Source organism: Urocitellus parryii, chromosome 8 (genome assembly GCF_045843805.1).
Source record: "Urocitellus parryii isolate mUroPar1 chromosome 8, mUroPar1.hap1, whole genome shotgun sequence".
NCBI lineage: Eukaryota > Metazoa > Chordata > Mammalia > Rodentia > Sciuridae > Urocitellus > Urocitellus parryii.
In genome coordinates, this window is record NC_135538.1 from 92919268 (window position 1) to 94072700 (window position 1153433).

The window sequence follows — 1153433 nt, forward strand, 5'->3', positions numbered from 1 at the left end:
TATGAAATTGGAAAGGAATCAGACAAAAAATGAGATCTAAGAGGTGGAAGGACTGAAGGCTGTGGTCAAGTAAGTAATGAGATTAAATTGAGATATCTGATTTATAACAATTTGACGTGGATAAAAAGGGCAGATTAGTGTGTGTGTGTGTGTGTGTGTGTGTGTGTGTGAGAGAGAGAGAGAGAGAGAGAGAGAATATGACACATACACACACACACACACACATACAAACACACACACACACTAGCTTTTCAGAGTTCCTTTTTCTCAGTTCTGAATCTTAGCTCTGTGTAAAATAATGCTAACTATTGCCAAAATACATTTTGCTTTATTTCGCTATTTTGTGTTTGACATAGACATAACTTTCCTCTTTAAAAATATCACATCACAGCAGCAGTGCCCTCACCTCAGAAGTGCTTTCCACAGGTCTTCTAGGCAAGGAGCCAAGTGTCCTTGGTTAAATGATTCAGTTCAGGTAATGAAGGTGGGCTCTCCTATGCAATGCAGCTATGTGACAACAAAATGATCTTAACAGCTAAATTGTAGACAATTCAGCTTTCCCAGCAGGAGCTTTGAAAGGAAGGAGCCACAGATTTCTAATTTCTGGATTACTTGCTAGTCACATCTGCACTAATTTGAATTGATTTATTATTGCACCAGCTACTGTACATACTTTAAGCCATAGATTATTCTAACTGTCAGATCAAGGTCACTGTTTGCAATTTAAGAGCTTTTGTTAGGTCATGATGCTCCTAAGTGGAACAAAATATTTAACACAAACAAAAGGCAAGCTTGGGTACAATAATAGCCCAACACACAGGCTCTGAAACTGGTGAGAGGGTTTTTATTTAATATTACATGAAGCTATTTTCATTCTGGATCAGATAGTCACATAGATTTTTTTATAGAGCATGCAGGAAACCCCCATTTGTCATCCCTCAGTTTTCTGTTGGCCTGCTTATATTCATCTTTCTTGAATTTTAGTATTTCTTGAGTTATCCTGACTCAGTGTTTAAAGAGGGATAAAGGAATTATCAAGAGGAAATAGTAATAAGTGGAACTGATTCTTTGTAATAATTGGAAATTACAGTTATCCTAGAATCTTGCATTAATTACCAAGCAGCAAGATTATCCTATTTTGGTCAATTTATATTCATTTTCACATCTACCTATGAAGACTTTTTGTCATTGTTTGGGGTTTTCCCATATTTTTATTTGTGCATTTTAATTGTACATAATGCTGGCATTTGTTATTACATAGTCACACATGCATGCAACTCATCAAGATCTTAATGAAATCCTCCAAGTTCTGAATTCCTCCTCTATGCGCATCATGTTCTAGGTGTTGCAGGAACACAGAAAATGATGCAACCTAGATCATGACCTCATTCTAACAATCTAACTGGGACAGATTTTCATCATGTAAGAAAAAAAACGAAATATGAAGTGAGAAGTATATGCTCCTGAAAATCATTTATGCAACAAATATTTATGCAGTACTTCAAGTTTCAGGTGTTTTTCTAGGCACTAGGCACATAATGATGATTAAAAATGATAAAATACCTACTTTTACATATCTTATAGTGGAACAGACAATGAGCAAGACAAGTAAATACAATAAAGAGTAAAAAAAATGCTAAATGAAAAGAATAGAGAGGAAAGAAATGTATGCAATGTCTGCAGAGTAGGGTGAGAATTTGATGGGATAATTAGTAAAGGTTCACTGAATAGTGAACCAGTGAAGTTGTCCAGCTGGACATGCAGACAACTGGGAAAGCATATTTTAGGGGAGTAAAATGCAAAAGTCCTGTGGCAGGATTAAGGATGAAGAGGACCGAATAATAGAAGTGGAGTGGACAAAGAGAGAGCCTTGGTTATGAAATCAGAAAAATGAAGGGGAGACAGATTATGTAGGGAGCTGTAGATGATCAGGACAACTTTGCCTTTAATTAGGAGTTTTGATATGATAAAGTATAGAAATCATAAAATAGGTAGAGAGAATAGATAGCTCCACTAATTGTGGATATTCTAGTTGGATTTTGATGGGTGGATAGACTGAATTGGTGCATTATTATGGTTAAGTAGCTCAATATAAGCAAAGCCAGGAGGAGGTACTTTATAGAGTCTTTGAGGACAAGATGCCTAGGGTAAGGTATCTTAAGTAGAGGAAATATTTTTGGACTGGCTAATTAATGGCATAACTAAATTATGAATGGTCACAAAAAGAAGCTTATGTGTGAAAAAATAGAAAATTGAAAACTTTGACTGTCAGACTTTGGATAAATTGGAGAAAGATAATACAGTGAAAACAGAAAAAGAAAATTGGTTTCTATAGTGGTTGAAAAATCAAAATCAAAATCTTATTCCTAATTTTCTGTGGGCTTTAAATTTTCTCCTATGGTTTATAAACATGGTAAATTTTCTATATACTTGGTAGAACAGTTAATAATGATAATGTAAAAATACAATTTGAGATGGTAGGGGAGACTAAGAAGTGAAAAAGATAAAGGAAGACATGAGTGTTAGAAATAGGAAAATAAGTGAAAAAAATTTAAGTAAGTAAGAAATGATGGAGTCTTATTAACAATTTTTATTAATTTTCTATTAAGAATGTTCTAATGTGTTAACATTTATTGCTGGTGTAGCAAACTGTTCCTTAGGTTGCCTCCCACTGCTTCTTCAGCTGTCAATATTTTGAGACAGACAGTGTTTTGAAGCCTGATTTTCTAACAGGTTTTATTTTCTAAAATAAAAAAAGTACTTTAATGTTTGCCTCCTACGGCCTCTCTGACATGGAAAGATTTTCACACAGGTTGATACAGGAGGTAAAAATAAAAATTGCTTTTACTGAGCTATTGGACTGCGAAATGCAGTAAATTTCTAAATGGCAACACGAGAACAGTGTTTATGACTGTGGGGGACTCATCTACTGGAGGGCATACTTGAAGGTGGGTTGAGATCTGTGAAATTCCGTTTTCTATATGTGACCTTTAGCAAATAAAGAAGACAAGAGAAAAAAAATTCTTGCCAACCTGACCACTTTACAAAGTAATCCCTATTAATTGGGTTATCAATGTCAGTATAGGTTTAAACTAAAATTCATATTCACCTACATATGTAAGCTGGCAAGTTTCATGTTTCTAGGCCAAATTTAAAAAAGAAGCAGAAGAGAATTTAGTAACAATCGGACACAGGATTTCAAATGTATTTCACAAATGCTTAGTGAGTTATGCATATTAACAGTTGTTTGTTGTCATCTTAAGTAAGACAACTTTGTTATGGAAACATACCATGGTTAAATTGAATTACTTGTTGGAAGCAACAGAGTTCTAAACGGAGCTCCTCCAACTATGGCCTCTGGATCAAATCTTCCTCCCAACCCTAGCCTCTATTTTGTAAATTAAGTTTTATTGAAACATACTTATTCACATACATTTATTTGTGCCTTTCCTAAGGCAGTTTTCATTGTATAATTGCAAGTTGAAGAGTGATCATAGAAAGGTCTATCCTGCAAAGATGAATATATTTACTATGTGGCTTTGTACAGGGGGAAAAAAGTGTCTAAGATAACCACCATGCATGAAAAGCACATGCTGGAAGATGATATAGATATTTTCTGTTAATGGAAGACAACAGAAACTGGAGAAGGAAAAGAGAGTGACAGAGAGAAAACCGGGATTCACAGGCATCCCTAAAACAGATTTAGAGAGCTATTTCTATGTAGAGCTTCAAACACCCATATCATCCATATTTTATTTATTTTTTAAAAAATGAAGCATTTTTTTCCAAATTCTATAATAGTAATTCTTTCTGGTTGCCTAGGAAGAGATATTTATTTTCATACACTAAACTAATACAAATACAACTAGTATGCAATATAGCAAAAAATTGTTAACAATTGCATTTCTTTACCAAGTCAGTGAGAAATAGGCTGTTGTCATTTTCTCATTGTCAGCCCCTTTTATTATAATAGCAGTAGTGTTGTTTTGAAGCCATATAAAAGAAAATTGCTACTAGCTGAGATCACAGTATAAAGGTAAAATACACCAGAAATTCAGATCTATTACATGCCACATGTACTACTATTTATTTAAAGACTGAAATTTGTTTTGTTTATTGAGGGGAACATCCCATTTTCTTTCTTTTGAAGAAAGCTTTAAATTTCTTCTATCTCATCCATGAAAACTCAATGGACAGTGTGCTAATCTAAGACACGAGAAAAACTTAAATTGTGCAGTGGGACAATGGAGATTCTAATTTACTTTGTTAAGCATGCCAGCTATGTTTCTTGCTGTTGTCACAGCTGATGCAGTCTTTGTTTACAAAACTCAATTGATAAATAATAAAAAAGTCAATTTTCATTTGTTACAAGACAATTATTCTTAAATTCTTCTGAAGGAAGTGTGCCTCTTCCCATTTTTGCAATATATTTTAATTCTAATTTAATACTAGGTTAAAGTAGTAGTCAAATAAAATTTTGATTGCTTTGATATCTATGATATTTATCATCCATTCTATAATCTGGAAGTAGTATCATGGTTCTCACACTCATCAGAGAGATCTTAGAAATGTAAGGAACACAGGGAGCACCTGTCAGGCACTAACTCTCTCTGCCACCAATGTATTATTTTAAAAATAATAAAATATTTTATGCAAATTATTGAGAAGATTCATCAAAATACAGACTGAATCCCCTCATTCAAAATGCTTGGACATAAGTAGTTTTGGATTAAATATTTTTTCAGTATTTATATATACATAATGAGATATTTTGGAGATGGGACTCAATTCTAAACACAAAATTCATTTATGTTTCATATATAACTTTTACATAAGGCTAAAGATAATTTTTACAATGTTTTTATTATTTTATTGAATTGAACAATGTTTATAGTGGGAAATTTTCTATGTGTGGTGTAGATCAGTGCTTAGCTTTAGATCTGGGAACAGTTTGAAGTTTGCACTTTGTATTAGGGGTACTCAGCATCTTTCTGAATGTTTTAATTTTGGATAATTTAAATTTCCTTCTTTATGTTCTATGGATTTCCCCAAATACTACAAAATATGTAATGCTTTTATAAAATAATTTAAAAAGTATTAAAACTACAAAGCACTGATCCTATGGCATATTACATTAGCTTAGCTTTTGATTGTGTTTAGAAACTACTAATTTTCCATTTTGACCTCAATTAAAACTATATTCTTCTAGCATTCAATTTGTGACTGAGTAAAATATAAAATGGGAGACCATAAATACTTAATTAGATTTTAAGATTGAACAACTTAAATACAGTTAGATGAATTCTGTCAGTGTTGTAGCATAATGTAGGTACATTTATGTTAAAATCATAAAAATAAACAAGCCATTAAAATAGGGATCTGAATATAATATATTGTTTGGTGGGTCAAGGGAAGTAAGACAAAGTATGGGACTCAGATATAAATTCAAGAGGAAATCACTGACAAAATATGTCAAAATTTTGTCTCTGATATATGCACTTGTAACAACTATATGGTGTGAATATCGTAAAAGCTTTTTGTTTAAATAAAATGACTTTGAGCTTCTATCTACCAAATCATCAGGACATGTAGATCTCTCTCATAAAACCAACTTTGGTTTTAGATTATCCAAAGAACTCAGCTAAGTCTTCACTCACAAAGGATCAGTACTGATTACAAATATCATGTAAAGAGGGCCATTGTCTTTGGGTCACTGGGATGCTGCTGAAAACTCTCCCTACAAAATCATTTTCGACATCTTCAGTGTGTTTCACATACTTGTTTATTTCTTTTTTTTTCAGTACTAGGGATCAAAACCAAGGCTTTACACATATTAGGCAAGAGCTCTAGCTCTGAGTTACAATCCCATCCCATATTTCATATACTTTACCTCCCAAGGTCACAGCTGTTTAATCAAGACTGACCTGCTCAGCTGTTGTTTCTATGGCACACCCACTATGATTGGATAAATAAAAGATAGGTACAGTTTTCCATTCTTCCCTATATCTACCCCCTTTTCTAAGTGATTTTATAGCCCCTACCATCATGAAATGAGTTAATTTTTACCCCTTGAATCTGCTGTGTTCACTGTTTTCTGCTTTGACCCGTAGAATATCATAGAAGTTATGCTATACCTCTTCCAAGCCTGAGCCTCAGAAGATATTGCATCTTCTCATTCTCTTAGAACACTGCTGCCAGCATTTAAGCAAATCCCCATTAGCCAGTAAAATGAAAAGTATCATTTCACCCTCATCAGCATACCCCATAGTGAGTATAGCTTTAAGATAAACCACTCTCCATCCAATCCATAAGAGAAACATGAGCAAGTCCAAGCCAAGATCAGCCACCCCTGGTCCAGATCAGCAGAATCACCCAGCTAAATGATAGATTTATGAGCAAATGACTGTTGAACTAAGCCACTAAGTTTGTAGATGGATTGTAATAAAGAAATCTAATCAATATACAACTCATCCCCATGAACCTTTAGAATGCTTTAATGGAATTCAGTAGACTAGTCCAGACTAACACTACCTGTCCTTATATCAAGTTTTCCCTTGGTCTCTTTCCTGCCAATGGGAAGTAATTTATTAAAGAAGTTTTGCTAATACTGAATTACAAAAATGAAGACATTAAGATCTAGGTAACTAATTGCTCCTAGCAGTTCTATTTTTCTTGGAAAAATTTGCTAACATCCTCCAAAAGAGTGTGCTTGTTCGTCAAAAAGTATTAATATAGACAACATGTTATCATGCCTTTCCACAAAAGAAACAGAAATCACAAAATTTACATTACACTAGATATGTTCCCAAGTTCACCTGGGCATTGAAATGTAGCCTCTAACAAACTGCTAAATTTAAATTGGCCTACCATAAGTACCAGATAAGTGGGGTTATCCTGTTAGTTCACAGAGAGTGTGGTGGGTATTTTTCCTGAGTTCAACATGTTTTATTTGGCCAAATTGCTTACCCTCCCTGAACCCCAGACCTCACCTATAAAATCATGAGGAAAATAGGACATGTTTCACCAGTCAGATAAGTAAATAACTCCCAGTACCAATGTCCCCCTATGTCCACATTGCCTCTGCCTGTAATCCGTTCTCTCTGGATTAGAATCTATAAGGACTGTAGGCTTTGTCATGCCCCATAGTAATTCAGTTGGAGATCTAAGTCCTCTCTGTACTTCTTTTCTATACTCCTATACTTCATTTTATTGTGGAGAGAACTGGATGCCATGAAGTCTGTCAACCATGCAAAATAGTGCCTCCCACATAGCAAGACCAAATAGGTGCTTTTGGTGATTATGATTATGAAAAAGACAGCAAAGACAAATACTGGTAGGAATTTAGAAATCACTCAAAATAAAAACTCACATAACAAAGAACCAAAGGATGTAAGTTGTATAATGCAAAACTATGAAGCCAAACATAGCAGTCTCTCTCATTTGATGTGATTTCCTAGAGACCAGAGACTGTGGAAAGCCTGGTGGCTGGGGGCACTTGTGAATAGACTTTAAAAGTTACCAATTAACCTGTTGACTTCAGATTACCCATAGGTGAATATACAACTTAAATCACATTAGAAATAAAAGGATTCCAGCAAAAGCTTCCTGGGCTTTTTTCAACAGCATCTATGCTAAACATCAGCTGACCTGATGTTTTTGATAACCAGTAATCACAATGGTGGCTATTTTTTCCATTTCAAAATACTTTATGGCTTCTAAAGTGCTTCAACTTTCTTTATCTCACTTTAGAAATATGATTTTCTACAATCTTAAGAGAGAAAACTAAGTAATAAAAATGAGATCATTTACCTAATTCATTGAATAAATATCTGATTTAGGATTTGATCCATAGCCTTTAGACCCCCAGATCCTATATTCTTTTTCACACTATAATATTTCCTTTTATAGCAGCATATTTAAAATTTTAGAAGTTATGCATTTTTCTGGCAATTTAATAACCTAAACCTGTCATTAAAAGTAATATAAAGGAGATGGGGTTGTGACTCAGTAGTAGAGTACTCATCTATCACATGTGAGGTACTGGGTTTGATCCTCAGCAGCACATAAAAATAAACAAAATAGGGATATTTTGTCCATCTATAACTAAAAAAAAATTAAAAAGTAATATGAAAAAAATTACCCAGCTTAAATCTAGTGCAGTGTGCTAGTCATTAATGAAAAAGCTTTAATTAGTATTAGGTCAATTTAAATTATATTAATCCATGAAAGAGATGACACTTTTTCTCTTTGCTGAGTACTTTTTCTTCCCTATTTTCTTAGCAGGCAAATTAAAGATGGTTTGCATAATGATATGTTGGTAGAGAAATGATGGTAAGGCATAATTTCCTCATTAAACTAACTACCAAAGATTGGAATTTATCAAATTATCTGTATCTTTCCATCCTTCTGTCTACTCATTCATCCATCTGTGTGATTTAATGTGAAATTTCCAGATGGACCATTGTATAAGTATGGTGCATGCTAGAATCTAGAAAATCCTACATCACCTGCTTGATGTACTTAGTTAGAAGTTACCTCTAGTTTAGATGATGATGATGATGATGATGATGATGATGATGATGATGATTTTACCAGAGTTTGAACCCAGGACTTTTCACATATGAGGCATGTACTATAGCACTGACCTAAATCCCAACCCTTTTAAAAAATTTTATTTTGACATAAGGTCTTGATAAATTTTCCAGGCTGGCCTCAAACTTGTGAACCTTCTGCCTTAGCCTCCTGAATATCTAGGTTACAGATGTGTACCACTGTGCCCAACTAGAAGTTAAGAATACTGGGGTCCTAGATATAGATAGAAATATTTAGCGAAAAACAATGAAAAGAGACTTTTTAATCAGACAAACCTAAATTTGCTCTGCCACCAACTGATTGGTCATAGGCATGTCTCTTGACTTTTGTGGGTTTCATAAAGGAGTGAGAATTACTTCATACACTGTAAATCTGCAGATACAAGAGGCATAGAAATATATTTAGCATCTGCTATATAAGAACTTTATGCATGTAACCTTCATGATGAATCATTATAACCATGTTCACCATTGTTTAAGACAGGATTTTTTAATTCATTGTCATGGAAGGAAGAATTGAGCTGCATTTCTTTAAGTTATTTACTTTATTAAATTCAAATAATATGTCAAGTTAAGACATAAAGAAATATTTTCTTATGAGAAAGTATACAAGGTAATATTTTTGTGTACTTATGGTATGCCATGCATTATGCTAAAAACTTTGTACTTACCAGGCCATTTGGAATATTGTTGCCATAAGGTCATATAGTGATTAAAGGAAACTTTATTAATTTTTTATACAATACAACTCAGGTTAATTTGCCAAAGTTTTTAAACCTTATAAAAAATAGACCCAGTACTCAAATTCATGGTTGATTGACTCCTCATTTTATGATATCTTAATATTTAAACATCTATGAGGTGCTTTGCTGCATGAAATAAAAACATAAACAAAAATGAAATATATAATAAGGTTCTGACATAATTTTAAAGTGTATACAAAACAATGAGTATCATATCAAATCATTTTTAATAAGAAAATGTTATTTTATACAAATAACATTTTACCTTTAGGGAAAAAAAAGGAAAATGACATCAAAAACAAAAGAAAAGAATATGGGGCTGTAATCTCCATAGGGCCAAAGGCTTTAGGAAATAGTGTTTGAATATCTCAAGTGAAGGAAGCCATGACCTAATGATAGACTTAAGAGGATTATGAACCAAGTGTCACGTAAGTTACACACACACACACACACACACACACACACACACACCAGAATAATGTCACAAATTCTGAATAATCTCAGTGAGAAACTATGGAAAATAACCAAAGAAATATATGGTTGAACAAGTAATTCAATAAAGTACTCAGATTATGAAAAGCCAATAAAATGTGAATTTGAAGTGAGAATTGAATGATGAAGACAATGCTAACAAGTACATGGTGTGACAATATATGGAAATTTTCGGTATATCAAAACCTTAAGTTATTAAGGATTATATTTTTAGAAGCCAAAAAGTAATTCCAAAAGGGTGTTTTTTTGTGGTATTTTTCCTTTAACAGTGAGCAGGCTACAAAGGAAGAAGTAAATACCTTTCATTGAGTACATTCAGTAGGATCTGGTGAGTCTTTTCAAATAGCCAAACTAGAAAAATCTTGCCCAACCCTACAGATATAAAGTACAATTTTTAATTAGGGTGGCATCAATTTCCACTAAGAGATGGCAGAGATGGAACTTTTTTTTTTTAGTATATCAGTTTGTAATTTACTAACTGCAATTCCAGAAGAATTATTAAATCTTTTTGTCTCTTTATTTATTTTCCTATAAAATGAGGATAAAAGCAATCCTTAGCTCTTGGCATCTAAATGGGTTAACATTTTTAAAGCATGTGGCTGAAATGGTACACAGGAGCAATTAATTCTGTTTCTATTGCTCTAATGCTTGATGTGCTGATGAATGATTAGTAACCAGGTAGGTGGGTGAGAGGCTTGACTTATAGAATTTTCCATTGTCTATAGTGTAAATACTTCCATGAGGGCTGATGCCTTCTATCAGGATGTCATGAATGAGGGTTGGGAAGAGATATACAAAAGCATAAAACCATATAGTATTTCCATTATATAGATACTAACAAGCTCAAAAGCACTAATAATAGCTAAATGGTTAGTATATGATACATTTTAAATATTTGTTACTTTGTCTTTAGAAAGAAAAAAAGATGAAAATAATCACATATAAGGAATTACAAAACTATGGACAGGTTGAGCATCCCTAATCCAAAAGTCTGATATATAAAATATTCCAAATTTTGAAACATTTTAAGCATTGATATGATGCTGCATGTGCAAAAATTCTGCACCTGAACTCATCTGACAAGCTGCAATCAAAATGCAGGTGTATTAAAATCTATTGCATAAAATTATCTTCAAGCTATATGTGTATATGTGTACATATGTGTATCTGTATATGCAGCATAAAATAAATTTGTACCAAGACTTGGGTCTTATCCCAAAGATATATCATTATACATATGCAAATATTTTAAAATCTAAAAAATATATCTAAAATACAAAAAACTTCTGGAGCAAACCATTTCAAATAAGGAATCCTCTGCAGTATTCAGTTTCTGCAAAGCATTCTGTAATTCTAGGTTCTAGCATATCTGGAATTCTGTATTTATGCCCTAGAGCAAAAAAACATCACGGATGTTCTATGTTATAACTGATATACATTTGATTCTCCATAAGTTAATGAATAAAAAGTAATTATTCATATAGGCTCCTCTATGTCTCAAATATAGTATGTATTTTAATATAGATACATTTTTATGTGCCATCCTTGGAAATTTTCCTGTCATCAAAATATATTATTCTTACTATTAATAATTAACAACTGCAAAAATTGCAGTTAAATGATATCTATAAGTCAATTTATATAAGAACAGAACTAATTATTTGACATTTCAGATATGCTAAGGCATGGTTATGGCTTTAGTTAGGGTTATATTCAAAGGTTAATACAAGCTACCCAGCTTTTGTCCTCCCTTCAGCTGCCCATGATTGTGCCCATGCTCTTATGCTATTCTAATTTCAATAAGTTCTTTCTTTGTTCTTAATGGGATGATCACATTCTCCCCATAACATGACCTCCGTGTGTATTGTAAACTTGATTTATCATAGAGGATTCCAATTGGCCCAGTAGGGAAAATGTCCATTTTGTGAGTAAATCACAGTAGCCTTGGAAAGAGGAGGTTTAAATTGACCAGTACAGATCACATTTGCTGTTGTGTAGGGGGAGTGGTTTGCTAAAATTGTCAGTTCTAAAGAATACAAGATATGACATTTTAAAGAAAGGTACACTGGGCAATAAATAATATAGGTCTACTATAATTGTGAAGTGAAGGTGAAAGGTAAGTTGGTAGCTGGGGGGAATATAATGCTGAAGCAGAGCACATGAAATAAAATGTTATGTATGAGATTTGTGAATTACCTAAAGCTAAGAGGAACTATAAATATAGTGGATAGAAAGATTGGATTCAAAATGATTTCAATAGGCAGAAATAAGAAGCATAAAACAATATGTAATTTCACAGGAGCAAATATAAATTCCTACATTTAGGTTCAAATCATTGGTTTTACAAAAATAAAAAGTGGAAAATGGGATTTATAGCAGTTCTGCTGAAGAAAAAGAAAAACATGAAGTTTTATTTAGCTTCAAGTTCAACAGGAACTGACAGCATGACACTGTTGCTGAAAAAGGTAATCCAATCTTAGGCTGTTGTGTGGTTCAGAACAAAGGAGATTATAGTCTCCTTGTGCTCTGTGTTGATCTCATTAAATCCAGATTATTGCTTCCAGTTTTGGGTTCCAAACTTTGAGAGTGACACTAATAAGCTCAAGGGGATCCTGAATGAGATGAATAGGGTAGAATAATATGTCTCAAAAGTGACACAGTAAACTGTGTATATTTTTTATTATAGAAGAAATGGCTCTGGGGTATATGATAGCCTCCTTCAACTATTTTCAGATGCATCTGTGGAAATGGAAGATAGTTAATTCTGCTGCATGGAAGGACAGAACTATGCCAATTAGTAGACATTAAAATAAAATGAATCTGGTTCTTCAAGGGGATGACCTCTCTAACTATGAAATGATTGCATCTCATCCCAAGTCATGTGCATCTTTCATTTGGAGGTGTTAAGAAGTAACAGAAAAACAGATTTAAGGATATGAATTAAAAAAAATAAAGTTCTAGACAATGATCCCTGTCAAAACAATGCAAAAAATATAATATAAAGTATATTTCTCCATTATAACCTAAATGTTTGCTTTCTGAAATTTTATTACATGCTACCTTTATATCTGTTTTCTTAAATTTGATTTTCAACTGCTTTAATGAGGTGTAATTGACATGAAATAAACCACACAAAAGCTGTACAATTTGATGTTTTGATATATGTATGTGTCTGTGAGACCATCATTTCAATCAATAAAGTTTAACATATCAATCATCCCTGAAAGTTTCCTCTGGAATCCCTGCCTTCTAAAACTTTCCTCACTTCCTGCTGTCTGCATCCTAAAGCAAACATTATTTTATTTTCTGCTACTGTTAATTCACTTGCACTTTTAAAAGCTTTGTGTTAGTGTGATAATATAGCACATGCTCTTTCAACTGCCTCCTTTCACTCACTGTATAGATATCTCATAATTTGTTTATTCACCCATTGAAGTACATTTAGATTGTTTTCAGTTTGGATATGAACATATATTCTTTCATGTTGTTGGTGTAAATATCTACTAGTAAAATTGCTAGACTTTATGACATGAATGTTTAACTTTTAACAAAGTGGCAAACTTTTTTTTCCAAAAAGATGATGCCATTTTAATTTCCAGCAAAAGTTCATAAATATTTTAATATCCCTGTACCCTGGCCACTCTATTCAATTTTAGGTATACTAATCTGTATAGTATATAGTATATAGTAGCATCATACTGGCTTTAATTTGCATTTCCTGAATCACTAATGATATTAATTATTTTGATGGACTTATTGGCTATTAATTTGTCTTTTATTAAAGATTTTTTATTGGTGCATATTAGTTATACAGAATAGTGGGTTTCACTGTATGATTGTCTTCTTGAAGTGGTTTTGCCCATTTAAAAAAAAATAGTTTAATTTTATATTTTAAATTCTGGTCACAAGTTCTCTATCAGATTTACCGTGTATTAATATTTTCTCCTCATCTGTGTATTGTCTTTGCATTCTGTTTCTAATGTTTATCACAAAGTAGAAATTTAGTTTTAAGGGCTGGGGCTGGGGTTCAGCAGTAATACACTTGCCTGGCATGTGTGAGGCACTGGGTTTGATTCTCAACAGCACATATAAATAAATAAAATAAAGATCCATCAACAATTAAAAAATTAAAAACAAAAAGAAATTTTGTTTTAATGAAAGTAATTTATCAACTTAGTTTTGAGATTATGATTTTTATATTATATTGAGAAATTTTTATCTAAGTAGTCATAAAGGATACTTTATAGTTTTATAGATTTTACAAGTAATAGTTTTACATATATTACATAGTATGGATCCAAATCCATTTTTTTCACACATGGATAAAGCTATGGCTCCAGTGTCATTTATTGAAAGAACTATCTCTACTGACATGTCTTTATATCTTTTCTTTGTAGGAAATCAACTGTCCTTGTCTTCTGTTACATTGATCTATTTGTCTATCATTATGCCAGTATCACAGTCATTATAAGAAGCTTTATAGTAGATATTCAGACCATGTAGTGATTGTTTTCTGACATTGATTTTATTGCTGTTATTGTTCAAAGTAATTTTGGTAAATCTTTTGCATTTTTCATGTGAATTTTAGAATCAGGTTGTCAATTTTTACTAAACATTTTATTGGATTTTGAGTGGAACTTCATAGAATAAAGAGATTGAGTTTGGGAAAATTTTTATCTCAACAATAGAAAACCTTTGATCCATGAAGATATTATATTTATTCATATTTTTATGTATTTATATTTTTATGAATTCACTTTCCATAGCATCATTTTGAAGTTTTCACTACAGGAGCCATACATGTATTTTGTTGTATCTATTACTAGTTATTTTACAGTTTTGGTGTTACTGTATGTAGCAATTTTTGTTGATTTTAATTTCCAATTGTGTTCTTGAGATAAAGAAATACAATTCATACTTACATATTGATTTTGTATGCTGAACACTTTCTGGAAGACTCCATTAGATATCCTATGTATATGAACATATCATCTGAGAACAAAGTCAAGATGTTAGCCAATAGGAAGTTCATAGCTTTAACAGACAACTGTCCCTCTTCACTCATTGTTCAGGACCTCTGTCCCCAAAATATATTATTCTGATGCAAAATTTTTAGAAGATATAGGAGAAATTGATGTTATAAAGTAAATGGATTTAAATTTTAAAATAGTAGAAGAATAAGGGAAATATAAACACTAAGAAAAGATGTATACTCATAAAATATTATTAAATGATGTAGATATTTTACAGTTGAAGCTTTCTGTAGATACAACCTTACTTTACATTGAATGTGGAAACTTCCAATTATAAATTTTACATCAACTTCATGGTAAGAAGGTCAAAAGAACATTTCTGAGAAGAAAAAACAGAGTAAAAGTATTAAAATCTTTCAATAAAGAATACACAAATACATAAGTAAGATCTCATCCTGTAAGCAAATTAAAATTCAATTTGGTATCCATAAATTTCAATACTTGACTAAGGGTAACCTCCTTTGAATAAACCAATAAGGTGTTTAAAAAATGAACAAGATTTTATAAAAACAAAATAATTTTATAATTCTTTTAATTCTTTGCAAAGCATACAGTCCAAATAATTATTTTCTAGCCAAGTTAAATGACATTGTTTCCAAAATATGTATTCCTAACTTTTCCTTCTATTTTATCTTTGATCTTTAAGAAATTTTGTTATCTCTTTTTCACTTAAAACCCTTGAACATTTTTAAAAAATATTTTTTAGTTGTAGTTTGAAACAGTGTTAGAGTTTGTAAACAAGTCAGGATGGCGCCTGGCATTTTGCCAGGGGGAGTGGTTTGTAAGGTGTCACCAGTGAGCCATTAAGTGTGGAGATTCCTTATTGGTTCCTGCTGTATCAATGTACACAAGCTGTTCATCGCGCACCCCCCCCCCCTCCGTTATTTTGCTGCAGCCGGACTTCGGCAACACAGTATCTTTATTTATTTTTATGTGGTGCTGAGGATCAAACCCAGTGCCTCACATGTGCGAGGCGGGTGCTCTACCACTGAGCTATAGCCCCAGCCCATTGAACATTTTTTTAAAATCAAATTGCCTCTTGTTCTTTCACTCTTGAATTTCCCTAGTTGAGTGTACTGGGAGCATTGATAACTGTCTAAAATAGAGAATATGTACAGGAAGTCATATGGATATTATTTTGTTAGATCAGAGAGTTAGCTTTTGCAATGATGTATAGGAAAACAGATTTTCCTTTTGTTCTCATGAAGAAAATAGATTTTACTTTTATATTTCGTAGACATGGCAATCCAAGCCACAACTTAAATCTTTTCTACTTTAGGAAGCACAACATATTTTCAGTATTTTCTTTAAACAATCATAGCTCTGATAGTCCCTAACACTGATCCTAAGGGTCTTGACACCAAAGATTATATTTGGAATGGATAACAACAAACACTGCACTTTATTGCTTCAAAATAATTTAAAACTATTTTTTTCTTAGTGAAATCAATTCTGGTACAAATTATAAAATATGACTCAAATATATCTAAAAAGAAAATTTAAAATATATGTATTTAGCCTAATTCTTTCAGAATTTTTTAAAAAATTTATAAACAATAGAGATTTATTGCCTATGATTGTGAAGATGGGAAAGTTCAAGATCAAGGTGCCAAAAGAGTCAGTGTCTGATGAGTGGTCCCGCTCTGCTTTATAGACAGCACCTTCTACCTGTGTGCCCACCTGCTAGAAGCTCAAGCAAGCTCCCTCAGGCATTTTTGTTAACTGACAAATGAAATTTATGATATTTATTGGGTGCCAAGTAATGCTTTATTACAAGCATACTTTTTTTTTTTTTGATACTAGAGATTGAACTCAAAGGTGTTCTACCACTAAGATGCATCCCCAGTCCTTTTTATTTTAAGGCAGGATATCACTTAATTTGGTTAGGACCTTTCTAGATTGCTAAATCTAGTCTGCCTTAGCCTCCTGAGCCACACACTACCACACCCAGGCATGCATATATATTTTGTAATGTTTGAATCATGTCAAACATCCATTATCTTCTCAAACATTTGTCATTTCTATCTGAAAAATTTCAAATCACTTTCTCCTAGATTTTCTGACTTCTACATTAAATTACTATTATATGTGGTCACCACATTATGCAATTAAACAACTTGTTTGTCCTAACTATAACTTATTACCTGATGATCAACCTTACCTCATCTCTCCCCATCCTTAATCTCTCCCCAGGCCCTTGTAGCTACCATTATATCTTAACTTCTATGTGATCACCTTTTATAGTTTTTCCTGTATGAGTAAGTTCATGCATTACTTGTCTTTTGGTGTCTGGCTCACACTTAATATAATTATCTCCAGTTCCATCCATGTTGCTATAAAAGACAGGATTTCATTCATTTTATGATTTAATAATATTCCATTATGTATATGTGCCACATTTTCCTTATCTGTTCATCATTAGGGGGACACAGGTTGTTTCCATTTCTTGGCTGTTGTGAGTAGTGCAGGAATGAACATGTGATACGGATGTCACTCTGATGTAGTGATTTCACTTCCTTTGAGTATACACCCAGTAGTGGCATTGCTGGCTCATATGGAAGTTCTATTTTTAATTTTGTGAGGAACCTTCAAGTGTTTTCTATAATTTATGTTCCTACCAACTGTGTGCAAGAGTTCTATTTTCTCCATATTCTGCATAGTTTTGTGGTGGTTGTTTTGGTGCTGGCTTAATAGTTAGTAGATGACTTTTTTTTTAGATAAAATTTAGTTTAATTGTATTTTCTAATGGTAGAGAATTAAAAGAATGGGGGAAGTAGAAAACTAAGCCTGCTAACAAAGTACCAAATGAACCCTGAAGAACAAATAAACAGAAAAACACTATTATAATGCAGAATAAACCTAAGCAAGTATATAGTTAACTGGATTCTAAGCTATTTTTGTTATCCTCCACAAATAACTTCAGTAAGTAGATACTAAACCTACTTGCTACACTTTTATATATACCTATATTAATTCATTTATTTAAAAAATCTGCAAAGTAGATGTTATTCTTCCCTTTCAAAAGAGAAAACAATTATAGGGAGGTTAAGTAATTTGCAATTTTGTTATACAGCTAATAAGTGTCGTGGCTGACATTCAGATAAAGTAGTCTAATTCTGAATCTAAGTTTTCTCTGTTCATCACTTGACATATTTCAGACCCAATTGGCTTATATGTAAAACAAGGAGAAGGATCAGATAATCCTTGTGCTCATGTAGCTTTGTAGATTCTAAAAAGGGAACATCAAATGTCTAGCTTAAAATTATGTGTACATGATATTAACACAATCAGTAAAACAGATTTGTCCATCTATCTCTGTTACCATCTGATTTTCTAGAATTCTCAACACTAAAATATCCGATTTAATTTTACTCATTTAAGTAAAAATGTTTTCTTTAATAATTATTAAGATAGCTAGTAGAAAATTACAGAATTAATTTATAATTCTAAAAAGGTGATGCTGGTATACTCTTTGCTATGTAGCAAATATATCTTCCTCTCTCTCAAGACTTACTTACATTTCTTTCATTAATTTACTATGCAGTTCATAGAATAATGACTTTTACAACTATTAATTCACAGCCTGTCTTCTCAGTTTTCAAGTGAAACTCCCCTAACTGGAAAGAGTGTTTTTCATTAAATTGTATAGGATATGACCCACGGTTTTGTGCCTCAAGAATTATAACTCTTATTATCAGTGGAATTATAACTCTATAACTCTATAATTTGTGGTTAACTATAACTTATTATGCTTGGTTATATATTTAAAATATAATACACAGAGATGCGAATATTTTTAAATTACTTTTTTGTTATTGCCAACTCCTCTAATGTGATATTTTGACTACAATTTTAGGAATTAAAATGAATCATTAACAAATTAAGTGACATTAAAAATTGAAGCAAATTAGAAAATGGAAATGATGGAAAATGCAAATGCATTTTCTTAAATAATTATGTAGGGAAGCTTAGAATATACAGATTATAAATATTACTTGAGATATCCAGCATGGCCTATGACAGTTCCCTGTCACTATTTGGTCCTTCAAATTGCTCTTAGTAATAAATAATAAGCTTTATTTATTAATTTTGATAATATAATAATAGATTTTAAGTGTTTCTTCAAACAGTTGTTTGTACTTCATTATGAATAAACTACTACAAATTTCTGAGAACTTCCATTTAGCATCTTTTTTGAACCAACTAGCCCATGTTTATTAACTGAAAACTAGATGCCAGTCACCATCCTTAGTAATGAGTTCTTCACTCATGAATGAGGCTAAGGTTAGCATAGGTAGGTATGGCAGAAAGAGCTTCTCTGGGGAGGCAATATTGGAACTGAAAGTTAAATGTTCACAGTATGACTATGAGCATTTCACACAGAAGGAAAAATAAGTGCAAAGATGCTGAGATAGAAACAAGTTTAGTATATTCAAGGAAGAGAATATAGCCAGTATGGATGGAGGACTAAGAAAAGGAGTGGTAATTTTGGAAAATAATAATGAATAGTATGCAAAAAGTAAGCCTAAGGAGACTGTAGACAATAATAAAAAACCTATTTTTTTTTCTTGCAGCACTGGGGATTGAACCAAGATTCATACTACCACTGAAATACATCCCCAACCATTTTTAATTGTTTTTTTTTCTTTTATTTTTGACATACAGTTTTACTAAAGTTTCCAGACTGCCCTTGAACTTGAAATTCACCTGTCCTAGCTGGGGTTATAGATCATACACCACTGCATCCATGAAGAGTCTGTATTTGATTTTAAATATATAAGGAAGTATTTAAGTAAGAAATGATTTAATTCAATTTACTTTTTAAAGACTATGATATTTGTTCTTTGAGGAAAGCTTGGTAAAGTACAAGTGTGGAGACATGTTAAATAGTAACTTGGGATCTTCAGAAGGAACTAGAACATGGAGTTGACAGCACAGATAGAATCATACAAGATATATTTTGGAAGTCAATCCAATAGGATTCACTGATTAATTAGATTCAGGAAAGACGGAAGAGATTAGTCAGGGACTTCCCCCAGGTTTTTATCTAATCTTCTCCTTAGTTCCAGTAATCATCATGGGGAAGATAGGGAACTGGTCATACTTCCAGGTTTGCAAAATTGAATGGATTTAATCCATTGTCCTGTGTCTAGCATATTAGGTTTTATGTCACTCTTATTCACCCAAACGAGATATGTAGTAGCCAGCTGGATGTTTTGAGTTTGGAACTAAAGTGAGACATAAAAACGTCTGTAGACAATCATGACTTAACTAAACATAAATAATATTTAAAATAATGATCACAAGAAAATGATATAATTAATAAAGAAGTTAGAAACAGAACTGTAGTGTAACATTTAAGGGACAATAATAGAATGAGTTAGGAAAAGGAACAAAATTACCAATGACATTCAAGGAAAACAGAAACATGTCATTTCATAAGATCCAAGAGTGAAATGTGTTTTAAGAAAGAGGTGGACATCTGTATCTGTGTGAGATGGATTGATATGAGGGCTAAGTAGTGACTACTTTGGCAATATGAAGGCTGCTGATGGGATTGAAATCTCTCTCTTTTTTAAACAGATCTTGTTATATTGCCAAGGCTGACCTCAAACTCCTGGGCAGAAGTGATTCTGTTACCTCAGCCTTCTTGGTTTCTAGGACCACAGGTGTTCCACCATGCTAGGATATATGAAGAATAGGTGTGATATGAGGGGTATAAGGCATGCTGTTATTATGAGAACACTTGAAGTTCATGGACAGAGTAGCAAAGATAGGTTTGCTAAAGACAGTTTTTTTTCAACTTCATATATCAGTGAGGAAAGGTAAAAACATTATCTGCTCTATGTGCATGAGTTACTTGAGATCATTTTTTCATGATCCTCCAGTGATTATTCAAGTTTTTAATTTGTCAGCCTAATTCTTGATGAAAAAAGATTCCTAATAACATTTATACAATGAATTTCATTTTATTAAAATTGCAAGGGTTTCTCTCCTAATCTATCATCCTGCATAATGACCATCATTTTATCTTTCACCTGTTTTTTAAAAATATAAAATGGGGAAATAAGGGCAATTACATTAGTATTTTTAAATTTTCATCATTAATTATATTAGTCTATTCTTTGCTGGGAAAGAAGAGATCTGCTGCCCAGTTTTTAGTTGGATTGCTTATTGGTGTTGAGTATTTGGAGTTTGTTCTGTATTCAGGATATCATCCTAATGTTAGATGTATAATTTGCAAATACTTCCTCCCATTCTGCAGGTTGTCTCTTCACTGATGTTTGTTTACTTTGCTATACTGAAGCTTTTTAATTTGATGTAATCCTATTTCTGCTTTTTAACTTTTGTTACCTGTGCTTTGAGGATTTTGTCCAAAAAAATAAAAAATAAAAATTCTTGCCCTTTGTAATGTCTTGAAGCAATTTCCAGTGTTTTAGTAGTTTCATAGTTTCAAGTCTAATAGTTAAACTTTTAATTCAATGTTCATTGATTTCTATAACCTGTGAGAGGTAGGGGTCTAGTTCTTCTTCATGTGGATATACAAATTTCTCAGCACCATTTATTGAAAAGACTGACCTTTCTCCAGTGCATATTCTTAGCTCCTTTGTCAAAAAGCAATTGATTTTAGATGTATAGGTTTACTTCTAGACTCTCCATTCTCTTGTTATGTCCAAACCATGCTACTTGGATTGCTAAAAGTTTTGTTGTATGTTTTCAAATCAGGTAGTGTTATTTCTCCTGAGTCACTCCTTTTGCTCGAGATGGCTTTGGCCATTTGTAGGATTTGTTTATTGAAAGGGATGGTGGGGGTTACCAAGTAAATTTTAGAATTATTTTTTATATATCTGTGAAGAATGTCATTGGTATTTTGATAGGAATAGCACTGAATTTCTAAATTGCTTTGGGTAGTATTGCTATTATAATAGTATTGATTCTTCCAATCCATGAACACAAGATATGTTTTCACGTTTTTGTGTTTTCTTCAATTTCGTTGATCAATGTTTTATAATTTTCACTGAAGAAATCTTTCACCAAATTTATTTGTAGGTATTTTTGTAGTTATCATAAATGGGATTGCTGCTTTTATGTCCACTATAGATAATTTGCTATAGCAATAGTACTGACTTTTTATAAATCTATTTCGTATTTAACAGCTTTGCTCAATTCATTTACTAGTTCTAATAGCTTGTTTTTGGTTGAGTTTTTAGTTTTTTTTTGATATATAATTTCATGTAATCAGCAAACGGTTTTAATTTGACAACTTTTTTTTTCCAATTTGGATGCATTTCATAGCTGCCTAAAATGAAGAAGAAAGGATAAATCATTTTAGCATAACCAGTAATGAAGTAAGGCAATGTATATAACAAACAAGATTGGGTCAATGACAAAAACTTCTGAAATAAAATAAGTGGCAAAAGTATATCATCAATAGTTAATATACAGAATATAAATAGGTGTGCCTAATTTAACCCATGATTTAAAAAATATGTGCCAAATACTGCTAGCATGATTAATTTTTCAACAAAATTAAAAGATTTTGAAAATAGATATTACCCCAAGAATTTCACTATATTTTTGTCAAAGTTATTATTGAGTTGTTTGCTTGAATTAAATACATTTATTACACATATATCTTCAATCCAAACCTGAATTAAGGGGATGAAAAACTATGATTTTAGTTATACCTATAATGTTTTTTTCTGAAAATATAACTAGTAAATTCTTTCTTTTTTGTCTGCCTTCTTGAGTTGTTTCAAGATCTTACTGGATATCATCTTCTTAAATACAACCCACTTGAATATTTTCAAGTTCTACAAGATTGGTGGGCACAGGTCTCTGCTAAAGAGGGCACTGACAGTAGGTCCTATTTCCTATACTTGAAAACTAACACACAGTAGACTAGCAAATCTATTAGTCATTATTAACCACTTGAAGGTAGATTTCCTGAAGCCACTTTCTGGACACTTTCAAAACCATTGATTATAATTTGTAAAGCTTTTGTTTGTGGCTAAAATGGTTTTTTTTCAGTTTGGGGTATCCATGTTTAGGGTTCTTTAAACTAATGATTTTTATCCTGAATATCCAAATTATTATCAATTCCAGAATCCTAAATTTTGAGGATCCCAAATTAAAATACCAACATAGTAATTACTCTAAAAGGTTTTTAATTTTTTTTCCTAAAAAACTGAATAGGACTGTCCTAGCTTGAGTCAGAACTATCAATTTTGTTCAAGAAAAGGTTTTCTAGAAAGTCCTATTGTAGAAAATATTTTCCTCATCCTCTCTGAAAAAAAAATGTTGTATTTATCAATATTTTATCATACAAGTTATAACAGTATTACTGACAGAATTTCCACTTTATAAATGCGAATATCTACAGGAAGAAATTGATATTCCAAGTTCCTGTAGAAAGCTAGTAACCCAGCTTCAATCAGAACCCATGTTTGCAGACCACTTACCCAGAACTCATCGTCCAAGTGCTCCTGAAGTGTCTCCTTATGTATAATCAAACAATGAAAGCAAATCTTGTGAAAGTACTTGTCTTTGCACCAGAAATATCTGTAATTATAAAAGCCCTTTTGCTTTCTAACCACAGTGGCCAGGAGATTTATGAGATTCATTGGGAAAGGGGTTGCACTTTAGAATATTGCAATACTCTGTCGGCTCTAAAAAATTAATGACACAAAAAACCGTCTGAAAGACAAAAAGTAATGGAAACACTCCATCGTTCAATAATCACTCTGGTACTTAGTATTTCAAGATGGGAAAGATTGTTTCCAATGTATCATTCTGCTAAAATGAAAGAGAGCTTTTAGGAAAAGAAGAACCTGAGGGGTTTCTTAACAAGAAATTGAAAAAAGATTCTAATATTGTCTAAGCAGATGAAGCAAAGGCAGTAAGAGTTGACCCTTAAACTGCTTAGTAAGATAGAGTAAAGCCACAGCTTTCTATAATAATGGTATTCAAAAAAGCTAATTACTTACTACATGTGTAGCTCTTTTAAGAAACTTTTAAAACATAGAAGAAAATCAAAAGGTTTACTAGTAATGCTAAAAAGAGTGTTGCATAACTTTAGAAAAACAGAACCGTGCTATTAAATGTCTCATTTTTATTTCACCCAATTCTTAGAAACTGATTTACTACAAAATATCTCTGAGTTAAGAAACTAAAGATTGAAAAAATAAAAAGACTGTCAAAGGTTAGAAAATTGCATAATGTTTTCTCCCAAATCATAAAGTCAGGTACATTTTCTGGGGACAAGAAGTCTCACAGAAATTAAAGAAAGTTAACATCTTGCCTGCACTCTAAGATACAACCAATTAGGAGACATCTATTCACCAAGAAAGATAAAATATTTTTCATAAAACCTAATGAACAGGTCCATAAATGCATCTCATAAAATAACTTACAATAGTCTATGAAAATTTTATATTTGATTGTATGATCAATGCAAAACTCATTTGTCTTCAGTAATTTGAGGAAAGTATGATTTCATTAGCATTCTCAGCATAAACTGTGGTTAATTTTATTTATTCTGAAAATAATTTTCTCAGTCTTATTGTGTCACAGCTACATGGTTCTTCCTTATCCATGGTTTCAATTTGCATAGTTTCAATTGCATAGAGTCTACCACAGTCAGTGAATTCTAAATGAAAAGTTATATATATTATATATAATTATATTAAATTATAATATATTATATGTATATAAATATATACATGGAGAAGAAAAAGAAAGAGGCTATATTCATATGACTTATTATAGTATAGTTTTATAATTGTTTTATTATTAGATATTTTTATTAATCTCTTACTGTACCTTATTTATAAATTAAACTTTATCATAGGTATGTAGTAGAAAATAGTATATATAGGCAAAGAAAAAATAGTATACATAGGCTTCAGTTTTATCTGTGACTTCAGGCCTCCACTCTTGGAATGTGTTCCCATGGATAAAGGGGCAGTAGTTTATTATTCCCTGCACAAGAGATCCACATGAACAAGACATCTAAAGTGGATAATAGAATCTGTGAATTTATACACCTATAATAATAAATTTATGTCCTTTCTTCAGTATTATTGCCAATAACAGAAAACTTTATACCCAAAATACAAAATTACATATTTGGAACCTATACTCTTTTCTCCCCCAGGAACTTCATACTTAATCCTCAGTAAGAAATAATGTTCTTTCATGGTTTTCCATTATTATTCAACATTTATTTCTCTATTCTGCATTTCAGTACAGAGAAAAGGAAAAGACAACAAGAAACAATATGATCCAGATGTATTTAAGTTTGAAAATATTTTCATTTCAATGACAAAAATTAAGTAATGTATTGTCTTCAGAAGACCACAAATACAAGATGAATTTTAAAAAACATGGTATTCATACAACAGAATATTACTTAGCTTTAATAAGGAAGGCAATTCTGACCCATTACAACATGGATGAATCTCAAAGGCATTCTTCTAAGGAAAATAAGCCAGAAACACACAAATACTGTATGATTTTACTCACATGAGATAACTAGAGTAGCAAAATTCATGAAGACAGACAGTAGAATGTTGGCTTGTCAGGGCTGGGGAAATAGGAAGTCACTTGTAATTGACAGAGTTTCAATATTGGAAGATAAAAGAAGTTCTGGATATGGATGATGAGGATGACTGCATAAAAATGTGAATGTTCTTAATGCCAATGAACCATACAGTTAAAACAAGGTGAAAACAGAAAATTTTATGTCATATATATTTTACCACAATATTAAAAAACATCATCAACAACAACAACAAAGAAAACTGGTTCTAGTTGTTTTGGTATTTTTTCCCCCTAGGAGATAGAGATTCTTGCATAATAGGGAAATAAATTTAAAATGTATTTTTTACTGCTTTGATCATATTGAACATCTAAAACTTCTTTAACTGTATTCTATTAAAACAAAAAAAAATCCTATGTGAAATGTGTTAGCAATAGTAAATTGTATAGCAGATTTTCCTCAAATTTCCTCTATTATAAATGATTATAGATAGCATGATGAAATACGGGAAATCCAAAATTGTGACTTGTATTCATAAAGTTACTTTCTGGTAAAAGCACATTTAATGTATACATATGCTTTATTATATAAACAGATAGGATAGAAACAACTGTGACCATGTGCCTTAACAGGTCTAATGTGTTTGCTATAACGTTACACATTTTACACATAACTTAAGATGGATGTAAATGCTAACAAAGGTGCTGGAGCCTTTACTAACTGCTTATTAAAAATGTAATTTTTCCCTTGTGTCAACCAATTTATTAAAAAAAACCTATTCATTGTACATAATACCAGATCATATTAATAAACATTTGTTTCTACTAACACAATGGTGAATCCCAAATTATTGTTTTAATTAAAAGTTTTATTAATTAATGAAAACCACATATAGCAAAGATGACATTAACTGCCTTCTTTTATCTGAGCTACAAAAGCCCAAAGACAAAAGGAAATTTTATAGCAGGAAAGTTTATAATGAAAAAACAAACAAAAACAAAAAACATGGTGGAGTTTTTATATTATGAAGTCCTCCAGGCGGAAGTTCGCTTCAGAGACATCCATCTTTAACCTACATCTACAAAATACTGTGAAATGCCCCAATATCTTAGAAGGTACTGCTGGAAAGAGGAACACCACAGGTAGCTGTAAGCCATTAGTCAAGGGAGTGGCACTTCTCATCATTCCTGAAACATGTAGATTACTGTAGCAGAAAGTAAGGGAAGCTAGGAGTAACAAACAGAAGTGTGTTTGCTCAACTGTAATTGGGTGCAATAGCCTGTATTTTATACCTGTGTAAACTAACCCTACCTCCTGGCCTAGATCCACTCAGAGGACCATGGATACAAAAATAAAGCCATCATAAAATTGTACCAGATGATCTCAGCCCTTACATCCTATTCTGTTCTATTCTGAGAATTCAGGCCCAAATATGGGAGAATTAAACAACTTTGAGACAGATCCGTAACCAAACCATAACCCGAACTTTTCTCATTTTACTTTCATCCTTTACGACTTTGGTAGTATTTGCAGAGCACTTTTATGGTTCTCAAACCACTTTCATTTCTCCTGTCCTTCCCTCTTCTAATCTAAACAATAAAATAATAATTATATTTGTTGAGCAAAAAAAAAATAAAATAAATAAAAAAAATAAAGCCATGCTGACTCCAATGACTCACAGTGAATCATAACCAAATTCATCAAGCTGAGCACTACTTAACAATCTCTCCCTCCCCTCTCCCCCACCACCAATTTATCTCTTTTCTAGGTTCTGCATTCCCCGTTTCTCAAAATCCCACCTCTATTTTCACTTTCCTAATTCTTATATCCCTACTTTCTAGTTCACTGGGAAAATATAAGATCAGCAACTTTCAACTGTCCCAGTCCACTTGTCTCTGTGCTTTCACTTTCTTTCACTTTACTTTTTCCAAAAGATGAAGTGAAGTTTATTACATAGAAAATAGATTACATGGATTTTGGTTGGAACACTGATTTCAGCCATTTTAGTGAAATTTAAGGGTAAAACTGACTTGTGTGTGATTTCTGCCTGCCTTGCTTGCACACTGCAGTTGAAGGGCTGCTCATCTTCCTGTGCACTAGATCCCATAGGCAGTGGATGCCTCATGGGCTTGCTCTATAAACCTCCTGTAGCTCTCATGTTTCCCATCTCATAAAGATTCTTCTTGTGGAAATACTAAATAAATTCTTATCTTAATTCTCTTCTTGAAGTAATCTCCCCCTCTCTCTCTCCTAAGTGTACTACATTTCAACTATCCTTATAGCAAAATTCCTCTAAGGAGTATACTGCATTAATTTTTAAACACTCCTCACCTCTTGTTTTCCCTTCAGACCATTATAATCATGCATTTTCCCCCCTGTGAAAAATGCCTTCCAGTGACTGCCTTACAAAATTCAGTGATCAGCTAGCTATCTTATAAAAAATGTTCAGCTGTATGGCACAAACATTTCCGTGTGTGTGTGTGTGTGTGTGTGTATTTAGTACCAGGGAGTGAACTCAGAGGTACTTGACCTAGATCCACATTCCTAGCCATATTTTGTATTTTATTTAGAGACAGGATCTCACTGAGTTGCTTAGTGCCTGCCATTGCTGAGACTGATTTTGAACTCATGATTCTCCTGTCTCAGCCTCCCAAGCCACTGGGATTACAGGTATGCATCACCATGCCTGGCTCTCTTTTGTATTTTCAAATTCTAAATTACTTATTTTTACAACAAATAGACACATTAAAAGACAGATAAAGAAAAAGCTAATGACCTTCACTCCTAGTTTATCTCTTGAGATGAGCAGTGTTAAAACCTTCCTGTGTAACCTTCCTCATTTCTCCACCATCATACAAATTTACATTGTATGTACACATATATACAGCTTGGTTTGGCTATAGTAAAGAAATAAGAACTAATCTGTTTCTCAGTGAATTTAGTGTGTCTTCTAAGTTATGAAGATCATATTAGTATTTCAATTAGTGGAATAACATTCCATAATATACACTGAATTTCACTTAATTGTTCCTCTGTTGTAATTGCTAGTTTTTTTTTTTTACCATGAAGAATTCAATACAATTAAAATTCTTTTCATCTATGTCTGTGTCTAAGAAGTAGGACCCTAAAACACACTGTGAAATGAAAGGATTTTGCAGGGACTTATTCAAAGAGCAAGAGGCAGGAGAGTGAGGTAGGAAGGACTGAGTCAATCCAAAAATAAGCCTGGAGTGCCTATTTGTTCAGTCTCTGGAGTCCACTTGAGGAAGTGTATGACTCCCTGGGTAGAGAAGAAAGAAGAAAGCATTTAACACAAGCTCCTCTTCTTTACTCATCAAATATTTGCCCTGTAGGGTATTAAGTGCTGCACACTTGTGGGCTGCACATGCATGAGTTCTGAACTAATCCTCAAACTATGCTCCACTAAGGTGCCAACTGTAAATCTCTGCAGAAGCAGCCTGAACAGTGAATTTTTCCTATTTGTACTTCTCTATCTTCCTCTTTTATCTCCTTTCCTGCCACTTCCATCTCTTTTGCTTTTATTTTTGTGGTAAGAACGCCTAACACGAGAACCACCTTCCTAACATGTTTTGAAGTATACACCATCATCATATGCACTATGCTATATGGCATATTGCTAGAAAATATTCATCTAGCATAACTGAAACTTTGTACCTCTTGAATAACTACTCTCTTTTTTTTCTCTACTCCTGGCTCCTGGCAGCCACTATTGTAGTCTCTGTTTCTATGAGTTTCACTATTACAGATACCACACACAAAAAGAATCAAATACTATTTCTCCCTCTGTGACTATCTTATTTCACTTAGCATGAAATCCGCCAAACTTATCCATGCTGTCGCAAATGGCAGGATTTTATCTTCTTTGGTCCGTTTTATTTTTAGTTAATTGTGGAGTCACATAAAATTTTAAGAAATAATACAAAGAGAACTTGTGAATCTTTTCCCCAATTTCTCCTAATGATAGCTTTTCAGAACTCTAATAAAACATTATACTCTGGATATGGATATTAATATAATCAAAGTACAGAAAAATTCCTCATCATTACAAGGATCAATCAAGCTAGTCTTTTGTAGCACATCCAATTCCCTCTCACCTCTTTCTCTTCCTCTTCCTCAATTCCTGGAAAGCACTAATCTGTTCTCTATTTCTGTAATTTTATCATTATAAGAATGTTATATAAATAAATTGACATGGAATATAATTTCTGGGAGATTTTAAAATTAAGACTTCATTTTTAGAACAGTTTTGGGTTCATAAAACAAAAATTTGAAAGGACAGTACAAAGATTTTCCACGTGCCCCTGCCCCTACACATGGATATCTTCTCCCCTTATAAACATTCTCCATCAGATGTAATACAAATGTGATACACTTGTCACAACTGATGAACCTATCTTAATTAGCATGCCATTCATTATCACCCAAAGTCCACAGTTCATATTACATTTCACTCTTGGTATTGTACATTGTATGGTTTGGACAAATGTATTATTTCATGTACCTATAATAGTATATGAAGTAATTTCACTGCCCTAAAATATCCTCTTTGATCCACCTATACATTCCTCTTTCCTCCCTAACCACTAGCAACCACTCACCTTGAACTTGTGATTCTCCTACCTCAGCTGGGTTTACAATATTTAGAATTAGTTTTCAATGTCCAAACACAATTTCCCAAAATTTTTATTTTCATTGCATTGAATCTACAGGTCAAGTTGGGAAAAAATGACATCTTGACAATACTGAGTCTTCTTATTCATAAATATGTATTCTCTCTCCATTTACTTAGTTTTCATATTCATTTATTTTATGGTTTTATTCATATAGATTTTGTTCATATTTTGTTATAATAATTCCCGAGTAGCTGCATTGGGGGGATACTAGTAAAATAGTAAAAATAGTATTTTAATTTCAAATAACACTTGTTGATTGCTGGGAAATTGATTGGCTTTCTTGTATTAATTTGGTATACTATAATCCTGTTGTATTAACCTATTAGTTCATGCAGGTTTTTTTTCCTCAATCTTATCAGATATTTTACAGACAATCATATCTTCTGTGAACAATGATAGTTTCACTTCTTTTTGTAAAACCTGTGTACCTTTGTTTTCTTGTTGCATTAACTAAGACTCTGGTACAATGTTGAAAATGAGTGATATGAGGGGAGATCTTTGTCTTTCCTGGTCTTGGTGAGCAAGTTTTGAGTTTTTCACAATTAAGAATGATGTTAGCTATAGAATTTTTACAGATATTCTTTATTAATATTTGGGAATTCCCTTCTATTCCTACTTTAATTAGAATTTATTATCAAGTGGATTATGGCATCTGCATGTGTTGATCTGATCATGGGATATTTTTCTTTATTCAGTTCATATGATAAAGTACATAAGTGTATTTTCAAATGCTAAACCAGCTCTGTATACCTAGAATAAAACTCATTTAAATTTGTGGCTTATAATACTTTCATACATTTTTTGACTCAATTTGCTAATATTTTGTTGAGAATTGAAGAATAACGTTCATGGAGATATTAGTCTAAGTTTTATTTTCTTGTTCTCCCTTTGTCTAGTATTGGTGTTAAGATAAGGCAGGACTTACAGAATAATTTAGGAAATATTCTGTCTGCTTCTATCTTCTGAAAGAACTGTAGTGAATTGACATAATTTTTCCATTAAATATTTGGTAAAATTCAGTAGTGAATTCTGAATCTGGTACTTTCTGTTTCAGAAGGATACTTAGTGATTCAAAGCAAAATAGATTTAGACTTATTCAGATTGTCTGTTTCTTTTTCTGTTAGTTTTTATAGACTATGTCTTTTGAGGAATTGGTGCATTTTATCTTGGGTACCAGGTTCATAATATTTCTTTATTATGTTTTTAATATCCATATGATATGTAATGACATCTTCTCCTTCATTTCCATTATCTATTTTTGATGTATTTGTGTTTTTCCTAGTTAACTTCACCAAAAACTTATCAATATTATTAGTCTTTTCAAAGAATCAGCATTTACTTTCATTGTTCTTTTTTATTTTTTACTTTTTCTCCTTTTCCTCCTCCTCCACTTCTTGGTCCTGAAAATTCAATGCTTTCTCTACTGCTTTCCTCTTTTCAATTTTATTGATTCTGCTCTAATTTTCAAAAAAAAAATTTCTTTTACTTACTTTGGATTTATCTTGCTTTTTTATCAAGTCCTTTTATGTGAAATTTAGATAAATAATTTTGAATCTCTCTTATTTACTAATATACACCTTCAGTGTTATACATTTCCCTTTAACCTCTTGTTCCTGGTATCTTGTTTTAATTTTCATTTAGTTTAAAATTTCTTGAAATTTCTTCTTTGACTAATGTATTATTTGAAATTTTGTTATTTAACTCACACATATTTTAAATTTTTCTTTCTGTCATTTCTATTAAGCACACATTATATGATTTCTATTCTTTTAAATCTGTTAAAATATGTTTTATAGCTCAGACTGGGCTCTATCTTACTGAATGTTTCATGTGAACTTGAGAAAAATATGCATTCTGCTGCTGTTGGATGAAGTAGTCTAGCGGTGTCCATCATATCTGGTTGATTGATGGTGTTATTGAGTTCAGCTGTATTCGTACTGACTTTCAGCCTGTTGGATCTGTCCATGTCTGATAGAGGGTTATTGAAGTCTCTACCGATAATAGTGAATTCATTTTTTTCCTTACACTTCTACCAGTTTTTGACTTGTGTATTTTGATACTCTGTTGTTAAGCAATACATATTAAGGATTTTTATGTCTTCTTGGAGAATGGCATCTTTATCATTACAGTATGGCCTTCTTTATCTATGATGAATTTTCTTGTTTTAAACTCTGTTCATTTAAAATCAATAAAACTGCTTTCAGTTTGTTATGGTTAACTTATCTTTCTCCATCTATTTATTATTTTTTCTCTACAGGTGTTAGGTGCAGCATTTTATTTGAAACTCTTTTATCAGGTATGTATATGTTTTTTTTTAAATTGATACATCACTGTTATATAAAATAATGGATTCCTTATTATATTTGTACATGCACATAATGTAATTTAATCAATACCTTTCCCCAGTACCTTCTCTATCCTTGTCCCTGATACAGTTGCTCTGTTTTACTGAACTCTCTTCTATTGTTTCTATTATTTTTTAATTAATATATTATAATAACATATATAAGTAGGATTCTTTGTATTGAATTCATACTTGAACATAACATAATTCGGTAGATTTTGTTTCTCAGTACTTTACCATATCCACCCTTCTTGCCTCCCTCTCAATTCTCTGCCTCTATTTGGCCTTCCATTGTGTGAAATACCCTTATTTACTTTTTTTTAAATCTCTAACTTCTACATGTGATGGAGAGTATTTGATCCTTGACTTTCTGAGTTGACTTAATTCACGTAGCATAATGTTCTCCAATTCCATCAACTTTTCAGCAAATGACATAATTTCATTCTTCTTTATGGCTGAGTAAAATTCCATTGTGTATGTATGCCATGTTTTCTTTATCCATTCATCCACTGATGGGCACTTGAGCTGGTTCCATAACTTGTCAATTGTGGGTTGTGCTGTTATAAACATTGGTATGCATGCATCACTATAATATCCTGATTTACTTACTTTGGATAAGTGCCAGGAGTGACATAACTGGAACATATGATATCACCATTCCCAGTCTTTTGAGGAATCTCCATACACTGCTTTCCAAATTGGTTTTACTAATGTGGTGTCCCAACAAAAAATGTATAAATGTATCTTGATTCTTAATCTATTAGTTTCTTTATATTTAAACTGGTTTCATGTAGACAGTATAGAATTGGGTCCTTTTTCTTTTCCCATTCTATTCTTTGCCCCACTCTGACAAACTCTGTCTTTTAATTGTTGCATTTAAATGATTGACATTTAAAATGAGTATTGATCTTGGTGGGGTAATAACTACCATATTAGTTGCTGTTTTCTGTTTGTTGCCCTAGTTCTTTGTTCCTATTTTTCTCTTTTACTACTTTTGTCTCTTGTGGTTTTAATTTAAAATTTTTATGATTCTATTTTCTATCCTCTCTTATTACATCAGTTGTGTTTTTAATTTTATTAACTGGTCATTTTAGTGTTTGAAATATATATGTATAACTAGTGCAAATCTACCTTCAAATAATATTAGACACCTCATAGCTATAGTGAGTGAGTACCTTATAAAAAATTATAATCCTCCCTTTTGTGTTATTTCAATTATTGCTGGAATTTATTTCACAAATAAGTATATATATATATGTTTTTCCATAAGCATGTATGATTACTAGTTACTAAAATATTGTTATTTTGAGCAAACTTAACTATTAGATCTCTTAAAAATAAAAATAATAAAATTATTATTTTTATTCATTCATCCATTGATGGGCACCTAGGTAGATTTCCTATGTTAGCTATTGTGAAAAGTACTGTAATAAAGGTGGGTATGGAGGTATGCTGGTTATATTTTCTTTGGATCTATACCCAGAAGTGGAATAGGTGGACTAGATGGTGGTTATTTTACTCATTTGATGGTCTTTCTTTCTGCTTGTAGATTTGAGTTTCTAACCTATATAGCTTTTTTTCTCTCTAAAAAACTTTTTTTAATGTTTTTTGAAAAGGACTCAATGTATGAATCACAGTTGCTTTTAACTGCTAATTTGATAATTTCTAAATCCCTGCTATTTCTGGTTCAGATGCTTTCCCTTTTTTCTTCAAACTGTGTGGGATTTTCATAATTTTATTTTATTTTGGTATATGCTTTGTAATTTTTCTTTATAGTAAGACATAATATGTAGATTTTTAAAATAGCTGCTGTAAATTGATCATTAGTATAATGGGGTGGTAAGGTGTGCGGGGAGGGGAATCATTATATTTTTAATTAGATTTCCACATTTTGGCAACGCTATGCCTCTAGATTTGAAGTTCACAACTGTTTCTTAGTTCTTTTGTTTCTCCTCCATTGGTGGGACAGGATGAATAGAGTGGGCTTCCTTGTGGAAGGCTAACGCTGGCTAGAGTTGGTATTTTCTTCCTTAGGCCAGTCAGGTGACTGATAAAATGGCAGTACACTAGGACTTGGTTGAAGTTTCTCCTGAGGGTAGGCTTTTTTAAGAAGGACAAAGTCCTGTTGTGTATTTCAAAATGGTTTCTTTCCACTTGTCCTCCCAGACTATGAAGGAATTTTTCCCTGATATTTACTATGAGACCCTGGTCAAGTTCCTGGAAGTAAAACTAATAATAGTGTGGGTGACATTGAAGTTGTTAACACCCAGACTGGTCAACACCTATCCTCCATCAATTTAGCAACTGCAATTCAGGTTTTCTTATCTTGGCAATGACTCCCATGAGGGTTCTGCACTGTGTATTAGTGTGTGTGTGTGTGTGTGTGTGTGTGTGTGTGTGTGTGTGTGTGTCTGTAGATAGATACACTCTAAGCATGTTTCCATAGAAAACTTTTACTAAACTGTAATCTAAAATTTTGAAGTTATATGATAGACAACTCATATGTACCATATTTAGCAAAACTTAAAATTAACTCTTCAAAGGAGTTAGTCAAGTATGTAAAAAAACCTTGGTTTATGTAACTATTCACTTAAATTTATTGCAATTCAATTAATCATGTTACCAGAGTTTACATAGGATGAATACTTTAGTCTGGTCAAGAATATAAAATCTGGAATAAAACTATTAGTGTTTTAGTCTATTTTCTATTACTATAACAAAATACCTGCCCAGCCCTATTGCTTCAGCCTCTGGAAAGAGCCTTCTAACTGTATTACAATGTGGTAAATGGCAACATGGTAGTAGTGCACAATAAGGGAGAGAGCCATAAAGTGGTTAGCAATAAGCAAGGGTGATTTAAGATCCGAGCTTACTCTTTTAATATCAGTCTGTTCTCATAGGAATTAACTGATATCTGGAGAAAACTGCATTAATCCCTTCATAGAGTAGCACATCTTATCACCTAACAACCTTCCACAAGGCCAGTTCTCAAGATTTTTACCACCTCAACACAGACACACTCTAGAACCAGCCTTCCAGGACATAAATTTTAGAACTTACACTCAAACCTATTCAAATCATAGCACTATTTAAACCTTCACTTAACCTTGGATACATTATCTCTCTGCCTCAGTTTCCTTATCTTTACTGTAGGAATTATAATAAAATATAATATATTTTAGAGTTGCTTTGAAAAATAAAATGAGCTAACATTATGATGTGCCTATAATAGCTCCTGACACATAGGAAATGCTATGTAAATATTTGTAAATAAGATATGCTGCCAGGTGCTGTGGCACATGCCTGTAATCCCAGCAGCCTGAGAGGCTGAGGCAAGAGGATTCCAAGTTTAAAACTAACCTCAGCAACTCAGCAAGGCCCTATGCGACTTAGTGAGACCCTACCTCAAAATAAAAAATGAATGGCTAGGGATGTGGCTTAGTGGTAAGGTGCCCTTGGGTTTAATCCCTGGTACCACTACTACTAGTACTACTAATACTAATAATAAAATAAAATGTATGGAACACAAAGAGGAGTCCTTGTCTTCAAAAAGGTAAAAATCTTGACCTACCCTTTTTTCTACCATTTTAATATATTTTAAAAGAATCATACTCAGTTTTCATAGACAAAATTAATTGTTGTTGAAATTTAAACAACTTCAGAAAAGCATTGTTTTGTTTTTGATTATAGGTAAGAAATATAATATGGTTTCAATCATCCAATAACTAAAAGAAACTAAGTAAGATATTTAAATATAATATGATTTGTCAGTGAGCATTACTGAAGTCCTAGAAGATTTTAATAATATGTTTTAGCTGAGGCATGGAATATCTGTGAAAATTTTAATTTTGGTATAAAACTAGTCCTCAGTGTGGAAAAACACCTTTAGCAAGATTAAATAAATTCAGTTACAAATAATATAATTTTCCAGAATTTCAGAATCACTCACTTGCCTATGGAGTAACAGTTTCATTACAGTGCTTAAGGAACACATATGCTTTTATTTGGAACTTAATTACATTATATTTTATTTCTGTCCAATGAGATATCAATATATTTGCTATCTCAATGATTTAAACATAAAGTAGTGAGCTGGAAAATTTATGCCTTTTGTTTTTGAAACAAAGAAAATGATCAGGAAAAAATACACATAGGAGTAACAGAAAGACTAGTCTTTGAAGAAGAAAATGTCAGAATGTTTTTGTATTTTATTATAAGTCATGAAATATATGTGTCCTGTTTAAAAATGAAATGCATAAACACCTGGCATTTCTTTGCTCTCCTGCAATGGTTAGATATATGAAAATTACCCCAAATTATTTTATATCACTCTCTTATTTATTGTTTCATTTATTGAACCCAGAATCCTTGGTTCATGTGTACTTATACAGCCCTCACTTAATATTATTTTACTATTATCCAATTGACAAGCAGAATCTCACCTTCTGCATTGGATTTCTCTTGTATAATTAAGTGACTTAATAGTCCATGCTGGACTGCTTCTGCTTCACCACGTTTTCATTAAGAAACATTTCCCGTTGTCAGTTGAAATAAGGAATATGGAAAGGCAATTTTGAAGAAAAGCCTCTCAGTGATATTGGGAAGAGAAATATACATTAGTGAAACACTAGAGACCAATTAAAAGGCAACAAATCAGTAAGCCTATGATTATGTGGTATAATCAATATTCATGAGTACCAGGAGAATGAAAAATTAGGGCAAATAAGTCTGGGATGTATTAGGTCTAATTACATACCCTGATAATAAGCCTGATCATCCAGTGGTGATTCACATTTGTTGTTTGAGGTTACGAGGATTGGTTTTACCCATTATTTATTCCATGCCATGATGACATCCTTACAAAGAATTATCTTATTTGATAGTATTTTCAGTATCATTTTTCTTCCTGTGGCTAGAAATTGATATAATTTTCAGTTCTGAGTAAATGCTTTTGTATGTCTATGTTGTACAGTTTTAATTATTAAAATATATCATGTAAATATAAGTTCACTCTGGACATCATAGTTGAAAAAATCCATTCTTATTTTGCCATTTTTAACTTTGAACTGGAAAAATACAAATTTAAATGTATTTTCCTCATTAAGTACCAATGATATCAGAAGACCAGAAACTCATTATAATATAGGAAGGTCACAATTTTTAAATTATTAGTTAGAGCATCTTTTATTTTGTCAGAAAGTAATATATTTAGACACAATAAAGGAAAGAAAACTTCAAATTAAAACGTTGGGTCTTGTCCTTCCTTTCAAGAAGAATGATACATGAATCTAACTCTCTTATAGCAGGTGAATATTAACATGTTATCCCCAGATATTGCAGAAACACAATTGCCTATGGATAACAATTTCCATGCTAGTTCAATGTCATAATATTATATCTATCAGTACATACACTTATCACAGGGATTAAAATATAAAGAAGCAATTTAGAAAATTGTCTTTTTGAGATAAAAACATGAACAAATCACAAATGTACTTTCACATCATATGAGTTATGTATACAAACACTTGATTGTTTTATAAGAAAGCATATTCGGAATTTTTCCTTAGTATTTTTCCAGATATTTTCTTTTAAAAATGGCATGCAATTATATTCTTCTTCTGGAAATATCTGGGAGACTATTCCTTTTTATTCCCCCAAAATGTGAGTTTATTTTAAAATTCTTCTTTGGCAAGTAACAGAGCACCTGCTGCCATATTATTTTGTATTATTTAATTATGGTGAACTTCATCATGTTTCAAGTTTACTGTTTATGTTTTACATTTCTTCAATATTTATATATTGAACTATTTGCATTTAAGTGAATTTAGCCAGTTATTTTTCATATTTTTCTCAAGTTCTTATTTGTCTTGGACTTTTTAAAATATTTATTTAGAAGAATTGAATTTTATATAATCATACCTGGAAGATAGTAACAAAGTGTTGGAAATAGCTTGTTTTACTTAAGGACTATACATATATTCTTCTTTTAACTGTTTTACCTCAAAGGTAATAAAATTGTTTCATAAACAAATAATTGATCAAATGTTTATTTTAAATAATAAATGAATTTTAGCCTTTTTTTGTAGTGTTATAGAAGGCTGGGCCAAATTTACATAAATGACAGAAATCAACTAATTACTAAGTTTTGTGAATTAGTGAACAAGCCAGCAAGCATGATTAAAAACGCAGATGACCATATCACAAAATGACTTTGTCCATTTATCTTGACAAATGTAGTTCAGTACCAATTCTTTGATGATGCTTCAGGGCAGACTAGTAAATTTATTCTAACACATTTTGTGTAAATGGTTTAGTGTGAGTGATAATGAGGTCTCACTCTAGTTCTCAGCTAATGATTTGCTGCTGAGAAATCAGGGGAAACTGCTGAATACTCAATGAGAATTATAAGGTTTGCAAGCTATGGAAATGACATTTCACAGGTTTGTATGTAATGGGGGAACTATTTTATTTTTTTGAGTTGGGTAAAATTTCTTGACTGTTTATAATTTTAAAAGCTTATAGGAAAATTTGAATGTCACTGTAACTGAAAATGAAATATTAATGAACAAAACATACTTACTTGCAATAACTAAATATACTTATGACTGTAGAGAAAAAGTAATTTAATAGACAAAATATTTGTAATCACACAATATAAAACATTATATGTTTGACACCTAATTTTTCTATGAGGTGAAGATTTTTTTCCTTTAATTTCTTCTATGTGATGTAAAATACTTGCATGAGTTTAGATGTGTTAGTAGGAATTCAGAAAGAAAATAATTAGAAAAATTAATTTTGGTTCACATATCATTTTAAGAAAAGCATTTTACAAGGTACGCCAGGATGAGTATTCCCATATGATTAGGTACATGATTTTAAAAGAACACAGTTTGCCCATTAAAAATTTTTATGTGATAAAATTAGGATGAAGGCTAACAACAGATGGACAAGTTGTATATTATAAGAGAAAGTAGCATGTTCTGGAGATTCTGATTTTTATTTGTCCTTTGTCCTCCATTATATATATATATATATATATATATAGTATCCCAATTAGTTTCTTAATGAAAAACAGAACAAAAATTTCAAATTTTCTTTTCCTTTTAACATACAAATATCCTTTGTGTCTTCCTTTGAATCAGTGATATACAATTCTTCTATTAAGCTTTTCACTTTCTCTTCCTTTCTTCTCTTCACTCCCTCACCTCTCCTTTTATTTTTCTTTTACTGTCTCTTTTTTCTGCCTTGATTTACTCCTCTTTTCTTTCTTTTTTCATTTTTTTAAAATGCATTGACTACTTGAAACATGCTAGAAGTTAAGATTTCAAAGATGCATGATCAGAGATGGAGGAAGGAACAATCTCTGCCCCTAAGAGCTCAATAGCCAGAGAAAAGCTCTTGTACTGGGATTTGTGAGGTCCTTATGATGTAACTATAAGAGCATTTCCTTTGACTCTCAGGCCCATCCTTGTAAGAGGACAACTGACTGCATGTCCATTCCGGATATGGGAATCCATGGAAATTATGTTCTTTGCTTTCGCTGATATAATTTCATTGATATAATTTCATCCAGTGCTTTCATATCTCTTGTCTTCATCATTTCATCCTTGAAAAGATGCTTATTTCATTACTAGAATTTTGAGGATTGTTTTCTAATTTTCTTTAATGTGTTAATTTCCATTGAGAAACATACACATTTTTGTTTTTATGTTATGTCTTGATCTCTTTTATCAGTTTTAAAGGAAATAAAATGGGGTCACTGAAACCATTTTCACTAACTTTGTGGCTTAACAAGTTAAGACTGATACATACAAAAAATGGAGATAGATAAAAAAAAAGGTTTTAAACACATCTGTAAACATAATTTCTTTTAATTCAGCAATATTAGATATTTGATTTGGAAAACTGTTTTAGACAAGTATGATTAGTTATTTCTCTCTCCATCCCTCTCTATTTATCATAGGTATATGCATATAAGTGTAGATACAGATTTATCAAGAGAGATGAAGAGTATTGCTATAAACAAGACATCAGCCGACATTAAGTAGTATTAAGGGACTAATGCTCCTTTTAAAAATTATGTCTACTTGTTAATTATCCCAGTACTGACAATAGTGTTTAACTTACTGCTGTGGAATTAATCAGGCTACTTTTTACTTACTCTGAAATACTTTTCCCAAACACTTCTCAGTTGTACACAAAGTATGATTCATATTCTCCTAGGGAGGAAGAGTATATTCACCATAGTACTTGGGATTCCTGGATTATGCTTCATTACTTTTCATTTGTCTGATTTCATTGTTTAGATGTGGGTGGTCATTTAGATGTAGATGGTTTAGATGTGGATGCATAAGGACAATAAAATTTCAGTAAAAATTTCTTATTTTTAAAGAAGCAGCAAAAAGTGTCACTCACTAGTTAAAAACATTATAGTGTTAGAATAAAAATAAACATACCCAATCTACTATTAACTTACATAAGTGGCTAGAGAGGAAAAAAAATTGCAGGAATCAAAAGCCCGCTCATAGATATAAGTCTTTCTTCAGACTTGGGATGCTTTCTTTCCTAGAAAAAAAAAACTGCTCAGGAAAAAATGATATGGGAAGAATAGTTGTTCAGTCCATATATGAACATGTCTTCTATTTTGTTCCTAAAGAAAGTTAAAGGATAAAATAAATTTTACTATCTATGTGATACAATCAAATCTCGAAAGTTTCTTGCAAGTTTCTCTCTTCATTTACTCATTCAAACCATCTACCACAAAAGCACAATTAGGTTCTAGTGAGGGAGTTATAATTATGGTCCTTTAGGTACTCACCGTTTATTCTTTGCTTTGCAAACCATTTATCATTCCAGGTCCTTCAAGTTGAAAATGATTAAAAACTATTGGTTTCTAAGATAGGATTAAGAAAAAAAGTTTCAACATTTAGTGAATTTAGTTCTTAAAGTAGTAGGTAACAGTTAAAATATGGATCATCTTCACTTTGCATGGTTCAATGTGTGTGTTGCTATGAACACCATATATTTAAATAATACCTGACACACAATAACACAACTCAAACATCAGTTACTACAGTATATTAACTGTGATTACATGAAGTATGAACTTTGCTTCTAATTCTTCAGTAAACAAATCATTCCATAAATAATAAGTGTGCACGGTGATCAGTGGCCAATCATCTTCATTTTAAAGCTGTTAATTAGTTCACTGGACATTCATTATTCAGCTCACAGATAGGAAAGTGTTTGGTTGTGTCAATTTATTCCCAGAGGTAAAGAGACACAATAAGCAAAATAATTTCTTAGATTTTTTTAATTTTGCTTTTTAGTTACACATGACAGTAGAATCTATTTCAACATATCATGTATATGTGGAGTACAACTTCCTGTATTTGTGGTTGTACATGACATGAAGTTACACTAGTCCTGTATCCATATATGAACATAAGAAGTTATGCTCGATTCAATCTACTGTTTTACCCATTCCTAGCCCCCCTACCCTCCCTCCATCCCACCCCATCCTATCTGGTGAACCTCCTCTCCTCCTTCCCCCTACCACCAGACTATTGTGAGTCAGCATCTGCATATCAGAGAGAACATTCAGCCTTTGGGTTTTTGAGGGGGATTGGCATATTTCACTTAGCATGGTAGTCTCCAGTTCCATCCATTTACCAGCAAATGCCATAATTTCATCATGGCTGAATAATATTCCATCTTGTATATATACCACATTTTGATTGATCCATTCATCTGTTAAAGGGCACCTAGATTGGTTCCATAGCTTAGCTATTGTGAATTGAGCTTCTATAAATATTAATGTAGCTGTGTCACTATAGTATGCTGATTTTAAGTTTGAGGAGTGGGATAACTGGGTCAGATGGTGGTTCCATTTCAAGTTTCCTGAGGAATTGCCATCCTGCTTTCCAGAATGATTGCACCAATTTACAGTCCCACCAGAAATGTATGAGTGTGGGAATATCCTTGGGAACACTTCTTGTTACTTGTATTATTGATAACTGCCATTCTGATTGGAGTGAGATGAAATCTCAGTGTAGTTTTAATGAGCATTTCTCTAATTGCCAGTGATGTTGAACATTTTTTTTGTATATTTATTGACTGACCTAAATTCTTCTGTGAAGTGTCTGTTCAGTTACCTTGCCCATGTATTTATTTGTTTGTTTATTTGGTATTGAGTTTTTTGAGTTCTTTATATATCCTGGAGATTCATGTTCTATCTGAGATGCAGGTGGTAAAGATTTTCTCTTATTCTGTAGCCTCTCTATTCATGTTCATGATTATTTCTTATGCTGTGAAGATGATTTTTAGTTTGATACCAACCCATCTATTGATTTTTTAAAGTGTTACTTCTGTGCTTTGGGAGTCCTGTTGAGGAATTCAGTTCCTAAGCCAACACGATGGATATTTGGACCTATTTCTTCTTCTAGTAGATGCACTATCTCATCTAATGCTTAGGTCCTTGGTCCACTTTGTATTGAGTTTTGTATAAATCAATAGTTTAATTTCATTTTGCTACATTTAGATTTCCACCATTTCAACCATTTGTTGAAAAAGCTATCTTTTTTCCAGTGTATTTTTATGGCCTTTGTCTAGTATGAGATAGCCATATTTATATGGGATTCTCTCTGTGTCTTTTATTCTGTATCATTGGTTTTCATGCCTGTTTTGATGCCAAAACCATGTTGTTTTTGTTACTATAGGTCTGTAGTATATTTTAAGATCTGGTATTGTGATGCCTTGTGCTTCAATTTTCTCCCTGAGGATTTTTTTGGCTATGCTGTCCCTCTTATTTTTTCAAATGAATTTCATGACTGCTTTTCTATTTCTATGAAGCATGTCATTGGAACCTTAATAAGAATTGCATTAAATCTGCATTGCACTTTTGGTAGTATGGCCACTTTGACAATATTAATTCTACCTATTCAAGAACATGGGAGATCTTTCCATCTTCTAAGGTCTTTTTTCAATTTCTTTCTTTAGAGTTCTATAGTTTTCATTGTAAAGGTCTTTCATGTCTTTTGTTAGATTGATTCCCTAATATTCTTTTTTTTTAGTCTATTATGAATGGGATAGTTTTCCTAATTTCTCTTTCAGTTGATTCATCACTGACATATAGAAATGCAATTGATTTATGGGTGTTAATTTTAAGTCCTGATACTTTGCTGAATTCATTTATTAGTTCTTGAAGTTTTCTAATGGAGATTTTTGGTTTTCTAAATATAGAATCATATCATTATCAAATAGGGATGGTTTGAATTCTTTTCTTATCCAAATCCCTTTAATTTTTTTCTTTTGTCTAACTGCTCTGGCTAGAGTTTCCAGGACCATGTTGAATAGAAGTGGTGAAAGAGGGCATCCATGTCTTCTTCCAGTTTTTTGAGAGAAATTCTTTCAATTTTTCTCTATTTAGAATGATGTTGGCTTTTGGTTTAACGTAGAAAGCTTTTACAATGTTGAGGTATGTTCCTACTATCCCTAGTTTTTCTAGTGTTTTGAACATGAATGGATTCTGATTTTGTCAAATGCTTGTTCTGTATTTATTGAGATAATCATGGTATTCTTGTCTTTAGTTCTATTGATGTGATGAATTACATTTATTGATTTCCATATATTGAACCAGCCTTGCATCCCTTGGATGAACCCCTATAGATGATGGTGCACTGTATTTTTAGTGTGTTTTTTAAGCAATTTTCCAGTATTTTATTAAGAATTTTTGCATCTGTATTTCTTAGGAATGTTGGTCTCAAGTTTTTTTTTTTTTTCCTTGATGTGTCATTGTCTTGTTTTTTTAGTATCAGGGTGATACTAGCCTCAAAGAATGAGTTTAAAAGGGCCCCTCTTTTTTATTTCATGAAATAATTTGAGGAGGACTGGTGTTAGTTACTCTTTGAAGATCTGGTAGAACTTGATGAAGAATCTTTCTGGTCCTGGGCTGTCCTTGGTTGGTAAGCTTTTGATGTCATCTTCAATTTCATTTCTTGAAATTGATATGTGTAAATTTTCAATGTCCTCTTTGTTCAATTTGAGTAGGTCATGTGTCTCTAGAAATTTGACAATGTCTTTATGGTTTTCTATTATTTTAGAGCATAAATTTTCAAAATAATTTTTGATTATTGTCTCTATTTCAGTATTGTCCATTGTGATATTTCCCTTTTCATTACAAATTTTAGTAATTTGTGTTTTTTCCTCTCTCTTTGTTAGCTTGGCTAAGTGTTTATCCATTTTTTTATTTTTTCATAACCCCAACTTTTTGTTTTGTTGATTTATTTTTGTTTCAATTTCATTGATTTCATTCCTGATTCTAATTATTTCCTGTCTTCAATTACTTTTGGTGTTGATTTGTTTTCTTTTTCTAGGGTTTTGAGATGTAATGCTAGGTTTTTTATTTGGCAATATTCTATTCTTTTAATGAATGAGCTCAATGCAATGACCTTTCCTTTTAGCACTGCCTTCATAGTGTTCCAGAGATCTTGATATGTTGTATCAGTGTTCTCATTTCCCTCTAATTGTTTTTTTTTTAAATTTATTTCTCATGCCTGATTTTTTTTTTTTGCTACCATTAGTCATTCAGTTGTGTATTATTTAGTCTCCACGTATTAGAGGAGCTTCTGTTTTTATTTTATCATGGATTTCTAATTTCATTCCATTATAATCTGTTAGATGCAAGGTGTAATCTCTATATTTTTGTATTTGCTAAGAGTCGTTTTGTGGCCTATGATATGGTCTATTTTAGGAAGGATCCATGTGGTGCTGAGAAGAAAGTGTATTCATTCAGTCATTGATAGATGAAATATTATATATCTGTCTGTTAAATCTAAATTACTGATTATATTAATTAGTTCCATAGCTTCTTCATTTAGTTTTTGTTTGGAGGATCTATCCAGTGGTAAGAGAGGTATGTTAAAGTCATCCTGTATTATTGTGTTGTGATCTATTTTACCCTTGAAATTGAGAAGCATTTGTTTGATATGCACAGATAGTCTATTGTTTGAAGTATAAATATTTATGATTGTAATGTTTTTTTTGATATGTAATTCTCTTAAGCAGTAGGAAATGTCATTCTTGGTCCCTTCTGATTAACTTAGGCTTGAACTCCACTTTGTCTATTATGAGGATAGAGATCTCATCTTGTTTAAAAATCCATGAGATTTTCCATTGTTTTACCTTCAGTCTGTGGATATTTTTGCCTATGAGGTTAATCTCTTGGACAGAGCATGTTGTTGAGTCTCATTTTTAATCCAATCTGCCACTGTATGTCATTTGATGAGTTTAGGCAATCAATGTTTTTTACTGAAATTATTTTTATTCCTTGCCATTTTGATTTATATCTGGTTTTTAATTTGAATTAGTTTATCTATTGATTCACTGTTATTTTAGAGTAGTTACTCCCATTGCTGTATTTTACTTTCATTTTTCATTTCCTCTTCATGAAATACTTTATTGAGTATATTTTCTATTTCAGGCTTTCTCATTATAAATTCTTTTAACTTTTGTTTATCATGGGAGTACCGCAGTCTGGCTGGGCACAATTCAGGAGCCACTTGTCAAAAGAAACGAACTTTATTTTTAGAACACACACACCAAACCAGACAGCTCCTCAGAGCCCAACTGCCACCACCGGCTTCCCACAAGCCCCTAAACCTCCACCACTCCTCCAGCTCTTGAGGCTGATTGGCTGGGTCACGTGGGCAGAGCCAAAAAAAGTCCTCCAATGAGCAGTTCCATGGTCTGAAAGGGTGGGGAAACAGCCCAATGAGTATCACCGCAGAGGAGCCAATCAGCCAATCAGCTAGATGTTCCTGGGGCCGCTGTGAGCCAATCATCAGCTGGCAGCTGGAAGTTTGCTGGGGCCCCTTTCGGCTGTGGCTCTCAACATCCCCCCTCTCTGTTTAAAAAACAAGCATGTGGCTTAGGGACCATGCCTGCCTTAGGTTGTCCAATACTACATATGGTTCTTACCCATCGTCGGATGAGCTGACCTCAAGGCGTCAGTCTCCTGTCTTAGGTTGGTACCATTACAATAGGATCTTACCCGTCACTGACTACCGGTCTAGTATACAGCCACAACTGAGGATAGGTCTTTGTACCAGCAGGGGGATGAGGTTCTTTGCCTCACCTCTGTTGGCCCCCAAATTTTGGCTGAACGTCCATCATAAGCAGAAGGGAGGAGGATACACCAAGCCAGTTTATGGCTCCTTTTGGAAAAATTGTACCACCCATGACACCATCAGCAAAAATACCCCAACACGACAGCGGACACTCCACCGAGGCAGTCAGCGGCCACCATCCGGTAAAGCTGAAGGATACACCGCCACTCTCCCACAGAGTGCAGCATCAAAACAGGTTTGTGTCAATCAGCTCACCCCCCAGACATCGGGAATTCGCATAAAATCTCTCCTAGGCTTGCCGGGAGAGGGAGTATCAAGCTGAGCCTCCATAAAGACTAGGGGGAAACTAGAGACACCTGACCTCCAACCCCTCCTCCCAGTAGCAGCCAAAACGAAACCTGGCTAGCCAGCGCTGGGAGAGGGGCAAGCAGAAAAAATCAAAGTGATCCTCCTTCCTGTGGAGCACAGATAACTCAAGGAGAATAGGAAGATGGCGGCGAAGGGAGTGCATCACCCCAGGGCGCCGCGTCACTAAGTGGGAGAAAGACGATGCAAAACGGCTGAAGGATATCTTTGGGAAGTTCCAGTGAAATTGAGGTGCTCCAGAATCTAGTGGACAGATTTCCATTGTGAGAAGTTCAGCTCTGAGAGCTCCATTTCCCCGCATGGAGGGTCACATAGCCTGACAGGCGATCGCCCTGAGGCTGGAGTCTGTGGTGCGTGCCAGGGAGCGGCAGGGTGCCGGAGCGGGGGATCAGTGATACGGATCCGGGGGGGCTCCCGCCAGTGGTACATCGGAGCCCTTAGTGCTGAGTTCCGGCTTTGAAACAGAGGAGAGAAGCGGCCCAGTTTGGTTCCAGACACCGGTCGGACCACAGTGGAGGACAGCAGCCGCCATTTCGGAGAGATGATGTAATCATCCCCGTGTTCTACTGATCTCAGCCCATTCAACTACGGAACAGGTGATATTAGGCTGGTATTTGCCTGCGTCTAGCAGACAGATTTCTTGCTCAGGATCGGGGCGGGGGTTCTTGTGGAGAATACTCCTAGAGGTGCTTGCTGGGCAAGGCATGCGCCGGGCACTGAGCAGCTGGATTCTGGTTCCCGGGGCTAACCTGGCCCAGGTCTGAGGAAACTGTGGAGACTGCTGGTGGAGGCCAGCTCCAAGTGGAACGTGCGCTGAGCTTGGGGCGACTGGGTTCTGACTCCCGGAACAGTTTTGGCCTGGGGCTGGGGAACCCGTGGGGGTCGCTCCCTGGAGCCAGCTCCCAGCGGAGAGTGTATCGAGATCGGAGAGGCGGGGTTCCGGCTACCTAAGCTGCTTTGGCCCAAGGCTAGGGAACAGGCGGTGACTGCTTCTCAATCAGGGTCCTGTGGGGTGCTATAGGGGCAGAGTGGAGCTTTCACCTGCGCCCAGAGCAGGCCAAGTGACCCGCCTGCGTGGTACCATGACACCCCAAACGCAGCTGGGGCTGAAGAGAGCAGCCGCCCACGCCTAGAATACCACGGCGCGGTAGCCAAGTAACCTCATTTGGAGTAGAGGCTGTGCAGAGCTGACATCCGAGCAAGCAGGGCAGGCAGACCTGCCGCCAACTGGCAAGACAGGCCAGGTAGCCTGCCAGCGTGGTGGACACGTAACACCAAGGCAGTCGCGTCACACTGGTTGGAGTGGGGGTGGAGCAGGGTCGACGCCTGGGTCCGGAGGGGGCTCAGCGACCCGTTGGAGAGGTAGTCAGGTACCCCCATTGGGAGTGGGGGCTGTGCAGAACTGCGACCCACCGGCCTAGAGGTCTGCCAGCGCGGTAGACTCATCACACCAATTGGAGTGGGGGCCCAGCAGAGCCGCCACCCACATCCAGATCAGGACCAACGACCCCAGGGCGTGGTAGTTACGTTACCACAATTGGAGTGGGGGCAGAGCCAAGCCACCATCCGTGCCTGCAGCGGGGGCAGACCTGCGACCGATCAGCGGGGTAGACAGACCACCATAATTAGAGGAGGAGCACAGCCAATACCCACCCTGCAAGGGAGACTTCCCAACTATACAAGAGCAACATAAATAAATAGGGGGTAAATTTCAAAAACACAACAGTTGCACCAAGCAGAAAGAAACGCGAGCAGTATGAAAAGACAAGGAAAGAAAGGACCACAAGCAATGCAGGTCAACTCAACTTTAGAAGAGGTAATAGCTGCAACAGATGGAATGTCAGATAAAGAGATCAGGATTTATATGTTTCAGATGATCTGGAGTCTCAATGAAGACATGAGACAGCAAAATCAGACAATGAAAGATCACATTGACAAACAAATCCAGGAAGTAAAAGATCAATTTCACAGGGAGATAGAGGTAATAAAAAACAAACAAATAGAAATTCTAGAAATGCAGGAAACAATAAACCAACTTAAAAACTCAATTGAGAATACTACCAGCAGAGTAGATCACTTAGAAGAGAGAACATCAGACAATGAAGACAAAGTATTTCAACTGGAAAAGAACATAGACAGCTCAGCAAGTCTGCTAAGAAACCATGAGCAGAACATCCAAGAATTATGGGATAATATCAAAAGAACAAATTTAAGAGTCATTGGGATACAGGAAGGCACAGAGCTCCAAACCAAAGGAATAAAAAGTCTATTCAGTGAAATAATACGAGAACACTTCCCAGAATTGAAGAATGAGACAGATTCCCAAATCCTAGAAGCCTACAGGACGCCGAATGTGCAAAATCATAAGAGATCCACACGTAGACACATTATAATGAAAATGTCCAACATACAGAATAAGGAGAGAATTTTAAAAGCTGCAAGAGAAAGAAAGCAGATTACATTTAGGGGTAAACCAATCAGGATAACAGCTGATCTCTCAACACAGACTCTGAAAGCTAGAAGATCCTGGAATAACATATTTCAAACACTAAAAGAAAATGGGTTCCAACCAAGAATCGTGTATCCGGCGAAATTAAGCTTCAGATTAGAAGATGAAATTAAAACCTTCCACGATAAACAAAAGTTAAAAGAATTCGCAGCTAGAAAACCATCTCTTCAAAAAATCCTTGGCAAAACATTACAGGAAGAGGAAATGGAAAATAACATTGAAAACCAACAATGGGAGATAGGACAGTAAAGGGGGGAAAGCAGTCAAAGAGGATAACAAATCAGGGTTAGTAACATCAATAAACAAATATGGATAGAAGAACAAACCATATCTCAATGATAACCCTAAATGTTAATGGCTTAAACTCACCAATTAAGAGACACAGGCTAGCAGAATGGATCACAAAACAAGACCCAACAATATGCTGTCTACAGGAGACGCATCTGATAGGAAAAGATATTCATAGACTGAAGGTGAAAGGCTGGGAAAAATCATACCACTCATATGGACTGCGGAAACAAGCAGGAGTGTCCATACTCATATCTAATAAAATAGATTTCAAGCCAAAGTTAATCAAAAGGGACAAAGAAGGACACTTCATACTACTCAAGGGAACCATACACCAACAAGACATAACAATCATAAATATATATGCCCCAAATAATAGTGCAGCTGTGTTCATCAAGCAAACTCTTCTCAAGTTCAAGAGTCTAATAGACCACCATACAATAATCATGAGAGACTTCAACACACCTCTCTCACCACTGGACAGATCTTCCAAACAAAAGTTAAATAAGGAAACTATAGAACTCAATAACACAATTAACAACCTAGACTTAATTGACATATATAGACTATACCACCCAACATCAAGTAGTTACACTGTTTTCTCAGCAGCACATGGAACCTTCTCAAAAATAGACCATATATTATGTCATAGGGCAACTCTTAGACAATACAAAGGGGTAGAGATAATACCATGCATCTTATCTGATCATAATGGAATGAAACTGAAAATCAATGATAAAAGAAGGAAGGAAAAATCAAGCATCACTTGGAGAATGAACAATAGGTTGCTGAGTGATCAATGGGTTTTAGAAGACATTAAGGAGGAAATTAAAAACTTCCTGGAGTTAAATGAAAACACAGACACAACATATCGGAATCTATGGGACACATTGAAAGCAGTTCTAAGAGGAAAATTCACTGCTTGGAGTTCATTCCTCAAAAAAAAGAAAAAACCAACAAATAAATGATCTCATACTTCATCTCAAAATCCTAGAAAAAGAATAGCAAACCAGAGCAAAAGAAGTAGAAGGCAAGAAATAATTAAAATCAGAGCTGAAATTAATGAAATTGAAACAAAAGAAACAATTGAAAAAATTGACAAAACTAAAAGCTGGTTCTTTGAAAAAATAAATAAAATTGACAGACCCTTAGCCATGCTAACAAGGAGAAGAAGAGAGAGAACCCAAATTACTAGCATACAGGATGAAAAAGGCAATATCACAGCAGACACTTCAGAAATACAGAAGATAATCAGAAATTATTTTGAATCCTTATACTCCAGTAAAATAGAAGATAGTGAAGGCATAGATAAATTCCTTAAGTCTTATGATCTGCCCAGATTGAGTCAGGAGGATATTGACAACCTAAACAGACCAATAACAATAGAGGAAATAGAAGAAACCATCAAAAGACTACCAACTAAGAAAAGCCCAGGACCGGACGGGTATACAGCAGAGTTTTACAAAACCTTTAAAGAGGAACTAACACCAATACTTTTCAAGCTATTTCAGGAAATAGAAAAAGAGGGAGAACTTCCAATTTCATTCTACGAGGCCAACATCACCCTGATTCCGAAACCAGACAAAGACACTTCAAAGAAAGAAAACTACAGACCAATATCTCTAATGAACCTTGACGCAAAAATCCTCAACAAAATTCTGGCGAATCGGATTCAAATACATATCAAAAAAATTATACACCATGATCAAGTAGGATTCATCCCTGGGATGCAAGGCTGGTTCAATATACGGAAATCAATAAATGTTATTCACCACATCAATAGACTTAAAAATAAAAACCATATGATCATCTCAATAGATGCAGAAAAAGCATTCGACAAAGTACAGCATCCCTTTATGTTCAAAACTCTAGAAAAATTAGGGATAACAGGATCATACCTCAACATTGTAAAAGCAATCTATGATAAGCCACAGGCCAGCATCATTCTGAATGGAGAAAAATTGAAGGCATTCCCTCTAAGATCTGGTACAAGACAGGGATGCCCTCTCTCACCACTTCTGTTCAACATAGTCCTCGAAACACTGGCCAGAGCAATTAGACAGACGAAAGAATATAAAGGCATAAAAATAGGAAAAGAAGAACTTAAATTATCACTAATTGCAGATGATATGATTCTATACCTAGCAGACCCAAAAGGGTCTACAAAGAAGCTATTAGAGCTAATAAATGAATTCAGCAAAGTGGCAGGATATAAGATCAACACGCATAAATCAAAGGTATTCCTGTATATCAGCGACAAATCCTCTGAAACGGAAATGAGGAAAACTACTCCGTTCACAATATCCCCCCAAAAAATAAAATACTTGGGAATCAACCTAACAAAAGAGGTGAAAGATTTATACAATGAAAATTACAGAACCCTAAAGAAAGATATAGAAGAAGACCTTAGAAGATGGAAAAATATACCATGCTCATGGATAGGCAGAACCAACATCATCAAAATGGCGATATTTCCAAAAGTTCTCTATAAGTTCAATGCAATGCCAATCAAAATCCCAACAGCATTTCTTGTAGAAATAGATAAAAGAATCATGAAATTCATATGGAATAATAAAAGACCCAGAATAGCAAAAACAATGCTAAGCAGGAAGTGTGAATCAGGCGGTATAGCGATTCCAGACTTCAAACTATACTACAGAGCAATAGTTACAAAAACAGCATGGTACTGGTACCAAAACAGGCGGGTGGACCAATGTTACAGAATAGAGGACACAGTAACCAATCCACAAAACTACAACTATCTTATATTTGATAAAGGGGCTAAAAGCATGCAATGGAGGAAGGATAGCATCTTTAACAAATGGTGCTGGGAAAACTGGAAATCCATTTGCATCAAAAAGAAGCTGAATCCCTATCTCTCGCCATGCACAAAAGTTAACTCAAAATGGATCAAGGAGCTTGATATTAAATCAGAGACACGGCATCTGATAGAAAAAAAAGTTGGTTATGTTCTACATACTGTGGGATCGGGCACCAAATTCCTCAATAAGACACCCATAGCGCAAGAGTTAACAACTAGAATCAACAAATGGGACTTACTCAAACTAAAAAGTTTTTTCTCAGCAAAAGAAACAATAAGAGAGATAAACAGGGAGCCTACATCCTGGGAACAAATCTTTACTCCACACACTTCAGATGGAGCCCTAATAACCAGAATATACAAGAACTCAAAAAATTAGACAATAAGATTACAAATAACCCAATCAATAAATGGGCCAAGTACCTGAACAGACACTTCTCAGAGGAGGACATGCAATCAATCAATAAGTACATGAAAAAATGCTCACCATCTCTAGCAGTCAGAGAAATGCTAATCAAAACTACCCTAAGATACCATCTCACTCCAGTAAGATTGGCAGCCATTAGGAAGTCAAACAACAATAAGTGCTGGAGAGGATGCGGGGAAAAGGGCACTCTTGTTCATTGCTGGTGGGACTGCAAATTGGTGCAGCCAATTTGGAAAGCAGTATGGAGATTTCTTGGAAAGCTGGGAATGGAACCACCATTTGACCCAGCTATTCCCCTTCTCGGTCTATTCCCTAAAGACCTAATAAGAGCATGCTACAGGGACACTGCTACATCGATGTTCATAGCAGCACAATTCACGATAGCAAGATTGTGGAATCAGCCTAGATGCCCTTCAATAGATGAATGGATAAAAAAAATGTGGCATTTATACACAATGGAGTATTATTCTGCATTAAAAAATGACAAAATCATAGAATTTGGAGGGAAATGGATGGCATTAGAGCAGATTATGCTAAGAGAAGCTAGTCAATCTTTAAAAAACAAATACCAAATGACCCCTTTGATATAAGGGGAGTAAACAAGGACAGGGTAGGGACGAAGAGCTTGAGAAGAAGATGTACATTAAACAGGGATGAGAGGTGGGAGGGAAAGGGAGTGAGAAGGGAAATCGCATGGAAATGGAAGGCGATCCTCAGGGTTATACATAAGGACATATAAGAGGAAAGGAGGGGTAAGACAAGATAATACAAATCGAAGAAATGATTTACAGTAGAAGGGGTAGAGAGAGAAAAGGGGAGGGGAGGGGAGGGGAGGGGGGATAGTAGAGAATAGGACAGACAGCAGAAAACATCAGACACTAGAAAGGCAATTTGTCAATCAATGGAAAGGTAACTGATGTGATTCAACAATCTGTATATGGGGTATAATTGGGAGTTCATAACCCACTTGAATCAAATTGTGAAATATGATGTATTAAAAACTATGTAATGTTTTGAACGACCAACAATAAAAAAAAAATACCCCAACACTACCACAAGTTGCTGCACCAACAGATAGTTCACAATGCATACAAGTGAGTTCACAATGCATACAAGTGATACATAGTCCAGGCAAGTTCTGCAAGCAGTTCAGTGATGGCTATTGCAGAAGCTGTAGATTGGTTTTATCTTTGTCTTCACCAGCACTGGGATGAAGATAGGAATTCTGGCAATAATGGCTAAAGAAAAAATTATGTTACATTCCAGAAGGCACTAAAAGAAAACAATTTTCTTAACAATTTACATTGTCTTGAAGAGAATTATTAAATATAATGAAAAGGAAAGGTGAAAGTAAACAAACAGATCTGTTAACCTCCTTTTTTGTTCATATATTAAAACAATCCTCAACAGCTGTTTACCCAATTTAAATTAAACCATTTAAATCATGTGAAAAAAAATATTTGGATCCATTTTTTCATGAGTGCTCATCATATATGATAAATGGACATAAGTACATTCAAACATATAACAGAAAACACAAGTGTGCACACATAATATAATACATACAACACATAACATAATAGTAAAGGCCTTATAACTTTTTACAGGTGAAATCTCCATTGCAATGTTTAAAAACTCTATAGTCAAAAAATAGTACTGATCAACAAAACATTAACCTAGGTCTGTATGAGCTCAAAAAACAAAATACAACTTCATTATTTGGGAAAGGGTAATAATAAAATAGATATTGAAAAAAGCATTCTGGTTATATCGCAGATGTAAGAATAGCCAAACTGGAGTTTTGGATATCAGTTGTTATGGATTTGAGCCAAATCATCTTCTTTTTGGTCTGTAGAAATCATTTTAGCTAATCTTTATGGAATCCAAATTGGCTGCTGTTCTTCCTGTGGAAACACATAAACAGACCGCCGACTCCAGACAATCACTGGGTCAGGACCTTAGTTAATCTCTCTGGAATCCAAATCGGCTGCTGTTCTCCCTGTGGAGACACACAAACAGACCCCCGACTCCAGACAATTACTGGGTCAGGACCTTTCCATTGTCCTGTTAGAATATCCTTCCAAAGTACCTTGGGCTTATGCACATTTTTTGGACACATATGCCTTTCCGCAGCACTAAGTCCTGATGAATCCAAATTTAAAAAGTTTAGAGTAAAAAGGGTTATTTTAAGTTTATCTTTGGGGAATATATACCCCTTCCCAATTCCTTCTTTTTGCTTTAATAAGTACATTTTAATAGTTTGATGAGCTCTTTCAACTATGCCTTGTCCCTGTGGATTGTACGGGAATCCTGTTATATGAGTAATGCCAAATGTTGACCAAAATTTTTTAAAAGAGTTAGAAGTATAACCAGGGGCATTATCTGTTTTTAACTGTTTTGGAAAGCCCACAGTGGCAAAATTTTGTAAGCAATGAGCTATAACATCTTTAGTTTTTTCTCCAGCATGAAGAGAGCCCATCAAAAATCCAGAAGAAGTATCAACTGTAACATGCAAATATTTTAATTTTCCAAATTCTGGCAAGTGTGTGATGTCCATCTGCCAAATATGGTTAGGTATCAGTCCTCTAGGATTGACTCCAAGATTAACTTGTGGTGAAAAGGTCACACAATTTTGATATTGTTTTATTATTTGTCTAGCTTGTTCCTTAGTTATTTTAAAACACTTTTGTAAAGTATTAGCATTGACATGGAACTTTTTATGAAAATTTATAGCTTCTTCTAGTGTAGAGAAAATATGTATGTTAGGTATAGTTTTATCTTCTAAATCATTGCCCAAACTAAGGGCTCCAGGCAATCCTGTATGTGCCCTGATATGTCCTATAAAGAATGGATCTTTTCTGTCCCAGATTAGACTTTGTATAGTGGAAAGCAAAGAGAAAACAGTAGAGGAAGGGGAAATCCTACCAGCATCTTCAAGGGATACTATAGCATTAACTATATACTGACTATCGGAAAATAAATTAAATACAGAATCTTTAAACATCACAAAAGCTTGTAATACTGCATTAAGCTCTACCTTTTGAGTGGATTATTTGGGTACTAAAAATGTAAAAGTTTGATCAGGTGTAACTACTGCTGCTGTACCATTATTTGACCCATCAGTGAATATATTTGGAGCATTCAAGATAGGTGCTTTTCTTGTCATTTTTGGAAAAATTACAGGATGTGATGACCAAAAAGACAATAAAGGATTAGATGGTAAGTGGTTATCAAATGAAACATTAGATTTGCACATGATTTTTGCCCAAGTATTTAACACATTAGCTAACTCATAAATTTGATTCATAGTATATGGAGTAATAATTTTATTGGGAGAAATTCCAAACACTCCCTTTGCTGCTTTTATTCCTTTGAGTATTAACTGTCCTATAGACTCAGAATACCTAGTAAGAATAGTGGTAGGAGAATAAGATAGATGTATCCATAATAATGGACCTTCTTGCCAAAATACTCCTGTAGGAATATTTTTTGTTGGTAGTACAATAAATAATAAAGGCAAACTTATATCAATTCTATCCAAATGCATATTTTCCATATATTTTTCCATGATTTTAATGCCTTTCTTGCTTCAGGCGTTAACATTCGAGGTGAATTTGGATCTGATGGACCTTTTAGGATATCAAATAAAGGTCCCAACACTCCTGTTGGTATACCTAGATAAGGCCTTATCCAATTTATGTCTCCTAATAACTTTTGAAAGTCATTAAGTGATTTGAGTTGATCTACTAGTATTTGAATTTTTGGTGGGCGGACCATGGTTGAGGATAATAGAACTCCTAAATAATTAATTGGAAAATTTAATTGTACTTTATCTATTGCTATCTCTAGATTATAATTTTTTAATAAATTTGTAAGTGTGGCATAACATTCCATCAATGTATTTTTATCTTTATGTGCTAATAATACATCATCCATATAGTGAAGTATTTGTAGTTCAGGATTTTGATTTCTAAGTGGCTGGATTGCTTGGGTTAACATAGATTTGACACATAGTTGGGCTGTTAGCCATCCCTTGAGTGAGTACTTTCCATTCATATCTCTGATCAGGACCTTCATGATTCAGTGCAGGGATAGTAAATGCAAAATGTGGACTATCCTCAGGATGAATTGGAATTGGAAAAAAAAAACATCTTTAATATCTATAACTAAAACATACCAAGTTTTTGGCAAAGCAGACAATTGAGGAATCCCCGATTGAGCAGGTCCCATAATAACCATCTCATTATTAATGGCTCTTAAATCTTGCTATAATCTCCATTTGCCATATTTCTTTTTGATGACAAAAATGGGAGTATTTTGGGGAGATACAGAAGGTTGTATATGTCCTTCTGCTAATTGTTGTTTGACCAGGTCATGGGCTGCTTGTATCTTTTCTTCAGTCAGGGGCCACTGAAGAACCCATACTGGTCTTTCTGATTTCCAAGTAATTTTTATTGTCTCAGTGGCCCTTTCTGAAATTCCAACCCATGTCTGTCCGTTCCTTGATCTATTTGTATTGGTGCTGCTATACCTGTTCTTGTTTTTCTAATCTTTTTCCTTTCCTAAAACCTTGTCTAGTCATAATAGTGGGTGCATTTTGATTGATGTTATTTGTTAATGTCAAACCTAATTGATCTAGGACATCTCATCCCCATAAATTTACGGGAAGATGATCCAATACATATGGCTGTATAGTTCCCTCACATCCTTCAGAATCCTTCCAATCTAATACCATTGCACTTTTATGGGGATTAGTTGCCACTCCTAGGCCTCGAAGCATTTGAGTGGCTTGTTGTAATGGCCAATGTTTTGGCCATTCTTGAGGAGAGATGATGCTAAGGTCTGCACCTGTATCCAGTAGCCCATTAAATTCATGTCCTTGAATATTTAGTTTTAGCATGGGGTGAGAATCTAAATTTAAAGAAAGCATAGCCCAATCTACACCTGTGGAGCCTAATCCCTTGGAACCTCTTTCTATAGTACGACTGGAAAATTTATCATGTAGGCTGGGTATTATTAGTAACTGTGCTATTCTATCTCCTGGTGAAATTACTGATATACCCTTTGGAGAACTGGCTATAATTTTTATTTCATCTTCATAATCGGGATCAATTACCCCAGGACTTATCATAAGTCCTTTTAGAGTAGAAGAGCTATGTCCCAATAATAAGTCTACTGTTCCTTTGGTAAGAGGTCCTTTTACTCCTGTGGGAATGATTTGAACTCCCATCTCTGGAGTTAGTACTGATCTGGTGGAGGTGCAGATGTCCAACCCTGCACTCCCTCTGGTTTGTCTGATGAGGGATCTAATGGACAATGTGTCCTGGGCACTACTCTGATGGGTTTGCTGGGTTCCTCCAGTGCTCGATATATTTGTGTTCTTGGGCCCCAGAGCATTGGGCCCCCCTGTCCATTTTTTGGCAATGTAGCCTGATGCCTTTCTCCATGATATCGTGGATAAATACCTGGTCCTTGTTCATTTTTTGATAATGGAGTACCCTCTATGGTGGTTTGAGAACGGCATTCATTAGCCCAATGTCTCCCTCTATGGCATTGTGGGTAAATACCCGGTATTCTACTCCTTTGATACCTAGTTTTGTTAAACCCTCCTCCTATGGGGAAATTCCTTTTAAAATATCCTGTTTGTTCACAATTGTAGCATGTTCTTGGCCTGTCATCTAAAGCCTGTTTTACTGTAGCTGTCACGACTTGCCCTTGTTCATTAATGTCTCTGGCATCTAAAGCCCTTTTTACTGCAGCTGCTATGACTTGCTCTTGTTCATTAATGTCTCTACATAATTTAATATATGTGTTTAAATCTTCATGTTTCCATGGTCTAATGACTTCTCTGCACCCACGATTCGCTTGCTCATAAGCCAGTTGTTTTATTAATGGCATTGCTTGTTCTGTATTCCCAAAAACTCTGGTAGCCGTTTGAATAAGCCTATCTACAAATTCAGCGTAAGATTTATTAGCTCGTTGTATTACCTTAGATAATTGACCTTTCAAACTTCCATGTCCTTGTAAAGTCTTCCATGCCCTAACCGCATCTACAGCAATTTGTGCGTATACGCCAGGATCATATGCAATTTGTTGCTGCAGATCCCCATAAGGTCCCTTTCCTAACAACATATCTAGATTTCTCTGAGGATAACCAGCTGCTGCATTTTGCCTAGCCATCTCCTTGTAAAATTCCTCATTGGAAACCTTCCATAATAGGTATTGTCCTCCATTTAGCCCAGCTTTACACATATTAGCCCAATCTGCTGGCGTCATGTTCAAGTTGTTAATGGATTCGACCATGCTTACAGTGAAGGGTGCTTGAGGACCATAGGTTGTTACAGCCTCTTTTAGCTGCTTCACTGTTTTGAAATTTAAAGCATGGTGAACTCGCTGCCCTCTTGCCTCAAATACAGGGCATGTTAATATTTAAGATCCTGCCTCAGGATCCCAACTATCAACTGCGGGGTTGGGGGCCTCCCAGCATATGGAGGTGGTGCTGTTGGTTGGACACTTACGTCCTCTGGTGATAGAAAGGTGTTAGTAGCAGTGTCCTGTAGAGGTGGCGCTGTTGGTTGGACACTTACGCCCTCTGGTGATAGAAACGTGTTAGTAGCAGTCTCCTGTTGTAACTTTCCCCCTGATGGCTTTTCTGCTCTACACTTTCTTTCTCTGTCTGACTAGCATAAGAGGCATTCTCTTTTATTTGAATTTTTTCCTCTGTCTGACTAGTTCGAGAGACCTTCTCTTTTAATTGAATTTTTTCCTCTGACTAGTTTGAGAGACCTTCTATTTTACCTGATTTTTTTCCTCTGTCTGACTAGTTTGAGAGGCCTTCTCTTTTACTTGAATTTTTTCCTCTGACTAGCTCAAGAGACCTTCTTTTTCACTTGAATTTTTTTCTCTGTCTGACTAGCTTGAGAGACCTTCTCTTTTACTTGAATATTTCTACTATAACTAAAATACAACCCAAGAAGATAACGCCAAACAAAACTGAAACAGAGTGAAACAAAATTGGAACAACAAAAAATCGTTATAGCCTTTCTATCGTCCTGAAATGTCCATCCGTCCTTTCTCCCTATCTGTTCCTCACATGTGAGTGGTTTTTATTCCGTCTTACACATCTCCAGGGACAGGCAACTTAAAACAAAAGTGAAGCAAAACAAAAGAAGAATCTTAAAATGGTTACCCATCCTCTTGCCCTGCCCTCATGGGCAAGCAGTTTACCTTATCACTTACCCTCAGTTGTTCCCCTTACGGGCCACCAAATGCTGCAGTCTAGCTGGGCACAATTCAGGAGCCACTTGTCAAAAGAAAGGAACTTTATTTTTAGAACACACACACCAAACCACAGAGCTCCTCAGGAAAAACCTTCAGAGCCCAACTGCTGCTGGCTTTTACTTTAATTTTTCATTTCCTCTTCATGAAATACTTTATTGAGTATGTTTTATATTTCAGGCTTTCTTGTTATAAATTCTTTTAACTTCTGTTTATCATGGGAGGTTTTTATTTCATCCTCAATTCTGAACCTTAATTTTTATGGGTATAGAATTCTTGACTGGCTTCCATTTTATTTCATAGCTTGGTGTATTTTATTTCAAGTCATCCTAGCTTTGAGGATCTGGATTGAAATATCAGCTAAGATCTGGATTAGTTTCCTTCTAAATGTTCCCTTTTGCTTTTCCTTGGCAGACTTTAAAATTCTATTCTCTATGTTAGGCATTTTCATAATAATGTGTTTGGCATGGGGCTATTGTAATTTTGTATATTTGTAAGCATTTTGTGTTTGATTTTCCATTTAATTCTTAAGGTTTGGGGAATTCTCAGACATTACTTCATTGAAAAGATTGTGCATTCCTTTGGTTTATGTCTCTGAGTCATCCCTATCCTGATTAATCTTAAGTTTGGTCTTTTCATGTTATTCCATGTTTCTTAAATGTTCTGTTCATGGTCTATTAACATCTTTTATCCATAGTCAACTTTATTTTCTAGATTATAATTTTGTTTTCATTGCCTGAAACTCTGTCTTACAAATGGTGTAGGTTAGTTTGAAAATGATTTACAATTTTGAATAGTATACAGGTAGAGAACAAAAGTGATGTAGGATGTGATGATTATAAGCTAAGAGGAAAGAGGATAGAAGTAAAAACTTGAATGAGTGAAAAATTATCTAAAGTAATAATTTAAAAAACTAATATATAAATATATAACAAACCTTAAATATACTAATTAAACTTACTTGTCCTCAAAAAACTGATCCATGAAAAATAACTTGTTTCAAAAATGCTAGAAATTCAAAAAGAAAAAAATAAGAATATGTGTTATAAAAAATATGTCCATGAACCATTAAGGTCACAATTAAGCAGAGAAAAGATAAAAGGAAAAAAAAGATCTCAATGAAAAGTTAAGAAATTGTTTTCTTCCTCCCTGCTCTGTTTTGAGTCACCCCCCCTTATATCAAAGAAGACATTCAGCATTTGTTTTTTAGGGATTGGCTAACTTCACTTAGCATAATCTGCTCTAATGACATCCATTTCCCTGTAAATGCCATGATTTTGTTATTTTTTAGTGCTGAGTAATATTCCATTGTGTATATATGCCACATTTTCTTTTATCCATTGAGTGGCTGTATAACCAATGTGATCCTGCAATCTGTACACGTGGGAAAAATAAGAATTCATACCCTATTTGAATCAAATGTATGATATATGATATGTCAAGATCAATGTAATGTTTTGAGCAACTAATATATTTCTGATGTTTTCACAAAAAATAAAAAATTTAAAAAAATAAAGGCTATTTTGCTTCTAAAAAAAAAAGAATTGTTTTCACTGGACTGTTGGAGTTCAAAAGATTCTCAGCTGTCCTTCTCAGCAGTTACATGGGTTGTCTGGAGTGTGATGCTCCCTCTACCCTTAGGGTGGGGTTGCTAAAGTCAGAGAGGTAATCCTATAAGCAGAACTCCTGGAGGTGGGGGTTAGGCTTAGGTAGGCTCCAGATTCTTCACTGAATGCCAATTGGTATGGAGGTTTTAAATCAGTGCACCTCCAGGGCCCATAAATTGCTGGTCCACACTGGAAGACTGCACCCCAGGATTTCACCTGTGTGTGTGTGTGTGTGTGTGTGTGTGTGTGTGTGGTGGAGGATCCAATTCCTAGTCCACTATGCCACTATGGACACCAAGTTTCCTGGTCTTAAGTTCAGTCTCCAAATTCAGTCTCTTCTCCCCCTTTTAAATTCCCAGCCAGGCATATCTCTCAGTCCCGCAAGCAGCTGGATTATAGAGGGTGGGAGAGAGCTGTGTGGGCTTCTATGAAAGGTTTTTCTGTGTAAACCTCTCTCCACATTTGATTTCTCCTGGACACTTAGACACTGTCTATGTTGTGCAGTGTGATTTTGCCAGGCCTGTATTTCAGGCCAGTCTGAGGTTTGTTAGAACTTAGTTCCTCAGCTGCCAGTCCCCATACCAAAGCTGCAGAATTGTTCCTTCCTCTGACCACACACAGTAGGTAGGGATGTGGTTTCTTTACTGTACAAGGCTGTAGAGCAGTGCACCTTTTAGTGTAGTTGGGCAGTGTCTTTGATCTCTAAACTCTCCATATCCAGACCTGCCTCAGTCCTCCTAAAATTGTTGGTTCCTTTAATTCCCTTAATCCTCCACTGTGCTCATGGAGGGATGGCTCTGGCTGGTGCTTCTAGTCATTGCAGTGGCTCTGGAGATTTCTTCCTTATTTTATTATATCCAACCTCCTGAGTCCCTTATCTGATTTGAGTGTACAGTAATAAATTACAGTAAAGTCCCTCCCTTTTTTTGTTCACCCACCTTGCTGAGAACCTGCCTGTCTGCTTTCTTGGTTTCACACCATGAAGCATCCAGGAAAGTGACCTGCTCTATTCTACTATCTTGAAACTTCCTCCCAATTTCTTAGATTTTTTGAAGTCTATAATTATAGACAGATTTTTGGCAGGTTATTGATGCTACAGTTAAAGATCATACAACTTTTGGCAGCATTTTTAGAAAATATGACATACAACATACAATAGAGAACATGAAAGCATAATAGTGACTGTGACAGAGAGTGCTATATGGGTAGTGTGGCAGGTGTTTTAATGAACTGTGCAAATAACTTTGCAGGTTTCATATTAAATATAAATAGAGTTGTAGAGGAAATAGCTGGTCCTGGAAGTATTGACACTAGAGCTATTGAGAGATGCTAGATAAACCTCCAGAGGAACTTAGTGGGACTAGTCAACATAAAGAATGAAGGAAAATGGATGATGTCCCAGAAGTGACATAGGCAATAAATAAATAAATAAATAAATAAATAAATAAATAAATAAAAATAAAAAGTTAAGTGAATTCTCAGAACAAAGAATAAAATGTTAAAAGTGGATCTGGGCTTAGAAATGAGTATAACTATACTCAAGCCATAGAAATGATTATTGCTCTACATTGGCACTAAAGACTATTCTATTCAAAATACTATTGATGTTTATGTTTATGTTTACAAAAATACAACTAAATTTAAATGTTCTTAATTTTTAAATTGCAGAATACAAAATAAATTTTTAAAATTTCCATATACATTGTTTTCATTTCTGTAAACTGTATATTTTCATAATTTGGAAAATGTTAAGGGTGATGTATCAAACACAAATTTACCATTGGCTTTTAACATCACTTTGTCAGCTTGAATAGTTATTTTTATTGTGATATATTACTGCACAAAAGTACAACTGCCTGGATTTGTATTATTTAAGTTTAAAGAAAGGAACCTGAGTAGAGTGGCACAGACTGATAATCCCAGCTGCTTGAGGGACTGAGGCAGGAGAATAACAAATTTGAGGCCAGCCTGGGAAAATTAGCTGAGACCCTGTCTCAAAATAAGAAGGGTGGGAATGTAGCCTTGTAGTAGAGTGTCCCTGTATTCAATCATGATACCACCAAGTAAAAAAGAAGGAAGAAAGGAAGGAAGGAAGGAAGGAAAGAAGGAAGGAAGGAAGGAAGGAAGGAAGGAAGGAAGGAAGGAAGGAAGGAAGGAAGGAAGGAAGGAAGAAAGGAAGGAAGGACTGTGAATCAATATAAAATTTAAAATTTAGTTATTATATTTATTTATTTTTTGTGGTGCTGGGGATTGAAACCAGAGCCTGTACATACAAGGCAAGCACCCTACCAACTGAGCTATATCCCCAGTCTCCTGTGTTTATTTTTTGAGATACTTTTTCTGTCATTTTTCTCCAAGATTGTCTTTCAAACAGAGAATGGGTCACATGTGCAACTCTAATCATAGGTACTACATAATTATAATACAATGGCAATTTTCAAAATTCTAATCAATGAATAATAATACAGTTTCTGAGAAACTAAAGGCAGTGATCTGCTGTGTTTTCTGAGATTCTTGAAAATTAAAGGAAATGAGCACAGGCATTAGCCACTGTGGTTCTGATATTTCATTACAGAGACATCTGGCAGAACATTTTTTACATGTTGGTAAAGACAGGTCACCTGAAATAACAAGGAAACCTATACTATTTTGGAGATGAGCCAAAAATTAAACTTTCAAGAAATACAATTTTTATTAAGAAGATGTAGCACATATGTTAATAAAGACAATGTGCATATTGACATGTTTCACTTGTAAGACACAAAATGTCATTATGTTTGCTTATCTTCCTAATTGACATACCTCAATTTAACTGTGTGTGTATGTGTGTGTACACACATACACTTGTATATACATACATATACCTGGGTTAATACTACATATATATACTTTCAACTATAAATCTAATTTTAAAGTTTCTCACACCAAGTACATCTGGGTTTATCCAACATTACCCTTTATTCCAAGATTGGTGCAATTGAAAAATGGAAACATAAAAAAGTGCTTAAGAAAGAATATTTGACAATCATATGATGATACTTTCTGTTTAATCAATGCAAACACCAGTGCCCCAAATTCTTTAATTTTAAGTTCCCCATAAATATTTAGGCATTTCTGATAATGTTTCAACACATAAACATTCCTTCAACCATTACTTTAGCTATAAGTAAACGAAAGAGTAGCTTTCAGGTAAGAGAAGTGATTTCAGTAAATGTTCATCACACCTTAAGAATAGTTAAGCATGTGGGAATATTTATTTATCTATTAGGTACCAAATAATTTGTGTCTCCCACTGTTTTCCACATTGACTTTTACATGATCTTTCCACTTATTCTCCCTGGTTTTCTGCATTTAGTCCTCACTTGTCTTTTTTTCTTCTTTTTTATGCTCCCCAATCCCTTCAATTTTCCAGACTTAATATTTGTTTTTATTTGTGAGTATATCTTTAGAGTAAGATAACAATTTTAGATTGTGTTAATTAAAATAGCATAAGTTTTTAAAAGTAATGCAGAAATATTTTGAGGCAATAATGTCATACCGGTTTCTGGCAAGTATTGTGATAATCACCGCATAATATATGATGTTCATTTTGGAGGTGATCCAAAAATGCTGAAATCCAAAGAGACTATAAGTCAGCATAATAAAGGAGAGTTGAGTTTACAAAGGATAACTTATATCTTCTTGCCAATTGGTCTGCACTTTTGTTGCCTTTCATATTTAAATGAATTTTAACTAATTCAAAAAACCAAACTGCATATTAATGGAGTAACACTTGTTATTTCAATACATGTGTGTATTGTGTAATGTTTAAATCAGGTTAAACATGCCTATCTCCTCATTCACCATATATTTTTGGTGAAAACTTTAATCCTTTCTTCTAGCTTTTTGAAATGAACAGTATATCATTGTTATCTCCAGTCAACTTATTGTAGAATTGCACACCAGAATTTTGTTCCCGTCTCACTAAGAACCCATTGATTAACCATTCCCCCCACCCCCAACCTGCCCTTACTCTCTCCAGCCTTTGGTAAGCAGCTTTCTACTCTCAACTGCTATGAGAGCAACTTTATGAGATTCCAATATGAGTGAGATGTTGAGATTCTTCTTTCTGTGTCTGGCTTATTTTACCTAACATAATGATCTCAAGTTCCATCCATATTGCTACAAATGGCAGGATGTCATTTAACTTTATGACTGAATGGTATTCTAGTGTGTAGAGTTATAATATTTTCTTTACCCATTCATTAGTAGATGAATGCTAGTAGATGATATTTCTGTTTCTTAGCTATTGTTAACAGTGCTGCAATGAACATGGGCATGTAGTTGTCTATTTGACACACAATATCATTGCCTTTGCCTGTGTACCCAACAGTGGAGTTGTTGGATCACCTCCATATGATTATCCATAATGACCATACTAATTTACATTCACACCAACAATATTCAAAGGTGCACTTTTCTCCAAGTCTTCATGAGCAACTGTTTTCTTTAGTCCCTTTGACAATAGCCATTTTTACTGGATCAAGGTGATATCCCATTTTGCTTTTGATTTTCATTTCCTGATGACTACTGATGCTGAATATTTTTTTTCTTGTGCCTGTTGGTCATTTGAATATCTCCTTTTGAGACATGTCTTTTTAGATCTGTTGCCCATTTGTAAATTGGATTATTTGGTTTTTGCATCTGTTTTTGGAGTTCCTCATATATTTTGGATATCAACCCCTTGTCAGATGTATAGTTTTCAAATGTTTTCTTCTGTTCTGTATGTTCTTTATTTACTGTAGTGATTGTTTCCTTTGATGTGCAGGAGCTTTTTACTTTCATGTAATCCTATTTATCTATTTTTGCTTTTGTTTCCTGTGCTTTTATTTTTTTCCAAAATCTCTTGCAAAGTCCTGAAGCATTTTACCTGTTTTCTTATAGTACTTTCATTGCTTCTGTTTTTACATGTAAGTATTTAATTTATTTTGGTTTGATTTTTGAAATTGATCAGAGATAAGTTGTCTTTTTCACTCTTCTGCATGTAGGATATTCAAGTTTCCTGGCACTATTGAAAACACTGTCCTTTCTCTAATGCATGTTCTTAGTCCCTTTGTCAGAACTCAGTTGTCTGTAGATTCAGTGTTATTTCTAGGCTATCTTCTCTGTTCCAATCATTTGCATTTCTTTTTTTATGCCACTACCATGCTGATTTAATTAATACAGATTTGTAGTGCGTTTTGAGGGCAGGTATCATACTGCTTTCTTCACTGTTTTTGCTCAAGATCATTTTGGTGTGTGTGTGTGTGTGTGTGTGTGTGTGTGTGTGTGTGAGAGAGAGAGAGAGAGAGAGAGAGTGAGTTTGGTTCTATATAAATTTTTTAATTATTTTCTCTCATACTTTAATAATTTTGTTGTTATTGTGATAAATAGTACATGGAGTGTATAGATTTCTTTGGGTAATATGGACATTTTAACAATATAAATTCTTATAATCTATGAACATAGGATGCCTTGCCACTTTTGTGCATCCTATTCAAATTTTTTCATCAATGTCTTAAAATTTTCTTTGTACACATCATTCACCTCTTTGGTTAAATTTATTCCTGGGCATTTTATTAGTTTTGTACCTTTTATAGGAGCATACCTCAACATCATAAAATATCTATGGTAAGCCCAAGGCCAACATCATTCTAAATGGAGAAAAATTAAGAGCATTCCCTCTAAAACTGGAATAAGACAGGGATGCCCTCTTTCACCATTCCTATTCAGCACAATCCTGGAAACTCAAGCCAGAGCAATTAGACAGATGAAAGAAGTTAAAAGTATATGAATAGGAAAAAGAATAACTCAAATTATAATTATTTGCCAATGACATGATTCTATAGTTAGAAGATCCAAAAACTTCCACCAGAAAATTTTTAGAACTAATAAATGAATTCAGCAAACTATCAGGATATAAAACCAATATCCATAAATCAAATGCATTTTTAAAAATCAGTGATGAATGCACATCTACTGCAAAGGAAATTAGGAAACTATCCCATTTACAACAGCCTCAAAGAAAACAAATACTAGGGAATCAATCTAACCATAGAGGTGAAAGACCTCTACAGTGAAAACTATAGAACACTGAAGAAAGAAATTGAAGAAGACATTAAAAGATGGAAAGATCTCCCATGTTCTTGGATAGGCAAAATTAATATTGTCAAAATGGCCATACTACCAAAAGCATTATACAGACTTAATGCAATTTCTATTAAAATCTCAATGACATATTCAAAGAACTAGAAAAAGCATACATGAAATTTATTGGGAAAAATAAGAGACCCAGAATAGTCAAAGCAATCCTTAGCAAGAAGAGTGAAACAGGAGAAATCACAATTTACCAGACCTTAAACAATACTATAGAGCACTAGAAACAAAAAGAGCATGGTATTGGAACCAAAATAAACACGTAGATCAATGATATAGAATAGAAGGCATTGAGACAAACCCACATACGTACAGTTATACTATAAATGCTGTATTTTCTTCATTCCTATTTTATATAATCCACTAAAATAGCAATGCAAATGCTATTATGTAGCAATGTAAATTATTTTATGTTGACATTTTATTCTGCAACGTTAATGAATCTATTTACTAGTTCCAATGTCTCCTGGTGGAGTTTTGGGGGTTTTCTTTATGTATTGTTGTATCTTCTTCAAATAGTAAAAAAAAAGAAAAAATTACTTCCTCCTTTTAATTAGAATGCTGCTTATTTCCTACACTTGCCTAATTGCTCTGCCTAGGATTTCCAAAATTATATTGAATAAAATTGATGAAAGTAGGCATCTTTGACTTTTTCTAGATTTTAGAGAGAAAGATTGCAGCTTTTGCCCATTTGTTATAATGTTAACTCTTTGCTTATTTTAAATGGCCTGAATGAGTTATGTTGCTTCTATACCTGATTAGTTCAGCATTTTTATCATGAAGGGGTATTAGTTTGAGCAAATGCCTTTTCTGCATTTGTTGAAATAATCATTTGATTTCTGCCCTTTATTATATTGATATGGTGTACCACATTTATTGATTCTTGAATGTAGAGCCATGCTTGTATCCTTGAGATGACTACAACTTGATCATAATGAATAATCTTTTTAATGTGTTATTGGATTCAGTTTGCTAGTACTTTTTTTGAGATTTTTTACATCTATGTTTATCAAGGATATTGGCCTGTAATTTTATTTTGTTGTTATGGCCTTATATGGTTTGGGTATCAAAGTCATTCTGGTCATGTAAAGTGTGTTTGGAAGAATTTCTTTCTCTTCAATTTTTTGAAAATTGGTGTTAGCTCCTCTTTACATGTTCAATAGAACTCAGCAATAAAGCCATCTGGTGATGGGGTTTTCCTTAATGGGAGACTTTTTGTTACTAATTCAATCAAGTTATTTAGACTCCCCTTTTCCACAACTGCACAAAACACATTGTAAATATTCAGTTGCATTGTTTTCTGATTGTGAGTTCTCTAAATTGTTTACATGGTTTGGGTTCTCTGGGGGACACTTAAAAGTTCAGAATCTAAATCCTGTTTTCAAAAGTACTAACAGGGTTTCTTGAACTTACAGAAGTTTGCCAATTAGTTTTATTATTCTGTCAAGTGCTCAGAACATGCATATTTATAGATCTCTGTGTGGACATTTTTTAATATAAAAAATTTGTCTTGTATATTTAAGTATTTCAATTTTATTTTTGTACAAATGTTTTAATTCCATAGAATCCTATAAAACATGTTCCAAAATTTAGATAACCCAGAGAATATTCATTTTCTTTGGTTGAAAACATATAAAAATAGAAAAAAAATAAGGCAGACTGAATGGCAATTAGAGGTTGCATTGAATATGTGTTTCCTTCCTGTCAGTTACTATGGACAACATGAAGTAGCTATGCAACCACGTTACACTGGAGACTCATTGCAAGAGAAATGCCACAGCTGATGGAAATGCCATGAAATAGGTTTCTCCCAAAGGAAAGCTAGAGCTGACACTTAAATGCAAGTTGACAGAGATCTGCCAGCTAAACCTCTAACTGATCATGATCAAGTGGAATCCCCACTTTAGATGTGAAGTAGGAAAAAAAATGATGGTGAATTCAAACTATTTGAATATAATTATTCTGAGTGAATCATTGAAAATACAAATGCCAGTTTTATCAGCTTGTACTAGATGTAGATGCATTAAAAAAAAAAACTCAATGACAATTCTGAGTATAGTATAATGAAATGGACCAGGAACACATGCATTTTTCCCTAGTGAAATCATAATGCAAACAGCTTTTGTTGCCTATTTAAGTTTGTCTGTGTTTCCACTGCAGTTGTTTTGTGATATTTAGCCCTCAAATCTAGTTTTGGAAAGCACAAAATAGTGGAATTTAGGTAAAATGAATTTGCATAAGTTATTTATTAAAAAATAGACATTGAGTTCTTATGACATTTATATACTTCAATTGAATTAATGAAAATATTAAAAAAACAATGTCATGCATCCTATGTAGATAAAAGGGAGATTTGCAAAGGGTACAAGTATTAGATTCTTGATCAACCCCTTTGATACCTGCATTTTAACCATGCCAGGATCCTATAGGCACAGAGGAGTCATCATATTTGAGCTAATGTACAATACTGATACACCAGTTATTGGTGACAAGTCCTGCTTCCCCACATGTTGAAGTTTGAACATTAGAGAAGCACACCGAGGCAAGCATATAAAGCAGGGTTTATTTAAAATGGGTAAAATAGACTTGTCCCGTGAGGGAGAAGAGGAGAAGAGGGCAGTTGCTGGTATCATGATATCCCAAGAAGTGAGGTGTTCTGCCCTTTTTGTATGTCCTAGGCTTCCTTTGTTCTCCTGCCAGTTCCCCCTTATCTTTTTATTTTATTTTATTATTTTTTCAAATACATGACAACAGTGGAATACATTACAATCCTTATTACACAAAAGGAGCACAATTTTTCGTATCTCTGTATATAAAGTATGTTCACACCAACTTATGCCTTTATACATGTATTCTTTTTTGCATTACAATTCTTAATATACATATATACCACAATTTTTATATCTCTGTTTTTATATAAGAATGTTGGCCCCAAAATTCAAATCTTCATACATGTATTTTGTATAATGATGACCATCACATTCCACCATCCTTGCTAATCCCCTCCCCTCTCCCTTTCCCTCTCACCCCTCTTCCCTATCTAGAATTAATCTAATCCTCCCATGCTCTCCCTCCCTACCCAACTATGAGTCACCCCCTTTTACATCAGAGAAAATATTTGGCAATTGTTTGTTTTTGGAATTGGGCTGACTTCACTTAGCATTATCTTCTCCAATGCCATCCATTTACCTGCAAATGTCATGATTTTGTTCTTTTCTAATGCTGAGTAATATTCCATTGTGTATAAATGCCACATTTTTTTTTAATCCATTTATCCACTGAAGGACATCTAGTTTGGCTCCACAGTTTAGCTATTGTGAATTGTGCTGTTATAAACATTGATGTGGCTATGTCCCTGTAGTATGCTGTTTTTAAGTCCTTTGGCTATAGTCCAAGAAGAGGAATAGCTGGGTCAAATGATGATTCCATTCCCAGATTTCCAAGGAATCTCCATACTGCTTTCCAAATTGGCTGCACCAATTTGCAATCCCACCAGCAATGTATGAGTGTACCTTTTCCCCCACATGCTCGCCAATTCTTGTTGTTGTTTGTCTTCATAATAGCTGCCAGTCTGACTGGGGTGAGATGATATCTTAGAGTAGTTTTGATTTGCATTACTCTGATTGCTAGAGATGATGAGCATTTTTTCACATATTTGTTGATTGATTTTTATATCTTCTTCTGAGAAGTGTCTGTTCAGGTCCATGGCCCATTTATTGATTGGGTTATTTGATTTTTTGGTGCTTAGCTTTTTGAGTTCTTTATATACCCTAGAGATTAGTGCTCCATCTGATGTGTGAGAGGTAAAAATTTGCTCCCAGGATGTATGCTCTCTATTCACCTCACAGATTGTTTCTTTTGCTGAGAAAAAACTTTGTCTAATATAGGATAATTGTAATTTTGTGGATTAGTCTCTGTGTCCTCTATTCTGTACCATTGGTCTACCAGCCTGTTTTGGTGCCAATATCGTGCTGTTTTTGTTACTATTGCTCTGTAGTATAGTTTAAGGTCTGGTATAGTGATAACACCTGCTTCACTCTTCCTGCTTAGAATTGCTTTATCTATTCTGGGTCTCTTATTATTCTAGATGAATTTCATGATTGCTTTTTCTATTTCTGTGAGGAATTCCATTGGGATTTTGATCGGAATTGCATTAAAACCTGTATAGTGCTTTTGGTAGTATGGTCATTTTGATAATATCTACCTTGCTCCCCATTATCTTTCTCCTTCCTGCTTAAGTGACTAGGCCCAGGAATGCTTCATGGGATGGCCCAAAGTTGAGAAACAGCGGGGGTTAAGGGGGAAGGGCAGGATGGAGTAGCCAAGGACCCATTAACAACCTTAAGCTCCTTGTAGGGAGGGGAAATTCCTGGGACAGTTTACTTTGGCAACAGGTTGGAGCAGGTGCAAGTTCTTGATAAGGGTGGAGGAAGGGCTCTGAAGGAATTAACATTTCAATTCCTCAGGGGACAGTCTCCAACTTCCCAGACTCACTCAAAATTGTCCTCCTTGGTCCAACCTGACTCGATTTACCTATCTATACTGACTGCCTGTTTAATTCTGGCTTTAATACCATTGAGTAACACTCATCAATTCATAAACTCTCTTTCTGTTGTTTTTTTCATCATATTAACAGAGGTTTTGCTGGATAACCCAATAGCCTAAATTTCCTGTGCCTGGCTTGCTGAGTTAAACACTACTGGACAAAGTGAAAGGAGTTAAAGTATAAATTTATGATCAATGAATTCAAATTTATTAGAATTGTCTATTCTGTTCTGTTCTTTCTCTGTAACTTGCCCTCATAATTGGCACATGTGTGCATACATCCATTCTGAAAAATTCCAAAGTCTTATTAAACTTCAGGCATTTCCTCAACAAATCCTCAAGTCTTGCTTTAGAGAGGACATATCATAAATAGCAAAGGAACTTTTCAATGTAATCATGCAAAATTATTTATATCTGTATACACCTTGTCTGCCTGCTCTTCCTTCCTTTCCAGTTAGAGAAAAAGCCCTTACTATTGTATGTTTTGTATATCTCAAATATTCTTCAATTAGCTTTTATACATACTTCATTATTACCAAATGTACCTCATCATAGTTACTTTCCTTTCATTCTCCTATAGCTACTTAGTAACTTTTTATTTCCCCTTCATGCCAATATTATACGAAGTGTTCTAAAATGCTATCTCCATTTTTCTAACACACCCTCATTATATTATTCTCTATGTACTAGAAAGGATGAAAATCCAGCAAATACAAAAAAAGACACTGAATTAGCAAAAGCTTAAAATAAAATGAATTATTTATCTATTATAAAAATGGAAGCTGGAAGAGCAGCATCCTCCTGATAAAATATCAAAACCCATTTTCTATCTTTCTTGTTGCTCTGATATTCAGTGTTATCTTTCTCTGTGTTATCAAGGATAGCTTGCTGTGTAGTTCCCATTACGCAAAAGAAAAGGGGAAAGGAAAAGCAGTAGTAGGAAGTTCTGCTATAATTGCTATAAATTAACAACATTATAATATTTAGATAAATTTAGTTGGTGACTTTGGCTTCATTTGGTAGATGCACAGCTAAAAATTGAAAGTTTTCTTTTTCTGTAGGAGGAGAATGGAACATAGAGTAGAATGCAAAAAAACACTTCATTTTTATATTTCATCTCTTCTCCCAAAGTAAATCACACTTAGGTCAGTGATCATGTTTATGAATTTAAAGCCAGTGGGCATTTTTTCCACCCTTCCCTTATAACATCTCTCAGTAACAACTAGGCATTTGTTTGTTCTCTTTTTGAATTATTCTGTTTGCTTGACTTCATGATCCAATAGTTTCTTTGTTTCCTCTTATTTCTCTGTCATATATTTTGGAGATTCTTTTTGTTTTATCTATGAAATGCTGGAGTTTATTATGGGTAAAGCTAAACCATTCTTTTTTTTTCTCACTGTATTCTATCTCCGGAAAAACAAAAAACAAACAAACAACAACAACAACAAAAAACCTCACTTATATATCTGTTTTTACACACCACCTGTGAGCAAGTGTTTTATATAAGTGCAACTCTCCTTTTTAGTTTATGCCACGACAAACTCGAGCCTTTTCCAATGCTCCCCATCACAGTTAATGGCTCCAATAAGCTCCTAGGTTGAGTAATCCAGTGTCTAACCTAGTTGCTAGTAGAATTTTGAATTTGAGTCATTGAGAAAAGATTGGTGCTATGAGAAAACATGTAAGATTATAAACTTAGTCTTTGACAGAATGAGTTTAAAATGCTGAAAATCTAGGTGAACATTTCAAAGGTTATTTGGAAGAAGGATTTTAAATGTACATCCTAAGAGTGAGAATTGGAACCCCAATATAGGTTGAAAATGCCAACACAGGTTGAATTAAGAGAGAGAGAAAGAATCTTTCTGAGACTTTTTATTTCTCTAGTGCTTCTGGCTTCGTTGTGCATGCTGGCTAAAAGTCACACAGCTCAGGTTGTCATAAAGTACTGGCCATTTTGTGGCAAACTCCTTTTATCACTTCTAACCTCACAAATCTCTTTTGAATATGGTTTTGAATATATTAGCTATTCTCCTTTTTCTATGGGAATAGGATTTTTTGTCTATGACATCACATAATGCTCTCTTTGTATGGCCAGCAGTTAGAGATACGTTTTCTAATTCTTCAGAGTTTTTAAATGAATGTTCAAGATAATAGTGATAGGTAATTGAATTGCACTTTACCCTCACCCAAACCTGTACACAGCTCATTCTCACACTTTTTTTTTCCATTTTGATCCATATTCATAGGCAGAAATTGTCCTTGGATGTCACAAGATTTTGACAGTCCCTTTGCTGCATTAGATTGCATTAGAAACAGAGTAGGGAAAAAATGACTTCATTCATTTTTTAAAAATCACCATTGAAAAATTAAGAGGATCACAGGATTATGTTGAGTTCTCAGCAAGCTTTCCTAATGGCAGCTAGAACATGTCATGTCGTTTTAATTTCTTCAATAATTAGTCCATTATTCTACACACAGAATGCAGTCAACATCTTTAGTGGTCTGAAATGAACAGCAATAGTCAAACATCTTATATCTTCCTTAAAAATAGACATAATTTGAAGTCAAATTTGCACCAAAATAAGAAAATAAGTTATCTTTTGCCTTAGCTGAACTAAGGCAAAAGATAGCTTAAAACCCAATAAGATTTGGCAGAAACTTTTAAAAATCATGAAATAAAATATTTATGTTATCAGCATTCATAAAATGAAATCCTGGTACCTTCATTTCTTTGGAAAAACATAATTGAAACACACATAGAGGGGGAAAAACTGAAAGAGAAAAACTCCAGCATGGACAACCTGCTTCAAACCATTGCAAAATTGGAAGGAGTCTCTTGCTGTTCAACAGAGTACCACACAATTTATCACGATTATTGTAGCGATTGTGTCTGCCTTTAGGGAAAATCCAGAGCAGGACTAGGTATTATACTACCTCAGCGTGATCTCTGCAGCCAAATATATCACCATGTGGCAGGGTGCCATGCTGAAACAAACTGCCCTGCAAAAGTCTGAAAAAATGATAACTTTTAATCCCTGTAAGATGTATCGCCATATAACACTTTAACTGTTTTCCATTCCCTGGTTTTAAAGCAATTATACTGTAGGCTGCAGGGCACATTGTTAGATGCATTCTCTGTCCTCCAAACTTTTCTTTCCCTGTTGAATATTTTTCCAACATGAACATTTTCTAAATTGCTGTGGAAACTTAGTATGAAGTACAGAAGTTGTAAAAAGCAACTAGAAAGTACAGATTTTGAAATGAAACAAAAAATAGTAGCTTCACGTGGATTTCAGTTATGAAGAAAACAGCTCCCCTGTTCAGATATACGGCCCCTAATGAAAACTGCTTAAATATTATTTTTGAGTATCTTGATGAACTTGAATGATAAAGCTCTTTGGTAGAACGCGGATACCTGTACACGGGGTACCTATTCATTGCTTAGGAATTTTTAAATCCCTCAATATGACTATAATAGATATTTTTTTTCCACAATGTAACCTATGATTCAAAAACATTTCCATTAAAGTCACTTATCAATATCTAAGTACATTTCACTTAAGTTGTACTTTTATAATTGTGTCTTCTTCATGTTTATCTTTATAAAATGGGCAAAAAAAATGACAAACGCTAAAATGTTTGTACAATGAGTGGAGGAAAAACAATGCTTTCTTGCATTGTAAAAGGTAGGAGTTAGCTTGTCTAATTTTTGCAAGAAAAGGATAAATTCTTGTTTCTTCTTTCAAGCCTCTCCAAGTGTCTCAAATTTGTGACTCAGCACAAGCGAAAGTTAATTACATGCCATAAACCCTTGAGTCTGTAGTAAGAACTTGACATGGAAAAATTCCTGCTCCAGGAGAAAGCTTAAATTAAATGAGGTCATCAATTTGAAAGTGGGGAAGTAGGTGAATCTATTGGCCTTTGATCTCTACTGGTAGGTCTATTCATCTATTGATTTGTGCCTTCTTCACTTCTTCAGTCTCCTTCACAGTTTATATAGCTTTTTTTTTTTTTTTTTTTTTTTGCACTAGAGATTGAAGGTGCTTTACCTCTGAATTACATCCCTGAGGCTGGCCTCAAACTTATGATCCTCCTGCCTCAGGCTCCCAGATCACTGGGATTACAGGTGTGCACTATCACACCCAGAGATTGTTTCTATAGCTTTGTAGCTCTTTATAGATACTTTTGTTATTATTCACTGATTTTTTTCATTTACTCAAAAATTATTGAGCACCTTTAAGCATTCTCTATTGGGTGAACCAAAGAGTGGGGTGATGAAACATTGAATGCATAAATAAAGAAATACTAAAAATTGTGGTGTATTCTTTGAATGAAAGCCCAGAGTAGCAGATAGAATAATAAGAGGATACTTCACCTTGACTGTTTTGGGAAAGTCTCTAACAAAAGTATAGAAAGCTCCCAGTTAGTAGTTTCAAATAGGCTGTTTTCATCAAAATACAAATATACTTTCTTAAGTGCCAAATCAGGACATTTCACTTTCAAAGACTGCCCAATTTATAATTCTTTTTTTGTCATATTAGCTGTTTTCCTTTTTTCAGAGGGAAGGTTACCCCCCATTGAGATCACAGAGAAGCCCTCAAGGAAAAGCAATAGCTAGTATCAGAGTGAAATTTCATCTTTCCTAGAGATCCATCTTTCCCCGACTCAGCTTGCAGTATCACTGCCTTTATATTCACACAGAATAGCCTTTGCCTCAGACCAGGTAAGATATTTTTCTTACACTTCTAAAAACAGAATGAGTAAAATTTCCCCAAATGAGCACTCTTCAAGTTTTGAGGCTTACTGATAATGTCAGTTGCTATTCCACTTAACAAAATAAAACATTAACTTTATTACAGGTGCTTAAACTATGTATTTCTCATTTCCAAGATCAAAGTTCAACATTGTTAGTACATTGCCCATAAGATCGGATAAATAAATAAATAGAAGTCAGCTGCCCAATTCAGTTGTTTTCAAATCTTAAAGGACAGTCAGGCAAACGGAGGACTACCTCTCCTTCTTTCAGAAAGGACCCCATGTGTGATTACTATCTGGAGTGACGTGTATGAGATTCTGTTGAAAAATGTTTGGGGCTCCATTAGAAGCATGAATTTGCAAAATTTCTGTATTATATCGCTGTTTATTTAAACAAATCAAGCAACTGACACTAAAATTATGATATCTTTCCCACACTTAGAGAAGTACTCCATGGGTCTACAGCAACAATAGTTTCTCTTTTCCCTCACACATTAATTTTTAATTTGGCTCAAGATAAATTGTTACCTGTAGTTAGTTCACTTAAAAGTCACATATACAAAAATAATACAAGGATGGAAATATTGAATTCCCCTTTCCTTAGAGGTTAGCATTTTTAACCTTGTGTAGGCTCCCCAAATTATCAAGAATAAAATTCTTCCAATAAGGCACTATCTCATTGGATATGTAAAGAAAACAAATAAAATTCAGCGTGAAGTCAAATGTACTTCTATTAAAGCCCAGAGGCAGAACCAAGGGAAGCAGAAAGATAGCTAAATGCAGCCATCAACTTGTTTCATTGTGCTTTTATTCTTTCCCAAAACTCAAACTAATTAAGAACACTCAGCACCTGTCAGACACTTGAAAAAAAGGGAAAAGGTCTAGTTAGAATGTTGGAGTCTAGAAATCTTAAAAGAATGCCCCAGACTGACACCAGAAATGCTGCCTGGCAATTCAAGAGAAGACAGCTTATTGAACATAGTGGCTAAAATCACCAAGCTTGTGACAGTTTTGTAAAGGTAAAGAATTTACCTTGATAACCTCTGGCAGCTATTTGTTCTGTTACAATCAGGAAATGATAATAGATGGAGACATGGTCACTGGTATTAAGACCCTAGAGCAGAAGAGACCATGAATCTGCCTTTCGTCAGTGGTTTGTTATGGGATTGTTGAAGACAAATATTAAGTTAATGAGATGAGTTTCTGACAAGCTTATCAAAAATTTTACATTGAACTAACCTTAGTTATTCAAAACTAGTTTGAATTTATATATATATATATATATATATTCAACTTATTTATACATTATTTTGAATATAGTTTCTTTCTAAAATGATTTCATATTTATTTTGTTTATATATTATAAAAATTGATGTTGCCTTAAAAGCAAAACCTTCCTTATTCCTTATTCCTGCTACTTTTAAGATATAATCTTCTTTCTCTCCTTGCTACCATTCTTAAGCTATGCTGACGTCAATTTCTAGCATGCAAATGTCTTCTTATTTTAGTGTAATTTCTTCCCTCACATAAATATTTAAAATCTGTTTGTCTTATTTAAGACTTATTCCTTATCTATTATGAAGCATTTTTCAACTTTCTGTGTCATGAAACAGTTTGCCCTGTACATCCTATTCCATGGCACTAGAATCTTCTTTTTTTGCCTCTCTGGTCTATCTCATTAGTTTCTTAGCATCCACCATTTCATCATATATAGATTTTAAAAATAATTCTGTTTCCTGCTACAATTTCAAAATCTCAGGTAAATTCTCACATCTGTCTTCATTTTGAGCCTCAGTATTTCCCTCAGTCAAATAAGGATAATAATAGTAGCTGAATTTTTTTCACAGTACTGTTAGAACCAAATGCAATATTATGTGTGAAATTAAGTAATAAAATTTTACCATAAAGATAAGTTGACATATTGCCAACCAATCAGAAATCAGCAAAGGTGTGCCTGTGATGCAAACTGGCCAAGGACCTCTAAAGAACCCTGTTCCTCCTTGCCAGGAAGATGCTCCTTTCGTGGATAGAGGCTGGAAAATATGGCCTAATCAGAGGCCTCATAAAGAAAAACTGAGAAAAGGACAAAATCCCATGATACCACTGAGATCCTTAAAACAGCCACACCATTGGGTACTTTAGTAATATGTAACGATATTTTTTTCTCTAAACCTATGTAACTTTTATTTTCTTTTTCTTTTTAAAGACTCACTTTTTTTTTTGTTTTGTTTTTTATGTGGTACGGGGATGGAAGCCAGTGCCTCACACATGCTCAGCAAGAGCTCTACCACTGAGCCACAACCATGGCCCATGTAATTTTTATTTTAAGTTGCCAAATGATAATTTGCCAACACCAATTCATAGTGACTTCACTTATGTCAGAATGAGAGTGATGATTTATTTGCATGTGTATATTTACCTTACTCATTAAAAATGCCACAAAGCTATAAACAAACAGAATCACAATAGTTTCCATAATTAAACTGAAACTTTGAGGTCAAACATCCCTAAGTCTTCACCTTCTTGCTTGCTTGCTTACACTTGTATAACTACCTGGAATGTCATCATCCTTCCAACATTTACTCTCTTTTAAAATATAACTAAACCTACTTCGTACACATCAAACGTCATTTCCCCTTTTTTGAATCCTGTCTTACCACTGGAAAATTGAATATCTTCTCTTTCTTTCTACTGCTCTGTTTATACCTATTTTATAGCTACCTTTTGTTTAGGTTTTCTATATGCCTTTAAGATCTCTCACTAAAATGCAAACTTTTTGAAGTTAGAGGATTTTGTACTCACCTCTATAGCTTTTGCAATGCCCACAAAATAATTTCCAGATAGCTATTGCTTTGTCATTTTCTATTTGATTATATTAAAACATTTTCTTAAGGAAATGGATTATTATTCTTGATGTGTTCAAAATTTCCTCTGTCTATCCACGTAAGACAAAGAGGACAATAAGTTTTGCCCTTTAAAATAGAGAAAGAACACTCACTAGTAGGGACTTACTTATGTGCTGTGCAGTTTTCATCAGAGTAAATGCAATTAAATTATGCTTCCCCATTGGGGTGCATGCTGCTTGAACACAATGGTCATCAATATCTTCATCATGGCCATATCTCTACTAACTAGCATAGTTCTTGGTACAAAGTGGGCCCTTGGTTATTGAATTAATTAAAAATCTATAATTCAGTGATCAGGAATTAGAAAGTTTCTATACACCAACACTTGCCTAGGAGAAAACAATAACAAGAACTCATATGAATGACTGAAAATAATACTTTCAGTTGGATATTTCCCAGATGCATTGGAAACAACCAGGTATATTTTCTGGCCAACACTGATCGCCAATGTTCATCTGACATCCAAATGTCCAGAGCAAAGAATATTTTGTGTCACCTCCCTTTTAGTAGCGTGTACTCCTCTGAAAAAGTTCTTAACTATATGCTATTTGTCAGAATGTGTAGAAAATGTAATTTTCAGGAACCTCCATATGAAGAGGCTGGTATTTTACCCTCTTCTACTTCCTGCTGGTTGTTTTGTTAACATGATTGCTGAACAAGATAAATCATTAGAATCACCTGAAAATGGTTTTAGACATAGAAGACATGCCTTCAATAGTACAATATAGAAAGAGTAGTATTTCTGTGATCTTCAAGGAGTCAATCGGCCATACCAGTTCTGGGAAATTTACATATAGACTAATTTAAGGAGATGTCTTAATGCATTTTTTTGCTGAATATCTGTGAACAGGTAATTTATAATAAATTTTATTAATTCATTGCCTTAAAGCTTTGGTAGAGGGATGGGGATGTGTCTCAAGTGGTAGCGCGCTCGCCTGGCATGTGTGCGGCCTTGGTTTGATCCTCAGCACCACATACAAACAAAGATGTTGTGTCCACTGAAAACTGAAAAATAAATATTAAAAAATTCTCTCTCTCTCTCTCTAAAAAAAAAGCTTTGGTAGATAGGACTTTCAATATCATGATGCCAGCATTTGGCAAGGGCCTTCTTGCTATATCAATTCATGCCAGTAGGCAAGAAGGCAAGAGAGAAAGAACAAAAGGGCTTAACTTGCCCATAAGGGTGGAGCTCTTGTGGCCTAAACATCTCTTTAAAATCTCAAGTTCTTCATATTACAATGAAAACTGAATTTTGACATGAGTTTGGAGAAGACAGATATCTAAACTATAGTGGGGACCTTGATTTCTATCCTTTCTACACCAAACTTAACCATAACAAACTACTGTTGGTTCTGAAAAGCTGGACCACTCAATCTCTTCTGGGACTTAGAGTTCAATTAAACTTATATTTAAGTAAAAATAATAATATCTGTGCTTATGCATAACAGAATAGACTTGTGAGAGGCCAATAGACTGCCAGAAGTATTATCCACTAGCTGTATGTCTTTGGACAAGTCATTTAATTTGTGTTGGCCTTAGATGACTCAATTTTAAAATAAAGGATTTGAGTTAGTTAGGTTGACTAAATTTAGAGAAATTAGGTTTGTTCCACGAATTCATGACAAAGGTGAAAGATAAAGTAAGAACCAGAGAACCAGTGTATTCCTGAAGATGCAGATGCTGAGCTGGTATGGGAAGGGTATAGCCTCCTATGATCCTGGAAGAGAGAACAGTGAGGCACCATTTCCTTTTTAATAACTCCTTTACACTCTTTTGTTTTGCAGAGATGTGATCTTGGTTCACATTGTGAACACTGCAGCACCATAATCCAGAGATACACAATATTGTCTCTTTAAATATGGTTTTATCTGTACTCTGTAAATAAGCCATATTCGGACTACGATATTCAACCTTAGCACTTCTAAGTCCTACAAATGTTGTAGGATTTTAACAGCAGTGGTTTGAGGTGTGAAATTAGAGCCTAGTCAAGAAGCATAAAAATAAACAATCTAACATTAGAAAATAATTATTTAAAATAAAGTATGTGTAGGAATTGAAAAAATTTAAATGGGAAAAAAGGAGTAAGGAATCATAAAGACAACACTGGAGAAAGCAATGACAAACCATGTAGCTGAAGGGGAAAAAAAGGGAAGAGGTTGCAATTCTTGACATTTAAAAGCTTGATTGAAGGGTCTAGTGGGACCGGGATTCAGAGTTTTGGGGAGGAAACGTTGACTGGCAGGAGGCAGAGATCCCCTAAGACAATATAGGAAGGCTGTATCTGTGAATGCTGGATAAAACTGCCAACAGGAATTGACTGAGCAAATTGAAGTAATGTTCAGGTGACACTGATGGATCAGGAATCAAAGAGCTAACAAATAAGATGGTGCCTTCACTTCTCCCAGCTTTCCACTCCCCCTAGCACTCCCTATAGGTAGAGTCTTGTAAGAAAGCCAATATGACATGCAGACTCAACTCCCATATTACAAACCAAAGGATGCAAAGTGGAGCAGAGTTCAAGCTAGAGGGCATTGGCTTACTTAGTCCCCAGGAGGTGGAAAACTATAGAGAAGGCTGTATCTTGGAGTACAATTCAATTCTATGAGTGCATGAGGCTTGATTTAGATAAAGATTTTTTAAAAAGAAAATTATGTTCCCTTGTTGTAACAATATATAAATAAATAGTTTTATTTTACCCCTAGATTCAAAAAAAACTGAGGAATATTGAATTTTATTGAGTATAAATTGTTACTTTACTTGAAAAGGAAATTTTATGTAATGCTGTGAATTAAATACATTTTCTTTTTAAAAGGTGCTGGTGATTTAAAGAGAAAGTTAAAAACCTGTTATTTAAGCTAATTATTGTCAGCCCTTTTATTCAAAAGCCTGTACAGAAAATATTGTATATTTGACATTACATGAAAAGATGCTCTCTTTATTTATTATAAATCAGTTGACCCGTGTAGATGAATCCTCCCAATTCTAAAATTCTAATTTCTCCATCAAGAAGCATAGAATTAGAAAAATTGCATTTGGAAGTCATTGAAAAGTATATTCTACTTAAATTCATTTTTTTTCCTTAATCAATTCATTAACAATGAATATCTGGTATATTGAGCACTCCATTTTATAATCTTCAGAAGGAAAAGGAAACATTTATTGAGTAAAATAGACTTAAGAAAATAGCCTGGTTTTACCTCATCCTACTTCCTTTTTCAATTTTCATGGGCAGAATATTCTCAGGGAATTTTCTACTCTGGGATGCATTTTGCTGGTAGTAAAATGAGTACTAATTCTGAAATCTGCCTTGATTGTACTGCATCTTTCAATGGTTGTTCTTATGCAGAAAAAAAAAAAGAAGAAGATATGCCCAACAGAACCAATACTCCCTAAGGGGGAACATATGTAGGTGCTGATATAGATAGATGACGATAGATAATTGTGTAGCTATATAGTAATAGTTATATCAAGCCAGATTATGGTATATTCTCTCCAATGTTTCACCATTCATAGGTCTTTTGAACTACTTTATTTAATTAATGTCTTTATAATTTGTATTTCACTACACTGAGTAGGCAGTGCTTTTAGAACTTATATTTGAGAATATGAGAACTTATTTGAGAACTTATATTTGAGAATGTGGAAATTTGCATATTTGTACCTCAGTTATAATATGGACAAGACTCATGCAATTTGTCATTATTCTTATTCCAAATTTCTTTTATTCAGATTATAACATAGCTTGATCTAATGAGAGCTCATCTTCACTCTGTATGTGAATTATCAGGTTCCTATTTTGTTTTCTTTATTTTTTAAGGACAATAGAATCTATTTTATTATATTTATACAAACTTGGAGTATAACTTATTCTAATTAGGATCCCAGTCTTGTGGCTGTATATGATGTTGAGATTCACTGTGGTATATTCATTTATGTACATAGGAAAGATTTGTCACTTTCATTCCACTGTCTTACCTATTCCTATATCCTTCCCTTCCCTTGCCCTTTGTCTAATCCACTGAACTTCTATTCTTTCTCCTCCCCCCACCCTTTGTTGTAAGTTAACATCCGCATATCAGAAAGAATATTTAACCTTTGGGTTTTGGGATTGGATTATTTCACTCAGCCTGATAGTCTCCAGATCCATCCTTTTACCAGTGAATGTCTAAAGTCCTTCTTCTTCTTCTTCTTCTTCTTCTTCTTCTTCTTCTTCTTCTTCGAGAGAGAGAGAGAGAGAGAGAGAGAGAGAGAGAACTTTTTAATATTTATTTTTCAGTTTTTGGTGGACACAACATCTTTATTTTATTTTTATGTGGTGCTGAGGATCGAACCCAGCGCCCCGCGCATGCCAGGCAAGCACGCTACCGCTTGAGCCACATCCCCAGCCCCATAAAGTCATTCTTCCTTATGGCTGAATAATATTATATTGTGTATATATACTCCAATTTCTTTATCCATTCATCTGTTTATGAGCATCTAAGTTGGTTCCACAACTTAACTATTGTGAATTGAGCTGCTATAAACAGTGATGTATCACTGTAGTATGCTGATTTTAACTCCTTTGGATATATACCAAGGAGTGGGATAACTGAGTCAAATGATAGTTCCATTCCTAGTTTTTTTTTTTTTTTTTTTCCCTGAGGAATCTTTTTTTGAGGAATCTCCATACTGCTTTCCAGAGCAGTTGCACTAATTTGTAGTTCCACAAACAGTATATGGGAGTACCCTATTCCCCACAACCTCATCAACATTTATTGTTACTTGTATTCTTAATGATTGCCATTCTCACTAGAGTAAGATGAAATCTCAGTGTAGTTTTAATTTGCGTTTCTCTAATTTCTAGTGATGTTGAACATTTTGTCATATATTTCTTGATCATATTTCTTCTTTTGAGAAGTGCCTATTTAGTTCCCTTGCCCATTTATTAATTGGGTTATTTGTGGGTTTTTTGATGTTACGTTTTTTGAGTTCTTGGTATATCCTGGACTTTAATGCCTTATCTGAGGAGAGTGGGTGGCAAAGATTTTCTCCTGTTCTATAGGTTCTCTCTTCATGCTCTTGATTGATTCTTTGGCTGAAAAAGCTTTTTAGTTTGATACTATCCCATTTATGGATGTTTGATTTTACTCCTTGCACTTATTTCCTTATTTATTTGCTTCCTTAGTGTGGATATGAACTCTATTTTGTATTGTTTTCCTTTGAGATACTTTCCTTACTATTTCTTGAAGTGCAAGTCTGTTCAAAACCAATTTTCTTTATTTAAAATAATTTCACTTAACTTTATTTATTTTAAAATTATTTTAATAAACTTTAATGTGCATATTTAAGAAATACAATATAATAAGATACATATATATATGATATATGTGCATATGAAAATGGTTACCACAATGAAACAAATTAACATATCCATTATCTCAGATTTACTTTTAGTTTTGAAGGATGCTTTTTGTTTTGTTGTAAAATTCTGGGTTAACAGCTTTATTCCTAAATTAAGAATTATAAATTTGCCTTTCTAGTTTCTTATGACTTGAATTTTTTTTTTCTGATAAGAAGTCATGATAATTTTCATTTTCAGGTTTTCTCTATATAATGCGTTTCCTCTGTGTTCTTTATCAAATTGGTCTCTATCCATTGTCCCAGAAGATTGATTATAATGGTCTTGGTATAATACTATTTCTGTTTGTATTGTTTGAAGTTTGTTGAGCTTCTTGTCTTTGTGGATTTATGGTTGACATGAAATTTAAAACACTTTCAGCTAATATCCCTTTGAATATGTTGTCTTGCCCCATCCTCATTCCTCTTTCCTTTCTGGGTCTTCAATCACATTCATGTTATACTCTTGATGTTTTCCCACAAATCATGAAGGCACTCTTCATATTTTTTTTCTCATGCTTTTCTTCTTTCTTTGAGTTTTAATAGTTTATATTGCTATATTTTCAAGTACCCTAAAATTCTTGCATATAAAATCTAATCTGCTATTATATACACCCAGTAATTTTTAAATGTTTTAAAACATTTACTCTTTTTAAGGTATTATAATTTTTCACTCTGAACTTCCATTCATTTTTATGGCCTCCATTTCCCCCTACATTATACATATGTTTTTATTCAGCTCCCTGAGCATGTTTAGGACGACCACGTTAAAGCACTTGCTGTTTACTTACATCATCTCTCTGTTCAGTATATGTTTCTATATACTCCTATTTCTCATAGTTATTATTCACCTTTCACTTCTTCTCATGTCAGGTCTTTCTTGAATATTGAATACTGTAGATCTTAAGATATTGTGTGGCCTATGTTGTTTTCCTTGTAGACGGCAGAATTTCTTTTTTTTTTAATTTTTTTTTTAATTTGTTTCAATTAGTTAAACATGACAGTACAATGACCTTAACATATCATACATTTGAATCATATGGGATATAATTTCTCATTTTTCTGCGTGTACAGGCTGCAGAATTTCTTTAGCAGAGAAATTGCTGAGACCTCCGTATCATTGCATTACCTCATGGTGTCAGAGTTGAAAGAGCCTGCGGGTATGTGTAAAGTTGAGGGACCATAGGCATCACTTGCTTATTTCTCATCTCTTAAGAACCATTTTTTCTGAAATACCTTTTATCCCATGTATGAAATCAGGATTTTTTTTAAAAGATATTTTCTCAGCTGGGCATGGTGTTGAATGCCTGTAATCCCAGTGACTTGGGAGGATGAGGAAGGATGGTAAGTTTGGGGCCAGCCTCAGAAACTTAGGTAAGATCATGTCTCAAAATAAAAAAGGCTTGGCTGGGGATGTGGCTCAAATAGTAGCACGCTCGCCTGGTATGCGCAGGGCACTGGGTTCAATCCTCAGCACCACATAAAAAATAAAATAAAGATGTTGTGTCCACCAAAAACTAAAAATATAAATATTAAAAAATTCTCTCTCTCTCAAAAAAAAAATAAATAAAAAATAAAAAAATAAAAAGGCTAAGAATGTAGATTAGTGGTAAAGTACCCCTAAGTTCAATCCTCAGTACTGAAGAAGAAAAACTTCTCATTTCATAGTTCTTTACAATAGTTCTAAACTCATACAAGTGACATTGTCATAGATTGTAGATAGTAGAGTATGCTATGATTTTAAATAGGATTAATTCTTTCTCAAGCTAATAAGAATGACACCTGAAAATATAAACATATAAGTAACTAGGACCATTAGTGTCCCAGAAAACTTTGGTGAGAATTAAGATTATAAGCTATTTTTTTATTTACTTGTTGAAACTGTTATCATTCATTATAAGCCATTTCATAAAACACTATTTCTATGCTGTATTAGAGAATGTGATAAAGCCATCCTCAAACTTCTGAGAACTTTAAAGAGTGAGTAACAACTGGACTAAATCCAGTATGAAAAAGAAGGAATAAAGAATCCAAAACTGAGGATATGGAAATTATACTTGACATTTAGGACATATGTGGACATGTGGAAAAGATCAAGATGAGATGGCTCTGAACACTTAACTAGAAAATGAGACCACAGATAAAGTGCCTACCAGATGCATGACACAGAGCATTGGGGGCTCTAGGTAGGCATTCTCTAACCTTTACCATAATAAGCAGAATTTGTGTAATTGTCAGGAGGATTTATATAAGTATTGCTTGTCAATAGAAATAAATTGGTGAAAACAAGTGATGTTTGATTTACAGCAAATTCAAAAGATGGCATTACTATTTTCAGAAAATAAGAAATAAGGATATACTAAAGAAATGAAAATATCATTACCTGTAGCTAATATCCTGGGGTCTCTAATCTACAATATGAAATATGTGTCGAAAAAAGATAGAGTTTTAGAGATCTAACAACATGTTATGTCCTGATTATTTGCATTAACCAACACATATTCTCAACACTAAAATTACATATTGATGTTTTATTTTATATATCACTTTTGTTGCTTGAATAGAAAAAAACAAAATGTTATTTTAGTATCTTAGCATAGAGAGACCTAATTCAATGGAGTCATTGAGGTTGAAAATGGGAGGAGGAGGAGGAAGAAGTGGAAGAGGTGGAAGAGGTGGAAGAGGTGGAGGAGGAGGGGAAGAGGGTGAGTAGGGTGAGGGGAAAGGGGAGGGGAGGGGGAGGAAAGGGGGAGGAGGAGGAGGGAGGAGGAGGAAAAGTTTGTTAAAAGTTTAGAACATCTGTTGCCAAGCCATTAACATCACTGAGTATGGCATAGAAACACTATTGGCTTCTTAATTCATATTGACCACTCCCCTCATATCTTTAAATATATCTCTGTATGTTTCAAACAATTGTTTGACATATTTTGGTTTAATCCATATTTTTTTAAAAATAATTTCAAGGTATATTAAATATGAAAGCCATTATGAGTACAAGCATTAAGAAACAACTCATGACTACAACACTTCTGTAGGGAAATGTATTTATTTTACTGTTTTCATGAAGTTTATCATCAATTTGGTATTTAAGTCCAACAAAGCTTAAATTGTCTTTAGCTATCATTGGTGTCAATTATTATGGTTAAATGGATTAGATTTGAGTATCAGTTCCATACAACCTGAAAAACACAATGATTGATAATTTGTATTACTTTGAGAGGTTAAGTTTAATGCTCGCGTTTTGCTTCATATTTAGTAGAAAGGAGAGATTATTCTTAAGCCAACTTGTTTTAAATTATTTTATGATGTTAGAAGAGATGAAACTCACTGATGAACAGAGTATATGGATAATGAATCCCATGCTTGGTTCAGTCTCTAGCACCAAAAATAAATGAATAAGGATACATTATCCAAATGCCATCTAGATAGGATCAGAGTAGCTTTATTGAAATATATATGAATATGTTGCTTCATTAAGACCCATGACAGTCACACTGGACCTTTTCCCAGCTTTTCATACACATTCCCAATGTTCCTCTCCTTTTCCTTTTTCTGTGCTTTTAAAATCATGTACTTGTGCCTGACACATACTTAATCTCTTCTCTTTTTAAATCCTAATGTGTTCTAATTTGACTCAAATTTTGTTTTCTTTAATCTTTAGTCACTTCTGCCAGTTCTGACACATATATAATTTGAACATATTTTAAGAGTAACAAAAATACTTTTTCTTCAACTTGTTTAAATATCAATCTCTTTATTTACATATAATTTTTAGTGAATGCTTTGTTCTAAATTCATGTGTTAGGTAACTCAATAATCTTTAATCTTACATGAAGACAATTTGCATATATAAATTGTTAAGTAATTATAAATTATACATTAATATTGAGATATTCACACATCTAATTTACACATACTTAGATGTTGCACATCTAACTTAAAGAGTTGTGAAAATTGTGTTTACCGATCTAACCAAGTCCAAAGACAGAAAATATTCCTTGTGAATTATTTCACTAATTCTATAAATAAGGATTTTTCAAAAGTTGTGAAGAGACTGATTTTACCTTATTTTTTGGGGGGAATGAAATATCATCATTCAATATGTGCTTTTAGTAGTCTAGCTTTTATTAACAAAATGCTGGTGACATCAGTTGTGTTGATTCATGTTTTTATTATTAATCCATTTTTACTGCTGAGTAGTATTCAATTGCATTAATGTACATAATGCCTTCATTCCTTCATTCATTCATTCAATTATTACTTTAATTTGTTTTATTTATAATTTTGATTATTATAGACAAGGAAATTATGAATATACCTATACAGATCCTTTTATAGACAAATATTTACATTTATTTTGAGAAAGAGAAATTTATTGAAATAAATTGGAATTCCAAGCAAATAGAATTAATGTGCCATAATTTTAAAGTGAAGCTAAAGAGTTAATTAAAATTCCTCTACCTTTACTCTTCTCTTCCTGGCAACATGTAAGAACTCCAGCGGTGACACATCCTTGCCAGCATTGAATTTTTAGTCTTTCGATTTTTCTCATGCTATAAGGACTCTAAACCTCTGTCTCTCTCTTGTCTTTTACTGAAAGCAAATCCTATGTAACTATTTTCTGCTCTTTCTACTTGTAAAGGCTTAGAAGTATTATAAATTGTCTCTCTAGCATTCTGTAATTATTTCATCTATGCCTTTTCTTACAACTTTTCTGAAGGCAATACCATTATTTCTTTCTTTAGTTGTATCATTCTTTAACCTTCTCAAAATTAGCATAATGCCAGATATCATCAGAGGCTAAAAGTCTTAAATTATGGAACATTAGTGATAGAAAAAACGATATCTTAGTAAATTCTTCATTTTATAGGTACTGCACAGTATTCAGATAGTATTTGATATAAAATGCAATGCCCAAAATACATCAGCTGAGTTCAAATGGAAGGCAAAATCTTTTAGCTCTTGATTCAGAGTATTGTACTGTGTACCCAGTACAATAAATTGAAGTTACTTCTTATTTTTTTTATTGATTTAAAAATAAATAAATGACAGTGGAATGCATTACAATTCTTATTACATGTAATAGCACAATTTTTTATATCTCTGGTTGTATATAAAATATGTTGACACCAATTTATGTCTTCATACATGTACTTTGGATGATGATGTCTATCACATTCCACCATCTTTGCTACAAACTGAGCTATATCCCCAGCCCAAAGTTACTTCTTATTCTGATGACTTTAAGAGCTGAAAAGTGAGGGCACACAGATTAGAATACATGTGTATTCATAATAAGAATATACCTTTAAGAACCTTCACCTATCCTTCATGTGTATCTCTAACTTGGGTATTAACGATAACCTTCCTATCCTGGGAAATGATCTCAAAGTTTGACTTTTTTCCTGATCAATAGCCTAAAAGTTTTACTTAGAGTCTCAGAAGAAAAATAAAGTGTTCCTTGGTATTTCTCAGAATCTGTAATATTTTAGTTACATTTAAGAATTCAGAATTATTCATTTATTTTAATTAGTATATATGAAAGCTGAATGCATTTTGATCCATTGTACACAATTGCAGCACAACTTTACATTTCTCTGGTTGTATAAGATTTAGAGTCACACTATATGTGCAATCATACATGTACCTAGGGTAATGATGCCCATCTCATTCCTTCATCTTTCCTGCCCCCAAGCACCCTCTCTACCCTCCCTCCTCTTTGCCCAACCAAAGTTCCTCCATTTTTCCCATGCCTCTCCTCTTTACATTATGGATCAGCATCCACTTATCAGAGAGAACATTTGGCTTTGTGTTTTGGAATTATCTTACTACAGTTAGCATGATATTCTCCAGCTCCATCCATTTACCTGCAAATGCCATAATTTTGTTCTCTTTTAATGCTGCATAATATTCCATTGTTTTTATATACCACAGTTTCTTTATCCATTCATCTATTGACATCTAGGTTGCTTCCACAGTTTAGCTATTGTGAATTGAGCTGCTACAAACACTGATATGGCTGCATTACTATAGTATACTGATTTCAACTCCTTTTGGTATAGACCGAGGAGTGGGATATCTGGGTCAAATGGTGGTTTCATTCCAAGTTTTCTATGAAATCTCCATATAGCTTTCCAGATTGGTTGTACCAATTTGCAGTGCCACCAGCAATGTGTGACTGTGCCTTTTCCCCCACATCCTAGTCAACATTTATTGTTGTCTGTATTCTTAATAGCTGCCATTCTGACTGGAATGATATGAAATCTTAGAGTAGTTTTGATTTGCATTTCTCTAATTACTAGAGATGTTGAACATTTTTTCATATATTCATTTATTGATTAAGTATATATCATCTTCTGAGAAGTGTCTGTTTATCTCCTTAGCCTATTTACTGATTGGGTTGGGTTTTCTTTTTTATTGTTGTTGTTTGGTGTTAAGTATTTTGAGTTCTTTATATATCCTGGAAATTAGTGCTGTGTCTGACGTGTGGCAAAAATTTGCTCCAAAATGTATGTTCTCTGTTTACCTCATTAATTGTTTCTTTTGTTAGAAAACATTTTAGTTTGAATCCATCCCATTTATTAATTCTTGATTTTACTTCTTGTGCTATAGGAGTCTTGTTAAGGAAATTGGAATCTAATCCAACATGATGAAGATTTGGGTCTACTTTTTCTTCTAATAGGCACAGGGTCTCTGGATAAATTCCTAGGTCTTTGATCAACTTTGATTTGATTTTGTGCATGGTGAGAGATAGGGGTTTATTTTCATTTTGCTACATATGGATTTCCAGTTCTCTTTGCACCAGTTGTTGAAAAGGCTATCTTTTCTCCAATGTGTGTTTTTGGTGCCTTTGTCTAGTATGAGATAAATGTGTTTATGTGGGTTTGTCTATGAGTCTTCAAGTCTATATATTTTGGTGACAATATCATGCTGTCTTTGTTACTATAGCTTTGTAATATAGATTAAGGTCTGGTATTGTGATGCCTTCTGCTTCAGTCTTCTTGCTAAGGATTGCTTTGGCTATTCTGGCTCTCTTATTTTTCCAAATGAATTTCATGATTGCTTTTTCTATTTCTATAAAGAATGACTTGGGATTTTAATTGAAATCACATTGAATCTGTGTATTGCTTTTTGATAGTATGGCCATTTTGGCAATATTAATTTTGCCTATCCAAGAGAATGGGAGATCTTTCCATCTTCTAAAGTTTTCTTGAATTTCTTTCTTTAGTGTTCTGCAGTTTTCATTGTAGAGGTCTTTCACCTCTTTTGTTGATTCCCAAGTATTTTTAAAAAAATTTTGAGGCTATTGTAAATGGGGTAGTCTTCCTAATTTCTCTTCAGAGGATTCATCACTGATGTGTAGAAATTCATTTGATTTATGGGTATTGATTTTATATTCTGCTACTTTGCTGAATTCATTAATTAATTCTAGAAGTTTTCTGGAGGAGTTTTTTTGGAGAAAACTCAAATTACTAAAATTTGTGATGAAAAAGGAAATATCATGACAGACAATACTGAAATACAGAAGACAATTAGCAACTGTTTTGAAAATTTATGCTCCAGTAAAATAGAAAACCTCAGAGATACCAACAAATTTCTAGAGGTATGATCAACCTAAACTGAGTCAAGAGTACATACACAATTTAAACAGATCAATTTCAAGCAAGGAAATGGAATATGCCATCAAAAGCCTACCAACCAAGAAAAGCCTGAGACACAACAAATTCACAGCAGATGTCTATAAAACCTACAAAGAAGAATTAATACCAATACTCCTCGAATTATTCCATGAGATAGAAAAGGAAGAACCTCTTCCAAACTTATTCTACGAAGCTACTATCATCCTGATACCAAAATCAGTCAGAGACACATAAAGGAAAGAAAATTTCAGACCAATATTCCTGATGAACATTGATGCAAAAATTCTCAATAAAGTATTGGCAAATCACATACAAAAACATATTTTAAAAAATAGTGCACCAGGATCAAGTGGGGTTCATTCCAGGGATGCAAGATTGGTTCAAATACAAAAATCAATAAATATAATTCATCACATTAATAGACTTAAAGATACAAATCATATGATTATATCAATTGATGCAGAGAAAGTATTTGACAAAATACAGCACCCTTGTTTAAAACATTAGAAAAATTAGGGATAGTAGGAACATATCTCAACATCGTAAAAGCTATCTATACTAAACCCAAGGCCAACATCACTCTAAATAGAGAAAAATTGGAAGCATTCCCTCTAAAGTATGGAACAACTCAGGGATGCCCTCTTTCACCACTTCTAGTCAACATAGTCCTTGAAACTCTAGTGAAAGCAATAGACAGATTAAAGAAATTAAAAGGAATTGGATAGAAAAAGAACTCAAACTATCATTATTTTGTGACAACATGATTCTATCACATTCTTATTGTAATGGACTCTAAACAAAAAGATGAAAGTACAACTTCCTTCTTAGAGAGTGTGGAAACCACTAGACAGGTTTTAATAGAAGCATATCTGGTACAATTAATGCCTTTACTGGCCTTATGAATTTAACAGGTTCAAGAAACTGTCGGGACAAATCACATGTGGCCAATTCCATCTGGGTTTCCCTCTTAAACTATCAGCAGATAAGCATATTTTGCTGTTTTTTTTCTAATACATCTTTCCTAACTGCTATTCTTGTCATATATGATAAATGTCATGCAAATTTATGGGAAAAAGAACATTTCAAAGGCCTACATTTAAAATTTGAAAGTTAGAATATTTTCTTATATTCTTATGAATTCTCTTTTTCTTCAAGTATGATTATTGTAAGGAATTCAGAACATGCCAGAAATTATGACAATGATTATCACGTACCTGGAATAAAATGTTGTTTATTGCTATACTTTTAGCCTGAAGAAATCTATTAACTCTTACTTTGATTTATCTGTCCCATAAATCTTGGTGGAGATACTTTCATAAATATATTTTTCATAATCAGTATATAAAGACATGTCTTGAAATTTGGCAGAATATCTCAGAGCAGAGCACCTAATTTCAGACACACAACTCTTCTTTCCCCAAGATATGGACTAGAATCTAGCTATTCTTAAACACTAAGAGCCCTTTCATTATTTTGAGTTTTAAAGCCTCTGATTCGCACATTAAGATACAGGGAGGATCAGTGGAGTAGAAGGAGGAGAAAGGGAAGGAGGGAGGGAGGAAAAGGGAAAGAAATACAGAATGAATCTAACATACTAGTTAACAGAATCTTGTTATATACATATTAAAATGTACTAAAAGGAATATCTCCTTTCTGTGTATGCAGAAAGCATCAACAGAATCTTTGTTTATTGCTCCTGACTGTTAGAACTGTGGATCCCCACAAAACACACCATGTTATTACAGACCTCTGCATTGATAATATATTTATATTTTTTATAGGAAAGTCTGGAAGGCAAAAATGTACTTATGACATCAGATTTTGTTGAAAGTTCCATGGCTAAGGTAACATTTTTCCCATACACAATATTTTCTCATGTTATCAAAGAATCTATGAAAAGTACACAAGCAGATATTACTTCCTTTCCACTTAACCACCTATTATGGCATTGCGCTCCTTGAGACTAGCAATAGTGTCCTGGAGTCACAAGGGCAAGGTATATTATATGACTGGGAAACACAGGCCAAATACTTATAATATCCTTTTGTGAAATAATAGCAGACCCTCAAGGTAGTTTTTTTCTGATGCTGAAGATCAGAATGTTTTGGAAATCAAATAAACACTGAAAAAGAAGCTTGGAAATCTGTTTCATTGCCAATGGCCTGACAGTTAAGGTTATGACAGGATGTTGGTGGGCCCATAGCATTTTAATTGCATACCTTGGATTCTCTTTGGACTCTTACTTTGTTTTTCACAGTATCTGATGACAAGAAGTAACATTGCAGAATTTAATATCCAGTGAGTGTCCATACAGTACCATGATATGTCAGAGGAATTGTGGATAATCTTGCCCTGGCAACCAGTCAGCTATGTTACCTCTGTGTATTACTGAGCATAATAGGTGTGGTAAATAAGAATTTTAAATCCTACAAATTATTGTTACTATATATGATATTATTATGGTATTAAAAATTACTATGTGGTGAGCTCATCACAAATTAGCTTTCAGTTTGAGGTATATCTGTTTTGCCACTAATTATTAATTTTTATTTTTCTAATCTATAAGTTGAAAATAATTACACCAGTCACCTTTGACAAGTATTTTTCAAGATATTTGAAAAAATATACTTTGGTTAAAAATTTTAATGTCATATATATGTGAACTGAAAAACTAATTTATAATAAAGCCATTCTGAGAATGCAAAGATGCATTTTAAAATGTTACCAAGATTTAAAAATACAGAGTGATTAACTTTATGTATACAACTCAGTGAAGTTTTATATGTACCCACCTATATGACATCTAAGGCATTTACTATACTAATTTTGAACTTCCTGTTATACAACAAAAGAATCTCTTTTCTTTGGTAAGAAGGAAAAAATGAGTTTTTAACTAAGCAAAGATATAGTTTGGGGGGATAACCTGAGGCCAGGAATAATGGCTAATTTTTAGGTGTCAACTTCTAGCTACAGTACCAGTGATTCAATCAAACATTACTCTAGGTGTTTCCATGAAGATATTTTGTAAGGGTGATTGACATCTGCAATAAGTTGACATTGATGGAAATTGCCCTTAATCATTTGCAGAGGTCTGATCCAAACAGTTGAAAAGTCCCTGAGGAAGAAATTTGGTCTGTAAAGGGAAGCACCAGGGAACACAATCAGGAATAGTGAAAGAGATATATTTATATCATATTATAAAAGTGGTACCTCAGCTCCACAGTAACTTTGGTTTCAAGTGTCCTAATGCAGTGTTAGGTATTCTCTGACCCTGTGCTTTGCTGATTTACTCTACTTTTCCTTTTACTCTCTCCCATAGTCCCGATTTCAATACATGTCCATTCTCTGCTCTTTCTTAATTGGTGGATTTTTTTTTTTTTTTTGGATTTGACAAGAGTGGCTCTTCATCCATCTTCTCACTCTATACTACCTAAGGCAACTATTTGTAATTGTGGTTGTAATGGTGATAATATGTTAGTAAATTCTAAATTCAACTAATTCACACAAATTATCTTATGGATATGCATACATAACTCACTAGCTGACATCTTGACTTTAATATCCCCAAGTTGCTTGGGAATCAACATGCTTAGAATCCAACCTTTAATCTGTTCTACTAACAGCTACCTTGGGCACAGCCACATGTCCCTCATTGTCCAGGCATCTTGAGAAGTCAGAAGAAGTGCATATGTGCCACTGAGGAAAAGTGTTGAGGGATAAAAGTCACTCAGTAGAGTGAACCATAACTGTGTTTAGCACTCCTTCCTCAGCATGGCTGACTTTTAAAACCAGTCCTTTCATTCTTGAAACCAGCTTCATGGTAAACATTGCAATGCTTCCATATATTTTTGAGTCTTTAAAGCCTAGTAATTTCTTTTTGTGTGTAATTATACACAATATAGGGATTCCCTGAGATCTAAATAATGAATGTTTTCAACATCACTTTACTTAATTCTTACAACAGTTTTTGAAGTTGATAATATTCCCCTAGGTAATATTAGGTAACATAGGCGGGCACAGGGACATAAAGTATTTTCTCCAAGATCACACAGTTGGGCTGCAGTAGAACTGAGATTTAAATATAAATGAATCAGACTCCAAATGTCTTGTACCTTGGATGTTATGATTCTGGTAATTGGCATTCCCTTTGCTTGTCTATAAATCAAACATTCAGAAGTAGCTGATAGCAATTTAAAAATGAAATCAAGTGTTTATATATTCCTAGAGATTGTAACTTAATGTATCTTTTCATGTAACATAAAATGTCAGAGACATGGATTTATTTTATCAAAAATATTGTATCCTATGTAGCATCTCATTCAGTTGTCTTCTTAACTCAGAGTAATATTCATTTCTAGACATTCACATAGACGTGAGTTTAACATGTCACAATTTCTTTCTGCTCAACTATATATTATTATGCTGCATTCTTACATTTCACAATTTCTACACTTAGCCATTCCATTTTAAATAAGATTCTAAATCAGCTCATGTGAAAATGTTATTAACTGACTATTAACTGGTTCTTCTAGATCATGACTCAATAAAATATCCTGTGGAGAAGAAATGAGAAAAATACTTTTCATTTTTTCTTACATACAATTGAAACTTATTCAATAAGATTTTCTAATAAGAAGGAGACCTTTCTGCTCACAGTTTGCAAATTACAAACACCTCCATTTTTAATGTAAAAGAAAAATCCATCGTTATCTTTCTCAATATAGTGCAATTTTCAATGATCAAGATTTGAATCCTTTCAGTTTTTAAAATAAGAGATTTTTTTTCCGTAGTCCAAAGCTTTAGATGTAAAAACCATTTGCATTTTCTTTATAGTAATAGATTTTTTTTACAAGCCTCTTTATAGATTCAATATTCAGTTGTCAATTGGCCCTGACCTCTTCTCTCAGTCCTAGAAGGCTTTAAGCATCAGCTCCCTAAAGAACTGTGATTTTGGCACATGTGTCTTCTATCTGGATCTCATCACCTGGTACTTGCCGCTTATCATATTTTTTTTTATTATTGTTCTACTTTATGTCTGATTCCTCAAAAAGAGTTTTTAGTAAGAATAAAAGTAAACACAAATAAATGGGTTAATATAAACAACAATAAATCAAACAGATGTCATCAATATGTGTAAAAGAATGAAAACAATCTCTTGTTAAAAGTCTATGTCTCCAAAGTCTCCATTAGTATTTTATACATTACATTGTTAAAAGAAGAATATTTTTTCTATTCTTTAATTAAGTAGCTAACATTTTGAGAAATCAAAATATACTAGAATTATATTCATTTTGATGATTGAATTCATATGATGCCCAATAGGGTAAGACATGAAAAAATATTTTTTTAACTTTTCACATTGATAATAATACAAGAATGTGCAGTATCAGGAAGACTACGCACAATTTTCTAAACTAAACTTATACTTAAGCCTTATTTGTACTTCACTTACTCTATTGAAAAATTATTTTATGTACTATATTTTAAATTCTTTGATTAAAAAGAAAAATGTTTATACAAATCACATTATCTAATGATTTTCCAGATGTTACATATTTAATGTCTCTAATTTTTAAATACACACAGTCAAACAAATATTCTCAACAAACCTTTCTGTATTCACAGTTCCCTCTGGGCAACTGCATATCCAGAATGCTACTTCATTTACCCCCCATTAAAAATAGTTTTCTGTGCATGATGAAAACAGCAGAAAGTATTTAAAGTATACATAGCATATAATTCTTAGATATTCTTAACATTAAGATTAATTCTTAATATTTCACATGCAGTGGTTTTCTGATCTCCAGACTTAGCTTGAATTATTCTGTTTCAATATCTCTTTGCATGGGCAATTTGGAATGTTTTAGATGCTTAATAATTGAGTGTATGTCAATTCAATTAGCCATGGGGGACTCAGTATCAACCATTTAGACTACACTCTGATTGAACATCCTAAAATCTTTTGGTGCTCATTCAATTCCTGAAGCTCTTTGGGTCCCATGTCTGTGCAATGGTTTATAGTCTGACTAACAGCAATGCTGCTTACTTCCTTCAGGGAAAAGGTGTTTTAATGGCTGTGAAATGCTGTCTTGCTTTTAAATGCATAATGATAGGTTTTACATTTGCCTGAAGATTTTTAATAATTTAAAAAGATGCTTTTACTAGTAATCAAAATGAAATAATTTTTCCTGATAATTACTTTAGTCACTTTTAAAAAGTCAATGATGAACATATTCATGTTGGGAGATATAAAATGATGATTAAATAGAATTTAAAATTGAATATATTTTCCTCTCTGCCATTTGTTGAAGTTGCTACTTAAATTTAGCACTTGTAAGAAATTGCTATTTGCTTAATGGAATATAATTAATAGAATCTTTTTCATTGCAGAAAATATTTTTTTTTCATTTCTTCTTTGCAACACTTAAGATTATAATATAGGGGAGCTAGTGTGGAGAGTTTGTGACAAAATTTGACTCTAGATTTGTAAATGATGATTGGAGAGAGACAGGCTTCAAAGATGACTTTCAGGGCAGCTTCACAGAGTGAATACCATCTCTAAAGAGGCAGAACTATCTCAGTCTTAATTCCAGAATTGTTCAAGATCATGATAATAATTATAACAGGAGCATACTGGGGAATCCCTATAACAGTTCATCCATAGTAATACTATTCATTAGAGCTAGAGGTCCCATGGTTTCAGGCATGGGTTAGGGAATAGGGCTAGGATACATTCCCTGAAAGAAGTCAAGAAAAATTAAGTCTTGGAAAAAGAGACTAAGAATACAAATAAGAATTTGAGTACAACTAGGTAAGAATTGAGTAGAGAAAGTAAATAGGTATTCAAATCTTTGTTGCTCCATTAAGAGGAAGTAAATGTAGTTTTCTGTTTTTCCAAATAAGCCAATAAAAAGTGTGTATTTGGAGGTACTGCATAGAGGGAGGTGTAAGAGTTGATGGTTGTGATGGTAAATACTACAAAACCAAGGTAAGTTCATTAAGAAATTAGGTCCAGGGTCTTGCTGGCAATGAGTATATACTCCAGAGCATCTGAAACATTTAAATCTGGATTATTTAATTCTGAATTTTATTGGGAAACAGGGCAAACCTGGGCTCTGTTGTTATATGAATGTAGAGAAGAAAATATCACATGTTCAAGGTGAGAGATGAAAGTCTCCTCCACATTCCTAAAACATCTGATGATACCCAGGCCTACTGTATCTACCCAAGAAAACAGAACTGAGTAAGTTTACAAGGTATGTTTTTCATTTAATGAATTCTCTCAAAAATTTCCTTTTTTTTTTTCCTGGGAAGAATTCTATCTTATCTTTGGAGCAATTTAACTCTGTTTTATTAACAGTAAAATTAATAAATGCAGATTCCTTTCTCTAAAGAGGAGTGTCTAAGAATCCAGGAATAAATTACAATATCAGAGAATTGGCATAAGTTAAGAAGAATTAAGTAATCAAAGAAAATCGTCATAACTTTGAGACAAAATAATCTAAATGTACATTACTTTCAGAGAGGATGGTGAAAAATAAATCTCAAGAGAATTTTTGCAAGTGGGGATATTTTGTAAAACATTATAGGCTCTCATACTTAGGTTACAATATGACTTCTCCACATTCTGATTCAACATGCATTTAAAAATATTTAAGTAGTACCAATTATGCATCAGACACTGTACGGCAAGGCAATGATCTAAAAGGATTATTAAAAATCATACATTATATTTAATTTAATATTGTATCAATATTAATTTGCCATTTTTCACAACATACTATGGTTATTCTAACTGTTATAATCAATGGAAACTGCATGAAGGATGCAGAATTCCCTGTACTGTTTTTGCATCTGCTTGTGAGTCATAGTGCTAAAAAAAAAAAAAAAAAAGGAATATGTAAAGAAAGAAAGAATGGTGACTGTCTTTATGGATGTTAAAGTATATAAAATGAGATAGGATTTAAGTAAACAATCACAAAAACATATGATAAAATCATAACTGTAATAAATCCTATGAAGCAAATCCTACTGAAGCTCAAGAGTTATATGGAGACATACACCAGTCAGAAAATCAAGGAATCCTTTATTGTAGGAGTCAAGAAACTGACAATTAACTAAGCAAAGAGAGGAAAAAAGAGTATGGTAGATAGGCAGAACAGTTTCCAAAATCCTGTGTTGTGGGAGATTTTGACAAGTCTAAGTGGCTTAAAGAACTTCCTCATGTAATTACAAAGCAGGTAAAGAATTAGAGCACCAAGAAAATCCCAAGATTCACTCTCATGCCCCTTCTCACCCCTGTATCCTTCATCTTCTCAAGGAACACATGGCTGTAATCTTGACATGGGTTCTAATTTTTTCTTGCTTCAATTTATAGAAAGGGGTTATTGTGTACTCTTTTATATCAGCCTCATTGCATTCAATATTATATTTGTTATTCATCCATGTTATTGCATACAATTTTTAATCTTTATTTTTTACTTCATTAGGTAGATATGTATAGATTTATCAGTTCTACCCACATTAGACATTTATGTCATTTCTATTTTTTATTAAGCATAGAACATGAGGTTCAGACCATATTTTGATGTTACAAGTTTATTTCTGTAAGCTTTTAAAAAAATTTAAGTTAGTATTTGTAAATAAATTATTAGCAACATAATTTTTCAACATAGTCGTAGTATTCTAAGAACACTACAAAAAGTAAGCAATTTCTTACTGATGGAAGAGTTTGAAGTATAAATAGAAACAGAATTTGTAGGTTGTTAAGGCATTAATTAACAATATTCAAATCAAACATTTAATTTTGTATTTTGGTCCTTCATGTGGTTATGGTGGAGATCTTTTAATCCTATTTCATACAGAAAATGGGGAAATAAAAATTTTAATTATATGGATTACAAACAATGTTGGACTTCAAAAGAACTCTAAAAGCTTTCTCAATTTTTTTTTTCTAGAAACTTTGCTATGTTTGTCAATTTGAGTCATACCCTGCCCTTTTCCACTTATGATCTGTATTGTAGGAGTAAAAGGGTTTTAGTTTTGATCCTTTGAAAGGCTTATGTCAGAAAAAGATTATGTATCCATAAAATTTATTGGGGAAACACCTGTAAGGATAAAGGGGAAGGAATCAGGGAAGAGAGAGAGGCTTTAGGCTGAACTGCACATCAGCCTTTCAAGAAAAAGAAGGGGCAGAGAAGAGAGCAGCAAGTCTCACACAATGATAGACAGCTTTGGTCAGGATTATGTGAAGTCTTTGAGCCACAGTGGTCCCTAAAGTAGTTTCAAGTTTGGTGAATGGACTTGTTTCAGAATCTCTGTCATTGGCTGAAAGCAGCCATATGAAATATAGTACCAATGGGAGAGACGGTGGGATCAAAATAGTAGCAGGATCTGAATGAAGCATTTTTATAGCTGCTATAGTCCAACCCATGAACTATATACATCTACTTCCACAAATAGCTCTTCAAGAACAATGTCCCTATACTTAAATGGACTTCTTTTCCTGAAGAGAAACAGTAGAGAGAAATAAGTAGAATAAAAGATTGCCCTGTCAATGTAAATAACAAAGGAAGACTTTCTAAAGAATTGTATTTATTTCAAATAAATAAATAATGGGGAATAAATGGGAAACATTTCAATTCAAAAAAAAGGCATGACATGGAAACCATCCTCCCTGACCTGTAGAAGAGATTTACCATTGAAATACTGAGTGATACCTGTGCTATTCCCACTAGCACATTCCTGATGGCATTGATGAAAGCTATGTACTCTGGGCTTTCCTGTGGAGTATGGACCTCTATTGCATATTCTAGCATTACAGGATACATTCATTTCACTTCCCTTTTCTTCCTCTGCTTTCTGCCAGAGCAACTCAGACATTTCAACTTCAATGCTAGTTCTCAGTTTCTCCAGGTTTCTAAGAGCCACTGATTATCCAATGTCCCATCCTGTGGGATACTCTTCAGTGTATTGAAACCTACATCTTGAAAAAGTGCTCCCATGTGAATAAATTCTCATGTCCAGCTCCCTTGATCAAGCATCCTTAAATACTCTCCTGGTTCCTATCAATACATGTAAGGTAGTTCTATGGCTCTTATGCTATATAATATTCTCTCTTCCTTATTAAGTCAACAACACTTTTTCAAAACTATGCTGGGCTTTTACAGTAGTCATATATCTGTCAGTCAGAATAGAGTGACTCTTAAATGGAGATATCTGTTAGCATGCAGGAAAGAAGCTTCTACATTCATGTGACATGCAAGCTCCTAGAGAAGGGTTAGTCAACTCTGCAAGCTCAGGAAATCAAGGTGATCTTCAGAGTGAACATATTCAGGAGCATCCATCTCAATGTCTCTATTCCCGTGATTTACAACTCCTGATTTTCTGAACCAAGCATAAGACATGTGCCTTAGCTGAGCTTTTCTGTGTCATTGGAGCTCCGTGACTAATTATCAGACTGTTGGTCCTGCTCAGTTGCATCAGCTATTCTACTGAAGGAGGTAAAATCTTTTCTGTAAACTACCAAATTCATATAAGAGAGATTTATTGGGACAGTACTATGAAATAAAAAAAGAGAAGAATAGAAGAGAAAGTGGGGAGTACCTTCAGATGGCAATGCATATGTGACCTCTTTTTAAACAAAGAAGAAATGAGGATTTTATGGGGAGGATGTCAAACCACAGTGTAGCATTCAGAAAAATTTTGCTTAAGCCAATGGATAGGGTCACAAATGGCAGTCACCATCTAAAAGGAGTCACATCCTGTAGGCATGAGACTGTATTAATACCCCTACTGTGACAACTGACTGAGTGAAGCCCTCCAAAATTGTGGGGTGAACACAGAGTAGACCCAGAAGAGAAGCTGCTGAGTCCATCAGCCTTACTTTTCCTCTTTCAAAAGGTCTAGTCACCCATTTGCAAGGCCACCCACATTTCCATTCCCCTTTTTTAGTTCATTACCAGCTCAGCTCATGAAAAGCACGAGTAAGATTTTGAAGGAGAAAAACAGGGAGAGGCAAGGAAATTATTCTTCCTCTTTCTTTTTTTTTTCTTTTTGGCAAACTATCCAACATCAACTGCAGCTCCTTGTGGGTTCATCTCCCATGAGAGAGCCCCCTGGTCTGTGGTCCTAGCACTTTCTGGACCCTCCTGGAATGGTTCCAGAATGCAATAGTGCATCTATTTCTTTGCTCAAAATGGGTTTCTCCTATTGCCTCTTTTGACCAACAGGTAGCATGCAGGAAAGAAGCTTTAATCTTCTTAAAAGAAGATTTTAACTTCTTAAAAGAAGTTTTAATCTGTATCAAATTCTGGATTCAATTACTGCACTGCCCTTTCTCTAGCTTCTGAGTTTTCCTATCACATGAATAATCAATTTCTTATGCTTTGAAGAGTTAAAGTGGTTTGCATTTGCCTATAACCTAACTTATAGGACTACTACAAATAATATAAAAGCCCAGGTGATTTTTATAAAATAATATTTTTGGCAATATCTAGTTTTCCAAAAATTCAAATACAATTTTCTCATAATACTTACCTCAAATAACTTATTAAAATTACTATCAAGTTTAAGCTTATCCTTTTGTTGCAGGGTGTGGTGGTGCACACCTTTAATCCCTGCGGCTCTGGAGGCTGAGGCAGGAAGATCATAAGTTTAAAGCCAATCTCAGCAATGGCAAGATGCTAAGCAACTCAGTGAGACCCTGTTTCTAAATAAAATACAAAAGAGGGCTGAGTGCCCCTGAGTTCAGTCCCCAGTACCCCACCCCAAAAAAAGACTATCCTTTTGTTGATAACTTTAATTCCATTCCAATTAACATGTTCTCGAAGTCACAGGATAAAAATATGTTAAGAAAGAATAAGGGATTACATCCTATAAAACATGTTTATTTGTTAAAGTTTTACAGTATTTATACCTGAAGACATATAATTCTAATTCTATACTGCTGATCCTGACATTTAAAAAATTTATTAATTGGTTTTAAACAAAATCAATACACATACATTGCAAAATAGAAATGTATATTAATTTGGATATTTTTCTTTCCTACTTATTGAGTTTTCAAGCCAATAGGTAAGGGTAATAAAATGCTCAATGATGCATTTAAAATTGTTAATGCCTTTTTTAATGGAGTGTCCAAATACAGATTTATCTACCAGATAGATTAATGTTCACCATTTACACTGAACTGTAATGAACCAATTTATCTGTATCCTGATCTTCACTGAGATGTTTGACTAAACAAGTAACCTTTCCCAGTGTTTCTGATCAGTTTGCATTTCAGGCTTTACCAGTTCCAAGACTTACACAGTCTAACCTTACCTATGATGAAGAGTTCTTTCAAAGCAAGAAAAAAAAGTAAGGATGAGAAATAATTCAGTGGAAATAGAGATTTTCTTTGCAAGTTTGCTTTGTATTGATATGTAAGAATTGATATATAAGAAAAAAGTTATATAATAGTTACCTTAACTCTGGAATCTGGACTCCTGGACATTGGCATCTACTCTAGGGACTATCTCACCAGCCCTTTTAGGTCATACCTTAACCTATGTCATAGGATACCAAGTGGATTTTACAGAATATATGACTCATTGGCAGCCTAAGTGGGGTATTTTTTTCCACTTATATACTTATAACAAATTTCTTGTTATAATGACCCCATACAAAAATGCTTTATATAGTCAGTGAACTGACTGGCTGCTACCATATTGTTTAAGCAAGAGGATCTATGGAAGGCTTAGAGAATAGTTCCTATCCCTAAAATATTAGTAAAGTTTTCTCAATAGATGATAAAATCCCTACCTCTTGAAATTTTCTCAATTCAGAAAAATCTAATGGGAATACTAACTCCTTTTTACTAGACTGAGTCACATGAAATTGCTGAATTTTTACTAAAATATAGCAATTTCATAAAGTTCAACATGAGTTAGAGTCCTGGAGCAAGTTCACCTAAGAACATCTGTTGAGCAAGAAAGAATGTGAAATTACCTACTGCCAATTACAAAATAAAGACCCTCAGCAATGTCTGTCATCTTCATGAATTCACTTGAATTCTTAATAAATGCCACAAGCATGGTTTTTCCAAAGCATCAGCATTTTGCCTTTATTAATCTGGTGCTCTTGCAAGATTTCAAAGTCAGTGTACTAGTAGAAGAATTAAAGAGAGTCTTTATTGGTGCTGAATCCTTTCCTGTCTCTATTCAAAGTGACATACTCAATTACACAGAAAGAAATTTAAGTTCTTCTCTCAGCTCTGTCACCAACTGGTCTCCTAAGTTTTAAGAAATCACTATCAAAACTATCATTTTTTTCACTTGAAAAGAAAAGGTATCAACTTGGCCATTTCTAATATTTCTGTATTCTAAAAAAAGAAAAAAAAAGATGCATCACATGATTGTTAAGAAGTGACTTTCCTGGCCAAACTATTGCTGCTGCTTGAAGATTCTTCTGAACTCAATGCTGAACTAAGCACAATAGTGCTTAATTTTTAAATCTGATCTGCAGTTATAAAACCTGTTAATCTGACTTTATGTTACTGTATCAGTCATGTAAGCTTTCTTTTGTAATGTTTTAAGAACATAAAAGCCAGCAATATGATTTTAACCAGGACTGCAGAATTATAAGTTTCAGTTGACTGTTCTTGGGATATTTCTATATCCTTATTTTCACAGTTCTCTGAAGGACATGTTCTCTGCAGCCCACATAAAAGCCACTAGTGTGCCCACATGTTCTCAACAGAAGGCTGAGAATCTGACATTGTCCATAATTGGCACTGTCTTGGTCAGGAGCCCATGAAAACTATACTTCTGTGGTTGCTGCAGCACTATTGCTAAGGCTCTGACTAAAATTTTACTGCTTGAAATTGGTCCAGAAACCCATATTTGCCCATTATTGCTGCTGCCATGGCCAGAGGCAGTCCAGCAACAAAAAAGAAAATCATGGCTTTTCTGCATTCCTTTTATGTTCACTCCAGGACTTTTCATTAACAAAGCCCAGCTAGGAGTAAGTTGCCAAAGAATTGTGGGATGTGTAGTTTGGTGGCTTCAGCTCTCTGTGCTTCAGAAAATAGCATGGAATAATACAAATAAGCCTGAGAAGAACCAACAACCACCCACCTTAAAGTTTATCTCTCTGGCTCTTGAATGTCTGTTCTTAGCATTGTATCCATGCTAATATTTCACAATCAATGCACAAAACTACTTCATACTTTCACTTAATGAGGCAACTATTCTTTGTACAAATAGAGTTGCTTTCAGAATAAAGGGAAATACAAGAACCTGTAAGCTTCATGTACATCTCTATATGATGTTAATTTCCCATCTACTTCAATTTTTCACTATCAATATATATTGCTATATTTTGTTCAACTACCCACTATTTTGTACTCAACAAACTAAAAACTAAATGATAACATCAACGTATTACCAACATCTCTAAGAGAAAAAAAAAACAGAAGAAAGAGGAAAAACAAAATAAGAAATAAAGTAGTTAATGAATAAAAATAAATGCAAACATTTAACATACACTAAAATTTTAATAAATAAGAATACATGTGGAAGATACTGCTATCTTCTGTAATGATTACCTAGCCTACATGATATTAGTAAGTGTGTAGACAGACAAATATGGAGACAGGTTGAGAGAAAAGAGAAACATTAAAACCAGAAAGAAAATACTTAACCTTTAAGACATATTTAAAACAGTACCATTAGAACCACCCAATCCTTTTTTCCCTCCACAAACCAGTTTGAGAATCTATCAGATATGGATCAAAATCAGAAAAAAAAATAATGTAGGCAGATATTTGTAGTATTTCCCACACTGGTTCAGAAGCTTCCCTGGCCTCTGAAGTTCATAAACTCACTGAACATTTTCTACAATGCTAATTTATTATTTTTCTTACAAGAGAAAACTAAGTAAGATACTCTTCAGAATAAAAACTAAAGCAGTCTATCCAATAATAAGGATAATTTCTATACTTCTAGGAAACAGAACATTAATCTTTTAGTAATATTGAAACCAGACTATTATTTTTATAAAAGTGAGTAGGAGGTCATTGTGTCAAGCAATTAGATTCTTCTGTTCATGAATGCTACATAGTATTTATAATATTAGTAATTTTGCCCCTTGTATAATCTAAAATCAAATTCAACTTATCTACTCTAAATAGCTTATAATTACTTAAATATCTTCTATAAGAAGTATTTTACTTAGTTTATTTCAGACTGGCTCATTTTGAAAACACTTTCATATTACGAACTAGCAAATGCATGAGCCTCTGGTGTGGGAGGAATAAAAAGTTGCTTCTTGTATATATGACATTTTGGTGATTCATATCTGATATTTATGGATAGGTATAGAGTCAATTTCTTTTGAAAATGCAGATGGAGCATTTATGTCCTGAGGGCTTTTCTGTCTAGTATTATCCATCCTGTCCAGATTCTGTGCGTAACTTAAAAGCTTTAAAAGCTAAGTGTCTTCTCAGTGTTTCTTCATCTATAATCCTTTAATTATCAAATAGGGAGCAAACTGGTTCAAACTCATAAATACTGTATGTAATTCAATTAATTGGTGGTAATGTTGATGCTACTTAAGAATAGTCTTGATACCAAATTAACAGAGAAAAGTAACTACCTAGACTGAGTATCCAAGGAAAAATAATTCCATATTATTTATTTGACTTACTAGGCAATCTTTGAAATGTTAATTGAACTTGTTGTTCCTCAGTACTGTTTCCAAGTTATTTCAGGAGGTAAAGAAGATCAAGAGAATAATCAAAATTAAATTTAGGGTATGCAGATTTATAATGTTACACTTTTCATCAAAGATGTAAAATTCAAGTAAGAAAAATGTTTCATTCACATAATAAAATTAATATCTTATAGCCAGTTTGGTAATTATGTTAAATTAATGTCCAGCCTTTTTCCATCCTGGGCTGTATCTCATGTTTTGTAGCCTATTATTTGCTTTTCAGGTATCTGCTTTTCACCAGGGACTAATGTTTTCTTAGGTGTCAGAATAGGAGTTGTTTGTGTTGGTAATAACCAAAGTACTCTTCTGGATATTACTTATGCACAATACATAATTCATGAAGCAGGGCTCTACTAAAACACTGCAATAATATTTCAGGAACACCTACATATCCAGTTTTATTTCCTACTTTTATTCCTGAAAATTCTAGAAGGTTATCTCTTGTAAGTTGAGAGCTGTTGTTTCTGTATTTGGGCATTAGTCATGGAAGCAAATTGTCTTCTCCAGATGGTGGTTAACCAATATTTATCAATGTAAAAAAACTGAGAAATCTACAAACAGGTAGTAACTTCAATTTGATCTCTTCATGAAATAATTGAATCATTTATCTGCAAACATATCTGAAACAGCCTCTTTTAATTATCCTAATTATAATACTTAATGCTGAATTTGTAACAGATTGAATACCAATGTTAGCAGCTTATATAATTTTTTTTGGTGTATTAGTCTTTTTTTTTTCTCTCCAACACAGTTATTAGGTAGGAATGCTGGATGTATTCTTCAATAACTTCCTTCAGCACCAAAAACACATTTTCTTATAGAGGGAAACCTAAGGGATAGAATGAACATAAGGCACAAGGAATTGTTGATATTTATACAACTTACATTTATTGATCACCTACCTGATGTGAGACACATGGTTTTAATGTTGCAGATCAAATACAAAATAAAGCAAAAACAATGGTCTCATGATCACACTCTGTTGAGTTCAAAGGAAATTACTCCAAAAGTTAAAATTCAAGGCAGTTGGTACCACTAGAAAGCAGTACATAAAATGCAATAGAAAGTAGGGGGAGATTGTGTGAAGGCTATTTTTAATAAGGACTTGACTGGAGTACATGACTAGAATTTGAACTTCAATTCTATAAAGATTCTGTTGGATTACCTTTATTGAGTAAACTTTTCCAAAATTCACTAGTAATTAGCCTAATTTAAGTGTAGTTTTTAAAACTAATTCTCAATAATAATATATTCATCTTTAGCTATATTTCTACTAAATGCAACAACACAGTTGAGTATAATTAGAGAATTTTAGGTATGAGTTCTCTTGGGCAAAGAAAAAATTCATGGCAATAGTAGGAGTACATTCTTTCAAGAGTAGACTTATTTATCAATTTATTTTCTTTTTATCCTACCCACAAAAATGCACAATCTGTAGGCTCTTACTTTTGGTTATAGATATGATTCATTCAACCAACACCAATGAGATCAATCTCACTGAAGCTTTATCTTCTATGTTCATTTACTCAAAATGTCGTACTTAGAAGGCAACGGGCTAGGGATGGGCCTAGTTTAAATATTATTTATTTTGTAGTCTCATAAGTCAGTAACACTACAATTTAGGTTTAACATTGTCTTGAAATAACAATTTATTTTTTTAAATCACCCAAAAGAGAATTATAATTTCTTTTTAAAAAGACACATGATTTCCTAAATATTTAGAAATGAGTTTTAAAATACTCCTGAGCTTTCGTTCTATAGTTCCATTTTGGTCAGGACTTGAGATAAATAAGAATATATTTTACTATGGTTTTACCTGGAAGATGCAGAAGTTTAAGGTTGTTGTTTTTTTATGATTGTGATAGGAACTGTACTCAAATCCAAACATCAATCAAATTGTAAGTCCTGTATACAGGAAAGTTATTTGAGGAGTGCTGGTGTGCTCAGTGGAGGTGGGGAGAGGCTAGTGCCCTTTGTCCATACATTCTGGGATGCTCAGTGTTGGGCACCCAGGAGCACCCTGCAGTGAAATAACTATCATTAGCCATTTCAACCTCTTCTAATTATTCCAACTGCAAAATACAGGAAAACTGAAAACTACTTTTCAATTCCCTCATAATCAGAGTTATGGATACAAATTAGGGTTTGCCAATTAAATGTATTGCTAAGATTTGGAGGACAGATGTGAACCTGCTTTTGCTGTTGCTGTTGGCAAATTAGTCATGAGGGCATGGAATATTCCTGGGACCATACTCCAGTCTCCAACTTTGGGATTACTGAAGGGTCACTATACTAGTGGCAGCTCTACTACAGTGCTGTGTAACTGGGCCTGATAGTGTAAGGGCTGCCTTCAGTACCCTTCCATTACTGTGCTAGAGGTAGCTGCTCTTCCAGTAGGCCAGTAAAGCAGTATGTTGTTGGTGGGCATGTTATTGTTCCATCTATAGTCTTTTCAACAATTTCCTGTTTTAAGTTCCCTTTTCTTTAAAAATAGCTAGAATGGTTGCTGTTTCCTGCAACTGAAATATGACATGTTCATTTTGATTCTCACTCATGGCTACCCAAACCTAGCTTGCTGCAGAGACTCTTTCAGCTTCGTTTCACTCCATTTGCAGCTGTTGCCATTATTGATAAATGTTATGCCCATTTTAGTACCCTTATTCCCAAACTGCTTTCACATGGTGGGTAACACTTGAATATCTTTCCTAAAATAGTTCTGGAACACATAATGTCTTCTAATCAGAGACCTGCAGTTTTAGCTTATGAAAAGAGAAGAAAGTCCTCTTCTTACCTAGCACTATTCTGAAACGTATCTACATTTATTGTTCTAGAAATGATCTCCCCTGGGATGGTTGACAATGACAGCAGCCATTTCTATAAGTTGAAACTTAACTTCCCACTCACAAGTTTACCTGTGTCCCCAAGACAATCAGGGTAGAAACTATCAAGTTCAGAATTCCTAAAACAAAAAACAAACAAATAAAAAAACCTGTTGATTTTGTCTCTATAATACATATTGAGCATCCCCAATCTGAAAATTCCAAGCCTTAAATGCTCCAAATCCCCCCAAAAAACATTGTCAACACCAATTCAATGCTACAAGTAGAAAATTCTAAACCTGACTTTATGTGACATACCAGTCAATATGAGGTACACAACACAGTTTATAGTGTCTCCAAGGAAAACAAAGGAAAAAAAAAAAAAAAACCTCTCCCAGGGCTGGGATTGTGGCTCAGTGGTAGAGCACTTGCCTAGCACATATGAGTCCCTGGGTTCGATCCTCAGCACCACATAAAAATAAATAAATAAATAAATAAAAGGTATTGTGTTCATCTACAACTAAAAATATATGAAAAAGAAGTGAACTGAAAAAAAAAAACTCTCCAAGCCCCTTCAGCTGTTTCATGCCCAAAAATATTGAAATATTCTATAAAATTACATTCAGGACAGACTTAGAAGGTTCATAGGAAACTTAAATGAATTTTATATTTAGACTTGAGTTCTATCCACAAGACATCATGTTATGAATATGCAAATTCTCCAAAATCTAAAAAAAAAATATACTGAAATCCAAACCACTTCTAGTTTTAAAGTTTTAAGAATTTCAGATCAAGAATATCAATCTGTTAATAGCAAAATAAGCTGTGGGTATGACATTATCCCTGTTCGAAAAATTCTAAGCCAGAGAAACTTTAGCTCTTATCAATAGAATGAAAGCAAATATTTCTTGCATACACTTATTCTTCTGTGGTTTCCATATTTTAAAAAGCGACTTATTTTTCAAATTTTTTTTCTCAAAGACTCTTTACCTTATGTTAGAATCAATTTTTTTATGAATATTTTCACTTCTGCCTGTTACTGAATTTATTTCAGGTAAAATAATGTACTTTCTTTGTACCTTAAATAGAAGTATGATTCACTTATATATCTCCTTTCAGATTTTGACTTCCCACAGATCATATAATTTGCCTAATTAATATGGTACCTTATACAGTTTAGTATTTAATATTTCAACTTTGTAATGGGATTGTTTTGAGATTCTATTTTTAATTATTGGTTGATTAATTAATTAATTAGTGAATTAATTAATTAATTCACAACTCAGATACTGACCCTTACTTGGAACATGCTTTGTTTTAGTCTGTTCAGGCTTCTGTAACAACTGGGTAGCTTATAAACAACAAAAATATCTCACAGTTCTGGAGGCTTAGTCCAGGATCAAGACACAAACAGGTAGATCATCTGGCTTCATGTAGTTTTCAATGGGTGTCCCACTTAAGAGGTGCCACATGTGGCAGAAGCACTGCTCCCTAGTCACTGTACACCCAAGCAGTGGCTAGTACCTGGCCCACTCCACTCCTATTGCTTGCAGTGGTGGGCTGCTCACAGCAGCCCTAGTATACAAGTTATTCAGAGGGCCAAGTTCAAAGATGTTCTCTGTGTTGAAATTTGCTGATATCTCTAGGTGGGATGAAGTTGTAAGAATTGAATAGTTTCCAGAAGGCAAGTTTAGGCATGATCTTTACAAAAGAGCTGTCTACCACAGTTCTCCATTGGCAAATTGCAAAAGGTAGCTCATTTCTCACATAGCAAGTCATGCTGCTATTCCTACCCCAGCTTAATTCAGTCTGACTTTCTCTTCTACAACAGTTTCTGAAGTAAACTCCTCAGTATTGTCTCCTTTCTTTCTCTATTATTCCTGTCCCATGACCTGTCCCTATATAGCAGGTATAGGTTCAGAGCTAATAAATTCTTTATAGCGTTCTGTTTCAGTAACCAGAATGTCTGAGTCTCCCCATGAATGTCTGAGTCTCCCCAAGTCTCTGACAGTCTAATATTGTGTCTCAGTACCGTCCTCTTGTCACCCACCATTCTGATCAGTTGTTCTCCAAAATGAAGAGTAGCTAAAACCTACAGCTATCTCTATTCTGATATCTTGAATCCAAGAGTTTTTAAAGATTTTAAATGTAGGCAAACCATAGAAATAGATATTTACCCAAATATATACAGTTCAAACAGAATACATTTCTTGCTAAACTGAAACATTAAAAAAATCCCAGTCAGGTGCAACAGGGGTTGGAAAGATGGAAATGAGACAGTGTTCTGCTCTACATGGTCAGTCTCAGAGACAGAATTATGTAGACTCTGCTGTTTTAAATGCTTATTTCCAAGATCACCCCGGGGAGTCCAAACCTAACAGACAGAATGAAAGAACATCGTCAATCAAATATACAATTATTTAGAAGCCAAGCCTGTAAGTGTATATATCATCTCCTCCCATATTTTTATGATTAGAAATCAATTTTAGGACCACATCTAACTGTATGGGAGTCTTGGAAATGGAATCTAGCCAAGTACTTGGAAAGAAGAAGAGGCATTTTTTCCAGAGTAGCCAACAGTCTCTGTAACAAGGATAAAATAAATAGATCTTGACAACTAATTAGTTGTGAAGAAGTGTGACAACGAAGGTGTTCAGGATACCAATCAGATTTCTCACTTGAGCACCTTAGAAGGTACTCATGCAATTTACTTAGAATAAGAAATACAGAGAGCAAACATCATCTATGTGTTTTATTATGATTATGCAATGTTAACAGCAACAACAAGAGGTTCCAACCATAACTTCATTTGTTTTTCAGATGAAGAAGGTGAAACTGAGACGGTTTAAGTCACATAGCTGCTAAATGACAGTTAATTAATTTCAGTACTTATATCTTTATAACATCCAGGTGGGAACATTCATGAAACAGCTACAAATAGTTCTATAAAGCTCAGAAAACTCTAGATATAATTTTGCATGTCATGAGAGCACAGAGAATACTTCAAAGCAAGTCTATTTCTGAACCTGCTAAGGGAGGACAACAAAACCAACAATAATCCGCTAGGATGAGTCACTTAACCCTGGACCATAGCTCCACTATTGCAGGAAGAAGGTTGACAGGACATGCACACACTACATGCCTTTGAAAGATGAGAAAGGGGTCACAGCGGTATTGTATACTTGGGAGAACCCAGGTTACACTTACTAAACCAAGGGAGCCATGTGAGGTAGAAGACTAAACATCTCCGTGAATGTGGTTCTCAACTCCCCAATTCAGAGTGTAAGTTATATGTACTGCTTGGTGATCTGCTGCTGCACAGTGCTAAAAGTGAGGAACCCAACAACATCCACCCAGATTGTCCATGTCCTCTAAAAGAGTTCCTCTGAACACTAAAACATGTTCATAAAGTTATTGATTCCTCTTATGTCAGATTTACTCAGCTAGTAAGATGTTTGTTTGCAGATGCCCACCATCTTTCCACATAGAGTGTGACAGGCAGTACTGTCTAGTCATAAAATGTGTGTCTTCTTCCTCCAAATACCACATCTGGTCTATGTTTCCCAGATTCCTTGCATTTGATTTTGGCCATGTAACTGAGTGCTGGCCAACGTAGGTGAGCAAATAGGATATGACACAGGCCTGGCCCTTGCATGAAATATCTCCCTTAATACTCTCTCCCTCTTCATCCACTAATTGTATATAAATGATTCCAAAATATCACAGGATGTCAGAGCCCAAGCATAAAAAAATAAACTGTTTCACATAGAGCTGGAGGTGCATGAAGCGCTGGGTTCAGTCTCTGGCACTGCCAAAAACATCTATACACATGTAAACTACAACATCAGGAAATAATTCTCTTAAGCAGTTAAGCTAATAAAATGTTGGATAAAGGTTGAGCATGTCATAATATAAGATTTGTGGCTTTAATTCATTCATTGTATTTGGCCATTTTTTTTCTTATGATTTGTGATCTAGCCTAATAAAATTCCATATAAAATCTCTAAGTAGAAGACAGGGGATTCAAAGCTATAAAAAAGTAAAGCAACTATGAAATGTAAAAAGAGAATTAAAAAATCAGTGGCACAAACCAAAAAATAGTAGAACTTAAAGAAGTTAGATATAGAGTCAAATGCAAAGTCTAATCCATTTTTTTAAGGAGAAACACTTGAATTTTCCAGTTGAGGTCACAAATACCAAACCATCAATATCAGAAAAAAATCTATTTGTTACTTAGAATGTTCCAGGCTGCCTACTAGCCAGAGAAGAGAGAAAAAGGAATAGTGGGGTAGGGTTCTGCTTTCACAACTTTGCATTTTAGAGGGGTGCTTTTTTTCTTCCCCCTTTAGTAGCAGGGATTGAATCTGGGGGTAACCTGAGTGGATATAAACACTTAGTTCTATCCCCAGCCCTTTCTATTTTTATTTTGAGACAGGGTCTCACTAAATTGCTAAGGCTGGCCTTTTGAACTTGCAATTCTGCCTCAGTCTTCCGAGTTACTGGGACTACATCTCTTGGCTTGGACCTATTTGGTATTTTATCATGTATAGATTCAAGCATTCATTTTTGGTAAGAATACAAAAAAGTGATATGATGCCCTGAGAAGAAAGAGACTACAAGTCCAGAGACACATGAAGTCAGTATGTCTCATACTTGGTGATATTAAGTTTGATTATTCAATTAGAGTCATATGCCATGACCCGCATGGCTAAACCCTAAAGACTGTCGAGGGGCGATGGGGGATTAAGTAAGACATACAAACATTTACAAAGAGAAAGCTGGTGCCAGGTGGGACACTAACTTCTGATGTCCCAGAGCTAACACAGTATGTTTATTATATAGGTTTTATCAAAAGGATATTTGTGGGAAAATTTCTGCAAACAGGCAGGCTTGAATATAGCACTGTTTGCAAGATATTGTGGTTATATTGTTATGCTCAGAATTCTGTATCCCCAGAAGCTGCTGTCTGAGCTCAAGGTCAAGACTGAGCTTAGGTAGGGCATTACCATAGCCTCTGGACAATCTCATCTGGCAACTTTGAACAGAAAGCCCCCGAAGCAAGGCACAGCTCCAAGGCAAAGATCATGGTCCAAGTCACTGCTCTCTACAGTCATATATCAATTTAAGATCCTGTTAGGAGACAGAAAATATATAATAATCTGACCAGAAAATATATAATAATCTGACCAATAAATATTTATTATAAAGAACATAAAGTAAAAATGTAGCCTGGAGTAATTGTAATTGCTAGTAAGATAAAGAGAATGTTGAAGAAAACAGGAATTGCAACCACCAATGTAGTCTCCCTAATCCATATATTGCATTTCTATAGTTTTGTGAACTGCGGTCAATCATCATCTAAATATATTAAGTGTAAAGTTTGAGAATTAAACAATTTGTGAGTTTTAAATTGTACCATGTTCTAAAAGCAGCATGATGAAATCTCATGCCATCCTACTCTACCCCCCAATGGCTGTGAATCAGTGCTGGGGCCAGCATACACCTGCTGTTTTCACTACCTGCCTAATGTTGTGAGGGTTCTATGATTCAGGATGGTAGCCTAAAGCTACATCACAATACCTCCCTATACCTGATCATGCAGGTTTTGTATTATCTCATATTGTCACAAGAACAAGGTATAAGATATGTTGAGGGAGAGACCATATTTACTGTATTAGTTAGCTTTCTTGCTTCTGTGACTAAAGGACCCAAACCAGAACAATTGTACAGGAGGAAAAGTTTATTTAAGGGCTCATGTTTCACAGGTCTCATTCTATATAGACAGCCAGCTCCATTCCTCAAAGTTTGAGGTTAGACTGAATGTCATAGTGGAAGAGTGTGGCAGAGGGAAGCAGCTCACATGATCAGGAAGCACAGAGAGACTTCACTTGCCAGATCTGAATATATACCCAAAGGCACACCTCAATTCCCACCTCCTCCATCCTCGCCCTATCACTTCAGTTACCACTCAGTTAATCCCTATCAAGGGATTAAATCACTGATTGGCTTAAGACTCTTATAGTCCAATCATTTCTCCTCTGAACTTTCTGGCATTGTCTTTCTCATGAGCTTTTGAGGGACAACTCACATCCAAACCATAACTTTATGTAAGCTTTATTATAGAATATTGTGATAATTGTTTGATTTTATTATTATTATTGTTAATCTTTGTGCCTAATGTATAACTTCAACTTTATCATAGGTATGCATATGTAGGAAAAAATAGTATATACAGGATTTGAACTATCTGCAATTCCAGATATCTACTGGATATTTTGTAACATATTCCTCATGAACAAGAGGCATCTGCTGAAAAACTACCTGAGGGGGGTCACTCTTAGAGACACGAACTGAGAAACCTCCTAAGGAGATATAGATGCTGTTCATAATAAGGTTATAGGAGGTATGCACTGCAGAATCCAGACACACCACAGAAAGCCACCAAAAAAAAAAAAAAAAGATTATGGAAGGCATCTATCATCATGCAAACTGGCAAAAATATTTGCAAGATTCATCTTGTGAACTCAGAGCAAGCAAGAAAAGGTAGATTTAGAGCTCAGATATTATAAACAGGTAACTAGAAGAGTTTTAGCTGCCATGTTTCTTCACAATGAAGTTACTATTTTTCTCTTTGCTGTTAATAATATATTGTAGAGAGATACATTGAGATTATACAAATATGCACCTGAGAAGATTAGTTTCTATTAGTCTTTCTTGCTCAAATAATTTATTTCTGTGCTATTTTGAAAGCGTTGATTTACTGTTTCCATAATCTTTTCTACATTTATGAATTAGAATTTTCATGTAAAAGCTGTATTTATTTATTTATTTTAATATTTACTCAAGGATAATTATTTTTATCTTAAGGATTTCATTACTATCCCTATTTATTTTGTGCTAAAGTTTTCCCAGATTTTGAGAAAGTTTTGCTTTCTTTTAATGATAAATCTTATTTAGAATTTAAAATCTGAATGCCAGGTGCTTTTTGCTACTGGAATGGCACTGCCTGTAAGCATTCAAAGTTAGAAAATGCTGGTATGTATAGTGTACATGCACATGTATGCAAATATCTGTATCTATTTCCCAATGTGCCTGTGTACTCATATGTGCATATATATACATATGTATATTTATATGTCTGTGTATATGGACATGTATACAAATGTGATTATGTATGGTGTATTCAATAAAAATGCCATTTCTTGCTTATTATTTCTATCCTATTCTAAGTCACCCAGTCTATAATCTAATGAGTATCCAATTTCAAATTTCTGGTTTACCTTTTTGTGTTTTGCTTGTTTGTTTTGAATTGGTTTGATTTGGTTTCTTTTTATTAAAGATACATATTTTTTCTTCCATCTTCTCCTTTTTTACATGAAAGATAGCATAATATTAGCAGTCCTTTGCAATGAATTCTATTTACTTACAGAGATGTAGCCATATTAGTTTACTCTTTTTCTACATAGAGGTTAAAGCGTTTTGTTCTGACATTTATATTGGTTCCTTTTTAATATTTACATCCTGATGTACTTGGAGTTTATTATTGTGTGAGGTATGAAGTATGGATTTAATTTCATCTTTTTCCAAATGGCTACCAATTTGTCACATCACCATTTAAGTCCATTTTTGCTCTAGTGATTTGAGGTGCTCCCTTTATTGTATACTAATTTTCTATGTGTATTGCTTTGTTTCTGGGTCTTCCATTCTATTCTACTGTTATATTAGGCATGTTTCAGTACACTATTGTTATTAAAAAGTGCTTTAAAATATGCCTGAAAATCTATAAGAACTACTACCTTGTGTCATTTTTCCATTTTAATGTTTTCCAAGCTATCTATACTCACATTTAGTTTTACTTGGCGAACATTAATATCAGCTTGACTAACTATTTAAAACTATTTAAAAGCTTGCTGGTATTTTTATAGGATTACATTGATTTTAGAAATTTCCTTAGGGAGAATTGATGTTATTATGGTGTTGAGCTCTAGAGCACATAACATATCATTTTTAAAAAGTCTACTCTAGTGCCTTTCAGATGTGTTCTAAACTTTTCCTCATAAAGGTTTTCATATGTCTTTTAAATTGCTTAAAATATTTAACCTTTTTTGCTATTATGGTAGCTTTCTCTAGTATTGTGTCCTATAGCTGTTTATTGTCTATGTAGAAGAAAGTTATTGATAGTCATGTGTTGACTTTATAATCCTTACTGAGCTATTTTATTGCTTTCCACTATCATGCTATTAGTGTTTGTTAGCTTTATGAATGGTTTTCTTAGATTTCCAAAGTTCAGTATCATATCACCTGCAAAGATATACTTTTCTTCTTCTTCACCAAATATTTTGCTTGTAATTGATTCATCTTTTAAATTTCTTTAGCTAATATATATTATTCCTTAGTGTGTGTGTGTGTGTGTGTGTGTGTGTGTGTGTTGTATTTAATTTCATCTTTTTCCAAATGGCTACTAATTTGTCACATCACTATTTAAGTCCATTTTGCTCTAGTGATTTGAGATGCTACCTTTATTGTTTTTTTAATAATGTTGGTTCTTTTTTAATGTTTTATTTTAGATGTTGATGAACCTTTATTTTATTCATTTATTTATATGCAGTGCTGAGAATCGAACCCAGTGCCTCACATGTACTGGGCAAGCACTCTACCACTGAGCCACAACCCCAGCCCTGCTACCTTTATTGTATACTAATTTTCCATGTGTATTGCTTTGTTTCTGGATCTTTACACACACACACACACACACACACACACAGACACACAAACACACAGATACTCTTAATATGCATTGGCAATATTCTCATGGACGTACTCATGTTTGGCTCCATATAAAATTTGTTAGACAGAATTTTAAATATTCTATTTGAGAATTTTCTTTTTTGACCTGTAAATAATACTACAATATCTACTTAGTGGAACTCTAGTTGACTTTAGGTAATATTTTGATAGCAAATTATCTACTTCAAATTGTATTTTCAAACATATTTTGTATAGAGCCAAACATGAGTGAGTGTACACACAAACACACACACACACACACACACACACACACACACACACGATATACTCTTAATATACATTGGCATGGTTGAGGACGAAACCCAAGAATTTATGCATCCTGGACAAGCTCTCTACTACTGAGTTACAACCCAAACCCCTAGCTAACACATACATATACTAGAATATTGAATATCAGAAGAAATAATGGGTATCCTTCTTTGTTCCTCATTTAGTAAAATGTCCTTAGTGTTTTCATCTATTAAGTACTGGCCTTAAAACTAAAATAATATCTGTTGTCTGGAGTTTTTCTTTTTTAAATCATGAAGAAATGTTGAATTTTATCAAACACTTTTCAGCATCTGTGGAAATAAGCATATGATTTTTTTCTTTAAATATTGTCACAGATTTTAATATTAAGTGATATCATAATATTGAACCAAATTTCTGTCACTGAAATGAATACCACCTGATCATTTTTATTATTTTCTTGATGTGCTATTAGACTCAGCTTTCCCAATATTTTATTGAGTATTTTTACATCAATATTTATAAATAAGTTTCTATATTTTTCATATTTAGTTACAATTTTATACTTGTTTGATTAAAAGAATTAAGGAGTTTAAATCATTAACAACACTCTGGAACCACTTATGGAGCATTAGATTTATATGGTCTTTGAAGGTTTGGTAATATTTTACTAGGGAAAATATCTGGGCCAGTGATCTGTGGAAGGAAGTAGGTGAAGTTAATTACTTCATGAAAATTGTAGTGCTTAGGTTTTTGTTTATAATGGGATCAATTTTTATTGTACAAGTATTTATTTGATATGGTGTTCATTTTAATTATTGTGTTTCAGTTTTGATCTTAAGTTATTGACATTCTAGAAATCCATATACCCTCCTAAAAAGGTACACTTAGCTCCAACATCTTTCAGAGAGATAATCTTGTCTCAAAGAGCATTTGGATGACTCCTCATAGCAAATAATGAAGGAGAATAATTTTGTTGAGAATTTTCTTTTTTGACCTGTAATTAATACTGCAATATCTTAGTAGAATTCTAACTGGCTTTAGGTAACATTTTGATAGCAAATTATCTACTTCAATTGTATTTTCAAACATATTTTGTACTGAGCCAAACATGAGTGGGTCCATGATTTTTTAATTTTGTTTTGTTTTGTTTTGCTGTGCTGGGGATTGAACCCAGGGCCTTGTACATGCAAGGCAAGCACCCAACAACTGAACTATATCCACAGCCCTAAATTTCTTTTGTTTCAATGGTTCCTTATCTCCTTTTCATTTTCTTAGTTAATTCCTTAGCTTCCTCAACAATCATTATGAGATTATGATTTGAACTTTGGCTTTATTGTGAGCTTTGTAATTCATTTTTTCTGACATTATTTTCTTTTTATTTCTTTTTCAATTTCTAACAATCATTTTTCTTTTCCCATTTCTGTAGCTTCTTATTTTCTCATTCAACATGGATTTCTAGTTAACTGATGCTTACATAAGTATATCCACTCTAAACTATTGCCTTACCTTTTCTTTTGCTTTGTAGTTGTATTCTAGTAAAACATGGAAACATTGAGGTTTATTGGATTTCATTTCCTAATTTTTGTGATAACTCTGAATAATATTAATGATGTATTGGCCATGAGGATAAGGGGAAAGAGGAATAAAAGGATTTATTTCTGTCATACGTTTTTGGGAGGGAGGACTTTTCTATATGGTGATATTTTACTTATCTTATCCTTTCATCAATTCTTCCCTGCCTTTAATAAAGAATTGGGAGATAGAAACAATTCTTTATAAAGTCCTCTTTATTCAAGATTTTAAAATTCTTGACCTGGGTAGGGCTGGAGAGAATGTAATTTTTTCTCCAGAATGAAAAGTCCCAATTTATATATCAATGTTAAGAAAACAAAACAGACACTTAGGTAAGATTTTCATGGACTATGTTTAGAATGTGTTTTTTATATATATATACACACACACACACATACATACATATACATATATATGTATATATGTATATATATGTGTAAATATATGCAGTATTTAATCATTTTCACCTGTAAAGACTAAGAAAAAACAGAAGGCAAATGTTCTTACAGGGAATAGCAGAGCTTTAAGATATATTTTCATTTTAAGTCCATTTTGTTTTGCCATTTGTATTAATGTTTGTACTAGTGTTATTTATTAAATTTATTTCCATACACAGTTAACTAAAGAGCTTTTTCAAGCACCCATGTCTGTAAAAAAAAAAAGGATTTTAAAATAAAGTTTCTTTTGTTGTCAACAGAAAGTTATTTCTGTCTTGAGTTAGTTGGTTGAGCTGGGTTTAGGGGGATGAGGAAGACTGATGCAGGAGCACATTTAGAGTTGAAGAGTTCAGGTGTGGTCATGTTACCTTTGAGATGTTTGGCAGCATCCATTTGGAGATGTAAGTTTAACAATTGGGCTTATTATTCTAAAATTCTGAGACAGTATCAAAAAAGAAATGATCTTGTCATGTAGTTTTAATTATTGAACTTTGAGCCCTTGTTTTGTTAACTTTTCTAAAACTAAAATATCCAGGAGCATTTTTCTCCGTTGAGTTTTTTTTCCCTAGATCAGTCCTTCTTCTTTCTTTTTAGTTACGTTCCTTTATTTTCATTTATTTTCTTCTTAAAGTAGTAGTTGTTCACAGAAGCCCCCATGTCGCTTCTTTTTTTTTTTTAACTTTTTTTATTGGTTGTTCAAAACATTACAAAGCTCTTGACATATCATATTTCAAACATTAGTTTCAAGTGAGTTATGAACTCCCATTTTTACCCCAAATACAGATTGCAGAATCACATTGGTTACACATCCATGTCGCTTCTTTACATCTTAATCCGCTTAACCTGAGCAGTTCTGTCCAGACTGAGGTGAATTCAGCTGGAATTGCATATCTCTCTCTACTTTCTTCTGAGGTTGCTTTAACCGTCCTGTGCCACCTATATTTCATCCTGGCGGGGAATGTAGCCAGTTATCATGAGGAGATACATGAATTCTGATGGCTCTCCTAATTTATCAAGGGAACCTAGAGGCTCTATTTCTGTCAAAGGGAGTCAGGGACCGTTTTTCATTTCTGCCATTTACCCAGACACTCTCTGGAAGCTATTTCTGTTTCCTCTCCACCATCTTCTTTCCTTTCACTGTTTCTAATCATCATTTCTGAATCAAGAAGGAAAAAAAAAATTACACTCTCAGCCCAATCACTTACAAGTTTGATGAGAGAATGAGAACTGTGACCCTTTTGTGTACTCAAAGTATAGCTCCTCAGGTTGGGTTAGAGACACATTAGGAAGAGTCTTACTCTGGGTTTTACCCATTTTTACCTTAGACAATGACATTTTAAGGATTGTGGCATGAAGTTTAAATTCTTCCTCAATGCCAATTAATTTTTTAGCTTCAAATATTTTAACTTTTCTTCTCATTTTCATTGAGATAGAAAGATTTTGTGATCTGTGGTCATTCTACCATCCACATATCAAGATTCTAAATTGATAATTTATATAATGAGATAGATATAAGTCAGTGACAAGAGTCTAAAAGACTCAATAATAAAGATGTGGAGGCAAGAGCAAAGGCAACTTTTGCTAAAAAATGATTATGAAAATAAAAAGGAAAAGTAAAAATTGGAAAAATAGCAGCAAGTTTATTTTAGCATTGGAAAGATATATGCATGCTGCAGGTTTGAAGACAAAAGAGGAGTCAATTTTTAACACAATTGTGAATGTTACTTATTTTGTGGTCATTGATTGTTAGCCTTTCACAATGAACAGAACTTATTTTTAAAGTGTTTCATAAGAATCAATGCACCAACATCTACAAAGCTGTTATAAACCTGAGAAGTATTTTATTGTTTACTATAAGTGTGTATTCTTTCCATGGAGTCTCAATGATTTGGCTATTCCTGCGAAAATCCCTTGTGTAAAATGCAGGCAACCTGAGCAACACTGTTTAGAAATAAAACCTAATAGTGTGCAATAGGCAAAACAAAAGCTGTTTCCAAAAATCTCTTGGTTGTTCAGGAAAAAAAAAAAAAAATTCTTCAGTGAGTAAACACTCCTCTTTGACATCAAGGATTTTAGTGCAGGAAAAAAATATATTTTATATCTTATAAGACAACAACAACAAAATAAATTGTTGTTGTCTTAAATAAATAAGACAACAACAACAAAAACCTTCTAACTCATGGCAAATGTGTGGCAGCACACCTTAATTCTATGTGGACTGTCTGTGATATTCATCACCAATTGACTGTAGCCTTTCTTCATGCTGAATAGAGTTGTGATCTCAGAATCACTCTGATCTCAGGTACCTCTGTTGTCTTTTTCCACAAAAAATTGGGCAAAAAAATTGCCTCGATTAATGGAAATGAAACTGAATACTCCAGTTTTGATCAAGATAAGCAGTTCTCAGTCTTGGCTGTAGGCTGAAATCCCCTGATAACCACCTGAAAACCACTTCTGCCCATGGCTCATCAGTGAAAATTCTGATTTTCCTGTGTCAGGGTATGTTATAGGCATCATTGTATTTCAGAGTTTTCTGGCTGATTTTAACAAGCAACCCAGTATGAAAAACTTGGTTTGAACTTCTTTGGAAAACACATTCTTATTGTTAAGTCTGTGTTGAACTTCATTAGGAAACTATTATTCTTTCTGCTAGTGCCAAAGTAGCTTGTATTATAATACAAAAACCATGATCTTTTGAGACATGCTTTTTGCTGGTGACTGTGTTGCTGCTTCAACTAATGAGGAAGCCCATCCAGGTGTGAGAGACACTGAGGGTGGCAGGTGGCTCTGAAGGAAAACCATTTTTCTGCTTGGCCTTTGCATAAAGCATTTCCAGAGTTATTTTTTACATTAATTAGTGTATATTAGTGGCTCTTTACATATATTCAATTCAGCCCTTAATTTAAAAGCAAAAAAAGATAGGGATACAACCTACTCTGTTCTCATCATTTTACAGAAATATATATATATATATTTTTTTTAAGGTGAGAATAGTCAATATTATATCAAAGGTAACAAACTTAGTGGCAAAGCTTACTTGAGAATTCAGATCCTCTTCTTCCAAAACCCACGATGGTGATTTTTTATTTTTATTTTTTGAACCAGGAATTGAATCCAGGGTGCTTAATACTGATCCACATCCTTAGCCCTTTTTTATATTTTATTTGGAGACAGGGTCTCCCAGAGTTGCTTAGGACCTTGCTGAAGTGGGCTTTGAACTCCTGCCTCAGCCTTCCAAACCACTTGGATCACTGGCATGTGCCTCTACGCCCAACCCAATTAAATATTCCTTAACACCTTATTTTTCATTGTTTACATAAAAATAGTAAAATCAAAAATGTAGGATGCTTTTATTAGTCTTATATTATCCTCAGAGGTGATAAACACCATTCACTAATTTAGCAGGAAGATCCAAAGTAAGACATGTTCTAGTCAGCTGTTTTTGTTTTTGCTTTTCATCCCAAATTACTTGCTGACCTGTGGTACTAATGAGAAGAGCCAGGTTTCACCAAACCCCTCCTTACTAATTTCTGATGTCAAGTTAAGATGTTTTCATCTCAACGTTGACAAATTACTCTGAACTTGTGAGTTCATTGAAACACAGTCCTCATTTCCAGAATTCATAAAGTTCCACACTGCTAAACAATGTATACCCTAGAAAATAATGATACTCCAACTCATAATTGGGGAAATGCATTCTGCAAAGACAAGAAAGTAATATCAAGGGGAAAAAAACTGAGAGAGGAAAAGAGAAATACATAGAATAAAGAGAAAACCCAAACATAGAAACTGATGATAATAGAATTTAAGCATATACTGTACTAGTATTTAAATTAGAAATATGTAAAAACCAAAAACTATTGAAGGAAATACCATGAAACAATAAACTGGTTTTAAAAAAGTTATTGTTTGGGGGAAATTATCATTTTATGTAGCTTTACTATGAGGTAACTTACCAACATACAGAATAAAATCAGCAGAATCAAATTATATTCCTAAATTAATATTGACATACAAAGAAAATAGGACAAATACAGTAACAGGAATAAATGGCTGTTAATGTTCTGTGAGGTTATATTAAATTATCATTTCAGCTGTAAATAGTATCCTGGGAAAGATTAGAATTCTTGTTTAAAACTACTTATAATTTTACAGTGACAATAGTAACACTAAAGTGAAAATTATTTATTATTCTTAATATGTTTTTAACCTAAATTTAGGTCTGCCTATCCAGCAGTGTTAATAGACTAAATAAGAAAATACATATAAGATGTATATAATAATATATCATATAATAATATGATAACTTATTTAGTCTATTGACAATAATAATCACCTGCCAGGTAGAATGGAACAGTATTTCATGAGATTTTTATCAAACTAAAAAGTGCTAAACAGTTTGAAATTTAGGAATTATTTCTGGAAATTTTCACTTAATATTTTCAGGCCACTGTTTATTGTAGAATTTAAAAAAAACATAGAAAGTTAAACTGGGTGAAGAGGGCTTATTGTATTAGAGCATATAAAAGAAATTGGGTACCTTATTATGATTTAGATGAGAGGTCTCCTCCAAAAGCTCACATGTGAGACAACGCAAGAATGCTTAGAAGTGAAATGATTATAAGAGCCTTAACTTAATCAGTATATTAATTCCCCATAGGGATTAACTGGGTGGTAACTAGACAGGTAGGTATTGACTAGAGGAGATGGGTCCTGGAGTCATATCTTTAGGGTGTACATTTTGTTCTTGTTAAGTGGATGTCACTTTTTTTCTTCTTCCTGGTCCCCTGTCATAAGCTGCTTCCACCATGATGTTTTACCTCATCTTGGGCCTCAAGGAATGGAGTTGGCTTTCTATGGACTGAGACCTCTGAAACTGTGAGCCCTAAATTAACTTTCCTCCTATAAAATTGTTCTTGTCAGATCTTTTGGCCACAGGATTGAATAAACAGTCTAAAGCAAGTCTCTAGAACAAAGCAGAAACTTGTGTTAGACAAGAACCTCATCAACACCAACAGAGGAATTTGGGGCAGAGATGTGAGATGACATTCATTCTTCTGAAATGTTGAGAAACACTCTAAATGATACAATATATTCTTTTAAAAAGGACCTTAAGAATCAATACATTCAGATTAGAATATCTTCTCTTCAAGTCACTACCAGGTCTATATAAGGATATGTAAATAACATAGTTCTAGAACTAGAACATACGTGCCTAAGAGATAGCCAAGAAAATTACATGTATGCACTTCTAAAATTTACAATAGCAAGTCTATCTTGAAAAATAGTTTACTACTTAATTTGACAATCAATGAAGATAATATCAAATATCTGCTTTGAATAGCTCTTTTTGGGGAGGAGAGTGTAATCAGGGATTCAACTCAGGGGCACTCAGCCACTGAACCACACCCCCAACCCTATTTTGTATTTTATTTAGAGTCGGGATCTCTAGAGTCTCACTGAGCTGCTTAGCACCTCATTAAGTTGCTGATGCTGGCTTTGAACTCACAGTCCTCCTGTCTCATTTTCCGAGCTGCTGGGATTACAGGTGTGAGATTGGTATATTCAATGGAAGACAAAGAGGATAAGAAATGACTATTTCTTTTTTTCTTTTTCTTTTTTTTTTTTAGGATAATGGGATTATACATTTTATTTATTTATTTTTTTGACTATTTCAACAAAAACTATGTTGCCCAATTGAAAAACACAAGCTTTTCCATTATTTAGTTGTGCTGTTAACATCAGGAAAATGTGTGCCTTGACCTCAATATAAACAGTAAAGTGAACATTTCTTCTCTCTGTGACTTCTCACCCTGACAGCCTAATCAAAGGCCAACCTCTGATCTTCAGCCCTACTAATTAGAAAAAATAAAAACTTCCCTTCTTCTGTTTCCCAGAGGTTAATTTCTATTGTTTTGAGCATAAAGATAAAGTTGAGAATATCCAGCTGTCAAAGATATAAGAATATTTTATTCCTACATCAGAACCCTGAATGACATCAACCTGACCTTATCAGAATACTTGCTGATGTTTTCCCTCTCTGAGCATTCCAGGTGGCAAAGTACATTGCTTTGCTCCTTAGTTACTTTAAGAAACTTGTTCATCCACCTGGTGATGCATTGCAATAAGGATACATTGTTCCTTTATTTGATGCTCTGCATACCCCCATCAGTTGCAAATTTCTGCATGATGAAGCACTTAAACCACCATTCTAAATCAAAGGTTGGTACTTGCATACATTGGATTTGTAAGTAGAAGCTATTTGCATGTTTCTTTGATTTTAGATTTTATCTAATTTTGAGGAACAAATACATATTCAATATTAATTCATTGCAACTGCTAGAAGGATACAAAAGGATAGTGTAACTAATTGTATTGTATTCATAAAGGCATAAAGTGAACCTTGATAGCTAGTAGGTCCCAGTTATGGGATCTTTCTCAGGTGGTCTTCCAAATCATCAGATCCCAAGGGATGTTTGGCATTAGCAGAGCCAGTGTACCTAATCATGCTATATCCAGCTCATTGAGGAGAGGATATTTAATCAAAATGATGCAGGCTTTTTCTGGTGTGTGTGTGTGTGTGTGTGTGTGTGTGAGTGAGAGAGAGAGAGAGAGAGAGAGAGAGAGAGAGATAGTTACTCGAAATCAAAACCCAGGGTCTCATGCTGTACTACTGAGCTACAACCCAAACCTTTTATTTTTATTTTATTTTGAGACAGGGTCTCACTATGTTACCCAGGCTAGCCTCAAACTTGTGATCCTCCAGCTTCAGCTTCCTGAGTAGCTGGGATCACAGGCTTATTATGACACTGCCCCTGGCCAGACTCAGGCAAATAAGCAGGCTACCTCAATACCCAGTTACCCTACAGCTTTCGGATTTAATCTATATTCCTATCATTTTCTAAAATTCATGGATACATTTTTGATCACAGAGTTTTATTAATAAAGAGTCTGAAAGAAGCAACATTATTTGTTACTTCAGTTCTAGGAAAAGCCAAGGAAAAGTGTATAACTGAAATAACCTAAATTTTTACAAATTCCATCCTGATTGTGTTCTGGAAAGGAGATATCTGGGTTCATGTGATTCTGAGTGAGGAAATTGAAGTGAAGTAGATCTCAGCTTCTGAACATCAGAGAAGATTCTAGAGTTGGCAGTAGCTGAGGGTGGACAGCTTGGCAGATGATGGAGCATAGAAAATGCACAATTTCAAATGAAGGACACATAGTCTTAGATGTTGTTATACATGTTTTTCACTGTATTTTTTAGAGTTACCTTTTTATTTTCATGACAAACACTTTTTTTCAGAAAAATAAACATTGAACAGCTTATTTTTTAGAAGATTGAATAAAATAATATTAATGCATATACAAAGAAATTGTATTGTTTGAAATGCCTTTATATAACAATAAATGACAAAAATATACTCATGGTATATATTCCTTAGTTAAAATGTACATATTATGTAAATCAATACATGTATATATGTATGAAATTTATGTATAGATAACATTTCCTTGTGTAAAAAGATAAGAATGTGCAGAAAAACACAGTGATCTTTAATTGTGGGATTACACCTATTGTTTTCTTTTTTGCTTCCTTAGTTTCAAAGAATATTTTTAAGTGAAATTGTCTGATTTTATTTCTAAGAACTCATGATTTCAGAAAATGGAACTTTTAACATCTTGGTTTTGCTTTTAATGATACTCCCAAAATTAAAGGGGAGTGTCACAAGTAACACAGTTGATGAATATCATAGAGCAAAGGTAGTAAGAGTCAAGGAACTGTATTGTTCAAGAGAATAATTAGTTATGGCTAGTTGGGTCAGAAATGCACACACGTAGGAAGCAAGATCTGAATTGAAGTAAATGTAGGAGAACTTTGCAAAGGTAATACAGTAACACTAAGTTTTTAACAGGTTAAACTCTAAAGTTTATGGTAGACCTCCTCTGTGCAAGACACAAATAATTAATGGATAATTAAAACAAATAATCTCATTCAAGTTTATTCACATGCTATAGTTTATTAAAACAATCCATTTACCACCACTATATTAATATTATATTGAACACAAGTGTGACTGCTTAAGCAATAAAGATATGTTCTCTGGAATAAAGAATGTAGTAGTATTTTGGTAAAAAATTGAGAAATTTGTTTGATTTTAGCAATACATTTGTACAAATATGAACTGACAGAACAAATAGATTGATGATAATTTCATTAGATAATAAGATCAAGATTAAGACCTGAAAACCTAGAGTGACATTCAGAAGAAATTTAATATAAATTGATTTGGGTAAGTAAAAATTGATTTCTACATGTAGAAATTTTAAATATTGTTCCTTCCTGGTTTTGTTATTCACTTCTCATATGTATTTTTTATTTATTAAAATTATTATTTAAAAATAAAACATGCATATGATGAAACTAAAAAACACCTAGGGATAAAATGGAATTCAAATGCCCTGTGAGATCCAAGTGTTACTCACTGGAGGTAACCACCATTGATAGTTACTTCAGTAATTTTTCAGAAATTTTCTTTATACCTACCCACACACATGCATACATACACATGCACAATTTCATCTACACAAAAAGGATTAGATAATTCCTACTGTACCTTAACATTTGTCAATAGTAATTGCTTAGCAAGAAAGAATTACAGGATGTATGTCTTAACAATTCAATCACATGTACCTTTTTCCTTTTTTGAATACTGCTTGGTGTGATGATGCCATGACACTCTTCCCAGTTTTCGTATGGCTGTGCCTTCCTCCTCTAATCACACATCAAATGTCACCTCTTTATCTAATACAGACCACCAATCTCCCCCATACTCTTCCTCAAAGCAAGTATTGCAATCTGAACATGTATATTAATATGTATTTAAATTTTTATAGTCTTTATTCATTTTCTCATGACCCCAAATAGATTATGTGTTTTTATCTTGTTCTCTCTGAACTACAAAGTCTAGAACTAAGCCTGGCACATAGTGATCAACAATCACTTATTAAGTAAATGATCAAATTTAATTACTTCTTGGTAAAGATTTTTACTGGTTATTTCGGGATTATAAATAATATGGACTTAACATCCCTTTAAAATATCTATAATTCAAATTTATGTGTAAAAATATTCAGAAGTAAATTGGCTGAAGAACATGGATGTTGCAAAATATTGATAATCTGAAATTCACATAAGCACATACTCCCAGCAATAGCATGTGAGAGGGATTATTTCTTAGTATTCTGGATAAACCTCAATGTTATTAAATAACTTAATTCCTACCTAGTTGATAAGTAAAAAAAAAGACATTTAAAGCTTCTTGATATTTATATTGCATTTATTATGACAACATTACACATTTTTCATATTGTTATTTCTTTTTCTGTGATATATTTGTTCATACAGGTTGATCATTTGTCTTCTAAATTTTGAGTATTTTTCTGGATAATTTGCAAGAGCTATTTGTGTACTAAAAAATTCTCTCTTAACTAGCTGTATGAATTAGCTAATGTTCCTAGATTTTCTTTTGCACCTAAAATTTTATTTATAATATTATTCTTACAGGTGATTAAATTTTATGGAGCTATAAATTGATTTAGGTAGGTAAAATTGATTTCTACATGTAGAAATTTCTTTTATATTTTCTGCATTTTCTTTTAAATTATTTCATTAGAGTCCAACCAGAACCTGAAATTCTCTGAAAAAATTGAAGAATGACACATATGAATAATGAACAAATTCGAATTAATGTCCAGGAATTAAAGTCATAGATGTGAAGATGGAAAGCAAAATGAGACTTAGTAAGCCCTTGCTTGGAAAAATTATTCCTGCAAACATTTAAAAGCCTTGATTTTCAAAGATGGGTTTAGAAATAGGACAATAAAATTTGGTAGCACCTAAAACTAACTTCCTACTTCATAAATGGAATCACATCCATTTTTTTTTTGAAAAAGCATTACTGTATCTTATAGAGGCACTTGGGAGAAAAGGTTGAAACTTTAAATAAAGTTTGGGAGAAATTTTTTCTGGGAATTTATGTGGCTTTGAGATGGAACAGATAAGGCACTAAGAATAGTTTTAAACAAGTAGCTAATTTATATCCCGAGTTAATCCACAAAGGATTTAGAATGGCTTATAAAAACACAACCAATAAAATGGCAAAAGATAAATAAAATATCAGGACTAGGGAAAACATAAATCAGAACAGGAAGAACCAACCCAGGGGAAAGCAGACAGATAAGCAGACAGAGGATCTAAAATATTTGCTGTAATTGGGACATAAATTTGTGTCTGATATCCCAAGAAGTGGATGCAAAAAGGGAAATGTACATAATTTTCATTATCAATGAAGACAAACATATCAGATCTATAGGAGAAGTAAAGCTTTTCCTTGGCCACACTTTTTGACATATATCTTATGTAGGTAAGAACGTGTAATTTTTGACTTATGTATCTGAAACTGTGGAAAAAGGTCATTTCTATGCACATGAAATTATCTCCAACATTAGTTTAAAATTTTCAGTTCCATTTAGAGCCATGACATGACATATTACCATCAATGTTGCCATTTCATTGATTTGTATTTTCATTTACTCTTCACAAAGAACAAGACCTTGGCCTGAGTTGCAGAGTTTATAGGCTAGCTGGAGAAAGAGTCCTGAGAGATGGGTAAGGCCAAAGAAGACTTTAGAGAGCTTGTAGTTCAAATAAAACTGGAAAACTTGGAAAGATAGGATTTGACTTGAAGTTTAAGAAATAGTAAACATTTGATAGTTTAAAAGAAGGGGAAAAATAAATTTTACTTTATCATCAAATGAAGGCTATGTTAAAACACATTTAAAGTCTCTATAAAAATTCAAATGGATTTGTTATTTTATTCAAAAGGCAAAATTAGTTTATGTTGTCAAATTATTATTTTCAATAGAAATTGAAATAATTTTTCATAATATTTCCTAAAGGAAATCTTAGATTGATTGAATTATAACCCTAATATAGAGAATTATGGCATATAAAATGACATTTTTATAGAGGTGCCTTCATTTAAATTATTCTTCTCCATGAAGACACAAAGGAGCTGAATGGGGAAAGAGCTTGGGGATACAGACCTAGAAGACCCCTGTAGAAATTCTACCAATTCTCCTTCACATTGCCTACTTCATTTTTTTTCATTACAGTCATGACTATTTGAAGTTTACTTAAGTTGTTGATTGTTTCCTTATAAAGGAAGAAGTTTACAACACTGCTCAATATTGCTCCATGAATACATGTTGACAGAATAGATGGATTCAGAGATCTGGAATAGAAAACTCTATGGAGAGGAAGCACAGCCAGAACTCAGTATAGGAAGGGACAATGCCCTTTTAAGTATTAAGCATTAAATTATTATAATGATAGGAGACTACAGTAGCATCAATATATTCAAATCATGCATTCCTTTGCTACCTACTTAGATGTTCAAAGGACTTAACTCATGAAACTCAGAGCAATGAATTATATTTGTGTGCTGAGGGAAACTCTCAACTCCAGAACACACTTTTCACTGGTTCCCATAGTTTCTAGAACTAATGGCCAGGAAAAGATGGGCTCCACCTGCTTTTTCTTCTTCCTGATTGGATTTGGTAGCCAGGTTCTGGACTATAGACTTTTGGAATGTCATGGAAATTAAACTGGATGCTCTAACATGTAGTACTCTCCCCTGAAACATCTCTTCCCACCGGAACATTACAACATGCCCTTTTGACCTTGGGTTACACCTTAGAGGAGAGGTAGTAGAGTGTGTTGTGGGAAACTAGTCTTTTTCTATAATCAAAGTTACAGCCTGGGATGCTTCTACATATATGCATGGAGATGAGCTATCTGTGTTTTTTATCTGAATTAAACTTTGTTGTTGATGCTGGTGTACATACAATCCACTTATTATTTAGGCTCTTACTTTGGTATTGTACTGAAATGCAAAAATTTTTCAGAGATCTGTCTCCTCAACTAACAATGTAGCTTTCTTTTTTTTTTTTTTTTTGTAGCAGAATACAACAATTACTAATTGGGCATTATGTAAAATTGTGGATGTGTAACTGACGTGATTCTGCAATCTGCATTTGGGGTAAAATTGGGAGTTCATAACCCATTTCAATCTAATGTATGAAATATGATATGTCAAGAGCTTTGTAATGTTGTGAACAACCAATAAAAAAAATTAAATTAAAATCATGGCAAAAAAAAAACAATGTAGCTTTCATTTGTCTTGAAAATTGTTGTATCATGGGAAATAGTAAATGAACCAGAGGGTTTAAATTATGCAAAAGTATATAATATATGTAAATATTATATTTTTAGAATAAAAATAATTAGAAAAAATAATTAAATAAGGTTCCCAACCCTAGTCAGTGTGAAAAAGTATAGAAGTTGGTTGTTTTGCAATGACTACAATTTAAGTCATAGCAAATGAAAAGAAAGGACAGCATATCATGCCAGACAGGCTGTCCTGGTGACACCTTGACAAATCTTAAGAAGGAACATAACAAGTATCAAAGATTGCTTATAGCTAACACAAAATAGCCATAGTAACTTCTCTTCTTTAAAAATAATGTCATGAATTGTGTTAGAAAATATTTATATCCCTTTTATGATTAAAGTAGTTACATATGTAAACTCAATAAAGAGAACATACTTAATCATTATATCATTAAATATACAAAAAATGATTAAATAAATTATAGTAATTCATAAGCTATGATATTCCATTATCACATACATATAAAATGTACAAGAAAATGCTTATATTATACATGCTAAATCAAAAGGTAGTAAATATAGTGTAATCCAAATATATATTTGATCAATAGATACAGAAAAATAATCTAGTTAAGAGCTTTAAGAGTGCTATCTTGGGATAGAGTACTAAGTGAATAATTTTTAAATTTGGTATGATTTTCTTTTCTAATTGTTGCCAGCATGTATTATGTATGTTGGTGACAACATTTTAAAAGCTTTCATGTAATAAATATTTTTTCCCTCTGTACTTCTTTCTCCTCTTCTTCCCTTCCCTTCTCTTTCTATACCTTTTTATTCTTCTTTAGGAACACAGGTTTATGAATTTTGTTTTATTTTATATATATATATATATAGTGGTGCTGGGGTTTGAACCCAGGGCCTTGTGCAAGCAAGGCAAGCACTCTACCAACTGAACTGTACCCCCAGCCCCAGATTTATGAATTGTAAAACAGGCATTGAGTCTGATGACCACCATCACTAAAATAATACAAAACAATTCCAACATCTTTAAAATTCCCTCATCCTAACTCATTGTAGTCAGAACCACTTCCTACCCCTGATCCTTGCTTGCCTTTAATCCATTATCTGTGCCTATAATTTTGCATTTTTTAGATGGCATGGATATTCTGGAAACCCATTTTATTCCTAACTTAAAATATTTTTTATTGCTTCAAATTAAGAAAAGTGGAGTTTCTGAAGAATTATTTGCCTACATAATGATTATTTGCTAAGAAGAAATTTCTAGATTCAGAATTACTTATTCAGTGGATATTCCCTTTAATTGTTTCATACATATTTCAAGTTACTTTCCAGGGCACTGGATCAACCTTTGCCTCTATCATTAGCATACAAGACTGTACATCTAGCAAAATGCTGTGTTATCATGGATTGAAAATATGTTAGATAAAAATGACTTTTTTCCCTAATTTTTGTTTTTTTATTACTGATTGGATTATTTTCCAAACATGTTATTAGTCGTGCAAAATTTTCTACTCATGTATTGCTCATTTTCTTTGGTATACTAGTAATAATTCTATTTGTAGATAACTTGTAGATACTCCTTAATAAGGAAAAACATTTTCCTGTTTCACTTGTAGCAAGAAAAAAAAGTCTTTCAATTTGTCTATTTTCATTTTCAAAAATCTAGTGAAGCTTCATGCAGGTGTTTTCCCCCCTAATTTGTTATATATGACAGCAGAATGCAGTTCAATTCATATTAAACATATAAAGCACAATTTTTCATGTCTCTGGTTGTACACAGTGTAGAGTCACATCATTCTTCATACATGTACTTAGAGTAATAATGTCCATCTAATTCTGTCATCTTTCCTACCTCAATGCCCCCTTCCTTCCCCTTTCTCCCCTTTGCCCTATCTAAAATTCATCATTCCTCTAATGTTCCCCACTCTCATCCCCACTATGAACCAGCATCCTCATATCAGAGATGACATTTGGCATTTGGTTTTGGGGGATTGTCTTACTTAGGATTATATTCTCCAACTCCATCCATTTAGCAGCAAATGCCATGATTTTATTCCCTTTTAATGTTGAGTAGTATCCAGTGTGTGTGTGTGTGTGTGTGTGTGTGTGTGTGTGTGTGTACATGTAATATTTTCTTTATCCATATACCTACTGAAGGGCATCTAGGTTGGTGCCACATTTAGCTATTGTGAATTGTGCTGCTATAAACATTGATGTAGCAGATCCCAATAGTATGCTGTTTTTAAGCCCTTTGGGTGTAAACAGAAGAATGGGATAGCTGGATCAAAAGGGGTTTTTAAACCTATTGCTCTAGTATTCTGTAACCCCCTCAACTCCTTTTGTTTTGAAAATGTTCGCCCCTCCTCAGGGTCAGTTAAATATGTTTCTGTATAGGAGATCATAAAGTAGATGATTTGATTTCTTTTCCTTTGCTTTAGTCATTGTCTACTTGGGTGTTAGCAGTTCTAGAGTTGGATGCTATGTTTAAATGCCAGATTGTCAGTTTGCAATTCACTCTTGGTGCTATTCTATTTCCTAGAACTAACAAAGGGTACAACCTCGCAGCCTCTAACAGCCACTCCTGATTGCCTTCTCTTTCTCAACTCTATTTTTTCCTTACAAAAAATTCTGGGTTCTGTTTGTTTGATTGTTTTTCTTTCTCAGACAGATGGTACTCAAACCTAAATGGTGAATCATGGTTCTCTAAAGAGGCTCATGACTTTCTTGTAGACGGAAGCTGTATCCCAGTTAGGGTTGCCTTATTTAGCATAGAATGTCCAGTTACATTTGAATCTCAGATGAATAACGAATAATTTTTGTGCCCCAAATATTGTATGGAACATATTTATAGCAAAAAAATATTCCTAGTTCATCTAAAATCCAAATTTAATTGGGTGCCTTCTATTTGCAAAATCTACTACAACCCTGGTTGTAGTTTTGACCAATGAAATCTAGTATAAAGTTTGCTTCAAGAATTTCTAGGAAGCCTTTTGCTTTCCTAGTAGGAGGTTAAGAAAAAACTATTCACGTGTTTTGATGGAAGGGGTGGATGTTTACCAGCCATCTTGTGATAAGTGTTACCACCACAAATGTTATAATGAAGATCACAAACTGAGAGAACAGATTGGTAGATTTCTGAAATAACTAGCGTCGTAGGCTAACTCTTGAATTTTTTTCTTTTACAAGAAAAATAATTCCTATTTAGTGAAACTACTATGTTAGGTTTTTCTTATATTTGAAAATGAGTGCTGTTCTAAGAATTATATTTTGTTCGAAGTTCCTCTTTCTACATCGATTTACTTACAATGATAATAAATTCATTCATTTTTTATTTCAACAATTACCTTTTGAGCATTGACTTGATATTGACATCAGGTTGGTTACCTGACCAATTAGTTTCAAAGGAAATCCAATAATTAATGAATCATATACACAGTGATTTCAAAATTGTATTTAAGTTTTCAATGTCTATATTAAAAATAGGTCTTTTTGAACTAAGGTGCCTCAACTTTTTGTTGTAGTTTTATATATGGCATAGAAATATAGCCTAGGTGTGGTTAACTGATCAGTGGCCCTACAAGATACCCTAGGGCCTGTGAATGTAACTCTATTTAGTAACAGGAACTTGATAGATAAGGTTAAGAAAGAGACCTTAAGGTGATGAGATTGTCTTAGATTATCCATGTGGACCTGATGAGATCACAGGGATCTTCATCAGAGCAATGCAGTGGTTCAGAGGGTCAGAAGGTGATGTGAAGACAGAAGCAGAAAGAGATTCCAGATTCTGCACTCCTGGCTTTGAAGATGGAGGAAGAGGTCATGGGCCAAGTAATGCAAGGAATGTAGCTCAGGAAAACTGGAAAAAGTAAAGAACTTATTGTCCCCAAGAATCTTCAGAGGGAGGATAGGGACCGTACAGACACCAGAGTTTATTCTCAGTGAAGCTCATTTCAGCCTTCTTACTTCCATAGCTCTTTGGCAATTAATTTGTATTTGTTTAAGCCACTAAGTTTTTGGTAAATTGTTATAGCAGCAACAGGAAACTAATATGTTAGGTGAAAATGGTCTCTGTTGTATTACAATGTCTCAGGCAAAAACAATGAGTGCTGAGGGATAGAAAATCTCTGTGGTAGAAATAAATCACAAGGTTAAACAGAAAGATACTCACATGGGAATTAGATATTCATTTAACAAATACTGTGGCACTCAGGAGAAAAAACAAAATGGTAATGAGTTAAAATAAGGTGTTGTGAGTAATGCAATGTGATAGAATGCTAGGTAACATAAGGCTTTTAAAGAACTTATTTTTTTTCCCCAAAGTAACATCCTGTCACCATTTTTTAGCATGATGTTACCATTTTTTAGCATGATGTTTCCATTTTTTCAGTGTTCTTAGGTATAGAGTATAATATAGGTTTTTAGAAAATGTTGACTGTTTCACCCTAGTAATCAATTCTGAGCTTATTTCCCCATTATAACTAATATATTCTTGGTTGTAAAATAATACATTTAAATTAATTTGCTTAACTAATCTTGAAACTGCTGTCCACAATTCAACTGATTTCTTTATCATTGCTTCTATGACCATTTGCACTCGCCATTATTTCAAACCAAAATATGTCAGTGGAAATTAGTGTTGTCAATTTATATTTTATTTGTTAGAAATTTTCATATGGTTGCTATTTAATTGCATTTAAGTCCAAAAAGAAATGGAGAAGGGTACATACCTACAATGTTTGCAACAATAAATTCTGAAAGTTTATCTTGGGAGTTTTCCAAAATATGTCACAAATAACTCTTCAGGCATAACTTTCTGTCACATAATTCAAGATCAAATGGGCAATACTGAATTTTAACTGCAAAAGTATACCATTCCAACATCAGAGAAATGGACATGTCTTAAATCCAAACACATCTAGCATTGATCACCCTGTGATTTTTCTCTAGTTTTCTGGGTGTAGTATAATAACTTTGTGACATTAAAATTTTTTCTCCAACCAATATTTAGTTATTTCCCTAATAATATATTTGTCTCTGTATTTTATGAATACATGAAAAAAAAGATCACATTATTTACACTGTTATTATCATTTTACTTTTAAAAAATACCTCCAATAAAACTCTGGTATTTCTTTTTACTTTAAGCCATAAACAAGATTGAAAATCTTTATTTCACTAAGGAAAATGGAATATTAGATATTTTCCTGTTGTTTCTATTACCACAAGTCATCTCTCTGAAGAAAACAAGAGCCTTATTGTTATGATAGTTTTATGAAGCTAATTCAAGTGACAGATTGTGAAAGCAAAATAATACTAAAATATGATTAGATAGGAAGTTTCACATTATTAACAATATTTATAACAGAGATAGAACTTGTAAGTGGAGTGAGAGAGTGAATTTGCTGAGCTTGCACCATCAGGATAGGAACTGATAACAGCAAATGAGCTCTCTTGAATCCTCACTGCTTTTCCTTATATTGTATTTCAAATATTTTCTTTGAAAATAGTTTGACTTTGAAAAGAACATCAGGTCAAGGTATTGCAAGATAATTTAAGACAAAATCAACAAGTTTGAATCATGTTTAACATCTCAGACTTGCAGAAGAGAAACATCTTAAAGAATCTTATCTCATTCCCTTTTGTAAATATTTCTCAAATCTATCATTTTCTTAGGTTCCATCCACTATATAAAAATCAGAAAATTATTCAGTTATCTAATCAAAAGTAAAAATATTAAAACAGAAATGAGTTTCCTCAATCTTCCAATTCCACAGAGTAATTCATATCAGTTGTTATCACCTGCTCAGTATTCCTTTCTGCTCACTCCCTGGTAACTGACCCTCCCAACCTGGACTCAAGGTTAGCCCCCTACTACTACCTGCCATCTCTGTGGATGCCAGGCATCTCATGAAGTTGAGGATTTGGTCTGCAGGTCATTCTAACCTAGGGATTTTCACAGTGCGTCTAATGAGACAGTTTTCTAATTTGTGTTTTTGTTTCAAAATTATTTGTAATTATACTTGCCTCTGAAAATGAGCCCTGCTGCATGGAGAAACTCAAACCAGAGAACGGATTGCAAATTTACAAAAGAGCAGAAGAGAGATGGAAAAAAATCTTTACTATATTTGAGTCCCGGGTTTAAAGTGTTCTTAAACCATATTGGAAGAATTATAATGAGCCACAACCAAATCTGTTCTAGAGAAATGAACCTAATAGGAAAGTAGAACTCATAAAAAGATATATCAGTGGATTTAAATTTTCATGATTTCCATTTGAAAAAGGATGACTCTGTTTTCCTTTATATAGGTGACATGTATTAATCAGGGATATGTTTGTAATCTCTATGGGAAAAATAGAAATATGTATCTGTGTGTATATATTGTTGACCATGGGGCAAAGTGTAAGGTCATTAATTTGTTTGTATCTATGTTAATACATTATGGCAACACTTAAGTTATAGATGCTGTTGGAGGTCTTACTTTGTTCCCTTAACTGGGGCTTTTTTACCCAAAGTACCTTAGTCACTATGAATGACTACTAGCTCAGAAAAACTCATAACTACCTTCTTACATGAAAACTTGTCCTTACAGATGCCAGATGCTTCTTGATTTGGAAGCTCTGTCCTTATCTGCTAGGACAGTCTTTAGCCAACAACTGATTGGCCCTTGTCTCAAGATAGGACTAACACTTTGGAGTAATAATGATTCAAAGTAAGTTCCCTGTAATATCAGGCTGTAATTAGCTTCTGTGCTTTCTTTTTTAATTTATTTGTTCTAATTAGTCATACATATCAGTAGAATGTATTTTGATATATTATACATATATAGAATATAAATTCCCATTCTTCTGGTTGTACATATAGAATAACATTGGTTGTGTAGTCATATATACACATAGGATAGTAATGTCCAATTCATTCTACTATCTTTCCTATTCTCATTTCCCCTCCCTTCCCTTCATTCCCCTTTTTCTAATACAAAATACTTCTATTCTTCCCTAATCCTTCCACCCCTTTATTGTGAAATTAGTATCTGCATATCAAAGTGAACATTTGGCTTTTGTGGGTTTTTTCTTGTTGTTGTTTGTTTGTTTGTTTGTTTTGGTATTGGCTTATTTCACTGAGCATGATATGCTCCAGTTCCATCCATTTACCAACAAATGCCATAATTTTGTTCTTCTTATGGCTAAGTAACATTCCATTGTGTATATATACCACATTTTCTTTATTCATTCATCTCTTGAAGAGCACATAGGTTGCTTTCATAGCTTAGCTATTATGAATTGAGCTGCTATAAACACTGATATGGCTGTGTCACTATAGTATGCTGATTTTAAGTTTTTTGAGTATAAACCAAGGAGTGGTATAACTGGGTCAAATGTTGGTTTCATTCCAAGTTTTCTGAGAAATCTCCATACTGCTTTCCATAGTGGTTGTGTACCAATTTAAAAAATTATATCCTTGCTTAATTTGTCTTTCTGTCTTTCATGGTCCAAACACTCCCCTTTTCCATCAAAAAATCAGTTTCCTTAAGAACCTACTTGTAGGAAACTTGACCTTGGACAATTGGTGTTAAGTGTGGTTTAGGAATCTGACACTAACATGGAATTCTGGAGCTGGATGACAATGAAGTCACCACCACTCATTTGATGCAGTATTTACAGTCTGTGGGTTTGTAGTAGCAGTACAATTTAGAAGACTGTTGCCTGGGATGAAGTGAAATAGTGGACATTTTTTTAAAAATAGTTTGAGTGCAGTGGCCCATGTGGCAGCACTTAAAGTCACCATCACCTTCTGCAACCAGAAGGTAGACAGAGATGATGATGAGAATGTGTATCACAGACATGGCAGAGAATTATAGAAGACTGGCTTAGTGTAACCAAGAAATCCAATTTAATATTACTTCATTTTAGTAATTTTAACTAATAAAATTTTAGTTATTTTATCAGAATATAATCAGTATACATTAAGCTGTGAATATTTATTGTGAGCAATTAGATAGGTTTGAATACATGTCTACATCAGTGAAATCCTTGCAATCAAGATAGTGAACATAAATATGTAGCATGCCCCAAAAGTTTCCTGGTGCTTGTTCTTCCCGCCCATCAATAGGATAGGAAAAAAAAATACTATTTTTGACTATAGATGCATCACTTTAACAAATACTTAATATTAATGGAGTAAAATGGTCATTGAATATTGGCAATAGATGTAAGGTTTCTCTATTTTAGGGAAATGTGAGGAGCTTATAATAGGAGGAAAAAATAATGATAAGAATCAAGTAGGAAGACTACCTGTATATTATTATAGAATTATGAAATTGGGTGACTATTGCTAAGAACTGTTGAAGAGAGAAAATGAAAAACTTAGGTCTACTAATGAACAATTTTTTGAGGTATCGTAGTAGCCACAGGATATTGAGGAATAGCACAAAACCGGGTGAGAGTGGCAGGTTCTGTAAAACAGACATGATGTGGGGAAAGGAAGTCCCAGCCTGTAACTGGTTATCAAAGACAAATTCCATTTCCATAGGACTGGCTCTGATGATAAAAAGAACACTCAAAATCTTTTCTTCTAGGCTTTGGAGTTATACAGTACATTTTTCTCACCTATAATCCCCTCACTGTGCCTTAGCACACCAGGACTTCTTGCTCCTCTCTCTCACTTAACACCCATCCACAAACCATTCTCTACCCCACTCCCACTGCCCCTGGTAACCACCATTTTATTCTTATCTTCTTAAGATACAAATTTAATAACAAAATATTTTGTCTTATGTGAATTTTTAAATTTTTTTCTAGTTCCAAACTGAGCTTTCCCTGTCATACTGGCAATTGGCTATTTCCTTCAATCTTTAACTTGCAGAATCTGTACTTCATCCTGCATGCAAAAGTCTCCTATTTCCTAGAAGTCATAGCTTCCTTAGCTTTACTCATTTCCCTCTCAAAAATACCTCAACATTTTAAAAAGATAGGTTTAAGAAAAAGATTCACATGTTATTACTAAAAAACAATGTTTTTAGATTAAAATTATCACAGTGATAAGCATAGGTTGCTAAGTTGTAAAAGTCAAAACTCAGATATTAACAAAAATTGAAGATGATTTTATGGACATTCAGACCCTTTTAGATTTCTTAATCACTTCTTTATACATTATATGAATTAAATTGTGAATCACTAGATGTCTCATAACAACAAAGATTTAGATAAATGTCATGGTATCTGAAATATTTGTAGATGTTGTTTTAAAAATAACAACTGAATCAATATGTGTGGTAATGGTTTTATATCCTGTGGCTATATTTCTAAAATAATTATCATAATTATGACAACCCTCAAACTTGAACACTTGAATGTATTTCTGACTGTAATGTAGAACAAAGGCACATTTTCCTCTTTTCCTGTTTGACTCAACTGGATGACAGAAGGCATGAGAAAAGCTAAATAAATATCTATCTTGATGACAAGAAAGAAATCGATATAGATATATAGGTACAGATATAATTCCCACTGTAGTAAAAGAAAAGCACAATGAGAAGAAATTCTTAAAATGAATGACTGCAATGCAGATTTCAGGCAGAGGCATTGAGATACTAGTTTCTCAAAGACAGAGAACCACTCTGAGTGACAAAGTCAATGATGTCTTATTTGGAAAAGATTTGTTTCAATGATGAGAATGGCTACCAAATTTTTCCTCATGATTATTTATAGGCAATGAAAAAGAAACATACATGACTACAAAAATCTGCTATTTTTGCAAATGAATGATAGAGTGGAAGGAAATCTGTGGGTGGGGAGCAGGTTACTGCTAAAAAAAAGTGTATGTTAAGGGAAAAGTTGTTTTGTTTACATCTTGACAGACACGTGAAATATATGGCATTTAAAGGTAAGAAGATAATCTCTAGACAAACCAAGAATTATGTAATCAGCAACACTGTGTAGAGCAAGGGAGATTACAGAGGTGGAAGGAAGTAGACATATCATAATTTCAGTATCACTTGTAGAGGGAAATCCACAAGCAATGACAGAGAAATAGATTCATTCCACTAAGTAAATCACTGTTATGAGCTATCACATAAAAGCATGCACAATAAAGGAAACTCAGATTTTATAGAGAAATAAAATAAGTGAAATACGAATACTAAAAGAAAGCAACATAAATTAAGATGACAAAACCAAGACCAAGAATTAATAATATCCCATAATATAAATGAGATTTGTTTATATATTAAAAGAAAAAATACTCACATTGAATAATCAACAAAATCCAACTACATTTTATGCACATGAAATAAAGTAATGCAGGTTGAAAATGAGGGTAGACAAAGGCAGGGAAGGAAGCTAAAAATTAAAATTTTTTATGGATATACTATTAATGCCAGATAATACACACTTCTGTATCAAAGAATTTATTAAATAAAAATTTGATCAACAGTCAGCATTTTATAGTTATGTAAAAATGCATTAAATCATAAAGAAAAATCATCAGTAGTGCTTGTTGTATCAAAGATTGGAAGAAAATAAATATTACCTACATAACTTTATTTGATCTAATTGAGGAATCTCCGTTGTGCACAAAATTTATATTTTCCATATACCCATAAAACAATCATAGTATTTGATGAAAAAGAATGCTCAAAATGTTTGAAACAATAAAAGTAACACAAATAGTAAACATGCATTTTATATAATGTAACAAAACAACATATTAATCAGAAAACTAGTAATACTACCCAAAATGAATAATTCATGGGCTGATATTGCCTTTCATCTCTCTTCCTTTACTTAGGAACATATGATTTAATATGTAATACTTTTTAGGATGCATTCATTGTTAAATGTAACATCAAGGAATTATGATAATGAGGTGTTCATGTTGAGATGTTTATAATATATACAATGAATTCTAAAAGGAGAACATAATTATATAGATATTCCTTTATTTACATAACTACTTTTGAAATTATGCTCTACATTTGTGATTTTGGGATGAAAAAACACTAGAAAGAATTACATTTTTTCTGTGTTATTTTTACCAGATACCTGTAAAACCTCTACATATTGAATAGGTTCTAAAGGGGCTTGTAAAAACATTTTATGGCATATAGACACTGTCTTTAAGTGCAAATATACGTAGAAGGCACACACCAAAGTGTTGGCTATGTCGTCTCTATCCAGTGGAAGCATAATTAATATTGACTTCTGTTTATATTTTATGAAGTTACTTTATGTGTTAGCCAAAAATGTATGTCACATTTGCAATTGGTAAAAACAACTATAACTTTTATTTTGGATAAAAGCAGAAAGACTGTCCTGAAATGTTTTTCCATTGCCTCTTGGAAAACTGCTAATCATGTTCACGAAGGATTCAAGCTCTTTACAAGCCATCTCAGTTGTATTCCTAGCATCAGTTTCTGCCATGTCTGCACCATGTACCCTGCATTTATGTAAAGATTCATGGCTCTACATTCTCATAGTTCATTGATAAATCCATGCCATTATTCATGTTGTCCCTTCTGCATAGTATAAATGGCCTTTCCCTTACAGACTATCAAAACTCCTTCACTTAAAAAGTTCATTTAAATGTTACCTTAGTGATATTTACAAGAAAAATTAATTGCTCATTCTTCTAATTCTTTTATAATACTAGAATTAAATGCATATATCTTCTGTGATACTATGTGGTATATGTGTGTGTTTGTGTGTGTATGTATGTGTGTGTAAAAAAATAGACAGAAAGCAAGACCAAAACGATAAAATTATAAATGATATTCATGTGGAAGAAAATGTATATTATTATATACATATGGACATATCCACATTTAAATTTTCAGTTTACAAACAATTTTGTTGGCTCAGATAGTTTATGTCTATAGGTAGTCATCTTACTTTCTGAAAGATTATCAATGAGCTTGTGAATGTAATTGTGACCGGAAATTTTCCTGTAATAAGGAAGTACAGAAATCAAGTTTTTCACTAGACTTCACATTTGCTGATACGGAAGAATTTAGTTTAAAACTACAGTAAAAAACAAACAAACAACAACATAAAAAACCATATTTTTTCAAATAAGCCATGATTAATTTTGAAAATTTTGATAGCAATTGACCTAGGAACTGGTTAATTATTAGTGACTTCCTCAAAGTATTTTTTATCAAACCAGTATTTTAAGCATTAAAGTAGATGGCTTAAATTGCAGGCTGTTTACAGTGAATTTAGAATAACAGCCTTACCCAGTGATACAGCTTACTTTTGGTCATTCAGTTAAATGTCAAATGGCATTTCATATGATTTCCACAGTATTCTAATAAGAATTACATTTCTTCTTTATTCATTAGCCAATAGTAGCTTTTTGGAATTTTCATGGAATTTCAGTCTTGGGGTATAGTTCCATAGGCATGAATACAGTTAAATTGCTTAAAGAAATATATGGCTTTTTAATAGAAGATTTGACATGTTCAGGTTATTCTGAATTTCTGAATTAATGCTTTTGGGGAAGAAGCTAGCAAATCTGTGACCCAGGATGAAGCACTGAATCACTGATTCTCAATTTCCCCTCACCAAAATAGTATGACCTCATGTTGTTCTTACTAATGATTTCAAGCTAGACACTGCCATACAGGTCCTAGGTTGAACTCCTATTTTATTACATTTGAGGTATAAAAAGATTTAAAGTCTGATTATCTATTATTTAAATGGTAAAATACCATCTTTTGCAATATATTTGTAGGATCAGTATTCAGTGTCTCAAATGGCAACGCGTGCACAAAAACAATTGGAAACAGATTTTATTAATGACAGTTGGGTTTGCCTTAGTAACACTGTATCAATTATCAAAAGCTTGTTTAAGGCCAATCCTTTTATATGAAGCAATTTAAAATTCTGAGAAAATCAGGGAAAAAAATATTGACAACACCAGAAAAAGACCTAAAGCAGGCAGAACTGGAAGTAAACGATCTTTGAAAGAGGATTTTCATTAGATCATATTTGAGTTTACATGGCTGTTTTGTCCATACTGTGTGAGTTATATTGAACTCAAGTAGAAAGTCAGAGTCCAGCTGTATTGAGAAGTATGAGACCAAAGTTTAGGGCTGCCAGTGGAATAAAAAGGCTGGGGAGATACTGAAGAAAAGAATATCAACATAGAGTGGGCTAGGGATATAGTTCAGTTGATAGAGTGCTTATCTCACATGCACAAGGCCCTGGGTATAATTCTCAGCAACACACACACACACTCACAGACACACAGACACACACACACACACACACACACACGTAGCAACATAGTGGATAGTATTCTGCTGCCTTTCCTATCCTCTACTATCCCCCCAATATGATATATCAAGAACTATGTAATGTTTTGAACAACCAACAATAAAAAAAAAACATAGTGGATAGTTCCAAATTTTTTTATAAACTTTGCTTATACCCTCCTATTGTGAGCAAACTATGCCACTAACATAGACCAAACAAATTTATGCCTTTCAACAATGTCAGAATAATTGAATAATAATAAATTCACAAGTTATACTACGTTCAATGGTAGCAATTTACTAAATAATCACAGGTCACCTGATAATCAAAGGCTGGACAACTGCAAATTCTTTTATTTCATTCCAATCTTAATATCTACCATCTATAATATTCAAGTCATACTATATATATATTTATTTTACACTATATATACACTATCTATCTATATGTGTATATACACACAAATATATATAATATACTTATACATTATATATATATATATATATATATATATATATATATATATATATATGCAAGGTCATAAGATGCTGAGCAGAGCATAGGCAGAAAGCAGATATGAAAGCAAAGAGTCATTGTAGGTGGCCAGATAAGGACTTTTTAAGGAATCAGTTCTGCACAATTGTCAAGGCACAGGGTCCAGATGGAGGGAGTTTGAGTATCATCTTCAAGTATAAGTTTGCCATGGGCCATGCATCACTACCAGGGCAGGAGGAATCTTGCAGCCAAAGGTAAAGAAAATCAGAGGTTCACCACTGTAGAGATTTTCCTGGACAAGGCTAATAACAAGTGACCAGGTAACAGGGACAAGTGCCATGGTCTCCAGTCTTGGAGGGGTCTCCTATTTTTGTAGGTGTTAGGTGAGAGAGTTATAGTTGATAAGCTCCTGTATCTGGTGTTCCTGATATGATTTGGGATGCCCACATATCCAGGTGCTCTTGATTTATTTGATATGTTGTCACAAATAAGTTATTTATCAATTTGTGCCTTATGGCAGATGATAGTTGTTTACTTGTACAAACAAGGTGTAGAGTCATTTTACCTTGGCACTGGTACTCAAAATGGTATATTCATGAAAAACTACTGCTGTATAATATGGTTAAGTACAGCCTGAAAACTACTGTACTGTACGACGTAGAGTACCTCAGCAGGGCACAGCCTGCTCTCCACACCTTGGTTCTTCCAAAGGAAGTTAACAGTTCACACTCTACAGACTACAACATTCTCAGTACCTAGCATTCCTAATCTCTGACCCCCCAAAAGGCAAAATGACACATTTAAATGTGTGAATAAGAAGGAAAATATGATCCTTAGATGAGAGAAAAAGTGATTAAAAACCTGAAATTACCCCCAATGCTGAAATTAGGAAAAAAGACCTTCAAAAATTTTTCTATAAAAGTCTTTGGATTTATAGGTAAGTATTAAAGTATGCAAAAGAAAAATCTCACTCCAACTTTGGATCAGTAATAGCAACAAAATATTGCAAACCAGCTTGGAGGTGGAGCAATAAAAATTATACTACCTGAAGAATAGAAAGAAAAATCTGAAGTTCATTTGTTGTTGTTGTTGTTATTGTTGTTAGGTATACATAACAGTAGAGTGTATTTTGACATATTATACATATATAGAATGTAGCCAATTAAAGTTTTGACCCCATTCTTGTGGTTGAACATGATTTGGAGTTACACTGGTCATATATGTACATAGGACAGTTATGTCTGAGTCATTCTACTGTCTTTCCTATTCCAAACCCCCCTTTTCCCCTTCATTTCCCTTTGTCTAATCCAAAGATTTTCTATGATTCCCCTCCCTATCCTCCCTCATTATGGGTTAGCATCCACATACCAGAGAGAATATTCAGCCTTTTTATTGCGGGGGGACTGGCTTATTTCACCTAGCATGATATTTTCCAAGTTCATCCATTTACTGGCAAATGCCATAATTTCTTTCTTCTTTGTGGCTATGTAATATTTCACTGTGTATATATACCACATTTTCTTTATTCATTCATCTGTTGAAGGGCACCTAGGTTGGCACTATAGCTTGGTTATTGTGAATTGAGCTGATATAAATATTGATGAAAATCAGAAGTTTTAAAAAAGTAAATTTGATGTCAATGACCTGTGAGGTAATAAACAGCCAATAAATTATATGCACAATTGTAATTATAGTCCCATAAGGCAAGATGTGTACACGTAAGTGCATGAGCAGGAATATCAAAAACACAAAATAGGAACAACTGATCAATTAGAGTATAGGTGATATAGGGTTTTCTTATTCTATTCCTGATATTTTTCATAAGTTTGAAATTTACAAAAATAAGAAGCATCAAAAAACAACAAAAATTTTCATGTTGCTTTCCTGTTTTTAAATTAAAATGTAATTCAAACATTTGATTCACCTCTATAAAAGTCAACAACTTTGAGCTATATATTAGAAGAAACCACAGCAAATTAAATTAGAGCATTTACAGTAATGGTTAAAATTTCAATTAAGAAAAAGTCTAACATGTATATAATACAAGATGGCAGAGCTAATTATTCACATTAATAACAATCTTAGAGAGACTAATCTTGCTGTAATTTTATTTTCAAAGACACAGTAATATTGAAAACAAAGACAAAGACTTAATTAAGTCTTAAAATAGATTCTGAAAAATTAACCGAATTTCTTAATTAATTTGTAATGCAGAAAATGGTTCTATTGAGTGATATTAAATAAATACACTTTTAGTGTGTCAATTAGTCTTTATTTTTCCAGACTTACTTCAACCTGCTTCTAAGAGTTTGGCTGAGTTTCAAGAGAGTTAACCAGTTGCATTTGGGTCATGTTGTTCAAGGATATTGCAAAGTAGGGTTCTTTTCTTCCCTTGGATGTTATAATTTATACACAAACAGAATAATACCCTTTCATTCACACAAATAAACACATATCTGAAGAGTGACTGAACATAAAATTAAAGTTGTTTTGATATAGAAAAATAATTTTTTGAAGTTAAAAATTTATTGTCTCTGAGAGTATATTAAAGTAAGTATATTAAATGAAGACATTAAAGTGTTAAAAATAATAATTTCCTCTATTTTAGAAAACTATGTTTTCAAGATATTTTCATATCAATGTAAAAAAGTTTGTTTAAAATCACAATATCGAAGACATTGACAAATTTCTAGATTCAATTTTCCCAAATTGAATCAGGATGATATATACAATTTAAACAGATCAATTTCAAGCAATGAAATAGAAGACACCATCAGAAGCCTACCACCAAGAAAAGCCCAGGACCAGATGGATACACAGCCGAGTTCTACAAGACCTTTAATTATTTACATTAATAACAATCTTAGAGAGACTAATCTTGCTGTAATTTTTTATTTATTTCAGGAAACAAAAAGAGGGAGCACTTCTGAACTCATTCTATGAGGCCAATATCACCCTGATTTCAAAACCAGGCAAAGACACATCAAAAAAAGAAAACTTCAGACCAATATCTCTAATGAACATAGATGCAAAAATTCTCAATAAAATTCTGACAAATCAAATACAAAAATATATCAGAAAGATCTTGCACCATGATCAAGGGGGATTCATCCCAGGGAAGCAAATTTGGTTCAACATACAGAAATCAATAAATGTAATTCATCACATCAATTTACTTAAGATAAGAATCATATGATTATCTCAATTGATGCATAAAAAAGCATTTGACAAAATACAGAAACCCTTCATGTACAAAACACTAGAAAAACTACAGATCATAGGAACATATCTCAACATCGTAAAAGCTATATATGCTAAGTCCCAGGCCAACATCATTCTAAATGGAGAATAATTGAAAGCATTCCCTCTAAAAACTGGAACAAGTGAGGGATGCCCTCTTTCACCAATTCTATTCAACATAGTTCTTGAAACACTGGCCAGAGCAATTAGACGAAAGGAATTAAAGGGATATGGATAGGTAAAGAAAAACTCAAATTAGCACTATTTGTCAATGATATGATTCTATACCTAGAAGACCCAAAAAATTCCACCAGAAATCTTCTAGAACTAGTAAATGAATTCAGCAAAGTAGCAGGATACAAAGTCAACACCCATAAATCAAAGGCATTTCTGTATATCAGATAAATCCTCTGAAAGGGAAACAAGGAAAACTACCCCACTTACAATATCATCAAAAAAAAAATAAAATAACACAAAATACTTTGGAATAAATGTAATGAAAGAGGTGAAAGGCCTCTATAACAAAAACTACAGAACACTAACGAAAGAAATTAAAGAAAAGATTAAAACATAGAAAAATTTACCTTGTTCTTGGATATGCAGAATTAATATTGTCAAGATGACCATACTACCAAGAGTATTATACAGATTTAATGCAATTCCAATCAAAATCTCCATGACATCTCTCATAGAAACAGAAAAAGCAGCCATGAAATTTATCTGGAAAAAATAAGAGATCCAGAATAGCTAAAGCAATCCTTAGAAGGAAGAGTGAAGCAGGTGGCATCACTATACCAGACCTTAAACTATACTAGAGAGCAATAGTAACAAAAACAGCATGGTATTGGCACTAAAGTAGACTTGTAGACCAAGGGTTCAGAGTAGAGGACACAGAGAACAACCCACATAATTACAGTTATCTTATATTAGATACAGTTGTCAAAAACGTACATTGGAGAAAAGATAGCCTCTTCAACAAATTGTGCTGGGAAAACTGGAAATCCATATACAACAAAATGAAATTAAACCCCTATCTCTCACCATGCACTAAACTCAACTTAAAGTGGATCAAAGACCTAGGAATTAAACCAGAGATAATGCACCTATTAGAAGAAAAAGTAGGCCCAAATCTCCATCATGTCAGATTGAGCCCCAACTTCCTTAATAAGACTCCTATAGAGCAAGAAATAAAATCAAGAATCAATAAATGGGATGGATTCAAACTAAAAATCTTCTTCTCAGTGAAAGAAACAATCAGTGAGTTGAACAGAGAACCTACATCTTGGGAGCAAATTTTTACCATTTGCGCATCAGATAAAGCACTAATCTCTAGGGTATATAAAGAACTCAAAAAGCTAAACACCAAAAAAAAAAAAACACAACAACAACAACAAAAAAAGAAACCAAATAGCCCTATCAATAAATGCGCTAAGGAACTGAACAGACAGCTCTCAGAAGATGATATACAATCAATAAAAAATGTTCAATATATCTAGCAATTAGACAAATGCAAATCAAAAGTACTTTAAGATATCATCTCTCCATTCAGATTGGCAGCTATTAAGAAGACAAACAACAATAATTGTTGGTAAGGATGCGGGGGAAAGGCACACTCATACATTGCTGGTAGGAGTCCAAATTGGTGCAGCCAATATGGAAAGCAGTATGTAGATTCCTTGTAACATTGGGAATGGAACCACCATCTGACCCAGCTATCCCACTCTTAGGTCTATACCCAAAGGACTTAAAACAACATACTACAGGGACAGCCACATCAATGTTTATAGCAGCACAATTCACAATAGCTAAACTGTAGAAACAACCTAGATGCCCTTCAGTAGATGAGTGGATAAAGAAAATGTAGTACATTTACACAATGGAACACACTCAGCATTAAAATACAATAAAATTATGGCATTTGCAGATAAATGGATGGAGCTGGAGAAGATAATGCTAAGTGAAATTAACTAAACCCCAAAAAACAAATGCTGAATGATTTCTCTGATTTAAGGATGCTGATTCATAATAGGCTGCAGGGGAAGTAGGGATAAGAGGATTAAATGAACTCTAGATAGGGCAAAGAGGAAAAGGGGAGCGAGGAGAATGAAGGGAATATGGAGGTAGGAAAGAAAGTGGAATGCCATGGTCATCAGTACATGTATGAAGACAAAAAGGATGTGACTCTATTTTGTGTACAACCAGAGATATGAAAAATTTTGCTTCTATATATGTAATATAAGTTATTTATGCATTCTCTTGACATATATAACAAATTAAAATTTAAAAAAAGTTCATTTCCAAATGCATTTCTAAATTACAGCCAAGTTCATTTTTAAAAATACACAACAAAGTCTCCCTTCATTGTTGTTCTGCCCAAACAGTTTGTCCCATGGTCATAGATTGGAAGAATTAACTTTGTCACAATGTCCATACTACCCAAAGTGATTCAACACAATCACCATCCAAATACCTTGACATTCTTTATAAAACTAGAAAAATAAATCCTAAATTTTGTAAGCACAAAAGACCCCCAAAAAGGCAAAGCAATCTTGAACAAAAGGAGTAAAGCCAGAGGTATCATATTATCTGACTTCAGTCTGTACTCAAAGTTATAGCAATCAAAGCAGCATGGCATTGTCATAAAATCAGGCATATAGATCCTTGGAATATGATAGAGTGACCAAAAGTCATCTTATGCACTTATGGTCAACTGATTCTTAACAGAGGCACCAAAAATACTTGGAGAAAAGAGTACTTCTTCCATAAACGCTGCTGAAAAAACCTGGATATTCACCTGGAGCATTGAAACCTGACCCCTCTCCCCTCATACACAAATCAACTCCAAACTAACCATCCCTAAATGGAAGACATGAAACTATGAAACAAATAGAAGAAAACATAGGAGAAGCACCTAAAGACATCTGGACAGCTAACCATGGAAATCTAGATAATTTCAACATGGAGAATGCCCAAAGATTTTTTTTATACAAAATACATGAATGCTCTTTTGCAGGGAAAATAAAAAATGTCTTTTTACATTGAGCACTGCCTGTTTCACATGTCACATACTTTGTGAGGGCTTGCCAAAATCCTTAGACCATATTTACTTTGGTGCCTGCGGAAGAACTTTCAATGCCAGAACCTAAACCACTTTCTCTGTGCTATTAATACACTAAAGCACTGAACCACCGCCTCTGTTTTGGTTCCCTAATTAGTCCTCAATCAATACCTGTTGAGTTTTGATGTATAAATATCCAAGCATATTCTCTCTCTCTCTCTCTCTCCAAAGCCTTTAACCCAGGGGACACTTAACCACTGAAACACACCCCCAACCCATTTTATGTTTTTTTGAGACAGGGTCTCCCTAAATTGCTTCAGGACTCACTGTTGCTAAGGCTGCCTTTGAACTTGTGATTCTCCTGCCTCAGCCTCCCAAATTACTGAGATTACAGGCATTCACCTGTAATGCATCAAGCCCACTGTATCTTCACCTTTTAGACAAATAAGTCCAAGATATATGTTCTACACCATTTCTGAGAGTTTTCCTGAATGACTTAGTTCTGATTATCCCAGCGTTATCTGGTCTAATACTGTAGACTTCATTGGCTACCTCCCCTTCCCTAAATTCTCCATCTCTCTACTAGTATTCTCCTTCACTTCCAGCATCGACTACTTGCACTGGAATCCTCATCTCAGGATCCAACTTTAGGGAAAACAAAATCTATCAACAGAGAGTTTGCAAATTAATAGTAAGGAGCTACTCAGAAAAGTTGACAATTTTCAGGTCATTACTGGCCACAAAGGACCCTTTTAAAATGTCAAATATTAATGTTCAGCTTGAATTGTAGAACAGTTGAGTGAATAAGTGGTAAGAAGTGGTAGAAATGCAATAAAGGATATTTTGAAAAGAGGAAAAATAATAAGAACCTTTACTTCTGATTTAAGACTTTGTCAAATGTCATGGCCTTTTAACCTACTCTAATCACACTATCTGTCCCTCCCTGGCCCTGTTTGTAAATACTAAAATGAATCCAGTCTCCATCTGAATTTACAGTTGGTGACTAAGAAAAGCCATGGAAACAAGGAGGCTAGGAGCAGAGAGGGTGTGGACAGAACGGACTGGGACCATATATAAAATCATTTTCAAAATCTCAGATGAGAGTGGTGATATTGGAATGTGGGTAGATTCCAAAGCTTGATTTTAAAAGAAAATTTTATAAAAGAAATTACTGTCTAAGCTTGAGATGGTGTAATTATATCAAATTTCAGTCTGGTTGAAAGAGTAACTATGGAAAATTAAAAGAAAAACTCACTCTGGGATATAAACCAATACACTAGTGGCTATAGTGTTTGCAACTCAAAATTAAGAGCATTAAACACACACACACACACACACACACACACACACACACACACACCATGTCATGGGCTTTTAGACTAGCAAAGGGAAAATACATAGGAATTGGATCATTGCATTCTTAAGTGAATGAAGGAACATAATTTTGACAGATGACTCATCTTTCTCTTTAGTTATTTTTAAAAACCACTAGCTTTATGAACAATGCTGTCTGATTTATAGATTTATAGGCAAACTATTTTAAAATCAGTTTAATAATTAACACCCTTTAGTCTTTCTTAGCTTATAGAAAAAATTTCTTATCCAGAAACCTCTTATTGTGTACAGCACAATATAGAGAGAGATATTTGCTCCAAATAGTAGTGTATATTTACAACTTCATGCAGGTACTAAAAATTGAGACTGGTACTCACTCTCTGGTCACTTCTCCTAAATAATAGTCATATCCTTTTAGTCAAATAATTATTGACATTTAGATATAATATTTGTACTAAAATAATTCTTGAGACATAATTGGATTGTTAACTTTTTCATTATGGTGAAATATCAACTTTTATGTTTAATCAAAATCCTTAGCTTATTTTGATTTAAAATTAATAATTGGAAATACACGGCTGCACCTGGCTTTAAAGTAGCCAGTAAATGACTAATTTACTGTGATTGGATTTAGATAAATGAATACCTTCTCCCCCTGATTACTGCAGCAGACAACAGAAGCCAGGCTTCCCTACCCTGCAGTCCACCATCATAGTAGACTCCCAGTTCATAGTCTCTGTGCTCTGTCAATTTTGTGATATCCCTTACATTTTCCCTCCCTTGTTCAATGGAGGATAGCACTATTTGTTGCCATATGAATTGGTAATCTGGATTTTTTAATCCCTTCTTGGAAAATGAGAATAATAACAGTGTTTGAAGAATATCCAAGGTCTCTGTCTTAACAGCTTCAAAAGTATTTGTTGAAAGGAAATTACCTGCATGGTGTTATACATTAAAAACATGGCTCATTGCTAATCCTCTTCCACATCACTTTTAAATTGTGGTTCTGGTGACCCTGTTACCTTTCTGATGACTGATATTTATCTTGTGCAGAACACTACTGTGAAATCTGGTTGGCTTAACCTTTTGCAGTCAGTGGTAAATTGGACTCTAAGTACAGAAAGTGATGCTATCCTTTAGAGATATGAAGTAGGTGAAAAAAATGTAAAATGAAATCAGCCTTCTCAAGATGCATTCTAAGAAATATCATACTCTCCAACAGGGATTACCTTCTTGGAAATAGTCTCTCTGGAACAGAGAAGTATGGCCTCTTAACACCATGCCTTTGAGACAGGTAATTGCTGATAATTGTCCCTGCATAATCAGCAGGATTCTCTGGAAGAAAATAAATGTCTAGAGTCATGTAACAGGCAGAAACTTTTACCTTTCTGAAATGAATCTCTACAAATAGGTTATTTCTAAATCCTTGAAATAGCCAAGGTGAATACTAAAATACTATTTTCAGTAATTTCAGACTCTCTACCTATAGGATGACATTGCTTTAGACATGACTTAGTGTGGCTTACTAAGAACTTTAGAGCAACATAGCTAGAAAACAAATGTGAAGACATATAAGACTGAACCCTTGCTCATTGTTTACTTTAATGCTGGGGCTAAGTAAGATTCTTTAAAGAAGACTCTGCTGTGTGCCTCAAGGGGACAGCAAGGATGCAAATGAAAACAGAAAATGAACAGATCCCAAAGAAAATGAAATACTGTTGTCATTTCTCAAATGTCACTTGATTTCAAAGATTCAATTTACCAGAGTTTAACACAGTAAAGAGTGTGCCTTATTAAAGTATTACCAGTTTAATCAGAAATGTTGAGAATCAACAAGGGATCATACTTAATGTTCGGCCTAGAGGGCAGTGCGTTTTACACACTGGTAGATGCCCTCTCTTGGCAATAACAGTCAATGCAAGATTGCTTTAGGAAGAACTATAAAAATGCAAATTACCAAGACCTGATTTGGTCTTATTGCCTTAGCTAAGTTCTAACACTTAAACTTAAAATATATGACTGCTGGAGCTAATTAATACTGGTTAATTTGCATATTCAAGAGCCTTTGCATAGTACTCCTTCTCTCTCTTAACTAATATGAGATGACTCTTTCAAAGCTCATGAGGCCATTTAAATAGTGAACTGGATTGAAATGTGTGCCTTCATTTAAAAACGTTTCAAATTTTTTAATATATCCCAGTTTGAATTTTGCCTTAAATCCCTTACTAGTTTCCTTCCCTAATAAATAGAAGACAAGGACTGTTTGGTAGCAAATTACACAATTTAAATATAAAGTTTATATCTTCAATTAGCATAATAAAAAGTTTTGGAAGTAATTGTATATTCATAAAATAATTCAATCATGCATTTTAAGTATAGCAAAAATCTAGGCCTAGATATATATTTAAAATTGATACCTAAAAACATATTCATAACATGGCAGAAAAAAGCAAAAAATAATTCTCCATTTGATATTAGTATGGTTTTAGCTTTAACATCATATTTTGAGGTTACTTGTTTTTTCATATAAATAAAAAGAATAGTAATACTGAAAGAAGAGTTCATTACAAATTATGAAAAATACTCACTAAATGTGCAAAAACATACTACTCACAATAATTTAAAGCGTATTTAAGCACATGTGCCATCTATGTAGGAAGAGAAAGATCAAATGTGGTTAACTGATGTAAGTGAAAGATCTGGTAACCCGAATCTAATCCTCTATATTATTTATTTTTTCTTTATAAAAACAAATCAATATTAAGGTTCTTATTTTTTTTTCTCTTGAAAACTATTTCAACAATTGCTATTTCACAAAGTTAACATTAGCTTGTTCAATGTAACATTATCCCCTCCAACCCATTCCACTAATTATATGAGGGGAACTTGAGAGAAATGTCATTATTTAAATAAGTTCATGGCCGTACCTGATGCCTACTTTGCAAGGAAGAACAGAAAATCTATAAGAGCAATTATACAGACATTAGATGTATATAGTAGAATTTACTTGAATGTTCTATACTTTATATGTTCTATATATAAATTAGAAATCCAATTGATACTAAAACATATCCAATTGATACTAGTATCCAATTGATACTAAAACATATACTAGTATCCAAACTAACCAAACACAAAAATTCTAAACAAATTTTAAAAATGAGAAGGGGAGGAAAGTGAGACACTTCATCTTCATTTGAAAGTTTTAAATATTGTTGAAAGCAATATTATTGCACCTCGATGTCCAAAGTATTCTTATGCTGACCCTGTTCTGTTCTGGAAGGACAAAATCACCTCCTGCACATTCTTTGCAAGTGATTTCCCTCATCCTTTATTGTTCTAGATTACTTCTTTCAACTCTATTTCATGCCTAAAACCAAACAGCTAGCTTTTCATGAGGCTGCAAGCGCTCATTTTCTATTTTTAATTGAGTCTTTTCGTGTTTTGTGTTTGTTATGGAAAGGGTATACAGTTTCAGAAGAAATAACTTAAGAATGAGGTGCTTTTAATACTAATAAAAGGTAAATCACCACTCATGCTCTCCTGCTAATAGTATTGCACATTCATAATTCAAAGACAAAGCTGGGAAAATCAATGTCAATTAGACATTATGGGATATTTTCAATGTATAAGGCAAGTATAATTATTGAAGCTCATCATTTTTATATGTTCCTCTTACCTGCAGGGAGTAAGAGGAACATATAAATTACCAACATTGTGAAACTTGCCTTATCAGCAACAAGTTACCTCTTGCTCCTATTCAACCCTGATTTGCACACCTAAAATTACAGAAATGTCAACTCTTGACAGAACCCAGCAACTTTCACTGCACTTTAAGAAGACATTAAGAGAAGAAATTAGTGACAGGTGCTGGATAGAGCCTTTCATCATAAAATATTTGGCATCTATAGATACTAGAAATAAGCGAGGTACACCTTTTGGAAGCTAGATATCATACATAGGGTACAGCTTTACATGAACACATAATATAGACTATGTGCAACTGGCACATTTATATTAGTAACTATTGATAAAACCTTGACAGCTTATACACTCAAAACTTACAAAACAAGGTATGTTTAGCTTATTTGAGTTCCACAACAGCTAGTGAATCAATTATGAGTAAATAAAAATGCAGTAAAACTAGGAAATTTATTCAATGCACATACTTGCAAAGCACTAGAACTAGGAACAACATAAGGGTTTCTCTTTTTATAACATCTTGATCTTTTCCTACATGCATGAATACTTCTAAGGACAGAAATTTTATTCTATTGAAAAGTAAATAATCTTACTGCTGGAAAGTATAACTATTAGAAAATTTCTTCTTTTATTGAGTGGCAATGTTGTCTAAATGAATAAGTCTTTTATTATTCAAGGCTAAGGACCAGAACATTAAATCTGAATTCAACTTACGATTTTAGTTGCTGGTCTGGGAAATAATGGTGCTGGTACTTCCTGATATTTCAACTAAAAAAAGCAATTCAACTCAATGAAATAAATACTAACCATGCCTATGCAAAATGTGCTGTGAAAAATGAACAAGCAATGGAGCTAAGGGTAAATGGTAAGAACATTAAAAAACCTGTATTTCTCTGAAATATTGTCTAACAAACCATATGAAGAGAATTGGAATGATGGTAAAATTTGGGACGGAAACTTGAATAAATGCCAATATGTACAATTGGACAATTTTAGATATCTAACATACAAATTTCAAAGTGTCACATCCTTTCAAAGAATGATGCTTTACCTTGTCTTAAACAGAAAGTCAACTCCTTTCAGTTGACTTATGCCATTTGTAAGAGTATCTCATGCTATTTGTAATTGTATCTGGTAGGTTTCAAATAGTAGGATGACTGTTCTTCAAGCTAAAACAAACCATTCTTCATATATTTTATCTCATCTTTTCAAGAAACTCTCCTGATTATTTCTGTACTCTCTTGAATCTATACCTCTACCATTCCATCCTTACTGTGGAAGCAGAAAAAAATGCACTGATAAAGTTAAACAGGTAAGAAAAACATTATTGGATGTTATTTTAATAGAAAGGAGAGAGCAGAAATCAGTGTAAAATTCATTAAAAACAAAGATCATGAGAGTTTGTGTGAGCCAGTGTGAGGACAGTAGGCCATTTGTGTTTGAGATCTCACCTTCAAAAAAAGGTAAACTTTTTAAGGCCTTCAAAACCACAGGTCATTTTAAAACCTGAAGCAGGGCCCACGAAGGTAGGCTTCCTCTCCTCCCAGGCCACTGAGACATAAGCCGTGTCTCCTTGGTGATTACATTCATAGGGACTGTCCCATTTCCTTGAGAAAGCCTTGGGTCATAAAACCAACAATAGGTTTCTAAAAAGATTTATATTTCAAAGGATCCCAGCAATGATTTGTGATTACAAATCTTCTAAAGGAAATGCTCTGATAAGAGGGAAGAGAGAGACCTCTGAGGTTAGGATATCTGAATTCTGGAAAGAGCAAGATACGAGGAAGGTCAGGGGGACTGGGGTTGTGGCTCAATGGTAGAGCATTTGCCTGGCATGTGTGAGGCCCTGGGTTCAATCCTCAGTACCACATATAAATAAACAAATAAAGTGAAAAATCCATTGGCAACTAAAAAATATTTTAAAAAAATAAGTAGGTCAGGAACCTAGAAGCAGGAAGATGGCTTAAGGTTTAATCACACTGAGGCAGAAGTTATGGCTGTCTTGGTCACATTAGTTACCAAGATTTTCACAAGTTCTTTCCTTTTTATAACCATAGTCAAATAAAACAAGTTACAAATAATTCTTAGAGGATTGGTTCTCCTTTTTATACTCAGTGGTTTGGGGAGAAAATGGTAGAGTTAAGTGGTCTTCTCTGAGAGAAGTGTATTTTAATCACTTTTGTGCATGGTGACAATAATGATAGATAGACATTAGTCTGTTTTACTATTGGTTTTTTAAAACTTCTTTACAGATACTGCAGGCTCACTGCAGGCATGGTGGGCAGAAGATACCCACCTTCTCCACCTGGCCCCCTTTATACCACTCATACTACTTTCCTATTTCTTCTTGTTTCTTCCTAATCAAGTTTTTTTAAAAGTACTTTCTATGCTAAATATCTTCCTCCTCATCCATTCTTCATCATCCATTTGCTTAATCAATGCATTGAAGTCATACTATACCATTGAGTTTTCTTTTTCATTCACTAGTAATTGGCTTATTTGGAAATTAATTGCTATTTTACAGTCCTTATATACATTTTCAGAAACACTGTCCCACTTGACTGAATGTGTGGTGTCATATGCCTCTGGTTCTTTACCTATTTCTTTTCTTTTTTTGGTACCAGGAATTGAACCCAGAGGTACTTAATCACTAAGCCACATCCCTAGCCCTTTTTTATATCTTATTTAGAGACAGGGTCTCACTAAGTTGCTTAGGGCCTTGCTAAATTGCTGAGGCTGGATTTGAACTTGTGATCCTCCTGTTTCTGTCTCCCAAGCTGCTGGGATTACAGGCATGTGCCACTGTGCCTGGTTTCTTTATCTATTTCTGTCCACACCTTACCCTCTTTGGTGGTCTGTTTTTCCTCCACCAGGTCTTTAAATGCTCATGTTCCTCTCTCAAACCTTCCTCTCTTTTCACGTGAAACACTCTCTCCAGCCTGCAGATGGCCTTTGTGAACTATCCAGCGTCTGATCTCCTAAGCCAACCAAATAAGTCCTCTTATTAAAAGGCAATTTTAGCCTTTCCTACAGTTTGATGCACCTCCATATTGTTATGGTTTCAATATGCTTTGAGGTGTCCCACAAAAGCTTATGTGTGAAACAATGCAAGAAAGTTTGCAGGTGAAATAATTGGATGATGAGAGTTGTAACCCAACCAGTGGATTAACCCCCTGGTATGAATTAACTGTGTGGTTACTGTAGGTAGGTTGTGTGTGGTTGGAGGAGATAGGTCATTGTTGGCATAACTTTGGGGTTTATGTTTTTCCTAGATCCCTATCTGTTCCCTGATTGTCATGTCCTGAGCTGTATTCCTGCTCAACACCTTTCTACCATGATGCTCTGCCTTACCTTGGGCATAGAGCAATGGAGTTGGCTCACTATGGACTGGGATCTCTAAAACTGTGAGCCCCAAATAAACTTTTCCTTCTCCCAGATAGTTCTTATTAGGTCTTTTGGTCATAGTGCCAAAAAAATCTGACTAAAACTCATGATGATTGCAATCCATAATTCTAACTTTTGTCTTTTTTTATAAGTTAGGCTCACTCTTTCAATTCCATTATAAATATCTCCCTTAGTCATCCCAAAGAAATCTTAGTCAGTGAAACAGAACAAATCAATTTACTTCCAATTCTATTTTCCCAAGATGGAAACCCCAGAACTAAGTTTTATTTCTCCCTTCTATATCATGTCACATCTAATTAGTTAACCAGACACTTTGACATCATCTCCCAAGTGTTGGTCTCCTAAACTTACCCACTTCTCCCCATCTTTTATGCTATTTTTTCTCAAATTCAAGCTCCCACATATCACATGAATTATGACAATCTCCAAAACTGACATCTCTGTGTAGTCAGTGAAATTGTCCTTTTATTCAAGGTGATATCCTATTCTTGGAACAATACCCAGGACAAAATAAGAGTTTCATAAATGTTTATTCACTAAGTGAATGAAGGAATAAAAGTTAGTTCATTTTGTTGGTTTTATTAGGGGAAACAAGGGTTTTGAATCTTCTCAATATTTCTTGGTTATTTTATTTAGAATTCAAGGTTATATATCCTATTACTGGACAGAAAACTAGTGAAAAACTGCTGTGTCAATTGAATATTTTTTGTGTATCACGTTTGAGTAGAACAGGGAAAAAGTTAGGAACCTTCTTACCCCCCACTAGCAAATATATCTGAGATATGCCATTGTAGTAGGGTTCTCTAGAGGAACAGAATCAATAGGAAGTATAATTATAAGAGGGGACTTATTAGATTGGCTTATGAGATCAGAAGCTGTATACTCTGGAATGGTCCGTCTGCAGGCTAGAGAGCTGTAAGAACAAGTAGCTGCATAGGCCAAGAGGCTGAAGCCTCAAAATAAGAGGGATCAAAAGTGCTGCCCTGTCTGAGAATCACTGTCAGAGTCCTCTTTGGAAGAGTGAAGAAGCAAGAGTCTGATATCTTCAGGTGATCAATGCATCAATCAAGAACCCATTCAAGAAGAATCAAGCTTGCATCTGCTGCTTCTTTGTTCTTCCAACTTTTATTTTATTCAAGCCATCATCCTATTGGTTGGTGCTGCCCATGCTTAGGGAGGGTCTGTACTTCAGTTGGCTATCCTATATGCCAATCATTCCTAGACACACCCTGATGGACATACCCATAATCCTCTTAGTCCTTGATATCTCTTAATCAAACCAAGTTGACAATTCAAATTAACCATTACAGCCATGCTTCATATTTCAATTATCTGTATGACTGACAGATTACTCTAAAACCATTTTAATGTTACATGATTCTAGGAATTGACTGACTCAGCTGGGTAATCATCCTCAAGATACCAGCTGGGGTTTATGTCATCTGGAAGCTCCATGAGACCAGTATGTCCAAGGTATAGCTCACTCCCACACATTTGGTTCTGGCTATTGTTCAAAAGCTCAATGGTGTTTCCTGGTTCTACTCTTACATTATGGAAGCTGAATTCCAAGAACAAAAAGGTAGAAGCTCAAGATCTTAATAAGCATTAGGCTCAGAACTGACTTAGCATTACTTATCCCCACATTGAATTGAATAAAGCAGGCCACTGAGCCAGCACAGATTAAAGAGAAGGGACTGCACAATGGTATGTGCACTGGGAGCCTTAGTTCAATGAGTTCTACCAAAGTAACAGTGCTGGATGATTGGTTTGACTTGGAGTTATTCTTGTACTTACAAAAAGTCCTAGAAACATATAGCTTCCTCATATTTCCAATTTGTAATTGATCTTCTGTCTCTGTTTCTATTTAACACTATATTTTTCTAACAGAAGATGATATTCATATTTCTTAGATACTGGCAGTTTCCAAAAACCTTACCAGACTTTTCTTCTCCGGGGCAAAAGTCTGACCTCTTATTATTTTTTAACAGATAGAATTCAGATACCGTGAAATTTCCCTGTTAAAAATATACAATGCATTGACTTTGTTTTTCACTGGAAATGCAATCATCACCGATATCCAAGTTTAGATCAATCCAATTTACATCAACCCCCAAATAACTATGTACTCATTAGCAGCCACTCTCTGTTCTTCCCCACCAAGTCCTAGGTAACCATTAATCACTACTTTGATCTTTATATATTTCAATACACTTAAATATAAGTGGTTCCATGTAGCACATGCAATAAAACCTTTCATCTAGAAAGAGTCATAAGCATATGATCTTCTAAAACTTGTTTCATTCATTTAAATTAATTTGTTTTTGTGCTTGATTCACATTGTAGCATATATTACGTAGCATATATTACAACATTATCCTTTTTTGTTGCCAAGTACTAATTCTTTGCCTATTATTGCTTGCCCCTTTATGAATTGATGATTATTAGTGGTATTTCTAGAATTTGCTTTTTAAAATTAATTTAGGCTTTTATTTGTTCTTTTAAAGTATACATGACAGTAGAGTATATTTTGACATATTAAACATATATGCAGTATAACTTATTCTAATTGTGATCCCATTCTTGTGGTTGTACATGATGTGGAGTTTCACTGGTTGTGTTTTCATATATTAACATAGCAAAGTAATTTGACCATTATGAATAAAGCTACTACAAGCATTCATGCACATCTTTGTGTGTGTGTGGTGTGTGTGTGTGTGTGTGTGTGTGTGGTGTGTGTGTGTGTGTGTGTGTGTGTATATATATATATATATATATATATATATAATTTCTCTTAAGCAAATACCTCAATAGTGGAATTTCTGGGTGATATGATAGAGTTATTATTTATTTATTTGGGGGGGAGGCCTGAGATTGAACTCAGGGGCACTCGGCCACTGAGCCAACATCCCCAGCCCTATTTTGTATTTTATTTAGAGATAGGGACTTGTGGGAAGCCATTTGTAAAATGCATGAGGATCTTCTCTCAGCATGGTAGCCAGGGAGAGATAGGCCTGGCATTAGGAACTTTCCATGGTTCTCCATTGGCAATAGATTGCCCAATGTACAGACTTTTCCCTCTGCTCTCTAGGAAAGTTCCTCATAGTAGCTCCAGAAATGGATATAACCCATTAGGAACTGAAGGGCCAAACTTTAATCTTTTTTGGAAAAGAACATTTTATAGAATCTCTTTGATGTTTCCTGATATAAATAAAGCAGGTGCAGGCTCCTTTTTGTCCAGAAGCTCCATTGATCTGATGAGCTTGCCCTGTCCTGCCCCCACTTTTGAAAGCACTTTCTGTGTTCTGTGGTGTTTTTGTTGTTTTATTCCCCTTATATTTTATTTCTCAGCCAGCCCATTCCACTGAGGGGAACAGCATTCCCACCTCTTGCACAAGATGTGGCAGGAAGGTCTCAATAAGTTGCTTGGCACCTCACAGTTGCTGAGGCTGGCTTTGAACTCACAATTCTCCTGTCTTGGCCTCAGAAGCCACTGGGATTACAGATGTGAGCTGCTGCATCTGGCTGATAGAGTTATTTTTAAAAACTTGAAGATTGGCAAGACTGTTTCCCAAAGGGACTGCACCATTTTGTATTCCTACTAGCAATGAATGCGGGTCCCACCTTCACATCCTCACCAAAACTTTTTATTGTCTTTTTATTTTAGGCACCTGAATGGCTACAGAGAGGTATCTCATTATCGTTTCAAGTTGCACTTCTCTAGTGAATAAGGATATTGAACATTTTTTTCATGTGCCTGGTCATTTTTATGTATTCTTTGGAGAAATGTCTATTCAAATCCTTTGTCAATTTCAGTTTGACTATTTGTATTGTTATCATTGAAATGTAAGAGTGTGTCATGCTAATATATTGTGGTATAACCACTATCAGAAATGTAAGATGATATTTTCTCCTATTCTGTGGATTATCTCCTCATTTTCTTGATGTACAATTTATAGCACAAATTATTTTAATTTAGAATAAGTCCAATGTAGTCTTTTTTCTTTCATTTGTCACTTGGGTCTTAATATCATATCTAAGAAACAATTGCCTATTCCTGGTCACTAAAATTTCTAAAGGCTGGGAATGTAGAAAAGTGGTAGAGTGCTTGTTTAGCATGCATGAGCCTATAGGTTTTGCTAGAGAGAACCATGAAGACAACACACACACACACACACACACACACACACACACACACATACACACACACACACACAGAGCAAAGAAAAGAAGAAAACTGAGCATTTTTTAAATTTTAGGGTTCTCACACTTATATTTGTGTCTATTAGACATTTTTAACTACTTTGGTGCATAGTGTGAGTAAGGATTCCACTCACCTAGTTTCTCAATAGCATTTATTGAAAACAGTCTTTTTTCTCATATTAAGTGATCTTGACAACATTTTCAAAACTACTTGTCCACAAACATCTGCATTTTTTCTACACTCTCAATTCAATTTTACTGATCAACAGGTCTAGCCTTGTGCCAGCAGAGACTGTACCTATTAATGCAGCTTTTGAAATCAAGAGTTAGAAGAATTAGTACTCAAATCCTGATTTCCTTTATCAAGTTGTTTTGTTTATTCTGAATCATTTGCATTTCTACATGAAATTTGAAAATAGCTGATCAACTTCTGGGAGGAAGAGGCTGCTTCATTTTTATAGGAATTGTATTGAATTTGTAGATCAATTTGAAGAATATTTCTATCTCCACAAGTTTTTGATTACTAAACTTGTAATATCTTTCCATAATTTTAAATCTTCTTTAATTACCTTCATTAATATTTATAACTTTCTGTATATATTTTACCTCTTTTGTTTAAGTGCTTGTTACTAATTACCATTTTGTCTTTTCCAATATTTAAAAAATAATTTTAAATTTCATCCTTGTAATATTATTTTTTTATCATATATATCTTTTCACAGGTCCTATACGTATTGTTGAGCTTTTTCAAATTCTTAAAATAGTATATAACATACATTGATTTTCAGATGGTAAGCCAACCCTGGGTTCTTGGAACAAATTTCACTTGGTTATGATGTTTAATTCTTTTTAGATGTTTCTCAACTTTATTTGCTAATATTTTGTTGAGGGCTTTTATATCTAATACCATAAGGAATATTACCAGGTAATTTATATTCCTCATAATGTTACTGTCTGAATTTGGTATCAACAAATTCTCAGGTTTTGTGGAAGCTGCTCTCATAGTTCAGAGACTTTGCAATTTTTGCTCCACATTCTGGCAGATTTAATTTCCTTTCTCTAATCTGTCTTGAAAAGACACAGCTTTGGGCATCCACACAGTCTTCTATGCTTTCAGGGAAGATTATATTGTTTTAAGCCCTGTTTTCTGGGAGTTGCCCTGGTTCAGAGCTATCTCTTTTTCAGCCAGTGTTTGATGAGGGATGAGCTCAAACAACTTCCTTGAGTCAGGTAGGCATCTACCCTTTTGTGGTGTATCTGTGTGTGGCTTTTAAAAGTCATTGAGTCTATACCATGACCTCTTTTGAATGTTCCAAATTAGTTGGAAATTAGAGTGTGTACATAGGCTTCTCCATCTCTGGTGAATCAAAATTTGAGGACAGCACTATATTACTTTATTAGCTGTTGTTTCCCTGGTTTTATCTATCAAATTTCTAATTGCTTGTCGTTTTGCTTATTTCCAAAAATATCACGAGTACCCTCTTCATTGCTCTCCATCAAAATTTCCATTATTTTCGTAGGCGTAGAATTCTCCACCCGCTTTCCTAAATGAAATCAGTGCCCTTAGTCAAGCTGCAGGAATTTCTAGTCCACAAGCCTAGTCTCTGCCTCTGACAATACTTGCTCAGCACTGGGGAGCAAGTATAGTGGACCACTTTGCCTAAGGTATTATTTGTGCTTGACAAGTAGGTGCTGGAAGGGGTACAGAACTATACTCTTCTTGCATTGCCTCTCCTGGTGAGAAACTTCTCCTCTATGAACAATCTAAGGCAGGTGATCAGGTGCAATATTCTTGGGCAACCCACTGATGCACTCACTGTGTTGTGGCTCAAGTGCCACAGACACTCAGTTGTCACCAAGATTGAGTAGATTTTTCTCTATCAATCACTGTATGCTAGATGTCCTTAGAAAAACTTCTGGAACTTATGTGTCCTGTTTTTGCTTGATACATTTTTTCCAGTTAAGTGTTTTATTATAGAACATATCCACCACCCTCCTCATGGGTTGTTACTGAGTTGGTCTCGGCTCAGTCACTTTCAGGTATATCTAGATTCTTCTTAAAAGTAGACAATTTGCCAAGTGTCAATCAGAATTTTGGCAGGTAATAGATGGCCAGCATAGGAATATTAACTAAGGATAGTTTAATCATAGTGTAGAAGGTTTGAGAAAATTTTTTTTTTTTTTTTTTTAGTGAAGTTTCCTGGGAATGGAAGTATTAGAAAGCCACTACTATATGAGACCTGAGGGTGCAAAACAGCTGTTTTCATGGAGCCTATATTAGGCAGCTGTTTCCACTGCTGTGACCAAAAGACCCAACAAGAATAATTTAGGAGGAGAAAAACTTTATATGGGGGCTCCAGCTCTACTTGCCTATGGTCACCTCTCAGTTAATTACCAACTGTCTTACCCAATTGATATGGTTGGAAGAGGTGGGTCCTTAAGGGCGTGACTTTGGGGTATAAATTTGGTCAGCTGAGCCTAGTCTTTTTCTGCTTCTTGGTGTGATATTCTGAGCAGTTTCCCTGTGTAGCACTCTTCTGCTATGATGTTCTGCATCACCTTGAGCCCCAACGAATGGAATTAGCCTTCTAAGGGTTGAGACCTCTGAAACCATTAGCACCAAATAAATTTTTCCTCCTTAAAATTGTTCTTGTCAGGTCTTTTGGTCACAGCAATGAAAAAAAGCAGACTAAAACAGCGCATTGAAGGCAACAAACAAACAACAAAACCCATAGAAATGAAGTCATTCAGAAGGCAAAAAATGCAGATCTTAGACTACTAATTAGTTCCTTGCTTACTCCTGAGTCTTTAACTGCTCAACTAATTCCTTTCCATCAGTCACAATAATTCAGATGCAAATAAGGAGTGGAGGACAGCAGAGGAACCCCACACTGTCTCTCCTTCCCCATTTCTACCTCCTATTTGCTTGTTTGGGAAATTCACATGAGAAAACAGAAGGGAAGAAGGAGTAAGTGATAGTTTATACAAATCTTCTCTTTCACACAGCAATATAAGGAAGGGGAGAAAATGTATTTAAAGGAGCAAGTGGAGACTTACCAGCCCAATCAAAAACCTGTTTTCCTAAAATCCACTTGATATTAAAGGTTATCCCAGGTTAAAGCACTGTGTCTACCATGTCTGACTGCTTTGTACCTAGGTAACCAGATTGAAACTGCCATTTAGCTTTGCATGCTATTATTTAGACTTTTTCTCATTCAGATTCAGTTATTTTCCTAGTTTTAATTTGCCATTCCCAGCAGCCTCCTAACAGGTCCTCACAGACCTTATTTCCTCCACCATTGGCGTGACCTGTGCTCTGTGAAGTATCTATTTTAATTATAATATCAAAGGATGAACTAGATACAAAATGTGCCTCAACCAGCAGAGGAATTGAAGTTATGTCTTGAGGTTATTTATCTGTTAGAGAAAACCTTTCTGTCAACAAGGGAATAATTTAATTTGGGTAAAGTTAATGAAATGGCCCTCTATTTTTCATCTGATATAATAAAATCATGCATTACATTATTTTATCAATATGGAAAACATTTTTTCTAGAGAGGAGGAAATTCATTCAATTCACTGGGAACATGAAAAATTTTGAATGCAATCAAACAAGTGTAGCTTTTAGGGTACAACTAGATATATTTTAATACTGGATGAGTGTATGCCATGAAGTTACACTGGCTTCATTTTAGCAGAAGTATGTAAAATCCTCTGAATGTGCTGACTTACATAAAAACATATAGTTTTGATCACAGATGCTTTCTCTCAATGAAATAAAAGATTACTATATATTGCTTTCAGCTCTTTCAATTATTTTTGTATGACAAACAAGTAGGAAAAATACTTAAGGTTTGTTCTGCATGTAAAACATTAGTGTGAAAGCTCTATCTCACTGGCATCAATTTTTAAAATTGACATTTTTGAAAGCTATTCAACTTAATATTCTATTATATAGTTGACAATTTTGTTTTCCTTTCTTAAAAGATGGTTAAGGTCTGGGCCCCTTGCAATGAAGGAAATATGACTATATACAAAGATTTGAATCTATGACTCAGAATAACGGGAATACAATAAATAATTTTGATTGTAAAAGATCACCTTTTTAGGTTTTCTGAAACTTAAAAATAGTTGATCCATTATTTTGAATAGTATTTGACTGGAAATTTTCTGCTAAAGTCTGAAATTTTATAAATTACATTTTAATTCTCATAGGCCTGTAATTCTATAATTCATCTTTCAAAACCCATGTCTACAAGTAAGAGGAACCCAATTGCACACTTGGAATTGACTTTTTATGGGACTTTCAGCTTCTGAAGATTATAATTTAATTTGAGAGGTTTAAGAAAAGTGCTACTTGGGAATGTGATTGGGTTTTTTTTTTTTAAGATTGAGAATCTAACTAATTTTAACTTGTTAATTTAGTATCTTTATTTTTGCCTCCTGGCAATCTCAGTATTACATAACCAAGACAGAAGATTAAGTGACAGTATGCCACATTTTGTCAAGAGAAATCTCTAAAGAAGAATTTATTTTTAAAAAGAAGTAAAAGTGACATTGAATATGATTTGATTTGCTACCTACATACAATGAATAAGACTTTATCTACTCAGCGAAAACTAATCAGAATATTTTGACTCTTGGTGTTAGGAAAATATTTTCTCCTATAGTTGTTCCAATAAAACACAACTCACCTTTTCTCTGAAAGTTAGGAATAAATGATCCAAAACATACTAAGCCCCAAGTTTGAAGTTAATTTCTTTTGTGGGAACAGGAGAAAAAAGGACTGTTCTAAATGATGTCTGAGAATTAAGGAGGTAGGGCCTCTTCTAATGGTTAGTGGTTTGTGGGGGCAGTCCTAACCCTAGACAACCCTGTCATAGATAACAAACCACACACCAAGACCATTATTTAGAAACACACTTAGCATGAAGTTGATAAAACCCATGGTTTATGGCCCTTCATTTGTAAGGATTCCTCCCTGATAGAGATATATTCACACAGTCTTGAGTTTTGAGTTTTCATAAAACTGCAGAAGGAAGTTACTGGTTAAATGAGGGTTGTTTTTTGTTGTTGTTGTTTGTTTTTCTTTTTGTTTTTGTTTTTTCCTATTCTTGGGTAATGTTAGTGACTGAAGCCCCTATTTTAGGAATTTGAGTTTGAACACATTCAGTCACATTTTAACATGATAGGGCCATTTGTGGTTACTTCCACATTTAATTGCTACTGTGTGTCTTCATGTATCAGTGGAACTCTAACCCCATTGTTCTTATGCAGAAACTCCCACAGAAACAGAGAGAGTACTATAAAGGTGCCCTATGGGGACAAACACAAGAAAGTAAGTAGAGGAGGAGAAATAGGGTTTAAAATGCTTGGAGCTCCAAGCTATTTGCAGAAAGTCTTTCAGAAAGTAATTTTATAATAATTCTAAGTATTTGCTTGATATTACATAAAAATGAACTATAAAGTTGAACATAATTTTCAATCAGGAATTATATATTAATTTTAAAAAGCAATTTTGATCAAATATTTTATGTTTTTGTTACTATTGCTCTGTAGTATAATTTAAGATCTGGTATAGTGATTCCACCTGTTTCATTCTTCCTGTTTAGAATTGCTTTAGCTATTCTGGGTCTCTTATTTTTCCAATGAATTTCATAATTGCTCCACCAAGACTAGATCTGCTGCTTCCTGATGATTTTCTGTGATTTCTTTTGACTGAATTCTTCTGTGAACAACTCCCTCACACCCTATAACCAACACTATCAAACAGAAACCCTGAGATTTCCATAAAGACAATCTCAGACCCAGAAAGATCTATAAACTCTGCAGCAATGCACAGACTATGAGTTGGTTTTCTCAGGGATCGGAAATGCATTATTAACTGGGGTGAACATTTGAAGTCACCATTGGTATTCATTATTCAACCTTACCCAATTTACAATATTTGTTATTTCTGTTATAAAAGCTTAAGTTATTAGAATAATTATTTTTAATTATATTTATTTTTACAATGATTATATTTTAATTATTTTTTAATGTCTTATACCTTCTCCCAATGATTCTATCTAATTTAAAATCATTTGACCACAAATGGCCAATGTTCCCCTTATTAAGCAAAGGCAATTCAAAGCTCTATGCCTATATTTACCTAATATTAAATTTTCCAATCAAGGAAAAATAAAAGGCAATTTTCAGAAATCTCCCTGAAAAAAAAACTCACCTTTTTCCTTTTTTTGTATTGTGCCCTACATTTCATTTGAGGAAAAGAGAGTGCTTGCAGAAATTATTTGTAGACTTCTCTTATTATATATGGCTTTTTTTCATACTTTTTCGTTATAAATAAAATTGACTAGATTCTCCAATTAGTGTGTAAACTAATAGAGTATAGATAAGACATCCAAACACTGTGTAAATAATAAGAGATAAGAAATATTTAATAAAATGTGAGCATAATTTGATCACATTGTTTTTTGATCAGATCCACGGTAATATGACAATATTTAGCCTCTGGCTACTCAGTGTTTACTACATACTTACATTTCACTTCAGAAAATATGAGTTTCTTTGTTTTATTAAATTTTACTACATATAATACATTAACAATCAATTAGCCCTTAAGCCACATTTATGATGAGTCCATGTTAACTAGCTCAAAGGAGTTTGATTGCCAGCAAAACTTAGTTCCTGAGATGCCCTGGAAAATATGATGTTCTGAATTAATGATTTTGTTGTATATTTTTAGAAATTATTTGAGATTGAGTGAAGAACTATATATATATATATATATATATATATATTCATAAACAGTTTTTGTTCCACATTGTATTACTCAATTTAAATGTTTGTAACTGAAATTAGTTCTGTCCAAACAACGAAGTCCATGCCCCTTATTCTTGCATTAAAGTCTTGCATTCTGCTTCCTGATTCATTTTTTCTAGTTGCCTTTCAAGAATTTCTTGCTTTTAATAAAGACCTCTCCACAAATTGCAAATATGTCACCTATTCTTAAAATTATACAGAGAAAAATGAGAAAGTATGAGATTTTTCTTTCTTTTTCCCTTTCATTTCCCTGCCACCCTGAAAAACTTCAGTCTTTCTTTCCAGCACAGATTCCTCTTCCTTATTAAGACTTCCAAGATCATATCAGCTCACATCAATCTCCTCCCTTTCTGATCCCTTCAAACTCTTTAACCATTTATTAAAAATTTATAGTGCAGGGTTTTGTTTTATTTGTTTGTTGGTATTGGGAACTTAACCTAGGGATGCTTTACCATGAGTTACATTTCCAATTCTTTTTTTTTTTTTTAAAGAGAGAGTGAGAGAGGAAAGAGAGAGAGAGAGAGAGAGAGAGAGAGAGAGAGAGAGAGAGAGAGAGAGAATTTTTAATATTTATTTTCTAGTTCTCGGCAGACACAACATCTTTGTTGGTATGTGGTGCTGAGGATCGAACCCGGGCCGCACGCTTGCCAGGCAAGCGCACTACCGCCTGAGCCATATCCCCAGCCCTCCAATTCTTTTTAATTATCATTTTTTTAAATTTTAAGGCAGGGTCTCGCTAAGATGCTTAGGGCCCCACCAAGTTGCTGAGTCTAGCCTTGAACTGGCAATTCTCCTGCCTCAGCTGGGATTACAGGAGTGCAGTGTTGTTTAGACATTCCTTAGGGATTCATATTTTCTCATTTCTGAAAGAGTACACTCAAATCACCAATTCCTGTGTTTTATCTCTCTTGAACCATCACGAGTTCAGTCTCTGATCTGTGACACCTAGACTTCCAGCATCTATTTAATTTTCCCTAATTTATTCACCATTCTTACTTTCTACATTTATGGCCTGGTCACTCTTTAACACATTTTCACACCTCAAATGCTGACTACCTTCCAGGCTTATCCTGCTCTACTCCCTGATAACACACTCCTTCCACTAACCCTACAGTCTTCCTTCAATATATACCATATCTAAAAGATTGAGTAGCTGCTGGGGGAAAAATCATACAGCCATGTCGATCAGTATCACTGCAAATCCAGAGACTTCAACCTTATCCAAGTCCTCAGTTTGTTGAAAATCCTTTTGTATCTTACCTAACTATATTATTTTTTTATCTTCAATAATCTCTCCAAATTGCCTTTTCTGTGAGCTTCTTTCACAACAACTACCGTCTACCAGAGTCATTTTTCAAAGTTGTTCTGACTTTTTCTCTGGCTCTAAATGAATGGGTTAAATTGAATTCATTACCTGAACTCCTTCAGGTTCAAAATCAATATCAAAGTTAACATGTTTCTATGGTATTCCTTCATTTCATTTAAGTCTATGAGAAAAAGACATTCCTTTTCCTCTTCAATGCAACCAATTCATCTCCAGATAATAGCTTCTTAATAACACTGTAATCCTTCTCAACTGCCTGATCTTCTTTCTGCTACTTTAGTTTATCGTTTTTAACCTTCTAAGTGCTTTCCTTTTGCCTAATATCTTACCACTCCTCCTTTCTTCCAACAACAAATTCATTTTCTACATTGCTGCCAGAATTATATTTCTAATATATAGATACCAGTAAGTTATTCTTTGCTCAAAATTCTCAATGTCTGTTTTAATGTATGATTATATGCTGGTCAAAAAAAAAAAGACTTATCTCTAGTTGGTTAATGCTTATAGCCTTTAATATATTATATACCAGAGGAGGAGAAAGTAGATGATTTTGATTTAATGTGACCATTTACAAGTATAAGATAGACAAATATGTACCAACTCATGTTGACCGTTGCCTGGAGCTAGAAGGAAAATGTCCATTAGTTTCTGCTTAAGTATCCATCTTGTCTTTCTATGTATGGTAGCAGAGGAGGGTCTTTATTGTAGAATACATTTCCATCATATAGCAGAAGGAAACTTTTAAGTTGTTAGCAGCCTAGTAGGCCAGAAAACGTGTATCCATTTTTCTGTTTAGCAATAAATGAATAAAATGTACATTTTTGAATACTTGTCACTAGTAGGTCCAGTAGGTCGCATGCTACCTATTCTTAATGCAATCCATGGGGTATACCTTATTCTCTAGTTACATTCTTACACTCATTTTACAGTGTTTCAGATATTCAGGAAAAAAAACTTCCCAAGGGCACACATCCAATAAATATCAGGGTTAGGATTTTAATTCAGTGCAATATTCTCTGTATTCCCTAGCTGCTATATAATCAACAGCTCTAAGGTTGAGCAGACCTACAATTGACCAAAATTCAGCAGTCTAACAATTCTTGCTGAAGCATCTGCAGGGTAAGAAACCAGAAATTAGAGCCAAAATGCCTATTTGTTTTCACGAAAACCATATTCTGTAGTTAGCAAAAAATAAAATATGAAAAGAATCAGTATGAATACCTCAGGTCTCAATAGATAAGACAATTGAATGGGAATGGCTTTTGAAAAGAATGAAGAGCCACCTAATGGATATGTCAACAGGAAAGAATGAATAGAAGAAGGAATATGTTCATCCGAAAGAGTTTCATGACAAGTTGCCAGAGAGGATTATTTAAGGAAAATAATTAGAAAGCAGGTGGATTAAAGTCAAGACTTAGCCCTTATATCTTAAATATTTTATAGAAATTTAAGTCCTCACCCATGTCCATAAAGGTTCCTTTTGTGCCTAAAAGAAGACATAAACTGCACAAGATCAACTAACATCATTTCCTATGTTCTCAAAATGTTTTAAGAGAATTATAGGTTGAAAGTGATACTTCTTTTCTTTTGGAAGCTCTAGAATGGATTTTATGGGTTCCATTTATTAAAATAATTTCAACCATAAATACTTCTTTTTAGTTATCATAAGAGAAAGATGTTAGAATGGTCTGTACAGTGTTAGAAACCTTCTATTGATGTTGTGGTTTAGATACACAGTATACCCAAACACTCATGTGTGAGACAATCCAAGAATTTTCAGAGCTAAAATTATTAGATTATGAGGTATGAACTGATCAGTGGATTAATCCACTGATATGGATTAAGTGGACAATAACTGTAGGCAGGTAAGTTATGGCTGGAGGAAGTAGGTTACTGGGGGTATGCCTTTGGGGGTTATATTTTGTCTCTGATGAATAGAGTTTTCTCTCTGCTTCCTACTTGTCATGTTCTGAGCTGCTTTCCTCTACCATGTGTTTCCACCATGATATTCTGCCTCACCTTGGACCCAGAGCTATAGATTCAGCTCGTCATGGACTGAAATTCTAAAACCATGAGCCCAAATTAACTTTTCCTCTTCTACATTGTTTTTAACAGGTATCTTGGTCATGGCAACAAAACACTGACTTAAACATTTGTCTTTTCTTGGTTTATTCATTCAAATATATTTGAATGTTTATTTTGTGTCAGGCTCTGTGTATGTGATGGAAATATAGAAATACCTAAAATAGACATGGTTCCTGCCTTCATGGAGTAGCAATGGGTAGGGAGGCTTCACAATTAATGCATTAAGACTGATTTATGATAATGCGCCATTTTAGAATAGAATCCAAGATTACCCCCCCAAATATCTGCTGGTACTGTAAATTAATAGATGGATTAGTTGGTTATTATAAGAGGAGACTGATTAAAGTAAATGTATTAACTTGTTTCAAATCTTGTAATATTGGTATTTTGAAGAACTTATTAAAAGTATAAAATCATCTTTTTATTCTAGGAAGCTACTCTCAGTTTGGCATTCCTGTTTTTCCATTCCTGCCTCTCAGTTTTTCCATTCCTTCCATGATCTGGTAACAGCACCTGGATTTTCTGTGGAGAATTGCCTTTCTTCCATTGTGCACAGCTTTAGCTTCTATCAATCCAGGTGCCCTGTGTTCTTTTTGCCAATAAGCAAACAAGGGACTCAGGCCAGAACAATATGAGTCCTTTCTTGGGCATTTTAATCTTGAGTTGAAAGGCATAAAAATACAGAGTAGTGAAAGCTGATTTGTCCACTGACAGGATCTTGAAGAGTCAGTCCTTTTGTTCCACAGCTTATCCCTGTTCAGTTATGTTCTGTGCATTTTCCTTAACCAAACCCTGAGCTTGGTGGCATGGACACAGTGGTGAACAAAAGAAATGTGCTCTTTCCTCTCAACAGGCTTTAAATATAGGGAAGATGGCATATATTTATCAAATAATAAAAACAAACTTAACTGCATACTGTGATAAACAGAGCCAGGGATGGTTTGGGCTTGAGTATGGCGCTTAGGTGTTCCTTAGAGTTAAAACTGTGGAAAACCCAAAGCCCTCCAGTTTTCTCTTGGTTGGAGAGATTTTAAATATTTGGGGGGAATTATAGTTTTAATTTGGTTTAGATAAGTAAATACACATGAGCAAATACTGAAAACCTCAAAAAAGTAAAAAGAGCCAGCAACTTGCGTTAATATGTTTGTTGTTTGTTCTTCCTAAATAATCTGTTGTATAAACAAAAGAAGTTTTTTTTTTAATTCAGTAGCATACTAACATCAAAACCAAAATGGTATGAATCAAAAAAGGTGAAGCAATTATCACACTGTTGAACTTGTGTGGAATAAATATACAGCACTCAATATTTCACCATGATGTACCTAGAGCACAGGCAGCTGAGAGATTTTTGAAGATTACATGAGGATAGAACATCTGCCTCTATGATTGTGACAGATACTGCTTCACAGCTGTAGCCTTTGTATTGAAGTGTTATGTTTGTTTTAGAAGAGACAGACATGTTAGTTTTACTCTATGAAATCATGTTTTCCAAGCTTATGAAACAAAAACAAAACAACAAATTTGAAAAGCATCATCAAAAATAAAATTGCTAGAAGATTAAAAATACAAATTTAAATGGATGGAGCAGAGTAAAATTTAAGGTTGAATGTTTATTCATTTATAAGATTAAGCTTTCTCCCTAATATAGCATATATACATAAAAGCAAAAAAGCAACTGTTACAGCTAACACATAATCCTATAAATTGCTAAATTGCTTATCTGGTTAAAACATTTGTTGGTGACTAATTATATAATTACAGCTTTAAAATATTTTTATTAATCATAAGATGAAATTTTCATATAATCTTATAAATATCAGTAATTATATCAGTTGTTCATCAATAGCCATTATCTAAATCATGAAATGATTTGTAACATAAAAACAAAAGTTTGATTACATGTCTGATTTCTATATTTTCATCATTATCTTTGTAATACCTCTGGGTATTAATGCTTTGAGATCTTAAAGTAAAATATTCCCAGATTTATCCAAGAAAATTAAAGCTTTGCATAAAGTTTGCTGGTTACTGAAACATGAGCTACTCAGACAGCCACCTGATTTTATATATCTGGGCTGATAGATTGTGATTGTAGATATTTTTTATAGCTACATTTCCAAATAACTTTGCCTTCATTTTGCAGATATTCTTCCTTTTTTTTTAATTTGTTCTTTTTAAATATCCATGAGAGTAGAGTGTATTTTGGCATATTATACACACATGGAGTCTAACTTATTCTAATTAGGATCCAATTCTTTAGGATCCCATTCTTGTAGTTGAACGTGACGTGGAGTTACACTGGTCATGTATCCCTATATGAACATAGAAAAGTTATGCCCAATTTATTCCACCATCTGTCCTATTCTCATCTCCCTTCATGCTCTTCATTTCCTTGTCTAATCCAATGAACTTGTTATGTTTTTCAATAATTAATGTAATAAAAATTGATAGATGTACTATTTAGTCCCTAAGTTTTTTGTACACACAAATTATACCTATCCCAAAGTTTTTTTCAGGCACATAAAGTAACTAAAACAATTTCTGGAAAAAACTCTTATTTTTCTTCATATAAAGTATTACGGCATATTGTAAAATGGTTTAAATAATTATAGTACACTCAATGTATCATAACCTGCTTTTGGTCATTAAACATATATTTTGAAAATAATCACATTTCACTAAAAATTTTATAAACCATAATTTTCAAGTGGATGAAGACTTCCATGTTTAGGTATATACCAAAATTTATTTATTCAATTTCATATGATGGAATATTTTTTCCATTTTTCATTATTATCATGCATATGTAATAAATATATTGTTGTGTGTGCCTTCATACATGTATTTTGGATAATAATGATCATCACATTCAACCATTATTAATTACCCCATGTCTCCTCCTTTCCCCTCCCACCCCTCTGCCCTATCTAGAGTTCCTCTGTTCCTCCTACTCTCCCTCTCCTTATCCCACTACGAATCAGCTTCCTTATATTAAAGAAAACATTTGGAATTTGTTTTTTGGGGATTGGCTAACTTCACTTAGCATTATCTTCTCTAACTCCATCCATTTACTTGCAAATGCCATGATTTTATTCTCTTTTATTGCTGAGTAATATTCCATTGTGTATATATGCACATTTTTTTAATCCACTCATCTGCTGAAGGGCATCTAGGTTGGTTCCATAGTTTAGCTATTGTGAATTGTGTTGCTATAAACATTGATGTGGCTGGGACCCTTTAGTATGCTGTTTTTAAGTCCTTTGGGTATAGATTGAGGAGAGGGACAGCTGGGTCAAATGGTGGTTCCATTCCCAATGTTACAAGGAATCTCCATACTACTTTCCATATTGACTGCACCAATTTGCAGTCCCACCAGCAGTGAATGAGTGTACCTTTTCCCCACATCTCCGACAATGCGTATTGTTTGTATGTATAATGGCTGCCATTCTCACTGGAGTGAGATGATATCTTAGAGTGGTTTTGATTTGCATGTCTCTAACTGCTAGTGATGATGAATATTTTCTCATGTGTTTGTTGATTGATTGTACATCATCTTCTGAGAAGTGTCTCTTCAGGTCCTTGGCCCATTTATTGATTCAGTTATTTGTATTTTTGGTGTCTATCTTTTTGAATTCTTTATATACCCTAGTGATTAGTGCTCTATCTGATGTGTGAGAGATAAAGATTTGCTTCCAAAATGTAGGCTCTCTATTCACCTCACAGATTGTTTCTTGCTGAGAAGAAACTTTTTAGTTTGAGTCCATCCCATTTATTGATTTTGTAATAAATATTTTTATGAAAACATTTTGCACTTAATTTTGATTATTTTCTAAGAATTAATGTTTGGGACTAAATTGTTGGATATGTGTTTTTATAATTTGGGACTTTAGAAATAATATGTTTGCTTTCTTTATTTTCTTTGTGTGTGTGTGTGTGTGTGTGTGTGTGTCCTTATTTTCAAACAGAATAGCTTTCATGAAATATGTTATCATTTTTTCAACAATTAGATAATATTTGCATTATTCACCCTTTCAGAGAAAAAATTTGCATTCTTCAAGGAGGTTTTATATGCTTTTTAAAACTCATTTTTCAATTGGATTAAGAGGATGCAATACATCCTAAGTCATTGGCTGCAATAAAGTCTCCCCTTTGGCATTATAAGATATTTGAGAAGTGAATTTGACTCTTTCACCAGGAGTTACATAAGACTTTGTCTTCTTTTCTTAATTATGTAATATTTCAAGGATTTCTTTAGCTGTATAGATAGAATTCTTTCTTTTCAGCAGAGAAAAACTAAACATGTTTTTTAAAAATTTCTCTATTTTTTCACATCTTCCTCCAAAAATATCTTCTAAATTTCTGCTAGATATTTTTTCCTCTCTTCTTCATATAACTATTACTTTTAACTGTGTTATCTATTTGGTATTATCTCTATTTTGTTTGCCTAGGTTTATTTCCATACCAATTATTTGTTTTTCTTTAATGTCAAGTCTAGTTTACTAGTATAAGAGGAGGTTTTTTTTGACATTATAAACTTATAAACTTGTTGTTGCTTATTTCATTCAACTTCTTTCCTTTTGCTTAATGGGCATTGAACCCAGTGCTACTGTACCACTGAACTACAAGTCCAGCCCATTTAAAATTTTATTTTGAGGCAGGTCTCACTAATTTTCCCAGACTGGTCTTAAACTTGCAATATCCCTGTCTTGACCACCCAATAGCTGGAATTATAGTCATATATCACCATGCATGCTTAAACTTTCTTTTCAAATGGTATTTTACCTCAGGTGAAATTTTTATCATATCTTTCCTTGTTTTCTTCACAAAGCCCATATTTTTTTCACCAATGATTATTCTTTTGAATATTGCCCATGACTTGACTGATGAAATGTCTACTTATCCTGATCCTTCATCAAACCCCAACTCCAACCACAAAATTGGAATTTCTTTAAATTAAGACTATCCCTGTGCATTCTTTTAGGATCTTCTTTCCATACCTTAAGCAAATTTTGATGGCAAAGGTAAAACAACAGCAACTAGCTTAGAAATTCAGCATTTGAGGTAAAGTTGGGCTTAAAGCCAGCAATTTTCTTCCTGGTATTAGCCAAATTATTGCTCCTATTTTTCTATTGTTCTTCCTGTGTCCTAGAATAGAATGTTTGTGCTCTACAAGGTGAAGGTGATTAAGAGATACAATATAGCTTTGTAGATTTAACAAATTCAGTTCTTACCTTTCAGATACTAGATACCATTGTGCCAGGAATAAGGAATCATAGCACTGAATGTAGCAGATATGAGCCCAGCCTTCATGGGGTCACAGTTCAGTGTCAGACAGTGACAAAAAACAAGTCATGATATAAATGCTTTATAACAGTAACTCTGATAAATGACATAAAGGAGAAGTAGATAACGATCTGTGATTATATAGCAGAAAGGACTGGCCTAGTGTGGAGGTCAGAAAGCTTTGCTGAATGATTGACTTTTAATGCATGAGTAGAAATTACTAGGTGAAGGATATTGGAAAGAGACACCCAGAAAGAGAAAAGTGTACATTTGAAGGATCTTTTTGTGAGAATATGGAGCTCAGAGTTCCTAAACCTTAATAGGAACAAAGACTGGCAAAAAATGAGGCTGAAAAGGTATCCAGGGAGTAGATCATACAGGCATTTGAGTTGCAGAAGAGTTGGGACCCTATCTTGTAACTGAAATTGGGAATATATTTAGGCTTTTGTGAATCAACATTCAGTATCACAATGCAGATATGCCATTAGGTTCTAAAATTTTGACATTGCTCATCATACTGCCCTTTAAGAAATATTTTCATATACATTAATTGATAAGCATCTTTGCAATTCTCAAAGTGACTGAAAGAGATCACCAATGTCATTCTATAAGTTAAAAAAAAAAAGTAAATTTAGGACCTTGTGCATGCAAGGCAAGCACTCTACCAACTAAGCTATATCCTCAGTCCCTAGCCAAAGCAAGTTTAAGTAACATGCTTAAATTTTCAGAAGACTTTGATAGCATGGAATATAATTTATAAGTGATTTTTTTTTCTTTTAGAGTACATGGAGGGCAAACATTAAAAAAGCAAATTCATAAGATCTCAAAAATAAAGTGTTTATAGGTTTGTTAATGGTCCCTCTCATATTTTATTCCACTTGACATGCAGTTTTCTTGTTCCTTATAATTATTTCCTTTATCAGTTCCTGCTTAGCAAGAATCCTGACTAGTAACTTTCCAGGAACAGGTTTAAACATACTGTTCCTATTTTCCATGTTAAATAAATTGGCAGTAATATTCAAACCTCAAGAATGATGTCAAATTTAATCAGGTGGTACTTATTAAAAGCTCTGTAGTTGGAAACATAGAAGAACTAACAATTAGGCTTACCTCACAAGGTATTAAGAGAAATGATTAATCAATTTTTACAGAGTGCTTAGAAATTCAAAGCAAAACTGAGCACAGTGGCACACTTCTGTAATCCCAGCAGCAGCTCCAGAGGGTGAGGCAGGAGGATCAAAGTCGGCCTCAGCAACTTAAGGAGGCCTTAAGCAACTTAGGGAGATCCTGTCTCAAAATGTAAAATAAAAAAATAAGGGTGTGTATGTGGCTCAGTGGTTAAAAAACACTGGGTTCAATGCCTAGTACAAAAAAGAATAAAGAAAAAGAAATTCAAAACACAATGCAATGCAAGCACTAGTTAAGGTATAATACAATAATATAAATTCACCATTGGAAGTTAGGGTAGATGTAAAGCCTTTACATATAGGAAAAAATGCCAAAGGGCATTAATATTTTATGTACCATAAAAAAGTAAACATAGAAAGGGCATGGATTGTTTCATTTTCATGCTTTGAGTACTCAAAATGTATACAAGAGTGCTATTACATCACCTTCCAAATGGTCTTGTGAATTACAAAGACTCTCTCTTTGACTGAACTTAAGACAGAGTCCTCTGAGTCCTTTTTTGAGGAAGCTTCATTCTTGAGCCTGCCCTTGGCCTGCTTAGCTTATTACTGGTAGCAAGACTTCCCCTGGTGTGTTTACCAAAACCCCCACCCACCTGATATTTAATCACCCTGGCCTGCCTTCAGCAAGAATTCTGTTAAGTCAATTTAGAAGAATCCTGACTAGTAACTTTCTAGCCACCACCCTTTCACTTTTTTCATTGGCTACAAATCCCCAGTTGAGACCAATTTCTCCCCCATTGTGATAATCTGGACTTCTGCAGTAATACTGAAAAAGTCTTCTTCACCTTTCTAGCAAAGTATTGGAATGATGTTTCTTTAACATGAGCAATTGCCTTTTGGTGATTCTTGTACCCATTGACAGTTCTCTACTTCCTTTCTTGAAATTAAGGAGAATATAGTAATTCTAAATCAGGAGATAAATATTTTCATGACTTCACTCTGAAATTATTTTCACTATGAACTATTAAATTCTGAAAAAATAGTTTAATGTAGAGTAAATATCTAGTGTAAATGACTTTAAAACATATCATAATATTTTGTGTACACAGTTAATCCAAATTCAGTTTGCAGCAGAAAAGTGTAAATCACCAAAGTGAACCAATTCCATACATTTAGGAATGATGAAACCAAATTGAACAACTACTGATGTTTTGAAATATATCTCAATTAATTTTATATCTAAGTATATGCCTAAAAGGCTAACATAAATATTGTTGAAAATAATTAATATTATTAGTTAACTTGATAAAGGGGTTCATAACCTTCTTAAACATTGATTTGCTTATCAGCAACTAATAGTAGTCTCTCAATATGTTCCAACACACCCAGTAGATGACTAAAGCTGTGATAATAGTGAGCACTATATATGCTCTGATTTCTTGTACATATATGTATAATAAAGTTTAATTTATAAATTTATAAATTAATTTATAAATTAAAAGATCAACAATCATCATAATAAAATAGAATAATTATAGCAATATACTGTAATGAGTATAAAAATGTGGTCTCTCTCTCTCTTTTTTTCTTTCTCTCTTTCTCTAAAATATCTTATTATACTTTCACTTTTACATTAAAGGAAGCACTTTAGTTCTCTTTGGCATATCTGAATAGCCAGGACCCCTGCTCTTGTGCTTTGAAGCCATTATGAAGAGAAATAAAAATTACTTGAATACAAACACTGCTTTACTCCAACAGTCAATCTGGCAAACTAGACTCTGCTGACTAAGTGACCAATGAGTGAGCAATGAAAATAGCAGAGAAACAACAGGCAGAGGATGATTCAAAAGCATATTTCATATTCATCAGAATAATACAATTTAAATGTCAATTTTTATTTGTAGACTTTTTAATTTAATATTTTGGATTTTGGTTGACTTTAGGTAACTAAATCCATGAAAAGTAAAAATATGGAGAGGGTATAACTACTGTAGATGGAAAAAAATCTACTTTATGGATTCTTCTCTTACTATATGGAAAGCTCAGAAACAGTTTATGTACAGGATCATTTCAGTGTATGTCTCATCAGAACTGTTTTCATATGTCCAGTGCAGACACTTTGATTCAATTACTTAAATGCTTTGGCATTCGTAGGATTGTTTTAATATTTGACATGTGTGCACCTGCATGTAGTGTTTGTGTATTTGTGTAAACACTATTAATGAAGGAAATTCCCATGGGTAAAAGGAATCTTTTTGAATTTGGATGTTGGAGAGAAATTAAAACTACTTAAAATAGAATGCTATTCTTTATTTTTTCTGACATCCTATGGAGCTCATTTTTTTAAAAAAAATATGTATATCATTTGTGAGGAGTAAAATTAAACTTTAATACATAGATTTCTGCTGAAGAAAACAGATAAGCTTATCTAAGTATTATTTCATTTACCCAATTGGCAGTCTTATATTTTATTACAAATTTTGTTATCAAATGGCAAGAATGGCATTTTAACTTTCACCTGATGAATTATTTAAAACATATTTTTCAGGAATTATTATCTTGCAGGAATTTTAAAGTTATTCAATGATAAGACAATGAAAGAAAATGATTACAAGTTAACCAAAAAATTATAAGTAAACCAAAAATCGTTTTGATTTTACTTTTGTTGATTTACATCAATGATTAATAGATTGCTTCTGTTGTTGGATAGTGAAATAGGCACATTCATCTCAATAAAAATTTAATACTATTATATTTTTTCAATATTTGAAATTTAACATGAAAAAATAAATTAATTCTGAAATACATTTTATTCTGTCTTTGATAATTAAAAAAAAACTCCATGACATCTTGATGCTCATAAGTGACCAATGGCTTTGTATAACATTGGGGACAAATATGTAATTACATACATGTATGATTATAAACATGCAATTTTCATCAGCAGTTTATTTGGTAGCTAGACTTATATATCTCTATTTCTGAATTCTACTTAATCAAGTTTATGTTTAATACAGCTTATTCCTAGTTTATTCCTTGCATAATTTACAGTAGCTTCCAAATCTCTCAATTCTCCTTTCTTATTATAATAATCACATATCTTGTCAAATAAAACCTTCAGCAGTTTGAGGTGTTCTGTTTATGCATTCCCTTCCCATTGACTTTTCTTCTTATAAGTTTAAGGATTCTACCTCCAAATAAAAGTCTTTGTTACAGGTGTCACTCCAGGAACAGGAAGATATTAATCTGTCTTTCTTTATAAACTTAGTAAATATGTTATCTCAAAAAGTCTTTGAGACCAGCCTATGTATGGCCTTTAACTTGAGTGAACCCCTCAACCTTCACATTTCTCCACCTCCTGAATCGCTTTGCACTTCCACATCCCCTGGTGTTGTCCTTTAGAGTGTGCAGTTTTAAAAACAAGGAAATCAACAGGACCAGTACCCTAACTTTAAATTTAAGTGTGTACATTGTAAGAATGATGAATTGCATTATCAGTACAGGAATATAGACTGTTCACGAACATCTGTGTAATGTGCTATGAGTTACTTTACTACCAGGTGTCTTTGCACTTAAACAGAATGGCCACTAGAGTGCTGCACATTTCCACTCAAGTCTGAGTCCTTTTCTGTGCAGATATGCTGTTTGGGAAACAACATTAAGGGGGATCTTTGGGACTTCAGACCACAGTCAGTAAGAAATATCAAGAATCATTTATAACCTACATGGTTTCATCTATGTGTCCATTTATGTTTATATCTCTTTATTGGGATAGATGCAAAATGTATACAGAAATAATTGAAATAAAATAAATCAGTGAATAAAAGTTACTTTCATTTTCATCATCTTGCTGTCACACTTTTACATTTTATTTTATATAAATATATAGATTTATTTGAATATGTATATGTGTGTATACATATGTATACATATATATTCTTTACATAGCATTTCTTAAATTGTATTCAAGAAGATAATAGGTCATGCTGGAGATGGACTTAAATTTCTCTTAAAATATTTTCTTTGTTTATATACATTTGCTATATCAATGGATACATTTTTTGAGAATAAAAAAACTTCTTTTCTGAATATTTGACTAGTTGAATTTTGAAGTTTAGTCTACCTCCTGTGATATATATTTTCTGTATTTAGAAGTGATTTTCTGAAGTTCAAGCAATATTTTACTCATTTTCATAGCTGGAGTGTCTACTGTGTATCTTCACAAACAAGCATGAATATTGCTGACTTAAAAGTAGGTAGGCGCGTAAAATGTATTTCTTAACAAACATGAAGCAAAGCACTTGCCTTAACACCCATGTATTTTGTTGTCTGTATGGTTTCCTAAAACTTACCTTGAGTAATGACCTCTATAAATTGCCTTATTCCCTTCATTAAGATGAATGCCCGGAGAGGGAAAGACACATCCACTATCTGAAGAAGGAGTGACGCAAACACAGGAGACCACAGTGTAAAGAAAGGCAGGGAAAGTTTGGCAAGCTGGAAAACAGCAGATTAAGCAAAGGGCCTGTGAAAGGAGACAAGTTCAGAAAGGGGGAAATTATATACTATTGTTTGCTGTGCCTTACTTCCCTTGGTTCCTTGTATCTGGTGCCCCACACAAGTACTAAGTATAAAATGATAAATTGAGTAGGATATTTTTTGTTTGTTTTTAATGCATTTACTTTTAGCATATGTCCTGAAAAAGTATCATTGTCTAATTACTTGTGGTTTAAGGATGGATTTTTCCATTTATGTTATTCCTACTAACATTCCTTTCTCCTCCCTTCCTTCATGATTCTATATTCTGGAAAGTGTAACAAGCTCCTTTATAGCTCCATGAGTTTGCACATTCTGCATTCTTCTTTGGTATCCTAGTCTCTCTTTACCACTTATCTTTAAAAATACTCCTGCTTTAATTAATTTCATAAAAATATTATATCATCTGTGAAGTCTTCCCTCACCTCCCCACTTCCTCATTAGAATTAGTCAGGTATCAGTATCTACAGTGTTTTCTTATCATTGTGGAGACATTATGTTCTACTACTCCATGTGCTATGATATAATTACTGGTTTACAGTTTATAAACTTCCACTGGAATAGAAGATACTCAAGCCACTCAAAGACAGAAATCATGTGTTATGCATTACTATAGCATAACACATACATACAATTATTTGGGGGGTAATTTCATTTTAAAGAGAATAGGATGTCTTTTGGAACTAGATAATTATCCCTTTGTAAATTATCTGGTTTTACTATCTCTATTATCAAGTAAAAATTACCAATCTTTAAGATATTGGCTGACACTTCTGGCTTTACACCTTCTACATTCTTCACATAAAATTTACTTCCTTACTTCTTTACCAACTACTTTTAAGAACACCACCATTCATTAAGTCTTAACACAAATATTTTCATGGTGTATACACTCTACACCATGAAAATATTTGCCAAGAAGTTAGCCATCATCTCCTGCTGGGAACCCTAGTAGTACTTACATACCATTAGACTTTAGCAACTATGCCAAATGGTTTTCAACTATAATTATGTAGAATAGATCATTTAAAGTTGCTACTGGATTTTTAAGCCTCTTGAGGTTAGAAACTGTCATGTTTTTTTGTGTCATTTATTGCATTTATATGTTTTGCATATGAAAAATATATTTGGATGAACAAATATAGGCAGGAAATAATATATTATGTACATATGTTTGTTGCTACTTATACATATCTTACAAATTATCTCAACATATCCAGTGGTTTTGCTGAAAAACTAAGAGGATTGTTCAATAAACTATTTCTGGCAGCCAAATCTATTCCTTTGTCTAGTTTTTATTGCAGAATTAGAATGTGTTTTTGCATTTTTAAGCAGTTGAAAAATAATAAAAATATGACACCTGAAAATTATACAAATTAAAATTTGAGTGTCCATATATAAAGTTTCACTGGAACACAGCTGCACTCATTCATTTAGGTTTGTCTATGGATGATTTCATGTTATAACAATGAAGTTGAGTTATTATGACAATTGTTTTTATGGTTTATACAACTGAGAACATTTACTCTTGGGCTGGGGCTATAGCTCAGTTGGTAAAGTGATTGCCTTGCATGTACAAAGCCCTGAGTTCAAACCCCAGCACTATAAAAAAATTTAAAAAAAAATTACTATCTGATCCGTTTTTAAAAAAGTTTGCTGACTCCTTGTATAAAAGAACAGCAGCAAAATATAGATTAAAATGCAAAACTCAATGTAATAATACTTGCAAAGTTCATGTCTTTTTTAAACTTCCAATGGTAAAACGCCTGTTTTACAGAACTTGGATTTTTGAACCACATACATATTAATTGAAGTATTTAAATGTGCATGTAGGTTAAAATACAATCAACCCCACAAATGTATAGGAATTTGGATGATAATGAGGGAATTTTTATGCTGGGAATTAGTGAGCTAAAATAATCTGTAACCTACAATAGATTTAACTATTTTGATTACCTAATACAGTAAACAGCACCTAAAATATTGAATTTTATTGATTTAAATTTAAAAGTAATAAACATTAATATGTCCATGCCCCTCCTGAACAGTATGCAAACATGTCATGAATTTTGAATATTTGTTTTATTTGATAATTTTAATTAGTAGCTTCAAAGGATTTACTTCTTAAAATAAGTGATTCTTAAATTCTGAAGTCCCCCATTGGTCTAAAATACCTGATTTTGATTTTTTTTTAATTTCTTGAGAATTGTCAGATGAAGAAATATCTATTGGTGGTTTAATAGGAATCTTAAAATACAGTAAACAAATATTCCACCAAAATCAATATGAGGTTGGAAAAACACACTCATTTTCACTACTCTTCTCCATCACAGGGGTGTCTCCCATCTATCAATAATTTCTTTATTGAGCAGTCAGCAGCCACAAACCAGCTAAATTTATGAAAGGAAAAAGAATGTTTAATCCACAGAGTTAAGAGGGTAATCTTCCTCTCTTAGCAACAGCATTGTTGAAGGAGTCTTGGCTGTCAGTGGTGAACTGTATAACTTTTTTCAAGTTAAAGATTACACATGTTCTAGTGTTCATGGTTAATACGTACGAGTGAGAGTCAACCACTAGTTAGGTTTTTTTGTGTGCATTGAATAAAAAGGTTTGCCTTCACATTCACTCTAATTGAAGTTTTCTGGCACAATACAGCTGACTTCAATTAATGGCAATTATTCCAAAGCTATTGCACATGTTAATTATCAACAATATTACTAAATATTTGCAAATATTCACACCTAGATCTTAATTTCAATACAAGCAAAGTTGTGTGTGATGCCTTGTTAGCTTCCTTTTTGTACTTTTGAATACTTCACATGCCTTCTAACAGTGTCTCTTTTAGACTTAATGCTAATTTCTTGCTGTCAAAGATCTTTGATATACCATACCCCAGCACTTCTGTAACAAAATGGCCCCACTAAATTTATTTGTCCCTTTTATCAAATGACAATGCAGACATCTATTCATTACAGTTTCATGCCATCATATGACTTTTGAGAGAAATTAGAATGATTTACAGTCTTTACTAAAATAGATTAAAATATATGTGCACTTACCTGGATTTGAACATTACACAGTATATACATACATCAAAACATCACATGGCACCCCATAAATATATACAATATTTTTGTCATTTAAATATTAAATAATTACAATAAAATTTAACATAAATAATAAGAATAAGTCTGTAATTATTCGATGTGGTAGACACACCATATTAAAATAATTCCCTGATTTTTTGAAAATTTCCAAGGCACTACTACCCGTGGAATTTTCTCAACATAATTGGTCCCATTTTCTGAAAGTGGTGCCTTCATCATTCATAAAGTTCTGTGTTAACTAATAAATCCTAAAGTTTTTCTGATCCTTTCATTTGTTTATTTAGATCCCAATTGCATTTCTTCATTACCTCATCTATAGTTCACTGTACAATTATATTCCAAACTCCATCCCAATTCTGCTTCCATTTCATTTTTTCTTCCAAATAATACTCAAACTATTAATTCTCTCACTATATTTTTTGGGGGTATTGGGGATTGAACTTTGGGCACGTGATCACTGAGCCATATCCCTAGCTGTATTTTATTTAGAGACAGGGTCTCACTGAGTTGCTTAGCACCTCACTTTTGCTGAGGCTGGCTTTGAATTGGAGATCCTCCAATCTCAGCCTCCCCAAGCTGCCTGGATTACAGGTGTGTGCCACTGTGTCCAGCATCTCACTATATGTTTTTTAATTTTTTTTTAGTTGTAAATGGACACAATATCTTTGTTTTATTGATTTATTTTTGTATGTGGTTCTGAGGATGTAACCCAGTGCCTCACACATGTGAGGTGAGCACTCAATCACTGAGCTCCAGCCCCAGCCTTCACTATATTTTTAATCTCAGAAGAAGCAGCATCTAATCACTGTACATCTTTAAGGAGTATTTGTATAGTTTAGCATTAACTGAACATCATGCCAATTTTTTTTTCCTTGAATTTGCTTCTTTTGTTTTCTCTTGTACCAAAATTAAATAAAGCATTCTTTAGTCCCTAATTCTTTGTGTTATTAATTTCCCCCAACTATTCACTGAATTTGTTTTAAAAATCACATTTTCAACTAATTAGTATGAAAAATATTAATAAGTACAAAATTGTTCTTAAATATACATAGTAAAATAATTATACTGGTTTCCAAATACCCGAGATGTTCTAATGCCAATGTTTTTAAGTTCATCTTATACCAACTAATTAAATACTAATTTCATCATGTAGTCAACTTCAAAGTTGATTTGAATTCGTTTTTGTACTTCCCTGTTGTGCAAGTCAGCGTTCCATTACTATAACATGATAAATAATTTATAAACAGAAAGGTTTATTTGGGCTCACAGTTTTGTAGATTTCAGTCCACATTGCCAGTTAACGCTTTGCTTTTGGTCCTATGGCAAGACAGCACATCATGGCAGATTGCTCATAGTGTAGCAAAAGTACTTACTTCATGTGCAACACATGAATAAGAAAGGAAGGGGCTGGGGTTCCACTACTCTCTTTGAGGGCACACCCAGTGACTAGAAGTACCGCCACTAAAGCCCCACTTCTTAAATGTTCTACAGTCTCCAAGCAGCATTAGACTGAGAGCAACCCTTTAACAAATGGGCCTCTGGGGATAGGCCAGATCCAAGCTATAGCCCTCATTAATTTCTCTAGCTTATCTAGTCCTTTTAATAAGAAGACTCTTTAATTACTCTGCTTAGTAGTGTATTCCTATATCTTCTAGATCTTACTTGTCCCACTCTTTATTTTCTAGCATTTCCATTAACCTTTCTATACATTTGACTTTCCAGATACATTTCTATTGTTTACCAGGTCCTACAATAATATATTTGATGCTTTGATGGAAATTATTTTGAGTTTTTAAAACAATTTAGGAGGACTGACTCATATAATTATTTCCATAGTTACCAGAAAAGGCATTTGACAAAGGTTAATATGCTTTTATATTAAATCATGCATAAAATAGGAATTTATGGTTCTCACCTTAGTATAATAAATTATATATAAATCAGTGAAGTTTTCAGCATTCTACATAGTAGAGAATTAATAGAGATTTTTTTCTGATAAATTCAGGAAGAAAGATAAAAATTCTGTTTGAAGGTTTTAGTCAATGAAATTAAACAAGAGGAAATAATTATAGATTACTAGATTTTAAAATTATAGATAAAATTACAAAGTCTTAAGGAACACATCAACCATCAGAATTTATAGGCCTTTGTGGATACTTGCTTAACAAACTAAAATCATTTGGCAATTATGGGAAAATGAACACAGATGAAAGTAAGAAGGTACCTTAATATTTTAAATACAATAATAATATTGGAAATATTTGGAATTAGAGCTAGATTCTGAAGTATATTAAGATAAAATGATGAGATAACTCAAATTTCCTTTAAAGTTATCTGAAGTGGAAGAAAGAGGGAATGTAGATAAAACAGGAATGTTGATGAATTCATTTTTAAGCTGGATAATGCAACAGTGAGTTTTACTACATTACTGTCTTAATTTTGTATGTTTGAAGTCTTTTAAAATCAAAACATATGCATATTTATTTCTTTTATCCAAGACTTCCCTTGGCTCATAAAGATATTTCTCTTCCCAGAAAACATGAATAATTTCCACTCCGTCCCATCCCTTCTGCATCCTTAATTGTTTGTTGTTTGAATTTTATCAAAGTTCCTATGTTGATTAATTATACAAAAATGACAGAAAAGAATGAAGATTAGAAAAGGGTAAAGTAACAGAATTCCACAAATTCACAGATGAGAGGGACTTAAAAGAGTGATACTTAGGTAACATCTGCTCAGATTCCTAGTTGGAGTAGTTCCTGTGGTTCAAGATTCATTTTCAGCAATGATCTGTGCTCACAGATTGACATGTGAGGGTGTCATAATATGAAATCTGGAAATAGAGATCCTTAAATTATCTAATTTGTATGATCCACATATCACTAATCTTATTTCTAGAAATCTGGTCAAATTCCAATTCCATGCCCCAAATGAGAATGAAGTTCTGCTTGAACTTTTTGTGGCTTCACACAACTTTCTCCATTTACTCCTTCACTTTCTCCTGTTTCTGTATCTGCATTGGTATCTCCTGATTTTACTCTTATTCTGTTGAGCAGGTTTGACCTACTAAGTTCAATGAAAATATCCTCTCAATAAATTTAATCTCTTCAAAATTTTTCTGAAATATTAACATTGGGAAAACTAGAGAATTAAACAATCTCTGACATTGTATTGCCTTTACACTCCTTAACCTACCTCCTTACCACCTCTATATTTTCTCCTCTGTTTTTTCTATCACAAAATATTTATTTCTACATTAAAGCCCTAAGGGCTCACATGCTATCCAAGGGGTCTTGCAAATGATCATTGGGGAACAAACTGGATGTCTTCCTTAAAGAAGTCCTGGTCCATAGCATTTTCTTCATCTTGTTTCATTTGAATATATAATGAAGATAATATAATTTTGGTTATTTGTAGCAGGCTAGTGTCAGAATGACTGCAGAACTTTTGCTTGTCTAAATTATTTTTATTTTTAAATGGGTTAGTCCATAGAAGGTACCTGATTACCCTACATACAAGAATAATTCTTAATCAGCAGGTTAGATTCCCATGGCTGTAATAAAATACCTGAGATAATTAACTTAGAGCTACTTATTTGTACTTGTGTTTTAGAAGTTTCATTCCATTAATGGGCAGGCCCACTGTGTTTAGGTCTCTGAAGTGGGTGCCTGATGGAAATGGTGAAGAGCATGTAACCGAGCAAACTGCTTACCTTATTGCCAGGAAGCACAACAAAAACAAGAGTCCAAGGTCCCACAATCTCCTAAAGATATGCCACAATATACTAAAGACCTTTAACTAGTCTCCATCTCCTAAACATTTCATCATCTCCTGACAATGCCACCCTGGTGACCAGATCTTTAATATATATATTTTAGGGAGAAACTTATAAAAACTATAATATTCTGTCCCTGATCAACAAAAGCTCTTGTCCCTCTCACAATGCAAAATGTATTCAGTCCACCTACAAGAGACCCCCAAAGTCTTAACTGTTCCTGCATCACTCAAAAGTCCAAGTCCAAAGTTTCCTCTAGAACTCAAAGAAAATCTTCACCTATGAGCTACTGTAAAGAAATTTTTAAAAAATTTATATGCTTTTGAGATGCAATGAGGAGGAGGTCCTGGAAAATGAAATTGACCAAATTGTGCTGTGGCATTTATATGTAACAACAAATCCCACTAATATATATTATTATAATACATCAATAAACACATCTTAAAACACATTGCTTTAATGCCTCTATTTCTATCAGTGTTCTAGTTTTCTGAACCCTTACCAGAAATGTTCTTTAAAGCTCTTCTTACAGAATTTTAGGCTTTCTCCATCCTAATCCTCCAAACTCTATCTCCTCCCATAAATCAGTCCCAAAAGGTCTTCCACATCACATCATGTATACCCATAGACAACAGCCCTACTTTTTTGTATCAATTTCTGTATTAGCTTTCCATCACTACAATAAAATACTTGAGGTAATTAACTTTGAAAAGTTTTATTTTGGGTCATAGTTTAGAGGTTATAGTTCTTGATCAAGCAGACCCATTGCCTTTAGGCTTCTCCTGGAGCTGCCAGATGTCAGTGGAGTGGAGCATATGCCAGAGCAAACTGCTTACCTTATGGCCAGGAAGTAAAAAGGAAATAGGAAAAGGTCAAGATCCCACATACTTCATGGACATGCCTCCAATGAACTGAGGAACTTCCACTAGGCCTTACCATCTAAATGTTCCACAATCTCCCAATAATCACCCTGGGACCAAACATCTCATACATGGGACTTTGGGGGACGATTATCCAAATCACAGCAATTAGTTTGACCAAAAGAAACCTCAGATTGTTTTATGACAAAATTTGTTAATGAAAGTAGAAATGAAGAAACAGACTCTGGTCCTGAAAAACCAAATGTGTAAATCTGTGAAATGAATTGGATTGAAGAGTACATTTAATTAATTTCTCATCATTCATATAAGGACAACAATGCTCACAGGAAAAAAAAATTCATGTCTGTGGCCACTGAGTCAGTGGCAAGGCCAGAACTAGGACGCAGAGCAGATATCCAAACTTGTTGTCCAAGATGCTTTTTTATAGGGTTGCCTCTAATGCCAGCAGGTATATTTTCCTCTGCTTTGAGAAAAAAAAATGCCAGAGTTTTTAAAAAGAGAGATAAGAGATAAGCTCTCCTTGAGGTATGAATTGAATAGATATTGAGAAACATGGCAAGATCCTGTTTCTATCCCAGAGATTACAGTCCCTATTCTTTTCAGACCAAGTACATAATTAGGTTGGTAAGACCCATGGATAGTGAAATTTGACAGATGGTAAAAAGAAAGATTTGAAAGATACAACTGAACCTGCAGGATTTTTAGAGATGAAGCACAAAGACTTCTTGTGTGTGACAGAGCAGAATGATTTCTTAATTCAAAGTTTTATTTTAAGGGTTTATCTAAGACATTAAATAAAAGAAAAATTAAGGTAAGAGCAAAAAGCATTTTAACTATATTGTCAATCAATGTATATGAATATATAACTAAAATATCATGTTATTTAAAACATATATAACAATTCTTAAAAAGTCATCTACTATTATATTTTTAAAAAGAGAAACATGAGTGGTTTGCAGCAGCAAATGTGGACAAAGCTGGTAAGGAAATCGTAATGCACATCAAGATCACCTGGCAAGCCTTTGTTGGTGCTTTTTTTAGTGCATTAAAATTATACATGATAGCTGGTTTGTTTAGACTTACTCATACATGCATGGCATTTAACATGATCCATTTCAGCCCCTGGTGCCTCCTCCTTCCCTCCCCTCATCCCTTACCATTCTCTTTCTCCTACTCTGCTGGCCAGGAAGCCATTTAAAGCACATATGGATGTTCCCAATCCTTACCTACTCACTCCAAGTACCTGTGCAATGAAGTCCAAGACTGACTTTTTAAAATGTCTTCAAGTGACCCTACTGCCCAGGTGATCATGATACACAATTCTTGTTAGCATTTGGTCTCCAAGTACAATACTTATGATAAACTCTGTCAATCTACTGAGAGGTAAAGTGATTTCAGGCCCCATTCCCTCATTGTCAGATACTTGGAAGTTGCTGGTGCCTATAAAGGCATCTCTCTAAGTGGCAGGTTGTAGAGGACATAAGACTATTCAAAAGGCCAGATCTTTTTTTTGTTGTTGTTGTTGTTGAAAGAAATGTTATCTTTATATTCTGTATTTCAAAATATTTATTTACTCTGTTGTTTCATACTTGGTAAACTGACCACTCCAAAAATGTTAAACTGAATTTATTGACTAAAGATGCTCATGAAAATACTACATAGTGAGGAAATTAAGCAAATTGGAAAAAAATCTATATTTAAATATATATGATTTTTTAAAACAAGAAAACATACACACTGAGAAATAACTAATGATTTAATTTCTTAGTATTTCCTTACTACCTATGAAAATACTGATTACTGTATTTAAAATAGTAGAATGAGTAATAAATTATAGTACAATTAAATTTTATATTCATTTGGATCTTCTTAACCAAAAGGAAAAAGAAAAGCTTAAAAGAATGAAGATTTTAAAACACAAAATTATAAGTATCTATTCTTTATGTATAAAATAGCACCCATTCCCATTTCTATTAATCAAGTTTAACAATGATCAAGAATATGCTTCTCTTGTATTATTTGTAGTCCTAGGTACACCTCACCCTTCCACTGGATTATTATTATGCCTTTATGTTATTTTTTTAGGCATGTATTGTACAAATTTGGGAGTCCCTTGGCCAAGGGAAGAGTCTTGGAAGATTTCAAATGGGAAACTTCTATATTACTCTCTGGCATCTGTGTTGACAATACGAAAGGAAAATTGCTGACCAGGGAAATTCACTCAAGCTTCAGTGTCCAAAGATTTTATTTGGAGCTTCATTGTGTAGACATGATTGTTTGATTATTCACATAGTAGAACTCATTCTCTAAGCATCTACTTCCTTCCCTGGTAGCCTGCCTGATATCATGAAGCTAAGGGGCCTATCATGATTCATCTCATTAGCACAATCAGCTGTAATCCAATTAGCTAAATAACCAAATACTAATATCCCTAAGAAAATTACAAGTTTATAGGTGATGTCTAGAGAGCTAAGGACAAAGGTCAAAGCCTCTCTTTAGGCAAGGCCAATTAATTCACTACCCTTGGTATAATGTATAATAAATTGTAGCTATTTGATTTTGAAAAATGTTTAGAAATTTATGTAGGGACACTCCTATCACAGTAAAGAAATTTTCATCTTTTTAGAAAATTCCTTTCATTCACTTCCCATAAACCCCATCTTCAGTTCCATTACCAGTATTTTTATTTTTTTCACATTATTCTAGCTTTGAAGAACTTTATATAAGTGCAATAAGGGTAACATATTTTTAGTAAGGGAGTCCTGAGGAAGTTCTGCGATTTTCTTCTGTAGTACAGAAGTGTAAATGTGAACAATATTGTCAAAAGCATTCATTTCGAGGCATGAAACAGAACACAATGGCAACTAGCTAGGAGGAGTGCATTCTTGAAAAACTGGGGCAGTAGCAAGTAAGAATGGTTGTGAGTCTCTGGCCTTTTGCCTTCCATTCACTTGTAACCCAGCATGCAAAACCCCAGTTTTATTGGAAACATGCAACGTGGAATTGGTTTGGAGCTTTCTGTGGGAACCAGCAACTTTTCCACACTAAGTGGTTGATTTGTTTCTGGAGAAGTCGTAAAATTTGCTGTTTTACTAGTTATAAGTTGTATATTCAAAAACAACATGTAAGAAAACAAAAAGAAAATCCAGGTTTACAGGCAGAGGGTTTGGTCTCAGTTTAGACAAATGGTATAACAGAATTTTACACAGAAGTCCTAGAAGTAAGGGAGACATTGAAGGGCTGACATAATAAACTCTCCACTAAATTCTGGCTGGCTGCTAAACTACATATACTGTAGTATATGTAGTATATACTGCTAGGCACAGAGTGAAACTCTGGAACTTGCAGCCTCTTTGCTGCTACATTACACAATGCATTCTGCAACATACAGACAAAAGATGGCAAAAGATGGAAGTCTTCCTGGGCTTACATATTTGATCATGGCATTTTAGTTTCTTTCCAAATAATTGGCTGTCAAGTACACTAATCTACAAAGAATTATCCAAAGGGGACACACACACACACACACACACACACACACACACACATATTATGTAAAATGTGGAAAGATTAATATGTAAAATGATACATAAGTGTATATAAACATATACATACGTATATGTGTGTGTGTGTGTGTGTGTGTGTGTGTGTGTTTGTGTGTGTGGTATAAATACATAGGTGTTTGCATACTACAAAGGACTGAGTTCAGTTTATGTACTCCAACTAAAAAAAATAAATTTCCTTGGAAACAAGGCACAAAATTCAGATACCCTGTAGTATCTTCTCAATAATGGATAGTTTTCAAGCAAAAATTTGTACACATATAATGAAATAGTGATCAAAATTCAGGAAAAAAATATTCAATAGAAAGTATCTATTATTGTACTTCAACGTTGGTTTTAACTAAAAAAGGCATTAAAGCAGTTAATATAAATACATTCAAAGGATTAAATTACCATATGCTAATAATAAAATACAAATAAGAAATATCCATGAAGAAATGAAATTATAATAAGAACAAAGTGAAAATTTTAGAGCTGAAAACTATAATAACTTAAATGAAACATTTACTATTTGGGACAATATCTGCTTATACAATAAGCAGTTATGAACATTATTCTTAAGGCAATTAGACACCAATGGATGGATGGATAAATGGGTGGATAAATAAATGAATGGATGGATAGATGGATAGATGGATGGCAGACAGATAGATGGGTGGATGGATGGGACATAATTCATTCTAAGAAGTGAATTTACCATTTCTTTGCCTGAGGCAACATTCCCTATGAGAAAACCTTGGAATAATTCCTTATACTGACTTTCCTTGTAATACTCCGTAATGTTTCTAATGTCTCTGTGTCTGTTTCCTTATATCTTCAAATATAAAGCAATAATAACACTAAATTGTCTTCTAATTTACTTTTTAAGGTTAATGATTCAAAACACTTTATTAGCATATCATGCATTTAATTATAAGTAATGTGACTAATACTTTTAATTGTGATGAGAGGGTGTGTGAATGAACAAGAAAATATTTTCATCTCTCTTGGAAAATCTTGTAGACAAAATGCCCTGATAGCTCTCTTTGGGTTTAAATATGAGGGACCCAACAAAAGTTCACCTATGAAACAATGCAAGAAGGTTTGGAGGTGAAATGATTTGATTACAAGAGTCGTAACCTAATCAATGGCTTAGTCCACTGACATGGATTAACTGGGTGAGGACTCCAGGCAGGTGGGGTGTGGCTGGAGGAGACAGGTTATAGGGAGTGTGCCTTTGGATTTATATTTTGCCCTGGCAAGTGGAATGCTCTCTCTGCTTCCTAGTGGCCATGTTTTGAGCTGTTTTCCTCTGCTATGCCTTCTGCCCTGACATTCTGCCTCAGCTCAGGCCTAGAGCCAAAATAAATTTTTTCTTCTGTAATTGCTCTTGTCAGGTCTTTTGGTTACAGCAAGAAAGAAGTTGACTAAAACAGCTCATTTTAGTTTAGGAGAGGAAAAAAAGATTGCTAATTGCCACCTATACTCATTACCTAAGAATATTTTTAGTGTACAGAATTTCCTATTCTAAAGTAGTTTAATTTACTACTTTATCTTCCCCAGGATTATAAATTCAAATGTAGGTAGGACAAGTTTTAGATATGGGATAATTGCAGCAATAACACATCATTTGGTCAAAGTTACCTTTTTTTTTTTTTTTAATTTTCTGGCCTCCCAATCCCACCTAAGTGTTTCCCACTCCTATTCACAAAGGTAATTACATGAGTTTGTGCAAATAATGTTACATTAAACTATAATTAATTCACAAAAATGTTGTTACTACCACAATGCTTTTAGATTCATCCATTATTGGATATATATAGTAAAGCCACTTTAGTTGAATAGCACATAAAATTTTTTCATCACTTATTTGTTTAAGGAAGAAATATAGATGATGTTAAAATTGATAGAATTAAAACAAGCTTAAGGACTGGGAATATGTATTTATTTCTTCTCCATAACGAATATTCAAAATAGTGACTGGAAGATATATTTTTAAAGGTATAAACTTTGTATTAAGGAGTTTATAAAATTATTATTGGATGAGGTATCCATCAAATTTCTAGAACAAAAGCTAATATAAAGTTTCAGTGTATAAAATAGAATAGAATAAATCTTGCCAAGACTAATATGCAGATGACATATTTGAAAAAGGAACTATTTGTAGCAGAACCTGCTCATTTCCCCCGAGTATTTATTTTGCTTTACTGCCATTCTGATAAAGCACACTGAGATCCAGCCTCTCATTTTTATGAGAGGTTATACATCCTAGCTTCCCGTATGACAAAACATAACCGTGTGACAAAGTTCAGACCAGTGAAATGCGAACAGAATTTTACGTGTAAAACTTTTGGATCACAGTCTTAAGAAGAAAGATGATCATTCTCTATTTCCTCTTTCCCTTTTACATTGGTTAAAAAACAAACAACAACAACAAAAACTAGCAACATCCTAAAGATATGCCTTGGTACCAGAGACAGAATTTATGTGCCAAAGATGGTAAAGTAAATCTAAAAACTTGGGTCTGCAGATGACATCATGGATTCGCCATGAACTATCATCCATAAAGCTTTGGTCTAATGTTAGAAAGAGATTATTTTTTATTATTGAAAAGACTGTATTTTGAAATACATTTGTTAAAGCACCTTGGCCCTTCTCCTACCAATACAGCTTTTACCTGATAAGAATCCCAGAGAAGTTCCACATCGAAAAAATGATTAGCAGTTAAAATTGGGAATATAAAATTGACTTAAATGCAAAGTGTCATTTTGAAATTTGTAAAGAAAAACCTTATTCCACCTCAATAAAATATCTTTCTTCAATAGCCTCATCTGCATTCTGCTACTTTAAAAAGAATCTGAGTGCAGTTCTCTTTGGAAACCAAACCAACTCTTTGGAAAGAACTAAAATGGTTAAATTTAAATTTACCTAGGGCAGGAATTAGGGTGAGTTGAGTGAAAGGTAGTGTAGGTAAGTGAGGCAAGTACAGGTTTAGATCCTGTCTTTTTTAAAAAACAGTGATATTTCTTCATTGTAGCTCTTCTTTTATTAACTAAAAAAATTTTTTAAATATTGCATAAAAATTATCACAGTCACTGAGTTTTGTTACCATCCTGAATTCTGTGCCAGAGGTAAGGACACCAACCCACTCTATTCCAGCCAGAATTTTACCCATCTATCCTTCTCCATTAGTCCTTTTATCTCTCATAGTATTAAGAATGGCTTATTGCCAGTTCACCTTAAGCAAATTTTGATATTTGACAAGCTCTGTACAACTGTGCCAAGGTGATTACTATTTTTGTCCTTCTTTTGTTTTTATTTCTCATTTTCATAGAAATTGTTCAAATAATTTCAAAACCAAATACTATGAAAAATTAGGTTTAAATAATTTGGATACAGTAATTCTTAATTTTTAGTTTTAGATCTATTGGTTTCTTTATATAATGCAGAGAATTGAATGGTCCTATATAATTTATCTCTATTCCATGTCTCCCAAATCCTATTTTGTATATTTTAAAATAGCCAGTGTTTATTTATACGCTATGCACTATTTTACTGTTAAGCTAAATTGTATAACAAAATTGTAGGTTTTTCCTTTTTTAAATTCACTGTTTTTTGTTTAAGTAGTTTTGTCTGTCCCTAGTAAATAGTAAGTGGAAGGCATATTTTCTGAGTCCTTGAATCTAAAAACTATAATTTTGTAATTGTGTTTGAATAGTGATTTGCTAGACAATGAATTTACAGACTAAAAATTATTTTCTTCCAAAAATTTCAAGGGATTTGTCTCAACTTTTTAGCTGTAGTGTATGTAAACATGGTAGATATCATTCTTGTCCACATTTATTTTTATATTGCCCCAATATTTTTCCTATTAGACTTTTTAAGGTTTTTTCTTTAAAGTATAAACTTTCTTGATGGTGTGTATTTGATGTGGGTTGTTTTTCATTATTATTCTTTACATTTCATGGCTACTTTCAGTTCTTATAAAAACGTTTTTGTATGATTTACTTTTTTTAAAAATTTTCCTCGTCAGTATTTACTTGTTGTTTTTTTTCCCCTTCTAACAGGTATTTTGATATTTAATCTTTTTCTTATTGATCCCTAATTCTGCTTTTCATTTTTATTCTCAATATGTTTTAATTTGGGATATTTTGAGGGAACTTCCTGGAATTTTTCTTCAAACTCTTCTCTCATATATTTTTATTTTAAATATCTCAAGAATACCTTTCAAATATGCATCCTCATCCTCTCATTTTATAGTATGTGTTCATTGTGATCTAGTAAATTTTTATTTTTACAATCTATTTTTTCTTTTATACTCCATTATAATTCTTATTTTATTGTATAATTTTCTTCAAAGGGATATATTATTTTTATGAGAACATTTCATAATAATATTTGAAACTTTCTTCAATTTTATGTATTTAATTTATATTTTAAAATTTATTTTTTTCATATTTCATTTGATTTCTTATGTATTCAAGGGTTTTTTAAATGTCTGGTGCTCTTGATTCTAATTTTATTTCACAGGGAGACAATAAAACTTTAATGAGTGTTTCTGCATATGAAGTACATAAAAATAAAGGAGTGCTTCTCAACTAATACACATTCATATTTCTCACTGAGAAATTAATGAGAAAATTTGTTGATAAAAAACATCATCTTCCCTCTGGATCATATAAGTATTGCCCAGAGAGGATTTTTTATTATTTATTTATTTGTTATTGTTGTTGTTTAGTGGAATGAGTGTTGGGTACAAATGGAATAGTGCTATCTGTTTAGTTGTTGTCTTGTGGATGAAAAGAAGGGGAAAAGTGATATGTGTCTCATATCACAATATGGTTGAATTTTTTTCTTTTCTAGAACTGATGTCTAAATAGCTCTTCTAGTTTGCTTTAAGAGAACAAATTTTTCTATACGAATTGAAAAGATAAATATTTATATTCAGTTTACTGGATAAAACAAGATTTCTCATTGCTTATTCTTAAGTAAAAGTAAACAATAAAAGATTACTAGACCTTGAATGTAAGTCTGTGGTATATTCCATTTTTCCCACAGCTTACTTTTAGCATGTCTATACTTTTATATTTAAAGCTGAATTTATATACAAAACCAGTTTAGTCTTGTTTATTAAATGTAATAATCTGTGCCTTTCAGTCCCGGTGTTTAAAGCATTCATATTTAATGTAATTATCAATGTGGTGTCTAGTAAGATTTCTTTTTATTTGTTTCATCAGATCTTATTTCCCTATGTTTTCTCTTTTTCTTCCTTTTTTAAAATAATTGTTTCATTTTTAGGGTTTCACTTCATTTCATTTGATCTTTGAAGATTGGTTTATTTGAGGTATTTTTTGCAATTTTCAAGGTTAATCTAAGGTTAAAATGTTATAATTCATTGCAACCTATCTTCAAGAAAACAATTATTACATTGTCTACAGTGTAAAAAATAGTATATTTATATTTTCTTCTATTGTTTTTGCTTTTGTTGTCATTTTATGACTATATATGTTACAACCCGTCCACAATAGTGTTATTATTTTTACTTAGACTTTCACTTATAATTTAATTTATTTATTTATTCTAATTTGTTATACATGACAGAAGAATGCATTTCAATTCATAGTACTCATGTCTTTGGTTGTACACAAAGTAGAGTCACATCATTCATGTCTTGATACATGTACTTAGGGTAATGATGTCCATCTCATTCCACCTTCTTTCTTACTCCCTTACCCTGTTTCCTTCCCTTTTCCCTATTTCTAAAATGCCTCCATTCCTCCCATGCTTCCCCCAACCCCCATAGCCATTATGGATCAACATCTACATATCAGAAAAAAACATTCAGCCTTTGTTTTTTTTTTGGAATGGCTTTCTTCTAGTAATATATTCTCTAACTCCATCCATTCACCTACAAATGCCATGATTTTATTCTCTTTTAATGCTGAGTAATATTCCATTGTGTATATATACCACATTTTCCATTCATCTACTAAAGGGCATCTAGGTTGGTTTAGCTATTGTGAATTGTGCTGATATAAACATTGATGTGGCTTTGTCCCTGTAGTATGCTGTTTTTAAGTATAGAACAAGGAGTATAGAACAAGGAGTGGGATAGCTTGGTCAAATGATGGTTCCATTCTTCACGTTCCAGGGAATCTCCATACTGCTTTCCACACTGACTGCACCAATTTGGAGTCTCACCAGCAAAATATGAATATGCCTTTTTCTCCAAATTCTTGCCAACACTTATTGTTGTTTGTATTCTTAATAGCTGCTATTCTGACTGGAGTGAGATAAAATCTTAAGAATAATTTTGATTTGCATTTCTCTAATTGCTAGAAATGTTGAACAGTTTTTCATGTATTTGTTGATTAATTGTATATCATCTTCTGAGAAGTGTCTGTTCATTGTCCCATTTCTGATTGAGTTATTTGTGTTTTTTTTTTTTTTTGGTGTTTAGTGTTTTGAGTTCTTTATATATCCTGGAGATTAGTGCTCTATCTGATATGGGTATAGTAAAAATTTGCTATCATTTTGTATGCTCTCTATTCACCTCACTGATTGTTTCTTTTCCTGAGAAGAAGTTTTTTAGTTTTAATCCATCCCATTTTTTGATTCTTGAATTTATTTCTTGTGCTTTTGAAGTCTTATTAAGGAAGTTGGGGCTAATTTGATATAGTGAAAATTTGGCAGGATTTCTGGTTTAATTCCTAGGTTCTTGATCCATTTTGAGTTGAGTTCTGTGCATGGTGAGAAATAGGGCTTAATTTCATTTTGCTGCATATGGATTTCTAGTTTTTCCAGCACCATTTGTTGAAGAGGCTGTCTTTTCTCCAATATATGTTTTTGGTGCCTTTGTCTAATATGAGATAACTGTATTTATTTGGGTTTGTCTCTGTGTCCTCTATTCTGTACCATTGGTCTACAAGTCTATTTTCATGCTAATACCTTGTCGCTTTTGTTACTACTGCTCTGCAGTATAGTTTAAGGTCTGGGATAGTAATGCCACCTACTTCATTCTTCTTGCTAAGGATTGCTTTGGCTATTTGGGGGTCTCTTATTTTTTATAGATGGATTTCATGACTGCCTTTTCTATTTCTATGAGGAATGTCATTGGGATTTTGATTGGAATTGCATTAAATTGATATATTGTTTTGGTATTATGGTCATTTTGACAATATTAATTCTGCCCATTAAAGAACAAGGGAGATCTTTCCATCTTCTAAGATCTTATTTAATTTTTTTCTTTAGCATTTTGTAGTTTTCATTGTAGAGGTCTTTCATCTCTTTCATTAAGTTGATTCCCAAGATTTTATTTTTTTGAGGCTATTGTAAATGGAGTAGTTTTCCTAGTTCCTCTTTCAGAGGATTTGTCACTGATGTACAGAAATGCCTTTGATTTATGGGTGTTGATCTTATACCCTGCTACTTTGTTGAATTTATTTATTAGTTGTAAAAGTTTTCTGGTGGAGTTTTTTGGATCTTCTAGGTATAGAATCATATCATTGGCAAATAGTGATAGTTTGAGCTATTCTTTTCCTATCTGTGTCCCTTTAATTTATTTCATCTGTCTAATTGTTCTGGCTAATGTTTCGAGAACTGTGTTAAATAGAAGTTATGAAAGAGGGCATCCCTGTCTTGTTCCAGTATCAACAGGGAATGCTTTCAATTTTTCTGCATCTAGAATGATGTTGGCCTGGGGCTTAGCATAGAGAGTTTTTATAATGTTGAGATATGTTTCAGTTATCCCTAGGTTTTCTAGTGTTTTGAACAGATGGAGTGCTGTATTTAGTTGAATGTTTTTTCTGCATCTATTGAGATGATCATATGATTCTTTAAGTGTATTGATGTGATGAATTACATTTATTGATTTCTGTATGTTAAACCAACCATGCATCCCTGGGATGAACCCACTTGATTGTGGTGCACTATCTTTTTTTATTTTTCTATTTGATTTGGCAGAATTTTTGCATCTATGTTCATTAGAGATTTTGGTCCAGGTGTTCTGTTGGGAACAGAGGCCAGGATTTATGTGCAGGTGGGAGACCAGGAGTCCTGTGTGCAGGTGCTGATTCTGGTGGTCTTTCTTGGGCACCCAGAGGTCTCCCATGGGTAAGTGGCCAGGAGTTCTGCACTGACACTGAGGTCTAGAGACCTATGCAGGCATGGCAGCCATGATTCCTGCATGGGAGCAGCTGTCAGGGGTCCACTACAGCTGTTAGGACCCCTACATTCCCACTACTGAATCCCAAGTTACAGAGCAACAAAAAAATGCAGCCTCCCTCTAGCCCAACACCTTGGATCTTGCCTCACTTACAATTTAAAGAGTTGGGAATATAAAACATTGGAGTTTGAGGTATTTCACACACATTTTCCGTTTTCCATGTTCATTTCTTATTATTGATTAAAATTTTTTGATAATATATTTGCTTCAAAATTACTTCCATAGTTTTTTAATACAGGTCTTATGAGAATTATTTTTCACAGTTTTTTTTGCCTGAAGAATTTCTTTAATTCACTTTTTCTTTTGAATGTCATTTTCCTATATATATACTCTGAATTAACAAATCTCCCTTCTCCATTATTTGAATGTGTTCCTCTGTTGTCTACTATTTTTCATAGTTTCTGATGAGATATTTGCTGTCTTATAACATTTATTTATTTATGTCAAGTCTCTTCTTTCTCTGACTAAACTTCAAATTCTTCTCTTTAGTTTTCACCAGATTAATGATGATCTTCTTGTGTCATAATTTGGTAGGATAGCCAGTTTTCTCAAAATTTCCTGGGACTTTGGTTTGCTTTTCTGTATGTTTTAGAATTCTTCCTTATATTTTCTCCAAATATCATCTGTCTATTCTTATCTTCTCCTTTTGTGATACAGCTTCTTTGTTCTATACAGTTTTGTCCCACCTTAACTTTTCTTTTTGTGCTACATTTTTGGTAACTTCCAAATAAATAAATAAATAAATAAAAACATTGCAGATTTACTCATCATTTCTGTTTGACATTTTATGGTTTATCATATGCTAATCAATTTTGTCCACATTGTCACTAGAAATAGAAAACATTAATCATACAGAATGTATCAGTAATGAGACCTACAAAAAGATATTTAGAAAGATTTGAAAAAAATATTTAAAATGTGATATAAATACATTAGTAAATAAGTTAAATAAGAAATGAATAAACACCAATAGGCAATGTGATTATGAAGTATGGAGTAAAAGAAAGATGAAAACCATTAAAGTGTTTTCAGTTTTTCAGTGATTAACAAAAATATATAAAATAGCAATAACTAAGCAAGGAAAAATAATATTGAAATTATCAAATTAAGATTTATTAATATAAATTCCTGAAATGCACATGCAAACGTGTGTGTGTGTGTGTGTGTGTGTGTGTTGTGTATCTGAGATCATTTGTGTTTATGGATATGAGTTTTCTACTATTTTAAGACCTAAAGGAAATAATTTTATTTGATAGGCAATATGATACTGATGAAGGAAGTGTATGCTTTCAGACCCAAGAATACTGAGTAAAAATGGAAAAATGTTAGTTCTCTCTCTTATTGATTCTCTAAATGTGATGAAGTTATTTTCACTCACTAATTGTACAGATTAATATAACTTTATATGGATCACAGATATACACCTAAAAGATGCAGAGAACCTGACACATAGAAGCTGCTGAATATATGCTGTTATCTTCTTCTGTTGAGCAGGGAGACCCAGAAGGGACTTTTACAATTTGTAGACACGTTAAAAATAATAAAATTTAGATTCATACTTGATTCTATTTTAGCCAGTGATTAGTTTTGTTGACTGAAGATATTTACATTATGTCAATGAGACTCATTTTTTTACAAAATAGACAAAATTAATAATCTATATTATTACTGTAAATATTTAAAAACTATATTAAATGCCTAAAATACATTTTAATAAAAAATTTTTAAAAAGTTTGTTAGTGTTTCATTAGAAAGTAATCTGCCACTATTAGTATAATATGTTTTTATGAAAACCATATATCTAGAATGAGGAAACTTCTCTTAAGTGTTAAATTTTTCAGTTTTTTTATCCATAAGACTTCACATATCAATTTTTAAAATGTCATGATTCCAATAGGATTCCCTTTTTTCCCACAATTTCAACAACGTATATTCTAAGTGGTTCATCATGTTCTACCTGTTGTTCTCTAATATCATCATTAATCTCAGTTACCTAGCTTTTATAATATCCCCACATTCATCTGTTTCAGACCATCAAATATAGATCCATTCCAGACTATCATATATAGTTCATCTGAGCTACCTTTTATCTTAGAAATATGTCACTAATATTAGATTTCTTGGATGTATATGGATATGAATCAATGATATGAGTATAGTCATATTGATAAAGTCATTTATTTAGTCTTTTCCCTTTCTCTTAAGAAGATAGAAATTCACATATGTCATTTTCTCCTGGAGACTGCTTATCTCAGCTATGTGAGAGTGGCAGTAGTCTCAGTCCTAAAGTTTTATTACACATTCTCTTAATTCAGAAATATTTTAGAGATTATTATAGATGTTGAGGCTTTATGCACTTCTCTTAAGAAATGTGTAGTAGAATTTCTTCTTAATTAAAAAAAATTATGACTGTAAACCAGTTTTAGAAAGAGTAACAAGAATAGCACCATTTAAAATTTTAGGATGACAGCTGTAATTGTTACATTTTGAAAGAGTCTCAATCAATAAGGAATTAGTCAAAACAATAAAAATTCATATTAAATAGTACATTGACCAAGTATAGATAAATGCTTACTAAGAGCAGAGTGTCTTAAGTCTTCAGGGATCATCTTCAAGGAATTTCATGGAGCATTACATAACAGAATTTGACTTTAAAAAATAGCAGGCATGATTAAAAGTACAAAAGGAAATTGTTAAAAGGAAAATGTAGACAAAAGAAAGAAGTTTTAAAGGGTATGATGTTTTTATTAAATAGTGACATTTTTGGTGGGTTAGGGCAGTGTGTCCAGATAATATGTCAGAAAAAAAGAGAGGTTGTAGGGAAATAGAAAGAAAAGAAAGAAGTGAGGCAGAGGGGAGAGAAGTAGGGAAGGCAGAAGTAGGGAAGGCTTTGAAAAAGAATAATGATATTTTTTCATCCTGAAGTGAGAGTAGGAGGTAATCACAGATATCACAATAGGTAAGCCTGAAAGTGACAGCAAAGAAGTGGGAAAATTTGAGACAGAGATGTTTATTTTTCTTTGACCTATGTGGCAATTAAAATTAAATATATTTTTAATTTATTTTATCTATATTTATATTAAACTTATTTATTTTATCAAGAGTACATTAAAAATGGAATATAAACTGTCCTAAGTTTGCAATCTTAAAATGTAGCTTAAGAGCCTTATTTGCTTTTTTTTTCATCTTCAGAATGATATAATTTGTGAAAAAATAAAGCCATATATTTAAGATATAAACTAGATGTTTTGATATAGATACACATAGTAAAGTTATCACTGCAGTGAAACCAATTAAGATATTTATCACCTCATTTTCAAGTTTTTGTGAGAATCATTAAGATATATACTTTAGAAAATTTCAAGTATAAAACACAGTGTTATTAAATATAGTCACCATGTTTTACCTTTAATCTCCAGGACTTACATTACAGAAACTGTACTATTTCACCAATCTCTCTCCATTTCTCTCTCCTTCTAGACTTTGGCAAGCACAATTCTACTGTCTACTTCCATAGTTTGAATGTGTTCGAGTCCACAAGTAAAGGAGACATCATTCTTTGTCTTTCTGTGTCTAATTTATTTCACTTAACATACTAACTCCCAGGTGTGGTATTTATACATAAAATTATCAATAGATAACTATTTACATACACAGTTGTCCTTTTTGTCTATGGGTTCTGCATATATAGACTCAACCAATTGTGGATCAAAAATAATGAGGATAATTTTTCATCTGAACTGAACATGTACACACAGACATTTTTCTTGACATTTTTCCCTAAACAATATAGTATAATAGCTATTCATATAGCATCTACATTGTATTATGTCTTATAAATAATCTAGAATTGATATTAACTATATGGGATGATGTAAGTGGGTCCTTTGCAATTTTAAGTAAGGAACTTGAGCATCCAGAGATTTTAGTATCTAAGAGTTCCTGAAACTAATACTCTAGTGAGGGACTACCATCTGTCTAGGGTTTGTTGAACAGAAATGGTAAGAATAGACATCATTGCCTTGTAGTGAATTGTTCTTAGAGCAAAAACTCCCCCTTTATTATCATTGATTGTGATGTTGCCTCTAGGCTTTTCATATAGTCTTTGTTATATCAAAGTACGTTTCCTTTTACCTATTTTAGTGAGTTTGACCATACATGGATGTTCATTTTAGTTAAGTGCTTTTCTGCATCTATTTAGATATTATCTTTCATTAGGTTAATGGAACAAAAACTCACTGATTGATTTGCCTGTGTTGTAATATTCCTAAATCCCATGAAAAAAATCTCACTTGGTCATGGTACACCATCCTTTCAACATATTGTTCTTTTTGCCAGTATTTTATCATGGATTTTTTTTTTTTTTACATCTACACCCATTAGTGACAGTGGCCTATTATTTTCTCTTTTTAAGAAGCGTTTGTCTTGTCTAGGTGATACTGGTTTTATACAATGAATTTAGGATTTCTTTATTTTTTTTCCTTTTTCTTTTTTAAATTTGTTCTTTTTAAATACACATGACATTAGAGTATTTTTTCCATATTATACTTATATGGAATATAACTTATCACAATTAGGATCTCAGTCTTGCAGTTGTACATGATGCGGAGTTACACTGGTCATGTATTCATATAAGAACATAGGAAATGACTGATTCATTCTACTGTCTTTTATATTCTACTCAATATACCTTTCCTTTATTCCCCCTTGTCTAATCTAATGAACTTTTATTCTCTTCTCTACTCTTTATTATGTTTTAGCATTCACAAATCAAAGAGAACATTTGGCCTTTGGTTTTTTGGGATTGGCTTATTTCACTTATTTCAAGATAAGTTTCATCCATTTTTTGAAAGAATTTTGAAAGCATTGGTTTTAACTATTCTTGAATGTTTGCTAGAATGTTCCTAGGAGAACACCTGTTCTTGGTCATTTATTATAGAGAAGTTTTTTTTTTATTATTGATTCAGTCTCTTGTTATTTGACTTTTTCTTTGCTTTTGATCCACATTTAGAAGAGTCTATATTTTGAGGAATTTATCAAGTTTTTCTAGGTTATCCAATTTGTTCAACATTTTTATTCATAATATTCTTTTATGATCTCCCCCCACCCCAGGCATCCATTTGTAATGCTTCCTTTTTGATATCAGATTTTTTAAATTTCAATCTTCTTTATTTTTGTTTTCTTCTAAAGTTTTATTATTTTGTTTACATTTTCAAAAAATTAACTATATCTTGAATTTTATATTGTTTTGTTATTCTCTCTGACATTTATTGTGATTTATTTCTGTAGTATTTTTATTTCCATTATTTGCTAATTTTGAGATATAAATTTAGGTTGTTTGAGATGTTCCTTCTTTTAATGTACATGTTTATCAATAATATCTTCAGTCTTAGTAGTGTTTTTGCTATATTCAATTATTGTATGTTCAGTTTTCATTTTGTTTGTCTCAGGATCTATTATAAGTGGAATTTTGATTATTCTTTGGCCCAATGGTTGTTAGATGGCATGTTGCTCAGATGCCATTTGTGGTATCATTCAGTTGGAAAAGTTAACTTGAAATGATGTGTATTGTCTTAACTTTATCAACATTTGTTTTGTGACCTAACATATGATCTATCACAGAGGATTTTCTGCATGCACTTGAGAAGAATTTGTATTCTTCTGCAGTTAATCAGAAGATACTTTATACATCTGATAACTCCATTTGGTCTCCAGTATTGTTCAAATCAATTTTTTAAAACATTTTTTTGTCTGAATGTTCAATCCTTGAAAGTAGAGTACCAGAGTCTTCTACTATTATTGAGCTGCTATCAATTTTGGGGGGCAGATTTGCAAAAATATGCTTTACACATTTAGGTGCTATGATGTTGGGGAAATTTATATATATATATATATATATATATATATAAATTATATTATATTCCTGTTAATATTAACCATTTTATTATTAATAATAATCTTTCTTTTTTCATTTTCTTCAATAATTTATAAAATAAAGATTTGTGTCTAACATAACAATAGCCACCCTTGCTTACAGTGTTCCCCAGTGACATCCACCATTCTGTGATGGGGCAAAAGGGGCCTTTGCCAGAGGGGACACCATGCTATTTGTACTTTCTGACTCCAAAACTGTGAGCTAGATAAACCTCTTAAATTTATAATTTACCATTGCCTCAGGCATTTGATTATAATAATAGAAAATTGGTTACTATTTGTGCACACTTTTTTCCCATACTTCATTTGCAACCTATGTATATTCTTAAATTTGTAGCAAGTTTCTTGTAAATGGCCCAGTAGTGGGATTTGTGAGTTTTATCCATTCAACTCTTAAATTCCTTTTGATTGTTGAGGCTATGATCTGGATGTAGCTTGTCTTCCAGGGTCACAGGTTGGAAACCTGTTCCCCAGTGTGGCAATGTTAAGAGGTGTTGGAATCTTGAAGAAAGTAATAAAATCATTGAAGGCGTGGCCCTCAGGAGGAATTGACAGAGTTCTCCTGGGATTGTTTTTAGTTCTTACAAAATGGTTATAGAAGAACAAGATTGACTCCTGAATCACTTTTCTCCAGTTTCCTGTCTCACCATTACATCTCTCCCTTTTCCATGTGTTCTTTCCCCAGTGACATCCACCATTATGTGATGGAGCAAAGGGGGCCTTTGTCAGAGGTGATACCATGCTATTGGTACTTTCTGACACCAAAAATGGGAGATAGATAAATTTATAAGTTACCTTGCCTCAGGCTTGTGATTATAGTAATAGAAAATTGTCTGATACAGTAAGTTAATTCAGTCACATTTACATTAATAATTAAAGATTAGGAATTAGTATTGATATCTCATTATTTTCTGTCTCTTGTGCAGTTATTTTGTATCTTTTCCCTCTCTTTCTGTCTTCCTTTGATATTTGATGATTTTAATAATGATACCTTAATTCGCTTCTCTTTATTTTTTGAATGTTTATTATAGTTTTGTCTCTCTCTCTCTCTCTCTCTCTCTCTCTCTCTCTGTGTGTGTGTGTGTGTGTGTGTGTGTGTGGCTATCCCAAGGCTTACATAAATTTTCTTGCAGTTATATCTATTTTAAGTTGACAACAACTTAATTTCACTCAGAAACAAAAATTCAACATTTTCTCCCTTTCTCTGATGTTTTCTGTTCCTGAAGTTAAAATGTCTTAAATTAAAAAAAAATACTTATAATCAAACATAATAATTATACTTCTTTATGGGACACAATGTGATAATTTGATATGTGTACACAACGTGTAAAGATCAAATCAAGTTAATTGGCATTTTCATCTTCTTAAACATCATTTCTTTGTATTTAGAGGCTTTGAACTCCTTTCTTCTAGTTCCTTTAAAAGTATGTAATAAGTGGTAAACAATAGTTACCCTACTGTGCTATTTAACATCAGCACTTACTACTTTTTACATGGTATACTCATTAATAATTTTAGTTACAGTTATTCTCAATATTTTTACTTTACCTTTTATATTAAGGTTAAAAGTAATTTGCCCACCACCATTACATTATTCTGTATTTGTATTTATATTTATCTTTGCCAGTGAGATTGATGTTCTCAGGGTTTTTTTTAATTGCTATTCAGTATATTTTTATTTTCATTTGAAGAATGCACTTAACATTTCTTAAAGATTGGTTGTCTGGTGACAAACTTCATCAGTTTTTGTTTGGGAAAGAGTTTATCTTGGCTTCATTTTTTAAAGGAAATACTTTTTCTCTTTTTTTTTTTCTATTTCTTTCAGTTACATGAATATCGGACTACTCTGTCTGCCCTGCACTATCATGAAATCCCAAGAGTCTTATGTGGTAAATCACTTTTGTCTTGTTGCTTTCAAAATTCTCCTTGACTTTGACAATTTAATTTTAAAAGTTTCCTGATATAATTCTCTTTATATTTGTACCTATTTGTGTATGTAGTGCTTGTTGTTATCTTGCTGTTTATTCCTTCCCTGGATTTGAAAACTTGAGCGTTGTTATTTTTTCAAGCAAGCTTTCTATTCCTTCTTTTCTCTTCTTCTTTGGAAACTCTCATTATTTGCCTACTAATGTTAAAAAAAAAAAAAAACTCGTACTTTGTCGGATGTTCTGTCTGTCTGTCTTCTCTTCTGAGTGAATAATTTCAAATGACATGCTCTCAAATTCCCTGATTATTTTCTTATGGTTGATTGATTCTGTTATTAAAGATGTCTACTGTGTTTTGCATTTCTATAATTGTATTATTCAGTTCCAAATCTCTGCTTAATTTCTTTCTATGATTTATATCTCTTCACTGAGCTTCCAATTTTGTTCATGTATTGTTTTCATGATATCCTTTGGTTGAATATATATTTAGTGTTATAGCTTATTGCATTCTTTAAAAAGATTACTTTTAAATCTTTGTCGTGGAATTCATAGGTCTTCATTTCTTTAAGGCTAATTACTGAAAATTTGCTGGGTTCCTCTGGTAGTGTCATATTTCCCTTATTTTTCATGTTCTTTGTAAATATTCATTGATGTTTGCACATTTGGAGAAGCAGTCATCTCCTCTAGACTTTACAGACTGGCATTGGTAGATAGTGATCTTCACCTGAGAGCAGAGATGAAGAAGCTGAATGAGTGGGTTGTGTGTGAGTGCCATGTCTGGGAACTGCCAGAGACACCAGGACCAGTGGGTGCATTGTGTCACCATGTCTGAGTTGGGCAGGAGTCATGGGACTGGAGCTATAGAGGTGAGGGCAGGCTGATGCTGACTATGGGTTGGGGAAGACAGTGAAATGAACTCTGGGAAGTTCTGCTACCTGGGGTCCACATTAGTGAAGGCTATGTGGGTCTTCAGTGGCAAAGCCTACAGGGATCTGTGTAAGCAGCAAGGACCAATGAGTTCCTAAGTAGATAAGGCTGGTGGAGTACTTCCCTCCCTGGAGGTACTTAGCTGATGGGATTCTTCTTGGCCCTAAGTTGTGCTGGGAGGGATGGCACCGGTAAAATGGGTGCTACCATTTCATCTAGAGTTACCCTCAGTTTTTGTGGTCCATTGACGTGCTGCCACTAATTTTAATCCAGAAATCTCCTGAGGCTATTTGTGTTTGTGTATAGCTATTAAATAATTGTTCTGGAAAGGGATAAGAGACTGATTCTAATGCATTATCTTCCTTACATCTTTAAAATCTTTATTGACTCTTAAATAAACTCTAAAACTCTCATCCCAAGATATTAGACTCATGATATAATTGCTTGTTAGAAGTGGGATTTTTTTATCTGGTTTCAGAATTCCATCAACATTTTCACAATAAAGATATTCATTTTCCAGTGATGGTTGATTTTGAGTCAACTGGACTACAGAGAGGGATGTCTGGCTGGCTGGTGATGCACTGTTTGTGAGTAGTATCTTAGTTGTTTTCAGAGAAACATGGCATATGAGTCTGTGGATCAAGTGAGGAAAGCACCTAAATGTGGGCTGGTATCATCCAATTGTCTGGGGGCCCAGATGTAATAAAAAGGTGAAGAGAGGAGAATTCTCTCTCTTCTGTAGTGGGATTTCCTTTATCTCCTGCGCTAAGATATCAGCAATCCAGGTTCTTGGACCTTTGAATCCTAGACCTGTATCAATGGCCTCTCGTGACTCTCCCTAGGACTCAAACCTCATACTGAGTTATAACCATCATCATCTTCCTTGGTTCAGGGTCATTCAAATTGGACTGAACCAAGCTATTGGATTCTCTGGTTCTTTGTTTTATAGAATGTCCATTGTACTCAGACTCTACTGTTGTGTGAAGATTCAATCCCCCTAATAAATTTCCTTTTATTCGTTCTATATATGTACAAATATATTTGCCCATGTGTGTATATGTTTATATAGATATGTTGTAATAGTTCATTTGAATCATCAACTTCACTGAATTAAGAGATGCCTATGATTAAGAGGCTTCTGGGTGTATCAATGAGGGTACACCTATGAATGGTTGACATGTGGGATAGCCAACTGAAGTGGAGACCCTCTTGTGGAGACACCGTCCAATAGGATGATGGCTTTCATGGAATAAAAGTTGGAAGAATGAGGAAGCAGCAGCAGATGCAAGCTCAATTCTTCTTGAGTGGGTTTTAGTTGCTGCTTTCATCATCTGAGGATATTGGACTCTCACTTCTTCATCTTCCAAAGCAGACTCTGCCAATGATTCTCCAGGGACTTTCCAGAAGCCTTTGGTCTCACTATAGGGTAGCACTATTTATCCCTATCGTTCTGGGGCTTCTGCCTCTTGGACTGCACAGTTACTGGTTCTTCCTGCTCTATAGCATGTGGACAGCCATTGTGAACTATCCAGCTTCTGGTTGAGGAGGCCAACTTAATAAATCCCCATTGGAAGTAGAATTTATAATCATACTTCGTGTTGATTTTGTTCCTCTAGAGAAAACTGACTAATACATATGTATACTTATGTAATACAAGTTTTAAAATTCTGTTTAATATTTTTTTCTTAATTGTTTGCCAGGTTTTATAACCACCTTATCAACTCACACAGGTAGTTCTAATTGCAGATTTTAGATCACAATCTAGGACTTCACCACTCATTCTATTTCCCTTTATCATACTAATGAAAGGGATGTAATTCTCTTTATAATAGTAAGGCAATATTTAGTATGCTACAGTTCATGACAGGAAGTTAGAAGACACTCAGAAAGATATCATAAGGTTTATGAAGAAAAACCTTTTTATGCAGTTCAATATAATAGGGGGTTATTTTATAGAGATTAATTTTTTGTCGATTATAGAAAGTTTTAGCCATTGAGCCAGGGCACCAGGATGTTAAGAATAGATATCCTGCACATTGGTGAAGAAGTCTTTAGGACTAATTTTTAGATTTCCATATATGACTCTAAGCACATCTAACAAAAAAGGTTAATTAAAGTTGTGACAACTTCTATAAAATGGAGATTTTATAAAGGTAAGGGATTAATATTAAGTGAGATGGAACCAAAATACATGGAGAATAACTTGGGATAGCAATTTTTTTGAACATGAACGAATAATTCTTAGTGCAGCAAGAGTAATAAACTGAATTTCAACCCACTGTATCTCTTAGAAAATATGTCCTAAGTTGTAGAAATTCCAGCATTCCATTTGTGAACTTTAAAAACAGGTGTAATTACTAACATTTAAATTCTCCTACATGGTTGCAGTACCAATATCAGAGGCAGTAAAGGAGGTTTTAGAATAAAATTGTGTAGAGCTGCCATGTAGGCCAAAGAAATAATTGTATTATAAGTCATTGAAGTGTATAAGAAAGGGACTGGAAGGGTTTGATTGTCAATCAGAGGCCTGTATCATTAATTGTATGAAAATGCAACTGGACTGTCAGTGCAAATGTAATGTATGTTGTCTGCAAATTCATTGGCTCTTTGTTGTTGCATTTAAGAATCAAGGAATTTACACAAGAGAACTCTATACCAAGTGAACCACTATTTTTTTAAGATTTGTTTCAGTTTAATTACATGCACATAAAATGTTCCAAAGATAAAATAATATATCAAATATTAAGAAAAATTGTTTCCAACTTTTAGTATTCTTTTATAGTTTTACTAACAACAGGACATTAAATTGGACTAATAATTCATTTAACTATAAACAAATGTTTAAAAAAAATTTTTGAGGATATACACACAAAAAAACAAATGCTATTATTAATAACACTTTGAACATAATTCCTTTTCATTAATTTTGTTTTCTAATTTCACTTACATCTTATTTAGTTATAAGTTTTTGGCAGACATAAAAATATACAAATAATTACAAATTTCATGCTCAGAGAAAATGAGCTCAAGTTTCAGCATATAACTATACCCACAACTGCTTGTTAAATGAGAAAATAAAAACAATGTGCATAAATTACTGCAATTTTATTTCTCCTTCCAAGGTCATATTTTTACAACTGAAAACTAATGAATATTCAGTATAAAAGAATGGCCTTGGGGAAAATATATAAAATTACCTTAATTCTACTTCCAATGGATGAATTGTAAACCTTCAAATTATGTATTTTTATAACTATCTTGCCTTTAATTCCATATAAATACTTAAAGTTTAAAATTTTAATGTAGTTTTATAAAACATTTTATAAATATATTCAATGAATGAGCATTTAAGATTTTTTGATTTATGTGAATCATTCATTAATGTTTCTTATTTTTTCTAGTTCACATTTTTATTTTAATTAATATTATTTTGTATTAAGTAATGACTTATCCCAAAGGTCTTTTAATTTGTTCATATAAAACAAAACTTTAGATAGTAATAAATAAAAATTCACCATGACATTTTCTGATTAAAAGTGAGATCTTGATATTTTATAATAAGAAAAACTTTGATTTTTAAAACTCCTTATTGGAGCAGCTGCATATGGTTATGTTCAGAGTATCAGTTGATCTTTTCTAAAACATCCAATTATCCATGTGAACAAAGAGGAAAATGAACATGTGCTACTACTGGCAAGTCCTTTCTTATCAATAGTCACTTATGTGTTTTCCTTCTGCTAGTAGAACATATACTGCGCACCTCTAAAATGATAGTTCACCCATTATGTTCCTGTGTTTTCCTGAAAGAAATATCCAAAATACTTAACTCAATGAAATGCCAACAAACATTAACACTATGGTTTTCACGACTTAGATTATTTTTTACAGTATAATTTATAGGTTGCTCTATTTTAACTTTGAATGATTCCTAATAGCAATGTTAGTAATAGCAATTTCTAATTGCAAGAACTATAAGTTTGAAACTTGTTTTATGTTTAGATTATTTTGTTTCTGCTTTTAACCAACCAGGGACATCAGAATCATAAATTCCAAATAAAGAATAAATTAACCTAAATATAAATTATGTTTATAATAAAATTCAACAGAGATTTATTAATTAGATCATATAATTTTACTATTATTTTGCATTTTAAGTTGACTTTGGCTAATGGTGATATTTCAAATTATTTTATAAGGAAAGAAGCATGATTAAAAATACTTTTTGCTATCATGAGACTCTAAGACCAGTTTACCTTTAAAAACTAGAAGATTGAATCCAGCATTTTCCCTTTATTTAGTTGCCTTTACATGATGTTAATAAATGTACAGCTGTGTGATCCAAACATTGTGGTGTGCATGTTGCACAAGAGCAAGAGTGAGAGATACAGAGAGGATCAGATGAAACAATAGATGACAAAGAATAACTAAAGGAAGGAGGGGAGGGAAGGATACTGAGAGAGGAAAAAAAATAAATACAGACATTGAAACAGAGACACAAATACAAGCCACAAGAAACATTGTTATGGTTTGAATCTGAGATGTCCTCAAAGGCTTATGTGTTGAAAGCATGACCCCCAATTCAGCAATGATTAGAGCTGAGGGTTTTGGGAAGTGATCAGATCATAAAAGCTCTACCTCATCAATGGATTAATCCATTAATAGATTGATAGCTGAATGGATTATTGGGAGGTACTGGAAACTGCAGGAGATGGGCATGTTGAAAAAAATAGGTCTGTGGGGGCATAACTTTGGGAACTGTATCTTTTTCCAAACCCCATTCTCTCTCTCTCTCTCTCTCTCTCTCTCTCTCTCTCTCTCTCTCTCTCTCTCTCCCTCTCCCTCTCCCTCTCCCTCTCCCTCTCTCTCCCTCCCTCCCTCCCTGTTCTCCTCCCTCCCCTCTTCCTGGCCACCATGAGGTGAGCAGCTCTCTGGGACACTATCCCATTATGATGCTTTGCTTCACTCAGACCCCAAAAAACTGAGCCAATGACCTTGAACTAAAATCTCTTGAGCCAAAAATAAATATTTCCTTCTTTAATGTATTCTCAGATATTTTATCATAGCAGTGAAAAACTGACCAACACAAATGTGAAAAGATATAAATGAGAAAAATAAATTCATTAATGCTTAAAAAATATTTCCAGAATATTTATAAAAAGAGATACTATCTTCTTTCTCTAGGCAGAAGGCTTGATAATGTACAGTTGAAAGGGTGACAATATTATATGATCATTCAGAGAATGAACTCTATAGAGCCAGAAAGAACCAGAGGATAATTTCAGTTCTTCCATTTATTAATCATATGACTGTGAATAAGTTCTGTAACCCTTCCAAATATCAGTTTAATCCTATATAGTATGGAGAAAATAATATTACCACTGCCTTTGTGAGAGTAAATGTATAGTTTTATAAAATGCTTAGCAGAGTACTGGATGCATGATAAAGCTTTAAAGAAGATTTTATTATTATTGGCAATTAAAATAAGATAAATACGAATCCTTGAATCTTTAATCAAATAGAAAAAATTGTTTAAACAATCTCTTTTTAACAAAAATAAAAAGAAAATAACTTCATATTTATTCTAACACATGGACAAATCATCAGTAAATAGTTCATGTGAAGTTATTTTGACCTTACAAATTTTCCAAGGAGGCATATCCAGCTTCCATTGAATTTGATTACTAGCCATGAAAGCCATTCTAAAGTCTTTGTGTTGTTTTCATAGATTATCTTGATTTTGGAATCATGCCAACCAATGAGTATTTATTAATTATAATGAAACTTTAATCAGTGAAAATAGTTGAATTTTCTTATATGGTTGGTGGATATATATAACAGTTAAGTTTCAAAAGATATTTTTTAGAGCCAACCACACCTCTTGATTTGTAGCATTTAATATAAAATATTTTGTCCAGCATTTGAAAAAACTAAAGCTAATCTTAGTTTGTAATGTTAAGATTCAAGATCTTAAAAAATGAATTCAAACATTGAGCATAATTACAAAATGAGGCAGATAATCAAAGTATCTGAAATCCCACACTTACTGCTCTAACTCAAATTGCTATTAAAACAACCTACATGAAACCAATTCAAGATTGAAGTCTACGTTAACCTTTTGAATTTTGACACATAATCACACTTGTCTGTCTCCCAAGGTTTGAAAAGAACTCAATTATGTGCCCACAATGTCTTTCCCTCATCAAATAAATTTTGAAAGACCAGGATATCACTATACCAAGACCTTAAACTATACTACAGTAACAAAAACAATATGGTAACAAAAACAGCATGGTGTTTGCACCAAAATAGACTGGTAGACCAATGGTACAGAATAGAGGACACAGAGACTAACCCACATAATTACAGTTATCTTATATTAGATAAAGGCACCAAAAATGTACATTGGAGAAAAGATAGCCTCTTCAACAAATGGTGCTGGGAAAACTGGAAATCCATATGCAACAAAATGAAATTAAACCCCTATCTCTTTCCATGCACAAAACTCAACTAAAAATGAATCAAGGACCTAGGAATTAAGCCAGAGACACTGTGAGTATTAGAAGAAAAAGTAGGCCCAAATCTCCATCATGTAGGATTAGGCCCCAACTTCCTTAATAAGACTCCTATAGCACGAGAATTAAAATCAATAATCAATAAATGGGTTGGATTCAAACTAAAAAGCTTCTTCTCAGCAAAAGAAACAATCTGTGAGGTGAATAGAGAGCTTACATCTTGGGAGCAAATTTTTACCACTTGCACATCAGATAGAGCACTAATCTCTAGGGTATATAAAGAACTCAAAAAACTAAACACCAAAAAATAGCCCAATCAATAAATGGGCCAAGGAACTGAACAGACAGCTCTCAGAAGATGATATACAATCAATAAACAAATACATGAAAAAATGTTCAACATCTCTAGCAATTAGAGAAATGCAAATCAAAACTACTCTAAGATTCCATCTCACTCCAGTCAGAATGGTAGCTATCAAGAAGACAAACAACTATAAGTGTTGGTGAGGATGTGGGGGAAAAGGCACATTCATACATTGCTGGTGGGACTGAAAATTGGTGCAGCCAATATGGAAAGAAGTATGGAGATTCCTTGTAACATTGGGAATGGAACCACCATTTGACCCAGCTATCCCATTCCTAGATGGATACACAAAGGACTTAAAAACAGCATACTACAGGGACACAGCCACATCAATCTTTATAGCAGCACAATTCACAATTCTAGGGCAACCTAGATGCCCTTCAGTAGATGAACAGATAAATAACATGTAATATATATATTCACACACCATGGAATATTACTCAGTTATAAAAGAAAATAAAATCATGGCATTTGCAGGTAAATGAATAGTTTGGAGAATATAATGCTAAGGGAAGTTAGTCAATCCCCCAAAACCAAATGCCAAATGTTTTCTCTGATATAATGAGGCTGATTCATAGAGGGGTTGGGAGGGGGAGTTTGGGAGGATTAGACAAACTCTAGAGAAGGAAAAGGGGTGGAAGGGGAAGGGAAAGGAGATGGGGGTAAAAAAGATGGTGGAATGCGATGGACACCCTAAGTACATGTATGAAGACTCAAATGGTGTGAATATACTTTGTATAAAACCAGAGAGATGAAAAAGTGTGCTCTATATGTGTAATATGAATTGTAATGCATTCTGCTGTGATATGTAACAAATAGGAATAAAATTTTTAAAAAAGAAAGGAATAAACATGTTTGAAGCCCATTTGTTTATTATATATATTATTAAATTTAAAAGTCCATGCTTGTAATTTATTGATAAAGTTAACTAAGCAGCAGTACAAAATAAGACAATAAAAATATCCGAGATATTTTTTGTTTATTGTTTTGGTTTGTAATTTTATAATATTTATTTAGTTAGTTGTTATTGTAGTTGGACACATACCTTTATTTTATTTATTTGTATGTAGTGCTGAGGATCAAACCCAGGGCCTCACACATGCTAGGTGAGCACTCTACCACTGACCCACAACACCAGCCCCCTCAAGTGTTTTTTTTTTTTTTTTTTTAATGGCAATGCTCATATGTTTTTTGTCTCTTAATTGAGAGAGACTATTTTGCTGTGAATTTAAAATTTTTCAAGAATTAATATTTGTGAGACTTTGGAGATGTTTTTATAGAAAACAAAGTATTTATTTGTCATTTTCATTTGAATTTTTAAATGTAAAAACATTCCAAATGTAAGCCAATAAGGGAAGAATTTAAGAAGTGTGGGTTTAAAATACTTTAGTCTCAAGACTGAGCAGTTGAGAGCTCACATGTACAATATTGCTTTGCTTGCTTCTCTATTTTAGGCTACTGTTAAACTTTGTTTGGTTTGTCCCACATAATACATTTTCAGAATTGGGGTGGCATTTCTAACATCTCTATAAGTTTTTTTCTTGCCCTCACCTTGATGCCCCCTCATACTTGGATGCTATACATCCCTACTCTCTTCCACAGTAGATATTCAGGGAAATAATTCCCCAAAGAGCATAGGATTTTTGCTTAGCTGATGGAAGTCCTTGTAGAAATACTTTCTAACATTCCTCCTTTCTCCAATGTATAGGCACTCTGTAAAAAAAAATCATCCTTCTCTCTTTTCAACATGCATTTTTCTGATTTTAGCACTCTTCACATTTTGTTCCAATAATTGATTTTCTCATCCACCTCTCTCCACTAGTTAAAAGTTAAATGAAAGAAGCTACTATTAGTTATTCCTCTCTGAATACTCAGAACATCACATTCTGTGTGGTATTGTATTTTGAATTCAGTCCATATTTGAGACAGTTAATAAATAAGTGAATGACAGGAGTATAAAAAAAGAAAATAATTGAATGCTGTGTTTCTCAGAGGAAGTATTTATGAGGATAATTTTAAGCAGTTCTTTTGTCTGTAGCTTTTGTAAAGACAAAAACATGAGATTATTATTCTCCATAACTTCTTCATATTTTCATGTCTTCCCCACATCTCTCAGAACATGCCATATGTGAAGACTTCATATAATGGTTTGGCTAAAAAAAATGAAAAATAAATAGATTACCCAAATAATAGTTCTTATTAAGACAAATTCATTGCCATATTTTGCTGTTTTAGTCTTTTTAGATTTTTTTCTCATTATCACATGCAATGGAAGACCTATTTAATCGATGGCATGTTTTTAAAGTTCAAGTCTATAGAGAAGCATAAGAAAATCAATTAGTAAATTTATAATTCATGATTCAGGTTCTTGTTTACAGCTATTTCTTTATGAGGCTAACTAATTGGTACTATCAGAGGACAGGTAACAATTTCTTTTAGTTTCTGTCTATTGAGCCCAATAAAATTGAAATTGAGCACACTAGGGTTTCACTATTTAGTTGACAAAACAATAATGTTTTTTTAAAAGCTAAGGTAATTTGTGCAGTATTTTAAATCAAACATTCAGAGTGGGTAGAGTTTATTTCATAGACATAGCCATGAATATTTTGTGATATTAAAAAACTACATTATCATTTAAATAATTTAAAACATTGTTCTATTGGATACTTTTAATGTAGTACAGGAAAAATAAAAACTTATGTGAGATAATCAAAATATTAACAAATTTGATCTCATAATATGCTGACATTTTCTTATCTAGGCATTGAGAAATCATAATAGAAAAACATAAATCAATGTTGAAGTTTGCCCTTTTGGATAGTTATATTTGATATATAACTATATGTGGGGAGGGTACTGGGGATTAAACTCAGGGGCACTCCACAACTGAGACACAGCCCTATTTTGTATTTTATTTAGAGACAGGGTCTCATTGAGTTGTTTAGTACCTCACTTTTGCTGAGGCTGGCTTTGAACTTCTGATCCGCTTGCCTCAGGCTCCTGAGCTTCTGGGATTACAGGCATGCTCTACCACGCCCGGCTTGATCTATATTTTTGAGAGAATAATCAACTATGTAATTAGTTTAGTCTTTTCTCAAGTGTAATAAGTGCTAACACTTTGTAAAGGAATATATTCAGCTTAGTCTTTTGTACACCTTCAAGAATGGTTTTTACAAACTGAAATCTTAATGATCATATATTTTTTTATAATTCATACTATCACTATATTGAAAAGATTATTGAAAGCCCAGGTTTCCAGATTAAAATACACCATTAAGTTTGATTTTCAGATAAACAACGAGTAATTTTAAGATATATATGCATGAAATATTAGAGACATACTTATCATAAAAATGTACTGGTCATTTATTTGAATTTTAAATTTAAATGGGAATCTTGTATTTTTAATCAATAAATCTGATGAGCCTAGCTATAAGAGTTCTCCTAGAGCAGATTATGATAAAATAGATATTTTACTTCCTTTACAGGGTTCTACACTTAAAACTTAAAAGTATCAAGCAATGCTATTCTGCCACTGCTGTCTAAGATTTGGTATCCAAGAAGCCATTCGCGACCTTCAGAATATTTGAAAATTATGGAGTCCTATTTTGAGGCAAAAAGGAAGAAAAAAAGGCTGAAAGTTTGATTTAGGGATATACAGAGATACTGCAGTTTTTCTTTCCTTGAGGCAGCAGTTTAATGGAATGTGTTAGAAGCTTTTGCTAAAATAATAAAACTAGAACACCTTTATTAAATAATTTAACCTTGCCCAAAAGAAGCATGGTTTTTGTCCTTGCCTGCTGGTAGGTAATTTCTGAATCATAGTAGCATCATACCTAATAGGTCTGTCTTTGTTTTCCTGGGGGCCCTGGGGTAACCTGATACTAACAGCGTGATTTAGAGGAGGGCCTTGAGCCATACCAGCCAAGCACTTCAGGATCTGGACCCATCACATGGTATTGTAGCAACCTGGTACATCTAGAGACTTGGATGATACACTTAGGCATTCAACCAGACATTATATGGTGGAGACTCAATAATAAATGGACACTAAGAACTTCCTTGGTTAAAAGTATTCCTTGTGTTTTATTCCACATCATTTGTTAGAAGAGACATTTCCATTGTTTATGAATCTATGGGAAGAGAACCTTTGGAAATGTCATGTTGGAATCATTCTTCACTTTACTAATTTCATATCTTAGGTGATTTTATTGTATTCTTCTCCTGTAATTAACTATAAATGTGAATATAACAAGTTTTACTAAACTATGTGAGTCTATGAAACTTTCAAAACTATGTAGAAACCCCTCTCAAACCTGCAACTGAACATCCTCAAACTTCATAGCTGCCTCACTGTCATACCCTTCAATCCCGTATTATTCATAAGACACTATCGGCCAATGGGTGCAGTGGCACACACCTGTAATCCCAGCAGCTCAGGAGGCTGAGGCAGGAGGATGGAGAGTTCAAAGCCAGCCTCAGCAAAATCTAGTCCCTGCCTCTAATAAAAGAAAGAAGGGTGGGGCTGGGGACATGGCTCAGTGGTTAAGCGCCCCTGGATTCAATCCCCAGTGCCAAAAAAAAAAAAAAAAAAAAAAAGCTATCCAGATAGGTAAAACTTCAAAATCAAATGCCAAGAGGAAATGAAGCAATTTTATATTGGTTCTCTCTTGGTGCATAATAAAACAATGCAAAAATATGCTGTGTGCAGCAACAATATTTTATTATCTCAGAGTTTTGTGGGTTGATTTGGCTCCAGTAAGAATCTCTCTCCTCATGGGGCTAGCCTGGGTTTACTCATAGCATGGCAAGCTCAAGAGGAGATCATACTTACATATTATTAGTATGTGGAAATCTACTGTATTAATCTTAAAAATGTCAAGAAAAGAGTACAGGCCCAAATATAATGTATGAAATAGAAAAAATCAGACTATGTTTAAAGGAGTAAGTGATAAAACTATAAGGAAATATTTTTAGCCCAGATATATTCTGTTTGAGAAAAGACAGACCTAAAACAAAAGCATAGTAAAAGATTCATATTAAAAATGCAAAATAAAAATTTGTTCAGCAAATAAGACAATGAAATAAAAATAATTATAGGTATTATAATGCCAAACATGAGTCTTGAAACAACTCACAAGTAAAGAAGAAGCGATCACCAAAATAGACTTTTTTTAAATTAGAGTTTCATAGTTATACATAGTAGTTAGGTTCATCCCAACAAACTCATGCATGCATGGAGATTGATTACTGATTCCAATTCATGATTCCTCCCCCCATTTCTCCCTTTCCCCTTTCCCTATTGTTGTCTCTCTCCTCTTCCATTCTCCTTTATCTGATCTACTTGACTTCCTTTTTCTTGTCTATTAATTTATATTTGATTGGTTCTTTCTACCTATGCATAAAGGGAAGTTCCCTGTCATATATTTGTATATGTACATAACTTGATTTTTTAAAGAATTCATTCTGCATTGCTTCCCCTTACTTATCCATCTACTCTGACTCTCTATCTCCTTCTATATTACTGATATTCCCTTTAAATTTGTTATCTCGTCCTTCTCTTTTCCTTTCTTTTTTTTAAATTCTAGCTTTCACATATGAAAGAAAACATTTGACCTTTGAATTTCTGAGTTTGGCTTATTTCATTTAGCATGATGCTGTTTATTTCCATTGATTTACCAGCAAATGCCATAATTTCATTCTTTTTTATGGCTAAATAGAACACCACTTTATATATAAACCACATTTTCTTAAAGAATTCATCTATTGATGAGCATTTGGGTTGATTTCATAATTTAGCTATTGTGAATTTTGCTGTCATATACACTGAGATAGCTATATCACTGTATTATGCAGATTTTAGATCTTTCTGGAAAATGTCAAGGAGTGGGATAGCTGAGTCACATGGTGGTTCCAACTCAAGTTATTCAAGGAATTTCCATTCAGTTTTCCAGAGTGATTGTACTACTTTGGGGTCATACCAACAATGTACAGGTGTATCTGTTTCTTCACAACCTTTCCAGCATTATTGCTCATATTCTTGATCATTGGCATTCTGACTGGAGTGAGATGAAATCTTGTGTGCTTTGTATTTACATTTACCTGATTACTAGAGATATTAAATATTTTTTTCACATATTTGTTGGCCATTTGTGTTTATTCTTGTGGGATGATTTTGTTTAGTTATTTTGCCATTTATGGATTGGGTTTTTATGTTTTATGAGTTCTTTGTATACTATGAATATTAATTATTAATCCCTTATTAAATGTGTAACTGCTCAAGATTTTCTCCAATTCTGTAGGCTCTTTATTCTTGTGCTTAATCATTTCCATTGCTGTGCAGAAGCTTTTCAGTTTGATGACATCCCACATGTGGATTCTTGCTTTTACTTCTTGCCCTTTTGGTGATCTTATTAAGGAAGTTGGTTCCAGAACCTATATGGTGGAGTGTTGACCCTATATTTGCTTCTAGCAGTTGAAAAGTTTCTGGTCTAATTCCAAAGTCTTTGATACTTTTGAGTTTTGTGCAAGGTGGAAAAATCAGAGTCTGGTTTCATTTTTCTACATATAACTATCTGGTTTTCCTAGCACCATTTATTTAAAATGGTGTCTTTTCTCCAAAATATATTTTTGGAACCTTTGTCAAGTATAAGACAGCTTTGGTGTATGGATTTTTCTGTGTCTTCTGTTCTACTTGTCTTTCTTTAAACATTAACTTATTTATTTGTCCTAATTTGTTATTCATGACAGCAGAGTGGGTTTGTCTCTGTGTCATCTATTCTGTTTCATTGGTCTACAAGTATATTGGTCCTTATGTCTATTTTGATGCCATTATCATGCTATTTGGTTACCAGAGCTCTATAGTATAAATTTATATCAGGTATTGTGATATCTCCTGCTTCATTTTTCTTGCTCAGTATTGCTTTGGCTATTCTGGTTTTCTTATTCTTAAAAACAAATTTAAGAACTATTTTTTCTAATTCTGTCAAGAATGTAATCGGTATTTTGGTGGGGATTGCATTGAATTTGTATATTGTGATTGGTAGTATAGCCATTTTACAATATTAATTCTGCCAATCCAAGAACATGTCTTCTATCTTCTAAGTTCTTTCAATTATTTTCTTTAGAGTTGTAATTTTCATTGTAGAACTCCTTTACCTCCTTAATAGATTAATTTCCAAGTATTTTTTAAAGGTTATTGTGAATGGTGTGGTTTTCCTGTTTTCTTCCTTAGCAGAATCACTATTAGAGTATATGAAAGCTATTGATTCATGTGTATTGATCTTATATCCTGCTATTTTGCCAATTTCATTTATAAGCTCTAGAAGTCTTCTGGTGGAGTTTTATTGGCCTTCTAGATATAGGATCATATTTTCAGTGAACAGAGATATTTCGGTGTCTTCTTTTCTTATTTGAATCCATTTGATTTCCTTTTCTTGCTTGATCACTTTGGTTAATATTTTAAGGACTGTATTAAATAGGAATGATAGTGGACAGCTTTGTTTTATTCCTGATTTTAGAGGAAGTGCTTTTAGTTTTTCTCCATTAGTATGGTGTTGGCTTTGGGTTTACCATAAATGGCCTTTACAATATTGAGTTAAATTCCTTCAATCTCTAGTTTCTTCAGCATTTTTAACAAGAAAGGATGTTGGATTTTATCGAAGGCCTTTTCTGCATCTATTGAGATGATCATGTGATTCTTGTCCTTAATTCAGTTTAAGTGGTGAATTATATTCATTGATTTGTGTATGTTGAAACAACCTTGCATCCCTGTTGTGAAACCTACTTGATCATGGTGTATTATATTTTTGATGTATTTTTTAATGTGGCTTGGTAATATTTTATTAAGGATTTTTGCATCTATGTTCATCAGGGATATTGGTCTGTAGTTTTCTTTCCCTGATTCATCTTTGTCTGATTTTGGTATCAGGATGATACTGGCTTCATAGAATGTATTTGGGAGTATTTCCTTCCATTAAATTTCATGGAATAATTTGCAAAAGACTGGTGTTAGTTCTTCTGTAAAGGTCTGGTAGAACTCACAGCTAAGAATCTATCAGGTCCTGTACTTTTCTTTTTGGGGAGGCTTTTAATTATTGTTTCAGTTTTATTACTTGATATCTATTTAGGTTTTCTATATCTTCTTGTTTCCATTTGGGCAGAACATATGGGACTAGAAATTTGTCAGTGTCTTCCAGATTATTCCACTTTATTTGAATATAAATTTTCAGAATAAGTCCTGATAATCTTCTGGATTTCAGAAGAGCCTATGGTGGTGTCTCGTTTTTCATCTCTGATCAAGTTGATTTGTGTCTTCTCTTTCTTTTAGTTTTATATAAGATCTTTTCAAAGAACCAGGTCTTCATTACATTGTTTATTGTTTTCTGATTCTAAGTTTCATTGATTTCAGCCCTGATCTTAATTATTTCCTGTAGTTTACTGATTTTGGAGTTAGTTTGTTCTTTTTATAAGCCCTTGAGGTGGAGCATAAGCTTATTTATTTGGGATCTCTCTGTTTTTTTTTTTTTAATGTAGGCACTCAGTGCTACATTTTTTTTCCTTTGGTAGAACTCCTTTAATACTCTCCAAGGGATTTTGATATTCATTTCTAAGAATTTCTTGATTTCTAATCTCATTTCTTTGATCAATCTTCATTTAGGAGAGTACTTTTCAATCTCCATATGTTTATATGGTTTCTATTTATTTCTTGCTGTTGATTTCTAGTTTTAATCCATAATGTTGTAGTAGAATTCATGCTATTATATATTTTTATATTTGCTATGATTTTTTTAACCTAGAATATGATCTATTTTTGGAAAAGTTTTATGTGCCGCTGAGAAGAAGATAAATTCACCTGTTTCAAGGTGGAACATTCTGTAGATGTCTGTTAGATCCATTTGATTTATAGTGTTATTAGGTTGGAGCTATCTTTGTTGATTTCATGTTTTAATGACCATTCTATATTGGTTATAAGGGTATGTTGAAATCACACAGTATTATATTTTGGTGTCTATGGAGGATCTATTTTCATAAAGTTTGTTGTTGTTGTTGTTGTTGTTATTGTTTTGTTTTGTTTTATGTTTTTTTGTTTTTTAATATATGGGTGGCTTGGCATTTGAAGCATATATGTTTGTTATTGTTATATCTTCTTCTTGAATTATTCCCTTTATCAGGATGTAGTGGCCTTCCTCTTCTCTTCTTATTAATTTTTGCTTGAAATCTGCTTTGTCACATGTGAGAATAGCTATTCCTGCTTGTTCTTGTGGTTTATATGCATAGGATATTTTTTTCATCCTTTTACCTTTAGCCAGTGGATGTTTGCCTATAAGATGATTCTCTTATAAACAGTTTTCCTGTAAGATGAGTCTCTTATAAACAGCATATATTTGGATCCTGGATTTTGATCCATTCTGCTAATCTGGGTCTTTTAATTGGGGTGTTGAGCCCATTAACATTTAATGTTTCTATGGGTATGTTTTTCTGGTTTGCTGCCATTTTGTATTTTTGCTATAGTTTATCCTGTCTTGATTTCATTTAGCAGTTATTCTTGTATTGAACTTCCTCTGTGAGCTTTGGGAATTGCTTTTCAGTTCATCTGTGTGGTGTTTATCTTTGAGTATTCTTTGTAGTGCTGGCTTAGTGATCATGAATTCTTTTAGTTTATTCTTGTCATGGAAAGTTTTTATTTCAACCTCAAATTTGAAACTGAGCTTTGCTTAGTATAGTAAATTTGGCTGGCAATTGTTTTCTTTTAGGGGTCACAATATCTCATTTCCTGGACTCCTTGATTTTAGGGTCTGAGCCAAGAAATCAGAAGTGAGCTTTATAGATTTGCTCTAAATGTAACCTGATGTTTCTCTCTTGCAGATTATAATATTCTTTCATTATTTTCTATGTTAGGCATTTTTATTATTATATGTCTTGGTGAGCTTGCTATTTAAATAGGTGTATTTGGGATCTGATAAGCTTCTTGTATGTCTAAGTCATTTCTGATATGGAAAAAGTTTTCTATGAATATCTCATTGATTGTTTTGTTTCTCCATATTCTCTTCTATTTCAATGATCCTCAGATTTGGATTTTTAAAGTTGTCCCAGAGTTCTTATATATTCTGATAATGTTCTGTAATTTTACCCTCCATTGTTTTCCACGTGCTCATGATTATAAACCCTGTCTTCAAGGTCTGGAATCTGTCTTCAGGGGCTGAGGTTCTATTTTCTATGCATTCTGATCTGATAGTGATGGCTTCAAGTGAATTTTAAATTTGATTGATTGTATCTTTCATTTCTAGATGTTCTGCTTTGTTTCTTTTCACTATTTCTATGTCTTTATTAAAATTTTCTTCTCCTGTAATTTATCTCTTAATTACTTTCTTAAATCTTCTTTTAGTTTACTGAACATTTTAATAATCAGTTTTTTAATAATCTTTCTCTGGAATTTCATCAACTTTATTATCAGTGGGATAATTTGTTGGGGGATGGTGGGTTTCAGGGGAAGATTTGTTTGCCTGTTTTCTCATGTTTTCAGAGGTCTTGGACTTGCATGTCAATTGAGGTGGATTCTCCAACTGCTTTTTTATGCATATCTTTGTGTGTGTAATTATTTTATGTCTTCTGGAATTTCTCTCTGTTTTAGATATATGAGTAGATGCCGAGAGCTGGGACCTGAGGACACTCTCTGATTGTTTCTCCTTGAGTCCTTGTTGTTGGTTTGGAACTTTTTTCTCATTTTTTTGAGTTAGAGTAATGTTAACTCCAATCTACTCACATGGAATAGTCTGTGTGTGAAGTGAGATTCACTATTGCTTGGTTGAGACATGAGTATTTCTCAGATGCAAGATCTCTACTCTGTGACCTGAAGTGTTCAATCTCTTTCCTTCCCCAATTACAGGGAGGAGGAGCCAAGAGAGGCCTAATGTCAGCAATAAATGTAAAGCTTTATGTTAAATGTCTGGTGTCTACCCTGAAATGTGTAATACTTTTTGCCACCTATATGGGTATGGCAGGGTCAGAATTTAACAGCACTATAATCATAAAAAAAAATATGAACTAGGGATGCGGTTGTGGCTCAGCAATAGAGCTCTCTCCTAGCATGTGCAAGGTGCTAGGTTCGATCCTCAGCACCACATAAAAATAAATAAAATAAAAGTATGTGTCCAACTACAACTAAAATAAAATAAAATACTATGAACTGAATCAGGAATTCAACAGCAGGTATCTACTATGTTATCTAGTATATTAATGTTCACTCTATTTGAAGATAACTATATAGTCTAATAAACTAATTATATAGTCTAATCATTAGTTTCAGTTTTTGTCTCTTCTATTCTTTGTATCAAGTTATAGCTGAAGATTGAATGTCAATAATTTATGTGTGGAGCAAAGTGAACTGTACTTTGGTTGAATTTAGTTCAGCAGCAGAGTCTGTAACCTGTGAACTTGTAGTGTCTCTGTAGGTTCCCAAAACCTCAGAGAATAGGGTGAAATTAAAAATAGTAATTATCATTGCAAACAATACACAGCATTAAAGTAAACACCCAGTTCCTAGTATGACATCTTCAATATTAATTACCACCAAAAAACAGTAATGGTGGTTTCAACAATCATCTACAGTAAAAACAATAAGCATGAACTAGACCTGGCTTTAAAGCTAACAGCAGGTATTGACTTGATCATCTACAGCATTAATAATTGCATAAGCATTAACGGTGGAGGCAGGAGTTATGTAAGCCATTTAGGGCTGAAGATGGTACAAGAACATTTAATTTTGGGGAAAGAAAATGTGTAATGATGTTAAAAGAGTTTATATTTTCAAAAAGTAAACAGAGAGAATATGGAAGAGATGTAGCAGGTGATGTTTATATGAAAGGAGGGTAAAAAAATAGAAGAAGCAAAGTATTGAGAGAGAGCAAAATAGAATTTTGCCATTAGTAGAAAAGAAGTGAGAAACAAGAGAAATAAATGAATGAAAATAATACAAAACTAAATCAAAATATAAATCTAAAAATATCTGAACTCTCACAAGACAAAGCAAGGAAACAATAACTACCTTTTTAAAATGCTAAAAATGAGAAGAAAAAAAACACAAATAGGTGTATGTATATATGCCCTGAATCAATCAGCATAGCAGGAATTGAGAGAGAGAGAGAGAGAGAGAGAGAGAGAGAAAAAAACATCTCAATGAAGAATGAAGGAACTATCTCCTTCAAGATAGTTGACCAGTTTGGGGGGGTTACTGTCTATGTCCAACCATCTTTTTTTCCAGTTCTTCTTGAGTTAGGTACTGATAGAACAAAGGTTGGGGATTGTTTCTATTTTTGTGTGACTCTCTGAGCTGCCAGTTGGAACTCCTTGAAGCTGCTTGATATAAGACTCAGCTTCCCTTTTTTACCACTATAAGGTGAGATGGGGTAGGAAGTAAGGTTCAATTGGACTTTCATCTATTTCAGACCAGAAAGATACATTCCCAGAGTAAATCTTCTGAAGCATTCTTCAAAGAGATTTACAGCAGGTAGAGTTTAGGCTTAATCTAACCTCGGGGGCTTTGTTGGGTGTCTGTTCTAGAGAGATTAGATCAACACACCCCTAGGCTTGACAGTAGCCAATCTCTGATGTGGGTCTGGTTCTCAGGAACCTCCCAAGAATCACAATTGTGTGCCAAAGGGATGGATCCTTCACTCACTGCTGACCATGAGCACAGCCTTCTCGGGCTTAAGTGAATTCACCCCTTCCCACTCAGACTCCCAGCTCACTCCAGCTGGTCACATGAGCCATCAGACATAAAGGAAAAGTGAGCTGGCCTCCCATTTACCCTTCCAAGTCAAATCCCCCTAGGTACAGTCTTCTCCATACTTGTTTCACTCACTTTCTACCAGGTACACCCTAGGCTACCAGGTTGGCTGTGGACAGGATATTGTGACACAGTTTGCTCTCTTCTCCTGGCTCCCATAGCCTCCACTGCAGCAAGATCGCCAGGAGATAGCTCCATCTCAGCTCTCTGGGTCAGTTGCACACTTTTCAAGCACCAGTGTACTGTTCAGCACCAGTGTACTGGATCAGCTAAGTTCAGGCAGCTTTCTTGATCTTAGATTTTTCTATAAATCTGTGTTCTCCCTCTGTCTATGGTGACTCAGCACTGCTATCACTGCTTTTAGGCCCCCATGCAGAAGCCAGGTTGGTTCTATCATATTCTTCTTTGTTTATTGTTCCCAAATTTCTGAGTCCCCTGAGCCACGTTGAATGTCCAATATTGAATTTTAGTGAAATCCCCCTTTCACCCACCTCCCTAAGAAACTGTATACTTGCTGCTTTTCTCGGAGCCTCTGGGTGACTTGGAATGCAACTTTCCTCCATTCTGTCATCATCCAACTTTTCCAAAATTGACTATTTTAAACCTTTCAATTTGATAAAATTATAATACATCTGAACATATATGACTCCTTAATGTAGTTTCAGATTATATAAAATATCATTTAATAACTTACAGAATTATAAAGAGAAATAGGTAATTCATCAACAGGTTATAAAACTTTAGAAGACATTTCTTGAAAAGTGGTAGATTAAGTAGACAAAAATTAGTATGAATTTAAGGAAATTATATAACACTATATAAACTGGAGCTGATGTATGTAAAATTATACCGAAACAATGAAGTGTACAAAGCATTTTCAAGAATACACAAAGCATTAAAAAGGTAATTTTAAAAATCAAAATGTGGGGCTGGGGATGTGGCTCAAGCGGTTCAATCCTGGCATGCATGTGGCCCGGGTTCAATCCTCAGCACCACATACCAACAAAGATGTTGTGTCCGCCGAGAACTAAAAAATAAATATTAAAAATTCTCTCTCTCTCTCTCTCTCTCTCCTCTCTCACTCTCTCTTTGAAAAAAAATCAAAATGTATTATTTGAAATAAGCATAAACAAAAATAGGTAGCCAGAATAGGAAAGTATAAATATAGAACTATAAGAATTATAGTATTATAGTGTCATTTTTATGGCATTATAAAATTGATTTTATACATATAAATTGTGAAAAAAGAGTATGACAAAATAATTCTGAGGATATATAGTTTATTAAGAATTAGAAAATTTGCAAAATCCTAGATTTTGCAACACAGTCACAGAATGTGTTGCCAATGTTTTTTATGAATCATGTCCCCAAATAGCTTTGGGACAGACATTTTCAAGAAATTATCTTAAACACTCTAAAAATAGAAAGGTTACATGCTATGACACTTATAAAAGATATAAAATGATGGGGTGTTGTACAATTTGGGCACTAAAATTGACAATGAGAGTATAAAACATGAAAAGCATAGATTAATGTCAGGAAATTTCAGGTCTTATTTTAACTCTGATTCATTAGTAGTAGCTACTGACAAGCATTATGTAAATAATGAATCATTAGCCTCATTTGCTTTCACCAAATACGATATCTGCCATGAATACATGTGTCTCTACAGATGACTACAATTTCCATTCTTTCTACAAAAATCTATTTTGAAATATCACAGATAAAAAATAGAATCTTCTATAAAACATCCTCAAAATTGATTTCAGTTTCTACAGTAGAAAAATTTACATACAATGATTAAAATATTTTTGCCCTAGCTATCAGAAAATATTATTGTCTTGGGAAATCTATTAATATAATTTATCATATCAACTGATCCAAAAAATAAAATCAGATAAGTGATATATATTTACCAAATATTCCTGGTAAAGGACTCTTAGAACTAGTAATGGAAGGATTGTCCTAAATAAATTAGTTCTGTCATAACTAATAGTCAACAAAATATTTTATGACAAGTCCCTGGTGGTTATCATTACTACTAGCACAGATCATTTATGGGTTTGTGTTTGTTTGTTTTGTCCCACTTCAGAAATTCTATCCAATGTAAAAAGACAGAAAATTGAAATAAGTGGTTTAACTTTTAGAATGAAAGAAGGAACAAAATTATTTTTATATTCATTAGCAACTATAATGCAAAAGTGACTATTTTTGCAAGATGAATTAAAAGTTTGAATTAACTAACAATAGCCCTAACTATAAATATATAGGCTTCTTCCAGTTATGGTGCAGAACAATGAGAAAGATTCTTATACCCATGATAAGAAAAATATGAGGAAATAATAACTATACTATTTTACATGGCTAAAAATAGAGCATTAAAATGGAGAAACCCCTGAAAAACTTAAATTTCAGGGTGAGGGGGCTTCCTTATGTGAATAATTGGGGCAACAATTTTCATAATTTAGGTGGGTGTTTTAGCCTAAGACAGGAAGACTAAAGAGTGGCCATGCCATAGAGAATATTTATTGGAATAAACTACAAAAGAAATCAGTTAAAATATAGGTGAGATAGATTTGGCAGGATGGAATCAAGCCAGAAATAGAAATATGCAAAAGCTTATCAATTGACTGGATGATTCTTTTCCTACATACCCATACTCCAAGATATTACCAAGAAAGTACCATGGAGGGACTGGAAAGCAGAGGGAAACTGCGTAGACCTATTTATTCCCATAATACATGATTCTAGAGGTCTGCCAGAGTTGATATTTAAGATGAAGAAAAAATATTCCAATGTCACCCATCCAGCTGAAATAATAGTAAAATCAATACTGTATGTTGACAAGATTGTGGAAGGGTTGGAACATAAATGAACTCATTCTAACTTCAACTAGTTTTGAATTGAGAAAGAATCAGAATGATGGGTTGTCACCTTAAGTACCAGACAGATGGAGAGGATTGTATTATTTGGAAAACAAACAAAACATTATTCCAGAATATTACTGCACTGAAAACCACCTCTGAAAACAGCAATAATTTTATTATCTCTCACAATTTATTAATATGAAGATTTTATTTGAACTAGGATCCTTAAAAGTGTCTGGTGGACAGATTAAATATAAAAGAAAATTAAAGGAAGTTGTAAGAAATTCTAAGTTTCTACATAAAAACTTAGAATGATGGTTTTGCTATTGTAAAATTGATCAAAATTCCTAAATGGAATATTTAAAATTTATTACCAGCTTAACTTAGGAATCTTTATTCACTGATGAAAAAGAATTGCTTTATTTTTCTAGAGAATGCTACCACTGAGCTTTCTGTAACGGCCCCTTTTCTTGTGTTTGGCATATTTATAATGATATCTTAGGCTGCATCCATAAATGTTGGTTGTTTTAATTACTAAAAGTCTCATTTCAGTAATGAAAACTTGGTCTTGTTCACTTAAATACTTTCATTTTTATATTTGACAAAAAAAAAATTCCATGTCCCCATTCTCAGAGATGTTGGGCTGAGAGCTCAAATTGTGGAGGCTGCAAGTAAAGAAAGTTTTGTGCCCTGTAACAATGAGTCCTTCCCAATACTCTTTCCCTCATCTCAGGGCAGGGAAGAAAGAGGGTCAAGACATTACTTTATGTGCTTGATTTTGTTGGATAGGACAGTGTGATTATGCTCTCCCCATTTATCAAGGATGGCAAGGGTGACATAGTGCTGCTAATTGTCATTATTACTTTGCCTACTATGGCTAAATGTTTCTTCTATAGTTAGCCTGTTCTAATGCCTTCTCACTCCTGGTGATGCATTTACTTGTCCACTGAAGGCCTGAATTCTCTTACATAATTTTCTAGTATGGGAAAACCACTTAATTACAACCTGTTCTTTTTCTCCCTCACTCCCTCATTCTCTGACTTGCCAGAAGCCATCCACTTACCCACACCCTTATGCAGTTGAGGGTCTTCTATTTGGAGACCCTTTTGGAAGCATTGGCAAGAATGCCTTAGGCCCCATGATCATCTGAAGTATCCACTGAACCCATAGGAAGACACTTTCCTTTGCTATGTTAAGTAGAAGGAATGTAGCCTCCAATTTGGCTCTGACTCCTCTTTCTTGTCCCTTCTGTATCCTAGCAGCAGAGGAGACTCAGCTGCTTTAGAGACCCAGCAATTTCCTGATAAGAGGACATCATTCTTAAGAGCTTAGGAAATACATGTCCCTGGTACTTTCTACTGAAGAAATTGGAAGGAAAAGAGATGGAATAGTTATTGCTATAAAAACCATATTCTTGGGCTAGGGTTGTGGCTTAGTGGTAGAGTGCTTGCTTAGCACAGGTGATGCACTGGGTACGATCCCCAGCACTGCATTTAAAAAACAAAAAAACTATATAAACAAAAATAAAGGTATGTGAACATCTACAACTAAAAATATTTTTTAAAATATTCTTATAAAGACCACATTTGTCTTACTCCTGGTCTACCTATAATATCTCAATAGTACAGTTCACCAAAAAGTTTAACCTTCCTTCTTAATATGAGAGCATAAGAGTGCTATATGAAGAATCAGATATCCTTCTAATCCTGAAGGACTCAGCCACTTTTCTGTATATTGATCTAAATCACTGCATTATATGAGTTAACCCTGAATCAGTAAGTACCCTACAACCACTTTTATAAGGTCTTTCTAGTTTGGGAGACATATTTTTAAAAGGACAAGTTATCCATGGTGTTTTTGGTCTTATGCAATCATTTGTAAGCACAAAATGGATAAAAACCTTTATATTAGAGCATTTAATATTGTAAGGGATGATATGGGGACATTCCACCCAAAGAGATGGATGGCTAATATTCCTTTTGGGCCATTTTCAGTTGCACAGTTGACATTTAAGCATAAATAAAATATTCAAAGTAGCATGAAAGGTGCAAATTAAGATTGGTAATAGCTTCGGCATCAGATATATTAATATCATTTTCTGAAGTTATTATCCCATACAAAATTCTCTTGAGAAAGACAAAGAATGAGCTGTATAATTACACAAAATATAGGCATCTTACAATTGCTTCCTGTGAAGGCTCTTAAAATGATTGTTCTCCATGTGAATATTTTAGTAGTTGTAACTATCTAATTAGAAATACTTAGGTGTAGTAAATTAAAAAGTTTATTTCATCTAATGTAAGTCTTGAATAAATCATGCCAGCAGTTAAGGAAAAGTCTTCAGAAGTTTAAATCAAAGTGAAGAAAAATATATACTATTTTTGGTTTTATAGTACTTTCTGAATGTCTCAGATTGACAGATTGTCATTACCACACTTATGCCTCAAAGGAACATGGCTGATTTTCTCATTGTCACAGAGCAGAAAATTGGTTTTCTGGTAGTAATACTAGCATTTCTGCCATCCCTTAACACCAAATTTGACACAAATGGAACACAACATCTTATAATTTTCCAAAAAGTGGCACCAAAGATGTGACACCATCTTAAATTACTGTCAGCAGTATTTCCTGAGCTGATGGCTTACCATTGAGAGAGGCAAACCTGGAGATGAATTCTCTCCAGATGGCTGCATGATTCTTTGTCAACACTGGAAATGCTGGTAGTTTTCAACAAAACCCAAATTATCACTATATAGAAAAAGAAAGAAAGAAAGAGGAAAAGAGAGAAAAGGCAGGAAGACAATAAGATAAGGCTATCTCAATATTAAGGAAAGTTTATATTTCTTTCCTTTTAAGTAAAATTTTATAATCACTAGATAATGAACACTATATTATTATCAGTCAAATCCCTACAGTTTTAACTAAAACTCTGTTATAAGGACTTTATTTGTAAATAAAATAAAATTATGATAGACCTTATTTTTCTGTAAGCATAACTAATCAGAGAGCACATTGTCCCACGCATTGCATCCCCCAAGTAAACTAGTGAGGTAAATTTAGGCTTTCCATTCATTAGAGAAGAAATTGGGACTCACAAATGCTATTCACCTCATTTTAGACCGCATAGTTATTGACTTGTTGGAATGGAACCTAAAACAAAGTTCAATTCTAGATCAATGCCTTTGTAGGATTCCTATTGCCTTCACAGCTTAGAAGGGGTAGGGGAGATATTGTGGGAGGACATATACCTCTTGAGATTTCAACCAAACTCAGGTACAAAACTTGAACTTTGAAAAGTTTATGATGCATTGGCTTTTTTTTTTCTTTTTTAGTGGGGTACCAGGAATTGAACTCAGGGGCATTTTGAACTTTATTTAGAGACAGGGTCTCACTGAGTTGCTTGGCACCTCACTTTTGCTGAGGCTGGCTTTGAACTCGAGATCCTAATGCGACAGCCTCCCAAGTAACTGGGATCACAGGTGTGTACCACCACACTTACCACACTTGGTGCATTGGCTTTTTAAAATTTTTTTTTCATTTTTTTCTTTTTAAATATACATGACAGTAGAATATATTTTGACATATTACACATACATGGAGTTTAATTTATTCTAATTAAGATCCTATTTCTGTGGTTGTACATGATGTGGAGAAATATGTTGGCTTTTGAACAAGATGCTTTGAGAACACTGAAAATCATATGTTACCTTCATGATGGAGGCACTCATATGAACTACTTGCCATCACAAATAAAGGTAGATAAACAGATGCTAGACATTTATTTATTCCTCATTGTCCAAAACAATGACATGTTTGATTGAAAGATGGTATAAAGTCAATTTTCAGATGTGTGTTTTTCTAGGACTGTTTTTGTCCCACCATTGCTACTTGGAACCTAGAGTTTATGATTAATACGTCTTAGAAAAAAAATATCAAGAGGAAATACATGCAGCTTGCAGAGTCTTAAGATTCTTTTCTTTGATTTAATAAGTAATTCATGTGATATATAGAACATCAAAAGCCAGGCTTTTGGAGGTTAACAAACAATCTAAGCTGACAAATCAGAAAGGGACGTTATCATTTGATTTATTCTCTTCGTGGTGCGCTCAGTCAGCCCTAAACTGATTAGTGAAAAGGCAACAGGAGGCAATAGGAATCAAGAAACATAATACAGAGAAAGATGATTCTGATTTAGAGTGCTGCCACCTCAGGTCAGAAACAGGAGAGTGGCTTTGGTATTTAAATGGACATTGACTATCTGCTATCTGACCAATTTTGTGACCTCACAATTCACAACAATTCCTTAATTTTCTCTATCTGATATGGTGTAAATAAAATAGAGGACAAACTTTGTAAAGTCAATAAAATATTAACAATAGTGTCAGAGAGGGAATTGACACATGTTTAGCCTTTCCTTTCAGCCATTCAAATTTTTAAGGGTATCTTCCAATTATGGTATAAAGGCTGACTGCGACAATAAAGCCATATCGTTCTGAAAATCATTTGTGAGTGTCTCTGGTACTACAATCAACACCAAATACAAGGGAAATCCTGCAGTAATGATGTCCTGGGAGGTAGTCAATATTCTGACCCTAAACAAATGCTTGCGTCCACTTGGCTTTGCTTCACTCAAGTCAATCACAAACTCAGCAGGCACAGACAAGAGCGAATGGCAAAAGGAAATACATTTTGAGCAAAAGATAACTAGGAAATAACAACAGTGGGGAGCCAGCACTAGTGTTTGTAGCAATTGGAGACTAGAAAGCTCAATTTGAGCTAAATTATCTGGTCACCCATGAGGCATATTTCAAGTTGATCTCTGAAATCTGAACCATTGTGTAATCATGTGAGTCATTTCCATTATTAGGAGCACCTTGTTAGCACAGGTGTATCTCTGAGTAGACAGGAAAGATTGTGAGTTCTGTGGAAACCTTAGAGTCACTGATGATTTAGGATTAGTAAATGTGTGTTCCACTAAATAAGTGGCTATTTGAATGTAATCCCATATCTTTACTATTACAAATAGCTATCTATCAACAAAGTAATTTATATGAACATTGAATCAAATGGAACACAAGTATGCAATGATACCTTGTCTTATTGGAGGACCCAGGATTAAGAATCCATACTATACACTGTAACTGTAGCATATATTAAACATTCCATTTGCATGTGTGTGTGTGAATCATTGTCTGAACAATGTTATTACCACATTTATTTGATAATGTTCTCTATTTTGTTGATGCTATGTTTGATTTTGATAATTATAGGTTTAGTTCTTCTTTTTATGATTTGTGAGAAAATAGTCTTATTAAAATATTCCAAACACTATAGAAATAGGTGGTTTGCAAAGGAACAAAGCAATAATCAAACAAATGTTTTTAATTAGCCCCATAACAGGATGGGATCATTATTCCATAGTATTCTGGAAATACTGAATGAATTGAATTGGCCTAGAATGTTCCTGTAAATTAACTGGAAGAGGGAAATGATAATAATGCATTATGATGTTGCAGACACTTACTTAAGAATAAAATTTCTGGATCTACTTAGGGCATACAGGGTTTCATAATGAAGATAGGGAACCCCACAGTCACCTTTGTAACATAGGAATAGATATGTTCCCTTTCTTTTTACCATGTACATTTACACACCTCAAATGTGCCTCTGTGGATCACTTTAAGATATTATAGCATTTAATTTATATTTGGTACCATTTCTGACTCATAATATAGCCAACTCTTTCAACAGAACCAAACTTGATGTCAGATGACCACATATGCAAAGTGGAGATAATAACACATACCTCCCATAGAGTAAATAAAATAAAATGCATGCTATTGTATCTTTAAACTATAATCAGCACTTATAAATATAGAAATAAGGATCCCCATAAACCTCAAAATATTTATTAGGTCAAAATTCTTGAATTTTATTTTATTTCTCCTTTTATTTGTTTATAGCTTAAATTTACTGGTTTAATTTGCATATAATAAAATATGTAATTTTTAAGATTACAGTACTATTTTTGATAATGTATAATATTTAATTAACATCAAAATTAACATACAAGAACATTTTATTATTTAATAAAGTTCCTTTACATCTATTTTCAAACCATCTTTACCTACACTCCCTGTCAGAGGCTACTGATATTCTCATTTATGTTAATATAGCTTAGTTTTCTTATTCAAAAGCATTATGTAAATGTGATTATAAAGTGCACTCTTGTGTATGCTTGGCTTCTTTTGCTCAGGGGTGTTCCCTGGAAGAGTATTTCTTGTCCCTGGCTCTTTCCCTCTCTCTCTGATTCCCACCTACCCTGATGTGAGCAGCTTTGCTCTACCACATCCTTCCACCATGATGCTCTACCTTACCTCTGCACCCCCCACCCACACACCCCCGCCCCTCCCCCCCCCAAAAAAATGGAATCAGCCACTGAAGCCTGGAGCCAAAATAATCTTTACTCTTCTAAGTTAATTTTGTGCCAGTAATTAACAGTTGACCAACACATCCACCACTGAGACACAGAGACACACAGGGTCTGCCTAGGAATGAGAGGGGATCAGGAAAACTGAGTACCTCACCTTTATACACCATCAGGCTAGACAGCAGGAAACTAGTAGCATCCTGTCCTGCTGGGGAAGAGCAAAATCGGGAGAGAGACACTGAGAGTAGAATGGGAGCACAACACCTGGCCAACCAAGTTCTCAGTCTAACTACAAGGCAAATGTAGTGAAATTTGAAGCTGGAATCTCACCAACAGTAATTACAGTAACGATAAAGATCCAGGTTAATCTCAACAAGTGACCAGATTGACTCTACCCCTTATACCTGAAAGAAGTATTCCTGTTTCCAAGTCAAAAAATAATTTACCACTTTTATTATTGTCATCACACAATTTCTAAAGTTCAATAAAAAATACAAGACACAAAATAGAAAAAAATATAAGCCATAGTAAAAATACAGAGCAATAAACAATGTCATGTTCAAAAATCTCTCAAATGTTAGAACTAAAAGAAATAACAAAGATTAATATGTTCAAGGCTGTGGTAAAGAAGGTCTAGAACATGTAAGGGCTGATGGATAATGTTCAATGAGAGAGGAAAACTATAATAAAGAATCCATTTGAAATTCTAAGAAAAAAATATGTTCACATAGATGAAAAATACCCTGAATAGACTCCTCAGTAGATATGACCCAGATTTGGGCAGAAAAGTGAACTTACAGGAAAGTCTATATCAATTATCCAAATTGAAATGGAGAGAGGAAAAAAAGAGAAAAGAGAGAGAGGGGTATATAAAAGCTATACGATAATACCAAGTAGTCTATTGTATGTATAATTAGAATTCTCAGGAGGAAGAGAGAGAAAGGGAGGAGAAGGAGAAATATTCGAAGTGGTAATGTCTAAGAATTTAAAGACACTAGACTTCTGAACAAACCTCAGAGAGTCCTAAACAGAATGAATACAAATACACCCACCCACGCCCACATACACACATACCTCTAAAATATATTCAAACAGCTGACAGTGAAAGATGAAGATAGACTTGAATGCACCTAAAAGGGGAAAACTTTACATGCAGAGAAACAAAAGTAAGAAATACAATAAACATTGGGTAGGATGCTATAGAAGCAGAAAAATACTAAAGTGGCTAACTGAGCATCAAAAATCTACATTTATAAGCATCAAAAGTTTATGTTTGAGCACTTTACCACTAAGCTGTAACCTACTCTCTTTTTATTTTTTTTTTTTTTATTTTGACAGAGTGCTGAGGCTGACCTTGAATTTGTGATCCTTCTGCTTCGGCCTCAGTTGCTGGGATTACAAGCAGGCACAACCATGCTTACTGAATGTTTGAAATATAGATAAGAATTCAACATACAGTAGTATATATAGGAACAATGTCTTTCAAAATCAAAGGGAAAAAATTCTTTCAAAGATAAAACACTGAATAAATTCATTATTGGCACACTTGCCTGTTAAAGGAAATTCTACAGGCAAAAGAAACATGATTTGAAATTAAATATAAAATTAAATCTATCTACCCAAATGAACATCTGTGCAGGTGGTCTAAAATGTATAATGACCTCTAAAAACTCAATAATGAGACAACCTAATTTTTAAAATAGAAGAGCAAATGAGTATATAAAATATGAAGAGCAAATGGGTATATAAAAAGATGCTCAAGATTCATTAGCCAGGAGGGTAATTGAAGCCACAATTACTACATGCTATAATAAGGTTAAAAATAAAAAGTTTGACAATATAAAGTGTTGGTGAGAACGTAATTTGAACTCATATATAGCTATGGGAATGTTTTACATTTTAAAACATTCTAGACCTAACTTTTGAAGTTAAAATCATTCATTTTATAGAACCCCAAATTTTAATCTACGGAAATGAAATACATACTCGTGAAAAGATTTATGTACTAATATTTATATCTATTTTATTTGTAAAACTCCAAAACTGGGTGTAACATAATTTTTGCCAATAAATGAATTATTCAACAAATTCTAGTGTGTTTATACAATGGAATTTTACTTAAAATGAAAAGAGTAACTATTGCTGTTAGCAACAAAATAAACATCAAAATTATGCAGAACAAAACCAAAACACAAAAGTTCACACTCTGTGTACCATGTGTTAAATTATAGGAACTAAAAATCTAATATACAGTAAAAAAAAAAAAACAGATGAATTGTTGCCTGGTGCTGGAGGTGAGGGTAGTCATTGAAAGCACAAAATAACTTTACGGTGGCATGAAAATGTTCTACACCTTGACTGATACTATTTATACTGGTGTATAGTTTGTCAAAACTCATCAAATGTATGGTACATTATATTTAAATTATATTTCATGAAATTGACTTGAAGAAAAGAATGCCACTTTAGAAGTAATTCAGTGTAAGGGACAATGTTGCCCCCATAAAGGAGGTTGTGAAGACCTGGGAATCTCATGGAAATCTAAACTTGGGTAGTACAATTTTAGTCTGAGGCCTATATTACAGATTGGAAAAGTTAAAAAGATTCTTTGAACCTTGGTTTCTCCAAGATCACACAACAGGTATGGCAGGAGTAGACAATCAAAACCTTAGAATTTACTGGAAGAATTATAAGGAGACAATAGAAGATGTGAGAATGTAGAAAATATTTTTTATAATTTTACATAATCTTGGGATATTTGGTTCAATTAATGTATTACTATATTAAAGTCTTAATAATCACCTTCATTTAAGAAAGTATTTCAACAGAATTCATCTTTGAAATAAAATAAGGGAATTAACACTGTAGTATTATAATACTTAATTTTTGTGAGCAAACAACATACAGCTCATGAACAAAATCCAGACTATTGCCTGTTTTATAAGTAAAGTTGTTGGAATAGAGTCACACCCTTCATTTACAGGGTGTTTATTTTACTTGTAAATAATGCCTTACCACAGTGGAGTCAATATTTGCCACAAAAATTATATAATTTACAAAACCTAACATATTCATCATATAGCAGCTTAACAGGAACACTTAGTTAAACCCTACTACAGAGGAATACCTCTATATGATCATATTTAGTGGTATTTTATGACATACATATGTATGATTTAAAAGACAAGATTGTGTGGTGGTGGACAATGTAACCTCTGGACCCAGATAACTGAGGTTTGCTTTCTGGATCTACCTATGTGTGAACTTGGAGAGATTACTTAACTTCTGAATCTTTCAGATTCTCTGTCTTGAAACTAGATATAGCAGCATTTAATTTGTGGAGATGAGGATTTATGGCATTAATACACATCAGCTATCTGGAACAGCGACTGATTCATAAAGTCCGGTAACCATTAGCTAGAACTGTCAGCAACAGCACCCTCATCACCACCACCCTGTCACCACTATGATTAGAATACTGGGGAAAAACAAAAAGGTCAAATAAAGTTATAACATTAAAGGCATATTAAAGTATATTATACTGATGATTTTGATTTTGGAGAGAAGAAAGACATGAAATAGAGATGATGTCTTATATTTTGAGATATAATTATCAAATTAACATTATTGTATTTTACTATTATTTGTACACCTTTTATTTCCTATTTGATTTTATACTTTGTTCGATTTGTCTTTAAAATTTTTAACTCCAAAGTTTTGAGCACTTCTGTGAAGAATGTAGTGGATATACAATATTTATTGGCTGATCAACAAATGAATGAATAAAGTAATTGTCACCATTATACACAGAACATTGGGAATGAAGCATCATTCATGTTTAACACAAAGGTAATTGGAATAACTAGCTGTTTTGATTAAGCGCCTTTTGCTCTTATTTAAATATTTTGGAAACATTGAACTTGGCTATGATATAGAGGGGTTATTTCTGTTGGGGATGTGAATTAAGAAACACTTGTTTGTGTTTAATTAGATGAGAACCTTTTACTGATAGTAATTTCACTGAATTCAAATTACAACCCTTTTAGAAATTGATAGTTGAATTCCTTTTGTACAAGGCTTTAAAGAACAATCATGTCATAATATATCAAAATTGTGATGTATTTTTTAATCAGTATAGCTTCTGATTTTGCTACTAATTTTGTAAGGCAAATAGAGTAAATTTAATAAATTTCAAGAAAGGTCTTTAAAACATTTAACTAAAAATTTCCCTAAATGATTAAAAAAAAGATTCATATTTATTTTCTGTTTTTTTTCCTAGTAATATGAAATGGATATCTTTCTGATTTCCATTTCGATAATTTATTCTCAGAGTTCATGGAAGAGATGTTCCCATAAAATATTATGCATTAGTGGGTGATAGTAACTAATTGATTCATATACTAATTCAAAGAAGGCTGCTCATCACATGAAATTAATCTTCCACAGTAAAGATTTATCTTGGAGTTGTTACCCATGTGGGAGCGTAATGTTCCTTTTCTCTATATTCCTGCTTGGGTGGTAAGAGCATATTCATACTGATTTGCAACAGTCAATACCATGGTAACATATGAGTGTTCACTCTTTCGTAGAAAGCAATTACACTTTGAAATAATCTTTTGAGAAAACTGGAAGGCATTGAGGTGAATGTATCTTTGAGTGTAATGTTCTGTGCAAATGAAAAAAGTAAGTGACCAATGGTTATAGTCTGAAAAAAATATTCTGGGTAGTAAAATTAGAGATATCTTCAATATTCTGATATTTGCCTATTCCAGGGGGAAAAGTGTAGCATCTAATTCTTAAGCAGATCCTGAGAATCTGGAAATTATTATTCTAAAGATCTAAATGGGAGTAAGGAGAGACAGATGAGACTTCATTATTTGAAAGCAGAAAGCAAATATGTGTACATAAAAGAGAAATCTGAGAGCAGTTTCTTTGAAGAATTTAAAACTATAAAAAAATCATCAATATATATGAATTGAATTAGGAGAAAATTAACAAGCTAATTTTTAAAAAGTGTGTTGGTTAGAGTTAATTAGACATGAACATTGAGATGCTTTGTATCTGTTTTATAAGAGAATATGAAAAGCATTTCATTAAAATTATTTTAATAGGAAAATGATATCTGTAAATCACTGTCATATTAGTCAGAATAAAGTACCGAAGGAGCAATCATTAGTGTAACTGCGATAGAATTATAAACTAGAACCCTTATTATCTTTCCAGAATTTTAGCTTCCTGATAAATTAGGGTAATAAATATCCTCGCGTACATAGTGTATTTGGTATGTGCATAAGTGTATGTGTGTGTGTGTGTGTGTGTGTGTGTGTGTGTGTATAAATTACTTTGAGAAGCTGAGGTTCTGTAAGCTGTGCAATATAATTTTATGTTATTGTTACATTGATTTTGAAATGTTCACTCCACTTTAGATAGCTCAGGTCTAACTGCACCTTTACCAGCTACAAGCAGTCCTTACTGATCCTGTTCAAATTATGACCCTGTTTTTGAACTTCCTTGATTTCTGTCCCTAGAATCTGGATGAGCCCCACCAGAATGTTTTTTTTATTTTAAGTACCCTATATTCATTTTTTTCACTTTTTCCAATTTTTTTTATTTTGTAAATTGGCTATTTTTATAAAAGTATGCTATTTACATTAACAAAGTTTTTGTGGTTTTTATTTTTTCTATTTTTATTAATTTATTTATTTTAATTTGGTACATATGACACACAATGCATTTTGATTCATTGTACACAATTGCAGCAGTTTTCATTTCTCTGGTTGTACATGATGTAGCCTCACACCATATGTTCAGTCATACATGTACCTAGGGAATGATGTCCATCTCACTCCACCATCTTTCTGCCCCCAGACCCCCCTTTCCATCCTTCCCTCCCCTTTGCCCAAATTTCCTCCACTTTTCCTTTACCCCCACCCCCATTATGGATCAGCATCCACTTATCAGAGAGAATGTTCAGCCTTTGTTTTTTTGGGATTGGCTTATTTCGCTTAACATGATATTCTCCAACTCCATCCATTTATCTGCAAATACCATAATTTTATTCTCTTTCAATGCTGAGTATTATTCCATTGTGTATACATACAACAGTTTCTTTATCGATTCATCTATTGAACGACATCTAGGTTGCTTTCACAGTTTAGCTATTGTGACTTGACCTGCTATAAACATTGATGTGACTGCATTAATATAGTATGCTGATTTTAAGTCATTTGTGTATAGACTGGTGAGTGGGATAGCTGGGTCAAATGATGGTTCCATTCCAAGTTTTTTAAGGAATCTCCATACTGCTTTCCAGATTGGTTGGACCAATTTGCATCCCACCAGCAATGTATGACTCTGCCTTTTCCCCCACATCGTCACCAACATTTATTGTTGTCTGTTTTCTTGATAATTGCTGTTCTGACTGGCATGGGATAAATCTTTAAGTAGTCTTGATTTGCATTTGTCTAATTACTAGAGAAATAGAACATTTTTTCATGTATTTGTTGATTGAATGTGTATCTTCTTCTGAGAAGTATCTGTTCAACTTCTTAGCCCATTTATTGATCGGGTTTTTTTTTTTTTTTTTTTTGGTGTTAGTGTTTTGAGTTCTTTACATATCCTGGAGATTAGGAGCACCCTACACTCTTGAGATTACTGACATAATCTTGTCTGACTTTAGGAGAGCCTGGTATTTTCCTAATAATCTTTTAAGTTAACCTGTACCTAACTTCCTATTGTATTGTCCATGATGTCTTTACAATCTTCTTAATAATTATTATTATGAGAGACAATAATTCCATAGTGCCTTCAATGTTCCAAAAATAGTTCTAAGAACTTTATTTACACTAGCTCATCTAATTCTTATGGACATATAAAGGTATTTGGGCAAGAGGATTCCCAAGGATAAAAAAAAATAGCTTATAAATGCAGGAAGAGAAAGTATTTATGGCTTTTAGTGTGACTTTCTGACCCCCTTCTGCAATGAAATTTCCTTTACAAAGTCAATTATCTTTTCTCATTAACCTAATTCAATAGAATTTTTTAAACATGCCATTCCTGCACACCTTATAAAATTAAAGGTTTGACCAGACTCATTCTGACATTCTTTCTTTGCTTCATTAATATTGATGGCTTTGATTTAGTTCTTTTCTTATCTTCATACTGTTTAAACTCTTCTCATTTTCTCAGTATTCTCCTTTTGCTTCCTAAATGTGTATGTTCTTTTAAAGTTTAGGTTTTAACCCACAGGATTGAACCAGGTGTCTCTCATGAATTTCTTTTGTCCTTTGCCCACCTGACTCAATTGTATACCCTGATAGAGTGATCTCAGACTCACCTTGCCTGTCAGTGTCCCACCTGTAGCATGGAGTGTCTTTTAGCATTATGCCTCAGAGAATTTTCTGAACTCATAGTTTACTTAGCAAGTTTCCTCAGCTGAGAATTTCAGCAAGAATTAACTTCTTGGGGCAAATCCTTTACTAATGGACAATGGTAACTGGTTTAATACTATGGGCTATGTCTTTTGGGTAGACAACTCTGATAGATATTTTTATGCATATAATTCCTGGTAAAAAACATGTCCCATTGTTTATAGGAACTACCTTGATAATACATTCTTATATTGACTTCTCCTTTTCCTCTAAATTCCCAATTTCTCTCTCTTGCTTCCTGGAATCAACCTTCCAATTAAAAGACTTGCATTAGTCTTTGTCTCAGGCTTTGCTTTTGAGAATGAGGACATGCAAACTAAGAAAAGGAGATATAAGTGATGAGACACTTGGTGTTTATATAGTCTGGCAAAATACTAGAAGACTTTGATACTCCATTTTTATTACTGGAGGGTCAACAAAACCTACACATAAATTAGAGCTTTCTTAAAGGAATAAAACAAAAATCTTAGTTGTAAAAATTTTTCAAAAATATGAACACGTGAACACATTTCTGAGGACCCTCCCAGAGCCTTGAAAGTGTTCATGCAAATGAGGGGATGAGGAGTTTGAATTTTATTAAATTCTTAGAATGTGTATCTTATTCCATTACTCTTCCTCACCTCACACCATTAGCTATTATTTCACTGTGTATTTTATCTGATTCTGAGCTATAGATCTACATAAATAATGGCATCCTTGGTGCTCTGACCTAGTGTCCTCTTGCCATTTCTAATATAATGGGCCCAAATTAAACACATTTTCTTTCTTAGGTTTCTGTGTCTCAAATTTTAATATTTGACCCCTTATTCCCCTTTGAATGAGTCATCCCATTTCCAATTCCTAATTTTCTAATCTAGAAAAAGTTCTTAATGCCTCTTGTCTGGATTTTCAAATATTCCTAGATATAGGCTCTAGGAATTGGAGAATATAAGCTATATTGTCCATCATGCTACCAGCACATGGCTTGTGGATTAACATTTCTTCCAAGTGATTCTAATCATATTGTTAATTTACTTATGTATCTTTGTTTCTCACTGTCTTAGGTTTACATAAAAGTCTCCAATTTTATTATCTATCTATCTATTGTGTGTCTATCATCTACACAAAGTTGAACTGGCAGAAAGAAAGAAAGAAAGAAAGAAAGAAAGAAAGAAAGAAAGAAAGAAAGAAAGAAAGAAAGAAAGAAAGAAAGAAAGAAAGAAAGAAAGAAAGAAAGAAGGAAAGAAAGGAGGAAAGAAAGAAAGAAAGAGAGAGAGAAGAAGGGAGGGAGGGAGGGAGGAAGAGAGAGAGGGAGAGAGGGAGGTAGATAGGGAAGAAGGGAGAAAACACCCATAAAATCCAAAACAATGGCAATGGGTAAAACCAGAAAAGTTAAGCATTTGCCCAATGCCTATGATTAATAAATACGATTTAGTTTTAAACTCAGGCATTCTGCTCAGAGGAATATTCTACTTTTTTTGTTAAAGTAGAAAGGAAACATTCTACTATACTAATATTTTCATTAAAGATCATTGAATATCAATTAGTTATTCAGATATTACACCTGAGGATGTATGGAATGTAGGATATTGAGACAAATGGACAGATGTATGAAAAAAAAACAGTTTCAACATATAGTATCTCGATACATTTTTATTTTTACTGATTTTATTTTTTAGGTTTTGTGAATCTGAGAAGTGGTACTTTTTGTAGTTCTGTTTAGGAGTGTAAGTATTTGGTGAAGTACACCCAGCTGAGTGAATTGGAGCTTAATTCCCATTCAGGGACTGATTTTTATGGATCAGATTGTCTGTTTGAAAACTTGAGTAAGGGAGCAAGGAATGTTATTACTATATTGAAATTGGCCTGACATCTGAAAATTGTCCAGGCAAAAATACCTAAGGGATGCATCAGGGAAAGATAATCTAAGGCCAGCTTAAATAGTCTAAGAAGATTATCTGAGGAGAAATGGGAACCTAGGAAGAAATAGAGTGAAATTATTAAAAAAGAGGATCCAAGGAAAATGCACATCCCTATGCTTTATTAAGTGTAGAGTCAAATATCACCAGTGGGGATTCCTGAAGATCCTTTGAAAGTGTACAAGAAGGGGGGGAAATTACCTTTAAATATATATATATCAGGCCCAGAGAACATAAATGTATCCTAAAAATTTATCAATCCCTCTAGGAATAATCTCACCCATTCAACTTCTTATTTCTGTATGGACCTAGTTTGAACCACAGTTGGCTCACTAAGATAGAAAGAAAAATATAAGGTCACACCCTGTGTTTCACATCAAGTTACCAGATAGCCAGGGAGTGAAAAGAAAAAAAAAAAAAAGGAAAGGAAAGGTAGCCTAAAATCAAGTTCAGAGTTATCATTGAGAACTTCACATTTTTAGTTACTGCTTTGAGCTATGTTGGAGCTTAAATAACTATAGATTTACAATGTATTGACAGGATTATTTAATTGCATAATGAATTTGATGGATAATTTTAATATTTTTGACCTATAATATTTTCAGCTTATGATGTGTTATTCAAGATGTAACCCTATTGTCAGTTGAGGAAAATCTGTGCAGGTTTAACTATTACCTAATACTGATTAGAGAAGTCAAACTAGTCAAGAAAAATGAACTTGAGAAAAAAAAATAATAGCCCGAGGAGAGCAGGGAGAAGGTGGGATAGGAAGATTCCTCCTTAGGAACTAAGTCACAGTCAGGAAATAGAAACAAGACGTTCTGGTGTGTGATTGTTCAATGGGGTAATGACAGAGTACAGTTATATATACTATATTCAAAAAGCTAGAAAAAAGGATTTTGAATGTTTTTGCCTTAAGGACATGGCAAATATTTGAGAAGATATGTTTAATCAGATTTGAACATTGCTCAGTGTATACATGTAGCTAATCATCAAATGTACCCCATTAAGATGTGCAATTTTTGTTTTATGAATAAGTTAATTTAATTAATAAAAAACAAAGTTATTTTAAAAATAATTTTCAAATATTTATTTGAAAATAAATCCCATGGGTTCTTACTTAGCATACTACTTATTTATAAGCATTTAATTTTCAATTTAGTCTATTTATCTTTGTTGTTAGATTTTAATTTATTCAATTGTCTAATCAGCATATCCAAGATATTCACACATTGTAAAAATAATGCTTTCAATTCATCTGGAAAAAGTAGTATGCCTAAGTAAAATTTGGTCAGATTTTGTCATGTGTCTATCTGTAGACCAAACCATTAATGAACAAAGGCAAATACTGATTATAATCTTGATTCTAGCAAGTAGTATGGTATTAACATAATTCATTAAGTGTCATCAGTATCAGTCCCATAAATAAAAGTGGAGTTCAATTTAAGAAAGATGAATGGACTAGTTGGGGAAGAAATAAAAATGTAAGTTAGAGCAGCATTACAACTGGAGGAGAATTGGTGAAATGGATGGATAGTCTCCTTCCTCTTTTTGTCTCCATTTTGGATCAATTAAAGTTTCACCCATTTCTCCTCCAATATTCATCTTGAAACTGAGTACTTCTTCCCATTCTGTATACCATTAATAGAATAGTGAAAGGCATCATCAGCTCTTGCCTTACCTGAACTATAATTCCTTACTTGAAAATATTTTTTTTCTTTTTAAAGTTTTTTTGTGTTGTTATTGTTGGATCCATAACTTATGCAAACTTATTAGGTGTTATTACATAACCACCAAAGAGAAATATAATCTAAATCTTTACGCTTTATCTTCAGATTTACTATAATCTTCACCTTCATCTTCTCCAGTCTCCATTTCTTCAATTTTCATCTTATTCATCTAGGAATACCTTGATGGTTCCTTCCTTATTATTACCCAACTTAGCCACTTGATAAAAAATAATGTGGGGATGTGTGGAGGGAGGACATACAGTTTTAATTCAGTATTGTCACCTAAATTACTAAGTTTCTTTTGTGCATTATTCTCCAGAACATGGCCTCTCTCCATTGTTTACCTTCAGTGAGTTGATAAGACTTGCATTACAATACAGCCTCTTCCTTCCTGGGGACTTTAAGATGTGCTGGCTGTTCTTCCTCTATCCTTTGTTGAAATTCATTTGGTATATCTCCTTTACCAAATGCCTATCTCAAATGGTAATAAGAGATAATTATTATACTTGCTCCTGCAGTTCTTTCCTCTGCTTTTATAGTGCACCAAACTGAGGCAACACCTATATTTATTCTATGACTACCCATCTCTTTATTTAAAAGAACCAGTAGATGGGCTGGGGATGTGGCTCAAGTGGTAGTGCGCTCGCCTGGCATGCATTGGCCTGGGTTCGATCCTCAGCACCACATACAAACAAAGATGTTGTGTCCGCTGAAAACTAAAAAATAAATATTAAAATTCTCTCTCTCTCTCTCTCTCTCTCTTAAAAAATAAAAAAACCAGTAGACACATCCATGAGGAAACTGATATATATATATCCCCTAAATCTCTCTCATTTCCTCAAGAGATACATGAAAACTCAATGTCTCTTCATGTTTTGTTTCGATTTCAGAGTATTTGGTAAATTTTCAGTATAATGTATGTGTTGAGGTTTTAATTTTTTGTTTCATTAAAGAAGGGGATCTTCATCTAATTTTTTGTTTCCTCTATGATATTTTAAAGGATTAAATGGGAATAAAATTATGATGAATTCACATTGCCAAGTTTACTCCTCCATTTATAAATATTTGCTAGTACCAGTTACTAAGAAACAATTTTGTACACTGATTTTCTTAATCTGATTCTGACAACACATAATATTTAGACTTTTGTAAAAATTCTTTTATTCTCCTTGAAACAATTATAGACCTAATTATTTTCAATCTTAATTCATAAAAATACTCATCTTCAGTGTGATTTTCTATCTTCACTAATAACACAGAAAAGTGTCTCAAATAAAATACAGTCTAGGGAGTTGTACTTAAAATTTGGCTTTAAAAATCCCATTTTTCCTTTCTTTAAAGGTCTTTCCTTGAAGATGTATTTACTTGGCTAAAATATGACTTGTGATTTATAGCTAATTCATGCAGGAAAATGTGTAGTCCAGCTTTATAAATATTCAAGACAGTAATAATGGGAAGAAATATAGAGAATACCTTACATCTTATTAGTGGTCAGTGGTTCATTTTACATTATGCTATAGATTAAATACTTTGTAGTAAATGTGGAAAAGATGAAATTACTTTCCTTTGTAGAAATATAAAATGAATCCTAGGGCTGCTGTTTATACATATTTATATGAGCTTCATGTTCTCAGAATTTATATTGAAAAAATGATATGTTCTATTTTTGACAAGCAGAGCTTCTATAAATATAGTCATGTGCTACATAATGGCATTTTAGTCAACAACAGACTGATATGCAATGGTGGTCCCATACAATATAATGGAGCTGAAAAATTCCTACTGCCTAGCAATGTTGTACCTATTGTAATGTTATAGCTCATTACTCCTGTGTTTGTGGTAATGCTGATATAAACAAACCACTATGCTATCAGTCAAATAAAAGTATAGCACATGCAATTAGGCACAGATCATAATACTTGATAGCAATAATAAATGACTATATTACAATTTATGTATTTACTATACTATGCTTTTAATCATTAAAGTATACTCCTTCTACTTTATAAAAATGTTTACAGTGTGCTATGTTGTGGGGCAGCAGCCTTCTACATCTCGTATTTACCTATCTCATAATTGCTTCAAAAGTCCTGATTGACATGCAAATGTAGGTTTGTATACGTATATACACAATGATGCTCACTCAATGTCCAAATCTAAGAACACCTACCTCAAACATTTCTATTGTTAAGTGATACATTATTGTACTTTGAATATCCATGTTCTAGACACCTGACAAAGCTATCACTTAGCAATTATTATACATAATTCGTTACTAAGTTTAGATTACCAAATAATATGATCTGGAATTTAAATTGGATAAGATATGTTAGACCTTGGTTCTAGTATACCTTATTGTTGTGTTTTATATAAATCTAATATTTTCCTTAAATGACTTCCAAAATGGCTAAGTCACTGAATTACAAAATTTATTTCATTATAAAGTCATGCCAATACATGGATTCTAAAGTTATGGAAGGCTCCAGTATGATACTTGTTTAATGATGATGCTATTGTTGCTAAAATCTAACTTTGTAACTAATAAAGCCACATTCCTTTTTGTAAGTGAGGAAGAATGCTTGTTTTATGTTTACAGGCTTGATCCTCCTTATAGCTCAGCTTCCTCCCTTTACAGAAACCATTCCATCTCAGATTACTAGCGTGCCAGCTTGGTCTGCCTGTTGCTATGGTTTCCCAGCAGTCATTGGCTATGCCTTGTTGCTTAAAATTATGCTTCGGCATGTCCTTATAGGATTTCATTTTCCTACTCTGATTTTGGTTGTTCCCAGTTTTGCATAAGGCATTTATTGGGCAACCTTTTAAAATCCATTTTTATACTGAGTTTATTTGACTGCAACAGAATTGAACGTGACCCAAAGATTTGGTTGGCTGGGGATACAAGGAGGCTTCTTTTTATTGGTAGCCACTAGACTTGTAATATCCCTATTGTTCATAGAGTTGAACAAATGGTAGGATCCATAAATTTCTTTTAATGCCAACATGAGTCTGCAATGTAGTATTCACCTGAGTTTCAGTGGTAACACAGTTGTTGGTTTCATCTAAGGTTTTACCTTTTGTTCACTGTGACATGGTAGAAGGCCTGACATTTAAAGTGGCATCCATGAGTATCTCCACCTCACAGTCAAATTAGAAATTGCATACTGCTACTATTCTATGGGCTATTAGCTTGGCTAGAAGCATTTTGCTCTGTTGGTGTCATATTTTGTTAGCTAGTCTTTCTGAAAACATGCTGACTTTCTTTATTTTGTTCTCTATTTCCTTGACAACATGCTGTTTAATGATATTTTGCCAAAGTAGTAAAATTCAATAATCAATTTTTTAATTTTTCCATCTCCAAAAAAGATGTTATGTTTTTCTGCTATGATTTAGTCTTCTACTTCTCCAGGCTTTAGACTCACTATTTTTTACCAACATCAGTGAATAATAATCATTAAAAATTCATTAAAGCAAGATTTTTGAAATGTAAGTATAAAATAAAAAGAAAAGAAATCTTGACCTTTTAGACTTTTGAATCAAATACTTTAATTGGTTTCTGATGATAACTTTTTCCACCTAAAATTATTTTTCACATAATACTCTTGTCAATAAAGGAGAAAAAAGAGAAAAATATGGTAACTCATTTCTCTTTTTTTCTCAAATTCTTCTGTCTCCAATTCATGTTCAGTCACTGCCCAGAAGTATAATTCAAATTACGATACTGGTTTTAGATGTGGAAAGATAAAACTACAATTCCTATACTATTCATTTTTTTCCATCATTAGAATGTATAAATAATTTCACCACTGATTGATTATAAAAAACTGAAAGAACAGTATATATTTAACACATGTAGTTTAAGAGTATAATGACCTACAAGCTAACTATATCAACCTATAGAATAGTTAAGAAAAATATTTGCAAATATTTACTTGTTACCTTAAAATTTAAGTTAAATCTAAAAGTGTCCTATATGTTAGCACCATATAGTTGAGATTATACTAAGCCATTTTGTTAATTTTGGCAAAAAGTTTTCAAGGATTGTCGAAAATTTTGGTAATAATACTTTCAAGAGAATTGACTTAAAACTTTCAAATTGTAATCTCTAAAGGATCTAGGTTATAAGAAACCATAATTACTAGGATATTTTTGTGTAAAATCATATTAACTCTCTCAGAGTTTTAAACCATGTTTTTTAAAGGTTAAATTTTGCACCACAACTTTGGTGATGAATTAGCTCAATTAACTCTAACCAACTCAATCTGTACAAAAGTACAGTACTTAATTTCTTCCAAGTAGGAATATGACTAACAACTATTTCTCCTTCCAGAATATAATTACTAGTAAAATTTTTTAAAGATTTGAAAAAATTTGGGCTTGAATATGATACATATTTTCAATTAGTCTTCATATAGGGTTTTTAGAATGTTCAACTGGAGAAGGTCACTAATGGAGAATTGTCTCAGACTCAACTATCAGCATTAATGCTGTTAATGTTTAATTGTCCATAAAGATGCTTTTATAAGGAGAAGCATTTTATACTATTTTATATAAATATATTTTATATTTTATATTTTGAGTTTATGTGATAAATAACATAAAATTTGGTGTCAGAAGTACTAGATTGTAACCTTAATTCTACTACTTGTTCCCTCTGTGGCCTCAAATATGTCACTTCAACTTTCTTATTTTCCTGTTTCTTATCTGTAAAATGAAGAGATATTTTATGAGAATGAAATGAAGAAAATTTAACCAAAAAATGAAACTAATAATGCAATTTTTAGTTGCTAGTTTAATAGCAACTAACTAGCTAGTTTAAAAAAAAAAACATTTTTTAACCTTTATTTTATTTATTTATTTTTGTGTGGTGCTAAGGATTGAACTCAGTGCCTCACACATGCTAGACAAGCACTCTACCACTGAGCCACAACCCCATCCCTTAACTAGTTTTTGAGCCCTATCTCATGATTTCTGAGGGTGGTATGTACTTTAAAGTTGGAATTGTTTCCACAAGGACTAAAGATCACATTTCTTTTACTCTAGATCTAAACTCTTTTGGTCACTACAGGGAGTATGTGAAATTGAGATTAGTAAATTCTGCCTCTTTCAGAAGTAAATACATTTTCTTCAATTTTCCTCTCCTCATTTGCAAGTTTCTTTTTGCTTTTAAAAACTTCGAGATTTGCAATATAACTCAATACTTCTGAATTTATATTGTTTTAGCTTTAATACATTTCTCTTTATCAAGATAGTCCATAGTCATTATAAAAACATAGAATATTAATAAACTTAAATAAACTATAAAAAAGGTCTATTATATTGAAATGAAAACAAACTAAACAGTGTAATGGATTTGGGCTCAAACTCCAATACTACTTGTTTCTTACTCTGAACTTTGAGAAACAAATGATTGAACAAATTATTAAATGAGTTTGTGTCTCAATTTGCTGAGTAAATGACATGGACAATGATATCAGTTTTTCCAAGATACTCTGTGTGAGCAGTGTGAGGCAATGCATGTGTAAAGCGCCCTTCATGATGCCTACTTTCAGAAGTGCTTATTAATGGTGATCTTTTTCATTAAAAGACTGTCATTCCCTGTGGAACTATCATTAATATTCTTAGTTCTTTGTTTAGCATTCTAAAATGACTTTTTACCTAAAATAAAATCATAAAATGTAATTTCTTTTTTTTAAAAATTAAGGGTTATCAATCCAAATATCTTTGGATCTCTTTGGATATGTATGCTTATCTCAATCCTCTGGTTTACATATGAGTTTAAATAGCAGTTCACAGAGACCATTAGGGTAAAGGAAGAGGATCAGCAGAAAGACTATGGGAGGGTAAGAGAAGGTGTTCAGGAATAAAATTGATCAAATTATGCTTTATGCATGTGTAAATTTGACACAATAAAATCCACTATTATATATAATTAATATGCACTGATAATATGGAATACTTCTCAGGCATTTTGACCTTCTAGATAAGTGTTTATTTTCTAAAGTCATATTCAAAACCTAGAATCAAAAAATATTGTTGTTAGTAAGTATTACAATGAGACTCTTTTGTCTCTTTGAACAATATGTTTGTATTAATAGAAACTCTTCTTCAATTTTCATTTTCACCCTTACAATCACAAGAGGATGGCATTGGGTTAAGCTTGAATTCCACTGACACATACTATCTGCCACCCCTCAAAGAGCCACTAAATTGTTTCTTCTCAACTAATATCTGTTTTTAAACTGCACTCATAAATAATATGTTTTAAATGTATTCTTAAACTTCATCTCCTTTCTTAGCTCATTATTCCATCCCTATTTTCATATATTTTTATTCTGTTCCTGTCATCTAGTATTTTAACAAGCCTCTCTGTTTTATAACATTGATACAACTGCTTTACATATCTTTCAACTCATGTTGATGTTTAAAAGTTAAATAGAATAAAACCAAAATATCTTACAACATACCCCTAGAGTAATATCTTTAAGTTGACAACATTTCATCAATCACTACTCATTTTTTTGAGAGAATTGCTCAAATAGCCTTGAATTCACATGCCTGTAATCTAATTGTCTCTCTCTTCTCCTTATTCATTTTGCTCTTATATTTTGCTGAATACAGACCAAAATAAAAAATAGGCTATTGATACAGAAGTCACTTTATCCATGGGTATAAAGATGTAATGAGGATATAAAAAGGCTTCTTAATTTTACATGATGTCTTTTGACAAGTAATTAGAGATACAAATTGTGTAGAGCTTAGCGAATTTAATAATCAACTGTGGACTTTTTTATGTTGCTATCAAACATGTTGGTTTGATATGCTAGACTCTAGAATCCATTTTTTAATTGAAAAGTTCATGTCCATTATTTTCATTTAATTAAGTTGTTTTCCTTTCTCTAAAATATTATACATACATATATATAATCACCTCTGATGTGCTAAGCCCAGCAATACTTGCAATGTTGAATGAGATAGACAAGTTTCCTTTTCTCATTACATTTATGTTATAGGGAGCTAGATAAATAATAATAATATATCACAATACATAAATAAAGGAATGTAGAAGAAAATATAATTAAGAAGGAAAAAAATAGGTTACTAAAATAGGGGACAATAGAAGAAGTTTTAAATAGATAAATGGCAACAATTTTTTAATGGGGTAAGATTTTAAATTAAAAAGGGCAGATTAAGTGAAGAACCAGAAAAATAACATTTCAGTAGAAAGAACAAAGCAAAAGACCCTTGAAGAAAATATTTAATATTTTCAGAAAATATTTAATCTTTTCAGAAAATATTTAATCTTTTCTGGAGTGGGATAGAAAGCAAGACAACCAAAGTGTGATACAAAGGAAGAGAGTAGCATGAGAGGAAGCTGAAGACAAAGTCAGGGTGATACAAAGACCAAAAGACCTGCAGGTTTCAACTGAGGAGTTCAGACCTTACTGTGTAATGGACTCTAGTGGGCAGCAGCCTAATCCCCAGAGCATGTCAAGGTGAACTTTCTGACTATTGGGTAGAACCCTCAAGAATGAAAGGAAAAGAAAAACTCAGCAGGAAGAATTGCAACATTCCAGACAATATAGTGACTGAATTATTTTAGTGTTATTTTTCCAAAAGAAAACATATATAAAATGATTGATTTTCTTTTCTTTTTTTGGGGGGGGGTGCAAGGTCTAAGTCACTGGGCCTGCCCGTGAACTTTTGTTCCTTATGCCTCAGACACCTGAATCACTGGGATTATAGGCAAGTGACACCAAGCCCAGTCTCCATATATGTTTCTCTGCTGTGGTTCTGGTCAATTAGTTGCTCGGCTACCTTGTCTGGGGGTTGGGGGGTGGGAGTAGAGACTCGGAATCAACACACAGACTCCGGGAGCTGGTGAGAGAACTAGCTGGAGACCCACCTCAGGTTGTCATCCAGTGGCTCCGTTTATTTTTGAAATGCATGCAATTGTTATAGGATTCGAGTGGGGTGTGCCCATCAATCATAGTATCCATAAGCCAATCATCTTATGCCTAATGTAACCACACTATGAGGATGCTCTAAATATTGCTATCATCAGGAAGGGTCTTTGTCTCTAGGGGAGGGGGTTTCTAAGTTAGAAGTTCCATTCCTGAAGCTCCTGGCTATCAGTGTCCTGGCCTGGCAACTTGGTGATGCTAACCACAAGTGCTAAGGATGTGGTCGCACTAACGGTTCGCTAGAGCAAAGCATCCCATCCTGCAGGCGATCCTGAAAAGTGTAGATTTTTCAAGCACTCCGAGCTACTCATAGCTGCTAGTTGCTAGCTGTAAACTGAAAGTTATTCCAACATTTCTCTACTTTTTTATTTTCTTCTTCTTCTTCTTCTTCTTCTTCTTCTTCTTCTTCCTTCTTCTTCTTCTCCTCCTCCTCCTCCTCCTCCTCCTCCTCCTCCTCCTCCTCCTCCTCCTCCTCCTCCTTCTTCTCCTTCTCCTTCTCCTTCTCCTTCTCCTTCTTCTTCTCATTATAGTTACACACAGTAGCATTGCTCCCTTTTCCCCTCCCTCTCTTGACATCCCTCTCCACTCCAATAATCCTCTCCTTACTCATCCCTTTATCCATCCTTCATTGTTGCTTCCCAAATATACATAATGGTAAAATTTCCTGTGCTATATTTACATATGCTCATAACATGATTTCTTAAGAATTCATTCTGCCTTCCCTCCCCTTTCCTGTTCCTTCTTCCTCCCTCTCAATCTCCTACTCTATTGATCTTCCCTGTATCTTTATTATATCCAGTACCCTCTCCTTCTTTCCTGTATTTTTCTCTAGCTTCCACATATGAGAGAAGATATTTGATACATGATTTTTTCAGGCTGGCTTATTTCAGTTAGCATGAAGTCCTGATTTCCATCCATTTGCAGGCAAATGACATAATTTCATTCTTCTTTACAGCTGAGTAAAACTTTATTGCTTATATATATCATATTTTCTTAATCCATTCATCTATTGAAAGACATCTGAGCTAATTCCATAACTTGGCTATTGTGAATTGTGCTGCTATTAACATTGATGTAGCTCTTTTGCTACAGTATGCTGATTTTAGTTCCTTGGGATAAACATCAAGGAGTGGGATAACTAGGTCATATGGTGGCTCCATTCCTAGTGTTTTCAAGAATCTATATATTGCTTTCCAGAGTAGTTTTACTAATTTGCATTCTCATGATCAATATAAGTATATAAGTATACCTTTTCCCTCACATCCATGCCAGTATTTGTTATAATTTATATTCTTGATCATTGCCATTCTGACAGAAATGAAATGAACTCTTAGTGTAGTTTTGATTTGTATTTCCCTGGTTGCTAGGGATGTTGAACATTTTTTTCTTATATTTCTTGGCCATTTGTGTTTCTTCTTGTGAGAAGTGACTGGTTAATTCTATTGACCATTTGTTAATTGGGTTATTTGTTGGTTTGTTGTTGTTGCTGTTGTTTGTTTTGGTATTCATTTGATTTCTTTATGTGCTCTGGATATTAATCCCCTTCCAGAGAAGTAGTTGGCAAATATTTTCTACCATTCTGTAGAGTCTCTGTTCATAGTTTCTTTTGTTTTGCAGAAGCTTTGTAATTTGATGACATCATGATTATTGATTCTTGGTTTTATTTCTTATGCTTTAGGGGTCTTGGTAAGGAAGTCAACACCAGTAACAATATATGGAGTGTTGACCTGATGTTTTCTTTCAGCAATTGTAAAGTTTCTGGACTAATTCCTCAGTTTTTTATTCATTTTGATTGGACTTTGTGATAGGTCAGATATAGAGGTTTAGTTTCATTCTTCTACATATGGATATGCAGTTTCCTAACACCATGCATTTAAAATGCTATCTTTTCTCAAACATATGTTTATGACACCTTTATCAAATATGATGTTCATAAGCATAAGGATTTATCTCTGTGTCTGTATATAATGAAAATGACTAAATCTTTAAAAATAATTCATAAATATGATGTATGATCCATACATTGAAGGGTCAATTTGCTAAATTTATGAATTATCTGTAAAATGCTATTTATTTATAAAGGTCAGAGATATTTTAATAAAAATTAGTGATTTTAACAAAATCACTTTGAAGATTCCTGAGATGTTTTAGTCAAACAAATTTTTAAAATTGTTCTACTTTCATATATGATTTATTTTATATTTATTTTGATAAATTTTACTCTAGCAAGTCAAAGTTTATTAAACTCCTAATTGCTCAAATATTCACTGGTTTGAGATTACAAATGACTAGTCTTGGGTAAGTGTTCAATATTGGGACTTCAAAAGAGTAAATTTTACCTTCCTATAAATTTTTAATCATATATTCATGAGTAAGTTCAATTGAGTTAACATTTCAGATTTCTTAAGTTCTTAAATGTGATTCACTCTTAAAACAGACATTTCAATTAATTCCTACAAATTCACTGAAAAACACATGAAATAAGATTTAGCAGAATTGAAACTACTATGAATCAACTCATCTTACAATTTTAAAATTTTTCACAGCTTCTTGAAACCATCTATGTAAAATGATATTCTGGAAACTACAATTACTGCATATAAATGTGTTTGAATCCATTTTCTTTTTTTGGAATTGGATTTTAATAAGTTGTCTTTTAAATTTTTATTTTAACTAATTCATCATTCAAAAAATAACATTTTGGTAAATTAATCATTTGCAAATTCAGTTAAACTGGGCAATCAATGAATTGATTACTAGACACATTTATTTTGGTTATATCTATTCGATTTTAAAAGAATGCTAATTAAATTCATTTTAGCATGCTAGCTATAAATTTTATCTTACAAATTAATATAAATACATTGGCCTGCATTTGCCAATTGTTTTATAGCAGAGATAGAGAAAAAATGAGTAGATGTGACATTTTGGTGGGAGAGATGACAAAATTTGATGTTGGATTGCATGTGAAGGACAGGAGGCAAAAAGAGGTCAACAATTACTTCTAACTCTAAGATTTGAAGACATGGTCAGTCTGATATAGTAATATATGGGATGAACTATAGTGGAAGAACTATTTATAAATTGGCATTTATGTATTTGGAATGCTAATAAAATAACCACATGAAGACTCCAAGTAGCCAATAGAATATGCTAGCAAAGATCTGAGTATGGTTGTAAAAATTCAATATGAATCAGATTATGGATGACCCAAGAAGGAGAAGTGAAAACAGAGATACTACAGTTCAACCTTAAGGTTCTCCTACATTTGCATTATATGTAGAAGTAATAAAGCTAGGAAAGGAACCTAAAAGGTAGAGCCAGTGAGTTGTTCTGCTGCTTTAAAGTTAATGTGAAACTTTTTCAGAAAAGGGAAGATGCTCATGTATATCCTATAAAATAGCAGAGTTTTATCTAGGCTGTTCCATTTGAATCCCTCCCCACTTGTATAAGATCTTCCAATTTATTATTCATATTTTCTGTACTTTGTCTAATGAATTCATACAAAATTACCTAGTCAGTGTACGTATGATTATATCCGTATTTTACATCATTTTTCACTGTAAACTCTTTAAAGGAAGGCACTCTGTCATTCATCTTTATATAACCAGTCCAACATCAGGAAAATGAAATGTAGTCAGAAATATTGGTTGATTTGCATCAGGTTATTTTTAATAAGATCTTCATCTTAGTCACTATTAATATGCACATATAAATAGTGAAAAATGTAAATGTATCTTCATTCCCCAAGCCAAAACCGGGAATATATTTCAATTCTGTTTGAGCTTTTTAATATCTGTACCTGAAAAGCACACATTGATTTTTGTTGTTTTATTTGAGGGAGGATGAATAGATATTATTTCTCTTTTTTAATTCTAAAGTTTACTATTTGATTTTTATGAACATTTCTTGAAACCATATAGTTAAATCACAAATGCAGAGCTCAAGAGCAGAAAATTTACAAAAAGCAACGTCTGCTTGCTACACCAGCTCCTGATCAGAAACAGCAAACTGCACCTGTAGTGCTAAAATTGATTTTATTCATCTTTGCATATGTCATCAAGATCAGCATGCATTTTGAACCATTACTTAAGATTTTTTTATGAAAGGCTGGAAGTTGCAGTCTGTGAGAATGATTGTTTTTCTGAAAATCTTCTTTGCTCATTTGCACAAAGATAAAGGCCACTTGTAAGCTCCTCCACAAAGCTATAAATTTGGTATTATGCCATTAGACAAACAAAATTCATAGACTTTTTTCCTAATATTGAAATATTCACTGAAATAATGTAAATAGGAATGAGCTTTGTAAGTCAACTTAATAAACTAATAGAAGGGGTTGGAGATGTGGCTCAAGCGGTAGCGCACTCGCCTGGCATGCGTGTGGCCCAGGTTCGATCCTCAGCACCACATACAAAGATGTTGTGTCCGCCGAATACTAAAAAATAAATATTAAAAAAATTCTCTCTCTCTCTCTTAAAAAAATAAACTAATAGAAGAATACAGTGTGTGTGCTATAAATATTCTAATATTTTAACCTCATTTTTTATGATTCTATTCTCATAAAATTATTAAAAAAATAACAACATAAGATGAATCAGAGTGACCATTAAGCCAAATTACTTCCACATTCAGGAATGACCATAAGATTTCCAGCTAGTGATAATTCAGATTCTGTGAAGAGATATCCAATAAGGGATATTTTATTCTACCAGTGGCAATCCATTAGAAAAGATGAATTTACAGTTATTAAAGTTAATACTATGTTATCTTTCTCTCTTGCTAGGTTTTGGCTCTTTGAGAACTAAAACTGTCTTTTACTCATACATTGGCTGTAATGCATACCACATTTTCTGGTACATTTAAAGCATTTATAGACTTTTTTGTGTTTTTTAAAAATATTTTTTGTTGTTGTTGATTGGCTTTCATTTTATTTATTTATTTTTATGTGGTGCTGAGAATCAAACCCAGTGCCTCACACATGCTAGGCAAGTACTCTACCACTGAGCCACAACCCCCCACCCCTTTTTGTGTTTTTTATTTGTTTTGTTTTGATTTGCTTTATCATAACAAGGACATGAGTAGTTGAAATGAAAACACAACCCTTTTTCTACATCCTCTGTGTGTATAATGGTTTCAAATTTCCATAAGGTCTAATTTTCACTTCTGCTGCAGAATAACCAGGTTTCAGTCCCCATAACTTTCCTCATTCAACTATAACACAGTTTACTACCAATTTATGGTCTCCCATTTGACATTGAGAGGAAACTGAATTTAGATTCATTTAAATTTTCCTCCCCTTAACTTGGTTTTGCAGCAAAAGTTCTGCAGGGCTTTGTTGGGGAGAGTGTCACGATTTAGGGTAGAATAGTATGCCTCTCCTTTTAAACTTCCATCACTTAAGCATTTTTTGATGTCCTTTGTGAGAGAAGTCTTCTTTTCTATTTGATCTTTACCTTAAGTCAATCCAATCTGTTGCTTTCAGCTTTCATTCTATAAAGTAAGGCCTTCTCTTGAATATTTCTGGACACCCTTTCAGCAACTCAAGGAACATTCCATGTGAGAATTCAATGTCATACTGAGCAAGGGAAAAATCCTATGGGAGGATCCTTATCTTTCTGTGCCCACCTGCTGTTATTTCTTCTCTGGGGACTGCATGCTTCCAGGTGTTTTAGGGAAGGTGAACACAGATTTCTTCCACTCTCCAATTCCTAAACTGTAAGTGAGGATTCTTTCTTTTGAAGCAACCCTCAATAGAAACCTAATATGGTAAAAAAAAAAAAAAAATGTGGCTGTTGACAGGAAATTATTTAACCCTCTTCACTTTCCCCCAAGTCCCCTTCCCCTGGGTAACCTGATCTAATCTCAGTAGTGAAAATTTATACTCTGAAATATCCATTCCTTCTCCATAGCTACCCTGGCTGCTCATGAACATCTTGTCTTCCCTTTGAGATCCAGGATATGAAACTTAAAAGTATTCTGTTGCTCATTCTTTCTGGAAATGATGACACAGAGTGTCCTTATCTGATTCAAAGGAAGGGGGCCATAAGATTTAAGGCAATGTAAGGGAAGGGGGCAAGAAAATCTGCATGCCTGTTTCAACCAACATAGTTTTTCTACCAAATCATACGAATTGAAGTAGAGGTGAAAACTTTCATTATAATCTATCCAGATCAGCACTTGAAGGTTCCCAGTAAATAATAGGTATGATTGCTAGATAGCAATCTGCTTTCAGTTGTACTCAAAATTAAAGTGGCAAAAAACAATAGTTAAACCTTTTCTTTTTATTTGGCTTTATCATGTATTATATGACTAGTAATAGTAGCCTATCAACATATTATTAAAATTCATCAGCTCTGCTTAACTACACACTAAGGGAAGTGAGAAAGGATTGCCAGGGGCATATTGTTATGAATTCAGAATTAGTATTTGAAATTGATTTACCATAAGGATCATTTAATTATGTTTTAAATATCTGAAGTATTGATATTTATTTCTCATCATTTACTATGAATTTTGTAGACTAGAAGAGATTCATTCAAAATGGAAATTATAGAAAACAATTTTTAGTCATTATGTTTAAAGTATAAATCATGAAGAATAACTCCCCCTTAGCACTAATGGAAATTTACATTAATGAATCCTTTTGGTGTCTGGAGAATATATCACAGCTCCTTTAAGTTATCTAGTGATTTTACCCCTAGGTCTTTGGAGGTGATGCGCCATCAGAGTGTTCCTGGAGAGGACTGGGAAGATACAGGATCTCCAGTTTTCTGTCTTTGCAAATAAAAGCCATTGTATTTCAAAAGTACATGCAAGTGTGTCTTACATTTCTGAAAAACTACATTTCAGAGGAGCTCAGGAAGATCACATTTATATGAGGGTTGCTATGTTTATTGTTTATAAAAATTTTATGTTAATTTTTATAAGGATAATTATAATTGGTGACAAATGGGTTACAGAAGGTCATATGCTTTGAACTATATAATGTCTGCTTCAATTTTGAATTGTCCATTTGATTCACTTAAAAATGAAAAAAACATCCATCAAGATAAAAAAATCATCTTTTTTATTCTGGAGGAAAATTATAATCTAGTTTTTATTGGCAAGTGAAGTCTGAGAATATATATATACAAGCTGCTTTAGTTCATTTGCCAAATATGAAATGAAAAATTGTCTCATAAGGAATGAATTTGATATGGCAAGAAAATTTTTGTGACTTTTTTATTTTGACAAAATAAACATAACAAAATCTACTGTTTTATCATTTTAAGTTTGCAGCACAGTGGTATTAAATATGTTCCTACTGTTGGGCAACCATTACCACCTCTATCTCCAGAGCTCCTTTCATCATGCAAATCTGTACCCACTCATCAACTCTCCCATCCTTCCCTCTCATTATCCTCTGGCAGACATTACTGGGTTTTCTGTATCTATGAAATTGAGGTAATCTATAAACCTCATATAAATTGAACTATACAGTACTTGAGATTTGTGGAAGGGGAGCTGGCTTATTTCACTTGGCATAATGTCCTCAAGGTCCATCTATGTTTTAGTAAGTGTCAGAATTTTTTCCTTTTTAAGTCTCAATAATAGCCTGTTTTATGTATGTACTACATTTGTTTATATATTCATCCATCAGTAGATAGTGAGTTGCTTCCACATTTTAGTTATTGTGAATAATGCTACTATAAATATAGGCAGGCAAATATGTCTTGGCAATCTTGTGTTTGATTTGTTTGAGTGTATACCCCAGAAGTATAATTACAAATCAAATGGTAGATCTATATTTAATTTTTTGAGAAATTACTATACTGTTTTCCATAATTTTTGTGCTATTTTACATTTCTACAGCACACAGAGTTTCAATTTCTCCACATATTTGTCAATATTTGCTATATGCTTTTTGATTAATAGTTGTCACCTTACTGAATATGAGGTGGTATCTCTCTGTGTTTTTATTTTAAGAGAGAGTGAGAGAGAGAGAGAGGGAGAGAGAATTTTTAATATTTATTTTTTAGTTATCGGCAGACACAACATTTTTGTATGTGGTGCTGAGGATCGAACCCGGGCCGCACGCATGCCAGGCAAGCGTGCTACCACTTGAGCCACATCCCCAGCCCTCTCTGTGTTTTTTATTTGTATTTCCCTAATGATTAGTGACCTTAAGCACATTTTCATGAGGACCCACTAGATTTTTTTATTTGTTCTTTTTAGTTATAAATGACGGTAGAGTTGATGTATTTATACAAACCTGGGGTATAACTTATTCTAATTAGGATCCCTGTCTTATGGATATACTTGATGTGGCAATTCACTGTGGTTATCATATATGAACATAGGAAAGTCATGTCAGAATCATTCTACTGTTTTTCCTATTCCAATTCCTCCTCTCTTCCCTTCATTCCTTTTGTCAAATCCACTGAATTTCTATTATCCCCCACCCCCACCACCTTTTGTTGTGTGTTAGCATCCACATATCAGAGAGAACATTTGACATTGGTTTTGTGGGATTGGTTTATTTCACTTAGCATGATAGTCTCCAGCTCTGTCCATCTAGAAATGTCTTAAAGTCATTCTTCTTTATGGTTGGTAGATAGATAGATAGATAGATAGATAGAGATCACAATTTCTTCAACCATTCATCTTGTTGATGAGCATCTAGCTTGGTTCCATAGCTTAACTATTGTGAACTGTGCTGCTATAAATATTGATGTGGCTGCATCACTAAACTATGCTCCATACAGTTTTCCAGAATGGTTACACCAGTTTCCAGTCACAACAGCAATGTATGAATGTGCCCTTTCCCCCACATCCTCACCAACATTAATTTTTACTTGTATTCTTATAATTGCCATTCTTGGTGCAGTAAGGTGAAATATCAATATATTTTAAATTTGCATTTTTCTAATTGATAAAGATGTTGGACATTTTTTCTTGTATTTATTGACCATTTGTGTTTATTATTTTGAGAGGTGTCTGTTTGGTTCTTTTGTCCATTTATTTGCAATCTTGTTTTTGATTTGTTTAAGTGTATACCCCAGAAGTATAATTGCAGGGGTTTTTGTATCAAAATTTTTTAATTCTTTGTATGTTCTGGAAATTAGTGCCTTATCTGAGGGGCAGGTGGCAAAGATTTTTCTCCCATTCTGTAGGCTCTCTCTTTACATTATTGTTTCCTTTGTTGAGAAGAAGCTTTTTAGTTTGATACCATCTCATTTATTGATTTTCAAATTGTACTTCTTGTGCTTTAGGAAATTTTTTCAGGAATTCAAAAGCCAACATGATGGAGAGTTGGACCTACTTTTTCTTCTAGTAGGTGCACTGTCTCATCTAAGTCCTAGGTGCAGGGTAAGAGATAGAAGTTAAAGTTCGTTCTGCTACATATGGATTTACAGCACCATTTGTTGAAGAGGTGATCTTTCCTCCAGTGTATGTTTTTGCCACCTTTGTCTACTATGAACTAACTATATTCATGTGGATTTGTTTCTGCGTCTTCAATTCTGTACCATTGATCTTCATGCCTGGTTTGGTGCAAATACCATGCTGTTTTTGTTACATAGCTCTATTTATAATTTAATCTGGTATTGTGGTGTTATTTTGATATGATTTCCACTTTGACAATATTAATTCTGCCTATCCATGATCATGAGATATCTTTTTATTTTCTAAGGAGGTCTTCTTCAATTTCTTTCATTAGCTTTTGTAGTTTTCATTGTAGAGGTCTTTTACCTCTTTTGTTAGATTGATTCCAAGATTTTTGTTTTTGTAAATGGATAATTTTCCTAATTTCTCTTTCAGCTGATTTATCACTGGTATATATGAACATCATTGATTTTGGAGTGTTAATTTTATATTCTGCTACTTAGCTGAATTCATTTATGAGTTCTAGAAGTTCTATGGTTGAATTTTAACTAAAATCATTTTCTCTAAAAACTGTGGACAAAGGGGAATAAAGGAAAGAGAGGGGGAACAGGAATATGAAAGACAGTGTAATGAATCTGACTTAACTTTCCTATGTACACACCACAGTGAATCTCATGTACAACTACAAGACTGGGATCCTAATTAGAATAAGTCATACTCCATGTTTGTAAAAATATATTGTCATGTATAACTACAGAGAATGAATAAAAAGAAACAGGAAAAAAACCTGAAACAAGACAGATATGCCCTCTTTGTACGACTTCTATTCAACATAGTCCTTGAAACTCTAGTCAGAGCAACTAGGTGAAAGAAAAAATTAAGTGGATATGAATAAGAAAAGAATACCTCAAATACCTCATTCTTATTTGCCAATGACATGATCCTATATTTAGAGGACCCACTAGATTTTTGAGCTACTTTTCATGATCCAAAATTTTTATAATTCTAGGCAGTTCCACTAGGTGTACATATTGACTACCTCTGTGTTTGACTTCTTTTTTTCACTTTTATATCCTATGGCATGCTTTACTTTATTTTTTCATTGTTTATATTGAGCCCTCTATCATTTTGGAGTTTTTCACAGACCATATTTAATTGTTTAAGATTATTCAAATATTTAGAGGGTATTATTCTGTGATAAATTAAGTATAATGCTAATAGTATTAATGGAAAATATCATGGTGTCTATTTTTCTTTTATAGAGTTTTCCTAATGACTATATTGTAAATTTATTTATAAACTTTGTGAAAATTAATTTGAGCTTTAGATCTTTCCTGACAAGCCTGCTTCTTCTACAATCTTCTTCAATGTAAGAATTCCTTCATGGGAATGTATTGAATAACATAGAGTATTAGAAATAGGGCAGGACTCTGAAAACAGTGTGATTTGATTACACTACTTGTATTAGTCAACTAGTCAAAATATGTGACAAGAACAACTTAGTGTAAGATTTATTTTTATTCACCATTTCAGAGATTTCATCCACGGTCAGCAGGTTCTAGGGGGAAAACATGGCAGAAGGGCATGGCAGAGGAAAGCTACTCAGCTCGTGACCACCAGGAAGCAGGGGGTTAGGTAGATTAGGGAAATAGAAACTCTTCCATGGTATACCCCCAGTGACCTAATTCATACAACTAGGTCTCCACTTCCCAGTCATCCATTCAACTATCAGTAGATTAATCCACTAATGAGGTCAAAGTCCTCATGATCCAATCATCAACAAAAAGCCAGATCTCTGAACCTTGCTACATTAGGGATCATGTTTTCAATGCATGAACTTTGGGGGGACATTCCATATCAGAACCATAACATCTTGTTTCATAGGTGAGTAGAATTAATACTACAGGAAAGTCATTAATTTCTTCCAAGCTGAGATTTACTTTATGGATAAATGGGATGGTCATAGAAATAAAATGGCCCCCACTCTGACAAGCTGGATGACACTAAGTAAGTACTGATGACAGACAGATATTTAAAGACAGTCTTCATGTCAATCATTCTTCTGTTTCTGTCTGTATAAAACTGCTGACATATTTCTAATTGCCCAGCATGTTTGAATGTGTATTTTCCACCACAGAGAGAATGCCAAGTATTGAAGATATAGAAAACAATTTACCAGCATATGTAATCCAAAATTTTCCCTAAGAAATACATCAGTCTGGATTTACTAAATTTTCATTTAAATTATATTTTGACTGGCATATCAAAACAACATCTGTGCCTATTAATGGGGTACTATTTGATGTTCCAATCTATGCACACACTGCAAAATGTTTTATCAGATTAAACAAATCTATCTCCTCAAGCTCTTGTCATTTCTTTAGGACAAAGCTTTGAGAATACTTTCTTCTAAGGTCATGAAATGTACAGAACATAATTTTTATCTATGTTCACCTAATGTGCACTGGCATGCCAGGGCTGCTTACTCCGATCCAACTTGGTGTAGTTCTTACTACCTATTGCTCCAACTATCTAGTGGGTTTCTTAGTGCCTATTCTTCCTTCCCATCTTCTCCTGAACCCCTGAGAACCATTATTTTGCTCTCTGAGATCAACATTTGAAAATTCCACATGAGTGTGATCGTGCAATAATTGTCTTTCTGTGCCATCCATATTGTTTCAAATGACAGGATTCTTTTTCTGACTAAATAGTATTCCATTGTGTATATTTACCACATTTTCTTTATTCATTCATCAATTTGTCAACCTTCAGTTTTTTCCATTTCTTGTTCATTTTTAATAGTGCTACAAAGAATATGGGAGTGTAGATGTCTCTTTGATATACTGAATTTATTTCCTTTAGAAATATTGCCAGTAGTAAAGTTGCTGGGTGATATGGTAGTTCTATTTTTAATGTTTTGAGGAACCTTGAGACTGTTTTCCAAAATAGCTCCACTAATGTGCATTCAAATCAATAGTAGGGCTCCCTTTTCTCCATATCCTAATAATAATAATAATAATTATTATTATTATTATTTGTCTGCTCTCTATTTGATAATAGTCACATTCTTACTAGAGTGAGATGGTATCTTATTATGTTTTCATTTGCAATTTACTAATTATAGTGATGTTGAGCATGTTTTTCATATACTTGTAAGCCATGTGTATGTCTTCTTTTCAGAAATAACTAATGAGTTTTGTTCCCCAATTTTTAAAATCAGTTTATTTGGTTTTTGCTGTTGAGATTTTAGAATACTTTATGTAGTCTGAATATTAACTCCTTGTTAGATATATAGGTTGCAAATGTTTTCTACCATTCTCTGAGTTGTCTCCTTGGTGATTATTTTTTATTGCTGTGCAGTTTGTTTTATTATTTTTGTCTTAACTACTCCCATTTTTCTACTTTGGCTCTTGTTTTCTGTGTTTTGTTCTAAGTATATTGTCCATTCTGGTACCCTAAAGCATTTACCCTGTGTTTTCTTCTGGATTTTTTATACTTTCAGGCTATACATGTAAGTTTTCTATGGATTTTGAGTTGATTTTTATAGTTGATAAGAGATAGGGGTGCTGTTCTTTTGTGTATAAATAACCAGTTATCCCAGAAGCAGTTATTGAAAAGACTGTCTTTTTTCCAATGTATGCTTTTAGCACTTTGGTCAAAAATCAGTTGAGTGTAGATGTGTTGATATTCTTCTAGGATCTCCATTCTTTTGATCTATGAGTCTATGTTAATGCCCATACTATGTTGTTTTGATTACTACTGCTTTGTACTATATTTTTGAGGTAAGGTAGGATAATACTTCCTTCATTTTTTTTTTCTTGAGATTGCTTTGGATACTTAGGGATTTTGTGGTTCCTTTTACATTTTAGGACTAATTTTTCTAATTCTTCAAAGAATTTTTTGCCATTTTGATATTGATTATATATAGATAATCTGGTGTAATATGGACATGTTAACAATATTTATCTTCTAGTCAATGAACTGAACATGGAGTATATTTCATTTTTGTGTGTCCTTTCAAATTCTTTCATCAGTGGGTTATGATTTTCATTATAGATATTTATTTTTATCTTTGAGTAAATTTATTCTGAGTGTTTTGGTGTTTGGTGTGTTTTTTGTAGATATTTAAATTGGATTGCTTTTTAAATTTCTATTTCAGATACTTTGCTATTGGAATACCTAAATGATACTAATTTTTGTATGTTGATTTTGTATCTCATAATTTTGTTGAATTCATTTATTCTTAACATTTTTAATGGAGTCTTTGGAGTTTTCTAGATATACAATCATGTCAACTTCAAAAGTGATAATTTGTGTTATCTTTCAATTGGAATTCCATTTATTTCTTTCTCTTGACTAATTGCTCAGAGTAGGACTTCCAGAACTACAGTGAATGAAAAGTGGACAAATAAAATAATATGTTGCATAAAAGAAGTAAAAGTAGGCATATTTATCTTTTCCCCAATCTTGGAAACTTTGAGCTATCCTCATTTATTATAATGTTATCTGTTGCCCTGTTAAATTTATCCTGAATTATATACAGGTACTTTCCTTCTGTACATAAATTGTTCAGAGTTTTTATCATGAAGAGATTCTGAATTTTATCAAATGACTTTTCTCTGTCCATTAAGAGGATAATATGATTTTTGTCCTTCATTCTCTTAATGTGGCATATTGCATTGACTGATTTTTGTGTGTTGAACTACCAAATGACCATGATGAATAATCTCTTCAGTGTGATATTGGAGTCAGCTTGCTAGTATTCTGTTGATGATTTTTACATCTATGTTCATCAGGGATATTGGCCTTCTGATTTCTTTTTTTGTTGTTTTGTTTTGTTATTTTTTGTTATGGCATTTTTTAGTTTTGGTATTAGGTTAACTTTTGCTGATGCATTGTGTTTGGAAGAACTTCCTCCTCTTCAATCTTTTTTTAGGGGGTTGGGGGGATAATTTAAGAAGAACTCGTATTAGTTCTTCAAGTGTTTGGTAGAATGCAATGGGAAAATCAACAGGTCCCAGGCTTTTCTCTCAAGAGAGATTTTTTTTTATTAGTTGTTCAAAACATTACAAAGTTCTTGACATAGTTTTTTTATAACTTAATCTTATTATTTGTCATGGATCTGTGTAGTTTTTCTATTTATTCATCATTTAATAATGAAAAACTGTGTTTAGAAAATTTTCCATTTATTATAGGTTATATAATTTGTTAGTGTATAGTTGTTTATAATAACATCAAATAATCATTTGCCATGCCCCCCCTTTTATCTCTGCTTTTACTTATTGAATCTTCTCTTTCTCTTAGCTAAGTGTTTGTCTATTTTGTTTTTTCTTTTTGAAGATCCAACTCTTCATTATGCTAATTTTGTTTTATTTTCATTTCTATTTCATTTGTTTCTCTTATGATCCTTATTTTTTTTTTACTAATTTTGAATTTTGTTTGTATTTTAGTCAGATTTTTCACTGCTGTTACTAAAAGACTTAACTAGAGCAATTTTAGAGAAGGAAAATTTTATTTGAGGACTCATGCTTTCAAGAGGTCTCAGGCTATAGGTAGTTGGCTCCATTCCTTAGGGCTTAAGGTGAGGCTAAACATCATGGCCGAAGAGTGTGGGAGAGAGAAGCAGCTCACATGATGGTCAGGCAGCAGAGGGGGAGAAAGAGAGAAAGAAAGAGAGAGAGATCCACTTGCCAAATACAAATACATACCCCAAAGCCATGTTCTCAGTTCCCCATCGCCACCAGCCACACCGAACCACCTTCAATTACCACTCAATTAATCCCGTCGGTTGATTAGTTCACTGACTGAGTTAAGGCTCTCATAATCCAATACTTTCACTTCTGAACCTTCTTGCATTATGTCACACATGAGCTTTTAGGGGACACCTCACATCCATACCGTAACATCTTGCTTTTTAAGTATTTCTTTGAGATGCTGCAATAGACTGCTTATTTGAGATCTTTCTGCTTTTTGATGTAGGCACTGATTGCGATAAACTTTCCCCTTTGTACAACTTTTGCTGGATCACCTAGATTTTGGCATATTATATACTCATTTCTACTTATTACAAGAAAATTTTTAATTTCCTTATTGATTTCTTCCTTGACCATTGGTTATTCAGTGTTTAGTTTCCATGAATTTTTATCATTTCCAAAAAATTTTCTTGTTATTGAGTTCCAAGTTTAGTGCATGATAATCAAAAAAGATACTCACACTGATGCTAATTGTTTTAAATTGGTTGAGACTTGTTTTGTGGCCTATCATATGACATGTTTTGGAGAATGTTCCATGTGCTGATAAGAAGAATATGTATTTTGTAGCTGTGGGACAGAATGTTCTGTAGATGTTTTAAGTTTGTGTGGCTTACAACACTCTCTAACTCTGTTTCTTTTTTCTTTTTTGTTGTTGTTGTTGTCGTTGTTGTTTTGTTTGTATGATACATCCATTGCTGAAAGCATACTGTTAAAGTACCCTACTATTATTGTGTGGTGATCTCTTCGCCTTTAGGTTTATTAATATTTGCTTTATTTTTAGTAATTTCTTTTGCTGAATTGGCCCTTTTATTATTAGGTAATGACATTCTTTGTCTCTCTACTGCTCTAGATTTAAAACCTATTTCATCTAAGAATAGTTAATCTTGCTTTATTTCCAATTGGATATGCATGTGATATCTGATTCTGTTTCTGCACCTTCCATCTATGTGTGAAGTGAATTTCTTGAAAGCTACATTTAGTTCTTTCATGTTTTTTTTTAATCTTTTCAGTCAATTTATGTCTTTTAATTGAGTAATTTAATCCATTTCATTTAAGATAATTTTTGGCAGGTAAGGTCTTCACTACCACTACTGTGAGATACTGTGAGACATGTTTTCTAATTTGTTGTGCCTCCTTCATTTCTGTCTCTTAACAATATTCCTTTGTGGCTAAGAAATTTACTCTACTAATGTGTCTTTATTCCTTGATGATTATTTTGGCTTCTCTATTACTGATGATAACAAGGTATTTTGAAATGATAACAACTTAACATGATCATTAAAATAAGAAACAGAAAATATCCTATTTAAAATCTACACTTGCACTCTATTCTTCTCCACATTCAAAATTTTTAATATCCCATTTTGCATCTTTCTATACTGCCATACTCATAACATACTGTTATTATGTGGGTTTTGTCTTTATGCTAAAGATATCATTGATGTACACAACATATTTACAATATTAGAGCATCCTGAATTTGTCCAGTTAAACATACCAGTGTATTTATACCTGTTAATGTTTTCTTTTTACTCATCAATAAATCATTCTCCTTATTTTAGAATTCTTTTTTTATGGTAAACCATATTTTCTTTTCTTTTTTTTATTGGTTGTTCAAAACATTATAATGCACTTGACATATCATATTTCTTATATTTGATTCAAGTGGGTTATGAACTCCCATTTTTACCACGTGTACAGATTGCAGAATCACATCGGTTACACATCCACGTTTATACATACTGCCATACTAGTGTCTGTTGTATTCTGCTGCCTTTCCTATCCCCTTCCTATCCCCCCTCCTTTCCCCTCCCCTCCCATCTTCTCTTTCTATCCCATCTACTGTAACTCATTTCTTTCTTTTTTCCCCTTTCCCCTCACTTCCTCTTATATGTAATTTTGTATAACAATGCAGGTCTCCTTCTATTTCCATGCAATTCCCCTTCTCTCTCCCTTTCCCTTCCACCTCTTGTCCCTATTTATCGGTAATCTTCTTCTCATGTTCTTTCTCCCTGCTCTGTTTTGAGTTGCCCTGCTTATATCAAAGAAGACATGCGGAATTTATTTTGTAGGGATTGGCTAGCTATACTTAGCATAATCTGCTCTAATGCCATCCATTTCCCTGCAAATGCCATGATTTTGTTACTTTTTAGTGCTGAGTAATATTCCATTGTGTATAAATGCCACATTTTTTTATCCACTCATCTATTGAAGGGCATCTAGGTTGGTTCCACAGTCTAGCTATTGTGAATTGTGCTGTTATGAACATCGATGTAGCTATATCCCTATAGTACGCTCTTCTTAGGTCTTTGGGGAATAGTCCAAGAAGGGGAATAGCTGGGTTGAATGGTGGTTCCATTCCCAGCTTTCCAAGAAATCTCCATACTGCTTTCCAGATTGGCTGCACCAATTTGCAGTTCCACCAACAATGTATAAGTGTACCCTTTTCCCCACATTCTCGCCAGCACTTGTTGTTGTTTGACTTCATAATGGCTGCCAATCTTACTGGAGTAAGATAGTATCTTAGAGTGGTTTTAATTTGCATTTCTCTGATTGCTAGAGATGGTGAACATTTTTTCGTGTATTTGTTGAAATTAATTGTATGTCCTCCTCTGAGAAGTGTCTGTTCAGGTCCTTGGCCCATTTGTTGATTGGGTTATTTGTTTTCTTATTGTTTAATTTTTTGAGTGCTTTGTATACTCTGGATATTAGGGCTCTATCTGAAGTGTGAGGAGTAAAAATTTGTTCCAAGGATGTAGGCTCCCTATTTACCTCTCTTATTGTTTCTCTTGCTGAGAAAAAACTTTTTAGTTTGAGTAAGTCCCATTTGTTGATTCTTGTTTTTAACTCTTGTGCTATAGGTGTCCTATTAAGGAATTTGGAGCCCAACCCCACGAGATGGAGATTAGAGCCAACTTTTTCTTCTATCAGGTGCAGAGTTTCTGGTTTGATATCAAGCTCCTTGATCCATTTTGAGTTAACTTTTGAGCATGGCGAGAGAAAGGGATTCAGTTTCATTTTGTTGCATATGGATTTCCAGTTTTCCTAGCAGCATTTGTTGAAGATGCTATCATTTCTCCATTGCATGCTTGTAGCACCTTTGTCAAATATAAGGTAGTTGTAATTTTGTGGATTGGTCTCTGTGTCCTCTATTCTGTACCATTGGTCCACCTGCCTGTTTTGGTACCAGTACCATGCTGTTTTTGTTACTATTGCTCTGTAGTATAGTTTGAAGTCTGGAATCGCTATACCGCCTGTTTCACTCTTCCTACTTAGAATTGCTTTTTCTATTCTGGGTCTCCTATTTTTCCAGATGAATTTCATGATTGCTTTATCTATTTCTACAAGAAATTCCATTGGGATTTTGATTGGCATTGCATGAAACTTATAGAGAACTTTTGGTAATATCGCCATTTTGATGATGTTAGTTCTGCCTATCCATGAACAGGGTATATTTTTCCATCTTCTAAGATCTTCTTCTTTTTCTCTCTTTAGAGTTCTGTAGTTTTCATTGTATAAATCTTTCACCTCTTTTGTTAGGTGGATTCCCAAGCATTTTTATTTTTTGAGGAAATTGTGAATGGGGTGGTTTTCTCATTTCCATTTCAGAAGATTTGTCGCTGATATACAGGAATGCCTTTGATTTATGAGTGTTGATTTTATATCCTGCCACTTTGCTGAATTCATTTACTAGCTCTAGTAGTTTCTTTGTAGAACCTTTTGGGTCTGCTAGGTATAGGATCATGTCATCCGAAAATAGTGCCAATTTAAGTTCTTCTTTTCCTGTCTTCGTGCTTTTAATTTATTCCATCTGTCTAATTGCTCTGGCCAGTGTTTCGAGAACTATGTTGAACAGAAGTGGTGAGAGAGGGCATCCCTGTCTTGTTCCCGATTTTAGAGGGAATGCCTTCATTTTTTCTCCGTTTAAAATGATGCTAGCCTGAGGCTTAGCATAGATAGCTTTTACATTGTTGCGGTAAATTCCTGTTATCCCTAGTTTTTCTAGTGTTTTGAACATAAAGGGATGCTGTACTTTGTCAAATACTTTTTCTGCATCTATCGAGATGATCATATGGTTCTCATCTTTAAGTCTATTGATGTGGTGAATAACATTTATTGATTTCCATATATTGAACCAGCCTTGCATCCCAGGGATGAATCCTATTTGAAAAATGGTGCACAATTTTTTTGATGTGTTTTTGTATCCAATTCATCAGAATTTTGTTGAGGAATTTTGCATCTAGTTTCATTAGAGATATTGGTCTGTAGTTTTGTTTCTTTGAAGTGTCTTTGTCTGGTTTCAGAATCAGGGTGATGTTGGCCTCGTAGAATGAATTTGGAAGAGCTCCCTCTTTTTATATTTCCTGAAATAACTTGAAAAGTATTGGTATTAGTTCTTTTTAAAAAGTTTTATAAAACTCCGCTGTATACCCATCCGGTCCTGGGTTTTTCTTGGTTGATAGTCTTTTGATGGCTTCTTCATTTCCTCCATTGATATTGGTCTGTTTAATTGTGTGTATCCTCCTAACTCAATCTGGGCAAATCATATGACTTAAGAAATTTATTGATGTCTTCACTATCTTCTATTTTATTGGAATATAGGGTTTCAAAATAATTTCTAATTATCTTCTGTATTTCTGTAGTGTCTGTTGTAATAATGCCTTTTACATCTCGTATGTTAGTAATTTGAGTTCTCTCTCTCTTCTTCTCTTCATTAACATGGCTAATGGTCTGTCCATCTTATTTAATGTTTAGAAGAACCAACTTTTAGTGTTGTCAATTTTTTCAATAGTTTCTTTTGTTTCAATTTCATTGATTTCAGCTCTGATTTTAATTATTTCTTGCCTTCTGCTACATTTGCTGATGTTTTGCTTTTCTTTTTCTAGGGTTTTGAGATGAAGTGTGAGATCATTTATTTGTTAGTTTTTTCTTTTTTTGAGGAATGAACTCCAGGCAATGAATTTCCCTCTTATAACTGCTTTCATTGTGTCCCATAGATTCCAATATTTTGTGTCTTTTTTTCATTTATTAAGAATTTTTTTGATTTCCTCCTTTATGTCTTCTGTAACCCATTGATCATTCAGTAACATATTATTCATTTTCCAAGTGATGTAGGATTTTTCCTTCCTTCTTTTATTGTTGATTTCTAGTTTCATTCCATTATGATCACATAAGATGCATGGTATTATCTCCACACCTTTATAATTTCTAAGGGTTGCCCTATGGCATAATATATGGTCTATTTTTGAGAAGGATCCATGTGCCGCTGAGAAAAAAGTATATCCACTTGATGATGGTTGATATATTCTATATATGTCAGTTAAGTCTAGGTTATTAATTGTGTTATTGAGTTCTATAGTTTCTTTATTCAACTTTTGTTTGGAAGATCTGTCCAATGGTGAGAGAGGTGTGTTGAAGTCACCCATAATTATTGTGTTGTGGTCTATTTGACTCTTGAACTTGAGGAGAGTTTGTTTTATGAATGCTGCAGCACCATTATTTTGTGCATAAATATTGATAATTGTTATGTCTTATTGGTGAATGGTTCCCTTTAACAGAATATAGTGTCCTTCCTTATTCCTTTTGATTAACTTAGTCTTGAAGTCTATTTTATTTGATATGAGGATGGCCACCCCTGCTTGCTTCCAAGGACTGTGTGAGTGATATGATTTTTCCCAACCTTTCACCTTCAGCCTCTGTATGTCTTTTCCAATCAAATGTGTCTCCAGAAGGCAGCATATTGTTGGATCTGTTTTTTTAATCCAGGTTACCAGCCTATGTCTCTTCATTGGTGAGTTTAAGCCATTAACGTTTAGGGTTACTATTAATATATGGTTTGTACTTCCAGTCATGTTTGATTATTTATCTATTTATTTATTTTTAATTTGGTTTGTTTCTCTCTCTTTGACTAGTTTTTTTCCACCCTCACTTTACTGAGGTACTTCCCACTGTTGGTTTTGGTTGTTGTTTTTCATTTCCTCCTCGTGTAGTGTTTTGCCCAAGATGCTTTGCAGTGCTGGTTTTCTGGCTGTGAATTCTTTTAACTTTTGTTTATCGTGAAAGATTTTTATTTCGTTGTTGTACCTGAAGCTTAATTTTGCTGGATACAAAATTCTTGGTTGGCATCCATTATCTTTCAGTGTTTGAAATACGTTGTTCCAGGATCTTCTCCCTTTCAGCATCTGTGATGAAAAATCAGCCATTGACCTAATTGGTTTACCCCTGAATGTAATTGGCCTCCTTTCTCTTGTAGCTTTTAATATTCTCTCTTTGTTCTGTATACTGGATATCTTCATAACAATGTGTCTTGGAGTTGGTCTACTGTGATTTTGTATGCTTGGAGTCCTGTATGCATCTAGAATTTGTACATCCGTTTCCTTTTTCATGTCTGGAAAGTTTTCTAAAATTATTTCATTCAAGAGATTGCTCATTCCCTTGGTTTGGACCTGTATTCCTTCCTCTATCCCGATGACTCTTAAGTTTGTTTTTTTTTATGTTATCCCATATCTCTTGGATGTTTTGCTCATGGTTTCTTACCAGCCTTTCTGAGTTGGCTAGACTCTTTTCGAGATGATATATTTTGTCTTCATTGTCTGACATTCTGACTTCTACTTTATCTACTCTACAAGTGATACTTTCATTTGAGTTTTTAATTTGGTTTATGGTTTCCTTCATTTCTAGGATTATTGTTTGATTTTTTTAATTATCTCTATCTCCTGGTAAAGTTAATAATCTCTATCTCCTGGTAAAGTTATTTGCTTCTTAAATCTGTTTATGTAATTCATTTTCAATGTGTTCTTTCATTGTTTGAATTTGCTGTCTTATGACCTCTTTAAGATTCCATTCCATCTGAGTAAGGTATTCCTTGAGTTCTTTATCTGACCATTTTTCTGATGCCTCTAGGTTCTCCTGTATATTTACACTGTCCTGCATTCTTTGTACTCCTTTTCTTCCTTGTTTTTTCATGATGCTTATGTTACTTCCGGCTCTGTTTGACTGCTGAGTTACTGTTTACTCCTATAAATTTATTTTGGTTTTGTGTATCTCTGGGGGTCTCTCCTTTGTGATGGGAGACTAAGTCTAGAGATGTTGAGTTTTATTGTACTTTAAAGCAGATTCATTCGTTTCATAAAATGCGTATGGATTCTAATGGCATATAGCGATCTGCGGTTTGGTCTTGGGACTCATTTTTAGGTCGGGTGATGTGATGGTATAGAGGTTGGTATATCTTGGCAACCTTGGAAGATTGCTCTACTGAAGGGGGATATAATGGTGCAGAGTATTTGGGAGTAGCTAGGGACTTGGGAGCACTATAGATCGCCTCTGAACTTTTACCTATATTCATTTAGTAAATTACACATAAACAGAGTCATAATGCTTGGGAGGAAACGTATGAGAAGGGGAAGGAAGAAGTCACTAAAGGAAATGAGAGAAAGGAGAAAATAGGTAGAATTCAAGAAAACGGGAAAAAGGAAATTAGAAAGAAATGAAAAAAAAAGATAAATGCAGTCTTAAAGTTCAATTAATTTCTCTTCCAGTAGGTGGAGCTGTGCCCACTGGCCCAAGCTTCTCCTCTCAAAATGCAGGAAACAATCCCTGTGAGGTGGCTCTTCCTTCCCCACTGGGCGGCTCTCCAATCCTGGTCACTCAGGGCCTTTCCTGATCTCCAGCCACCTCCCAGCTTCTCCTGCCAGCCAGGCCCCACTCATGGGTAGCATTCACCACAGAACTAACTACATGCCAGGCCTGCAGCTCCCGAGTGCCCTATTTTCTTGAATGACTGGGCACTCTCTCTGTTTGCCATTCACCCAGACCCCAAGGTTGTAGAGCGTGGGGCTGGGGTCTGTCAGCTTATTTTGTCTGATTCCCTCCAGTAGCCATGCCCCCAGGAGGTGGTGAAAGAGGCCTCGGTTGTCAGCGCTGGTGGGAGTGGTAGCCGGGGATCAGGCACCCCTCCTGGCTCCCTCAGGTCTGACAATCACACTCATGGAGAGCTTGGGAGGGGTCTTTGAGATTTCCCTGCTGTGTGGAGAGGAGAGGCTGGGGGTCACACACCTGTAGTAGCCACTGACTCTGTGGAGCTATCCCATCCCCTGAATTCTGGTGATGTCAGTTCTCTGCCATGGTGGAAGCCGTTATCTCTGCCAGGGTGTCCAATGGGAAGGGTGGGTCTGGTCGGTCTCTCCCAGCTCCCACCTCAGCTCTGGGCCCGCTGGCCTATGGTGGCTAGGTTGGCATTACCTCAAAAGGTTCACAGAGGAACCGAAGAGTTGTTTCTCTATTCCGCTGGAGTGTCTCTCTAGCGCTGAGTCATGGTGGTTTGGTGGCAGAATGCAAACAATCAGCCAGAAACTGCACATGGGGCAGCATGAATTCACCTGCTCCAAGCCCGCTGTGGCCTCTGAGAGGCTCAAACTGCTCGCCCTAGATCCACTTCAGCCCAGCATTGTCAAATGTTCCTGAGCAAACAGCATTTAGTTGGTTTAAGTCTCTCTTTGCCTGCGCAGTTGAAGAGGTCACAGGATTGATCTCTCGCGCCTGCCGCCATGTTGAACTCCTGTTTTAGAATTCTTGTAGGACAGGATTTATGGAGATATATTCACTTGGCTTTTGTTGGAGAATGTCTTTATCTCTCCTTCTAAAGAATAGATTTGCTAAGTACAGTATTCTCCCTTAATAGGTTTTTCGTTATTACTGTGAAAATCTTATGCCATTGCCTTCTATAGTATATGTAAGAAATATACTGATGGGCAGGTTGGACACTGCCTTTATTGTTTCTTTGTTTTCTCTTACTGCCTTGAGAATCTTCTCTTTATTTTTCACCTTTGAGAGCTTGTACAGAAGGTGTCTCAGTGATGCTTTGGTTGAGTTAATCTGACTGACTTTCTTTGAACTTCTTGTACCTAGATATTTGTGTCCTTCTCTGGGTATAGGGATTTTTTGTTATTTCTTCAAATAATCTTTTTACTCCTTTATCATTCTTAATTCTCTCTTAAATCCAAATAACCTGAATATTTATGATTGTGACAATGTCCTCAAGTTCCTGTAACCTTTCTCCATCCTACTAAATTCTTTTTCTCCTCTGTGCATTTTCAAATGGCTGTCTTTAATCTCACTAAAACTTTCTTCTGTTTGATCTATCCTGCTACTGGTCTCTTCTATTACATTTTAAATTTATTTAAAATATATATTTTGTGCCCACAGATTTGTTTGTTTTTTAATGTAGAATTGGTGTAATCTTGAGAAACTGGGGAAAAAAGGTTCACTGTTATGTTATTAGCACTGAACCAGCCAGAACTCTCATATCATCTGTAGTCAATGTCACCCCAACTGGAACAAAGATGATATGGATCAGATAGCCCAATTTCAGGCCTGATCACCACTTTAGATTATGTCTAAAGAAACAATTGAGTCTATAGCTTTGGATCCAGTTCTGAGATGAGATTTACTAGTTTGTGAAAAATAACTTGCTTTTATAGGTCCAACTTCTTCACTAAAACCTTACAAAATCCTAAAATTAAAGATAAGTTTGTAAAAAGTATGCTTAACTTGCTAATTGACCATGAACCACAAAACTGTAGATTTATATTGCTCTGCTTGATCTGGCATTTAAAAAAAAGTTTTCAGACTATCTTAAATAACATACATTTTCTTTCTCAGAGCTCTGGATATTAGAAGCCCAAGAACGAGATGCCTGCAGGGATGTCCAGTGAGACTTTTATCCCTGAGTTGCAGGTAGCAACATTTTATGTTGTTCTCATATGACCTTTTCTCTGTGCTTCTGGTGTGTGTGTGTGTGTGTGTGTGTGTGTGTGTGTGTGTGTGTATTTCTATTCGAGAGAGAGAGAGAGAGAGAGAGAGAGAGAGAGAGAGAGAGATAGATATGTTCTCCCTGGTGTCTCTTCCTTTTTTTATAGGGACATTTGTTTATGGGATTAGGGACCCACCATTATGCCTGGGGTCATAATGTCCTAATTAGTTATATATGACAGTAGAGTGCATTTTGACACATCATAATTTCTCATTCTTCTGGTTGTACATAATGTAGAGTCACAAAGATCGTGTAATCATATATGTACATAGGATAATAATGACTTATTGACTCTACCATAATTCCTACCTCCATACTGCCTTCCCTCCCTTCACTCTCCTCTACCTAATCCAAAGTAACCATATTCTTCCCTACCTCCCATGGCCCCACCTTATTGTAAATTAGCATCCACATATAAGAGAAAATATTCAGCCTTTGATTTGGGGGATTGGCTTATTTCACTTAGCATTACATTCTCCAGCTCCATCCATTTACTTGGAAATGCCATAATTCCATTCTTATTTAAGACTGAGTAATATTTCATTGTGTACGTATACCACATTTTCTTTATCCATTCACCTGTTTAAGGTATCTAGGTTTGTTCCAAAGTTTAACTATTGTGAATGTGGAGTGCTTTACACATTGGTGTGGCTGTGTCACTGTAGTATGCTGATTTTAAGACCTTTGGGTATAAACCAAGTAATGGATAAGTGGGTCAAATTGTGGTTCCATTCCAAGTTTTCTGCAGAATCTCCATACTGATTGCCAGAGTGGTTGCACCAATTTGCAAACCTACCACAAAAAAAAAGCAAAGTATGAGTGTACCTTTTTCCTCACATCCTCACTAATATTTACTGTAGCTTATATTCTTGATAATTGCCATTCTGACTGAAGTAAGATGGAATCTCAGTAAAGTTTTGATTTGCATTTTTCTAATTGCTAGAGATGTTGAACATTTTTCCATATATATAAGTTGAGTGAATGTATTTCTTATGTGAAATGTCTGCTCAGTTCCTTAGCCCATTTATTGATTGGGTTATTTGTTTGGGGGTGTTAAGTTCTCAGATTTCTTTATATATACCCTAGAGATAAATGCTCTATCTGAGGTGCATGTGGTAAAGATTTTCTCCTATTCTGTAAGCTCTCTCTTCATGTTATTGTTTCCTTTGGTGGGAAGAAGCTCTTTAGTTTGAATCTATCCCATTTATTGAATTTTAATTTTACCTTTTGTGTTTAGGAGTCTTTTTAAAGAAGTCAGATTCTAAGCTGACATGATGTAGATTTGGGCCTACTTTTTCTTCTGTTAGGCACATGGTCTCTGTTCTAGTGCCTAAGTCTTTGATACAATTTGAGTTTACAGGGTGAGAGATAGGGGTTTAATTTCATTTTGTTATATGTGGATTTCCAATTTTCCCAGTACCATTTGTTAAATAGACTATCTTTTCTCCAATTATATGTTTTTTTGGTGCCTTTGTCTAATATAAGATAACTATAATTATGTGTGTTAGTCTCTGTGTCCTCTATTCTGTACCATTGGTCTACATGTCTGTTTTGGTGCCAATACCATGCCATTTTTGTTACTATGGCTTTGTATTATAGTTTAAGGTCTGGCATTAGAATGCCTCCTGCTTCATTCTTCTTGCTAAGGATTGCTTTGGCTATTCTGGGTCTCTAGCTACACAATCAAACAAGAAAAGTAAAACAGTGTGGAATCATTCTTCCTTGAAGCGATTAATGTGTTCTCCCATATTAAGGATTTGTATGATATTTTCCTTTTAGGAAATTCTTCTGTTCCCCATAGGAAATCTTCTCTATATTAACATGTTAATTCAAAATTGTCTGTACTCACTAGTAGATATTTTAACATTTACGTGTATATAAATCTGTTTATTGCCCACTCAGCCAGATAATTAAAGGGCTTAAAATAAATAAACTAGAAAATATTTATTTTAAAATATTTATTTTAAAAGTTATTTATTTGCTTGTGTACTTACTAGCCCAGCAAGCCTATAATTCCAACTCCAGAGATAAGCAGGAAGGTCCTAAGTTAAAGACCACTTGGGCAGTATAGCAACACCCTGCCTCAAAAGCAAAAACAAAAACAGAATGTTTTTTAAAAAGTTCACATACACTCCTTTTAAATACTTTAATGACAGTAAAATGGCATTTAAATGTACTAGTAAATCTTTTTTATTGTTTGGAAAGTCATGTTCAATATTTGAGGTAATTCTAGTAGGTGTGGGAGTTTTCTGGCATCAAAATTTATTTTTAATATGTAAACTGCAAATATGTTTATGCATGAAGTACAAAAAGAAAAACAACAAAATCATTCAAAATCTTATTATCCAGTTATCTGTATTGACTGGTTAAAATAAAGATAAGAAGGATATATATTTAAAAAATGACAAGTAAACCCTCCCTATCCCAAAATTATACGTATTTTCTCTTTCAGCTATACTTACTTTAAGAATTTCTTATGTACATTGTACAATACATAGAAGTATATAATTTGAATTATATAAAATTGCTAATTGTGGGCCAGCAATTTTCTGTTATTCAAACTAACACATATAATTTTGAACCATTTTTTATTTAAAAATGTATTTTATATGTCTTCCTTTATCAGTGACTACAGCACTACATTCAAATTATTATACAGACATAATGGGTTGAATTTTACTAAAGCTGTTGATAAAAATTTATGCTTCATTTTGCTATTGCAAACTTTGTAGATGTATCTATACATCTGTATTTAGAGTTGTTATAATACAGAAATTATTATATTAATGGTACATAATTTCTATATTATATTAATGGTACACATATTAAATTTCTATAGATACATTCTATAGATACTCAAAATTGTTGTATTAATTTATATTTCTATATATAGTCATAAAATGTGCATCTCATAAAATACTTTTGAAAAGCACATTATTTATGACTGATATAAATTAGTACCATGTTTTCTTTAAGTGAAGTTGAACACTTTTCTCACATGTATTCATCTATCATTTATGTTTATATTTGTCCTTCAATATATTGCCTTTTTACCTTGTTCCTTCTTATTTTCTTATTGATTTATATAACTTCTTGAAGTGTATGAGGTTTTGTAAATTAAAACAATTGGTGCTTTATCTCTCATATATCTTACAACTTTTCTGAGTCTGTTTTTTACCATTCCAAAGTCACCAAAACAATCCAAAATTGCTTTTAAAAATGTTAGCTTCATTTTCACATTTATATCTTTGCTCCATTTAGAATCTATAATTAAGTTGGTGTTTAGCTTTATTTTTCCTTCCCCAAACTTAGCCTATTGGCACGATTATAAATAATTCACCATTTTTCTTTACATACATCTTACAAAGTTGTCTCAATTTACATAGATTTCTTTTATCAACTTGTACTCTTAGTTTTTCCGAGAATATAAGTGTATCCTTCACAAATTATAGTAATTTTATTTATTCCATGATAATGTTTGGATTCCACAGGAGAGAAAAAAAATTATAAATGTGTAAGCCTAGAGATTTTTTTTTGTGTGTGTGACAAATACAAAATATCATTGTATAGCTAATATGAAGGAAGGCAGGAAAAATAATTAAATTAGACATTGCTCTAATTGTGGTGGGAGAGCTCTGAGAGTATATTATTACATAAGTCAGAGAATTTGAGAAAGTGAAAATTGAGACCAGTTCACTAAAACTGGCGAGAAAAGCAATTCTGATTCAATTACATGCACAAAGTCAACACTGGAGAAGATTGAAAAGGAAACAGGGCGAGCAAGTGATGTCTGAGTTTATGCAGGATGTTTTCTAGAAGTTTTAGATGTAAAGATAAGAGGCAAAACCATGCAAACTGCTGTGAGTCTCCAGTTAGACCTGCTTAATTTTAAGGGAAAAAAGAGAAGGCCGAGAAGGATAAAACAAACAAAAAGAAGAAGCAGAGTCAATGAGTAAGAAAAGTGGAGAGAAATCAAAGTAGGATGGAATAATTTTTCCAAATCAAGAACTAAAATTGTGCTGTCACTATAATTTAGAGAAAAAATATGGGTGTGGTAAGGACAGAATGCCAACTAAGAACATGCCTTCTTATTCCACAGAGCAAAGCTACGTATTTAGGAGGCTTTGAAACAACTAATGTGAAAATTAGCTGAATGACATTTAAGCTGGGTTGAGTAAGAATTTAAATAAATATTCTCTCAATAATACTCAGTAATTACCCATAACTTTCATAGGAAAAATAATAAGGAAGTTAAAAAACATTTGTAGTGTTCCAAATAATTATTTAAATAAAATTAAGGATAAAATATAAAGGTATGCATGTAGTAACACAAGGGAAAATATATATATAATACTTCCTTAAAAATAAATTTCAAATACAAAATTAACAACATCTGGTTTATCTGTTATGTATCTGCCATGTATTCTCAGGCCAATAAATCATAGATTTTGAAAAAAATCCCTTTATGAGTAAATATATCCAAATACCTGCATCTATAAGAATAATTTTATATTCTTTATGGGCACAATGGAATGTCCATATGGAGTTTTCTTCTTCCTAATATGTTTGTATATATGTGGATATAAGAAAATAGAAAATCCATTATGAATATGTTCAAAAAAATCTTATGGTAAATATGTTTTCCAAAGTATATAGCATTCTTTTTATAGACAGAGTAATCTTAAATATGAATGTTTTCATTTCTATATGGCAAAGCAATTCTAAATATGTTTCTCTCTTTTTTTCCAGTCTTTAAATAATTTGAGTTTCTCTGTATTTTGTGTTAAATGATCTTTAATTTGATGTAATTGAAAATGGAATTTATTGCTCTATTTTCTGAACATTTCAAAGTATTTTAGCAGTTTGGGGTAGGGTGGGAGACGTATTGGGGGTTGAACCTAGAGATGCTTTACTACTGAGCCATATCTACTTCTGTTTTTATTTTTTATTTTTTTGTATTTTGAGATAGGGTCTCACTAACTTGTGCAGGGCGTCACTACATTTCTGAGGCTGGCCTGGAACTTGTGATACTCCTATCTCAGCCTCAGTATTGGATTATAGGCATGCACCACTGTGCATGGCTTCTAAATAATTTTAAAAGTTTAAATGTTCGAATGTATTTTTAAATTAAATAATTTTATTTTCACTTAAATACAAAAAGGAAATTTTATTTAAAAGAGAAAGGTAGCAAGGCAAAGTATTACAGTATTTTAAGAACTATTTTTCCCAAAATATAATTGGCATTGAATTAAATAAATAAAGATGAAACATGTCAATGAGGACATTGATAGTATTATTCTTTACAGGTGACAATATTTGCCATTAAGTAAACCTTTTCCTGAATATAAATATTAGTAGTAGTGTTTTTTTTTTTTGTGTGTGTGTGTGTAGATCCACAATGTACACTACAAATATATAGAATTTTATTTACCAATACAAAAATTATTTTTTTAAATAAAAAATAATTATTTATTTTTGGAGACTGGTTGGCCTTGTTGTAGTTTATGAATCTACCTGAAGAAGACAATAAAGAAGTAAGCTACATGAACCCTTTTTCCTTGTATACTTTTATGCTTCAAAATAGCATATACTGTATGTATTCATGAATGCCATTATATCAAGTTCTGGAGTAAAAAAAATCTGTGCTTTAGTTGTTTTGTAACTTTTTTAGTTGTTTTATGACTTTAGCTGTTTTATTGGGGTTTTAAAATCTAATAGGACATACTTCCCCTTTTCACTCTTGAGGCTACAGATTTCATGAGGCCAGAGCAGATGTGTTTGCACATTGACCAGAATCAGCCTTAACTTTTAGAGTTACCTAGAATCTTTCAACTGAGGAAATATATTTCCAAAATAAAGTAGCATTCATCTTTTGTACATAGTAAATTTAGATATTCATTGCCTTCAGTTGTGATGGCAAAGAAAATGAGTCACTTTTTAGAGAAATGTTTCAGCTTAGGAAAGTTTCTTTCATGTTTTGTTTTGTTTTTAAAGAAATGTTGAAAATACATTGTTCTGATTAAAAATCTCAATGGGCTTTCTAGTAACATAAAATATGTGTTTCAGTTTTTATTGATAAAGGAATTTTCCAATTTTCATTTTAAATGTAATTATTTCCATGAATATGATATTTATAATAACAACAGTTTGTATTCCTCCTGAAGAGGCAGGGCACTCTTGGGCTTTTTCATTTAGCCCTTTATTTTTGTTTTAAAGATCTTTTACTAGCAGAAGCTTAATGATGTACAGTCACAATTTTGGCAAAAACCAGGAAGAAATAAAATTAGAAGGAAAAAGGCTGAAAATAAATAAAAGGGTTATATACTTCCCTTAAAAAATGAGCTCTTTGCTGTTCTTGGTTGACAAGATTTTACAGGGAGAACTAGCAGAATTGGTAGGTGATATTCCTGCAGCTATAAACTTTACAGGAAGCCAAGACAGCCTGCTTCAGAACTGGTGCATAGGTGCCAATGGGTAGATGTGGGAAGCACAGATAATGAGGACTAGAAAGAGAGAGGAATGCTGCATTTCAGCAGTGCTGAACTGCTCACATTCTTTCTGACAGCACCTATTCACCAATATCCAAACTAAAATCCTGATTGCTCTTATCTACAGTAGACAAGTGGGAGATATTGGCAGCAAGGAGACAGATAAAGGAAGTCATCCAAAAGACAAGGTGAGATACAAATAGCTGTCCCACTATATTTTTTAGAATTACAGAGAATATTCTTTCAACTCTTAACATTTAAGAAAGACATTAACTCAGCTTTGAAAATGAAGCTAAAAATGAACTTGTTTTGTATACTACAAAGATTATTTTTTTTAAATAATAGGGAAAAATAAGATTTAGAAAAAATAAGGGGATAGTAACCAGAAAAAAATCTTACAATCAATTATTCTTCAGTATTATTTCTATATTTCTTATAATTAGCAAAAATGGACCTAATATTATTCACCTTTTGAAATATATTAGGTATAATTGCTGTTATTTTCTTGGGTAGTTTGACTTTCTAAAAATCTAGCAACTGGAATAAATTACTTCTCTATGATACTTTCAGCTACTTGAGTCTATAATCTAGACTTTTTATTCAAATTTATACTGGCATTTCATGTTGTTTTTATAATGTCCATGAATTCATAGACTTTCTAGGAACCTATCCTTATTCCTAAAAATGAGAATAGATTAAAAGTGAATTTATAGTATCATCAGTGAGACCTATTATACACTGGAAAGAGGATAAAGACCTGGAATAGGAAAAAAAATTCTTAAAATTATATCATTTAACTCATTAACAAATAATCTTAAAGCACCGGGTTTATGCAAGGCAATTTGCTAGGTGCTACAAAATACCGTAAAATGGAGCTTCTCCTCTTCAAGAATAATTCCACATACCTGGTTTAAATTCATATATATAACTTTGACTGTTAAAATAATTGTGTTTTTTTATCTGACTTGTCCCCTTTAAAACCACCTGAGTTCTCATGACATCTGTTTAAAATTTCCTGTGATTCTCCATTTCTCTTAACTGCTTAGCACGTTTTCCATACTGTTCCCACTTGTGATTCTAGCCATCCTGTCACTGTTAGAAGATGTTTCTGTCATACCATGTATACTGTGCTGTACCATCTTTCCTCCCAGGTGCTCTACAACATGCACCATCGAAACACTTGTTACAGAATAACTTGATGATTTTGTAAATATCCTCTTGATCTGGAGGCTTTTCTCCATTTCTCAAAGTGTTCTTGTCTATCACCTTCAATGTCAACTTCTCAAAAAAGTATTCTTTGATCTTTTCCTACCTTATACAAAATATTTCCTGTGCTCCAACAACAGCTTTTCTACTAGAGTTTTATTTCACTCTCTCCTTACGTCATAGTTAATTTTTCATTTCTTTCCCTCTTGATTTGAATCTTTTTTACATTGTTAGTCTTAATTTTCTTCAGGATAGAAGTCTTTCATAAAGGGCATTTTTAAAATGCTTTTTTATAAATAAAAATAATATGTCAATGAATAAATGTCATCCCTCTAGGCTGTACACTATATAATAAAGTCAGGGATCATGTTTGTGGTTACCTTTGTCTTCATCAATACATATATAATGATTGAATTGAAAGATAATATAAATTGAATTGCTTTGAGTGCCAAGTACATGGAAAATAGTTTATTAAAAAAATTATAAATTCTGGGCATGGTGGTACATGCGTGTAATCCCAGTGGCTCTGGAGTCTGAGGCAGGAAGATTTCAAGTTCAAAGCCAGCCTCAGTAAAAAGTGATGTGCTAAGCAACTCAGTAAGACCCTGCCTCTAAATAAAACGCAAAATAGGACTGGGGGGTGTGACTCAGTGGCTAAGTACCCCTGAGTTCAATCCCCAGTAAACCCACCCCCCAAAAAACAATTTATAAAGCCATTTCTGCCCAGGGATGCTGATGAGAAAAATGGTTAAAGTCTCTCTTCCTACTACCTAAATCAGAGTCATGTAAAGTACCTGAACAGCTACGGAAGTTATTCATCATAGGGCTGAGCTTTGGAACAACTGATGAAGAGTCTGATATGCCATTTTGAGCAATGGGGAATGCTCAAGGACTGTATGGTAATGAGAGACCAAAACACCAAGCACTCCAGGGGCTTTGGGTTTGAGACTTATGCCACTGTGGAGGGAGTGGATGCAGCTATGAATGAAAGACCACACAAGGTGAATGGAACAGTTATAGGACCAAAGAGAGTTGTCTCAAGAGAAGATTCTCAAAGACCAAGGACCCACTTAACTGTGAAAAAGATCTTTGTTGGTGGCATTAAAGAAGACACTGAAGAACATCACCTATGGAATTATTTTGAACAGTATGGGAAAATTGAAGCTATTGAAATCATGACTAACCAAGGCAATGGAAAGAAAAGGGGCTTTGCTTTTGTTACTTTTGATGACTATGACTCTGTGGATAAGATTGTTATTCAGAAATACCATATTGTGAATGGCCACAACTGAGAAGTGAGGAAAGCCTTGTCAAAGCAAGATATGTCTAGTGCTTCATCTGGCCAAAGAGGCCGAGGTGGTTCTGGAAACTGGTGGTGGTTGTGGAGTTGGTGGAAAGAACAATTTTGGTAGTGGAGGAAACTTCCGTGGCCATGGTGGCTTAAGGGCAACCATGGTTTTGGATATGGTGGCAGCAGGATGGCTACAATGGATTTGATAATGATGGTGGTTATGGAGGAGGTGGCCCTGGTTACTCTGAAAGAAGCCGAGGCTATGGAAGTGGTGGACAGGTTTATGGAAACTAGGGCAGTGGCTATGGCAGGAGGAGTAGCTATGACAGCTATAACAATGGAGGAGGCAGAGGCAGCTTTGGAGGTGGTAGTGGAAGCAATTTTGAAGGTGGTGGGAGTTATGATGATTTTGGCAATTACTACAATCAGTCATCAGATTTTGGACCCATGAAGGGTAGAAACTTTGGAAGCAGAATCTCTAGACTTTATGGTGGTAGAGGCCAGTACTTTGCCAAACCATGAAACTAAGATGGCTATGGCAGTTCCAGCAGCAGCAGTAGCTATGGCAGTGGCACTAGGTTTTAACATTGCTAGGAAACAATGCTTAGCAGGAGAGGAGAGCCAATGAGGTGATAGGGAAAAAGAAGACATGGTTTAGACAATATTCATGTGTATGGGCAAAAAAAAACCTCAAGCAATGTATTTGTGACTAATTGTATAACAGTTTATTTTAGTTTCTGTTCTGTGGAAACTGTAATGCATTCCAACAAAGGGTTTTAATGTAGACTTTTTTTTTTATTTGCACCCATGCTGTTGATTGCTAAACTGTAGTAAATAGTGTGATATGATGCTGAATAAACGCCTTTTCAAAAAAAAATTATAAAGAAATAAAGGTACCTGAAACTTACTATTCAAATTAATACTACTAATAAAAAACATTTAAGTAAAAAGACACTTTGTAAGTTTCATGTTTCATTGGACATAATATATATTTCAAATTATTGAAGAATCAAAAGTTGTAACAACAAAAACAATTTCTGATACAATAAAATATTTTCAAAGCAAATATTTAATCCTATAAAGAATCAAATCAAAGGATTATTTAATTGTACTTTTATTTGGATATTATGGTTCTGGCTAATGAATGAGAAATTAGTGGAGAGGAAAAAAAGAAGCACAAGTATACTCCAGAATGAAATAAGTGCTAGAATGATCATGGTTCATCTAATTAAATGTCCCAAATTCACTTGGTGGCAGGGATATTTGTCTGGAGGGCAATGTTCTCCATGAAAATAATCTTTAAATGTATTTAGGTAACTTCATCTGCTTATTTTTAAAAAATTAAATTTATTTTTGAACTGATACATAAAAACATAAAAATCAAACAATAGAGAACTATGTAATGTTTGATACATGTGTATAATGAATAAAGTCTAAATCAATTTAAATATATCTGTCTCTTTAAACACTTATCATTTCTTTAAGGTGAAAATATTCAAAGTCTGTCCTTTTAGCTTTTTGATATACAGAGGATTATCATTATCTATAGTCACCACGTTGTGCAAGCACACCATATATTTTATCCACCTTATCTAAGTATTTTTCAATACTTCTTGAACATATTAATAGTTTTAAATTTTATCACAGCTTTAACAGATTTGTAAAGAACCTATTCAACTACTTAAATCCAAATCATAATATTTACCGCATGCCTATGGTAAGGTGGACTCTATTTTGAGCAATACAATGCAAAGACCTAGCAACCACTTATGTTCTTAAGAAGGTTGACCAACATAATCACTTTTATAAAAAAGTGTGGTAATATTACATGTTAATTTTAATGGTAATATTACATGTTAAGTATTATAGGTGCCTGTCAGAAAACTTTAGGTAAATCTAAGTTATTAGAATTGGGGAAAGATAGGAGGTCTCAATATAGCGGAATAGAGAAAGTCACTTTCCTGGCTGCCCCATGGCATGAAATCAAGAAAGCAGATAGGCATCTTCTCAGCGAGGTGGGTAAAAAAAAAAAAAAAAAAAAAAAAAAAAAAAAAAAGTTGGTGTGGGACTTTACTGGGCATTCAAGCCATCAGGAGGTTGGATATAATAAAATAAGAAAGAAATCTACAGCTCTACAGCTGCTGCCCCAACCAGAGGCAAGAGCCAGAACAGTCCCTCCTTAACCAAAGTGGAAGGATAGGAATTAAAGGAACCCACATTTTTAGGAGTCCTGTGATGTGTCTTCATATGCAGAGTTTAGAGATCAAAGACAATGCCCACCTAATGTAAAATGCAGGCTGCACAATAGCCTTATGCAGAAAAGAAGCCACATCTGTGTGGAGGGTAAGAAAAAAAAAAACATTTTGCAGCCATGACATGGGGGCCAGCAGTTGGGGAAGCCAATTCTTGGAAAACTCAAGTTTAGACCAAATACAGGCCTGGAAATCCCACATTGAATGGCATAGTGTGTGTAAGTTACCAGGATAGAATCAGACACTGTGAGAAGTTTACACAGGGGACTACTGGTCATGGAAACCCACCAGACTCTTCCTCTTCCTCTCCAATCCGGGGGATAGCAGGACCAGCTAGGAGAGATGCAACTAGCCTGGAATTTGAAAGGGCAGGGGTGGGAGAGATTAACTTTGGAGATGCAATCCAAGACCAGGAAATATGGGGTCTAAGAATTGGCTCCTCCACCACATGAGAGAAACCTAGAAGAGATTCCTAAGGTACAGTCTTCCAGTGTGGACCAACAGTTGCTGGGCCCTAGAAGTGCACTTATTTAAAATCTCCAAGCTAATTGATTTTCAGTGAAGAACATGGAGCATACCTAAGCCTAAATCCCACCTTCAGGAGTTTTGCCTACCAGATTGCCTCTCTCACTCCAGCAACCTAACACTGATGGAGCAAGCATCACCCTCCAGATGACCCCATCTGAGAAGCTGCTGAGAAGGGAAGCTGAGAGAGAATCCATTGATTTTTTTTTTCTGTTTAATTGTGGCCTTAATGGGTCATAGACATTTACATATATTCATATTTGTATTTTTTCTCATTTCTAACATTTTTGAAGCCAGCTATTTTCATAGATCAGAATTTTGAGGACTAGGATATTTGATTAATATATTTCCATTTTTTATATTCCTTTTTAAGTTTTTACTTTATATATATATTTTTTAATTTTACTTATCTGTTTTCCTTGATTCTCTTCCTCACTTATCTTATAGTAGCCAATCTCTATTGTTCTCTCTTCACTCTTTCTTTAATATCTACCCCTATCTTCTCTCCTTTTCTCTCATAATCATCACATCCTACATCATTTCTGTTCTCTCTCTGTCCACCACTGAAATTGTAAACCCTTTTGCAAACTTGCTGTTTTCATTATAGCCAATAACTGATCATATCATATCTGTTTATTGTGTCAATTAACATTGTAGATGTCATAGCAGGAACTATTTTTGTTTACTGCTCTATATTGTTTGCATGGGTTGTTGTTATTATTTGTCTCCCTCTAAATAGTGAGGTACTGGGAATCTTCTGGGATACTATAAGTCCACAGGATAGAAACACTATTTCCTCACTCTATGTGTGTCAGATGGGTAGACACACAAGCAACATGAAAAAGCAAGGGAAAAATACCCCCCAAACCAAGATATTTCAATAACAGAATACATTACCATGGTGGAAAAAATGTCAGAGATGGAGTTTAGATGTGCAAAGTTAAACTGATCTGAGAGGTAAAGGACAATGTAAGGGGTGAAATCAAAGAAAAAAATACAGAAAGGTTAAGAATTTACAATAGAATGAAAAATATCCATGATAAACAAAAGTTAAAAGAATTCACAACTAGAAAGCCTGCACTATAAAAACATACTCAATAAAATATGAATAAGAAATGAAAAATAAAAGTGAAAGGGAGGAATTATCCTAGAAGAATAGTCAATCAAATCAGAAACTAATTTAAATTAAAAAAAAAGAAATAAAATGACAAGGAATAAAAATTACTTCTCACTAAAAACATTGAATGTAAATTGCCTAAACTCATCTATCAAAAGACATAGACTGGCAGATTGGATTTTTAAAAAAGACCCCAAAATAGACTGTCTCCATGAGATTGACCTCATAGGCAAAGACATCCATGGGCTGAAGATAAAAGGCTGGGAAAAATCATATCATAGTAAACAAGCAGAGATATCTATCCTCATATAAGATAAAGTGGACTTCAAGCCAAAGTTAATCAGAAGGGACAAAGAAGAATATTTTATACTGCTTAAGGGAATTGTACACCAACCAGATATAACAATCATAAATATTTATGCCCCAAACAATGGAGTATCTATGTATATCAAGCAAACTCTTCTCAATTTCTAGAATCAAATAGATCACAACACAATAATGCTAGGTGACTTTGACACACCTCCCTCACCACTGGATATATCTTCCAAACAAAAACTAGATAAAGAAATTACAGAACTAAAACATTACAATGAATAATTTAGACCTAACAAACATATAAAGAATATTTCAAGCTAGATGTGATAACACATGCCTGTAATCCCATCGGCTTGGGAGGCTGAAGCAGGAGGATAGCAAGTTCAAAGCCAGCCTTAGCAAAGGCAAGGCACTAAGCAACTCAGTGAGACCCTGTCTCTAAATAAAATAGAAAACAGGGCTGGGGATGTGGCTCAGTTTCACAGTGCCCCTGAGTTCAGTCCCCAGTACCACTTCACCACCAAACAAAAAGAATAATTCATCCATCAATGACTGAATATACTTTGTCCTCAGCAGCACATGAATCCTTCTCTAAAATAGGTCATATTTTAGGCCACAAAAGCAATTCTAACTAAATACAAAATTAGAAATCAATGATAAAATAAAAAATAAGGGCTGGAGATATGGCTCAAGCGATAGCGCGCTCGCCTGGCATGCTTGCGGCCCCGGTTCAATCCTCAGCACCACATACGAACAAAGATGTTGTGCCCGCTGAAAACTAAAAAATTAAAAAAAAATTAAAAAAAATTTAAAAATTCTCTCTCTCTCTATCTTTAAGAAATAAAAAAAAAAATAAAAGCTACTCTAACACCTGGAGACTAAATAATATGCTATTGAATGGCCAATGGATTCTAGAAGATACCAGGATGAAATTTTTTAAAAAATACTTAGAGGTAAATGAGAATAGCAATACAACATATCAAAATCTCTGGGAAACTATGAATGAATGGGGTTTTAAGAGAAAAGTTCATTGCACTGAGCTCATTCATTAAAAGAACAAACAGATAGTCATCAAGTAAATAACCTAACATTATTATCAAAACCATAGAAAAAGAAGAACAAATCAATACCAAAAGCTGTAAAAGACAGAAAATAATTAAAATCAAAGCTGAAATCAGCAAAATTGAAACAAAAAATCCTAAAAATCAATGAAACAAAAAGTTGGTTCTTTAAAAATACAAATTAAAAATTTTATAAACCATTACCCAAGCTAACGAAGAGAGAGAGAGAAAAATGAACTTACTAAAATTTGTGATGAAAAAGGAAATATCAAAAAAGACACTATGAAATATAGGTGATAATCAAACTATTTTGAAAATTTATATGCTAATAAAATAGAAAATCTTGAAGATATTGACAATTTCTAGGGACATGACCTACCCATATTGAATCAGGAAGACAGAATATTTAAACAGAACAATTTCAAGTATTAAAATTGAAGATACTATAAAAAGCCCTACTAACAAAGAAAAGCCCACATCCAGACAGATTCTCAACCAAGTTCTACCAGACCTCCAAAGAATAGCTACACCAAACCTCCTCAAATTATTTCATGAACTAGAAAAGGAGGGAATCCTTCCAAACTCTTTCTATGAAGCTAGTATTATCCTGATACCAAAACAAAGACGCATCAAAGGAAGAAAACTTCAGACCAATATCCCTGATGAATATAGGTGCAAAAATTCTTGATAAAATGCTAGCAAATTGCATACAAAAACATTAAAAAGATAATGAACCATGATCAAGTAGTGTTCATCCTAGGGATGCAAGGATGGTTCAACATATGAAAATCAATAAGTGTAAATCATCACCCCAGTAGCTTTAAAGACAAGAATCACATGATTACTTCAATAGATGCAGAAAAAGCATTTGACAAAATATAACACACCTTCATGTGCAAAACGTTAGAGAAAAACTAGGGATAGTAGGAACATACCTCAACATTACAAAAGCTATCTATGCTAAACCCATGGTCAACATCATTCTAAATGGAGAAAAATTGAAAGCATTCCCTCTAAAAACTGGTACAAGACAAAGAAGTACTCTTTTGCCACTTCTATTCAACATAGTCCTGGAATCTCTAGCCAGAGCAATTAGACAGAAGAAAGAAGTTAAATGAATATGAATATGAAAAGAACTCAAACCATCCCTATTTACCAACATCATGATTATATTTAAAAGACCCCCCAAAAACTCTACTAGAAAACATCTAGAACTCATAAATGAATTCAGTAAAGTAGCAGAATATAAAATTAACATCCATAAATCAATTGTGTTTGTATACATCAGTGGTAAAGCAACTGAGAGAAATTAGGAAAACTATCCCAAACACAAAAGCCTCAGAAAAAAATATTTGGGAATGAATCTAACAAAAGTGATAAAAGACCTCTACCATGAAAACTACAGAACACTATAGAAAGACATTTAAGAAGACATTAGAAGATGTAAAGGTCTCCCATATTCTTGGATAGGCAGAATAAATATCATCAAAATGGCCATACTACCAAAAGCACTATACAGATTTAATGCAGTTCTTATTAAAATTCTAAAAGTGTACTTCATAGAAATAGAAATGGCAATTATGAAATTCATTTGGAAAAATAAGAGGCCCAAAATTGCCAAAGCAATCTACATCAAGAAAACTGATTTAGGAGGCATCACAATCCAAGACCTTAAATTATACTACAGAGCTATAACAAAAATGGCATGGTATTGGCACAAAAGCAGACATGAAGACGAATGAAATAGAATAGAAGACACAGAAAATAAACTCACATAAATACAGTTATCTCATAATAGACAAAGGTACCATAAACATTCATAGGAGAAAAGATGACTTCTTCAACAAATGGTGCTAGGAAAAATGCAACTCCATATGTAGCAAAATGAAATTTAACCCTTATCTCTCACCCTGAACAAAACTCAACTCAAGGTGGATCAAAACCTAGGTATTACATGAGACATCACACCTACTAGAAGAATAAGTAGGCCCAAGTCTCAATCATTTTGACTTGTGAACTAAATTCCTCAACAAGACTCCTAAAGCACAAGATGTAAAATGTTAAAAATCAATAAATGAGATGGTATCAAACTAAAAACTTCTTCACATCAAAGGAAACAATCGATAATGTGAAGAGAGAGCCTCCAAATGGGAGAAAATTTTCTCCACCTGCAGCTCAGAACATTAATCTCCATGATATACAAAGAATGCAAAAAGCTTCACACCAAAATACAAATAACCCAATCAATAAATGGTTAAGGAGCTCAAGAGACACTTCACAAAAGAAGAAATACAGTTACAGTCAACAAATATGTGAAAAAATGTTCAACATCACTAGCAATTAGAGACATACAAATCAAAACTACACTGAGATTTCATCTCACTCTAGTCAGAATGGAAATTATCAAGACTACGAGTAACAATGAATGTTTGCACGGACGTGGTCAAAGAGGTTCACTCATACATTGCTGATGGGGATGCAAAACAGCACAACCACTCTGGAAAGAAGTATGGAGATTCTTCAAAAAACTTAAAATGTAACCATCATTTGACCCAATTATCTCACTCCTCTGTATATACCCAAAGAACTTAAAATCAGCATAGTATAGTGACAATGCCACATCAATATTTATAGCAGCTCAATTCACAATTTAGCTAATTTATGGAACTAACCTAAGTGCCCTTCAACAGATGAGTGGATGAAGAAAATGTGGTGTATATATGCAATGGACTATTACTCATCTGCAAAGAACAATGAAATTATGACATTTGTTAGTAAATGGATGGAACTGGAGACTATCATGCTAAGTGAAATAAGTCAATCCCAGAAAACCAAAAGCTGGAAGTTTCCTCTGGTATGTGAATGCTAACACACAACAAGATGGAGAGAGGAAGAATAGAAGTTTAATAGATTAGAGTAAGGGAAATGAAGGGAAGAAAGGATGGATGGGAACAGGAAAGACAGTAGAATAAATCAGACATTACTTTCCTATGAGCATGTATGATTACATGACCAGTGTAATTCCACATCATGTACAACCACAAGAATAGGATTCTAATTATAATAACTTATAGTCCATTTATGTATAATTTGTCAAAATACACTCTACTGTCATGTATATCTAAGAAGAACAAATAAAAGGAAAAAATGTGGGAGAATAAATAGAAATTCCAAGCAGAGAAGATTGTGTGATTAAAAGCAAAGAGAAGCATAAACCATCAAATCTAAAACTACAAACAGATCATGATTTCTGAAAGATGAGCATCTCTCAAAATGACCTTAAAGTATATTCCAGTATTCCTAATTTATTAGATCTCAGTGAAAAAAAAAAAAAAAACATACTTACTTGCTTTTTCTTTGGAACTAGATGTCTTTTTTTAATCTGTATTTTTATAACAGTTGTAGCAGATATAACAATAAGACTGACTTTTTTCAAAGACCTATATTCAAGACATTGCACTAAATACCTTGCATCTGTTCTATAGTTTGGATCTGCAATGTCCCACAGAGGCCCACATGTTGAGGTCTTGTTCCCCAGCCCTTGGACTATTGCAAAGCAATGGAATATTTAAGAGGTGGGCCTAGTGGGGGCTCTCAGGTCATTGGAGATGTGCCCTTGAAGGGAATTGTGGAATATTGGTCTCCCTCTCTCTCTCTTCACTTCCTATCCTCATTAGGTGAGTGGCTTTACTCCACCACAGTTCCTAACCATGATGTGCTGCCTCACAAGTACAGAAGCAATGTGGCCAACTCATGTGCTGGAGCCACCAAAAATATGAACCAAAACAATCTTTTCCTCTTTGTAGGTTGATTATCTCAGCTACTTTTAACAATAATGAAATGCTAACTAACCCAGCCTGTCATTCAACTTCACCCTCACAGTCATTTGAAGAAGGTATTATTACCCCCCCCATATTTTATAGAATAAGGAAGTAAAAATAAATAAATTTACTTGTCCAAGTTCTTACTGTTACCAAGTATCACTATCCAGATAGTTCCAAGTGCCTTCTCTGAAATGTGTTCTTTCTATCATTTTGAGGTACTAATTAATCTTTTATTGATTTCTATTCAAGAAAAGATATTGTTTTTTTAAAATTACAACTTTTCAGTTTTAAGGAATTGTATGTTATTTGTTCTGTCCCCAGAATGATGTAGAATTTGTCATGTAAAGTAATAGCAACTCAATTTGTCACTGATTTTCTTGTAGAAATAATTATTTTTGCTTGCCCCAATTCTTTAACTCCCTAATTGTTTAAAAAATCACTTTTTAAATTACCATTATCCATTCAGTTATTCAGTATTAGACCATGTTTGTTATATTCTAAAATCTGTTCTCTCTTTCTTCATTGAGCTAGAAAGTTTCTCTCTAAAAATGTACATATTTCTTTTCTTTCTTTTTTGTTTTTCACAGCAGATGATGCATCTATTATTAAAACAATATCAATAATGTGACTTCTTAGCCCTCATTAAATTCTCTATTTTGAAGCTACCTAATATTATATCTCTCCTTCAAATTCAGTTAAAAATTAGTTTCATTTGTTTTGTCCTTAGCTTTAGAGTATTTGAATTATATTCCTAACACTTAAAAAAGTAACTGTGTCAACAACTTAAACAATTTTTATTTAATATGGTATGATTAAGTCCCATTCAATCCCACTCAATATTCCTTCCTTTCTTGTTTTATTATTGCTTTCATTAAATAAAAAAATATTATGTGCTAAGGCTTTACCTTATATAAAATAAATTATAATATAAACTCTCCAATACTCAAATATTTTCTTTCCATAATAAAAATGGTAGCATAAAATAATTTTTATTCTTCAGTTTATTTGCATGTGTTTATCTTGCATGAAGGATACCATTTATAGAGATTGCTAGTTGTTTAGCTCAACCTCTATGCTCGCTTCCTCTTTAAGTAATGAAATTTTGATTTTTACTGAGTATATTGTCACCTCAATCATAAAACTCTCAAATTTCATTGAAGTGAAGCATGACCATGTGATTAAGTCCCAAAGAGCTGAGTAATTTCATGAGTTATTGTGGTTTTGATATTTGAAAGTAATTTATTTCTATTAACTTGAATAAATTTGTTAATTTCTTCAAATGTTTGAGATAAATCATGACATTATGCTGGAAAATGAAATTCTAGTTGAGCTCAGAAGTAGCCACCTCTTCATTCTAACCCAGATTCTCAATATGCTATATTGTTAACCTGAATTACATAATCTCTTTGACTAAGGATTCTCAGATACTAGGGTATAAATAATTACTTGAATAATTCATTAAGCTGATAATTATCTAGTTACAATCTAGGATGACTGGATGCGATGTGAAAACATGAATCTGGATAAGCTTTGTTATTTAATGTAGTGGGGTCCTCAGGCAGACCTAAGAATCACTGCAAATAACTGCTATAAAACATTCACTTTTACCCAGCTATTCTTTTTCTAGTGCAGTTCCTTGACACATCTTCCCTAGAAGCTCATATAAATTGTTTCTTTTTAAATAATATTATCAAAGCAGAAACCACATATGGTAAAGTACACTAATTGTAAGAGCATAATTCCAGGACGTTTCATAAATTTATTGAATCATATAACCATTATCACAATCCAACTTTGATAAGTTCACTATCTGAAAAATTTTCCTTATGCCCCCTTAGTATGCATTTGCCTTTCTGCCTCTCAATATTTATATATTATATATAAGTATATAATATATACTTAGATGTATATGTATTTATGTGTGTATATATATATATATATATATATATATATATATATATAGTATTGGGGGAGAGAAGGGAGTAGAAAAGCCCTATTGGGCCCTATTCAGTGGCAGCTTCTTGTTCTATAGGGTTAAAGAAGAAATAAAAGTTGAGGAAATAAAAGTTGTTTGGAAATATCCAGTTGTAGTTGCTTTGTATGTTGCAACAGGTAGAAGGGATAAAGTGAAGTGTGAAGGCCCCTCATACCCTCCATCTTGCCTCAGAATATGTCCTGGATCCCTGGTGGGGGTGGGGGGTAACCGACACTTTCCTTCCTGCTTCTTGGTATTGTTGGTGGCCACGTAGGTAGTGATAGAGCACCACAAGCAAGAAGAGCGACACTCCCAGCATGTTGGGGAAGATGACCAGCTGCATGTCTGTAATCATCCTAACCAGCTGGACTCTGCTCCAACGCTGCCTGCGCACCAGCTGGAGATAGGAGCCATGGACCTAAATTTCCTATCATCAGCTGTAGTCCAAGCAGGCACTTCTGCCAGGTAGTGTGCTGGGATGACCTCTTTGTATATATTCTCTTTTTTTTGTGAATATTTCTTATAAGTAAAATGATTCACTGTAGTTTTTCTTGGCTGGACTTTTTCCACTTACCATATGGATTTAAGATCCATCCACACACTATAGTGTGTATCAGTGATTCATTCCTTTTCATTGATGAATTGCATATCATTGATGGATTTATAACATTTAAAAAATATCCATCTGCCAAATTTGGGGTTATTATGAATACTGCTGCAATATGTATATGCCTTTATGTTGACACTATACTTTTATTTTTCTTGAATAGCTTCATGTAATTGGGTTGGGAGGGTCTATTTGTTCCTTTTGTGATGCTGAGGGTTGAACCCAGGGTCTTGCACATGCTAGGCAAGAACTCTAACATTGAGCCACATCCCTAGCTCCATATAATTGGTTTTTATTAGAATAAACTGTCCACTATTCAAATATTTCGTTTCCATAAAGCATAATTTTTATTCCTCAAAAGAGTTTATTTGCAGGCATTGCCTATGTTACATAAAGGATTCCATTTATTGACTCTATGCTGGAGATCACTAGTATCCAGCCCAACCTTTATGCTCCCTTTTTCCTCAAGTAATGGAATTTTTACTTTTACTGAGTACCTTATCACTCCTCAAATTCCTTGAAGTGCAGCCAAGTGACCAAGCCCTAGGCAAAGAGCTGTAACTGGATGTTTTGTTCAGAGTATCTGGGAAGGAAACATGAACCTTATTTACTAGGCCTAGGGTATAATTCCTTGCTCTTATACCTTTGAGGCATTTTTCTGCCTTCAACAGTGATGCAATATCTGGATTTTGGCAGACAACTTGGACTACAAAGTAATTTAGAAGATAGAATCCATAGCTTGGGCACAATAAAAAACCAGAAGTTGAGTCCCTGCCAATGTGGAGAGAAGAGTTCTGCAAATCACTTCACTCTGGCACCAGCTTCAAGTACAGGAATCCCTAAGACCACCCTGGGATTTGAAAATTTGCTAGAAGAACTCACAAACCTCACTAAAAGCTGTTTTATGCATGGAGATATTATATTGCAGTTAAAGGTTTAAATCCAGTTGAGATACAAGGTACATACAGCACAGCACAGGAAAATTCCAAACACAGAGGGTCTGGATTATGATTTCAAGTTGTCCTCTATTCATAGAATGGTGAAAAAGGTTAATTTCCCAGCAGTGAAGGTGACAGTAGTCACAGAGTACTACCAGCAAGAAAGTTCACTAGAGCCTTGGTATCTAGAGCCTATCATGTTGGCCTTGTTGACTCTCCATGTGGCTGACCTCAGTCTCCAACTCTTTAGAAACCCAACTAATATTAAGTAACCAAATCCCCTGCCTTTAATCACCTTGTCAATACCTGGTCCTGCCCATACTCCCAAACATATATCACATTGTTGGTGTTATACAAAGCTCTCATCCTAAATCCCATTATTATATTTAGCTAACCCAGGTAAACAGACATTTTTATCAAGCAGAATATTCTAATGATTTAGAGATACCATGCAGGATTCCAATGACAAAGACTAGACCTCTTTTTAGGTAAGGATAAATTATTTATTGTACAGTATTTGCAGACACCATGGAGCCACAGCTCAACTGTTCATATTCAGGTTTTCTTAACTTGACAAATTTTAATCTTATTTATGCCACTTTGGGGAAACAGACTGAATTTTTGCTATGTGATACCAAACCTCCTAAACAACCAAAATGGGAATGGGTAACATTAGGTTTACAAAGAAAATAAAATATACTCCTTATAATTTTTTCTAACAATATATGAAATATTTAAAAACAAAGGAAAAATTGTACTTAAAAGCTCTGTTAAAAGACACACAGTTGTTATGATCCTATGGCATGATTACAGGATAGCCATTTAAATGTAAGAATGCTACTTAGCAAACAACTAAATAAAATATATAAAGCAAACGCTATAGAATGTAGAAATAAAATGCAGTTATATGCACCAATAAATAAAAACTCTTATGATATAGGTGTAAGTTTGAAAAATTTCTCCATGTAAAATGAAATTATCCTTTCACCAACATTCAAATAAAATCATGGTGGGAGTGAGGACTGTCACTATAGTTCCCAAATTACTAACCACAATAAAAGATGTTACAAAATTTCCTTCACCTTTCAGATGATCAAAGGTATTCAATATCCAAATGGTCTATAATTTCAAACTAAGAATGAGCAAACTGATCTAGAATCAATTTCTGGCATAGAATATAGTATATGGGGTGATGGAATGAATGAGATGAATCAGAAACACTATAATAGTGTTTTAACTACATGTGGTTTCTGTTTATTGATTCGGAGAAATCTGAAAGTCAGCTTATAAAGCAGATGAAATTGCTTAAATAAGTAAACAAGGATGATGGTTTACTCAAGCTTCACGTTTTGCTTTCTACACATGCACTCAATCCCACAGATTACAAGATGACTGATCTACCTCAAGGACAGGCAAGGTGAAAGGATAAAGGGCAAAGAGCAAAAGATACAGGCTAGCTAAGGCTGTTCGCTCTGTTAGGGAAACTGTATTCTCTGAAGTCCCTCCTCAGTGGATGTAGCTGCGTCTTGTTGCAAAAAGCAAGGCCTCATATCCACCCCTACTTCATGGCCATCTAGGGATGAAGTGTTTTCATTAGTGACATTGCCCTAAACAAAACCAGCAGGCAAGTAAGATCTGTTATGAGAAAAAACAGAGTGTGTATAAAATCTAGTTTTACCAGTGAAGTTTAAAACACAGTTATAAAAATTATTTTTTATGATATAATTTATTTGTATACTATTTCTACATTTTTATTAATAATGTGAGTCCAATGTGAAATGAACTGAGCTTGATAAACTAAAGTTTCCTATTTCTCTTACTGTATTATGAATAAATTAAATAAAAATACTTCAGATAATGTTTTTAATTCCTTTGTGGAGCATAATTTTTTGCTATTGCATATTGAAATACCAATGATGCAAATTTAGAGACTATTATTTTACTATCTTTTATGTTTTTCTTACTTTATTTCAAAAAGCCTATTTTTGATATCAAGATAGATTTATTCCCAATATTTTATATCTAAGATTTAGAAGAAACATCAAAAATATCAGAGGTCTGTTTATAGATCACTTTGTGTTATTGTAAATAGTGCAAAAGAATTTATATTATCTACAATAAAATTTCAATTTGGTCTTATTTTGTAGAATGAATTGAGACAAATTGAGATGGGGGAAAGACATGATATACATTATATGGTATTCTCCTTGCTTTTAATGTCTAGAATTTTTCTCCTGAAGTTGAGAAATTATGACTAAGCTAATGTCATATCTAGCTTTTAGATGAAGGTTTTTCTCTCTGTATGCATAATGTAACTTTCACAACTATTAAATTACTAGCTTTTTATTAAATAAAGATATTTTAACCCTGAAAATTAAAAAAAAACATTTCTATAAAAAGGTAAGTATATATATATTTTTTTAAGTTTTAAAGTAAATTTTTATTTTGGAATAATTGAGAAAAGTTTTAAAGATAATAAAAAAGTTGCTGAATATCTTGCATCCAATACCCTGCATTTTAATCTTACATTACCATATTGGTACATGACTATTAAATAAACTCCAGAATTTATATGGATATCACCAGTTTTTCAGGAAATGTCCTCTTTCCTTTCTGAGATTCAGTTCAAGACCACATTGTATTTACTCATGTCTTCCCAGTCTCCTCTGGGCTGTGACATTTTCTCAGTCTTGTTATGATTTTGGCAGTTTTGAGGAGTACTGTCCACATGTTCCATAGAATTTTCCCCAATCTGTATTTATGTGATGTTCCTCTTATGCTTATTCTGAGATTATGGGCTTTGGAGGATGAACAACACAGAGGTGAGGAGCTGTCCTTGTCATGACACATTGGGATATACGCTTCAGTGTGCATCACTTGGGTAAGAGTGTTTGCCAGCTTTCTCCAGTATAAACCTACTGTTTTCCCTTTCTGTGCTCTACTCTGAAAAATGGATCATTAAGTCTAGCTTTCCTTTCCAAGTAAGGATGTATCTGTACACAAGATTTGAAATTCTGCTGTAAAGAAGATTTGTATCTTCCTCCTCATTTACTTATTTAATGTAAATGTTTTATTGATGGCAAACAAATTTTCTCCATGTAGTATATTATACAGTATTATAGATGCAGAATATTACTTGAGAGTATTATACAGTAGAATAGTCCAGGTTCTCACAGAGAAACAGAACATGAATACATACATTTATGTGTGTGTGTGTGTGTGTGTGTGTGTGTGTGTAACGTATGTTAAGTAAAAGAGACTTATTTCAAGGAACTGGCTCATGTGATTATGGAGACTAACAAATCTTATTTTTAAAGTAGGGCAAAACAGCAGGGTATGTGGAAGCTCTCAGTCAGGAGATGAGGCTGCAGTTTTAAGGCACAATTGTTTTTTTCTACAGGAAACCTCAGTTTTGGCATTTAAAGCCTTTGAATTGATGCAGTGAAGCCCACTGATGTTATTCAGGGTAATCTCCTTTACTAGAAGCCAGCAGATCATAGATATTAACTACGTCTTGAAATGCATTCACAAAAGCACCTTGATTAGTGTTTAGTTGTATCAGTGGGTCTTACAAACTAGCCAAATTAACACATAAAACTGAACTTTACACATGGTCTATAGATTAAATTTGTGTTGACACAAAGAAAGATACTGGTTTTAGTTTTTGTTTTTGTTTTCCTAAAGTAAACTCAAAGCAACTTTATTTCCTGCCATGTGCCTTTTTAAATATGCAAACAGATAAACAAATGAAATAAAATATATGAAGCTATATGATTAACTTAGCAAATTAACTGACTGTTTTATGGAAAAGAGAAAAATAAAAAAGAAAAATTATCACACAGAAGGCAGAAGCAACTAGTACATCTTAGGTTTTCCCCAAGCCCAACTTAAAACAGAGGCTTGTGTGAATTTATCTGGGAATGCTAGCCAAGAATGCAAGAGTGAGGGACAAGTGAATAAACAGGGAAGAAGAAATTAGAATTAAAAAAAAATGTCTATGAAGGTAGCCAATTCTATGAGTAATGGGTACTTTGCTTCTGAGGAATCATAAAAATCCACCTGCAAATTGCTTTCATTTCCAATAGGCATGAGGTAGCCACCCTGGAATACCATACCGTTTAGGTGAAAACCCACACTCTGCAAGAGTGCTAGATGGGTTTGTGGGAGACAGGGGCAGGAAGGGAGAGAACCCATGCAGGCTCAGGAAGGTGCTCTTACATTGCACTTGCAAGAAGCTGGTGAAGCTTGGGCATGGGAGTGGGGGAGTTGGCTGCTGGAGCAGTGGATGCCGCATGAACAGGTTATGAGGAGAAAAGAGGTGTATAAAGGGTGTCTAGACATGCTCTTAGGTTGCATGATCAAGTCCAATAAAATCATCTTCACTATTTAATTCAGTGCCGGAAAATATATGCCATTAAAAATAATCTCTTTAATTTCTCACAAGCAAGCACATCCGTTTCCTTATTAGGTTTGGTAGATTCATAGGGCTAGAATGAATGAAGCAATGAATTTTTCAAATGTTAAAAATTGAATTAATTTTCTCCTAGACATTTGAGGATTCATTATTTTGCCATGGTGCATGGCTTCCTGATTGAGGCTCCTGATTCCAGGGTCTCTCCTGTCCAATACCTACTTACTCTTCTGTCAGACAAATCTTTTTATTCCATTCCTTTTGAACAAATTGTTGCATCCTACTGCAGTAACATTAGAATTCATTTCAAGACTTCACTCACTGCTTTCAGTCTGCGGATAATTTCCAAAACTTATTCAACTTGTAGTATTCCTCTCCCACTGACAAAAATTACTAATTTTATTTTTCTGATATCCTTGTTGGTAATTCCCATAGTCCACTGAATCATAGTATTTCCTTATGATAATACTTCAAAACCATTTGCTTTAAAAATTAACTCTTCTATCTTGGCTTAATATTTTCCATTTGAGCCATTGATCACAAATATATCCTGCATTTATTTTTTCTTTTTAATTTAAGAAGTTTAAAATTTCAACAACTAAGATTTTCTCTGACAAATAATACTATAAATGAAAGAATCCTATACATACAATGACCATGTAATGGTAATTAAAAAAAACAAAACATGATTCAGTTTTATATATTGCCATAAAAACTTAAACTGAAGCAGATACCTCTCTTATTTGCCCATCTCTTGTCAAGTGGGAAGTTTTTGCCTTGATATATTTTTAATTATGTTTGTTCAATTTCTCTGGGCCTCATCAAATAACTGTCAAATTGTGAGTTTCTGAAATAGTCAGACTTTGAAATAAGTGTCTGATTATTAATGACAGCACAAACCATTGTATACCTATCATGAGCCAAACACTGTGCTAAGAATTTCACACACATTAATTCATTCAGTCCTCACAAAGAACCAATCTGGAAATGAGGGCACTGAAGCCCTTACAGTGACCTAGCTTACCAAGGCCTGCAGAGCCAACTACAGGAATAAATCATATGATTGAACATGTTTATAATCAGTGTGACAAACATAATTTTGGAGATACAGCAGAATCTGGCCCCAAACTAACAATATTTTAAATTTCTGCCTTATCCATACTATCTTCGCTTTAATTCTCTCTGCAGTTCTCATAACAGATCTAAGTATACAGCTTTGACAAGACTTTCTGTAACTTTATCACAGTGTCAGGGTTTCTCCTAATTTAAGCACAGTCTTCTTTTGTTTTACCATGAGAGAAGAATTCATTTTCCCTCTCTATCTACACCCCTATCACCCACTGTTTCTTTATTGCTTTCTACTCTAGTACACTGTCTTGAATCCTCTCTTTCTTGCCTGTAAGCTCAATTGCTCTCTCTTCTCTAATTCCTCCTCTTCTCCATGAGACATGCTTGCATATTTCTTATTCTTTTTTTATGCAATTTTGAAACTAATAAAGTTCCTTTAAGAATGTTTTTATGAGACTGGATGGGTGTTAGAAAAAAGAATGGGCCTTTGGATTAAGATATCTATGGTACCAGATGTGCAGATTTGATAAGCTGAAGCTGAGAAAATAAAGCCTAACCAGTCAAAAGCCATAAAAGCAAAAATGAGATTTGGCTAAATAGACGAAAGGAGAGAGATATTCTAGATCGAGGGGGGAAATGAGCAAAGGAAGAATGGTTCTGGCAAGTTCAATGGATAGAAAAGTTGTGTTCCTTAATTAGCAGAGACAAAAATTCTTGGTGAACTCACCTGTTCTTGTGATCCCTCAGGAATAATTTCAAGCATATAGATGTAATTGATTAGGAAAGGATGAGAAGTGTTACTCAGATCACCTCTGGATAGAACAGCATGGCCTTTACAGAGTGTGGGCCTTTTAAGGATGTGGGATCCTTTTGTTCTTATCCTATTCTTTCTTACCTCCTTAATCAGTTGATTACCCCTTTGTTTAGTCCCCAGCAAATTTTCTTTGGGAGGGTCCTGATGAGCTAGTCACAAGGGGTGGGTGTGACATGATCTTGAAACAACAGTTTTGTTAAGGGGTTATAATTAACTGACTGTGGGAGGTTGAGCACACCTGTTCCCATTTTCCAGATATTTGTTTTCTATTATCCCTGGTCCTTTGAGGCATACCTCTGATTTTTCATTGTCCTCCCGAACCACATGCTCAAGACTAACCTATCTACCTAACTAAAAACAGAGTTTTTTAAAAATATTTATTTTTTTAGTTGTAGTTGGACACAATAACTTTGTTTCATTTATTTATTTTTATGTTGTGCTGAGGATCAAACCCAGGGCCTCGAACATGCTAGACGAGCACTGTACTGCTGAGTCACAACCCCATTCCCCCCCCCAAAAAAAATAAGAGTTTTTACAATGATTTTGTTTTAGTTAAAATTCTAGAGACATGTGCATTAAATTGTGAAAATTATTTCAGATTGTAATGCATTTGAAATGCAGTTAATTTGTATAAATTTCTTGTGTATTCAAATAGTTGACCTTTTGTGACTAGATCAATAATTTCAAGGTGATCTTTAAATACTAGCCACATTTTCTGGATATCAAGTTTTAGCTTTCCAATCTACTTTTTAACTCTTAGGAAATTAAGAAAATGAAGACCTGTTGTGTGTGTGTCTCTCTCTGCCTCTTTCTCTCTCTCTCTTTTCCTGAACTTAGATTTGAATACTGACCCCACTGTCTTTGACCTCTGAATATGGACGCAATACAACTTTTAAATATCTGATTAATAGACAAAAATATAAACACGAGCCAGGAACTAAACTACTATTAGTTTTACTAGGAATTTCCTCCCACCTCAGATCTAAACTCTGTAGGAGTTTTTCTTTCTATTTCTCATCATTCATTAGTATATATTTATTGAACACCTAAGAAGTGCTAACACTAGGTACCCAACAGTAACACAGCCCTTTGCAAGGTTATATTCTAGTGGGTAGACATTGACAATATATAAGAAAGTATATGAATAAATGGGGTAATAATTTCTGGTGACTGAAGCTACTTTGAAGGATATAATTATGGTACTGTGACAGAGGAAGTATTCTGAGAGGAGAGTCAAAATGAGATTGAATGGAAGGCAAAGAACTTTCTGAAGGCAGGACTTTGAGACAAACACTGAAGACTGAAACTGCTGATCATACTAAGAGCCCAGTGATGAGCATTCCAAGCAGAGGATGTAACGATTAAAGGCTAACTGTAAACTCTTAAAAGAAAATATAGTGATGTGTTTTCAAGACCTTGGAATTACTAATGAATTTTTAGGCAACACTAGAATCACAAGTTGATATCAGGGGAAAAAATAGTTTAACTGGACTTCATCAAAATTAAAAACTATGCACCTAGGGACGTGGCTTGGTGGTAGAACATTTACCCAGTATGTGTGAGGCCCTGATTCTCAATTCTCAAGAATGAAAAAAAAAGAAAGAAAGAAATTATTTTATTTTCAAGGTGACCATTAAAAAAAAAAAAACCCGAAGGCAAATATACAGTGTGGGAAAAAATATTTGCAAACATATACCTGATAAGGGACTCCTGTCCAAACTAAATGTCTTAACAACTCAATAATGTAAACACAAAAACTCAAAAATGGACAAAAGTTCTGAATAGGCATTTCTCAAAGACAGTATGCAAGTGGGAAATAAGCACATAAATGATGACTGACTTCATTAGAATAAAAAAAAAATGGAAATCAAATCCACAAAAAGATACCACTTTACCAACTAAGGTAATAGACTAAGATACTGAAATGATAACAGTCTACTTGGAATGATTGAACAAAAACCTTAAACCAGTGACAATTGAAATTTATTTCTTACATTCTGCAGACAAAAGTCCAAAATCTAGGTGCAAGTAGATTTGGTGCCTGGAGAGGACTTGCTTCCTCATTAAACAATGCCTTCTTTCTGTGTTCTCACAAGGTGGAAGTGGTGAGCTAGCTTTCTGGGGTTTCTCATATTGGCACTACTGCCATTCATGAAACCCTGCTCTCATGACCTTATCACATGCCAAAGGGCCCACCTTTGAATGCCATCCCCTTGGGAGCTTGGATTTCAGCATATGAATTTTGGGGGAACATAAACATTCAGGCCACTGAAGATAGCTATAATTAAGAAGTACTGGTGAAGGTTTGAAGAGACCAGAGTAATCATGCACTGCTGGTGGGAATGTAAAAAGGCTCACTTGCTTGTAAAACGGGTTTTTTCCTCAAACAATTGAATTTATAGTCAATTGTTATAGTCTCCATATGACAAACTAATTCTACTCCTAGGTGTATACTAAGATAAATGAAAACATATGTCCACACTAAAACTCATACTTGAATGTTTAAAACAGCATTATTAATAATATCCAAGAGGTAGAAACAACCCAGTTGCCCATTAACTAACAAATGCAAAAATAAGATATAGCATGCCCATACAATAGAATACTATTTGGTGATGAAAAGAAAGAAAGTATTGATACGTCCTATAATAAGAAAGAAATTTGAAAACATGGTAAAACATTGTTTATTCATGTAAAAATCTAGCACAAGTAAATACACATAAGAGATCAATTCTTGTTGAGGGCTTGGAGTGTACAAAAGGAGGAAAGGGGAGTAAAAGCTACAGGTTATAGGATTTTTTTTTGAGTTGATGAAAATATTCAAAAATTGACTGCAATTATAGCTGCACACATCTGAGGCTGTAAAAAACCATGGGTTTTACACATTAAATAAATGAATTGTACAGTATATGGGTTATGACTCAATTCATCTGGGAGTATTTTTTTAGGAAGAATAGACCTCATGGAAATGAACCTGTGGGATTCCCCTCCCTCCCTCTTGACTCATCTCAGTAGCTGCCTACCCAACAATTGGGATTATCACAGGTCCTGAATAGCTGCTGGAATTTACCTTCACAGCCATCACCATGACATATGACTTCTCTTTATAGTTAAAACCTAACCTCAGCTTTTCTAAAAAAATGAATAGTAAAGAGTCCCACACCTCAAGCTGTAAGTAACTGTGTCCTCGCCCAACCTAAAAACTCTCTACCCTAACCCTGGGACCTCATTGTTCTTCTTCTGTTTTTTTTTTTTTTAAGAGAGAGAGAGAGAATTTTTTAATATTCATTTTTTAGTTCTGGGCGGACACAACATCTTTGTTTGTATGTGGTGCTGAGGATGGAACCTGGGCGTCACGCATGCCAGGCGAGCGCGCTACCACTTGAGCCACATCCCCAGCGCTCTTCTTCTACTTTTTAAGAAAAGGTCAAGTCTGATAAATTAATGGGGAAAGCTACAGGTTTCCATGAGGAGCTACACTGTAAGTTTTAAATTAATATTCAAAGGCTTTCTATACTTGGACATATAGTGCTTTCATTTCAGCAAGTGTAACCCCAAAAGAGCAGGTCTCCCTAAGTGAACCAAAATCCACTCATGCCCATATTTCCATCTCTTCAATCATGATATGGAATAATAATGAATTAGAAGTGCTAATTATATAACCATAGTGAAAGCTTTGTTTATAGAAATATATATATTTATAAATATATATTTATAGAAATATATATATACACTATGATATGCAATGCCCAATACTTTATACTATAATTTAAGCCTCTGAACAATCCTATAAGTATAATAGGTCCTGAAAAAAAACAGAGTTTCAAATGTGTTGTTACCTTGCAAATCAGAGACACATATATGCAAGACCTCTCATATTTGGGACATGATTGGGAGTTGGCAAGAAGGTAGAATAGTGCTCACTCAGTGTGGAAGGAGTGATGTTCCCCACAGTGCCCCAATTCTGAAATATTCAAGAATTCTAAATTTGACCCTGAATTGATGAATTGTTATGAGTGTAGGGGATAGGACATTTATTTAACAATGTTGACTAAATTTGTATCTAAACCTTAGACATGTGACATGTGGCCATGCTTTGTCCTTTCATGCCAGTCCTTCAATGTCAGAGGCAGGCTGTGTCTCTAAGTGAGATGGCAGGGGTTGACTAGAGGCTTGAAGTTGCATTGGTTAAGGAATTGCAAATCATGTTTATAGGACATGATACACAAAGATGAAAGATTAAAGTATTGGCCACAAAGTCTAGAAGAAACTATTCTACTCTGCAGAGGGTGCTTCTTATAGATTCTTCTCTAGAAAGGAAGAAAGAATAGATATCTGGCTGGGACCCAGAGGCAATTAAGGGTGTTTGCTGCTGACCAAAGGGACTCACAGTGTCATCTCAGCCCTTTTCTTTTAAAAATCTGTCAGCAGAAAAAGACTTTGGAGGCTGGGGTTTGGGCTCAGTGGAAGAGCACTTTGTCTAGCATGTGTGAGGCATTGGGCTCAATCCTCATCACCACATAAAAATAAGTAAATAAAATAAAGTTATTGCATTCATCTACAACTAAAAATCTTTTAAAAAAGAAAAGAAAGAAAGAAAAAGACTTTCATCAATGTTCTTTGTAAGTTTTTCTAAACAGATAGTGATTCCTGTGGGAATAAGAAAATCAACCATCCAAACTGAGACTAGGTAGAAAATTGTCAATGGTTGAGAATATTACAAAACATTTATGAGTTCTCATTTCTACTCCAAGAGAGTCAGTGTGAACTCAGTGAAACAGGTATGATCACTTATTTCCCCAAAGACCAAAAGAGGCACAATTGAAAAGTGTATAGGATGAGGGGGTAAAGGAAGAGAAAGAGCACAGGTAGTTCTCCATTATAATGTTAACTTCAACCCCTGTGATTATGGAAGATTTACCAATTTTTTAGTTACTTTGAAATATATTTCTCTTCCTTTTAGTGTGCCTAGGCCAAAGGTCACAAAGCAATGATACATTCAGTCTACTGACACTTTGCTTACTGTTCACAGTGCTCTATGAGACATTGAGTTTGATGCATTTGGAGAATCATACATATATACAGTTCTCCACTTCCTAAAATTGTATATGCTATCACTTTTATTCTATATTTATATTACCTAGCAGGTCAGTGTGTCAGTTTGTGACCCCAGTCTTAGAACATATTGTCTCTGAAAATTAATATTTGTGTTTTGAAGTTGTGTGTGTCTGAGAGAGAGAGAAAGAGAGACAAAAAGAAAACAGAGATAGAGACACAGAGTGACAGAGACAGGGATTCAGCTTCAGAAGGCAGACACACAAACACACACACACACACACACACACACACACTGAAAAAAAAGAAAAAGAGTCAGAGAATTCTTTTCAACTATTTGCTGCAGCATACACTGATAGGGAAAACTTGCAGTAGCCCAAATATAGGGTATTCACTCTATGCATGATTGGGATCCACTGAAATAAGATATATTAGGAAAATATATTGCTATGAAATTATATCCCCATTCTCTAAATTTATGTGTTGCAAATCTAACCCCTAATGTGAGTATATTGCAGAGAGGACTTTTCAGAGGTCATAAAAGGTCAGATGAGGTCAGTAGGATGAGATATTAGTCTGATAGGATTGGTGGCCTTCTAAAAAGCAGATGATCCACACTCGCTGTTCCCCACAGTGAGGAAAGGCCAACGAAAGGAGGAGGCTAAGAAGATCCCTCTCCAGATACCAGGTCTGCTAGGACTTTGATCAGAATGCCAGTCCGCAGCACTGTGAGACAATAAATTTCTGTTATTTAATCCATTAGGTTATGGTATTATTGTCAGACTAAACTGGCTGAGAAAATAAATTTCTGTTATTGAATCCATTAGGTTATGGTATTATTGTCAGACTAAACTGGTTAACAGACATATTAAAAAGAGTGAGGGATGCATTTTATGATAAAGACACTTTTGCAGTAATAGACAAGGTCTCTTCTCGGAATGCACAGAAAGAGGAAGTGCTAGAAAGCTACATATTGAGAACAGGGCAATGGGGATATCTGGGTAGTTAAGTTTAGAGTGTTTTTCTCTTATGCTCTGGGGAATTAGTATTTAGAGCAATGTCTGAAATTTCTGTGTCTCCTTTATTTTTATTTTTTATTTTTGGTTCTGGGGATTGAACTCAGGGGCACTCAACCACGGAGCCCACATTCCCAGCCCTATTTTGTATTTTATTTAGAGATGGGGTCTCACTGAGTTGCTTAGTGCCTCACTTTTGCTGAGGCTGGCTTTGAACTTCTGATCCTCCTGCCTTAGGAGCCACTGGGATTACAGGAATGCTTGCATCTGCATCCCCCTTTACAATGCAATTATCTGTAGTAACCCCATTCCTAAAATCTGCGAGACTTTGGTGTTCTCTGCTGATGTAGAAAATAAAGGTGTGCAAATAAAGATGTTCCACCACCTTTGCTGCAAAGAGAGAAGTGGACTATTAGATAAAGAATGAGAGGGCTGGGGATGTTGCTCAGTGGCTCAGTGCTTGCCTCACAGGTGGGAGGCCCTAGGTTTGATCCCTAGGACCACAAAGTAAAGGAGAGAGAGGGAGAGAAAGAGAAAGTGGAGCAGGTGGGGGAGCTGGCGCCGCCTAAAGGGTTTGAAGAAACCTGACTAAAACCAAATTACCTTGCAATCTTAATTCCTGAAGTCCAAGTTCCAAAAAGAGATGATATAGGGGCATAACTGGAGTCAATTTTCTGCCACGTAATTTTGGACTGATAATTGTTCATATCATGAGAAAGAAGGGATCCAAAAGCAAATCATTCTGCAGTCTTTTCCAGAGTGACTAGTCATGGGAAGGGGCTGAGCCTGATGAAGGGATGTAAAACTGAGAATGTACTTCTTTTCAAAATACATTTGTTACCTCCGTACCCAATCCCTGAAGATTCTTGCTTGTTTGGTGCAAAAGATGGTTCCGTATATAGACTGACAGACTTTTAAAGCATTGCCAGTCTTTTATTTTTCTCAATATATTCTATGTGCCATATTAGGAATGGAAGTAAGTGTAATGCAAACATTTGTTGGTGAAGGGTCTGTATTAACTTCTGTGAGGCATGAACTGAAAGTACAGATGACGTGATATTGAATCAACATTAGCTACCAATCTATGATGGGATTTCCATGAGAAAAAAAATAATACTACTGTCATGCATCTGTATTTGCTTGATAAATTACCACATGCAATCATGTAGCTGAGCTCATTAGATCTTCACAATAGTCCTGTAATCTAGGATAAATAGATATCACACTATTTTAATATTTTTTGCAAATCAAGATGATTCATGTCAAAGTTCACCAAGTAAATAAGCAAGAACTTACTGAGTACAAAGTCAGTGCTCTGTCCATCACACCACAGCTGTTTTCTGTAGCAGGCAGACCAGGAATAGAGGAGGATGGAATACAGCTTTCACCACCGGGCTAGCAAGAGTTCCCACCTTCACTATGACAGACATTTTCTGTTTTCATAATCCAGGATTCTATTATAGTAAAAATCTATGGATGAGTGCCCTGATGCAATCCTCTGGTATACTAAATACATAAGCAGAATCTTACCAAGGAAATAGAATTCCATAATTCTTTGTTTAACTTTTGAAATTCCACAGATAAGTTTATCTTTAAACAATTAGAACAGAGTTCTAATGACAAATTCAGTATTGCTATTAGGCTTTCTGTACCTTCAGAGACTTACTGAGATTATGGCACTGTCAAAGATAAATTGAAGTTTGAGGATAGCTTCATAAGATACTCTCCAAGTAGCTAGTTAATGATGTGAATGCTTCTTAACTTTTGTTGCTGTTTCTTTGTTTAGTGTATATAAGTGAAAATTTCATTACCCAAATTCAAACTACATTAAGAACTGTTTTTTATCAATATAGATGACAATCTATAGGTGCTGTGATAATTTCCTAAATCAGTTAATAAAATATATATTGTTAATTAAATTTGTATAATTTACAACTACAAGTCTTTTCCTTGCCCACCAATCTAATTCCTAACAAACACAGGATAAATTTCATATTTTCATTTTATCATTAGATATTATAAATTAAAATTATACTTTGGCATTATATTTTAGGATTGGTCAAATATTTATTTTTGAAACCAAGAGTACTTGGCAAAAATTCACAAATCCATATATATATATATATATTAGATGGTGAGAACCATACAAGTAGAATCCTTGTCTTTAATGTATTTGCAGTCTCAGCACTAAATACAACTCCTGGGACATAATTAGCATCAGATAAATACTTAGCAAACTGAATTGCAGGGCATGAATGACCACACTCAAGAGGTTGGAGGTGTGAATTTAAGTTATAAACATTATAACACTCCAGATAAATCTACAAACAATATCAGTGATGACATAATCATTAATGGGTAGCAATGAATTGCTATGTATATTTCTGCATCTTTTCCTTTCCTTTAAAGTCATAATTTTAAAAACAATGTAAATTCTTAAATCATATTGAAAAGCTAGGTTTCACATGATTTTTATCATGTATTATGTTCTCCAATGGACAGTAAATTTATTTTTAAGTGTTTAATTTGAATTTTTAACTAATACATAAAAACTGTGCATATTTATTGGGTACCATGCAACATTTAGATATATGTCCACATTATGCAATCTTTAAATCAGAGTAAACAAATCTCTACTGAGAACTATGATTGACCTGAGGGTGCAGAATGGGCTTTAGTGCACCATATTCCTATAGCAAAAATTACTTGCTTCCACAAGTCATTCTATAGAATAAATACATATGTGAATTGCTCATTAAACTACAACTCCAAGAAGATAGAGATTGATATTTGCTTTGTTGTTATTGTATATTCAAGATAATGTATATATCTGACACATAACAGGCACTTAACAAATATTCATTGACTATCAAAATTACAAAAGTATCAGGACTGGAGTCGTAGCTCAGTGGTAGAACACTTGCCTAGCACATATGAGGCACTGGGTTTGATCCTCAGCACCAAATAAATAAATAAATACATAAATAAAATAAAGATATCATGTCCATCTACAACTAAAATTTTGAAAAGGTTTAAAAATTATATAAGTATTAATATTCACAGGTAATTTCATACTAGCATATGATAGTGTACAGCAAAGTTGAATCAGTGCATTATATTACTGAACCACCACTGGGTATGGAAAATTGAACTATATACATGGATACAATATAAAAGAAATATTTTACAATAAAATCAAAATAAAGTATATGGAATTACTTAAGTCTTATTTGACCAGGTAGGCTGGCATTTACTAAACATGATGTTGATAGGTTCATTTTCTTTTATCCACTTTCAATAGGAAAAGAAAAAAGAAAAAAAAATCAATTATTTTTGCATTCCAGGACTGTATTTGTGTTTATAGTCAGTTACATGCTGTGATTCACTCAGTTATTCCTGGGGCACTCTGTAGTCAGAATCTGAAAATACTTTGCCCTTCTTTTTATTCAGTGTTTCCTTCTCCTCAAATCTCAAGGCAAGAAAACAAAATGCACAAGAGAAAACTTTCATTGAGGCACAATGTTTCAATTTTTGAAAGAGGACTAAGCAAAATATTGACAAGGAATGAGTCATGCCTTCCCCTTTGTGTTTCCATCCTGGAACCTCAGGCTCTTTGTTAACCCAGAAGAAGGAGTCATGGTGTTGGGGACAACCCCTACCTCAAGCATAGCAACAATATCTGAAGCAAAAGATGACCTCATACTGCCTATGGATTCAATATCACATTTTAAGACTAGGAAGGAAATGAATTAAATTGATATTTATAGGTAGAAAAGCAAAGGCAATGGTAAAGACAACATTCCCATGTCATACAACGCTCTCTGGAATTGCACAGAAGGAAAGTAACACATTTGACAAATATTAACAAAAAGAAAGAAATTCATAAAACTTCATAATTTTAAATCTCAAGCACATGCCAATAGCACTTGTAAAATTTCTTTTTTAGATAAATTTAATTTAAAAAAATCTAAGTAAATCTATTGGAAAGATGAGATATCAGATTATTCCTACTTGATGTCATTTTTATTTTTTAGAACCTTCAGCCTTATAATGGTGTTTTTTATTTCACCCGAGTTACTAGGATGGTTTCCCAGCTCCTCTTCATCATTGTAGCTTCACAATTACAAAATATCTCTAACAGAGATCAAAAAATAATTTTATTCAACATCAATTTAAGAAATGATCTTTGTTCCAGAATAGTAAGAAGGGCCTGGACACAGTGCTAAACAGCCTGAAATCCTCAGAAAACACCTTAATAGACCCCCCCAAAAAAAAAATTGTACGTGGGGAGTTAAAATTTAGAAGTACATATTTTTTTTCTAGAGAGTACAGAAGTAGCCTCAGAGTTTTTTTTTTTTTTTTCCCTAAAGAAGATTAAGTGATCAGCAACAGAAAACACAGAAATAATCCCACTAGGACCACAGAGGCTCTTTAAAAGGATAGATTTGGAACTACAACGTGAACCAAAGAATCCCATGGGAAGATATCATCATAAGAAAACATTTTCTGAACATAGCATCGCTGCTCTCATGTGAGTTTTTCCCCAGTTCTCTTTCCAATTTAATCCGAGTGCCTGAGTTAAAGTATGCAAATCCCAAAGGAAATGATTCATTGACTCAGCATCATCAGGTATGGAAGACAATGGTGTCCACAGTTCTTTCAATGGCTTTGTGCCAATAGAGTCATGCAGAGGCATGTCATAAAGAACAATAAAAGATTTATGAGTGAGTAAACAAAGGCAAGTGTGGCAAATAAAATGATGACATCACTGCAGAAAAACAAAAAAAAATTCATTTCTGAAACTGATGTGAGAAGTACTATTCAGAAGGAAGGCTTAGAGGCATTTGAGGTGGGGGAATTCTTTCATTCCTGGAACTATCATTTATTTTGTTAGAGGTTTCATTCCCTCTCCGGCTGTTCAATCTGTTGATGCAATTCTAGGACTTATAGTTTCATCCTTATGTAAAATGCATTTTCAATTGCATAACAACTATTCTACCTGGATGACCTACTTGGACCTTGAAATCAGCATGAGCAAACCCAAATTTATTACTCTGGCTCCAAAATCAGCAACTCCTGTTGATTTGCATGTTTTAATTAATGGCCCATGCAGTGTCTGACTTTTTAGAATTAAACCTCTGAGATATCTTTGAGTTCTTCCTCTATCTACCTGAAAAGTTGCAAAATACTCAGTTGCCTTTCATTTCTATATTCTGATTTTCATTTTCACTTCTACTAATTTTTTTAAAATTAGGACTATTGATGGTTTAATAGCTGTGACTATTTGGTGCTTATTATATATCCATAGTGCATTAAGGGCTTTTCATGCCTTATCTAGCATAATCCTCATAACAAATATAAAAAGAATATAAAATTACAGTCACTATTTTTCAAATGAGAGAAACAGTCCTCAAAGAGAACTAATTATTTGCTTAAAGTCACCAAATCAATAAATCAGGAACCCAGGAGTTCACCAAAAACACGGTATCTCCAGAGCCCAAAGTCTTATGCATATACTCATTGGTCTTTCACAGAGATATTATTTCTTTACAGAACAATTTAAATAGACACCTGCCTGAGTCATCCACCTGACAGTCACTCTGAACACCTAATTGTCCTAAACATTGCTGTCAGAAAACTTATGTGACACTGCAAAACCGCAATTTTATCAGCTTCACAGTCTTTAATGGTTGTTCACCGACATCACAGTTAGTTTTAAAACTCTCCCCTCCAAAATCCCAGGCCTTGCAACCCACGGGCGGGCGGGTCAGGTCCAGCAACCAGCCAAGTGACAGAGCAGCTACACGCGCCTGCTGGGAAAGCGGACCAGACCCACTAGGACAGGTCCGGCGGACGGCTGAGGGCCAGGCCCGTCTCCTCCCCCAGTGTCTGCAAGGTAGGCGGGACTGTGAACACCAGCAGAGCGGGCCCAAAGCCTGCTGAGGGGCGGAACTGGCCCCTCCCCCAGTGCCTGCAAGCTAGGGGAACCTGCGACCCATCGGGAGGTTAGGCCCAGCAACCTACGGAGTGACACAGGTGCCCCTGGCGCCTGCTGGGTAGGCGGACCTTTGACAGACCAGCAGAGCAGACCTAGGGCCTGCCAGCATGGTAGACGGATCACACTAATTGGAGGAGGATCACAGCCACTACCTGCCCTGCAAGGGTGATTTTTCAACTATACAAGAGCAATATAAATAAATAGAGGGAAAATATCAAAGACACAACAATTTCACCAAGCAGAAAGAAACGCCAGCAGTATGAAACGACAAGGAAAGAAAGGACCACAGGCAATGCAGGTCAACTCAACTTTAGAAGAGGTAATAGCTGCAACAGATGGAATGTCAGATAGAGAGCACAGGACATACATGCTTCAGATGATCTGGAGTCTCAAGGAAGACATGAGACAGCAAAATCAGACAATGAAAGATCACATTGACAAACAAATCCAGGAAGTAAAAGATCAATTTCACAGGGAGATAGAGGTAATAAAAAACAAACAAATAGAAATCCTAGAAATGCAGGAAACAATAAACCAACTTAAAAACTCAATTGAGAATACTACCAGCAGAGTGGATCACTTAGAAGATAGAACATCAGACAATGAAGACAGAGTATTTCAACTTGAAAAGAACATAGATAGCTCAACAAGTCTACTAAGAAACCATGAGCAGAACATTCAAGAACTATGGGATAATATCAAAAGACCAAACTTAAGAGTCATTGGAATACAGGAAGGCACAGAGCTCCAAACCAAAGGATTAAGCAATCTATTCAGTGAAATAATACAAGAAAACTTCCCAGACTTGAAGAATGAGACAGAATCCCAAATCCTAGAAGCCTACAGGATGCCGAATGTGCAAAATCATAAGAGATCCACACCTAGACACATTATAATGAAGGTGTCCAACATACAGAATAAGGAGAGAATTTTAAAAGCTACAAGGGAAAGGAAGCAGATTACATTTAGGGGTAAACCAATCAGGATAACAGCTGATCTCTCAACACAGACTCTAAAAGCTAGAAGATCCTGGAATAACATATTTCAGACGCTAAAAGAAAATGGGTTCCAACCAAGAATCGGGTATCCCGCGAAATTAAGCTTCAGGATGGAAGATGAAATTAAAACATTCCACGACAAACAAAATTTAAAAGAATTTGCATCTAGAAAACCATCTCTTCAAAAAATCCTTGGCAAAACACTACAGGAAGAGGAAATGGAAAACAACAATGAAAACCAACAGTGGGAGGTAGGACAGTAAAGGGGGGAAAATAATCAAAGAGGAAAACAAATCAGGTTTAATAGCATTAATAAACAAACTATGGCTGGAAGAACAAACCATATCTCAATAATAACCCTAAATGTTAATGGCTTAAACTCACCAATTAAGAGACACAGGCTAGTTGAATGGATCACAAAACAAGACCCAACAATATGCTGCCTGCAGGAGACGCATTTGATAGGAAAAGATATACATAGACTGAAGGTGAAAGGTTGGGAAAAATCATATCACTCATATGGACTGCGGAAACAAGCAGGAGTGTCCATACTCATATCAAATAAAATAGATTTCAAGCCAAAGTTAATCAAAAGGGATAAAGAGGGACACTACATACTGCTCAAGGGAACCATACACCAACAAGACATAACAATCATAAATATATATGCCCCAAACAACGGGGCTGCTATGTTCATCAAGCAAACTCTTCTCAAGTTCAAGAATCTAATAGACCACCATACAATAATCATGGGAGACTTTAACACACCTCTCTCACCACTGGACAGATCTTCCAAACAAAAGCTGAATAAGGAAAGTATAGAACTCAATAATACAATTAACAACCTAGACTTAATTGACACATATAGAATATACCACCCAACATCAAGCAGCTACACTTTTTTCTCAGCAGCACATGGATCCTTCTCAAAAATAGATCATATATTATGTCACAGGGAAACTCTTAGTCAATATAAAGGAGTAGAGATAATACCATGCATCTTATCTGATCATAATGGAATGAAACTGAAAATCAACAATAAAAGAAGGAAGGAAAAATCATGCATCACTTGGAGAATGAACAATAGGTTACTGAGTGATCAATGGGTTTTAGAAGACATCAAGGAGGAAATTAAAAAATTCTTAGAGTTAAATGAAAACACAGACACAACATATCGGAATCTATGGGACACATTGAAAGCAGTTCTAAGAGGAAAATTCATTGCTTGGTGTGCATTCCTTAAAAAAAGAAAAAAACAACAAATAAATGATCTCATACTTCATCTCAAAATCCTAGAAAAAGAAGAGCAAAACAACAGCAAAAGAAGTAGAAGGCAAGAAATGATTAAAATCAGAGCTGAAATTAATGAAATTGAAACAAAAGAAACAATTGAAAAAATTGACAAAACTAAAAGTTGGTTCTTTGAAAAAATAAATAAAATTGACAGACCCTTAGCCATGCTAACGAAGAGAAGAAGAGAGAAAACTCAAATTACCAGCATACGGGATGAAAGAGGCAATATCACAACAGACACTTCAGAAATACAGAAGATAATCAGAAATTATTTTGAATCCTTATACTCTAATAAAATAGAAGATAGTGAAGGCATCGATAAATTTCTTAAGTCATATAATCTGCCCAGATTGAGTCAGGAGGATATAGACAACCTAACAGACCAATATCAATTGAGGAAATAGAAGAAACCATCAAAAGATTACCATCTAAGAAAAGCCCAGGACTGGACGGGTATACAGCAGAGTTTTACAAAACCTTTAAAGAGGAACTAATACCAATACTTTTCAAGCTATTTCAGGAAATAGAAAAAGAGGGAGAACTACCAAATTCATTCTACCAGGCTAACATCACCCTGATTCCGAAACCAGACAAAGACACTTCAAAGAAAGAAAACTACAGACCAATATCTCTAATGAACATTGACGCAGAAATCCTCAATAAAATTCTGGCGAATCGGATACAAAAACATATCAAAAAAATTGTGCACCATGATCAAGTAGGATTCATCCCTGGTATGCAAGGTTGGTTCAATATACGGAAATCAATAAATGTTATTCACCACATCAATAGACTTAAAAATAAGAACCATATGATCATCTCGATAGATGCAGAAAAAGCATTCGACAAAGTATAGCATCCCTTTATGTTCAAAACTCTTGAAAAACTAGGGATAACAGGAACATACCTCAACATTGTAAAAGCAATTTATGCTAAGCCTCAGGCTAGCATCATTCTGAATGGAGAAAAATTGAAGGCATTCCCTCTAAGATCTGGAACAAGACAGGGATGCCCTCTTTCACCACTTCTGTTCAACATAGTTCTCGAAACACTGGCCAGAGCAATTAGACAGACGAAAGAAATTAAAGGCATAAAAATAGGAAAAGAGGAACTTAAATTATCACTATTTGCAGATGACATGATTCTATACCTAGCAGACCCAAAAGGGTCTACAAAGAAACTATTAGAGATAATAAATGAATTCAGCAAAGTGGCAGGATATAAAATCAACACGCATAAATCAAAGGCATTCCTGTATATCAGCGACAAATCCTCTGAAATGGAAACGAGGACAACCACACCGTTCACAATATCCTCAAAAAGAATAAAATATTTGGGAATCAACCTAACAAAAGAGGTGAAAGACTTATACAATGAAAACTACAGAACCCTAAAAAGAGACATTGAGGAAGACCTTAGAAGATGGAAAAACATACCCTGTTCATGGATAGGCAGAACTAACATCATCAAAATGGCGATATTACCAAAAGTTCTCTATAGGTTTAATGCAATGCCAATCAAAATCCCAACAGCATTTCTTGTAGAAATGGAGAAAGCAATTATGAAATTCATATGGAAGAATAAAAGACCCAGAATAGCAAAAACAATACTAAGCAGGAAGTGTGAATCAGGTGGTATAGCGATTCCAGATCTCAAACTATACTACAGAGCAATAGTGACCAAAACAGCATGGTACTGGTACCAAAACAGGCGGGTGGACCAACGGTACAGAATAGAGGACACAGAAACCAACCCACAAAACTACAACTTTCTTATATTTGATAAAGGGGCTAAAAGCATGCAATGGAGGAAGGATAGCATCTTCAACAATGGTGCTGGGAAAACTGGAAATCCATATGCAACAAAATGAATCTGAACCCCTTTCTCTCGCCAAGCACAAAAGTTAACTCAAAATGGATCAAGGAGCTTGATATCAAATCAGAGACACGACATCTGATAGAAGAAAAAGTTGGCTACGACCTACATGCTGTGGGGTTGGGCTCCAAATTCCTCAATAGGACACCCATAGCACACGAGTTAACATCTAGAATCAACAAATGGGACTTACTTAAACTAAAAAGTTTTTTCTCAGCAAAAGAAACAATAAGAGAGGTAAATAGGGAGCCTACATCATGGGAACAAATCTTTACTCCTCACACTTCAGATAGAGCCCTAATATCCAGAATATATAAAGAACTCAGAAAATTAGACAATAAGATAACAAATAACCCAATCAACAAATGGGCCAAGGACTTGAATAGACACTTCTCAGAGGAGGACATACAATCAATCAATAAGTACATGAAAAAATGCTCACCATCTCTAGCAGTCAGAGAAATGCAAATCAAAACCACCCCAAGATACCATCTCACTCCAGTAAGATTGGCAGCCATTATGAAGTCAAACAACAACAAGTGCTGGAGAGGATGTGGGGAAAAGGGTACACTTGTACATTGTTGGTGGGACTGCAAATTGGTGCAGCCAATTTGGAAAGCGGTATGGAGATTTCTTGGAAAGCTGGGAATGGAACCACCATTTGACCCAGCCATTCCCCTTCTCGGTCTATTCCCTAAAGACCTAAAAAGAGCATGCTACAGGGACACTGCTACATCGATGTTCATAGCAGCACAATTCACAATAGCAAGACTGTGGAATCAACCTAGATTCCCTTCAATAGATGAATGGATAAAAAAAATGTGGCATTTATACACAATGGAGTATTACTCTGCAGTAAAAAATTACAAAATCATAGAATTTGGTGGGAAATGGATGGCATTAGAGCAGATTATGCTAAGCGAAGCTAGCCAAGCCCTAAAAAACAAATGCCAAATGTCTCCTTTGATATAAGGAGAGTAACGAAGAACAGACTAGGGAAGAAGAGCACGAGAAGAAGACCAACATTAAACAAGGATGAGAGGTGGGAGGGAAAGGGAGAGAGAAGGGAAATTGCATGGAAATGGAAGGAGACCCTCAGGGTTATACAAAATTACATACAAGAGGAAGTGAGGGGAAAGGGAAAAACAGTACAAGGGGGAGGAATGAATTACAGTAGTGGGGGTAGAGAGAGAAGAGGGGAGGGGAGGGGAGGGGAGGGGGGGATAGTAGAGGATAGGAAAGGCAGCAGAATACAACAGACATGAGTTTATCAATATGTAAAGCAATGAAGTGTAACTGATGTGATTCTGCAAGCTGTATACGGGGTAAAATGGGAGCTCATAACCCGCTTGAATCAAAATGTGAAATATGATATATCAAGAACTATGTAATGTTTTGAACAACCAACATTAAAAAAATAAATTAAAAAAAAAATCCCAGGCCTTCATGGTTTAGTCAAAGTATGTCATTCTCATCTTATTTCCTTCTATTTTTCCTGTATAACAATTCCTGAGCAATCTCTGAAATTTTTCTCATGTCATAGTTTATCTTCTATGGTTCTCTGCACCTTGATTTCTATCCTACTGACTTTAGCATTTATTTGAAATAAATTCTTAAATGATTAGTATATTCCTGAGTAAACCTTTATAGTGTGATATTGCCTCTTGGTCTCCCATATTCTTTCTTCTAAGAACTTGTATCTTACTCACATGCTAGTTAATTGTGTATGGATGAAATTAAATTTATCAAAGACTAAATTCCCCTACCATTGGAACCAACCATATCCAATTTTTTTTTGCCCTTCAATGAATTAATTGACTAACTGTATACTGAATTGAACTGAACACAGGACAGAAGGATCAAGGGAAAATGTTTATTGCAGAAAATAACCAAGGAAAGGGAAAGAACAGCAGGGTCAAAGGAAATGGTGAAATTTATAGGAATGGGAAGTTGTAATTAGCAAACAGCCCTACACAGGAAGACATGGGAAATGTCAAATGTAGGCTAGAGGAAAATTGGAAATTATGGTTTAAATGTTGACAGTTTTTTTTATTATTATAGTTCAGAGAGTGTTAAGACAGAAGATTTGAAGGGTAAAAATATAAATAGGGGGGACTCACAGGAGAGTCCAATTTTATATATAATTTGGAACCAAAACCATTTTCTGGGTTGAAGATTCACAGAAAAGAGCAAGCAGATGACTAAGAGAGAACCATGGCCCCTTACAATGTCTCCTATGGGGAAGAAGTGAAGAATCCAACAAAAACAGATAAACATTTCTCTGTAGCAATAAGACTCCAGCTGGAGGGAAGTAGTAGGCATTCTAGAGAACCCAGCAAGAAGGATTTTTCTTACTTTACCCACAAAGCCTAGGTGTCCAGATAATTAAAATATAATTTCTCATACTGTGCTATCAAAATAACATTGCAAAGGTGCCGCAGTCCGGCTGCAGCAAAATAACTGGGGGGTGACGAGCAACTTGTGTAGATTGATACAGCAGGAGTGGGAGCCGTTGTTTGTAGGACAGGAGGGGTATATATACATTCCACACAGCTTATCTAATTAACATAAACTCGATACAGCAGTCAACCAATAAGGAATCTCCACACTTAATGGCTGGCTGGCATTACTTCACAAACCACTCCCTCTGGCATTTTGCCAGGCGCCATCCAGACTTGTTTACAGACTCTAACACAAAGGAACAATAAATATAGAATATAGATTTTTTTAATTTCTTATTTTACAGCAGTTTTAGACTCACAACAAAATTGAATAGGAAGTACACAGAGTTCTCAAATACACATGCAAGCAATACTCCACCACGAATATTCTGCATCAAAGTGGTACCTTTAGTGCAACTGATGAACCTACCTATTTTTTCACATCATTTTCCCTAAAGACCATAATTTACAATAGATCCATTCTTGGTTGTTTACATTCTATGTGTTTAATCCAATGTGTAAGGACATGTTATTATCATTGCAGTACCATTCTCTACCCTAAAAATCCCCTGTGCACTACATATTCCCTAGCTCCTTCCCCTCAACCCCCTGGCAACCATGGATCTATTTACTGCCCCCAGAATGTCATATAATAGTAGGTAGTATGTAGTATGTAGGGTTTTTTTTTTTTTTACTTAATAATATATACTCAAGATTCCAGCATGTCTTTTTATGGCTTGATAACTCATTTCTTTTTAGTGATGAATAATATTTTCATTAAATGAACATGGCAAAGTTTATTTATACTTTCTTAATGGAGCACTACTGGACATTTTTTCAGAATTATGAACAGAGCAATCATTAACATCTATCTTCATGTGTTTGTACATATATACGTTTTCAACTCATTTGAGTAAATACCAAGGGTAATTGTTGGGCTAAGACTATGTTTAATTTTCAAGAAACTGCCCAGATGTCTTCCAAAGTGGCCATACCATTTTGCATTCTCACCAATAATAAATGAGTTTCAGTCACTGCATTTCCTCAGTAGTATCTGGTGGTGTCATCATCTTGGACTTTCACCATTTTAACAGTTGAATAGTGAAATCTTGTTAAAATTGCATTCCTCTAATGGTATATGATGTTTAAGCACAGAGGTTTTTGTTTTTGTTTTTGTTTTTGTTTTTTGGTATCAGAGATTGAACCAAGGGGCCCTTAACCACTGAGCCATATCCCCACCCTCACTGCCTTTTTTGAACTTTATATAGAGACAGGGTCTCACTAATCTGCTAAGGCTGGCTTTAAACTCACAATTCTCTTGCCTCAGCCTTCTGAGCTGCTGGGATTACAGGTGTACAGCCACCATTCCTGGCCTTGAACATAGAATTTTAAAACATAATGTGTGTATGTGTATGTACATATATACATATGCATATGCGGACATAGTCAATTTTGGTGCCATGTAGTTCTTAAATCCAAGAAACAATGGGTTTTATAGAGTTAAGGCATGTATGTGTATAGATACAGCATTTGAATATATTATACCTAATTATATATTTTAATTAAACATAATATATGCATATATATTAATTAAATGCCAAACACAGATGAGAAAAGCAAGCAATTCATAAAATGAAGTATTTTTTCAAAAAACTTTAGTGTTAATTTTCAAATGCAGCTGATTTTAATTAAACTAGATGACTGAATACAAACTATTTAAATAGATCAAAATATCATAATTTTTCTGGATTTATAAAAGCTATCTTCTTGATGATGATTTTCACCTAAATGTGGATCTCTTTTTCATTAAGTCTTCCCCTCTTTTAATCAAATGAAAGATATTCGTACTCTACTTATTATGCAACTATTTTTTCTGGGATCATTTTGTTTGTTTTGTTACTGGGGATTGAACTCAGGGCCTTGCACTTGTTAGGCAAGAGCTCCAAACACTGAGCTACATCTCAATCCCTTTTCATTTTATTTTGAGAGAGGGTCTCCCTAAGTTGCCCAGGCTGGATTTGAGTTTGAAATCCTCCTGTCTCAGCCTCCTGAACAGGGGGCTTATAGGTATGTGCCACTGCATCTAGCTATAAAATTATTTTTCTGTATAAATGTTCACATCTCTTCACCTAAATGGTACTTGCCCATGCATTCAATAAATATGGACCAGAAAATGCTAATAAATGACACTGGACTAAATATAGGTTTTGTCTTTGGTCACCCTTTCTAGAAGCAATCTCTTTAAAAGAATTCATATATAAGTGATTACATGAGTTGTGCTCATGGAAAATTTTCTAGGTGAAGGGAAGAAGGAGAATGAAAGGATAAGGTAGACAAGGGATGGGATGAGGTGCAGTTTCAAAGTCCTGCCAAGCCTTTGTTCTTGGGCTGAACCATTTCCAATCCATCCTTTCCTTCTCACTCTCCCTCTTCCTCATCCTTGTTCCTTTCTTTATCTTGAAACATTGAGTGTATGGTTTTTGTGCTGTAGCCTCTGATAAAAATTTGGAAGACAAATTTTCCCCAATTATGGTATTAAAGACAAAAATAAAAGAAAAATTAATGATATTGGATAATTTTAGGTTATTTCTGGAGAATGTGACTAATTGAGATCAGGTCGTTCAGAAATGCCTAACTGAGTGAGATATGCTGGCTAAGAAAGGAGACATGGACCAGAATCTTCCATGCAGAGGACACTAGTATTTCCCAAGCAGAGTAAAAATTGGTTAGGAAAAGGAAATATGCTCATGAGGCTGAGTAAAGATAATGAGGTCAGAGATATTTATGAGAGCAAACTCATAATGGTCTTTTAGTCTGGGCAAGGCTTGAACTTCTTTCAAATTGCAATGAGAAGCCGCTGTAAGAATTTGATTTTGTTTTTTAACTTGTGGTATTTATAGTGTGGAAAATGGATTGTAAAGTGGTTATAAAGAGAAAAATCTAGAACATTTCAAATAATGTGAGGAAGAAATAGTGTGAACTTTGATTTCAGTAAAGTTGTAAAATTAATCAATGTGATATAAAAGAAATCATAATGTATATACTGTTCAAAGATCATAACACTACTCTAAGAGTATAACTCTTTTATTAAGGCTATACATATATAAAACTGTAGTTATTTAATATGGGAGGGATCCCATACCAGCTGATTTGTTATGTGAATATGAATGGTGGTTCTTCATTTTTTCCGGGTTTATGTCTTGCTCATTTATTCCAATCTCCACAAAGACCTCTGTCCATATCAAGTGCTGAAATATTAGTTTTCTAGAGATGTCATAACTACTAGGCTTAAATAATAGACATTAACTTCCTCACAGTTCTGAGGGCTGGCAGTCACAGGCAGAGGTGTGGGCAATTTGGGTTTCTCCCCAGGCCTCTCCTTTCTCACCAGGCCTCTCCTTTCTCGCCAGGCCTCTTCCTGCTATGTCCTCATATGGTCTTCTCTCTAAGCACACACACCCCTGTTGTCTATTTAATTTTCACAATTAATTTTATTTTATGAAAACCAGTCATATTAGACCGAGTCCACCCCTAAAGCCTTATTTTAGCTTCCTCACCTCTTTAAAGGTCTTATTTCCAAATTCTGTACCATTTTCAGGTATTGACGGTTAGGGTTTCAATATAAGATTTTGGGAGGACAGAGCTCAGTGCACAATAAGCAGCCTCTCCATAATACTAATTCTCTGAATTTCTGCCTATTGCCAGATACTCTGTTAATGAAAAATTATATGGATTTTTTTTTTCTCCAGTAAACCTAACAAACATATCGGGACATTCCTTTGTTCCACTACTTTGTTCTCACATTTCCATTCCCTATCCCATGCCAGGATAGTTCTCTCAGTCTCAAATTCTATTTGTTTTTAATCTCTGAAATAGATCCTTAATTTTTATTTTGTAAAACACCTTTCTTCTATAAAAACTTTCTGAAACTTTAGGATTTCATTTTCTAGAAAGGGTGTGCTTATTGTATTTGAACTTGAAATTAATAACAAAAATGCATAACTAACCAACATTTATATTGCTTCATTAAGATTCAACATATATTTTACCAAACTGGCAAGAATCATTTCAATGAAATGGAGAAAATGGAGGTCACTTTGATGAAGAATGAGAAATGAGTTGGAAATGAAAAGTTTAGTCCCACACTTCTGTCAATTCTGCTTTCTGAAGCTTGGGCAAGAGAGATACCAATAGCTGGTGCATTTGGACCTCCAAATTTTTTACTTTATGAATTTATTTTCACATTTCTCATTTTAATTGATACTCATCAAATATCTGCTACATATCAGTCAACGGGACACTGGGATGAATTAAAAAGTTAGCATAAGGAATTTCCATCATGGAATTTACTTGGAGTAGAAGGAGAAGGAATGAATAAGTAACTAGGCAAATGTGAGATTAAGTCATAAATACCATGGAGAGAGAGGAAATAGGAAGACAGGATAACAGTGGGGAGGAATGCTGCAGTTTAATCAGTGATCAGAGAAGAACTTACTGATGAAGCAACATTAAGCAAAAACCTAAAAAACTGGAGTCATATTGAGACCAGGAATAAGCATGTCTCTAGTGAAAGCAATATTCATGTTTAAATGCCAATAAGCAAGAAACAGTACTTAGGGAGAAAAGTAAAATAATTGAGAGAGTGTGGTCCCTAGTGAGGTGAAAATTAATGGGGAACAATAAGCCCAACCTGTTTACTCGGTCAGCCTTAGAGAAGAGAAGCGACAGAACAGGAGTTTACATTTGATCTCATAATAGCAGTGAGTAGCACTGGTAGATTACCTCCTGTATTTCAGACACTGTCCTAAACCCTTTTAGTAGACTTGCTCATTCAATCCTCATAATGACACCTTAAGGTAGACGTTATTATTCACATTGCACTCATCAAGAAGCTGAGGCCCAAAGAGAAAATTGCCACAGGTTACAAGACAATAAGTAGTGGGATTATATTGAGACCCAGACATTACAAAAATAATTAGTTTTTTTGGGGAAATGTAATGGAAAAAAATGATAGTAATGTTGTAAGGGGTGATACTTCAGTAAAGAGGGAAATAGAAGAGATAACAAGGATCTAGTTCTTGTGAGTGAACAACAAATTTTATAATTTATAATTATTTCTCATCAAATTTTCTGTTCCATTTTAAGCACAGCAAACCCTGGCATTTCTTTGCATGCTCAAGATTAATCTTCTTATAGAGATACCAGCCAGATTGGATGATTGGATTATATATATATATATATATATATATATGTCATTGTTGACTGATTTACATAAGTGATGTGTCATTTGAATAATATGCCTGTATCTATTTGAGATTCAAAAATGTGGCTCAAATATATTCTCTGTAACTGAAACTTTAAAATGTGAGATAATATAAAAAGTGTTTCATTGTGCTCATAAAATAAATATTGGATTAGAAACTGAATTAATTGGTGATTCACTCAGCAATAAAGTGAATTAAGTATTGATTCTGAATACTTAAAGCATAAAAAAAACTCTTTCACATCTGAATTTGATAGTACATATGCCCCACAAAAATAAGCAGCTTTTTAAAAGATAAATAATATAAAGATTAACAGAAGTAATTCTTGGCTTAATGAGTATTAATGAGGTACTAATTAGTTGATGTAGTAAGTTAGCACAAAACTATGTAGAAAATTAAAAGTGTAGGAAACCTGGTCATAAATGTAACAGAAAATTGAGAAATCTGAAACATTAGGGGATCAGGGGTTATCAGGAGATGTTTAAGAAAAACAGTCCACTTTCTATCTAACCTTTTATTGTGCTTGCTTCTGGCCTAACACAATGACAATGGCAGAAACCCAGAAAAGTATGGGATATGAAAAACGCGTTGGGAAGTTTAAACGAATGGGAAATGTAAAGGTTGGAAAATGGTGTTATCTCATCTGATTTTTAAAGTAATAATCTCACTAACTTTAAACAATGTATGGAAGGAAGAGGAGGGAGTACCACTTGTAGTCTGGGAAAGTCTTCAAGAAGATACAGCAAAGTGCAAGGTGATGATGGCATTAAAGCAGTGGCAGTAATAAAGTCAGAAGGAAACCATAAATATGTAACATAGTGAGAAGTAAAGGGCTGAGGTGCAGCTCAGAGATAGAGTGCATGCCTGGCATGTGTGGGCACTGCATTCAATCCCAGCACCACAAAAATAAAATAACAAGTGAATGAAACCATGAACTTAGAAGAAGAAGAAGGAGGAGGAGGAGGAGGAGGAGGAGCGGAAGAAGAAGAAGAAGATGATTATGATTAGTGGCCTATTCAACATTAGGAGACAAGGGACATGAAAAAATAATTGGCGCAGTCTGGTTGGGCACAATTCAGGAACCACTTGTCAAAAGAAATGAACTTTATTTTTAGAACACACACATCACACCACACAGCTCTTCAGGAAAATCCTCAGAGCCCAACTGCCACCACAGGCTTCCCACAAGCCTCTCAACCTCCCCCACTCCTCCTGCTCTTGAGGCCGATAGGCTGGGTCGCGTGGGTGGAGCCAAAAAATGTCCCCCAATGAGCAGCTCCATGGTCTGAAAGGGTGGGGAAACAGCCCAATGAGCATCACCGCAGAGGAGCCAATCAGTTGGCAGCTAGAAGTTTGCTGGGGCTTCTGTGAGCCAATCATCAGCTGGCAGCTGGAAGTTTGCTGGCAGCTGGAAGTTTGCTGGGGCCCCTTCGACTGTGTCTCTCAACAAATAATGACAATCAGGTCACTGGCTTGTGCAACCAAGTAGGTAGAGAAATGTCAAAGAATACACTGTGTTGGGCATCTTCTATTGTCCTTGCAAATCCACCTGCACTGTGCTCTGAGAGGTGAACTATGCATACTATTTCATGTGCCTTCTTGCTCTTTGGCTTCTGGTTTCCATTTTTGCTATGAGTAGAATAAAAGAGGAAAGGAAGTAGTTGAAATCCGTGTAGTTACCTAGCTTCCTCTCCTCTAAACCACCTCATTTGGTGGGACCTTTCAAGGTAGGCTTCTCAGCTTGAGGTTCTGTTAAGTACTTTAGTCCTATACCCAAAGGAACCAAAGTTAGTCACAACTCTGATACTAAAATCTGGGATTATTACACTGATCAATGTAGTTTTCTAATATTCCACCACCCTCTGTAAATACAACCCAATTTGGATATAAACACTCTTCAGAATTTTCTAATCTGTGCCACACTTCCTGTTGGGACCATCACTGAAAGAGATATGTTCAGTATTACTCTTGAAATAGAAACAAAAATATACAAGCTCTAGGATTACTCCCTCTCTTTGACTGCTATGAGAATATGTCAATGCTAAGGTACCAGGAGGGTAACCGAGATGGAGAGGGAAGTGAGAGTGGAGAGAGACCCGGGAGCTCAAGTGCACAAGGAAGAGTAACAAAAGAAGGGAGCTGCCCAGAGAAAAGTCCAGAGATCCATAGAAGGTCTCCATTAATTACTTAACAAAAACTTAGCCTTACTATGAAAAAAACTTCTCAAAACTGGGGCAAATGGCCATCTGGAAGAATCAAGGGGAACAATGCCCATCACAGAAAAAGACAGGAAAAGCACCTGTTTCAACCAACCATAGGGAAACAACTTACAGGACAAAGGGTAGAGTGTTTAGCAAGGCTTCTTCCATTAGTGGAGAAAACACAGTTTACAATGTCCCAGAATTAAATAACAAATAATTTTTGGAAAATAGCATGAAAATGGAACAAAAAGAGTATGAACAAACAAAAAAAGTACTATTAAAAATGGAGACTTAAATCCAGATTTATTTATTTATTTATTTATTATTTATTACTGATCAAATAAACCAGTCATGAACAACTGAGTAAGTATTTCCATCTCCTAATGTAATGGACATATTTCCTAAAATATAAAGTGTACCTATGAATATTTTTAAAAACTCACCATGAACATAATTTTACTATAAACAATAGGTGTGAAAAATGTTCACAGCAAAGGAAATAAAAATGTTTCTTAAGCATAGTAAGAGATACTCAATCTCTTTGGCTTATGCAACTGAGTAGGTCATATAACATGAAAATTTGCCAATTTTTGTAATTTTGAATAAAATTATATATTTTGCCTCTGTATCAGTTTAGAAAGAATCCAAAAGTTTGACACTTTGATACATTATTTATGGGTACATGAATCAAAAAGAACAGAGGCCAAGATGAAAAGCAGTATGGAGATTTCTTGGAAAATTGGGAATGAAACCACCATTTGACCCAGCTATCCCTCTCCAGAGTTTATGCCCAAAGGACTTAAAACAGCATACTACAGGGACACAGTCACATCAATGTTTACAGCAGCACAATTCACAATAGCTAAACTGTGGAACCAACCTAGGTGCCCTTCAATAGATGAATGGATAAAAAAATGTGGCATATATACACAATAGAATATTACTCATCAATAAAAGAGAATAAAATCATGGCATTTTCAGGTAAATGGATGGAGTTAGAGAAGATAATACTAAGTGAAGTTAGTCAATCCCAAACAACCAAATGCCAAATGTTTTCTTTGATATAAGGAGGCTGATTCACAGTGGGATAGGGAGCAAGAGCATGGGAGGAATAGACAAACTCTAGATAGGGGAGAGGGGTTGGAGGGGAAAGGAGGGGCCATGGGGTTATTAATGATGGTAGAATGTGATGATCATTATTACCCAAAGAACATGCATGAAGACACTAATTGGTGTGAATATACTGTGTATACAACCAGAGATATGAAAAATTGTGCTCTATAATGTGTAATAAGAATTGTAATACATTCTGCTGTCATATATAGGTAAAAAATGAATAAAAAATTAAAAGAAAAAAGAATGGAGGCAAATTTAGAGGTATCTCTCAGTATTTTAAAAATCTATGATGTACTTATAGGAAATTGTCCTTAGAAATGTACATATAAATGTGAAAAATGACATAACTGAATACTTTTAGTTAACAAACTTGGAAAGCAATCTAAATGTGCTTCAGTAGGTGTGGCAGAGATACTCATAATGCCTACCAATATTATCCTGACCTCATTGTATTTTCCCTATTTTTAAGTGAGACCTTGTGGCTGATTTCTACGGGCTAAAGGAATATGAGCAGAATTATGTGACTTCTAAATCTACCCATATAATCCTCCATTCCTCTAACACAGATATTTAAAACAATAGTGGCCTGAGGAAGAGGAATTTGATGAATGGCTTTGTTGGAATAAATAAGAGTAACTATGATAATATAACAATAATATATAAATCATTAATTTAAGCTTTTTCTTCTCTATCTTAATTAAGTATTTTTCTTAATTAACTTAGCTTCTTATTGATTTTTAAGTTTTCAATAGTGGATATTATATTTAATGTAATGTTTTTCCAGATTATATTTATCTGTTAATATGTTGCCAATGATATATTAATGTGTTAAATTGTTATTAATTTTTCTAATAACTAATTGCAATAATTAATATTACTATTAATATTAACTAACAAATATCGAACTTTTACAATATTCCAAACATGCTCTTAAGCCTTTTAAAAAGTATTAAAAGAGCCTACATATCCATAACACTCGCAAGAAATAGGTAACATTGTATTATGGATAAAGAAAATGAGGCATGGCAAATCTCATTAACTTGACAAACTTAACTGTTTACTTTAGAAAATGTAATTTGTTTTCATAAAAAGAATAAGTTACAGTAAGATATTTAAAGAACATATTAATTGAGGTACATTTAAAAAAAAAAAAAACAAAACAAAGATGGGCCAGATTTGGGTGACATATGCCTATAATCCCAGCAGTTCAGGAGGCTGATGGGGGAGGGTCCCAAATTCAAGGTCAGCCTCAGGTAACTAGGTAAGCTAGTCTTCAAATACTCCTTTAAACATATATTTTTATTTTCTCTTAATAAATTACCTTTATACTTCTTATAATTAATCTCACTTGATGATAAAGAATTATTTTAATGTACTGATGAACATATCTGCTTAAAATTATAAGTTAAAATTGTTTCCATTTAAATTTTTAATAGGAGTTGGGAAGGTTAAAAATAAAACTTTTTGTTCACTTATATTATTTTCTTGAAATGTCAATGCCTTATTTCTTACACTGAAATATACAGCATAGAATATGAATAAGCTGCTCTAGGAATTGATGGAATTCCTCCATTCAACATTGAGACTGGAGATTTCTGTAGTTTATTTCTCCAATTATTTTCATTCTCTTCCCTGATTATCATCTATCCTTATTGTGTACAGTTCTTCCAAGCTTGGTAAAATATATTTAATATAAATTATTCTATCTCTATATTCTTATTACTAGGAAAAATAGAATTTTTTTGCTATATTCTAGAAACTTGCTCTGTAAAATGACAATTTCTTACCTGACTTACAATTTGACCTTTACTTATTTGAATGGATGTCCAGTGTGAGGCTGAAATGTTCTATTTTAAGAAACTTGTCATCATACATTCCAAATGACTTTTTTTTACATCCAAATATGGGAGATAACAGGTCATTGTTATCTTTCTGTGACTTATTTAACATAATTTCTTTTAGTTTCATCCATTTGCTGCAAATGATAGGATATCATTCTTTTTATGGCTATACAATATTCCATTATATTATAAGTTCTAGTGTTCTACTGAACAGTGTTGGTGAGTTATGATTCAAAATAACCTACTATATATTTTATGAATAGATAGAATAAAGGAACACAGAGGCTTCGAACACAAAATAATGATAATGAGAAGGAAACATTTATTTCCCTGATTTAATAAGTACTCATTGCATACACACATTGACATATCACACTGTGACCAACAAATATATGAAATCATTATGTGTTAATGAAAATTATTTCTAAAAGTTTAATGATATGGAAGTGTCAACTACTCCAATTTGATCATTACACATTGAATACATGTATCAAATGTTTACTCTTTAGGCATACAGTTGTACACAGTTGTACAATTAAAATAATAGTAAACATCTTCTCAAGGTTAAAATAAAATCAATATTATTTTCTTCTTACCAATTAAAGAAAACTTTTACTCTCTATACAGAAAAAAATTAGTTTATAAATTTAAGTTTCCCAGAACATGTTGTCTTTGTGGTTTACATGAAAACACAATGAAACATCACTGCTAATCCAATGTATTGCAATATGATTTTAAATCTACATACATGAAAATAATATTTATTTCTAAAAATTAAAATTACTTTTTAATGAATTTTTAAAGTATTTCTATGCTTCTATTTAGCAGTATTTTCTTTAGTACTGGAATGGAAACCCATCCAATTTTCAGATAATTTAGACAATTTTATTCTTAAACATCAATCAAAATTAAAACAGCCATCATACTTAAAATGCCTTATCCTTTCCATCAATTTCATTTTTACAAGTGTCTCTCAAAGTTTCTCTTCCCAATGCATAAAAATATACTAGAAGATAACAGTGAACTTACTGTTTACTTTAGAAAATGTAATTAGTTTTCATAAAAAGAATAAATTACAGTAAGATATTTAAAGAACATATTAATTGAGGTAAATTAAAACAAACAAAAACAACAACAACAATAACAACAACAAAAAACGAATGGGCTAGAATTGGGTGACATATGCCTATAATCCCAGCAGTTCAGGAGGCTGATAGGGGAGGGTCCCAAATTCAAGGTCAGCCTCAGCAACTTAGTGAGACTCTGTAGAAAAAAAAAAATTGAAAAAGGGGTGGGGATGCAGTTTAGTATTGAAGTGCCCCTAGATTCAATGGAACTTTCAGAAATGTACACATACCTTTTCTGTTCTGAGAAAATATAAAGACCACAGCTTTTAAAATGTAAACATACCATTAAATAGAAATAAAAGTAACTTCAAATACACAAAAGTATTTCAATGTCTATTAAGAAGTTTTGAGGTCAAGACTGGACAAAGCAAGGATTAAATCTGGGACAGGACAGGGGTGCTGCCTTTAAAGGTAGGGAGGACAGCAACACCAAGGTGTAGAGCCCTTGGCCAGAGGCCTTATTTCTCTCAACAGAGGCAGCCCAGCCAGGCACAGCAAGGCAGGTCACAGGTGAAGAGGTATGTGTACATTTCTGAAAGTCCAATTGTCTCTGATGGAAAAAAAAAAAAAAGGGTTGGAGTAGCAGGAGTGGAAGGCCTTATGGAACACCAAAAATATGCTAGGAAACATCACTAAGAAGGAAAGTATATAATAAGAGACAAGGTAGGGTAGGGTAAATGATTGCTATTGCACTAATTGTTCTGTAGTCAGCTGAAAAGTCTTAATTTGGGGTTAAATATCATTGGCTTGTCAATATACATTGTTCAAATAAGCCAACTGAGTGTAAATTTAAGACCACTTATGAAGGCACCATTTATTGATGTATTAAATTATTGTTTATTCCTCCAACATGACCATTAGCAATGAACTACATGGAAAATAAGCACATGAGCAGCAAAGCTTGTTTTTGTTGATTTAGAAATAGAGCATAAACATAATGACAGCCTTATCCTGAATGCAGTTATTTGTGTATATATGTTACTTTCAGCAAGACGTGAGTGATCTCCTTCAGGTGAGAAACTATTCATTTCTCTTTTGTATCCACTCACCTAGTACAAATCCTTTCCTATAATAGGTTCTCAATGACTGTAAGCATGGTGTTTGTGTTTTTATATAACCTCTTTACATTTGAATCTAAACCTAAGGACAAGCCATTTGCATGAAGGTTTACTCAACATAGATAGCAAAATAACTGAACTCTAGGACATTTCACAATGATATGCTAAAAAAGAGCAGAGCAGTTTTAGAGGAAGGAATCTAGGGAAAAGAACTCTATATCACTAAATTATTATTTTCTATAAAAATATATTCCAGCCTTTTTCCCAGTGGATGCACCATAATTTCTCCTGGCTGGAATTGGCAGTGCCCTTTTATTTACTCCCCTTACTTCTCATTTAAATATCATGCACTAGACTATCATTCTTGATTTTACTACTTTTTACTGCCTGTGGCCTTTTTTTTTCAACTCATTTAAAAGGCATTATGCTTTGATAATGGACTGTCTGAAGAAGGAACTGAATTATAATTTTTTTTAAACTTCAATTTAATCAATGCCAGAGGCTACCTAGAGATACAGATTTTCTCAGAAAGAGTTCTACTCTAGTTGAACTCTTTGTATATTGTTCTTTATTAGGATTTTTTTTTCAGAGTATATAATATGAACACATATGACTAAATATGTAAATATGATAACAAAAATCATTTTACTTATAAATAATTAGCATTAAGATAGTATCTGGAAGTTCAATTTTATTTATAGAGTGAACATATAGGAAAGAAGCAACTTTTAGTTGTGAGGACACTGGTCTGGGGGTTTGTCAGACTAGCTTTGCCTTCTCTGCCTTTTTCTAACTACGTAACCTTGGTAATGTTACTTAACTTCTCTCAGTTACTCATCTGGAAAATTATGATGAGAAGCCGTATGACTAAAGTACAAATTTGATAACATTGTAAATTACTAGCATGGTAAAGAGCCTTAAAATACATAGCTATTCCACTTTAAAAAAAAATGAGAGAAGCTACTAGTTTAAATATACATTGTTGTTGTTGGTGGCTTTTACTTCTAAAATACCAAAGAAAATGGAATGTTTTCACAGCGACTTAATCTATTTTATGTGTAACATAATAAAAAATAAACTCAAGTTCAGTGAGAATTCCTAAACTGGCTATGGGTTTTTTTTGGTAAAATTGTAACTATAAAGTTATAAATGCGGGCTGGGGATGTGGCTCAAGTGGTAGCGCGCTCGCCTGGCGTTCCTGCGGCCCGGGTTCGATCCTCAGCACCACATACCAACAAAGATGTTGTGTCCGCCGAGAACTAAAAAATAAAAATATTAAAAATTCTCTCTCTCTCTCTCTCTCTCTCTCTCTCTCTTTAAAAAAAAATAAAGTTATAAATGGTATATGATTGATTGAGTACATCTATATACCATGTATATATGATATATGGTTGATTTAGCACATATTTAAAACAAATTTGAAGAACTTGGTATGTTTTACCATATGCAAAATTAAAGTATTTATTCCCTCTCAAATCTGTATTGCAAGAATTCTTCCCCAATCAGTAATGATAACACCATCTCCCATAATTGCTTAAATCACAGATCTGAGATCAATTTTTGACCTGTTTCCCTCACCCTCTCCTCCTTTGTGTCCTACCTCTAAAAGGTATCTTGAATTTGATCTATTTTCTCCATATCCACTGGTGTTTACAGCCCAAGGCACTCTTTTTCATTTGATCTACCACATCAATCTTCTGAATTATTAGTTGAAATAACAGAAGCACCCTCAAATAACAATTGCTTTAAAAATTTAGTTGTTTCCTCTCTCATATATAAAGAAATGAAGAGTAAAATAAAGAAGAGCTTGTTGTGATGACTCTATGAGGCTGTCAGAGGACCAAGTTTCAGTTCATAATATGAGGTGAGATTCTCAAGCTCACTCATGGTCCAGGCTGAGGGCAAGAACCTCATGCATCACACATGACAGTGTATAGGAAGGAGGACAGAAGGTTGTGCTCCTTGCTCTTAAAGAGACCAGTAAAGAGCACATGACACTTCAATTTCAGTAACGATGGCCAAAAGTTAGATTGTCCACCTACCTGGAAAATACCTTTAAGTTGATGTGACCAGCTAGCAACTGGCTGTTTTTATCTGGCTCTTTTCTGTCTCTCCATGTGATATTGCATCACACTGCCATCATTCTTTGTGTACAGTCAACTAAGCATATCCTAGCCTTCTCCCAACAATGGTATAGTACATACGGTGCTTTCTACCTCAGAGATCCTAACTCCACGCCCCCATAGCTGCTTACCTGTCAGATTTTACTTTAATGTGACTTCTTCAAACATATCTTACCTTAGACTGCAAGGAAAATTTGCCACCTTCCATTAATGAATGCCCTGTTCCTCTCTCAGAGAATCAATTTTTCCCCCTTATAATGCCAATAACAAGGTCAAATATTTGATTTTCATCTGCCCCATCCACCAGTGTAAGAAGCCTGTGAGGGTAGGCATCATTTTTGTTGTTGTTTATCAGAAAGTAGAGTTTTGGGCATCATGCTTATGAATTAGCTAAAAGGCCTCCCTGCAAGTCCAGGCACAGAATATAGGAATGAAATGCCTATAAGGAGTGCTTTGTAAAGGTGCTTTGTCTTCTGCTGTAATAGTGAGGATGTAACAGTATTTTAAAAGGCCTTTTGCCTGTGCAGTAAGGACTATGAAAGCATTCCAGTGCACACAAAAGCATTTACTTCCCCTGGAAACCAATCTAATTGGATTAAGTGTCCCTGACTACCTTATGAAAGTTCATCAATACTAAACATGTCTTCTAAACTTGCTCTGTGCTCAATCATCAACAATAGTATCTTGTTTTACCTTTGCCTGAATGATACTTTTACCATCAATAATGATTATAAGAAAATCTAAAGTCAGTGTTCATCTTGAGTAGCATTATTCTCAGTGTTCTCACAAATCCAATCTGTATTTTGATTAATTTTATTTAGAGATTCTTTTTATTGTATGTTGTTGGATTTTTCATTTTACTTTCCATAAGGCATCTTCGAAACGTTAGTACCTTTTTTTTAAACTTTGCCAAAGAAAGCTCCATAAATGTTGGTGAAACAATGTGCTGCCAATACTTTTAGCTAAGCAATATTTTATTTTTAATGAAAGCATGTATTAGTATTCATGGGAGAATATTATATATTTTGAGCTCAGTCACATTTTCATTTGGCTGCCTTGTAGAAATAGTTTTTCTTGTTATGGAGGACTTATCAGGAAATTTTTAAAAAGGGAAAAAAAGCTTTTGAAATCATTACATTGCCATCAGCAAATGAATACATTTTGGATGCAGTAGTTATCATCAAATATGCAAATTATTTTCACCTACAAAAGTAGAAGAGAATTTTTAACTGGCTAATACAATTACATGCATGAATATTTCAGAAAGTATTCACCTACAAATATGAATGTTGTGGTAGGCAAAATAATGCCTCTTCCAAAAGATATACACTTCCTAACACAAGAAACCATTGAACATGTTGAAGTTGTATCATGCGAGTTTTCTATGGTTGCTGTAAGATATTACCACACATAGTAGCTCAAAACAAGACTGCTTTATTATTTTATAGTGCTGAAGGTCAGAATTCTAAAATGGGTTGGTAGGGCTGTGCTTTTTCTGAAGGCTCTAGGGGACAGTTCATTTCCCTGCTGTTTTTAATTTCTTGACACTGAATATAATTTGTGGCCAGTAGTTCCTTCCTCCATCTTCAAAGGCAATGAAGTAACACCTCCAAATTTCTCTTTCTCTTCCTGTGCTATTGCCTCCATTTATAAGGACCCTTGTGATGACCTTGGGCTCTCCCTCCCAAACAATCTGGGATAATCTTCCCTTTTGAAGATCCTTTACTTAATCACATCGATGAAGTCCTCTGCTTTGTAAAGTAACACAGAGTCTGAGAATTAGGTCATAAACATTGAGTGGGGTTACTATTCAGGCTACTGCAGTTTAAATGGAATAAAGATTGATAATCCTCTGGCTTTAAAATGGGGAGATTATTCTGGACTAGAAAGGTAGGTTCAATGAAATCACAAGTTTCTTTAAAAGTGGAAGGAGGAAGAAAAGGAGGATAGAGTGATGCACTTTGAGATGGCCACAACCTGATGTTCCTGGATTTGAAGATGAAGAAACAGATCCATGAGCCAAGGAATGCTGATGGCCTCTAGACAGGAAAGGGTGGGTCCCCATAAAGGAATACAAAATGACAATGCCAACACATGTAATTTAACCCAAGGAAGCTCTCATCAGACTTCTGACCTACAGAACCATAACATAACAATTTTTGTTGTTTTATACCACTAAACTTGTCATAATCTATTATCGTATTCAGGTGCCCCCCCTTTTAAATACAAAAGTGACTGTTACATGTTGTTCTCATATTCTTCATGCAATTTATTGAAATAATAAACCAGGTCATGGCAGACGTGCAGTTTTATGGAGCAATGCAAAAATATGTTGATTGCTTCACTTATTCCTTAGACCATTTGAAGATGTCTAACATCTGGAAAGAGAACATGTGAATTGATGGGTTTGTGTGTAATCATTATCTTTTTTTTTCATTATTGAGTGAGATTTATTGCAGGAATACAAGATAGGTTTAATATTAGAAAATCAATCAGCATAATTCATACATCGTTAAACTAAAAGAGAAAAACATATGATCAGCTTAATAAATGAAGATAAATTATTTGACAAATTTCAGTCCCTTTTCAAAAATGTCTTCCTTTAATTAACATTAAAGGAAAACAGAATAACAACTGAAATTCAGCACATTTAATATTTTTCAGGCATATTTAATTCATAACCTCTGAATTGGTATTTACAATCATAGGCAGATAATTTTCTGCTTTTGTAACTCAATGTAGAGTTGAATAAAAGAAAAAGTCTGTAGGTCATGAAGGTATGTCTTGACTTTCTATTCTGCATTTTAAATATTGTTTTATAATGTATAACTCACATGGAACATGACTAATACTAGTGCTGAAAAACTAGTCCTATGAAAAAGATAGTCTATGTTACTTCACTGATAGGTATTTACAAAGAACCTTTAAATTAGCATTGCCTATACATGCTCATCATCACTGGCCACATTTAGTTATGCACTTTTTTATACTGTTATTTTTTATACCTTTGATTTATTTATTTATTTTTATGTGGTGCTGAGGATTGAACCCAGTGCCTCACATGTGCTAGGCAAATGCTCTGCCCCTGAGCTACAATCCCAGCCCAGTTATGTATTTTTTTAATGTCATGTAGTGCTTAAGTGCATGGATTCTCGAACCTAACTACTTGTGTTACATGTTTATGTTTGCTTAGAGACTGTGGCTAAATGAATCTTCTCATCCTCAACTATTTTCTTTATAAAATTGAAAGCATGATTCCTTCTAAGGAATCAAGTGGATTGTGATAGCCAGCCTGCAAAATGCTCACCCACATGCCATGATCCTTTCCTCCTGGCCTGCATTGCCTTGTGAGCCTAGAAGTCAGCGGCCTTTGGTGAACAGCTTTATGGGGAGATCTGTGTCATGATAAACTTAGGTCTAGGGCTAACATCTTTGTTAGATGAGTTTCTGTGTCAGTCAAGCTTTAAGTGACTATAGCACTGACCAAAACTGGACCTTTTGAGAGACCCTAAGCTAAAACTGCCAATTAAATCAATCCAGATCCGTAACTCCCAGAAACACTGTAATATATCAAATGCTTGTTTTTTAAAAACTGCTAACTCTGGAGTCATTTGTTGAAAAGTAGAAAAAAATGCAAGTATTAATATATATATACTTGGAAGATAAAATGACTGGTATCAGTATTCTACTTTTGAGGGTATCTTACATCATCAACCCAATCCCAGTGAGAATTCCTAAAATCAGAGTAGAGGGCCATCAAATCTGCTCACTCTGTAGGGTAAGCCTTCTTGGTCACACAACCTCATTGGTGGCTGTGATATTTCCTTGGGACTCTGCTCACGTCCCCTTGTGTCCTCTTTCTCGAGGAGTCAGGTTCACACACCTGGTCACTGACCTCTACCTTCAGAGATAGAATATGATAATTTAGGATTAGTCTGCTAGAAAGTGGACAGATGAGGCCAAGAAAAAATTGGATGGGGGAATTCACAGTTAATAAGTAGAAAGGGTAATGTATGTGTGTTCTGAATATGGTGTCTGTGTGTATGTGTGCACGTGTACTTCTGTGAGTTAAGTGAATGTATTAAAGATTCAACATGTTGTGACTAATTGCTTTACTTAATTGGTACTCAGGGCAAAATAATTTGAGAACCTATTAATAAAACAGCAAAGCAAGTTCAGTTCCAGACAAAACTCATTGAGTGTCTAATTGTGGTGAAGCCTGTTTCAAAAACTCTTGGTATTGGTTTGCTGAATAAGTAACTTTTGATGGGTTTGGTTTCTAAGGACCTCATGTTTAATGCATACTATACATCTAAAAATTTGTCTATTTTCAATTGAGGGCAAATTAGGATTAAATTTTTTATTACTAATCTTTCTGTTGCTATGACCAATATATCTGACATAAACAACTTACAGGAGGAAGGCCTTATTTTGGCTCACAGTTTCAGAGGTTTCAGTCCATGGTCTACTGGCTCCAAGGCAAATATCATGGTAGAAGCATGTGTCAGAGGGAAACTGCACTGCTCAAGGCAGCCAGAATGGAGGAGGGGAGAAAAACAGGGGTGGGGGAGAAGAAGGGGATAGGGATAGGAAGGGGCTGGGGATAAGTGGGTACAAGATGTAACCTTCTGGATCACACTCCAGTGACCTATTTCCTTCACCTAGACTGACTACCTACGGTTTCTGCCACCTCCCACTAATGTCATTGAATTATTCATCCATCTGTAAATTACTTCACCAATGAGGTCAGAGCCCTCCTGATCCAATTACTGCCCAGGAGCCCCACCTGTGAACACTGATGCACTGTGGACCAAGCCTTCCACATGAACCTTTAGTAGATGCTTCTCACCCAAACCACAGCAAATTTGAAATTACTGATTGCCTTATTAACTTTATTTATTTTTCATTTAAGCAGTATAACTCCTAAAAGTCTTAAATTAACTCATTCAGGATGAATATGAGATTGATTCTATTCCTTTAAAATTCTTGATTCCCTGTTTAGTTTGACTAGCTTTTACTGCCATCCTTCTTGTTTTTATATTTTATTCCCTAAGAAATCTTGAACATTTCCATGTAGTCTAATGGAACTAACATAATTTGATACCGTAAGTGAATAAAGTTCCTTATTCCTCATGCATCTGTTTGCACAAAAGCCTAAATTTCTTTCAAATAATAACTAAATTATGCTTTGTTATTTCTTAGTGGCTTTGAGAAAATGATCTGAATGAAAGATTTAAAAAAGCAGCTTAATCAGAAAAACAAAGGGGCAGAGTTGGGTCTGGTTCTCAGTTCTTTATCTCCTTTGACTAAGTGAAATAAATAAAGACATATCCAAGCTTGAGGTCCTACAGTTACATTTTATATATCTAAATATTTTTTAAGAGAGAGAATATTTTTTTTTGAGAGAGAGAGAGGGGGGGGGAGAGAGAGAGAGAGAGAGAGAGAGAGAGAGAGAGAGAGAGAGAGAGAGAGAGAATTTTTTTTCAATATTTATTTTTTAGTTTTCGGCAGACACAACATCTTTATTTTATGTGATGCTGAGGACCGAACCCAGTGCCCCGCGAATGCCAGGCAAGCGCGTTACCGCTTGAGCCACATCCCCAGACCCTATCTAAATATTTTTTAAAATTAATTCTACTTTTAAAATTTTATTGTGGGGTTGGGGATGTGGCTCAAGCGGTAGCGCGCTCGCCTGGCATGCTTGCAACCGGGGTTCGATCCTCAGCACCACATACAAACAAAGATGTTGTGCCTGCTGAAAACTAAAAAATAAATATTAAAAAATTCTCTCTCTCTCTCTGTCTCTCTCACTCTCTCTTTAAAAATAAAATAAAATTTTATTGTGATGAATTTCACATAAAACAAAAGTGAACACATTCACATTTCAAAATAAGCAATTCAATGACATTCAATGTTGTAAACCACAAACTCTTTCTAGTTCTAAAACATCTTATCATTCAAAAGAAAAAAAAACCCATGTCCATTAAACAATCACCCTCCACTCCTCCCTCCATCTCAACTCCCCAGTCTGTGTTTTGTCTCTATTTGCCTATTCTAGATATTTCAAATAAATGGATTTATAAAACATATAACCTTTGTGAATGAATATTTATGGATTACAATGTTTTCAAGGTATCTAAATAGCATATATCAGTATCTTTTCCTTTTTATGACAGAAGAATACTCCATTATATAGACATATCACATTTGGTTTATCATTCAATGGATGATGAACATTTGTGCTTCACATTTTGACTATTGTGCATAGCACTGATATAAGTATGTGGGTACATTTATAAGTTAGTGCAGTTTTCTATTTCAGTATGTACCTAGAAGTAAAATTGCTGGGTCTTGGTTAATTTTATACTTTTAGAAGAGCTATCAAAACTGTGTTCCATAGCCACTCTACCCCTAGCTCTACAACAGACTCTGCCTCATACATTCCCATCAGATATGTACAAGGATTTCATTTTCTCCACAGCCCTTTCAAGATTTGTTATTTTCCATTTTTTAAACTAATTAAAGCCATCCAAATGGGCAGTTGATGTTATACCATGGTTTTATTTGCACTTATTCTGGATTCAAGATCTTTATCAGATATTTCATTTTACAGATATTATTTCACATTTTGTAGAGTGTCTTTACTTTTTCTTGATATTATCCTTTGATGCATGAAAATTTCAAGTTCTATTAAGTTCAACTTATCTACTTTTTCTTTGGGTGCATGTGCTTTTGGTCTCTAAGAATTCATTGCCAATTCAAGGTCATGAAATTTTGTTTCTGTTTTCTTGTAAGAGTTTCTAAGTGTATTATGGTTTTAGATCTTAGATTCTCAGTACATTTTTAAAGATAATTATTGTATATGGTGTAATGAAGGGCTACAACTTCTCTCTTTTTCATATAAATGTCTTGTTCTAGAAACGTTTTGAAGATTGTTTTTGCTTCCACTGAATGGCCTGGCACCATTGTTGAAAATTAGTTTGTCATTTATATATGTATTTGCTTCTTGACTCTGAGTTGTGTTCCATTGTTCTATATGTCTATCTTTATTCCAGGACTATGCTGTTTTGGATACTGTAGATTTGTAGTAAGTTTTTAAAACAAAAGTGTGATTTCTCCAACTTTGCTTCTTTTTTTCAATATCAGTTTAGTTATTTAAGATCATTTGCAATTCCATATGACTTTGAGGAATGGCTTTTGGGGGTATTGGCAGGAATTACATGGATTCTGTAGATTGCTTTGGGTAGTATTGCTATCTTAATAATATTAATAATAATATTAACTCTTCCAAAACATTAACAATTTAACAATTCCATGTATTTAGGTGTATTTTAGTTTACAGAATATAATTCTCTGCTCTCCTAGGTTATATTTACTACTACAAATTCTTCTAGGTATCACTGAAAATTAAATCATTTCTTTAAATTTCTTTTTCGATTGTTCATTGCTGTTGCACAGAAATATATCTCCTTTTGGGGATTTGACCCTGTGATGAATTATTTCTTAACTTTAATAGTTTTTTGTGAAGTCTTTGGAATTTTCTACTTATAGAATCATACTATCTGTGAGAGATACAGACTTAAAATATTTCTTTCAAATTCGGATGCTGTTTCTTGTTCTTTTCTTAATACTCTGAATAGAACTTCAAATACTATGTTGAATAAAAGAGGTGAAAGTGGTAGAAGTGTCTTATCTCTGAGCCTAGGAGGAAAATTTTGCCTTTGGCTTGCTGTTGAGTATGATTTAGCTAGATTTTTCCATAAACACCTTTTTTTACCATGTTGAGGAAATTCCGATCAATTTCTAATTTCCCAAGAGTTCTTTTAATGAAGCAATGACTGATCCCAACTTTTGCAGCAATAATGTAGTAGCATTACTGCTTCTGAAACTGCCACATAAAAGTAATAACTTTTGTTCCTGTGCCCTGTTACTTCTATTCCTCTCCTCGGATTCTGAACCACCCAACTAAATGCATTCAAGAAACTACAGAACACATTATTTTGGAAAGAAGCATGCACTTTGTCCATGATGTCCATTAAACTGGATGAAAGCATTCAGAAGATGCAGGGTAAAGCCAAAAATGCAGGAATATCAGGACACAGTCAAAGTCCAAGATCATATCCGATATGAATATAAACTAAAGATTTCTTTAAACTTTCATATCTGTCATTAAAATAAAACTGTAGTATTTTATACTATCTATTCAAAACAAAAGTGTATGTCTATAATTTATTTAGAGTAATTTTTAAAATAGCAAAATGTTTATAAAGTGACACAATTGCAATATTTAAAAGTAAAAATTAAGCAAACACTTATTTTTATTATTTTTTGGAAAGAAGAGATAAATAGGTAATTCATATATATGTGTTTGTATCCTTAATGAGAGTTATAATTATATTTTTAAATTGGTATTTTTGAGGCCAAATTTGTAAATTCAGTGGACACTTTTACAAACACTGTTTGAGGTCAGTATGGGCTTGTTTTCTCTATGTCTAGCTGGCAAAATGTGATATTCAATCCATTATGTGAATGAAATACCTTGAGGCTATTCTTGCTAATACTTACGTAATTTTTGTTTATTCTGAAAAAATTCAGCTTACAGAAAAGTTACAAAAAAAGAAATTTCTCATTATGCGCCTTGTCCAATTTCTCAAAGTGTTCATGTTTCACGGCATTCACAAAACCTCATTGTCATTCTCTGTCTTTGCCTCTGAGCCTCTTTCTGTATATACACTTTTTTTTTTCTTAATTATTTGGGAGTAAGTGGCAAATAAGATGACCCTTTGCCCCTTGAATACTTTATTGCTTATTTCTAAAAAACAAAGACACAGACTTTCTCTCCAGTGTTGTACTGCTAAATTCTTGAACTTGGAATAATGCTTTCTAATTTCATTATCATTCTTTCCTAATGCCTATTACCTGATTTGTAAAAGATATTTTGTGTAGTACTGTTTTATGTTTATTTTATACAGTAGGATTTCATAAGAATTGTTTTGTGCATTATATTATCTTAACATGAGAGACTAAAATGACAAAAAAATTTATCAATCAAGTATCACTACTAATTGAAAACTTTGAAAGGGATGGCATTTTCCTAAAATACTACTTCAATTTTAGGTAATTTTTTCTAGGAATGATTTTTAAAATAATATCTAAATTAAAATTTAATCTAACCTTATTTACTTGTATTGATCATGATATAAAATAATTTCTTATATGTTTGTCTCCATGGCACAAGTGTTACTATATTGGATGACAGTTTTTATTAAATCATCTCTTAGCCTTCACTTCTTTATTTTATACTGAGTGCAAATACAACAGAGATCAGATCATCGTTTGCTGTGTATGAAAATGTTGCATTTTACTGATGTGATTTCTTACTTTAATATATTGATCTTCAGAAATAATCAATACCTGAGCCACAATTCAACAATTCAAAGGTTTAATTTTAAGAAGACAGTCAATAGCTTTCTCCTGAAATGACAGCTTCCTTCCCCTCTCCCAAAATGAAGTACTGCTCCTTGGCTGCCATCAAAGCCAGCCAGAAGGTGTCAGTGTGGCTAATGCCCATGGAGATACAACTTGAAGGGATCGGATCTCAGTTTCATAAACGCGCATAATTTCAAAATTAGAAACAAAACAAATTATTTAGGCTCTCAGGCCACTTTAGAATGAGAACTGTTTTTTCCGTGTGTCCTTTATTCCAGTCCTAAGTATTCACAACAGCCTTGTTCAAAACACTCAACAAATGTCTACTCTTTTCTCTTCTGCTCTTCCTAAATCATACATTTGTATTAGCTTAAATATTACACCCAAATTTGAAAGCTTTCCAGTCAGCACATATACATATTTAAGGTATCAGTGGTAAATATTAATGTTGTGCTGTGGCCCATTAGCGTATAGCATAACTTTCTGTTCTAAGCACATTACAAATGAGAGATTTTTCATTATCCATGCTATTTACTAGTATTGGTTATCAATAGAGCCAAACCTCCATTCCCCTCTGCTCTTTCATATATCATGGATGTTATAAGAGAAACTGGAGCTCATTTCACTTGTGTATTTAGTGAAACTATAAGAAACTGCAATATTAGAATCATGCCTTCTAAAAAATGGGCTCTGTCAGGCTCTTCAGTAAATAAGAGTTGGTGAACATTTCAGTTCTTTATTGTACCCTGTGTTAGGCATCAAGTCATTAGAAGGTTAAATAAATGTTAAGTGTGTAAATGGAGTTCATCAGTTTTCATTATCATTACATAAATTACTGAGTTCTAAAAATTTTGCTAAACCCTGGTTCTTATTTTGAGTGAGTTCTATTGAATCCTTGCAGTAAATATTCAAGCCAGTGTCCTATCCATAAAGTTGATAAAAAAAACTGAAAGAAGTAGAAACTCTGTATTTTATTTGATATTGCAGAATGTGTATTTTTTTATTAGTGTGCAAAGATAAGCCTGATTAAATGCCCTTTATCCTGGCCTTTCTTACAAGGGTATGTGAAAGTATTGAATGCACAGTTTCTGCATTAATCACAGAACATAGTCTCTAGGGCATCATGTCTTACACATTCTTTGAACTGAAATTTGGTTGTGGCAACTTTTCTTTTTCTCATAATATTCCATCATTGAAATAATGGCTCAGTAAATGTAACCTCATTAAAAACAAAAGCCCTTTCAGGACTAGAAATCCTGTTTAAAGTAAGAAAAACCTTTACCTATGGTAAATAAATCAATTTGATGGTGATTTTGATTATATACAACATTAGAAGAGGACATGAGCTACCAGCCATTATAATTTATTCATGTACATGCACTATTACACTATATTCAATAATAATTTATAGAAGGTTCTTGTTATTTTCATTTATGTTTATAAAATGTTGCATTCATAAGGTTTATCTAAGAATGTTTAATGAATAATTGTTGTCCTCATAAAATATTTATATATAAACCAGTAGAGAATACATAGTGACATAGAGCCATCTATTGAAAACACATGGATCTGATACTGATGTGTAAGTGTATAGCACTGGAGTTTGCTTTTATTTGGCTATATTCTCTTTGGAAAAAGGCAGTATTTTGTGAGTCAATTCTGAAGCATATTGATTTCTAATGGTCCATGTTGCTTATATATGTCTATCATGTTCTAAGTATACAAGTTATCCTAAAGTTTAGAATAATATTAATTTTCTAAGTTATGTAAGTATATTGTTACTGGTGAAATGCACTTTAGGTGTTTGAAGAGGGTTATAGGAAAAAGTATAAATAAGAAGTCTTTAGTTTTGATAATATCTAGAAAATATAAAGGTAGGTAGTTGACCATATTTGTAAGGATCTAGGTTATGGACATTTCATAATAGCAATTGGACAGCTCTCTGTGGTATCTCCTTAGTGCACCTTTAATTGTGGAAAAGAAGACTATAAATAATAAAGTAATTGTTGTTGCCAGACATAATAAATTTATGATATCTTTTTGATAGAAAACTGGGATTGAGTATGTCCCCATAAGCAACATTTACTTTTAATCTCTTGGTATGCTGCAACATAAAATATAGCTTCAATTATTGTACAATACGTTTTCTAATTTATATTATAAAACTTCTACAATTTTTTAGCTATGGTTGATAACTTATCCAATCTTTACTGCTCTGGCAGCTTTTAGCCACCTCTATGAAGATTGGCAGCTTGTTTTACCTTCATGTCTCTTTCACCTCAGGTGCTGGATGCATAACCTTTCAACCACTGAACATCCTGCACAGGATCAAATAAAAAAAATAACACTCTCTGTACATATCTTCAATTCTAAATTGCACCTTCTTTGAAAGTAAAGTAAGAGCAAGAAGGCAATCTTCTCAGAAGCACATCCAAACAGAAAGGTAACAATACTTTAGCATCCCCCATTATATGTAGAATGAGATCAAAATTATTCCCTATCCATCAAATCCTACACCCAACTATCCCATCCCCCCCCCCCCAGATCACTATGGTTACATTGACCTTAGTGGATTTCAAGAATAGGCCCAGCTCTTTCCAGTCACAGGACTTTTGCAAGGGCAAGTTCCCTAGCTTGGAATGTCTTTTTATTTTTTATTTATTTATTTTTGCTCATTTTATACAGCTAATTTCTTTATTTGTTAGGTTTTATCTTAAATGTTTTAAGTAATACATATATATCCATATATATATGTACACACACACACACACAGTAGAGCATCAGTCTTGTGTTTTTTTTTCCTTGGTTGGTTCCCCTCTTTATCACAACCAACAATTACCATTTCTTTGGTTTGCATAGTTTTATTTGTCTTCCTCCATTATAAAATAGCTCTATGATGACAAGAAATGAAATGTGTGTATCTTGTTCATCAATATTTCTTTAATTTCATATACAGTTTCTATTACATTTCAAAATATCCAATAAATTTTTACTAAATGAACACAACAGATAAATTAAATAGTTAACAGTAGGCTAAAGGAGTGCAATCTAAAACTAAGGATAAATTAGTTATGAAACTTGAATTCTCTTTGTCTCAGTCTCCTCATCTGTAAAAATAGAGAAAGTAATCCTTAGCCTATGTTTTTCAGAGTGCTTTTGTGAAGCCAAATTGAGATAATGGACTTGAGGCATGTTAAACTTTTTAAACATTACACAAATACAAGATAATGTCCCAAATTCATTTAAGAAAATTAATATATAAGGAAAAGATTTGAATATAGTAAGAGAGCTTGGAAAAGTTTCAGCATATTTTATTCGTAAGAAATTTGGCCCCATAATTCCACACCAAGAGGGGAATTGGGAAATGACTGTTTATCCATGGAAAGTATCCTAGCATTTGAAGTATGCACATTACATTTTAGGGCCCTAGTGATCAGAGAAGAATGGGTTTTGCCTCAGTTGTTGGTTAAACCCATGTGGGCTTAACTCTCCCTAAAATAGAGATGGCACAGATATAAAGCGGCTCAGCAACAGTACCTGAAACAGCGAAAGAGACTAGCACACCTAAAATAAGGAGAAAAGGGAAAATTAGAGCAACCGCTGTGTTATCTATTTTCTAGACTTTTCTTTCATATTTCTTCTTAATTCTTTCGCACACCGTGGGTAATTAACTGGTTTTAAAAATCAGTGTCCCTGCCCCCGAAAGGCCTGAAGGGGAGGAGGAAGGGATGGATGGGGGAACTGGAACTAATTCAATATTGTAATGATCCTACCCTGGAAGCATGCTGCTGTACAACAATATCGCCCCAGAGCCGCTTTATTTGTTTATCAATGAACATCCTACTGCGTCCCCAAGATGTAGGTCATCTGAAATCTCAGCCACAGATCACCTGCGGTCTTTATTATATTTCCAGACCCGGTGCGCTGTTGATTCCTGGAGTGCGTCTGAACTGCAAGAGGGAAAGGAGACACCTGTGCCTTAGGGACGCAGGTGAAGTCCATCTACCTTTCTGAGACTTTCCCTGGAGCTTTCCCACCCCCACAGAGGCTCACTACTTATCCCCATTTCCTCCGTTTTAAACCAGAGCCTCTCTGTTTAACTAGTGCTTTTCCCGCTCTCTCCATCCTCCGCACCTCAGCAGACAGCACAGAGGATTCTACAGAACTGGGCATGCCTAATAACCAGAGAAGGCTGGGCTGCAAGAAGAAAGCGTTTGCACCTTCTGAGCTCCCCTCCCCTCTGCAGCGGCCTCCTGCCAGTAAGACAACTCGACGTGCAGTGTGGCCCAATGAGAGACCGAATCCTTTGCGGGCGTCCCGCCTCTCCTGGCACCACCACCAATGAGTGGTTGGTGGAGGTGGGCCGCGCCCTGTTCCCGCCTCCCCAGTTAAGGCCGCTGGTGTGAGCCGAGGCTCAGCGCGAGCGAGGGACGACGGAAGGGACCGGTAGGTGTGGGCGCGGGGCCGCGCAGCCCGACGGCGGGAGTAGCAGGCACTCGGTGCATGGGCCAGTGAAGACGCGCAGAGATCCCTTTGCAGCGGCGGAGGCGGAGCAGCGCGGGAGCTAGGCGCTGCCCGGCGACCCTGCGTCCAAGCGAGCGAAACCTCGCGCTTCGCCCGGGGACGGTCCGAAGTCCGCGCTATGGAAGAGGAGAAATATTTGCCTGAGCTGATGGCAGAGAAAGATAGCCTGGATCCATCTTTTGTGCATGCATCGCGCCTTTTGGCTGAAGGTAGGACTTGCCCCTATGGATGGGCACAAACCGTCGGCTGCCCATCTTCCCCGCGGCTTGATTAGGGGAGTGAAGTTGGGGAGGGACGCCTTTCTTAGCCTTCGCAGAAAGTGTCCTCCCTGAAGATGCTCGCTTCAGAGCTCAGGAGGACGGAACCTGTTCTTGGGGAGGGCAGCAGTGCTCCTTCTCTATGTCTTAATTTGGGGAAGACCAAAGCTACAAGATTATGTGACCTGTTAGGCTCATTGACCAAGGGAGGGGAAAAGCATAAAGTGTAACACGGTCTACTTCGCTTAGGGAAGGAAGGGAAATCAGTTTGGAAGTAAATAGTGATCAATGTAGTGTTCTAAGAGCTTCTTAGCTATGGATCAGTTTCCCGCTCCCCCCACCCCTGCTGCATTTGGGAAGTGATTCTGATACCCTTTAATCAAAGTCTTTTCTATGGAAAGTCATAGAATTAATCAAGATTAAACTATCCATGATTGTGTATTTATGTGAAGGTGGTAAGCAGAGACTAAAGTGCTTATACATTTATTTGAAGTGTGATGATTGGGTACTCTGCCAGATATTGGTCCCTGGGAACACTCCATAATTGATCAACTGTTCTACCAAGTGTGCATTTTCTTTTGTGTACCTGTAATGTTGAAGGATATTCCATTCCCAGAGGAACATATATGTATTGCCTTTTGCTTTGCTTTGAAAGGTTTTTTTTAAAAAGGAGCACGCGCTCACACACACACACACACACACAAACTTCTGTATAACAAATATTATCCCAAATTACTCAATTTATATTGAAATAATGACCTGTAACTATTAAAGACACTGCCTATATCTGTAGTAATCTACACATGCCTTTTTTAAAACAATTGCAGATTTGGGGGGATGAATGCTTCATTAATAATGAATTGCTTCATCATCAAATTGGCTTCAGTGTGTTTTGTAGCTTGAGTTGTTATGGACTTACCTACCACAAAACTAAAAGTGACAACTTCCTTTACTCCAGCTCCTCTGCATTAATATAATTTTTTTTGAGTGTTAGTTGTACATGGAAGGAAAAATTATTCTCCACATATGATTTATAAGACATTAGCTTTATTTTTATATTTTACTGATGGATGTTATTTATACTAACAGCAAAATGTTTGCATGCTAAATAGGAAAAAATTATAATCAGAATATGGAACATGTGAAATAGCTGAACTGTTTTCAAGAAAAGGGCTGGTTTTGTAAAGTGATTGAGAGTAAAATGCAATTATGCTCGTTACTTTCTTGATTACTGAATATAAAAGCATAGGAATTAAAGTGGAAAGTAAAGTCGATTAAAAAACTAAACTCTATGTCTCCTTTTAAAAGACAGCTACATAAAAATAATAGGAATACTGAAACATGAGTTAATGAAGGCTTACAGTTGTTTAAAATGATTAAAAATGCAACTCAGCTGTCTCAGTTTACTTCACTATTTTCCAGTGTCTTCATTTAGCATATAATGTCTTTAAAGTGCAAAAAAAAGTTACAAATTGATAATTTTTTATTACCTGCTAATTGGAGTTTGCTTTGGGACAGCTGACTCAATGACTGATTCATCAGTCATTATTGTGAGTTTTTGTACCTGAAAACTGCCAAATCAACAAGATACGTAAGAGAAACTCTTCAGAGAGTGGAGGACATATTTATTTCTGCAACAGGTAAAACAGGAAGAGAAGACTGTGCACCTGGCTCTTTTAACATTTTATCTTTTCTACTGAACTTGATTTCTTCATACTTAGGACCATTCTGATGTACCCTGTAATTTAATTTTTTCCCAGCAGGGGGAAGCATGTCCTGCTTTTGTAAAGAATTAGGAGGAAAGCTCCTAAACAGAAAAGCATCTAAGTAAGAAACAAAGAAGGTGCCCAAATTTCAGAGAAATCATAATAAGGAAAAGAGAATGAAGGAGATGATGATTATAATCTTATAACACATAATGAGTTATGCTAAAGGATGCTTAAGGTTTAAATTTCTTCTCTAATTGTACCTGGGGAACTTTATGTGTTTATTAAAGAATATAAGGTGAGTGTTCTTTGGAATCTCAGTGAATCTTAGTGTATATTTTATGTTATAGACTTTTCAAAGGCAGTTTGCCAAGATTTCTAGGTTTTGTTTCAGGTCTCTGTAGAAGGTTGTTGAGATTATTTTATTTCTCATACTTGGAAATGCACTGATTGAAGGCAGTGGCTATAAATAAACCTGACATAGATATTCATTTGGAAGAAAGGTGCACACTGAAGTACATTTCAGTCAGTATTGTGCAGACAGTCTCAAGACTGAGTGAGTAATAAAAATGATCCAGATGATTCAGTTCTTTCAAATGATTTTCCAGAAGCTAATACATGTAAGGGCAGTGTGATATAAACCAATGAGTGTCCACAGTGATTTTATTTTGCTTTTTGATTGGAGATAGATGCAAATCAGTGCTCCTTTGGGACTGCTTCATTTAGAATTGAAGGCCATGAGGTTAAAAGTACTAGTTTCTTGGTTATTTTGTTGTATTTTGTTGTATTTTACTTTTTTTGTGTTAAGATTTCAGTAGAGATGATTCTGAGAACACTGCTGGGAAAAAAAAAAAAAAACCTGAACATTTTATGTATTTGATTGTTACTTAGAAGAGATCTTGAAGAATGTGCTTTAGAGAGTGTTTTCAAAGTGTTTGATTAGTTAAAATAATTTTCCTCCTGTAATTATAATGTTATTTAGTTATCCATTTATTATAGAAGGTGGTTTTGCATATGATAAAACAGCGAACTCAGCATGATTCTTAAGTTCTACTGCGCTTCTGAATTTGCTTGCCAGATGAAATTACATGAGGTTATTTATATCTATGCTACTTCTGGGAAATGCATTAAACTCTGAATCCAGATACCTGGATTTTAATTCCACTTTTACCTAAACTGAATCTTGGTAAGCTTCCCTTCCCTGGGTCCAGTGTCCTTGTCTCTCAACTTAAGGAGTTGGACTACATGATCTGTACATTTTTTTTGCAATTCTAATTAAGTTCCAGATTACTGCTGATGTACAGGAGAGGTGTTTTGTATATTCAGAACATAAAAATTAATGTCTGCATATTCTTGAAACTTTTTTCATTTGTTTTTAGTTTGATAATTAATAATTCATTCATCACGCTACAATGTAATTTGAGACATATACATTATTTTGGGTACTGCATACATTTATATTCTTCAGTCTATTGAACTATTATCAAGTCTTGGGTCCAAAAATGTATGTGTATGAAAATATTCTTATTTGAAGTAAGTCATCACTGCTGATAGACATAGATCAGTTCAAATTTGTAGATTTAGTTACAGTAGTTCTAGGAGCATTATTAATTTCTAAGACTTCCTAGTCTGAATTCCTTTGCTATTTTTTTTTTTTTTTTTTTGGTTCTGGGGATTGAACCGGGTGCTCCACTACTGAGCTACATCCCTGGCTCTTTTTATTTTTAGTTTTGGGACAGGGTTGCCCTAAGTTTCCAAGGCTGCCCTGGAACTTGTGATCATCCTGCCTCAGCCTTTAGACTCAATCTAGAATTGTGCCACTGTGCTTGTCTCCTACCTTAGATTCCTTACAAACATTTGTATACTGCCCAGAGTTTTGGTTAACACATGGTATGATGAAATCAAATATTGCCAAATATTCCAGCACTTCAAAAAAAAAAAACTTTTTTAAACACCCAGGGCACTGTTTGTAAATTTTGATGATATCCAGGCTAGATCTTCATTTTTGTAGATGTCTGAGCCCTTTAAAACATGACAGCAGAGGTTAATACATATCACAAATAATCACTTGTAGTGACTTCACCACATTTAAATTCTCCAAAGGATCATTTTAAAGTTTAGATTGTGTGCCTAAAATATTTTTAATAAAGGTTGACAAATTCTTAAGTTAGGAAATTTATTGGTACCTGATATAAAACCAGTTTTGGATAAAATTAATAGAACTCTTTAAGTTGACTTTTTTCTTGATGAATATAGTCGTTTTCTCAGTAGATTCAGGACAATCTTATTTATGTTTCTTAAATACAAAACAAACATGGATTAAATTTCAGTTATCTTTGATATGCATTTAAAACAAATATATGATACAGTGGAAAAGTTCTATTTTAGCAAGAAAAACACTTGGGATTGAATATTGACATTTCTACCTTCTGTAAAACATTGGACGTGTCATTTTTCTCCTCTCTGATACTCAATTTTTTTTTTTTTTTGTCTACACAACAAAAGATGTAATACCTACCAGGCAGGGTTCTTTTAAGGTTAAAAAATTCTGCTTGGGATAATACAAGCAGCATTTTATACAAATACTACAGAAATACAAGCAGAAATTATATAAGTATAATTATTTTACGATTTTCCTTTATCTTAGTGTCACTGTGGACTTGACCTCAATTAGAAGCTAGCTCTTGTAGGAAAATAAGCACTGCCTTACCCTTTGAATCACTGCTGTGTAAAATTTGAACTCATAAACCAAATTAAGAAAGAAATTACCTTGTGAAAAATGATTCCTTGAGGGTTTTTAAAATATCACGTTCCCTAGTGAATGGTCACCTGTCAGGCTTTATCTTGAGTTTGAGTAGCCCAGATCCTGTTTCTTTCAGGGGTAATTCCAGACCTCCTAGGTCTCCTCTTAAACCCACATGTCTCAACAGATGATTTCACTGTGTATTTTATTCAGGAAAATGAATATCTTTTCTGGTGCTTCTCAGCCTTCCCTGCCCACCCTCTCACTGTCTTTCGTTCTCAGTAGACTGAATACTTTCTTTTTATTCAAGGTTGACTTGTTCATCCATGTCCTTGACCCTCATGTTGTTTGTCTTTGGACTCATTCTGTAGTTATAACCTTTCTTTGTATTTCCAAGTTCCAACCTATGCTTTTTTTGTTTTGTTTTGTTTTTGTTTTTGTAGCATCCTGTCAATATGATCCAGTTGGAATACCTTTTAAAAACCCAAATATGTGTTTCACTTGCAAAAGGAATAAAATTAATCTTTCATGATGCTTACTCTCCCCAGTTTCCTTTAAGCTTCTGATAGCATTAGTCCATACTAGCTTTCTTGCTCTCATAACTTTCTTCTTTAAAACAGTCTGCCGTGCCTTCATCGCTGTTCTGAGATAGGTAATTCTAAGTGACAGAATCATCTCCTCATTTCAAAGCTAATAAAAGTTTCCCAACCTCTCCTCATGCCTCCTAGTCATACTTTCCACTGTTGATATTTTTCTAATTTATTTCCTTCTCACTGGGCTTCTAAACACCAGATACTGCTTTTTCTAATTTCTTCTATGACCATCCTCTATCCCTGTCTTCTGCACCCCAATATACACAGTGATTTCAGATAGAATCATTCAAAATTAAAGTCTCATCTTGTCACCCATGTGAATAACTCCCATTTCCTGTAGGGTGTCTTTGATACTCCTTGACATTCTTACAACCTACCCACCTTTCCAGACTTTTCTGTTGGCCCTTTCTAATTTATCTCAGATAAAAAAACAAAGGACTTATAGTTCACTCTCAAAACCCTGCTCTGTTCACACAAAGCTAGATATGTTTCTTTCCCCTATCCTTATAGCAAACAGCTCTAGATCACTGTCCCTGCTGTCATCATTTCATGATTGCTAGGTTAGGCCTGCCTCTCTCACTAGGCTGGAAACCCCTTGAGAAGAGCCCAGTGCTTATCACCATGTCTGGCATATGGTGCTGCTCAGTGGAGGCCTGAAAGGCTCTTCTCCTTCAGACTTTGGGACCTGCCTCCTGTGGGCCTCTGTGCTATCTCTTCGAACCTGACTTACTTGCAGCAGCCTCCCCTTTTGTCTGCCTCTCCCCTTATCTAAGGTGTTGCCCATGCTGTGAACTGTCATAATGACTTCCTCATCTTATTCACTGTGGATTAAGTGAACCTCTATTTTTCTCCTTCTTGACCTTTCCACTGCTACACTGAAACATGTAATTCTCTTTGATCTTGTCAGTCTCCCTTTAAGCTTGAGGGCCAGAAATATGACTTCTGTCTCAGAATCTTTAATTCCTGCCTTCATTCTCATTTGTAGAAGGCTTTAATAATGATTATTAAGTGAATCATGTCAGTCTTGTATTTTTCCTTTCTCCTACTATGTATTTAGAAGATATCTTCATAAATAAAATACCAGGAATTCTGTTCCTGTTTAGTTACATGTTATCATTGCTTACTTCAGAACCATAAGGAACCACATTGAAAGTTTCCATTCATTTGGGGGTAAGAATTTTTTATTATTATTATAATTATTAAAACATTAGTTGTGCAAATTAATGGGATAAACTTTGATATTTCCATTCACTCATTTTCACTTATTTTGAAATAATTATATATCCATAGGAGATTGCAAAGATGGTACAGAGAATTCCTATTTTCCTCTTCTGTATCTTGGATTACTATCATTTGATATCCAAACCAAGAAAGTGGCCCTGATACAATGTATACATATAATTTTATCATATGTGTAATTTATGTGACTGTTATTTCTATCAACACATAAGATCATTCTACCTCCACAAATGTCTTCCTCCTTCAAAATTGTACCTACTCTTCTTCCCATTGTTTTCAACCATTTGAAATAATTTTTCAGTATCACCTTTTCTTTTTTCCCTTTTTGGATGTTGATGGAAAAAAGGTTAGATCTTTGGCTATACTATGAGAAGGCCTCATTTATTTCCTTATTGTTCAGTTTGGGTAATTCTAATGTTCTATTTTAAGTGGGACTGATTCTGTTCTCTGCTCTCTCACTGCTGCTACTGAGTCTATCTCATAGAATTTTTTTAAAATCATTTATTATATTTCCTAGTTCTTAATTTTCTATTTGGTTCTTCTTCAGATCTTCTATTTATTTGCTAAGACTGTGCTTTTTCACTTGTTCCAAGTATGACACTTGTTACCTGTGGTAGTATTTCTGTTATGATTGCATAAAAATCCTTGTCATATAATTCCAACTTGTGCTGGCATCTGTAGATTGTCTTTTGTCATTCACGTGAGGCTTTCCTAGTTCTTGGTATATGACATGTGATTTTCAGTTTTATCCTGGACATTTTCAGTTTTATGTTATCACACTATGGATTTCATTTACACCTTTATTTCTAGCAGACTTTGTGTGACACTCTTGTAACAGCTGGGGGGACTCCCCATTTCTACTTCCAGGTGGAGATGAATATCCAGACTCCCCACAGGCATCCATTGACCTCTCTCTGACTTGGAGGTTGAGCATCACATACTAATTTTTCCTGTGTGGCTTTTGCGTGACACCAAGATGGATGGCGAGGCTTCCTTCTTAGTGGATCATGGTGAAAGTTCTTCAGCATGAACACTTTTGTTGTTACCCTAGTTTGGAGAGAGATAGGTGCCTTATTGCTGCTCATGAGAAGAGAAGTTCAAGATCTCCAGGTGGCCTCCACTGACCCTGCACGAGGCCTCCTTACTGGTAGGCAGACATGAAGTTCCTATTCCTCATTTATTCTTAGAGACCAGAGGATGTATCATAGATACCACGGTTGTCTACCCCTGGTGACCTCTGGGAGAGACTGGAAGTTTAGACTCCATGCTTAACCTCTCTTGACTGCTGTGAGCAGGAAATGCAGCTTTTTTGTTTTTGTTTTCACTGGATAAGGATGTTTGCTGTCTCAAACTGTTTTGTTTTGCTAGGTTGCCCTCCCTTTTTTTCTAATATTTGGCTAGAAAGAGTAGAGGTATGTGTGTGTGTGTGTGTGTGTGTGTGTGTGTGTCTGTGTGTGTGTGTCTGTGTGTATTTTCTGCTTCTGCTACTTTTTTTGGATTGCCACTTTTTTTTTTTTTTTTTTTGTACTGGGGAACCCAGGGGTGTTCTGTTCTGCCACTAAGCTACATCCTTAGCCCCCTCCTTTTTTATGTGATAGCAGAATGCATTACAATTCTTATTGCATATATGGAGCACAATTTTTCATATCTTTGGTTGTATACATCTGAGCCCTTTTAAATTTTATTTTGTATATTGAGACAGGGTCTCACTAAGTTGCTGAGCCTGGGCTTGAACTTGTGATTTTCTTGTCTTAGCCTCTGGTGTAGCCATGTACCACGACACCTAGATTTTGCAGCACCAAGTCTAGCATTTATAACAACAAAGAAAATATAAGAAAATCACTCCTGGGTCTGGATTTGCATCTTGTAATACCCACTCAGTCCACCTTCAAGAAAGTTCTCTTTTATGTATATGTAATATCCAGTCCCCATCATTTGTTTTATTTCTTTATAAGATTTCCTAATAACTATATATATATTTGTCTTATTCATAAATATTTTATTAAGTGTCTCTACACACACGGGCATTATCAAGATAAATCCATGTGGATAAGGGCCACATGGTTTTCTCTCATTTTTAATTTTTTTGGTTTTTATTTTGGCACAGTACCTAAGAGTGGAAACAAAGGGAAACAAAGTTGATCATTGTTTTCTATTTCTTCTTAAGTACAGAGTCTGGAGTGAAGCTCCTTATTGCCAGAGCAGCTGGAGAAGTGAAGGAACTAAGATTTAGATGGAGTTTTTGGAAATTCTTGGAACTAGCCAAGCTTTCTTTACACACTTCTTTGTTTGATCTCTAGATTTGAATTCTCTCTCTCTCTCTTTGGTCTGTATATAAGATAAAATTAAAATTATATTCTAACACTGTCTATTTTGTTAAAGCTATAAACACTGTCAAATCTCATCTATTTTTAGATTGAAATATCCTTGTTTTTACAAATGTTGAATTCCAGTAAAATAAGAATGGTATACAAATAGGTTTGTTTTTTTATTTATTATTTTTTTAAATATTTATTTTTTAGTTGTAGTTGAACACAGTACCTTTATTTTATTTATTTATTTATTTTGATGTGGTGCTGAGGATCGAACCCAGCGCCTCGCACTTGCTAGGCGACCACTCTATCGCTGAGTCACAACCCCAGCCCCATAGGTTTGTGTTTTAGATTAATGGCTAACAGTTGACCTCCCAAATTTAGATCTGAATGTATCCATGCTATGTGATTTCCTCATGTTCTTAAATTCAAACTTTGTTTTTTGTCCAATATTTGAGAAATTATGGCCAAGCATCCTTGTATTCCATCATTAACTTTTAAAAAAAATCCAGTCAATTGTATCAAAAGGCCAGATATTAATATGCAGAGTTTGTCTAAGGAGACCAATATTATTGTTGCCATTAACTTCTGAAACATGTTTGCCAGTGCAGGTGCTGGATGCATTACCACAGAATATCATAAGTATGGTATATACAAGTGAAGTAGATTGATAAGTGGGGGCTGCTTTTTACCCAGATATAGATTCAGGTTGAGTATGGCGGAGACAGCCTGCATTTTCTGAACACCTCATATTGATTGTTGTTTCTGAGACAGGGGCACAGGGGAACAGTTCAGGCATTTCTTTCTTTTTAATCCAGAAAAAGGATTGGAAAACTTTGTGATTTGCTGAGGCATTTTTATTTTCATGTTTTTTAAAGAACTGCTTACATTTGCTGAATTCTTCTAAAAACAAAGAGGAACTCTGGGTCCTCTTGTGTCTTGATGCATTGCAGGTTTTGTTTAACATTTGAAAGTGAGCAGATTTCACATTTTGTCTGAAACTGACAACGTGGCTTGATTTAAATGTTATCTATAGGCTCTGAGATGTTAGGATTTAATAACTTGGAAACAGATTGGCTAGTGTTATTGTACTGTTATCAGAAATGACACAGTTGATGCCCATTTCCTTTGAACATTGAAGATTAGACTTGACTCTTCTTACAAAACAGCAGAATAAGTGTGTTTTCACTAGAGTATAGATAATTTTATCAGGTTCCCAGAATTGTGTGTTAAATAATGTTGGGCCATGACTGCAACTCAGGAGAGGGAGCCTCTTTGACAGACACACAGTAAAGAGGTTGAAGTAGATGTGTGTTTCATTTCAAGAAGAAAAGGGATGACTATAGTAATAGTCCCTTTCATGAAACATATTCTTGTTTAAGTCCTTACATTGTATTGTAAAAGGCAAGTAGTACTGTCCCTATGCTATGAGAAAAGATAAAGAAACAGATTAGAGTGTAGCATAATAAATTTGGATTTTTAAAAACATATTATATCAGAGGTTAGGTAAGTGTCCAGTGAAAGTTTGAGAAAGTGTCAAACTCGGCCACTAGACAGTAACATATTAAAAATATGGAAGAATATTACTTGTTTAAGGGGAGAGCAAAATCTTCCTTTGAAAAACTTTTTGAAGAGTTAAATAACTGTGTAACTGTAGAATTTATTGTTTCCTCTAAAATAATTTTTCCAGGAAATTTATGCCATTTGATTTATATGAAAGTATATATTCATTGTATAAAACAAGACTTTGAAATGCAAATAGTAGATGATTAAATCAATAACAGAATACTTTTATTATGATATGGTTAGGCATGTGCATTTTACCAGTGCAGAAATTTAAGTGTGAAGTTGGAATACGGATCATCCATGCCTCCAGAGTCTGTTTCTTTTTCTACACATAAAGAGTAGAAGCTACCTTTTTATCCATTCAAGACCTGGTGGAAGGAGAGGGTCAGGCCCTTTAAGGAATTTCGTGAAGAAGAAAGTTTATTTGGTATGCCGAGACAGATGGGATTTTATTGTATGACATTGCTTTGGAATGGATTGGAGGATGATAGCTAGCAGTGCATTAAGCTGGGATTCCAAAGTTGGTGAAAATTTGGAAATGATTTAATAGCCACAGAAAGGGAATCTGGTGAATAAAATATTATGATTATTAAAAGCAATTTAACAGAGTTAGATGAAGTGCTAAGTATTTGTAATGAGCTGTAACAAGATAAATGATTTCCTTTTGAGTAAAATAAGTAGAATATGTACGTACTTATGTATGGGTCATAATACTGTATGTGTGTTAAGCATGTACTAGACTAGGGAATTGAACAACAGTACAGACTTGGTCACTTTGGTTCTTACTATCTGATTTTCATTACTGTCTCAGACTTATATTTATGGAAGAAGGGAGGAGATACAAGCAATTAAATAAGTAGTTTTCATAGAATCCATGAAGTACAATGATAAGGGAAGAAGATACTTTAGGAGTGCTGAGTAGGTCACTTAAAGAAATCTATGGAGATCATGGGAGGCTTCAGTTGGAAGGGTTGTGTTGGTTGAAATCTAACAATATGTGCAATATGGCCAGGATTCAGAACTGTAATCTGGAAGAATTATACATGAATATAGAAAAAAAATACCTCCAAAGTCTGGCAAGAAGAAAACTTTTTTTTTTTTTTTTTCAGATAGGTAGAAGTTAAGTATGCTTGGACATACCATAAAAAGTAAAGAATCAAGAAAAGTGGATTAAAGAGAATATTGGAAGTTTTTGTTGTTGGTTTTAAATTTTTTATTTGTTCTTTTTTAGTTATACATAGCAATGGAATATGTTTTGACATATCATACGTACATAGAGTAAAACTTCCCATTTTTGTGGTTGTACATGATGTGGAATTACGCTGGTCATGTATTCATATATGAACATATGAAAGTTAAGTCCGATTCATTTTGCTGTCTTTCTGAATGGTGAAAGTTTATCACACATACCTTGTGAACTGTGTTAAGGACCTTAGACTTTATGCTAAAAGGCATGGTAAATCATTAAAGGTTTTAAAAGGGGGAAAATGTGAAAAGAGTTTCATTTAAAGCACCATGTGGCTATATTGTTGGAAACTGGATTGAACAGATATAAGACAGGCCATTTGGTGGTTAGAGCAGCAAGCCAGGTGAAAAGTTATGGAGATATGAATTCAAATAATAGAGTATAGACAGGGAAGAATGGACAGAGCTAATATAAATTTGTAAGTACAATGTAAAGGATTCAATTGGATAGAGGGTATGAAAAATAAAGGATGGTCAAGGCTGCTGTCTAGGGTGCAACTTGATAATTGGTTTAATTGTGTGTCAATTACTGAAATATTAATTAAAAGACTGTTAGAGCTGAGTTCAGTTGAATACACATTGAAGGGCCTATGGAGGCTGAAGTAAAAATGTAGGTAGTGATGTTTGGAACAAGATCTGTGCTGGATGGAATGGTTTAGGTTTTATCAGCATCCAGGTGATAATAGAAGACCTTGGGAATAGAAGAGGTCACTTATAGAGAACATATGGAGTCAGCATGAAGGAGACATGGGGTAAAACCTCAAGGAACATGAGTATTTAAGAGAAAGAAGAAAAATATCTGCAGAGTTGACTAAAAGTTTCTTAGAACATATGTAGAAGGATCAAATACTTTCAGTGTCATATAAATAAGGTATTTGAAGAAAGAAGGATTTGATTAGTGTGTTCAAATATCATAGATCAAGTAAGACAAGGTTTAGAAAACTCCAATGAATCTGGCAACCAAGAACTGATTGAAAGAGAAGTTGGAGGAGATCCCATTTTTCTGCAGGTTGGTAAGTGATTAGAAAGTGAGATTGTGAGAGAATGAAATTGGAAAACTCTCACGAGAACTTTGACTTCCTGTGGGAGGAAGAACTAATTTGATCATAATATAATGTGTGATCAATATGTGGAACTGTACTAAATTGACAATATTTCACCATTTTGACCTACAAAAAAATAGCAACTGTGTGCAATTTAACAAATAGAAGCAGAAAATAGGATAAGAGAGGCTTTGGGGCACAGGGGTTAAAAGCATAGGTGTTATTCTGTTCCTATTAATTACAGAACTGTATTATTTTTGGTGGGTGACTTTAACCTCTGTATGCTTCCTTTTTCTCAAATATAAAAGGGACACTATTATTTTGAAACTAAGAAAATATATCACTGGCCTGTTATTGTTTCTTTTCCTTATTTTAAGTGGCAACCTCACTTCTGTACTCTGCCCCGTTTCTTCTCCATCCCTTCTGCTTCGATGTTGCTCATTTTCTTAGTGTTGCTGACCAGTGGTGTATGAAAATTCTGATTGTTGCACTTTTTTTCAGTATTTCAAGTTCAAAGTGTTTAGTAGTAACACATTCTATTGGTTTAAAGTGGGAACTTACTTTTTTTTCTGCTTTATGAATTTTATTTATTCTTTTTAGTTATATATGGCAGTAGAATCCATTTTGATATGATTTGCATTTCCTTGATAATTATGCTAAGCATATTTCCATGTGCTTTTTTTTAACCATTTATATGTATTTTCTTATTTGAAATGATTGCTTGGAACATTGGCATATTTTAATTGGACTATTGGTCTTTTATTGTTTGGGGAGTTATTCCTATGTTCTGGATTTGCGTCTGTTGTTAAGTATGTGCATTGCAGATACTTTCCTCCAATATGTGGCTTAGCTTTTTAATTTCTTAAGTGTCTTTTTGAAGAGCAGAAGTTATTAATTTTGTTGAAGTCCAATTTAACATTTTTTTTTTTTATGTTTTGTGTAGTTTGTGCCTTCTTTAGGAAATATTTGCCTATCTCAAGGTCACAGAGTTATCCTCAATGTTTTCTTTTGCAAAATCTGTAGTTTTAGCTTTTGCTTTTAAATGTAAGTTCATGTTCCATCCAGAATTATTTTTTGTATGAGTGTCAAGACAGGGTTACATTCTTTATTTTAAGATTTGAATATTCAATTGTTCCATCATCATGCACTAAACATTTTTCTTTGCTCCATGTTCTGTTTAAAGTCAGCAAAACATAGTGTAAACACAATGAACCTATGTCTCAATACATAACACAGAGCAAAATGAAGATTTTAATGATATGTAAATTTCCTACCAATACTGATCTTCATATATTTGTTTCAGTAGGGAAGGAAACACTGATTACCTTGAGATTGTTAAGGATAATGTGTTTCTGCTGAACTTTAAACTTATACATAATTGTATAACATTGTTGCCTTAATTTAAAACAATCTTTGCAGGAAATATGAACATATTTCACTTTCCATAACTGAAAAGAACACAAGCCATCTTAGAGGCCTTGTTGTTCACTGAATTTGACAAGTATATCATTATTCCAATGAAGAAATTAGGCATTTTTCTGCAAATGAGCAATAGTAATGCATAGTAAAATTGAGCATTGCACTGTCTTGAGTAACAAAGAAGGTTGTGGTAGTCAAAAAGATAAAGGAAAATAGCCATTTCCATTAGAAAGTACCATGCAATTTTAGATAGATATTTATATACTTTTCTGTTTTTGCAAGAAAATCTATGTTGCATAGGAAGAAAATTGGTATCCTCACGTTAGTTAAGCAAATAATACTTATTGACTAACAACTTAAACCTACATCTGCATTGGCAGTGATAACCAATTTTTATCTCTTGATCTTTACTGGAATGTTAACTGCCAACATTGCTGTCATCCTGAAATGTGACATAAAGTTTTTGAAATTGCTCGAGGGCATAAGTGACTGGTGACTTTACACTTATCCCTAAAGCACAGGTACCAAACCACTATTCATTCAGTAAACACGTATGTACTCATCATGTCAACACTAACAACCCAAAAGAAGATTTAACAGTGATCCATACAGACAGGAAATGTCAGTGCTGGGATCTGACAAGGTAATTCTCAGAGAAGTGGGTCTGTACAGGTGGGGAGGCTAATACCCCTGGAGGAAAATGAACTTGTATTATACAGCTTAGAAATAAGATTGTAGTGGAAAATTTTCCTTTGCATTTTGGACAGTAAGAAAAACAGATTTAGATGCCATAAACTGATATTGAAAGATGAAGTTCTAAAGTATGTTTCCATAGGAGTATTTAGAACCTCCTGTAGAAAGTTTTAAGAAAAGGAAAAATACTTTGTTTTCCTCAAAGACTATATATTAATATTTTCTTGGAAATGAGAATTTTGGCTAAATGACCTATGAGTGTCCAAGTAAAATTGTGGGTTTATTTTTTTTTATTTTTTTGCAATTTTATAGTGTTGGTCAACAATTCCTTAAGTTACTATAAATGAAAAACAATTTAAAAATTCATCTAAAACACAATGTTCAAATGTATGATTTGATATTAAAGGTATTTGAAATATAAAAATCACTAAAAGTATCTTTTATGAACATATCAAACATTTAAAACAACAGTTAAAGTTCCACATGGAAGAATAAGTGAAAATAATGTCTCTGGTGCATCTAGAGTTTATCATTAGTAGCTCATTTTGAGCACTCCTAGGTAGGATTAGAAGTAACCACTGTCTTTGATGCAATTCACTTTCTAGTCCCTAGTAACTGATGCCATTATATAATTGATATTTTAGGGGATTCTCTAAGTTTGTTTTGATTGTTTTTAGAATCCCAGCCCCTTCTTTATGGCTTGTATTTCAGACTATTGTTCACCTGAATGAAGATCAGAGTAGCCACGGGACTCTGGTGAGAATTTGGCTTTAAAATCAAGAGGAAGAAAAACAATTTGGGCTCATCTCTTACACAGGGAAAATATGAACTCTCTGGAATTGTAGGCCCAGTTTTCAGACAGAACAAAACAGATGTATAGAATAAGGCTACAGTGACTGAGAATTTTCTTGGTTGCCTCTGGCCTTTCAAGGAACCCAGCCAACCTTGTACTCTTGAGAAACTGAAGATGTTTTAATAGATTTGTCATGTTTTTCTTTTTATTTTCTTCCTTATTTTGATACTGATTGCTATACTCAATATCTTTAAAAAATTATCTATTATAAAGTGATAGTGTTTTCATCACATACTACATGATGTTCTGAAGTAGATATGTATTGTGGGGTGGTTATACCAGCTAGTTAACTGACACCTTACCTCACATCATCATCTTTTTTGTGTGTGTGTGATGAGAACACTTAACGCGTACTTTCTTTACATTTCTCAAATATACAACATAGTATAATTACTGTAGTCATCTAGCTGTACAATAAATCTCTTTTCTGATTATATGACTGCAGTTTATTATTATTTGCAGTCTAAAGAATTTTGACTATAGGAAAACAGAACTGAGCCTCCAATAATAGCAATCTCTTAAAATGTTTTAGTTTGGTTTCTCCTAAAAGCTGACATTAAAAGAACTAGCTTCCACTACTCCTAATTACCAGCAGTGACATTAACTAAAATGAAAAAAGAACTTTATTAATCTCTAAAAAGTAGACATTTTATTTTAAATATAATTATGTACTACTTAAAAAGTCTGTGCATAATGTACATCATTATCTAAAATATTTCCTTTTCAAATTTCACTGGTCCTAGAAGATCAAAGTAAGAAGGACAAAGAATATAGCCATTCTGTGTTGACATCTTCATTTTTGTGGCTTGTTAGAATAATTACGTATCTTAGTGTTTCCTTTATGAATTTTGGCTGAAGTGAGATCCAAACTTACTTAGCAATAGGTACATGGTGTTTACAGTGAGTGTTCTCTTGAGCTAAATGACTTGGAGTGCAAGTAAGTTACTTTGGAACTGATTTCAGGAAATGGGGAATTGAGACCTGGAAGAACTGGGTAACAAAGGGTTCATTTATAAGCAAGTTACCATTATAGGCAGTTGGTCCTAATTCACACTGGGAAATTGGGGGATCCACTGTAAAACATACACACGTTGAAAGGTGAGGGACCCAGGGCATTTACCCCAATCTCCTCAGCCACAGGTGGAAAGCGGCTCCTTGGAGACATTGCTTCCCCAATAGTTAAGCTTATTTAGGGGGCAAAAAGGTAGATTCTGAGAGCCAGGCTTGGTCTTCTAGCAATAAATGTAGTGGCCACTGTCTATTGGAAGGTGAGTGGATATACATTGAGCCAGAAGGAGAAGGAGAGGACCAGTGCAGACTTGCAGTGCATGGGATGTTATGATGTAGCGTTGTCTATAATCCTTTTTTGGCTATGTCGACCAAATAAACCATGTGACTGTTCTTCCTGCTTAGAAATAATTCAACCAAGAAAGGAGGAAGATGATTGTCTATGCAGCTTCCTCCCACCCCTTCAAACAACAAATGGATGAACATGAATTAGGTTTGGAGAGTATCTCCCCTGAAATGTTTCTGTATGAATGAACTTTAGAATAACACTGCTCTTTATTGAGGTGAAGTAAAATATTGTAGCTGCCTGATAACAGCCTGCCACATTACAAATCACCACTTGCAAGGTTACACAAGGTGCCTTTAGAAAAAGCTAAATGAATTACTTCAAATGGTATGTTTGTATTCAAATAGGAAATGGCTGGTAGTTTGGGAGTGACAGTCTTTTCTTTTGGTTTCAAAAGACCCATTGCCATGCTCTGCCTTTTTGTTTGCTACTGGGACCTGAAAGCCTGCAGTGAACAGGTGAATAGAAGGCATTCCTAATTGAGAAAGAAAATAAAGAATTTTTGTATGAAATAGTCACAACATCTTTCATTTTACTATTGTGATATTTTTAGAAGACTTTTGGGTTGGTTAAATGCAACTGAAAATATAATACTTAGCTGATTCATTTTCTTAATCTTCCCTCAACTAACATTTTTATTTCTGTTAAACACCCCATCTTTTAAAATTCTTTAAGTATTAAATCTGAAGGAGTCCACTTACTATGCCTAAGGACTCTCAAACATACACTCATATACACACAGGCTCATGGTGTATACCTCACATACTTGTTAATGGAAATTCTATTATTTCTGCCCATTAATGTGGAAGCTAATTAATTAGCAAATATGGTTTGTAATTTGGAGGAGACAGTTACTTTCAGCAAGGGTAGAATTCAGGAGATAGTCTTTTCTGTGATCTGATTTATTCCTCCTTTCTATCATTTATTAGCTTATTGTTTGTCAATAAAAATTATTTTATCTAAAAATAATATTCTATTTATAATCTTGCATTATCAATATGTCCAGGAGCCCCTCTTATATCTCTTAGTTAAATTTTAAGTACCACTTCTCAGCTGTGATAGTTTGTGAATGTAAGCTCATTTAAAAGTTTTCCTTTCCTTACTGATATTAACCAAAATGTAAATTTCTCATTTTTATTTCTCTGTTATTTAGAATTTCTTTTCATGTTAGATGGTTGGAATTGATAATCTGATGAGGGGTAGGGACAGAAGACGTGATGGACAATCAAAGATGTTAGAATTAAGTGATTATAAAGTATCTTAAGAATTGCAGAGCTATTTTGCTCTCACATTTTACAATAAGAGGAAGACACTTTGAAACTGTTAACAGCTCTATATGAGTTCTTACAAAAAGAGAGTCCTATAGAAATAGGATAGGGTGAAGGCTAAAGGAAAGGAAAAGAAAGGTAACGGAAAAGAAAATAGCCCAAATATCCCATATTTGTCCTTCTGTAGTTTCAAAAAGTCACAAATCAAATTGAAAAATCACTATGAGAACAAGTGGACTTTCTGTTGAAGTGGGAATGTGACCACTATATTTGGATGCATAGAATTTAAGAGAATTATAGGTGTATTTCTCTGTCTTAGAATTTTTGATGTGTGGACACATAATTATATTTTAGTTTGACATGCTGCTATAGGAAAAGCCTTCTGACAGATCTTTGAAATACTGATTATTATTTTTAAAATGTGCATTAAAATATGGTGCTTTATAAAGGAAGCATAGTAAAGTGGTCACCTTGGGTTTAAAAAAAACTGATGTAGCTCAATCATTTTCATAGCTTCTGATTTCTATCACATAATTTTAAGTAATTATCAAGAATATAGATTGTTTATATCTTCTTGGGTGGATACCCAATTTAGTTGTCCCATTAAGGCAGGTTGACTTGAAATGATAATGTCTTGTTGATGTTTTCTGATTGCATTCTGTATAAAACTGTGTCTGATGGTAACTTTTGAGAGTAAAAGCCTCTGTTGGTGCTTTTATTGGGCAAAATGACAGTGATGATCTATGGTTTTCATCCTGAGGGTTAGCACAATATCTCTAAAATTAAAGCATTTCTGACTTGCACAAAATGTGAGCAACTTATCTTAGAGCAAGGATTAATTATAAATGTTAATCTGTGGGTAAAGATACCAGACCCATGAGGCAAAGTCTTACCTCAAGACTCCATGCAAGTTTTTATATATTATTGAGTGTTAATTAGTAATAGAACTTAGTAGAATGGGTTTCCTATTTAAAGAAACCTGAATTCAAAAGTAAAAGAAACCATTAGTTATATAAACTTGTAAAGATATACTCAGATTTTCTTGTTATAAAGTATCCTGTGTCTATTTGCACTGGTGGAGGAGTGAACTTTTTTATGCTAGTCAGGTGCTCTACTACAGAGCTACATCCCCAGCCCTGAAGCATTATTTTTTGGATACAAAATACGAAAACAGTTGATATTAATTCTGGTTGCAATTAACAATTTATCACTCTGCTAAACAAAAATGTTGTTTTTCATTGCAATGGATATTAATCATATATCAAATGTATTTGACTGAGACAATATGTAGTCACTCTTATTATAAAAATATTTTCAAGAAATATGGTTAATAATAAGTAATGAGGAAAATGAATGGGCATTACAACAACTGCAGGATCCTGTAAATGTCAGAAATAGAGGATGGATTTTTAAGTATTGAAAATAATCCACATCCTTCAGTTAATTATATACTTATTAAAAGTATAATAATGTATATACTTATTCTAAAAAATAAATGGTTTTTACCTATAGAAAAAAAATCATTCTGCTCCACTGACATTCAGCCAAAAAATAGAATAAATACAGCAATTTGTCATTGAATGTGCTTTTTAAAATGAGGTTGAACAAAGTACACTTTGCTGTGAGTGGTATGGAAAAAAGAATATAAAATTCTACATTACTAATAAGTATCCATTTTCATGGCAAATGCAGTGTGTGGCAGTGTATGAGTACCAGGTTTATTTCATGTTATTTTTATGTTTACACTGATATTCAAACTTTGATCTATTGCTTTTTGCTTGCTTGCCTGTGAGTTTTAAATGTAGGCATGACAATATGACATAGGTAAAGCTGGCAGTGACACTAATTTTTTTTTATTCTTTTTATTTATACACGAAAGTAGAGTCTATTTTAATATATTTATACAAACATAGGATGCATCGTATTCTAATTAGGATCCAGACTTATGGATATACACAATGTTGAGAGTCACTGTGGTGTATTCATATGTGTACATAGGGAGGTTATAGCTAATTCATGGTGCTAGTTTTTATATATTTAGAAAGAATGTTTTCTCTATAGAGACAATTTTATAAGATGCTTTCTATATAGTAGTGGATAATTGTTCTATGAAGTTTGGTGTATTTATTTTCAACAGTGATGTGTATAACTGATGATTTCATATATTGAGTATATTCTAATAATTTAACATAGCAGATATTTACTCAGTATTAACTGTTAAGGCACTGTTCCAAAATTCCAAATAAATCTTTGGGTCTCTTTGACCAAGGTTAAGGGAGCAGAAAGTAGACAGTTCTGCAGCCCAAGACACGAAGTATGGGTGAGGGGGCCACTCAAAACCAGAAAACCGCAAAGGAGTGGGGCAGGGGAGGCAAGCACAGTCATAAGACACAATTATAAAGTGTCACCAAGTTCTCAGAATTGGCAGCTTTTTGTACATGCTCAGGAAGCAATCTAGTATTAGCTCCAGAGTTTAAAGGGCCAATTCTGTGCAGGGTGAGATGTCTGAGCAGAATGGCATCAATTTGAATTAGCTTTCAAATTAGTCTATAACATAACTATGTCTCAAGCATTGTGCTAAAAGTTAGTCAACAGTGGTGATAAAACTACACTTGCCTAAAACTAAGATCCCAAGCCTACAAGAAATATATTAGAATTTCAGATGGTATTAGTCTAGATGTTAGTTGAGATTTGATGAATTTCAATAAATCTTTGCTTGTTAACACTTGCATTATAAGTTCTTGAGAGATATTTTTTAGCATCCAACTTTATTTCTGCATTATTATTTTAAAAAGTAGATTAATATAAAATGTAACTATTTCTGCTTTCATTATTTCAAGATGTAGATTAATACAAAATGCTTGAGTTTGCTGACAGCAACAGAAATGATATAATCTCAAATGGTTTGGCTGACAGATGTATTTTAATATATTTTCACTTGAGATTCAATTCACCGAGTTATGTACAAAACTATAATCATTTTATGTGATCGATAGTGAGGTTAAGTGCTGAAAATTTAGAATATGAATTCCAGAATTCTCATTTCTGTGGTCATGTACTAAAAGAATGTTGTATTTCCACAGTTAATCAGACACTGAATTCAGATCCTGGGGCATACTTCCTGCCTCTTCTTGGTGGAATAAACAAAGTAAATTTGAGAAGTTCAAAGTTAGGAGGGGGAAAGATGGACTGGGAGAATCTATACAATGTGTAATTTCATTGCACAAAATACCATAGGATAGATGACCTTAATGAGCTTTTGATGTACATTCTCATGTGCATTTAGGTCAAGCTAGAATGCACATTAACCTAAACCCAGGAAATAACTTAGTGAAAATTACCTTAATTTTCTTAGTTTTAAGAGTAACATAGGTCATGGGCAACATTTATCAGTTTTTAAAATAAATTCCGCAAAGCCTCAAATGAATACCTCCAGTGTGTTCCATTGTCTCCCACAGTAGATGTTTATGTGAACTTTGAAATGAGAAAAATCTATTGCTATATTACTGTTTTCAGAATTATCATCCAATTTATAAGTTATTTAGTCTACCTCAATATTAGAGAGTGATCATGAACTTTAAAATTAATATTCACTGATTTAAAATTAATAAATTCTGTATATTTCTGGCTGAATACCAGTGGAGCAGATTGGTAAGTATTATTTTGAAAAACTGATTTCTAGCTTAACAGCTAATGTAGTGTTGATAATCAAAGACATTGTTTACTTTTGGTCTCAAGAAGGCTTGCTGGCTAACACCATCATTAATGAGGAATGGTTCATTTGTCTCTTACTGAGACCTGTCCTCTCTTTTATATGGTATTATAGGATTTTGAAGACTATACATACACACTTTTAGTCAAAGGACATTGTATATAATGACTTTGGGTGTCATTTTAGCATATAGTAATGCATTTCACATATTATAAAAAATGTGCTTTCTATAGTAACTCATTTCACGTATTATAAAAAAGGTGCTTTTCTCGTTATCTGCAATTTATTGAGACAGGTGGACTTCTGTCACATTACAAACATACCCAACACACTGATAAATCAAATCTTCAGGTACAAAACTGTTAAGCCATGGAGCTAGAACATAGATACACATCAGTGATTGAGATTGGAAAAGTTGACAAGGACAAAATCATGATGAGATTTATGCCTGTTAACTCCAGTGCTTATCCTTTGGTAACATGGAACATGTATAGAAAAGAAATAAAATCATCATATTTGCTCCTTGCAACTTAACAATTTTAGCACATTGATTTGAGATACCTTCTACTTTTGAAATTAAAGTTATTATTATGAATTAAAAGCAAATAACATCTGTTTAGTAACCTATAACTTGGTATATTGTCAATGACTACATTTTCAGAGGGGAGACTCTTGGCTCTGAGGAAAGTAAATGAAGTCCTTAAAAAAATAATACTGGAAAGCAAGGCTACATTCACTCTGCTGTAAATTGTTAATAAATTACTTTTCACATAAACATATTTCTTAATTTTTGCCTGACTCTTAAATTTAGTTGTCATGATTACCCAGCATAGATAAGAAAACAATAGAAATGGAAGTATTTATACTTAAAACTTTTAACACACTAAATTTTGGTTAAATCTACCACAGAAAGATTGAAACAGATCTTAAAGTGATTTTCCTAGAAAATGGTCTTTGAGGTCTGTCTACCTACCTGCCTACCTATTTATGTCTCTATCTACAATTGTTAATTATATCAGAGATCACTGAATAAAGGCCAGATTAATCAAGTTATTTTCATTGTAATCTGCATATCATTTATTGGAGAGATCATATATATTTATATATATCGCCTTGGATAAGAGAGAAGTCAAGATCAAGGGCTGATGAGTAACTACTTAGGAATAGTGTGAAATTTCTATTTTTTTGAAGGCCTGAGGAATGATGAGCAAGTGATGCTGATTTAGAAAGTCTGAGGGTGACTGTCACTGTGTTCCATTCAATCTGCATACACAATTTAGATTAGATCCCTTTAGCCATCAGAATTTTGGTAATAGGACTTAGAATGCCATTTGATGAAGAAGTCCTTTTATCTATAAGGTTTTATAAATGAGGTAACTGGCACTTATTAGTTCATTCATTCTCAAACAGAGCCCCATAAGATACATGGTACTATTTCCATTTACTGAAGACAGGGCCAAGGCCCATGTAGCCAGTAAGTGGCCAGGCTTGACTTGGACTACAGGTGTTACTGGCAGCAAATTTTAGGTTCCAGGTGCAACACCACATGGCCTTGCTGACAGCAGCTGAACAGCTGGATCATATCTCACTGACAGATAACTAGTTCTGTGCTGAATAATGGTCACCACTTAAGGCTGCCTTGAAAATTAGATTTACAGAAATGTGCAAGGAAATTGAATGCTTTCTTTTCCATGTCAGACTAAGTAAACACAAAAATTTAAAAACTAATTCTGATTAGAACTTTTATTTATGAGTTTATTGATAAGAAGAATAATATTTTTTAGGGCTAAGTGTCAATGATGATGGTGAGTAGGAAATGCCTTGGGATAGCTTTTATCTTTATTTATTCTAAGATTTAATGTCACACAAGTTAGCACAAAATATTAAGCTGATTATTTAATCAAGTTATTAGAGCCAGAGTTTGTTGATTTCAATCAAGAAAACTTTTCTGTCATCTGATTTTTATGTTAAATAATCCCAAACATTGTCTGCTGCTCCATAATCATATTAACCAAACAAAATATTATCAAGTGTTTATTATTTATATACAAAGATGTTTGTCTATCATAGTAGTATGTAATGGAATGGTGAATGATGAACTTGTAAATGGAGAGGTGGAATGATAAAACAGTAAAATGAATGAATAATAAAAAATGAAAAATTGTGAATCTGTAGGCCTAGTTAATAATTATATGATATCCTTTAAATGAAATATTACATAAATGATAAAATATAATATTTGAAGTGTATATAAGGATTAAATAATTAAAATCATAGCCTGAATATTATATATAATATGATCCTAACATAAATATTAGATTATGTATGGCAAAATTTTTCTTTGAATTCTGGTTTTAACCATAATTATTTTCACTATATTCTTACTTATTTTCAGATTTTCTACAATGATCATGTATTTCTTTTAGAATCAGAAAGATATTATTAAAAAAAAAACTTTTGCTGTTTGGATTTGTTTCAGAGAAATTAGAGAATAGGCATAATTCCTTGAACAGGCATAATTCCTTATTGAAACACATCCTTTTCTCTTCTCATCTGTATAACACAAGACTGGTTTCTCTCCTGGGCTGTGTCTTGGGAACTGAAACCTTGAAAAAAATATCCATCTCTCTCTTCATCATTTTTGTCTCTAAAATCAAGGCATTTTTGTCTGATTTTCTGAGGTCCATTTCTGTGCTAGCATTGAGTCCTCTTTCAAATACAGTCATATCTAAGAGGCTATAGGGGAAGGTGCACAGCTGAAGCCACCTACCAGGGGACACAGTAGAAGCGCTAATATTTCCCCATGTTGCTAACTGGGCTTGAGGATCTACCTGCCCATGATTTCAGGGTGTAGAAGTGAAAATGTTTCTTTGATAGATAGAGATTAGAAGGTGTATGTGAGTTTATGCTTCATGGAAAAAGGCAAGGGATTCGTTCCGAGGTTTCTATATTTCACAAAGAAAAACTCCTCAGGAAGTAGGTTGAGTGAGAAGTTTGAAATTCCTGAAGTAGGTCAAGAAAACTGAGAAATATGTGGCTGAAGATAGCTGTTCAATTCCAAAGTAAGAAAGATGTGGACTTCCTCTTATTTAATGGGGAAAATAAGCCAATGGTTGAAGAACATCAACTGTCTAAAAATTTTCTGCCACTAACTTAATATTCACAGTGACATTTCAAAATAAATATGAGTTATTAAAGGACAAGTAAAAATTAGTAGTAAATGATTCAGATGACTATTATAGGAGGCTTAATTGCTTCATGTTGCTATAAAGAATGATCTCTTATTTATTTCAGATATTCTCACGTTTGATAGTTTTAATAAAGCCAAACACATAATTCACAATTTATAGAATGGAGGAAGGAATCAGTGTATGAAACATTAGCTTTGTGCTACTTGATATTTTGGTGCTTTATATTTCCTTAAATTCGCCTAAGAACCCATGATAGAATTGATAATAGGGATGGTAATAAAAATCATAACAGCGCATTGCATTACTAACTAAATGTTTATGAGAATTTTAAATTAGTAGTTAAAACTAGGACTGAGTGCCTAGAGTAAGTACCATGTTTAAATCTCAGTGTCAGTACTTTTACTCCGTATTGCCTTGGAAAAAGTTCTCATTATGGCAAACCTCAGATCCCCTTCTATAAAATGGAAATTACATTTGACCTAACATGAAAGGCAGTATTGAGGATTCATCCATATAAAGCACATGACATAGGAGAAGCACATAGTGAGGTGCCTGCTGTTCTCCCTCCCATTATCTTATTATCTGCACCTCCCAATGCTGCAGATATTTCTTTAGGCCTATATAAGAAAATGAAGGTTAAAGAACAAAAGTAAGTAGCTCAGAGTCACACAATTTATACAAACCCAAAGGATCCAGCCCCATATTCCATAGTGATTTTTTTCCTGTGCTTCCTGCATTCATAGGAATTATTACAGTAGTCTCCTTCTCCTGAATACTGGGTTATCATTGCTATCCCTCTGGCAGTCTTTAAGAAGAATGATTTAAATTCTTCAGAAGTAGGTATAAGTTACTGGGCAAAAAAAAAAATAATAATAATAATAGGTTAAAAGTTTCCTTGGTATTTTGCAGCCTAGAGTCTTGATATCTAGGCAGTGGTGATCCTGGGACCTAATGCTTAAAATCTGAAATATTTCCTTAGCCCTGACATGAAGGTCATTGTTTTAGGTTTGTTTTAAAATTTGTGGCATTGTAGAATTTTATTAAATATTCATTTTACCAACTCATGTAATGGTTTTGCCTGGGGTTGTACACTAGGATACCTAGTACTCTGAAGTGGAGTACCAGGGTATGGGAATAAAATTCCAGAAAAGGGGTTCGTAAGGATTTGCAGGCAAACAGTGACCTCCCTGCCACCTCTCTCTCTGTGTGTCTGGGCATTTTAAAGCGTGAAAAATGAGAGTAAACACAGTAGCACATGCCTGTATACAGGATTTAAAAGAATAGATGCTCGTTTTTGAGCTGCCTGAGTCTGACTCCTTGCTCTGCAACTGCTGACTTCATGGGTTGTTTGCTCATCATTGTGTTTCTTAGTGTTTCATCTATGAGATGGAGATAGCCGTAGCATCCACCTCATGATGTTGCAACAGGCTTACTCAGTGATTAGAATGCAGTTGGCCCTTGTTGAGTGCCCAATCAGTGGTGCAGTTGTTATTTTCCTCTTCTGTATTATGTGGATCTTGACTCTAAACCAAAACTGGTATTATTAACACATTATAGATGAAATAGGATTCTGCAGGCTACCATGGGAAAAAAAACTAATATTCATTGCTTCTGTAGGAAAGCGTGCCCTGGATTTCCAATGATTGGTATGTGAGGGGACTTTTGGTAGATGATCCCTCTTTAAATTGTAAAGTTCATGTTTATTTTTTTTTCCATGTTATAAAGTGCCACCCTCTGCAGTGATTACATCTGCTTGACCTTGAACAGAATTTACCCTAGTTTAACTCTCAGGATAAGGTCTTGACTCACAGCCCAGTTTTCAGAACTCATGGGGCATATAACAACAATACATTTTTATCCCTAACATTTATTTTGGGCATACAATATGCTGTGTACTCCATTAGCATTTTACATGCATTATCAATTTAATTGAATAATGATTTTATGATTGCATGATTATCCTTTTATAATATCCCTAAATCTATTCTTTCAGCTGCTCGCTGAGGTTTCAGAAGTTAAGAGCATATTGTAAACTTTCTCTGAATCCTAACTGCTCATTGTAATTGGGATGAAATGCAATCGATATTTATTAGGATAGAGGCCTACTCTACTTCCCCATCTGGCCACTGTCTATTGTTATGACATGATTTCATACCACTTTCATTCTGCTGCCCATTTGTTCCAGGAGCACTGCTTTCCTGTCCTTTTTCCCCCCTCTTTTGACCATCTATTTCCTTTTACTGTGATACATCCTTTGTGTGAGCTGTTCATATTTCTGGGAAAGCATCATCCCCCAGATCTTTGCATGACTGATTCCATCTCCCTCATTCTTCCTTCAGCTCTGAGTAGCCTTCTGTGACCAGTTTAATAGTTGCCCCCCCTTCATCTGCCCCATTATTATCTTTTATCAAAAGCATTTGTCACTAACGTGGATGTATTAACTTCTATATATCCCTATTGCCTGCCTCCTTTGGATAATGTTATAATTTCAATGATAACAGGATCTTTTGTCCCTCTGGCTCTGTGCCTAGAGAAGTTCTTGGCATATTTTAAGTATTCAAATATTAATGAATGAATGAGTAGTTTAGAAAACTTACAAAATGTGTCCGTCATCTTAGAGCCAGTCAAATGGCAGGACTTTAATATTTGGATCTAAACTCTTTTGTTTTCCGAGGTTGTAGGATATAAATTCACAAACAGCACCTGAAAAAAAATGTAAAGCACAAGTTTTGATGCAATAATAGCTTTTTGAAGTTTGTTTTATTTTTGTCAACCTTTCTGCAAGGAAGAAATGCCAGGTTTTACTTGCTGCACCTTTACTTCCTATATGAATGAATTACTGTCAACAGTGATGTTCTGGGTCAGTCATTTCAGTCTTTGTTAAGAGTTAGAATTGTGCCGGTGCTATTCTGCGTGGCTGCTGACTAATGGAAGAATTCCTTGGATAAAAGAACAATTCTTGCATTTGGTCCCCAGGGCTATTTGAAAGGAGGAATAAATATTCCCCATAGTTGTACCAGAATAGCAAAATTTTATTATTTTTATTATTGCTAATTGCAGGAGGTTTTATAAGTAACAGCACTCCAGTCAATACAGATCATTTAAGGAAAGGTGAGAAGACATTTGGGCCTCAGGGACAGGTGAAAATATAGACTCCAGGGACAGAAGCTGTTAATGTAGTAATTATTAAAAATATTTTTACTTGTTAAGTGATTTGAAATATATTACAAAAATGATAGGAGTTTTTCCCATTCTTTTCCTTCTACTTCTGTGTCAGTTTTATTCAGGCATATGATAGATGATTTTTATAGGAAAAGGAACCTGTTAAGTGAAACAACTTTCAGGTTGTAACTTCTTGCAGTTTTAGCCAAGAGAAAGGAAAGGGAGGAAGGAGGGAAGGAGATGATAAGATAGGTGACAGAAAAAGAGAGGTGGGTGGCCTTAATGAATTTTCTGGTTCCAAATACAAAAGATGCCCGGGAAGTGTCTCATTGGCCCAGGTTTGGCTCAGTTTTTTTCTCAGGGAAGAGCCATGTAGAAGATAGCAAAGTGAACAACTCATGAGTGTCCATAATCTTATGTGAATGTGCATTAATTATGTCTAATTTACAGATAAATAAATGTAAAGTCAAAAATTTCTCCTGATTAAAATATGAAGATAGTGTTTATATTTGACAGCAGTGTTATATTCCAGACAGTTTCAAATAGTGTTGATGAAATAAAAGTAGATGATAATCTCTGGCCTCAGAAATTCTGCATTGAAATTTTGGATACATAACAAACAACAAATATAAAACTCATTCTGTTTTCCTTCTTTATTTTTTTTTTAAAGAGCATAATGTTATGTGCACACTTTGAAGTATATTTTTTTGGAAGAAAATCCATGGAAAATTTTTTAAAAAGTCATCCAGTGTTCTACTCTGAGGCTATTACTCGTAATATGTTTGTATATGCCATTCAAGTTGCTTTATATTGCAATTTTTTCATGGTTATGATCATATTTTATATACATTTTTATTGTTTTTACTTAACATTTTGAGCACAGGTCTGTAAACTACCAATGGACTGGCCGGAAGAAGAGGTGCAAATGGAAAATTCTATGAAAAAGTCTTCACTTGAATTGGAGTTTCATGGAATAGAATACTTTATGCAAAGAGAAAAAGGTATTCCAAAGTTTTGTCAAAAATTTTAAAGTCATTTTAGTTTTGTTTGTGAAACTTTGGGACAAATAAAAATGAAATTATAAATCCACATTGATTTGGTTCATCCAGAGTCTGTTAAGCATCATAATTGATGCAAAGAAATCTGACACAGTCCCTGGCTTCAAGGAGTTCATAATATGTTTTGTTAGAGATAATGAAACTGGCTTTAAAAATACAATTTCTACAATAAGATTTAAATAGCTGTTGAAGGTAATAATGAGAAAGTATAATAGAAAGTATTTTTTTTTTGCTATACAAATGTAAAAATCTGAGTTTGAAACAGGAAGAGATGCCATGAAACAGATCTTAGTAGATGAATGGAGAAAAGCAGTCATGTTAATCTGGCTGGCCTAGAGTAGGACAAAAACAGAGACCTGGAATATACCAAGCATTGCTGTAAACCAGTGGCCACGAAATGTTCTCTAGCAAATCCATTGCTGAAAATTGTCTAGTGATATCATCAAGCAATGGATATTATTTTTATTGCTTGTCAAAACATTAATATATCCAAATCTGTGGAAAAAAATGTTTAAGAAATTTATTATACTTTTTCTCTTTTTTCCCCATATTTTTATTGGTGCATTATAATTGTACATAATGGTTGGGATTCATTGTTACATATTCATAGTGCACACGATATGACAATTTAATTTGGCCTATATCATTCCTCATTATTTCCCTTTTTATTCTCTTTCTCCCTCCCCTGGTTCCCTTCCTCTGCTCTACTTATCTCCTTTTGACTCTCATGAGACCATTCATAACCCCTTCAATTTTCTTTTCCCCTTTCTTCTCTAACTTCCAGAAATGAGAGAAAAATTATAACCCCTGACTTTCTGAGTTTTGACTTATTTCATGTAACATAATATTCTCAAGCTCCACCCATTTTCCTGCAAATGACATAATTTCATTCTTTATGGCTGAATAAAACTGTTATGTATATGTACCACATTTTCCTCATCCATTCATCCATTGACCAACACCTAGGCTAGTTCCATACTTTGCATGTTCATAGCTGCACAATTCATAATAAGCATATTCATGTATTGCTATGATATACTGACTTTAATTCTTCAGGATAAACCTTTCCTCTTATAAATTCAGACAATAAATATGATCTTATGAAGTGCTATGCCAAGAATGGTAATGGGCAAGCTATTCATTCATGTTCACAATGGCTCTACTTTGAGATGTTATAAATGTTTGTGGCATTGGATTCTAAATTACTTTTAACATGTAGTGATCTTTAGGATCCTTACTATTCATGCAACTTTAAATGTTACTTATTCTTTGATCTTTAAAACTACATTTACTTCTTAATAATTGTGAATTATAAGAAAAAATGTAATACTGTGCATGTCTGTTGGAAATATCATCTATTTTTGTTTGATATTGTAAATGATTCTCTTAGTGTGTGATTATATCAAATATGAAGTTTTAGGCACATATGTAGATAATTATGAGATTTAGTGCCTGGAGTTATTACCAAGTAGACATCTTCTAATCCATCATGGGGATCATTTTCCTAATTCAGTATTATTTTCATGTGTTAAAATTTCTGAGCTTCCTTTGCTATTTATACAAAGCTAATTTTCTATGTATTTAATGGAATAGAATTATCATAAGAATAGGGACTTTGTATCCTAGCTGCTTAGGTTTAAATCTCCTCACCTCTGCCCGTTGCCAGTTGTGTGATATGGAACAAGTTGTTAGACTTTCTGTACCTGTTTAAACCTATATGGAAGGGTTGTTTTAAGAATGAGTTGGTAGTTATCTGAAACTATGTATAGAGAATGTAGTAAATGCTTTGTATATTTGTTTAAAAAGTTGCTCCAAAATACTAAGAATTCCATCCCTTCTCCACCACATTCTAATATTTTATAATGATTTGTTGACTTATAAGGAAAATGTGAAAATAAAAACAGTACAAGGAGCACCAGTATAACTTGTAGCCAAATTTACATATTTGTTTCTTTTTTATGAACTGCTTGAGGATAAGTACTTATGTCATGACTTTATCACTAAGTAACTGAGTGGGTATTGTCTTTGAGTAGGCATAGTTTGTTTACATAGCTAGTTTGGTTGTCAATCTTGGTAAGTTAACTTTGGTGCAAAACTTTAGTCTACCATTCTTAATGCAATTATGTAATTGACACTATAATGTCTATATGTATTTCCTCAAAAATCTATTGCTATTTCTAATGCAGCATCTAGTGTAGGATTAAATGTTCCCTTGCTGAGTTATGTCTCTAAAAATTCTTTATCTAGCACATTTCTATATCCTGTTTTTGTCTTGCATGATTGGCAGTTTTTTGGTTTTAGTACCAAGAGTTGAACACAGGGGTACTTAACCACTGAGCCACATCTCCAGCCCTTTTTTACTTTTTATTTTGAGATGGGGCTCCCTAAGTTGCTCAGGGCCTCAGGAAATTGCTGAGGTTGGCTTTGAACCTATGATCCTCCTGCCTCAGCCTTCTGATCTGCTGGAATTACAAGTGTGCGCCATAGCCCCCAGCTTACTGGCAGTTTTGGAGAAAACAGTTACACCACTTCCCAACTTGGGTTTTTGGGGAACAACAAAAGAACTTTTCCAATTTATTTTATAATTAATACTTTCTCTTTCTTGATTGCAACTAATGAGTCTGACAAGACACTTAGACACTATGAAAATGTCTAGTTCCTCCTAGAGTTAGCATCTATTGATATTTTATGCCTGAACTAATTTTTACTACGATGATTAAAAAAATGATGATTTTTTTCTACTCCAGCATTCCCTCCATATACCCAAACTTCTGAGAAACAGTGCTCTCCCTGTGCCTATCTGTCTTCTTTCTCTCCTTCCCTCTTGCCTTCCTTTCTTTTGATATGAGCTCTATTTTTCCCACACTTTAAATATAAGCTTATATACATTTCCTGAATTGGGTTATAGAATTCCTCATAAGATTTTTTTCTATTTAAGTACATCAAGCAAACTGATAACAATGGTGTTACTGGAACTTATAATGCATTTGTCTAATTACACTTAGATCAATCAAAGCTAGTTACTTACTGAAGTTCGTGTTTATGGTATAATTCACAGGAAATATCATCAAAAGAATATTATCTATGTGTACAAACATGTTTAAACAATGATTTATAATTAGAATATTTCATTAATAATAGCTAATCTTGAGGAAATAATTTGTCTTCTTTTAAAAATGAACTTTTATTCTGCTGACAGGAGGATCCACGTGTATCTTATATTCTCTGGAGATGACTATTGAAGGTTTTCTTGATGGAAGACCATTGCCCCTGGAACTCTTTCCATTTATCATCTTAAGTGACACAAAAATATTTTCTTCTAACTTAATTCTAGTTCTCAATGCAAGAACAGAGTGCAGCAATTAATAAAGATCAGTAAGAACAACATTGGGGTAAGACTGGCACCTCAGTGGAAAGTCTGAACATCTGAGAAAGTGGCCTTTATACATGCAGGCTTTCATTAAATTTATTTTAGTTATTTGAAGCAAGATCTTTTATGGAAATATGTCATGAACTTAATCATTAAGTGAGAGTGGAAGAGCACGTTTGCATGTTCTTTTTTTTTTCTTTCTTTCTTTCTTTTTTTTTTTTTTTTGGTACTGGGGATTGAACTCAAGGACACTTGCCCAACCCTATTTTGTACTGTATTTAGAGACAGGATCTCACTAAGTTGCTTAGTGCCTTGCTTTTGCTGAGGCTGGCTTTGAACTTGTGGTCCTTCTGTCTCAGCCTCTCCAGCTGCTGGGATTACAAGCATGTGCCACTGTGACCAGCTATCATGTTCTTTTTATAGCCATTTCTCTGAGTCATTCTATATGGAAAATAACCAATTCATAGAGAAATAAATAGAACATAGGTAATATATTGGTTTGGGCATGGATAGTAAACTGAGAGTTTTTAATTTCAGTATCCCATAGGGTATAGGAAGTGAATGTGAGAATTAAACATTGTTTTTATTTTATCTTATATATTTCATACATTATTTAACATGTATTTAAGCCATGTAAAGAGAAAAATACACAAATTAATGATTTTAAAATATGAAAGTAGGCTTTAGCTATATAATTATATGTAGTAAGATTTTGTTATGTTAATTTGTGAGATTTATAGAAAGTATCTTTTAATGTTAGATACATTTCCATAGAAACTGACATTTAAAAAGAACTTCCAGGTTAAGATGTGTTTTCATTATTTTGTGAGGTGTACCTTATGGTGTAATTAACAAAATCTACTCTGAGAACCTTGTAGGGAAAGGCATTCCATGAGGCTAGATAGATTTTCTGTATTTTTGATCATTGGGACACAAATAAATGCAAAATGATATATGCATGAATACATAATTGTAGCATTTAAACAATAGTGTAATACCTTTACTGATACATTTTATAAATTTAATCTATAAATTTCATTAGGGAATCTATGTGGAAATGGATGAATGGACATGTGTGAAGCATCTTCTAAAACAGATTGTTCAGCACTGAATTGCAAAAGATTGATGAGACTCATTATTTCTCTGTAAACATTTTGTTAACTGTCCATGGTCAAAATGCAAAGAATTATTTATCAAAAAATATTACATTTAAGAATGATAGCATTTAATCTAGTTTTGTCTGTCTTCTCTCTTCTCCCTCAGGTCCTTAAATTTAGATGCCCACATTCTCTTGAACAGTCTTTACCAATCTATTTTTCTACATTTCAATTCTCCATGGTTGTTTTTCCCTGTTTGCAGTGCCAATGGTGCAGCATGTTTATTTTGTAATTATTTTGTGATGTGTCTTTTTCCTTTGGGGTTTTCCTGTATGTAAGATCAGGCAATTCAATTGTGCTCTGCACCAGTCTTTTGAAGTTGAAGATTATGCCTCAATAAAACTGAAACCATATCAAATATTTCTGAGTGAAGTGTCAACACACACACACACAAACACACACTCTCTTTCATTGTGTTAATTATTTTATCTAATTCATTTAAATTACCCATGTTCTTGTGTTAATGACTGCCTTTCCTTTTTTTAATCATAGAGGAGTAATGGAAGCTAGTGGAGAAACAACCGTAATTAATGTTAATTGTATTAAATTTACCTTGTGACTACAGAGTAGATAAAAAGTGAAGCTAAAAGCTGTAATGTAGGTCAATAATGAGAATTATTCACTTATGAGTAACTTATTTCCTAGTTAGCAATTCTATCTTAAAATAATTTAGAGACTGAGATTTGAAATGGCATGTTTCAGAATAGTATTCCATTTACGACTGAGTAAAGGAAGACTCACATTTTAGGAAAGCTTGTCTGCACCCCCATTGATTCTTTGTTGGATTTGAATAATGGAGATATTCTGATGTAGTTCCTCAAATAGGAAATTAATATCTACCTACAGCCTCTTCATTGACAAGAAAAATGATCCTGTTGCTATTCTAATTACCTAAAATTAGTAGTATTAACTGAGAATTTTTAGGCATAGACTTCTTACAAGTTACTATGCAAAAATGCTTATAACTTGCATCTTTTTTTGTAATCATGATTACTTTATAAAATAGAAGTTATCATATGTTCTCTTTCACAAACAAGGTGTATGAAGCATAGAGATAAAACCTAAGGCTGTCTTGTTAGCAAATGGTGTAACAGCAAGGTATGGAATACATGTTTGCCAGCTTCTCAAAGCCTTCGTTCTAAATGACTTTGATATGTTTAATGTATTTGTAAAATATTTATTGTAGTTGGTTTCCCTATTTTAAGATGCATCTTTATTACTTTAGTATGATTCTGCAAAATCTCTTATTGAAAAATGTCTTGCTTATGTTAAATAACTGCAGATATAAGCCTTGGTATGACTTGTACATTAATATCCATTAAAACAGAACGTGAACATTGTAATAAGAGTTGTGGCCCATGTGGGTAGAGTTGAAAATGTATCAAGTGTTTGCCACAGTACTCCTGCTCACCAGAGGAGTCCCAGATTTTAGAGGAAATCTTGCTCTTTTATCTCCCAGGCTTGCAGTTGGTGTGAATGTTTGGGAATTTATCAAGTAGCCTTCATCTTTTTTCTTCCTTCTGTTTTTAAAGTTTCAGAAAAAAAAGACATGTTTCTTGCTTCTTGATCTGTGTCAAGATTTATACCTTCATGTCATATGAACATTTGAGATTTTTTAGCATTTAAGATATACAAAACTTAGGCTTGGGCTGCAGCATGGTGGTACAGATCTTACCTAGCATGTGTGAAGCCCTGGGTTTTTATCTAGCACTACACACCCCGCCACACACACAACAAAATATTACAGTTGAATGATAGACTTACCACTCCCTGATATTATTTGGGGAATACATTTTTTAACTGTTATTATATTCTGTTCTATTATAAGCACCATATACTATTGTTTTATGTGATTTCAAGCTTATACAAGTGTTGTTATACTATGCTTTCTTGAGATTGCCTTTTAGTGCATTATAGTTATACATAATATTGGGGTTCATTTTAACCTAAAATATAATTTGCTCTAATTCAGGCTTCAGTACTTCCCCTTTCCCTTCCACCCTCCCTCTCCCTGTTCCCTTTCCACTGTTCTATCGATCTTCCTTCTATTTATTTATGTATATTTTGAATTAGTGCTTTATAATGGTATATAAAGGTGAAATTCACTCTGGTATATTCATATATGTACACAGGATAGTTTGGTCAGTTTCATTCCACTGTTCCTTCCATTTCCTGTGCCTTCTACCTTCCCCCTCTATCCTTTTGAACTTGACTGTTTTCACATGATTCCCTCCCAACCTTTTTATTTTCCTTGTTTTTGTTTAGCTTCCTTTTATGAGAGAAAACATTAGACCCTTATCTTTCTGAGTCTGACTTATTTCACTTAGCATCATGTTTTCCAGTTCTATCTATTTATTGGCAAATGCCCTAATTTCATTCTTCTTAATGGATGAGGAAAAACTCCATTATGTATATATTCTGCATTTTCTTTATCCATTCATCTGTTGATGGACACCTGGGCTGGTTCTGTAACTTGGCTATTGTGAATTGTGCTGCTATAATCATTGATGTGATTGTATCATTGTAATGTGCTAATTTTAGCTCTTTTGGATATATACCAGGTAGTGGGATTTCTGGATAATATGGTGATTCCATTTCTGGTTTTTTGTGGAATCTCCATACTGCTTTCCAGAGTGGTGGTTCTAATTGGTAGTTCCACCAAGAGTGTATGAGCCTTAATCTTGATAATGAATAATTGATAAAATTCTTTCAAGTACATATTTTGGTCTTGGACTCAGTAGTCTACGAATTTCCTCAGGGAATAAAAAAAAACACAAAACTTATTTCACCAACAGATAATTCTACAATATTGTCCCTTGCCATTACTAGTTTGCTCACTTTTTTTTTTTACTTAAACAAAAGTAATGCTTTATATTTGATCAGTATAGAGTATTTGATTGAAATTGAAATCAAGTGGAGGGTATTTTAATTCACAAAATTGGGACCATATTTTAAAAATTAGAATTCACTCACTAAGATATGTATAGATGTATTTCTCTGAAAGCTTCATTAAAGATACATGAGAGTTCATTTCTCTTTTCCTACTTTGTCAGCATTTGGAAAAGGCTCTATATCTTTCTTCTGAAAGCTGACTTTGATTAAATGTCCCATGTACTATGCACAGAAAAGTTTCTTATTCCTTTTTTTTTGTAAAGCAGGATATTTAAAGTTGGGGTGCTGTAGATTGCCAAGAACAGGAAGCGAATTTCTGTTATGCACCCTTCCAAACTAGTTGATAAGAAAGTATGAAAAACCACACTTGAAAAAGGAACTGTTAGCAGTAGAAGAGAAAAAGGAGTCAAGGTATTTCTTAGTTAACTTGGTTTTACATTCGCTTATGTTTTATTTTTTTATCTTAAATGCTTTCTAAGGCTCAAAGTCATGTAATTCTAGCTAGCATTTGTTACTTGCTGAATAATGAAAAGAATCTTATCCATATCATGAAGCCTTTAACCTGGCTGTACTTCTTTGTTCTGGTTCCCTGACTGCAATACTTTCCCTTGTCCTCTTTTGTAGATAGCTCAGTATGCTAAGAACCCCTTAGTTTAATATACATTCCTTCACTTTATGCAATTCTTCTATGTATCAAACAATATTACTCTTAGCTTATGGGGATAATCTTAATATATTTGACATATATCAAATAATTAACTACATTGCAATTTTTAAGTTCTCAACTACAGCATAGTTCTTTGGCATATTAGTCCATGCATATGTTTATATGTATATGAATAATATGACTGTCGTATTTCTGGAAACTCCTCAATAAATACACATTCCATTATTTCTATCTATTTTGCATTTTTAAGATGGAATCTTTTAAAGATCTAAATAAACATTGTTTGGGGTGATCATTTCAATCAGAAAATGTGTTTAAAATTAACAAAGAAGGGCTGGGATTGTGGCTCAGCAGTAGAGCGCTTGCCTAGCCCAGGTGGGACCCGGGTTCGATTCTCAGCACCACATAAAAAAAATAAAAAGGCATTGTGTTGTGTCCATATACTAAATAAATAAATAAATAAATAAATAAATAAATAAAAGAAAGATTCATATTCTCTCTCTCTCTCTCTCTCTCTCTCTCTCTCTCTCTCTCTCCTTTAAAAAAATTAACAAAGAAAAGCAAAAAACAGGAGAAGGCTGCACACCTCCTACTTTAACAGGAAGCATTAACATGAAGAACTTTCTGAATTGCATGTTTCATCTTGTGTTTAGATATTTAGCATTCAGTCTCTGAAAACCTTTCCAGCTGCATGAAAATATTGGTTTTGTTTTCAGTTTCCTAGTGCATAGGGACCTTGAGAATAAGCTGTAGAACTCATAAAGTGCTGTAATTCCCATCTTCTTCTGTATTGAGTCACCTTTACCTCTGGATTGAGCTTACTACTGTGTCGCCCAGGAGACCATAGCCCTGAGTTGTGAGGTCCAAATGTTTATCTGGCTGGCTGTGCCCCTTCTTCTACTTAATAATCACAAGCTGCTGCAGGTGCAAATGCTGAGCCATGGCAAGACAGATGCAAACTGCTGTGTTCCATTGAGATGACATTCTGAAGATATGAAATGTGGTTACACAATGGCTTAGTTTAGAGATCTGTGGAAAAAAAATCTTTAGAAACAGATTGAATCTATTGTTTATTTTTATTTATCAATCTATAATGGGATGCTGAATTGATACCATAGTGATTCGGTTCACTGACTTACACAGATAAGGATGTAGAATAAACAATGAACAATTCCTTAAACTAAGCTTCCCAAAGGTCTAGCACATTTGTCTCTAATTTATTCCCAAATAGTCTTTTAATTGCTATTTGACAATGCTCATGTGTTTTCATTATTACCTTGTCATGTTGACACTTGATACTCTTTTCTCTACCTTCTTTTGTTTTTTAAAACAAAACCAGAACTATGGGGAGACTTTATAGCAGACATATTTCAACTTCCTTTGAATTCTTTTTAAAAATCATCATTGCTTAATAATGAAAGGAGTCATCTAAAAATAGGCAGATCCAATCCAAATTTCATGGAACTTATGATATTTATGATATGTAAAGACTTTTGAACATGGCAAAGTGGAAATAGCCAGTAGAGTGGTGCCTGCCTAGAGTCCTAGGTATTTGGGAGGCTGAGGCAGGAGGATCATTCAAAACAAAGCCAGCAGTATTTCAAATTATACTTATGTTGGTAGCAAAACCAAACACAGGGCTGGGGATGGGGCTCAAGCGGTAGCGTGCTCGCCTGGCATACGTGGGGCGCTGGGTTCGATCCTCAACACCACATAAAAATAAAAAATACGGATATTGTGTCCACCTTAAAAAAAAAACTAAGAAATAAATATTTAAAAAATATTTATATAAAAAACTCAAACACAATAAGAAGCAAATCAAAATGCAAATAATTTTATGTGTAAATTTTGATACAAAACCCTTCAAAAGTTATCAGTAAACTCAGCAATCATTTTAAAAGTAGCAAGTGACAGGAGCAGACAATATAATGTTTCTGTTTTCTGAGAATGGCAGCATGATTCAGTAGGTGGAAATGTGATTCATAAAATTAATCACACTAATTGATTAAGGAGGAAAAGAAGACTTGAGATACTTTTGAAACTTGAAAGAAGTATTGCAAAATTGCAATAGATTCTTTATATGCTATCCATAGCATTCTTCCTTAACCTGTTAAAAGACTCACAGCTTCCATTTGGTAAACATCTGCTTTGTCAGCCTATCCATTTCACATTTAGCATACCTCCTATCCCACCTCCTGGGAAGCTCTGTAAGGTTCCTGATGGCATCTTCACTTTAGAGATGAAGACACAAAGCTTTAGGAACTGAGAGCTATGGTTCCATACAAACCCCACTTTCCCCACTAGTTCCTTATTACAGCAAACTTGTGTTTTTGTAGTTCTTTACATTTTTTTTCTATCCCATTTGAATGAAGTCTTTTCCCCCCTAAGTAGTTCTTATGCCTTATTTTCTGCTGAACACTGTGCTTTTTCATCACATTTCAAAGTAAAAGCAAAGTACAAAAATATTCCTGAGGGTAGACATCTCAACACTTCACATGTAATTGATTTACAACCAAGACTCGCAGCTTGATCATTTTTTGTTTTAGATTTTTATGCAGAGGCCACGGATCTTAGTGCATATACTATATCGGAGTAATATTTGAATTATAAATTTGAAACTGACCCGTAAGCAGATAGGACTGCATTATGTGAGTCTTTAGAAGCACAGAGAAACTCAGTTTCCTGCCTATAAGACACCAACAGTTTCACAAAAAAGTTCCATTAATATGTATATGTCTTGCTAGAGCAACTTGTCCAAACAGCTAGCACTATGTCTTATATTTAGGCCACTGTGTCACTTTCCTTTAACATCAGAGTCAGGCTGAACTGATGCAGAGCCCACCAGATGGGTGGGTGTTTCTGAAAAATGCGATCTGAGAACATGCACTACTTCTTTCATACCTTTGTCATTCTGTGAGTGTTATGGTTGTGGCACCTGACAAAGCATATAAAATAAAAAAAGTATGTCCTGCAGGTGTAACAAGCAGACCTGCTTGGGATTGGATTTTAAATTGTGTCAGTGCCATAAGGGCAGATGTCTTTAAAGAAACAAGAAAAGCATTGGTTCTGAAAGAGATTACATTGTTCAGTTCTACACTTGTGAGGATGTAATTTATAAAGGAAACATTTTTCTTTTTTCTTTGGTACTACTGACGTTCACTCTTTTTTGGAATAAAATTTAGTTAACTTTAGAAAAACGCTCTTTTAAACTAAGATGTCTTTTGTTTATTATGGAAGGTTCTTCTGGTTAAATTCAGTAAATACTATTTTTCTGAAATATTGTTTCCCAACTAGGAAGCTGTTCTTCCCAGGAGACATTTGGCCATGTCTGGAGGTTGTTTTACTTGTCACAACAGGGCAAGTGCTCCTGGCATCTACTGTGCAGATGCCAGGGGTGCTACTAAATATCCTATAATGCACAGCATAACCACCATAACCAAAATTTCCTGTCACAGTGTATCAGTAGTTGAGTTGAGAAACCTTGCTCAAAAATGTATCTTCACTTTTATTTTCAGTAAGTGGAGGAAAAGGAATCATCAAGTAAAATGAATAACCTGTCCCTATGATTTTGGTAGCTTGGATAATACTGAAAGTTAGAGATATGCAACTGGTGGAGAATGGATGATGATGTATTGAACTGGGTTCCTAAGTCTACAAGGATTTTTTTTTTTTCTATGCATGATGACGCTTCTCTTGAATTACTAGTTTCTACCCAAATTTTAGTAATACTCTTTTAAATATGTGTTTTTCTTGTTTTGAGTAAAGAAAAATATATAGGTTATCTAATGAAGGCTTTGAAGTTGAAGTTTTCACTTGTTATAATAAACTCTGTAAATTAAGTCATTCTGAACTCCCTGATATTGAAATGTTATAAGAGTTGGGAGATCTTTCCTTGCTTCCAACAAAATGTCATGGTTCTGTGGGCATAAGACCAATTAGAAAGCGTCACATTCCATTTTTAGAGACAGACCATGCATGTACATATGATACTACCTACTTGTTCTTCAACTGCCCTTAGCTCACTAATCAGGGATCCTGAATAGTCATGATAGTGATTGCTAATATTTTGGAGCAATGAATGGGTGCCAGACTCCATGTCAACTGTTTTATTGTCCCCTTTTTCAAATAAAATTTAGATATACATTATTTCAGTAATTTATTTGAAGTCACACTCTTAATGTAGAAACCATGAGTCAAATCATCTGGTTCTAGAGCTAAGTTCTTTAGCACACCAGAATGGTGTGCTGCATCTTCAGCAGTAATATTCAGGATAACTTATTAGTGCTGGGTAAAAAATAAACTGCACAAAAATATGTGGACCAGTGCAGGTGTAAATGTATTTCCCAACCTCAGCTGGTTTATAGTACTTGATTTATTTGTTTCCTCCTATTTTCAAAACAACCATTGGTGCCTTCAGCACTTTCCTGCAGTTTATTCTGGACTTCTCACTTCAAAGATGTGACTTTATTGCTTTTTTCACAGGAAAAAAAAGGAAGAGGGAAAAAATCCCACTTATTGGGGGGGGGGGTTTCTATTAATTCTTGCTGAGCACCTTCTTCTGCATTTATGATGAATGGTGGGAGTTATATTTCTCATTATCAAAATAAGAAGTTATGGACAAGCAAGGGGAGAAGTGTGGAATAATCATCACAGTAGTGGGTTCCAGTTGAAAGCATCACTATGAACTTGTGTTTAGTTGTGTGTGTGTGTGTGTGTGTGTGTGTGTGTGTACCTTTGTACATGATATAAAGAGGGATTTAGAAGTATTGTATGTACACATTAATTATACAAAAATATTTGATTGTTCTGTCAGCTCAAATTGCCTAGAATTAATGGCACCCCAGGAGGAACGTACATACTCATCATACAGATTTAAATTTTGCTAGACTTTTCCAATAAAAGAGTAGATCTACAGTGATTCCTGGAAAATATGTTAGAAGAACACAGGAGCCCACTGAGAAAACTCTCAAGTGCAGATCTGGCGCAATTTTAGTAAAAATCAGTCAATCAATCAATGAATATGGGATTATAACTCAAAATACAAAATAATTACTTATGAGTCCATAGTGATATAAGTTAATGGAGAATATACAACATCCTGAGCAAGATATTCCCAAATAATTCATGTTAATACTTCACCATTAAGGATGAAGGTGATAAAGCATAATTTTCCATTTTTATTTAAATATGGGCTTTGCATAATGAGTTCCTTCCAAAGAATCATTTGGATTGTTCTCTCATGATTTGATTTAGGTTAAATATTTTAGTAAAAATACTGATAAGAACTGTAAGCTTCTCATACTCATACATTTGGGTGATAAGTGATTTCACCTTGTCCCATCATTGCTTATACTTTCTTCATTTGTTTAATATGGTGCTGATATATCAATTTTAAAAGTTAAACAATTCTGATTATGATTTCTAAATAATCTGTTTTATGGGTGTGTGTGTATATTTTCCTAAAAATCTTTACCTAATGGTCTTAGCATCTATTGATGATGGTTGTCTGAATAAATTGTTACTCAGAGGATTGAATATGGTAATTTGATTATTATCAGTTTTTCGACACAGTAACTTATATTCTTCTGTAAATAAGATTTTTCCTTCTCTCATGAACTAATTTTAGTTCTTATATATTTTTGCAGAAACAGTTTTGTTTTATAAATAGAAATTGTATTAAGCATAATGCTTAGCTCATCACCTAAGAAAGGAATAATATTCATAAGATGATTAAATAATGAAAACTAGTCTAGACACAATTTGGAAGTTTTGTATAGAGTTAAAAATATATACTTTATATATATATATATATATATATATATATATATATATATACACTTTCCATAAAATATAGCAGTCATGCTCTATAGCAGTCAGTCTCTCTGATATGAGGCCTCTTATTAAATGAGTAACTAGCAGCACCAACACATCCTGTACATAAAGAAGTATATTTTCCTATACATAGTTATTGATGAACTAATGTGCCAAATAATGTATACCAGACCACATGGATCCAAAAATTAATATATACCAAATGATACTGACATGTACGAAATTTGAACGTTTTAAAAATTATATCATCTGTGCCCTTCCAAGAAAGCATACCATCTTTTTTCTTGGTGTGAGACAGAACAATGGATGGTGCTGATTTCCAGATATGGTGAAGGTTTTCCCTCTAGTGAGAACAATTGGTATATTTTTTTCTCATTCCCTTTCAGTATATTGTGCGTATTCTGAAATATTTTTAGGATTTCCAGAAGAAAAACCTAAATACAAAATTCTCTGTAATAATTATTATCAGAAAGTTTTGAGATGAGAAGGGGACTTCATGTTTCAGTGTCACTAAAGGACAGAGAATGTAGGCTGCAGGTAGATTCTAAAATTAACATGTGGCTGAAGGAAAAAATATCCCTATGGGTGTGTGAAAAGATCATGGTACCAGTTGATCAAGTATTAAGATCCAAACACTCAAAGAATGTCAGGAAGCAGTGGAAAGATAAATATAAAATAGAGATCAGAGGTGGGTTGGGTTTGAAAGTGGAAAAAGAGTAACATTTTTGGAAGTTTTCCTTTCCACTCAATGTGTCAAGTACATGATCATCTTTAAACTGAGAATCTAAAATAGAAACAGACCATAGAAACATTTGTCCAGTGTTTTCTTATTTTGAGTTGACTCAGAAAAGCTCCAGCAAATGGAAACATGTTCAGTTTGTAAAAGAATGTATTTTAGAACTCTGCAGAATAATGTTTAAAAATCTTTTATTCGATAGTCATCTCTATTAAATACATTATTTAAAAATAAGGTATGCTAGTGTTTTAAAGATAATCATTTCTGTATTTCTATAGTTGAAAGGTTGGGTTTTGGTGCAGCAGGGGAACATCCTGGATCTTTACTGTGACCTAGAACCTCAGCATCAATTTTTGTCCAGTCTATTTTAGCCATTAGAGTTGACAATAGATAATGATTTTGTGGTGAGGTCAGATGCTCTGCTGGATGGACCTGTGACTGCTAACCTTACTGCCTAAGTCAGGGAATGAGGCAGTCAATGCCAAGGAAACTTTGGGTATGTGGTGACATCAATTTCTATTCTCTCTACCAGACTTGCTCAGAGTCCTCTGTGGCTAAATCAGACTGAGAGTGCAGTCATACTTGTCTTTTTCATAAGTGTGTCCATAGTACTTGGCATAGAGAAAGTATTCCTTAAATATTTTTGACTGAATGAATAAATTATTTGACTCATTTGAACTGACCTTTCGTATTCAGGTTGCTAAATCTTTACAAAAATAGTATGTTATAATTAATGATAAATTTACATTTCACCCTGGGAGAGGTAGATGAGTTGCCCAAGTGTGTAGCAAACTGGGACTTTAATCTTTTGTCTGAAGCTGTTTTCTCCACGCTATAGATTCTAGTTTAGGAGAAGGGTACTGTTTTTGAGTATGTCAGAGAGATCTTAATAGAATTTAATTTCATGTTTTTTGTAGACAGCAGCCTTGAACCTAGTTTTCTGGACATATCAGTTTAAAAAAGACCTAATTTTTAAAAATTCTGCTATTCTTAAAGACACCTTATGTTAAAACTCCTTTAAAGGTTAAAAAGGCTCAACAGCTAACTGTATTGATGGGATACTAAAAGTTAAACCTTCAATTTTTGTAAACTGAATGTGATATTGATAGCTTTTAAGAAAAACTATTAAATTGCCATTTCACCTCTGAACAGTCTAGAAACACTGAGGAGGAGGCAGTGGGATGTATATGTTGTCTCCTTACACATGATGCCTTCTCTGTCCAGCAGAAGCCTAATTTTGCCCTGGAATATGAGCCTCCTTCACACAGCTCTGTGCTCTGCAGAAGCTGCTCTCTTGCTGGCTTCAAGGGTAGATCCCAAGTAGTCAGCTATCACATGACATTTCCTAGTAACTGTCCTCAACCTCATATGGTGCAATGAGAATAAAAGGAAAGACTCAGAGAGGGCTTTCTTGCTCTTCATGTAAAGCCCTCACAAGGAGCTGTGGCCCTGATGGCTTCTCTTTTGTTCAGTGGTAGAGCAGAGAAATTGAGTTCTCTGAGACAGCATTCTGCCATGTTGGTGGCCTCTAGCTCCCTGGTGGCTTGTTTTAATTCTGAAGTTTTAGGTTTCTAAAATATGTAAAATAGTCAGTTTCCATATTGAAGCCCATTTGAGTTTTTTTTTCTGTTATTAGCAGTTAAAACCAACCTATCTCAACTCTTGTGAAGAAATTTTGAGAGTTTTGAAATGGGAAAATAAAATTAGGAGTGTGCTTAAATAACTCCTATTGTCAGTATATAGTCACTGGGTTTTAGGTGTGGGTGTCTCATGTATGTTTTCAGTGGAAAGTAGTTAGTACCATCTCCTATTTGAGTCTTAATGAGTTATTCCATATATGGGCAATGGACTCCTCAAAAAATGTAATAATTTTTATTCTTTGTACATTGGGATTGAGTAGGATGAAAACCATTCTCAGTTATATAAAGGGAACAACAATTAGACTCATTTTGTGATGCTTATTCATTAATTAGCTATTTATTAAGAGATTATTACTTACCATGTACTCTTTTGAGCACTGGAAATAGAGGTTTTAGCCTGGCAGAATAGGTCTTTTCTTCCTAACACTTATAGTCTAAATACATATATAGTCTAAATACAAATTCCCTCATATTACCATTGTAGTATCTGTACTGTTCATGTCCGCTTGAAATTCTGTGTAAATAAAAAGCAAAATGTTATTCCCCATTCTAAGAATAATCATTTGTTCCAATAGCTTCCTTTTTATGACAAATAGTGGTAATGTAACCTGAATTTAATACTACCCTTTATAGAATGCAAACAGGTAAACTCATTAGAAAGGTACATTATTTCAAAACATTTATCTAGTAAATTCTGTATTGATTTGTTTATATGAAATATGATAAAACATTTCTTATGAACATTAATTTCACAGCACTTCATATGAATTCATCAGGAGGCAATCAAGACAGTTTGGTGACTGGAGCAGTATGTCATAACTAGTTAGACCATTTATCCTGCCTTATCTCAAGTAAACACAGTAAATGCTTCTAGTGAATGTGTAATTTCCAGAAAGCAGAACAAAAGAAAAAAAAAATGAAAGGTTACTTTCTTTGGAATTTACATATCATGCAGACAATAATTTATATATTTTGAAAATTAATATTAGGATAATACCTAGTGTTATGGTTTGAATGTGAGATGATCCCCCAAAAGCTAGCATGTGAGACAGTTTAAGAAGGTTGGAGGAGAAGTGTTCAGATTATATAGCCTCATCCCAATCAGTGTGTTTATCCCTGATTGGATTAACTGAAATGGTAAGGGTATGGCTGGAAGAGGTGGGAATTGGGGCATGGTTTTGAGTATACATTTGTATCTGAAGAGTGGAGTTTCTCTCTCTGCTTCTTGATCACCATGGTGTTGTCTACTTCCCTCTGCCACACACTCTGCCATGATCTTCAGCCTCATCTTGAGCCCTGAGAAATGGAGCCAGCCTTCTATGGACCTCTAAAACCATAATCCCGCAAATAAACTTTCTTCATCTACAATTGTTCTGGTCAGGTCCTTTAGTCACAGCAGTAAAAAAAAGCTGACTAAAACAGCTCGATATACATACTATTAGGCTTTTATGCAAGGTATTGTTGGTGATTTTATTTTCTTTAATGATGAATAAACTGGTACCTTTGAAATCGCTGGGAAAATTTACATTTGTGCCTACATTTGTACTTCTTAAACAGTAATTAGAGTATGAGAATATTAAAATAAAAACAAAAGATATACCTAAAATTACCTGAAATATTTTAATATTTGTAATCTCTGAAATAGGACTTAAAACAAGTTTGAAGATAATATATGCATTTAATTTCTCAAATGTATACTCACCCAAAGTTAAAACTCAGTAACTCAGTAATTATCCAAATCAGTTTAACATTTATTCACATATTATTCTATTAAAATATTTAAAAAATCATCCTATCATTTACATTTGCTTTAGCACAACTCTAGTAAATTACATTCATGTGAGCTGCTGATCATATGGTGATTAAGATCCTAGGTTATTCACAAAAATAAAAGTAATCAAACCAGTAAGGCTTTTAACAATGTGTGTTGTTAATTCCTAATGATACAGCAGCACCTGATTTAGTCGACCTGAAATGATCATAGTTTAAGTTTTTAATTGACCCTGAATCCTGAATTGGTCATTTTCTCCTAACTTTCAAAAGGCTTTGGAGAGTATTGAATTGGGAATAATAATATTTGAACATTAACTTAAATACAATGATGATGATTAGGTATATTCTTTTCAGTGCTAGACATCACTTTGTGAGTGTTGCATCTTGTCAGTTGCTCTGAAGCAGCAAAGCATAATTTGATTTCTGGCAGTCCGGCTTTGGGTTCTGTGATAGTCACCACTGTACTATACTACTATAGTCTGTTTAAAATAAACTTTAGAAAGAGGAAAAAATGTTGCCTTGTTACAAATGGAAGTCCCAGGTGATCTGGGAATTTTAACTTTTTGTTTTTTGAACAGTTTCCTTCCATTTTAAATTCCAGTGTCTATCAGTTTAGAGAGTCTGTGATTGATTTAATGGTGGAAGAACACTATTTGGGGACTTTATTGGTCATCATATTTGTCATTTAATTTTCTTGATGGATATAACTAAAAAGTAACCCCAAACTATTATGTACAATTTTACTAAACATTTGTTTAGATATTTTATAGACATATATAAAGAAAAGGGGGAGCTGAAATACATTTTATACCTATAGATAAAACAGACTAGCCTCTTTCAGGTTTGCATAATGCATATTAAAAAACACATAATATATTCTGGTTTTTAGCAGGGAATGAGTTTGTCCTCCACTATGTTAATTCCATATTCATGGTCTCTAGACATACATAAAGGAAATCTCCAGGTTTCATGAAGACCATTATGTTTCTAATACCAGTGTGTAAAATATAAAATAATTTTATTATTTAAATCCCTTTTTAAATGAACACATCCTAAATTGACACGTTTCTTCTACTTATCAGATATGATTAAAATTTTCTTTCAAGGAAATGTGAATAGTTCCCTAAAATTATACTGAGTTCACAGATTATATAGATCCTAAGCTTTATGAGTTTTGACTTATTTCAGTTTTTTTCCTTATTCTAAGGATGATCTCTGTCCAATCTAGAAATATGAAGGAACATGATACAGTTATTTTCACAGAAAGACCTGTAGTATGGGAAAATTCTCCCGATCGATCTGATTATACCAGGGTTTCTCAATGTAGTTCTATTGATATTTTAGGCTAGATAATTAAAATTTTGGGAGGCTGTTCTGTGAATTATAGGAAGTTTGACAGCATTTCTCACGTCTGCTGGCCCCAATGCTGGTAGCATCTTCCTCAATTATGAAAAAATCTGCATAGTACCAAATATCTCCTCTCAATTATGAAAAATAAAAATATATCTGCATAGTACCAGATATCCCCCAGGGATAAAATCAACCTCAATTAGGAGTTACAGGATCAGCCACTATTAGAGGGAATGTTGAAACTAAGACTAACCCAATTTAGGGATGACAGACAAGCATTAGGAAATGTAGGTTATTTTTATACTGTTAAGGAAAGTATGTATATATTTGAGGATGCAACTTTTCCTTATTGATATTTGGATAATAAGTCATCATTTATTCCATGGCAGCATAACTCAGTCACAAAGTCTCATATAAGAAGTTTTTTCTTAACTAATTTTTAAGTTATTAATTTTTAGTCATTAACAATGGAAACCTAAGTTACTCTTAAGCACTTCATATAGATATCAGAAATGACTAGGGCTGACACTTAATTAAAAATTAAAAAGGAGTAACTCTAAAGATGGAATGTAAGGAGAAAGTTGTATATATCAAAATAATTCTTGAAATCCAGAAAATGTTACCAGATTGAAAACTGATATTCAGTCTCCTAGTTAGTCTACATGATTGTTTCTAACAATGTTAGGAAAGTATAGCCATTTCTTCATCTGAATACCACACAAGAGAACTAGGTTTACAGAGTCACTTTCCTGTATATACCACATGTGCGCGCGCGCGCACACACACACACACACACACACACACAGTATCCCATGCAAATTTGCAAAATACTTATGCATATGAGGTGTACCTAATCCATTCCTACTGCATCTCACACATTCTGAAGTTTTATGTTTAATTTTCAGTTTAAAACATTTTATGATTTCTACTGTCTTTGTCAGTGTGTCAGTGGATTATGGAAAATTATATGCCTGAACTTCCAAATTTCCAAGGGTGTCTAATAATTTTAACTAATTATTTTTGCTCAATATTTCCAACAATTGTAACCAATTATCATCTATTATTTTTATTTGTTAAAATTGGTAAAACTTAATTTTGGACTCAGGGTCAATTTTATCCATTTGTGAACTTTGTGTGCACCAATAAAATTAGTGGTCTATATGTCCATGAGGTTAATTTGTATTTGTTTTGATCCAAGTCTTGATTCTTTTTCTGATCAATGAATTAGTTTACTAAGCAAATGAAGTTTAACTCCAATGTGTACAATGGTTTTTTTTCTATTTTTTTCCTTTTATAGAACACCATCATGTTTTGCTTCATAAAGGTTAAGACCATGCAATTAAGTGTTTATTAAATTATTTTTGGTTATTTATGGTTTAGTATTGTTTTTATTAATCTTTATAAATATGTAAACTATAAATATGTAAACTATACAATGTTATGTTGCAAGTTGTATCTAGATAGTAAATTTGTCACATTTGTGAAGTGGATGAACATATCTAGCATCTTGAATAGGGAGCCATTTGTGTGTGAGGGTGGGCAAGAGAAGCTGAATGTACTCATTTAGTGAAATTCTAAATGCACCATAATATTATTAACTATATTCCTAATGTTGTATATTAGATCTCTAGACTTACTCAAACATGTCTTTTGTAGTCTTTGACCTAAATCTTCCCATTCCACCAATCCCCAAATTCTGTTCCTGATAACCACTATTTCATTATTTATCTCTGTATTTCAACATATTTTAAGATTCTACCCAAAAGTGAGATCATGCAATACTTTTCTTTATATGTCTTGTCTTATTTCACTTAGCACAATGTCCTTCAGGTTCATTTCTGTTGAGGCAAATGTGTTATTTAGCCTTCTTTTTTTAGGCTAAATAATGTTCCATTGGGGGAAAAAAATTACACATACTCACACACAGCAGTTCCTTTATCCATATATCCATCAGTGGACTATTAAATTATTGTCACATCTTAAGTATTGTGACTAATACCTCAATAATCATGCAATTAAGATATCTTTATGAGTTGGTGATTTTATTACTTTTAGGTATGTACCTAGAAGAGAAATTGATGGTTCATATGGTTAATTGGTCTTTTAATTATTAAATAAAAGCTAATGATTATTTGTATTCTGACAAACTCTTCAAATTGAAGCTTTAATGTCATTTTAATTGTTATTAAAATGATCATGGATGTATTTGCTTTTAAATCATTAATATTCTAAGTGGTTTCTGTATGCCTTACTTGTTTGCTATTTCCATGTTTGGTTTTTTTTTTTTTTTTTTGCCTTTTTCTTTTTTTTTTTAAACAGTCCTGAGGATTGAATCCAAGGGCACTCTACACTGTGCTTCATCCCCAGACCTTTCTGTTTTTATTTTGAGGCAAAGGCTAGCCTTGAAACTCCAGATTCTTTTGCCCCAGACTGCTGAGTCACTGGAATTACAGAAATATGCAACCACACTCAACTGGTTTTGTTGTTGTTGTTGAGTATTATTTCATGTGTACTCAGCTGTCAAACTATCATTATACATTTTTTTTCTTTCATTGCCCTAGAAATTTTAATATGTAATTTCTAATTTTTGAGTGATAATAGTCTAATGTTAGTTGCAGTTTCCATCTTCTTTCTAATGAGTTTAAGTTACTTTGCCCTCTGGGTTTATCTGCTATATTTACTGTATGCTTTAATCATGTATGTGAGTGTGCCTATGATATATATACATTTACGTATATGCATATATACTTGCATGTGTATGTATGATATATGTCTGTCCCATTAAAATCTGTTTGGTAAAGGACATAATCATTTAGATTTCTCCACATAGCTACTATTTCACTGTTCTGCTTTGTCCCTTCATCTTTGTGCTTTCATCTGAGATAAGTTTTGTACTGCTGAGGAAGAAATAACATTCAGTTTTAATATTTCAATGTCTTCAGTTTGTTGGTGGTAAATTATTTAGTTTGATTGGCTTGGTCATTTTTTCACCTTCATTTTTGAAAGAGATTTGATCCAGAGTTCTACATTGCTGGTTACATTATTTTAGTCTTTTTTTAGTTTTTTTTTTTTTTTTTTTGTACTATAGATTGAATCCTGGGGCACTCAACCACTGACCTACATCCCCGGCCCTATTTTGTATTTTATTTAGATACAGGGTCTCACTGAGTTGCTTTGTGCTTTCTGATGTTGAGGCTGGCTTTGAACTCTAGATCCTTCTGCCTCAGCCTCCAGAGCTGCTGGGATTACAGGTGGGTGCCACCGTGCCAGGCTTCTTTCAGTCTTCGAGGACATCCTTCAACTACGTTCAGGTTTGTCCTGCTGCTTTGAGAAGCTGTTGTTCAGGCCACTAATATTCCCCTTCAGAAAATCTTTTCTTTCCTCTACCTACTTATATTATATTCTCTTTTTCTTTTTTCCTTGTTTCTAACATTTTATTTTGAAATTTTCAAGCATACAGAAAAGTTGTAAAAAAAAAGTACAAATTTAATCATTAACATTTTATGAATTATGTTTTATCTCTCTATGTAATTTAAGTGCAATTATATAATGAATGAATATTGTTTTCTAAATAATTTTAATGTAGGTTTTGGGTATTGTGAAACTTTTTACCTGATACATCAGCATGTATCCCCTAAGGATAAAGATATTTCTCTACATAACTACAGTATATCATCAATCTGAGGAAAATTAATGATGAATTCATAATATCCTTTTCATATAAATTTCTCAATTTCAAAAATGTTTTCTATAACTAGTTTTTATTGGCATGGATCTTTTATTTTGATCATTAGTCTTTTAAATTTAATTATATATTGATTTTTTTTCGTGTTGTTGGAATCAGGCATGGATTCTTTTTTATTTGTCTTTCTTGGGATTGACTTTAAAGTTGAATGTGTGATCTGATGTCTTTCAACCATTATGGAACCTTTCTAAGCAATTGTTAATATTTTTACTTTTAATCTATTTTCTCTCTTTTCTCATAGCACTATTATAAAATGTATGTTAGATCCTTTTGCTCTGATTTCTGAATTTCTTATATGATTTTTGTTTTCTTTTTTGGTTTTCATAGTTTCTTCTACAAAGTCCGAGTTTATTAATTCTCAATTTGGCTATGTTTTATCTGCAGATGATTCTGTCCATTTAAGTTTTATAGGAATTTTGTATTTCTAGATATTCTGCTTGATTCTTTTTCAAATCTATCATGTACCTCCTTAAATGTTTCCCAATTCCTAGACAAATTTTTTAGTTTCAAATTTTATCTCCATAGGTATTGAATACCCATCTTTCCCTGATAATTTTTTTTTCTTTTTTTGATACTGACAATTGATCCCAGGGTCACTTAATTGCTGAACCACATCCCCCAGCCCTTTTTGTGTTTTATTTGAGACAGGGTCTCACTAAGTTGCTTATGGCCTCTCTAAGTTTCTGAGGCTGGCTTTGAACTTGTGACTCTCCTGTCTCAGCCTCCTCAGGTGCTAGGATTATATGCATGTACCAATATACCTGGCTGCCTGATAATTTATACCTCTGTACTCTCTTCAGGTATTTGTGGATCTTCTATAATGTGGTCATATATATCTTCCATGCAAAATATTTATTTAATATTATTTCTTGAAAAATCAGAATTAAGCTAAAATATCCTTGGTTAATTAGATTATTTAATTTATCAGTTATGCATTTCTTTCTCAAAGAACACTTTAAGATTTAAAAAAAGGTGAAAATAGAGGAAGGATGCTACTGCTGTGAGTCACACTTTATGAAAAAGAAGTATTCCTTTTCAGTTGTTTGTGTTGGTACTGTCCACATTGCCTTATCTTTATTCGTATACCTGATGTTCTTTGTGTGCTAGACATTGTTATTAAGAAAATTACATGAAGAAATAATTATTCGTCTGCGATGATGACATCTGATTCTGAAAAATAGGTCTTCTTTTGCTCTGTTATTTGCCTTAGCACTAGAGATTCAAAACTTATCCTTTTAATTGTATGTCAAGCCACGAAGTGATTTGAACTGCTCAGAGAACTAGCAGCATGGCTGCTATCCACTGAGGGCTGCTTTCTGTTGGTATGCCTTTCCTCTTTTTACCATTTAACTGTCATTGACTCTATATTTTGTAGTTCCAGGGACAGTTAACATGCTACCTGATTGACCCCTTTACTGTGTCTTCTGTGTTTAGATGCATCAAGGACAACAGAAACTCAAATGCTAGACTTTCTTTTTCTACTTTCAGGTGTCTCTTAGATCTTGAAACAGCTTCTCCCTCTTTTGACTCTTGTTGTTTTTAAGATTTTGAAGATATTAAATTCATTTGGAGAATTGATTCAGATTATTCAGTCTATCACTTTTGAAGCAGCATCCTTCCTACAATGCCAATCAATAATTAAGTTTAAACCTTTACATAAACTTAAGAATTCTACATTTTGGTGCTTTATCATGTTATTATAATTTTTTTTCCTTTGGCATTTTCAACATAAATTCTCATGCTCATAAAAAGCAAGTTATGTTTCCATGTTACATATTTAAGACACTTTGACACTTATTTTAGAGTCAAGCTGTTCTAATCAAGGCAACAGTTTGTCACTCTCCTGGAAAATGTAACTTATATGTCATTTTTCTTGTGAACCTATCTCCGAATGCTCTAATTATCTTTCATTCTCTGTCCCCTTAGTATTTTGCTAATTCTTCTTATCACACTTAGCCACATTGTGTTGCCAATTATATGTTTGGAAAGTGGCACTAATATTTGCATTTTTAGATGCTATTACAGTTTCTAGAATTTTGTAAGTCCATAATAATGGTCAAATAAATTAAAACAGGTTCCTTCTAAGTCAAAAATGTTGATGGAGAATAGTCAATGACATGGCATAGAGTATATTCTGTTAGAATGAAAAATGTCACAAAACATTCGTTAAAGATCCCTTTATTCATTTAACTTTTGTTTCTTCTCATCTTCTGAATGTAGGGTTAATTGATCAGAAACAATTTGGGTCTGATTTTTAGATTTATGAGAAAGGCTCCATATTCTTTTGAAAAAGGCATAGATATGTTTCTCCTTCCACATTATTTAAGTACATGTATTATTCTCTTTGAACTGATTCAGTATTCAGAGTAAATAATAATGTTGTGGAGATGCTGGATAGAATCACAATACAGTGTCATATTTTGTTCTTTGACAGCATATTTTTAATTAGATTATCCTTTTTTGAGAAGTGAAGAATTTTAGGATAAGCAAATTTTATGGTTTGTTAGTTGATTTCAACTCCTACAAACACTCACAGTTTTGGGGTCTTTTATTTCAAATAGAACTCGGCTTTTCAGAATCTTTTTTTTTTATTAGTTGCTCAAAACATTACAATGATCTTGACATATCATATGTCATACATTTGATTCAAATAGGGTATGAATTATTTTTCTCATGTGTACATATTGCAGGATCACATTGATTATACAGTCATGTTAATACATACTGCCATACTAGTGTCTTATTCAGAATCTTTTTTTTTTATTATTGGTCTTTCAAAATATTACATAGTTCTTAATACATCATATTACACGGTTTGGTTCAAGTGGGTTATGAACTCCCAATTTTACCCCGTATACAGATTGCTGTATCACATCAGTTACCCTTCCATTGATTGACATATTGCCTTTCTAGTGTCTGATGTATTCTGCTGTCTGTCCTATTCTCTACTATCCCCCCTCCCCTCCCCTCCCCTCCCCTCCCCTTTTCTCTCTCTACCCCTTCTACTGTAAATCATTTCTTCCATTTGTATTATCTTGTTTTACCCCTCCTTTCCTCTTATATGTCATTTTGTATAACCCTGGGGATCACCTTCCATTTCCATGCGATTCCCCTTCTCACTCCCTTTCCCTCCCACCTCTCATCCCTGTTTAATGTAAATCTTCTTCTCAAGCTCTTCGTCCCTACCCTGTCCTTGTTGACTCCCCTTATATCAAAGGAGTCATTTGGTATTTGTTTTTTAAAGATTGACTAGCTTCACTTAGCATAATCTGCTCTAATGCCATCCATTTCCCTCCAAATTCTATGATTTTGTCATTTTTTAATGCAGAGTAATACTCCATAGTGTATAAATGCCACATTTTTTTTATCCATTCATCTATTGAAGGGCATCTAGGCTGATTCCACACTCTTGCTATCGTGAATTGTGCTGCTATGAACATCGATGTAGCAGTGTCCCTGTAGCATGCTCTTATTAGGTCTTTAGGGAATAGACCGAGAAGGGGAATAGCTGGGTCAAATGGTGGTTCCATTCCCAGCTTTCCAAGAAATCTCCATACTGCTTTCCAAATTGGCTGCACCAGTTTGCAGTCCCACCAGCAATGAACAAGAGTGCCCTTTTCCCCGCATCCTCTCCAGCACTTGTTGTTGTTTGACTTCCTAATGGCTGCCAATCTTACCGGAGTGAGATGGTATCTTAGGGTGGTTTTGATTTGCATTTCTCTGACTGCTAGCGATGGTGAGCATTTTTTCATGTATTTATTGATTGATTGTATGTCCTCCTCTGAGAAGTGTCTGTTCAGGTCCTTGGCCCATTTATTGATTGGGTTATTTGTTATCTTATTGTCTAATTTTTTGAGTTCTTTGTATATTCTGGTTATTAGGGCTCTATCTGAAGTGTGTGGAGTAAAGATTTGTTCCCAGGATGTAGGCTCCCTGTTTATCTCTCTTATTGTATCTTTTGCTGAGAAAAAACTTTTTAGTTTGAGTAAGTCCCATTTGTTGATTCTAGTTGTTAACTCTTGCGCTATGGGTGTCCTATTGAGGAATTTGGAGCCCGATCCCACAGCATGTAGATCATAACCAACTTTTTCTTCTATCAGATACCGTGTCTCTGATTTAATATCAAGCTCCTTGATCCATTTTGAGTTAACTTTTGTGCATGGTGAGAGATAGGGATTCAGATTCATTTTGATGCAAATGGATTTCCAGTTTTCCCAGCACCATTTGTTGAAGATGCTATCCTTCCTCCATTGCATGCTTTTAGCCCCTTTATCAAATATAAGATAGTTGTAGTTTTGTGGATTGGTCTCTGTGTCCTCTATTCTGTACCATTGGTCCACCCGCCTGTTTTGGTACCAGTACCATGCTGTTTTTGTTACTATTGCTCTGTAGTATAGTTTGAAGTCTGGTATCGCTATACCACCTGATTCACACTTTCTGCTTAGCATAGTTTTTGCTATTCTGGGTCTTTTATTATTCCATATGAATTTCATGATTCTTTTATCAATTTCTATAAGATATGCTGTTGGGATTTTAATTGGCATTGCATTGAACTTATAGAGAACTTTTGGTAATATCGCCATTTTGATGATGTTAGTTCTGCCTATCCATGAGCAGGGTATATTTTTCCATCTTCTCAGGTCTTCTTCTATATCTTTCTTTAGGGTTCTGTAATTTTCATTGTATAAATCTTTCACCTCTTTTGTTAGGTTGATTCCCAAGTATTTTATTTTTTGGGGGGATATTGTGAATGGAGTAGTTGTCCTCATTTCCTTTTCAGAGGATTTGTCGCTGATATACAGGAATGCCTTTGATTTATGCGTGTTGATCTTATATCCTGCCACTTTGCTGAATTCATTTATTAGCTCTAATAGCTTCTTTGTAGACCCTTTTGGGTCTGCTAGGTATAGAATCATATCAACTGCAAATAGTGATAATTTAAGTTCTTCTTTTCCTATTTTTATGCCTTTAATTTCTTTCGTTTGTCTAATTGCTCTGGCCAGTGTTTCGAGGACTATGTTGAACAGAAGTGGTGAGAGAGGGCATCCCTGTCTTGTACCAGATCTTAGAGGGAATGCCTTCAATTTTTCTCCATTTAGAATGATGCTGGCCTGTGGCTTATCATAGATTGTTTTTACAATGTTGAGGTATGATCCAGTTATCCCTAATTTTTCTAGAGTTTTGAACATAAAGGGATGCTGTACTTTGTCGAATGCTTTTTCTGCATCTATTGAGATGATCATATGGTTCTTATTTTTAAGTCTATTGATGTGGTGAATAACATTTATTGATTTCCGTATATTGAACCAGCCTTGCATCCCAGGGATGAATCCTACTTGATCATGGTGTATAATTTTTTTGATATGTATTTGAATCCGATTCGCCAGAATTTTATTGAGGATTTTTGCATCAAGGTTCATTAGAGATATTGGTCTGTAGTTTTCTTTCTTTGAAGTGTCTTTGTCTGGTTTCGGAATCAGGGTGATGTTGGCCTCGTAGAACGAATTTGGAAGTTCTCCCTCTTTTTCTATTTCCTGAAATAGCTTGAAAAGTATTGGTGTTAGTTCCTCTTTAAAGGTTTTGTAAAACTCTGCTGTATACCCATCCGGTCCTGGGCTTTTCTTAGTTGGTAATCTTTTGATGGTTTCTTCTATTTCCTCTATTGTTATTGGTCTGTTTAGATTGTCTATATCCTCCTGCCTCAATCTGGGCAGATTATATGACTTAAGAAAATTATCTATGCCTTCACTATCTTCTATTTTATTGGAGTAAAATGATTCAAAATAATTTCTGATTATCTTCTGTATTTCTGAAGTGTCTGTTGTGATATTGCCTTTTTCATCCCGTATGCTAGTAATTTGGGTTCTCTCTCTTCTTCTCTTCGTTAGCATGGCTAAGGGTCTGTCAATTTTATTTATTTTTTCAAAGAACCAACTTTTAGTTTTGTCAATTTTTTCAATTGTTTCTTTTGTTTCAATTTCATTAATTTCAGCTCTGATTTTAATTATTTCTTGCCTTCTACTTCTTTTGCTATTGTTTTGCTCTTCTTTTTCTAGGATTTTGAGATGAAGTATGAGATCATTTATTTGTTGTTTTTTTCTTTTTTTGAGGAATGAACTCCAAGCAATGAATTTTCCTCTTAGAACTGCTTTCAATGTGTCCCATAGATTCCGATATGTTGTGTCTGTGTTTTCATTTAACTCTAGGAAGTTTTTAATTTCCTCCTTGATGTCTTCTAAAACCCATTGATCATTCAGCAACCTATTGTTAATTCTCCAAGTGATGCTTGCTTTTTCCTTCCTTCCTTTATCATTGATTTTCAGTTTCATTCCATTGTGGTCAGATAAGATGCATGGTATTATCTCTACCCCTTTATATTGTCTAAGAGTTGCCCTGTGACATAATATATGGTCTATTTTTGAGAAGGTTCCATGAGCTGCTGAGAAAAAAGTGTAACTACTTGATGTTGGGTGGTATAGTCTATATATGTCAATTAGGTCTAGGTTGTTAATTGTGTTATTGAGTTCTATAGTTTCCTTATTTAACTTTTGTTTGGAAGATCTGTCCAGTGGTGAGAGAGGTGTGTTGAAGTCTCCCATGATTATTGTATGGTGGTCTATTAGACTCTTGAACTTGAGAAGAGTTTGCTTGATGAACAAAGCTGCACCATTATTTGGGGCATATATATTTATGATTGTTATGTCTTGTTGGTGTATGGTTCCCTTGAGCAGTATGAAGTGTCCTTCTTTATCCCTTTTGATTAACTTTGTCTTGAAATCTATTTTATTAGATATGAGTATGGCCACTCCTGCTTGTTTCCGCAGTCCATATGAGTGGTATGAATTTTCCCAACCTTTCACCTTCAGTCTATGAATATCTTTTCCTATCAGATGCGTCTCCTGTAGGCAGCATATTGATGGGTCTTGTTTTGTGATCCATTCTACTAGCCTGTGTCTCTTGATTGGTGAATTTAAGCCATTAACATTTAGGGTAATTATTGAGATCTGGTTTGTTCTTCTAGCCATATTTGTTTATTGATGTTACTAAACCTGATTTATTATCCACTTTGACTACTTTCCCCCCTTTACTGTCCTACCTCCCATTGTTGGTTTTCAATGTTATTTTCCATTTCCTCTTCCTGTAATGTTTTGCCAAGAATTTTTTGAAGAGATGGTTTTCTAGCTGTGAATTCTTTTAACTTTTGTTTATCGTGGAAGGTTTTAATTTCATCTTCTATCCTGAAGCTTAATTTCGCCGGATACACGGTTCTTGGTTGGAACCCATTTTCTTTCAGAGTTTGAAATATGTTATTCCAGGATCTTCTAGCTTTCAGAGTCTGTGTTGAGAGATCAGCTGTTATCCTGATTGGTTTACCCCTAAATGTAATCTGCTTTCTTTCTCTTGCAGCTTTTAAAATTCTCTCCTTATTCTGTATGTTGGACATCTTCATTATAATGTATCTAGGTGTGGATCTCTTATGATTTTGCACATTTGGTGTCCTGTAGGCTTCTAGGATTTGGGATTCTGTCTCATCCTTCAAGTCTGGGAAGTTTTCTCTTATTATTTCATTGAATAGACTGTTTATTCCTTTGGTATGGAGCTCTGTGCCTTCCTGTATCCCAATGACTCTTAAATTTGGTCTTTTGATATTGTCCCATAATTCTTGGATGTTCTGCTCATGGTTTCTTAGCAGTCTTGCTGAGCTGTCTATGTTCTTTTCCAGTTGAAATACTTTGTCTTCATTGTCTGATGTTCTCTCTTCTAGGTGATCTACTCTGCTGGTAGTATTCTCAATTGAGTTTTTAAGTTGGTTTACTGTTTCCTGCATTTCTAGGATTTCTATTTGTTTGTTTTTTATTACCTCTATCTCCCTGTGAAATTGATCTTTTACTTCCTGGATTTGTTTGTTGATGTGATCTTTCATTGTCTGATTTTGCTGTCTCATGTCTTCCTTGAGACTCCAGATCATCTGAAGCATATATATCCTCAACTCTTTATCTGACATTCCATCTGTTGCAGCTATTACCTCTTCTAAAGTTGAGTTGACCTGCATTGCTTGTGGTCCTTTCTTTCCTTGTCTTTTCATACTGCTCGCGTTTCTTTCTGCTTGGTGCAACTGTTGTGTTTTTGATTTTTACCCCCTATTTATTTATATTGCTCTTGTATAGTTGGGAAGTCTCCCTTGATGGGCGGGTAGTGGCTCTGCTCCTCCTCTAATTGGGGTGATCTGTCTACCCCGCTAATCGGTCGCAGGTCTGCCCCCGCTGCGGGCACGGGTGGCGTCTCTGCTCTGCCCCCACTTCAATTGTGGTCACGTAACTACCACGCCCTGGGGTCGTTGGTCCTGGTCTGGATGTGGGTGGCGGTTCTGCTGGGTCCCCACTCCAATTGGTGTGACGTGTCTACCGCGCTGGCAGGCCTCTAGGCCGGTAGGTCGCAGTTCTGCACAGCCCCCACTCCCAATGGGGGTACCTGACTACCTCTCCAGCGGGTCGCTGAGCCTCCTCCGGACCCGGGCGGCGACCCTGCTCCACCCCCACTCCAACCAGTGTGACGCGACTGCCTCGGTGTTGCGTGTCCACCACGCTGGCAAGCTACCTGGCCTGTCTTGCCAGTGGGCCGCAAGTCTGCCTGCCCTGCTTGCTCAGATGGCAGCTCTGCACAGCCGCTACTCCAAATGAGGTTGTGCCTCCCAGGGGAGCCCTGATGGCGGAGGCTGACTACCGGTTCGGGTGGGGCGGGCCAAACCCCTCGGGTGTCAGCCGCTTGCAAAAGTGGCCGCTGGCCTCAGGACTTGACTTCTGCACCCTCCGTGGGGCCACCTGTGGAGCCAGGTAGCTGTGGCCACGTGGTTAGGACCCGGGTAGGTGAAGTGGCTGCTCCCAGAGCGAGCTCTATGCCTCCTAGGGGAGCCCTGATGGTGGAGGCTGACTGCCGTTTCTGGCGGGGCGGGCCAAACCACCCTGGTGTTAGCTGCTTGCAAAAGTGGCCGCTGGTTTCAGGACTCGACTTCTGCACCCGCCGAGGGGCCACCCGTGGAGCCAGGTGGCTGTGGTCGCGTGGTTAGGAACCGGCCGCGTGGTTAGGAGCCGGGCAGGTGAGGCTGCTGCTCCCAGAGCGAGCTCTATGCCTCCCAGGGGAGCCCTGATGGCGGCGGCTGACTGCTGTTTCTGGCGGGGCGGGCCAAACCCCTCGGGTGTCAGCCGCTTGCAAAAGTGGCCGCTGGCCTCAGGACTCGACTTCTGCACCCGCCGCTGGGCCACCTGTGGAGCCGGTTAACTGTGGCCGCATGATTAGGAACCGGGCAGGTGAGGCTGCTGCTCCCAGAGCGAGCTCTAGGCCTCCCAGGGGAGCCGCTTGCCGAGCGGCTGATGGCTGGGGGACTATACCTCTGTGCCCGAGAGGCTGTCCAAGATCCACTTCTCTGGGATGAACTGTCACTTCCAATAAACCTACCAGTTCACGGCTGCTCTCCTCTTAAGGGAATTATGCTAGAAGTTCCTCCATAGGTAGGCTGCATCTGTTCAGGTGGGTCTTTCTTATCCCGTTAAAGTGGAGACGTTGGAATCGCTGCTTCCTCGCTGGCCGCCATGAACCATCCATTCAAGAAAGTTTTGGGCTGAGGATGTGGCTCAAGCGGTAGCACGCTCGCCTGGCATGCGTGCGGCCCGAGTTCAATCCTCAGCACCACATACAAAGATGTTGTGTCCGCCGAAACTTCTCTTTATCAAGTTTTGCAAAAAACATTTTATTTCTTGCTCTCCTGAAAATTCTTGGTTTTGATTAGAAGTCATACCATTTCCTGGCTTTCAGTATGCTTACTTCTTCTCCCTGATAGTTTCTTTCAGCTCCTGTGTAGTGTGGAAACCTGGGGCTCCTGATCTAGGATTGGAAGCATAGAAAAAATCTTATTCAGAATCTTAAGATGCTGGGACAAAGGTTTTCAGGTAAAAATTTGTCTAGCTAAAGTTTAGGGATCTGCCCTGCTCTAATTGAAACAAGTTCTTCTTCCATTGGAAGAAAAATTGCATGTGCTGAATATGAATAATTGAAAAAAATGAAAGAAAAAAGTTTGAATTATTTTAAGTAGATTGAACCCAACTCATGTGATTTTCTTTTTTCTGTTTCCCATGACTACCACCATCTCAGTGAATCCTTATAATGACTCCTGTGAAACTTTTATTTTCCAGAGACGTTTAGAATTAACATAATTTAAATGTTGAGGCTATGACATTTAGCTCTTTTAGTCTTTAAATGGGCTATTGCTGTTGTGGGGCAGTAAATATTTCAGTAAATATTTCATGTTTAAAACAGATTAGAGAGATTTTAAAGTTTCACAAAGTAAATCATATCATTAGTTTTATTTATAAATATCACTTATCCTTATGCTTTTTTTTGTTTTGTTTTTGAACAAGACATAGATACTAATCTAGATTGTCAGATTTTTTTCTTTTTTCTTTTATTTGAGGGGAGAATCAAGGATTGAACTCAACAACTGAACCACATCCCCAGGTCTATTTTGTATTTCATTTAGAGACAGGGTCTCACTGAGTTGCTTAGTGCCACACAGTTATTGAGGCTGCTTTTGCACTCACGATCCTTCTGCCTCAACCTCCAGAGCCACTGGGATTATAGGTGCATGCCACTATGCCTGGCCAGATTCTTAATGATTATGATAAATTCTATAATTTGGATTATATAGAATGTGGTACTTGTTTCCAAAAGAGAGAGCAATACATTTTATTTTAGGATACTCAAAGAAAAAGTCATTTATTTGGAGGTGGAAAAAAAATGGTTTGGTATTTAAGAGAGATTTTTAGGGTCAGAGTTGGAAGGAGGCAAAGTGGAGAAATGAGGGTGAGGGACTGGTCAGGCACCGGGAAGTGTTGAGGATTAAGGACATTTTGCTAACTGACATATGCCAGGCCCAAGACAGTACTGCATGATCTCACTTCTGTGTGGAATCTAATAAAGCCAAACTTACAGAATCAGAATGTACATTGGTGGTCTCCATGGACTTGAGAGGAGGAAAACTGCAGGTTTTTATTTAGAAGTATCACTCACCCTTATTCTAGATCATATTATGCAAACTTTTTTGGATGATTCCCAATCATGAAATATTTTGTGTAACTGTGTGAATGCTTTTATGTAAAGTGATTCTAATCCTTAAAGGGCAGCTTTATTGAGCTTATTGGGAATTAAAACATAAAACCTGAAAGGATTGTTAAAACTTTTACAATTGTGGTTCAACTTGTGTATCTTATAGCTAAATGAAAGTGTTGAGGCTAGCTGGAATATGACCACCTCAACATGCATAAGCATATTAATTACATCTGAGATCTTTAAACATTTTTAAAATTACAAGATAATATTTTGTTGGTGATATAACTGAAGGAGATTACAAACTTTGGGGAGATGTAGCTGTGGTATATAAATGACCATGGAGTCATATTAATTCTCAAATGTCTGTTGTTAATTTACAAGGATTTACAAGTGAAAGTTGTGAGTGATTTACACAGATTATCTTGGTTTAATTATGATACAGATTTAGTGAAGATTGTGTTTATTTGCCTTTCCTGCTTTAAGTATTATATTTATTGTCTTATAAAAGAGATTCTCCTTACTCTGAGTGGGGCTGGATTTTTTCCAGTTTCTGCTAGATCCTCCCCCTCCCCCATTTTCTAGACTGTTCTCCAATTCTTCTCTTCTCTGGGAGGAGTGATGACTTATATGGTTAACTGGAGGAAGAAACCGAGCAGTCATAATCCAGCCCCTATCTTCTTCCTTCAAGAGAAGGTTGCTCTGCTGTAGGGAATACATTTTTTTCTCCACTTCTTCATGACTTATTTTACAATGAACAAATATCCCATCCATATGCAATGCTCTGTAGCAGAAAATTTGTAGAGTATTGCAAATGGCTAGGTGAGGAGGTGTGTTGAATTTTAGAGTTCAGAACTGGAAGACTTACTTGCTTGTGTTTCTTTTTTTTAATAACTTGATATCTTAGTCTTTGTACTGCTTACTTTTATTTTTCATCTGCTTCCGAATTTCCACAGGGAAAAGGAATCTATCTTTAGACAGTTCTAGCTTTCTAAGAGAGCAGTAACCAGTATAATAAACTGTTGCAACTTTGTATTTCTATTATTTTTCACAATCTTATATGCATTTCTTTCCTTAATTAAATGAATGAATAAAAATTGTGTGTTAAATGAAGAAAAAGCTATCATCAGAGTTGTTAGTGAAAAAGAGATGAAAGTTTTTTGCTGTTCAACTTTGAAAAAAAGTAGAATGGAATGGAAAAAGAGGAAATTGAATATTTTGATCTGTTAGGGAGGAAAGAGAAGTATGGGTGAGAAATACCTACTGTCCAGCTCAGGTTTGCTACTGAGCAGAAAATCTGCATATGACAGAAATTTGCTGGATGTCATTTACTCAATTGTCTCTTTCTGAGCATTCATATAAACTACTGTTCTAAGCCTTTTTTTTCAGATAAGTTGAAATTGTGTGAACGAGTTCTGGTCAAAGGCATGTGAGAAAAATGATGTCAACTATATCTAAAAACCTACTTCTGTTCCTTTTAAAATTCCTTCAGTTAGCTGCTTTTCATAATTATGTCCAGTGTTTGCTTTTGTTATCTGAGTGAAGATTTGTCTGGTGAGGTCAGCCATTATCAACAGTCAACTTTTAAGTGGTGTAGAGTCCACATAAGTTACTATTTCTAAGATATTTTATCTTCTGAATGACATAGCAGTACAGATTTCAAGGGTTATAATCCCATTTAGTAGTTAGTAAAAACTGTGATATTAAAATTTTATACTTACCTTCATATAATCATGAACAGGGGTTCTAATTTGATATATAATCTTTCTGTGCATTTGAAGAAATGCTATAAAATATCTATAATGAGGCTAAACAAATAAAAGATGTCAGCAGTCCAACAGCCATCTATTTGTACAAGAACATTTTGTCATGAATGCATTTTACAGCAATATGAATCAAATCCCAAAAGTAAACAAATGAAACATCAAAAGGTATAAAGCAGGATTTGAGCATGCAATAAGAAAGACCTGCAAGGAATAAAAGACAAAATTGTCCCATTTGCCACAGGCAGAATCTCAGTTTGATAATTATTTTCTGAAAATATTTTATCCTTAAATTTAATGCCAGAGTATTTCAACACAAGTGTTTGTTTTGTCATAAAATCTATTTTGAGTTAACACATGAATATTAGAATAAGCAGTTTAATATACTTTCTTTTCTATTTTAATAAGGGCATCATGACCCAGGCTTGTTTTGTTTTATGTCAGAAATCTTATGACTACCATCTGGCTTCTCCTTTCCTGGTGATTCTACTAATTATTTCCTGTAAAATGTCAGTTTTTCCAATATTTTGTCTGTCCTGAAGGTGTTTTGTACTTTCACTGTTTCTGGTTTTCCTTTGATTCCTTAGACTTTACTCTCTTTACTAAGCTTCATAATGCCTTCTTCCTCCATGGGCCCATAAATTAGATGGGGTTCTACAGTCCTTTATTTTCAGAGAATTTTTTTTTTTTTTTCATTCTTGCAATTATTATGGTTCCATAACAACCTCAGACTCAGGACATGAAAAGTACCTTGCCGTCTTTCCACTAAACATTTTTCTCTTTTTGAATATTTTTTGCCTCAAAGAAACCTTCCCCTGAAAGGCAAAGGAAGAATAAAGTTGGACACTCATTGTCACATTTTCCACCATCCAGCATTATATTGGTTGCTATTACCAAAAGATTAAATTTTAAGCCCTGATTATCTCTGAAATCCTACAGATCCTTACATTTCTTATTCTACTATCCTGGATTAACCAAGGAGCTGTATTTCTTTTTTCTGGAGTAATTTTTGAGAAACCTTTTTTATAATCTCCCCTGTCTTTATGATTTCCACTTTTTCCCTGAAATATTTGATCACTTTACTCATATATTTGAATCTTTTGTTAACTGACTTTCTAGAACAGCTCCTCAACATATTAAGCTACTGTTTCTTCTCTTTTCTCACCCACCTGCATTAGCTCTTCCTTAACAAAATACCACACACTGCATGGCTTGAAATGACAGAAATTTATTGTCTCACAGTTGTTGAGACCACAAGACTAAAATCATGGTGCTGGTAGGACCATCCTCCTTCTGAAGGTACTGGGGAAGGCTTCTTTCTTGTTTTTTTAGTCTCAGATATTCCTTAGTTTGTAGGTGTATCACTCCAATAGTATGTTTTCCAGTGGTATCTTCTCTGTTTGTCTTTCCTCTTTTTAAAAGGATGTCAGTCATATTGAATTAAAGGTTGAACCAAATCCAATATGACATTTTCTTTTTAACTTTACTAATGAAATCTAAAATAACCCTATTTCCAGATAAATTCATATTCTGATGTATAGGAGGCTTAAGACATACTTTTTATATCTTTTTGGAGGGCAACAATGCAAAATACAACACTTCTTGCTCCTTTTGTCCTTCTTTCTTTTCTCATCCATCCCAATTTCATGAATGTATGTGTATGTCTCTCTCTATATATTGACACATATACACTCATACCCAAAATAAACATATTACATACATATATATATATATATACACACACATATATGATTAAATAATTTTTATTATGTATATATATGCTGTATATGAGATGGAAAATACATTTTAATGTTTACTCTTATATATATACATATTCTCGTATATATATATATTTTTATATACCTAATTATTTGCCTATTCAAGTATTTTCTATATATAAGATGAAACAAATACCTGAACTCTTCAGTACAATTTCAAGGTAACGCTGCTCTGGTTTCATAAAGCCCCACATTGTGTTTGACTTAGCTTTTGTCTTGAGCAAATTGGCACACAGTAGCACAATTTTAAGAGTTGTTTGAACCCGTACTCAAAAATATCACCATCATTAACTTTTCAATCTAGAGTTCAGGATCCTTGTAAGCCTCAAATAATGCTAGCCTGACACAACTGACAAGATAGATATCCAGATAATTTCTACCCTAGTACAGTAAAACATTTCATTTTTTAGCTGACAAAAACCAAGTTATCAGGGAGAATGTGGTTCTACATGAGAACTATCATAATTCTTATTTTCCAAATAATTGGACATTTTTATGTATCAATTAATATATTATTATTACCTATGACAATTTTATTTCTACTCCAACTATTTCTGATTAAATATTAAATTTAGGCAATGTCCTAAGCCCTAGATTTAATCACTTTTATTGGATAATATCCTGTGTTTAGAAGAATTTAATGTTCCATGATGATGTTATTTCATAAGGAATTAATATTGTTTTGGTAAAGATTTGTGTTTACAAGAATTTGAAGCTTAATTTATGGTATACCTTTGTTGTTTTGATGTATATCAATATAAGAGAAAAGCTGAAGAGAATCCTTTGAAACTATGTGTGTGTGTTTATACAAACATATTTTTAGAAGAAGAAAAATATTGAAATAATTTAGGTAAATTTTGAAATCTGCACGAATTTGTTTCATTTTGGTTATACATTATGGATAGAATCTTGCAGTATAACAGAATGTTAAGAAATATACTAGGTTGGTGCCCTATATCTGGGCCTTACGTTCTCTTCATCTTTATTTTGGAGAATAACTCTGGTAAAGTTTCTTAAACTCATCTCTAAAATCCTTAAAATAAATCTGTTGTTAGGTTATGACTGTTTATTAAATCAGAATGTTAATTTAACTATTCATGTTCTGGCTTCTCTGGAGTATAATGTATTCTGTGAATAAATTTTAACTGGAAACACATGAAGAAATATGACATGTCTAAAAATAATCTAGTGTGCAGTGTTTTTATAAATATCAAGATGGTATGTCTTATTTATCCATAGTAACTAGAATGTGGTATTTATTAGGAATATATTAATTTCATCCAGAGAGTTCTTAGAAACATCATCATATTTTCTACTATTGTAAAATAGGTGGTCTGGGATTCCTTGATAATTTCCTTGGCAGATAAACAAAAGCACAAGTAGTTTCAGTTTTTCTTGCTTAGGAAGCATTAGTCTTAATGGTGCTTTGTGTAGTATTCTCAATTTATAATGGCAGTGTGGCAATGAATGTGGGTGAGTGTATGCACTTACAGTCACACAGACACATCTGTGTACAAGTGGTATATGCAATCACTTACACAATTTATTGAGAAATGGACTCTAAATCACAAAAATGAAGCTCATTATTTTCATAGAATAAGATGTTGGCTTCCATCTTAATCTAAAGTCTTTGATTCTTCTGTGTAATTCTCTCTTTTGACTTGTGTTTCCTCCACAAAGGGAAGGTAGGTTGTAGGAAAAGTATCTTAAAATTTTTGGATTGTCAGATCCACCCATTGTTAGGTGTGTGATTTGTAAATATTTTTCTCAGTGTATAGGTTGCTTGTTGCTTTTTTCTTTTGTTGATCATTGTTTCCTTGTTTTATAAAATCTTATTTTTTTGTTTTTGTAGACTGAACTTTCATTATAAAAAAATTCACTGCCCAGTTTAATGTCAAGTAGCTTTATTCTTGTGGGCAAAGAAATCAAATAGCTATTTCTCCAAAACAGACATAAAAATGAATAAAAGGTATATGAAAAGCTGCTCAACATCACTATTCATCAAGGAAATGCAAATTAAAATCACTGTGAGATATCACCTCACACCTTTTAGGATGGTTTTTATGATAAAGATAAAAGATAAGGCCAGGTTTGGTGGTGTGTACCTATAGTTCCAGGTACTCAGAAAGCTGAGGCTGGAGGATCTGGAGTGTACCAATTTTGAGACAAGTCAAGGAAACCTAGTGAAACCTCAAACAAAACAAAACAAAACAAACAAAAACCCCAAAGAGATTGCATATGTAAAGAAAAAGAGTTTACATATGTGGACCAGGGTGTATTGTGAACAAAAGAGAATTCTAGTACACTGCTGATGGATATGAAGATTGGTACAGCCATTATGAAAAACAATATGGACGTTCTAAAGAAATCAACCCAGAACTATTGTATGACCCAGTTATTCCTTTTCTGGGTATTACTCTAAAGAAACAAAAGCACCACCTAATGAAGATCCTTGTTCCCATGTTCAAGACAGCAACATCACCAGTAGCAAAAATATGGAAACAACCTGAAAGTTTATTGATGGACAAATGGATAAATAAAATAGCATGTTTATACAATAGAATTTATTCACTCTTTAAAAAGGTATTTCTGCTACTGGATTACAGAGTGCTTAATTCTTATCCACAACGTGGATAGACCTAGAGGACATTAAGCTAAGTGAAATAAGTCAAACACAGGAAAAAATTGCACAGTCTCTCTCTCTTGCTCATGATTTCCTTAAAAATGTTCAGTGATAGAGAAAAAACAGTGATTACCATGGATATGGAGTGGAGAAAGTGAAGGGGGAGATGTAAGTCATAGAATACAAAGTAGCAGATAGATAGAATGATGAGATCTAGAAATCTACTGTAAAACATGAGCACTATAGTTAATAAAATTGTACTGTATAGGGATTTTAGCTGCTCTTGTCACAAAGAAAGTAACCATGCCAGATGCTGGATATGTGACTGCTTCACTATAGTAACCACTTTAACACCTACATATATCATAGAATCATGTTATAAACCTCATATATCCAATAAAATTTATTTTTAAAAATCCAGTACCTTTTAAAATAACAATTTTATGGAAAGCTCAAAATATGGAGATGATATTGTGTTTGACCATAAGATAATCAGTGGGGGTGATGCCAAAGACAATTTATACTCTTCTAATTATGTTAGATTAGTAAAAGGAGCTTGGTGGATTCCTTTTAAATTTCTTTGAATTTTTATCATGTACATCCTTTATTTGTTGTAGAGCTGTTTTTAAGTTTAAAATTTACATAGCTTTGGGCAGTTTATAAGATGAATTGGTAGAGTTTTGCACACTCACCTTCAGGGTGAAATAGATATCCAGTTTTATAATGTAAATATAATGGGTTCTATTTTTTTTCCCAGTTCCTAAGCTTAAACTGGTAGAGCCAAGAATCTTGTTAAACACATAATGCACTTTGGCTTTGGAGATTTTTATTAAAATAGACATTCTCAACACATACTAGACTATATCTCTGGATAGTAAATCAAACCCTTTAAAATAAATAATTTTGATGATATTAATGTCTGTGTTTATATATGTACATATGTGCCATTCTGATTTTTATATTATGCTTTATGGATTACAGGGTGCTTAAATCCTTTGTTTCATTTGTTTCTCATAATATAGGCATGATTCTGTTTTATAGTTTACAGACTTAGATGTTAAACAAGTTTCTTTTTTTAATAACTCATAGAGAGGAAGTGGCAGAGCCTGGATGAGTACTTAAGGCTTGAAGATTAAAGTCCTACAAGATTAAAGTCCATTACTTCTTTCATACATTACTCAGTGGGGTGTATTTGTGGATGTGTGTGTGTGTGTGTGTGTGTGTGTGTGTGTGTGTGTACATGCACCTGTAAGTTGAAGGAATAGGATGAGTATTCTTGCAAATTAATTATAGGATTAAAATTTCAAGCTTAAAAACCAGGATGTTAGTCAAATCTTTTCCTACTTCTCAAGCACTAAGAAAGAATATTCTTTCAATTCTGCCCTTAATTCTTATTCTCATATACTTTCCAGGTAAGAGTCTAAATTGCTGCACAGTGTGTGACATGTAGTGAAACAAACTAGAGATTTTTGGATAGGAAAACAGAGATAAATAATCATGAGGTAGTGAGAATTACTAAAAAAACAGTAATTAATTATGTAGATGTTAGCAAAAATATTCCTGATTTGAAATTCTTATTACTTTATTTACATATTTATCAGAAATATCCAGATTCATCGTTTTTTTTCCATTTTACTGAAGGTAGTTAAATATTTAAGGAAATCAATGAATAATGAAATATATGGTAATGTTTGGCAAGAAATAGGACTCAGCATAATATTGGTGCTTAGAATTCTTTAAGCACAAATGGTTTCTATTGATAACAAAGCATCTGAGAATGTCTTCCATTTACAGTCAATACATGATTCAATCAATACACATTTGTCTGAGTTTCTTTTTACCAAAGAATATTGTGGAGAATTTGAGCATTTGCTAGATGTGTTATGACATGTTGGTGCATAAAGTTTTAAGCTGGAAAGTGAATTTTTTCCATAATTTTAAGAAATAAGGTGCTAATTTTAAAGGACGTACTTTTAATTTGGGTCTCCATGATATATGGATTCTGCAGTCTCCCCAAAAAATCTTAAGAAGTACTAATGGATGATTATTTCCAATGTGTAAACCATGCTATTATTCGCCACAAAGCATGTTAGTTTCTGACAACTCTTCTCCATCAATATTCTTTCACTGTCTAACCTGCTTCAGTTACTTGCTGTCTTCATCACTGAGCCTTTTCTAGCTGATCTAAAAGTCATTAAGTGATCTCTGTCTTCTTTCTTTGATCACACTGCAACTCCTTTTGAAGTCTATCTTCTGGCTTACAAGATGCTACTTTATTTCTCTGATAATTTTTTCTAATTTTCCTTGACTAAGTGTACATCTCATCTTTTTAATTATTATTATTATTTAATAATTAAGTCACCATTGCCCAGTTTTCTGCTATAGACCCTTTTCTATTTTGCCATGCTGTTTGGATGTTCACTTATTTGTGTTCTCTCTCAAATCTCTCCTTTTTCTTGATTCCTGTCCTGGCCTCCTGACTTATTACATATCTTCAGCTGTATGTTCAATTATTATAACCAACTCAAGAGTCCCTAAATGAAATTACTCTTTCCACCCCCACCAAAGTGTTCTTTCTTTTGCATTTCCTATCACAGTAATCATTCAAAATCTATTTATTAATCCATGATAGACACTGTGGTATAATCCTGGACACTACCTGTCTACCATTCCCTATGTTCTTTGATTAGGAAAAGCTGATTTTATTTGAGGTATGGTATGAGGAGAAAAGTTGTTAACAACGAAAACCTGCCTTATGCTGTGTGCTTTGTCTTTAAATCAATTTTCCCATCATTATTCATCTCTACCTTTTTCTTATTAATGCACAAAGGATAATAGCCCTTCTGTTTCTGCACCTTTGTCCAGAAGTTATATCTGTACTTGTCATGTGGGGAAGTGATTCTTTCCTAGTCCAGGAGAGTGCTGTTATTATGTGAATAAATGTTATGGTTTGTATGTGAGGTGTCCCCCAAAAGATGATGCAAGAAAGTTTAGAGGAGAAATGATTTGGTTATAAGACTCTTAACCCAATCAGTGAATTAATGCCCTGATGGGATTAACTAAGAGGTAACTGAAGGCATGTAGGGTGTGGTTGGAGGAGGTGAGTTCATGGAGGTGTGCCTTTGAGGTATATATTTGGTATCTGGTGAGTGGAGTCTCTCTCTACTTCTGATTATCATGTGAATCGCTTCCCTCCACCATATTCTTCCACTATGATGTTCTTCCTCACCTCAAGACCCAAGTATGGAACCCGCCTTTTGTGGACTGAGACCTCTGAAACTGTGACCTATCAAATAAACTCTTCTTCCTCTACAACTGTTCTGGTCAGGTCTTCTAGTCACAGCAGCAAAAAGCTGAATAAAACAATATGAGATACAACTAATAATTAAGGGGGGGGCCTAACTTTGTTTTGTCCTTTCATCTTATGACTTTGTGGATATAAAGGTAAGACACAGCAGATGGAATAAAACTCGATTCAGATATTTCTGTCTTTTGGGCATAATACTATCAAGAACTGTAAATCACTGAGCTATAACCCTAACAAGTTCAGGTTGTATTCTAACAAGTAATCTGACACATTTTTATGGATACTGGCAGAAGAAGACATAAAGCTCCTGGATCAGAAATGAAGGACTTTATTACTTATAGCACTATTCAAAGTATCAGGATTGGTTTTGATATCTTGAATCCAACTTACCACAGGGTAATGTTAAAAGGGCCAGATGATGACTACACATGTTATAGGTTATTTTAGGAGAATTCTAAGGTTAGGGAATCTGGATCTTTTTCAATGGGTGACATGCCCGAAAAGGAGATGTTTTCTTCATTGATTAATAAACAGATCATTCCTTGTCTCCAAAGGGAAACACTCTTTTTGTCACTGAGGCTGTACCTGTATAAACATGTTTGACACCTTATTGAAAAAGCAAGTCAGTGCCTTTGCTCACAAGATCTGCAGAAACAAATGCCATCTAGCATCCCAGTAGTATCCATACTCACCTCATTCCATAATACTACTTTCCGAAGATTTCATGCATAAGTTCTTTGCTAAGAAACACAAAGCCTTTGTTTTGATGGTGAAACACTACTATATATGCCAAACTGACCTTTGACATTATTTCATCCTCTATAAGATTCCAGTGATATATTGCTTAGTGTATAAGAAGTGCCTTATGAATGGATACAGAAAATGTGGTGTGTATACACAGTGAAGTTTTATTCAACCATAAATAAAAATGAAATTATGGCATTTGCAGGAAAATAGATGGAACTAGAATCCAACATGTTAAGTGAAATAAGTCAAATTCAGAAGTTTAAGGGCCCTATGTTTTCTCTCATATGTGAAAGCCAGAGCAGAAAAATAAAAATAAAAGTGGGGGTGCATCTCTAAAATTCAAAGGGAGAACAGTAGAAGAAAGGAATCAAAGGTTAGGAGGCAGGGAGAGAGAGAGAAGAAATGCTGGGGAGCAATATTGGCTAAATTATATCATGTACACAAACGAATTTGTAACAACAAATCCCATCAATATGTACAATTCTAATGCACCAATAAAAAATGAAAAAAAAAATCTTACTTGCAATATTTTTTTCTTAAACTTATATTTGATATAAAGCCTTTTGTGATCTAGCCATAGCCTACTTCTTCTGAACTCAGATATGCATTTGAATAGCCTTATGTAGATGTTTCCAACAGCTCAAACTCAGTATGTCTCACACAAGTCTCCTGGTCCTTCTCCCGACTTCTCCCCCACTCTCACATATATGTACTCAACCTACCAGTGTTCCCATTTTAGTGAATTACACAACCACCAATGTGGCAAATGAAAAACTAAGCATTAATATGCATCCCTCTTTACTCCCCATATCCCCATTCTGTTTCTTGATTTTTCAAAAATTTATATTCTCAAAAGATGTCAAATTCTTTTCCTTCCTTCCATTACCACTCTAATCCAAACATTATTAGCAGCTCTTTCACCTGAACCACTTCAGTGTCTTTTTTTTTATCCATATCATGCCTGTACTCCCAGCTGTCCTCACAAGTATTTCATTATGCTTGGATCAGTATGCTCATGGGAATTCTTAAAAGCTTTGTCTGACTTCCTGTTGTCATGAAGACAAAGACAAAACTCTTTAACAAGGACTGTAAATCCCTGCAAGGTCTGTTCCCTTCTACATCTCCATTCTTCATCTCACACTGGCTTCCCTGGACTCCCTCTGCTCCAAGTTCATGTAATTTATCCTATACCAGATACTGAGCAATTCCAAGTGATGAAGTTACATAAGTAAATAAAGAGAGAACACAATTCTCAGTGTTATCTTAACGGGAGACAGGCAAAAAAACAATGTAAAATGCAATGTTCTATGATGGTCATACTTTATAGTTGCAGTATGACATGTTCTGCCATGTGAATGTGTGACATGGATTGTTGCACTCTATTCACAGAGAATCTCATCCCTCATTTCTCAGATCAAGTATCCCTTGAGGCAGTCTGCCCACCCCTGTAATCATAGACTAGATTTATTCTGTTGCAAGCTCTTGTAGAAACACATAGTTTTCTTTAGTGGTACTTGTAAGGATCATAATTTCATATTGATTCATGTGATTAATAGACTGATATTTACCTTACCCAGAGAGACTATTATAAGGAACTACTTCAGTTTTTTCTTTTATAAAACATATTTTGGGGCTAGGGATAGTACCACATGGAAATTAGCTCATCAAGGCCAAAGACTATTCTGTTTTATTCACTGGTGTGTTCCAATCACCTTGAACAACCAGTCAGGAAGGGGAAAATTCTCTCTCCTTCCTCCCTCTCTCCTTCTCCTACCACCCTTTTCCTCTTCCTCCTCTTCCTTCCTTCCTCGCTATTTCTCTCTCAGTCTTTATTGATATTATATAGCATAGTATTTCTTGACTATACTTAAATGTATCTAGTAAGTATGCCTGGAGATACTGAAAAATTTTAAAGGGACATTGGGAAATTTAACAATGTCTTCATTCATTTTGTTCATATATATACATACACACAAATACACACGCATACATATTTATGTATGTATATGCATACATATACACATATATATATGTGTATATAATTTATTTATAAAGATAGAAAAGAGACCATGGGTGTTATAAAGTTTTTGTGTTTTGTGGTTACCAAAAACCAATGATTTATAATGTTATTTAGTCATAATTGATGTGAGAGTTGTAAGAACACATCCCAAATAATTAAGGGTAGTTGGGCATGGTACCATACTCTTGTAAACCCAGGGACTAGGCTAAAACTGGAGGATTGCAAGTTCAAGGTCAGCCTCAGCAATTTAAGGAGACACTGTATCAAAATAAATAAATAAACAAACAAATAAAAAAAAGAACTGTGCATGTAGCTCAGTGGTAAACCCTCCCCCCCCCTGCCCCCACCTTAGTTCAATCCTGAGTACTGCAAAAGAAAAAAAAAATAAGGGAAAGATTACTATTTACTGATTATGCACATTTAAGAAATGGTATAATGATTTTTAAATATTATATTCTGTTAAAATCTACAATTTTTATCTTAGTTTACAATGTATAATGATAAAAACAAGCCATTTATCTAGTTCCAGTTTCTCATTAAGATTATTCTTAAAGCTAGAAAACTACATATTAAAAAACAAATATTTATTGCGTGTACATTTAATATTATTACTTTTGACCCTAAATGCTATTTAAAGATAGCTTTTAGATATCCATAAGAAAATATTTTAGAAATTTAAAAAATAAATTACACAGGCCTTAAAATTTATGAAGTTTAAGAATTTTATGAAAGTGCCTAACTTCAAAATGTATAAACATTGACATGACAAAACTTAAATACTTTTAATAAAAATGTTTTCCTCTCCCTATTGGCTTAAGGCATTATGTACAAATGACTTTATAATAGTTACTAGTGTTTTAGGTCCATGGGAAAGAATATTTTGTATTTCTAATCAATTTGTCCAAAGCACAAGTGTAGGCTTGAACTGGCAAATTACTTTAGTTTTGTTGGAAGCATAATTATTTCCCAATGAGTAGCTCATTGTCTTCTATTATTTAAATATTGGCTAGATTTCATTGATGTGATGCCTTAAAGTATTTTGAGCATTTTAGTATGAACTATACATTATTGTTCTAAGCATGTTTAAAAATTCATAACCCTTTCTTATAACTTTGAAGATGTCTTTCAAATGTCTGCCACATCTGTCACATTTTAAGTATACCTTTTCTATGCTATTTTTATATAAGCTTCTTTTATCTGTTTCTATAAGCATTAGAATTCTTAGCCCTACTCTAAAATCTCTATTTATAAATTCATGGGCTTTGTTTCTATGAGACACAGTAGAGGCTTTCATGTTTATTAGTCTGAAACACTGGGCTCAAGAAAGCTCATTTTTAATGCTTGGTGTGATAAACACTTGAATTGACAAATACACATCTTACAGTAGGGTAAACTCCTTTAGGACCTGTTATCCCCAGAAGCAGTGTTCTTAGAGTAATCTTAAAGAACACTTTCTATAGATGACTTGTGATGTATTGTATATGATACCAGTTAGAATTCATGCTGATTTGATTGTAACCACAGGTTTTCTTCAGCAAAATACAGCTTTTCAGACATACTGTTTGATCTATGTTCAAAATTGAGTTTGCAAGTTTTAACTTGGTATTATAGTACATATCTTTATCACATTTGCCTCAGATTGTGACAGAATTTTAGAGGACAATATATGACTTAAATCTGTTTACATATCCAAGGGGACTTGAAATTATCTCTCTATGACAAATCTATTTATAACTGAATATCTCACTTTTGTTGGGAAATTTTCATGTTTTTGAGTCTTTTTTTTTAATCTCTCATAAGATGAAAACTTAAGTAGTCCTTTTTAGACCTGGGCCAGAAGTGCCTTCCCTGAGCTCCTTATGATCTCATCTGGATGTATCCTTAACATGATACAAGGAGCCCCTTAGCACCAAGTCATGCCAAATATAGACACAGTGCACTCCTTGGTATTTTTTGGGACACATTCTGATCACTGAAACACCCAAGTCCCTGCTCATTTGGAACCAGACCTCTTCCAGAGCCTGCTTAAACCAAATCCTCAAGTTCATCTTCCTGAGAATAGACCTCAAATATAGATCTGAAGGGTTCCTAGGAGTAGATATGTGAAGGAGCTACATGAGTGAAGCTTGGCAATGTGGTATGGATATTCATCTTCCATAAGGTAGACCATAAAACGGGAGTGAACATACAGGCCTAAAAATTCTAAGACATAGCTCTGTGCATGGAGGCTGGTCATGTGAAGTAAATGTCCTTACAAATACGTGCATGGTCTCTTGCAGTACTACATAGAGCCTGGACTAAATCTTAAGTCTTCCCATATCATTCTGTTCTAGCACAGAACTTGAGGGAGTTCTAGAGATCAAAATTGCATCAGAATGTTCACTAAATGGATGTATACACCTATCAGGAAGCAATTAATATAAATGCCAATAATATTTAGGAAGGTAAGCTTTTCATGGTAGAAGAATTAAAATTATTTAACAGTTGTCAACTTGGTTTATCACTAAGTATTCAAATTTATGGTAGAGGAGTTTCTGTATACACTTGTACGTCAGATTCCACAAATGCTAGGACTTAGTATAATCATGGTTTCCAAATGATGTTTTTTAAAACCAGTATTCACTTTTTATTAGTTAATGGAACTCTTTAATGTTATAGATCCCAAAGGAAACTCTAAGGTCACAGGCCCACTTATCTAACTCTGATGGAAAAATCATTTTCTGTGGCAAATATTTATTTTTCCTGTTTTAATATTTTAGATACAGACAGCTCAACAACTTACAAAATAGTGCTTCTATTTTATTAATTTATGATTTTAAAAAGTCATTTCTAATGTTTAGTCGTCTTCTCCTCCTCCTCTTCCCCATTTATCCACATGAAATTGGGCTCTGCACTTTTGCTGTCCAGTGCAAGCCAAAGCTATCTTCTCCACATTGACACCTATCTTTGGGAGTAAATGCACTGGTTTTCATTGTTAGGTTTTGCACACTTTATTTATTTGTTTGTTTCTTTGTATGTTCAGTGCTCGGGATTGAATCCAGAGCCTGGCACATGCTAAGAAAGTGCTCTACCTCTGAGCTATACCCCCAACACTTTTATGTTTCATTTTAAGATAAGATCTTGCCCAGACTGGACTTGAACTAATGATTTTCTTGCCTCAGCCTCCCAAGTTGCTGGGATTATAAGTGTGTTCCACCATGCCCCTCTCACTTAGGTATTTTTATATACATCATTCAACTTCATATTCGTTTAATGAAGATTTATTTAATGTCCAGTGCCCAAGTGCCTTTTATTTATTCTTTCCGTCAAAAAATTCTTAGAATTCCATCATTATTTCACAATATTAGTTTCAATTCTACTAGCATAAGAAAAATATTAAGCTGTGTTTTTTAACAAGTGCTTTTAACTAAGGTAGAACTCTTGTTTGATGACTAAGAAATTTCTCATTTAGGTATTCCTTACTGCTTGAATTTATGTTATTAAAAAAAAATCTTTGCTGATTTAGGGGAAAATCCGATGATATTTTCACTTCCAAAAAAAAATTGTGATGACAAACAAGGAAGATGGATTGTTAAGAGAATGCAGATGTCAACATGTAATTGATATAAAAACCCTGAAAATTCACATGATATTAGAATAATAAGTAAGTTCAGCAAAATTATAGAATATAAGATTATACTAAATTGATTCTGTTTATTCACATAAATAAGAAAGTATTGGAAAATGAAATTAAGTAGATTCATGTGCTACACTCGATCTTAGCCAAAAAGCTGAGAGGCAACATAATGACATCAGAAACAAAAAATATCTGAAATTAAATTTAAAGGAATAAATGCAGCACTATGTGCTGAAATAATAAAATCTTGTTGAAAGTTATTAAAAAGACCTAAATAAATGGAAATGCATCCCATGTTCATGGTTTAAAAGTCTAAATATTATTAATATCGCAGTTTTCTTTACTATAGATTCAATGCAATCCTATCAAAATTCCAGCTGCTTTCTTACATAAACTACTAAGCTAGTCTAAAGTTTAGAGTGAAGTGCAAGAGACCTAAAATAGGTAAAACAATTGTGAAAAATATGAACAAATTTGAAAATCACTACAAAACTGCAGTAATATGAGGTATTCATATAAATCAATGGAACAGACACAAAAGCCCAGAAATAGACTTTAGATTTTAATGTCAATTGTTTTTTTTAAAAAAAATCAAATGCTTTTCTTCTTCCAAGGATATTTGCACAAGCCTCAAGAAGATCGGGGTTGTGGGGAGGGTTGCTTGATCCCAGGAGTTCTGGACCAGCATGAGCAACATAGTGAGATATCCACCTTAAAAAGTTAAAAAAATGTATTAGTGGGTCAACAGGACATTACAGAACATGTATTTGTTGTACAATGTTTGAATTAAGGTAATGCATATTTATCTTGTCAATCGTTTAGCATTTCTTTATGATGAAAACTTTCAAATTCATTTCTTCTGGCTTTTTAAAGTGTACACTACATTATTTTTTTAATCTATGGTCACCCTACTATTCAATAGTACACTGGAACTTCTTGCTCCTGTGTAACTCAGTTCCTATTTATCCACATTTCCTATGCCTCTGACTCTCTTCAGCCTCTGGTAACCACCATTCTAGTCTCAACTTCTGTGATACCAACTTCTTTCACCTCCTGGATGTCACTCCATGATATCATGTGGCAGTTATCTTTATGTACCTGATTTATTTAATGTAGTGATCTCTAGTTCTACTCATATTGCTACAAATGACAAAATTTCATTATTTTTTAATGCTAAATAGTCTTGCATTGTATATATGTACCATATCTTTATCTCTTCACCAGTTGGTGGACATTCAGGTTCTTTCCATTTCTTGGCTATTATGAGTAGTGCCATCATGAATTTCAGAGTGCATATGGTCTTCAGGTTAATGGAATTCATTTTCTTTTGTTTATATGTTCACTAGTAGGATTGTTGGATTATGTGAAATTATATGTTTTTAAGTTTGAGGACCCTCTATATTGTTTTTCTTAATAGCTACACTAAGTTGAATTCCCACTAATAATGTATGAGAATTCCCTTTTCTCCCAATCTGTGCCAGAACTCATTATATTTAGTCTCTGTGATTTTTTTTAACAATAGTACCCAGACCATACAATATCACAAAATAGTCATTTCAGCAAATCATGAGAGGACAGCCTGATATGTATGCAAAGGAATGAAGCTGGATTTCTATATAGAAGCATATGTTACCAGTTAATCCAATATGAATCAAAGAATGAAATTTTGATCCTTAGCACCACATAAAAATAAACAAAATAAAGAAATTCTATCTGTGTATGTATTTTAAAAAAGGACAAAATACAAGAGGTGAAAAAAGATGGGAATACGTCTTTGTGACTATGGATTAGGCAGTGACTTCTTGTATGTTTCATAAAAGTCAAGCACAGAAAAGAAAAATCTTAATAAATAGGACTCATCAAAACTAAAAATTTTAAGGTACAGAAGATACCAAAGAAATAAAAAAGACAACATGCAAAATAGGATACATTATTTACAAATTATTTGTCACATAAAGAACTTGTATCTAGAAATGTAAAGAGCTTTTGTGATGTAATGTTAAAAAAATAATCGAATTACAAGTAGAATATGGCTTTGAATAGTAGTTTTTGATAGAAAGTATACAAATTTAGTAACGATCACATGCAATTATGTTCAACACCATTAGTTATTAAAGGAATCAAAATCAAGTCCTCAGCCGGGCATGGTGGTGCATGCTTTTAATCCCAGCACGGCTGAAGGCTGAGACAGGAGGGCCCAGATTTCAAAGCCAGCCTCAACAAAAGCGAGTACTAACCAACTCATTTAGACACTGTTTCTAAATAAAATTCAAAATTGGGCTGAGTATGTGGCTCATGGTTGACTGATCTGAGTTCAACCTCTGGTACCAATAAATAAATAAATAAAGTCCTCCAGGAGACACTACTTCACACACATACTGGGATAACTAAAATAAACACAGAAAAACAATAATAAGTGTTGAATAGAATAAAGAGAAATCAGATCCTTCACCATAGCTATAAAAAAGATATAGTTACTTTGGAAAACAACTTGATAGTTCCTCAAAATGTTAATCATGTAGCTATTTTATGAATAATCCACGCCTAGGAATCTGCCCAGAAAATTCACCTATTAGAGGAGCTTTTTTTCTTGAATTGGGTGAAGATGATGAAGTCAAAGGAAAAGAAAGGGTTGATAAATTTTCCTCCCAAATGAAAAGCAGCACAACCACTGAGCCCCTAAAATATGTCTAATTTTCAAACCACCTAACAAGATAAGAGATGGTTCTTCATTTTACATGAAGTCCATTTACATTTTGGGGCACATAAAAATTAGGATGCATTTTGGAATAGTATGCAAAATAATAGCTGTTTTTCTAATTTTCCTTTTTCAAGATTAGAATCAGTTTACAAAATGGTATGTTATGTACTTGAAGCAAAGAGAACTTTGTAATATTTCAGGTAGACCTTAAATGTAACAAAATGACAATCTCGAGTGAAGCAATTACTTCCTGAAATTATATATATATATGTATGTATGTATGTGTGTGCATATATATATATGTGTGTGTGTGTGTACATGTATACATGCATACACATATACACACATATATACAAATACTTACACAAAACTATACTTAAATCATATATATATAATACACATATATAAGTATATATATATACACAAACAGAGCTATAATTATATATATATGTGTGTATTTAAAGAACTCATTAATTCCTTCTACAAATTGGTATAATATTTGGATATTATTTGCATTCATTATATTAAAGTAAAACATTGAAGTTAAGAAAGATGTGAGTCCAATTTATATTTAAGCTATTCATAAATGCTTTGAGGATATTTAATAATCTTTTCAGTTAGCCTTAGTTTGAGTTCTTAAAATACAGAGTTGGGAAATTATGAGTGGTGTGAGCAAAAACAATAACTACAAAAAACCCGAATGTTTCATTGCAGTGAGTGGTTCCTGGACAGCTAACAGTCCACTAAAGTTGCTAAGGCTGGCCTTTATCTTGCAATCTTCCTGCCTCAGCCTCATGACTTGCTGAGATTTCAGGCATGCACCACCCACCCGGCCTCTCAGGGTTTTTCTAATATTTTACATGAAATATTGAGGATAATATTCTCTATCTTCTTCCCAGTGACTTACACAGGAAGCACCTCCGTACCATGCTGAGTGACAGAAGCATTTGATGAAGACATTGTGCCACACAGCATGATGCATGTGAATCAGGTCATATTCAATTCTACTTGAATAACAGCTATTGACATATTAGAAACTTTTATTTTCAATGAATAATGGCTCACCTTTGTACAATACAGGAAGATTGATTTTAAACACAAGTCGTGCCTAAAGTAATGAAACCTCTGAACATCTTGAAAATAAATTAATACAAATTCAAGCACATCTATTTGTAGCTTTTCTGAAAATTTAGCCTAAAAGATGAATAAATTTTATTTTATGTAACAATCACAGTAAATGCAGGTTTATAAAAAAGTTTTTTAATTTGAACCAAATCAACACAATTTGAGTTGCTGACTTTAAAGTGTTGTTAAAGATAGTTTATTAAGATAGTTTATATTTTTGAAGAAATCTTTGATGACAGTATTTTATTTTTTCTACACACATATAGGGCAGATGTCTTACTCTTTCAATAAATATAATTGAATATATGTGAGAAAATCAGACATACCTTAGTCATGTTTTTAGATTACTTCACTTAATATTAGTGATTCATTTTTAATATCAAGTATATTAAATATAAACTCTGAGTTTTTTTTTTTTTGGTACCAGGGTTTGAACCCAGGGGCACTTAACCACTGAGCACATCCCCAACCCTTCTTATATTTTATTTTGAGACAAGCTCTTGCTAAGTTACTTTGGACCCCACTAAGTTGCTGAGAGTAGCCTTGAACATGTGATCCTCCTACCTCAGCTTCCTGAGTTACTGGAATTGCAGGTGTTTGCCATCGCACCCAGCCTCTCAAAGATTTTTTAATATTTTACGTGAAATAATTTGTCACCTATCAACTCACAACCTTCAGTTTCCTAAAGTATAACCATACTCACATGTAAACATCAATTTATACATAAAAGATTTATATGAGATTTTTTTTTGCTTAAAATATTGCTTTTTGGGGACAAAATAGATTGTATTAAAGAGGTGCTCTGAATGCATATAACCTCTGTGGGTTGTCCTCCCCTTTTCTTTATGCTTTCTAAGACATGTACATGAGATTAAAAACAATCCAGGTGATAGAAATGTTATATTGATTTTTTTAAATAAAATGAATTTTAAAATGTAGTACTGTGTTTTGTGGAAAAAATGTATTAATGTGTACAGCAATCTAAAAAATATTGTATTGAGAACCACATATATTTTATTAAGTTTTTATATTAAAAATGAAGACATTATTCTAGAAAAACTTATTGAAAGTGATGGGCAGTTCTGACTTTGGATTTATTCAAGTCACTCATTTTGTATTGAGTACTGGAATTGAACAATAATGTATGACATGGTCCTTGGCTTCAATAAAGTCAAAGAGTAATGAGGAAAACACTTGTAAACAGAGCATTACGAAGTGACAAAAGTGCTGTGTTTACAGGACAGGGTGCAGATGGAGGCCTTGGATGGCGTAACCATGTGATGTGAGCATTTGAGATGGTCCTGCTTAAAGGAAAAGTGGTGCTCCATTGGTCAGAAGGAGGAAAGATCATTAGCCAATACCTAAGGACTTCGAAAGTACTTGTGAGATACAATAAAATGCACCTGTTTCATGATGGAAAGGTGCAAATCTAGAAGGTAGCAAGAGACTAATACTGGAATAGTTGATCAATTTTTAATGACAGGAGAAAAATTAAGAATTTAGCTTTGGGGAAGTGTAAAGCAGGTATTTATCAAGTACTGACATTCATTTGACAGATTTTAATGGTTATTATAGCCAGGGAAGAAACATAGTACAAATACCATATTCCAATAGAAAAGCGTTTTTGTATTGCTCAAATCTGTGTTTTAGGAAGAGACCTTAGATATGGAAAATGTTACACGTGTGTCTTCAGGGATACTTGCTGAAAGGCTCCTGACATTTGTGAAAACAATGGCAAAGTAAGTTGCAGCAGTGGCAGGGAACCTGGAGTGGAGAGCCGGGTGTGAGAGGAGCACCAGAGAGAGAGAGAGAGAGAGAGTCAGCAGGCTGCCTGGCTGCTATATGTAGAATGGTGAGGACCAGGGAGTAGCAGATGTTGGGTGATTGAGGATTATAGTGCAGGGGAAAACAGAGAAGAGATTTTAGAGTTAAGGAGAATGTAGTGAGCCATGCTGAGTTTCATATGTTTTGGAAATTTGAGACAGGACAGAGAGAGTAAATATATGAAAATAAAACCCAGGGTGATAGTTTAGACTTACTGTCTGAAATGATGAAAGGTAGTATGAATTGTGATAATGGTTGAGATCAACTTATAAGTGTGCTTAGCTTAGCTCATCTTAACAGAGGGTAGCTCCAAGGGGGTAATGTTATCAGGATCTGCAGTAGAGGTAAGTGTTAAGAATTTAGAACAATGTTCAGGAAGGCAGTGAAACAGAGTAGCCCTACTGAGGTAGAGAGAAGCTTTATAGTCGCTCTTTTTTCATCTTCTCCCACGATGCTCTCATAAATCCACTCCAAAGAGCAGCTAAAACTGTTCCTATAAAAATAACATCATCTTTCACCTTGTCAAGTCCAATAGACAAAGCACGGTTTTCATTTAACTAAACTCTGTAGGATAAGCCAGTTTCTTTCTTTCTTATTCTTTCGAATTTTATTATCTATGTTCTCCTGGTTTTCTTTGCCTTTTACTGGAAATCCTTTGTTATTTCATTTACTGGATCCTTCTTCTGCTCTGACTTGTCTGTATTAGGGTATCACTAGGCTCAATCTTTGGCAGTCTTCTTTCACCATTCCAACCTATTTCTTTGAATTTGAGCATCAATCTTGTGCTGATGACTCAAAAATTTATATGCCAAACTTCAACCTTTTCCTTGGGCTCAAGAATTATGTACCCAACATCTTATCCTACATCTGCACTTAGATACCACCCACATATAACAAAAGTACAACTCATGGTTTTCCATCCTGCGCCTGCTCGTATGCCAGTTATTTTCATATTTCTAAGTGCTGCTATTCTTTACTTATTTGTTCTAGTCAAAATCCTGATAGTCATCTTTAATTCCTGGCTTTAAGCCTACAATTCAATCTACAGCCAACCTCTACCTTCAAAATAACTAATCACATTTTAGGCCTCCACTTCCACCACTTTATCCTTCAGAATAGCTCACCAGTTCTAGTGCAGGAGCCTCACAGCTGGTCCCATATTGCTGCTCTGATCTTCCTGTACAGGACTCTCAGAATAATCTCTTAATAATGCAAATCAGGGGCAGTGGTAGAGTGCTTGTCTAGCATGAGCAAAGCCCTGGATTTGATCCCCAGTACTGGGAGACAAACTAAAAATACCGCAGATCAGATTAAAACTGCTAAAAATCTGCAGAAGATTAGCATCACACGAAGAACAAAAAACAGTTCTGTATCCTGATAGATTTCTGTATTATGTAATAATTACTTCCAAATATAATGTCTTAAAATGACATTATCTCACAGATTTTGCAAATACATGGTTTTGGCTTAGGATTTCTGAAGAAGTTGCCCTCATTTGAAGGTTTTGATAGGGATGGAACATGTACTTACAAGATGGTTCCCTCACATCATTATTGACAAAGACCTCAGTTCCTCACAACATGGACCTCTACATAGGTCTGGTTCAGTATCCTCAGGACATGGCACCTGACTGTCTCTAGATGCATGATTTAAGAGAGCAAGGAAGAAACCACATATCTCTTACAACTTTGTCTAAAAGTTTCACAACATCACTTCTACCATATTTTATTCTTTAAAAGCATGTTGCTACTTGGAAGGGTAGTGCACACCCATGATCCTGGCTATGTTGGGAGGCTGTAACAGGAGGACCACAATTAGGAGTCCAAAATGGGCAACTTAGTATGACTTAATCTCAAATTAAAAAAAAAAATAAAAACAAAAAACTAAAGTACTCTCAGTGGTAGAGCACTTGCCTAGCCTGTGCAAGGCCCTGGCTTTAATCCCCAAACTATAAACAAATAAAGCAGATTACTATGTGCACATAGACTTTACAAGGCCTTATATGCTACTGCCCATTGTACTTCTCCTACCTTTTCATTTTCTCCTACTTTCTTCCATATTAACGTCCCTATCCTTTTGGCCATTTCTCAAGTATGCCACATTCTTCACAGTGTTAGATGCTTTTCAACTTTCTTTTCCCTCTGCCTTGAAAATTCTACCCCTATTTATCCCTGTACTAAATGCAGGTTTCTGATCAAATGTCACCTCATTAAGGAGGATTTTTTTAGTCATACAATTTAGACATTATACTCTTTTCACAATTTTCTGTGCTGTCATCCTGTTTGCTTTTCTTCAAAATATGTATGCCTTCTGTGACAACACAGATGAACCCGGACATTATGCTCTGTGAACTGAGCCAGTGAACTAAGCCAATACTGCATAATTCCACTTATGTGAATTATCAAAAATAGTCAAATGCATAGAATCAGAGAATGTAACTGTGAAGCTGGAAGGAGGTGGGAATAAGGAATTGTTCCTTAATGAATATAAAATTTGTAGTATAAGATGAGTAAGTTCTAGAGATCTGTCACACAAGCACCTCTAGCTAAACACTATATAGTACTCTTTAAAGTATGTCGAGATGATAGATATCATTATAGGTGTTCTTACATAAAAGAAAACAAAAAACTCCTAGGAAACAAAACACAGACATAAAATGATCCAAAGAAATTTTTGGTGATGATGAATATGTGTATTACCTTGATTCTGGTGATGACATCACTGGTGTAGGCATATGTTGAAACTCATCACAATATAACATTAAATCTGCATGGCATTTTGTTTATCAATTCTATTTCAATACAATTTAAGAAATTATTTCCTTTTAATTTGTGTCATAATTGACTTATTTTCTCTCTTTCTACCTCATTACCTTATAAGATTCAAGAGAACAGGGACTTTGTCTGCCTGCTTCATAGGTGTCCAGTCCTGGATAGATGCTCAATAAATGTGTATTGAATGAAGGAAGTGAGTGGTTTAGAATATAAAAGATCAGCAAGAACTAGAGCTTTGGAATTTAAATCTCTGCTATATTACTTTTTATTTCTACCATTTGGGGAAATAGTTCTTTAGGTTCTGCTTTTGATGTATATCATTGGGTTAATTTCAGGATTGAAAGATACAATGCATGTAAATCCCTTGGGCAATTCTGTACACTAGGTCCAAGGTTGGGGAAACTTGTCTTTTCCCAGTATATGATATTGCCTTTTTTCAGAATGATGCACTATGGAAATTGAACCTACACAGTAGACTATCAATGTAAGATATGCTACATAATTTTCTTATGTGGTATGATTATAATTGCTCAAGCAAGCAGAAATATGTCTCTTGCATTGTTTTGTTGTGTAGAACTTTATGTGTGTCTAACTTAGAAGAAATGCATTGAATGCATTTCAATAAAGGAAGCCAAACTGGAAGACTGCCTATGAATATATATGGAATGAATATCAATGAAATAAAGTCCTATTCTTTAAAAAGAAAAAGAATTCAAGTTTTAAACTTTAAAATGTAAGAATTTGTGTCTAGCACTTAACATAGTTGAGTAAAAAAGCAAAATTGACCTCCTGCTTTTTGTGAAGTATCAGTGCTTATTGTTAGTTGATAATGATATCCAAAAGGTTTCACCGTTTTTCTGATGACCATTTTAGCAAATTTATTCCATGTCATATTCTTCCCATCACTGAATACTCATTTTTCTCATTCTTCTTCATTTTTGGTCCTATTTCTTATTTAAAGGACTATGGATGATGTTCTTAACATGCAGAATTATATTAGTCTGTTGTAGGACATACTGAAATGTAAATCATGGATGTGTCATCAATTATTAACAATCTACCTAAGGACAAGGTATAAACTATGAAACATAATAACAATGGATGTCATGATATTTGATTTTAATGATGCAGAAGACCTCAAAGAAGTCTTGTTTCCATACCAAAAGCAAGTACATAATAATAGTTAACATTTATTACATTTTTATATTGTTCCAGAAACATTGTAAATACCTTGAATAACTTATCTCATTTAATCCTTACAATGGTTTTATGTTACAAGAAAGGAGTAAGACAGAAAACAAAGTAAATAAATGTATTTGTGTGTGTGTAGGAATTACATCACTGCCTAGAACCTAGAAAGGTTTAGAAAGAAATGGCTAGGTCACTCCTATTGCCGGGGTCACACCGATAACAAGTGGCAAATATAGTACAGAAGCAGGGATTCTGTGTTCTAAGGCTATCTCAGGATGTCCTTTGTAATATCTATTCCAACCTTGGGGTGGGTGGGTGAGAAGGAACAACAGGAGCCTGGAAACCTTGAGTGAGTTGACCACAAAGAAGGATAGGTTGAATATAATTACAGGAGTAAAGCTATGGGAGTTCTAGGTGGTGAACTTGCTATGAGTTGCTCTAGATCTCCAAGGTGAAGTAGAACAGTGGGCTGAGCATTGAAGTGGTTGGCATTTGTATATTCATCTGGATAGTGTGGACAGGGTGGCTGTCAGATAATTTCACAATTTTAGTATGACCAGGGCATTAAACTGAGTTAGTAGTAATTAAAATGCTTCATGGTTTGTAGTTAATCCTGTGCAAAACAAATGCTTGAGTAATTCTAAAATCAATTTTGGCATCTAATATTTATTTTTCTATTTCAAGAAATCAAAATTGCTTATGTAATTTTCTTAATATTATTTTTAAATTATTTAGCACTGATTTATTATTAATACATCTGATGGTTTTCCATGCCTTCCACAAAAAGGAAAATATCACTCCATGTTCAAGAACAGCTCTTCACCCCTTCAATGCTTTGGGAGTTAGTCCAGTAACCCCTGGACTTACCTACTAACCTTGAGTCTGAGAGAGCCACAGTGCCTAGCATTATTATTCACATATATGGTAACCATCTTATCATTGAAATCTGTTTGTACGAAATTATGCATTTCACTTTTTTCTGTGATGGAAAACAGATGTTTAGTGTACAATTTTCTCCTTCTTTTTTCAGTCACTGGGCTGGGTAGAGGGTATAAAGTCTAATAAAATGAACATTCAGCTCAGAGATTACAAAATAAGGAGACAGATAAGAGACATTATAATATGAAAACTTTGAGACAATTACTGCCAGAGAGCTGTGCACAAAATGCTAATCTCATAATATCACCAATTAAAGTTTTACTTTCTTTAAAAAAAATTAAGAAAACTAAGACAAATGAACTTTCTTGGTGAAGCTATCTTTATCACCCAGATTTAACTTCACAAATCACAAACAGAATTTAAAGAAATTTTGAATGAGTTAGGATTGTAAGATTAATGATTATTAATGCAGAATAATAAATAATTTTCAAATAGCATTTTTATCAGTTACCTATTTTTGAGATTGGTTAGAGGCAGCTTATAATAAAAATATATACAGAATAAAGATAAAACTATCTTTATTTTGGTTATAGGTGAGCATAAATTGCAAAACATTGTAGAGTGGCACCATTCCCTGTTGTAATATATAAATATTATTATCACATGATACAATAAAAAGTTGTAAAGACAGTGAAAAGAAAACAACTCAAGAAATTCCTATTTGATATATTTGAGGCATACTTAGCTTGGAGCCTCCTGGAAGTGGTCAAGGCAACACACAAACATAAGTGTCCTTGTCTGAAAAATATTTTACATGATGAAAAATGTATAAATGTATTTTAAAGAAGCTAGCTCCTTTTCTTATTGTTTTTGTTTACATTATTAAATGTGAGGCTACTCTGAGGATCCCTCAATCTTTAAGTAATTTTTCTTCCATTTTCTCTCATGTGCTTATAATATATTTTGTTAGTTCTTTGAACTCCTGTTTATTTAGGCAGCTTGTAGTAAAAACATGTACAAAATAAAGATTAAAGTATTATTCATTGAAAAGTAAGGTAATTGTTACCTCACAGAACTATGATGCAAAAAAAAAGTACATGTCAAATCACCACTGATGTTTCTTCATCCTTTCTTAAGATTGAAATGTGAAAGGTTTTATCTTTCTCATCAGAATCAATGAAGTAACATTTATGGCAAAAATATTCCATTTTTAAGATAGAGTTTAATTGCATAGCAAATTGTTATAGTATATTTGCTCTTTTATTCTGGATATTGATATGGGAATGATAAACACTTGCAGTTTTATACTGATCTCTGATATTTCACATGGGAGAGGCTATAAGGATGATGAAAATTACCCTATGTTGGGCTCCTTCATTCTGCTAACAAAGAACATTAAAGGTTTGGTTCTGTGATCAAATACAAAGTACAGAATACGTTTCTACTTAGAAATTAAATGGGCATAATTTGAGGTTGGAACAATCAGAATAATTTTTATCCATTACATTAGTCATATTTTATTTTTTATAAGTATAAATTGTGTTTCACTTTTAATGACAAATTCTAAACACCAATAGTTAAGAATCCTTAAAAATATCAATAAATAAAATATATATATTTTTTACAACCTTTTATTGAATTTTGGTTATAGGTGAGCATAAATTCCAAAACATTGTATAGTGGCTCCATTCCCTGTTGTAATATATAAATATCATTTACATTTTATTTGTAAAAACTTGTTTTTTCCCTGAACTAATTATACAATTTTTGTTTAAAATATCTTCCAAAATTAGAGCTTACATATAAATATTTTTATATGGTATTAAAAATTACATTCAAAATCATCTTCATAATTAAATATATCTTGATTCTTCAAAATTTCCTTAGAACTAGAAACCTCTAATTTGCATATATTTGTTTATCTTAATTTTTTTTTAATTTCAGAAATATGAATATCCAGAAGAGCATGTATTTCACTCTCCATAAAGAAATTAGGTATAAAACATTGCATACAAATCATTCACTTAAAAACATCAGTATTCTTTCATAGTTCTTACATAATTTATTACATAATTTAATTAATATAGATAGAATAGATATAAAGCAGAGTAAAATTTTAACAAATATGACTAAAATAAAACAAATATTTATGACAAAATAAAAAAAATGTGGTACATATTCCAAATTCATATTTTCCCTCATGCCATCTTGTTGCTATGTTGGCAAGAATACTTCCTTAGGAGTTGCCCTCTGTTCTTCTTTCCCTTTACCTAGACTTCCTAAACACAGTTAGGGTGAGGTGTCTTATCTGCAAATATTTTTCACCAATTTACTGACAGGTGTGCCTTCAACCAATGTCACATAGGCTAAATGTCCCTATTGTTTCTGGCTTTTACTCTTGTCCTTCTGTAGTTAGTCCCACACATGAGATCGGCTGTTATTCTGTAATATTTATTAAAATAAAGGAAAGCATCATTACTCCTATTGATCAGGATGAGAGAATATACATCATGAAGTCCCTGTATCATGCAAAGTAAATTGCCTTTGAAATGACCGGGAATTTAAGTAATTTCTTTTACCAAAAAAAAATAGTTAAAATATTTAAGTTAATTTGACATAATGGAAATGTTATATAATTAAAAACTCTTATGTTGAGTAGTTTCATTGTGAACAGATAATTTGGATTTCTTTATTTGTATATGTGTACTTACATCATATACATTTTAAAATATGAACCTCTATAATATACCAGTAGCAAAAATAAATATAACCACAATAAAATAGCTTGCATAAAGCATCAAGATACAGACACAGCCTAATACATCAATTGCATAGCTATTAACATTTCCAAAATCTTGAGTGAAGTATGTTCTGGAGGTCTGATAAATATATGGAAGGCCGGTGTTAAATGCTCAGCATGGCTACTATAGCAAGTATGAATTGTGACTGCAAACAAAAACCAAATGGCCTAAGACAGTGACTTCAATGTGAAGCTGCAGGTGGATACCTTCAACTGGTGTCCCTTTCACTTAAATTTTGCTCATATGTTGAGAATGAACTTAAAATTCAAACTGATATTAATTCATTCTTGAGTCTATAGATTATACTAAACTACATTTATAGGATATATATGGAAATTTTAAAACATACTATAACCAAAAAGACAAATCATTCTTTGATATTTAAGAATTATGAGTATAACTTATAGGTAATTTTATCTCCCATCTCTGATTCTTTCTTTAAAAACAAAAATCAAAACCTACCAATAAAAATGATTGACATACTATATATATATATATATATATATATATATATATATATATATATTTAATGTGTATACCTTGATGAGTTAGAAAATAAGTATATACCTCTGAAACCATCACTGTAACCAATAACAAATTCATCTATCCCCACCAAAAGTTCCCTTTCACATCTTCAGTTATGTATGGGTTTTGTGATAAATACACTTAAGTTCTACACTATTCGAAAGGTTTTAGCTATAGAATGTAGAATTATTAACTATAGACACTCTGTTGTATTGTTGATCTCTATTCATTTTGCAAATTGAAATCTGGGACTCTTTAACTAATGTTTTCTCATCCCCTTCACTTCAGCCATTCCACTCTTTGCTTCTATGAGAGTGACTTTTTGTTTTCTCAAATAAGTGGTTTCTTAGTCCAGTTCTGCTATAACAAATGTCATAGACTGGGTGGCTCATAACCAAAAATGTATTTCTCACAATTCTGTTTGTTGTAAAGTCCAGGATCAAGGCACCAGCAGATTTGATGTCTGGTGAGGGACAGTTTCCTGGCTCCCTGGTGCCTTCTCATTGTGTTTTCATTTGGTGGAAGGGTCAAATGAGCTCCCTTGGGCCTCTTATTAGGGCATTAATTCCATTCATGAGGGCTTCATCCTCAGGACCTAATCACTTTTCCAAAAACCCACTTCTTAATACCATAATTTTGGGGGGGTACAAAACATGCATTTGGGGAGGACATAAGCATTTTGACCAACCAAGTAGGGTCATGTACTGTTTGTCTGCTCTCCAGCTTAATTTAGCATAATGTTTCCAAGTCTGTCCATACTGTTACAAATGATGGCGTTTCCTTCTTTACAAAAGCTGAATGAATAACAGTTCGTTGTATGTATATTCCACATTTTCATTAAAGATTCCTCCAACAATGGACATTTAGGTTGCTTTCATGACTTAGCTATTGTAAATGGTGGTACATTGAACATAGGCATGCCATATCTTTGAGATGCTGGTTTCAATTTTTTGGGATGTATATCCTGAAGTTAACTTGCAGGTGTCATAAACCTTTCAAGCTGATATAACAAAAGATATTAAACAGTGGGACTTATAAACAATGGAAATTTATTTTTTATGGTTCCAGAGAATTGACAGTCCAAGATCATGGTGCTGATCATGGTGATAGAAGAAAGTAGGTCTTCCTCAGGCCTCTTTTATAAGAGCATTAATCCCTTTCATGAGGGCTTTATGCTCCTCCTGATCTAATCATCTCCCAAAGGCTTAACATCCCCAACCCATCACCTTGCGCATTAGCTTTCAACAGAACATAGCAGCCAGATCCTATTTTTAATTTTCCGAGGAGCTGTCACAGTGTTTTCCATAATGACTGAATCACTTTATATTATTAACAGCCATTTATGAGGCTTCCCTTTTCTCCACATCCTTGCTAATACTTTTATTTTTCAAATTAGCTATCCTAACAGATGTGAGGTAATATCTCATTGTGGTTTGGATTGGCATTTTTTGATAGTGACATTGAGAACATTTTTATATACCTGTTATCCATTTGCATATCTTCTTTGGAGTAATATCTATTTAAGTCCTTTGTACAATTTTTTAGTTCATTTAGTTCATTATTCTTCGTTGTTTGAGTTTCTTTATATTTTGCATATTAATACTTTGTCAGATATGGTTTTCAATGATTTGTTCACAGTCCATAGACTGCCATGTCATTTTGCTGACTGTTTTATTGCTGTGTAGACTTTTTCTTTGGATATAATCCACTTATCTATTTTTGCTTTTATTGCCTGTTATTTTAGGGTCATATTTAAGAAATCATGGCCAAGACCACTGTCATAAAGCTTTTACTTTATGATTTCTTCTGTGAGTTTTATAGATCTAGGTCTAACATTTAAGTTTTTAATTGATTTTACGTTTGTGTGTGTAGTGTTAAGGTTAAATTTAATTTTTTATGTTGATATCCAGTATTCCCAGCAAGATTTATTCAAGAGACTGTAGTTTCCCCAGTTTTGTATTCTTGACACTTTGTTCGAAGACCAGTTGACCATATATATGTGGATTAAATTTTGTACTCTGTATACTATTTCATTAGTCTATACGTCTGGTTTTATGCTACTACTATACTATTTTTATTCTTGTAACTTTATACTATATTTGAAGTCAGGAAATATGATACCTCTAGCTTAGTTCTTTATTAAAATTGCTTGACTATTTGAGGCCTTTTGTGAATTTTAGGATGGATTTGTTTTTCTATCTCTGTAAAAATGCATTGAATTTTGATTGAGGTTGCACTGATCACTTGGGCAGTCTGGACATTTTTACAGTATTCTTTCAATTCATAAATATTGGATGTCTTTCCTTTTATTTTTGTCTTAAGTTTTTCATAAATATTTTATAGTTTTCAATGCACAAGTCTCTTGTTCCCTTAATTAAATTTATCCCTAAGTGTCTTATTTTTTATGTATTTTGTATCCTGCAACTTTACTGAATTCACTTAATAATACTAAGAGCTCTTATGTGGAATTTACAGAGTTTTCTACATGTATGATCATGTCAACTGTAAACAGGTATTTTTATCTTTTCCTTTACAATTTTGATATTTTTAATCTTTCTGCCCTATTTTCTAGTTAGGACTCACAGTAGTACCTTGAAGTGGCAAGTGTGGGCATTTTTACCTTATTCTGGATCTTAGAGGAAAAGCTTTTTTTTGTCATACAGTATAATGTTAAATATGATTCTTTTCATATGTAAGCTTTACTGTGCTATGGAAAGTTTTTTCTATATTAACTTGTTGAAAATTTTTATTATGAGAAGATACTAAACTTTGTTAAGTCCTTTTTTCCCCTACTGTAATTGAGATGATCATATGGTTTTGTTCTTCCTTCTGTTAATGTGGTGTACTACAATGGTTGATTTTCACATGTTGAAATTCTGTTTATTCACAATGATGAGTCCCACTTAGACATGGGGTATGTTTTTATTTTTTGTTTTTCCCATACTAGGTATTGGACCCAGGGGCATTTACCCACTGAGCCACAACCCCAGCCATTTTAATTTTGAGACAGGGTCTCCCTAAGTTTCTCAGGGCCTTGCTGATTTGCTGAGGCTAATCTTGAACTCCCAATCTTCTTGCCTCAGCCTCCTGAGCTGCTAGGATTACAGGCCATGAGCCACCATACCCAGCTTGTATGATCCTTTCAATATGCTGTTAAATTCAGTTTGATAATATTTTGTTGAGGATTTTTGCATCTTTGTTCGTCAGGGATATTGGACTATAATTTTTTTTCCTTGTGAAGTCGTTGGCTGGTCGCAGCATATGAATTTATAGTGTTTCCACTTCTTCTATTTTTTGGAAGAGTTTAAGAGAGACTTGAGAAGCCATTGGTCTTGGGTCCTATAATCCTTTCTTAAACTAAGGATCAGTTCCTAGCTCTTCCTTCCTTGTAATTTTCCTTATGAATCTAGTACAAGTGTCACCTGCTTTTTTCAGGTTTAATATATATGAATAATAACAATAATAACAACAATAGTTTTCCCAGACACTGTTTTAAGCACCTTCTTTTATTATCTTATTTATTTTTTAATTATATTAACATATTAATTGTACTAATTAACCAATTCATCATGTCTCAATGCATGCATACATCATGCATTGAACCTTTTCATCTATCCTTCTCCCCTGACCACTTCCCAGTTGCTAGTTACATTATATTTAATCTTCATGACCACAATAAGAGGTTTCATTTTTTTTTTCTAATTTCCACGTTAGAAACTGAGGTAGACATATGTTAAGTAAATCAACCAGCAAATATCAACTTGAGCCAAGATATGGACCCAGCTGTATTCTATAGGTATCTGGAAATAGTTATTCTGTTGCCTGACTCCCGGTTTATAGAGCCTCATATTAATTTTCACGTCTGTTTCTCTCCTTTTCACACTTTCTTCTCCCTTTTTTCCACTCTTTCTTTTCCCTTTTTTCCTTCTCTCTCTACATTAAATCTGAAATTGAGCCAGTCATACTCAGCAATATCATATTGTCACATAGTTCTCTTATAATTATTAAAACATATTAGTTGTATGAAATTATGTGTTTCTGTAATATTTTCATAATTTTTACCAGATACTTTAAGTATATTCACCCTCCACATTACCCTTTTTTTATAAGGTGTTTTCTTGAGTAGCAGTTCTTAGTTTTTCTTCAGTTCTGTGACTTTATTTTTCATTATCTACAACTCCAATTATGTATATCATGGTCCTTCTTAGCTTATCTTCTGTATCTGTGTTGTTTTATAAAAAAATTTATTTCATTTTTCTAATTTTATCAAGGTTTTTGATTATTTCTTTCTGCTTCTGTCTTTTGTTTATTTAGTCTTGCTTTACTTATGGTTTATTATTATTCATTTTTAAAATACTTTTGTTTTAATTAGTTATACATGACAGTAGAATGCATTTATCCACTTTGATAAGTCATACACAGATTGGATATAATTTCTCATTTTTCTGAGTGTAGATGTTGCACAATCATATTGGTCATGCTGTCACATATATACATTCAGTAATAATGTCTGTTTCATTCTACTGTCTTTCCTATCCCTACCTCCCCTCCCCTTCCCTACCATCACTTCCCTGTACCTAATCTAAGGTAATGCTATTCTTCCCTAGTGCCCTTCACCTTATTGTGAATTAGTATCCACATATTAGATAAAACATTCAGCCTTTGATGTTGTGGGATTGGCTTATTTCGCTTAGCATGATATTCTCCAACTTCAACCACTTACTAAAGCTGAGTAATATTTCACTGAGTATACATAGTACATTTTCTTTATCCATTCATCTGTTGAAGGGCACCTAGGTTGGTTCCACAGTCTAGCTATTGTGAATGGAGCTGCTGTAAACATTGATGTAGCTGCCTCACTATAGTATGCTGAATTTAAGTCCTTTGGGTATAAACCAAGGAGTGGGATAGCTGGATCAAATGGTGGTTCCATTCCTAATTTTATGAGGAATCTCAATACTGCTTTCCATGGTGGTTGCACCAATTTGTAGACCCACCAGCAATGTATGAGTGTACCTTTTTCCCCACATCCTTGCTAACATTTATTGTTGCCTGTATTCTTGATGATTGCCATTCTGACTGGAGTGACATGAAATCTTAGAGTAGTTTTGATTTGCATTTCTCTAATTGCTAGAGATGTTGAATACTTTTTTCATATATTTTTTGATCAGTTGTATTTTTCTGTGAAGTGTCTGTTCAGTTCCTTAGCACATTTATTGATTGTTTTATTTATTGTTTTGGTGTTAAGTTTTTTGAGTTCATTATATATTCCAGAGATTAATGCTTTATTGGAGGTGCATGAGGTGAAGATTTTCTCCCAGTCTATAGGCTCTCTCCTCACTTTAAATTGTTTACTTTGCTGAGAAAAACCTTTTTAATTTATATCCATCCTATTTATTAATTCTTGATTTTACTTCTTGTGCTTTAGGAGTCTTGTTGACAGATTCTAGGCCAACATAGTGAAGATTTGGGCCTATTTTTTTCTATTAGGTGCAGGGTCTCTGTTTTAGTGCCTAAGTCTTTGATTCACTTTGAGTTGATTTTTGTGCAGGGTGAGAGGTAGAGGTTTAATTTCATTTTGCTACATATGGATTTCCAGTTTTGCCAGTACCATTTGTTAAATAAGCTATCTTTTCTACAGTGAATGTTTTTGGCACCTTTGTCTAGTATGGCATAATCATATTTATGTGGGTTTGTCTCTGTGTCCTCTATTTTGTACCATTGGTTTACAAGTCTACTTTGGTGCCAGTGCCATGCCATTTTTATTTCTATAGCTCTGTAGTTTAGTTTAAAGCCTGGTATTGTGATGCTTCCTGTTTCACTTTTCTTGCTAAGCATTGCTTTAGCTATTCTGGGTCTCTTATTTTTCCAAATAAACTTTAAGATTGCTTTTTCTATTTCTATGAAGAATATCATTAGGATTTTAATAGGAATTGCACTAAATCTGTATAACACTTTAGATTGTATGGCCATTTTGACAATGTTAATTCTGCCTATCCAGGAGCATGGGAGATCTTTCCATCTTCTGAGGTTTTCTTCAATTTCTTTCTTTAGTGTTCTGTAGTTTTCATTGTAGAGGTCTATTATCTCTTTTGTTAGATTGATTCCAAGGTATTTTATTTTTTTGAGGCTATTGTGTATAAAGTAGTTTTCCTAATTTCTCTTTCAATGGATTCATCACTGATGTATAGGAATTCATTGGATTTATGGGTGTTGATTTTATATCCTGCTTCTTTGCTGAATTCATTTATTAGTTCTAGGAAGTTTTCTGATGGAGTTTTTGGACCTTCTAGATATAGAATCATGTCACTGGCAAATAGTGATAGTTTGAGTATTTCTCTACCTATTTGTATCCCTTTAATTTCTTTCTTTTGTCTAATTGCTCTGGCTAGAGGTTCAAGGACTATGTTGAATAGAAGTGGTGAAGGAGGACATCCATGTCTTGTTTTAGATTTTAGCGAGAATGCCTTCAATTTTTCTCTATTTCAAATGATGCTGGCCTTGAGTTTAGCATGTATAGCTTTTACGATGTTGAGGTATGTTCCTACTATCCCTAGTTTTTCTAGTGTTTTGAACATGAAGGTGTGTTGTATTTTGTCAAATGCTTTTTCTGCATCTATTGAGATGATCACATGATTCTTGTTTTTAAGTCTATTAATGTGATGTATTACGTTTAGTTTTTTGATTTCCTTATGTTGAACCAACCCTGCAAAAATAAATAAAATAGATAAACCTGTGGCCATGCTAATGAAGAGAAAAAGAGATAAACTCAACTTACTAAAATACAAGATGAAGAAGGAAATATTACATGTGTGAAATACAGAAGATAACTAGAAAGTATTTTGAAAATTCATAGTATAATAAAGTAGAAAATATCAAAGACATTGACAAATTTCTAGAGACATGTGACCTGCTCAAACTGAACAAGAAGGTCATACATGATTTAAATAGAGCAATTTCAAGTAATGAAATAGAACATCATCAAAAGCCTACCAACCAAGAAAAGCCCAGGACCAGATGGATTCTCAGCTGAGTTCTACAAGACTTTCAAAGAAGAATTAACACCAATACTCCTCAAAGTATTCCATGAAATTGAAAAGGAGGGAACCCTTCCAAACTCATTCTATGAGGCTAATATCACCCTGATATCAAAACCAGACAAAGGCACATCAAGGAAAGAAACTTCAGACCGATATTCCTGATGAACAAGTATGCAAAAATTCTCAATTACATTATGGTTTATTATTTATATCTGAAATGAATTTTTCTGTTCTGATATTTCTTTTCATTTTATCTTCTAATACTTGTTAAATATTTACCTTTCTCCAATTCATTTTATTTCTGATATATTTTCTTATTTTCATTTTGTTCATTCTTACTTTTTTTTCATTTTCTGCTTTGTTATCATCTCTATTCTGTTTTACATATTTGCCAATATATTAGTTAGTTCATTTTTCTTTTTTATGTAGTATATATTGTATGGACATAGACATAATCTATTTCTTTTATTTATGGTTCAATGAGAAAATCATGCCTGTGCTTTTAGAAGGTTTCTGTGGCAATAGATTTTAATTGGGATGGTTTCCTCACTTCACGTTCTATCGGTACTTTTCTTTAAGCTGTTTTTCCCCATTAGGAAAAAACTTGTCCTAGGAAATTGTTTTTGTTTAAATTTTCCTCAGTATTTCTGGAATGGTATTTTATTACCTTAAGTCTTGTACTCATCATTAAATGGTCTGCTTCAAAATTATTCATAAATTGAGCTTATATAATTGTGTCCCAATTTACACATTGTTGACAGGTTACCTTGTTGAGAATTATACATTGAACAGTTGTCTTCCCTTTGTAATATAAATGTTGCTTAAAATTTCTGTGTTTTAGGATTCTTGGGATCATCAAGTTTCCTATTTTTTTTCCCTCTTCAATCTTCTCACAATCTAACCCACACAAAACCCAGCAGTGTGCTTATTACTTTTTTGAGTTTAGAAAAAAATCACTTTTATGTATGGTTTCTGTACATTCCTTGTACTAGAATTGTGAGGATATCTTCAGTACTTAGTCCCCCAGTAACTGGAGTAAGATAAAGTTGAAAACCAAACCTCATTGTAGGGATTTGGAATTTATAGAAACATTCATAAATGTGTTAGATACATTTTACACAGCAGAATGATAGTTTAGGTTATCTAGTAAATTAAAATATGTGCATAATTTATGAACAAAATTCTACTCTTAAATACATATCTAGAAAAATGTTCACATACTGCTTTTATCCCAAGATGAATCCTATTGGCAAAAAAAGATCTCATTGATTTACATCCAGCTCTTAACCACAACAACAGAGAATAGAATGCTTTTCATGAAATATTCATGAGTCATGTCCAAAAATGTAACAACTAAGAAATCTGCTTTGAATTCCAAAATATAGACATAATTCAATCAATTTAAAAAATAAATTAATAAAAAATAAAAAAACTCTGCTACCCAGGCATTTCTATAAAATGCTGCTAAATATTTTAAATGTAGCAAAACAGAATTTCAGAAATTCTACAAATAAATTTTAATAAAAAGATAGCTAATTCAAGTATACAGCCATAGTCTGTGATGTTTTTTAGGGAATATACATAACATTAAATATTTTATCAATAAAAAAAGTATTAAAATGCAACTTAAGAGCATTATAAAATGAAATAAACCAAAAGGGAACATATTTAAGATGTCCATAAGGAAAATGAAGTAATATAAGAGCAGAACTAATTTTTTTCTTTAAAATATCTGGTACAAAGTGAATGGTCATGATCAAAGATAGTCTCTTATGCAGTATCTGCATAATACTAGTATTGTGGCAAAAGCCACTTAAAATAGTCAATGATAGATAAAATAAATTTCAAATAAATATATACATTAATAGATAAACCATAAAATGAGAATAGAAAACATTAAAATCTCTGTAGTTTACCATTTTTCTACAAAATATAAATCTACCCAAAGATATTAAATATGTTTTTTTTAATAACACGACAGCCAACTTAAATAGATAATATAAACCAGTGAAATGACTCAATGTTTTGGCACAGTGCTATTCAGTAATTCCTGGTGATGACAAACTATGTACTCCTTTAAAATATTAGGGATACCTGTGTATTGTCTAAAGGTTACATTAAGAATATGCATTAATTATGGAATAACAAATTATTTTAAATTAAAAATTAAAATAAGAAAAGTACTATATAAATTGGCTCTCTGTATATATACTGGCTCTCTCTATACAAATTGGTACTATATAAATTTCTCTTAAAGCCAGAAAAGTTTGTAGCATTATATGACTATGCAACTGACAAACACAATTATTGAGCTAGTTGGGTATGTAGACATGTCGGGGAAGACAAGATTACTCCATGAAGGTATCAGGAAGGGAAAGGAAATACCCAGTTTTAAAAGGAATTGTAGAAATGACCAGAAAGACTAGTGGAAATTTTATTTTATTCAGCAAGAATTCTTAATAGAAAGTTATTATAATTAATGATAGAATGATCATATTGTAAATGTCTTAAAAAGCCTAAGATGCTAGTTTGGTGGAGAGCAAATAATGTCAGACATATTTAATTTCTTTTATGACAGAGTGACAAATTCATTCATTTACTTGATTGGGAATTGAGTCAGTTTCTTCATTGGGTTCCACAGTACAATCACCTCAGCAAGCTTGGAAGTAAGACAGGTACGAGTACCCAGAGGGCAGTGATCTAATGTCCATTGTCAGTGTCAGAGGATGTGAAGAATATTCTTTCTTTACAGTTGTCAGAGTTTTGGGGTAATAATTATACAAGGGATTGAAAGGCCTGAATAAGGAGTGCTTTTCAGTTTAAAAAGGCAATTGAAAGTGACTTGTTAGTACTTTGGAGTGGGAAAGTAGGAAATAATGCTATAATACTAAGTAGAATCTATGGACATATAACTTATTTTTAAAAAGTTTGGTTTATTTAAAGATACTTTACGTAGGGCTGGGGATATGTCTCAAGCGGTAGTGTGCTTGCCTGGCATGCGCGGGGCGCTTGGTTCGTGTCTTCCAAAAACTAAAAAATACTGAAAAAATTTTCTCTCTCTCTCTCTCTCTCTCTCTCTCTCTCTCTCTCTCTCTCTCTCTCTCTTAAAAAAAAATAAAAAAAATACTTTAGGTAAACCGCAGTTTATAATTGATAAAATGGTTGTAAATGACTGTGTAAACTATACTTTGGAGCTCTCATTCAGGCATTATGTGTGTAAGCAATGTAATATTACTTCAAAAAGATTAGGTTTCCCATGGGTCCAATAAGTATTGTGCTAATAGATTATTATCTGGCTTATTATGGGAATTTTTCTATCACCTATATTAAATCATTTTTGGACATATGTTAATTAAAAAATAGAACAGCAAAGAACAAAGCAAAGATATGCTATAGTAGCCATATTTGGAAGTAGACAAATAGCTGTTTCAAAAGGCAAAAAAACAATTATTAAAATATACATATTTAATAGTCACCATCACCTTCCTCTGCTCCAAAACAACAGAAGCAAAATGTTTTGTTCCATTTATAACAAAATGGAGAAACTTCTGCATGTAATATCCATAGCTTCATTTACTTTGTATTTTGGAATGGTACATTTGGCCAAGAGGAAGGACAGAAAACCCATTTACAGATATGTTATGGAAATAACAACTAATTAACATAAGGGAATTAGTTCAACGAAAACTTTCTGTAATCCAAAACATTTATTTTGTATAGTGAATTCTATGGAGTTACTCTAGCTTTAACTTGTCCTCTCATTCCTCCCTTATTAGTCCAAGTGAGCATCATTTCTCAGCCACACAAATTTTTTTTTTCTTCACTTGCCCTCTGCTCTGAATGGTTGTGAATATCACCCATCAAATGTTTTCTACATTTACTGTTCTGCAGCCCACAGGTTTTCTTGCTTCTTGCTCTTTTAAAAGCAAACTCACTCTTTCTCATCCTTCAGAATTGTGCTCAGTGGCACTCTGGAAATCTAAAGTAATAGCCCACACCTTGCCTCTGCTCTCCTGTATATTCTCTCTAGCTTTACTATATTTATTCTCTACTCCCATACCCAAATGTTTCTGCACATGTATTCCTTTTCTAATTGTGTTTTCCTCAAAGAAATATAGATTCCATAAAAACAGGAACATTTTCTTTTTTTCTGCCGTATGTATCTTTGGTCACTATATTAGAATTTCAAAAAACTTTATGAAATTACCTCACTAAAAGATGCAAGGGTAGATAAATTGTGTACATGTACTTAGAAATATCCATTTTGGCAAGATTCTCACAGGATGAAACTAATAGTTCCTCTCCTCCATCTCAACAGATACTTTCGTCCTGATGAATGATAATGCTTACAGATTTCACCATTTCTCTGACATTTGTTACCACTTTTAAATTGTTTTTAAGATTGGTTGGAATGTAAAACTATTTTGCAGTTTCTCTTTACTATGTATTTTTGATAATTGGATGATTACAATCTTTAAATTATTTTTATTTAGGAATGATCTAAGTAAAAATGACACATAACTTTAAAATGTTTTGTTCTGTCCATTGCTCCTTGGAAACTTATGTTTGTTTAGACAATTTAGGTAGTCAGGGTGAATATTTCCTCTTTTGTTAGACGATGTTTAAAATGAATTAAATATATCACTTGTTTCACAGAAGACAGAGTCACATCTTAAAGTGTCACCTGTTGGTTTTAGTTGACAGCGGTCACCTTATTCACAGTAGTGACATTCACATTGTTGTTAGAAAGATTTTGTTACTGGCCTTTTATCAAGATTCTTCAAAATCTGATCTGGGAAGAGGAAGAATATGAACAGTCAGCATGTTTATGATGATTTATTTCATTTTTTTCCTTCTGATTTTTTCAGAAATTGAAAAATTTCAAGGTTCTGATGGAAAGAAGGAAGATGAAGAAAAGAAATATCTTGATGTCATCAGCAACAAAAACATAAAACTCTCAGAAAGAGTACTGATTCCTGTCAAGCAATATCCAAAGGTACTGCAATGTAAGCTTTATTCTTATTGAACTAAGAAAAAATGACAAAAATAGGACTTGACATTTTATTCATTGCCTTTTATAAATTAAATATTTAAAGCTTCATTATATACATATATGCAAACATATAATACTGACATAGAGGGAGGAAAACTCTTTGAAAATACTATTGTGAGGGTAATTTTCAACTGAAAGCTATAACATTTTTGTTTTATGACTATGGGAAGCATAATTAGGTACTTTAATAATTTATTTAATATATAAATGATTAACCAGTTTGTCCAAATATGTACAGCTACATTATTATATTTTGGTTCTTTTAAAATGAATATTCTTATTATAAAATAGATTTAAGTTTATTAATATAAAATATTAGCTAATCAGGAAAAAATATTATACACAGGAAAGTAACATAGTCTTTCATAGACTCTTGGATTATAGCTTTACATCTTCTCTATTCAAGATTTCATTTGTGGAAATAAATTTCATATTGTTCTTAGTATAATAGCATCTCTCTTTTAACTACTTTTCCACTAGTACAGCGTTGATTATAAAACACAGAATTTAATGGCTTGCTTTCATTGATTATATTAAAAAATGGGTAAAAAGAGTTTCTTTTTTTTTTTTTTCAAATAAATGAAAGAACCAAAAATAGAAACTCAAAGAGTCAGGCTGATAATTTACTTTCTGAAGTGTGAATCTGAAGCAAGAACCATGTAATTATCTTAATAATAAAGATTATAGAAATAAGTGTTGTAGTTTACCCATTGTCTTCTAACATGATAAATTTTATCAAATATAATTAAATGGAATGTTTTGTTTACAATTATTTCAAATAAGAAAAAAACTGTTATAACCCAGCAAACCATAAAATTTAACTTTCAAATGAGATTTTTTGGGCATGCAAAATTTTTGTTTTGTTTTGGTCTGTTGAGTAAGTCTTAATCTATTACAAGAAAGAAGGTATATGTTTTTGAAGTAAACATTATTTGACTTACCCTGTAATTATGTTTTATGAATATTAAATTGGACAATATAAATGTACATGAAAATTTTGGCATAGTAATGAAATATGATCAAAGTGTGAAAGAAATATTAGGAAGAATTATCTTCTTCAAAAAACTTGATATATTAACCTGTGCAGTCTTAATTAGAGAGTTATTTCCTTAAAGTATATTTAAATATGCTGTATGTTGATACTGATTCTTGGAATAATATTTGTTTATTTTCTGGATATGGGATGCCCAATGACAGACTCAGTATATACTGCTAAAAAGCATGCATCCCCATATTTTCTGTCCACATGAAGTTAGTAAGGAATAGAAGGCATTTGAATTCCTCATGGCTCTTCAAGTTTCAGTATCAGTGGTTTGATTCTATTACAACAGTCTGTTTTTGATTCATAATGGTGACTATTGAAACAAGAATGTTCTGTAGCACCAAATTTTTGTGTAAAGTTTAATTTCATAATTCATAAGAAGATGCTCAAACAACAAAACTGCCTATTTTCATTGCAGTAACCATTGATTGCTGGAAATTTTTTTTTTTGCTTCTTAGAATTTTTAGAATCATAAAATATTTAAGCAGGAACTAATCTTGGAAATCACAGAATATATAAAACTTTCACATGGTGGGAAGATGGGACCTTGAGTTGCCCAAGGTCCTATCTTGGTTACAGATGGAGATATTTAGTGCAGTTGTTGTTATTTCAGATTTTTTATGGTTTTGTGAACCATTGCATTTTTAAAAATATTTATTTTTTAGTTGTAGTTGGACACAATACCTTTGTTTTATTTATTTATTTTTATGTGGTGCTGAGGATCAAACATAGAGCATCGCACACACTAGGCAAGCACTCCACTGCTGAGCCACAACCCCAGTCCCCCATTGCATTTTTAATGTAACTGAACATGCTTGCATTACTTTTTCATATAAAATGTGGAAGGAATGTGAAAAATGATAAGTCTTAGTGGCTAATACTTGTATGAATTAGCCTGAAATAGCAATTCATATTCACCAAAATTTAGTATTTATTTAATTAGTGAATAGCCTGCTGAAATCTTTTAATTTATTTTTAAAGGAATGTCCATTTCTTCTAATTATCATGCTTAAAAAAATTCTAGAGCCCTTTAATAGAAAGAGGGTAGAATACTGAGAAACCAACCAAAATTGTATATCAACACTGACCTATTTTTTCTTATACTACAATAAAATCATAATATTCCAAAAACAAACCATATTTTATTACAAAAGTGACATTCTTTCATGCTGTTTATTGCCTTCGTCTCACAAAAATATTAGTGAAATAGTATGAAAAGTATGACCACTAAACTTGAGCTGTACTTGACATACATTTGTAAACTGTAAAATGTGTGGTATGGCATGATAATATGAGCCATTGAGCAGAGCACAACAGTTTAAGGGTTTAAAGTTTAATCTTTTATAATAAAAAGTGATTTATCTCTCAGGGGGTATGCTGGAGAAGGACCTGTTTTACATAACTCTCTCAGAACCATCTCTCCCCTTGATGCCTGCTTTCTTTTTGAACCAGTAATTAATGCGTTGATGACACAGTCCTTTCAAACAAAGGGCAATAAATAACTGTGGGAATTCTGGGGGAAATGACCTTATCGTGACTTCACTACATGACCTTTTTGGGATAGATTTTGTTTCAATTAGTCTCCAACTTCAAGTTAATTTGCTGACTTGGTTGGATACTACAAGGAATTGAAAGAAGTTTAAGATTTTAAATTATAGAACATGTAAGAATGCTGTTCAAGCACTTTAAGAATGATTTATCTTGTTCTAGCAATTTATATTTAGTGATTTGAATTTGAGAGAATATCTTATTACTAATTTTTTAATGGGAAGTTTTAAAACATTTTTGTAACAATATCAATAGATATTTGGGATCTGTGCTAAGTGAACAAATTGTAGTAGTTTTTGCTATCACACAAAAAAAATGGGTAACTAGTTGAGAAAATGGTGACCTTTATTTGATTAACTGTAGTTACCTTTACAATCCATACATTTTCCATAATATCATGTTGCATATCTTAAGTATACACAATACAGTTTATTTTTTTAAAATTAATAGAGAAATAGACAACAATGTGTATTTGCTTGCATTTGCAAATGTTTTGAACTAGAGCAATTATTTCTTGATAGTTAAACCTCAAAGAATGAGGAATATGTGGCAGCCCAGTGCACTGTATTCCTGAGAGATGCATGTGTAAGACCCTGGAGAACCGTGCCCAATCCATAACTCTCTATTTCCCAAGCCCACATATGTCATAGTACAATATACTTTTATCCCAAATTTTAATGTGTCTGACTGGTATGCATATTGTAGTTAGAATCATTTTGCCATCTCTCTAAGGAAGCAGTGGTCATAACTCATTGTTTTTGCCTGTGCATATAGAAAATTGTTCCTGGCTTTTTATGTTAAGTTTTTTATAGTTTTCAAACTCTGTGTGTTGAGTTCAGATTCAGCTTGAAATGTCTTCAAGCAAGATTTCATTATGATTTGGGCTGGACATACAAAGCTAATAAAAAAAAGAATAAAAGCATAGCTTGGGGTATAAATTTGATAATAATAAAGACAGTTTTTATCCTTGGAGGAATGAGACAAAATTCCATATTTTCTTTGATTGCAGTGAACAAGTAGGACTTTGGAAACCAAGACATCCATAAGTAGCCAAAGCTGTGCGTATGTTTTATTATTCTAGACATACAAAGGAATTCCTTTCACAAGTCTGGGTGACCTGAGATGCGTCAGAGAACTGGAGAAGCATTGCCTCCAGTTTTGAGAAGAGCTCCGCCTGTACCTGTTTGTTCACCTGGGCAATTCAACTTCGAAATGCCTTTTAAAAATGTCTTTTTTGATGTGCTTTCAGAATCCTCTAAAATATATCAGACCCATTCCTTCAATTAAATTTGCCCCAAGGTCCACTTTTTATTTCTTTATTTGAGTCACTGCCAACTTTTTAAAGTAATGTATTGCCAAGAGTGAGATCTGCCCCAAATTTGGCCCCTTTTAAGATCAAACACAGCCATGTCCCCCTCTGCTGCTTTTCAAATCAATTCCTTATGTAGATTAATGCAGAAAATTAAAGTTCCAAAATATGTTCAAAAGTGTCTCACTTGCTCTATATTTTTCCTTACTCTGCTCAGTCCTGAATAGGTGGGTAGTCTTCTGTGCCTGGCTGGATAGTCTCATCTGCAGTTCCAATTTGCCATGTCCTCCCTCAGAGCCTGTGTTTTCTTCTTTATACTTCAGAGTATGAAATATCCAAATCCAAATCCTTGGTCTCTGTTATATTTCTAACTTTCTAAGTAATTGTGAGATCATTTAAAAATAATTAATAGAGATTCAGTTTTTCTAAATTTGGAAATTCACTGTGTTTCAAACCCAATGTAACCACTTAATCTTGGGCAAAACCTCTCTAGTTTTCTAAGGAATTTGTTTTTCTGGAAACCACTGTGTAGCCTACAAGTAAACCTGTTTTATCAGACAGAGACCACTGGACAGCATTGCTTTTTATTTTCCTAAAGGAAATAGAAGAGAGGATTTGAGGTGATTTCTGACTTCAGTTTTGTTCATATCAGTTTTCTAGCCTCTCAACTGTGAATTTAAATCTCAATTGAGGAAATGATATGACCCTCAGATTCACAATTCCTATGAGGAAAAAAAGATTTCAAGGTGCTAGTAGGGCACATTCTTTCCAGTAGAATGATTTTGAAATAACCCCATTTTCTAGCAAAATTTTTAAAAAAATTGCAAGGGTATTATATCTAGTATTTGTCTTATTTGATCAAACTTTGTCTTAATTAATGCTCATTAATTAATGCACTTTAAATGGTATGTTTTCCTTTTATATTTTTTCACTATTTGTTTCTACATCTCACATTGGCCCATACATTCTTAATTTTTAATTATGTGAACTTTTTCTCACAACATTCATTTTTATGGATTCAGAAGACCCTCATAAAATATGTCCTTGTACTTCCTGAAATAATAACAATCTCTCCTCTTTTGCCTGTCTAGATCTTCATTCCGTTTTCACCAGTGGTTGCTGTTCTGCTGTGTGCCTGCCTGTCTGCCTCTCCTCTTCCTCTTTTTCTCCCCATACTCACCCCCCCCCCTGCTCTCTGCTCTATTTTTCTTTCTCATACTCAGGCTAATGTTTTCAACTATGTATTAGTCATCTTTCTATTACTGAACAAATATCTAAGGCAATCAGCTTACAAAGAGAAGATAGTTATTTTACCTGATAGTCCCATGGGTTTCTATCCAAGTTCAGTTGGCCCTTAAGCTTTTGGGCCTGTGGCATGGCAGTATGTTATTATGGTGGGGGAGTATAATAGAGAAAAAGTACTCATCAAGGCAGGAAGCAAAAAGAAAGAGGAAAAGGAGGAGATGGGGTTCCCCCCATGATGTTCAAGGTCATGCCCCTTAAGGGATGTGCCAAAGTGTCCAGTTGTTTTAAGAATTTGTAATGCACAATTCAAATTTGCATTAGGTCCCCTCCCATTAGGCCCCATGTAAGGTTTTTACCATCTCCCAACAGTATCAGTACTGGGTCTTTAACACGTGAACCTTTGGGGAGCATTTCAGTCTAAACTATTATGCAATAGTCTCCTTGTATGGGAGGATTGTTTCTTATTTTTCACATGTACATGCAACTGGAAAACTCAAAAAACTTTTTCAAAAGGATCATTAAATCCAAGTGCCTCTTGAAATGCATCCAAATCTGTATCCTTGTTTAAGGGATCTGTGAGAGCCAAAGAGGTCTTCCATCTCACATCTCTATAATCTTGCCATTCTTTGCTTGTTTGCTCATTTGTTTGCTAATTTAAGTCAGAGGCCTCTCAGTGAATTTCTCTATACCCAGATGGCCTTTCCATTGCTACTTTGTTGCTGCAGAAGGAGTAACTATTTATATAAAAAGATATTTAAGATACCTGAGAAGGTAAGTGAATTTTAAAATCTAGAGTCACTGCATTACCAACTGAATAGGATTCCCATTTTAATATAAATTTCCTCAGACTTCTTGAACATGTGAAAGTAAGTCAATTTTATATAAATTCAAGGGCTGTCATTTTTGAGGTTAGCAGAAAACAAGCTTTCTCTTAAAGACGTACTGTAAATAAAACAATGCATTTACTTCCCCCAGAAACCAGTAGATAAAGGATTATTGTTAATTTTATTTATTAACACCTGACTGACTTTTGATTCATATAGAATAATTGTGACTTCTTTTTCAAACGTAAACTATTGTGTAAAGTTCATTTATACATAAGCCATTTTATGAATATTTTTTATTAATCATATGATTTTTAACAACTACATCACAAATACAATATTCTAGAACAATCTCGACAACTAGTATTCATGCAAAAACTTTAAAATGTTACCAAATATTATATATGAAAGTTCATAGCACCATTGCTCACAATAGTTAAAGGGGTTACCCAACCTAAATATATTTAACAGATAAATGGGTAAATGAATTGTGGAATTACCTACAATGGAATATTATTCAGACTTAGAAGAGTTATATATTTCTCATGTACGTTGCAACATGCATGACTGTTGAATGCATTATACTAAGTGAAGTAAGCCAGACAATGTTTTAGGTTCCACTTTTATGAGGTAGGTAGAATAGATAATAAATTCATTTAGATACAAAGTATTGATTATTGTTGAATGGGTACAGAGTTTCCGGTGGGGATGATGAGAAACTTGTGAAAATGGAAAATCATGATGTTTGTATGACATTGTAAATACACTTAATGCCCATTGAGTAATGCATTAAAAATATTTAAAATGACTGGACACTTTGGCACATCCCTCTAATCCCAGTGAGACCCTATCTCAAACAAAACAAAACAAAAGGACTAGGGCTATAGCTCAATGGTAGAGTTCCCCTGGGTTCATCCCCAGTACTGAAAAAATAAATAAATATAAATTGTAAATTTTATTATAATATTTTAATAAATAAAAAAGTTATAAAAATATTACTAAATGTATTTCAAGGGCTCAGTATAAGCTATGAATTACACTAAAATATAGCTTATTTCAAGGATGCAAGGCTGGTTTAGTACTTAAAATGTTTAAATGAATTTGCTGACCTTCTAAATCAAATATTTAATGAAATAATTTCCATTCCTCATGAAATATACATGGACATATATAAGTAGTTATTTAATGACCGTGTGGAGAAACCACTTATTTAATGAGTGTAAGATTTTGAGCCATTTGAGAAAAAGAATAGAAAATCTAAATCATTTTGTACACAGATATTAATTCTAACTATGTTTAAAATAAAATTCCAATAAATAAATAAAGGTACTAGAATAAGTTGTAAGCAACCATATCTCCTGGGAAAGTATTTTTAAGAAAGATGAAAAATATTAAAGCCATAATTAAATAAATTTATAACATAAAACAAATATATAAAGCAAATATGGGGAAAATACCTGACCCTCATTTATTAGAAGAATAGAAGTAAAAATAAATTCTTCTGCTTTATGTTAGACTGGTAAGTAAATGAAATTTAATTATAAACCATAATGAATTTAGGACCTGGGCAAAATGATACCCATGGGTCTCAGTACATTGATTCTACTATTTTGGAGAGGAATTTTATATTTACATCACAAAGATATAGACTTTTGAAAGCAGTATTTATCTAGCAATTTAATTTAGAATTATGTATTTGTATACATATGTATTATTAAATGAAGTATAAGAGATTATAGTTTATTTTCATTGCATTTACATGGAGATATGTAAGATATATAAGATACCTGTGTGTGTGTAAAACTGGAGCTCATTTTTTGTAAATTGAAGGCATTTTCATATTTGAATTAATTATTGTTAATATGTAATTTCACTAATGATAAAGGTAATCTTTGAAATATCTTGGACCAGTTGAAAACATTTAAAATATAAACATCAGTTCCATAGAGTTTTTTTGCCCCCTAGAATAGAGAAATAATAAATGGTAAAGATTACTAAGCACTTTCTGGATGTTAGGTAGCTTATAGTTTTTACATGGATTCACTCATTTTATTCAAATGATGCTGTTCTTCCCATTGTAGAGATAAAGGAACTGAGTCTCAGAAGTTCTTCAAAATCCTGTCATTAGGAAATGAATATTTGGGAGTCATATCCAGTTATTCGGATTTTGAAGCCTATTTTACTTAACTCATTACCATCTTATGGTTGTATTATTATAATTTAAGCAAATGTTCTTTTACAATACACAGAAAATTTGACCCCAAGCATGATGACAATTTTGTCATAAGAAAAACCAATAAACTTTCTATTTCTAGTTAATGACTAGAAGTGATTAAATGAAGAGTATAGTATATAACTCAGGCTAGAGAACAACTTTAAAATTCAAGTCAATCATTAAACTTGGAACCTCACACTTAGATAATTAAGGTTTTTATGAGTTCCCACTGTATGTCAGATACAGAGCAAAGCCCGTTAAGCTAATATTTTTTTCTCAAGAACAATGTGAGGCTTCTGAAGAAGGTATTAAAGTTTAAAAATATTTACATTTTTTGAGTTCTTTCTATATCCTGGAGATTAGTGCTCTATCTGACGTACATGTGGTAAAAATTTGCTCCCATTGTCTAGGCTCTCTCTTTACCTTACTATTTCTTTTGCTGAGAAGAAGCTTTTTAGTTTGAATATACACAAAAGAATATCACTCAGCTTTAAATAGAATGAAATTACGGCATTTACAATGGACTGAGTTGGAGAATATCATGCTAAGCGAAGTAAGCCAATCCCCCAAAACCAAAGGCCAAATGTTTTCTAGGATAAGTGGATGCTGATGCATAATGGGGAAGGGGCTAGGGAAGAATGGAGCAATTTTGAATTGAGTAGATGGGTGGCGGAGGGGAAAGGAGGGTGTTTGTGTATTGGGGGAAAAGGTTGGAATGACATAGTCATTATTAGACCTATGTACGGGTATGATTGTACGAATGGTGTGATGCTATATCATGTACAACCAGAGAAATGAAAAGTTGTGCTCCATTTGTGCAAACAGTAAAATTAATTAAATAAAAAATTCTCACCCCACATTAAAAAATAAAATAAATAAATAAGAATATTTAAGAAAACTTCCTAAAGCCAGGTAGTTTATCAGTGACAGTGTCATAAGAGCAACTCAGGTCTATCTTCACTAAATCCTCTCTTCTTTGTATTAAATTATTATATAATTCATCTTATTTTATACAAAGATCCGTTAAGATAATTCTGGACACAAATTGCTAAGATTGCAAAAGCCTACAGATGGAAAAGCGGATATATATTTCCTCTCTGGAGTTAAGTGCTGCAGCAATAACCTGTGCATTATTCAGAGTGTATCTTATAGGTTGTATGGTTGAATCTTTTGCCCAGTTCAGGAATGATTTCTACTATATTCGGACTAATCAGCATGGTCTAAAATATATCTTTTGATTAAAAAGAAAATTCACTTCATTATAATTCACAGCTGGATACCATATTGAAGAGACATTACAGCTCATTTTTTTTCTTCTCATTCAAAATATGATACTATCCCTATAAGATTCCATTGTGCTTAGTTTTGCCTACTGAAGCAATATAGTATTTATTGGAAGTAAGGTCTTAACTTGAACAATCATTGATATACTGTCTTCATTTGGTTTCTAAGACAACACAATTTATTTTTATCTCCATAACAAACAAAAATAACCTGTTGCATTCTCAGACTTATTTGCTGGCATCTCTTCTCCCACACAACTTATTAGTCTTGGAGTTCTACAAGGATTGTTCTCTATGTACAATGAAACATGCCTTATGATTTTATCTATGACATGTTTTTACCTAACATATAAGCTGACACTCCTATCATTATATCTGTCCAAGAGAGGAGATGCTTTCTTGACATCATCTGGATATCCTGGTATCTCAGACTCAGATGGTATCCTTCTCACCACACATCTCATTCAACTATAACCAACTGCATTTCAGTTGGAGACAACATTATCGATCTACTTGGTTAAGCCAAAAGACATGCACACTCCCTTGATATCTTTCTCCTGTATGTCTTATCTAACGTGCCAGGCAAGCCTAGAGTTCTATCTTAAATATTTATCAAGAATTAGAAAAAATTCTGGGAATATGATACAGTAGGAAACAGCAGAATTTTATCTGCCCATCTAGATAGCAATTGCACTGGCATACTGTTTTGTAATTGCAGCCTGTGCATGGATTGCAGCATCCACAGGAAGGCTTAGGTAGTAAATTGACATTAATTATGGTCTGTTCCTGCTCTTAGCACATGTATTATCCATGTCATCATCAGCTTATGTGTGCCACAGAAGGTAAAAGAGATACTGTCCACCAAAAGTTAAATAGCTGTGCTCTGATCACTCATTGCTTCTGATCACAGAGGTACAAAGAAGCAGTCAGCCATTAATTTGAAACTCTACTATTGTTGCAAGTTTCTCTTGCACAAACTGAAGTAAATTTCTAGGGATTAAAGCATTAGCTCTGATTTCTCCTCCACCCACCTCCTTCGTTTTTCTCTTTTTCTTGTTTGGGAGTGAGATATTAAAGACCAGAATGTTCAAAATCAGCAAATAGCATATATATTAAAAACTTAACAGTGGCCAAACATGCCCAGGTAAAGTCACAGGCCCTGAAAATAACTTTAAATTTACATATGAGGCTGATTCTTGGCATGAAGACGGACTATGACAATTAAAAAACAACAAAAAACAAAACATAAGCAATAACAGAAAATCTTGGGAAGAAGGGAAAATCTGACTTTCAGAATTTTCACATCATTTTCAGAGTTCTATCTTCAACAGAAAAAAAATTTAAAAAATACAGGGCATACAAAGAAACAGAAAAATATGGCTGATTGGAAAACAAATAAGTCAGTAGAAACTGTCCCTGAAAATGTTCTGATGGCAGATCAACTAGATAGAGACTTTAAAACAGCTATCTTAAAGATACTCAAAGAACTATAGAAAGACATGGAGAAAATCATGAAGACAGTGTTTGTAGAAAATGGAAATTCTATCAGTAAAGAGATGAAAAGCCGAAAAGCCGAAAAGGAAATTTGCAGATGAAAAATGTAATAACAAAAGGAAAATATTCATGAGATGGATTCTAGGACAAATTCAAGCCAGCAGATAAAAGAATTAGCAAACTAGAAGATAGGACAATAGGAATTATTGTCTGGGGAAAGAAAAATTGAACAAAAGTGAAGAGAACCTACGGGTCTTGTGGCATACCATCAAAAAGACCAAATTCATATTGTAGGAATTCCAGAAGAAGAGAGAGAAAGGAGAGCAGAGTAAACATTTGAAGAAAGAATAGGTGAAAATCCCCAAATTTGTCAATATATTACTATAGCAATCCAACAAGGTAACTAAACTCCAAGGAAGATGGACTCAAAGAGACCCAATCTGAGACATATCAAAAAAACTTGCAGAAGAGAGAATCTTGACAGCAGCAAGAGAGAATCAGTTTGTTACTTATAAGAGATAATAACATACTTGGCAGATTTCTTACCTGAAACGATGTTGGCCAAATGGCATTGGGATTGTCTTCCAAGTACTAAAAGACAGAAAAAAAAATATAAACTTCAATCAAGTATTCTATTTTAGCAAAACTCTCCCTCAGAAGTGATGGAAAAATTAAGACATTCTAGAGCAACAAAAGCTGAGGGAGTTTATTACTATATGTAATCTGCAAGAAATGCATAGGTGAGTCTCTCAGGGTAAAATTAAATTAAAAGCCACTAGACAATAACTTGAAGCCGTATGAAGCAGTAAATATTTCAATAAAGGCAAATAAATGGACAACTATAATATCTAGTCTTATTCTAACAATGCAACAACTATATTTTTGTTTTCTACATTATTTAAGGCACTAATATTTTTTTAAAACTGTGTTAAGGTTATCATTATTATTGTTACTTCAGTTTTCAGATCCATATTTTGGTTGCTACATAATTGAAGAGATAAATGAAATTTAGAGAATCGTTAGTTTATGTTGTTGCATACACAATGAATAAATATAATTTTGTAATGTCAACATCTATCTCAAAGAGGTGTTGATGGAACTGTAAAGGAATAGAATTTTTGTTTTTGAAATTAAGCTATAACATAACTTGATATAAATTAAAGTATTATTACTTTAGGATGTTTAAATTTCATATCCATGTTAACCACAAATAAAGGAAATAAAGAAATTAAACATTTCACTACCAAAAATGATGTAAGCACAAAAGATAGTAATGCATGGAATGAGAGATAAAAATGTATATGCCATATAGAAACAAGTACAAAATGACAGAAGTAAATTCTTCCTTAACAATGATTACTTTAATTGTAGATGGATTATTTGCTGCCATCAAAACACAAGAGATTGGCAGAATGAAGGCAAGACACATGATCCACCTAAATACTGTCTACAAGCGACTCATTTTAAATTCAGAGTCACAATAGATTGAAAGTAAGGACATCTTATAACACGCTACAATGTACATGAATCTTGAGGGTATAATGCTGCTTAAAATCAGTCACTTAGAAAGGACAGATACTGTCTTATTCCACTTATGTAAGATGCTTAGAACAGTCAAAATCATAGAGTCAGAGAGTAGAATAGTAATTAGCAGAGACTTGAGGGAGTATGGAATGAGGAGTTATTTTTTAATGTGTACAGTTTTAGTTTTACAGGATGAAAATTATACAAGTAGGTGATAGTGATGGTTTCATGTGATGGATGTATTTAATTCCACTGAACTGTATACTTAAAATCTTAGCATGGTGATTTTTTATTATGTGTATCTTACCAAAAATTTCAAGAATTGGATATTTTTGAAGTTCCACTGGTGTTATCCTATTCTTCATCTTCTCCTCCCTGAATTATTGCAGTAGCTTCTTAATTGGTCTAAATAGTCTCCCAGCTTCTGCACACACCCCTTTCCAACCACTCCTTAACAGGCAGGTGTAGTCAGCCTCTAAAAGTAGGTAAGATCATGTAACTTCTTGACTTGCAAAGCTTTAATTGCTCTCCATTTTACTCAGAGTAAAGCAGGAGCTTATAATTGATGTTTGTTACCATCCTGATCTCATCTCCTAAGTTTCCTTGTTCATTAATTCACCCTCACTTGCTGGCTTTCTTAAAACTTGGCAGCACCTTGCACTAGGTCTTCCCCAGCCCCAAATATCTTCAATCTAACTTCTTCACCTAATTTCACTTGTTGTTCAGATAACACTGCCTACACGAGGTCTTTCCGTTTTAACATTCCATTTAATACAGCAGTCTTCCTCTTTCCCTACTCTAGTACTCACAATAATCTTACTCCTCTTTAGTTTTTCCTTTTTTCCATAGCATATATGACCTTTTAACACACATTGTAATTTTCTTGTTTGCTTTGGAATGGTCTTTAAACACTGGAATGTAAACTGAAAATGGCAAGCTCATTGCCTTTTTCAAAGAGCTGTCTATTCCAGTTATATGGAACAAAGCCCAACAAAGAGTAGTGCTAATAAACATTTGCTGAATGCGTATGGAATAAGTAAACATTTGCTAAGACACTCTTACTGGAGGAAACACAGTTACTGTAGAACAGAGCCAGAAGATGGGTCACCTGATCACCTCTTGCTTCATCTTACAGAATTTCTGGGGAACCTGTTGCAGCTATAGCAGTCCCATCACAGATCCTCTGAAAGAAACCCATTATTGCTATCTTCACTGCAGCCTCAATGGTGCTCTGATCTTGGCAGTTCAAGGAGGGAGTCCAAATACAAGAATAAAACAATGATGGTGAAAATCATATTTGACTCTATTACCTAGATAGTTAATTACTTTGCTTAACCAAATTTTATAATTAAAAGGTTAACTCAAGAATTACTTTCAACTCATTACTGCATACCATATTATGATTTTATTATCTAATTACCCATTTATGTGCATATTGAACATCATTTGACCTTGTACAAAAGATCTTACATAACCTGCATATCATTTTCCAGAACATTAATTCCAACTCGTTCCTTCATTCAGTAAGTCAGGAGTTACATTTAGTTAGTTTGTTTTTGAGTTGGATTCTCACCATGTTGCCCAGGATGGTTTTAAAACTTCTGGGCTCAAGTCCTCTTCCCAACTCAATCTCCAAAGTAGCTGAGATTAAAAGCATGCACCAGCACACTTGACTTGGATATTATTGAATCTTTATGACAGTAACTTAGTGTTAAACTTGTAAAAAAGAAAATTAAAATGAAAAAGACATTATCCCTAGTCTCAAAAAGTTGTATAATACATTAAACAATTTTTCTAACATGACCTTATAGCAGGATGGATCCATAAAATTGGGATTATTTTAATTTGAATAAAAGATTCAAAATCAGATTTTCTTAAACAATTTTCCTTAAAATTTAGAGGCTAAGGTATGAAAATGAAGCAAGGCCATGGAAAAATAATTTATTATTTGAAAAACACAAGAGAAGGGGGAGAGAGTATTATTTGTGTTGCCATGTTGAGAGGAGCAAAGAGAAAGTTATGTTATTGCTGTCAAATCTTTTCAGTAGAGAAATGTTAATGCATATGGATATTTTTGTAGCCTGGTAATTTTTAGATCTGGCCTCTTTCCTTTCCTGTAGAGTTTTTCTTTCTTTAAGAAAGAAAACTCTAAGAATACAGGATACTAACACATAGAGGTTTTAGACACTGAAGAGAGCTGTGAGGAGAGTGTAATGTAATGGGAAAATAATAGAATCTTGACCCAGATAGTCCTGTCAGTCACAGCTATGCTCTCATTCAATGATGACCAGTGAAGAGTTTCATAAACACCTTCATCATCAATGTTGTTCAATTCAACATGAATATAATGGCATGCCATATGGTTTTACCAGGAAAATCTGAGAAAGTGTGTGTAGGCTTGGTATGGTGTCAGCATACATAAGCATGCCTGTAAAGTAAATATTAATTCTGTTTTTTCATTTTATGACACTCTTTTGGGGAAGCACCTACTTTGTACCAGATTCTGCATATATGTGATAAAATGTAGTTGAGGTTATTTCTCTAAGAGATCTGCTACACAGTTCCTCAGTGGATAATGATTAAGACACTAATAAAAATAGTGATGAAGTGGATGAAAGGAGAAAATTATTACATTAGTGGAAAAAAATGTGTTGACAGCTATTATATCTCCACTTTCTCTGTGATTTCTTTTACCTGATTTAATCTATTTTGTATCTCTATGGAATAAGTATTATGCAAAGGAGAAAACTGAAGTATGGACAATTAGTTGAAAATCACATAAACATTAGTTTATATATCAAAATTGAAGAAAAAGGGAAAGTTTGCCGTGAATGTTTTATTTTTCTCCATATCTATGGTATTTATTTATAAAGATTTCCATCCTTATCTATTTAAATACAATTCTGAAACATTTTTCTTTACCCCCCCCCCACACACATATATACACATGTTCCAATGTTTGGAGATTGAGAATTGTGAATTGCCATACGTTGGAAAGTGAATATTCTGTATATGGCATTAAATCATGAAATAAAAGTTTGAATCAACCATGTTGTTATTATTTTTGCAAAGATCTTTGACTTATTGTCATATGCAACTCTATATTAAGACAGAAGAGTCTGTACTTTAGCAATATATGTTTACATCCTACATTCCCAGAGGTAGTACTGCTGCTGCTGCTTAATATCCCTGAATCTAGTTTATTTTTAATTACATGTTCTGAGGGGGAAATTTTCTTCATTATACAGATAGTTGGACTTTGTTGATAGTTCCAGAATTACCTAACAAATATTGAAGCTTCATATAGTTCTTTATCACTTGTGCCAATGGTAACTGTGCTTCATTCATATGGCAGATGCTATATTATAAAATTGGAAGCTGTGCCCGTGTTAGGCTTAGCTTGCATTGTTTTTATTTTATTCTTTTAGAGTAAGGTATGTTTAAAATAATGAAAATAATTTCATGATGTTATAAAAAGCTCTTTTTTATAAGAAAAGTAAAACCCAGTGGCAGAAAAATCTAATAATACTTTTTTGGTTTTATAACATTAGAATCAAGTAGAATCTAACAAAAATACTTAAAAGTATATTTCCCTTAGTATATGCTTTTTGATTGCAATTCAATATTAAGCAAATTTTAGGTCAAAATGGAGTTTCAGCATGGAAAATTTAATTTCTGGGATAACCAATACATATTTTATCTTTTATCAAATAAAAAAACCCTTCAATTTTATGAACACTTTCAATAGTTTTGATTATCTGTCAACTCCAAAGTTTGAAAGTTTTTTTTAATTTAGTACTTTCAGACTATTCTGGTAATAAAATTGACTTTATTACCAACTATGATCATGTGTCCCATTATTATATCTTGCTTTATTTCAACATGTCTATGTAGCTATCAAAGAAATTTTTGTTGTAAGATTTAATGTAATCTTCAAATTTTTTCTTTGAAATTGACTATTAAAATATTAATTCTTGGTTTATGAAAAATATGTAGCACAAGATAACCAAAAAACACGTAGTTTAGTAGAACTTGGAACACATTTTTCATGGTTGTCATCTTTATCTTTGGATCACAGATGATTTGAAATTAGTAAAATTTTCTTTACACATAGTGATTCTGTACCTGAGCTATCAGGTATATATTTAGATTGTTGGCATTGCTAAGAGCCTTATGCTTTTTAATATATATAGAATTGTTTCTATACTATATGGGGAAATATGTTCAATTAACTTACAAAACTCTGCTGCCAAACAATATGTCGTTTAACTAGGCAGAAATTGCACCAATCTTATTTCACATGTGTGAAAGAATGAGTCCATTATGTCCTCTAAAATTATGATTTTTTTATACATACACCAGTGGGATAGAGAACTCTAATCTTCACAAAAATGGAAAGATTATGCGGAAGTACTTCTTTTTTTACCCCATTTTCATCTTTCTTGTAAATGACTTATGTGAACTTATGTATTTTTGTAAATCTGAAAGACAGGCCTGGGAATAGCTTGTACTGTGCATTTAAAAAAATCAACTGTATGAGGAAAAGAGTTTCAGGTTATATGAATAGTATTCGTGAATTAAAAAATATAGCTTAGTGGTGAAGTTGAATATAATGATGTATGCATTCTTTGCTGAGTCCTGGAGAGATACAAGCCTAGTGGTCATGAAGGCTTTGTGCTTTGTGGTCTGGGTCTAGGTCCTTTATATTACTCTGTTCCAATCCATGATAATCTCATCTCTTGCCATTATCTTCAGAATCATGCATTTTCCAAAAAGTTCTAGGCCTGTATTTTTAGCTAATATCTTTTCTTGATCTGCATATTTGTGGATTCAATAACTTGGGTGATATTTTCACTTGAATGTCCCTAAGGCAACTCCTCACTCAAAAAGATCAAACCCGGATATCTTTCCATTAGCATCTACTCATCCTCTTTTATCCCTATTGGAATTAATGGCACATCATTCTCCAGAGTCAAGTGTTACGTTTGACTTTTGCTTTGAGTTTTGCAATCATCAAATATCTCAATTCTTAATGCCTAAACACATCTCAAGTCTGTTTATGCCTCTACAGCCCACCGTCATCCCTGTCTTCTAGACCACCATTATAAAGACTATATATATATTCCTGTGATAGCCTTCTAACTGGTTTTTCAGAATTCAGTCTTTATACTTCTGATTTATTTTTCAGAAAAGATCTTGACATTTTAAAATAATGTCATTACCTGGTATAAGAAATTTCAGTGTTTCTCAGCCACACATATGACATATCCATGATTTTAGTGTTCCTGTTCCCCCTCCTGGGAATCATGCCGTTGGTCACTTCCATCTTTTGGTATATTGGGGATGAGAATAATCCTGAAAACTAAATGAGTTTTAATATAAGTACATAACCAAAATTTAAATAAAATGAAGGCATGTGGTCTAATACTTTTCATACAATAACCCTTCAGTTAATATTATTCTTAACGTTATCTATGAGACTCTTATTATTTTATCTTTTTGGTTTGCATGATCTTTTTAACTCCTTTTATTCATGAATCCTTTATTCCTTTCCTTGTTTTCTCCTCTACTTCTTAACTCTAAGATGGATGGTAGAAAGTAGGGGAATTTTAAGAAGTGATTTCCCACAGAGGATATGAGGACAGATGGAGAGGGCATGTAAGTTGGAACTCTTCTTTTTCAATAGAGAGTCTAAAGCCAGGCCTTTTATTGTTTATTTTTAATTAAAATTTGAAATATTATGGAAGCTGTCTTTCTAGGAGTCCTATGGAATAACTTTGGTGAAATAATGAAGGCTTTTCATTTCCCCTCCTTTTCAAATTTAGATTAGGAAGGAACACAACAGACAAAATAAGGGAGAAGAAAATAGGGATGGAAGAGGGAAATAAAGAGAAGCTGCCCACAGAACCTAGTGACATCCAGTGCTGTTGTGTGCCTGGAGCCAGGTGGGCTTGTTCTCCCTCTTTGCCTGACTTTCCTGAGCTAGCCACTCACTCATGGAAGTGTCTTCTATAAAAATCTCCTCCGATAGCTTGTTTTGTGATGGCAGGCAGGTGTGTGTGGACTGGATGGTGCAGCATAATGCTTGTGATGAATGGCTGAGATTATTTCCTTTCAAATCTTACTTTAGGCTAAAATGTCTGGATGGAGGGCTTCTGGGGGACAGGGAAAAGTGTCCCTTAAATTACAATAATGGTTCAAGAGCATGAGTATACTTTATTACAAACATTTTAGAAGAGACTATGAGTGTCCTTCATCGGGTTTTATATAAAGCCAGCAAGTGGCTGCAAGCATGGCTGCAGGAACCTCATGGCAGCTGCTTTCAGGCTCCTGCTCAGCTTGCCATGATGTGAGCTTGGCTCAGGTAAAAGGACTGCTCATCTTTTGTCGTTTTATCTCCATGCTTTAAAACCAATTCAACAAAAATAAAATATTGTGGCTAATATTTATATTCTTTATTTTTAAATGCATGCTCTTTTCATGGGGGGAGGCATGGTGCTTAAAACTTCTAACCAGATACTCATTCTATCAAGAATTCTTAATTACTTTTATCATAATACTAATCAAAGTACACTTTTAAAAAGAAAGTGACCATGTGCTATCTGAGATGGAATATAAATGGGTTCCAGGAATGTGACTCTAGACTCATTTTTTTTTTTTTTGGCTTTATCGCTAACTAGAACTCATTTTACAATAACAGACATTAAGGAGTTTATTATTTGCTGAGCATTGGAATTATACAAGCAAATCTGGATTTGGAATTTGACTCGGCAGCATGTTCTGTTAAATACTAAGCAGGCTATTCCCTGATGCTCCATTCATTCATAGTTTATGGTAATGAATTTAAGTCTTGGAAGAGAGTGAAACTAATCCTTGAGATATGACCTTAAAATGTGTAGTTTAATGTTTATCCCATTGAGCAAGCTATAAACTATGAAATAAAGTTTCAAAATCCAGCATTTCTTTTTCAAGCCCTTCATTCATGTACATAATCACTAGTGAGCCTCGCATGGGACAAGGCCCAGACGTTATCAGGTGGGTTCAGGACTCCCTAAGCCTGCTGTGTTCATGGAATCTAAATATGCAATTTGAAGAACCTATAGCAGGCTGAAGATATTAATTTGTTTATTTCAGTTCCGAGTTGTACTCCCTGGGGTTACTTGTCATGCACGAGTCACTTCTCAGACATTCCTGAGGAGGTGTGTGTGTGTGTGTGTGTGTGTGTGTGTATGTGTCTCAAATTAGTCTGTGGGAGTTTAAGCCAGTCATTCTCATGCATTAAATAGGTGATAGAGGGATAAATGAAGAACACAGTATAGCTTATCAGGTCAAGATTTGAATATGGATTTTCCATCATTATCTCTAATAGGATTTTAGGCAGTCTCCTATGCAAGTTGTATATATTCAGATTATTATATAATCTAATAGATTGAATGCATAGTTATATATTGCACCAAAAAGTTTTCCTGAGGTCTATTATATATCTTCTTAAGTCTCCCTGGATTTTTAAGTAAATAAAATAACTTCTTTTCAAAGAGAGGTATTAAATTCCAGTTATCTTATATGTATTATAACTGACATTTAATGAGTTCTTACCACATGATAGGCACTTCGATACCTGCTTTATTTGCATTATGTCATTTTAGCTTCACATTAACTCCAGGTGTTAAGTACTGTTATTCTGTTTAACAGATGAAAACCTATAGCATAAAGTAAAACATACTGCCCAGCCACATAGCTATTAAGATGTGGATCTAGGTCATAGACTGTAGAAATCCATCTGTAATCCACATACTTACATGAGCTGCTGTGTAGGGTAACTACTGTACATATATTCTCTCTCTTTCCATTTCTTATTGATATGGTTCATATTTTCTGCATAAAATACATCTTCTTTAAAAAGATACTGCTTGTTTTGTTAGGGTATTCTATTGACAGGTTTCAGTTATGCCTTATTACTTGAAGTGTGTGTGTGTGTGTGTGTGTGTGTGTGTGTATCATTTTTCTTATTTCTGTGCTAATAGCAACTTCAGTTGACTGCCTGACCTTGAGCATCTTTCTGCCACTTCTTTCATTGTTTGTTTAGTTAATCTAATGTTAAATGTGTGCCATTGTTTAGCTATTGTGAATTGTGCTGCTATAAACATTGATGTAGCTGTGTCCCTGTAGTATGCTGTTTTTAAGTATTTGGGATATGGACCAAGGAGAAGAATAGCTGGGTCAAATGGTGGTTCCATTCCCAGTTTTCCAAGGAATCTCCATACTGCTTTCCATATTGGCTGTACCTATTTGCAATCCCACCAGCAATGTATGAGTGTACCTTTCCCCCACATCCTCACCAACACTTGTTGTTGTTTGTCTCCATAATAGCTTCCATTCTGCCTGGAGTGAGATGATATCATAGAGTAGTTTTGATTTGCATTTCTCTAATTGTTAGCGATGGTGAACATTTTTTCATATATTTGTTGATTGATTGTATATCCTCTCTGAGAAGTGTCTGTTCATGTCCTTGGCCCATTTATTAATTGGGTTATTTGTGTTTGTTTTTTTGGTGCTTAGCTTTTTGAGTTTTTTATATATCCTAGAGATTAATGCTTTATCTGATATGTGAGGGGTAAAAAATTGCTCCCAAGATGTAGGCTGTCTATTCACCTCACAGATCCTTTTGCTGAGAAGAAATATTTTAATTTGAGTCCATCCCATTTATTGATTCTTTGTTTTAATTCTTGTGCTATAGGAATCTTATTAAGGAAGTAACCTAGATGCCCTTCAGTGGATGAATGGATTAGAAAATGTGGTATATATACAAAATGGACTATTAATTAGCAATAAAAGAGAATAAAATCATGGCATTTGTAGGTAAGTGGATGAAGTTGGAGAAGATAATGCTAAGAGAAGTTAGCCAAAAAAAACAAGCAAACAAACAAAAACAAATGCTGAAGTTTTCTCTGATATAAGGAGTCTGACTCATAGTGGGGTAGGGAGGGGGAACATGGGAGGAATAGACAAACTCTAGATAGGGCAGAGGAGTAGGAGAGAAAGGGCGGGGGCAGGAGGTTAGCAATGATGGTGGAATGTGATGGGCATCATTATCCAGATTACATGTATGAAGACATGAATTAGTGTGAACATACTTTATATACAAACAGAGATATGAAAAATTGTGCTCTATATGTGTTATAAAAATTGTAATGCATCTCACTGTCATTTATTTTAAAAAATAAAATCAATTAAAAATATGTGCCATTATCTGTCTTACAACATATGGACCTGGTGAAGATTGGATTTTCCTTTTCTATAACTTTAGAAATATTTAATTGAGTTAAATTTCAAAGGAAGCCCTAGTCATCAGTGAAGAGGAAAATCTTAAATATTGATGCAACCTTATCATTAATATATTTACCAAAAAAGCTGCATTTGGGAAGAAGAGTAATTAAGCCCATGATTATGATTGTGAATCACAGAGATAGATGGGTTTCATGTTACAGTATGCTAATTCAGTTTGGATTTTGTGGTAGAAAAAGTAGGGAGACTCATCCTATTAACTGAATGATAAGGGGAATGTTCTGGTGTAGGAACTTCTTGTATCCAATTTAGGGGTGAGCAAATGAAACCAAGTCTAAGGAAAATTCATTAACTATCTTGGAATCACAGCAGTATTTGGTGGCTTAGCCAGGATATCAGGATTCTGGGTCCAGAGTCCATATGTACTTCTACTCCCTGTTCTTCTACCTTATAATAAAAGATGCAGCTAAAATCCCAGGGAGTAGGGGAGACACAAAGGTTACATTAGAACCCGGAAGGAAGATGGTCCTGGGAGAATTGAGATTAAATTAAGAGCAAGCATGAAGCATAAATAAGTATTACCTTTGGCTTTTACAGTGTTGTATATAAACAAGATAGAGGTCTGTCAGTTGCCTATAGAACCATAAATTAAAACATTAACATATTGATTTGGTGTTTCCTTTAAAAAATATTCACTGGGTTGAGGGAATCTGAATACTTCTGTGACTTGGCTCAACACTTAAAGACTAACATAGTGCTTGTGGGGAAAATGACTTACACACTGAAGGAAAATAAATAAGTGGAGAAGGGGAACTAGCAGTTTTATTTAGTTGCTTTGAAAGTTGTCCATTTGGATCAGATATTTTAAAAAAGTAATTTGGATTTCATTCCTTGGTGGAATACCATTTAGAAAGAAGGACAAAAGCATTGTTCAGTGTTTAGGCTCTGAAGTGGTACTACTCTGAATTAGAATGCTACTCCACCTCTGTGCATAGACATAAGCAAGATCTATTTCTCTCAACTCCAGTGATTATTGGCCTTCTGCAAAATGGGGGTGCAAATAGCAACAGCTGAACAGGGGTTTTCTTTTCTTTGTTTATTTAAAAATTAAGACATTGAACACATTTTCTGGACCATGATAAAAAAGCCCTTATTATTTGTTATGGTTTCTAAAGTTTTTGTTTGTTTGTTTGTTTTAAATGATCTCTTAAGCATGATTCTTTCATCAACTGCAAAAATACAGTCTCAGGGACCATTATTCTCCTCCAATGATGAAACTTCTATGTGGCACTGAATGAACCAGTCCAGTACATCTGGACTGAATCAAGTATTTTTCCTTGGCTGAGTGACTTTCTAAGATTGCCCTAATGCTGATCTGGGTTTACCAAGTATTAAAATGAAAAGAGGAAGAAGATTAGCCTGAATTTAGAATGTAAATTCTAAATAGCTTTTAGAAGTATTGTGCCAGAAACAAGGCTAAATACTTTACATTTGTTATCACATTTAATCCTTCTAACAGTTTATGAGGGAGACCCTAAAAGTTCACCTATGAAAAAAATTATTGAGCTCATTTAGGTAGGATTGCTTGCTTACCATCCACTGCTAACACAAGTTAAGATATAAGAGGACAGAAGGCGGCTTTGTCGAATTTAGGCCTATAGTGATAATGCTGGTGATAGGTGCCTGCCATCTCCATGTTTCTGGTATATTTCTAAGAGTGATTTAATTTTTTTTTGTTTTGATTGTGACTTAACATCTAATTTCTTGCACACTGCATCCTATTAAATTTAGCAGCCAAAGGACCATGTCTGTTGCATTCTTATAAAGTGCTTTACTTTTATTATATCGGTAACCTTCACATTTACTCTCCAGAGTTAAATCATTTAATTAATATTTGTTGAGCAAATGACATTTGTCATGAATTTATGCTAGGGATGGATGCACCAACACCAGCAGCAATACTTGCTTTTTCAATGCTCATTTTTCCTTGGAAGAGCTTGGGAATGGACAGAAGAGCAGAGCACTACAATACAGTATGGATAGACCCTGAGAAGTGAACTGTTGCAGAGCATTTAAGATAGACATATATAAGCATATATAGCATACAAGATAGACTCTGTTCTGGACTTTGAATGAGGGAAGGCCCCTCAGAGGACCTACAGGACCTTCAGTAATTAAATGTAAAGGAGAGGAACAGGGAGAGGGCAGAGGTAAAAGCATAGGATTCTTCAGGGTGTTCCAAATAAGTATCCAGAGGCCCCAAATGTGTGGTTGTGATTTTAAAAGTAGCTTTGAGTGCAAATGGGAAAAATTCTGGTTGTTTCTTTCATTTGTTTGTTTTAATGGTTATGATGGCTACTGTGTTTACCTATGTCATGCCGTGTAGCATATTGCACTTTAATTCTCTGCTAAGGCATTGCAATTGTCTCAAGATTGATAGGCTTCCTTAGGATGGAGACTGTTTGAACTCATCTTAGTGTTGAGCAGAATGTGTAGTTCATAAAGGTCAATGAATAAGCATCTAGTACATTAGCTAATTTATGTTCATATTACGGGTCTTGGTCTTTTTATTGCTAAATGCTAAAAAACAGAGTTTGATCTATGGTCAGAAAATAGTTTGTTTAAAATGAGTAACCATGACATTTGTTTTATGTATCTATTGCCTATAATCAATTAAAAATATGACCAAAGATAATCTTATTATAATAACTTTTTATGAATTTCCTAAGTCAATTCATGAAGTCAGTCTGCTCTGTAAATGTTAACATAAAAGTGTCTTAATCTATTGGCCATAATTTGTATTTATCCTTTCAGTTTGTTTACTTTAGAACATTTGTTATTTTCCCCCCATATCCTGTGGAACATGTCTGTCCTTATTTATTTGTTCCTAGTTCTAAAATGGGTAACAATTGTAAACTTTGTGTTATCCTAGAATATGCAGACTTTTTAGAGCTAAAATGAATTACTTAGTCACTGTCTCTCTGACCTCCTCAGACACTGGTGTCAGATATATAAAGAGCACAGAGTACCCTAGGTGTAAAGAGAAAAGATAATACTATCAGTATTATTGCACAGGTACACAGCCCTTCTTCACCAGAACCAGCGAGTAGTTTAATGATTACATTTATCATCCCTTCTACCATTGTACTTTCCAGATTATTCCAGGGCACACTCTCAAAAATGTTTGAAATTCCTAGGTTTTCATGAATTATTTCTTTGCCATATCACATCCCTCTTAAAACGTGATTACTCTAAAGGGGTGTGTTGGCAGCTCCTGCCGCAGCATCCAAGAAGGGACAGAGTTGTACCCTGCCTGGAGAGGAAAAGGAAACCATGAGGGAATGGAGCAAAGCAAAATATAGCCCATCCCTAATGACTTATAATAAGAGGCATGTTTTCTCTTTCATTCTCTCTTTACAAGAATACTGATAATGTATTTATTAAATGAAAGAATCCTAGCTTACTAAGCATATTTCCTATTATTTGGCAGATTCTAGGATGCTCTTCTACTTAGTAAGGCATTTTTGAGAAGTGGTAGCAAAAAAAAAAAAAAAAGACTTGAACTTATCTGACTGTGCCACAAGGTTAATAATCCTAGGGAAATTGAGGCAACACAATGAACACTTCTGAACTCCTGAACTAGGCTATTAGTAAGAATAACTAAATAGATATTCAAAGTGAAGTTTCTGAATAGAAATCAGGAGGCTTGATAAATGTGCATGTGGTCATGTGATTGGCCTTTGGGATTTCTTTTATTATAAACATTTTTAATAGCAAGAGATCTCAGTGACTGAGTGTAAGTATAACTGCTAGGACTGTGTACTTGGGCATAAAGTATATTCAGCCTTTCATAGGGGGAGCTGATTGTGGGTTGAAGGTGGGGCTCCTGTACCAATGTAGAAGCCTATACTCACACTTTTATGCCAAAGTATTTTTTGTATCTGCATGTGAATGTGTCTGTTGATATTTCAAAAGTTAGAATTATCATAGATGCATGAAATTCTCCCTGTTCTCCTCCTCTTCCTCCTGCTCCTGATCCTCTGCCGCCGCCGCCGCCTCCTCCTCCTCCTCCTCCTCCTCCTCCTCCTCCTCCTCCTCCTTCTTCTTCTTCTTTTCTTCTCTCTCTCTCTCTCTCTCTCTCTCTCTCTCTCTCTCACTCTCTCTCTCATCCTGAATTGGGACTGCAACAGAAGAGAAGAATCCTGCTTCTCAGCTCCTAGGACACTGTGCTGTGATTAGAGTCAGGCTTAATTATGATAATCAGGTTAGAAAAAAAAATATGATAGAAGTGAATATGATTTAAGGTAGAGGTTTCTTTATCTTCTTATATATGTTGGCACATAAATGGAGCTTTTGAGTATGTGTCCCCCTTTATTTTCTTTTATGGAAAATAAATTTAGTATTGTCTAGATAAGAGGCTTTGGCAGGGTTGGGGCTGCAGCTCAGTGGCAGAGCGCTTGCCTAGCATGTGTGAGGCACTGGGTTCAATCCTTAGCCCCACATAAATAAACAAACAAACAAATAAATAAATAGATAAAAAGAGGCCTTGGCAGTAAGAAGAAAAGTACTGCTGCATTTATAGGAATGGGAATTAAGTCTGCCAAAACTTACACAAAAGCTATACTTCCAACTTGAGAAGATGTAAGGACATTTTGAAATCTTTAGTTGTTTTCCTTTTAAAATCCATCTGTGAAGTAACTACTTAACATGCAAGATCTAATGAAGGATGGCACAGAAAAGAGGCATCAACTAGTGAATTTTAAAACATTTTCCTTTGTTTAGGTGATTTGAGAAAATGGCTGTCCAAGATAGAACCCTGGATTTTTGCCAGCCTCAGGGGATTTTATGGAAACAAGAGGTAGTGAGGAAAGTTTTAAAACTATGAATTACTTTTTTCTGTTTCTTAGAGGTATTAATTAGTAACAGTGGTACTCTGGGGATAGTGACCAAGCAGTTTTCCCTGTGGGTAGAATAGAGAAAAAATTACATGATAATTCTCAAGGGAAGAACATGCATATGGACTAAGAACAGAAACATGGTGGAGAATGAGGTTAAGCATATTCATCTTATTATTTCATCAACATCATTGCCAAATCCCATGTGAGGATCTTTTGCTGAATTACAAGTATGAAAAGTGAAGGGAAAATGAATTTGTAAAAAGAATGCAAAACTGACTTCCAGAACCAAAGGCAGTTTAACTGGAGGAGAGCTTCATTCCCACATGTAGGAAGCTGTAGAGAAAAGGGAGAAACACTGCACTATAGATACCGCACGGTAAGCAAGACATTTCACTCAGCCATAACAGTGTCTGTTGTCGTGGGTTGAATTGTGTCCTTTTTCCCCACTCAAGTTCGTACGTGGAGGCCATCGCTGGGATATGACTATTATGGAGACAGGGAATAAAGAGTTGGTTAAGGTAAACTGATCTGTAAAAGTGGGCCCTAATCCAGTATGACTGGTGTCCTTGTAAGAAGAGGGAATTTGGCCATACAGGGACCTCTGCCATAAGATGAAATTCCCAATGAAGACACAGCAAGGAAGTGCCCATCCACAAGCTGAGAAGAGAACTAAACTTACTAACAACCTGATCATGAATTTCTAGACTAGAGTACTAAGATAAAACAAATTTAAGTGACTTAGTCTGTGTGATTTTGTGGTGGCTGTCCTGGAAACTAATAAATCTGACCTTCATAAAGTAAGCGCCCTTGAGAGAAGTCAAATCCTAATTAGAAAAATGTGAAGTGGAATAAAAGAGGAAGGAAACAGCTGCCATGGTGGCAAACATCTGTAGTCCCAGCTATTCTGAAGGCTCAGATGGTGGAAGGCTCCCTTGAGCCCAGAGTTCAAGGCCAGACTAGGCAACATAGTGAGACCTCAACTCCAAAAAAAAAAAAAAAAAAAACAAGAGTGGGGAGAAGAAAGAACACAGTAGCGATTGCACTGTAAATGTAATATCTGTCATTGAATTGTACATGTAAAATGAGTCAACAGTATGATGTGTCAATAGACCTCAGTATACCTGCTTGGCTAAGACAAAAGATATATTGATCATATTAATATACAATTATACAACTATTAAGGAAATTTTAATCATTCTTAATAGTAAAATACAAGTATTTGGAATTAATGTACTGGTCAATGCAATGAATTCTGATTAGGGAAACATAATGAGAGAAGATCTCCTATGTCATAGAAATCTATGTCATGAGATTTATGGTCAAGAGATTCATTAGAGTAGTTTTTATTATTCTAGGTGAAGTCCTCTTGATTTTATTTTATTTTTTATTTAAATTTATTTTTAGTTATTCATGGACACAATACATTTATTTTGCTTTATTTTTTTTTTTGTGGTGCTGAGGATCAAACCCAGTGTCTCACATGTGCGAGGCATGAGCTCTGCCCCTGAGCCACAACCACAGCCCCTTGATTTTATTTTAATTTTTAATTAAATGTTAATTTACCAAAAAATAAGTTACCATTAGAAGAATAGGAATGGCATTCACACTTTCAAATCACCTTTGGAAAGGATATCAAGATAAACTCCAAATATGACTGGGTTAAGAGACACTTATTAACAGACTTCATATTCACAACATTGTTGTTTCCCTTTTTATAAGAGGTGTATCTAGTGGAAAATGACCTAGAAGCACTGAATTCCAAAGCCTGGGAGCAGGTACTTATTAGCAATTCAGAAGTAAAGGTAGTTATATATTATTAGGGATATGAAAACTCAAACATAAAAGAATTCAATGACACTGGAGGTCCACATACAAAGGAAAAGGAAATTAAAACCAAAAATATATTTTCACCATAAAATTGTATGCTCAGAACAACAAACATATCATTAACAAATATGCAGATAAAGCATTAATCTCTAGGATATATAAAGAACTAAAAAAACTTAACACCAAAAAAACAAATAACCCAGTCAATAAATGGGCTAAGGAACTGAACAGACACTACACAGAAGAAAAACAATTGATCAACAAACATACGAAAAAGTGTTCAAGATCTCTAGCAATTAGAGAAATGCAAATCAAAACTACTCTAAGATTTCATCTCACTCCTGTAAGAATGGCAATCATCAAGAATATAGGCAACAATAAATGTTGGCGAGGATGTGGGGGAAAAGGTACATTCATACATTGCTGGTGGGACTGCAAATTGGTGCAACCACCATGGAATGGAAAAACCATTTGACCCAGCTATCCCACTCCTTGATTTATACCCAAAGGACTTAAAATCAGGATACTATAGTGACGCAGCCACATCAATGTTTATTGCAGCTCAATTCACAATAGGTAAACTATGGAACCAACCTAGGTGTCTCTCAATAGATGAATGGATAAAGAAAAAGTGGTATATATCCTCAATGGAATATTACTTAGATTTAAAGAAGATCAAATTTTATGGCATTTGCCAGTGAATGGTTGGAGTTGGAGAATATCATGCTAAGTGAAATAAGCCAATCCCACAAAACTAAAGGCTGAATGTTTTCTCTAATATGCAGATGCTGATTCACAATAAGGTGGGGGGCACTAGGGAAGAATAGCATTACCTTAGAGTAGGTACAGGGAAGTGATGGTGGGGAAGGGGAGGGAATGTGGGGATAGGAAAGATAGATGAATGAAACAGAATTTATTATTGTATGTATATATGTGACTGCATGACCAATATGATTCTGCAACATGAATACTCAGAAAAATGAGAAATTATATCCCATCTATGTATAATATATCAAAGTTGATAAATGCATTCTAGTGTCATGTATGACTAATTAAAACAAATTAAAAAGTTTTTTTTAAAAAAAAGAAGTCAGAAAACCTGACAAAATAAAGATGAAACCATAGATTGGAGACATTTTTATTTTCTATAGTATTTGGCAGCATAGATAATTAAATCTGAATAGAAAATTAAAAAATAAATATTTGAATATTTTGATGTGTTACATTTATTGTATGTGTGCATTTGTAATAGACATATAAATATGTAAATGCAAATGTGGTACAAACACAGAGTATTAATTTTTAAAATTATCCCTAGAACATTCACGAAAATGAATCAAAGAAAGCTTAATTTTATATTAAATTAAAAGAAAAAGCTTAATAAGCCATCTGAAGTAGGTACTATTTAACTCACATTGTTGTTTCATAATATGATTGAAAATTCCAACTCATAAACCCTTAGAAGTAAAAAAAGAAAGAAAGAGAGAAAGAAAAGAAATACTCCAATAGCACCAATAGCACTACTGTTGGTTCAAAAACAAAGTAAAATTAGATTGTAGGTTAGATAATAATTTCACAAAAAACACAGTATTTACAAAAATCTGTATAATACAATCAAAATTTTGCTCATAAAAATCTCAGCCATACATTAATTTTAGTAAATAAGAATGGAGATTAGTATTCAAAAAATCAAAAGCAGCATAATCTTAAATTACAGAAAAGGAATCTTAACAGCAAATAGAAAAATATTTAACTACAAGTTAACTATTTCATGAGCTGATATCTTCAAAAATATGTAGCTTACCTAAGTTAAAAAATCAGAAAATGTTTTAGGCATGATGAATTGGTATAACTATTATATCAACAAATATTGTTGAGAACCAAAACAAAAATTAAAAATAAATTTGTAAAACTTCCACATATATTTTAATTTTTTTCATATTAAACAGGAGTCAAGTTTAATTTTCTATACTGATAGCAAAATAGCTAAAATTCAAGGTTTGATTAAATATGTACAAATATTCTGTTAACACATGGTTAATGTAAATGCAATCTGGCATGAACTTTTGACAGGTTAGTCTGATAACACATGAAGGCTCTGTTAATGTGAAATAGAAAGTAGGCAGACAAGGGTAAAAGGGTATATGTAAAAGGCAATCATCACCATTTTTAAATGAACTAAAAATTTAGAAAATATGAAGGTATTTTGGAAATTTGATAAATTATGATGTAGCCACCAAAAGAAAATTATAAAGTCATGAAACAATACTACAGATCTGTATGTGTTCAAAGAAAGGGGATGATGATGTAGTTTTAAATGTAAGGAGTAAGTTACAACATAGCTTATATGGAAATTTTTGTGAGTATTTGGACAACCTTGTTAACACATTTAGACTGTAAAAGTTAACACCAAAAAGGAAACTAACTTTTTAATTTTAAATGACTATACATGTTTATATTCAATATTAACATAGCATTGTTCTCTACTAATTATATATTTATCAATATGATTAATATAAGATTTATTAAGATAATGGTTCAATGCCATTGAACACTCTTATTGAAGTCTTTGGAGTTTTAACTTTCCTCTGCCTATGCTTTTGTAACATAATATGTTTCTTATCATGGCCCCAAATACCACTTATTGTGAATACACGGGGAAAAAAATGAGAAGTGTCACCCTCCCCCGCCCAGTACCATCAGTCATTTCAAATATAATAAGTACAACACTATACTGCCCAAATATAATTCCTTCACATTTACTCATTTCTAATTTTGGCACCTGCATCCTTCCAGCTACCTGATCCTTAGGATGAAACTCACTTGATCATGGTGTACTGCCTTCTTAATGTGTTTTTGAATGTGTTTTGCCAATATTTTATTAAGAATTTATGCATCTAGATCACCAGATATGTTGGTCTGAATGTTTCTTTCTTAATTGCTTGTCTAGTTTAGGTATAAGAGTGATAATGAATTCATAGAATAAATTTGGTGGTTTTTCTTCTGTTTCATGGATTAATTTGAGGAGGATTGGTGTTAGCTCTGTAAGGTCTGGTAGAACATGGCTGAGAATTCATTTGATTCTGGACATTTTGTAGTTAGAAGGCTTTTAACTGCTGCTTCTACTTAATTGCATCAAGATTGGTCTGTTTAAGATTTCTATATCCTCACAGTTCAGTTTGGTAGGTTATATGTATCTAGAAATTTGTCAATGTCTTATTTTTCATAGCTTATTAGAGTGTAAATTTTCAAGTTAATTCTAATAATCTTGTCAATTTCAAAAATGTCTATGATGATTTCTGCTTTTTTAGCTCTAATTTTGTTAACTTGGGTCTTTTCTCTGTCTTTTGTTTAATTTGTCTATGAATTTAGTAATTTTTTTATATTTTCAAAAAATCAACTTTGTTTCATTGATTCTTTGCATTTTTAATTCTCAATTTTATTAATTTTTGTTCAGTTTTAATTACTTCTCATTCTACTGATTTGCTGTTAGTTTTTTCTTCTTTTTCTATTGTTATGAGGTATAGCATTAGATTATTTATTTGGTAACTTTCTGTTTTTGTAATGGAGAATCTTAGCTCTATTAACTTTCCTTTTAAAATTGATTTCATACTGTCCCAATTATTTTGATATATATTATCTGTATTCTCATTTGTTTCTAAGAATTTAAAAACTTTTTCCACTAATTTTGTCTAGATCCATTTGTCACTAAAAAGTGTAATGTTTATTCTTCAGGTGTTAGAATGATTTCTGAGTCTTATCTTGTCATTGATTTCTCATTTCATTTCATTATGATCTGATAGGATGCAAGGAATTATCTCTATTATTTTTGTGTTTGCTGAGACTTACTTTGTGTCCTAAACTATGATTTATTTTAGAGAACGTTCCATGTGCCACTGAGAAGAAAGTGAATTCAGCTGTCAACAGATGAAGTATTCTATAGATGTCTGTTAGATTTGTTTGACTGATAGTATTTTGTTGTTGTTCTGTAAAGTCTTTATTTGATTTGTCTGGATGATCTATCTAATGGCAAAAGAAGTGTGTTGAAATCACCAGTATTAATGTAGTGTGATCTATTTGGTTCTTTATATTGAGAATCATTTGTTTATATTTGTAGATACACTATTATTTGGGACATACATATCCACAATCATTTTATCTCTTCTTGGACAATTGCCTTAACCAGGGTAGAGTGACCTTCTTTTTCTCTCTGGTTAATTTTGGCTTGACATCTACTTTATCTGAAATCAGAGTCACTAACTCTGCCTGCTTTTGGTTTCCATTTATATGGTCTCTCTTTTATCATTTTTTACCTGCAGTCTGAGGTGAATCTCTTATAAACAACATGTGATTGAGTCCATGCTTTCTAATATAATCTGCCAATCTATGTCTTTGAAGAGTTTAGAATATTTATGTCCAGTGTTATTATTGTTATTACAGAGTGATGAATTTAATTTTTTGGAATTTTGATGTATTTCGAATGCTCAATTCATACTTGGTTCTCCTTTAATTGAATATTCTTCTAATATAATTCATCCCTATGCTGGTTTTCATTTCTTCTCCATGAAAGATTTCATTGAGTATGTTTTGTAGTATGGAGTTAGTGCCTATGAATCATTTTAGTTTCTGCTTATCGTGGCAGATTTTTGTTTCAACTTTATTTCTGTTTGTTTATCATGGAAGGTTTCTGGGTGTATATTATTCCAAGACCACCTGGTTTCTAAGGTCTGGATTGAAAAATAAGTTAAATCCAAATTGATTTACCTTTAAATATGACCTACTGTTTTTCCCTTGTGACTTTTAAAATTCAATCTTTTTTTTTTTAATACCAGGCATTTTATTTATAATGTGTCTTTGACAGGATCTTTTTCTTTTATCTTGCCCATTTTGGGTTCTGTATGCACTTATATTTGGATTTGTGTCTCCTTCCTAAGATTTGGAAGATTCTCTAATATTATTTCATTGAAATCATTCTGTATTCCTTTACTTTTATTTCAGAGCCTTCTGGTACCCTAACAATTGTAACATTTGGTTTCTTAACAGTAAGATTACTTTAATATTCTGGTATTGCCTGTTAATATCTTTCTTTATTGTTAACTTTGTTTTCAAGATTATGTACTTTGTCTCCAAGGCTTCAAATCTATCTTCCTAGTGATCTAATTCATCGGTGATGCTGCTCATTGAATTTTTGCTGTGATTTACTTTGATTTCAGGGTTTTGGTTAATATTCAAAATCTCTCTCTCTCTTTATAGAAATGGTCTTTCACTTCCTGTATTTCCCAAGTTCATGCTTTTTATCTTCTCGCTTGTTGAACGTTTTAACTGTGAACTTCCAAATTCCTTCTCCAACATTTCCTCCTCTGCTGTGTCAAGTTGTTCAAGTGTTGTGGTCTGGTTTGTTCCCTTACGTTTTTCATATTGCATATGGAATGATTATTTCTTCTTCCTTTATTCAGTAGTTTGTTTTTCTGAGCTTCTTTATCTTGTGAGCCCCACAGTGAGTAAATGCCTAGTTTTTTATACTTTCATTCAATGTGTGTCCTCTGCTGTCCCCTGTATCAGCACCACTTTGAGAGAAGACACTAAACCTGTTTACTACAAGACTTTAGAGAAAAAGTCTTGTACTAATCAACCTTAGGAAAAACTAAAACTTGCTTATAGAGAGACTTCAAGTCTGTCCAAGTCTCAGACTCTCCAACATTGGATCTGAGAGCATTTATTCTGTTACCCACCTCTTTGTTCAGCTGTTTCTGAGCTTCCTCCTTTCCGCTTTGTGGAGGAGCCAGGGTCACCACCTAGCTCTGCTCTCCTCTGCCATCTTCAGGTCTCCCCTGAGTATTTGTTTGAAAAGGAAGCCGAGTATTGGAAGATTTGAAGGAATTTAATATGCCTGCTAATTGTTATAAAATATTAGTTGATTGGCTGACATTCTGTTGATTCTAAATATAATTGTAGCATAATTCACTTAAAATGCATATTTTGTTAACATTTGAAATAGGAAGAAATGTGTGATTACAAGTAATTGGTGTGGATGTGTAAATGTAAATCATGTCAAAAAATATAACAGGTTTAATATTCTTTGTTTTTATGAAGTTTTGTTTTTTTTTTTACTCTTAAAGATATAGTAGACAAAAATGGGAACTAGGAAAAAAGCAACTAAGAAGATGGTAACTGATTGAAATTTTGTGTAATTGTTAATTTTGAAAGACACTTTTGTTTTTTGTTTGTTTTGGTTATGTTATAGAGATAAGTTCACTGCTTTAACACTTACTAGAATGACATTCTGGAATGACATTCCACTTTGTTGTTTCAAACTTCAAAAGGTAGCTATCATAGTTTTTAATTGAATTAAGAGGTGTATCTTGCATCTTTTAAAAGGATAGATTTCTAAAGAGATATTATAAGATCATGTAATTTGTTCCCGACACTTATGTCTGAAGTACTTTCAATATGAATCCTTAATATAGGATGGCTTTAAGAATAGTATGCCATTCAGAATAAGTGAGTTAGTGATTCAATTCTGTACTAGCAAGACAATTAAATATTACATGCCTTTCTAAGACTGACATTTTAAAATAGAGAAAAATATAGTACTCTGAAACAAGCTAGAAGAAAATAGCCATTATGATTGCAGAGTTGCTGCATATTTGTAATATGTAGATTCATTGTAGGACTTCAAAATTTATTTAATTTAAAAAGGAAAATATATGCAATCTGTATTTGTGGTAAAAATGGGAGTTCATAACCCACTTGAATCAAAGTGTGAAATATGATATGTCAAGAGCTTTGTAATGTTTTGAACAACCAACAATAAAAATTAAAGGAAAAAAAAGAGCTTTGTAATGTTTTGAATGACCAATAAAAAAAAAAAAGAAGTAATATCAAGAATCAGTAAACGGGGGCTTGTACTTCAGTGGTAGAGTGCTTGCCTAGCATTTGTAAGGCTCTGGTTTTAATCCTCAGCACCATATATGAATAAATAAAGATACTGTGTCAATCTACAACTAAAAATATTTTTTAAAACAATCAATAAGGGGCTGAGACTGTAGCTCAGTGGTAGAGTGCTTGCCTTCCATGTGTGAGGCACTGGATTTGATCCTCAGAATGACATAAAAATAAAGTTATTGTGGTCTATATACAACTAATTTTTTAAAGGATCAATAAATGGGTTGGTATCCAACTAAAAAACTTTTTCACAGCAAAGGAAACCATCAAGTAAATGAACAGAAAGCCTACTGAATGTGAGAAAATCATTGCCATGTGCACCTCAGATAGAACATTAATTTCCAGAATATACAAATAATTCAAATTATTTAACACCAAAAGAACAATAACAACAACAACAAAACCCAAATAACCCAATCAATAAATGGGCAAAGGAACTGAAAGGAACTTCACAGAAGAACATATGCAAATGGCCAACAGATATATGAAAAAAAATATTTGAATATTTCTAGTAATTAGAGAAATGAAAATGCTACACTGATATTCCATCTCACTCATGTCAGAATGGCAATTGAGAAGAATACAAGTAATGATAAATGTTGGCAGCAGTATGGGGAAAAATGTTCACTTACATTTTGCTAATGGGACTGCAAAATGGTGCAATCACTCTGGAAAGCAATATGGAGAATCCTCATAAATTTTGGAATGTAACCACCATTTGACCCACTTATCTAATTCCTTGGTTTTACACACAAAATCCTTAAAATCACCATACTACAGTGACACAGCCACAATAATGTCTATAGCAGCTCAAATCACAATAGTTAAGCTTAGGAAACCAAATGAGGTGCCCTTCAATAGAATATATTTTAAAAAATGTGTCATATACACACAATGGAATATTACTCAGCTGTGAGAAAGAATGAAATTATGGCATTTGCCAGGTAATGGATGGAACTGGAGATTATCATGCTAAGTGAAATAAACCAATCCCCCAAATCAAAAAAAAAAAAAGGAAAATATAGTTGATAGCAGCTTCAGCTCTTACTTAGGTCTTCTCAATTTAAGGATAGAATTCATCCTTATTTAAAGTAGTTCTATTTTCTTTTACCATGAAATTTCTTCAAATATTCATGCTGATTATACCACTGTTTTGTTCGAGACCTTGAAATAGTGTACTGTTATTTACTTTGAAGTAATTACATTAATTAAAGTTTTAGATGGAAAATAAACCCACATTTATATGCAAAACACTGTTTAACTGCTTAGAAGAGCTAATCATGTTTATGGACACCCAATGTTTCTCATTGAAATCCATGTAAAATCCCGAAGGAGGTACAAGGTTGCTAAGTAATATGCTCAGGGAATATTAATCAATAATCTCTCACACTACAAGATACATTTCTAAACATCAGAAAACTAATCACACTATAACTTTGTATCCTCTCTTCCTAGACCTAGGCTTTGATAACTACAAATCTAGCTACAGTTTTGCCCACTGCTATTTTATAGTATCTTTGCAAATTAAATATTATTATTATTATTATATAATTATAATAATAATGATTATTATTATTATATTTACCAGGGATGAAACCCAGGTTCACTTGACACTGAGCCACATCTCCAGCTCTTGTTTATTTTTTATTTTGAGACAGGGTCTTGCTAGGTTGCTAAGGCTGGCTTTGACCTTTCCATCCTACTGCTTTAGCTTCCTGAGCCTCTGGGATTACAGGTGTGCACCACCATGCCTGGCTAACTCCACTTTCTTGCATCAGAATCTTTCTGCCTATATGTCCTCACGAATTCAGTGTAATCGGGAATAAGTATAAAGATTCTACTGATGAGGCAGAAGTATAGTTGCAAAGACCTCTGGGTCTAATGATTATTATTTTTTTCCTTCTCTATGTAGGGTGAGTTAAAATGTAAGGACTATTACAATTACCCAAAATATTTCCCCCTACATACAGTGTTTGAAGAAAGCTTTAGAAAAAGCAAAATATTTTAAGCCCAGGAAAATTATAATAGGATTAATGTTTTAGCTACAATAGATTTAAGAATTCTTCACATGAAATTTTTTTCTAACTTAAGATCTGTGGGTAGAATCATGTTAGCCCTCATGTAAATGAATGACATTAAAAGAAATCCACCTACCCTAGACATTAACATGTGCCTGAATAATGTGTGGTATAGAGTAGGTGCTCAGAAAATATAGATGAATTTTATACATATGTCAAAACTAACTGTCAGAGTGTAATTATTGAGACATCTAGGATATAATTCTTCAAACAACTCAGGGACAGGATATTTTGGGAAAAGGTATACTTCAGTAAACAGAAGACAAATTAGAAATCATCTACTTCACTAACACTCTATTTTGTTGACAAGATTGAGGTCGTCAAGCAAGATCTCCTTCATCAGCACCACCCACTCAAAACCTGAGACTATATCCCGCTTTTTCATAAGATGAAGGTTTTCTCTCCTACCTACGGGCAAATCATCTGTTTTTGCTTATTCTCACATTGTCCAGCCATTTTTTCCACAGCCTTAGTTCATTATTGGTATTGCCTTCTCTTCAGACTTTTTCTTAGTCAATGTATATTTTTAAACCTTACCTATTCAAAAAAGAAAATATGTGTCTAGCTGTTAAAATTTTAAATCCCTTTTTCATTCTGTGTTCAATTTTATATTTTCCTTACTTGCCAAGTCCACTGCATTTTGGCTTTTGTGTATATTTATTCATTGTTAAGAATGGTTACATATTTTTTGAAAATGTTTAGTGTCCTCTAATCCTGTGAGTTAAATTTCAGTCTTTGTGCCAATCAGAAAATACTTCTTATAGTTACAAATGCCCATTGATGTGTTGGGATTATCCCTAACTGTAAATCTCTGTTCTTTGAAAAGTGTTCTCTTTAAAGTCTTCAGTGGAACTCTACCTTTTAAACACCAATAGAGTTTTCTTTCCATGAAAGACTTCCCCTTGTGCTGTTAAGTTCATTCTCCTTTTTTTTTTTGTATTTTTGTATTTCCTTCATTTCCAAAGTAATACATTCATCAGTTTATCTTTATACTTCTATAATTTCTCTCTTTACTCTTTTACCTTGATCTGCCACTTAAATATCAATGTGCCCCATAGTTCACACTCTTAACCCACTGTATGTAACACTAACATAACCAGTGGCTATTAATATTTTGAGGTTTTATACATCTCTTTGACAATCTGTGATAGCTAATGACTTTGTTCCCTAACGGGTCTTTGAGTGAATGGTACCATGTATATCATAAAAACATAGTGAATGATGTATTTCAGAGCTTAGGAATCCACTGCAGTCTATTATTGAACTTTTGATTAAAAATTCATGAGCATCAGCTCTCTATTACTGGATTAATTTTAATAACCCCCAATTTTTATTATTTCACTCCATATTTACCACAAGTCTCCCAACTGTCTCTATCTCTGATCTTGACTTCATAAATATATACTCCATACAGCTGTCAGAATTATTTATCCAATATAGAAATTTGACAATAAAATCTAAGGTCCTCAGTACCATGCAGGAGGCTTCCCATGATGTCTGCTACCTATTTCCTGACTCAGTTCTTGTCACCTACTCTATATAAACTTTTCACAGATTTCTTGCGGTGTGCTAGACACAGTATCATTTATTTCAATTTGTCTCAAGAGCATTGTATCATTTTTTTAAAGTATTGTTGAGATATTTGGTCTTAACAGGAACTACAAATCTAGGAGCTTTAGAGAAATATGGAAGCAAAGTAATATTGGAGGAACGTTTTTCTTGGCAAATTTGGATTTTTGTCATTCTGGATTAAGATTAATAAAACACCAGGTTGGTGTTATTTTTTTAAATTTATATGCAGACATTTTCTATATTCTAATACAATATTTAAAAATAAGTAAAATGAAGTGATAAAGGGGTAGGGCTTCCAAGGTGAAATCTCATCTGACTAAGGCAAAAGGTGGAACTGGCTTTAGGGGGCAGTAGCAGAGCATAAACCATCTGTGGAAAGCTGGGTTAATTACCCACTGCTAAAGCAGCCTTTATGCTTGATTGTCATTTAATGAATGGTTTGACTTACCTCATGTTACTGTAATGGTTTAAAAGTCAATGACCTTCTCATTGTTCTCATCAGTATCACACAGCTCTGATTAAGTGTATATTGTACTGAGGAAGATGCTTGCATAATGAGAACTATGTTGGCTGAATCAATATTTAGGAGTTGGGACAATAAATGATAGTGTCAGGATATATTTGTATTTTGTCCAAGTGTGTCATTATACATAAATGATAAAAAACCTTTTAAATCCAAGTAACAAAGTCATTTGTATAAAATAATATCCATTTCCTCTCTTGCCTTCCCACTGGCGTCTAGTGAAATATTGTTTACTGAAAATTTTTGTCAATGGCTTTTGAAAAGTAATAAAATCTGTGACTAAAGGTTTCAAAAATGCTGTGTTCTGAAATTGTTTTTCATCCTACAAATACTATCAATTTGTTTTCAACTTTATCCATTTTGGGATAAAAATAATAGCATGGTATTTGCAAAAGAAAAAGTGCACTACACAAAAATTACTTATGACTTGCCAGTGGCCATTTTATACATACCTTGGAATAATTTGAAATAACCAATTTTACACACTTCCTGGTAAAACATGCAGGTAGTTTGATAAGATAAGACTTTAAGGATGTGTGTTTGTTTCTATTTAACCTTGTAGTTTGTTGTAATAGCGACACATACAATTTTTGGTGACATATCTCTATTTTCCTTAAATTTTTCTTGAGGGAGTAATCTATCTCAGTCATATCTGCAAAGTGTAATGGGTTCATAAATTCTAGTTCACAGTCAATTTCACATGGAACCATTTCTAGGTTTAATCAACCTCCTGGATGGTCTTGACAAGCTTCAGTTATTCTGCTATTTCTATTGTTTGGCAACAGACTTCTATTTTAGGATTAAGTGAAAATGCAATATGAGCAACTTACTGTAGAAATCTTTCTTTATCAGCCTTTGAGTTGGTCACAGTAATAAGAGATAACATTTTTGGTTAAATTTTCCTAAGTAGAAATTTAGCGGCCTACTTGCTTTACCAATAACAAGAATTTCATACAAATCGCTGTTGATAGTATAATTTTCTCCTGAAATATGGACCCATTAAAATACCAAATGACTCTTATCAATATTGTTTTTATTGCAGAAGTAGCAGTGCATCTTCAAGTTATCTGATTAGTCAAAAGAGCAAATGCATTCCAAGGGCACAACTGTTGAAAAACTGGCAATTACAGAATAATTGAAGCATGTCAAGATAACATAGATAGCTGAAAAGGAGTACATGATAACATTTATGCGTATGATATTTGGAAGCAAGAAGACAGAAGGTTATTGAGTGCCTTTGCATGCTGTTGCTGAGACTTCAAGTCTTTTTCTACACACAGGGATCAGGTGTGGTTGTGTTCCTATACTGTGGTAGGGTGAGCCTACAAGACAGTCATTGACATATGTCAGTTGTGGACCTGGGCAATGAAGGAATAGAAACTTACCAGAAAAACATCAAACTGTGAACATGGAGAAGGACATTTTGTGAACTATTTTGATAGGATTTCAAGAGTGCAGCTAAACCTCAATGAACAGTCAGTCACTTAGAGGAAGCTTGGCTCATTTAACTTTGTGAACATCAGGAGATGAACTCAGACACTTAAAATAATTTATTAAACCTTAAATTTAAGGTTGTTAAAATGACATTCCATGAACTGAATGTTCAATCCTCATAATGTTTAAAAATCAGGAACTAGTGGACGTCAGTTTAAAACTTTGATATGAAAAAAAAAACTGGGAAAGAAAGAAACACTAGATTTTTATAACCAAAGGTTATTAATCAGTCAGTAAAATTTCGCTTTTTTCTATAGGATATCCCCTCTCTAGTTCAGCTCTCTAGCGGTCCCTATTGTTCACTGACACTAAGGCCAAGGATCAGTTTTCTTTTAATAGACTTGCAATGCTTTTGGAATTATATTTGATTTCCCATTCATTATTGTTACTTGCCTTGCTTCAGAAGACCTGGATTTTACAATTCTGCTCCAAATATAACTGATTTGAAATTATGTGTATAAAATTAGTTATCCCCAGAAGTGACTACTTTAAAATGACAGAAATCTAAAAGTTGAAACAATCTGGTACAGAATGCTGAGAATTACATTTATTTAAGAAAAATAATGTATGCAATACAATCAGATGAGGTTTTACACTCAGAGGCTCAGACCCAATGGTAGGGAATGGGGAGGAGCACATTTCAAATAGTCTTAGCTGCCTTCACAGGTGTCACAGAACGGAGTTCCTACACACCTTACCAAAGAGGTCTGAGCTTTGCTGCAGGGAACAAGCTAAATGACTATGCATCTAAATGACTGTGCTTTTAATGTGATTGGCAAATGTTTGCCAGGCAGATGCAAGGAATATGTGGCTATTCAGTGTGGTAGCTAACTACTTTCTGATATTTTAGAATTAGTGATAATCTTACATCATAATTCCGTTTTTTCATGTTTTTGTTATTAATACACAAAGCCTTAGGATTACAAAACATAATTTCAGAAAACCTAACCTGTCATCTTAAGCAAGACAAACATTATTCCTTACGCAATAGCCATAGACAATTAAGACAAACTCAAAGGGAATAAAGTCTCTATGTTAATAGAAAAACACTGAAACTTTAGCTGGAATTGGTTGCTCATATTTAATGAGGCATGTCACATGATTGGAAATCACTTAGTGAAACTGCCTATTATTAAGCTATGTGGTTTGAACAAAATCTTTCACTTGCTTGAATTCCATCTTTCTTTTGTAACATACAGTCACTAGAAACAAGATCCTTTCAACCAAGAGCTGACATATGATTCTGTAGACCAATTTCCAAGACTTGTTACAGTAAATAAAGTTCTTTCTGCATACATTAAAATTTTTATTATACATATTTAAGGTATAGGACATAATGTTTCCATATACATTTTACATAGTAAAGTGATTGCTAGAGTCAAGTAAATTAGTATATCAGTATCTCACATATTTTTCTAGCAAATTTCTAGTGTATGTTGCAATATTAGCAATTCTAGTCCTCATGATACATTTGATCTCTAGATTTATTTAACTGAGATAACTAAATCTTCGTGCCCTTTGACCTATAATATTTCCATTTTTTCCAATCATACTTGTAGTAACCACCTTCCTACTCTATTTTATTTATGCCATTTGTTTTTATTCCATATGAGTGAGATTATGCAATAGTTTTCATTCTCTGGCTAATTTCATTATATTAGTTCTCTGGTTTCATCCACGTTGTTGCAAATGGCAAGATCTCCTATTTTAAGACTGAATACTGTCCCATTCTGTATATTTATACACCACAGTTTCTTTATCCATTTGTGCTTTTATGTACACTTATGTTGTTTACATATTTTCAGAGTGCAAACATTTTTCTGAGTTGGTAATTTCATTTCCTTCTAGTATATATCAAGAATAGGGATTACTGGGTCAAATAGTAATTCTTTTTTCAATTTCTTTAGAAACTGCTATAACTGTTTTCCATAATGGGTTCACCAATCTGTATTCCCACTGAAAATGTATAAAGGTTCTCTTTTCCACACCTTTACTTACAAGTATTGTCTTTTTTTTTTTTTTTTTTTTTTTTTGATCGCAGGCACCCTTATTAGACCATGGCCACAACCATTTGTTTATGTAGTGTCCATGGTTATTTTGTGTTTATGTTGCAGTTGAGTAGAGAGACCATATAGACCAGAAGCTCAAGTATTACTCTCTGTAACTTTAGGAAAAAATATTGCTGATGTATGTCTTAGAGTCTTATTTAAATTTCATGAGCAAATTAGACCACAACAAGGCATGTTCATCTGGTTCAAAGATGTTTGAGTCCATGTTATGATACATAATTTTTGGTGATGATGCTGGAATGTATAGAAATTCTCTAAAGGTCAATTAGGAGGGAAAAGAATAAGTGATCTGACAGTTAAAGAAGTATTACAATCAATGGCATAATGTAAATAACAATGCCATGTTGATGTGGTAGTAAGCATCTTCCTGAAACAGAAATCTAATAGTCAATAGGTTACCATGGTATCAGATTCATCATTTTATTTAATTATTTTTTTTAAAGAGAAAAGACTTATTTGAGCTGACAGTTTTAGAGGTTTCGCTCCAAAATCAGTTGGACCTGTTGCTTATGGCCTGTGGCAGCAAATCCTGGAGGGAATGTTTAGTAGAACAAAATTACACACACCATGGTCAGAAAGTAAAGGAGAAAGAGATTGGGGCCTCAAAATACTTCTCAAGGGCATGTCTCTAAAGACTTGATGCTTTCCTCTTAAAGGTTCTAACAACTACTTTAAAAAAATTTGTTCTAATTAGTTATAGATGCCAGTAGAATGCATTTTGACACATCGTACATGAATGGAGTATAACTTCTCATTCTTCTGGTTGTACATAATGTAGAATTACACTGGTTATGTAATTATATATACACATAGAGCAATAATGTTCAATTAATTCTACTGTCTTTCCTGTCCCCTATCCCCTCTCTTTCCTTCACTCTCCTCTCTCTAATCGAAAGTAATTCTCTTTTCCCTACCACCTCCTCTTATTGTGAATTAGTAAGAGCATATCAGAGAAAACATTGGGCCTTTAGTTCTTTTGGATTGCCTTATTTCACTTAGCATGATATTCCCCAGCTCCATCCATTTACTGGCAAATGCCATGATTTCATTCTTTAAGGCCAAGTAATATTCCATCATATATATTTTTATCACATTTTCTTTATCCATCCATTGTTTGAAGGGCACCTAGGTTGGTTTTATAGTTTAGCTATGAATTGAGAATTCATAGTTTATTTTTAAAGTTTAGCTGTGAATTGAGCTGCTATAAACAGTGATGTGGCTGCCTCACTGTAAGTTTTTAAGTCCTTTGGGTATAAATTGAGGAGTGAGGTAACTGGGTCAAATGGTGGTTCCATTCCAAGTTTTCTGGGGAATCTCCATACTGCTTTACATAGTGGTTGTAGCATTTTGCAGTCCTTTAGCAATGTATAAGTGTACATTTTCCCCCATATCCTCACCAATATTTATTGTTGCTTGTATTCTTGATGATTGCCATTCTGACTGGATTGAGATGGAATCTCACTGTAGTTTTAATTTTTGTCTCTTTCTTTATTTTATTTTATTTTGGGGGGTGGTGCAGGTAATTGAACCTAGGGCTTTGTGCGTGTGAGGCAAGCATTCTACTGACTGAGCTATATCCCCAGCCCCTGTATTTATCTAATTGCTAGAGGTATTGCACATTTTTTCATATACTGTTGATTAATTAAATTTTGCATTTTGTGAAGTGTCTCTTCAGTTCCTCAGCCCATTCATTGATTGGATTATTTGTGGGGTCTATTTTGGGGGGTGTTAGATTTTTTTCAGTTCCTATAATATCCTGGAGGTTAATGTTCTCTCTGAGGTACAGATAGTAAAGATTATTTCCCATTCTATAGACTCTCTTCACATTGTTGATTGCTTCCTTTGCTGAGAAGAAGCTTTTTAGTTTGAATCCATCATATTTATTGATTCTTCATTTTATTTCTTCTACTTTAGGAGTCTTATTAAGGAAGTCAGATCCCAAGCTGACATGATGAAAATTTGGGTCTACATTTTTACTGCTAGGCCCAGGGTCTTTGTTGTCATGCCTAAGTCTTTGATCCACTTTGGGATTCATAAAGGGTGAGAGATACGGGTTTAATTTCATTTTGTTACATGTGGAATTCCACTTTTCCTGCACTGTTTGTTGAAGAGCCTATCCTTTCTCCAATGTATATTTATGTGCCTTTGTCTAGTATGATAACTGGATTTATGTGGGTCTGTCTCTGTGTCTTCTATTCTGTACCATTTTTCTACATGTCTGTTTTGGTGTCAATATGCCATTCCAGCCAAAAAACATAGAAAAATCCCCATTATTATAGAATCCCCATTATTATATAATCCCCATTATTATTATTATATTTGTTTTTTCTAGATATTCAGATTTAGCTATGGCAGCTGACATTTGGTTATTAAAGAAAACTCATTAAAGGAATCATTATCAAATTAGCTGCATCAAGATCACCAAAAGCTTTGAGGAGATAGATTGCTGAGCTTCACCTTCAGAATTTCTGATTCATTAGGGTTGTGAAGAGGCCACACTTTGAGAATGACCGGTTTAGGGTGTTTACCCCATGATAAGAAAGGAAGGTATGCCCTGCTTATGAATTCATTTGTACATTTTATTATAAGAATGATTTAAACATTAATCATTTAAGCAAAACAAATATACTTTAAAGCAAAAATAAAGACATGAATCTGAGTCCTTACTTTTTCATTTATTCATCAATTTGATTAAAGTATCAGTGTTCTTTTTTTTTAAAGAGAGAGAAATTATTTTAATATTTATTTTTTAGTTTTTCGGCAGACACAACATCACTGTTTGTATGTGGTGCTGAGGATGGAACCCGGGCCGCACGCATGCCAGGCAAGCGTGCTACCGCTTGAGCCACATCCCCAGCCCTATCAGTGTTTTTATAATTAAATGTTGGAGATGAATTTTTGCCTACCCTATAGGATTATTTTGAGTATGGTTGATTACTTAGTAATGTGAAAAAATATGATTAAAACTTAAGACAGTTACAAAAGTTTCAAGAATATTAACTTCTTTTTAGAGACAGCAGTCATCAAAATACACTTCATTTCATTGTTTTTCACTAAAACTATCTACTTCATTTTATCCTCAATATTTTGTTCATAAACAGATGTTAAGTACATTGTTAGAACATTTCACAAATTCATTCAGAACCCATTACACCACAGAAACGAGAAACCGTTCATTGAAAATGAGAATGCACTAAACACTTTGCATGTATGACATATCTCCCATTTATTTCTCTTTAAGATCCACTGTCCACTATCTTCTCCCTGTTTTATGGTATGAGAGATTGATACAAATGGACTGTATTACCAGGCTTCTGTGGCTTCTGGCTTCCTGTTGGGCTTAGCCAATTACAAGATCAGAGGGTAAGAATAGAGAATGAGGTGAGAGTATTGATTTTTGTTTCTTACATGTGAGGATCCCTTAGGAACTGTGCTCCATCAGGGTGACTATTCCACTCCAGTAGCCTGCTGTACACAACTCCATCTCTTCTGCTAACCTCTGTTCTCTCCTTGCTTCATACTGGAGGGAGGTACAGCTTGACACTGTGGCTCCACATGGGGAACCACCTGTGCAGCCCCAGTGCTACTCTGATCTTTGTAAGGAGCCCTTTTGTGAATAATCCCTGCTTAAGCCATTAAAATTCCAGTGGAACTTCTTTGGATCCTTACTAATAGCATCTTCTCAATGATCTGATGAAGTAAATATTAGTTTACCATTTTATTTATGAGGAAATTAAGGATACAAGAAATGGGAGTGTCTAGATTCATATTTAGCCCTGCTATTAACAATTATCAAATGTGAGTACATAAAAGAATTACTTGGAATTTGTAAAACAAATTGATTCTAAATTCCACAATCAAAAATTTGATTCCAGTTAAGGTATAAGCTTTATAAATCTGTATCTTAACAACATTATAGATTTTTTCCTGGAAAAATACTGCTGGTAATATCAATTTTTATAATTATCAATTCTTATTGACACATAATACAAATATATTAGCATAAATATTTAATATAATATTGCAAAATATTCACTTTGCTTTCATAAATACTACTACTAATGAAAATTTTTATGCTCCCTGTTGACCAATATTTTAGTCAGCTTTATTGCTGCTGCTACTAAAAGACCCCACCAATACAATTGTAAAGCAGGAAACGTTTATTTAGGGGCTCACAGTTTCAGAACTCTCAATCCACAGACAGCAGGCTCCATTCCTGGGGGTTCCAGGTGAGGCAGGGCATTATGGCAGATGAGTGTGGCAGAAGAGAGCAGCTCACATGGTGAACAGGAAGCAGAGAGACAGAGACTCCGCTTGCCAGATACAGATATATCCCAAAGCCATGTCCTAATTCCCTGCTTCTTCCAGTCACACCCTACTGCTTCACTTACCACTCAGTTAGTCCCTATTATGGGATTAAATCACTGATTGAGTTAAGACTCTCACAACCCCAATTTTTACTCTTCTGAACCTTCTTGCATTGTCATACATGTGAGCTATTAGGGGACACCTCATATCCAAACCATAACAACTAGTTGTCTTCATAATAATTTTTAATAAAAATGTGCTGTTCTCATTCTCCGTTTACAAATAATGACACTATGAATAGAAAATTTAAGTAATTTGACTAGGATGATAAACCTCAGTTCAGTAGCTCAGGTACCTGCACCCTTGAGTACCTTACCATGTATGGCCTTTGAACCATACATAGTGAGCTATAGCAAACTGCCAATAGGTCCTTAATGTCCCTGCCTCAGTTTTCTTGCCTTAACATATTGTTACTAGTTACTCTGCAAAGGGGATGATTGTACCATGATTATAGCCTCAGTATTTCTAAATTACCTTCCCATGCCAAAGGCTGTGAAGTTAATGAAACTCTCTCTGTTTTTTTTTTTTTGATCATTAATTTGTTTTTATTGATTTTTTAAAAAAACAAATGATAGTGAAATGCATTACAATTCTTATTACACACATAGAGCACTATTTTTCATATCTCCGGTTGTATATAAAGTGTAGCTCAGTGGCAGAGTACTTGCCTTGAACATGATCATTAGTTTTATTAGAGTTCTTTGTATTCCTTATGGACATTTTAGAATTAAAAAATAATACCCATCGACAATGATACTCATTTCTTTATATTAGGCTTTAGTAGTTATGCACAAATATGTGTCTAGTTAAAAAAATGCTTGGGTTTCCTTTCAGATAATCATGTAGAAAGGGATCTCAGCTAATTTTCTCAGATTTGAAATATTTGTAACATTTCCTTCAAGTGATAACACTTTATTTCTGTGTTCCTGATTCTCCAGGAATTCCATTGTCTAGAATGCCCTGTCCAATAGAAGGTCCCCTGTGTTGATAGAAACATTCTGTCTGCACTAATACTATAGTGACTAGCTACATGCAGCTACAGAGCAAATGGAATATATTTTTCACTGCAATTTAACAAAAAATATTTCCAATACTATTTATTTCCATTAATCTAAATTTAAATAGTCACTTGTGACTAGTGACCTTTTTCTTGGTCCAGAAAACACAGTTCTGGAAAGCTCATTATAGAGCATTCTTTTGCCTGTTTGACACATTTTAAGAATATTTCAAATCTAGCCATGTTCTTTTTAAACTTGGAAGTAGTTAAGATATTTAGATCATTAAAAAGATTTAGGTCTCCTTCATTAACAGTTTTCTCTTTATGGCTGGTTTAATTTAACTCAGTGTCTTAAATATATATTTGTATTATGGGAGTAACGACTTATGCTTTTTGTTCCTGTGTTATATTATTATATTTTTTCATGATTGCATTTTTTTTCACCTTGGAACTTATCTCTTTGTAGTGTGATAGATGTTGTCAGAGTTGGTGTAGTCCCCCATGAAATCATGACATTTGCCTATAAGAATGTGATCCAGTTTGTCCTCTATAAATCTTTGATAATATATATAACTTGCTGTGGAGTTTTAATAAACTCGTAAGCATAGGATATTTAAAGCTATAATTTCACACACTTTAAATCCATTAAGTACAGAAAAGCGATTGTTATTTTTATCCATCTGCAAGGAAAATAACTTTAAGAAGCCTCAGAATAAATATATTGAATATGATACACATTTTTCTGTTGAGTTTGACATTCACTTCATGAATAAAAAGTCCTGTTTATCATGCAGTGATAGTCATATTTATCATGGCTCTAAGGTAATAAGTTATTTCCTAACACTGTTCTATTACTACATAGGAATTATGTAATATAAACCAATTATAGTCATTTTAGGTACTTCTATAAGCAGAATATAACTATTTCAAATTTGTCTTTAATTTAATATTAATTTGCATGTTGGTTAGGGTGTGATTTTAATATGTTGACATGTTTAATAAATCGTAATTTTTTCATCTGGAAGACGTTAGAAATGCCATGATTATAAATAATCTATATTCAGGATATATTTAAGGTATATAAATCTAATATTTATCAATCTGATGAAAAAAACTAGATTAATGCAGTTGACTTATCTAATAGGTTTGAAAATTATTATTTTAAGAGACTGTGTTACTTCCCTATTCACTATGAAATAAAATATTTAAGGAAAAAGAGAGAAAAAAGAGAGAGAGAAAGAGAAATAAAATCATAAAGATAAATTTGAAGTCTTTGGCTTATATTGTGTTCATTTCCTAAAATCATCTTTCCTACATTTCCACTAAAGTACTTATTAAAATGTACCTTTAAAGAGAAAAGGCTCACATGACTATTTGGACTGATAATCTATCCATTTCCAGAATCTCTGAAATCACTTCACCAACTACAAGGCCACTGGCAGTAGATTGAAAAATCCAACCACTAGTATTCTCACAGAAACATCATAAGGTGGCAACTGATAGTATCACTATTTTACAGGTAGGAAAATGATCAGAGTTATATGCCCAAGATCCTATAGAGAATAAGGGACAAAACAAGGATTGAACATACAGTGGTTCATTAGTCCATACTGTTAACCACAGCTCCTGTAAACACCTGCCCAGGGAAGAGATAAATTTTAACCATTTAAATGCAGGGAAGTTACTAGTTCTATGAAATAATAGTGTACATGGTTATAATTTTTATCTTTGGTCTATATTTTAGTACCTAGGATTTTAAATCTGAAATTGTGTCAAGGTAAGGAGACTCTCTCCATACCTTGCCTGTATTCTAAACCTCATCACATAAAATCTTTCTACTTAGGAGCTGGTGAGACTCAGATGATAGGTCCCTAATTATCATCTTTTAAACCTACCTTTTGTGAAAGATGCTGCAGCCTACCTCATGGTTTAATCATTCAGTCATGTGGAGGAAGGCTAATTTACAAATGAAGTGATGGGAAGAGAAGAAGAAAGGGTATGTCTATTCCTTGGTTGATCAGTGAGTGGAACTCATATATAAAGTTAAACAATTCTTGTTCTAAAGGCAAATAAGGTTTAGAAGATTTCTTTTCTAAATGAGGAACCATTAAGTTGGTAGCCTCAGAGACCCCAAATAAGATAATAGTGAGGGAATCTGACTCTATAAAGATTTTTATCAAAGACAAACTTTTTTTTTCCAGGAAAGAGATACAATGTGACAGAGATCTGTAAATAGTACCTGTTTTGTTAAAATATGCATGTTCTTTAGATGACTGTTGTTAGGGGTGGGGTAATAATGAATATTCTTAAACTTTAAGTATAAAATTTATGAATCACAAAGGCTTAAGAATGCAAAATCAAACATAAAGGCACACGTGTTTATATGTAATAGACCAGATTTAATGTTTAATAATTTTTAACCAAATCAAATTCTTTGTGGATATCATAGTTTAAATGGACATCTCTGTTTGTAAGATTCAAATATCACTGCTAAAATTAACCATGGTGGACTGTCTTTGTAATTATTGAACATCCATATGTAATACTAAACTACCTGCTCCAATAATGAGGAAAAAGCCCAATCTCTGTTCATGGAGTTGCTAGATAAAAGCAGGTGATGGCAAGCAAACTTACAAATACAATGGAATGTGGTGGCTGTAGGTGCCCCCTCCACCAACACTCACAGAGAGTGTGATGATGAGGAGAAGAATTCAGGAAAGCTACTTCTTATTTTGAGCTAGTTCACACTGAATTATAAAGAGGACATGCATGCATAAGGAATAAAGCAGGTTACCTTTATTGAATCATGAGCTCACAGCACATGATTCAAAGTGGTGTCCTTGAAAGGTACATTTGAAAGGGAGGTGGAAGAGAATTGAGTCATGTAAGAACCATGTATCTGTCTCTAAAAACTTGGACATTATCTTTTTTAAAAAAATATTTTTTTAGCTGTAGACAGACACAATACTATTATTTTATTTATTCATTTTTATATGGTGCTGAGGAAAGAGATCGAACCCAGTGCCTCACACATGCCAGGCAAGTGCTCTACCACTGAGCCACAACCCCATCCCCTGGACTTTATCTTATTGGCAATGCAGAACCCATGGACAACTCTAAAAGTAAGTTATAAATTGCTTATTCTGGTGCTCAGGATTGAGTTTGTGATAAACATTTACTGTGGTATTTGAAGCTAAGTGGATGAACAAGGTCACTCAGGGAAGAGCAGAGGCCATACCAGACCCCTGAGAATACTGATACAGTCTCCAAGTCTTTACAAAACAGTCAAGTAAGATAAGAACAGAAAAGTGTCCATCAAATTTAGCAATTTTGCAGTCACTCTTAACCTTTGCTAAAGCAGTTTAAACATATACAATGGAAAGGGCAGGCACAAAGTGTGGGGGAAAAAATCAATGAATCAGTCTGGTACTGTTTTATGTACCCTGAATGCTATCAAGATTGAAAAGGGCAGTTGTTTTACAAGAAACATATGCCATTTGTTGGTATTTTAATTGACAAAAGCAAATATGCCAACAAAATGGAACATACTAACAACTAAAGGCACAATAGTCAGAAATATTCACAGCCTCCGGACTACCTAATTTTGCTAAATAGCACCATAAGATTTGCATGACTAAACACAGCAAAAGATGCATCACAACGAGTGTTGCTACCAGTGATAAGATTCAAATATTTTCTTATGTATGACCTAGTACTCTCTTAAAACATCAAACAGAATTTTGAACAAACATAACCTCAGTGTTGTACAGTATAAAAAATAAACATAATGATATTAATATTTCTAAGATATTAGTGGTTCCATTATACTATTTAAATAACAGGATTTAAGGATACAGGATAAATTTATAACATGTTTTATAAAAAATCTTCATAAAAATATGTTTAGAGTTTACCCTTAAGTACTTTGGTGAAGATGTTGAAATCCCAAAAAAACAAATGCCAAATGTTTTCTCTGATATAAGGGGGGTGACTCAAAATGGAGTTGGAAGGCAGAGCAAGGGAGGAAGATTACCTCTAGATAGGGAATAGGGGTGGGAAGGAAAGGGAGGGTGAAAGGGGAATAGCATGGATGGTGAAAGGAGACCCTCATCAAAATACATGCATTCACTTGTGTGAATGAATGCCATTCACTTGTGAGGCAAGTTTCTTCAAGAACCTTGTGGAATAAAGACTGACTATACAATTATGGCATAGAAATAGCCTCATGAAGGTTTTTTTTTTTACTAATTAGATATAAATATCTCTGGACTTTTGAAATTTGTTGCACTTTTACCAATTGCTTGTTTAAAGCAAGTCACTATCTGCATGAACGAATATTTTTTTCCTATATTTGATTTTTCCATCATTCTGTTTTTGGTGAAAGACCATTTCACAAAACTGTAAGACTCAGTAAGTTTATCAAGGTGCTTAAGAGTTTGGGGTTTGGCTTTCTTCCTACATTTGCTATTTGGCTTTGTGATCTGGAAAATGGTACTTGACTTTTCTCAGTTTTCATAAATCATAATCTGTATAATTGAGTTTATGGAAGCACCTATATCCAGCTGCATATTTTAATGCTTACTCTAGGAGTAAGCCTGGAGTGGTGATATGGTAATGCACACCTACAATCCCAGAGACTTGGGAGGCTAAACAGGAGGATCACAGGTTTGAGGCTGGCCTAGGCAATTTACGGAGACCATGTCTCAAAACTGAAAAAAATATATAAAGGGCTAGGGATTCAAATCAATGGTAGAGCACTACTGGATTCAGTACCCAGTACCTGCTTCTCAACACGCACACATAGATGCACACATGTTGTAAGCCTCAGGTGAGCTAGGTTTGTATGTGTATAAGATCCTGAGCAAAATAAAACTATGTTTGTATTTGACTTTGGTCTCTATGACCTCATGTTGTAAATACCCTTCTTTTAAAAATTAATGGTACTTTATTTTCAACCCATTATCTTTTGGGGTAAAACTAAGTTTTGAAAGAAATGAAATAGCAGCCAAATCATTGATATTCTTTTTCTTTTTTTTAGCAAAACATTCCCATTTTATTTTTTTATTGATTTATTTTACTATACAGATTTTTAAAATTTAATTAATTAATTTTATTTTTGTATTACAATTCTTAATACATCATTATATCATAATATATCATATCTCTGTTTATATATAAAGTATGTTGATACCAAATTCACATCTTCATGCATGTATTTTGATGAGGGTCTCCTTTCACCATCCATGCTATTCCCCTTTCACCCTCCCTTTCCTTCCCACCCCTATTCCCTATCTAGAGGTAATCTTCCTCCCTTGCTCTGCCTTCCAACTCCATTTTGAGTCACCCCCCTTATATCAGAGAAAACATTCGGCATTTGTTTTTTTGGGATTGGCTAACTTCACTTAGCATAATCTTCTCTAATGCCATCCATTTCCCTGCAAATGCCATGATTTTATTATTTTTTAATTCTGAGTAATATTCCATTGTGTATAAATGCCACATTTTTTTTTGTCCATTCTTCCACTGAAGAACATCTAGGTTGGCTCCACAGTTTAGCTATTGTGAATTGTGCTGCTATAAACATTGATGTGGCTGTGTCCCTGTAATATGCTGTTTTTAGGTCCTTTGGGTATGGTCCGAGAAGAGGAATAGCTGGGTCAAATGGTGGTTCCATTCCCAGTTTTCCAAGGAATCTCCATACTGCTTTCCAAATTGGCTGCACCAATTGATTTTCTTATGAAATATTGACATTTCTTTGTGCAAATTAACAAAAATGAGAATGATTTGAAAACACCAAGTGAATCATTCCTAAATTAACTACAAATTAATTGAAAATTGAGATATAATTTTGAAAGTTAAACATGAATTTCTTTTCTAAAGTCTAATGAAATATTTGTAGATTTGAAAATTGCTTAGTAAATATTGAATATTATATTTACTCAGGAGACTGTTTTTGTTTTCAAATTTTAACAGGATTGCTTTAAAAAGTTAATATTACTACATACTACAATCAATATGTATTGATTGTAGTGTTTTTATTTGTTTAATTAAGACTAACAAGATTGAAATGATCAAGAATTTAGACTCTGGAATCAACACGTACTTGTTTACTGTGCGTGATTCCTTCTAAGTGGGTGTAATAGAACTGTTAATAAGTTAATATAGTTAATATATGTAAAGTGTTTGGAATAATACCAAGGGACTATAATGCATATTAAATGTAAGCTACCATTTTTATTATTGATAATACTCATTCTGTCTCCTATCACTTAGATTACAATATAATTAGTCAATAGATAATATTTGTTCAAAGTAGACTTTAAAGATACGCTTGCATATTCTATTTAATAGTCTTCATGATTGATATTCTTGCCATCCTGCTTCTCAAATAAGGAAAAGTAGTCTCAGAAAAGCTTACATACTGCTCAACATTGCAGAATTTTTATATTATTGAAGAATGTCATTAAAATATGCTGTTTTTTTCTGGAAAAAGGCCCTATTAATTCCTTTTATTTATTTTCCTTTATGGCAAGTAAATGTTTTTGCAAGTGATACTGGATTTGGCCACCAAAGCTTTTTTATGGGCCCTGATTCATTCCAGAGAGGGAATGTTGCCTTCTTTCAGCTCCCGAGAGTCATTACCAATTGTGTAAACTGGGTTAAAGTTTGAGATTTATAAATTCCGTCGTAGTGAATATATCTTTTGAGTTCTCTGACCTTTCTTGATAACTTGTCAGATAACTTTTTTCAGCTGATAAGTAGCAAATATGGAAGGTATTTTACACATGTTAAAAGTCTCTGGAGAGAATCAGATGTCCACACTATTACTCAGGTATGAACACCAAGGTCACTGGCGTAATTGTTTTAACAATAGTATCTGGAGAAATATGAGATAAGGTTTCTTAGCTCCACATAAAAATTATTTGCCATGATTTTCTGAATTTAGAGCATAAAATACTTTATTTTTCTGCATTTCATGTTAAGTCCTAATGTGCATTTCTCAAACAATTTTATTCAAATTAACATTTCATAATTCTCAAAGTTTCGTAATTTCTCAGAATCACACCATGCACACACACACACACACAGATACACATTTTAAACAACATTACAATTATGTTCTCAATTGTCAAGAGCAGTTCAGATATAGCTATAACATTGTTTTTCTTTTCCTAATTTGAAATCTTGATTGCTTGACTTCAATATAGAAGTCAGTATGTCTTATCTGGGCGCAGTGGCGAACACCTGTTATCCCAGAGATTTGGGAGGCCAAAGCAGGAGGATTGCAAGTTTGAGGCAAGCCTCAGCAACTTTGTGAGGCCCTAAGCACCTTAGTAAGACTCTTTATCAAAATAAAAATAATTTAAAAGGCTGGGAATGTGGCTCAGTGGTATTCGGTTCAGGTATGAACACAGAGGTCATGTAAATGAAAAATAGTACCTGGAAAAATATTAAAGGTTGATAAGGTTGGTTAGCTCCACATAAAAATCATTTGCCATGATTTTCTGAGTTTAGGGCAGGACAAATACTGGTAGAACACTCCTGGGTTCAATCCCAGGTACCAAGAATAAAAGTCAGTATGTCCCTGAAACATATGTTCAACCAAATCCTGGATATGGTGACACACTGTGTGCTGGAAGAACACTTGATGAAAATGTTCTCCAGTGTACTAAGGTCTACTCTCCTAGTGACAAAATTCCCTTGGCTTAAATCCCAATGAGATATTTGTAGTAATCCATCTACTAGACAGATTTATTGTCTTTAATTAAATAATCTCAAAGCATTTTGGATGCCTTGTATTAGGAAAAAGTTATACTTTAAAAAATCCCGACAGCTAGCTATATAAACAGGTGAGTAAATGGGTGGAAAGAGAGAGAGAAAGAGCCATCACAGCTTTAGCTGTTTAAGTTTTTCTGTGCAATCTTATAATGCCAAAGAAGATGACTGGCTAAAGATAATTTCAGCATGACTGCTGTTCTCTAATTTTAACAATATTTGTATTGTACCATTTTTCTAAAGGTGTAGAATCCACTGAACTCTTTGGTGGACAATTCCTTTCTGTCTTCACAAAATAGTCTATTTTTGTGAGAATAAAATAAAAACAGTTGACACTCTTTTAAGATATTTTAACATCTTTATTCATTTTTCCTAATACCTTCTATTATATAACTTTTTATTTATAGAAAGGACCATCATATAAGATATAGGGTTAATTTTATTACCGTTTTCTATTTAAGTTCCTGTCTTCTATTTTCTTTTTCTCTTTATGGGAACTTAGTGAGCAGATTTTCTAGTATATAAATCCCAGCAGAGATGCCCTATTTATTCAGTGTTGCCTGAGTTTTGTATGCCTAGAGGTTTTCTTGTAGTTCCATTGCTCCTCTCTGATATTTTAATATTCTTGGAGTAGAGAAACAGAAAACAATTCATTGAGCTAGACATATGTATATGTGCAATTCTAGCTCAGTAAAGCAATGAAAAGAGAAAAGACAAAGGATAAAGAAATATTTTAAAGAATGAAAAAGCTTATGCTTTTAAATTTATAATTTTGTTCTAATTACAGTAGATCTTTGCAATAACTTCATTAAGTATACATAGTAAGTATCTTATTCTGGGACAGCTAAGGCATATAGCAATCGCTTACCATTTGTGACAACCAAATTCAGTAATATATGAGCTACTAAAATTTAAGTCTAATTTTCATGTTGTATATTTTGTAGCTGTTATGATGTTTGAAGTTAAGTATCCACGTATGTAACTAGAATTCACAGACAAACACACATATTAATATCTATGAAAATGTATGCAATATACTAATACTTCCCTCATGCATAGAAACAGCATTTAAATATAATGTGTATTGGATAATTTTTAAAAAATAATGAACTTCTGTCTTCACAAAGATTATTGGGTCAACCCATGGAACCCTTTTCAAATGTTTAAACAACCTTGCATTTCGGTAATAAAAACTCTTGTTCTTGTTTCTGTAGGTCTGTAGTGTAATTTAAGTTCTAGTATACCGAAGTAACCAGTCTCCTTTTTATTGTTCAGAATTACTTTGGCTATTCTGGGTCATTAATTTTTCCCTATGAATTGTAGAACTGTTTTTTTTTCTGTGAAGAATTCCATTGCTATTTTGCAGGGGATTGCATTGAATCTGTATAATTTTTTTAGTAGTTTGGCCATTTTGATATTATTAGTTCTGCCTGTCCAAAAACATGGGAAGTATTTCCAACTTCTCATGTCCTCTTGAATTTCTTTATTCAGTGATCTATAATTTTCATTAGGCCTTTTACATCCTTGGTTAGATTTATTCCTAGGGTTTTATTTGTTTATAAGCTACTGTAAATGGAATTGTTTCGATGATTTTCTTTTTACTGTCTCATTATTGGGTATAGAAAAACTAGTGATTTTGGTTGTTTCATTTCATACCCTGCCACTCTGTTGAATTTGTTTTTCAGCTCTAGAAGTCTTCTTCTTGAGTATTTTGTGTCTTCTAAGTATAGGAACATATCATCTGCAAACAGAGATATTTTGACTTCTTTTCCTATTTGTGTCTCTTTAGTTTCCTTTTCTTGCCTAATTACCCTGACTAAAATTCCAAAAACTATTTTGAATAGGAGTGATGAGAATAGGCATCCTTATCTTGTTCCTGATTTTAGAGGGAATACTTTTGGATTTTCTTCATTCAATATGATGTTGGCTTTGGGTTTGTCATATATAGCCTTTATGATGTTGGGGTAAATTTCTTTCATCCCTAGTTTTTAATTTTTTTTTCAATATGAATGAATGCTGGAATTTGTCAAAGGCTTTTTCCTCATCTATTTAGATCATCATGTGATTTTTCTTCTTAATTCTATTTATATGATTGAATTACATAAATTGATTTGTGAATGTTAACCCAAACTTATATCTTTAGAATGAAGTAAACCTAATCATTTTTTTGTGTGTTTTTGAATGCTTATTTCTAGTATTTTAAGAATATTTTTGCATCTGTGTTCATCAGAGATATTGGTCTATGATTTTCTTTCCTTAGAGTGTCTTTAGCTGATTTTGATGTTAGGGTAATACTGGTTTAGTAGAATTAATTTAGGAGTATTTATTTTCTTTTTATTTCATGGATTAATTTGAGGAGGATTGGAATTAGTTCTTTAAAGTTTTGGTAGAATTCATCTGAGAATACATCTAACCCTGGGCTTTTATTTTTTGGAAACGTTTTTATTACTTCTTCAATCTCATTTTGTATTTGGCATAAAAGTAGACATGAACACCAGTGGAGTGGAATAGAAGACTCAGATATAAACCTGTGTAGATACAGTCATCTGATAGTCAACAAAGCTGCCAAAAACATGTTGGAGAAGATAGCCTTTTTAACAAATGGCACTAGAGAAACTAGATATCCATATATAGAAAAATGAAACAGAAGAATGAAACTAAATTCCTATGTATCTCACTACACAAAAAGTCAACTCAAAGTGGATCAAAGACCTGGAAAATAGAACAAAAACTCTGCAACTGCTTGAAGGAAAAAAAATGTAGGATCAACACTTTAGCTTATTGGCATAGGCAGCAGCTTCCTTATTAAAACTCATGAAGCTCAAAAAAAAGGGCTACAAGAATTAATAAGTGGGATGAATCAAATTAAAAAGCTTCTGTACACTGAAGGAAACAGAAACATGAAGAGAGAGACTACAAGATGGGAAAACAACTTTGCCAGCTACTCTTCTGACAGAGGTTTAATATCCAGAATATAAAAAGAACTCAAAAAACTTATGAACAAAAACAAGTGAATCAATCAATAAATGGGAACCTGAGCTAAATTGACATTTCTCAAAGTGAGAAATGTAGATGACCAACCAATATGTGAAAAAAATATTCAAATCCTAAACAGGGGAATGCGAATCAAAACAACACTGAAATTTCATCTCACTCCTGTTATATTTGCAATAATCAAGAATATAAATGATGATAAACACTGACTAGGATGTGGGGGGAAAGGAATAATTATTGGTGTGAATTCGAATCAGTATAATCTCTATGGAAATCAGTATGGATATCCATTCCTCCAAATACTAGGAAAGGAACCACCATATGACCCAACATTTATATTCCTGGATATTTATCCTAAAGAGCTGAAATCAACATACTAGAGGGATACCTATAACTCAATGTTTGTAGCAGTACAGTTCACAATAGACAAGTTATAAAACCACTGTAGCTGTTCATCAGCAGATATTTGGAAAAAGAATATGTGATACATACATATGTGTGTGTGTGTGTGTGTGTGTGTGTGTGTGCGTGCACACGCCCCACCCCACAATGGAGTTCTACTAAGTCATTAAGAAGAAATTGTTATTTGTTTGTAAATGGACAGAACTGGAATATATAATGCTAAGTGAAAGATGCCAGAAACTGAAAGTCAAAGATTAAATATCTACTCTCATATGCAGAAGCTTTACAGAAATAAGAATAATAATGAAAGGACATCTTATCAAAATAGGAGGGAGGACAGTAGAGAAGGGATATGGAGGGGAAAAGAGAAGTGCAAGAGGAAGGAGCAATGAAATGAAATCAACCAAATTATGTACAAGTATAAATATATTATAATCCAACTTTTATGTAAATTGTAATGCATCAATTAGAAAACGAAAGAAAGAGAAGGAAGACCAGTAGAATAGAGGAATGGGATCATGGAGACGAAGAGGAAAGTGAAAGGGGGGAAGTGCTGATGAATTAAATGGAGCAAACTGTGTTCTATGCATTTATGAATATTTCAAAATGAACCCTACAATTATGTATACTTCTAACACACTAATAACAACATTAAGATAGACTGTCAGTAAGAAAGAAAATGTCTTGCACATTCTTTTTATATGTTCTAGGTTTCCATTAACTAAAATTTTGTTTGTAGTTCTTTTTTTTTTCTTTTGTGAATATAGTTATAATTTTTTAAAAAATTTTGGTTTCACAAGGGATATTGGTCTGTATATTTCTTTTCTTATAACAATTTTTTTTCTATAATATTAGAGTAATACTAGCCTATTTGAATGAATCAGGAATCACTAGCCGTTCTTCAATTTTTTTGGAAGAGTTTGTGTACAATTAGTATTATTTCTCTTTAAATAATTGATAAAATTTACATGTAAAGCCATCTTTGTGAAAAAAACTTTTACCAAAACATCAAATTTCCTTAATTGATTTAGGATTACACAAATAATTTATTTCTTCCTGATGAGAGTTGATAGTTTGTTTGTAAGAAATGTATCCACCTATTCTGTAGGTATAACTTTGTTCATACTTTTTTTTCTATTAGTGCATTACAGTGATGCATAATTATGGGATTCATTTTGACTTATTCACAAATGCATATAACATAATTGCTCTATTTTAATCACCAGTACTACCCTTTTTCTCCTTGCCACCCAACCCCTTCCTCAGCTTCATTGATCTTTCTTCTACTTATTTCTTATTTTTAACTGCTACATTATTGTTATACATAAAAATGAAATTCATTGTAATGTATAAATACATGCACATAGATGATGTTCTTTTGTTTTCCTTTAAACTCTCATTATGTAATGATGTCAGTCAATTAATTCCTGTTACTGATAGTTTGTATTTTTATTTTCGTTTTTCCTAACCTGCCAGGCTGAAGGGTTAACAATTTTATGAATCTTGAAACACCTTTTTGATTCACTGATTTTTTTCTATTATTATTTTTTCTCTATTTTACAAATTTCTACTTCATTTTTTTTCTGCTAATTAGTTTGGATTTCTCTAATTTTCCACTCTCTAGTTTTCTAAATGGAAACATGAGACCATTGATTTGGGAACTTTCTGTGTTAATATCGTTATGGAATGCCGTAATTCCCCTCCTACATGGCTTTGTTGAGAACCCTGACATTCTACTATGTAGAGATTTGTTTGCTTGTTTTGTACTCAGGTTGAACCTTATTCCTTATACAAGCTGGAGAGGCACTCTCATGCTGATCTATATTCCTTTTTGAAAAAATAATTATTTTGTGATCAGGTCTTGCTAAGTTGTTCAGGCTGTCCTGGAACTTTTGATTTTTCTGCATATGACTCTCAAGTATTATAAGATTATTATTATTATATTATTATTAATGCATATAATCATATACTATAATATATATTATATACAATAAAATATGTCATCGATGATAAATATAGTTGATATATTTAATAAATTGTACACATCAAATATGTGACATGTATGTATTATATGTAATATACAATACTTCCTATATATTAATATATTATTATTGATGCATTACATGTTGTTATTATAGGATTTTAGTTATGTGTCACCATTCCTGGCTCTGGGTTTATTGAGTTTTGATTTTAATTCAGTTTACAAAATATTATTTTTTCTATTTTGATTATGATTGGATCCATATGTAAGTGTGGTGTATAATTTTTCACAATTTAAGAATGATCAAATTATTTCTATTATTAATATTCAATTTAATTCCATTATGGTTTTAGAACATCTCATTAATTGCTTGACATTTTAAAATTTCATAAGACCTATTTAATGGTCAAAATATTATCTATATTTAGTCCAAGTATACATGGAAAAATTTTATTTATGCAATTGTTGGAAAAAGTGCTCTAAAGATGTTGATAAAGTCAAAGTGATTGATACTTTGGTTGAAGTCTCTAATACTAAATTTTTTAGTTATTATTTTTGTTTAAGCAATTGTCTTCTAAATAATTAAAATCTTACATATTTTCCTTTATGTTTCCAGTTTCCAGTGTTCTTTATATTTTTATGTAGGTCCGATTTCCCTCTGATATCATTTTTTTTTCTTGAAGGTCATTTTTTACATTTCTTGTAGTAAAATTTCTCTGTTGACTCTATTTCACTTGAATTTTCCAGAGTTTTTTACTATGTGTAGAATTCTAGGTTGACAGTGGTCTTTCTTTTAATACTTTACAAGTCTTTCTTTACTGTCTTCTCACTTGCAATCCTCCTGTCTGAGCCCGCTGAGTCTCTAGGATTATAGGCATGTGCCACTGTCCCCGGCAGCCATAATATTTCCAAAATATTTTCTGTCCAATTTGGATATGTATATTACATGAATATTTGGACTCCTGAAATTGTTCCACAGCTCAATGATATTCTTTTCTTTCATTTTGATTATCTCCTTTTGCTGTGTTTTTTTCTTCAGTTTCTGTTGATGTATGTTCATTTTTGTTTCCTGTGCTGTGTTTAATATACAGTTTATTCCATCTAGCATTTTTTTATTCTAGATATTTTAGCCTATATCTTGAGAAATTATATGGGTATTTAAAAAATCTTCTATATTGATTTTTTTCACATATGGAGAATAGTATAACTGGTTTTTAATTTTTATTGTTTATTTGTGTTATGGGAAATTTAATTCAGTGGTACTCTACCACTGATCTACAACCCTAGACATTTGTTTTAATCACATTTTGAGACAAGGTCTTGCTTAATTGCTCAGACTGTCTTTGAACTTGTGATCCTCCTGTCTCAGCTTCCTGAGTAGCTGGGATTACAGGCATGTACCTCTATGCTTGACATAATTGTTTTTATGTTCTTGTCTATTAATGTTATCATAAATATTACTTTGGGTTCCATTTTTTATTTATAATTCTCCTCATAATGGTTTCTTGTTTTTTTTAATAGATGGCAATTTTTGATTAAATATCAGATTACCAGATTACATATTTTATTAGGTGCTAGTTTATTTTTAATTGCTTTTTTTCCTGCCTCTCAAGAAACTGACTTTCAGTATATTATCAGTACTAATGTGAAAAATGTTCTCTTATTTTCCTTTATATAATTGTTTTATTTATTTGTGGTTGCTTCAGGAAAGAGTATAAATCTTCCTATTAATTTTATCTTGCCCAGAACCTGAAAAACCACCTGATTTTTCCCCTGGGCTTTCTTTCCCTTTAACATTTTTTTGATTCAATATGTTAAGTACACTCATATTTGAGACATCATAATATGTATATCATTTTCACATGCATAACTATTTTTAATGTAACTTACATTATACAACAGCTCAATGTTTTGCCAGTGTTACTGGTTTGATTGGCTTCAAGTAGCATATCACAAAATTACATTTGTCTCAAATATAGACAGTGGGGACTTTCACTTTGGCTTATATAAAAACTAGATATTATTGCTATCCTATCTGTATACAGCCTCATTAAATTATATTGGTAAAGGTTAAAATACTGACTAAATTTAGTTCAAATGGACAAATATTATTTTGTACATATTATATGTTGTACTTAGTTGTTATTTTGTTGACTGACAGATTATTATTTGATTCAATTGATATTTCTAGTGGTTACTGATTATTTTAAACAAGTTTTATGAGTCAAAAATATATATGTATTTATTTTCTGAAAAAAATCTATTGCTTAATGATATAATTTCAAAAAATAAAAATGAAATGTAAAATGTATAAAATATTAACCACTTATATCTATTATAATACTTAAATATTATAATTGAGAATCCCTCTATATTCAAAATTTGTGGATTTATTCATTAGATTAAAGGCTCCTGCATTTTCTTTATTTATTAAATAATTACAATTAGAACATAGTTCATTACTAGTATTTTAAAGACAATTGGAAAAATAAGTATGGAAAAAATTCAGTTTAGTTCTAAATAAATAATGTTGCTGAGAATTTGAAACAATGATATAACTAGTGCATAAGACTTACAAACTTGAGGGGAAATTCCATTAATATTAGAAAACTTCACAGTAGAGTTAATGCTTGTTTGTGCTTTTTAAAATGTCTGAGAAAACTATGTTAATACAACTGTTTCTTCAACTTTTTGAAGATGTGCGCACTAATAGAATTATGTGGAAACAAAGAAGATAAGTCATATGGTCTCATTGCACTGAATTTTACATCCTTGATAATGAGCTTTCATATATAATTACATTACTGAAGGTAATATTTCCAAAAATGATGATTTCCTCATTTGCTTTCCCTCCCCAAATTTCCTTTTGGCTCTTCCTTTTGCTTAGACCAAAACAATTTTGATTCCTTTTTCTCTCATACCCCATATCTATCAGTTTGGAAGATTGTTAGCTAGCTCTACCTAATAGAAACCCAGAATCTTACTGTTTTTCTAATGCTGGTGCTCTTGTCTGAGCCTCTGTCATCTCTTGCCAGGATTATTACAATGGTCTTCTAACTAATTTCCTTGCTTCTCTTTGTACCCCTACATCTATTTACAGCAAAGCAGACAAGTGATCTGTTAAAGTGGATTGTTTCCTTGTGCTGCTCAAAACCTGTGGTGGTCCCCATTAAAACCCAAGACCTTGAAATTGCTTTAAAACTCTACATAATCTTTTTAAAGCTCACCTTTCTCCTTTGAGGCAACTGCTGTGAAGATATGCTTCTTGACATTTTGTAGAATAAGCTGAAATTAGTCATCACATCTAGGTAGGAATAAACATTCATATCTAAGACAACTTTGAATTTGACATCATCAGACAATCATCTGAATTTGATGATTTTGATAATAGAAACCTAATTTTTTTATACTTTGCATTTTTTATTTTTCTGAAATGGAAAATAAAAAGCAATTACATGGATATTTTAAACTCAAGGTCACATTATGAAAGAGCAATAGTTCTTCTATCTGTAAAAGTGATTTTAAAATCAGCTCTTTCAGGCAATTGAGATAGATTTCCTACCTGTGAATGTAAGTGGAGGATGGCTCTGAAAAATGAATTTTCAACCTCATCAAAGTGTAAGTAATTGTAAAAATCTAGAACTGTGACAAAAGCCTTAATCCCTTTTTTTTTAGTGTACAAATATTTATTTTTGTGCCTACAATATGATAGGCACTGATTTAGTTAGAAGCTGGATAAGCAAAATAAACAAAAATCATCTTCCCAGGTATTTTATTTTATATTAATTTTTTTTGTTGTTGTTGTTGTTGTAAGTAACATTCCCTTTATTTTATTCCCTGGATACAAAATGCAAGCTATTTGAGGGCAGAAACTCTGTTCCTTGCTTGAAATAGCAAAAACTATCAACAATCAACAAGTGTTTGTTCCATAAACAAGGACATTTTTGGGATCACTTTTCCTAAAATTTCACTTTATTAGATGCAGAGAAGGAAACAACTTACTTTTTTTATTTTTACAGTAATATTGGATAAACACAACACTCAAATTAGTCTTTTTATTAATTCATTTTAATTAGGTATATGTGACAGCAGAATGCATTTTGATTCATTGTACACAACTGCGGCACAATTTTTCATTTCTCTGGTTGTACACAATGTAGTATCACACCATACATTCAGTTATTCATTTACCTAGGATCAAGATGTCCATCTTATCCTACCATCTTTCGTGCCTCATGCACCCTTCTCACCCCTCCCTCCCCTTTGCCCAATCAGAGAGCTTTCATTGTTTCCATGATCCCCCTCCTTCATTATGAATCAGCATTCACTTATCACAGAGAACATTCAGCCTTTGTTTTTTTGGGATTGGCTTACTCAGCTTAGCATGATATTCACCAGCTTCATCCATTTACCTGCAAATGTCATGATTTTATTTTCTTTTAATGCTTAGTAATATTCCATTGTGTTTATATGCCACAGTTTCTTTATCCATTCATCTATTGAAGGGCATCTGGGTTGGTTCCATAGTATAGCTAATGTGAATTGAGCTATTATAAACATTGACGTGGCTGTGTCATTCTTGTATGCTGATTTTAAGTCCTTTGGGTATAGACTGAGAAGTGGGATAGCTGGGTCAAATGGTAGTTCCATTCCAAATATTCTAAGAATCTCCATACTGCGTTCCAGATTTGTTGGACCAATTTGCAGTCTCACCAGCAATGTATGAGTATTCCTTTCCCCTCACATCCTGGGTAACATTTATTGTTGTTTGTATTCTTGATAATTGCCATTCTGACTGGTGTGAGATGAAATCTTAGAGTACTTTTGATTTGCATTTCTCTAATTACTAGAGATGTTGAACATTTTTTTTCATATATTTGTTAATTGAATGTATATCTTTTTTCTGAAAAGTATCTGTCTGTTCTGCTCATTAGCCCATTTATTGATTGTTTTTTTTTTTGGTGTTAAGTTTTTTGAGTTTTTAATATATCCTGGAGATTGGTGTTCTATCTTATGTGAGTGTGGCAAAAATTTGCTCCCAAAATGTAGACTCTCTCTTTACCTCATTGATTGTTTCTTTATCTGAGAAGCTTTTTGGTTTGAGTCTTTCCCATTTATTAATTCTTGATTTTATTTCTTATGCTTTAGGAGTCTTGTTAAGGAATTTAAGGCCTCATCTGACATAATGAAGATTTGGTCCTACTTTTTCTTTTATTAGGCTCAGGGTCTCTCGACTAATTCCTAGGTCCTTGATCCATTTTGAGTTGAGTTTTGTGCATGGTGAGAGATAGGGATTTATTTTCATTTTGCTGCATATGGATTTTCAGTTTTCCCAGCACATTTGTTGAAGAGGATATCTTTTCTCCAATATATATTTTTGGCACCTTTGTCAAAAAATATTATTTTAATATTTTTAGGAGGCTATAGTGAATGGGGTAGTTTTCATAATTTCTACTATTTATGTGTGTTTGTCTCTTTATCTTCTACTGTGTAGCATTGATTTACATGTCTATTTTGGTGATAATACCATGCTATTTTTGTTACTATAGCTTTGCAGTATAGATTAAGATCTGGTATTGTGATGCCTCCTGCTTCATTCTTCTTGCTAAGGATTCCTTTGGCTATTCTGGATCTCTTATTTTTTCCAAATGAATTTCACGATTGCTTTTTCTATTTCTATGAAGAATGTCATTGATATTTTAATAGGAATTGCATTAAATCTGTATAATGCTTTTGGTAGTATGGCCATTTCAACAATGTTAATTTTGCCTATCCAAAAGCGTGGGAGATCTTTCCATTTTCTAAGGTCTTCTTCAATTTCTTTTTTTATTGTTCTGTAGTTTTCACTGTAGAGGTCTTTTGTTAAGTTGATTTCCAAGTATTTTATTTTGTTTTATTTTTTGGAGGCTATAGTGAATGGGGTAACTTTCCTAATTTCTCTTTCAGAGGATTCATCACTGATGTTTAGAAATGCATTAGATGTATGGGTATTGATTTTATATCTTGCTACTTTTCTGAATTCATTAATTAATTCTAGAAGTTTTCTGGTGGAGCTTTTGCATACCGTAAGTATAGAATCATGTCACCAGCAAATAATGATAGTTTGAGTTATTTTTTCCTATTTGTATCCCTTTAATTTCTTTTATCTGTCTAATTGCTCTGGCTAGAGTTTCAGGGACTATGTTGAATAGATGTGGTGAAAGAGGGCATCCCTGTCTTATTCCACTTTTTGGAAGGCATGCCTTCAATTTTTCACCATTTAGAATAAAGTTGGCCTTTGGTTTAGCATAGATAGATTTTACAATCTTGAGTTATGTTTCCATTATCCCTAGTTTTTCTAGTGTTTTGAACATGAAAGGGTCATATATTTTGTCAAATGCTATCTCTGCCTTAATTGATATAATCATATGATTCTTACCTGTAAGTCTATTAATGTGATGAATTATATTTATTGATTTTTTTGTGTGCTGAAGCAACCTTGCAACCCTAGAATGACCCCCACTTGATCATGGCGCATTATTTTTTAGTATGTTTTTTGTATGCAATTTGCCAGAATTTTATTGAGAATTTTTGCATCAATGTTCATTAAGGATATTCGTCTGAAATTTTCTTTCTTTGATGTGCTTCTGCCTAGTTGTGGCATCAGTATGATACTAGCTTTGTAGAATGAATTTGGAAGGGTTCCTTTCTTTTGTATTTTATGGAATAATTTGAGGAGTATTGGTATTAATTTTTCTTTGGCAGTCTTATAGAACTCAGCTCTGATTCTGTCATCCCAGGCTTTTCTTGGTTGATAGGCTTTTGATGGCATCTTCTATTCCCTTGCTTGAAATTGATCTCTTTAAATTGTGTATGTCCTCTTGACTCAGTTGGGGTTGATCATATGCCCCTAGAAATTTGTCAGTTTTTATTTTAGTGAAGTATAAATTTTCAAAATAGTTTTTAGTATTCTTCTGTATTTCAATAGTGTCTGTCATGATATTTTCTTTTTTTATCACAAATTTTATTAATTTGAGTTTTCTCCCTCCTTCTTTTCATTAAGATGGCTAAAGGTTTGTCAATTTTATTTATTTTTTTCAAAGAACCAGCTTTTTGTTTTGTCAAATTTTTGAATTGTTTCTTTTGTTTTAATATCATTGATTTCTGCCCTAATTTTAATTATTTTCTGTCTTCTAGTACTATTGGTGTTTGTTTGTTCTTCTTTTTCTAGCTCTTTGAGATGTAATGTCAAGTCATTAATTTGTTGACTTTTTCTTCTTTTAATAAATGAACTTCAAGCAATAAACTTTCCTCTTAGCACTGCCTTTATAGTGTCCCAGAGATTTTGAAAGCTATATCAGAGTTCTCATTAACCTCTAAGAAGTTTTTATCTCCTTCCTGATGTCTTCTGTTATCCATCCATCATTCAGTAATGTTTTGTTAGTCTCCAGGTGTTGGAGTATCTTCTCTTTTTTTTTATTGGTTGTTCAAAACATTACAAAGCTCATGATATATCATTTTTCATACATTTGACTCAAGTCGGTATGAACTCCCATTTTTACCCCAAATACAAATTGCAGAATCACATCGGTTACACACTCACATTTTTACATAATGGGATATTAGTGTCTGTTGTATTCTGCTACCTTTCCTATCCCCTACTATCCCCCCTCCCCTCCCCTCCCATCTTCCCTCTCTACCTCATCTGCTGTTGTTCAATTCTCTCCCTTATTTCCCCCCCTTTCCCCTCACAACCTCTTATATATAATTTTGTGTAACATTGAGTTCTTTGTATATTCTGGATATTAGGGCTCTATCTGAAGTTTGAGGGATAAAAATTTGTTCCCAGAATGTAGGCTCCCTATTTACCTCTCTTATTGTTTCTCTTGCTGAGAAAAAACTTTTTAGTTTAAGTAAGTCCTATTTGTTTATTCTTGTTATTAACTCTTGGGCTATGGGCATCCTATTAAGGAATTTGGAGCCCGACCCCACAGTATGTAGATCATAGCCAACTTTTTCTTCTATCAGACACAGTGTCTCTGATTTGATATCTAGCTCCTTGATCCATTTTGAGTTAACTTTTGTGCATGGCAAGAGAAAAGGATTCAGTTTCATTTTGTTGCATATGGATTTGCAGTTTTCCCACCACCATTTGGTGAAGATGCTATCCTTCCTCCATTGCATGCTTTTAGCCCCTTTATCAAATATAAGAAAGTTGTAATTTTGTGGATTGGTCTCTGTGTCCTCTATTCTGTACCATTGGTACACCTGCCTGTTTTGGGACCAGTACCACACTGTTTTTGTTACTATTGCTTTGTAGTACAGTTTGAAATCTGGTATCGCTATACCGCCTGATTCACACTTCCTGCTTAGAATTGCTTTTGCTATTCTGGGTCTTTTGTTTTTCCATATGAAATTCATGATTGCTTTATCTGTTTCTATAAGAAACGCCCTTGGGATTTTGATTGGCATTGCATTAAACCTGTAGAGAACTTTGGGTAATATCGCCATTTTGATGATGTTAGTTCTGCCTATCCATGAACAGGGTACATTTTTCCATCTTCTAAGATCTTCTTCTATCTCTCTCTTTAGGGCTCTGTAGTTTTCATTGTATAAATCTTTCCCCTCATTTTTTAGGTTGATTCCCAAGTATCTTATTTTCTTTGAGGATATTGTGAATGGAGTGGTTTTCCTCATTTCCATTTCAGAAGTTTTGTTGCTGATATACAAGAATGCCTTTGATTTATGCGTGTTGATTTTATATCCTGCCACTTTGCTGAATTCATTTATTAACTCTAGCAGTTTCTTTGTAGACCCTTTTGGGTCTTCTAGGTATAGAATCATGTCATCCGCAAATAGTGATAATTTAAGTTCTTCTTTTCCTATTTTTATGCCTTTAATTTCTTTTGTCTAATTTCTCTGGCTAGTATTTCAAGAACTAAATCTTTGATTTATCTTCATTCCATTAAGGTCAAATAGAATGCAGGGTTGTTTTTCTACTACTATTATTATTATTATTATTATTATTATTATTTGTATTTGCTAAACTTGTTTTGTGGCATAATGTATTGTCTATTTTGTAAAAGGATCCATGTGCTACTGAGAAGAAAGTGTATTAGATCTTGATGGATGGAATATTTCATATATTTCTGTTAAGTCCAAACTACTGATTGTATTATTGAGTTCTATAGTTTCTTTGTTTCGTTCTTGTTTGAAGATGTATCCAATGGTGAGTCAGGTATATTAAAGTCACCCAGTATTGTTATGTTGTGGTCTATTTGGTTCTTGTATTTGAGAAGGGTTTGTTTGACATACATAGATGCCCCATTGTTTGGGGCATAGATATTTATGATCGTTATGTATTGTTGATGTATGAACCCCATAAGCAGTGTGAAATATCCTTTTTTTCCCTTTTCATTAGTTTTGGTTTGAAGTCTACTCTTTATATGAGGATGGAAACCCCTGTTCTGTTTGTTTTTTTTTTTTTTTTTTTTTTTTTTTTGTGTGTGTGTGTGTGTGTGTTCCATGTGAGTGGTACGTTTTTCCACCCTTTCACCATCAGTCTGTGGATGTCTTTTCCTATGAGATGAGTCTCTTGAAGGCAACATATTGTTGGCTCTTTTTTTAAAAAATCCAATCTGTCAATCTATATCTTTTAATTGATGAGTTTAGGCCATTCACATTCCAGATTATTATTGAAATATGATTTGTATTCCTAGACATTGTAGTTTCTTTTTGGTTTTTAACTTGACTTGGGTTCTCCTTTGATTGGCCTTTCCTTTATTTTAGTTCTTAGCTTTGCTGATTTTCGTTGTTGTTTTTCATTTCCTCCTCCTGGAATATTTTGCTGAAGATGCTCTGTAGTGCAGGGTTTTTCACTTTAAATTCTTTTAACTTTTGTTTATCATGAAAGGTTTTTATTTTATCATCAAACATGAAGCTTAATTTTGCTGGATCTAAGATTCTTGGTTGGTATCTATTTTCTTTCAGAGCTTGGTATGTGTTGTCCCAGGATCTTCTGGATTTGAGGATCTGGGTTGAAAGATATGTGAGATACGAATTGGTCTCCCCCTGTGTAGGATCTTATTCCTCTCTCTTGTGGCCTTTAAGATGCTATCCTTATTCTGTATGATATATATATATGAGATATATAGATATATATCATATATCACATATAATATATGTGACTTGGTGAAGACCTGTTGTAATCTTGTGCAGTTGTTATCCTATAAGCCTCTTGTATTTGATTTTCCAATTCATTTTTCATGTTTGGGAAATTTTCTGATATTATCTCTTTGAAGAGATTGTGCATTCCTTTGGTTTGAAACTCTGTGCCTTCCTCTATCAAAATAAATCTTAGATTTGGTCTTTTGATGCTATCCCATGATTCTTGGGTATTCTGTTCATGGCTTATTACTGTCTTCACTGTGTGGTCAGCTTTATTTTCCAGATTTCTTAGTTTGTCTTCATTTTCTGATGTTCTGTCTTCCAAGTGATCTAGTCTGTTGGTGATGCTTTCTGCTGAATTTTTTATCGATTTATTGTTTTCTTCATTTCAAGGATTTCTGATATTTTTTCAGAATCTCTCTTTTTTTAAAGTAATCCTTTGTTACTTGTATTTGCTCCCTTATCTCTTTGTTAGTGTGATCAATGTTTGCCTGTACTTACTTTCTTATCTCTTTCTTGGAGTGATCAATTCTTGCCTGTATTTGCTTCTTTATGTCATTCTTTAATTTACTGATCATTTTAATTACAAATATTCTGAACTCTCTGAAATTTCATTAACTACACTGTCCATGGATTCTTTTATTGTAGTATCCTGGTTTGTTTGGGGTAGTTTCTTCTGATTTTTTTTTTTCATGTTGTCCATATGTCTTCATTTCTTGCAGTGTGGATCTGAGGAGGTATTATAGTTCCTATTCTATAATCTTGTAGTATCTGTGCAGATTATCTGTACCTCACCTTGATGTTTGGCTTTTACAGTCAGCCTGTGTTCCATGAAGGTTGCTATTGCAACTAAAGTTGGTGACAACAATAGGAAAAGTAACTCGATATAGCAGTGGGGTTGTCCCAAGATGAATGCAACCGCTTTCAGAGATGGGGCTGAAAAGGTGGGCCTTACACTGGCTTTGGGATGCATATTCCAAGATGCAGCTGCTTTTAGGCCCTGTTTGTTGTTGAAAGGTGGTGGCTACTAAGTCCAGAGGGCTATGGCAATGGCTGCAGTGGCGCAAGAAAGAGGTTGGTTAGGCCTGGGCTCCCGGTGGGTGGGTGGGTGGGGGAGTGGATCTGGGTCTACCCTGGGCCTGGGCTCCCATGAAAGTCATCAGAAGTGGTCCTAGGCCTGATCCTTGATTCTGTGTGGGTCTACCACTCGGTCATTGGGTCAGACCTGGGCCCAACCTGGGCCTGGGCTCCTGCATGGGTGGCAGGGGTGGTCCTGGGCTGGGGCCTGATCTCTGGTATCCCAGGTATTTTTTATTCTGGTAGGTGACTAAGATGGTAATCATATAATTATGCAAATATTTAATTACAAATATAGATCAATTTTTAAGAAGAAAAATCAGAAATGTTTTTAAGGGACTATATCACAGTGATAATCGAAACCATCAGTAATAATTTCTTTAGGGAAATGTGGTTGGAACTGCAATCAGAAATATGGGAAGAATATCACTTTTCAAGGCCTAGGAGAGGTGAGGTAGGCTAATATAAAAAAAAGAAAATGCATAAGACTAGATAAAGTACCTGAAGAGCAATGAGGAGTGTGGTGCAAGAAAGGTTAGCAACAGCTAAGTGATGGAAACTTTAAACTGATAGATCCTACTAAGAACCAAGGTTTTCATTCTAATCCTTTTCTTGAAGATTTTTATAAGAGAAGATACACTAATAATTCTTTAAAAAATAGTCATACTGAATATCAACTGTATTATAGAGTTGGCACAATAGAGAAAGAATGTAGTAGAATTGACAAGGAGGACAATCTAGTGATTTGAGCAACAGATGTTCTTGAGTCACAGTAATTGATAGATGAATAAAAATGACAGGGACCAGAAGTATAGAAGATAAAATCAGCACAACTGAATAAAGTGCAATTAAGAGGTATTTTAAGAAGGATTTCCAGGTTTTATACCTTTACAACTATATGGAGTATAGAGCATTTTACTGCATCACAGAATGTTGAGAGAATCACTGTAAGCTGTTGGAGTTCTGATTTAGTTGTATAGAATTAAGACACTTGAATGTGAAATTTGGAGATGGCCAAAGAAAAGACAAGTGAAAATTCATGTGTAGAGTGCAGAGTAGATGCCTGCTAAAGATGTCAATTTGGATTCACCAGGACACAGATAGTGACTAAAATAATTGGCATAGATGAACTGACTTCCTCAGTGAAAAATAGAAGAGAATTTCCAGACTGTAGTTCTGTTTTAAGTACTATAACTCTATAATTACACACCACCCCCCTGCAATTAGGATCTTGCTGTATTCATTTATAGTCTTTCTTAGAGTGTGAACTTTTTCTTTCAGTGGTATTCAGGCAATATCTTTTGTGAGGAATAGACAGATACTGGTCATGTCTGTGCTGTTATTGGCTGGTGTTATACTCAAGGTAACTTTGAGGAATTCCTTTAGTGAAAGCAGACATTTGTGATTATTAACTGATTTTTCTAGGCATTTAATGTGTGCACAACAGCCACTAATATGGCAGTAAGTAAAAATGTAAATGTGAATGTGTAACCGATGTGATTCTGCAACCTGTATTTGGGTAAAAATGGGAGTTCATAACCCACTTGATTCTAATGTATGAAATATGAGATGTCAAGAACTTTGTAATGTTGTGAACAACCAATAAAAAATAAAAATTAAAAAAAAGGAATTGGTATTTGGATAAGTATATAAACTATTGTAGGCACCTGCTTTTCTGGAATCTTAATAATTCTATGTAAGTGTCATGTCTGATTGGGAAATTTGTTTTGTTTTGCTTTGCTTTGGTGTGGAGAAAGAAATGAAAGTTCCGCTAGTAAAATTATAATTTCCAAGTGGTTCAAAAGCAAAGTGTGTTTTAGCATCCCTTCTTTTGAATTTGAATTTTAATGCTTGACCTGATTTTTACACTTGATCTTAGCTGAAATACCAAGAAGTAATAACTCTGCTTTTTGAAGAGCAGAAAAAAATTATCCTTTCTCTATTTCTTTATTACCTACATTCTCTATAGATGACAGACACTTATCATTTTGTATATTCTTACATGTTTGTTTTTTATATATAAATAGAGTAGGGACCTTAATAATAATTATATAATTGGCCCAAACTCTCATGACAGAAAGTGTTATGCAAACACCACCTATTCCTCTGGTTTCTCTTCTCAACCTTGGAGAAAACCAAGGCCTAACTCTGTGGCTTAAAACTTAATAATTCCAGGCACTCTGTGCTGAAATGGATGTAGAATCTTTGTAATATGCAGGTATGTCCCTTAATATATTTACTATATGGGAGTTATTTGGTCATTTTTTCAGACTTGAGTCTTATAAAGGCTTTCATTTTATTCTTTTAAATACAAAAATGTGAGTCTTACTCTCAGCTATTAGCCCTGTTTAAAATATGTATATCTGCTCTTAATCACCAAACTATACCATCTGCATTCCAGGAACTTTTCATGATATGACCTCAAACTTACTGATATTTAATATATATCGAAAACTTAGTTGGGAGAAATGATATTTATAGAGAATTGCCTGAAGCCTATCCATTCATGTAGGAACTCTACATATTACCCTTGGATTTGGTGAGGCCATCGGAGACTTGTGTTTTGCATATTATTCTTTTTCTTGACTTTCTCTTGCTTTACCTAATGATAGGCCAATTTCTCTACTTCCTTGCTTGTATCTTAATATATATTGTTGGAAGTTACCTTATGATATCTCAAGTAAGGCTGTGCCTCATTCACTGAATAGAAGGTAGAGTATCTTATTTGCAAAATGTTCATAGTTGAATCATATATACAAATATATAAACATGTCCTTACACACAGGTAAGTGCTATAAAATGTCTTGTTTGTTCATTGATTTCCCAATGTTAAATAGACCAATAGTATAAACTCTCAAAACCGTGCTATCAATACTTGTCTAATGATTCCTGAATTATTTAAATTAACATGACAATCAAAGCTAGAGGAGGAAATGCAGATGTTCATTATTTTATCCTTGTCCAGGGTTCATTAGCCCTACAGATTAGCTACTAATTGAACGTAAAAGTCAAATTTCTTTTTCTGCAATAGATATTAAATGATTACCTTGCCCTTTCATTGTTCAGTGCCTTTTCCACTTTGCCTATAAATTAGAGTCATAGAAGAATGATGAAAATAAAGGTCATTTATAAATTCATATCTATTCTAGAGAAAAAGTGATTTTAGGAAAACATATCATAGAAGAGGCAGAATTTACAATGAAATATTTTCGAATCAGGTAGACAATTTAGATTTGCATGAAATATCTATTTTGCCCATAGGCAGAAGCCAGAAGAGAAAGAAAATTAAACAGCCTTTACATTTGTTACTAACTTTCCAGTTTTATGGGAAACTTTTAAAGAGTCTGGTAAAGTTGTTCTGTGTAACATTTTGACTTAGTTATATCCATACTTTCTGATATCAGTGAAAGATTGGACACAGTATTGGAAGCAGATCACATATTTGGAGATATTAATTTCCTTTAAGTTATTATCTGTTCCAAGGTCATGCTCATCAAATAATTCTCAAGAATAGTTTTATAGTTCTTTTTGTGGTTACTGCAGTCCAGTCAATGTTATTTGGATGAGTTATGCAGTAGCGTGGCAGTGTCAAAATCCAAGACTGATGTAGAGGGAAGTGAACAAATATCTCAAGTTGCAGGGGACTCTAAAGAGCTAATGGAAACACTGAACAGCAGACCAAAAACCATGGAAAACACGTGAAAGCATAACTTTAAGAATTGTTTGACAATGACTAGAGAACAGCAGTAACAGTCCTCGATATCAATAAGTTAATTTTATGCTACCTTTGCTGCGTGGTCCCAACAAATATCCAGCTGAGTGCATCCAGTGCATCCCCTTAGAAGCTCCTTTTTTTTATTGAAGTTTCATTAATCCAGAACTTGGATCATAATTATAGTTAATAACGAATATGAGTTAAATATTGTTAGGCACTGTTATAAATGTCTGCTTTCTTGTTGCTTAATTAGTGTACTAGGATTAAACCCTAGGTCTTGCACATGCTAGGCAAACACTCAACCACTGAGCTACATCCTGAGCCCTATATATGCTTTCTTTATAGTCCTCAACACAAGCTAGAGTGTACTAATATTAAGCTTGCATACTAGTTGAAGAAATGCCCTGTTAAATAATTTATCTAAGTACTAGTGGAGCACAACAAGGACTGTGCCAGGTCATCTGACTCTGTCATCTATAATTTTCGCCTTTGTGTTCTGCTTTCTCATGATCATGAGATGACATGTGAATATTTGATTTTTTTTTTCTGATGAAAATTTGGTTTTCTGTTATTGGTAATTCTGAAAGCTGACTTATGAATCACAGTCATATGGTTTTTTAAATAATTCTAGAAAAATGTATTTTATTGGAAAGAAAATAAAGAATGTGTCCAACTTCCATTATTGCAGAATGAGGAATGTATTTAAATAAATTTATTTGGTAACTTTCTGTTAAATGTCAAGGGAGTTTTAGCTTTAAAGAAACAACTATTACCTTTATTTATTTTAAGGTACTTAAGTAAATATAAATGTTTTATATTTAGAGTTACTAAAAAATTAGAATTCTGTATGTATGTTGTACACACTAAAATATGCACAGCACTATGGTAAAATTACATTATTAACAACATTTACATGAACCTAGAGACCTTTATAGCCCATTCTTGCAATAGATTATCTGATCATTCTCATAAGGTTTCCACTTTGATAGCATAATTTATAAATACTATTCAATTGGGTCAAGCCTGTGGCTGTGCTTTTAGAGATGCTGTGCTCTCTAGCCATCCAGTCAGATATCAGATGGCCTTGCAACTGTTCCTGATGGCAGCACAGTAGGGGGATTGCAAAAAAGGCTATGACAGGTTCTACCAGTCACAATTACTGTGTCACCTGTAGGTTGTGGGAATGATATCTGTGGTAACTTTATGTTTATAAGAGAATTTACCACTCTACCCCTGCTGAGTGATATTTAAAATACTTGTTAGTTGATATTCCCTGTGACACTTGCTAAAATTGAGTATCTAAATATACCTAAATAATACAATGATAGTTCCCCTTTCATTTAGCTGACTTTAAAATAAAATTGAAGTCAATAAAATAGAATATAGAATTCCTTGGAAAAAATGTCATTTAAATGCAGGGTAACATTTGTAGGGTACATTTCATTTTAGCAAATTCTATTTATCTCAGAATCAGACTCTTGGATTGTAAAAAAAAAAAAAAAAAAAAGTAAGCGCATTCTCTCTGGCACATAAATATTTTCAGTTCTCTTTGGAGCATCATGCATGATTGCTGTCCAATAAATGCTAAACAAAAACTTGCCTGTAGTCCCTGGAGGTTACTGGAAGATACATCCCTGCTCCATTATACAATTTATGCACCAGAAGGGGATTTGCTTTAGCATTAAATTATCTGCCAATATAATGCACTTAGAGTGCCAAGCACAGAGTTGTTGAGTAATACATATCAGTTGATAATGGGTGTGAATTTCTTCTGCTTTCTTGAGATAAAGAAACAATACCTATTTTTAGAGCTGAACACTCTTGGGACTTTCAAACTAGCAACTTAGAGAGGAAATACATGATCCTATTAAAAATTCCTGATCTTTTTAAGGATTAATTTCTTGAGGACCATAAAGGAGCTGTTTCCTTAAACAAGTCTTGTTGATACAAATCCCAGATTTTTTAAAATATTTTTTTTAGTTGTAGATGGACACAATATCTTTATTTATTTTTTATGTAGTGCTGAGAATCGAACCTGGTGCCTCACACCTTCAAGCGCTCTACCACTGAGCCACAGCCCCAGAACCCCCAGATTTTTTTTTATAAAGAAGGTTTTTCTATTGTATTTTCTCTACTGACATTTCTTAATGTCTTTCACATCATTTGCCCAGTAGGCAAATCCCACGAATTACTGGGTTTTCTACCCAGAATTTTTGTTTAGCCACCACCTGGCATATGTTTTAAGTTTTGTGGATGCCCTGGGCCACAAGTTCCTGATGCTCCCAATTTACTTGACCTCAGAACCGTTATCTGCAGACTCATAAGGGTTTCTCCTAAACCTAGAAATAATCTATTTTTTCACCTTTGTACATATGTTGCACAAAGCATCTTTGAAAACCATAACCACCACAGAGTAATATAAAACATATATACAGAAAAACACAGGAACATATAGCTTAATGATTAGTCTAAGGCAGAAAGTCTTGTACTGAAAAATTTAATTTAAAACAGAATATTGCTAAAATCTTTCTATGTGCCCATTCCAAAGAAAATTGTCTCCTCCCTTAATTAACTGCTATTCTGAGTACATAGTAACTTTTGTTTTATTCAACTTATTACTTTCTGCTAAATCTTTATAGTTTTATCTCTCAAATGTTAATTCTCAAACAATACTGTTTACCCTTGCCCATTTTTTGTTTCCTTTTTCTCTTTTTCTTAAAATTTGACCCTCTAATTTGTAATTTCTCACAGCTTGATTTGGTTGGTTGCAACCTTGACACACTCCAACACCTTCCTCTCTGTTTTTTGCACATTGGCTGGACTATAACTTAGGTGCCATTGTGTGGGTCTGTCTCACCAGTTGTGATTTCAGCAGTTGTTGATGTCCAGTGTCCAGATCTGCTGATTCATTAGGGGCTTCAGATTGATAATTTGTCATATCTATTATTGCCTTTTAGTTATTATTTGATAGTACAAAAAAAATGCTTCCAACTATCTACTCTTTGGCAGGATACATACTTTGTTTCTTTTACTTTGTGCAACAGTTTTCAAGACAATGAACTGACTAACAAAGTTGGCAAATTCATATATTTTAAAGTATCTTCATAGTCTCTTGGTTTAAAATATATTTGAACACAATTTTTCATGTCTCTGGTTGTACACAATGTAGAGTAACACTATTCGTGTCTTCATACATGTACTTAAGGTTAATGATGTCCATCTCATTCCACCCCCTTTGCTACCCCCCACCCTCTCCCTTCCCTTCCCTCCCCTTTGCCTTATGTAAAATTCACTTATTCCTCCCATAACCCTCCTCATCCCCATTATGAATCAACATCCTTAGATCAGAGAAAACATTCAGCATTTTTTTTTTGATTTGGCTTACTTCACTTAGCATTATATTCTCCAACTCCATCCATTTACCTGCAAATGCCATGATATTATTCTCTTTTAATTCTGAGTAATATTCCATTGTGCATGTATATCACATTTTCTTTATCCATTCATCTACTGAAGGGCATCTAGGTTGGTTCCACAATTTAGCTATTGTGAATTGTGATGAATTGAATCATGTTCTGCTGTCATATATAACAAGTTAGAATAAATAAAATTTAAAAAATAATTGAGGGGCTGGGAATGTGGCTCTAGCGGTAGCGCGCTCGCCTGGCATGCGTGCGTCCCTGGTTCCATCCTCAGCACCACATACAAACAAAGATGTTGTGTCCGCCGATTACTAAAAAATAAATATTAAAAATCTCTCTCCTCTCTCTCTCTCTCAAAAAAATAAATAAATAAAATAAAAAATAATTGAAATGTTACTGTACATTGTAAATTTCATCTTTGTTGAAACTCAAATATTGCCTAGGAGTTGTGTTCAGGTTTTATTTTATTTATAGGTATTCATCTCACTGTGTTGTTCAGACTCTCTTCAAACTCTTGGACTCAGGATCATCCTGATTCAGCCTTCCTGTAGCTGGGACTACAGTTATACGCCACTGTGCCCAGTTGCCCAGTTTGGTTCCTTAGTATTTTGTTGTTGTTGTTGTTTGTTTGTTTGTTCCCATGTTTACATGCTAATTTCAGATTGGCCCATTATGTTTGTTTGTTTGTTTGTTTATTTATTTATTTATTTATGGGATTCTCTTATTCTCAGGTTTGTCAGACACCCTGGGCTTCTGTCATTCATTCTGAGCAGAAGCTAACACACCTGTCACTATCATTTCTGCTTTGGGCACATGGAGAATTCTTATCACATAGTTCTGTTGTGGTGTTTCCTAGTGTTTTTGATTTGCAGTCTGCTTGCTCAGTTCGTATTTACTACAGTACTCAAGACTTCAATACTCCGCAGTCACCTTGGACTCCACCTTTTCCCAAATCTCTGATTTTTTTAAATTAAAAGACCAAATTTTTAAATTTTCCACGACATACTGTCTAGAATTTTAGATTTCACACCATTTTACTAATTAACTCTTTTCTTCAGCCATACCAAGTTTTCAAGTCTCCCTCCCCTTCCTGTTTTTCAAGCCTCTGAATCCTTTGGGATTCAGTTAGAATCCCAGGATTAATCTATCACTTTGAAACATTCAATAATGCTGTCATTTCCCTAGTCCTCTCTTCCTTTTCCTGAACAATTCCTGTCAAAGTTCCATTGTATTTTAAGCTAACTTTTATGCTTTTTTATCCTTATATAAATCTATCAAGCATCACTGAAAATTGACACATGGCATAATAGACACAATTAGAGACATAATTTCAAACTCCTTCAGACATCAAAAGTAGAGTTTTTAGTGTGCATTGCTAATTCTTTTATTTATTTCCTCTTGGTACTCTTTCAGATTCTTCATTGTGAATTCAAAATCACCACTATTAAAAAGCCCTGAGCCACTCAATTATTAGCAGGTTACATTTTTCACTAAGTCCAAAGGAAAGTCAGCTCCCTCAGATATTACCTCCTTTCCCCAATTCAAATCCTGACCCATTCAAGCAAATTATTTGTTCTAATTAGTTGCGCATGACAACAGAGTGCATTTCAACTCATTGTACACAATGGAGCAAAACTTCTCATTTAACTGGTTGTACAAGCTACAGAGTGACACCATTCGTGCAATCATACCCATACATATGATAATAATGTCTGTCCCATTTCACCATCTTATACCACACTTATACCCACTCCCCTCCCCCATCCTTTGCCCAATCCAAAGTTCTTCTATTCTTCCCATGTCTCCTGTTTCCATTATGGATTGGCATCCACTTATCAGAGAGAACATTTGGCCTTTGGTTTTTAGGGATTGGCTTACTACACTTAGCATGATATTCTCCAACTTCATCTATTTACCTGCAAATGCCATAATTTCATTCTTATTTAAGGCTGAGTAATATTCTATTGTGTATATGTATCACAGTTTCTTTATCCATTCATCTATCGAAGGCATCTAGGTTGCTTCCACAGTTTCACTATTGTGAATTGAGCTGCTATAAACATTGATGTGGCTGTGTCCATTCTTCCCTTTCAATGTCTCTCTTGCATGCATTTTCAATTTCTAGTATACATGCTGTGGCTCTGGAATGTTACAGTTAACCCTAAACCCTTGACCCTCTCATTTTCAATATATTCCCAGTACATTGCCACAGATCTTTGTCCCTCAGCATTCTGCGAGCAATACAGTGCTCAGTTTCTCCTCTGATTTCTTTAGCACTAAACTTCATGAGCTTGCTTCCTACACATCTTTTAGTTGGTATTAATAAAAAAAATTGTCACTTGTCACTTTAGTGTACAAAACCCTTTACTTCTATAGATTCAGTACTTTTAACTGTGTATTAAATATAAAATGCCTGGATTTTTCTGTAGCATGTTTTGCCCTTGAGTTTTTCTTTTTTCTTTTTAACTCATTCTCTTTCTTTAACCCTAGTCTTTTTCATTTCCCTTTGATGATATTTCTTCTGCTTTTTCCCCACCATACCCCCATAGTTTGGTGATTTTCATCTTTCTTTACTGTGCTTTTTATATTCCCACTCTGTATGTTTTTGCTGATTCGCTCATTGATCTGTGCCTTTTTTCTATATGTATTCTCCATTGCTTTAATTCAGAGTTTCATCTTATGTGGCCTGAACACAGCTTGATCTCGCAAATCTTACTGCCTTTTGTGTCTGTAATAAATGCTATAACTATTTTTATGTATCTTAATATTCTTCATATTTCAAACACAATGGGCCTCTAAGATCAGACTTAGTAGGCAATAAACAATACTTCTTTAGACTCCTAGAGTATTGAGTAACATTTAAATTTTAATTTCTAAGAAACTTAATATGTAGAAAACTGCATGACATTTTATCATTCAGTGTTTGAGTTTCACCTGTACTTATTTAACTGTTTTGTTGTAGTGGTTTTTATAGACACTTGTATTCATTTACATGTATATAAGAATTCAGATTTTACTAAATCACTTATCTCTCTTGAAGGAAAAGGAAAACATTTGTAATTTAATTTATCATGAAAATAATGTTTCTGTAATGGGTGAAATAAATTTAATGAACTACTTAATAGGAGTACTCTTCTCAGCTGAAGCGTATTTTGAAAAATGTGAGAAACTATGATTATCAATCTACACAATACTTCATTAAGACTATTTACAGAAAACATATTTTTCATCTTTAATAATGCAACATGAATAATTCCATGTACTTTTCTTTAGTCTTTGTTATTAATTCAGAATAATTATATTGATTCCAGAGAAACCTTTAAATAAATACTCCTACTTCTACTTTTTGTCATTTTAATTTTGCCATAGAAATAGCCACATAAACATCTTTCATATTTTTAGAATTAGACTACCAAGTTCAGATCCGTAGACTTTCCTTGCTACCCATTGTTGCTTTGGGAAAATGCTGATCTAAATAGGGCTGACTCCTGGCTGCAAGTATGTTGTGACCATTTGTCCTTACTCAGTCCCTTTTTAAGCTCTTCATTGTTTCACCAAGGAATAGGGAATGTGTCTGCCCCTAATTTTCTAGGTGTATATCACCAGGGCTCCTCAGCATCACTGGACAATGTTGAATTTCCAAAACCTTTTCATTTTTTATTTTATTATTTATTTATTTATTTATTTACTGTGGGGATTGAACTCAGGGGCACTTAACCCCTGAGCCACATTCCTAGAACTTTTTATATTTTGTTTAGAGACAGAGTCTTGCTAAGTTGTTTAGGGTCTTGCTCAGTTGCAGAGGCTGGTTTTGAACTCATGATCCTCTTACTTCACACTCCAGAGCTACTGAGATTATAGGAGTTCACCATACCATGCCTGTCTTTTTGATTTTTTTTTCAGTAGAATCTAAAAGCCATATAGTGAAGGTGAGCAAGAACAGGACTTAAACCATCTTTTTCCTCTTTACATGATATTCTGCCTTCCTTCAGCAATGCATTATACAAATATATACCAAAGGCAGACAGGAAGTCTTTGCTGTCCCCAGTATACTATCTCTTCAGATCACACAAACATCTGTGTTTATTGGAGGAATGCAAGAAATAATTAACAAAATATTGTTTGTATTATTCTCTAACATGAAAATTAGAAATGCATTCTATTTACCATGGTATTTGGTTCGTAATTAGATTTATTTTGTCTTTCTTGATGATATTGATTATTATTTTCTGATTGCTTCCAATGAGACAATAATAAATTTGGCAAACAGTTAACATGATGATAGATGATTGGAGGTAGACAGCTTGTTGCAAGCCTGCAACATACAAGAGTCTGTATAATAACTAGTTTACTACTGAATCTGCATTTGTCGGAATTCTTTTGATTGCAAGTGACAGAGACTTTGGATAGCTTAATCATAAAGGGAATTAGGTGGATTCTGAGGCTGTCTGTCATATTTGGAGGACAGTTTTAATATGCAATTCTCTGACATAGAGGAATCCAACTGAGCCTCAGGAACAACTAGTAAACAGGACTTTACCTGCATGAGATCTTATTCTTCATCTCTAGTTTCTATTTTCCTTTGAATTTCAGTTTCATTTTTTCCAATCTATATCTGCTTCCCAACATGGCAGGAAACATGGCTACTTTTAGCCTTATCTTTCATATTTAACACATTTATTAAAGGGTAGGCTCTCATGTTCACCTCTACTTTAAAATATTCCAAGTAAGGACCCTGATTGACAGGAATTAGATCCTGTATCTATCCTGTACCATTACTACCTGGGAAGGCTGGTGTGATGATGAAAGAATATGAAATATTTCTCTTAAAAGGAAAAACCTAGTATAAAGAGGAAGAACTTTATCTAAAATATACCTTGAGTGTTCTGTTATGTGCAGTAAACTTGAATTATTACACACATGCACATTCATACACGCAGTGCACTTGCTCACAAATTTAGTCTGAAAATGGATTTTAATAACTTTTATGATTTGCTTATTAATTATTCTTAGTCTGGAAATCAGATGACTGGGCAGTAATCCAGCCCTAGTCCTGAAATCCCTCTTTAAGAGATGAGTCAAATCTTGGCTCAGTCTGTTCCTGAAGTAGCTGTTTTAATGATGAATTATCAATTCCCATTGGTGGAACAACTGTTTTCTTCATTCTAAATTCTCAGATGAATACCCTATGTGATTTATTGCAGTATTTCAATTAATTTCTTGAATTATTTCCAACAATAGCTACAGCATTTTCTGTTCATTTTTGAGATTATGCTTGTGCTAGATACTTGAAACTAAACCACCAGAGATAAAAAGAAAAAGAGTAACTTTAAATATGCATATTTTTCTTTTATCTTCTCCCAAAAAGTACATGAAAATATATGAATATTGAAATCTTAATAAATCCCTCACAGTTACTGAAAATAATAAAAGACAAATTAAAAACAAAGGAACAATTTATATAGTGTTATGGTACTTGTAATGAGAATATTTATATGGAAATATGTTCTATTAAGTAGTTTGAATAACTTCTGGAAACAAGTTACATTTAGTACATTTGGCTGGTTTAGAAATATCCCTTTCTTCCTTGATCTTCTTTAACACTACCGACTGCATCCTTCTATCTTACTCAGTTGTAGTTTTCCCTTGTTTCAGTTAAGTAACTTAAACACATTATGTTCTCCAAAATCTCTCTTTAATACTATATTGTTTTGGTTTTTTTTTTTTCAGAAATTCAAATGTAACCTCTGTCTATGTGCAATTTCAATATACAGGAAAAGTACTCTTGTCAAACAGACAATGCTAGGAGAACATTTTATCCATTAAACCTATAATGGATAAAACCTGTATCCCATAGTCCTGGAAGGTAGAAAGTCCTAGGCCAAGGTGCCCACAGATTTGGTATCTGGTCAGGGTCTGTTCCTCATGCATGGTGCTTTCCTTGTTCTCATGAGGTGGGAGGGATGGAAAGCCAGCAGTTTTCTCGAGTTATGTTTATAAGGTCACTAATTGCACTAGTGAGGGCTTTATGATTGAATTGCTTTTGCAAATGCCCTACCTTTTCTTATAATTTCATTGGAGATTAAGTTTCCACATGAATTTTGGAGGGCCACAAACATTCTGACCATACCACCTTTTCAAAGCTCTCCAACTAGATATGAATTAATTTAAGATCTTGTTTATATCCAGGAAACTCTATTATCCTGGATTTATCAGCACACTTCTGTGTAAGTGTGACATGGTTCTATTTTTAGTTTGTTGAGGAATCCCCGTATGGTTTTCCAGATTGGCTATACTAATTTACATTCCTGCCAACACTATACAAGAGTTTCCTTTTCTTTGTATCCTTACTAGAATTTAGGAATAAACATAACCAAGGAAATGAGAGGTCTCTACAATGATGATTATAAAATAATGATGAAAGAAATGGTAAAGAACTAAAAAAAATGGAAAGATATCTCAAGGACATGGGTTGGAAGAATCTATATTGTTAAAATGACCAAATTACCCAAAGCAATCTGTAAAGTCAATGTAATTCCCATCAAAAGACCTACAACAACTTCCTTTCCAGAAATAGGAAAAGTAATCCTAAAAGTCATACAAAATTACAAAAGACCAAGGGTAATTTAATAATAATGAGGAAAAAAAGAAAAACAAATAAACAAAAACAATGCTGAAGACATCACAATATCTGAGTTCACAACATACTACAAAGCCACAGTACATAAAACAGAATGATACAAAAAATAAACACATCGAACAACTTTTGAGAATAGAGAACCCAGAAATTAATCTATGCTGATACAGACAACTGATATTTAAAGAAAAAAAATTAAAAAGAACCTCCAGTGGGAAGAGTCTTTTCACTAAACATTGCTGGCAAAATTGTATATGCATATGCAAAAGAGTGGAATTATATCCCTTCCTCTCACTATACACAGAAAACAACATTTATGGATCAAAGACCTAAATGTTCAACCTGAAACTATGAAGATTACAAGAAGACACAGGGGAAATACTTTAAGATATTGGTGTAGGAAATGCTTTTTTTTTTAGATAGCACCTCAACAGGATAGGCTACAAAAGTAAAAATAAATAGATGGGATTATATCAAATCAGGAAGCTTTTGTACCACAAAGGAAATACTCAGTAGAATTAAGTGACAACCTAAAGAATGGGATAAAATATTTGTAAGCCAGTCATCTGACAAGGCACTTATATGCGGAATATATAAGGAACTAAAAAAGCTGTTCACCAGAACAAAATAAAAAATTCAATACAAAAATAGATTAAAGAACCAAGCAAACACTTGGAAGAAGGAGGCATCAAATGGTCAGCAAGTATATTAATAAAATGTTCTATTTCACTGATGTCATAAAAATGCAGTTTAAATCCATAGTAAGATATCAACTCACCTCAGAATGACTATCATCAAAAAGAAAAAAATATTTTTCAGGCTACATTCGAAGATTGTTCTGTTCATTAATGCATTTATAAGATATCTCAAAAAAGTGTCCCCTTAATAAAGAGATAATATTTTTTCTGAATTCTTATGCCTAATAGAGTAACTTTCTTTGACCTATCCTTTCATATGAATTCCATCAAAACTTGAACATATCATTTAACATTTTCATTTTAACAAAAATAGTACTTCCCTCTGAGGCTTGGCTTATGTTATGGTTTATATGTAAGTTTAGATATAAAGTGTATCCCAGAAAAGCTCTATGTGAAAAAATGCAGAAAGTTTAGAAGTGAAATGATTGAATGATAAGTGCCTTAACCTGATCAGTGCATTAATCCACTTGAATGGATAAACTGGTGGCATGTAGGATGTGACTGGAAGAGGTGGTTTATTTGGAGTGTGCCTTTGGGTTATATATTTTGCCCCAGTCAGGGAAGCTCTCTGTCTGCTTCCTCATCATCTTGTCCTGAGCTGCTTTCCTCCAGCCCACCTTTAGCCATGATGTTCTGCCTCACCTTGGTTCCAGAGCCAGGGAGTTGGTCATTTATAGATTGAAACATCTGAAAATATGAGCACCAAAACCTTTTTTTCTTGTTTAAAATTGTTTGTGTCAGGTCTTTTGGTCAGAAAATGGTGAAAAAGCTGAGTAAAACAGCTTCAGAAGTAAACAAGATCATAAATATGAAACAGTGTGTTTCTTGGCACATCACAAACATTTAATAAGTATAGGTTATTATGTTTTTGGCTTACCTTGATGAATGCTTCCTGATAAAACATGTTTCCAAATGTATTATTCCACATAGTTGAGTATCTCTTCTTAGAGCCACTAGAATTTTATTTCACATATTTTACATATTTTATAAGTATATTTAATTTTAAACTTATTTATAAATATGCATTTTTTTCCATCAGGAAATGTTGTAAATTTTATAATGCATCATCTTTCATTTAGATTTGAGCACAAGAAAGCTCATAGTCCAATGGGCTGCCAACTCAGAAACTCTGTGGCACCTCCATGCTTGCATATCTATGGGCACTATTTTTTAATGTATTTATCATATGATTTTATTTATAAAGTTCCCATTATAAATTTAAGACTGTTATAAGTGTATAAGTGAATGCATTTTCCTGAGACTTCGATTTTGGTAATGTTTAAACTTGGGATATCTATCCCACTTTTGTTCATTTTTGAATATATGTTAAGGGTACAGAAAGTATTTGTAAAACTGAATTAGACATTATGTTCTACTTCTGTATCTTCAGATCTTCATCCAATGAAGTAAATGTGAACATTTATTTGGATAAAATTTGTTGGATTAAATTTTCACTTTTTCGGAGAAGTTCTTTTAGTTTATTTGATTGTTTGAAATTCAACAATTAAATCCAGTACCATTAAAATCCTGTGCTCTTGTATATTATTTTTCTATAATTGTGCATAGAATATTAAGTTTATCTTAGAATCTTCTGCAGCAGAAAATGTAAAACACACTTGTAGTTTTTTTTTCCCAATAAATTCTAATATGATCCCAGATTACAAAAAAGAGCTAGATGGGTAGCTAGATGGTAGCTAGATGCCTACATTATTTCTAAAGCATGTTCTGGTATTTCTTAATTTAAATAAAGTCATTCTTGTAGTATTTTACAAAAATGCTAAAATTATTTGATACATATGCCTATGAATTTGATACACTATTATTTACATAATAAAGTTAATCAATTTCATGGAAAAAGCACTTTCTGGGCTGGGAATGTGATTCAAGCGGTAGCAGGCTCGCCTGGCATGCGCAAGGCACTGGGTTCGATCCTCAGCACCACATAAAAAAATAAAATAAAATAAAATAAAGATGTTGTGTCCACCGAAAACTAAAAAATAAACATTAAGAAATTTTTCTCTCTCTTTAAAAGAAAAAAAAGAAAAAGCACTTTCTACTTAAAAGAGAACAATAACCATATCATTAAATTAAAAACCTGATGAAATACATTTCTTTACACACACACAAAAAAAAAACCCAAGACCTATTTATTCAGTGGCCAGGCAGTTATGGATAATTATGAGTTGTTATTTGTGCTTAGTTCATGATTTAAAGCAATTTTTTTCAGAGATACTGCACTAGATAATTCTAGTAGGATTTGCCACATTATCTTCTGCCACATTATCATTTGCCAGTTAGTTGGGAAGGCAGTTTAACTATAAAGTACAATATATGATAACGATTTTTTGAAGAAATTGTTTAAAAATATAGATGGCTTTTTCTCTCAGAGCAAGTCTCCAACAATCACACACACACACACACGCACACACACACACACACAAATGGTCCCTTTCAGTAGCAAATGCAGAATTATTGATTGTCTCTAAAACATGTCATTTGCCATTTTGCATCAAAGCACTTTAAAACCTTTTAACTCCACGGAAGTTGAACACAAAGTACCTTAAATGTACTTTCTGTGGTGTAATTTTCTTCAGAATATTAGATCTTAGGTATAGAATAATTATTACATTTCTTGCACACTTGCATGAATTTAGTAAATTTTTTTTCAATTTCTGTCATGACTTTTATCATGAATGAGTGATCACATAGTAGTTTTTTTCTCAGTTCCTCTAATATGAAATAAATTACAAATTTGAATGCTTTACTTTTAGAAGTCAAATAATGAGCAATTTCTCCTTTGTTTGGAGGAAAATAATCATAAAATTCTTCTATCTAAAGATGAAAATATTTATTAATTATAAAATTTGATAATTTGATTAAAACTAATTTACACATTTAATAATAAAAACATACTTGTTGGTAAAGCTTTGTGTCTCTGATAAATTTGTGTAGACCTTGATAAAGTAAAACACACACACTATTTTTATAATGACATCTATTAGTTGTCTGTTATTTTATGGTATTGATCATAGAGTTCTAAAACATAGTCAGACATTTTAAAACTTCTCAACCACTTGGATTTCATGATTGGGGCATGTTATGTTTATAAAATATGTCAAGGTACTATATGTCAGAGTAAATTATAAAACTAGAAAATAGGAGTTTTGTAAAACAGGTGTGATGCAAATTTTCTTAGCAATATTTGTTAAGTCATTTTACTGGAAAAGAAAGAAAAAAATACCATTGTAATGATGCTATATGTACAAATGTATGGTAAGATGCTTTGGGTGTTAATTTTCAACATGGAAATTTTGGGAGGACATAAGCATTCGGGCTTTAACATGAGGTTAAACACACACAAATACACTACTGTCTAAAAACTTCACAAAATCCAGGTTCAAGTCTCATTTTCTCTCAATTTTTTTCTCTTGCTGATTCTCCCCGCTACCCCTACTCCCCCACACACAAACTCTAATTGAATAATATAAAATCAAAATTATACAATAAAAAGCATAGTTTTAAAAGTAGAGAAAATTAGTGGGAATATGTTAGCAAAATTTACATATTTGAACAAAAGTAATTAACTGTATAGTCTGAAATAATCTTAGAGGATGAAGACCAGAGAAATGAAAAGTTAAATCTATGATGAAGTGTTTTAGAGTCCTGGAGGATATAATGAAAATATTTAGTTTATTTCTAATGGCAGTTCTAAAAGAAGGAAAAAAGCATATTGTAACATATGGTAACTAAGAAGGTGTCATAAAGCTAGGTGGACATATTTAGCCATGAGCACCTATCTTAAAATACAAAAATTTGAAAATAATATTCATGTTAAGAAAATATTAAATAATGTTAGTATAAATAAAGTGAGAGCTGGAAAATATATCAACCTAATAAAAATGAGAGAAGCAATGTAGACCATCAGTAAGTCCAAAAGGAATCTTTTTGCAGGATAAAAACTCAAAACAAATTTCTAATAATACAGTTCAATAAATATTAAGTGCCAATAAGCAAAATGGGGTACATAAGTAAAGATGGAATAGTTCAAGAACTGGTTGGCCTGTCTTTTACTACATTTACTGGATATGTTAGTTACAAGAACTTAAGGAGGCTGATGGAAAATGCAGGACTGAGTCAGAGACAGGGCTATATGCTGCGCATAATTATAGCGAGCACTATAAGTGTTGGCCCGTTTTACCAGTTTTCTGGTCCTCAATTCAGAAAGGCTAACATGGTAGGATAATACAGATTCCTGTACACTCGTTAGCTTGCATTACAGGAAGATAAACTTCAGCTGAAGGATCCCAAAATGTGAAGATAAGGAAGATAACATATAATTAAAAAAATAATTGTTTGCAGTAATCATACTGGTGAGATAGTAATAAAACTGTCATTCTAAGATTATTAAATGAGTAATTAGTGATAAAGCCAGTGGGTGTTTATTTTGGGGTATATTAGTTTTCCATTACTGCATAACAAGTCATCAGAAATGTAGTGGCTTAAAACAACATACATTCATTGTCTCACTTTTATATAAGTCAGACGTCCCAGCATGGCTGAAGTGGATCCTAATTTACTATTTGAAGAATATGTGGCTAGCCACTGTTTAAGCACCATATGTCAGTGAAGGTTCAGCTTTGCATTGCTGAGCCTGATCTGAATGCTCTCAAGTCAGCCATATATTTTTCTCTGATTGCTCCTGAAGGAGTCCAGTTTCATGCATGCCGTACGTAGCCTTTCCTCAGAGTCAGCTGTGATCCACACTTACAGAATAGGGGTGTTACTATAAGAAAAGTGGGTCCCCTGCCCTCTTCAGCTGCAGTGGGTCAGAAGTTCTGTTCAGGAGGAAAAGCAGGCCATATTAGCAGATAATGGACATGTCATTGTACACAAGTGTGCGGACACTGATTGATGGCAACATGATTAAAAAAATAAGACAAAACAAAAACAGAATTTGGGAACAGGATTTAATAGAACAGCATTGACAATCAAGAAGTGCCCTTCTTCAATCACAATATGTGCCTATATTTACAAATATAAATGATTCAAATTATTAAACTAAACATCCATGTTATGAAACTAGAGGGAAAAAGGGACAAACTAAAATCAAAGCAAGCAAAAGAGAGGAAATCATGTTAGAACCAAAATAGAGGAAATAAGAATAAAGTTTTAAAAATTTAAAAATCACCAAAATCAAAAGTTGTTTAATGGTAAAGATCAGCAAAATTGGTAAATATTTAATCAGACTCATTAAGAAACAGAGTCAAAATTAATGTAATCAGGAACAAAAGTGGGGATATTACTACTGACCTTAAAATAATATCAAATATTAGGAAGGAATGTCATGAGAGACTGTATAGCCACCAATTAACTAACAAAATGACTGAAGAAGAAATAGAATACCTGAATAAAAAGTTATGATAAATACAGATAAAACTGGTAATTAAAACTTCCTATGAAGATATCCCACATACAGGTATCTTCATTGGAGTATTCTAAAAACATTCAAAACATAAAATCAAAGAATCAATTTCAAGTGTGAATGAATTTTCCAAAGATTTGGAGAGTAATTCCTGATCCATTTTACAAAGCCAGTGTGATTTTGATGCCAAACCATGAAAAGGTAACAAAAGGAAGCTCCAGATAAACTTCCCTTATGAATACAGATAGAAATATTCATATTCAGCAAAATACTACAAGTTAAATCTAGCATTGGGCTAGGATTATATACTATTATAGAGAAGGATATCCCAAAAAAGCAATTTTAGCTTGATAGCTTTAGATCAATTAATGAAATGCACTGTACTAACTAAATGAGAGACAGAAACCCTATCAGCTTCTCAGTCTAATCAAGGAAAGTATCTGACAAAATCCAGTATCTTTTTATTATTTAAAAAACAAAACAAAACTCAAACACCAGAAAGGAACATCCTAACCCTGAGTAAGAGCATCTATGAAAAACCCACAACTAGTATTGTATTCACTGATGAAAGACTGACTGCTTTCTCCTTCAGATCAGGAATAAGATAAGGAGGTCAACTTTGACCATTTTTATTACACATTACACTGGATGCTATGTGGTGGATAATTAGACAAGAAAATAAGGATACCCAGATTATAGAGGGGGAAAAAATGGAAAGAGAAATAGTTCTGTTTGTAGATGATAAGATCTTATATGTAGAAAATTCAAAGAATCTAATAAAAGTGCTATTAGAACTGATTAAGATTCTAACAGGTTTGCAGAAAACTAGGTTGATATATAAAACATTCGTATTTCTTTTATAAAACAAAAAGTGATGAATGTTCCAAAAATTAAGAAAACTTCCATTTATAATAACATCAATAGAATAAAAATTCCTATGAATATATTCAACAAGACTAAAAAACATTGTTGAAAGATATTTGAAAAGATTTAAATAACTGCAAAAGACCTCACCTATTAATGTAGTAGAATATTAGTGTTATTAAAATGGCATTTTCATTGTAAATCCAACCTGGGATTTCATTGCAAAATTTCATTGTGTCTTTCAGAGATTGACATGCTGAACCCAAAATTCCTATGGAAATACAATGGCCAAAAAAAAAAAAATCTTGAAAATGTAAAACAAATTTGGAGATGTGAAACTAAATTTTTAAACATATATATATATATATATATATATATATATATACACACACACACACACACACATTTATATATAAAATGTTGGAGCCCTATCTCACCATATAAAAATTTTAACTCAAAATGGATCTTAATGTGTGATTTAAAACTGTAAGATTCCCTGGAAGTAAATATGAATCATGCAGTGATGTGTAAGGTCCTCAAGAGCACAAGCAACAAAAATAACAAAAATTTTACACTATATCACAATTTAAAACTCTAGTTTTGCAAATAAAACAATACAAATAAATTAGTACCAAAACACAGATAAACTGGAAAGGCAACTTTCTATTAAGATTGAGTACAATGACAGCATTTAAATGAAATAATTTAATAATATCTTTTTTCCACTCTATTACTTAGTAAATTAAGGCATATTTAAAAATATAATGATGTATAGAAAACAGTAATTGCTACAATAGTTGATTTTTAAGCAGGATGAATCTTAAAAATACAGTCCAGGACACAGAAAGCAATTGGCTACTTAAATATGTGTAAGTCTGAAATAAATGCACATTAAGAATGTGATCTGCCGGGTGTGGTGGCACATGCCTATAATCCCAGAGGCTTGGGAGGCTGAGGCAGGAGGATCATGAGTTCAAAGCCAACCTCAACAAAGGCAATATGCCAAGCAACTCAGTGAGACCCTGTCTCTAAATAAAATATAAAATAGGGCTGGGGATATAGCTTAGTGGTCAAGTGCCCTGAGTTCAATCCCCGGTATCCCACTCCCCAAAAAAGAATGTGATTCCCCATTGGTTTCAGTTCTTTTCGTATCCGTAGTGCCTAGAACAGTGTCTGACACCTAGCGTAAGCACATGAAGCCTCCTTGATGGAGGAGTGTTCTCATTAAACAGAGCACATATGTGTATTAGGACATTTTGTAGAGATGGAAAAGTCCTTTAGGGGAACAAGCATCTCTAATTTGCACATGTGAAGACAATTTACAATCAATTTATGTTATGTGATATTTACAGAAAAGATTTACTTTGGAAAGTAAGGATTTCATCCAGTGCCAGAGAAAAATGTTATGGCACATTTTTCATAATGTAACATGTTAACATATGTTAACACATTAACATAACATATGATAACCCATTGTTGCTTATTTAAAAAATAAAATTCTAAAATACCTAAGAATGCAATTAACATTAATATGTTGTTTTCATGACCATTTTGGAAGCCAAATAAATATATTTTTTTTTATTGGTCGTTCATAACATTACATAGTTCTTAATACATCATATTACACAGTTTGATTCACGTGGATTATGAACTCCCCCTTTTACCCCATATACAAATTGCTGTATCATATCAGTTTCCCTTCCATTGCTTGACATATTGCCTTTCTAGTGTCTGATGTATTCTGCTGTCTGTCCTATTCTCTACTATCCCCCCTCCCCTCCCCTCCCCTCCCCTCCCCTCCCCTCCCCTCCCCTTTTCTTTCTCTACCCCTTCTACTGTAAATCATTTCTTCCATTTGTATTATCTTGTCTTGCCCCTCCTTTCCTCTTATATGACATTTTGTATAACCCTGAGGATCACCTTCCATTCCCATGCAATTTCCCTTCTCACTCCCCTTCCCTCCCACCTCTCATCCCTGTTTAATGTAAATCTTCTTCTCAAGCTCTTCGTCCCTACCCTGTCCTTGTTTACTCCCCTTATATCAAAGGAGTCATTTGGTATTTGTTTTTTAAAGATTGACTAGCTTCACTTAGCATAATCTGCTCTAATGCCATCCATTTTCCTCCAAATTCTATGATTTTGTCATTTTTTAATGCAGAATAATACTCCATAGTATATAAATGCCACATTTTTTTTATCCATTCATCTATTGAAGGGCATCTAGGCTGGTTCCACAGTCTTGCTATCGTGAATTGAGCTGCTATGAACATCGATGTAGCCAAATAAATATATTTTTTAAATGTTTTTTTAGTTGTCAATGGATCTTTTATTTTATTTATTTATTTATTTTTATGTGGTGCTGAGGATTAAACCCAGAGCCTCACACATGCCAGGCAAGTGCTCTACTGCTGAGCCACAACTCCAGCCCATATTTTTAAGCATTAAAATAACAAAGTAGAGATAATAATAGTTTTGCAGCTACTGAATTTTGTCACTGTGTGAGTAAACATTCAATTACCTACCTTTTTATTTAGACCTTTTTATTCTAAATTGCAGAACAATTTAGAGTTCAGGTTTCACCTGTGGGTTATAGTTAAGATTAGAGTTGTGTTTTAATTTTGATAATTTCACTTGATTTTTTTTTAATACCAGAGGTTGAACTCAGAGGTGCTTAACCACCAACCCACATCCCTAGGCATTTTTATTTCTTATTTTGAGATAGGGTCTTGCTAAGTTGCTGTAGGTGGTTTTGAACTTGGGATCTTCCTTCCTTAGCCTCCCAAGATGCTGGGATTACAGGTATGTTACCACTGTGTCCAGCTTGATGGTTATATTTTAATGGAGACTTTTAAAATGAAGATAAATTTAAAGTTGGAGAAAGTGCTACTAGAGTTGTATAAATGTGACAAAGATGTGTCTCTAAAGACATTTAAAATGTTCCATACAGGGCGAAAAATACTTAAAACATGACCACAGACTCTTTAGTTGTCTCTGAAAGGAACATATGATTAACACACACTAAAGTACCAAAGCTTAGTGTAGAATTATTTATAACAATACAAATGGTACATGAACTGTGTTCATTAAAATTCATAGTGAATTATTTTTAATCATTTCTCAAGTTTCTTTGGCATTTCTGTTAAGTATATGATTTAACATAGACCATACTATTTTTTAAACTTCTGAGACAAATATTAAGCATAAGGTATGTCTCATCAACACATTTCAAAGGACCCACACTTACTATAAATTGATTCTTACTTTCCAATAATGTCTTCTTTCTTCAAATTCAAGCATTGATGGGGTTTGGGAACTTATGACAAGCAACAGAGTAATTTCTTTTTTATATATTTATGCTAATAAGCCTTTTTCTTTAAATGCTTCTAGTTCATATATGTATGGATTTTTACTTTTTTAACCTTTTAACATATTGTGAGATTAAATATATCATAATGATTCTAATTTAGCCCTGAATCATAATTATTCCTTGCCACCAAATCTAGTGAACTGTTCTAGTTCATCTTAAATTCCTGGCTGCCACCATCTATATTCTCTGCTAGCATGATTTTCCAGTTTTCTGTCTCATTGCATTCACCTTCTATTCCTCACACTGTCATCAGGGAGGTACTTTTAAAGTAGGTGATGATCACACTGCAGTTCACCTCCCACCCACACCCAGCCCATCATCCAGTTCAGTCCCTGTGACTTGAACACATTGACTTTACCCAAAGACCAAAATTCTTAATAGGGTCCCTAAGGGCCTGAACAATTTTATCCTTTCAAAGGAAATCTCTTTCCATTTATCAATTTTGTCATGCTCTTGGGTTTTCTCACATAACCTTTTTTCAATGTGGAATGTCTCCATCAATGCCCTTCTTCTCTCTTGCCCTCACCCCAACTTCCCACTTGTGATACCTCTTTACTGTATGTCACATTCTTTCTTGAATACTCTCCCAGGAAATGTTTCTGGATGATTCCAGTCATATGTTGCTGTGGAATGCAGACATTTCCTAGCCGAGTGCTTGGCACAGAATTGTCATTTGATATGTATTTATAGATTAAGCAATTTAAACAAAAATGTTTCCTTGTGTTTTTTTTTTTTTTTTTGATTCTTTTCGGTTTCTCCAGGAATTAGTTCATTGCCTTTCTTCCTTGTTTATCTTCTAAACATAAGTATCCCCTAAGTTCCTCTACGGTGCTTTCCTTTCTTATTCCTTTCCCTTAGCAACTTTATGATGTTGAGTAGTGCTTCTATGGAGGACATTCCTAGGCAGATATATTCAACTTAAGTTTATTTCTCAGTTTCTCAGAAACAGAGCTGCTAGGTTTCCCTGTTTGGAGGGCACCTAACATTAAATTTATTACAAATTTTTCTTAAAAATTTTCAATCCAATATTCCATAATTTTGTTGAAGGTACACTATCTTTTTAATTATCTGTGTATAAAGTGTATTATGATTCTTAGAAAAGCGTATGTGTAAATTGGTGAGAAAGGGCATAAATATCTTTTCATCTTTATACTTCTATATTTGTGTAATTCAATACTTGAGAAGTCTTGTTGAGAATACTAACTGCATTCTCTCTTTTTCCTGTAGCTAGCATTCCAAATTATGCACCCCCATTATTGTTTATCAAGATTACACTAAACAGCTTTTAATGGACTTTCTCAGTTATTTGTTTTCTTTTACTTACAGCATCTTTCCCAAAAGTTTCTCCCATTTATAGATGATTTTCCTGCCTTTTTCTATGCCAAGATTCTGCTACCCTGTTCAATGCTTAGGGAAAACAAAACAAAACAAAACAAAAACCTAGCTTTCCCATAGCAGAACCAGTTTTTACTTTTTCTTATTTTCTTTAAAATTTTGAATTTTTATTTGTATTAATTTTACTTTTATTAATTCATCATTTAATGTTTTCTTGGTTGTGTTATCATTATACATAAAAATGGGATTCGTTTCAAAATATTCATACATACATAAGCATAATTTGGTCTGTTTTATTCTCCCAGGCCCTGCTTTCCCTCCCATCCTTTCTCCTCTGATTACCTTCCTCTACTGGTTCTTGTGTGTCTTATATATTCATGAGGTCTCTTTTCTTTCCTTTTTCCATTCTAGCTTTCTTATATGAGATCAGACATACAACCCTTGACTTTCTGAATCTAGCTAATATCCAATTCTATTTATTTTCCTGTAAATAGCATGATAGCTAAATAAAATTCCACTGTGTGCATTTATTTATCCATTCATCTCTTGATGGACATCTAGACTGATTCTATAATTGTGACTTGTACTGCTATACATATGGGTATATACTATATCACTATAGTATGCTGACATTAATTCTTTGGAATTAATACCAAGGAGTGGTATAGCAGGGATATATGGTAGTTCCAATCCTAGTCTTTTGAAGAACTTCTATACTGATTTTCATAGTGGTTGTTCTAATTTGCAATCCTACTAACAGTGTATTAGGATTTGTTTTTCCCACATTCTCAACAGCATTTATTGATTGCCATTCTATCTGGGGTATGATGAAATCTCAGTGCAGTCTCAATTTGCATTTCCCTGATTGCTAAAGATATAAACTTTTTTTGATATATTTACTAACCATTTATATTTCTTATTTTGAGAAATGTCTGTTTAGTTCATTTGCCCATTTATTGACTGAGTTATTTGGTTTTTTGGTGGTGTTTTTTTTTTTTGGAGATCTTCATATATTCTTGATATATTCTGTCAGAAGAGTAACTAGTTCTTTCTTTTTCCCCTTGAATTCTTATAGCACTTTTTCTATATTTATTTTATGGCACTTATCAGCTTCCTGTGTAATTATAATAGTGTATACACGCACACACACACACACACACACACACAGACACAGAGAAAGACACACACACACATGATTTTCCCCTCAGTGAAGTTGAAAGTTTCCTGAAAGAAAATTTTTTGCTTGCTTGGTTCAATTTGAATTCTCCATATATTTAATAAATTCTAGGTGGTAAATAAATGTGTTTAGAGAGGCACTGTTTTACTAATTACATCCTTGATTTTACTTATGGCTACATAAGCATATCTTATTCAGTAAACATATTTATATTTGATATTTAATGGTTAATTCTGAAATATTTTGTTCTGATCTCCTGCTTCTTGAATATTCATCACTATCTATTATGTTGAATTGGAGGTAGTTTCCTCCAGCAAGTTTTATATACATTCCAAACAAATTGCTTCATTTCTAAAAATGCAACCTGATTTTTTGATCAAATAAAACTCTGATCTACTATGTTCAAAACTCTATTCTTTTGTTCACCAGTGTTCTTTGATGATTTCTAAGACGAGTACCTGAAGTATTGTCATAATCTTTGTATTTGTACTGGAAGAATATTGTTTTTTGATCTGTAACTATGGTTCTTCATTGCACAATCTGCACAAAATTACTTACTTTGCTTTAATAGCAGCAAACAGAATGGTAGCAAAATAAAAATTGATATTATGCCAAGTTTCTAAAGCACAGACCAGTGGATATATGAATTTCTCCTGATTAGGAAGGGGACTCGTCCTGAAGTCGGAAACAGGATGGACCTGAAAGTAGACTTGAAGTACTGTCAGGCAAAAGGACAAGAAATAATTGAGACTTAAACAAGCAAATTTAAGTCCACTTGTGTCGATCATATGAAAGTGCAGAGACATTTGCCAAACAGGAAGAAACATTCCTGGCTCTTTAGGAATTTCTCACAGGTGTCACTAGTGAGCAAAATGCCCTTTCATCCCCAAATGGATAGAGTCCAGTGCCCACAAATGAAATGAAAGTAAAATGAAGTGAATTGCTTATCTTATTTGAGAAGTGTTGTAGTCATCTCTTTCATTGCTGTAACCAAGTACTGGACAAAAACAAATTAGAGGAGGAAAAGTTTATTTTGAGCTCACAGTTTGAGAAGTTCAGTCCATGTTTGGCCAACTTCATTGTTCTGTGATTAAAATGAGAGACAAGATCATGGTGGAAGTGAATGGCATAGGAATGATACTCAGCTCATGACAGCTAAGGGAGACAGAGGAAGAGAGAGGCCAGGGATAGGGGAAGCAATAGTGAGCACAAGAGCTGAGGAGCCAGGAAAAAGAAAGACTCCCCAGTGGCATGTCCCCAGTGACCCATTTCCTTCAGTTATACCCCAGTAGCCTATAGTTGCCACTAGTAATACATTTAAAGGTTTAATATATCATGTGGATTAATCCAATTGGGTTATAGCTATCATAATCTAATCATTTCATCTCTGAAAATGTCTGCATCGTCATGTGACCTTTTGGGTGATCATAACATTCTTCTCTCTACAAAGTACATAGTCTCTCTTTAGTGGCCATAATGTCTTCAGCAACTGCACTTTTCTTATTCCCAATTTTACATATGCTGCTTCTTTAAGTGCAAGCTTTCCGTATCTTTTTTGTTTTAAATTGTTTGTTGAATTACTAACAATGCAGCATGCAATTTTTATTTATTATTGGTTTATCATACCCATATCTTACTCACATAGTAAGATTGTTATAATATTCAATAAGTTGTAGCTAAAATCATGAAATACCACATACCATATTGTACAGATTATATAAATACTCTTATTATTTCTTCATCTTTTTCACAAATATTTATCAGGCACTTACTATATGCGAATTAGAAATAAGTTCATTATAATTATTTCAGATATTTTTTTAAAAAACTGAAAGACCTCATTTTAAAAGAGCAATATGGATTTCAGAAGTAACTACTGTTTCTCTAGTGAATAATGTGTATAGAAATCTGCTAAGGTCTTGGGGTATGCAAATATATTTGAAATGCATCAGAGAGTACATATGAAAAAAACAATACTATTTATCATGTTATTTAAATAAAGTGAAATATCATACCAAAGGTTAAAAAAAATTAACTTTGGGGAAAAATGCAAAAGGGTGGACTAGTATTTGAAATAAGGTAATAATAATTTTTACTATAATTAGTTGTTTCTGAGTCTCATTTAACTCTTTAATTATCTATCCATTGTGTTAAGAATCCCTATAGGCATTTAACTATATAAGATACATATATTATGGTGTGAGGTGTTATTGGAAAATATTGGCATTCATTGAATAATGCCATCAATTTTATGTTTTGCAATATTAAAGAACTATTTCAGATTTATTGGAATGGATAGTTTTGTTTAAAGGTAAGAGTAGTTTTCAATGTAGAAATTAACTAAGAAAAATTTAGGTGTTCTCAAAAAGTCTGTAACAACCATATTTGATGAACTTTGTGTCATAATGTATAAGAAAAGTTGCTTCCGTATCCCAAACCAGACATCATTGGAATAACTTGTGTAATATCAGCACATACAAGTTTAGATGAGGACATTTGCATCTTTTCTCCTTTTACTTCTCACCTACAGCATGGTTTAGTTTTCATAAGCAAATTTCTATGCATGTTCAACCTCTCACACATCTCAGAATTCACTAGAAGGGATCCCTGACAATCTAGAAAAAAACATATCTGACATAGTGTATAGATTAATATATGAAGAAGGTCAAGAAAATATTGATCTGGTCATGAGATGGTGCAGTAACTATATAGAAAGCTAAAATTTGAAATTGAAAGAAATATAATACTCCTGAGAATTACTATGATTCATGTAGTCTCCGAATCTTTCTTCTCTATTTTTTGCTTTGAATTCTCATAGTAAATCTGGCTAAAAGCCATAAGCAATGCCAATGACACCATCTGAATGCTGTGCTGTCTTAAAATTTCTTCCAACAGATTAATTAGTCCACCATCTTTAAATTCAGCCTCATCTAAAGTCTCAGGACATAAACAAAATCTTCACAAATTCTTTGCCAGAATGTGACACAAATGGCCTTTAGTCCAATTTACAATAGAGTCTTTCTTCTTCTCTGAAACTTCATGAGCACAGTCTTTGCTATACAGGATCTATCAGCATTCTGATCTGAGTTCACACCAGAATTATGCATTAGGCTCAGATTATAGCATTTAAAATCTTCTTTAGTCTTCATTTCCAAACCTTTTCCAAACTCCTCCTACAAACCAGTTCCAAAGGCTTCTGAACCACATTGGTACTTCTCAGTACTAATTTCTGTGTTAGCCAGTTTTTTCATCACTGTGACCAAAATATGTGACAAAAAACAACTTAGAGGATTAAAAGTTTAATTTGGGCCCATGGTTTCAGAGGTTCAATCCATAGCCACCTGATTCTATTGCTCTAGGCCTGATGTGAAGTCAAACACCATGATTGAAGGTGAGACATAGGAAAGCTGCTCAGCTCGTGGCAGCCAAGTAGCAGAAAGAGATATAAGGAGCCAGGGATAAGATAAAGTCCAAGGCCATGCTCCCTGTGGCCTATATCCTCCAGTTATATTACACCTATCTATAGTTATCACCCAGAAATCCATTCAAATCATTAACCCATCAAATGTATCAGTTTATAAATTGGATTACAACTCTTATAATTCAATTTTTTTCACCTCTGAACATGCTTGCATTGCCACATGAGCTCTTCAGGGGACATCTCATATCCAAACTATAAGAATAGACAGAATTACTAGAATTAGTTTATTAAGATGTGACCAGAAAAATGTCACAAGTAAAAGCAAAGTGTTATTTCATGAGTATTGATGAAAGTAGACTTATTCATGAGAAAAAAAAAAGTCCAGAGGCTACTGATGAGGTATTCCAGTATGTCCTATAATTAGAGAATGAACTGGCTAATTAAGAAACATTTATGTCCAATATTATTTAAGTCTATTTTCACATAATTTTAAACTGCTCTTATGTTTACTATCGTAAAAATGTTCCTAAAATGTTTTTTTAAATGGCCCTAAATTTGTGATAAGTACTTGTTTTGCCATCAATTATGTTTTGTTGATTTTCAAATTCATTAACATGTTATTTTATTTGATTTCACTTATAACACAATTTAAATACTCAGTTATAGAAATAAATTTGAAATCTGGATAAATTTGGTTAAAAGTTGCTCAAAAGATTTTTTAACATGGTATTGCAAAACAATTATAAAATGACTTAAATGGTTGATTACACAAATTTGATTTTCTTGAGTCACATGTAAATAAAATAATTTTAAATTATTTGAAGATATTTAATATCCTGAAAACACAGCTGTGTTCACTCTATTAAGCCTTAAGAATCTTAGAGAATCTAAAGACCTAAACTCTGGTTAAATGTTGAATTGCTATGAGTGTTTTCTTTACTTTCTGCATTTTAAAGGGGTTTTCATTAAATAAAAGGTTAGAAGCAATAGCTGTTAGTGAATTGATAATTCACCTGTCATGATTATGTGTATTGTGTTTGTTTGAAGGAGTCTTAATGTAGGATGAAAGTAGAGGAAAAACAGTCATATTAGAACAACTTTTATATTGGCTATTTTCAGAGTTAGTATCCTAAATTATTAAAAGTAAAACATAAACAAAATATGTAACTCGTATCAAAATTACTTTTGATGTTTTAAATCTCAAATAGAAATGGTATCCAAGTCTAAAGAAAGTATTCTGAACCATTTCTCAGGGCTGACTCTGGAAACTCCAGGTACTGTGGAAAGGATAAAAATTTGTAGGCAAACTTAAAATATATTAAATACCTGTTAGTAAAAGCAAATGATACATTGTGCATTTATAAATTTTAAAACACATATATGGTTCATAAGATTCATAAAAGAAACGTCTCCAAAATCCCTCAGAGATTTCTGTGATTAGATCTGATTATACAGCACCTTGATTCTGTTGTGAATCAGTGTTTCATTTCAATAGGTCGAGCTTATGAATTAATTAAAGGGGATGCTTCTGTTTTTGCTTAAAGACAATTTCATTTCAAATGGTTATTAGAAATAATACTGTGTTAAAGTACAAGTGTGAAATGTGTCACAAAAACCAATGCAAAGAACAGAAAATCCGTAGAGTAGGGACCTTGTATTTTTTCTGTCAATAACTTGTTTTCAGCCAGAATTTTGTGAAGTGCTGTCTCTTTTCATAATCATAAGTTTTCCCAGTGGAGACATCACTTTGAGTTCTTTGGTGTTTTGAGTTAGATGTTTTATTATGATCAATAAAAGGAAAAGAAAGTTCTATAACAGAGAACTAAGGAGAAATCCAGTCAAATTTTATACCACTGCACTTTTTAAAATACAATTTCTTATAACCATTATGAAATATTTATTACATTCAAGAGAATATGTGTAACTTTTATATAGAATGTAAAAAAAAATAAATGAGTATCCTTGAACCCGTAAGTTAAAGTCTAAAACAATACCTATTTTTTTTTTTTTTTTTTTTACTAATACCTGTGTTTCCCTTGGACATCATCTCCTACTTCCCATTCTCAGGATTAATAAGATCCTGAATTTTGTGTTTACTATCCCTGTTATTTGGAGAATAAAGATAGTACAAATTCATGTATTCATGGTGTTTAATTTCACTTATTTTGAGTTTTACACAAACAGTGGCATACATCTAAAGATTGAATTTTTCACTCAAAACTTTATTTCTTGTATTTATTAATGATATCTCATATAGCATGGATAATTCAAATTTATTGGTATTTAATTATCTACTTAACTTGGCCATCTGTACAAGTCAGGATTCTGACAGGCATACAGAAGCCATTCTCTCTATATAATGGTTACAAGTTATAATTCAGTGTCAATATAACAGGTGGAAGAGATGAGAGAAGGGACCTCAGGAAAGTTGTCATTAATAGGCAGTACAGAGGTGAGATCTCAGGATAAAAAACCAGACAGAGCACCACAAAACTTTTTGAAGCTGATAATGAACACAAAGCAGGAATTTGGGTAAAGTCTAAAAGTTTGCAGAGTTCATGAACTGGGAGCTTGTGGACAGGTCTGTGAGGCTTCTGCCTCCATGTCATTGGAGCTCCTGTCTGATTTATTCAGGACTTGTCAATAATAGTGGGCACCAATTCATGTTCACCTTCCAAATCACATACAACTTTTTAACATTGACAAAGTCCAAAATGAAGGGAAGTGTACATGGAAATGGATTTGGGAAACAGTTGGGACACATAGCCAGCAATGTTGATCATGCTTTCAGGTTTACAGAGCACTATTCTTGAGCTGATTGTCATTTCCCCCCATTGCTGAGATATAGGCTAAATGCATTTACAAATTTACCAAATAATGCCAAAATTGTTGTATCCATTTATATTCCCAGAAGTAGAGTGTGTAAATACCCATGGAGTCACATTCTGACCTATGCTTTGTATCTGTATTCATTTTTATCATCATACTGTGTCTAAGATGATCTTTGGTTTGATTTTTGTCTAATTTCTAATGAAGTTGTACTTTCCCTATTTCTATTTCAGTGATGAAGAATGTACCAGAATTTAGATTTTTGTGATCAAGTGATTTTTTTTTATCGTGGATAGTCAGATTATGCATTCGGTAGATCTTCCTTTCTTAGCATATTAATTTCTTATCGCTGCTGTAACAATCATAAATTTAGTATCTTATAAACATGATATTTCTAAAATTGTATGTTTACGATGTCTTTAGGAGTGTATTTCACATGTTTTTCAAAGGATTTGAACATACTCAAATTTGTTCCTAGAAGGTTAATTTTGTTGCTATTATAAATAGTGTCTCTTTTGAAACTATTGTCTAATTATATGATACTGGAATGCAAATATATAATTGATTTTTATATTGATTTTTGTAAGAAAACTTGCTAAGCTTTCTTACTAATAAAATCCTTGAAAATAAGCTTTCTGTCTCTGTGTGTGTGTGTGTGTATAATTGTATAAACTATATTTTTCTTTTTGATTTTTCTAAGTTTGCCTTCTTCAATTGCTTTTATCTTTGAGGTTGCATAGGATACCAAGAATGTACTTATACCTTTGTTCCAATTTTGTTTTACCATTATATCCCACTAATTTTTTTCATATTGAGTAAAAATCTTATGTAAGTTGAGGAAGTTTTATTTTTTGTTCAGATGATGTTTCTATGATTAAATTTGAATTTTTATCAAATTATTTTTCTCTAAAAATGTAATTTGGACTTTTTCTACATTATATTTTTAATGAGCAAATTACAATTAGTGGTTATAAATCCTAAACTATTTGGGGTATCTATGATAAACATATTTCAGTTGAGATGTATTCTTTGTATGTCCAAAAAATCTCAGTTATACTTCTATTTTGTTGACGTGGATTTTTTCACTGTGTTTTATGAGTGGCTTTAGTTTATAAATTTCCTTTTCTGATTTAATTTTTGTTTGGTATCAAGGTTATACTAGCCTGCTAAAATGAGTTAGGGAATATTTCCCATTTATTTTTCAGAAATAGTCCACATAGTTAAGAATAATATATTTTCTATAAACCTCATCAATTTCCTCTGTACAGCTTGTGGGACTGGTATTTTCTGGTAGTACATTTCACCAGGATCTTAGTTTTTAAAGTATTCATGTGGCTTGTCAGCCTCCTAATTCCCTTTTCTCTACTTTTAATTGAAATACTATTTATATGTGAGGAATTACACAAATCTTAAGAGTGCAACTTGATGAGTTTTAGGGAAAGTGTAACTTACATCTCCAACAAAACAAAACAATTCCTTTCCCCCACATGGGTTCTCATGATGCTCTCAAGCCAGTTCCACTCCAGCCTTCTATTCTCAAGAGGCAACCACTGTTGTGAATTCTAATAGCTTATATTACTCTTGCCACTATAATTTTGCATAATATTATCTAACATGATATACTCTTGAATCTGCTTTTTTTTTTCTCTCAAAAGTATGTGTGAGATACATACATGTCATGTCATCCAGGGACTAATTTCTTTTCTAGTTATGTATAAACTCCTTTGTTCACCTAAGATGAACATTTGTTTATTTCTGGTTTAGTTTTGGTTGTGAATAAAATTTCATCAACATTCTTGTACATGTTATTTTGTAAACATATTTATATATCTTGGATAAATACTGAAAAGTAGAATTCCTGGGTAATAATGGACCTTTACACTTAACTCCATGAATAACTGCCCAATTTATTTCCAAGGTATTTGTATCTTGTAACAGTGATTCTTCCAATAATTTCACATTTCTGTCATCATTTGGCTACAGTCTTGTTTTAATTTTAGACAGTATGGATTGTGTGTATGTGCGTTTTTATTGATTGTTGGAATTTATTACAGATTTTTCTGTACTAGTAATTTATTAGATGCATGTAAGGGGAATATTACTCCCCCCATCTATGACTTTTGTATTCAATTTTTAATGGATTTCTGGAAGAGCAGGTTTGTGTTTGTGTTTGTGTGTATGTTTGTGTATGTGTGTTTTTGCTTACCAATTAAGTAATATTTCCCTAATTTTAAGTTTACAATAAGTATTTCTTCATGCTTTCTTCCTAGAATCTTTATCATTTTAGCTTTTACATTTAGATCTATGGTCAAGCTGAAAATAATTACCAGATGCAGGGGTCCAGTTATTAATCACTGTGACTCTGGAGGTTGAAGGAGGAGGTTCACAGGTTTGAGGACATCCTCAGCAACTTAGTGAGACTCCTGTTTGAAAATTAAAAAGGAGTGTTGCTGGGAATTTAGCTCAGCAGTAAAGCACCCCTGGGTTCAATCCCCAATACTGCCCCTTTCCCCCCAAAAAAATCTTAAGGTAAGATTTGCCTATTTGCCTAAATGTGAAGTAAGGTATAAAAGATATTTCCATGGTTGTTTTTTCTAATTTTGTTTTCTGTCTCTTTCTTTCTTTTCTTTTCTTTTTCATATACATATATAATTTTTAGCACCATTTGTTGACTTTTCAATTTTTCTTCCATTGCCTTGTTTGTTGAAAATTGATAATCTATGGTTAATTTTTCTGGGTATTAAACTATACTATTTATCTGTTTATGTACACATACAACAAATAAAACTCCTGTGCAATATTGAATCAATATGTTAAGAGTAAATATCCTTGTTTTTAACATGAGCTTAGGTAGGATTTCACTTTTTATGATAGGATGTATTTGTTTTTAAAATATTTTAATGATATATATTTAAATATCTCTTTACTGTAATATAATCCACATACCATATATGTACCCACCAAAATATATAATCCATTGTTTTTTAATTCATTCATAAAGTTGTGCAAAATTCATTGACAAAGTTCACCAGGATCAATTTTAAAATAACTTCATCTTATCTAAAAGAGAAATTCTGTCTGTTAGCAGCTATTTCCTATGCTCCCCTTCCCATTGTTTCTCCAAACCCCAGGTCTCAGGAAATTATTTTATATGACAAATTTCTTTCTGGGGATCATGGCTTTAAGAAATGGAAATATGCTGACTTAGCAATCACTTAATTCTATTTATATTTCTTCTTTATGCTCAAACATACTTTTGTGTGCATTTTAATCTACTTGTGTTTTTAAATTAATTAATTATAGCATGTATGGCAATCTGGGACATTTGAATTGATAATTTTTTTAAGTAGTTGAGATGCAAAGTGAGAATTGCTCTTAATGTGCCTGTTTTATCCATGTTTTAGGAAGAATAAGCAAATTGTCCCACAATTTTACACTTACACAAACGTGTGTGTGTGTGTATATGTGTGTGTGTGTATATTCTACTTCACTCTTTTTAAATTTATATATTCACATCTTTTATTTGCTGATCCTAAGAGCAACTCTAAAACAGAGAATATAAGATTGAAGAAAAATTGAGTGCTTTTCTTCCCAGTCATGACATTTGTTATGTAATATTATTGACATTAACAAAGTTTAACAATATAAACTTTACAATTTATTTTACAAATAAATTTTAAATATTAACTTTTGCAATTTTGAAAGTGCATGGTCTTAGGTTAAAATAATTTAGTTGATAATCTATTTGGATAGAAAAATCTTCCTTTAGAATTTTACATCTAAATTTCTTTCCATAAATTGTGATGTGATTATTCCATTGGGTAAGTATACATGTTTAATGTAGTACTGATATTGGCATTTCTCTAGGAATAGGTATCCCTTTTTAAGTGGGTCTTAGGAGTCTGAAAGAGTTTTACATCTCTGGATGGCCTAACTCTTCCCAATTATAAAGTTTGAAAAACATGTAACCCTTCAGTTATTCTTGGTGCAAATCATCCTTTTACTCTACCCTAAAACAGACATTCTATTGATTTTGTTTCCTAGTTCAATTTTGTGGGGAAATTGCTTGGACCAAGAGGAAACTCCTTGAAGAGGCTACAGGAGGAAACAGGTGCTAAAATGTCTATCCTGGGCAAAGGATCGATGAGAGATAAAGCAAAGGTACTGATCTTGACTTTAATGTTTAACACATGCAGGAATTACCTGTTACATGGATGATCACATTTATAAGCTCATCTGAACAGCCCTTCCAACATTCACTATGATTTCTCTCTTCTGGAATCACTCAGTTGCATGATCTGATGTCTCCTCTATTTTCATAAAAATCAATCATCACCTCCCCTCTTTACAAAACATATATTCTGCATTTTCATCCCCTTTATTATGTTGAGTAGGCTGCTATCAAATCTTTTCACATTTTACATCCTCTATAGAATATTTCTATGTCTGTGTTCATTTCCTTTAATTCCTAGGTGGATCTCTTTTCTTTCTTCAATCATATCACCTAATCACACCCATTGTATCTTTCTCTCATTTTATCTTGCTGCTCTATTTCACTTTGATCCTCTTACCTGAAGCAATTTCAAATACTTATCTGAAAATCTAAGAGAATCCTGGTTGTTCCTTGAAATGTTTCAGTGATATTAAACAACTCACCTCACCCCCCAAATAATAATAAGCCAAGAAATATATCCAGTTTAATCTTTGAAATCATTTATTTCACATCTGAACTACATCATTTCCTATTTTATAAAGTGATATCAATTCTGTGTGTGAAAATTGTGTTTGGGAGAAATTACTATTTGTAGAAATCTATCGTAAAGTATCTTTGAAAATTTGTTGGGAAGTGGTGGATTGGTATAGTAATATCATTTGATGATATTCTAATTTTATGGTTTCGTATGTTATTATGAAAAATGAAATGTTCAAACACATGTCTGACTACAGGAATACTTAAAAATTATTTAGGAGATCCTTCTTCAAACTATTAATGAGACATTTTAAGTGAAGGAATTTATAGTAGGAAATGCTACCAAACTTGGTAAATAATATACTGTGCAGAAAATGTTATTGTGATAAGTATTTAGAGTTTAAGCAAGATACCCTACATGGGTACTATTTTAGAATGGTTTGATAGTCCACTCTATAAATGAAAATGGGCATTTCTATTACTGTGGTCATTCTATACTGTGTAATTTCAGAAATGAATGCATTTTTGCCAATGCTGCCTATAATTTCTCAGGCTGCATTTAGAAGAAATAGATAAATCTTTGGTAAATAATTACAAGTAATTGAAAACAAAAACATCAGGTCATGAGATAAGCTTGCTCCTCTGCTCCAAATTGATTTAGATTTTCTTTGCATATGAGATAAAAAGTCACATGATAATCTCTATGCTTTTATATATTGTTTAATATTGTTCTTACTATATATGCAAAATGCTTCAGGAGTGTATACACACACACACACACACACACACATACACACACACACTGTGTGTTTTGTGCCCTTACACATGCTTTAATATTTTTATCAGTCATTGTCTCTCCAGCAGAATTTTCCTGAATTCCTACAATAAGTTAAATACTTTTTTCACCGCTTAATGTATTTTACTGAATAATCTGTTTATCTCACTAAACTGTAAGCTTCTGTAGGCTGAAGAAATGTTCTAGTCCAATTTTTATATGAATCTTCAGGTAGTATCTCCCTATCTTCTAAAACAGGTAATATGTTTTCATCCCTACATATTTGGACATTTTTTGCTGTTCATAAATTTTTAAATTGGATTCTCTTTTCCCTATGAGCCTGTTAGATACCAGCACAAGTGCATGGAAATCCAATAGAAAACAAATTTCCTTCTATTAAGTTTCCATTAGGTTTAATTTACTAATATTACCTGTTACTTAGGATCCTGTTTCTTATTACTTTCTTGGTGATCCATCATGTTTGCCTCTACTTTGAGTGTTTTCATATCTCTTTACAAAATTAAATAAAATAAAAATATTTACTAGTGATAAAAATAATATATCATACTATAAAATGCATTTTCTCAAACTCAGATTAGGCCTTAACTGTCAACAGTATTAGATACACAGCCACGCATATATATATATATATATATATATATATATATATATATATATACACACACACACACACACAGACACACACATACATATATATTTTTTTCCTACCTTAGTAAACACTTGACTAAGATAAAGATAAATCTTTGGTAAATTATTGATTACTATGCTGCTATTTTGCTTCTCTGTAATGAGACTAAACAGGGAGGAATATCTTACATGAATTTTGTTTTCTAACAAGTAAATAAAATCCATCTGATTCTATATTGAAAGTGTGTATGTGTGTTTGTAAATGTATACATACATAATCATATAAACAGGTATATATATATATACACACACACACATATATATATATATATATATATATATATATTCATGAATTAATTGAAATAGGATTTACTGAGCATAGTTCTAGTTTAAATGATAGTGTTTTTTTTTTCCCCCTGTTAGAGTGAGAGAGACAGATAGTAAATAAGGGAATACATCTTGTACTTTGAGGCATTGGTAATTTTTATGGATTAAAGGAAAATGGGGGGAGGGAAAAGAGGTTAAAGGTGGTGGGAGCAGTATGTTGAATCAGTGATCAAGTAGAAGACTAGATAAAAAGAACCAACAATCACAGACAGAAATGAGAGAAATGATGCCAGGTATGAAGGTTCTCAAGGGAAAAACCTATACCTTTATCTATTACCACATGCATAGCTATTATGATAACTGTTTAGTAACTACAGCAAAATATATTTATTCCCCATTCATTGCCACCTGATTTCTTAGCTCACCTTTATAGCAAACTTGCTGAAAAGTTATTTACATTCACTGCTTGTCCTCTATTCATTCTCCATTGTTCTTATCTGTCCCTGTGACTGCATCTTCCTCCTCTCTGAGACCTGCAAGTCTCTGTCTTCTTTCGTTCTTCCCTTCAGGATCTCATACCATGTGCTTCAGAACCTGAAATTTATTTTCCAGCTTCCAATCTTTCCTTAAGCTATAGAATATGGATTTAAATATTTACCTTCTTAAAATGTCAATGTGAATGCCAACAGGCATTGCAACATCGTTTGTCCACATGCATACACACACACACATGCTAGTATGTAAGTTTTATATTTCAAGGATAAAAGATACTTTTAGAGAAATGTAGAAAGCGAAATACACAGTATATTTGTGATGTTAATGAAAACTATTTCCTTAATGAAAACTCTCTCCTTAATGAAAACTATCTCCTCAAACAAACTTTAGTCAGTGCCTCCCAAGGAAGTTTGACTGTACAAATATAGATGAACTATATTTATCTTAAGTTGATATCAGCAGGCATTTAAGGAGATCAGCATGTACCTGATCTGATTTTCACACATTTTGTTCAAGAAAGGCACCCGAGGGAAGTAATGAGGAGGCACTCCTTATGTACTTAAAAGTCCAGGTTAGCCATCTCCTCTGTGCTCCTACAACCAGGTGACTATTCAGAAAATATCACTTAATAAGTTTGTTGGCTTCACCTTTGCACAGAAATGATAATGTAGATTTTTCCCATGTTGCAGATGCTGTTAATGTGCTCACCAGTGTATATATTAAACTTGATCTTTATCTCATGATAAAAGTCAAAGAAAAAATAACTAAATCAAAATTATTTATTCTACATCTTCTATGTACTCATGAGTAGATTTTAAATTATGCTCTATAAAAAATTTTAAATCTGACTCAAGCCTTCACAAAGCTTGTAATTTACTTAGTGTGCCTGACCTGTTTAACATTTTCCTTAAAAATAGTAAATGAAGTGTAATTAATCATTTGGATTAATAAGGGGATAGAATGACAAATTCATTTAGGTTCATTGTTATAGATCTAATAAGACTTTTAACCCTTAGAAAAAAATTAAAATTTTAAAATTTATTCCCAGATCATTATAAAATTAGCTGCATAAAGTAAAAATTGCTCCAGTGTAATAAGAAGACTCAACACATTTCACGTTTTTGTTAGTGTTATTTTGTTCTTGGCAGTGATGGGGAAACATTACTTTTTTGTTTAATATACACCTAATTAATACCTCTATAAGCAAGGAAGTAAACAAAATCCAAAGCAAAATAAAATTAGTAATATCCAAGGTAATACCAGTAGTAAACTCCTACCATATGATCATGGGTCAGATCCCAAGATACATTACTCGCCTTCTACCTAAAACTATCCAGGAATGCTTAAATAAAAGATAAGTTTTATATTGCAAGGATAAAAGATAGTCTTAGAGAAATGCAGAAAATGAAATATACAGTATATTTGCGATGTTTTGAAATACCTCAGGAAATTAACTGACAGTTCAGAAATTTCTTTGATGTCTAATTCCTTCCTATACATACCATATGGCCAACTGGTTTGAAATAACTATGCAGCTGGTGCCACCTCTAGCAGTTGCTTCTGTGCAGTCTTCAGAGTAACTTACTGTAGCTTCATACTGAGTGCTGCTATTTTTAGTCATGCTGATGGCAAAGATTGGTGAGGGAGAACAGAGGAAGCAATGGTTCTACAAGCTTATCTTTGGAGAGGGTGAGGAACAAACATTATCTTGGAGAAAGAGGTCAGAGAGACACAGTGGCAGCCCACACCCACAGTGAGAAAACAGGAACATGTAAACACAGATTCATTGTCCCTAAATGGTAGAGATTATGGAATGTGGTCTCAAAGCATGCTAGTGATTAACATGTTAAAAGGAAAGTAGTTTTTGGTGGAGTTTTATCTGAAAACTCATGATAATTCTCAAGGCAAGCTTTTCTGTCTTTGATGTGCTAATGACAAGTACAGAGTCTGTTTTGTAATATATCTCTGTATTTGGTGATGGCTACTTTAGTAAATCCTTTCTGATTTCATGGCAAGATTGATTTTCATCAACAATAAAATCAACTAAAATCCTTCAAAGAGATGTGACTGCCTGGTGGGCATTGTTGGTGTGAACCCCACACCATCCAGCCTTCTCTCTTTTGGCTTCTGGGCTCTGTGTAACATCAAACAGTCCCATAGTCTCTCAAATCCTGAAGGGCCAAAGTCATTGCTCATTGCTTGTCAATCAGGCTGTGACTAGTTACATAGACTCCTGTTTCAGCTCTTTAATATCCTGAACACCAAAGCAATTTGTAATCCTGCAAAAATCAAGAGATCAAGAACTTGCACTTTAATCTGAGCTATGCCCCTCATAAGCTGCAGAGTAGATTAATCATATTTATTTCTCAACTTACCAAAAGGTAAGTACACAAAAGTGTAAAAGAATTCCTAGCTCATCTTGATTTCCAGCAGAGATAGAAGAATAAGCTTAAGCTTTTGCTTAACTACCATTTGAGATTGTGAAAAAGGAGAGTATCATAAATTACAGATTGGTAGAGTTTCATTTTGTTTTACTCCCTGCATTCTTGTGTTTCTCTGATATGAGTTCTGAACTTAACAGACTCAAATGTCCTACCTGAAATGTAGCATATGTAATAAGGAACATTGCATATACATATTTCATAGGGACACAATGAAACTAGTGTTTCAATGTCGAAGCAATAAATTATTTCAAAATATGACATATTTAGACTCTGAGTGATCAAGTAATTGTAAGAATTAGGTTTGAGTTGAAGAGTAAAATTTATCATCATATTTGTGATATATGATTTTTCACATTAACATCTTCATTACTTTTGTGTATGATTAATTTGTTATTCACTGTGGTGTACTATGACTTTAGGATGAAAAAAAGAAAAGCCATAAATCTATCCTGGCTTAATTTTTTCATAAGCTTCAGTGACAGAGTATGAGGTAGCTATGTTTTATGTATTGTGAATAAAAGATAAAGTACCTTAAATCATTAATTTCCTCTATTCTGATTGTATTCACACCTAGAAAAATCCATTGTAATTATTATAATTTAGATCTACTGTTTGAAAATTTTGAGAGACCTGATGTCATCATCATCATCCATGGTTTGTAAACAAGTAAGTTTTTTTTAATACTGCTAATATAGTAGTTTTTGTAATCCATTGTCACCTGTCATTTATTATTTGGGCTGTATCATTTACACCCAAGAAGAATGAAATGAAGGAATCACAAAATAAAAGCCTCTCCCATCTCATTGCAAGAAATTTTTATTTAATGAATGTTACGGTTTGTATTTGAGTGTCCTCCAAAAGCTTACTTGTGAGACAATGCAAGAAGGTTCAGAGGAGAAACTGGGTTGTGAGAGTCTTAACCAAATCAGTAAATTAATCCCCTCATAGGGATTAACTGAGTGGTAATCTAAGTGGTAGGGTGTGGCTGGAAGAGGTGGGCATTGGGAGCATTGCTTTGGGGTGTATATTTGTATCTGGCAAGTGGAGATCTCTCTCTCTACTTTCTGATCAACATGTGAGCTACTTCCCTCTGCCTCACTCTTCTGCCATGAGCCCTGGGGAATAGAGTCTGTTATCTTTGGATTGAGACCTCTGAAAATGTGAGCACTCAGTAAACTTTTCCTCCCCTATAGTTGTTCTAGCCAGGTTCTTTAGTCACAGCAGCAGAAAAAAGCTAATTAAAACAATGAACTATTAATTAAATGGAATTATAAAAACAGAAATTTCAACTCTAATAATAGAGTTCTTTTCTACCAATATGCCCTTTACTGTTCATCACAAAACATTATAATAAAAATTCACATGAAATATAACCAATTTAGAAAGGAACCAAGTATATTTTAGGAATAGTTTGAATTTCATATTGTGTAACAATTTTTTAAAGAGCTGCAAATTCTTTCGCATTTCTTCTAGAGAGAGATGAATGAAATTTAATTCCCTTCTCCTTGAATCTAGATAGTTTCAGGGACTTGCTTATAACTAAGAAAGTACAGAGAAAGTGTTTAGTTGTGAATTCTGAGGCTGCATTGGGAGATTAGCACTTTTGTCTTCATGTGAAGAATCACTTTTTCTTGGACTTCAAAGATGCCTTGCAAGGAGTCTGAAAATCTGATGCTGCCTCCTGTAAGGAAAGTCAACATTACATGTACAGTATTGGTGGAGACTCCTGGTGTAGCTCAGCTTTTGCGTAGTCTCAGTCTATGCTTCACACATGCAAATAAACAACTCTCTAGATGATTCTAGGACTTAGTCATTTCCATGATCAGCTTTTCAAGTCCACCTGTCCATGGTCCTAAAAATCTAGATCAGGCAATATACCCATATCACTCCATCTGAGCCTCTGACCCACAGAATCCATGTACATAATAATCATAATAAAATGGTTGTTATTGTAGGCCAATAAGTTTGGCATGGTTACTTATGCAGCAACAGGTAAAGTGCTACATATATTATTTTAAAATATTACATATATTATTTTTAAAATGCTCCCAATAATGTTAGCAATTTTTCAAATGCTAGATTTGTTCTCTTCTTTCATTTCTGCTACACTCTAATGGAAATCACTACAGACTGAAAAGTTCTAGAATATGTGTGTGTGTATGTGTGTGTGTTCTTTTGCTTTTACTTGAAATTTCCATTGAATTTGAACCTCTTGCCAAGTGATTGAATGTCATGTTCAAGTTTTGTTTCTAACTTGCTAATAAGGGACAAGACTTTCAAAAGAGGCAATTCAAAGATTTATTCTTGGTATATATGAAACACCAAAAGTAGAAAGTTCTAATTAAAAAGTATCAGGGTACTATAAATCTGGTGGTCTATCTGCTTTCGAATGTCTGCTTTTAAGTCACAGGACTTAGTTTAATTGAGCAGGTAGATCCAATTTCTCCATAAAGCTGCTTACTTTTATTATAAATTGAAAAAGCAAGTGCTGCAGCATTTTACCAAGGATATTGCACTACAGACAATACTGCTGCAGTCCTAGATTGGTGTAGTTGACTTTCTTAGTTCCTCATTCTGACCAAGACAGATCTTTGAAGATCATCTGTCTAGGCTCTGAAATATTTCTTTGGCACTTTTGTGCTAAGAACATGAACTGGGTTTGCTATTTCATTGAGCATCTACATTTCATAGAAAGTGAAATTTAGATAGCAGAGATTTACACAATACATGGACCATCAAGATTAACTGTAATATAAGTATCCACTGATATTTCTTTTTACTAGTTCCCTAAATTAAGAAAGAATGTCCAAGCTGAATCCTAAGGCAAATCTATTAAGTGGTATATATTCATATATAACTTACAAATTATTGATAAACTTTATAGGTTTTAGTAATGCATCTATGTATCTTTAGTGATATATCTCTTATCTCTCATAAATAATAATATTTATTTTAGGTGATTATTATTAATTACTATTTTAGTTGTACATATTTATGGGGTACAACATGATAATTCAATACATGGATGTAATATGTAATGAACAAATTGAGGTTGTTATTTCCATTTCCTTAAAATTGTAAAAATCTTTTGATTAATATCTCATATTCAGTAGAATGTGATATTTCAATGCATGTATACAGTAATGTACTGATCAAATCAGGGTAATAACATTGCTATCTCCTTATCACTACTTTGTGTTTGAGGCTTCAAGCTCATCTCTTATAGTTATTCATAAAATGCCTAATAGATTATTGTGAACTATCACCACTTACTCTGCATTAGAAGACTAAATCTTAGTTCCTCTATCTAACTGTGCTTTGCTACCCAATATTCCACCTTCCTTTGTACCCATTTCCTCATCCTTCTCAGCTTCCAATAATCAATCTCCAAGAACAGTTTTCGATGAAAAAGGTTATTATTTTTGTTTGTTTTTTAAAAGTTGCTATTAAATATTTGTTTCAGAGGGTTGAAACTTGATGCAAAGTTAAGCCATGTTCTTTGAAGAAAAACTTGGATAACTTATTCTAGCACAGCATAGGGAATTTCGAAGTACAGTTAAAAGGATAATATGCCCAGAGTGGGAATGCTCAGGAGAAAAATCCTGTACTTAACTCAAGTGCATCATCAGCACTAATTTAGATTCTGAATTTCATTAGATTCAGTGATGCTTATTTGACTTAGTATTCTATTATCTCTTTATTAGTTTTTCAACTTCAGAAGTCATCCTAAAGTTGAATAGTAATTTAATTCCATCAGTCACAAATATGTGAATCATTCCCTAGTTGAATAAAGTTGTCATGAATAATTGAAAATTTGTTTGGGTTCTTGATAACCCTTGTTGAAAAAACAGAAACTTCTTCTTTCTGACTACAGTTAATGATTCAACAAAGTTCCTTTACTGAGTTCAATTTTAATTGTTTTCTGTGGGCATGGGTTCACCAAGAGTGAAGTCAAAAGACTAAGGAAAATGAAATATCCAGGACACAAATTAAAATTTATTTATTTTACTGTAAATGCAATTTATGGAGCACATGGCTTTTTCAGCAGGACAGCTTTCTGTGCACTTTGCAGGCACAAAACCATTCTCAAGGCAGTCTATATGTGAGTGGTGGGTGCTCCTGCACTGTCCATGTGGCAAAAGCTTGTTGTAGGAGCAAGCATAGCAAATGCCAATAAAGAAAACATACTTATGTGTTTTTTTCCTTCATATCTACATATACGAAATAACTAACATTCCTTATGAGCATATGTAATTTTAAAATGTTATATACAAAGAAATTTATTGTTTTTACATGCAAAGGTAGCATTTTTAAAAAAATTGAAAAAAATGACATTAAATTGCTTTGGTTTCTGTGGTTAGAATTTTGAGATAGATTGCAAGGAGACCCACCTATATTTTCGCATGTGGTTTCTTCCAGATAAGGAATCCGTAGGGTGTAGGTACATAATTGCTAATAACTATAATTATAGCTTCACTATGAGGTTGAGAGGAAAACAGAAGCAAACAAAATGTGGACCATAATTTAAAGTATTTGTAATATTTCCCAGGACTTTAGTGGTCACGTTTCTAATTTTACAAAAGTCTCTATTTGCTGTTTTCTTCAATAATGAGTTTACAATTTTCTCACCCCTTTGTATGTTTTTCACGTTTTAAAATATTTTTGTCAATATATACTTCTATGGAATGCTTTTTAATTTTTCTTCTTTTTACTTATCTACCTTAAACAATTTTAAAGTTAATAATTAAAAGTTAGGGTTTGTCAGATATTTAATCACTGATAACTCTCATTTTTATTTTCTTGACTGTGTGCAGGATGTTTAATTTCTCAGTGGAGTGGCACCACCAATATCATATTTATTTAAATCCAACTCATATAATTCAACAGTCAACCCTACTAATTCAAGAGTGTAAATGATACAGAATGAGTTGAAGCTCAGTAAATTGAACACACATATTCCACCTGTGCTGTTACTATTTTCAGGATGCCAATTCTATAAATTTTAGATTAAAATGTTTTATTCACATTTTATTTAATAATAATCAAAAAGAAACTATGTGGAATTTTTTATTATTACTGTTACTTGTCTTAAGGAAGATATCATAATACTAGTAAAGGATACCTAATTTTTTTGACACCTCTGTAGTTTTAAACTAATCATCTAGGATGCTAAAATTAAAACTGGGCTACCCCTGCTTATTTCAGAATATTATGAGGGTAACTGTAGGCTTGTACTAAATTTCCTTCATCTGATCTTAGGTATAACATATGTGTTTCTGTATCATCGTACATACACTACCTTTATTTATACAGTCTTTAAAATTAGCAGAGAATATGAAGATAAATTTAATTCCTTCATTTGTATAGCCACAATATATGGTTGCCCATGAAACAATAATTTGCCTCAGATGACTTTGTAATTTAGGAAATTTTTTAATTATATAGGTGTTAAACATATACGCATTAAGACCAGTTTTATGAAATTAGCTTGCTTTATCTAGTATATTAGCATTAAGGAATTATAGCATTAGAAGAAATAGACTTTTCTGTTTTCTTATGATGGATCTTAAACTATTACAACCCATAATGAATTAGTAGAAACTTGATCCAAACTACTTTAAATATCATACAATTAACTGTAAGATATAGAAGACTGAGTTGACCATGGTTCTTTCATGATTTAGCATCTAAAAAACTGAAAGGTTTAGAAGTGACTTATTATGAAACTTGTCACCATCCATCTTTTCTCCTGTTCATAACAGACACTATGTACCTTGGATGGAAAATGGGAATCCAGCACCTTGAACCCAGGATGCCTGAGTCAGTTGCCTCTAGGGCTTTTACAGCTCTCTTTGTGTGGTGACCAGCATATAGGGAAGCTGGTCCCCTCAGGAGGAGAGCACTGGCCCTGCAGGTTCTGCTGAGAAAGCCCCATGCTCTGGAGTCCAAGGATTCCTTTAGGAGGAAAGTTTTCCTAATTTCTTTATCCCTATAGAGTTGTATGGGTTACAAAATTGATCAAGGTATATTTAGCTGAATATTATAATGATATTCTTTCCATATTGCTATGTTATTTAAATTGTGAACCCCAAATTCCACTTTAGAGATGACATTTTCCATTTAACCAGTTCTTTTGTGAATATCACGAGGGCCAGATTGTTACTTATTTATTTTCTATCACTTCTATTAAAAGGTGGTTATTCAAATATATTTTCTAAAAGAAATACACTAAAATCTATCACTTTCCAGTGTTCAGATATATATTATAATATTTGCATCACCACAATCAAGGTAAAGAATATTATTATTTTCATCTCAAAAATTTCTGGTGGGCCTTGATAAACCATGGGACCCTGGTGAATGTTATTGGTTTTCTCTTACTATTGTTTAGCTCTTTTCCAGAATTTTATAAATGGAATTATCTAATACATATAATACACATTTCCCTGCAATCTTTTACTCAGCAGAGACTTTTGAGGGTCATCCCTGTGGCTATGTATATCCACAGTTTGTTCTTTTATATTACTGAAAAATTCCCCATTGTGTGGCTGCACTACCGCAATTGTTTATGCATTCTTCTTTTGGTGGTAATTTACATTGTTTTCAGATTGGTGTACTATGAATAAAACAGCTAGGAAGATATAGGTATGTCTTCATATATGTTTTTGAAATAGAGAATTTACAAGTTATTTATCAGAGCTAAAGTACAAGGATATCTATATCATCTTTTTCATTGCCATATTTATAAGAACACTATAAAATTTTGAGAAAGTTAGCACTCCTAATGTATTGGTTGCATATATACTGTTTGATTTTTGGTACAGTCTACATGAAATTGGTAATATCTATTAGATCAAGGAAAATCTCTCTAACTAGTTATTCATTTTTCATTTGTAAATAAATCATTTTTAAGTTAAGGTTTGGGAGAATATTTTTTCCAGCAATGCCCTAAATGAGGATACTAGAATTCATAGTAAATTGGTGATTCAGATTCCCTAGCCAGAGAGACTAGATTTGTTAGATAAATGAAGCCATCTGCATCAATTTAAATAGTTCTACCAAATTGATTCGTGAAGTGTCTAATATTTCCATGTAATTAGCAGTGGCATTTTCAAACTCTATATCCAAGAGGAAAATTTAACCTTCTCTGAAGAATTGCACACTCTAGGGTTGATACTTTAGAAAATTATATTGTTCTAAGGGAGTACTCACTGAAAAATTACATCAGATTCTGAACAGATGCTGCAAGATCCCTGTCTTATTACTGGCGACTGGAGTGGTGATATTAGAAGTCTTCCTTTCCTCCCTCGCATCTGATGTTAAGGCAGATTTCCTGTTTCTCAGCTCTGACAGTTTGGTGGTGGATCTCTTGTGGCTATTCCAAAAAAGTTCTGTGTTCTTTTTACTCTTCTCCTCTACTTTAAAATTAAACTCTGGTCTTTGAGTTTAATGTCTGTCTTCTTGGGGCTCTCAGGGGTTTTTCTTTCCTGGAAGTTGGGAGGTTTATTCCAGATGATAATAATAGGTGATAATATCTATTAATATCACCTATAATAATAGATGATAATATCTGTTTTTCAGTAAAGGTGCTCACATCTACATATGAACATGCACTTTAATAAAAATGCAATATCTATGTACAATATTAATAGAGTTATATCTGTGTCAGTATAATCCATGAGATTTATGTCTTATATAATTGCATAACTTGTGAAAATCTAGGAGATGGATTAATTACAAAAACCCACAAGTCTGTTAATATGCCATACTCACTTCTGTTTTATCTTTGCAACTTAGATTTCTGATCTTTTTCTTCTTTGTGCCGTGTTAGTGGTACTGAATGCAAATGAACCACTAGGCTATTTTATGTAATTGAGAATAGATATGCTTAGATAATTAATCTAGAGAATATTTGTCTTCCATGAACTATTGCACAAGAATTAAAAATTAATTTCTAAACCTAGCTATGTTTCCTGGTAATGTTACTTATGAAGAAATTTCTTCGGCATTATAATAGATGGTAGGTTTAATTTATTCAGTTAGAAAATATTTCATACATTTTCTGAAACAGTTTTGTGAGAAGGATGTCAGATAAATTAAGCACACCTTAAAAGTTGTTTGAAGGTTTTGTTTAGAACTTACATTACCCACATTAAAAATGCACTCCCTTCCCCCAAATGTCAAGCAATGCATGGTCATGGTGTTACTGGCAAACAACTTCTGTTGCTTGTCTTAATATTTTATTGCACCTTCTAATAAAAATATCATTATGAAATTTTTATATTTTAATATGATTATAGTACATACTGTTAAAATTATGCCTGGGTAGTTATTATGTAAAATTTCTAAAATATTGGGAACTATTACCCATAATTAAGTGAATTATAAGATAATTTATGACTACAATAAACTTCATCAAGACTTGTCTAGCTTGTTGAATTAAGAATGAAATTTGTCAGATTTGTGTGCACATAAAAATGTTACTATTTTTTTGCCTAAATAATTGAACAGAATTCTAATTGTAAGTTGAAGAAAGAAACTTCAATACACAAGAAAAGAATCGAAACTTACATCATCACTTTTCAATCTTAATGATCTGAGGGCACACTATTTATAATCAAAGACAAGGGATCTTGTGAATTATCCCAGGTGTTGACAATTAAATTTTCACATTCTGCAAACTTATTAGTTGAAAGTTGAACAATAATTTATTTAGGCAGGTAATTTGCCAATTTCTTTAAGAAAACAAGTTGCTGTTGTTATTAGTTATTATTAACTTATTACATGTGCATATCCATAGGCACACAATAATGCATCTTATATAAATGGCAAATAAGATAAAAGCACCTGACAGGTATTTGTAAGCTCTCCATATTATCTTAATTAAAGATATATGGAACATGTGAGCATATATGGAAACTAGTGGCTATAGAGTAAAGGTGGATTATACATTGCATAATGAGTCCTATACTACCCAGACTATTACATGTAACCTATCTAAACACAAAGAATCCATATGAAATAGAGTTCATTTTCAGACAGTCAGCAAAGGGTCTAATATATCAACATACATACAGATGATATTTTAAGGTTATCAAATATTTTTTGTTGATATACACTTTACTAAAGAGTTAGGAATAATCTAAAGTCTTATCCAAATTTTGCCCTGCTGAGTATAATATATTTTGAAATCTGTAGTTTTATATAGTATTTTTTAGAAAATAAGACACCTAATGCATTTGAAGAAAAAAAAAACTACCGTTTCTTTTATGCTCTTTTTCTGCTCTCAATACTTCACTTTTTACTGCAGAGGAATATGATTTTATTCCCCCACACCACCCAATACTAGTCACAAGCTGGTTGTCCAACAATTTAACTCATCTGACACCAGATTCCTGGAGTTAGCATAGACCCCACAGTTTAAAGGCTCAGACCCACCAGATAGATCCCTACTTCAGATGCCAATAAGACATGTTGGTCCCCATGTTACAAATTTCTTCAGTCTGACTTGGCTAAGGATCAGAGATGTTCACAGTTGACATCCTCAGGCTCATTGAATGGAATGAAATGAATTACTGGAATGAATTATTGAATCACTGCAATGTCTCATGAAATCAGGAAAATTACTTACCAGATTACTGATTTGCTATAAAAGAATGTCATGTAAGAACAGCCTGAAAGGAGAGATACCTAGGGAAAGGTTTGGGGTGGGAGTCTCCATCTGGCACCCCACATGTTCAACAACTTGGAAACTCTCCAAGTCTCATCCTTTTTGGGGATTTATGGAAGTTTTGTTGCATAGGCATGACTTATTTAATCACCAGCCATTGTTGATTAAGTCTATCATCTGCCTCTTCCTGCTCTTCCCCTTTGTAGATTGAGAGAATAAAAGTGAACTTTCCAATCCTCCAATCACATAGTAGGGTCCTCTGGCAACCCTCTCTCCATCGTCAGGGACTTACAAATCACCTAAATGCTCTAAACTATGTGAATGAAAGGAGCTTTTTTATGAATAACAAGATGCTTCTCCCTCTGTCTTTTCTCCTTTGTAGCTTTTATCATTTCAAAAATCATGAATGTTTAGGAGCTCTATGCTAGAGACCAAAAACAGAGATACCAATCAAATATATATTTCTTATTTTTTCACAATATTAAACATTTGTCTTCTGATATCTGATTACTTAATTTTAAGCATCGGAGTGTATTTGACACTAAAAAATAAAGCTATGGTTTTTCTCATTATTTTATGAACTTTATAAATATAATGTTCCTCAATTCCCACAATCCAGCTTGGGTCCCTCCCTCCATTCAAACTGCAATGGGAAGAAATATTGATAGAGTACTTTTTTCAAAAAGTTTCTTCTTAAATTCCTATGATAGATCCAAAATAGTAAAAAAACATCCACCAAATGTGTAAAAGCAGTTCTCATAAAAAGGAAACCAAAACAAGGAAACAGAAAGGTGATAATGGAATAAATTTTTCCTGGAACAAATAAGCAGAACTTGAAAATACATCTGCAACATGTTCACCAAAAAAAATTAACCTAATTTAAAAAAACTTAGACTTAAGAAAAATCTTTGTGTATGTAGGCACAATATATGAGGGGGCAGGATATATGCACATACATTAGGTTATCTCAGTAAAGACTTTGTCAGAGATAATCAAATAAGTTAGAAAAGATACTATGAACCAGTAATTTTTAATTCAGACTCTCTAATGTTAAAATATGTAATTTTCATGTAGTTAGTAACATGTAGAAAGTTAGAGAATATTGTACCAATAAATTCTTCCTGGGTAATTCACCACAGAGGCCAAACGTAAAGGGTTTATTGAGAGTTCCTGTGGCATACTCCTAGTGAGGATATAATTCTGTCTTATACAAAAAAAATAAAATAGGCAGGGAGTGGAGGAGTACAACTGCATAAGTAAATGCACACATTGAGCTTGAAGTACTTCATCATAATAAAAGTTAAGAAATCCATTTATTTCAGGTAGGTACATAGATCTCAGGAACTAAATTGAAGTGGCTCTTTTTGTTCTAAGAGTACATTTTTGGACAACAGTCAGGACAATAATTCCAATGAAATGAAATACTTCAATTTTTGTAAATTCGATGATAAAAGCATAAAATACCATCTATGGAACATACTTGCTAAAGGTTTAAATCTAACTTAGATATAATTTAAATTTTCTAGAAAATACAGGAGAAAATACATTACAGGGGAAAAATGTCTTTGTGTCTTCTGCATGAAAAACATTGTGAGAAAATAAAAGACATTGAGAATGAACGTAAAAGTGAAAAGATACTTAGAAAACATATAAAGCAATTACCATAATTGCACATAACTTTAATCCTAGTAAGAAGAGACAGAGTATTTAAAAATCATAACTGGAGACAGTAATGCTGACTTGATGCCTATTGAAGTTAAAATAATATTATTAATACCTACATGTATTAATTATTCCAGGGTTATGATTTTTAGTGTTTTTTAATCTTTGAAAAATAAATATTAGAAAAAATGTAGATGTAGATATAAGAACAAATATTGGAAAAGATACTTATTTAGATGTAGTTATAGAAAAGAAAATAATTTATAAGAAGTATAATAATAAAGCAATTTCTAAATTAAAAAAAATAATTAAAATACTCCTCCCAGAGATAGAAAGGTACCAATATTCCAAAGTTCCATTCATGGAATCTTAAGTATTTGGAAGAGGAATATAGTTAATTAGTGTGAGTGTTAAGTGTGAAAAAATAGTGATTAAGGGAAATATGATATTCTAAGATGACAATGTAAATCACTATTAGCACAGTGTTTTTAGAAGAATTGAGTAAAGTTGCCAGACTGCTCTTTGAGCATAAAACTTAAGATAAAATGTCTCAAAATTAAATTTCAATTTAATGAAGTAAATGAATCTGACATGTCAAAATTTAGAAAAATTTACGTTCCTTAAAGTGATTTAATTCTAAATTTTAGATATAGTTAGAAAATAATTTTTTTTTTGTTTTGTGTTTGATTCCAGGGATTGAACCCAGAGGCACTTAACCACTGAGCCACATCCCCAGGAGGTCCCTGGTTGCCCTCCTGTCTTCTTTTCTTTCTTTTTTCCTTTTTTCTTTCTTTCTTTCTTTCTTTTTTTTTTTTTTTGAGACTGGACCTTGCTAAATTGCTTAGGGTCAAGCTAAGTTGCTGAGGCTGGCCTTGAACTTGTATTCCTCAGCTTACCAAAACACTGGAATTACTGATGTGCCATCTAAATTTAATTTTTAATACTATATTTTTATAAAAAACAAGTTTTCATTCTACTCTTAAGTTTAATTGTTATTGTTCTGACTCTTGTACATGAAAACAAATGGAAACACATTATTCTGAATTATTTCTACCAATTATGTATCCCAGATTTCTATTTGTTGTGTTACTGTTGCTCATGAGGATCATAATAAATACTTTTAATATACTTTAATGGGTTTCTGTTTCAAGAAATTTTGTATTGCTACAATAGAGACGGTATTTACATTACATTAAATTAAATTACAGGATTACAATTAAATAGAATGATGAAAAATAAAAGGCTCAAAGCAGCAATTCTTTAGAGTCCACAGAAATTAGATTCTTTGATTAACAATTCAAGAATATTATAAACAGAATTTAGTTAACTAAACAAAGCCATTTTGTTTTTAATATCACCATCAAAGATTAATGATCTCTCATTTAGAAAGACTGATAAGTCTATAAATTGTCTTAGGTTGATAAATTGCTCTTGTAATATATTTTGCCTTCAATATGTATCTATGGAGAATCATTCTACTTTTCAAGTTATGACTTTAAATAGGTTCAGATATGGAAAATTATACTGATTTATAGTTTCTTAAGCAATATATTTAAGGAAAATTTTATAGCTTGTTTCAGCTACCTTGTATAGGCTTGGCAATAGAATGGAAAATAATATTACAAAAACCCAAAATGTGTAGTTTCCAAGTAAATTTTCAATAGAATTAATAAATTATTAAATAATATTCATTTTGTTGCCCCACCTTTACTACACATCTATAACTTATGTTTCTATTTTATTATGTTTGTTTATTTTTAAAATTTTTTTTTCTGGCTATTGGTGGATTTTTATTTTATTTATTTATGTGCGGTGCTGAGAATCAAACCCAGTGCTTCACACATGCTAGACAAGTGCTCCACCACTGAGCCACAACCCCAGTCCCTTAGTTTATATTTTATTATATTGTGATTCAGTGTTCAACAAATTATTTTGTTTGTGGTCTAATATCAGAAAAAAAAATCTTGTGCCTCAAGGTTTCCAATTGCTACCTTGTTTCTAAAAAAGTAATGATATAATTTTAAAGAACAGTAGAAAGTATGATGAAAAATCCTATTCATTCTTTGTTATTGAGCAGTAGTTATACTTTATATAGTGAATTCTCTGCATATCTAAGTAATTTTAAGAAAAAGTATTCTATCAAATGGTCCAATTTTGATTGTATTCTTTTAATCTACTTTATTCACATTGTAAATATGTTGCTGCATGAAAATTTATTTCACATATCGTACAAAATATTGTGAAAATCAAATTTGTTCATTTGATGTTTTTTGTTATTACTTTACATTAAAGATGAATTTCTGTTTAATTGCCATGAACATCAGAGAAATGCCTAAATATATTTCCTAGTGATTAAATAGAAATTTATGTCTAACATAAAGTAATAACAAAAACCATGCCTAAATACTTTTTTTTGTTGTTTATTTAGGCATTTCAAAAAGACTAGTTACAAAACTAATAATTTTTAAAAAAAAACATTTTCCAGAAAAGGTATTGATTTGTGTCACATTGTTTTCAGTTAAATAAGAAACAAAAATGTGGATGTCAATTTAGTATGAAAAATGAAAGCTGTAAAGCAAACTTACCTTCATGCGCAATTAAGATACAGAGAACATTTTTTAAACTTAATTTTGATGATAGCTTCTGAGTCCTTTCAGCATTGCTTCTTTTTCTATTATGAAAAGGAAAAGTATAAGTTGAAAAGGAAGACCATAACTTTTGTCAAGTAAAAAAAAAGTAGAGAAAAATGCTAGTGAAATATCAGAAATGAAAATAAAGAAAACAACATATAAACAATTATCTTGTCTTTAATCTCAGTAATTGACTATTTTGGATATAGTAAGGAAATAATTTTCCCTGAATTTCTTAGCTTAGTATGATGATATAATACACAAACATATGGCTCTCAAAAAAATGAAACTTATAGATAAACACATTCTCTAGGTTTACTATTTTTGTTCATGCAGGTTTGTTAACTCAGATAAACCTTCTGCTTTTGCCAAACCTAAGCAATTTGAAGTGTGATAAATTTGAACTGAAATTCGCTAAGTATCTTTATTTCCCGAAGAGAAGCTTATTTTCCAATCCTAATGAGTAATCTACTTTAAGGTGAAATCCTCAGAATAGGTAAGAATATTCCTAATACCTTATCTAGCACATGGAAACATTTTTTTTCCATATATATATATATATATATATATATATATATATATATAAAGTATCATTTGGCTTTTCACTCAATGGTCTTCCACCCTTCAAAAGGAAGATTTTCTTGTTATTTCCTTGGCTGTGTTTGAAAAGATTACTTTTTCTTTACCCACTCTAATTTTGTTTCTATCCATCAGTAGGACATTCTTATCTAACTAAAATGACTCCTCAAGGCTTTGTATGATGTGCTCTGTTAATCTATTTTAGAATTTCACTTGTTCACATCCACATGTTAACCTTCAAAATCCAAGTGCTATGTATTAATGTATTTAGGCTGACATCATTTTGGTAACAGTAAAAGTATGACTGTGCCAAATAGATGACTGCTGTTATTCATAACTCATTATCCTGTCAGAAACATGCTATTTCAATAGATTGAGAACCTCACATATACTCTATGTAAGTTGTAAATCATAAATTCTTCACGTGATTTTATTCATGCCTAAATTATACTTTGTACAAAGTGGATTTGTAGTTCTTCCTATTCAAGCATGGCAAGGTGCTTTATACTATTTCAAAGTAAATTATTTTAAAATAGTTGGTAATATTGAGATAAACTGTATATATTTCTAGTACTCTTGTTCTACTTAATGCTTTTTCATAAAGCATAGAGAATTCTTAAATTGTCTCAATATTGATAAAAGCAGTAGATTTCTTTACAAATAAACTAGTCTCAGATGTCAGTGAAAAAATATGTGATATAAATTTTGCCATTTTAAAGAGTAGATTGCAAAGATGAAAGATTATTCGTTAATATTCACATGATTTTCTTCACAAATCCAAACTGAAAAATGATATCTAAAGATCTTTGATTTTTCCAGTACAAAATTAAAAAGGTACAAATTTCACCTTTAAAATATGCTTTAGAAGAGTCAGACAACATAAGCAAATGGTTATCTGAATGATTATAAGTAGTTTTCTAAATCAGAGATTAACATAAGCACTGATTCATGGACTTTGTTACTTTCCAGAAATGATGTAAAGTAAATGCTACTAAGTCATCAGGAAGTATTCTCTGACATTTTGGCCAAGAGAACTTGTAACTGTAAAAAAGAGATTCATGGAAGAAAAAGATTTATGTGGGTGACCACTTTTATATTGGATAACAATTAAACTTGATTTAAACAAAATTACTTTAATATTATATTGAGAATTACCCAACTCTTCAAATCATGTATTACACTTTAAATTATCTCCATTTAAATAAGCTACCTGATCTTTATTTGAAGGGACAGCATATTTACATACTCATATTGATATGTACTACTGGGACATGACTACAAAATAAAAATATACAAAGTGTTTTAATGTAATGATTAGACTTAGTGACGATATAAGAAAGAAACTTTTAACAGAGTACAGTATAGTATGGCTTTACTATCTTACCACTTGAATTTTATATATGATCATAGACACTTACTTAGCTTCAGTCAACTTAAGTCTCTATAACAACACCCAAGGAATGAATTAAAACTTTTAAACACAGTTTTAAAATAGTTTTGTGGAAATCAGATGTTTCAATTAATGACTCAGGTAGAAAATAGCTAAGTATACCTAGTAGGATATATTGCTGTGAAATGTTTAGGCAGCCATGGAATGATATATAACTTAAGAGTGGACTTTAATAAGTCAAAGATATATACTATAAACCTTAAAGAATCCACAAAAATAACAAAATGGATATTCTGGTTTGTCCAGTCATCCAAAAAGGAGATAAAATAGGCTATAAAGCAAATATTCAAGTAATCAAAATAAAGGAAGAACAAGTCTATTGTTTCAAGTTACTGTTAAGCGGGCAGATCCAGGAGTACCAGAGCTTTGTGAAACATTGTAGTTATCTAACAAGCAAGTTCCTTTATTTCCAGGAGTTATGTGCCTAAGATCAAGGTCGAAACTAATAAAACTCTTAACACAGAGCTTCCTCATGAAGAACATTGCTATAGCAGACACACATTCTGTGCCTTTGCACAGAAACTTCCTATCCACCAAGCATGCCACAATCACAAAGGTTATCAGAGACCCAATCCCAAACACAGAACCCCTACAAAAGAATGTTATAAGGGGGAAAACTGGTCATTTTTAGTGGGAAAGGAATAAATTCATCAAGAGGTCTTAACAGTGTATGTAGTAATGGAATAATAAAGCTTTGTAAGATGTAAAGCAAAGATGTTTGTTAGAACTGCATCAAGAAATAAATGAATCCACCAGTTTTAGTTGAAAAACTCCTTTGCTCAATAATCTATAGAGAATACAATCAGGATAGAGAAGATTTGAACAACATTTTCAACCAAATTGAACTACTTTTACAGATTAATCCTGTCACCCCAAACAATAGCAGAGTACATATTCATTTCTCAAATATTTTGCACACACAAAATTTTCCAAGATGCATCATTTTCTAGGCCATAAAACAAGTTTCAATGAATTTGTTAAAGACTGACATATTAAAAGGATATCTTTTGACCAAAATGAAATTAAATTAGTAATAAATAAAGGAAAAATAAACCACATATTTTGCAATTAAACAACACAAGTCTAAATAACCCACAGGTTAAAGAAGGAAGTAAAGGGACTTTAGGAAGTATTTTAAGCTTAATGATTATGAGCATACATCACATCAAAAAGCAAGGTATGCCATTAACTTCATAGGTTGAAATTTTAGCATTAAACCCTTACATTTAAGAGGTGAAATGTCAAACTGATGACCTCAGCTTCTGCCTTAAAACTAGCAAGAGTCACTGAACAAGTAAAGAGAAGAAGAATACAAAAACAATAGAGAATAAAAAACCTTGTTATTGTGCAAAATCAATATAATTGATAAAACTCTAGCCAAATTGATTAAGATAAAGAGGAGAAATAAATGATCAATACCAGGAATAAAAAAGATAGCATTACTATGAATTTAACAGACATTAAATTAAAAACAAAAGGTATGCACAATTTTATCTCACTGAATATACAGCTCAGATTATGTAGAAAAAAATCCTTAAAAGATAAAAACTATCAAAGTTCATGCAATAAGAAATAGATGTTCTGATAGTCTTTTATCAAAGAAGTTTACTTTGGACTAAAATTAAGAACAACTTTTCCATGTCCAGATAACTTAACAGGTGAATTTTACCAGTCAAATCAGGAAGATGTCATACCAATTTTATGCAAAATACATGAAAATTTGGAGGGGAAAGAATATTTCCCAATTCTTTCCATGAGGCCAACATTGCCTTTCTACTGAAACCATAAAAAAACATATTGTAAGGGATGGGGTTGTGGCTCAGTGCTAGAGCACTTGCCTCATATGTGTGAGGCACTGGGTCGCATTCTCAGCACCGCATATAAATAAATGAATAAAATAAAGGTCCATAAACAACTAAAAACATTTTTAAAAACACATTGTAAGATACATATAGAATGAGAAAAGAATGTGGTTTGGCAATCTCAATAGATGTATAAAGAGTATTTGACAAAATTAAACCAATATCTCTTATAAAAATAATCTCAGTAAATTTGGAATAGAAGTAAATTTCTTTAATGTTAGAACCAGGATCTCTAGAAAACCTAGGGTTAACACATTACTTAGTCCCAAAATAATGAATTTTTATTTCAAGTATAGGAGTATGATCATAAGTCTACTTCCATCATTTCTATTCAACACGGTAAGGGAAATTTTATCCAGTGTAACAGGGAAAGAATCCTGATTGGAAGAGAAGTAAACTGTCTTTATTTGCAGACAACATAATTGGATATGCAGAAAAAACATTTTATTATCTTTAGTATCTCATCCATTTTGTATACCCTAAATATATAAAGTAAAATTCATTTAAATAAACAAATACAGATGGATAATTGAAAAAATGAAATTTCACTCTAATGCTTTTAAATCAACTAAAATAATACATGACTTTAGCAAAATGGAAACATAATCAGATTTTCTATTTTCTTGGAAAAATTTCAGATATTTAAATGAGGAAACCATACTGTTTACAATTGGATCATGAAAGACAAACATTTAGGGCTAAATCTGACTAAAAAGTGTAAGAGGCATGCAGTGAAAATTATAAAATATTGCTAAGTGAAAATAAAGCAAAATCTAAATAAATCAAGAAATATACAGAGTCTGTGGGAAGACTCAAAATTGTTAAGATGTCAGTATTCACTTCTTAACAGAGTTATTCAGTATTGGTTCATAGATTCAACACCATTAATAATCCAAATTCTGACTTTTTTTAAGAATATGATAAATTGTTTCTGAAATTCAAGTGGAAATGCAAAATACCTAGAATATTGAAGGTATATTTTAAAATAACAAAGTTAAAAGGGCTGGGATTGTGACTCAGTGGTAGAGCACTTGCCAAGCATATGTGAGGCACTGGGTTTGATCCTCAGCACCACATAAAAATAAATAAATAAAATAAAGGTATTGTATTCATCTACAACTAAAAAAGATATTTTTAAAAAGAACAAAGTTAGAGGGTTAATAGTGTCTTATTTCAAGGCTAAAAACTCTGTGTTAAGACAGTATGGTACTGCAGTCATGATTAGAAAAAAAGATTCTATTTAGCAAGCAATGCCAAGAAAATCCAAGTCTGTGCTCTACTGGCTTATTTTCAAGAATACCCCAAAACAGCTAGACTCTGGATCACTTGTCATAGGTCACATGCAGTGAAACTAGAATGTCTGAGATTTTTATTGAGACCCATTACTGACTGGAAAGGCCAATATGATCCTGTCATCAAAGTGCTTGGTACCTCAATTTCCCTATCAGGAAAACAGGACTAACAATTGCACCAACTTCGTAGAGTTATTCAAAATATAAAATGAGTTTCTCTAATTATCAGGATGAGTGGTTAGTATCTGGGATCCTGTGTGTGCTAGCTTCTGTTGGTGTTTGATTCCTATTACTAGTTTTATTCTAATTACTGACACTTTTATGTTGAGGAAGAAGGGAGTCAAACTCTCCCAGGATACCATCAAACACTGGTGGACCCAATGTTAAGTACACAAGAGAAGAACCAATTATTAACTTAATTTGAGATTAGTTTTAAAATTTCTCACTATTAAAATACTTTCATATCTTTCACTAATTTTCCTATAATCAGTACCAATGGAAAACTTACGATTCATTTACAAGTCTCTGATCTAATGAATGTTTTAACACTATGCTTTTTTAGCCAGATGAGTTATTATTTTTGGATGCACATGCAGTATTTTTCTAATAATACTAGTCAATTACGTATAAGTTCCTTTCTAAAATTGGAAAGAATTTCTATCATTGACACTACTAACCTTTAAAGACAAAGACACAGATAGATGGGGTAGCGTAGCATGTGCCTGAAGTTTCGGGTACTTGGGACACTGAAGCAGAAAGATCTTGAGGTCAAGGCTAACCTAGGTGACATATGAACACCCTGTCTCCAAAAAGTAAATAAAGAAAGAAAAATAGATGGTAACAAATCATCTCTATTAAAGTAAGTCACATTTTGAACTGCTAATGATAATCCATAAGGACATTTATTATCAATTGTTGTAATTCTGATGTTTCTAGTGGAACCAAGCCCTAAAATTTTAAATTATTTTTAGGATTAATAAGTAATGTAATGAAATTATGACCCTTCAGTAACTTGTAGTGCATATGAAGTATTATATCACATTTGTAAGAAGCAAATTAATGTATTAAAGATATCTATAACTATGTCCTCTATAATTATACAATCCAAATCAAGTTGTTTGTTCTTTTGCCACTTATTTACCTTGTAGAAGGATAAAGTTTACTATCTAAATTGTTATCCAAAATTACTATTCTAAATTAACTTTAGAGAAGTTTAGCTCAAGATCTTTGAACACTACAATAAATGAAACAAATTTCACTACTGACTTCTATGGATTTTCCTTTTTGTCAAATGGGGCTACTTATAATCCGATGTAGTTTTTGAATTTGTGCCAGTCTTATTGATAGATAAAGATATCACTTTATCAGAATGTGGTATTTTTGTGAGATATTTCTATTTATAAAGTAAGTTTCTACTGTAGAGGCAGGCTAGAGACCTTAGGTGTGTAGTAGTATTTTTTCTATATAATAGTCCAATTAGTTTGAAATTTGAGGATTGATAAAAACAGAACTTAAAAATACTTAATTTTAGCTTCACATTTCAGCCACAAAGTTATATGTTTTGCTTTGCCATTTTTTGATACACATTCTCTTTACTATTCCTCTTATAGAATATTATCCTGTCTTGGTGGCAAGTCTGATTATTCCACTTTGTCATTTCATCAATGCCTGTCAAAAGCAGTTTTTAACCTTCCTTCAGTGATTCCAGAGTTTCACTGAGAATCAGCAATTTCATATTTCTCTGGGCACAGCTTTTTGTAGGTGTGTTCTATCAAACCGAAGATTAGGGAGTTTTGCTTGTATATTACTTTGGTTTATTTTTTGTACCTAATAATATGAAAACCAATGGTGAGTAAGTAAGAAGACATAAGACTAAGGAAATTAAGAGAGAAAAAACAGATAAATTGTTTCCAACCATATATAGTTGAATATTTCCTACTGGGGCTTTTTTTTAAGATAATGTGAAGGAGAGAAGTAAAGACTTTATACCCACTTTATATAACATAAAAGTTGGAGACAAGGACTTAGGTAATGTTATATACCAAGGCTGCCATTTAACAGGAACACAGTTGGCTGCTGCATATGACCAGCATCTCTCTGGATTGTTCAGTGTTTGTTTGGAACATTTGGTAAATACTCATTGCTTATTCATTATTACAGCTATATGCTGGCTCTTAATTACTTTAAATGTCATTCTCCATCAGTCATTTCTCATTATATCCTCTACAAATAAATAAATAAACACTATACACTTATATACAAAAATATTGACCTATTTGTGCATGTGAATATATTTGTAAAACATAGTTATGTATGTAAATGTATACATTTATAGTCTGTGTATGTTATATACATATGTTATAAATGTATTTTTTATTTCTTACCCATCAATATATGCCGAATACTTTTTTAAACAGTGCTAAGGATCACATCCAGGATGTGGCACATGGTGGGAAGTGCTCTGCCACTGACCTATATCCTTAGCCCTGCATGAACTTGTATTTCTGCTACTATGACCAGAACTAAAGTTTCTATACAAATGCATTAGTGCAAATAATAATTTTGATCCTCACAAATTATTTCCAGAAAATATTATGTGTGATGCAACACCTTAGATTGACTTAGTTTGACCATCCTACCTCAGTCTCTTAGCTATATTTCTGTATTGAAAGTTGAAAGTAATTCCCAAATATAAGAAAATAAACCACTGAAAACTAAAATATCTATGGGGGAAAATGTATAAGAAAAATGAAAGAGCCTTTTTTGATAAGGATTCCTGAATTGTTACAATGTGTGTTCTTTCTTTCTGGATTTGATTAATGCTTGACTTAGAAACATACTTGAAAGTCTAAACCTGGATGAGTGATAAACCAACATGAAGAAATTCTGAAGAAAGTCTAATGATTCTAAGTTTAAATGGCACTATCTATCTTTGCTGACATTGGAAAGAAATTGTTGAAATCATGAATGTAAGAAGAAATACCTCAAGAATTTAACCTTTATAATTCAAGAGGGAATACTAATTATACTTACCCTAATAAAAATGTAGAAGGAGAACTAAATTCATCAAAGTTTCTGAATTGTGGATAATAATTCTGGTAGTCTTCAGTAGAAAGTATAAAGTGTTTCCCTGTCTTTTTAAAATTTTACATGTAGATAGACTTGGTTTTGCTGTATTTGTGGTCTCTGTGAATTTTCAAGTACCCATCCAGGAGACTAGGTGGGAGGCAAAACAGCTTTTCAGAGTTTACGTTGGTGACTTAGAAATTGTCACTGCACTTAAAGAAGTATCACAGGAATTTTTATGAAAGAAGTGACCATGAACAACTATTTTTATAGAATTTTTAAAAATTGATCTTTAACTTATACATGAAAACATAAAGAATCGTACATATTTAAGGAATACCATACAATGTTTTGATACATATATATGTTTGTAATGTTTAAGTAAAACATATCTATCTCTATGTTTTGGAAAGTAGAGGCTGGTAAAAGTAGGGGGAGCACAGGAGAACTTCTTCATCATATCAAACTGTAACTTGGTAACCAGTGGTCAGTTTTTCTATTCCTCTTTCCCCCTACTTTTACCAGGCTCTACTTTCCAATTCTATGAGATCAACTTTTTTATCCTCCACGTAAATGTAAGATTATGTGGTACTTGTCTTTCCATACCTGGCTTATTTCACTTTACATAATGATCTCCAGTTCTATCTACCTTGTCACAAAGGTGTCTGAGTGGTATTCTGTTGTATGTATAGAATTGTCTTTATCCGCTGATTAGCTGATAAACTCCAATTATTTCCATTTTCTTGGCTGTTGTGAATAGTGCTGCGGTGGACATGGGAGTGTGGTGTCTCTTTGACATAATCCTGGTTTCATTTGTCTAGAATATATATAAAGTAGTGGGATTGCTGGATCATATGGTAGTTCTATTTCTATTTATTTATTTATTTATTTATTTATTTATTTATTTATTTATTTTTTGCCATGGTCTCCCTATGCTCCCCAGGCAGGCTTCCAACTCTCTGTCCTTCTGTCTCAGTCTCCCAGGTTCCTGGGATTACAGGTTCACACTGTTATACCCAGCTTATTTTTAATTTTTTTGAAGAACTTCCATATTGCTTTCCATAATGTTTATACTAATTTACATTCTGACCAACAATATGCAAGTGTTCTCTTTTCTTCACATGCTTGCCGGGACTTGTTAGTTCTTGTTTTTTGTGATAATTGCCATTCTTCTTGGGGTAAAGTAATAGTTCACTGTTGTTTCAATTTATATTTTTCTGTTGGTTAGAGAAATGGAATTTTTTTTCACGTACCTGTTGGTGATTCTTATGAGAAATATAGATTTAGTTTTATTGACCATTTTGTTATTTGATTTATTTATTCTGCAGTTGAGTTTTCAGCGTTCCTTTTACATTTTGGATGGTAACTCATTGTTGTAAGTGTAATTTCCAGTTGTTTTCCTCTTTTTCTTTTGTCTCTTCACTTTGTTAATTTTTTACTTTGTTGGAAGATGCTATTTACTAATCCCATTTGTGTATTTTTGCTTTTGTTTTCTGTGCCTTTAAAGTCTCTTCCAAAATATTCTTGTCCATTTAAATATCCTGAAGCATTTCCCTCATGTGTTTTCCCAATGCTTTCAGCTTCCAAGTCTCACATTTAAGTGCTTCATTCTTTTTAGTTGATTTTTGTAACTGGTAGGAGACAGGAGTCTAGTTTCATTCTTCTGCAAGTGGATATCCAGTTTTCCCAAAACAATTTAGTGAAATGACTGCCCTTTCTCCAATGCATGTTCTAAGCACCTTTGTAAAAAGTCAGTTGGCTGTAGATATGTGGGTTAAATAATAGGGTCTATATTGTATTCCCTCAATCTGTGTGTCTGAGTTTTATATCACTACCATGCTGTTTTTATTACTACAACTTTGCAGTTTACCTCTGACATTGTACATTTTGCTCAAGGTTGCTTTGGTAGCTAGGGGACTTTTGTGGTTCTATTTAAATTTTAGGATGATTTTTTAAAAAAACACTTCTATGAGAAATGCTTTTGGCATTTTGATGGGGATCACATTGCATTTGTAGATTGTTTTGGGTAGTATTGACATTTTATCAACACTGATTCTTCCAATCCATGAACATGGGGTGCCTGTACATTTTATTTATTTATTTATTTATTTATTTATTTATTTATTATCCCCTTCAATTTTATTCATCAGTTATTTTTAGTTTTCATTGTAGAAATTATTCACCTCTTTGGTTTGTTTTTTTTTTGTAACTACAGTAAATATGTTTGCTTTCTTAATTTATATTTCAAATAATTCCCTGTTAATATATAACAACAACACCCATTTCTTATGTTGCTTTTCCTGAATTTGTTTATTATTCTAATAGTTTTTTTGGTGAACTCTGGGATTTTCTATATAGAAGATATGTCATTTGCAAACAGTGACAATTTAAAATTCTCTCTTCTGATTTTCATACCCTCCTTCTCTTCCTTCTCTTTTCTGAGAAGGACATCTAGCAGTATTTTGCATAAAAGTGGTGGAAGTGGGTGTCCTTGTTTTGTTCCAAATCATAGAAAGAATACTTTCAGTTTTTTCTCATTCAGTATGATGTTAGGTGTTTTTTTATTGATTATCTTTATTATATTCCTTTTACACCTGATTTGTTTAAACCTCTATCATGAAGGATATTAAGTTTTATCATGTCCCCTTCCTGCATCTATTGAGATCATCATATGATTTTTCTCCTTGCTTCTGTTGATGTGATATATCATATTTATTGATTTGCATATATTGAATCATCTGTGCATCCTGGATGAATCCCACTTATCATGGTGAATAATCTGGGCAATGGATTCACTTTCCTAATATTTTGTTGAGAATTTTTGCATCTTTATTTATCAAGAATATTGGTCAATAGCTTTATTTATTTTTTTGTTACTGGGTCCTCATGTGGTTTTAGTACTAGGAAATTCTGGCCTCATATAATATGTTTGGAAGAATTCGCCCCTCTTTAATATTTTAAAATAATTCAAGAAAAAAATGGTCTTAGTGCTGTAAATGTTTGGTTGGACTTCGCAAACATTTCCTTTGATGGAAGAATTTTTATTACTGATTCAATCTCATTACTTATTACTGACTTGTTAAGGTTTTATATTTCTTCATTATTTAATCTTGGAAAGGGGTGTGTGTGTGTGTGTGTGTGTGTGTGTGTGTGTGTGTTTGTCCAGGAGTTTGTCCATTTCTTCTGTGTCATCAAATTTGTTGGCATACAACAAATAATAATAATCTCCAGTGTTTCTTTGTATTTCTATGGTGTCATTTGTAATGTGTCCCTTTCCATCTCTGTTTTATTCATTAGATTTTTCCCCCTTTTTCTTACGCTAGCTAGTATCTTTTTTGAAGAACCAGCTCTTTTTTTGTCATTGATCTTTTTTTGTTTGTTTTGTTTTAGACTCCATTTCATTTATTTCTATTCTGATCTTTATTATTTCTTTACTCTTATGACATTTAGGTTTGGTTCTTGTTTTTCTAGGTCACTGAGGTACAGTGACAAGTTGTATACATGAGATCTTCCTGGTTTATAATTTTTTTTTGAGAAAAAGAATAGAAGTTTTATTGATTTTGTAGCTTGTGAAAAGCAGAAGCTTTGATTCTCAGAGGCTATGATTTTCACTGACTGTGGAGCAGAGTATTGCAAAAGGGGGGAAACAAGGCTATATTCTAAGTATCATTATTATTAGATGTAATTAATACTCAGTTTATATACTTGAGAGAGCCGTTCTCGGTGTTTCCATGTCAAGAGCTTTTTTCATGCTGGTGGGCAGTAGGTAGAAGGACAGATAAGTTGGCTTGGGAGAAATCTCTGTTTCAGACACAGCTGTGTTTGAATCTGTTTGTTCCAAGTCACTGTCATCATCATTCATCTACATAACATCAGGGTGTTTGTTTTTCATTCATTCTCTAAGTTTCAGTCAGCTTTGCATCACTTTCTTTTTTGTTACAGGTGGTGATTGCTATAAACTTTCCTCATAGTGCTGCTTTTGCTGTTAAAAGAGGGTTGAGTACATTGTGTCTCTATTATCATTTGTATCCAAAAATATTTTATTTCTCTTTGGATTTCTTCCACGTCTTATTGGTTGTTCAAGAATAAGTTGTTTCATTTTAATGTAGGTGTAGATTCTAAAGTTTTCTTGGTATTGTTTTCTAGTTTTATTACATTGTAGTTGGATAAGATAAACAATATGATTTCATTTTTTATTAACTAATTTATTTATTTTAATTAGGTATGTATGACAGAAGAATGCATTTTGATGCATTGAACACAATGGCAGCACAACTTTTCATTTCTCTGGTTGTACACAATGTCATGTCACACCATATGTGCAATCATACATGTATCTAGGGTAATAATGTCCACCTTATTGGCCCTCCCCCCCCCATGGATCAGCATCCACTTATAAGAGAGAACATTTGACTTTTGTTTAGGGGGGACTGGCTTACTTTGTTTAGGATGATATTCTCCAACTCCACCCATTTGCCTCTTTGATGATTTTAAATTGTAACAAAGACATTCGAATATTGAGGTTATAAAATAAAATTCTGTTTCCATTGCAGTTTGGTCAAAATGTATCAGTAAATTATAATCATGGATTTAAGGTCCAGAGTATTTGGAATATATAATGACATCATCATTGTTATTTGTCAAATAGGCTCAAAATTATAGTCTTTCTATAAATCAATTCTAATTCATAATTAAATGGAATCCTTATTTCTTAGGTTTGTTTGTGCTTCATAGCTTTTCCTACTGACTAGCTAGCATTATGAATAAAATGCTTGAAACCTTCCATGCAATGACAGGACCTTAGCAACCTTATCAATTAATTTTGTCACACAAACTCTCATTTAAATTCTGAGAAAATTAAAGTCTCTCTTTTTGCCCTGCAATTAGACTATTAGCTCCAATGAAGAAGTTTTTGTTTTTTTTTTTTTAACTTCTGGGAGCATGATTCACAATGTGATTCTTTCTCGTAGTGTCATCTCAATTTCCATACCTTGTAACATAACACCATGCATTTTTTTCAACCAATATTCATCAAGACTTATTGTGTTCCACCAATGTTTTACAATCTACATAGTAGAGATACCCCCGACCAAGACCAGTATCTTCTCTGCTTTCACTGAATTTAAATTCTATTTGGGTGGCAGTAGAAGGGAAAGAAAACAGATAATCAAACCAGAGTACAGGAAAACCTATCAGGTTGTCACAAGTGCTATGTAGGCAACTGAAATTGTTTGATGTTATAGGAATGTATAGCTCGCTGCTCCAGTTAGCATCCTCAAGAAAGTACTCAGAGGTAATGTCACTGAGGCTGCAATAGTAAGCTGAATAAGAAGCAGCAGCCAGCTCCTCCCTGTTCCTAGAGGATCAGGACAAAGAGCATTTCAGATAATTCCAGAAGACCGAAGCTTGGTTTGTTTTGCACATGTTTTTTCAAACTATTCCTTGAGTTTAGTGGAGGAGGAGGGAGGAATAACATGATGAGGTTTAGGACTTAGGAAACTCTAGTTCAGATAGGATGTTTAAGCTAGAAAGAAGAGTTTGGATTTCCTTCTAATTAAAATAGAAAATCTTGAAATGAATCTGATTTATGTTTTAAAAAAACAACTTCTTTGCATAGTAAAAATGAATTATTGGTAAACAACAATGGAGACAGGATACCTAGTTAGACAATTGCTACATGGGTGACTAAGATATGGTAGTGACTTCAACTATAAGACCAGAACTCTAGGGGAGGGGGGGGGAGAGAGGTGTGCATGGCTTTGGAGTGTTTTTGAGAAACAACAGGATTTGCTGATAGAGATGATGTAGTTGGTGAGGGGCCATGAATAATCAAGATAACTCCTAGAATTTGGGAGAGTGTTAACAGTTGCTGCCTTGTAGGGCTGTACTGGTGGAGCTTAATTTTGAGTGCCATACAGACATCCACATGACCATGCCAAGTAGATTAATTGTTATACTATTCTAGAGGTATGGAGAGGAATCAGTTTCTGGATTCAAATTAGGAAATACTTCTCATACACCATTGCCATTTGCTTATTTTATGTCAGTATCCCTCGCTACTACCTTCTCTCTTGTTTATGTAAATATTCTCCTAAATCTGTTCTAGGCCACTTTAAATCTATGCTGTTCTTAGCAAAAGTTTTAACAACTGTTTAATTGTTGATATCATTCATAGTACTTTGAGTTTCTAATAAAGATAATGCAAATAATAAACCAAAATGAATAGTAATAATGATTCCCAGCTAACATGGAATATTTGAAATGTCAGAAATCTTTACAAGTACTCTGAGAGGTCTGTTATCAAAAATTTTTGTTGTTATTGTTGACTTTGGTACTAAGGATTGAACCCAGAGGACCCTTACCACTGAACTACATGCCCAGTCCTTTTTATTTATTTTTTATTTTAAGGCAGAGTCTCACTAAGGTTAGGAGGCTGGATTCACACTTGAGATCCTCCTACCTCAGCCTCCCAAGCTACTGAGATAACAGGTGTGCAGGACCACCCTGGCCTTTTGTTATCTAATTTAATATTACAAATCTTTAAATGTAATTTAAACGTAATGCAAATGCAAAAAGTAGGCGCTAACAATGCAGAGAAAGAAAGCAAATGTGCTAGCCAAGGCTGTTAATGATATCACTTCATTGAACCCAAGGTGAAACTAAGTCCTGTGGTCGAAAAGGAGAAAACACACTATTTGTTCAAGAGAAGCAAACATTTTCTTCATATGATATGATGAAAGAATTTGCCCACATAGAATATTATTTGAGGAGTAATGGAGTTACAAAATTTACATTTATTACCATATTTCATTACTTTTAACATTCATTCTTGGCATATGTCTACATTTCTTGAATTATAATATAAATTAAAATCATGAAAACCCTAATAAAATTCGTGATATAGTTGACATACCTGACTATGGTCTTCCAAATTTGTACAATGCATGTTTAGAAGAAAGCCCTAGGGATAATAGTGAGTCACTCTGTTAAGAAATGCTGATTCATCAAATGTTCCTGATGACTCACAGATCATCTTATATAGTGGAATAGACTGAAACCATGATCACAGGTCTTCACGATTCTCTAGTCAAACCCTTTACAATGTAACTTTACATTGCCACCCGCTGATGGCTGTGCTGATCTACCCCATACCTCAGCCCTGGTTGTTGTTTTGGCCAATGAGGAATTGTTAGATTCCTCTTGAAAGCTTCTTCTCTTGCACAGTATGTCATTGCTGTGACAGCCTTCCTGGACCAGCCTGCTAAAGGTGAGACATATGCAAAGGTGAGACACGTGGCTAAAACCAGGCTCCATCAGCCAATATCCAACTAACCACCAGATATTAAGGGAACCCAGGCAGTATCAACAAAACCATGTGGCCAACCCCCAGTTGACTACAGATGCCTGGGCAGTAAGTGATTATTGTTTTATGCCACTGACTTTCAATAAAAGCTAATTGATGCATTAGCAATATCTGAATCAATTTATTTTGCTAATATTAATTTTTACATATACATGAGATTATAATTTTCAAGCCTGCCTAAATAAGTCCAAATGGGCTCTGCAATTTAAAATAAAAATTCTGAAGGATAAGAAGGCAATGTTCTGTAATTTAGGTTCAGCATTGTGTTTGTTTATTTTTTTAATTTGTTTTAGTTTATAGCTATCTTTCTTTTTTTAATTGGTTGTTCAAAACATTACAAAGCTCTTGACATATCATATTTCATACATTAGATTCAAGTGGGTCATGAATTCCCATTTTTACCCCAAATACAGATTGCAGAATCACATCAGTTACACATCCACATTTTTACATAATGCCATATTAGTAAGTGTTGTATTCTGCTACCTTTCCTATCCTCTACCATTCCCCCTCCCCTCCCCTCCCATCTTCTCTCTCTACCCCATCTACTGTAATTCATTTCTCTCCTTGTTTATTTTCCCATTCCCCTCACAACCTCTTATATGTAATTTTGTATAACAATGAGGGTATCCTTCCATTTCCATGCAATTTCCCTTTTCTCTCCCTTTCCCTCCCACCTCATATCTCTGTTTAATGTTAATCTTTTCCTCCTGCTCTTCCTCCCTGTTCTGTTCTTAGTTGCTCTCATTATATCAAAGAAGACATTTGGCATTTGTTTTTTAGGGATAGGCTAGCTTCACTTAGCATAATCTGCTCTACTGCCATCCATTTCCCTTCAAATTCCATGATTTTGTCATTTTTTAGTGCAGAGTAATACTCTATGGTGTATAAATGCCATATTATTATTTTTTATCCATTCATCTATTGAAGGGCATCTGGGTTGGTTCCACAGTCTAGTTATTGTGAATTGTGCTGCTATGAACATCGATGTGGCAGTATCCCTGTAGTACGCTCTTTTAAGGTCTTCAGGGAATAGTCCCAGGAGGGCAATAGCTGGGTCAAATGGAGGTTCCATTCCCAGCTTTCCCAGGAAACTCCATACTGCTTTCCAAATTGGACGCACCAATTTGCAGTCCCACCAGCAATGTACACATCCTCCCCAGCACTTGTTGTTGTTTGACTTCAGAATGGCTGCCAATCTTACTGGAGTGAGATGGTATCTTAGGGTGGTTTTGATTTGCATTTCTCTGACTGCTAGAGATGTTGAGCATTTTTTCATGTACTTGTTGATTGATTGTATGTCCTCCTCTGAGAAGTGTCTGTTTAGGTCCTTGGCCCATTTGTTGATTGGGTTATTTGTTATCTTATTATCTAATTTTTTGAGTTCTTTGTATACTCTGGATATTAGGGCTGTATCTGAAGTGTGAGGAGTAAAAATTTGTTCCCATGATGTAGGCTCCCTATTTACCTCTCCTATAGTTTCTCTTGATGAGAAAAAACTTTTCAGTTTAAGTAAGTCCCATTTGTTGATTCTTGTTATTAACTCTTGTGCTATGGGTGTCCTATTAAGGAATTTGAAGCCTGACCCTATGTAGATCGGAGCCAACTTTTTCTTCTATAAGATGCAGAGTCTCTGATTTGATATCAAGTTCCTTGACCATTTTGAGTTAACTTTTGTGCATGGCGAGAGAAATGGATTCAGTTTCATTTTGTTGCATATGGATTTCCAGTTTTCCCAACACCATTTGTTGAAGATGCTATCCTTCCTCCATTGCATGCTTTTAGGCCCTTTATCAAATATAAGATAGTTGTAACTTTGGGGATTAGTCTCTGTGTCCTCTATTCTGTACCATTGGTCCACCCACCTGTTTTGGTACCAGTACCATGCTGTTTTTGTTACTATTGCTCTGTAATATAGTTTGAAATCTGGTATCTCTATACCGCCTGGTTCACACTTCCTGCTTAGAATTGCTTTTGCTATTCTGGGTCTTTTATTTTTCCATATGAATTTCATGATTGTTTTCTCTATTTCTACAAGAAACGCCGTTGGGATTTTGATTGGCATTGCATTAAACCTATAGAGGACTTTTGGTAATATCGCCATTTTGATGATGTTAGTTCTGCCTATCCATGAACAGGGTATATTTTTCCATCTTCTAAGATCTTCTTCTACTTCTCTCTCTCTAGGTTTCTGTAGTTTTCATTGTATAAATCTTTCACCTCTCTTGTTAGGTTGATTCCCAAGTATTTTATTTTTTTGAGGATATTGTGAATGGAGTGTTTTTCCTCATTTCCTTTTCAGAAGATTTGTCGCTGATATACAGAATTGCCTTTGATTTATGCGTGTTGATTTTATATCCTGCCACTTTGCTGAATTCATTTATTAGTTCTAGTAGTTTTCTTGTAGACCCTTTTGGGTCTTCTAGGTATAGAATCATGTCATCCGCAAATAGTGATAATTTAAGTTCTTCTTTTCCTATTTTTATGCCTTTAATTTTTTCATCTGTCTAATTGCTCTAGCCAGTGTTTCGAGAACTATATTGAATATAAGTGGTGATAGAGGGCATCCCTGTCTTGTTCCAGATTTTAGAGGGAATGCCTTCAATTTTTCTCCATTCAGAATGATGCTAGCCTGAGGCTTAGCATAGATAGCTTTTACAATGTTGAGGTAAGTTCCTGTTATCCCTAGTTTTTCTAATGTTTTGAACATAAAGGGATGCTGTACTTTGTTGAATGCTTTTTCTGTGTCTATCGAGATGATCATATGGTTCTTATCTTTAAGTCTATTGATGTGATGAATAACATTTATTGATTTTCATATATTGAACCATCCTTGCATCCCAGGGATGAATCCTACTTGATCATGGTGCACAATTTTTTTGATGTGTTTTTGTATCCGATTCGCCAGAATTTTATTGAGGATTTTTGCATCTAGGTTCATTAGAGATATTGGTCTGTAGTTTTCTTTCTTTGAGGTGTCTTTGTCTGGTTTCAGAATCAGGGTGATGTTGGCCTCATAGAATGAATTTGTAAGTTCTCCCTCTTTTTCTATTTCCTGAAATAACTTGTAAAGTATTTGTATTAATTCTTCTTTAAAGGTTTTGTAAAATTCCACTGTAAACCCATCCAGTCCTGGGCTTTTCTTGGTTGGTAGTCTTTTGATTGCTTCTTCTATTTCATCCATTGATATTGGTCTGTTCAAATTGTGTGTATTCTCCTGATTCAGTCAGGGCAAATCATATGACTTAAGAAATTTATCGATGTCTTCACTATCTTCTATTTTATTGGATTATAGGTTTTCAAGATAATTTCTAATTGTCTTCTGTATTTCTGTAGCATCTGTTGTGATATTGCCTTTTTCATCTTGTATGTTAGTAATTTGAGTTCTCTCTCTTCTTCTCTTCATTAAAATAGCTAAGGGTCTGTTGATCTTATTTATTTTTTCGAAGTACCAACTTTTAGTTTTGTTAATTTTTCCGATAGTTCCTTTTGTTTCAATTTCGTTGATTTCTGCTCTAATTTTAATTATTTCTTGCCTTCTGCTACATTTGCTCTTGTTTTGCTCTTCCTTTTCTAGGGCTTTGAGATGAAGTGTGAGCTCATTTATTTTTTTTTTTCTTTTTTTGAGGAATGACCTCCAGGCGATGACTTTCTCTCTTAAAACTGCTTTCATTGTGTCCCATTGATTCCGATATTTTGTGTCTGTATTTTCATTTATCTCTAAGAATTTTTTGATTTCTTCCTTTATGTCTTCTGTAACCCATTGATCATTCAGTAACATATTGTTCATTTTCTATGTGATGTAGGTTTTTTCCTTCCTTCTTTTATCATTGATTTCCAGTTTCATTCCATTATGATCAGATAAAATGCATGGTATTATCTCCACCCCTTTATATTTACTGAGGGTTGCCCTTTGGCATAATATATGGTCTATTTTTGAGAAGGATCCATGTGCTGCTGAGAAAAAAGTATATCCACTTTATGATGGTTGATATATTCTATATATGTCAATTAAGTCTAGGTTATTGATTGTGATATTGAGTTCTATAGTTTCTTTATTCAACTTTTGTTTGGAGGATCTGTCCAATTGCGAGAGCGGTTTGTTGAAGTCACCCATAATTATTGTGTTGTGGTCTATTTGATTCTTGAACTTGAGGAGAATTTGTTTTATGAACGTCGCAGCACCATTATTTGGTGCATAAATATTGATAATTGTTATGTCTTGCTGGTGAATGGTTCCTTTTAACAGTATATAATATCCTTCCTTATCCCTTTTGATTAACTTAGTCTTGAAGTCGATTTTATTCGATATGAGGATGGCCACCCCTGCTTGCTAACGAGGACACTGTGCGTGGTATATTTTTTCCCAACCTTTCACATTCAGCCTGTGTATGTCTTTTCCAATCAGATGTGTCTCCTGGAGGCAGCATATTGTTGGATTCGTTTTTTTTAATCCATGTTACCAGCCTATGTCGTTTTATTGGAGAGTTTAAGCCATTAACGTTTAGAATTACTATTGATATATGGTTTATACTTCCAGCCGTGTTTGATTATTTATCTTTTTTTTCTTAATTTAGTTTGTTTCTCCATGATTAGATTTCCCCCCCACCCTCTGTCTTTCCTGAGGCACTTCCCACTGATGGTTTTGGTTATTGTTTTTCATTTCTTCCTCGTGTAGTGTTTTGCTCAAGATGCTTTGCAATGCTGGTTTTCTGGCTGCAAATTCTTTTAACTTTTGTTTATCATGAAAGATTTTTATTTTGTTGTCATACCTGAAGCTTAATTTTGCTAGATACAGAATTCTTGGTTGGCATCCATTGTCTTTCAGTGTTTGAAATAAGTTGTTCCAGGATCTTCTTGCTTTCAGCATCTATGATGAAAATCCATTGTTAACCTTATTGGTTTACCCCTGAATGCAATCTGCCTCCTTTTTCTTGTAGCTTTTAATATTTTCTCTTTGATCTGTATATTGGATATCTTCATAACAATGTGTCTTGGCGTTGGTCTACTGTGATTTTGTATGCTCGGTGTCCTGTATGCATCTACAATTTGTATATCTGTTTCCTTTTTTATTTCTGGAAAGTTTTCTGAAATTATTTCATTCAGCAGGTTACTCATTCCCTTGGTTTGAATCTCTATACCTTCCTCTATCCCGATGACTCTTAAGTTTGGTTTTTTTATGTTATCCCATATCTCTTGGATGTTTTTCTCATGATTTTTTACCAGCCTTTCTGAGTTGGCTAGACTCTTTTCAAGATGATATATTTTGTCTTCATTATATGATGTTCTGGCTTCTACTTGCTCCACTCTCTTAGTGATACTCTCATTTGAGTTTTTAATTTGGTTTATAGTTTCCTTCATTTCTAGAATTATTGTTTGATTTATTTTATAATCTCTATCTCCTGATAAAGATTTTATCTGTTTATGTAATTCATTTTCAATGTGTTCTTTCACTGTTTGAATTTGCTGTCTCATATCCTCTTTAAGGTTCCATTCCATCTGTCTACGGTATTCCTTGAGTTCTTTATTTGACCATTTTTCTGATGACTCTAGGTCCTCCTGAATATTTAGGCTGTCCTGCATTGTTTGTACTCCTTTTCTTCCTTGCTTTTTCATGCTGCTCATGTTACTTCTAGTTCTGTTTGACTGCTGAGTTACTGTTTACTCCTATAAATTTATTTGGTGCTTGGGAGGAAAAGTATTAGAAGGGAAGGGAAGAAGTCACTAAAGAGAATGGGAGTAAGCAGGTAGAATTCAAGGAAGGGGGAATAAGAAAATTGAAAAGAAATGAAAAGACAAAAGGAAAAAATAGAAAATAAAAAAAAATTTAAAATTAATAAAAAAAATTAAAATTAAAAAAAAATTAAAATTTTTTAAAAAAAAATTTTAAAAACAACAACAAAAATATTAAAATGAAAAGAATACCCAAATTTTAAAAAATTAATAAATACCATCTTAGTGTTTGATTAACTTCTCTTCCAGTAGGTGGAGCTGTGCCTACCAGGCCAAGCTTTTCCTCTCAATTAGTGGGAACCAATCACTATGCAGCAGCTCCTCCTCCCAGACTGGGCAGGTCTCCAATCCTGAGTGCCTAGGGCCTTCTCTTCTGTCTAGTCACTTACCCACTTTTCCTCAAGCCAGGCCCTGCTCACCGGTGACGCTCACCACAATACTGGCTACACGCCAGCTCTGTTGCTCCCGGGAGCCCTGTTTTCATGAACGACTGGGCACACTCTCCCTGTCTGCCATTCTCTCAGACCCTAAGTTTGTAGAGCTTGGGGCTGAGAACCCTCAGCAAATTTTGCTTGCCCTCCAGTATCCACGCCCACGCCCTCCCCCCCCCCCCCGTAGCTGGTGCAAGAGACCTCAGTTGTCAGCCCTGGTGGAAGCAGTAGCCAGGAGTTCTGCACCGCGGGTCCCACGCCACTCCTGTTCCCTAGGTCTGGCTATCTTGCTCACAGGAGAGCTGGGAGAGTCCCTTAAGTTTTCCCAGCTGTGTGGAGAGGAATGGCTAGGGGATTACACACCTGTCACCACTGGTTTCAATGAAGTTATCTCCTCCGCCGCATTCTGGTGATGTCAGTTCTCTGCCATGGAGGTATCCCATGCAAATGGTGACAGTCCGTTTCCTTTGCTGGGTGACCAATGCAACGGGTGGGTCCTGACTGTCTCTCCCAAGCCTGTGGCCACTGCCTATGAAGGCTTGGTTGGCATTAACCTCCGTAGGATCCGAAGGGCCGACCAGTTGTTTCAAGGGGATCATTTAGTGCTGAGTCACAGCAGTTTGTCTGGGAGAAGCAGGCGAATGGGAGCTTGAATCCAGCCAATCCAGGCTCGGTGTGTGTTCTGAGAGGCCCAGACTGTTTGCCCCAGATCCATGTCAGCTCAGCATTGCCTAGTGATCAGCTAGTCAACTCCATGAAATTGGTGACTGGTTATTGTGTTTGTTTAGTAGTATCATGCATACTATTTGGGTCTCAAATAAATGTTCTTGTATTCATGTAAACAGATGATTTTATCATTTCCATGTCCCTTTTCTTTCCCTGAAAGGCACGGACCACTTCATATATATCATGGATTGATCAGACCTAGCTCTGTGACTTGCAGTTAATTGACTCAGTAAAAATGCTGCAATATTTTTCTATAGTGCAAAAACATTAGTAATAAATAACTATCTTACCTCACCACCAGCATCTTTTCTAATGGGATTGAATGGACTTTACTGTTAAAGTAAAACTCATCAATTTCCTCATGTGCTTTAACATAGCATGATAATATAAGAAATAGGAAGAATAGGGAAGTTGGCTGAGAAACTTAATTACTTTAAAATACTGTTACTTATATAAAATTTTAATACGGTTTTAAAGAGAATGGAAATACATTTATTTTGCTTATCTCAAATCATTACTGAAAAATGCATTCCCTCTATTCCTTAAATGTTTATCATTGTTTAAATGTTAGCAAGCTTCAAAATTTTTTACATTTTTATTTTCATGAGCATTGTGTCATTACGTGTTATTATGCTGTGCTGGTGATTCTTAGTATAGTGTTTATACTTGTAAATAGCGGGACTTCATTTTTCATGACAGGTTTGGTCGACATTACAGGAAGAATGATAGAGCAGGTTTCTGCCCAATTCATTCTGCATTCTAGGTGCTCCTCGAGTTCAGCACTCATGACTCTGAACAGATGGCAGAATCCTCTCAAAATCAAACACTAATAATTTCTTTCACACCAGCCTGATTTTTTATTTTTCGAATGATGTGTAATTTATCAAAATGTTACTGTCATTATATGCCTGTTTATTATTTAATAATGAGCTCCTGCTTAGAAATCACACAGAGAAGACCTGTGTGGGTAAAGAAAAAACTGCAACACCTTGCAGAGAGAGGGACAGGTGTGTTTACTTTTGGAATAAGAAAAGTTGGGTATTGAGGCCTCAATTTTCCTCTATAATACATTTCTCTTTTATTTTTTAGAAAGCCAGCATTTTGAAAATGTCCTGGGTAATTAACAACTTGAAAAAAAAAAAACTCATGCGTTAATATTTTATAAAGTTAACTAGTAAAAATGATTGGTTATCTTTGGTCCTTATCATATCTTCCTATGTGATTTGTTGTTTTACAGTAATCAATTAAATTTTAAATATACACTTTTCTGATAACTTATTTCATAAAACATTTTCACTTTGCATAAGGTTCAAAATAAACTATATTAGAAATATTGCTTTCATTTTCAAGAACATTTGGCTTATGTTTTTAAAAGAGGTCTAGGGTTGGCTTAACTTGATAGTACATTAATTACAGAGAAAGTTAATAATCCTTATCTTTCTTAATTTTTGAATTCTTGCCTTTATTTTCATGCAAAATGATACAATTTACCTGTATCACATTTGAAGACAAAATATATAGATTTAGAAAGAAAGAAAACAGAAAGAGGTTTGCAGTTCATGGATTGGGGCCTCTTGGTTTCTGACCCTTCCCTTTGGTCCCACTCTGCACCTCTCCAAACCTCTGCAGTTACCAATGTCTCAATAAGACTTGTCTAACATTCTATTCACTTTGATTTTTTTCTATAACCTATACATATCTATAATTTTTATCACCTAGAGACAGTGTCACATTACAGTTTCCTTCTTGTAATTTTATTTTAGCACTCAATTATTCCATATAATTTTTAAAGTAAAGCTATAAGCTTCTATAGGACGAGGTGGATACTTCAAACTTGTATATTCTATAACAATTAGCATCAGACAGGAAGCTGTATTTAATGTGTGGGTTAAGAAAGACAGACTCTTTATTCTGTTTGGATTGGAGTGATGGGAGTCAAGGACTGGTAGAGGATGTTAAGTCTGCAATTTAATTACAGAGGCCTACTAGCATTATCTGATTTTCCAAGTTGAAAATATCAAGGCTGACAGCAACTATAATACTATCATTTTTAATGTTAGTGTGACCCAGAAGCTGCAGTAATGGTTTGCTCGAATTTGGGACCCTCAAAAGACCACCAGAGAACAAGATCGATGTAAACAGCAAAGAGGTGTTTATTGTGAGCTAGCTGGGTCCTCCCTGCGCACACATAGCAACTGATGACGCTGAGAGGCCCGGAGCCCAGGGTTTGCAGCAGTTTTATACATTCTTTGGAGAAGGCAGGGACCCCCACATAGATCATAGCATCTCTTAGCAAATCATCACACACCAAGGGAAAATCAAACAACATGATTAGCACATTCACTGGTGGGAACAAGTTGGGTAGGGGTGATTGGTCAGTACAGGGGCTATTCATTTGAACTCATTGGTTTAAGCCAAGAGAGGTGTTCATGCTGAACTACATGGTTTCCCAACACGTTATCAACCACCATAAACTACTGGGAGGGTCATCTGGTATCCCAGGTATTTCCCTGTCTCATGCTGATTCATGGCTACTAGGGGGTTGCTATGTGGCTGCTAGGGGGTTGCTATGGATCCCCACCTAGCCTGACTGAGTCAGGGACACCTGGAAGAGCAGATCTCTCATGTTATTTGTAGATAAACAACTTAGCAGGGTGGGAATGTGTCTGGGAGTGCTCTGTGGGTCTTTTCAAGCACAAAAGTCATGTCCCTTCCTTGGACAGGCTTTGCTCTGAGGTAGAGGCTGGTTTTTCAGTAACATAATCATGTAAGACATCCTTTAACTCTTAGAAGAAGGATGGGAGGGGGTAACATTGCTCAATCGCACAGATTAAGAATTTAAGGATTTCAAGGCATTAACAATTTGTCAAATATCAATATATTAACCACCACATGGCAGATTTGGGACTTCGAATTGGATGTAATTAACAGCAGAGCTTATGTTCTCCACCCACTATCATAGCATCAATAAAGCCCTCTCTTCTGAAACAGAATGTGAGAGTTCAGAGTGGCAATCCACTGTCTTAAATTGGGAAAAACAGGTTTTCAAGTTAATATTGTGTGATAAACTATTGTCATTTAGAAACTTTATGCTGTTTTTGGTATTAATCACTGATATTGTTTTCGCTATTACATTTCATGTAATATGTACACTTTCTGAATCTGAATGAAAGAAGTTTTCAACAAAATATTGAATCAGTCAGTCTTAGCATTCTTAACTTCAGGGAATCAACATTTGAGGACTGCATCTCCAAAGGCAGTAGTTACGAACTACATAGAAATTGAGTTCCCCTTTAAATTTGCTTTACTTAAAATTTATAGACTTGAAATGAAACTAATAATAGCCAGCACAGTTAACTGTTGCTACCCACATATTTATTCTGTTTCTCACAAAAATTCCACTGAGGTAGCTACTGTTGCCATCCTCATTTACAATAAGGAAATCAGTATAAAGTATGTAAGTTACTTAAAGTCACATGACTATAAAAAGGAGTCTTGTTAGTTTTGCAAAATCTAAAGCATTTTTTAAATATTTCTCTTTGGCAGGTTATAACCAGCTGCAAATATGTATTTTATTGTTTTTACATGATCCTGAATGTAAGCATTATTTTGTCTTTAAAGAAAACTTTTGTATGCTGGGCTTGGTGGTGCATGCCTATAATCCCAGTAGCTTAGGAAGGTGAGGCTAGAGGATTCAGAGTTCAGAACCAGCCTCAGCAAAAGTAAGGCACCAAGGAACTCAGTGAGACCCTGTCTCTATATAAAATACAAAATAGTGTTGGAGATGTGGCTCAGTGGTTGAGTGCCCATGAGTTCAATCCCCAATACCCCCCTCCCCAAAAAAAAAAACTTTTGTAATGAACAAATAGTAAAATGTTTGAAATTTCAATCAAAATGTGGTCTGTTTTTTTGATTTTTTTGTATGAGGAGCTCCATGTCTCCATGCAATCAATGCTTTGCATTTTTAATATAAGAAATAAGGAATTAATTTATGCTTGCTATTTTTTTAACTTTTGTAGATTTTTTATACTGGATTATGTCTTTGTATAGAAGAGATATCACAGAATTTGCATGCTAATTGTATTTTTTCTCCAGTATCCCATATGCCTTTAAAACTATGACATAAATATGAAGACATCAGACAAGAGTCTTTTGGTTTTTTAAACTTGTAGTGTTGAAGGTTTGACATAAAAGCTTCCCTGTAGTCTGTACATCCACTTTTCAGGCACTGAACTTCTTGTGGGGAATTGTTGATATTCTCTAAAGAGCAGCGGTGTCCTATGCACTTGTTCGTTATTAACATAGTCATATGTCTTAAAGGTTTTCTTCAGAATGTTAATTATACTTTAAGTTTCACTTTCTATGTTTGAGAGGTAATAATTTAATGAATTAGATTTACATGCAAATTAAGAATAAAGTGTGATCTGTAGCATCTATATTTTATATTTGATGAGTTAGGCTGAGAAGCAAGCTCAAGCATTTTTTTAAACAGGTAAAATTTATGTACTATATCACAAAAAAATCAAAATATGAAAGAGCCATGAACAAGAAATAAATCTTTCTAAAACATTTTGCATAACAGTGGCAGAGTAGAGTAGTCCTCCCACAAATATCAATTATAAAGTATACAGAAAGTATTTTTTTAAATTATTTATAATGCTAGTAGTTTTCTAACAGTAAGCAGAAGCTGGAAGGAGTTAATTGTTGAAAAACTGAAAGGAGACTGGGAAAGATTTATGATTGTAGCTTTCTTATTTGAGGAGACTTTCTAACTCCTATTGCTGTGGTGACCTTAGAAAAGTTGAAAACCTGATCAAGGAAGAAATGTCTATTTTGTCTTACCCTTATATAGATATACATGTAATTAATATTTATTTTAATTAATACTGCCTATCATAACTTTATCCAGTTTTACTTGCAGTGTTACTATAGTCTTGTGATTTAATGGAGTTTCTTGTAAATAGCACAAAGCAGGATTTAAAAAAAATTAAATCCAATACCTCCTGCATTATGTTTTGAGACTTTTTTATTATATACTTTGATGTATGTGCCTTCAATCTTATATATCATGATTTGTCTTGCTTCATTAGAATTTCTTTTTTTCTGGTTTGTCTTCTTTTGAATAACATCTGTTATTCAAAATATATTTATCTTTAAATGTTTGTTTGGCCCACATGTTGAAGTATTTCAAGTCTACTCACAACTGAAGGAAGGAATTAAGGACATTTCAATATTTGCTGAATCTGAATGTGATGAGTTCAAGTATTTTAGATTGCATTCTCCTTCCTCTGCACGTTCTAAGCATATTTTTCGTATTATTGTTATTTTGTAGATACTTTATAGTGTTTGATGAAATCCAATCACATACTGATGTGTACAGATATTTTTGTCATTTCTCCTTGCATCTCTGCTCTTATTTTGACTTCATTTCTTCCTTCCTGAAATATATTTTTTAGCAATTACTTTGGAAAATTATTTGAAAGATAATTAGTTTCATAATTTTAATTGGCAGTTATTTACTCTTAGAATTTCAATGTTGTCATTACATTTATTTTGTCTTACATTGCTGGTTTTAAAATGTCCATCAGTCTGACTTTACTCTGTGCATATGTAATCAATCATTCTCCTATAGTTTTGCTCCTGTATATGTAGGGAATGTTTCTTTTATTTATTCTAAATGTGATTCATTCCTATTCCCCAGTCATATCTTATAGATTCTCAATTGTTAGGATATTCTTTTCCCCCTGTGTTTTCTCCTATACAAGTTATATGCTAGAAATTCCTATTCTATAATCCATTTCTTTTGATGCTTTTTCACACTTTTCATCTCCTTTTATCTCTGCTTTGCATTTGAGGTAATTTCTTGAATATCTACTATCTTTTATACTGTTTATCATCTGCTCAATTTTAAATGCCATCAGTTTTATCTTTTTATTTCTAAAAGCTCTATTTTGGGATTTCAACATCTACTTTGTAAGTATTTATTCTTTATTGCATATTTATAGTTTTGTGTTTTCATATATTTTTCACTTAAAACTTTACAATTACATAGTTTTTTACATTGTTTATTGACAGTTTCAAGTTCTAAAGACTGGTTTCTACATGTAACTTTTATCCAAATTCACTTGCAATAGCTTATTTCTAAAATTTCTTTAATATTCAGATGAATTTTATTTTTGGTTCTTAAATATTTTTCTTTTTAATATAAATTGTTGCCAATAAGTTATTGAAAATTATGGTTTTTATAATTTTAACAAGGGTAATTTATATTTTAGAAGATAGCTCTTCAAAATGTCTAATCCTTCATACTGCTAAAGCACATTGGAATGATTTATTTTCTTATAGTACAAATTAATTTTAGTATTTTCTTTTTCATAAATTAGGAAATATTGTGGTGGCTTCAAAATGATGACAATAGTAGTATAAATAGTAATAAAAATGACACATTAATTATAATAATGTCTATACATGACAGTTTTTACATATGTAACTGATTCTTTTAGAATTAGTTCTTTTGCAAATATTGCTTTGTTGATTAGAAAGAGAAGTAAATGGCAAAACCACTTAGAATTACCCTACTGATTAATGACCATTAATGTCAAATTTATGTGCTAAGAACATAAAGAAATTGTAATCAGAGTTTTAATCCCTTCAATGAATTTGCCTTTGTTTAAATTAAAGGGAAAAGCCACAATTCTCAATCGTGAAGTTGAAAAGCTTTCTAATCTCAAGTATTTCAGTTTAACTAAAATGAATTAGATATCAATGAGTAAATGTATCTTTTGTACCATACAAATACATCTACATTGGTATGGGTTCATTAATTGATTTGGAAGTAATTATGCTTTTTCTAGAATTTATAGTTATTCTATTTTGGCAATGTTAATTAAAGGGGAAAATGTAGCAATGGCATTTTACAGATAATTAGGTATACATTCCACAAATAACAAGTATAATTTAAGTACATATTTTACAAATAACAAATACTTTGTAACAATTGACATATTGTTATAAATGGAAGAGATTCAACCAGGATTCACTCAATAAATCTTTGCTGTGTATTAAATTGTGTCTTTTTAAATTGTTGAATTATTTTAAACCAGTGCTGTGAGTTACATTTACTACAATAGTTACATAAGAAATTTGAATTTAATTTTGTTATGGAGGAGTCAGAGAATGGAATAGGACTAATGCAATTAACATTACATTATAGATAGCATATTTATAAATAACTCCATAGATCTGCCAACATCACTAATTATTTATATTCACCAAGAATATTTGAAAAAAATTTCTCCTGAGAAGAATTTTAAACTAGTTTACTGTCCTTTATATCATCAAATTAAATTAAAATCTCACATCCAAAGACTATTTTTAAGTGATATGATGAAAAAGACTAGTCAACTAATAAAAAAATCAAGTACTCTATCACATTGATTTTCTTTTATTATTTCTGGACTAAGAAATTTCTCTTATGTGATTTTGTTTCATTGCTGTTGTTGTATTTATGTATTAGTATACTTGATAAGTTAAAAGTAGTAATTTCACAAACATTTGGAGAAATTTAACCCTTGGAGACAGGATTAAGACAGACAAGAACTGTTGTTTCAATTAAAATTATGCCTGCATGCACAGAAAAATGAGTTCGAAAAATATGTGTAATTTAGCCAAAAAGAAAATGTAAAAGATTTTGTGTATATTGTTTTAGCTATGAAAATATTTCCACATAAATGGATGGTAATTGAAAGAAATATATTAAATTATCAGAATTAATTTAAATAAATTATGAAAAATTGCTCCAATTTTCCAACTTCATGAGTTACTATTTTAAAAATTATTTTGTAGATCTCATATTTTAATTAAGAGGAAATAATTAAAATGATTTAGGAAATTGAATTATAAAAAAATTACCTAAACATCCTATGTAATTATAGAAAAAGAGCACACATCAGATTTTTATGATAATAGCCACTTATATTACACATCTTGTAATTTTTATTGACTCATTGAGATTTTAAAATAATATATTTTAAGTTGCTTAATTATATAATTTAAATGTTTATATTATTTACCTTTAAAAACATGTGTTTAACAATTTGAACAAGATATTTATGTAAAAGAAAATTCAATGATTTTATAATTATTGTTTTTATGATAGTTATTATAAATAGTAGAAATGGGTAAAAAGACAGGTATTATATTTAAAAAAATTAATTTCAGAATGCATTTTTATCAGAAAAGTTTTTCAGTACCAGCTGACTAATAATTTATTTATTTTTATGTGATCCTTACCATCTAATTAGGTGGAATTCATTGCCTCACACAAGCCATGTGGGCCCTCTACCTCTGAGCCACAATCCTAACCCTTAGCTGACTAACAAATATATAATGGAGAAAAAAAAATTGGTTCCTATTTTATTCATAATTTCTAGTAATAGTAATATACCAAGAAAAGTATTGATATCAGTATTATTATCTTCACACATGATTCATCTTCAATAATAAAAAATTGTGGAGATACATGAAGGAAATACCAAACACTGTTGCCTAACTTTAGAAAAAAATCATTATGATGAGTATGCTTCTTGATGTCCATAAAAAAATGCTAAATTGGCAAAGTAAATGGTTTCAACAGCCTTTACTTATGATTACACAAAGGAAGCACTCCAACTATTCAGTAAAATCCTTGCAGCAATCAGAGAACATCACACCTTCTATGATTCATCCGAAATGAGTACAGTGTCTTAACATGCTAAAATTTAATTTCTCCTTTGATCAAATTGCAAGTTCACATTCTTCTTTTCAATAATTTGTCAAATAACGTTTTTTCAGTAAATGCCCTGCAAAGTCATTTACCTTTTTTCAACCTAAATATGAAATAGATGTGTCAGTGTTAAGCAAAAAAAAGTAAACAGAAAGAAAAGCCCACAACTTTTACCTCTGAGATTTGTTTGCCATGGTGTCATTATTTCATTGAGTGTATGTGTCACTAATATTTGCACAGACACTCATGGTACAATTTCACTCCTATTGGATTTGCACAGAGTAAAACCAGCCAGGTCTATGAATGACTTGCATTAACATTCAGAAGTGAATGCCTTCAAGCATTTAATCTTATTTAGGCATGGTCCATGCTACTATCATGGAAGATTGTTTTGCTATTGTTCTTGCAAGTATTGGTTTTCTGTATTTTTGTTTTCAACCTTTGTAGTTTCAAATTAGCACTTTTATACCACTGTTCTCGGAAGTATCTGTTATAACAAAAAATATTTTCATTTTTCTAATACATTCAGTGTTTTCAATACAATATCACGGTTATAGTCCCAATATGTAAAAACACAAATGATTATAACACCTTCTATGTTATATCATCAACTTACAATGTAATTATAAGGAATTATACAATTTAATTTATAAGAAATTAGAAAATATAATTCCTTAGTGAAAATTCATTGAGGATCCTGTAGTGTGTTACTTACTCTGGTGAATTTCTGAGTATATGGATGATATTTTTTTTTTAGAGAGAGAGAGAGAGAGAGAGAGAGAGAGAGAGAGAGAGAGAGAGAGAAATTTAATATTTACTTTTTAGTTATCGGCAGACACAACATTTTTGTTTGTATGTGGTGCTGAGGATTGAACCCCAGGCTGCGCGCATGCCAGGTGAGCGCGCTATGGCTTGAGCCACATCCCCAGCCCCATATTGATGATTTTTAAACTAGACATTACTGACCCATTAACTTTACTAATTGAGCTGCAACCCAATTTACATGTTCTTTAAGGACTTTGATCTTGAGTTGCTCATCTGTTTTTGCATTTTAGGAATCTTTTAAATTGACTTTCTGAAACACTGTACATCATTGTTCAAACACAAACTATCACTGTTCTCAAAGGTGCTTTGTGCTAATTTTCAACCTATATTCTTCTTGATATTTTTTTTCTTTTATATATTTATTTGCAGGTCAACTGAATATGTTTCTTCTGATCTTTAGACTGATTTAATTCTATGTAGTTTTCATCATAGCCAAGTGTCTTTTTATTTTTGCTATTGAAGGTCCATACTTCCCCAATTTTGAATTATTTGAATATTCTTAAATCTATACCTGACAGTTTATAAGGACATTGCTTAAACATTACAAATTCATGGTACTTGAATTGAGACTGTTTTATTCCTCTTTTCTGTCATTCCATTATGCTTAAGTTTGTAATAAATAGTCTTTCAGTTTGATTCTTGATCCCATCATTATTTACTCTTTTGACAATAGAACTTTGTGAAGGATGCTAAAAAGTCTTCCACTTACATTAAAAATCTAATCAACTAATATTTTGTTATAATGTAAGAAGGCTTCTCAAGTTACATTTGAGTTTAGCAAAAAAATGAGATTAATTTGTGATATTTAACTAGACTGATAATGATAATACTTTTACTGTGTATCTATCACTGGTTCTAGATGAATATTTCTGATTTTCTACACTGTAACTCACAGCACCTAGTGTGTTTTGTATCATGACTCAACACACAGAAATGCGTGCACACATACACACAACACACACACCATTGTGGTGGGTTAAACATACCCAAACAGTATATATTTTTAATTCCCCCAAACAGCATATATTTCTAATCCTAGAACTTATAATAGCATCACCTGGCATGATAAAAGAGACATTTTGAAGATTTAATGAAGGATCTTAAAATGAGGAGAATATGCTATTTATCTAGCTGGTCCCAATACAATCATAAATGTCTCTGTAAATCAGAAGTAACAGGAAACAGAAAAAGTAGATATGAAGATAGTGTAGGGGAAAAGTGCTACCTTCCTCACCCATTGCTAGGTTCATAGGTAAGTTCATAAGACTTCTACCACTCAGTTCATGGCTTAGACTCTAACAGCTGAAAAAAAAAAAACACAATAAACTTTTAAATTTAACCTTTTTGTGACATGGGAGTCCTCATAAATTAGGACCCAAAGACCCAGGAGAACCATTTCATAGTCAGTAGTGCAGGACTATGTTTAAAGGAAAAAAAATATGATCTTGTGGTAGGAACCTGGAGGTCTTAAGGCTTGTTTGTTTAGATTTTTGTTTGAGTCCCTGAATGAGACTTTTTTTTTATGGGTAAAGCAGAGGACACCTGTCACATGAGGGTCTTCAGGGAAGAAAGAAGGGCTCATAGGTCAGAGAATAACCTTCCAAGGTTCTATAGCCTACTTCAGGGGAGAAAGAGTGAGGATAATAGTAGTTCTAGAGGTTACTCAATTTCCTTCACCTAAAACCACTCACTATACAGAGGATTCATTCATGGAATCAGGATATGTAGGATATGAACAGTGGTCAGGGAGGAAATGGAGGAAGGACCCACAGGGCCAAAGAATTCCGGTGGCCTCTAGAAACTGGGAAAGGCAAGAACACTGATATCCCTACACAGGAACACACCACTGCACACTTGTTGGATTGCTGACCTCGAAACTGGAAGAGAATGAATTTGTGTTGTTTTAAGACACTGTATGTGCTAACATGTTACAAAGGCAGTAGGAAACTAATGCAATAGTATACAATTGAAACAAAGGTTTTATCAAACAATATTTAACCTTACTATATAGAATGCTCTTTGATATTATTTACCCTACTGCATTTCATTCTGTTTCACTTTTTAGAATGTCAATTGAAATCCAGTATATTGATGGAACTTAGCTGAATATGTCTTGAGCTGCAGTTTGCCAAATCCGAGACCTGTACTTTAAAACATGTCTAGCCAGGCACTATGACACATGTCTGTAATCTCCACAGCTCAACAGGCTGAGGCAGGAGGGGTGCAAATTCAAAGCCAATCTCAGCAATTTAGCAATGCCCTAAGCAACTCAGGAAGACGTTGTCTCAAAATTAAAAATTAAGAAGGGCTGGGGATATATAGCTCAGTGGTAAAGTGCCCTGAGTTCTATCTCCAGTATCAAAAACAAAACAGAACACAGGTCTAGATATTTTTGTTGTTGTTTTTACTTTCTTTCTCTTTCTTTCTTTCTTTTTTTTCTTTTCTTTTCTTTGCTACAAAAATTAAATGTCAGTTACATTGTTACCCATAGGAAATTTCATTCTTATTTATTTGCTTTAGTCTACAGCTTGATTTTGTATCAATCAGTTGTTGCATAATTTAGATTTAGATCCACAAGCTCTTACACTTTTAAAAACTACCATAGATTGTGTCCCTTATTTTTATTCTTATTTTTAAATTTTTGTTCTTATCAAACTGGAATTTTAAGCAAGGGACGTTGGCTACAGGCTGAGGCAAGACAGTCAGAAATTTAAGGCGAGCCTGGGCAGCTTAGTCTTAAGTGAAAAAAAGAAGGGTTGAGGACATAGCTCAGTGGTAGAGTACTTAATTAGCGTGCATGAAACAGTAGGATGCATCCCCAATATCTACTTCCTTAACACAAAAAAGACTTCCAAAGTGGAATGCATAGGTTTACAAAGTGTTGGCCATGTAAATGATATGTGTGGAGTTATTAGATCAAATAATGCATTTATGCATTTAAAAATATTTTAAAGTATTAGTTTATAACATAAGCTATGCTACACAATGATTAGATAATAGTAACAAAAATGTCACTAAAGGAATAAATTATGCGTCATTTATTTTAGTGATAATTAATTCTCCATATTTATTTTATTTGTGTAAATATATGTAATTTTATTTTTTTGGTACAATAGATTGTACCCAGGGACTTCTATCACTGAGACAAAGCCCCAGTCCTTTTTATTTTATTTTTTTGACCTCATTAAATTATAGAGACTGATCTCAAATTTATGATTCTCCTGCCTCAAGGTATTATAGGCAAGTGCATCCATGCCAAGCTTCTTTCTAACTTTTATTTGCAATTTACTTTCATTATAACTTATATATATCTTTGCTACACACTTGTGCTCAGCTTTATTCTATTAATTATTGGACTTTCATTGTTCTTACTGTAGTTTTTTCTTTGTTATTAGTGTTATTAGTTATTATTTAATGTTCTTTCACTTCCAGCATAATATAAGGGAAATGCGAATTCAATTTTATTTTTATCTTTAATCATAAACTATTAACATCCTATTTTATTAGTAAAAAGTTTTTATCAAATAAACTGATTTTGATGAGAAGGAAAAATCTTAAACATATGTAAATTTTCATGATTTAATAGTCATGGTTTAAAAAATATGATTTGATTTTATTTTTAACTGACACACAAAAGCAAATTTGTACATGTTGATAAACTATGTAATGTTTCCCTGCATGCATATATTGTATGATTTTTAAATTGGGTAAAGCCTATCTGTCTCCTCTAACATTTATCATTTCTTCATGTTGAAAACTCAAAATTCTTTCTTTTAGCATTTTGAAATGGATGCAGATTACTGAATCTAGAGTCACCCTATGTGCACCAGTATACCAGAATTTCTTAATCCTATCACATATAACCCACTGATCAGTTTTCCTATCCCTCACTCCCCCTTCCTTCCCTAGTATCCAGGATCCACCATTCTACTCTCAAATTCTTTGAAATCAACTTGTTTTGCTTCTACATGTGGTACTTGTATTTCTATGCCTGACATATTTCAGTTAACCTAATAATTTCCAGTCTATCCTTGCTTCCAAAAATGGCAGTATTTCATTCCTGTTTTCTGGCTGAGTAGTATTCCATTGTGAATATGTACCACATCGTCTTCATCCATTCACATAGATTCTTTCCATTTCCTAGATAATATGAATAGTTCTGGAGTGTTTCTTTGACATACTGATCTCATTTCCTTTGGAAGTATACTCAGTAGTGATAGTGGTGGATCACAGTTTAGTTCTAGTTTTAATTTTTTGAGTAACCTCCATAATGTTAATTTTTAACCAGTTTTAAAATTCAGATTGTTCTAGTATTACCCAAACTTTCTTGTTAATAATTTGTAATCTGATTTGAGTTGGTTTACTGAAATTGATATAATTTTGGTGTCAATAAAATATATGTAATTTTAAACAATAAGAACAATAGTGATATTTAAAAAGGATCATTCTTTGAATTCACAAAGTAACAATGTGTCCACAGTAAATAAAGGAAAGAAAAACATCTTTAAATTATATGAACATTTTTGTTCATGAAAGCAATACTTAATCAACATGTTAATTTTTAGAAGAGTTTCCACATGTAATAACAGAATAAATGTCAATTTTAGTAACTTTGAGAAGTTAATTAGAAATTTCTTCTTGAAATTGCTTGTTTGCCAATGCAGAAAAAGAAGTTTGCATTTCTACATGCACTTCAGAAAATACTTGAGAATGCTTTAATTTGGGTCAGTTAAATTTGGTGAACTTGATGTACTGGAAATGACCAGACATGAATGAAGTCAATTTCTGGGTCAATTTATAAATTTAGTGGCCTTCTTTTTTTATAATTACTGAATAGAATGCATCTAAATTCATCTATAATTTATTTTAGTGCAATAAAGAATTTTAGTCAGCTTATAAATACATAAAGAAGGATAGAAACAAAATAAACAAGAAAATATAGATTAAAATATGAAATATGATTAATCCTAAATCTTATTAGATATTTAAAATATACATACATATATGTATATATATATAAAATATATATATATATGCTAAAGATATACATAGATGAACATATATTGTTACATATGAATTACAGGTAAATGTTGGTGGTTATAAAGGCAAGAAAAAGAAAGAGTTGTCAATTTGTCACATATTGTTGCAGGTATTTCAAATGCATTGAAATTTTTATTTACTTTTATTTACAAAGTTTAGACTAGTTTAGTTCTTAGCATGAATTTGGAAAGTACACGCAAAAGACAGGCACACAGAAAACAAAAATCTATTAAAAAGACATGTCAGAAAAGACAAAATCAATGTCAGGAACTGCTATTTGTGTATTTTGGTTTAAACCATGACCTCAAAAAAAAAAAAAATCCAAATCAATAAAGAAGTTAGTTTTCATTCTGGGAATAAATCCCATCAAAGTGGGCCTGTTTGGCCCCATGGTTTTATTCATAAGATACAGAAAAAAATGGTATATTTTTAATACAAAATTGGATCATAACCACAAAAAGTCTTATTTGGCAAGAAAGAATTGAATATCTAGTAGAAATTTTTGACTGGAATTGTTCAGGAGTATAAGAAATAGAGGCTTAGCATATTATGGGTAAAATATTATCAATGAAGTATGATTACAAGATGGATGACTAAAATACTTTTAATTGGTTTTTACTCTTTCAAATTTCCTAATTTAAAGTGTCATCAAAGACTTTTATTTCACTCCTGGTCTTTCAGAAAGCTTGCACTTTTTTTTTTTTTATGTCTGCTTCATTCACGTTTGGGATTTTAATATATTGAAAAGAAAACATATTTTACTTCTTGTAGTACAATATACAAATCAATGAAACTAATATTAGTTTGTACCTATAATTCTGTTTCAAAATTAATTATAATTACTGTATCATCAAACTGTTTTAGTTACTTTGATAGACATTAGTAAATCAAATCTAGTCATTCCAGTTGGTTTTAGGTCCTGACTTCTTTATCCAAAGCATTTCTCTTAGACATTTTCTTGAATATCCAATGCTTTATGAATGTGTTATTGTCATTTCACTCCTTCATAGTGTTGTGTATTTCTTCTGGAAGGATGTTATTCATCCTTGGTCAATGACAACAGAGCCAGAAAAGAGCATATAACTTGGGCTGGGACTTAGTTGGGAAGAAAGCTTTGAGAGAACATTCTCTAGTGTCCAGAATCAGTGGATAGTATAGGCAATTGGGAGGATTCTTAGGTGGTTTAACCTGAAAAATGTGGATTTAATTAATTAGTGTTAAATTGGAAGAAGAGTCTAAATTAAGACAAGTTAATTTTATCAGGGGGCTTGATGTGGATGTCAATAAAGTGCTCAAAGTTTTCAGGAGAAATAATTTGGAAAGAGATGTTCATGACAAGCAGATATAGCAAATTTTAATGATGGACTATATTTGACTAGTTCTTTTAAATAAAAAAAATAATACCTAATTTCAAAATGTTAATGATATTACTTATGAGCTTTCAGAAATATGTGTAAGATCTGTGTTGTATACAAGTTAAAGATGAGCTAAATTTGGGACATACTTTCTTACCTGGTATTTTTGTACTTTTTCATCCGTAATCAATAGGGTGATAATTAAATCAATAGGGGAGGGTGGTTAAATGATACTTAAAAAATTGCAGACAGTTTTGAAGAGCAATATTAGGGTTATGGCCTGGTTATGGTGTATCCCTCAAAAAACTCCTTCATTAATAGAGAAGTATTCAGAGGTGAGATGTTAAATTTGGAGAACTGTATCCAAATCAATCCATCCTAGTTTCTACCCTAGGACTAACTGGATGGCAACTACAGGCAGGTGGGGAATGGCTGGAGAGGTAGTAAGTGGGGACTTATCCCTCTAGGGCTTCTTCCCTGCTGTCCCTTCCTCTCTCTCCACTTTCTGGTCACCATGAGCTGAGCAGCTTCCATCCCATTGACCTTTCACCAGGATGCTCTGCCTCACTTTGGGACAAAGTAATGGAACTGGCTAACCATGTACTGAACCTCTGAGATCATGAACCCAAATAAACTTGTTCCCCTCTAAGTTGTTCTTGTCAGGTATTTTGATCATGGCAATGACAGTTGACGAACATAATTAGCCAGGTAGAATTCATCGTAATGATAGAGTCTAGGATGGTAGCAAATGGAAAACACCATTTGACTCAGGAAAAAAAAAGTGATAGAACATGTTCTAGCATAAAAATGTGTTTATTTATTTTATATTTACAAGCCTCTTTTATTGAAGATACACTAAAGCTCTGTGGGACTTGAGAGAAAATAAATTTGTACAATTTAAGAAATTCTATAAAAAAATTTTAAGATATAGGAGTGTTCTGAATTGCTCTAATTTTCCCATTAGATTACATGTACATCTGCTAGTCTCTCTTTGTGATTAAGTCTGACCATGTAATTCATTGTCCATCTGTGAATACATTTAAAGTGAAAGGAGGTACCTATAATTTCTGGGCAAAGACAGTAATGGAAATGTGGATTATCTAATGCCAGCTATGTGGGATGATGTTCATGATATTTCTTCTCCCTATCTCTCCCTTCTCACTCGCAAAACCAGACTTCAAAGAACAACTGAGCCAATACCTCTTGGATAACACTTTCTATTTTAGAAAAGTAGACATTAAATATATTGAAAAATATGAAAAAGTAGTCACTTCTAATCTGAAATATTATTTTTCTAATGTTTTGTAATATTATTTCAGTGATTTTATCATTTGAAAACTGCTCTTCTGAATTAATTCCATCTTTTGTATAATACCTGGCTAACTTTTACAAAATTCAGGAACAAAACTCCTCCTCCTTGAAATAATACATCTCCACTTCAAAAAGCATCTCTAATGCTTTTGAACAATTTACTACGTTCTATGAAATCCTATATTAATTGGTTATATCTTCTACTTGAGACATAGATTCCACTTTATATTTCATTCTTTATGCTTAAATCCCTCTAGTTCCTCAGCCATGCTACTGTTTTCCCTGCCTGCCTTGAGACACAGTCTCTTATTCTTTTCTGTACCTGCAATACTGCTTTCCCCCACCTACTCCTGGGCTCTGTGCAGGTGATCACCTTCCTACCACTTAGTGCTGTGCTGCCCCATCATCCTCTTGGATCCTCCTACCCTCTCTTTTGTTTCTTTTATTACTCATATAATAATATTTTTGCATCATCTTATTATTTTTCTCCTTCTGCTATAATGCATGCTTCGTGACAGAGAGGCCTTATTTAATGCTGTTTAACTACATTCGACCAGTACAGGCTCAGTCAGCATTGCTGAATGAGTACATAAGCCCATTTATAAACTACCAAGATTTTTCTCTGACCTATATCACATGACAGAATTCATTATGAGTAGATGCCTGATCCCTCCATGTAAACAATGAACTTTCAGCTCAAGAACACTCCAAAACTCATAACAGAGTCTTAATATAAAGATGCCTCTTAAATATGTATTGCATTAATGCATTAACCTATGTTAGTGATTATTTAGATTAGCATCATTAAATGATCTTTCCAGACATTTATTTTTCAGGCAGATCTAAACCGTCTCAAAGGGAAGTGATAGAGAATTCTCAAATAAGTGATTAGATTTCCTCTTCCCAGAGTTGGCCTCTGGAATGAAAGTAATCCACTGCCAATTCTTGCTGACCATGAAAGATGTTCTTTTAGAATTGATGGGTAGTTTTGTCCCAGATGGGGTCTTTTAGGAATGGTGTAGCTAAAGTCTGGGATTACTTTTCTTTGCAGAAATCCTCCCTTTAGAACCAAGGCTTTGTTAGAATTCCTGTGACCATTGAGAGCAGAAAACATGTAATTTATCTGGTATTTTATATTTGGCTCACTAAGGAGAGTTCCTAGTGAACTAAAAGCCACTGCATTCCTCCCAACTTGTTCTTTGAATAGCTCACAGCAAGGTAAATGGCAAAACACCCTGCAGGTCAGAATCCAGCCTCAGGCTTGATTTTGTCCTTTAATTTTGTGGTAAGGGATAAGATATGATTATCAGTTGTGGTTTGACAGTTATCATTGTGCTTAATATTAAGGTCAATCCATTTTCCTAAAATTTTGTCTGGCTTATTCAAAGAATCCTTTGTTTCCTTAAAAGATAAAATGTAGATAATATGCACCTATTGTGAGGTTTAAATAAGATAATAAGTGAGAAAATCCATAGAATGGTTCAAGAATATTGTGGACAGTCAATATGTATTCATTTTTCTCTTTAGGGTTTTAACTAGCAGTGTTAGCACCAGAGAGAAGCAGCTCAACATATATCAGCTCACATAAAAAATAAATAAATCACATACAGGGTTCAAGGAGTAGAGGGCAGCTGTGTCCTGCCTGTCCTTGACCTTTGTTCTCCAGATTTATTCATCTCTGCTGACTGCCTCTGGTGCATTGCATGCTTGCTGCCTGAGCTGGCAGTGGCATGAAGGGGTGTATGTGAAGAAGAGATTTGGCTAAAATTTTACAAACTCTATTAATTTTTTTTATCTCTTCTCTAATTATCAGTGCTCTAGGACAAATACTGATTACTATAATTTACCTTGAACCCATTTTTCCTCTCTGTTTTTGAAGCCTCTAGAGGTACTTGCTGCCCTGGAGTAAAGGATTAAGTCCAAACCCATGTAAACATAAGTAGGTGGTTATGAAAGGTTTCCAGGGGACACCATGAAAGCAGCACCTGTCAGGGTTAATGAGGTGAAAGTTCCTCTCCTGGAAAAGGTATTTTCTGGGTTATATACAAGCATAAAATGTCATGGGGAACCTATGAGACTCCTATATTCTACCTTACACTTAACCAAAGAAAGTTAGTTTGCAAAAGGGCTCTGTAGGCCATAAAAATTTTGTAGCAGCTCCAGTGTCACATCCAAATTGAGTTTCCCGGAAAGTGACACTTGAAGCTTCATCATAGAGAGCACAGGTACACTCCTGCTCCTGTGTGTTCTCACTCTCACAGGCTCTCGGGCATCTCTCTGGCACTTGGTCTGTATTTTTCAGCACTGACAGAGTATACAGTAAGTGGATAAACAGAAGCAGGGATGAACTGCTCAGGGAAAAATGTGCTCATAAAATTAACATTCACTTAATACAACCATGCTCTTTCCCGAGTAATTAATTTCTTTGAAAATGTATAAATATTTATACTCTGTCCTTTCTTTTGCTAATTTTATAAGAGGAACTTTTCTCTTGGATGGCCACATGTTTTTGCTGAGACACTATTTAAAAGATCGAATTCCTATGTCTCTCATTCCCCCTGGAAAATGCTTATTTTCCAGGTAACAAGGAGTCTGTTTCTTTGATTTAAAAAAATTAGCTAATAAAAATGTATATAGATATTATACACCTTATTAACCATTTACATATGATCCACACACACATGCACATGCACACACACAATACACAATATAAAACAGATGCCTAAGAAAAATGCTTCATGTTTACAAGTATTCATGGAACCAAATATTCTAATGTAGGATACTGTTAATACTATTAATATAATACCAAATATTTATTATATAATATCATTTAGAAGGTGTTCCCTTCAGGACTGTGAAGTAATCATTTCTTCATTGTTCAGTCTGTGGAGTGTAGCCAAATAGACTTGATCTGAATCTTATAAGACCAAAAACCATGGGGGCTTGAAAGGATGTATGACTTACAAGATGGGTTAAGTTTTGTTTTGAAGTGGAGTAATAGATTTGTTTTGTTTTGTTTTGCTTATTTTTGTTTTGTCTTGGTTTTTTGATTTTTGTTTTGAGTGTGTGTGTGTGTGTGTGTGTGTGTGTGTGTCTTCAAAAAGGATGGAAGAAAATGAAATTGGTGAACCAAGTCAGTGCCAGGTTACAAAGGTCTGGAAGGCCATGTTGAAATTGTTGAATGGTGGGTAAATAGGGTGTCAGTAGAGGCTTGTAAGCAGGAACAACATGATGGAGTTTGATGTTCAGAAGGTAGCAGTATGTATTTTCTGCTTAAGGCATTCATTGACCTTGAGTCCGTGTTGTAAATGTGACACCACTTATGTTCAAGTCAGTGGTTAGCCACTGTATAGGTTCTAATGGCATTTGTATCATAGTTTGGTTGCCTAGTGAACAAAACAGTGTGTTTGTTCAAAGTAAAGCACTCCATACCACGTTGTCAAGGTATAAATTGATTTGTCTTAGCCCTTGCCTGCACAGTGGAGAGTATCTGTACAACTCTGCAAAAACTTCTTTCGCAACCTTTGTATTTGTTCTTGTTTTTCCCTCTTTGGCTTACTCACTCCGATTCTGTACCCTAGGCTACAACTACTTTGGTATCCTACTTCTCTTTCCTTCATAGGCATGTTTACACAAGAAGTCCTTCTTGAAATTGATATTCTACCTGTAAAATTTCTTTCAGAACTGGGCATTTGGCCTGCTGCACTCTGCCAACTGGGATTCACCAGTGTTGGCTTTTCCATTACTGGTAGGCAGTGATGACTTGCCCTTTCAGCATTGTAAGTCTCAGAAGTGATTCCAGCAATATTTATCAGGTTAGATTGCTTTACTGAGAGCACCTCCCACCCCTGCCCCACTTACCTGGCTCTCTAGCTATCTTCACTTCCTAATTGGTTCATGACTTTCTTTTAGTACTGCTTTCTTCCTGGGCCCTATTCCAAACTCACAGAATGCCTGTCTCAGATTTCATTCAGGCTTTTCTTCCCTGAGGAGGACTTTTCTTGAGATGGAAAACAGAATCTAGCCCCACTAAGAATCATCATGCTAAGTGACTTCAAAGTACTTTCCACCTTTACCCATGTGCTTATGTTCTTGATAAACATTTTTTTGTTTTGTTTATCACTTTAGTAGGCATATACTCAAAACATTTTAAATCTTCACTAATTCTAGGTTATTGAGCCTTATTATAAGTAGTCTTTGTCTATTTGCATTAGTGAAAATATTTTAATGGACTTAATCCCAGGTAGCCTAAATAGTATATTTCTTGGATGAGCATAATATATATTGTAACTTCTAGTGGAGTACTTAAAAATCATGAAATACTAGTTGATTATTCCAGAAGCACCGATGGCTCTAGAACTCAGGAATAATCTAGTTTCAGCGTTTTCAGAGGAGGGTTATCAAATGCTGAGAGCCATTTTTGAAAAAGTAAATCAAATTATTTATGAAAAACATTCATTATAGGGCATGGTGTTTAGTATGCTATTTATTATCCCTTTTCTCTAAATACACATTTTTAGATGAGAAATTCAATGCCAATTAGATTTTTTCATTGTTGCTTTTAAGTCTACTTCTAAAAGCTTATATGAGTTTTTAACTTTGTTGCTTTTTGTTTAAATTTCACTGAGGTATGTCCTATTATGGATTCTTTTCCCTTCAGTCAAAGATATAATGAAATGAATCCCTTAACCAGGAGTTTCTTTGTTCCTACCTATAGTTAGGGTCAGCTGAGATCCCTAAGTTACGGGCATTTTGGAAACTTGTGAGAGGCCTCTTGGCTCCTTGGCCTTCCCTGACCAGTCATGCTATCTGCCAGGATAGGTTAAGATCTTGCTGACCACACATGACTTCCCTTAGAAGCATCAGGGACATTTTTCCCTTGACCCCTCTTTGCAGAATGTGGATTTGTTGGCTTCTGTTATCTAGGGTCCTCCTGATCCACCTGATAGGGAGGTCAGGTAACTCACTGGAGTTGCTGGGCCCTTGTAGGGGTCCCAGCATTTCCTGTGTCTTGGCTGACCATAGAGGACAGGGGCAACAGAACACATTGCTGCTCTTTTTCCATAGCCCTTTCACTTCCTTGGCTTTGATTTCCAGTTTGGGTTTTAAATATTTAGTAGGCCAGGTTCACCAGTCTTAATGTGGAGTAATGGGTTTTACTTTTAATGTCTGTAATTTTATAGTTACCCCTTGATTTAATTAGATTCACTGTTATCACCAGAAGTCAGTATTCTATTCTAGCTTACCTGGAGGTGATGGATTACTATCTTAAATTAACTAAGGTTGTTCTGATAGTAACTGGCAGCAGTTGTAAAGTTATAAGAGGAGAATAGAAAATTAAATTAATAGCAGCAAAAATATGTGGTTTGTATAATACCTTTGAACCAAGAAACATAATTTGTATAACACTAATGTATCTTTTATGTCTATTTAGCCTGTACAAAGACCCACTCAACCACGTATGAAATCCTTTACAAGTTTTACTTTCTTTTAAACCTCTCTTGCTTCTTTAAATATCTTTTATAATTTACCCAAAACATGCTTTAGTTTTGTGTTGTATCCCTGTTTATTTAGAGATCGCCATGATCTTCACATCAAAAATCTATCTTTTGAAAATAATTTCAAATGAATTTAATTCTAATCCATTTGGAGCCATCCTAACGTGGAGTAGAGTAAAGCTTTATCTCAAGAGAGGCTGGTCAGTTGATTAATCTTGGTTAATTTTTTTTGTAGGGGAGAGATCCTTGGGATTGAATTGAGAGGTATTTTACCACTGAATTGTATTACCATATATTTTATTTTTGTATTTTGAGACAGAGCCTCTCCAAGTTGTTTAGGAACTTGCTAGATTGCTAAGGCTGGCCTTGAATTTTTCAGTCCTCCTCCCTCAGCTTCCCAGATCACTAGGATTCCAGGTGTGTGCCACCAAGCCCAGTGGTTGCCTCCTTTGAATGTATCATTCTATTAAGTTCTCGTATATTGTTTCCTGAGACAACCTGATTATCAGTTAACATAATATATAACATAAAGTCTAAGAGGACTTTTCACTCATTTTTTTTTGTGGAAAAAGTGGCAAAATGTTTCCATGTTCCACATTGTCAACCTTTAAACACATCGTGCTCTCCTTATCACCTTTCCAAAAATGCATTTTAATTCTCATCCCAGTGTAAAGAGTTAAAAAAAAAATTATGCCACTTATGGATGACAGGTTACATTTACCTTGCTATAAAACAGTAAGTGACATAAATAGATCTCTAACTAAATTTGTTATTTTTATATAGATCTAAAAGAGGCTATCATTACTAACAACTTTGGTTTGGAGAACGCCAGCTTGGTAAGGTGCTCTCCTAAGCTTTGCATTTTAAAAGACTTGACTATGTGGAGAACACAAATACATCTAATATACAGAGAAGCCAGTAATAATTAGCATCACAATTATATTTCATGTTCTATATTAGTCCAATTTAAACCTTTAAAGTAAAATTTATTAATTATAAATTAACTATAACTATACGCAAAGAGTAAAAAAGTTTCAGTTGTATTTTCATTAGAGTACTGTAAATTTGTAATGTATTTCATCTTATTAAAAAGGAGTAATTTACTTAAGAAATTTTATAAAGATTGTTTTAGAATGTAAATATAAGAAAGAGTCAGCAATTAGAAATAGATGTAAGAAAGTTACAAGTATAAAATATATTTTGGTTAAAAAATAAAAGGAAAAGGGAATGTTTCTAGATGAGAAAGCATTTTGTATGGTAAAGTCTAAGTTACAAAAGGCTTGTAGAAGTTGAACCTCAAAAGTGTGTGATTAATTGTCTATAATTAGCAGATTTATTTAAGGTTTTCCTAAAGTCAAAACTTAATGTACTGATTGATATAAAACCAGAATCCAATGCTCTAAGTGATAGAATAACAGATTTCTTACAACAGATTTCTTACTACTCTTATCTATCAAGATAAATTCTTGTTTCTATTGGATTTTATTATTTTATGACATTAAGTCTTCAAAGGATTAGCATTCATAACTATTATAAAGTTTTTTAAATAAATGTTTTAAAACTCTGGTTAAATATACAACTGTTATTTTAGGTTATTACAAAATACTTGACACTGAAAATATATGTGATTAGAGATAAATATATCTCTGAGAACTAATACCTTTAACCAAGAACTTTGTCTCAGTGTGATGGAAAAATTGGTGAAAGGAAAGCATGTAGGTTTAAGACAGGCATGGTAACCAATAATTGCTCTCTTTTATACATTGTATCTGAGATAAAAGGGCCACACTACCATTTTAAAATCTGGTTTAAGTCTCTCTGCTTTTACTACATTAATGTTTTATTATTATATAAATGAGATGTATGTATATATTAGAAAATAAGCCTATTTCTGATCATTAACACCATTTACTAAAGTTATAGATTTAAAGCTATCCTTTAATTTTTTGGTAGTGATGTTAATCTATGCCAACGTGATTACCAGTTACCTTGCTTTTAGTAAAGACCCATATACATAGAAATCTTAAACTCTTTTTCCATTTACCATCAATTTATAAAACACATTTAATAGACCCAAATATATATTATCTATATAATTAAGAAGCTAAGAGTACTTGAATTTATATTTAGCAGTTAATGTTTTATATTTTAGCTTTGCAAATTCATCTTATCTCTTCTGATAAATACATTTATACTTGTTTATCCCATCTATGTTATATCTAATTTAACCATTTTTAACTGTTAATTTTAGGTTAGCCATGCAAACTAAGTCATCAGAAAAGCCTAATTGACATTTTAAACCATATTTTCCTACCAAAAAAAACCCTTAAAAGCAATGGATCCTGTGCTTTTAAAATTTTAGATAAACCAATGCTCTCTTGATTGACTGACCACCTAAAAAAATGTCTGGGTTAGTAATTTTGAAGACATCTTTAATTTTATCTCTTTATGCAATTGAAATTAACTTTTTGTCAAAGTTTTATGAAAATCATGTAAACTAAAAGACATATAAACCCATTATTTAAAATTTATATGTTCTAATTTGTCTACAGTAAGCCTATTTTGGTATCATATAAATGATATACAGACACAAGCACATATGTAGACAGCACATAATACAAATGTATGAACAAATATATAGGAAACAAAGATTGTATAGCTTTTTACCAGTTTTTAGATTCCCAACAGTTAGTTTGTTTCACAATATATGTCAGATTCAACCTTTTAGAAATTAAAATAGAACCTGTTACAAAAGTCAGTTTTTCTTTCTTTCTTTGTTTCTTTTTTTTTGTACAAGGATTGAACCCAGAGGCACTTAACCACTGAGCCTCATTCCCAGTCTGTTTTTTGTGGGTTTTTGTTTGTTTGGTTTAGATTTTTTTTTTTCCATACAGGGTCTTTCTAAGTTGATTAGGGCCTTAGTAAGTTGCAGAGTCTGGTTTTTAACTTGTGATCCTCCTGCCTCAGCTTCCTGAGTTGCTGGGATTTCAGGAGTGTGCCACCACTCCCAGTTTACAAAAGTCCTTTGTGTGATAATATAAAATAGATTTTAGGCTATACGATGTAGATCTAAGGGGGGGGGCTGTTCATTTGGAGAAGGCAGGGGCAGGGTCTACCAGTCATTTCTGGACATTACATTTAATGGTTCAGGTGGTCATTTATACATCCATGAGTTATTTTCATGTTGACAACAACAACCACTATTTATTCTTCATTTTAAAATCTTCTAAACAGGATAATCTCTTTCCTTTTCCAGTGTATTTGATAGTTAACCCTTGAATAATTGACCTTTGAGTAGACTGAAGGAAAAACAAGGGGCAAAAAATTGCATCTAGACAATAAATTAATCAGAATCAGAACAAATATATCTTAATTTAGGTGTGCAGAACCAAAGATAAATTCACCAGAAAGAATATGAACTCAAAAAAGGAGAGGTGGGAATGTGTGTGTGTGTGTGTGTGTGTGTGTGTGTGTGTGTGTGTGTGTATGTGTGTGTACAGTCACTACCATAATTACTGTGGTAAAAGAGCATATGGAACATCTCTATCAGACCAGAGTGCAGTTCTTGATTCCATTAGAGTCTGCCCCAATATTTAAAGAATGTGAGAGCCCATGAGGTCTCTGGGAGAGGGTAAAATTCAGGAAAATTTCTCAAGAAAAAGAAAATCTGTACATATGGGATTTTTCCATTTTCCTTCTCTGTGCAGAGTCCTTTCCCATCTGGAGAAAAGAGAAAAACCTGTGGGAAGTAGGGCATCCCCTAGAGGTTCCCAGGCTATCATGTCAGCTTCTTTTTTTTATGGAGCTAGGTCCCTGTGGTTTGGGGTAATACTTGCATAGTCCACAAAGCAGAATACATAACCTATTAAGCATCCTTGAAATGTCTGGGGCCTGGTGCAGCCAACCTCTCCAGATGGCCTTGTCCTTTCTCTCCCCTTTTCCTAGCATTTAGGGAGGAACTAATTGAGATAGTAAAATTGCAGAGTTCAAAAAAAGAGAAAACAACCATTAGTGTCCCACGGTGGCTTGGATTTAGAGTGATACTTTTTTCTGGTCTCGAACTGATTCAGGCAATTGCTTATGCAGCTTACATTCCAGATGTAAGTCTTGCAGGGGCAGATATCAAGCAGGCAACTAAGGAATGAGGAAAGCTGCTCTTTTGAGCATTAGAGACAAAGGGCATTGAATAGGTCATGTCCTAGATGGAGGGTACCCCTTTGTCTTAGAATGAAGTCCCATGATGTTCTGTTGGTCTGCACATAAAGATGAAAGTAAAAGGAAGCGAAAGTGGTCTCTAATAACAGACATCAGGGTTTAAAACCTTGTAATCCCTGACCTTCAAATTCTATAGCAATTTTGTCCTTACCAACAATCTTTCAATTGCCAGAGTAGCTTTATCCCCGTGAAACACCAAAAGCAAAAGTTTCAGTTCCTACTCCTAAGCATGTCTGAATTCTAGTCTGGAGATACTCAGTTCTTTATTAGAGTATGCTCTAGCCAATTATCTCAAAAATTTTTGACTAAAAATCTAAGGTGAAGGACAAAGGTTCATAAAATCCTGAACACAGAAAGTAACAAGAAAAAGAATTGAGGGAACCATTGATTCTAGGTAGAAATACCAAATGTTCCAGGGCAGAGGCCTTCTGTGAGACAGAGGCAGTGTGGAAGTCTCCCTTCTTGCAAACATGCCAGAAATATTTGAGACATGTCTCTCAGAGTAACTGGCATGAGTTTGTTAGAAGGGAGAGAAAGGGGGAAAGGGAATACTTTGAAGGAAAGTTTCTAGAGAGACCCACACAGGTCTATTTCTTGACCTTTGAATGATAGCAGGATGACATCAGACTTTCAAGTTCTCACTGTCATGACAACTCTAGGTCACTTTGACTCATGCTGACTGATTCTAATTGGAACCTGTTCTTACAGATTTCACCATTGGGGAAATTATCCTTATCTCCCTGATTCCTGGGATCTGATCAGTGAAATGTTTCCCCTGATCATGTCTGTCTGTCCTCTATCAATATTATTCATATCTTAGCTTCCCTAAACGTATCTTCAACATCCCGTATATTTTCTGTATTGTTTTTATTCATGTTTGTAATTTCTTTTACATTTAATCTTTCTGAGGGAAAAAATATCCTGATTCCAGTCATTCTCTTCGTAATCTAATCTACAGGACTGTCTTGGTTTGAGTTCCCCCTGAAAAAGGCACAATGTGGCAGGATTTGCTTATGTGAAATTTATTTGGAAAGAAAGGCTCTGTGGCAAGATTTACTCAGCTAAAGTTTAACTGGAAGGACATATTAGCCCAAGTAGAGGAATGATGAAATATAATAAGAAAGTGAATGAAACACTGACATGGTATATCTGCAAGCAACTCAAAACTGTGGGCACCTGGAGTTTATCCTACTAAGGATCTTTGAAGAAGGAGAACTTGAAAGCCAGTCCTTCCAGTGGTCCACCCAGCTAAGGTAGTTACATCTCCACCTTCCAGCCTACACCCAGGTCTCTAGATGAGATTTGGTATTTCCTCTCTGCTGTGTGTTTGGGAAGAGCTGTCTGTCTGCTAGGTCTGAGCAAGTCCTCAGGCAAAGAGACAAATTCTGGTTTCATGGAGATAGTACAAGGGAATAAAGGCAGAATCACAACAGCATCAGTTTTCATTTGCTTCAGTGGGTGTTGGGGAGATATTATTAGAGATAAACTCTTCCAACCCAGAAAACCTCTCTACAAGGAAAGTACAGAAAGTAAATGTTTTTATTATTGAATGAGTATTAAAGTAGAATGTGATGCACATTACAAGCAGTCAATCTGCTGAGAGCTTGCAAAGACAGAGAAATCTTTCCATTTTATATACCCAACAGGCACAACCCATTACATTCATGTTCTTAGGTTAAACAATTACTAAGCCTGAAGCAAGAGGACTTGACTGCACCATTTACACATAATTATGCCACACATAAACCACTCTTAACTTTGCTTACTACTTGGGGTGGCTATCTGAATTAGCTAATTACCTTTATCCAGAGGTAAAAACAAACTTATAACTATAAAACTGGAGGTTCATTTGCAACTTGGAAATTAGGCGCTTATCCTTCCACATAAGTTGGAGATAGGCATGCTCTCTGGGTGCATATGTTGATATTTACATTTCAAAGAAATGATTCCTGAGCCTGAAGAAAGACATTCCTAGGTCTTAAAGTTGAGAAAAAGCCTATCTAATTTTCAAAAGGATTTAGATAACTTCAAAAGGAGGAGCAATATTGTAATTACATGTTTTGTAATGTAAATGCTCTGAGAAAAAGGAGGGAAAGGAACTCCTTTTCTTTATTTTCAACAGGGAGAATTTTTCTCTTATTTTAATTCATATTTTCCTTACATGCAAAATGGGTCTTTCAACACTATACAATTTTTGTACCTGCATTTTATATCCTCAGCTGCTTCCAAAAATGTTTTCTTGTTCCAGTGTTCATCTGTCTCTTCTTGCAATTCAATTGGTAAGGGTTCAAATTTTCTCCTTGATTTTCCTTTTTATGGCTGCTAGTATTGGTTGTTATTTTTGTTAGCTTACACATATCTTTTGAAGTGCAATAGTGATAAAATCCTCTAAATAGTGGAAGGCAGAGAGATTCTCACTCTGTGGACCTGGAAAGGGTTTCCTCTCAACTCTGCTTTCTGGTGTCCCTCATTTCTCCCAACCTGAAAGACAAGTGTGCGAGACCTGCTTATTGGTTCCTTCTCATCAGCCTTTGAGGTCAAGCTGAACAAGCATGCTCATATGCCCCTCTCCATCAGTCCATGGATCTCTGAGTGCCACGTTCCTCCAAGGACCCACTCCCCTCTTTCTAGGTCTCTACCACTGGCTTATAACATTATTTCCCAGTGTGCTTCAGCAGCCCATACCAGTTTTCCCCTACTTTTCTCCAATAGATCCTATGTGCATTCTGTTGGAATTCGGAAAGTTTAGAGAACCCCATTTAAAGAGTTCTGTTCCCATATTGCTTTGTTCCTTCAAATGTAACAGTGGTCCACTTTATGCTATGAATCTGCCACCACAACTTATTTTTTAAATGGATGTTTCTTTCTCTTCCTCTCTCCTTGTTTCTCTCTAATCTCTCCCCTTCCCTAATATCTGGGGAAACAGGATTACCTTTCTTTCCCACTTAGGCAGATTTATCTGTCCTTGAGTGCACAGCTATCACAGGAATGAAGTAATCCAGACTTTGGGCATGGTACCAGAAGATCTCAAAAAATGACAGTCTCCCAAATTAACAAGTGAATTACAACCCCAACAGAGAACAAGCAGAATATAGCCTTTGAACCAGCTCTTTAAAAGCTCCTTTTTCCTGCTGATGAGCAGAATCACAGGAGTCACCTATGTTTCTCCTTTGCTAGCAAAGCAATGAAGGTTCTTTGTGCTTTTTCTCCAAACCATTTCCTCCTTATTGGATTGGCGTCTGGGAAAAGGACCAAGATTTTGGTAACAAAAATAAGTATTTGTGAGCAACCTTGTTACTAAGAAACTGCATTTTAAATACAGCCTATGAGAACAATCTTTGATGTTAATTGAGAAGGAGGAGTTATGAACATTCCTATAGACTTCATTTGGTCCAGATCAATTGCCATCTTTTTCTTGGAGAGTGAAAGGACATTTTCATTGTACCTAAACACTATTTCAGGGACTGTTAGCTCACAGTTTGCAAGTTAGACAATCCTTGTAACTCAGAGTGTATGATTTGACTTCCTTAATTTAAGGTTCTAATAAACCCACTATTTCCAATTTCAAGGTAAATAAACTTGTGTTTGACAATGCCTACTTATCTCTTCATATTTAAAACAATAAAATCCTAAGTTATTTTTAAAACATATCACCCTCCATCTTATGGTACTTTTGTACTTCTGGTACTTGACCTTTGTGAATCCAGTAAATAAAAAAGTGGGCAGGTACCAGTGAAAAGATCCCCCTCCCAGAGCTGACCACTTGTAGATTGAGGCCCTTAACCTGGAACTCTTGCCTATTCAGTTCAGTAAATGAAGGGATTTGGAAGTGAAGCAAGAGCCCAAGGTACTGTTTAGGAACTCTTCATTGTTTCTGTATCATGCATGCATATACATTCAATTTGTGTGTTTAAATGGTGGGTGACTCGTTTATACTGGATTTAAAGAATTTCCACACATGCCTATTTAAAAATGCTTTTAAATTGAGGATTCAGACAAATTCCATTCAGGCCACATTATAAATAATAAGTGTGTGTTTATTTGAATTTCTTGATGGTGAAAGCTGCGCAGACAATAGACTTATTTATTTCTGAAGAGGATTTATGTTAAAAGAAAGTTCCCTGGGGCATTAAGAAGAAAAAGCCTGCAAAAAGCACTTTAGTAAATTATAACTCTGAGGATAAAATATGACAATAATAATTGCTAAAGTAAAAACCAAAGTATAAAACTTTCATATACTGTATATCATGCATTTTCAACTTTTTTATTATTTAGTTTATTCCTGTCACTGGAAGAGCTACTCGAGGGAGATTAATTGGTAGCTAAGAATATATTAACTCTTTCGTTCATATATAATTTAGTGTATTGTTTTAAATCTGAGATATTTTCTATAATAATATTTAGCAATAGTGATATGTGATTATTGCTTACTGTATGATTTCTATTATCACTATCATTATTTTGCAGATAATGAATTTATCAAAAGCACTATATAGTAAAGTCAGGTGCTCAATTATAGATACTTTTAAGTGGAAGAACTGAGATTTTTAACCCTGGTCCTTGAGATATAGAAACTAGATTGTCAACTATCATGATGTGTGTCCTTTCAATGTTATCTGGTCCATGTATACACTAGGGACACTAACTTAATTTATGTGAATGTTGCAAATTCAAGAAAGTATACTTGGTACTAGGGTCTGTCCCCTTAGCCCAACATTCAGATGTTAAAACCCTGATTCCTAATGGTGATGGTATGAAGGGGTGGGGTCTTTGGCAAGGTTCAAAAAGATAGAGCCCCAGTTTTCATCTATATAGGTATTCATTCTTCCAAAATTGGAAGATTAATTGTTGATATTAATGCCTCATAGGAAAAGAAAGAAACCGGAGTCTTTTTTTGTGTTTGCATATGAGATTACAAGAAGGTGATTACCTCCAAGCCAGGAAGAGACCCCTCATCAGGAATGGAATCAGCTGACACCTTCATCTTAGACTTCTAAAACTAGGAGAAATGAATGTCTGTTGTTTAAAACCACCCAGTTTATGACATTTTGTTATATCATCCTGAGCACACTAAGACCCATGGTGGTGTTAATTGTCCTTATCTTTTTAAAACACTTGAGCTTTTGAATTTATAATAATTTTCAAGACTATATTCCCTTAAAGTTGTACATTGAAATTAATGTGATACTAGCATTAAACTGATATATTCTTACACATTTGAAACATGTATTTTTCAAGTGAGCTTAATGTTCATAATAAACATCCACTAACATAAGAATGTATATAGCTCTTGGAGTCAGGTTAAATGAATTTAATCCCCTAATTGAATAACTACAACTACATTACTAAGTTCCTCTGAGACAAAAATCTTTCATTTCTTTCTGTTTTTAAAATATGCCAAGTTCTATGCTTATGATTTTAATATATTACTGCATTTCATCTTTATATGAGAAATCTACACTGTCTCATTCTTTAGATAAAAATAAAAGCAAAAACCTGAAGCCTGAAAAAATTAACTGTCCTTAAATACAATTGATAGCAAATATCAGAGCTGTTAATTCAAATCTAGGTTTCACTGCCTCCAAAACAGTTTTATTCTTTCTATTATACTCAGAAGCTTCCACAGTATCCTGACATCTATCTTGAAGATTAAATGGCATAACATATGTAAAATATGCAATGTTGGCCTTATTGGAGATGCTCAAAAATTAGCTTGCTAAGTGGCCTTTATTTTAATTTTTTTTCTGGAAATATATCCTAGAAGACAATCTATTTGGAAAGTAGTATTTCCTGATACTAAAGATTTATGTGTTAGCATGCCTCTAAATGAAAGTCACAAAGTGAATCGTAAAATGCCAAAGCTATGATAAGTCTTAGACATCATGTTGTCTTATGTTATCCATTGTTTTTAGTTATTGAGCTTTCAGAAAACCATCTCTTACCTGACATTTTCCAATATGAATAGAATCAAGTTGGGCTAATGTGGTTGAATAGATGGAGTAGGACTCTCATTTTGCTGTGGGTGGATGGGATGGAGACTGATGCACCTTTCTGGTACCCCTGTGCTTCCATACAGCAACAATTGAAAATTACCCTGAGGTTACCTTACCTCTTTTTGCATGTGAAGGGACTAAGGAACATAAGATCAAAATATCTGTTTCAGTCAGCCCCTTTAAGGCCTTTTAGTTAGCACTTTTAAGGCTGACTTCTTGAATGTAAGGCAATATCAGAATTTCCACAGGTAAGCATACTTGGTATATGCTCATAGGAAATTTTGAAATTCTTTTTCTTATACATGGAAAATAACACAAACAAGCTATTTAGTTAGGATATTGTGGTAGTTCACACATTACGATGAAGTTTCCAATTATTGGACCTTTCTTTCTGGATTTTACTATAAAGTCTACTAAGGGCAACCCCTAGGAACAAAGAGTAGTCACTTTATCTATATAGATATTCATTCTCCCCAAACTGGAATAGTCTAGTAAGAAGTGCAAAGCTGCCAGTTTCATTATCCAGCTTGATAATTACCTATAGGAGAGATTCAGTAGGAGAGGTCCTACTGATCCTAACTTGTTTATGCACACCACATTACTTTGGGGGGTAACAAGCTTCTATTATTTTATTTACTTAAATAGACTGTGTATGTGCCTATAATCTCAAAACAAATAATGTGTTTAAAACTTCAGTTATGTTGTTATTTGATTACAAAACAAATTATCACTGAATATGCATATGTATTGTTGGGGAGAAAACTTTTCAAAGTTGGGTTCTATAATTGGGGGCCTGCAAATTAAGGAAAGATGTGAGAAAGGACAAGTTGTATTTATATATGCCTGGAAATTGCTCAAAGTTGATTAACTCACTGAAAACTAGAGATAAAGGGTTATGCCAAGTTTAAAGGTGAGGGCTATTCAGGGCTTCAATGAATGGAATGTTTGTAATGTATGAGTCTTGTTTACACAATTCTTTTTTGAATCTTGGTGCCCAAGGTCTTTACATTCCTAACTGGACACCTTCTAATTTGGAGTTGGGGGAGGGGATAGGGAGGCTATGAGGGCTGATTCTGCTAATTCTGATTCAGTAACATTAGGGAAGTTCTGATGAGATTTCCATCTGCATCTTCATTAGCCCAATTATATTCCCTGTAAAACAATATTTATACCAATTCTGACACTGTGAATGTGTCCCCACATATAGATATATGCCTTGTTCTTCATTTAATGGAAGAGGTACTAAATGTAGTAATAATTTGAAGCCCTATACAATTATGATACAGACATGTAAAAAGATAAATCACAAAATGGAGTGGTGAAACTGCAATTGATCTAGAAAGAAAATATTGGGAGAAACCTTTCTGGGAGTACTTATCTTAATTTACACAAGCAATGTCTGAATATAGAAAAAGATTTTATAACCTATATGTTTTTGAACTTGAAGTTTTGGGAAACTTTTAAGGAGCTGAAAGGGCAAGTGTAAAAATAAAATACAAAAACAAAATAATAATAGTAAATATAGCTGATATAATCTTGTTTGGGAAAAATTTCTGGTGACTTTTTATACAATTAAAGTTGTAGGGACTGAAGTGTGTGGGTATTCTATAGAACAGTCTCCAAGCTTGAGCAGTAAGGCTGCTATAAACATTAGTTTAACGATACGGCCAAAAAGTGTTGGTTGATCTGGTGAGTCAGTTAAGTGTATGCTAGTAAAGATTAATTCTATAATTAGATATTTAAGGAAAGACTACATATTTCTTAGACTTGTGATACATGTATACACATAAATGTGTGCACAGGTCTAGGATATCACCTCAGTTTGCTCAGGACATTTTCCTAGCAACAGTGGTGATGGTAGGATGTCTTACACCAGAATCGAGGACAAAATATTAGCATGTGTAATAGTGCCAAGAAGGAATTCATGACCTACATCACAACATGAACAATTTGTGACATGCTCTTTAAAAAAATGCAAAAATCAGCTGAGCATGGTAGTGAACACCAGTAATCCCAACCATTTGGGAAGCTGAGGCTTGTAAGTTTGGGTTGTAAGTTTGAGGCCAGCCTCAGCAACATAGTGAGACCAAAATTAAATTTTACATATTCACACATGCATACAATATAGCAATTTAATCTGGTCAGTGTCATTCTAACAATAGTAGGGTCAATTAAATGATTTCCCCCTTATTTTATTGAACAGCCCAATGAACTGGTCATGTGGGCCTTGGAATTAGTAATCAAATACCATATTATTCTGTTTTCCCCAGAAACATCCAAGTGACAGTAGAGAGAACTAAGACTTGAAGACAGGCAAAAGAAAATTAAAATGTGGTAATGAAGCAGGGAAAGACTTGGGGAATGAGAATGAGAGTTTTGTAAAGTTGTGCATAATGGGATCTTCAATGTGAAATCCTTGCTGTGTGCTTTCCAGTGATTGTAAATGAAGTGTATGATCTTCATAAATTATTCTATGAGTATATATTTTGGAGTATTTCAAGAAGTTATGGGTTTTATTTTCAATTTGACAATTGGCAAATCCAGTCAGAGCACATGGGGCATCTTATCCTGTGTCAGATTGGGGGATAGAGGTTGTCTTGAATCATCTGAACTAAAATGTATTATGCTGTTGTAAGCAAACCCAAGGCCCCATACCAGATGGAATCAGGGATGGGGGCATCCTAACCATAATTACCTTTATGGTGAACAAACTGTCCATGAAACAGAGCACATTTGCTTTAGGAATACAATGTAATAATCCAAGAGAAACTGTGTAAGCTACCCTGAACTTGAAAATTTTGGAGGAATGATGTATTTGGAACAGTATATTGCAGACAGAGTGAGATACAAATAATGGGAAGTGATCTCATTAACATTTTGAGCTAAGCAGTTTATGATGTGTGTGATAAGAACCCTGAAATGACAGTTCAGCCAGCCCTGGTGGAGGTATAGCTCCTAAAGAATCAAAATCTTTGGGGAGATCAGGAAAAATGATCTATGGCTTAGTAAATATAACCTATAACTTGCTACAGCATACTCTGGAGCCCACAGTGCCACATGGGATGAGATACTAGGAAATTCTGGGAGACCACTGGTTAATGTCTTCTAGAAGCCAGAAATATTTTGGAGAAGTCTAGATGTGCCAAAAGTTTTCCTACATTCAATTACCTATTAAATCATAACATACCCATAGTGATTAAAAGCTTGATCTTTGAGATGAGATGGTAAGGATTCTAATCTAAGTCCAAGATTTATAGTCTATATAGTGTTCTGTACTAGTTTCTCTGTGAAACAATTTCCATTTTGTAAAGTTGGGGGTTAATATTATCTGGCATGAAGTGTAATTGTACAGATAGAACAAGATAATACATGAGAATTACTTTTCTCATGCCTGTCATCTAAGAAGCAGTACCAAAATTATGCCTTCTATTCCACCATGATTATTATAAAAAAGGAGGCTTGAAGAAAATACCCTAGAATTAGAGTTAATAGTTATCTTAATTTGTGTAGTTTATGGATTTTTTAAAAATATTTTTTAGTTGCTGATGGACCTTTATTTTATTTGTTTACTTATATGCAGTACTGAAAATCAAACCCAGTACTTTATACATGTAAGGCAAGCACTCAGCCACTGAGCCACAACCCCAACCATATGAACTTTTTTTTTTTTAATCTAGTTTTGGGGATTTCAGTGGACATCCTATTATGAACTAAGAGGAAATTTTCCTAATTGTGAAAATGTTTTCAAAGTCAGAAAAATTTGTTTGTAGAACATGAAATGCAAATGATAATTCGTAAGAGAAATTTCCATAAACATCTCTTTAACAATTAAGTATACTAATTAATTCAAATTAGACATTATTTCATGCCATGCTTTTCTCTATGAAAAATCTAATAAAACAGTATGTTTCACTTATATTTTACCTCAAGGCATACATGAGGGTAGTGTTCGGGAATAAGTAAAACTACATTCTATTTTCCCAATTGACTTTGCTTAGAGTCTTTTATATTTACCAATTAATATTTTTACATGGAAGAAAAGATTTAACCTGTGCTTTCTTTCATATTGTAAAACATGGTCTCCACAAATCATTGTCTGAAGGTCAGTAGTGAATGTAAACGGTCTCACTGGAATAGGTATACTTTTTCATGTGAGACTAAATAATATCAAATAAGTGTGCAGTCTTTAAACATAATTTTGAATTATGTCAAGTATATTCAACCTCTAGTATGTGCATCTTGCATTCTTTGGATTTACCCATCTGCCTTTTTCTGTGCCGTATTAGACAAAGATCCATTCTTCTACAGTGTTAAATTTGAAAGTATTCATTTTACGCTCAGAATTTTTCTAACATTTCTGACTTTTTGAATCTTTTTTTTTGTTTTTCTAACATTTCTGACTTTTTGAATCTTTTTTTTTGTTTACCTTCTTTGCTATTATGTCACTGCTGTGTCTAGTATAATATCCCAAGATATCAAGACCTTTGTTAAAAACATGCAAAAGAAAAATGAACAAATTTTTATTTTAACATCAAGCATAAATTTCCAATCCAATCGGAATTCAACTTGTGAGATAATACATTTATTGTAAAATAAACCTTTTTCCCACAAATTTATTTGGGACTCTTGTTTAAGAAATACCTGAAGAGACTTTCAAAATTACTAAATATATATTTACTGGTGTCCAGGCATACCATTCAATGTGGTTGTGATGTCTGGCCATATTCAAATGAAACTTGGGGATTTATTTAATAAAGCCAACTGGGACATAGTATTCTTTAAGAAAAATACAGTTTATGCATTCTAACAGACACTGGCTAGTCTCTTACCAAGATTAGATTTAACAATGGAGTATCCTTTTAACTAAACTTAAATGAAAACTGTCACAAACAACTCATTGCCACCAAGTACACATTCTTACTTTTTCCTGACATAAAGAAAGAACTTACATTCTAGACAGATCCATGGCCACTCAGTCTGAGATCACATTCACAATCCAGGGCTGCCATGTGACTATGTTCCTGCAAAAGACATCTGAGCAAAAATAAGATATGTAACATCCAGTGCATGCCCTTACAAGCTTTGGCCTCCCACTGTTTCTTTTCTCTTTTCATGGAGGAGTATGCAAAAATGATGGAGACTGGGGCTGGGGATGTGGCTCAAGCGGTAGCGCGCTCGCCTGGCATGCGTGTGGCCCGGGTTCGATCCTCAGCACCACATACAAACAACGATGTTGTATCCGCCAAGAAATGGAAAATAAATATTAAAAAAAATTCTCTCTCTCTCTCTCTCTCTCTCTCTCTCAAAAAAAAAAAAAATGATGGAGACTGTGTAGCTTCCTTGATCAACACAGATTAGAGCAACATCCTAGGGGCTGTTTGAGTTTCACAGAAGGAACCTAGATCTCTGGATATGAGTGCTGAGAAGGGCCATCTGCCCCTATAGATACCTAAGCTCAGACTTGGACTTGAGAAAGAAATAACTCACCTACTTGCTTCAGCCACATTTCTTTTGGTCTCTGTTGAAACAACCAAACAGTATCTTACTAATACTACTTGAAATTATGGAGAATAATAATAAGAAGATATTTGTATACAATGTTCTAGTTTATAAAATGCTCTTCAAATTTCTCAAAACATACAAAGTCCTATGAGGTAAGTATTACTATATTAATATCAAAGGTAAAGTAAATCTTTGGAAGTTTTTCCTTTGTCAAAAGTCACCCAGTGGGTGAGTTCAAACAACATACCTTCAAAAAAGAAAAGAAAAGAAAGAAAAGAAAAACCTCACTTTGGGAACAATCCACAATAGCTTATGATAGTTCTGCTGGGTTCACTTTTTTGGGTTTTTTTTTTTTAATCTTTATTAGCATTTTTAACCCAATCCTGCCTAACGCCTGGCTTCAATCTTCACTTATTCTGTAGGCTATAGGAAGTTGATTAGTACATAAACTTTAGTTTTCGCAGTTGAAGATAAGGATACTTGAATGAGATAGATGCTTGAGTCTTTTCTTTAAAAAATATTCTCTACCTCTATGTTTAAACTAAACTTTTCCTCTGTTTTCTGCTCCCTGCTCAAGGTAAAGACAAAATGTCTAGTTATTTATGATTTTATCTTAGATGTTGGTTTTATCATCCAAATTTACAAATTTGATGGCCAATATTTTTGTCAGATTTTACCTTTTTTTCTCTGAAAAACATAGAAAGGTGGTATCTTACTATGATGGCCACTGGCACATGTGCTCATTGAGCACTTGAAATGTGGTTAGGTCAAATTGATATATGCTGTAAGTATAAAACACACACTGCAATCAAAGACAGCATGAGAAAATATTTTAATATCGTAGTAATATTTTTATATTAATTGCATATCATATTTTGGATATATTGTTTGAAAACACCTATCATTAAAATTAACTTTACCTCTCTCTTAGTATTTTTAATGTAGCTACTAAAATGTATTTCCATTGAGCAAAACAATCCTGGAACATTTCTCTTCTATGGAAGATAGTGAGTATTCACCAGCCCATGCCTTCTTCCTTCTGATTTCACAACTAGGACACATTCAATATCCTCTTTACTAGGGGATACAGTCAGGACTGTCAAGTGCTAATTTTAGGTTGTCTCATGGAAACCTTCCACGGGTTGTTCACCATATTCTTTACTCCATTAATGGCCTTCACAGTGAAACAATGGAGGTTGAGGAACCAAAGAATGGCAAAATCCTGCATACTTAGATTTCTGTGTAGAGAAAGGTGCCCCAGATGGACACCTATTGGGAACTTGGTGACAGGTAATAAATTTCTATTGTGTTGAAACTCTGAGACTGGATGATATATCTGCTAAATCAGCTAGTTCCATCTTGTGGAATTCACTAAATACCTTGAGAAAAGCAGATTTATTATTTGAAGAATATCAAGCTAGTAGTTTTAAAAAATGTTTAAGAGGGTTAAAAATACAGAAATCATCCTACATAATAACTTGGATTTCCAAGTATTGGAGATGAGAACACTCGTCCTGATCAACCAGTCTACTGCTGCCACCTTCCTCCTCTTTCACACTTTCTACCACGGTAATGTTTGATTTTTAAAACTCTTAGATTATCTGTGCATGGTAGCACACACCTGTAATCTCAGAGACTCAGGCCACATACCAAACGTGTCTAGCAAGAATCCCTCAATAACCAGCTGGAAATTTTGGGGGGAAGTAATGAGAAGGGGTCCGCATCAAGAAATCTCTGAATTCACTACTCTAGCATTTATACTCATGCCAAGATGGCCTCTGAATTAACAAGCAGCTTGCATCCCAGCAGGCCCCAAAGAGAAAAGAAATATTTACTACACTTCATGGTACATTCATTCAAAGCTGATTCTCCTTCCCAAATTGAGAATCAGGCATTAAGAAAAACCATTAAGTCAAAAATTCTAGTTTGACAATCAAGAATGTAAAGAGAGAGCCTAGAGAATCATCAGCATCAAAGATAGAGCATTAATCTCCAGGACATACAAAGATTTCAAAAAACTTAACACCAAAATTTCCAAATAGCCCAATAAATAAATGGGCAAGGGAATTGAACAGGCACTTCATCAAAGAAGAAACATGAATGGTCAAAAGTATATATGAAAAAAATGTTCAACATCTCTAGCAATTAGAGAAATGAAAAAAAACTACACTGAGATTCCATCTCCAGTCAGAGTGGCAATTATTAAGAATACAAGTAACAATAAATATTGCCAAGGATGTGGGTGGAAATGTACACTCATACATTGCTGGTGGAACTACAAATTGGTGCAACCAGTCTGGAAAGCAGTATGGAGTTTCTTCAGAAAACTTGGAATGGAGCCACCATTTGACCTGGTTATTCTACTCCTTGGTTTATACCCAAAGGACATAAAATCAGGAGACTACAGTAACATAGCCACATCAAAGTTCATAGCAGGTAAATTCACAAAAGCTAATCTATGGAACCAACCTAGGTGCCCTTACTCAGCAATAAAAGAGAATAAAATCATGGCATTTATAGGTTAAATGGAGTTACAGAAAATAATGCTAAGTGAAATTAGTCAATCTCAAAAACCCAAATGACGAAAAGTTTTATTTGATATAAGGAGGCTGATTCATAAAAGGGATAGGGAAATGGAGCATGGGAAGAATAGATGAACTGTAGATAAGGCAGAAGAGTCAAATGGGAAGGGAGGGGGCATGGGGTATTTAATGATGGTGAAATGTGATGATCATTATTATCCAAAGTATATGTATGAAGACACGAATTGGTGTGAATATATTATGTATACAACCAGAGATATGAAAAATTGTGCTCTATACATGTAATAAGAATTGTAATGCATTCTGCTGTCATATATAAATAAAAAAGAAAAAAAGAAAAAGAAATGTGGTATATGTACACAATGGAATATTACTCAGCTATAAAGATGAATGGAATTTTGGTGTTTGCTTATAAATGGATGGAACTGGAGAATGTCATGCTAAGTGAAATAAGCCTGTTCCCCGCCCCCCCCCAAAAAAGGAGACTCTTCTCTCTGATAGAGAAGATGCTAACCCAAAACATCACTAGAGAATAATAGAAATTCATTGTATTAGACAAAGGGGAATGAAGGGACAGGAGGGGGGATGGAAATAGGAAAGTCAGTAGAATGAATTGGACATAACTTCTTTATCCTTATTTGTAAATACCCGACCAATGTAACCCCACATCATGCTCAACCACAAGAAGGAGATTCTAATTGGAACAAGTTGTACTTGTTTTGGGTATATATAATGCGTGAAAATACACTTTACTGTCATGTTTATCTAGAAAGAACAAATTTTTAAAAAGTTCTAGTCTAAGAGAGAAAGTATTCTTAGGGAAGTAGAGAGTAGATTATGAGTCTGAAAGGTGCTCCTATTGTGAAATTTGAGGAGTTGAAGGACACACACACACACACACACACACACACACACACATACAGCAGAGCACCTTCCTGTCTCTTTCACAGATCCTTCATGTTCTCAAACACTGTATATTTCTAGTCAGATACACACTCACATTAGCATGGGTCACACAGTTGACCCATGAAATCAATAGCAAATTTACTTTTTTTTATCCAGGTTAGGTCTATTCATATGGCTTTTCCATTTAATCTTCAAAGAAAACAAAATTATGTGTTTGAAATTTGAAATTTAATGAAATAAGTGTTCATTGTTTCACTAAGAACTGTTGAAGACAAGAAAGGTACACATAATTAATAATGTTTATGTTAACTTTTTTAAACAAATTTTGCTCCTTTGAAATTTCAAAAAATGCAAACTTAGCTGCAGGATGAGCTATGTTTTTGAATCTGATCTTTGCTGAAGCTACTTAAGTTTTCTTTTTCCTAATCTGTAATATGTGAATATGTGCAAGATATTGTGATTAGAAATGATATGTGAAAAATGCTTAGTGCACATGAGCAAAAATACATTTATAAATATGCAGATTTGCTCTGCATTTACACTGAATTAATCAGGTTTCAATAATGACTTGAGCACAGAACCATATAAAAAAAATCTTATCCAAGAAAATTGTATTGTTGGTTAATCAGATGCTACATAGCTCTCACAGAATTAATGCAAACATGATATTTAACTACCATTCCATTAACATACCCCTGTTGACCAAAACAATGCAGTGAATGACTGAATGATAGAAAACATGTGGGCATGAAGCTCAATGATTACTTTGGCAATGGGAACAGGGACTGGGAGGTAAGCCGTGTGATTTTGCCTATGTACCTTTTATCATGAGCAAATAATCTATAAATTCTCAAAAAGTAGAGAGTTTAGTTTTCTTAAGGGACATTGTGATAATCTGCTTATTATCTGCAAAATACGATTCATTAGACACACACACAAAAAAAAATATTTTACTTGCAAAATGTAGCAACGTGCATGAAAGAGTTAATGGCATTTCTGTGACTTGTTTTCTGATGTTGAGCATTTTCATTTAGCTGATTAAAATCTGTTGTAGATGCATAATTATGTCAGGGTTTTTAAAAGCACTGAAACACTCAAAATCATTTTAAAAAATCTTTAAATGGTTTGTAGCATATTTTTATTTCTCACAGGGTTTCTTTCTACTCGTGGAAAATTTGCTTAGAATATGCCCTTTTGTCATTCTCGGTAAATGTTAAATCAATGCAAAATGAGTAGATTTGTATTTCTAAAAATAACCTCTTTCACAGGAAGAAGAATTAAGGAAGAGTGGGGAAGCCAAATATGCCCACTTGAGTGATGAACTTCATGTATTAATTGAAGTGTTTGCTCCTCCTGGGGAAGCTTATTCACGTATGAGTCATGCATTGGAAGAGATTAAAAAATTCCTGGTTCCCGTAAGTGTTTTCATTTTTTACAAAAGTGCTTCTCTTTGGTTTCTATGTAAAAATGGGCCTTTGATCTTCATGAACGCTTTAGAAGGACACTTGTATTGCAAACTATCCATAGGGTTGATACAGAGCTATAATAAATAGGACACCAACATCACTTAGCAAGGGAACTGGCATGTCGTCACATACTGCTGGTTTGATCACAGTATTCATCTTCAGTATATTGCACCCATGCATCAATTCACAGCCTTGATGAATAAGATAAACCTGTAAGCCCAAATATATAATTGATGTTATACATTTTTATTGTGTCTTAATGTATTTTTGACAACTTATAATTAACAGAGAAAACACTTATAGGGATAGTAGTAGATGTGATATTTGTAATAGGGCAATGATAATATTTTAAAATAGCAAGTGTATTTTTGTGTGACAGCATGCCAGGTGCTGTCTTTTTATAAAATGTAGTACAAAATGATCAATATTAATAGAGGCAGGTATTTATTGACTTCAAGCAAAAATTAGAAATAAAATATCACTCCTCTATGTGAGAACAATAGAGAATGTTCATTTAGTAAGGCAGCCAATTCTGAGTTACAAATTGACTAGAAATTTCTACTGATTTCCTAAGAAATAGAGGGAGGCTAAAAGAATGATGTTTCCTAAAGGTTGACAATTTAGCATCCTAGGAGGTAGTCCTTCAAATAGAAATCTTGGCATCGGGCTTAGAACTGGGAATAAGATAATGAGGAGAGAATGCTGAGTGAAGTTTTCTGGAATGTCTGCATCTGTGTGATAGTCTTCTGCAGAGAGAAAGACAGTAGGCTAAGATTCATCTATGAGGTGAAGAAACTGTGGATTTCTAAACTAAGTAATATACTCAGAGAAAATGATGAGATTCATTGATTGGCACTGATTTTGAGAATAGGAAAAGAAAAAAAATCTGAGAATTTCCAGAATGAAAAAAATTAAGAACTAGCCATGATTTATGTGTCCAATTCAAGAATTAATTTTTGTTAAGACAAGGTTATAGAACAATCCGATACCAATCTGAGTATTCCTTAACTCGATATGCACACAGACCTGCAGACCTTCCTAAATATATGCATGTTTCTTAGGAATGAGGATGTTCTGTACACTCTTTCTTTTGCCTTCAAACTAAATGCCTAGTGCTATGTTGAGTAAGGAATTTTGCTATGTTTAGTTCAGACCAGACCTTTGGTAATATGCATAATATAGAATAAGGCTAGGGCTGCTTATATTACTGACACATTTCATAAATGTAGATAAATCATTTAAATTCTCAGGTCTTCAGTTATTCATCTTTAAAATGAAGATAATTATAATTGATTGACCTCTATCACAGATTTTGTGAATATTAAATAGAATAATGCATATGAAAAGATTTAGAACATTATAAAGCACTCTATAAATTATTTTCAAAATGTAGTCTGCTGTTACAGTAGATAGAAATATCTAGGAATAACTTTGTATAGGAAAATATATTAGGCAAATTAGTATTTCATTGCTGCATATATGTTGGGCTCAGGCTGTTGGCTAAGTCAACCCTCCTTTATTAAAATCATCAATGACATATCTCATATTGAGACCTCAGACTTTATGATACTTGTAATAATTTCACTTGTAGCTTCTCCATCAGATATATATATATATATATGACAAGGCTGGCATCATCTCTCTTGGTCAGTGCTATATCCCCATCATTCAGCACCATGAAATAAGTGTCTTAGTCACATTTGGGGAATGGTACCCCAAATCAAGATGTCTCATATATACAGACCCTGATAAAGAATGAAAACCTTCCCTTGGCCAATCTCACTGCCTGTGCCTGGAATTTCATCTCAGTACATAGTTGCTCCTCATTTTGTTTCCGGCACACTGGCTTTTGTTCATCCAACACTCCAAGACCACTGCTCATTAAGGGCCTTTGAAGATTCTTCTCCAAAATGTCAGCACATCTATCTTTCATCATTAAGGAGTCACATTAGATGTTAGTGTGGCAAGAAATTCTTCCTCAACCACACAATCTAAAGGGCTGCCTCTGTTACCTTCTATCATACCATCCTGTTATATTTTTTTTCACAGTATCACTGCCCACCCTAGTTAACATTCCAATTTATTGTCCCATCACGCCCTAACCCTCTTTGTTTTTCCCCCCTACCCCTTTGGTACTGATTGAACCCAGGGGCACTTAACCACTGAGCTACACCCCTACCCTGCTTTTTTGTATTTTATTTAGAGGCAGGTTTCACTGAGTTGCTTAGGGACTAAGTTGCTGGTTTTGAACTAGTGATCCTCCTGCCTCAGCCTCCAGAGATACTGGGATTATTGGTGTGCACCACCACACTCGGCCTCTTCACTTATTAATATCTTTTCATCTTTAGATATTCTATGTATGTTTTACTTATTTGTTTATTGCTGATGTCTTTGCTAGAATATAAACATCATGAAGACTACTAATAACTCTGTCAATGTTCATAAATCTTGCCATCAGTGAAAGTCCTTCTACCTGATAATTTTTTTTCTATTTGCCTTGCTGCTTCAGCACCAAGCAAAGTAGATGTTTGTCTACTTCAGCCATCACCAGAACCATAAGGAACAAAAATGAATTGCCCATTTTTTCATTATATGAAATCACTTCATTATATAGGTTTCTCCTAATATTAAATATCAAACTTCATAAATTCTAGCATTGCTGAAAATTAACATATACAAACAGCACAGCAAAGAATTAAAACAATTATAAGCCCATAAGATCTATTCTAAAATGATAGGCAAGGCAAATGCAGGGCAGGACTCAGAAATTCCATTGACATCTCATTCTGCAAAATAGTCTTTCCATAGTTAGTGCTTTGTACCTTCTCCCTCTTATATGTTACATAAAATTTACAACTTGCCCTTAATCCAAGGGTTTTCTTCATCCAAGACCACTAACTTTAGAATCTGTAACTCCTTGGAAATGTCTGGATGCTTTAGGATATTAGAAACCAACTGAGTTTTAGCACTTAAATGAATTGTTAAGACTGAAGAATTGTTCTTGCCCTGAGGAAAATTCACAGCCTCTTGGTCTCTATTCAGGCACTACAGCCTTATCAAACGTGGAGTGAAGTGACCGGGCAATAGATAAGACATTATTAATTTGAACATGGCCAATGTTAAATCTCTAATGTTTTGGAGATGTGCTATACTAAAGTTTTCCTTACAGTTGTTATTTTGTCTTAATATGCAGATTAGGATGATTAAATAAATTATGTGGTGAATAAAGACAAAAGGTATGTTAAGTCCTAAGTTAATATATGCTTCAATAATATTAGTGCACTTCCCTCTGTATGTTGTAAATAGGTGAAGAAATATTGTCATTGTTATATTTTATGCTATTTCTTTCTTTTATATTTCAGACATCTTTACTATCAGATATGGTTATGCAGGTTGTGTCTTGTGCAACTCTGGGGTGACAAATATACACCATAATTTGTAAATGGGTCTATTTAAAACCTATAGGGTTCCCTGAATACAAATCCCCCCCACACTTTTTTTTTTTTTGGTGGTGCTTGGGACCCAGGGCCTTGTGCATCCGAGGCAAGCACTCTACCAACTGAGCTATATCCCCAGCCCTCAAAGTCCCATTATTTAACCCCACTTAACAGGTTACCTCAAAATAATGGCAGTGTTTTATTTTTTTCTGACGACTGACTCATCTTCAATGAAACCAAATTAGCAAGTTGTACTATATTGCTTAATTATTAATTAATAATTGAGATAGAATACATTGTCTCATGATTAGAAATGATGAAGCATTCAATGAAATTCTGCTCATTGAATGTGTTTTATTATCTTTTCACAGAAAAGGTAAGGAGTTTCTGCAGGAAGAGTAGATTAGGCTTAGATCACAGATAACATATAAATTACTTTGTTACATTAACCAATAACTATGCTATTCATATAATTTAGAGCTTGCACTATTTATTTTTACTAAACCCTGTCCCAAAGTCATAATCTTCCCAGTACACAAAGCTATGCAGCGATTACTATTATGAGGGTTGAAAAGCATCTGTCATGCCTAGCTCAAGTCTCTAATGATCCCCACCAGAGGTTGGTATAATTTTAGGAAAAGATAGAGAGATCACTTAAGCCTATGTAAAGATTTACATTTGTGTAAATCCTTTACTAGTATCATTTGTAAGACTTTTAATTCAGTTCAACACAGAAAAACATATGGATGTTCCAGGTTTTTTTTTTTTTCTTTCTTTCATTTGATTGTATGTGTATCTTCTCGATAACCATGACTCTTGAAATGGGGAGTTAGGGAGTATTTTTTCAGGTTGAGGCATTGGAACTCCATACAGGAAATCCACCAAGAGTTTGATATGAAGGGCAAGTAAGATCTTTTTTTTTTTTTCTTCTTTAAGATAAAAGCCAACAGAAGGCATTTTTGCTTTCTCCTCTTAAAGACTAATGCCGATGCTATAATTGGAAAATGATACTGATTACAAACAGCAATCACACAGGAAAATAAGTGTATGTAAGGAAAATAGAAAAGAAAATCAGATGTTTTCAGTCTAGGAAGAATTTCTAGATTTTCATATGCTGAATTTTTTTCGAGTGTTTTAAAAGATAAGTGTTAAAATGTAACCACTGAAATTTATGTTATAATTTGATAAAAGTAGTAATTTTATCAATCTTTTATGCAGGAGAATATATAGGGGAGAAAATGTCAAACAAATTCCACAAGCTAGTCAAATTTACAGTGATAAATGGTGAGATCTGAAAGGCAGGAGCTGGCAGATATGTTTTTGACTAGCTTATGGAAGGAGTTCAGCGCTTACAGCAATAACATCTTACAAGCAGGAGAAAGATCAGTTACAGTATTGAAAAAAAATGTCCAATGCAGTGAGGGAACTCCAATCTATAACCTGGATATCTCTCCTTAAGTGTTGTGGTTATTAAAATATTGTCAAGAATTTCCTCATATTGCTATCTTGAAAATCAATTAATTCCATTTACTTTCTTGTAATTAACCATATTCTAATAGTGTGGTAACTGATGGAAGTAAGCTCAAAGCCACATGAATGTATGTAATTATTACTTCTCAGAATTGTTTCCTGTGTTGCTGTAGCACTATGATCATATTCTGATTTTATTTAAAGAAATTTATATTCATCTAATAGTGAACATTTCTTCATATCTCAAAAATTATAATGGAATTCAGACATATGTCTTGGATTGTAACTAAAATCATTATTAGTTCCCATAACAGACCTAATAACTATAAGTATTATATTATTATGGAAATCCAAGACCACTTTCACATTGCTAATTGACTGACTGACATAACCTGTAAGACAGATAAAAGAAGCAGTGAAGAGTAAAATAACCATTTGAGTGTGATTTTTCTACAAATCTGAATAAACGTGTATGTGAGCGTGTGTGCATGTGTGTGTCTGCGTGTGTATGTTTTACTTCCAGTCAGTGCAGATAATTAAATGCTTACTGCATAGTGATGGGAGAAATTTATGAATCCATGGTTAGGATGTTATGATATGGTTTGCATCCTATGAATCAATTTATCACTAATCATCTCTGGTCCCACTAGTTGCTCAAGTTCTGAAATCCCCAAGTCTGCTCTTTACAAGAATTTTTGTTGCTTTTTATATGTCCAGAGTCATCTTCCCATTTTTATCTATACCTCAATTTCAACTTGATCAGTTATTTGTTCCACATTAGCTAATATTATAATAAAAGAAACTGCTTTTGCTATTCTATAAGTAGTCCCTAACATTCAGGCTTAGCAATATTCCCTAAGAATTTATTGGCATTGTTAAAAATTGGTTGTACCTAAGGTCAAGTTTGCTCTTCAAGGCAAGACTCTCAGGTCTTAAGTTTATAAGATTCTTGTACAAGAAATATTTTAGAAGATTAAATTTTAGTTTATATTTGAAAATCTACTGAATGTTTATTCTGTGCCTGTATATAGGTATATATGCCAACACCGACCATAAATGCATTGACAGATGGAAGCAGCTAAAATGAACTCATGATTATTGAAAAATTTAGTAAAACTTTAAAAAGGAGGGGTCAGAAAAGTGCCGCAATATCATAATTCATGAAAGTGTGTAATTTTCATTTTGTAAATAATTTTAAATAAGTAAAAACTTATACTAATTAATATAACAAATATTTCTGAGCACCAAATAATATGCCAAGCTCAAACCTAGAAATTTGTGTTATATTAGTCACTATTCTAATAGAATTTTAAAACAAGAAAACTTTTTTCAAAATTCAGAGTACAAAGATTATCAAGAATTATTTGAAAAATATTGGTGATGAGGGACCATATTGGATAATAAGATGGTTATATAAGGATGATGGTGATGACACAGTAGGCAAGAATGACCAAACAAAACATGACATTTCTCATATCCATAAAAAGTAATTGCTGTCAAAGACCACTACCATACAGACATGGGTCAGTTATCCAAAAAGACAGAAAGAGAAGGGGGAGGTGGAGGATGAAGAGATAGCTTCCTAAAGGTATTAATGACCCCCTGGTCAGAGATTGTATTTCACATGGAAAATGTTAAAAGGCCACCAAAAACTTATAGGCAATAACACATTATGAAACTGATTATTTTTGCAAGATTATATATTTCTGAAATGTGTCTTCAACTTCTGTTCTAGCAATTAGTTCTTACTTTTTAAAGAGCTAATTTACAGCTACTTAAGATACAATGTAAGCTTATTTTGAATTGCCCTTCCTTGATTAACTGATCTCATTTTACTGCTCTGAAACTCCTTTCAGCAAGCTACAATGGAAAATGCATTGGATTCTCCAAACAGCATTTAAACTAGATATCCAGAGAACTTGGAAAATCCCCAAAGAAATGTATCTTCCATCTCATCTTTAATCTTTATGTTCTTTGTTATTATTGTTGGTGCTGTTCCTTTTTTGCTTGTTCTGCCCAATTTCTCTGGGTAATGTAATGAGATTTTATATATATATATATATATATATATATATATATATATATATATATATATATAGAGAGAGAGAGAGAGAGAGAGAGAGAGAGAGAGAGAGAGAGAGATCCATCCACACACATACACAACAATGCTTTACACCACATGCACAGGTTTTACTGGATGATTTGTACTTTTTTACCCAATATGGTACAAACAATGAGTTTAATTTTAAGTTCTGGGTTGGATCCCAGAGAGTTACCTATGTATGCTAGGCAAGCCCTCTACCACTATAGTACTTCCCCACCCATCTTTTCTTATTCTGAATCATGTATTAAACAAATTACATAATGTTCCACTCATTTCTTTAAAAAGAGCCTCAATTTAGGACATGCAGGTATTAAGAAGCTGAGTTATTTCCAATTAATACTTTCAATTTCACATCCAATTCTAATTCCTACCTCGCTGTTACAGTCTTAGGCTGAAATTTATGGCATGGGGATAGCAGTGGGGAAAGACAGTGTGGTCCTCTCATTAATCTCAGACTGGTCCCAGAGCTTGGTGAATGGTCATGTATGATAGACTGGGAGATGATGTGAAATTGTAAGACATGCTGTAAAACTAGTTCTAGAATCATCTGATTGGCTTGTTTTGTTTGAATCTTCATTTCAAATAGTTTCCTCTGATGGGCTCTTTGGTGGATGGCTGCAGATCCTCAATTGACTTGTTTTTTTACTTGGAGCTGAAAGCTGCTGCTATGCACTTTTGTCTCAGGAATCTTTACTATCTTCCTGCTTCTGGTGTTATAGATCAGCTTTGTTCTATATGTTAATTACTCATTTGTTTACTGTTGGCTTCTCCAGTAGGATATTACGATAGGGATATGAGCTCAGCTCTGGCTCTCTTCTCATTGGCCCTTCCTGGAAACTGTTACCTCTTCAATTGGGTAGCATTAGTCTGTCAGAGAAATTCTCTCCCTGTTGCCTATTTTCCTTTCTTAAACTTTCTGTTTTCTTCTTTTGTAACTCCTTTCACATGGGACATCCCCTGGATCTTTCTTCCACTTGTGTTTGTCTACTGATTCTAACTCGTTGTTTTGCTTGGCAATCCTTCTGCACAGTCTGCTGAGCCACAAATTCAGGACACAACTGTGAGGATGCTCTTTCCATCCTCCTGAGTTGTTTAAATGGGAAATCATGTAGATACACTGCTCACTCTTTAGTTTGGTTTTGTTTTTTCAGGAAATACCGTAACTGTATTGTCTTAGCTCTATCTTCAGGTTTTTTGTTTGTTTGGTTGGTTTTGTTTTGTTTTCCCCATTTGGGTCTCTGTCTGTTCCCTCCAGCAGCATTATTACCTTGGGCAGGTTTTCCAATGGCTCTTGCTCTCTGGCTGTTCTTTCTTCTGTTGTTTTTCCTTCTTAATTTTGAGTCTGTTTTTTTAGGCATCTTTAGTGGCACTTGTCCTTTAGAGTAGTAAAAATGGATCAGTCTTCCCGCAAAGATTCAAAATGAAGAGTCTTGGAGGCCATCAATGGTTATGCTGGGTACTGTGGTGCACGTTTGGAATCCCTGCTACTCAGGAGGCTGAGGCAGGAGGCTTGCAAGTTCAAGGCCAGCCTGGGCAATGTTGAGAGACCGTGTCTCAAAATTTAAAAGTAAGATAAAAAGTAAAATGCGTGGAGATTCTAGCTAGGTGGTAAAGCATACATTGCCATAGATTCAGTTCCCAGCAACTCACAGGCACACACACAATAAATAAATAATTAACCTTAATGAAAAACCTGAAAAAGCATATCCTTTTTCTTCAGTCTGCTTGAACTCTTCTAGATTTGGCAGTCTACTTACTCAGGTACTTTTTGGCTTCATTCTGGCCAGAGATAATAGGTAGGCCCAAGATGGTCTATGTCAAATTTGTACATGGTTGGAGTATAAATTATTGTAATCCAAACTCTCCCAAATATTCACTCTACCATTACCATTCTGTGATGTTCTGGAGCTGGTCTTTCTTCTTTCACTGCACTCAGAGGGAGTAAAAGCCTTTGCTGTCACTTATCTTACCTAGACCTCCCAGAAACCAGTCATGTGTACAAGCTTCTGAGAATCTCAGCTTCTGTTGGACCTAAATGACAACATTGATTATGTAAGAATAATAAGGAAAAGGAAAGGACCTACATTCAATTCACTATCTTTCTTACAAAACTAAGTTAGTTTACTGAGTTCTCTTTGTATTTAGCCTATAGAAACATCCAAAGTAATTTTGTAGGTACCAAAAATTTTAAATTTTATTGGTTATACATCATATGCCACTTTTAAAATACTGACTATGTTGTTCAAATCAGAAATTATATAATCTAAATCAAATTATTCTATAAGAGAAAAAGCATCTTATTCACCAGACATCTACCTCTATATATATATATATATATATATGTATATATATATACATATATATATATATATATCATAATGGAGGCTATTATTTAATGATATAAATATTATGGTAAATTATTATGTAACCTGAGCATTCATTTAAATTACAAATCTATCAATAACAATTCTTTCTTTTAACAACATGTTGTGAGATTGAAATGTGAATAGTGGGTGTATAAGGATGGTAGTGATGCCATGTTTGATTACTGAATCACTGGGGCAATGTCGGGAGTCATTCTGGACAGGAGCTATGTATGTGGTGAGTCAGCCATGGGCTGTTTGTATTGTAAATTATGAGCATTGAGCACGCAAAGTGGACTGGACTGACCTTGCTTCTCTGTGCTGGCGAAATATGTGTCCTTTTCGCTCACTCTGCTTATGATACCCACACAGCACTTGAGATGGGCATGGTCCTCCAAGACGTCAGTCAATCTGCTGATGGTAAGACATCAGGAAGCTAGACTCAACCCCCTGAACCTGACCCCTTCCCTCATTTCAATGGCTTCTTCCCCATAAAAGAATTCAGAATGTGCTCCTCCCTCTCTTTCTTGCCTGCCTTGTCCCCATTGTGGGAGCTGAGGGTAAGAAGCGGTCACTGAACCCCCAAAAAAGGTACTGTGTCTGTATCTTTATTTAGCCCCCAAATTCACTTGGAGTGACCCTGACTGATTTAGTCATGTGTCATGACAGGGCGATATGGTACTGTGCTTGTATAAAGAAAATCATCACTTACAGCATTTCTATTTACATAATGAGTCAATAGTGATTTTTTTGAAAATCTGCTTACTTTTGGATTGCTACTATGTCTCAGATATTCTTTGTTCACTTCATTTTCTTTGTTCTGAAGTTCAGAATTTTAGGGGTTGGCTGTTAAAATATGGACATTTCCATTGTGTCTTATAACAAGATTAATAGAATTTTACAGTTTTAAGAGACTCGACATGATTTGTTTCCACCACGTTTCTCATCTGGGACTTCACATTTTCCAACTAGTATTTATCTTTGTTTCGGTCACAAAAAATTTGACCTCACAGATTCTTGTAATAATTTCACCCTGTCTTTCTGGTTTTGTCTGGTACCGAGGGTACCCAGAACGGATAGAAAACACCATCTGCTATTGCATATTTTTCCCAAGATGAGTTACATTTTACTCCTTTCTGCCCTTTCCTTCTCATTTCTAATTTTCTTGTTATTTGAGGAATTTGTGAAGCTTTAGAAGAATATTTTTAAGCAAGGATAGATATTATAATCAGAGGAAATTTCTTTTGAAGGAGAAACAAGAACCTCCCACAAATATCATGCATATGACAATTCTCCTAAACCAGTTAATATCTACACTCACTGAGTAAACTAGTCCCCCGTGAAATATGGATATTGCCCTACCCCAGACACAGTTTTAAATGCAAAAGACACCCACTGAATAAGAAGCATTCTTGATTTAAAGAAGTATGCTGAGTTGCTAATATGAGCAATTTGGGAGTAAGTGCACAAGTTTATGATAAAAGGGGAGTAACCCTTATGGTAGAAGTTAGATACTCTAACTAAAACATTTCAAAACACATATTACCCCTATATGAAATGCATTATTAAACTTATGAAAAAATATCATCTTGTTTCCAAAACTTATTTAGATACCCTGCTTAACTGGCATCAAGTCCAGACCTCTTTGTCACAGGAAACTTTTACTATGTAAAAGCTTATATTTTCATGCTTATATTCAGTTACTTATAAAATTGTAGAACTAGAAGGAATTTTTAAGTTCAGAACAATTTTGCAATGTTGTTTAAATATTAATGGTTGGGGAGATGCTTGAAAATATTTTATGTTTCTTTATTTGATTGATTGATTGATTCTGGAGATTGAACCCAGGGGTGCTTATCCACTGAGACACACCCCCCGCCTTTTTTTTAATTTTATTTTAAGACAGGATCTTGGGAAGTTTCTTAGGGCTTTGCTAAGTTGCTGAGGCTGGCTTTGAATTCACAATCCTCCTGCCTCAGCCTGCCCAGTTTAGATTACAGGCATGCACCACCATGCCTGTAATTATTTCGATTTTTGCCAGTACCTGAAGGAATTTTCAGAGACATTGAGCTCTTAAAGAAGGTCCTCTGAAAACCACTAGTAAAATATAACCCTCATTTTAACAACAAGCTATCAGTGTGGATGACAAGAGATATGGACTGGATGCCTACCTCCCCATCAGGTTAATTTTCAAAATGTGAAGGCCCAGATGCTACAAGATCACTGATACCATATTGGAAAGGACTGAGGAAGTCACTCAGTGGAGGCTATGGTTCTGTACTTAGGGTTAGGTGCCTTCATATTTATATCATCCTATAATGCTTATAGAAAAGTTTGGACTCAATATCATTCAGGAAGTATTCGGCAATATTATTTTTAGTGGTAAAGCAGGTGCAGTTTTTCTTGCAAATTCTTAGACACTTCAAAAATATTCTTATGACTGTTTTGTCAGGACCTCCTTTATGCTTCTTCCTTCTGATTTTCATAGTATCAATGCACTAGTGAAAGAACTTTACAGTTATTTTAAACATAGATATGTCGTATGTGAAGAACTCCTGTGGTATGAGTAGAAGCATAAAAATAATGTGAGTCAGAATTACAGATTGCCAGAAAGGAGCTGATGCTCCTTATGTTACAGCATAGTCCTTCTCAGTGTTAGTTAATGGTACACTGCATTAAAATGCATCAGAAACTAGACTGCAGAAGGAAAAGAGGGACTGAGACAATAACCAAAACAATTATTTTTCCTCAAGCACTTTCTCTTTGAAATTACCATTCTGAACCTTTAGGATCTTCTTACCTGTAAAAACAATTATACATTTTAATGGTATCTTATACCTTTTGGAAAGGGTGGAGGGAAATGGTGTATTTTCTGTGGGGTGGGTGAGGGAGAGACAAAGAAATATGGAGGGTAGGGAAACCAGTTATACAGAGCTTTGCAGAGAACCAACTACACTGAGAGTCCAGGGTGACATAGGGAATCTCTGGAGTATTTTAGACATTAAGGTGACGCCCATCTCTCTGTCTCTATGTGTCTGTACATCACTCAACTCTTCCCACCTGACTTCCTTACCAGTTTTCTCTGTGTTCACCTGTATTCCAGGGCTTCTTCTCACTCACCTTTGGGACCCCTGAGCCTGGTGTGCTCTCACAGGTCCTGCTCTCTTTTCCTCCTGGCCCTTTGGATCTCTCCTATCAGCTCTAGTTCCACTGTTGCCTCTTGTTCTCATCTTTGATTCCTGATTCTAATTGTACAGATTGGAAAATTGGCTTAAATTTCAAACCACATTCAAATAAAGCTAATTATTTTTGCATCAAATTTCACAGATATACTGTGATTCACTGTTATCTTAAGTATTTTGTCTTTCATTTTGTTTCCTCTCTTCCTTATTTCTATGTTTCCTTTTCTCTCTCAAATTACAATGGCTTGTTTAGGTATGTTTTCTTATAAGGATAGGGAAAGACCAATAATTTAAACATGGTATATTATTGTAACTTCATGCCTTGCTATATTTTTATGACTTTACCTTAACAGAATTTAATATCTTCTTTTTTATTGATTTTTTTAAAAAATAAATGACAGCAGAATGCATTATAATTCTTATTACCCATATACAGCACAATTTTTCATATCTCTGGTTGTATATAAAGTATGTTGACATCAATTCATGTCTTCATGCATGTACTTTGGATAATAATAATCATCACATTCCATCATCATTTCTAACCCTCTTTTCCCTTCCTTTCCCTCCCACCCCTCTGCCCTATCTAGAATTCCTCTATTCCTCCCATGTTCCCCCTCCCTACCCCACTATCAATCAGCCTCCTTATATCAGAGAAAACATTCAGCATTTGATTTTTTGCATATGTTTAACAGGGCTGAATTTTATTGATTTATTTTTTAATTAATTGTTGATGGACCTTTATTTTATTTGTTTGTATTTGGTGCTGAGAATCAAACCCAGTGCCTCATGCATGCTAGGCAAGCACACTACAATGAGCCACAACCCTAGCCCCAGGGATAAATTTTAAAGGAAAATATTCTCTTAACATTTAAAAATTCTTCAGAATCCAGGGGCTGGAGTTGTGGCTCAGTGGTAAGGATTTGTCAAGCATATGTGAGGCACTGGGTTCCATTCTCAATGCCACATAAAATAAATGAATGAATAAAAGGCATTGTGTCCATCTACAACTAATATATATATATACACAAACATATGTGTATATATATATACACACACACATATATATACACATATATGTGTATATGTATATATATAAATTATCCAGGTCCAATGTAAAATTGACAAATGAGCTAAATAGTTTTAAATTTTAAGGAAAATAGCAAAATCCTGCTTTCCCTTAAAATTCATCTTCCTTAAGCATATATAATTTTTATAGATCTCAGTGTATAACACTATCTCATAATTTAATAAATATATAGTCGAAATTATTTAATAAATTTCCCAAATATGTCATTAATACTTTTTGAATTCATTTGATTTGTTAGAAATTCTGAGTGTATGAATTAATGAATATTTTTGAATAATGCTAACATTTAGGGAGATGTTTTCTTTAAATACAGGATAAGGAGGGGCATAGAAAAGAATTAAATTGTCAGCCAACAGTTCTCACCTTATTCCAATGGTTTAATGGAATCTCAGGGCCCTTAATATTTACCTTCCAAAAAAAATGAGCCCATAGTGGAATAGCCATGTAGTATTGTTAAATGGCATGTGGCTAGTGATGGCATTAAGAATTGTCTATCATAGCTAGGCGCAGTGGTGCATGCCTATAATCCCAGCTACTTGGAAGGCTGAGATAGGAGGATCACAAGTTCAAAGCCAGCCTTAGCAAAAGCAAGGCACTAAGCAACTCAATGAGACCCTGTCTCTAAATAAGACACAAAATAGGCTGTGGAAGTGGTTCAGTAGTCAAGTTCCCCTGAGTTCAATCCCTGGAACACCCCTGCCCCTGCCAAAAAAAGAATTGAGCTATAACATTGTATAAAGTCAAAAGGACATATTGTATGAGTTATATTTTCTATAGTACTTCTTATACTCACATGTATCACTGATCACTTGGAAGACACTTTGAGAGCTAGATGAAACCCAGGATACCCTACCCAGAAAAAAATGTACATGAACATTTACCACAGTGCATAAAAGTCCAGAGGATTCTTTTATTATAGATCCAAGACTAAGGAAGCTTATACTAGAAAAATCAAAGTCTTGGTATGGGAGAAAGAAATATAAAATTGTATGACTAAAACTACATTAAGTTGCTAATTTTTTTCTATATTAGAAATTAAATGATATATATTGAAAAGCACAAGTCACTTTGCCTCAGACTACCTGAAGGTAGGTATAATAGAAAAATAGGCTTCTAGTAATCTTCTTAAATGAATGAATATTTTATCTTACAGTGAGGTAATTTTATCACCAAACAGTAATTCATTACCTTTCACAGAGTAATTCTCTCTTCCAAATTTTATTTGAAGCATGATGCAAATGTTATATCAATTATACTACATTTGAAATGTATTTCATCTTGAGGTTTCTTTTCTCCCAATATCAACCATAACACTTGGTCCGATACCACAGGAGAAAAGGGTCTGTGTACTCTGAATAAACATGAAACTTTAATGTCTATTGCTTACTGACCTTAAACTTCTTATTTAAGTAATAAAATGAGGAAATATAACTCGTTATTAAAAATATATATGCAAGAGTAAAGAAACCTAACTATGAGATTTCGATTAAAATTTAAATTAACTTTTTGTAGTCACTCAAACTTCCCCTTACAACTGAATTGATTCTCTAAACATTATCCATCAAAGTATCTGTAATCCATCCCACTGCTCTCGATTCTCCTTTGTGAGAAATGCCTTAACTTGTCCTCTAAAATAGGAAACATTTTTACCAGACTCCAGAATATCCATATCTGTAAATATGCATACATTTTTATTGCCAATTCTTTTGGAATAAAAAATAACAGTAAAATATAATGGAAGAAATGTTACCATGTGTCAGTGACCAGAGAGAATGTTTTTAGGATATCGGATTTTCTACTGTCCTCCAATTAATCAATCTGAAAAAGATCAGTCCTCCCTTACTCCTTACTTGTTATTTTCTTGCATTGAACATGGGGTTTAAATGGCAGGAAGTCAATTTGAAAACTAAACAACTCTCACACCACATTTGACTTTTATTATCTGCTGTAAATACTTTGAGATCAGGTAAGAGTAGGAAATTATTGTTACCCTGAGGTCCTGACAGGCCTGGCTCTGGGTCACACCTGTAGCACTCTGGAATCCAGACTCACTAACATCTTTTCAAGTCCTTCAAACTTCTAGAACCATAATATAGCTATGGCTATGATTGATGGGGGGTGGGGTGAAGGGAAGATATTTCAAAACCACTGAAGCTGGGGTACATTACAAACCCATAACCTCTCAAAAGGAAGCAGAATACAGCCTATTCCCCCCACTAGCCCTGAGGCTCTTGTCACCAAATTTCAGCATTTTGCCTTAATTTTTTTCCATCTCTCATTTAAAAAACCAGCATCATTCTTTCCTTTTACAAACAGCATTAAAACTTAGCCTACCCTTAACCAAGTGCAATCATTAATAAATCTCTATAATATGTTGGTACTCATTGAACTAGATATATAAAACCATTCCAAAGTGAAACATTAATGCCTAACATTTCTAGACATCCAGATGTTTATACATGTATAAACACGTATGGAACAAAACATAGTGAAACTTTTCTAATTTTTTTTTCTAATTTTTGTTGACAAACTCCATTTTTGCCTAAACACCTGTATGGAAATTTGTTTAAGTAGTTTTCTTTTAAAGCATATTGCTACTGCTGTTTGGCTCATTCATCTATTATTTATATTATGATTTGAATGTCAGAATCACTTGAAAGCTAGACCAAGACAATGATTGCTTAATTTATCATTTAGAAAATTCAATGTTTGTTGATTATATTAGCTAATTAAATAAATCAGAAATTACTTTTAAAACTTCAAGACTCAGATTATAAAAGTTTATAATAGTCTATTAATTTTAAAGAGGAATAAATGTTTATTTTTCAAAAATAGTCAATCTACTTTCAGAAATGAAAAAAAAAATGATCAGTATACTAGTGCACATTTAATATACTGGAGAGAAGTATGAATTGACAGTGAATATGCTATTTGCAATTGTGTCTATCTTTTCTCCCCCATGAAACACAGCTTCCTGAAATCAGAAATCAGAGTTAAAATATACTTCTAAGCCCCATGCTGCTTGATAACTCTACATGCACTGTCACCCTCAATTAATATTGATTGATAGAAGTAGCCTCTTAAAATGTGTACAGGTTAAAAAGTTTAACTGATTTTTTGTATTTGCCAGAAATTCTTCTACAGCCTATCATGTTGGTCCTAAGGAGAAATGCTCTCTGTAACACTAATTTTTATACAACAAACCATTAATGATGAATTTTTAGCTTCATTCTCTTTCTTTTTTATAAGCAAATCTATGTGGTAATGAGCTGCAGTACATGGAGGTTTGATATTTTAGTACCGCAGTATATTCAGAGAGAAAGGAGTACATTGATAGATCTATCATCCATCTTTACGTCTCATTAGATGGCATGAAGTCAGCTGGAAAACAGAATTAAGATTGGCCATTCAAGAGGGCCCAGGATGAGTCTTAAAAGTTGTCCTTTTTATTTTTATTTTTTTATGTATAAGCTTGTATAGTTAGGTGTAAACGAGGTAAAAAAGTTTTTCTTCAGCTTACTTTATAAAATATAGCAAAAAAAATTCTAATTTATAGATTAAAGAAGTTATCTTCTTTAGTTCACTTGGATTTGTCAGGGATCATATACAGGCTTGCTTAGCAGAATGTGGGAATGAAGAAAAGCCAGTAAGATTCTACAGCCTGTGTTAGCAACTTCCTTGTATTTAGATCAGGGTAGAGCATCATTTTCCAAAGTATTCTGTGGAACATTCATTTCACACAGCAGTCTGGGGGAAAAAAAAGTGAGCGAATTCCTGTGGGCAATTAAGTTTAGAAAATTTTTCCTTTGGTTATTTTTCTCTTCGGGAGTCACAGTCCAATTTCCACTTTAAAATTTCTGAGATGTTCTGCAGTGAAGAAGTTGAACTGCTTTTTGTTATTTGTTTGTTTGCTTATTTATTTAGTGCTTGGGATTGAACCCAGAACCTTGCATGTGCTAAGCACATGCTCTATACAGAGCTACACTCCTGAACTAACTTTTTAAATCCAGTTTGCAATATCTACTTGAGCAAGTATCCCTTTTTTCAGCAAGTTTTTTTTAATTATTTCTTCTCAACACATCTTAGAAAATGTAATTCTATAGCATGATTTTACTGTCTTTAAGACAGTGATATTTACCTTGCCCTGAAATTTCTGTACTTACAGGTATTCTCTTCAATTTAATTACTAAAATGTCATTGTTCATATCTTCATAGTATATCCCATATCTCTAAGTGCCATGAATTTTAATTATTTTAAGCCAAACTTAAACTCATACTCAGAACATAATCTTAGTTAGCCAAATCAATGTGGAATATAGTCTGCTATGCAGGTATGTATGTCAGTACCAGTGGTCCTGCAATCACATTTATCCCCATGTTGTATTTCACTAGCTTATAGTAACCAACTCAAGTAGAGTGTGAAAATTAACCAATAATCTATCAATATTCCTACCATTGAGAGCCATTTCTCTTTAATCATACTTGCATTCTTTTGGAGTCTTATTCATACATTTGATATCACATTTAAAATACAAATTCTACCTTCCAGAGCCAGTGTTCCACATTGGGAGACAGAGGGATATATTCTGTATATCTGATTTGTGTAAAATTAACATGATACTTTACTGTTACATTCTAATATTTATGTGGTATACATTACTATCATTATTGTGTAATTTTTGTCAGAAAACAAAGATGAAAATCAATAATAAAAATAGTTAATCTGACAAATATCTTCCAACTATAAAAAGATGTTTAATACTGGACATTTTAATAGCTGTCTTATGTGGTGCCAAAAATCAAACCCAGAGCCTCATGTGTATTTTCCATATACTCTACCACTGAGCCATTCTCAGGTTTACTGTTGAAAAAATGAACATATCATCCATAATGTAGTAACTGTACTTTTATATCAGTTGTAAGACAAATTTTACATACAAATATAAAAAAATACCTTAGCAAAACCTAATGCCTCTCATAAAATTAAAATCTGACACCTTATGGTCTTCCCTTGAATTGAAACCACTACAATGGAGCACAGAATTGGGTCATGCATGCTATTCTGACCATATATTAGAGCAATTATTTCCTGAGAATAGTCTTAAATGTGTCTACATGTTATGGTTTGCTTATGAAATGCCCCCAAAGGCTCATCTCATATCTCATGTGTTTAAGGCTTGGTCCCCAACAATACAGTGTTCAGAGGTGGGGCTTATGGGAAGTGGTGGGAACACCTCTTGTCCCTAGATCCTGTCTCCCACCCCCCCTCCTTTCTGCTGTCATGAGCCTAGCAGCTTTCCTCTGCCCGGCCCTTCAGCCATGATGTTCTGCTTCATCTCGGCCCAGAGCAATAGAGCTAGCCAACCACGAACTGAAACCTCTGAAATTATGAACCAAAATACACTTTTCCTCCTTTCAGTTGATTATGTCAACTATTTTAGTCACAACGGTGAAAAGCTGATAAATATACCATAGTTCCTCTGTCATCTCAAGCTGATCAAGAGATCATATTTCCTTCTACCAAGGCAAGCATTCTAATCAGAGCCCTTATTTATTTCTCAACCATTAATCATCACTATCACTTCTGTAAGTCAGTAATAACTAAAAATAGTCTTGTGTCAGTGTAAAGACCAGTTTTTTTTTTTAAAGAGAGAGTGAGAGAGGAGAGAGAGAGAGAATTTTTTTAATATTTATTTTTTAGTTCTCGGCGGACACAACATCTTTGTTGGTATGTGGTGCTGAGGATCGAACCAGGCCGCACGCATGCCAGGCGAGCGCGCTACCGCCTGAGCCACATTCCCAGCCCATGAGACCAGTTTTTTTTCAAAGCATATGGTTATACTTTTGAATGGCAACACAATAGACCTGCCCTACAGATCCTGCCAGAGATTATGAACTCAGACTCTCAGCTGCTTAATTCCTATCAAACTTTACTTGTGAGGCACAATGCTTTTTGAAGATTACCTAAAAGATATACTTGCCTCTAGAACATGAAGAATTCATGAATTTTATTTTCTAGGGTATTTCTTATGGAACACAAGTCCCCATAGGGTCTCTGTAAATAGTGCGTGCTCGCGTGCATGTGTGTGTGTGAATGCATGCACACACACATACACACACCATATATTTGTGTGATCATATTTTTCTACTTAGAGCAATGTTTTATATGATGGCCTTATGAAATGTGCTGTTGCATGTCTGGTCTCCGCACAGTCTATTTTAACACATATAAGAGAAGCGTCACTTTTTAAATATAATGTGGATCATATCCATCTTGTACTTAATTAAAAACTTACAGTGTCTCTCGGCTTTGTACTGAGTAAAAGCTAAAGACTTTCTATGGTCTTTTAAGGCCTGTATGATTTTCTTACATCATTTTTCTGTCTGAACTTTTATCCTACACTCTTCCTCTTTTTCTTTCACTATCTCACTCTACCTCTAGTAAAAGTAGCTTGCCCCCTACTAAGGGTATTTGGGTGTTCTGTTCCTCTACATGAATACCCTCCTTCACCCACCTGGATTCAGCACCATAGATTTCCTCACCTTTTTCAAATCTAAGGACAGATATGATTCCCAACAACCTTACTTAAAAATGTCTGGCTCCCTCTCCCAGCACTCTTCATTCCCCTTAACTTCTTATATTCTTATCTTTCTGGAAAGCCCTCCTCACCTATTTTAAGCTACCTCATGAATATGCTTAACTATTAGGCCTAATGTTTATGATCTGACTCCCCTTAGTAGAAAGTACAATCCAGTGATCTATTTTATTCATTGACTATCAACATTGAAAAGAAAAATGCCTGGCCATAATAAGCACTTGGTAAATAATTTTCAGATGAATCAATGAATGAAAGTTTATTGGTTGGACAAATCACTGCATGAAAATTTATTGAAGGGCTGTTGTCATATTTAATATAATGTTCACCTTCTTAGGTAGTCTCAGGGAAAATTTCTTAGTGTTCTCTTTATTCAGTATAATACTCACTTCCAAGTTGTACCCTAAATTGAGTTGAGGCCAGAGAATAAGGGTAAATTGTAGTACGACTACTACCAACCAATGCTGTTCCAAATTATGTTCTTCCTTACAAATCCTCATGAAACTGTTTTCTTTTTAAATTTTTCAAATAACTTCTCCCTGTTTTCAATGGGAAAAATGTCATTGTTCATATCTTTACAGTATATCCTATATCACTAAGTGCCATGTATTTTAATTATCTTAAGCCAAAATAATTTGTGTAGAATGTGAATATTTTATCTTTCATTGAACCGGAATCTCTCAATGCATATTTTCAGCTTATTACAATTAAGATGTTTGGCTAATAATTTACTTTCAAATATCTGTAATTTCATTCAAAAATGAATTTAGATATAAGGAGGAAATCGGCCATTCAATATTACAAATTTGTTAAAATTCTCCAAATAATTTATCTGTACTGTATTTGGGGGTTTCTTTATGGAGAATTGTTGCTTATTGTTATACATATGACCTTTTGTGCTTATTTTATTAAACCACTCAGAGTAAGCTAGTTATGTTTTTATTGATCTGAGGTGCAGTGGTTTTTTTGCTTTAATTATCCCATCTTTATTTGATCCCAGTATTATGACAAAAGTCAAAAACATATGTAATTGTGACTATTAACAAACAATTGGTTAGTTGACTATAATATTATCCAATTCTAATTAGCTTTAGTTTTCCCCTATGTTGCTTCATAAATACAAATTACAATAACATTTTAAATATTTTTATTTATAGTTGTTTCATAAACCAGTAGAAAGGGATAAATGCTTATGATATTTTACAATATCATATTGAAGCATCTAGATTTTATCATTTTTACAATAAACCAAAACCAAGTTCCAAAAATTCTACTTTTCTGTATAGCATTCTTTCCAGACATAAAAGGTATCAGCATGGTGATTCTGTTTAAATCTGTTTTTTTTCTTTCTTTTTATTTTTCTCTTCAGGAAGAATCATATTTGCAAAGCTCTCTGGTTTTATTTTATTTCTTTTCAGCATAGATTATTTAAATTGCTTTGTTTAAAGAAAATGATATCCAGTAGAAGTTTATGCATGTTATTTTGACTCTGAATTTAGCTTATAATAAAGTTAAGCTGTTTTCAGCATTACAAAAATTATCTCTTAAGATTCAGTTCAATATTATATGCACAAGGTTTGCATTAATATGTTCTTCTTCTAGAAATTGATATTTGCTGCAAGGAATAGCAATTAGCAAATAATAGAGTCAGTTTCTATTAAAAATATTACTTTACATTTTGAATCATTTGTCCAAAACTTTTTATGGATTACAATTTAATATCTTATGAAGAGATTGACTGAAAAGAGATTCTTTCTCTCTGTAACTCATAAAAGTAATAGAACATATATTTATTCTGGAAATTTTATGACACTACAAATAAAAAAAATTGGTCTTATAAATGAACTAAAAAAATCTAAGTTATAAACTACTTCTCTTACTGTGATGTAGAATTTACTTGGCTTCTGATGGTTATTTGGAGCAGTTGCAACTATTTTTAAGTGAGGTTATCATGAGCCTCTTCTGGAATTGGACAGTGTTTGCTCACTGTCTCAATATCAATAGAAGAGACAGGTCTGAAAAATCTAGGAGCAGAGGACTAGAAGGTTCCCTGGGTTTATAGTACCTTTAAAGACCACCTATAGCCAAGAAAGATTACTAGAATTAGTAAAAAAAAAAAAAAAAAAAAAGGTACTATATAACCAGGTGGGGAAGCAGATTGCACGTTATGGGTTAGCTCAGACAGAAAATACACTAATAGGGGATTTTAAGGAGGTGCTTTCTGAGCCTTAGGGATAATCCCAGAGATCCATGCAGCCTGGCCAGGTGCCTAAGAAGTGCATAAACATACCTGACAACAGAGGCAAGAAACCAAGCATAAATTCTAAACTATACATTCATTTCTTCAATAATCCTGATAAGATAGCACTTTCTGAGACAAGGATCTTTATTCATTCATGTTTTTAAAAAATGAAATCAGAAACAAGTCTTCAGTCAGTTAGAAAGGAAGAGCTATTCCTAGCTGTAATATAGGAGCACTGAGGCAGGGAGCCAACACGTTCTGACTGTGGCATTTAAATGTGTTTACTCTTTTATTATAGGGCTGAGCTTTGCCTTTTTATTGGAATTTTTCTTACTACTATGGCTGCTGTTGAATGCAGACTTGGCTTTTGTGGTGAATCTAATATTGCACAGCATTTGACCTAACCCAGAGATGTCTTTATAGTTTTGCTTATACTTGGCAGAGTCGACTTTCTATTGCATTTTGTATTTTATTCTTAGTCCTGTTATATAATTAAGAACAGTAGAAGTATCAAGAAATTAGACTACATAATCTCATGAAACCTTTAATTGACTCTCCTATTAACTTTTCCAATTTCCCTGCAGAAATTGTTTCTATCGATATTTTAATTTCATGTGAGCCAAATGACAGGAAATAAAGAGGTTTTAGCAGATGGTTGACACAAACTACATACTACATTTCAGAAGTGGTCTACAAAACTCTACAGCTTGGCAGTGTGCGGTGGATCATTTTACTGCCTGTTAATGCCAAAAGAAATCTGGCTGAAATGTGTGTTTTACATTTAATTTATTCTCTGACTTTATTAAGAGCTACAAGACTTGATTTACTTGTGTCTGATGTTTCCATAAAATTTAAATTCAAGAAGTTTCACAAGTCAATGTTTCCTATTTGCATTAGCTGAAATTTCATGACATCTAAGATTAAATCTTTAAAGAAACTATTGATGGTTTTAAATATAGCTTTAAGTATTCTTTTCAACAGGCAGCCTATAAGTACGGTACGGGTGGCGAGTGATGTGGTAACTAAAAGTACACCTTTATATTTTTAACTAAATCAATATTTTGCATTCTTAATGATTTTATCTAATAACTCCCTGTGAAGTAGAAGGTATTGTTATCTGGTAAATGAAGAGGTGGAAGAGATGGAGAGATATGAAAACCTATTAAAGTGTGGAGAATAGGTGAGAGGAGGCAAATGCAAAAACATCTGAAGGATCAGACATTGCTGAATTTGCATCAGTTAAGAGTCTGGCAGCACCATGGAAGCTGGAGTGCATTGTCCTCTGTCCCTCCAGCTGTCCAGCACAGCAACCAAGCAGGGATGCTAAGAGGCAGAGATCTGGATCAATCCCGAGTTGGGATTGCATCAGACTGCTTTGATTCAGGGACAAGGAGAAAATGGGATGAAAGGCATTGTAGGGAACACAGATTGAATTATAGATCATGGGATAGAAGCTCAACAGAGCAGGAAGTCAAGGTAGAAGACAGGAGGAATACAATAGGTAGAAAAGACAGTAGATGTATGGTAATATTTTACAAAAGAACAAGTGTTATAAAAATAAATTTTTTAAAGATAGCTTTTGAATTAAGTTGTAAACAAAGCTCTCACATTTTTTAAGTGGAATGTTGAAGAGGTGAAGCAATTACTACCAAAGCAAAATCAAGAATATGGCCATTGGAGTGAGTTATTGTAAAAGAAGAGAAAAAAAAAAAGGCAACTTTTGATGAGTGCTAGGAAAATGGTTATATCAGTGAATGGTTTGTTAGAATAAACCAAATTTAAAGTAAAAAATCCCTGCATCTAGAGCAGGAAGAAGGCTGACTAGATGGCCTTCTCCCCAAAGGTATAAGCATTTATTTTTGTGCCTTCCAACCGAGGAAAATAATGGTTTGGAAACTACATTGTTGAGGAGGGAGAAACTGCCTCCTCTTCTTGACCCTGGAAGAGGCAGGATATGAATAATATACTAACTGGATTGCAGAGAAGCAATCCTCAGTTAAGAAAACAGAAACTGCTTGGGCATGATGGTGCTCGCCTGTAATCCCAGCAGCTCTGGAAACTGAGGCAGGAGAATCACAAGTTCTAAGCCAACTTCAGCAATTAAGGGAGATCCTGTCTCTAAACAACAAATAAAAGGGGTTAGGGATGTGACTCTGGAGTTAAGCACCCTGGGTTTAATCCCTGATTCCAAAAAGGAAGAAAACAAACAAAAAAGGGTATCTAGCAAGGGATTGAGAACACAGGGGATTTTGTTCTGGTTTGTCTTATATTAGAAAAACAAATGGAATGTGATTACACAGAGTACATTGTTTCAGTTGTGAACAGAGATGTCAGAGGTTGGAGGGCTAGAGACCAGGACAGTCAGAACATGGGAATAGGAGTGGAAGGTAAGGACAGATTATAATAAAAATCATGGTAAAAATTAATTACTACTGTCACTCACTGGGTGTAAAGTGATGTTCCAAGTGACTCCAGTCAGACTTCAAAACACTAGACAAGATCCTATTGTTTTAAATTTGAAAATGTGGTTAAGTGTATGGAGAAGGAAGAAAAATAGATGGAGTTTACTTTTATTAAGTGACCAAAAATATAGAAATGTGTGGAGCAAAGTAAAGTTAACTAGACCCATGTTTTCTTGTGAATTTCTTTTTCTTCTTGTTCTCCTTCTTCCTCCTTCTCTCCTTCTTCTTCTCCTCCTTCCTCTTTTTCTTCTTCCTTCTTGCTTCTTATTCTTTGCACTGGTGATTGAATCCAGAGTGCTTTACCACTGAGCTATATCCCCAATCTTTTTAATTCATTTTTTAAAAATTCTGAGACAGAATTTCACAAAGTTGCTGAGGGTCTGGCTAAGTTGGTACAGCTGGCCTTGAACTCCTGATCTTCCTGTCTCAGCCTCCCAAATAATTGGGATTTCAGGCATGGCCCTCTCTCCAGCTTGTGTACTTCTTAATATTAGCCATTTTAACCCCTGGTGGCCTTTCTCTGTGTGTGCATAAAGATAGTGGGAAAGGGTTTGGTGGAATTATGCTACCTGTTTTATGTGTGTCCACTGTGGCTCTTATAACAGCTAGCAGCCTGCAGAGGTAACAGAAGATATACTGGTCAAAGGTATAAAATAATTACTTCACACTGTGACCCATGAAATCAAGAAGATAAAAGGAGAGAGACACATTTTTAATTCTAGTTTTGTCAGTGATTTGTATGTTACACAGCAATTTACCTCCTAAGATATTCCATATATATATACTCATTAATAGCACACAGTAAAAGTCAATAATGTTGGTTCATGAGAATCTATAGGCTGGAAAAAAATTACATGTACCAGGAGTCTATGCTTTGGAAACACAAAAAGAGTATTAAGAACATGAAATGTGCAACCAGACTACCTTGTTCCTTTACTTACTAGCTATGACTGGGGGGCAGATACCTGTTCTGTACCTCAGCTTCATCATCTGCAGTTAGATAAGAACATAATTATAGTGCTGAACTCACAGAGTCCTTCTGTGAATTTAGCTAGTGATTGGCACTTCTAAGTAATCAATAGATGCCAGTTGTTGTTACTAGCATCATTATACTTCTATCTATGCTGGCACATATGCCCCAGCCTACACACAGGGACCCACACAGCCCCACACCCACACTCACACCCACTTTCATACCTTGCACGTGGGCCAAGTGCTCAGACAGTAATAAAATGTAAGCACTCGAGACAGTGCCAAAACCTGGCAGGTGCTTCTGGAGACAATGACATATCACTGAAGCATGTTTCTCAGTGTTATGCCTGGTGGCACTCGAGACGCCTGTGGAGCCACCCTCTGCCAGAATATTTCTGTGTTACTATTTGACAGACCTTGATTCTGTGGCAGCGTTGTCCTGATGTCTTATTTATTCATTTGTGGTGTTTCTGTCTCTATCTGTTTTCTTTCCTGGTCCCCTTTTCTTTTTCTTTTCTTCTTCTTCTTCTTTTTTTTTTATTAGTCTAGAAACTTGCATTGGTCTTCTTTAAGTTACATGCAGCTTTCTTTCTGTCTGAACACTGCAAAGTTAACCATGATGTATGTCTTGCTTGGTTTTTATTTGCTTGTGCCTTATGCCCTTCCTGTATTCTTTCTGAGTCAGTCTCTAAATTTGTTCTCTCCCAAGCTGCACCTGTATCTTCTAAGTAGGCAGAGAGGTCACAGCACTCTTTCTCTGCAACGGTATCAGCAAATTGTTTTGATTTCTGGAGCACACGCGGGTCATATGGTCTTTGTTTTCCTGCTGAACAGTGGATTTCATGAACATGAAGAGAGGGCTTCATTTGTCCAATGTTATAGCTGAGAGTGTAGTTAATTGTTTAGTAGCCTGCATTTTCAGGCAGTGGTAGAAAGGCATCATTGTCATTAGATTGGAAAACCCCGATGGCAAAACTAGAAATATTAGGTGAAACCCTGCATTTTCTGTCTAAGCAGAGCTGGCATAATAACAGTTTTCTCTGGAGAATTTTTTGAATTGTTATTATGCTCCTAAATATCAACTGACTCTTTTCAATTGAGATGGTTCTAAGTCAGCATGTGTTTTAGTATATACATAGAACAGGGATGGGGCAATTGCAAAACTACTTGCCATACTAATCTTTATTTTTGTAATGCTTATAAATATGCATATATCAAGTATGTGTTACTTATTATTTGAAAATTCACATTGAACATTTTGGAGTGAGAATATAGGAGACTAAACTGTCGTTACTTAGCTACAATTTCTTCAAATTTAAATCAGACATAATAACAGCTGACTTACCTTTCACTTGGTCATGGTGACTCTCCAGTTACCTCATATAGAAAAAGTGCTTTGAAAACTCTCGATAAATATAATGCTTAATTTTTAATGAAGTAAAGAATATTTGGAATAATTTTAAAGTTGAGCCAGATATAAACAAATTTGCGTTCAACTTCAAGTTATTTTTACTTTTGTCAGTGTCATTAATATACTCAAATTCTTTACATATTAACAAGAAGAAATAACTTCCAAAGAACGTGTTTCAGAGTAGATATGAAAACCATATTTGTAGCTGGGTACAGCCGCACATGCCTGTAATCCCAGTGGCATCAGAAGCTTAAGGCAGAAGGATTGCTAGTTCAAAGCCAGCAACAGTAACAGTGAGGTGCTAAGCAACTCAGTGAGACCTTGTCTCTAAATAACATACAAAATAGGGCTGGGAATATGGCAGAGCATTTAGTACTCCTGAGTTCAATCCACAGTATACACCCACACCACACACACAAAAAGAAACCGTATTTGTGCAATGCAGCTTACCTGGAAAGTATAAGAATAGAAAAATAGCAGAATATCCACACAAGTGTTGTGAGTTGAAATAATAGCAACACAATTAAAATAGGGAGACAAAATTTTTTGATGTGTTTATTTTGTTTAGTTTTATTAATGACAATTACAAGTCATGGCAACACTTTTCGAACATGTGTAATACTTGGGCATAGTAGACTGTGGTAATTGTTATCAAGTCTTCGTAGTTTTCTTTTACATATTTATTAATATTTGGATGTAAAACTAGTTGGCTTGAAGATGCAGTACATAAAGAAAGGGATATTGGTGTGAGTCATAGGCTAATCCATGAGCTTATATAAAATGTCCATATAGTATCTATCAACTTTGAATTTATGTTCAGGGTACTCAATGAAAAAGCCTAAATGTCCTAACTGTAAAACTAACATTATTATGACAAATTATAAAAAATAATATTAGGTGAAACATCCAAAAATGTTTTAGAATTCCTTGTTCAGTCTTAGTCAGTGGTTCATTGCCACAAACCTGCTGTTTGCATTCAAGTCACCCTTATTGTGATGCTTCTTATCTATAACTCCAAGTTTGCCTTTTCAGTATGATTTTTAACTGAAAGGTTCTTCTAACTCATCCTTTAAAAATAATTGAAATCACTACTCAAAAGTGAAAAATAGAGCAGAGTATTCTGGCAAGTATTCTTATGCTTAGTCGTAAATAAAAATAGAAACTATGTATGAACCCTTATTGACCTTAATTATGATTATCAAATACATGTAGTATCACTGATGGAAGTTATATCATTATTCTCCAATGCAATACGTTGTTCATAATTAGGAATTCTAATAAACAGTTTAGCTCTTGTTCTAAGGAGTGGTTTTCTTTTATTGTATAGATAATATTTTATTTAACTGTAGTGAAGCTATTTGAGCTGCAGAAAATAATATTGCAAAATGTGTTTTTTTAATTTCTTTGACAGTATGAAAAAAATAGTTCTTCAACTAGAGAATGAAGGATTGCTTATGAAGGCATTGATGTGATATACACCTTTTATTTGCTTCAGGTTAAATTGCACATTTTAAGCATGACTGTAAATAGCTCTGTCAAGATCAATTTATGGCCACTAGTCCAAGATTGGTGCATCCTACCAAAGTGTTCTGTAATTTACATTGTATTGTGATTTTTCGAATCCTGGCTTTGAATATCTGAAAATACCTTTCCTGTCAGGCTAACATATTTTAAAGGACTGAATGTGTGAGCAATCAAGACTTTAACATGGCAGGGTATAAAATGTTCTATGTTCTTGGCCATTATGTAAAGAGGCAAATTTTCAAGTGTGTTTCTAAGAAATTCTTATGATAAAGAAGGTAGCAAAAAACTGGACTATTTCTATTGTAATACTAGTATAGAACAAAAGGTAGTTTTAAAAAAATAGAATGTACTATTTTGCATATTAATTAAAATTGATAGGTAGATTGATAAATTATTCAGTCACCCTTTCATTCTTAATGTATTTGAGAGCCAATATAACTCACTCCAAAGATCTCTTTTTTAAAGAGAGTTTACTGCCTGCTTACACATAGTGCCATTCGTCGATTTCAAATTTCTTTTTTTAAAGCAGCAGACACACTTTGTCTATAATAATTGTCTTGGCATAATAAATCTCCTCCCAATATAGTTTTAGTGGTATTAAAGTTTGTTTCTTACTCATTCTGGCCCATTTTTGAATGATTCATAGTCTCACATGGTCAGAGAAAAGAGTCATAGAACAGTGAAGAAAGAGCATGAAATTTGCAACAATCTTCCATGACACTTTAGGTCTCAGGCTTCTGTATGTGTATGTGCATGTTGCGGGGAGGGGCAGTCCAGGGGTTCCCAAAATGACAGTATTATGTATGTTTATGTGTATAGCATTTCTGAATGCCTGTGGTACTTGCTAATCATCAGTCCAAATTTGTGTATGCTAAGTATTTCCTAATATTGAAAATAATATTTGTGTGATTTTTATTACTATAAACATCCCTAGAATTAATTTGAGTACATAGCATATTTGAGCTTATATGTACATATAAACAAAGAATTACAGCCATGCAAAAAAGGTGGCAGGGGAACTCCGATTCTTTCTTGTATCTGATTTGACATTCAGCCTCACCTCAAGGAAAATCAACTTAAAGGAAATATCCCTTAAAATCCTCAGGGGATATCTTGTCTTACACATTGTAAGTCTTGTAAAGACAAATAATCCTACTCCAGGGAGGATATTACACTAAAAGCCAGAATACTTGAGACAAATACATCATGATAAAAGAATTACACAGAAAATATACATTTCAGAGCACTCAATGTGAAGTGTATTAACACAGACCTCAGAATCATATCAACATCATTGATTGATTGGAGGAAACAGAAGGTAGCTCTATCTCTATGTTTTAAAAAAAAAAGTTTGGAATTAGAGAAGAGTCTTGGAACATCTGGAATGTTAACTTTTAGTGAGCTTTTCAACACTCTACTATCTTAATTCAGGAAATTCATTTCCTAGCATCTGTTTCAGAAGGAAGTTGGTGATATCAGTAGTGATTACTATACGATCATTTACACCAAAGTAATATATTGAATTTTCAGCATCAGCACTTACAGTTAAATAGCAAGCCATTCAAGTCTTAGAGTTGTACTGTATCCAAGGGAAAAGAATTAAGATGCAACAGAATAGCATTTTCACAGAGTCCTTTCCAACAGTATATCAGCTGTCACCTAATAAGCTTGCCAAAGGCAGCGATTCCCCAACATGCAGGAATCTTCAGTCATAAACCACCCACCTTCCTGTTGATCTGTTATTAAGCTTTCTTGAAAGAAATGGATAGCAAGCAGTGTTCAGAACTTTGAGATTTAATAGAATTGCATATTTTAGTTTTAAATGTTGTACTGATAAACTTTCTACTGATTGAAGGAAAATATGTCATTTGTTAACAATTTAACTATAGCTAATATTGCTTCTTTCTACTGCAAGTTTAAATTATGCCGTAAGAGAATCATACACAAAACAGTTTGGGGGTATTTTTGCTTTTAAAAAAATGCATTTCAATCTGAAAAATATTTATACCTAGAATATAAATAAATTTATTGATGGAGGGCAGTGTCTTGAACAATGAAACTGGATCACCTTGTGCAGTCTTTTCCAAATTAAAAACGGGGGGCGGGGGGGGGGGCTGTTGTGTTCTGTTGGGAATTTCTTTTGCTAATTTGCACTAAATGTCCTCTCAGCTCTAACTCCATTTGCAGCTCTCTTACAGATAGTGGCTATAGATAAGAAATGGATGATTGTCAGTTGTCTCATGTAAAAGACTAAATGAAAAAGACAAAACTGACATTTAGTTTTTAGATGAAAGATTCGGTCAGATCTTCCATTTTAATTCTTGATTCCTTTAATTTGGTTTAATATAGAATTCTAGAGAGAAAACAAGAATGTAACTTTAAAAGACAGTGTTTTTGTCTGTTTACTACTGCAGATGGCTTCTCCTTCCTTTTCTTCTATGTTTTAAGGCCAGGAACGTGGACCCCTGAATTTCGAATTTCCTTACTTCCTGGCCACTGGCTTAGATGAAGTGCCTGTGTTTGGTTAGTGAAGTATAATAGAAGAGATATAGAAGGAGGGGAGAAAGATGGTTCAATTGGTCCATATTTATGCCCTCCTGTCATCAGAGCAGCATCTCCAGCAGTAGCTATGTCATCTTAAGGCTACGCCTGCCCTGGAAAGCACCTCCTCCGTGGCATCGGCACACCAGTGGCTCTTTCCTATCTTAGTATCAAGGAAGGCCATGTCTTCCATGTTGCCAGCCTAGTTCTCCAAACAGCCCCTTCCTTGAACTATGTTCATATGAACCATCAGAGTGAGCCCTTTATTCTTGCCAGGATTTGACTGACACTGTATTTTTTTTCCCCTCTTTGACTTAAAATACTTAGGTTTGAAGCTTCTTCAGAATGGTTTGATTTAGTACAGTCTTCTTCACTATTTGAAAGAATTTAAGAAAGAATACTATGCTAGACCCTGGTCCAGTGCCAAGAAAGACAGAGCTTGGATGATCTGAGCCTTTACACCAATTTGCTTTTAAGCAACTAGTTTTCTTTTTGTTGTTCTATCTTAAACCTCGAAAGGAAAGGGGAGAAGAGGTAATTTTAAAGAGATAGCATGGTACATTTTTTATGTGTGATATTCTTCCATTATATTGCTAAAGGAATTTAACCTAAATGATAAGTATGGTGGGCATCAGTATGGACCTAAGTCATAATGAGGAGAAAATATATAGATACGTGTTTATAATGTCTAGTTGTTTTAAATGTGGTTGAAAGCATGGCTCTGTGATTTCTAAGTGGATTTCTTTCTTTCTTTCTTTTTTCCACTAACTGAGCTATATCCTCAGTCTTCTAAGTGGATTTTTGATTGCCATCTCATGCTAACCCAGTTTATTTCCCAGTACCATGTAGACAGACAATGCCTGCACCAGCTCTCTCCCTACCCTCCTCTATTCTTTCTCTCTCACTGTGTATGCATGCATAAGCACACAGCAAAACAGAATATGAATGCGATTTATAAAGGCAAATTTACTAGTTCTTTATTTACCTGGATTGTGGCATTCCATATGAATTTCTACTGCATTTAAAAAAAATTAAATGGGGCGTTATATTTGTGTGACTAAGTGTTCCTTATTAATGGACCATAAATGGATTTCGTGTATTGATAAATTTACTTTAGGAATTCTATCGCTTTTTTATTATTTCATGCTTGATTGTCTCAATTACTTTTTTTTTTACATCTAAGGCATTTCAATTTACTGTGAAAGGTATTATTTGGCTCAGTTTTATATGAAAATGCTCGAAAAAATTAAAATCAACGAAAGATGTTTAAAATTAAATCCATGAAAAATTGATTTCCAGAAAAAATAAAGGAGCATATTGGGGAAAAATGCTTCTAAATAATTAAAATTTTATATTCAAATATCTCCATGTGTACTTTGATATTAAATTCAAGAAAAAACACAGATATGGTTCAAGGGTATAGTTTGAATCATGCTACAAAATGTGATGAAGCTGTAGGACTGGAGAAGCTGGTACAAATGAAGAACTATTAATATCCCTTCTGGCAATGCTTAGCACACACTTTAGAAAATAAATATCAACACATAGTTCTTTCTTTGAGAAAATATTGTGTGTGTGTGTGTGTCTGTCTGTCTGTCTGTCTTGCAGTGCTCAGGATTGAATCTAGGGCCTCACAAATGCAAAGTACATGCTATACCATGAGTTACACCCCTATTCCTTATATTAATGAAATTATTATTGAGCAGTCTTCAGAATAAAACAACTCAGTTTCACTTTCAAGAAATTTACTCATTTTAAACATATGGTCTTAAAGTACTGAGATGGGGTAGGGGGCATGGCTCAGTGGTAGAGCAGTGGCACATGTGGGACTTCCTAGGTTTGTTCCCCAGTACTGCTCCCCCCCAAAAAGCTGTTGTTCAGTGGAAGTTCGATCATAATTAACAATATGTTACTATTAAAATAAATTTTAATAAGTTTTCCTGTATGTATTTTTGTGATTTATATTGTTCCATGTAGACTTTTAATATTAGTGATACATTCCGTTTTTTGGAATATTAATTTATCACTGCATTACTGTCAAATAGACCTTTCTATTACAATTCTTATATTTCTGAAACCAAATAATTTGTTGCTGTTTTAAAGTATTTCAGTTGATTGTTATCTCTAATTTTGATATATAATGAAGGTAACATTTACTTAAAGTCTTGTGAATTTAAATTTATGAATGGAGATTTTAACCGGTTATTATGAATTTTTGTCTTGACAATGTCATCATAAACAGTATCATTTATGATTAATAATATGAATTCAGAGAAACTACCATGAGAAATAGAAGGTTGAACTTTACTCCGATTTGAATATCAGGATAATAAAACATTCTACTATAATTTTCCTACTAAGGAAGGTGCTAACATACTTTTGAATTGTTAGAAAATCTATAATTTTACAGCTCCATAGTCTTTGACTCCTATTGTCCTCAATCAGTGTGCCCTTCCATTTCTTCCCAGAGTTTTATAATCAGCACTAAGGGATTCTATCACCATGGTTCTTCAAAGAAAAACTATCACTGGAGTCTAAAGTTCATCTTCATTGAAAAGTATAAAAGAAGGAAATAATGTGTGAGGAAGATAATTTACAGTCATACCTACTTTTCTTTCCTCTAAAACTCTTAATTTCTAAACTTCAATTACATTAGTTAGACTACCAGACATCTATATAGTCTTGGTCATCATTCATTTATTCACACAAAAAGAATTTATTAAGATCTATTCTGTGTGGCGCTCTACTGATAAGAAATAGCAGTGAGCAAAACTCACAAAGATTCTAGAGATAATAAAGCTTGCATTTGAGCAATTACAGGAGTGTAGGCAGGGGAGAGATAGGAATAATCTATTAAACAAGCATGAAAATAAGTAATTTAGAATTTGAAATTAGAGTATGAAGTTTTGATTTTGGTAAGTTTATGGGGAAAAAAAAGAAATAGGGCAGGTTAGATTGCATGCTCTGCTCAGAGAACGGTGAGTTCAATAAGTTTAATATATCAAATTCATTGAATACATAAGTAAATTTACATAAAATAGTCAATCTAATCCCACTTTTCTTCCTTAGACTATTGTGGGAGCATGGTTCATTGCATCAGTACATGAGGGTTTCTCTTTGGGCACTGTTGAGCTTGGGGACCAGGCTCTCTCTCCTGGGAAGGCTGCCCAGACCTGGTAGGTTGTGCAGTGGCATCCTTCACCTGTAGCCACTAGATTCCCAGTAGCACTCCTTTTCCCCTGCATGGTGTAATAATCAAAAACACCTCTGGACAATAAGTGTTTTCTAGGAGAGCAGAGAACCTCCAATTTAAAAACCACTGATGAATATAGATAAGAATTATTTTTAGAATGCATGTCTAGAAAAAAATCTTGCCTTCCTTTCTAAGCACACTTCCCATAGCATCTTTGTATTTGCACTGCCAGGCAGAAGCCACAAGATCAACAATTTTGCTTTACTCTCTGTATGAAATTCCCTCTTCTATTTCTATGCCATCCTTTTGTATTTTCTCAAAGAGACACAGAATCCTTTGTGGAACAAAGTGGGTGCAAATACACGGTGCTGCCTCTGTGGGTTTCCCTTTCTTTTCCACTTCCTTTAGCAATCTCCTGGTCTGAGCCTTTATCCATTTACAATTGATTTCAATGCTTCCCTTGCTCTGTTCTCCCATGCCATGATGCAGAACACTGCCGGATTAACCTCAGAGCAACAGTCTCACATCATAGCATTCTTGCTTAAAATATCCTCAATAAATAAAGTTCAGACTCTTTAGCTCTTTAGAGTTTTCTCTCCAATGGAGTTGAACTACCCAAATTCAGGCAATGATAATCATTGTAATCAATATACTTTGCTCATCCTCACCTCCATAGCATATCCATTTCTTTTGACTGGAAACACTTCTAACTTCATAGCTTTCCTAAACCCATCTGATTTTATAACCAGTTGAAGTTTTAACTCTTCCATGAATCCTCCCCACCACCACCACTCAGAGTATTGTTGCCCTGCTGAATATAAACTGATCTTATGTCAGTACCTTTTATATTTTATTTTTTATTAAAATGTAAATGTTTTATCTCATTTAATTCACACTCTATTACAAACTCTTTGAAGGGAGATGAGACTTATGTTTACATTTACAGTGCTGTAAACAAAGAAGATATAGACTAAATGATTTGTGATTTGAATTGATTGTTTGGGGTGGTAAAAAGTGTACTAAGTGTTTCTGGTGAAGGTGGAAATGGTGAAATTAAATATGGGTTTGGGAAAGTACTCCTATTGCCCCACTCACATACAGATGCTAGATTGAAAAATAAGTAGTAGTAAAAATTGCAGGTAAGAAAATGAAATCTTCAGGTATGAGAAGTTAAGAGGAAATTTTCAGCAGTACTTAGGAGTGCCTCATGGGTATAAAGCTCTCTCTACATAAACCTTAAAAGATGGAGTTTAATTGCATTGGGAGGTTGTAATAAAGGCCTCTCATATCTAAAGATTCCTTAATAAATCTAGTTATAGGATAAAGGAAGTCCTAAGGGGAGAGTTAAATCTGTTGACTCAAGACTATGAATGCAGAATCAAATAGAAAAACTGTGATTTCCAACCTTATTACACAAATAAGTATGTGACCTACTTGGTCACCATATATACATATAGAAGAAGTCTCCAAAGAAGTTAATAAAATCATCCATTAAGATTAAGGAACATAAGGTCTATCAAACAGAGGACAAGTTAACAATGAATTATAAAAAACACTTGAGGAAATAGGAAGCCTGTGACATAATGCAATAGTCAGGATTAGTAACCATAAGGAGCCATAGTTAGAAGAAACTGAGACTTTAAGGATGGTTAAAAGAGTCAAGTAAGTAAAAGAAGAAATATTTGCAAGGCAAGAGAAGGCATTAAGAGGGAAGAAAGAAAATAAATTATTTGAAAGAGAAGGAAAGAAAGGGAGGCATACCTTACAAAAGAACCAAATGTAAATTAGAGAAAATAAAATAATTGAAATTAAAAACTCAATAGAATGGATTAAAAAAAAAAGGCAGACCAGAGAGAAGTGAGGAAAATCTTAATGTACCCAAAGGTGAATTGGAGGTGATTACCAGAATACCACATCACAAGATGAGAAAATCATGGAGAAAGAAATGAAAGGTTCCTATACATATCTAATAGGAGTTCAGGGAAATATCAAGAAAATGTCATTTGAAAATATATCTAATGAAAAATTTTTGAAACTGAAAACTCATTAAGTGCTAAAAATAAGTCTTAAAAAGAATAAATGAGACATGTTCATCCTACTATAGAACAAGAAAAAATATTGGTTCTGTTATTTTTTAGAGAAAAAAGATTTTTTAAAAATCTGACAAACTTTTCATCAGTACATTTCTCATCAGCAAAATTAGATAAAGGAGAAATCTTTTCTAGCACTTACAAAAAATAATTAGCATCTTTTAGTTCAATACCAAATTAAACTATCATTTGAAAGTTAAAGATCAATAGTATTTTTCGTATCTTTAAATAGCAAGTGTTTACTAACTACCAACTTTCACCTAAAAAATTACAAAGGAAACATTTCAGCCCAAAGGAAAATAGACATAAAATAAAATAATAGACACCATGATGAGTCTAAAGTTGAAAAAGCACAATGCTCAAATCTAAATAATAATTGAATTGAAAAATAACCCCATGAATATATGGGGAATATGGATGGGTAAAACAGTGTGAACCAAGATATAGGATAACACTAAAATGAACAAAAAGTGGGGTGGCAGCTCAAAATAAAGTACAAATATATTTCTGAGGAGGCAGAACTGTGGAGTGGAGTAGACTATGGAGTAGACTAATCATTTAGTGTTAGGCTTCATTAGAATATTTTAAGTCAATTTACTCATTTAACATGCATGGTAGAACATGTACTTTCCAAATTATTATGGGGAGGATAAAGGAATTTAAAAAAATACTAATTAATTTAGTAGAAGACAAAAAATAAGGGAAGTAGAGAAAAGCAAAGAGTAAAAGGTAAAATGAATGTACATAGTATATATATGAGTCAATGTAGATATTGGAGAAAAATGTTGATTAAAAACTGAAAAAAATGTTGCTAAAATATTAGCAGGAGTATACATGGTTTCTTATTTAGAATTTCATAAACATTATCAAATAGAGCTGGATTAAAAACTTATATGCAGCAATTGGAAGAGAACACACCCAACTTCCATCCAGAACAGGAAACTATAAAATAGAATTGGGAAACTAGAATTTTCCATCTTAACAATATTATTGTATAAACAATGTGGAAATCAATATGACAAGATTATTATTCTCTCAAATTCTCCATAATTAAATTTTGTTTTAAAAAAATTAAATGGTGAGGAGCCATGCTTTCTAGTTCCATCTTTGACCTCAGGTAAATGGCTTTTTACATTACTGACTCTCAAATTTCATTAACTTTAAATTGAGTAGTTTGCACTAAGTTGCCTCATAAGGCCCATTCAATCTTAATACATGGTGCAGAATATAAATACTATTGAGGATTTAGCAGCATTGAGCCAAAACAGTTTCCCTCAGGAGACCCTGTTCCCCATTTGCAGAATAATACAGTCAGTTTCTATTATGGTATTGTGAAACCTCAGATAATAAACTCTGTGACTGTAATTTTATGGGGAGGAAGATGTAAAGCAGATGGGCCCATGCTGGCCTTCTCCAACGCAGGGTATTACATGTGAGCCACCTGAAGGGTTCCCTGGGCTTGCTTTCACTTCTAGTTTTTGCTGACCCCACTGATTCATCCCTTTGCTACTTGGATACTATTCAGTTGAATCTTCGTTTCTACCTTGTCTATTGTCGGCCCAGAAGATTCACTGGTTCAGAACAGAGATGAACAATGGCAAGGAGGAAAAGAAGGATAAATGAAATTTAAGCATCTCTCATCCAAAATCCACTGATACTTCTTTCTAATTTCCAGCCATAATGTCTCTCATAAACATTTACATCTCATGGTCCCTTCTTTTTTTAGGGATCTATCATACAGCCTGAACCCTCAAAGGCTTACCTAAATTCAGAATTCCTTTAATGAGAAAATAGGGTCTTTGAAAATAAGAGGAAACACCATGCAAGTTTGATTCCCCTTCTTCTCTGGTTTTTATTGCTAGGGCTCTAAAAATTTCAGGGCATCTCAGGGTGAGGTGATTATCCTGGAAGAAAATAGAAGAAAGAAATTATTGTTAGAAGCTATAGTTACTAGAGGTAGTGAAATATTTGGGATTTCTCTTTAGTTTCTCTAAAGTAAGCCTGTGAGTCCATTGTCTTGTGTGCTATCCCTAATCTCCTAGACTTCTGTTTTCACATCTCTGTAAATCCATAATATCTTGAATATTTTCCCTGATAAATTTAAGTGAATTCTTAGATTCCAAGTTCTTATTACCTCAATTTGGAATCATGAGTATATTTTTCCATTGGCTACTAATAATAAAAACTGTTCTTTGTCAGAATAAAGTTAGATCTCTTTTAGCTTCTAATATAATACATTCTGCCATGCTTAACCATTTTTCTGATAACCAAGAAAAAACGCTTTTTAAACTTAAGATTAAATGGCAGTAAATTGATGCATGCAAGATAGGTTTGCCCAATTTACAGTGAGAATAGAACCTGTATCTTCAATTAGATGTTCTTTTTGGCTATGTTTGTATATATCCTGGAGAAGAGACTGTGGCCAGGCATAAACTTTATAACAGCATGAATCAATGTGGTATCTCACTTTATTGCCAGATTTAAAAATTGACTGGTCTGTAATGCTCTTTCAAAAGCATGAAAAAACCTGTTACTAAACAAGAAGTGAGCATACAAAACTTCTGAAAATTGTTCTTTGAATACTATATGTATTTCTCAAAATTTCAAGTGAAAAATTTTTAATACAATATTTTGGATGTACTTTTTTTCTTTTTGTTCATATATTTTATATTGTACCTCCAGCCTTTATAAAACTTCCAACCCTTATTAAAAGCACACTTATCTGAAAGTTCCAGTAAATGAATAAGATTTATCTGTGATTTTACAGTTTAAATCAATTTTATTTAGCTCTTATTATATAATAGGATATAAGGAATCAAATCTTGTTTTATTATAGTGATTTTCAGTAGAGATGCATATTATTGGTATTTTAGGTACAACTTAATATCTTTATTAGCTATATCTTTCTGCCATTATAAAGAAACATAGAAAAATATTTTATTATATAGGTATAATATGATTTATTTCTTTCTTGAGTCACATTATTATGTAAAATCAGAGGGTTTTTTTAAATATGCAAAAAAGAAAACCCTGCTTAGTTGAAACAAAATTTGTCAGCAAATTGTATCTATTAACTTGAGTAGAAAAATCACAATGTGTTAATTCTGAATTGTCTTTCTTTGAGTAAAGAACAATGTTATTAGTTTGGGCATTGATATAAAACACTCTAGTGAAGTCTGGTACTTTGTTTCTTCCTGTCAACTCAGGAGCTAATTTATTTCAGTAAACTCTCCCTGTGTTCTCCTTAGACTTATCATTACTAGTTATCTTTCTTTAGGGGATGTATGGAGTCCATTGTCAATTGGCAAAACATTCAAAAAGCCCATCTTTGGCACACAGTGATAACTAGAATTTATTTCCCTTGAGCATTTTCTCTAAGAATTGCCAATGATGAGAATGTGGCCTATCATTTCAATTTTTTTACAAATAGAAATGACAAGTTATAAAATGTTAGAATCCAGAGAGTGTCTTAAACTATTTGTGCTGCATTAATAAAATTCCATAAATTAGATATTTAAAAGATTAAAAATTTATTTCCTTACATCTGGAGACTGGGAAGTCCAAGATCAAGATACTGCCAGATTTGGTGTCTGGTGAAGGTTGCTTTCTGCTCCCAAGATGTTGCTGTATCCTCCAGAGAGGACAAACGGTTATCTCTTCACATGGAGGGGGAAAGGGAAACCCTCAAACCCTCTTCAAAAGGCCCTGATTCCATCGAAGAGGACTATGCTTGCATAATAATCATCTCTCAAAAGACTTTACCTCTGAATAATACCACATTGGTGATTAAGTTTCAACATATAAATTTTAGAAGACATATTCAGAATATATCAGGGAGAGAATTTAGGAAATCTGACTTTTCATTTAACAGATGAGGAGACTGATGAAACCCAGATGTCATGTTTAAGTTCATAACAATTTCATCCAATAATTTTGAAGACATTATGTATCTAGAGTAAATATGTATTATTTTCCTATGGTAAATAAACATTATTTATTAAAGGATGATTATAGCATTTTTAGCACATTAGTTGTCTTGTTTGTCACAGAATCCAAATCTGCAGTGAGGTTTATATTCTGTTTCATAATAATATTCAGGAACTTAATAACTTCGAGGAGTCCGGCTAAAGTAATCTATTTTGCATAAGCAATTTTATGTCTTTCTTTGATACATTCCAAATGGCTAAAATTTTCTTTGCATCCCTGGATGTTTTGCTTATTTCTCAATAAGTTGAATGTGAATGAACAAAAGGGAGCTAATAACTCATAGGTATACAGATGGTGGAAAATGGTCTTTTGGAAGACTCATACTACATATTGCTATTAAGATGAATAAATGATAGAAATTAGTTACTTGTAATAAAATGTTACTTAGGCCAAATTTATGCAGATAGAAAAACTAATGTTCACTTTGATTTTGGCCTGTATAATAGTTGTTAACAACTATGAAAAATCAATATGAAAATCTTGATTCAATGTGCAGCTATCAGTAAAATTAGCATTTTCTTCTAAAGATATTTTTTTCTTATAATTACTCAAGATAAAAAGGTTCTACAACCATCTGGTTCAGGAAGAATGTGATGTTTCAATCAGTATGGGTTGCTATAACAAAATATGACAGACTAAGTGGCTTAAACAATATTTATTCCTCAGGGCCCATCATCAGGATGCAGCATGGCTGTGTTTCCATAAAAGTCCTTTTCCTGGTTATGTCATCACAAATTCTGTCCTTGGTACATGTAAGCAGACAGTTAGGGGGAACTTTTCTCCTCATCTGCTGATAAGGGCATTAATCCCATTATGAGGGCCGGACCCTCATGACCTAATCTGAACTTAGTTACCTCCCAAAGGCCATCACATTGTAGATTATCCTGCCACATCAATTTGGGGAGAGAACACAACATTCAGTCTGTAGCAGGCATATTTATTTAACATTATAATTTACTTTAAACACTTAGCCTTGACACTTCTAAAAATAACAAACAGAATTGGATAATGCAACATTATGTGTAAGGCATCCAAATAGCAATAAATGCCACTGGCACTTATAATTTGTATCACTCAGTAAAAGTTTGATACTGAAAAATGGCTGAAATACTATCATTACAAAATATTTTGAAAATAAACATATACCCCAGAAATAAAAAGTGAAACAAACAAGAACTAATGTCAAGGGCTCGGGCTGTGGCTCAGCAATAGCATACCTGCCTGGCATGTGTGAAGCACTGGGTTTGATTTCTCAGCACTGCATAAAATAAAGGTCTATCAACAACTTAAAAAAAAAAAAAAAAAAAAAAACCTAATGTCAGCCACTAGTACTTTTGGAGTGAGAATTTAGGCAGTGCTGTTACAATTATATTCAATGAAACATGACCATTCACTAAGGTATAATCTCATGGTAGAAGGTAAAGTTCTGCATACTTAAACATAGAGTGTGTTATTCTAATATAATGGTAATATTCTTAATTCTAATTTGTTTTATGGCTTCTGACTTCAGCACTTCTTCCACTCTGTTCTCTGATGATGTTGACACCCAAAGTGGGGCAAACTGGACCACATGACACTTTTCCCTAGGTTGATATTATATTTCCTTGCCTATTTTTTGTATTCTTTGATTCTTTGACACCTATCTTCAAAGGAGGAATATGTACTTGTAACAGACTTTTAATTTTTATGTAATTGTTAATATATGACATTTTATTATAAGCAGTGCTATTCAAATTTTATTATGGGAGAGCTACTGGTAGTCTTAAAAAATGGTAACAATGGAAAAAGGTAATCAGAAAGAAAATATGTATCATGGCCCAACAAACAATCTTAGTTTTTTAATCTTTCAATGGAATCTTAAAATCTAATATTTAATCAATAATGTGGTATAGGTCATGATTTATTTTTGCTTTTAAAATATATCATCAAAATCCCAAGGACAAGAAAATGTATTTGCCCCATAAGAATAATTATTCTTTCCATAGTGCTGAAATATAATGGCCTACATATAGTCCAGTTTTAAAACCATGCCATATGGTACCAATCTACTAAAATGAGCATTTTTATGTTTATATAATTTTAAAATATGCTGGAAAGTATAATGAGTTGAATAAGATTAAATAAAATGAATGAATGGTGAGATAGTTGAGCATTGTTAATAATAATACGAATAATTTCGAACCTAAACTCATGTTTCAACTGAATGAGAATTATACAAATAACAGACACATATTTCGTCTTCACTAACCTATTCAATACAATGAGTTTACAATTTTATCAGGAAAATAATGTTTTGTTCCCTCTGAAGATTAGAGGGTTGTAAAATGAAAAGGAGGAAGAAGCAATGATTTCCTCTTGAATTCACTCAGCATTGCATAGCAATTTATACTAAATTACTTCCAGGGCTACAATTACTAAGAAAGTACAAATTGGAATATAGAAGTCAAAGAAGAATTGCCATATTATATTATGAGTTTAAATGGACAATCAAAATATGAATTGATTTCTATAGGTAACTGCAATTGTTTTCTATACGAAACTGCATTTGTCCTATGGAAGTTCGTAGCATTGTATATAGTGAGATAAACATAAACATACCAATTATTCTCCAGTGCAAGTGGAGCAGAACCTAGATGGTATTTTCTCTGACACTAGAAAGGTACTTTGTGTATAGAGAACTTTCAGAATTTGGCAGATTTCATTGAGAAAAGGTCAATGCATCATCAATCTGTACATCTCCAAAACAAACTTCACTAATTATCTCCTATCACAGCCTATTTTACTTGCAGATAGAGAACAATCACATGCTACAATTTTATAACTGATTGAAACACTCATCTGTGATATTTAAAACAAATATGCCATCCTTGTGTTTTCTGTTTCTATGCAGCAGATGTACATTATGCAGTATTAGCATTATAACATTTTCATCCACTTATTGTGAATTGAATCAACCTGTGTTTTCAAAGTGATTGGTTATTAATCTGATCATAGAACTCCTTTGAGCCACCAAATTTTCAAGACTGGGCTCACAAATAAAATACATCCTGTGTAATTGTAAACATGCCTTTAATCATAGTGTCAGCTTTCTTAAAATGTCAATAATATTACTACCTACTTTATATGTATATGGAGATTGGATATTAATACATGAAAAACAAAATGAATAGCACATAATAAGTATTCAATAAATGTTCCACATGAAACTAATATATTTAGGAGAAATTTTATTACACCACACAACTACAAATTTCTTGATGAAAAGATTATATCTCTGTAACAGTGAGAGATCTTGTCAGTACTGGCATACACATATAACATGCTCAATATGTTTTTGTAAATCAATGAATTATTATTCTTTAATACCTTTGTGACAATAATTCTGAATCTAACTTTTCCTTTCAAAAACTATGAATTAAATTTATAACAATGTAAATAAGAATAAAAATCACAGGTAGTGGCACAAGTCATTTTGCAAACCACTGCACACAAAATGTGCCTATGAAACAGAGCATCCATCCAGCTATTCTGCCTTTTGTTGGAATCTTGGTGATTGCTCTTCTAGCAACTAATTTTAACAGGATTAAAATCAGCCAATTCAATTACAAGACTACATGTTTGAGGCACCACATTATTTTTTAAAAATGCTCATTAAAGTGAATGAATTAAATAACTTAAAATAAGTTTTAACTGTTTTAAGCCCATATTATATCCTTGATTCTAATCAATCCTTTCTATTCATGTCTGACCACACTACCAAATTACTAACATAGAGCTATAGAAAATGGACTAATTCCAAATGGCAGGGGGGGAGTGGTTATTGAACACATAGAAAGAAGTTCTCCTCTTCACCTGGCTTTATTTTCTGATTTCTCTAGGTAGCATGGTACATACCATTAAAAATGCATTATCACAATTGCCTAATAGCTTCTCTGTCTGATTCCACCTGGGCCTTCCTCCTGCCCATAGCCTTTTCTCAGTCCTAGTTATCTCTTTAAAAAGTATATCATAACAAGCTGCTCCTCTATTCCAGACTTTCCAGTGAATGCTGGCTTCACATGGTTCCTGAATATAGCATATACACTTCCACCCAGGACACAACCTTGCTTTCCTGTTTGTGCTTCCCATTGAGCTCTTCACCCATGTCTCCATGTGTTCCTTATGTCTTGGGCTCACAAGCAATTTCATCAGTATCTTCCTGAACTCACTTCACCTAAAGTCACTACCACCTTCTCCAGCTTCCCCTCTTTCCTTTCCTGCTGTGCTTTTAAACATAACACATGGCAACAGCACACTCACCTTTGATCTTAGGGGAAAGGATTCCAACTTTCACACTAAAATGACATTAATTGTTGGTCTTCATTGATGCTTTTTATAAGGTTTACAAGTGACTCTCTATTCCTTTTTTTGAGGTTTTTGTTTCTTTTTTCTTTTTTGCTTTTGTTGTGGTCAGGAATGGATGTTGGAGTCTATTAAATGTTCTTTCCACAAGTATTAGGTTACGTTTTTTTTCATTTGTTTTAACATAAATCACTTTTTGAATGTATGAAAAAGACCATTTTCCCTCAGAGATTGAGGTGATAAATATATTCTATCCTCTTCAACTTTCTAAAGGAGTTTGTGCAAAGCTAATAATGTTTCTTCTGGAATTTCACCAATTAAGACATCTGAGCTTGTTATTTTACTTTGTAGATAAGTTTTCAAAAAAGAAAACTTGAGTTACATTGATATGATTAATTTACAATAGATATATAATGCAGTACTTTGTAAATGTATTCTTTTATAAATTTTGGTAATTTTTGTCTTTCAAATAATTTGTTCACTTCTACATTTTTGATTTGTTGGCATAAAGCTTTTTATAATATTGCCATTTGATGATTTTAATCTGTAGAAAGTGTACTGATATCACTGTTCATATTTCTGTTATTAGAAAATCATGTTTCCTATTTTGTTCATTTTTTTCTAATTCTTATTTGTGTCTGGTATTCATTATGGATAGTTTCTGTTGCTGATTCTTCAAGTTCATTAATCTTTTTTGCTACATGTCTTATCGATTGTAATTCACTTTGTGTATTTTTTCATCTTACTCTTTATGGTTTTCATCTCCAGAAATTCAATTTAGGGCATTTCACTTCCCCCGTGTCTGCTTAACTGATTTATTATATGGAATTTAGTTTATAATAACTGTTTTGTTACTTAACAGCTAATTTTAACATTTGTGTCAGTTCTAGGTTAGTTCCTATTTTCTATTTTTTTTTCCTTTTTATGGATCATATCTTGTTGTTTCTTTTCACTCTTCGTAATTTTGAATTGATCACCACACACTGTGAATCTTACCTTACTAAGTGCCAGATGCTTTTTAATCACTATAAGTATTTTTTTTTTTAATTTTATTTTGGAATATCATTAAGTTACCTGTTAAATGGTTTGATTCTCTTGAGACTTGCTTTTAAAGTTCAGCAGGTACAACCAAATAGCTTTTTAATCTAAGAAATAATTATTCCCACCACTGATGCAAGATCCTCTGAACATGGCATTTGATGTACTAGGAATCATGAAGTTTTCTAGTTTAATAGGCCATCCCCACTCCTGATTCTATGTGAGAGATCTGGACTATTTCTTTTTTTTTTTTTTTTTTAAGAGAGAGAGAGAGAGAGAGAGAGTTTTTAATATTTTTATTTTATTTTTTTAGTTTTTTCGGCAGGCACAACATCTTTGTTTGTATGGGGTGCTGAGGATAGAACCCGGGCCGCACCCATGCCAGGCGAGCGCGCTACCACTTGAGCCACATCCCCAGCCCCTGGACTATTTCTGAAAGTATTTTTTGGTAGCTCTTTTCTTGACTCTAGATAGTTTTCTTTCACAAGGCCACTGATGAAGATTCTGCTGAATACTCAAAGGAATCTTCTTCAGATTTCTAGAGTTGTCTATTTTTGTAGCTCTTTGTTATGCTTCCCTGACATTTATGTCTCCCTGCACTCTCAACAATATCTCTACTACTTTGAGGGTTTTATGAAACCTGCTTAGATTAGTCTTCTCTCTTCCATGGTGTGGAAACTGTCTCAAGGCAGTAAATCCCAGAGTTTCCTTCATTTGTTTCTCATTGCTCAGAGATTACTATCCTTAGTTGCCTAGACTCCAATGCTTTGAAACTGTTTTTTAAAAAATATTTATATTTTGCCTCACTTTTTGTTTATTTCAGATGGGAGGGTAAATCTGTTCTCAGTTATTCCATCTTTGTTAGAAGCAAAAGTCTCTACAAATAATTTTTAAAAAACTACAAATAGCCCAATAGAAAAATTAATAAGGACTTCACAAAGGAAGAAAGCTAAATGATTAATAAATATAAAGAGATGTTATTGATAAGATACAATGTTTAATCCATATGGATGGCAAGTAAAAAAGACAATGACTTACCATTGCTAGCAAAGTTATGAAATAAGCATTTTAATATTCTATTAACAATAGTGTATTACAACTATTTTGGAAAGTCTAGTAATATGCATTTAGATTTAAGAAAGTAACATATAATTTGACATAATAATTCATTTGAGAGAATCTAACCTCAGGGAAAAAAGAGCCGTGTCACAGAATGATAATCAAGCCATTATAGTGACACAGCAGTGGAAAATTCTCAGACATTCATGAATAAATGGCCATATGTACTGGTGAACTACAGATATAACATTCATGAATAAATGGCCAAATGTACTGGTGAACTACAGGTATATCATAGAAAAGGAATGAGCTACTGAAAAGAATTAAGTTCTGTCTTGCTGGCTGGAGGAAATGTGCACAATATAGTTAAAAGAGAAAATCGCACTGGATGTGGTGATGCACACCTTAATCACAATGGCTCTGGAGGCTGAGACAGGAGGATCGAAAGTTCAAAGCCTGCCTCAACAAAGGCAAGATGCTAAGCAACCCAGTGAGACCCTGTCTCTAAAAAAATACAAAATTAGTCTGGGGATGTGGCTCAGTGGTCAAGTGCCCCTGAGTTTAATCTCAGTACAACCTCCCAATAAAGAGAGAACATTGCCAAATAATAAAAATAATATAATCAAATCAATTTTGATTAAAAATTGGGTAAGGGGAAGAACAGAACAATGTAGAAAGTGAAAATATTAAAATACCATTATTATTATTATTACATTTATTATTATTATTACAACATTTTAGGAAGAAAGATTACTACCTTTTTTATGAGAGCATTATAATTATACATAGTACTTGGATTCTTTTGGAAAAAAACTACACATATAAGGAAATTTATGTCAATCCCATAATCTCTTTTTTTCTCCCTTTTTTCCTCCCTATTTTCACCCTGCTCTAATCTACTGATCTTCATTCACACCTTCATTGATTTATTTCTTCTCCTCCTCCTCCTCCTCCTCCTCCTCCTCCTCCTCCTCCTCCTCCTCCTCCTCCTCCTCCTCCTCCTCCTCCTTCATATGAAGAATTGAATCCAGGGGTGCTTAACCACTGAGCCACATTCCCAACATGTTTATTTTTATTTTTTTTAATTTAGAGACAAGGTCTCCCTAAGTTGATGAGGGACTCACTAAGTTACTGAGGCTGGCTATGAATTGTGATCCTCCTGCCTCACTTTCTTGAGCTGCTTGGATATATGTACCCTTTGGTATATTTGTATACAAATATAACATGATTCCGTTAGATTCATTCAACAATTCTTTCCCTTTCTCTTCTTCCTTCCTCTCTTTCATTTTCCTGTATCTACCTCACCCATCTTCCCTGTGTCTTCATGACAGCTGATCCCTTCCCCTGCTCCCTTCTTTCTCTTATTTTGCTTTATTTTCCACATATGAGATGAGACATTCTACCTTAATTTTCTGAACCTGTCTTATTTCATTTAGTGTGATTCATATATTTGTTGGCCATTTGTTTTTCTTCTTTTGAGAAGTTTCTGTTTAGAAGTTTCTTTTGCCCATATACTGATGGGTTGATTTGGTTTTTGGCATTGAGTTTTCGGAGTTCTTTATATATTCTGGATATTAATCTCCTGTCAGAGGAGTAGCTGGTGAAGATTTTTTCCCATTCCTTAGCCTATCTCTTCACTTTCTTAATCAGTTCCTTGGCTGTACAGAAGCTTTGTCTCATATTACTTGGTTACACTGAACAGTTTCACAGATTTTAAAAATATAATAACAATTGAAAATCCCAGGAATGTTTCCAACTGGAATCCATGATAATTTTCTATAATACTCATCCACACACTGGAAGAAAATCAACAAAGGAGGCTGCTTTAATGTGTATGTAATGAAACTCAGGAAGTTGGTAGAATATATTGTTTATGAGAAATTGTAGCAGGAGGTAATTAGTAGATGAAAGAGCTGGTAACACTTGGTGATTTGTTCAATTTAACATTTATTCTTAAACATTTGAAATGAGAAGAGCATTTAAAAATACTTGGACATTTCCATAACTTTGACTTGTGTTGCTCATTTCTAGAAGTTATTACTATGCAATTTAAAGTGAGACTAACTAATTTTAACTTTAAATTAACTAATAGCTTACATTTGTCTTGTTTATATTCATAAATTAATTGAATTTAATTTTTTCTTGAATGTTTTTTAAATTCTTCAGATTTTTCATCTTTTTTTAATTTAAAAAAAGAAAAGAAATGGTGATTTCACTACCCACCTCCTTGCATAAATATTTTCACTTGTGATTCATTTTATTAATACTTTCCTTTATGAAGAAACTTGCAAGAGATTCCTATTTGAACAAAAGGGTTTCACTTTACTTTCTTCTGAGCTGTATTTCTACAAAATCTCCTTTTAAGTTGGCATTTTTGTTTTATTGGTCTGCCTTGGACCTTTATTTCATCTGGATAATCTTATCATCACTAAATCTTAATATGCTCTGATTTCAGTCTTTTTAAGGGTTGGATTCTTGCCAGCTATGCAGACATGAATAACTTCATACTTGACTGTTGCTTAAATGTACTGTACAAAGAAACAGCCATAAACTGATTCAAGGCTGTGAATCTTCCTGAATTCAGCAACTCACGGTTTGCCTATGCCATGTTCTGATCCTCAGAGTTAACCTTCCAAGGATAAATAGCCCTAAACAAATATTTCATATTCCATAATTGACTGTAGTCCAAAAATTATCTACCACTTTAAAAAATACTGGTTAAAATGCATTCATATATACTTAACATTTTAGGATTTCCCTTTCAGCTAAAATCTAAAAAAAAAATAAATAAATAAATTAAAAAATTTAAAAATAAGGTGGATGTAAGACCCACTCGTCATATGATTTCAAATAAATGTCATATCAGGATAGGATTTCCCATATCCCCATGGGGAAAATAATAGCTAATATTTATCAAGTGTTTGTTGTATACTAGGTAGCATCTTAGGCAATTTACATATGTTCATAAATTTACTTCTTCTGACAGTCAGACTGTTTTATTTGTTATTATTAGCAATCCAATTTTCTAGATATGATCAGTTAGGACTGCAACGGTTTAGTATTGTATACCAAGCCACACCAAATAATGTCAATGTCTCCGACCTAGGCAGTGGGACCAGACAATCATATTCATAGTTGCTAATATGACTCCACCACTTCAGAGTCCAGTCCAGATAGCTTTTTGTCATGGTTTTAAAACATAGACTCTTCTGAAAATTGACATTGTAATTAAATTATTTTTATCATGAAATTTAATAACCTAAATGTTACCACTGTACAATAATGCTGTATTTTGTGTTTTGTCTATTTTAAGCTCTTGGGGTCATGTATCATATTTTTTAAAGTAGAAATTGATCTTTGTTCTGACTCAAAATTCATAAAAATAGATTTTCTCAGACCACTCTTAGAATCTTAAACAGAATAAAAACGTACTGACGGTGTTTCCTCCTCAGTGCCCAGTAACATCCAGTGATAGGGGATCATATATACAGTACCAGATCTTACAGTTCCCTACAGGTCCTCTCTATTACTGCTTAAGTATGTCAGTGATTATGAAAATTTGAAATGTGTGATGATTTATTTTCTGTTTGTTTTTATTTTAGATTTTACATCTCAATGAGCATGACCAAAATTAATTTTAAATGGAGAAATTAAATGAAATATTACCTTTTAGAAGGAAAACACTAAATTTAAAAATATGTATATATATATATGTGTCTACAAATGGAAGTTACGCAGAAAAGTAGTTAATACGTTAGAGCTCAAAGATAAAATGGTCTTAAGAGCCAGCTGGTTTACACGAATGATTTTGACATTACACTTTCATCTAATCACACTGTGAATTTAGATCTCATCAAGCTCTGTACAGTCGATTTCCAATGTGCCAACAAATGACTATGCTATCATTTATTGCTCATTTTGTTATAATGTGAGCTACTCAACCCCATTGCTCTCGCCCTTACTCACATTTCTGTTGCTTTTGCTAACCCTTTACTGACTCCTTGAAATGCCTCTTGTATTCTTTTGAAAATTTTGCTCAATTATATATTTCATACAGACCCCAGGCTGCATATCCAACTTGTCTACTTACTGGTCTTTGCCCTAGCTTTCATTTTCTTTGTAATTTTAAGTACTCATGTACCCACAAATATGTACTTTATAGACATACCTGCATATAAATGTACATGTATGAAAATAATGTTTCCATAGAGTCTCACTGTAGAGTTTGGATTGTCTTCATATCTATAGAAGTAGAGTCAGGTTTTATTTAACTCTACAGGGAGACAAAAATAAAAAGAAACATAGTGTAGAGAATAAAGGTTTTGTTTTTTGTTGTTGTTGGGTTTTTTTTAATTATTATTTTTTTCTAATGCCCCAGAGACGAATCCAAAGGAGAGCTCAGAATTTCTATTCTCTTGTCTAGAAAATAGCCTATCTGATTTGTCTCTATAATTTGCTTGCTTAGTCTCAATTCATTAGTCAAACAGCTAAAATATGCACATTTTTCACACATGTCAAGAATGGACATACACCACAACAACAGTAGTAATAGTATCAGCTTAGCTGTAGGAGCAATGTGATATTCTTTGCCTTTCTAGTTGCCAGAAAGAATATGCTAATATAGAAGGACAGTACCCATTTGGCCTGTCCCAGTCAGCTCTGCCTGCTACAAAATAATCAATGGACCGGCAAACTTAAACAATAGAATGATACTCTCAAAGTGTTGAAAGCTGGAAATCTGAGCCACCGTGCCAGCTTGGTTGGATTCTGGTGAAGGCTTTCTTCTTAGTTTGCAAATGGCCACTTTCTCACCTGATGGAAAGGGTGAGTGGGGTGTACATGCACAAGCTTTCTGGTGTCTCCACTAACAAGGGTATCAGTCCCATTGTGAGAACCACATCTTGCTGACCACATCTAAACCTAAGTTCCCCACAAAGACCCTATCTCCAAATACTCACACATTGGGGATTAAAATCTTAATATGAATTTTTTTGGGGGTGCAATTCAGCACAGCTCTTTGTATGTGTCTTCAAGCCTTGATTCAGGCATCCGTGTTCTTTTGATTCCAACATGCTTAATTTCATACTAGATCCAGGCTGACAGGATATCAGAACAAGAAGAAAATAAAAAGGGAATAATTTAACTGGGATAAAGATGAGAAATGTTAGGCATTTAAAATATTTTCTACCACAAAATCCCTTTTTGCAATTTGCCACACATTCATCATTTAACCTCTGAGGCCATAAATGGGGGAAATAACATTCCTCCAACCCTTCATCATTCACCAAGGTGCCATAAGAATGAATTTGGTCAATTCACATTGCACTCAGGGCTCCTTGGATCAGCAGTAGAGGAGACTCAGAATTACCCCACATCTGATAATGAGCAAAGAAATGTTTTTAGCATCATGTTTAAGTCTGCATAGGTTGTTTTGCCTTAATTAAATGCTCTTTATTTTATAATCCCAAAATGATACCTTGATTAAATAAATTTTATTTTCAGAGTAGTTTCACATTGACAGAAAATCTGAGGGGAAGGTAAAGAGATTTCTCATATTCCTCCCTCCCCACATGGGAATAACCTCCTCTACTATTGATACCCACACCATGGTGGTATATTTGTTAGAGTCAATGAACCTGTATCCATACATTATTATCATTCAAAGTTTATAGTAGACATTGTTTGTATTCTTATGTAGTTTTTGATGAATATATGACTTGTATCCACCATTATATTATAGAGAATTTTTTTTACTAACCTAAAAACCATCTGTGTTCCATCACTTCATCCCTCTTACCCTATAAACCCTAGCAATCTTTAATCTCTTAATATATCTGCAGATTTACCTTTTTCTGAGTGCTATGTACTTGGAATCAAATAGCATGTAGCCTTCTTAGGTTGCTTCTTTTGTTTAATAATATGTGTTTAAGCTTCTCCCATGTCCTTTCATGGCTTGACAGCTCATTTCATTTTAGCACTGAATACTATTTCATTGTCTGGATGATCCACAGTTTATTTCTTCATCACCTACTGAAGACATCTTGGTTGTCCTTCATAATTCATAATTTGGCAATTATGAATAAAGCTGTTTATAAACATCCATGTGCAGGTTATCATGAGGATATGAGTTTTCAACTCATTTGAGTAAAAATTAAGGAGTATGATTATTAAATTACATAGTAAGAGTATGTTTAGTTCTCTAAGAAACAAAAGTTGAAATATTTAGAAAGTTTGGGTGGAGCCTCAAAACTCTAGTTGAACTGCAAATAATTTAAAACAATAACAAGTGTTATTTTGTGAGAACTGGATTCTCTGCCTTTACATTTTCAACTTGACTTCCACAGAAATCAGTAAATTAAAAACAATATAGATCTGTAAACCAACAAAATTTTACAAATTTTTGTTTAGCTTTTTGTAATAAAACCATATGAAAATCCCTCAAATTTAATTGTAAGCCTCAGAATAGCTGATTTGAATGCATCAGGAGAATGAAGTTTAGAATTGTGTTTTAGAAACCTATGGAAATCAAATCACCTGGAAAAATCTTCTCCATTATAAAAGAAGAGTTTGGTTATGTATTTCTACTCTATAAATTATCTGGATAGTGAGAAAGGAAAGAAATCCTACATCTACTCTGTACTTACTGATGCTTTGGAAGCAATATCCGTGGTAGCACAGAAGACACCCAATTAATGGTTTTTGTGGTTCACTAAATGCCTGAGTAAAGTTAAGGCATTTAATAACCACACAAATCCTTTACTGCCATAGAACCCTGAGACTCTAATCACAATTCATAGTCTACACCAGCATTAATGCTAGTGCAACAAAACAAAGCATAAAATACTTTTTAAAATAACATCTTTCTCTTGAAGAGGATTTGTTGGTAACACTTTTTTTAAAATCTAGTTTAAAAATTTTTTCTTTTTGTTTCCCTCCTCGATTTGTGGTGAAGAAATAAATAAAATGACATGGCTTAAAAATCAGATGAGTTATGTGAAGAAACTGTTATTATAAATAGATCTACAGTCATATTTCCATATGTACATAGCACACTAATCATTTGTATTTTGACTCTACAATAAAGAAGTAAAAGCTCAGTAGCCTACCTTCCCCTTGATGTCCTTTGATGTCTTATTCCTGAGAAGGTCTTATGGAGACACCTTGGTAAATATTTAGTCAGATCATTATGACTACCTTCCCATGTTCTACATATAGAAAAAAGACCAAAAATGGCTTGTTAAAAACACAGGTAATAAATAGAAAAAACTTGAATTATGTCTTTTTCCCAGTCTTCATTGTCTCTGGACTGGACTGCTGTGATTAATTATTTTTTAATTTTTTTTTTTTTTTTTTGGTAATTGGGTCTCTAGGACTAAGATTCCTCCAACTCTCATCCCTCATCCACATTCCTGAGAGGCTGTCCCTGGAGATGTGCCATTCTGTGATGGTTCATTGCCTGGAGAACAGGAGGGTCCATTCCCCCAACCTGTCTTCTATCTACATACCATTTTACCAGACACAATGCTGTGGGAAATTTGGATTGTTAATGATTCCCCAGCCATGTCACTTTTCTGTCATGGCTTCAAGACTTTCCCCGTGGAAATTTGCCTGGATTGATATTTTTCACTTCCTAAATGACAAGTTCCCACCTCTTTCTGTTTGAGCCCTAGATGCCTTCATGTAAAAGTGCTTATTTTAGATGATTGCTAGATCATGTCTTTTTAAATTACTATTATTTTTAAGCAGGGTTCATAAAGATTTGCATATCTACTCAGAGAACAGGCTACCAACATAAGAGAGAATCATGCCAATTCTGAAAGATTCCTAATTTAAAAAGACTCTGTTCAGAAATAAATGTGCTTCCTCTTGTAAGAGTAAGGAGAAACAAAAGGCAACTCCTCTTGTCCACTATCTATCTCAGTTATGGCACCACAAGTGAATTAGCTGCACAAACCACAAATCTAAGAGTCACCTTTAAGGCCACATTTTCTGTTACGACCTGTGTGTAAACTGTTAGTAATTTCAGCCATCTGTGCCAATTTTACCTCCATATATACTCATAATTATCATATGGCTCTTCCTTTCTCCCATTTTGCATGATAGAAGTGGAAATGTCCAGTAGCCAGGGCACACATTACGATGATAGAGTCTTTACACCTCTCCTTGTTTTTAACCCTTGTCCTACTTTAATTCGTAATCTTCATAGCAGTCATACTATTCCCTTTAAGAAATAAAACTGGTCTTTTCACTGTATGGCTTAAATACTGCTAGGGTCTTCTGTTACATTTAGAATAAAGCCAAGAAGAATACTAAAATCTATCTAGGCCTTACCTAATTGTCTGACTTAGTATCACTTTTTTTCTTGCTCAATAAATTCTTGCAGTGTATGTCCTGGAATTCTCTCTCTTTCTTAAAGAGGCTCAGCCCCTTCCAGGATTTTGCATTCCAGGTACCTGCAAGGCTAATGACCTCACATGACAAACTCCTTTTCATTAGGTGTCAGATCACACTTCACCTCTTCAAGGAGATCATGGGTGATTTTGCATTTGAACCGTCTTCCTCAGGCCCTCCGGATTTTTGCCTTATTACATTTGCAGAATTGGACTGAGCTTTCTTATTTTCTTTTATGTTTTTAATGTTTTCTTACATTAGAACATAAACTCAATGAGACCTGCCTTGTCTACCATATTCTTAGCATTTGGAGCACACACGCGCACACACACACACACACACACACACACATATACACACACAGAGTAAGCATGTTTCATTTGAGATATATATATATATATATATATAATATTTACTAATAATATATTTCTTCAGAGAAAAGCAATGAGTTCCAAATTTTCCTTTCCTTTCACACAGTGTCCATAGAAATCCTGCCTTCTGTCCTCAATGACAAATGATATGAAACTATTCTACAACTCTCAGCCTTTATTTAAGAACCCATCTTCAGGGAAAGGACAGGGTAATATGGGTAGTATTCAGATAATGAATGATGCTGCATTTTGGGGAAACAAAGGAAAACCAAAGATTCTTTAGTTGATCTCCACCTCTTGCTGTCTTATCAGTTCTCCAATTCGAATGAAAAAGAATCAAAGCATAACATTAATTATGGAAATAACATCAGTGGAGGATTCTAGATCATGGTCTTTATTGAACAACTAGGCAGTTACCTTCTAATCAGAGTTTGTGGAATGCATTTTAAAGAGTAGGGGAATGGATTGGAGAGAGATTGTGACCTGAATGGTAATTATTAGTACCATCTCCTTTAAGAATGAATGTGAAAGAGGCGTGGTGGCATACACCTGTAATCTCAGGGTCTTAGGAGGCTAAGTTAGGAGGATTTCGAGTTCAAAGCCAACCTCAGCAATTTAGTGAGGTTCTAAGCAGGTCAGTGAGACCCTGTCTCTAAATAAAATATAAAAATGGCTGGGGATGTTGCTCAGTGGTCAAGCACCCCCAGTTCAATCCCTGGAAATGGAAAAAAATGAACATGAAAGGCCCAAGCATCCTGGTATAGAGGCTAAATGGTGTTAGAGTACCTGATACTGGGACTGATTCCAAGAGAGCAGATTTTATGGTTTCTCTATGGTATGCAGGATTTGGAAGGGAATATATACAAGGACTAAAAAGAGCCTTAGTAAAGGACCACCATTCCCATGGTTGCTGAGAATATTTGGTGGCTTCTTGCATTAAGCCAGTTCTGCAACATGCAAGACAAGATTGATTTTGACTATCTTCTATGCATATTTGTTATGTGTAGAGGATGGAAGCAGGACACCCTGATTGCACTGGATCCAATGTTCTTAAGGAGAGATATGCAGATGGGCTATGGGATGAGGGAATTTGGGGGTAAGTTTGAAAGCAGAGAGATGCCCTGCCTACCTGCAGAGGAAAAATCAAGTTGTCCCAGATCCTCTGCCATAGGCCCACTCCATTTGGAAGCTGCATATGTCCACCCCAAGACAGGCAAATGAAATTTGCAATCAATTGAAGTGCTCATAAATTGAGAAGGAGAAACCCAGTTGAACAATTCCAAAGACAGTTCCTGTTCAAGTAGAATAAAGAACACATACTGGGTCTTTTAAATTTACTGATATGTCTTTTTCATTTTGCATTTGTAATATTGTAATTTACTTCTTGGTGTACATTTGGAGCTTTCATATCATATTTTGAATTTGGGGTGGGGGTACCAGGAATTGAACCCAGGAGTACTTAACAACTGAGTCACATCCCCAGCTCATTTTTATTTTTTATTTTGAGACAAAGTCTTGCTAGGTTGCATACAGCCTCACTAAGTGGCTAAGGCTGCCTTTGAACTTGCAATCCTTCTGTCTCAGCCTCCCTAGTTGCTGGGATTACATGCCCAGCTTTGAAATTTTTTCCATTATTTTTCTAGTACTTTTTTTGCTGAACTGTCCTCTGTTATCTCTCACAAAGTCCATTTCTTTAGTCACTGATCATGGAACCAGGCTTTTTTTTTATTTATTATTCATTCATGCTTTCATTTACATCATAAATGGCCCCAAAGCCCATAGACTATCCTTGTGGCTGCCAGCCAATGGCACTACTGGAAGGTGGTAGAACCTATAGGATGTGGGACCTATCTGGATTAAGTTAGGTCACTGGGGATATGCCCTGGAAGGGGATATTGGTATCCTGGCATCTTTACACACACACACACACACACACACACACACACACACACACACACGCTTTATATCTTAATCACCATGTGGCAAATAGACCTACTCTTCTCTACCCTTTCCCCATGATATACCTGCCACTATTGGCCCACAGCAATGGGGCTAAGCCATCAAGGATTGAAACCTCTGAAACCATTATTGAAAATAAATCTTTCCATCTTTTCAGTTGTTTATATCAGGTATTTTGTTACAGTAATGGAAAACTGACTAGCATACTTCCTTCCCTAAGTTTCAATAGCTGGGCCTCTTCACTTAAAAACCTTCACCTTCTAGCCAGTGCCCACTTACACTACAGCTTACCTTTCCTCATTTTCGGTGGTAAATTCAACTTTTATTATCTGGCAAATGATTCTCCTCTTGTCTGGTACATTGTTTGAAAAAGTGCCACTTTGATTGTTTTTAAGAACTACTTTATTATAATATGATTAAATAATCAGAGAGACTACTATAAGAAATGTATTAAATTAGGTTAAATTTAGAGGGAAACTTAGCTGTAAGACAAAATGATATTTATTAAAAAAAAGAAGGAAAGAAATGGAAATGCACAGAAATATTTTATATTCTTTTCAAAGAGCTTCAAAAATTTACCCTTAACAAAGTAGGTTGATCTTTTCCTAATTTAAAAATATAGTTAGAATCATCACAGTATTTTCATCTGTGGAAAAACAACAAAGAGCATCTATGAAGGGTGTTCTCATGAGGAAATATAGCAAATACCTTTCTTCATAGAACAGAAATGTAGAAGTCAGCTTTTCAAAAATAAAGCAAAAAGCAGCATCCACCCAAACACCAGTATAATATTGGGAATAAATTAAGTGTTTTAAGCTAAGAAAAAGGATCAAAGTTGAATTGAGTGTTCAGTGAGTTGGATAGTAATAAGAAGGTTTTTATCCTTGCTTGATTATTTTATTCAAATGTTACTTCAATTTTTACTTGCAAATTTCCACAGATAGGTGTGCGGATTGACCATTTGTATGCTTCTGAGCTTCCTGAGACTGGGGCTTCATCTACTGTGTCCCCAGCACCTGCATCAGTGCTACCAATTATTTGCCACTCAGAAATACACTGAATAAATAACAGGATGAATTGCTTTTGCAAAACTCTTTCAGACACTTTTAAATATCTGACTTAATATATCACAGCTTGAATTTGTAAATTTTCTATGGCCATTGGAAAGCCTAGAATTTCAAGATTATTGATAAAAATCACCAACATGAGTTATATCCTACCAACCCTTTTCATATGCAAAATTTTCATACAAAATTTTCACTCTCCTTTCAGTGTATCCTTATCATGATGAGTGCTTGGTTAGGAGAATTTGAGCCCACTTAGCATTACACTGAGTCTTTGTTAACCAAGAGTTAGTTAATTTTATGTTATTGTAAATTAAGATAGGTAATATACCAATATTAAATTAATGCATATTTTTACTTAAAAAGCCAATGAAGTTTCTTTGCAATGTACTTAATAATTTGCAAAATAAATTTGCTGAAAATTATTTAGTCATTTTGCCTTTACTGGGACAAATGGAACTTGGTGTTATTAGAATAAAAGTTCAAATCTGACATTCGGTATCACCTAAATATTTTTTTGTTACTAACCTGAATCTATTCTGAGATAGTGGCTGATTTTCTAGCCTTATTTGGGTCAAAGGATATATCACACCAAATATGTGAATCCTTTGTTGCTCATTAAGAAGCCTTGACATTTAGACCTCATATATCAGTGACCAGTATTTAATAAACTCAAACAAAACAAGACTGAAAATAGCCTTTCTAATAATACTTCAAAATATTGATATATATTATGTATTGATATTATCTTATTCTCTGATGATTTTTTTGCATAGTGAGCAGTGTGATCTTAATAATGGGGATAAAAAGAAAACTTTCTTCCATAACAGGAATCACCATCGCTAACAATTTTAAGATAAAAGTCCACAGTATTGTGACTTTTTGGTATTCCATCTCCTTTGATGTATAAGTTTTATACAGCCTTTATATAAACATTATGCAGAGTCATGCACCAAGCAGATTCTTAATAAATCTTAATTGACTTGTTCTTTGACTACATTTTGTTAATGAGTTTTTCTGGTCCCAAGTCTGGGCTGATTAAAGCTTACCCTTGTGTTGGCTCAGAGATATTATCTAATAGCCTAAGCTGCTTTAGTAAATAATGTCCATCTCAGCACTGGTTGTCTTCTGAAATAGTTTCCTATTCATCCCAGCTCAGTTACAAGAATGGTATTGATACTGGACCCACACTTTCTTGATCATTACTCTGGTCAAAAGTCCTAACCTGACTATTGCAGGCAGCCAAGAAATCTCAAGTGTCTTTGTCATGGCCCAGAAGGATTACAGGCTACATTTTCACTTCCCCCAATGTCATCTGACAGTCTTGGCATTGGCAGAACAGAAGCTACATTCACATGTTACCGGTGGTTATAATCACAGTTTTATATGTGTGGCACCAGTGCCCACTGGTGTCTCAGCAGAGGGTATTTGGCAGGAAAATGGTCCCTGACTGTGCCCCTAGGTAGCCTATCTACACCTGTCATTACCTGGCACCTGAAAGCAAGTGAAATAATCTTCTCAATTTGTATTTGGGCAAAATGCCATCATGACAGATGGACGGGACTGTACATAACTGGGAAATTATGCATATACATTAAATATGTGGACTGTGAGCATACGTCCTTTCTAGGAACATCCAAACATCTGTCTGCTCTGAGCTTTTGTGTATGCTGTTTATACCATATGCCGTCACAGTGGGAGGGCCCTGTCAGAAGTAAAATAGCAGTGCTCATGAATTTCATGGAAATCATTTCATGGGGTGAATTTATCTCACCACAGGCAAAATCAACTTATAAAAAATATTGTGAATATTTTTGTTATTATTTCAAGTAGTAAGATTTAGAAAGTGATTTTGGTAACCAAAAAAGCAAAGATTTTGGACATTATAGAAAATTTGGATCTGTTCCTATTACCACACTCCTAAACTACTTGTGGTTGCCCATATTCTGTCTCACACATGCCACCACACATGCAATCATTTGTGCATTGCTGTCACACTTCCTCTGTGCCAATCAAATTGTTCTAATCTCAGACTCAAATTGTGGTTTATTTTTACCCACTTCTATGAGTCTTTCCTATGTTCTAATTAAGTGAAATGTTAGGAAAATATTGGAAAATTTGCCCAAAACACTGATCATTTCCTTTTTTGGCAATCATTAATATTCAAGCTATCTATAACCATTTTTAAGTAGGAGAACAGCAAATAGACCAATGTCGTCATAGTACATGGGATGTTGAATGCAAAAAAAAATATTGAATTCACTAGCATTACCATAAATGAGCTTATCAAAGCTCTCAACTTTGTAAACTTAGGAATTTGATGTTGTAAGCACCCTATGTTAATTTGGGTCTTCTAAGAAGCAGACGACAAATAGGATTGGACACATCAGAATTATATTAGGGAAGATGCTCTCATTAAAAAAAAAAAAAAATGTTTTGTGATTTTTTTGGAAAGCCAAGGAAGGCTGGAGAGCCCTGCTACCACAATGTCCTGACCCTAAGGATAGAGAGTTGGGAAACTTCTAGTACATTTCTTGGTGCAATGAAATTAAAAGATAGTTCAGCATTGCTGAAACTAAGGGATCTCTGGGGCATGGAGGAGTCTTGAGTTTCCAAGAATAGACCCATCTTTTCATCCAAACACTTTTTGTCATCAGCTGAGGGAAGTCATGTTTGGGAACAGGATTGCATAATGTAGCACCTAGGCTTCTTGGAAAATTACACATGAAGTTACTGGTCTTTGTTCTCTTGCCCACCACTAATGTGTCATGAATCAACTCTTAAAATAAAGTGTTTCTATCTAAACTCATATAAAAGTCTAATTATATAGACGATAGTGATTTTGCTTACATTAAGAGTTAATCTTCAGGGTCAAGTATTCATATTCATATCCTAGTCAGAAATCTAGGAGCTGAATTCTATGCAGTTGGATTGGTGAGCATAGACTCTGAACAAAGAGACTTATGAGCAACACATACTATTATGATACAAGGCCATGGCCTTCAGACATACTGACTTCCAAGTAAGGGTATCTACTCCAAGAAACATGCAGATAACATCAACATCGAGGTCCAGATCCTCCCCTCTGACAGAGTCAGAAGCTGACTGCTTTGAGAATGCCTTTTATGTATGTCTCTCAAGCACCATACCCTCTAGTCCTCTCTGTATTTGGTACTTTTTCCAGAAAGCACCACAATACTTAATGGTTTAGAGCATTATTTGTCATCTGTTTCTCCTGGTTCTTGGGTTTGCTAGGTGATTATTTGTCTCCTCCAGCTTGACTGGGACTAGATAGTCTAGAATGCCCTCACTCATGTTCCAGGACTCAGATTAGAATGCAGGGAGAGCAAGGACGACTGTGCACTCTCTTCACAGGGTCTCTTAGCTGCAGAAATAGAGCCTAGACTTCTTCACCTGGTGGCGTAAAGATTTCCAGTGATTTTTTCTGGCAATGAGTACTTTTACAGTCTCTGCTTTTGTCATTTTTTTTAATTGCTATATTAGCAAGAACAAATCACATGACCAATCCCAGAGTCAGTGTGGTGGTGAGAACTCTCTAGGGGAATGGCTGCAGGAATCCCTGAACAAGTTGGGAATTGTTCTATCACTGTCCAATTACTATGTTGCTCTTCCTTCTCCTTGTCCTCTACTTCTTTCTCCTTTTCCTTGTCTCCATTGTCCTCTTGCTTTTTATTTTCCTCCTTCTTCATCTAATTTATGATTGTATAATGAAAGAGACCACATCTATATTCTGATATCTTCAGATTTTAACATAAAAATATTTATGCTCTAAAGTACACATTTACATATACTTAATTCAGATGTAATTTGTTCGCGTGTATCTCAGCCCTCATTATGGTCAACAATGTCAATCTCGCTCTTTTTATATTTCATAAGGACCCTGAATGGATATGGGTTTTCCTCAGAAAGGAAGCTACAAATGTCTCCTATGACATCAATAATATTACATATGAAAATTATTGGATTGGTGTTTCATTTTGATGGTGACTGGTCAGTTCACTCTGGAGTAGCAATTCATTGCATTCCTGATCCTAATAAAATAATACATGTTTATTCTTCACTTTAGTTGATGCTTGAATGTGAAAATTAGGAGGTTGAAATTGAACAATATTTGACCTGTTAGATTCTGTAATTTTCTACTCTATGGCTCTTCTGTCAGCTGTGTTGAGGCTGTTACAGCTATAATCAGGTTCTGTAGAGGATAAACATTAAAGGGACATGTTTAAAATAAGAATATAAATGCTTTGGAGTGATTATCACTTTTGCTTGTAATCAATGCAGTTTCTGGAGCATGAGGTAAAGCTGTGCATTAGAAGGCTTTTTTTTGCAAGCTAAGTGCATCCCTTCAAGTTTCTACACAGAGCTGTGTGGTTGACTTGCCTAGACTTAACTTTATATAAAACATACACACATTATATGCAGAGCTAAATAGGTATTGTTTACTGCAGATAATACATGTGACTTTTTGTCCCACAAGTAGACTCATCTTCTGAGGATAGTTCTATTCTCATCTCCTAGACCCTTCTCTGCCAGTACCAAATCCACTAGATTGAATTCACTAAAACATATGTGTTGAGAAAAATAATAGATCAGATTGGCCATTTGGCACAAATAACCCATTATTCAATTTTGTGTTGTTTAACCAGGGGGGGGGGGTGTGTGTAGAAATAGATAAGACTGGTACTTTATGGTAGCATTCATTTGTAATGACTCAGGTCCACTCTTTTATTTATTTATTTATTTATTTCTTATTTTTAGTTAAGCATGATAGTAGAGTATAATTTGACACATTTATATAAATATGGAATACATCTTAATCTAATTATGATCCCAGTCTTGCGGTTGTACACAATGTAGAAATTCACTGTGGTGTATTTATATATGTACATATGAAAGTTAAGTCAGAATCATTTCATTGCCTCTCCTATTTTCTTCCCCCTCCCAATTCCCTTCACTCTCCTTTGTCTAATCTACTGAACTCCCTTCTCCTTGTTGTGTATTAGCATTCGCATATCAGAGAGAACATTTGAAATCTGACCTTTGGTTTTGGAGGGATTGGCTTATTTCACTTAGCATCATAGTCTGCAGATCCATCCATTTTCCATCAAATGCCATAAAGTGAGTCTTTTTATGGTTTAGTAATATTCTATTGTATTTATATACCACATTTTCTTTATCTGTTCATCTGCTGAAGAGCACCTAGGTTGATTCCATAGCTTAACTATTGTGAATTGAGCAGCTATTAACATTGATGTGGCTGCATCACTGTAGTAGGCTGTTTTTAAGTCCGTGGGTATATACCAAGGAATCAGATAACTGGGTCAAATGGTGGTTCTATTCCAAGTTTTCTGAAGAATCTCCAAACTGGTGCACTCTTGAATCAAATGACTGACACATTTCTGAACTGCTGAGGGAGAAAGACAGTCCCTTTGACCTTGACTTAATCTTTAGCTGTAACTCTGAAATTTGCCTTCTACTATGGTTCTCACTGTACATTAGCCCAATGCTAAACAACATAGGAAATTCCTTGTTTTTAAATGTTGCTTATCAGGTTGTTGGGTGGGACTTCACCACATTAGCTTCCCACTTGTGAGAAGATAGATCATAAATTCATATTTGTTTGATACACACGCATACATACACACACACACATACACACACACACACACACACACACACACACACACACATAGTGCATCTATACTAGGCCTTAGGATAGACCCCTTCTGGTTTACCTATCAGGAGCTATTTGAATGTCAGGCAGTCATTCATAATCTATACACAGTTGTTCAAATGAAATTTTGGCAATCCTCATGTTGACAATCATAACCAAAATACATTCCCAGTTCGTGTTCTGTGTTACTACCATCCCTTTTCCAGCCCTAACCTGAAGTGATATCGATGTCCTACAGAGTACTTTCTTGATAAAAGAAGCAACTTCAATTTCTTCATATAATAATAAGAATATAAAATATGTACCTTTTTTATATCACCTTAGATATTTTATATAAGACTCCAGAAAACAAATGTGAATTTTTTTCTTCTTTGTGTTTGTTTGTTTGTTTGCTTGTTTGTTAACTTTAAAATCCCCATGTCCCATAACTCATCAAGTATATTTTTTCTTCTAGGACTACAATGATGAAATTCGTCAGGAACAGTTACGTGAATTATCTTATTTAAATGGCTCAGAAGACTCTGGTCGTGGCAGAGGTATCAGAGGCAGAGGGATTCGAATAGCTCCCACAGCCTCTTCAAGGTACATTAGTTCTTACTTTATATAAATTAATAACAAAGGAAGAAGGCAGTCTTATTTTTGCCATGCTTGGCCATGTTCATAGGAAGGAATAAATAAGAGCATCAGGAATATTCTCTTCACCACAATAGAAACAATAAATGAATATATAACATGTAGGAGTGTAACATCTATTCACTACACCCTTTGTATTAAGAGATAACTGCTAGCCCAGGTAAGAAATTGAGGTTCAAAAAATTGCATGAAATCTTACCTAATTCATACAGGCAGTCAGACTCCATTTTTCTTTTTTCCTTTTTCAACTACCTTTAGAAAATAAGGCAGTGATACTGAGAGTTTCCACTTTCCTTTTCTATCTCCAGAACTAGGGCACACAGATGATGCCACCATCTTCTCTTGAAACCAGAATGACTTGCATGAAGGGAAAACTATATGTTTTATCTGTGTTTAAATGGTCCTTGAATTGATATAATCTTATCATAGAGAGAGAGACAGAAAAAGATATAGATAACACCATTCAGCCAAGAAAGCCAGAAGCCTACTTCTTGAACAATTGATAGAAGGACCAGGAATTGTATCAGAGCAAATTATATCATGTGCTTTTATGCAAGTGTCACAATGAGCCCCACTACTGCATATACTTAAAATGCACTAATAAGAACATAAAAAGAAAAGAAGTACACATGAAAAAGTTGTGTAAAGTTCAGATAGATTTGATTTCTCAAGATCTTGGAGATCAGAGAGTCTTACTTGATTTTGTTTCCTTTACAAACAAATTGGAATTTTTCTGTGTTAGAATTGTTTTGTAGGGTTCTGTGTTTGTCAAGTTTTCAACAGAAGGCATTGGTTTACAAAGGGGTAAAACAAAAACAAAAAACACACAAAAAAAAAACCTATTTGTCTTCACATATAGAGTGGTTCAGTTGTTCTTTTCATCCTATTCAAAGTGGGATTTAAATCTCTAAAGGGCACAGATCTAGAATAATATTGTGTATATCACATGAAAATTATCTTAAGAGATACTAAGATATTCCACAGATTTCTTTCTTAAATTGTACCGCAAATATTTTCAGCTACCACTGCCAAAATACCACCATTTTTTTTCTATATTTTTATTGTATATTATAATTATTAATAATGGTGGGATTTATTGATATATAGTCACAGTACAGTACACATGAGATAACAACATAATTTGGCCAATATCATGCCTAAGTATTTCCCCTTTTCTCCCCACCTCCCACCCCTAGTTTCCTTTCCTTTACTATACTTATCTCCCTTTGATTTTCATGAGATCCTCCCACCAACCTTTCTCTTCCTTTTCATTTCTAGTTTCCACATATGAGAGACAACAAATGACACTTGACTTTCTGAGTTTGGTTTATTTCATTTAATATAATGTTCTCAAGTTCTGTCCATTTTCCTGCAAATGGCAATTTCATTCTTCTTTATGACTGAATAAAACTATATATATCACTAAACATATCATTGTATATTGGCTATTGTTCTGTTATGAATATTGAGGTGGTTGTGTCATTGTAGTATGTTGATTTTAAATATTCTGGATATATACCAAGGAGTGGAATAACTGGGTCATATAGTGGTTCTATCCCTAGTATTTTGAGGATTGTCTGAAATATTTTAAAACTTCAAAAACAATTTGCTGAAGGTATATTTAATTAAAGGAATTTATATTTAATAAATATATCTATGATAACTAATCTTCCTATAATAATGCATACAAAAGTATAAAACATTACATATTTATATTATCACAATGATAGCTTATTTTATATAAATGAAGGATGAAAATTTTAACATGTCTGAGTAGAACATGTTTCATTGAGACCAAGCAGTAGAAAATGAGATTCAGAAGGCTTTGTTTACTACAGTGAAAACTAAAATATTGTGTGTGGTTGGGTGTGGAACTGGGGGCTCAACCAAGTGGTACTCTGCCACTCAGCTACATCCACAGCCTTTGTTTATATTGTATTTTGAGATAGGGTCTCACCAAGTTGTGCAGGCTGGCCTAGAACTTGCAGTCCTCCTTCATTGGCCTCCTGGGTAACCTCATGGAGTCTTTAAAAAGAAAGAATAATTATACTTAGAAGAGACTACTCAGTTATCACTATAGATAATGAACATTGGAGCGATTGGAAGAGAGAGAAACAGAGTGACAGACACAAAGAAAATGTAGACTCATGGCAGGAAAGCCAATGAACACAAGTCCATTTTCTAAGACAGAAAGAAATGAACAGCACTTGGAGTATAGTGAGATAGAGCCAGAACAGAGATTCAGATTTATAGGAACTAATGCCACTTAGATGTTAGAGAAAGAGGGTGGTCCAAGACAAAAATAATTTTCTGGTATCTGACCTGGTAAGAGGTATATGCTATTATCAACTGAGATTAGGTGAAAAGTCAAGTTAAAAGAAGAATATAATTATTCCTGTAATTAATCCAAGTCATATGGATGACTAGTGTGACTTGGACAAGTGATTCATCCTCTTTTTAACTTGCTTTCTCAATTTTTAAAATAGCTATGAACTGCTTACATAACAAGTTTTTCAAGATATTTAAATTAGGTGATGCATATTAGGGCAGTGTTTCCCAAAATAGCCTGTACATTGGAATTATTGGCAGCTTCTTGCCTCCAGAGAGTATGATTTACCTGGTCATGGGAAATTTGGAAGTTTTTAAAGACCTTCAAGTAACCCTAATATGCATAGAAGTTATAGAAGTTCTGATATCAGGAACGTAAGGTAGGACACAGTATTATGATAAGGAGAAAATAACCATGGCTAGAATTATGGACTGCAGGGTTTAACCATAGGAGAATAAAGAAGAATGAACACAGAAATTTGGAACACCCATATTCCAGTGAGGGCCCATGAATAGAAATTTGTGAGGAGGCTAAGGAGTAGTAAAGGAAGAGGAGTTCATAATCCGCTTGAATCAAATGTATGAAATATGATATATCAAGAGCTTTGTAATGTTTTGAACAACTAATAATAAAAAAAGAAAAAAAAGATCATGACATGATCAGAGATAAAAAAAAAAAAGCTCAAATAAACATTTTCCAAGTCATGGTTCACAATCTCAAAACATAATAAGAGGCACAGTGTCATGGTAACCAGGGAAAAGCCCAGTGGAGCTGGAAATCAGTGGGTTGAGATCTTGGCATCTTAGCCAACAGTGTTTTCACGGCATGGGGAAAGCACACACTAGATGGATTGCATTCAGCTCAGGCATGAGCAGAAAGTAGAGAATTAAACATGGAAAATTTTCTTTGAAGAAGTCTGCAAAATAAAGGAAAGAATACTGTGGTGTCAGTTTGGCTCAGGGCGTTATCCTAAAATAGGCGATTGATTCTTGAGTTGAATAGGAGGGAGCAAGGAGACTTAACATTCCAGGGAAAGCCATCCTGTAGAGGAGGGAATGAGTCAGATTCAGGAGAAAGGATTACTAGGGCTGCATCTGTGAGTCAGTTCATGAAGGAATGAAATAAAAAATCAGATTTGGACATGAACATTGCATTATTTTAGAGCAAGAAGAATGATTATAGATTCAGATATCTGCAGTTTACTTTACTCATTTGAAAAAAACAAAAACAACAACAACAAAAAAAAAAACCTTCAGGCCTTAGTAATTAAAATACTCACTCATGATTATTCAGTGGCATAGCCAGAACCATGTGGTTTGTTACAACACATGGACACTGATGAGAAAATTAAAATGCTAACCTGAACAGGAAGCTAGGATAACAGTTAGAAAGCCAGGACATACATTCATCTTGCTTATGAAGAAACAGATGCTTGGAGGCCCCTTGAAGGTAAACTTGATATGTATATCTTTCTTTATAGAAGTGTTTTTATATTATGATGATAATATAGAATGTTGTATCCTCCACTGTTTTCATATTTGAAATCAGCACTGGGCCTCTGGGTCTTTTGTATTTCACCTTCCTCCCAATCTAAGAGAGTATTCTATATGCATTAGTTCACAATAAGCTCTCTGATAGGTTGTCTATTCATCAGCTCTATAATCTATGTAAAAATTTTAAAAGCTTTTCCAGCATTCTTACTCTTCACTTCTAAAAGCTCATTTTCTGTAAGCAAGAAAGAGCCAGCCGACTGCTATTCATAGCAGAAAGCATAACCTGCGTCTCCATATGGAGGTGAAGCCAGACGGTGTGATTGTTGACGTCCCAATGATCATCATTTTTCCCAAAGCTTTAGTGCTTCTGCTGAAAGCAGTGCTTTCGGAAGGCCAGTCTTTCAGACATAATAAAAAGTGAAATAACCATGCATTTGCCCAAAGATTTCAGACAAACACTCAACCTTTCTAAAGGTCTCAGAATACTGAAGGACTTGGCTGCAACCATTTGATCTTACACTTTTAGTGCAGGTTACTTTTGTGTCAAGAATTGCAGTACAGAGTATTCAATCTACTCTCTTTGTTGCAGAATACTAATGTATCTCACTAGCACCATGGTTACTATATGAAAATATATGATGTCAGTGATGCACCAACTCAGGGGTGACATGCCTGGTGATAAATCAGTGACAGCGAGTCGTGATTTCAAGTGACCTCAAATTTAAGCTACTATAGTCAGCAGGATGATATCACTATGCCTCAAGTTCCACAATTTATTAAAGTGCAGACAGATCATATTTTTGCAAATGACAACATTGCATACCACTATCAATAACCCCGCATGGAGGAGACAGAGACATACAGCAGCTCAGTTTTATAGATGGTCCAGGGAGCCATACATTAGGTGGTGCTCTGATCTGGGTGTTCCAGTGAAATAAACCAATCCCCCCAAAACAGAAGGTGAATGTTCTGCTATGTGGATGCCAACACACAACAAGGGCCAGGGGAGAATAGAAGTTCAAAGGATTAGACAAAGGGGAATGAAGGGAAGGGAGAGGAAAAGGAATAGGAAAGACAATGGAATGAATCAGATATAACTTTCCTGTGTTCTTATGTGAATACACCATAGTGAATCTCCACATCATGTATATCCACAAGACAGGGATCCTAATTAGAATAAGATACACTTCATATTTGTATAATCATATCAAAATAGAGTCTACTGCCTCTAACCTCTCCAGTATACCCGTCATCGGATATAATTAAAAAGAACAAATAAAAAAGACAAAATAAATAAATATATATATGAACAAAGGGAAAAAAAAGGAATGTAAACACAATGGGCTTTTGTTTTCTGTTTTTTCCTTTTGGCTTTGTTTTTTTAGTAGACTGTATCAAAGTATTTTGCATGGTTTTCATGAGGACTAAGTCTTAGTATTTACAGGATATGTTTTACTCTGGAGGCCAAGACACGCTTCTGTTAAGCGCGCGCGCACACACACACACACACAGGCACATACCCAAAAAGAAAGATAAATTTTGGATGCTCACATCCAGTGGAGGCCCTGAGATGAGAACTGATGTCTGTTGTTGTCCTTCTGTCCCTTCACCTTTCCTTATCTGCATTTTATCTGTTTTTCCTAGGGGCCGCGGGGGTGCCATTCCTCCTCCCCCACCACCTGGACGAGGTGTTCTCACACCTCGTGGGACCACCGTGACCCGCGGAGCTCTTCCAGTGCCCCCGGTAGCAAGAGGCGTCCCCGCCCCTCGAGCCAGGGGGGCACCAACAGTGCCAGGATACAGAGCACCCCCTCCTCCAGCCCATGAGGCTTATGAAGAATATGTAAGTACCCTTGAGAATGGGTAGTGAGGAGGAGTTCATTTGTTTGGTTAACTAGCTAAGCCTCCAAAACACGCACATGCTATGAACACAAGAGGTCATGTCATTTGCAAAAGAATTTAAGCAGTGCATTTCAATGAAAGCGTTTTGAGGAGAAACTTTCATTTTATAGGTATGATCATTGTAGTTAATGACAGTTCACCAGCTTGAATTTTAAGAATCAAACTATCCTGAGGTTTTCTTATCTTTAGAAGGTTTGGTTAGATTTCAAATGGAAAATAATTATAAATATAATATGAATCATTATATATTCAGAGAATTCTCCTGGGTCATGATAATTATTAGCATAAATTTCAGAAATACTTGACAAATGTAACGTGATTATGTTATAAACTTTGTTAATAATGTAAGACCATGTGGCTGGGCTTTCATTTGCATACCTTCCTCTTTCTTTCATTATTTCAAAGATATGGAATGGGCATACAAATCAAAAAAATATAGAATAGACAGAGGAAACACAGTGAGTTTCCCCTATATCTCATCCACTATATCTCTAGGTCACATTTTGTGTCTGAACACCCTTTAATATTTAGTTCAGGTCATTAGTAATCTTCTTGTCACATTGGTATTATACTCTCTTTGCCCATTTCTCCTGGTAGACTGTGGCACTTGAAAAAGGGAGTTTCCTATCTACTTTCTAAGCTTGTGTAGTCCCAGGAAGTCCACTATAAATCTTAAACTGAGTTGATGCAAACAGATCACTGTTTTAAAAAGAAGCTTCTTCTGCCTCTAACATCTCCAGTATACCTGTCATCTGATATGAGTTTCAGGAAACCACCCACTACCATGCTGACCTCATAAATGTCTTCCTTGAATTATTATTCATTAACTATAAACTCTTCAAGGACAGTTACTTTCATGTGATGAGTACTCAAAACATACATATTTCATGGACTGGCTAATAACCAGTCAAAGCTTAATCAGAAAATAAAGTGAATATGGTTGATCAGTGACACCAAGAATACACTATGTTTAGCATTTGTTAGTTTTTAAGGATGATGCTATTGTTTGAATATAAAACATAAACTGATATATACAAGAGTGAAGCAAAATTAACTATAAAATTCTATTGTTACTGTAACAGATGAAATGTGTTTATCAATAGTATCTTTTGTAATCATGCGTCAATATTTAAAATCTTCGACAAGCTTAAATTTGCAAAATCAGACGCTGAAAATTTATTCTACCCTATGAACAAGCCCACAAGTCTGAAAACATAAGAATCAGTCTTTGTTCTTCTACCTCTTACCTGAGACATAGTATTTTGCAAATACTATGTACTTGTCAAATGAATGAATTAAGTCCCCACAGGTATGGTGATGTCACTTTTCATCTCTGGGGAACAATTTAGCTCCACAGTTTTTGAGTATATTGCCACTAAGGTGTTTTTATCCTCTAATTACTGGTTTAGACAGATCTTTTTATTAAAAATTAAAAATGAGAAAAAACTATTTAGTTAAAAGCAGTCAATACTGTTTTTAATCAAAGGGTTTATATGGCATATATGGCCCTTCAAAAGAGCAAGACTGGTGAAACAGAATTGTAGTCCATAATCCAACTGATAATGAATGAATCACTGGAATATGAGGCATATAAGAGGGAACTATAAAGTATATTCTGAAAACATGGGTAAAGAAGGTTATATTCTGAATGGGGAAATTCAGAAGGTCTCTGAAGTAGGGACTTTTGAGTCCTCTGTGAAGCAGTGTCTAGGCTGAGGGACTTCCTCTGTAAGCAGTCTCCCTGTCAGAAGAAAGAGCAATTGTAAAGGTCCTGATATCGAACTTGCTTGAAATTTGGGGTCAGCAAGATGGAGGTTAGAGCTGGAGCAGAATGTGTCAGAAGAGAAGGTAAATAAGGTCCAAGGGGGCTAAGTGGGGGTTTTGAGCAGGACAGTCACATGACCAGATTCACATGTTAAAAGGTTTGTTCTGCCTACAACAATGGAATCTGAGGATGGGGATGGGTACAGGTGTGGAAACAGAGCATTGTAATTATTTGTGGTATCACCCACTGTCAGATCAGTGGCTTGGAGGGCACGAGAAGAGATCTGATTCTAAGCATCCTGTGAAAACCGTCTGTTAGGATTTGGTGGTAGACTAGAGGCAGGATGTGCAGAAGAAAGCACAGTGAAGGATCAATTGTTTTACGATGGTTTCATGGTGATAAGGTGTTTGAAATGAACACTTGGATTAAACTGAGAGATTATTTATTAAAATGAAAAGTACAAGGGGAGTTGAAGTTTGGTTTGAGATCCTGTTAAATGAAGAAACTTTCCCTGCAGAAAAGTCTGCAGTGTTGCTATATGGACAGGATGTGCACTTCTGAAGTGGAAAATAGCATCCCAGGATTTTGATTCATTATTGTGTCATTTTATAAACACACTGAGGCTTAGGTATCTCTTCTTTTTCATTTGTTTTTTATAAACATGACAGTAGGGAATATTTTGACATATTATACATTCATGGAGTACAATCCATTCCAATTTGGATCCTATTCTTGTGGATGTTCATGATGTGGAGTTTCACTGGTCCTGTATTCTATATGAACATAGGAAAGTTATGTCAGGTTCATTCTACTGTCTTTTCTATTCCTATTCCCCCTCCCTTTCCTTTATTTCCCTTTGTCTAACCCAATAAACTTATATATTTCTCCTCCCAACCCTCCCTGTTATAGGTTAGCATCCACATATCAGAGGAAACATTTGGCCTTTGCTTTATTGGGACTGGCTTACTTCACTTAACATGATAGTCTCCAGTTCCATCCATTTATTGGCAAATGCCATAATTTTATTCTTTTTATGTCTGAGTAATTCCAGTGTGTGTGTGTGTGTGTGTGTGTGTGTGTGTGTGTACACCACACTTTCTTTATCCATTCATTTGTTGAAGGGCATCTAGGTTGGTTCCATAGTTGACCTACAAACATTGATGTGTCTGTGTCACTGTAGTATGCTGATTTTAAGTCCTTTGGGTATAAGCCAAGGAAAGGGATAACCGGGTCAAATGGTTTTTTGATGAAGCTCCATTCTGCTTTTCAGAGTGGTAGCTCCAATTTGTAGTCCCACCAGCAATATGTGCTTGAACCTTTTACCCCACATCTTTGCCAACATTTATTGTTACTTGCATTCATTAATAATTGCCATTCTGACTGGAGTGAGATAAAATCTCAATGTATTTTTAATTTGCATTTCTCTAATTGCCAGAGATGTTGAATATGTTTTCATATATTTTTGACCATTTGTTTCTTATCTATTCTATATAATGAGGATAATCATTTCAACTTCTCAAGACTGTATTGGTGATTAGAAATAAATATTCATAAGCACTTATAAGAATGCATAGGTATCTAGAATATTATAGGCATTCAATAAAAGGTAACATAAAAATTCCATGATATATTAATTCCTTAATAATATCTGAAGCTGTAGATCTAATAAAATCATAGATATTTTCCTACTTTTGTGAATTAATTTGGCATTATTGATTGGAACCTCTTTTAGTGAAATATTATTTTTTAAAAAATCAGAGCTGCTGAAGTTATGTGAATGTAGGTTAATGAGATCCAGTAATAGCAATGCCATCAGACCTCAAGAATGGTCTGGGCCAAGGAACTAGAAAACTACCAGGAATCTTTCTCCCCTCTCATCTCTGTTTTCTTGGATTATCTGTTCTTTCCATTTTTATCTGCAGATTTTATTTTGTGGCTTTTCTGATCAGTGTATCTCGACAAATATGGCCATCCTAGGGTGGCCACATTTACATATCCAACTTTAATAACCAACAGATACTGACTTGCTGGCAATCTCAATCCTAATCCAGATGCTCAAGTGGGAGAATTGTGATTAGCCAGACTTGTCAGGTGTATTAGCTAGTCACTTCTGAGTACAGTGAGTAAGTCATTGAAAATTAGATCGAGAATCTACCACTCATCAGTCGTCAATGGCAAAGGAAAGGCAGGGGTAAAGTTTGTACAATATAAAAATGGTTGTTAACCCCCAACTTCAAGGATAATGTAAGGAGACACTAGTTTATATAGAGGAGAAAATATGATGAGTTTGGTAGACATCCCCAAATGTCTCTACAATAACACATCATTGATAACAGGAAAAAGTGTACAATGTTTTATAAGAACCTTTATATTTTATTAAAACCTGACACCTGTGTTTTAATTGTTTTCCTAAAAAAAAAAAAACATTCAATGAGTGCACATGAAGTTTAATACATGGCTGATAAGCTGCTGGCAGCAATTTTTGAAGTAGTCTGTACTAAACCCAGATTACACTCAAGAGCTGCTACTCTCTGCTCTAATTTTAGACTATTGATTCCTCTGTAAGGGGTAAGAAAAACAAAAGTTTAAGTGTCTCAATAACAAAATAATAGCACCATGCTGAGCTGATGGTGAAAAATCTCAAAGGAGTTCTTAACTCTCAGATAAAATTTCTTAGAAAAGGTTCCCTTTATTATAAATCACACTATGAGTCAATTCACTCTTCAGACTTGTTTCTTTCCTGCTGAGTCTCAGCATTAAGTTTCTGACCACATAGAATGTATATAGGTAATCAAATCCACTCCTTGCAGCTGGCCTCATGAGAAACAGCTTACAGTAATTGAGATTGCTGTTTTAAAACCATCATTAGTGTTAGCAGAGTCTAAAAGAAATGTGAATTTTAGTTTAAGTGTTAACATATCCTAACCCAGATTTTAAATATTTTAAAACTTCTTTTCATTGACCTTCTGCTAAGAAGAATACATTTGCATTTTATGGATCCATCATAATAATTGAAGTATATTTGGAGCATTGAAAAGCAAATTTCAACAAAAATTCCCATAGAGCAAAATATTAAGTTTATCAGACCTACCAGTGGATATTTAAAAGAGTAAATTAAGACTAAAAATATTAAATAAAAAGTAGTTTCCTATCACTGTGTATTAATTCACTTAATCTCTTAATCAACTAGTTGTTGATTTTAGTATTTTATGAGATCAGTACACTAAAATTTAGAATTCAAAGTGCCCCCAGTCTTATGTCTCCAGAGCTTATGTATCTTTATTACATCCTGCTTCCTCTCAGTAGAGGATCATAAAATGTGCTATATAGTGTTTATCTCAGAGAACTACCATATGTGTGTAAAGAACATCTGTACTTCATGATCCTGTCCAAACCATTGTTGGTATTCAAATTCCCAAGGCAATACTTAAGACATCTCCCAGGCCTTTCATGAATACCTGGAACTACAGATCATTCAGTACCTCCAGAATGTGGGTACTGGAAATGTGGTTATGGACTGTGGTTAAGAAACACTAAAACGTATGTCATCTGCTGGGAGAGACCAAGATAGTCCAGTGACTAACATCCTGTGTACTTCCCATCTGGGGCTCTTACTCTGTCCTTTATTTAAAGTCATTTTTTTACTTTTATCTTCTCCTGTATATAAGATTTCATACACTCTAAAGGCAGAAAGTATCTGTTAACTGTATCTTTGCAGTTAATGCTAAATAAAGTGCTTGGTAATAACAATTAGATCGAACCCACTTACGGTATTTTTAAAAAGATACTATATGTGTGCATACTTACATACATATACATATTTTGCATAGATATTATATGAATGATAATAGAACATAGAATATATTGTCAAATATATTCCTCCAATAAAGGGAATTATCACCAAGATCATTCATATTTTAGAAAATCTCCAAGAGGGCAAAGAAAACAACCAAAGAAAACTGGTATAACTTTGAGAAGCAAAGACAAGAAAAGTGACCTTTCAAAGTAAATCTAAAGAATCTGGGAGAGCAGTTTGGTGAAACAAAGTTCATTTAAGACAGCTGTGAAAATAATGCAGGCCAGGAGAAGAGAGTAGGGTTACAATGTAACCTTGACAGCTGAGGTTACAACTTCACTTATCCTACCTAAAAAGTCACCTGCAAATCTTTGAGCAGAAGGCAAACTAAGATTTGGCAGGAAACTTTAATTCTCAATTGTTTGGAGTGGGTTGAAGAAGACAATGGAGGAAGGGGAGAAGATTTATGAAATTGACCACAGGGTGTCTTCCTGAGATGAGGCCTTTGCTCTGAGCACAGGAATGGGATGAGAACCTAAAATAAAGACAATAGGGTTCGATGACAATTGGATGTGGGAAAAGTAAGAAAAGGCCACGGAGGCTTACTCAAAGTGTTGTCTCCCTGGGTATGGGGTGAAGGATACGTGGGACTGGCTATTTGTGGGATAGTGCCAAGTGGAATTTCTGTTAGACATTAACTCAGTTTTGGTTTAAGAAAGTATTGCTATTCGTGTAATTTAAGTACTGCTACAATTCTCGTTTAGAAATGATTCCAGAATGCTCTTAGTATCTGGCCTGGGGGTGTGGCCCACATACTTACATAGAGGGCTTACTGCTATCTGTGAACTGTAGTACTAAGGCAGGAAGGATGGGTTGGTAGAAGGAAAGACAGATTTGAATTGTACTGGGTAGCATCTGTTCTGTGGAAAACCCTTCCACATCATTCAGCTAAGCTATGAGAGAGATGATGGAGGCGTCCCCAAATTTGACAACAATGTCATCTATAATATAACCAGTAATGAGTTGTTAAGTGAAACAAGATTTTTCAAATCATGAATAACAAAAAGTTGTTTATCAATGAAGCTAGAGAAGATTCCAGAATTTTCTCTTTTTTTCTATAGAAAATATTGTAAAATCATTGCCATATTATAAAATGATCAAAAGATTATGCCTCCAAAAATAGGGGGAAAGTGTAGGGGTCTCTTAACTAACAAAACAAAAATACTATATTTTCTGCATTTTGTGATGTTTGTAGTATTTTCAGCTTTTAAAAATGTGAAGTTGGTTATGATTGCATTTCTCATTCAAAAAATAAACATTTGCTTTCATGCCAACTGTGTACTCGAAAAATTATCAACATCTTTTTATTAAAGGGAGAATGTAAAATGGTACAGTTTCCAGGCCCCACAATCTCTGAAATTTTCTCCTGTACAGAGAAAAAGTGGCAACATTTATATGAAAACACATGGAGAGGTACAGGGCAGGGAGAGATTGTTAAACAATTTCTATAACCTTAGTATCTAGCAGGTACTAGTCTTTCCTTTTGTTAGGATCATGGTGCTGTTAATAAATGTGCTCTTCCTTATAGAAATTCTTTTTAACTAAGGTTGTATGAGAGAATTAAAAGTGCATATAAAGGCACACAGCTTCTGGAAGCATCCATCAAATATCATTCCCTACAAAAACATACTGATAACATGCATATTTACTTAAATAAATACTTTCTTGTAGCTCATATATGGTGTCGCTATAAACAAAGATAAAACAAAAACAAAATCACCTCAGCTCCAAAGACTAAGGTCCAAAGACATAGGTAATTACCACATATTCTCCCCAAAGGTTAATATGCAGACATGAAAGATGTAGATTAAGGCACAATAACACAAGAAGAAATATAATTAAAATCCCGTCCAATGCTATATGAGAAATTTTGGCCTGGTATAATCAATCATAGTAACCTAAATTTATAAAATGCATTCTGACAAATTGTTGAGAAGTTTCTCTTTGCATCAGTCTTAACTAAGCCTGTCAGCATTGCTGCTCATCCTATCATCTGATTCAGACTCTGAGGCACCATTCCAGTAACAATGAGAGAACTAGAAAATTCACTGGTAAATCAATAGTCCTTAAAAGTTCCATAAATGAGCTCAGGCTTCCAACCTTCACTTTCTTGTGTATGGAACATTTTTTGACAGGAGAAGGAAATCAGTATTAAATGATAATTGAAATCAATTCTTGTGTCATTTTTGTGGAAGAAAAGATTGAGCCTGATCTATAATGCATTTTGAGGGGAGCCATGTGTGATGGTTTCTATGTAATAGCCAGGAGCCTTGACTCAAAGAAGGGAGATTTTTATTAGAGTTTCTAGATTGGATATTTGTATTCCATTAAATATTCTTGTTGGAGTTTCATGCTCTAGTCTCCTTTTATTAGAGACTAATTTACCAGAATGCATTGTAGGGCTTTGTTTTTTGAAATGTAACTAATATTTAAAATAACCAAAACATGTGGGGTTAATGAAATGTATTGTGAAACTACAGGATAGGCATGATATTATCAAGCTTCCTGTGTGCATAAAAATGTAACAGAATTTAAGTATATCTAGGTACTAAATTATCTCTGTGAATAATAGAAAATGTCATCTTTTTTAAAATTATGGCTACTCTTCCTCTGCAGTTGAAGTTTGAATGAACCATCCTTCTTCTAACACTATGTGTTAGATTTTAAGTCATTTTAAAACAGATGCAGCCTCTTCTATTGGCAACATCACTCAGGATTGTATCCAAACCTGTACCTGATAATTACGATGATGACTAATGTCTTTTTTAACACTTACAATGATGAAAATAGGTTTCTTTTCTGTGCCTTTTTGAGATGGATGCTAGCTGCTGAAAAGTATTATATCATAGGGTATTTTAAAGTTTTCTCTATGCTCTGTTGGGAAAAAAAAAATATGCTAGGATCTCTTCAAGGTGTCTTCTACAAATATAGGGAAGAGATCATTAGTGAATATGCCCAATGGCCATCAGGGCCTTAGGGAGTTCTACTGTATTTTTTTATTATTAGTTTTTTAAATAATATTATTAATATATTTTATGTTGTATTATTTTCTATCTTTGGTCAATATACATGGTGTAAGGTTTACCAATACAAGTGAACTGAGCCTTGGTGTATTTCTATAAGTGTGTTCCTAAAAAACAATGCTGGGCATATGGGCATGTTTTTTGTTGTTGTTGTTGTTGTTGTTGTTGTTGTTTTTCCGGGTTTTTTTTTCCTTTCTGAGTTGATTATAATTTTTAATTGAAATTATATGCGCACTAAAAAATTAACACCCTATATGGGGGGACAAATCATACCTAAGTGTCCTAAAATTTATTTCCTCCTTGTTGGTTAAAAAACATTATTCATTGTGTTTTGACAAGAGCATCATTACAATTTTCTGGCAAAGAAAACTTAATTAAATACAAACTGCCTAGTTAGTTAGATTGTAACTGATTTTGCAGAAAGCCAAATAGGAATGGCTAGATGAGATTGAGCCTTTTTCCACATTTGGCCCTCTTCCTTTATGGATTCTCCATACAGAGGAAAATAGAGGCTGCTAAATCTTCCGGTAAGCTACAGATCTTTGTGATTGTATTCTATAATATGTTGTGAGCCAAAAGTTTTTCCTGCAGAAGCTGTTAATGTTTGGGGCAATAACTTTTAATAAGATTTTAATTAAGACTATTTCACTTTGTGTTGAAGGTGGAAAACCTTATACTTCCTTTATATATATATATTTGTTTTAAAAACCTTATTGTGAATCAGTTTGGCAGATGAAGAACATAGGAAAAAGCCACTAACCTGTATTTCTTAAAAAACAAATAGAGAGACTATACTACTGGTTGGTTTTTACTTTTTTTTTCCTCTTCAAGTGTTTATGTTTGCTCTTCTGCAATACCTCTGATGTATAAACATTCTCATGAATTGTTCTTTATTTTACTCTCATGGGGAACTGTAGATACAGCTTGTGCAAATGGTGGTAGAAAGTTTAGGATGCTGAAGAATGAGTGATGGGTTCTTTCAGGAGATATTTCTTTCTTCTTCTACAGAAAATCCTTAAATCCCTCTGTGTGTGTGTGTGTGTGTGTGTGTTTCTGTTCTTGGTATAGGGGAGAAAAACCTCTTATGATAATACGAATCACAGTGAATCAGAGAGAATGAGAAAGAATTTGCTTTCAATGCTCTTGCTTTCTTCCTCTAGTACAGCCACATGAGATTGTAAACTACTTGAAAATAAAAGTTAAGGTACTTTGTTATAATTTAGCACATAAGGTAATTTCTAGTGGCCACTGAAATGACAATGTTTTTGATTAAATAATATAACCAGAATTTATGCCTTTGAAAACTAATAACCAGCCAAAATAGTAACTGGAGCTCATAGCTGACATGTTTAGCTGGTCTGCCCAAGTACAAAGTACCAGTTGGCATCTATTCTAGTGTGTTAGACTTCAAATCTGGTTTTTAGTGCCTGAGCCATGCTGGCTACTAAATATTGTATCATTTTTATACTGGTAAAATTCTAGTAGAAATATAGTATAACAGACTTTTCCAAATACAAAAATTAAGTCAACTAAATTTAGGGACTGGAAGGACCCCTTAACCAAGCCACTGTGGAGCAATTTTCTAACCAGTTGGTTGTACTGCACTATATGAGGCACAAAACCTCTATGTCTATAGTTAGAGCTGACAGCATTTGTGACTTCAGAAATTCCAGTTCTCTGCCTCTCAATATGTCCAACTTTATCTTTCTCTCTCCTGGTCTCCTGATCTGGCACATCTGTATAGAGTTGAACATGATCTATCTATCTATCTCCATCATTTTTATGGAATATATGTATATTGAAGCTCCTGAATAAAAATGCCATCATATATTTGAATATTATAAAAGCATCTTATCCACTCCACTATTTTAGTTTAATGGTAAAAAAACAAAATCAAGGTTCAGAGAGTTAACTGAACTAAAGTCACACACTTTTTCTAACTTTCCCTAAACACTTTTTTTCTAGTCATTATCACAGGGAGGGGGAGAAAAACACAAATGTACTCACTCATATATCTTCCAAGTCACTAGATCCATCATCTGGCACCTATGTGGAGTAGCGTTTCAAATTTTTCTAAAATTTAGATGAAATAGACTGAGAAGATGGTAGATGAGAGTGTGTGAGCCCTCATTCCAAGCTTATCTACCAATAAGGTTCATGTAGCCCAAATTTCTCTATTTTGTCTTGCCTCCCCAGAAGACTGGAGTGTCTCTCTCTCTCTCTCTCTCTCTCTCTCTCTCTCTCTCTCTCTCTCTCTCTCTCTCTCTCTCTCTCTCACACACACACACACACACACACACACACACTCTATTTCATCTTACTTACTGACACTAAACATACCAATGTTTGTCTAGAGAATAAATAAAAGGGGATCCTAGTTTACTTATATTTATTGGAGTAGTTTCTTCCTGGAAACCAGAGTGTAGACATCATATAAGAGTGTCCTTTCCCCAGATACTCTGCCACATGTTTCTAAGACTACACCCAGAAGTACAGAGTTACAGTTGTAAAGTCACAAGTATAATTTACTGTTTGAAAGAAGACATATCCAGAGATAGGAGATAGTTCTAGGAGATATTTCTGGGGATTTAATAGGTAAAAAGGAAAAAAAATAGTCCCTTACTCGTGAAGCAGAAACCAACTCTGTTTCAGTGTTTGAAACCAAACTTTACCAAATGCATCTATTCTGTTTTGTACTTCTAATGTAAGCTTAAGTGTTTTAAGCAATATATCTGCTACAGGACAGAATTATATGAATAGAACTCTAAATATAATTAAGCAAAAATATATTTCACTTTATGACTAAATCTTATGATTTTTTAGATGAGAAAATGTTATGATTTTCTTATGTAACTTAAAGCAGCACATATTAACCTAAAATAAATCTATCAAATCTCCTCCTCATAGAAAATAATTTTCACTAAAATTTCTTCTCAAACTAACATGTTATATCCAGGCTATATACCATCCCCCACTTTTTTAAAATCTATTTTAAGCTCCTTCTAGACTGTCATAACACTTCAGTTTCAGCTTTCCTCTCCAAAACTATTTTAAATATCAACTTTCCCTATTGATGTATTTGTTAGAGTGTCTCCAATTATTTGTTGATCTTTCTGTTCAAAAATATCTCACCTCTTACAACCATGCTTCTGAACCTGAGTTCATCAAACATCTCCTAATTTAGGATTCTTTCCACTTCTATTGAGTTGAACTTCAGAAATCTGAAAGCCATATTTTGTTTTCTTTTTACTTTGTTTCAAATATTAAATTAATATTTGTTTTCCTAAAATGGTGAATTCATGGAAACATTTCTTTGTTAAAAATAGCAACCTCTCCCTATTGCCCAAAGGATGAAATTCCAGCTTCTTACTTTTGCATACATAATACTATAAGAAGATGAAAGTGTAGCCTTTAGTTTTATGAGATTGCTTACTGTTAATTAATATGTTTTCACTTGCAAATGAGATTTTAACCAGGAATAAAAACAGATAACAAGCAAAAGAAAAAATTCCTAAATTTACACAATAAATATAATTAGTAGAAACCTGATAGTTCTTGGCATATTAAAATAAAATAAACTCTGCTATTTGATTAAATCCACCTTAACATTGACTATTTATTCTATATTATGCTAATTTTCACAGGAGCTTCAGAAGAAGTAAGGGATAAAACTGCTCACCTTGATAATTCGTCTTTTGTATATTAGGGCTTTTGCATACATAATCTCACAATAATAAAATTAAGAGTACACTCTTTTGTTTTTCTATTAATGAATTTTAGGGTCAAAGAATTAGATACATTTATCAGCTTGATAGCACTAAGCCAGACTAGTCTGTCTTCAAAGTTAACACCTTAGTGAAAATAAATTTATAAATCACAAAGGCCATGGCTCTAATAGGGCAACAGATGGCACTTCAGGAAAAAACACAGCTCACATGTATACAGTGGAAAATGATTAGTGAGAGAGGACTCCAGTCTCCATTGATAGATAAATGCTAATACTCTCCTGATCTACCTCATAAACTGAGTATGAAGTAGTTATGACACCACCTGGAAATCCCATTAAAGTAAACATATATGGACTTTTTAAGTTTGCTTTGTTCTGACTCAGAAAGGTCAAAATGATTAGGTCTAATGCTATCTATTTGATAAAGTGAAAATAATGCTCAGGACAGAAATGACTGGCACAGGTAGATATACACACAAGTGTTCTTTAGAAGTTTAGAATAGTAAAGGTAGCAACCAAAACAATATTTGTAATAATAGCATTACTGCTGTGTAAGGAGCTAATATAATTGAGTACTTATTGTGATCTACACAGCATGTAAAGTTCTTTGCCTTCAGCATTTAGTTTTGCAATAATCTTTTTTTTATTGACCTTTATTAAGTCTGAATTTTATGCCAGCTTGTCTATATTCACTCTCATATTTATAAACATTTGGTTTGTAGTGCCATATAAGTTGATGTCTATATCTATATTCATTTCATATTTATTCATTTTTAGTTTCATCTTAATATGCCAGTATTAACCTCATTTTACAACTGTGGAAACTGAGGTTTAGAGAGTCTAAGTATCATGACAAAATTATCTAGTCAGTACGCAGTGGAGCCAGAACTTTCAAGTTTTATTTGAAGGGCAGTGCTTATAGCTTCTAAGTTATAACACTATAGTATTCACTACAGAGCAGGTGTTTGTCTAAGTACTTTACACCTATAGACTCAGGTTATCTTCTTGGTGTTTGTGTGCATTAAGTGCTATATTTGTCCTAGGTATGAAAGCTTGCATGCAGGCAACCAGCAAAAGAGCTGGGATTTTAAAGCAAGCAGTCCAGCTATAGTTCATATTGTTACATCTCTGGAGAAGCCAGCAAAAGTATCATTTGCAGAGTCCATTGCTGATGAGGACAAAGGAAATGAGTAAAATACTTCAAAGAACCACCTAACAAATCTACTTGGACTATAGAAGACACATAAAAATAAGGTCTGGCAGGGGCTATGATGATATGAGACAAGAGGAATAAAATGAGTGGTTGAAAAAAAATTTCCTGTAAGAGAGTTTCATAATTAAATCAATTGTTATTGGGCACTGGTTGAATGTTTCCAAGACATTCGAGAAAAGCTGTACTTCCTGAAGATTAATGTGGCTGTGCATGGCAGCAAGCCATGGAGCAGGTAGGTAGCAGAGACAGAAAATCCCTCTGGAAACTTAAGTGAGAGTCAAAATAGGAGTGGAATAGATAACACAATAGGAGATGGTATGGAAGATGTAATTAATGGGACAAAACTGAAACGAATTACAGGATGTGGTCATTTTGTAAGACATTTTATATAATCTAACAATAAAATGCTATTCAATAAAATTTATTTGCTATAAATCTTATTTCTCAATTCATTCTCATCATGATAAAGAGCTTCAGTTAGGAAACATGTTAGAGAATTGTTTATGAAAACACACAACATTTAAAGGAAATTCAGAAAGATTTAAAAATGAAAACTAATATCATTTTTTACTGTAAGTAAAACAACATAGTATAATCACATAATGACTAAAAATTTCTTTTCAGCCAAATGCTTGAACCACTTTCTAAAGAGATGTTTAAAACATAATATCACTATGACACAGTAGTTTGTACAGTATTTTTTTAGAGGCACCCATCTGTTAAAGGCAATTTTAGCCCCTGCTCCAGTTGCATAATAGGAAGGGGCTTTTTTTTAAGTAGTTTATATCATTATTATTTGTCAGAAATTAAATTTCTCTTTGCAGAAACCTTGCAGCTCCTCAGGGGAGCAGTGTGGATCTGTGTGTGCTTCAATCCTCTAAGGAGGTGTCACTAGTTGTGTCAAAGGAGGGAGGCACAGGGACCAAGTGAAATGGAGGAAGACAGAGGAGAGGAGGCACCAGAGCTTCTTAATTTCTAAGCACCTCTTCTATAAGTCATCCATTGAATTTGCTATTTATATTCTTAGGAAAGCATTTAAAAATCACTCTATAGGATTCATGTAATTTCTTTCTTTCTGATATATTATCAAGGCAGTCCCATGCCTCTGGATTCCTATCTTTCTGTTCCTTGGAGTCCTTCAGCCAACCCAGAACCAGAATATTTAAAGAGAGACTGGTGGTCCAATGTGGGAGGCAGCAATCTTTGCCTATAAAGAACCAGATATCAAATATTTCTGGCTTCCTGAGCAGTACAGTCTCTATTATGACTCTCAACTCTGCACTTATTGCACAAAAGCAGTCATTACAAGATGCTAATCAATCAGAGTAAGTATGTTCTGATAAAACTTTGTTTAAAAAACAGATTTAGTTCATAGGGCACATTTTTCCATCTCCTGGTCTAATGTGTATTTCGGTCTCATAATAGTTCCCAAAATCAAATTTAGAAAGAATATATGTACACAATGGTAGAAAAAGTATCCCTTGGAATTTTAATTTTAGTGTTTCACCTGAGGCCACTGATTTTCTTTTTTCATTGGGGCTGCATGCCAAACTGGAACAAAACATTATATAAAACCATATTGAATTTACTCGGTTGGTTCTCAGAGATGGCAGTTTGCATAGAATTATTTTCCTTTCAAGCCCCTATCACCCTTTTAATTTAAATATACATATATTATACAGCACACTGCCAAACTGCTCACTGCAACAACTGAATACTATTAAAGAAAAAAAAATCTCATTTTCAGCAGAGCTTCTGAAGGCTAGGTGATAGAGGCACTGTGCAGGTGAGTGTCTTGCTAAATGATAAATGAGCTTGGATCCTCATATTTTTTAGAAGAATGTAGGCACAGTAATACCGATATTCTATAAAGCTACCTACTTGTGATGATAAATTCTCCTGTGTCACCTCACTGGTAGTGCTATGTCCCTGCCATCTGTAATAATCTAGTATTGTAAGCTACTGTCAGATAAATATTCACAGAAGTGCACTGCTTGTTTTCCTCTGAAAGAACCTGTTAGCCATCATGCTGTAGACAGACTCAAATTTAATGCATCCTTTAAAAAATGTATTTGGCAGTAAAAATGTTGGAAATTGATCTTGTTATAAAATTTAGCACCTTAGATTTGACATTAAGGCCACTTAGAGACTTCAGCAATCAGTAAGGCAGAGAAGGAACAACTGAATTTCAAGGTAATGGTTTGGAGGCCATAAAGTGAGGAATTGGAAGATGTTCCAAAACCTAATCTTTCAAGCAGGTCATTTATTTGTCAACTAGTCTTGCTTCAGGATACTCCATATACACCAACAAATAAAAAAATAATGTCATCCTCAATGGTATTTTTTAAAAGCTGAGAGGAAGACACCTGATTTTGATTATCCCAACTTCACAGAAAATCAGCAGGAAAAAAATCAAAACCATTAATCATATAATAAAAAGTATATAATAATTTAATATATAAATATAATAAGGGAATTATTAAATATAAAATGGGAGAGTCGTAATCAAATGTAATAGTTTACCTTCAGAAATAAATTAATATATAGTTAATTATTATGAACATGGAAATAACTATCAAGTTAACATGAAAGGGTGGAAAGTGTTATTTGTATTTCATGGCTGTTAGAAGGTTAATTTTAATAACTTGTCATGGTCATGACAAAATTCAGTGAAAGGATAGACATAATACTTTATGGAAAGGTGGAGTCCTTCATTCAAGGAGTCCCTGGTCTGAGGACAGGCAGTCACACAGATATAATTGAGACTGATTTCTCAGTTAAGACTGAACCACTCCTAAGCATTCTGGTTGTACAGTTTCTGAAGAGCATCATCTTCATTCAAGAGACGGGTCTAAGCGAAGCAGATTACAATGACCTCAGTTATTGGGACCTGTAGCACACTTACAAGCTTTTGTTTGTTTTCTTACTATGGTCCTGGACTTTCATGGACAGGATTTACTTCCTGCTCCATATCCCTATCTCCCCACTTGCATCCTGATTCTGTAAACTCCAGCTTCATCTGGATCTCTTATGTATGCCTAGAGCATTATATGTGTTTCCATGTTTACCTGTTTTTACTCTGCACATAATTCTTTCTATTTTCTAAACCCACTCACACACAGACACACACATTTACTTCTAAGGGATCAGTTCTGCCTTTCAGAATTCACACTTCCATTCCTCAGCTAAGACCTTAAAAAGCAATGTTCAGTTGGCCTTTAGTGGAGTTAGTGACCTATGGTCCTGTCTCTGCTGCTAACCTGTGAATAAATGAAAACTTTCTAGGATTATTGTCATTTATTCTCTACACTGTTTTACAAATAGTGGTTAATAAAATGATAGTTAAGTGAATGGCTTTTATCAGTCTGGTCAGGCAGTTTGATGAGATAAGAAACCCCTGTCATGTTAATGAGGATTTAAGAAATCCCAGAAGCTTTTAAATCCTGGCATCAATTCTGACCAGACTCCCATAGGACTCCCTGGAGGGCAGTGTGGCAGGAGAGGTGACACAGTGCCTGTTTCACCTAACCACCTGGTTCCTTGGTTGTTTAGATTTGATTGTTTAGATGAACTTGTCTCTCCTCACTAAGATCTTTCAGATACATTTGGACAGGAAGCTTATCTCATTACCTATTTTGAGCTGAATATTCTCATAACTCACAGAGTTCTCTACCAGGTTCAACAGAGCTGGGAGACACAGAGAACAAAGAGGCACCTAAGAAAATACCGACTACTTACTGACCACCAGATAAGAGTATTTGCATAGTAGCAATTACTGGTTTTGATATACTAGGGGCAAAAACTACACACATGAATAGGAGGGGGAGTAAATACTTAATTTCTGACTTGAATTTGTCCATGTTCTGTGGCTCTTCTAATTAATATGAATTCTTGTCCACTTAACCTGAGGGGGAAAAAGTGTTAAACATTAGATTTCATCAAAAAAGTTAATTCTCAATATTTATTTTGAAGGTGAAGACATTTACTATTAGTCTTTGTGTATATGAGTAATGAATGCTACTAATGCTTATCTGAAAAAATGCCACATGAATGAAGCAATTCCTCTGGTATTTAGTATAAAAAGAATATTATATAATCAAAGACAGTTTTTCACAAATTAAAAATGCAATAATCCCATTAGCCTAACAGTTTCTTCCCTTATTATTACTGTGAAAAAAATTCAAACATATAAAGGTCTATATCATTAAAGTATATGGATTAAAGAATATAATTTTCATAAAATAATTACACATAAATCACACAGATAAATAAAACATTACAACTCTGAAAACCCCCTATGTATCTCTTTCTAATCTATCCTCCAAAATGGAACTACAACTGGGCATATTCTTATTTTAATTTTTAACATGTTGATGCATTTAGCAGTAACTTGTTCATTTTCACTGATGAGTGTACCAGAATTCTAAGAATTTGTTGTAAATAAACGTTTGAATAGCTTCTCATATTTTTATTTTTATGAACCTTTTTGAGCTTGCTTGTTGGTACTGGGTCATAGGGAATAGGAATGTACAATTTTTAAAAAGTAAATTATTCTTCTAAGCAGATGCATTACATTGTGTATCACTGTGCTCCTTATTAATCTACATTCATGCCATCTAGCTAAATATGAAATTAAATTGTATTGTGGTTTTAACTTGCATTTTGTTATTACTAAAAGATTTCTTACATTTTCATGTATTTATTGCACATTGCTGTTTCCCCTCCTGAGAAATGCTTGCATGACTTTTGCCTGTTTTTCTATTGGGTTCTTTACCTTTTGCATTTATCCGTAATAGTTCTTTATACATCTATAAAGAACTATATATGATAACATTTTGTCATTTCTGGTTAAAAATCATCCACTGATTTCTGATTCCATCATTTTACTACCTTTTATGATGTTTAATCCGTAGAGATACTAATTTAATGTGGTAGAATTTTTTAGTTTTCCTTTTACAGAATATAAATATTGTGTTGAATAAAGAAATCATTTTCATTGTAGCTCAGTGGTAGAGCCCTTGCATAGCATGTGTGAGGCACTGGGTTTGATCCTCAGCACCATATAATATATATATATCATGTTCACTACAAATATAAAAATTAAAATTAAAAACAAAAAAGAAATTATTTTCTCTTCTAAGGTCATAAAACCTTTCTCCTAAGTTTTCCTATTAGAAACGGCACTGTTTTTCATTCCACATTAATTCACTAGAAGATTTTATGTATGGTCTGTGAAGAGACTTAGGTTTCATTTTCTTCCTTTTCTAAATCACTGACTACATGGGTGCAATGCACTCAATGTTCTATTCTTTTCCCATAAACATGCAAAACCAGCTCTTTCATATGGCAGGCTTTTATCTGTGGATCAGTTCCCCAGCTGTCTGCTTTTCTTTCTGGCCAGTAAGGACCAACTTAATTTTCATAGTTTTTTCATTGAATCTTGATATCTAGTTATACAAGGCATTTTGATTCCTCATTTTCCTCAGGACCATATTAGTTTCCTTTGGTTTTGCTTCTGTCATATAAATTGAATTTATATCTTGTTTGGGAAACAATATCTTCATGATATTGAATTCCCTGTACCTATATGTAGCATCTCTGTTTCTCTTTATTTAACACCTTAATTCTTTTCAATAAAAATCCATGTATTTCTATGTCTCTTTCACATATTTTAGGCCTTCATGGCTTATTTTTTATTGCTTTAATACATGATAACCTTTAAAATTGTTAATATAGTCTGTTTATTTTTTATTTTATAGCAATTACATTTTTTATATTAACACAATATCCAGGAATATGGCTTAGCCATCTTATTAACGTAAATAATTAAAAGATATTTGGGGTCTGTATATTTGGACCTGTATGCATTACAGTTAAGAAAATATACAACCTCTCAATATTTTAAACTACCTTCTGAATATCATAAGGAACTCAAGATTGGTTTGATTCTAATATTTCTCTAAATCACACACTATTATTTAGTAAATCACACACTATTATTCAGTAATTTTTAGTCTCTTGCTGAATTTAGATATTGAATTGATGGGTTTATATGAGTTTTTAAAGACTTACCCATTTGTGTTCTATTTTCTTGCTTCATCATTATCTTTTTATTCACCAGCCTTCTTTAGATAAATGTTCTCTCTCCCAAAAGTACATTTTCTTTCTGTTAATAGTAAGTATCTCCATTTGGCAGCATGCATAAGCACATTCATTGAGAAGACCTTGGACTTGTTAACACCTTTGAAATCACACTTTATAATCATTTCAGGTTACTGAGGAATTCCTTATTCTCTATTCTTCATGATGAATCCATGTTATTTGACCCACAACATTTTCACATGTTCTAAAACTCTAACATGATATTATATCTTATGACATGATGTGCCGTGATATGACATATCATAATATAAAAGAAATTTTAAATAGTGCATTTAGCAAGTTAAATATATTTATCATATACATATGAGTGTATGATTTACTGTCTGAAATGCTCTCATCATGTTGTACTTGTATCTTTTTTAATAAAAGAGTTTATGGGATATCAAGAATTTCAAGATATTATAGAGAGCAGGAGTTGCCACCAATGATTTATAATCACCTTGGCAGTGCCCTGTGTGAGGTTTATGAGATCATACAGTTCAATCAATTCCAAGAGCTACAAAGGAAAGCTCTGTGTATATGAGTTTCTGGGACTCATGCTGGCATCAGTATCAGATATTACTATCATGGCCTTTTCTTAAAAATATTATGTCAATTTTAATTATTATTTGTGATTATGTATTAAATAAGTATGTTTTTTTCATTAGCCATGAAAGATTGATTATAGGTTCTACTAGAATCCAGAGAAAATTAATTTGAGGAGACCTGGGAAGAAAATAAACTATATATAGATATGATATTTCTTTCAATCTCTTTCATACATGCCTATTTATTATCATGAATTCAGATGATCTTTTGTGATCATTTTTAAGCAATAGATATCATTATGTGGGTGACATATAAAAAGGAATATTATAATAAAGCCATGGAAATTTCAGAAAGATGTTTAATAATTCTTTCAAATTTAGTATTAAAATTATATATTGAAATACATTGGTCATACAGTACATGATCATATTCAAGATGTATCCAACATATAAATTCTTTATTTATTCCTGTAATATGTAATTCAGAAAATTACTGAAATCCATGAAAAAAAAATAAGAAACTTCAGGAAGGCTGGCTACTTAATGCAAGTCTATTTGACTGAATTATTATTACTGGAATTACTATATGATCACCAAATTAAATGTGCCCCAAAGCAAGAATACTTTTTAAGATGTATTCTTCAAATTGGCATTGGGCTCATCAGCATAATATGTGAATAATATCAGGGACTTCCCTTTTATAATTGTTCTCATATTCTGGACAAAGAAATTTTTTTTTTAATCTTCAGACAATCTACTAGCACTATTTGTCAAAACAGAAGGATTAGTAAAACTACTGCATTGTATTACTGGGCTCCACTTTATCTCCAACAATCCCAGAAGTGTGGCTTGACCTCCTTAAGTGCCTGCAGGTCATAAAAGTGATTGCTGCTGAAGTCTTAGCAGAAAAATACACTTGTGCACCTACAGAAAAACAGAGGGCAAAATATGATGGTTTTACAAAATAACACCCTAACTCAGTAGCCTAGGAAGACACCTTCTTCTAAATCTACCTTCTAAATCTTTCACATTCTTGTAAAACCTAAGAAGCAAAAGAAATTCCCCCAAATAAAACTTACCTAAAAAAGTAAGAAATACTTCATAATTGTCTTTCAAAATAAAGCAAATGTAATATGAGCTCTTTTAAAAAAAAATCGTATTGAAAAGTTTTTTTTCTATTTTCATATAAATTAAAAAACATTCATAAGACGTTTAAATGGTTTATAAAGATTTAAACTTCCTTCAGACTCAGTCTTCTGCTCTTAATAAATAAATAAAAGATTATTACAAAGAGGTAAAATTAAAGAAGACTTTCTTGGTATTATTATGAGGGTAATACAATAGCCAGCAGGTTTCAGGAAAATTAGTGTTATCTGTTCTCTTTCTTACAAGCAGTGGAGCTTACATACTAAAGTACAAGGACACAGTACAGGATCTCAGTGTTAATACCAGGTACAATACAAAGAGCAGGGGCAGTCAGTTTTAAACAGTAAATGAAGAATGAAAGCACATGCTGTAAAATTTTAATATTAAATTATTAGAGAGATGGGAAAAATAATATAAGAGTTAACCATACATAGTAACAGAAATTAAAAGACAATAAGACTAGAAAGTAGTGGGCAAAAATCACAGGTATGACTTAAAATGAATGTCATCCTCATTGTCATCATCCTATCTGTCAAAATTGAACCTGAAGCAAGAATTTTTTAAAAAAAAAAATTTTAGTTGTTGATGGACCTTTATTTTATTCATTTATTTATATGAGGTGCTGAGACTCGAACCCAGTGAATTACAACCCCAGCCCCCCTGAAGCAAGAATTTTAGTGTGTTGTTTATTGAAGAGGTGATCCCAAGAAAGGATCACCTTTTAAGAAAGAAGTGGGCTGAGTGGGAGGGGAAACTGCAGTATTATCAAGGGTGTACAAAGAGGCAGTCTCCTACTGTGGGAAATGAGGACCCATCCTCACTGGAGATTCCAGGGAACAATGTGGAAGATACCTCAAAATTGTCCTACCATAAGAGGCTGGGACACTTATCTTGTGACACTGCCCCAGCTCATGGAGTGCTTTTGAACCTCTAAGTTGAATCTGTGTGGACTAAGTATCTTTCCCAGGCTATAAGGAAAACAAACAGAAGTAGGCAATACTTGATATTGAACCTGACAGTGTGCCTAGAACTAGCAATTTCAGCTAGGCTGAAATCAGGTTATATCAAGGGGTTATCATTTTATATGCCACAATTACTAGCACACATTGATGCACACACTCATATAAAATCACCTCTCAAAGAAACCCTATGAGGTATGTACAATTATTATCATCATTATTATTACTATTCTAAAGATGGAGAAGCTAAGGCACATGAGTAAAGTACAAAGGGTAAAAGAGCTAGTAACTGGCACAGCTGCAATTTGAACTATTCTGATTCCAGAATCTTTGTACTTACTCCCTACGTGATAATTGTTCTTCAGAAATTGACAAAAGCCAAATGATTTTAACAATTTAACAGATATAGCATCTTTAAAATGTATCATATGGGACCACTGATGCGATTAGTCTTAATCCATCAAAGAACATGATATGTCTCCTAATAATGCCTCCAGGGGGAGTCAGGATGGAAGATTCTGAGAACAAGTGCCTCCTCACTCAGCATTCAGATAGTCACTGTATAAACTAAGGGAGTATGTCATTCAATCATGCTTGTTAATAAATATAAGCCTCTTAGATTATTAAATAGTTATAATCTAAGCGGAGATTAATTTTTTGTCATTACTTTGGGGATTTGTGTTAGTCATACATGTGCATGCAGTTTAACTGATATGAGGAGACAATTCTTCTGAAGTTTCCTTCCCTTTCTGGTTTGCAGCACATAGTATAATATATCCTTTCAATGCCTCTTGCATCATTAAATCCAGAACTTAACATACACCTCAAGAGACTTGTTCAACTAATTAAAATGTCCCTAAATTAAAAAATGATCTTCAAAATTTTGGGGAATATCTCTTACCTTTTTTTTTATAAAGACAAATTTTGTTTTCTCCTTAAAAAATTTAAGATCATTTTATTTATTCATTTATTTATTTGTATGTGATGCTAAAGATCAAACACAGTGCCTTACACATGCTAGAAAAGTGCTCTGCCACTGAGCTACAACCCCAGCCCTAAAAATTCTTATAGTTCATTTCACTCTGGGTTCATCTTGAAAAGCAACTAATTCTATGAACAACTTTGGTATTTAGCGATTTAAATATCTAAAGCTTAATGTTTTTAAAAGGGAGTAGATTGAGTTTTGAGCCAAGCACAGTGGCACACATCTGTAATCCTAGCAGCTTGGGAGCCTGAGGCAGGAGGATTGTGAGTTCAAAGCCAGCCTCAGCAATTTAGCAAGGCCCTATGCAATTTAGTGAGATCCTATCTCTTAATAAAATAGAGAAAAGGACTAGTGATGTTACTCAGTGATTAAATACCCCTGGGTTCAATATCCCTGATACCAAAAAAGAAAAAGAAAAATTCAAGTTTTGATTAAACAAGTTTTAGAACATGTGAATAATTTTTTGCAAAGGAAGTTCTCTTTTTGTTTCATCAAGCTCAATTGTTGCTCAAATTATGTTTGGTTTTTAAAAACGTTTTGTTACTGATATCAAAATAATAATACCTCATTCCATTTCTCATTCAAGATAATTGGCAATGTAATAATTATAGTAATATAAGAAAAAGTATACAAATGGAATTTCATATATTTTATATATTTATTTCTATTTTTTTTTATTGGTCGTTCATAACATTACATAGTTCTTAATACATCATATTACACGGTTTGATTCAAGTGGATTATGAACTCCCGCTTTTACCCCGTATACAAATTGCTGTATCACATCAGTTACCCTTCCATTGATTGACATATTGCCTTTCTAGTGTCTGATGTATTCTGCTGTCTGTCCTATTGTCTACTATCCCCCCTCCCCTCCCCTCCCCTCCCCTCCCCTTTTCTCTCTCTACCCCTTCTACTGTAAATCATGTCTTCCATTTGTATTCTCTTGACTTACCCCTCCTTACCTCTTAAATGACATTTTGTATAACCCTGAGGATCGCCTTCCATTTCCATGCAATTTCCCTTCTCACTCCCTTTCCCTCCCACCTCTCATCCCTGTTTACTGTAAATATTCTTCTCAAGCTCTTCATCCCTACCCTGTCCTTGTTTACACCCCTTATATCAAAGGAGTCATTTGGTATTTGTTTTTTAAAGATTGACTAGCTTCACTTAGCATAATCTGCTCTAATGCCATCCATTTCCCTCCAAATTCTATAATTTTGTCATTTTTTAATGCAGAGTAATACTCCATAGTGTATAAATGCCACATTTTTTTTATCCATTCATCTATTGAAGGGCATCTAGGCTGGTTCCACAGTCTTGCTATCGTGAATTGAGCTGCTATGAACATCGATGTAGCAGTGTCCCTGTAGCATGCTCTTGTTGGGGCTTTAGGGAATAGACCGAGAAGGGGAATAGCTGGGTCAAATGGTGGTTCCATTCCCAGCTTTCCGAGAAATCTCCATACTGCTTTCCAAATTGGCTGCACCAATTTGCAGTCCCACCAGCAATGAACAAGAGTGCCCTTTTCCCCGCATCCTCTCCAGCACTTATTGTTGTTTGACTTCCTAATGGCTGCCAGTCTTACTGGAGTGAGATGGTATCTTAGGGTAGTTTTGATTTGCATTTCTCTGACTGCTAGCGATGGTGAGCATTTTTTCATGTACTTGTTGATTGATTGTATGTCCTCCTCTGAGAAGTGTCTGTTCAGGTCCTTGGCCCATTTATTGATTGGGTTATTTGTTATCTTATTGTCTAATTTTTTGAGTTCTTTGTATATTCTGGTTATTAGGGCTCTATCTGAAGTGTGTGGAGTAAAGATTTGTTCCCAGGATGTAGGCTCCCTATTTACCTCTCTTATTGTTTCTTTTGCTGAGAAAAAACTTTTTAGTTTGAGTAAGTCCCATTTGTTGATTCTATTTGTTAACTCTAGCGCTATGGGTGTCCTATTGAGGAATTTGGAGCCCGATCCCACAGCGTGTAGATCATAAAAAAAACCTACAAAACAATTTTGCTGCACTTTAAATAAATATTTAATTTATAAAAGGCATACCTTAAAGAACAAGAGAAAAAAATGAACAAACTTTTGAAACAACTAAGAAATTTAAATCAAGATTGTACATGTCAAGGGAAATGTTAACAGAACAAAGAATAAGAAATATCTGGAATACAGTAAACTTGCCATGGAGAGAAGAAAATTATATACAACTTACTCTATTTCTATATTTCAAAGGTTTTGGAATCCTTCACATATTATAATATATGATGAGTTCTCCTGTCAATAACTCTTTCAAAGAACAGAGACATAGCTGTGACCTTGGGAACACAGAGTAGAGGCTAGATTTTCTGGATTTCCTTGCAGCTAGGTAAGGTGGAGACATGAGACTAACATCTGGTCAATGTAGAATGTTCTGTAGAAGTTTCCAAAACACTTTTTCTAAGAGCAGTATAACAGATCCTTTATCTTTTCTTTCCATTTTTTTCACATACTCTCCTGAAAAGCAGATATGCCATTGCCATGGATTCTGAGGTCAAAGTCATGTATGATTCTGTAACCACAGTAGGTGTTGATATTGGGAGAAACTCATTGGCATTGGCCCCAAACCATCAAGATGGATTTATACCTAAAAAGGCAATGAAATTTCATCTTTTTAAAGCTACTTTACTTGGGGTTTTACATTTCTTTCTACTGAACCTAATCCTACTAGAGATAGAAACAAAATCCTACGAATATAAAATGGTTCTACTTTTGCTAGAGTTGAAATATCAAATGAAAATTGTTTAAGTAACCTTTGCTTTTCAAAACATTTTTATAGTTGTCAAACTTCTCAATGTCAGCAGGATGAAAGGAAGAAGACAAAATTCCTTGTTAATCTTTTAGTGTTTTTCCTTCCTTTTCATCCCCCACCCCGGCACCATGACTAGGTTTTTGGTCTCAGAGCTAATATATGACATTATTTTTATAATTATTTTTCCACAAGATAGCATAGTCTGAAATTTTTGCTGCTTATAAATTATTAAATTATGTGATAAATATATATATAATGTCCATAAAGTGTGATGCTGATGAGTAAAAATAAACTTGTTAACACAAGCTCCCTGAATAGATTTAGGGATAGATTCTAGAAAGTTGTAACATAATCAGTAGCTTACTGGACCAACATAAAGCCCAAGAAAGAGAGTATTCTAAAGCTGAATCCATAGAGGAAGGCTAAATCCAAAGTCAAGGTCAGAAAAGAGATACCACACATGATAAAGCCAAAGATAGAGGAACCTATAAAATCAACTAATGATCCTAAGGCAGCAAATCAATATCCAAAAAGTGTGTGTACACACGTATGGGTACATGTGCGCCTGTATTCAAGGATGGAGGAAATAGGACTTTAGCATTTGAATAGGTTGTTCTGGTTTAAATGATTGAGTGTCATGATTAAAGTGATTCTTAATATATTGTTATCACATATCTAGATGGCTTTTAATTTTTTATTTTAACAAATAATATTTCAATAAAGAAAAGTAAGAATAATTCCTGTTTTCCCTCCTATCTCTTTCTCTTTCTCCTCTATCACACACACACACACACACACACACACACACACACACTCACACACACAAACACTCCTGACACTAAGTTTTTAAGATTATGTTTATAAACCACTTTAAAAAAGTGGCATTACTGGGTCACAGTATATTTTTAATTTCTTGTTGAATCTCTTCACAAAATAATCATTTTCCATAAAGGTTGTACCAAATAGGATTGCCACCAGTAATAGATTTGACCTTCATTAATCATACTGGTTATTATCAGAAATAATTAAACTTTAAAAAGCATTAATAGGTAATAAAGTCAATGTTATTCAGTTTTATATTTTTTTGATTGATACAAGGGGTAGACTTTTTCATAATTATACACTAATAATAGTTATTTTATAAATTGTATATTAATATCTTTTGCTTGTCTATCAAAATATATACTGCTTTTATAATTCACTGATATAGTCGTATATATGGAATAAAATTTAAACATCATTAAATTTTTATTTAATACACTACATTAATTTGCTGGAGCTACCATAACCAAATCCCACAGAATGGGTGGCTTAAAATTTGTAAATTTATTTTCTTGATGTTTTTGAGGCTAGAAGTCCAAGATCAAGACCTCAGAAAGTTGGTTTCTTCTGGGACCTCTCTAGTGACCAATGGCCACCTTCTTGCTGTGCCCTTGCATAGTCTCCTCTCATTCTATATGTTGTCTGTGTTCAGATCTTCTTTTTTTATTGTATCTATTTATTTTTTAAATACACGACAACAGTGGAATGCATTATAATCCTTATTACACATATAGAGCACAATTTTTCATATCTCTGTATATAAAGTATGTTCACGCCAACTTATGCCTTTGTACATGTACTCTTTTTTTGCATTATAATTCTTAATACACATATATACCACAATTTTTTATATCTCTGTATATAAGGTATGTTGGCCCCAAATTCAAATCTTCATACATGTATTTTGTATAATGATGACCATCACATTCCACCATCCCTGCTAATCCCCTGCCCCCTCCCTTTTCCTCCCATCCCTCTTCCCTATCTAGAATTAATCTAATCCTCACATGGTCTCCCTCCCTACCCCACTATGAGTCACCCCCCTTATATCAGAGAAAACATCCAGCATTTGTTTTTTGGGGATTGGCTAATTTCACTTAGCATTATCTTCTCCAACGCCTTTCATTTACCTTCAAATGCCATGATTTTGTTCTTTTTTAGTGCTGAGTAGTATTCCATTGTGTATAAACGCCACTTTTTTAATCCATTCATCCACTGAAGGACATATAGGTTGGTGCCACAATTTAGCTATTGTGAATTGTACTGCTATAAACATTGATGTGGCAGATCTCCTTTTCTTATAATGATTCTAGTCCTGATTACCTCTTTAAAAGCCCAATTTCCAAGTACACTCACATTCTGAGATACTAGTGATTAGGACACCAAAATATGAATATGCGTATATATTAGTTAGCCCATAATGACATTCAAATTTAAAATATAGACTTTTTTGTTTTTCTAGTAAAACTGAATTATTGCAATTTCATGCACTAGTCTGATTTCAGATTGTCAGCTACCTAGCAGAGAACTCATGTTAGTCTACTCAAGACAACTAAACAAAAGGAGGTTATATATTTTCTCATTTTTCCATCAGAGGTTGTTAGGCAAAATATATATATATAATTTGTATTTATTCATGCATAGTAGTTACTCCTAAAAACATTGTAGAGGGCAGTAGACCATAACACAGAGTAACCACTTGGGAGATCCCTGCAATAGCACAGGAGAGAAAAGCTGAGGTTTCAACCATGTGACTGGGTGCTATATGAGAGGGTCATTCAGCAGACATGTTCCATTTCTTAGATAGGCAATTTTACCTTTCTCCCAACCAGAGCATGCCTGGAAGATGCAATCAAATCCTGATGGTGATGATTTGGTATGGGATTCAAGGTTCTAAAACCTCCCTGATACCTTATTAGTCTAAGCCCACCCCAAGGAGCCTACAACAACCTCTTCCAAAAGTGTTGCTTCAGCCTCCCTTCAACAGTTGTTTCAACTAGGTTGACCTGAGCTCCCTTCTATGTAGTTGAGATTCTGAAAACAGACTAGTGCTTAAAAGTGCAATAATTCCGTTTTACTAAAAAACCACAAAGCTTTATATAGTTTAAATAAATTTTGTGTCATATGACCATGCTGATTGACTCTGAACTTTTCAGAGAACAGATGCTTAAATTCCTTCTTGTTAACAAATGTTGTAAATTATAAATGAATTATATTAAATAATCTCTTCAGATACTAAATCAACATCACGTGACTTGATAAAGCTAGAAATATCAATAGAAGCCTTCAAACTCAAATAAACTAATTTTTAAAGAACAATTTTCTCTCTGCTAATTATTTATTCATGATAAATACAAATGTATTTCTCAATGGTGCAATGAAAATGACTACACTTTTTCCTAAATACTAGCATCTGCACTTAGTTAAGATTAATAAAAGTGACTTTGGGATGTTTGAAAATTGGGTATCAAAATAACTTGTTAAATGGTAGCTGATATAATTTGAAAGCATGACTTTTTACCAGCTTTGGAACTAGGTACTTATTTTTTTTTTTCATTTCACCCTCCCAGTGGACCTGTTAATATATAGATACAAATCTCCATTCTACCCAGAAGGAAATTGAGGCTCTGAAAGGCTACCCTGAATGTAGAGTTAATAAGTTTCAAATTTTCACTAGACCTCAGGATAACAGAGGCAAATCTTCTACTCAGAGGAACATAGATTTGAGAAAGCATTCATGGACTCCAGTCTTCTTATCTAAAAATATTGCGTTTTTAAAAGTTCACACTGATTAAGCTAACTAAAATGCAGATAGGTTAATTTAAATTAAGATGGTCAATAGATACTGGCACTTCATCCCATTCTGTGAGCCTTAGAATTTTTCCACGGTGCCGGCTGAGCAGCATGCCATTCCATGTTTCTACCATAAGGTTAAGATTAGTTCTAATAAACCTTGAAGCACAAGGGAGATCTTAAGAGATCTTTATCCACTATAAAATTTGAAAGAGGCTTAATCATGGTCTGTGATTCATATTAATAGTGCTTTATGAATCTCATTGAAAGGTCCTTCTGTGTCTTTGGGAAAGATTTAGATTAGAGGGGGAAAGAACCTGATTTCTCTCAGGGACATTACTTTTCAGGCCATTGAAATCCAAAGTCAGTACTAAGGACAGCTGCATTCTCTTAGACTTACCAAATTAATGGTTAAAATAAGTTCATAATTGATATAATAAGAAGTTGTTAAATTCCCTATTTTAGAGATCATTCGATTTTCATGTGGAATAGAATTTGAGGTTTGTATACTTGGAGTTTGCATATTTTAAAATGGAATGATTTTGGTACATAAGAGCAATTTCTAAGTTATGTTTAAAAACAAATATATTTTAGTAAATAAAATATTAGAGTATAATTTTCAAAGAAGTAAATCATTATTCTCAACAAATACTATAGGAAACTTTGTCAAAATTCTATTCAACTCATTAGCTAATGAGAGATCTAGTGATACTATGCTATATTCAAGGAGTCTATAAGAAATTAGGGTTTTTATAGGTAGTTAATCAAGAAAATATTAGGATAGGATACAAACTAGTTAATTCAATACCAACTGGTTAATTTCTAATATGCCATCAGCCTTCACATTATCAATAAACTTAATGAACTAGATAGGATTTATTTGCACCTGTACTAAGAAAAAAAAATCTACCAAGTAACAAGCAAACTGTAGAATCTGTAATCAAGAGGAAAACGACAAATTCATTCCAAGAAAAATTTGGGGTAGCTGTTGCTCCTGTGTGATATATAATGATTATGTTGCCCATCTTTTTGGTTTCTTTAAAATATTTGGATATTTTTTTCTACCAAGAAAATACTTCACTTCAAGTTTGTATCAAGATTAACTGATAAAAGTATTCAGAATTATATAGCAAATAATTCTCACTTCTTTTAAACTTAACAGAGATTGAAAGCTTAAATAAGAAATTTACCTTGACCTCAGATAGCTAATGGTATTATAGGGGAATAAAAAGTTATACAAAGTAATACAAGAGATATGAATAAGGGTTAGTAGGATTTTGAAGTGGACCAGAGATTTTGGATTTTTTGACCAGGAAAATGCCTCAAACAAATCACATAAGCTATAGTACTTGATAAACAACATATAAGAAAAATCTAGAATCAAATGAAAAGAAAATATACCTCCATCACTCTTAAAATATAACCTATGGTGCATTTCCTTCTGTCTTCATTTCTAAATGGGAAATTCCTCATGTGTTAGTATTGGACATGCAATAGCACAACCTGCTTGTTCATTTGCCTCATTTGCATAGATGTTAAGCAATTTTCCATAGATATGTTAAGCTTTAGGATTAACATAGAAGTATTTTGAGGCAGGTTAGTCAGTTTTATAAATGGTGTTTCATAAAATTGTGGGCCACAGGCTACCTGCATCAGAATTAGGAGGCTTTGGGCTAGGGTTGTGGCTCAATGGTAAAGTGCTTGCCTAATACATGTGAGACACTGGGTTCTATCCTCAGCACCACATAAAAATAAATAAAATAATAAAATAAAGGTGTAGTCCCCATCTACAACTTAAGAAAACATTAGAAAAAAGAAGAATTAAGAGGCTTGTTTAAAAAGTGGATTTCTGAAACCACGTCCCCATGACCAGTTTGCCTTGTCCTGTCCACCATGTCCCCACCACCACCCCACCATATAACCTGGCATTAACTGATGCTAAAGCAATTACTCTGTAATCTGAGCTCCAGGAGCAAGTCTGAGTGCAGACATTTGGACAGGGGTGTAATACTTATCATGAATGTGCCAGCTGATAACTTAAGGAAACTCTTGATGCAAAAGTGTCTAACAAGTTCCAATTATGAAAGATCACTGATTTTTCAATTTAATCACAATGAAATCAGTTTATAACATTAAGGAGAAACAATCATTTGAAATGACTTTTAAAATGGGTTCTGGATTGTAAATTAAAATCAATTGATTTGTTCATTATTCTGTAATAATGTATCTATGCATGTAATAAGTTACAAATTATTGAGGAAATACAATTAAAAGCAGAACCTTCTCCCAACTCATAAATCTTCTCCACAAAGATTGCAGTGATAGAAAAAACTTTTCATTGAATGAGGATTAAATCAGAATGTGATGAAATTCCACTAAGACTACAAAGACAGAAAACTCATCTTTTATACAGTGTATTTTTTAAGATTAATAATAATGAGTCTTTAAGTAGGAGGACTTAATATCAGCATTTGTCAGACATATCACCCTAAGTTTACTTAGTATTTGGTGTGACCATCTGTGTCAGCTCATTGAATTAACTAGAGGAAATATAAATGTCTCATAGTCATATGACAGGAGTTAGTTTTGAAACTTTGAAACAAGATACTTACATACAAATTTTCCAAGGAGAATGTAGTTTGTTCAGTAGCTTATAATTTGATCTATATAACTCTTGTCTAGTAATGATTGCTTAGTAATAGTAAGAGAAGGAGAGATGTTTAGCTTCTATGACACACTACTATTGCGTTGGAATAATGATGAATATAGAGATGTTCACCAATTTAGTCTTCCTACTCCCACTATCAACCACCACAGGTGGCAGTGAGTAAGAAGTGTTGTACAATTCCATTAATATTTTCATCAGCTATTTGTCACTGTGGCCAAAAAGACTTGACAAGAACATCTTAGATAAGGAAAATTTTCTTTTTTAAAATTTTTTAAAAAATATATATGACAGAAGAATTAATTTGAATTCTTATTATATATATAGATCACAATTTTTCCTATCTCTGGTTGTATACAAAGTATATTCACACCAATTCATGTCTTCATACATGTACTTTGGATAATAATGACTATCATATTCCACCATCATTTCTAACCCTATGCCCCCTGCCTTTCCACCCCTTTGCCCTAGTTAGAGTGCGTCTATTCCTCCCATGCTCCCTCTTCCTACCCTAGTATGAATCAGCCACCTTATATAAGAGAAAACATTCAGCATTCTGTTTTTGGGGGGTTGGCTAACTTCACTTAGCATTATCTTCTCTAACTCCATTCATTTACCTGCAAATTCCATAATTTTATTCTCTTTTATTGCTGAGTAATATTCCATTGTGTATATATGCAACTTTTTTATCCATTCATCTATTGAAGGGCATCTAGGTTGGATCCACAGTTTAGCTTGTGGATTGTACTGCTATAACCATTGATGTGGCTGTGTCCCTGTAGTATGATGTTTTTAAGTCCTTTGGGTATAGACTAAGGAGAGGGATAGCTGGGTAAAATGGTTGTTCCATTCACAATTTTCTAAGAAATCTCCATACTGCTTTCCATATTGGCTGCATCAATTTGCAGTCCCATCAGCAGTGTATGAGTAGACCTTTTTCTCCACGTCCTCGCCAACACTTATTGTTGTTTTTATTCATAATAGCTGCCATTCTGACTGGAGTAAGATGAAATCTTAGAGTATTTTTGATTTGCATGTCTCTAGTTGCTAACAATGATGAACATTTTTTCATATATTTGTTGATTGATTGTATATCATCTTCTGAGAAGTGTCTGACCAGAAAACTTCTAGAACTAGTAAATGAATTCAGCAAAGTAGCAGAATATAAAATCAACACCCATAAATCAAAGGCATTCCTGTATATCAGTGACAAAGCCTCAGAAAGGGAAATGAAGAAAACTACCCCATTTATAATTGCCTCAAAAAAATAATATTGGGAATCAATTTAGTGAAAGAGGTGAAAGATCTATACAATGAAAATTACAGAATCCTAAATAAAGAAGTCAAAGAAGACCTCAGAAGATGGAAAGATATACCTTACTCTTGGATAGGCAGAATTAATATTATCACAATGACCATACTGCCAAAATCACTATACAGATTTAATGCAATTCCAATCAAAATCCCAATGATATTCCTCATAGAAGCAGAAAAAGCAGTCATGAAATTCATCTGGAAAAATAAGAGACCCAGAATACCTAAAGCAATTCTTATCAGGAAGCAGGTGGCATCACTCTATCAGACCTTAAACAATACCTCAAAGCAATAGTAACAAAAACAGCATGGGATGGGCACCAAAACAGACTGGTAGGCCAATGGTACAGAAGGACAAAGAGACTAACCCACAAAATTTCAATTTTCTTACAATAGACAAAGGTGCCAAAAACATGCATTGGAGAAAAAAAAAAATAGCCTCTTCAACGAATGGTGCTGGGAAAACTGGAAATCCATATGCAACAAAATTAAACCCTTATCACTCACCATGCACAAAACTCAACTCAAAATGGATCAAGGACCTAGGAATAAAACCAGAGGCCCTGTGTCTAATAGAAGAAAAAGTAGGCCCTAATCTCCATCATGTGGGATTAGGCACCAACTTTCTTACTAAGACTCCTTTGGCACAAGAATTAAAATCAAGAATCAATAAATGGGACGGACTCAAACTAAAAAGTTTCTTCTCAGCAAAATAAACCATCTGTGAGGTGAATAGAGAGCCTACATCTTGGGAGCAGATCTTTACCCTTCACACATCAGAGAGCACTAATCTCTAGGGTATATAAAGAATCCAAAAAGCTAAAAACAAAACAAAACAAAAAACAACAAATAAACCAATCAATAAATGGACCAAGGAAAAGGTTGTTTTTGTTTTGTTTTGTTTTGTTTTGTTTTGTTTTGTTTTGTTTTAGCTCACAGTTCAGAGGTTTAGTCCATGGTCAGCAGACTTCATTGCTCTGGGCCAGAGGTGAGGCAGAGTGTCATAACAGAAAGGCACTGGGGAGGAAAACAGCTCAGTTTATGACATCTAGGAAACAGAGAGGGAATTCTCTTCACTGCTCAACAGGGACAATATAAGCCCCCAAAGCATGACCTCTAATCACACCCTACCTGCCTACAGTTACCCCTAGTTAACCTGTTCAAGCAAACTAATCCACTGTTACAGTTCTCATAATCTATTTATTTCATGTCTGAACATTCCTGCATTTCTCACACATGAGCTTTTGATGGACAACTCCTATATAAACCATAAAAGTCGGCATCAATTATGTTCCTAAAGGTGATAGGCCTTGTTTTTAATCCGAATTAGATAGCCACTGCCATCACTAACTGTTGACAATGTTGTAAAATGCATATTATATACATTTGACTTCAAAAGCTACAATTTTCAAATGTGGAGTCATTTGTCACCATACATATTTTTAGTAGGTACATCCTGTTAAAATCTAAAATTTCCCAAACAAAATATATCATGGGTGCTAGAGACATAGCTCAATGGGACTGACACTTTTCCTACGATGCATAAGTCTCTGGGTTCCATCCCCAGCACTGCAAAAATGAAAAGGCAAAACAAAACGAAATGTATCGTAACCTGCCATTTTAAGTAAAACTATATATTTAAAATACCTAAGAAAGAAACTGTGGTATATATACACAATGGAAATATTATTCAGCATTAAAAGAGAATAGAATCATAGAATTTGCAGGTAAATGGATGAAGTTGGAGAAGAATATCATGCTAGGTGAAGTAAACCAATCCCAGAAAAACCAAAGGCAAAATGTGTTCTCTGATATGTGGATGCTGATCCATGATGGGAGTTGGAGGGGAGCATAGGAGAGATGGAGGAAGTTTAGATAGGACAAACAGGAGGGAGAAGAAGGGAGTTGGCATGGGAGTAAGAAAGATGATGGAATGAGATGGACACCATTACCCTAATTACATGTATAAAAACACGAATGGTGTGACTCTACTTTGTATACAACCAGAGACATGAAAAATTGTGCTCCATATTGAAATGCATTCTGCTGTCATGTATAACAAATTAGAATAAATAAATAATTTTTTAAAAAATACCTAGAGTTTAACTTAAGTAAAGTTCTTCTCTAAGCATGTAATATTTATGCATATTAGGCTACAGGAAAAACAATGCAAACCAGATACAATTTCCAAAGTGAGCATATTGAGCTTGTGATTAATTTAATTCAGCCAATACTGACTGAACCGAAACCAAGTACAAGGTGCTATGTTATAAAATTCAAGAAATAAGGAATGAATAAGACACAAGAAAAATAAAAAGGAATACTCAAATAACTAAAATGTATAGTGGGGGGCTAGAGGCTTAACATGAAACAATAAAAGGTGGTATTATGTGACTTCAGAAATGGAGAAACTTGAGATATCAGGAAGAATATATGGATGTTATTAGTTCTTTCATTTAATTATCAATTAATATTTATTGCCTCATTTATTTATTGGTTGATTTTCTACTTTGTAGAAAACAGGGACTGTTCTGGTCTCTGGGTTAAAGTAGGGAATAAGACAAAGTTATTACTTTCATGAGATTTGTGTTATCTATGATTAAAATGAGCCATTAGGAAATAGATGGATTATTAACAGGAGTGCTAGAAATGAAATCACTGCAGAGGAATTTCTCAAGGATCATAGCAAGAGTGTCCTAAACAGGAAAACTAAGGAACCTATGTGGCTGGAGTATAAGGTAAATATAGGAATTTGTGGAAGTTGATGTGTGAAATTCAAGAAGCCAAAAACTATTTGAAAACTATATTAAAATCAGTGGGAAAATGATAGTTGCTGAAGGATTTTGAGGAGAGTAACACTGTAACAGAATGTTCTTCAGGGAGTGCTAAAAGTAAAGGATAAATTAGAGACATGGAGCCAGAAATTGGGTGATGCCAGTTAAAAGAGCATTCTTCTATTCCCAGGGGAAGGTAATAATAGGCTTTGAGAAATATGGTAATTTGAGACTTTTAAAGTATATTTATTTTTGCCTGAGACATACTACTCTATTTCTGGTAGACGTCTAGAAACAGAATCATCAAGTAGAAACATCTTCTTCCTCCTCCATTTTCATCCCCTCATGCCAAAGGCAATATAAGATGGAAAAAAAGTAAAAAAGAAAAAAAAGAAAGAAAGAAAGGAATAGAAAGAAAGGCTCAGACTTTACATTGCTGGCTGTGAATGTTAGCAATGGTCTTATTATCTCAAACAGAAACTATTTCCACATTAAACATATTAAAATTTTAAATAAGAGAATTAGGGGTTTATTCAATAAAAAGAGGTGAGAAATATCAAATGTAATAGAATGATAATTAAACATATTAACACATTGACAGTTATAATTTAAAAACTAAATCCCAGGCTGATTGATAAAAACAAAGAATAGTGATTAACATAACAGAAGTGATTCTTAAATTAGTACAAATAAGCTTTGTAGGTGCACATGAAAATATAATGATTTACCAAGGCCTAATACAAAAATGCACATACCATGATGATATCAATAATAATGTGAATTTTTAAAGATATAATTCATACACCATATCATTCACCCTTGTAAAAATATAAATTCAGTGGTTTTTAAGATATTCACAAAGTGAATTTTTAAGATATTCACAAGCATGCCTGTAATCCTAGTGGCTCAGGAGGCTGAGGCAGAAGGATTTAGAGTTCAAAGCTAGCCTCAGCCACTGGCAAGGCTCTAAGCAACTCAGTGAGATCTTGTCTCTAAATAAAATACAAAATAGTGCTGGAGATGTGTCTCAGTGGTTGAATGTCCCTACCCCCCAAAAAAGATATTCACAAATTCTGCAACTATCACCAAGTCTTAATTTCAGAACATTATTTTTCACTTCAAAAAGAAACCCTGTGCTCATTAGCAGTCACTTCAGATTCTTGCATCTTTCCAGTCCCTGGCCAACTCTGATCTACATTCTGTCTGTATCTATTTGGCTATTCTGAACATTTTATATAAGTGTAATGTAACATAATCTGGGGTGTCTATGTTGGGTTCTTCCACTTATCATGATGTTTTCAAGGTTTATCCATCTTACAGCAAGTATCAGAACTTCATTCCTTTTTACTTCTGAACAGTATTCCATTGTATGCATATACTACATATAGTCATCAGTTGATTGACAATTCGGTTGTTTCACCTGTTATAAATAATGCTGCTATGAACAATTTTGCACAAGTTTTTGTTTGTTCATGTATTTTCAGATGTTGGGTATATACCTAAGAGTGGAACTGGTAGGTTATATCATATCTATGTTTGACTATTTTAGTACTGTGAGACATTTTCTAAAAAAAATAGTTGTCCCATTTTATATTTCCACTAGCAATATATGAGGTTTTTAATTATTCCCCCATCCTTGCTAGCACTTGTTACTATCTGTTTGATATGTGTATTTTGTTAGCAAATTTAGACGTATACTAATGCTGTTTCACATTATAGACTTTTTAGCTCTTTTAAAAGTTACAACACAGCCACAGGGTCAGCCACAGGAAACATTCAAAATCCTTACTTTCTATAGTATAAAATTTGGGTCACACATGCAAAGGCAATATAGACTGTCATTATTCAAAACAAGTTAGAACGTGAATATTTGTGTCTCACTGAATAATGAAAACACATCTCACACAGCTAGGGTGCCAGGCCTTGTCAGACTGCACAGCAGTAAACCAAGTTTGTGCTTCAGTATGTGTGTCACTAGAATACTACATAAGTAATGGCTATTAGATTCCCATGCTAAATTGGTGTTCTGATCTTGTTTTGTCATAGATGGTAGCACAAAGAACCTTAGCGTTTTCAGATTGGGTAGCTTAGGTAAACATTGCTTTTGGTTAAGCTCCAGCAGGAAAATAATAAGGCAGCAATTTTGGATGTCATAGAAGCCAATAACACACAGTGAGGTATTTTTCCTTTACACAGTTAAGAATATAAAGGATAGACATTCTTCATCTGTCAGTGCACTGAGAAAAGAACAAAATGGCTTAATATGGTTTAAAGCTCATAAACTGCAGTCGTAAATCAGCAAATTAGGTAATGATTGCCTCTGTGTAGGGATACATGATGAAAAACACACAAGGAAAGGTACTCAAACATTGCACTTAGTAGCTACTACAAAAATTAAAGTTCCATCTTAAAAAACACTTTCTAAAGAATGTTATAAAGAGTTGTGTCCTGGTAGCAAAACAATTATTGCTTCAGATAAGTATGTGTTACAATAAATGCTACCACATTGACTGTGCTTTTCAGTGCTAACTGTTGTAAACAATTCATGCCACTCCCAGGAAGATGCAATTGTGAGACTCATTTGGGAAGATACAATCAATCCTGTCTTAGTAGAGTACATAGAAATAACTAGAGTTTAATGCACAGTACCAAGACCAGGGTCATGAAATCAGTAAAGAGCTAATACATATTAGTTAATGAACTTCCTAATAAAATCAGAAAGTAACATCAGTCTTTGTAAAGTCACATGATTTTCTGGATATAGTTTACTCTCCCTCTCTACTTTGTTTCTTTATTTTAAACATCATTATGAAATTTTAAAGGGTCAGATTCTTTTATATTATAAATATATTCAAGAAATGTTTACTGATGGTGGTGGAATGTGATGATCATTACTATCCAAAGTACACGTATGAAGACATGAATTGGTATGAATATACTATGTATACAACCAGAAATATTAAAAATTGTGCTCTAATAGGTAATAAGAATTGTAATGCATTCTGCTGTCATATATAAATAAAAAAAATACATGAAAAATTTTATAGCAGTGAAAATTAACAAACTAAAAAAAGAAAGAAATGTTTACTGAACAATTCGTACACAGAAAACATGGTTATTGAGAAAGAGGTAAATTTACTGACATAGAGCCTGCCCTCAAGGAGTTTAGAATCTAGTAGACTACACAAAACAGATGAGCAGTGCTTTTATTTTATTAGTTGCTTTCAGAGTATTTAAATAACAGAGAGGAAGTTGAAAAACAATGTTTAAACTGAGGTTGGTTATTTCCAGTTAATAGCTTGTTAGACACTTGGTTTGCCTTAAAAATAAGGAAATTTCCTTTTCTTTTGATTGATCCCAACCAGGCTAAAATGCCCTGAGATTATAGAACTTTAAATTGTTTCATGAGCCACCATAAGACTACAAATTCAGATTTATTTTGATAAAAAATTTAGCTCTCAAATTTAATTCCAGACCACAGCAAATATGCATGAAACGATGGTTCCCAGTGGTCACTGAGGCCTGTTGTTTGGGCTGCCTGTCTGTATTTCAGTTTATGAAGATAATTTTCTGTGTGATTAGGAAATGAAAGATGGGTCTTAGACAGAATTATCTGTATTTTTTTCCTCCTCCCAGAAAGAATCATAGAAGAATTTCATTTCTCCTTGGTTCAGACCTCTAAATTTAATGAGCTCAATTGGGATTGCCGTGTTGAATATTCAGTGTGAAATATGGCTAGAGAAAAGCCACCAGTTATGGCCAGCATCAGCATGTGCCATCACACATGCCACTTTGGATGAGAAAGGCAAGTGCCCCTCTGTCTCAGTGGGCATTTATAATTGTTTTTGTCTCCATAAAGTCAGCACAGCCTAGGCCAGTTAGAATCAGCTAGCCTTATTGTCTACTGGCATTTTGATTATACAATATTTTTAAACTTCAAAATTTTTCATTGTTCACATTTAATTATTTTGGGGAAGTGGGAGTTTTTGCTTTTAGGAAACTCCTCTTCAAAGAACTTTGATGACATACAACTTCTTTGAAAGTTCTTTAAACATAACACTTTTTTCATCCATGAGTTTATAATAATTGAAGACAAATATTATTATTTTAAGGTAACAAAGCTGGATAAATTATGTCACTAAAAACATTTTGCTTAATTATTAATGCACAACTAGTATATCTGAATATTTCATTTTTAGGATAAATATTCACTGCATTGTGGATTTGAAAACCCTAAAAAACTAGAAACCATCAGTCATGAACTTCTACATTTTCTATTTCTTTTCTATGTTTCTTTATCTTCTTTCTTTAATCATCATATGATAACCTTTTTCTGTTCAGACAGCATTTCTATGTCATTCATTCTATGTCTTCATTCATTCTTGGACTTCATTCTAAGGCTATCAAAACACTGTGTTCTTCATTTTTCACTCCTATTCAATAATTTATAACATCTCATTTTTCCTACATTCTTTTTTACCTTTTTCCTTTGTGGCTAATTTCTCTTATCCTACCAAAAAAAGTTCAATTTTACTATTACAGTAAAATCAAAAACAAAGCAAAAAAATGACTAAGAAAATTTATTTATTTTTTAAATGTCACACAGCAAATAAAAATCAAGACTGGATTTCATCCTAACCAACACTGGACTCATGGCCCTTAGCTATTAAAGACTTTTGCCTACTTGGACATTAGGCTTGGGTTCTATTCTATCATGCCCCTAATCAATTCTCCAGTCATATATTTATTCTGAAACATAACTATTATTTACTGGTTTGCCATTAGCCATACCTTTGCTGGGCAAAACTACTAGAAATCATAACAGATTCAGGTGGGTAAATAATCAGAAAGAAATACATAACTACAAGTTATAATCCATTTACTATGTAAGAAAAGTAGATACTGCCATGAGATAATATAAAATGAACACTACTTTAGAGTGATCACTCTGAAAAGCATTTTTTTAAAGGGAGAAGTATATGAGATCTGGAGGATTCTAGAAAATTGAGTAAGTATCCAATTATACCAGGGGAACAATATTCAGTCAAAGAAAAGATATCTGCAAAATCCCTGGGGTAGGGAAAGGGTTGGACTATTTTTTCAAAGCGAATGTTACTGGAGCATTATGATCTTGGAGGTATATGATAAGAAATGGTCCAGAAGAGGTAGGCAGAGATTCATATTTTTTAGCTCATATAGAATAATTTTTCAACCTTGTTATAAAAAAAAGAAATCATTGACTTTTTAGAACAAGGTGATAAATGAACATATTCATATTTTTTAAAATTGTGTAGCACAGAAAATGAATTGGAGGTTAGCAAGTGAAGAATTAGGGACTAGTTAGAAATCCATTGTGTTAGTATAACTGAGAGATGCTGGATCTCAGCTGGCTGTGGTGATGCTGTGGATGGAGCAGATGGATTCAGGTATATTTCTGTTTATACTTAATTACTGGAGTCAAGATAATTTACAAATTCTGGACTTCAGTGTCTCTTTTGTATCTTTTCTGGACTCAACATTATTAACAGATTGAAGAAGGTAATATAGGTTAATGAGCTTTGATTTCTTAAAATAAACATAAGATTTAAGGTTTTTATTATATTATGAAGCTGGTTTTTATATTTTGAGGCAAATTGTATATATATACATATATATGTATATATAGACATATATATTTCTAAAGTACATGAAATAATATTATTACTAATATAAACACTATCATGCTCTTTGACAATGTAAGGTTTAGTGATAGGATGGTATATATTTTCTTTATTTATTTTTTGTATCTTTAGCCTTAGTCATTACTCAATATAAGTGTAGCTTAATTTAAAGACCTTTAGTTTGACATCTCAGAAATTGAGATTTACATAATATATTTGACAACATACTTTCTAAAAAAATTGAACACATATTCCCAACTTTTGACTTTGCAAGAATTGTAACCTGTGTGTGTAAGAAGTATTTCATATCAACACTTAACCAAGCCAATCTTTCACTAATCCCTATGGAAAAATCCACAGGAGTGTAGAAATAAGTTGATCAGATTAGTGTGCTTTGTTTATGCCTTTTCCAAATTGTTCTTTCCCTTTTCTTAGTTCTAAAGAAAAGTTTATTGAGTTTCATTTATTTCTCAAACCTTTGCCCCCCCCCCAAAAAAAGACCTTTTATGTCATCTAGGTCAGTTGGAGGGGCACCTCTTTATGCCACTTCTGTCGTTTTCCAGGTTACTCTAGTTGTGATGATAGGCAGGTGCTGAAGGTTTCCTGAGCTGTTGAAGTTGGTCAGAATGAGGGTTCTTGTACATAAGGCAATGGCCTACTACATGCTGATCTTTGCCCCTTTCAGACAAAAGCACATGTGTGAACTGGTCACTAACTCAGTTGCCATACATTCCTTAGTGTTGGTGAATATTGGCAGTAGCTTTCTGACCCATGTAGTCTTTGTGTCAAGTGCAACTTTTGCTGATACAGACACTGATTCCCACCATTATAATTATATTGCTAGAGGGTAGAGGAAGTAGGGCAGGTATTCTCATTGAGAAAGTAAGTATTAGGATTTTCTATCTTACAGCAAGGCTGGCTATATTACTTCAAATCATGACTCTATTGCCTTCAACTTGGGGTTTTATTGTGACCCCTTTCTCACCAAAATGGTAACTGCCTCATGTCAAGATGTTGGTCCATAAGAAAGAGAAAGGCTGAAATTTTTTTGTGAAAAAAAGATGGAAAAAGGCAAGAAGAAATGATTTTGGGATGATATCCTGTCCATTCACTAGTATTTCAGTAACTATGACAATGAGGAATAGTGTGCACTTTGAATAGGATGTGATGATCAAGCAGTAATGCCTTGTCTTTATTTAGTGAAAGAACAAAAAATGTTCTGATTTATGAATTATATTTTCTTCTTGCTTTTAAAAGTTGCAATAATAAGAAAGCAAAATTATGTTTAAATTCTTTCTGACTTTCATACCTGTACCAAAAAAAATAACATTTTTTTGTCATTTTCTAGGATTAATGGGAGTTCTCACTTATAGATTTTATACATATTTAGGGTTAAACCTGAAACAATGTTCAGAGGTTTTCTTAGCACACCTTATTGTACATTTAAATCTCTTTATGGCGCCTCAGTGAAGCCATTAATTGGCAAGCAGGGAGGTTAGGGAAGGCCATTAGGTGGAATCCCACCAGCCAAGCCCACACAGACCCTTGGGCCGAGCACGGGATCTCAGAAGGGGAAGGAAGCGGTACAGTCCCAGCCCCCACAGCGGACACTCCACAGAGGCAGTCAGCGGCCACCATCCGGGAAAGCTGAAGGATACACCGCCACTCTCCTTCAGAGTGCAACATCAAAACAGGTCCGTGTCATTCAGCTCACCCCCCAGACAGCGGGAATTCGCATAAAATCTCTCCTAGGCTTGCCGGGAGAGGGAGTATCAAGCTGAGCCTCCATAAAGACTAGGGGGAAACCAGAGACACCTGACCTCCAACCCCTCCTCCCAGTAGCAGCCAAAACGAAACCTGGCTAGCCAGCGCTGGGGGAGGGGCAAGCAGAAAAAATCAAAGTGATAGAGTGCCAGGGATCCCAGCAGCCTGCAGCAGGGCCCCGGAGATCCAGGCCAACTGATTCGCGTGGCCTGCCCTGCGGCTACAGAAGGCGTGGCGCCTCAGTGAAGCCATTAATTGGCAAGCAGGGAGGTTAGGGAAGGCCATTAGGTGGAATCCCGCCAGCCAAGCCCACCGCCCACGCCCGGAACAGGCCCAGCGACCTGCCAGCATTGTAGTCACGACACCCCAATTGGAATAGGGACAGAGCAGAGCCGCCTTCCACTCCCGGAACAGGCCCAGAGAGCCGCCAGCGTGGTAGACACGTCACCCCAATTGGAGTAGGGGCACAGCCGCCGCCCGCACCTGCAAGGGAGACTTTTCAAGTATACAAGAGCAACATAAATAAATAGGGGGTAAATTTCAAAACACAACAGTTTCACCAAGCAGAAAGAAACGCGAGCAGTATGAAAAGACAAGGAAAGAAAGGACCACAAGCAATGCAGGTCAACTCAACTTTAGAAGAGGTAATAGCTGCAACAGATGGAATATCAGATAAAGAGTTCAGGATATATATGCTTCAGATGATCTGGAGTCTCAAGGAAGACATGAGACAGCAAAATCAGACAATGAAAGATCACATTGACAAACAAATACAGGAAGTAAAAGATCAATTTCACAGGGAGATAGAGGTAATAAAAAACAAACAAATTGAAATTCTATAAATGCAGGAAACAATAAACCAACTTAAAAACTCAATTGAGAATACTACCAGGAGAGTAGATCACTTAGAAGAGAGAACATCAGACAATGAAGACAAAGTATTTCAACTGGAAAAGAACATAGACAGCTCAGCAAGTCTGCTAAGAAACCATGAGCAGAACATCCAAGAATTATGGGACAATATCAAAAGACCAAATTTAAGAGTCATTGGGATACAGGAAGGCACAGAGCTCCATTCCAAAGGAATAAACAGTCTATTCAGTGAAATAATACGAGAAAACTTCCCAGAATTGAAGATTGAGACAGAATCCCAAATCCTAGAAGCCTACAGGACGCCGAATGTGCAAAATCATAAGAGATCCACACCTAGACGCATTATAATGAAGATGTCCAACATACAGAATAAGGAGAGAATTTTAAAAGCTGCAAGAGAAAGAAAGCAGATTACATTTAGGGGTAAACCAATAAGGATAACAGCTGATCTCTCAACACAGACTCTGAAAGCTAGAAGATCCTGGAATAACATATTTCAAACACTGAAAGACAATGGGCTCCAACCAAGAATCGTGTATCCGGCGAAATTAAGCTTCAGGTTAGAAGATGAAATTAAAACCTTCCACAATAAACAAAAGTTAAAAGAATTCGCAGCTAGAAAACCATCTCTTCAAAAAATCCTTGGCAAAACATTACAGGAAGAGGAAATGGAAAATAACATTGAAAACCAACAATGGGAGGTAGGACAGTAAAGGGGGGAAAGTAGTCAAAGAGGATAACAAATCAGGTTTAGTAACATCAATAAACAAATATGGATAGAAGAACAAACCATATCTCAATAATAACCCTAAATGTTAATGGCTTAAACTCACCAATTAAGAGACACAGGCTAGTAGAATGGATCAAAAAACAAGACCCAACAATATGCTGTCTACAGGAGACGCATTTGATAGGAAAAGATGTACATAGACTGAAGGTGAAAGGTTGGGAAAAATCATATCACTCATATGGACCACAGAAACAAGCAGGAGTGTCCATACTCATATCTAATAAAATAGATTTCAAGCCAAAGCTAATCAAAAGGGATACAGAAGGACACTTCATACTGCTCAAGGGAACCATACACCAACAAGACATAACAATCATAAATATATATGCCCCAAATAATGGTGCAGCTGTGTTCATCAAGCAAACTCTTCTCAAGTTCAAGAGTCTAATAGACCACCATACAATAATCATGGGAGACTTCAACACACCTCTCTCACCACTGGACAGATCTTCCAAACAAAAGTTAAATAAGGAAACTATAGAACTCAATAACACAATTAACAACCTAGACTTAATTGACATATATAGACTATACCACCCAACATCAAGTAGCTACACTTTTTTCTCAGCAGCACATGGAACCTTCTCAAAAATAGACCATATACTATGTCACAGGGCAACTCTTAGACAATACAAAGGGGTAGAGATAATACCATGCATCTTATCTGATCATAATGGAATGAAACTGAAAATCAATGATAAAAGAAGAAAGGAAAAAGCAAGCATCACCTGGAGAATGAACAATAGGTTGCTGAGTGATCAATGGGTTTTAGAAGACATCAAGGAGGAAATTAAAAAATTCCTAGAGTTAAATGAAAACACAGACACAACATATCAGAATCTATGGGACACATTGAAAGCAGTTCTAAGAGGAAAATTCATTGCTTGGAGTTCATTCCTCAAAAAAAGAAAAAACCAACAAATAAATGATCTCATACTTCATCTCAAAATCCTAGAAAAAGAAGAGCAAAACAACAGCAAAAGAAGTAGAAGGCAAGAAATAATTAAAATCAGAGCTGAAATTAATGAAATTGAAACAAAAGAAACAATTGAAAAAATTGACAAAACTAAAAGCTGGTTCTTTGAAAAAATAAATAAAATTGACAGACCCTTAGCCATGCTAACGAAGAGAAGAAGAGAGAGAACCCAAATTACTAGCATACGGGATGAAAAAGGCAATATCACAACAGACACTTCAGAAATACAGAAGATAATCAGAAATTACTTTGAATCCTTATACTCCAATAAAATAGAAGATAGTGAAGGCATAGATAAATTCCTTGAGTCCTATGATCTGCCCAGATTGAGCCAGGAGGATATAGACAACCTAAACAGACCAATAACAATAGAGGAAATAGAAGAAACCATCAAAAGACTACCAACTAAGAAAAGCCCAGGACCGGATGGGTATACAGCAGAGTTTTACAAAACCTTTAAAGAGGAACTAACACCAATACTTTTCAAGCTATTTCAGGAAATAGAAAAAGAGGGAGAACTTCCAAATTCATTCTACGAGGCCAACATCACCCTGATTCCGAAACCAGACAAAGACACATCAAAGAAGGAAAACTACAGACCAATATCTCTAATGAACCTTGACGCAAAAATCCTCAATAAAATTCTGGCGAATCGGATTCAAATACATATCAAAAAAGTTATACATCATGATCAAGTAGGATTCATCCCTGGGATGCAAGGCTGGTTTAATATACGGAAATCAATAAATGTTATTCACCACATCAATAGACTTAAAAATAAGAACCATATGATCATCTCAATAGATGCAGAAAAAGCATTCGACAAAGTACAGCATCCCTTTATGTTCAAAACGCTAGAAAAATTAGGGATAACAGGATCATACCTCAACATTGTAAAAGCAATCTATGATAAGCCACAGGCCAGCATCATTCTGAATGGAGAAAAATTGAAGGCATTCCCTCTAAGATCTGGTACAAGACAGGGATGCCCTCTCTCACCACTTCTGTTCAACATAGTCCTCGAAACACTGGCCAGAGCAATTAGACAGTCAAAAGAAATTAAAGGCATAAAAATAGGAAAAGAAGAACTTAAATTATCACTATTTGCAGATGATATGATTCTATACCTAGCAGACCCAAAAGGGTCTACAAAGAAGCTATTAGAGCTAATAAATGAATTCAGCAAAGTGGCAGGATATAAGATCAACACGCATAAATCAAAGGCATTCCTGTATATCAGCGACAAATCCTCTGAAACGGAAATGAGGACAACTACTCCATTCACAATATCCCCCCAAAAAATAAAATACTTGGGAATCAACCTAACAAAAGAGGTGAAAGATTTATACAATGAAAATTACAGAACCCTAAAGAAAGACATAGAAGAAGACCTTAGAAGATGGAAAAACATACCCTGCTCATGGATAGGCAGAACTAACATCATCAAAATGGCGATATTACCAAAAGTTCTCTATAAGTTCAATGCAATGCCAATCAAAATCCCAACAGCATATCTTGTAGAAATAGATAAAAGAATCATGAAATTCATATGGAATAATAAAAGACCCAGAATAGCAAAAACAATACTAAGCAGGAAGTGTGAATCAGGCGGTATAGCGATACCAGACTTCAAACTATACTACAGAGCAATAGTAACAAAAACAGCATGGTACTGGTACCAAAACAGGCGGGTGGACCAATGGTATAGAATAGAGGACACAGTAACCAATCCACAAAACTACAACTATCTTATATTTGATAAAGGGGCTAAAAGCATGCAATGGAGGAAGGATAGCATCTTCAACAAATGGTGCTGGGAAAACTGGAAATCCATTTGCACCAAAATGAATCTGAATCCCTATCTCTCGCCGTGCACAAAAGTTAACTCAAAATGGATCAAGGAGCTTGATATTAAATCAGAGACATGGCATCTGATAGAAGAAAAAGTCGGTTATGATCTACACGCTGTGGGATCGGGCTCCAAATTCCTCAATAGGACACCCATAGCGCTAGAGTTAACAAATAGAATCAACAAATGGGACTTACTCAAACTAAAAAGTTTTTTCTCAGCAAAAGAAACAATAAGAGAGATAAATAGGGAGCCTACATCCTGGGAACAAATCTTTACTCCACACACTTCAGATAGAGCCCTAATAACCAGAATATACAAAGAACTCAAAAAATTAGACAATAAGATAACAAATAACCCAATCAATAAATGGGCCAAGGACCTGAACAGACACTTCTCAGAGGAGGACATACAATCAATCAACAAGTACATGAAAAAATGCTCACCATCGCTAGCAGTCAGAGAAATGCAAATCAAAACTACCCTAAGATACCATCTCACTCCAGTAAGACTGGCAGCCATTAGGAAGTCAAACAACAATAAGTGCTGGAGAGGATGCAGGGAAAAGGGCACTCTTGTTCATTGCTGGTGGGACTGCAAATTGGTGCAGCCAATTTGGAAAGCAGTATGGAGATTTCTCGGAAAGCTGGGAATGGAACCACCATTTGACCCAGCTATTCCCCTTCTCGGTCTATTCCCTAAAGCCCTAACAAGAGCATGCTACAGGGACACTGCTACATCGATGTTCATAGCAGCTCAATTCACGATAGCAAGACTGTGGAACCAGCCTAGATGCCCTTCAATAGATGAATGGATAAAAAAAATGTGGCATTTATACACTATGGAGTATTACTCTGCATTAAAAAATGACAAAATCATAGAATTTGGAGGGAAATGGATGGCATTAGAGCAGATTATGCTAAGTGAAGCTAGTCAATCTTTAAAAAAACAAATACCAAATGACTCCTTTGATATAAGGGGTGTAAACAAGGACAGGGTAGGGACGAAGAGCTTGAGAGGAATATTTACAGTAAACAGGGATGAGAGGTGGGAGGGAAAGGGAGTGAGAAGGGAAATTGCATGGAAATGGAAGGCGATCCTCAGGGTTATACAAAATGTCATATAAGAGGAAAGGAGGGGTAAGTCAAGAGAATACAAATGGAAGAAATGATTTACAGTAGAAGGGGTAGAGAGAGAAAAGGGGAGGGGAGGGGAGGGGAGGGGAGGGGGGTAGTAGACAATAGGACAGACAGCAGAATACATCAGACACTAGAAAGGCAATATGTCAATAAATGGAAGGGTAACTGATGTGATACAGCAATTTGTATACGGGGTAAAAGCGGGAGTTCATAATCCACTTGAATCAAACCGTGTAATATGATGTATTAAGAACTATGTAATGTTATGAACGACCAATAAAAAAAAAAATAAAAATAAAAATAAATCTCTTTATGACCCCTTAGATCCCGGTCTAGAAGGACTGACTCAAGGATAAATGAGTTCTGCTACTACTATTCAAAATTCTTATACTTTGTATAATTTATTTTCCAATATATAAATGTTTAAAGGAAAAATAGCATTCTATCTACATAATGTGATAGAATTTTAAGCCCCTTGTCAACACAAGTAATTGAAGTATAAATACTTCAGTCTCCTCAAGTAATATGGTGATTTGGGATTGCTTAACCTTCAGTGTTATTAATCTCTTGTATATGTGTATGTGTGCATATTCTGCCTTAAATTTCTGTCTAATAGGTGTAACATTAAGTATAGCCATGGTGTTATTACTTTTAGCCAATTGACACTTCATCCTTACTAAATAATTGAAGAGAGGTCATAGACATCCATTTTATTTCTCTAGTTAGTTATAGCACTGATGTCTGAATACAAATTAGATTCATCTGTTGCAAATAACACGAGGCAGTCAAAGGATTTTTTCATGCTGCAGGCACATTTTTCTTATTTATTGAAAGCATTAAAAATGTGTCCCACCTAATTTTCTCTGAGTAGATAGATAATAAAACATGAAAAATTTCACAAAGTTGAAAAAAAAGCAGCCTGCCAGATTTTCAGATGTATCCAATGGTACATATATTTTTCATAAGGAAAAATATGCAACTTGCCTTAAATGGAGATAGTGCATAAGGGAAACATGCCTATCTAGAAGGAACACCTGAACAAAGGTTTCAGTATTGGTCTACAGAGCAGCAACAGAAATGATGGCTCCAGAGTAGTTTGAAGAATCACTGTATGTGAGGCAAAATGGTGGTAAAGATGAAAAAGTTTTGGTTGATATTTTTGGCCAGACTTATCAATTCCCCAAACAGTTCTGATTCCACGTGTTGGATATTGCAAGGAAAACTAGATTGAGAATCTGAAAATGTTTGCATTCCAGCTCAACTCCTGCTGAGTCAGGGGACCTTATGTGTAGCACTTAATACTCTTTGAAACCCAGGTATGTCACATTAAAATTGAAGGAGAACAGTTTTTAACAAAAGCAGTTTTTTAAGTTGCTCTTGATATTTGTCATCCTGGGAAATATCTTCATGTTTAAAAATGATATGTTAAATAACAAATTATCCACATGTGCATGAAAAATGATGGTTACCAGATTTGTAAAGCTGATTAGGTAATCTATTAATATGGCTGCAGAATTTTCTTTATTTTCCTTTTAATTCTGTTTGTCTCTTTGATTTCCCACTAAGGAATGAACCCAGGGATGCTTTAACATTGAGCTACATCCCCATTCTTTCTATTTTGGCTTAATTTTGAGATAGGGTATAGTAAATTACAGAGGCTGCCATCAACTTGGGATCCTCTTCCCTCAGCCTCCCTAGTTGCTGGGATTACAGTTGTGCACCACTGTGCTGACTCTTCATTTTCTTAGTACATGAATATTTCCTGTTGAAAATTACCTGATAACATATGCATGATGTCAATGAAATATCGTTTTCTTCTAGAGCCATAAGTCAATTCCCTCAAGGGTTTGAGAAAGCATCATATGTAATCTATGTTGAAATGATAAATTCTTGCCTTTCTATAGTACCTTATACCATTCAAAGCTGTTTCTTATCCATTATCTCATTAGATCTTGGCAGTGCTACTGTGAGATGGCTATAGCTGATGGCAATTTCTTTGTGCAATGGAAGAGAGAAAATAAAGCACTATGATTAATGAGATGTGTCCAAGGATCACACAATACAACTGATTAGTAAAAGATTCCCTGACACTTACTCATATACTCTTTTTAGATCTCACTGTCACCACAGTGAAAATACATTAATAAGAATTAATACGAAAATACACTTAATGTATAATTACTACACAGGCATAGCCAGTGTTTTTCAGGAGCCTTCTGTAACTGATACAATCTGAAGCTGTCATCTCCATTGACATTAATTTTAATGGTAATTAGTGGATTTTAGGTGCATCTCCATAGGATTAAAGCTCCCAAATTCAAACTATGATCCCCAAGCTTTTCCCACTTTCCTAATAATATTGGAAAACTTAAAAACCTGATGAAAGTAAAATCTTTGATAAGTGAAGGCATCACTCTGGAGGAAAGAATTCTAGTTAGAGGCTGTGTCAAGTGCACTTTGTATTATTTTGCTTTTATATTGTGGGTGTTTGGAAGAAAGAAACAATAGCAAAAGAGAGAGGAAGGAAAAAGGAGGGATCGAGGGAGGGCTGGATAAAGTTTAAATAAACATTTCTTTTGGCCTAAAGGTTTCTCTATATGCAGTGAACTGTAGCCTAACTTGATAAATAAACAGACTGTAACCTACTGCTCTAACAGGCACCTAAGTTCAGCCAATCACATGGAGCCCACTGTTCAAACCATGATCAAATAATATTAAAAGCTGTAACCAATTGGGCTGTCTCTGTCTCTCTTTGGTTTTCTGTATTGAACTTTTTTTCCCCTCTAGCTATAAATATAACCTGCCCCTATAGAAAGAAAGGGAATTCTGATCTAATTTTTATTCCACACTGCTACCCCATTCTAAAACTGAAAATAAAGGCAATTAAGATCTGTAATACTAGATTAATTGTAATATTCTCTTTTTTAACAGAATAAAAAGGAAGGAGAGACAGATAAAGGGAAAATAAATTGAATAAGGTAACATTTTTGTTAATAATATATATTATTATTTAGGAAATTTACAACACCAAACTCTTTACACAAATTTATTATATAAACTTGATCCAGTTATAAGAAAATGTAAAATAGAATTGTTCTGGTTCTTTTAAGTTACTCATTTTATAAAGGGTATGTATGCATTAAGAGGTTTATTTTCCAGTATACCCTTTCTAGTGAGAAGGACCAAATGGTGAACCCTACTAACAACCAAGAGAAGATAACCAGATCTCAACCTTGTGATTCCCATTTGCTAAGGATATTGGCATACTGATGCCTTTGCATTTGCTTCCAGAGGAACAAACATAATAAATGCAAATACAGTAGATCCCCTTAAACCAAAAGAAATTAGCTTTTGTGAATATTCTTTACTTCAATTATGATAGAGAAAATTGAACCAGAATAAGAACAACCAAAGGTGAAAGAACTCATCCCCCCCTCTGCTAATTAGCTTTGGGATGCTAAGTGATTACATTTACAAGTTAACATCATTATGTAGCTTCCTTGTATCTTATATTTCAGATACAGATTAAACACACATTTTTGTTTTAAGATAACAATATTGAAGAAAGTGAAGAGAAAAAACTTTTAGGTATTTAGATTCCAAAATTGGGGAAAAAATGGAAAATGTATTTTATACCTCAAAATAGTTCTCTTTACTTTATTGATTCTACCTTAGGAGTCCCACCCCCCACCTTTAGGCCATTAATGTTTAGAAATATACATAAATGACATATATGACTAATGAAGAAAAACAGAAATACTCCTGAGTTTAATGAAACTATTTTAGGTAAAGTCTATTTATGGCATAGAAAATGAAAGTAAAATGATTTTCCATTTACAAAAAATTAACCAACAGATAAACATTAAATCATCAGTATTTATCAGATGTTTGTGCATTTCTGTTTTATGTCTCTCCATATGTAGCCTTTAACATAGTTATAGTTCTGGCTGTCATATAAAGAACTTTCTCCTATGATGGGCAGAGGAAAGGAGTGGGGAGAAAAGAGAAAGTTTTTGTGTGTTTGTTTGTTTTTGTTTTGTTTTGTTTTGTAAAGGAAATACAACAGTTGCTCGGGGATATTATGTTCTTTCAATAGGTTTTCTTAAAGAATTTCAGTGATATATTTTGTTGGAGAGAAACTTGGAGAAAGTTTAAAGGAAAACAAAACATGCTATTTTTTACACCAAAATGGCTGAAACTATACCTGCCCTTGGAAGAGCTTTTCAAGTTGCTAAAGCCTGTCTTGTCCAACTATTCTAAATGATGAATGATGGAGAACTATATGCTGGGGTTTCATTTAATTTGTATCTGGAAGGAATGTTATAGCTCATGACCAAATGTCTTCTAAATAAACACCTTGTTGATTGATGTGATGGATCATAAGACAGAAGGTTTTTTTTTGAATTGGGAATATATGATAGAAGCTGAACATATGGCATTATATAGGAAAAGAAACTTTTCCAGAATGTGTGAATGAAATAGCATTTTCAAAGCTATTTCAAAAATATTACATTTTTGGAGATGTTAGCAATTGCCTGGCCTAAAATTTAATCAACAGCAAGAGCTTTGAAAAGACTCCAGGACAAAGAACGTAGATAATGTGAAAAATGTCACTCAGGCCAGAAAGCATTGCTAACAAATTGTCCTGACTCTGCTACAGGCATCATTCATATCTATGTCAATAACAGACCCACAAACTGTAATTTTGTAAACATTCCCAGATATCCAATGTAAACAGTCTGCCCATTTTGTCTTTTAAGCATCTATTTCTGGTAAATCCATGAAATATTTTTTTAAAAAGGTGTTTTATAGAAGGGTTATAACAAAATATATTGTCATATTGTGACTACTGCAAACTAATAAGGATTAAAATGAATTGTATGCTTTAAAGATATTTATAATTCTAAAAATGTTATGAAAATGTAACTATTCAATTCAATTTATTTCAATTAAAAATAAGGAAGTTAAAGATAATGTTTAAAAATATTTAGGAATTATATTGTTTGCTATACACCTGGGGGAGGGGTTAAGGTCATGATTTAATCATATAACAAAAGACTTTGAGACTCTCATCTCATAGGCCTTTAAATTTCCAAATATAGCAAGGGTATACAAGACATTGAATAGGATTCAATCACAGTTTCTCCATTTGAACCATTCTTAAGGATCTGGTTATCAGTAAGCTAATCCTGTCAGGCTGCTATTTGTGTACTATGGCACTTCACAGTTTAAAATAGTAACAAAAACTTTTTGCTGTGTGTCCCTTAAGCAGTCCTTTGAGTTAAGTAATTTAAACATGTCTTTCATGGAAACAAGGTCAGGGCCTTCCCAAGGCATAAATGGCAGCTGGATTCAGATTTCCTCATGTTGAGTTGCAGCCTTGAATCGCATTATTAACAAGTGAGAAACTTTTGGAAGATTTTGAGACACATGGAGACAACAACAAGGATGTGACTTATAGGTAAGAGAGTGGGAAAGCCTTACGCCAAATCATGATTTAAGTGGCCATCTTTTTAAAGCCATCCCTAAAGTATCTATTCATTGTGATACTTTGAAATAATTGAAGATATTCAATACTTTCTTGTTTTATTATCTTCATATTAAGCAATGACTTACTGTCCCTAATTGCACTTAGAATATGTTTTTAGTTTATTATGGTTAAGATTGCCCTTGGAAATTGTTATAGACGATTGATTATTACATAATGAAATGTTCCTTAATATTCTATATTGGTATATTTTGAATAGCTAGATCATTCCATTTGTGTTTTCCAGTAAGGAATTTTTAAATTAATATTATATGATTTCTATGATTAATAAAGTGTTTGATAAATGATAGATAAATCTATTGATCATATCATGTACATTTTATATATATTGAACATATTATATTCACAATAATACAGGGAGCTCGGTATATAGCTTGGTGGTACAGTTCTAACCTGAATGTATAAGGTCCTGAGTTTGATCCCCAGAACCACACACACAAATAAAAAATACAGGAAGCTCCAACAGGAAGCTTATCATATGATAATGGTTCACATATTACTAATTACTACAGAATTTAATTTTTCTCACAGAAAATATTATAAATATTGACTAGGCTCACAGATAACCTTTAAAAGTTCTTTTAAGTCTTAATAATATAATTAATATTAATACTATATGTACAGTTCCTTAGCCAGGTGTGGTGACACATACCTGTAATCCCAGTGGCTCGGGAGACTGTGGCAGGAGGATCACAAATTCAAAGCCAGCCTCAGCATCTGCAAGGCACTGAACAACTCAGACCCTATCTCAATATAAAACATAAAATAGGGCTGGGGATGTGATTCAGGTTTCCTCATGTTGAGTTGCACCTGAGTGTTCCTGAGTTCAATCCCTGGGACATACACACACACACAAAAAAAGTAAAGATATATCATTAATTCTAATCCTAACAGCGCTCCCCACACACTTTTTACATTGTTGTCTTACAGAGTTATATAACTGATAAATGCATTTATTCTTTTACCATTTGTGTTCTTTTAATATTGTTAATATTTTATTGTTCTATAGCACAATAAAATATTAACAATGGGCTAATCACTTTATAATTTCCCAAAATTAAAACAATGAAAAGACATTCCTAGGTATTCTTCACGGCTCTGAGTTTCTTATAAAATCTTAAAGAACCACAATGCCAATAATAGACATTTACTAATTTTGAAAAGAAGGAAATGATTGAATCTTGGATTTGTCATTGTTTTCGGTGCAATTTTAAGTATGTTAAGAAAAAAACTGTAGCTGATCCAACTACAGTTTTTCCTCAAATTTTTAGATGTATTTCTGAAAAGAGGTATAACTTAGAATCAGGAATTTAATTGGAGATTTTTGTTTTGTTTTGTTTCTTTAATGATATATAAAATAATTGTCAATTTTACAAACATCTTACATTTAATAAAATAAAATGTCCAAATTATCCACATCCCCAATATTTTATTTTATTATCATAACAAATAATAAACACTAGAGTATGTTGTTAATAATAAACTGAAGCATTTATTTCAACTTCTACTTTACCCTTTGGCTCAAAGGCAGAATGTCAAGCTGACTTTAACTGGGACATTAGCCATGACATTAGACCTACAGATGAGAATCCAGAGATACAAATGCCAAATTAAGCAGATAGACTAATGAGAGAGTGTTGGGTTGCCTCACTCTTTGTCAATGAAAGAGAAAAAAAAATGGGAATTAAGAGCTTCCAAAAATAAATCCTGCATGAGGGATGCAGAAATGCAAAATTGAAGAATAAGCAGAAATGGCAATATTCATCTCTCTCCATCATCTTAAGAAGGGTTGAAGACAGGTTGCCAAATTTTTTTATTGCTCACCAATCGTTCCTTGCAATTTCTTTTCACAGACAGTAAGCTGTGTAAAGACAAATTTATAGAAGACTTGGGTAGACAATAGAGAAGACCGCTAACAGCAACTCTTGAATTTATAGCTCTCAATAAATCATTTCTGAGATTTCCTGGGGACTTGCCCTAAATAGGAATAGACAACAGAAACAAACTACTCATCACCTCATTGGGGCAAGCATGAGTCCATATAGCTTCATCCTGATAATCATCTCCACGGCATCAATATGCCCTTCACCTTCTTGGATTGTCTGCCTCAAGAATTTAGAGAGGACATGGAGAGTACAGTTTCATGTTGCACATATTCCATATTCTTTTACTTCATACCTCTCAGAAGGTATGTATACACAGAATGAACTTGACTATTTTTTTTCAGTTAATTCCAGAACAGATCCAGAATATGAGATAATATTTAGCAAGAACTGTATGTGATATCCCTTGCATTCTGAAACATTTCTGAGTGGTTACAGGAAGAAACAAAATAAAACGTAGGTTTTTAAATGTGGACCCTAATCACCATGCTGCTTTCCGGTGAGGCTCATCTAGCCACAACACCTTTCCTACATTCACACTAGGTGAGCTCTCTCTAGCTCTCAGACTATGAGTGTAATCTTTGCCCTCAACATTTTTACTACACTGAAGATTGAATATTATGTATACCTCCAATTTCATATTGATGCATTGCTATTGGTTTTTATAACAATGATTTGGTACGTGAATTTATAAGGACCATGTTTCTGGCCTTACTTATAATGTATCCATGTAACTCTTTTCCCCAGTGCTTAACAAGATGGTAGATGAGTAGTTTTAGTAGATAATGTACAATATATATTATATGTTGTTATATACAAGTGAATAGAATTTAGAGAGATAAATGAGAAATTGCATCTGCTGTCAAGAGTCTGATAGATGGACAATGTCATAAAAGTTCAATGTTATAAATGCTCTAACGTAGAAACAGCAAAGGCTAAGGTAGAGACAAAGCAGAATGGACAGATTCACTGAAATGTGGAAATAGCTACTTACCAGCTACCTACCAGCATCTTGAAGGGTATAGAAGAGAGATCCTTTGAGCTGTGACTTGAAGAATAAATAATATTTTAGTGACTTAATTACCAGTTATAATGAATGCTTAATTATCAAATAGTAGGCTACTAATGAAAAAAGTCAATAAAAATTAACCACACCAAGAATAATGTAATCCTTTTCTGAACCTAACATTCAGAGCTTAATTTTGAAATCACCTTCTTAAAGAAACCTTCCTTGACACCAGAATCTATTAGTCCTCCTTCAATAGCCTCTTAAAGCATATTACCTTTCCTTCATAGCCTTCATCAAAATTTGTGATTAGATGTGATCTGTATATTTGGGTGCTATAACTTCACTAAATGGATGAGCTAACATGCAGGATCAGATTGTAAAATCAAATCCATTAATCATAGATTGTACCTAGCATGTAGCTCTGGGATACAAGAAATCCAAAGGACAGAGAGATCTGTGCATCAGAGACATCTCCCAGAACATTCCTTCCCATGCCTGTCAGTCTAGAATGATCAGTCATATCTCTAGGCAAGATCCACAGTGTAACCTCTTAGAAAAGGAAGAATTTAAATTATTCAGTATTTCCATTTTATACTCTCTCTATATCCAATTGCTACCCCCTTCTGAAATCCATATGTTGAAATTACTTTCTCCAATGTGATAGTATTTGGAGGTGGGACTTTTAGATTTAAAAGTCATTAGGGTGACACCCTCATGGTAGGATTAATACTCTTATAGGAGACAGTAGAGAGTTTGCTGTCTCTTTGTCTTTATGATACGAAGATACAGTGAGATGATGCCACTCGCAAGCCAGGAAGAGTGTCCTCGCCCTCATCTGACCATACCAATCTTAGATGTGCAGCTTCCAGAACTGTGAAGAAACTAATTTCTGTTGTTTTAGCCCCACCTGCCATATGGTAACTTTTTATGATAATTTATGCCTTTATGCATAGCCCCAGAAAGTTATCCAAGGACTTATGTGTTATAAATCCATGGATTCTGAATTTACTTCTGTACATAATCTTTTACCTGAGACATCCACCTAGAACTTTCAAAAGAGAAAATCCATTTCTCTGAAGGTTTAGAAGAAAAGAAAACAAACTGTGTCACTTTTTTTTTTCTCTTTGCCCTGTGAGGACACCACATTCCCAGCTGTGACCTTGAGGAAGACAAGGACTTTGTCCATTTTAGTCACCACTCTTTATTCCATGCTTCACATAAGCATGTTACCTACAATAGAGCAATTGAAAGAATCTAGAGGATAATTAACTGCTATGTTAAACTAACTTATGCTGTTCTAACTATTCTTCCCAAGAAGTATACACTGTCTTTAGCACTTTGAAATTGAATTCATCATTGAACTTCCTATCCTATATCATCTAATGTAGTAAACCATTGGTTTAATTCTATGTAGTCTCAAATATTTTCTTGCAGAGACTACATGCACAGTCTTTGGTGCCTTCTAGCTACAAGTCTAGAGGTCTGTTTTTCTACTTCATGTTATGATAAGTTCACTCTTAAAGTACTACTTTGTGTTCTGTAACTCACACTGGAAAAAATTGTAAAAGTATTTTGTAAAAAGCTTGCTGAGTTTTATGTTTAAGGGTTGGTAAGCAGGAGACAATGTCTTCCTGAAGAAGCACTGAATTTTGTGCCTGTAAGTACTACAAGGGCAGATAGAAAACAGTGAACAGTCCTATCATTTTAAAAATTTAATGATATTTTTTAATAAATCAGAAAGGACAAATTTATAATAAATTAGTGAATACAGCCAGTAAGGACCAAGTTGCTATCATTAACCAAAGGTACACTCACAGGAGTGATTGAGGAGAGCTCAAAGAAGAGATCTTTTCAACTAGGGATGGTGTAGCAACTAAGGTGCTAGTAATAGCAGGAAGCCTTAAAAACAGGGTTCTCCTAGGATGAGCAGGAGACTTTGCAATTCAGCAGTCTGTAAAAGCAGATGCCCTGGGAGAGGGGTTGTCCTAGAGGAGCCACTGTCAAAATAATGGGCAAGGGCAGCAGGGGGCAGCAGGTGTACAGAAAGCAACCTTTCCTCTTTCCCTTCCTTTCATCCCATTTCTTGCAACTGCCTTTCCTTGGCCTAACCAAAAAAAAAAAAAAGTCAGATGTCTGGATAGCAAGAGCAGTACAGCAATGGGAGGCAAGCAGAGAGTAACCCTCAGGAAGCTCTTTAAATGCCACAATTCTTTATGTAAATATCAGGGCTTAAGTCTGCAAATAAGTTAAGGGGAAATGAGAAAGCTTAGTATAATCTCTTTGATAATCTGCAAGCCACAAGTATTTTTTTTAATTTAGATGTAATTTTTTATTCAAATTAAATTAATTTTTAAACAAATATGTGAAAACATTGCAACTCTACATATTTATGGGGTAAAAATGTGATGCTTTCATACATGCATAAATTTAGTAACTTAAAAGAATCAGAATAAAAGTATCTATGTCCTTAAACATTTACAGAACCTTCTAGATTTTTGTCAGTTTAAGGACATCCTATCTATTTTTCTGGCAAGAAGAGAAATCATTCAAATGCTAACATTCTACCCTAGTACTTTTTCTTAAAGAGTTGGTTAACCATGGATTTTATATTGCTTTGTATGTGGTGGTACTACTATAAGAATTTTTCAAATATTGAATTATGTAATTTAATCCTGTTAATGTCATGATAGACTCTATTCTCATCATTTCCATTTAGCACCTGAAGACATTGAGGCCCAGTGACATAATGTCTTTCTCTAGTTCACAGTAGGTGTTGAAGCTGCCATCTGAACCTAGGGCTTTGGGCTTTAGTGTCTGTGTCCTTAGCCTCTGCAATGTACCACCTTTTTTATGGGGGATTTCTTGCATGCCCATGATTCAAAGCACATATAAATTTTAAACTTACTGTCTCAACAGATCAGAGGTAGTGATTATTCTTTCACAAAATGTTACAGCCCTCTTAACTATATTAACTTACTTGTAGAAAGATGTTTTGAACTCATAATTAAAGCACTTACAAAAACGATTCAAGGAAATTTGAGGATAAGTACACACAAGTTGGGGTGCTATTTGTCAGCTAGACATTGAGCGATACATTAGAGAATTCAGAGTGAGTAGATGCAGAATCATGGCAAGGATTTATGTGAGTAAGTCCAGCATGTATACCATTAATCCTAAACACTCAGAATGTATTTCTCCCCATGGAAATATTATTTCAAATTGATAATTCATCTCATTTCACAAGAAACAATATGTGCACATTGTCAGATGAGAATCCCTTGGCAAATGTAATTTTTAAAGACTTCAATGACATTTTATAGAAATACTCTTTTAACATAAATGCATTCCATTTTAAGAATTTAAATTATATAATGTTCTACATGCCTTTGTCTAATGAAATAATTTGTCCCCTGATTTCAACTAAAATAAAGTGAAGAATAAAATAAAAATTAAATTAAATTCATGATAAAATGATGAGTCCCTATGAAATTTTTTCAGATAACAACTTTGAAATTACAAATTTTAAAAATTCATAGCATAATAAATCTACCCACTTTTAATACTGATGAATATTTGACAATGTGACAATCAAGCATTTGAATGACATGATTCTGATTAATGCCTACTCTTATTTTTAAAATATGCAACAAATTTGATTTTAGTAAGTTTAGGTTTTAAGTAAATGTCTGGCATTTATACACTGGTAGGTATTATCAAGCAATCTGTTTCACAACTAAGTTTGGACCATATAGTATCAACTAAGATAAACAAATGATTTAACATTTTTTAATAAAACTGAAAAATCTCCTTTCTAGTTATATATGTTATATGAAATTTTCAAAGTAAATTAATTTTCCTGAGGAATTTGAAAGTGTGAATTCTAAAATGCATGCTCTCTGGTGCTCTGATTCTAATACAACTAGAGTCCTTTGTTTCCAATAGAAATTGATTAGACAAGCTGAATAAAAAGGGAACATAAGCTGTACTAGATTCAGAGTTTTGTCAATGGTAAGTACAAGTGCTTGAGCTCTCAAAGTACTCTTTGAACTTATAAGTCATGCATCTCTTGTATTTAAAGTAAATTTAAAAACTGTCTACTGGGAAAACTCTGAAGATAAAACTTTTTTTTTCCCCCATCTAACTAAATTCAGAAAGGATCGATAGTAAACATTTCTGGATGATTTAACTTAGATTACAGATCTGATGTTTTGGAGCATGTTATTTCAAGCAGTGTATCTTCATTAGGAGAATCATATATGTGTTTTACTGGTCCCTAGTTTCTCAGTTTTAATTTTGTACTCTACAGATTGTATAGTAGCTACATATTCTTGAAAACTGTAAATTCTAATGACCTTTACTCCCAATACAAAGTCATCTTAAACACACAAAACATTTACGAGAAATAATCTATCTTGTAAGAAAGTAAAAAATTATAGATACCTTCCAACAATTAGAAAAAGAATTAATGGAAAACCAATTTGAAGAAATTACCCCAATTGTTGTATAAAATTATAAAACTCAGCTGGTTTCTTTACAATGTTCATCACATTCTAAAAGAAATAATTCATGTTAAGGCAATGCTCTGGAAGGAATACTATACTTATGAGTTTACTCACATGGGATATTGGACAGTTATCTTTAACTAGTAGATAAATATTACACAATCTCTGTATCTAGAGATTTGTTTAAATGAGAATTTTATGCAGAGGAGCAAAGATGTTGCAAAAGACTGAACCTATGTGCTTTATCAGAGCAAAATGTATTTGAATATTTTTGGCTTCATATGAAAAATTATGTACAACTCTTGTGAAGAGTTCCAATATAAACTCTTAATTTCTAATACAACTAATACAACTTTAATCTCCCTAAAGATCTGGAGGACAACTTTACTAAGAACTAACAGATAACAACAATGTGGTATATATCCACATATATGCTTACGTAGGCATTGTGTCAGATGCTAAAGAGGTAATAATGAAAACACAGCAAACAAGTAGAAGACAAATGGGAATGGTGCTTGTCCTCCCAGTTGATTACCTGGAGGAATGCAGACTTACAAATACTGACAATGATAATAGACTATTTCAAGGATGGCAATAAAAATAAATGGGCTCTCATGAGTATGGAGAAAAAAGATACTATGTCCTATGTAAGGAGATATGGAAAAGAGTGTTGTTGGTGGAGATTAAAGCGCATGCTACAGCATGGTGGGTGAAGTTGAGTGTGGTAGGGAGGCTGTTTTCTGCAAAAGCATCTTATTATCTTGGTACACTCAGAGGACTAAATAGAAAAGCAGAAAGGATGGAGTAATAGGTTGGCCTAAATAGTTTATCTGGGGTCATGTAAATAAGAAATGTTTAGGGTCTTTTAAGATGTTAGATGTTCTCCTAAGAGTCATGGAAAATGATTAGAGAATTTTGAATATTTTAGACAGAGAACTGACTTCTGTGAAGAATAAATGAGAGGAGGAAATGGAAGGGGAAATTGCATTAGGATGCTGAAGCCCTGATCAACATTAGAGAAAATGGTGCTGTAACATAAGAACAAGTCAAGAGATTCATGAGAAATTTAGAAAATAAATTTGATAGGACTGTGTTAAATTGCATGTGGAAAGGGAGGAAGATTGAGGACTCCAGCACGATGTATGGCTTTCTGATTTGGGAAATTGGATAAAAAATGGTGTCATTCATTGGAATTGGCTATAAAGAGGATGATGAAAAAATCTGAGGAAAAAAGATGAACTTTTTAGATAGAATTATGTGGAGAAGCCTGTAGGTCAGCAGAGACAAGCTTCTAAGTGGGCTTTGCAAAATACAGGTCTAAAGTTTGTCAGAAAAAGTTGGTTTGGAACCACCAATCTAAAAACCTAATTAAAATAAGTTCATCATTTGTAAGGCCTATAGGTGAAAAAATGCTTGGTAGCAGGAAAAAAAAAAAAGAGTTTCCACCACCCATCACTCTAGCAATCTGCAGAAGGATAGTGAGAGCATTCCCAAGAAGAGATGAAAAGAGTTAGCTTGCCAATACAGTTTTAACCACCAGTTCAAATAGCTGACTTGAGAAGTGTCATCCTATCTTTTTGTATGCTCATCATTTTTGGTTACTGATACTTATCCATTAGCATTAAAAATTTCTAGATGGATCAGGCTGTCTTCACTCATACACTGAATCTATTAAGCACATGTTGTAATTACATAAATTCTACAGATTAGAGAAAGCATTTCAAGTTTTAACAAAAATAAGAATCATATAGGGAAGTCATTAAAATACAGCTTTCCAAGCTCTAAATCTAAGCTTTCTGATGTAAAAGTTCCTATTAGGATCTGTATTTTTCATATTATTTAAATAGCATCAGTAGAAGGTGACAAACTACATTTTTGTCTACAAACTACATTTTGAAAACTTTTAAATAGGGGAACATTGAAAGTCAATATTTTAAGACAAGTGTTTTGGGTTACCAAGGGGTGAGCTTTTTTAATACACAGGACTCTAATAATGCTTAAATTTAGGGAAACAAGGAAAGAGATACACACACATGCTTAAATCCTGACTCAATCAGCTTAAGTAGCAGTGGATACAGATTTCCCAATCTAAGTATAATTCTCCTTATAAGAACATGAGCAATCTAATCAGTCCCATCAGGGTTGATGTTAGAAATTTGAGCGGAATGGGTACCAGAAAAACATGGCAATTTAGGTAACACTTTGCTTCTTTCAATTAGCAATTCCCTGCCGTTTATTTTATCTCCCCCCAAAATTGTTATTAACAACCACAACCCTGGAAAATAGATTGACTAAATGTGGCCCACATGCAAAAAAAAAAAAAACAAGGCCATAAGAAATTTACCAGCAAATGACGTCCCTTTTGCATATTGGATAAGTCTATAATATATAATTTTCCACAAAAGTCCTTATAGATACTGATGTGATGCTAGAAAATACCTAAGGATAAAAATTATTCCTGACAGTAAAGAGAGATTAGTTTGATCCTCTAATTAGTTTATCTTTTTTTCAATGCTAAATTGATTTTTCAGAATTAAACTCTTTCTGAGATCTGGATTTGTTAATCTAACTATATCCTTAAAATAGCCCATTCAATTTCTATTCAACAGTCTCAGGCCCTGTGAAACTGCTCTTTTCTCCAATAGTCTTCACTTCTAGCATCTCCATTCACCCCTTGCCTATGCCAAAACTGTAGCAACATCCCATGTTTCTCCATTTTTTTTCACCCCCCATAGCCAGTCCATCAGAAAGTCATATTGGTTACACTTGCAAAACATATCCCCAAACTTCCTATCTACAGTCTAGCCTGGTCTGAGCCATCATCATGTGTCATCTGGACTCCATGAACATCTTCTAAGGGCTCTTGTACTTAATCCCCAATAACTCATTCTTTTCTAGCAGCAATAATCAACCTTCTCAAATAACAAGTTAGATGCTTACAGATTTTGAATGTCTTTCCATTGCAGTTTGAAAAAAAGAAAGATGAAAGAAAGAAAGAAAGAAAGAAAGAAAGAAAGAAAGAAAGAAAGAAAGAAAGGAAGAAAGACCAAAAAAAAAAAAAAAACAACCTCTTTTCTCAGCAAACCAAATCCTTTTGCTACCACTCCTAGCATGTCACCATTAACTCTCATGCCAGCTCAGCCTAGTGGCTGTGTGTTCATTGAAGACAAAGTTCTATAAATAGCCTGGGTTTGCATCTTGGCATTATCACTTTCTTCCTTGGTCAAATTAATGATCCTTCCTGTGCCTTTCTGAAAATAAATGATAAAATGTTGTGTGCTTCAGAGGACATTTGACATTGCCTTTGGTTGAAAAGTTCACATTTGTTCATTCTTCAGGACTCTCAGCATCTTCTGTTTGTTTGTTTGTTTGTTTGTTTGTTTTGTTTTGTTTTTTTAATCCTGACTCCTCATTCCAAGATCTTGACTCAGCCATTTCAGTACTTGGTTTCAGTCAGAAATCACCTTTTCAGAGAAACCTTCCCTCATCTGCTGATTTAATTCCTTCCTGTCTTTTGCAACAATTGTCATGTCCAATTATTCATTTTCCTGTATTTCTTCACATATAGACTAGGAAAACAGAAATGTTGCTTTCTCTAATACTGATAACAATATCGATATACAGGAATTAAATTTATTCTAAAGTCCTATTTGGATGAAATGCAATTATATGTGGATCTCATTTTACATCAGAAAGGTATCCTAAGTTACTAATCAATAAAACAAGAAAAAAATGTTGAAAACACCATGTTGGTATTTATGGATATAGCTATATCCAGTATATTAAGTATGGACAGAAAAGATAAGCATTAACTCCAGAATTTTGGATATCTTTTAGGAACTAGAATGGGAGGGGAAGCAAATTAGAGTAGGGACAAAGTGAACTCCAGCATTTTTTTAAATTGCCTTAGTTATATTGTATTAGAAGAAATAATTTGAAGAAAAGACCCTAATATTTAGAGTTTTTCATTAAATTATTCACTGAAACTGTATGGAAAGTCTTTTACCTTAATCTATTAAGTGCTTCTGCCTTCCTTTGACCTCATCCAAACATTTCCCCAAGATCATTTGTATGAGTGAAATAATTTTATACTTTACAGATTAAACACTGCCCAAGATTAAAAAAGAGTAAAGGTTTTTCAGTTGTTAAAGTGTGTTATGATATTACAGCTAAAATAAACATCTTTAAAAGAAAAAGTTATTGGGGAAAAAAGAGGGAAGAGAGTAGTTTATAGGAAGTAGTTAATTATGTTCTAAATTTACTAGCGAGGATATTATAGATTTTTTCCAACCCTTTCAATGTTCAGTAGAGCAATTCACAATAACATAAATAAAGATGTGTATTTTCTTTGAGCTAATAATCCGACTACTGGGACATTATCCCAGAAAAGAAAAATTGCTAAAAGTTAAAAAATAAATAAATAAATAAACACTACTAGAGGAAGACATGAATTGGTGGTATAATCCGTTATGTTTATTTTTATGCTTTTTAAACTTAGAAACTCGCTTTCACTTTCCTTCCAGACTTAGGTTCTAAAGGAATGACTTAAATAACCAAACCCACAGGAAATGGACAACTGTAATGAAATATTAGTTTAGGAATTTACAAAAGGAAGCACACAGTTCCAATAATTTTCTTGTCATTTACGTTGTCCAGTATCACAACCCTCTGGTGATCATGGAGCTACTATAACATTAGAGTACATTTTATCTAGTCTCTGGTAAAACTCTGTGAATTGATTCTATCCCAAATGAAGTACTCCTACAAAATTAATAATGCCCTCTATCTACTGGACACTAGTTCCTTGTTCTTCTGGAGATGGTTCCAAGGTAGCATTCCCAATGTTTTATTTTGGAGCATCCACTTTTTTTTTTTATCATCCCTCCTTCTTATCAAATTGGTCTGTATTACAAAATTTCAGTAACTCACATCCCTTTTTCTTTCATCCTCTTTAACCCCACCCTTTTATTGTCTGCTATCCCTTTAAATTACTTCAAGTTGTTTCTTGAGCCTAATATTCTGATTTTAACAATTGAAAGATTTTTTTTTAAGCAGGCAGCAAAATATTCTTTCTGAGTTTGAACTGATGTGAAGAACAGTAGAGTTGCATCTTATTTATCACAGTAGATATAACCTTGGCAAGTCAAATATGAATAGTAAGTGAAATTCCTATTGTAAATTGTGTGGCAATTTTAAGGATTTTTTCTGTGATTCAAGCCGCTGGGTTTTAAGATGGGAATAGGGACAATGTGTTAAAAATTTAATACCTTTAATCTGTGGAAGTTGTCAATCAAAACTAAATCTCCACATAGAAAGCCTTAGGCATATCAGCATACTAATTATAGAAACTCTGGCTGGTCACCAATGTTTTAACACTTGATTTATTTCCTGTTCAATTTGTTCAATAGGGCCAGAGTTAATTGGTTTTCCAAATGAGTGTTAAAAATATAAAGATCTAGCTTCATTAAGTGGAGGCTGTAGTTATTATGCACCAATGACTTGTAAGTCTATGTAAAGGTTAGTAGGGTGAGATTTCAGGGCACTGTGGACAAAACCGCAGCTTTGACTTAGTGCTAACATGGCTAATAACCAATAAATATTCAAAGACACAGTGGACGATAACAACAGAGAGAGATTTATGAATTAAAAATATCTCCAAATCAAATGTATTTTAAAAGACTATCTAAAAACTTCGCACTTTATTTTCCAAATCCATTATTTGTTTTTAAATTTTTCTTCAGGAAGAGATACTTTGATTTTTCTTACACAAAAAATATATTTAATGTACTGATGAACTTTTTAATATTGTGCTTAGCATTTCTATAATTGCCATGCTTCTATGCCAATGCATTTAATGTAATATTTTGACACTATAAGTGACAAATGGGAGAATAAACAAAGAAGGCTAATATGTACTTGGATAGTTCTGGATTCCTACGTGAGTATGAGAAAATCATAAAGTAGTGATTTTCTTCTTATCATTTCCCAAAATAAGTAAAACATTACTGAAGTTAATGATCATCAGTAATGCTGTTTTTCATGACTGTCAAAGGTAATTCTCCTTCTCACTTTTGAAAAACTTATCATTCAGAGGGCAACATTTATGTTCATTGTAGAAAAATAGGAATCAGGTTGCACTGGTGAAATTCTTTCAGGAAAACTACATAGTATCCACAGTATAAATTTTTATACCTCTGTGCCTCTATTTAATGTTTCAGTAGCTCCCATTTTGTGTCTTGTTTCTGGAAAAAATATCATCAGGTAATTGTCTTCAATAGAAGCCTAAATTGAAATCTACTAACTGTTAGCTACAATATAAATTCTGAAAAGTATATCATTTAAATTAAGGACAACCCCCTTAGATTTCCGAGGAATGTTTTGCACACAAAAATATTAGCATAAAAAAAATTCATGTGGGAGGGCTCTAAATGTCACCCTAAATGAATATGGTGAGTTAATTTTGTTTCATTACATAACATCATGATGTTCTACATTTTAATAGATTTATTCTTTAAGAATAAACTAGCTTGTCTTTGGGAAATTGGATTTTAAAAATAGATAACATTGTCATATTACTTTCTTAGGGCTCTAGTAGCACAGTACCACAAACTAGGTGGTTTAAAACAACAGAAATTTATTTTCTCAGAATTGTGGAAGCTGTTAATCTGAAATCAAGGCAAGAGGGTGGCATTCTCTCTGGGACTCTGGGCACAGTCCTCCTCCATCTCTCCCTAGCTTCTAATGTTCGTCGTGGATCCTTGCCCCCCCTTGGCTTGAAGCTGCACCACTTCAATCCCTTTCTCTGTTCACACCTGTGTTACCTGTGTGTCCCTGTCTTCTCCTGGCTGAACTGTCTTTCCTCTTCATAGAAGATCACCAATCATTTTGGATTAGGATCAATTTAATGACCTCATTTTAACTTGCTCACTTCTTTAAAGACCTTAATTCCAATTAAGGTCAAGTTCATAGATTTCAGTACTGATACATGCCTTTTCAGGTTAAGCTTTTTAATGATTAGTAGATAAACATAATCTTTTGGGGGAATACAACTCAAACTATAAAAAATATTTTCTGGATGTATTTTATACATCATATCTAATTATATATATTATATATAATTATTTAACTCAATTTAATTGTTGTTTTGGCAACTGAAAAGTAATCTGAAAGATGCGTATTTCTCAAAACTATATGTCTTTGGACTTAATAAAGTTTGGCTCACTGAGGAGCTTCTGATATTTATAAGCCCTCTAATTAAACATATTGCTTTATGGTAGGCATCCAGGGACGAGTTATATGAAGCCTAGAATATATTTTTATAATATCCAGAGATAAGTTATATGTAGCCTGATCAAGGATGAAGAAGATACCTGAAATGAAAATAGAGTCCAGTACGCATTTACTTGCTTGAGTAAATTAATTTTATACTTTCCATTAGAAGTAAGAATAATTTTTTTTCTTCAGTAATTACTTTGGAAATAAAAGTCTCCACAGAGCCCATGTCTCTACCATTCCTCTAAATTAGAACAAGGTCATGAAATTGAACACTCTGGGGACCAGTTACTTTCCCTCTTGTTCATTGCCTTGACCCTAGGGATAATTCTAACCAACTTTTTACAAATGTAAAGTCACCAGGTTGCTGAAAATATATGAATACATCACCAACCATTTAATTATTTCTGGGAAAACTACAAACTAAGGTATATAATTAGTAATTATGGGCAAATAATGGCATTTGGAGAGATAAAACATAGTTATTTTATGTTATTTTATATACCTCCCCCCACCAAACTCACTTTAATCCAGACAAATTCATACAATTCTAAATATTAGGTAGAGTAAAGCCATATTAACTTTACACATGTAGTTTTGAATACTGCTAATTAGCTTATAGATGGAAGTATATTCATTCATTTAATTTCAATCTTGGTAGAATATTACATTATACAAAAATAGAGGACCACACTAGCTCAAAGTTCTAATGATTGAGTATGCAAACACCTCTTTCACCCTGAAGAATATATTTGACCTGTCTTTGTCATAGATTCAAAAAATCATAGAATCTATTGAATCATTGCTTGAGTGGGACTTGAAAGTCAGCTATTTGAAATTTTCATCCAGAGCTTAATAAGGGAATTAATAAATTATCACTTGCTGACAATAAGCTTGCTAAAATTTATCCAGACTAAAGCCAGAACTAAACCCTTTCTTACTGTCATGGGGGGTGGGAGTGGGACAGGGTGGTATATTAGATTTTGATCAATAATGGGAGGTGAAAAAAAGCAGGAAGTAATAATGGAAGTGAAGTGCCTAGTGCCTACCTTTGTGCCATGGAAGGTCACTAAGGAGGAAAAAAGTCTTTGTGAATAATTAAATACTATCTAGTTCAAAAAAATAAGTTAATTTCATTTAACTCTTATGAGAGTTGACTACATTGAAACTGATAAAGTAAAAGCAATTCTGCTAGTAGCTAGATGATGAGCAGGGAACTGAAAGTTCAAATTGAAATCACATATTGCAAGCCTTCACCATGATTTGTGTAACAGATGAACTAATGATATGCATTATTTCTATCTTGCTAATGGCACATGCAAAATATGTAAATTCAGACTCTTTTAATACTAATTCTTTTACATCTAGCTATATGATCTGAAAACTACAGACAACAGTCACTCCTCACAGACTGATAAGGCTCCAACATTCCTTTGTTTAAAAATTCTGACTGATCTCAACCAATTTCGTGGCCTGCCTCTCTAATGATGCAGTCCCCTTCTAGCAGTAAGCTCATACGCTTAGTTTTGTTTTAATATATTTGGGTTCTATTGGAAAGTATGCCTTAATTGTAGAATACCAAGAATAATCCTAAGCACTATGTTATCACTTTATAGCAAAAGAGATGATTTTCCATCTCAAGCAGTGTCTGTCTCATTAACTGAACAAACCTAAACTCCTCATCTTGAATCATCTTTCCTTTCTTCCTGTTTGTAATTTTATTAATATCACAATGGATTTTCATTCTAATTCTTGCATTTGGTCTCTTATTTGACTTTCTTGTAAGTTTTACATTCCTCTTATTTCCTTTTCTGTTAAAATTTGATCTTAAGGTCTAGGGCTGGAGCACAGTGGTGCAGCACTTGTCTCACACATGTCAGCACTGGGTTAGACCCTCAGCACAACATTAAAGAATAAATAAATACATAAAAAAATATTGTGTCCATTTACAACTAAAAATATTTTTAACATAATATGTGTATGCACACATTTGCATGTGCACATATTTAGTGGTAGGTCCTAAATCTTTTATTGGGGATATAAATCTTATTTGTTGCAAAATATATTAAATTTTAAGGAGCATCCAAAATAAAATAATGATGGTATCTTTAAGTAACTCAAAATATTATAATTGTAAAATGCATGAAAAAAATGTATGTATACATGTGAAAATTGAAAAGACACTAAAGCCAAAATGAAAAGGAGAAAATACACTTAGGCCAAAGGTATAAATTTTAGAAAAATATGTAAATGATAACATCTCTCTCAAACTAAGGGTTTTAAAAAGTTTTGTTTCTTTGTGAGGAATTTTATCTCATTACCTTTGTGCTTATTCTGCCTTATAAAATAGTTATTTGTTTTTTATTTTATTTTTTAATTCTAAACTTTATTATGTAAAATATATTATGAATTTTGGGGATGTTACAGTTTCCTTAATAAGAAATTCAAGTCTATTAACATTAAGTTATAAACTAGTTGATTGATGGGCATTATTTTGCATTATAATAGAGAATGCATTTATACTTCCTCTGTCACTTCTAACTTTGGATAAGTTGCTTAATATTTATGAGCTTTAATTTTCTCATGGTTATTGGAAAGTTTAAATCAAATGACTCATGTAAATCTACTCATGAAAGTTATAGCATTTAGTAAGCATTGTCTTTGAAGCTATTATTTACCTTACACTTATTGAGCACCTATCATGTGTCAAACATATTTTCTAATATGGGGAAGAGAAAGAGATGTAGGACACTCTTATTAATGAACAGTTCATGAACTGGTAATTTTAGAGAATACTGAAAGGCTGGCTCGTCTTGGTGATTGAAAGTATATAAGAGAAGATGTAAAAGTAAGTGAAATTAGTCACTGTGGTTGTAAAGGGAGATAATTTTCAATATTCACATGATACCCAGCAGTCTCAAAGTAGAATGAAATGCATATTTATACAGAATCACAGATGATACAGTTTTTTCCATATGCACTCAGATGAAGTTGTGAACTTGATTGACTTTTCAGGATCATACTTAAGAAAACTTTTTTCTTCATGTAAAAGACATAGAGGCTTTAACAGAAACACTTTCGTACAGAAGCTAGAAGTCTTTTGATTCAATTGTATTGAAACAGCAGTGAGAAATGTACATGAAGGAAACATCAGATTTGATTGTGTGCCAAATTTCAAAGGAGTAAAAGATGGAATTTTGTGACATTTAAGTATCTGAAACATGAAAAGCAATAAGAGAAATGTTAAATGTGTTTAAACCTAGGAATAAATGAGACATCCCAGGACAGAGGAGTTAGATTGAGCAAATTATATTAAAGTATTAAAGCTGAGGTATCAAAAAGCATGTTGGTGCTAGATGTCTCTTCCATTTGTACCTCCCAAAGAACCTTCACTCTTAAATCTTTAAACTATAAAACTTTATTTTACTGTTTTCTTTATGAAAAGGTGACATTTAATTTTCACTCTATAAATGTTTTAGGTTTTTTTGTTCCTAAAGTGATTATTATTTAGCCATGTTTTTGTATCATTTTTAAATTTGGTATAAGTAGTATCTGTTTAATAATCTACCAAAATATTATGCTAGCATTAGTGTGATTTTTAATTCTCTTGAGATACTGTAACACAAAATATATATTTCTCCTATAATACAATTTTTTCTTTAAATTGTCAGTCTTTCTTTATAATAATAAAGCTAAACATATCCAATGACTGATGCACCAGGGTTCCCTCCATTATTTACAGGGCTAAATCCTAGTTACAGTATAAAATTGCTACAATATTTATTCATATCCTTGAAGTGATTGAAAAGAAGGTGACAGGTAGGGTCTTGATTACAATGTGTCAAAGAAGCGCTATTACATTCGTCAGATAATTTTTTGAAGCTGACATTTTTTCCGAGTCCAATAGTTTATCCTGATATTGGCTTGCAAAGTTTAATAAAATGGTTTTGCAAACCAATTTCTTTGGGGTATCAATAAAACATTGCCTATGGGTTGTTTTTGTTATTATTGATTTGACATCAGCCCAGAAGAAAGTGGGAGTCTGAAGGTCAATGTTTTCTTAAGATACTTTTCAGGTACCTATTCTAATAACTGGCTCAGACTTAAGAATGGCTAAGCTTTTCAGTTTATGTGTAGTAGTAGCCTCCTGCATGAAAAGTTGCCCAAGTTTCTAGCTAACCAAATGTCAAAGCACATACTTGGACAGTAAACTAATTGGTAGCAAACCTCATTAAGAATTCTGGTTGCAGTAATAGCTTTTCTTCAATTGCCACTGCCTTTAATGAGAAGCAGAACAACAGAAGCCACATTACTGGTCTGACAATTTGTTCTATTGATTTATTATGCCTGCTCTGCCACCATCTACATGAAGGGACTACAAAACATTGGTCTGATATTAGTACATTTTGACTTCTGCAAATATAGTAAAGGGATGCTAGTGCTTAAATGTGACACTGTTGCTGGATTGTTTACTCTTTATATCCAGTGCAGTACACACGCTACAGCTTAGATTTAAAAAATGTATTCAGGAAATCAATATTACAGGTCATTTTTATTTGCATCCTGGAAATGAAGAAATAGATGATGCATTTAACAAATCGCTGTAAACACATTCTTATGTCAAAGTTAATTGAATTTCTTTTAATTTTCTACTGTTTTTCTTTTCTTCATTCATTTTAAAGAAAATGGATTTATGTGTTGCTTCATATGTAAATCCCATCAAGAGGGGACAAAAGGAAAATTTGACTTTAATTTTAAAAAACCACTAAAAGTATATGAAGTGATACTCTGAATATTTTTTCACATTCCTATAATCTCTTACCTCATCTCAAATCCAAAAATATCCAGTTGTTTCTTTTATTACAATCACAGTCATCGAAATACAGAAATTTAGACTGTAATTCAAAGTTAATCTAAAAAATAAAACTACAAGAATGCATTTCCATTTATCTATTTTTTCAGTGTTTATCCTTAATGAACACACACTCCAAAGATATTATTCTGATAATGACTCCTCTGGTGCCATTTTATGAAGTTACATGTAGGAGAAAATGGAAAAATGGATCATGTCACTGAAAGAAATCACATTTGCCCTTTGGTCAATACTTCTTCAGAAACCTAATGCTAAAGCTCAATTTCATTGTAATTACAATGACTTCTAGTAAAAAAAAAAAAATGGAAATAGAACTAGAATTCTGAATTTATTTTCATGTATATAGCCTAACATGAAAAATGTTTGTATTTTGTTTTAGGGCAAATTTGAATACTTCTAAGTTCATATTAATGGGTTGGTATTAATTTCTCTAGCTCTGTAATAGACATACATAGAAACTGGGTACTTAATGTGATTGTCCCCTGGAAAAGAATTTTTCCCTCAAATGTTTAAGGTGAATCAATTTTATAGATTTAAACTGCTAATGGTAGTTGATCTCACTTCGCTACATTATACTCAACGTACAGATTTAAAATCATGAAGTAAATAAGTTTGCCGGTGGAAACATGCCTCCTTAGATAAGGTGCCCACCGAGTGATAAAGTGATGCCCACTGGGTGAACATTCAAACAGCTGCTTTATTTGAGTAACTGAATAGGAATTTCATTTGTTCTTCTAGTCTCCCTCTAACATGAGAGTGGACTTAATATTGTTGTCCTGTAGGGGTTTTCTCGCTGGATTACTTATAGTGCTGTGTGGTTTCTTATTCACAAAGCAGAATGTTTTACCAAAGAGGGTAATATTTTCCTGGAGTATACATTATTTTCAACCTGAATAACTATTTGACACAAGAAGAGATAATAAAGTAACTTTTAGTTAGATTAATCCATTCCACAATATATGCATATATCAAAACATCATGTTGCATAAGTACATGCTACTTTAGTTGTCAATAAAAATAAAATGTTTGAAGTTTTAGAATTAATTAATATAGTTTCAGAAGAAATTTACCCATCCTTTGAAATAATTGCAGACAAAACAAACAAACCTGGCAGCTAGAGGCTACGGTTTGAATGTGGTCTGAGAGTTCCCCAGGTGTCCATTGTGAGTAAATACTGGGTTAAAAGGGTGGTATATTCAAATGGAAGAAATGATTTACAGTAGAAGGGGTAGAGAGAGAAAAGGGGAGAGGAGGGGAGGGGAGGGGAGGGGGGATAGTAGAGAATAGGACAGACAGCAGAATACATCAGACACTAGAAAGGCAATATGTCAATCAATGGAAGGGTAACTGATGTGATTCAGCAATCTGTATACGGGGTAAAATTGGGAGTTCATAACCCACTTGAACCAAACCGTGTAATATGATGTATTAAGAACTATGTAATATTTTGAAAGACCAATAAAAAAAAAAGGGTGGTATATTGGAAGTACTGGAAGCTTTGGGAGTTGAGGGTCCAATGATAGGTCCTTAAGGCTTTGGGAATGTGAGGTAGTTTTTATGTGACCTCTTGATAATTCTGGTATGGTGCCTTGAGTTTTTTTTAAAAAAGGTTATATTATAAAAGAAACAAGCCTGGTTTCATTCATCCTCTTTGTTTCTGCTCCTGTTGGGAATGTGAGTGTTCGACTGGACACATACTCCCCACCAGTGCAATCCACCATCCACCATGAGGTCCATATCAGAACCAAGCTGATATAAGCACAGTACCCTTGAATTTCATTACTGTCAGCTAACTAAACCTTTCCATTTATAAAGTTATCTGCCTCTGATATTTCCTTGCAGGATTACAATGCTAATGCACTAGATCACATCGAATTTTTTTTTTTTTTTAAAGAGAGAGTGAGAGAGGAGAGAGAGAGAGAGAGAATTTTTAACATTTATTTTTTAGTTCTCAGCGGACACAACATCTTTGTTGGTATGTGGTGCTGAGGATCGAACCCGGGCCGCACGCATGCCAGGCGAGCGCGCTACCGCTGAGCCACATCTCCAGCCCCACATCGAATTTTTATATTCAGAAATATTGGTATCATAATAAGTTTTTTAGTCAACTTTTTTGCTGCTGTGACTAAAAGACCTGATAAGAAAAATTAGAGGAGGAGAAGTTATTTGAGGGCTCACAGTTTCAGTGATGTCAGTTCACAGAAGGCTCCAGGTGAGGTAGAACATCCTGGTGGAAGAGTGTGGTGGAGGAAAGCAGCTCAAGGCATCACACCAGGGAGCAGAGAGAGACTTCACTTGTTAGATACAAAATAAATACCCCAAAGCAAAGGCAGTGACCCACCTCCTCCAGCCACACCCTACCTGCCCTCAGTTACAGCTGTTAATTCTCAAGGGACTAATTCACTGGTTGGGGTAAGGCTTTCATAACCAATCATTTCATCTCTGAATGTTCCTGCATTGTCTCACACATGAGTTTATGGGGACTTCACATCTAAAACATAAAAAATATTTCCATGAGGAAACAAGCATATATGCTGAAACATAAACCAGTATGCTTATTTCCTATTGAAAGGGTATTCCAATTACTCCTTGGAATTTGGAAATGACTCGACTAGGAAACTCTGCTCAGATTTAAGAAACATGAAAGTATGTAGGTCCCACCTCTTGAGGTAAAGTGTGTCAGTATCTCATTGTGAGAAATACAGGTTAGATATGAAAATATTGGTGTAGACAGAATACCTTCCTCAATATCAGTATCTAGGGGCTAGACCTGAAGTCAAACTTCTTGGGTTCATATCCCAGTTCTACCATTAATCAGTGGTGTGACTGTGCAGAAATTATTTAACCTGCTTGCCTCAATGTTTTTATCTCTAAAGTGGGGGTGATAGTGTTTCCTGCCCTAGATGTTATCATGAAGGTTAAACTGGATGATATCTGTTAGAGTGCCATGAGCAATGCCCAGAATATATTAAGTACAATTAGATGCCTGCTATCATTTTCCAATTGCATTTGCCAAGTAGGCTTGACAGTGAAGCACAGATATGAGTCTGTGGGATTCTCAGGAGTAGATATTGCTGTCCATATATAGGTCCAATGTCAGTAGGCTTTTTTCAAAGAGAAGCCCAGGATAATTCAGTCCCTCTCTAAAGGAAGCACTGGGAAGGACCTTGATTCTTATGCTTTTAATAATTATTGTTCCCACAGCCAACAGGGCTGCCTGCAAAAGAATTGTGTCTTTGTGTTTGTAAACAATTGACAGATTGTTATGCTCCCAATTCACATTCACATCAAGCAACAACTAAAGAATTGATTATGAAGAGGAGGAGAAAGAAGCAAGGAATCATGATTCGGTCCATGATTCAGGAGATAACATTTTGAATCTGTGATCACAAAGTTGTTAAGATTTAAATTAATTCAATTTGGTAGTTTTTTAAAATCTGACACTTGAAACCACAAGAAACTTGTCCAATTTTTCTACTGTTATTCTCCAAAATGTCTTAGATAATCGTGTTAAATGTTTATGTCTGCCTTTTATCAGGATGTGGAGAGCCATAATTCTTTATTCCTCCCTCTGTCACTAGATACACACACACACACACACACACACACACACACACACACACACATTGAGTTTACAATACAGCCCCCTTCTGATCCTTGTGCCATTCCAAGACAGGAAAGGTACAGGCAGAATATAGCTCCTCTTAAGCTTCTCTTCCATGACTCATTTAGGTTTTAGTTGAGAGGGACTGGCCAAAGAGTAGATGAGAATGAAGCATTTCTGTTATCAATTATACTTACCCCAAGGATCCGTAGGATCAAGCTTACAAAGCTGTAAGGCATTATAGCCAACTTCCTGGAATACACAACATTAGGAGATATTTGCCATGATCATCTTCACCATTTTCATTGTCATTATCCTCTTCAATAGAAAAGAGTGAGTGGTGACACTTCCAATCTATTTTGGCTGAAATGCAGCCAAATTGAATAAGGCCAAAGAGCTATACATTTATATTCTTTCTTTATCAGATATAATCACCAGGAATTATCAATTTAAGTAGGGAAATGTAGAAGAAAATTTTAATCTATTGGCTATCGTCTTAAACACCACATTAACATTCAGCTGCAATACAGACACACTAGCACATCCTCCAGAAAGCTCTAATTCACTACTTTCCTTCTTTCCTTTATCCAAGCTTAATAGAAGAACCCTTCTGGCACTCATTTAGAACCATTTGATTTCACTATATTCTACTCTCTAACTAGTATTTGGTCTACTTAAGCATAGAAAACAATGTTCTAAACCCTAAAAATTTTCCTGGGATAACAAAGGTGCTCTGCAATTTTTGTTTTGTTTTAATTTTTTTCAGTTGTAGAGGGACACAATATCTTTGTTTTATTTATTCATTTTTATGTAGTGCTTAACATAAAACACAGTGCTTCACGCATGTGAGGCAAGAGCTCTACCACTGAGCTACAACCCCAGTCCCTCTGCAATTATTTGTTAATTGGAAATAAACAATGAGAAATTATTCATTGGTTTTTATAACATGCCATATAAAATAAAAGCAAAGAGAGAAAACTATTGATGTAGTGTAATATCAAAGATATATAAAAGAATTAGAATTGGAGTAGAAATCAGAGTAACTGTTACATTTGCTCCAGTTTTCATCATTACTCAGATGCCAACACAGGCAAGCATTTAGCATGAAGAAAATCCAGTGTATATCCCCAAGATGTTCTGGTAGGCAGGTAAGTGGCCATATCAGAAGAACACTTAGAGCTGATGTTGGTTAGCTATACATAAAGGCAGTCTGCATCAGGAAATTGGTCCTTGTCACAGTGTTTTGAGACAGTTCTTCTGTCAAAGTGATACTTTTGATGGTACCCCAATTCTGAAGAGAAGTATTATAGACAGTAAACTAAAAAAATGACTCCATCAAAAGTGAACCCATTAAAAAATGAATTTTCATACTAGACTACAGAATAGTGGTGACTGCATCAGAAATAAAACACATAAAAGCTGTGTATCTCCAACTGACAGCCATCAAGGATCTCACATATAGATAAAGAAACAGATTTAGCTATTAATTTGAAAAAAAGTCCAGAATCAGGAGGAATCTAAAACCAACCCATCAGAATAAGGCTTTTTCCCCATTAGCCTCTGTAAAAAGACAACCATAGCACCACCCATAGTGCTACACAACCTCTCTCCAGTAAAGAGTCAGTTCATATTGGATAAGCTGACTCTGAGACACATACAGTATTTTTGCTTTACAGCTTATGGGAAAGGACTTGAAAAATCCAAGGCACAATGCAGAAAGAAGCATTTGTGATCACCTCCTTATTAATGATGAGATGAATAGTCTTAAACAAAATTTCTGTACTAGACCACAAGACTTTCTAATCTAACAATATAATATAGCAATGTGCAACTTTATCAGTGTAAAATTTGAATCACAGAAATATGACATTAGGTTCTTATTTATTTCCTTTGTAAAAGTTTTGCACCTATCTTAATTAGGGACCAATGATTCTGATTGTTAGCTTAAGGTTAGAGAACCTCACAGATACTAGGATAATTTCAGGCTGCATTTAAACATTCAAACTCAGAATGTAAAAAAATGCCTTTTGAAATCACTCAGTGATGTGTTAGAGAAGAAATCTTAGTAGAAATATGCCCACATATACATATGCACACATAGATATATAATGTTAAGCATGCATAAAACTTAGATATCATGTCTTAATTAATACTCCTGACATTACTTTATACATTTCCACATAAAATAATCAATACTCATAAATAATATTTTAATAGCTCTTATTTAACCACAGAGTAATTATGTTAGTGTTGAAAGTAGTAGTGAAGACATGGAAAGGTGACTAAATTAAGTATTATCTTTCAAACCCCTCTGCACCCAGTTTTGTTTTGGTTTGGTTTGGTTTTTTTTTTTTTTTGGTCTTTTAAATACACTAGTACATTCCAGCCCTGGATGGATGTAGCAATATGGAGAAAATCAGGATTGTAGTCATGTTAATGGAAGGTTTGTGTTTTATACTTGAAGGAAGGGAACTAAAAGTAATCTGCCAAAAGAGCCACAACTGTAATGTTGTGTTTTATTTTAATTGTAACTTTTTGTTTCACATTAGAAACTAACTTTTTTGTTTTGTTTTGTTTTTTAGATTAGAGCAATAGGAATTTGTAAAGAAAAGCCCTCAAGGTATTTAAAATGATGGAAGAAAAAAGCACTTAAATAGCTTATATCTCTGCCTACTTATGTCTATGACTGCCTATTTAGTGCTTTTTTTTTTAAGTAGTACAGTGTTTTATATCCAATATCTTGGGGACAAAGCACTGTAGCACTAAAGCTTCCTGGACTGCAACTCAAGGCTGATGCCACCCAGCCTCAAGAGACAATAGCAAGCCTCTCAGGCTTGCTTTTCACTTGTTCTTTCAAATCCATTTTGGATGGTTATCAAATATTCCATAAAAATTAAGGCTAAGGTACGATTCATCTTCATCATGTTTTTTTAAATTTTTCTTTTATTTTCCATGAATATTAATAGCTTAACATTATAACTGTATGTTTACTTAAAAATAAATATAACTCATCAAACTATGTAAGGTTTTCCATGTATTAAAAAAAAGAAATATATCAAATATCTTTTTAAAATTTATATATGTATCAGTATGTGTCTATGTATATTCAAGGTGTATTTAATTTGGTATGTGTCTATGTAGGTGCAAGGTGTATTTAATATATCATTTAACATTTTAGTTTTTTAAAAGACAAAACCACTTTATACAATAATATCATTAATAAGTCTAAAAATAATGGTTTCCAGTTTTATCTTTTAATTATTAAATAAGCTAAAATACTTCACTACCCAAGACATAAATGTTATAAGAAATAAAAATAATTATTTGCTATTATGATTATGGTGGCCAAGTAGATTGCCTATAAAATTTACAATTTAGAAATCATTCTAAAATTGTAAAATTGTATTTGTTGGATTACTTAGCAGTATAAAATACATTTTGACTGCAAAGAAAATATGTATTATTTTGGTAAGCTAACGTTCTTTAAGTACTGCTCACTGCTCTTTTTTAATGAGTTTACATGGCTTCTAGCAAACCTCATTGGTACAAATGTGGTCAGGGTTTTGGCAGTAAGAAAAGAGCTAAGGCACCTTCGTACTCAAGACATTAAGGTGAAATAATTCACGCTGCGGAGGGCTCTTGGCTTCTGCATTTTTACACTTCTATCAGATGCAGAATGAGCTGTGCACATGGGCTGATAACTGTATGATATGGATGCCTCACAATGACCACCCTTCCTGGAGATACTTTTACTAACCATAGCATAAGATATTTCTCCTTTGGGTTAAAAGACTGGAGTCACCTCTATCAATGGAGAAATACAGGTCTCTTTTGTGTTTTTCTTACAAAGGAGCCAATTATATTAAAATAAGACAGTGTTAGGTTAATGCATGAGCAGTGCAACCACTGAAAGTGGAACTTGGCAATTGACATTTCCCAGAGAGGCCATGACCATCCAGAGGTCAGCAGTAGAAGATAAAGAACACAGATACACAGGGGAGATCCCAGGTACTTATTAAGTGCCTAAAAAATGTTTGTGGAATAAAAATGAGTGTCAAAGATCATTTATCACTTTTCATTGTAGCCAGACCTATTTAAGTTTCTCATCTCTTGCCAGAAAAATCTGATTATGTGTGTTTTGGCTTATAAAGAGGGAGATAAGAATACCTACTACACTAGATTGTTATGAAAATTGGCTGATAGAAGATATAACTCACCTAATTAGCCATTACAACCCTAGCATGCAAAGATAGAAAATCATGTACTACTGCATTTGTCATAGTCACTATATCATGTTCAACAAACATTTCCCTGTTTGCTCAATTTTTTTCCTTACCTCCACTAACAGAACCCCCATTTTCCTCCTTTTTTATGTGATCAAAAATACACCTTCAGTTTAAGACATGATCAGTGCTCTTTAGGTTTTTTAAGGGTCCTTATTTAAGAATATATTATTTAAGAATACAAGTCAAGATGCTTTATTAAAGCAGGAGCTGATTTCTACAAGAAATTGGACTGGTTAATATTTTTTTGAGGGGGATGGGGTGTACTAAGAATTGAACTCAGGGGCACTCAAACACTGAGCCACATTCCCAGCCCTATTTTGTATTTTATTTAGAGACAGTGTCTCACTGAATTGCTAAGTGCCCCACTTTTGCTGAGGCTGGCTTTGAACTTGTGATCCTCCTGCCTTCAGCCTCCAGAGCTGCTAGGATTGCAGCTATGTGCCACCTGTTTAGTTTTATTGTCTACTATCACTTAAATAATTTAGAAAGTTGGGATGATATTTGTTATGTATATGTTATGTGGAAATGTAAAATACAGATAGATTGGAAATTCAAGTGCATTATCATCACTTACAGAGTAATAATGAACACTCATTAAATAGCAAGCCGTCTTCAAGCCCTACAATATATTTTCAAATGGCCATCTGTTCTTGCAAACCATCGCAGCATTATATTATATGTGGGGTTAAATTACATCCTTTAAGACTGTGAAAATCTAGGGTATGTCTCCTTCTAGAAATAGCCAATATATGTTTAAGTATACAGAGGATCTATACATAGTCATGCTAGGCGTTATTTTTTTTTCAAATTCTTTAAACATTTATGTATATTTTTTTAAATTTTTTTTTAGTTGTTAATGGACTGCCGCAGTCCGGCTGCAGCAAAATAGGGGGGGGGGGGGAAGGACAGGATGGGTATATATACATTCCACACAGCTTATCTTAATTAACATAAACTAGATACAGCAGTCAACCAATAAGGAATCTCCACACTTAATGTCTCTCTGGCGTTACTTCACAAACCACTCCCTCTGCCAAAATGCCAGGAGCCATCCTTACTTGTTTACATACCCTAACAATACCCCCTGGTTATTTTGCTGCAGCTGGATTGTGGCAATGGACTTTTATTTTCTTTATTTTTATGTGGTGCTGAGGATTGAACCCAGTGCTTCATGCATGTGAGGGAAGCACGCTACCACTGAGCCACAACCCCAGCCCCTGTGTATATTATTTTGACATTAAATACACTATATTATTTTACAATTAAATAATTATTTTATTTATTTAAATAAAACTATTCACTGTTTGTAATGAAACGTTTAATAAGAATAGACTCAAAGTAAACTTTGTGACTATATGTCAATTGGTTTAATAGTGTATTCTCATCATTTGCATCATGCTTGGCAGGTAATGGGTATTCAGTTAATATTTGTTGAATAGGTGAAACACTGAAAGATGTAAGTTCAATGCTATAGGTTACCATTTCAAAATTGCCATTTTTATCATTATGTATAATTACATAATCTGTCTATATTATGTCCTCCTCAGACAATCTAAAGAAATTACCTCTTGATTCTTTGCCGTGATGGAAAAGAGGTTACTTATTGATCTTATATTCACTTCAAAAATGTTATGAAGATCTTAATAAGTAAAATTCTGAAGGGCTAGTTGTTTTCTATGTTCCAGAGAATGAAATTTTAAATCCTATTAAATATTATAGAAAACTTATTACAAATGAGGAAACAAAATTGTCTGAGATCATGTAAGTGACAAAGCTGAGACTCACCCATTCCATCTTCTTCCAAATCCCATGCTCTTATCCACTTGGCTGAATCATTTGTTCCTTGTTCCTTTTTCCTTTACTTCCTTTGAGGACCCTACATTCGGGGTTTATATGAGAGTAAAATGTTGATAACCTTCACTATTTCAGTCAGAAAGTACTCAGGGGTACTGAAAAATAAGAAAATTGAAGTGGAACAGATTAAACAAACCAGAGAGTTTAGTATATTGTCTGTTGCTCAAATATATACTCCAAGGTAATAAGAAAAAAGTAAAATATAAAAATGATCTTCAAGGGAAGAATAAATAACAAGTGGCACTGACCTAGAAAGGATGTAGGCATGTAAGAAACCCCTAATAAGTAAAACCTGCCATGAAACTAAAGGGAAAGAAAGAAAATTGGAGCAAAAATGACATTCAAATCAACTTTTTCTTCTAACATTAGTGAGCATTGATTTTTTTAAAAAAATATAATTCATATCAAGCCTATCTCAATTAAATTCGTTTTTTAAAAGATGTACAAGTATTTTTATTGAACAAATATAGCTCTGAGTGTATGCAATCCCCATAATGTTACTGTCTGAGAAACATTTTACAACAAGAGATTAATCCTGTGTATAAGTTGACACACTTGCCTTTTAGTGTATTCTATGTTGAATTTTGCAGGATTGCAAGACTTGCCCAATCTTTCATTCTCTTTTACCCAACATTTTTTAATAATGTGGCTTTCAATACTTTGAGTTCAGTATTCCTGATATTTACATAATACCTATGTGCATTCTTATAGGATAATATAAAATATGCAAAAAAATTAAATATTTTTTAATTCCTACAGAATTTGTCAGATTTAACACTATTCTCTGATTAAACAATAATTAGGGACATACTGTTTAACACACATGCACATATACACACATCTGTATCTATAACAACTTTCTAAATCTTGTTAAAACTACTTTAGTTGGTTCTTTTTTAGGAACTCTTGATTATATTTTCAAATTTTCAGTGTTCTCATGATTTGCAAAACTTTCATCAATCTAGTTTCATTTTCTGTTTAAAGTATCTAATGAAATTTTAAATAATTTTTTAGAGAAATATACTAATTGTTAAAAAACCTTTTTTTTTTTAATTCTTATCCAGTCAAGCAAAAAGCTATTTCATTTAACTGATTCCTTTTAAATTTGATACAGATAAAAATCATCCACTACCAAAATGTACAGATGCTGCAACAGCTTAAACTATAGCTGGTCAACTTGCCATGCAAAATATCCTTTCCTTTCTCGAGAAAACATTTTGACAATTATAAAGTTGTCATTAATGGCCCAATCTTTGAACCCAGACTGGGCTACATTCACTGGGTTCTGCTGCCCACTATCTGATGTCTGTATGATATTGAGTTATTAAACCTCAGTTTCTTTATCAATAAAATAGTTTTGTGGGATTTTTTGTTGTTGTTGTTTTGTTGTTGTTTGTTTTGTTTTGTTTCTCAGGGTTATTGTGATAATCAAATGAGATACAGTACCAAAATTCCTTGACACTGTTCATTATATAGTGAAGACTTAGTAGTTGTTGAGCTTGCAGTAAAGGATATAAAAAGTTCAATTTATTTTAGTAGAACCAAACTCTTCAAAACTTAATTATTATTGTTATGTAAGTTTGTTTTATCATTTTCCATCTGTCATTTTATTTTTCCTTATGATGCTGGGTATTGACCCTGGGGCTTCATATGCGCTAGAAAACACTCTACTGCTGAACTATATCTCTAGACCCTCAACACTTTTTTGACCCACAAAATACTAAATATGTGTTCCTATCTTGGTAAGCATGCTGAATTTAAATTATAAGCTGTACTGAAATTGCCATCATATAGGTGAATTGCCATTGCCCATTGCCATGTGAACTCTTCTTAGTATAATATATGGCATTAAAATTCTCATAATTCAAAGTTAACACTATAGTTGTTGATGATTATCATCTTTTTTATGAGGTGTAACATCTGGAAAAGTCAATGTGATTGTACTAGGAACAAAAATATAGTCTTCAAATAACCAATAAAAAATAATTGTTTGATTTGTTTTGTGGCATCTGGTATAATTTGCAAAGCAGGTTTATATTTCTGAATCACTTTTTTAAATTATTAAATATTTGCAACGTTTTGAAATATGAACAAAATATTGTAAAACACTTCTCTGGACTCACCAACCACGTTTGACTCATATTAAGATTTTGCAGTATTTTATTTAGACAGTTTGTCTTAAAGATGGAACACATTATAGTTTCCCACACCTCTCTATCTTGACCTTCTCTCTTAGAAGTAATTCATTTACCTAAGTTGATGAGTTCCTCTTTACATTTTTATACTTTGGCTACATCTACAGGTCTACATAAAAGTAGTGTTCCTTAGTGATTTGGACATGTCTTATTTAGAAAACCTAATTCTACAAAATTATATATTCTCCTAAGAATCTTCAAATTTTTATATTTCACTTTTTAAATTTAGATATTCACCTGAAATCTATTTGTTAATATTATGAAGTAGATTTCAAACTTTTAATTTTTTTTCTGTACTAAGCTTACTGTCTCAGCATAGGTACTAAATAGCACATCACATCACCACTGATTTATAATATTCATACTCTCATAAGCCAGGATCTTATATATGTGGATGTTTTTCTGAGGGTTCTCTCCTTTTGTTGGTATTCCTAAATAGAGTCAAAGCTATCACTCATAAAGCTTTGTAATGTCTTGATATGGAGTAGATGAAACCCTGCATTAATTCTTAATTTTCTTCAGTATTTTCTTGGCTATTCTTGACTATATGTAACTCCATGTGAATTTTAGGATGTACACACATATAGACACAAATCACAAGTCTTTTAGAATTATGATTAAAATTGCATTGTGTTATCAGATTAATTTGGGATGGGCTGGCATCTTTCTGATATTGTCTTTCTACTCAGGAACATGATATATTTCTTTATTCAAAATATTCTATATTAAATTATTTCCTGTTTTTCTAACTCCAAGCTAACTTTCAGGTTTGCAAGAGATTTTAAAAGCATTTTTGCCACTTCAATTAGTAGTTGTCATTCTGTTCTTTCATCAGAATCACTGTAAGAAAGGTGATAGGAATGATATATTTAAGGTGTCAAATTCATACAGATATTAACTTTATAAAGATAGGACTTCAATAAAATAATTATGCTAACTATGACAAATTAAAGACTTTAATAAGTTAGAGGAACAAATAAAGAATAGAAACAGAAGGTGTGATTTCCAAAGTTGTAGAGAGCAAAGTATGAAATGAAAAACAAAGTTCTGCAGATTTAATAAAGACCAAAAGAAAATACAGACCATGAAGGATAAGTCATAAATCCAGAGAGGGCAGTAGAAATTGAATTCAAATGTATCTATAATTGCAATAGTTATAAGTAGGGTAAATTAGAAAAAAATATTCAAAAGAAAATTAAATATATAATTAGTTATATTATTATCTGAGCAGAATGACAAATGTTATAGCAAAAGAAATAAAAAGACCACTATACTATAGACATATGGCAACTATTTATTGATAAAAGCTACAACACACATAAATACTAATATTTAAATTTTTTCACTCATTACCAAACAACTGCCAAATCATACTGCTTTCAAATGTATGAGATCATTTAAATTTTTTTATTTACAACAAGACTCTAAGGACTACTACAAAAAAATTTTTAAAAAAGCAATTAATCAGGATGTTGTGACACACACCTGTAATCCCAGCAGCTTGGGAGGCTGAGGCAGGAGGATCATGAGTTCAAAGCCAGCCTCAGCAAAGGCTAGTTACTAAGCAACCCAGTGACACCCTGTCTCTAAATAAAATACAAAATAGTGCTGGGTATGTGGCTCAATGGTTGAGTCCCCCTGAGTTCAATTCTTGGTACACCTCCTCACAAAAAAAAAAAAAAAAAAAAAACAAGAGCATGAAGAGAGAGCCTATAGAATCTTTCCAGCTACTCTTCTGATAGGAGATTAATAATCAGGATATATAGAGAATTCAAAAAAACTTAACACCAAAAAAATTTCAGATAACCCAATCAGGAAATGGACAAATGAACTCTATGCACATACCATAATTTGGTCAACTTCATTCCCCAGTTGTTCATTTCCCTTTTCTTCCCCTCTTCCCTCCCCATTTGTCTCTTGATTGCTTCTACTCTAAGGATCTCCCTTCAATTTCCATGAGATTCCCCTTTTTATTTAATGCCTTTTTTTCCTCTCTAGCTTCCACATATGAGAGTAAACATTCAACACTTAGGATGATAGGATGTATGACTTTTATATTTTTATATACCAGTATAAAAAACAAAAGAATAAAGACTAAAGTAAGTGTGTCTTGAATACAAGACTTCATTTTTCTTGAAGCTATATAAGTTGCATGTTCCAACCTGATGATTGGCAATGAAAGGTAATTTCTTAAATACTATCATTCATCTGTGTGGCTGGGAGAAGTCCTAAAAGGAATATAACCTGGGCACGGTGGCACACACCTATAATCCCAGCAGATCAGGAAGCTGAGGGAGGAGGATTTCAAAGCCAGCCACAGCAATTTAATAATTCCCTGTACAACTTAGGGAGACCCTGTCTCTAAATAAAAAATAAAAAGGGCTGAGGATATGGCTCAGTGGTTAAGCACCCCTGGGTTCAATCCCTGCTACCAAGAAAGAAAGAGAGAGAGAAAGAGAGAGAGAGAAAATAATTTAAAAAAAAATAAGTAAACTGCATCCAACAATGGATACTAAAAATTTTAATGAAGAAAGTGTGCCCTGAAAAAGTTAGGTTCATACTAAGATCACAAGGTGTTTTAATTTAAAGATCAATGAATGAACTTGTAACAGGAGTAGATCAAAGGAGAAAGTCATCTTTTTTTTAACTTGAGGTTATTTTGGGAACCAGATGGAACAATGCAGGTGAAGAGGTTTTTAAGTTGAACTGCTGCTGAAGAATTATTCTTGCTGGTTCAGGCTGCTGTTGTCTTCCTATACTGCCATTTAAAAAAAAAAAATCCTAAGTAAGGCAGATTGTGAGAGCTTTGATTAATTTCTGTAGCAGTTGCTGCTTTAAAATGCACTCACTTAAGCATCTTTCAAATCTAATGGATTAGAAATCTTGAAGAAACTAAAGGGCAAATACTTCAAAATAAGTAGAGAGAAACATAAACACACTTGGGTGGGTACCCAGTGAGGAAATCCTGCCAGTGTTTTAATTTACAAGGATTTCTGTTTTGTTTCTAATAAAGACATCTCTTTGAAAAGCACCTTTAAATGGCAAGTGCATACCTCATGTGGTCATTACAATCTATAATCTTGTTCTGGATATAAAATTCCATTGATTTTACAAGGGGTTATATGCTTGAATCAATTCGGTAACACCAGACCAACATGAATGGATTATTATTTGTACTCCATCTTTATGAAACATTATTCCCCAAGAATTTCAGTTAACTTTATAATAATAATTTCATAGCATTTTATAATTTCTAGTTAACAATAGAACCTACCCATTTTGTTGTAGGATAATTACTATATCATTGGCTGTGTATTTTTATTTTAGTACTCCTTATAGAGTTTGAAAACAAGTTTGTCTCCATTATGTGCTCTTTAATCTTGATCTGTTTCAAATTAGTAGTGTTTAAGACCTTCAATCTTTTTCTTTTCTGATTCTTTTCTCTCTACCATGTTAATCTAATGTCTGTCTTATCCGTTTTATCAAGGCAGTATGATTTCCAGAGAAAAACGTGAACTTAGAAGTTAGGCAAGACTTCAAATAACTTCCTTGCCTCTTATGAACTGTAGATACATAAGCATGTGAAGAAAACATGTTTTTATACGTGATGATAAAAATAAGCCTACAGGTGCCTTTACTGAATTCTTGTAAAACAAGTATACTTAGGTAGATTTGCCTTGGTTATCAGTATATATGTGCTCATGCATCTAGTGAAACAACTCCACTTAATCAAACTCTGAAATTCTAACCCCAGAGATATCTTGAAAAGTATTCTCCTGGCAATAAGACATTTAGGAACCATGAATTTATGGAAAATCAGCACCATTCCTATAAAAGCAGCTTTAAAGCTTGGTCTTAGTGTGTCAGAAACATCATGCTATGAATGTATTTAAAAGGTCCCTAATTTACTTGATCAGGTTTTCTTTGGGCTAATCCTGCACAGGTCTTCAAAACATACATTACCCATCTATACATAGTTCCTTTTGTTTTATTTTTCAATAAGTGTATGTTTATCAGATTCCTTTTTAAATTTTTTTATTTCTTCATATTTCATAATTCTAAGTGATATTTTTTTTATTTTTTTACCAGTTTCTCTGATAACTTTATCTATTTTCTCACTATACCCAAACTTAACTTCTACTACTTTTTTTGTACATTAAAGATACCAGATGCGCTTTTTCAATTTATTTTTTGCAAATTGCTAATTCCCACACATGTTGCTCTCTATATATTGAGTTTTCAACAAATTTTAATAAACTAATGTCTGGAATAAAACTTTTCAATTAGGTACTATTGGATGGCATTAATATTTTGGACAATAATAATGCCAAGCACTATTGTGTTTTACATAAGTTATGAGGTAACCACTCTTATTTTACCATTTTGCTGATGAGAAAGCTCAGGAATAGAGAGATTGAGAACTTGTCCTAGTAACTAAGTAGTAAATCCATGATTCTAATACAAGAATTTTGAGTTCAGAACCCTACACCCAACAAATTAAGTCTTTTGCATCACTCATTAGTCCTCACCATGTCTACATACATCCTGGTTTTAATACATGAGAATACAATTTAAGGGCAAATTGTGCATCTTTTCAAGCATCATGATGTATGATTTCTATTAATGTAATTTGTGAACATTTCACTTCCTAAGAATGGCATATTTTGTATAAACTTCAGTCAATTTAGCTTCAGTAAAAATTGTAATTGAAAATTCTTCTCGTAGAATTAGCATAGTAACTTAAAAAAGAAAAAAAATCTGGGAGTTTTCAGTTTGAATAAAATTAGCCTATCTGAAATTACTTTATAATAGAGTTTTCCTTAATTAGATATGTGTTGTCTATCTTTGAGAACAAGGGAATATTACATTTGCATAAAATATGCAAAACTCTTTTACAAAAGCCAAATAGGAATATGTGTGAGATACTACATAAATATCTCACAATTAGATGTCAAATGTATACCAACAAATCATTCTGATATTTTGCATGATAAAATAAAGCAATATTTGAGCTCCAGCTGGAAAAAAAATATTCTCCCACTCTCATTAAAATACAATGGTGTTAAGTAAATGATTTGCTTGAGATGGCAATAAGCATAGAAATGATCACAATGAAATCTCATCTAATAGCTATAAGGAGAAGGAATTTTCAGTAATTTATGTTTCCCAATATTTCTTTCTTCAGTCATAGATGACATAGGTCACAATTAAAAACAAACAATGTTTCATAACATGAAAATAAACGAATAATATTTTATTTACCAGTAATATCCAATAGAGGATTTTGTTTTGTAATAATAATATGAGATAACTATTTTGCCCATATCTGTAAATAGATTCCTATCCAAATTGTTGACCAACATTGATTTGGGATACACTAAACAATTATTTCCAATAAATGTATTAATGCAATCAACTAAAATGTTGTGCTTAACCAATAGATTAGAATACCTCTAACATTAATTATCTATTGTGATGTATTATTCACATCTATGTGTTATTACTCAGAACTATGTGTAAAGTAACTATGTGTAGATATATAGTACTAGGATGCACACTCACTTTGTGGCTTTCCTGATCTCAGCTGAACTCATGATAAACATTTATTATTAAAAGCCAGTCTTTTGTAATTGATGAGAAAGATGAGAAAAACTTTCCTAAACGAATGTGTTTGGAAGAAAGTAGGAAATATGCAATCATTCAAATTGGCAGCAGGCCATTACACAGGTTATGACCTTGACATTGGTGAAGAATAACAGGGCTTCTTGGATCCATGGTGGGTGAGCTAATTAAAACATCTAAAATAAACAAACAGAAAACACCTTCATAAGAGGAAACTTAAACTTGATATGAAACCTTTGTTTTTTTGTCTTTTGTTTTTTACTGAGAGGCCTAAGAAAGTGTGAGTAATCACATTTTAAAGAAAATGGCTCAATAGTCTTCATCTGTAATGAAAACCACAGTAGTTAAACTATAAATTAGTCACAGTCTGGAACAGTATCTGTTATGTAATGTTCTCAAAAATTACAAGAATAATAAAACTGTAATATGGTAATGTCATAAATAATTTCACTCATTATTTCATATTACCTAGGAATGGATACTGTTTTGCAATTAATTTTATTTCCAGAAATCTCTACTAAGGAGATAATAAGATATAGGGTCAAAGATTTATGTGCACAGATATTTATTATAGCATTCTTTATAATACCCAAATGTTGAAAACAAACTAAATGTCAAATAAAAAGAACCTGGAAAAATAAATCATTGAACATTCTTAATTACACTATCACTCTATGATTGAAATTGAGTACCCTTTGAAATATTTATGAATAAGGAAAATAAATTCTTCAATATAATATCAAATATATAGTATAAATTGTATATGTATATAAAATACTGAACAATTATATAAAATGTATGTAGATATTTATGTAAAAATAGGAAAAATAAGAATTATAAAAGGATTTGTTTGGATTATTTGTTATTTTGTATTATAGAACAAAATCTAAAATAATTTCTGTGCTAAAGAATTCTTTGACAAAGCATACATTCCTGGTATATGTGCACAAGTACATGTGTGCATTTGTGGTGTGTGTGTGTGTGTGTGTGTGTGTGTGTGTGTGTGTAATGGAGGCAATACTGAGAAACAGCAAAAGTTGCTAAGCTTCTGTGCCTACTCCAGGAATTTGAGACTAAACCCACCAAATATTTACTTACAAAAACTAACTGTTCATTCAGTAACTACTCAGGAACAACTGAGCTCAGAATCCTCCCCTTTTTGTCCCATCAATATAGCTATTATGTTGTAAATTTGCTTACATTATAAATTTTGCTGTTGTCACATTAATAGATAATTTAAATATGTAATTTTAAAATATCTCCTCATTATCTTAATCCCATAGACAATTATTTTTAGTGGCTTTTAAGCCCAGTTTTTGTATGTGTACACATTTTATTTTTCCAAAACTCAATGCAATTGAACTTTCACCATAGCATATTTGTAGAGTCCTAAAATATATTTCTAAGTTGTAGGGTTTGCATATACTCAATTTTGAAAAATGTTGTTCAATTTTTCCTCAAAACAGTTACACAAATTTATATAAACTTATATTCACACTAATAATAAGATTATTACTTTTCCTATATTGTAAATATACTGGTTGTTGGCAAATTTTGTTGAGGTAAAAGGAAAAAAAATATATCTCATTTTATAACATTTGCATTTCTCTGAATATTAGATTCTAAGTAGCATGTCTTACACTTTTCCACATTTATAATTGCCTTGTTCATTCATATGTGTTTTAAAACATATATTTATACTAATAAATATCCTTATATTATTAACAATTCAAATGAACATTAATGTCACTATATGGGTACACAGCTGTATGACATTGTCAATAAACTTTTTAATAAGGTGAACTTGTGAAATTACCATTTTGTAGTTTAAAAAATATCAATAGTCTAGTGTGGTGTCACAAGCCTGTAATCCCAGCAGCTTGGGAGGCTGAGGTAGGAGGATCACAACTTCAAAGCCAACCTTAGCAAAAGTAAGTCTGCTAAGCAACTCAGTGAGACCCTGTCTCTAAATACAATACAAAGTAGGACTGGGGATGTGGCTCAATGATTGAGAGCCCCTGAGTTCAATCCCTGGTATAAAAATAAAATAAATATCAATAGGACCACGTCAACTTCACATAGCTTAAAATAATATATTCAGCAGAAATTATATGAACAATGTTGAGATGAAACAGTTCATATTTATTCATTTATATATATTAAATATTCACACTATCACTTGAGAGTGTACCACATATCATACTAACACATGGATTAAATTGATTTATCAACGTTGGTATGCAATGAAAAGAACCATATATTGAAAAAAATTTTATTATAGTTTAGCTATTTTTCATATACCTTGTTCTTGGTATAGAATTTTTATTTACCACTTCAAAATAATTGAAAAATAAGTAGTAGTCATATATTTACTGAATGACCAAGTGCATTCCTTGACAAAAAGCATTAAACGAAATACGTGATTTTTAAACTCACCATCCAGTTACTATGATGATTAAAGTAATAAGTACTTTTCATATTCTTAATGAGAAACCATTCCCCAGAATTGCATAAATGAATTCTACTGTCATGTATAACTAATTAAAGCAAATAAAAAATAAAATAAAAAGAAATTAAAATTGTGAGTATAAAGTTTAAAAAAATTGCTAAAATAAAATAGTTTAGGGCTAGCATGTGTTTTCAAATTAAATAATTCATATTTTAATAAATCTGTGTCCAAATATCAAAGTATTTCTGTTTTAGATGGTTTTCAAAAAATATTCCTACCTAGGAAGCCTATACTTACTGATAGATTTAATTTCAGCTTCTATTCTTTTTCAGTTTTTTTTTTTAATTTCAGCTGAGTAAAAGAAAACTTACTTGAAAGAGTCATTTTAAGATTTGTTTGCACACTTCTTTAATAAGATTAGGGTGCACTGGTTTAATTGCTTCAATTATTTACATTTTATAATTTGTAAGTGTAATCCTTGGTGTTACTGGTTATTCTCAAGTCATTCTTAAATATTAAATGTTGTATTTTCCTTCTATTATATCAGTTCAGTAATCTACCTGTAATTAACACCAAAACCCAAGCTTGTACAGGTAATGGCTACTCTTGTTAACCTCTAAGCATAATATGGTTTTATGTAAAATAAAATTGTAACTAGTTTTAGGGAATAAATATGTTACCTTACTTTAAAGGAAACAAGAGGATACTAAAATTTTAAAGGGATAATCTACTTAGTTATATGATTTCATTTCAGGAAAAAAACTTGTTTTTATAATTAAAATTCATTTGTATAAAACAATTGATAAAAGTGTATTTTTAGAAAGTTTAGAAATGAGTTTAGAAAGCAGGAACTCTGTCTTTTTGTCTTTCTTCTTTTCATTTTCTTTCTTTAATAAATACATCATGAGTAGTTGCTACATACTACTAATGCTAGGAAGAAAAGATTCCAAGGAGCGCTCAGCCTTCTGGGGAGACTGACAAAGATCATTACAATGCAGCATAGGAAGCTCTGAGCTAGAGGGGATGCACTTCCTATAAAAGGTGATGCATGTGCTGAGCTTAAAGGATGGGTTAAAATATGTCAGGTTAAGAAGGGAACATGACATTCTAGGAGAAAGAGCAGCCTTTGAGAATGTACAGGAAATGAGTGATAGGAAGCAGCTGATTACAAATAAATTACATGAAGATGACAGCTGAAGATCTATATTCTGTTGGAGAAAGGGATTTGCAGTTTATAAAAATTGAATTTTCCCTGAAGTTCAGTAGTTCCAAATACTGTACTCAATTATTCCTCTGTGGTCCTTGCTTTTTTTTTTTTCCTGGTTGTTTATAAAGTATATTCACACCAATTCATGTCTTCCTACATGTACTTTGGATAATGATGTTCATCACATTCCACCATCATTTCTAACCCCATGCCCCCTGCCTTCCCCTCCCACCCCTCTGCCCTATCTAGAGTTTGTCTATTCCTCCTGTGCTCCCTCTCCCACTATGAATCAGCCTCCTTATATCAGTGAAAACATTCAGCATTTGTTTTTTTTCGGGGGGATTGGCTAACTTCATTTAGCATTATCTTCTCCAGCTCCATCCATTTACCTGCAAATGTCATGATTTTATTCTCTTTTATTGCTGAGCATTATTCCATCATGTATATATGCCACATTTTTAATCCATTCATCTAGTGAAGGTTATCTGGGTTGGTTCCACAGTTTAGCTTTTGTGACTTGTGCTGCTATAAACATTGATGTGGCTGTGTTCCTGTAGTATGCTGTTTTTAAGTCCTTTGAGTATAGACTGAGGAGAAGGATAGCTGGGTCAAATGGTGGTTCCATTCCCAGTTTTCCAAGGATTCTCCATACTGCTTTCCATATTGGCTGTACCAATTTGCAGTCCCACCAGCAATGTATGAGTGCATATCAATACTGTTGTCATGGTCTCATGGTACACAGAGTGTACTTTGCTCCTTTACTGTGGACCTGGCCACAGGACTAGCTTAACAATGCAACGTAGTGAGTGTAAATTAAAAAAAAAAAAAAAGGCATGGAATGTATGTGTATCCTCCTCTAATTCTGCTGTTGCCATGAGGAGAATATAGCCTAAGTAGCCATCAAGTCCAAGAAGAGTGATCAACATGTGGACCCAACCATCAACTCAGCAAGTCCAGTCCTACCCAACCTAGATCATCTAACCATATACAACCCCTGCACCCATGAGTGAAAAATGCCTACTTATTATTGTATGCTACTGAAATTCTATGGTATATGTTCTTCAGTAAGAGCTAATATCTAATCTTGAGCACAAATGTTACCATTTTGGTAGTCAATACAAGTTTTCTGAAGAGAGGAAATCTGTGAAAGCTTTATGAGATTTGAATTAAATTTCAATAAATCACATTTAAACAAATCATATTCAACCCTTACATTATTCCTCTGGGATTACAAAAATAAACTCAGGTTCTAGAGAGGAAAAAAATCTGTATTTGGAAACTTCAGAAATGGCATTTCATAATCTATAACAGAAGCATGAAGCTAGCAACTCAAATGAGTTGCTTGATTTTTAAACCCATAGAGTGACATATCCTGTCATAGCCATACTACCTGAAGAAAGGGGTACAAATCTGAATCCTGTTAAAACAAGAATTAAAATATCTGATGCCTCATTTTCATAGCAAGACCATTTCCTGGTTAAAAACCAGGCACAGACATTTCATTGCCCACACTACAAATAACCAGTTAGCTCAGATGTCAGCAATCACCTTCATTAATTGTAGCCAGACTTGATTTACTAATACATGACAGAGACTCTGGATTTTCAGTTCTAAAAATCCAAACCACAGCAAAACGAAACAGAAACAAACAAACAAACAAGCCAAAAAACACTTTTCAATTTTTCTACCTAGAGATATATACTCTAAAGGTGTCTCCTTCCCAACATTTGTCAAAATTCTTCATTTGGCATATAGGAACTATTCCAAGTGATCAGTATGGTGTTTGTACTTTCTGGACATAATTTCTCTTCCAGTTGTACAGGAGTTTTCAGAGTGAGATTCTAAAGAGGGAAGAATCAGGTTATAACAGGATTCCTTCTTTCCCTCCTTACAGCTTTCAGGAGCAGCATCTACTGTATAATTTTAGTGGTTTGGGGAAAGCAAGATGTTTGAAAATTTCTCACTGGGAAAATAACAATATTATATTTATTTATTTTTACTATTTTGCCTATTTTGAATAATCTTACTGGTGCAATGGAGGTGTTTATGCTTAATGTGATTTTAAAAAAAAAAGTTTGTAGCCTGAATTTTGAGTATTATATTTCTTAAAGTTAACTTTCTAAAAGGGAGATTCAGTTTATGTTATGAAGATTAACCACATTTCACCAGTTTTTACCTTATTCTTTGTTTTGTAAACACATTCCATAGGAACATGAAATTAAGAGTCACGGTGAGAATGAATTGCATACACATTGTCTTAAAATTCTCAATATTATTCCAGTGTTTAGAGATAGGATGAAAGAAATGTTAGTTAATCTATGCAAATAAGATTAAATGTCTGTCTTTGTGTTATTGCATCATGTAAAAATCGACTGGGCATATTTTCCTCAAATTTGCAACATATGTTTGGAATGTTCTGTTTCAAAGTATTGGCTGGTGGCTTATGCAACTGTCACTTTAAGAACTTTTACCAGTCATCTCAAAGTGCAAAGCCATCATCTTCCATAATAAATGAAACTGATATACAGGGAGAAACCCATATGCCTGCTAAATGGGACAGATGTCTCACATGCAATGGAGATGCTAGAGAGAACACGAACTGGTTTCAAATAGGCATGCTCAAGTGATTCTGACAAGGGCAGACAATGATTAAAGGCAGCTTGCTTCTCACATGGACAACAGTGGGTAGCAACCAGTATATATTTATTATAAGTCACTCCCTGTTTACCTAAACAGCGGAATCTAGGATTCAGAAAGAAGATTCATGATTAGATTTAAATTAAATGCTTTTTATTAGAAAGAAATTGTTAGTCATAGCTGAATTTGTTTTGGGGGTAAAAATGATTCTACGATTTCATGTAGTATAATATAATGTTACATATTTTCCAAAATCTACAAATGTTCTTTCTGTATCTTGTTCTGAAATATTTTCCCAGTTTTGCAATGACAAAGTAAGCATCTTAAGCATACCTGGATTTAATTACTCAGACCAATACTTTTAAGTCATTAGTTAAAGAAAATTCTCTATTTAATGGACAAAAATATACTGAGACTATATTATGTACTAACATGTTGCTTATCTTCATAAGATGCACAAAGACTTAGTATACTAAGGCCTAACCCACAAGGGGAAGTGAACTACTCCACTTAAGTGAATTTATTGTATTTTTATAGCATATTATAATTCTGTTCCATCCCCAAATACTAAGCAATCAGTTTTATAGTCAAATGGACTTGAGCTTCATTACAAGTGTAAATACTTACTAGCTAATTATGTGATATTGAATTTTATGCCTCAAGTTTTATCATCAGTGAAATGGGAATGAATAGTATTTACCTTCTTGGTTATCATTAGAACAAATAGCAATAGATACTGTAAAAGATATAGCACAGTGCCTGAAACATCATATTCATTGAATGTTAGCTATCATCTGAATTAATAGGTTTTAATTATAAAATACAAGAGTTTTGCAATATTGTATTCTCTAATTGGGTTGCCTTCTGGTTGAGTGATTTAAAAAGTAAAGTGTTTTACATACTTCTTTTTTAGTTTTGAGAAAGAAATTATTTGGCATTATATTTTCCAAATCTCTATTTTTGTGATGTCAGTTAAAATTATCTTAAACCATGCACCTGTCTAAAATTCAACCATCTTAATCTAGATGTTTACATGCTAATTTCATCCTTATATATTGCTACATTTATTAAGACAAATATCCAGCTTTCACTCTTGTAGTATGCCCCACCACAACTCAGAAAATCAATGGTTGAATATTCTCTTTCATATGTGGAAGCCCGAGCAAGGGAACAGGTAAAAGGTGGAGGGGTGTCAGATATAATAAAGACAGGGAAGATCAGGAGAGTAGGAGATTGAGGGGAAGAAGGGAGGGCTGGGAAATAAAAAAATGCAAAATGAATTTGACAAAATTATGTATGTGCATGTATAAATATACCACAGTAAATTCTACCTTTATGTATATCTATAAAGTGTCAATTAAAAATACAGTAATGAGTGGAAGGTAAACTAGTAGAGTAGAAGAAGGGGAATAAATGGAGGAGGTGTCACCATATACTGAAATGGAGGAAATTAAATTACACATATGTATGACTATGTTAAAATGAACCAAACTATTATATACAACTGTAATGCACCAACAAAAGCAAAATAGTTAAATTCTAGAGGGTATGTTTTTAAGGCCCCCTTGGGAGGAGATTTATGTTGGGGATCTTCTGATGTTAGCAGAATGTTAGAGCACCCAAGAAATGTTACATAAAAGATTGAAGTGTCATTAAAAGAAACTAAAAATGGGTATACCATATGACATTTATATATTTAAATTAGTATTTATGAGTATAAGAATTTGTTCTAGTCTTATTGATGGATGGAAAAATATAGAGTTTTACCATATCCCAAAAATGCCAAGTAAGCAAAGGACCCCCTTTCCCTTCCCTGAAGCAGTAGAAACTTGAATGCATGTCAACAGACTTAAGAGGAAGAAAGGAAATATCACTGTGGAAATGAGTCTGATGCTAACAGGAGCTAGGCAAGAAATAAATAGATGGTTGGTGAGCAAAGACCTCTAAAATACTATTCAGAGGTAAGAGGAACCACACAGCCAGAGGGCAGAAATCAGGCAGTAGAGTTCGGCCTCCAGGAAGCAGACTGTCCATTCTTTTAATGTCTTGCCTTTTAAATGGGCTGAAGAAAACTGTCAATGCTTCTTGACATTAGGGTGTGACACATGTCATTTAGGACTGATGGAGTAAAGGTAGGAATGAAAAAAACAAAAGGAAGCATGTGTACTTTGTGGGACTTTAGAAAACCATCCTTCATATTATCATATGGCACATCTGTTCTTAGAATGATTTGTTTTATCTTCTATTTTTACTTGCCCATTTTATTTTATACTATTTTCTCGATAAATCATATTTATTATGTTCTGTATTTGAGAACTACATAGGACTTGATCTTGCTGTCAGCTCAGCCAGTTGTGTAGTCTGGGATAAATTGTCACCTAAGTTTCTTCAACTGTACTTGGGAGGAAAAACAAGTATTACATCTAGTTACAGCAAGGTTTTGCACATGAGAGTAAGAATGAGCATATTTTAAACAGCCCCCAGAATCAGAGGCAGTGCCAACTCAATCCAGATGCATGTGGATTGAGTTGTGCCAGATGCTGGGTTAATCCAGGGAGTTAGAACCTCAAAAGTATGATTCTTGGACCTGTTGTTAATGTATTTTAGTAATTGCTTATTATTTCAGAGACAAATTCTAGTAATAGGTTTTTTTTTAAAACAGTATGATGGCTGATATAAAATTAAAACCTTCCTTTTATAATTATTTCTTTTACAGAATGTTACATTATTTATTTTGTAAGATGTGACTGCTAGAATCGCAGAAAGAAATTACATGAATGTTGTTTTGCAACTTCCCAAATTGCAGAGGGTATTTTCTTTGAAATTTTCATCACCAGAGAACACAGACATCCTAAGTAACTTTCCCCCTGACATGATTCTCTCTGGAAACTTCCATTGTTGTGTCACTTTTTAATTCTCCTTCATTCTTTCCCACATGAATAATAGATTATTTGCATGTGTTTTTTCAGGCTTTCTTGGCATTCTCTGTTTCAATGTTTATTTGCAAAGGAAAAGCCAAGTAGCTTCATTACTTTTTTGTGTGTTGGCAATAATTTCTAGCACTGCTCTCTCTTAAAGAGAGAGAGAGTTGATAGCATGGTGTGGTAAACTGCACTCTTTCCTCTTTTATTGGTATTTTTTCCAAAAACAAAAAATTGGAAATTTATATTTTGTTAGTGAAGTTTTTCAATCATAATTATTTTTAGATGACCTCCACTTAACATCAGCCTAAAATGCAACATGCCAAATTGTAAAAGATGATTGAAAGTATCATTCTCTTTATATAGACTTTTACCCTTATTATAAATAAAATTACTAAGGAAACTAAAGAAAAGCTAGAAATCACTGATGGTCAGCAATATGGAGGATGATGCAGAAACACTTTTAACTAAAAAGGAAGTAGGTTCCTTCTAAATTTCCTATTCAAATAAATTTTAAAACTAGCAAGTTCACCTATTATTTATTTATTTGTTTGTTCGTTTGTTTGTTTGTTTGTTTACTTACTTACTTATTTGTACTGGGGATTGAATTCAGGGGCACTCAACCACTAAGCCACATTCCCAGTCCTAAATTTTGTATTTTATCTAGAGACAGGGTCTCCCTGAGTTGATTAGCACCTTGCTTTTGCTGAGGCTGGCTTTGAACTCACCATCCTCCTGGCTTAGCCTCCAGAGCCGCTGGGATTACAGGTGTGCGACACCACACCTGTCAATTTCACCATTTAAATTCTCTGTACTCTTTTGTTGACACTGAGAAATGATTTGGCAATTTAAACAATTACTTCTGATAACTAAATTTTTAATGTAGATTTTTGAAAAATTAATGTAAGCTTTCATACTTTTGAAAAAAAAAGTATATAAAGGCATACCTGAAATTTGATTTAGAAAAATGAACAAAGAAATACTTTAACACCCAAAAATTGCATAAAAATTGACAATTTGTACTTGTCTTGAAAAGACAATAATAAAATGACTTAAGATTAAGTCTAAAGTGGTGTCTGCATAGTTTTAAAAAAATTGTGACACTGTTATTATTGGTTTGATTTCAGTGTTATGTGACTCATACATTTATTTTGTAAGAAAAAACACTTTAAAGATTTTACTTTGAAACTTGCTCCATTTTCAACTCTGAAAGCACTCCAAATGATTCATATTTCCCTTCTAATGTGTGTGTGTGTGTGTGTGTGTGTGTGTGTGTGTGTGTGTGTGTTGCGGAGGATGGAACCCATGGCCTTATTAGGCAAGTGCTCCACTACTGAACTACACCCCCAACCCACGATACTGTTTGTGAACTTGGTTGTTCTCTGCTGCTCAGCACACTCCCCAGGAAATTTTGGCTTCCCATTTACCACCTCCCTGGCTCATTCAGGCAATTTTCCAAGTTCTTCACAATAAAATATAAGAGAACCACACATACTACATTGACAGTATATAATTTAGAGATCCAAGATTGTTGAGGATCAAGATTTTAATGTATAGGAGTTGGGGATGTAGCCCAGTGGTGGAGCACTTACCACCATTAGGATTTTATAAGCTGATATCACCAGCATATTATTATCATAGAAAACATAAACAAATATGTGTGTCACTGACATAAAATAATGAAATTTACTCTGTTATTCACTTACAAAACAATATTGATGAAGCCCTTTCCATGTACTAGAGATGGCAGAATGCACCTAGTCAACAAAACAAACACCCTGCTGTCTTGGCCTCCATTTTTCTTTTCTATTCCCCACTCCTTAGAGGTTCCTTTGATTTTGTTCTGCTCAGTTCCTTGGCTTTTGTTTGTTCCATTGGATGTCACAGAAAATGAGGGCAACAAGGCAACATGAAGGAGGTTACAGTAATATAATTTAGAAAGAACATGGAACTACTCATGGAAGAGTGGGTAACATAGATCCCAAAGGCAGAAAGGAATAAAAGCCAAGGAAAAGTGGGCAGGAGAGCTACCCCCTCTTCACCTCTCATCCCTACTGTTGACTCCATAATTTGAGTTGATGAAAGAGAAGAGAGGTGAGGACTTTGAGATGAGTAAGATTTGGATGTAACCTCCTACTCTGGTAATAGCATTCATTACTACCTGCATGAGAGACTTCAAGTGCATATTGTTCTGGGATATTGGAATTAAATTTGGGCTTCTTTCTCTGTGACACAATGATATTACTGGATAAGAGTTAGCCCTGTTTTATGTAGGATACACTAGCCAACAGAAGACTCTACTGAAAACAAAAGTTAGAGTTCAGAAAGTATCTAGTTTCTCCATAGATGAATCTGAGAAATGATTATGGACAGGTTATGTAAGATTTCATCTTTCTAGGGCATTTCCCAAAATTGCTCATTTTTTTTTTAATTCTTATGGATCATTATGTCTGTTTATGAGTTACATGAGGTTGGTCACTGAATTCTATGATATAACTAGTGAGTCAGGTGCTCTGGCATGCCTGTAGTCCCAGAACTCTGGAGGCAGAGGTGGGTGCATCACTTGAGCCCAAGAGTTCAAGACCAGCCTGAGTAATGTAGTGAGATTCTATCTCAAGAAAACAAAACAAACAACCAAAAAACCTATAACCAATGAAAATTATCCTTTTGCCTGTTTAAACCATTGTATAGTATTATCTATAAATTTCTCACATTCAGTGAAAAACACTGAGAGTTTTCATCCTTGTTTATTACCTCAAGACCAAAGGAAAAATTATATTTCCATTTTATAATATTATAACTGAACTTATTTTTGGTTAGTAGCAGATTTACAGAAAATATTTTAAAAACTTAATAGGACAAAATATAAATAGGAATATTAAGTTCTTTGTAATTTTATGGGATCTGGGCATCCATGTTCAGTTATGCACAATGGCCTAAATTCTCACTGTCCCCACCACCACCTAAATACAATGTATATGTTAGTATCAGCATTTTAGGAATCAGAAAAGTATTAAAGCCAAAATTCAAATAAGGGTTAATCTAGTTTCAAATCTGATATTTCCCTACTGCATCATACTATAACGGCAGTTGCATGTAGTATTTATGTATATATTCATAGAATTTTCATCAGTAAGTTTAAAGAATTCCTGTTAGGTGATTGTTATTTGACACTTATGGTGTTAGTCTCTAGATAAATAGTACCAAATACCTTAATGCAATGATCTACAATTCCATTTTGTAAATAATTCAGTAACATATTAGTTGGTGTGTATAAAATCTCCAAGGTTAAAATGAACTATTAGGATTTTATAAGCTGATATCACCAGTATGTTATTATCATAGAAAACATAAACAAATACTGTGTGCCACTGACATAATATAAAATAGCTGTTTATAGGAATTGCTAAGCTGACATGTACTTGTTTTCTCAAATATGTAATAGTCAAAAGTGTCAGTTAAATTCAAACTCAACCACCCTGATTAATTCCAAAGGAGGCCAGCCCCTGTGATTGACAACATTTTTCTCTAATCTGCATCCTCATTTGCATCATACAGGCATCACATCTCTTCACTGACCATGCATTGAAACTTAAAAACAGTTTCTCTGGAACACCTTACTTAAAAGACAACAGAAATAGCTGTTCCCTATAGCCCACAAAGAGTATGTCTGCAGAAGAGATTCTGAAAGCAAAGCAGCTAAAAATTTCAAATACCTTTCAACCTTGACTCTCTTCCTGAATCTCACCACTGAAAATATCTTCAATATTAATAATAAGCAATATTAAATAGAAAAAAACAATAACCTTTGCTTCTCAATTATTGAAGAAATTTTCAAAACTATTTAAACACTTCTTCATGGCAAGTGTCACTTAGTAAGCTTATTTGTGGTGTATCTGCCAATGTATTTAGATTTTATGTTTAACAGGATGGTATTGTGCCAAATTATTGATTTTTTATTTTATATATATATATATATATATATATATATGAAATGGAATTTTGTGACTCTTTATTTCCATTTCAAATAAACTAGAACCAGGTGTGTCATAAAATATTCCTAAAATATATGATTTTATATGCTTTTGGTCAAGGTTCTTCCTTCCTTCCTTCCTTCCTTCCTTCCTTCCTTCTTCTTTCTTTCTTTCTTTCTTTCTTTCTTTCTTTCTTTCTTTCTTTCTTTCTTTCTTTCTTTCTTTCTTTCCATCCTCTCCAGAGCTCTTCCTGTTCTATTGATATTCAAGAACAATTTGGGGGACTTTTTTCCTTTTTTTTTCCACACTTGTTTGCAAACTTTGTCTAAGAGAAAAATGTAAATACTTTTAAAACATAAATTATAAATGTATTGAACTCTCTCACCTATGATGTCTTCAGAATGCTTAGGAATAAGTATAATTGAAATACTGAATTAAAAATAATACAGCATTCATTTTAAATAGCACATCTTTTTTGGATGAGGTTCAACATTAGAAAAAAAATTAATTTAAGCACATTTTTAAGATGATTTTGTAAATAAGTAAACAAATATAAGCAAACTAAATTCTTTTCCAATAAGTTAAGTTTGCCACTTAGTACCTACTGAAAGTCTCAGACATTTTCAAAAGTGTGTCCAGTCTTAAAAGGCAGCATGTTTTAGGTGAGGACAATAGTTAATTAAAGTTGTAAGAGACATCTTTTGTACACATTCTAGTTCCTGTAGGCTGTTAGTATTTATTTAATTTGTGTTGATTAGCCAATTTTTACCATTTTCTGACTATCCTTGTAACAGAGAGCCTACCTGTTCTCCATGACTTCAGGTTGAACTGTGTTAACAGGGGAAATGAAAGAGCACATATTTTCCAAAATAAGTTGGTGTTTTATAAATGCCAAAGAATAAGCTACATACTGGGAGCAAAAGTGGCTTAGTGATTGTTACTGCATCTTCAAGGAGACCTGATTTAACTTTTGGGTGCCTGTGCAATCCAATGGAAAAAACAAAATTCCTCAATCTAAAAAGAAAAAAAAATCTTTAGAAAAAGAATTAGAAAACACAAGTCCACTTTAAATAAAATTTTCATTATATTTTAAGTTATGAGATGAAACAAAGTTCAGAATCACTATTGAAACTTCTTTCTTGAGAAATTAGAAAAACTATCCCATTCACAATAGTCTCAAAAAACAAATTAATTAATTAAATACTAGGGAGTCAATCTAGAAATGAAAACTACAGAACACTAAAGAAAAAACTGAAGAAGACCTTAGATAGGAAGAATCAATATTGTCAAAATTGCCTTACCACCAAAAGCACTATACAGATTGACTGCAATTCCCTTAAAAATTCCAATGATGTTCTTCATAGAAATAGAAAATGCATCATAAAATTAATTTGGAAAAATAAGAGGCCCAGAATAGCCAAAGCAGTACTTAAGTGAGAAAAGCAAAACAGGAGGTATCACAATACTAGATCTTAAATTGTACTACAAAGCTATAGTAAAAACACAGCATGGTATTGGTGTCAAAACAGGCATGAAGACCAATATAATAGAATAGAAGACACAGAGATAAACTCAAATAAATACAGTGTATTAGTCAGGGTTCTCTAGAGGAACAGAATTAACAGGAACTATGATTATAGAAAGGTAACTTGTTAGATTGGCTTATACAACCAGAAGCTGAATAGTCCACCAGAAGAAGCTGGAGAGCCAAAAGAACCTGTAGCTGTGCAGTCCAAGAGACTGAAGCTTCAGAGCAAGAGGGATTAACGATGCTAACCCAGTAGAGACCAAAGGCTTCTGGAAACTCCCTGGAGAGTCACTGGCAGAGTCCTCTTTGGAAGTGTGAAGGAGCAAGAGTCTAATGTCCTCAGGTGATAGCAGCAACAATCAAGAACCTGTTCAAGAAGAACTAAGCTTGCATCTGCTGCTGCATTTACGTTTGCTACCCCACCTATGGATCATTCCTAGACATACCCTCAGTGACACACCCAGAAGCCTCTTCATCTTCTCTCTTAATCCCATCAAGTTGACAATTCAAATTGATCGTTACATACAGTTATCTCATACTTGAAAAGGTACCAAAAACACATATTGGAGAAAATATAGTCTCTTTGACAAATGCTGCTGGGAAAACTGAATTCCATATGTAGTAGAATGAAATTTAACCCCTACCACTCACCCTGCACAAAATTCAACTCAAAGTGGAACAAAGACCTAGGAATTAGACCAAACGTCTTATATCCTCTAGAAGAAAATACAGGCCCAACACTCCAACATTTTAGCACAGGAACTGACTTCCTTAACAAGACTCCTAAATCACAAGAAGTAAAAACAAGAATCAATAAATGGGATGGCATCAAATTTAAAAACTTCTTCACAACAAAGGAAACAATCAAGAGCAAGCAGCGAGAGCCTAGAAAATCGGAGAAAATCTTTGCCACCTGCACCTCAGATAAGGAATCAATATCCAGGATATAAAAGAGAGCTCAGAAATCTTAACACCATTAAAACAAATAACCCAATCAATAAATAGCCAAAGAAACTAAACAGATACTTCTCAAAAAATGTTCAACAAATATATGAAAAAAAGTTCAACATCTCTAGCAATTAGAGAAATGCAAATTAAAACTACACTGAGATTTCATCTCACTCCAGTCAGAATGTCAGTTATTAAGAATGAAAGTAACAGTAAATGTTTGCGAGGATGTGGAGGAAAAAGGTTGACTCATACATTGTTGGTGAGACTGCAAATTGTTGCAACCTCTCTGGAAAGTAGTATAGAGATTCCTCCGAAAATGGGAATGGAACCATCATTTGATCCAGTTATCGAATTCCTAGGGTATATATCCAAAGTATTTAAAATCAGCATTTTATAGTGTTACAGCCAGATCACTGTTTGTAACAACTCAATTCACAACAGCTAAGCTATGGAGCCAAACTATGTGCCTTTCAACAGATGAATGAATAAAGGAAATGTGATATATATACACAATAGTATATTACTCAACCATAATGAATAACTTTATGACATTTGCCAATTTGACAAGTAATCTAGAGATGATTCAAAGTATACAGGGGGTATGTGTAGGTTACATGCAAATACTGTGCTATTTTATATATACGGGGCTTGAGCATCTGAACACAAAGAAGCCTTGGAACCAATCCCCCAAATATAAGTGCCAAGGGGCACTTATGTCCAGGAGGAAAGAAATAAAAGTAAACTATTGTTCTTATATAAGTTTTATTATATAAAGGTAGACAATGATAACATACAAATTTATACTGTAAATTGTAAAATCACCACCAAAATAATGAAACACATCATAGCAAATAAGAAGATAAAAATAAATTGTAAACAACATTGAATTAATTCAAAAGAACCCAGAATAAAAGAGGATAAATGGAACAAAAGACAAATGAGACAAACTAAAAATAAATATAAATATAAATGGCTCTGAATTCCTGATTAAAAGTCAGAGATTGTCACATTGAATAATTTTTAAAAGGCTGAACTGTATGCAGCCCACAAAAATCACACTTAAAGATACAAGTAAGTTAAATATAGAAAGGTGTAAAATATATACCATTCGAACACCAATTAAAAGAAAGTTGATGGGGAGTATGTGAAAATACTGGCATATTTATACATTACTGGTGGGACTGTAAAGGGGTGTATCCATTTGGAAAACAGTTTGACACTAACAAAATGCTAAACATGAGTAATTACATGATTCAATGATTCCATTCCTAGAATATGCCCAAGAGAAAGGGAAACATATGTTCACACAAAAGCCTATACCTAAATACCTTAGACATCATTATTCATAATACCAAGTAGTGAAAACAGCCCAATACTTATCACCTGATGAAGAGATAAACAAAATGCAATGGAATATTATTTAACAACAACAATGAAGTACTGATACTTGCTACAAATATACATGATTATCAGAAACATTAAAATAAGAGAAAAAAATAGTTACAAAAGGCTACATACTTTTTAGTCCTACTATGTCTAGAATTGGCAAATTTAGAGAGACATAGATTAGATTAAGTGGTATTGCAGGGGGAGGGGTGAATTGAAAGTGACTGCTCATCAGTACACACTTTGGGGGAGAATGATAAAATTAGTTTGAGATTAGATTACAGTGATAGTTGCATAATTGTGTAAACATACTTGAAACCAATAAATTATATACTCAAACATGAACTTTCAAAAACATCATGTTGGCCAGGCATTGTAGTAGTCCCCTATAATCCCAGTGTTATAGTCAGATTTTTCATTGCTATGACTAAAAGACCTGACAAAAACAATTTTAAGGAGGAAAAGTTTACTAGGGGGCCCATGGTTTCAGAGGTCTCAGTCCATAGAAGGCTGGCACCATTCCTTGGGTTGGAGGTAAGGCAGAATATTATGGCAGAAGAGTGTGTGTGGCATAGGAAACCAGCTCACATGATGATCAGTAAGCAGAGAGAAAGACTCTACTTGTGGGATACAAAATATATACCCCAAAGGCATATCCCCCTGCGGACCCACCTCATAACCCAATCATTTCACCTCTGAATGTTCTTGCATTGTCTCACACATGAGCTTTGGGGGGATGCCTCACATTCAAACCATAACACCCAGCTATCGGGAGATTGAGGAAGGAGGATCTCCACCCAATACTAGTAAAATATACACATTCTTTGCAAGTGCACATGAAACAGATTAATGGATAGTCCAGTTCCATACCATAGACTACTACTCAACAATAAAGGAATGAACATTGCATTGGTGAAAACTAAAATATGGCTGAAGTTCAAAATATGAAAGGGAAGCATTTGAAAAAGAGTGCTATGTTACCATTCAATGTACTGAAAACTCTAGAAAATGCAAACTAATTTACAGTAACAGAAAGTAGATGGGTGGCCACCTGAGAACAGGGATTGGGTTGAGAGGGAAGGGACAAAAGGATTACAAGGTGGGGTGGGAAATTTCTAGGGATGCATCCTATGTCAAATTGTATATTTCAACAGTGTTTGTGCCATTACTATTAGTTAAATAATATTTTTTAGATTCTAACATTTAAACAAAATACATAGCTATTTATTTTCTGGTCACCATTTCCAGATATGAGTTATTTATCAATGAATAGTGTCTTGGGCTAGTCACATATCAGTTCTGAAACATATAAGACTCTTAATTTACTTAACATATAATCCACACTCTATCTATGAATATTTATGAATGAAAGGCCCAATTTCTGTGACTATATCATAAAAAAATATACTTGTCAAAATCATGAGTCTGGCTTAGAAAACCAGCCATTGCATAAATTTTCCCTGCCAAAAGTCACTGTAACGTGTTAGTCAGTAAAGATGTTGATGTACTGGACTATAATCATACTAATATGTCACTCTTATTTAAGCAACTTAAAAGTAAAAGACTTTACAATAAGTACAGTTTTCAAATCATAGCATATGATTTGCATAGCATAGTGGTCTCTAAATCTTTGTACTGGCGAATTTGTCTTTTTACCCCACCCCTGCAAATAAAATATTATATGTTTTTTTAAAAGTAATCTACTGAATTTTATGCACATATTCAAGCTGATGAGTTCAAAAGCTGCCTAGGTTCCAATGGTACTTGAATTTTCTTATAAGCTCTGGTTTATTATAGATTTGTTTTGGTGAACTTATAGCTTAATTAGGAACTTTCTTCCATAGTCTAAGCCTAATAAGGATCCATAGCAGTGGTTGCCAAGCCTGGCTGTTCATTTTGAGGCCATGGGGAACCTTAAGAATTTACCAGTGCTCAGTCTCTAATACAGACTAATTAAATCAGAATGTTGGGTTTGGCCCAGGCAAAACATCATGAGATCCCATTAAATAATTCATTTTGACATCTAATTTTCAAAGATTTCTTAAAAAATACTTTCTAGTTAATCCCTATTGGTGTTCTATTTTAACATGTCCTTCGATTAAAAAATAATATCTTGTTCCTAGTGTAACATAAATCCATTCTTGTCGAACTGTTCAGAGAAGAGTGCCTGAAGGTAACCTTTGAATTCCATGAAATATTGATTTGTTGGATGTAAAACAGAGAAATGTATAGTGTGAGCTCACACTGATATTATATTTTGCTCAATTCTACTATAAATTTGGTATTGACATCAAAATCATCATGAACATTTCTGGAAGAAAAATCTGATATGGAAACTGCATTATCCTCTAAGACTGTGGGTTAAAAAACATGGCTACCATTTTCATTTTAGCAGAACAACACCTTATGGTGTCTTCAAAGTTATAGTTTAAGAAAATATCCCTAAATTCATGGTTTATTTGTTTTACTGATTTCTCTATGTATTTCTAGCTTCAGTTTTTTTTTTTCTATTGTATCCATTTCTTTGTCTACATCTTTTTCACAGTGAGTAAATAGCCTCCACACTTAACACTGTATTTTCTTCCAATAATCAATAACAAAGATTTGTAAAAAGCCATGGGCAGTATAGTACACAGTTCTGCATCAATCAGGAAGGATGATGCAAAGAAGTGAAGGTCATAGTCCATACCCTTAAAGTCACTTCTATAGGTTCATGAAATCCTGCCCTTATGTGACTCCAAAAATGTTTTGTACCTTATTCTCAAACTAGCACTCAATGTAGATAGAGTCAGAATTTCTAGGATATAATAATAGGCTCATCTGTTCACTCCTTGAATATTAAGTCTGCAGTGTACTTAGGACTGAAGTTTGGTGAGCTCTCAGACCTGCCATATCCTCTTTTTCCACTCACAAATAAAAGAGGTCCTTACTCCATTTTTTTCTGGTCCCTCATTAGAAGTCCTAGATCAGTTGTTTCTTTTTAATGCAGAATACTTTTAACTTCTCAGCTTGCTGAGAATTCCAATTAGATTGCTGCCTTTTTATACCTCCACATCTATGTTAATTATCTATGGCTCCAGCAATAAATGACCACAAATTTGGTGACTTATCAAAAATTTATTCTCTCACAGTTTTGGAGACCAGAAGTCTAAAATCATGGTATCGAAAAGGACTGTGTTTTCTCTGGAGGCTGTAGGAGACAATCTTTCCTTGCTTCTTCCAGCTTGTAGTGTCTGCCAGCATCCTTGGCTGTGGCTGTCGCATTTCAATATCTGCCTCTATCTTCATATCGCCTTTTCTTGTGTGTGCATCCCTGGCCTTTCTCCCTGAAAGCAAGTGTGATGGCTTTTGAGCCTACCATATAGTACAGAATAATCTCCTCATTTCTAGATCTTTAATTATATCTGCAAAACCCCTTTTCTAAATAAAGTAATATTTAGGGCTTCCTATGTTTGGGATGTGGCCATATTCATAGTCATTATAAACCTACCACACCACTTTACAACACAAACTAATTGTAGGCGTGGGTAACAGAGTTGAAGATTTGCACACATGGCTGCCATCTCCCTATCCTTCCTCCCATCCCCATGCGCTCACTTTCCCCTTTCCAAACAGCTCTGAAGAAGAGCATAAAAATCTCAACACTATGTACAAGTGAAAAAAATATCTTATTGATTCATTTAATGGAACTGTAATTGCAACTTTCTCTCTACTTACATATGTCTGTGTCCATTTTAAATATTACTTTTATCTGTCCACTCTTTTTTTACCTGTGCTTATATGGGGTTTGGGGAGAGTGCCAAACTAGTGAAGTCATGTTCCCTCACCCCCAAGCCATAATAATAGGTACAAAGGGAACTTGTGACCTCAACTTGGCAGAGTCCTCCTTTGACAGTTTGAAATCTGAGCTTGAGGAAGAGGCTTCCTTCAGACTTTGGTTAGCCTTCAAATAATGTGACTACAGAGCAGCTACAGATGTGGCTATGTCCCCTGCCAAGTGGAGGTGATTGAAAGACAAAGAGAGGTGAGAAATAAAAAAAATATATAGCAAGGAGAAATAAAGAGAGAGGGGAGTAAGAAAGAATGACATGAATGAGGTGCTATTGTGTCCCCCGTGATGACTTCCTTCTGCTTTGTGAATTACTAAGTCCAATGTAATTCTAGGTCTTTTTCTGACATATATGTGGTCATGAATAAAATGGGTAGGAATAAAATATCCTATTAGACTAACTGAAAGCTTGGGTTTCCATATGATTCTGCATGTCTTTTAATACTATTATTATTTATCTTTATTCTTTATTGTATTCTTTATTGTATTATTCTTTTATTATCTTCTTATTCCAACAGTTCTGTAAATTTCAGCCTCTCAGAAAAATCTGCCCTGTCTTATTGAAATTTGCATACTGGGACTGGGTTGTGGCTCAGTGGTAGAGCACTTGCCTAGCAGATGTGTGGCACGAGGTTCAATTCTCAGCACTACATATAAATAAATAAATAAAATAAAGACCCATGGACAACTAAAATAAAAAAAAAAAATTACACACAATACCCACTTCTCCACCCTACCTTGTGCCAAAACTTGATTCTATCATTTTTATAGTACCTATCTTCACATAGAAGAATATACACTAGATTTAATCATTTTGTTTATTTATCTGTCTCCATCTAGAATATGACCTAAATGAGGTTAGGGATTTTTGTTGTATTTATTCACATATCACAATCCCTAGAATAGTACATATTTCAGGCACTCAAAATGTATAGTATTTGCCAAGTAAAATAATTAGGTGTTTAGCTTGATAAAGTCTCTAATCAAAATTAAAGTATTAGAAAAATCTAATGCAATACAAGATCAAATACAACCCAATTGAATTATATACCTTTTAGTATTTTAGCTATAATTATGTTGAATGCACTCAAGCAGATTTAGCATTATCATTTAATAAAAAGAGACAAAGATTTGCAATCAGTAAAAGCTAAGTCATTTCCTGCATCTGCTATTTATGAATCTGTGAGATCTTAAACAAGTTACATGAACTATCAAATGTTATTCCTCTTACCTACAATATGAGAAAAGGAATTTTCGCCTTGCCTAACAATCCAAGCTTCATCCAAATATTAAATCAGACTCTTTGACCCATGACAATCTGACTAGATTGGGTTCAAATTATATCCTCTGACCTGTGATGTCTCAGGACCTTCCCACCATTTCCCATGGTTTTATGGTGCCTTACTTCTTGTTACAGGCAGAATTGTGTCCCACTCAAAATTCATGTGTTGAAGTCCTAACATCCAGTACCTTATAATGTGACTGTATTTGGAGACAGGGCCTTTGAAGAAATAATTAATTTAAAATGGGGTTGCTAAGGAGGGCCCTAATCCAATGTGACTGGTGTCCTTATAAGAAAAGAAGATATGGACACACAGAGAAGCACACACACAGAGGAAAGATACATGAAGACAGCAGACAGGCAGCCATTTGCAAGCCAAACATAGAGGGCTAATAAGAAACCAAACTTGACAATATCTTGATTGTGTGTTTCTGGTCATCAGAACTATGAGAAAATAGATGTCTGTTGTTTAAACTATCCTGCCTATGGTATTTTGTTATGACAACCCTAACAATCCAGTACACTTTCTCAAGCTTCCATCAATCAGAGTGTGCCAATTTGACTGATCTCTAAAATTGAAATAGCACATCCTTCCTGCTGTGCCAGATGATATACAGCACCTCCTAGCATTTAGATGTTATGCTTATTTAGCAAAAAATCTGAGGACAAACTATAGCATGGAGAGTTCAGTTGTACATCATTTATCTGATGGCCTTTTCCCTTTTTCTCTAGTATCTTTTCTCTGTATGTGTTACATTATAATGTCTGGGCTCCAGTAATAGGGAACATCCTTCTGGATATGACCCCTCAAGAAGTTCATTTCATGCCCAATTCTTTCCATTCATATCATGATGGACCCCTCTGCCAAACTGGCTGGCCTGCCCTTGTCCCCTGGATTCCAGACGATTAAAAATGTATACATGTTATCCCTTATGTTGGAATTAACAAATAGAAGGCATCAGTATTTTGCAGCAGTAAGAAACTGAGGATCAATATTGAAAAGATATAATGGAAAATGCAAGATGTATTTAAGAACATCAAAAATTAAGCCATAGGCAATTATATTTTTATTTTAGAAATAATACAAGTGTATCCATACTTGCAAAATGGGGATTATAAAAGTATCAGGTTCCTAACAGTAAATGGAAAATCTATGTAAAATGTTTAGCACAGGTCCCAGAATATATCACTCAAATTCATTCACTATACAACTATACAACAATTATATATTTGTATTTTTAAGTATCATGTGATAATAATAGCTATAGCACTATATATATTGTCATTGTTTGCCTTGTTCTTGATAGAACTTATTACAGTGATATTTATATGCAGAATATCAAGATAAAAATAAAAAACATAAGAATTAAAGTTTGTAATGAACTGAAATATTTCAAATTTAACTATCCCTGTGATGATTTATGTAGCCTTCTAGTTCTCTTTTTTTTTTCTTTTGGTCATAAATGAGAAAAACAGAGGCAGTTATTCCCCAATAAACAGGTAAAATATGAAAGAGAGAAATGAAGAAAGGTTAAAAGGAGATTTTTCTGGAAACACTTGGTTGCTTTCCAAAGAATAAGTTAGAAGTGGTGAGCAGAGCTCCAGCAGTTGATTAGCAAGTGAATGGGCATAGTTGACACAATGTGTGCACAGAATCAGGAATGCCATATTTATATGAAGGACAGCAGAATTTCACAAAGACAAAGTCTATGAGCTGTGCAGCTAAAAGAGTCTTCATCAAATCTAACAGAAATCCAAGCAGAATAAGCCTGAACCACGTAGACTGGCCTGGCTTGCTGCTGTTTTCTGGCATCTGCCAATCTTTGTAGAAGCCTCATCACCATTATTCTCTCATTTCACTTCAATTGCCATTTGTCAATGGCATTAAAAGGAGCCTGTATTCACTGGCCTCAGATTTAAGCTTATCCGAGACATTTTAAAAATTTTAGCCCATTATTTTAAAAATGTCTATGGAAAGCTTAAACCTTTCCTCTCTGTTGATGCTCTTTTTAGTCCCTGTTTTCTTCTTTCTATATTTAAGATACTCCTTGTGGCAATGATATTTTGTTGTTTTGCTACTGCTGTTACTTTTTTAAAAAAGTGGATAAGATCACTCAAAAATGCTTTTGGTGACTTCCATTCTTCTCCACACAGTAATCTTGTATGTTTTAAAAAAAATAACTACTCGTTATCAACTTTCTAAGTGCTAAAGCCCTCCTTAAGCATAAAACCCAGAGGTCAGTCTACTAGTTTATAAAGGAATATAGCAGAACTAAAAACATAGGGTTCTACCTTCAAATAGCAACTTTAAAGGACTTGGACATATGACTCTGTTTTTTCCTTTTTTGTTTTTCTTTAAAATGATTATAAGAACACTAAGTGCAGACTTAAGTATTTTTTTCCCTCAAGTTCCTTGTTCTTTGCTGTTGTTTTGTTTAGATGTTTGTTTATTGAAAATTTCTGAGAAGTATCAAAGATTATTATTATTCATTAATGTTTTCTTGGTTTTACTTTTGAATACATCCTAAGTATAATATAGAAAATAACATCCAAATTCCCAGTCTATCTTGATCATTGAAAAGCCAAATCACTCAAAATCACAAAAGAGAAAAATAAGGGTTATTTCTACAAGCAATGGGAAAAGATGAAGGGAGAATGGATGGCAGATCCAAAAATCATATGCTTTTTCCTATCAAAATGACATCATGTATGCAATCTAGGTCCTTTGTCTTTTGTGCATTCTATGTATGCTTAAATTTAATCTGAAGAAGAAAGCAAACATTTAAAATTTTCTGATCAATTGAATATTGTCCTATATGTCTGTTCACTAGTGATTCCATGTCAAATATGGCACTCAGGAGCCATAAGTAGCTACTTAAATTTACAGTTAAATAAATAGACATTAAATAAAATTTAAAAATTCAGTTCATTGTTCATACTAGCTGCATTACAATGTTCATTGACCACATTTAACTAATGACTACCATGTTGGGAAGCACAGAACAGAGGAAATTTCACTGATCACAGAAAATTCCATTGTATGGCATCATACTAACATATAAAGCTTCCAAGTGTGACGTATAACAGGAGCTTTAACATTATATGGCAAAACAATGGTGAATTTGAAAAGAAATGAATCACTACAGAGAAAATCAAAGGTCATTATAATAAGGAAGCCATTGAAAATTGTCATGGGATGGAAATTGGGGTTTTCTATATGGCAGACTAATATTTTTAGCCCCAATAGCTTACATTTGGTACTTACAATAGTGAAAGTAAAAATGTTTAATAAAACAGAATGTTGTATACTAACATATTGAAACATTTTTCAATGGAATTATTCAAAGAAATCTCATGTGGAATTTAAAATAGAGCTGGTTAGATTGTGGTGACAATGGAGAGTCTGCATGCTCACACAATCTGGCTCCAGGGATGCTGGTTTCCAGGGCAACAATGAATCACCAAACCCTTAGTAGAGTTGTGGCTATCTTTAAAAATATTTAAAATTTTAAAAAATATATTAAATGCCCTGGTTAGAGTACAAGATAGTAATTTAAAGAGTAGAAAAATTTAAAATCAACACTAAACCTAATTTAGGAATGAGGTCCTTCTCTATTCAAACAAGAGAAAACACTTTATTATTTAAAAACTTAGTTAATTTAAACATTTACATTTACATTTTATTTATGAATCAGCACTGCTGCAATAGAAAACAGCATTCCAGAGAATAAAACTGGTAATACTGTCATGACTAAGAATGTGACCTAGGTTTAGAAGACTACTCGTGTTTTTCACATTTAAGTCCCAAGTAGTTAAAGATGGATACAAGGGTATTGTCCTGTCTTAATTTATCTCTGATCATAGGTATCCTAAAAAGTTTAGAAATGCCTCCCTCTTGAGATAATGGAAGAATCTTTGTTGTATTCGATGCCATATCACCAAAATATGACTCCTGTAAAATGATGATTACTTAACTGAGTTATTTAGTTCATTTTCACATGCATTTGTCATGCATAATTATTAGGTGATAATTGTACAAAAAACTATAAAAGTTGTTTTATTTACTATATTAAGGTGAGATTGCAATAAATCACCAAGTGAATCTTAAAGCAGGAGACGGTAACTTTATTCACCAGCAGGCAGTCCGGATCCAATAGCTGGCGGGCTATGGGGTAGGCTGCAAGTCTATACCCTTTGACCCTCCTTCCAGGGTTTGAGTACATCAAAACCATATTAAAGCATAAGTGGCTGTCGCTATGATTCAAAACCACAAACAAACATCATGAGATCTAAAATCATAAGCAGAAAAGAGAATGGGCCAAAACGTCCCTGACGTGTACAAGAATGTTTACTAACATCTAGAAAAGCAATCTTTGACAGGGTACATTGTCCAAGAAAAATGGGAACCAAAGATAGAACACTTTTACATTGTATAAGAATTGCCATTTTGTGTTGTCAATGTTGATGAGTACAGAGGTGGGGCTTTTCCCTGGGAGAAGCATTTCTTACATGACATGAAGTCTCAGGGCAAAATGGAGTCTGTTTGGTCATTGCCCATGTAGCCTGGCCCATAACAATTAATGTAAGTGATGGGTTCTTAAGTTGCTTTCTGGTTAAACAAATGTTACTAAAGACAAAAACAAAAATATTGGGGGAGGAAAACTAGAAAATATTAAATAAATATGTCATGTTTTTATAGAAGGTTAAAAAAATCCCACAACCAACATAATATTATCAAGAAGTATGGCACAGGTCATGGTAGAGTGTTGATTTTTATGCTTCCCTGTCTCCATTTATCCCCTGCCATATACATGTTGAATAAGATCAGCTATGGTGATATCAACAACATTTAGGTTTTGATTTTTTATAGCCTAAAATAGCACACAGGAGGAACATCATCAAGTCACTATTTAGGTAATTGGAGGCCAAAAACAAAAACAAAAAACAAAACTTAAAAATAAACCCTCCTTCTTGTGTGACTACCACGTTGGATTCCTATGATTACAAGTTTATTAAGACATGCCAATGCCCTTGTATTTATCTTTGACCTTTTGGTACTTACAACTGAAAAACATGAATTGTCTTCTAAAACTTGATCATGTTCTCAGCCATGACAGCATTACCAATTTTATCTTATTTTTTTTTTCAGCTGAATGAGTTAAAAGGCCTTAGAGACTTACACAGCTGACTTTAAAGCATTTGCTGGGGCTCTATTCTGAAGCAGTAACATGAGTATGATGTGAAGTACATAAAGCATTAGCACATTTAAAATGGATCAATTAGCAACTTAGCACTACATTACTCAAAACTTCAAGTTTCATTAGTCATAGTTCTGTTCACTAACTGGATTGAACAGATTGCTGTCTGATTTCTAAAGTGTTCAAAGATATTTATAAAAATGAGGGTGGGGGGACTGAATCTTTTGAAAAAAAATGTAAAGTTAATATCCTTTTGTGGCATACTAGGGAAAAATAACTGAAGTGCTCTAAGAGATCTAATTTTGATTATAGCCCTACAATCATTCTATAATTAGCCCAGCTTCTAGCTTTGGTTTACACCAAGCACCAAACTATATTATTTTTTATGAATCTGGAGTTTATTACATGCTTTTGTTTATTGTGTAGCTTTTTTATAAACAACTATTCATGATTAAGAAGCACCTGCTTTGTGCTAAATCATATTAAATAATTTTGATCACCAAAAATAGTTAGATGAGCTTAGGAAAAACTTGGGAAAATTTTGGAAATTAATTTGCAGCATTTCTTTGCAATGAAGAGAAGCAGATTTGAAATGTTTATGGTAGAAAATGTTAATATTCTGCAGAATCTAGAAAGCCATAGTGTGTGTGTGTGTGTATGTGTGTGTGTGTGTGTGTGTGTAGGGAGAAAGCACATTAAACATTGCCAGTCAAATAAAGTTAAAGGTACATATTATCATCTGATGGTCTAATCTTCAAATATTAAATAAAACTATGATACTATAAAGATTATAGTAATCTGCCCTTCCTCATGCAATATTGTCAATTCCTATTGAAGCATTCCTAGAGTTCCTGTGCTTTGCTAATCTCTTGTTGGGAGACTTAATATGTAATGGATCCTAGTATAGCTATACTTTCTTGCTTGGTATGCCCAAACACCAGCCCCTGACTACTCTTCACTTGTATGATTTCTCAGGACTATGCTTACAAATAGCAGTTTTGAGGATTGAGGTTAACTTTTACCCTAAACAAAAAGCAAATTTACTTTGGCTTATATTAAAGATAACCTAAACTCTTTATTCTTCCCTATAAGGCAACTCACTCTGTGTACACGCATCCAACTGAGCCCCACATACATTGTCCCTGTGATACCGCTGGTTATCCGTGAGGAGTCCTGCTTCCCCACATGTTGAAGTTTGAACTTTATAGAAGCACACCGAGGCAAGCAGATAAATCAGGGTTTATTTAAAAAGGGGTAACATAGACTTCTCCAGGGAGGCAGAAGGGGGACATAGCTGGTATCCTGGTATCCCAAGAAACAAGGTGTTCTGCCCTTTCATATGTTCTAGGCTGCCTTTGTTCTCCTGCTTTCCCCCTTATCTTTCTCCTTCCTGCCTACAAGACTAGATGCAGGAATGCTTAGTGGAATGGCCAAAAGGTAGCAAACAGGTGGGCTGAAGGGGGAAGGGCAGGATGGAGCAGCCAAAGACACATTAACAACCTTATAGCTCCCTGTAGGGAGGGGAAATTCCTGGGACAGGTTACCTTGGCAACAGGTTGGAGTGGGTCAGTTTCTTGATAAGATCCTTCAGGGGACAGTCTCCAGCTTCCCAGACTCACTCAAAATTGGCCTCCTTGACCTGACCTGACTCGATTTACCTGTCTACACTGGTTGCCTGTCTAATTCTGGCTTCACCTGTGGGATATAAGAAGCCAACACAAACTGATACCCACTATTGGCAATGACCTTACCTTGAGTGATAAAGTCCCTAGTTTCTAACCCAGGAGTCTCACATCTTCTATCTTGCTTGTTAATTTAAAAGAACATTATAATCCTAGACTTTGCAGAGTTCTTAACATTTTACATTCTCCAAAACCTAAATATACATTTAAAAACAACACATTCCTTTTTATTATAAGCTTACATTTTATAATTGCATACATTTATGGGATATAAAGTGATGTTATGATTCATGAATTCAATATGGAATAATTAATCAACATAGTTAACATATTGTAAGGGTCCGGCGGAGCGTCGGAGCGAGAGACCACACAAGAGACCAGCCTCATGCAATTGCAGGGGGGGAAGTTTTATTGAACCAGCATGCTGGGGCTCAAGGCTCACTCAGGAAGGGAGAGCAGCCCAGAGCCCAGAGCAGAGGTCAAGCAGAGCTTAAGTACACTTTTTGGAGAGGGTGGGGGGCTTTGCATACATCAGAACAAATCATCTTTAGGCGCGGGAAAATTGAACAACAACCCTGAGCCATGATTAGTGCATACATTGGCGGGAACAGATTGGACAGGGGTGATTGGTGCTCCTAAGTGGGGTACACATTCAAACTGATTGGTTTAGGTCCTGCAATGCCTACGTCTGAGCTATTTGGAGCCCTTAGCTAATAAACAACCAGGGAATCAATGGAAATATTTACTGGGCAGTTCAGGTATTGTTCTAACAGCTACAGAGATTACAGGTTCCGGGGGTAGCAGAGGAATTTTAACAATACCTGGCCTATTATTATTATTTTTAGCCCAAGCCTTTCAATTTAGAAACCTTACAATCCCCAGTCTTTTACACTTTAACTCAGACTCTTGCAGCTTAGAATCAGCTTAGAAATTTTACCTTTACATTCCCCACTCCTTTTTCTGACTACTTTTAATCTTAAAAGTACTGAATCATAATTATTGAAGGGTATTACATTACATGAGTTGTCCTGTGTTTCCTAGAATCATTTTCAGCATGGCCTCCATTTTAGATTTTACTCGATATTAGACCCTGATTTATCTAAGTACCCTGACTACCTAACTTTAAATCTGGCTTCATTTTTCCCTCTAATTTGGGAACTCCTTACTGCTGTGAGGAAGGGGGACGAAGAGAATCTTTCTGGCTTCTTCAGGCTGAGAAGGGACGGCGTGGGGCAAGCAGTTTGGAGTCCCCCTTAAAAATATCGGGTCTATCAAGTGATCCATGATAAAAGTCCAATTGAGGAGTAATAGGCTGGAGGGCCATTCGAGTGATGGGTGGTCTATAAGAGAAACAAGAACCCATTAGTACTGGAACCAGATTGATGCAGCAATAAATGCCACAGCACAGGAATATGCCAATGAGTATAATGGCCTAGACAAAGACTAACAATGTTTTTCACCAGGAAATACCAAGAACCAGGAGCTAAGATATTGTCTCCACCACAAGGTTGCTGAGGACATGGCTTAAATCTTTAAGGATATTTGCCACATTGTCAGAAATGTCAGGGATGTTAACACAACAACTAACATTTAGGGTTACAGATGTCCTTTTTCTTAAGATATAGTCTAATAATTTAATGTCATCTGATCCTGTAAAATCCTTTTATTAGTGTGACCTCTATGTCTAATAGAGAAATCTTTAATTCTGTTACTTAGGGCTGGATAACCATACTGGCAAACATCAAGCCTACCTGCGTTGGTTAGAAATAAAGGCCTTAGATTAACATTACTCTAGCAGTCCCTTTGACAATTATCAGGCATTTTTACCTAAGAATTTTTTGCAACCTCTAGTTTACCTATTTATGGAAGTTATATTTAATTATTATTATCATTTAAGGTGTCCAGGAACAGCTGTGCTTTGGCTTTCACTGTCTTTGCTAAGTGTTTAAGATGAAGTAAGTCAAACTGACTTCTGTTTCTATAACAGTCATCTGAGTCTACTGGGAGTCCTCGGGAACTTCACAGCAGCTTCTTAGTTCTGCTAGTGTCATTTGCGCTAGGATGGGTCCAGGCCTTGCTTAACCATGTGGCTTCCCTTGGAAGCATCAGGGATGTCTCCCTTTTCTGATGACCCTCCTCTTCACAGCAAATGCACTGATTGGCTTTCTGTCCTCCACTGGTCTCATTAACCTCCCTGATCAGGAGGTTATGTGGCCTAGAGTTGCAGAGCTCTTTAAAGAAGTCCCCTATCCCTTGATTCAGACTGACTCAGAGGGCAAGAGCCAAATATTGGTTTTCTTGGCCCTTTTTAATTTAACTTTAATTTTAAAACTTAATCTTAAACATCCAGCAAATAAACTTTAACAGCCTTGTATTAAGAGTACTGGGCCTTAATGTCTATCTCTTTCCTGTAGGTGCTAACTCATTATCTTAAATTAACCCAAGTTGTGAGTTCTTAAAGCAGTACCTCTTTAAAACATTAACAGGCAATCCTTAGACCATCTAAAAGCAAACTACAAAACAAAACTAACTAGGATAAAAACATATTTAGTTTATGTAATAGCTACCCTGAATTCTGGCAGAGTTATACATTATAATCCCCTGTTTGAGGTCCTGGCAATCGTGACAAAAACCAACTTTTGGACACAACCTTAAATGCACTGAAATCTGGCCTATATATATATTTTTTTTCATAGTCACTCTCACATGTGGTGAGATGGGACATAAAGCCTTATCCCAAGTAAGGCGGGGTTCTTCATAAATCTTAAGTACTATTGATCCTTGTTTTTTTAGACATCATTTTACAAAGCCTACATAAATTGTTGCTCAAGTTTACATGAACATTAGTTAACACAAGATAATATCACATCTAAAACATGAATTAAGGGAAGGCTGGAAGCTTTTAACCTCTTGTAGGAAAGTAGCAAAGTACTTTTGTGTTTTACTATAAAACCTTTCACCCAGATTAGGTTCTCATTGACTTAAAAATACATTTAAATTGTATTTCAGTATAGAAAGCAACATAGAACTTTACATATCTTACTGATACCAAGTCCAGTTATAGAACACAAATGATAAAGCTTTTACCTTACAGACTTGCATACCTGGAAGACATGAACACATTAGTAACATCACAATTATATTAACTAAGTTTGACTTTTAAAGAAATGACTAAGGGGGAGATGGCAGGGCTTAGATAAATGGCAGGCAACCCGTCTATTGGCAAGTTTTTCCAGATATCATTTCCAGATATCATCACCAGTCCCTGAAGAAGATCAGAGTGAATAAGAACAGAATGAAGATAAACATTAAGGCAAAGGTTAGTTTGGATTAAGAGGTTCTCTGAACTTGTTATTTCCCACTGTCTGATGTCCGTTGCATTCCATCGTGCCTGGTAGTGAGTGTTGTTTAACCATAACTTACTCAAAAACTTATACACATAACCAATTTACATAAACCTTCTTTTGTTCACATTTTGAAACAATACTTGTAAATTTTTGAATTTAAGCAGATTATTTTATAGACATCAACATTTTATTAGGGTCCCTTTGAACTCCTAGAAAAATTTATGAGCTTAATTTTAAAGACATCTTTACTTTTAATCTGTTTACCCAATCTAAATTGAACCATTTGAATCACGTGAATTAAAGATATTTGGATCCATTTTTAATTTTTTATGAGCGCTCTTCATCTGTCAATTGTCATATCACTGCAGGATATATGGTCATACACACATACAGACATACCGACATACAACACATAACAAGAGTGTGCACACATAACAATAATAAAGGCCTCGTAGCTTTTTGCAGATGAAATCTCCATTGCAATTTTTTTTTTTTTTAAAAAACTCCACTGATCAGAAAAACATTAACCCAGGTCTGCAGGATCAGAATCATGAGCTCAAAAAAAAAATACAGAATCTAAGAAAAAGCAAGAGTAGTTAGTAAATACCATACAATTTACTTCTTGGTTTGGTCTAGTTTGAGTTCAGGTAAAAAGACACTTTTACTTTTTTTTTTTTTTTTTTTCCTTGGGCCTGAGCTCCAAGCTGCTTCTGTTTGCATATAGCCTAAACCCTGGGAGGACATATCAGAATTTACTGTTCTTATCCTAGTTAATGCATTGGTACACCTAGTGAATTTTTTTTTTTTTTTCTTTTCAGGCTACCCAGTTCAAAATTGAAACCTTTAAAATTTTTTTTTTTTTATCCTAAGTATTTAAGTTTTCTAGCATGAACTATCTGAAATCAAACTAAACAATTGCTTAAACCCAACTTTTAACTGCAAGATAGTGCAATGCTTTAGAAACCCAGGTACACATTCAGCCCAGATCGTTCCCAAGAAATAATCCATAACATCAACACATTATTGCATCCATTGTTCCCTCTTTTTTTTTTTTTTTTTTTAACTTCTTAGCAGTAAGCTCCCAAAAAGTTCATCCTCTGCTTGTAATTGTTTTGAGTGCCAGGCTTCCCCAAGAAAGCAGAGTGGGGACAGGAGTCCCCTCAGGAGTGTCAAAATTTGTGACTGGAAATTTGGTTCCCATCCCCCAAAGCCAACTAACATCAATTTAATCATGAGAACAGGGCTTTGAGAAAAGTCAACAAGAGCTGTCAAAGTTGTTAAATATTGTTTTTCTAATTTCACTTAACAAAGGAGAGCAAAGTTTTCCACCTGCTTTGGGCTGCATTCCCAAGCAACCCGACTCCAGGAAGACCCGTTCGCTTCTTTGGCCCCGGGATTTGGTGATCACTGCTGGGGAGGGCTGTAACACTTGGGGGGTTTGGGGACCTGGTTCCCTCTGCCCCCACGGGGGGGGGGGAGGGGAGAGGGCCGGGTGCCCCCAGCCGCTTTTTCTGCTCACCGGGTGGACGGAGGGGGGGAGGCAGTCCCCTGCTGACTCCTCCCCCAACCCCGCCCGCCCTGCTGTGGTGGAAATATGCCCTGTGGCAGCCGGTTGACGGCAGAGGAGGGGGAGGAGGGGCGATCCTCCGCTGACCTCCCCCCAGATTCCCTCTGCCCGTCCACCGTGCCTGCCGGAGCATCCCCCCATCCTGGGAGGGGAGAGGACAGGTGGGCGGAGGGGCCGGGAGGAACAGGGACAGGGCAAATATGCCATACCACCGGGTGGAATCCTCCGGGCAGACTACGCAGACCCCACCCAAGCAGGAGGAAATTCACAGAGGTCCTGAAAGGTTAAAAGCCATGATCTGGATGGCCATACGGCCCCGGCTGAAAGACAATATCTCTGACTTTGCGGATTAGAGAGATGGAGGGACCCTCCTGGGGGCCATTCTGAAGCGCAGAGAGACAATACAGACGTGACACAAACACGGACACACAGTAAACGTTTAACACAAGTTTAGAAGCAAAGATTAAAGACAGGCAGTAAACTTAACCTGAGAGAAAACAGAATTGCCGGCAAAACCAGACGGGTTGGCAGCACCGATGGGGGCGTTTTCGCCCCCCCAGATGAGGGACCTTTGTCCCTCCCCCGAGTTCCCCAGGGCGTCCCTCTGGGGAACGTGGCTGGCTAAAGACACGTCTGTCCGCCACAGCCAGCCACAGCCAGGGAAAACTCACGTTTTCCACTGGGAACCACACGATACCAACCCAAACCCAGAAAGGCTCTGAGAGCTCACGCCCTCTGGGGGCTCACGCCCGCCATTGAGCCAAAAACCAAACACCTGGAGAGGCTCCGAGAGCTCACACTCTCCACTGAGCCCAAAACCAAGCCCTGAGCGATCGCAAAAAAGACAAGAGAAGAAGGAGGAGAAAGGAAGAGAGAGAGAGAAAGGAAGGAAGGTGCCTTACTACTTACCCCCGAAGCAGTCCATTGGGGTCTCCCTGTCCGGCGATGCGCAGTTCCCGGCCAATGCACCAAATGTAAGGGTCCGGCGGAGCGTCGGAGCGAGAGACCACACAAGAGACCAGCCTCATGCAATTGCAGGGGGGGAAGTTTTATTGAACCAGCATGCTGGGGCTCAAGGCTCACTCAGGAAGGGAGAGCAGCCCAGAGCCCAGAGCAGAGGTCAAGCAGAGCTTAAGTACACTTTTTGGAGAGGGTGGGGGGCTTTGCATACATCAGAACAAATCATCTTTAGGCGCGGGAAAATTGAACAACAACCCTGAGCCATGATTAGTGCATACATTGGCGGGAACAGATTGGACAGGGGTGATTGGTGCTCCTAAGTGGGGTACACATTCAAACTGATTGGTTTAGGTCCTGCAATGCCTATGTCTGAGCTATTTGGAGCCCTTAGCTAATAAACAACCAGGGAATCAATGGAAATATTTACTGGGCAGTTCAGGTATTGTTCTAACAGCTACAGAGATTACAGGTTCCGGGGGTAGCAGAGGAATTTTAACAATACCTGGCCTATTATTATTATTTTTAGCCCAAGCCTTTCAATTTAGAAACCTTACAATCCCCAGTCTTTTACACTTTAACTCAGACTCTTGCAGCTTAGAATCAGCTTAGAAATTTTACCTTTACAATATAACCTCAAAAAGTCAACATTTTTGTGGTGAAATTTAGTCTCTTAGCAATTTTAAATGTATAATTCAGTATACTATATACACTGTATTAATTATATTCACCATGCTGTGTAAAAGAACTAAAAAAATATTGTGTTCTTGTCTAATTGAGAATTTGTACCCTTTACTATCACCATCCAATGCTCCCAATATCTAATTCTCTGTAACTAAATTTTATTTCCTTCTTCTACAAGCACAATTGTTTTAGAATATAAATATAAATGAGAAAATGAAGCATTTATCTTTCTGTCCCTGGCTTATTTTATTAGCATAATTCTCTCCATGCCTATCTATGTTGTTCCAAATGACAGAATTTCCTTCCTTCAGTAGTAGAACACTGAAGAGTGTTCTACTGTGTATGTTACGTTGTGCACATGCATTTTCTTTATCCATTCATCTGTAGATAGTGCTTTTAAAAAATACAAAGTTATAAACCCTAAATGTTTTTTTTAATTATTTCTCCAATGTACATCTTAAAAGTGAAAACTTCACTGTTTTTATTGCTATTATAAACTAACATATTCTTGTAATTTAAAAACAGTCATGAGATTATATTTTGCCATTAATGATATTATGCCTTTAGCAAAGCAACTAGAGATTAAGCACTAGATAGTGTCATAGAACTGAGTTCAAATTTTATCAAGGATACTTCTCAGCAGGCTGTGGTCCCATATATTCATTTGACATTTTCCTGAACTGTTAAATAAAGGCACAGGATATACCATATAGGTTTCAGGTTTTTCATGAAATACAGTGTATATAGGCACTTCACATTCTGGAACCCAGTGGGGTCTTCAAATGCACACTAATTTCATGTAAATTTTTAATATATATAAATATATAATATATATAAAATAATATACCCTCACATTTCCTTCTTGAGGTTTGATATTTTATTTTACTGGATGATTTAAAAGTTAGAATTTGCATCCCAGAAATTAATTTGATAGTGTCGAATACTAGGTTGCATATCCATGGCTGTCAAAGATGCCTCTGTAGTTCCTGATGAGCCCTTAATTTCCCAGTAAGCTAGATTTCAGAAATGCATGATTTCCAACCATTGCATTGACTAGCTATGTGTATGGAAATTGTCTAGTAGCTACAGTCTATAGGGAAACAGAGTTATTATTAAATACCTTTGTAATATTAGGGACTTATTCACTGTTTTCGATTGCCAACTGGAAATTTAAGTATTGTCTTATATAATCTAGACTGTTAGGTGGCATGATTGTCCACTGATGGTGTGAACCCTTATGCTTTTAGATGACTTTAAGCACAAGATAGCTTCCCACAGTGAGAGAAGTGACCAATTGTGTCAGTAACAAAAGCTTCACATTGAGGGAACCCATTATCCAAACCAGCCAACAATCCCTAATGCACAACCATTACTTAGTGGAAAAAAGTGATGGAAGATAGGATTACATTTGTGTTCATTTTATAAGAAATTATACATTTTCAAAGATACAATGTGTGATAAAAGTATAAGAAGATATTGTATAAAACTTTAAGTAAAGAAAATGTGATAAAGTATAATCTACTATTAAGATGATACTTGTCATAAGCATTTTAAATTATATCCTAAGGAAATATTAACTATTAAAATATTGGCATTGGGCTGGGGATGTGGCTCAAGCGGTAGCGCGCTCGTCTGGCATGCGTGCGACCCGGGTTCGATCCTCAGCACCACATACCAACAAAGATGTTGTGTCCGCCGAGAACTAAAAAATAAATTAAAAAAATTCTCTCTCTCTCTCTCCTTTCTCACTCTTGCTCCTTTCATCTGCTTTAAAAAAATATATATTGGCATTGTATGTTTAGCTTTTGTTTTAATAATATTTAATGATGTGTTCTACAAACTGGACTATTACCACGAAGTGCTTTTGTAGTAACAAGAGATCATACAAGAAGTGGGCATTCTATGTACTATACTATTTAAATCATTAAGCTAAGAATGGAACATGTTTATAAGAATTAACCACACTTCATAAAGAAAGTTAAATGTCAAGTTCCTATCTGACCTTTTAATTATATTCAATAATATTAAAGGTCAGCATTTGCAAGTTGCTTCCATGCCTTGCATTTTAGTACTTAGTGACAAATTTATGATCCTGATCCTCAAAATTAAATTACTTAATTCTTGAATGTTTTGGTTATTATATTGCTTGCTTGACTTGATTTTCTTTTCTTCTTGATTGTGTTAGAAAATTCCACATTATTTCCTTGTATTTAAATATTTTCTTTTAATACCCATTGACCTTTTATAGAAAATAAAACCCAAAATGAAGATAATGACCAAATGCTAAATCTGTCACCAAGGCCTGTTAAATTTTAAAGTCTTCAATGGAAGTGTGGGTATATAACAGAGTCTGGATGACATTTCATACCATTTCAATTTTTAAATGATTTTCTTCAAGAACCACAGTAAACTTACAAGCATCTCAAGACATTTTCACTTCAATCTAGTTAAAAAATATATATATATCAGTTTTATAGTTTCTATATTAGTGTATGGTTGAACTTTAGAAAATTATCAACATTTGGCCATTGTCACCTACAAAAAATGGTAATTCCTTATGGTCCATCTTCACTTCTTAAATTTTTATATTCAGTAATGGAAAAAGAAGTCAGATAAATGGTCAGTGATGCAATATTTTGGAAACATGTTACTTGCAGAATATGCAGTGAAAGACATTTCTAAACTATTTTGTATGAGGATTCCTTTTTGTTTTTTAATTTATTTTTAAGTGATATGAAAATGGTACGTGTTTATTGTACTGATTAGAAAAACTCAAATTATACCTAGAAGTTACTTAATATACTATTTGTTTCTGCATTGATACATGTGTACATTGTGTAGTGTTTAAATCTTGGTGAACTATATCTTTAAAAGTGTATCACTTCTTTGTGGTGAAAATACCCAAAAAACTTTCTTCTGGCTTTTCAAACAAACATACTGAAAAGCACCCCGTTTCTGAAGGACCCCCGTTTCCCTGTCCAAGGAGAAACACACGAAACACTGGCTGCAAAAGCACGAGGGTTTAGGTTTATTGGGACACAGGCGCCTGCGGGTGTCCAGCAGCACCTCAGCCGGAGCTTTGGTGAACTGGCACACCGGGCTTGGGGATACAGAGATTTTTATGGGGTTTGGGACAGGTTTCGCGCGCGCGGGAAGCAACAGGTTTCTTATTGGTTTGTTTAAATCTAGCATATAGGCCACCAGGGGATACAGGTCTGCATTCCAAAAACCACAGGTCTGCATTCTATTCTTTCTGTTCCTGCTTATCTGTTCCGGTTTATTCATTCATGCCTCAGGATGCGGGGTGCTCTGTTCTTCAACCGGTTGTCCGGAAAGCATGCCTGGCGCCTGAACCTGTTTATGGCCTGCCTGATATCTTGGTTTCATATCTTGGCCTTAGGTAACTGGGCTAACTGGGCTAGGGTCTTTCATCCCCCCCTTTTTCTTTATCATGGATAGAATCTTATATCCATTGTCCTGTGTTTTCCCTGAGTCATTCCCAGCATGGCCTCCATTTTAGATTTCACTCGATATTAGACCCCAATTTATCTAACTACACTGACTACCTAACTTTAAATCTGGCTTCATTCCCCCATCTAATTTGGGAACTCCTTACTGCTGTGAGGAAGGGGGACGAAGATGATCTCTCTGGCTTCTTCAGGCTGAAAAGGGACGGTGTGGGGCAAGCAGTTTGGAGTCCCCCTTAAAATATCGGGTCTATCGAGTGGTCCATGCTAACAGTCCAATTGAGAAGTAATAGGTTGGAGGGCCATTCGAGTGATAGGTGGTCTATAAGAGAAACAAGAATTCATTAGTACTGGAACCAGATTGATGCAGCAAGAAATGCCACAGCACAGAAATATGCCAATGAGTATAATGGCCAAGACAAAGATCAACAATGTTTTCTATCAGGCAGTACCAGGAACTAGGAGTTAAGATACTGTTTCCAAGACAATGTTGCTGAGGACATGGCTTCTATCTAAGCATGTAAATCTTTAAGGATATTTGTCACATTGCCAGAATTATCAGGGATGTAAACACAACATTTAACTTTTAGGGTTACAGTTGTCCTTCCCTTAAGATATAGTTTAGTAATTTAATATCATCTGATCTTGCAAAATCCTTTTACTAGTATGACCTGTGTCTAATAGAGAAATCTTTAATTCTGCAAACATTAAGCCTACCTGCGTTGGTTAGAAATAAAGGCCTTAGACTAAAACTACTCTAGCAGTCCCTTTTGATAGTTATCAGGCATTCCTACCTAAGAGTCTCTTTTGCAGCCTCCAGTCTACTTATTTATGGAAGTTACATTATTTTAACTATTATTATTATTTAAGATGTCCAGGAACAGCTGTGCTTTGGCTTTGACTGTCTTTGCTAAGTGTTTAAGATGAAGCAAGTCAAACTGACTTTGTTTCCATCTATTGTTAATAGTCAGCTGAGTCTCTCCTGGGAGTCCTCGGGAACTTCACAGCAGCTTCTCAGTTCTGCTAGTGCCATTTGCGCTAGGATGGGTCCAGGCCTTGCTTGACCACGTGGCTTCCCTCAGAAGCATCAGGGATGTCTCCCTTTTCTGACGACCCTCCTCTCCACAGCAAATGCACTGATTGGCTTTCTGTCCTCCACTGGTCTCATTAATCTCCCTGATCAGGAGGTTATGTGGCCTAGAGTTGCAAAGCTCTTTGGAGAAGTCCCCTATCCCTGATTCAGACTGACTCAGAGGGCAAGAGCCAAATATTGGTTTTCTTGGCCCTTTAATTTAACTTTAATTTTAAAACTTAATCTTAAACATCTAGCAAATAAACTTCAACAGCCTTATACTAAGTACTGGGCTTTAGTACCTATCTCTCTATCCTGTAGGTGATAACTCCTTATCTTAAGTTAACCCAGGTTGTGAGTTCTTAAAGCAGTACCTCTTTAAAACATTAACAGGCAATCTTTAGACCATCTAAAAGCAAACTACAAAACAAAACTAACTAGGATAAAAACATATTTAATTTATGTAATAGCTACCTTGAATTCTGGCAGAGTTATACATTATAATCCCCTGTTTGAGGTCCTGGCAATCGTGACAAAAACCAACTTTTGGACACAACCTTAAATGCACTGAAATCTGGCCTACTTCTTCCATAGTCACTTTCACATGAGATGGGACATAGAGCCTTATCTCAAGTAAGGCGGGGCTCATCATAAGTCTTAAATACTATAGTTCTGAAGCTGATCTTTGCTTTTTAGACATCTACATAAATTGTTGCTCAAATTTATATGAATATTAGCTAACACAATATAATATCACATCTAAAACATGAATTAAAGAAAGGCTGAAAACTTTTAACCTTTTGTAGAAAAGTAGCAAAGTACTTTTGTGTTTTACAATAAAAACTTTACCCAGATCAGGCTCTTATTGACTTAAAAATACATTTAAATTGTATCTCAGTGTAAAAAGTAACATGGAACTTTACATAACTTATTGATAATAAGTACAGTTATAGAACACAAATGATATAAATAAATTTCCAACATGTTTTTCTTTTAAGCCTAAATTACCATACACTTTAAGAATACCAGCTTGATATAATGCTCTTTCTAAAGCTTCTACCTTATAGACTTGTATACCTGGAAGATATGAACACATTAATGGCACCAATTACATTGATGTTTTTATATTAACCAAGTTTAGCTTTTAAAGAAACAACATAGCACAATTCTCTAAAACAACAGCACTTGTTTAACCAGCTGTTTAATTTCTTTAAGATTACTTGCTCAAAAACTTACACAGACCTTCTTTATCACTTACTTAAACCCTCTTAATTACTTAATCATATAGACTCTTATCCAGAAACACACTTTCCCTCTTATTAAATCCATACCTAGAACCTTCTAGTTTCTCTTTTTTTATCTGTTAACCTCCTTCTGTTCACATTTTGAAACAATACCTGTAAACCTTTGAATCTAAGCAGATTATTTCATAGACATCAACATTTTATTAGGGCCTTTTTGAACACCTAGGAAAACTTATAAGCTTAATTTTAAAGACATCTTTACTTTCATCTGTTTACCCAATTTAAATTGAACCATTTGAATCACGTGAGTCAAAGATATTTGGATCCATTTTTTTTTTAATTTATATGAGCGCTCCTCATCTGTCAATTGTTATATCACTGCAGGATATATGGACATACACATATACAGACATACAACACGTAACACAAGTGTAACACATAACACAGTGGTGGAGGCCTTGCAGCTTCCTCAGGTGAAATCTCATTGCAATGTTAAAAAAAAAAAAACTCCAGTTGATCAAAAATAGAACTTATCAGAAAAACATTAACTTGTCTGTAGGAACAAAATCATGAGCTCAAAGAAAAAAAATTACAGAATCTAAAAAAGCAAAAGTCCTAAAAAGATTAACCGGCCAGTAATTAGTAAATGCCATACAATTTACTTCTTGGTTTGGTCTAGTTTGAGTTCAGGTAAAAAGACACCTTTACTCTTTTTTTTTTTTTTTTCCTTGGGCCTGAGCTCCAAGCTGCTTCTGTTTGCATATCAGCTTAAAGCCCTGGCTGAGGTCTGGAAGGGACTGGGAAAGCCAGAATTCTTGAGCAGAAACTTTATGCCTAAGGCATTTTAACCATAAGTCACAATTTATCTTCCTACACTAGAAAAATTTGCTCACACAAAACTGAAAATAGGATCTTTCTTGATAATATAAAAGCCACCATCAGAAGAAGTTCCTTCAGGATCATTAAGCTACTTTCTTTGTTCTGAAGTTCCTAAAGTAGTATTAAGTTACATTAAATCACCTGGAAAAAAAATCCACACTACCATGTATATCTAAAATTAAGCTTTGAAAATTCCCAAGACTGTTGCTAATAAATGTCATTTCAATGAGCCAGACCAACATTTTAATTCAACACTTTTTCCTAAATCTTATACACTGAGAGAAACAGATACCAAATCATAATCTACTATCCTTGCCCAAATCAATGCACTGTATACCTAGTAAAATCTCCTTAGGCTACCCAGTTCAAAGATTGATAAAAAATAAAACTGAATGATTGGGAGTTACTTGCCAACTTGGAAGTAGAGTTCTTTTAATTTTCTATCCTAAGTATTTAAGTTCTCTGGCATGAATTATCTGAAATCACAAACTAAACAATTACTTAACCCTAACTTTTAACTGCAAGATTATGCAATGCTTCAAACTCATTTAGATACCAGATGAAACATCTTTTAGACACACATTTAGCCTAGATTATCCCCAAGAAACAATCTATAATAACCTTTAAAACAGACCAGACAAGAAAATATCTCTCCAGGTTTTGAACTTCCATTTAATTATGACTCCTATCAGTGGCACCTTAGATTTCCCATGAGTGGACCAGATGTTCTCACATAGGGTCTCAGTGTGACTGACTTTACTGCATTTAGGTGGGGTAATCCTTACAGTGAAGAGAAAAAATGAGGAAATTTCCCCAAAGCAAAAAACGCTCTGGCAGCTGCTGGGAATTCCTCAGTTTTCCCTTGCACTTACAGGATTGATTAGCTTCTATAGTTTGGTTTGACCTTAGGCACTAGGCATATCTCTTAACCTTCTAGTAAAGTCAGTTTTAAATTTGCCTTAGGTCTTAAAGGGGGAAGGGGTGGAGACAGACAGGACAACAGAAACAAAAACATAAAACACAGAATTCGCAGCGCGGCCACAGAATTCGCAGCGCGTGGTGGATTGCTACTAAAAGCTCAGGCGGATCTCGGATCCGTCAGCTACCAAATACTTCACCAAATACTTTACTACAGGCAATCCACTCAGAACCCAGAAAGGGGCTGGGGACGTCTCCCGACCATGGGGGGTGGACCCGGAGGGTTATTGGTGGCTGGATCTACTTGTTCTTCTTCTTCCTCCGAGGAAACCTGGATGGAATCAGGAGCCGGTACGGGTTGGGGCTGATAGGGTAGGGGTGGGGCTTTGGAAGGAGATCGTGGAGTAGGCTTAGGCGGAGAGAAAGGGGCGACCCAAAGGGGGGGTCAGAGGCCAAATTTTCCCAGGTAACGATGAAGGGTCAGAGTGTCCCTGAGGACCTTGGATGAAAACCTGGGACTTCACCTGTAATATAAGATCAGGTTAAATGTACCTTCCTTTGGCCAACCCACATTGAGTGTTGGCCATTCTGCAGTACAAAGCGTTACCCATTTTTTCTTCTTGACTTCTACTGAAAGGTTATCTGCCCGATTCCGGACGTCTCACCAATGATCGAGGGTGAGACTCAAAGGGGTCATGATTGATTGCCCCATGCTAGTTTTAGATGAGGAGATAGAATACAGAGACAGAAACAATAACACAACAATCACAATAACACTACAATCAGACCGAATAGAAAGAGCGCTGCCAGATCAGATGGCTTCGGTGCTGCCCCACCGTTGCCTGCAGATACAGATGGCTTCGGTGCTGCCCCACCGTTGCCTGCAGATACAGATGGCTTCGGTGCTGCCCCACCGTTGCCTACAGATACAGATGGCTTCGGTGCTGCCCCACCGTTGCCTACAGATACAGATGGCTTCGGTGCTGCCCCACCGTTGCCTACAGATACAGATGGCTTCGGTGCTGCCCCACCGTTGCCTACAAATACAGATGGCTTCGGTGGAGCAGAAGCTCCACCTTTGCCTACAAAAATCCCTGGGACGTCTCCCAGGGTGGCAGAGGAGAAGTCTGAGTTCGTCAACTCCTTCTCAAGCTGCCCAGAATACAGAGCGACTACGCGTAATCGTACAGATGCAGCGCATAGAAACAAAGTATCAGCCAAGAGTTACAAACATTACAGACATAGAAGTGACACCAGACAACACGACAAACACGACATGAGCTGGCCAGCTTACCTCCCAGTGATGCTGGTGGTCCTCGGGCAGGGATCCGGACGGGGTGGGGGAGGGGTATCTCGGTGGGACCTCCAATGAAAAGCACCCCGTTTCTGAAGGACCCCCGTTTCCCTGTCCAAGGAGAAACACACGAAACACTGGCTGCAAAAGCACGAGGGTTTAGGTTTATTGGGACACAGGCGCCTGCGGGTGTCCAGCAGCACCTCAGCCGGAGCTTTGGTGAACTGGCACACCGGGCTTGGGGATACAGAGATTTTTATGGGGTTTGGGACAGGTTTCGCGCGCGCGGGAAGCAACAGGTTTCTTATTGGTTTGTTTAAATCTAGCATATAGGCCACCAGGGGATACAGGTCTGCATTCCAAAAACCACAGGTCTGCATTCTATTCTTTCTGTTCCTGCTTATCTGTTCCGGTTTATTCATTCATGCCTCAGGATGCGGGGTGCTCTGTTCTTCAACCGGTTGTCCGGAAAGCATGCCTGGCGCCTGAACCTGTTTATGGCCTGCCTGATATCTTGGTTTCATATCTTGGCCTTAGGTAACTGGGCTAACTGGGCTAGGGTCTTTCAATACAGAACATTCACATTATCTGTGTTACCAAAAGCTCAGTCCTTGTCCCAGATGCCAATTCTTGCCAATTTAATAATGAGGACACAGTTTTGAGAAAAAGGAAAAAGAAGGTTTATTGCTTTGATAGCAAAAGAGAAACACAGGGGCTTTTAAAGAAGTTCTTCAAAGGCTGCATTCCAGGTGTGCCTGCTAGTGGGGGTAGGGTGGGGGAAGTCCCAGTGTGCCCTGATAGTGTGCTGCAATTCACTTGTTAATTTGGGGAGATTGTCACTTCCTAGATCCTCTGGTGACATCTTCTACCTATGGAGTACAGATAATTCAAGGTAATCTTGTTCCCTGCCCCCAAATTAAGGAGGGGGAGAGAGGAAGTAGTAGAAAAGAAAAACATGAAAATGAGCAGCAAGGGCTATATTCAAAAGTTGAAGTGGACCATCATTTCTCCTTTGTAACTTAGTATCCATTGACCAATATTTCCCCATCCTTCCCGCCCCCCTGTTCTAAGTTACAGGAAATCATCAAAACCTTTGTCTCTATAAATTAGTACTGATTAGAAAAACTCAAATTATATCTAGAAGTTACTTGATATACTATTTGTTTCTGCATTTTTCAGAATTTTTTATTTGATTTGTGAACTAATGTACACAAGAGTTCAGTCAGGAATTTTCACAGGTCACTGTTAAACAAAAATTGGCATGGGAATTACGCAAAGCTCTTCAAGGAATAATATGTTTTGGATAAATTCAAGATTGATTTTATTCACAGAGTGGGGTCCTCCTGTATAAAATATGAGTATATTTATTACAGCTGCTACTTGTATCTTCCTTTTCTAGAAGGAAATGGGGGTTGTAATGTAAGGGTCCAGTGGAGCGTCGGAGGGAGAGACCACACAAGAGACCAGCTTCATGCAATTGCAGGGGGAAGTTTTATTGAACAGCATGCTGGGGCTCAAGGCTCACTCAGGAAGGGAGAGCAGCCCAGAGCCCAGAGCAGAGGTCAAGCAGAGCTTAAGTACACTTTTTGGAGAGGGTGGGGGGCTTTGCATACATCAGAACAAATCATCTTTAGGCGAGGGAAAATTGAACAACAACCCTGAGCCATGATTAGTGCATACATTGGCGGGAACAGATTGGACAAGGGTGATTGGTGCTCCTAAGTGGGGTACACATTCATAACTGATTGGTTTAGGTCCTGCAATGCCTACGTCTGAGCTATTTGGAGCCCTTAGCTAATAAACAACCAGGGAATCAATGGAAATATTTTACTGGGCAGTTCAGGTATTGTTCTAACAGCTACAGAGATTACAGGTTCCGGGGGTAGCAGAGGAATTTTAACAATACCTGGCCTATTATTATTATTTTTAGCCCAAGCCTTTCAATTTAGAAACTTTACAATGCCCAATCTTTTACACTTTAACTCAGACTCTTGCAGCTTAGAATCAGCTTAGAAATTTTACCTTTACAGTAACATTGTGTTCATGTGGAGCATGTTGCAGATCAAGCTTCTTTTCTTGGTAAACAAGGTACACTGTGGTGGGTTTTTTCAACTGTCATTTATATATTGATGCTTACTAAAGCTGTATCTCAAGTTCAGGCTCTTGGAGCTTCATAGCTGTATATCCAACTGCTAAAAAATCAACTCTGAATGGAATCAAGCTTTTCTGCTGCTCTTCCAACTGCCTTCCAGGAAAGCACTTAATTCTCTGGAAGAAAATACCTTTAGCCAAATCCTTCACAAATTTCCATACAGAGTATTGATAGTTGAATGAAAAATTAAAAGAGATTTTTAAAACAATGTCAAATCAACAACAACCAAGGGGAAAAAATAAAATCATACAGTTATTATTCAGGGACTTTCTCCTAACTATGCAAGTTTAAGAAAATATCAATAAGAAAATGAAGTTCAGTCCCAGGAGACCTGGACTTTTAAAAATCAAATAACAATTCAAAAATGTAGATCAAAACTGTCATTCCAATACTTGAGACCTTTCATTGATTCCTTTTCTACTGGGTACAGATAAAACCCCTTACCATTTATAGGAAACACTTCTGACCTGACTCCTATAGATTCCATTAGCCTAACTGCTTTTTTCTTAAGCATTTTATACTAATAGTGGTTCACAAAGTGCAGTGTTGTTGTTGTTGATGATGATGTTTTGTGTTCAGACTTGGTGTACCTAGAAATGGAATGTCCTCATTTTACCTGCCTGTCCATCTGGTAAATATTTAGTGATCCTTAAATACCTATCTCAAGCAAGAACTTCTCTGGGGAATTCTCCATGAAATTTCAGACTTTGGTATTCTTCCAATGTGCTCCCATAATACTTATTGTATACTCTACTGGAACACTGCCCATCGCTATTTCCATTTTTTATATACTTGTTGAGCTCCTCTAATAGGCCAAAGCAATAGTGTGCTGCAAACCTGACTAAACTGTCTTACAAGTTTGCATGTAAAATTTTTAGGAATTTTGTTAACTGGCAATTAAACAGCCATTAAATGATAAAAACTTAAACTGTATTAAGGATAGCAAACTCATCATTATTTTGTTACAATTTATACTCTTTAGGTTATTTGCATCTATTGTGTTTGCATGATGGAAATAATATATAATGGAACTACCATGGAGCTCTTCCCAAATCCATTTTCAATGACATCTAGATGAAATCAATTTTTATAAGAGTATTTACACTGCAATTGGCAAATATTCAAAGCCAGGTCTAGACTTTTTGTTTCATTCATGGTTTGGACTTATGAAAGTTACAGAGAAATGTTATTTGTGCAGTTTGAACTTAAAATTGTGTTTCGTTTATAGCCTTTACATTATAAGTAGAAAAAGTCAAGAAGATAATTTTCTAGTATGTGTGAACAACCATTCTCTGATTGAGAATAATTTATATCACAAACAAACAAGTTCTGACATATGTATTTGGGATTTCACTTTCACTTCACTTGTCAACATTAATGAACACTTCAATTAACATTTATTTCATAACCATACATGTTCATCAATAACATGGGCATCTTCTTTGCTTAATTAGAGTGTAACCAAGTATTTGTGTATAACATTATTATAACATACAGTTATATAACAGAGAATTTTTCAATAATTAACAAGTCACACTGAAATTATATGTGGATAGGATTTATAATAAATTCAAATGTTTTATTTGTAACTTGTGTGCTTTATGATAGTAAAATGTATAATGTATTTATGTATATATGTGCACGTGCACATGCACACACACACATACACATACATATGCACACATACAATCTTTGAAGAGTTCATTTTAAGCATTTGCCAGATAACTGCTGAATAAGAACATTTTAAAGGAAGGATTTATGTCTTGGTCTTCTTTTATATCTATTGCCTAGATAATAGTTATTTAAGTCTGATGAATCACTATTGTTTTAAGTTTATGTGTAAAGGTAGTATTATTTAGATTTGACAACCCAAAATTGGTCTAGAATTTTATTCGAGAATGATTGTTTATGTCAAAATAACCTCCTTAACTTAAAAAATTAGTATGTGTATTAAAGAAGAGAAGCACTTTCCAAAGTATGTTTGGAAAAGGCTGACGTTATACAGCTGTGGGTTAGTAGTAATACATTTCTGTCTTATATGCAGCTTTTGCACAATACTCAGATGTATGAAGCGATCTATAATTCATAGGAACCTACAAAGCAATTGTCTTCTTTCATTATGGCTCAGGCCTTCAATTTAGTCATGTACTTCATACTGTACTTAAGTGAGTTCTGGAGGACTTATAAAGATTCAGAAAAAGACCAAGATGTTATAAGGATTTTATAAGAAACTTTTTAAAAAGTTTTTGTTCAAAAAGCAGAAAACTAATTTGGTGTCAACATACCTTATATATAAACAGAAATATGAAAAATTGTGGTGTATGTTAAGAATTGTAATACAAAAAAAAAATAGAACATGTATGATGGCAAAAAAAAAAAAAAAAAAAGCAGAGAACTAAGGAGTTTATAACAGAAAACATATGAAGAAGTCCTAGAGAAAACAGATACATTTATGACCAGCTTCCAGAAAGGAATGAATCTTATCTCCTTGGGTATTTTTTTTTTTTATGAGAAATACTAACTCATCTCTCTACAACAAGAAGAAAATAAAGTTAAACATGTTAATTGATAAAGTAGGCTTTTCTTTTATTGGAACATCAGATGCATTCTTCCTACTTTTTACATTTTAGCAAAATCTACTTTGAGACTCTGATAACTTAAGTACTAGATTAGCATCTAAAGTAGTCTTAATTTTTTAATAATAATAAACTAACAGGCCCTGCCATATTAAGAGTAAATTTTTTTTTGAAGAAAACAGTAGAAATAATGAAGTAAGAATGGGGAAAAAATGTTTGTTTTAGAATTTTTGATTCTCTCGTAATTTTATTTCTCAATTGAATATACACATTGAGTTTGAATCCCTTGCAGATTGTGACTGGCTTTTAGGAAGCATAATATTTCAGTAATTTATTTATCTTAAAACTTCACCAGTACTACCCATATTTTTATTTTTCTTAAGAAAATCAACATGGCCTCTAAGAACTTTAGTTTCATCTTTCCTAGAACTTTATTGGCCTTAAAAAAAAAAAAAATCGTACTCTGTAAAACATACCATGTGTTATATTTATTCTTCCCTAATTCTTAAGAGTTTCAAGATTCTTTGAGAAGTCCCCCAAGTTCTGCTGATCTTGTAACTTTTAATAGGTACATGAGGATGCTCACTGTTACTTGCTAGATCTCTGGTCAGTTGACATTACTCTTTCCTGATTCTCAGTGTGCTTCCTTTTGCTCTGGGACTTTACTGCCAGCGTTTTGTCTATAGGCTTAGAAAATCAAAGAGAAGCTCATGTTTTCACAAAATGTTTCCAGCACCCCAATCTAATTGCTCCATTTGATTTTTGTTGGTACAGACCTTCCTTTTAATATTTCTTCACATATGAGTCTCCTGGTTTTCCTTTTGGTTGTTGTTACATTGCTAAACTTCAAACTTCCTAGCAATACCTAGCATGCAGTGGATTCTCAACAAATGTTTATAGAATGAAAGAATGAACTGAAACTGAACTAGATGGTTATTCACTGGTCCAAATTCTCAAGAAAGGCCCAGTTCTTGATATAATTTCAGAATAGATCAGAATTTTCTGATCCTCTTCCTTCTTTCTAAATTTTAGTACACATTTGCCTGCTCTCAAGAATTCCATGTGGTCTCTAAAGTGTCTATAATGTTGTTCTTCAAAGCCACTTCTTTCACCATGATGGTAAATAGTTATTGATCAATCACTGAATGGTGTGTGTGTGTGTGTGTGTGTGTGTGTGTACGCATACTTTAGAGTTACCTGTAGTTAAATTTCTATAAAAAAAAATTATAAGGTAGTTGATATCTTTCCCATTTTACAAATGAAGAAATTGAGGTTTAGAAAGACTGAAACCTTGGCCAAGCTTCCACATTGGGGAATCTCATTAGGAATGGAATCCAGGTAGAATAAAGCCAGAGTTGATGTCTTCAAGGCTGTGCTATCATCTCTGCCTGCCTTAGGTTCCAGAACATTCTTCTCTTACTTTTTCAGAAAGCTACCTACTTATTACTCTCTTAGAGTACCATAAGAGAAATCATCTGATTTATACAAGGAGAATTTTTTGTTCATGAATAATTTATTGTTCTGTTTTTAATATTCAGGATGGAGTGTTGGCACCCTAAACATTATGATCCTTTTTGTTTTGTGACTGTGGTCTATTGATGGTTCACTGTTTTGTAGTACTATGCATTTTAAACACTTCCATATGTACAAATAAATTTATAAATATTTATGTGTGTGAATATTTTTATTTAAAAGATGACTTAAAATTAATACTTAAAATCGAGTATTAGAGAACAAAAATAAATGATATGCATGTATTCATATTTATTTTCTCTTTTATAGTAACTACAATTATTTGGGACCATTGTATGATATGCTTTATGAAAACTGGGGATTAATAGGGAAATTTTCTATCTATTTTATGGATTTCCAATGTACTTCTTAAAAAAAAGTAATATTGTAACTGAGGAAGTAAAATGTTAATAATTTCCCCAGATCCATTGGTAAATCTATTTTGGATAAGTATATTTATCATTTGAAATATTGCTCTTTTAGTGGTGATTTGATTTGAGTCAAATTTATATCTACCTTGGAAGAGATAGTTTTAGTTTTCTTGCTTAAACTAACACCTCAATGTATATTTATTAAATAACTACTTTATGGAATGCACTGTGCTAATCACCAAAAGACATGAAAGAAATGTTTAACTACGGCATTATCCTTTTTAAGAACTTAAATTCTAAAATGAGGGAAAAGTTTGGAAAAATAAGTACAGTATTATCTTACACATTTTATGTACCAGGGAGAGAAAACAACCCGACATTGAAATTGAGAGGACTCAAACTCATCCTATGCTCTGTAAGGGGAGGAAAAGCTTCCAAAAGATTGCCTCATATAAAATTATTTTGAAGATCAGTAGCATTTCAACAATAGAAATGAGGGAAAGATAGGAAAGTCAGGGAATCTGGAGCCCTGAAACCCTTACCTGCCTTCACCCTGGCTCTTCTAGCTCCTTGCTGTGAGATGTAAATAAAAAATAAATAAATAAAATGAAACAAAACAAATTAATACATCCTTACCTCCTATTAGAAGCCAGAACTCATGATTCCTGAATAAAAAGGAAAGATGAGTGAGGCCATAATTTTATAATCTTGGTGGAAGACCAGGAGCCTAGACATTTGAAAAGAGTTTTGTGCTCTCTGAGGCACCTGTGGCAAGTACCACTGATCCCACAATGTGAGCAACCCAGGTGGATCCCCAGGGAGAGTGCTGGACTGTCCTTTTACAGCGCTAGGAAACTCCAACTGAGGTTGTTTCACCAGAGAGAGATGAGTCTTTGGGTTGAGAATAGAAAGCTTAAAGTGCGCCTGGGATGAAGAAATCTTCTACTACTCTCTCTCTCTTTCTCTCTCTCTCTCTCTCTCTCTCTCTCTCTCTCTCTCTCTGTGTGTGTTTGTGTGTGTGTGTGTGTGACTGAAATTAAATATTTCATAGAATGGTTGGAAGAAGAACTTTAAGAATTCTCTCTAGGTAAAATGGAAAGGATAAGAGGTATTATATAGGACAAGAGATTAACAATATCAATGTAGAAGATTCAGTCTCACTAGTACCCTGACTTATTGTGCCATTTTCTTTGTGTAGGTATAGACTTTGTAATACTTATGTCTGATTCCCTGGTTTTCCTTTTTGTTTTTATTGTTTTATTACTAAACTTCTAGCTCTCTTAGAGCAATACTTAGCATATAGTAGGCACTCAAACAAATGTTTATTGAATGAATGAATGAATGAATGAATGAACATAAACTGAACCTGATTCCAAGTCCCTATTCCAAATTTTCAATAAGGAAGGAGGCCTAACTCTTGAAGGGGAGAAGACAAATATTAAGACATGTCTCAGACATGAAGAATACAAACCTTTAAATTGAAAGAGCATATTGAGTATTCAGCATAAAGAATGAAAAAGAGTCACGCATAGGCGTGGCATTGTGAAATTTCAGAACATCATACATGATGGAGCGTTATTCTGTCATAAAGAAAGAAATTCTGACATTTGCAGCAAAATGGATGGAACTAGAGGACATTATGCTAAATGAAAAGAGCCAGACACAGAAAAACAAGTACTATGCTCTCTCTCCTATATGGAAGCTAAAATAAGTCCACTTGAATATAGCATAGTTATTAATAGTGGCTAAAAATATTAAAATAACTATAAAATTCATAAATGTTTGGAATCATTGTGAAACTTTGACTAGGGATTTCACAGTATTATGTAATTATTATGATTTAGAAGCAGTAATGCTATAAATTTATATCACTTTATAAATATTATCATATTTTTATATAAAAATAAGAATGCCCTATGTTTAGGAGATGCAAGCTGAAATATTTAGAAATGTGACAAAATATCAAGAATTAATGAGTCCAGAAGGATAATTCAATTTCCATTATACTCTTAGTCAAACTTTTCTGTACCATTGGAATTTTTCACCTAGAAAATAAAAAAAGCTGGGGTGGGGAGGAGAAGTAGTATAAAGATAAACAAGAGGAAAACGGAGAAAAATCAAAATATTCCTCTCCAATATACCTCTTAAGAGAGGTTCCCCAAAAAGATGCTTCAGTGAGAAATGAGAACAAGGAAAGGAGATCTTAGGAAAATCCCTCTACCTAGAAATTCATCAATCTGGACCACAGGGCAATGATGCTGTTCTTTAGGAAGTGGTCTCCATGTAACCTACAAAGAAGTGATAGATTATCTGACATTTTTGAATATTTAGAAATAATATCTTATGTTTGTTTCTGTTTTTATTTTCACATTAGGAATTTAACCTAGGGACACTTTGCTACTGAGGTATATACCCAATCCTTTTTTTAAAATTTTATTCTGAAACAGAGTCTCACTAAGCTCCTGAGGATCTCACTAAGTTGCTGAGACTTGCCTGAAATTTGCCATCCCCTCTGCCTCAGCCCCTCAAGTGACAAGGATTACAGGAATGTACAACTGAGATAGGCAAAACATTGCCAACTTAATATGACTTTTGGGACAGTTAAAAGATAAATGATTCTAAATATAGCAACAACCAAGAAAATAATAAAATGAGCAACTACTAACTTTGAAAGAACTGAAAACACATATAATACAATTAAAATTATATTAATCAATTTCGATCATTAATGTATATTGTGTATTATTACTTAACAAAAAAGATGTTGACTATTTAAGAGCATTTATGATCAAAGTATATTAGGAAGACAGAAATGGGGAGAAATATGAAGAGGATTCTATGATAGAACTAAAATTGAACAAACTGAGTGGCTGGTCAATTAAAAAAAAAAAGAAGACACTAAAATTCATAAATCAAGCAACACTAGCTATGTTGCTTAATCATAAATAAATACTGAATTAATAAATAAAACTACTAAAAGAAAACTGGTTGTTGAAGAATAAGAAAAATAACTACTATTTTTTCAATATTAAATAGTTGGTTTGTAAATCTTTTATAGATTATGTTATGCTTTCTACTTATCAAAGATCTCTTAAAATACTATTCTAAAGGCGATGTTAGAATGCTTAAATATTTTTCAATTCAACAGGAACCACGTTAGAAGGTTCAAAGATCAAATGGGGAAATTACCCCATATTCCAGAGCACAAATATGATGAAATGGAAATTTACAAATAGAAAAACAAAAGACTGGAAGTCAGATTTAAAAGATCGCATGTGTAAATAGTAGCATTATATAAAGGGCAAACCATATGGAAAAGAATAAATGAAGAAATAAAATTTTAAAATTTCTTTAAAATAATAAAAATTAGTCTTCAGGTTAAATTTGTTCAAAAGCTTTGGTTCACACGGATATTGAAATTTTTTCATCTTGACAGTTTGTTTCAATTTCTATCACAGAACAAAAAGAGAAATTCCTAAGCTTCCAGACTGAAACAGAGATATGAAATGGTATGGTAGGGTGGAAATACATTCCATGGAAAGAAATGTACCAGAAAAGATCCAGAGGCAGAAAAGCTGAAGATTTTTTTTTCCAGAACTAGGGAGTAATCAAGATGGATGGCTAGGGTTTAAAGTCAATGACCACAAAGGGAAATAAAACTAAATCACTCACAGAGTGATTGATAACTGGGAGTGTATAATTGCTAGCTTGCTTGCACATTCTGCAATGACAAATCTGTATTCACTTTATCAGCATAATTTAGTCAGGTAACCAAACTCACCACCCAGCATTATTTTATTTGTGAGATTTTTTTTTAAAACATAAAGTTTGTGCAACAAATAAAAGATCTTTATATCACTCCAGCTTCTTTTCCTCTTTCTTCCTTTCTTTTATTCATTTTTGAATAATGAGTCCACCCTTTTTACTGAAAGTTAACTACAAATTAAGGATCTGGTTCTTTATATTTTCTATCTTAATTATGATTGTTATTAGGAGAAAAGAAAAGAAACCTCCCAGTGGGTTGCAACAAATACTTTGTTAGCACCACTATCGGGCAATCACATAGATTGTTACTTTCTACCCATAATATTTTCAGAAGAAAAGTTATTTTGAATTTCTTCAATGGTCTTCATTAGTATTAATCAAAACTCTAAGGAAATCTTAGAGGGGATATTTCTACTTCTCTGATATGTTCAGCTTAATTAAAGAACATTAATATTTGACCCATGTAATATTATTCAAGGTTATGTGGGAATTGTTAATCAAGTAAAATGGGATGTGTGGTTACTAACCAAGCATAAAAACTAACCCAAGGTCACTTTGCATAAAATCTTATTAGCCTAAAGTAGATCCGCGTTTTCAATTTGATTGCTAATAGGTGTTTGTACCCCTTTCCTTCTAGGGGTATGATGATGGCTATGGGGGTGAATATGATGACCAGACCTATGAGGCTTATGATAACAGCTATGCCACTCAAACGCAAAGGTAAGGCATTCGCCGTCTAAATTACCACCCTTCTCAGGACTGTCTCTGATCCTACTATATTATTTCTTGAATCTGAATATGTTATATGAGCCTTTCAAGCAGTTGCTTTTCCTCTATTGTCTTTCTGTGTTGTTAATTGCTTACTAGACTATGAGAGGTTAAAAAAACAATAGTCTTGCAACTACAGGCAATGAAATAGTAGTGTGTTATTTTAAGACTAGATGATTATCAGAACCAATTAATTCATTAAACAACCTGGTATTTAACTAAATACTGTTTTTGTAGAGATTATGTTAGTGAACTTATAATTAAAATAACAAGGCTTCAGTGTGGCTTTTTTCCTCAAGTGCCATTTTCATTTGTAAAACAAAAGATAAGGAAATGTTATCTGTATTCTCAAAAGGGGAAAAAAATCTTAAAATATTAAATGAATGAAATAAAAGAAAAAAAACCCTTTTATCATACATAGCTAATGATCACTGAATATATCTCTTTAGATTAACCAAAATTTGTGTTATCCATGACTTTTTATTTCTTACAATCAAATTCATTAAGGTATTATTAATATACAATAAAATTTACCCATATAGGGTATGGTTGTACAAGTTTGGCAAATGCAAACTACAGTATAATGACCACCAAAATTAAAACAGAGCATTTTCATCACCTTAAAGGTTTCTTTATGAGACTTTATAACCAACTTCTCCCATATGCCTGGGTCCTGGAAGCAATAATGTGTTTTTTGTCACCATAGTTTTGCCCTTTCTAGAAAGTCATATAAGTAGAAGTAATTTGATATCCTTTGGGGTCTGGCTTCTTTATTTACCATAGTGCATTTGGTTTTTATTCATGTTGTATCAATATTTTACTCCTGTTTATTGCTGTACATTGTTTGTATTAGAGAAATCACAGTTTGTTTCTTCATTCACCAGTTAAAGGACATTTGAGTCATTTCTTATTTATTTATTTATTTATTTTTATTGATTGTTCAAAACATTACAGAGCTCATGATGTATCATCTTTCATACATTTGACTCAATTGGGTTTTGAACTCTCATTTTTACCCCAAATACAGATTGCAGATTTGGGGGCAATTATTAATACAATAAATATAGAACAAATGTAATTTTAGAAAATTCAATTACCAAAGTATTTTTCCTTAAAAAAATATGTGTCATAGCAAAGGGGTTATGTGATATTTAAGAGATTCTCTACGTATCTGAGAGAAGCCAAGAGAACCAGTTGTTGCAAAATCTTTATGACATTAATCATTTGTCAACCAAGGTTATTGGCAGGTGACACTTGAATAGTAAGTCTCCTTGAGGACTTGCTAAGTAACATTTGGGTGAGGGAAGTTGACAAAGAAACAATGTTAAGGTTGACCTGGTGTGGAAGTAATCTAGATTTACAGCAGAAGTTTGAATTTTCTGTGGCCTGAGGGATAGCATAGTGAAGGAGGTGGAGAGAAATTCTACTTAGAATACTGTGGGCAGTTAGGAATAAGATGAGTGTGAACAGATCTTGAAAGCCAAGTCTGAGTTAAGATATCACTATGGAAATGACCATCTTCAAACTGAGTAACTGGTTAATCTGTTACAGATTTAAAGCCATCATGAGCCAAGTGCTTCTGCTATGGGTAATATATAATTGTTCCAGTTACCTACTGGAACACAGCACAGTTATTTAGGATTTGGGAAACATTTGCATCACATCACAGATACTCAACAGAGTGTTGTATGCAATTTGGATACACATTTAGAACATTTGCTAATATTGTCAATCAAATTCATTGTTGCACATTAATTCATAAAAATAGCCATACTATAAAGTTCTGTAACTGGTTTCAGAAACCCTTTGGTACAAAATATAGCAATACACTTCAAATATACCTAAAATAGATTAAAATAATTCCTTCATGTAGCTCTATAGAGAGCTACATTTAGATCAAAGAGATTTGGGGATAATTTGCTAAAAATGAAATGTTTTCTAGTTCTTTCTTATGGTGAGATTTAAATGGGTTTAACTGACCCAAAGAGATAAGGAAGAAGAAAAATATAGGATTAGGATAACTTACCACTGAACATTTGAGAAGTATATACTAGAATTATTGAACTCGCTTGTGTATTAAAAAGTAATAGCAATACAGAATAATCTTGGGAAGAAAATTTTTATCTTATTTTAATGAAGTGTATTTTACATGTAAAAGGACATTTTATTTGCTTCTGCTATCTTATCTTTTTCCTTTTGTGTCTACTGAATTTTCTGTGGTGAAATTCTTACCATCCTTGAGAGTTAGCTCAAAAGCTAACTCTCCCAAAGAATCTTTCCTCAATCCTTTATTTGGGAATAACCTGTTTCTACCCTGAATTCCAATAGTACCACATCTTCACTTTCCAAAGCACTATCTTTGACTGCCTTACACTGGGATTACATGTGTCTATGTCCCTTATCACCTTTACTGCTTATAGAGAATCCATTTCTGATATGCCTTCATGTACTTCACAATACCAGGCTTTGGGTATGTCGTGTGATATATAATGAATGGATGATTTGGCTCTGTTATGTGGTATATGCTGAGTGTACATAAATGTCAGGCCTAATATGTTCTACACTGTGGGAATATAAAGTAAGATCCTTATTCCTCAAAGAGAAAACTAAATTCAGTTAATGTATTATATTTAGTCAAATAGTACTATATTTTTGTCAAAATATGATGTTTCTCAGATAATAGTGTCAAACTGGAAGTGACAAAGAAATCATGTCGTGAAATTAATTGCAATGATATTAATGTCCTGGATTATAATAATTCTAAAATATCTATTTTTGTTCAAGATTATGTCCTCAATTCTAATATGGTATTTGGCACACTAGAAGTTCTTAATAAAAGCCTATAGAATAAATTGATTAAAAAATAAATGAATTTATTAATGACTGAACTATTACTTTAGGAGATAAGAATAATTTTAATGTAATATTAATTTGTAATAGAAATGAGTAAACACTGTAGCTTTTATTATATAATTTTTTAACTCCCTACTTTTAGATTATATGTATTGGTGTAATATGCCAGGAGTAGATAAGATTACAATTTAGTTACATAAGAACTTATTAAGCAATCATATGTGTCATATACTAACCATACAGTGACAATTCTTGGTCTTTATTTCAATATTTTTTAATATTCACTCTTAATAATTTGAGGAGTTACTTGCAAATTGTGAATGTATTTGCATACACATACATGTGTTTATATATATATTTAAATAAACAAAGTCAAACAATTAGACAATAATCAAATGTTAGGAATTAAGAGTAAGAGAAAGTTCATCTTCTATAAGAATCTGTCTAGAATTTTTTTTTTCAAATGATGTTTCTTTAGTTGGTCTTTGAAATGTAAGTTTGGAAATTTTTTCTAAATAAACACAATAAAGAGAAACATAAGCATAAAATTATCTGTCATTTGTAAACAACATGAATATTATTTTGGCATACGATAGAAATATTTGATTTTATTGTGGTCAAAATCAGAAGAAATGCTGATTTAGAATCTTTAAAAAATAATACAATATGTATGATGTAACAGAACTGAGATAAAAGGTAAAATTACGTAGAGAAAACAGTCTTTAACTGACTAGTCAGCATAGGTGAACATGGAATTTGTGAAAATTTTAAAGTAGAACCTGGCAGTTTCCTAAATGGAATAATTATATCATCCGCAATTGAGATTGTGGGGGAAGTTCACAAGGTAACAATCCTACGAAGGTTCAGCTGGAGTTCAGAAGCTACAACAACTTTAATTAATCCCCAATTGTTTTGTAAGACATCATTAATTCTGGAAATTTTCAAATGGATCAGAGAAGGTACTTTACTAAAGATAACTCAAGAGACAGTTTAACTGAATGACATATTAATGACTGGTAAAAATGAAAATATGAGGAATCTCCAACCATTTTTTTTTCTCTTCCTCTGTGCCTATCAGAAAAAGTAAAGAAACAGATTGATGAGTTGATTATGCAAGCTTCAAATTGCAGAGCTGCTATTGCTGTTTCCAGGGGAGCTCACTCACTTCAAGTCTTTGGCTTGAGACAAGTTACATCCTGTGATTAACACCTTTAATTGGACCAAACACATTCTGTTCATGTTCTCGTTCCCCCTCCCCCCTTTTATAAGTTCTTCTCAAAGATATTAATATTTACAAAGAACAACCTTCTAAAATCATGTAATTTCACATGATTTTTCTGACATTCCCACACCCAAATGTTCAGCAAGAATCTATACCAAATCTAGGGGAAAAAAAAAAAACTTTTATTTACATAAATATTAAGGGTAAAACATTACAATTGAAAGTTAAAAGAACATTTGTGATGTGAACAGGAATTTCGTTTGGCTATAAAGTGTAAACAATTTATAATTTTCCAGTGTAAATGGATAACTGTACAATAGGCAAATATCAAAATGCAAGCCTTTCCTTTCCTTGAAGTATGAATCGGGAGAGGAACTTGCACAATCTAGGAGAAAAAGCTGCCCCCTTGTGGATTAATGGAGGAATGTTCTAGGAAAGCAAATTAACTCCTAAAGGCAGTGGTTGGGAAAGTTTTCAAAAATGAAGATCCTTTTTGAATACCCATAATTGTCAGGATCTACTCAGTAGGGGAAGAAGAATGAGACTCTTGAATTAGAATAATTTGAGGAGAGTTTAATAAGGGGATTATTTTCAGTGGCAGAGTAGCACAAAGGAGAGTGCAGTCCCACAGAGCTAATATTCTTGGGGTGAGTACTTTACTACCAAAAACAGGAATAGAGGCAGATAGAGAAAGCTGTAGGAAAGGCCATCTGACATGATGGCCTACCAGAAGGATGGACCCACAAGGAAGCAAAGGACGAGGGACTCAAGTGATAGAGCTGCCATTCATCTTTCCTTGAATGGAGAGCAGGCTAGAGGGGAGAGGGATGTGGAAGGAAAAAGGAGGAGACCTGGCACATATAAATTTTTTTATCACATTTCAACAATTAGTAATTGTATGTTTCTGTCACTTTCTTAAAGATTTAAATAAATACATGAAATTGCTATGGAAACAATTATTCTTTTAAGTGAGTATTCATTTCATATATGAGAAAGCATCTATATACTAAAGGAAAAAAAAAAAAAAGTAGTGAGGCCATACAGTGAACATAGAAATATACAGTTGTTAGACAAATGGTTTCTCAGATCCCATGAACAATTTCTTAGCTTCTCAATGGTCAAAGCCCAATGGACAGGAACCATTGCTCAGAGGCTATTTGGAAACAATGGCTCATAATATCTAATAATAGTGCTAACTGCTATGCTAAGTGCTTGGGAGCACTGATCTCATTGAAACAACATATAAGGCAGGACTTAAGATAATTCAAGATAATTCAAATAGTAAACATTGGATTCAAACCCACATCTACAAACTCTACAGCCTTATCCATAAAGACTAATAAATGGTACCTGAAAATATGAATCAGTTCATCAATTGAACAGACTTCTGTTATATACCTGAACAGGCCAGATAGAATACACCTTTAAAATAGTAAGAATATAAAAAGTTATTTGTATGCTTTTCAAAATGTTCTGACCAAAAGATACTTCTAAGCAAAAAAAAAAAGAAAAAAGAAATTATTAATTATTTAACTACTGCTTTTCAGCTATACATTTAATATGACCCTGCGTATTTGACACTGAGCCTACAGAAAAACTTCTAATGAAAAAAAATTAAGTGTGCAAAACTGCAATCACCCAGTAATTTTCTTAAGGTTTATTTATTTATTTATTTATATATAAATAAATCCTTAGCAGAGTGCATTACAATTCTTATTACATATATAGAGCACAATTTTTCATATCTCTGGTTGTGTACATAGTATATTCACACTAATTCATGTCTTTATACCTGTATTTTAGGTAATAATGATCATCACATTCAACCATCATTAATTACTCCATGCCCCCTCCCTTCCCTTCCAACCCCTCTGCCCTATCTATAGAGTTCATCTATTCCTCCCATGCTCCCTCTCCCTATCCTAATATGAATTAGCCTCCTTATATCAAAGAAAACATTCAGCATTTGGTTTTTTGGGATTGGCTAACTTCACTTAGCATTATCTTCTCTAACTTTATCCATTTACCTGCAAATGCCATGATTTTATTCTCTTTTATTGCTGAGTAATATTCCATTGTATATATGTGCCACATTTTTTAATCCATTCATCTATTTCTTCTCAGCAAAAGAAACAATCTGTGAGGTGAATAGAGAGCTTATGTCTTGGGAGCAAATCTTACCCATCACACATTAGATCTCTATCTAATCACTAAGGTATATAAAGAACTCAAAAAGCTAGACACCAGAAACAGATAACCCAATCAATGAATGGGCCAAGGATCTGAAGAGAAACTTCTCAAAAGGTGATGTACAATCAATCAGGAAACACATGAAAAAAATGTTCATCATCACTAGTAATTAGAGAAACGCATTAGAGAAATGCAAGTCAAAACCACTCTAAGATTTCATCTCACTCCAGTCAGAATGGCAGCTATTGTGCAAACAAACAACAATAAGTGTTGGCAAGGATGTGGGGGAAAAGGTACACTCATACACTGCTGGTGGTATTGCAAATTGGTGCAACCAATATGAAAAGCAAAGTGGAGATTTCTTGGAAAATTGGGAATGGAATCACCCGGTAATTTCATGCATATTATAATATTAAGTATATAACTGATTTAAGTGGCTCTACTCACTATAAAGTTACTTAGCCTCATTTTATGATTCAATTCTCCTAAGTCTCAATATATAGCCAATGATGAGATTGAATTTACAGAAAGTTATTGGAATTGAGATATTTTCCCATGGTTATTATACAAGTCAGTTGTATTTTTATGCCCTCTGCAGATCTCTGCATGTATTAACAGTATGTTCCATATTGTTTGGATATATCTTCAGTGGAATGAGAATCTGCCTTTTGTTACTTTTTTTTTCTTTTTTTCTTTCTCTGTTTTTGACATATATTTATTTTAGGTGCTTAGGATAGTCACTTTTAGTTTTAAAAAGAAAATACTGTTTCTTCAAATTATTCACTCTGCATTCCTTGTAATTGTTGACCTTTTTATTAATTTAGGGTTAATTTCAATGACAACTAAATTCTTTGACCAAGTAAAATACTTTCATGAAACTCTACCAAGAAGAGTTAGAGAAACCATTTTCCCTAGACATTTGAATGCGGAGCCTCCCAAGAAAAACTAAGTATCCCAATTAGTAACTAAAACTTGATTCATCATTTATTGAGATCAAAACATGGCAGTATGCCATTTCTCCTGACCACATTAGTTCGAAACTGGAGACACTTTCAGCAGAAACAAGAAGGTAATGGACAAACCATGTACCATCAGAACTTCAGAAATGAGACACATGGAATCATCTTAAATGCTCAAAACACCTGGCCTGGTGAAAAAAAGCCCAACATTAAAGCCAGATTAAGAACCTAAGGTGAAATTCTGGTTTCAGGGTAGGTGAGGAAAAGCTTAGCCACACCACAAATAAATATAAATAAACAGAAGAAACATTTAACATACAGTTGAACACATACTTAAGGGGTCAGTAATATTCATGACTACTTCATTATGAAGATATACAATGAGCAATGTTGGAGACAAACTGCAAAGTGTGTACCCTATCTAAAGGAACTATATTTTGCTCAACTTTCTGGTGTTGTGGCCATGTAGACTATATAAAAAGGACACTGTAGTAGTGCTAGTGTCCCCCATACCCCAAGGAAAGCTGGAAGTCTAGGCTTCCCAGTTACTATTTCTACCCCATAACTACTAAACAACCATTTTATTATACTCAAAGATTTTATACATAAGGAATTTAAATGAGGCACAGCAGTGGGGCCTTGCCTCTGTTCTGCTGTATCTGGAACCTCAACGGAGAAGGTCAAAGCCGAGAGTGGGGGCCGAAATCAACTGTAGAGTCTGCTCAGATATTATAGGTTTTAATCAGCTTTTTCATCATTGCAATCAAAAGACATGACAAGAACAATTTTAGAGGAGGAAAATTTTATTTGGTGCTCACAATTTTAGAGATTTCAGTACATAAACAGTAGATTCCATTGCTCTGGGCCAGAGGCAAGGAAGTAGATCATGGCAGAAGAGTATGGCAGAGGAAAGCAGTTCAGGATATGGCAATCAGAAAGCAGAGAGAGCATTCCGCTTATCAGGGACAAAATAAAAACACCAAAGGCACATCTCCAGTGACCTATCTTCTTCAACACACACCCTACCTGCCTGTAGTTACTACCTCTACCCTGTTAATCCATAACAGTGGATTGATTAGGTTAAGGCTCTCATAACCCAATCATTTCACCTCTAAACTTGATTGCATTTTCTCACACCTCATCTAAACCATAACTTTATGTCTATAAGTTGATGCTGCTGTCAGCTGGTACCCTGACTGGGTGGGACTACTGGGAAGGACTACTCATAAAGCCCTCTTCATGTCACTTAGGCTTCATCACAGTGTGTCAGCTCAGGGTGCCAGATATGATATCCCAAACAACAAAGCAGAAGCTGATTTTCCTTTTAAAATGTAGTCTCATTCTCTTGGTTACAAGCAAGTCACAAGTTCAGCCAGATTCAAAAGAAGCACTGTTAGACCTCACTGGTAAATGGGCAACTGGCATGGTTCAATGATGGAAGGCCACTTCTGGAGAGTATAACCTGCAATCTCAGTACAATATCCTGATTTTTATATGCTAGAGAGTAATCTAAAGAAGTCAAACACTTTGGAGATTAAACTAAATTATCTGTAGAAAATAATGGCCACTGTTTTTTACCTTCTGCTATCTACAAAATAATGTGTATTGAGAATTCCGCAAACAGAAGCTGCTCTCAAGGACACAGTAATAAAGAATTCTTCAGCATGGCTATTTGAGTCCACTACATGGTCTATGAAGGATATCCTAAAATCCAGGAGACCATTGGTAAATAACTAGGGAAGAAGACAAACATGCAGGATGTGTTAAGTGCTAGTACAACCTAGAAGGATTGCTACAGAATATGGAAGAAAGTGGCAAAACATCTAAGCTGCAGGTTGAAAGGCAGGACCAGAAGGTATTCAAAAAGAACTGATGTTCTGAGATTTCATTGGAAGTACAGTTTAGCCAGGTAAGGACATCATCATATGCAAACATAAAGGAATAAGAATATGATTCGTTGCTGAGGATCTGCATATCCCTCAGGTGAATCAACTGTAAGACATATGGGGGTAGTAGGATATTTAGTTGAAGTGCTGGGAAGAAAATAAGAAACTTTGGATTCAGCACTCAGGAATAAGAATCAGATTTGGATAGAGTTTTGAGATACTTTTCAAGGCTTAAGGTTATTAAAACCAAATCATCTTTGGATAAAATTACAAAAATCTTTTTTATTTGCTTGCTTGCACCAGGCCAATTGGGTACTATGATCTCAGTGGATTCTCCATCAGTTACTATTTTATACCTTTCTGAAACAATTTGTGTGCTTTCATTGCTTTCTTTGGTTTCTTAGTCAATTTTCGTGTAAAAACAACAACCTCCAGGTCATGCTATTTTGCACATGCCTACTGGGAATTAGAGAATGAATGTAAATATAAATAATTTTATTTTATATATATATATATTATGTGGGTGTGTGGGTGTGTGTGTATGTGTATTAATCTGAATGATGGCCAAAATGTAGAAGATAGGCCTCTGTGATTTTTAAATCATGGAGTTGGAAAAACAAAAACAAGATCTTGGGAGGACCCCAGAAAAAGGAATAGAATTTGCCTGGAACGAATGGGATGAATGTGTAACAGAGTAAAAAAAAAAAAAAAAAAAAAGATACAGATACTGTTTATTTTCCATAATTAGAATTTTCCATTATGACATCTTAACATCTTCTTTTGCATATAGATTAAATTAACTCTTATTAAGTGTTTGCTGTTTGCTAGGTGCTGGAATAGGATGGTGAACAAATACAGTAAATATAGTACATAGAAAGTACAGGTTCATAATCCTACAGTTACAATGCTGTGGACCAGATGTTTCATATTCAAAATTATTTGTTCTGTAGACAATCAATACAATGCATATGCCTTGTATTCTAGATTGCTTCCAATGTCATCTGGGCCAAAAATACGTGTATTAATTGTATTTAAATACATGAATAACTATACCAACTAAGATATAAGTAGGTATAAACAGCTTCTTATCACTTTAGGTTGGAACTTTGTTGCCTGACTATTTAGACCCTCAATTTAAGAAAAACTATTGTTCTCACAATGTTTGGATTTGGAATTGAAGGATAATCATTGTAAACTTTCATTACATAATATTCAATAAGATTGAATAATAGATGTGTACAGGAGGCAACAAAAGTCTGAAGAAAGAATGCTTGAGCATTTCTAAAGGTAGTTAGTCTCTAAAAATAACAATAGCAGCAATAACAATGCTGAGCATTTGCTATGTGCCAGATGCTTATATTAAGTAGTTTAAAAACATTATCTAATGAGATGAATAGTTTTGTCTCCATGTTACAGATAAAGAACTAGGATTCCAAATGTTTACCATGCCCAGGACTTTGTAGCTTAACAAGAGTCCAAGCTTCGTACTGATTTCTCTCCTATTTCAAAGAGTAGAATCTTTGTGTTAATGTCATATTGTTTTCCAAATACTTGACTCTGTTTTTAAAACACCTAAGTTTATTAAGAAACTCTTGAACTGAAGTACACTACTCTCCTCTAATCTCTATATACACTGATCTCCGATATGCCTTGTGAAGCTTCACTTGTGTGTATTTAGCTTACTTTTTCCTCCACATATCTGCCTTTCTTAAGAAGATAATGCCCCCCTACCCATATCCAATAAAAAATGAGATACAGTATTCTCTACTACTGGTCCTCACTTCTCCCTGTATTGCTTGAGGGTTTTCAGTCCCTCTAAAATAAAGAGGCAGAGTATGTTTTTCTGACTCCTCAATACCAGGTATCTTGCTTTGATTACAATAATCCCACTTCTAAATCTCAGCCTTACAAAGTCCCTGTGTTTCCCACTTGCCTTCTTGCTATTGCCATGAGAAGAGCATCCCCAGGTCGAGCCCAGATCTCAGGGAGGGCTAATCCTACTCCATCCACAGCTCACAGAGCCTTCAGAGAGCCCAACCTAGATCCAGCACCCTCTAGCCAAACCAAAAATAATCAGCTTAATAATTGCTTATTTTTGTATGATACTGATATTTTATTGCTTGTTTCCCAATTATTTTACCAGTAACCAACTGATATCCAGTGTAATGCTTACCTAGACATGGGTTTCTTCAACAGTTCTTATATGTCATTATTGCCAATTCCCCAAGTCTCCTGATGGTCTCTTCTAAAAACATTCCAGTGGTCCAAGTGTCCATTTTAAAGTCTGGCACTGTGATCTTGAGATATATTACCTCAGAGTAGAGTTGATGTGCAAAGAAATGCCACTATTACATCCTATGTTTCTTGTTTCAAAGTCCTTCAATATAATCCTACTGTGGTTTTCTTTAGTGGCTATGTCACGTTATTGGGTTTTATTGAACCTGTTTTCAACTGAAAACCAGGTTTTTTTCTAAATGAAGTGCTGTCAAGCCAATTCTAACACCATCCTGCATCTTTGCCATTGATTTTTTTTAACCTAAGCTCAGAAATGTACACTTATCTCTGTGACATTTCACCTTGTTGTTTAAGTTTCTTATTGTTGGTTTTGAGCTACCTTGTTGACTACCAATTCTTAAAACAAGCATATTAGTTATACTCCCTAACATATTGTATGTTTATTTTTTTTTCAAGTACTTTTTCAAAAAAATTTTTGGGAAAACAGAGTACCAAGAATAAAGTTTAATAGCAACCTTAAAATTGACATTGACCACTAATTAAAATTTCATAAGAAAAGTTGTAAACAAGTTATGAATCTACATGGTTGTACTGTTAGGCAGTTTACAAGTTATTTACGTAGAAATTATATAGTATTTTAAAACTACCCATTTCTTTATTCAACAGATATTCACTAAATGCTGAATGTCACTATTCTGGACCTATGTGTAGAAACAAGTCAAGCAGAGCAGATTTTGATTTATCAACACTTAGTGTAGGGTTTTTTTGTGGGATTTTGTTTGTTTGGGTTTGGTTTGATCTTGTTTGTGTGTGTGTGTGTTTGTGTGTGAGGTGTGTGTGTGTGTGTGTGTGTCTGTTTTCCATGTATGATTCAGGACTGCTGTACTAGAAACATGGCATAAAAAATAAGAAATTTCTGGGCCCCCTACTGAGGGCACTTGAATCAGAACATGAAGGAAGGGGCTCAAGAATCTGCCTTTTAACACTATATTATTGTGATATTTAGGCATAATAGATATTTTGCTAACCTGATACAATGACACTGGTTCTACGTGAGGATGTGAATAAAATTCTATCGAAGACAATTGGGAAGGGGTAATACCTTTTAGAAGAGGTTGGGTAAATCCTTAATGAGAAGCTCACCATTGGGCTGGATCCTGGGAGCATGGTGAATGCTTTCCTAGATGAAGTAATAGAGGATTAGCCTGCTCAGAAGCATGGGGTCATGAATGGAGCCATTCATGATGGCATTCCAAGGTGTCTGAGTGTGGTGTGTGCTAAGGGGCTAGGCTGGATGGGTGATTAGAATATAGAAATGGGACTGTGGCCTGTGTTAGTGTCATCATCATTCACCATCTCAGAACTAGAGAAAAGGGAGATGTGAAAAAAATGATTATAATTTAGGTGAAAGCATGCCACAGTAGTGGTGCATGAGAACAAGGAGTTCTGATTTCCTTTCATTTTGCAGAAATTCAGCATCACTACTAATGCTCAGTAGCAAGCAGGCTTCATAACGCTTACTCATAAAACACCTAAAGCTTCCCTGGCTTCAGTCACATGCCACGAGTTCCTGGATGAATGTAGCCTTATTTCCACACAGAAAACAAGTCTGTCAAAATAGAATCATTGTTATCAACATACATATTCTTTCCCAGATTCTATTATATTTTTTTAAAATTTCTAAAGTCTGATGTTTGAAAATAATGTTTCAGTAACAAGCGGTTTGAACATTATGTTGCACCGGTGAGATTCCATTTGTGATCTGAATGTGGAGAAATATAAATCACACATGACCATAGTGCTGATTGCATCAATGAATTCAGACTCAATGTCAACAAGATTAAAGTACTGAAATAATTAGAAATTATATTGATATTTACAGTGCTGAAATTCTACTGATACTCGTGAATTATGACTCAACCAGAGAAATATGTGTATATAGTTAAAATTGTGTCCAAATCAAACTAGGGTTCAATAGCTTTTATGTATTTGTACCAAAAGCAAGTAACAGTTAATTTAATAATGTCATGTACCATTGAGTCTAATTAATCAGTGAGATGAAGTTTTTATTTATAGAAAACAATTGTTATGTTCTAATGATAGTATTACAAAACAGAAGATTAATGTTTTGTTATAAAAATTTCTCACCCCGAATTTATGTAATAAAGGGTCAAAGTATGCAGAAAACAAGCTAAGAAAATACATGATTAAAGACTGTCTATAAAGGGAGATTATTTGCAGAAATATATGCACAATGTTTAGTCCAGAAAACAAAAGCATACATAAATATATTTCTTTCTTCTTTGGAGCATGAGGCAATACTCTCAAAGTATCCATTTTCTCTAAAGGGGATCATTGTAGAGCTGATCATCATTCTACACTAGATGCCTTATATAGATCATCTATCTTGATCCTTAATCTATGAGCAGAATAAATATGTCACTTCCCTCATGAATAATCAGCCTATATTTCATCCTGTGAACATTAAATACCATCAGCTGAAACTTAAGAAGGCATGTATGGTTATTTAATTTAATTCAGAATATTTCAAGATGAAATTTTTCTCAGTAGGGCAACCTTTATGAATATGAAAAAGAGGAACTTTACGTCTATGCCTTCATTCATCGGAGAATCACCTATTATTAACAGTTATTGAGTACCTGACATGAACTAGGCACTTATCATGGAGCTATCACAGGTTATCCTATTAATACATGAGGTAGATAAAATTATTACCTATATTAAAGGTGAGGATACTGCAGCTCAGGGACATTAAATAATTTGCCCAAGATGTCACAATTATAAAACCAGAAAGTGGGCTGGGAATGTGGCTCAAGCGGTAGCGCGCTCGCCTGGCATGCGTGCGGCCCGGGTTCGATCCTCAGCACCACAGACCAACAAAGATGTTGTGTCCGCCGAGAACTAAAAAATAAATATTAAAAATTCTCTCTCTGTCTCTCTCTCTCTCTCTCTCTCTCTCTCTCTCTCTCTCTCTCTCCCTCTCTCACTCTCTCTTTAAAAAAAAAAAAACAGAAAGTACCAACTCCATATTTTAAGTTCAAATATCCTTTCTTTCTGTATTCTATGTATCACTTTTAAAGAAATGTTGATTTTCCATCAAATGGATCAAAGACTCACTATTCTCCACGCTTAAGACTATGGACTTTTCATACCTCTTATCAGTTTTCTTTGGAAAGGAAGATTTACATCTTTGACTTTCTCAAAATAAGCTGGACAGGGGGCCAAAGTTGTAGCTCAGTGGTGGAGCACTTGCCTATCATGTGTGAGGCACTGGGTTCAATCCCCAGCACCACATAAAAAAAAAAAAATAAAATAAAAAAAGGTATTGTGTCCATCTACAACTAAAAATTTTAAAAAATAAGCTGGACAGGAAAACAACTGCTGGAGGTTACTGTTTTATCTATTTACCTATCTGCCTGCCTGTCTACCTACTTACCTATCTATGTTTAATATATTTAGTTCATTAGTTAGTTTTGATAGATACAAATTTATGTTCTACCTCTTCACAGACAAGACTGTTCTATACAGCAATGTTTTCTGTATAACACTGTTGGTTAAGTGCAATGAATAAGCAAGTTTTACACTACAAAATTTTCAAAACTAATTTATGAAATCTTGATGGAATTTCAAAGGTAATTTAGAAATGTAGAATCTCGGGCATTGATCTTTCTCTTGTTAGAGCTCTGTGAAAATCATGCTGGTTAGGCACAATGAAAGATATTTGCATTTTGGCTGAAACACAAACACATAAAAAGACAATGTCTCACCTAATATATTTGAGTACACAAAATGATCAAATTTTGATTTTTCAAATAAAACTTTTAATAGAATTTTTAAAATTAACTTCTTTTAACTATTTCTGAGCTTGAAATATCTTAAATAAAAGTTATACATAGTATTTAGGGATTAGTTCAGAATTATGTTTGCATTTTAATGTCTGCCAAATTTTGAATAAAACTACATTTAACAGTTCAAACTTTGGATCCTGAATGTAGCATTTAATGACATCAAATAATTATAAGTTAAAGTCACAAAAATTTTATCTTAATATGCAAATTTCATCACATTTCAATTTAAAAAAAAGTGGAGTTCATGTATACTAAGGAAATATGGGTGTGAAAACATGAGATGGAGAGCAATTGTAGACCTTGTCCATTCTAAGAGAATTTACTTATCCATCCTTTTAGTCAATACATTTTTTTGTTCCTCTACTGTGTGCTCAAGATTGTGCCAGGTACTGAAGGTACAGCAGTGAAAAGAAAGACAATACCAACAGTGATTTGTTTGAAATATAGTCTTGTTGATTCCCTGTTAAACAACTTCATTGTTTTTAGTGGTGATTAGGATAAAATCCAAACTGCTTACCGTGATGAAGACAAGGTGCTTAAAATTCTGTCCTCTGCATCTTTCTTGAGACTGAGCAGTAAATACCTTTCTACCTTATCCTAACTCCCAAACTCTGGAGAAGTGGCTGCAGACACCACCCCCCCCCTTTTTTTTTTGTCTTTGCATTTTGGCTGGTGTTAATTCTCTGCCTACAAGGCTCCTTCATTCCTTTTAGCCTGGGTAATTCTTACTTACATTTAGTGTTGATGAATTTAAAAAAATTGATGAATAGATAACACTTAACACTTAATTGCTTTTCTGGTAGACTATAATTTCCACGAGGCCTATTTCAATCTCAGTTTATTTTAAATATTTTATAAAGTAGAATGTATCTATATGTAGCTACTGCGTTTTCATTTTTTCTGTTTTTGTTCTTATGGTTGTTATACCATTATTTTGTATAATCAGAAATAATGAAGTGAAAGAATACATTGGAAAAGATGAGGAAGGAAAAAGTAGCTAGTTTCCATAGAAAGATAAGATTTGCTGTAGAAGGAATAGACAAATGAAATTATTTTTAAAAACCTATTTGCAAATGGGGTTCTCAGCACAGAAATTCCATAGGCATAGGTTTTCCAACATAGACATAATGTTTATCCTGGGTTGATAAACCTCACCTTCAGTGCTAGAAATAACCGAGGCCTCCTTTCCGGGAAGCCTCAGTAATAATCACCACAATAGGCAGGTCACACAACAGTGATGAGATATGGAAGGAAGCTTTGAAGATGTGAGTTATTTGTTGGAGAATTTCCCATTTCTCTGGGGCAGATTGTTCAGTTAATACTCTGAACAGCTCTGAGGAGAGGTGTGGTTGGTGGTGAGAACTGATTTAAGTACCTGTGTGTTTCACTCATTAATCTACATACTAATGATTACTGCTTCATAAATATCACTTTTCCCAGAGTGATGAAAGTTAACAGAAGGAATTGATCATCCCATAAATGACTATAAAAATAGAAGAACTACCAATTTGCAATTTGAGGATGAGATCTGGGCTAAAAATCTATATTTGCTGGATGAATTTCTGTCAATAGAGTGTAAATGTACAGTGTAACAAGTGCTAAGAATGGGTAGGTAGTGATGTATCCTTCACATGTGATTTTTATATTGTCATATTATTTTAACATATTAATTTACTTGACTGCAATAGCCATTTCACTATGAATAGGTCCATCAAAATATCACATTATGCCTTAAATATAAAACATACATTTTAAAATCCTGATCTTGGCCTCTAAAAGCAGACTATACTATTGACTTCATACTTGTTTTAAAGTATTTCTGAAAGCTACTGTTTCATTATATTTGTTTACTTTATCATGTTGTTTAATCATGTTAAAATGAGTAAAAGTGAACAAATGAATTCTGTATAAACACAACCTGGTTATTTGATTTATAATTTACTATTATTGTATCTCATGTTTTGGGAAATGTAAGGGTGAGGGTTTCTCAACACACTATTATAATTATAGAGGTATTAATTAGAATTATGACAATTATCAGTGATTTGGAACTTAATTACTCTGGTGGCTATAGCAGATATAATTTTTCCAGGATCTGGCATATACATAAAATCAGGATATTCATATTAGCTGTGTTAACTCAAACAATATCTAGTTATTAGTAAAATTCTACATAATATTTTGCTTTTATATTTGAAGATCATAGACATTAGTAAGTATTTAGAAAAATTAATAGATAATCAAGTGAAACAAAGAAAGCAGGAATAATATCAGATTAGTTTATTAAACATTTACTCTGAATCCCATTTATATCAGAAAAGAAATGAGTGAGTGGGGGTTTTGTGTGTTTATTTGTGTTACTATTCCATTGCTTTCAATGTAAGTGGATATCTCTTCTTAAGGAAACACAAATTTCTATAAAGATATTTCTAGTAAAATATTCTAGGATTATTTATGTTCAAACACAGTGTTCTCTTCTTTGACTTCTTTTTATTCAATCATTTATGTATCTATTCAACAAATATTTACTGAATGCCTGTTAATCTTCAAGGAATTGCCTTATAAAAATTTAAATTATATTATTTAAGGTATAAGCTAAACTTCTATCACAAGGAAGTCCCACAATTCAGTGGCTTACACAAGAGAAAAGTTTATCTCTCTCTAATTTAATAGACTCTGGCCAGTGGATGTGTTCTGCTCCATTGCACTATTTAGGGATTCAGGCTACAGGGATTCCCTTATTAGCATCAGTCTTCTCAAGTGGCACTGTTTGCTGATATTTCCAGTCAGTTTATTGAATAGAAATGGAGAAAGGAACTTAACTTTATGCAAGTCATAAAGAATTGGTACCATTACTAAGCACATGACCACATGCATAAGTGAAAAAGACTAGGAAATTAGGAAATAAAGTCATACGTTGATGATCTCACGAAGAGAGGGTCAAATGGAATTTGGAGAACAGCTAGAAGTCTCCTATAGCTCAACCCTCTAGTCATTCAAATATGAGTGAATTTCCTTCTTCCCATTACAAATTAACAACAACAACAAAAAGCAAACAAAATAAGACCTACCTTCTTTCTAACAGAGAAAATTCAAGTTTAATACTGATTGGTGCAACCAGTTCAAAATCTATGATCTTTGGGAAATATTCAGACCTCTACATTAGATCTCGTACTTGAAGTCTGGCAACCTGTGCAATGATAGACAGGTTATCCTTCCTTCTTTAACCCTCTTTCCTGTGCAAAGCATCCTGTTAAGTATATAAACTGGTCAAAAAGGAACAGAGTAGCTCTTATTGAAACCGACATTAAGAAAACAAAGACTCGGTAGCAAGAGCAGTTACAAAATCCTGCCAAGTAGAAATTAAAGCAGTGAAATAAGTGTTTTGATTGTGTTTCTGGCAACCTTGATTCTCTTTTCTGGGAGTTGTGCCAGTTTTCCTGGAAGGTTCTTCCATATCTTAATGGATACATGGACTGGTCCATAGTCTTATCTAAATTTGATAGAGAATGCCCACAAAGGAGACTTCACAAGTTTTGTTGCATGCTTCCTGCTGGTGCATACATGGAGGCCTGAAGATTGTTCTAGGACTCATGTGTTAGCAAAGTCTAATGGAAACACGTGAAGACATTTTTGTTGGTTGGTTGGTTGGTTGGTTTTGTTTGTAATACTAGAGACTGAACCCAGGACCTCTTTGCCTCTAAGCCACATTCCCAGCCCTTTATTTTGAGACAGGGCTATACTAAGTTGCCTCAAATTTGTGATCTTCCTGTCTCAGCCTCCTGAGTAGCTGGGATTACTGGTATGTGCCAATAGGCTGTCTATGAAGACATCTTTAAGCAACATTTGTCATGTCAAGATCCTGGAATAGAAAATAGCTGACTTTTTAAATCCTATTATATCCCAAACCTCTGGACATTGAATCAGTTTAAAGTAAGAACTAATAATAATCATGCAGAGATAGCCTTTCTTAGCTAAGCTATAGTCCCTTTCATTTCTTCTTGCAAAACAAAACAGGAGGTTTTCTAAAATCAACCAGGATCACTAAACACTTGGTTTTCTCCAACATTTTTCCCTAGCAGAAAAAGGACATGCAGACCTGTAGCTCTCTCTTCAAGTTGTCACTGACAGTGAAATAACAAGTGATATCAGCTTTCTATCCTACTCTATTTTTTTTCTTTACATTCTCCACCTTTCTTCCAAGTTAATACTAAATAGCTTGGGATTTTAACAGCAGTTCCATACTGCCACATCCTGAACTGATACTATGTTCAACTAAATTGTGACAGAGAGATTAAATATTCAGTTTATCAAACAACATTTTTTAAATGTTTATTTTTCTTAATTATTTCTGTCTCTGACATAAGCAGTAGTATAGAGTCATTTCACTCCTTGTGATCACTTAGAAGCAAGGTTCCCCTTTGTGGCAGTCTGTGAGTCTGAAGGCATTGCTCTCGAAGTGGAAATGTCCTTGGTTACCGCACTCACTTACCTCTGTGCACATCCCTTGGTTTCCTAACCTAGTTAAAAGAGCATGTTTACCTGAAAGACTGGCTAGGGAGTGCATTCACTATGGGCCCAGCCATTTGTCCAGGTAAAAAATTTCCTATGGAAGAAATGAGTAGTGATAATGAATAAGCAAAAGTGTGGAATCTGTAGAGTCCATTATGATTATTTTCCATCATTTTCCCATCATTTTACATTATCCATTATTTTACAAATATATGTTCCATTTTCCCTTTCTGGAGTTCTGAAATTTAAATTTCTTCTTGGTGTGTATATGTCATTGATAATAATTGCACTGCAGCTTCTTCATCATGGTCTTTCTAAATCTCTCTCCCTTGTCTTCATCAACTAAAGTTAAAAACTAAAGTTAAAATTATAATCCAGCGAGAAACAGCCTAAGGCCACTGGGTAGTGTTGGGTGCTGCTGATCTTCATGGAGCACACTCTGGGACACATAATCAGAGACTAACTCCCAGAAAAATTATAGATTGTGACAGAGGCAGGAGGAAGCTGCTATTCATGCCAGTGTTTTTCCCCCATCAACGGAAGTTCTGCTTTCTACGACATTTTTTCACTACTGCCACTTCCTGACCTCTCAGGGAATTAATGGAACAACTCAGGGATTTGCTGCATCTATATGAGGATTCTGAATTAGGTTATATAACATCTATTAAGAAAAGTATGTAAAAGAAAATATAAACACCAGTCAAAGCCATTAACCTTCTATCATATCAAGCAGAATGGGGAGAAGATATATTGCCATACATTTCTCCTAGTTTGTGTATAAATATTCTGAGCAATAAGGGCTGAGCTACATAAACTTTTTTTAGCTTCTTCCTGCTAAAATTGAGGTTGAAGAAGCTAACTCTTTATTTCTGATAGAGACTTTTATTCATTCATTCATTTATTTATTTTGCTTCTGTGCCCTTACTATCAATTAAGTCACAGGTTCACAAATTCTTAGTATATTGAAGCTGATGGTATTGCCTTCAAGGATAATAACAACCACATAGGGAGAACTTAAATTTTGGGGCCCTTCTTTGTTTTTCTGCAACCTACCCCTTTGGCATCTCTCTCCCATTTTCAGATCTTATACAGTTGGATATTTGGAACCAAGTCATTTTCTTGTCACACATTTTTATACTTAAAAGGAATGAGGGTGTAGGAGGTGGAACTCAGTGATAGAGAGCTTGCCCAGCCTGTGTAAGGCTCTGAGTTTGGATAAACCAGTACTACAACAACAACAAGGACAAAAAAAAAAAGAGAGAGAGAGAGAGAGAGAGAGAGAGAGAGAGAGAGAGAGAGAGAAAGAAATAATCATCTTGAGAAAATTTATAAATTTTATAAATTAAAATATGGACAGAGGACGATAAGTAATGTCTAACTTTAAACCAAGGAATTTCTTGAGGGGAAAATATAATATGTGCTAAACAATATTGTAGAAATCAGCCTAGAACAATGATAAATGAATAAAAGAGTTATAAAATGAGTTCCAAATCCAAGGAGCTTACATTCTACAAAAGGGCAACAGCCAGTACATAAACAAATGTGTATTTATGTGTTTGTTTATGTAATATGTATGGTGGTGAATGATTAATGCTAAGATGGAGAAGCAAGGGATGCCTATCTGAGTGCTAGTTTAAATGGATCTATCAGGAAACCCTCTGATAGTGGCATTTGAGTAATCTCAGAAAAAATGAAGGGACAATTGAACATTCAAGGAAGTCATTTTTTCAGAAAGTGGGAACAGCAGATGAAACACCCTGACACAATTATGTGTTTGCCATGTTCAAGGGACATCTCATAGGCCAGTGTACCCTAAGCAAAGGAGATATGGTAGTGAGATCTGAAAATACAAGGGGAGGAAATCATGTAGGCAAAGTAAGAATCTTAACTGTTAAGGACTGTGGGGAGCCATAAGAACTCGGATGATCTAACTGACATCTATAAAATTGACTTTGACTGCTCTGTCATTTTTATGGAAACAGAGCAAGCAAGGCACAGAGACCAGCTAGGCTATTGTGTTCATTTAGGTGAGAGATGGTGATAATTTCAACCACAGCCATAGGTATGAAAATGTTTAGACATGTTCAGATTCTGAATATATTTTGCAAGCATAAATGAGAGAATTTGCCATTTGAATTGAACATTAATTGTAAGAGAAAATAGAGGAGTCAGGGAAGGACTCCATGATTTGGGGCGTAGGTAGTACTAATTAAGATATGGCCACTGACAAAAATAAAAATGCAAAACAGATCTGAGTTGAAAAGAAAATCATTTCTTTTTTTGTATTGTATATGTTCAGTTTTACATCCAAAGTACACTAGGTAAGTTGTGCACATGAGAGTAAGGGGAGGTGCTATGGGTGGAAGGCTGTAGATATAATTTGGAAGTCCTCAGATTAGAGAGGATATTAAAGCCATAGAACCAGAAGAGATTGCCTATGGATGTCATGTGAATAGAGGAGATACATTTCCTAATAACAGCCCAAATGTTCTCCAGGATTAAGTGACTGGGAAAATGAGGAGGTACCACTAGTAGAGAAGAATGAGAAAATGATGTGAGTTCAGAGACCCATAAGAGAGATCTGAAAGCAAGTAAAGTGTTTGAAGGAGAAGGACATAGCAATGGTATAAAATGATGTTAAAATAAAAGGAGGATCGAGTCTTGATCATTGGATTTGAAACGATCACCATCTTGACAAGAGCTGTTTTAGTGAAGCAGTGGCCTGATCGGGTGTATTGAAAAGCACAAGGAGGGGTTCATAGCAGCGTAATTCACAACAGCCAACTTATGGAACCAACTTAGCAATCCATTAACAGATGACTGGATGAAGAAAATGTTGTGTATATACAAAATGAGGTTTTGACGAAATCCCTAAAGAAAAATGGAATAATGTCATTTGTAGGAAAATGGATAGAACTGGAAAACATCCTGCTAAGTGAGATACGCCAGATTCAAAAAGTCAAGGGTTGAATACTCCTATATGTGGAAACTAGAGAGAGAAAAGGAAACACAAGGAACTTCATGAAAATGGAAGAGACCAGTAGAAATAGAGGAAGGAGATCAAGAGTGGGAGATAGGGAGGGAAAAGGAAGGTTCTAGGGAATGAAGTACACCAATTTATGCAATGTGCATGTATGAATATATCATAATGAATACCATTATATATATAATTATAATGCACCAATAAAAATGCTTAAAAAACATATGGAGGGGGAGTCAGTAAGAAGAATGAATAATTATATATTTTCAAGAAAATTTCTATGAAGGGCTATTCAGAAAGGACTAGTCACAAGACAGAGATATGTGGGTGAGGGAGGGTTTTTAAGGATGGAAAATTCTTAAGACATTTGGATACTAATAGGAATGAGGCCTTCAAAGGGGAAAACTGATGCTGTAGTATGAAGTGAGGAAAATCATAGAGCAGGGGCATTAAGTATCCTTCAAGTGTGAAATAGAGGGAACAACACATTTTTTGATAATTATTTAAATGTGGAAATATCTGGCAAAATACTGATTGAAAAGAATAGTTTATATTTGGGGGCACTGCTTGACTGCTGTGGAAGGGTTGGAGGGGCGTATAAATACAGTTTCCTTGTTTGGAAGTGAAGATGCATATTTCTTAAGGTAACAGCATCAAAAACCATAAACAATTGACAACATTGTCAACTTATATAGCACTTTTTCTTGAAAATAGACCTTTATAACTTTCCTCTTGACAAATTTTGAAGTATTATACTTGTGTTTTAGGGGAAATTTGATTTATCAAATTGGATGATAGAGGTAAAGAAGTACTGAAGCAGCATGAAAAAATCATAGCACTTCTTATCAATCAACTATATTTTTCATACTGAATGTTTCTTTAGGATTGTGTTTTATGCCTAGAGGTTCCAGGGGTGTTACCTTAGCACACATTTTTTTTTTTTTTACTTCAAATTCCATAGGAGTTTCTGGGTTGATTCCTCCTTATTACAGTAACATTGATTGCTGTCTAAATCTGTTGCAGTGTGCCTGAATACTATGACTACGGTCATGGAGTAAGTGAGGATGCCTATGACAGCTACGGTAAGACCTTTTCTTTACTAAAACCCTGAAATCAGAACATCCATCAGTCACTGACAACTCAGAAATTACTTATATCTTTCTCCCCCCCAGTTTTCACAGAAGTCCAGGCTAAATTGATTTATGTAATTCCAGGGTGAGATTTGACTTACAGAGCCAGTGCCAGAAAATTGGACAGATCAATTTTGATCAAAATTTCAAAAGCAATTAATCACAATCATAGATCACTTTCAACAGCCACAGTGAGCCTTCAGAATCGTGTCTTATGTGTTTCCATGTGCTATTGTCTGATTCACTGATTTGGCAACAATTGTATGTTTTTTTTCTGCTGTCACAAAGATCATCAGAGCAGAGTACATTTAAATATTTAAGACTTTTAAGGGCAGAATTGTGACTATAAAATAACTTTTAAATTACTTTTCTAGCATGCATAGCTTTTGAAAGTGCCAATGGTTGGCTTATAAGAATCAATTATCAATAAGCATGTTGGTCTATAAAATTAATTAATTTCAAAAATGAATTCTTATTTAAAAATGTCACTCAAAATTAATCATAATCCTATTCAGTAAAGGTTTATTGAGTGCCTTTGATGTATCAGTACAGTGGATCATTTTTTGAGAGTTAGTATCTGGTTTTTTAAAATGCATACCATGTTAGCAGTTGACCACCTTGAAAAATGACACTCATTTAAATGTTTACAGTCTTGGATTTTTATACAAATTATGCCAAGGGCAATCTGTTCCTCTTTATGGGGAGCAATAAAGAACATGATAAATGTTGCCTCTGTGTTCGGGGCACAGTGGTGAAGGTGTAGTGCTGCATCAGGATGGAGAAAGGAAGGTGCAGCCTTCTGGAGGAAGGAGGAAGTATGTCCTCCTTAGAACCAGGGTCGTAAGCTGACTTAGAGCAGGTCAAACCCAGAAATAAGAGAAAAAATTAACCATCACCACCACCATCACCAATCACAAGCTGCCCATCCCCTGCATTTACTTATTTATAATAAGTTGTCATAATATTATCTCATTTTTATGAGGAAACTAAAAGACAAGGTGAAGTCAATGTGAGAGTATAGCTGTGAGGCTCAACTTCTGTTTTTATATTCTTATCAATGGCTAGTATGCTGTTCATGACTGCTAACACATATGGAGAACATTACAGCTCTAAATTTAGCAATTTATAATGAGGATTAGAAATTACAGAGGGGTAGGGAATAGTTCAGTGGTAGAGCACTTGCCTAGCCTGCCTAGGCCTTGGGTTCAAACCCTAGTATTGCCCCTAACACCCCACCCTCACCCCATAAAAAGAAAGTCTAGGTATGTTTAGATAATCCAATCCTCTGTTTTAATCCTGTAGGGAACATCCTCCTATTATAATCTTCATTTTTTTTTTTTTTGATGAGGAACTAAGGCTCACAGTTTTAAGTAACTTGCTCACAGTTTTAAGTAACTCAGTTAAACAATTAGGTGACAAAGCAAGATGTTGAGTTCAAAGTGTCTGATTGCTTTTTAGTTTTGTTTTGTTGGGTTTTGTTTCATTTGTTTTTGTCCAAAACCAGTTCAGTGGATTGTGAGGAAAAGAACAGGGTCTGGTGCTTTAAATCCAAGTTTTTTAAAACAAATATTCAACTTAGTGATATAGCTCTAAATCCTGTCAGCTGCTGTTTCTCTACTCTATGGGGAGAGGTGTTTTATACTATTTTCCAAAGAGAGAGAGAATCTAAAATGAGAACCCGGCCTACTCTCCCAAGCTTCTCTAACACCAATCAAACTGACCTAATCTTTTGCTGCTGTTGGACATAGCACTATTCTCTAAAACATATTAAGCATATTTTCACAAGCTGTTTCACACAAAAAAAATAAGTGATGGACAAGTTTGAACAGGTCTGGCCTAGTTGGTGGGCTGCCATAGAAAGTATAACTTTAATTTTGTTCTTTATATATTTTTCACTCTTTGGAAGGAAGGAGTCAAAGGCATCAGATGGTGCTTGATAAAAACACTAACATCCAAAACTCAGGCCTTATCCAAAGCTACACTAGTTACCAGCCAGGCTGTGGTGTAAGATTGCCTATTGTCCCAGGGTTCTCTGAATTTCACATAGCATTAACTATCCTCCTATTGTTCCAAGTGTATTTTATCATGAAACAATCAGGCTGCTTGCTTGTTCATTTAGTTACTGAGGATGGTTGATGGATAAGTCACAATCTGGGCCTTTCTCTAATTCATTGACCTTTTTGTGTATACATAAGGCTCAGGAATATGATAGTGTACAATTAGACACTGTCCCTTCTTGATATTGAAAAACATATGGTCACATATAAATTGCACCAGGTTCTAAATTATGTGGGTTTAGAATCTAGAGTTAAGAAAACAAGAATTATAAACTTGTATAGTTCTCTTCAAGGTTAGAGAATATTATTCATTTTACGAATTATTATTTAATGGGTAACGTGCAAAACATTGTTCTCAGTTCTAGACATATAGCAAATGCCCTCTTGAAGCTTGCAATCTAATAAGATACATTATTATTTAAAAGTAACTTTTCAAAAATGGAATTTTATTTTTCAAATTATAGTCATTATTCTTTATATTTGTTATACCAGTTTGAGGAAAATTACTCTCATGAGCTTTCCTTTCATAATTAATGCACTGAAATCAATGGTAGGGAGGAATTTAATGATATCTTATCTAGTAATTCATGATAAAAGATGAAATTTTTGTTTCTCATTTACATTTTGAAATATTTATACTTTATAAGGCAATAGGGAGAATTTATCATGTTTTAATGTTATTGAGTAAGCATAAGGTCAAGCATATACTTCATATTCAAGATGTTTTTCTCTGTTCAAAATGTTGGTATTTTTGGAAAATATCTGGAAAGTGTTTCTTAATTTTCATGTCAGAAGGATTCAAGACAATTTAATGGCTTATATTGTTGAGGTTGAAGGATGATTTTCCAGGAGCTGAGCCAAAGAAATCTAAACAACAAATTTCTACCTTTATCATGGTACAGCTCTCATAGAAAGGAATGGTATGTATGTATGTGTGCCAGCAACCCAAAGCCCAACCCATTTCCCTGTGATCCTCTAGGCTCTTTGTGGCCCATCTGAGTACATACTGTACTTCATAATAGGGGTTTAACACTCTGAACAAAAGCACCTGAGTGTGTTTTTGTTTTATTTTTAGCAATTGCTTCTGGATTCATTTTTACCACAGGTGTTTAGAAATCTAAACAGATATGTAGGTCTCAATAAGCTAAAATAAGTCTTTTTTTTTTCTTACTCTAAAAATATGCACATATGATATATAAAATGCAAGTAAACACAAAGAAGAAAATTTAAATCATCTTGAATTGTACTCCTGTATTTATCAATTCTGTACTTTTTGTTATATATTTTTCCAATAGTCTTACTCTATCAATATAAATATTTTATTTGAAAAAAAGATAATACAATGTAGACTGTTTTGTTAAATTTTGAAGATTTTCTTATCATAGAATATAGAAAATTTATTTCTACTTCTGAATGATGTATTATAGAATTAACCATTAATATGTTCATTTAAGAGGTGACACACCTCATTTTTGCATAACCAAAAATTAAGTAATTTTATGTCAAACTATATGATCATGATATTTAAATTCTGAGAATTCTCATGTTCTCACATCTGATATAGACAGAGCAAGGACCAAGTTAAATGACTTGAGAAATAGCGATCAGCATCAAAAATTTGAAGCCCAATTTATATGCATTCTGAACATTAGGGTTTTGGTGTTGGATGTTGTGTAGTGGTAATTAGATATTAAGTAGTTGGTGGTAGGTTGCTCATCCTATGATATCCAAATGGGCAGATGGTAAGATTTAAACAAATATGTGGAGCTGTGATTTGAGAACCAGCTAAAGGCTAAATATAGATTTTTATAGTTTTTTCTGTAATTGTGGCATATCTTCTATTTTAACTTGTATCCATTTATCTTTTATTAAATGAACCATACACAATCTTTTACATCATTGTTTATTCCTAAATGAAAAAATCTTGTATCCTCACTTCTTTGTTTACTTTCATTCTGAATTAGTAACTTCTCCCTGATCATTGATTATATCATAGGTATAAATATTAAATTCCAATGGAGTATCTTTACTTATGCAACTGCCCACATTTGAACAGTTATGTGGGAATATTCAAGTCAGTCAGTTTGGGTTCCTTCTTCTCCTGCTCAAATTTGTTGAAAGAACAGGAAGCCCTGAAAGAGAAAGCAGGAGCACTCTACAGGAAGAATAGCAGGGTCTTCCAGTCGATAGATTCACAAGTAGAATCTCTCCTTTAGACTGTCTTCAGAAATGGTTTGAAATAAAGTCAACAGTCCTTCAAGATGACACTTCATTTCGAACCTTAATACATTGCAAATTTATTTGTTTGTTGAGACAGGGTCTCCCTATTTTGGCAGTTCTGATCTCAAACTTGTGAGTTAATTGATCCCCTTGCCTCAGCCTCCCAAGTAGCTGGGTCTACAGGGGTACACGCCTACCCAGGCTTGAGCCTTACTACATTGTATTTTGTGAATTGAAACATTGAAATTGTATTTGTCTCTTTGGGGCCTATGTTTCATTGTGTAAGTAACAAATATGTGATTTCAAGAAAATCACATATCCTCTTGGGCTTTGTCACAAATTAAGATATCTGCAAATAATATTAAGTGTTAAACTTTTATGCAACAATTGGAGTAAAATTAAAATATTTAATATAAGTAAATATTAAAAGATAACTATTGTGAATATTATTTGATATGTAATGTGTTAGTATATATTAAACAGGTAATTAATATTTATTAAATTTAATTTTTATTAAATTAAAATTCAAATATTATATTTCTGATCATTGAAATTTATTTTTAAAATGTAAATATTTGACTTGTAGGAATTCCAAGTCAGTTTCTGCATTTTAAAATATTTCCTAACTTATCAGAGTTATGAAAATTGTTTTAGATAAATCTGAATAGCTCATAATTCAATAAGAATGCATTTTAAATACAGTGCATACATTAGCTTGGCTAAGCAATGCTTCACATAAGAAACACCCTCTAAATTCTGAGAGTGATAGCAAAGAATGGACAGCAATATTATCTTCTCAAAGAAAAGAGCTGTTTATTAAAATGTATTTAATGTATGAACTGAAGAGCTAATTATGCATCCATTCTTCAGTGGCATTTTAGATGACAGCTGTGTGGAAGCAAGGAGGATAATATTAATACACTGTCTTCAAATGAATGAAAGCAAAATAAATTTTGTGCCGTATTCTAGGGCATTTGAGTGCCTCACTTCAAGTCGATTGCAGAACACGAACATACTCATTTTGTGTTGAGGAGCTAGAATGATTATTATCCCAGTGTGAAAATAAGGCCTGCATTGATTAATCTGTGAAAACACCAATGAAAATGGAGCCAACTGGAGTTCCTGTGATTCAAGAACAAAGGCTTTCTATTTTTAATAGTAAATAGAAACGTACATTTGAGAAAATTGATTTTGCAAATGGAGTTGGGTTTTCTTCATATTGCCAATAATTTAACACTCATTAAAAATAATATATGCAAACAATTTCTTTTTCCTAGAATTTATTAATATTAATGTTGTTACATGATAGGTCACTGAGAAAAATATCACTTTGAGTCATTTAATTATTACGTAGATTTTTAAACCTTCTTTTTAATTGAAAGTAAAAGAGTCTGGTAAAATTGTGTGAAATAAAGTTGTAAAATTAATTTTAAAATTAACTAATTTTTCTCTGTACTATTTTGGAGGTTGCAATTAGGTGGACATCTAATCCAATTAGTCTTGATAATAAAATGCTGATTATCAAAAAAAGGAATATATCACTACTTTGCAGCTTGTATTGCTAATTTTAGATTGGTTGCATTTGCAATTTCAATTTTGTTTTGAATCATGCACTCCTAAATCAACAGTTTTAGTCCAAACTGGAACCTGCATCTACATATTTGAGAGATTATTAACCTTGATTACCCATTTTAAAATCACCTGCTGGGCTTAGAAAAAAATAATAACATCTAGTTTTCACTTCCAGCCAGCTGTGTCACTATCTTTGGAGATGAGAACTGGCCTTCAGGATCATTTAAAAGCTTCCTGGATAGTTCTCTTGTAAGCTCAGGATGAGCAAAAGTTTGGGGTATCATATATGGTGGTGGGTGAAAAGTAGCCTATGATTTTAATATATAATATCTACCTTTGATAATTATGTTAATATTTTCTTTCATGATTATAAGGTCAAATTGTTCTTGAAATCCAGTTCCCCTGTCATTAGCTCCTTATTGTGACTAACTAAAAAAGATGAAAATCTGTGCTAGGCATTTGCATTCTTGAAGGTAACATGCAATTTATGGGCAGGCCACTTTTATAACACAGTATTTTGTAAGCAAACATTGTATTATAGAACCTGCATTTTAAATCTAATTTTAAAAAGCTGTAAGTTTAAGTAATGGGAAAATATAATTTACTTCTTTTTGAACAATTGTGCATTGAACAGTTAAATTTCAAACTTGACTTTCTCTAAAATTTACTCAATAGATAGACTCCACAAAAAAATTATAGTCCACATGCATCTAACAGCTCTCTTGTTGAGACAATAAAACAAGCCACAGGAAAGTTATTTTACAACTTTCTTTCTGCTGAGTTAATGGTACAATCATTTTAGCTAAGGAGGAAAAGAAAGTTACTGACTTATTGTCAGAATCTTAGGTTGAACAGGTAGTGTACAATAAAATATTTTCAGTATAATGTAGATTTATATCTAGAATAAAGAAACATCATTGTTTTTAAAATGCAAAATATAAAGCTGGGAAAAATTTTTCTTGTACCTGTGGAAGTATACCAGCTAAGCAAATATATAACCCAGGGAATATGCCATCTCAGGGGGTCTTTACGATATTTCCAGCATTTGAGAAGATTTTTGTATTGATTAAAAGAAGGCATGGTTGAAGGAAAAAAGACTAAAATACATTATTATAAAGTAAATGTGCTATATCTTATTTATTAAATATTATATAATTTCTGGAAGCATGACTCATTGAGAATTGGTTGTATATGCACACACACAAGCACACTCATACACACACATACATAAATATGGATTGTTGAAACATTATACATTTTGGAAAGGTCTTGTATTAGTGATGACTTGCAACCATTGTCTCTTTGTTTTGAACAAATGACTTATGCATACTGGGACCTTGTTAAACTTTTAGCTCAGTTGCTAACAATAATCTGTCAGAAAAACAACAACAACCAGTAGAATAGTTAGGTCAGTCTCTCTGAACTCAGCGATTGCAGGAAGAACTCAGAAGTCATTTCCTGCTCAGGTGAGTGCAGCTGCAGCCAGTAGGTAGATATTGCACTGGGTTTCTGGCATCTAGAATTTCTGTTAGTGATGGTTCAGTTATAGATAAAGGTGTAAGATTCCAGTTCCTGAGGAGATTTGAGAAAGCAAATGAAGAAACTGAGGGATGCCCATAGTTAGGCCATACTCCACAGTTAAATAAAATTTCTCTTATTATTACAGTTTTTTTCTTTTTCTTTTTCTCCTCCTCCTCCTCTCTCTCTCTCTTTTTTTTTCCCTTAAATGCTGAAAAGGTACAAATCGGAACCAGACAAAGAAGAATAGGGCAAGAGCAAAGTCTGGAGGGGAGGAGTCCCAAACTTAACCTTCATCATCTGGTCTGCATTCTCCTGGCACACATCAGTGTGTAATAAACAATAAGCCAAGTATAACCCACCAGGGAAGCTCACAGATGCCTCAGCATTCGGGGTTCCGTTAAGGTTTTACTCTGTGGATGTGATTGACTGAAGAATCTCAATACCTAGCCTCTTCCCCTCTTCAGTCAGGCTGATAGCACATGGACCAATGCTACACCGCCCAATCATGATGGTCTTGCTGTCAGGACCAGCCCCCATATTGAGTCATCTTGTCAAGCATAAACTCTCAAATGTGGTCCCAGAGACTTGCCACAAGTAACAAAGTCACTTTAATTCTCTAGAAAATTTTATGGTTTAGAGGTTGCCGCTCAGTAACCAGGAACAAAAAGTGGCTAAACAATACCAGGGGTGAGCGCTCCTTGTCAACCTGGGGATGCAAGCAAAGGCACTCTGGAGCAAAAGCACAAGCAGTCAGGGCAGGTCATGCAGCTGGATTAACACTTTGTGGACTTTCTTTCTAACTGCCATACTTTATGTTGGCCTGAGACCACACACTGGGCTACTATCTGATCTCAAACAGAAATGAGGCATGTAGAGGGAGGGAAACAATCATCAACCACAAATTAGTCTCCTTGTCTATATTATTTCGCAAGCCTACCCTCTTCCCTGAATGGAAGAAAATATTGGCATTCTTCCAGAAGAGAATTATAACATATTACTTTTTATGATCATTTTTATTCTCTCTTTTATTATTTTCCATATCCTTATGTACATTTCAAAACATCCTTGGCTAAATTCCTCAGGCTTTAGAGTGATTCAGGATTTTATTTGACAGTAATGAAAGCATTTTGTAGACTCAAGGCAGGCAAGCTTGTACATTGTTTTCAATTATCATTCACCAGTTTTTTCTCTACCTTCCATTTTGGAAATCCTTCTTCAATGAACTTCTTTGTCTCCTTTCCATTGAGATGAGCTCTTAACTCCAAAGTATGAAGATAGACACATACTTATTTAATAATATTCAGAATCACTAGTTTATATTGTCCTACAGCCATCCAGCAGAGTCAAGGAAAAATGTTTAAAGTTTAGCCACTTAAGTATATTGCCAATAAGTGACAGTAATTTTTATTGGTGCAAATTGTTTATTTAGAATGATGGGTTTCATTGTAGCATATTCATATTCATGTTAGAAATGAAATGCTACAGATTAAGTCAACTTGTTATAAAATATAGTAATATGTAAAATGTATATGATGAAGGCTAACATAGAAGATAATTTAAAAACACCACCACAATCAAGGGGGTGAATATAGTGATTTTCCTAATATTTCAAATTATAATGGCCTCATGTGGGAACTCAGTAGACTGTAGAAGTCACCCATTAACAAACTACCTGAAAGTTTTTAGAGCGGCCCAAAGCTTATGAGGCAGTTTTTGCCTTCTTGATATTCACACAGAGGTAGCAATGAATGAAACCACCTGAACTTAGGTACAGAAGATAAAATTGAAAACAGGTTATTATATGGAAGATAGTGATATACATGGAGTACACTGGAGAATTAAGCCAGGGTAAGAATAAAAATAGAAAAAAAGAAAAAAACATATTAAAAGAGAAAAATGGCCCAAAGATTTTTTTACCCTTAAAACTAAGAAAGGATTTAATTATTGGGTGACAAAATTCAGCTGTATCCATAGATCTACATTCCAACGAGTATAATTAAAATTAGTAAAGAAGTACCATATACCAATTTTTTAGGTCACCTATGTATTTGGGGGATTATATACTCAAATAGTTATAAGACTTTATTATGAATTACTCATATGTATGAAATGTTTTCCTGAATTTACTCATTTGTATCTTCAATATAGTCCATAGTGTTTATTATAATTTGGATTTGGGAGCTATTATTTGTTTCATTGTTCAGGTAGCTAAGTGGAAACATGTACCTTCACTAATCACTTAGGGACTTCACCTAATCCCTTATTCAAACCCTAAAATGGATTTGACTGCTTCTGGGGAAATTTTGGTATTTAGGACAAGTTCCCCAGCAGCCGAGAGATGATTTTTGAAAGTACCCTGGTTTATGGGGCCCCTACCAGAAACCATAAGTATTCATAATATGAATTAAAAAAATGTGAAGAAAACAAAGATAATCCATAAAAATGTACTAATTATTAAAAGAAAATATATTTTATATTTTTATATATTAAGCATTCATTTACCAAAATATAATAGGTACCTAAAGTTTGAGTCTCCTGCACTTTAAAATTTAAACTGGCTTATTCTCCCAGTTTCTTCCCCTAATTGGATATGTCTGAGTCCTTTCTCATGCAAAGATTATATGCTCTTACTTTTGAGAAAAATATTTTAAAATTTTACCTTTACTAATAATATTTCTTATGTTTCTAAACCCTTAGAAATTTCTCCCGTGGATGCTGTGCAGTACTTATACTTCAGCCACTACCAAGTCATCAACTCCAACTGTATAAAATGAAGTCAGGGATCAGACAAGGCTAGGCCTTGCTAAAGAACTTGGACTTGATCCTGAGTGTGCTACAAAATCACATAAACAGGCCAATTAGTGGACTTGTAACCAAGTCCATCTGGCTAAAAGGTAGAAAAAAGTAGAGTAAGATGCATGTAGGAAATATATATATATGTGCAAATCTACACACACAGAGACACATCAAATCATGTAAACACAACTAAAGATAGCAAGTAGCTGACTATTGTTGAAAGACTCAGGACTAGGGGTGGAAAAGGATTAGTGAGAATAAAAGGAAACAGATGAGATGGATTCTACACAGTTTAAGGAAAAATAAGAAACAAAACTGGGTGATTTTTACCCAGTTTTGAATGGGCAAAGATGAGAGGGGATCATGAAGATGCTCTAGTTTGTTGGGTTAAGTGGTAGGTCAGAGCTTCATTCACTGGTATAGGAACCTTGGAAAGAGTATGAAGGAAAAAGTTTAATTTTGGAAAAAGTTGACTGAGATAACTTATCAGCGTTTTAGGGAAAGTTAAACACACATTTCAGTGGCTCAGAATTATGTGACAATTGAAATACATTATCAGTACATTAAAAGACTTTCAGAACCAGAATTCAAGTGCAGGTCTGGCTATCATACTCCTGAGACAACCATTCAAAGTAAAGAGATCCATGTGAGGGAAGTCTGTGGCCTCTTTTATGCATCCAACATGAAGATGTAAAATATTTAAATATTTTATTCAATAATAAGTTACCAAGAACCCTCCATGTACCATAAGATTCTAGAATTGAGAGCAATGCTTAGAAAGGCCTAGCTCTTTGTTATTCTCTAAATGCATTGTCTCAAGTGATACTTTCTTCTAGCAAGGAATATTTTCTTAAATATTTTTAAGAGTGATAAAAGTTGTAAATGCTTCCAGAAGCTGACTAAACTTCCTGGGAGCATAACTGATGGTGAATTGAGAGTTAATGACTCTTCTTGGAATGTAATTCACTATGTTCATCTGTGGAAACAGATGCTGGTCACCCATATTTCTCCTTCAGTACTATTCTGTTACCCTCTGCATCTTAAAACAGTAACTATGCACTTATAAACAGTGAGAATACAAATTGTACAGATGAAATGCTTGAGCCATTTGGTTCCAAAATTCCATTAATACTTTCAAATGCTCAGAGCACAACAGATAACCCTGCCTTCCACTTTGGATTGAGTGAATGTGCCTGGATTTGCATCTTAACAAATTCAGCTGCAGCAGCCCACAGGTTTGTTGACAAAATCAAAACTACAGTCTCACTCATTTAGCTAATTAATTATTGTGGAAATCACTAATTATTATATAATCCAAGGGGAGTAACATAAATTAAATCCTGCTTTCTAGGGAGAAAAAAGAAAAGAAAAATCGGAAGTCAGGTACTTCTTTCATATGAAAGGGTTGGTGGAAAAATAATGAGACAGTTATATCGAATCTTGCTAACACAAAATTTATGAGCTATCATTTCCTTGTACTTAGAAAAGAATGGTCATATTAACTCCTACCCTGGTAGAAAATTGTGAGGCTTTACTAATAATGTACATAAAATACCTTGCCCTGTGCTTGGGCTTTAGAGGGTGTAATGATACTGAGTTATAATAATGGCAAAACATCTAAACCTAACATACTTTCATTGGGAATAAATAACCTTAAAACAATCCATAAGTACATATTTGAAAGGTGCTTTTAAATATAATGATATTCCTTAAAGAGATCAGAAATATACCTGAGACTAAAAACCTGAGTGGCTCAGAGCCAGTATGAATTTTAATCAACCATTCTGTAATGCTCAAACCAGACTCCAGCAGTTTGTAATGATAGAGATTAATTTAACTTTTCTACTTTAGTTCTGGTTTTTGCATATAAACTTACAATGTACTAAAAATAATAGTATAGCTACCCTCCCCTGTTGTGGGTTTTAAAAACTTTTTTTTTTTCCCTTGAGGCTCTTTTTCAGATTTCAGAAACACAAAGAAAGAGCTATCTAGAACTAGAAAAGTATGAACATGGCAGCTGTGGCCTCTTGGTAATAATCTCCTTGGTATCCTTTCTGAACTGAGCTCTAAAACTGATTTATTCCGAAGGTGATGTTTTAAACCTACTTCCTGAAAGATAAACATTAAAAATTTACTTTTCCAGCTATTTAAATGAGTGCCAACTTTCCTATGGTTTGGCCCCTCTTTTCTATGGTTCCTGTTTTTCTCAACAACTTCAATGTTTAATGTATCTGGAACAGAGAACACAGTTTTGCAACTTTAAAAGTCATCGAGATTTTTTCTTTCCCAGTGTGAATGCTCCCACTGCAGAAATGTGAGTGCTTGGAGAAACGCAAACCACTTAATAGGCCTGATTCTGCTGAGGGCAGAGAATTTGAGATGCAGAAGGTTCTGAAGCCACTAGAGTAACATTTAATGCACAAGAAGAGTTACCTGGATAATTTACACTCCTTTATCAAAGTAAAATGTTCCTCAGTGATGGTTATTAGCATGTAATAGAGATGCACTCTAGGCATTTTGTAAAACTGACTCAGTTAAAAAAAATAGTCTTAATTAATTTTAAAAAGAGTAACTATAAATAAATATTGATATATTTTAAATACATGCAACATGACAACCTAATTGCACATAGTGCCTTTCTGTTTTACTCATTTTGCATAATTCCTTTTTTGTTTGGTAGCACTGTTTATTTACATGTAGATTACAAATATTTATGGTGCTTTTACTATGAGTCTGCCACTACAGAAAGTCTCTCTTCACATAGATCTTAGTGTCCAGTTTAGAAACAAGGCCACATGTTACAAAGTAATATAGGAAAGCCTTTAAAGAAAGTAAATTCTCTTTGATAGTTTAAATGGCACCTATGTTCTTACTGAGATTGTTTATTTGCTCAGAAAATCCCTTCCTTTAGATGACTAAATGTTAAGAGTTCAATCCAAGTTCATCTGAATAATGAAAGTTAGTAGCTCCCCCCTCTGTGCTTTTGCCAACATTTCTTAAAATATAATTGTGTTGTAATTGACAAAATTTTGCTGTTTAGTTCCCTGCGATCTCTTTAAGACTTCTTGAACTATCCTCCTATTCAGGGCATAGTATAGTGACTGGCACATAAGAGATCTTCAGCAAAGAAAAAGAAAAAGACAGAAATATTTAATGATATTTTGTTATTTATATAATAAATATGAAGGTATTTTATATTTTGTACACTACTTGGTATCTTGAAATATGAAATGGGAAGCCAAGAAATGGTGGAAATTTGAAAGAGACTCTAAAGCTCTGTTTCCTCATGTCCCAATTTTGCAATTTCCCAAGCCACAATTCTCTAATCCATTCCAACAAACTCAATTGTGCAGATAGTTATTTAGCATCTACTCTGAGGAGTAATTTATATTCTCAGTTTACATTCATAGTCTGGCTAGCACTTCTCATATGACAATGATCTTGATACTGAGAGCATCTTACTTCCTTTATCATTTTACTAAAGGATCTTACTTCACATGCAATTATTTATTTTTAAATGATACCCTAGACAACATCACAGGACTAGGAACAATTGTCCAGGAATCCAAAACTTGTCGGAAGTCCTAAAATACTTTAAATATGCTCATCTCCTAAATAGTAGAATCTCAAGAGGATAGATAAATTATAAGTCCATTCTTAGGCCTTTATAACTTTATATTTCAGAGACCCTTCATTATGAGAGACCTTAAAAGCATTTGTTTCTGTATATCTGGGTCTTTTCCATGATGATGGTTCCATGGTTGCTTAGGTTAGACTCCCTTTGGCTTCCTAAGTTTAACTTTCATGTCTGATAACTGCAGGAAAGAAATCCAGGAGCCTACACATGGCTGATAAGCAAGGCAGATTGGCGAATGACATTGGAAAAAATATTCATTGAGCCAGCACTCTCCAAGCCCAGTGTAGAGAGCCTAGCTTCACTGAGAGAAACTGGATTATACTGTGTAGCAATTGTAAGGAGTGCTTCTGTGTAAACATTCTGATGTTTGCAAAGACATACATGAAGAAAATTTGGCACAAAAAGAAATAAAGACTTTTCCTAATCTTTGTTCACCACTGTTACTGAGAACACATAAACAATGGAAAAATCTGAATTAAGTGAAATAAACCCTTGGTTTCTCTTGCTGATTGTGAGGAATCTTGGAAAATTTAAAACTCCCCTTTGTCTGTTAGGAGTACATTTTAACTTCTTTTTTGTGTTTCTAGTTAGAATTTGTATAAGTTAATAGAATATCTCACTTCCCTAGCCTCGAGCAAGGAGGGGAAAAATAGTATTGGTTTATATACAAATGGAGAACTACAAAAGGGGCCATTTTGTGCAATAAAGTGTAATGCTTTTGAACTTTTTTGTAGTGAGTTTCTGTTGTGATTATTTCATTGAATTCAGTAGTAAAATACTTCTGGTAGCTGAAAAACTCTTTTGGGTAAGAAATCTGAGTATAACAAATCTAAAAGATATCTAGTCATACTGCTTTTAAAATTAATGTCAGCTTACTTCAGTTTGTTGCTATGTTTTTCAGGTTTTCCTTGGAGAAAGCTCATTTTGCCCCATAGTTCCCACATTTATTCACTTATTCCTCCTTTTGTTCATGCAGGTTTTCATGGCAGTCAACCCTTACTAGACATGACATTTGTTCCAGGCTATATGGATACAGCAGTGAACAATCACACTTCCTACACTTAGGAAATGAAGAATTTATGCTCATCAATTAGCTGCCCCACAGCTTTTATTGAAGTCAAGTGAAGCCAAGTTCTTAACACATAGTTCTTAAACACATAGGTCATCTGAGGCAGCTTAAATTCTAAAAATCTCTGAGGGTGGGATGTGGCAGGCATTTCATGTCCTCTGCTCTGTTCAATTATTGTGCAGGAATATTTACCATAAACTTTGAGAATCTGAGAAAGGGCTCATGATTTCTGTTTCTGGGGAATACTCGAAATGTTTATTATCTCAGCTCTGAAATGCACCCCCACCCCCACCCTATGCACACACACACACACAAACACACGGTACAACTCCTGGATCTCTAACACTACAACAATCAGCAAGGAGTGTTACATTCCTTTTGGTTAAATAAAAATTATAATAAGTGGGGAGTATATTTTAGTATGGAAGGTAAGAAAATTAGCATATTCTCAAGTATCTCACAGGTATGGAGTAATCAATCGCTCATTTTACAGAAGGCTAAGAAAGTACTTTCAAGCTTGCCAGCAAATTCTGCTTTCCTTTCTAGTATACCACAGACATTTTTATTTAATTCCACTGATGTAACACATGGAACTCTTTGCCAAATATCCATGTTGAGAAATCGGGCAACTTGGCAGTAAATTTCTGTCCTTAAGAGAGCATATCAGAAAGATCTATGTCCACATTCTCTCTCCAGAAAAGACAACATGGACTAAAACAGGAGTCCTTAAGCCTTTTCTCTAAAAGCCTATAGTATAAATGTTTGAAGCTATGTAAGCAGTCTAATCTCTGTCACAGTGACTCAACTTTCCACCATGAAAACACCCACAGATAATATTATATAAATAAAAATGCCTACATTCCAGTAAAATTTTGTGTATAATATCAGGCATCTGGTCAAGTTTGGCTCAAATACCATAGTTGGTCAACCCCTGATCTAGGTAAACATTATTCTGAGCAACGGCAACATTTCTCCAACTTATTTATTTTCTCTCTCCTATTTTATACTCTATCACATACTGAAATAAACCTAAGTATGTACCTTAAGTAGTGGAAAAGATAATTATTCATTTATCATTAGTTGTCATTTGTAATAACAATGTCTTGAAAAAGAATATCCTCAGAAACCTAATATATATCTACTTAAGTACAATTTTTTTCCAACCTTGATAGATTTGCCATTATTTTTCTACATTTGCATTTATTTCCCTTTTCTTATAAATATAATTAATTTTTTCTCATCCCTTTTAACAATCTTTTTGAGCAAATTCTTAGGAGCAATTGAACTCTCCAGGGACAAATGTCCTATATCAGTTGTCCTTGGTCTTCTGGGAGTTTCCATTTGATATTTCCATTCTTTTCACTCTTCATATCAACTAGGGGTGCCAGTATATCTATCTTTCTAGTTATCTTTATGTCCACTTCATTCCACCAAAGATCTGTGCATAAAATATGTTCTCTATGCAGAAGTGATTGAAAGATGCAGATAATATAGCTTTGGAATAACATAAATGTCACCATGAGTTTAATATTAAGCTCCTTTGGAGGAGGGCCAGAATCCAGGGACAGAGACCTTATAATAGCTATATTCCATTGTACACAAAATCATGATTTTTTCCTTGGTTTTGGGATATGTTCCATAACATTGAGGATAAAGGAAATGCATTTAACAGACAAATATGTTTTCCTCGTGTATCACATACCTCTGTACTTTCTGAGATCTTTACTTGGAAAATTTGATGTGATAATTTTTTTTCTTATTTTTCTACCTAAAACTTTCTCTGCATCATATCCTGTTCATTTTTCACTTTTTCTGAACAATGAATCTCAATTCTAGATCCCCTGAGAATCACCCAGGGAGCAGTGGAAAAATACCAAACTGTAGATTCCACCCTAGAAAGTTTCCTAATTAGGTGGTTTATGGGACAGAGAATAGGCATTAATTATTTTGGGTTTTGTTTGTATAAAATTCTTAGTAGATTCTCAAGTTAATCAAGGCCTAAAAAAACATTACTTCACTATATCAATTTATTTTTTTAAGTCTGTATCAGAAGATTAAGTGAGGAATGGACTACACTGACACTCCTCTTTCTATTTTGCAGCATTAAGATCTAACACTTAATAAATGTGCAGTTATTCAAGGACTTTAGTTTCCCTTCTATAAGAAAAGCCAGGAAAGTTTAATTCCAAGTGGAAAAAATTATAAATAATATTTAAAAAATAAATAATACAAGTGTGTGTGTGTGTGTGTGTGTGTGTGTGTGGCTTTAGCTTTCAGTGCTGATACTTTTTAATCTCTTTTTCTTGGTTTGCTAATTGTGTCTTAAGTTACTTTTTTGTTGTTGTTAACTGTGAAATCATGTGTGTGTTTCTGTCTTTCTCTTGTTCATAGCACCAGAAGAATGGGCCACAACCCGCTCCAGCTTAAAGGCACCACCGCCAAGGTCAGCCAGAGGGGGATACAGGGAACACCCCTATGGTAGATATTGAAGGTCCTCCTCACCTGTGACCTCACCTCAAAAGACAATTCATAGCCTGTGGTCTCCACATAAACAGCAACAAGACAAGTAATAGTCCTTTTTTGTTTGTTTTTCTATTCTAGGGATAACTGCTCATAATTACCCCCATATATTTCTTGTATTTCCCTCTATAATGTTGTCGTGGCATTGACACTAGTATTATTTTACAAAACAAACTGAAAAAGATATTGGCAAGCATAGTTTATAAACCTTTCAGTAGGATGATATTCTCTTGGTTGTTTTTCATTGTTGTGTGTAATCTTTTTTTTTTTCTTTTTTTTTCTTTTCTTTTTTTAAGAAAGAGCATGAATCTGTTGACAGATTTTGAGTCTCAACCAACTAGCAGAAATTTTGTTTAGGGTTGCTAAAAGACTGTAATATGATTTTTGAACTAGCTGATTAATAAAGTTGTAGATAAGATGTTTTAACCTGTCTTTTAATATCTGTTAGTTAGATAAAGATGTTCGATATTAAGTTTGTAAATTTAATTTTAAATGCTGTTTTAATGGGGTTGAAAACAAGCAGCTACTGTATGTATGTAGCTAACTGAATTTGTTCAGTGTTTTAACCTGTATTTGTTAAAAAAGAAAAAAAAACACACATAAAGTTCCATGTGTAAGCTTCTCTAAATAGGAAACCACAATTTGTCAAATATGTTTGCCATAATTTGTCAATAAAGCTGAAAACTTTTGTAAAAACTAAATTTGGAATTACTTGTTTTCTAGCTTTAAATGCCTGCTTTATTTCTTCTTCAAGAGATGCCTAAAATGTTTTCTATTTAAAAATTACAAAAATGAACCCAAGCCTGTTTTAAGATATTTGTGTAATACTTTAAAATGTATTAATAACTTATGGTTGTTAAATAATTTAAAAGTTAACAAACTAAACTGTTACATGAATCATGGTTAGTAAACACTAATGTATAACATGTTAATGGAAAAAAATGGATTTAGAATAATAAATGGATTTTAAACTATCCTCTAAGCTTTATCTTGCTAAACACAAATTCTGATTGACTTGTTTGCATTAGCATGTCTCTCGTGAGAAAGAGTAATGGAGTATAAAGAGGTAAGATTACCACTTACCACTGTCTAAATGCCTAGTTCTTCAACCTTTGAGTTTCCCCGCACATTAAATATCCCATCCAACATGTAAGCATTGCGTAGATTCACTTTATTGTTTTCACTCAAAGGAGTGCGTGGACTTCATTTGCGTAGTTGATAACAGTTTGTTTTGACAAACAAATCATCAGTGTCACTGGCCAGTTGTTGCTATTCAACCTCAAAAACTTTATTTGTAATTTTCAGTGCTAAATATCACCGCCCTTGAAGGCAGTTTAGAGGGCTGATATTTCTTTTGAGACTATCAGACTTGATGGCTGATGATTATTAAGGAAATATGTCGCAGGACTCAAAGGATGACTAAACGTTAAACAGGTAACACTAATAGTAACTCTGTAATTTTGCCTATGCAACAGTAATGTTAAATATTCTCAGTTATTAAGTTCCTGATAGTTAAAAAAGTAAACCTACAAAAACATAACAAATAGGTCTATAGGCTATTAAAACAACTAATTAACATTAACTAGAGGCACCAAAATTATTTTACAATATATAACCCTCAAGGTAATAAACAGAACTAAAATTAACAATAATAGTAATGCAACTCTTGCTAACTTCAAACGTAAGCTAAATTTTGATGGAAAACAAAAAAGAAAGTGAAAGACTTGATGGTAGGGATGAATGCCAAAACTGTTGATCTTTTCAATATAGTTTTTTTGTTTATGGTGGCTTTTTGTCGATGTGATTGGTTTACTTTTTTGCTGCTAACCAGCTTAGGCATATCGCTGTTCAGTTTTTGCAGCTGGAGTTGCATGCTAATAGTTTTATGAAGTGTGTGTTTGTCATCAATTAAAATTGTAAATATTTGCCTTTCACAAAATGCAGTTGAGTAATATTTAAGTTTTCTTTTTCTATTCTTTCTCACTCTTCCAGGTACCCACAAGCAAGGAACACATAATTGAATAGCAGATGTGATGGGCTAACAAGGATGTAGAGGTAAGCTAATTTTTTTCTTTTTTGAAGTCCGTAGTCTTTAGCAGCATGACAGCGTAATGCAACCTGAAGGCTTAGCAGTGAGTTAAAACACCAAGTGCCACTTGTTGAAAGACTAGAAGAGCTTAGACTGCTGCTAAGGAACTGAGTTCTTTTTATCTTTGAAATAAAGATCTGATTTGTTTTTTACCTAGCAAGGCTTTCTGAGTTTATTCAAAACTCGTCAAATAAAATGTGAATTAGTGATTAATCTTCAGCCCTTTTCTTCACTATGAACTTGCTGTCCTATATTGTGCCTCTCCTTAATCATACTAAAAGAGAATTAAAACTTTCACTCTGCAGACATAAAAGAAGGAAATCCCAACCATTGGGTAAGATAAAGGGAAGGGAAAAGGTGCCCCATGACTACATCCTATCTGGAGAATCAACCAGAATATTTATGCATCATCCGTATTCCCACATTGGCCCCATGGGATTGATCAACACACTCCTTATTTTTCATCTGCCGTTCTATTTGATTTAGAAAATTGTTACTGAGTACCAAGCACTGTTGGCAATTGAGACTTGATTTATGTATATATGAGCTGAAAACTTCAACCAACCAACTTCCAGCTGAAAATGGTGCAAGGATAGTTCAGACATCCTCAGGCTGGCCTGATGCTAAGAGAACCAAAATGACCTGATGCAATGTTCAAAACAAGGTTAAAAACTCCAGTTTTCTCCCTCTGGGTCTTTTGCTACAGAAATATTCATAATCCATGTCAGCCTTAAAGAAATGCTGAAGAGAGCTATGGGGAGCCTGGAGATTGGTAGTGATGGGGAAGGAAGGAGACTGAGGGAGCCATTAAGAGGAACTGGAATGAAAAGATTAATTTGCCCTGCTCAAGGATATGGAAGGGAGATCTCCTGGGAAGGGAAAGGGCTGTCTTAATTCAGGGAGCTGGAAAAATTCAAGAAGCTTTTGATAGGAGAGTGGAAGGTCAGTGAGCATGGAGGTTCCCGTTCATGAGGTAAGCTGAGAAAGCACACCTAGAAAGGCAGGTTCAAGTCAGGTTCTGGTTAGACTGTCAAATTGTTCAGATTCTATGGGAGAAAAGTAATAGTAAGCTACTGGAGGTCTACAATAAAGAATGAGAACTATTCAGAGGCAAAGTGTCCCAAGCAGACAAGGTAAACCTCACATCTAGTCACTTTCATAATTACTAACCACCTCCTCATCTCAGCTTCAACTGAAGGTCCTCTATCTGCAGAATCAACGATCAAAAGTTCCAGAGAGAGAAAATTTGAAATTTATTTATCAGTACTATGCTAAATCTAATTTGACTATTTAAAAAGTTTCTGTTTTTATAAAGCAAAGGGAGAAAGAATCTTTAGTTCAGGAATAATGCCTATTATATATTCTCCTTTGTTCTCTTTAATCAATAGTTTTGATTTGGTAAAGTGAAAGAAAATTCCACCATAGTTTGTTATTCTTCTGACATATCAGTCCATATGTTTTTCATTGTTGTTCATTGTAATGATTTGATGGTTGCTGTGGGTATTGTGAACTTGTGGCTCTCTCACTGCTCCGAGATCTTTGCATGCATAAATTCATGGCAGGGTCATCACAGCAGAAGCACCAATGCTGAACAAGAGAAGAAAAATTTGTTTTTAAAGCTCAAAATATAAGGATTTTGAGTTTCAAAATCCTGATGGACTTTGGACATAAAGTTTGTGTGTTAAACAGTAGATTTAAAAGACTCCCATCTATCATATTTCATTCATTTGCAAAATAAAACTATCCAGGTTGAAAGGAGAGCTCAAGAGACAACAGTATCTAAGATATTAATGTAGCCTTGAATATGGGTCATAAAGCATGCCATTTATTCTATAAATAAACTTAGATAGGTTTAGAAAACATGTTATGTGTCTCAATTGGATCCTGGAGAGGCAGAAAACCTCATAGAATTCTCCCAAACTACAGTGAGTCTTTAGACATAACTATAGAATTTTTCCCTGTCCTAGCTAGAGTAAGCAGGAGATGGTCCCCCTTCCACACCCGCAGAAAGGCATCCAGGGTACAGTAACATAGGCATGAACCAAAGCTAATTAAGATGCAGACACATCAGAGGGCACAGCAATATAGCCATATGCTTCCTGCCACTAACACTTGCAGAATATAAATCACATTCAGGAAGAAGACAGGTAGAAAAATAAGACCCTGAGTGGACAGAGAAACTCCTGACCTAAATTAATCTGAATTAACTAAAATCATTTATATTTTCTGTGTTCTACTTTGATAATGGGGACTTGAGTTTGAAATGAAGCTGTGGTATAGAAAAAGTAAAATAATGTATATGAAGCAGAGTCATATGTAGAGCTTAGCTAAATCTTAAAATAATAAGGAAATGAATATATGAGTTCCTCTGGCACTACGGAATGAGAATTTTCCTAAATGAAAATGGAAAATATTCAACAAGTGGTCCTAACAGGTCAACATGTGCACCGCCAAGAAGATACCTCCTCTTGTCCATATCAGAAAACGATGCTGTGTTCCACTTGGATCCCATTATGACATCATGTCTACTCTCGTGAATTTGAAAGTGAAGTCTTCCAAAGATAGTAAACATTTTAATGTCTTAATGTCTGACACCTGGAGAGGCAGAAAACCTCATAGAAATATATATAATTATATAGAATTATACACACACACACATATAATATATATATATATATGTATATAATGTCTGACACTCACTTCATGCAAGTGATATAAATTTGCATGGCACATGAAAGTTTTTAAATCATGGTGTTCTATCTAAACGTATTTTGAAGTTTCTGTATGCATGCTTCACACATTCTTTCAGATAATGCTATAAGCCTTAGTCCCGTGTAACCACTGGAAACTCACTAAACACCAAAGGTAGCTGGCATGGGCACTACACAAAGAACCTAGGTAGTATGTTTAGGTCTTATAGTATTTAGATAATTTTCACTTTTGGTTTATTATGGAACAAAGACCATTTGGCTTGATAACAATCAAAGCACTAACAGTTTTTAAATAAAGTGTAAGATTCTCGGAAATTGCTTAAAAGTTAATTATTTTTGTTCCTTTAATTGTTCATCTTAAAATATATAGTCTGGTGTTTAGAAATCCACATATGCCCTTCAGAAATGCAACCCTTTAACCATGGAATTCTCTATCTCTGTGTCTCTTGTTCAAGTAATATAGAAGTTTGTAGGAGTTAGTTCTTTCATTTTAAAGGGAGTACAGAACAGTGATCAGCAGGCTGAATGGGCACTATGAGGTGGCTCAGTACTCAGTTTCAAGTGTCTGCACGAAGGGACCTGCTACTGAAAAACTGTCTGTGTGCTGCTTAGCAGATTCCATGAGAAGGTTTAGTTTTTACTGAAAATAAATGCAGTTAAAGGATTGGAAATATGTAATTCTATGGCAGTTTACAAAGTTGATTACACAATTTATGTTTGGCATGAAGGTATAGCCTTCACCATCATCATCATCATTATCATCATCATCACCGTGGTACCTTCTATTTTTGAGCATACATGCCAGGCAAGGTACTTAGAATTTTGACATAGAACTTACATGAAGTACCTGTAATTCTTGAAGCAAGCACGCAGAGGAAATGAAGTTAACCTCATCCTACAAGAGGAAGCAATGTCACACTGCTAATGTGTAGCAAAGCTAACACTTAAAAGAAAGATATGCCATATATCTTCCAAATTGTATGGAGGTTCCCAACTTTGAGTAAATTTGTTTTAAAAAATGGAAATTCCAGGCCTTAAAACAATTTCTATTCCGTAGCAATTGAATGAATTTTCACTTAAAAATATTGATTAATTTTTAATCCTGAACTCCATTTTTACTTTGCTCTCTCTTCAAATTTGTTTTTCTTTCAAACTTTCTGATTCCATCATAAAAAATATAGATTAAAGTTTTCCACATTTGTCACAAAGCATGACTATGGTCTTTTGTAGAACAAATGAATTCATTTATAATCTAAATTCAATTTTGACATTTTTTTTCAAAAGTATTCACATGATTAAATAAGCATGAAAGCAATTTCAGTCTTTGTTCTTCAATCCATAGATCAGAACTCTACTTTAAAGAATAAGGGTCAGTTTCAAGACAGAAAGCCATGCTGTCGTGTGTTGGGAACATGAGTGAAAGTACCAGCCAATGTTAAATATTTTTTTTAAAGAAACTATTTCCTGTTGCCAATATGATATGTAACATTAGTCTGGAAATTCTGGTTTCCTATTAAATACATGAGTTATAACAAAATAGCTTTTTATTTTGACCAACAGTTACCACCAGTCTTCCACATCCATCACGAAGATTAATTTCCCACTTTCTTTATGTAGAATATGTTAATTTGTACTCAAAAGATGATTTGCAGTGGGAGAGAACAGGTCACTGGACTTAAAAGCCATTTTGTATCTCATTCTCTTATACTTGATTCTGAGCAGAATTGAGAGCAAAGTAGTAGTTGCCTGAACATGACCACGCGTACGCACGTGCGCGCGTGCGCACACACACACACACACACACACACACACACACAAATAATAGAATGAGCCACTTAAAACTTGACATCTAGTTGCTGAATGCTGATTTAAGTTTCTGATCTACCATGTTTCATACTGTATGGTGGTATATCATGAATTATTTATTTCCAAGAAAAATTTGGAGACAGTTGGATCCTTTTCTTAAAACTTTTCTGGAGACCAATTCTCCACTAGACCCAGGTCTCCTGGCATGAGTTCTATTGGAAGGAATGGTCTGTCTACCTTATGCAGGTACACCATATTTCCTAACTTCTAACCTCATTGTCTGCCTCTATTGACACCAGGACATCTTTGAAGTTCTCTGATACTATCATGCCCATTCCCACTCCCCACTTCCTAGTAGCTCCTTCCATTTTCCCACCAGCACATGGGGAGATAAGAGGAGAAAGAGAAAAGCTGAATTGTTCTACTTGGGAGAAAGGTATATACAGATCCTTTGCTGATTTTTATCTATTTTCTTTCATAACTGAAATTTATTTTAACTGATAAAACATAAAAATCATTCATATTAATAGGATGTTATCTGATATTTTGACATATGTATACATTGTGTAATGTTTAAATCAGGTTAATTATCTATCTCCTCATTTATCATTTAATTATTGTGGAACATTCAAAATCCTTTCTTCTAGCATTTTGAAATGTACAATACATTATTGTTATCTATGGTTACCCTACCATGCAATAATAGCACACTGGAATTTGCTCCTGTCCAACTGCAAATTAGTACCTTTTATAATTTGAATGTTCAGTGTCCCAAAAAATCTCCTGTTGATGCAGGAGGTGAAATTATTAGATTATGAGAGCTGTGACCTAATCAGTAGATTAATTCATTGGATGGGTTAATTACTTGGATGAATTACTGGGTGGTAACTGTAAGCAATTGGGGCCTGGCTGAGGAACTTGGTCACATGGAGGCTTTCTTGGGAATTACATATCATATCCCTGGCTATTCCCATTCTCATTTTACTCCCTGGCCACTCTGAGTTGAGTAGCTTTCACTCACCATGCCTTTCAACCATGATGTTCTGCCTCACTTTAGAGAAAAGGAGTTGGCTGACCATAGACTGAAACTCTGAGCCAAAGAAACCTTTTCCTCCTCTAAGTTGTTCTTGTTGGGTATTTTGATCATAGGATGCAAGGCTGATTAACACAATACCTAATCAACCTTTCTCCATCACTCCTTCTTTCTCTTCTTAGCCTCTGATAACTACCATTCTACTCTCAACATCTATGAGATCAACGTTTTTTAGATTCTCATATGAGTGAGGATCATTTGATAATTGTCATTCTGTGCTTGACTTATTTCACTTAACATAATGATCTTTAGTTCCATCCACATTGTTGCAAATTACAGGAGCTCATTCTTTTAATGGCTGAATAGTACTCCATTGTCTATACATACCATATTTCCTTCATCAGCTGATGGGACACTTAAGTTATTTCCATTGTGAATAGTGCCACAGTGAACATGGGAGGGCAGATGTCTCTTTGAGATACTTGTCTTTTTTCCATTCAGTATATACACTGTAACAGGATTTCTGGACCACATGGTAGTTTTATTTTTAGGTTTCTGAGTAATTTCCATAGTGTTTCCCATAATAACTGTAATAATTTAGACTTTTACCAACAGTATACAAGTGTTCCCTTTTCTGCATATCCTCTCCAACTCTTGTTGTCTTTAGACTTTTTGAGTATAGTGATTCCTACTGGTGTAAGATGATATCTCATTGTAGTTTTGATTTGCTTTTTCTTTATTATCAGTGATGTTGAACATTTTTTTCACATAACTATTAGCCATTTGGGCAATAATTTTTGAAATCGATATTATCACATTCATCTGAAAAATTTCTCTGGATTCTTTCAATTACTTGATAACTTCTAAGAAATTATAAGTTGGTTTAACTAATTAAAAACTCTTATTTATAGTGAGCAATCATTCAGGCACAAAAATTATTATCTTATAATAGGGAAGAATTGAAAGTAAATATGTTTTGGAGGGGTTCCATTTTTGTTTTCAGTTGTCTCCTTTTTTATGATTACAGAAATGGATGTGCATTGTAAAACTCAAAAGTCTCTCAGAGTTGATATATAGTTCCTTGGGTTTCCTCTCCTTCATTCCTTCATTTGATATTTATTTATGATTTTTATTTATTTTAAATAAATATTTTAAATGAAAACTTCTAATTTAACATTTATTTATTTATTTATTTATTTTAAATAAGATGCTGGCATGTAGATATATAATTTTCATGTTCAGAAGGGAGTTGATTTTTTGTTTCTTTGTGAACAAATAAGATTAAACCCACTTCTGTCAGGTTGATATGCATTTGTATTAATGCTGCATTAATAGACTATGAAAACAACCTACAGGACATGCTGTAGGGGGTGAGCAAAATTACTTTTAGAAACCTGACGAGTGGGCACACCTGTACTTGTAACAACTCAGGGAGCTGAGGCAGAAGAATCACAAGTCAGAGGGCAGGAGGGGCAAAAAATAAAAGGAATAGGTATAGAATTCAGTGGTATAGCACCCCTAGGTTCAATCCCGAGTACCCCCCCCACAAACACACAAAAAAAAAACCTTTCAACTTATTTTCCTTGTCTGAAAATTTTAACTGTAAGGCATCTTCATGGTATGTATCAAATGTGTAAATAAAAATTTAATACATAAAATATTCCTATTATCCACATAAATATGCAAATTAAGCATTTAAAATTGTCTTAATAGTTAATGTATAATTAGAACACAGTTGTAAAAAATATCATTATAGGGCTAGGGTTGTGGCTCAGTGGTAGAGCACTTGCCTAGCATGTGTGAGGCACTGGGTTCAATTCTGTGCCCCACATATAAATAAAGTCCATTGCAACTAAGAAAATGGTTTTTAAAATCATTATATTCATAAGCAACATATATTGAGAATATTTAATAACAGGAATTACATGTTTATACACAAAGATCTTATAAATATTGCTTATATTAAAACTGACCTAAAAGTGAAAGAGAGACTAATAATAATTTGGTACAACTTTTTAAATAATAATATAAAGAAAAAGACATTTATGATAATGGAGTGCATAATACATGTCACTATATGAAGTGTTTAAAAAAGGGTACTTCATTTATTTTCTGAACAACACTATATATAATGTAGTTGATATTGGCTTAAAATATTGAGTCTTTCACAATATCCCAAATTTCATATATATTATGCCAGACTGTACATATTTGATTACATGGAAGGTATATATTATATTTTATAATATATATTATATCTTATGATATGTTACATATTATACCTTATAATATGTTATATATACACATAAAATATATAATATATGTTATATGTACACACACACACACACACACACACACACACACATATATATATATATATATATATATATATATATATATATATTTTTTTTTTAGCCTTTGCAGGGTGTGGTAGTACAACCCTGTAATCCCAGTGGCTGGCAAGGCTGAGGAAGGAGAATCACAAGTTCAAAGCCAGCCTCAATAACATAGTAAGGCCCTAAGCAACCTAGCAAGAACTTGTCTCAAAATAAAAAATAAAAGGGGCTAGTAGTATGGCTTAATGGCTAAGCACCTGTGAGTTAATCACTGGTATCAAAAAAAATTTAAAAATTTAGCCTTCACAGAGGTTGAGATATCCTAAATCAAATAATATAAAACTTCAATTAAAAATGAAAATAAAGTACAAAATTATGTTTCTAGAGAAATAGTCATAGTTACTTGCTCAATGAAAACATGCTTTATTATATTAATTATAAAAATAAGACAAGGTTTTCCATCAATTATCTGTTGTCCTATATGAAGATACACACTATTGAAGTGTTATTCCTTATAATATTTAATAATAAGATACTAAAATGAAGGTGAACATGAGAATTTTGAAGACATAGATTTGAAAAGAAAAATAATATATCTAGAAGACTGATAAAGGTCTATTAGAAGTGCTGAGATGTAACAGGTAGGTCACTGATAATAACCTCAAAGGAGTGAAATGTCATCAGATCTTCTAAAAATTCTTGTAAATCACTATTATGTACAACTTATCACTTAAAGCAATAACTTTAGAAATTTAAAAAAATATGCTTTCCTGTTACAGCAAATATAGAACACCTCTACTATTGAATACATCTTGAACTTTTATTGTCAATGTCAGGACGACTCCTTCCTTCCTTCCTTCCTTCCTTCCTTCCTTCCTTCCTTCCTTCTTTCTTTCTTTTTTCTTTTTTCCACTTGAAAGTTGTCTTCCTTTTTTTTGTCCAGTCTGGCCTTGAGCTCCTGGACTCAAGTGATCCTTCTGCCTCAGTTTTCTGAATATCTGGGACTACAGATGTGTGCCACCATACCCAGTTCAGAAAAATTATTTTCTTATACTATTGTATGTTTCTTTTTGATTTTTTCTTTTTATTTTCTTCTCTTTTTTTAAAAATAATTTGGACAATTTCTATGTGTCCAATGTTGAATTTTTAAAAAAATTATACCAGCCTCTCATAGCATATGGTAATTAAAATTTATGTTTTTAGAAAATTAAAAATACTGCACATGACATACCTTTGGAATTATTCAGTGACATTAAAAAATGGGAGTACTAAATTTATTAATGCTAAGGGTATGCCAGTGTAATCTTACCACAGTGCTCTAAAATCATATTGATGTTAGAAAGATGCTTATATTTTAAGAGTCATCTAGTTTGGTGTACTTTAAACTGCAAGGAATAAAATAGTTGTCTTGGAAGCATTAACTCTATGAAGATTCTCAATAAGAAATCATTGTTCATTTGTTGCACTTTTATTAAGAAATATGTAACAGGGTATTATAAAGGTTAATTAGTAATAAGCAAAACTTGGTGATGAGTTCATTTGATTCCTCAGAAGTTAGAACTGTTAATTAAATTCTATCAGAATTTAACTCTAAGGTGTTTGTATAATTGGAGTAATATCCAAATGATGTATTGAGTCTACACTTTCTACTACTAATTTGACATTTCTAACTTATCACTTAAGGGAATGAGTGCAAATGACACTAGTGATGACAGCCTGTTACTAAATGAATAGGCTCAAAAGAAAGTGGCCTCATAACAATTTACAGCTAAAAAATATATATAGTGGATGTCAAATAGTCTACTTAACTGTCACATAAAAGAAAAAAATGGCATTAAGCAGAGCATCTTGGTTTAAAGATGTCCAAGAAATATTTTGGGGTAAAAAACAGACTTTACGTTTCTGATAGAAGAAATTGGATCCCTTTAGGAAAAGGCTTAACATTTTAAGTCTGAACTAGTATATTGATCTAGGCTGATGGGAAGCATTTACCAAATATTACTAAATGAGGAAATATCTATCAATTTGCCTTCATTTTTTTTTCTAGTCTTGTAATACTTCCTATGTACTATCTATGATTTGTACAAATTATTATATTGATGTGCATGTGAAATGTTAACATACTATGATATTTCATTTACATATATATATATATATATACATAAATATATGTCTTAATACTTTAAAAATAATTTTGTATTTAATGATCACAACAACTCTATGATAAAGCGGGATAAATTTTCTTATCCTAATTTTAAAGGTAAGAAAACAAGATCTTACAATATTAAGAGGTTTACCCAAAATAATTACATGAATTCTACATGTTGGGCTTGGGCTGAAATATATCCTCTCAAAGTAATTAACTTTCTCATTGCAGTAAATGATAGTATCTGATTGTAGAAGAGAGAATAATTGAGGTTGAGTGAGAGGCAAAATTCTTCATGGATAGTAATTACTATGCATCTCTTAATAAAGCACTTTCCAAAATTAACAAAAAGTATTGAGATTTTTTTCCTAGATATATAAACATTTACTCACAACCTTAATAATTTTGATATTTACATGTCTACAGAGGCATGCCTTAATAATGAAAAACTTAAAAATTATCATTCATGTTAAATATACCCGAATTTACTCAAAACCAAGGGCCTACCAATTACAAAAGTGTAGACTGAATTTATATATATATATATCAATTTTTTTCTGATTCTAGCTAGGAGAGAATAAATTGAAATTAGTCAAAAGAGTAAAATGATATGTAATAAATAAATAAAAACCTTCTAATTTTTATCTAAAATATATAAAAATTATGACTCCATTTCTCTAGCATCTACAATTACAAGAACTTTGAAAGAACGAAAATTGGGCTTTTATTCACCACTAAATAAGAATTAGCATACATTTGCCATTATTTTTTATGTTTGCATTAGTCCTTCCATCTTAAAAAGAAAAAACACTTTATGACTACTAGGTAACTGATATCCTTAAATGCCCTATGAGTTTCAAAGTCCGATTTTGACTTGGTTGATAAAGAAAAACAAAAACTTCACAATAATTTCCTAATTTTAAACCAAGAACTCTGTTTTTGAGGAAGGGATCTCAGAGGATCTAAATTAAGCAGATGAGCAGTTAAACTGAATTTACTAAGCAATTTCATTTATCTGTCCAGAGACTTAGGCATCTTCCATAAGACAACAGTGATCTATGAGGATTATGCTCTTTGGTCCAATTTGTCTCTGTCCACATTATTTTAGTGCTGAAGTGTATTGCAAGGATTCAGAAATACCTATTTGTCACAACCCTGAAGAAATACATGGCAAATCAATACACGTTTTATAATTAATCTGCTGAATTACACTATGTAGAATACATATCTCCTTTTCCAATACAAAAGTAGCATATATGAGAGGTTTAGGCCCGGTGTTTCCAGGTCAGCTCTCATTCCTGAGTTTAACAGGATTTCTTGAACTTTTACTCCTATGGTCAGATAGCTAACTGAGCTATGCACTTTAGGTAAGGTGTGCTCAGAGCCCTACTGAATACTGGTTAACTGCAGAGAACAGGAAATGCATTTTTGTGATACTTCAGTTGCAAATGGTGAAAGGAATATGTGTATTTGGTGATGAGAGTCTCCTCACCACCAATCACATCCCCAAATGTCAGGGAAGAAAGGATCTATAAGATGGTATAAATGAAAGTTGATTTTTAAATAGATCTACAATATCCATAACAAATAAGAATAATGTTTTACATCATATAGAGTGGTTTTAATGTATGTATTTTCTTATAAAAACAAGGAATTTTATAATGCTATGTGGCAAATACTTAATTAGACATTATTTCCTTCTCTACTGAGACTGGATTTGCTTTTAGAAATATTAAGATATATTATAAATGTTTTATGTTTTGTGTACCATTATTATATAATTAGACTTCAAATGCTTTATTTATTATGTAATTAGACTTTGTTTTATTGGAAAACTATATTTTAATTCTTAAAATAACCCTGTGTGATGATATTAATGTGTTGCAGCTGTATTCAGTCAATTTTATATATTTATCAAGTAGTAGAAGTGACACATACTTCAGTTTCAAAGCCATTTGTATGCAGAACTAATAGTTTTATTCTGAATAAGATCATAGACAACATCAAAATATAGTTATTCAACTTACCAGCTAGGGGTTTCTATGTACAGTATTATTCATTTTTAATTTCCTTCAATATACAAAGAGACTAGAAAACAATTTGAGAACAGAAATTTTAGGACCAGATACAGTCTGTTAATTTGTCAATGACTATTATTATGATGTAATCAAAGTTCAAACTCAAATTCTTGGAGTTAAAAAGAATCTATGAAAACCTTTGATATTAGAAGTATAAACAAAGTAAAATCCTACTTATAATGCATAAACATAATACATAAAATGTTGATTTATAATATTTCTAATGCTAGCTATACTTGTTCTTCCAAAAATATTCAGATATTATCAGAACATAACTAAATGAATAAATTACTTATTTTAGACTTTAATGGAACATTATTTATATATTTTCTATTTTTCCATATGATATATTTACCCCACCTCCAATTTTATTGCTTAAGCTCTTTTCAATTTTTAATTTTTCCTTCTTTGAAATAAGAAAGTATAGACATAAAATATTATCTACTAACCTAGTTATATATTCATCTGGGGTAACATACTATATTGAAGTTTACTTGAAAATAAAATTGAGAATTTATTATTTAATTCCTAATCAATTTATCAATGAAATGCCCAGTGAACACATTCAAATATTTTTTAATTTATTTTTATTTTTTTATTAGTTACACATGACAGTACAATGATCTTGACATTTCATACATTTGAATCAAATGGGGTATCATTTCTCATTTTTCTGATTCTACAGGTTGCAGAATCACATTGGTCATACAGTCACGTATATATACATAGCAATAATAATGTCTATTTTATTCTGCTGCCCTTCCTATCCCCCGTTTCCCTCCCCTCCCCTCCCATCACTTCTCTCTATCCAATATAGTGTGACATATTTCTTTTTTTTTCTCCTCACAACATCATACATATATTCTGTATAACGTTGAGGATCTCCTTCCATCTTCCGTGCAATTCCCCTTCTCCCTCCTTTTCCTTCCCACCTCTCTTCCCTATTTAGTGATAATCTTCTTTTCATGCTCTTCCTCCCTATCCTATTTTGAGTCACTCCCCTTATATCAGAGAAGACATTCAGCATTTGTTTTTTAGGGATTGGCTAACTTCACTTACCATAATCTGCTCTAATGCCATCCATTTCCCTGCAAATGCCACAATCTTGTTATTTTTTAGTGCTGAGTAATATTCCATTGTGTATAAATGGCACATTTTTTTTTCCATTCATCTATTGAAGGGCATCTAGGTTGGTTCCACAGTCTAGCTATTATGAATTGTGCTGCTATAAACATTGATGTGGCTGTGTCCCTGTACAATGCCATTTTTAGGTCCTTTGTGTATAGTCCAAGAAGAGGAATAGCTTGGTCAAATGGTGATTCCATTCCCAGCTTTCCAAGGAATCTCCATACTGCTTTCTAAATTGGCTGTACCAATTTGCAGTCCCACCAACAGTGCATGACTGTACCTTTATCCCTGCATCCTCACCAGCACTTGTTGTTGTTTGACTTCAGAATGGCTGCCATTCTTACTGGAGTGAGATAGTATCTTAGAGTAGTTTTAATTTGCATTTCTCTGATTGCTAGAGATGGTGAGCATTTTTTCTTGTATTTGTTGATTGATTGTATATCCTCTTCTGAGAAGTGTCTGTTCAGGTCCTTGGCCCATTTGTTGACTGGGTTATTTGATTTTTTGTTGTTTAACTTTTTGAGTTCTTTGTATACTCTAGAGATTAGAGCTCTATCTGAAGTGTGAGGGGTAAAAATTTGTTCCCAGGATGTAGGCTCCCTATTTACCTCACATATTATTTCTCTTGCTGAGAAAAAAACTTTTTAGTTTCAAATCTTTATGTCACTTTTTAGTTGCTCAACAGCTTGAAATCTATAGTAGATATGAATTATTACCTAAAAATATGGAGAATTAGAAATAGTATATCCAATGTAGTTATAATATTGAATTTATTTGTGATATATAATTTAAACTACCATAAAAGTCAGTCAATTCCTCAAGTAAAATGTGCTGCAACACTATAGAGCCACCTTTATTTATTACAAATAATAAAACTAGCACTAATCAGATTCAAATCAATTCACCTGCATATTTTTTTGTGTGTGTCTGTGAAACAGTGTTTAAGAAATGTAAAATGAGCTAAAAAATGAAAGGCTCGTTGCTTCATGATCAAAAGCAGTCAGCTTTAAACTTCGACCAGCCAGGAAGATGATAAGTTTGTCATTTTTCAATTGTGTTCTTAGTAGGAAGTTGTCAGGAATGTTTGACATCTCTTAAATTTGCATCTCATTTGTCCCTGTTTATGAACCTTACGTTGATATGTTAAAACGCAGGACAGCCAAGGTGCCATTTAAAAAATATACATATTACACTATTTGCAAATACCATGCCTGGTGTGAAAAGATTTTCAGTTTCAAAAAAAAAAAAAAAAAAAGAAAAAAGAAAGTGTACTCTCTTTTCTTCATACTTCTGTTTCTCTCTCCTGTGTGTAATGACATTCAATTAACTTGGAACAATAAGGAACATTAATTAACTGGCCTAATGTAAGAGACATCAGGGCTCCTATATTAGATTGAATAAACATGGATGAATATAATATTACTACAGCTAAATAAATACAAAAACCAGAAATCATTTTTCTAATATATTAAAGAATGGTAATATTTCAATGAAAAAAATATACTCAGTAGTTTTACAAAACTTCAATCAAAGATAGTTCACTTTTGAATTCATCTGACCTCGTCATTTCTATTATAATCCTGTTTTGATCTTCAACATCAAGCAGCAAGGCTCTAGTTACATACATCATTTTCTTCAAATGTTTGTTTTATTGTATTCCCATCGGAGAATAATATTTTTTAATGTTGATGTCAGCTCCATATTCCCAAGCTGATTGTATGAAATATTATAAGAAACCGGGGAATTTTTACTAATAGGTGAGTTCCCATTAAACATAATTCTCAAGTGACTTGTTAGAGTTTATTTGTCAAATAATTCAGGGTATAAAAGTAGCACATATACATTAATTGAACCACCATTAAGCAGTATGATTGTTTGTTTTTGGTTGATAGAAGACATAAAGCTTCCTACCCTGTGGTGGAAAACAATTAGGTCCTCTGATGCACATGCTGTTAAATATACTAGTACCAGACTTATATCAGTTTCACTTTCCAAAATAGCAATCAGTTCTACCCAGTCTCAGGAAGCTGTATTTTCACTATGTGTCTTAGCTGCTTATGAATATTGTCCTGAGCCTCATGCCTTATGCTAACTGCCATGACTAATGGTTGGCATTATCTTCATTCAGTCTCATCAAAAACTTCCTCAGGAAAGACTTATTGTATCTAGAATGCTGTTTAAACTATTTTCAAAAAACACAGAATATTAAAAGTATTTAAATACAAAAGGCGCGATGGATAATTTATTTTGTTTTGAGTATGTCTGACAAGTGCTACTATTGTTAAATTTGCCATGAAGTGGTTTGACATTTAGAGATGACTATATGTGTGATTGTGTAATGCTTTAAACTTATTCTGCTCATCTGAGGCTATAAGTGAAGATGTATGACAGAAAACTCAAAATCTGGAATAAATCTAACACTGGTTATTTGGGGGTTTCATATTTTTTAACAGTGAGTTGAGTCACTTCATCCATTTGTGATTTCATTTATAAACTCTGCTTACAAGACAGGTACAGAAAACTTCATTAGGAGCCTAAACAGAAATGCTTAAGTGGATGAAGCAGCTCTTTGCATCAGATGGAAGCTAAGCGGGATATTAAATTAATGTCAAACAAGTGAGAAACTCTTTTGCTTTTCTTTTACATTGTAGCAATTTAGCAGTAATGTATTGATTCTCATATATACATGATTCTTGTGTCTAATGTCACCAGAATTTAAGGCTATAAAGGAAATCCCAAACAAAAATCAACCAAAAAGGAAATATATTTTGCTGAAAGAATGGGATAAATGTCCAAACTATTTCTGATAATAAGGAGAGTGGGGACCAAAAGTTCATGTGAAGAAGAAAGATCAGGCACCATGCATGATGTATCTTTATAGAGCCTTTACAGAGCTATTGTAGTCATCTTTCCTCGTTTTGCCTTTTGTAATAGAGGAGAGTTCAGTTTTGTAGAAGAGGGCTGGTATATTTGGGGCATCCAATAAATGTTTGTGAAACAACCAGAGCTGAAATGGAACACAGTGGAGCAGAACATGGTACCACAGAACCATGAATATTCATTCCCTCCTGAAATTCTAATTTGTTTTGCAACAAAAGAAGATATAAATGTATGGCTAAACAGATGGTCAGTGATGTTGATGATGCAAAGGGGATGTTTCTATTTTCTTCTTTATGTGCCCTTGTATTAAAAAAATAACATCTAAAGAATACAGTTAAGGGGGTATATATTTGTTTAATGAGACAAGAAATTGTGTTAGATATTTCAGAAAATTTTTCCGAAAGTCCTTAAATTTTTCTGAACATTAAATTGCAATTCCCAGGATCAAACCTTCAGAAAAACCTTAGGAAAGATTTGAGATAAGTGAAAATAGGTTATAAATAATGTAAAAACACCATCCCCTCTTCTATTTTATGTCTGAGAAGTTTGGAAGAAGTCAGCACCTTACTTTTGTGCTCACCTTGAGTCTGACCCAAATTTAACATCTTTCCAGACTCTTTCCAAGGAGGATTATTCTGTACAATATTATACTTCGTTAGGAATTTGCCAGAAAATACATTGTCGATTCAGTGACCATGAGTCTGGTTTATGCCCATTATTCCAGTGTTATTGCTATGGCTACCTCTCACTTTCAGAAATGTTTAAGTATGGATGACAAATTATGGTAGTCTTAACTAATAATAATAATGAAAAATTAACAATAAATCTTTATTGGACACTTGCTATATGTGAGAGATTTGGAAATGCTTTTAAGGAACAATGAATTCTTCACAACTCAGTAAGGCACATATTTTATTGTCTCCACTTTGAGGTTGAGTCAGAGAGGTTAAACAGAATGACCTTTTCTCAAAGTGGGCAAACCTGGATCCGGAAGTCTGATGTATCATAACTGGACAGAGTATGGTGTGCTGTCTTCCCTATTTGCTGATTGGTGTAATTAACTTCATTCTACTTAATGTATTTAAGAATTACTACTAGTTCCAATTTGTTACTCTTCCTAGATTTTAGAACTTGATAAGGACTATGCTTTTTAAGATGCAAGAAAAAAGCATCAAACTGAAACTATAATCCAACTGGTTGATTGATTTACTGAGGGACTAGTTTATGCCAGACACTGTACTTGGGATTTGCCCTGTGTAATACCACTGATGCTTAAAATAGCTCTGCAAGGCAGAATGTGTGAAGCCTATAAAGATGTATGAATTGTTTTAGCTTTAGCTCTAAATTGGCTCATAGGTTAAAAATAAAGATTGGGGGATGAAACCATGTCAGCAGGCCTCTCCAGCTCTGATCATTCTATGCCTGCATAGCTCTAGATGTAACTTGAGTATAAAGATTTAAGACACAGAATCTGGATTCAAAGGAAACTTCCTAAGGGCAAAAGGAATTCTCTAACACCTCATATTTGTATTATCTATCATGCAGGGAGTGCTTAATAATTAAGGAAATGTGCTTTATATACCTCTTAAAATCTTCTGATTTCTTCCTCAAAATAGCACAAATAACAAGAGGATTTGGATTTGAAGCAATGTAAGTTTAACTCTATTATGCTGAAGAGAGTATCCTTCTCTGAATCTCTCTAGAAATTTCCCAATTTAGAAACCTTTCTGAAAAATAATTGTAAAGGATGAATAAATAATATTTTCTCATGATCTAGTTTGTTCTACTACTTTGTGAAGAATATGAATATTAAAACATGTGAGAGTAATGTGTTAAGATTGCTTACAGAAAATCCCTTTTCATTTTTTTTTTAAAAAAAGTATAGAAATTTTTAGTGCAGACTAAGTTTTTTGTTGTTGTTGTTTTTAGGTGGTGGGGGTTGAGCCCAGGGCCTCACAAATGCTAGAAAACTGTTTTCCCACTAAGCCACATCCCCAGCCCTATAGTGCAGATTAAGTTCTGTGTGCTGCAGAGAAGAGAGTAAATGTAAGCCTGTACCTGTCCATACAAGATGATTACAGTATACTCAGGGATACAAGAATAAAAATGCACAGATATGGATAGTGTGCTATGACCAATGCCTGTGTAATTTGAACAGTGATTCTTCACTAAATGTGCATATCAGCATGAAGTATGGTGTTTTAAAAATACAGATGCCAGGGCTGGGGTTGTGGCTCAGTGGCGGAGCACTCTTCTCACACATGTGAGACACTGGGTTCAATCCTCAGCACCACATAAAAATAAATAAACAGAATAAAGATATATAAAAAAAAGAAAATACAGATGCCAGGCCAGACACAGCATTGGATGCTTGTAACCCCAACTATACCAGAGGATTAGAAAGGAGGACCAAAAGTACAAGACTAGCTTCAGCACTTTAGTGAGCCCCTGTCTCAAAATAAAAAGTGAAAATTTAAAAAGGGCTGGGTCTGTAGCTCAGGTGTAGAGCATCCCTGGGTCTAGTCCCCAGTACCACAGAAACAAACAAACAAGACAGATACCTGGACCCTGTTCACATTGACTAAATAAATTTCTTTTGAGATTGGAACATGGAAATGAGTATTTTTAAAACTCTACAGGTGATACTGATGTGCACTATGGATAACAACAGTGGACTAAAATACATATGGAATATATTAATATTACAGATTGAAAAAGAAGTTAATTTGAGCTGAGATTTTAAAAAGATGATGTCATAGAAGAGATGAGATTTGAATGGAAGGTCTGAAATGGACAGAAGGTAAGTGAAATAACATTTTTTTCTTTCTATAGCTTAAAATAAAATCTTTCCTTTAAGGCTTTCATTCTTTGTACTTCATATTCCTAATTTGATTAGATCTATTAAATCTATTGATATGAGATAGATAATAACAAATTTTGCCAATATATACCTGTAAATATGGTTATTTTCTAATATATTTATGATAGGACTACATAAAATCAAGCTTAAAATTTTACTTAAAAGCTTATATATTACTGTATATATTAGTGTATATACTGTATATATTAGTGATTAATATTAATATCCATAATAAAGAAATATAATCACAGCTAATAAATATAATTTAGACTGCAAACCACCAAAAGGCAGGCTTCATGTTTTATTCAAATTTTGATTATAAGATCTTTACTATAGGGATTGGTATCTAGAATACACATTATATGTATTTGTTTTAATGAGTGAGAAATTTAAATTTACTCAGTTTATTCATTCCACCTTGCTTTTGAGGCAAATTGCCATGGTCTCCTGTGGAAGGATCTAGTATTTTACCTGTGAAGGTCTGGGTTGTTTGTTTGGTTTTTTTCTTTATTTTATTGTTTTGTGGTATAAGGAATGAACCCAGGGGTGCTTTCCACTGAGTTACACACTCAGCCCTTTTGCTTTTTTTATTTTGAAACAGAGTCCACCAAAGTTGCTAAAGCTATCCTTGAACTTGAAATTGACCTGTCTCCCAGGTCATTGGGATTACAGGTGTGTATCACCAGGTCCAGATACCCTCCTGTGTTTTTTTGTTGGTTTATCTATTTGTTTATTTGTTTGTTTGTCTGGAACTGAGGGCTACCAAAGAAGTTGACAATTAGCTTGTAAGAATAAAGTTTTAGGTTTTCTCTTTGCCAGAAAAGACCTCAGGGTAGAAGATAAATGTAGAGCAGGCAAAGAAGTTGTGAGCATGCAAGCATCAGCAGAGTTCTTCTACGTTAATGCCCAGAACAGGTGGCAAACCTTATTCTCAGATCCATCCTCCCAACAGGAAGAAGCAGAGTCCCCAGTCCTATCCACAGGCAGGAGCAGGCTTCCGAAGCTCTCCCAAGTTCTATCTGCTGACCCCTGCTTTTCTGTAAGAAAAGGTTATTCTGTCACTACTTTGCTGGGGGCTGTTTGTGATGCTTTAAAGGCACAAACAGATCACATACAATCTTCCTCTCACTCTACATTAGGTCATCCCAGCACTGATGAAGCCAGGCTTCCTTCGCTTTTGTTGTGGTAATGGAAAAAAAAAATGTCAGGAGATGTTCATATTATCCACGAGGAATTTTGTAATACATTTGAAAATAGTTTTAAAGGGAGAAAATAATAGGAAGAGGAAAGAATGGAAACAAAACACTGATGGGAAAAGAGTAGAATGGGCTGAGGATAGAAAGCTTTGATGTGATCATTCATACTGGGCTTAGTTGTAAAATGAGTTGTAAAACATTTTTAGAACATTTTCAGTGTGAGACAGACATTTATTTTGGCATTAGGGAAGGGGCAAGTAAGATCTGGAAGACAAATGTGGGCAGAAGTTATTGTCACAGTTTCAGGTGCCTGTGAGTACAGGCTGGTGCCCCTAAGGATGGCCAGGTTTTTTATCCCCATCATTGCTTCTGGTTCAGTTAACATGACTCTAGGGTATCAGGACTTTAAAGGATCATGCCATCCTAAAGGACTATTAAATGAATTCCTGAGGGCACATGGAATTCAGATCAAACCATAAAACATCCATACTACTAAGTGGAATCTTAGTGATTACTAAGGTTACAAAGTAACCAAGGGAACTAATTTGCAAGATGTGCATCAAGGCATGTATCCACTGGCCATCTTAGGAATGGTGATACTTTTTTTCCTCCTTTCCCCTCAAGCAGGTACTATGTGATTGCCTCATCCCAGAGAAGCCTGATCATCATTAGGAAAAAACATACTGAAAACAAATATGATTCATGATTCTTCATAAGCAGCAACTGAACAAGAACAAAACCAAAATAGTTTAATTCATGTTGGGCAACAAAAAAAAAGCTGAAAATAAAATGAATTCAGGTATTGATGATATTTCAAGAGTGGACTGTCATGTCCCTGCTGTACTCAACACCAGTACAATAGGGATTTTAATCACCGTGGTATTTGGACATAGTGCTATAAGCTCATGAGATCCAAATACAAGTATTCCTTCTTTCCAAGTCTCCAGTTACTTCAGTTTGGTAGCTTGAAGTGGATCCTGCTGAATCTCTACCATGGAAATTGGCAAACACTACAAATCAGGATTTTATTTTCTTCTATAGAGTGCCAGTGAGCTGGTTGACCAGCACACCACTGAGTGACTTGCACATTTAGAAGAGACCCAACATAAATATGTCTTTATAATTAGGAATGTTGCTCACTAAGTAAATATTTAAAGAAGACACTGCTTAAGAGAGTATTTTGTTAGACTTTCGAGTGTGAACCTTTTATTAACTGTCAGGTAACAGCTAACAAAAGCTATTTCTTAGTCTCCCCATCCTTAAAATGAGAACATAATAGTACATGTTTTACAGGATTGTTTTGACGATAGAATGAGTTAAGTATGTACTTTAAAAAGTGCCTGCCTCGAATCAGGATATTCTATTAATATCATCAGAAGATGAGACTATGTGGCTTTTTAGTCTTCTAAAAGACTGCTTAATTTCAGTGTTATTTTCCTTCTTTAGCTTTTATATCTTTTAGAAACTAAATACCAAAATTCCACAAGTTTTGTAAGTTTCCGTTAAATAAAAGCACATCAAATCACTTTGAAATGCATAAAGCACTATGTAAATGAAAGGTACAATAATTATGTTAAAGGCATCATCTTGGATTTTGTTTATACTGCATCTTTCAAATGAGCATCAGATTTTTCTCTAGGCAGTTACCGCTCCTACAGAAACAAACACAGATGGTGCCCAAACTTCCTACTGAATAGTTTTAGGCAATAGCATTTATCAAAATACCACAGGTCACTAAGTGTATAAAGACTCAAAGCAAACCCCACATCTCAGTGTCAGTCCAGCATAGTAATTTAGGCAAATAAGCCTTTGTTTGATAATTCGAGAATTTTCTGATGTGTAAAATACACTAGCACAACAAACAGAGAATCTGAGGTGGAAGCTGTCTCTCAAAATAGAATATTAACATGCAATGTCTTTTAGAGTAAAATAGATTCAGTTTTTCTTCTCTGATGTACATTTCTAGCTGAAGTAAAACCCAATTGTCAGGTTGTGCATGCAGGTATCCACATTTGCCATTGGGGAGATATGTCTTAAAGATATTTTTCTTATATTCAAACCTCAGAACCCAGTCTTTGAGGTATAATCATCCATTCTTTTTTTTTTTTATTGTTGGTTGTTCAAAACATTACATAGTTCTTGATATATCATATTTCACATTTTGGTTCAAGCGGGTTATGAACTCCCATTTTAATCATCCATTCTTGAGCGAGATAATTCTGTGATTTCTCTAGCTCAGCTCTCTTAATTGACTTTTGCACTATTTTAAATCTGTTCGCCCTTGAATTAGTTACTTGCCCTTCTTCCGACTCAGTGAAGAGTAGGGGATCTGACCCCTGACCTAGAGAGCTCTCAGCTGGTGCTGCTGACTTCTCCCAGTCTTTGGCATAGGGATACTGGCAGACACTAGAGTTTAAGAAGGAAGAAGCCTGGCCATTTTCTCCTGACAACCATTTTGTCTCCTTCTCTTTCTGGGGCAGCAATCACTTTTCTTCTCTGCTCCATCCCCAGCTTGCCCACCAGGTATTAAGGCTCCTGGATTGCTGTAGTGTATCTCTTCTATGTTTCTTTAATCCAGGGTTGGGATACTCCTGCTACCAATTTCTGAATTGTCTTATTTTTTTTTCTGGTTTTCATCTTCTCTTCAATTACCTTTTTTCCTATTTTTGCCGTTTTCCTTTCATTCAAATCCCAAGTGAATCCTGTTTTCCTAATTGGGCCCTGCAATCCAGCCGACACAAGCCACCTGCTCATACTGAATTCTCGGACAAATAATGCTGTGAGAAAGGCAGTTCTGTTACTCATCATAATGATCTGAGAGACCCTTCTGGAACATGAGCTCTTACAATCACTGTTCTCTTTTCAGCTCTTCTCCTTTAGTTAAATGATGACTGTACCTGAGCCTGCTCTGTGCCATGTCCCTGAGATAGAGACAGAAAGTATTTTTCTTTGTTTCTGCTAACATTAGTGTCAGAAGACACTCAAGCATTACGCTTGATTATTAACCTAGCCTGTCTCTCCTCTTCAAGGTGCATTCCTCAAATGCACTGCAGGGAGCTGACTTACAGGTGGTTGCTCTGTTAAATGTTAGTGCCTTACTGGTAAGTCACAAAGAATGACAAGGTCTCCAGATCTATTTCCACATTCATGAATAATAGGACTAGAATATGATATGTTAGCTACCATTCCAGAATTCTATTCCTTATGAGTTATTCTCAAGGAAAGAAAACACAAAACAACTCCATATCTTCAAAGTTCAAATTAGTTTTATAAACCTATTCTTAATCCAGAGTGTCAAACTAGAGTTGTCTCACACACTTGCTAAACCTATTTTGGATTTTAACATTGAAACATACATTAATGCTGAGTTTCTACAAATAATGTTTTGTGAAATCTTCCATATTTTTTCTATTCATGCTATTCTGTTGCAATGCTCCTCTTCCTGAAATGATATTTTCATTTTCTTTGGTTGTATTATTAATTCTTGGCCAAAACCCATCTTTCCAGAAGTGCTCCCTGAATTTTTCCACTCCTGGTTCAGAATGGGTTGCTTAGCGTCCTCTTGTTTTGGGTCTCCATCATGTGTTATGTGAAATAACATACTTACCTCTCTGTTTTCTGTTGGACTTGATGCTCCATAATGAAATGATGTTCAAATCAGCTTTTGCAACACTGTGACTAAAAAGCCCCTGACCAGAAAGAAAATTGTAGAGGAGGAAAAGTTTATTTGAGGGCTCATGGTTTCAGAGATCTTAATCGATAGAAGGCTGGCTCCATTTCCTTGGGGATCAAGGTGAGGCTGAACATCATGGAAGAAGAGTGTGGCAGAGGGAAACAGCTTCCATGGTGATCAGGAAGCAGAAAGAGAGAGACTCCACTCTTGAGATACAAAATATATACCCCATAGCCACACCCCTATTCCCACCTTCTTCAGCCACATCCTACCACTAGTTAATCCCTATCAGAGGACTAAGTCTCTTACAACTCAATCATTTCTCCTCTGAACCTTATTTTATGTGAGCTTTTGGGGGACACTTCACATCCAAACCATAACAAAGGACTGTGTTTCATCTTTGTACTTCTAGTATCTATTTTAAAAACTGTTTCTGAACAACGCTCTGAAAATTCTGGGGCCTCCTATGCTGGGCAAAATTTAGGTTTAAAACCTAAAAGCATTAGGTTTTTGAAAAGGAAAGTTTATTTATTTTTAAAATTTTTTTAGTTCTAGGAACATTTTACTAACAAAATAGTTATTAAAAACAAATCTAATGTTTGTGTCTTGCTTTTAAAAGTACGTATAGCATTGCTGAACAACATGGATACATAAGGGAAACAGGCACAAAAGAGGAACAGTAGCACTTTGGCAAATTTAGGATAAAACCCAAATCTTTACCTTGCTTTTTGTTCTTTTTCACCAGAAGTTGCATCCTTTTCCTGAGTTCGTCTTCCTCAATTTAAGCCTTTATTTTTCGTGTCCATCTGAATACATTCTCACTGCCTCCACCATCAATTAAGTAAATGTCATGTCTCTAACTCATTTCCTTTAAAAAGGATGAGCTCAGCCGTGCTCTGTTTATCCCATGTATAATGGCTCTCTGTGCACTTGGTCCATTGCCTCCGGTGTCGTTTCTCATGCATCTGTTTATTCTACCCAATTAGACGCAGAGCTCTGCGGTCAGAGGTACTTTTTCTTTTATATCTCCTCACAGCATGTTCACAGCATAGGCTTGTGAGCTAATGTCTTCTACTACGTTTCACCAATATCTATGCTGGTATTTTTAGCTTCTTGTTAAGTGAGCACAATTGTGGGCTCACCCTGCAACTGGGTCCACAGGCACTAGATCATCTACACAGGACACAGTCCTGGCTGGTTTCTTTATTCTAGACCAGAGACACTGTAGGCCAGGAACACAGGAACGTCAAGACCCCATCCCACTTTTTTTTTTTTTTTCAAAGCAAGAAATATTCCTAAACTACCTCTCCCTGGGAACCACCATTTTCCTTCTAAGTTTTCATCATTGATCATTGGTTTTCTGTCAGAGAATCTGTTCATTTTCTTCATAGCACTTATAATTACATACTTATTAAAGTGTGTATAGAATAAGCACATAAAGTAAATAGAGAGAAAATTTTTATATAAATATGCAAAATACATAGTAGATGTAAACTAAGTAACATATGAAAGACACCGATATGTACGAGTGTATGTATGTGTCTACGTTATGTTTTGATTTTCTCTTTCCCTCTACAGCTTTTCTTTACTTCAACTCCCTTCACCTCTAAACACCAATCCTAACAGGGATCCTGGCATATAATTGGTACTCATAAATATTTATTGAATAAAGAATAGGTGAATGAGTGAATCAATGAAAGCAAAGAATTCTTAATAGTCATTAAGTATATCACGTCTTAAATTTCCCTCAACAAAAATCAGACAGAAAAAAAGAGAAGTAGGAGCACAGAAGGAAAAGGAGTCCATTTTCTTTTGTCTACTCCAAAAATGTAGAATCTGTCTCCTTCCAGAAAGAGGCCTCCAGATTTCTCAAGTTTGTTTTTACTTTGGAGAAGAGAAAGTGAAAGACAAGAAATCTCTGGTGTTCACGATGGGTGTTGTCTACTAATAAAGACAATAAATATTATAGTGAAAAAGTTAATGATTTCCAAACATTGTAGCAAAAAAGCCAATTGGATGTTTCTACACTTACTGCTACGACCTATTTCTTCTCTACTGGTAAATCCTGATACCTTTAGAATATACTGTTAGCATATGGACTTCTTTCTCCTGAATAAGAAACCCTGGTGAGAGGAAAGAGAAGGACCTAGTTACAGGAGTGAGCATTAGAGTGGGGGATGACCACAACTGTCTGGTTGCAATTCCTGGCCCCAGTGCTTTCTATCTGCGAGTCAGGTCACCACACTTTGCTTCAGTTTCCTCACTTGTAAAATGGAGATCATAAGACCTAACCCATCTGCGTTCTTCTAATTATTAAATAAGTTAGAACAGGTATAAGGCCCTCATAATAATGATTAGCACAAAGATAATAATTAATATTCATCAGTCATATTCTTATTCTTGATATGATTATTTTTGTCACCATCTCCAAATTAATACAGATTTACTGCTAATAGAGAATAGATAAATTCCCACTACGTCTAAGCAAGGAAAAAGAAAGCAGAGGATTAATGCAAACATAAGTAATAGCAAGAATGAGATGGGGATATAGCCGTGGATGCCTTAGAAATGTAAAAAGGTATGGTATAACTTCAGGATTCTCAGATATTATTATGTCCTCTTGATAAATAGTTTTCTTCCCTTAATTCTTACCCTTAAGAGAAAATGTTTCTTCAAATGTCATCTAAGTACCTAATGAATACTACTTTTGTATCATCCTCTTCTAAAAAATTTGGAGAACTTTGTTAATATCAATCTACTTTTAAGTAACTCCAGCCTTGCTAAGGATCTCAACTGATTTAACTCAAAGGTCTTCAAAATATTCATTCAAAGGCTATTCATATTCCCCATAGATGTTCAAACTCCTTTGCTTAATCAAAAAAAGCACTATTCAGTTTTTATATTGCTAAACTGAAAAGCATAATAAATAACATCTATAGCCCTTAAAAAAAGAACTTCTCATCTGTCTGTGCCCTTACCCATTTTTAAATTATTTACTAATGTATGCATGATTTCATTTAACAAATATTTAGATAGATCCTATTATGTGTCAGGCACTGCACTAGATAGCTAATATAAAAAAGAAAGAATAAAACTATCAACCAAAAAGCTGTAAACAAAACAGTCTCTCTTTTCACAAAGCCTGGAGGGTAAAGAAGGTTTGCAGCAACAAACCAAACATAAATCCCAACTACAAACTGAGTTAATAATTATGCCAGAAATAAATGGAAAACTTAAAACAGAAAAATGGGAGTCAGTAGTGGGGAGATGGAGGGCTGTTAGACCAGTTACAGAGGCTTCCTGAGAAAGTGACTCTAGGCAACCCAACTGGGAGGATGGCATGAGAAGAGCTTGGAGGGACAGGTGTAGGAACTGGCATGATCTGATACATGCTTCAAAAGACAACCAGAGCTGCTGTAGGGAGAACTTGTGGAAGGAGGATCTGAGTAAAACAACATAACCTGATAGAATATCAGAGCAATCCAAGTAAGAAAATCATATAATTAGACTTGGAGAACTGGATAGGAAAAATGCTTTGGAGGTGTTTGGATTGGAAAGAAACTATGGATGACCCCTGAGTTTCTACCTCAGCATTAGATGATAGTTCTACTTACTGAAAAGGAAAACTGGGGAAATACCAAGAGTTATATCTTGATCGGATTAATTTTATGATACTTTTGTGATAGCTAATGGAAATGTTAAATAGGCATTTGATTATACTGATGTCTAGCTGTTATATAAATGAGCTAAAGATGGTCTCTATGCATCGGCTCCTAGGCTATTTCTTCACTGAAGACTGAAACTCAGTAACTCAAAAGTCAACCAGGGGAAAAAGATCCAATTTTTATGCATGCGTTTTTTTTTAAAAATAGGCTACACAAGCATGTTTTTAGCCACTTAAAATCTGCCTGTTTTGTATACCCTGCAAAACTTCAACCCACATCTGCTAGAATAGATAAATCCAAAGTCACCAAGACCAAACCACTATTGCCCTTTGGATCTATCTGACTTTGCCTCAACCTGTCAAAATAGCCCTCAGATAAAGATTCTGTGTATTTCCTCCACCTTGTGGTCATATTTTTAATCTTTCCCAGGCTCAAAAATCTCTCAAACCCCCTTAGGAGCTCAAAGAAAATAATCTGCCCTAGAGATGTCTCTCCAGAAACAATGAGCATAGAGGTGGCATGAAGGCTATCAGAATGGATATAGTGTGGGAATCAGTATTTCCCAGGACTGAATATGAAGTGTTAAAAAAGTTGAGATCTGGTAAAAAGTAAAAACATATAATTATAACCACTAGGTCAATTCCTTACTCATATGCCATCATTCAGGCCACATAATCTCTTCCTTTCCCCAGCCATGCTCTCTGACTGCTTCTCTCTGCCCCTGTGGTCTTCAGTGTTATTGCTTTACCACATTTTTTCAGTATTTGGTTATTTTTGAGTATCTCCTTGAAGGTAAAGCATGTGTTCACCACAAAGTCCCAGAGATCTAGCTAGGACAACACCTGACTAAATAAATATTTTCTGACTAACTGACTGACTGAATGCATCAATAGATAATATGACTATATCAGGATGGATATAGTAAAAGATAGTTATAATGTTTTGAGAGGACTCTGTGGTTGGGGATGGTTATCATGGTGATTATTTTCCATTCCTCTTTCTCCATCTGAAGTTGGAGCATATTCTTACTCTGATGAAAACCCTGGAACATTGGGCTCATGTGTATTGTATAATAGAAAGTATATGGAGCGATAATGGATTAATAATGATATATTTCAAGCAATTAGGATAGCAGCTAGTTTCATAAAAAATCTGGATGGCTTAATACTAATGGCTAGTTTAAAGTTTATCTTATAACATTATCATATTAGTTTGGTTTTCCTACTGTAGAAGAAATTTAAAATGAAAAAAAAAACTTCAGGGTCAAATTGTATAAGATCTGAATTTGAGTTACTTCTGAGATTTGTTGTTGTTGTTGCTGTTCCTAATTAGAATCCTTATTTTGTGATTTCAGTGCTATTATCTTCAAAGTTTTATTTAAGGAGAAAAGACTGGTCCAAGTGTATTATAATTTAGGTCACTGCTTCCTTGTTTTTAGTAAGATACTTGCTCATAATTCACAATTTTGCCTTTCACAAAACTAATATTAAAACAAATTCACAAAACTAATATTAGAACATCTGTTACCTCAATCACAGCATTTATTAAGGTAGAAAAATTCATAAATACTTCATAGCAAAACAAGCAAATGAGATGTATACAAGATCATGGAAGCTAATTGACTAATATAAACTACTACCCACAAAAGTGCTTCAGACACATGGTAGCACAATACCTTCCACATCATTTAACTGTGACATGAAATTGGTTGTAAGATATGTTACATATTATATGAAAAATCTTTTGGGTATAGAAGATAAATACTCAGCAATTTTTGAATATTGATTAGAATACATACTGATTGAAAAATTTAAAAATTTAATAAGTGCATCTTAGAATTAATATTTTAAAATCCTGGGTCACAACTAAAAACTCAATAGAATTCATTTCTATGGCAGAAATGAACGGTTAACAAATGTTAGAGCTCTGTATGAAAGTTAAGTAATTATCTATGATTACATATAATTGTAGATAATTACAGATTACCTTACATAAACATTATGCCTAATTGACTTATTGATATCTGTTAGTGAAAATTTTGACTGAGGCTGATCCCTTATTTGAGATATAAAACAAGTATAAAACTTAAATATGAAAAATCCTACACATCAACTTATTGTTGTGCTGTCAGTAAACATATTCTCATTATGATTTATCATTTATAGAATACTTGCATAATAATTTTAAATCTTATTCTTAGAATCATAAAAATAAAGGTTAAAAATGATAGATTGCATATTTAAATGCAAAGCATATGTATTCATCTTTTACCCATTATTTCCTGTTAAAGAAATGAGTACTAGGAAGAGGAAATACTGGGGAATGAGAGAGACCAAATTATAAAGATTGCTATAGTGTGTGTATGATATACACTAACAAATCCCACTATTGTATATAATTACAATGCAGAATAAAAAATTAAATACAGAAAACACAAGTAACTAACAAACTCTTCTGGTTGCACAGGGAGTGAAGTATGCTTTTTTTTTTTTTTTTTTTGGACAAGTGAAGATGATGTTCTGGATACTAAAATACTTGGGGACATTTTTTAACATACACAAAGGCCAAATCACAAAGGTTATATTTGTCATAACTTTCTAAGTTCAGGAAACCAGAATAATCATCTTTAATGAGAACATATATCGTAGCATTTCTTTGTAATTACCAAATACTATTCTTTTTTTTTTTTCTTTTTTCAATTTGGTGCTAGAGATTGAACCCAGAGCTTCATGGTAAGGACACATTCCACCTCTAGGCTACATACCCAGCTCGTAGGTGCTATTCTGTTTTGCACACCCATAATTATTTCCATGCAACTGTTTGTTTGTTTGTTTTAATTTTTTTCTGTAGTTGTAGGTGGACAGAATGCCTTGTACTTTGTTTGTTTTTATGTGGTGCTGAGGATTGAACCCAGTGCTTCATGCCAGCTAGGCAAGCGTTCTGCCACTAATCTACAGCCCCAACCAACTATTTGGTGTGTGTGTGTATGTGTGTGTGTGTGTGTGTGTACATACATACATTCATATTAAACGATTCTCTAGGAGTGAGAAGGACTTCATGTATTTTTGTATATTTACAAAAATCAATACAGGAGGGAAAACATAGTGATCCTCAGAGGGACAGACACATATTATGCAAAATGGCCTTGGAGGCATCTTCTTACTCCTCTGGATCTGAGAGCCATAGGCTCTGGACACAAACTGATTTAAGACATTTAATGCTGCAGGAGCTTATTTGCTGTTCATTGTAGGAAAAAATGCTCACAGCATTGTTTGCTCATTTACATAACATTCCTGTAACTCAAAACTACCCAAGCAAAGATTATCACTGTGTGGAAATATTAATGTTTTCTACCTGAGTTATTGGAATTGCCTGAGATCACACCATAAGGTGATCATGGTGAACACTGTGTGGACTGATTCTTAATCTTTTCAGCAACCTTATGAATATATATTAGGTTATTCTGATTTTACAAACAAGGAGGCTGACATGACACTCAGACTTTTGCCAGGTATACAACTTGTAAATGATAAACTGAATAAATACACCAGAACTGTTTAAGGCTAAAAAAAAAATACTAATTGGAAAGAATATGAGGGATACTACTGTACCACCATGTATACCACCATCACAATCATCAGCCTAAATATCATGGTTCTACGTAAACTGGATAGAGGAGTGTTAGTAAAGGTTATGTAAAGAATACATGGGTGATCCATTTTAAAAGGTGTTGGGAAAAAAGTGAAAATGTTTTCCTTACAAATGTTTCTGAGTCTTTAATGTGCTATCATGCTACCAATGCATCTAAGCACCAATCACTTCTTCACTGACTTCTGCACACAATAGCATCTTCTGGGGATAGAAGTCTAGGAAACACTTTGAAATGACTCAACTTGAATATCCTGAGATTATTCAGCTACCTATGCAAAAGCTCCATGGACTAGCAAATATCACACATCTTTCATGCAAACATTGTTATCTCTCTCGTCCCCAGAAGAAATTTTCTTTTAAAATGTTTTTTTTTAAATTTCTGATATATAGTTGTTAAGACACTATTCCAAAATTGCAAATAAAATTCCGAACTTTTTTGAAGCAAACACAAAGGATGTATCCTGGCCAGGGTCAAGGGAACAGAAAGCAGACAGTTCTGCAGTCCAAAACATTGAATGCGGGTGGGGGGGGTCACTTAAAAACAGAAAAATCACAAAGGAGAGGGGTGGGAGAGGCAAGTACAGTGATAAATACATTCTCAGAATTGGCATCTTTTTGGAAGTAAGGAAGTAAGCTAATGTCTATCCCATAGTCTAAAGACATTGTGGTCAGGGTGCAAGTGAGTATCAGCTTCTTGTGAGTGGACTCATGCAGAAAGAGGGGCCAATTCTGTGCAGGGTAAGATGTCTGAACAGGATGGGATCAACCCAACCTAACTTTCAAATCAGTCCATAACATAGTAGCTACATAATGTTTCTGATATAATCTATAATTAGGTAAATAGAACGTGTGTATATGCATATATATCAGAAAATACATACATATATATGAATATAAGCACACATATCATAACTTATATATTCAAATAAGTTGTTTTAAGTGACCATGTTGGGAAGCCATGCATTTCCCAAATAAAATTTAAAATACAATTTTGGTGTTAGCTTTAAAGAATTACATCTTAAATATTCTTATGATTAACTCATTTGTTCAAAGAGGAAATTTTTCTGTAATTAACCAAAATTATTTGGAGCAAGTAGGAAATGAGTCTATCAAGTAATGGAGTTGATTTTCTTATGAGAGTTAGAAATGGGGTTTAAGAGTAGTTACGTAAGCAAGTTAGAACATGTATGTTAAAAAATATTGGCATTGTTGAAATAGGCACATAGACTAAGTGTCATGCCTATATTGGGTAAATCAACGCAACGTCTAATTTTTATTTAAAATTTATTCTTGTTGGATTAAGTGAAAGGCATATATTTCAATGCATTCAAGCAAATAATTTGTGTGAAATCCTTGAGTAAAATACAATAGATAATAAAGGAAAGGCAAAAAAGAAAGTAAATGCTCTGACTTCTACCTATACAAGCTAAAAATACATAAATAATTTCACTGCATAAAACAAAAGAGAAACTTTTTCTTGAAGTAAGGATATATCATGGAATAGCAAATATCACATATGTTTCATGCAAACATTTCTCTCTCTCATCCCCAGAAGAAATTATATATATATATATATATATATATATATATATATATATATATATATTCCTCTAGGAGTGAGAAGGAGAAAGGGAATATCATCTGTTTTGAATTTCTTGATATCCTGGCGTGTCCCTTCAGGTATGTCCTCAAAACTTTGGGACTTCTCAGACACATTAAATAACAAAATAAGTGATGAGGGTTATCTTCTGATGGGCATGAATTTGAATCTCAGTCCACATATGGACAAGTTACCTAATATTTCCAAGTCTCAGTTTCCTCATCTATAAACTTATATAAATGAGGAGATTAAAGGTGGCAATGCAAAGAATACACTCGGACTGATTAAATGATAATAATTTATTTCAAAATTGAAATTTTTAAATCATATATTTTTTTTTAATTTGTGAAAGCACTTCTTTGCCTGGATCTCAAACTGTCCTTGCTTAGAACTTGTAGTATTCTGTCAGACCTTCAAACAGTATTTACAAAATATATTCAAAGCACAAACCACTGTACCAGAGAACAGAGCTATAATGATGAAACAAAAAGGTGTGTCCTCAAGTAGTTTATGGTTGATTGGAGAAATGAAGCTCATAGCACATTATAAAACCAGTTAGAAAAATATTCAAGAAAGACACCCATAAAGAACTATAGAAAATCACATAAAAGCTAGTTCTGACCAAGCCAGGAAAGTCCTCACACTAAGGGACAATGAAAGGAAGAACTGGAGGATATCTCAAGTTGAAATGTTTGATAATGACAGTTTAATTAATAGGAATATCACTAATCAAAGAATGATGACCCCAAAGTGTAGAGTGTTTTCAGGGAAGTGCAACTGGTTCAGTTAATTTACAGTGCTTAAATGAAGTCACAATTAGAATGTAGACCCTGGACAGATTTGAGAGCTCTGGGATACTGAGGGAATAAGAATGGACTTTATTTTATGAGCAATGCTGAGCTAGTGAAAGTTTTTTAACACAGGAGTGGTGTGATGAGTGCAATATTTTAGGAAGCCTAAAATGGAAACGTCCTATAGTGTATATTGAAAGAAAAAAAATTCAAAGTGAAAAGACCAATAAAGAAGTTATTAAAGTGATCCACAGGAAAATGGAGGTATACCTCTGATAATGGAAGGAAGGGTATAATGATGATTGAATGGTGGAGATGGGCTGGGCATGGTGGTTCATACCTGTAATCCCAGCGATTTAGGAGACTAAGGCAGGAGGATCACAAGTTGCAGGCCAGCCTCAGCAATTTAGTCAGGCCTTAAGCAATTTAGTGAGACCCTGTCTCAAAACAAAAAATAAAAAGGGCTTGGGATATGGCTCAGTGATTTAGTGTCCCTGGGTTCAATCCCTGGTTAAAAAAAAATAGAAAAAAATTTAAAAAAAAGGAAGAGGAGGAAGAGAAGGAGGGAGAGTAGAAGACTTCTTTGGAAGTTCCATTTCCATTTTGACACATTGAGCACAATAATATAACTTAGATTTTAGTCTTTTGTTTCGTGATTTTGAGCATGTTAATGGAATTAACCAAGGTAAGAGGCTTTGAATCAACTAAAGGAGTCACAAAGAAGAGCTTATCTAAGAAAGTGGTAACAAAAGTGGGAAGACAAGAACAAGTATGCGAGAAACACTTGGAAATAACTAAAGTTCAAATCACCAGTTCATTTGATTTCTGTCTTTGACTGTCATTTGTCTTTGGTGTTTGCTACTTGATCTTGTCCACAATTTCTATCTTAACTTACCAGATCCCTGGCATGTCTAATAAAGGAAGGGTTTCTTCACATCATTTCTCTTCCAAGATGCTGAGGATGGGTAGATACAGTTCAGCTAGTATACCTGCACCTCCCCCACAAACACACAGTCAGATGTTTTTAAACATGACCGTTGGTCACTCTCAAGAGAGTATATTAAAATGGGTGAGTGACCATCTATTGTGTTGACTCTAAACCCCTTCAAGTTAGATACTTATGAATAATAATGATGAGCAAAAAGTCACACTGGCTAAATACTCAATAGTCTTCTGTGATATGCAAAGGAAATTATGCAACCAATGGAATATTTTTGAGTGCTGAATTGATTCTGAGTATTGGGTTACACACTGTAAACTGAAAATCTATTCAAGTCACTACAGTCTCTTGAATTTGATATCTTAAATGACTGTTTATTCTCCCACTGTAAGAATAACTTAAAGATTATTCTCCTACAGCAGTTTATGTATTTTAAACTTTCACAGAAATATTTAGACCTACACTGATATTATGAGCAATATGACAAAATGGTCCCTTTATTTTTATTCAGCAATTATTAATATTTTTCCAAATGTTTCCAACTTTTTATTGGCCCTTATGTTTTTAACTGAATAGTATACAGCAAACATCAAATGTGTTATTTGAAAATAATTCTGTATGTATCTCTAACTGATAAGAACTATTTTTGTCATAACAAACATTCCTTTGTTATAGCATAAATCCTTAATATTATGTATTATACTCCTATGCACATATGTCACCAATTGTGTCAGAGATATCCCTTTATGGTTAGTTTATTCAAATAAGGATCCAAATAAGATTCACACATCCTTTTTTGGCTACCCTGTCTTTAATATATCATGATTTTGTTATTTGGTTGGTATGTCTGCAATTGTCTTCTCTTAATTTGTCTCAACATTTATTTATTGGAAAAACAAATTTTATTTCATGGGTTGTCATACTTTTCTACTTTTAAAACAAGCCTATAACTCAACTCAACATTATTCAGCTATTGCATCCTGAGTAATTACTATGTATAGGACATTGTACTAGGTGCTAGGTATGATTCAAAGATAACTATAATTTATGGTCTCTATCTCTAAGACTTTACAATCTGGAGGAAAAGAAAAACTAAAAATGCACATCTATAGTGACAAATAGTGGCAATATAACTTAAGTGATATTAATACTATAGTTGTAAAGGCAGATGTATGCATTAGAAGATGAGGTCAGTCTTTGTTGTGAAAGTCAGCCAGTGAGATAGATGTGTTAGAATGACCAGCAGTTCAAGAAGTTTGTTTGGGAGGGGATTAAAGAGGAAGTTCATTTTATGATTAAAAAACTTGGGGGAGGGGGAGCCATAAATCTGAGTGGTGGGAAAAGAGAGATATTTTTAAGGGGCTATTAAAATAATTCAGTGAAAGAAGAACATTTGCAAAGGATATGCCTAAAAGATAAGTAGGGGACAGGTTTGTGAGGATATTAAATGACAGGCTAAATAGCATGAACACTGTCCTCTAGAACAGAAAATAACTAGCTCCATCCATTTTTCCTTATATGGGAGACTTGCTCATTATGTAAACCTAAATATTTCATTAGCAAGCAAAATACATCAGCTCATTTCATAAGGGAACTTAAAAAACTGTTGTTGTACTCCAATAGCATCATTTTCAAATATTTATAGCAAATTGGCAAGATAATTTGATGTTTTATTTTGCCCAACAGCCAAGATTCTCCATTTAGAGGAAAACAAATTGAAACTGATTTAACCAACACCTATTACATGGCAGCTGAGGAAAACTTCATAAAGCAAGAAGAATGAATGTAACACAGTAAAGAAAACAACCACTCAATAAATTCAACATATGAGAGATGGGAGATGACTCTAGTGAAGATAGGGATACTAGTTATGCAAACCTCAAACTCTAAATTTTCATCTCTTATGAAAATTCAGTGGTGTTTATAATATGTATGTTTCCTACCAGTTGTAAATATGTATTAGCCCCAAAATTTTCTTTACTAGAATAATGCTAATTGAGTTTCATTATTAAAATATTCTCACATGAGAATTAAATCAACGAAGTCATTAAAGAAAGCATACATTGAACTTAGTTGCTTTATTGGTAAGTATCTTCTTTCTGTATGTTCATTCTTTAATAATTATTGGACATGGTATTCTACATCATTATAGACCTTTTCATGTTATTGGGTGCCCACATATGCCAGAATTTGTGCTAGGTTTTAGAGTAAAATTGTACACAAGATGTAGTAGTAGTATTCCAGAGGCTTGTATTCTAATATACATGATCCAACACATATGTATAGAAATAAAATTATGGGCAGGATTGAAATAAAGAAAGGGATTAGTTTAAAGTTTCTCAGCAGCAATACTATAGACATTTTCAATCAGCTATTCCTTGAAACTTCTTAGTGGTAGAGAGACATCACCTCCTCAATTCTGAGAACCAAAATTGTCTCCAGATATTTCTAAATGTTCCCTGGGGACTTCGTACAAATTGCCTGCTGTTTTGAGCCACTGGATTTGATGGAAAGTGCTATATGCACTTTGCTAATGAAGACAACTTCCAGGTGAGGAAATCAAGGACAGTTGATAGAGGTGTGGGGGCTGATGTGACTAAGTGGAGAAGAGAAAAGCATTTGGGAGGAAAGAATATAATGAAAAAGTGGCTAAACTTAAGATGGGAAGGCAGTGGGTAGATATAAAGTATGGTCAGGAGTCCTATATAGAACTTAATGTTTGGGACGTGGTTAGTTTTAAAAAATTGCCTGATACTGTAAAAAGCAATCAAATTATTGAAGTCTTTGAATATAAAACAAGGAGTACTTTTTTTTTAGTTTCATAGACATGTCATTTGAACACATAAAGAAAATGTATAAAGCATCATTTTAGAAATGTTAATGTGGTATTTCTGGATAGAATGATTGATCAATAAGAATAAGTCCATTGAGATATAGGTTTCAGTTGAGGACAAACTGGCAGAAGTTTATATGTGGGGCTATGTATGTCTCAGAATGAAGTCAGAGAAGGGGAAGAACAAGTAAGTAATTCTATTCTGTAATTTGTTTCTATGTTTGATGTCATAAATTGTTGTTGGCATTGTTTTCTCAGAGTGAACACTTCTTGATAGAGCTGATTGGCAGATGTGCCCAGATTCTCTAGTACTCCAGCAAGTGGAAAGTGGAATGGTAAGGCCAAAGATGGTTTTATTCCAAACAATAACACTCCAGTGATAGAGACAAGATGAATCCAGACTTTTGAATAATCTTGTTAAAGGTAATATTCAATGTAAATTCTAAGCTCTGAGATAGAAAAGGGGTTGTTCACTACTTACCTGCTGAATGAAGAGTTCTAAAATTAAAATTTATCCACATTTTAGGGTTGTCACACAGAAGAAGACATTTGAAAGTCTCATTATCTCTCCCATACTTCTAAGAGTTTTAATCTAAGTTTACAACTGCATTTCCGCATTTGCTGTTATAAATATCAGGGCAGAACATAATTCCATTTAAGTGATATACAGCCACTCTAGAACTCCTGAGAACCTCCATTTAAAGGACTAAAACATACAGTAAAGTAAATTTACTCATGGTCAATAACTCTATTGTTAATTTGCTCTAAAAAGACTTGCTATGCCTTTGAACACTAAAACCTCTCCTGTAGAGATAACATATTTAAAATAGGTATTAAAAAGAAAGAAGTCTCAAAGAGAGAGGCTCAGGTAATCATCACGTTCCCTTTATCCCCACATCTTCTTCCATTCTTGCCTAAGTCACCACTAACTTACATACAAGATAGAAATATTTTTGAATCATGGAAGGCTTTTATTCTGTTTTACATGAGCTAGTATGTTTATTTTGGAAATTTTGAAAACTTGCATTTGGAGATTATGACTGAATTTGGTAGACATCATACCATTGAAATGCACTTTTTGAAAGATATAGAATAAATGAAGTAATAAAAGATCATCTAGAGAGTAAAAACTGAGAACCTAGGGACACTGGTGGGGGAAAAATTAACTACAGGCATAGAAATTTTGATTTTGTTAAATTAAAAACTCTAGTTTCATAAGCAATAAATTAAATATGGTAGAAAATCAAGAGTTTTTCTAGCAATTAGATATAAAATAGGTAATAATTGAAAACTCAAATAAGTGAGACAAGAGGCTGCTATAATAATCTAGATGCTGTTCTTTTATCAAAATCAATTTTTAAGCATCCACAGTATTAGTGACACTTTATTAGATATGAATTAATGCTTACTTGAACTAGGGCAATGCCTATAGAAATGAAAATGATCCTATTGAATATTAATAAACTGATTAAACCAGCTCAAGACCCTGTTTTGTTTTGTTTGAGTCCTTTATGCTTAAGTTTACCAGATTTTACATAGTTGAAAACTATCCACAGTATTTGGATGCTTTCTAAAAATAAATTATATCAAGAGCAATGTGTAGAATTTAGCCATTAGTTGCAGATCAACTACTTGTCAGTCTGTACCAAAATGCCATATGTTTCTGAGTTAAACAGCACCAAGGTCTAAAGAAGAGGGCAGGGAAAAGACAGGAGAGAACAATGCACCCACCTCCAGGTTCTGTCAAAGGCTCTATTTTTGTCAGTCACCAGAGAATTGAAATCCATCCCAGTCCTGCAAGAATGCTTTTAGTGAGCTGTGACTGTGTTCGTTAAAAGAAATGAATGAAACCAAATGGCTACTATTATTGATCATTTTTGCCCTTGTGGCTTTCTACTGGAAGTGGGTTTTGAGGCTCCCAAAAGCTATTACCATGTTTTTCCCCTTAATTTGATCTGCAGCATTAAGGACACAAGTCATTCTAGCCACATCTAATCCCTGCTATTGGGAGGGATAGGTGAAGAATACAGGAATTTCATTTGAAAACGTTTTTAATGCTTCTATATAATTTTAAATGTATATTGAACTAAATTAAATGACAAAACAATTAGATTGTTAGAAAACTCAATTTCAGTCCCAATTTGACTGAAGGGGTATAAAAGCATGGAGGGGTATAAAATATAAAAATGTGATTGAACAATTAAATCTTGTAGTCATTATTCTACTTTATCAGTATAATGGTCACCATATGGAATTTTTTAAGATTAATTATATTAATTACAATAATATGCTATTTTGTTACTTTGGAAAATTGTTAAATGATATAAATGAGTTTTCTTTTATTAAAGTCCTTTTATGGAAGAACTTTAGGAAAATTTAAACATAGTAAAAATATTGGTCTTTTTTAAAAATTCTTATTGCCTATGTAGAGCACAATTTTTTATATCTCTGGTTGTATACACAGTATATGCACACCAATTTGTGTCTTCATACATGTACTTTGAATAGTAATGATCATCACATTCCACCATCATTAATTATCCCATGCCCCCTCTGTTCCCCTCCAAACCTTCTGCCTTAACTAGAATTCCTCTATTCCTCCCACACTCCCTGTCCTTATCCCACTATTAATAAGCCTCCTTATATCAAAGAAAACATTTGACATTTTTTTATTCATTCATCTATTGAAGGGCATCTAGGTTGGTTCCACAGTTTAGCTATTGTGAATTGTGCTTCTATAAACAATGATGTGGCTGTGTCCCTGTAGTATGCTGTTTTTAAGCCTTTTGGGTATAGACCGAGAAGAGGGATAGCTGGGTTAAATGGTTGTTCCATTCTTAATTTTCCAATAAATCTCCATACTGCTTTCCATATTGGCTGCACCAATTTGCAGTCCCACCAGCAGTGTGTGAGTGTACCTTTTTCCTCACATCCTCGCCAGCACTTATTGTTGTTTATATTCATAATAACTGCCATTCTGACTGGAGTGAGATGAAATCTTAGAGTGGTTTTGATTTGAAATTCTCTAATTGCTAGTGATGATGAACATTTTTTCATATATTTGTTGATTGATTGTATATCATCTTCTGAGAAGTGTCTGTTCAGGTCTTTGGCCCATTTATTGATTGGGTTATTTGTTTTTTTGGTGTTTAGCTTTTTGAGTTACTTATATACCCTAGAGATTAGTGCTCTATTTGATGTGTGAGGGGTAAAAATTTGCTCCTAAGAGGTAGGCTTTCTATTCACCTCATAGATTATTTCTTTTGCTGAGAAGAAACTTTTTAGTTTGAGTCCAACCCATTTATAGATTCTTGATTTTAATTCTTGCACCAAAGGAGTCTTATTAAGGAAGTTGGGGCCTAATCCCACATGATGGAGAGAGATTTTTCTTTTATTAGTTGCAGGGTCTCTGGTTTATTCCTAAGTCCTTGCTCCATTTTGAGTTTAGTTTTGTGCATGGTGAGAGATAGGGGTTTAATTTCATTTTGTTGCATATGGATTTCCAGTTTTCCCAGCATCATTTGTTGAAGAGGCTGTCTTTTCTCCAATGTATGTTCTTGGCACCTTTGTCTAATATAAGATAATTGTAGTTTTGTGGGTTAGTCTCTGTGTCCTCTATTCTGTACCATTAGTCTACCAGTCTGTTTTGGTGCCAATACCATGCTGTGTTTGTTACTATTGCTCTGTAGTATAGTTTAAGTTCTGGTTATAGTGATGTCACCTGCTTCGCTCTTCCAGCTAAGGATTACCTTAGCTATTCTGGGTCTCTTATTTTTTTCAGATGAATTTCATGATTGATTTTTCTATTTCTATGAGAAATGTCATTGGAATTTTAATCAGAATGCATTAAATCTGTATATTTCTTTTGGAAGTATGGTTATTTGATAATATTAATTCTGCCTACAGCAGAATTATTCTAATTCTAACCAAGAGCAAGGTAGATCTTTCCATCTTCTAAGGTCTTCTTTGATTTCCGTCTTTAGGGTTCTGTAATTTTCATTATATAGATGTTTCACCTCTTTTCTTAAGTTGATTCCCAAGTATTTTATTTTTTATTTTATTTGAGGCTATTGAGAATGAGGTAGTTTTTCTCATTTCCATTTCTGAGGATTTGTCACTGATATATGGAAATGCCTTTGATTTATGGGTGTTGATTTTATATCCTGCTACTTTGATGAATTCATTTACTAGTTCTAGGAGTTTTCTGGTGGAACTTTTAGGGTCTTCCAGGTATAGAATCATATTATCAGCAAATAGTGGCAATTTGAGTTCTTATTTTCCTATGTGTATCCCTTTAATTTCTTACATCTGTCTAATTGCTCTGGCCAGTGTTTAAGAACTATGTTGAACTGAAGTGGTGAAAGAGGGCATCCCTGTCTTGTTCCAGTTTATAGAGGGAATGCCTTTAATTTTTCTCCATCTAGAATGATGTTGGCCTGGGGCTTAGCATAGATAGATAGCCTTTATGATGTTGAGATATGTTTCTGTTATCCCAAGTTTTTCTAGTGTTTTGAACATAAAAAAAGTGCTGTATTTTGTCAAATGCTTTTTCTGCATCTATTGAGATGATCATATGATTCTTTAAGTCTATTGATGTGATGAATTACATTTATTGATTTCCGTATGCTGAACCAATCTTACATCCCTGGGATGAATTCCACTTGATCATGGTGCACGATCATTTTGATGTGTTTTTGTATTCGATTTGCCAGCATTTTATTGAGAATTTTTACATCTATGTTCATTAGAGATATTTGTCTGAAGTTTTCTTTTTTTGATGTGTCTTTGCCTGGTTTTGAAATCGGAGTGATATTAGCCTCATAGAATGCATTTGGAAGTGCTGCCTCTTTTTCCAATTCTTTTTTTTTTTAATTTTATTTATTTATTTATTTTTTATTGTTGGTAGTTCAAAACATTACATCTAATTTGATATATTTCACAGTTTGATTCAAAAGGGTTATGAAATCCCATTTTTACCCCGTATACAGATTGCTGAATCACATCAGTTACATCAATTACATTTCCATTGATTTACATATTGCCATTCTAGTGTCTGATGAATTCTGCTCTCTATCCTATTCTCTACTATCCCCCCTCCCCTCCCCTCCCCTCCCCTCTTCTCTCTCAACCCCCTTTACTGTAAAACACTTCTTCCACTTGTATTTTCTTTCCTTACCCCTCACTTCCTCTTGTATGTAATTTTGTATAACCCTGAGGATCACCATCCCTTTCCATGCAATTTCCCTTCTCTCTCCCTTTCCCTCCCCCCTCTCATCTCTATTAATGTTGATCTTCTTCTCCTGCTCTTTGTCCCTACTCTGTCCTTAGTATCCATCGGGTCCTGGGCTTTTCTTGGTTGGTAGACTTTTGATGGTGTCTGCTATTTTGTCACTTGAAATTGATCTGTTTAAATTGTCTATATCATCCTGATTCAATTCAGACAAATTATATGACTCTAGAAATTTGTTGATGCCTTCAATATTTTCTATTTTATTGGAGTACAGGTTTTCAAAATAATTTCTAACTATCTTATGTATTTCTGTAGTGTCTGTTGTGATATTTCCTTTTTCATCATGTGTGTTATTGGTTTGAGTTTTCTCTCTCCTTCTCTTCTTTAGCATGGCTATGCATCTGTCAATTTTATTTATTTTTTCAAAGAACAAACTTTTTGTTCTGTCATTTTTTTCAATTGTTTCTTTTGTTTCAATTTCATTGATTTGAGCTCTGATTTTAATTATTTCCTGTCTTCTACTGCTTTTGGTGTTGATTTGTTGTTCTTTTTCTAGGGCTTTGAGATGTAGTGTTAATTCATTTGTTTGTTGACTTTTTCTTCTTTTAAGGGATGAACTCCATGCAAAGAACTTTCCTCTTAAAACTACTTTCATAGTGTCCCAGAGATTTCAATATGTTGTACCTGTGTTATCATTCACCTCTAAAAACTTTTTAATCTCCTCCTTGATGTCTTTTGTAACCGATTGTTCATTTGGCATATTATTTAGTCTCCAGGTATTAGAGTGGATTTTATTTCTTATTTTATAATTGATTTCTAATTTCATTTGATTATGATATGATAGAATGCAGAATAGTATCTCTACTTTTTATATTTGCTAAGAGTTGTTTTGTGGCATATTATGTGGTCTGTTTTAGAGAAGGGTCCATGTGCTGCTGAGAAGAAAGTATATTCTCTCATTGAAGGTTGGAATATTCTATATATGTCAGTTAAGTCTAAGTTATTGATTATATTATTAAGTTCTATAGTTTCTTTGTTCAGCTTTTGTTTGGAAGATCTATCTAGTGATGAAAGAGATATGCTAAAATCACCCAAAATTATTGTGTTGTGGTCTGTTTGACTCTTGAACTTGAGAAGAATTCATTTGAAGAAGATAGCTGCTCCATTGTTTGGGGCATATATAATTGTTAAGTCTTGTTGGTGTATGGTTCCCTTGAGAAGTATGTAGCATCCTTTATCCTTTTTGATTGACTTTAATTTGAAGTCTACTTTATTTGATATGAAGATGGAAACCTCTGCTTGCTTCTGCAGTCCATGTGAGTGGTATGATTTTTTTTCACCTTCAATCTGTGAATGTCTTTTTCTTTGAGATGTGTCTCTTGGAGGCAGCATATTGTTGGGTCTTTTTTTTTTTTTAATCCAATCTGCTAATCTATGTCTTTTGATCAGTGAGTTTAGGCCATTAACATTCAGGGTTATTATTGATATATCATATGTATTCCCAGCCATTTTTGTTTATTTTGTGTATTTAACATGACTTGGTTTCTCCTCTGATTAGATTTCCCTTTAGTGTAATTCCTCCTGATTTTCATCATTGTTTTTCATTTCCTCTTTGTGGAATATTTTGCTGAGGATGTTCTGTAGTGCAGGCTTTCTAGTTGTAAGTTCTTTTAACTTTTGTTTATTATGGAAGGTATTTATTTCATCATCAAATCTAAAGCTTAGTTTTGCTGGATATAAGATTCTTGGTTGGCATCCATTTTCTTTCAGAGCTTGGTATACGTTGTTCCACGATCTCCTGGCTTTGAGGGTCTGGGTTGAAAAATCTGCTGAGATACAAATTGGACTCCTCCTATATGTGATCTGATTCCTCTCTCTTGTGGCTTTTAAGATTCTATCTTTATTCTGTTTGCTAGGCGTTTTCATTAAAATGTGCCTTAGTGTAGATTTGTTGTAATTTTGTACATTTGGTGTCCTGTAAGCCTCTTATATTTGGTTTTCCAATTAATTCTTCATGCTTGGGAAATTTTGTGATATTATCTCAATGAAGAGATTGTGCATTCCTATGGGTTGAAACTCTATGCCTTCCTCTATCCAAATAACTCTTAGATTTGGTCTTTTGATGCTATCCCATAATTCTTGGATGTTCTGCTCATGGTTTTTAACTTTCTTCACTGTGTGATCAACTTTATTTTCCAGATTGTATACTTTGCCTTCATTATCTGATGTTATTTCTTTCAAGTGATCTAGCTGTTGGTTATGCTTTATATTGAGTTTTTTATTTGATTTATTGTATCCTTCATTTCAAGGATTTCTGACTGTTTTTTTTTTCAGGGTTTCTTATTAGTCTATTTTAACCACAAGTACTGTAAAGTTATCTCATTCATACATTTATTTATACTCTTTGTTATTTTGCATTGAGACATGAAAGTCCTTCATTGTAACATGCAGTAGTCATTGACACTTTTAAAATATCTTTTTAAATCTTAACTTACTTTTTTTAATTTAAGTCAAATTTATTTTAACTAATATATATCAATGGAGTTATATGATGTTTTGATACATGTCTATATTGTGTAATATTTAGATCATGTTAAACATTTTTATCTCCTCACATATTTATCATTGCTTGTTTTTTGCGGGGAGGGTGTACCAGGGATTGAACTTAGGGGCATTCAACTCCTGAGCCACATCCCAGCCCTATTTTGAATTTTAGAGATAGGGTCTTACTGACTTGCTTAGCACCTTGCCATTGCTGAAGCTGGCTTTGAACTTGTGATCCTCCTGTGTCAGCCTCATGACTGCTAGGATTTTGGCGGGTGCCACCATGCCTGGTCTATCATTGCTTCTTGAAGAAAACTCAAAATACTTTATTCTACCTTTCTGAAATATGCAATATATTGTTTTATTGTTTCTTTGGCACCATGGATTGAACCCTGGGATGCTTAACCACTGAGCCACATCCCCAGCCCTTTTTATATTTCATTTAAAGACAAGATTTTGATATGTGGCTTAGGTCCTCTATAAGTTGCTAAGGCTGGCTTTGAACTTGCAATTCTCCTTCATCCCTGTCCCAAGCCACTCCGATTACAGGAGTGTACCACTGTGCCTGGCTATTGTTATTTTATTATATATTTATTTTTATAATGAATTGCCCATATTTGCCAGGGGTTTTTCTCCCTCTTTCTTGTACTTACTCTAGAGAAAATTAAATTGCTATGTGTAAAAGTGTTACCATACAGATGAGCACTCAGGAGAATGTCTAAGCCAGAGCATGGGTTTTGTATGATATTCCTTTTTCAAGCATATTGAAAATTCTAACAAAAAAAATATGTTTTCTATGAAAAATGGCAACATGAACATGTGCCTTTCATAAACTGTCTTATAGTATATAAAACAGATCTGCTGTAATTACTATTTTCCTTTACATAAGTTCATCAAAAGTTTCGCATATTTTGACATTGTCAAGAAATCTTTTAAAATCCACCACATTTTATATCTTAGGAGTAAATTTCTGAGTCAAAATTTCTGTGTCTTCCCCCCTCTATTTCTCTTCCTATTTTTCCCTGGATAAGTAAGTCTAAAAGCAGTTCTTTTCTTTCATTGGTAAATATGATTTATCTGCTTTTAGAATTTAAAAAAAAAAAAAGAAAGAAATGTTGAAAAACCTGTGGTGCATTTTCTGCTTCAGTAAGTAGGTCATACTTTGTCAAATTCTGAATATATTATGCTATTGTGAAGTTCTGTTTTTCTCAAATGCTAGGTTGCTGTACTGGATATCAAAGGGTAATTTATTTTGGTATAAGTAGGCCGTTACTGCTTTTCTTTTTTTTAACTCAAGTCATGAATACTTCAGAAAAGATAACTGAGAGATAAATTAGGATGTTTAAGGAAGGAAAATATTGGTTTTCATTTATATTTGTGTAATTGCACACTGCCCTCCGAGTATGGAGACAATTATTGTGACCTGAGATCTACAAGATATCGGCTTTGTTAATTTTCTTTGGCAGTGATAAATTTGAGGTGATTTATCCTTGAGAAAAAATGTTTAAATGTCCCTGTCAGGAAAGTAGAGATCAAGGAGATCAAAAGTGACAATCTCCATAGGACTGAACCTAAAGCATAGGCATTAGCAGAGCTACATTTATCAAAGGAAGAAAATATAAATACTCAAGAATATGCTATTTACAACCAACTCCCTATAAGTTTTTAATTTTATCTGAACTTTGACTTTGTGAATTTGAAATTATTTTTCAAAATTGCTTATGTTATGGCTTTATTGTTAGGATAAACTAATGCCATTCTGTTAATCCTCTCAACTAAAATGAGAAATAATGATTTGTGCACATTCTAATTCAAGAAGTATTTTTATTCTAATAAAGTGCCTAGCGCAATGCCTGGGAGGCAATTTAACCATTGTTTTCTTTCTTCTTTGCCTCGTGACCAGGACAGTTCTACATGCTACATGTCACTTTCCTCTAAAGATTATTTGGTATTAAAATAGTACTTAGGTATATTAAAACTTATTTTAATATACAAATTTATATTGGCTATGCTCAGATTTGAGGCCAGTTCTTTCTCACAGTCATTCCTGTCTTCTTTTAGAACTTGAATAATGCTGATTAAAATAGCAGGTAAATGAAGAAATACCTGGGCATGTAGGTCAACACTAATACCTTCATCTGAGAATCAGCTTTTACCTTCTTCTATTTCTATGTCACTTTCACAACTAAATTTCCACCTCAAGAGAGTTTCATACACAGTCTGAACCAGTAATCTTGTTGGATGCTCTTGCTGATTGATTTAGGGCCTTCTTTTCTACTCTCGTTTCATTCAAAAGACCATTCTGAGGAAAAACCATTTGAGATAAACTTTAAATCAAGATTCACATTGTGACACACTGAGCTTTCCCCAAGATCACCCTCCTAGATTCAGATCCCCATTGCCGTACGCTTCAGTTATTAAACAAAACAAACTACTAATTTACCACCCCTCTCTCCTAATTGCATGGCTGACAGAAAGTCTAAAAAGAATATCTGCTGTATTGTTGCTCCTAGCTTAAAATTTTAAACCATCTTCCCATGAAACTAGAATTTCCATTTGATCTTTCAAACCTAGTACTAACTTACCTTTGAATACCTGTCATAATTCAACACATAGCCATTTATACATTCAAACTTAAAATCATATATATGTGTGTGTGTGTGTGTGTGTGTATACATATATATGATATTTAGACTTATATACTACTTTTTTAAAATGTTCTCTGATCTTTCTTCCTTGCTCTTCCAATTTTCCAAGAATTTTCTCATAGTACTTCCAGCAAACACAGTAGAGAATGTAACATACTGTGTTATTATTTTTGCTTATTTGTCCATGACTCCCATTAGAATGTAAGTTTTTTTGAGACAGAAACTAGACCTATTTGTCCTTGTCACTCTAATACTTAACATTGTTTTGGCATATAGGAAATGTTCATAAAATGATTATTGAATGAATGACATTTCCTCAATTAAGTAGGTATTTTTTCCCCTTTCTTTCCTTTTTTTAAAAAATTGTTTTGTTTGGTACTAGGGATTGGACTCAGGTGTGCTTTATCATTGAGCCACTTTGCTAGTTCTTTGTGTTATTTTATTTCAAGACAGGGTCTCACTAATTTGCCCAGGCTGTCCTTGAATCTGTAGACCTCTTGCCTCAGCCTCCTGAGTCACCAGGATTAAAGGAACATGCCACCACACCTGGCTTAAGTAAGATATGTCTGATGCTAACAATGATATATCTCTTGTAGGTGATATGCTGCTTTTCCTTTAGCTCCTTATGATCTTTCTTCCCTCTTCCAAAACATGGATCAAAATTAAACTTCCTTGGAAATTGTCAAATGTTCATAAATGAAAAGGAGAGATGTAACTTTAGAATCCCAACCTGAGTTTTAAAACCATTTGTTTCCAAAGCAAGCCTTTCTCCCCCTAATGAATCTCTAAAGCCATAGAATCAAGAGAGAAATGGGAATTGTATTCAGAATCCTCACACGAGGGTTAACCACTCAGCCCTAGAAATGTGTACCAAACTCTTACAATTCCATCTTTGGGACAGTTTGCATGCCCCATATTTGAGCTTAAGCTTGTCTCTCTTGGCGACAGGATAAAATCTATTCCCTGCTCATCACTCTTGCCTCTGTTGTCTGGGCACTTAGCATCTTAAGAGATAGAAACCCCACTCCATTGGCAGCTACCCTGTGGTTTCCTCAGTCCAGGCATCAGGACATCCACACTGTTATACTAACATAGCCTTCATTTTATGTGAGAAATTTTCCAAGAAGCCATTCTCAATCTATGTACATCTCATTTGGTTTCAGATACTTTCCTCCAAAAAGCAATCCTGCTCACCACGGAAGACACTGGAACCATGGAAGGCATTGGAGTGGGGTTTTCACCAAAAAGTCAATCATTCACCTGTTTTTAACTTCACCTGCAAAAAGTGTTCATTGGCTCAAACAGAAGTCAGCTTTGATTCACCTGTGGTCTTCAGTGAAAACCTATCGTAAACCTGTAAATTTTTTTAAATAAATAGTGTTTAAAATATGTACATGTCTACATTTCTATTATTCTGATTTCTTACAAATTCAATATAATAACTAATATAAGAGGCAGAAGTAAGGAAATAAAAATCATTACATTTACAGTCACTGTGTCCTTTTATAGACTATTATATCAGTATATAGTTTTGCAATCCCTTTGAGTGTATAGGAGTTAATTTAAAATTTTTCAACTGAGCATTTTAAAATAGGTATTGACTCACAAACCTGTAAATGATTGAAAATACTATTTGAGAGAAACCACTAACTCAGGTGTAGGAATATAGAACAACTGCAAGATTATATTTGACAAAGCGAGATCTGTAAAAATGTATTTCCATTGACAGTAAGTAAAAATAATGTGGTCTCTCAGAAGGAAATTTGAAATTTATCAGATAAAGCTTTTCAGAGAAGTAAATTTTTGCTATTCACTTCATCTTTATTTTCAAACACATTTATCTCTATTCACAGTTTACATGCTCTGCACTTTAAAATTCAGCTTTATAACATTATACTCTTTCAGTATTATTATTGATTGGTCAGGTCCAGACCATATAAACATCTTTAAAACAAATGTAGATGTAAAGCCCCAGAACTATTTGCCCAAAAGACTTAAGTAATTTCCCTGCAGCTATCTCCAGGATTGGATCATTAGAAAAGATTTTTTTTTTCTTTTATAAAGGACATTTTTGCCCAAGGTATGTGTCTATTAAGTAATTATTGAATTGTATGTCCTTCTTTTTCAGTGAGACCAGGGTCCTATTTTTCTTCTTTGCCACAAAATGATAAACTTAATGCCAATAGTCAGTCTTCAGTTACTTATGAGCATATTAGTATATGTCAAAGTAATGATTTACAATGCTGCCAGGCAGTGTCATATTTCTCAAATAATATTTGGGACACAACTCCTTCCCTGTTTGGAAATAGTGAAGGCCACCTCATTATCCTGAAATGTGTGTTTTTTCTTGTTTCTATGGTGGAAATAATTGTCTTTGGAAACATAAATGGGAAAAGTTTGGATTAGGACAATTAAGTGAAAAAATCACACATGACTTATTGAAGAATAGTATATTAATATCGGTATTAAAAATTTGTTATCATTGTGGCAATAAACAGGATAATGGTTAAAATTTTAAAGACGTTTAACTTATCTGATTGATTAGAACCCCTTCAGAATTAGTAGTTACAGTGTTTTTATCATCTTCATTGTTTTTAGAGCTCTTGCTAATTAGATAGAATAAAAGAAAACCTACATCAAAACTGAAATGTTTATGCACCTTTTACATATGTTAGTCCTTGAGATCCTAAAAATTTTATTTGCCTGTTTTCAAAAGTCCATGGTGGAGTTCTCAAAAGGACCTGGAAGAATAAAAAGTAAATTAAAATTCAAGGTGGTTTAGACTCTAGGAGTTAAATGAGAATGTATGCATCACATATAATATGCATACAATATGTACTACAAAAACTCAGGTGAGAGAATTTTTAAGAAAATGGGAAGTCCAAAATGACTCACAGAAAATCTGGAGTACAGGCAAACAAAGCAGAAAACAGAATTTTAGAAATGCACAATTTGTTCTGTGGAATAGAGATGGTTTCTTATTGTTTGTTAGTAATAATGCTGCAGCTGATGATGAGTAAAGTAATTGGTTTAGAGCAAAATATATATGTAAGTAAGACAACACAGGGTTGAAGAGTTGTGCGGGGCCAACTTGTGGGAGTTCCTCAGAGATATGGAATTTGGATATCAGGAAGATGTTTATTTAATAAATAAATGAGTATCTACTACTTCAGAGATATCATTGTGGACTATAAACAGACATCTTTGAAAGATATATTTGAGTATTCAGGGAGGGTAAGAGATTAATTTGACTCAGAAATACAGAATATGAAGAGAAACCAGTTGAAACAGTATTGAAACAGTACAAGCAAAATGGTTACAAACATAATCATGGACATCAACTAAGGGATTTGCCTGAGAGGTTTATATAGAAAGAAGAAATTGGAAGTTCAGCAGATAAGATGGTTGGTTTTAGGAAAGAATGATTATGCTTTAGAGTGTAAAGAGTATGCAATGCAATTCCTGATACTAACAAGTCAAACTTTAGCTTGGGTCAAATTTAGATTAAGGGTACACCCTTCAAATTTAGAATTCAATAGAACAACTTCAAGAATTCAGAAAAGCACTACATTTATATTTCAGTTTTGTTATAAAAGATAAAAATAAGGACCAGCTAAATAAAGAAAGACACAGAGTGAGAGCTAGAAGATTCCACACATGAAGTTTCTACATCTTGAGAATGGATCATCCTCCTAGCACATCTGCATATCACCAACCAAAAGCCTGTTGTGAACTTCATTATACAGAGTTTTTTTTATGAGTTTTATTTATACAAAGTTTTCATTATATAGGCATGATTGGTTGAATCATGTGTCACAAAATTTAATTCAATCTCCAGCCCCTTTCTCAGGCTGGTACCACGTGGCTTAAAACCTCAACCCTCTAATCACTGGAATGATCTTTCTGACTTGGCCAATCCCCATCCTGACTCATCTCATTAACATAAACAATTTGAGGTTTTTCATGAGTTATCTCATTAGCATAAACTCTAGTGTGGGCCACTGTGACTACCATAAGTAACAAAGATACTACTATCATGGGAAATCCAAGGATTTAGAGCTCCTTCCCAAGAGGACAAAGAATAGCCATGTTCTTTATTATAAAACAGAATGAATGGAAGTAACTCTAGGTAGTCAGTTCGAACTTCAAAGAAGCTGAAGAAAGAAAAATGAGGACTAGATGCACAGATTTGACCACAAAGTGAAAGGTCAGATAGTGTAGTTTAGCATTCATGTTTACCCAGCTGGGACTGCAGTTACAAGCATAGTACTTGAAGAGAGAGTGTGCATGGAAAAGACCACCCAAACACACAGTACATTTTTCTAAAGAAATCAACTCAGCATGATACAAACATTATATTGAATAGAAACAACTCTTTTTGCATTTTCTTTCTTAACCAGATATCTAAAATATATATCCTTTTCAAGCATATAAAACAATCCCTAAAGAAATTGTGATCTAAAAAAATATGTAAATCCAAAGTTAACATAGCAATGACTTAAATACTTCATTCTTTTGGTGCAAATGCAAAAGTGATGAACATTAATTAATACTCCTTGTATTTTCTTTATCACTACCGATATAAACTTAGCTGTAATTACTCGGTATGACAATTCATTATCATAGATTACTCCAGCTATCAGATAAGAAACAGTAAATGTACCACCAACCCACCATTTCTACCTGCAATAATACCAACAATTATTATTGCCTTGATAAGCTCCTGAGGTTGGCCTTGAATTTGCAATCCTCCTGCCTCAGCCTCCAGAATCTATGGAATTACAGGAGTGCACTACCTCATTGGCTTCCTTTTTTTCTTTAAGCAGAAAAGGGATATATTATGAAATCTAAAACATTATATTTGAACTTGGTTTCTCTTTACTTCTATAACAAATGGTGTAAATATTACAAATAGTATAAATAAATCTTCTCTTATTTCAGATGAATAAATATAATTATTTAATAAGAGATAATTATTTCCTTTTGTTTACATAATCAGACCTGCATGCATATAAAAATATTTATGATTCCATGGTTAAGAAGTATGAGAAAGTAACTTAAGATATGAACAATTTCTGTAACACGTTAGAATGCTTAGTTTGGGTCGATGATGGGAGCTCCATAGACATTATCTAAGGTGTCATTTTGAATCTTAGGAGAAGCAGATCCAAGGTAGAATTAGATATGCAAATGATTTACTGGAAAAGAAAGCCTGAAGAGGATTATGAAGGAGAGAAGGAGCAGGAAAAGTCTTCAGCTTCTGATGTAAGTCTGGCATCTCTGAAAGGTGTGAAGGAAGAAAGGAAGGCTGGGTAGGGAGAGATATACAGCCCTGAAGTGAGTTTTGACCATCACCAGAGTGCTGTGTCAGGTGGGAACCACCCAGCTTTAGTAGCTCTGATGTGTTCAATTACCAGCTAGAGATAGCCCAGGAAGAACATGGGATTTACATGAACACTGTGGTGGATCTCAAACATACAGCAACTGGAGACTATTTGCCAACTATTTTTACAGGAGATTCTCTTGCAGGGATATATGAGTGGTGCACTTCCATGACCACCACACATCACTCTTTATGTATCTCATTGAGTCTCTCCACACATTTCAAGAAGCAGTCCCTCATTCTTGTGGATCTCTTGTCCCGAAAAAAAATTTTTTTTTAAATAGGAAAGTTGGGAGAATAAATTACAACCTTGTAACTGGCTTACCCAATGATGTGACCCCAGTGCCCATTCTTGATAGATCTGAACTCTAGGTGATCATAACAAATGAAGATGATTACTACAGAAGTCACCATTAAAACTGAAAAACAGGTTACCACAAGATATTCAACTGGATCATGTGAATTCCACACATATTCTTCTTGGTATCTGTTGCTAGAAGGTTGAGCATTGAGAGGTGGCAGTGGCTGAATCAGGCTTGGTTAAGTGACAATACATGCCATAGAGCTAAAGTGCAACCCCCATCTCTTCCATTGTGACCCATCTGTTCATATATCCTTCATGCCAGTTGTGGAGAGATCAATGACAAAAACGGTCTAAAGCCATTGGTTAAATCATTTTGTCTACTTGATCATTCAGTACCTCTGCAACAGTGGATGATTTCTTGTTAGCACAAACATCTGCAGATTTGTATCTTCTCCCCCATATTTCTACTCCATACCTCCCTGACATTGGTACTCTAATCATTTTCTTTTCTAACCTTAGACCATTGATCTTTGCCCAAGAATTTGTATGTTTTTATTTGAGGTTACTTTTTATTTCTTCCAAAGTAGATAACTAAGTGCATTGCTTGAAGCTCCATCCATGAGGAAGGATTTCCCTCTCCATTGTGTTTCAAAGTCACTCCTGAATATGACTGTAATACAGCCACCATCAATTGTCAAAACTCACCTACATTTCAAATTGATCCATCCAAAAGACTGTGGCTTTTCTTCCCTTTTCACCTGGTCATAGGAGAGCCCCAGTAGGCAATAAAATGGGTAAGCTAGGGGTGGGGAACTGGTATAATTGTTGTTGCTGACATGCTGGTTTGAGCTACCTGCTTATAGGTCACATTCATGCCCTCTTGTTCTGCTCAGGATATACCATTTTCATCTTAGAATAAAATAAATACTGATGAGCTCATTTAACTTTATGACTTGGTGGGTCCATCAGAATCTAATTTATTATGGATAATTCTGAATGCATGACCATTTGTTACTCCATGGACAATAGTCTGTGCCTACCAGAACTCAGTAAGATAGCAAGAGCTGTTTTTCAGAAGGCAAATAATCCTCTGCTGCAGATGGCATAACCAGCGACCTGTGTTGTAATTTTCCCACTAGGGCTTATAAATTCCACAGTGCATCATTACCCACTACTGACATCCCAACACCACAGGTTCTGCCACAGGACTAAGGGAGTATTTACAGCTTCTATTTGTGGCATTGTTATAGCATCCTTCTTCCAGGAACCCACATCTACTTAGTCAATCGGCTTCATAGAATAACATTTATTCAGATATAGGACCTGGGCAAGATATCATGACTTTTTTAGAGAGGCGACTTCCTCAGATTCATGTTCCCCAATTGTTGCTTTGTTCTATATGTGGCTATGAAGCAACTCTTTCATTGGCTAACAATCTATTTTGTCCTGGAGATGTAGTGACCATCCCTACAATTGCTTACAAGTCTCCATGGTTGCTCCTCCAACCTTGCAGGCATTATAGTAACTGTGATCCCCTGTCATTAATCTCCAAATGGGCTCCATTACTTTGGGCCCCATTATTCCCTTTGCTTTTGATGAACTCATTTCTGTGAGCACTCCTGCCTTTATTCCTTGTCTGCAGAAGAGAGCTACAACTATACTCCTTAGTGATGCTGATGCCTCTACCACATGCTATTTTTGAAGGTCTTAATGGTTGTTGTGTCCTCTGGGCTTTTCCATGCAATAAAATCCTCTGGTTGATTTTATTGCCTTATTTAATATATCCATTCCAAATTGCTCACTTCCCTCACCTATCTTATTCCTTTCTCTACTGTCTGTCAGAAAAACTCAGGCATTCCCACTGTTTAGCATGGGCCATCACTTCCTCCAGGCTTTTAATTGCCACTCTAATGCTGACTTATTCCTCTCCCCTGAGGTCTCTGCAGTAGTGTTAAATCCTATGTTCCAACAAAAGATACACAAATCAATGAATTCTTGTTTGTTCAGACTTACATTCTGCCTTGACCAACTGACTTCAAAATCCAATCTTAGGAGCATGCCCTTGAATCCGGCTGGTACATGTTAACTAATTTTTGTAGCTCCTTTGAATGTTATCTCTTTCTTCTTTATCAGTATCAGCTTTCTCCAGCTAGGTTCTACTGAGAATTCACCCTAATTATTGACCTAACCACCAACAGAAGAGGTGTGGTAACTCTTAAAGGGGTATATGCTGCCTTTCAGAGTAGAATGTCCTCACTGATGGACTGATGGAGAAAGCCCTTAATGGAGAGGGTGGGTACCTTTGCAAGCAATTAAGGTTTAAAGGAGTCCACTGACCTATATTAGTTTTTTTGTTGCTGAATAACAAATTACCACAAGCTTAGTGACTTAAAACAACACATCTTTATCATCTCAAAGTTTCTGTAGGTTAAAAGTCCAGGCATAGCTTAGCTGCTATGTTAAGTTCATACAAAGCTAAAATCAAAGTGTCATTCTTATTTCGAGGTTTGTTAGGGAGGAGGTGGGTAACCACTTCCAAACTCATTCATGTTGTTAAAAGTTATATTCCTATGACTAAACAACTAAGGTTCCAAGCTTCTTGCTAGCTTCCAGGTCTTAAAGGATATATGAATTTCCTGCCGTATGACCCTCTCCATAAGCAGTTCTATTTGATTGTTTTTCTTCTTCAATGCTAGAAAGAAGATCTGCCCAATCTTCGAAAATGGGATCTTACATAGTGAAACATAAACACAGGAGTGATCGCTTATCACCATTTGCCTTTTGTTTTCTTCTTTTTTTGCCAGGCTGGGGATGAACCAAGGAATGCTAAGAAAGTGTTGTACCATCTCCTTTTTACAAATTCTATCCTGCCTCGAAGCAAGCCAGAGATCCCACTCACACCCAAGAGTAGGGGATTAGATAAGAACATAGATCACTTAAAGGTGTGTGTGTTCATGAGTGTACACAATCCCTAGGATTAGCACCCAGATGTTCTCATCTGATGCTTCAGTGAACCAGATTTTCCCAGCTAGGATCCTGACCTTATTAGAACAGACTTTACTAGGCTAATGTTTAAATGTTTTTTTAGAGCCCTTAATAGAGAGCTATTAACTAACAGCTATACAGCTGTGTCAGCTCTTTCACTGAGTGGGATGAGGGTCTCCTTCTAAGCTATCACAGAGGTCCTCTGGCTTCATGCCTGATTATTAACTATTTGTTACTCACCCTCCATTTCTAATTTTCCTTTTACAGGAGTAATCATCTTAGTAATAAACAGACAAGTCTGCCATGCTTATAGGCATTGTTCTTTCCATGTATTTCAAATACCTGGATCATTGTGCAGATGGAGCATTCTACTCCGTGGGGGAGGTTTACTAGATTATCAGTAAAGAAAGCATTAGCAATTAGATCTCAAAGTTTGCAAGGACTTGTCTGAGCCCCACATTCTACTCAGGCTGGTCTTCCCATGCTTTTTTAAACCACTTTTAAAACAACAGAAGCTGTTCCTGCAAGAAGCACATATGAAGTAAGCAGTAAATGTGCAAGAGATTTGCTAGAGATAAATATTAGGGATAAAAGATGAGTACAAGAGGAGGCAAGAGAGATTTCAGATGGCAATGCATGTCTAACACCTATGAAAGAAAGGAAAGAAAGGAGAATTGAGTAGCAGGAGCTACAAAGAGCTGTTTCAACCATCACAATAGAGACCAGTGCAAATTTCCTGTTAGCAAACTTTTGTGTAGGCAGGACTAGACCTACACTGGTGTCCCTTCTGAGCTCAGGCTTTGTCAGTGAGTAACCTGGAAAAATTGGGATCTTTTGGTGAATACTGATGTGTGGAGACTGTTCCCAACTAAAGACATGCTGCCTTTCCAATAACACACTATCATTATTAACCATGCACCCTCTGGCTCAGCAAAGGAACTTTGGAAAGAATGGTTACTATTTTAAATATGTAAGATATAAATACAAAAATTTCAATTCAAGAGTCATTAATAATAATACCAAGGAAATAGGCTTCTTGAGTCTATTTGCTTAAAGTGTCACTAGCAGATTAACTATGAGACTTTTAAAAAGTGATTACCAAAGTAGGTAAAAAGGAATGAGTCAAAAGGCAGGAGTGGAAAATAGCTTCTCAATGAACAAATTTTTATACTTTTACCATTTGAATCAAATAAATACATTGTGAATTTTAAGAATATAATTAGATTCTTTAAAATTAGAAACAATTCAGGCAAATAAAATAAAACTACACATGGAATGGTGAGAGAAACAGGCAACAAGAATAGAATTTATCTAAGAAATCAATAACTACTATATCTTTGATCCTTATAACAACTCTTAAGTAAGTAATCTAAGAAAACTGGAGGTATTCATGCAAAATGATTGACTATGATTAAAATCTAGATTTTTTTAAAACTGAACTTCACAATATTCTTTAGCATTATAACAGAAAAATAACTGAGTTCTTCAAGGACAGGAAACTGTTATTTAATGTGTTGCTGAGGACTATCAGAAAAAAAGCAGACAAAACCCTCAGACCTCCTAGAGTTTATATTCCTAGTAGGAGAAGCCAACAACAACAACAATAAATAAATAAATAAATAAATAAGTGAAAGCATTTGAGAAACCTACCCATGGATGGAAACAATTAAGATCAGTTACATAGATGTCAGCAGATGCCCACTAAAAGAGCTCCAACTCAAAAGATTTATCCATGGTAAGACTAGCATTTGTCTAATAGAAAAAAAAGTAAAACTATTTACAAAATTCCTTTAAAATCATCCTTCTCCATGCAAATTGGTGATATTATGCATGTACCTAAAGAATGTTCCATTGATAGTATGTAGATTGAATCCTAGAACTTTAGGTAACTAGAAGACAACCACGTGAAGATGAATCATGGTGAACAACCTGATTCAAAACAGATATATATATATATATATATACACACAAACACACATATACACATATATGTATATATATTATATGTGTATAATATAATTTATATACATATATGCTATATAAATTGTATACATATTTAAATATGTGATAAATTATATATAATTACACACAGGTATATGAATATATGTTTGTTTTTGTATGCATAGGTTCAAATTCCTTCTTAATTTAAAAAAATTCATCTGTACCAGTCTACAGAACAGCTGTATAAAAACTTTGTGAGAATAAGGGAAATAAGTAAATTAATGGCAAATTGATCTAAAATACTGCTGATTTCTTGGAAAACATGTCAACATGGGGAAAATTAGGATTCATTGTTTTTTAAATTTACTGCTATATAGTATTCTTAAAAGTTAACCCTTAAGAAAAACAATAAAATTCTCTATTTCTAGGGAATATGTAGAAATTAATTATCACCTATAGCTAGGCATGGGAAAATACTTTTTCACCCAAATTTAATTTTATTTGTGCCTTTATAAGTTATTAGTAGTCATTGGACAGTTTTTTTGTTGTTGTTATTGTTGGTAAATTACTTTACTTAATGAGGTGTATGTTATGAACATGCTATTGCTTACACTAGATACTCAAAATAGATAAAAATATGAATCTTGTTGAGTTAATAAGCTTTCATAACAAAATAAATTACCATTCTTCTTAATTTGTATTTTTAATATTTAATTCTAATCACATACTCTGGCTGCCTAACATGTCAAAATAAATGTGGCTTATGAGATCTTGGAACATTATAAGCACTGCTGCAACAAAATAATCACACATAATTACTTTAATAATTCAAAGACGTTTAGAAAGAAGATAACCAAAATAAGATAATAACTAGGACAATGGGACAGACAAGTTGGATCAAAGCATAGTTATCCTTCAAAATCAATACCCAAAATACATGCAGGTAGCAACACTGTTGAGAAAATGAAAATGAATGGGTATTTTCATCTTTAAATTCCAGGTGTACAAACCTATACAGAAGATGCAGTTAAAATGTGATATGAAAATAGTTTAGAGCTTGAAATTTAAGGAAAAAAACAATAGTTATACATATCAAATTATATCAGTTATATATGTAAATGTATTTTTAAATCCAATAGTTCAATTATTTCTGGTGAAGATAATTACTTTGCATCTGCATGTACATTCACATTTCCTTTCTTCTGAAATTGGTCTCCACTGGCACTTAGTTTTGGTTGTGATCTCATTCTAATTTTCTGCCTACATAAAAAAGAAAAACAAAGAACAACTCAATAAAAAAGAGGTGTTCCTAAGAATTAAAATAATTATTGCTGGTTTTAGGATGTTCAGATATAGTCTTACTAAGAAGGTTTTTCTTGAACCGTTTTAAATTTTCTCTGCTAAAGTTGGGAAGACAGGGAGATACACTCTACTAGAAAACCCAGAAAGCTGGGTCTCCTCGATGCCTTGTATTAACTGGTTAAGTGAACTTTGCAAGATACTTCAATCCTTGAAGACATAGTCTTCCCATCAATATGCCTCCCAACAATTTTGTTAAGGTCAAGCAAAAAAGAAATGAGATAAGAAGCAACATTCTACATGTTCAGTACAGTACACGTAAATTTGTCATTCATATTTGGCCTTAGAAAATGCCAAGAATCCATTCTAAGAATGTATCCAAAATAATTAAATCACTTGATCAGCTATAAATAGTATTTTTAAAAAGTTTATGCTATAGAAAACATTTGAAAACAATAGCAGTTTAGGAGTTCTGTTACACTATTATATAAAGGATTAGTACAGATAATGATGATGTACCATATATTTTTAAAAGCTAGAGGAAAAGATTGTGAATGTTTTTGCCATAAAAAATGATTAATGTTGGAGGACATAAATGTGTTTAGGCTGATTTGAACATTACACAATATATATACATATATTCAAATATCACATGCTGCCCCATAAATATTTATTATTTTCTATTTATATCAGTGAATTTTTTATAATTTAAAATGAATAAATAAAAAAGAAAGCAATACTATAAATAGTACAATAATAGTATAAATCAGATGTCCTCATCTTCCAGAAAGGCATTAAAGAGGGGAGGCTTCAATATATTTTAAAATAAATAATGTTTGCTCATATCTTCAATTCATAAATTATTTTCTCCTAAACTCTCACCCTCATTCTACCTATTGACAATCAATGATGCTTCTGCTGCTAATTTAGGAGACACAGGAACATAAACATTTGTCTATAGTCAGTTCCTTTCAGAAAGGAAATGTCATTTTGAGACAGTACTATAATCCATCCAACTCAGGATTCTGTCTCTTAACAGAAATAAAAAGTGACATTTCAAGGAAAAATGACTGTTATTCTTTATAATACACCTGAAAAAGTCCTAATGTCCTTTTCATAGACTTTTATGGATTGGTCAACTTTGAACTTATCCAACTGGCATTACAAATGCCTGCAAAGGAGCTGAACAGATTTGAGCCCCATTTCTGACTTTTCTCTCTGGTAGACAATATTTGTAAGATATCATCAATCAATAACATCCCAGAGTTCAGTGATTCCAAAGGAAAAAAGAAGAGATATCTGATTTTAAGAATGGGAGTAGATTGAGTATGAAAAAGAAGCAATGCTACTGCTTATTCTTCATTTGTTTTTAGCTTTGATTTCTCATATGTTTGAATTGTGAATAGTATACACCCAAACCATATGAGCAAAGAATATCAAAGTCTTTGCTAAGAAAACCAAATACGTACTATGAACCACAAACTATTTTAAGATCATTATCTGCAGTAACACAATTAATCTTGATATTAAACATATAAAATTATTATTGTTCTTGTCATCATTTCCATTTTGAAAATGAGAAAACATTAAGATCATTGGGCTCGGGTTCATGGAATTCTAATGTGATAAGGCTAAGAGTCAAGCCAAGATTATGGTAAATCTGGAGTCTAAACTCTTAACATAATGGAAAATTCCCACTTCATAAGAACAGAAAATTAACACAGAGTCCCCTTACCCTGAACCAGGACCAGTAGTGGGGAGGAGCCAGGCACCAGAGAGATAAAGAGAGAGTGGGGAAGAGCAGAAAACTCTTAAGCTCACCCACCCACTTAAAAACATCTGGAAAGGCAGACAAAATTGAAGTGTCCTTGAAGCAAACCAAACAGTTTAAAACAAAATCATAAAAAGAAAGCTGAGCGACAGGTACACAGCCATCTCCTGGAGCCCTCATGGTCACCCCCATCAAATGAATACAGTGTCTTCCCAAATCTAGACAGCTGAAAATTAAACCATAGGGAAGTCCCCTTGCAATGGGATCACTTAAAAATCTGGCTACAAAAAAAAATTCTACAGGGTTTGCTGCTAGCTGAATGTTGCTGAACACCACCCTCCCCTGGAACAAGGGGAGTGAAATGGAGCAGACTTGTGCAGGGAAGTGCACCTAACCCAGAGCTTTGCTCAGCCTCATGACTAGGGCAAAGGTAGAAAGCTCTGCACAGCTCCACCAGTCCCAGGGAGAGGAAAGTGAATCCATCAGGACCACAAAGCCCTGACAAATGACATTGGAGGGAGGCACTATGTGAAATTGCCTGAGTCCTAAGAAACCTAAAGGTAGGCGTCCCTTGATCACATTGTACTGACTAGAAGGAAGCTGCGTGGATCTCTAGTGACATAGAGGTCTGGTTCTCACATGGTAGCAGCAGCTAGTAGAAAGCTGCTAGGAGATGTTGCCTAGGTATACCAGGATACTTAAGTGGAAGGCACCTGGATCCCTACCGTAGCCAGAGGGGAGGTCAGTTATGGCAGAAAGTTGCTTGATCCCAGGAAACAGGGAGCAACTACTCCTAACACAACCTGGATCCCAGGGTGACCTGTGGTCAAAACTGGCAAATGGAAGGAAATGGTTCGGACACTGGGTAGGACCCTTTGTCAGTCATAGTCAACAGGAAAATTGTGCCACCATCCACAACCTGGGGCAGTAGAAACTAAAACCCAGGGGAACCACCTGAGTCCCTTTATTACAATACCCTAGAAATTGGTGTTAACTGGAGGAAACCCTTTTGCACCACAGAATACCCGCACAAAATCCACAATAAGAGGACCTGTGCTTATAGACAGCCTCCAGGGTCTACACCATCATGAACAGGATCTTGTAGAGGGGAGCAGATACATGGTGACCCACAAGCATAGGGATACCTCCAGAGCCCTGTTTCCTGAACTCCGGCATATAATAGAAACAATCAAGACAACACTGCCTTCTTGGAACAGTCAGCCACAGGTCCCGGTGCTAGCAAATCAGAATTGACTGGTGGGAGGTCCATTGCAACTAGGAATATGGTCCCTATGCCCCCAACAACTCTGGAGGGATCCACAGCCAAAGAATGATGGACGTCCGCTAAATGCCCCAAACCCCAATGAAATCTCAACCAAGATTCAATAAGAATTTTCTTTACCTCAGCTTGGTTTACTATAAATTACTCTTATCTCAACTTTGATCAGATATATTACTCTTTAACTCAATTGATAGTTGTTTCCTTCAACTCATCTGAATGCAGTCCTTCTGAAGGGTTAAATCATGAGTTGGAATTATTCTTTGTTTTCCTAGCTCTAATTTATACTCGCTCCTCTTACCCCTCTTCAACCTCTTGCATTATCTTCTACTACCAGAAATACTCACCATCCAGCTTTCTGTCCTTTCTACCTTAGTGTGTATTATTATTATTTCCTTCTTCCTGCCCTCCCTTCCTTCCTTCATTCCTTTCTTTTCTATTTTTTGCCCAAGTTGTCTTCTTTTCACTTTTAGCCTTCATTTAATGTTATAACAGTTTTACAAAATTTAACAGCTAATTTTCCAACCTATTACAGAACATTTTTAAAAGTCTATACAGTCTATACCTGAATTTGAGGAGCCAAAAAGAACAATATCAACAAGTTTTTAATTTTTCTTAAGGTAAAAGGTATGAAGCTTGGTTCAGAGTGATTATAATAAATAGGGTTCAGTGACATCTCTCAAAGTCGTGCTGCTATTGGAATCAGCAGAGGTTACACATCAGGTTAAAGTATGACTATCTGGATGTTCTGTCAATCCAGGGCTCTTAAGAGAAAGAAGCTCACAAAGTAGTCTGTTGCTTAAAAAAAATATGATAACTATCCTAATAGATGGGTAGACCTACAAACAATATGAAAAAGCAAGTGAACAAACCACCTCAAAGAGTTCATAATGCTTCAACTGATTCCACTGATACCACAATGGAGGAAATGTCAGAGAAAGAATCTAGAAAGCTCATAGTTAAAGTGTTCAATTAACTAAAAGAAGATGTAAGGAATGAAATTAGAAAATACAGGGAGCAAAAGACCACTTTAATAGAGATTCTGAAAAAGAACCAAACAGAAATCTTGTAAAGGAAAAAATCAATAGGCCAAATTTAAAAATGAATGGAAAGCATTACCAATAGATTAGACCACTTTGAAGATAGATTTTCAGGCCTTGAATACTATATATAATCCTGAAAATAAAAAAAAATACGTTTAAACACTATAACTAGAATATTCAAGGAAACAGGGATAAACTTAAGGGACAAAATTCAAGAATTTTTGAGGTAGGTGAAGGAAATCAAATACAAATTAAAGAGACTTATAATCTTTTCAATGAAATAATATTTGAAAAATTTCCAAATGTAAGGAAATGAGATAAAAATCCAAATACAAGAAGCATATAGAACCACAAATAGAATCAAAGCAGATCCACTCTAAAACATACTATAATGAGAATACCTAACACAGAGAATAAGGATAGAATTTTAAAAGCTGTAAGGGAAAATGGCTGTTCACATTTAGAGGTAAACCAATGTGCATTTCAAATGATTTCTCAATCCAGACCCTAAAAGCCAGGAGGGCTTGGAATAATATATATCAAGCTCTGAAAAAACAATGGATACCAACCAAGATTACTACACCTAGCAAAATTAAACTTCATAATTGAGCATGAAATAAAAATCATCCATGATAAATAGAAGCTCAAAGAATTCAAAATCAGAAAGCCTGCATTACAAAACACTCAATGAAATATTTCATGAAGAACAAATGAAAAATAACAATGAAAACCAAGTGTAGGAATAAATAACACCAGAAGGATAGTTAATTAAAGTAGAATGAACTTCTGATTTAAACATTAGAAATACATCAAAATGGCATGAAAAAAGAGCATTTCCCAATCATAACATTGAATATAAACAGTCTAAACTCTTCAATCAAAAGATGTAGTTGGCAGATTGAATTAACAAAACAAGACTGAACAATAAGCTGTTTGCAAGAGACTCACCTCGCAGGCAAAGACACCCACAGACAGAAAGGAAGAGAAGGACATACCATGAAAATGGTACTTGGAAGCAAGCTATTCTCCTACCAAAGAAAGAGGATTTCAAGCCAAAAATTCATCAGAAGAGACAAAGACATTCACATCATAAAACACTTAAGAGAATTATACAACATATAATGATTGTAAATATTTATGACTCAATGATGGTGCATCTACTTACATGAAAGGAACCTTTCTCAACATTAAGAATCAAATAGACCACAATACAATAATACTGGATGAATTTAACATTTCTCTCTCATCACTGGATAGATCATTCAAACAAAAAATAAGATTCTACAGAACTAAAACATGATTAATAATATGGACCTAACAGACATGTATAAAATATTTCATCCACTGATGACTGAATTGACTTTCTTCTGAACATGAGACATTTTCTAAAATTGACCATATTTTATATCACAAAGGAAATCTCAATGAATAAATAAAAAATAGAGATAATACTTTGCATTCTATCAGATCATAGTGGAAGGAAATTTGGAATAAACAATAAGACAAAAATCAAAAACCACTCTGATGTCTGGAGATTAAACAACATACTTTTGAATGATGAATGGATGGCAGAAAAAATCAGGAGAGAAATAAAGCAAATTCCCAGAAACAAGTGAGAATATTGATACAATATATCAAAATCTCTGGGACAGTATGAAGGCAGTTCTAAGAGGAAACTTTATAGCACTGAGTATCAAACACCAAAATAATAAAAAGATACCAAATAAATAATCTAACATTATACCCCAAGACCCTAGAAAAAGAAGAAATCAACACCAAAATCAGTAAACAGAAAATAATTAAAATCAGAGCCAAAATCAATGAAATTGAGAATTAATAAATACAAATGATAAATAAAACACAGGGTTGGATTTTTGAAAGGATAAATAAAATTGATAAACCCCTTGCCAAAATAACCAAAAGAAAGGGAGAGAGGGGCTTGGGCTATGGCTCAGCCGTAGAGTGCTTGCCTAGCACATGCGAGGCCCTGGGTCCCTGGGTTCGATCCTCAACACCACATAAAAATAAATTAATAAAAAAATAGGTATTGTGTCCAACTACAAAAATAAAATAAAAAGAAAGGGAGAGAACACTCAAATTTATAAAATTCAAGTTAAGAAAGGAAATATCACCACTGAAACCACTGAAGTCCCAAGGGTCATCAGCAACTATTTTGGAAATTTATATTCTAATGAGCTAGAAAATCTTGAAGATATGAATAAATTCCTAGAGACATATGACTGACCCAAATTGAACCATAAATATGTAAAAATATTAAACATATTAGTGTCAAGTAACAAAATCGAAGCAGCTATCAGAAGCCTTCCAACATAAAAAGCCCAGGACTGGATGGATTCTCAGCTGACTTCTACCAAACCTTAAAGGAAGAACTAATACAAATCCTTCTCAAATTATTCCATAAAAAATAAAAAGAAGGTCACTGACCAACTCAATCTACGAAGCCAGTATCACCCTGATACCAAAAACAGACAAAGAGATATCAAAGAAAGAAAACTTCAGGCAAATATCCTTGATGAACATTGATGTTAATACTTTTTTTTTTATTGGTTGTTTACAACATTATAAAGCTCTTGACATATCATATTTCATACATTAGAATCAAGTGGGTTATGAACTCCCATTTTTACCCCAAATACAGATTGCAGAATCACATCGGTTACACATCCACATTTTTACATGCTGCCATATTAGTGACTATTGTATTCTGCTACCTTTCCTATCCTCTACTATCCCCCCTCCCCTCCCCTCCCATCTTCTCTCTCTACCCCATCTACTGTAATTCATTTCCCTCCTTGTTTATTATCCCATTCCCCTCACCACCTCTTATATGTAATTTTGTATAACAATATGGGTCTCCCTCCATTTCCATGCAATTTCCAATTACATACAAAAACCACATTAAAGAGACAGTGCACCATGATCAAGTGGGTTTCATCCCAGAGATGCAAGGTTGATTCAATATATAGAAATCAATAAGTAAAATCAAGTTCAAGAATTACATAATTACCTCAATAGATGAAGAAAAAGCATTCAATAAAATACAGCACCCATTTATGTTTAAAATGCCAGGAAAACTAGGGATGGAAGGAACTTGCCTCAACATTGTAAAGGCCATATGTGACAAACCCAAGGCCAACATTATTCTGAATGGAGAAAAACTGAAAGCATTTGCTCTAAGACAGGAAAAGGTCAAGAATTCCTGACTTCACCACTCCTATTCATCTTAGTCCTTGAGAATTTAGCCAGAGCAGTCAGACAAAAGAAGGAAATTGAAGGGATACAAATTACAGAGATAAGTTGTTATTTCCTTCTTTTGCTGAAGACCTGTTTCTATATTTAGAAGACCCAAAAAACTCCACACCAGACTTCTAGAGCTGATAAATGATTTCAGCAAAGCAGCAAGGTCCAAGATCAAAATACATAAATTAATCATGTTCCTGTACTCTAATAACAAATCTGTTAAGAAAGAAATAAGGTACACTATCCCTTTCACAATAACCTCAAAAAAATTGGGAACCAATCTAACAAAAGGGATGAGGAACCTGTACAAAGGAAATTATAGAACACTAAAGAAATTGAACACGACCTTAGAAGATGGAAAGATCTCCCATATTCTTAGATAGGCAGAAATAATATTGCTAAAATGCCCATATTACCAAAACTGCTATACAGATTCAATGCAATCCCCATCAAAATACAAATGACATTCTTAAAGGATTTGAAAAAGCAGTTTTGAAATTCATTTGTAAAAATCAAAGAGCCAGAATAGGCAAAACAATCCTTAGCAAAAAGTGATGCTGAATCCATCTTATACTTGACTTTAAATTATATAATAGAGTTATCATTACAAAACCAGCATGGTTCTGGCATCAAAAAAAAAAAAAAAAAAAAAAGGAATGAACATCAATGGAATGGAATAGAATACACAGAGACAAACCCACCTAAATCTGATACTAGACAAAAGTAACAAAAACATATGTTGGAAAAAAGATATGTTTGTGTTTAAAGTACCAGGAAAACTAGGGATAGAAGGAACTTACCACAACATTTTAAAAATGGTGCTGGGAAAACTGGAAATCCACATGTAGAATGAAGTTTGACCCCTATCTCTCACCCTACACAAGAATCAACTCAAAGTGGATCAAAGACCTAGATTTAGACCAGAAACCCTGCAACTGCTAGATGACTATGTAGGTCAAATACTCCAGCAAGTCAGCACAGAAACTGACTTCCTTAACAAGAATCCTAATATACAGGAAATAAAATTAAAAATCAATAAGTGGAATGGCAGCAAATTAAAAACCTCTGCACAGTGAAAAAAAACAAAAGCATGGGGTTGTAGCTCAATGGTGGAGCTCTTGCCTAGCATAAGTGAGACATTTGGTTTGATCCTCAGTACCACATAAAAATAAATAAAATAAAATAAAAGTATTGTGTCCATCTACAACTAAAAACATAATTTAAAAAAAGAAAAAAAGAAAAGAAAGCCTAGAAAAATGGGTGAAGAGCTTTGTACCTGTTCCTCAGATAGGGCATTAATATACAGAATATACAAAGAACTCAAAAAACTTAACACCAAAAACAATAATAACCCAATCAATAGGTGGGTTATTAATTGAATCAAAAAACTAAACAGACACTTCTCAAAAGAAGAAATCTAAGTGGTCAACAAATATATGAAAAAAATATTCAACAACTCTAGCAATTAGGAAAATGCAAATCAAAACTGCACTGAGATTTCTTCTCAGCCCAGTCAGAATGACAATTATCAAGAATACAAATAATAATAATTATTATTATAATGTTGGTGAGAATGTGGGGGGAAAGGTAGAATTAGACATTGTTGGTGTAACCGCAAATTAGTGTAACCATTCTGGTAAGCATTCATGAAACAGTGGTAGAAACATAATTGAGATTCCTCAAAAAACTGGAAATGGAACTACCAGATGACCCAGCCATCCCACTCCTTGGTATATATCCAAAACATTTAAAATCATCATTTTTTTTTTTTTACAGGCACATCAATGTTTATAGAAGCACGTTTCACAATAGCCAAACTATGGACCAAACTAGATGCCCTTCAACAGATAAATAAATAAAATGTGGTATATATACACAATGAAGTATTACTCAGTCATAAAGAAGATGAAATGATGGTATTTGCCACTAAATGGATGGAGCTGGGTAATGCTAAGTTAAATAAGTTAGTCCCCAAAAGTTAAAGGTTGAATGTTTTCTCTGATATGTAGAAGCTAATCCATAAGTGTGGGAGTGAGGGGCAGGGCATGAAAGAGAGAAAGGGATAAAAAAGGCAGAAGGAATTTCATTAAAATAGATAAGTAGAAAAGATAAAGGGGATGGAGAGGGAAGAAAGTGGGATGGGAAAAGGGAAGAACAGTGAAATGAATCTGACTGAACTGTCATATGTACATACATGAATTGAGCCCAGGAATCTCAACATCAAGAATATTCACAAGACACTAATTTTTTAAAAGTATAAATAAATTGCAGAAAGATCAGCAGAGCACAGGGGTAGGGGGAGGTGACAAATCCTGGGGACTAAATTAGAGCAAATTATATCCCATACTTTTGTAATTATGTCATATGTTTCTTAATTTTTAAAAACGCAAAGCACAAACTTCCTTGTATTTGATGAATACAATAAAAAAAAGTCAGTGTGTGTGATGATGCCTCTACCTAGAATAAAAATACTAATGGACTAAGAGGATGGAGTCCCATCTAATATTCCTTCCTCACTCATCCATTCTGGATGTAGTGCAGAATATCATTAATGGTCATAATAATTTAGGTCCTACTCTGAAAAAACTGAACAAAAAAGACACCAAGAAGATAGATGAAGCTAGTTGCAGTCAATAGACGAAATCATTAAATTTAATCAGAGAAAAAAGATAAAAGTCCATTAGTTTTTAGTATGTTGAGATTATCATACTAGGAAATATTTGGAAGTAGTGTTATCCCTACCAATGAATTGGAAAAACATAACAGATTGAAGATTCATTCTGATAATCATGATGGCAGGTGAAATCATAGTTGAGCAAACCTAATCACTGATGGTAGCACCAGAATTCATAGTAAACAGATCAGTCAACACAATCTAAACCTGAGAGCCCCATAACCAGTAAATGGGGAACAGTATGCATTTTGAGGACAGGTGTGACTCATGACCAGTGTCAGAATGCTCTTTTAACCCTTTTCCCACCTCACATCCTGCCCCCTATTTCTAAAATTTATCCATTCACATACCCATTGAATCATCCAAACAAGTAACACTTACTGAAACCCACTATGTATCAGATACTGTTCCACATTCTATATTATTCCTCACAGCATTCATGAAACAGTGGTAGAAACATAAAAGTACAGAGACTAGTAACTTCTGGGAGGCGAGTGCCAAAATAGATCTCTAAGAGACTACTAAGGAAAGGGTCATCTTTTCCAGTTTCCATGATTAGAACTCTCCTTGAAGCCTGGTTGGGGTGCTATTATAGGTGCATAAATCATTTTTTTTCTAATTATCCTAGCTAAACATGTTTAAGAAATAGAGTATAGCTCCATTTGATCAATCCCTACAGCTAAGACAATTTTGAAACAGGATGTTTCCTAAACCTATCTGGAAATTAATCAATGTGGCAGAAAAAAAATATAAAAAGGGTTTTCATGGGCATAACACTGTGTTCCACATAAAGTACTGGAGAGGGCACTAACTATGAGAGGTGCATCTTAGCCTGAATGCTGGGTGGGGGGGGCTTCATTATTGGTCAGTAACTGGGGTTAAATCCTATTAATTAATAGGATTTTTAGATGATGTGTTTAATGTGCTTGGCATAATACTTGTGATGAAGTAGGAGTTCAAAAAATAATAGGTGATGCTGTTGTAAGGGTCCAGCGGAGCGTCGGAGGGAGAGACCACACAAGAGACCAGCTTCATGCAATTGCAGGGGGAAGTTTTATTGAACCAGCATGCTGGGGCTCAAGGCTCACTCAGGAAGGGAGAGCAGCCCAGAGCCCAGAGCAGAGGTCAAGCAGAGCTTAAGTACACTTTTTGGAGAGGGTGGGGGGCTTTGCATACATCAGAACAAATCATCTTTAGGCGCGGGAAAATTGAACAACAACCCTGAGCCATGATTAGTGCATACATTGGCGGGAACAGATTGGACAGGAGTGAATGGTGCTCCTAAGTGAGGTACACATTCAAACTGATTGGTTTAGGTCCTGCAATGCCTACGTCTGAGCTATTTGGAGCCCTTAGCTAATAAACAACCAGGGAATCAATGGAAATATTTACTGGGCAGTTCAGGTATTGTTCTAACAGCTACAGAGTTTACAGGTTCCGGGGGGTAGCAGAGGAATTTTAACAATACCTGGCCTATTATTATTATTTTTAGCCCAAGCCTTTCAATTTAGAAGCTTTACAATGCCCAATCTTTTACACTTTAACTCAGACTCTTGCAGCTTAGAATCAGCTTAGAAATTTTACCTTTACACTGTTATTATTTATTGACTAACTAACATTTTGCCAGACACTATGGTAAGAATTTAGAGGCATTATCTTATTTTTTCTTCTTCACCAATGTTGAAAGTAGTCATGATCATGCCCATTTTACATTTGAGAAAACTAAGGTAAATAGAGAGTTTAAATAATAGTGCTACAAAGACAGCAATAGTTGCCCAGAAAAGGAGTTTACAACACATATATATTGCAACATACTGCATTTCCTCCCCCAAATTCCTCTACAAATCTTGAACTTCTTTCAACTTTTATATTACAGGACTTATTATCTGAGTTCTCTGTGGTCAGTGCTAGAAAATGAGAAATAATATGCAACTCTAATGGTCAGAATTAGCCTGAAAATGAGAGTTAAGCAAAGTGTTTGTATCAATAGTGAGCATATGTTAAGTGCTTTTTCTCTAACAATTTTTTGAAAAAGAATCACATAGGAAATCTGCCTATCTTTTAGATTCTTTTTTTTTCTAGTCCTTCACCTTTTGCATGAGGCCATGACAGGATAGATGTTGTGTATCAAATTTGATACATGATCAAATCATGTATCAAAGAGAAACTTTCAGGCAATGAGTAAATGATCAAATCATGTATCAAATTTACATACACACATACAGATAAGTATGTATTTGATATAAACTGATTCTGTTAGCTCTCTCCTATATGGTTGATGTGATAAATTGTTCCTGAACAGAGAATGGTATTTAAAATGCATTCAAAAATAGAGTTGGATGTATGTAGGTCTCACCAACTAAATGCCACCCTGTTAGGCAGACTAATAACACATTGGATTGCTATTCTAACACTGATTTACAATAGTAGGATTAACAAGATAATGTTGGAGAGAAAAATTAAATATATGGTTTCACTGGAGGTATTATTCAGGCATACTAGTTATCCCAATTCTTTCTTCTCAAACCCAAGGTCTTATTTACCTCCATTGAGGATATTTCAATTTTTTTTTTTTTTTTAGAAAATGTTTTCATGAGTGTCTCCTTTCACAATGCTGTGATATTTTTCAAAAGTTAGTAGGGCATTTCTTCAATGTATGTAACAAAATATGCAGTAGTTCCAGTGAAAATAAATGGATGGATGGAAGACTGTATTTAACAGAGAGGAATTTAAAATACAGTAGTGTAACAAGGAGTTAGGCAGTCACTTGGGTTCTTTGCCTCAGGAATTCAAAGAATTCAAAGAATGTCTTGATTAGGAACTCAAGTCCAGGGGAGAGTAGCAAAATTTATTTAAAGCAAAGAAAGATTCCCACAGCACAGGAGGGGCCCCAAAGGAAGGTACCACTGGCTAATCTTCACCTGGGGGTTGGGGGTTGAAAGGCTAATCTTCTGGCTCAGCCTGGGTGATTGGTGGGGATCCATGCTGATGGGGAATGCTGGTATGCACCAACCAAGCTCTTTTAACTTTGAACTTCATAAACCAATTGGAAGTGCATACTTTTAAGCCGATATTTACAGAATTAAGAGGACAGGTCTCACCTGGTATTTTTGACACACCTATTGGAAAGGGAAAGCACTTTCAGTAGAAGTCTGCTTTGTGGTTATTAGGGGGAAAGGTAACTAAGGAAGGGCTGCTGTGGTTGAAGCTGTGAGGAACAGAAACGTGTTCTAACTAGGATGGAGTCACAGGATGTCCTCAAGACCTGATGTCTCCTTTCAGGTTGGCGAGATATCCCCTTCCCCTCCTTCCTTTTTTCAATGCCCTTATCCTGTCTGCCTATGGGAAAACTATTGTCCTGCCTCAGGAGAACACACCTTGTCCCCAAATGTTTTCTTTTTACTTCTGTTCTGAGGATCAGGTGCTCTACCACTGAACTGCATCCTCACGCCCCCAAATGCTTGATTTTTATAGGGTTTATATGTCATTGATTGTTTTAATTTGTACTCATTATACTTTTTTTGAAAATGTATCATAGGTAGCCCATTTATATAGATAGAATTTATTTTTAAACACATTTTTCCTTGATGCAAATGAAGTCTCCATCTAGCTACAAATACAGAGCCGTCCAGTTTCCCTATTTTCTCCAGCAGAGAGATAAGTTTCTTCACTGGTGTCAAGACCCAGTAGTCAAGTGTTCTTGAATGTTAATAGGTATTATTAAGAAATAAGAAAGCATTCGGTTGCTCTGGTGGTTTTAAAATACGTTCACAGATATATTTGATATTCTTCTTTTCAAAAGAAGTATGGATTGTACTTAGTTTTGTTTTTTTTTTTAACAATTGTACTTAGTTGTTTTTAACAATTGTACTTGATTGTACTTAGTTGTTTTTAATAATATAAAACTTAACTTCTGAGACAAGGTCATAAAAATCATTGGGAAGGAAAACAAGGAGGTGGCATTGTGGGCTCTCTCTCTCTCTCTCTCTCTCTCTCTCTCATTGCTTTCTCTAGGGGAAGCCAGCTGCCATGCTGGGAGGAGGCTCAAGTAGCCTTGTACAGAGGTCCATGTGGTGAGGAAGAGAGACTTTCAGGCAATGAGTGAGAGAGCCTTCATGGAAATGAATTCTCCAGGGCCAGTTTAACCTTTAGGTGACTGGAGACTTGGCCAAATGTCTTGATTATGAACTCATGAGAGACTGACCAGAGACACTGACTTTAGCTACTCAAATTCCTGATCCAAAGAAACAATAAGAATTTCAAGGATTTAAATTGTTAAATTTTCAGGCAGCTTGACTTTGTTAGAGCAATAGATGAGAATGAATACAGCTGTCAAATACACGAAGAAAACCCTTGAACCATGCTAAATAGTTATTATTATTTTCCTAGAACTTTAATATAATTTGAACTCTTGGTAAGAAAATATATTATTCTTTGTTTTTTAAACTTTTTGTTTTCAAAAGTTTTGAACTGGAATATCCTGGAAAATTGATATTACTCAGGACGTATTCTGAGAAAAACTATGTTAAAACATATTGCCTCTCCTTGAGGATTCGTCAGTTTCTCCTGGCTTTTAAGGGTTATATATGTGTCTCATATCTAGAACAGGCTGAGATAACCCAAAACCAACTATATTCATTAACCCTTTTTTAGTTCCATTGCCCAGCCTCCAAAACTTGACTAAAGTCAGTGATTAGCTGATTTTAGAGAATATTGGAATAGCTTTTAACAAATAATAGCTATGAACCTGCAGTCTATGTGACAAAAATATTAAGGTCCTTGAAACCAAAATGTTATAATTGTGACAATGTGTTAGAAATAGTCTTGGAAAAGGATTCACTAATATCACAAGTAGCTACATAAAAGTAGTAGGTAGACAGATGATGCATTATTACTGTTATAGTTTTCAAAATACCTATAATATTTCTATAAAACTTTTATTCTTTTAAAATAATTTAAGTTTTGAAAGAAAAATGAGATTTGTCAGTGAGCCCTGAGAAAATTCTGGCATCATCCCTTAAAGTATCCCACTATCAATTTTTTTAAAATACCCAGTAATGAACAAAATCATTCTTTTTTTAAAAAATATTTTTTAGGTGTAGATGGACACAACACAATGCCTTTATTTTTGTCTGGTGCTGAGGACTGAACCTGGGTTCAGGCGAGTGCTCTACCGCTGAGCCACAATCCTAGCCCCTCATTCTTATTTCAAGGTACAGACATGTACACAGAAGAAGTTTAAAATCCTCTTTTAACTCTCATCCTTTACCTAGAGGTAATCATAATAAAAATTTGCTGATATCCATTCTTTGGTCCCCTCTTTCTGCAGTTATAGTCGTGTGTGTGTGTGTGTGTGTGTGTGTGTGTGTGTACATTTCACCAGGAATTTAATCCAGGGGCGCTTAACCACTGAGCCATATCCCCAGCCCTTTCTATTTTTTTTTTTTTTTGAGATAGGTCTTATTGGGTTGCTTAGAGCCTGGCTAAGTTGCTGAGGCTGGCTTTGAACTTGTGATCCTCCTGCCTCAGCCTCCCAAGTTGCTGGAATTACAGGTATGTGTCTTTGTGCTTAGCAGTTATAGTCTTTTTTATTTTATATTTATATAAAAGAGGTGATACTAAAACTATTATTTGATAACTAAAGATGAACCATATAACTTTTAGATTTTTCAATATTAATACATAAATGTCTACCTACTATAGTTTGAATCTCAAATGTCCCCCAAAGGCCCATGTGTTGAAGATGTGGTTCCCAATGGGGAGTAGTAGAAGCTTTACCAAGTGAGACCTAGCGGAAGGAAGTAGGTCCTTGAGGTGTGTCACCATCAAGGGTATATTGGGGCCCTGGCCTTCTTCTTTCTTTTTGCTTCCTGGACACCAAGTGGAAAGTGGCTTCCTCCACAAGTTCTCCTACCATAGGCTTGAAAGCACCATTTCTCACTTGCAAAACTGTGAGTGAAAATACATCTGTCTTCTTTTTAAGTTGATTATATCAGATATTTTTAAAAATTTTTAGTTATAGATGGACACAATACCCTTATTTTATGTATTTATTTTCATGTGGTGCTGAGGATAAAACCCAGTGCTTCACACATGCTAGGCAAGCACTCTACCACTGAGCTACAACCTCAGCCCCTATATCGAGTATTTTGTCAGAGTAACACAAAACTGACTGATACCTCACAGATACTAAGAGACTTATTTTCAGGTTTTCCCAATTAGAAACAATGCTCTGATATCACATGCTTATTCAAATAACTAGTATGTTTGTGCAAGGATTTCTTGGAACTTGTTGATAGGAGAAAAATTTCATGGTCAGTGTTTTTGATGTTTTTTTTAAAAAAAAACAATAAATATTTGCAAAATGCTTTGCAACTTGCTCTTTCATTCAGAACCCCACAAAGGTTACTTAATTCCCTGTATCCTTTCCAATATCACGTTAAATTTTTTCTTCTATTTCCCAATAATTGAAAAATACTGATAGATCATTATAGTTTTCTTTCCCTTGATTCTTGAAGAATACTGTCATATTGTTACTATTTGTTCTACAAAAAGCCTATGAGCTTTTATGATATTCTAAGAACTAGGGAGAATAGACTTGATCCAAAGAAAAAAAATTATTACAATCTCAGAATTTACATAGGGAGGAGAGAGACACTAAAATGAAAACTGCTATTATTCATATCATATCAGGTATGGTGAAGATAATAACATAGGAAAAGGTGTAGCAGAGCCTGTTAATAATGGGATGATTGTCTTCTGAAAAAGTTTTGGTAGTGTGAGAAATATGATGACAAATGTCTGACTATTGATAAATGGCTGAATATTTTTTCTCTGTCCTTCAGTTGTTTTTTAAAATAAGTTTTTGAGGTTTAGTATATTTTTTTTAAAGAACAAAATATGAGATCAGTGCTGTCTTTCTAACACATAGTGACTTCTAATTTCGTGCCTAAGAAAGTGTACCTCATCACAAGATTATTGTTTAAAAAACCTCTGAGTATTTCTAATACTTTTTTTTTTTTTTGTAAATCTCATTTAGCTCTTAAATCAACCTTAAGTTTACTATGTGGCTATAAGTATAACCCTATTTCTTTATTGCCCTCAAATTATTTTCCTCTAAGTTAGATATTGTCTTAAAATTCTCACATATCCACAGAATTACTTCTCAACTCTTATTATATGTAGTCAGAGATAGATGATACATTGGTGTGATGCTAATGGAAATTTGTTTAGATTGTTATAGCTAAATATGTTTCAGTGCTGTCTTCACTGTTGTCTTAAAGAAAAGTATCTGGCCAGTCTTGAAATTCTTGGCTCCCAAATGGACTGCAGATCCATATGTCCAGTTGAATTAGGATACATTGGAGGGATTTAACTAGGATCAAATCAAGTTTAAAAGTCAACTTTGGAGAAAATCATTAGCGACATTTTAAATTTTTTCAATGTTTATTGGCTCAGTTTTACTTTCTGTATCATAATATTTTCAGTTAAGTTTTAATTATTCTAAAAAGTCATCTTTCTTGGGTAGACTTTCCAAAGCTTTGGTATAGAGTTGTACAGAATTTCTGTCACATTTTAGTTTCCTCTGAATCTGTATTTAGATCCTCTTCCTCATGACTAACATAATTTAATGTCACAGTTCCTCTTTTTTTTTATTATTTTAGAGGCTTGTATATCTTATTTTTTACATTTCATTTTTTTGGTCTGTATTTATTCTCTCTTATGAGTTTAATTGTGCTATAGTATTTCAACTTTTGGTAAAAATCCTTGAATCATGTCCTAAATATGCTCTTTGGTTTTGTCAATGTTTAAAATATCTACTCTATTGTTTTTTTTTTATTATAAATTCCCTCAACCAAATTATAATTAACATTAATTATACTTAAGATTTTATACTATTTTTCCATCATCAAATTTTCTCTATTATTACATTTTGCTTCCTAATTTCTCTATTACTGTATTTTGTCAAGTGCTATTCATGTTTATATTTGATTCAATGACTCTCTTTCATGGTTTAATGTCCTCCACATACGTGGTGATTCTTGGGTATTTGATCATATTTCTATTAGATGACTTTTGGCTGACTTATTGTTTCAGCTCACCCCTGATGCTTGTTGGGGAGAGAAAGCAAGGGGATGACAAATGTGGGATGTGACTTAAATTGTCTTAGGAGTAGAGAGAGACCAGTACTTCCCTGGTCTTGTCTCTATTGTATAATTCTGTTCTGTGGATGCTGGCATAGCTTCATCTTGTGATCATGTAAAAGCTTACTCTAGTAGAGGAAATAAGGGAATTTTGTCTATTGCATTGAGCTCAAGATATGTAAGTCTCCCAATAAAATCATCCTGACCAACATCCCAGCTTCTATCCAGTGGAAATTTCACTCCACTGGAGAAGCATTCAGATCATATTTTGTCTTTCTGTAGTTTTACTCTTCAATTATCTATTCATGTCTGCTTTTCTCATTTATGGGATTTCATGATAATTTTGGTTTTCTAGTGACTTTCCGTATAGCTTTTCTATATGCCTGGATTTATTCATTGAATAAATTAGGTTTTATGCATTTTCATTGGCTTTTAGAGAAAAAGGTAGGCAGGCTCATATCCTTAGTCATTTAATTTGGTGCAGTTTCCCTCCTACTGATAACTTTTGTGGGAAAAAAAAATGAACTTTACCACACCAGTGATGAAAGACTTCCAATTAATAAATGCAAGTCCTTGAAGCACAGAATGAGAAACAGTGATCAAATTAACTCCCCCTGTTCCAATTCCATTCTTATCCAGCAATGTTTTGCTTCCCATGGTTTTTCATATAGATCTTCCTGGAAGAGAAAAATGCATGAATGATGTGCTTTAAATGTTCCAATCTCTATAGAGGCAATTTCATATTGTAAATTATAAAGTAAACATTCTGATTTGAAACCTCAGGCTCTACAGATGGTGCATTCTGTGATTGATACAGACTTAAGTTTCTACCAAGGTTGAAGGTCAAATTTTCATTGCACAGTGAGAAAATTGTCTAGAAAATGTCATATTCACCAAGGCACCTGAATATGAATTTCAGCTCTGCCACTTAGAAATTATCCCATCTTGTTAGCTCAGTTTCCTTATCTAAGAAAATAGCTTGGCATCCTTATATGACAGTAAGTGGTAAATGCTGACAAAAGACATCAGAAGGAAAATTCACAAAAGGCCCTATTTCCCAAAGGAAACCCACAGGATACTACTTGTTCCAAGAAAGAGAGGTATTACTGTGTGAAATGAAGTTAAACAGATAAATTTGGTTTAGGACTTCTCAGTTAAGGATAACATGGATGTTCACAATGTGTGAGTCTTTATGTGCATGAACAAATATGGTCTAATGAATCTACTATTATGTAAAATTATCATGCACCAATAAAAGATAAATGTATAAACACAAGGGAAATAATAGTGGTATATCACATATGAAATAACTTATTTGACTCAAAAAACATCTTTTATCTTAGAGTAGCTCACAGAATTTATTTCATCAGATGAGACTTTGGGAAAAAGATGGACTGCATCTGGGAGACCACAAGCTTATTGTGTGTTCAAAAGACCAAACCAAGACATTTTCATGGGTTGGTAATAAATTAGTTACTATTCATAGATTTCTAGAATGCACATTCGATACTAAGAAGTTCTGCATTGCAGAAGTACTCTATACTTTTAAATAGTCCTCATTTTCTTTTATCATAATACAATGAAAGAAATCATGTCATGAATCTTTGTCAAGAGTCTGGTCTCCCAGGCCTTATGACTAGGATAACAAACCCAGGAATATAAAAAGAGGGGTTGGAAAAAATATGAAGAGGTTAATCTGTTGGGTTTCCTTAGCTAATATTTGTTTCTGTTGCAGCTGCTGTTTTGTTTGTTAGCAGAAGCTCCTTGGAGACACAGTGCCTTAGTTCCATCCATAAGGAAGCATGCACAATAGTCAGTTCTCTGTTACCATGTGGAGCTATTTCTGAGCAGCTGAACTTCTGAGAATTTGAAAGGATACCATAAGGTTGCCTCCTCCTTCTGCTGTGGTTGGGACTGACTATAACCCCCATGGAGAATGTGGGAGGGATTATTTATAGTCCTCCGCAGAGAAAAGTAACTCCAGGCAAAATGTAACTGAAAAGATTATTTTCCAACATCCACAAATTTTCCTTCTTGGCAAACAAATTTCTCCTCTTCCATTACCAAATTATCTTTTTCAAGGAAGACACAAGATAAGAGCATCTTCCACCTCTAAGATTAGTAGCCTTTAATCCCTTCAGTCTTTCCTACCTAGCTCTCTGTTGTCAAACTATAGCAAAGTGGTAAAAAGAGACACTCTGAATAAATTTGAGTAATGTTGCTAGTTAATAATATTGCTTTCAGGTTCATTACCTGGAGACACCTGTAGGAAGGAAGGAAGGGAGGGAGGGAGGGAGGGAGAAAGAAAACGTTATGCTTAATGAGAAAATTAAGATGAAAAAAACACTAGAACTTAGTTCCTGGAACTCATGCTTAAACTATATAAATACAGCAGTATATTGGGGTCTTGGCCCTAGATAGGAAAGCTGTCTCCCCAAAGGTTTCCCCTGTGATTCTAATTCTCTTTAGATTCTACAAGTTCAAGCGGAGAATTATCTGAATTATTAACTACATTCATGAAATTAACCAGATATCTATAAAATCTCAATATCCATTTAAAATTACTGCATCGTGTATAATTCTGGAATATTCCAATTTAAAACATAGCAATCCATAAAAAGTCATTTTTGCATCCTTGGTCAATGCAACAGTAATTACAGTTACCGTGGTGGTTGTTAAAGAAGTTTTAGTACTTCCTAAACTTGTGCAAACTCAAAAGAAGAGAAAGTGGAGAAGGAGAAAAAAGTTAAGTTTAAAGCAAATAACAGCAGCTGCGATGAACATCCTCTTTATCTTTTGGGGCTTCTAGCATTATTGACACAATTAATCACTTATATTTTTACACAACTTTATAATTTACAAAGGGTGTACAAATAGCAATTATATGATTCGTAATTAAGATAATGCATTGAAAGGCTTAAAAAATAGACAGCTGACTAAATGAGAATTGAACTAAGGACTCACTTCCAACTCATCTTTTATCAGCTAGCTATGACAGTAGGGAGTGGGCTTTTCTTGATTGCCACAATATCTGGCTGAGAATATTCACTTCATAAATATCTGTATATGAAGTCAACTAAAAATTGATGGCAGGAGATGAAGCAATCTATTGCCTACAATATAGTTTTATTTTGTTTTGATTGGTATCAGGGATTAAGCCTCAGGGCACTTAACCACTGAGCCACATCACAGACTCCTTTTTATTTTGAAACAGTGTCACACTATGTTGCTTGGGCCCTTGCTAGATTTTCAAGGCTGGCCTCAAAATTGAGAACCTCTAGTCTCAACTTCCCAAGACCTTGGGATTACAGCCATGCACCATGCCCATCTAGTTTCTTAAGTGTAGATTTGAATGCAAGGATGAAAAATATGTCTGTAATTTTCTAAGTACCCACCACAAGATAGTAACACCAAATTTCAGAAGGGAGAGGCTGGAGATATAAAATTATTCATGTACATAGCACAGTGGAAGGAGAGTTGGAAGAGAGATGCTGTCAAGGAGAAGACAGGAAAGTTTTTCAAAAAGACACATACTGTTGCCAGGCCCAGTAGCACACACCTGTAATCCTAGTGTCTTTGGTGACTGAGACAGGATGGTTATGAGTTCAAGGTCAGCCTCAGCAGAAGCAAGGCACTAAGCAACTCTAAATAAAATCTGTCTCTAGATATAATACAAAATAGGGCAAGATGTGGCTCAGTGGTCGAGTGCCCCTGAGTTCAATCCTTGGTACCCCCATCCACAAAAAAAATTACGACATATAGTATAACCAATGACATTTTGAGCATTAACCAACCTGTTGTTCTGATGCCATAGAGAATCACAACCTGTCATGTCAAAAATACCAATCTTTTGATCTCCACTTTAGCTCATTAGTTACTAGTACTGTGTTATACTGACTCCAGGTTGAGAATGCTGGGGGTATCCATGCCAACCTTAGGATCAATTCTGAATATCTAAAAATGAAAAGCAATGCAATCAAAAGAAGGACAAAATGCAGTATCAAGTTACACTTATGCAAGGGATTGTGAGCAGTGGATGGGGGTTCCTACTTGTCTGGGAACATATTCTTATAAATAGTTATGCCCAAGAAACTCATTTGCACAGCAATAGATAAAAATTCTGCCTCTTAATAGCTCCCTAGTACCACTGACTGTCACTGGGCACCCGGTCAGCAATATGATGTTGAGATTTTAGTTAATCAATTCATGTGCAGGCCAGTATGTTTGATTTGGCAGCTCCCAAAGAAGTATTTGCTAAGTCTAGCTGATACAAGGCCCAGGCATTGATTCAAAAAGCCAGCTGTGGTGCTTCCTCATTAGGCGGCTGTCTGTCTGGAGACTCATAAGTAACACTGAGTGCGTGAAGGGTAGGAGTGCTATCAGTTTCCCCAGCACCATACAAGCATAAAATGCTAAGGAAATAGAATAAAAATGGCAAGGAGACAGTGAAATGAGCAGGTGTGCCACTAAATTAGTCAGTCGATTTCTTCATGCATATGGAAATGTGAGCAGGTTTTCTTTTGCATTATTAGTTGTGAACTGAGAAGTATAGAGACCTGACTCATTCTAGCTAAACTTCAAAAGGGAGTTTATTGACCAAAGAAATAGGGAAGTTCAAAAATGAAACTGACTTAAGGCATCACAGGAATATTGGTCTTGCAAGCTATCTTCAGGGCACTCTTTATCCCCACTCTTCTTGCATTATGGGCTGACTGTATGCTTTCCTACCGCATATGTATTTTCTTCAATCAACTGAGGATATGGCATCAGGGAACCCCAGAGAAAAACTCCTCTCTCCAATTGTAAAGAATTGATATTAAGGAAACTTCTGATTCCTCTGTAGCCACATGTTCAACCTTGTACTATTTGCTTTGCCAAGAATGTTAGAGTTTTCAATTGTCCCTGGCTAACCCAAGAAGTCTGAGACATTATTATTATAGATGCTGTTAGAATGATGACGTAGAGCTAGGGATCTCCCCTAAGGAGAAGTGAGAGCTAGTCCCAGAAGAAGTGAATGGAAAAATATGGAAGTTATTCCCAAAGTAAATGAACTTCTTTCAAGAGAAAGGAGGTTGGGGGAAATGTACTCAGATAAAGAGAAACCACGATTAGAGGGACTGTGTACAAGAATGGGATTAATACACATACAGGGAGACACATGCTTTCTGAAGCCTGTATATATTTTAGATTAAGGCACTTCCCCAGTTAATATCAGCAGGATATTTTTTTATTATAAATTCCAAATATCAAAGCAAATTAGCTTAATAATAAAGGAATTTAAGCAACCCAAACACTGAAGGTTTTGGTATCTTCTGGTAAGGACTGATTTAAAAACTCAACCCAAGTATCTATGACCTCGATTCTGGTTCTTAATTTTTTAACTCTATCTCCATGTTGGCTTCATTATCAGCAATATTCCCTTTGTGATCCAGAGACAGCTGCTGACCACTCCAGATATAAGTCTCTAATCTCTAAATAAAAGACTTATTGCTGAATTTGATAGAATCTGTTAGATTTTCTTTACTAAACCTACAAACTGCTAAAATCAAGGGAATGGAATCATACTAATCGTTTTAAGTTTGAGCACCATGTGCCAATCATGAAGCAATGGACAAGAATGAATATTCAAATAAATTCGTGAATGCTACTCTGAAGAGAAGAGGGGATAGATAGCTTGTGAGTGGGCAAACAGCAAAAAAAATATTTCAAATATTGTTTCTTTGATAACTCAAGAATATTTTAGAACTTTATAGTGATTCAGAGTCATGATGATTATTAGTTATAAAGGTGTGGTGGTATATTATCAGGTTTAAACTGTATTTCTTGATCATCCTTTGAGAATAGGAAAATATTTTAAAAAGGTGAAATGGCAGCTCCAAAGTTATGAATAGCATGTTTCACAATTATAATTTTTATTAGTTTTGTTGCTTTTCTTTCCCATCATTATGAAGGTGGCCAAAATCACTAAATTATTATTGTGTGAGTTTTGTGACACTATAAAATGCTTTCATCACTAGATGAAGGCTTATCAATGGTAGAATACTACTTTTCTCTATTTTATGTTTTTTGAGGGAGGATTTTAACACCATAGTCTGTCTGATCTTTTGTTTTTAGCTTTACCAGATTATTTTTTTCATCACCTTTTTATGCACTGGATGAAAGATGATCTTAGGAACAAATGCACAATAGCTCTTAACTAAAAATGATGTTTTATGTATAGAATAACATTGTTTTGCTGCAATTCTTTTGTATGCTCCATAAAAATTGCATGAATTATAATTTTACACTGGATTGCTTATTTTTCCCCATGAAAAGATTACAGGAATAGTTTCAAAAAAACTTTAAAATTTTTGTATAAATTTACATAGCAATAGAGGAAAAATCTCAATTCTAAATGTAAATATGAAGAGGATTTTTCAATTGGATTATAAAATTTGCTTTAAAGGTTTCATGAAGTGAAACTGAAATTCAGAACAAGTTTTTAAATTGTGATTTCTGATACCAGCCCATATTTACAATCTATTTTGAATTCTGTTCCCAGAAAGTTATCACAGAAGCATGGAGCAGGAACTGTCTTACTTTAGATACTCAAACAACAAGCATATATTCACATAGATATTCTAATTATCTGAAATGTCATTTGTAGACAGCATGTTTGTTAAACTGTCCACTCTTCTTTTTTTAAAAAAAAATGTAGTTGTGGATAGACACAATACCTTTATTTAAAAAAATATATATATATGTTGATAAGGATCATACCCAGTGCTTCACACATGTAAGGCAAGCACTCCACCCCTGAGCCACAACCCTAGCCCCAGTCTTCTTTTTGTTTAATATTTTTTAGTTGTAGGTGGACATAATAACTTTATTTTGTTTATTCCTATATATATATATATATATATATATATATATATATATATATATATTGCTGAGGATTGAACCCAGTGCCTTACATGTGCTAAGGCAAATGATCTACCACTGAACCCAACATCCAGTCTTCTAAATACCACCTGAAATTACAGATGCAAAAATCCTAAACAAAATGTTAGCAAACCAAATCCATTGATATGCAAAAATCATAAACTACATACATGGTGGGATTTATCCCACAAATATAAAGTTAGTATAATATATGTAAATCAGTCAATAAAATTCATCACATTAGCAGATTGAGAAAGAAAATTCATATAACTATTTTTGTAGATGCTTTTGACGAGTATCAATTTATATTTAAAATATTCCAGAAGCTACAAATAGAAGAAAAGTTTCTCAAACCATGAAAGGCATCCATGAAAAATTTAGATCTAATCTAATACTTAATACTGAAATATTGAATATTTTCTCCCTAAGATCAGGGACAAGAATGTCTACTCTCAAAACCTCAATGCAACATTATGCTGTAATACTAGTTAGTGCAGCCAGATAAGAAAAGGTAATACAGACATACAGATTGAAAAAGAAGTACTAACTGCATTCATCTTTGCCATGCAAATAATGTCATATTTATATTACTTAAGAAGTCTAAGGACAGAATCCATCAGAAAAGTACCCAAAATAGGAACTAAATTTACCTATTTCATAAGGTACAAAATCAACATACAAATGCCAATTTATATACACTAAAAATAAAAATTTGAAGATGTAATAAAAATACCATTCACATTAGCATTTAAAACACTAAATGCTTGCTTGTACATAAATTTAACAAATGATATATATGAGACATCTCAATAAAATACATAAAACACTTCTGAGTCCAATTAGAGAGGATTTAAGTTAATAAAACATATATTGTGATTATATGGTTAAAAGATTCAATATTATTAAGATGTTAATCCTCCACAAACTGATCCATGTGTTCAGTTCAATCTCAATTAAAATATTGCAGGATTCTTTTTGGAAATTAAAAGCTAATTTAAAAATTTATTTTGAAAGACAAAAGAACTGGAATAGTCTAAACATTCTTGTTTTAGTCAGTTTTTTCACTACTGCAACTAAAAGACTCAACCATCACAATTGTAGAGAAGGAAAAATTTATTTGGGGACTCACAATTTCAGAGGTCTCAATCCATAGACAGCAGACTCCATTCCTACAGGCTTGAGATGAGGCTGAATATCATGGAGGAAGAGTGTGGTAGAGGGAAGCAGTTCACATGATAATCAGAAAAGCAGAGAGAGATCTCCACTCACCAGATACAAATATATACCCCATAGCCTCGCCCCCAACATACCTCCTCTAGCCACACCCCACCTGTCTTCAGTTACCAATTAATCCCATCAGGTGATTAATTCACTGATTGGATTAAGGGTCTGCTGATCTGATCATTTCTTATCTGAAACTTCCTGCACTGTCTCACATGTGAGCTTTTGGGGGACACCTCCCATCTAAACCATAACAAATCTAGAAGAAGAAAACCAAAATTGAACGAATTATTCTACCTGACTTCCTATAAACCCATAGGTAATCAAGTCAGTGTGGTAAAAAGGCATATGGAAGAAAACAAACTTACACAAATATGGCCACATGACTTTCAACAATGATGTTAAAGTGATTCAATGTAGGAAATCATAACTTATAAATAAATGATATTGAAACAAAAGATTAATATTTTTAAAATCTTGTTTAATTCATAATATTCATAATAGTTTTAGTCATAATAATAGTCAAAATATACAGCCCAGATGTTCATCAAAGGAAAAAGATAAATTGTATTTTGCACAACAGAATACTATTCAGCAATAAAAATGACTTATACATGCAATAATATAGATGAATCTCAAAACCTTCTGCCAAATGTTTTGGTTCATGCCTATAATCCCAGTGATTCAGGAGGCTGAGAGAGAATAATAAAAAGTTTGAGGCCAACTTTAGTAACTTGTTAATGAGACCCTCTATCAAAATTTAAAAATGCACTAGGATTGTAGCTCAGTCATAAAGAGCCCCTAAGTTCATTCCCCAGTATCAAAACAAACCAAAAAACTATTTTTCTGACATTAAGACAGTCTTTTTTTCTTTATCTTTTACTTTTTCTTTCCTTTTTGGTATAGGGAGGTAAATCCAGAAACACTTTACAACTGAGCTACATCGTGCCTTTTTATCATTTTTTTTTTTTTAATTTGGGAGGGTGTCTCACTAAATTGCTGAGGGTCTCACTAAATTGCTGAGGCTAGCCTCCAATTTGTAATTTCCCTGCCTGAGTTTCTAGGATTACAGGCCTAGGCCACTACAATTGACGCAGGCTTTTCAATAATAGGTGCTGAAAAAACTGAAATTTATATATATATATATATATATATATACACACACACACACACACACACACCCCTTTATGTCTTTATGTATGTATTCATTTATATGTATATTCATTCATATATGAAAAAATATTTATTCATATATATGAATAAATAGATATTAAAATATGTGCATATATATATGAATGAATGTATACATGAATGAATGAAGCTAGGTTCATTCCTACCCCTCACTATACACAAAAATCAACTCAAAATTGACATAAGTGCAAGACCTAAGACTATGGAACTATTACAAGAAAACATAAGTAAAACACTTTTAGGCATTGAAATCCTTCCAGGATTATCTAGGTAGGACCACCCAAAACAGAGGCAACAAGAACTAAAATAGGCAGATGGGTTTACATTAAACAACAAAGCTTCAAAGGATACAATCAGCAGAGTGAAGAGACAACTTACAGAATAGGAGAAAATGCTTGTGCATTTTCTCCTATTCATCTGACAAGGGATAAATATCTAGAAAACATATGGAACTCAAAAACCTTAACACCATCCCCCCACAAAATGAAAAACCCAATTGTACAATGATCTAAAAATCTGAATAGACATCTCTCAAAAGAAGAAAGAAGACATACAAATGACCACAACAAGTATATGAACAAATTTTCAGTATCAGTAATCACCAGGGGAATGCAAATCATCTCCCTGATTAGGTGTCATCTTACCCTAATTAGAATGTCTAGGATGAAAAAATTTAAAAAATGACAAATGCTGATGGCAATGATATGGAGAGAAGGTAGCTTTTATACACTGTTGATGGGAACGTAAAGTATTATTATGGAATAATAGTAGATAATAATAAGATAACAATAAATCACTAAGGAAAAATAATTGAGATTCCTTTAAAAACTAAAAATAGAACTACCTTATAATATTGTAATCCTGCTACTGGGTATATATATAAATTAAATAACTGTATCAAAGAAGTACCTACCTTTCCATGCTTATGTCAGTGCTATTCACAGTAGCCAAAATATGAGAAAAACCAAAGTACCCATCAATGGGTAAATGGATACGAAAAATGAGGTGCATGTACACAATAGAATATTATTCAGCCATAAAAGGAATGAAACTTTGTCATTTGTAGCAGCAAGGGTGAAGTTGAAGGTCATTATGTGAAGTGAAATAAGTCAGACAAAGTAAAATACCATATGTTCTCACTCATTTGTGGGAACTAAAAAGTTGATCTCATAGAAGAGTAGAGTGAAATAGGTCATTAGTGACAGGAAATGGGAGAGAGGATAAAGGATGGAGAGAAATTAGATAAAGGGGCATCAAAACACAGCTAGAGAGGAGGAATTATTTCTGGTCTTCAATAGCACAGCAGGGTACCTATTGGTTACAACAACCTATGGTTTACTTCAAAATAGCTAGAAGAGTACAGTTACCAATACATAGAATTGATTAATGTTTGATGAGATGGAAATGCTTTTTACTCCAGTTTGATCATTACATATTGTTTACATGTATCAAATTATCATACTCCATGCTACTAAGATATACAAGTATTATGTCTAAAAAGAAAACATGTTACTGAATGAAAGAAGCTAGACTCAGATAAAAATGCATACTATTTGGCCCAGTGAAACTCCAGAATAAGTAAAAATAAACAGTGGTGGTAAAAATAAGATTAGAGGTTACTTCTCAGGGACGAGCAGTCATTGAAAAATGATGTAAATAATGATGGAAATTTTCTGATATTTGATATGCTATCACTTTCATGAGACTGAGAATGTAAATGTGGAAAAATATTAGCATTAAGTGAATCAAGTGAAGGGCCTAGGAAGTTCATTTACTATTCTCTTAACTTTTCTTTTTTTTTTTTGGTCACAATAATTGATTCAGTATTTTATTTATTTATTTACTTGGTTATTTCAGTCACTATGAATTACTTTGTTTATAAAGTCCTGACTTGTGTCAACACGGAAAGATACGCCTTGACTGCACCATTATGGGCACAGCACATTTTCACTGGTAGACTAGATATCTTTATTTCTTTAGAATTTTTAACTAATTAATTTCATTCAATTATAATTCTACAAAGAATTCAAAATTTACATTGAAGTTATATGTAAAATTATAAATGTACAGTAAGAATAGTTAATAAATTAATATGTAAAATAAAGTCTAGCAAGAATCAGGACCAATAAAATTACAAATATATAACCATATATATCTTTACATTTAGTTTTTTATTATTATAATTATTTAACATGTTAATTATATACGTTAATGTATTTCACTGTGGTATTTCCACACATCACTATACTGAATTTTTCTTCAAGTTGTATATTTATCTTTGTGCTTTTGAAAAGACCAGTACAAAAACAGATTACATAATAATTATCATGAAGAATATGAAGAAATTATCTTTTTTCAGATTATAATCATTATGTTAGCTTTATAAACTTTTTAAAACAAAAATAAACCCCTCTTTTCTCTCGTAACTTCCAGAAGATTTTGTATGATACATTTTGTTCTTCCAAGTTTGAAGGAATACACCTACTAAAACTAACCTCTGTAAATCATTGTATTAGTGGTACTTTGAATAATATTTCAGTTAATGATATACTCACTGGTCTATTCAAGCATTATTCTAAGTAAATTAAGTCATTTATAGTTTTCTAGGAGTATATAATTTTAACATCTGTTGTATCTGTTTGTATATCATTGTTTTTAATTCTCTTCTCCTATATAGGTCTTCTTGATTTTAAATGAGTTTTTAAAATTTTTTTATTTGTTTTAATTAGTTATACATAACAGTAGAATGCACTTATATACTTTGATATATCATATATAGATGGGGTATAATTTCTCATTTTTCTGAGTATACATACTGTAGAATCACATTGGTCATACAGTCACATATATACATAAAGTAATAATGTCTGCTTCATTCTACCATCTTTCTTATCCCCACATCCCCTACCTTTCCATCCTTTCACTTTCCTTACCTAATCTAATGCTGTTCTGTTTTTTTGCATTACAATTTTTAATACACATACATAACACAATTTTTGTATCTCTGTATAAAAGTATGTTGACACCCAATTAAAGTCTTCATACATGTGCTTTGCATAATGATGTCCATCACATTACACCATCCTTGCTAATCCCCTATCCCCTCCCTTATCCTCCCACTCCTCTTCCCTATCTAGAATTCATCTATTCCTCCCATGCTCTCCCTCCCAACCCCACTAGGAGTCAACCTCCTTATATCAGAGAAACCATTCCGTATTTGTTTTTTGGGGGATTGGCTGACTTCACTTAGAATTATCTTCTCCAACACCATCCATTTACCTGCAAATGCTGGGTTTTGTTCTTTTTTAATGCTGAGTAAAATTCCATTGTGTATATATGCCACAATTTTTTTATCCATTCATCCACTGAAGGACATTTAGGTTGGCTCCACAGTTTAGTTATTGTGAACTGTGCTGCTGTAAACATTGATGTGGCCTTGTCCCTGTACTATGCTGTTTTTGAGTCCTTTGGGTATAGTCTGAGGAGAGAAATAGCTGGGTCAAATGGTGGTTCCATACCCAGTTTTCCAAGGAATCTCAAGGAATACTGCTTTCCAAATTGGCTGCACCAATTTGCAGACCCACCAGCAATGTATGAGTGTACATTTTTCCCCACATCCTCGCCAACACTTATTGTTGTTTGTCTTCATAATAGCTGCCATTCTGACAGGAGTGAGATGAAATCATAGAATAGTTTGATTTGCATTTCTCTAATTGCTAGAGATGTTGAATATTTTTTCATAAGTTTGTTGATTGATTGTATATCACCTTCTGAGAAGTGTCTGTTCAGTTTCTAGGCCCATTTATTGATTGTGGTTTTTTTTTTTTTTTGGTGTTAAGGTTTTTGAGTGCTTTATATACCCTAGAGATTAATGCTCTATCTGATGTGTGAGGGGTAAAAATTTACTCCCAGGATGTAGGCTCTCTGTTCACCTCACAGATAGTTTCTTTTGCTGAAAACTTTTTTTTTTTATTTTGAATCCATCCCTTTATTAAGTCTTGGTTTTAATTCTTGCTCAATAGGAGTCTTATTAAGGAAGTTGGGGCCTAATCCTACATGATGAAGATTAAGGCCTACTTTTTCTTCTATTATATATAGAGTCTCTGGTTTAATTCCTAGGTCTTTGATCTACTTTAAGTTTTGTGCATGGTGAGAGATAGGGGTTTAATTTCATTTTGTTGCATATGGATTTCCAGTTTTCCCAGCACCATTTGTTGATGATGCTATCTTTTCTCCAGTGCATGTTTTTGGCAGCTTTGTCTAATATAAGATAATTGTAATTTTGTGGGTTAGTCTCTGTGTCCTTCATTCTGTACCACTGGTCTACCAGCTTGTTTTGGTGCCAATACCATGCTGTTTTTGTTACCATTGCTTAAATTAATTAGTGAATTATATTAGTAAATAATAGTGGGATTCATTGTGAAATAATTAAATATAGATATATATTTTTTTCTTTTAAAAATATATATAAACATTTTCTTTATTCATTCATCTGTTGACAGACACCTGGACTGGTTCCATAACTTGGCTATTGGAGATGCAACATGGCGGTGGGCGGAGAGGCAGCGTTTTCAATTACCCCCCAGTGATGGGGTCATAAAGATGCATAGATAACACTTAGATTCTACCAACGGAGAATCTCCTAGCAAAATTCCACTGAAGAGACACCGGCCGGGAGCTACTAGGATTTTTTGAAGCCACAGATTGCCCCATGAGACGCAGAGGTCCAGATCCGCCAGCCACAGTCTGTGTGCCGCGGCGCACGGCTGCCAGCCTGTCTGCACACAGCAAACGTGACTGGGTCCTGCTAGCCTCCAAGACGAAGCTTGGCAGGAAGAAGTCTTTAGCCAAGCCTTCATGAATTAGCAAGCTGGGAGCTGAAGCCAACCGGGACGGACCAGTCCCACCCCTCCCTTCAGACACTGGACACTCCAGTAAGGAGCCTGGGGCCCGCCATAGCAGAGAGGTGAAGTCATCAGAGTTTGGCCAACGGAATTCCTTCCCAGCAGAATCCACTTTAGCAGGTGTGTGACTCCCTCCCCATCCAGATACAAGCAGCCAGGAAACTTCATGGACCTCTCAGGGGTCATGTCTGTAGGGAAGTAGAGGGGATCCCCGACCCCCAACCCCCCATATCACCAGCGGTGACTCCCAAGGTCTTAGCCGCCAGTTTACCACAGCACTGGGGCTTAAATGGGACATGCGGTGGGGCTGCAAGTGTAACTAGATCTCTGGGAAACCGCTTCTGGTGAACAGGAGCTGGCTGGCTGGCTGACAGGAGGAAGGGGGGTAAGGGCCAGACTGACAAGTCTGAGAGACTCCCAGGAGACACCTTACAGGGATTGCTATTAGCAGGTAGAGGGCAGAAGCTCCGCTCGGAGGGCACAGCTCCGCCTACTGGAAGAGAAGAAAATGGATCTCTAAGACTTCAATATTTTTTTTTCTTCTTCTCTCTCTGTTCCTTTCTCCCCTTTTCCTTCTCTCTTTCCCGTTTCAAGTTTTATTGTTCTTCTCATTCTCCTCTAATCTATCTCTCTCTCCTTCTTTCTTTTTAAGGGCACCTTCATTCCCCTACCCCACAACATTCATCCCAAGCATTACATCCTTCATTACGTGTAATTGTCTAAATGCAAATAGGTGAATGTCTCGAGGCTGTCTATAAGGTTCCTAAATACCTAGCTACTACCAACACCCTGATCCAATTGCCTCTTAGTATCCAACTTCAGTAGAGCAATCTTCTAAAGTAGCCAAGACATACTAATCCTGGTACCATCATAGCACCTAACCTAAACATATAGTCCTAAGAACAAACAACAAATCACTATATGCATACAGAACCTGGAAGCCTTTTATGAATTGAATGAATCAGCTTTAAAGTACAATAAAGCCCAACATTTCTAGGCATAATCTCCCACCACAAAGGAGAGACAACAGAGATATACAAAGCCAAAACAAATGTATAGGAGAAAGCAGTTACAAAGCAGTCAAACAGAGCTGGAAAGTAACATGAACAACATGAAAAAACAAGGGAAAAAGGAACTACAAACAATGCAAGACAACTTAAATCTACAGGAGGACCTAAAAGCACCAGAAACATGGACAGGGAAAGAAATCAAGGCATACCTAACTCAGATGGAATGGAATATTAGAGAAGATAAGAGACAGCAAGTCCAAGCATTGAAAGTATATTTTGAAAACGAACTAAACAAATTCAAACTGCAAAGAACGAGCTTTACCAGGAGATAGAGATTTAAAAAAAAAAAAGCAAACACTAATCTTAGAAATGCAAGAAACTAAATGAATTACAGTAGATGGAGTAGAGAGAGAAGATGTGAGGGAAGGGGAGGGGGGATAGTAGGGGATAGGAAAGGTAGCAGAATACAACAGTTATTAATAGGGCATTATGTAAAATTGTGGATGTGTAACCGATGTGATTCTGCAATTTGCATTTGGGGTAAAAATTGGGAGTTCATAACCCACTTCAATCTAATGTATGAAATATGATATGTCAAGAGCTTTGTAATGTTGTGAAAAACCAATTAAAAAAACACTTTATACATAAAAAAAAGAAATGCAAGAAACCATAAACCAGATTAAAAACTTTAACGAGAATATTACAAATAGACTAGATCAAGTAGAAGTCAGAACATCAGATAATGAAGACAAAGTTTATCAACTTGAAAAGAATATAGTAAACACAGAAAAGATGCTTAAATCTCATGAGCAATCTATCCAAGAGATATGGGATCTCATAAAAAAAAAACAAATTTGAGAGTCACTGGGATAGAAGAAGGCACAGAGTTTAAAACCAAAGGAATGGACAACTTATTAAATGAAATAATCCTAGAAAACTTCCCAGAGATGAAAGATGGAGTGGATTGCCAAATCCTGGAAGCCTACAGGACCCTGAACATCCAAAACCATAATAGACCAACTCCAAGACATATAATTATGAAGATAGACAACATACAGAACAAGGAGAGAATATTAAAAGCTATGAGAGAAAGGAGGCAGATTACATTCAGGGGTAAACCAATTAGATTAATGACTGATTTTTCATCACAGACTTTGAAAGGGAGAAGATCCTGGAACAATGTATTTCAAATGCTGAAAAATAATGGATTCCAACCAAGAATACTGTACCCAGCAAAATTAAGCTTCAGATTTGACAATGAAATTAAAATCTTTCATGATAAACAAAAGCTAAAAGAATTCACAGTGAGAAAACCAGCACTGCAAAGCATTTTGAGCAAAATACTACAAGAAGAGGAATTGAAAAAATAGTGCCCAAAACTAACAGTGGGAGGTATCTCAGTAAAGGGGGAGAAAAATAACCAAAGAGGAAAAACTAGCCAAACTAAAATAAATAAATAAATAAACATGACTGGAAGTACAAACCATATTTCAATTGTAACCTTAAATGTTAATGGCTTAAATTCACCAATCAAGAGACATAGGCTAGTAACCTGGATTAAAAAAACAAATCCAACAATATGCTGCCTTCAAGAGACTCATATGATAGGAAAAGACATACACAGGCTGAAGGTGAAAGGTTGGGAAAAATCATACCACTCACATGGCCCTTGGAAGCAAGCAGGAATGGCCATACTCATATTGAATAAAATCAACTTCAAACCTAAGTTAATCAAAAGGGATAAAGAAGGACACTATATACTGTTAAAAGGAATCATCCACCATCAAGACATAACAATTATCAATTTGTATGCACCAAACAATGGTGCTGCAATGTTCATAAAACAAACTCTCCTCAAATTCAAGAGTCAAATAGACCACAACACAATAATTATGGGGGACTTCAACACACTGCTCTTGCCATTGGACAGATCCTCTAGACAAAAGCTGAACAAAGAAACTATAAAACTCAATAATGCAATCAATAACCTAGACTTAACCGACATATATAGAATATATCAACCATCATCAAGTGGATACACATTCTTCTCAGCAGCACATGGATCCTACTCAAAGATAGACCATATATTATGCCATAGGGCGACTCTCAGTAAATATAAAGGTGTGGAGATAATACCATGCACCATATCTGATCATAATGGAATGAAACTGGAAATCAATGATAAGAGAAGGAAGGAGAAATCCTACATCACATGGAAAATGAACAATATGTTACTGAATGATCAATGGGTTACAGAAGACATAAAGGAGGAGATAAAAAAAATTCTTAGAGACAAATGACAATACAGACACAACATACTAGAATCTATGGGACACAATGAAAGCAGTTTTAAGAGGGAAATTCATTTCTTGGAGTTTTTTCCTCAAAAAAAGAAAAAACCAACAAATAAATGAACTCACACTACACCTCAAAAACCTAGAAAAGGAAGAGCAAAACAACAGCAAATGTAGTAGAAGACAAGAAATAATTAAAATTAGAGTAGAAATCAATGAAATTGAAACAAAAAAAAAACCATTGAAAAATTTAAAAAACTAAAAGTTGGCTCTTTGAAAAAATAAATAAGATCGACAGGCCCTTAGCCATGCTAATGAAGAGAAGAAGAGAGAGAACTCAAATTACTAACATATGGGATGAAAAAGGCAATATCACAACAGACACTACAGAAATACAGAAGATAATTAGAAATTATTTTGAAAACCTGTATTCCAATAAAATAGAAGATAATGAAGATATTGATAAATTTCTTAAGTCATACTATCTGCCCAGATTGAGACAGGAAGACACACACAATTTAAACAGACCAATAACAAAAGAAGAAATAGAAGAAGCCATCAAAAGACTACCAACCAACAAAAGCCCTGGACCGGATGGGTATACAGCGGAGTTCTACAAAACCTTCAAAGAAGAATTAATACCAATACCTTTCAAGCTATTTCAAGAAATAGAAAAAGAAGGAGTTCTTCCAAATTCATTCTATGAGGCCAACATCACCCTGATCCCGAAACCAGACAAAGACACTTCAAAGAAAGAAAACTACAGACCAATATCTCTAATGAACTTGGATGCAAAAATTCTCAATAAAATCCGGGCAAATCAAATACAAAAGCATATCAAAAAGTTGTGCATCATGATCAAGTAGGATTCATCCCTGGGATGCAAGGCTGGTTCAATATACGGAAATCAATAAATGTAATCCACCACATCAATAGACTTAAAGACAAGAACCATATGATCATCTCAATAGATGCAGAAAAAGCATTCGACAAAGTACAGCATCCCTTTATGTTCAAAACATTATAAAAACTAGGGAGAACAGGAACTTACCTCAGCATGGTAAAAGCTATCTATGCTAAACCTCAGGCAAGCATCAACCTAAATGGAGAAAAACTGAAGGCATTCCCTCTAAAATCTGGAACAAGACAGGGATGCCTCCATCACCACTTCTATTCAATTTAGTTCTTGAAATACTAGCCAGAGCAATTAGACAGACAAAAGAAATTAAAGGCATAAAAATAGGAAAAGAAGAACTTAAATTATCGCTATTTGCGGATGACATGATGATATATTTAACAGACCCAAAAGGGTCTAAAAAGAAACTGCTAGAGTTAATAAATGAATTCAGCAAAGTGGCAGGATATAAAATCAACACGCATAAATCAAAGGCATTCCTGTATATCAGCAACTAAACTTCTGAAATGGAAATGAGGAAAACCACTCCATTCACAATATCCTCAAAGAAAATAAGATACTTGGGAATCAACCTAACAAAAGAGGCGAAAGATTTATACAATGAAAACTACAGAACCCTAAACAGAGAGATAGAAGAAGATCTTAGAAGATGGAAAAATGTACCCTGTTCATGGATAGGCAGAACTAACATCATCAAAATGGCGATATTACCCAAAGTTCTCTACAGGTTTAATGTGATGCCAATCAAAATCCCAACGGCATTTCTTGTAGAAATAGATAAAGCAATCATGAAATTCATATGGAAAAACAAAAGACCCAGAATAGCAAAAGCAATTCTAAGCAGGAAGTGTGAATCTGGAGGTATAGCGATACCAGAGTTCAAACTGTACTACAAAGCAATAGTAACAAAAACATCGTGGTACTGGTACCAAAACAGGCAGGTTGGCCAATGGTACAGAATAGAGGACACAGAAACCAATTCACAAAAGTACAACTTTCTTATATTTGATAAAGGGGCTAAAAGCATGCAATGGAGGAAGGATAGCATCTTCAATAAATGGTGCTGGGAAAATTGGAAATTCATATGCAACAAAATGAAACTGAATCGCTTTCTCTCGCCATGCACAAAAGTTAACTTAAAATGGATCAAGGACCTAGATATCAAATCAGAGGCTCTGCGTCTGATAGAAGAAAAAGTTGGCTCCGATCTACATACTGTGGGGTCAGGCTCCAAATTCCTTAATAGGACGCCCATAGCCCAAGAGTTAATAACAAGAATCAACAAATGGGACTTACTTAAACTAAAAAGTTTTTTCTCAGCAAGAGAAACAATAAGAGAGGTAAATAGGGAGCCTACATCCTGGGAACAAATTTTTACCCCTCACACTTCAGATAGAGCCCTAATATCCAGAATATAAAAAGAACTCAAAAAATTGAACAATAAGATAACAAATAACCCAATCAACAAATGGGCCAAGGACCTGAACAGACACTTCACAGAGGAGGACATACAATCAATCAACAAGTACACGAAAAAATGCTCACCATCTCTAGCAGTCAGAGAAATGCAAATCAAAACCACCCTAAGATACCATCTCACTCCAGTAAGATTGGCAGCCATTCTGAAGTCAAACAACAACAAGTGCTGGTGAGGATGTGGGGAAAAGGGTACTCTTGTACACTGCTGGTGGGACTGCAAATTGATGAGGCCAATTTGGAAAGCAGTATGGAGATTCCTGGGAAAGCTGAGAATGGATCCACCATTTGACCCAGCTATCGCCCTTCTAGGACTATTCCCTGAGGATCTTAAAAGAGCGTACTATAGGAATACTGCCACATCAATGATAATAACGACACAATTCACAATAGCTAGACTGTGGAACCAACCTAGATGCCCTTCAATAGATAAATGGATAAAAAAAAAATGTGGCATCTATACACAATGAAGTATTATGCAGCACTAGAAAACGACAAAATCATGGAATTTGCCGGGAAATGGATGGCATTAGAACAGATTATGCTAAGTGAAGCTAGCCAATCCTTAAAAAACAAATGCCAAATGTCTTGTTTGATATAAAGAGAGCAACTAAGAACAGAATAGGGAGGAAGAGCATGAGGAAAAGATTAACATTAAACAGAGACGAGTGGGGGGAGGGAAAGGGAGAGAGAAGGGAAAGCATATGGAAATGGTAGGAGACCCTCAATGTTACACAAAATTACATATAAGAGGTTGTGAGGGGAAAGGGGGGGAAACAAGGGAGAGAATTGAACAACAGCAGATGAGGTAGAGAGGGAAGATGGGAGGGGAGGGGAGGGGGGATAGTAGGGGATAGGAAAGGCAGCAGAATACAGCTGTCACTAATATGGCATTATGTAAAAATTGTGAATGTGTAACTGATGTGATTCTGCAATTTGTATTTGGGGGTAAAAATGGGAATTCATAACTCACTTGAATCAAATGTACGAAAGATGATATGTCATGAGCTTTGTAATGTTTTGAACAACCAATAAAAAAAAACTTGGCTATTGTGAATTTTGCTTCAATAACCATTAAAGTGCCATATCAAGATAGTATACTCCTTTTTGGTTTTTTGGATAAATACCAAGGAATGGGATAGGTGGGTTATATAGTGGTTCTATTCCTATCTTTGGAGAAATCTTCATATTGCTTTCCAATGTGGTTTTATGATTTTGTAGTCCTATCAATAATGTGTGAGTATGTTTTCCCCCACATCTTCACCAGCAATTGTTGCTACATGTATTCATTGCCATTCTAAGTGGAGCAAGATGAAATCTCAATGTAGTTTTGATTTGCATCTCCCTGATTGCTAGGGATGTTGAATATTTTTTTTTTTCATGTATTTACTGGCCATTTGTACTTCTTCTTTTGAGGAAGTTTGTTTAGTTCTTTTGCCCATTTATTGAATGGATCATTTATTTATTGACTTTGGTATTAAGTTTTTTGAGTCTTTATAGTTGCTGGATATTAATCCCCTCTTGGAGAAGTAGCCAGCAAAGACTTTTATACCACTCTGAAGAGTTACTCTTCATGCCCTTGCTTCCTTTGCTGTGCAGAAGCTCTGTAATTTTATGCCACTGTACTTAATGATTCTTAGTTTTATTTCTTGAAATTTATGGGTCTTGTTGAGGAAGTTGGTGCCTGTGCCATTATGTTGGAATGTTGACCCGATGTTTTCTTCTAGAAGTTGCAAAGTTTCTGATCTAATTCCTGAGTCTTTGACCCATTTCAATTTGACTTTTGTACAGGATAACAGATATCTAGTTTCACTTGACTACATATGAGTAAACGGTTTTCCCAGAACCATTTGCTAAAACAGATATCTTTTGTCCAGTGTAGGTTTTTGGCACCTTTGTCAAGTTTCAGAAGATTGTGAGCTTGTCTCTGTGTCTTCTAGTCTATTCCATTGGTATCTTTGTTTGTTTGATGCTAAATCGATACTGGTTTTTGTTACTCTATGTTTATAGTATAATTAGAGATCATATACTTTTATGCCACTGGCATTGCTTTTCTTGCTCAGTATTTATGTGACTGTTCTGGGTCTTTTATTCTTCTAAATGAATGTTAGGACTGCTTTTCTAATTCTGTGAAGAAGGTCATTGGTTCTCTTGACAGAGATTACATTGATTAAAGAGGTTATATTGATTTTAGGTGCCCACAAAAAGCTCGAATGTGATAAAATATTAAAAAAAAAATTGTAAAGGTGAAATTATTGGGTTGAGAGCCTTAACCTAATCAGTACATTAATCTGCTGACAGGGATTAAATGAGTGGTAAGTATACCCAGATAGTGTGTGGCTGGAGGAAACAGACCACTCCGAGCATGTCTTTGGAGTTTATATTTTGTTCCTGGAGACTGCAGTTCTGCTTCCATATTGCCAAGACCTGACCTTTCCTTCACAACACACTTCCACTATGATGTTCTGCTTCAGTTGAGGCCCCAAGAAATGAAGTTGGCTCCCTATGGACTGAGACCTCTGAAACTGTAAGTCTCTAAGAAATTTTCCTCCTCTAAAAGTGTTCTTGGCAGGTCTTTTTGGTCACAATGGTGAAAAAACTGACTACAACAGAAATCAGTACTGAGAGTGGGGTTGTTGCTGTGCTGTGACTAACCTGACCATGTGTTTCAGAAGCTTTTGGAGATTTTGTGAGAGGAATTTTGAAATGTTTAGGGATATAAGCTCTAAAAGTTTTAGAATATTGTAAGTGGAGCATAATGGGCAATTCTGGTCGAAACTCAGAGAACCAGAATGCCTATAAGACTACGGGCAGTAAAGACTAGGCTTATGAAGTTTCTGCGGAAAAGGAGGACTATTGGAAGTTGGAGGATAGGTCATTCATGTTATATTCTCGCTAAGAAGTTGTCTAAATGTTGTCCATATACTGAGACATTCTGTGAGACTTAATTTAAAAATGAAAAACTAATTAATCAGGCAGAGGAAATTGTAAGGGGCTGGCATCGGTATTGCTGGCAGCTTTTAGCCAAATTTACTATGGTAATCAGGAGCAGAAAGCAAAGCAGAAATATTTGAAAACTTTTAATTAGGCCCCAGAACTGCAAGTACAGCTGGAGCAAAGAAAGGTATGGTTGTTAAAGACTTTACAGTCACTAAATAAATGTTAATTACTTCACAAAACAGAAAAGATGGTCTGAGGGCCTCATTGGCTAGACCCCACCCATCTCTGGCTCAAGAGTATAAAAGTAAAAATTCCTTTGAGAAGAGACCATGGGGATGACTGACTTTCATAGGGATGGCATAGAAAGTAATTTTGCCATGCTCAGCCACCCAGGCACTCAGAGGCTGCTATAGCCAGTGTTCCAGCCACCTTGCTTACTATTCAAGGTGATGGAAGACCTTGTTGTCAACTGTGTTGTGCTGGTTCTACATGAAAGAAATGCTGAATGCTTGAGTAGGGGGTTATTGAGGCTTCCAACAAGATTTCAAAGAAAGCCTTCAAGTTTAGACAAATAGTGGCAGGGTTGGAAACCCTCTGAGCTGCCCTTGAGAGAGCAATGCATGGAGAAGTGAGCAGGAATGAAGCTTCAGTGGAAACCCTCAAAATTAAGAGATGCCTATAACATGGGATGTCTGCTGAGTAAAGCTGCAGAAATTGAGCAGAAACAAGCCAATTGAGATGCCTTGTGGGCTGCAACCAACAAGATCATAGGAGTGAATCTATTCAAGATCTTTGGAGAGAATATCACAATGCCCTGTGTCCCACATGCTGGATGTGAACTATAGGACTGTGTGCCCCATCCGAATTTGTTCTTGCTTTGTTCCCTTCTCTTCTTTCTATGCCTATTTCTTTTTTTTTTGAAATGCAAATGTTTATTCTGTGTCTATATAGTTGATATATGGTAACTTGCTTTTGAGTTTTACAGAAGATCACATCTAGAATTTGCTTTCAGTCTCAGAGGGAACTTTGGACTTAGACTTTTGCAAAATGATAAAACTTTTAAGAATATGGGTACTCTCGAACATGGACTAACTGTATTTTGCAATGTGAGGTGAATATGAGATTTGAGGGGCCAAGAGTGAAGTGTTATGGTTTAGATATTAGGTACCCCAAAAAGCTCATGTGTGAGACAATATAAGAAAGTTTAGAAGTGAAATGATTGTTCTATGAGAGCCTTAACCTAATCAGTCATTTTGACAATATGAATTCTGCTTATCCAGGAACATAAGAAGTCTATCTATCTTCTGAAATCTTTTTCAATTTCTTAAGTGTACTATACTTTTCATTGTAAAGTCTTTTATCTGAAGCTGGTGTTGTGGCTCAATGTTAAGGCGCTCACTCACCTAGCACGTGCGAGGCACTGGGTTCAATCTTCAGCACCACATAAAAATAAATAAATAAATAAATAAATAAATAAATAAATAAATGTATTGTGTCCATCTACAACTAAAAAAGTAAATAAAATAAATAAAACTATTTTATCTGCTTGGTTTTATTTATTCCCAAATATTTTATTTTAATTTTTTAAGATTACTATCTTTGAGAGAGTTTCCCTGATTTCCTCTCAGAAGATTCATTATTGGAATATAGGAAAACTATTGATCTATGAATGTTGATCTTGCATCCTCCTACTTTGCTGAAATTGTTTATCAGCTATGGAAGTCTTTGGGTAGAAAACTAAATATAAGATAATGTCATCAGCAAACAAAGACAATATGACTTCTTCTTTTCCTAATTGCAATCCTTAAATTTCCTTCTTTTACCTGAGTACACTGGCTAGAGTTTCAAGAACTGTATTGACTAGGAATGGTGAGACTTCACATCCCTTTCTCCTAATATTAGTGAAAATGCTTTCAGTTTTTTTTTTCCATTCAGTGTAACATGACCTTGGTAATGTTAAGGTTAGTTTCTCCTATTCCTAGTTTCTGTAGCTTATTTAACATGAATGGGTGCTGGATTTTTAGGTTATTTTTCTGCATCTATTAAGATGATAATGTGATTCTTGTTTTTAATTGTATTTAGGAGGTTAATTACATTTATTAATTTATATTTTGAATTAACCTAACATCTCTTGGATAAAATTCGATTGATCATGGTGTGCTTTCTTCTTAATGTGCTTTTATCATTTGTTGCTTTTAGTTGTACATGACAGTAGAATGTATTTTGGCAAATTATACACACATAGAGTATAACTTATTCTATTTAGGATACCATTCTTGTGGTTGTATATGCTACAGAGGTATCCTGGTTGTATATTCAAATACAAGGCTGGGAAAGTTATGTCTGATTAATTCTACTGTCCTTTGTATTCCCCTCCCCCTCCCTTCACTTTGTTCCCCTTTATCTAATCCAATGGATTTCTATTCTTCCTTTCCCTACCCTCTCTTGTTTTGGTTAGCATCCATATATCAGAGAGAACATTCAGCTTTTGGTTTGTAGGGGATTGGCTTATTTCACTTAGCATGATATTCTCCAGTTCCATCCATTTACCTGCAAATGTCATTATTTCATTCCTATATATGTCTGAGTAATATTCCATTCTGTATATATACCACATTTTCTTCATCCATTGAAGGACACCTAGGTTTTTTCCATGGCTTGGCTATTATGAATTGAGCTGCTATAAACATTGATGTGGCTATGTCACTGTAGTATGCTGTTTTAAGACTTTGGGGTATAAACTGATGAATGGGATAACTGGGTCAAATGATGGTTCTATCCCAAATTTTCTAAGGAATCTCCATATTGCTTTTCATAGTGGTTTCATCAATTTGGAATCCCATCAACAATGTATGAGCGTACCTTTCTCCCAACATCCTTGTCAACATTTATTGTTACTTATATTCTTGATAATTGCCATTCTGACTGGAGTGAGATAAAATCTAAGTATAGTTTTAATTTTCATCTTTCTAATCGCTAGAGATGTTGAACACTTTTTTAAAAATTAAATTATTTATTCATTCTAATTTGTTATATATGATGGCATAATTCAATTCACGTCATATTACACATATAGAGCACAATTTTTCAAGTCACTGATTGTACGCAAAGTATTTTCACACCCTCTGTGTCTTCATACACGTACTTGGGGTAATGATGACTAACTCATTCCACCATCATTTCTACCCCTTTGCCCCCTCCATTCCCTTTCCTCCCCTTTGCCTTATCTAAAGTTCCTCCATTCCTCCTATGCTCCACCCCCCCCATTGCCATTATGAGTCAGGATCCTCATATCAAAGAAAACATTGGCCTTTGGTTTTGGGGGGATTGGCTTACTTCACTTAGCATGATATTCTCCAACACCATCCATTTACCTGCAAATGCCATGATTTTATTCTCTTTTAATGCTGATTAATGTTCTATTGTGTATATATACCATAGTTTCCCTATCCATTCATCTACTGAAGGGCATCTGGATTGGTTCTATTGTGAATTGTTCTGCTATAAACATTGATATGGCTGTGTCCCGGTAGCATGCTATTTTTAAGTCCTTTGGGTATAAACCAAAGAGTGGGATAGCAGGGTCAAATGGTTCCATTCCAAGTTTTGCAGGGAATCTCCATACTGATTTCCATAGTATTTGCACCAATTTACAGTCCCACCCAATGTGTGAGTGTGCTTTTCTCCCACATCCTCATCAACACTTATTATTCTTTGTACTCTTAAGAGCTGCCATTCTGACTGGAGTGAGGTGAAAGATTAGTTTTGATTTGCATTTCTCTAATTGCTTGAGATGTTGAATATTTTTTTCATAAGTTTGTTGATTGATTGTATATCACCTTTTGAGAAGTGTCTGTTCAGTTTCTTGGCCCATTGATTGATTGTGTTATTTACTTTTTGGTGTTAAGGTTTTTGAGTGCTTTATATACCCTAGAGATTAGTGCTCTACCTGATGTGCTTGTGGTAAAGATTTGCTCCCATTCTGTAGGCTCTCTGTTCATGTCACTGATTGTTTCTTTTGCTGAGAAGAAGCTTTTTTAGTTTGAATCCATCCCATTTATTGAATCTTGGTTTTAATTCTTGCACTATAGGAGTCTTATTAAGGAAGTTGGGGCCTATTCTAACATGAAGGAGATTTGGGCCTATTTTTTCTTCCATTAGGCACAAGATCTCTGGTTTAATTCCTAGGTCCTTGATCCACTTTAAGTTGAGTTTTGTGCATGGTGAGAGATAGAGGCTTAATTTCATTTTGTAACATGTGGATTTCCAATTTACCCAGCACCATTTGTTGAAGAGGCTATCTTTTCTACAATGTATGTTTTTGGTTCCTTTGTCTAGTATAAGATAACTGTAGTTATGTGGGTTAGTCTGTCCTCTATTCTGTACCAGTGGTCTAAAGGTATATTTTCGTGCCAATATCATGCTGTTTTTGTTACTATGGCTCTGTAGTATAGTTTAAGGTTTGGTATTTTGATGTCTCATGCTTCACTTTTCTTGCAAAGGATTACTTTGGCTATTATGGATCTCTTATTTTTCCAGATGAATTTCATGACTGCTTTTTCTATTTCTGTGAGGAATGTCATTGGGATTTTGACTGGGATTGCATTGAATCTGTATAGTGCTTTTTTTTTTCAGTTGTTGATGGACCTTTTTTAAAAAAATTATTTTTATTTATATATGTATAAATAAATAAATATATATATGTATAGTGCTTTTAAAAAATTGAAAAAACAAAACCTCATTTTTTGAAAAAATAAATAAAATTGATAAACCCTTAGCCATGTTGACAAAGAGAAGGAGAAAGAAAACTCAAATTACTAACATCTGTGATGAAAAAAAGAAATATTACAATGGACACTATAGAAATACAGAAGATAATTAAATATTATTTTGAAAATTTGCACTCCAATAAAATAGAAAATATTGAAGGCATCCACAAATTTCTAGAAGCATATTATATGCCCAAACTAAATCAGGATGATATACATAATTTAAACAGATCAATTTTAAACAAGGAAATAGAGGACACCATCAGAAGCCTACCAACCAAGAAAAGCCCAGGACTAGATGGAGACACAGCTGAGTTCCACAGGACCTTTTAAAGAATAACTAAAACAAATACTTCTCAAACGATTTCATGAACTAGAAAAAGAGGGAACACTTCCAAACACATTCTATGAGGCCAATATCACCCTGATTCCAAAACCAGACAAAGACATATCAAAGAAAGAAAACTTCAGACCAATATCTCTAATGAATATAGATGCAAAAATTCTCAATAAAATTCTGGCAAATCTAATACAAAAACATATCAAAAAGATAGTGCACCATGATCAAGTAGGGTTCATCCCAGGGTTCAACACATGGAAATCAATAAATGTAATTCATCACATCAATAAACTCAAAGATAAAAATCATATGATCATCTCAATAGATGCAGAGAAAGCATTTGATAAAATACAGCATCCCTTCATGTTAAAAACGCTAGAAAAACTAGGGATTTCAGGAACATGCCTCAACATTGTAAAGGCTTTCTATGCTAAGCCCCAGGCCAACATCATTCTAAATGGAGAAAAATTGAAAGGATTCCCTCTAAAACTGGAGCAAGACAGGAATGCCCTCTTTCACCACTTCTGTTTAATATAGTTCTTGAAACTCTAGCCAAAGCAATCAGACAGATGAAAGAAATTAAAGGGATACACATAGGAAAAGAAGAACTCAAATTATCACTATTTTCAGGTGATATGTTTCTATACCTAGAAGACCCAAAACATTCCATCAGAAATCTCCTAGAACTAATAATGAATTCAGCAAAGTAGCTGGATATAAAATCAACACAATAAGTCAAAAGCCTTTTTGTACATCAGTGATAAATCCTTTGAAAGAGAAACCTCATTTACAATAGCCTCAAAAAATATTTGGGATTAAACTTAACAAGAGGTAAAAGACCTCTACAATGAACACTACAGCATGCTAAAGAAAGAAATTAAAGAAGACCTTAGAAGATGGAAGGATCTCCCTTGTTTTTGGATAGGCAAAATTAATATTGTCAAAATTACCATACTATCAAGAGCACTATACAGATTCATGTATTTTTTGACCATTCATATTTCTTCTTCTGTGAAATGTTTGTTCAGTTCTTTTTTCCTTTTATTGATTGGATTATTTATTTTTCTGGTGTTAATTTGAGTTCTTTTATAGCCTGGAGATTCATGCTATATTTGAGGTACAGGTGTTACAGATTTTTTCCCATTCTGTAGGATCTCTGTTCACATTTTTGATTATTTCTTTTGCTGTGAAGAAGCTTTTCAGTGTGATACCATCCCATTTATTGATTCTTTATTTTGCTTCTTGTTCTTTAGCAGTTTTATTGAGGAAGCCAGTTCCTAAGGTGATATGATGAAGAGTTGGACCTACTTTTTCTTCTGGTAAGTGCAGGGTCTCTAGTCTAATACCTCGGTCCTTGATCCACTTAGAGTTGCGTTTTGTGCAGCATGAGACATAAAGGTTAAATTTTATTCTATTACATATGGACATCCAGTTTTCCCAGTACTGTTTCTTGAAGAAGCTATATTTTCTCCAATGTATGTTTATATCACCTTTGTCTAGGATGATATAACTGTATTTATGTTGGTGCATCTCTGTGTCTTCTATTCTGTTCCCTTGTTCTTCATGTCTGTTTTGATGCCAATATCATGCTGCTTTTGTTAACTAAAGCTCTGTAGTTGAATTTAAAGTCTGACATCGTGATACCTCCTGCATCAGTTTTCTCACTAAGGATTCCTTTAGATATTCTGAGCCTCTTATTTGTCCAAATGAATTTCATGATTGCTTTTTCTATTTCTATGAAGAATGTCATTGGAATTTTAATAGGAACTGCATAAATCTTTAGAGCACTTTTAGTAACATGGACATTTTAATAATGTTAATTTTGCCTATCCAAGAATATAGGGGATCTTTTCATTTTCTGAAGTCTTCTTCAATTTTTTTCAGGGTTCTGTAATTTCATTGCAGAGGTCTTTAACCACTTTTGTTAGACTGATTCCAAAATATTTTAATTTTTTTTGAGGCTACTGTAAAGGGGATAGTTTTCCTGATTTCTTTCAGCTGATACATCATTGGTATATAAAAATGCAATTGATTTCTCCATGCTGACACTATACCCTGCTACTTTTTTAAATTCATTTATGATTTCTATATGCTTTCTAGTAGTTTTTTGAGTGTTCTAAATATAGAATCATGTCATTGGAAAATAGGGGTAGTTTGAGTTCTTCTTTTCCTATTCATATTCCCTTAATTTCTTTCTTTTGTCTAATTGCTCTGGCTAGGTTTTCAAGGACGATGTTGAGTAGGAGTGGTAAAAGAGGACATCCTTGTCTTGTCCCAGTTTTTAGAGGGAATACCTTTAATTTTTCTCCATTTAAAATGATGTTGGCTTTTGGTTTAATGTACATATCTTTTACAATCTTGAGGTATATTACAACTATCCCTAGTTTTTCCTAGCGTTTTCAGCATGCACAGATGCTGAATTTTGTCAAATGCTTTTTCTGCATCAATTGAGATAATTATTGATCAGGGATCAGGGTCAATGAATTATGTCCTTATTTCTGTTCTGGGAGCCAAATTCCAAGGCCCTCCAAATCTCAAGTTGTCCAATGTTGAGTTGTAGAATACTTAACTCTGTCACCCATCTCTCTGGTCAGCTGTTCTTTCACTGTTTCATTTGTGGACTGTGAAGGAATCAAGCAAATGTTGCTATGTAGATTTACTCTGCCTTCTTCTCTTTCTCTATATTTTTAAAGAAAGTTTTATTTCTAAAACAAGAACCAAAACCTTATGGATTTATAAACCTTACTACATTGTCCTTTCTGAATTATGAATTATCACTGTTTTTCATCCTTCTTTCCCCCTTCTGTATACTGTTCTTATGTTGACTCTGTTACTTTTGTATAATTCTTTAAGCTAAATAAGTAGCTAATTTATTTTCACTTATTATTTTTACTTTTTCTTTCAAAATTTAAGCTCTTAAGATAATGAATATGTTACTGATTCAATAAGTATTTTTTTTCTTGCTTTTTAAAGTTGTAGTATTGTCTTTAAAAAAATAAAGAGTTCTTTTGTAAATCTCTAAGTTTGGGGACATTTCATATATATATATGGCTGTTATTCATGTCAATAAATTTAGAATTGGAAAATGTGGTTGCTATAATTTCTAATTCTTCTTTTCAGTTTTTAAAAGATAATTTTTAATAGATCCATGGATATTTGAAATAGCCTGTGGAAATTTAATTAATATCACTTCATTTTGATTCTTAAATGCAAATCTTTCCACATATCTCTTTAATCAGCCTCCTCAATGTCATGCAGATACATTTCAATATACCTATATTGGATTAATTGAGCTGTCATAAGAGACATGCTTCCAAATTCAAAAGTCAATTGTATTTCCATTAATTATTTAAAAAATTCCATGATTATACATATTTTTCATACATTAATTTTAATAGTTTTTTGTTTGCTTTTTTTTTTACTACTTGTCCTGAACACTTTCAAATTTCAAATTTGACATTCATTTTTCTATTTTTTGCTATATTATATGCTTGTCTCTACAAATTAAAAATTTACTTAAAAATTTTAGTTACTGAGATCAGAAACACAGATCAAACAAGATAATTTAAAACAGAAAAGTTTCTTAGATTATACTGAGGTTCCTCATAGGTAAATTGAACCACCAAACCACAGAAAGGAGCTGAAGGCACATGTTTCATTTTGAAGTTACAATACATAGTACAAGGTGTGGAGAAAAGAAAAGGAAATGATTTGGAAAGAACATGCCCAACAGGTTGACTGGAACAGAGAGCTTGTGTGACTCAGTAAAAAAATGGGAGTGAGAGTTCACATTTAGAGTTTCAGGCTGAGGCTTGTTTTAGGATCTTTTGGCAGCATTTGTAAGAAAAAAAATTGTTTTAAATCCCCAATATCTCTATACTTTAACCACACACATTGAGTAATGTCTTAATCTGGTTATTAACAATTTACATAAGAAGGTACTGACATTTTGAAACATGGGATCCAAATAGTCTCTCCCACTTTATAACCAATGTAGAGGTGAGCTGAGGTCAGAGTTCCATGAGTGGAACCAAGCTGGGCCCAGATTTAAGAGCCTCAAAAGGAATGACAGAGATTTATATCAATGGTTACAGAAAGTCTTTTTAGCACTGCTAATCCTAAACCTGTGCTTGTACTGTTCCAGACCAGACACTTGTCCTTATCTTCGTATAAACTTAGCACTGGCAGCCCATTTCCTTCCCCTCCTGTTTTTGGGGCTGACTAAAACTAATATTTTGTGACAAGCTGTCACATTGCAAGCTCATTTAAATAGGGATAAAACTATTACCGACCTTCCTCCTAGGCTGAGAGAGGAAATTACCAGTAACATGTAAATCCCCTGGAAAATATAAGGTGTTAGAGGCAAATGGAAAGTGCTAGTTAAGTGCTAAAGAGGACCAGGAGGAAAGAAAAAGAAAATCCTCTTCTCATTGCCCTCAACAAATTGGATCTCCTTTATTTAATTGGTGAGGAGAGTTTCATTGTCCAAGCATCTCACTCTAATCACTTTATTAGCCACAAATCTGTAAAAAGATAATTTTATCACCTTAAAAATATCTTAACACTACAACTATGACACAGACGCAATGGAGCAACCACACTTCTTATTTGATGATTCCAATTTGGTTTTTATAAGGCAAATTTTACTGGCAGATAAAAGCACTTTTAGATGAACTGTAGAATGCAAAGGTAATGATATCTGGAACGCTTTATCTGACTGAAAGCTTTACTGCTGTGGAGATATAAGCAGCTGACCTAATAAACCAGAGACTTACCAAATTCATTCTATAAAAGTCAGGGGCTTTATGGCCACATTGTCTTTTCAATTCCAAATACAATCATGACATGTAATTGTCACTTAAATTCTTCACACTCATATTTTTGACTACTGTGCCATTTTTCAGAATGACCACTCTGAATTCTTAAGTGAAAATGAACAACTAATACCACAAACATTTGATAAAATGCTGATGCAATGTGTCATTCATGAGATATAAAGATAAATCATCCCCCTTGTGACCTAATCCTGCCACTTTCCACCCCTCCATCTCTTCTCCCCTGTGTCTTCTGTTCTGGTTGCTTTAGCCCAGCTCAGAACACTTTTTTCATGCAGCCTTTTCCCCAGAAGTCCAGTTATCTTTGCCACTTGTGATTTAAGGCTTCTTTTGATTCAAAAGTCAAATATATGTTTGCTCAGTAAAATAATCAGAGTGAAGTTTGATTAATGAGGAGAGAATTTTCTTATAAATAGTTCTCAAATGTCTTCCTATTGTGTGATGATATTAATTTTACTGTCAAGTTGAACTTTTGTGAAATTGTCAGTAAATTAAAAATTTGGAGGGAAATATTCCTATTCCTTGAATAATATTTTTTACAACTCCCTTGTTTAACATGGGAGGATTATAAAAACAAAGAATGCAGTATTTTAGCTTACCCAGAGTAGTTACTCAAAAATGCTAATAATAGATAATTTACTATAAGAATAAGTGTTCTATACTCTGTCCTTTACTCAACATAAAACAAATACTCTATAAACAAAATTTCAGTTATTAGTATAATTTCAGATTTTAGCATTATTAATCTGCGTGGTATATTCTGTTTTTAAGGAAATACTTCTATAGAAGAAATGTTTAAATACATGATTTCTGAAAATGTTCATTGTCAATCATATATAATGTTTCAAATTTTTCTAAGTAGTTTTTTTTTTTTCAATATCAAGTCTGAGGTCAGGGAAGGGAGTTCCGTTTATGGTGTTGGAATAGTAAATCTACAGTAATAGCATTGCTAATGTGTCTGACATTCTTTGGGCCTTTTCCTCCTGGTCATGAATTGGCTACTAGAAACACATGTTAATTTCTCCAGTTGGGATTGAGATCTCAAGTACTTATTTTGTACAGCATTTATAGTGGAGGCAGTCATGGAAGAAGGAAGTTTGGATGGAGTTGTAGGTGCTAGGGCACCAACCCACAGTGTTTGCTCTAATAATAAACCAAATAACTATTTTAAGCAGAAACTAGTTAGAAGATCAATGAAAGAAAGAGCCTATATCTACAAAAATAATGTAACTGTGATCATCTAGGAATAAACCTAAGGAAAAAATATGCAAAAATGATATAAAATTTAAAACACTCCTAAAGAACATGATGGAACACAACCCAAGAAAAGATGTATCATAATTCAGATGAAATGACTTGACATCTTACAAATACTCTTCCAAAGATCTCTATGAATTTAATATGATTCTAATCAGATTTATTTTAGGTAATAGAAAAAATATTTCAAATTCTACAGTGGTAAATACAAACGGAAGATTAGAAAAATTCTGAAAATCCAAGAATAACAAAGTAAGACCAATTTTATTCAATATTACTGTATTTCATAGGGTCACAATTAAAACAGTGTGGAACTAGCTTATGAAGAGATAGTGATTGGATAATAGCCAATTCAAATGCATACTATAATTGAGGATCTTACAAATATCTACATTATTTAATAATAGGGTTTTTGGGGGGTATATGTTGACAAGGATTCTGGTTCTACATTTCATATTTTACTCCAAAATAAATTACAGAAAAACAAACAAAAATGTACTAGAAGAAAAATCAGTGGTCACAAAAAATTTCTGAGTGTTACAGATCTTTGTAAGTGGAACACAAATGCCAGTTGCCACAAGGAAAAAGGTTGTTTAATTTGATTACATGGGATTCTACACAAGACAAGTTAACAGAGACTACCAGTTTTATCCTCCTATCTGAAAAACTAGACTTGAAACAGTTTTCTGGACACTAAAATCAGGCAATAAAACACAGTGATCTCTGAAAAATGGGAAACAAATTCGGCGAGTCTGATTCTTTAAAAATGAAATTGAAAGTATTTTTTTAGTTTGAAGAATCTAGAAAGTATTTTTAACTGAATGAAAATAGAAATATATGAGAGTTTTGGAGAGGTTGCTAAAGAAGTACTTTGAGGAATTGGAAAGAAACATAGGAAATGTGGGAACTAAATGGATATGCGTGATGTCATGAGTTCACCAGTATAGCTATGTGTTAGAACTAAGTATGTATAGTTTTTTTCCCAATTATTTATACATGACAGCAGAATGCATTTCATATCATTGTACACAAATGGGCCACAACTTCTCATTCCTCTGATTGTGCACACTGTAAAGTCACACCATTTGAGCAATCATACATGTACCTAGGACAATGATATCCTCATTCTACCATCTTTCCTCCCCCCACCTCCACCCCCAGCTTTGTCCAATCCAAAGTTCCTCCATTCTTCCCATGCCTCCTTTCCCCATTGTGGTCAACATTCACTTAACAGAAAGAACATTCAGCCTTTCGTTTTTTTGGGATTGGCTTACTTCACTTAGCATGATATTCTCCAACTCCATCCATTTACCTGCAAAATTTATTTAATTTTATTCTGTTTTAATGCTAAGTAATATTCCATTGTGTACAATATATACCACTTTTTTTATCCATTTATCCATTGAAGGGCATCCAATTTGGATTCACAGTTCAGCTATTGTGAATTGAGCTGCTATAAACATTGATGTGGCTGTGTAACTATAGAATGCTGTTTTTAAGTCCTTTGGGTATAGACCAAGGAGTAGGAGAGCTGGGCCAAATGGTGATTCCATTCCAAATTTTCTAAGGAATCTTCATACTGCTTTCCATAGTGTTTGCACCAATTTGCAGTCCCACCAGCAAAGTATGATATACCTTTCCCCCCGCATCCTTGCCATCATTTATTGTTGCTTGTGTTCTTGATAATTGCCATTCTGACTGGAATGAGGTAAAATCTTAGAGTAGTTGACTTGCATCTCCCTAATTTCTACAGATGTTAAACATTTTTCCTGTATTTGTTGATCAATTGTATGTCTCTGAGAAGTGTCTGTTCAGTCTCTTAGCCCATTTATTCATTGTTTTTTGAGTTCTTTATGTATCCTAGAAATTAGTGCTCTATCTGATGTGCATGTAGTAAAGGTGCTCTCCCACTTTGTGGGCTCTTTCTTCATGTTATTGATTGTTTTTTTGCTGAGAAGAAACTTTTTGATTTGAATCCATCCCATTTATTAAATCTTGATTTTTCTTCTTGCGCTTTAGGAGTCTGGTTAAGGAAGTCAGGACCTTACCCAATATGATAAAGATTTGGGCCTACATTTTTAATATCAGGTGCAGGGTCTCTGGTCTAATTACTAGGTCCTTGATCCACTTTGAGTTGAGTTTTGTTCATGGTGAAAAACAGTGGATTTAATTTCATTTTGCTACATATGGATGTCCAGTTTTCCCAGCACCATTTGTTGAGTAGCCTATCATTTCTCCAATGTATGTAAACTGTATTTATATGGGTTTGTTGCTGTGTCTTCTATCCTATATCATTGGTCTACATGTCTATTTTGGTACCAATACCATGCTATTTTTTATTACTATAGCTGTGTAGTATAATGTCTGGTATTTTTTTTAAAGAGAGAGAGAGAGAGAGAGAGAAAGAATTTTTAATATTTATTTTTTAGTTTTCGGCGGACACAACATCTTTGTATGTGGTGCTTAGGATGGAACCCAGGCCACATGCATGCCAGGCGAGCGCGCTACCGCTTGAGCCACATCCCCAGCCCAAATTCTGATGTCTGATGCTTCACTTTTCTTGCCAAGGATTGCTTTGGCTATACTGGGTCTCTTATTTTTCTAAATCAATTTCATTTCTATGAGGAATACCATTGGGATTTTAATTGGAATTGCATTAAGTCTGTATCACACTTTTGGTAGTATGTCCATTGTGAGAATACTAATTCTTTCTATTCAAGAACAAGGGAGGTCTTTCCATCTTCTAAAGTCTTCTTCAATTTCTTTCTTTAGTGTTCTATAGTTTTCATTGTATAGGTCTTTCAATTCTTTTTAAGATTGATTCCCAAGTATTTTTTTAAGGTTATTGTGAATGGGGTACTTTTCCTAGTTTCTCTTTCAGAGGGTTCATTGCTGATGTATAGAAATGCATTTGATTTAATGGTATTGATTTTATATCCTGTTACTTTGCTGAATTCACTCATCAATTCTAGAAGTTTTCTGGTGGAGTTTATTTGATCCCTTAAGTATAGAATCATGTCATTGGCAAATAGTGACACTTTGAGTTCTTCTTTTCCTATTTGTACCCTTTTAATTTCCTTCATCTGTCTAATTGCTCTGGCTAGAGTTTCAAGAACTGTGTTGAGTAGGAGTGATGAAACAGGGCATCCCTGTCGTGTTCCAGTTCTTAGAGGCAATACTTCCAATTTTTCTCCATTTAAAATGATGTTGGCCTTGGGCTTAGCATAGATAGCTTTTACAATGTGGACATATGTTCCTACTATTCCTAGCTTTTCTAGTGCTTTGAACATGAAAGAGGATTGTATTTTGTCACATCTTTGCCTGCATCTATTTAGATAATAACATGATTTTTAATCTTTAAGTCTATTTATGTGATGCATTACATTTATCAATTTCCTTATGTGAACCAACCTTGCATTCCTGTGATGAACCCCACTTGATCATGGTACACTGTCTTTTTAATGTATTTTTGTATGTGATTTGCCAGAATTTTATTGAGAATTTTTGCATCTGTGTTCATCAGGGATATTGGTCTAAAGATTTTTTTGTTTTTGTTTTTGTTTTGTTTCGTTTTGTTTTACTTGATGTGTTTTTGTCTGGTAGTATCAGGGTGATACTACCTCATAGAATAAATTTGGAAGGGTTCCCTTCTTTTCTATTTCATGGAATAATTTGATGAGTATTGGTATTAATTCTTCTCTGAAGCCTTGTAGAACTCAGGGGAGAATGTGTCTGGTCCTAGGCTTTTCTTGGTTGGTAGCATTTGATAGTGTCTTCTATTTCTTTGCTTGAAATTGATTTATTTAAATTGTGAATGTCCCCCCAATTCAGTTTGGGAAGATCAAATGTCTCTAGAAATTTGTCAGTGTATAGAGATTTTCTATTTTATTGGAGTGTAAATTTTAAAAATAGTTTCTTATTATATTCTGCATTCCAATAGTATTTGTTGTGATATTTCCTTGTCCGTCACAAATCTTAGTAATTTGAGTTTTATTTCACCTTATTTTTATTAAGCTGGCTAAGGGTTTATCAATTTTATTTAGTTTTTCAAAGAACAATTGCTGTTTTGTTAATTTTTTCACTATGTCTTTGGTTTCAATTTCATTGATTTCAGCTCTGATTTTAATTCCTGTCTTCTAGTATTTGGGGTATTGATTCATTCTTCTTTTTGTAGGGCTTTGAGATGCAATATTAGGTCTTTTATTTGTTGACTTTATATTGTTTTAATGAATGAGGTTAATGCAATGAACTTTCCTCTCAGTGCAGTCTTCATAGTGTTCTAGAGATTTTGGTATGTTGTATTAGAGTTCTCATTTACCTCTAAAATTTTTTTTTATCTCCTCCCTGATGTCTTCTTTTATCCATGAATCTTCAGTAGCATATTATTTAGTCTCCAGGTGTTGTAGTAGCTTCTATTTTTTACTTTTCCATTGATTTATAATTTCATTCTATTATGGTCTGATAGAATGCAGAGTAGTGTATTCATTTTTTGGTATTTGCTAAGAGTTGCTTTGTGGTATAATATATGGTCTATTTAAGAGAAGGATCCATGTGCTGATGAGAAAAATGTGTACTCACTCATTGATAGATGAAATATTTTATATATGTCTGTTAAGTCTGAATTATTGATCACATTATTGAGTTCTATAGTGTCTTTGTTTAGTTTTTGTTTGGAAGATCTATCCAGAGATGAGAGAGGTATATTAATGTCCCCCAGCATTATTGTATTGTGGTCTAATTAATTCTCAAAATTTAGAAGGGTTTGTTTGATATACATAGCTGCTCCATTTTAAGGGGTATAAATATTTACAATTGTTATGTCTTATTAATGTATGATTCTCTTACACATTATAAAAACCTTCTTTATCCCTTCTGACTAACTTTGGTTTGAAGTCCACTTTATCTGATATGAGGATGGAAACCTCTGCTTGTTTATGTGGTCCATGTGAGTGGTATGTTTTTTCCCACCTTTTCACCTTCAGTCTATGGATGTCTTTTTGTGTAAAATGAATCTCTGGAAGGCAGCATACTGTAGGTTTTTTTTTTAAATCCAATCTGCCAGTCTGTCTTTTAATTATTTATTTTAATTTTATGACAGTGGAATGCCCTATAATTCTTATTACACATATGGAGTACAATTTTTCATTTTTCTGGATGTATACATAGTATATTCACACCAATTTGTGTTTTCATACATATACTTAGGATAATAATGATCATCATGTTCCACCATCATTTCTAATCCCATGCTCCCTCCCTCCCCCTCCAAACCCTCTGCCTTATCTAGAGTTCGTCTATTCCTCCCATGCTCCCTCTCCCTATCCCACTATGAATCAGCCTCCTTATATCAAAGAAAACATTTGGCATTTGTTTTTTGGGGATTGGCTAACTTCACTTAGCATTATCTTCTCTAACTTCATCCATTTACCTACAAATGCCATGATCTTATTCTCTTTTATTGCTGAGTAATATTCCATTGTGCATATATGCCACACTTTTTTATCCATTCATCTGTTGAAGGGCATCTAGATTGGTTTCACAGTTTAGCTATTGTGAATTGTGCTGCTATAAACATTGATGTGGCTGCGTTTTTAAGTCCTTTGGGTATAGACCAAGGAGAGGGATAGCTGGGTCAAATGGTGGTTCCATTCCCAGTTTTCCAAGAAATATCCATTCTACTTCCATATTGGCTGCATCAATTTGCAGTTCTTTATATACCCTAGAGATTAGTGTTCTATCTGATATGTGAGGAGTAAAAATTTGCTCCCAAGGTGTAGGCTCTCTATTCACCTCACAGATTATTTATTTTGCTGAGAAGAAACATTTTAGTTTGAGTCCATCTCATTTATTGGTTCTTGATTTTAATTCTTGTGCCACAGGAGTGTTATTAAGGAAGTTGGAGCCTAATCCCATATGATGGAGATTAGGGCCTACTTTTTCTTCTGTTAGATACAGGTTTTCTGGTTGTATACCTAAGTCCTTGATCCACTTTGAGTTGAGTTTTGTGCATGGTGAGAGATAGGGGTTTAATTTCACTTTGTTGCATAAGGATTTTCAGTTTTCCCAGCACCATTTGTTGAAGATACTATCTTTTCTCCAGTGTATGTCTTTGGCACCTTTGTCTAATATTAGATAATTGAATTTTTTTGGGTTAGTCTCTGTGTCCTTTATTCTGTACCATTGGTCTACCAGTCTGTTTTGGTGCCAATCCCATGCTGGTTTTGTTACTATTGCTCTGTAGTATAGTTTAAGGTCTAGTATAGTGATGTCACCTGCTTCACTCTTCCTGTTAAGGATTGATTTAGCTATTCAGGGTCTCTTATTTTTCCAGATGAATTTCATGACTGCTTTTTCTATTTTTGTGAGGAATGTCATTGGGATTTTGAATGGAATTTCATTAAATCTGTATAGTGCTTTTGGAAGTATGGACATTTTGATAATATTAATTTGACTATCCAAGAGCAAGGTAGATCTTTTCATCTTCTGAGGTCTTCTTTGACTTCTTTCTTTAGGATTCTGTAAATTTTCATTATATAGATATTTCACCTCTTTCTTTAAGTTGATTCCCAAGTTTTTTTTTAGGCTATTGTAAATGAGTAGTTTTTCTCATTTCCATTTCTGAGGATTTATGACTGATATACAGAAATGCCTTTCATTTATGGGTGTTGATTTTATATCCTGCTACTTTGCTGAATTCATTTACTAGTTCTAGAAGTTTTCTGGTGGAACTTTTAGGATCTTCTAGGTATAGAATCATATCATCAGCAATAGTACCAATTTGAGTTCTTCTTTTCCTATGTGTATCCCTTTAATTTCTTTCATCTGTCTAATTGCTCTGGCCAGTGTTTCAAGAACTATGATAAATAGAAGTGGTGAAAAGGGCTTCCCTGTCTTGTTACAGTTTTTAGAAGGAATACCTTCAATTTTTCTCCATTTAGAATGCTGTTGGTCTGGGGCTTAGCATAGATACAATGTTGAGATATGTTCCTGCTATCCCTAGTTTTTCTAGTGTTTTGAACATAAAGGGGTGCTATATTTTGTCAAATGCTTTGTCTGCATCTGTAGAAATGAATTTTATGTGGAAAAGACATAGTGAAAAAGAACAATTGGAATTCATGCATGTGTTCATTTAGTCATTCAACAAATACTTATTAGGCATCTATTATATGCCAGGCACTCTGTTAAAATCTGAGAAATTTTCAGCAAAGTGCCTATGCAGGGATGATTCATATGCTGCAGGTAACACTGTTCTTGGTGCCCATGTCTTCACTTTATTTCAAGCTGATCCCTTTCATTAGCCTGGAAGCTGCTGGACCTACCTAAGGCTTGGAAATCTGCTATATCCCTAAAGACAAAAATTCAAGGGTATCACTGGACAGAACTGGAAGTGATAACAACATTTACTCCCTGGGCATCAGAAGCACTTTCCTACACCCACCAGTGCAGCTAAGACTATCACTAGTGAATTCTCTGGTTTATGGCTTTGGGGGAGAATTTATAAAGCTTTACCATGGGGGAGAATTTATAAAGCTTTACCATCTCCCTTCCGTATCCCCACCATTCAGTACTATTCTTATAATAAGACAGAAGAAGTCACAATTTGGCTGGAGATTTGGCCATTAGCTTCACATCTGGTCTCCTAAAAGGGACCAATAAAGACAGAATTGAGTGGTGGCTCCTCAGAGCTTGCTCTGCAAAGCAAAGGGGAGTCAGTAAAGGAAACAGATTTCTATCTCCCTTGCTCCATTCCCTGCTCAATTTTAATAGAATTCTGGGCTAGACTGTGGTCCTGTTCATGGAATTAAAGTGTGCATTTGGGCTGAACATCCCTAGGGTCACAAGTAATCAAGTCCTGTCCCTGTCTTAACATTGCCCATCTCTTTTTTTTTTCCAGGCTCCATATTGTGCTGTTTTACTGTTTCCACACGTAAGTACTCATCAAAAAATTAGTTGTACAATTTAAAAGTCGCATGTGGAGCAGAGCACAGTAAGCGCCAGAGAAGAAGGGTGCTATATCAACTCAATCATGAGTAAATTTTTGATGATGTGCATGTGGTTTGTAAGCAGTCCTCCTGTCAGCATGAATAAAATAAACAGGCTCAGGAAACAACTGACCCAAAGGGAGTCACCAGCACTCACAGTATAAATATGTGCAAATCAAGTCAGCAATAATTACATCATCCTCTATCAGATCCTTATTGCTATGTCTTCCACAGTTCTTTTTTTATTAAAGCAGCTCCTCTGGAGCAAGAGACATGTACACTTTATTAGTGTGTGTGTGTGTGTGTGTGTGTGTGTGTGTGTGCTCTAAACTCTGTTTCCAGTGCAATCACTGTACAGCAGCACACTCAGGGGAAAGAACATCCATCTTCTCTTATTTCTGATGGAAGAAGAGGAGTTTTATTATGCTCTGTGTTTCCATTGAAAGTCAAGATTACAATTTATATGCTTTATGCCTCCAATTCTTGTGCCCTCTCCCTCCCTGTTGGCACATTAAATTCTTCAAAATAGAAAAAAAGTTATAGCTGAATTTCTACTAGTAACACAAGAAATTTCCTTCACCCAGCTTTTTTTTTTTGGTGGGGGGGGGAGAAGGAGATAGATAGATAGATAAATAAAGGTAAGCACAGCCACATGTAGAATGATATAGATGTTTACAGTAGAAAAAAGTACTTAGAAATATTGTTTATATTAACCAGTGGAAGAATTGGATTTTTAAAAGGTGTCACTTCATTAAGTAGCTGAACTATGCTGAAGAGAAGAGAAATGTCATATAGTTGAGATGATTAAAATGGTGACTCAGAATGACTGCAGCCATGAGCAGCTGGGACAGTGTGGGAGCATAAGGCCACTAGTGTGAGCAAGTCTGGAGGCCAGATGCCCTGCATGTATGACTTGACAAAACATGAGGAAAAATCAGGGAAAAGTCCAGAAATTGACGCTTAAAAGGGGTGTCAGCCATGAGTCAGAAACTGCATTTATCCAAAGAAATTATGCAAAGTGAAATTTCAAAATATTGGGAAAATAATTAATGCCACAATATTTACAAGCTCAAAAAGGTAAGGCAAATTAGGCAAAAAAACAAATATGAAGACTTTTATAATGTACACAACTTTTAAAACTGTCAAAGGAAACTTTATGCTATTTATGCAAAAGTTGAAACAAATTCCCAGGCATTGTTCACCTTAGAGGTTCAAGCAAAGGTCTGTAAGTAAGTAAAATCATTATAGCAAAATAGGCTTACAAAAAGAAGCTCTCAGATTTTTGTAATGCTGATTATATGCCAGTCATCATTTCAGCTGCTTTACATTTATAATATGTCCATTGAATGAAGTTGACTCCTGGGATCAGAATGAAACTTTATTTTTTTTTTCTCTTCCTGAAATATACTTAATGGGGAATCTTCTTTCTCTCCACTGAAAGAAAACTTGATGGGCCCTTTGCATTTTCTGTCACTGGTAACAGAAAGTCCTGCCATCTGTGTTTATTATAAACATTCTCAGTTTAGAAAAGAGAAAATTCCCCGTTTCCATTTAATAATCAAATTATCCAATTTGATAGGGGAGGGAGATGGTATAGAAAGAAAAGGAGTATAGGAAGATCATGTGAACAGACACCTTATGCCTGTTCTCTGTGCCTAGCAGTGTGCCTCAACTGACCCTTCTCCCATGTGGTTGCTACCAATCTCTCCCTCAAAGCTCCCCGGGCTCCAGCAGAACAGACTTCATAAGGTCCCTTTCCCTCTCCTCAGCTCTTAGAAATTTCATAGTTCAAATTCATCTTCTCTGACACATCTAACACATCTGGTCTACAGAAAACATTCATGCCCTATTTTTTTTTCCCCTAGAACAATCTTCAGAAATGCAGGACAAACCCAAGTTACTGAATTTGACTTTGCTCTGTGTTATGCTTTGGATCTTCAATGTTCTCCGAAAGTTCATGTGTTGAAGGCTTAGACTCCAATGTAGGATGTGCAGAGGTGGGGCCTTTGAAGGTGATTGGATCATGAGGGCTCTGGCATCATGAATGGATTAATATACTTATGTGTTCATAGCTTAATGGGTTTGGGGTCAGAGGTCTTATTATAAAAGCCAGCACTCTCTTTACTTCTTGGCTGCTGCAAGGTGAACAGATTTACACTGCCATGTGCTTCCCACCATGTTCTGCTTCACTGCAGGCCCAGAAACAACAGAGCCAAGTGACCATGGACTGAAACTTCTGAAACTATGAGACAAAATAAATATTTTCTCCATCAACTTAATTTTCTCAGGCATTTTTTCACAGTGATGGAAAGCTAACTAACATATTCTGCCATGAAAGTTCACCAGATTTTTAGAGTAGGAATAATACTCCTGTCTACCATCTCCCTCAAGTTAGAGGACATTCATTAAGTTCTTTGAATGTTTTGACTGAAGCCATGCCCTAAAGGAAATTTGAAGACATCTATACTTTTATGCCTTCACATGATGGTAAGGGTAGATTCAGGACAGAAGTGTTCTCTTCAAGGAGGTGTTGCTCAGAAATTTCCTCACTTCCAATAATTTTTTTATACCTACAATGTGCCATCATCTAATCCACCCTGAAATTCTTATGGAATTCTCTATCTTACAAGACCACTTTATCATCTCGTTTCTATCTTGGTTCCTCAGTTGAAATTTCTAATTGGCCACCCAGCTACATGGTTATTAATTTCATTTAACTTTCAGACAAACCCTGTCCTATGAATGGTTTTATCTTCAATATGAGAGGTGAAAAAACTGAGGTTAAATAACTTGCTCAGATCACTTACCCCAGTATAATTCACAGAGTACCCAAAAGTACCTACCTCCCATGGACAGTACTTATTTGAACTCTGGTTAAATACAGCGATTTGGTGAGTGATGATACGTAGTAAGCAGTAAGGCTAAAATTCAAACTCAGGTAGTCCCTCTCCAAATCCTGTGCTTTCTTATGTACTATACTATGTCATCCTCCAATATCCAACTGAAAGACAGAATTGGAAAACAAAAGTATCAGAGTCTTTACTGATACCACTGCTATTTTTTAAACAATTGGCATTGGCTCAAGTCAATGACCATTTTAAGAAGGAATGTGTGAGACCCAGAGGACAGTTGACTTTCCTTTTTCTGCCAACTATTAAATCACAGAAGTTAATTATGGCCCACTAAAAGTTTATGTCACTAAACTTAGGCCTCATTATACCAGCAGCCATGCTTACTCCATTTTTAAAAAATCTTCAACTCTTGATTTTTCCTTTCATATTTTTTCTTAGCTTTTTGAAGTAAATTCTTTGCTGGTCTTTGACCATAGCATTTTCATTTGGATTCTACATTGTTAAAACTTTATAAATAGGTTATAAATAACCCAATACTGGCCTTTAAAAATCAACAGGTCAGCTTATATCTATCAACTTCAGAAACTAGGGTTGACTAATAACAATCCAGGTCCTGGATGATTATAAATTGTTAAGTCTTCTAATATTGAAGATCAGTGGAAGCTGAGGAATTGTTCTAAAATATATGTCACATTCTAACAGAATGTGCATCTGGATTTGAATGAGCAAGTCAAGCAAAATGAATTGGAGTCAGGGTATATGATCAATATTTTGGAATATACTTTATTTAAATATTGCATCAACATTGATTTTTCTTTGGAATTTTAATCACATTTATAATTTAGAATATTTTAATATTTTATGTTAACACTAACTTAGAAAATGTCAAATACTCTGCTATTTAGGAAAATAGACCTATTTCCATAACACTACCTTTCCTAAATTATATGCTATCAAAAAAAATTATCTTGTACATTGTATTTAAAGTCATTAATATTATAAAATAGGCAAAATTAGTATTGGGCATTTAATGACTACATGTATAATGGTTATTTTATTCATATCTCACAAAATGTCTCAAATAACTTACGATGATATGTTCAATTACCATTATAGTATATGTACATTATCATTATGTTATATTTAATGTTTTAATAAATACATTTCATCATTCTCTAATTGATTATTGCTAAATCTATGATTAATATGATAAATGAATCTTGATCTAAATGCTCATTGTCAGGTCAGACACATTGCAACAATGATTAATATCTTAATATACCTGATATCCTAAGATGTGGCTTCATTGATTGAAGGTGGGGAGGAGTACTGTGTACGGGGGCAGAGTGAGAAGGAGAGAGGAAAAAAAAATCGAACATATTTTACATGTTATGCAACCAGGATGGTCTAAATGTTCCCTTTAGCTTGACTATACTTTAGAATACCTTCTCCTAACAATAAACACTTTATCTTCCCTTTCTTGAATCATTTACTTCTTTGGAAAATTTGTAGTTGTGGAATTCTCTGTTTACCCCTTTGAAATGTGGATCTACAACCCAATGATACCTTTCTCCAGGACCTGAGGGCCATCCCTTTGAAATGTACTAATTGAAGGAGGTAGAGTCTCTGTCTCCCAGTCTGTGAGAGCATAGGACCAGGGGTGGGAGATGGGTAGGGAGGCAGGAAATACCAGGGAGTGATGTTTGCCAAATTATTTTGATATATTGTGTACAAATAATTTTGTAACAACAAATCCCATCATTAAAAAAAGAAATTGTGGTCAAAATATAAAGAGCATAAAATTAAAAGAAAGAGGAGGAGGAGGAGGAGGAAGAAGAGGAGGAGGAGGAGGAAAAGGAGGAGGAGGAAGAGGAGGAGGAGGAGAAGGAAGAGGAGGAGGAGGAGGAGGAGGAAGTGTCTCATCAGGAAAGAGGGTGGGATTTTCTGTCAGCAGAGGTGGAGTGAACCTCTATACCTCTCCCTGCTCATATCTGCCTATCCTACTCTAACAATACCATATAACATCTGAAACCTATCGAAGAGATTTCCCTGCTGTGCCGTAGCCCATCTATCTAATATGTTCACCAAACATAACTGATAAATGCATTGATTCGTGATATTTTTTTCTGTGACTGTAAAAGTTCATATAACCTCTCCCATGGTGGAACATGTCATTCAGGGTAAGTGAATTCCATGTTCCTGGGCCAGGGTCACTCATAATTGTCTCAGAATAAATTATTTTCTTATTTCCTTTAAACCAGAGATATTACATCAATTCTCCTAAATTTGTCAGGGTCATCTTCATCTTCTCATCCAGCCTCATTTTTCCTTGGAAAACAGAGCAAAAGAGACAGGAGTGTGTTACTCAGCAAGGATCTGTGACAGAGCTGAGGCAGCCCAGGCAACTATGGCTTGGTTGCCATTCTTGTGATCACACCAGGAAGAGTTCAGACATATTGCTCCGGGTAGCAGGCACATGTTGATTAGAAGGGAAGTGGGGGGCACATTTAAGGAAGAAGGCAGGTCCTCTCAGAGAGGAGAGGGATGGTGTGCCCACTGCCTTTAATTTTTCTTGTCGGGGGTGATCCCCAGGAAAGTTTCCAGAGAGTCCTGCATAGATCCACCTCTTCACTTTGATTATAGCTGGATGGCATCAGACTTTCCAATCCCCACTGCACATAGTTTTACCGGATGGAGTGGAGATTTTCTAAAGATCCAAGGCATTTCTGGATCACTTTGGCTCATTTCTGGAATCTGGTTTGCCTAAAGATCACATAAGTCCCCACTTTTGGGTAACTTCTATTCTTCCTATTGTCAGGGAGGAGCCTTTCAGGCCTGCATGTCTCTTGTCTTTAACAGATTGTTTGCTCAGGAATATAACATATTCTATTGACCGAAGCTAGGTGGGGCTGCTGGTAAATTGCTTTTTAAAAGACCGTATATGAGGATCAGCACAATAGGCCCGGTTTGTAAAATTATTCCCTTAATCTCATGTTGCCACGATTCACATCTACCTGTTATTTGTCCAGTGGACACTGACAAAGATTCTTTGCTTGGCCGAATGTTAACTAGGCTCCTGAATCCTCTGCTAGACCTATTTGTGCACTTTTTGTATAAAATACATTTTAATAAAGAATGCTGATAAGTCAGTTTAGTGAGAATCCTCCACCCTAAATATGTGAGACTCCTCTATACTTGATTGCATTCATTATCATACTCCGTGCACCAGGTGATATCTGATTAGCTTGGCCTATCTTCAGGATGAACCTTATTAGGTCAGTTTAACCAGAATTCCCCCTAACCCTTAATGACTTCTCTTAGTAATTTACCATCCATTGACCTCCACTGCTGCTTGGCTATAAAATCCTACTTGACCATGCTGTATTTGTATCTCCCATTGCAAGGGCACTTTGAAAATGTCCCTGTACCTACCATAATGGTCCCAAGTAAAGTGCTCCTTATTTTGCTTTAAAAATTATCATTGAATCAGTTTTTCTTTGTCAACATTTTTCACTCCATCTTGAAATTTTCTTTTCTTGAATGTCCCCAGATACTGATATCAAATTCATCTTTATGGTTTGGAAGAAAATATACCACCTACATTTTATACTAAGGAGGAAAGTCCTCTGCAGAGAACCATAAAATTCTAGACAAGCAATTACTTGGGACAACAGAAGGAACAAAAGGAAAGCTGTTATGTAAATGTAAGCCATTTAAAGTTGGTTCCACCTATAAGCAATAATATAAATCACTATGTTGTATACCTCAAAAAGTTAGAAAATTATTTCTGGACTTCTGCTCAGTTTAGCCCAATTCTGTCTGAATATTGTGCTTTTTTATTTTTATTTTTTTTTTAAAAAAAAGGTAGACACTATACCTTCTACATTCTTTACAGTATATAGAGTGCTTGCCAAAGCACATGGTAGATTTTTAATAAAGTACTCATTCACTTGAACTTAAATGAATTGCTGTACTTATTAAAACTAGACATGTGAAAGGGCTGATTAGTATTTTTTAAGATTTTGGGAAGATTTGTTTTGTGCTTGGCCAAGGTGTTTAACACAACTACTCATTTTCTCCAAGCTGATGATTTCACGGCAGTAGTCACAGAACTACAGAAAATCCTTCTACTTGACCTGAACTTAATGACCATCACATGGAAAATAAGATGGACTACTGCTTATAACACACTGTCCACAGCATCATCAGACTCCCATTCCTCTAAAGCTGCATGCTTTAAAACTTTAACAGGCAGTAGCAGGGAAGAAAACTCTTCATTTATGTGCAAATGACCTTCAAAATACTTTTTCACATGCTGCAGTGAGCGTCTTTGGTTCACATTAACTATGCCATTCCCTTGTAGGCTCCAAGAGTCACTGTATAATGTGTTCTCTCTGACCAGGTCTCAGTAATAATAGCTTTAGAATCTATTTTAATAGGCATTTTTCTGTACATATTTTGCCTGAAAGGTACAACTGCAAGACTGTTAGGAAGGAAATCTTGGGAGTACAAAGGACCTGATTGAGATCACCTTCAATTCCTTTAAATCATATTCTAGAGACTGAGATTCTTAATGGCAATGTTTGTACTTTCTCTCCATTGTTAATAAGTGAAATTGACCCTACAAATATGAATATTAATAGAGGAAAGGTCAGCAATCTTAGTTAAAATTCAACTCAACATTGGCAATTAACATTTATTCCTTAAAACTGAAATCTCAAGTAAGACAAGAATAAGAACTTTAGAAAGTTATTATTTTTATATCTAAAATTAAAGAGGTTTTTTAAAAAACCTTCTAACTCCAGAATATAGAGAAAATGGGATTTTGTAGATATTTGTGAAACACATTCCTATTAAGTGCAAAACATCCCAAGGACCTTATATTTGCAGTTTTTCTAGTGGCACAGAAGAAGAGACAACAAGGGCAGCGGTAACATCCATTTGAGAAAGTGATATCTTTCAAGGCTATAATTTCGGACAGAACCTAAAAACACTAAGTACTTAAAATCTGGTATCAAAAGATAGAGGAGAAAGATTGCTGGAGAGCCATCATGGGAGAAGAGGTGTCTCTGGGGAAAATCTAAGGAGTACCCAGAGAGTAGGGAGAACTTGACTTGGGACCATCAGGGTTCTTGGCAGACAGAACAGAAAAGAATGTCAGCATGCGCCCGAGGCATAGACAGAGGTACATTTGGGAATGTAGATACATATTTAAGGGAGAATGAGGGTCCTCTCAAGAGAGTTTTGCTTTGGGGGATAAAGCAAGGAATATGCCTTCCAGGGAGAATGCAGGCCATCTTTGAAAGGGAGAGATGTGGGGGTGAGAGGAGTGCTCTCAGTTCTTTTAAAGGAAACTTGGTTGGGGGGTGGTTGGGTACAAGAAGGTATGTCAAGAAGGTTGGGTACAAGAAGGTATACCAGACTGGTTATTGCAAGACAGTCTAGTGTCTGGTCAATATCAAGATCCTCAGGCTGATGTGGTCTTCCTTATATGATCAGTAGATAGTACTAGAAAATCCCCTAAATTAGAGGTTTATTAAAATAATGCCTCTCCCTTCCCTTAACTATTTATTGGGGAGTTAATTAACAGCATACAGGCAGATTTACAAATTTCCCAAGAATTTGAGAGTGACAGGTGTGGAAAAGCATATGGAACCTCTGAATTAAAATTTTACTTTCTTGTCCTTCTTTTATGCTTTTCCTTTTTTACCCTTTTCTTATTTCTTCCATTCTACAACAGAACCAGTGCTGGAGAAATATGATTAAAACAAAATAATCTCCCAGATCAGAAATATTCGCCAGAAAGACAACAGAGAAAAAACACTTTTATTAGTCAATTAAACATGAGTGTGAAGGGCATCACATGCATTCCACTAAGAGATTACGAAGAGAGAAAAAAAATTTTACGATTTCATACAGCTGAACATGTAACAACCAGTATATATATGTTTTCCAAGATAAACAGCAGCTAATCTTCAAAGGACTTGGCATCATGTCATACATAATTCACCCTATCTTTAAGAAGTAACTAGCGTCTCCATCTGTGGTATCCAGTTAGCTTTATCCAGAGGTCATATTGTTATCACAGGAAGTAATTTTGCAACTTAGAACAAGGTACTCATGAAAGGTAGGCTTCTACCCTCTCACAGAAACTGGGAGGCAGGGATGTCATATCCCTTGATGTTCACATTTCAAAGAGATGGCTCCCAGTCCCTGGGGAATTCATAGTCCATAATACAAAGACCCACCCACTTATTCAATAATTTACATTATCAAGAGAGGAGAAGGTACTTAAAACAGTTTCCTGGAGTAAAAAGTCTAAGAAAAAGGAGAGATGTTGAATCTCTTCTTTCATTTTCAACAGGGATAATTAAGCCTCTTATTTTTAAGTTTTCCTTAAATGCAAGTATATCATGAACCAGCCAACAGGTGAGAACCAACCGTGGGAAGATCCCTGAAAGACCACAGACAAAAAGTGGCTCTTGGTTTCTTGATTTTGCCAAAACCCAAATGAGGTGGAATTGGGTTCCCTCCCTACTTTTGACTTTCAGACTAGGGCAGCCTCTGAACTTGCTTGAAGTCAGGCTAGTCTTGACATATCTTCCCAGCTTACTGATTTTACCAGAAAATTTGAGGAAAAACAATTAAATTTTTGATATTTTATAAGATTTTTATCCCTACTCATTTGCAAGGAGAATTAACTGAGTACCACATGTCTGAGTACCACGTCTGATAACCTTTTGGAAGTTTTATGTTTGTAAGAAGTCAGTAGTCTCAAAATTTCTTTATAGTTGGTGAAAACATGGTAATTTGGCCCTTTTTGTTTGTTCGGAAAAGCACACATGTGAAGACAATGTGTAGAATGGCCATGAAGTACTTGGGAGTATTGTTTTAGCAAGTGAATTAAGTAGCTGATATTGTGGTATCTAAAGAGGAGGACAGTAGGAGGAAATATATATAGCAAAAAAAAAACAAAACAAAACAAAACAAAAAACCAAAGTCTCTGGTAGGAAAAAATTGTGATTGGTAGTCTAAATCAAAATCATTATTCTTACCAAATGAACTAGTAATTTCAGCACCTTAACTGAAAGCCACATGGTACTGAAAATCTCATAAGGGAAAGTGGGGATGCTTTTGAATTTTGAAAGCCTTTATTAAATCTCCTTATTATTTTTAAAATAAAAAGTGTTTTGCCTCAAGACTAAAATGATAATGGAGAACAAAGGTAAAGACAGTCCCATATTTAAAATGCTTATTCTTTTCCCAGCTGTGTTTATTTAGGGAACATGAAAAGGAAAAGAAGAAAGGTCTTCAAATCATTCTTTTAGTTTCTGACCCTCCAAGTGTGAATGAAGGATGGATGTTCCAGAGATTTTCTAGTCACTACCCCAGATAAGAGGCTAAGTAGGGAGTTTTTCATGGAAATTTGAGGTGGAACCTGCTCTATGCTTTTAACTCTTGATAGGGTCATAACTCTGGTATAGAAACTGATTGCCAGGAGCTAGGCCATCATTTCCAGCTGCTTCTTTCTTTCCCAGGACGATTTACTCTCCTCAGTTTTCTGTAAGTATCTTCCCAAGCCTTTTTCTTGGTATTGTGTATACTCTGCTTTGACATGTTTTAGACAGTGTTTTCAGCCACTAGGAAGAGGATGAAAGGCTCTTAAGTAAAATATTTGTTCTTTCTAGTTGAGGTCTCCTCCCTATCTTTCTCTCTGTTCTCCTATAATTTTTTTTTTTTTTTTTAGTTTTTACCTACATTCTTTAATGTATATTGGTTAGCAATCTTTCTAGCATACTGTATACATTGTGTGAGAAAGGAGGGGTAAATGATAAATTGAGACTATGTTTATTATAGACTGATTGTTTGTATCCCCTCAAAATCCATAAATTGGGGATATAGCTCAGTTGACAGAGTGCTTGTATCCCATGCACAAGGCGCTGGGTTCAATCCCCAGCACCAAAAAAGAAAAAAAAAAAAAGCCATAAATTGAAGTCCTAAACCTTATGTAAATGTATTCGGAGATGGGCCTCTAATGAAATTATTAAGGTTAAATGAAGTAATAAGGGTAGGGCCCTGATGCATTAGGATTAGTGTCTTTATAAGAAATGATACCAGAGAATTCTCTCAAGAGTATACTAGAGCTGGGTGCAGAGGTAAACGCCTGTAATTCCAGCAGTCTGGGAGTCTGTGGCAAGAGAATTAAGAGTTCAAAGCCAGCCTCAGCTGCTTGGTGAGGTCCTAAGCAACTTTCTCAGCCTGTCATGTTTTCTTATATTAACCCAAGCTGACTAATATAGTCTAATGGTTTATACTTTTTGTTTGTTTCCATACTAGAGATTAAACTCAGTGTTGCTCTGCTATTGTGTTATATCCCCAGTCCTTTTTATTTTTTATTTTAAGACAGGGTCTCACTAAATTACTCAGGCTGGGCTCCAACTTGTGATCTTCCTATCTCAACCTCCTGAGCTGCTGGAATTAAAGGCAAATACTACCAAGCTTGACACATTTTTTGTACTTTGACAAATATAGAATGATATATGACATTGACATAAAAAAACTTAATTTAATTCTTTTGACTTAACCTGAGACAGTTGCTGAGGAAAATTTCTCTGATGAAATTTTAGACATATTAATATTAAAATTGAATTAGATTTCAAATTATATATCAATAATTATCATTAATAGTTGTTAAATAATTAAAATTAAATGATAATTAATTGTTAAAATAACAATTTTATCAATTTTTTAAATTTATATGAAGTATATTACTAGGAAATATATTTATGAAATAAAATGTAAAAGTGACATAAAACTTTAAGAAAAAAATAAAACTTCATATTCCTGGAGGTTATTATAGTAGGCCAGTTTGTGTTTAAGTATTAGGCAGACTTAAAATTATGCATTTATGGGGCTAGGGTTGTGGCTCAGTGGTAGAGTGCTCGCCTAGCTCATGTGACGTGATGCACTGGGTTCCATCCTTGTCACCACATTAAAAATAAATGAAATAAAGATATAAAAAAATATGCATTTGTATTCTGCCTTTCCTTGGAGAATAAGTTTGAGAAAATTGCCATACCCATTCATCCTTACATATTTTTTTAAAGAGAGAGAGAGAGAGAGAGAGAGAGAGAGAGAGAGAGAGAGAGAATTTGAATATTTATTTAGTTTTCGGTGGACACAACATCTTTGTTTGTATGTGATGCTGAGGATCGAACTCGGGCCGCACGCATGCCAGGCAAGCTCGCTACCGCTTGAGCCACATCCCTAGCCCAATCCTTACATTTTTAAAAATTCGGTTCCTATAGATTTAGCTTAACATTACTATTTATGAAAATTTATGACTAATTCCACAGTGTAACTTCATTATCTTTTATGTGTCTTTACTGTCTTCATAAAGGTAGGTTAAAACAAACATTGCAGTAATTTAAAAAATATGCAACTACACTTCATGGATTTAGCTGACAAATTTCAACACTGTACCTACAAGTGCCTAGGATATGTAGACCCTTTACTGAAAGAGGATGCTGTCTGCAGAGAGGCCAACCAAGGCATGCTTATTCTTTGATGTTTTGTAGAGCAGCAACTCTGTCACTGGTTTATTTCACTTTGGGAGTTTTAAAAAATCTCCAACTCATGGAAATAATGCTGAACCAACTAAACCAGAGTCTCTGGGGGAGGGGACCCAGTCCTAGGGTTTCTTAAAAGTTTCCCAGATAATTTGAAAGAGCAGCCAGGGTGAGATCAGCTGCCTTAGAGGGACTTGTTTAAACTCCTATAAATTTGCTAATACATTTTCTATGTATTCTTCCTCCCCCAAAATGTCCAATTACTCTGTCAAGCTCTTGAAACTATATGATAGTAAATTATGTTGGCCTTTATAGCCAAGGGGCTGGGGATCATTCACACAACTCAGAGGCCCAGCATTTCAACACTTTACTAATTTAGTAACACATAAAAGTGAATCTCTGAATCAACAGAGAAGAAAAAATATGTGCCAACTCTGACTGATCAGTTCACAGAGCAAAGAATGTATTCATCAGTATTTTCAAGGATAAAAATCCAATAGGAACTAAAATGGCAAATCTGAGTTTTCCAAAGAGAACAGAAATAAAAAGAGAGAGGGAGAGAGAGAGGGAGAGAGAGAGAGAGAGAGAGAGAGAGAGAGAGAGAGAGAGAGAGAGAGAGAGAGAGAACAGAAATCCTATTTTGTTGTTGTCATTAATGCTTTGGGGACCAGGGATGAACTCAGGGACTCTCTACCACTATGCTACATCCCTAGCACTTTTTCATTTATGTTGAGGCAGAGCCTCCCTAAGTTGCTCAGGTGGACCTCAAACTTGGGATTCTCCTGCCTCAGCCCCCTGAGTCACTGGGATTATTATAGGCATGCACCACTAAATCCAGCAAAATTCTATGTTTTAAAGGAAACGGATTCTGATAATACATAGAACTATTCCAGTATTTGGAAAAAGACAACCTTAATTAACTAGGGAAAAAATAAGACTGAAGACACACTAAGAAACAAGATGGATGGCATGTTGTGACTAATATCCTGAAACAACACATTTTGTGAGAGCTATATGTATATAGTAACCATTTGCCAATTATAAGGCAGCAAGCTGAGATCATTAGGGCTCAAATTACTCTATGATAGTGCTCACAATATTATGTCCATAAGAATCATCTAGGGATCTTGTTAACATGCAGATTTTGATTAAGTCTTGGGTAAGGCCTGAGATCCTGCATTTCTAACAAGCTCCCCGGAGATATGGAAGTTGTGGCATAAGAACTAGTATTTAAGCAGTAGCAAAGCAAACTATTCATATTTAAAGTATTAGCAGACAAAATTATCCAGGTAATAGTCAAATTTAAAACATAAAGTGCATTGTGTGAATTTGTACTTCACATGCAGAGAACATTTGAATCCTTTTATAACTTTGTCCCCACAACACACTGAGGTTTCTAATGGCTGAGGCTAGATAGAGATTTAAAAACAGACTGACTCTACATTTTAGTAATGGTGTCAGTGTAATCACCATGGATAAGTTCTGGATAAAAATGGGGAATTGTGGAATTCTCTTTTCTTAAAAAATGAAAGGTAACATAAATCAGTGTTACTAGGACTGAGGGTATGCTGGAGTCAGCAGCTACAACTGTGCGCATCTCTTTCTTCCTTGAGCACCAAACAGTGATGTCAAGTTTGTAGCTTAAAGGCAATAGCAAACACATTGAATCAGGATCTTTCTTTCCTTCTTCTTCTTTTTTTAATTTTTAATTTTTTTCCTCCGGAGCGGGTTTACCAGTGTACCATGGCACACTGCTTCTGGCTTGCCACATGATTTTAGAAGAAAAGGAATGTAAGCATAATGGGAAACAGTGAGAAATGTGTTGACCTTGGGGATTGTCAAGATTTAAAAAGCACTGGGAGCTTAGGGAGATTTCTTTTTATCCAGTTGATGAAAATAGACAGTGGAGAACAAAACCAGAGCATGGGACATAAAAACGGATGCGAAAGTGACAAATGAATCAAAAGTCTCAGTTGTGTTAAATGAAGGCATATTGTTAAGCCATGATTTCTTTATAGCAATGGTTCAAAAAGCATTTGATTTTGAGACTCCTATATAGTCTTAAAAGTATTGAGGGCTGAGGTTGTAGCTCAGTGGTAAAGCACTTGCCTAGCATGTGTGAGGCACTGGGTTTGATCCTCAGCATCACATAAATATAAATAAATAAAATAAAGGTATTGTGTCCATCTCCAACTAAAAATAAAATAAAATAAAAAGTTATTGAAGACTCCAAGGAACATTTATGCATGATATTACATCAGTTGTCTACCATATCTGAAACTAAAATATAGTAATTTAAAAATTTTCTATTAAGCTGTATACAAATGAAAGTAACAAATTCATTACATGTTAACATTAAAACATGTTATTTGTGAAAAATGACTTTATTTTCCTAAACAAATAAAATATAATGAGAAGAGTTGCATTATTTTTGAAGATCTAGTGTCCAGCTTAAGAGTCAACTGGATTCTCCAATTTGTTTTTGCATTCAATTTGCTATTATATATTGTTTTGGTTGAAGTATATGAAGAAAATCTGGCAATACAGGTAGCTAAAAGAGCAAGAAGCATTTTAGTACCCTAACAGATTTAGGGACTGGGGGTATAGCATGTGCTTAGGATGTGTGAGTCCTGGGGTTTAATCCTCAAATGTATTCATTTATCTGTTAGGTTAAATAGATCTTTTGCTCACTGCATTGGTCATTTGAAAAATGTTTGATTGAGTTATGAGGAACTCCAAACATAGATGTTTGAATATACTCTATCCAAAAAATCGTATTCAGGAAGAATCAAAAATCAGTCTAGCCCACTGTGGTAAAGTGTACTTTTTTTTACATTTTGAATTTCCACTTTAAAGTTCAAATATAATCATTGGCAAAGGCATTGTGAGTTATTTTTTTGGAATGATAGGCTCACTTGATTAATTTTTTTAAAATGTCTACCAAATACTCAAGTCTTAGTAACCATAGTTTGTCAGTTTAACTTTCAGAAAAGGATAGAGTTCAACTAAAAAAGAAATTAGTTCATCTTGCAGCAGCAAGATTTTCCTGAAGACAAATCAGGCATTTTGGTGTACAGCAGAAGTGCTATAAGTATCTGCCTCCTGTCCATTATCTCACACAGAATGTAAAAGGCATGCATTCAGCAGTCAGCTCTACTTTGTACTGGGAGTGCAAGGTGATGAACAATACAATGGCTACTCATATATGTTGGTGCCAAGGCCCTGATTCATGCAAAACTGTTAGTAGTTTTATGAACTTGTTTTACATTAGTGCAAGTATCAATACAATACAAAGGCAAATAACTTTATTATGAAAATGATTTTAATCTCATGTGCTACTGGAAATAGGGAACTCCAACGGATCTACAACTGTATATAGGAGACCCCAGCTTCGCACTATTGCATCAGTATGGAACATTGTGTTAGATCATCATAATATTGAATTATTATTACCCTGTTCATAATATTGAATTTTATTTGTCTGCATTTTTCTCACATTATTTTGTGGTTTACAATCTTCACACCTAGTGTCTTAATTTAATTTTACAGTGTAATGAATGATAAGAAGTTACTTGCCAATTGTCTAGTGAATAAAAATAGTAATGGTAGAAACTGAAATTAATCTCCAGAAGCAGGTAAGATACAGATAAAATAGCTCTTTTACCAGGTTGAAAAGACAGTTTAAAAAACAGCAATGATGTTGTGTCTTGAATATCTCCAGTGAGAAAAATAAGACATTTTTATGGAAACTTTTATTGTCCTTCCCCAATCATTTAATAGAACGCTTCTTGCTGTGACTTTGACCTATTAGACCATGCTTTATCATTATCAACTAATAGAATAATTTTGCTTAACTGCTGTATCACATATAGTTATTCATAGAGTTGTTGTTTTTGTACTGTATTATTTTTATTGCCACTTTGTGCCTTTTATTAAAAAACTAGGGCTGGAGTTGTGGTTCAGCAGTAGAGCACTGGTCTAGCAAGTGTGAGGCCCTGTGTTCGATCCTCATCACCACATATAAATAAATAAAAAGAAAGGTATTGTGTCTGATTACAACTAAAAAATAAATATTAAAGTAATAATAATAATAATAATAATATTTAACTTACCCCTGATTATTTGCAATTTCTCAAGTCCTTTTATACCTATGCTCTCATTTGATTCCTGCAACAACCCTGTGAGGTAGGAAGACCTGGAAGTTTATCATTCTCCCCTTCTGTATTATCAAGAACTCTGATTTTATTCAGGGCAAAAAATGTGGCAGTTTAAAAATTTTTATTTCCCAGCCTTCTTTGAAGTGGCCATCTGATAAGAACAGGGCCTTTTCGCCAGAGTTGTGAATCATAGTCAGTTGGGAATTTCAGGAAAAGTTGGTTTGCTGACATGGGCTTGCTTCCTTTTCTTTGTCTTTCTCCTTCTTAGTCTCCCTGGTTGTTATAACAGAAAGTCCATCGATTATCTTGCAGGGATAAGGGAAAAGCCTCAGAAACATAGTGATTCTGGCCTAAACATTATCTGCATAGAAACTTACACCTTATCTCCATAGTTCTTATGTGATTAAAAACTTAAGCTCTGTTTTTGTACATGTTGCCAAATATATTTCCTAAGTGAGATAGAAGGTAACTATTGTGAATTTATTTATATAGATAAGGAAATCGAAGCCAAATTATTTTGCAGCTATATTGGTAAAGTGTACTTGATCCATAGCAAAACTCAACTGGGAGAATTTAGAAAAAGAGAAAAATGAGCTCAGTATATTTGGAAGGCACAAACAGCTTATCACATAACTAACTATATGAGACAAGAGATTTATTAACCTTAAATTTGATCTCTTTATGAAACCATACTCTAATTTCTACAACGTTTCTGATTTCCTTCCACTGTTCATTTTATAGGTAGAATTATGAACCAAAAATTCTTGACATACCTAGAAGTTGAAGAGCAGTTACTAGATGATGCAAAAGGTCCTAATGCCACCAATGCTTATAGTCACTCTTCCCTTGTATCACTTTGTCTTCTTCATACTCACCATAAACTTTAAGGCTGCTGGGAATTTTCTGATACAAGTCTTTCTTATGTTTCAATATCCTGTTCTTCATTATCATGGCCTAGTTAAGCATCACTTCTTTGGGAAAACATTTTCCCATGTCCTAAAGTTTATACACCTCTCTTACATGAGTTTCTATTACATTCTTGGTGGAGGTTTTAACTTTGGGCTTCTGAGATATCTAATTCAACTCCTTGTAATTATTTCATAACACCAATGCTAACATGTACTTATCACATAGAAAGTGTTCACTAAATGTGTATTTGGTTTTCATGGGAAGAAAAAAACGCATTAAGGATAGAAAATAATATTGCTGTCATGTTCTTGCATTTGCTGATCACTGATTTTTTTAAAATTATTTTTTAGTTGTAGTTGGACACAATACCTTTATTTATTTATTTTAATGTGGTGCTGAGGATCGAACCCAGGGCCCCACACATGCTAGGCAAGCGCTCTACCACTGAGCCACAATCCCAGCCCTGCTGATTAGTGTTTTTAATAAACTGTAGAACATAAAACTTAATGGGTCATGATGAGTCCTTTTATAAAAGTGAAATAGAATATATACAAAAGAATACAATAAGAAATAACAAAGCACATCATATTGTAATGTTTGGTCAGTTAATACATTCATTTGACAATATTTTTTCCAGTACTAGGGATTGAACCCAATGCCTTGTACATGCTAGGCAAATGCTCTATCAATCTTCCAAATCCCTCTTCCAAAAGTCTTTATTGAGCTACTAATATGTTCCCCATGTTGGTTTATGTGTGCATGTATATACTAGATCAGGTAAAATATATTTTAATTGTGGTTGTAGTCTCATTTCTTTGAAATAACTGGAATTCTTCTTTGTCAAGACAATCCTTGTGAGAGAATGATATACTACACTGACTTTGGGTTTGGCTACCTAATTTAATTTGGAAAATTCAATAAGGGGAAGTAATATATACCTCTTCCAACCAAAATATATAGAAGTCTTCTTATGATTCCAATTCTGCTCTTTTTCCCCTTCCATAAATCTGATAATACCCCTGCTATGTATTACCTATGACTTGTTCCCTCCAAACGTTTTGTTGAAATTTAATTGTCCTTTTGAAATAGTACAAGGTGGGCCCACATTGGACCTATAAGAGGTGATGAAGGCTCTAACTTCATGAATGTACTAATCTAAATTAAATAAAAATGAATTAATTCAATAAATGGGTTAATGGGTCATCTGGAGAGGGGGTCTATAATAAAGCCAATATTGCTAGGTCTCTCCAGTGTTCCCTGTTTTCCAAAAGGTGATGCTCTGTCCCATCTTGGGACTCTTCAGCAGGAAGGCAATTATCAGATGCAATCTCTTAATCTTGGACCAGAAACAGAAAGCAAATTAATCCGTTTTTCTTTATAACCTTCCCAGTCTGTGTTATGGTGATATTAGCAACAGAAAACACAGTAAGTCAACCAGATGGAATCTGATCCATCACCCCGGGTGTTAGAGTGAAAATGATGCGTATCAGAAGTGTAGTGAACTCCCAGTGGACATCTATCAGAAGCGAGAAACAAACCTCTAAGCCAAGGCAAGGGTGGAAAAAGAGAAATTTGATAATCATTTGCTACCACAACCTAATTGGTATAAAGCAACTAATGTTTGCAGGGCAAATACTAAACAACAATGCCGTCACTTGTAGGCAAAACAGTGTGGGTGTGCATGGAAAACAAGATAGGAATCTTATTTCCAGAACATGAGACAAAGAGTCCCAAGCAAAGAAAACCTAGTGATGGAGAATGAAGTGTATACAACTACAAATGTGTGTGAAGGTATGATAAATTTATGCCTTTGTGATGTTAATAATCACAGGGAATACTGTCATCACCAATGTCAATTATGAATATGTGCAAATAGAGTGAGAAGAAAAAAAATCCTAAAATTGGCATCTATTTGCATATAAAAATTCAAAATAGTTGTTTATTTGAATATCTTGTCATCTCCAACTATGTTATTTTCAGCAGAATTCTTATGTATATCATCAGAAATATGTCAAAATAACTTTGTTTATAGAATCTAAATGTGTACAACCATTTTTGTAGTTTTTGGCTTACACTGCCTATATTTAACATAAGAAAAAATAATAGGGAATAATCATCAGTCCTAAAGATTTTTGTCTCAATATTCAAAAGTAATATGTGTTTACTTAACATGTTTATCGGGCCAACTTTTTCTGCATGACAGGTCTCCAAATTTGGCCTGATATAAGAATTCAGTTAATGAAGTTTAAAGCAGCCTAATTTTCATCCTTTTTTTTTTAAACACAACTATGTATTAGAAATCTGGCAGAGGCTTCTGTCAAATTGAACTATTGAACTTAGAGCAGTAAAAGTCCCTCCCCAGGCAAGAGATTTAAATCATTTTCAAAGTTAATTTCCTGCTCCCAGATGGAGAACAAATCTAATCGGGTTTACTTCATTCTTCAGATGAACAGGAAAATGTCACTTGCATACTCAAAAAGGAAAACGAAAATCTCAGGGAAGGCAGACTCCCGTCGGTATCATACCAGACAAAGAAGGTGATCCTGGAATTGAACAGAGGGGGTAATTTTGAATCTGAAAGCAGATATGAAATTAATCTAGACAAATCTCCAAGCTTACTTCCAACCTAGTTCTGTCCAGAGATGATGCCTGTTTACACCAGAAATGCCCACATAGATCTTTAAATTGGTTCTCCTTAAAGGGGGGGAAAAAATCAGTTTCTACTTGTAGGAAGGATTGTGAGTAAACTGCCCGCATTTCCTCTGTGAAATGAGGTTAGAACCTTTCAAAGCTCTATGGATGGAGGGGGAATCTTGCTCTTTGTCAACTATAGCTGGAAAATAAGATAGGATGAGTTAATGTTTAAATCACGGAATAGTGGCACTATAGAACAGTAAAATAAGTATTCTTATTCTTAATTTAACAGCTGCTGGATGCTACTTAAAGATTTGTTTCTGTGTACCTGTTAGAAAAGATTCACGTCTGCTGTCAGGCAGACATTGAGTGCCTACATCTCTCAATTGTGTTCTTTCTTGGTAACAAAAGCGTCCCCAGTAAAGAAGCAGGTATATCATTAGATCTTCACGAAACAGGTTAGCACCGGCTGGGCTTCTCTCAATTTACCCTGCCACATATGGCTTTGTGCTGCTTCTGGTGAAAAGAAAAGCAGTAGGCTACAGTCTAAAAAGGAAGACATTTTCCTAAGTAACCTATTTAGCTACATCTCTGCTTGAAGGACAAATTACCCTCCAAGTCAACAATACAAAGGAATCTTTCCTGAAAGGGTGGCAATGGACTTGATGATATTAAAGTTCATTTTTTCTTATGAATATAAAGCAGGAAAACAGTTATGCCTCAAATTGATGGTACAGAAAAGACCTTTGGAGTTTAAAGTAGGATTTCACTCACGCATAGCCTCAAATATCAGTGCAGGTTGCAGGATTTTTCCAATTTGCGGTTTAAACGAAGTCTGCTTTTCTAATTCTACTGTTTAATCCAAAGCATGTCCAGACAATTAAAAGTAAATTGTCTGTGTCTAATGAGTAAAATACTCAAAATCAATAACATAAAAATTGATAGATTAAAAAAGAGGATTAGATGGATCTATTCTCTCTTCCAAACACAGATGCTGCTCAATCAAATCAAGGTAACTTTTCAGGGATGCCCATGAACCATGAATCATTGCAAGCACTTTTGTTGTATCAAGAACACCATAGAGGAAAAAGTAACTTAATGTGATTGTGGACTTCATCCTGTTCCAGGCAGGGTATGAGGCACATTTTTGTCTCTATTATCTCATTTAATCCTTACTGTCTCCATTATACACAATTATGAGACAATGACTCCAGGGTCAAAAAATAATGAATGCTGAATGTAGCTCAGTTACTCAAAAGCAGTTACATTTTGTAGGGTACCACAAATTTTCTTAGGAAGCAGTTGAAGGTACAGAAATAGAGAGGACATATCAAAAAAATGAAATCATAAAAAATGTGGCCCAAATAAGTGTAACTTCATTAGCACTATAAATTAATCAGCAAACTTGACCTCCCTCATGCTTAGGGCTCTGATTCTGAATATTCATTGGATTATGATCAGTCCTCTAATGTTTTGGTGGCAAGGTTAGAAATTGCTAGTCATCTAATTAATACAAATTAATTTTGGCAATAGATACAATCAAAATTTAAGACAACTTAATCTTTATTATTTAACTACAAGGGTGTAACATTTTGAAGTGATAAATTTTCAGAAACAATGACACTCTAGTCAGTAGAGCAGAAGCCATTTGTAACAATGGCTCAGTCTCACTTTTTATATTATCTCAGATTTTTACTGCAGGTAGTTACAGGTTAATGTTTTGCTCTCATCTTCAGCAGGTAGTCAAAACAATATTTAAAAGGACACCATTTTAAGTGCAGAGGTTGTAAAGATTAACTGAATATTGACACTAGCTTTGTCACAAGAATAATCTGTCAAAGTATAATGAATAAGAAATATATTAGTTAATTAAAACTTTTAAAGAAGTAGCTTAACAGTACCAAAGAACCCATTCCAAATCCTTTGTATATACTTCACACTTGGTATTAGGTTAGAGAGTATCCCTGCCTTGTGAAATCCTGTGCATGATGGGATGTTTGGCAGTTTCTCTGACCTCTGCCAACTAGATGCAAGAAGCATCCTCTCCAGTATGGCAAACAAAAACTATCTCCCAACTAAGCCAATTGCAAACCTTAAAGATTTAAGAATAATTCTTTAAAATAATGGTAATTATTTAAATTAAATAATTCTTATAGACCTAACAGTAATAACACAATATTCAGATAATTTAGAAATTTCTAAAAGTTTATATTCAGCCAATTTTTCAGGAAAATCATCTAAATTCCCCCCAGAGGACAGACTAGATATAATTTAAAGTTTTCCATTAAAATTATTTTTAGCCTATTAGATCTCAAGTTTTCAATTCTGCATAAATTTCAGTGCATTAAAAGTTGCCAGAAAAATATATTATACACAATATATTATTATAATTTATAATACATAATTATATATGACAATATATTTTATATTAATATCATTATGATTATTTTGTTAGAATTATGTTATTATACATATATTTAAGTCTTTAGAGGTGTTCCACGTGGGATCATGGGACAAAATAGCCTAAAACTCTCTTTCTCATTCCTTATATGCTATTGCAATTTGTACACTGAAAGAAAATTTATGTATCTGAAACACCATGAAAGATAATTTACTAGAAGAATTCAAATTACTATGATGCCATTCTGTCTTCCGTGGCAGATATAGGAAGTGCATGAGCTGTGCTTCACTGCTCAATGATGTCATTAGACAATAGGCCCTTTCTGTTTCTCTCCTTGCCCTGTGAGAATGTCGACTTTTGCTTTTATCCTCATGTTAAAAGATGGTTGTTGCATTGATCCACATTCAAAGTAGACAGAATGAGGAAAGAGAAAAGGGGCTATACCAGGTACACCCGTCCCCCTTTTTAAGGTAATTAAGTCTCTTCTCAGAAATCTCATCAGAAAGCTTCTGCTTAGATCTTATTGCTCTAAGTTGTGTCTTGGGTCTGCTCTCACTGCAAGGGATATTGGGAAATTAAGAAAGAGCAAGAAACAGGATCATTATTAATGCTTGGATCTAATCATAGCCCATTACCTCAAGAGAACACATCACTGCTTCTGTTATCCAGGAAGAAAGGAAAAATTACATTTGTAGCAATTAGGTACATATGATAAAAATAAAAAGAACAACAACAATGACTGCAATATTAGAAAGACTTGCTTATGGAGCTATAGAATACCTCTAACAAAATTTTAAGTTATGTGCTGTTATTAACTGTATTTTACAAATGAGAAATTATTTTGTTATAATTATATTATTGTACATATATTAGACAATTAAAACTTTTAAAGAAGCAGCTTAACAGAAAGTCAGAGTCCTTAACAGTCAAGCAACTTGTCCAAGGTTATATTACTGGTCTCTTTGTGATTTTAAATTTTATCTGTTTTTTGGAATTCTTTAAATGTCTAATAAGTAAACATGGCTTTTTTGAAGTACAACTTTTAGTCCTCTGTATTCATGGGGTCTTCATCTGTTGATTCAATCAACTGTGGATCAAAAAATATGTAAAAAAAATTGTGCCTGTACTGACATGTACAGACTTTTTCCCCCCTTGATATTATGCCCTAAAAAATACAGTGTTATGGTTTGGATATGAGATGCCCCCCCCCCAAAAAAAACCCTCCTATTAATGCAGAAACATTCAGAAGTAAAAGGTTGGGCTGTGAGAACTGTAATCTAATCTGTTCATTCTAGTTTGAATGGACTAACTGGGTGGTAACTGCAGGCCACTGGGGCATGGCTGGCAGATGTGAGTCCCTGGGGGTGTGTCCTGGAAAGGTGCATCTTCCCTGTGGCCCTTTTCCCTTTCTCTTTCTGCTTCCTGGCTGCCATGAGGGCTGCAGCTTCCTTTCACCATGCCCTTCCCCCTTGATTTATCTGAATCATCTTGGGTCCAGAGCAATGGAGTCAGCCATCTATGGGCAGAGACTTCTGATACCATGAGCAAAAAAAAAATAAAAAAATAAATAAATAAATAAAAATATATATATATGTATTTTTATATATATATCCTGAGTAAAACATACAGTATAATAACATATAGCATTTACATTGCATTAGGTATTATAAGTTATCTAAAGATGATCTGTGATTTGAAGTATATAGGAGACTATGAATACATTATATGCACCATTTTATATAAGGGACTTGGGAAGCCATGAATTTTGGTATCTGCAGGGAAACCTGTATCCAATCTTCCACAGATGCCAAGGGGAAACCATACTAGCTCCATACTTCATCTGTTAATACACTACTAAATAACATTTGTACAAGGGGAGGCAATTTTTACTTATTGTATAAGTTAAAATAAATGCATATACCAGGAAAAGAGATATGAAGAGTATATATAAGTAGTCAGTAAGTAAGGATGTAAAGACAAGTATACATTTTGTTAATATTATTTGGAAATCATTTTGGAGGTTTTGTAATTAAATGGTCCAAAGCTGGGAAAACTATGTTAGTTCTTGTTAAACATTAGAATTATAGGCTGGTGTGCCCAGCTGGAAAACTGCTAAATTATATTTCATACATATAATTAGTTGGTGATTGAATATGAGATAATAGTGCCATGTGTGTCATCGAAATTATCTAAAATGTCATGAAGAAAATTCTTGTGAATCTTAGAAAAAAAGATAAATATGAGAGAGAGAAATAATTTCTTCCAGCAGAGAACAATAATTGCAGTCAAAAAATCTTTTTGAAAGCAGAGGTATCTTTCTCAAATAAGGAAGACTATCTCAGGGTTCAATTTTATTTTCACAAATGTCTGCTTCTGTTGTTCTAATTCTTGCCATGGCAGAGCCAATTAACAAAAAATAAAAATCTGCCAATGAGAAATACAATGATTAAACTTAAAGGAATTTAATATAATGTCCTATACTTAGATGGAAAGAAAATTCAAACAAAACAACCCATAAAATGAACACACAAGATCAAAATGGAAGAGTGGACTGAAACCAATAGAAAGGCAATTCATAGAAAGCCAAAGAAATTTTACTTCATTCTCTATATTAGCCAAAAGAGTAATGAGGTATAAAAAGAGCTGATGACATTTAGGACTGGCTACATAATTTGTGGGACTTAGTGCAAAATGAAAATGTGAGCCCCCTTGTTCAAAGAGCATGATAAAAGTGCCAGAAAACTAATGTTTTAAAAAATTTCTTCTGTGGCTTTTCTCATGACTTGTAATGGTGTTAGGGGTATTTTTTGTTTTGTTTTGTTTTTGCTCAATTTCATGTTAAGTAAAAAAAAATTATAATATTACATGAATTTTACTGTTCATCTTTATATTTTGCAATTCCATTTTAAATGGAAATATAAGACCATTTAGCTAGAGTTACCAAAATTAAACAATTTATTTTTGTGCTTCCTACATGTATATGTATTTGGCTATTATCAAACAGTGACAGTGCTGCATAAAACTAACTCTCTTCATAGGGTGTGGTGGCGCATGCCTGTAATCCCAGCGACTCCAGAGGCTGAGACAGGAGGATCACAAGTTCAAAGCCAGACTCAGCAAAAGTGAGGTCCTAAGCAACTCAGTGAGTCCCTGTCTCCAAATAAAATACAAAATAGTACTGGGGATGTGGCTCAGTAGTCAAGTGCCCCTGAGTTCAATCCCCAATATCCAACCCCCTGCCCCCCCGCCGGCCAAAAAAATAAATAAATAAACAACTAACTCTCCTGTTGTTATTCCAATTCTTGATGTGCATATATTCTAGCAACATTATCTCAGGCTTATTGCTGAGAAAGGAAGGACTGAGAGAAAAGGAATTATGACTTGCTCTTTCTTTCCCTTTCTATTTCCTTTTTATAGTAGCTAGTTGGCTAATACATGAAAGTAACAAAAGTATGTTTCTTAGATCTTCATTGTCTTCTTTATACTTGAAGCATGTTCTGGTTCAAATGGAAAGTAAGGTGTTCACTTACAATTTTACCTTGCATTTTCTTTTAATCTCTCTGAACTCAGACTTACTGGTGAGTCCACAAATATTCTGTATTCATGCTACATCATGAACACTTTTAGGGAATGGGACAATGAGGGGCAGAGGACACACATTTTGCATGTACACATCAACTCTGCTCATGCACACGCTTCACGGGGTCTACCAGACTCCACTTACAAAACACAGGTTAAACCATGAAATTATAAAGAATTGTAGACATTCTCAACAGCAATAAATCAACTGTGGTGTTCTTCTCAGCATGGGACCCTATGCAGCTGCATAGGTTTCAGGCCAATGAAGCCGGCTTTGATGACATTCTAGCTTAAGAAAAAAAAATATAGCTTTCAGTTCAAGAAACAAACAAAATACAAAGAACATAAACCCCTTTGGATTATAGTGCTTTTATTTTAGAAATTTTAATAGCTTTCTTATGTTAACTATCAAGACTTTTTAACTAGAGGCTATTTTTTTTCCTTGAAGTAACTTTACTAATCTCTGGTCTGTTCCAACATATGCAGATTTATATTTTATATTTAAGTTCTCAGAAGGAGTTCTTTGTTTGTTTTTTTCCCAAAAAACTGACAAGCAGGAATAGGGAATATGGCTCAGCATTATACTTCATGCCATAAAACTTCCCAATTTTGAGACTTTCTACTTCTTCAATTCTACTGTTCAATATTATATTCATCATTACACTTCAAGGATCTTTAAAAGTATTCTTTGCTGTCACTAAAATGCATATGAAATCAGTGTTCACTCTCATGAAAGAGCCAAGGTGGAACTTAAAACTCATGGCTTTCCTTTGTGTTTCTTGTAGAATTCTATGACTCTATTGATAATGGTAAGGTTTTCTAAGTCATTTGTGAAGAGCAGTGGTTATGTGGCTTTTGAATAGAATATGAGTCAATTGATTGATTTCCTTTGAACTAATTTAGTAGTTTAAACATTATCTTCCTGTTGTCTGTTCCTACTGAAGCAGGATTAATCAATGGACTTTAGATTTTACCCCCACTGTCACCACTTTCTCCCTGGGGAGGCACTAATTTGAGAGAATGTTTAAAATTTTTAAGGCTCATTACCTGCAAAGTTTCAAGGAATGTAAAAGATTTTCCCTGCTTCTGATAACAGCACTAAGTTGGAAGTCATGGGAGAACATACCTCCATGTTTTATAATCAGGGCTGGTTACGAGTCTTTTAGCTTGCAAATAAGCAACTAAAAAATAGGTTACCTACGACATTTGGAACACTTATTACCTGTCATTTAGAACCCTAGGAACATAAGCAGTATAAAAACATAAAAGAGATTAAAAACTACTTGTTTTCTAAATTAATATCTAAACATATCTAAAGTAATTTCATTATTCATTTAACTAATGACAACAGTTAAAAGCATGTGAAAATATCCAGTGTAGCTACACATGAAAATGGATTTGTATTTTCTACGGCAAGTTAGGTCCAATGAGATAGGTCACATAATAAAAAAATAATAATGAGAGATTCAGGAATTAAAAAGAACAGGATCCAGGAATTAAAAAGAATAGTGGCACCACCTGTGATCCCAGGGAGGCTCAGGCAGGAGGACTGCAAGTTCAAGGGTATCTTGGGCAACTAAATAAGACCTTGTCTTAAAATTAAAAAGGAGTTGGGGATATAGCTCAGTGGTAGAGCATCCTTGGGTTTAAGCCCCAGTACCAGAAACAAACAAAAATAAACAACAACAAGCTAAAAATAGCGTCAGGATAAATTAATTCCAAATGTTTTCAGTCTTTGGGTCTCAGGCCACCTTTGCTTAGAATAGGTAAAGTATCTCCCTAAACATTCATCTCCTCTCTCATAGGGACAAAATCCTTGTTAAATTTAGACTTTTAAGTCACTATATGCCAGGATTCTCCAGAGAAATGGAACAAATAGCCATAGGAGTATGTATAAATCTTACAATATGATTTGCTTTAAGGATGTAAGTGGTTCATGTAATTGTGCTAGGCTAGTAAATAAAATCTGTATTGCAGACCAGGAGGTTGAGAACAAGCATGGATTGATGTTGCTGTAGAGCAGGCGGGGAGGCTAGAAAAGTGGCAAGATTTCCATGTTTGAGTCTTGAGTCATAATTCATTCATTTTCAGGAAAATTCAGTCTTTTGCTCAGATTTCAGCTGATTGGATGAGGCCCTCACAAATCATCAAGGCCAATCTGTTTTGTTTAAGGTTAACTGGCTCTATATTTTAAGCACTTCAATAAAATACCTCCACAGAAACACCTAGATTAGTGTTTGATTAAAGTACTGGGCACAATAGCTTCAAGTTGATGCATGAAATTAACCACCACACCAATTCAAGAGAAATGTATTTATGGTTTGTGATAATGATGCACTGGAATGTGGACAGTACAGTTGCATGAACCCCGAGAGAACTAGAAAGACCCACTAGACATAGTTGTTCAGATTGTATGGTCTCACAAGACACAATGAATATTAATTTCTTAGCATACTGACTATAGAATTTAGTAAACACACACAAAAAAATCACAAATATTTGTATTTGATTCTTTTGAGTTCTGGGCAGTTTTATGAAGATCCAGGCATTAATAAATAGTTGGATACCTGGCTCTAGAGCTTCTATCAATATGTTAATTATATCAGTTAATTAACTTTATCCACAATTTGGACTGCAAAGTATGGAATATGGCAAAAATAATTTTGTTATAAGAAAGAAATAAAAGATCAAACCTACAGACATAGAAGCCATGATGTCACATCTGGGAAAAGGACAGCATTGGGGAGCTCATAGGACAACTTCCTGATCCTCAAGCCTCTATTTCCTTCACCTCTTATATTCATTAGATAAATGAATGTGGCTTAACCTCACTCTTGTCTGTCTACTACTCTCATAATAATTCTTCTAAAATGAAAGTGTACTACTCATGTCATCCAGCAGTTTAAAACCCACTAGTGACTATGGATAATTCTCTCCTAAATGTCCTAACACGTGGCACCTATGGCTATCAATCAAACTTGTGCTTACTTCCATGATCTAATTTCCAGCCATCTCCCTCTCCTTTTGCATTCTTTTCTTAATACCCTTCCATTGCTGTAAACTTGTCTTTTGCCTCTGGCCCTTTGAACATTCTTGTAGTTATTTCCAAAGCCCTATATATTTCTTGTATTTCTTTCTAATGTATTTCTTTCTGCTAAATGACAGAAACCATCTCTATTCCTTCCCATGTCTCTGGTGCCCAGCACCGCACAAGGCATGTATAGGTACATAATAGTGCCCACCTTCCTCTCCAGATGCCAAGTTTTTTAAGTATAAGGGGTCGTGTCTATTTCATTTTTATTCCTCTCATGGTGTCATTAACAAAGTAACTTACACTTAGCTTCCTCAATAAATTCTTGCTGAATTCAGTAGAAGCAATGATAAAACTATAAACCCCTATAATCATTTGAAATAGGGAAATTATATTCCAAGTCTTACAAAATGGGTATAAATGAACCATATGTGTTGATTATATATGGGGACTGGATAAGCAATTAAGTGCACATATGGTAGCAGGAACACAGCTTTACTGTATTACTAAATGTGAGTCATGTAAAACTAATATGCTGGTAATAAATGTTAATTAAACATTCAATTAACAATTTGCTTGCCCTTTTGAAATTTAGAATGGCTTAAAGGGGATTTCTTGAGTCTCTTAAAAGCATTTTCCTGGTAAATTTAAGCAGGTATTCCTTTCTCTTCATTTAATTTCTTTAAAATGTACAGAATCCAGCAAAAATTATTCTGTTGGCCTCAAAATGTGGCTCTTTCACTTCAAAAAGAGGCTTTGCATAGAATTTAGAAGAGTGCCCAAGCAACAGCACACTATCTCTAGTGCTTTCTTTCAAAAAGGTCCTCAGCCCTTCAATCAGAATTCCCAATGTGTTCAAATCCTCTAAGCTGGATACACACACACACACACACGCACACACACACACACACACACACACACAAAGACAAACACGAATACACATACAGAATTCCAAGGCTGCTGTGATAAGGATTATAGTTGTTGGGCTGGGGATGTGTCTCAAGCGGCATGCGTGCCTGGCATGCGTGCAGCCCTGGTTCGATCCTCAGTACCACATACAAACAAAGATGTTGTGTCGGCCGAGAACTAAAAAATAAATATTAAAATTCTCTCTCTCTCTCTCTTTCTCTCTCTCTCTCTAAAAAAAAAGGTTATAGTTGTTCCATTTACATGGGATGGTTACAGATCCATACATTGGGACATTGGTGCAGTCTGGATTATCCAATGGCTCCTCAGCATTCCAAAGAAACTTGGTATAGAACAATCTTCAGACTCAGAGAGCTCAGTAATCAAGCCTATCTGTTCCTTGTTCTCTTTAGTGCCTCTCACTAAACATGAGGCATAGCATGTGCTCAAAAATTATTTGTTCATTGGTAAAAGGAAGCATAGATTTATGGGGTTGGAAGTGTACATACTCCCTTGTGATGCTGGTGGCCTTAAAGATACTTTGAAGAATAAAGGACATGCTACTCACACACACATACACCCACATGCACACGCACACGCACACACACACACAAGGGTTACACTGATTTTGCAGTTCTTAGTGATTGTCCATAGGAGGGAAGTGAGATCAAAATATCATTTACTGTGCAGCAAAACAATGCTGATACATATATGGTACCTGAATGTAGATGGAGTATGTATGAACAGGAAAAAAGGCTATTACTGAAACTTTATTGCATCTATTGTATGATGTAAGATATTTGAGTTTTCATAGTGTAATATCTCTAAGATCAGAATTCATTTAAAAATTAATGATATTTGTTGAAATCTGTGAGGATATCTGAAAGAATGGAAGATTATTTCCTTCAGAAAGCTGTGAAGGAACTGCTTCAAAGCCATACTGTAGGGAAGTAATGGAGGAGGAGCATCCCTCTGATGACAAGTGACAAAAATTCTGAGAATGGCAAGCACATTCTAAACAAACATTCTAACACAGATGTTTTCACAAGATATTTGCATGAGAAGGAACAAAAGGAGACCTGTACTTTTCCTTGAGAAAGACAGCAGTGATTCTTTTTTGGTAACTTCGCTTTAACTCGGGGACACATCAACTTTCTAGCTGGGATGAATTGGGTTTCAAGAACAATGGATTGAAGATATTTCCACAGAATTTTTTTATTCATACCTTCTTGTCACTCTCAACCAGGTGGTAGTTATGACACAGACAACACGGCATGATCATAGCTGTTCATACTGTTCATGTTGTCATTTTAATTGAGTGATGTTTGTGCTTCAGGTGTTACATGTAATTTCCATTTAAAAAGTCTTCAAAAATTACAATGATTCTGCAATGAAATGAAAAAATTATGGTGTGTTCATAAAGGCACAGATATCATGCAGAGGGACATATATTTAAGAGTCCAGAAGTAAATATCATCCTAAAAGAAATGAATGGAATTATCAGTTTTCTTGGAAAGTAAGAACAAAGTGATTTGTTGGAGTTAAGGAAGAAAGACTCCACAGGGAGATGAAGATGTGCTGTCTTTTGATTCTGTTGACTACGACATAGCAAGAAAGGTAGGGCTAGCGACAATTTTTGCAAAATGGGGTCAGCAGCTTGTGAGAAAGTCTCAATGTCTGAAATGGAGGACTTTTTCAAGAAATGCTGAATCACTAATGCTCTCGAAGGCATGGAGGACCTTATCATGTGATAAAATATGAATTGATATCAATTCTGGCTTTAGGAGGGATACAGGAAGATTGCACTGGAATTGTGAAATTGTTTAGGAACATGTTAAGCAATTTACTTCACTTGTTTTAAAATACAAATATATGAACACCAAATCACCTTCAACATAAATATCTTTAAAAACCTGTTTAAATAAGCATGAGGTAAAAATTCCAAGAGATAAATTGTCATTTCACAGTTTTATGTTTAGCTTATTTATTTTTCCTGTGAGTTACAATAGTATCTTACATTAAGTTGCCCTTAGATTCTATTTTATATTAATACAGGATGGATCATGAAATATCTGGAGATTCTTGTGGGGAGGAAGATCAGTGTGCTTCAGAAATACAATATCTAATGTTCATGGTAAGAAGGAGAAAGAGATAAATTAGAAAAGACACTGAAAAGTGACTTAAAAACAAGATTTCCCTTGTTAATATGGTTAAATAACAGGGACAAGACAAGCTGGCTCCCAGACCACTTTCAAGTATGGAGTAGTCTTAGAGGTGATTACCCTCCACTAAAAAGCAGTCTTTTTTTTTTTTTTTTTTTAAAGAGAGAGAGAGAGAGAGAGAGAGAGAGAGAGAGAGAGAGAGAGAGAGAGAGAATTTTTAAAAAAATATTTATTTTTAGTTTTCGGTGGACACAACATCTTTATTTTATTTTTATGTGGTGCTGAGGATCAAACCCAGTGCCGCACGCATGCCAGGCGAGTGTGCTACTGCTTGAGCCACATCCCCAGCCCAAGAGCAGTCTATTTTATATAGTGAATTCTCTTCAGCAGAATTTTGGAGTAGACACACAAGGCAGCTAGATGGCAAGTCAGCTCTCTGGATTCTTGGAATGGCAGATGCCACAGCCGTACTGTGGCCTCTTTCACAGTCTAATGATGTGTTTCTTTCTGTCCCAGGACTTAGTCCAGGGAAAGGACTGGATTTACCTGAGGAGAGACTTTACTCTGATGCTAGTGAAGGAATCTGGCTAGATACATGGTTAGAAGAACCATGCATTTTAAAGTGATAAAACATGTCCATTGCACTGGATTTAGACCCTGAAAAATACCTAAAGCAGTATTTCACTGCTATAAAATCAACTTAGACTAAATTTCACAACTCTACATTTTTTATTTCTTTCTTGGTTGCCACACCCTCTGGGAATCAGTCTAGCTCTAAATGACTTAGTCAATGAGGCTTCCATTTCTTCCCCTGGGAAACTAATGTACAGTCTAATAGTCTGTTAGGAAATTGTTTCTGATATTCAGTCTACATTTTCTTTTCCTTAATTGCATCCCATTACTACATTCTAAACAATTTTTCTTTCTCCCTTGTACCCTACAGATTCTTGTCTAGGGCCATTTCAATTTGGCCAAGCTTTGTAAATTGAATTGTTTTTGTTCTTTGCTTCTACTGGAAGTCAATTTTTTTTTTTGTTTCTAGTTTATGTACTTGATATTCTGAAAATTCCCTTGCTGCTGGCTATTATAAACATAGTCAAAAGACTACCATTTACTAAAGAGGGTCTGACCAGACAAGCATATGAAATGCAATTTCCTTCTTGTTTAGAATGCAAAAGTTCAGTTAATATCATATTGGCTGTATATTATCACTGTAACATATTTTTAACCACACAGCCTACTGTCTAGATTATCTTTTCCATCTGTATATAGGAATTTAAAATTGATATTCTTCAAATTGTTTATTGTTCTCTAAATTGTATTTTGATTTCTCACTCACATTCTGACTTGCATTATATTATTGTTTTGTGTTCCTACATGTCTTTTAACAGATCACAGCTTATCAAAAAACATCAACTAAATCTACAACCTAGCCCAATATTTTGGAATAAATCATTTGTAACAACAACACTATATCCTATAACAAATATCAGTAATCTCAAAGCTGCTTATTGCTAAGTGCGTTTTTCATTTTTTTGTAATAAATATATCAAATGTTTATATTTCACTTTTTAATGTCTACAATCATTTTCACATCTGCAATCATAATCAACCTTGATTTTAAGTCCATCATTAATTTCCATGGTTGCTTTGAGCCCCCAAATCCAGTAAGTGGCTGTGTTAGGATTCACACATGCACACATACACATAGACACTCTTGACAGCAAGTGAAGTATTTTCATTGTAACTTGCTTCCTCATAATGCATTAGCTAACATTTATGGGAACCTAAATTTGAATTCTGGGCTTTATGGAAATGAGAAATAGTAAAGTATTCCTAGATTTCAGTCATCTTTCCATTCCAAAATAGAAAACAATAATGAAAGAATTTCATCCAGCGAAGGGGAGGGAAAAGACCCCAAGGCATGGTTTTTGTTTTTTAAGAAATTACATTAGAGGCTGAGGATGTTGCTCAAGCGGTAGCGCACTCCCCTGGCATGCATGAGGCCTGGGTTCGATCCTCAGCACCACATACAAACAAAGATGTTGTGTCCGCCAAAAACTAAGAAAAATAAATATTAAAATTCTCTCTCTCTCTCTCTCTCTCTCTCTCTCTCTCTCTCTCTTTCTCTCTCTGTCTCTGTCTCTCTCCTCTCTCTTTAAAAAAAATTAAAAAAAAGAAATTACACTAACAGGGCACAATTGAAATATCTTCTACCCCTGTCTATGCTAATATGACACAATATACATTTGTATAGATGTAATAAATGATGCTATCCCAAAGGCCAATATTATATAAATGATCCCAAGATGAAAAAAAGAGAAGAAATATCTTCCACCTACTGAATAACATTTTAGAGTGTCAAAGATAAATGTGTGCTGGTAACTGAGGGGCAACAATCCAACTTAAATCTAAGAAATCTGCTACATAAGGAATACTTTTTTCTTGAATTTGTAACTTTGTTTGAAATCTTGACTGTAATATTCATAAAGTAAGGATTCCCACCAACCTTTCCCCAGTCCCTCTGATGAACTTCACTGTACAACAGAGGAAAGACAACTTGAGGTCAACCTGCTGGGCCATGATCCCCAGAATGCTATTAGGGATCAAAGCAACATCTGAAGCTGATGAAATATCAGGATACTTTACAGAAGGAGCTTTCAGCATTTTACATTTTTTTGGAGGGAAGTAGATAGGGAGAGCATCCTCAGTGCTGATTCACTTCTAAAAAGCATTTGTACCTTCCCTTTTTTCTGTTATGATCATGCTTGATGGTGACTGACTTCCCCCTTTCTGTTTAGGATCTATGAAGCTGTTGTTTTAAAAAAAGTTATCCTATTATAGTTTTTGATACTTGACATTTAAAGTTATACAGATATACATTGCAAATTTTGATCTGGAGTATGAGAATTGATAAATAAAATATTTAATGGAAGCACTTAACTAATGCAAACTCAGCTGTATGAGTCAGAGAGAAAAGAAAATGGGAAAAGAAAAAATAGCATTGCTGACCTTTCTGTCCATCACAGAGTGATCAGGATATGGAGAGCAGGATATGCCTTTCTGTGAGGTTTTTCTCACTACCTAATGCCTTTCCTTGAATGAGCACTTCTCTGTGCTAGGTGTTATAATAAAATTTCATACCTCTTGACCCAATCTGTCTGAAAAGTTATGACCCCATTTGTAGCAAAATTCTTAGGAGTGGCTTACACACACCATTTTCTCTTTCTTTCCTCACATTCTGTTTTCCAATATTTTAGTTTGAAATGATTGCAGTATTACAGAAATGATGTAAGAATATTACAAAGAGATTCTGTATACATTTCAAGATCCTCTAATTATCACCTTATTTTACTTTACTTTTTCTTTCACATACATGCTTTATGCATTTTATAAATATTTGAGATTTAAATTCATTTTTAATTGCTTATTACTAGCATATAGATATACAATTTGTTTTTAAATTTAGATGGTTCCCAATATACAGTGGTTTGGCTTATGATTTCTTGACTTCATGAAGGTATAAAAGCAATACACATCTAATTGAAACTGCTTCATATCTTGAGTTTTGATATTTTCCCTGTAAAGTTAGCAATATGCTGGGTGTAACACTTTCTCTCAATACTTGTCAAGATCTTGAGATGAGATCATCATGAATTACCCAGGTAGGTCCTAAAGTCAATGACAAGTGTCCTTACAAGACAGTGACAGTAAAATCACTGGTCCACAGTGATGGTTGATCTCTCCATTTGAAAGTTCACCATCAATGTCCACTTAATAGCATTATCATCTATTTATGTTCATAGTCTTTAATTTATTTTATTAAAGATCACCAAAATGCTATTTGTCTAATTCCATTATTCCTTCTGCATAAATTATCTGGAGAGTTTAAATGCATCCATTAAGGCTATTTAGTTGTCCTATAGTATAGGTTATACTCTGAAGGTAAGAGAGATGCTTCTCTCACTCTTTTCTTTTCCTTTCCCTTCTTCCCTCTCCTCCTCTTTCTCTTCCTCTTCTTCTACCTCTTTCTTCTGTGTCCTCCTTCTCTCCCCTCCTCCTTCTTCTTTACCACCTCCCCTCCCTTCTTCTCTCTCTCTCTCTCTCTCTCTCTCTCTCTCTCTCTCTCTCTCGATGAGGATCAAACCAAACCCAGGCCTTATGCATGCTAAGCAGGTGCTCAACCACTTAGCTTCATCCCAACCCTTATTTCTTTGTTTAAGGATCACTTGTCAGGATAATGAGTCCTTGGAAGCTTATAGAAGGTATAACGTGATTTTTTTTGTCTCTCTGCTTCTTGTTTTAATATCATTATTGTGAACATTTTAAAAATATGTTCAATATATTTGAAATAGCTCAAAGATGTTGTTGTTGTTATTATTATTATTATTATTATTATTATTTTGCAGTTCTGGGAATTGAATCCAGGGATGTTCCATCCCTGAGCAAGATCCCTAGCCCTGCCTCTGCTTTTTTCTTGTATTGGAGATTAAACCCAGTGGCGCTGTCCTGTGAGCTACATCCCCAGCCCTTTTTATTTTGACACAGGATCTCACTAAGTTACCCAGGCTGGCTTCAAAATTGTGATTTCCCTACTTCAGCCTCCCAAGTAGCTGGGATTACATGTGTACCCCACGCTTGGCTGGCATTACACATTTTGATGTATTTTTCTATCCTTTTTATTATTAAAACTGATTGATTAGTTATATCTGTCTCTTATTATAGCATTAAAATGGAATGTTAGTCAATCTAAAACTGTTTTGTAATAAATGACTTAATCAATTTGTACTTATTGACATAATCAATATATTTAGTCTACCACATCATCTATATTTATAACTTTCTTCAAGTATTTTATTTCATTTTGATGTTGTCCTATTGTTCACTAAATCTACATTTCCTGTGCTACACTAGTTTCTGTACATTTTTTTGTTTATAACTATTTCTTCTTGTATTTCTTCTGTTTTAAAGTCCATTTCTACATTCTTTTATATTCATCCAGTTCAATACAAATCCCTGTCTACTCTCTTTTCTGATTCTGTTATTATCTAGCTACCTCATTTCAGAGCTGTTCTGTTGCTGATTTATGCTTTTATTACAAAGCTTTGATTATTTTAATTTTCTAGACTATTTAAAATCTAAGGCAATGATTTTTATCTTCTCTGTGGATATATTTTACTGGTGTGTTTTCATTATCTGTAGGGACATTATTTGGCTTATTTATGTATTGTTTTGCAATTTATATAAACCTGGATTATAAATACATTTTTTCTATGTTTATATAAAGTTGGGTTTTTTTTTTTAACTCTTCTGAGTGTTCCTACATGAAGAACAGAGAAAAGCCAAAGTAACTTTCATTCATGGCTCAAGAGCTCCCATGTAGTTACAATGATGTACTCAGAAATATAGCAATTTTTGTTTGTCTTTGGAGGCTGAGCCTGATTCTAAAAGTTACCTTGCCTCTACCTCTGAGAGGTCCAGAGTGTTATGGCCTTTCACAGTGGTGCTCTCACCTTGAAATACTGTTTTTTGCTCTTATGCTACAGTCTGAGGTCTTTCTCTGCTGGTCCTTTCACCAGAATTCCATTTTGCTCAATTTAGATTCTTTTCTTAATAGTTTTTTTTTTTCAATTTCTTCTTTCTCCTGAAAAGGATCATTCATTGCATACTCGTGAGATTTTTGAGGATTAGGTCGCTTTTCTATTATATGAGATCCCAAGAAAGCACTGGGTGATTTATTAGAGTTTTTTAGAGTCTGTGAAATGTGTTCCACTGCATCTTCACTCACTAGCTTCCGTTTCAAGCTGGCTACAGCCCCCCTGTACGCTGAGGTGTATGGAGATTCTGGCCATGTGGTTTTGCTGAGGGCATCATGCATCAGCTTCTGCTTTAACTAACCTACTTGATTTGAATGGTCTTTACAAAGGTATTCGTTTTCCTGTTTGTTTTAAATGTTACTACTGACATTCTTTCAGTCAGTCTATTCTTGCTTTTTAATTTAAATAATGTGCCTGCTCTGTAAAGCAAAGTATGATGTCCCAGAATTTGATGCGGAAGTCAGAAAAAAAATTGCTTTCTGAATTTAAATTTGTAAGAATAAATATATAATCTCAAGTATTACTTGTTCAATTCAATGAAAGCATTTTTTGTTAGTGCTTTTTGAGGTGTGTGTATGCATGTGTGTTGTATACAAATAATATACATCAAATAATGTTCCAACAGATAATGAAAACACACCAGCAAATTGTATTTGACTTTTGACTTCTGATTATTATGCTTTGACTTTTGATTTCTCAACTTACCATGGTGCAAAAGTCATACACATTAAGTAGAAATTATACTTTGAGTTGTGAATTTTGATATTTTTTCAGTTGAGGATATGGACAGGTACAATACTTTATCTCAGTGTTGGACAGGAGTCATGAGTCACAACTCCTAGGGAACTACATGATCACAACTTCAAGCAAATGGTACTTTCCAGTGTACCTACGTCATTTTATGTCTTTTGGTTTTGTTTTTGATATAGTAATTCTAAATTACATGAGCTGTTCAACAGTATCGACTATTGTAAAATAAGGCTGTGTCAGATGATTTGACCCAACTGTAAGCTAGCTAAGCACATATAAAGTAAACCAGGATAAACTATGGTGCTCAGTAGATTAGGTGTATTAAATGCAATTTTAACTTACTATATTTTCAATTTAGAAGGGGCTTATTAGGGCTTACATTGTAAGTTGAGGTGTATCTGTTAAAAAATACATACACACAGAACTTGAAAAGTGGGACAGTAGCTCAAAGGGATTTTACCTTTAATTAACTGTTATCATACATATATCTGTATATATATATATATATATATATAAAATATGATATTCTTATGTGATATAAAATATCTCTAAATCATTGGCTCCCTTTCAAATAATTGCTTATATTTTAAGGGAGGAATAATAACATACATAAATAACTACTAGAAATAGCATGATTTGTTATTAATATAATTCATAATTTTTTAAATTAACCATTAATTAATATGTAAAAAGAAATAATTCTGATTAGGGTAAGAGGGAAGGCTTCATAGAGTAACTAGCTTTTCAATATAAACTTGAAAGTGACTGGACTGCCCCAATGTACAGTTTTGAAGGTGTGAGAGTAGGAATCCCAAGAATGAGCAAGGGAAAACAGGTGAGGAAACTATATGCTACTAGGGATTCTATAGTAGCTATATATAGGCTTGGAGAAAGAGAGAGAGAGAGAGAGAATATTCCCTTTTGAAAGTGTTATTCCAAGTAGTTCAGATCATGATACCTTTCAAAAACAGCACCCTCTTCATTTATATCATAGGGTAATGATGGTCTATCCCAGCTCTATGTGATTAACTCAATTACAGAGATATAAGTACAGCAGAAGTACTGAGGAAACTGTTAAAAATTTAATGGACATTTGTACTCTTAACTTCAAGATGAGAAAAAGAAACCGTTGCATGTTTTAGAACTGTCCTCAATCATTCTTTAATATCTCTTTTGGAGTAGCAAACAGATTCATTAAGTAGAAATATCCTCCAAGTTAAATATCATTTATGTTTTAAATAAATATTTATTGAATATTTACTATCTTTCAAGCACTTGCTGTGCGGCATATGTTTTACCAATGAAAGAGAAATTTGGAAATTTTTTCCTCTTCCAGCTCTCAAAGTACTTGTTCTTAACCTTGAAACAGCAAGTGATATTCAAATACTAAGTTACATTAGAATAACAATGGATCTTTTACAAAATGCCATGGACTGAAAACAATGCAAATGGCACCTCACTACCCATTGAATCAGAAGTTTCAGGACTGAGAGTCTGGGTTTTAGTACTTCACAGTTTCCCAAGATAGTGCTAACAGGCAGTCAGGGTTTCACTGTATGAAAGATGGAGTCAAGAGAGGGGAGGTTCATTTTATTCTATGGAGATGATAAATTTTTAGCAGCTTTTACCAGTATTGCATTTGTTTTTCTGGGCATTGAATATAACACCTCTTCAAGGAGCAACAATCCATGTTTCTGAAAAAGATTGCCAAGTTTTTATTTGTTTTGTTTTTGGACCAATACTTTTATACAAAAAGGCCTTAAAATTTGGATAGTGATCAGCTGGATGAAAAGGTGGAGGAAAGAGCACCTCATGTAACAGGTTACCAGGATCTCCTTATCGGTCAATTCTCTGTTCTCCTTTTACTCAAACTCTTCAGCATTTCCTTGGCTTTTACGACATCCTGCCTTGAGATTATTTCTCACTTGTTGCTTCTCTTGGAACTGTAAGTAATTGTGCCTCATCACCTTTACCTTGACATTTTGAGTGTCAATCCTCTGGCCTATTCCTTTCTCGATCAACATGTATTCTCTGGGGATTTCTTCCTGTTGTGTGTTCTAAATGTCATCTACAAGCAGAAGGCTCTCATATTTCAGGCCTCACTGCTTCCACTCCAAGCTCACATATTCAATTGTCAATTCAGCATCTCCACTTTTATCTATGCTAGCTCCTCTCAAAATGAATACATCTCAATCCAAACATTTTGGCCTCTAAATACACCATAACTGCTCCTGTCCCAATGCTCCCTATGTCAGTAAGTATAAGTTTATTCTTCCAAAGTCCTTGGAGACATTCCTGATTCCTCTGTTATACAACCTGCACATGGTCACATTGCACAAACCATGTAGATCTGCTTTCGAAATACATGAAAAAACTCCTTATGTCTCTCACTTAATAGCCACCATCCACTCAAGCTACTGTCATTTCCCACCAGCTCCATTGAAGAGTTTTCTAAATGTTTCCCCCCACACACACAATTTTAGCTTGACTTTCCAAGTTTTAATCTCAACACATCAGGATTTTCCTTTTAGCACAAGAATTTACACTGTCTCACACAGTGTAAATTCAAAGTCTTCATGGCAGTTTAAAAGTTCTTCGATAAAACCCATAGTGCCTCTGCAAATCCACGCCTCATCACTGCCTGCCTCCCTCCATCCCAGCCACTCTGTGTTGTCCTTGCTGGGGATTTGCCCCTAGGACCCACACACTTACTGCTCTGTCAGCCTGGATGCTCTTGACTGGATGCCATCTTACTCCCTTACTTCATTCAGGCCTCTGTTCAGACAGTGGCTTTCTAGAGGGGATTATGTTGACCAAAACTCTCTTTGACCATTTTTTTTTTGCATTCTCTTATTCCAATTTATTTTTTTCTTAGTCCTTATATTTACTGGCATATTTTATTTATTGTTCATCTCTCCAACAGAATGCAAAGGAAGAGGCCTCGTGTCTTGTTCACCTCTGTATCCCTATTGTCTAGAACAGGGACTCAATAAATATGTGCATTGAAGGAAAACCTGAATAGATTAATGTAGAAAGTACATGCAAACAGAAATGTAGGAAAGCACATGTGCTGAGGAACATGTGTAGCATGAGAGGTACGTGGATAGTGCCCTAAGCTGGCTAAAACTGGCAGTGTAAACATGTTATATGGGCCTGGCCTTCTCTAAAAATCCAATTTAGTAACATTGATATTGTATATTTAAAATTTTTAAGCAGTGACATCTAAATATGGGTTAATATAACTTTAGAGGCCACTGATTACACAAGCATCTGTTAAGCTTCTACTGTGTGCCAAGCACTATTGTTAAGCACCATCACTCCCAACTGGGAACCTGACAACAAATTTAAAGGGATCAAAAGGTATGGCTACTTAGGATAATCTAAAGAGTTTATATTTGGCTTCACTATATACTTCTTCTCTTAGCCTAGTTAAATCCTTTGTCGCTCATTCCAAAGGCAATGAGAGATGCGTAATCCCAGTGCAGTAAAGAAGTCAAAGCTGACGGCAAGGCGGGAGCTGTCTGCAAAGAGGTTCCACCTCTAGACTTAGAATTAAATTCCTGCAGCATTTTTAGAGCAAAAGACAGAACTGTGAGGTCTGACAGCACGTGCTGCCAGAATCATTTGTTTGACAACACAATAGACCTCTGCCATTGTTGTCTTATTATGTATCCATGTCCTATCCCATTATACTTCCCACCCTGTAAGGGCAGGCATCAAGCATGGTAACTATATAACCTAGCATTCAATATAGATTCATTGCTTGATTGAATTAAGGACTTGACAAAATAGCACAAAATTCTGTAGAGCCATAAACAACAGCCTGGCTTAATAATCATCATCAGACATAAAACTTCCCCCGATTCTTTAGAGCTTCTTGTGATCTTCTCTCCCCTGTGGGAGTTAAAATCTTTATAGATTTGAAAATCCATAAGAAGACAGAACTAGAATTCTTAAAAAATTTTTCAATCTAAGTATTAAAATAAGCCAAGAACATGCATCTGTCAAAATGACAGCTTGGATATGGACTTCAAATAATACTGTGTTCTCATATTTTTTTTCCCCCTAACATCATCCTCCCACTTCAGACTTTCAGTGAACCAAAGTCTGGGATGCAAAGTAGCTCATTCATATTTTAATTCAGGCAAAAAGAATATGAACTTAATCTAAAACTTCCCATATAGTAGTGTTATGAATTTATAACAGCAGCTCCATAATTTATAGGTTGATGGGACATATTTCCAAAACAACCTGGTATGACTAATGAAACAGTGTGTCACAGTTCAGCAACTGAATAGGTAATGTAGCTACGGGGCTCAATTTCTAAATCACTGAACTCATCATGAGTAGGCAGGAGAGCCTGCATCCCTCTGTGATAAAAATAAAGATGAAGGAACCTATGAGATGAACTATAATGGCATTAAGGTTGAAGAGCATACACCAAATACCCATTTAAGATTGAAAAATGATACAAGAAACCAGTGTTGAATTTTCATATTTGGCAAATACTATTTGGGACAGTTTTCTCAATTCAAATAAAAATGATGATGATTATGATAATAAAAATATCTATGACTGACAGAGCATCGTTTATGTGCCAGCCACTACTAAGAACATTAATACAAATATACTTTTAATATTCAAATTAATAGCCAGATATTACAGATTCAAGTTTTATTTAAACACGAAGAAACATGCTGCTTTTCATCTGACGCAATTTTTTTCATTCATATATACTCTTATGCTTTTATCTTTTGACCAATAATTAGATCTATGGTTTTCTCTAATCCTGCAAAATTTTCTGATTTCTGACTCTGGTTCTTACTTTTCCTCCTTCTCTTGGAAACCTTTATTGCCTTCTAAACCCTATTAGGATGTAAATACATCATGATTGAAGACCCCCCGCCCCTGCTTTCCTTAATCTTGCAACAGAAAATTCTCAAGCTAACTCCAGCTTGATGGATGATAATTTATCTGTTTCAAATGCAGAAGCACATAAATTAAGCAGCCCTTCTGAGTTAAGCCTCAAACCATAACACATAACATGCAACGTATGTTCTCTGTCCCCAAAGTCTGTCCTAATCCTCAGGCAGGAATACATGACAAATATGCAGATCTATAAAGCAAGCACTGAAGAGGACAGAGAGAGAAATAAATATTACAGTTTTGTGGCACCATTTAGGTCATATTCAGGAAAGATCACTTGATACAGAAGATATAATGTGTCCCTATGTAAGGAAAGGGCTTCTTTCCATAGAAGTTCTGGAAGGTTTTCTACCAAGGAATGCACTCCAAGAATGCTTCAAGCTTCTTACATTTGTATTGTCATTGCTTCCTGGCCTTTAGGCCAAGATCTGATGTTTGTTAGTCAGCATCTGAGGATTCTAGTGAGAGAAGTTGCACTGGATTCCCCAAGAATGTCCTTCAGAATCTTATGCTATAACAGGATAAGACAAGTCTATAAATTTAATCAATGAGCTAAATTTTCTTATAAATTATCTCTCATTGACACACAGAAAAGTGATTGTTCATTCCAGTGGTGAACTAACAAAGCTCTTCTTCTTAGAATGTTGACCTTTGATTAGAAAGAAAATATGTACTGCTATATAAAGAAGTACCATTCTTAGAACAGTTTTTTTTAAACTAACAATTATTTCAATTAAATTCTTTTGCCTCAAGTCATAAGAAGTTCAGCAGCAGGCACCATATCCAGAGAAAAAAATAATAATGATGCATAAATCACAGGATGTTTGTAACAGACAAAGGTCTACAATAGGGGTCTTGAGCTAAAAAATGGAACTAGCAGATGTTTATTTTCCATAAGGAATCAGCAGTTTTATAAGTCAGTGGGGAAAGTCAAAGGCTCTTGGTAATTGATATTGAATTCAGCCTTAAAGGCTAAAAGAAATTGAAAGAAAAATCAAATAGTATGTTTTTCAAATTTTATGGTCATGATTCAAAAATGAGTTCTTACAATGAGGTTAAAACAAAACATGCTACATTTACAGGATCACAAGGTTTCTGCTAGAGAAAACAATAATAATCATAAAATTATTTCAGGCACTGTGCTTGATTCTTTCCATACATCATCTCTTAAGGGACACCTCCGGCTAAAGTGGATGTTCCTTTACCCTCATTTCAGACAAGGAAGCAGAGACTTTGTTGTGGGTAAGTAATTTGCCTTCAGTTTCAGGCCTAGTCAGTCTTTAAGCCCATCTAGTTTGACTTCTTGAGATGTGACTTACAAATATATATTTATTACACCTTAAAATAGATTAAAAATGGTTGGATGGCAATATACAAATATTTTAAAAGGTCACTTAGAATCCCCTAGCCTGAAATATTTATTCTAATATTCCAACATAGTTGGAGCTGGGTATAGTGGCACATGCCTTTAATCCCAGTGGCTCGGGAGGCTGAGGAAGAAGGATTGCAAGCTCATAACCAATAGTGCAATGGTGAGGCGCTAAGCAAGAGACCCTGTCTCTAAATAAAATACAAAATAGGGCTGGGGATATGGCTCAGTGGTTGAGTGCCCCTGATTTCAATCCCCAGTACCCAAATTAAAAATAAAAACATTTCCATGGAACGCGATCCTCAGGGTTATACAAAATGTCATATAAGAGGAAAGGAGGGGTAAGACAAGTTAATACAAATGGAAGAAATGATTTACAGTAGAAGGGGTAGAGAGAGAAAAGGGGAGGGGAGGGGAGGGGAGGGGAGATAGTAGAGAATAGGACAGACAGCAGAATACATCAGACACTAGAAAGGCAATATGTCAATCAATGGAAGGGAAACTGATGTGATACAGCAATTTGTATACGGGGTAAAAGCGGGAGTTCATAATCCACGTGAATCAACCATGTAATATGATGTATTAAGAACTATGTAATGTTATGAACGACCAATAAAAAAAAATAATAAAAAAAAATTAAGTATTACTGTGTGTCTAGTACTTTTCTCAAAGCTTTCTATGAAGGAGTCATATAGGCACTCATAACTGCAAGGTATATCTGTTATTATCATCTAATTTTAAACTTAAAGAAGGAAAATGAAGCACATAGAGTTTAAGAAATCTGCCTAGAATCACATAACTGGTCAGAGATTCAGAATTTAAGCACTAGAGGCTGGCTCCAATACCTATGTTTTTGACAACCATGCTGTGAATAATGCTTTTCTTCTGACCTAGCCATAATTTAAGTTTTGGGTAAAGTATCAAATTTGATCATCATATTATGTTATTTACCAAATAACACAGACTTGAATTTCTCTAGAATTTGGCTAATCTGCATTTCCATTTCTATAACTTAATTTTCACTGGACTTCTTACTTTTAGTCAACAATAAACTATTTCAGAAAAAATTTAATGGTTTAAAGAGTTGGGTCATTTACTTTTATTTGGAAATCTTGAAGTGGTTTGTAGTTAATCCATGTAAGTGTTGATATGGATTACAAAAATAATCTAAAAAGTAGGGTTATTATATCCATTTTATAAATGTTTTCTGAATATGAAAATAGTTGCATTGTCTCAATAGCCAAGTCTCCAAATGTCAGGTAATAACCATGTAGATCAGTGTCTCAATGTTGTTCAGTAGAAATACAAAGCAAGCCACCTACATAATTTTAATTGTGTGTGTGTGTGTGTGTGTGTGTGTAACTGTGCATTGAACCTAGGGCATGTTGAGTACATGTACTATACTGAGCTATATACCCACCCAATCCCCTGTAATTTTAAGTTTTCTAGTGGTCACATTAAAAAAAAACAGATAAAATTAATTTTAATAATAGTTTTATTTATTCTATATATAAAATAATAGTATTTCAACAATGAGTATAGAAATTATTAATGAAATAAATTGCATTTTAAATTATACTAAATCTTTGAAATTCAGGGAGTATTTTATACCTGTTGTACACTCTAATTCAGATAATAAATTTTCAATGGTTAAAGTGTAACCTTACCAAAACAATACATCTGTTTTTAATGAAAAATACAATATTTTGCAGTCCTGGAGATTGAACCCAGGGCCTATACACAGGCTAGACAAGTGCTTTGCCAAGGAGCTATATCTCCTGTTCTTTTTAAATTCAATTTTATTTTTAGACAAGGGCTCACACTAAGTTGCCCAGGTTGACCTCAAAATTGTGAGCCTTCTGCCTCAGCTACCCATGTAGCTGGTCCTTCATAAAATTAGACACATTTCAAGTTCTCAAAAGCTTTGTGTGATACATAGCTAACATAATGGGTAGCAGAGTCCTAGATGATATCTTAAAACTTAGCTTTTTCTCCTCTCCAATCCAAGATATAGATTATTACTAAGATGTTCATCTTCAAACCCTATTTTCATATCGTCACTGTTCTACCCAATAATGTCTAGTTACTTTCTAATAAAATTCTACAAAATTCAGAATCCAAGAATTCCATACCCTCTAACAAAAAATGACTTTATGTTTGTTCAGTTGAAATCCAGTTGTTCTCTGATTCATATAGCTCTGATTCTTCCATTTGACTGATCTGCACACTCATTTCTTATTCTTTTCTCTCCCTACTGGTCCCCACCTCCTTCTCGTCAATGTATGTTTAATCCACAATCAAACATGTGGCAACAAAGAATATCTCTATGAACATCATGGCCTAAAGGTCATTTCTTTAGCCAATGTCCCCTTGACATGGCATGTACTCATTTTGTAAGATATTATAATAATACAGTTAGTTAAACTTATTTTCAAGGTGAAATTAATTTGTGCTTACAGAAAATTAAACTATTATACATTTGGCCATGACCTAAATCCCACATTAAGAAGTCATCTAAACCTTTAAACCAATACACATCTCTATGTATATATGTGTGTACATTGAAAAGCAATATATGCATATGTATGTATGTATATATATACATATATATGTATATATATATATACACTTTTGGGGAAAAACACTGCTATAAACTACATTAGCACCAAACCATAAGCATATTGGGTTGCAGAACAAACCAAAGAACAGGAGCCATTTAAGTTGGAGCATAGTCAAACCCATGATCTACACACACGTTATTCTGCCAGCAGACAGAAAGCCTGCTTTTTACATATGCCATAATTTAAGCATAAAGTTTTAAACAGGAGAAAAAAATACAATTGCACTCACACAAACAGTAGAGGTTGATATATGTGGTGGGTTAGGAATAACATAAAGACAACTACACACCATAACTGGAATCAGAGATTGTGGTAGATTGAAACTGCCTCTGCCTATTTGTAAAGAGTTAAGCAAAATTTACTTAGGCAAAATGGAGCTCAAGTATAAATCCTGTGGGTGATAGGAAATGGTAGATTTCAAAGTGTCTAGAAAAGCATAGGATTTAGGTGGGCAAAGCAAAGAGACTAAGAAAATTTATACCTCAAGCAGTAAAAATATTGTTTTTGATCTATTCATGATGTATGATCTATACATTTGCCCAGGGCTCTGGGCTCAAAACTGCTTGGGTTAGTTCTCAATTTCTTAAAAATCTCCATGATTTCATCTTTGAACTTGTGTTTTGTAAGTGAGGTCCAATGGGACGATGGAGCTTGCCTGAGGGCAGAGGAAGTACAGATGAGCAGCTTGTCTCTTCACCAATTTTTGCTGACTCTGATGCATAGAGTGGTCCTGATGCCCAAGCACAAAGAATTATGGTGAACTCACAAGACATGAGATTTTAAGAGGAGATAAAATAACAAAATGCTGGAAATCCACAAACACAGATGAGTACACAAAACAACAACAGCAACAAAGTCTGCTCTTTTTTATCACAGAACCAAAAAAGGGGAAATGTAGCACACAGAAAACTCTCAGACAATAGATACTTTAGTCCAGACCATAACCATAGGAAAAAAAAAATGACTGTAGGCTAAACCCCCTCCATGCCAGCAAAGTTTCAGTATTCGGCCTAAATTTCTACCCTTGCCAAATCAAAGTGGGGTGCTCCAGCCCCATTTCTGGTAGTGTTGAAGGAGATCAAGATGAGGGCTGGGACTTTCATGCCCACCAGGCATATAGGGAGCCTAGACTTCCACATTCATCTGACTAAAGAGATTCTCCTCATTCCCTTAGGGGTGATATCAGAAGAGGTCTAATAGAGAATCAGAACTTGTATCATCATTAAAGTCACAAAGGCCACCTTTTGTCCTCCCACATGAATGTGGTATCAGTGGAAGCTGCTGAGTACACATGGAATCTGTGCATGGTGTCTTTTCCAAGATATACTTTCCCAAAAGGACAAAGTCCTGGCACTGTGTGGACTGCAGGTATTCATATAAGTACATAGGAAAGGTATGTCTGCAAGAAACAAAAAAGAAGAAATATTGGAGCACCAAGAAGTATATGTTAAAACATCAGTGGATTAAGTAGATTTTCCTTCTCCTCTTGAGAATGATCATCTTTTCTCCTCTTAATGGTTTGAAAGTTAAAGGAAAAAAAATTACAACACTGTCTAATGTGATTCTAAGTAAGCAAAAGAAATATTCAATGCAATTATATTATAAATGAGGAAGGATAAAGGGATGTAAAGGAAAATTTCTGCCCTTAACTTGAACGGGCATAGAGGTAGGCTACACTATACTTCTTCATTCTTGGTATCACTTGGAAACTGGTTTACCATGGTGAGGCTGTCTCTCATGCCTCAGGGCTCTCTTCAGTTTTTCTTCTGTGTGGGTCTCCAGGAGCTCTGGAAGAAGACAATGCCTGAGGATATGATAGCCAACATATACTCTACCTTCACTGCAGTCTTGTTACTTTCATCTTGGCTGGGGTCAGCACCAGAAAATGAAATGAACCTGACAGAAATTTTCCTCCCATTCTGTGGGTGAAGGACTTTGGTAGTACAATAATCAGATGATCCAGGACCATGATTGCTGGTATTGCACCCCTGTGACTGTTGCAGTGATCCCTTGGCTAAAATAGAAAGTTTAAATAAGACCAGAAGTTATTTCACATAAAAAGAAATGAATATGACATACCTTTCCTGTGTACTTATATGAGTACACAACAGTGAATCTCAATATAGTGTATATCTATAAGACTGGGATTCTGACTATAAAAAGATATATCCCCTTCTTGTATAAATATGACAAAATAGATTCTACTGTAATGTATAACTAAAGAGAACAAATAAAAATTTAAAAAGAAAAGTCCAGTCAACATCAAAATCTCTGGTCAGATCAAAAACCAGAAAAATCTCAAATGTAAATAAAAAATTACAATCAACAGATGCCAATGAAAGATGATGACAGATATGTTAGAATTATCTGACAAAGACTTTAGACTTTAATTCATTATAAAAATTTCAATAAACAGTGTTAAGCATGCTTGAAATAAATGGAAAAATAAAAAGTCTCAGCAAATGGAAGACATAACGAAGGACTCAATGGAGACTTGGAACTGAAAGATTCAGAACTGAAATTTTAAAAACTGAATGAGTGGGTTGAGCAGTAGAAGAGAGAGGAAAGAGGAGAGAACCAGTAAAGTTGAAGACAGAAGTTAGTCCATCTGGATAACAAGAAGAAAGTAGACTTTAAACAGATAGAGCTCTGCGGACCTAAGTTATCAAATTTCCAGACGGAAAGGAGAGAGAGCAGGGTAGGAAAAATATTCAATGATGAACAATAGTTAAAAATCTATCAAATTTTGCCAAAAAATAAACTTAAATATTTAAAAATCTAAGCAAATCCCCCAAATGATAATCACCGCACCCCCCCAAAAAAACCAACTTCATACCAAGACATATCATCGTCAAACTTCTGAAGACTAAGGTAAAAGAAAAACATCTGGAAGCAATGAAAGAGCACTTTACGTAGAATAGAAAACAATTTGAACGACAGGGGATTTCTCAGCAGGAACTAGGGAGGTCAGGAAAAGTGGAGCAGTATTTCTTATGACTGAAAAGAAAGAATTGTGAGTTTTAAATCTACATCTAGCCCAAATCGTTTTTATTCAGGAATGAAGGGGAAATCAAGATATGTCAGATGAAGAAAACTAAGAGACTTTATCATTAGCAGAATCACTCTGAAATAATAAGTAAAGGAAGCTCTTTACCAGAAAGGAAACAAAAAAGAAGAAATATTGGAGCACCAAGAAGTATATGTTAAAACATCAGTGGATTAAGTAGATTTTCCTTCTCCTCTTGAGAATGATCATCTTTTCTCCTCTTAATGGTTTGAAAGTTAAAGGGAAAAAAATTACGACACTGTCTAATGTGATTCTAAGGATGCAGAAGAAATGTTTAATGCAATTATATTATAAGTGAGGAAGGATAATAGGACGTAAAGGAAAGTTTCTGCCCTTAACTTGAACTGGAAAAATTATAGCACCAGGTTCTCCAGATAGAAATCTGAAAACTGTCACAGCCAAGAGGAGCCTAACTAAACACGGCAATTAAATATAAGGTGATATCTCTGATGGCATTCTGGAATAGAGAAAAGGTCATTAAGTAAAAACTAAGGAAATCTGAATAAATAAGAGCTTTCATTAATAACAATGTACCGATGCTGACTTATTTATCATAACTGAGCAGTATATAATGTTAATACTAGGGAAAGTATGTGCACAAATATATGGGAGCTCTCTGCATTATCTGCTCAATTTTTATGTAAATATAAAAAAAATCTTAAAAAAGAAACCTACAAAAATAGTGACAACAAAAATTGTTCTTGAGGTTGTGGAGAAACTGGTCAACCATGCATTACTGGTATGAATGTCATATGGTACATCTGCTGTGGAAAAAAGTTTGGTGGTTTTCTTACAAATAAAACAAGCAAATACTACTAGTGTGCAGTTCAGTCATTGCACGGTTGGGCGTTAATCCCAGGGAAATGAAAGCCTGTGCTCACATAAAAACCTATATACAAAGATTTACTGCAGTTTTATTCATAATTGCCAAGAGATGATGATTTGGGGGTCGATTATAAAACAAGCATTATAAAACATATGCATACCATGGGAAACACTCATTAGTAAAACAGGATCAACTATTGATACAGGGCACCAACCTGGATGAAACCCCAGAAAACTGTGCTGAATAATGAAACTCAACCACGGCAAGTTAAATGCAATACAATTCTATTTATATATGATTCTTGAAATGGAAAATATACAAATGGAGAAGAGATTAGTTGTCAGGAATTAAAAGGAGGAGGGAGTGGGAAGGAAATGTGGGTGTCTTATTATGAAATGCTTATAGCCGGGGCACTTGTGATGATGGCAGTGCTCATATCTCAAGTCTATCAATGTCATAATTCTGATTACACAGGGTACACAGGATATCTCTATATTATTTCTTACTACTGTATGTGAATTATAATTTCTCAAAATAAAAAGCATAATTTGAAAAAAAACATGAAAAGGTCTCCTCTCCTTCCATCAAATTCTAAGCCTTCCATCAAATTCTAAGCCTACACGAACTCAAACATTTTGGGAAACTTTCAGAAAATAGTTTGCACTATATCAGGAGATAATGATAATTCACACTTCTTCTATAACTAATTCATTAAAGAGGTGGTATTGCAGGGTATTAACCCCTTTACAGCAGAGTATCAAATTCACAGCCAACCATAAACATCATTCCTTACTGGGTATGTCAGTGTTGTGCCCTTTGACTCCTGATTTTCCAAGTGATCAACTCTTAGAAAACACATAAAGGTTTAGAGTTGGAAGAGATTTAAAAGGTCGTCTAGATAAAATTTCTCATATAAAAGATAAGAAAACAGAAGACCAGAGAGTTTAAAGGGAGTGATCAAGTTCACAGGACTAATTTGAGGCAGAGCTGCATCTGGGACCCCAGTCTCTTGGTTCTAAGACCATTACCCTCACTCTTATTTTAACATTTTTATATCTCTCATAGATGGTCCATGTGTGAAACACCTTGCTCCGTAAATCTGGCTGGTTTGTTGGTTTATATAATTATGACAATAGGTGTATTAATTTTTTATTAGAAATTCAAGAAAAAGGGACTGTGGAATTCTTTAAATTTGGCTATTTGCTGAAAGAGGAGGACTTTATTAGAAAAAAAGTCAGTATATTTGCGTTAGTAATAGCACACAAGCATAAACTGAACTCTATGAAACAAGGAAATGATCATTCAAAAATCCTAATTTTTGTTGTTGTTTTGCAGAAATTCTAGTGAATCAAAATCTTGGAAAAAACCTTAAGATAAGAAGAAGGAAATTATATAATACTAGCATTGCACATGTTCTACTTAACTTTGATAGCTACCACTCTTCCAGAAGTTTCTTAATCCTTCCAAGGTGCCACACACTTTCTCTTTTTTTTTTTTTTAAGAGAGAAAGAGAGGAGAGAGGAGAGAGAGAGAGAGAGAGAGAGAGAGAGAGAGAGAGAGAGAGAGAGAGAGAATTTTAATATTTATTTTTTAGTTTTCGGCAGACACAACATCTTTGTTGGTATGTGGTGCTGAGGATGGAACCTGGGCTACATGCCTGCCAGGCAAGCACGCTACCACTTGAGCCACATCCCCAGCCCCCACACTCTCTCTTTCTGATGTTTGATCTCTGCTGTTGCTACTGTTTTTCTGAATCTGTCTTGGTCTCTCCTTACTTTTCTTCCCTCCACTCCTCCCATCCTTAACACCCTTCCTTCACACTTGGGTCTCTGTGTTCTACTGCCTTCTCTTCTTTACATGCCTTCCATTCCTTCCCCAAAGTTGGTGTTTTGTATACTTTTCTGCTCTTACCAGAAAACTCATAAGACTCATATTTCTAGATTTTTCTCACCGGGTATATAATTCTAGATTTCTGAGGAACATAATTTTCTAACTTATAACTTAAGAAAACTTCAAAATCAAATCAATAATTCATTGAAATAAAAGCACAACCATAGGATATTGTGATAGAAATGTAAATCAGCTTTGTTTTCTGGCAGTTAGCTGGATACTAGATAATCATTCTCTGAGTATTTATACAGTGAGTGCAGTATATAAGGTTACCAAAAGTACCCCCAAATTATATCTTGGACTTTTGGACATAGTAAAGGTCACTGAGTCATTTAGCCTGAATACCCTAAGGATACAAAGTGCATTTGACATATGCTTTTCATATTTTTTCCTCTTATACTGTTTATCAGGATCTCTACATTATAGGAGATTATATTAAGACATTACACACCTCCCCAAGTTACATAAGAGGATGCTTTGGTCCATGGTGATTTCATTCAGAACATAGCAAAGGAATATTTATGTGAAAATAAATAAATAAATAAATAAAGAGCCACCAAAAACAGGTGATGTATTTCACAAATTCAATGGAGTACTCATGTTGGCACTAGCTTTACACTAGGTCCCACTAGATTCCATTTCTGCCATTTCTGTATCTACACATTCCTTAGCAATTCTTTCTCAATCCAGTTTTACCCCTTGTTTGAAAATAGCTAAGGAACACCAGCTCTTTCCCATTTTGCCAATAACTAGAAGAACTAGAATCGGAGCATGGGAGAAAGGAGAGTACGGCTAGAGCGTAAGAGGAGATTGGACGGATATGGTGTGGTCAAAACTGGCTAGAAGTAAGCAGCCTTACTGGACAGATAAACCGAAAATGGAATTTACAGTATGATAGAAATATGTATTTAATAATGCTTCTACTTGTGTTTTATGTGATCTTGGGCATTGGTAGATATACCAAGCTCTTTCAACCTTATCATTCTTAATTTTTTAAAAAATTACTCATTTGTATGTTTGTTTATATGTGGTGCCAAGAATTGAACCCAGTGCCTCACACATGCTAGGCAAGTGTTCTACCAGTGAGCTACAACACAGCCCCAACCTTATCATTTTTATTCAAGTTGATTCAAAAAGACAGGATCCTATTCAGTATGCTCTGAGTCAGACAGAGCATAACTCTCTTCTAACAAACTACATCCCTCTCCAACACATCTCTTAACTTTCTAGGAGATGGTATGTGGTATAGAGACACGGGACTGACTTTAATTTTGACTCTAATGTGTTCAATGAACTCAATACTCTCATTGTTCTTGTATATACTATTTAAAATGTCATTAGTGTTTATTAATTATTTCTTCAGAAGAGGTTTTGATGTTATTTTTTTAGTGTGTACATGTGCCTGTTTCTCAATATTTTTCCACTTTATTTCCATCAAAAAAAAATTCTGAAAACCAGAAAAGAAACTTGGGGAATTATTTCTTTTATTAAAGATTGGCAGAATAAAAAATATATAAATAAAAATATCTAAATAAATCACTAATGTCTGAACATGTCATAGATTGAAGCAAATAATGTCTAACAGGTTTTCTCAAAATTTAAGGGACTGACAAAATGGGGGTTGACATTAGATATACGGTCTTGTGTTACTTAATGTTGTAACATATTCTAAGAAATGCATCAGTTGATTTTTGTTGTGCAAGCAATATAGAGTGCATTTACACAAATGTAAATAATGTAGCCTACTACACATATGGGCCATATGGTATAACCCATGGCTCACAGGCTACAATTCTGTGCAGGATGTTACTGTACTGAAAACTTAAGGCAAATGTAACACAGTGGTAAGCATTTGAATATCTAAACATGTGTCAACATAGAAAAGCACAGTAAAAATGCAGTATAATAGATTTAAAATAGTACACCTATTTGGCCATTTACTGTGAATGAAACTTGCAGGACTGGAAATATTTCTGTGTGAGTCACTGATTGGCGAGCGAATATAGGGCGTTACTCTGTATTGCTGTAGACTTTGTAAATACTGTGTACTTAGGCTACACTAAAGTTTTAGAAAAGTTCCTTTCTTTAGTATGAAGTTAATCTTAGCTTACTATAACTTTTTACTTTATAAACTTTTGAGACTTTTGGGGTTTTAACTCTTAATAATAACAGTTAGCTTAAAATGTTATATACCACACAACTGCTCAGAAATAATTTTCCTTCTTTACATTCTTACTCTATAAACTTAATTATTTTTAAAATTTAATATTTTAAATTATTTTTGTTAAAAAACAGACACAAGCATACACATCAGTCTAGACCAACACAGGGTCAGGATTACCAATATCACTCTATTCCACCTCATGATTTAGCTCACTAGAAGGTCTTCAGAGGTCATAAATGCATAGAGTCATCACCTCTTCAGATAACAAGGCCTTCTTTTGCAGTGCCTTCCGAAGGAACTGCCTAAGGTACTTTAAAGTTTATATATATATATATATATAATATATATATATATATATATACACACACACACACACACACACACACACAAATAATGATAATCAATATAATAGTGCAGTAGATACACAAACAAGTAAGTGTTCTTCATCATCATTAGCAAGTATTATGTACTGTATAATTATGTGCTCTATACTTTTGTAACAATTGACAAGAAGGAGTGTTCATTACATCAGCACCATCACAAATATGTGAGGAATGTGGTGGTGTGACAATACAACATTTAGGAGACATCACTAGGTGACAGGAATTTTCCAGCTGCATCATATCCATGGTCATACATGTGGTTCTCCATTGACTGAAATGTCATTTTGCACTATATTCTTATAGTGTGGAGAAATGTAACTGACTTTCTTAGTGTTGATTTTGTATCCTGTAACTTTCCTGAAGTCACTTATTAGTATGTGTGTGCGTAAGTGTGTGTGTGTGGGGGGGGGGTGTAATCTTTAGTATTTTCTGCATATGAGATTGTGTTGTCTGTAAACAGAGGTAATCTTACTTCTTTCCTTACAATTCAGATGCCTTTTATTTCTTTTTCTTACCTAATTCTCTAGCTAAGGCTTCCCTTACTGTGTAAAATAGAATTAGCATCCAGAATTGTTTCTTATCTTGAAGGCAAAGCTGTCAGTCTTTTACCATTGAACATGATGATGACTGTGAGTGTTTTAATATATGGCCATTATTGAGTTGAGGTAGTTTCCTTTCAGTCGTAGTTTAGTGAGCATTTTTTGTAATGAACGAGGGTTGAATTTTGTGAGGTGCTTTTTCTTTATCACTTGAGATGATAACGTGTGTGTGCTGTATCCCTTCAACTTCCTCACATGCTGGATTACAGTGAGTAATTTCATATATTGAAGCATTTTTACATTCCAGGGATAAGTCCAACTTGGTTTTAATGTATAATCCTTTTAACATGTGCTGAGAGCCATAGCCAAGTAGGAACGACGCATGGCATTTTTGGTTGAAAGCCATTGAGATGATATGATTATGTTAAGATCTGTAATTTTCTTCTTTAAATGTTTGGTAGAATTCACTAGTAAAGCCATCAATCAGGTCCTGAGCTTTTGTTGTTGTTGTTGTTTATATAACTGACTGATTCAGTCTTTTTTACTACGTCTACTCAGATTTTCCACTTCATGACTTACTCATGATAATCTACATGTTTGTCAGAATTTCTCTATTTCATCAAGGTTATTTTGTTAACTGGTCTATAATTGTTCTTAACATTCTCTTATATGCCTTTGTGTTTCTATAAAATCAAGAGTAATGTAGCCTTTTTCACAAGTGAGTTTAGCTTTGGAGGTCTTTAAGTCAAGATCCAACTCTTGGTTTCATTTATTGTCTCTATTGTTTTTCTTCTATTTTGTTTATCTCTGCCCTAGCCTTTATATTTTTCCTTCTGGTGGCTTTACGTTTAGTTTTTCCTTCTTATAATTCCACAAGGTAAAAAGCTAAGTCGTTGATTTGAGATCTTTCTTCTTTTTTTTTTTTTTAAGTAGCAGTTGTAGATACATTTTTTGCTCTTAGTACTGCTATATCCCACATGTTTTGGTATGTGTGTTTTAATCTTTATCTCAAAATATTTTTTATTTCTATTTTGATTTGTTCTTTGACTTTAGTTGCTTGAGAGTGTGTTATTTGATTTCCACATATTTGTGGATTTTCCAGTGTTTCTGCCATTTATTTCTACTTTCATTCCATTGTGATCTCTCTCTCTCTCACACACACACACACCTGATTTCAATAATTTACAACTTATTAGGATTTATTCTGTGCCCCAAATATGATCTGTCCTAGAGAATGTTCCATGTGCACTTAAGAAAAATGTGTACTCTGTTGTTGATGGATAAAAGGATCACTTTATAACTGTTAGGATCGTTTAGTATTAAATCCTCTATTTTTTTTTTTTTAGTGATCTTTTGTCTGGTCTAACAGTACCCATTACTGAGGTGGAGTAATAATACTATTATTATAGAGGCATTTCTCCCCTTATTTCTATGAATGCTTGTTTTACATTGTTAAGTATTCCTAAAGGTCTATGTGTGTGGTCATTATGCCCTTAAACACATGAAGCAGAATCAGAAAATTTACTCACAGCTACACTGGCAATGTGGGTGTCTCACTTACATGTCCCTTCAAGTGAACCTGCTATAAAGAACATAGATGGTTGACAGCCCTAGCTTCTGTAATTTTGGATCTGCTACCACGTTTAGTAATAGAACACACTTTCTCTGGGCTGCTCCAAACCAATAACTGAAAACAGGAAAAATACTTAAGCACAGCTATTGGGAGAATACTCCAGGGGGCAACCATTGCTTAGTTGGCTTGGCCAACGCTTTTTCGGAAGTGAGCTATATTCCCTAGTCATTCCTATGATTTTTTTTTTCCTTTTGTTTCTCCTTCCAAAGGTATCAGACCCACATCACAGTCTGAAGGCTTTCCCTGCCTACCCCAACATCTCCACCCTTTTCCCCTTACAAGTATTACACTCAATAAATCTCCTTCACTTGAATCCTGACTTGGAATCTTCTCCGACGACTTGAACTGACATGACATCTCAGAAGTGGGAAGGGAAAAGGTTTTAGAACTGATATAATCTCTCTTAAGAGTCTTTGATCCTCACTCCCCACCATTTTTGGAGGAAAACTAAATAATCTCTTTCACCTTGAATATTCATTCTACTTAAAGTCTGCAACTGGGTTTAAATAATATCTTATGAAAGAATCAGTCTCTAGGTAAGGATCAATTCCATATCATCACTCTTCTCCCAAATGACTTGAATGCGTAAGGACTCTATGCTTATCCTTGTGGAGGTGGTGATAATGGTAGCAATAATATAAATGTTGTGGTAGTGTTGCTATCTAACATCTATTCAAGCTTTCTATGAGCCCAGAATCATTCCAAATCCTTTAATCCTTATAATTCTCTCATGAGGTGTGTTGAGAAGGAGTTAGCCTATGCAGTGTCTTTTTACAAAGTAGATAAAGATGATTCTTCCTCAAAAAATTATTTCCATCTATTGGAAAATTGTTGTTTTATACTGATTTTCTTAGAAGAAAACATTTTACTGCCATCTGCTGGAAAATTTTTATTGAAATAAATAAGTAATCTATGATGTGTATAATGTAAGTGAAGTCTTGCTAGACTGGCAACCTCATGCAGTATACAACTGTGTAACTCTATGTGGCAGCTGTTGGGAACAGAATATTGCCTCCTAAAACACATCTGCATTCTCCTTGTTACTATGGTTGCAATGGTAGTATAGAGTTCTGGGGACTGTGATTTATAAGGACAAGGAATAAAAACCATATTATGAGAGTGATTTCAAAATATTATGCCTATTATCCATGCTTAATTAGCTTATTAGTTATGGCCTGTGTGTGGTTAAATATTAACTTCTTATTTGTTAGCTATTCTGCACATTAGAAACGTTTTAGATTGAATGCTTGCATTGAAGGACATTCAAATATCATCCAGGTTAGATCAATTCTAAAACTGAGAATATGATGAATTATAATTTTTTCTCGGAATTAATAAGGAATGGAATAGATGGTCAGTTCTTTATGCTAGCTATCAAATATTACCATATACTCTATAAATGAATTACCAGTTTAAAAAGCAATTTAGCACAAGAAGTATAGTAATCATAATTATTTAATTCATTGCTTATGCTTCAGAATGTACGTGAATATCTGATATTGCCCAAAGTCATGTTTATGTACATAAATTATAATTGAATTAAACTATATTAAAATGAGTTAAATGGCTACAATGAACTGAATTTTGTCCTCCTAACATTAATACATTGAAATTCTCACCCCAATGTGACTGTATTTAGAGATGTAATTATGATTAAATGAGGTCATAAGGGTGGGGTCCTAATCTAATAGGATTGTGGCAATATGAGAGCAAGAGAGAAGTGGCTCTCTCACAGAAGAGGTCAAATGAGCACACAGTAAGAAGGTGACTATTTATAGCTCAAGAGAAGAGCTTTCCCCAGACACCAACACCTTTGGACCTCTATAATTGTGAGAAAATAAATTTCTGTGTTAAGACATCTGCTTGTTATATTGTGTTATGGTAGCCTAAACAGACTAATACAATTGCTAATTGGACTCTGAATCAATGAACTTACACCATTAACTGCAACTAGCAAAACTTTCAATTTTTCAATTTTTAAAATTTTTAAAATATGAGATAGATATTAATGTGACTAAACCTCAAAGGGATTTCCAGTTTCAATGAATGCTTTTGAATAATATCTGAAGCAAAATGTGGTATAAGTATACTTACATAAACATCCAATATATGTCAGCTAAATTTTCTAAGAATATCAGATAATCTTTATGTTACAACTCAAATTTGCAGAAAAAAATATTTCTTTTTTTAAAATTTATATACTTATTCTAATTTGTTATGCATGACAGTAGAATGCATTTCAATTCATAGTTCACATATCGAACACAAGTTTTCATTTCTCTGGTTCTACACAAAATAGAGTCATGCCATTTGGTGTCTTCATACATGTACTTAGGGTAATGATGTTCATCTCATTCCACCATCTTTTTTACCCTCTCGCCTTCCCCCTTCCCCTCCTTTCCCTTTGCCCTATCCAAAGTTCCTCCATTCTTCCCATGCTCCTCTGCCACCCCATTATGCATCAGCATCCACATATCAGAGAAAACATTCAGCCTTTGGCTTTGGGGATTGGCTTACTTCACTAAACATGGTATTCTCCAACTCCATCCATTTACCTGCAAATGCTATGATTTTATTCTCTTTTAATGATGAGTGATATTCCATTGTGTATATATACCATGTTTTCTTTATCCATTCATCTATTGAAGGACATCTAGATTGATTCCAACAGTTTAGCTATTGTGAATTGTGCTGCTATAAAGATTGATGTGGCTGTGTCACTGTAGTATGCTGTTTTTAAGTCCTTTGGGTATCAACTGAGGAGAGGGTCAAATGGTTGTTCCATTTCAAGTTTTCCAAGGATTCTCCATACTGTTTTCCAGAGAGATTGCACCAATTTGCTATCCCACCAGCAATATATGAATGTGCCTTTTCCCCCACATCCTCGCCAACACTTATTGTTGTTTGTATTCTTAATAGCTGCCATTCTGACTGGAGTGAGATGAAATCTTAAAGTAGTTTTGATTTGCATTTCTCTACTTGCTAGAGATGTTGAACATTTTTTTCATATATTTGTTCATTTATTATATATCACCTTCTTAGAAGTGTCTGTTCAGTTCCTTAGGCCATTTATTGATTTGGGTTATTTGGGTTTTTTTGTTTGTTTGCTTGTTGTTGTTTTTTTTTGGTTTTTTTTTTTTGGTATTAAGATTTTTGAATTCTTTGTATATCCTAGAGATTAGTGCTCTATCTGATGTGCATGGGGTACAAATTTGCTCCTAAAATGTAAGCTCTCTATTTACCCCACTGATTTTTTCTTTTGCTGAGAGGAAGTTTTTCAGTTTGACTCCATCTCATTTACTGATTCTTGATTTTATTTCTTGTGCTATAGGAGTCTTGTTAAGGAAGTTGGGGCCTAATCTGACATGATAAAGATTTGGGTCTACTTTTTCTTCTATTAGTTGCAGGGTCTCTGGTCTAATTCCTAGGTCCTTGATTCACTTTAAGTTGAGTTTTGTGCATGGTGAGAGATAGGGGTTTAACTTCATTTTGCTCCATATGGATTTCCAGTTTCCCCAGCACTATTTGTTGAAGAGGCTATCTTTCTCCAATGTATGTTTTTGGCGCCTTTGCCTAATGTAAGATAACTGAAGTTATGGGGGTTTGTGTCTGTGTCCTCTATTCTGTACCATTGGTTTACTAGTCTATTTGGGTGGAAGTACCATGCTGTTTTGGTTACTATTGCTCCAAAATATAGTTCAAAGTTTGATATAGTGATGCTACCTGCTTCACCCTCCTTGCTAAGTATTGCTTTAGCTATTCTTGGTCTCTTATTTTTCCAGGTAAATTTCATGACTGCTTTTTCAATTTCTATGGGGAATGTCACTGGGATTATAATTGGAATTGCATTAAATCTGCTTAGTGCTTTTGTTAGTATGGTCATTTTGGCAATATTAATTCTACCTATATAAGAACAAGGGAGATCTTTCCATCTTCTAAGGTCTTATTTAATTTCTTTCTTTAGTGTCCTGTAATTTTCATTGTAGAGGTCTTTCACCTCTTTCATTAATTTGATTCCCAAGATTTTGTTTTGTTTTGTTTTGGTGAGGCTATTGTAAATAGGGTAGTTTTCTCATTTCTCTTTCAGAGGATTTGTCACTGATGTACAGAAATGCCTTTGATTTATGGGTGTTGATTTTATATCTTGCTACTTTGCTGAATTCATTTACTAGTTCTAGAAGTTTTCTGGTGGAATTCTTTGGATCCTCTATGTATAGAATCAAGTCATTGGCAAACAGTGATAATTTGAGTTTTTCTTTACCTATCCCTATCCCTTTAATTTATTTTATATGTCTAATTGCTCTGGCTAGAGTTCAAGAACTATGTTAAATAGAAGTGATGAAAGAGGGCATCCCTGTCTCGTTCCAGTTTTTAGAGGGAATGATTCCAATTTTTCTCCATTTAGAGTGATTTTGGCATGGGGCTTAGCATAGATAGCTTTTACAATGTTGAGATATGTTCCTGATATCATTAGTTTTTCTAGTGTTTTGAACATGAGAGGGTGTTGTATTTTGTTGAATGCTTTTTCTGCATCTATTGAAATGACCATATGATTTTAATCTTTGAGTTTATTGATGTGATGAATTACATTTATTGATTTCAGTATGTTGAACCAACCTTGCATCCTTGGATGATAGTGGTGCACTAGCTTTCTGATATGCTTTTGTATTCAATTTTATTAAGAATTTTTGCATCCGTATTCATCAGATATTGGTCTAAAGTTTTCTTTCTTTGATGTGTCTTTGTCTGGTTTTGGAATCAGGGTGATATTGGCCTCATAGAATGATATTGGAAGTGTTCCCTCCCTCTCTATTTCATGGAATAATTTGAAGAGTATTGGAATTAGTTCTTCTTTGAAGGTCTTGCAGAACACAGCTGTGTATCCATCTGGTCCTGGGTTTTTCTTGGTTGGTAGGCTTCTGATGTCCTCTTCTATTTCATTGCTTGAATTGATCTGTTTAACTTCTGTATATCATCCTGATTCAGTTTGGGTCAATCATATGATGCTAGAAATTTGTCAATGTCATTGATATTTTCTATTTTATTGGAGTATAAATTTACAAAACAATTTCTTACTATCTCTTTTATTTCTGTAGTGTCTACCATAATATTTCCTTTTTCATCACAGATTCTAGTAATTTGAGTTTTGTCTCTCCTTCTCTTCATTACCATGGCTAAGAGTTTATCAATTTTATTTATTGTTTCAAAGAACCAACTTTTTTGTTTTGTAAATTTTTTCAATTATTTCTTTTGTTTCAATTTCATTGATATCAGCTCTAATTTTAATTATTTATTTTCTTCTATTGATTTTGGTGTTGATTTGTTCTTCTTTTCATAGGACTTTGAGATGTAATGTTAGGTCAATCATTTGTTGATTTTTTCTTGTGTTAAGGAATGAACTCCATGCAATGAACTTTCCTCTTTGTACTGCCTTAATAGTGTCCCAGATATTTTGATGTGTTGTAAAAGTGTTCTTATTTACCTCTAAAAATTTTTAAATCTCCTCTTTGATGTCTTGTGCAACCCATTGTTCATTCAATAGCATATTATTTAGTCTCCAGGTATTGGAGTAGCTTCTATTTTTTATTTTATCATTGATTTCTAATTTCATTCCATTATGATTTTATAGAATGCAGGATTATTATTTATTGTTTATTATTATTATTATTTATTGTTTCAAAGAACCAACTATTTTTTGTATTTTCTAAGAGTTGCTTTGTGGCATAATATATGGTCTATTTTAGAGAAGGATCTATGTGTGACTAAGAAGAAAGTGTATTCACTCATTGATGAATGAAATATTCTTTATATGTCTGTTAAGTCTAAGTTATTGATTGTACTATTGAGTCTTATAGTTTCTTTGTTCAGCTTTTGTTTGAAAGATCTCTCCAGTTCTGAAAGAGGTATGTTAAAGTCACAAAGTATTGTTGTGTTGTGGTTATTTGACTCTTGAAATTGAGAAGACTATTTGATGAATGTAGATGCTCCATTGTTTGGAGTATATATATTTATAATTTTTATCTCTTGTTGATATATGGTTCCCTTAAGCAACATGCAGTAACCTTTTTTATGTCTTCTGATTAACTTTGGCTGGAAGTCTACTTTATTTGATATGAGGATGGAAAATCCTGCTTATTTCCAAAGTTCATATGAGTAATATGTTTTTTCCTAATCTTTTGCTTTCAGCCTGTGGATGTCTTTTCCTAGTAGGTGAGTCTGTTGAAGGCAGCATATTGTTGGGTCTTTTTTAAAAAATTCAATCTGCCAGTTCATGTCTTTTGATTGATGAGTCAGGGCCATCAATATTTAGGGTTATTATTGACACATGATTTGTATTCCCAGTCATGTTTTTGTTTTTTGTTTTTTAAAATTTTGGTATTTAACCTTACTTGGTTAAATGGTTGACCTCCATTTTTTCTCAGAGATTGGTATATGTTATTCCAGGATCATATAGCTTTTAGGGTCTGGATTGAAAAATCTGCAGAAATCCTAATTGTTTTCCCCCCATATATAATCTGATTACTTTTTCTTGTGGCTTTTAAAGTTCTTATTCTATATGCTAAGCATTTTCATTATAATGTACTTTGGTGTAAATCTGTTGTGATTTTGTATGTTTGTTGTCCTGTAAGCCTCTTGTATTTGATTTTCCAATTCATTCTTCATGTTTGGAAAACTTTACTATACTATTTCATTGAATAGATTGTTCGATCCTTTGATTTGGAACCCTGTGCTTTCCTCTATCCCAATAATTATTAAATTTGGTCTTTTTATGTTATCCCATAGTTCTTTTTTTTTTTTTTTATTGGTCGTTCATAACATTACATAGTTCTTAATACATCATATTACACGGTTTGATTCACGTGGATTATGAACTCCCCCTTTTACCCCGTATACAAATTGCTGTATCACATCAGTTTCCCTTCCATTGATTGACATATTGCCTTTCTAGTGTCTGATGTATTCTGATGTCTGTCCTATTCTCTACTATCCCCCCTCCCCTCCCCTCCCCTCCCCTCCCCTTTTCTCTCTCTACCCCTTCTACTGTAAATCATTTCTTCCATTTGTATTATCTTGTCTTACCCCTCCTTTCCTCTTGTATGACATTTTGTATATCCCTGAGGATCGCCTTCCATTTCCATGCAATTTCCCTTCTCACTCCCTTTCCCTCCCACCTCTCATCCCTGTTTAATGTAAATCTTCTTCTCAAGCTCTTCGTCCCTACCCTGTCCTTGTTTACTCCCCTTATATCAAAGGAGTCATTTGGTATTTGTTTTTTAAAGATTGACTAGCTTCACTTAGCATAATCTGCTCTAATGCCATCCATTTCCCTCCAAATTCTATGATTTTGTCATTTTTTAATGCAGAATAATACTCCATAGTATATAAATGCCACATTTTTTTTATCCATTCATCTATTGAAGGGCATCTAGGCTGGTTCCACAGTCTTGCTATCGTGAATTGAGCTGCTATGAACATCGATGTAGCAGTGTCCCTGTAGCATGCTCTTGTTAGGGCTTTAGGGAATAGACCGAGAAGGGGAATAGCTGGGTCGAATGGTGGTTCCATTCCCAGCTTTCCGAGAAATCTCCATACTGCTTTCCAAATTGGCTGCACCAATTTGCAGTCCCACCAGCAATGAACAAGAGTGCCCTTTTCCCCGCATCCTCTCCAGCACTTATTGTTGTTTGACTTCCTAATGGCTGCCAGTCTTACTGGAGTGAGATGGTATCTTAGGGTAGTTTTGATTTGCATTTCTCTGACTGCTAGCGATGGTGAGCATTTTTTCATGTACGTGTTGATTGATTGTATGTCCTCCTCTGAGAAGTGTCTGTTCAGGTCCTTGGCCCATTTATTGATTGGGTTATTTGTTATCTTATTGTCTAATTTTTTGAGTTCTTTGTATATTCTGGTTATTAGGGCTCTATCAGAAGTGTGTGGAGGAAAGATTTGTTCCCAGGATGTAGGCTCCCTGTTTATCTCTCTTATTGTTTCTTTTGCTGAGAAAAAACTTTTTAGTTTGAGTAAGTCCCATTTGTTGATTCTAGTTGTTAACTCTAGCGCTATGGGTGTCCTATTGAGGAATTTGGAGCCCGATCCCACAGCGTGTAGATCATAACCAACTTTTTCTTCTATCAGATGCCATGTCTCTGATTTAATATCAAGCTCCTTGATCCATTTTGAGTTAACTTTTGTGCACGGCGAGAGATAGGGATTCAGATTCATTTTGGTGCAAATGGATTTCCAGTTTTCCCAGCACCATTTGTTGAAGATGCTATCCTTCCTCCATTGCATGCTTTTAGCCCCTTTATCAAAAATAAGATAGTTGTAGTTTTGTGGATTGGTTACTGTGTCCTCTATTCTGTACCATTGGTCCACCCGCCTGTTTTGGTACCAGTACCATGCTGTTTTTGTTACTATTGCTCTGTAGTATAGTTTGAAGTCTGGTATCGCTATACCGCCTGATTCACACTTCCTGCTTAGTATTGTTTTTGCTATTCTGGGTCTTTTATTATTCCATATGAATTTCATGATTCTTTTATCAATTTCTATAAGATATGCTGTTGGGATTTTGATTGGCATTGCATTGAACTTATATAGGACTTTTGGTAATATCGCCATTTTGATGATGTTAGTTCTGCCTATCCATGAGCAGGGTATATTTTTCCATCTTCTAAGGTCTTCTTCTATGTCTTTCTTTAGGGTTCTGTAATTTTCATTGTATAAATCTTTCACCTCTTTTGTTAGGTTGATTCCCAAGTATTTTATTTTTTGGGGGGATATTGTGAATGGAGTAGTTGTCCTCATTTCCATTTCAGAGGATTTGTCGCTGATATACAGGAATACCTTTGATTTATGCGTGTTGATCTTATATCCTGCCACTTTGCTGAATTCATTTATTAGCTCTAATAGCTTCTTTGTGGACCCTTTTGGGTCTGCTAGGTATAGAATCATATCATCTGCAAATAGTGATAATTTAAGTTCTTCTTTTCCTATTTTTATGCCTTTAATTTCTTTCGTCTGCCTAATTGCTCTGGCCAGTGTTTCGAGGACTATGTTGAACAGAAGTGGCGAGAGAGGGCATCCCTGTCTTGTACCAGATCTTAGAGGGAATGCCTTCAATTTTTCTCCATTCAGAATGATGCTGGCCTGTGGCTTATCATAGATTGCTTTTACAATGTTGAGGTATGATCCAGTTATCCCTAATTTTTCTAGCGTTTTGAACATAAAGGGATGCTGTACTTTGTCGAAAGCTTTTTCTGCATCTATCGAGATGATCATATGGTTCTTGTTTTTAAGTCTATTGATGTGGTGGATAACATTTATTGATTTCCGTATATTGAACCAACCTTGCATACCAGGGATGAATCCTACTTGATCATGGTGTATAATTTTTTTGATATGTATTTGAATCCGATTCGCCAGAATTTTATTGAGGATTTTTGCATCAAGGTTCATTAGAGATATTGGTCTGTAGTTTTCTTTCTTTGAAGTGTCTTTGTCTGGTTTCGGAATCAGGGTGATGTTGGCCTCGTAGAATGAATTTGGAAGTTCTCCCTCTTTTTCTATTTCCTGAAATAGCTTGAAAAGTATTGGTGTTAGTTCCTCTTTAAAGGTTTTGTAAAACTCTGCTGTATACCCATCCGGTCCTGGGCTTTTCTTAGTTGGTAGTCTTTTGATGGTTTCTTCTATTTCCTCTATTGTTATTGGTCTGTTTAGGTTGTCTATATCCTCCTGGCTCAATCTGGGCAGATCATAAGACTCAAGGAATTTATCTATGCCTTCACTATCTTCTATTTTATTGGAGTATAAGGATTCAAAGTACTTTCTTATTATCTTCTGTATTTCTGAAGTGTCTGTTGTGATATTGCCTTTTTCATCCCGTATGCTAGTAATTTGGGTTCTCTCTCTTCTTCTCTTCGTTAGCATGGCTAAGGGTCTGTCAATTTTATTTATTTTTTCAAAGAACCAGCTTTTAGTTTTGTCAATTTTTTCAATTGTTTCTTTTGTTTCAATTTCATTAATTTCAGCTCTGATTTTAGTTATTTCTTGCCTTCTACTTCTTTTGCTGTTGTTTTGCTCTTCTTTTTCTAGGATTTTGAGATGAAGTATGAGATCATTTATTTGTTGGTTTTTTCTTTTTTTGAGGAATGAACTCCAAGCAATGAATTTTCCTCTTAGAACTGCTTTCAATGTGTCCCATAGATTCCGATATGTTGTGTCTGTGTTTTCATTTAACTCTAGGAATTTTTTAATTTCCTCCTTGATGTCTTCTAAAACCCATTGATCACTCAGCAACCTATTGTTCATTCTCCAGGTGATGCTTGATTTTTCCTTTCTTCTTTTATCATTGATTTTCAGTTTCATTCCATTATGATCAGACAAGATGCATGGTATTATCTCTACCTCTTTGTATTGTCTAAGAGTTGCCCTGTGACATAGTATATGGTCTATTTTTGAGAAGGTTCCATGTGCTGCTGAGAAAAAAGTGTAGCAACTTGATGTTGGGTGGTATAGTCTATATATGTCAATTAAGTCTAGGTTGTTAATTGTGTTATTGAGTTCTATAGTTTCCTTATTTAACTTTTGTTTGGAAGATCTGTCCAGTGGTGAGAGAGGTGTGTTGAAGTCTCCCATGATTATTGTATGGTGGTCTATTAGACTCTTGAACTTGAGAAGAGTTTGCTTGATAAACACGGCTGCACCATTATTTGGGGCATATATATTTATGATTGTTATGTCTTGTTGGTGTATGGTTCCCTTGAGCAGTATGAAGTGTCCTTCTTTATCCCTTTTGATTAGCTTTGGCTTGAAATCTATTTTATTAGATATGAGTATGGACACTCCTGCTTGTTTCCGTGGTCCATATGAGTGATATGATTTTTCCCAACCTTTCACCTTCAGTCTATGTACATCTTTTCCTATCAAATGCGTCTCCTGTAGACAGCATATTGTTGGGTCTTGTTTTGTGATCCATTCTACTAGCCTGTGTCTCTTAATTGGTGAGTTTAAGCCATTAACATTTAGGGTTATTATTGAGATATGGTTTGTTCTTCTATCCATATTTGTTTATTGATGTTACTATACCTGATTTGTTATCCTCTTTGACTACTTTCCCCCCTTTACTGTCCTACCTCCCATTGTTGGTTATCAATGTTATTTTCCATTTCCTCTTCCTGTCATGTTTTGCCAAGGATTTTTTGAAGAGATGGTTTTCTAGCTGCGAATTCTTTTAACTTTTGTTTATCGTGGAAGGTTTTCATTTCATCTTCTAATCTGAAGCTTAATTTCGCCGGATACACGATTCTTGGTTGGAATCCATTTTCTTTAAGCGTTTGAAATATGTTATTCCAGGATCTTCTAGCTTTTAGAGTCTGTGTTGAGAGATCAGCTGTTATCCTGATTGGTTTACCCCTAAATGTAATCTGCTTCCTTTCCCTTGTAGCTTTTAAAATTCTCTCCTTATTCTGTATGTTGGACATCTTCATTATAATGTGTCTAGGTGTGGATCTCTTATGATTTTGCACATTCGGCGTCCTGTAGGCTTCTAGGATTTGGGATTCTGTCTCATTCTTCAAGTCTGGGAAGTTTTCTTGTATTATTTCACTGAATAGATTGCTTAATCCTTTGGATTGGAGCTCTGTGCCTTCCTGTATCCCAATGACTCTTAAGTTTGGTCTTTTGATATTATCCCATAGCTCTTGAATGTTCTGCTCATGGTTTCTTAGTAGACTTGCTGAGCTATCTATGTTCTTTTCAAGTTGAAATATTCTGTCTTCATTGTTTGATGTTCTATCTTCTAAGTGATCAACTCTGCTGGTAGTATTCTCAATTGAGTTTTTAAGTTGGTTTATTGATTCCTGCATCTCTAGTATTTCTATTTGTTTGTTTTTTATTACCTCTATCTCCCTGTGAAATTGATCTTTTATTTCCTGGATTTGCTTGTCAATATGATCTTTCATTGTCTGATTTTGCTGTCTCATGTCTTCCTTGAGACTCCAGATCATCTGAAGCATGTATGTCCTGTGCTCTCTATCTGACATTCCATCTGTTGCAGCTATTACCTCTTCTAAAGTTGAGTTGACCTGCATTGCCTGTGGTCCTTTCTTTCCTTGTCGTTTCATACTGCTGGCGTTTCTTTCTGCTTGGTGAAATTGTTGTGTCTTTGATATTTTCCCCCTCTATTTAATTATATTGCTCTTGTATAGTTGAAAAATCACCCTTTCAGGGCAGGTAGTGGCTGTGATCCTCCTCCAATTAGTGTGATACTGGGGAGGAGAGATATTAGAAGGGGAGGGAAGAAGTCACTAAAGAGAATGAGTGTAGGCAGGTAGAATTCAAGGAAGGTGGAATAGGAAAATTGAAAGAAGTGAGAAGACAAAAGAAAAAAAAAAGTGAAAAGAAAGAAAGAAGAAACGAAAAAAAAAATAAAAATTTAAAACCAACAAAAAAAAAAAAGAAAAAATTTTATAATGATAGTAAAAAAATGGAAATTAAAGTTTAAAAAATAATAGTAATACTAATAAAATAAAAAGAATTTAAAAAAATTGAAACCATTAATAGGAACGTTAAAGAACAACAACTACATCAACAACAAAAAGTGAAAATAAAAAAAAAATACTAATAATAATCATTAAAAAAAAATAATAATAATAATAAATGCAGTCATATAGCTCGATTAACTTCTCCTCCAGTTGGTGGAGCTATGCCCACTGGGCCAGGCTTCTCTTCTTGATAGGTGGGAGCCAATCACTGTGCCTCAGCTCTTCTTCCCAGACTGTGTGGGTCTCTAATCCTGAGTGCCTAGGGCCTTCTCTTGTGGTTCCTCAAGCCAGGCCCCGCTCACCTGTGACACTCACCACAATACTGACTACATGCCAGGTCTGCTGCTCCTGGGAGCCCTGTTTTCATGGGTGCCTGGGCACACCCTTTCTGTTTGCCTCCCTCAGACCCTAAGTTTGTAGGGCTTGGGGCTGAGGGCCCCCAGCGAATTTGTTTGCCCTCAGGTAGCAGCAACTCCCCTGATAGCTGGTGCAAGGGACCTGTTGTCAGCACTGGTGATAGCAATAGCTGGGAGTCCTGCGCCGCTAGTCCTGCGTCACTCCTGATTCCCTGGGTCTGGCTGTGGTGCTTAGTTGGCTTTTACCTCTTTGAGTTCAGGCGGGCCGACTAGTTATTTCAGTGGGATCATTAGTGTTGAGTCCATGAAGCAGGCGAACCTGAGCTAGAATGCAGCCAATTCGGGCTCGGTGTGTTCTGAGAAGGCTAGACCGTTTGCCCAGGGTCCACTTCAGCTCAACCGTGCCTAGTGGTCCTGAGCGAACAGTATTTTGACAGTTTACTTCTCCCTATGCCCGTGCAGCTGAAGGGGTTAGAGACTTGATCTTTCCGCGTCCGCCGCCATGTTGGATCATTTAGATTTTAAATTGTCACTCATCTTATCAGCTGTTCCATTTTACTTGGTTAAGAGTCTGTTCTAAGGTGCTCCGCGGAAAGCTGTGGCGGCAGCGGCGGTGGCTACAGCGGCGGCGGTGGCGGCAAAGCTGTGGCCTTCGGGACCCCCGTGGAGGGGGTGCGGGCTGGGGGAGGGGAGGCAGCGCCTCGGGGCCCGCGCGGGCCGGGTACTGGGCACGCGAGAGAGCGGGTGGGGTGGGGGAAAGAGATTGAGATCTAGATTTAGGGAGTGAGCGTGGGAGGAGAGATGGCGGGGGAGAAGCGAAGCAAGCGGAGAGGCGGAGAGGGGAGTGAGAAGGGGCCCAGGGAGCCCGGCAGCTCGGGGGCTGCAGCCTTACTGCTCGAGCTGAAGTCGTGGCGGATTCACTCCATCTAGGCCCTTTTCTTGACACGGTGCTGAATCCTTGTCGACAGATGTCCTTTGATGATCTTTACTTCTTCTTTTAAGAAGCAGCAACATACGCTGCGGCGGCGGTGGCGCGGAGCACAGAGCGGCTCACTCATTCCCAGCCGCCATCTTCCTCAGGATCCCCTCATACCTCCCATAGTTCTTGAATGTTCTGCTTATGGTTTCTTACCATCTTCACTGTGTGGTAAACTTTATTTTCAAGATTATATATTTTGTCTTCATTGTCTGAGTTTCTGTCTTTCAAGTGAACTAATCTGTTCGTGGTGCTTTCTATTGAGTTTTTAATTTGGTTTATTATTTTCTTCATTTCAAGGATTTCTGTTTGGGTTTTTATTCCCAGAAACTCTATCTCCTTATTGAAGTAATCTTTTGCTTCTTGTATTTGCTCATGGAGCTCTTTATTAAAATTATCTTTTGCTGCCTATGTTTGCTCTTATATCATCCTTTAATTCACAGAACAGTTTAATTATGTATACCCTGAACTCCTTCTCTTTTATTCCTTCTGCTCTGCTGGCCATTGATGCTAATAATGTAGTATCTTGGTTTGTTTGGGGCACCCTCTTTCTTTGTTTTTTCATTTTGTTCATGTGTCTTCCCTTCTAACTCTGCAGATCCGAGTTGTTACAGTTTTTACCCTATAGGCTTATAGTGTCCCAGCAGTGTTCCAATACCTCTCCTTTAATGGGGAGAACAATATTAACAGATTCCAATATAGGCAATATACATCTTTAAACAAAATAGCTGCTATTAAGATGTTTAGTGTTTTGTCACAGTATACAGAAATGGTGAATTCAATTATTATTTAAAATATAAACAGTAGGTTTGCAAAAGGGTCTACAGTTTATGCTGGTGAACAAAGATAGAAATGGGGATGGAGTGTAGGATGAGATGTTAAGGAGGTAGGAGATGAGAATATACTGTTATTAGAGCATGTGATAAAAATGACATGTCAAATCACTGAGACAAAGGTGGACATTTTAATAAATGGTGCTGGGATAGTTCTGGAGCCATTTAGAAGAAAAAGACAGATATTTATCTTATATCACACATAAGAATAAAGTTCATAGACACTGCTGGTAGGACTGTAAATTGGTACAGGTAATATGGAAAGTAGTATGGAGATTCCTTGGAAAATTGGGAATGGAACCACCATTTGACCCAGCTATCCTTCTCCACGATCTATACCCAAAGGACTTAAAAAACAGCATACTGCAGGGACACAGCTACATCAATATTTATAGCAGCACAATTCACAATAGCTAAACTGTGGAGTCAACCTAGATACCCTTCAGTGGATGAATGGATTAAAAAAATGTGGCATACATACACAATGGAATATTACTCAGCAATAAAAGAGAATAAAATCATGGTATTTTCAGGTAAATAGATGGAGCTAGAGAAGATAATGCTAAGTGAAGTTAGCCAATCCCCCCCAAAAAAACAAATGCTGAATGTTTCCTTTGATATAAGGAGGCTGATTCATAGTGAGATAGGGAGAGAGAGCATAGGAGGAATAGACGAACTCTAGATTGGGCAGAGGGGTTGGAGGGGAAGGAAGGGGGTATGGGGTTAGATATGATGGTAAAACATAATGATCATTATTATCCAAAGTACTTGTATTAATACACGAATTGGTGTGAATATACTTTGTATACAACCAGAGATATAAAAATTGTGCTCTATATATGTAATAAGAATTGTAATGCATTCCTCTGTCATGTATACATAAAAAAATTAAACTTTTCTTTTAATGCTGAAAAAATAAAATAAGCAATGGTGTTAAGAAAAAATTAAGAAAAAATATAAAAATAGGAGATAAAAGAATATACAACACAACTGTAATATACTATGCAGACATCCTAGTCCTCAATAGAGTATGATGTGCATGACTTCATTGTGTAGAACGTGAAGCCTAATCCATGAACAGCACTTGGTTTCACAAATGTTGGGGATGTGAGGGTGGGAGAATCGAGACAATGAAAAGAGAAAAAAATAATAATCTCAAAAGAAAATAGAAGGGGCTGGGGATGTGGCTCAAGCGGTATTGCGCTCGCCTGGCATGCGCTCGCCTGGCATGCGCTCGCCTGGCATGCGTGCAGCCCAGGTTCGATCCTCAGCACCACACACAAACAAAGATGTTGTGTCCGCCGAAAACTAAGAAAATAAATAAATATTAAAATTCTCCTCCCCCCTCTTTAAAAAAAAAGAAAGAAAAGAAAATAGAAGGATTGTTTTTGATGGAGGCGACTGTGGGAGTCCCATATTGGTAGATGGGGGTCCACAGGGGAGTGGTGTCTGGTGGTCCTGCACTTTGGCAGCAGCTGGGTGTCCACTGTGGAAGCAGAGGCCAGGATTCCTGTGTGGGTGGGCGGCCAAGGGTTCTGCCCAGCATGTTGGCCAGAGGTCCTGCATGGGCAAAGCAGCTGGAAGTCCTGCACTGATGCTGTGGCCTGGGGACCTGCATGGGCAATTGGTCAGGATTCCTGCATGGGAACAGCTGTTGAGTGTCCTCTAATAACTTGCAGAGAAACAGCATTCTCATTACTAGAGTCCCAAGTCATGGAGCAACACAGAATGAAGCTTCCCTCTTGCCTGCCATCTTGGATCTCTCCCGCAGACAAAATATTTCTATAGAAATAATCTGATCTTTCTGCACAAACCTAATATTCTGGCTGAAAGAAACAAATAAATAATGAGTAAATAAATAAACAAACACAGTCTTTCTTTCTTTTTCTCCCCCCACTCACTTCCCTCCTTTCCTCCTTCTTTCTTTCTTTCTTTCTTTCTTTCTTTCTTTCTTTCTTTCTTTCTTTCTTTCTTTCTTTCTTTCTTTCTTTCTTTCTTTCTTAATACATCTAAAAACTTAATTGCATAGCCTGATAGAATTTTAGCATAGCCACTGAGATAACTGTCTCTCTCTTGTCCCACTATTTTTTTCTAGAATGTCATTCAGTTATACTGGGGGAAAGGAGTGTGACGTGCATGACTTCATTGTGTAGAATGTATGAAAGTTTGAGCCTTACATGGTTCCTGAGGGTATGCTAACTGGCATCCATCAGTCACCAACCTTGTCTGCTGACTGCCCAGTAATTGATGGTCCTGTTCAATTCTGATGCTGGAGTCTCCAGCTCATTACTCATGGTTCTTCTCTTGGCCCAGACGAGACTCCTGGTGATGCTCCCTGATGTTCCCCTGCAGCATACTACAGGCTTACTCTGCCCTAGCATGGTTGCCTACTGTGTCAAGCTTCCAAGACAATCCTTGGCAAATTCTGTATCTCAACAATGTCACTTAGAAACTAACAGTAGCTCAAGGATGGTCCGTATTAAGGCCTTCATCTTTCCAAGATATCTGAGATGTTATCTATATGTGATGTAGCTTTGGTTCCTATTGTTAGACTGCAAGGTGGCCTCTTAATCAGAGTCCCAAACTGAAAGCAGGAGCATAAGAAGCCTTTTCCTCTGAGGAACGAATTTGGAGAAGCTTAATGGAAAAAAAAAAATCCTGTAGAAACAAAACACTCCACATCAGCTTAATTTATACTTCTAATTCTTTCTCTTTCTGCTTATAATTCCCTCAGAGTAAGAAAAATACTTTCTTTCCTTCTCCTGAACGTGTACCACTTCATCAAGAACTGTAAGGTGCCAGCTGCTAAGTCTCTTCTTTGATGAGAAATTTAAGCAATCCTTACTCAAAATACAAATTCTGTATATAATCTGTTGTCTCATTGAGAAGTTCTATTTTTTAATATCAGAAAGTAAATCTTACTTATTTCTTTTTTCTTTTTCATAGTTTTCTTGTTGTTCTTTGAATATTACTTAATTTTTATCTTTGGATTGTTTATGTAATGTATCTCAATCTTTCCTCAGCCATGGAATGCTGCATAGCATTTAGGATGAACATCATGATCATGTGCTTAGAAAGCAAAAGAAAAAAGCAATTTTTCTCAAAATTTGGTATAGGTGGAATTCCCTAAGTTTGACACAGAAGAAACAACTTATTAATGAGAATGTGAGCAACTGTGCATGCATGTGTCTGGGTGTGCGTGTTTGTGTTTGTGTTTGTGTTTGTTGCCCTTTTTTCTAGAGTGAAATCCAAGCATTAAATTAATCTTGGAAAGCCCATAGTTACATACAGCCAAGGTAGAGAGTCATGACTGTATGTGTGGATTTTAAAAAATAGAATAGAACACTGATACTTAAAAGGCAATGCTTTGTATCTTCTAAGGAAGATCTTTTTAAGGGTTTTTCAGGCTTCATTAGATCTAAAATACTTTCGTCTCTTATGACACTATATCTATCTTAATTTCATTTACATGAAAAAATGATGACAAAAATGCCTTTATTGAAACATTATCCAGATCAAGAACTGCATTTCTTAGTAGAGATCGCCTTATCACATGGCTGAAATAACAAAGGCTTAGAAGTTTTCACAATTCTGAAACTTCATAAAAATTTTGAAGGTGCATGATTCAAAACAGAATCTAAATATCTAATAAAAGTCCTTATTTTAAAATACTATCATTCTGACTTGAAAGAATGAAAATCTTCTAGTTCTTTCCATTCAACATTAATAGCCTCTTCAGTGAGCTCGGATGCTTTAATGTTTTTGACAAAATACACTTAGAATTACCCTGAAAATATTTAATAAGTAAATAAAATAAGTTTTGGGGGACTGCAAGCATTCTTTCATGAAAACTACAGAAAATGATGTAGAAATTAATATTCCATAACAGTTCCCAGGCCAAGGTATAGGACACTAAATAATCCCCACTGTCAATCTACATCCAGGCACAACTTGACCACACATACATGGCAACAGCCGCAGCACTGCCAGGATTGACTTTCCCATGGTTTCACTGAGCCATAATCATCCTTTAAGTGAAAAACTACAAACATGTGAGAACTGTGGGAATACCTTATAACCCAGAAACTTGTTTCTTTTGTTCCACAAGAAACTTAATGTATTTCCCCTGAATGACCTTTATAATTCCATGTCGCTTTAACTTGTTCTCAAAAGTGCAAAAACAATCTTCATGTTGGAAAAGAAGAGGCTAAAAAAACATGTAATTCTGCTCACAATGAATTTTTATAGGCCTCACTGGAATTAATTACTGAAAACTTGCACATTTAATTAATTTTATGCAATTCAGCACCATCTGCAGATGCATTATTTTCTTTCAAAAGTAGTATAATTTGATATAAACTTGAATTGTTAGGAATTTTAAGAAAGCTAAAATCCTTGCATCTTTGTTGATACTAATTAGACAAGGAAATTATGTCTTATAATTTCTTCCCAAAATATGGAAGGAAAAAACCCTTCCAAAAACGATCTGGATTATCATTAAGATGGATGTCAAAACCTATAAATTCAAAATTTTGACCTTTATTTCAGAGGTTATTTAGACTTAGATTTCTACACCATAATGATGAACTTCTGCTATAATAACATCATCCAGTTTTCAAAACTCCATAGACTCACAAAGTTTTTATACAGCTTCTGCAAAGCTTGTATTATTCCCATCCACATTTAACAACCCCCAGCTACTGCTCCCACAACGCTGGTCTGCAGAGAACAAGCATCTTCCCGTCGCACATTTGCTCCCCAGAGCCTGATAAAAAACTAATCAAAAGAGAGTATGAAGGGGGAGTAGAGTATATTACCCTTTTCTGTAGGCTTCCTGCCTGGTCCTCATTAGTTTTGCTGTCTAACCCTTTTGTGGGCCTGTCCTAATTTATTTTAGGCCTTAGGCATGTGAGTCAGTATTTTTGCTTTTCATGACAAGCTTAAATATGCAGGTAAACCTTACTAGAGCACAACCCACTATGCCAAGATCTGAATTTTATCAATCAGAGTGTGGACAAGCAGATTCCCTTATGTACAAATCCTTAGACTACTGAAGGCAGTTAACGTTCAAGGACACTGCATCGTATCCTGTGTTTGATCTTAAGGATCCTTTTAGAAGGATTTTAAGTCATCAGTGAGAGATCCAGGGACATCTTTCTACAGACCCTCTGACATTCATATTTTGTACATGGTCTCAGGATTACCCCATGGCAGACAACTTAGGGTACTGTGGGGCAAGGTGTGGGGCTCATCCAGAGATGCTGATTCTAAGTGTAGTGAGCATATTTGAAGAATGGAAGTAGACACTTCAAGACCCAATCTCAGACAGTTTTCATTATATTAAATTATCAATGTTCTGTTCTCTGACAGGAATTGGAAACACTTGCAGGCAGAGATATGGATATTTACAGAGACTCTGAGTTCTCATCTTTAAAAGTACAAATGTATTATTTGATTTAAAAAATTGTAAATTTTTTTTCTTTACATGTGTACTTCTTGTCTGTTAAGATAAACCTACATTTATAACCTGTAGAATAAGTTGTCAGAGAGCAACAATATAGGTTTGTTACTTTCTTTTAAAAAAGTATTCCCTTAGAACTCATCACAGAAAATTATATAAGCCATCCATTTTTTTTTCCATGGCAGGTACTAAAAGCCATGGGAAAAATATTAAATGATTGGCTCTGGAATAAATTTTTTATAACAGAGACTATAACTCCCTCACTCTTTAAATGGCTACTGCCTCTGCAAGTCTCTCCCAATCATTGTAATTAACTAAATCTCACTTCAAAAAGTATAAAAGCAACAGCAGAACAAATTCTGGGGCTCTATCTGTAATTTAGTCCCACAGGCAAAATAAGTCATAGCAATTCCATTGCCATTCTTTGTAAAAGAAAATCATGTTGTTTCAGACATTTATTTAACTGACATTTTATGGGTCGGAAATTTCACCTAGAAACCTTAAGAATGTGAGAACATGAGAAGTCATCCATTTCTCTTTCTTGTACAGGTAATTTGATCTTTATCTCATGCCTTCACACTTCAACACTGGAATGAAGTCTTTGTACTATCTAAACTAACTGATAAGACTAAAAGAAACAAAGTCAGAAGCTCAGGAGGCCAATTCTCAGTGAGAGCTAGATAAAATCATCAAAGACTAAATGCTGTTATTGAACTAAATTGGCACAATTTAACACTGATTTTGGCATTAAGAGAGAAAAGTTCATGAAATACTTAATCCTTTAAAGAGAATCTGTAGTTTTTGCTGAGAAGTAGTCTGCCTTTTTTTCTAACAATGTTTTAGTGATCCATATGTGTTAAAACGTTAAAAACTATATCTGTAGTCACTGGTTACAGATTTCCATTAGTATGTTTTGACACATAGCCTTTTTCAACACTTGAAATAAATTAGCAGGCCACATTTTAAAATAATATTGTTCACATCTACATTGTTTAAAATATTCCTGAACTAGGAAAGTAGCTTAAATTATGATTTTAAAAAGATGCTCATGTATTTGAGGATATTATTCTGCTTCCTTTTAGTGCTTTACAATGAATGATTGGAGCTTTATAAATGTAAAACTAGACTTCCTATTGAAGCAAATGTATCCACTCTTTCCAACCCCCCAAAAACCTATGAAAAGGAAGGTAAAGGACTAAAGCAGATATAAGCCCTCAAGGGTGAAAGAAAAAAAGGAGCCAGCATGAGATCCCAGGAAAATATTGGAAGATTGAAAACAGGGAGAACTATATTTTGCAGAGCAAAAGGAGACACAAATCAAGACACAAAGAAAAAAGGTGCACCATTATATAACCCAAACCCAAACAGGCAAAGATGATGGTGATGCCAAAAACCACAGAAGGTGGAAGTGAGATACAGGGCTGAAAAGAGCACAAACATCTCAAGGGTTTCCCTGCCCTCATCTTGACCTGATCTAGCAGGTGGCTACTTCTTTCAGATACAAAGAACAAAAAGGACCCCCACTGTGGATGAATTGAATAAAGCAGGTAATGGGATCTGAGATATCAAGACAACAGAGGTGGCAGTGAGACTCAAGACTGAAATGTGAAATTCAGTGGATTGTACCTAATGATCAGATCCCCTTCACTTTCTCCAGCCTCTAGCCAACCTGCCTCTAAAACAGCATAATAAAGGAGCATTTCTGGAAGAATTGAAAAGTTCCAGAGAAAAAACAGAGATATTACAGTTTGTTCTAAAGTATCCCCCAGAGGATCATGAGAAGAAGGCTTGCTTCCCAGCTCACATCATAGTGCTACTGGAAGGTGGTAAAACCTTTAGAAAGTACCTAGAGAAAGGAAGGTGGGTCACTGGGGTCCTTGAAGGGCAGGTTGGAACCTCTGCCCCTTTCAAAAAGGAATACACAAAAATTAAAGAATGATTCCAGGATATATATCAGCTGCCTAGTAGGATTATTCCAAAAGGGTTTTACCCAAAGTCAGGCAACTAGTAAAAAAGTAGAATTAAGACTCAAACCTTCTGACTGACCTAGAACTCTTCCCACCACTGGTTGTAAAAGTTTGGATTTGCCACCTGTTCCTAATTTAAGGCTCATATAATTACTATTTCTTAATGGACATCTTTGCCATCCGCTAACATTCCCCATCCAGTTGTATTAAAAACATTTACATAATATGTAAATATAGGTCCCTGGCACCCTACAGTGCTCTCTGTAGCTTAGTTTAAAAATTAAAGCATAAATATGAAAGAAACAAACTCAGATAACCCCTCTTTTAAGCAATGTTATCACCTTTCATTTTTCTGTCATTCAGTTAGGACCCCAGTGTTGGGGTCCTAAGTAGTTGAATTATACATTCTGTGCATCTGCCTGAAGCTTTGTTCACCCTGGTTTGGAAGAAGACTTAAGTAGTACCATAGACTATCCTTTGAATTCAAGAGAGCTGGTATCTACAGATGGGTATACAGTCAAAATCCCTAACAATGCATAATCACATCTTTAACCTCAACCTTTCCCCAGTCGAAATAATTGGATGATTTTGTTTTCAATATTACTGCTATTTATGCTCGTCCAAGTTAATCCATACCTTACTTAACAGATCATCAGCCTTCTCACAAATCAATCCTCTAAGAGAATAAGGGTGATCACAAGTTTTCTTCAAATCTAATACAATTTAAAAGCAAAAAATAAAACAAAGAAAAACCTAACTTTTTCAGGATGTACAACAGTGATAGGTTATTTCTGACTGTGACTCACAGCAATTTTCACCAGTCTGTAAGCACACCGGAAGCCTGGACTTTTTTAAAAAAAATTGACATGTGAGATGTTTATATTAATAGATTGGAGCAAAGAAAGTCAGAAAGAATAACTAAGACTATGTTTCATAAGATGCAGTAAAAGTATCCTTCCTTTCATACTGAAATGCTTAACAGTTCCTCATCTTTACATATAGCCAAGACAAGCCATGGTCAAATAGGAAAACCAAAGAAACTGACTTGAGATTTAAAGGAAGCATAAATCAAATTTTCTGGCCCCATGGATTGAAATTATCTCATATATCTGACATGGAATTCAACATATTGACATTTAATTAATTCTTACTTGTCTGCTTCTTTTTACTAGATTGTGATCTTTTGAAAATTGGGAACTATATCATATCCTTCATTTTGTTTTGCTTTCTTATCTAGTGCCTAATTAACACCTGCCACACAAAGGGTATTAAATGGTGTTTGATGAATACATAGATGGGATATTAGATTTGTTTTAATATTCTCTCTCTCTCTCTCTCTCTCTCTCTCTCTCTTTGCTTTTTTATTCCATTCACTTTTTTTTAATATTTATTTATTTTTTTTTAGTTCTCGGCGGACACAACATCTTTGTTGGTATGTGGTGCTGAGGATGGAACCCGGGCCGCACACATGCCAGGCGAGCACGCTACTGCTTGAGCCACATCCCCAGCCCCCTCCATTCACTTTCAATGCCAATCTTAATGACCTTAACTAGGCGTGGGTTTTTTTGTTGTTGTTTTTATTTTTGGAGGGAGGAGGTACCAGGGTTTGAACTTAGGGGCACTCAACCACTGGAGCCACATCCCCAGCCTTATTTTGTACTTCATTTAGAGGTAGAGTCTCATTGAGTTGCTTAGTGCCTCACTGTTGCTGAGGCTAGTTTTGAACTCATGATCCTCCTGTCTGAGCGAGCCTCCAGAGCTTCTGGAATTATAGGCGTGCACCTTGCAAAATTGTACTCTTTACACAAGATACATTGCTGGAGTTTCAGTGCTTCCACACAGGTTACTTCCTTGAGAATTAGCATTTATGTGTCATGTACAATTTATACCTGATCTTCCTAAAAGATGTTGAGTCCGTTTTTAATAAAAATACAGCTAAAGTTGGGCGTGGTGGAGCATACCTATAAATCCAGCGGCTTAGGAGGCTGAGACAGGAGGATCAGGAGTTCAAAATCAGTCTCAGCAACGGTGAAGCACTAAGCAACTTAGTGAGACCCTGTCTCTAAATAAAATACAAAAATGGGCTAGGGATGTGGCTCAGTGATCGAGTGCCCCTGAGTTCAATCCCCAGTACAAAATAAATAAGTAAATAAATAAAATAAAGAGAGAGAGAGAGTTCAATTTTATAAGTTGTCCATCAGTGATAGTAATCGCAAAGGGCTTTGCCAAAGAAAAGGATAAATCAGTTTTCCTGGATGAAAGATATTAGTGCAGGCTTTTCTATCTGATCCTGTTTTTTGTAAATTTTGATATTACCTGCAGAACTGAAAAAGAAAAACCTCTAGCTGATAAACTGACAGTTCCTTTATGATATTTGAGATGAATCTGATAAAGCCCTGAGTATCATAATCCCTAAAAGGCCCATTCACTAAATACTAGGAGATAATAATTCCATCAATAATTTAATGCTGGAATGAGACATTAGAGAAACAAAAGGAAACTTCCACCAAAGGAAAAACAATAAATTTAAAAGGTAAAAGAGAGAGAGATACAATAAAAATACAAAGATGCATATATTTTTTCAAATAATTGAAATGTATGTGTGTATGTATGAAAGAAAAAAAGTCTCTTACTGAGAAAAATCTGATACTTGCAGAAAAGCAAGGATGGGGGGCTCATTTGGAGCTCATTTGATTAGTGAAATAAAATGGATGTAAAGGAGAGACAGGAAGCATGGAGGCAAGTGTAGGAAAACTGTGAGATGGAGAGGAACATGAATGCTATGCAGAAGAGGGAAATACTACTACTACTGAGATAGAATAAAAGGAGGTCTGGTGCTAAGCATCATGAAAAAATAAAACAAAGCATTGGAAGGAAATTTATATTTGTGATTAATAAAAATTAATTTGTGTAGTTAAGGGTGATGAGAGAAAGATAGGTAGTAAATATACTATTCAGCAATGTTACTTTTCTTTTTTCACCAAATTAGTGGAAAATCTTAGACTTTGTTAGATGTGACACAATATCACTTTTCAATTTTAAAGTAAACCACAAAGCAGAAATTAAAATGAATTTGAAGTCTCATTTTGGAAATTATTAAAGAACTTTTTTTGTGTTTAATTGTGAACAGGTTTGGTATGCTCTGTCCTTTCATTCAGACACTTACAGGTGATATAAAAATATTTTGTCTTATAATTAAGACACAAAATTAAATTGTGGCTCCCTCAAGTAGAATGATTACTTCTGTTTATTTCCGTGTTTCCCATATATCCTGGACACTGTTGAACATCCTGCACTTGGAGGCAACATTGATGCCCGTGGTCATCTGCCATGTGGCTGCTCTTCCTTTCACTTAAAAGGCTATATAGCCTCTTACTGACATTTCCAGAGTGTGATAGCACAAGACCTTCAATGCTTAACTAAAAAAAAAAAAAAAATTACTTTAAGTTTCAATAAAGGCTTTAAGTGAAAGTGTAAACTGTTATACAAAATTGTTATGTCTTTCTCTGTGCCCTAAAAATTATACATACTTTCTACTTCACAATACTCCATATCTATTAGGAATTAGAAGAAGCCGGCCTACTGATTTCCCAAATGAAAGGAGAAACATTTCCTTTGCCTGTCAATATTTTCCTCATCTTAATGATAAAAACAGAATAGACCCATCTTGCCCTTTGGAAGAAGTGATCAGGTCTTGCCTAAACCTTTGATCTCTTCAACCACCTTCCTAAAACAGCAGTGTGAGAGGGGAGTGACCACTCCTGGTATGGTTTTTCACAGGAGGTAGTAACCTCACCAGCAGAGGCTTTAGTCACCAGTGAAGACAACATGTGATTCTTACTTAGTGTTATTTTTGGAGGAGAAAAAGTGATGAGACACACTTTAGAGTCTTTCTAATCCTAAGCATTAGAAATGCAGAAACTTAGGCCAGCCCCAAATCTAGGGCATTAAAATCTTCCTTTTGTTAAGATTACTAGATGATTTCTATGCACATTAAAATCTGAGAAGCACTGTTTTAACTTGTCTTTCTGAATTCTGAATCATTGCTTAGGAAAATGAGCGAGATCATTAATTTGAGTAAGTTAAGGAGAAAGAGACTCAATATCTTTTTCAAATCTTTCCAGGTACAATATCACAGTGCTTACTAGGTTAGACAGTAGATGCTCAATAAACACAAGCAAGGTGACAGAACTTTCATTGCTACCTACCCTAACCTGATCCCACCAAGGGTTACTCAGGCTACACACCAAAGAAAGAATGAATTCTTAAAGCTCTTCTGTCCTTTAAAAAATATTCAATCATTTATCTTGTTCACCATCCTTGGATTATACATGGATATTCACAGAAATTCTTTATGATGCTGTCAAAGGACAGTAAAAACACCCATTTATTTAAGCTGCTTCACATAAAGTTTTCACTGTATGTAGTTATGTTTGAGGAGACATGACTTGAGTTGCAGTATATCTGATTTTGTAAAATAGCATTTTAATGAGGCTGTATACTTTTTAGAAAACATAAAGACTTATATAAACAAAGGGCAAGAAAGTGTAATTATAGCCAATAAGTTACTGAGAATGCCAGTTGAATAAAAATAGGAGTTAAAAATACTGTGATTCACACCAGCATCTTCACACATGCAAATGAAAAAGTTCATGTATATTGAACAAATCATGGTTGAGATTTACTTGTTTACCTATTAGTGCTTATAAATCAGGCATTTGATTAGAAAATAACAAAGTAGTTTTTATCTGATGTGTTAAAATGTAACTGCTTAAAATTTTTTTCAGATGCAAACTTTATGAAAGATCTTGTTCTATGACATATCATTAAGAAAAACTACAAAATTTTCTTTAAAAGTGAGATAGCTACCTTTAACTATTGAATGGAATAATTTAATTCACATTCTGACCTTTTCAAAAGCAGGCAATAGTAGCGTCTCTTTAATGTCATCATTTCTGACACTGTCAATCCAGGTGACTCGATACATAAAATACTACCAAAAAAATAATTAACTTCAAAGAATCATGCAAGAGTCAGCAGTCCTAAATATGTGAATGTTAGAAAATTGAAGTTTTGAATACAAATTTATCAAAGACTTGAAAATGAATAGATTGATTGCTAATCCATAGGATCAACTCACTGAACATGTCCACAGAATTGGAACTTATGAAAGTTAGTAATTTCACAAGTAGATTTGCACTATTTCTTTACCAATTTTAATATACATCAGGTCTAAGAAGAAAGATCTGTGTTTCACGAGGCCCAAGAATCTTTATCTCAAGAATAATGAATTCCAGTCCTAGAATACCCCATTTCTACCCCTGCAGTTCCTTTCCTGAAAAATCCATGGTAATATTGTTTTAGTCTAAGCTTTTCAGAGGTAAGTGATGATCTTATTGAATAGTTAGGAAGCCAAAGGATTCTTTAGAGAATTGCTTTGTCCTCCAGAGAATTCCTGCAGTATACACATATCCTTTGGGTGCTCAATATACATTTGTTAGAAGTTACTATTATTGACTAGTTCCTAATAAGAGTTGAAAACCACCAAATAGCAACTTAGATTTTAACAAGGACAACTCCATTTTCTTAGACAGGTCGTTGAAATGTTATTGATTTGGGGGGTTTTCCTTGAATAGATACATTACTGAAATTTTTATATATATAAGCAACATAAAATGGTAAAAATTATAACAGAAACATTCCCAGGAATTGTGAATAGGTATTTATACAGAGGTTTTATTCTGTATTTGGTTAAGGATTAATTAATATTTATTTATATTGAACCCTGTGAAAGCAATAATTAGACAAGTGACTGGAAAAAATGACAATCCATATGGATTAGAAATTGCCACACACATTTAACCCTCAAAGATTGTTTTAAGATAAAGGAAATAAGATGGCTCTTGTAGCATGCCCATGTAAAAGTCATTGCACAGGAACAAAAGTTAACCTTTAAAAAGAATTACTCTCATTAAAAAAATAAGATACTGACGGAATAAACCTAAGGTGAGTCTGATAGACTGCAAAGTTAACAAAATTTAATATATCCCAAAGGTAACATTTCAACATAGATTATGCAATAAGTGATGGTATCTATTTATGTAAGAAAATATAATTAAATATGTTATTGGAATGTGAAGATATAATGTACAAAACAAAATTAAATACAAATCACTGCAATTAATTAAATATAGTTCTTGAAAAAAATAATGATGAATGGACACATTTTTCTAAGAAAGAATGAAGCTCAAAAGTCATTAAATATTTTGACAAATTTATCAAAAATTTAGAATCAAGTCATGGTAAAAAAAATAAGACAAGAAAAAAATATTTAAAAGTAATGCACTTGAGGGAAAATTTTTGCAATACATTTAAAAATCAGTTAATAGACCCAAAATGCAAAAAGTTCAATTTTACATATAAGAAAATAAAGCAGTAAAGAAAAACTGAGTCATGGATAAGAACAGATCATTCACAGAAGAAAACCTAATAATGACCAAGAGACTTTTAAATAGTTCATCTTTTAATGGAATTAAGAACTACTGATTCATAAAGAATTCCATTGTAGAATTGTAATTGAAAAAAAGTAGTTTCATACATAAAAACAAATACTTTTTTCAAATTAATGAATAAATATAACTGTTTAATGATCACCTTATATCTGTATAAACATCTATGTGTCTGTATAAACATCAAAATTCTGGAAAACTTTAATATAAGATTTCTGCTAGAAAAAAATATTGGAAAGAAATCTTGGGCAGGGAGGATTGAAGATTATGGGCAGATTTTCACTGTTTTTCTAATTTTCACATTCTAGAAATTAACAAATAAATATGATTCTCTAGCAATTTATGCTCATTTCTTTAGAAAATAATGTCTTGCATCAAAGTATATATATGCCTTCCTATTATGAACAAAAGTGTCCACTTTTCAAGAGAGTTTAGTGATTGACTTGAAAAAAAATATTAAATGAAATTATGTTTTTTAAAATAGAAAAAAATAAAAAAAGTTTTATAAGCTTTACTTGTTTGTTTGAATGGTCTTTGGTTGTCAAGCCCAGGTAGGCAAGCATTCTTTTTTTTTTTTAAGTTTTGTTGATTTTATGTTTGTTTTTTTTTAAATACATGACAGCGGAATGTATTACAATTCTTATTACACATATAGAGTACAATTTTTTATATCTTTGTATTAGAGTATGTTCATCAATTCATGCATTTATACATGTACTTTGGTGTTTTTTGTAATACAATTCTTATTACACATATATACCACAATTTTTCATATCTGTTTATATATATAGTATGTTGCCACCCAATTTGAATCTTCATACATGTACTTAATGATGTCCATCACATTCCACTGCCTTTGCTAATCCCCTGTCCCCCCTTCCCCTCACACCTCTCTTCCCTATCTAGAATTCATCTGATCCTCCTCCCTACCCCACTATGAGTCAGCCTCCTTATATCAGAGAAAACATTTGGCATTTGTTTTTTTGGGATTGGCTGACTTCACTTAGCATTATCTTCTCCAATGCCATCCATTTACCTGCACATACCATGATTTTATTCTCTTTTATTGCTGAGTAATATTACATTGTGTATATATGCCAAATTTTTTAATCCATTAATCTACTGAGGGTCATCTAGGTTGGTTCCACAGTTTAGCTATTGTGAATTGTGCTGCTATAAACATTGATGTGGCTGTGTCCCTGTAGTATGCTGTTTTTAAGTCCTTTGGGTATAGTCCGAGGAGAGGGATAGCTGGGTCAAATGGTGGTTCCATTCTCAGATTTCCAAGGAATCTCCATGCTGCTTTCCATATTGGCTGGAGAGGATGTTGGGGAAAAGGTACACTCATAGATTGCTGACGGGACCGCAAATTGGTACAGCCAATATGGAAAGGAAGGCAAGCATTCTACCACTAGGTCTTCTAACCTATTCAAAACACATCACAGTAGCATGTGCCACCTGGTGGTATATTAAGAATGGTTGGTATTGCTGTAATTGAAAGATTGAGAAAAACATAAAAAATAACTTTGAGGAGAAGATTTCAGTAAATATCATGAGGCTCTTATCCAATTTTATGAGTCAGAATTTAAGTCCTTATATTGCCAATAATAAGAGGTAACAATATAATAATTATATAATAACAACAATAAGATTAAGTTAATATAAACAGGGTTATGATTTATGTCTTAATTAGTTACCTATCTTTCCCCATTTTGGGGCCATCCATGTGCTATGGTATGCATTTCTTGACATTTTTCTTGAATATAATTGAATAGCAATCAAAGAAAAAAAAAGAAAAAGAAAAAAATAAAGAAGAAGAAGAAGAATAGTAGTAGTAGTAGTAGTAGTAGTAGTAGTAGTAAGCCTTGTCTAACTGTTCCCAGTTTGCCTTATTACAATGATTTTTAACTTCAGCGTGCACTAGAATCACCAAGAAGACTTGTTAAATCATAAGGTACTGGAAAATATCTTCAGAGTTTTTCATTCAGTAGGTGTAGCATATTGACCAAATTTTGCATTTTTCAACAAGTTCCCAGGGGATGCTCCAAGGATCATACTTAGAGAATCACTGCCTTGTTATTGTACTGCAGACTGGAAAGCAAAACCTACATTTTTCAGATTGCCTTAGAGCTAGGGTTCTATCTGTGAATTAGGTTTCATCAAGTAAATGTCCTCTCCTGTGATTTAGAGAATGAATGGAAGGCAGGAGCTAATTTTGTGCTCTTTCTGCCTGTTTTCTGGGAGGTTTTCTGCAGTAGCATGCCAGTCTCCAGCTCTCAGCAGCAGAGGCAGCTGTTCTCTGCCTCATCTTGTCAAGTGCAAGATTCATGGACCTGCGAGGCCTCTGTGGTGGCAGTAGTAGCAGCAGTAGAGGTGGCTCGACTTCAGTTTCCAGTTTGAGCACAGCTTCAGCTCTGAAATTCTCATAGTAGTCTCCTGAATCATCTTTTGATGGTGAGCAGGAGTGGTAGGGATGATGGGTCCAGTGGTGTTTGGGGAATCCCACTTGGATGTCTACTATAATATCTGTCCCTTTTATGGTAGCATAAACACCTTGTTATCTTTTTGTTTAAATTCCCAGAGTGATTTCTCTTTTCTTTAATGAACACTGACCCTATTGGAAAAAAAATGCAGAGATATTAAGAAAATGTTCAAAGTCAAGAAATTTTATTTTGATTCATTACTATGGCAATTGCACACTTAATTTCTATAAATATACATGTCTTAATCTAAAAATAGTTTGCCATCCCACCTAAGAGAAATGTCAAGATATTTAAAATAATAAGGGAAATTACTCTAAAACCTAACTACACTCTAGTTTGAAAGCTCACTATTTATTGTGAAATGGGTGCTAATCCTCAAATGATAAAATACTAAAGATGAAAGGGTTCTTAGAGACTACATAGCCTAATAGCTCATCTTGCCACTTCTGCCCTTGCATGGCAGAAAATGTAACTGAAATTTAGAAAATTTAAATGACAGCCCACACTCAAGTTCAGGGTTTCAAGCATGATTTATAACAATTAATAGGATACCTGGATTGCCTGATTTACTGCAGAAATAGTGTTTACCTTATATGCCACAATATCCACATAATGTTTTTAAGTTAATGTGTTTCCCATACCTTAGAGCATTCTGGCATGGCAAAATATGTTTTATCAAGTGCTAAGAATTAGAATTCAGGAATAGTAGTAATTGTATGCACTTTGTAGTTCATTATATTTTTACATATATTATATCACAAACTCAAATGATTCTTTCCACAGTCCTACAGGCAGTAGTAATTGTTTAGAATTAAATTCAATAACATACTGTGTCTACTATATAATTGAATCCCCAAATGAATTTGACTCATACCAAAAAGTTTGTTGAGCTTCTTTAAAAAAAAATTTATCCTACAAGGTAGTTATAGCAATGCACATTTATTTTTACATTATATTATAAATATTGCTGGAAACATAATCTATCCAGAATCTTTGGAATCCACCCAGGAAAAAAAAACAGGAAATACAAAATTGTCTAAGTCCATTGAATCAGTGTAGTTAGTGTCTATAAGATACCCGTGGGCTCAGAAATTATGTGCTCAGGAGAGAAAGCATACTTCTAGAAATCAGAGCTTTGTTCTCCAGGAAACAGTAAAGCTAGTCATCAAAATGAAATAAAGGCACCCAATGAAGATTCCCATAGGTAAAACTGCTTCGTAAGTGGATGTTTGATTGCTCTCAGCTTCTCTTTTTACGTTCATCTTTCTTCCACAAAAGCCCATTCTCTGTGGCATTTCATAAGGTTGCTAATGATTTATTGTTGGTAGATGCAGGAGTCTGGAGGGGAGATACACAGAAATAGTGCAATTTTTTAGGGTTGGACTAAATGGATTTTAAAATTCTTGTCCCATTACTTTTACTTAGGAAAAAAATATGAATTTCCCCCACATTTTCTGTTTATCTTCAATCTATATGTTGACCTTCATATCTGAGTATTATAAATATGTAGATTATTATAGGAAAACTGTGAAGAAGACAATTTACCTTGATACTTAATTTCATTTTTTTTCTTTACTCTAACCTCCTTTGGATCACTGTTAGGAATACTATTGTCATTGAATCTTACTCAGAATTAAATCTCCTTCTCTAGCTTTACTAACACTGAATTATGCAATGCTGATGGTATTACATATGTTAGAAGAAAGGTTATCATATTAAGTAATTCATACTAAAGTATGAATGGCTCATTGTCCCCCTACACTTTCACTTTGCCATTTAATAACCCAATGAGTTTCTAAATTGTGAAGCTTATCAAGATGAAAAAGACTAAAATCCAATTTTATTCCTAATCTGAGAAGAGGGGAGAAATTATCCAATCATAATCAGTAACTCGTACATTTCAAAAGTTATTTTGTGTTCACAATATATCAATAACAATATCAGCTTTATGTGAAAATAACTATCAATCAACCTGATTCATGGTATGAACGAACAGTCTTTTAGGTCTAATATTGAATTATGACCCACAAGGCATTTCTCATCTTAAGAAAGTGTAAAATTTTAGGCTACTTTCTTAAATTAAAAGTATCAGCATTGAGTTTAGTGTCCCTCCATCCAGCTGGGGAAGCTATAAAGAGGAACACACCCTCCTTCCCAGATTGCTGTCATGAGGTTGTGTGAGCTTAGAGAAAAAGAGGCCCTCTAATTTGACACCATGACAGTGTGGGAGGCAAATGGCTTAAGGTTTTACTGTAGGGTATTCCCCCATCAAAAGCAGACGTCCTGTTCTTTTGGAGATCAAGTGTTCACTGACAAATCTTTAAATGATGTTCTTTGGGGATTGAGGAATGCTAATAGTGACCCTAATCTAGCAGATTATGAATCCAAAGCATTAAATGCATTAGCTATGAGACCTGGACACAGTTGAGGTACTGGAAACCTTACTGTACAAATAAAACACAGGGGAGAATGTATTGCACCCATTTCTAAAACCTACCAGCTCTTGAGTTTCTGCTATGCCCAAAGTGGATCAGTCTGTGGGTTCTCTATCCAAGCAAGTTTTTGATGCTCTTCCCTGAGTCTTTCAAACCTGAAAAAAATCCCTTCACATATCCGTTCACCAAGCAGGTATGCTCCTGAACTCAGTGACAGTTCAAACTGTCACTGAGGCCTGAAGAATTATAGCAGCAGGGTGAGTTGGGGCAGAGCAGAGCTCGGAACAATCAAGAGTTTATTATACAAAATCAGACTCTCCTGTGTATAAGCTGTTCTTATTTGGCGCCATACTGGTATTCTATCTTTCCCTGAGTTGCCCCCCTTTCTGCTTCTTGCTTTGCCAGTGACTTTCTCCCTCTACTTCCCCCTTCTCAACCTGTTGTGAAGAAACTCAAACAGTCTTATTTTACTATGAAGAGCAACTTAATATCTGTCTCTTTCCTCAGCCTCCTAAGTATATCCAAGTTCCATTTTTAAAGCATGTCTCATGAAAATATTTCACTAATAAAAAATAATCAACTTGATATCATGTGAGCTTAAAGAAGCTGCCTCTAAGTTATAGAAGCATCATTACAGCTTGCAGCTATATTGCTTTTCAATATGTGCATAAGTATTTCTACATACAAATATATAGAGAGATAGGTGTATTAAACTGTAATAATTAAATTTGGTTTAGGTTTAGTATGGGAAATTACTACACACAAGCCAAATAATATTTAATTAAATTTATTCATAATTTTATATACCCATAGGATTGGCTGACCCATTACTATGGTAGATTCATCTTGTGAGAGTATAAAATTATTTAAGATATGTGTTCAGATAAGTACCCATAAATGTATATTTTTCTATTAATAGAAAACATTTTTATTGTACATTAAGATTCTATAGGTCAACCTGAAAGAAAATTTAATATATAATTTTGAACTATTAATTTATGATTAAATGTCATGGCTAATAAAATGAGTTAAATTTGAGGTAATAGTCAAGGGCAGATTCTGGAAGTATTTCCAGGGTATATTCTTGCCCTCATAATTGATAGTCACAGCAACACCCATTACTTCTACTTCTATATTAAATAAGGAAAAACACAGAAAATTATACCAGGGAAAACTTAATATATGTATTATATCAGGAGATTTTATACCATGGAAATTAAGTTCTAAAAATATATAGGAGATGCATAGAAACTTAATTATTCTTTCTCTCATTGATGATTACTTATCAATGCAAATAGCAAAGAAAAAATTATTTTAATTAATGTGCATATTAAAGGGAGGAAGAAACTATGCCTTTATGACTGATGTTCTCTATAAGAATAATTGCTTCATTAACCTTCCAATATCAACTCCACCTCATTATGAAGGTCAAATAAATGGATTTATATAATCCTGTATAGCAGAATATTTTCATATGAAGTGTTATTGAAAGTACTATTAACTCAATTTGTTGGAGATAAAAATTTGAAAGACAAGCCTTAAAATAAGTGAAATAGGCACAGAAACAAGCTATAATTTATGTAATTACTATCTTTTACATTATTTATTCAGAGAAAGAACAGTGACTCAGGATGCATACACTATATGCATTCTTGGAATAATACATGATCAAAGTAGGAAATGCTCCTTCTATATAAGATTTTAAAAATACAGTGACACAATTCCTACAGAGAGAGTTTGGAATGCAAGATGAAGTATAATCATGGCACTGGCTATACAAAAAAAAAAAAAAAAGTAGTGTTCTATTTTTAGAATCCACTTCAAGAAGTGTCAGGATTCCTGGCTTATGTTAAATGACTGTACCAATATTGTTTCCCAAGATTTTTGGAAGTAATTATCCTTCCTATTGATGTTAACTCTCTCTGAAACAAATTGAGCATGAGCAAGAAGTTTTTCACTATAACTAGACTCCCACTTTAACAGAATTGCTAAAGAATGAGGACCATTGGTTTATTTTAAAAGTGGAAATGCTGATTAAGCTTTTCAGATTTTCAAAGGTGTAGAAGACAACCAACTTATACACTAAGATTTATCATAACCTTCAATTCTGCACAAATTTCCTTGTAACAATATAGAAAGACAAAACATGCATTTCTGCTTTCATCAGGTGTTCTTAAATCTGAATAAAAAAGAACCTTCATATAGTTAGTTGAATGATTTTTTTATAAATAAATAAAATTTTAAGTTTAGGATGCTTTTTGCAAGTATAGAACAGACATAGAACAGAGAGTTCTTATATACTCTGTATTGTTTTTCCTACATTATCTTATACTAATATGGTTCATTTGTCACAAATAATGAACCAATATAGACACATGCTAAATAACTAAAATCAACACTTCATTCAGATTTCATCACTTTCTTGTGAATAACCATTTTCTGTTCCAGGATCCCATTTGGGCAACACACTACACTTAGGTACTGTGTCCTCCATATATTTCTCTGGAACATGAAAGTTTTTAGATTTCTGTTGTTTTTGATGATCTTGACAATTTGGGGGAGTACTTGTCCTAAAATTTCAGGTATTTTGTAGAATGCCCCTCAATTTGTGTTAGTCTGATATTTACCAAAGATAAAGCAAGATTCTGGGTTTTAGGGAGAAAAAACAGAAATGGGTGCCAGTCTGAAGATGTCAGAAATACATCTAACCAATACAACTTCTGACTCTTGATGCTGATTTTGGCTATGGCATTATTGCCATTTTGGCTGTGGCAGTATTGGCCAGCTTTCTTCACATTAACATATCTATAGTTGAATACTTAATAAACATTATTTTGCATTGCAAAATAGGACACACACCCAGCTGTCTGCTAAGGATTATAACCATTTCTTCCTAGTGGCATGGAGTTATCTTCTGAGTTCTCTTCCAATTCTAGAGTTCTAATTTTTCTCTGTCTGATGGCTATTGGTAATGGAATATGAGTAAGTGTGAGCTCTGTTTTGTAAAGAAATTGATGAATGATCCTCAACACATATGTTAAAGCCAAGAACAAACTGAGGCTCACATCAGTCTGAAAGGACCTCACATTTAAAACTTAATTTTGGGAATTATTTCTGGATTTCAATAGCTTCCTTGGGTGGAAGAGCTTATCACACAGATGGGATGTCTAACTTACAATAGTAAATAGCCCATAAACTCCAAATTCATCAATAAGAGACAATAAAAGAGTGCAAGGAGGAAATTTACAGAAAAGAATTGTGGCAGGATTGAGATGGGGGTGATATATGAGGGAGAGAGAGTGGTTGGAAATTTATTTGCAAATAGATCAAAGTCTCAGTCCCATAAACATTAAAGTTCTCTGGACTTCAGAAAGTGAATTATATTTAAGATTGCTTTAACTTGCATTATTGCACTAGAATAAAATTTCCTTGTCTTCAGAGGTTTAGAGTCTAATGAGAAAAATAATGAAAGACAAAATAAATATAATGATGGTAAAAAGAGCTACTACACTCACTTGACAGGAGGAAATAGGTTCACATATGCACAGATATATTCATCCACATTTATAGTTTATAATCATTTTTGTTTGTTGGTGGGGCTTGGATTGGATATGCCTATGTTGTATGTTGGCAGTTTATTTGGAAAGTAAAAAAAAAAAAAAAATGAACTAAGCCCATGGAAAGAAACATGCAGGAGGCTTAGAGGTAACAATGCCTGATGCTCTTACATAGCCATTCCCTAGCCTCTTGCTTCTTGTCTTGCCATGTTATCAATACATCCTTCTCATGCATGTTTCTATCATGATGCCATCCACTATGTTGCAATGTAGTTCGAAGGCTATCAGCAAAAGTGGGCAAAAATCTAAATAAAATGCTTTTCTTTGAAAATTACCCAGTCTTTGGTATTTTATTATAGCAACACAACATAGGCTTAACACACATTTGCATTAATGAGAAAATAACTGAGATCAATATCATCAAAATGGTAGAATGAGTAGTGTATGCCAAAAGCCTATTGAGGCAAAAAAAAAAACTGTCACAATTTATTTATTTGAAGTTCTACAATATAGCCAAAAGCCTGGAGAAACTAGAAAAATGCTGAATCATAAAAGTCAGTTGAGTCTCAGTAAGAATTAGCATTGTGGTCCCATCCCCCAGGAAGAAAATAGGTCACATCTCTGTAAAATGTTGATTTGAGAAGGGCCATATTGGGTCTCATGGGCAAAGAACTGTGGTTGTTTTGTTTTGACCTGCTGCGTGACTTGCTGGAGGACCAATGCAAAGAGTTTGGCTTTATCTCCCTTAACCCAGAACCCTCCAAATGCTGAGTTAGTTACCCAGGGGAGATTTGTCAAAAATACTTACATGCAAATGCCATAACCACTGCTGCCTGAGGCAATGGATAATAGCTGAGGCAAATGATAGACTAATAACAACAAAAATAATGAGCAGGAACTTTGGGAAATGAGATTCATAGGGAGTTTGAAATGTCTGGTATGCCAAGGAAAATCTAGAAGGCCATAAGCATGTTCAAAAGAAACCCGATGAGACTAAATCCTCACCTCTGGATGACTCTCAGGCTCTGCACAGCAAGAAATGACAGCTAAGGGAAATTGTAGGATATCTGGATAAGTATTGAAGGTGTGCCACAATACACACACACACACACACACACACACACGCACACACACCACATACAGCCCCTCTGCAAAGATCCCAATCCTCAAAGGTTGTTTTGTTTTGTTTTCTTGGTTTCAGGAGTTTAAGGAAATCTCTTGTCTAATCACTAGATGACCACTCTCTCTATACATCAGAGACTTTAGTAGTCACACATAACAAAGAGTACAGACTTTACAAAATTAGTTGTGAACAGTACCTAAACAGACTTCGAGTACAAAAAAGCAGCAACAACAAGCCTAGGGGATTGTTTACCAGAATTACCATGTTATTACAAATATTCACTTCTTAGCTGAGTGTCCTAGTGCTCAGGAGGATAAACAAGTTCAAAGTTAGCCTCAGCAATTTAATGAAGCCCTCAGCAACTTAGCAAGACCTTGTACCAAAATAAAAAATAAAAAGGGCTGAAGATGTGGCTTAGTGGTTACACACCCCTGGGTCCAATACCCCCACTCCACACACACACACACACACACACACACACACACACACACACACGAAAAAGGAGGAGGAGGAAGAAGAAGAGGAGGAAGAGGAGGAGGAGAATTTTTCAAAAAAAAAAAAAAAATCCTGAGGGCTATTTCAAGGAACAAGTATTGCAGTATTGCACATGCACAGGAAAAAAAGCAATAAATAAAAATGGTCCCTAAGGAAATGCAGACAGACATTGAACTTAGGAGAAAAGATAGTAAATCAGCTATTTTAAATATGTTGAAAAGCAAAGTAAACCCAAACAAAGAATAAAAGGAAGATGTGAGAATAATGGAAATACATGGAAATGAGAATACATGGAAAACATCAATAGATAAAAATTATAAAAAGCAACTTAATATGAATAATGGGGATGAGATATCTGAAATGAAATAATGGGGTTGAGATATCTGAAATGAAAAATTCACTAGAACAGCTCAGCAACATATATATGCAAACAGAAGAAAGAATAAGTGAACATAAAGGAAGTTTGGTTTAAATTGAAGAAAAACTATTTTAAAAATGAAGACAGGGAAATTTTATGGGGCCTGTAGGACACCATCAAACATACTAATCTGTATGGGAATTCCTTAAAAAGAGAGAAAACAAAGCAGAGCAAATGCTGAATAAATTAATAATAGATTAAAAAAATTATTCAAATAATGGATAAAACTCTTCAAACTTAAGCATAATACATTAATCTACACATTCAAAATGCTCAAATAATTCAAGCTAAGATCAACTCAAAGAAAACCCCATTAAGACACATTATAGGGGCTGGGGATGTGGCTCAAGAGGTAGCGCGCTCGCCTGGCATGCGCAAGGTTCGATCCTCAGCACCACATACAAACAAAGATGTTGTGTCCGCCAAAAACTAAAAAATAAATATTAAAAATTCTCTCTGTCTCTGTCTCTCACCTCTCTCTCTCTCGAAAAAAAAAGACACATTATAATCAAATTATCAAAAGAAAATGATTCATGTATTCTGAGAAGATTGGTGAAGTAGAAAACACAGAAATCTATTCTGGATCTAGTCAATAATTGCACTGTCAGAATCTGTCTGACGTCATGATTTGGTACTCTGGAGTCTACAAAAGACTTGCAACTCCCAGGGCAAGACATAAATGGTAACTGTGGTTAATATCAGTAAATTTCAGCTCTTAGCACAGCTACCAATCCTACACTCAGAAAAGAGAATACCTCATCATATGCAAGGGATCTTCAATAAGCTTATAAACAGATTTTTCATAAGAAAACTTGGGAGATCAGAAGATGTTGGACTTATACATTTAAAGTGCCAAAAGAAAAAAAAACTCATAAAAGTATAAAGCAGGAATTCCATATCCAGGAAAACTGTCCTTCAAAAGTGAAAAGAAATTAAAACATTTCCAGATAAACAAAAGCTGAGGGAGTTCATTATCCCTAGACTTGCTCTGCAAGCAATGTAAATGCAGTCCTATAGGTGGAAATAAAAGGACATTAGAAGGTAACTCAAAGTCATATAAAGAAAAAATAATTTCAGGAAAGTAATTACAGAAATTATTATTTTATTATTGTTGACTTATTTATAGCTTCACATAAATAAGTTCTCAATATAATTTATGATATTAATGCATTAAAATTATCTGTTTATACCTGTGAACATACAATGTATAAAAATGTACTTTTCTGATATTAATAACTGAAAATGGGTGGGAATAGAACTGTTTAAAAAGCAGTTTTATATGTTTTCAAGGTTAATCTGATATAAATTCAAATTAGAATGCTGAAATATTAGAATGCTAAATGCAATTCCCATTTAACCATTAAAAAATGGGTAAATACATTACATGAAAGGAAATTAGAAATTTAAATTCTTCACTAAAAAAAAACTAATGTAAATATATATATATAATGGTTTTCTAATTAAGTTTTTTTTTCAAATTTGAAAACTATTCCATAAAAATAACCTGTCAAACATTCCCAACATTTCTGTCGATTATTCTGTCCTAGAGACAAAAATGGAAGAAGTGTGGTTTCCTTTCTATCTCCTTCTTCCTTCAGCTCCATTAAATACCGCTGTTCCGCCTTCTGCTTCCCAGGAGGACAACTTCAACAATTTCTACTGAAGTTTGCAAAGCAGTAGTTTTTTTTTTCTTTAAAATTTATTGTTGGTTGTTCAAAACATTACATAGTTCTTGACATATCATATTTCACACTTTGATTCAAGTGGGTTATGAACTCCCATTTTTACCCTGTATACAGATTGCAGAATCACATAGGTTACACATCCACTGATTTACATATTGCCATACTAGTGTCTGTTGTATTCTGCTGCCTTTCCTATCCTCTACTATCCCCCATCCCCTCACCTCCCCTCCCATCTTCTCTCTCTACCCCATCTACTGTAATTCATTTCTCCCCCTTGTTTTTTTCCCCTTTCCCCTCACTTCCTCTTGTATGTAATTTTGTATAACCATGAGGGTCTCCTTCCATTTCCATGCAATTTCCCTTCTCTCTCCTTTTCCCTCCCACCTCTCGTCCCTGTTTAATGTTAATCTTCTTCTCATGCTCTTCCTCCCAACTCTGTTCTTAGTTACTCTCCTTATATCAAAGAAAACATTTGGCATTTGTTTTTATAGGGATTGGCTAGCTTCACTTAGCATAATCTGCTCTAATGCCATCCATTTCCCTGCAAATAGTTGGTACTATCAATGACCTGGAGATTTGCTCAATGTGCGTTAAACTCCAAATAAGTTCAGGAGCACACAACAAATATCAAAACTGTTAGTTTCATAACATAAGGGAATTTATATAACATGTATTCATTGTTTCCCAATATGATCTAATGAAGTATCTGATTTCCACTAAAAAAATATTTAATGTCAGATATGATAAAGGGATCAATTATTTATTCTGTTTCCTACTTTATCTGTTACTATGTTTGCAAATAGTTTCAGTGTAATCAGGAAAGTTTTACCCTTAGAGAACTAAGAACATGCTCTTGAATTTTCTTTGTCTTAATACCATAAACAATAGGGTTCAGGAAGGTGGGTACCACAAGGTACATATTTGCAATGAAGATGTGAACTTGGGGGGCCACATTATGTTCAAATCCATGAGTCAGGAAAGTGAAGCCAGCAGTAGAGTAGAAAACAAGGATGACACAGACATGGGAGCCACATGTGCCCAGAGCTTTCAGACGGGCTTCTCTGGAGGGAAGACGAAAGACTGCACGGAGGATTGGAGCATAAGAAAAAGCCATGAAGAGACAATCACAGGAACCAATCACAAACGCTACACTGAGGCTATAACGCTTGGTGGCTCCTATGTCCACACACGCCAGCTTCACCACAGCCATGAACTCGCAGTAGGTGTGTGCGATGATTTGACTTCTACAGTAGGGGGGCGGCTTGAGCAGGATGGGGTGTGGGGAAAAGAAGGCTACTCCCCGCACCAGCACAGCAGCTCCCATTTTGGCAATGCGACTGTGGGTGAGAACTGTGGCGTGATGCAGTGGGTCACAGATAGCCACTTACTGGTCAATGGCCATGGCCAAAAAGAAGCCTGATTCTATGGCAGCAAAACTGTGAATGAAGAACATTTGAGCATCAAAGGCCATGTGGTGGGCTCCCAGCCAGAAGACACAGAGCATGCGCGGCAGCGTGGACGTGGACAGCACCAGGTCAGTCACTGAGAGCATGCACAGGAACAGGAACATGGGCTCGTGGAGACTTCGCTCTGCCCTCACCACAGCCAGGATGGTCACGTTCCCCACCACAGCCACCACATACATGGAGCAGAAGGGAATCCCAATCCAGACGTGCAAGTGCTCTAGCCCTGGGATGCCCATCAGCAAGAAGCTGTTTGGAGATATTTCGGACTTATTGGCTGGTTCCATGGTGCAGCTGCCTTCTGTCTTCTGTGAAAGAATCCTCCAAAGGCAAAAGTGTTCTGCCAAAGTCATTACCATAAATCTGAAAACAAAAGAAAAACGTGTCTGGAAGATTCCAAACCATCACATTAGAAAGCTTTCTGAACTTAGAGTGGGGAGGGGGAGAGGGGAAACTTCGTGATACTAACAAAAAACCATGCAGCCAGGCAGAAGGCACTAGCTGCACAAGTCAAGAATCTGATGAATTTCCTTTAAAATTGTTGCTAATTATCTGTGAACAATAAAGTAAAAAATGAAGAAAAAAACTAAACATAAGACAGTAATGAAGAAAATTAGGGATACACAATCTTGTTCCTCTCGAGTCCCTGGCCATCCAGACAATACATGGATCAGTATATGATCACAAGTCTGGCTACAGTTGTCCAAGCAAAGCATATAACTGGCTGCACTGCTTAAAGTTCTGCACATTGGGAGGAATTTCCTTCACCCCTGTTCATGGATGTCCCAGAAAAGGGTTGCAGTACTACTGCTGCCCATATTCAGGCAGTGCCAGTGTATCATGTGGAACCCTCTGTAGCCAGGCCCAAGTCTTCTCCTCTTTTGTTAACTGATCTTAGGGTATCTTGAAAGGTAAAGTTTTGAAATGTCTTTGAATATACATGTCAGATGATTTTAATGTGCTCCAAATTTTATCTATATATCTAGGCCTTTATCTCTCTTTATCCATCTCTGTCATTGGAGCAATATATCATGACTCGTAGTAGAGATAAATATACTAAGATGTATTATCAATGAGTTTGATTGTATTTGACAAGAAAACCTCCAAGTTTTAATAAAGGTCTTTTTTAATAATGAAATGTACTGAGGCGGGAGGATCATAATTTCAAAGCCAGCCTCAGCAACTTAGCAAGGCACTTAGCAACTCAGTAAGACCCTGTCTCTAATCAAAAATGAAAAATGGCTGGGGATGTGGCTCAATGGTTAAGCACCACTGGGTTCAATCCCTGGTACCAGAAGAAGAAGGAGAAGGAGAAGGAGAAGGAGAAGGAGGAATCATAATCTAATTTATGTGACTTCAGATAATCTTCATGTTTCTATTAGAATGGAGAACAGCCCTATATAAGTGTCATTATATAAAATATAGATAACTGGCAATTTATAACTCGTAATTAAGCTCTCAATCAATGCTGCCAATTCTCAAATTTTTAGGGGCTGATCACTGAACTTGTACTTCTGGTTTCCCTCTTGCTACCTGCCTCTCTGCATTTGAAACTCATTAGCATTCACTGAGAGTGGACATCAAAAAGAAAGAGGTGAAGTTCATGTCAATCAATTATGACACTTCTTAATTGCTCTCCTCATTTCTCACAGTGAGAGAAGTAGTAAGAAGGTGGGAATAGGTCATCAATAGATTATATAGAAACAGAAAAATATAGTTTACCAGCATGCACCTGTGAACATCACCACTCCACGCATACTTGCTGGCTAGATGAAAGGTATAAGACTTTCCCACATCTCTGTGAAGTGAGTGGAAGGTTTCAGATAATCCTGAAGAATAGTGGAATTTCATTTGTTTGCATTTATTCTTTTCTCCTCACAAACATTTTTTAAATGACAGATGTGCTTCAAGAGGATTGAGAAAATATCACTATGTGGTTTCTAAAATGACATATGAATTCAGACATCATTTCACTATCACATACTCATGACCTAAAAATAGGATGATATGCTGCATGATAATTATATAGCTAAGAGTACAGGATTGGGTTCCAGAATGCTGGGTTCAAGTTCTAACTGATCCCTTAGCCAGGTAAATTTGAACAATGTACCTTACCTGTATATATTTCAATTTTCACATGTATCATTCCAAAATCACAGTGTTCTTGAGATTAAATGCGATAATACATGTAAAGCCCTTAGGCATAAATATTAAACAAATGTTAACTATTATTAAGATAGTATAGTCTTTTATCTTTTTAAAAATGTTGTTGTATTTTTTATACCTTTATTTTATTTATTTTTATGTGGTGCTGAGGATCGAAGTTAGTGCCTCACACGTGCTAGGCAAGTGCTCTGCCACTGAGCCACAACTGCAGTCCAGTCCTTTACCTTTTGAAAAGAACATAAGCACATTATCTCATGTGATGCCTTTAAATTTAAAGAACATGATCTTTTTCTCTAGCTTCTCCTCTTATCCATTCTTCTGTCTTTATAAACTACCTATCTTCTATTTCAGTCTTCCACTTCATGCACTCCTCAAAAAAGTGCTTGAAGCCTCATTGTCAATCCACCCCATGCCAAATACTGAATGTCTAGAAACTAGTCCCATTGTTTTTGTTTGTTGTTGTTGTTGTTGCTCTTTGTTTGTTTGTTTTTGTTTCTGGTACAAGAGATTGAACCTAGGTTCACTTAACCACTTAGTCACATCCCCAACCCTTTTTATTTATTTATTTATTTATATTCTGAGACAGGTTCTCACTAAGTTGCTGAGGGCCTCGCTAAATTGCTGAGGCTGGCTCTGGACTTGCAATCCTGCCTCAATCCCCTGAGCTACTGGGATCATGGGCATGTGTTAATACCATCCAGATGGTCCTAGTGTTTTATAATCACCGTACTACAAAGATTCTAATTATCTCATCATCAACATTAAGATTATTGCATTACTTGCTTCATCTATCCTTATTCTTATGTGAAAGTTTTTAAAGTAGATCTTAGATGAAATGTTATTTCACTTCTTATTTTAATCATCCTCCAAAATGTCAATATTCTCTCATATAACCCTAATGTCATTGTCCTCACATTGTTATTTGGATACTGTATCAGTTAAGCCCTCCAAGAAGCATTAAATTGGTATTAAGTGTGCAAGAGATTTGTTGGATGAAAGAAAAGGAGAAAGCAAGATTGAGTGAGAAGGAAGCATACCACCATTATGCAATTGAAATAAAACCTCTGCCCGCTCACCAGGAAATTCTGGACTCGCAAGGGACAAGATACTTGAGCAGAAATGCCCAGGCCCATGTACCACATTCTTGTTCATGCCTTGGCTAGAGAAGAAGAAAAATACTGAGGACTCTGGCTGCTGTCAGCTAACCACAAATATAGCTAGGGAACAGATACTTTTTTCATTGACTACCATGGACTCTTCTGTAAATACACAACTTTTCCTTATCAATATGAATTTCCCCTATAAGGAATTTATGCAGGAAAAACAAACATATGCATAATTATTTTCTTCCTATTACTAATTTTTATAATAATGAGTTATATCCTAGCTATTCTCTATGACCAATAACTTGTTGAATTGTATTTTGTGTTTTTATTTATATTGCTTTTGGTTTTCTAATTTTTGTATAATATTATAAACTCAAGGATTTTGTTTTGAACCATATTTAAGAATGGAATTTACTAGAAAGAAGTGGAAATTTCAGTATAAAATTAAAAACATCCATTTATTCCATTACTCTTTACTGAAATTTTGATGAAAATAATGAAGCATTTGGCTCCCACCAAACAGCTAAATGCACAGATAACAGAATTATAAATTCTCTCGTGGAACTCCCTTACTTAATTAAATTAAGAACTATAATTTTAAATAATTCTATCATTTTGTTAATTTGTACATTCTCCTTCCATTATGTATGTCAAATTATTATGGTTTCCATTCCTCCATTTAAATCCTCTCCCTTCTTTTCTATATCTAGCTTCAATCTTTAAATTTTTATTTTGAAATAAATTCAGGTTCATAAAACATTACAAAAACACAGCACAATTATTTTCTTAACATTTTTCACCCAGTTTCCCTGGAGCAAAGTCTTGTGGCTATTTTGGACTACATGGCAACCTTTAGAAGTGATGCCACTAATAAAGACAGTGGAATAAAAGATTGAGGGAACCTGGGTCCTGCCATACCAACTGAAGACTTCCTGCTTCGGATTTGCTATTTATGTGAGAGAAATAAAGTTCTTTTCGTGTAGCTGCTATTTTGAACATTCTGCTATATACAGATTAATCTCTTCTTAACTGATACCTAGGCCTCATGCCCATCCAGTACCATCATTCCTGCAACACTCTGTACTATATTATTATTTTTTAAAATTTTTTTTAAGAGAGAGAGAGAGAGAGAGAGAGAGAAATTTTTAATATTTTTTTTTTTTTTTAGTTTTCAGCAGACACAACATCTTTGTTTCCATGTGATGCTGAGGATCAAACCCGGGCAAGGCGAGCGCGCTACCGCTTGAGCCACATCCCCAGCCCTGTACTATATTATTTTAATGCCTATTCTCCCTTACCATTTTGTGTTATTTCATAACATTGTGAGGAAGGAGTTATGTCCTGAAATAATGGCTTCTGATATCCATGCTAAGCAGCCACTAAAACTTCACACAGTTATACAGTTTACCTACTTTATAAACCCAATATGTGAGTCACCATAAATTAACCTTTATTATATATAATTCCTATTTCAAATCATCTTAGAGTTAGAATGCCTAACATTTGCCTTGAAATCAGATGTGCTTTGACTATTCAGTAGCTCTCTACCTAATCACAGTATATCACAACTTTCCTATATTCTAATAGTATCATCTGATCACAGTACTTGGTTGTAAGGTAAACAGGGTGGGAATTGACACTGTGACAGGAGATATCAGAGTGATTTTCTCATGGTCTCATGCTGGTGAGTTATAGTATAGAATCAGAACTAGCAAATATAGTCTCTGGATTCTGCTCCATGTGTCTACTATATAATACATGACAAAAGAAGCATCTTCATAGAATTAATGTCCACATGGAATATTCTTTAAAATCTTACATTTTAACACATGATGACTTCCAAATTCTTTAAATCACATTACTTTTAGTACCTCATATATCGTTTATTTATTTTCACTATATAATATGTATTTCAAAATAAGTAGTG

At 34.0% G+C, this 1153433-nt stretch overlaps 1 protein-coding gene and 1 pseudogene across 1 annotated transcript; one reads left to right on the forward strand and one right to left on the reverse strand.

The window, feature by feature from the left end:
• Positions 1-365370: 365370 nt before the first annotated feature.
• Positions 365371-926784, forward strand: Khdrbs2 (KH RNA binding domain containing, signal transduction associated 2). Its single transcript, XM_026396817.2, has 9 exons — positions 365371-365684; positions 470734-470861; positions 580766-580882; positions 665785-665931; positions 731019-731146; positions 736664-736862; positions 884630-884712; positions 908490-908548; positions 925860-926784. Exons 1-9 carry the CDS (start codon positions 365594-365596, stop codon positions 925955-925957), a joined length of 1050 nt encoding a protein of 349 aa, XP_026252602.2. The 5' UTR covers positions 365371-365593; the 3' UTR covers positions 925958-926784.
• A 220801-nt stretch (positions 926785-1147585) lies between these two features.
• Positions 1147586-1148521, reverse strand: LOC144256740 (olfactory receptor 52M1-like; annotated as a pseudogene).
• Positions 1148522-1153433: the final 4912 nt, after the last annotated feature.

What these genes read in the sequence shown, in the direction of transcription:
- Khdrbs2 (XM_026396817.2), top strand. Translation starts at nt 365,594, where the DNA reads ATGGAAGAGGAGAAATATTTGCCTGAGCTGATGGCAGAGAAAGATAGC. An exon ending in CGATGAGAGATAAAGCAAAG is followed by an intron (nt 580,883 to 665,784) that starts GTACTGATCTTG and finishes CCTCTTTCACAG; the next exon opens with GAAGAAGAATTAAGGAAGAG. An exon ending in ATGAGGCTTATGAAGAATAT is followed by an intron (nt 736,863 to 884,629) that starts GTAAGTACCCTT and finishes CTTTCCTTCTAG; the next exon opens with GGGTATGATGATGGCTATGG.